The sequence below is a fragment of the Phyllobates terribilis genome, unplaced genomic scaffold (genome assembly GCF_046119375.1).
Source record: "Phyllobates terribilis strain yellow unplaced genomic scaffold, ASM4611937v1 Scaffold_4__5_contigs__length_816908805, whole genome shotgun sequence".
NCBI classification, from domain to species: Eukaryota; Metazoa; Chordata; class Amphibia; order Anura; family Dendrobatidae; genus Phyllobates; species Phyllobates terribilis.
The window spans coordinates 774,510,924-775,664,356 of record NW_027362764.1 but is presented as its reverse complement, the minus strand read 5'-3'; the positions used below and the strand labels follow the sequence as shown (position 1 = coordinate 775,664,356).

Here is a 1,153,433-nt window from a genome sequence, read left to right as displayed (position 1 = left end):
TAGACAAAAACAGGAGCTAAATACCCCATAAGTAATAGCAACAACAAATATAATGCGCATAAAATATGTATTAACTTTATTAAACACTTAAAAAAAATAATAGAGTATCATGAAAAGTATACATGGTTGCTGGTGAAAAACACAAAAAAGTGTAACCACACTGGCAAAGTTCAGATGTCAATACAACAGAAGCAACTGAATAAATATATAACACATGAAACCACATGAGTGTATCAGTCATGTATGGTGACAATCACTGATACAAAAAAAATCCCATCTCAAATGAGTGGTAATAAGATGTTAGGCATAATAGATCCCAGGTGGGAAAAAGGCTCTGTCACAAGGCAAATGCCAGACAGTCCTCATGCTATGATAGCAGTAGTGTGTATAATGCCATACGAATAGCGTCACATGTAGGAGTATGTGCTGTCATGTGTCAAAAGGACACACATTCAGCTGAAGTGTATTGCAGCGCACAGACCCTTCGGGTCCATGCACGGCGATATATGCTGCCAGCCAATCAGAGGCCAGACGCTGACGTCATGCGCTCCCGTCACTTGTACTCTGAAGTCAGCTGCCGGCTTCAGAAGAGGATGCCGCTCGGAGAGGGAGCGCAGGGCAGGGGAGTATTTATTTTTTTCTTTCTAAACCAGTGAGTACATGGTGACCATACTTCTACACAGGTGACTATGGGGAGTGCATTATACTATATGGAGGATATGGGCTTTGTATTATACTAAGATGGAGGACTATGGGCTGTGCATTATATTATATGAAGAATATGGGCTGTGGTTTATACGAATACGGAGGACTATGGGGGTGCATCATATTATATGGAGGTGCAGTATACTATATGGAGGACAATGGGGAGTGCATTATACAATATGGAGGACTATGGGAGTGCATTATACTATATGGAGGACTATAGAGAGTGCATTATACTATATGGAGGACTATGGAGAGTGCACTATACTATATGGAGGACTATGGGGAGTGCATTATACAATATGGAGGACTATGGGGAGTGCATTATACTATACGGAGGACTAAGGGGAGTGTATTATACTATATGGAGGACTATGGAGTCCATTATTCTATATGAAGGACTATGGGGAAGAGCATTATACTATATGGAGGACTATGGGGTGCATTATACTACATGGAGGACTATAGAGAGTCCATTATACTATATGGAGGACTATGGAGAGTACATTATACTATATGGAGGACTATGAGGAGTGCATTATACTATATGGAGGACTATGGGCTGTGCATTATACTATATGGAGGACTATGGGGAGTTCATTATTCTATATGGAGGACTATGGGGAAGTGCATTATACTATAAGGAGGACTGTGGGCTGTTCATTATACTATATGGAGGACTATGGGCTGTGCATTATACTATATGGAGGACTATGGGGAGTGCATTTTTCTACATGGAGGTCTATGGGGAAGTGCATTTTACTATATGGAGGACTATGGGGAGTGCATTATTCTTTATGGAGGACTATGGGGAAGTGCATTATACTATATGGAGGTCTATGGGGAGTACATTATTCTATATGGAGGACTATGGGGAAGTGCTTTATACTATATGGAGGACTATGGGGATTGCATTATACTATATGGAGGACTATGGGGAGTGTATTATACTATATGGAGGACTATGGGGTGCATTATTCTATATAGAGGACTATGGGGAAGTGCGCTATACTATATGCAGGACTATGGGCTGTGCATTATACTATATGGAGGACTATGGAGAGTGCATTATACTATATGGAGGACTATGGGGAGTGCATTATTCTATATGGAGGACCATGGGGAAGTGCATTATACTATATGGAGGACTATAGGGAGTGCATTATACTATATAGAGGACTATGGGGTGCATTATTCTATCTGGAGGACTATGGGGAAGTGCATTATACCATATGGAGGACTATGGGGTGCATTATTCTATCAGGAGGACTATGGGGAAGTGCATTATACCATATGGAGGACTATGGGATGCATTATACTATACGGAGGACTATGGGATGCATTATACCATATGAAGGACTATGGATGCATTATACTATATGGAGGACTATGGGGGTGCATTATACCATACGGAGGACTAGGGGGAGTGCATCATACTATATGGAAGACTATGGGGAGTGCATTATTCTAAATGAAGGACTATAGGGAGTGCAATATAATATATGGAGGACTATGGAGAGTGCATTATACTACATGGAGGACTATGGTGAGTGCATTATACTATATGGAGGACTATGGGGTGCATTATTCTATATGGAGAACTATGGGGAAGTGCATTATACTATATGAAGGACTATGGGCTGTGTAGTATACTATATGGAGGACTATGGAGACTGTATTATACTATATGGAGGACTATGGGGAGTGCATTATTCTATATGGAGGACTGTGGGAAGTGTATTATGCTATATGGAGGACTATGGAGAGTGCACTATACTATATGGAGGACTATGGGGAGTGCATTATACTATATGGAGAACTATGGGCAGTGCATTATACCATATGGAGGACTATGGGATGCATTATACTATATGAAGGAGTATGGGGGTGCATTATACAATATAGAGGACTGTGGGGAGTGCATTATACTATATGGAGGACTATGGAGAGTGCATTATACTATATGGAGGACTTTGGAGAATGCATTATACTATATAGAGGATTATGGAGAGTGCATAATACTATATGGAGGACTATGGGGAGGGCATTATACTATAAGGAGGACTATGGGGTGCATTATTCTATATGGAGAACTATGGGTTGTGCATTATACTATATGGAGGACTATGAGTTGTACATTATACTATATGGAGGACTATGGAGAGTGCATTGTACTATATTTGGGACTATGGGGAGTGCATTATTCTATATGGAGGACTATGGGGTGCGTTATACTATGTAGTGGACTATGGAGAGTGCATTATACTATATGGAGGACTATGGGGAGTGCATCATACTATATGGAGTACTATGGGGAGTGCATGATACCATATGAAGGATTATGAGATGTATTATACTATATGGAGGACTATGGGGTGCATTATTCTATATGGAGGACTATGGGGAAGTGCATTATCCTATATGTAGGACTATGGGCTGTGCATTATACTATATGGAGGACTATGGAGAGTGTATTATACTATATGGAGGACTATGGGGAAGTGCATTATACTATATGGAGGACTATGGGGAGCGCATTATACTATATAGAGGACTATGGGGAGTGTATTATACTATATGGAGGACTATGAGCTGTGCATTTAACTTTATGGAGGACTATGGAGAGTGCATTATATTATATGGAAGACTATGGGGAGTTCATTATTCTTTATGGAGGACTATGGCGAAGTGCATTATACTATATGGAGGACTATGGAGAGTGCATTATACTATATGGAGGACTATGGGGAGTGCATTATACTATATGGAGGACTATGGGAAGTTCATTATAACATATGGAGGACTATGGGATGCATTAAACCATATGGAGGACTATGGGATGCATTATACTATATGGAGGACTATGGGGGTGCATTATACAATATGGATGACTATGGGGAGTGCATTATACTACATGGAGGACTATGGGAAATGCATTATTCTATATGGAGGACTATGGGGAGTGCAATATACTATATGGAGGACTATGGGGTGCATTATACTAAATGAAGGACTATGGGCTGTGTATTATACTATATGGAGGACTATGGGAAGTGTATTATACTATATGGAGGACTACGGAGAGTGCACTATACTATATGGAGGACTATGGGGAGTGCATTATACTATATGAAGAACTATGGGGAGTGCATTATACCATAAGGAGGACTATGGGATGAATTATACCATATGAAGGACTATGGGGCTGCATTATACAATATAGAGGACTATGGGATGCATTATACTAAATGAGGACTATGGGGGTGCATTTTACAATATGGAGGACTATGGGGAGTGCATTATACTATATGGAGGACTATGGGGAGTGCATTATTCTATATGGAGGACTATAGGGAGTGCATTATACTATATGGATGACTATGGGTAGTGATTTATACTATATGGAGGACTATGGGGAGTGCATTATACTATATGGAGGACTATGGGGAGTATATTATACTATATGGAGGACTATGGGGTGCATTATTCTATATGGAGGACTATGGGTTGTGCATTATACTATATGGAGGACTATGGAGAGTGCATTATACTATATTTTGGACTATGGGGAGTGCATTATTCTATATGAATGACTATGGGAAAGTGCATTATACTATATGGAGGACTATGGAGAGTGCATTATACGATATGGAGGACAATGGAGAGTGCATTATACTATATGGAGGACTATAGGGGTGCATTATATAATATGGAGGACTATGAAGAGTGCATTATACTATGTGGAGGACTATGGGGAGTGCATTATTCTATATGGAGGACTATGGAGAGTGCATTATACTACATGAAGGACTTTGGGGAGTGCATTATACCATACTGAGGACTATTGGATGCATTATACTACAAGGAGAACTATGGGGGTGCATTATTCAAAATGTTGGACTATGGGGAGTGCATTATACTATATGGAGGACTATGGGGAGTGCATTATTCTATATGGAGAACTATCGGGAGTGCATTATACTGTATGGAGTATAATGCGGAGTGCAGTATACTGTATGGAGGATTATGGGGAGTGCATTATACTGTATGGTGGACTATGAGGCACATTATACTATACGGAGGACTATGGGGAGTGAATTGTACTCTACGATGGACTATGGGGCACATTATGCTATATGGAGGACTATGGGGAGTGCATTATACTATAAGGAGGACTATGGGATGCATTATATTATATGGAGGACCATTGGGAGTGTATTATACTATATGAAGAACTATGCGGACTGTAAATACTATATGGAAGACTATGGGGAGTGCATTTTACTATACAGAGGACTATGGTATGCATTATACCACATGGAGGACTATGGGATGCATTCTACTATATGGATGACTAAGGAATGCATTATATTATATGGAGGACTATGGGGAGTGCATTATGCTACATGGAGGACTATGGGATGCATTATACTATATGGAAAACTATGGGGATTGCATTATGCTATATGGAGGACTATGGGATGCATTATACTATATGGAAGACTATGGAATGGATAATATTATATGGAGGACTATGGGGAGTTCATTATACTGTATGGAGGACTATTGAGAGTGCATTATACTATATGAAGGACTGTGGGATGCATTATATAACATGGAGGACTATGGGATGCATTAAACTATATGGAGGACTATGGGGAGTGCATTATACTATATGGAGGAGTATGGGGAGAACATATACTATATGGAGGACTATGGTATTCATTATACTATATGGAGGACTGTAGGGAGTGCATTATACTATATGGAGGACTATGGGATGCATTATGTTTTATGGAGGACTATGGGGAGTGCATTATTCTATATGGAGGAGTATGGGGAGAGCATATACTATATGGAGGACTATGGGATTTATTATACTATATGGAGGACTATAGGGAGTGCCTTATACTATATGGAGGACTATGGGATGCATTATGTTTTATGGAGGACTATGGGGAGTGCATTATACTATATGGAGGAATATGGAGAGAGCATATACTATATGGAGGACTATGGGATTCATTATACTATATGGAGGACTATAGGGAGTGCACTATACTATATGGAGGACTATGGGATGCATTATGTTTTATGGAGGACTATGGGGAGTGCATTATTCTATATGGAGGAATATGGGGGTGCATTATACTATATGGAGGAATATGGGGAGTTTATTATACCATATTGTGGACTATGGGGAGTGCATTATACTATATGGTGGACTATGGGGAGTGCATTATACTATATGGAGGACTATGGGGAGTGAATTATACTATATGGAGGACTATGGGGGTCCATTATACTATATGGAGGACTATGGCGAGAGCATTATACTATATGGAGGACTATGGAGAGTCCATTATACTATATGGAGGACTACGGGGAGTACATTATACTATATGGAGGACTATGGGGAGTGCATTGTACTGTATGGAGGTGTATTGGGAGTGCATTATATTATATGAACGGCTATTGGGCACATTATACTATATGGAGTACTGTGGTGAGTGCATCATACTGTATGGAGGACTATGGGGAGTGCATTATACCATATGGAGCACTATGGGGAGTGCATTGTACTATATAGAGGACTATGGGGAGTGTATTACACTATATGGAGGACTATGGGGTGCATTGTACTATATAGAGGACTATGGGATGCATTATACTATATGGAGGACTATGGGGAGTGCATTATACTGTATGGAGGACTATGAGGAGTGCATTATGCTATATGAAGGACTATGGGATGCGTTATACTATATGAAGGACTATGGGATGCATTATACTATATGGACGACTATGGGGAGTGCATTATACTATATGGAGGACTATGGGATGCATTAAACTATATAGAGGATTATGGGGAGTACATTATACTATATGGAGGACTATGGGATGCATTATGTTATATGGAGGACTATGGGGAGTGCATTATACTATATGGAGGACTATGGGATGCATTATATTATATGGAGGATCATGGGAAGTTCATTATAATATATGGAGGACTATGGGGAGTGCATTATACTATATGGAGGACTATGGGATGCATTATATTATATTGAGGACTATGGGGAGTGCATTATACTTTATGTAGGACTATGGGATGCATTATATTATATGGAGGACCATGGGAAGTTCATTATACTGTATGAAGGACTATGGGGAGTGCATTATACTATATGTAGGACAACGGGATGCATTATTTTATATGAAGGACTATGAGGAGTGCATTATACTATATGGAGGACTATGTGGTACATTATACTATATGGAGGACTATGGGGAGTGCATTATGCTATATAGAGGACTATGGGGAGTGAATTATACTGTATGGAGGACAATGTGGTGCATTATACTATATGGAGGACTATGAGGAGTGCATTATACTGTTTGGAGGACTATGTCATGTATTATACTATATGAAGGTCTATGTGGTGCATTATACTATATGGAGGACTATGGGGAGTGTATTATACTATATGGAGGACTATGGGGAGTGCAGTATGCTATATGGAAGACTATGGGGAGTGCATTATACTATATGGAGGACTATGGGGAGTGCATTATACTATATAGAGGACTGTGGGGAGTCTATTAAACTATACGGAGGACTATGGGATGCATTATACCATATGAAGGAATATGTGATGCATTCTATTATATGGAGGATTATGGGGAGTGCATTATACTGTATGGAGGAATATGTGGTGCATTATACTATATGGAGTACTATGGGGAGTGCATTATACTATATGGAGGACTATGGGGAGTGCATTATACCATATGGAGGACTATGGGATGCATTATGTTATATGGAGCACTATGAGGAGTGCATTTTACTATATGGAGGACTATGGGGGTGCATTATACTATATGGAGGACTATGGCGAGAGCATTATACTATATGGAGGACTATGGAGAGTGCATTATACTATATGCAGGACTATGGGGAGTGCATTATACTATATGGAGGACTATGGGGAATGCATTATTCTGTATGGAGGACTATGGGGAGTACATTATATTATATGGAGGGCTATGTGGCACATTATACTATATGGAGGACAATGAGGAGTGCATTATACTGTATGGAGGACTATGGGGAGTCCATTATACTATATAGAGGACTATATGATGCATTATATTATATGAAAGACTATGGGGAGTGCATTATACAATATGAAACACTATGGGGAGTGCATTATACTATATGGAGGACTATGGGGAGTGTATTATACTATATGGAGGACTATGGAATGCATTGTACTATATAGAGGACTATGGGATGCATTATACTATATGGAGGATTATTGGGAGTGCATTATACTGTATGGAGGACTATGAGGAGTGCATTATACTATATGAAGGACTATGGGATGCATTATACTATATGGAGGACTATGGAGAGTGCATTATACTGTATGGAGCACTATGAGGAGTGCATTATACTATATGGAGGACTATATGAAGTGCACTATACTATATGGAGGACTACGGGATGTATTATACTGTATAGAGGACTAGGGGGAGTACATTATACTATATGGAGGACTATGGGATGCATTATGCTATATGGAGGACTATGGGGAGTGCATTGTTCTATATGGAGGACTATGGGATGCATTATATTATATGGAGGACCATGGGGAGTTCATTATAATATATGGAGGACCATGGGGAGTGCATTATACTGTATGGAGGACTATGGGAAGCATAATATTACATGGAGGACTATGGGGAGTGCATTATACTATATGGAGGACTATGGGATGCATTATATTATATGGAGGACCATGGGGAGTTCATTATACTTTATGGAGGACTATGGGGAGTGCATTAAACTATATGTAGCAGTATGGGGAGTGTATTATACTATTTGGAGGACTATGGGATGCATTATTTTATATGAAGGACTATGCGGAGTGCAATATGCTATATGGATGAGTATGTGGTCCATTATACTATAATGAGGACTATGGGGAGTGCATTATGCTATATGGATGACTCTGGGGAGTGGATTATACTGTATGGAGGACTATGTGGTGCATTATACTATATGGAGGACTATGTGGTGCATTGTACTATATGAAGGACTATGGTGAGTTCATTATAGTATATGGAGGACTATGGGGAGTGCATTATACTATATGGAGGACTATGGGGAGTTCATTATACTGTATGGAGGACTATGTGGTGTATTATACTATATGGAGGACTATGTAGTGCATTATACTATATGGAGGACTATGGGGAGTGTATTATACTATATGAAAGACTATGGGGAATGCAGTATTGTATATGGAAGACTAAGGGGAGTGCATTATACTATATTGAGGACTATGGGGAGTGTATTATACTATATAGAGGACTGTGGGGAGTCAATTATACTATACGGAGGACTATGGGATGCATTATACTATGTGGAGGAATATGGGATGCATACTATTATATTAAGGACTATGGGGAGTGCATTATACTATATGGATAACTATGGGGAGTGCATTATACTGTATGGAGGACTATGTGGTGCATTATACTATAAGGAGTACTATGGGGAGTGCAATATACTATATGGAGGACTATGGTGAGTGCATTATACTGTATGGAGGACTATGTGGTGCATTATACTATAAGGAGGACTATGGGGAGTGCATTATACTATATGAAGGACTATAGGGAGTGCATTATACTATATGGAGGACTATGGGGAGTGGATTATACTGTATGGAGGACTTTGTGGTGCATTATACTATATGGAGGACTATGTGGTGCATTATACTATATGGAGAACTATGGGGAGTGTATTATACTATATGGAGGACTATGGGGAGCGCAGTATGCTATATGGAAGACTATGGGGAGAATATTATACTATATAGAGGACTGTGGGGAATCCATTATACTATATGGAGGACTACGGCATGTATTATATTATATGGAGGACTATGTGGAATGCATTATGCTATATGGAGGACTATGGGATGCATTATACTATATGGAGAACTATGGGGAGCATATTATACTATATGGAGGACTATGGGATGCATTATACTATATGGAGGAATATGGGACGCATTCTATTTTATGGAGGACTATGGGAAGTGCATTATACTGTATGGAGTACTATGTGGTGCATTATCCTATATGGAAGACTATGGGGAGAATATTATACTATATAGAGGACTGTGGGGAATCCATTATACTATATGGAGGACTACGGCATGCATTATATTATATGTAGGACTATGGGGAATGCATTATGCTATATGGAGGACTATGGGATGCATTATACTATATGGAGGACTATGGGGAGTGTATTATACTATATGGAGGATTATGGGATGCATTATACTATATAGAGGACTGTGGGGAGTCCATTATACTATACGGAGGACTATGGGATGCATTATATTATATGGAGGACTATGGGGGGGTGCATTATGCTATATGGAGAACTATGGGATGCATTATACTATATGGAGGACTATGGGGAGTGTATTATACTATATGGAGGAGTATGGGATGCATTATACCATATGGAGGACTATGGGGAGTGCATTATACTTTATGGAGGACTATGGGGAGTCCATTATACTATATGGAGGACTATGGGATGCATTATTATATGGAGGACTATGGGGAGTGCATTGTAATACACTGCTCAAAAAAATAAAGCAAACACTCAAATAACCCATCCTAGATCTGAAAGAATGAAATATTCTCATTGAATATTTTGTTCTGTACAAAGTTGAATGTGCTGACAACAAAATCACACAAAAATCATCAATGGAAATCAAATTTATTAAGCAATGGAGGCCTGGATTTGGAGTCACCCCCAAAATTAAAGTGGAAAAACACACTACAGGCTGATCCAACTTTGATGTAATGTCCTTAAAACAAGACAAAATGAGGCTCAGTATTGTGTGTGGCCTCCACGTGCCTGCATGACCTCCCTACAATGCCTGGGCATGCTCCTGATGAGGTTGCGGATGGTCTCCTGTGGGATCTCCTCCCAGACCTGGACTAAAGCATCCGCCAACTCCTGGACAGTCTGTGGTGCAACATGACGTTGGTGGATGGAGCGAGACATGATGTCCCAGATGTGCTCAATCAGATTCAGGTCTGGGGAACGGGCGGGACAGTCCATAACCTCAATGCCTTCATCTTGCAGGAACTGCTGACACACTCCAGCCACATGAGGTCTGGCATTGTCCTGCATTAGGAGGAACCCAGGGCCAACCACACCAGCATATGGTCTTACAAGGGGTCTGAGGATCTCATCTTGGTACCTAATGGCAGTCAGGCTACCTCTGGTGAGCACATGGAGGGCTGTGCGGCCCTCCAAAGAAATGCCACCCCACACCATTACTGACCCACTGCCAAACCGGTCATGCTGAAGGATGTTGCAGGCAGCAGATCGCTCTCCACGGCGTCTCCAGACTCTGTCACGTCTGTCACACGTGCTCAGTGTGAACCTGCTTTCATCTGTGAAGAGCACAGGGCGCCAGTGGCGACTTTGCCAATCCTGGTGTTCTAAGGCAAATGCCAAGCGTCCTGCACGGTGTTCGGCTGTGAGCACAACCCTCATCTGTGGACATCGGGCCCTCATTCCAACCTCATGGAGTCGGTTTCTAACCGTTTGTGCAGACACATGCAGATTTGTGGCCTGTTGGAGGTCATTTTGCAGGGCTCTGGCAGTGCTCCTCCTGTTCCTCCTAGCACAAAGGCGGAGGTAGCGGTCCTGCTGCTGGGTTGTTGCCCTCCTACGGCCCCCTCCATGTCTCCTGGTGTACTGGCCTGTCTCCTGGTAGCGCCTCCAGCCTCTGGACACTACGCTGACAGACACAGCAAGCCTTCTTGCCACAGCTCGCATTGATGTGCCATCCTGGATGAGCTGCACTACCTGAGCAACTTCTGTGGGTTGTAGAGTCCGTCTCGTGCTACCACGAATGTGAAAGCACAACCAACATTCAAAAGTGACCAAAACATCAGCCAGAAAGCATTGGTACTGAGATGTGGTCTGTGGTCCCCACCTGCAGAACCACTCCTTTATTGAGGGTGTCTTGATGATTGCCAATAATTTCCATCTATTGTCTATTCCATTTGCACAACAAAATATGAAATTAATTGTCAATCAGTGTTGCTTCCTAAGTGGACAGTTTGATTTCACAGAAGTTTGATTTACGTGGAGTTATATTCTGTTGTTTAAGTGTTCCCTTTATTTTTTGAGCAGTGTATATGGAGGACTATGGGGAGTGCATTATAATATATGGAGGACTATGGGATGCATTATATTATATGGAGGACTATGTGGAGTGCATTATACTATATGGAGGACTATGGGGAGTGTATTATACTATATAGAGGATTGTGGGGAGTCCATTATACTATATGGAGGACTATGGGATGCATTATACCATATGGAGGACTATGGGATGCATTATATTATATGGAGGACTATGGTTTGCATTATAGTATAGAGAGGACTATGGGGAGTGTATTATACTATGTGGAGGACTATGGAACGCATTATACTATATGGAGGACTATGGGGAAAGCTTTATACTATATGGAGGACTGTGTGGTGCATTATACTATATGGAGGACTATGGGGAGTGCATTATACTGTATGGAGGACTATGTTGTGCATTATATTAAATGGAGGACTATGGGGAGTGCATTATACTATATGGAGGACTATGGTGTTGTGGTGTTGCTATCAGAGTGTCAAGAGTGGGAGAAGAGGGTTGCATTGTCAATCCAACATAATGGGCAGCAATTTGAACACATTTTATAAGTGGTCATAAAGTTACATTAAAACCAAGCACACCATTGTTTTTCTTATCAAATTCTCAATAAGTTTGATGTGTCACATGACCCTCTTTCCTTTGAAAAAAATAAAGTTGGATCCAAAATGGCCGACTTCAAAATAGCCGCCATGGTCACCACCCATCTGGAAAAGTTTTCCCCTCACATATACTAATGTGCCACAAACAGGAAGTTGATATTACCAACCATTCCCATTTAATTTAGGTGTATCCATGTAAATGGCCCACCCTGTATATAATCAGAATGGGGGGGTCCAAATCTTGCTCCGGGACCCATCAGCCTCGTTACGCCACTGGTTATATATTATACTAGCTATTGAACCCCTTCTACGCCCGGGTGGTGAGCATTTTTATTGGTATATTTCTGGCGCCATTTTTTTTTAAGACACTGTCTGCAAATTCGCATATACATTGTCTTCAATAAAATAGCGCCGGATAAGCGCCATTTTACTGAAGTAATGTACTACAACGTCAACACAGCAGTGCACACGTGCCAGCCAAAGGGATAATGGTGATGGGTGGTGCATGCGCGCTGCTATGTTGACGTTGTAGTACATTACTTCAATAAAATGGCGCTGGAGTCAGCGTTTGCGCTTATCTGGCGCTATTTTATTGAAGACATTGTATATGCGAATTTGCAGACAGTGTCTTAAAAAAATGGTGCCGGATAGCATGGTATAGGCATACACTGAGTCCGGGTCATTCTATTGAAGTATTGTACTACAAAATTAAAGGGAACCTGTCACCAGAAATAACACCGTTAACCTGCACATATGTGATTAATCTGCAGGTTAATAGCGTTATTATGTTGCCCGACGCCTGCACGTAGTCGAATGCAGCAGGGAGAAAATAAACCTTCCTGGTATATGATCCCCCAATCCTGGTCCCCTTCTTGGTATATGCTCCACCCCATCCTTGTATATGTTCCCCCAATCCTTGAATATGCTCCCCCCATACTGGTATAAGCTCCCCCCATACTGGTATATGCTCCCTCCATCCTGGTATATGCTCCCTCCATCCTGGTATATGCTCCCCCATCCTAGTATATACCCCCCCCATCCTGGTATATGCTCCCCCCATCCTGGTATATGCTCCCCCCATCCTGTTATATGCTCCCTCCATCCTGGTATATGCTCCCCCATCCTGGTATATACTTCCCCATTCTGGTATATGCTCCCCCCATCCTGGTATATGCTCCCTCCATCCTGGTATATGCTCCCTCCATCCTCATATATGCTTCCCCTATCCTGGTATATGCACCCCCAATCCTTGTATATGCTCCCCCAATCCTCATATATGCTCCCTCCATCCTTTTATATGCCCCCCCATCCTGCTATATGCTCCACCCATCCTGGTATATGCTGCCTCAATCCTCGTATATGCCCCCCCACCCTGGTATATGTCCCCCATCCTGGTATATGCTTCCCTACCCTGGTATATGCTCACCCAATTCTTGTATATGCTCCCTCCATCCTGGTATATGCCCCCCCATCCTGGTATATGCTTCCCTATCCTGGTATATGCCCCCCCATCCTGTTATATGCTCCCTCCATCCTGGTATGTGTCCCCATCCTGGTATATGCTCCCCCATCCTGGTATATGCTCCCCCCATCCTGGTGTATGCTCCTCCCCATCCTGTTATATGCTCCCTCCATCCTGGTATATGCCCCCCATCCTGGTATGTGCTCCCCCCATCCTGGTATATGCTCCCCCTATCCTGTTATATGCTCTCTCCATCCTGGTATATACTTCCCCATCCTGGTATATGCTCCCCCCATCCTGGTATATGCTCCCTCCATCCTGTATATGCTCCCTCCATCCTGGTATATGCTCCCTCCATCCTCGTATATGCTTCCCCTATCCTGGTATATGCTCCCCCAATCCTGGTATATGCTCACCCAATGCTAGTATATGCTCCCTCCATCCTGGTATATGCCCCCCCATTCTGGTATATGCTCCCCCCTATCCTGTTATATGCTCCCTCCATCCTGGTATATGCTCCCCCATCCTGGTATATACTTCCCCATCCTGGTATATGCTCCCCCCATCCTGGTATATGCTCCCCCCATCCTGGTATATGCTCCCTCCATCCTGATATATGCTCCCTCCATCCTCGTATATGCTTACCCTATAATGGTATATGCCCCCCATCCTGGTATATGCCCTCCATCCTGGTATATCCCCACATTCTGGTATATGCTCCCCCGTTATATGCTCCCCCATCCTGGTATATGCTCCCCCATCCTGGTATATGCTCCCCCCATCCTGGTATATGCCCCCCATCCTGGTATATGCTCCCCCTCATCCTGGTATATGCTCCCCCCATCCTGGTATATGCTCCCCCCATCCTGGTATATGCCCCCCATCCTGGTATATGTCCCCCATCCTGGTATGTGCTCCCCCCATCCTGGTATATACCCCCCATCCTGGTATATGCTCCCCCCATCCTGGTATATGCTCCCCCTATCCTGTTATATGCTCCCACCATCCTGGTATATGCTCCCCCATCCTGGTATATACTTCCCCATCCTGGTATATGCTCCCCCCATCCTTTTATATGCTCCCCCCATACTGGTATATGCTCCCTCCATCCTGGTCTATGCTCCCTCCATCCTCGTATATGCTCCCCTATCCTGGTATATGCTCCCTCCATTCTGGTATATGCCCCCCCATTCTGGTATACACTCCACCCATCCTGGTATATGCTGCCTCAATCCTCGTATATGCCTCCCCACCCTGGTATATGCCCCCCATCCTGGTATATGCTTCCCTACCCTGGTATATGCTACCCCAATTCTTGTATATGCTCCCTCCATCCTGGTATATGCCCCCCATCTTGTTATATGCTCCCTCCATCCTGGTATATTCTCCCCCCATCCTGGTATATGCTCCCCCATCCTGGTATATGCTCCCCCCATCCTGGTATATGCTCCCCCTATCCTGGTATATCCCCCCATCCTGGTATATGCTCCTCCCCATCCTGGTATATGCTCCCCCCATACTGGTATATGTTCCCCCATCCTGTTATATGCTCCACCCCATCCTGGTATATGATCCCCCAATCCTGGTCCCCTTCTTGGTATATGCTCCCCCCCATCCTTGTATATGTTCCCCCAATCCTCGTATATGCTCCCCCCATACTGGTATAAGCTCCCCCCATACTGGTATATGCTCCCTCCATCCTGGTATATGCTCCCTCCATCCTGGTATATGCTCCCCCATCTTGGTATATGCTCTCCCCATCCTGGTATATGCTCCCCCATCCTGGTATATACCCCCCCATCCTGGTATATGCTCCCCCCATCCTGGTATATGCTCCCCCCATCCTGTTATATGCTCCCTTCATCCTGGTATATGCTCCCCCATCCTGGTATATACTTCCCCATTCTGGTATATGCTCCCCCCATCCTGGTATATGCTCCCTCCATCCTGGTATATGCTCCCTCCATCCTCATATATGCTTCCCCTATCCTGGTATATGCTCCCCCAATCCTGGTATATGCTCCCCCAATCCTCGTATATGCTCCCTCCATCCTGTTATATGCCCCCCCATCCTGGTATATGCTCAACCCATCCTAGTATATGCTGCCTCAATCCTCGTATATGCCCCCCCACCCTGGTATATGTCCCCCCATCCTGGTATATGCTTCCCTACCCTGGTATATGCTCACCCAATTCTTGTATATGCTCCCTCCATCCTGGTATATGCCCCCCCATCCTGGTATATGCTTCCCTATCCTGGTATATGCCCCGCCATCCTGTTATATGCTCCTTCCATCCTGGTATGTGCCCCCATCCTGGTATATGCTCCCCCATCCTGGTATATGCTCCCCCCATCCTGATATATGCTCCTCCCCATCCTGGTATATGCTCCCCCCATCCTGGTATATGCTCCTGCTATCCTGGCATATGCTCCCCCCATCCTGGTATATGCTCCCCCATCCTGGTATATGCTCCCTCCATCCTGGTATATGCCCCCCATCCTGGTATATCCCCCCATTCTGGTATATGCTCCCCCGGTATATGCTCCCCCATCCTGGTATATGCTCCCCCATCCTGGTATATGCTCCCCCCATCCTGGTATATGCCCACCATCCTGGTATATGCTCCCCCTCATCCTGGTATATGCTCCCCCCATCCTGGTATATGCTCTCCCCATCCTGGTATATGCCCCACATCCTGATATATGCCCCTCATCCTGGTATGTGCTCCCCCCATCCTGGTATATACCCCCTATTCTGTTATATGCTCCCTCCATCCTGGTATATGCTCCCCCATCATGGTATATACTTCCCCATCCTGGTATATGCTCCCCCCATCCTGGTATATGCTCCCCCCATCCTGGTATATGCTCCCTCCATCCTGGTATATGCTCCCCCTATCCTGGTATATGCTCCCCCAATCCTGGTATATGCTCCTCCAATCCTCGTATATGCTCCCTCCATCCTGGTATATGCCCCCCCATCCTGGTATATGCTCAACCCATCCTGGTATATGCTGCCTCAATCCTCGTATATGCCCCCCCACCCTGGTATATGTCCCCCCATCCTGGTATATGCTTCCCTACCCTGGTATATGCTCACCCAATTCTTGTATATGCTCCCTCCATCCTGGTATATGCCCCCCCATCCTGGTATATGCTTCCCTATCCTGGTATATGCCCCGCCATCCTGTTATATGCTCCTTCCATCCTGGTATGTGCCCCCATCCTGGTATATGCTCCCCCATCCTGGTATATGCTCCCCCCATCCTGATATATGCTCCTCCCCATCCTGGTATATGCTCCCCCCATCCTGGTATATGCTCCTGCTATCCTGGCATATGCTCCCCCCATCCTGGTATATGCTCCCCTATCCTGGTATATGCTCCCTCCATCCTGGTATATGCCCCCCATCCTGGTATATCCCCCCATTCTGGTATATGCTCCCCCGGTATATGCTCCCCCATCCTGGTATATGCTCCCCCATCCTGGTATATGCTCCCCCCATCCTGGTATATGCCCACCATCCTGGTATATGCTCCCCCTCATCCTGGTATATGCTCCCCCCATCCTGGTATATGCTCTCCCCATCCTGGTATATGCCCCCCATCCTGATATATGCCCCTCATCCTGGTATGTGCTCCCCCCATCCTGGTATATACCCCTTATCCTGTTATATGCTCCCTCCATCCTGGTATATGCTCCCCCATCATGGTATATACTTCCCCATCCTGGTATATGCTCCCCCCATCCTGGTATATGCTCCCCCCATCCTGGTATATGCTCCCTCCATCCTGGTATATGCTCCCCCTATCCTGGTATATGCTCCCCCAATCCTGGTATATGCTCCTCGAATCCTCGTATATGCTCCCTCCATCCTGGTATATGCCCCCCCATCCTGGTATATGCTCCACCCATCCTGGTTTATGCTGCCTCAATCCTCGTATATGCCCCTCCACCCTGGTATATGCCCCCCATCCTGGTATTTGCTTCCCTACCCTGGTATATGCTCCCCCAATTCTTGTATATGCTCCCTCCATCCTGGTATATGCCCCCCATCCTGTTATATACTGCTTCCATCCTGGTATATGCTCCCCCCATCCTGGTATATGCTCCCCCATCCTGGTATATGCTCCCCCTATCCTGGTATATGCTCCCCCTATCCTGGTATATCCCCCCATCCTGGTATATGCTCCTCCCCATCCTGGTATATGCTCCCCCCATACTGGTATATGCTCCCCCATCCTGGTATATGCCCCCCATCCTGGTATATGCCCCCCATCCTGGTATATGCCCCCCATCCTGGTATATCCCCCATCCTGGTATATGCTCCCCTCATCCTGGTATATGCTCCCCCATCCTGGTATATGCTCCCCCCATCCTGGTACATGCCCCTCCATCCTGGTATATGCTCCCCCTCATCCTGGTATATGCTCCCCCTAGCCTGGTATATGCTCCCCCCATCCTGGTATATGCCCCCCATCCTGGTATATGCCCCCATCCAGGTATGTGCTCCCCCCATCCTTGTATATGCTCCCCCCATCCTTATATATGTCACCCCCATCCTGGTATATTCTCCCCCCATCCTGGTATATGCTCCCCCCTATCCTGGTATATGTCACTCCCCGATCCTGGTATATGCTCCCCCCATCCTGGTATGTCGCCCCCTGATCCTTGTATATGCTCCCTCCCATCCTGGTATATGTCACCCCCGATCCTGGTATATCGTCCCCCCCATCCTGGTATATACTTCCCCTCATCCTGGTATATGCTCCACCCCATCCTAGTATATGTCAACCCCCAATCCTGGTATATGCTCCCCCCATCCTGGTATATGTCACCCCCCGATCGTGGTATGTGCTCCCCCCATCCTGGTATATGTCACCCCCGATCCTGGTATATGCTACCCCCATACTGATATATGCTCCCCCTCATTAGGTATATGCTCCCCCATCCTGGTATATGCTCCCCCTCATTCTGGTATATGCTCCCCCCATTCTGGTATATGCTCCCCCCATCCTGGTATATGCCCCCCCCATCCTGGTATATGCTCCCCTTCATCCTGGTATATGCTTCCTCCATCCTTGTATATGCTCCCCCCCATCATGGAGAACAAGGAAGCACAAAAGAACTTCATGAAAACATGAAAATACAAAATCTTTATTGAAAAAAATCAAGAATAGAAAAAATGGAAAACACTCAGAGGCATAAAATTAAAAACAATGGAGGAGCATGGAGACGAGGAACAGGTTAAATGTACTGCCCTATGTAAATCAATTGCCTGAAGGCAAAATATGGCACTGCAAAAACAGGTCATAAAGAGGTAGCTCAAGTGTCTATCCAATTGAAAGGTCGCACAGTGAGAGACTTCTGTTTAATGCAGGTTCTAATATAGAAGCATTTTCCCAAAGTGGATGCAAGTATGACACTCAGTACATTAATAGAAATAAGTGTCATGAAAGACAATATAGTCAAAGTGACAACCAATCCAATATATAATATGAAAAGGTTCCATACTTACAGCCGCTGTGGTTGCGTCGCCGCACCTCGCTCCTGCTCTACCCCAGCATCCTGGTATATGCTCCCCCCCATCCTGGTATATGCTCCCCCTCATCCTGGTATATGCTCTCACCCATCCTGGTATATGCTCCCCCTCATCCTGGTATATGCTCTCCCCCATCCTGGTATATGCTCCCCTCCATCCTGGTATATGTCACCGCCGAACCTGGTATATGCTCCCCCCCATCCTGGTATATGTCACCCCCCAATCCTGGTATATGCTCCCCGTCATCCTGGTATATGCTACCCCTCATTCTGGTATATGCTCCCCCCCATCCTGGTATATGCCCCCCATCCTGGTATATGCCCCCCATCCTGGTATATCCCCCATCCTGGTATATGCTCCCCTCATCCTGGTATATGCTCCCCCATCCTGGTATATGCTCCCCCCATCCTGGTACATGCCCCTCCATTCTGGTATATGCTCCCCCTCATCCTGGTATATGCTCCCCCTAGCCTGGTATATGCTCCCCCCATCCTGGTATATGCCCCCCATCCTGGTATATGCCCCCATCCAGGTATGTGCTCCCCCCATCCTGGTATATGCTCCCCCCATCCTTATATATGTCACCCCCATCCTGGTATATTCTCCCCCCATCCTGGTATATGCTCCCCCCTATCCTGGTATATGTCACTCCCCGATCCTGGTATATGCTCCCCCCATCCTGGTATGTCGCCCCCTGATCCTGGTATATGCTCCCTCCCATCCTGGTATATGTCACCCCCGATCGTGGTATATCGTCCCCCCCATCCTGGTATATACTTCCCCTCATCCTGGTATATGCTCCCCCCCATCCTGGTATATGTCACCCCCAATCCTGGTATATGCTCCCCCTCATCCTGGTATATGCTCCCCCCCATCCTGGTATATGTCACCCCCAATCCTGGTATATGCTCCCCCTCATCCTGGTATATGCACACCCCCCATCCTGGTATATGTCACCCCCGATCCTGGTATATGTCACCCCCCCCCGATCCTGCCTGTCCTGCTCATCCATCCACAAACACTCCTACTCACCCTTCCCCCGCAGCACATCGTCTGTGTTAAATATGTAAATAAAATGGCGCTGGAGTCAGTGTGTGCACATACTGCGCTATTTGGCGCCATTTTGTTGAAGACACTGCGAATTTGTCTTCAACAAAATGGTGCTGGATATCGCGCTATGCGCTGGCTCCGGCACAGACTCCTCCTTAAGCCTCGCCGGAGACGTGGTCAGCGCCTATGCACATGGTGATATCCGGCGACGCACTCTTCCTCCAGCCTCGTCCTCCCGGCGCAGACTATAGAGGCTTAGGACAGAAGGACACATCCCTGGATATATATATCTCATCTCTCCCAATTACATGGAGTCTATTAGGATCCCTGATCTATTATGTGTCGCCATCTGCACAGATCCAATGTCACACAAAAGGAAGCGACATTTTTAGCGAGTAAACAGCGCATTCCGTCCTGTGCTGATCTACAGCGCCATCTAGAGGCTGATCAGCGGCGCATCAGCTCAGCCTACTCGTTTTCATCTTCGCACCAGATGACGCGTTACCGGGATAAAATATGATTGGGTCCCAGTGAAAATACAAGACTGGGAGCCGGCTGCTCTGCTCCAATCGTCGCGCTTTGGAAGATACCAACTCTTTGTAGCCCTCAGGGGGAGCTGAGGAGAATAAATTGTTATTGTTTGTAAAAGTGCAGATATTTAATGAACTGATAGGTAAAATAAAGATGCGGCTGCGATCAGTGACGGGACAGAGTAAGAGCGGCCGCTGCAGTTCCCCCCCCGTGCTCAGATCAGTGGTAGACGCGACTCCTCCTCCGCCTTCGGAAGCCGGAAGTGGCAGGCAGTGTTGTGAGAGAGGAGCAGAGAGACAGGTGGGTGATTGGTGCTGTGTGCGCTGCCCCCTGCTGGTCGCATCACCGCAGTGCAGGTTGTTATGGGCTGATCAGGAGCCCCTATGCCGCTCTCCATGGTGCGACCCCCACTGCTGTGTCTTGGGGTCTGTTACACCTGATCTATAGGAGCTGAGTACAGGCGGCTGCTGGGACCCCTGATACCATTACTATGTGGCCCTTACACCTGATATATAGGAGCTGAGTACAGGCTGCTGGGGCCCCTGATACCAATACTATGTGGCCCTTACACCTGATATATAGGAGCTGAGTACAGGTGGCTGCTGGGGCCCCTGATACCATTACTATGTGGCCCTTACACCTGATATATAAGGGCTGAGTACAGGCGGCTGCTGGGGCCCCTGATACCATTACTATGTGGCCCTTACACCTGATATATAGGAGCTGAGTACAGGCGGCTGCCGGGGCCCCTGATACCATTACTATGTGGCCCTTACACCTGATATATAGGAGCTGAGTACAGGCGGCTGCTGGGGCCCCTGATACCATTACTATGTGGCCCTTACACCTGATATATAGGAGCTGAGTACAGGCGGCTGCTGGGGCCCCTGATACCATTACTATGTGGCCCTTACACCTGATATATAGGAGCTGAGTACAGGCTGCTGCTGGGGCCCCTGATACCATTACTATGTGGCCCTTACACCTGATATATAGGAGCTGAGTACAGGTGGCTGCTGGGGCCCCTGATACCATTACTATGTGGCCCTTACACCTGATATATAGGAGCTGAGTACAGGCGGCTGCTGGGGCCCCTGATACCATTACTATGTGGCCCTTACACCTGATATATAGGAGCTGAGTACAGGCGGCTGCTGGGCCCTTGATACCATTACTATGTGGCCCTTACACCTGATATATAAGGGCTGAGTACAGGCTGCTGCTGGGGCCCCTGATACCATTACTATGTGGCCCTTACACCTGATATATAAGGGCTGAGTACAGGCGGCTGCTGGGGCCCCTGATACCATTACTATGTGGCCCTTACACCTCATATATAGGAGCTGAGTACAGGCGGCTGCTGGGGCCCCTGATACCATTACTATGTGGCCCTTACACCTGATATATAGGAGCTGAGTACAGGCGGCTGCTGGGGCCCCTGATACCATTACTATGTGGCCCTTACACCTGATATATAGGAGCTGAGTACAGGCTGCTGCTGGGGCCCCTGATACCATTACTATGTGGCCCTTACACCTGATATATAGGAGCTGAGTACAGGCGGCTGCTGGGGCCCCTGATACCATTACTATGTGGCCCTTACACCTGATATATAGGAGCTGAGTACAGGCGGCTGCTGGGGCCCCTGATACCATTACTATGTGGCCCTTACACCTGATATATAAGGGCTGAGTACAGGCGGCTGCTGGGGCCCCTGATACCATTACTATGTGGCCCTTACACCTGATATATAGGAGCTGAGTACAGGCTGCTGCTGGGGCCCCTGATACCATTACTATGTGGCCCTTACACCTGATATATAGGAGCTGAGTACAGGTGGCTGCTGGGGCCCCTGATACCATTACTATGTGGCCCTTACACCTGATATATAAGGGCTGAGTACAGGCGGCCGCTGGGGCCCCTGATACCATTACTATGTGGCCCTTACACCTGATATATAGGAGCTGAGTACAGGCGGCTGCTGGGGCCCCTGCTACCATTACTATGTGGCCCTTACACCTGATATATAGGAGCTGAGTACAGGTGGCTGCTGGGGCCCCTGATACCATTACTATGTGGCCCTTACACCTGATATATAAGGGCTGAGTACAGGCGGCCGCTGGGGCCCCTGATACCATTACTATGTGGCCCTTACACCTGATATATAGGAGCTGAGTACAGGCGGCTGCTGGGGCCCCTGCTACCATTACTATGTGGCCCTTACACCTGATATATAGGAGCTGAGTACAGGCGGCTGCCGGGGCCCCTGATACCATTACTATGTGGCCCTTACACCAGATATATAGGAGCTGAGTACAGGCGGCTGCCGGGGCCCCTGATACCATTGCTATGTGGCCCTTGCATCTGATATATAAGGGCTGAGTACAAGCAGCTGCTGGGGCCCCTGATACCATTACTATGTGGCCCTTACACCTGATATATAGGAGCTGAGTACAGGCAGCTGCTGGGGCCCCTGATACCATTACTATGTGGCCCTTACATCTGATATATAGGAGCTGAGTACAGGCGGCTGCTGGGGCCCCTGATACCATTACTATGTGGCCCTTACACCTGATATATAGGAGCTGAGTACAGGCGGCTGCTGGGGCCCCTGATACCATTACTATGTGGCCCTTACACCTGATATATAGGAGCTGAGTACAGGCGGCTGCTGGGGCCCCTGATACCATTACTATGTGGCCCTTATATCTGATATATAGGAGCTGAATACAGGCGGCTGCTGGGGCCCCTGATGCCATCACTATGTGGCCCTTACACCTGATATATAGGAGCTGAGTACAGGCGGCTGCTGGGGCCCCTGATACCATTACTATGTGGCCCTTACACCTGATATATAGGAGCTGAGTACAGGCGGCTGCTGGGGCCCCTGATACCATTACTATGTGGCCCTTACACCTGATATGTAGGAGCTGAGTACAGGCAGCTGCTGGGGCCCCTGATACCATTACTATGTGGCCCTTACACCTGATATATAAGGGCTGAGTACAGGCAGATGCTGGGGCCCCTGATATCATTACTATGTGGCCCTTACACCTGATATATAGGAGCTGAGTACAGGCGGCTGCTGGGGCCCCTGATACCATTACTATGTGGCCCTTACACCTGATATATAAGGGCTGAGTACAGGCAGATGCTGGGGCCCCTGATATCATTACTATGTGGCCCTTACACCTGATATATAGGAGCTGAGTACAGGCGGCTGCTGGGGCCCCTGATACCATTACTATGTGGCCTTTACACCTGATATATAGGAGCTGAGTACAGGCGGCTGCTGGGGCCCCTGATACCATTACTATGTGGCCCTTACACCTGATATATAAGCTCTGCTGGGACTCTGTATCCTGCCTGCATTGCATAATGGGGCCCCTGAATACTCTGCACATAAGGGCCCATAGCTCTAATTATGTTGTTTGCAATAGTCGCCCTCCTGCCACCCTGTAATATCGGGTCCCTGCCTGGTGTGGCCCCTCTTCTCAGACATCCATCTAATCATCCGTCTGTCTCATCCATATTTGCCATATGGAGGTTTCCAGAAATAGGGCAGAACCTACTGGACTTCTGTGAAAGTTGACAAATCTGTTGAGCGCGGCTGAAGCCTCCTGGGAGCCGAGGTAAAATCAGTGGCCGTGGTAAAATTGTGGAGCGGTGGGGTCTGAAAAAGGAATCATGACTATAAGGACAACGTTTGCACAAAGTGATTTCTTTCGAGCCCAACAGCCACTGTGTAAACCTGACAAAAATGCCCCCATCTATCCATCCATTCATCACTCTCATACTCTGTCTATGCAGGTATGTATCTCATCATTCTTCCTTACGGAGTTTCACATTGACCAGTCGGGGCTTTGGTGCGAACTCCCTCACAAAACTGGATTCGGTAGTGTGTGCTGACGAGGCCATAGGCTTAGTAGACTGCGCCTCCAGTAGGCGTACACACCTGATGCACGACAGAGGGCACATTCACTCTGTCTGGACCATTATAGTCTATGGCCACGTCAGATCATATGCCCGAATCCCGTTCAGGTGTAGGCTGCAGCAGGTGGCAGCTGCCTTATGTGCCCCGCTCCTCCGCCACTGCCGTTCCCCCCAACACCCAGAGCCACAGTGTGTATATATATATATATATATATATGTACACTACTCAAAAAAATAAAGGGAACACTTAAACAACAGAATATAACTCCAAGTAAATCAAACTTCTGTGACATCAAACTGTCCACTTAGGAAGCAACACTGATTGACAATCAATTTCACATGCTGTTGTGCAAATGGAATAGACAATAGATGGAAATTATTGGCAATTATCAAGACACCCTCAATAAAGGAGTGATTCTGCAGGTGGGGACCACAGACCACATCTCAGTACCAATGCTTTCTGACTGATGTTTTGGTCACTTTTGAATGTTGGTTGTGCTTTCACACTCGTGGTAGTTTGAGATGGACTCTACAACCCACAGAAGTTGCTCAGGTAGTGCAGCTCATCCAGGATGGCACATCAATGCGAGCTGTGGAAAGAAGGTTTGCTGTGTCTGTCAGCGTAGTGTCCAGAGGCTGGAGGCGCTACCAGGAGACAGGCCAGTACACCAGGAGACGTGGAGGGAGCCGTAGGAGGGCAACAACCCAGCAGCAGGACCGCTACCTCCGCCTTTGTGCAAGGAGGAACAGGAGGAGCACTGCCAGAGCCCTGCAAAATGACCTCCAGCTGACCACAAATGTGGATGTGTCTGCACAAACGCTTAGAAACCCACTCCATAATGGTGGTATGAGGGCCCGATGTCCACAGATGGGGGTTGTGCTCACAGCCCAACATCGTGCAGGAGTCTTGGCATTTGCCACAGAACACCAGGATTGGCAAAGTGGCAACTGGCGCCCTGTGCTCTTCACAGATGAAATCAAGTTCACACTGAGCACATGTGACAGACGTGACAGAGTCTGGAGACGCCGTGGAGAGCGATCTGCTGCCTGCAACATCCTTCAGCATGACCGGTTTGGCAGTGGGTCAGTAATGGTGTGGGGTGGCATTTGTTTGGAGGGCCGCACAACCCTCCATGTGCTCGCCAGAGGTAGCCTGACTGCCATTAGGTACCGAGATGAGATCCTCAGACCCCTTGTGAGACCATGTGCTGGTGCGGTTGGCCCTGGGTTCCTCCTAATGCAGCACAATGCCAGACCTCATGTGGCTGGAGTGTGTCAGCAGTTCCTGCAAGATGAAGGCATTGAGGTTATGGACTGGCCCACCCGTTCCCCAGACCTGAATCCGATTGAGCACATCTGGGACATCATGTCTCGCTCCATCCACCAACGTCACGTTGCACCACAGACTGTCCAGGAGTTGGCGGATGCTTTAGTCCAGGTCTGGCAGGAGATCCCACAGGAGACCATCCGCAACCTCATCAGGAGTATGCCCAGGCGTTGTAGGGAGGTCATACAGGCACGTGGAGGCCACACACAATACTCAGCCTCATCAGGAACATGCCCAGGCGTTGTAGGGAGGTTATACAGGCACGTGGAGGCCACACACAATACTCAGCCTCATCAGGAGCATGCCCAGGCGTTGTAGGGAGGTCATACAGGCACGTGGAGGCCACACACAATACTGAGACTCATTTTGACTTGTTTTAAGGACATTACATCAAAGTTGGATCAGCCTGTAGTGTGTTTTTCCACTTTAATTTTGGGGGTGACTCCAAATCCAGGCCTCCATTGGTTAATAAATGTGATTTCCATTGATGATTTTTGTGTGATTTTGTTGTCAGCACATTCAACTTTGTACAGAACAAAGTATTAAATGAGAATATTTCATTCATTCAGATCTAGGATGGGTTATTTCAGTGTTCCCTTTATTTTTTTGAGCAGTGTATATATAAATATACCAGGATGGGGGATATTAACAGAATTGGGAGACATTACCCCTATAACAGTGTAAGCAGCAGACCCCCTCCCCCTTAACAGGGCATAATGACCACATTTTTTGCTTCAATTTTTTTTCTATTTTCCTCCTCTAAAACCTAGGTACGTCTTATGGTCCGGTGCTTCTTATAGTCCGAAAAATACGGTATATGCATTCAGTATATATATACTATGGTAGATGGGCCCACTCAGTTGCACACAGAAGTAGCCACCGGAGCGCCGTCTCCTTAAGTCTCTCACTGGTTTATTTGAAGATGCTGCATAAGCCAGTGAGGAGTTAGCAAAAATAAATACGTACTTTCTGACCTAAGGAAAAACAAAACATAACATACAGCCGTGTTGCTGTGGGGATCTGCCCGCTCAGGAGAACAACCATCCACTGGTTCAGCTTTTCATTCTCAGGACACAAAGCGCTGGAGTTCCTCTCTCCAGCCCTACTGAACACTGAATGCCTTAGAAGGACTATATACATCCTAGTCCCCACCCTGGGGTGGAGATATGGTGAATGACCTCCCAAATGGTGAACAACCTCCCAACCCGCTCTATGGTCGTTCACAAAAACCCAGCCCTTAAAATGGCCGATTAATCCCTCTCATCACATAGTGTGCTGGTGGAAAACTTATGGGCTTCAAATCACTGAAGCTAACAGCCTCAGTGAAACATACCTCCCCTCCAGCACTTTGCCAGTGATTTTGTCACCATGTATATATAATCAGCATACTGTATATATATTATAAGCATACTGTATATATCCTTTTAAAAGCAGAAGTGTCAATAAATTATTTTTATCAGTTAACAAAATGCAGAGTAAAGTTTGATGGATGAACCAAGATCTCAGTAATAATAATTGTAATTTTTTTTAAATTAATAATAGGATAGAAGGGAGGGACAAAACCAGGAACAGAATCAGTAGGCAAACTCATAGTCAGGAGGACAGCCGGGGTCAGATACCAGGTGATCAGTAACCGCCACGTCTGCGAGCAGTATGAATACCGCGGAGCCTGGTGACAGAGGTGATACTGAGATTGTCCCGGCAGAGATGTAACAGTCAGAAGGCCACCGGTAGATGGTGAAGGTCCTTCTGTACAGCTCCAGCAGTGATGGTGGATCTGCTGGACTTCAGGGCGCTGGATGCGGAGGTTTACCGTCTTTTAGATGTCTCTAGGGGAACGGTGACAACACGCAAATACGCGAGCAGCCCTGGATAATCCACGCCGGCAGGATGATAAGATCCGGCGGAAGATGGAACCTATGAGAAGAGAAGGAAATATAATGTAAGTGATGGGACTCCATATGACATGATACTACTGTGCGGTCACTGTGGCCGGACGGCAGAGGAATCTCATCACACAGAGGTCAGGGATCATCGTCAGCCATCATACATGTGACAATCCCATCTCCGACAGATGACATCTGCTCCACATGAATTATTCTCACTGACGACATCACACAACATGGAGATGACTCTCACACTTACCTCGTCTCTTTTTCCCCATTTTCTGATTTTTCGTCATCAGCTGGAAATTCTGATCAGAAAGAAGAAAAAACAACAACTCACTAAAGACATATTGTTATGGGATCTGCTTCGTATCTCTCCTGTGTATAGTATATAGATTGTTCTAGTCCTTTCCCCTATAGTCCTGACAATCTGGTATTACACAATAGGGCAGAATAAGTCCTATATACCGGACATGACCTCATATGAGGGGCATTAGATGTGTCACTAATATGGAGCAGTGAGCGCCCTGTGTGCCGCCATGTGGTGCATCCCTAATGAGCGATATTCTACTATAGGAGACGATGTCTCATTATGATGACGGAGGTTACTGGATGCAACAATGTATCACAGAATCCATGATAATACTGTACAAAGTTGCAGAAATGGAGACACTGTATGGGCCCATGGGCAAAGTAATTGGGTTCCTTGAAACATGGATAACATAGGAGACCCATTAAAGAAAAACCATGTGGAAATATTTCACCCTTGATGACAACATTCACATTGTTTGTGCTATAGACATGTACATACCTGACAATGGGGACGAGGACGGCAAGCTGCTTATAGCATCGTCTCTAGCAGATTCAGGAGAAGATCCTTTCTGCCTGTTAGGAAGAAGAAAAACGTGTAAATCACAAGTAAATTCAGTATAAAAGGGATTGTCTCACTAGAAGAACCCCGACTATAAGGCCTAATAGGACATATGAAAGTCATAGTGGGGAAGTCTCCTGCTCAAAACGACCTTCTATGGAAACAACTAGCAACAATGGCCGGCATGTAATACTACATATCTCCTGCAGTGTGGGCAAAACTAACAATGCCTGACCGGCAGCAATTATGGGTTGTTATCTCCAGCGGATTCTGAAGCCAATAGCCAATGACCGCTGATCATGGGGCGGTGGATACTGCATTCAATATTATGGTATTTATGTCCTATATTTGGTGTTGTGCACATATATTAGCCTGGAGCTCCCAATAATGACCCCATAATCTACTCACATTTCTGAGATGTTTCTGCTGGATGCCGGGGTACACTCTGGAGGAAACTTGATAGCGGTGGTACAGAGCTAAAAAATGACAAAAATAAGATATGAAATTCAATTTTTTACGTTTAGGGTATGTGCACACGATGCAGAAATGCTCAGGATTTTTTCCTGAGCGTTTCTGCATCTCTCTGGCAGGAAAAAACGCATGCGGATTGTACATGTGGTTTCCTGCCAGGGACATGCGGAAATGAAGCGGTCTTCACTTTCATTTCCGCATGTGGGTTGACAAGCACTTCCCAAGCGATTTTAGCATCACTTGGAAAGTGCTTGTCAACTTCACACTATATAAATCCATGCAGCCGGCATGGATTTATATAGTGTGTGATGTCAAAAAATAAATATATACTTTACCCTCTGATGGCCCCCGGTGTCCTGCTTCATCGGTCCCGGCTGCCGGCAGTGAAGACTGTAGGACCTTCCGACGTCAGCGTCACGTGACCCGTCACATGACTCTGACGTCAGTGAAGGTCGTTCATTCAACCGCGAAGTGCGCGGGAAGCCGGCAGGACACAGCGCGGGCCGTCAGAAGGTGAGAATATATATATTTTTTATTTTATTCTTTTTTTTTTAATGGTACCTGGGTCTGGATGAGAGTCCTCTCATCCACACCCGGGTACCATCCGCACATTAGACCGCATGAAAAGCGCATCAACATATACAGTGATGCGGATTCCATGCGGTCTAATGAAAGTCAATGGCGGCAAAAGAGCAGCGTTTCCGCAAAATTAATTGACATGCTGCGGATTTTTGACCGCAGCGTTTACGCTGCGGAAAAATCCGCATCATGGGCACAGCACATGCGGATTTCCATTGGGGAACATTGCTGCCCTTCTACCATGCGTTTTTCATGCGTTTCCGCAACTGCAAAAACGCCGCGGAAACGCATGAAAAACGCATCGTGTGAACTCAGCCTTAGAGGTCTTTTTATGTATTCTGGATTTATTGATCACTTACTTTAGAAAGCCTTTTAGAGGATGTTGTAAAATTTTGGAAGAAAAGGCTCTCATTATCCTCACTTGTGTCCTCCTCCTCTGAGACAATAGGCTTGTTTGTATCAGCGTGATCTACAAGACATAGGTAATGAAGTGTTATTAGCGGTTGTCAGTATAACACAGTCACCATTTATCACTACTATTAATGGGAACCGATTGTCACATATTATTGAAGACGAGACAAACAGCCGCTTAGTCTAGATGACGTCTTCTACTTACTGATAAATAAGCTGGTGTCCTCATCTGAAACAAGCCGAGGAATGTACTCCGGCTTCTGACTTAGAAGGTTTTCAAATTCTAAGTCACTCAGGAATGGATAACTCTTGATCTCAAATGCTCCTCCTGGAAAAAGAAAAACAAAAGTGATGCGGACATTGTTAGAGGCTGCTCCATATCTGAACAGTATATCTTAATCTTAAGTAATGACAAAACCGAAGGAAACAAACTGAAAGTTATATTATGGAGAACTAGAAATAGGCAAGCAGATAGAGAAGTGCTGATCCTCATGGACAGGAGCGAAGAGTCCTCGTTGTAAAAAGTGAATATTAATACTAATAAAGTATATCAGTTACCTGTCCCAAGTCTTTGTGCAGGATTTGTTCTGAGCAGGTCATTAATAAGGTCCTGAGCATCGGGGGGAGGAGCGCGATCCCAATCCCAAATTATGTCTCCTGTTATATAGAAAATTACAGAAAATAAAACCTCTGTTTTGGACTGTAAGATAAAGTAGAGGAAATAACTAAATTCATGTAATCAGTCAAAGCAATAATCGGATTATTCTACTTACCAGTGACAATATTTTTATAGAGCTCAGATAGGGAATCCCCATGAAATGGTACATATCCCACCAGAAACTCATGCAGGATGATTCCCATTGACCACCAGTCCGCAGGTCTTCCATAGCCTTTCTTCAGAATGATTTCTGGGGCCATGTAAAGCGGGGTGCCACAGTCCTGGAAACCGACAGAAGGTAGAAATGAGAATCAATTAAATAATTATTATGGCAAGTTCTCGACATAAAAAGCCAATGACAAGATAAAATATCAGTTGAAAAGTTCTCTAGAAATGAAGAACGTAGAGAAGAGACAATAGTGTGATGAGATTTGTAAAGAACCATCTAAGTTCCTGTAAGTGATGCCGACCTCATGGTCCTGGAACTCTCTGGCGATGTCCTCCAATGATTCCTTGTGGGTGTTGGTTTCTGGTATCATGACACCAACTTTTGAAATCCCAAAATCGGCGACTTTAATGTGTCCAGCCGGTGTAATCAGGAGGCTGTGAAAGAGAAGATGGTTTTAGGCTCACGGGCTGTGTTGTAATAAATGATAACTTTCCCCCCTTTATTATACTATAGGGGGCACTTACTTCTCTGGCTTCAGGTCTCTATGCAACACACCATAGCTGTGCAGGTATTCTACAGCAAGTATCGCTTCTGCAAAGTACAGGCGGGCCAAGGGGACAGATAAAGGACCCCTGGTGCTTAGGAGGGTCCCACAGTCTCCACCTATAGAAGAAAGGAAATATGAACGGTGAGGGGTTTATACAGCAGATCACCATGATGGATCATGAGAAGTGAGCGGAGACATTGGGGCAGGAGAGAATATATACAGATATAATGTATAGAGCACAGAATATTAGTCTGAGGTCATGGTGAGATGTCGTCCATGTCACTAATAAAGTGATGTCTCATCTCGTGTACAGCTGGCGATACTGACGTGCTCAGTGCGGACATACAGGGAGATCACACACATCAATGACTTTCCATAATATCTATAGTAAATGCTCTGCGGGGATGTAACCGTCCACGGGGACAAGTCCTAATGATATGAGCGCTGATAAGATGTCAGCAGACATGGGCTGAATATAATACATGTACATGTCCTACCTCCTACATACTCCATGACCATACACAGGTGAGATCTAGTAGGGAAGGAGCAGAGCATGGAGGTCACAAAGGGACAGTCAGCGAATGTCAGGATGTCCCTCTCCAGATAGGCCGCTTCCACATGTTTTGGAGTATCCAGGTCCCGCTTGGCAATTTTCTTCATAGCGAAGATCTTCTGTGAGTCTTTATGGTGAACTAAGTGGACGGACCTGGAGAGAAGAAGAAACCATGGTTTATAGTGAATCCTTATTAACAGTCCGTCTATAGAAGTCATTATATGATCTTCTGTTCTAATGTTTAATACCAGAAGTCCGACCATTACTAGAAATCCACATCTAGAAATACATGAAATAATACTACATAGATCATCTATGGGAGGGTCTACACAATGCCACGTCTGCCAGACCCTCACTCAGGTCACATTATCACCTATGAGAAGTCTGCACAATGCCACGTCTGCCAGACCCTCACCCAGGTCACATTATCACCTATGGGAAGTCTGCACAATGCCACGTCTGCCAGACCCTCACCGAGGTCACATTATCACCTATGGGAAGTCTGCACAATGCCACGTCTGCCAGACCCTCACCCAGGTCACATTATCACCTATGGGAAGTCTGCACAATGCCACGTCTGCCAGACCCTCACCCAGGTCACATTATCATCTATGGGAAGTCTGCACAATGCCACGTCTGCCGGACCCTCACCCAGGTCACATTATCACCTGTGGGAGGTCTGCACAATGCCACATCTTCCACACCCTCACCCAGACCACATTGTCACCTATGGAAGGTGTGCACAATGCTAGGTCTGCCAGACCCTCACCCAGGTCACATTATCACCTATGGGAAGTCTGCACAATGCCACGTCTGCCGGACCCTCACCCAGGTCACGTTATCACCTTTCACCTCAGATCATGTCCCTATGATAACACTGAATGGCAAAGCACAGAGGATGAAGCATTATCATAGGGAACCCTGAGAAATGTGGCTTATGCTAACTGAAATCTCACCCAAAAGATCCGCTGCTGATCAGCTTAGATGTTTCGTAGTCGCTCATACGCGGCTTTCTCGCCGGGATCAATGATTCCATCAAGTTCTTGAAAAGAAGAAGAAGAAGAAATGATATTAAGATCTAGAAGCTGCTGGAGAAAATCTCCAGATGCAGAAACGTCTATATTATGTCCCAGCTGATGTCACTGATCCGATAGGTGAGCAGAAACCTGCTGACGGATTCCCTATAATATAAACGCTATTATCTAATGCAATAGTGTCATCTCCTCTAATAATAGAGGCGTCCCCTGGTTATATGGGGGATAATACTGGACGGGTCATTCACACCCCGTGATCTGGTGATACACAGACATCTCCCTCTATAATACTTACACCGGCAGGTTCTTGGATCTCCGGGATCTCTAAGATTACACTGTCAGGATCCAACAGCTCAGTTGTTTCTAAAATAGTGATAAAATGATGAAGAAATAAAATGTATTAGAGGATATTAATCCTACACAAATAATACAGCAATATAATGGAGAAATGACTTCTGTATGGAGGACTATGTGGGGCCTATTATTCTGTATGGTGGAATATGTGGGGCCCATTATTCTGTATGGAGGACTATATGGGGCCCATTATTCTGTATGGAGGACTATGTGAGGCCCATTATACTGTATGGAGGACTATGTTGGGCCTATTATTCTCTATGGAGGACTTTGTGGGACCCATAATACTTTGTGGAGGACTATGTGGGCCCATAATACTGTTTGGAGGACTATGTGGGGCCTATTATTCTCTATGAAGGACTATGTGGGGCCCTTTATACTCTACGGTGGACTATGTGGGGCCCATAATACTGTATGGAGGACTATGTGGGGCCCATTAATCTCTATGGAGGACTATGTGGGGCCCATTATTCTGTATGGAGGACTATGTGGGGCCCATTATTCTGTATGGAGGATTATGTGGGGTCAATTATCCTGTATGGAGGACTATGTGGGGCCATTATACTGTGTGGAGGACTGTGTGGGGCCATTATTCTGCATGGAGCACTATGTGGGGCCATTATTTCATAAGGAGGACTATGTGGGGCCATTATTCTTTATGGAGGACTATGTGGGGCCTTTATATTGTATGGAGGACTATGTGGGGCCATTATTCTGTATGGAGGACTATGTGGGGCCTATTATTCTGTATAGTGGAATATGTGGGGTCCATTATTCTGTATGGAGGACTATATGGGGCCCATTATTCCGTATGGAGGACTATGTGGTGCCCATTATACTGTATGGAGTACTATGTGGTGCCCATTATACTGTGTGCCGGACTATGTGGGGCCCATTATTCTGTATGGAGGGCTATCTGGGGCACGTTATACTGTATGGATGACTTTGTGGGACCCATTATTCTGTATGGAGGACTATCTGGTGCCCATTATTCTGTGTGGAGGACTTTGTGGGGCCCATTATTCTGTTTGGAGGACTTTGTGGGGCCCATTATTCTGTATGGAGGACTATGTGGGGCATTATTCTGTATGGAGGACTATGTGGGGCATTATTCTGTATGGAGGACTATGTGGGGCCCAATATTCTGCATGGAGCACTATGTGGGGCCCATTATTCTGCATGGAGGACTATGTGGGACCCATTATTCATTATGGAGGACTTTGTGGGACCCATTATTCGTTATGGAGGACTTTGTGGGACCCATTATACTGCATTCTGGTTGGCTCGTGACTTTTTCCAAGTTTTTCATTTTGGCTCTCTGTATGTTTGATTAGAGAGTGGAAAGAGTAGCTATGACATTATCCCCTGTTCTCTTTAATATCCGGATATCTCCTGTAGAAGGTTGTGTGATCGGCTCACCTGTAGTCAGATCGCTGCTCGGCCCCGGCTGACTCGTATTAGGGTCAGGGGTTTCTGGGGTCACATTTTGCTCATCTTCGGTGTCGCCTTCTGGTGTCTCCTGATTGATAGAATATATAGAATTACCACGAGGAACCTTCCACTAAATCACCAAATCCACAAACCAGGAAGGACTAAACCCGCATTTACAGACGCACCAACTGTAACTATACAGATCAGCCGCCATCATGAGGACTTTTATCAGATAAAATGGATTAAGATGAGGTAGCATTGCAAAAACATTAATATGGATAATAGAGGGAGACAGAGGCGGAAATACAGACTTCCCACCACTGAGCTGTGACTACATCAGCAGAATACAGACTGCCATCAGCAGAGACAGGCGGCCATATTACCTCCTGTGCTTGCCAGGGGCTGACAGGGAGGCCGATAAGATCTAACACCAGATCTTCTGATATCTGGCTGGTGATCTGGAGAAGATGAGAAAACAAGGACGTGTGATAGAGAAGATGATGGATCCTTACCGGGCGTTCCGATGAGCGGGCCGGACCTTCCAGTACACACAGGACTTTTTCGGCCAGTTCTTTAACAAAAGACAAATCTCCATATTGAGATCTTTTTTCAGCCTATAAAGAAGAAAAGAAACACAAATGAAAAATCTCGAGATGAGAAAGATCACAATGGAGGCGGCCATTGTATCTGACGTCTGCTCCTCTCTGCAGATACAATGACTACATATCTGGGGTCTTGTCCTGTTTTATATTGGAAGAAAGAAGAAGCTTCTATCCCACCATTATTATCCATTATTGTGGAGAAGACTTGTGCGGAGCGTCCACCATTTACCTGCTGTAGTAATGTCCTGATGTTCCATAGCGAGAAACTGCAAGTGCTCAGTCACTATGGAGCCAACAACGGCAGCCATGACCCTGTGTAGATTGTACACAGTGACTGTGAGCTCTGATGTCATAATGGCCGACCATCACTAGGGATGTCATCATGGAATCTTGTGATGGAATCTTATAGCGGCGGCTCTGCACAAATACATGCTGCCAAGCAATATTTAAAGTGTGTGGGGGCTCATGCTGTATATAGGGGGCTATGTGAGGGCTCAGCTATTTATAGCGGGCTATGTGAGGGCTCATACTGTATATAGAGGGCTATGTGAGAGCTTGGCTGTATATAGAGGGCTATGTGAGGGCTCATACTCTAAATAGGATTCTGTGTGTGAGCTCATACTGTACATTGGTGCTATGTATGGGCTCTTACTGTATAAAGGGAGCTGTGTGTGGGCTCTTACTGTATATAGGGTATGTGTGTGGGCTCTTTCTGTATGTAGGGGGATGCCAGCACACTTAATTCTGCTCAATAATAAGTGATACAGTTAATAATATAAAATATAATTAATATGTTAATATTGAGCAGAATTAATTTCAGCCTATTGATTCGGCCTACACAACAGTCACATTTCTCATGTGGCCCCTCAGTAATATTACTTTCCCACCCCTGCTCTATTATGTATAGCGCTCTGTTATGTGTAGTGCACCCGAGCACCTGCATGTTAATCGCGTGACTTATCACATGATCTATCAAAGGCAATCTTGTGACATGTCATGCGATACATCGGGTGCTGGGAGCTCACGGCTCCTAAACTGCCCAGGGCCCTGGCTACTCTTAATACGTTCCTGCTTCTATCCCACCATTATTATCCATTATTGAGAAGTGTTATGCGGAGCTTCCGCCACTTACCTGCTGTAGTAATGTCCTGATGTTCTGAGGTAAATCCGTCAGATACTCTGAGGTGAGATGACGTCGGTGGTATTTGGTCAGGCAGTCTCTTACAAGCTCCACCACCAGCCGGTGAGTGAAGCTGAGGACGCCATCGGGTGGTAGAAGCACAATCTCAGGGCGATTGGTGGTAAGAATCTCCCATAGAGCTTCTACTTGAAGATTGTCCAAAAGTAATTCAGCCATAGAAACTGCAAGTGCGATCAGTCACTATATATAATAGCGAGAACCTGCAAGTGCGCTCAGTCACTATGGGATAGCGAGAAACTGCAAGTGCGATCAGTCACTATAGAATAGCGAGAAACTGCAAGTGCGCTCAGTCACTATGAAGCCAACAAAGGCAGCCGCGACCCTGTGTACATTGTATATATAGTGACTGTGAGCTGTGATGTCATAATGCCCGACCATGACCTGTGATGTCATCATGGAATCTTGTGATGGAATCTTCAAGGAGTGGCTCTACACACATACATGCTGCCTAGCAATATGCTTTTTTGGCCGTCCTCTTTTATTTCCAAATACAACACAACCAGGATAAGGGAATGTTCACACGTTGCGTTTTTGCAGCATTTTTTTCCACACCAAAATCCAGGTTGTACTCCGGAAAGACACTGCATACAATCCACACTTATTTGCTGTGTTTTTGCAGTGTTTATACTTGTGGGTTTTTTTTCATTCATTTGAATGGGTGAAAAATGTTGCAAAACCCCTGAAAGAATTAACATCCTGCAAATTTAAAATAAAAAAAGGAAAAAAACGCAGCATGTGAATGAGACTTTAGAAATCTCATTCACTAAGCTGGTACTGTAAAACGCAGTGTTTTAGCAGCAGAAAAATAACCCTGAAAAAAATGCCACTTGTGAACATTCCTCAAAGATATAATAGTCATATTATGGGAAATATTGTGTATATTTATTCCGCGCGTGTCTTTTTTTACCAAATAACATTTACCTCATTGGTTGGAGAGTTTACTATTAACAACTGTGACAAATAATGAAGAATTAATGATAAGTGCCCCAAGTGATCAATCATTTACGTCATTAATGGTGATGGGCGAGCACTAAAATGCTCGGGTGCTCGATGCTCGGGTCGAGCACATTGGAATACTTGGCTGCTCGACCCGAGCAATGAGCCCAATGTAAGTCTATGGGAAACTCGAGCATTTTTCAGGCGGCTCCCCCCGGCGGTCTGCAGAGGGCCTAAAAATTGCCCAAATCGATGGGAACAGTGCTCAAATGACATGGGAACAGCATGGGGAAGACCCCTGGAAGCATTTCTGACTCCCAGGTCACTGCTGTCAACAATGTTGTCAGAAGTATTTACGCCACTTTTACGGACTCACAATAAAATATACAAAAACGAAACCAAAATGGATTTTCCTGGGAAGTATGTTAAGGAACATCCTTTCCAGAGTTATAACTTGTATATAAGGGAAAATAAATAACCAAAAACAAAAATACTCCTCCACACCTTGGGCTATGTTCACACGTAGCGTTTTTGATGCGTTTTTGCACTTTTGCATTGCTTTCAACCAACACAAATGCATTCACCAGGAAATGTCATTTTAACATTTTACAACCTTATCTGGCCATGTGGTGTGTGACACATCATCAGACACATGCATACAGTGCTGAAAAGACATGGGAACAGCATGGAAGCATCTCTGACTCCCAGGTCACTGCCTAAAAGTGTGCCCATCATAAGAGATGCTTGGCGCATGCGAAGATGCCTCCCGCCATGGACCTGTCGTTACAGACTTGCAACAATCACCATCCACGTCCTTGTCCCTCCTCAGCGTTCAGTTCCTTGGAATGCAAGTGCAAGTATGCAGGCAGCCACCAACCTACCCACCGGCTGCAATACTATACTGACAAATTTTTGACAGCTACTTGCACTTGAAATGTAGCCTTTTAGGCTCGTGGAGGCGGAAGCTTTTCATAACCTCATGTCGGCGGCGGCCGGGTGTCCATACTCTTTCCCCAGCCACCACTATATTTCCCGGTATCGCCTCTGCCTTCCACAAGCACGGGTCCCACAACATTACCCGTGCCCTCCCCAGTGCACTTACTGGGAAGGACCGCCTAACCACAAACTTGTGGACAGGTGAACGTGGCCAGGGACGGTACATAGCCAGTCCACAACTTTTTTTGCTGACAGTTGTATTTAGTTCGGTGAAAGGACTGGCATAGAGGGAAACCGTATCTACCCTGGGTGTCATTTCTCCCAGGAAGTCCTGTAATTCAGCTTGTTGCAGAAGCAATGGCAGTCCGTCCAACATCAACTCGCACTTGTCGGTGGTGCTTTAACACACACACATCTTTCTTTTCGCATTTTATTTCTTGAATACAGAGTTGGACAATGGCCTGATCTGTAATGCTTTTTGAGAAATAACATGCATAAGCATGGCCGATCCACATTAAAAAAGCAGCCACAGAGTGTCCGGAAACCTTCCCCCACAATTTTATTAGCCAGGGCAGCTTTTCGGCAGGGTTGGACGGGCCCACCAGAGAACCGGAGACTACTCCAGCGGGCCCTGGCTTCTCCTTCTGGAGAGTTCATAGTGCCGAGGTGAGGCCATGATGATGATAGAGGCCACCATCTGCTTAGTTTTCTGTTACTTGGAATGCAAGTGCAAGTATGCAGCCATCCACCCACCCACAGGCCGCAACACTAAACTGCCAGATTTCTGGGCAGCTGCTTGCACTTGAAATATGGCTTTTTAAGCTCGTGGAGGCGGAAGCTGTCCACAATCTTATGGCGGCGGCGACTGGGTATCTATACTCGGTCCCCAGCCACCATTATTTTTTCCGGTATTGTCTCCTCCTTCCACAAGCATGGGTCCCACAACATTACCCGTGCCCTCCCCAGTGGAAGGACTGCCTAACCACAAACACGTGGACAGGTGAATATGGCCAGAGACGGTACGGAGCCAGTCCACAACTTTTTTTGCTGAGAGTTGTATTTAGCTCAGTGAAAAGACTGGCATAGAGGGGAACATCATACTGTGTGTGGGGGAATGTACTGTGGGGGCATCATACTGGGTGGGGGGAATGTACTGTGGGGACATCATACTGTGTGTGTGGGGGAATGTACTCTGGGGACACCATACTGTGTGTTGGGGGGAAATGTACTGTGGGGACATCATACTGTGTGGGGGGAATGTACTGTGGGGGCATCATACTGTGTGTGAAGGAATGTACTGTGGGGGCATCATACTGTGTGTGGGGGAATTATACAGTATGTTGGAGGAATGTACTGTGGGGGCATCATACTGTGTATGTGTGGGAATGTACTGTGGGGGCATCATACTGTGTGTGGGGAGGAATGTACTGTGGGGAATCATACTGTCTGTGGGGGGAATGTACTGTGTGGACATCATACTGTGTGTGGGGGAATGTACTGTGGGGACATCATATTGTGTGTGGGGGGAATGTACTGTGGGGGTATCATACTGTGTGTGGGGGAATGTACTGTGGGGACATCATACTGTGTGTGGGGGAAATGTACTGTGGGAGCATCATACTGTGTGTGGGGGGGAATGTACTGTGGGGACATCATACTTTGTGTGGGGGGGATGTACTGTTTGGACATCATACTGAGTGTGGGGGAATTTACTGTGGGGGCATCATACTGTGTGTGAGAATTTACTGTGGGGACCTCATGCTGTGTAGGGGCATTATATTGTGTGTGAGGGGGAATATACTGTGGGGGCATCATACTGTGTGTGTGGGAATGTACTGTGGGGGCATCATACTGTGTGTGGGGAGGAATGTACTGTGGGGGCATCATACTGTGTGTGTGGGGGGAATGTACTGTGGGGGCATCATACTGTGTGTGTGTGGGGGGAATGTACTGTGGGGACATCATACTGTGTGTGTGAGGGAATGTACTGTGGGGGCATCATACTGTGTGTGGGGAGGAATGTACTGTGGGGCCATCATACTGTGTGTGGGGGGATGTACTGTGAGGACATCATACTGTGTGTGGAGGAATGTACTGTGGGGGCATCATACTGTGTGTGTGAGGGAATGTACTGTGGGGGCATCATACTGTGTGTGGGGAGGAATGTACTGTGGGGCCATCATACTGTGTGTGTGGGGGGGAAGTACTGTGAGGACATCATACTGTGTGTGGGGGGGAATGTACTGTGGGGACATCATACTGTGTGTGGGGGGGAATGTACTGTGGGGGCATCATACTGTGTGTGGGGGGGAATGTGCTGTGGGGACATCATACTGTGTGTGGTGAAATGTACTGCGGGGACATCATACTTTGTCGGGGGAATGTACTGTGGGGACATCATAATGTGTGTGTGAAGAGCTGTTTATCATCGTACAATGATTGAATAACGGGAGCAGATGATTTATAAAAAGCGCTGAATTATATGGTGTGGATTTGCTGCTACTGTGTCACCCCAGGCCTGGATGCCACAAACTTGTAAGGCTGTGTCTGAGAGCAGGAGGGAGGTTCTCTGGTCATGGACCATTAGCATGCAGCACCTCCTGTCCCAGGCCAGTAGGGGGAGCAGGCTGCCCCTATAAAAGCTGGTACTGAGGGCAGGGTTAGGGAGACCAGGACCCACTTCTGAAGCATCCAGAAGGGTTCCCAGAAGAGAGGGACAGGTCAGCGGCAGCTGATGAGTCCAGGAGGCTAAGGAGGAACAGCAAGCCAGGGACAGAGGCGACGAGAGCTGGTCCTGGCTGAGAGAGAACAACATACCGGACACTGGGATCCGAGGCTGTCAGAATTGCAAGTCCTGCAGCAGATCATCTACTTGCGAGGGATTTTAGGTCCCTTGGCCTAAGAAGCCTGGAAGGTCCGCCACACAGAGGGACCAGTACAGCACAGACAAGCTATAGGTACCTAGGGCCCGAGTCGCAAGCCATACAGGCGTAGTACACGGCCAGCTCAGGGACGTGGGCTATCATACCACTAAAGGGGGAGATAGTCAGCAAGGGCAGAGAGAGAACGGTAGGCCTACCCACTCACCCTGACCAGTGGAGCTCGCCCGAATGCCCTCAGACACCCAGGTCCATTCCTCCCTGTACTCCTGGTGGGTCTGTGATAAGATCTGCAGTAAAAGACCCTGGACTGCATTATTGGACTCTGTGTGATTACTGCTGCGCCTGCACCATCACCCCCAGCATCCTATTACACTGCCCTGAGGCTACACTCCTCCCATGGGGAGTTGTACTATTCCCTGCTGCACCCCCAACACCAGCCTCAGCGGTCTGCCCCGCAGCGGCGGTCCTCCCTGACCGCAATCCACAGGTGGCGTAGTCGGACTTTCAAAACCTACAAATACACTGCCACAGCATTTGGTCTGACCACCCTGAGCCACGGGACCGGGTCGCCACTACTACTCCCAGCATTGCCCTGTTGTCTGGTTCCGAGAGCCCCACGGCCCAGGGGGCGAGTCACTACAAGTAAGGATAGACGATACAATAAGCTCTATCGTAACATGTAGCAGCGAGTCAGCGGAATGTATCAATTCTAATATTGAGCAGAATTGATTTCAGCCTGTTGATTTTTCCCTCCAGAACAGTGGAGGGCTCCTCGGGAAAATAAATTGGCCATCCCTGGTATAACGTAATACTAAAATCTCACATTTTATGAGAGAAAACTGTATTTTATAACGATGCTTCCGTACATAAATCGAGAGAACTTCTTTTCATCAGACGACCCCTTTATCACCTATCCAAGGTGATCGGTGGTGTCCAACAGCTTAGAGCGGCACTGATGGGCAGAATGCGGCACTTTTATCACTTTTGGAATTGGGCAGCGGTGCACATGCTCAGTCTGACCTCCATTCTTGCCCTTTGGGGCTGCAGAGCGCTCTGCTTTTTCCAACAGCTCCATTGAGAATGAATGGATCAGTGGTCGGGCATCCAACCAGACGCTCCATTTTGTAACAGTGATAGAAATAGATGAGAAGATGCACTTAACTGTTTGGCCGCAGCAAGAGTGCATCGAGTGCCTGTGCTTGGTTTGAACAGTCATTCTGTGCTGACAGAGTCCCTTTAAGGCCTCAAACCTATTAGATAATTGTCAGCCCTACATTGTTTCTGGGCAGACAGTTACACAAGATTATGTCCCATTTCATGAAGATTGGCCTTTTACACGCCTGTTTTAGTGAAGGATTAGCTGGAAAAACCTGCGGCGCTGTTAAGCCTCTCCCCAAGAAGCTCCGCAAGGCTTCAAAATTTTGCCGGTACTGGTCAAGACTGGTGGACACATGGGAAAAGTCAAATTTTGGCAAAGTTGAACAATCTGCATTGTGTGTAATATTTTATGATACAATAAATGATTAGAAAAATGCAAGTTTTATTAATGAGAAAAAAACTGAACTTTGCAGAATTTGTTGGCGACATAGAAATATGTAAAAAATATAAAAGTGTAAAATTTTTTTTACAATTTTTGATGCTTACATTAAAAACTTGAGCAATTCCCCCAAAAATCATTAGAGCCATGAAATCAATACATATACAGATGAAACCAGAAGTTTCCATCCACTATATAAAGAGACACATCTGCATGTTTTTATCAATATCTGACATGAAATCAGAATAAACCTTTCCCGTTTTAGGTCAATTAGGATTACCATCATTTTTGATATTTTCCAAATGCCAGAATAATGAGAGAGAGAGAATGTTTTAAGGCATTTTTATTACTTACTGCAAAGTCTTAACATTATTCTAATCACTAATCAGTGTGTATATTTGTTCACTACACAATAGAATCCCATAATTTCTGCCTATTCACATCTTAGTATTATGTATGATCAGGTTAGAGTGTATGGCTGCTGAGCGCTAGCATTTATGGGCGCCTCCCCCTGACCTTGGCTGTTTCTGGCTCTTAGACCCTGCTGGCACGCACTGCCGTCATGTCCGTGACTGCACTGCCGGCTTGCGGGTCAAATGCCAGAAGCCGCAGAGTCACATGTATTGGGGCGGACACAGAATGTCTCACGCCGTATACCAGCCAGAACACATACCGGAAAGTCAGGTGACACACTTTTTCTCTCCGGCTCGGTTCATGATTGGATTAGGCTCCCTATATAACATCTGGCGTTCCCCTCCCTGGCACGACCCCTGAGGAAGTGTTGATGAAACGCGCGTCGGGGTGGAGGGACGGGTGCTTACCCTGCCTAGAAGCTGCCATTCTAACCAGGTATTTCTTTCTCATGATGTGTTGAGCTGTTTTGTCTATTTGTGGACAGTGCCACTATTACACTATAGTTATTCTATGGGACCGTACCCAGCCTCTTTTATGTACCCAGTCTCCCCTGATAGATATACTAACATTATTAACCGCTATATGCATTAGTTTCTTTGAGGCTGGAAACAATACGTTGTCTTTATCTAAGCACTTTGCACTTTTTTGCTGGACAGTCGACTCTATATCATCATATGCACTGCCGCTTTACATTTTATAGGCGTATCTCAAACTCATCAGTGATAGTCTAGTGACCGTTATAATAGCATATGCATTTCTTTCTTTCTATTTTTGCCACATGAGCGGTTATTCAGATTGAAATCTTTTGTAGTGCATTTGTGTAGTCACATTATTTCAGTAATGGGATAATATATGGTTATTACTCTTGCTGCGCAGATATAGGGTACAGCATTTGTTTGTCCCTCACATTTGAGGCCCCTGGTATTTTAATTATTGTTATTTTATGTTCTAATAAAATTATATTGTTAATATTATTTGAAGTGTTCATGTTTTTGTTTATCCTACCAGGGTTCTGGTTATAGCAGAATCAATTTTTGATATATATAAAGTCAAAAGTTTACATACATTTCATTAGTATTTGGTACCATCACCCTTAAACTGAATGACTTGGGTCAAACTTTTGGGATATCCTTCCACAAACTTCTCACAATAGTTGGTCGGAATTTGGACCCATTCCTCCTGGCAAAACTGGGGTAACAGATCCAGGTTTGTAGGTCGCCTTGCTCGCAGCAAGAGTGCCCATAAATTTTCAATAGGATTGCAATCAGAGCTTTGTGATAGCCACGCCGAAACATTGACTTTGTTATTCTTAAGCCACTTTGTTCCCATTTTGTCAATATGCTTCGGGTCATTGTCCATTTGGAATACCCATTTCCGCCCAAGCTTTAACTTCCTGGCTGATGTCTTGAGATGTTGCTTCAGTATTGCCACATAATCTTTTTTTCTCATGGTGTCATCTATTTTGTGAAGTGAACCAGTCCCTCCTGCAGCAAATCAACCCCAGATCATGATGCTGCCACCCCCATGTTTCACAGTTGGGATGGTGTTCTTAGGCTTCCAAGCTTCTCCCTTTTTCCTCCAAACGTAGCGATGGTCATTATGCCAAAAAAGTTCAATTTTAGTTTCATCAGACCACAGACATGTCTCCAAAAATTAAGGTCTTTGTTCCTGTGTGCATTTGCAAACATTAATTTGGCTTTTTTATGTTTCTTTTGGAGTAATGGCTTCTTCCTGGCAGAGTGGCCTTTCAGCCCATGTTGATACAGTACTCGTTTCACTGTGGTTATTGACACAATCTTACCTGCTTCCGCCATCATCTTCACAAGGTCTCTTGCTTTTGTCCTTGGGTTGATATGCACGTGTCGGACCAAAGCACGTTCATCTCTGGGACACAGAACCCGTCTCCTTCCTGAGCGATAAGATGGCAGTACATTCCCATCTTGTTTGTACTTGCGTATAATTGTTTGTACAGATGACCGAGGCACCGTCAGGTATCTTGAAATTGTATCTAAGGATGAGCCAGACTTGTGCAAGTCCACAATTCTCTTCCTGATATCTTCGCTAATTTCTTTAGACTTTCCCATGATACTACAGAAAAAAAAACTATTAGAAGCTTCCAAACACATTACATCATCATATGGGCAGTCCAGAATTGTTTAAAGGCATAGTAATCTTAGTGTGTGTAAACTTTTGACTTTGCAGTAAGTAATAAAAATGACTTAAACATTCTCTCTCTCTCATTATTCTGGCATTTGGCAAATTTTAAAAATTATGGTAATCCTAATTGACCTAAAACGGGAAAGGTTTATTCTGATTTCATGTCAGATATTGAGAAAAACATGCAGATGTGTCTTTTTATATAGTGTATGGAAACTTCTGGTTTCAACTGTATGTGTGTGTATGTATGTATATATGTATATATTACACATACAGTTATGGCCGAAAGTGTTCACTCCCTTGAAATTGTTTCAGAAAATGAAGTATTTCTCCCAATTATTGCTGTTACACATGTTTTGCTATACACACTTTATTTTCTTTGTGTGTATTGCAACAACACAAAAAAGCAGAAAAAAAGGCAAATTGGACATAATTTCACACACAGCCCCAAAAATGGTCTGAACAAAATTGTTGGCACCCTCAACTTTAATATTTGGTTGCTCACCCTTTGGAATAAAATAACTGCAATCAATCGCTTCCTATAACCATCAACAAGCTTCTTACACCTCTCAGCTGGAATTTTGACCACTCTTCTTTTGTAAACTGCTCCATGTCTCTCATAGTTGCTGCTACTTCATACCTCTCCAGCGCTATGTTTCCATCCATTTCTGCGGGCTTCTTGAAGTATGTTTGGGGTCATTCTCCTGGAAGAACCATGACCAAGGACGCAAACCCAGCTTTCTGACACTGGGCACTACATTGCGACCCAAAATCCGTTGGTAATATTTTTCAACAATTTTGGTTCTCAAGTACTCAGACAGTTCTCTTCTCTTTCTGTACTCCATGCTTAGTGTGGCACACACAGACACAATGCAAAGATTGAGTCAACTTCTCCACTTTTTATCTGGTTTCAGGTGTGATTTTCATATTGCCCACACCTGTTACTTGCCACAGGTTAGTTTGAATGAGCATCACATGCTTGAAACAAAGTTGTTCACCCACAATTTTGGAAAGGTGCTATCAATTTTGTCCGGCCCATTTTTGGGGTTTTGTATGAAATGATGTCCAATTTGCCTTTTTTCCTTTTGTTTGTTTTTTTCTTTTGTTCCAATACACACAAAGAATATTAAACATGTGTATAACAAAACATGTGTAATTGCAATAATTTTCTGGGAGAAATACTTCATTTTCTGGAACAATTTTAAGATTGCCAACACTTTCGGCCGTGGCCATATATAGTAGCTGAGTACAGGTGGCTGCTGGGGCCCCTGATACCATTACTATGTGGCCCTTACACCTGATATACAGTGGTGGCCAAAAGTATTGGCACCCCTGCAATTCTGTCAGATAATACTCAGTTTCTTCCTGAAAATGATTGCAATCACAAATTCTTTGGTATTATTATCTTCATTTAATTTTCTTGCAAAGAAAAAACACAAGAGAATGAAACAAAAATCAAATCAATGATCATTTCACACAAAACTCCAAAAATGGGCCAGACAAAAGTATTGGCACCTTCAGCCTAATACTTGGCTGCACAACCTTTAGCCAAAATAACTGCGAACAACCGCTTCCGGTAACCATCAATGAGTTTCTTACAATGCTCTGCTGGAATTGTAGACCATTCTTCTTTGGCAAACTGCTCCAGGTCCCTGATATTTGAAGGGTGCCTTCTCCAAACTGCCATTTTGAGATCTCTGCACAGATGTTCCATGGGATTCAGGTCTGGACTCATTGCTGGCCACCTTAGAAGTCTCCAGTGCTTTCTCTCAAACCATTTTATAGTGCTTTTGGAAGTGTGTTTTGGGTCATTGTCCTGCTGGAAGACCCATGACCTATGAGGGAGACCCAGCTTTCTCACACTGGGCCCTACATTATGCTGCAAACTTTGTTGGTAGTCTTCAGACTTCATAATGCCATGCATACGGTCAAGCAGTCCAGTGCCAGAGGCAGCAAAGCAACCCCAAAACATCAGGGAACTTCCGCCATGTTTGACTGTAGGGACCATGTTCTTTTCTTTGAATGCCTCTTTTTTTTCCTGTACACTCTATGTTGATGCTTTTTCCCAAAAACCTCTACTTTTGTCTCATCTGACCAGAGAACATTCTTCCAAAACGTTTTAGGCTTTCTCAGGTAAGTTTTGGCAAACTCCAGCCTGGCTTTTTTATGTCTCGGGGTAAGAAGTGGGGTCTTCCTGGGTATCCTACCATACAGTCCCTTTTCATTCAGACGCCGACGGATAGTACGGGTTGACACTGTTGTACCCTCGGACTGCAGGGCAGCTTGAACTTGTTTGGATGTTAGTCGAGGTTCTTTATCCACCATCCGCACAATCTTGCGTTGAAATCTCTTGTCAATTTTTCTTTTCCGTCCACATCTAGATAGGTTAGCCACAGTGCCATGGGCTTTAAACTTCTTGATGACACTGCGCACGGAAGACACAGGAACATTCAGGTCTTTGGGGATGGACTTGTAGCCTTGAGATTGCTCATGCTTCCTCACAATTTGGTTTCTCAAGTCCTCAGACAGCTCTTTTGTCTTCTTTCTTTTCTCCATGCTCAATGTGGTACACATAAGGACACAGGACAGAGGCTGAGTCAACTTTACTCTGTTAGAACCCTCCTGTTAGTTTTTGCTATCTTGTGTTTTGCGGTCACGTGACTAGCTGCCTATATATTCCAGCTCCGCCCTTCTGGCTTTGCTGGACTTCAGTGTTTTTTGCCTGTCTCTCTAGCCAGGTGCTTCGGTGCCTATCTCTGTCTAGTTTGCTTGGTCCTCTGGACCTCTAGTACTTTTTGTTCAGTTTGTATTTTTGCTCTGCAACAACTTCAGTTAGGAGGTGTCCATTTTTTGTCCCAGTCCTTAGTTCTTTTAGGGACCCCTCCCTTTATTCTATAGGTCTCTGTTCAGACTAGCCGAGGACGAAGGCGGGTCTGTTCACAAGGAACAGGCTGCCCGCTACATCGTAGGGATTCAGCTTAGTCTTACTGTAGGGACAGCTTTTCCCTTTCTTTCCTTAGTTTATGTTGCAGATCATAACATAATCCATGTTAACTGGCTGCAAGTGTGATTTAGTTATTGCCAATTGTATCCAATTTGGCTTTAGGACAATTCTTTTTGTGTTTTTTCATTGAAGACAAATTAAATGAAGATAATAAGACCAAAGAATTTGTGATTGCAATCATTTTCAGGAAGAAACTGAGTATTATCTGACAGAATTGCAGGGGTGCCAATACTTTTGGCCACCACTGTATAGAAGCTGAGTACAGGCAGCTGCCGGGGCCCCTGATACCATTACTATGTGGCCCTTACACCTGATATATAGGAGCTGAGTACAGGCGGCTGCTGGGGCCCCTGATACCATTACTATGTGGCCCTTACACCTGATATATAGGAGCTGAGTACAGGCGGCTGCTGGGCCCTTGATACCATTACTATGTGGCCCTTACCCCTGATATATAGGAGCTGAGTACAGACGGCTGCTGGGGCCCCTGATACCATTACTATGTGGCCCTTACCCCTGATATATAGGGGCTGAGTACAGGCGGCTGCTGGGGCCCCTGATTCCATTACTATGTGGCCCTTATGACGCGCCCCTGGGCCTACTTGGTGTAGCGTTGCGCACGCGGGGACTACCCGGAGCCGGGCCTGTTGGGGGTAGTAGTCTCGTGGCGGTGACCCGGTCCGTGCCCAGGCAGTCAAACTGTGTGGCAGAGTTTAGCAGTAGATGGTACGGTGTTCGACTACGCCACCCGTTGAATGCGGCTATGAGGCCGCCACTGCAGGGCAGACCGCTGAGGCCGGTGGTACGATTGTGCAGCGTAGATGGTATAACCCCCAACGGGAGGGGTATGGCCTCAGGGCAGCCGACGTGGATGATGGGGGTAACAGGAACCACTCAGAGATGATGCGGTGTAGTTCAGGGTCTTTACTGGTGATAAAGATAGACCCTCCCGGAGTACTGGCTAGCGATCGGGGCCTGGTCAGTCTTTGAGCAGATGGGATTTCCCCTGGCCAGGCGGAGTTGTAGGCCTCCCCAACTAATTGTACTCTTCTGGCTACCTTGCTAGAGGCGGGTAAAAGTAGCCCACGTCCCTGAGTGTACCGTGTGGTGCTCACCCGTATGGCCGGTGACTCGGGGCCTTCTAGTGGCTTCCGCTCCACGACGGCGGTGCTGGTCCCACGCGTGTGACCGTGCCTTCGGGTTTCTTGGCCAGAGGACCTGAAATCCCCTGCCGGTCGGTTTCTGCTGCTGGGTAAGGATTAGTCCCCACAGCCTCGGACTCCGGGTCCGGTGGTAACTCTTCAATCAGGGCGAGCTCTTCAGCTGCCAGCCCCTGATTCCTTGTAGCACTGCTCCCACTGAGCTCCTGATCTTTCTTTCCTATAGCTGCTCCTCTTCTTAACTAACTAACCCTGCCTCAGCCCCAGTTTTATATAGGGGAAGTTCTTCCCCTCCCAGGACTGGGCAGGAGGTGTGGCATGCACAGGATTCCTGACCAAGAGACCTCCCACCTGCTCTCAGACATAATATTGCTATTACTGTGGAAACCAGACCCCTGGGGTGCCACACTTACACCTGATATATAAGGGCTGAGTACAGGCGGCTGCTGGGCCCTTGATACCATTACTATGTGGCCCTTACACCTGATATATAGGAGCTGAGTACAGGCGGCTGCTGGGGCCCCTGATACCATTACTATGTGGCCCTTACCGCTGATATATAAGGGCTGAGTACAGGCGGCTGCTGGGGCCCCTGACACCATTACTATGTGGCCCTTACACCTGATATAAAAGGGCTGAGCACAGGCGGCTGCTGGGGGCCCTGATACCAGTACTATGTGGCCCTTACACCTGATATATAAGGGCTGAGTACAGGCGGCTGCTGGGGCCCCTGATACCATTGCTATGTGGCCCTTACACCTGATATATAAGGGCTGAGTACAGGCGGCTGCTGGGGCCCCTGATACCATTGCTATGTGGCCCTTACACCTGATATATAAGGGCTGAGTACAGGCGGCTGCTGGGGCCCCTGATACCATTGCTATGTGGCCCTTACACCTGATATATAAGGGCTGAGTACAGGCGGCTGCTGGGGCCCCTGATACCATTACTGTGTGGCCCTTACACCTGATATATAAGGGCTGAGTACAGGCGGCTGCTGGGGCCCCTGATACCATTACTATGTGGCCCTTACACCTGATATATAGGAGCTGAGTACAGGCGGCTGCTGGGGCCCCTGATACCATTACTATGTGGCCCTTACACCTGATATATAGGAGCTGAGTACAGGCGGCTGCCGGGGCCCCTGATACCATTACACTGGTGCCTTGTTATTAGGTCAATTCCATTATAAAACATTGTATCCGTCATTGAGCTCTGCTGGGACTCTGTATCCCGCCTGCATTGCATAATGGGGCCCCTGAATACTCTGCACATAAGGGCCCATAGCTCTAATTATGTTGTTTGCAATAGTCGCCCTCCTGCCACCCTGTAATATCGGGTCCCTGCCTGGTGTGGCCCCTATGACTTAATGTCCCCCTGTAAGTGCAGTACACCAGTTATCAGTCTACACGGCCAGGGTCCAGGACCCCTGTTGTTTTTGTACTGGCTTTGTAATATATGCTCATTATCAGGGCGCCCTCTTCTCAGACATTCTTCTAATCATCCGTCTGTCTCATCCATATTTGCCATATGGAGGTTTCCAGAAATAGGGCAGAATCTACTGGACTTCTGTGAAAGTTGACGAATCTGTTGAGCGCGGCTGAAGCCTCCTGGGAGCCGAGGTAAAATCAGTGGCCGTGGTAAAATTGTGGAGCGGTGGGGTCTGAAAAAGGATTCATGACTATAAGGACAACGTTTGCACAAAGTGATTTCTTTCCTGCCCAACAGCCACTGTGTAAACCTGACAAAAATGCCCCCATCTATCCATCCATTCATCACTCTCATACTCTGTCTATGCAGGTATGTATCTCATCATTCTTCCTTACGGAGTTTCACATTGACCAGTCGGGGCTTTGGTCCGAACTCCCCCACAAAACTGGATTCGGTAGTGTGCACTGACGAGGCCATAGGCTTAGTAGACTGCGCCTCCAGTAGGCGTACACACCTGATGCACGACAGAGGGCACATTCACTCTGTCTGGACCATTATAGTCTATGGCCACGTCAGATCATATGCCCGAATCCCGTTCAGGTAAAGGCTGCAGCAGGTGGCTGCTGCCTTCTGTGCCCCTCTCCTCCGCCACTGCCGTTCCCCCCAACACCCAGAGCCACAGTGTATGTATATATATATATATATATATATATATATATATATATATATATATATATATATATACATATATATATATATATATATATATATATATACACTACTCAAAAAAATAAAGGGAACACTTAAACAACAGAATATAACTCCAAGTAAATCAAACTTCTGTGAAATCAAACTGTCCACTTAGGAAGCAACACTGATTGACGATCAATTTCACATGCTGCTGTGCAAATGGAATAGACAATAGATGGAAATTATTGGCAATTATCAAAACACTCTCAATAAAGGAGTGGTTCTGCAGGTTGGGACCACAGACCACATCTCAGTACCAATGCTTTCTGGCTGATGTTTTGGTCACTTTTGAATGTTGGTTGTGCTTTCACACTAGTGGTAGCTTGAGATGGACTCTACAACCCACAGAAGTTGCTCAAGTAGTGCAGCTCTTCCAGGATGGCACATCAATGCGAGCTGTGGAAAGAAGGTTTGCTGTGTCTGTCAGCGTAGTGTCCAGAGGCTGGAGGCGCTACCAGGAGACAGGCCAGTACACCAGGAGACGTGGAGGGGGCCGTAGGAGGGCAACAACCCAGCAGCAGGACCGCTACCTCCGCCTTTGTGCAAGGAGGAACAGGAGGAGCACTGCCAGAGCCCTGAAAAATGACCTCCAGCTGACCACAAATGTGGATGTGTCTGCACAAACGGTTAGAAACCCACTCCATAACGGTGGTATGAGGGCCCGACGTCCACAGATGGGGGTTGTGCTCACAGCCCAACACCGTGCAGGACGCTTTGCATTTGCCACAGAACACCAGGATTGGCAAAGTCGCCACTGGCGCCCTGTGCTCTTCACAGATGAAAGCCGGTTCACACTGAGCACATGTGACAGACGTGACAGAGTCTGGAGACGCCGTGGAGAGCGATCTGCTGCCTGCAACATCCTTCAGCATGACCGGTTTGGCAGTGGGTCAGTAATGGTGTGGGGTGGCATTTCTTTGGAGGGCCGCACAGCCCTCCACGTGCTCGCCAGAGGTAGCCTGACTGCCTTTAGGTACCGAGATGAGATCCTCAGACCCCTTGTGAGACCATGTGCTGGTGCGGTTGGCCCTGGGTTCCTCCTAATGCAGGACAATGCCAGACCTCATGTGGCTGGAGTGTGTCAGCAGTTCCTGCAAGATGAAGGCATTGAGGTTATGGACTGGCCCGCCCGTACCCCAGACCTGAATCCGATTGAGCACATCTGGGATATCATGTCTCGCTCCATCCACCAACGTCACGTTGCACCACAGACTGTCCAGGAGTTGGCGGATGCTTTAGTCCAGGTCTGGGAGGAGATCCCACAGGAGACCATCCGCAACCTCATCAGGAGCATGCCCAGGCATTGTAGGGAGGTCATACAGGCACGTGGAGGCCACACACAATACTGAGACTCATTTTGACTTGTTTTAAGGACATTACATCAAAGTTGAATGAGCCTGTAGTGTGTTTTTCCACTTTAATTTTGGGGGTGACTCCAAATCCAGGCCTCCATTGGTTAATAAATGTGATTTCCATTGATGATTTTTGTGTGATTTTGTTTTCAGCACATTCAGCTTTGTACAGAACACAGTATTCAATGAGAATATTTCATTCATTCAGATCTAGGATGTGTTATTTCAGTGTTCCCTTTATTTTTTTGAGCAGTGTATATATAAATATACCAGGATGGGGGATATTAACAGAATTGGGGGACATTACCCCTATAACAGTGTAAGCAGCAGACCCCCTCCCCCTTAACAGGGCATAATGACCACATTTTTTGCTTATATTTTTTTTCTATTTTCCTCCTCTAAAACCTAGGTACGTCTTATGGTCCGGTGCGTCTTATAGTCCGAAAAATACGGTATATGCATTCAGCATATATATACTACTAGCTATTGAACCCGTTCTACGCCCGGGTGGCGAGCATTTTTATTGGTATATGGTCTCCCATGCTGGTATGTGCTGCCCCCCTCCTTGTATTTGTGCTGCCCCCATCCTGTCCCCACCATCCAATCCTGGTATGCGTGGCACCCCTCACCCCCAATCCTGGTATGCGTGGCACCCCTCACCCCCAATCCTGGTATGCGTGGCACCCCTCACCCCCAATCCTGGTATACGTGGCACCCCTCATCACTATCCTGGTATGTGTGGCACCCCTCATCCCTATCCTGGTATGTATGGTACCCCTCATCCCTATCCTGGTATGTATGGTACCCCTCATCACTATCCTGGTGTGTATGGTATCCCTCATCCTGGTATGCATGGTACCCCATCTCTCATCCCGGTATGCGTGGCACTCCATCCCTCATCCCCAATCCCGGTATGCGTGGCACCCCTCATCCCCAATCCCGGAATGTGTGGCACCCCTCATCCCCAATCCCGGCATGCGTGGCACCCCTCATCCCCAATCCCGGCATGCGTGGCACCCCTCATCCCCAATCCTGGCATGCGTGGCATCCCTCATCCCCAATCCCGGCATGCGTGGCACCCCTCATCCTCAATCCTTGTATGTGTGGCACCCCTCATCCCCAATCCCGGTATGCGTGGCACCCCTCATCCCTAATCCCGGTATGCATGGTCCCCTCACCCCCCAATCCTGGTATGCGTGTTACCCCTCACCACCCAATCCTGGTATGCGTGGCACCCCTCACCCCCGCAATCCTGGTATGCGTGGCACCCCTCACCCCCCAAATCCTGGTATGCGTGGTACCCCTCACCGCCCAATCCTGGTATGTGTGGCACTCCTCACCCCCCAATCCTGGTATGTGTGGCACCCCTCACCGCCCAATGCTGGTATGCATGGTACCCCTCACCCCCAATCGTGGTATGTGTGTTATCCCTCACCCCCCAATCCTGGTATGCGTGGTACCCCTCACCCCACAATCCTGGTATGTGTGGTACCCCTCACCCCCAATCTTGGTATGTGTGTTACCCCTCACCCCCAATCTTGGTATGTGTGTTACCCCTCACCCCCAATCCTGGTATGTGTGGTACGTCTCACCCCCAATCCTGGTATGTGTGGTACCACTCACCCCCCAATCCTGGTATGTGTGGTACCCCTCACCCCCCAGTCCTGATATATGCATGGTACCCCTCACCCCCCAGTCCTGATATATGCATGGTCCCCTCACCCCACAATCCTGTTATGTGTGGCCCCCTCATCCCTTTCACACTGTACACACATACACAAAAAAAAAAACAGTTATACTCACCTTTCTTCTCTGTACTCCAGCGCTGCTGCGTCCTCTTCTGCCAGAGGCCTGGGGAGGAGTGCGGCGCTGGAGCACCGCACTGTCCGGCGCCATTTTGCTGAAGACACACTGTAAATGTGTCTTCAGTAAAATGACGCCGGATAGCGCAATGCGCATGCGTCGATCTGACGCCTTCACTCCGCCCCCGGTCTCCAGCGAAGAGAGGCGCCGCAGCAACGCTCCTCCCGGTCAGGTAAGTATGTAAGTATGGCGCCGGAGATCGCGGTATGCGTTCAGTGTCTACGCATCCCGCGATCTCCGGCGCCATACACCTCCTCTTACCTGTAACGGCTGGATGCCTGCTTCTCTCTGGAGCCAGGCTGCGCATCACGCATGCGCAGTTTATCGAATCTTCAGACAAAGACACGCATGCCGCCTTATATATACTATGGTAGATCGGCCCACTCAGTTGCACACAGAAGTAGCCACCGGAGCGCCGTCTCCTTAAGTCTCTCACTGGTTTATTTGTAGATGCTGCATAAGCCAGTGAGGAGTTAGCAAAAATAAATACGTGCTTTCTGACCTAAGGAAAAACAAAACATAACATACAGCCGTGTTGCTGTGGGGATCTGCCCGCTCAGGAGAACAACCATCCACTAGTTCAGCTTTTCCTTCTCAGGACACAAAGCGCTGGAGTTCCTCTCTACAGCCCTACTGAACACTGAATGCCTTAGAAGGCCGACTATATACATCCTAGTCCCCACCCTGGGGTGGAGATATGGTGAATGACCTCCCAACCCGTTCTATGGTCGTTCACAAAAACCCAGCCCTTAAAATGGCCGATTAATCCCTCTCAACACATAGTATGCTGGTGTAAAACTTATGGGCTTCAAATCACTGAAGCTAATAGCCTCAGTGAAACATACCTCCCCTCCAGCACTTTGCCAGTGACTTTGTCACCATGTATATATAATCAGCATACTGTATATATGTTATAAGCATACTCTATATATCCTTTTAAAAGCAGAAGTGTCAATAAATTATTTTTATCAGTTAACAAAATGCAGAGTAAAGTTTGATGGATGAACCAAGATCTCAGTAATAATAATTGTATTTTTTTTTTATTAATATTAGGATAGAAGGGAGGGACAAAACCAGGAACAGAATCAGTAGGCAAACTCATAGTCAGGAGGACAGCCGGGGTCAGATACCAGGTGATCAGTAACCGCCACGTCTGAGTGCAGTATGAATACCGCGGAGCCTGGTGACAGAGGTGATACTGAGATTGTCCCGGCAGAGATGTAACAGTCAGAAGGCCACCGGTAGATGGTGAAGGTCCTTCTGTACAGCTCCAGCAGTGATGGTGGATCTGCTGGACTTCAGGGCGCTGGATGCGGAGGTTTACCGTCTTTTAGATGTCTCTAGGGGAACGGTGACAACACGCAAATACGCGAGCAGCCCTGGATAAGCCACGCCGGCAGGATGATAAGATCCGGCGGAAGATGGAACCTATGAGAAGAGAAGGAAATATAATGAAAGTGATGGGACTCCATATGACATGATACTACTGTGCGGTCACTGTGGCCGGACGCAGAGGAATCTCATCACACAGAGGTCAGGGATCATCGTCAGCCATCATACATGTGACAATCCCATCTCCGACAGATGACATCTGCTCCACATGAATTATTCTCACTGACGACATCACACAACATGGAGATGACTCTCACACTTACCTCGTCTCTTTTTCCCCTTTTTCCCATTTTCTGATTTTTCGTTGTCAGCTGGAAATTCTGATCAGAAAGAAGAAAAAACAACAACTCACTAAAGACATATTGTTATGGGGTCTGCATTGTATCGCTCCTGTATATAGTACATAGATTGTTCTAGTCCTGTCCCCTATAGTCCTGACAATCTGGTATTACACAATAGGGCAGAATAAGTCCTATATACCGGACATGACCTCATATGAGGGGCATTAGATGTGTCACTAATATGGAGCAGTGAACGCCCTGTGTGCCGCCATATGGTGCATCCCTAATGAGCGATATTCTACTATAGGAGACGATATCTCATTATGATGGCGGAGGTTACTGGATGCAACAATGTATCACAGAATCCATGATAATACTGTACAAAATTACAGAAATGGAGACACAGTATGGGCCCATGGGCAAAGTAATTGGGTTCCTTGAAACATGGATAACATAGGAGACCCATTAAAGAAAAACCATGTGGAAATATTTCACCCTTGATGACAACATTCACATTGTTTGTGCTATAGACATGTACATACCTGACAATGGGGACGAGGACGGCAAGCTGGTTATAGCATCGTCTCTAGCAGATTCAGGAAAAGATCCTTTCTGCCTGTTAGGAAGAAGAAAAACGTGTAAATCACAAGTAAATTCAGTATAAATGGGATTGTCTCACTAGAAGAACCCCAACTATAAGGCTTAATAGGACATATGAAAGTCATAGTGGGGAAGTCTCCTGCTCAAAACTACCTTCTATGGAAACAACTAGCAACAATGGCCGGCATGTAATACTACATATCTCCTGCAGTGTGGGCAAAACTAACAATGCCTGACCGGCAGCAATTATGGGTTGTTATCTCCAGCGGATTCTGAAGCCAATAGCCAATGACCGCTGATCATGGGGCGGTGGATGCTGCATTCAATATTATGGTATTTATGTCCTATATTTGGTATTGTGCACATATATTAGCCTGGAGCTCCCAATAATGACCCCATAATCTACTCACATTTCTGAGATGTTTCTGCTGGATGCCGGGGTACACTCTGGAGGAAACTTGATAGCGGTGGTACAGAGCTAAAAAAGGACAAAAATAAGATATGAAATTCAATTTTTTACTTTTAGAGGTCTTTTTATGTATTCTGGATTTATTGATCACTTACTTTAGAAAGCCTTTTAGAGGATGTTGTAAAATTTTGGAAGAAAAGGCTCTCATTATCCTCACTTGTGTCCTCCTCCTCTGAGACAATAGGCTTGTTTGTATCAGCGTGATCTACAAGACATAGGTAATGAAGTGTTATTAGCGGTTGTCAGTATAACACAGTCACCATTTATCACTACTATTAATGGGAACCGATTGTCACATATTATTGAAGACGAGACAAACAGCCGCTTAGTCTAGATGACGTCTTCTACTTACTGATAAATAAGCTGGTGTCCTCATCTGAAACAAGCCGAGGAATGTACTCCGGCTTCTGACTTAGAAGGTTTTCAAATTCTAAGTCACTCAGGAATGGATAACTCTTGATCTCAAATGCTCCTCCTGGAAAAAGAAAAACAAAAGTGATGCGGACATTGTTAGAGGCTGCTCCATATCTGAACAATATATCTTAATCTTAAGTAATGACAAAACCGAAGGAAACAAACTGAAAGTTATATTATGGAGAAGTAGAAATAGGCAAGCAGATAGAGAAGTGCTGATCCTCATGGACAGGAGCGAAGAGTCCTCGTTGTAAAAAGTGAATATTAATACTAATAAAGTATATCAGTTACCTGTCCCAAGTCTTTGTGCAGGATTTGTTCTGAGCAGGTCATTAATAAGGTCCTGAGCATCGGGGGGAGGAGAGCGATCCCAATCCCAAATTATGTCTCCTGTTATATAGAAAATTACAGAAAATAAAACCTCTGTTTTGGACTGTAAGATAAAGTAGAGGAAATAACTAAATTCATGTAACCAGTCAAAGCAATGATCGGATTATTCTACTTACCAGTGACAATATTTTTATAGAGCTCAGATAGGGAATCCCCATGAAATGGTACATATCCCACCAGAAACTCATGCAGGATGATTCCCATTGACCACCAGTCGGCAGGTCTTCCATAGCCTTTCTTCAGAATGATTTCTGGGGCCATGTAAAGCGGGGTGCCACAGTCCTGGAAACCAACAGAAGGTAGAAATGAGAATCGATGAAATTAATATTATGACAAGTTCTCGACATAAAAACTCAATGACAGAAGATAAAATATCAGTTGAAAAGTTCTCTAGAAATGAAGAACGTAGAGAAGAGACAATAGTGTGATGAGATTTGTAAAGAACCATCTAAGTTCCTGTAAGTGATGCCAACCTCATGGTCCTGGAACTCTCTGGCGATGTCCTCCAATGATTCCTTGTGGGTGTTGGTTTCTGGTATCATGACACCAACTTTTGAAATCCCAAAATCGGCGACTTTAATGTGTCCAGCCGGTGTAATCAGGAGGCTGTGAAAGAGAAGATGGTTTTAGGCTCACGGGCTGTGTGGTAATAAATGATAACTTTCCCCCCTTTATTAAACTATAGGGGGCACTTACTTCTCTGGCTTCAGGTCTCTATGCAACACACCATAGCTGTGCAGGTATTCCACAGCAAGTATCGCTTCTGCAAAGTACAGGCGGGCCAAGGGGACAGATAAAGGACCCCTGGTGCTTAGGAGGGTCCCACAGTCTCCACCTATAGAAGAAAGGAAATATGAGCGGTGAGGGGTTTATACAGCAGATCACCACGATGGATCATGAGAAGTGAGCGGAGACATTGGGCCAGGAGAGAATATATACAGATATAATGTATAGAGCACAGAATATTAGTCTGAGGTCATGGTGAGATGTCGTCCATGTCACTAATAAAGTGATGTCTCATCTCGTCTACAGCTGGCGATACTGACGTGCTCAGTGCGGACATACAGGGAGATCACACACATCAATGACTTTCCATAATATCTATAGTAAATGCTCTGCGGGGATGTAACCGTCCACGGGGACAAGTCCTAATGATATGAGCGCTGATAAGATGTCAGCAGACATGGGCTGAATATAATACATGTACATGTCCTACCTCCTACATACTCCATGACCATACACAGGTGAGATCTAGTAGGGAAGGAGCAGAGCATGGAGGCCACAAAGGGACAGTCAGCGAATGTCAGGATGTCCCTCTCCAGATAGGCCCCTTCCACATGTTTTGGAGTATCCAGGTCCCGCTTGGCAATTTTCTTCATAGCGAAGATATTCTGTGAGTCTTTATGGTGAACTAAGTGGACAGACCTGGAGAGAAGAAGAAACCATGGTTTATATTGAATCCTTATTAACAGTCCTTCTATAGAAGTCATTATATGATCTTCTGTACTAATGTTTAATACCAGAAGTCCGACCATTACTAGAAATCCACATCTAGAAATACATGAAATAATACTACATAGACCATCTATGGAAAGTCTGCACAATGCCACGTCTGCCAGACCCTCACCCAGGTCACATTATCACCTATGGGAGGTCTGCACAATGCCACGTCTGCCGGACCCTCACCCTGGTCACATTATCACCTGTGGGAGGTCTGCACAATGCCACATCTTCCACACCCTCACCCAGGCCACATTGTCACCTATGGAAGGTGTGCACAATGCTAGGTCTGACAGACCCTCACCCAGGTCACATTATCACCTATGGGAAGTCTGCACAATGCCACGTCTGCCGGACCCTCACCCAGGTCACGTTATCACCTTTCACCTCAGATCATGTCCCTATGATAACACTGAATGGCAAAGCACAGAGGCTGAAGCATTATCATAGGGAACCCTGAGAAATGTGGCTTATGCTAACTGAAATCTCACCCAAAAGATCCGCTGCTGATCAGCTTAGATGTTTCGTAGTCGCTCATACGCGGCTTTCTCGCCGGGATCAATGATTCCATCAAGTCCTAGAAAAGAAGAAGAAGAAGAAATGATATTAAGATCTAGAAGCTGCTGGAGAAAATCTCCAGATGCAGAAACGTCTCCTCCTATATTATGTCCCAGCTGATGTCACTGATCCGATAGGTGAGCAGAAACCTGCTGACGGATTCCCTATAATATAAACACTATTATCTAATGCAATAGTGTCATCTCCTCTAATAATAGAGGCGCCCCCTGGTTATATGGGGGATAATACTGGACGGGTCATTTACACCCCGTGATCTGGTGATACACAGACATCTACCTCTATAATACTTACACCGGCAGGTTCTTGGATCTCCGGGATCTCTAAGATTACACTGTCAGGATCCAACAGCTCAGTTGTTTCTAAAATAGCGATAAAATGATGAGGAAATAAAATGTATTAGAGGATATTAATCCTACAGACATAATACAGCAATATAATGGAGAAATGACTATTCTGTATGGAGGACTATGTGGGGCCATTATTCTTTATGGAGGACTATGTGGGGCCATTATATTGTATGGAGGACTATGTGGGGCCATTATTCTGTATGGAGGACTATGTTAGGCCTATTATTCTGTATGGTGGAATATGTGGGGCCCATTATTCTGTATGGAGGATTATATGGGGCCCATTATTCTGTATGGAGGACTATGTGGGGCCCATTATACTGTATGGAGGACTATGTGGAGCCTATGATTCTCTATGGAGGACTTTGTGGGGCCCATAATACTTTATGGAGGACTATGTGGGCCCATAATACTGTATGGAGGACTATGTGGGGCCTATTATTCTCTATGAAGGACTATGTGGGGCCCTTTATACTCTACAGTGGACTATGTGGGGCCCATAATACTGTATGGAGGACTATGTGGGGCCCATTAATCTCTATGGAGGACTATGTGGGGCCCATTATTCTGTATGGAGGACTATGTGGGGCCCATTATTCTGTATGGAGGATTATGTGGGGTCAATTATCCTGTATGGAGGACTATGTGGGGCCATTATACTGTGTGGAGGACTGTGTGGGGCCATTATTCTGTATGGAGCACTATGTGGGGCCATTATTCCATAAGGAGGACTATGTGGGGCCATTATTCCTTATGGAGGACTATGTGGGGCCATTATATTGTATGGAGGACTATGTGGCGCAATTATTCTGTATGGAGGACTATGTGGGGCCTATTATTCTGTATGGTGGAATATGTGGGGTCCATTATTCTGTATGGAGGACTATGTGGGGCCCATTATTTTGTATGGAGGACTATGTGGTGCCCATTATACTGTATGGAGTACTATGTGGTGCCCATTATACTGTGTGCCGGACTATGTGGGGCCCATTATTCTGTATGGAGGGCTATCTGGGGCACGTTATTCTGTATGGATGACTTTGTGGGACCCATTATTCTGTATGGAGGACTATCTGGTGCCCATTATTCTGTGTGTAGGACTTTGTGGGGCCCATTATTCTGTTTGGAGGACTTTGTGGGGCCCATTATTCTGTGTGGAGGACTATGTGGGGCATTATTCTGTATGGAGGACTATGTGGGGCCCATTATTCTGCATGGAGCACTATGTGGGGCCCATTATTCTGCATAGAGGACTATGTGGGACCCATTATTCATTATGGAGGACTTTGTGGGACCCATTATTCGTTATGGAGGACTTTGTGGGACCCATTATACTGCATTCTGGTTGGCTCGTGACTTTTTCCAAGTTTTTCATTTTGGCTCTCTGTATGTTTGATTACAGAGTGGAAAGAGTAACTATGACATTATCCCCTGTTCTCTTTAATATCTGGATATTTCCGGTAGAAGGTTGTGTGATCGGCTCACCTGTAGTCAGATCGCTGCTCGGCCCCGGCTGACTCGTATTAGGGTCAGGGGTTTCTGGGGTCACATTTTGCTCGTCTTCGGTGTCGCCTTCTGGTGTCTCCTGATTGATAGAATATATAGAATTACCACGAGGAACCTTCCACTAAATCACCAAATCCACAAATCAGGAAGGACTAAACCCGCATTTACAGACGCACCAACTGTAACTATACAGATCAGCCGCCATCATGAGGACTTTTATCAGATAAAATGGATTAAGATGAGGTAACATTGCAAAAACATTAATATGGATAATAGAGGGAGACAGAGGCGGAAATACAGACTTCCCACCACTGAGCTGTGACTACATCAGCAGAATACAGACTGCCATCAGCAGAGACAGGCGGCCATATTACCTCCTGTGCTTGCCAGGAGCTGACAGGGAGGCCGATAAGATCTAACACCAGATCTTCTGATATCTGGCTGGTGATCTGGAGAAGATCAGAAAACAAGGACGTGTGATAGAGAAGATGATGGATCCTTACCGGGCGTTCCGATGAGCGGGCCGGACCTTCCAGTACACACAGGACTTTTTCGGCCAGTTCTTTAACAAAAGACAAATCTCCATATTGAGATCTTTTTTCAGCCTATAAAGAAGAAAAGAAACACAAATGAATAATCTCGAGATGAGAAAGATCACAATGAAGGCCGCCATTGTATCTGACGTCTGCTCCTCTCTGCAGATACATTGACTACATATCTGGGGTCTTGTCCTGTTTTATATTGGAAGAAAGAAGAAGCTTCTATCCCACCGTTATTATCCATTATTGTGGAGAAGATTTGTGCGGAGCGTCCACCATTTACCTGCTGTGGAATGTCCTAATGTTCCATAGCGAGAAACTGCAAGTGCTCAGTCACTATGGAGCCAACAACGGCAGCCATGACCCTGTGTAGATTGTACACAGTGACTGTGAGCTCTGATGTCATAATGGCCGACCATCACTAGTGATGTCATCATGGAATCTTGTGATGGAATCTTATAACGGCGGCTCTGCACAAATACATGCTGCCAAGCAATATTTAAAGTGTGTGGGGGCTCATGCTGTATATAGGGGGCTATGTGACGGCTCAGCTATTTATAGCGGGCTATGTGAGGGCTCATACTGTATATAGAGGGCTATGTGAGAGCTTGGCTGTATATAGTGAGCTATGTGAGGGCTCATACTCTAAATAGGATTCTGTGTGTGAGCTCATACTGTACATTGGTGCTATGTATGGGCTCTTACTGTATAAAGGGTGCTGTGTGTGGGCTCTTACTGTATATAGGGTATGTGTGTGGGCTCTTTCTGTATGTAGGGGGATGCCAGCACACTTAATTCTGCTCAATATTAAGTGATACAGTTAATAATATAAAATATAATTCATATGTTAATATTGAGCAGAATTAATTTCAGCCTATTGATTCGGCCTACACAACAGTCACATTTCTCATGTGGCCCCTCAGTAATATTACTTTCCCACCCCTGCTCTATTATGTATAGCGCTCTGTTATGTGTAGTGCACCCGAGCACCTGCATGTTAATCGCGTGACTTATCACATGATCTATCAAAGGCAATCTTGTGACATGTCATGTGATACATCGGGTGCTGTGAGCCCACGGCTCCTAAACTGCCCAGGGCCCTGGCTACTCTTAATCAGCCCCTGCTTCTATCCCACCATTATTATCCATTATTGAGAAGTTTTATGCGGAGCTTCCGCCACTTACCTGCTGTAGTAATGCCCTGATGTTCTGAGGTAAATCCGTCAGATACTCTGAGGTGAGATGACCTCGGTGGTATTTGGTCAGGCAGTCCCTTACAAGCTCCACCACCAGCCGGTGAGTGAAGCTGAGGACGCCATCGGGTGGTAGAAGCACAATCTCAGGGCGATTGGTGGTAAGAATCTCCCATAGAGCTTCTACTTGAAGATTGTCCAAAAGTAATTCAGCCATAGAAGCTGCAAGTGCGATCAGTCACTATATATAATAGCGAGAAACTGCAAGTGCGCTCAGTCACTATGGGATAGCGAGAAACTGCAAGTGCGATCAGTCACTATAGAATAGCGAGAAACTGCAAGTGCGCTCAGTCACTATGAAGCCAACAAAGGCAGCCGTGAACCTGTGTACATTGTATATATAGTGACTGTGAGCTGTGATGTCATAATGCCCGACCATGACCTGTGATGTCATCATGGAATCTTGTGATGGAATCTTCAAGGAGTGGCTCTACACACATACATGCTGCCTAGCAATATGCTTTTTTGGCCGTCCTCTTTTATTTCCAAATACAACACAACCAGGATAAGGGAATGTTCACACGTTGCGTTTTTGCAGCATTTTTTTCCACACCAAAAACCAGGTTGTACTCAGGAAAAACACTGCATACAATCCACACTTATTTGCTGTGTTTTTGCAGTGTTTATACTTGTGGGTTTTTTTTTTCATTCATTTGAATGGGTGAAAAATGTTGCAAAACCCCTGAAAGAATTAACATCCTGCAAATTTAAAATAAAAAAAGGAAAAAAACGCAGCATGTGAATGAGACTTTAGAAATCTCATTCACTAAGCTGGTACTGTAAAACGCAGTGTTTTAGCAGCAGAAAAATAACCCTGAAAAAAATGCCACTTGTGAACATTCCTCAAAGATATAATACTCATATTATGGGAAATATTGTGTATATTTATTCCTCGCGTGTCTTTTTTTACCAAATAACATTTACCTCATTGGTTGGAGAGTTTACTATTAACAACTGTGACAAATATTGAAGAATTAATGATAAGTGACCCAAGTGATCAATCATTTACGTCATTAATGGTGATGGGCGAGCACTAAAATGCTCGGGTGCTCGATGCTCGGGTCGAGCACATTGGAATACTCGGCTGCTCGACCCGAGCAATGAGCCCAATGTAAGTCTATGGGAAACTCGAGCATTTTTCAGGCGGCTCCCCCCGGCGGTCTGCAGAGGGCCTAAAAATTGCCCAAATCGATGGGAACAGTGCTCAAATGACACGGGAACAGCATGGGGAAGACCCCTGGAAGCATTTCTGACTCCCAGGTCACTGCTGTCAACAACGTTGCCAGAAATATTTATGCCACTTTTACGGACTCACAATAAAACATACAAAAACGAAACCAAAATGGATTTTCCTGGGAAGTATGTTAAGGAACATCCTTTCCAGGGTTATGACTTGTATATAAGGGAAAATAAATAACCAAAAACAAAAATACTCCTCCACACCTTGGGCTATGTTCACACGTAGCGTTTTTGATGCGTTTTTGCACTTTTGCATTGCTTTCAACCAACACAAATGCATTCACCAGGAAATGTCATTTTAACATTTTACAACCTTATCTGGCCATGTGGTGTGTGACACGTCATCAGACACATGCATACAGTGCTGAAAAGACATGGGAACAGCATGGAAGCATCTCTGACTCCCAGGTCACTGCCTAAAAGTGTGCCCATCATAAGAGATGCTTGGCGCATGCGAAGATGCCTCCCGCCATGGACCTGTCGTTACAGACTTGCAACAATCACCGTCCACGTCCTTGTCCCTCCTCAGCGTTCAGTTCCTTGGAATGCAAGTGCAAGTATGCAGGCAGCCACCCACCTACCCACCGGCTGCAATACTATACTGACAAATTTTTGACAGCTACTTGCACTTGAAATGTAGCCTTTTAGGCTCGTGGAGGCGGAAGCTTTTCATAACCTCATGTCGGCGGCGGCCGGGTGTCCATACTCTTTCCCCAGCCACCACTATATTTCCCGGTATCGCCTCTGCCTTCCACAAGCACGGGTCCCACAACCTTACCCGTGCCCTCCCCAGTGCACTTACTGGGAAGGACCGCCTAACCACAAACGTGGACAGGTGAACGTGGCCAGGGACGGTACATAGCCAGTCCACAACTTTTTTTTTGCTGACAGTTGTATTTAGCTCGGTGAAAGGACTGGCATAGAGGGAAACCGTATCTACCCTGGGTGTCATTTCTCCCAGGAAGTCCTGTAATTCAGCTTGTTGCAGAAGCAATGGCAGTCCGTCCAACATCAACTCGCACTTGTCGGTGGTGCTTTGACACACACACATCTTTCTTTTCGCATTTTATTTCTTGAATACAGAGTTGGACAATGGCCTGATCTGTAATGCTTTTTGAGAAATAACATGCATAAGCATGGCCGATCCACATTAAAAAAGCAGCCACAGAGTGTCCGGAAACCTTCCCCCACAATTTTATTAGCCAGGGCAGCTTTTCGGCAGGGTTGGACGGGCCCACCAGAGAACCGGAGACTACTCCGGCGGGCCCTGGCTTCTCCTTCTGGAGAGTTCATAGTGCCGAGGTGAGGCCATGATGATGATAGAGGCCACCATCTGCTTAGTTTTCTGTTACTTGAAATGCAAGTGCAAGTATGCAGCCATCCACCCACCCACGGGCCGCAACACTAAACTGCCAGATTTCTGGGCAGCTGCTTGCACTTGAAATATGGCTTTTTAAGCTCGTGGAGGCGGAAGCTGTCCACAATCTTATGGCGGCGGCGACTGGGTATCTATACTCGGTCCCCAGCCGCCATTATTTTTTCCGGTATTGTCTCCGCCTTCCACAAGCATGGGTCCCACAACATTACCCTTGCCCTCCCCAGTGGAAGGACTGCCTAACCACAAACACGTGGACAGGTGAATGTGGCCAGAGACGGTACGGAGCCAGTCCACAACTTTTTTTGCTGAGAGTTGTATTTAGCTCGGTGAAAAGACTGGCGTAGAGGGGAACATCATACTGTTTGTGGGGGAATGTACTGTGGGGGCATCATACTGTGTGGGGGGAATGTACTGTGGGGACGTCATACTGTGTGTGTGGGGGAATGTACTGTGGGGACACCATACTGTGTGTGGGGGGGAAATGTACTGTGGGGACATCATACTGTGTGGGGGGAATGTACTGTGGGGGCATCATACTGTGTGTTGGAGAAATGTACTGTGGGGGCATCATACTGTGTATGTGTGGGAATTTACTGTGGGGGCATCAAACTGTGTGTGGGGAGGAATGTACTGTGGGGAATCATACTGTCTGTGGGGGGAATGTACTGTGGGGACATCATACTGTGTGTGGGGGAATGTACTGTGTGGACATCATATTGTGTGTGAAGGAATGTACTGTGGGGGCATCATACTGTGTGTGGGGGAATTATACAGTATGTTGGAGGAATGTACTGTGGGGGCATCATACTGTGTATGTGTGGGAATGTACTGTGGGGGCATCATACTGTGTGTGGGGAGGAATGTACTGTGGGGAATCATACTGTCTGTGGGGGGAATGTACTGTGGGGACATCATACTGTGTGTGGGGGAATGTACTGTGGGGACATCATATTGTGTGTGGGGGGAATGTACTGTGGGGGTATCATACTGTGTGTGGGGGAATGTACTGTGGGGACATCATACTGTGTGTGGGGGAAATGTACTGTGGGAGCATCATACTGTGTGTGGGGGGAATATACTGTGGGGACATCATACTTTGTGTGGGGGGGGATGTACTGTTTGGACATCATACTGAGTGTGGGGGAATTTACTGTGGGGGCATCATACTGTGTGTGAGAATTTACTGTGGGGACCTCATGCTGTGTAGGGGCATTATATTGTGTGTGAGGGGGAATATACTGTGGGGGCATCATACTGTGTGTGTGGGAATGTACTGTGGGGGCATCATACTGCGTGTGGGGAGGAATGTACTGTGGGGGCATCATACTGTGTGTGTGGGGGGAATGTACTGTGGGGGCATCATACTGTGTGTGTGTGGGGGGAATGTACTGTGGGGACATCATACTGTGTGTGTGAGGGAATGTACTGTGGGGGCATCATACTGTGTGTGGGGAGTAATGTACTGTGGGGCCATCATACTGTGTGTGGGGGGATGTACTGTGAGGACATCATACTGTGTGTGGAGGAATGTACTGTGGGGGCATCATACTGTGTGTGTGAGGGAATGTACTGTGGGGGCATCATACTGTGTGTGGGGAGGAATGTACTGTGGGGCCATCATACTGTGTGTGGGGGGGGGAAGTACTGTGAGGACATCATACTGTGTGTGGGGGGGAATGTACTGTGGGGACATCATACTGTGTGTGGGGGGGAATGTACTGTGGGGGCATCATACTGTGTGTGGGGGGGAATGTGCTGTGGGGACATCATACTGTGTGTGGTGAAATGTACTGTGGGGACATCATACTTTGTCGGGGGAATGTACTGTGGGGGCATCATAATGTGTGTGTGAAGAGCTGTTTATCATCGTACAATGATTGAATAACGGGAGCAGATGATTTATAAAAAGCACTGAATTATATGGTGTGGATTTGCTGCTACTGTGTCACCCCAGGCCTGGATGCCACAAACTTGTAAGGCTGTGTCTGAGAGCAGGAGGGAGGTTCTCTGGTCATGGACCATTAGCATGCAGCACCTCCTGTCCCAGGCCAGTAGGGGGAGCAGGCTGCCCCTATAAAAGCTGGTACTGAGGGCAGGGTTAGGGAGACCAGGACCCACTTCTGAAGCATCTAGAAGGGTTCCCAGAAGAGAGGGACAGGTCAGCGGCAGCTGAGGAGTCCAGGAGGCTAAGGAGGAACAGCAAGCCAGGGACAGAGGCGACGAGAGATGGTCCTGGCTGAGAGAGAACAACATACCGGACACTGGGATCCGAGGCTGTCAGAATTGCAAGTCCTGCAGCAGATCATCTACTTGCGAGGGATTTTAGGTCCCTTGGCCTAAGAAGCCTGGAAGCTCCGCCACACAGAGGGACCAGTACAGCACAGACAAGCTATAGGTACCTAGGGCCCGAGTCGCAAGCCATACAGGCGTAGTACACGGCCAGCTCAGGGACGTGGGCTATCATACCACTAAAGGGGGAGATAGTCAGCAAGGGCAGAGAGAGAACGGTAGGCCTACCCACTCACCCTGACCAGTGGAGCTCGCCCGAATGCCCTCAGACACCCAGGTCCATTCCTCCCTGTACTCCTGGTGGGTCTGTGATAAGATCTGCAGTAAAAGACCCTGGACTGCATTATTGGACTCTGTGTGATTACTGCTGCGCCTGCACCATCACCCCCAGCATCCTATTACACTGCCCTGAGGCTACACTCCTCCCATGGGGAGTTGTACTCTTCCCTGCTGCACCCCCAACACCAGCCTCAGCGGTCTGCCCCGCAGCGGCGGTCCTCCCTGACCGCAATCCACAGGTGGCGTAGTCGGACTTTCAAAACCTACAAATACACTGCCACAGCATTTGGTCTGACCACCCTGAGCCACGGGACTGGGTCGCCACTACTACTCCCAGCATTGCCCTGTTGTCTGGTTCCGAGAGCCCCACAGCCCAGGGGGCGAGTCACTACAAGTAAGGATAGACGATACAATAAGCTCTATCGTAACATGTAGCAGCGAGTCAGCGGAATGTATCAATTCTAATATTGAGCAGAATTGATTTCAGCCTGTTGATTTTTCCCTCCAGAACAGTGGAGGGCTCCTCGGGAAAATAAATTGGCCATCCCTGGTATAACGTAATACTAAAATCTCACATTTTATGAGAGAAAACTGTATTTTATAACGATGCTTCCGTACATTAATCGAGAGAACTTCTTTTCATCAGACGACCCCTTTATCACCTATCCAAGGTGATCGGTAGTGTCCAACAGCTTAGAGCGGCACTGATGGGCAGAATGCGGCACTTTTATCACTTTTGGAATTGGGCAGCGGTGCACATGCTCAGTCTGACCTCCATTCTTGCCCTTTGGGGCTGCAGAGCGCTCTGCTTTTTCCAACAGCTCCATTGAGAATGAATGGATCAGTGGTCGGGCATCCAACCAGACGCTCCATTTTGTAACAGGGATAGAAATAGATGAGAAGATGCACTTAACTGTTTGGCCGCAGCAAGAGTGCATCGAGTGCCTGTGCTTGGTTTGAACAGTCATTCTGTGCTGACAGAGTCCCTTTAAGGCCTCAAACCTATTAGATAATTGTCAGCCCTACATTGTTTCTGGGCAGACAGTTACACAAGATTATGTCCCATTTCATGAAGATTGGCCTTTTACACGCCTGTTTTAGTGAAGGATTAGCTGGAAAAACCTGCGGCGCTGTTAAGCCTCTCCCCAAGAAGCTCCGCAAGGCTTCAAAATTTTGCCGGTACTGGTCAAGACTGGTGGACACATGGGAAAAGTCAAATTTTGGCAAAGTTGAACAATCTGCATTGTGTGTAATATTTTATGATACAATAAATGATTAGAAAAATGCAAGTTTTATTAATGAGAAAAAAACTGAACTTTGCAGAATTTGTTGGCGACATAGAAATATGTAAAAAATATAAAAGTGTAAAATTTTTTTTACAATTTTTGATGCTTACATTAAAAACTTGAGCAATTCCCCCAAAAATCATTAGAGCCATGAAATCAATACATATACAGATGAAACCAGAAGTTTCCATCCACTGTATAAAGAGACACATCTGCATGTTTTTATCAATATCTGACATGAAATCAGAATAAACCTTTCCCGTTTTAGGACAATTAGGATTACCATCATTTTTGATATTTTCCAAATGCCAGAATAATGAGAGAGAGAATGTTTTAAGGCATTTTTATTACTTACTGCAAAGTCTTAACATTATTCTAATCCCCAATCAGTGTGTATATTTGTTCACTACACAATACAATCCCATAATTTCTGCCTATTCACATCTTAGTATTATGTATGATCAGGTTAGAGTGTATGGCTGCTGAGCGCTAGCATTTATGGGCGCCTCCCCCTGACCTTGGCTGTTTCTGGCTCTTAGACCCTGCTGGCACGCACTGCCGTCATGTCCGTGACTGCACTGCCGGCTTGCGGGTCAAATGCCAGAAGCCGCAGAGTCACATGTATTGGGGCGGGCACAGAATGTCTCACGCCGTATACCAGCCAGAACACATACCGGAAAGTCAGGTGACACACTTTTTCTCTCCGGCTCGGTTCATGATTGGATTAGGCTCCCTATATAACATCTGGCGTTCCCCTCCCTGGCACGACCCCTGAGGAAGTGTTGATGAAACGCGCGTCGGGGTGGAGGGACGGGTGCTTACCCTGCCTAGAAGCTGCCATTCTAACCAGGTATTTCTTTCTCATGAGGTGTTGAGCTGTTTTGTCTATTTGTGGACAGTGCCACTTGTTAGAACCTTGCTGTTAGGTTTTTTTTCCTTTGCTGGTCACTTGACCTTGTTGGCCTATTTAATCCTGCTCCGCCCTTCTGGCTTTGCTGGACTTCATTGTATATCTACTTTCTAGCTAGCCTGTGCTCTGTATCTAACTCTGTTAGTTTGCTTGGTCTACGGACCTCTATGTTCTATCTATTTTGTTTGTTCGTCTGTCTGCTACTATTTCTGTTAGGAGGTGTCCCATATTCCTCCCAGTCCTTAGTACTTGTAGGGATTCCCTCCCCAAATCTATAGGTCTCCGTACAGACTAGATTAGGACTTTAGCAGGTCTGATCGCAGGATCAGGTTCCCTGTTACATCGTAGGGATTCAGCTGAGTCTTATAGTAGGGACAGATCTCCTCTCTTTCCTTAGCTTTGGTAGCAGAACATAACAGTAAGTCCAGCCTGTAAATTCTCTAAGGAAAGATTTTTTTTTTGTTCCATCATGGTGTCGGTTCAGGATTTGGCTAAACACCTGCAGGGACTCTCTCTGGAAGTGGCCGAGCTCCGTCAGCACGTGAGTAACTGTCCTGGAGCATATTTCTTGGAGCCTAAGGTATGTTTGCCGGATTTATTTTTTGGTGAACATCGAGAATTTTTTTCATTTAAAAATGCTTGCTTATTGTATTTTCGTTTGAGACCCAAGTCCTCTGGGGATGAATCCCAGCGCGTAGGGTTCATAATGTCACTTTTGCGCAAAGAGCCTCAGGAGTGGGCCTTTTCTTTGCAACCTAGTGATACATGCTTCAGATCAGTGGATAGTTTTTTTTCTGCTTTAGGACTATTATATGATGATCCTGACCGTGTGGCATCAGCTGAGACTGAGTTGAGACGTTTAAAACAAGGATCAGGTAATATGGAAAAATATTGTACACATTTTCGTCGTTGGTCCACTCAAACAGGGTGGAATGATTCTGCTCTGAAAAGTCTATTTCTTGCTGGGCTCAGTGAAAAGGTTAAAGACCTGCTAATTGCTTATCCTACACCTGAGGATTTGCAACAGGCTATGCAATTAGCTATACGGGTGGATAGAAGACTGCGTGCTAGGGTTAATGAGAGCAAATCCTCTGCTATGTCAGTTTCTGGTTATGATAATGTGTGTACTAACAGTGGTGAACCGATGGAGATTGGATCGGTGGCACCTCGCTCTCAAGAAAAACACCGTCGTTTTTCAGAAGGCTTGTGTTTCTATTGCGGGAAATCTGGTCATTTGATTAAAGGCTGTGAGCTTCGTATGAAGAAAGAAAAAAAAATGGTCAGTCACGCCCGTATTGCCTGTTTAAATTCCAAGGGTATATTTTTAGCTGCTTCCACGATTGCTCAGGAAAAATTAATGGAATTTCGGGTGTTTGTTGATTGCGGGTCTACACTGAATGTTATTGATGGGGGATTCGTGGAAAAACTCAATTTAAAACCTGAACCTTTATCATCCCCCATTGCTGTGGTTTCTGTGGATGGCTCCCCTTTGAAGAATATTACTCTCAAGGTCTGTGAATTTCCTCTCACTATTAATGGTGTTCACCATGAGAAATTGGATTTGGTAGTGTTGAATAACTTGCCTTCTCCAGTAATATTGGGTTTGCCCTGGTTAAAATTTCACAATCCTGTACTGGATTGGTCTACCAGTGAAATTAAATCCTGGAGCCATAAATGTTATGACAAGTGTTGTAACGGGCGTATTGCAGCTTTGGATAGGGGAGAATTGCCTGTTCCTATTCAGGATTTTTGGAGAGTTTTTTCTGAGAAAGAATCGCAGGTTTTGCCTCCCCATAGAGACTATGATTGTTCTATTGAATTTGTCCCTGGAGCGACTCTTCCTAAAAGTCGTTTATTTAACCTTACTATTCCTGAGAGGAAGGCTTTGGAGGAATACATACAGACAAGTTTGGCCGCCGGTCACATTAGGCCCTCTAAGTCTCCTGTGGCGGTTGGATTTTTTTTTGTAAAAAAAAAGGACGGCGGTTTACGTCCTTGTCTGGATTTTCGTGAGATTAACAAAATTACGGTACGCAATCCTTACCCACTGCCATTGATTCCTGATCTGTTTAACCAGTTATTGGGGGCCAAGTGGTTCTCTAAAATTGACCTTAAGGGGGCATACAATCTGTTGCGCATGAAGGAGGGTGATGAATGGAAGACTGCTTTTAACACTCCTGTGGGTCATTTTGAGAATCTGGTTATGCCTTTTGGTCTTACTAATGCTCCTGCATTTTTTCAGAATCTGATTAATGACATCCTTAGACCTTTGATCGGTAAAAATGTGGTTGTGTATTTGGATGACATTTTGATTTATTCGCCAGATCTGGAGTCTCATTGGCGGAGCGTGCGTGAGGTATTACAGTTATTAATGGACAATTCGCTTTTTGCTAAGCTGGAGAAATGTGAGTTCGCTGTACAGAGAATTAGTTTTTTGGGCTACATTATCTCCAGCAAAGGTTTTGAGATGGATCCGGTTAAGGTTCAGGCTGTGCAGGAATGGCCTAGGCCTATTGGTTTGAAATCCATACAGAGATTTTTGGGTTTCGCCAATTACTATAGAAAATTCATAAAAAATTTTTCTAGTATTGTCAAACCTCTGACTGATCTCACCAGGAAAGGTGCTGATGCGGTTCAGTGGTCTTCTGAGGCCATTGAAGCTTTTGTGTATCTCAAGGAGAGGTTCACCTCTGCTCCCATCCTTATGCAGCCTGATGTTACTAGGCCGTTTTTGGTTGAGGTTGATGCTTCCTCTGTGGGGGTTGGCGCAGTATTGTCTCAGGATAACGGGGATGGATTACATCCCTGTGCATTTTTTTCAAAAAAATTTTCGGAGACTGAATTGAATTACGATATTGGTAATCGGGAATTATTGGCTATTAAACTCGCATTTGAACACTGGCGCCACTTCTTGGAAGGTGCGGAATTTCCCGTTCAGGTTCTTACGGATCATAAAAATCTGATATATCTTGACGCTGCCAAGCGCCTGAATGCCCGTCAGGCTAGGTGGGCACTGTTTTTCTCGCGGTTTAATTTCTCCGTTACTTACATCCCTGGTACTAAGAATGTTAAGGCGGATGCCTTGTCTCGCAGTTTTTCTCCCATAGTCGGTGCTGAGAAAGAGGAAAACATTTTACAAGAAGGTGTTGTGATAGCTGCTTTAGACTCCGTTTTGGAAGATGAGATTCTTAAAGCTCAGGAGAATGCCCCATCTAACACTCCTCATGGGAGGTTGTTTGTGCCTGGGACCTTTAGGAGAGATTTGTTTGTTGAGTGTCACGAATCTCGGTTGGCAGGTCATCCCGGAATCTCTGAGACCAAGAGACTGGTGGGTCGCAGTTTTTGGTGGCCTGGATGGCAGAAGGAAGTCATTAAGTGGGTGCGCCAATGTACTATATGTGCTAGATCTAAGTCCTCACATACTCCTGCTGCGGGGTTGCTTTGTCCTTTGGAGGTCCCCAGTGCTCCTTGGACACATTTGGCTATGGACTTTATAACTGACCTTCCCCCCTCTGAGGGTTTTACTGTCATCTGGGTGGTCGTGGACCGTTTTAGCAAGATGTGTCACTTGGTTCCCTTCGTCAAACTGCCCTGCGCTAAAACTCTCGCTAAGGCCTTTGTCAAGGAAATTGTCAGACTTCATGGCGTTCCTACTGACATTGTTTCTGATAGGGGTCCTCAGTTCGTGGCTCGTTTTTGGCGTGCCTTTTGTGACAGGTTGGGAATTCATTTGTCGTTTTCGTCCGGATATCATCCTGAATCTAATGGCCAGACAGAAAGGAAAAACCAGGATGTTGAGCAGTTCTTGCGTTGTTTTGTGGCAGACAATCAAGAGGGGTGGTCTGAGTTTCTGCCACTTGCCGAATTTGCTCTGAACAATCATACATCTTCTTCTGCTGGTTGTTCGCCTTTTTTTTGTTGTTCTGGGAGACATCCGTCGTTTGGGTCGTTCTCCAAGTTGGGATCTGCCGTGCCTGAGGAGGAGAATTTTTCCGGTGATTTGGAAAGAGTTTGGACGGATGTGCGTGGTAATCTTCAGGAGGCCAACAGAAAATCTAAAGACTACTTTGATAGGAAACGACAGGAGGTTTTGTTCGCTGTTGGTGACATGGTTTGGTTGTCCTCTAGGAATCTGCGGTTGAGGATTCCTTCTAAGAAATTGGGTCCCAAGTTTGTAGGGCCCTTTAAGGTGCTTCAGGTTGTCAACCAATCTGCTGTTAGGTTGGAGGTTCCTACCTCCTGGAGAATTAATCCGGTCTTTCATGTCTCTCTGTTAAAAAAAGCTGTTGTGTCGGATGGTGACGCCTCTGCCTCTGTTCCTCCGGTGGTGGAGGACGGGGAATATGAAATTTCTCGCATCCTTGACTCTAGACGGTATAGAGGTAGTTTGCAGTATCTTGTGGCCTGGAAAGGTTTCGGACCCGAGGATAACTCTTGGGTGAGGTCAGATGATGTTTCCGCGTCCAGATTTATCAGAGCGTTTCACAGGAGATTTCCTGATAAGCCTGGTCCTAGGGGATCCGGAGGATCCTCTTAGAAGGGGGGGTACTGTTAGAACCTTGCTGTTAGGTTTTTTTTCCTTTGCTGGTCACTTGACCTTGTTGGCCTATTTAATCCTGCTCCGCCCTTCTGGCTTTGCTGGACTTCATTGTATATCTACTTTCTAGCTAGCCTGTGCTCTGTATCTAACTCTGTTAGTTTGCTTGGTCTACGGACCTCTATGTTCTATCTATTTTGTTTGTTCGTCTGTCTGCTACTATTTCTGTTAGGAGGTGTCCCATATTCCTCCCAGTCCTTAGTACTTGTAGGGATTCCCTCCCCAAATCTATAGGTCTCCGTACAGACTAGATTAGGACTTTAGCAGGTCTGATCGCAGGATCAGGTTCCCTGTTACATCGTAGGGATTCAGCTGAGTCTTATAGTAGGGACAGATCTCCTCTCTTTCCTTAGCTTTGGTAGCAGAACATAACACCACTATTACACTATAGTTATTCTATGGGACCGTACCCAGCCTCTTTTATGTACCCAGTCTCCCCTGATAGATATACTAACATTATTAACCGCTATATGCATTAGTTTCTTTGAGGCTGGAAACAATACGTTATCTTTATCTAAGCACTTTGCACTTTTTTGCTGGACAGTCGACTCTATATCATCATATGCACTGCCGCTTTACATTTTATAGGCGTATCTCAAACTCATCAGTGATAGTCTAGTGACCGTTATAATAGCATATGCATTTCTTTCTTTCTATTTTTGCCACATGAGCGGTTATTCAGATTGAAATCTTTTGTAGTGCATTTGTATAGTCACATTATTTCAGTAATGGGGTAATATATGGTTATTACTCTTGCTTCGCAGATATAGGGTACAGCATTTGTTTGTCCCTCACATTTGAGGCCCCTGGTATTTTAATTATTGTTATTTTATGTTCTAATAAAATTATATTGTTAATATTATTTGAAGTGTTCATGTTTTTGTTTATCCTACCAGGGTTCTGGTTATAGCAGAATCAATTTTTGATATATATAAAGTCAAAAGTTTACATACATTTCATTAGTATTTGGTACCATCACCCTTAAACTGAATGACTTGGGTCAAACTTTTGGGATATCCTTCCACAAACTTCTCACAATAGTTGGTCGGAATTTGGACCCATTCCTCCTGGCAAAACTGGGGTAACAGATCCAGGTTTGTAGGTCGCCTTGCTCGCAGCAAGTGTGCCCATAAATTTTCAATAGGATTGCAATCAGAGTTTTGTGATAGCCACGCCGAAACATTGACTTTGTTATTCTTAAGCCACTTTGTTCCCATTTTGTCAATATGCTTCGGGTCATTGTCCATTTGGAATACCCATTTCCGCCCAAGCTTTAACTTCCTGGCTGATGTCTTGAGATGTTGCTTCAGTATTGCCACATAATCTTCTTTTCTCATGGTGTCATCTATTTTGTGAAGTGAACCAGTCCCTCCTGCAGCAAATCAACCCCAGATCATGATGCTGCCACCCCCATGTTTCACAGTTGGGATGGTGTTCTTAGGCTTCCAAGCTTCTCCCTTTTTCCTCCAAACGTAGCGATGGTCATTATGCCAAAAAAGTTCAATTTTAGTTTCATCAGACCACAGACATGTCTCCAAAAATTAAGGTCTTTGTTCCTGTGTGCATTTGCAAACATTAATTTGGCTTTTTTATGTTTCTTTTGGAGTAATGGCTTCTTCCTGGCAGAGTGGCCTTTCAGCCCATGTTGATACAGTACTCGTTTCACTGTGGTTATTGACACAATCTTACCTGCTTCCGCCATCATCTTCACAAGGTCTCTTGCTTTTGTCCTTGGGTTGATATGCACGTGTCGGACCAAAGCACGGTCATCTCTGGGACACAGAACCCGTCTCCTTCCTGAGCGATAAGATGGCAGTACATTCCCATCTTGTTTGTACTTGCGTATAATTGTTTGTACAGATGACCGAGGCACCGTCAGGTATCTTGAAATTGTATCTAAGGATGAGCCAGACTTGTGCAAGTCCACAATTCTCTTCCTGATATCTTCGCTAATTTCTTTAGACTTTCCCATGATACTACAGAAAAAAAAACTATTAGAAGCTTCCAAACACATTACATCATCATATGGGCAGTCCAGAATTGTTTAAAGGCATAGTAATCTTAGTGTGTGTAAACTTTTGACTTTGCAGTAAGTAATAAAAATGACTTAAACATTCTCTCTCTCTCATTATTCTGGCATTTGGCAAATTTTAAAAATTATGGTAATCCTAATTGACCTAAAACGGGAAAGGTTTATTCTGATTTCATGTCAGATATTGAGAAAAACATGCAGATGTGTCTTTTTATATAGTGTATGGAAACTTCTGGTTTCAACTGTATGTGTGTGTATGTATGTATATATGTATATATTACACATACAGTTATGGCCGAAAGTGTTCACTCCCTTGAAATTGTTTCAGAAAATGAAGTATTTCTCCCAATTATTGCTGTTACACATGTTTTGCTATACACACTTTATTTTCTTTGTGTGTATTGCAACAACACATAAAAGCAGAAAAAAAGGCAAATTGGACATAATTTCACACACAGCCCCAAAAATGGTCTGAACAAAATTGTTGGCACCCTCAACTTTAATATTTGGTTGCTCACCCTTTGGAATAAAATAACTGCAATCAATCGCTTCCTATAACCATCAACAAGCTTCTTACACCTCTCAGCTGGAATTTTGACCACTTTTCTTTTGTAAACTGCTCCATGTCTCTCATAGTTGCTGCTACTTCATACCTCTCCAGCGCTATGTTTCCATCCATTTCTGCGGGCTTCTTGAAGTATGTTTGGGGTCATTCTCCTGGAAGAACCATGACCTAGGACGCAAACCCAGCTTTCTGACACTGGGCACTACATTGCGACCCAAAATCCGTTGGTAATATTTTTCAACAATTTTGGTTCTCAAGTACTCAGACAGTTCTCTTCTCTTTCTGTACTCCATGCTTAGTGTGGCACACACAGACACAATGCAAAGATTGAGTCAACTTCTCCACTTTTTATCTGGTTTCAGGTGTGATTTTCATATTGCCCACACCTGTTACTTGCCCAGGTTAGTTTGAATGAGCATCACATGCTTGAAACAAAGTTGTTCACCCACAATTTTGGAAAGGTGCTATCAATTTTGTCCGGCCCATTTTTGGGGTTTTGTATGAAATGATGTCCAATTTGCCTTTTTTCCTTTTGTTTGTTTTTTTCTTTTGTTCCAATACACACAAAGAATATTAAACATGTGTATAACAAAACATGTGTAATTGCAATAATTTTCTGGGAGAAATACTTCATTTTCTGGAACAATTTTAAGATTGCCAACACTTTCGGCCGTGGCCATATATAGTAGCTGAGTACAGGTGGCTGCTGGGGCCCCTGATACCATTACTATGTGGCCCTTACACCTGATATACAGTGGTGGCCAAAAGTATTGGCACCCCTGCAATTCTGTCAGATAATACTCAGTTTCTTCCTGAAAATGATTGCAATCACAAATTCTTTGGTATTATTATCTTCATTTAATTTTCTTGCAAAGAAAAAACACAAAAGAGAATGAAACAAAAATCAAATCAATGATCATTTCACACAAAACTCCAAAAATGGGCCAGACAAAAGTATTGGCACCTTCAGCCTAATACTTGGCTGCACAACCTTTAGCCAAAATAACTGCGAACAACCGCTTCCGGTAACCATCAATGAGTTTCTTACAATGCTCTGCTGGAATTGTAGACCATTCTTCTTTGGCAAGCTGCTCCAGGTCCCTGATATTTGAAGGGTGCCTTCTCCAAACTGCCATTTTGAGATCTCTGCACAGATGTTCCATGGGATTCAGGTCTGGACTCATTGCTGGCCACCTTAGAAGTCTCCAGTGCTTTCTCTCAAACCATTTTATAGTGCTTTTGGAAGTGTGTTTTGGGTCATTGTCCTGCTGGAAGACCCATGACCTATGAGGGAGACCCAGCTTTCTCACACTGGGCCCTACATTATGCTGCAAACTTTGTTGGTAGTCTTCAGACTTCATAATGCCATGCATACGGTCAAGCAGTCCAGTGCCAGAGGCAGCAAAGCAACCCCAAAACATCAGGGAACTTCCGCCATGTTTGACTGTAGGGACCATGTTCTTTTCTTTGAATGCCTCTTTTTTTTCCTGTGCACTCTATGTTGATGCTTTTTCCCAAAAACCTCTACTTTTGTCTCATCTGACCAGAGAACATTCTTCCAAAACGTTTTAGGCTTTCTCAGGTAAGTTTTGGCAAACTCCAGCCTGGCTTTTTTATGTCTCGGGGTAAGAAGTGGGGTCTTCCTGGGTATCCTACCATACAGTCCCTTTTCATTCAGACGCCGACGGATAGTACGGGTTGACACTGTTGTACCCTCGGACTGCAGGGCAGCTTGAACTTGTTTGGATGTTAGTCGAGGTTCTTTATCCACCATCCGCACAATCTTGCGTTGAAATCTCTTGTCAATTTTTCTTTTCCGTCCACATCTAGATAGGTTAGCCACAGTGCCATGGGCTTTAAACTTCTTGATGACACTGCGCACGGAAGACACAGGAACATTCAGGTCTTTGGGGATGGACTTGTAGCCTTGAGATTGCTCATGCTTCCTCACAATTTGGTTTCTCAAGTCCTCAGACAGCTCTTTTGTCTTCTTTCTTTTCTCCATGCTCAATGTGGTACACACAAGGACACAGGACAGAGGCTGAGTCAACTTTACTCTGTTAGAACCCTCCTGTTAGTTTTTGCTATCTTGTGTTTTGCGGTCACGTGACTAGCTGCCTATATATCCCAGCTCCGCCCTTCTGGCTTTGCTGGACTTCAGTGTTTTTTGCCTGTCTCTCTAGCCAGGTGCTTCGGTGCCTATCTCTGTCTAGTTTGCTTGGTCCTCTGGACCTCTAGTACTTTTTGTTCAGTTTGTATTTTTGCTCTGCAACAACTTCTGTTAGGAGGTGTCCATTTTTTGTCCCAGTCCTTAGTTCTTTTAGGGACCCCTCCCTTTATTCTATAGGTCTCTGTTCAGACTAGCTGAGGACGAAGGCGGGTCTGTTCACAAGGAACAGGCTGCCCGCTACATCGTAGGGATTCAGCTTAGTCTTACTGTAGGGACAGCTTTTCCCTTTCTTTCCTTAGTTTATGTTGCAGATCATAACATAATCCATGTTAACTGGCTGCAAGTGTGATTTAGTTATTGCCAATTGTATCCAATGTGGCTTTAGGACAATTCTTTTTGTGTTTTTTCATTGAAGACAAATTAAATGAAGATAATAAGACCAAAGAATTTGTGATTGCAATCATTTTCAGGAAGAAACTGAGTATTATCTGACAGAATTGCAGGGGTGCCAATACTTTTGGCCACCACTGTATAGGAGCTGAGTACAGGCGGCTGTTGGGGCCCCTGATACCATTACTATGTGGCCCTTACACCTGATATATAGGAGCTGAGTACAGGCGGCTGCTGGGGCCCCTGATACCATTACTATGTGGCCCTTACACCAGATATATAGGAGCTGAGTACAGGCGGCTGCTGGGGCCCCTGATACCATTACTATGTGGCCCTTACACCTGATATATAGGAGCTGAGTACAGGCTGCTGCTGGGGCCCCTGATACCATTACTATGTGGCCCTTACACCTGATATATAGGAGCTGAGCACAGGCGGCTGCTGGGGCCCCTGATACCATTACTATGTGGCCCTTACACCTGATATATAGGAGCTGAGTACAGGCGGCTGCTGGGCCCTTGATACCATTACTATGTGGCCCTTACCCCTGATATATAGGAGCTGAGTACAGGCGGCTGCTGGGGCCCCTGATACCATTACTATGTGGCCCTTACCCCTGATATATAGGGGCTGAGTACAGGCGGCTGCTGGGGCCCCTGATACCATTACTATGTGGCCCTTACACCTGATATATAAGGGCTGAGTACAGGCGGCTGCTGGGCCCTTGATACCATTACTATGTGGCCCTTACACCTGATATATAGGAGCTGAGTACAGGCGGCTGCTGGGGCCCCTGATACCATTACTATGTGGCCCTTACCCCTGATATATAAGGGCTGAGTACAGGCGGCTGCTGGGGCCCCTGACACCATTACTATGTGGCCCTTACACCTGATATAAAAGGGCTGAGTACAGGCGGCTGCTGGGGGCCCTGATACCAGTACTATGTGGCCCTTACACCTGATATATAAGGGCTGAGTACAGGCGGCTGCTGGGGCCCCTGATACCATTGCTATGTGGCCCTTACACCTGATATGTAAGGGCTGAGTACAGGCGGCTGCTGGGGCCCCTGATACCATTGCTATGTGGCCCTTACACCTGATATATAAGGGCTGAGTACAGGCGGCTGCTGGGGCCCCTGATACCATTACTGTGTGGCCCTTACACCTGATATATAAGGGCTGAGTACAGGCGGCTGCTGGGGCCCCTGATACCATTACTATGTGGCCCTTACACCTGATATATAGGAGCTGAGTACAGACGACTGCTGGGGCCCCTGATACCATTACTATGTGGCCCTTACACCTGATATATAGGAGCTGAGTACAGGCGGCTGCTGGGCCCTTGATACCATTACTATGTGGCCCTTACCCCTGATATATAGGGGCTGAGTACAGGCGGCTGCTGGGGCCCCTGATATCATTACTATGCGGCCTTTACACCTGATATATAGGAGCTGAGTACAGGCGGCTGCTGGGGCCCCTGATACCATTACTATGTGGCCCTTACACCTGATATATAAGCTCTGCTGGGACTCTGTATCCCGCCTGCATTGCATAATGGGGCCCCTGAATACTCTGCACATAAGGGCCCATAGCTCTAATTATGTTGTTTGCAATAGTCGCCCTCCTGCCACCCTGTAATATCGGGTCCCTGCCTGGTGTGGCCCCTATGACTTAATGTCCCCCTGTAAGTGCAGTACACCAGTTATCAGTCTACATGGCCAGGGTCCGGGACCCCTGTTGTTTTTGTTCTGGCTTTGTAATATATGTTCATTATCAGGGCGCCCTCTTCTCAGACATCCATCTAATCATCCGTCTGTCTCATCCATATTTGCCATATGGAGGTTTCCAGAAATAGGGCAGAACCTACTGGACTTCTGTGAAAGTTGATGAATCTGTTGAGCGCGGCTGAAGCCTCCTGGGAGCCGAGGTAAAATCAGTGGCCGTGGTAAAATTGTGGAGCGGTGGGGTCTGAAAAAGGAATCATGACTATAAGGACAACGTTTGCACAAAGTGATTTCTTTCGAGCCCAACAGCCACTGTGTAAACCTGACAAAAATGCCCCCATCTATCCATCCATTCATCACTCTCATACTCTGTCTATGCAGGTATGTATCTCATCATTCTTCCTTACGGAGTTTCACATTGACCAGTCGGGGCTTTGGTGCGAACTCCCTCACAAAACTGGATTCGGTAGTGTGTGCTGACGAGGCCATAGGCTTAGTAGACTGCGCCTCCAGTAGGCGTACACACCTGATGCACGACAGAGGGCACATTCACTCTGTCTGGACCATTATAGTCTATGGCCACGTCAGATCATATGCCCGAATCCCGTTCAGGTGTAGGCTGCAGCAGGTGGCAGCTGCCTTCTGTGCCCCGCTCCTCCGCCACTGCCGTTCCCCCCAACACCCAGAGCCACAGTATATATATATATATATATATATATATATATATATATATGTGTACACTACTCAAAAAAATAAAGGGAACACTTAAACAACAGAATATAACTCCAAGTAAATCAAACTTCTGTGACATCAAACTGTCCACTTAGGAAGCAACACTGATTGACAATCAATTTCACATGCTGTTGTGCAAATGGAATAGACAATAGATGGAAATTATTGGCAATTATCAAGACACCCTCAATAAAGGAGTGGTTCTGCAGGTGGGGACCACAGACCACATCTCAGTACCAATGCTTTCTGACTGATGTTTTGGTCACTTTTGAATGTTGGTTGTGCTTTCACACTCGTGGTAGTTTGAGATGGACTCTACAACCCACAGAAGTTGCTCAGGTAGTGCAGCTCATCCAGGATGGCACATCAATGCGAGCTGTAGAAAGAAGGTTTGCTGTGTCTGTCAGCGTAGTGTCCAGAGGCTGGAGGCGCTACCAGGAGACAGGCCAGTACACCAGGAGACGTGGAGGGAGCCGTAGGAGGGCAGCAACCCAGCAGCAGGACCGCTACCTCCGCCTTTGTGCAAGGAGGAACAGGAGGAGCACTGCCAGAGCCCTGCAAAATGACCTCCAGCTGACCACAAATGTGGATGTGTCTGCACAAACGCTTAGAAACCCACTCCATAACGGTGGTATGAGAGCCCGACGTCCACAGATGGGGGTTGTGCTCACAGCCCAACACCGTGCAGGACTCTTGGCATTTGCCACAGAACACCAGGATTGGCAAAGTGGCAACTGGCGCCCTGTGCTCTTCACAGATGAAATCAAGTTCACACTGAGCACATGTGACAGACGTGACAGAGTCTGGAGACGCCGTGGAGAGCGATCTGCTGCCTGCAACATCCTTCAGCATGACCGGTTTGGCAGTGGGTCAGTAATGGTGTGGGGTGGCATTTGTTTGGAGGGCCGCACAACCCTCCATGTGCTCGCCAGAGGTAGCCTGACTGCCATTAGGTACCGAGATGAGATCCTCAGACCCCTTGTGAGACCATGTGCTGGTGCGGTTGGCCCTGGGTTCCTCCTAATGCAGCACAATGCCAGACCTCATGTGGCTGGAGTGTGTCAGCAGTTCCTGCAAGATGAAGGCATTGAGGTTATGGACTGGCCCACCCGTTCCCCAGACCTGAATCCGGTTGAGCACATCTGGGACATCATGTCTCGCTCCATCCACCAACGTCACGTTGCACCACAGACTGTCCAGGAGTTGGCGGATGCTTTAGTCCAGGTCTGGCAGGAGATCCCACAGGAGACCATCCGCAACCTCATCAGGAGCATGCCCAGGCGTTGTAGGGAGGTCATACAGGCATGTGGAGGCCACACACAATACTCAGCCTCATCAGGAGCATGCCCAGGCGTTGTAGGGAGGTCATACAGGCACATGGAGGCCACACACAATACTCAGCCTCATCAGGAGCATGCCCAGGCGTTGTAGGGAGGTCATACAGGCACGTGGAGGCCACACACAATACTGAGACTCATTTTGACTTGTTTTAAGGACATTACATCAAAGTTGGATCAGCCTGTAGTGTGTTTTTCCACTTTAATTTTGGGGGTGACTCCAAATCCAGGCCTCCATTGGTTAATAAATGTGATTTCCATTGATGATTTTTGTGTGATTTTGTTGTCAGCACATTCAACTTTGTACAGAACAAAGTATTAAATGAGAATATTTCATTCATTCAGATCTAGGATGGGTTATTTCAGTGTTCCCTTTATTTTTTTGAGCAGTGTATATATAAATATACCAGGATGGGGGATATTAACAGAATTGGGAGACATTACCCCTATAACAGTGTCAGCAGCAGACTCCCTCCCCCTTAACAGGGCATAATGACCACATTTTTTGCTTCAATTTTTTTTCTATTTTCCTCCTCTAAAACCTAGGTACGTCTTATGGTCCGGTGCTTCTTATAGTCCGAAAAATACGGTATATGCATTCAGTATATATATACTATGGTAGATGGGCCCACTCAGTTGCACACAGAAGTAGCCACCGGAGCGCCGTCTCCTTAAGTCTCTCGCTGGTTTATTTGAAGATGCTGCATAAGCCAGTGAGGAGTTAGCAAAAATAAATACGTACTTTCTGACCTAAGGAAAAACAAAACATAACATACAGCCGTGTTGCTGTGGGGATCTGCCCGCTCAGGAGAACAACCATCCACTAGTTCAGCTTTTCCTTCTCAGGACACAAAGCGCTGGAGTTCCTCTCTACAGCCCTACTGAACACTGAATGCCTTAGAAGGACTATATACATCCTAGTCCCCACCCTGGGGTGGAGATATGGTGAATGACCTCCCAAATTGTGAACAACCTCCCAACCCGCTCTATGGTCATTCACAAAAACCCAGCCCTTAAAATTGCCGATTAATCCCTCTCAACACATAGTGTGCTGGTGGAAAACTTATGGGCTTCAAATCACTGAAGCTAACAGCCTCAGTGAAACATACCTCCCCTCCAGCACTTTGCCAGTGACTTTGTCACCATGTATATATAATCAGCATACTGTATATATATTATAAGCATACTCTATATATCCTTTTAAAAGCAGAAGTGTCAATAAATTATTTTTATCAGTTAACAAAATGCAGAGTAAAGTTTGATGGATGAACCAAGATCTCAGTAATAATAATTGTAATTTTTTTTTAATTAATAATAGGATAGAAGGGAGGGACAAAACCAGGAACAGAATCAGTAGGCAAACTCATAGTCAGGAGGACAGCCGGGGTCAGATACCAGGTGATTAGTAACCGCCACGTCTGCGAGCAGTATGAATACCGCGGAGCCTGGTGACAGAGGTGATACTGAGATTGTCCCGTCAGAGATGTAACAGTCAGAAGGCCACCGGTAGATGGTGAATGTCCTTCTGTACAGCTCCAGCAGTGATGGTGGATCTGCTGGACTTCAGGGCGCTGGATGCTGAAGTTTCCCGTCTTTTAGATGTCTCTAGGGGAACGGTGACAACACGCAAATACGCGAGCAGCCCTGGATAATCCACGCCGGCAGGATGATAGGATCCGGCGGAAGATGGAACCTATGAGAAGAGAAGGAAATATAGTGTAAGTGATGGGACTCCATATGACATGATACTACTGTGCGGTCACTGTGGCCGGACGGCAGAGGAATCTCATCACACAGAGGTCAGGGATCATCGTCAGCCATCATACATGTGACAATCCCATCTCCGACAGATGACATCTGCTCCACATGAATTATTCTCACTGACGACATCACACAACATGGAGATGACTCTCACACTTACCTCGTCTCTTTTTCCCCTTTTTCCCATTTTCTGATTTTTCGTCATCAGCTGGAAATTCTGATCAGAAAGAAGAAAAAACAACAACTCACTAAAGACATATTGTTATGGGATCTGCTTCGTATCTCTCCTGTGTATAGTATATAGATTGTTCTAGTCCTGTCCCCTATAGTCCTGATAATCTGGTATTACACAATAGGGCAGAATAAGTCCTATATACCGGACATGACCTCATATGAGGGGCATTAGATGTGTCACTAATATGGAGCAGTGAGCGCCCTGTGTGCCGCCATGTGGTGCATCCCTAATGAGCGATATTCTACTATAGGAGACGATATCTCATTATGATGGCGGAGGTTACTGGATGCAACAATGTATCACAGAATCCATGATAATACTGTACAAAGTTGCAGAAATGGAGACACAGTATGGGCCCATGGGCAAAGTAATTGGGTTCCTTGAAACATGGATAACATAGGAGACCCGTTAAAGAAAAACCATGTGGAAATATTTCACCCTTGATGACAACATTCACATTGTTTGTGCTATAGACATGTACATACCTGACAATGGGGACGAGGACGGCAAGCTGCTTATAGCATCGTCTCTAGCAGATTCAGGAGAAGATCCTTTCTGCCTGTTAGGAAGAAGAAAAATGTGTAAATCACAAGTAAATTCAGTATAAAAGGGATTGTCTCACTAGAAGAACCCCGACTATAAGGCCTAATAGGACATATGAAAGTCATAGTGGGGAAGTCTCCTGCTCAAAACGACCTTCTATGGAAACAACTAGCAACAATGGCCGGCATGTAATACTACATATCTCCTGCAGTGTGGGCAAAACTAACAATGCCTGACCGGCAGCAATTATGGGTTGTTATCTCCAGCGGATTCTGAAGCCAATAGCCAATGACCGCTGATCATGGGGCGGTGGATGCTGCATTCAATATTATGGTATTTATGTCCTATATTTGGTGTTGTGCACATATATTAGCCTGGAGCTCCCAATAATGACCCCATAATCTACTCACATTTCTGAGATGTTTCTGCTGGATGCCGGGGTACACTCTGGAGGAAACTTGATAGCGGTGGTACAGAGCTAAAAAATGACAAAAATAAGATATGAAATTCAATTTTTTACGTTTAGGGTATGTGCACACGATGCAGAAATGCTCAGGATTTTTTCCTGAGCGTTTCTGCATCTCTCTGGCAGGAAAAAACGCATGCGGATTGTACATGCGGTTTCCTGCCAGGGACATGCGGAAATGAAGCGGTCTTCACTTTCATTTCCGCATGCGGGTTGACAAGCGCTTCCCAAGCGATTTTAGCATCACTTGGAAAGTGCTTGTCAACTTCACACTATATAAATCCATGCAGCCGGCATGGATTTATATAGTGTGTGATGTCAAAAAATAAAAAATAAATATATACTTTACCCTCTGATGGCCCCCGGTGTCCTGCTTCATCGGTCCCGGCTGCCGGCAGTGAAGACTGTAGGACCTTCCGACGTCAGCGTCACGTGACCCGTCACATGACTCTGACGTCAGCGAAGGTCCTTCATTCAACCGCGAAGTGCGCGGGAAGCCGGCAGGACGCAGCGCGGGCCGTCAGAAGGTGAGAATATATATATTTTTTATTTTATTCTTTTTTTTTTAATGGTACCTGGGTCTGGATGAGAGTCCTCTCATCCACACCCGGGTACCATCCGCACATTAGACCGCATGAAAAGCGCATCAACATATACAGTGATGCGGATTCCATGCGGTCTAATGCAAGTCAATGGCGGCAAAAGAGCAGCGTTTCCGCAAAATTAATTGACATGCTGCGGATTTTTGACCGCAGCGTTTACGCTGCGGAAAAATCCGCATCATGGGCACAGCACATGCGGATTTCCATTGGGGAACATTGCTGCCCTTCTACCATGCGTTTTTCATGCGTTTCCGCGACGTTTACGCAACTGCAAAAACGCCGCGGAAACGCATGAAAAACGCATCGTGTGAACTCAGCCTTAGAGGTCTTTTTATGTATTCTGGATTTATTGATCACTTACTTTAGAAAGCCTTTTAGAGGATGTTGTAAAATTTTGGAAGAAAAGGCTCTCATTATCCTCACTTGTGTCCTCCTCCTCTGAGACAATAGGCTTGTTTGTATCAGCGTGATCTACAAGACATAGGTAATGAAGTGTTATTAGCGGTTGTCAGTATAACACAGTCACCATTTATCACTACTATTAATGGGAACCGATTGTCACATATTATTGAAGACGAGACAAACAGCCACTTAGTCTAGATGACGTCTTCTACTTACTGATAAATAAGCTGGTGTCCTCATCTGAAACAAGCCGAGGAATGTACTCCGGTTTCTGACTTAGAAGGTTTTCAAATTCTAAGTCACTCAGGAATGGATAACTCTTGATCTCAAATGCTCCTCCTGGAAAAAGAAAAACAAAAGTGATGCGGACATTGTTAGAGGCTGCTCCATATCTGAACAGTATATCTTAATCTTAAGTAATGACAAAACCGAAGGAAACAAACTGAAAGTTATATTATGGAGAACTAGAAATAGGCAAGCAGATAGAGAAGTGCTGATCCTCATGGACAGGAGCGAAGAGTCCTCGTTGTAAAAAGTGAATATTAATACTAATAAAGTATATCAGTTACCTGTCCCAAGTCTTTGTGCAGGATTTGTTCTGAGCAGGTCATTAATAAGGTCCTGAGCATCGGGGGGAGGAGCGCGATCCCAATCCCAAATTATGTCTCCTGTTATATAGAAAATTACAGAAAATAAAACCTCTGTTTTGGACTGTAAGATAAAGTAGAGGAAATAACTAAATTCATGTAACCAGTCAAAGCAATGATCGGATTATTCTACTTACCAGTGACAATATTTTTATAGAGCTCAGATAGGGAATCCCCATGAAATGGTACATATCCCACCAGAAACTCATGCAGGATGATTCCCATTGACCACCAGTCCGCAGGTCTTCCATAGCCTTTCTTCAGAATGATTTCTGGGGCCATGTAAAGCGGGGTGCCACAGTCCTGGAAACCGACAGAAGGTAGAAATGAGAATCAATTAAATAATTATTATGACAAGTTCTCGACATAAAAAGCCAATGACAGAAGATAAAATATCAGTTGAAAAGTTCTCTAGAAATGAAGAACGTAGAGAAGAGACAATAGTGTGATGAGATTTGTAAAGAACCATCTAAGTTCCTGTAAGTGATGCCGACCTCATGGTCCTGGAACTCTCTGGCGATGTCCTCCAATGATTCCTTGTGGGTGTTGGTTTCTGGTATCATGACACCAACTTTTGAAATCCCAAAATCGGCGACTTTAATGTGTCCAGCCGGTGTAATCAGGAGGCTGTGAAAGAGAAGATGATTTTAGGCTCACGGGCTGTGTGGTAATAAATGATAACTTTCCCCCCTTTATTATACTATAGGGGGCACTTACTTCTCTGGCTTCAGGTCTCTATGCAACACACCATAGCTGTGCAGGTATTCTACAGCAAGTATCGCTTCTGCAAAGTACAGGCGGGCCAAGGGGACAGATAAAGGACCCCTGGTGCTTAGGAGGGTCCCACAGTCTCCACCTATAGAAGAAAGGAAATATGAACGGTGAGGGGTTTATACAGCAGATCACCATGATGGATCATGAGAAGTGAGCGGAGACATTGGGGCAGGAGAGAATATATACAGATATAATGTATAGAGCACAGAATATTAGTCTGAGGTCATGGTGAGATGTCGTCCATGTCACTAATAAAGTGATGTCTCATCTCGTCTACAGCTGGCGATACTGACGTGCTCAGTGCGGACATACAGGGAGATCACACACATCAATGACTTTCCATAATATCTATAGTAAATGCTCTGCGGGGATGTAACCGTCCACGGGGACAAGTCCTAATGATATGAGCGCTGATAAGATGTCAGCAGACATGGGCTGAATATAATACATGTACATGTCCTACCTCCTACATACTCCATGACCATACACAGGTGAGATCTAGTAGGGAAGGAGCAGAGCATGGAGGTCACAAAGGGACAGTCAGCGAATGTCAGGATGTCCCTCTCCAGATAGGCCGCTTCCACATGTTTTGGAGTATCCAGGTCCCGCTTGGCAATTTTCTTCATAGCGAAGATCTTCTGTGAGTCTTTATGGTGAACGAAGTGGACGGACCTGGAGAGAAGAAGAAACCATGGTTTATAGTGAATCCTTATTAACAGTGCGTCTATAGAAGTCATTATATGGTCTTCTGTTCTAATGTTTAATACCAGAAGTCCGACCATTACTAGAAATCCACATCTAGAAATACATGAAATAATACTACATAGATCATCTATGGGAGGGTCTACACAATGCCACGTCTGCCAGACCCTCACTCAGGTCACATTATCACCTATGAGAAGTCTGCACAATGCCACGTCTGCCAGACCATCACCCAGGTCACATTATCACCTATGGGAAGTCTGCACAATGCCACGTCTGCCAGACCCTCACCGAGGTCACATTATCACCTATGGGAAGTCTGCACAATGCCACGTCTGCCAGACCCTCACCCAGGTCACATTATCACCTATGGGAAGTCTGCACAATGCCACGTCTGCCAGACCCTCACCCAGGTCACATTATCATCTATGGGAAGTCTGCACAATGCCACGTCTGCCGGACCCTCACCCAGGTCACATTATCACCTGTGGGAGGTCTGCACAATGCCACATCTTCCACACCCTCACCCAGACCACATTGTCACCTATGGAAGGTTTGCACAATGCTAGGTCTGCCAGACCCTCACCCAGGTCACATTATCACCTATGGGAAGTCTGCACAATGCCACGTCTGCCGGACCCTCACCCAGGTCACGTTATCACCTTTCACCTCAGATCATGTCCCTATGATAACACTGAATGGCAAAGCACAGAGGATGAAGCATTATCATAGGGAACCCTGAGAAATGTGGCTTATGCTAACTGAAATCTCACCCAAAAGATCCGCTGCTGATCAGCTTAGATGTTTCGTAGTCGCTCATACGCGGCTTTCTCGCCGGGATCAATGATTCCATCAAGTCCTTGAAAAGAAGAAGAAGAAGAAATGATATTAAGATCTAGAAGCTGCTGGAGAAAATCTCCAGATGCAGAAACGTCTCCTCCTATATTATGTCCCAGCTGATGTCACTGATCCGATAGGTGAGCAGAAACCTGCTGACGGATTCCCTATAATATAAACGCTATTATCTAATGCAATAGTGTCATCTCCTCTAATAATAGAGGCGCCCCCTGGTTATATGGGGGATAATACTGGACGGGTCATTCACACCCCGTGATCTGGTGATACACAGACATCTCCCTCTATAATACTTACACCAGCAGGTTCTTGGATCTCCGGGATCTCTAAGATTACACTGTCAGGATCCAGCAGCTCAGTTGTTTCTAAAATAGTGATAAAATGATGAAGAAATAAAATGTATTAGAGGATATTAATCCTACAGACATAATACAGCAATATAATGGAGAAATGACTATTCTGTATGGAGGACTATGTGGGTCTCATTATTCTTTATGGAGGACTATGTGGGGCCATTATATTGTATGGAGGACTATGTGGGGCCATTATTCTTTATGGAGGACTATGTGGGGCCATTATATTGTATGGAGGACTATGTGGGGCCATTATTCTGTATGGAGGACTATGTTAGGCCTATTATTCTGTATGGTGGAATATGTGGGGCCCATTATTCTGTATGGAGGACTATATGGGGCCCATTATTCTGTATGGAGGACTATGTGGGGCCCATTATACTGTATGGAGGACTATGTGGGGCCTATGATTCTCTATGGAGGACTTTGTGGGGCCCATAATACTTTATGGAGGACTATGTGGGCCCATAATACTGTATGGAGGACTATGTGGGGCCTATTATTCTCTATGAAGGACTATGTGGGGCCCTTTATACTCTACGGTGGACTATGTGGGGCCCATAATACTGTATGGAGGACTATGTGGGGCCCATTAATCTCTATGGAGGACTATGTGGGGCCCATTATTCTGTATGGAGGACTATGTGGGGCCCATTATTCTGTATGGAGGATTATGTGGGGTCAATTATCCTGTATGGAGGACTATGTGGGGCCATTATACTGTGTGGAGGACTGTGTGGGGCCATTATTCTGTATGGAGCACTATGTGGGGCCATTATTCCATAAGGAGGACTATGTGGGGCCATTATTCCTTATGGAGGACTATGTGGGGCCATTATATTGTATGGAGGACTATGTGGGGCCATTATTCTGTATGGAGGACTATGTGGGGCCTATTATTCTGTATGGTGGAATATGTGGGGTCCATTATTCTGTATGGAGGACTATGTGGGGCCCATTATTTCGTATGGAGGACTATGTGGTGCCCATTATACTGTATGGAGTACTATGTGGTGCCCATTATACTGTGTGCCGGACTATGTGGGGCCCATTATTCTGTATGGAGGGCTATCTGGGGCACGTTATTCTGTATGGATGACTTTGTGGGACCCATTATTCTGTATGGAGGACTATCTGGTGCCCATTATTCTGTGTGGAGGACTTTGTGGGGCCCATTATTCTGTTTGGAGGACTTTGTGGGGCCCATTATTCTGTGTGGAGGACTATGTGGGGCCCATTATTCTGCATGGAGCACTATGTGGGGCCCATTATTCTGCATAGAGGACTATGTGGGACCCATTATTCATTATGGAGGACTTTGTGGGACCCATTATTCGTTATGGAGGACTTTGTGGGACCCATTATACTGCATTCTGGTTGGCTCGTGACTTTTTCCAAGTTTTTCATTTTGGCTCTCTGTATGTTTGATTACAAAGTGGAAAGAGTAACTATGACATTATCCCCTGTTCTCTTTAATATCTGGATATTTCCGGTAGAAGGTTGTGTGATCGGCTCACCTGTAGTCAGATCGCTGCTCGGCCCCGGCTGACTCGTATTAGGGTCAGGGGTCTCTGGGGTCACATTTTGCTCGTCTTCGGTGTCGCCTTCTGGTGTCTCCTGATTGATAGAATATATAGAATTACCACGAGGAACCTTCCACTAAATCACCAAATCCACAAATCAGGAAGGACTAAACCCGCATTTACAGACACACCAACTGTAACTATACAGATCAAACGCCATCATGAGGACTTTTATCAGATAAAATGGATTAAGATGAGGTAACATTGCAAAAACATTAATATGGATAATAGAGGGAGACAGAGGCGGAAATACAGACTTCCCACCACTGAGCTGTGACTACATCAGCAGAATACAGACTGCCATCAGCAGAGACAGGCGGCCATATTACCTCCTGTGCTTGCCAGGGTCTGACAGGGAGGCCGATAAGATCTAACACCAGATCTTCTGATATCTGGCTGGTGATCTGGAGAAGATCAGAAAACAAGGACGTGTGATAGAGGAGATGATGGATCCTTACCGGGCGTTCCGATGAGCGGGCCGGACCTTCCAGTACACACAGGACTTTTTCGGCCAGTTCTTTAACAAAAGACAAATCTCTATATTGAGATCTTTTTTCAGCCTATAAAGAAGAAAAGAAACACAAATGAATAATCTCGAGATGAGAAAGATCACAATGAAGGCGGCCATTGTATCTGACATCTGCTCCTCTCTGCAGATACATTGACTACATATCTGGGGTCTTGTCCTGTTTTATATTGGAAGAAAGAAGAAGCTTCTATCCCACCATTATTATCCATTATTGTGGAGAAGATTTGTGCGGAGCGTCCACCATTTACCTGCTGTAGTAATGTCCTAATGTTCCATAGCGAGAAACTGCAAGTGCTCAGTCACTATGGAGCCAACAACGGCAGCCATGACCCTGTGTAGATTGTACACAGTGACTGTGAGCTCTGATGTCATAATGGCCGACCATCACTAGTGATGTCATCATGGAATCTTGTGATGGAATCTTATAGCGGCTGCTCTGCACAAATACATGCTGCCAAGCAATATTTAAAGTGTGTGGGGGCTCATGCTGTATATAGGGGGCTATGTGAGGGCTCAGCTATTTATAGCGGGCTATGTGAGGGCTCATGCTGTATATAGAGGGCTATGTGAGAGCTTGGCTGTATATAGAGGGCTATGTGAGGGCTCATACTCTAAATAGGATTCTGTGTGTGAGCTCATACTGTACATTGGTGCTATGTATGGGCTCTTACTGTATAAAGGGTGCTGTGTGTGGGCTCTTACTGTATATAGGGTATGTGTGTGGGCTCTTTCTGTATGTAGGGGGATGCCAGCACACTTAATTCTGCTCAATATTAAGTGATACAGTTAATAATATAAAATATAATTCATATGTTAATATTGAGCAGAATTAATTTCAGCCTATTGATTCGGCCTACACAACAGTCACATTTCTCATGTGGCCCCTCAGTAATATTACTTTCCCACCCCTGCTCTATTATGTATAGCGCTCTGTTATGTGTAGTGCACCCGAGCACCTGCATGTTAATCGCGTGACTTATCACATGATCTATCAAAGGCAATCTTGTGACATGTCATGTGATACATCGGGTGCTGGGAGCCCACGGCTCCTAAACTGCCCAGGGCCCTGGCTACTCTTAATCAGCCCCTGCTTCTATCCCACCATTATTATCCATTATTGAGAAGTTTTATGCGGAGCTTCCACCACTTACCTGCTGTAGTAATGTCCTGATGTTCTGAGGTAAATCTGTCAGATACTCTGAGGTGAGATGACCTCGGTGGTATTTGGTCAGGCAGTCCCTTACAAGCTCCACCACCAGCCGGTGAGTGAAGCTGAGGACGCCATCGGGTGGTAGAAGCACAATCTCAGGGCGATTGGTGGTAAGAATCTCCCATAGAGCTTCTACTTGAAGATTGTCCAAAAGTAATTCAGCCATAGAAGCTGCAAGTGCGATCAGTCACTATATATAATAGCGAGAAACTGCAAGTGCGCTCAGTCACTATGGGATAGCGAGAAACTGCAAGTGCGATCAGTCACTATAGAATAGCGAGAAACTGCAAGTGCGCTCAGTCACTATGAAGCCAACAAAGGCAGCCGTGACCCTGTGTACATTGTATATATAGTGACTGTGAGCTGTGATGTCATAATGCCCGACCATGACCTGTGATGTCATCATGGAATCTTGTGATGGAATCTTCAAGGAGTGGCTCTACACACATACATGCTGCCTAGCAATATGCTTTTTTGGCCGTCCTCTTTTATTTCCAAATACAACACAACCAGGATAAGGGAATGTTCACACGTTGCGTTTTTGCAGCATTTTTTTCCACACCAAAAACCAGGTTGTACTCAGGAAAAACACTGCATACAATCCACACTTATTTGCTGTGTTTTTGCAGTGTTTATACTTGTGTTTTTTTTTTTTTCATTCATTTGAATGGGTGAAAAATGTTGCAAAACCCCTGAAAGAATTAACATCCTGCAAATTTAAAATAAAAAAAGGAAAAAAACGCAGCATGTGAATGAGACTTTAGAAATCTCATTCACTAAGCTGGTACTGTAAAACGCAGTGTTTTAGCAGCAGAAAAATAACCCTGAAAAAAATGCCACTTGTGAACTTTCCCCAAAGATATAATAGTCATATTATGGGAAATATTGTGTATATTTATTCCTCGCGTGTCTTTTTTTACCCAATAACATTTACCTCATTGGTTGCAGAGTTTACTATTAACAACTGTGACAAATATTGAAGAATTAATGATAAGTGACCCAAGTGATCAATCATTTACGTCATTAATGGTGATGGGCGAGCACTAAAATGCTCGGGTGCTCGATGCTCGGGTCGAGCACATTGGAATACTCGGCTGCTCGACCCGAGCAATGAGCCCAATGTAAGTCTATGGGAAACTCGAGCATTTTTCAGGCGGCTCCCCCCGGCGGTCTGCAGAGGGACTAAAAATTGCCCAAATCGATGGGAACAGTGCTCAAATGACATGGGAACAGCATGGGGAAGACCCCTGGAAGCATTTCTGACTCCCAGGTCACTGCTGTCAACAACGTTGTCAGAAATATTTACGCCACTTTTACGGACTCACAATAAAACATACAAAAACGAAACCAAAATGGATTTTCCTGGGAAGTATGTTAAGGAACATCCTTTCCAGGGTTATAACTTGTATATAGGGGAAAATAAATAACCAAAAACAAAAATACTCCTCCACACCTTGGGCTATGTTCACACGTAGCGTTTTTGATGCGTTTTTGCACTTTTGCATTGCTTTCAACCAACACAAATGCATTCACCAGGAAATGTCATTTTAACATTTTACAACCTTATCTGGCCATGTGTTGTGTGACACGTCATCAGACACATGCATACAGTGCTGAAAAGACATGGGAACAGCATGGAAGCATCTCTGACTCCCAGGTCACTGCCTAAAAGTGTGCCCATCATAAGAGATGCTTGGCGCATGCGAAGATGCCTCCCGCCATGGACCTGTCGTTACAGACTTGCAACAATCACCGTCCACGTCCTTGTCCCTTCTCAGCGTTCAGTTCCTTGGAATGCAAGTGCAAGTATGCAGGCAGCCACCAACCTACCCACCGGCTGCAATACTATACTGACAAATTTTTGACAGCTACTTGCACTTGAAATGTAGCCTTTTAGGGTCGTGGAAGCTTTTCATAACCTCATGTCGGCGGCGGCCGGGTGTCCATACTCTTTCCCCAGCCACCACTATATTTCCCGGTATCGCCTCTGCCTTCCACAAGCACGGGTCCCACAACATTACCCGTGCCCTCCCCAGTGCCCTTACTGAGAAGGACCGCCTAACCACAAACATGTGGACAGGTGAACGTGGCCAGGGACGGTACATAGCCAGTCCGCAACTTTTTTTTGCTGACAGTTGTATTTAGCTCGGTGAAAGGACTGGCATAGAGGGAAACCGTATCTAACCTGGGTGTCATTTCTCCCAGGAAGTCCTGTAATTCAGCTTGTTGCAGAAGCAATGGCAGTCCGTCCAACATCAACTCGCACTTGTCGGTGGTGCTTTGACACACACACATCTTTCTTTTCGCATTTTATTTCTTGAATACAGAGTTGGACAATGGCCTGATCTGTAATGCTTTTTGAGAAATAACATGCATAAGCATGGCCGATCCACATTAAAAAAGCAGCCACAGAGTGTCCGGAAACCTTCCCCCACAATTTTATTAGCCAGGGCAGCTTTTCGGCAGGGTTGGACGGGCCCACCAGAGAACCGGAGACTACTCCGGCGGGCCCTGGCTTCTCCTTCTGGAGAGTTCATAGTGCCGAGGTGAGGCCATGATGATGATAGAGGCCACCATCTGCTTAGTTTTCTGTTACTTGGAATGCAAGTGCAAGTATGCAGCCATCCACCCACCCACAGGCCGCAACACTAAACTGCCAGATTTCTGGGCAGCTGCTTGCACTTGAAATATGGCTTTTTAAGCTCGTGGAGGCGGAAGCTGTCCACAATCTTATGGCGGCGGCGACTGGATATCTATACTCGGTCCCCAGCCGCCATTATTTTTTCCGGTATTGTCTCCGTCTTCCACAAGCATGGGTCCCACAACATTACCCGTGCCCTCGCCAGTGGAAGGACTGCCTAACCACAAACACGTGGACAGGTGAATGTGGCCAGAGACGGTACGGAGCCAGTCCACAACTTTTTTTGCTGAGAGTTGTATTTAGCTCGGTGAAAAGACTGGCATAGAGGGGAACATCATACTGTGTGTGGGGGGAATGTACTGTGGGGGCATCATACTGTGTGTGAAGGAATGTACTGTGGGGGCATCATACTGTGTGTGGGGGAATTATACAGTGTGTTCGGGGAATGTACTGTGGGGGCATCATACTGTGTATGTGTGGGAATGTACTGTGGGGGCATCATACTGTGTGTGGGGCGGAATGTACTGTGGGGAATCATACTGTCTGTGGGGGGAATGTACTGTGGGGACATCATACTGTGTGTGGGGGAATGTACTGTGGGGACATCATATTGTGTGTGGGGGGAATGTACTGTGGGGGTATCATACTGTGTGTGGGGGAATGTACTGTGGGGACATCATACTGTGTGTGGGGGAAATGTACTGTGGGAGCATCATACTGTGTGTGGGGGGGAATGTACTGTGGGGACATCATACTTTGTGTGGGGGGGATGTACTGTTTGGACATCATACTGAGTGTGGGGTATTTACTGTGGGGGCATCATACTGTGTGTGAGAATTTACTGTGGGGACATCATGCTGTGTAGGGGCATTATATTGTGTGTGAGGGGGAATATACTGTGGGGGCATCATACTGTGTGTGTGGGAATGTACTGTGGGGGCATCATACTGTGTGTGGGGAGGAATGTACTGTGGGGGCATCATACTGTGTGTGTGGGGGGAATGTACTGTGGGGACATCATACTGTGTGTGGAGGAATCTATTGTGGGGACATCATACTTTATGGGGAGGAATGTACTGTGGGGCATCATACTGTGTGTGTGAGGGAATGTACTGTGGGGGCATCATACTGTGTGTGGGGAGGAATGTACTGTGGGGCCATCATACTGTGTGTGGGGGGGGATGTACTGTGAGGACATCATACTGTGTGTGGGGGGGTGTACTGTGGGGACACCATACTGTGTGTGTGGGGGAATGTACTGTGGGGACATCATACTGTGTGTGGGGGGGTGTACTGTGAGGACATCATACTGTGTGTGGGGGGGTGTACTGTGAGGACATCATACTGTGTGTGGGGGGGAATGTACTGTGGGGACATCATACTGTGTGTGGTGGAATGTACTGTGGGGACATCATACTTTGTCGGGGGATTGTACTGTGGGGGCATCATAATGTGTGTGTGAAGAGCTGTTTATCATCGTACAATGATTGAATAACGGGAGCAGATGCTTTATAAAAAGCACTGAATTATATGGTGTGGATTTGCTGCTACTGTGTCACCCCAGGCCTGGATGCCACAAACTTGTAAGGCTGTGTCTGAGAGCAGGAGGGAGGTTCTCTGGTCATGGACCATTAGCAGGCAGCACCTCCTGTCCCAGGCCAGTAGGGGGAGCAGGCTGCCCCTATAAAAGCTGGTACTGAGGGCAGGGTTAGGGAGACCAGGACCCACTTCTGAAGCATCCAGAAGGGTTCCCAGAAGAGAGGGACAGGTCAGCGGTAGCTGAGGAGTCCATGAGGCTAAGGAGGAACAGCAAGCCAGGGACAGAGGCGACGAGAGCTGGTCCTGGCTGAGAGAGAACAACATACCGGACACTGGGATCCGAGGCTGTCAGAATTGCAAGTCCTGCAGCAGATCATCTACTTGCGAGGGATTTTAGGTCCCTTGGCCTAAGAAGCCTGGAAGCTCCGCCACACAGAGGGACCGGTACAGCACAGAGAAGCTACAGGTACCTAAGGCCCGAGTCGCAAGTCATACAGGCGTAGTACACGGCCAGTTCAGGGACGTGGGCTATCATACCACTAAAGGGGGAGATAGTCAGCAAGGGCAGAGAGAGAACGGTAGGCCTACCCACTCACCCTGACCAGTGGAGCTCGCCCGAATGCCCTCAGACACCCAGGTCCATTCCTCCCTGTACTCCTGGTGGGTCTGTGATAAGATCTGCAGTAAAAGACCCTGGACTGCATTATTGGACTCTGTGTGATTACTGCTGCGCCTGCACCATCACCCCCAGCATCCTATTACACTGCCCTGAGTCTACACTCCTCCCATGGGGAGTTGTACTATTCCCTGCTGCACCCCCAACACCAGCCTTAGCGGTCTGCCTTGCAGCGGCGGTCCTCCCTGACCGCAATCCACGGGTGGCATAGTCGGACTTTCAAAACCTACAAATACACTGCCACAGCATTTGGTCTGACCACCTTGAGCCACGGTACTGGGTCGCCACTACTACTCCCAGCATTGCCCTGTTGTCCGGTTCCGAGAGCCCCACGGCCCAGGGGGCGAGTGAGCTTTGGCGTAGTCGGCAGGATTGTGACCAACCCGCCACGAACGGGTATTGCGTGCCTGAAAAAGACTGTACACGTACCTTAAAAGGAGGTTTGCCGCCATCCGGAGCCGTTTCCCGCCATTTTCAGCCGTCTCCCGCCATCTTCAGCAGTTTCCCGCCATCTTCAGCCGTTTTCCCGCCATCGGACGCCATCTGCAGGACGCCGCACGGGAAGAAGAGGGGCGTGGACGCCCAAAGCGCGCGAGGCTTGAAGCCCCGCCCTACGCACCGACGCTGCGCAAGGTCCTGGAAGGAGAGAGAGCGAAGCTGACGTCACCAGGACCTCGTCCGGAGCAGCACCAGCGGAGCCGCGGCCTACGGAAGAGGATCAACGGAAGGTAGGCCACGCTTAACTAGGGGAGAGGAAGATGACGGACGCGGAGGGGCCCTCTACAACCAGCGGGGCTGCAGCAGCGGTGATGCCGTTCTCTATGCCCTACATCCCCGGAGCAGCCTGGCTGCCCCAATACTCAGGGGACTCCCATACCTTGACTGACTTTAGGGAAAGACTGCACAGTTTATTTAAAGTTTATCCCCTGACAGAAGAACAGAAAGTGAGCATTCTAACGGGGCAGCTCACCGGTGCAGCCCAGCGGGAAGTGAAATCATGGTTAGATGAGGAGAAAAGGACAGTAAAGGACATTCTGACCCGGCTGCGGAGTACTTTTGATACCCGTACCTCAGCAGAAATCAAAATGCGGTTCTATGGCTGTAAGCAGCGGGCCCAGGATAGTATCAGAGACTATGCCTTGAACCTGCAAGAAGCCCTGAGAGCTATCAAAATAGCTGACCCTGGCAGCGTACAGGACACCGATAAACTGTTGACTGACCAGTTCATAGAAGGTCTGCTGTCCAGCGCCCACAGAACCCGGCTGCGCCTCATGTCCCTACAGAACCCCGATTTGACTTTTGCGCATTTCAAGGATAGGGCCATCCGGGTGCTCAGAGAACCCGCACCAGGTGGCGCTGTAGCTTCCCGGCGCCCTGCCATCACTTACCACCAGGGGGCAGCGCCCTACCCCGCAGACCTTGTGGGGGCTGATGCACAGGCCCTAAATCCATCCCAGCCTGCAGAACTGCACCATCAGGTCCCGGAGCTAACAAAGAGTGTGGCTGCATTGACCAGGACTGTACAGTCGTTGCAGGTGGAACCGTCAATTCCCATCAAGCTGGCTTCCAGTCTGGAGGATGTCCCGTGGCGTCGACAGAGGAGGATCCCGTCGTTCAGAGGGAGGCCCGCCGACCGCTACACTGAGGATGGACAGCCGATTTGCCGCCGTTGCAGTCAGCCGGGACACATAGCAAGGTACTATACTTTAAATGGGTCCGACCTGGGGCAGAGGGCCAACCCCCAGGCATAAGGTCATCAGGCCCATCTAATTGGCGTGATAAGTACGTGGGGGGACGCCCAGTCTTACCCGTAGTGCTAGACGGTATCCCTATGAGTGCACTGCTGGACACCGGGTCTCAAGTGACTACCATCCCCTACGTACTTTTCAAGCGGTACTGGAGTGACGCTGACATAACCCGCTATCCAGACGATGACTTAAGCGTCATTGCCAGCAATGGCCCACCCGTGTCGCAGGTGGGGTTCAGAGAGATGACCATCAAGATTGGAAAGGTGGAACTGCCGGCACAGGGAGTGATCATTGTGGACATTGACCGTCGTGAAAGTCACCCTAAAATAACCTTGGGTACTAATGTAATTGAAAACTGTCTTTAAGAAGTAATTATGATTTTGCAGCAGGTGGGTCCTCCAGAAAGAGATAAGAGCCCTGATGAGACGGCAGCAGGTAGAACTGTCTGGTGGTGAGATCGTTAGCGTAAGAATGAGTGACCCATTCCCCATTTCCTTGCCTCCCAAAAGTGAAATGGTGATATGGTGTCGGACTGCAATCGGGTTGAGAGGCAGAGACTACCAAGCCATGGTAGAACCCGTGTACTCAGACAGCAGGCCCACCATTTTGACAGCCCGGGGGGTGGTTGATGTCCGTCATGGGAGGGTGCCCGTTCGCATTCTCAACATTGGGGAGAGGGAGGTACACTTACCCAGGTACGCTACACTTGCCAAACTGTTTGCTGTTGAGCACAAAGCTATCAGGGCCGTGGAACCGTTGCCTCCATCTCCACAGGCGGAGGGTAATGGCTCCCAGAAACAAAAGGAGGACTGGTGCCAGAAACTCCATGTGGGTGCTGACTCCACTCCCCTGCACCAAAAACAAGGAGTCTACCGGGTGGTACAGGAGTACGAGAGAATCTTTAGTAAGCACCCGCTAGACTTCGGCAGAGTAAAAGGGATAGAACACCATATCCCCACGGGGAGCCATCCACCAATAAAAGAGAGACACAGGACTGTACCCCCTGCACATTATCAGAACGCAAAGGGTATGCTGAGAGAAATGAAAGAAGCTGGGGTCATTAGAGATAGCTGTAGCCCCTGGGCAGCCCCCTTGGTTCTGGTAAAAAAGAAAGACGGTACCATGAGAATGTGCGTGGACTATAAACAAATCAATTGTATCACCCATAAAGATGCGTACCCGTTACCTAGGATAGAGGAGTCTTTAGCAGCTCTAAAATCAGCTAATTTCTTCTCTACTTTGGACCTTACTAGCGGGTACTGGCAGGTTCCTGTGGCAGAGGCTGACAAGGAGAAGACCGCCTTCACCACCCCAATGCGATTGAGCGAGTTCAACTGTATGCCCTTCGGGTTCTGCAACGCACCAGGGACCTTCCAGAGGCTGATGGAATGCTGTCTAGGGCACCGAAACTTCGAAACGGCCTCCTTTACCTGGACGACGTGATCGTCTACTCGAAGACTTACTAGGACCAACTAAAACACCTGGCCGAGGTGTTCAAAGCCCTGGCAGGCTATGGCCTGAAAGTGAAGCCTTCAAAGTGCCACCTGTTAAAACCGAAGGTCCAATACCTAGGACACGTGGTGAGTGCAGAGGGAGTAGCCCCCGATCCCGACAAAGTTACAGCCATCAAGAGCTGGCCAAGCCCCTCTAACATCAAGGAAGTGAGGCAATTCCTCTGGTTGGTAGGCTACTACCGAAGGTTCATCCCCGGGTTCACTAAGATGGCAGCCCCTATGCAGGACCTCCTGATAGGGTAATCTAAATCCAGAAGTCACAAGCCACCCTTGAAGTGGGACAAGCCGGAAGAGGAGTCCTTCCGCCAGTTGAAGATGGCCCTCACGGGGGATGAGATCCTGGCCTACCCCGATTATGGCCAGCATTTTATCCTCCACACAGATGCCAGTATGTGGGGCTGGGAGCCGTACTTTCACAGAACCAACAGGGCAGAGAAAGGGTGATCGCGTATGCCAGCCGGAAGCTGAGGCCCACTGAAAGAAACCCGGAGAACTACAGCTCCTTCAAGCTAGAATTCTTGGCAGTGGTGTGGGCCGTCACAGAGCCGTTTAAGCATTACCTGGCCTCCGCAAGGTTCACCGTGTACACGGACAACAACCCGTTGACACATCTGGACAATGCAAGACTAGGTGCCCTAGAACAGCGGTGGATGGCCCGGTTATCCAATTATGACTTCTCAATCAAATACCGGGCAGGCAGAACCAACGCCAATGCAGACGCCCTATCAAGAATGCCTCACCTACCTGAAGGAGAAGACGACTCGGAAGAGCTGGAGGAAATAGAGCTCCCTGCGTTCCACCGGTATGGGGCCATTCAGCATTCTCATCGGGTAAGAGACAAAGACTTAACCACCGTCATGTTCAACCCCTTACCCCACCACAGCTGGGCTGAAACGCAAGACAGCGACCCTGCAATACGCCTGGTGAAAGACATGTTAGCCCAGGAAGACGCTAGCCCTGGCCCGGACGCTCCAGAGGAAGCCAAGCAGATATGGAAGGAGAAAAGCAGGCTATTCCTCTACGAGGGTAAGCTGTGCAGAAGGCTTGTCAACCACTGGACGCACGAGCTGACCTGGCAGATAGTGGTCCCAAGGCGAGATGCAGCAATGGTCCTGGAGGCCTACCATGACAGAGCGGGACACTTCGGGTGGAAGAAACTGGAGTTCCTACTGAGGGAGCGGTTCTATTGGGTCGGCATGAGAAGGGCCATAGAGAAGTGGAGCAGGGACTGCGGCCCATGTCACCTCAGAAGGAAGGACCGTACCAGCCAGCAGACGCCCCTGAGGCCCATCGTCACCAGGCAGCCTCTTGAGCTGGTAGCTCTGGACCATGTGAAATTGGCTCCAAGCCGATCGGGCTACGTCTATGCCCTGACAATTGTGGACCATTACTCCCAGTTCCTGGTAGTGGTTCCTGTTAAAGACCTGACCGCCCAAACAGCGGCCCGAGCCTTCCAGCAACACTTCTGCCGTCCACATGGGTATCCGGAACAGGTCTTGACAGATCAAGGTCCAGCGTTTGAGGCTGAAGTATTCCAGGAGTTCTGCAACCTCTACGGCTGTAGGAAGATTCGGATGACGCCTTACCACCCGCAAACTAACGGGCTGTGTGAGAAAATGAACAATATCATCATTGATCTCCTCAAGACGTTACCCCTGGAAGAACGCAGCCTGTGGTCGGAGAAGCTGCCAGACCTGATTGATTTGTACAACCATATCCCGGTGAATGCTACAAATTTCACCCCGGCTTACCTAATGCGAGCAAGACCAGGTAAGCTGCCGATAGACCTGGAGATGGGAGTCCTGACACCCGAGGACACCTCCCCAGATGCAGACTGGGATACGGAATGGCGGCTACCGTACAAGAAGGTACAGGAGAGTGTGGAGAGGAGTCTGGCTCAAGCGAGAGAAAAGCAAGAGAGGCTCTTCAACCAACACGCCCCTGCTGGTCCCCTGGAACCTGGTGAGCAGGTCCTGAAGCGTAAGAAAAGGATACACAAGCTTGATGACCAGTGGGAGAGAGACCCGTACACAGTACTGCAGTCCGACCACGACAACCCGAAGGTATGTGTGATCACCAAGGATGGAGGAGAAACCACTAGTACTGTTTCCAGAGACCACCTAAAACGGTGCCCCGAGCAACTACAGAGTCCAAATGAAGATCAAGATGACCTTGAATCCGCAGAGGACAAGGAAGAGATGATCAGCACAGTTCTCGGAGAGTTCCCCCGGACCTGGACTCAGATAAATGGCGCAATACTGGTACCCGTCCTACACTTCCTTCAGCCTACCCAGCAGGAGCCTACCGGAGAGCAAGAAGAGCAAGCAGCCCCAGAGGCAGAAGAACCCATGCCAGCAGCCCAGGAGAGTCATCCCTCTGCTGACAGGGAGCCTGCCATGCCTGTGGTAAGCCAAAGAACCTGCGGACAGCTGCCTGCCCTACCTATGAACCTAGCTAGTAGCTGTACCTTCAATGATAGTGGGGAAAGCCAGGTTGGTCCACCACCAGACAGTGGGTTAAGGAGATCAACCAGCAGCACTAGGGGACAAACACCAGCTCGCTGGAGGATATAAGTGCGAGATCTAAACGTACCATGTATATATTTAATATGTTTGTTACCTGTAGCTAATAGTGTTTTCTCCAGTTTTTCTAGATATATGCACTAACAGGTTATGAACTTTGGATAACCGAACTACCTTGTAAATAGTTGCACTTGGTGCCTCTTGCGAAGATGGCCACGGAAGAAAAACCTGTCTGGCGTGGCCCCGAGTGGTCCAAAGTAGTTTGCTTCGCCTTGCAGCCACGCCCAGGGCCAACGCTTGGGGTTTGCTTTGGACATGTCCCAGCACCGGTTAAGACTTCGCCTTACTGGGTGAAACGGACACCCGGTCACAGACCACGCTGTGACCTAAAGAACTCAATATGTGGTGTTGTTTGTTGTTTTCTTCTCTGTTGTGTTTATGTTATAATTTATACCCGGTATTCGTGTTTCTTGTTAGTCCCGGAGTACTAAACTTTACTAGGGGGGAATGTGTCACCCCATGCCTGGATGCCACAAACTTGTAAGGCTGTGTCTGAGAGCAGGAGGGAGGTTCTCTGGTCATGGACCATTAGCCTGCAGCACCTCCTGTCCCAGGCCAGTAGGGGGGGCAGGCTGCCCCTATAAAAGCTGGTACTGAGGGCAGGGTTAGGGAGACCAGGACCCACTTCTGAAGCATCCAGAAGGGTTCCCAGAAGAGAGGGACAGGTCAGCGGCAGCTGAGGAGTCCAGGAGGCTAAGGAGGAACAGCAAGCCAGGGACAGAGGCGACGAGAGTCAGTCCTGGCTGAGAGAGAACTACATACCGGACACTGGGATCCGAGGCTGTTAGGATTGCAAGTCCTGCAGCAGATCATCTACCTGTGAGGGATTTTAGGTCCCTTGGCCAAAGAAGCCTGGAAGCTCCGCCACACAGAGGGACCGGTACAGCACAGAGAAGCTACAGGTACCTAAGGCCCGAGTCGCAAGTCATACAGGCGTAGTACACGCCAGCTCAGGGACGTGGGCTATCATACCACTAAAGGGGGAGATAGTCAGCAAGGGCAGAGAGAGAACGGTAGGCCTACCCACTCACCCTGACCAGTGGAGCTCGCCCGAATGCCCTCAGACACCCAGGTCCATTCCTCCCTGTACTCCTGGTGGGTCTGTGATAAGATCTGCAGTAAAAGACCCTGGACTGCATTATTGGACTCTGTGTGATTACTGCTGCGCCTGCACCATCACCCCCAGCATCCTATTACACTGCTCTGAGGCTACACTCCTCCCATGGGGAGTTGTACTATTCCCTGCTGCACCCCCAACACCAGCCTCAGCGGTCTGCCCCGCAGCGGCGGTCCTCCCTGACCGCAATCCACAGGTGGCGTAGTCGGACTTTCAAAACCTACAAATACACTGCCACAGCATTTGGTCTGACCACCCTGAGCCACGGGACCGGGTCGCCACTACTACTCCCAGCATTGCCCTGTTGTCTGGTTCCGAGAGCCCCACGGCCCAGGGGGCGAGTCACTACAAGTAAGGATAGACGATACAATAAGCTCTATCGTAATATGTAGCAGCGAGTCAGCGGAATGTATCAATTCTAATATTGAGCAGAATTGATTTCAGCCTGTTGATTTTTCCCTCCAGAACAGTGGAGGGCTCCTCGGGAAAATAAATTGGCCATCCCTGGTATAACGTAATACTAAAATCTCACATTTTATGAGAGAAAACTGTATTTTATAACGATGCTTCCGTGCATCAATCGAGAGAACTTCTTTTCATCAGACGACCCCTTTATCACCTATCCAAGGTGATCGGTGGTGTCCAACAGCTTAGAGCGGCACTGATGGGCAGAATGCGGCACTTTTATCACTTTTGGAATTGGGCAGCGGTGCACATGCTCAGTCTGACCTCCATTCTTGCCCTTTGGGGCTGCAGAGCGCTCTGCTTTTTCCAACAGCTCCATTGAGAATGAATGGATCAGTGGTCGGGCATCCAACCAGACGCTCCATTTTGTAACAGGGATAGAAATAGATGAGAAGATGCACTTAAATGTTTGGCCGCAGCAAGAGTGCATCGAGTGCCTGTGCTTGGTTTGAACAGTCATTCTGTGCTGACAGAGTCCCTTTAAGGCCTCAAACCTATTAGATGATTGTCAGCCCTACATTGTTTCTGGGCAGACAGTTACACAAGATTATGTCCCATTTCATGAAGATTGGCCTTTTACACGCCTGTTTTAGTGAAGGATTAGCTGGAAAAACCTGCGGCGCTGTTAAGCCTCTCCCCAAGAAGCTCCGCAAGGCTTCAAAATTTTGCCGGTGCTGGTCAAGACTGGTGGACACATGGGAAAAGTCAAATTTTGGCAAAGTTGAACAATCTGCATTGTGTGTAATATTTTATGATACAATAAATGATTAGAAAAATGCAAGTTTTATTAATGAGAAAAAAACTGAACTTTGCAGAATTTGTTGGCGACATAGAAATATGTAAAAAATATAAAAGTGTAAAAATTTTTTTACAATTTTTGATGCTTACATTAAAAACTTGAGCAATTCCCCCAAAAATCATTAGAGCCATGAAATCAATACATATACAGATGAAACCAGAAGTTTCCATCCACTATATAAAGAGACACATCTGCATGTTTTTATCAATATCTGACATGAAATCAGAATAAACCTTTCCCGTTTTAGGTCAATTAGGATTACCATCATTTTTGATATTTTCCAAATGCCAGAATAATGAGAGAGAGAGAATGTTTTAAGGCATTTTTATTACTTACTGCAAAGTCTTAACATTATTCTAATCACTAATCAGTGTGTATATTTGTTCACTACACAATAGAATCCCATAATTTCTGCCTATTCACACCTTAGTATTATGTATGATCAGGTTAGAGTGTATGGCTGCTGAGCGCTAGCATTTATGGGCGCCTCCCCCTGACCTTGGCTGTTTCTGGCTCTTAGACCCTGCTGGTACGCACTGCCGTCATGTCCGTGACTGCACTGCCGGCTTGCGGGTCAAATGCCAGAAGCCGCAGAGTCACATGTATTGGGGCGGGCACAGAATGTCTCACGCCGTATACCAGCCAGAACACATACCGGAAAGTCAGGTGACACACTTTTTCTCTCCGGCTCGGTTCATGATTGGATTAGGCTCCCTATATAACATCTGGCGTTCCCCTCCCTGGCACGACCCCTGAGGAAGTGTTGATGAAACGCGCGTCGGGGTGGAGGGACGCGTGCTTACCCTGCCTAGAAGCTGCCATTCTAACCATGTATTTCTTTCTCATGATGTGTTGAGCTGTTTTGTCTATTTGTGGACAGTGCCACTATTACACTATAGTTATTCTATGGGACCATACCCAGCCTCTTTTATGTACCGAGTCTCCCCTGATAGATATACTAACATTATTAACCGCTATATGCATTAGTTTCTTTGAGGCTGGAAACAATACGTTATATTTATCTAAGCACTTTGCACTTTTTTTCTGGACAGTCGACTCTATATCATCATATGCACTGCCGCTTTACATTTTATAGGCGTATCTCAAACTCATCAGTGATAGTCTAGTGACCGTTATAATAGCATATGCATTTCTTTCTTTCTATTTTTGCCACATGAGCGGTTATTCAGATTGAAATGTTTTGCAATGCATTTGTATAGTCACATTATTTCAGTAATGGGGTAATATATGGTTATTACTCTTGCTGCGCAGATATCATAGAATCATAGAATCATAGAATGGTTGAGTTGGAAGGGACCTCCTGGGTCATCTGGTCCAACCCCCTGCTCAAAGCAGGATTCACTAGATCATCTCAGACAGATGTCTGTCCAGCCTCTGTTTGAAGACGTCCATTGAAGGGGAACTCACCACCTCTCGTGGCAGCCTGTTCCACTCATTAATCACCCTAACTGTCAAAAAGGTTTTTCTAATATCTAATCTGTGTCTCCTCCCATTTAGTTTCATCCCATTGCTTCTAGTCTTTCCTTGTGCAAATGAGAATAAAGATGATCCTTTACAATGTGACAGCCCTTGACATATTTGTAGACAGCTATTAAGTCTCCTCTCAGTCTTCTTTTTTGCAAGCTAAACATTCCCAAATCCTGCAACCGTTCCTCATAGGACATGGTTTGCAGACCAGTCACCATTCTGGTCGCTCTTCTCTGAACTTGCTCCAGTTTGTCTATGTCTTTTTTAAAATGTGGTGCCCAAAACTGTACACAGTATTCCAGATGAAGTCTGACCAAAGAGGAGTAAAGACCGATAATGACTTCACGTGATCTAGACTGTATGCTTCTGTTAATACATCCCAGAATTGTATTTGCCTTTTTTGCTGCTGCATCACACTGTTGACTCATGTTCAGTCTATGATCTATTAGTATACCTAAGTCTTTTTCACATGTACTGTTGCTTAGCTCTATTCCTCCCATTCTGTATATGCTTTTTTCATTTTTATTGCCCAGATGTAGTACTTTGCATTTTTCCCTGTTAAAAACTATTCTGTTGGTTGCTGCCCACTGCTCCAGTTTATTTAGGTCTTTTTGAATCCTCTCTCTCTCTTCTCTAGTATTAGCTATCCCTCCTAGCTTTGTGTCATCAGCAAATTTAATCAGTTTACCCTCAATTCCTTCAGGAATAGGGTACAGCATTTGTTTGTCCCTCACATTTGAGGCTCCTGGTATTTTAATTATTGTTATTTTATGTTCTAATAAAATTATATTGTTAATATTATTTGAAGTGTTCATGTTTTTGTTTATCCTACCAGGGTTCTGGTTATAGCAGAATCAATTTTTGATATATATAAAGTCAAAAGTTTACATACATTTCATTAGTATTTGGTACCATCACCCTTAAACTGAATGACTTGGGTCAAACTTTTGGGATATCCTTCCACAAGCTTCTCACAATAGTTGGTCGGAATTTGGACCCATTCCTCCTGGCAAAACTGGTGTAACAGATCCAGGTTTGTAGGTCGCCTTGCTCGCAGCAAGAGTGCCCATAAATTTTCAATAGGATTGCAATCAGAGCTTTGTGATGGCCACGCCAAAACATTGACTTTGTTATTCTTAAGCCACTTTGTTCCCATTTTGTCAATATGCTTCGGGTCATTGTCCATTTGGAATACCCATTTCCGCCCAAGCTTTAACTTCCTGGCTGATGTCTTGAGATGTTGCTTCAGTATTGCCACATAATCTTCTTTTCTCATGGTGTCATCTATTTTGTGAAGTGAACCAGTCCCTCCTGCAGCAAATCAACCCCAGATCATGATGCTGCCACCCCCATGTTTCACAGTTGGGATGGTGTTCTTAGGCTTCCAAGTTTCTCCCTTTTTCCCCCAAACGTAGCGATGGTCATTATGCCAAAAAAGTTCAATTTTAGTTTCATCAGACCACAGACATGTCTCCAAAAATTAAGGTCTTTGTTCCTGTGTGCATTTGCAAACATTAATTTGGCTTTTTTATGTTTCTTTTGGAGTAATGGCTTCTTCCTGGCAGAGTGGCCTTTCAGCCCATGTTGATACAGTACTCGTTTCACTGTGGTTATTGACACAATCTTACCAGCTTCCGCCATCATCTTCACAAGGTCTCTTGCTTTTGTCCTTGGGTTCATATGCACATGTCGGACCAAAGCACGTTCATCTCTGGGACACAGAAAACGTCTCCTTCCTGAGCGATAAGATGGCAGTACATTCCCATCTTGTTTGTACTTGCGTATAATTGTTTGTGTTATGCACACGCCCGGACTGACTGGCGTGTGCGTGTTTATGTAGTGATTCCACTGTGCCATGAACCGGAGAGTGCCTGGAGGGGCGTAACTAAGTATCTGCCCGATCCGACAAAGGTCGCACGACGGCATACGACGCCAGTGCACCAGGGAGGAACCGAGCAGAGGAACCAGGGTCTACTCCAGGTCAGACTCCGGACACGGCTGTTGACCCACACCGGGGAATACAGGAACAGGCAGACTAGAGCACAGGCTGGGTAGGGTCCAGTACAGACTGGGAGACAAATTCGAAACCGCAGACGCGGTAGACAGAGCTGAGCAAAGCGAAAACCGCAGACGCGGTGGACAGAGCTGAGCAAAGCGAAAACCGCAGACGCGGCGGACAGAGCTGAGCAAAGCGAAAACCGCAGACGCGGCGGACAGAGCTGAGCAAAGCGAAAACCACAGACGCGGCGGACAGAGCTGAGCAAAGCGAAAACCGCAGACGCGGCGGACAGAGCTGAGCAAAGCGAAAACCGCAGATGCGGCGGACAGAGCTGAGCAAAGCAAAAACCGCAGACCCGGCGGACAGAGCAGAGCAAAGCGAAAACCGCAGACGGGGCAGACAGAGCAGAGCAAAGCGAAAACCGCAGACGCGGCGGACAGAGCTGAGCAAAGCGAAAACCGCAGACGCGGCGGACAGAGCTGAGCAAAGCGAAAACCGCAGATGCGGCGGACAGAGCTGAGCAAAGCAAAAACCGCAGACCCGGCGGACAGAGCAGAGCAAAGCGAAAACCGCAGACGGGGCAGACAGAGCAGAGCAAAGCGAAAACCGCAGACGCGGCGGACAGAGCTGAGCAAAGCGAAAACCGCAGACGGGGCGGACAGAACAGAGCAAAGCGAAAACCGCAGACGGGGCAGACAGAGCAGAGCAAAGCGAAAACCGCAGACGCGGCGGACAGAGCAGAGCAAAGCGAAAACCGCAGACGGGGCGGACAGAGCAGAGCACAGCGAAAACCGCAGACGCGGCGGACAGAGCAGAGCAAAGCGAAAACCGCAGACGGGGCAGACAGAGCAGAGCAAAGCAAAAACCGCAGACGCGGCGGACAGAGCAGAGCAAAGCGAAAACCGCAGACGGGGCGGACAGAGCAGAGCAAAGCGAAAACCGCAGATGGGGCAGACAGAGCAGAGCAAAGCGAAAACCGCAGACGCGGCGGACAGAGCTGAGCAAAGCGAAAACCGCAGACGCGGCGGACAGAGCTGAGCAAAGTGAAAACCGCAGACGCGGCGGACAGAGCAGAGCAAAGCGAAAACCGCAGACGCGAGGAACAGGGCTCTGTTCACACGGAACAGACTAGAAGGGAAAGGCAGAACCAGATACCCACAGGGTACTTGCAGGGAAGTAGCGAGTGGACCACAAACTCACAAACGGAAGTACAGTGACAACGAGCAGGAGTTAGGTACGAGTTCAGACTCTGCAGAAAAAGGAATGGAACGGACATAGAGAAAAAACAGGTAAAAGATAGGAGAGAGTTCAGACTGGAACTGAGTGTACGGAGGAGACCGACACTGCAGCGGGATACAGGAGCGGGTCTGGGAATACGGCCCCCAGAGAGGCAGGTCGAACAGGCAAGGAGCGTGTTCAGACTGGCCTGGAAATACAGCCTCCAGGAGGGCGGAACGAACAGGCAAGGAACGAGTACAGACTGCAGGTTAAGGTACACAGATAGGACACAGTACAGACATGGGAACAGATACTGCAAGACAGGTAACATAGACTGGACCTGGCATGTCAGAGACAAAAGCCAACTGACAGGGCAAGATGCTCAGGCATCAGTTAATTGGGGCAGCTGATTTAAATACCAGGTGATAGACAGCAATAGGCTGAGGACGCACAAGGGGTGTGCCTGCAGCAGGTACAAAAAGCAGGAAGTGATCGGGCGCCGCCCTTAAGCAGCAGAAACAGACACAAACAGACAGCATGGAGGGAAGCCAGAGAGACACCCTGGACTGGATATCAAGTACGCGCTCTTGCACAGTGGAAGATGGACCACTATGCAAGGACGCCGCCAGGTATGTTACAGTTTGTACAGATGAACGAGGCACCGTCAGGTATCTTGAAATTGTATCTAAGGATGAGCCAGACTTGTGCAAGTCCACAATTCTCTTCCTGATATCTTCGCTGATTTCTTTAGACTTTCCCATGATACTACAGAAATAAGCAGTGTGTTTCAGGTGTGCATTAAAATACATCTACACGTGTGTCTCTAATTAACTCAGATGTTGCCAAAAAAACTATTAGAAGCTTCCAAACACATTACATCATCATATGGGCAGTCCAGAATTGTTTAAAGGCATAGTAATCTTAGTGTGTGTAAACTTTTGACTTTGCAGTAAGTAATAAAAATGACTTAAACATTCTCTCTCTCTCTCATTATTCTGGCATTTGGCAAATTTTAAAAATTATGGTAATCCTAATTGACCTAAAACGGGAAAGGTTTATTCTGATTTCATGTCAGATATTGAGAAAAACATGCAGATGTGTCTTTTTATATAGTGTATGGAAACTTCTGGTTTCAACTGTGTGTGTGTGTGTATGTATATATGTATATATTACACATACAGTTATGGCCGAAAGTGTTCACTCCCTTGAAATTGTTTCAGAAAATGAAGTATTTCTCCCAATTATTGCTGTTACACATGTTTTGCTATACACACTTTATTTTCTTTGTGTGTATTGCAACAACACAAAAAAAGCAGAAAAAAAGGCAAATTGGACATAATTTCACACACAGCCCCAAAAATGGTCTGAAGAAAATTGTTGGCACCCTCAACTTTAATATTTGGTTGCTCACCCTTTGGAATAAAATAACTGCAATCAATCGCTTCCTATAACCATCAACAAGCTTCTTACACCTCTCAGCTGGAATTTTGACCACTCTTCTTTTGTAAACTGCTCCATGTCTCTCATAGTTGCTGCTACTTCATACCTCTCCAGCGCTATGTTTCCATCCATTTCTGCGGGCTTCTTGAAGTATGTTTTGGGTCATTCTCCTGGAAGAACCATGACCTAGGACGCAAACCCAGCTTTCTGACACTGGGCACTACATTGCGACCCAAAATCCGTTGGTAATCTTCAGATTTCATGATGCCTTGCACACAGTCAAGGCACCCAGTGCATGAGGCAGCAAAACAACCACAAAACGTCTTTGAACTTACACCATATTTGACTGTAGGTAGTGTGTTCTTTTCTTTGTAGGCATTATTCCATTTTCGGTAAACAGTAGAATGACGTGCTTTACCAAAAAGCTCTGTCTTGGTCTCATCTGTCGAAAAGATGCTTTCCCAGAAGGATTTTGGCTTGCATACATTTTGGCACACTTCAGTGTAGCTTTTTATGTCTCTGTGTCAGCAGTGGGGTTCTCTTGGGTCTCCTGCCTTAGCGCTTATTTGCGCTAACACTGATGCACCCTGAGCTTGCAGGACAACTTTGAATTTCTTTGGAACTTGATTGGCACTGCTTATCCATCATCCGGACTATCCTGCGTTGCAACCTTTCATCAATTTTTCTCTTCCATCCACGTCCAGGGAGATTAGCTACAGTGCCATGACTTGTAAGCTTCTTAATTATGTTTCGCACCGTGGACAAAGGGACATCAAGATCTCTGGAGATGGAATTGTAACTTTGAGATTGTTGATATTTTTCAACAATTTTGGTTCTCAAGTACTCAGACAGTTCTCTTCTCTTTCTGTTCTCCATGCTTAGTGTGGCACACACAGACACAATGCAAAGATTGAGTCAACTTCTCCACTTTTTATCTGGTTTCAGGTGTGATTTTCATATTGCTCACACCTGTTACTTGCCACAGGTTAGTTTGAATGAGCATCACATGCTTGAAACAAAGTTGTTCACCCACAATTTTGGAAAGGTGCTATCAATTTTGTCCTGCCCATTTTTGGGGTTTTGTATGAAATGATGTCCAATTTGCCTTTTTTCCTTTTGTTTGTTTTTTTCTTTTGTTCCAATACACACAAAGAATATTAAACATGTGTATAACAAAACATGTGTAATTGCAATAATTTTCTGGGAGAAATACTTCACTTTCTGGAACAATTTCAAGATTGCCAACACTTTCGGCCGTGGCCATATGTAGTAGCTGAGTACAGGCGGCTGCTGGGGCCCCTGATACCATTACTATGTGGCCCTTACACCTGATATACAGTGGTGGCCAAAAGTATTGGCACCCCTGCAATTCTGTCAGATAATACTCAGTTTCTTCCTGAAAATGATTGCAATCACAAATTCTTTGGTATTATTATTAGAGATGAGCGTTGTTCTACTCGAACTGTTCGCCAATCTCAAATTCGAGCTGTTTTGGGCGGTGTTCGAGCCGGTCGGCGAACACGAACAATTTGAGAAAAATTCGGCTGTTCGAGGTTATGTTCGATAACTGTTCGTGCACCAAAATCATAACTGGATTTTTTCTCAGTAATGATGAAAATTAATGTTAATACGCAGTTTGAGTGTACAGCGGGGTGGGGGGAGGGGCAGGGGATGGATCTCTGCAGGAACAATGAAGATCTCCATTTTTTTTTCTCTTTCCCGCATTTGCAGTGGGGAGGTGCAGTCTGTCAGCCTATCAGCAGCGCACACACGGAGCGAAGTGCTTTTTTTCACACAAGCAAGGGCATGTGTCATTGGCAGTGTATGTCACATGTCCTTGCCCTATAAGACCAAGCCATTTTCCCCGTCGCCACCATTTTCTCACTGCTGCAGCTGCGTGTTAGACGGCACCGCTGTTGCTGTGTGCGCTATACCTTGTTAATTTCAAGCCAATTTTCGCACAAATATACAGATAGCTTGGGAGTAGGGAATAGTTGTGATTGCAGTCCTTTTAAGGACTAGGTTACAGCATTTCCTACGACTTTTATCAGGCAGGTCTGTGCTCTTAAATAGATAGATTGTGGGAGTAAAGACTAATTGTAATTGCAGTCCTTTTCAGGACTAGGTTACATCAGTTCCTATCAGTTTTTGCCAGGCAGGTCTGTGCCAGTGCTGTGCAAGTTTTTTTCACAGCATTTGGCTGAATCTAGCAAAGCTAATCCTTTTTGGCCTATTGCAGAGTGTGTTAGTCAGTGGAGTAGCCTATCTGTGTTGCAAGATATACCACCTGTGTATAGAATACCAATTTTTTTACTGCACCTAGTGAAGTAAAATCTTTTGGGCATAGCATCATTCTATTAGTCCATCTATACTGACCTCCATCAGGTTGCAAACTGAATATATTTTTTTCTGCATCTACCTCTGAAAAAATATTGGGCTTCTAGCTGTGTGCGGGACTTGTTGTATTAGTCCATCTATACTGACCTCCATCAGGTTGCAAACTGAATATATTTTTTTCTGCATCTACCTCTGAAAAAATATTGGGCTTCTAGCTGTGTGTGGGTCTTGTTCTATTAATCCATCTATACAGACCTCCATCAGGTTGCAAACTGAATATAATTTTTTTCTGCATCTAGCTCTGAAAAAATATTTGGCCTTCTAGCAGTTTGTGGGACTTGTTCTATTAGTCCACCTATACTGACCTCCATCAGGTTGCAAATTCAAAATAATTTTTTGTATGCATCTAGCTCTGAAAAAATATTTGGCCTTCTAGCAGTGTGTGGGACTTTCTCTGTTAGTCCATCTATACTGACCTCCATCAGGTTGCAAACTGAATATAATTTTTTTCTGCATCTACAGTACCTCTGAAAAAATATTTGGGCTTCTAGCTGTGTGTGGGACTTGTTGTATTAGTCCATCTATACTGACCTCCATCAGGTTGCAAACTGAATATATTTTTTTCTGCATCTACCTCTGAAAAAATATTGGGCTTCTAGCTGTGTGTGGGTCTTGTTCTATTAATCCATCTATACTGACCTCCATCAGGTTGCAAACTGAATATATTTTTTTCTGCATCTACCTCTGAAAAAAATATTGGGCTTCTAGCTGTGTGTGGGACTTGTTGTATTAGTCCATCTATACTGACCTCCATCAGGTTGCAAATTGAATATAATTTTTTTCTGCATCTAACCCAGCCAATAGTTTTGGCCTAATACCACAGTTTGGCCACTCAGCTCTGCTCGGTTACCATCCATTGTTTTTTTGTGCAAACAACTCCAGAGTTGTGAATTAGTTAACCACCAAAATGAGTGGAAAAAGGCCTGCTGCTGGTGGAAAGGGGAATAGGCGTGTTGGGAAGGGGAAAAAAGGTTGTGTCCGTGGGGTAGGTGTTAAAGCAACAGTAACATCTGCAGAAGAAAGACCATCTTCCAGCCAAACTAAAATGTCTACTTCTTTTAGCAGACAATGTGATAAGATCCCTTTCTTACGGCCACGCCAATCGCTACAAATTCCAGATGAGGCACAAAAACAGCAGGTGCTTCAACGGATATCAAGTGCTCCTTTAAGTGGGCTCTCCTCCACATCAACTTCAACATCACAAATACTCCAGTCCTCAAAGGTGTCACCCCAATCGCACTTGCTTCCTCGCAGCTCCCAAATCTCCAGCTGCCCGTCTGAGTATGAGGTAGAACAGATGGTTGAGTCTGCAGAGCTGTTTACTCATACTATAGCCTGGGAATCAGAGGTCGACTCCAGCGCTTCTGTGAATCCAGACGAGGAAATGATCTGCACTGATGCCCAGAATCTTTATGAGTCGGATCCAGGACCAGACGCAGAAGGTTCTGACCATAATGTAGACCCTCATTCCCAAACTGTAACTCCTGTTGGTGGAGACAATGAGGAAGACGATGATAAGACTCAAATACCTGATTGGAGCGACAACTTTAGTTTTTTGTCAGGGCAGGAACAGGTTGGCTCTGAGGACGACGGGTGTGATAACGCACAGGGTGATGATGATGAGGTTGGAGATCCCACTTACTGTCAACCCACAGTCAGCCAAGAGATGAGGTCAGCAGAGGAGGTGGAGGAAGATGCTAGTGACTACGAGGTCAGGTTGCGCCTTCCTGGACAGAGACATAGTACTGGAAGCACGTCAACAACTGCATCCTCAAACACAACTCTGCCTCTCACCACAAGTCGTGGTGGCTCTTCAGGTCGCATGGGTGCTAAGCCTTGCATAGCCTGGGCATTTTTTCAGATCGATAAAGATGACCCAACTCGTGTTATCTGTAACATTTGTCAGCAAAAGCTAAGTAGAGGCCAAAAAATACATAGTTTGAGTACTTCATGCATGAACCGACACATGGACATGAAGCATAAGTTGCAGTGGGAAGCTCAGTGTGCTACAATGCGGCCTAGCCGGCCGGGCCAACCACCGTCTGCCATATCTTGTGCATCCGCGGCCTCTTCATCCTCTGTGACTGGGGGGACAGCAGTCACACCTGTTTTGGGGCGCAGACCTGCCACCTCTTTACCCGCAACAGCCAGCGTGATTGGCAGGTCATCATTTTCTTTGGAGGTGGGAACACCAGCTGGTGTTGAGCGCTGTCCGACATCGATAGCACCACCTTTGGATCAAGGCAACCTAACATGTCCGCCTGCATCTTCCTCACAGACCGGCAGTTTGCCGGGGACACCCTTATCAACCCCGTCTAAGCACAATAGCCAGCCCTCGGTCCCTCAGATGTGGACAAGTAAAAGACCATTTCCTCTTAGCCATGAGAAAGCTAAGAGGTTGAATTTCACCATCTGCAAGCTCTTGGCTACAGAAATGCTGCCTTTCCGCCTGGTGGACACAGAGGATGTCCGTCGCAGTGCCCCAGTACCAGATGCCCAGTCGGCACTACTTCTCAAAGAAAGGTGTGCCTGCGCTCCACCAGCATGTCGCACACAACATCACCGCTTCTTTGAGAAACTCTGTGTGTGACAGGGTGCATTTCACCACAGACACTTGGACGAGTAGGCATGGACAGGGGCGTTACATGTCGCTGACTGGGCACTGGGTAACTATGGTGACAGCAGGACAAGGGGCTGCTGTCCAAGTCTTGCCGTCCCCACGAGTTGTGCGTCAATCCTCTTTATGTCAAAGTTCCTCCACTGCTTCTGCCTCTTCAACCTCCTCTCGGTCTTCCACCTGCACCCAAAGCCTGTCTGGTCATGCCACAAGCTTTCTAACTGTGCAGAAGGAATCCTGCACACCTCCTTACTATGCTGGCAGTAGGGCTCAACGTCATCAGGCGGTTTTTACATTGAAATGTCTGGGAAATGTGAGTCACACAGCTGAGGAGTTGTGGTCAGCTCTGGAGAACCAATTTCATGAATGGTTGTCTCCACTGGACCTGAAACCAGGGAAGGCCGTGTGCGACAATGCTGCAAACCTGGGTGCGGCCCTTCGCCGGGGCAATGTCACACACGTGCCTTGTATGGCTCACGTGTTGAACCTGGTTGTCCAGCAATTTTTAGCCCACTATCCCAGACTAGATGGCCTTCTGCAGAGGGCACGGTCGCTGTGTGCTCACTTCCGCCGTTCGCATCCCGCAGCTCAGCGACTTACATCTCTACAGAAGTCGTTGGGCCTGCCACTTCACCGGCTAAAATGCGATGTGCCTACCCGGTGGAATTCAACTCTGCACATGTTGCAGCGACTGTGGCAGCACCGACAAGCCCTGGTGCAATACGTTCTGACGTATAGCCTGGGCCAACGAGATTCAGAGGTGGGGCAAATCACGCTGGAGGAGTGGTCTCAGATCAGGGACCTATGCACCCTTCTGCACAGTTTTGAAATGGCGACGAAGATGTTTAGTGCTGACGATGCCATTATCAGCATGACTATTCCGGTGATTTACATGCTGGAGCACATGTTAAACAGAATTCGGAGTCAGGTGGTGGCACAAGAGGAGGTGGAGGAAGTAGAGGAGGAGGAGTTGTATGCGGAAGGGCTAACATCTGCAAGGTCCAGACGGTCGGCAGCACCAAGGCGGCAGGCATGTGAGGGTGGGGGAGATGGTTTTACCAGGGCGCATGGTAGCAGCCAAACTAGTGAGGAAGGTGCAGGAGCCCAGGAAGAAGTGGAGGACGAACTGATGGAAGACTCATCAGATGAGGGAGACCTTGATCACATTTCTGTTGTGCGAGGTTGGGGGGAGAGGACAGAGGAAGGAAGCATGATTGTTACCTCGCCACCAACACAACAGGGACTTGGTGCTCCTGGATGCGCAACACACATGAGTGCCTTCTTGCTGCACTACCTGCAACATGACCCTCGAATTGTGAGAATTAGAAATAATCCTGACTACTGGGTTGCCACACTGTTAGATCCCCGGTACAAAAGTAAATTTGCAGAAATTATTCCTGCCATAGAAAGGGATGCACGCATGCAGGAGTATCAGCAGAGACTGTTGCAGAATCTTACATGTGCTTTTCCACAAAATACCAGTGGTGCACGTAGTGAATCTCACAGTTCCAACTTGCCAACCGTGGGACCGTCAAGTGTTCAGCACTCAAACCGTGACAGAACCACAGTATCTGCTGGTAACATCAATTTTGCGGAATCATTTCACCACTTTTTTAGCCCATCCTTTGCAAGGCCACAGGAGACAAGAAGTCTGACACATAGTCAACGCCTAGAGACGATGGTACAGGAGTATCTCCAAGTAAACATTGAAGCCACGACTGTGTCACTGGACCCTTGCTCTTTTTGGGCTTCCAATCTGGATAAATGGCCGGAGCTAGCCACTTACGCCTTGGAGATCTTGTCATGCCCCGCAGCCAGCGTTCTGTCTGAACGTGTGTTCAGCGCTGCTGGTGGTGTGCTGACAGATAAGCGCACGCGGCTCTCCACTGATAATGTAGACAGACTCACGTTCATAAAGATGAACAAATCATGGATCCGAAACGACTTTTCTACCCCTGTGTCATCCTGGGGAGAGTAAAAGCTTGATGATTGGTTAAAATCACCCTACCAACCGTTTTAAGCTTTCAAATTACTAATCATGTTTATCTGTATCTTGACTGGAAAATAATTTGGGCTTTGTAGCAGTGTGCAGCACTGATCCTATTAGGCCATCTATACTAAAGCTTCACCAGATTTAAAATTAAAAATAATTTTTAGCTGCATCTAGCCCGGAAAATAATTTTGGGGCTCCGAGATGCGCAAGACACATAAGTGCCTTCTTGCTGCACTACCTGCAGCATGACCCTCATATTGTCAGAATTCGAAGTAATCATGACTACTGGGTTGCCACACTCTTAGATCCCCCAAACTTTTCGATCAACCTTTTCATTTTAATAAAGACCAAAAAAATGGTCATTTTTGAAATAATAAGCATTAGCAGGTTGTTAGAAACTAAAATCAAACAGTTTTCAACTCAAAACTTTATTCTAGGTGATGTTACATTTTCACATAGGACCCCTTGTTCGAAAGGAGCTTCTGAACTCTCTCGTCCATTGAATTTGTCAGGTTTTGGATGGTTTCTGCTTCAATTGTTTTGCATGAGGACAGAATACCCTCCCAGAGCTGTTGCTTAGATGTGAACTGCCTCCCGCCATCATAGACACTCCTTTTAATGATGCTCCAAAGGTTCTGAATGGGGTAGAGGTCAGGGGAGCATGGGGGTCACACCATAAGTTTGTCCCCTTTTATGCCCATATCAGCCAGAGATGCAGATGTTTTATGTGCAGCATGAGATGGTGCATTATCATGCAGAAAAATGATCTTGCTGTGAAATACACGGTTCTTCTTCTTGAACCATGGCAGGAAGTGCTGTTTGAGAAAATCCACATACATTATGGAGTTCATCTTTAGCGCCTTCAGGGATCCTAAAGGGGCCGACAATCTCTCTCCCCATGATTCCAGCCCAAAACATTACTCCACCTCCTCCTTGTTGGCGCTGTAGCCGTGTTTGCGTGGGGTGTCCATCAACCAGCCATCCTCCACTCCATCCATCTGGACCATCGAGCGCTGCACGGCACTCATCCGTGAACAAAACTGTTTTGAAATCAGTCTTCATGTAATGTTTGGCCCACTGGAGCCGTTTCTGCTTGTGTGAAGTGGATAGAGGAGGTCGACAGGATGGCGTATGCACAGCTGCAAACCTCTGAAGGACCCTGCATCTTGTTGTTCGGGGGACGTTGGAGGCACAAGCAGCTTCAAAAACTTGTCTGCTGCTATGACAAGGCTTTTTTGCCGCTGCTCTTTCAACCTGACGTAATTGCCTGTAGGAAAGAGTCCTCAATTTGCCCTTATCAGCACGCACACGTGTGTACTGTGAATCAGCTACATACTTCTTGATTGCCAAGACACTTCATCCTGATCATCGCACAATGTTGATTGTAGTCATGCCTTGACCTAAACACTCCACAATTTGTTGCTTCTCAGCAGCCGACACATCCTTTTTCTTTCCCATTTTGGCAGAAAATGTAGGCTGCTTAATAATGTGAGAGAGCCTTCTTAAGTAGTCTTGCCTTTCATTGGACACACCTGCCAAACTAATTAGCACAGGTGTCTGCAATTGCTTACAGTGATCTAAAGAGCCCTGACACACATCACCATCAATGAGTTTAACTGACAAACAAACAAATTCTTCCCTTATCACTCCTAAACACTTTTTGCATAATAATTTGGAACGCAGTGTACATGTGCTTTTCCACAAAACACCAGCGGTTCACGTAGTGAATCTTACAGTTCTAACTTGCCAACCGTGGTCTGTATGGAGTTGTTCAATAAAGGGCCCAAAATTAAGATAACATAGATGGGAGAGGTCTCTATGAATAGGAATTCCTAAGTATTTGATACCCTGTGAGGGCCAGGCAAAGGGAAAGTTGGACTGGATGGAATCCTATATGGATTTGGGGAGGGAGACATCGAGGGCCTCAGACTTCGCTGCATTGATTTTAAAATTTGACCATGTAACAAAGTGATCTATTTCAGCCATAACAGCATGGATGGATATATGTGATTGAGTGATATATACTAGGACATCATCAGCAAATAGAGAGCACTTGTACTCGGTGCCTCCCACCTCAATCCACCTAATATTGGGGTTATGGCGAATTGATGAGAGCAGGTGCTCCGTCACTAGGATGTATAAGAGAGGGGACAGAGGACATCCCTGCCTTGTCCCATTGGTGATTGTGAAAGGTGATGAAAATGTTCTGACGCACCCCCTGGGCCTTGGGACACCCGGAGCCGGACCCTTTTTGGTGGATGCTGGTGGTTGTAGTCTTCGTGGCGGCGACCCGGTTCCGTGGCTCAGGGCGGTCAAACCAGTGGCGGAACTATTTATGTGGTTTTGATGTTTAAATGTACGACTACGCCACCCGTGGATTGCGGTCAGAGTGAACCGCCGCTACAGGGCAGACCGCTGAGGCTGGTGTTGTGGGTGCAGCAGAGCGTAGCATAACTCCCCACGGGAGGAGTATAGCCTCAGGGCAGTGTATGCGGAGGATGGGGGTGATGGTGCAGGGCAGCAGCAGTAACGACACGGAGTCAGTGATGCAGTTCAGGGCCTTTACTCACAGTTCTTATTATCCAGACCACGTCTGCAGGTAACGGCTGCCCACGTCGTACTGTGCTCACCAGGTGAGGGGCTCAGACAACTCCCAGATAACTTTGGAGCACTTCACAGGACCCCCTTTGTGTGTCCTTTGTCTGGCCTTTCTTACCAACACTTCTGTCCGGCTGCCTCGGGCCTCCTCTTGGTAAACTTGGCGCCAGTTTCCCTGACCCTATGTGGTGCCTTCCTAGCGGGTGTAGCGAGGGGCTGCGCCACATAAAATGTCAGAGCCTCCGGTTTCTAGCTGAGGGTCGTTTCCTGCCTCCACTAGTTCGGGGACCGGTCTCCCCCTTTGGCCTGACCCCTCCACGCAGGTGGATTCGGGCGTGCGGTGGCGACTCGCCCGTCCGCACCCCTGGGATCCCTTCATTCCTCGTTCCTGGAGCCTTCTCCGCTCCTCTTCCTTCCTTCTTCCTCTTCCAGGCCTGGGCCTCTGTTACTAGGCCCGCCTCCGGAGCAGAGCTCATGCAGAGCCCCTGCTCCCTGTCACTTCTGCTCAGACTTCTCTGCACTGAACTAAGATGGTGCCCACCTTTTATACTCCCTTCTCAATGCACCCAGGAACTGCTTCCTCCCTGCTCCTGCACTACAGGGTTCCCCTTCCTCAGTGTTCCCTCCCCCCACTCCAGCCAGGGAAAGGGACTGTCGTGCCCATCTCAGGGGCATATTGGTCGCCCTGCCCCACGGCAATGTGGTGTAATGCATGCAGGTGTCGGGTCCTGATCCACACTCCATCCTTACCTGAGAGTGAGATATCACACCTCTGGGTGAGGTGCAATACGTCTGTAGCAACCGAGCCCTCAGGGTACTACAGTTCCATTTATCTTCAGCCTAGGTGACGTATTGTGATACAGGGCCGTGATTTTGGCTATAAAAGGGTCCCCTAGACCCCTACCCCAAGCTTTTTAAGAGAATCATATATGGCGTGCCAGGAGACTCTATGGAATGCTTTCTCAGCATCCAACGAGAGTATCTAATTACAAATTTTTAACTGCATCTAGCCCAGGAAATACTTTGTGCCTAGTAGCAGTGTCTGCTAGTCAGCGGATTATCCCGGCTGTTAAGCAAGCTACAACACCTGTAGTTTAGACACTTAATTTTTTCAAAGGAAATGCTTCGGGACCATGGGATACTTAGTGAAGAGCATCAGGAGGCACCCCAAGGCATAGGGGCTGGGACTGGCAGTAGGATGCCTTGCGGTGGACAGCCGAGCTCGATCCTTATAAAAGCTTTTTAACTGCAGCAGCTTTAGTGGACGCTACTGGAGCTGGAATTACGCGGCTGCTGGCATGAGACTTGCCCTCCAATAGATCCTTGTAAATGGATTTAAAGTGTATTCATTCAAATTAGAGAGACAATTTAAATTAAAAAGCTTAGAGCTGCCTCCACCACAGGGGGGCTCGCTCGACCCACCAGCGGACAGGCACCAGTATTGGGAGAGGAGGGCTGGCCATCAGGGTTCACCGCGGCTCTGGCACAAACCCGGCGACACGGAGGTGGCACGGGCAGGAGCGGACTGGCCGTGTCGGCTTCTCACTTTTTGGATTTTAGAAGGGCATGACATGCCTATATCTGTGTCTCCCCCTCCTTTTACTCCTCCACCTCTTTTCTTTTCGCATGACTATATGTACTTGTCACTTTTCCATGTGTTAGTTATGTCTTCTGAGCAGTTTGTCAGCTTTTGGACACCTTTGAAGGTGTGTTCTATGTGTTTCTATGTGTTTTTGTTTGCCTGCCATTGGTTTTAACGGTGTTCGAAGGTGTTCGACGAACAGTTCGACGAACAGTTCGGCGAACACACGGGTGTTCGACGAACCGAACCGAACTCGAACACTACGGGGGTGGCTCAACACTAATTATTATCTTCATTTAATTTTCTTGCAAAGAAAAAACACAAAAGAGAATGAAACAAAAATCAAATCAATGATCATTTCACACAAAACTCCAAAAATGGTCCAGACAAAAGTATTGGCACCCTCAGCCTAATACTTGGTTGCACAACCTTTAGCCAAAATAACTGCGAACAACCGCTTCCGGTAACCATCAATGAGTTTCTTACAATGCTCTGCTGGAATTGTAGACCATTCTTCTTTGGCAAACTGCTCCAGGTCCCTGATATTTGAAGGGTGCCTTCTCCAAACTGCCATTTTGAGATCTCTCCACAGGTGTTCTATGGGATTCAGGTCTGGGCTCATTGCTGGCCACCTTAGAAGTCTCCAGTGCTTTCTCTAAAACCATTTTATAGTGCTTTTGGAAGTGTGTTTTGGGTCATTGTCCTGCTGGAAGACCCATGACCTCTGAGGGAGACCCAGGTTTCTCACACTGGGCCCTACATTATGCTGCAAACTTTGTTGGTAGTCTTCAGACTTCATAATGCCATGCACACGGTCAAGCAGTCCAGTGCCAGAGGCAGCAAAGCAACCCCAAAACATCAGGGAACCTCCGCCATGTTTGACTGTAGGGACCGTGTTCTTTTCTTTGAATGCCTCTTTTTTTCCCTGTACACTCTATGTTGATGCTTTTTCCCAAAAAGCTCTACTTTTGTCTCATATGACCAGAGAACATTCTTCCAAAACGTTTTAGGCTTTCTCAGGTAAGTTTTGGCAAACTCCAGCCTCGCTTTTTTATGTCTCGGGGTAAGAAGTGGGGTCTTCCTGGGTATCCTACCATACAGTCCCTTTTCATTCAGACGCCGACGGATAGTACGGGTTGACACTGTTGTACCCTCGGACTGCAGGGCAGCTTGAACTTGTTTGGATGTTAGTCGAAGTTCTTTATCCACCATCCACACAATCTTGCGTTGAAATCTCTTGTCAATTTTTCTTTTCCGTCCACATCTAGATAGGTTAGCCACAGTGCCATGGGCTTTACACTTCTTGATGACACTGCGCACGGAAGACACAGGAACATTCAGGTCTTTGGAGATGGACTTGTAGCCTTGAGATTGCTCATGCTTCCTCACAATTTGGTTTCTCAAGTCCTCAGACAGTTCTTTTGTCTTCTTTCTTTTCTCCATGCTCAATGTGGTACACACAAGGACACAGGACAGAGGCTGAGTCAACTTTAATCTGTTAGAACCCTCCTGTTAGTTTTTGCTATCTTGTGTTTTGCGGTCACGTGACTAGCTGCCTATATATTCCAGCTCCGCCCTTCTGGCTTTGCTGGACTTCAGTGTTTTTTGCCTGTCTCTCTAGCCAGGTGCTTCGGTGCCTATCTCTGTCTAGTTTGCTTGGTCCTCTGGACCTCTAGTACTTTTTGTTCAGTTTGTATTTTTGCTCTGCAGCAACTTCTGTTAGGAGGATTCCATTTTTTGTCCCAGTCCTTAGTTCTTTTAGGTACCCCTCCCTTTATTCTATAGGTCTCTGTTCAGACTAGCCGAGGACGAAGGCGGGTCTGTTCACAAGGAACAGGCTGCCCGCTACATCGTAGGGATTCAGCTTAGTCTTACTGTAGGGACAGCTTTTCCCTTTCTTTCCTTAGTTTATGTTGCAGATCATAACATAATCCATGTTAACTGGCTGCAAGTGTGATTTAGTTATTGCTAATTGTATCCAATTTGGCTTTAGGACAATTATTTTTGTGTTTTTTCATTGAAGACAAATTAAATGAAGATAATAAGACCAAAGAATTTGTGATTGCAATCATTTTCAGGAAGAAACTGAGTATTATCTGACAGAATTGCAGGGGTGCCAATACTTTTGGCCACCACTGTATAGGAGCTGAGTACAGGCGGCTGCTGGGGCCCCTGATACCATTACTATGTGGCCCTTACACCTGATATATAGGAGCTGAGTACAGGCGGCTGCTGGGGCCCCTGATACCATTACTATGTGGCCCTTACACCTGATATATAGGAGCTGAGTACAGGCGGCTGCCGGGGCCCCTGATACCATTACTATGTGGCCCTTACACCTGATATATAGGATCTGAGTACAGGTGGCTGCTGGGGCCCCTGATACCATTACTATGTGGCCCTTACCCCTGATATATAAGGGCTGAGTACAGGCGGCTGCTGGGGCCCCTGACACCATTACTATGTGGCCCTTACACCTGATATATAGGAGCTGAGTACAGGCGGCTGCTGGGGCCCCTGATACCATTACTATGTGGCCCTTACACCTGATATATAGGAGCTGAGTACAGGCGGCTGCCGGGGCCCCTGATACCATTACACTGGTGCCTTGTTATTAGGTCAATTCCATTATAAAACATTGTATCCGTCATTGTTGAGCTCTGCTGGGACTCTGTATCCCGCCTGCATTGCATAATGGGGCCCCTGAATACTCTGCACATAAGGGCCCATAGCTCTAATTATGTTGTTTGCAATAGTCGCCCTCCTGCCACCCTGTAATATCGGGTCCCTGCCTGGTGTGCCCCCTATGACTTAATGTCCCGCTGTACGACAGAGGGCACATTCACTCTGTCTGGACCATTATAGTCTATGGCCACGTCAGATCATATGCCCGAATCCCGTTCAGGTAAAGGCTGCAGCCACCGCAGCCATGCTGCCTTCAATGCCCCGCTCCTCCGCCACTGCCGTTCCCCCCACCACCCAGAGCCACAGTATATATATATATATATATATATATATATATATATATATATACACACTACTCAAAAAATAAAGGGAACCCTTAAACAACAGAATATAACTCCAAGTAAATCAAACTTCTGTGAAACCAAACTGTCCACTTAGGAAGCAACACTGATTGACAATCAATTTCACACGCTGTTGTGCAAATGGAATAGACAATAGATGGAAATTATTGGCAATTATCAAAACACTCTCAATAAAGGAGTGGTTCTGCAGGTGGGGACCACAGACCACATCACAGTACCAATGCTTTCTGACTGATGTTTTGGTCACTTTTGAATGTTGGTTGTGCTTTCACACTCGTGGTAGCTTGAGATGGACTCTACAACCCACAGAAGTTGCTCAGGTAGTGCAGCTCTTCCAGGATGGCACATCAATGCGAGCTGTGGAAAGAAGGTTTGCTGTGTCTGTCAGCGTAGTGTCCAGAGGCTGGAGGCACTACCAGGAGACAGGCCAGTACACCAGGAGACGTGGAGGGGGCCGTAGGAGGGCAACAACCCAGCAGCAGGACCGCTACCTCCGCCTTTGTGCAAGGAGGAACAGGAGGATCACTGCCAAAGCCCTGCAAAATGACCTCCAGCTGACCACAAATGTGGATGTGTCTGCAAAAACGGTTAGAAACCAACTCCATAAGGGTGGTATGAGGGCCCGACGTCCACAGATGGGGGTTGTACTCACAGCCCAACACCGTGCAGGACGCTTGGCTTTTGCCACAGAACACCAGGATTGGCAAAGTGGCAACTGGCGCCCTGTGCTCTTCACAGATGAAAGCCGGTTCACACTGAGCACATGTGACAGACGTGACAGAGTCTGGAGACACCGTGGAGAACGATCTGCTGCCTGCAACATCCTTCAGCATGACCGGTTTGGCAGTGGGTGAGTAATGGTGTGGGGTGGCATTTCTTTGGAGAGCCGCACAGCCCTCCATGTGCTCGCCAGAGGTAGCCTGACTGCCATTAAGTACTGAGATGAGATCCTCAGACCCCTTGTGAGACCATATGCTGGTGCGGTTGGCCCTGGGTTCCTCCTAATGCAGGACAATGCCAGACCTCATGTGGCTGGAGTGTGTCAGCAGTTCCTGCAAGATGAAGGCATTGAAGTTATGGACTGGCCCGCCCGTTCCCCAGACCTGAATCCGATTGAGCACATCTGGGACATCATGTCTTGCTCCCTGGGACCCGTTCAAGCTCCGGAAGGGAGCGAAACGGCCATCGTCCTCTCCCTCACTCCCCCGCACACCCTTAGGGGTCTCCATCCTATGCCGCCAGACAACATGTACTGTTAGTACTATTAAAGGACATCTTCGGAACTTTTGTTGAGTGCTACCTTTATTTTTGCTTCTGCATTACTAGACTGTTTACTTGGACATGCACCACCATGTATCCGGGAGTTTCATTTCATTGAATGAGAGGTGTATTTAAAGCAGAGGTGGTGCCGGATTTCTTCTCTTTTATTGCTCATTTGACATGTCTTGCTCCATGCACCAATGTCACGTTGCACCACAGACTGTCCAGGAGTTGGCGGATGCTTTAGTCCAGGTCTGGCAGGAGATCCCACAGGAGACCATCCGCAACCTCATCAGGAGCATGCCCAGGCGTTGTAGGGAGGTCATACAGGCACGTGGAGGCCACACACAATACTCAGCCTCATCAGGAGCATGCCCAGGCGTTGTAGGGAGGTCATACAGGCACGTGGAGGCCACACACAATACTGAGACTCATTTTGACTTTTTTTACGGATATTACATCAAAGTTGGATCAGCCTGTAGTGTGTTTTTCCACTTTAATTTTGGGGGTGACTCCAAATCCAGGCCTCCATTGGTTAATAAATGTGATTTCCATTGATGATTTTTGTGTGATTTTGTTGTCAGCACATTCAACTTTGTACAGAACAAAGTATTCAATGAGAATATTTCATTCATTCAGATCTAGGATGGGTTATTTGATTGTTCCCTTTATTTTTTTGAGCAGTGTATATATAAATATACCAGGATGGGGGATATTAACAGAATTGGGGGACATTACCCCTATAACAGTGTAAGCAGCAGACCCCCTCCCCCTTAACAGGGCATAATGACCACATTTTTTGCTTACATTTTTTTTCCTATTTACCTACTCTAAAACCTAGGTACGTCTTATGGTCCGGTGCGTCTTATAGTCCGAAAAATACGGTATATGCATTCAGTATATATATACTACTAGCTATTGAACCCGTTCTACGCCCGGGTGGACAGCATTTTTATTGGTATATGGTCTCCCATGCTGGTATGTGCTGCCCCCCTCCTTGTATTTGTGCTGTCCCCATCCTGTCCCCACCATCCAATCCTGGTATGCGTGGTACCCCTCACCCCCAATCCTGGTATGCTTGACACCCCTCACCCCCAATCCTGGTATGCGTGGCACCCCTTACCCCCAATCCTGGTATGCGTGGCACCCCTCATCCCCAATCCTGGTATACGTGGCACCCCTCATCCCTATCCTGGTATGCGTGGCACCCCTCATCCCTATCCTGGTATGTATGGTACCCCTCATCACTATCCTGGTGTGTATGGTATCCCTCATCCTGGTATGCATGGTACTCCATCCCTCATCCCGGGATATGCATGGCACTCCATCCCTCATCCCCAATCCCGGTATGCGTGGCACCCCTCATCCCCAATCCCGGCATGCGTGGCACCCCTCATCCCCAATCCCGGCATGCGTGGCACCCCTCATTCCCAATCCCGGCATGCGTGGCACCCCTCATCCCCAATCCCGGCATGAGTGGCACCCCTCATCCCCAATCCTTGTATGTGTGGCACCCCTCATCCCCAATCCCGGTATGCGTGGCACCCCTCATCCCCAATCCCGGTATGCATGGCACCCCTCATCCCCAATCCCGGTATGTGTGGCACCCCTCATCCCCAATCCCAGTATGCGTGGCATCCCTCATCCCCAATCCCGGTATGCGTGGCACCCCTCACCCCCAATCCCGGTATGCATGGCACCCCTCACCCCCCAATCCCGGTATGCGTGGCACCCCTCATCCCCAATCCCGGTATGCGTGGCACCCCTCATCCCCCAATACCAATATGCGTGGCAACCCTCATCCCCAAACCCAGTATGCGTGGCACCCCTCATCCCCAATCCCTGTATGCATGGCACCCCTCATCCCCAATCCGGGTATGCGTGGCACCCCTCACCCTCAATCCTGGTATGCATGGTCCCCTCACCCCCCAATCCTGGTATGCGTGTTACCCCTCACCCCCCAATCCTGTTATGCGTGTTACCCCTCACCCCCCAATCCTGGTATGCGTGGCACCCCTCACTCCCCAATCCTGGTATGCGTGGCACCCCTAACCCCCCAAATCCTGGTATGCGTGGTACCCCTCACCGCCCAATCCTGGTATGTGTGGCACTCCTCACCCCCCAATCCTGGTATGTGTGGCACCCCTCACCGCCCAATGTTGGTATGCATGGTACCCCTCACCCCCAATCGTGGTATGTGTGTTACCCCTCACCCCCCAAATCCTGGTATGCGTGGTACACCTCACCCCACAATCCTGGTATGTGTGGTACCCCTCACCCCCAATCTTGGTATGCGTGGTACCCCTCACCCCCAATCCTGGTATGTGTGGTACCCCTCACCTCCCAATCCTGGTATATGTGGTACCCCTCACCCCCCAATCCTGATATATGCATGGTCCCCTCACCCCACAATCCTGTTATGTGTTGCCCCCTCATCCCTTTCACACTGTACACACATACACAAAAAAAAACAGTTATACTCACCTTTCTTCTCTGTACTCCAGCACTGCTGCGTCCTCTTCTGCCGGAGGCCGAGGGAGTAGTGCGGCGCTGGAGCACCGCGCTGTCCGGCGCCATTTTTCTGAAGACACACTGTAAATGTGTCTTCAGTAAAATGGCGCCGGATAGCGCAATGCGCATGCGTCGATCTGACGCCTTCACTCCGCCCCCGGTCTCCAGCGAAGAGAGGCGCCGCGACAACGCTCCTCCCGGTCAGGTAAGTATGTAAGTATGGCGCCGGAGATCGCGGTATGCGTTCAGTGTCTACGCATCCCGCGATCTCCGGCGCCATACACCTCCTCTTACCTGTAACGGCTGGATGCGTGCTTCTCTCTGGAGCCAGGCTGCGCATCACACATGCGCAGTCTATCGAAGCTTCAGACAGAGACACGCATGCCGCCTTATATATACTATGGTAGATCGGCCCACTCAGTTGCACACAGAAGTAGCCACCGGAGCGCTGTCTCCTTAAGTCTCTCACTGGTTTATTTGAAGATGCTGCATAAGCCAGTGAAGAGTTAGCAAAAATAAATACGTGCTTTCTGACCTAAGGAAAAACAAAACATAACATACAGCCGTGTTGCTGTGGGGATCTGCCCGCTCAGGAGAACAACCATCCACTAGTTCAGCTTTTCCTTCTCAGGACACAAAGCGCTGGAGTTCCTCTCTACAGCCCTACTGAACACTGAATGCCTTAGAAGGCCATCTATATATATCCTAGTCCTCACCCAGGGGTGGAGATATGATGAATGACCTCCCAACCCGTTCTATGGTCGTTCACAAAAACCCAGCCCTTAAAATGGCCGATTAATCCCTCTCAACACATAGTGTGCTGGTGTAAAACTTATGGGTTTCAAATCACTGAAGCTAATAGCCTCAGTGAAACATACCTCCCCTCCAGCACTTTGCCAGTGACTTTGTCACCATGTATATATAATCAGCATACTGTATATATATTATAAGCATACTGTATATATCCTTTTAAAAGCAGAAGTGTTAATAAATTATTTTTATCAGTTAACAAAATGCAGAGTAAAGTTTGATGGATGAACCAAGATCTCAGTAATAATAATTGTATTTTTTTTTTTATTAATAATAGGATAGAAGGGAGGGACAAAACCAGGAACAGAATCAGTAGGGAAACTTATAATCAGGAAAACAGCCGGGGTCAGATACCAGGTGATCAGTAACCGCCACGTCTGCGAGCAGTATGAATACCGCGGAGCCTGGTGACAGAGGTGATACTGAGATTGTCCCGGCAGAGATGTAACAGTCAGAAGGCCTCCGGTAGATGGTGAATGTCCTTCTGTACAGCTCCAGCAGTGATGGTGGATCTGCTCGACTTCAGGGAGCTGGATGCGGAGGTTTACCGTCTTTTAGATGTCTCTAGGGGAACGGTGACAACACGCAAATACGCGAGCAGCCCTGGATAATCCACGCCGGCAGGATGATAAGATCCGGCGGAAGATGGAACCTATGAGAAGAGAAGGAAATATAGTGTAAGTGATGGGACTCCATATGACATGATACTACTGTGCGGTCACTGTGGCCGGACGGCAGAGGAATCTCATCACACAGAGGTCAGGGATCATCGTCAGCCATCATACATGTGACAATCCCATCTCCGACAGATGACATCTGCTCCACATGAATTATTCTCACTGACGACATCACACAACATGGAGATGACTCTCACACTTACCTCGTCTCTTTTTCCCCTTTTTCCCATTTTCTGATTTTTCGTCATCAGCTGGAAATTCTGATCAGAAAAAAGAAAAAACAACAACTCACTAAAGATATATTGTTATGGGATCTGCTTTGTATCTCTCCTGTGTATAGTATATAGATTGTTCTAGTCCTTTCCCCTATAGTCCTGATAATCTGGTATTACACAATAGGGCAGAATAAGTCCTATATACCGGACATGACCTAATATGAGGGGCATGAGATGTGTCACTAATATGGAGCAGTGAGCGCCCTGTGTGCCGCCATGTGGTGCATCCCTAATGAGCGATATTCTACTATAGGAGACGATGTCTCATTATGATGACAGAGGTTACTGGATGCAACAATGTATCACAGAATCCATGATAATACTGTACAAAGTTACAGAAATGGAGACACAGTATGGGCCCATGGGCAAAGTAATTGGGATCCATGGAACATAGATAACATAGGAGACCTATTACAGAAAAACCATGTGGAAATATTTCACCGTTGATGACAACATTCACATTGTTTGTGCTATAGACATGTACATACCTGACAATGGGGACGAGGACGGCAAGCTGGTTATAGCATCGTCTCTAGCAGATTCAGGAGAAGATCCTTTCTGCCTGTTAGGAAGAAGAAAAACGTGTAAATCACAAGTAAATTCAGTATAAAAGGGATTGTCTCACTAGAAGAACCCTGACTATAAGGCCTAATAGGACATATGAAAGTCATAGTGGGGAAGTCTCCTGCTCAAAACTACCTTCTATGGAGCAGAGCGGAAAACAACTACCAATAATGGCCAGCATGTAATACTACATCTGTCCCACAATGTGGGCAATACTACCAATGCCTGACCAGCAGCAATTATGGGCTGTTATCTCCAGCGGATTCTGAAGCCAAAAGCGCAATGACCGCTGATCATGTGGCGGTGGATGCTGCATTCGATATGATGGTATTTATGTCCTATATTTGGTGTTGTGCACATATATTAGTCTGGAGCTCCCAGTAATGACTCCACAATCTACTCACATTTCTGAGATGTTTCTGCTGGATGCCGGGGTACACTCTGGAGGGGACTTGATAACGGTGGTACAGAGCTAAATAAGGACAAAAATAAGATATGAAATTCTATTTTTTACTTTTAGAGGTCTTTTTATGTATTCTGGATTTATTGATCACTTACTTTAGAAAGCCTTTTAGAGGATGTTGTAAAATTTTGGAAGAAAAGGCTCTCATTATCCTCACTTGTGTCCTCCTCCTCTGAGACAATAGGCTTGTCTGTATCAGCGTGATCTACAATACATAGGTAATGAAGTGTTATTAGTGGTTGTCAGTATAACACAGTCACCATTTATCACTACTATTAATGGGAACCGATTGTCACATATTATGGAAGATGAGACAAACAGCCGCTTAGTCTAGATGATGTCTTCTACTTACTGATAAATAAGCTGGTGTCCATATCTGACACAAGCCGAGGAATGTACTCTGGCTTCTGACTTAGAAGGTTTTCAAATTCTAAGTCACTCAGGAATGGATAACTCTTGATCTCAAATGCTCCTCCTGGAAAAAGAAAAACAAAAGTGATGCGGACATTGCTAGAGGCTGCTCCATATCTGAACAGTATATCTGAAGTAATGACAAAACTGAAGGAAACAAACTAAAAGTTATATTATGGAGAACTAGAAATAGGCAAGCAGATAGAGGAGTGCTGATCCTCATGGACAGGAGCGATGAGTCCTCGTTGTAAAAAGTGAATATTAATACTAATACAGTATATCAGTTACCTGTCCCAAGTCTTTGTGCAGGATTTGTTCTGAGCAGGTCATTAATGAGGTCCTGAGCATCGGGGGGAGGAGAGCGATCCCAATCCCAAATTATGTCTCCTGTTATATAGAAAATTACAGAAAATAAAACCTCTGTTTTGGACTGTAAGATAAAGTAGAGGAAATAACTAAATTCGTGTAACCAGTCAAAGCAATGATCGGATTATTCTACTTACCAGTGACAATATTTTTATAGAGCTCAGATAGGGAATCCCCATGAAATGGTACATATCCCACCAGAAACTCATGCAGGATGATCCCCATTGACCACCAGTCGGCAGGTCTTCCATAGCCTTTCTTCAGAATGATTTCTGGGGCCATGTAGAGCGGGGTGCCACAGTCCTGGAAACCAACAGAAGGTAAAGATAAGAATCGATGAAATGATTATTATGACAAGTTCTCTACATAAAAAGCCAATGACAGAAGATAAAATATCAGTTGAAAAGTTCTCTAGAAATGAAGAACGTAGAGAAGAGACAATAGTGTGATGAGATTTGTAAAGAACAAGCTAAGATCCTGTAAGTGATGCCAACCTCATGGTCCTGGAACTCTCTGGCGATGTCCTCCAATGATTCCTTGTGGGTGTTGGTTTCTGGTATCATGACACCAACTTTTGAAATCCCAAAATCGGCGACTTTAATGTGTCCAGCCGGTGTAATCAGGAGGCTGTGAAAGAGAAGATGGTTTTAGGCTCACGGGCTGTGTGGTAATAAATAACTTCCCCCTTTATTATACTACAGGGGGCACTTACTTCTCTGGTTTCAGGTCTCTATGCAACACACCATAGCTGTGCAGGTATTCCACAGCAAGTATCGCTTCTGCAAAGTACAGGCGGGCCAAGGGGACAGATAAAGGACCCCTGGTGCTTAGAAGGGTCCCACAGTCTCCACCTATAGAAGAAAGGAAATATGAGCGGTGAGGGGTTTATACAGCAGATCACCACGATGGATCATGAGAAGTGAGCGGAGACATTGGGGCAGGAGAGAATATATACAGATATAATGTATAGAGCACAGAATATTAGTCTGAGGTCATGGTGAGATGTCGTCCATGTCACTAATAAAGTGATGTCTCATCTCGTCTACAGCTGGCGATACTGACGTGCTCAGTGCGGACATACAGGGAGATCACACACATCAATGACTTTCCATAATATCTATAGTAAATGCTCTGCGGGGATGTAACCGTCCACGGGGACAAGTCCTAATGATATGAGCGGTGATAAGATGTCAGCAGACATGGGCTGAATATAATACATGTACATGTCCTACCTCCTACATACTCCATGACCATACACAGGTGAGATCTAGTAGGGAAGGAGCAGAGCATGGAGGTCACAAAGGGACAGTCAGCGAATGTCAGGATGTCCCTCTCCAGATAGGCCCCTTCCACATGTTTTGGAGTATCCAGGTCCCGCTTGGCAATTTTCTTCATAGCGAAGATCTTCTGTGAGTCTTTATGGTGAACTAAGTGGACGGACCTGGAGAGAAGAAGAAACCATGGTTTATAGTGAATCCTTATTAACAGTCCTTCTATAGAAGTCATTATATGATCTTCTGTACTAATGTTTAATACCAGAAGTCCGACCATTACTAGAAATCCACATCTAGAAATACATTAAATAATACTACATAGATCATCTATGGGAGGGTCTACACAATGCCACGTCTGCCGGACCCTCACTCATGTCACATTATCACCTGTGGGAGGTCTGCACAATGCCACATCTTCCACACCCTCACCCAGGCCACATTGTCACCTATGGAAGGTGTGCACAATGCTAGGTCTGCCAGACCCTCACCCAGGTCACATTATCACCTATGGGAAGTCTGCACAATGCCACGTCTGCCGGACCCTCACCCAGGTCACGTTATCACCTTTCACCTCAGATCATGTCCCTATGATAACACTGAATGGCAAAGCACAGAGGACGAAGCATTATCATAGGGAACCCTGAGAAATGTGGCTTATGCTAACTGAAATCTCACCCAAAAGATCCGCTGCTGATCAGCTTAGATGTTTCGTAGTCGCTCATACGCGGCTTTCTCGCCGGGATCAATGATTCCATCAAGTCCTAGAAAAGAAGAAGAAGAAGAAATGATATTAAGATCTAGAAGCTGCTGGAGAAAATCTCCAGATGCGGAAACGTCTCCCCCTATATTATGTCCCAGCTGATGTCACTGCTCCGATAGGTGAGCAGAAACCTGCTGACGGATTCCCTATAATATAAACGCTATTATCTAATGCAATAGTGTCATCTCCTCTAATAATAGAGGCGCCCCCTGGTTATATGGGGGATAATACTGGACGGGTCATTTACACCCCGTGATCTAGTGATACACAGACATCTCCCTCTATAATACTTACACCGGCAGGTTCTTCGATCTCCGGGATCTCTAAGATTACACTGTCAGGATCCAACAGCTCAGTTGTTTCTAAAATAGCGATAAAATGATGAGGAAATAAAATGTATTGGAGGATATTAATCCTACAGACATAATACAGCAATATAATGGAGAAATGACTATTCTGTATGGAGGACTATGTGGGGCCCATTATTCTGTATGGAGGACTATGTGGGGCCATTATACTGTATGGAGGACTATGTGGGGCCATTATTCTGTATGGAGGACTATGTGGGGCCCCTTATTCTGTATGGAGGACTATGTGGGGCCCATTATACTGTATGGAGGACTATGTGGGGCCCATTATTCTGTATGGAGGGCTATGTGGTGCCCCTTATTCTGTATGGAGGGCTATGTGGGGCCCATTATACTGTATGGAGGACTATGTGGGGCCATTATTCTGTATGGAGGACTATGTGGGGCCCATTATACTGTATGTAGGACTATGTGGGGCCCATTATTCTGTATGGAGGGCTATGTGGGGCCCCTTATTCTGTATGGAGGACTATGTGGGGCCCATTATTCTGTATGGAGGACTATGTGGGGCCATTATTCTGTATGGAGGACTATGTGGGACCCATTATACTGTATGGAGGACTATGTGGGGCCCATTATTCTGTATGGAGGGCTATGTGGTGCCCATTATTCTGTATGGAGGGCTATGTGGGGCCCATTATACTGTATGGAGGACTATGTGGGGCCAATTATACTGTATAGAGGACTATGTGGGGCCCATTATTCTGAATGGAGGGCTATGTGGTGCCCATTATACTGTATGGAGGGCTATGTGGGGCCCATTATTCTGTATGGAGGACTATGTGGGGCCCATTATACTGTATGGAGGACTATGTGGGGCCCATTATACTGTATAGAGGACTATGTGGGGCCCATTATTCTGAATGGAGGGCTATGTGGTGCCCATTATACTGTATGGAGGGCTATGTGGGGCCCATTATTCTGTATGGAGCACTATGTTGAGCCCATTATTCTGTATGGAGGGCTATGTTGTGCCCATAGTACTGTATGGAGGGCTATGTGGGGCCCATTATTCTGTATGAAGGACTATGTGGGGCCCATTATACTGTATTGAGGACTATGTGGGGCCCATTATAATGCATGGAGGACGGACTATGTGGTCCCATTATACTGTATGGAGGACTATGTGGGGCCCATTATACTGTATGGAAGACTATGTGGGGCCATTATACTGTATGGAAGACTATGTGGTCCCATTATACTGTATGGAGGACTATGTGGGGCCATTATACTGTATGGAGCACTATGTGGAGCCCATTATTCTGTATGGAGGACTATGTGGTGCCCATTATACTGTATAGAGGACTATGTGGGGCCCATTGTTCTGTATGGAGGACTATGTGGGGCCCATTATACTGTATGGAGGACTTTGTGGGGCCTATTATTCTCTATGGAGGACTATGTGGGGCCCATAATACTTTATGGAGGACTATGTCGGCCCATAATACTGTATGGAGGACTATGTGGGGCCCATTATTCTCTATGGAGGACTATGTGGGGCCCATTATTCTGTATGGAGCACTATGTGGGGCCCATTATACTGTATGGAGGACTTTCTGGGGCCTATTATTCTCTATGGAGGACTATGTGGGGCCCTTTATACTCTACGTTGGACGATGTGGGGCCCATAATACTGTATGGAGGACTATGTGGGGCCCATTATTCTCTATGGAGGACTATGTGGGGCTCATTAATCTGTATGGAGGACTATGTGGGGCCCATTATTCTGTATGGAGGATTATGTGGGGTCAATTATCCTGTATGGAAGACTATGTGAGGCCATTATACTGTGTGGAGGACTGTGTGGGGCCATTATTCTGTATGGAGCACCATGTGGGGCCATTATTCCGTAAGGAGGACTGTGTGGGGCCATTATTCTTTATGGAGTACTATGTGGGGCCATTATATTGTATCGAGGACTATGTGGGGCCATCATTCTGTATGGAGGACTATGTGAGGCCTATTATTCTGTACGGTGGAATATGTGGGGTCCATTATTCTGTATGGAGGACTATGTGGGGCCCATTATTCCGTATGGAGGACTATGTGGTGCCCATTATACTGTATGGAGTACTATGTGGTGCCCATTATACTGTGTGCCGAACTATGTGGGGCCCATTATTCTGCATGGAGGGCTATCTGGGGCACATTATTCTGTATGGATGACTTTGTGGGACCCATTATTCTGTATGGAGGACTATCTGGGGCCCATTATTCTGCATGGAGGACTTTGTGGGGCCGATTATTCTGTTTGGAGGACTTTGTGGAGCCCATTATTCTGTATGGAGGACTATGTGGGGCATTATTCTGCATGGAGGACTATGTGGGGCCCATTATTCTGTATGGAGGACTATGTGGTGCCCATTATTCTGCATGGAGCACTATGTGGGGCCAATTATTCTGCATGGAGCACTATCTGGGGCCCATTATTCTGCATGGAGGGCTATCTGGGGCACATTATTCTGTATGGATGACTTTGTGGGACCCATTATTCTGTATGGAGGACTATCTGGGGCCCATTATTCTGTATGGAGGACTTTGTGGGGCCGATTATTCTGTTTGGAGGACTTTGTGGGGCCCATTATTCTGTATGGAGGACTATGTGGGGCATTATTCTGTATGGAGGACTATGTGGGGCCCATTATTCTGTATGGAGGACTATGTGGGGCCCATTATTCTGCATGGAGCACTCTGTGGGGCCCATTATTCTGCATGGAGGACTATGTGGGACCCATTATTCATTATGGAGGACTTTGGGGTACCCAGTATACTGATTGGCTCATGACTTTTTCCAAGTTTTTCATTTTGGCTCTCTGTATGTTTGATTAGAGAGTGGAAAGAGTAAATGTGAAATGATCCCCTGTTCTCTATAATATCAGGATATTTCCTGTAGAAGGTTGTGTGATCGGCTCACCTGTAGTCAGATCGCTGCTCGGTCCCGGCTGACTCGTATTAGGGTCAGGGGTTTCTGGGGTCACATTTTGCTCATCTTCGGTGTCGCCTTCTGGTGTCTCCTGATTGATAGAATATATAGAATTAACACGAGGAACCTTCCACTAAATGACCAAATCCACAAAGCAGGAAGGACTGAACCTGCATTTACAGACACACCAACTGTAACTATACAGATCAAACGCCATCATGAGGACTTTTCTCAGATAAAATGGATTAAGATGAGGTAACATTGCAAAAACATTAATATGGATAATAGAGGGAGACAGAGGCGGAAATACAGACTTCCCACCACTGAGCTGTGACTACATCAGCAGAATACAGACTGCCATCAGCAGAGACAGGCGGCCATATTACCTCCTGTGCTTGCCAGGGGCTGACAGGGAGGCCGATAAGATCTAACACCAGATCTTCTGATATCCGGCTGGTGATCTGGAGAAGATCAGAAAACAAGGACGTGTGATAGAGAAGATGATGGATCCTTACCGGGCGTTCCGATGAGCGGGCCGGACCTTCCAGTACACACAGGACTTTTTCGGCCAGTTCTTTAACAAAAGACAAATCTCCATATTGAGATCTTTTTTCAGCCTATAAAGAAGAAAAGAAACACAAATGAAAAATCTCGAGATGAGAAAGATCACAATGGAGGCGGCCATTGTATCTGACGTCTGCTCCTCTCTGCAGATACAATGACTACATATCTGGGGTCTTGTCCTGTTTTATATTGGAAGAAAGAAGAAGCTTCTATCCCACCATTATTATCCATTATTGTGGAGAAGACTTGTGCGGAGCGTCCACCATTTACCTGCTGTAGTAATGTCCTGATGTTCCATAGCGAGAAACTGCAAGTGCTCAGTCACTATGGAGCCAACAACGGCAGCCATGACCCTGTGTAGATTGTACACAGTGACTGTGAGCTCTGATGTCATAATGGCCGACCATCACTAGTGATGTCATCATGGAATCTTGTGATGGAATCTTATAGCGGCTGCTCTGCACAAATACATGCTGCCAAGCAATATTTAAAGTGTGTGGGGGCTCATGCTGTATATAGGGGGCTATGTGAGGGCTCAGCTATTTATAGCGGGCTATGTGAGGGCTCATACTGTATATAGAGGGCTATGTGAGAGCTAGGCTGTATATAGTGAGCTATGTGAGGGCTCATACTCTAAATAGGATTCTGTGTGTGAGCTCATACTGTACATTGGTGCTATGTATGGGCTCTTACTGTATAAAGGGTGCTGTGTGTGGGCTCTTACTGTATATAGGGTATGTGTGTGGGCTCTTACTGTATGTAGGGGGATGCCAGCACACTTAATTCTGCTCAATAATAAGTGATACAGTTAATAATATAAAATATAATTCATATGTTAATATTGAGCAGAATTAATTTCAGCCTATTGATTCGGCCTACACAACAGTCACATTTCTCATTTGGCCCCTCAGTGATATTACTTTCCCACCCCTCCTCTATTATGTATAGCGCTCTGTTATGTGTAGTGCACCCGAGCACCTGCATGTTAATCGAATGACTTATCACATGATCTATCAAAGGGAATTATGTGCCATGTCATGTGATACATCGGGTGCTGTGGCCCCACACCTCCTAAACTGCCCAGGGCCCTGGCTACTCTTAATCAGCCCCTGCTTCTATCCCACCATTATTATCCATTATTGAGAAGTTTTATGCGGAGCGTCCGCCACTTACCTGCTGTAGTAATGTCCTGATGTTCTGAGGTAAATCCGTCAGATACTCTGAAGTGAGATGACCTCGGTGGTATTTGGTCAGGCAGTCCCTTACAAGCTCCACCACCAGCCGGTGAGTGAAGCTGAGGACGCCATCGGGTGGTTGAAGCACAATCTCAGGGCGATTGGTGGTAAGAATCTCCCATAGAGCTTCTACTTGAAGATTGTCCAAAAGTAATTCAGCCATAGAAGCTGCAAGTGCGATCAGTCACTATATATAATAGAGAGAAACTGCAAGTGCGCTCAGTCACTATGGGATAGCGAGAAACTGCAAGTGCGATCAGTCACTATAGAATAGCGAGAAACTGCAAGTGCGCTCAGTCACTATGAAGCCAACAAAGGCAGCCGTGAACCTGTGTACATTGTATATATAGTGACTGTGAGCTGTGATGTCATAATGCCCGACCATGACCTGTGATGTCATCATGGAATCTTGTGATGGAATCTTCAAGGAGTGGCTCTACACACATACTTGCTGCCTAGCAATATGCTTTTTTGGCCGTACTGTTTTATTTCCAAATACAACACAACCAGGATAAGGGAATGTTCACACGTTGCGTTTTTGCAGCATTTTTTTCCACACCAAAAACCACGTTGTACTCAGGAAAAACACTGCATACAATCCACACTTATTTGCTGTGTTTTTGCAGTGTTTATACTTGTGTTGTTTTTTTTTCATTCATTTGAATGGGTGAAAAATGCTGCAAAACCCCTGAAAGAATTAACATCCTGCAAATTTAAAATAAAAAAAGGAAAAAAACGCAGCATGTGAATGAGACTTTAGAAATCTCATTCACTAAGCCTGTACTGTAGAACGCAATGTTTTAGCAGCAGAAAAATAACCCTGAAAAAAATTCCACTTGTGAACATTCCCCAAAGATATAATAGTCATATTATGGGAAATATTGTGTATATTTATTCCTCGCGTGTCTTTTTTTTACCAAATAACATTTACCTCATTGGTTGGAGAGTTTACTATTAACAACTGTGACAAATATTGAAGAATTAATGATAAGTGACCCAAGTGATCAATCATTTACGTCATTAATGGTGATGAGCGAGCACTAAAATGCTCGGGTGCTCGATGCTCGGGTCGAGCACATTGGAATACTCGGCTGCTCGACCCGAGTAACGAGCCCATTGTAAGTCTATGGGAAACTCGAGCATTTTTCAGGCGGCTCCCCCCGGCGGTCTACAGAGGGCCTAAAAATTGCCCAAATCGATGGGAATAATGCTCAAATGACATGGTAACAGCATGGGAAAGACCCCTGGAAGCATCTATGACTCCCAGATCACTGCTGTCAACACCGTGGTCAGAGGTATTACGCCACTTTTACAGACTCACAATAAAACTTACAAAAACGAAACCAAAATGGATTTTCCTGGGAAATATGTTAAGGAACATCCTTTCCAGGGTAATGACTTGTATATAAGGCAAAATAAATAACCAAAAACAAAAATGCTCCTCCACACCTTGGGCTATGTTCACACGTAGCGTTTTTGATGCGTTTTTACACTTTTGCATTGCTTTTAACCAACACAAATGCATTCACCTGGGAATGTCATTTTAACATTTTACAACATTATCTGGCCATGTGGTGTGTGACACATCATCAGACACATGCATACAGTGCTGAAAAGACGTGGGAACAGCATGGGGAAGACCTCTGGAAGCATCTCTGACTCCCAGGTCACTGCCTAAAAGTGTGCCCATCATAAGAGATGCTTGGCGCATGCGAAGATGCCTCCCGCCATGCACCTGTCGTTGCAGACTTGCAACAATCACCGTCCACGTCCTTGTCCCACTGCAGCGTTCACTTGTCCCTTCTCCATTCCTTGGAATGCAAGCGCAAGTATGCAGGTAGCCACCCACCTACCCATCCACAGGCTGCAATACTATACTGCCAAATTTTTGACAGCTGCTTGCACTTGAAATGTAGCCTTTTAGGCTCGTGGAGGCGGAAGTTTTTCATAACCTCATGTCGGCGGCGGCTGGGTGTCCATACTCGGTCTCCAGCCGCCAATATATTTCCCAGTATCGCCTCTGCCTTCCACAAGCACGGGTCCCACAACATTACCCGTGCCCCCCCCCAGTGCACTTACTGGGAACGACCGCCTAACCAAACACATGTGGACAGGTGAATGTGGCCAGGGACGGTACGGAGCCAGTCTGCAACTTTTTTTTGCTGACAGTTGTATTTAGCTCGGTGAAAGGACTGGCATAGAGGGAAACCGTATCTACCCTGGGTGTCATTTCTCCCAGGAAGTCCTGTAATTGAGCTTGTTGCAGAAGCAATGGCAGCCCGTCCAACATCAACTTGCACTTGTCGGTGGTGCTTTGACACACACACATCTTTCTTTGCGCATTTAATTTCTTGAATACAGAGTTGGACAATGGCCTGATCTGTAATGCATTTTGAGAAATAACATGCATAAGCATGGCCGATCAACATTAAAAAAGCAGCCACAGAGTGCCCGGAAACCTTCCCCCACACTTTTATTAGCCAGGGCTGCTTTTCGGCAGGGTTGGACGGGCCCACCAGAGAGGGAAACCGTATCTACCCCGGCTGTCAGTTCTCCGTCACCAGGTTCCGCCCATTGTCACACACGACCATGCCTGGCTGTATGTTCAGCGGTGAGAGCCACAGATCAGGCTGCTGTGTTACAGCTTTCAACAACTCTGCAGCGCTGGGCGGTTTGTCACCTAAGCATTAAGCATGTTATCTTCAGCACAGCCTGTTGCCGCTTGGCCAAGGCAGTGCTGCAGTTCTGTCAGCTTGTGACTGATGTGGTCATTTCGGAGATGGAGGAGGAGGTGCATGAGCTGAACAATGTGATTACATTGAGGTTAAATTGCTTTTTATACAAAAGAAATATCCTATTGTTTTGTTTACGTTATTTTTTAAGACAAATGCATTCACCGGGAAATGTCATTTTAACATTTTACAACCTTATCTGGCAATGTGGTGTGTGACACATCATCAGACACATCCTGTTTTATTTATGATGGAGGGACTCTGAAAGTCATAAAGCCTATTTTTATAGGGACATCAGATGGCCCTTACTATTCTTAAAAGGCCAGCAGTCTGCCCTAGCTATTGTTAGAGAGCCATCAGCCGGCTATGCTTTGTTGTTCCCATTATTAACAAGTGGGTCTCCTATACTGTTATTGCGTATCCAGGGCTGCTTTTCGGCAGGGTTGGACGGGCCCACCAGAGAACCGGAGACTCCTCCGGCGGGCCCTGGCTTCTCCTTCAGGAGAGTTCATAGTGCCGAGGTGAGGCCATGATGATGATAGAGGCCACCATCTGCTTAGTTTTCTGTTACTTGGAATGTAAGTGCAAGTATGCAGCCAGCCACCCACCCACCCACAGGTCGCAACACTAAACTGCCAGATTTGTGGGCAGCTGCTTGCACTTGAAATATGGGTTTTTAAGCTCATGGAGGCGGAAGCTGTCCACAATCTTATGGCGGTGGCGACTGGGTATCCATACTCGGTCCCCAGCCGCCATTATTTTTCCCGGTATCGTCTCCGCCTTCCACAAGCATGGGTCCCACAACATTACCCATGCCCTCCCCAGTGGAAGGACCGCCTAACCACAAACACGTGGACAGGTGAATGTGGCCAGGGACGGCATGGAGCCAGTCCACAACTTTTTTTGCTGAGAGTTGTATTTAGCTCAGTGAAAAAACTGGCATAGAGGGAAACCGTATCTACCCTGCGTGTCATTTCTCCCAGGAAGTCCTCTAAAGCTGCTTGCACTTGAAATGTGGCCTGAATATTACTGCTGGTACTTTTCTGTGGGACTTTGCTTGCCTCCTACCAGCCTGGAATATTTCCAGTAAACTATGGTACGACGCCATGGTATTAGCACTGCCCCAGTACCAGTAGCGAAGCCTTCCCCAATTTCCTTCTCAGGAATTTTATTTGGTAGACTGAGTGGCTGCCCAAATACATTTTCTCACAAAGGAGCTGAAGATAGCGTGGCAGTAGGTGCAAGTTTCTCCAGCCTGTTAGATATTAGAGGGTGAATGGCAGCATTGGATCAGTGGTTAGCACTGAAGACTTGTAGCGCTGGGATCCTGGGTTCAAATCCCAGCAAGGTCAACATCTGCAAGGACTTTGTATGTTCTCCCCGTGTTTGCGTGTGTTTCCTCCTCAGTAAAAAAGCAGCCATAGAGTGTCCGGGAACCTTCCCACACACTTTTCTTAGGACTGCTTTTCGGCAGGGTTGGACGGTCCCAGCAGAGAATCCTCTGGTGTGCCTTGGCTTCTACCTCAGGAGAGTTCATGATAGCGCTAACTTTGCAGCTGCTATGGGGCTCTTGAGCAGGTGAGAAAGGTCAGAATCAAATCCTCTGGTGGGCGCAATGTTTTTCAATCTGAAACAGCTTATCAGTGGGAGTTGTATTTCACCACAGCCATATTCTTTAGCTCGGTGAAAGGACTGGCATAGAGGGAAACCGTATCTACCCCGGCTGTCAGTTCTCCGTCACCAGATTCCACCCATTGTCACACACGACCATGCCTGGCTGTATGTTCAGCGGTGAGAGCCACAGATCAGGCTGCTGTGTTACAGCTTTCAACAACTCTGCAGAGCTGGGCGGTTTGTCACCTAAGCATTAAGCATGTTATCTTCAGCACAGCCTGTTGCCGTTTGGCCAAGGCAGTGCTGCAGTACTGTCAGCTTGTGACTGATGTGATCATTTCGGAGATGGAGGAGGAGGTGCAGGAGCTGAACAATGTGATTACATTGAGGTTAAATTGGTGACGCTGCTTTTTATACTAAAGAAATATCCTATTGTTTTGTTTACGTTATTTTTTAAGACAAATGCATTCACTGGGAAATGTCATTTTAACATTTTACAACCTTATCTGGCAATGTGGTGTGTGACACATCATCAGACACATCCTGTTTTATTTATGATGGAGGGACTCTGAAAGTCATAAAGCCTATTTTTATAGGGACATCAGATGGCCCTCACTATTCTTAAAAGGTCAGCAGTCTGCCCTAGCTATTGTTAGACAGCCATCAGCCGGTTATGCTTTGTTGTTCCCATTATTAACAAGTGGGTCTCCTATACTGTTTTTGCGTATCCAGTGACTGCAAGGGCTGCCAAAAATTTGGACACAACCCAATACCCCTTTGAAGAGACATAGAGGAGGGTCTCAGTAAAAAAAAATGTTCCCATTATAAAGGTGCAAGTCTCCTATAGTGGTAATGCCCATGCTGTGACTGCAAGGGCTGACCAATTTTAGGAAAAAGCCCACTAAGAATTTAAAGACACACAGAGCAGGGCCACAGTAACAAGGTACGACATGTTCCCATTAGAAAGGAGAGGGTCTGCTATACAGTTATAGGGTATGCAGTGAGTCCAACGGCTGAAAAATTTTAAGAAATACCCTACAAAGAATTTAAAGACACACAGAGCAGGGCCACAGTAACAAGGTACGAAATGTTCCCATTAGAAAGGAGAGGGTCTGCTATAAAGTTGTAGGGTATGCAGTGAGTCCAACGGCTGACCAATTTTAGGAAAAACCCCACTAAGAATTTAAAGACACACAGAGCAGGGCCACAGTAACAAGGTACGACATGATCCCATTAGAAAGGAGAGGGTTTGCTATACAGTTATAGGGTATGCAGTGAGTCCAACGGCTGACCAGTTTTAGGAAAAACCCCACTAAAAATTTAAAGACACACGGAGCAGGGCCACAGTAACAAGGTACGACATGTTCCCATTAGAAAGGAGAGGGTCTGCTATACAGTTATAAGGTATGCAGTGAGTCCAACGGCTGACCAATTTTAGGAAAAACCCCACTAAGAATTTAAAGACACACAGAGCAGGGCCACAGTAATGACAATTTCCCATTAGAAAGGAGAGAGTCTCCCATAGTGTTGGCCTATGCAGTGAATGCAAGAGCTGCCAAAAATTTGGAGGCACTTCAATGCCCCTTGGAAGAGACGTGGAGGAGGGCCTCATAAAAAATGTTCCCATTAGAAAGCAGCGGGCCTCCTATACTTGTAATGCCCATGCACTAAGTGTATGGGCTGACAAACATTTACCCCTGGGGGGTATACATGAACATACTGTATAAAAAAAATTTTTTACGGGCATCATAAACACCCTTTAAAAAAATTATGTGGGTGTTGCATCACGGACCACGGTCACCCTGGTGATATGGTGGTGGAGGATGAAGAGAAGGAGGAGGACAAGAGCAAATAGCCAAAATCAGTAAGTGTATACCCATGTGTGGGTGTAAAAAGGTGCATGGGAATACATCTCCCAAGAAAAGACACTGGATTGGAGTTTATGTTACGCTGCTATCATTTGGTGGTGATGAGAAGTCTGGCCCAATCCACCCCTTGTTCATTTTTATAAGAGTCAGCCTGTCAGCATTTTCAGTTGACAGGCAGATGCGCTTATCAGTTATAATTCCACCAGCGGCACTAAAAACCCGCTCTGATAAAACGCTGGCGACAGGGCAGGCCAGGCCAGGACCTCCAAGTCATAGAGAGCCAGTTCATTCCACGTATCCAGCTTGGATACCCAATAATTATAAGGCACAGAGGAATCACGGAGGACGTTGGTACGGTCGGCAAGGTACTCCCTCAGCATCTTCCCAAACTTTGCACTCCTTGTGATACTACCCCGCGCTTCAGGGCCTGTGCGATGGGAGGGTCTGAGAAAACTCTCCCAGAACTTTGACAGTGTTCCGCTGCCTCTGCTGGATTGAAGTTGTGTCTCTCTCGCCTGTACTCCTTGGTTGTCCAACAAAGTGTGCCCTCTGCCCCCAGCGTTTTCAGATGGGAATTTTCTTAATAGTTCCGCAACAAGGGCCTTCTGGTACTGCCCCATTTTTGTACACCTGTCTGCCTCAGGAATAACAGATATAAAGTTCTCCTTGTAGCGTGGGTCTAGAAGTGTCACCAACCAGTAATGACTGTCACCCAAAATTTTGAGAACGCGAGGGTCATGGGAAAGGCAGCGTAACATAAACTCAGCCATGCGTGCCAGACTACTAACAGGCAAGACTTCAGTGTCCTCACCAAGAGGATGACTGACCATGCTCTCCTCCTCCTCCTCTCTGTCCTCTGGCCATCCACGCTGAACAGACGGTATGACAGCTGTGCAGGTAGTACCATCTATAGTGCATGAAACTAGCTCCTGTCCTTCCTACTCCTCTTCCTCATTGTCACCCAATCTACGTTGGGATGAGATGAGGCTGGGCTGTGTGTAATCACCCTGTATGGTTCCTTGCTCCATCTCATCATGCTCTGCCTGCAATGCATCCTCTTTGATTGTGAGCAGAGAGCGTTTCAGAAGACAGAGAAGTGGGATGGTGACGCTAATTGTGATGTCATCGCCGCTCACCATCTTGGTGGAGTCCTCAAAGTTTTGGAGGATGGTACATATGTCTGACATCCATGTCTACTCCTGAGGTCTTATGTGTGGAGTCTGAACTGAATACCGACGGCCTTGTTGATGCTGGTAGTCAACAACTGCCCTCTTCTGCTCACAATTCCTTCCCAACATCTGCAGTGTAGAGTTCCAACGCGTGGGGACATCACACAGCAGTCTGTGAGCCGGTAGCTGCAAATGCTGCTGAAGCACTGCAAGGGCGGCGGAAGCTGTAGCTGACTTTCTAAAATGGGCACACTGGTGGCGTACTTTAACAAGCAGATCTGGCAGCTCCGGGTAGGATTTGAGAAACCGCTGAACCACGAGGTTAAGCACATGGGCCAGGCATGGTACGTGTGTGAGCTCGCCTCGCCTCAGAGCCGCCACCAGGTTCCGGCCATTGTCACACATGACCATGCCTGGCTGAAGATTCAGCGGTGTGAGCCACAGATCTGCCTGCTCTTTCAGAGCTGTCCACAACTCTTCAGCATTGTGGGTCTTTTCACCCAAGCATATTAGCTTCAGCACAGCCTGTTGCAGCTTGGCCGAGGCAGTGTTGCAGTGCTTCCAGCTTGTGACTGATGTGGTCATTTCGGAGATGGAGGCTGAAGAGGAGGAGGAGGCTAAGGAGGATGAGGTGCAGAAGCTGTAGACCGTGGGGGCAACGCTGATTGACCTAGGGCCCGCAATCCTTGGCGTCGGTAGGAAGTGTTCCGTCCCAAGGTCCGACTGGGTCCTGGCTTCCACTATGTTAACCCAGTGTGCCACCAGCGAGATGTACCGTCCCTGCCCACAAGCACTTGTGGATGATATGCATCTCCTGCTTTAACAGACACAAGAGAGGACAAATCTTGCCAAGTAGCTGAGTATGTCTTCTGAATAGCCAAAACTGCACGGTAGAAAGGCATGGGTTGTTTCTCTGGGTCTGGCAATTGGTTGCAGAGTGTCATGGCTTGAGTCGGTGTGAATTTTACATACATGATAGGTTCTGGTTTGCCAAGAGCAGGTGGTGGTATGATAGGCTTAAGGGTTAAATTAGATGGTGGTCTAGGTAGGCTTGGCAGCAACTTTTCTTCATCCACATCATTTTTAATTGGTACTGGTGTGATGGGAGTCACATGTGTTTGACAAGCATCTTTCATTGCCCTTGCAGTGTCAGTCTGTTTACTGACTAGACATATCTCGGTTAGATGGCAAGAAGGCTTAGAGGCCTCTTCTATCACTGTCTGTACTAGCTCCCTTGCACATGCTCTGACTGGGTATCCAAAGATACCGGAGCTAATTAAAGGAAGTGCTATAGTCTTAATGCCAGCAGTCTTGTTTGCAATGTCTAATGCTGCGTGTACAGTCTGGCACAAGAGCCGTGCACTATTATCTGGATAGGAAGGGTCATAGATGGGCCCCACTGCATGAATAATAGTGTTACAGGGTAAATCGCCTGATTCGGTAACTGTGACCATTGCTGGCTGGAAAGGACCATGTCGTCATACAATATTATCACTTTCCCTTTGAATACTGTCTCCCCCTGCCATGACAATATCTCTAGCCAGGCCACCCCTGTGCTGCAGGTGGCTATTGGTAGCATTCACTATAGCATCCACCCGCTGAGTGACCATGTTCCCTACACCCACAGAGATTAGTACCCCAGCCCCTGTCTGACACTGGGCAATCATTTTCTCAAAAATAGGATCCCAGTCCTCTGGGGGGCCCGACACAAAGCTGCCATTATCCACATGTTGATATGATGGGGCAACAGATGGAGCCCCTTCACCTGAATGAGGGACAGGTGATGTAAGAGCTGGGAACATTGGTGTCGGAGGTGGGGAAGATGCTGAGGTAGATTGCTGAGGTGGGGTGTAATATTGTCCTTGCATAGTCACAACCGGATATATAGAAACTGGTGGAGAAACTAATTGGGCATTAGGCTTTGGAATATCTGTCGTCTCATTGTTATCAGGCCTTCCGGGTGGAGTAAGATGGCCGCCACAGAAAGTACCTGTGGGTGGGACTTCCTTTGAGTCATGCATTCCATAGGTGGGAGGGCACCTGGGTGGTGTGTCTGTCCAAGAGCAGTCAAGAGAAGGCGCTGTGGCTACAAAGTCAGTGGGGAGGGGGGATGGTCTATGAACTCCACAATGTAAACCATTGTCCCCAGAGTCTAAAGTTTGCACATCACTCCTAGAACATGTCCACCCCCTGAGGCCATTATAAGGTGGTGGCTCAACAGTTTTCAAAGCAACATTAAAAACATGGTTCTTAACATACATGTAATATACATCATCATTATCATCTGTTCTCTCTTCCTCTTCCCATCCCTCTTTTGCTATGTCATTTGCCATAGCCACAGATAATAAACCTGTTTCCTCTAGTTTACCCTTTTTTTTTTCTTTTCTTTAAAGCTATTTTCCACAGCCCCCGCTGAAGTCTTCCCCTCCTATTCATTCCTACAGTGTCCATTAACTGTTTAACCTTAGCAACATACTTAACCCCTTCCCTGTCAGCTACCAGTGTCTGAGCCGTATAGCTGTTATTCGACACCAACTTTCTTTGTGAACAGTCTCAAGAATTTATGCATGGCTGACGAACGTGGACACAATACAAACAGAAAAACGGACCAGACAAAGTGAATTCTTGTGTCAGTATGACTCAATGAAACAGAATAATCTACTTATTAATAACCGCAGATACTAGCTGGCCAGCCTAGCTTCTGTTTCCTACCCTCGTGCGTTCTATCTTCCAAGAACAGGATGTTTTTTTAGGGAGCGATACAGAACTGCAAAACTTTCTTTTTTTTTTTTAAACCTTCCTCACATCATCCCCCCTACGTTCTCTCAAGAACAGGAGGTATATGGAAATGCAATGTGGGATTCCATCCAGGAGAATACTCCGTTCACAAGTCACACACGACAGCTCATCCACTAAGTCAGTCTCAAACACAAACAAATTAGAATAAGCAAAGGTTACAGTGGATTGGAATGTGAGTGGGTTTCGATAACACCAGCAGGGTCACCCCTATCCCCACTTAAGGATTACCACAACAGACCGACTCGTGCCCTCTGCTAATCTATGAACGACTGGAAACACAAGCAAGTCTGTAATTACAGTGTAATTAACTAGAGTTACCGTGTAAGGGGGGTGATCAGGCCCATCCAGTCATCCACGATCCACAGCTGGACACCTTCATTCGGTCTGCCCTGGTGTGGTGCCCGTGTGGTGCCCCACGTTGGGCGCCAATTGTGGAAGTGAGGTTCAAAGGACCCCAACCCTTTGCTTATCCCTTGCCAAATTAAATTATTCAAGTGTATACGTGAAGCTTTGATATCGGACAGACAGAGTCAGATACTGAACTTCTCTTGAAGAGAAATGGCGCAGGAAAGATGTGTTTATTATTCCAGCATAACATATATATGTTCAGTATGGAGGAAAGTCCCAATAGGGTGTTGCCCTGAGGCAATTGAGCAATCACAGTGGTCTCTGGCCCATGGTATAGATAAGTCTCATTATCTTGTCCTATGGGGTTAAATGTTTCCTCCCCAGATATTCTCCTCATTCCTCAGGATATTCTCTTGGGAGGTGTCATGTTGAATCCTTTGTCTCGTCTCCTTCTTGTAAACAATTTGAAAGTCCACCTCTATAACCAGCTCCAACTAATCCTTTCAGGATATTTATATAGTGACACACGAGTACAGATATCTGATATATATATATATATATATCAAGGTTTTCATAATATATATTAAAGTGAGGGTATATATGACTAAATGATATCCAATATAACAGATATATGCAAAACAAGATTCATAACATATAACAGAATATAAGTATAGATATTTAGTATACATCAGAGTTTCATATAATGTTTTTTAGTAGATTTTAGAATCTTATCTTTAACACACTTATCCACGTCTCCGTGGTTAGGTGGACTTTACCGGTAACTGCATTGTTGAGAGCACGGCTAATGTTTTGGGACACGTGCTTGTGTAATGCGGGGACGGCACACCGGGAGAAATAGTGGTGGCTGGGGACCGAGTACCGAGGGTCGGCCGCCGCCATCAGGATGCGGAATGCTTCCGCCTCCACGAGCCTAAAAGGCAACATTTCGAGCACAAGCAGTCGTGAAATGTGAGAATTTAGCAGTGTGGCCTGTGGGGCGTTGGCTGCATTTTCGCGCTTGCATTCCAAGGACTGGGGTATGGACAACTGAACGCTGCGCTGGGACAAGGACATGGACTTGCTTCCTGATGCTGCTACTTGAGAGTGTGCAACGACAGGTGCAGGGCAGGAGGCATCTTCACATGCACTATGGACAGGGGATTGGCTTGCATGCACAACAGCGGAAGAAGCAATGGTGCCACCCGCAGACACTGTTCCTGGACCCTGGGGTTCGGCCCACAAAGTCGGGTGCTTTGCTGCCATGTGCCTGATCATGCTGGTGGTGGTCAGGCTGGTCGTTTTGCCACAACTGCTGATGCTGGCCTGGCAGGTGGTGCAAATGGCCTTTTTGGGGTTATCGGCAGAGTCTTTAAAAAACAACCAGACTCGGGAAGACCTAACAGTTGTACTGGCAACTTCCTTCGTGTTGGTGTTACGGGGAACGGTTGCCTGCCTTCTGTCTGCGGCCACCACACTGCTTCTTCCTGCCTGTTGGGGTGCTCTGCCTCCCTCCCCCTGTGTGCTGCTGTGCTCTCTCTGAATGTCCTCCTGCCAGGTTGGGTCAGTTACTATATCATCCACCACCTCGTCTTCCACTTCCGCACCCTGGTCCTCCTCCTGACTTTCTGGCAATTGTGTCTCATCATCGTCCATCTCTTGTGACACTTTCCCACCGTCGCCTTGGTGTGACCGTGGCTGCTCAAATACTGTATTTGGGCATCGCTACACGCGATCTTATCTTGCCCCACTTCAAATGGACAGGGCGAGAGGCCCGAATCTATAAATGGAAAAGTGAACAGCTCTTCAGAGTGTCCAAGTGTGGGATCAGTTGTCTCTGGGTACTCAGCATGGTGGGAGGAAGGAGGATCAGGGTGAGGAATATGCTGTCCAGACTCACGGCTACTGAGACTTGACCGTGTGGAAGACAGGGTGGTGGTGGTGGTGGCTAAGTGACTGGAAGCATTATCCGCTATCCAACCAACAACGTTTTGACACTGCTCTGGGTTCAATAGTGGTGTGCTGCGGTCCCCTAGTAATTGGGACAGGAAGGTCAGGCGAGAAGATGTGGGTGTTTGTTGTGGCACAATTTTGGCTTGCCCACGGCCTTGTCCTCGGCCTCTGCATGCACCATTACCATCACGTCCAGTTCCCCATCCCTTGCCACGTGCCTTGCCCATTTTAAATGGAGGACAGTATCTTCCATGCTCACTACAAATGACTGAGTTTGGACTGAACTTATATGTGATCCGTGTGATGGAGAAAACAAAGTTTTAAATACCTGGCCTGTAGGTAAGTAGTTTGAACAGCAAACTGCTGTGAATTGCTTCACTGACACACTAAAGGAAATTTTTAATGGAGGCCAGAAATGGCAGTATTTTCTGACAACGTATATGTGATCCGTTTGACGGAGAAAACACAGTTTTTAATAGCCGAATTTCTAGAGCTCTAATATGGAAAGGACCTGGCTGTATTCTGCCGTGCCAACAAGCAAAAAAAAAACCCGTGTTCTCTGGATTGCTTTTTAAGCAAATAATGAGGATTAAGATCCAAAGAAAAGTATTCCTGGCCCCTGAGACCTGGGCCTTTGTATAGAAATATCTAACAGCATCAGAAGGCAGAAATGGAATGGAGACTCTTGTGCTATATGTACTGCAGTCTGCTATATACACCGTCTGCCTATACACCCTGCCTGCCTGATATCTCTGCAGATGAATTAGTCCTCAGAAGGACTGTTTGTTAAGATGGATATGTGTAATGTACGGTTTTTCTCCCTACACTACCTAATACACAATCAAATCTCTCCCTATCGCAGCAGCAGCTCTCCCTACACTGCCTGATTCCGAAGGGACTGTGACGAACATGGCGGCGCCAGGTCTGATATAGACCTGATGACACTGTGCGACCAGCCAATCACTGTAATGCCCACAACCAACATGGCTACTGCATTACAATGCATGGCAGGCAATCCTTGCATGTTCATTGGCTCTCTAAAGAGCGCCAAACATGCAGGGAGGGGACCCGAGTTCCCCCCCGAGCAACCCGAAAATACTCGGCGAGCACTGAGCATCTCGAGCAGTGAGATGCTCGGGCGAGCACCGAGCAGTAGCGAGCATGCTCGCTCATCACTATTTACTACCTTATTTGGCCATGTGGTGTGTGACACATCATCAGACACATGCATACATTGCTGAAAAGACATGGGAACAGCATGGGGAAGACCCCTGGAAGCATCTCTGACTTCCAGGTCACTGCCTAACACTGTGGTCATCAGACTTGATCCTATATTACTGCGGTAATAATACAGACATTTTTGTCAACGTGACAAATATTAAACTCCATTTAAAATGGGCAAGATGTGTGGCAAGGGACGGGGAAGTGGATGTTATGGTGATTGTGCACGCAGAGGCCGAGGCCGTGGGCAAGATGAAACTGTGCCTGCTGAGGGAGCACAACAAACACCCTCATCATGTCGAACTACCTTCCTGTCCCAATTTCTAGGGGGCCGCGGAACACCCCTATTGAAGCCAGAGCTGTGAGAAAAGGTTTTTGGTTGGATAGCAGATAATGCTTCCAGTCACTTTGCCACCACCACCCTGTCTTCCACATTTTTGTTCAAGATTATTGTAATTGTTTTTGCAATGTATACCCCTTTTTCACATCTAAAGCGCCATGGAATAAATGGCGAAAAAGTAACAATAATAATGTGGTCCAGTCTCATTAGCCGTGAGTCTGGACCACATTATTATTGTTACTTTTTCGCCATTTATTCCATGGCGCTTTAGATGTAAAAAAGGGGTATACATTGCAAAAACAATTACAATAATCTTGAACAAAAATGTGACAGTGACTGGTACAGGAGAGGAGAGGACCCTGCCAGCGAGGGCTCATAGTTTACAAGGGATGGATGAGGATACAGTAGGTGAGGACAAAGCTGATCGTGCAACGGTGTGGTGGAGCGAGGGTTCCTGCAGGTTGTACGCTTGTCGGAAGAGGTGGGTGTTCAGCTTCCTTTTAAAAGTTTCAACAGTAGGTGAGAGTCAGAAATGGTGGGGTAGAGAGTTCCAGAGTTGGGGGGATGCACGGGAGAAATCTTGTATGCTATTGTGGGAAGAGGAGATAAGAGGGTAGAGAAGGTGATCTTGTGAGGATCGGAGGTTGCGTGCAGGTAAGTACTGGGAGACTAGGTCACAGATGTATGGAGGAGACAGGTTGTGAATGGCTTTGCATGCCAAGGTTAGGGTTTTGAACTGGAGACAGTGAAGGGATTGACAGAGAGGAGAGGCCAGGGAATAGCGGGGGGATAGGTGGATTAGTCTGGCAAAAGAGTTTAGGATATATTGGAGAAATGCGAGAGTGTTAGAAGGGAGGCCACAGAGCAGGAGGTTGCAGTCATCGAGACGGGAGACGATGAGGGCGTGCACTAGTGTTTTTGTAGATTCGTGGTTGAGGAATGTGCGGATCCAGGAGATTTTTTTACTTAAGTCGGCATCTTCCTCACCCTCTTTCCTCCCACCATTCCGAGTGCCCTGAGACAACTGATCCCATACTTGGACTCTCCGAAGAGCTGTTTTGTTCATATTTCCATTTATAGATTCTGGCCTCTCGCTCGGTCCGCACGGAAGTGGAAAGAGCTTGGATATGTGGTTTGAAGGAGAGATTAGAGTCCAGGGTTACCCCAAGAGCTGTTCACTTTTCCATTGATAGATTCGGGCCCCTCGGACGGCCAGTTTCAAGCAGGGCAACAGAAGATCGCATGTAGCGATTTGAGCAGCATTGGTCACCCGAAGGTGACTGTGGGAAACTGCAATTACTGTTGCAAAAGATGGTTGATGATGAGACACAATGGACAGAAAGTCAGGAGGAGGACCAGGGTGCGGAAGTGGAAGACGAAGCGGTGGACAATGAAGTCACTGATCCGACCTGGCAAGGGGACATGCAGAGCGAGGACAGCAGCATACAGGGGGAGGGAGGCGTAGCACCACAATAGGCAGGAACAAGCAGTGTGGTGGCCACAGACACAAGGCGGGCAACTGCTCCGCGGAACACCAACATGACGGAAGTTGCCAGTTCAACTGTTAGGTCTTTCCAAGTCTGGTTCTTTTTTAAAGACTGTTTAGATAACCCCAAAAAGGCCATTTGCAACATCTGCCAGGCCACCATCAGCAAGAGCACCAAAACTACCAGCCTGACCACCACCAGCATGCTCAGGCGCATGACAGCAAAGGACCTGACTAGCTGGGCCGAATGCCAAGGTCCAGAAACAGTGTCTGTGGGTGACACCACTGCCTCTTCCGCTGTTGTGCGTGCACTCCAATCCTTTTCCATGGTGCATGTGAAGATGCCTCCCACCCTGTACCTGTCATTGCAGACTTGCAACCATCACCGTCCACGTCTTGTCCCTTTGCAGCGTTCAGTTGTCCCTACCCCAGTCCCTGGAATGCAAGCGCAAGTATATAGCCAGCCGCTCACCCACCCACCCACAGGCTGCAATACTATACTGCCAAATTTTTGACAGCTGCTTGTGACTCGCCCCCTGAGCCGTGGGGCACTCGGATCCGGGCAATTAGGGAAACGGTGGGAGTAGTAGTGGCAACCCGGTTCCGTGGCTCAGGGTGGTCAGGCCAGTGGTAGTCCGTTATGTGCTGATGTTTATGTCCGACTACGCCACCCGTGGATTGCGGTTATTAGGAACCGCCGCTGCATGCAGACCGCTGGGGCTGATGAGGTGTGCAGCTAGGGTAGTGTGACTCCCCACGGGAAGAGTGCGGCCCCAGGGCAGTATAGTGGATGGTGGGAGTGATGGTAGTGAGAGTCCCAGTGCTGATAGTGCTGGAGGAGCAAGGAGCACACAGACAACAGGTTGCAGTCCAGGGTCTTTACTAAAACAGGTAAACTGACCCACAAACAGTCCCAGCTAGGAGGGGACCTGGATGTCTGAGAGCAACGGGGAAATTGGCCCTGGTCAGGGTGAGGGTGTAGGCCTACCGTGCTTTCTGCGCTCCTTCTGGCTATCTCCTCGTTATAGGGTAACTGCCCACGTTTCTGAGCTTTCCGTGTATTCTCGCCTGTATGGCCTGCGACGTGGGTTCCTTTCTGCTCCCAGCCTTGTACGGCTTTACTGGTCCCTTCGGTTGTGGCAGGGCCTCCAGGCTTCTTAGGCCAAGGAATATACAGTCCCCTGCGGACTGGTTATCTGCTGGAGGATGTAGAATCCTCCCAGCCTCAGACACCAAAGTCTGGTAAATTAAGTCCTTTATCTGCCAGGACAGGCTCTCTTCGCCTCTTGTCTCTGGCTTGTGGCTCTCCTCCTGCCACACTTCCTCTTAGGTGCAATACAACTGTCTGTCCCTGCTCTGCTCTGGGACACGTCTCATTGCTGAGACAGGCCATCAAGTTCTCCCTAACCCTGCCCCCAGCACCAGCTTTTCTGGGGCAGCCTGCTCCCCCTACTGGCCTGAGACAGGAGGCATTGCATGCTAATGTTCCCCTGACTAGAGAACCTCCCCCTTGCTCTCAGACACAGCTTTATTTACACTTGTGGCATCCAGGCCAGGGTGACACATTCCCCCCTAGTGAAATTTAGTACTCCGGGACTAAACAATAAACAAAGACAATATGCATAACAATAAAACATTAATAGACAGACGACGCACAAATTGAGTTCTTAAGGTCACAGTGTGGTCTGTGACCGGGTGTCCATATCACCAGCACAACGGGGAGCCTTAACCAGGTGGGAGTCTGTCCTACCCCAAGTCCTTCACAGTCTTAGTTCATTCCTGGGTTAGGCTCCGAACGCAGTCCATACAAGGTCCCGGTTATAAAAAGTCCATAACCTTTGAGTCCTTACGGTAGCTGCAAGAAACTGAAACACAGAATTACCAAACAAGCATGTAACTTGGCAAACAATTCAACATTTGGCAACAGGGTCATTTACAATTTTAGCGCGCTCTATATTCTCCAGCGAGCGGGTATCTGCCCCTTTGTGCTCCTGGTTGACCTACGTAGCCCACTGTCTGGTGGTGGACCAACCTGGCTTTCCCCACTAGCGTTAGGGGTACAGCTACCAGCTGGGCGTACAGGTAGGGCAGGCAGCTATCTGCGAGTCCTTTGGCTTACCGCAGGCATGGCAGGCTCACTGTCAGCAGAGGGTTGACTCTCCTGGGCTGCTGGTACAGGCTCTTCTGCCCTGGAACTGCTTGCTCCTCTTCACCTTCCGGCTCTGGTGTTGGTTGTTGCTGTGCCGGTTGCAGGAAATGCAGGACGGGTACCACTATGGCATCATTTATGCGAGTCCAGGACTGAGGGAACTCTCCGAGAACGGTGCTGATCATTTCTTCCTTGTCCTCTGCGGGTTCAAGGTCACTCTGATCCTCTTCTGCACTACGGAGTTGCTCGGGGCACCTTTTGAGGTGGTCTCTGGAGACGACACTAGTGGTTTCTCCTCCGTCCTTGCTGATTACGCACACCTTTGGGTGGTCGTGGTCAGACTGCAGTACGGTGTAGGGTTCCCTTTCCCACTGGTCGTCCAACTTATGTAGCCTTCTTTTTCGCTTTAGGACTTGCTCACCAGGTTCTAGGGGACCAGCAGGGGCGTGTTGATTGAAGAGTTTTTCTTGCCTCTCTCTCACCTGGGCCAGGCTCTTCTCCACACTCTCCTGTACCTTCTTGTACTGCAGTTGCCTTTCCGTATCCCAGTCCGCATCCGGGGAGGTGTCCTCAGGTATTAGGACTCCCATCTCCAGGTCTACGGGCAGCTTACCTGGTCTAGCTCGCATCAGGTAAGCCGGGGTGCAGTTTGTAGCATTCACCGGGATATTGTTGTATAGGTCTATTAGGTCCGGCAGTTTTTCTGGCCACAGGCTGCGTTCCTCCAGGGGCAACGTCTTCAGGAGATCAATGACCATATTGTTCATCTTCTCACACATCCCGTTGGTTTGTGGATGGTAAGGCGTTGTCCGAATCTTCTTACAGCCATAGAGGTTGCAGAACTCCTGGAAGATTTCAGCCTCTAACGCTGGACCCTGGTCTGTCAGGACCTGTTCCGGATACCCGTGTGGACGGCAGAAATATTGCTGGAAGGCTCTGGCCGCTGTTTGGGCTGTCAAGTCCTTTACCGGGACCACCACTAGAAAACGGGAATAGTGGTCCACGATTGTCAGGGCATAGATGTATCCAGACCGGCTTGGAGCCAATTTGATGTGGTCCAGAGCTACCAGCTCAAGAGGCTGCGTGGTGACGATGGGCCTCAAGGGTGTCTTCTGGTTGGTGCGGTCCTTCCTCCTCGGGTGACAAGGGCCACAATCTCTGCACCACTTTTCTACAGCTCCTCTCATGCCGACCCAAAAGAACCTTCCTCTTAGCAGGAACTCCAATTTCTTCCATCCGAAGTGTCCCGCTCTGTCATGGTAAGCCCCCAGGACCATGGCTGCATCCCGTCTTGGGACCACGACTTGCCAGGTCAGCTCATGCGTCCGGTGGTTAACAATCCTTCTGCACAACTTGCCTTCATAGAGGAACAGCTTGCTCTTCTCCTTCCATAGCTGCTTGGCTTCCTCTGGGGCATCTGGATCTAAGCGGGCGTCTTCCCGGGTCAGCAGATCTTTCACCAGGCGGACTGCAGGGTCACTATCTTGGGTCTCGGCCCAGATGTGGTGAGGTAGGGGATTGATTATCACAGTGGTTAGATCCTCCTCCTTCACGCGGTGAGAGTATTGAGCGGCTCCATACCGGTGAAACGCGGGGAGTTCTACCTCCTCCAGCTCTTCTGGGTCTTCGTCACCTTCAGGTAAGTGAGGCATCCTTGATAGGGCGTCCGCGTTGGCATTGGTTTTGCCTGCCCGGTACTTGATCACGAAGTCATAGTTTGAGAGACGGGCCTTCCACCGCTGTTCTAGGGCACCCAGTCTTGCATTGTCCAGGTGTGTCAACGGGTTGTTGTCCGTGTACACGGTGAACTTCGCGGAGGCCAGGTAATGCTTGAAGCGTTCCGTCATGGCCCATACCACCGCCAAGAATTCTAGCTTGAAGGAGCTGTAATTCTCCGGGTTCCTCTCGGTGGGCCTCAGCTTCCGGCTGGCGTACGCGATCACCCTTTCTCTGCCCTGTTGGTTTTGGGACAGTACGGCTCCCAGTCCCACATTACTGGCATCTGTGTGGAGAATGAAAGGCTGGCCATAATCAGGGTAGGCCAAGATCTCGTCCCCTGTGAGGGCCATCTTTAGCTGGCGGAAGGACTCCTCTTCCGGTTTATCCCACTTGAAGGGCGGCTTTTGGCTCCTGGACTTAGACTGTCCGATCAGGAGGTCCTGCATAGGAGCTGCCATCTTGGTGAACCCGGGGATGAACTTTCGGTAGTAGCCTACCAACCCGAGAAACTGTCTCACCTCTTTGATGTTCGAGGGGCTTGGCCAGCTCTTGATTGCCGTGACCTTGTCAGGGTCGGGGGCCACTCCTTCCGTGCTTACCACGTGCCCTAGGTACTGGACCTTTGGTTTCAACAGGTGACACTTCAATGGTTTCACCTTCAGGCCGTAGCCTGCCAGGGCTTCGAACACCTCGGCCAGGTGCTTTAGGTGGTCCTCGTAGGTCTTCGAATAGACGATCACGTCGTCCAGGTAAAGGAGAACCGTCTCGAAGTTTCGGTGCCCTAGACAGCATTCCATCAACCGCTGGAAGGTCCCTGGTGCGTTGCAGAGCCCGAAAGGCATACAGTTGAACTCACTCAGTCCCATCGGGGTGGTGAAGGCGGTCTTCTCCTTGTCAGCCTCTGCCACAGGAACCTGCCAGTACCCGCTAGTAAGGTCCAAAGTAGAAAAGAAGTTAGCTGATTTTAGTGCGGCTAAAGACTCCTCTATTCTAGGCAACGGGTATGCGTCTTTGTGGGTGATACGGTTGATTTGTCTATAGTCTACACACATTCTCATGGTGCCGTCTTTCTTTTTGACCAGAACCAAGGGGGCTGCCCAGGGGCTACAGCTGTCTCTAATGACCCCAGCTTCTTTCATCTCTCTTAGCATGCCCTTTGCGTTCTGATAATGTGCAGGGGGTACAGGTCTGTGCCTCTCTTTTATTGGTGGGTGGCTCCCTGTGGGGATGTGGTGTTCTATCTCTTTTACTCTGCCGAAGTCTAGCGGGTGCTTACTAAAGACTCTCTCGTACTCCTGTACCACCCGGTAGACTCCTTGTTTTTGGTGCAGGGGAGTGGAGTCAGCACCCACATTGAGTTTCTGGCACCAGTCCTCCTTTTGTTTCTGGGAGCCATTACCCTCCGCCTGAGGAGATGGAGGCAAGGGTTCCACGGCCCTGATAGCTTTGTGTTCGACAACAAACAGTTTGGCGAGTGTAGCGTACCTGGGTAAGTGTACCTCCCTCTCCCCAATGTTGAGGATGCGGACGGGCACCCTCCCATGACGGACATCAGCCACCCCCCGGGCTGTCAAAATGGTGGGCCTGCTGTCTGAGTACACGGGTTCTACCATGGCTTGGTAGTCTCTACCTCTCAACCCGATTGCAGTCCGACACCAGATCATCATTTCACTTTTGGGAGGCATGGAAATGGGGAATGGGTCACTCAGTCTTACGCTACCGATCTCACCACCAGACAGTTCTACCTGCTGCCGTCTCATCAGGGCTTTTATCTCCTTGTTGAGGACTCTCTGTTGGCTGGAACTAGCATTCACCGCCACCTGTTGTAAGATTACAATTACCTCTGAAAGACAATTTTCAATTACGTTAGTACCCACAGTTATTTTAGGGTGACTTTCACGACGGTCAATGTCCACAATAATTACTCCCTGTGCCGGCAGTTCAACTTTACCAATTTTAATGGTCATCTCCTTGAACCCCATCTGCGGCACGGGTAAGCCATTACTAGCGATGATGCTCAAGTTACTGTCTGGATACCGTGTGATATCAGCATCAGTTCAATACTGCTTAAAAAGTACATAAGGGATAGTGGTTACTTGCGACCCAGTATCCAGCAAGGCGCTCATGGGGATACCGTCCAGCACCACGGGTAAAACTGGGCGCCCCCCAACGTACTTATCACGCCAATTATAAGGGCCTGGTGATCTTATGCCTGGGGGTTGGCCCTCTGCCCCAGGTTGGACCCGTTTAAATTACAGTACCTGGAAGTGTGTCCAGGCTGGTTGCATCGACGGCAAATGGGCTGTCCATCCTCTGCGTAGCGGTCTGTGGGCCTCCCTCGGAACGACGGGATCCTCCTCTGTCGACGCCACGGGACATCCTCCGGACTTGAAGCCAGCTCGATGGGTCTTGACGGGTCCACTTGCAACGCCTGGACGGTCCTGGTCAACGCCGCGACACTCCTGGTCAGCTCCTGGACTTGGTGATGCAGGTCTTTCGACGGGGCTTGGTTCAGGGCCTGTGCATCAGCCTCCACGGAGTCCATAGAGGAGGGCGCCGCCTCCTGGTGGTAGGTGAGAGCAGGGCACCGGGGGTTTATAGCGCCACTAGTTGCAGATTCACGGAGCACCCTTATGGCCCTGTCCTTAAATTGGGCAAAGGTCAGGTCGGGGTTCTGAAAGAACATGAGGCGCAGTTGGGCCCTGTGGGCGCTAGACAGCAGACCTTCTATGAATTGTTCTGTTAGCAGCTTATCCGTTTCATGCACACTGCCAGGGTCAGTTTGTTGAATAGCCCTCCAGGCTTCCTGCAGATTTAGGGCATAGTCTCTGATGCTGTCCTGTGCCCGCTGCTTACATCCATAGAACCTCATTTTAATCTCAGCGGAGGTACGTGTGTCAAAGGTACCCCGCAGCCGGGCCAGAATACCCTTCACAGTCCTTTTCTCCTCAGTGGGCCATGATTTTACCTCCCTTTGGGCTGCGCCAGTTAACTGCCCTGTCAATATGCTGACCTTCTGTTCCTCTGTCAGGGGGTAAACGTGGAACAAACTGTATAGCCTTTCCTTGAAGTCAGTTAGGGCATGGGGCTCCCCTGAGTATTTGGGCAGCCAGGCCGCTCCAGGGATGTAGGGCAGGGAAAAGGGCATCAGCGCTGCTGCAGCTGCTTTGGTGGTAGTGGGGGCCTCTGTGTCCGACATCTTCCTTCCCCCTAGTCAAGCGTGGCCTACCTTCCGACGATCCTCTTCTGTAGGCCGCGGCTCCGCTGCTGCTGCTATGGACGAGGACCTGGCGTCGCGTCCTGATGACGTCAGCGTCGCTCTCTCTCCCTTCCAGGACCTTGCGCAGCGTCGGTGCGTGGGGCGGAGCTTCGGATCTCGCGCGGTTTTGACGTCCACGCCCCTCTTCTTCCCGCGCGGCGTCCTGGAGATGGCGTCCGATGGCGGGAAACAGCTGCAGATGGCGGGAAGACGGCAGAAGACGGCAGGAAAAGGTCCAAGATGGCGTCTGATGGCGGGAATCGGCTCCGGATGGCGGGAAACGACTCCGGACGGTGGGAAACTTCGCCACAGGTAAATTACAAAAGTCTTTTTCAGGCACGCAGTACCCGGTGGTTGCGGGCACGAAATCCTGCCGACTACGCCAAAGCTGACTCGCCCCCTGAGCCGTGGGGCACTCGGATCCGGGCAATTAGGGAAACGGTGGGAGTAGTAGTGGCAACCAGGTTCCGTGGCTCAGGGTGGTCAGGCCAGTGGTAGTCCGTTATGTGCTGATGTTTATGTCCGACTACGCCACCCGTGGATTGCGGTTATTAGGAACCGCCGCTGCATGCAGACCGCTGGGGCTGATGAGGTGTGCAGCTAGGGTAGTGTGACTCCCCACGGGAAGAGTGCGGCCCCAGGGCAGTATAGTAGATGGTAGGAGTGATGGTAGTGAGAGTCCCAGTGCTGATAGTGCTGGAGGAGCAAGGAGCACACAGACAACAGGTTGCAGTCCAGGGTCTTTACTAAAACAGGTAAACTGACCCACAAACAGTCCCAGCTAGGAGGGGACCTGGATGTCTGAGAGCAACGGGGAAATTGGCCCTGGCCAGGGTGAGGGTGTAGGCCTACCGTGCTTTCTGCGCTCCTTCTGGCTATCTCCTCGTTATAGGGTAACTGCCCACGTTTCCGAGCTTTCCGTGTATTCTCGCCTGTATGGCCTGCGACGTGGGTTCCTTTCTGCTCCCAGCCTTGTACGGCTTTACTGGTCCCTTCGGTTGTGGCAGGGCCTCCAGGCTTCTTAGGCCAAGGAATATACAGTCCCCTGCGGACTGGTTATCTGCTGGAGGATGTAGAATCCTCCCAGCCTCAGACACCAAAGTTTGGTAAATTAAGTCCTTTATCTGCCAGGACAGGCTCTCTTCGCCTCTTGTCTCTGGCTTGTGGCTCTCGTCCTGCCACACTTCCTCTTAGGTGCAATACAACTGTCTGTCCCTGCTCTGCTCTGGGACACGTCTCATTGCTGAGACAGGCCATCAAGTTCTCCCTAACCCTGCCCCCAGCACCAGCTTTTATAGGGGCAGCCTGCTCCCCCTACTGGCCTGAGACAGGAGGCATTGCATGCTAATGTTCCCCTGACTAGAGAACCTCCCCCTTGCTCTCAGACACAGCTTTATTTACACTTGTGGCATCCAGGCCAGGGTGACACACTTGCACTTGAAATATGGCCTTTTAGGCTCGTGGAGGTGGAAGCTTTCCAGCCGGGTATCCATACACGTCCCCAGCCACCATTATTTCTCCTGGTGTCGTCCCCGCCTTCCACCAGCTCGGGTCCCAGAACTTTACCCGTGCCCTCCTCAGCGCACTTAGTGTGAAGGACCGCCTAACCACAAACACATGGACAAGTGAATGTGGCCAGGGATGGTACATCTCACTGACACATTTCACTGGGTTAATATTCTGGAAGCCGGGACCCAGTGGGACCTTGGGACGGAATGCGTACTCCCGACGCAGAGGATTGCAAGCCCTGGGTCAACCAGGGTTGCCCCCACATTCTACAGCTCCTGCACCACCTCCTCCTCTTCAGCCTCCATCTCCATCACTTGATTCATTTTTTTCAGGAGATATTCCAGATTATGTACTAAAACTTTGTGGGTGCCAATAACAATAAGCAGGACTGTATGCTTAGTTGACAAACCACACACCATTGCAGAGTTGTTGAAAGCTGTGTCAGAGAACCTGGTGGCGGCTCTGAAGCTAGGCAAGCTCACACGCGAGCCATTCCTGGCCCATGTGCTCAACTTAGTGGTTCAGCTGTTTCTCAAAACCTACCCAGGTCTGCCACAGCGACTTGTGAAAGTACGCTGCATGTGTGCCCATTTCAGAAAGTCAGCTACAGCTTTCACCGCTCTGGCAGGGCTTCAGCAGCTTTCAGATCACCGACTAGTGTGCGATGTGACCACGGATTGGAAATCAAAGTTGCAGATGTTTGGAATGATTTTGAGCAGCAGAGAGCAGTTGAGTACCAGCTTCAATACGCCCGTCGGCATTCAGGTCAGCCTCCGCACATAAGAGCTGATGAGTGGGCATGAATGTCTGACATCTGTGCCGTCCTCCAAAACTTTGAGGACTCCACCAAGATGGTGAGCAGCGATGACGCCATAATTAGCATCATCATCCCGCTTCTCTGTGTACTGGAACAATCGCTGCTCACAATTAAAGAGGAGGCATTGCAGGTGGAGCAAGGAGCTATACAGAGTTATGCTACTCAGCCCAGCCTCATCTCATCCCGACGCGGATTGGGTGATAATGAGGAGGAGGAAGAGAACATGGACAATCGTCCTCTTGATGAGAACAGGGAAGTCTTGGCTGTTGGCAGTCTGGCACACAAGCCGACTTGGGCATTACAGAAAACTGGCACGGCACGAGAGAAGTCTTGTAGACAGAGGTGTGAGGTTCTGATTAAGGAGAATGTCAGTCTTAGATCAGTTGCAGAACGGAGGGCATGGGAGGGGTGATACACAGAAATGAGGGAAGAGATATAGGCCGGTGCAGAACTGTGGAGAGCTTGGTGGGTGAAAGAGATGAGTTTGTATTGTATTCTGTAGTGATTGTTTAACCTAACCAGTGCAATGACTCGCAAAGGGTAGAGGCTTCGGTGAAGCGGCTTAATAATAATAATTAGGGTTGATCGAGTATGTTCTGTCCGAGTATGCTCGGGCCGAGCTACAAGTATTTACAGCTGCTCAGTGATATGGTTGAATCGCTCCCGGGTGCATGATTTGCATCTGTTTGACAGCTTTATTACTTGTGAGGAATGTGTAAGAAATAGACATTACTTCCATGTAATAAAACTGTCAAAACAGTCGCAAATCATGCACACGGGAGCGATTCAACCATATCACCGAGCAGCTATAAATACACGGAGCTCGGCCCGAGCATACTCGCCGAAAGGGTTAATAGAACATACTCGCTCAACGCTAATAATAATCTTTTTATTTATATAGCGCCAACATATTCCACAGCGCTTTACAATTCAGACAATTTATAGACATTATGGGCACTGTCCCCATTTGCGCTCACAATCTACATACCCTATCAGTATGTCTTTGGAGTGTGGGAGAAAACCAGAGAACCCAGAGGAAACCCATGCAAACACAGGGAGAACATACAAACTACTTGCAGATGTTGTCCTTGGTGGGATTTGAACCCAGAACCCCAGCGCTGCAAGGCTGCAGTGCTAACCACTGAGCCACCGTGCTGCCCTTTATAGAAATACGACTCTGGCTGCTACATTCAGAAAGGATTGGAGAAGAGAGTTTGTTTAGAGGGAAATTGATTAGAAGATAGCTGCAGTCATTAATCAGAGACACAGTAAGAGTTTTTACAGTATCAAAGGTGCGAAAAGGTTGAATTCTGGATATGTTTTTAAGGTGCAGGTGACATGTGTGGGAGTTATGGTGGCACCACCTAAAAGAAATTGCAAAGTCAGGTATAGGTAGGATAGTAAAAGTCAGATATAGGTAGGTTAGTAAAAGTCAGGTAAAGGAAAGGTAGGTTAGATGGCTACGTGCGGCCTCCTGCTGTGTATAGATGGCTACGTGCGGCCTCCTGCTGTGTATAGATGGCTACGTGCAGCCTCCTGCTGTGTATAGATGGCGCCGTGCGGCCTCCTGCTGTGTATAGATGGCGCCGTGTGGCCTCCTGCTGTGTATAGATGGCGCCGTGAGGCCTCCTGCTGTGTATAGATGGCTATGTGTGGCCCCCTGCTGTGTATAGATGGCTATGTGTGGCCTCCTGCTGTGTATAGATGGCATCGTGCGGCCTCCTGCTGTGTATAGATGGCGCCATGCGGCCTCCTGCTGTGTATATGGCTACGTCCGGCCTCCTGCTGTGTATAGATGGCTACGTGCGGCCTCCTGCTGTATATAGATGGCTACGTGCGGCCTCCTGCTGTGTATAGATGGCTACGTGCAGCCTCCTGCTGTGTATAGATGGCTACGTGCTGCCTCCTGCTGTGTATAGATGGCTACGTGCAGCCTCCTGCTGTGTATAGATGGCGCCGTGCAGCCCCCTGCTGTGTATAGATGGCTATGTGCGGCCTCCTGCTGTGTATAGATGGCTACGTGCAGCCCCCTGCTGTGTATAGATGGCTACGTGCGGCCTCCTGCTGTGTATAGATGGCTACGTGCAGCCTCCTGTTGTGTATAGATGGCGCCGTGCAGCCCCCTGCTGTGTATAGATGGCTACGTGCGGCCTCCCGCTGTGTACAGATGGCTGCGTGCTTCCTCCCGCTGTGTATAGATGGCTACGTGCTTCCTCCCGCTGTGTATAGATGGCTATGTGCGGCCCCCTGCTGTGTATAGATGGCTACGTGCGGCCTCCTGCTGTGTATAGATGACTACGTGCTGCTTCCTGCTGTGTATAGATGGCTACGTCCGGCCTCCTGCTGTGTATAGATGGCTACGTGCGGCCTCCTGCTGTATATAGATGGCTACGTGCGGCCTCCTGCTGTGTATAGATGGCTACGTGCAGCCTCCTGCTGTGTATAGATGGCTACGTGCGGCCTCCTGCTGTGTATAGATAGCTACGTGCAGCCTCCTGCTGTGTATAGATTGCGCCGTGCAGCCTCCTGCTGTGTATAGATGGCTACGTGCGGCCTCCTGCTGTGTATAGATGGCTACGTGCAGCCTCCTGCTGTGTATAGATGGCGCCGTGCAGCCCCCTGCTGTGTATAGATGGCTACGTGCGGCCTCCTGCTGTGTATAGATGAGTACGTGCAGCCTCCTGTTGTGTATAGATGGCGCCGTGCAGCCCCCTGCTGTGTATAGATGGCTACGTGCGGCCTCCTGCTGAGTATAGATGGCTACGTGTGCTCAATATTAAGTCATCCAATGTTAGGCTGTGTGCCCACGATGCAGAAATGCTCAGGATTTTTTTTGAGCGTTTCTGCATCTCCCTGGCAGAAAAAACGCATGCGGATTGTACATGCGGATTGTCTTCTGTTCTCCAAACCCGGGTACCATCCGCACATTGAAACGCATGGAATCCGCATGTACAGATGCAGTGATGCGGATACCATGCGTTCCAATGCAAGTCAATGGCGGCGAAAACGCAGCTCTTCCGCAAAATAATTGGTAGTGCTGCGGATTTTTCCACAATGATACCAAGCGGAAACGCTTAAAAAACCCATAGTGGGCACACAGCCTAAAAAAAAATATTATAAATTATTATTATAATTAATATATTAATATTGTGCCAAATTAATTTCACGTGAACTATCACATGATCTATCACAGGTGATCATGTGACATGTGATACATCAGGTGTGCGTGTGTGTGTGTGTGTGTGTGTGGGGGGGGGGGGGCGCGCCTTCTAAACTGCCCGGGGCCCTTGCTACTCTTAATCCACCCCTGCACCCTCCACACTACTTATATGCACATGTAGCTCTTTCACGGACTGTTCCTCCATTACTGAGAAATCAGCTTTTAAATTGGTATGCAAATGAGGCTGAAGAGCTATGGTAGATCTGAAGCCTCTGAATGGTATAAGTATATACAGTACAGATAAATCCAGAGTCTTATCGGTGACATGTTCTTGCTGATCATAGTCATTCACTTTCCCTTCTCTCCTCTATTTAGCCCAGATCACCGTGATAACTTCTTCCATCCACGATGTGTCTCTGCAGAACTTAATGCACAGACGTCTTTGGATTATTATTTAACCGGCACTTTTCCCACTTTTTCCCACCTCTACACAAACTGCATAATGCTATAACCATCTCTAGTGCCCTGGAGAGTAATAATGCCCTCTCTGTTGCCCCACACAGTAATAGTACACCCCTCTTTGCCTTTATACAGTAATTGTGTCCAGCTCTCTGCCTCCATATACTAAAAGTCTCATGTCTGAGCTTCCACATGGTAAAAATGCCCCCATTGTGCTACTATATAGAAATATTAATCTTTCTAGGCACATTAAGGAATAGTTCCCACTCTGTGCCTCTATATAGTAATAATGCACCCCTCTGTGCCTCCATATAGTAATAATGCCCCCTCTCCCCTCTGTGCCTCCATGTAGTAATAGTGCCTCCTCTGTGTCTCCATATGGTAATAATGCCCCCCTATGTGTCCCCATATAGTAATAGTGCCCCCTCCGTGCCTCCATATAGTAATAGTGCCTCCTCTGTGTCTCCATATAGTAATAGTGCCTCCTCTGTGTTTCCATATAGTAATAGTGCCCCCTCCGTGCCTCCATAGAGTAATAGTGCCTCCTCTGTGTCTCCATATAGTAATAGTGCCTCCTCTGTGTTTCCATATAGTAATAGTGCCCCCTCCGTGTCTCCATATAGAAATAATGCCCCCTCTGTGCCTCCATATAGTAATAGTGCCCCCTCTGTGTCTCCATATAGTAATAGTGCCCCCTCCGTGTCTCCATATAGAAATAATGCCCCCTCTGTGCCTCCATATAGTAATAATGCCCCCTCCGTGCCTCCATATAGTAATAGTGCCTCCTCTGTGTCTCCATATAGTAATGATACCCCCTCTGTGTCCCCATATAGTAATAGTGCCCCCTCCATGCTTCCATATAGAAATAGTGCCTCCTCTGTGTCTCCATATAGTAATAGTGCCTCCTCTGTGTTTCCATATAGTAATAGTGCCTCCTCTGTGTCTCCATATAGTAATAGTGCCCCCTCCGTGTCTCCATATAGAAATAATGCCCCCTCTGTGCCTCCATATAGTAATAGTGCCCAATCTGTGTCTCCATATAGTAACAGTGCCCCCTCCGTGTCTCCATATAGAAATAATGCCCCCTCTGTGCTTCCATATAGTAATAATGCCCCCTCCGTGCCTCCATATAGTAATAGTGCCTCCTCTGTGTCTCCATATAGTAATAATGCCCCCTCTGTGTCCTCGTATAGTAATAGTGCCCCCTCCGTGCCTCCATATAGCAATAATGCCCCCTCTGTGTCTCCATATAGTAATAGTGCCTCCTCTGTGTCTCCATATAGTAATAGTGCCCCCTCCATGTCTCCATATAGAAATAATGCCCCCTCTATGCCTCCATAAAGTAATAGTGCCCCCCTCTGTGTCTCCATATAGTGATAGTGCCACTTCTATTCCTCCATATAGTAATAGTGCCCCCCTCTGTTTTTCCATATAGTGATAGTGCCCCCTCTGTGCTTCCATATAGTGATAGTGCCCCTTCTATTCCTCCATATAGTGATAGTGCCTCTTCTGTGCCTATATGCAGTATGTCCATATACCAGGCATAGTGCTCCTCTGTAATTCTATATATTACTAGTGCCTCCATACAATTGTAATCCCCCCTTTACATCCTCCCATCCAGTGCCCTGGCAATAAAATAAAAATAAATGAAAACTCCCTTCTCCCACAACGAGTGGTGCTGTCCTTGTGCCGCAGTCTGTAGCTGCAGGCGGTGCGATGGAGTGATGTCATTGCGCTGGAGAAGCCTATAATTCAGGCATGTGCTGCGAGGACTGGCAGATGGTGGTGCAGGGGGCTGTATATAATGTATGGACAGACAGGTGGGAGGTATACAGACATGTAATATGTGCACCGCTCATTTAGACATAGACAACAGAATCAATTACATTTTATAATATATATTTGGGATAAGAAATTTTTACCCCAAGGAGGCGGAGGCTCGTAAAGTGCCTGCCGCACCCAGAGCACTTAAAGGGAAGTTGTCATGTCAGATAACGCTATCAACCTGTTTGGTTTTGAACCTGCAGGTCGTATTACAGGTAAGAGTGCTATCTATGAAAAACACTGTTAGCTTTCCTATGCAGAAAATTCACGAGCTTTTATCAGAGCGCTGACTGCTGTTATGTTCTGCAGCTTAGAACTAAAGAATAGGAGGGAAAAGCTGTCCCTGCACTGAGACTCAGCTAAACTCTACGCTGGGGTGGGTGCTCTATTCCTTGTGAATAGCCCCACCGAAACTCCTGCACTGAACTCAAACAAAGACCTGAAGGAAGGGGAAAAGGGGTCCCTAACAGATCTAAGGACTAGGAGAAAAAACAGGAGACCTCCTAATAGAAAAGTTAGTTGCAGAAACGAAGATTAAAGGGAACAAAACTGGTGGAACAAGAAGTCCCAGCATATCAATTGTCCAAAGCACAGAGAACTTAGCAAGGAAACTTAGCCAGAGCACAAGCGTAACAACACTGATGTCTAGCGGGGAATGGGAGACAGGTGCTGAGTAATAAAGAGTGAAGAGATCACGTGACCAAGACACCCAGCACCAGAGGAAAAGACTAGAAGCCAGCAAACCACAACAAGATGGCCGATAGTAAAACAATATAGATTCTAACACCTGCCTTTTTTATATTTTATACAGTGGACCTCACTACGGTTTCGAGGGGATCGCACCCAATATTCCACGGTGCGGCTATTATTTGTTTTCACATATTTTTCTCTATCTATCCAGATCATCCTAATTTCTAGTTTTCATCTTTATGTATCTCATTTTCTATGTTATCTATCTATGTCAGATCAATGTATTTATTATGGTTAATAAAAGGCTGTAAAAGTAAGTATAAGTAATGAAAAACAAATGGAGGGTCAATTTCTAACTAAATCACATGACTGTGTATAAAAAAAAGCATGTTAGAGAGGCAGAGCCTCCCAGAAACAAAGATGGTCAGAGGTCACCGATCTGTGAACAACTGCGTCTAATAATTGTAGAATAATTTCAGGAAATTTTTCCTCAATGTGAAATTACAAAGACTTTGAATATCTTCCATCTACAGGCCATAAAATCATCAAAAAATTCTGGAAAAATCCATGTGCACAAAGAATGGGGCTGATGGTCAATATTGAATGCTCATGATGTACGGACCCTGAGAAGGCTCTGCATGATATCAAGACATGATTCAGTCATCCAAGTCACTGCATGGGCTCAAAAAAATTTCCAGAAATCATTGTCTGTGATCACAGTTCACCATGCGTTCCACAAATGTAAATGACAGCTCTATCATGCAAAGAAAAAGCAGAATATCAGCACAATCCAGAAACGCTGTAGTCTTCTCTGCACTCATTTATAATGGACTCAGGCGAAATAGAAAACTGTTCTGTGGTCAGAAAAATCAAAATGTGAAATTCGTTATGGAAACCACAGACGCTGTGCCCTCAGAGTGAGAGGGACCATTCAGCTTGTTATGGAGGAGACGGACCATCCAGCTTGTTATCAAGGAGAGGGACCATCCAGCTTGTTACGGAGGAGAGTAAACATCCAGCTTGTTATGGAGTTAAAGGATCATCCAGCTTGTTATGGAGAAGAGGGACCATCCAGCTTGTTATCATGGAGAGGGACTATCCAGCTTGTTATGGAGGAGAGGGACCATCCAGCTTGTTATGGAGGAGAGGGCATTTGCAGCTTGTTATGGAGGAGAGGGACCATCCAGCTTTTTATCAAGGGGAGGGACCTTTATCAAGGAGAGGGACCATCCAGCTTGTTACGGAGGAGAGTAAACATCCAGCTTGTTATGGAGTTAAAAGATCATCCAGCTTGTTATGGAGAAGAGGGACCATCCAGCTTGTTATCATGGAGAGGGACCATCCAGCTTGTTATGGAGGAGAGGGACCATCCAGCTTGTTATGGAGGAGAGGGCATTTGCAGCTTGTTATGGAGGAGAGGGACCATCCAGCTTTTTATCAAGGGGAGGGACCTTTATCAAGGAGAGGGACCATCCAGCTTGTTACGGAGGAGAGTAAACATCCAGCTTGTTATGGAGTTAAAGGATCATCCAGCTTGTTATGGAGAAGAGGGACCAGCCAGCTTGTTATCATGGAGAGGGACCATCCAGCTTATTATGGAGGAGAGAGACCATCCAGCTTGTTATGGAGGAGAGGGCATTTGCAGCTTGCTATGGAGGAGAGGGACCATCCAGCTTTTTATCAACGGGAGGGACCTTTATCAAGGAGAGGGACCATCCAGCTTGTTATCGAGGAGAAAAAACATCCATCTTGTTATTGAAGAGAGGAACCATCCAGCTTGTTATGGAGGACATGAACCATCCAGCTTGCTGTGGACGAGAGAGACCATAAAGCTTGTTATGGAGGAGAGAGACCATAAAGATTGTTATGGAGTAGAGGAACCATCGAGCTTGATATGGAGGAGAGGAAACATCCAGCTTGATATGGAGGAGAGGAACCATCCAGCTTGATATGGAGGAGAGGAACCATACACCTTATCATGTAGGAGAGGGTCAATCCACCTTGTTATGGAGGAGAGGGACCATCCAGCTTGTTATTGGCACACAGTTCTTTATCTCTGATAGTATCTGGCTGCATTAATGCCTATTATAGGGACAGCACTCACATGAAATGCACCATCAATGCTGAGCCTTACGTGTAGAGATGTTATAACAACATCTGCTCCATCCAGACAACGTCTATTTCAGGGAAGACCTTGTATATGTTGACAGGACAATGGTAAACCACATCCTGCATCCATCACACACCACGGCTCTGCAGAAAAAGAGTCCTGGTGATGAACCGGCCACCTGCAGTCCAGACCTTTCACCAATAGAAAATATTGTGAGCATCATGAAACAAAAAATCCGACAAAGGAGGAGCAGTGAGAATCCGACATCAGACAAGAATGGGTCAACGTTCTTCCCTCAGAACTCCAGCGATTATGTCCTCCCTTCCCCCAATGGGGGAAATCCCAAAGCAATTAGGACAACAGTAGAGAAAAACAGGAGCTAAATACCCCATAAGTAATAGCAACAACAAATATAATGTGCATAAAATATGTATTAACTTTATTAAACACTTAAAAAAAATAATAGAGTATCATGAAAAGTATACATGGTTGCTGGTGAAAAACACAAAAAAGTGTAACCACACTGGCAAAGTTCAGATGTCAATACAACAGAAGCAACTGAATAAATATATAACACATGAAACCACATGAGTGTATCAGTCATGTATGGTGACAATCACTGATACAAAAAAAATCCCATCTCAAATGAGTGGTAATAAGATGTTAGGCATAATAGATCCCAGGTGGGAAAAAGGCTCTGTCACAAGGCAAATGCCAGACAGTCCTCATGCTATGATAGCAGTAGTGTGTATAATGCCATACGAATAGCGTCACATGTAGGAGTATGTGCTGTCATGTGTCAAAAGGACACACATTCAGCTGAAATGTATTGCAGCGCACAGACCCTTCGGGTCCATGCACGGCGATACATGCTGCCAGCCAATCAGAGGCCAGACGCTGACGTCATGCGCTCCCGTCACTTGTACTCTGAAGTCAGCTGCCGGCTTCAGAAGAGGATGCCGCTCGGAGGGGGAGCGCAGGGCAGGGGAATATTTATTTTTTTCTTTCTAAACCAGTGAGTACATGGTGACCATACTTCTACACAGGTGACTATGGGGAGTGCATTATACTATATGGAGGATATGGGCTTTGTATTATACTAAGATGGAGGACTATGGGCTGTGCATTATATTATATGAAGGATATGGGCTGTGATTTATACGAATACGGAGGACTATGGGGGTGCATCATATTATATGGAGGTGCAGTATACTATATGGAGGACAATGGGGAGTGCACTATACAATATGGAGGACTATGGGAGTGCATTATACTATATGGAGGACTATAGAGAGTGCATTATACTATATGGAGGACTATGGAGAGTGCACTATACTATATGGAGGACTATGGGGAGTGCATTATACAATATGGAGGACTATGGGGAGTGCATTATACTATACGGAGGACTAAGGGGAGTGTATTATACTATATGGAGGACTATGGAGTCCATTATTCTATATGAAGGACTATGGGGAAGAGCATTATACTATATGGAGGACTATGGGGTGCATTATACTACATGGAGGACTATAGAGAGTCCATTATACTATATGGAGGACTATGGAGAGTACATTATACTATATGGAGGACTATGAGGAGTGCATTATACTATATGGAGGACTATGGGCTGTGCATTATACTATATGGAGGACTATGGGGAGTGCATTATTCTATATGGAGGACTATGGGGAAGTGCATTATACTATAAGGAGGACTGTGGGCTGTTCATTATACTATATGGAGGACTATGGGCTGTGCATTATACTATATGGAGGACTATGGGGAGTGCATTTTTCTACATGGAGGTCTATGGGGAAGTGCATTTTGCTATATGGAGGACTATGGGGAGTGCATTATTCTTTATGGAGGACTATGGGGAAGTGCATTATACTATATGGAGGTCTATGGGGAGTACATTATTCTATATGGAGGACTATGGGGAAGTGCTTTATACTATATGGAGGACTATGGGGATTGCATTATACTATATGGAGGACTATGGGGAGTGTATTATACTATATGGAGGACTATGGGGTGCATTATTCTATATGGAGGACTATGGGGAAGTGCTCTATACTATATGCAGGACTATGGGCTGTGCATTATACTATATGGAGGACTATGGAGAGTGCATTATACTATATGGAGGACTATGGGGAGTGCATTATTCTATATGGAGGACCATGGGGAAGTGCATTATACTATATAGAGGACTATGGGGTGCATTATTCTATCTGGAGGACTATGGGGAAGTGCATTACACCATATGGAGGACTATGGGGTGCATTATTCTATCAGGAGGACTATGGGGAAGTGCATTATACCATATGGAGGACTATGGGATGCATTATACTATACGGAGGACTATGGGATGCATTATACCATATGGAGGACTATGGATGCATTATACTATATGGAGGACTATGGGGGTGCATTATACCATACGGAGGACTAGGGGGAGTGCATCATACTATATGGAGGACTATGGGGAGTGCATTATTCTATATGAAGGACTATAGGGAGTGCAATATAATATATGGAGGACTATGGAGAGTGCATTATACTACATGGAGGACTATGGTGAGTGCATTATACTATATGGAGGACTATGGGGTGCATTATTCTTTATGGAGAACTATCGGGAAGTGCATTATACTATATGAAGGACTATGGGCTGTGTAGTATACTATATGGAGGACTATGTAGACTGTATTATACTATATGGAGGACTATGGGGAGTGCATTATTCTATATGGAGGACTGTGGGAAGTGTATTATGCTATATGGAGGACTATGGAGAGTGCACTATACTATATGGAGGACTATGGGGAGTGCATTATACTATATGGAGAACTATGGGCAGTGCATTATACCATATGGAGGACTATGAGATGCATTATACTATATGAAGGAGTATGGGGGTGCATTATACAATATAGAGGACTGTGGGGAGTGCATTATACTATATGGAGGACTATGGAGAGTGCATTATACTATATGGAGGACTTTGGAGAATGCATTATACTATATAGAGGATTATGGAGAGTGCATAATACTATATGGAGGACTATGGGGAGGGCATTATACTATAAGGAGGACTATGGGGTGCATTATTCTATATGGAGAACTATGGGTTGTGCATTATACTATATGGAGGACTATGAGTTGTACATTATACTATATGGAGGACTATGGAGAGTGCATTGTACTATATTTGGGACTATGGGGAGTGCATTATTCTATATGGAGGACTATGGGGTGCGTTATACTATGTAGTGGACTATGGAGAGTGCATTATACTATATGGAGGACTATGGGGAGTGCATCATACTATATGGAGTACTATGGGGAGTGCATTATACCATATGAAGGACTATGAGATGTATTATACTATATGGAGGACTATGGGGTGCATTATTCTATATGGAGGACTATGGGGAAGTGCATTATACTATATGTAGGACTATGGGCTGTGCATTATACTATATGGAGGACTATGGAGAGTGTATTATACTATATGGAGGACTATGGGGAAGTGCATTATACTATATGGAGGACTATGGGGAGCGCATTATACTATATAGAGGACTATGAGGAGTGTATTATACTATATGGAGGACTATGGGCTGTGCATTTAACTTTATGGAGGACTATGGAGAGTGCATTATATTATATGGAAGACTATGGGGAGTTCATTATTCTTTATGGAGGACTATGGGAAGTTCATTATACCATATGGAGGACTATGGGATGCATTAAACCATATGGAGAACTATGGGATGCATTATACTATATGGAGGACTATGGGGGTGCATTATACAATATGGATGACTATGGGGAGTGCATTATACTACATGGAGGACTATGGGAAGTGCATTATTCTATATGGAGGACTATGGGGAGTGCAATATACTATATGGAGGACTATGGGGTGCATTATACTAAATTAAGTACTATGGGCTGTGTATTATACTATATGGAGGACTATGGGAAGTGTATTATACTATATGGAGGACTACGGAGAGTGCACTATACTATATGGAGGACTATGGGGAGTGCATTATACTATAAGAAGAACTATGGGGAGTGCATTATACCATAAGGAGGACTATGGGATGAATTATACCATATGAAGGACTATGGGGCTGCATTATACAATATAGAGGACTATGGGATGCATTATACTAAATGAGGACTATGGGGGTGCATTTTACAATATGGAGGACTATGGAGAGTGCATTATACTATATGGAGGACTATGGGGAGTGCATTATTCTATATGGTGGACTATAGGGAGTGCATTATACTATATGGATGACTATGGGGAGTGATTTATACTATATGGAGGACTATGGGGAGTGCATTATACTATATGGAGGACTATGGGGAGTATATTATACTATATGGAGGACTATGGGGTGCATTATTCTATATGGAGGACTATGGGTTGTGCATTATACTATATGGAGGACTATGGAGAGTGCATTATACTATATTTTGGACTATGGGGAGTGCATTATTCTATATGAATGACTATGGGAAAGTGCATTATACTATATGGAGGACTATGGGAGTGCATTATACAATATGGAGGACTATGAAGAGTGCATTGTACTATGTGGAGGACTATGGGGAGTGCATTATTCTATATGGAGGACTATGGAGAGTGCATTATACTACATGAAGGACTTTGGGGAGTGCATTATACCATATTGAGGACTATTGGATGCATTATACTACAAGGAGGACTATGGGGGTGCATTATTCAAAATGTTGGACTATGGGGAGTGCATTATACTATATGGAGGACTATGGGGAGTGCATTATTCTATATGGAGAACTATGGGTTGTGCATTATACTATATGGAGGACTATGAGTTGTGCATTATACTATATGGAGGACTATGGAGAGTGCATTGTACTATATTTGGGACTATGGGGAGTGCATTATTCTATATGGAGGACTATGGGGTGCGTTATACTATGTAGTGGACTATGGAGAGTGCATTATACTATATGGAGGACTATGGGGAGTGCATCATACTATATGGAGTACTATGGGGAGTGCATTATACCATATGAAGGACTATGAGATGTATTATACTATATGGAGGACTATGGGGTGCATTATTCTATATGGAGGACTATGGGGAAGTGCATTATACTATATGTAGGACTATGGGCTGTGCATTATACTATATGGAGGACTATGGAGAGTGTATTATACTATATGGAGGACTATAGGGAAGTGCATTATACTATATGGAGGACTATGGGGAGCGCATTATACTATATAGAGGACTATGAGGAGTGTATTATACTATATGGAGGACTATGGGCTGTGCATTTAACTTTATGGAGGACTATGGAGAGTGCATTATATTATATGGAAGACTATGGGGAGTTCATTATTCTTTATGGAGGACTATGGCGAAGTGCATTATACTATATGTAGGACTATGGAGAGTGCATTATACTATATGGAGGACTATGGGGAGTGCATTATACTATATGGAGGACTATGGGAAGTTCATTATACCATATGGAGGACTATGGGATGCATTAAACCATATGGAGAACTATGGGATGCATTATACTATATGGAGGACTATGGGGGTGCATTATACAATATGGATGACTATGGGGAGTGCATTATACTACATGGAGGACTATGGGAAGTGCATTATTCTATATGGAGGACTATGGGGAGTGCAATATACTATATGGAGGACTATGGGGTGCATTATACTAAATTAAGTACTATGGGCTGTGTATTATACTATATGGAGGACTATGGGAAGTGTATTATACTATATGGAGGACTACGGAGAGTGCACTATACTATATGGAGGACTATGGGGAGTGCATTATACTATAAGAAGAACTATGGGGAGTGCATTATACCATAAGGAGGACTATGGGATGAATTATACCATATGAAGGACTATGGGGCTGCATTATACAATATAGAGGACTATGGGATGCATTATACTAAATGAGGACTATGGGGGTGCATTTTACAATATGGAGGACTATGGAGAGTGCATTATACTATATGGAGGACTATGGGGAGTGCATTATTCTATATGGTGGACTATAGGGAGTGCATTATACTATATGGATGACTATGGGGAGTGATTTATACTATATGGAGGACTATGGGGAGTGCATTATACTATATGGAGGACTATGGGGAGTATATTATACTATATGGAGGACTATGGGGTGCATTATTCTATATGGAGGACTATGGGTTGTGCATTATACTATATGGAGGACTATGGAGAGTGCATTATACTATATTTTGGACTATGGGGAGTGCATTATTCTATATGAATGACTATGGGAAAGTGCATTATACTATATGGAGGACTATGGAGAGTGCATTATACGATATGGAGGACAATGGAGAGTGCATTATACTATATGGAGGACTATAGGAGTGCATTATACAATATGGAGGACTATGAAGAGTGCATTGTACTATGTGGAGGACTATGGGGAGTGCATTATTCTATATGGAGGACTATGGAGAGTGCATTATACTACATGAAGGACTTTGGGGAGTGCATTATACCATATTGAGGACTATTGGATGCATTATACTACAAGGAGGACTATGGGGGTGCATTATTCAAAATGTTGGACTATGGGGAGTGCATTATACTATATGGAGGACTATGGGGAGTGCATTATTCTATATGGAGAACTATCGGGAGTGCATTATACTGTATGGAGTATAATGCGGAGTGCAGTATACTGTATGGAGGATTATGGGGAGTGCATTATACTGTATGGTGGACTATGAGGCACATTATACTATACGGAAGACTATGGGGAGTGAATTGTACTCTAAGATGGACTATGGGGCACATTATGCTATATGGAGGACTATGGGGAGTGCATTATACTATAAGGAGGACTATGGGATGCATTATATTATATGGAGGACCATTGGGAGTGTATTATACTATATGAAGGACTATGCGGACTGCAGTATACTATATGGAAGACTATGGGGAGTGTATTTTAATATACAGAGGACTATGGTATGCATTATACCATATGGAGGACTATGGGATGCATTCTACTATATGGATGACTAAGGAATGCATTATATTATATGGAGGACTATGGGGAGTGCATTATGCTACATGGAGGACTATGGGATGCATTATACTATATGGAAAACTATGGGGATTGCATTATGCTATATGGAGGACTATGGGATGCATTATACTATATGGAAGACTATGGAATGGATAATATTATATGGAGGACTATGGGGAGTTCATTATACTGTATGGAGGACTATTGAGAGTGCATTATACTATATGGAGGAGTATGGGGAGAACATATACTATATGGAGGACTATGGTATTCATTATACTATATGGAGGACTATAGGGAGTGCATTATACTATATGGAGGACTATGGGATGCATTATGTTTTATGGAGGACTATGGGGAGTGCATTATTCTATATGGAGGAGTATGGGGAGAGCATATACTATATGGAGGACTATGGGATTTATTATACTATATGGAGGACTATAGGGAGTGCCTTATACTATATGGAGGACTATGGGATGCATTATGTTTTATGGAGGACTATGGGGAGTGCATTATACTATATGGAGGAGTATGGAGAGAGCATATACTATATGGAGGACTATGGGATTCATTATACTATATGGAGGACTATAGGGAGTGCATTATACTATATGGAGGACTATGGGATGCATTATGTTTTATGGAGGACTATGGGGAGTGCATTATTCTATATGGAGGAATATGGGGGTGCATTATACTATATGGAGGAATATGGGGAGTTTATTATACCATATTGTGGACTATGGGGAGTGCATTATACTATATAGTGGACTATGGGGAGTGCATTATACTATATGGAGGACTATGGGGAGTGAATTATACTATATGGAGGACTATGGGGGTCCATTATACTATATGGAGGACTACGGCGAGGGCATTATACTATATGGAGGACTATGGAGAGTGCATTATACTATATGGAGGACTACGGGGAGTACATTATACTATATGGAGGACTATGGGGAGTGCATTGTACTGTATGGAGGAGTATTGGGAGTGCATTATATTATATGAACGGCTATTGGGCACATTATACTATATGGATTACTGTGGTGAGTGCATCATACTGTATGGAGGACTATGGGGAGTGCATTATACCATATGGAGCACTATGGGGAGTGCATTGTACTATATAGAGGACTATGGGGAGTGTATTACACTATATGGAGGACTATGGGGTGCATTGTACTATATAGAGGACTATGGGATGCATTATACTATATGGAGGACTATGGGGAGTGCATTATACTGTATGGAGGACTATGAGGAGTGCATTATGCTATATGAAGGACTATGGGATGCGTTATACTATATGAAGGACTATGGGATGCATTATACTATATGGACGACTATGGGGAGTGCATTATACTATATGGAGGACTATGGGATGCATTAAACTATATAGAGGATTATGGGGAGTACATTATACTATATGGAGGACTATGGGATGCATTATGTTATATGGAGGACTATGGGGAGTGCATTATACTCTATGGAGGACTATGGGATGCATTATATTATATGGAGGATCATGGGAAGTTCATTATAATATATGGAGGACTATGGGGAGTGCATTATACTATATGGAGGAGTATGGGATGCATTATATTATATTGAGGACTATGGGGAGTGCGTTATACTTTATGTAGGACTATGGGATGCATTATATTATATGGAGGACCATGGGAAGTTCATTATACTGTATGAAGGACTATGGGGAGTGCATTATACTATATGTAGGACTACGGGATGCATTATTTTATATGAAGGACTATGAGGAGTGCATTTTACTATATGGAGGACTATGTGGTACATTATACTATATGGAGGACTATGGGGAGTGCATTATGCTATATAGAGGACTATGGGGAGTGAATTATACTGTATGGAGGACAATGTGGTGCATTATACTATATGGAGGACTATGAGGAGTGCATTATACTGTTTGGAGGACTATGTCATGTATTATACTATATGAAGGTCTATGTGGTGCATTATACTATATGGAGGACTATGGGGAGTGTATTATACTATATGGAGGACTATGGGGAGTGCAGTATGCTATATGGAAGACTATGGGGAGTGCATTATACTATATGGAGGACTATGGGGAGTGCATTATACTATATAGAGGACTGTGGGGAGTCTATTAAACTATACGGAGGACTATGGGATGCATTATACCATATGAAGGAATATGTGATGCATTCTATTATATGGAGGATTATGGGGAGTGCATTATACTGTATGGAGGAATATGTGGTGCATTATACTATATGGAGTACTATGGGGAGTGCATTATACTATATGGAGGACTATGGGGAGTGCATTATACCATATGGAGGACTATGGGATGCATTATGTTATATGGAGCACTATGAGGAGTGCATTTTACTATATGGAGGACTATGGGGGTCCATTATACTATATGGAGGACTATGGCGAGGGCATTATACTATATGGAGGACTATGGAGAGTGCATTATACTATATGGAGGACTACGGGGAGTACATTATACTATATGGAGGACTATGGGGCGTGCATTGTTCTGTATGGAGGAGTATTGGGATTGCATTATATTATATGAACGGCTATTGGGCACATTATACTATATGGAGTACTGTGGTGAGTGCATCATACTGTATGGAGGACTATGGGGAGTGCATTATACCATATGGAGCACTATGGGGAGTGCATTGTACTATATAGAGGACTATGGGGAGTGTATTACACTATATGGAGGACTATGGGGTGCATTGTACTATATAGAGGACTATGGGATGCATTATACTATATGGAGGACTATGGGGAGTGCATTATACTGTATGGAGGACTATAAGGAGTGCATTATGCTATATGAAGGACTATGGGATGCGTTATACTATATGAAGGACTATGGGATGCATTATACTATATGGACGACTATGGGGAGTGCATTATACTATATGGAGGACTATGGGGTGCATTATTCTATATGGAGGACTATGGGTTGTGCATTATACTATATGGAGGACTATGGAGAGTGCATTATACTATATTTTGGACTATGGGGAGTGCATTATTCTATATGAATGACTATGGGAAAGTGCATTATACTATATGGAGGACTATGGAGAGTGCATTATACGATATGGAGGACAATGGAGAGTGCATTATACTATATGGAGGACTATAGGGGTGCATTATACAATATGGAGGACTATGAAGAGTGCCTTGTACTATGTGGAGGACTATGGGGAGTGCATTATTCTATATGGAGGACTATGGAGAGTGCATTATACTACATGAAGGACTTTGGGGAGTGCATTATACCATATTGAGGACTATTGGATGCATTATACTACAAGGAGGACTATGGGGGTGCATTATTCAAAATGTTGGACTATGGGGAGTGCATTATACTATATGGAGGACTATGGGGAGTGCATTATTCTATATGGAGAACTATCGGGAGTGCATTATACTGTATGGAGTATAATGCGGAGTGCAGTATACTGTATGGAGGATTATGGGGAGTGCATTATACTGTATGGTGGACTATGAGGCACATTATACTATACGGAAGACTATGGGGAGTGAATTGTACTCTAAGATGGACTATGGGGCACATTATGCTATATGGAGGACTATGGGGAGTGCATTATACTATAAGGAGGACTATGGGATGCATTATATTATATGGAGGACCATTGGGAGTGTATTATACTATATGAAGGACTATGCGGACTGCAGTATACTATATGGAAGACTATGGGGAGTGTATTTTACTATACAGAGGACTATGGTATGCATTATACCATATGGAGGACTATGGGATGCATTCTACTATATGGATGACTAAGGAATGCATTATATTATATGGAGGACTATGGGGAGTGCATTATGCTACATGGAGGAATATGGGATGCATTATATTATATGGAAAACTATGGGGATTGCATTATGCTATATGGAGGACTATGGGATGCATTATACTATATGGAAGACTATGGAATGGATAATATTATATGGAGGACTATGGGGAGTTCATTATACTGTATGGAGGACTATTGAGAGTGCATTATACTATATGAAGTACTGTGGGATGCATTATACAACATGGAGGACTATGGGATGCATTAAACTATATGGAGGACTAAGGGGAGTGCATTATACTATATGGAGGAGTATGGGGAGAACATATACTATATGGAGGACTATGGTATTCATTATACTATATGGAGGACTATAGGGAGTGCATTATACTATATGGAGGACTATGGGATGCATTATGTTTTATGGAGGACTATGGGGAGTGCATTATTCTATATGGAGGAGTATGGGGAGAGCATATACTATATGGAGGACTATGGGATTTATTATACTATATGGAGGAATATAGGGAGTGCCTTATACTATATGGAGGACTATGGGATGCATTATGTTTTATGGAGGACTATGGGGAGTGCATTATACTATATGGAGGAGTATGGAGAGAGCATATACTATATGGAGGACTATGGGATTCATTATACTATATGGAGGACTATAGGGAGTGCATTATACTATATGGAGGACTATGGGATGCATTATGTTTTATGGAGGACTATGGGGAGTGCATTATTCTATATGGAGGAATATGGGGGTGAATTATACTATCTGGAGGACTATGGGGAGTGCATTTTTCTACATGGAGGTCTATGGGGAAGTGCATTTTACTATATGGAGGACTATGGGGAATGCATTATACTATATGGAGGACTATGGGGAATGCATTATTCTGTATGGAGGACTATGGGGAGTACATTATATTATATGGAGGGCTATGGGGCACATTATACTATATGGAGGACAAGGGGGAGTGCATTATACTGTATGGAGGACTATGGGGAGTGCATTATACTATATAGAGGACTATATGATGCATTATATTATGTGAAGGACTATGGGGAGTGCATTATACAATATGAAACACTATGGGAAGTGCATTATACTATATGGAGGACTATGGGGAGTGTATTATACTATATGGAGGACTATGGGATGCATTGTACTATATAGAGGACTATGGGATGCATTATACTATATGGAGGATTATTGGGAGTGCATTATACTGTATGGAGGACTATGAGGAGTGCATTATACTATATGAAGGACTATGGGATGCATTGTACTATATGGAGGACTATGGGGATTGAATTATACTGTATGGAGGACTATGAGGAGTGCATTATACTATAAGGAGGACTATATGAAGTGCACTATACTATATGGAGGACTACGGTATGTATTATACTGTATAGAGGACTATGGGGATTACATTATACTATATGGAGGACTATGGGATGCATTATGTTATATGGAGGACTATGGGGAGTGCATCATACTATATGGAGGACTATGGGATGCATTATGTTATATGGAGCACTATGGGGAGTGCATTTTACTATATGGAGGACTATGGGGGTGCATTATACTATATGGAGGACTATGGCGAGAGCATTATACTATATGGAGGACTATGGAGAGTGCATTATACTATATGCAGGACTATGGGGAGTGCATTATACTATATGGAGGACTATGGGGAATGCATTATTCTGTATGGAGGACTATGGGGAGTACATTATATTATATGGAGGGCTATGTGGCACATTATACTATATGGAGGACAATGAGGAGTGCATTATACTGTATGGAGGACTATGGGGAGTCCATTATACTATATAGAGGACTATATGATGCATTATATTATATGAAAGACTATGGGTAGTGCATTATACAATATGAAACACTATGGGGAGTGCATTATACTATATGGAGGACTATGGGGAGTGTATTATACTATATGGAGGACTATGGAATGCATTGTACTATATAGAGGACTATGGGATGCATTATACTATATGGAGGATTATTGGGAGTGCATTATACTGTATGGAGGACTATGAGGAGTGCATTATACTATATGAAGGACTATGGGATGCATTATACTATATGGAGGACTATGGAGAGTGCATTATACTGTATGGAGGACTATGAGGAGTGCATTATACTATATGGAGGACTATATGAAGTGCACTATACTATATGGAGGACTACGGGATGTATTATACTGTACAGAGGACTATGGGGAGTACATTATACTATATGGAGGACTATGGGATGCATTATGCTATATGGAGGACTATGGGGAGTGCATTATTCTATATGGAGGACTATGGGATGCATTATATTATATGGAGGACCATGGGGAGTTCATTATAATATATGGAGGACCATGGGGAGTGCATTATACTGTATGGAGGACTATGGGAAGCATAATATTATATGGAGGACTATGGGGAGTGCATTATACTATATGGAGGACTATGGGATGCATTATATTATATGGAGGACCATGGGGAGTTCATTATACTATATGGAGGACTATGGGGAGTGCATTAAACTATATGTAGCAGTATGGGGAGTGTATTATACTATTTGGAGGACTATGGGATGCATTATTTTATATGAAGGACTATGAGGAGTGCAATATGCTATATGGATGAGTATGTGGTCCATTATACTATAATGAGGACTATGTGGAGTGCATTATGCTATATGGATGACTCTGGGGAGTGGATTATACTGTATGGAGGACTATGTGGTGCATTATACTATATGGAGGACTATGTGGTGCATTGTACTATATGAAGGACTATGGTGAGTTCATTATAGTATATGGAGGACTATGGGGAGTGCATTATACAATATGGAGGACTATGGGGAGTTCATTATACTGTATCGAGGACTATGTGGTGTATTATACTATATGGAGGACTATGTAGTGCATTATACTATATGGAGGACTATGGGGAGTGTATTATACTATATGAAAGACTATGGGGAATGCAGTATTGTATATGGAAGACTAAGGGGAGTGCATTATACTATATTGAGGACTATGGGGAGTGTATTATACTATATAGAGGACTGTGGGGAGTCAATTATACTATACGGAGGACTATGGGATGCATTATACTATGTGGAGGAATATGGGATGCATACTATTATATTAAGGACTATGGGGAGTGCATTATACTATATGGATAACTATGGGGAGTGCATTATACTGTATGGAGGACTATGTGGTGCATTATACTATAAGGAGTACTATGGGGAGTGCAATATACTATATGGAGGATTATGGGGAGTGCATTATACTGTATGGAGGACTATGTGGTGCATTATACTATAAGGAGGACTATGGGGAGTGCATTATACTATATGAAGGACTATAGGGAGTGCATTATACTATATGGAGGACTATGGGGAGTGGATTATACTGTATGGAGGACTTTGTGGTGCATTATACTATATGGAGGACTATGTGGTGCATTATACTATATGGAGGACTATGGGGAGTGTATTATACTATATGGAGGACTATGGGGAGCGCAGTATGCTATATGGAAGACTATGGGGAGAATATTATACTATATAGAGGACTGTGGGGAATCCATTATACTATATGGAGGACTACGGCATGCATTATATTATATGGAGGACTATGTGGAATGCATTATGCTATATGGAGGACTATGGGATGCATTATACTATATGGAGAACTATGGGGAGCATATTATACTATATGGAGGACTATGGGATGCATTATACTATATGGAGGAATGTGGGACGCATTCTATTTTATGGAGGACTATGGGAAGTGCATTATACTGTATGGAGTACTATGTGGTGCATTATCCTATATGGAAGACTATGGGGAGAATATTATACTATATAGAGGACTGTGGGGAATCCATTATACTATATGGAGGACTACGGCATGCATTATATTATATGGAGGACTATGGGGAATGCATTATGCTATATGGAGGACTATGGGATGCATTATACTATATAGAGGACTGTGGGGAGTCCATTATACTATATGGAGGACTATGGGATGCATTATATTATATGGAGGACTATGGGGGGGTGCATTATGCTATATGGAGAACTATGGGATGCATTATACTATATGGAGGACTATGGGGAGTGTATTATACTATATGGAGGAGTATGGGATGCATTATACCATATGGAGGACTATGGGGAGTGCATTATACTTTATGGAGGACTATGGGGAGTCCATTATACTATATGGAGGACTATGGGATGCATTATTATATGGAGGACTATGGGGAGTGCATTGTAATACACTGCTCAAAAAAATAAAGCAAACACTCAAATAACCCATCCTAGATCTGAAAGAATGAAATATTCTCATTGAATATTTTGTTCTGTACAAAGTTGAATGTGCTGACAACAAAATCACACAAAAATCATCAATGGAAATCAAATTTATTAAGCAATGGAGGCCTGGATTTGGAGTCACCCCCAAAATTAAAGTGGAAAAACACACTACAGGCTGATCCAACTTTGATGTAATGTCCTTAAAACAAGACAAAATGAGGCTCAGTATTGTGTGTGGCCTCCACGTGCCTGCATGACCTCCCTACAATGCCTGGGCATGCTCCTGATGAGGTTGCGGATGGTCTCCTGTGGGATCTCCTCCCAGACCTGGACTAAAGCATCCGCCAACTCCTGGACAGTCTGTGGTGCAACATGACGTTGGTGGATGGAGCGAGACATGATGTCCCAGATGTGCTCAATCAGATTCAGGTCTGGGGAACGGGCGGGACAGTCCATAACCTCAATGCCTTCATCTTGCAGGAACTGCTGACATACTCCAGCCACATGAGGTCTGGCATTGTCCTGCATTAGGAGGAACCCAGGGCCAACCACACCAGCATATGGTCTCACAAGGGGTCTGAGGATCTCATCTTGGTACCTAATGGCAGTCAGGCTACCTCTGGCGAGCACATGGAGGGCTGTGCGGCCCTCCAAAGAAATGCCACCCCACACCATTACTGACCCACTGCCAAACCGGTCATGCTGAAGGATGTTGCAGGCAGCAGATCGCTCTCCACGGCGTCTCCAGACTCTGTCACGTCTGGGACACGTGATCAGTGTGAACCTGCTTTCATCTGTGAAGAGCACAGGGCGCCAGTGGCGACTTTGCCAATCCTGGTGTTCTAAGGCAAATGCCAAGTGTCCTGCACGGTGTTGGGCTGTGAGCACAACCCTCATCTGTGGACATCGGGCCCTCATTCCAACCTCATGGAGTCAGTTTCTAACCGTTTGTGCAGACACATGCAGATTTGTGGCCTGTTGGAGGTCATTTTGCAGGGCTCTGGCAGTGCTCCTCCTGTTCCTCCTAGCACAAAGGCGGAGGTAGCGGTCCTGCTGCTGGGTTGTTGCCCTCCTACGGCCCCCTCCATGTCTCCTGGTGTACTGGCCTGTCTCCTGGTAGCGCCTCCAGCCTCTGGACACTACGCTGACAGACACAGCAAGCCTTCTTGCCACAGCTCGCATTGATCTGCCATCCTGGATGAGCTGCACTACCTGAGCAACTTCTGTGGGTTGTAGAGTCCGTCTCTTGCTACCACGAATGTGAAAGCACAACCAACATTCAAAAGTGACCAAAACATCAGCCAGAAAGCATTGGTACTGAGATGTGGTCTGTGGTCCCCACCTGCAGAACCACTCCTTTATTGAGGGTGTCTTGATAATTGCCAATAATTTCCATCTATTGTCTATTCCATTTGCACAACAAAATATGAAATTAATTGTCAATCAGTGTTGCTTCCTAAGTGGACAGTTTGATTTCACAGAAGTTTGATTTACGTGGAGTTATATTCTGTTGTTTAAGTGTTCCCTTTATTTTTTGAGCAGTGTATATGGAGGACTATGGGGAGTGCATTATACTATATGGAGGACTATGGGATGCATTATATTATATGGAGGACTATGTGGAGTGCATTATACTATATGGAGGACTATGGGGAGTGTATTATACTATATAGAGGATTGTGGGGAGTCCATTATACTATATGGAGGACTATGGGATGCATTATACCATATGGAGGACTATGGGATGCATTATATTATATGGAGGACTATGGTTTGCATTATAGTATAGAGAGGACTATGGGGAGTGTATTATACTATGTGGAGGACTATGGAACGCATTATACTATATGGAGGACTATGGGGAAAGCTTTATACTATATGGAGGACTGTGTGGTGCATTATACTATATGGAGGACTATGGGGAGTGCATTATACTGTATGGAGGACTATGTTGTGCATTATATTAAATGGAGGACTATGGGGAGTGCATTATACTATATGGAGGACTATGGTGTTGTGGTGTTGCTATCAGAGTGTCAAGAGTGGGAGAAGAGGGTTGCATTGACAATCCAACACAATGGGCAGCAATTTGAACACATTTTATAAGTGGTCATAAAGTTACATTAAAACCAAGCACACCATTGTTTTTCTTATCAAATTCTCAATAAGTTTGATGTGTCACATGACCCTCTTTCCTTTGAAAAAAATAAAGTTGGATCCAAAATGGCCGACTTCAAAATAGCCGCCATGGTCACCACCCATCTGGAAAAGTTTTCCCCTCACATATACTAATGTGCCACAAACAGGAAGTTGATATTACCAACCATTCCCATTTAATTTAGGTGTATCCATGTAAATGGCCCACCCTGTATATAATCAGAATGGGGGGGTCCAAATCTTGCTCCGGGACCCATCAGCCTCGTTACGCCACTGGTTATATATTATACTAGCTATTGAACCCCTTCTACGCCCGGGTGGTGAGCATTTTTATTGGTATATTTCTGGCGCCATTTTTTTTTAAGACACTGTCTGCAAATTCGCATATACATTGTCTTCAATAAAATAGCGCCGGATAAGCGCCATTTTACTGAAGTAATGTACTACAATGTCAACACAGCAGTGCACACGTGCCAGCCAAAGGGATAATGGTGATGGGTGGTGCATGCGCACTGCTATGTTGACGTTGTAGTACATTACTTCAATAAAATGGCGCTGGAGTCAGCGTTTGCGCTTATCCGGCGCTATTTTATTGAAGACACTGTATATGCGAATTTGCAGACAGTGTCTTAAAAAAATGGTGCCGGATAGCATAGTATACGCATACACTGAGTCCGGGTCATTCTATTGAAGTATTGTACTACAAAATTAAAGGGAACCTGTCACCAGAAATAACACCGTTAACCTGCACATATGTGATTAATCTGCAGGTTAATAGCGTTATTATGTTGCCCGACGCCTGCACGTAGTCGAATGCAGCAGGGAGAAAATAAACCTTCCTGGTATATGATCCCCCAATCCTGGTCCCCTTCTTGGTATATGCTCCACCCCATCCTTGTATATGTTCCCCCAATCCTTGTATATGCTCCCCCCATACTGGTATAAGCTCCCCCCATACTGGTATATGCTCCCTCCATCCTGGTATATGCTCCCTCCATCCTGGTATATGCTCCCCCATCTTGGTATATGCTCTCCCCATCCTGGTATATGCTCCCCCATCCTAGTATATACCCCCCCCATCCTGGTATATGCTCCCCCCATCCTGGTATATGCTCCCCCCATCCTGTTATATGCTCCCTCCATCCTGGTATATGCTCCCCCATCCTGGTATAACTTCCCCATCCTGGTATATGCTCCCCCCATCCTGGTATATGCTCCCTCCATCCTGGTATATGCTCCCTCCATCCTCGCATATGCTTCCCCTATCCTGGTATATGCTCCCCCAATCCTGGTATATGCTCCCCCAGTCCTCGCATATGCTCCCTCCATCCTGTTATATGCCCCCCATCCTGGTATGTGCTACACCCATCCTGGTATATGCTGCCTCAATCCTCGTATATATGCCCCCCCACCCTGGTATATGTCCCCCCATCCTGGTATATGCTTCCCTACCCTGGTATATGCTCCCCCAATTCTTGTATATGCTCCCTCCATCCTGGTATATGCCCCCATCCTGGTATATGCTCCCCCCATCCTGGTATATGCTCCCCCCATCCTGGTATATCCCCCCATCCTGGTATATGCTCCCCCCATCCTGGTATATGCTCCCCCCATCCTGGTATATGCTCCCGCTATCCTGGCATGTGCTCCCCCCATCCTGGTATATGCTCCCCCATCCTGGTATATGCTCCCCCCCATCCTGGTATATGCCCCACATCCCAGTATATCCCCACATTCTGGTATATGCTCCCCGTTATATGCTCCCCCATCCTGGTATATGCTCCCCCATCCTGGTATATGCTCACCCCATCCTGGTATATGCCCCCCATCCTGGTATATGCTCCCCCTCATCCTGGTATATGCTCCCCCATCCTGGTATATGCTCCCCCCATCCTGGTATATGCCCCCTCCATCCTGGTATATGTCCCCCATCCTGGTATGTGCTCCCCCCATCCTGGTATATACCCCCCATCCTGGTATATGCTCCCCCCATCCTGGTATATGCTCCCCCTATCCTGTTATATGCTCCCACCTGTCACGGGTGTGTTGCCACGAAGATCGTCACGAGTACACAGCCTGACTTCTCGCAGCTGACTTGTTGGTGCTTTGTGTCTCTCGGCAGTGAGGGAGTTAATTCTCTCTCTCTCTCTGGGCTAGATGAGGTCCAGCCTCGCCCAGCTGCAATCAATACTTCTGTAGTGAGACTCCTTCATATACCTGCTGGTCTGTTTGGGAGGTGTCGGTGAAAGCATTTCATTCAGACTGACAGAGCGGATCGTGGTGTTTGGAGTTGCTGAGATAAGTGTATTTGGAAGTGTTTTTCCCTTTCCTCGCTTTATCATTTATCTCCTTTCCCGTTGGTTTTCCCTCTGTTGTAGTTGAGTAGTTGTTTGTATGCAAGGTGGTTTTGGTTTGTCCCTTGTACTGTCTCGTTCGTCTAAGTATTGTGTTTGGGCATATTATGTCTTGTTCCCTTTGGTTGTGATCGGGGTCCTTCTCAGGACTAGATTACTGTGGTGCAGGGATCTTCAGGAGGTAGGGGTTACGCTGGTGGCCTGGACCTCTGTACCTTTAACAGTACCTCCAGGTTGAGGGATTAGTCAGGGCCCCAGCTTAGGGTCAGCTTAGGCCCCCTACCTCCAGTATACGGAGACAGCGTGACATTTTCACCGACCCAACTTAGTTTTTCTCCAGCTACCATGGATCCAGTAGCCGGTCTAGCTCGGCAATTGCAGAGTTTGTCCATGGAGCTGGCGGACGTTAGGTCCAAGGTTTGGCATCCTCAGGAGCAAGCCGGACCAGAACCTAAAGTAGCTCTCCCTGATAGGTTCACTGGGGGGCGGGACAAGTTTTTTGTTTTCCGGGAGGCATGCAAATTGTACTTTCGGCTGCGGCCTCGGTCATCGGGGAGTGAAGAACAAAGGGTGGGAATTGTCATCTCGCTCCTACAAGGGGACCCACAATCCTGGGCGTTCTCTCTTCCCCCGGGTTCCCCGGCTCTCCAGTCAGTGGATAGGTTTTTCGCTGCTCTGGGACTCGTATATGATGACCCAGATCGGATCTCCCTTGCTGAGTCTAAGTTACGTAGGATCCAGCAGGGAGATCGTCCGGCGGAGGAATTCTGTTCGGAGTTCCGTAGGTGGGCCACGGACACCCAGTGGAATGACCCGGCTCTTAGGAGCCAGTTTTGTCATGGTTTATCCGACAAATTACAGGATGTGTTGGCACAGTATGACTCTCCCGTGTCACTGGAAGCCGCTATGGCCCTTGCTATTCGCGTGGACAGACGGCTTCGGGAGAGGTGCGGGATAATTCTACCCCCTGTGATGACTCCACCTCCTACAAGGTCCCCTCATATGGTGGTTCCCCTGGTCAGTCCAGAGGAGCCTATGCAATTAGGAGGGACATCATTTCGGGGGAGGGGACCGGTGGTGCGCCATAAGGCAGGAAGGTGTTTCTTCTGCGGGAGAAAGGGACATTTTATTGGGGGGTGTCCATCCCGTCCCTTGCAGAGTGAAGAGTCGTCGGAAAACTGTTAATCCCAGGTTGTGTGGTGGACGGCAATCTGGGAGTAGGTATTTCGTCCCTAGGTTCGTCTCAGTTTCTCGTACCGGCGGAGGTGGTGGTGGGTACGAGAACTGAGAGGATATCTGTTCTTCTGGATAGTGGGGCCGGGGCTAATCTGGTTGATGCTCGGTTTGCCCGGGTCCAAGGTATGCGGTTGAGTGAGTTGGCTAAACCCATCCCCATATTCTCGATCGATGCCAGGCCTCTCGGTCAGGGAAGTTTTTTGCAAGCTGTGCATGACGTAAAACTTCAAGTGGGGGCAATACATAAAGAACTGTTGTCTTGCTACGTGTTGGAGGGACTTCCCACTCCTATTGTGTTGGGCCTTCCTTGGTTAGCTAAGCATAACCCGGTTATTAATTGGCAAACCAGGGAGATAAGCCAATGGAGTAAATTCTGTAATAAAAACTGCATGAACACGGTCATTGGTGCGGTTACTCCTTGGGTCTTACCTCCATTTCTGGCGGACTTTGAGGATGTATTCTCGGAGAAAGGGTGTCAGGAACTACCTCCTCATCGCGTGTATGACTGTTCTGTAAAACTGCTCCCTGAGGCCAAGTTACCTAAAGCTAGGTTGTATAACCTTTCTGGTCCTGAGAGGCAGGCCATGAAGGATTATATCTCAGAAAGTCTGGCTAAGGGGCATATTAGACCTTCATCTTCACCGGTGGCTGCGGGGTTCTTCTTTGTTAAGAAGAAAGATGGAGGCCTACGCCCTTGCCTGGATTTCCGTGAACTTAATCAGATTACGGTCCGAGATCCGTATCCGCTCCCACTTATTCCCGATCTCTTTAATCAGATCGTGGGCGCCAAATGGCTCTCTAAGTTGGATCTCAGGGGGGCGTACAATCTGATTAGGATGAAAGAGGGGGATGAGTGGAAGACGGCGTTTAACACTCCGGAGGGGCATTATGAGAACCTTGTCATGCCATTCGGTCTGACTAATGCCCCGGCGGTGTTTCAACACTTTGTTAATGACATCTTTCGCCGCCTGGTGGGACAGTTTGTTGTCATATATCTGGATGATATCTTAATTTACTCGCCGGATCTGGTGTCTCATCAGGAGCACGTTAGGCAGGTGTTACAGATCTTGCGGGATAATAAACTGTATGCCAAGTGGGAAAAGTGTGTGTTCGCCGTACAGGAACTCCAGTTTTTAGGCTTCCTGGTTTCAGCGTCCGGTTTTCGTATGGACCCTGGGAAAGTGCGGGCAGTTCTTGAGTGGGATCGGCCAGAGAACCTTAAGGCACTACAACGTTTCCTGGGGTTTGCTAATTATTACCGGAAGTTCATTCGTAATTTCTCGTCCATGGTTAAGCCTCTCACAGACATGACTAAAAAGGGGACGGATTTTTCTAGGTGGTCTGACAAGGCTTGTCAAGCATTCTCCTCTTTGAAAAAATGTTTTGCCTCGGCGCCCATACTCATTCAACCTGATGCGTCTCAGCCATTCATTGTAGAGGTAGACGCTTCCGAGGTAGGGGTGGGAGCAGTATTGTCACAGGGTTCGTCCCCTGGTAAGTGGCATCCGTGCACCTTTATCTCTAAAAAATTGTCGTCCGCTGAGAGGAATTACGATGTCGGCAATAGGGAACTCTTGGCCATTAAGTTAGCTTTTGAGGAGTGGCGCCATTTTTTGGAGGGGGCAGTTCATCCGGTCACCGTCATCACCGATCACAAGAACCTGCTATATCTGGAGTCCGCGAAACGTCTGAATCCCAGACAAGCTAGGTGGTCATTGTTTTTTACCAGGTTTAATTTTGTCGTTACATATCGTCCTGGGTCAAAAAATGTAAAGGCGGATGCCTTATCTCGTAGTTTCCCGGGGGCCGGGAATACGGACGACCCGATTCCTATCCTTCAGGAGGGGGTGGTGGTTTCGGCAGTATGCTCTGAGCTGGAGGAGGAGGTATTGGAGGCTCAGGGGGACGCCCCTGTTGGACCTCCAGGGAGACTGTTTGTTCCAGATCAGTTGCGACAAAAGGTGATCGAGGCACACCATAACTCTGTTTTTGCAGGACACCCGGGGAGTAAAGCAACTGTGGATCTCCTCTCGCGTCGGTTTTGGTGGCCTAACTTACATAAGGAGGTGGTAACTTTTGTCGCGTCCTGTGGGGTTTGTGCGCGCTCTAAGACCTCACATACCCGTCCGTCTGGGGCCCTCTTACCTTTGAAGATCCCGGAGCGTCCTTGGACTCATCTGTCTATGGACTTTATTACGGACCTCCCTCCGTCTTCGGGTAAAACGGTCATACTCGTTGTAGTGGACAGGTTCAGCAAGATGGCACATTTTATCGCTCTTCCGGCTCTCCCTAATGCTAAAACTCTTGCGCAAGTGTTCATTGGGGAGATTGTGAGGCTTCACGGGGTACCCTCCGAGGTGGTGTCTGATCGGGGGTCTCAGTTTGTGTCTAAGTTCTGGAAGGCGTTTTGTGCACGGCGGGGGATGCAGTTGTCATTCTCTTCGGCTTTTCATCCTCAGACCAATGGTCAGACGGAACGTATGAACCAGAGCTTGGAGACATATCTCCGGTGTTTTGTGTCAGAGAACCAGGAGGACTGGGCTTCTTTCTTACCTCTGGCAGAGTTTGCTCTTAATAATAGGCGGAGCGAGTCCACTGGTAAGTCCCCGTTTTTTGGGGCATATGGTTTTCACCCCCAGTTTTGTACTTTCAGTAGGGGGGGCTCTTCGGGGGTTCCTGAGGAGGAACGATTTTCCTCATCACTCGCTTCAGTATGGAGAGGGGTGCTGAAGAATCTGAATACTATGGGGAGCCGATACAAACGTATGGCTGATAGGAGGAGAGTGTCTGGTCCGGACCTAAGTGTGAACGATCGGGTATGGTTGTCTACCAGGAATATTAAACTTAAGGTTCCCTCCTGGAAATTGGGTCCCAGGTTCATCGGGCCGTACAGAATCAGTTCTATTATTAATCCGGTGGCATTCCGTCTTGATCTTCCCCCTACGTTTAAAATTCACAACGTGTTTCACAGATCATTGCTTAAGAGGTATGTGGCGCCGGTGGTACCGTCACCTTTACCTCCCCCTCCAGTGGTTGTCAATGGTAACTTGGAGTTCCAGGTATCGAGGGTCATTGATTCACGCTTTAATCGCCGGTCCCTTCAGTACCTGGTTCATTGGAAGGGGTATGGTCCTGAGGAGAGGATGTGGGTTCCTGCGTCGGATATTAACGCAGACCGATTAGTTCGGGCCTTCCACACGACTCACCCGGATAAACCTGGCCCTGAGGGTCCGGAGGCCCCTCGTAGAAGGGGGGGTACTGTCACGGGTGTGTTGCCACGAAGATCGTCACGAGTACACAGCCTGACTTCTCGCAGCTGACTTGTTGGTGCTTTGTGTCTCTCGGCAGTGAGGGAGTTAATTCTCTCTCTCTCTCTGGGCTAGATGAGGTCCAGCCTCGCCCAGCTGCAATCAATACTTCTGTAGTGAGACTCCTTCATATACCTGCTGGTCTGTTTGGGAGGTGTCGGTGAAAGCATTTCATTCAGACTGACAGAGCGGATCGTGGTGTTTGGAGTTGCTGAGATAAGTGTATTTGGAAGTGTTTTTCCCTTTCCTCGCTTTATCATTTATCTCCTTTCCCGTTGGTTTTCCCTCTGTTGTAGTTGAGTAGTTGTTTGTATGCAAGGTGGTTTTGGTTTGTCCCTTGTACTGTCTCGTTCGTCTAAGTATTGTGTTTGGGCATATTATGTCTTGTTCCCTTTGGTTGTGATCGGGGTCCTTCTCAGGACTAGATTACTGTGGTGCAGGGATCTTCAGGAGGTAGGGGTTACGCTGGTGGCCTGGACCTCTGTACCTTTAACAGTACCTCCACGTTGAGGGATTAGTCAGGGCCCCAGCTTAGGGTCAGCTTAGGCCCCCTACCTCGAGTATACGGAGACAGCGTGACACCACCATCCTGGTATATGCTCCCCCATCCTGGTATATACTTCCACATCCTGGTATATGCTCCCCCCATACTGGTATATGCTCCCTCCATCCTGGTATATGCTCCCTCCATCCTGGTATATGCTCCCTCCATCCTCGTATATGGTTCCCCTATCCTGGTATATGCTCCCTCCATTCTGGTATATGCCCCCCCCATTCTGGTATACACTCCATCCATCCTGGTATATGCTGCCTTAATCCTCGTATATGCCTCCCCACCCTGGTATATGCTCCCCATCCTGGTATATGCTTCCCTACCCTGGTATATGCTCCCCCAATTCTTGTATATGCTCCCTCCATCCTGGTATATGCCCCCATCTTGTTATATGCTCCCTCCATCCTGGTATATTCTCCCCCCATCCTGGTATATGCTCCCCCATCCTGGCATATGCTCCCCCCATCCTGGTATATGCTCCCCCTATCCTGGTATATCCCCCCATCCTGGTATATGCTCCTCCCCATCCTGGTATATGCTCCCCCCATACTGGTATATGTTCCCCCATACTGGTATATGCTCCCCCCCCATCCTGGTATATGCTCCCTCCATCCTCGTATATGGTTCCCCTATCCTGGTATATGCCCCCCCATTCTGGTATACACTCCACCCATCCTGGTATATGCTGCCTCAATCCTCGTATATGCCTCCCCACCCTGGTATATGCTTCCCTACCCTGGTATATGCTCCCCCAATTCTTGTATATGCTCCCTCCATCCTGGTATATGCCCCCCATATTGTTATATGCTCCCTCCATCCTGGTATATTCTCCCCCCATCCTGGTATATGCTCCCCCATCCTGGTATATGCTCCCCCTATCCTGGTATATCCCCTCATCCTGGTATATGCTCCCCCCATACTGGTATATGTTCCCCCATCCTGGTATATGCTCCCCCCATCCTGGTATATGATCCCCCAATCCTGGACCCTTCTTGGTATATGCTCCCCCCCATCCTTGTATATGTTCCCCCAATCCTCGTATATGCTCCCCCCATACTGGTATAAGCTCCCCCCATACTGGTATATGCTCCCTCCATCCTGGTATATGCTCCCTCCATCCTGGTATATGCTCCCCCATCTTGGTATATGCTCTCCCCATCCTGGTATATGCTCCCCCATCCTGGTATATACCCCCACATCCTGGTATATGCTCCCCCCCATCCTGGTATATGCTCCCCCCATCCTGTTATATGCTCCCTCCATCCTGGTATATGCTCCCCCATCCTGGTATATACTTCCCCATTCTGGTATATGCTCCCCCCATCCTGGTATATACCCCCCCATCCTGGTATATGCTCCTCCCATCCTGGTATATGCTCCCCCCATCCTGTTATATGCTCCCTCCATCCTGGTATATGCTCCCCCATCCTGGTATATACTTCCCCATTCTGGTATATGCTCCCCCCATCCTGGTATATGCTCCCTCCATCCTGGTATATGCTCCCTCCATCCTCATATATGCTTCCCCTATCCTGGTATATGCTCCCCCAATCCTGGTATATGCTCCCCCAATCCTCGTATATGCTCCCCCCATCCTGGTATATGCTCCACCCATCCTGGTATATGCTGCCTCAATCCTCGTATATGCCCCCCCACCCTGGTATATGTCCCCCCATCCTGGTATATGCTTCCCTACCCTGGTATATGCTCACCCAATTCTTGTATATGCTCCCTCCATCCTGGTATATGCCCCCCCATCCTGGTATATGCTTCCCTATCCTGGTATATGCCCCCCCATCCTGTTATATGCTCCCTCCATCCTGGTATGTGTCCCCATCCTGGTATATGCTCCCCCATCCTGGTATATGCTCCCCCATCCTGGTATATGCCCCCCATTCTGGTATATGCCCCCCATCCTGGTATGTGCTCCCACCATCGTGGTATATGCTCCCTCCATCCTGGTATATGCTCCCTCCATCCTCGTATATGCTTCCCCTATCCTGGTATATGCTCCCCCAATCCTGGCATATGCTCACCCAATGCTAGTATATGCTCCCTCCATCCTGGTATATGCCCCCCCATTCTGGTATATGCTCCCTCCATCCTGGTATATGCTCCCTCCATCCTGGTATATGCTCCCCCATCCTGGTATATACTTCCCCATCCTGGTATATGCTCCCCCCATCCTGGTATATGCTCCCCCCATCCTGATATATGCTCCCTCCATCCTGATATATGCTCCCTCCATCCTCGTATATGCTTACCCTATACTGGTATATGCCCCCCATCCTGGTATATGCCCCCCATCCTGGTATATCCCCACATTCTGGTATATGCTCCCCCGTTATATGCTCCCCCATCCTGGTATATGCTCCCCCATCCTGGTATATGCTCCCCCCATCCTGGTATATGCCCCCCATCCTGGTATATGTCCCCCATCCTGGTATGTACTCCCCCCATCCTGGTATATGCTCCCCCCATCCTGGTATATGCTCCCCCCATCCTGGTATATCCTCCCCCCATCCTGGTATATGCTCCCACCATCCTGGTATATGCTCCCCCATCCTGGTATATACTTCCCCATCCTGGTATATGCTCCCCCCATCCTGGTATATGCTCCCCCCATCCTGGTATATGCTCCCTCCATCCTGGTATATGCTCCCTCCATCCTCGTATATGCTCCCCTATCCTGGTATATGCTCCCTCCATTCTGGTATATGCCCCCCCATTCTGGTATACACTCCACCCATCCTGGTATATGCTGCCTCAATCCTCGTATATGCCTCCCCACCCTGGTATATGCCCCCCATCCTGATATATGCTTCCCTACCCTGGTATATGCTACCCCAATTCTTGTATATGCTCCCTCCATCCTGGTATATGCCCCCCATCTTGTTATATGCTCCCTCCATCCTGGTATATGCTCCCCCATCCTGGTATATGCTCCCCCCATCCTGGTATATGCTCCCCCCATCCTGGTATATGCTCCCCCTATCCTGGTATATCCCCCCATCCTGGTATATGCTCCTCCCCATCCTGGTATATGCTCCCCCCATACTGGTATATGTTCCCCCATCCTGGTATATGCTCCCCCCCATCCTGGTATATGATCCCCCAATCCTGGTCCCCTTCTTGGTATATGCTCCCCCCCATCCTTGTATATGTTCCCCCAATCCTCGTATATGCTCCCCCCATACTGGTATAAGCTCCCCCCATACTGGTATATGCTCCCCCATCTTGGTATATGCTCTCCCATCCTGGTATATGCTCCCCCATCCTGGTATATGCTCCCCCATCCTGGTATATGCTCCCCCCATCCTGGTATATGCTCCCCCATCCTGGTATATGCTCCCCCCATCCTGGTATATGCTCCCCCATCCTGTTATATGCGCCCTCCATCCTGTTATATGCTCCCCCATCCTGGTATATACTTCCCCATTCTGGTATATGCTCCCCCCATCCTGGTATATGCTCCCTCCATCCTGGCATATGCTCCCTCCATCCTGGTATATGCTCCCCCAATCCTGGTATATGCTCCCCCAATCCTCGTATATGCTCCCTCCATCCTGTTATATGCCCCCCCATCCTGGTATATGCTCAACCCATCCTGGTATATGCTGCCTCAATCCTCGTATATGCCCCCCCACCCTGGTATATGTCCCCCCATCCTGGTATATGCTTCCCTACCCTGGTATATGCTCACCCAATTCTTGTATATGCTCCCTCCATCCTGGTATATGCCCCCCCATCCTGGTATATGCTTCCCTATCCTGGTATATGCCCCCCCATCCTGTTATATGCTCCTTCCATCCTGGTATGTGCCCCCATCCTGGTATATGCTCCCCCATCCTGGTATATGCTCCCCCATCCTGGTATATGCTCCTCCCCATCCTGGTATATGCTCCCCCCATACTGGTATATGCTCCCGCTATCCTGGCATATGCTCCCCCCATCCTGGTATATGCTCCCCCATCCTGATATATGCTCCCCCCCATCCTGGTATATGCCCCCCATCCTGGTATATCCCCCCATTCTGGTATATGCTCCCCCGGTATATGCTCCCCCATCCTGGTATATGCTCCCCCATCCTGGTATATGCTCCCCCATCCTGGTATATGCTCCCCCCATCCTGGTATATGCCCACCATCCTGGTATATGCTCCCCCTCATCCTGGTATATGCTCCCCCCATCCTGGTATATGCTCTCCCCATCCTGGTATATGCTCTCCCCATCCTGGTATATGCCCCTCATCCTGGTATGTGCTCCCCCCATCCTGGTATATACCCCCCATCCTGGTACATGCTCCCCCATCCTGGTATATGCTCCCCCTATCCTGTTATATGCTCCCTCCATCCTGGTATATGCTCCCCCATCCTGGTATATGCTCCCCCATCCTGGTATATGCTCCCCCCATCCTGGTATATGCTCCCCCCATCCTGGTATATGCTCCCTCCATCCTGGTATATGCTCCCCCAATCCTGGTATATGCTCCCCCAATCCTGGTATATGCTCCTCCAATCCTCGTATATGCTCCCTCCATCCTGGTATATGCCCCCCCATCCTGGTATATGCTTCACCCATCCTGGTATATGCTGCCTCAATCCTCGTATATGCCCCTCCACCCTGGTATATGCCCCCCATCCTGGTATTTGCTTCCCTACCCTGGTATGTGCTCCCCCAATTCTTGTATATGCTCCCTCCATCCTGGTATATGCCCCCCATCCTGTTATATACTCCCTCCATCCTGGTATATGCTCCTCCCATCCTGGTATATGCTCCCCCATCCTGGTATATGCTCCCCCCATCCTGGTATATGCTCCCCCATCCTGGTATATGCTCCCCCCATCCTGGTATATGCTCCCCCCATCCTGGTATATCCCCCCATCCTGGTATATGCTCCTCCCCATCCTGGTATATGCTCCTCCCCATCCTGGTATATACTTCCCCTCATCCTGGTATATGCTCCACCCCATCCTAGTATATGTCAACCCCCAATCCTGGTATATGCTCCCCCCATCCTGGTATATGTCACCCCCCGATCGTGGTATGTGCTCCCCCCATCCTGGTATATGTCACCCCCGATCCTGGTATATGCTACCCCCATACTGATATATGCTCCCCCTCATTAGGTATATGCTGCCCCATCCTGGTATATGCTCCCCCTCATTCTGGTATATGCTCCCCCCATTCTGGTATATGCTCCCCCCATCCTGGTATATGCCCCCCCCATCCTGGTATATGCTCCCCTTCATCCTGGTATATGCTTCCTCCATCCATGTATATGCTCCCCCCCATCATGGAGAACAAGGAAGCACAAAAGAACTTCATGAAAACATGAAAATACAAAATCTTTATTGAAAAAAATCAAGAATAGAAAAAATGGAAAACACTCAGAGGCATAAAATTAAAAACAATGGAGGAGCATGGAGACGAGGAACAGGTTAAATGTACTGCCCTATGTAAATCAATTGCCTGAAGGCAAAATATGGCACTGCAAAAACAGGTCATAAAGAGGTAGCTCAAGTGTCTATCCAATTGAAAGGTCGCACAGTGAGAGACTTCTGTTTAATGCAGGTTCTAATATAGAAGCATTTTCCCAAAGTGGATGCAAGTATGACACTCAGTACATTAATAGAAATAAGTGTCATGAAAGACAATATAGTCAAAGTGACAACCAATCCAATATATAATATGAAAAGGTTCCATACTTACAGCCGCTGTGGTTGCGTCGCCGCACCTCGCTCCTGCTCTACCCCAGCATCCTGGTATATGCTCCCCCCCATCCTGATATATGCTCCCCCTCATCCTGGTATATGCTCTCACCCATCCTGGTATATGCTCCCCCTCATCCTGGTATATGCTCTCCCCCATCCTGGTATATGCTCTCCCCCATCCTGGTATATGCTCCCCTCCATCCTGGTATATGTCACCGCCGAACCTGGTATATGCTCCCCCCCATCCTGGTATATGTCACCCCCCAATCCTGGTATATGCTCCCCGTCATCCTGGTATATGCTCCCCCTCATTCTGGTATATATGCTCCCCTCCATCCTGGTATATGTCACCCCCCGATCCTGGTATATGCTCCCCCTCATCCTGGCATATGCCGCCCCCCATCCTGGTATATGTCACCCCCGATCTTGGTATATGTCACCCCCTCATCCTGGTATATGCTCCCCCCATCCTGGTATATGTCACCCCCGATCCTGGTATATGCTCCCCCCCATCCTGGTATATGTCACCCCCCAATACTGGTATATGCTCCACCTCATCCTGGTATATGCCCCCCCCATCCTGGTATATGTCACCCCCGATCCTGGTATATGTCACCCCCTCATCCTGGTATGTGCTCCCCCTCCATCCTGGTATATGTCACCCCGGATCCTGGTATATGCTCCCCCTCATCCTGGTATATGTCACCCCCAATCCTGGTATATGCTCCCCCTCATCCTGGTATATGCTCCCCTCCCCATCCTGGTATATGTCACCCCCGATCCTGGTATATGCTCCCCCCCATCCTGGTATATGTCACCCCCCAATACTGGTATATGCTCCACCTCATCCTGGTATATGCCCCCCCCATCCTGGTATATGTCACCCCCGATCCTGGTATATGTCACCCCCTCATCCTGGTATGTGCTCCCCCTCCATCCTGGTATATGTCACCCCGGATCCTGGTATATGCTCCCCCTCATCCTGGTATATGTCACCCCCAATCCTGGTATATGCTCCCCCTCATCCTGGTATATGCTCCCCCCCCATCCTGGTATATGTCACCCCCGATCCTGGTATATGTCACCTCCCCCCCGATCCTGCCTGTCCTGCTCATCCATCCACAAACACTCCTACTCACCCTTCCCCCGCAGCACATCGTCTGTGTTAAATATGTAAATAAAATGGCGCTGGAGTCAGTGTGTGCACATACTGCGCTATTTGGCGCCATTTTGTTGAAGACACTGCGAATTTGTCTTCAACAAAATGGTGCTGGATATCGCGCTATGCGCTGGCTCCGGCACAGACTCCTCCTTAAGCCTCGCCGGAGACGTGGTCAGCGCCTATGCACATGGTGATCTCCGGCGACGCACTCTTCCTCCAGCCTCGTCCTCCCGGCGCAGACTATAGAGGCTTAGGACAGAAGGACACATCCCTGGATATATGTATCTCATCTCTCCCAATTACATGGAGTCTATTAGGATCCCTGATCTATTATGTGTCGCCATCTGCACAGATCCAATGTCACACAAAAGGAAGCGACATTTTTAGCGAGTAAACAGCGCATTCCGTCCTGTGCTGATCTACAGCGCCATCTAGAGGCTGATCAGCGGCGCATCAGCTCAGCCTACTCGTTTTCATCTTCGCACCAGATGACGCGTTACCGGGATAAAATATGATTGGGTCCCAGTGAAAATACAAGACTGGGAGCCGGCTGCTCTGCTCCAATCGTCGCGCTTTGGAAGATACCAACTCTTTGTAGCCCTCAGGGGGAGCTGAGGAGAATAAATTGTTATTGTTTGTAAAAGTGCAGATATTTAATGAACTGATAGGTAAAATAAAGATGCGGCTGCGATCAGTGACGGGACAGAGTAAGAGCGGCCGCTGCAGTTCCCCCCCCGTGCTCAGATCAGTGGTAGACGCGACTCCATCTCCGACTTCGGAAGCCGGAAGTGGCAGGCAGTGTTGTGAGAGAGGAGCAGAGAGACAGGTGGGTGATTGGTGCTGTGTGCGTTGCCCCCTGCTGGTCGCATCACCGCAGTGCAGGTTGTTATGGGCTGATCAGGGGCCCCTATGCCGCTCTCCATGGTGCGACCCCCACTGCTGTGTCTTGGGGTCTGTTACACCTGATATATAGGAGCTGAGTACAGGCGGCTGCTGGGGCCCCTGATACCATTACTATGTGGCCCTTACACCTGATATATAGGCGCTGAGTACAGGCTGCTGCTGGGGCCCCTGATACCATTACTATGTGGCCCTTACACCTGATATATAGGAGCTGAGTACAGGTGGCTGCTGGGGCCCCTGATACCATTACTATGTGGCCCTTACACCTGATATATAAGGGCTGAGTACAGGCGGCCGCTGGGGCCCCTGATACCATTACTATGTGGCCCTTACACCTGATATATAAGGGCTGAGTACAGGCGGCTGCTGGGGCCCCTGATACCATTACTATGTGGCCCTTACACCTGATATATAGGAGCTGAGTACAGGCGGCCGCTGGGGCCCCTGATACCATTACTATGTGGCCCTTACACCTGATATATAGGAGCTGAGTACAGGCGGCTGCTGGGGCCCCTGATACCATTACTATGTGGCCCTTACACCTGATATATAGGAGCTGAGTACAGGCTGCTGCTGAGGCCCCTGATACCTTTACTATGTGGCCCTTACACCTGATATATAGGAGCTGAATACAGGCAGCTGCTGGGGCCCCTGATACCATTACTATGTGGCCCTTACACCTGATATATAGGAGCTGAGTACAGGCAGCTGCTGGGGCCCCTGATACCATTACTATGTGGCCCTTACACCTGATATATAGGAGCTGAGTACAGGCGGCCGCTGGGGCCCCTGATACCATTACTATGTGGCCCTTACACCTGATATATAGGAGCTGAGTACAGGCTGCTGCTGGGGCCCCTGATACCATTACTATGTGGCCCTTACACCTGATATATAGGAGCTGAGTACAGGCGGCTGCTGGGGCCCCTGATACCATTACTATGTGGCCCTTACACCTGATATATAAGGGCTGAGTACAGGCTGCTGCCGGGGCCCCTGATACCATTACTATGTGGCCCTTACACCTGATATATAGGAGCTGAGTACAGGCAGCTGCTGGGGCCCCTGATACCATTACTATATGGCCCTTACACCTGATATATAGGAGCTGAGTACAGGCGGCTGCTGGGGCCCCTGATGCCATTACTATGTGGCCCTTACACCTGATATATAGGAGCTGAGTACAGGCGGCTGCCGGGGCCCCTGATACCATTACTATGTGGCCCTTACACCAGATATATAGGCGCTGAGTACAGGCAGCTGCTGGGGCCCCTGATACCATTACTATGTGGCCCTTGCATCTGATATATAAGGGCTGAGTACAGGCAGCTGCTGGGGCCCCTGATACCATTACTATGTGGCCCTTACACCTGATATATAGGAGCTGAGTACAGGCAGCTGCTGGGGCCCTTGATACCATTACTATGTGGCCCTTACATCTGATATATAGGAGCTGAGTACAGGCAGCTGCTGGGGCCCCTGATACCATTACTATGTGGCCCTTACACCTGATATATAGGAGCTGAGTACAGGCAGCTGCTGGGGCCCCTGATACCATTACTATGTGGCCCTTACCCCTGATATATAAGGGCTGAGTACAGGCGGCTGCTGGGGCCCCTGATACCATTACTATGTGGCCCTTACACCTGATATATAGGAGCTGAGTACAGGCAGCTGCTGGGGCCCCTGATACCATTACTATGTGGCCCTTACACCTGATATATAAGGGCTGAGTACAGGTGGCTGCTGGGGCCCCTGATACCATTACTATGTGGCCCTTACACCTGATATATAGGCGCTGAGTACAGGCTGCTGCTGGGGCCCCTGATACCATTACTATGTGGCCCTTACACCTGATATATAAGGGCTGAGTACAGGCGGCTGCTGGGGCCCCTGATACCATTACTATGTGGCCCTTACACCTGATATATAGGAGCTGAGTACAGGCGGCTGCTGGGGCCCCTGATACCATTACTATGTGGCCCTTACACCTGATATATAGGAGCTGAGTACAGGTGGCTGCTGGGGCCCCTGATACCATTACTATGTGGCCCTTACACCTGATATATAAGGGCTGAGTACAGGCGGCCGCTGGGGCCCCTGATACCATTACTATGTGGCCCTTACACCTGATATATAAGGGCTGAGTACAGGCGGCTGCTGGGGCCCCTGATACCATTACTATGTGGCCCTTACACCTGATATATAGGAGCTGAGTACAGGCGGCCGCTGGGGCCCCTGATACCATTACTATGTGGCCCTTACACCTGATATATAGGAGCTGAGTACAGGCTGCTGCTGGGGCCCCTGATACCTTTACTATGTGGCCCTTACACCTGATATATAGGAGCTGAGTACAGGCAGCTGCTGGGGCCCCTGATACCATTACTATGTGGCCCTTACACCTGATATATAGGAGCTGAGTACAGGCAGCTGCTGGGGCCCCTGATACCATTACTATGTGGCCCTTACACCTGATATATAGGAGCTGAGTACAGGCGGCCGCTGGGGCCCCTGATACCATTACTATGTGGCCCTTACACCTGATATATAGGAGCTGAGTACAGGCTGCTGCTGGGGCCCCTGATACCATTACTATGTGGCCCTTACACCTGATATATAGGAGCTGAGTACAGGCGGCTGCTGGGGCCCCTGATACCATTACTATGTGGCCCTTACACCTGATATATAAGGGCTGAGTACAGGCTGCTGCCGGGGCCCCTGATACCATTACTATATGGCCCTTACACCTGATATATAGGAGCTGAGTACAGGCGGCTGCTGGGGCCCCTGATACCATTACTATGTGGCCCTTACACCTGATATATAGGAGCTGAGTACAGGCGGCTGCCGGGGCCCCTGATACCATTACTATGTGGCCCTTACACCAGATATATAGGCGCTGAGTACAGGCAGCTGCTGGGGCCCCTGATACCATTACTATGTGGCCCTTGCATCTGATATATAAGGGCTGAGTACAGGCAGCTGCTGGGGCCCCTGATACCATTACTATGTGGCCCTTACACCTGATATATAGGAGCTGAGTACAGGCAGCTGCTGGGGCCCCTGATACCATTACTATGTGGCCCTTACATCTGATATATAGGAGCTGAGTACAGGCAGCTGCTGGGGCCCCTGATACCATTACTATGTGGCCCTTACCCCTGATATATAAGGGCTGAGTACAGGCGGCTGCTGGGGCCCCTGATACCATTACTATGTGGCCCTTACACCTGATATATAGGAGCTGAGTACAGGCAGCTGCTGGGGCCCCTGATACCATTACTATGTGGCCCTTACACCTGATATATAAGGGCTGAGTACAGGTGGCTGCTGGGGCCCCTGATACCATTACTATGTGGCCCTTACACCTGATATATAAGGGCTGAGTACAGGCAGCCGCTGGGGCCCCTGATACCATTACTATGTGGCCCTTACACCTGATATATAGGAGCTGAGGACAGGTGGCTGCCGGGGCCCCTGATACCATTACTATGTGGCCCTTACACCTGATTTATAGGGGCTGAGTACAGGCGGCTGCTGGGGCCCCTGATACCATTACTATGTGGCCCTTACCCCTGATATATAGGGGCTGAGGACAGGCGGCTGCTGGGGCCCCTGATACCATTACTATGTGGCCCTTACACCTGATATATAAGGGCTGAGTACAGGCGGCTGCTGGGGCCCCTGATACCATTACTATGTGGCCCTTACACCTGATATATAGGAGCTGAGTACAGGCAGCTGCTGGGGCCCCTGATACCTTTACTATGTGGCCCTTACACCAGATATATAGGAGCTGAGTACAGGCGGCTGCTGGGGCCCCTGATACCATTACTATGTGGCCCTTACACCTGATATATAGGAGCTGAGTACAGGCGGCTGCTGGGGCCCCTGATACCATTACTATGTGGCCCTTACACCAGATATATAGGCGCTGAGTACAGGCGGCTGCTGGGGCCCCTGATACCATTACTATGTGGCCCTTACACCTGATATATAGGAGCTGAGTACAGGCGGCTGCTGGGGCCCCTGATACCATTACTATGTGGCCCTTACACCTGATATATAGGAGCTGAGTACAGGCAGCTGCTGGGGCCCCTGATACCATTACTATGTGGCCCTTACACTTGATATATAAGGGCTGAGTACAGGCAGATGCTGGGGCCCCTGATATCATTACTATGTGGCCTTTACACCTGATATATAGGAGCTGAGTACAGGCGGCTGCTGGGGCCCCTGATACCATTACTATGTGGCCCTTACACCTGATATATAGGAGCTGAGTACAGGCGGCTGCTGGGGCCCCTGATACCATTACTATGTGGCCCTTACACCTGATATATAAGCTCTGCTGGGACTCTGTATCCCGCCTGCATTGCATAATGGGGCCCCTGAATACTCTGCACATAAGGGCCCATAGCTCTAATTATGTTGTTTGCAATAGTCGCCCTCCTGCCACCCTGTAATATCGGGTCCCTGCCTGGTGTGGCCCCTATGACTTAATGTCCCCCTGTAAGTGCAGTACACCAGTTATCAGTCTGCACGGCCAGGGTCCGGGACCCCTGTTGTTTTTGTACTGGCTTTGTAATATATGCTCATTATCAGGGCGCCCTCTTCTCAGACATCCATCTAATCATCCGTCTGTCTCATCCATATTTGCCATATGGAGGTTTCCAGAAATAGGGCAGAACCTACTGGACTTCTGTGAAAGTTGACGAATCTGTTGAGCGCGGCTGAAGCCTCCTGGGAGCCGAGGTAAAATCAGTGGCCGTGGTAAAATTGTGGAGCGGTGGGGTCTGAAAAAGGAATCATGGCTATAAGGACAACGTTTGCACAAAGTGATTTCTTTCGAGCCCAACAGCCACTGTGTAAACCTGACAAAAATGCCCCCATCTATCCATCCATTCATCACTCTCATACTCTGTCTATGCAGGTATGTATCTCATCATTCTTCCTTACGGAGTTTCACATGGACCAGTCGGGGCTTTGGTCCGAACTCCCTCACAAAACTGGATTCGGTAGTGTGTGCTGACGAGGCCATAGGCTTAGTAGACTGCGCCTCCAGTAGGCGTACACAACTGATGCACGACAGAGGGCACATTCACTCTGTCTGGACCATTATAGTCTATGGCCACGTCAGATCATATGCCCGAATCCCGTTCAGGTGTAGGCTGCAGCAGGTGGCTGCTGCCTTCTGTGCCCCTCTCCTCCGCCACTGCCGTTCCCCCCAACACCCAGAGCCATAGTATATATATATATATATATATATATATATATATATATATATATATATATATATATATATATATATATATATATATATATATATATATATATATATATATATATGTACACTACTCAAAAAAATAAAGGGAACACTTAAACAACAGAATATAACTCCAAGTAAATCAAACTTCTGTGACATCAAACTGTCCACTTAGGAAGCAACACTGATTGACAATCAATTTCACATGGTGCTGTGCAAATGGAATAGACAATAGATGGAAATTATTGGCAATTATCAAGACACCCTCAATAAAGGAGTGGTTCTGCAGGTGGGGACCACAGACCACATCTCAGTACCAATGCTTTCTGACTGATGTTTTGGTCACTTTTGAATGTTGGTTGTGCTTTCACACTCGTGGTAGTTTGAGATGGACTCTACAACCCACAGAAGTTGCTCAGGTAGTGCAGCTCATCCAGGATGGCACATCAATGCGAGCTGTAGAAAGAAGGTTTGCTGTGTCTGTCAGCGTAGTGTCCAGAGGCTGGAGGCGCTACCAGGAGACAGGCCAGTACACCAGGAGACGTGGAGGGAGCCGTAGGAGGGCAACAACCCAGCAGCAGGACCGCTACCTCCGCCTTTGTGCAAGGAGGAACAGGAGGAGCACTGCCAGAGCCCTGCAAAATGACCTCCAGCTGACCACAAATGTGGATGTGTCTGCACAAACGATTAGAAACCCACTCCATAAGGGTGGTATGAGGGCCCGACGTCCACAGATGGGGGTTGTGCTCACAGCCCAACACCGTGCAGGACTCTTGGCATTTGCCACAGAACACCAGGATTGGCAAAGTGGCAACTGGCGCCCTGTGCTCTTCACAGATGAAATCAAGTTCACACTGAGCACATGTGACAGACGTGACAGAGTCTGGAGACGCCGTGGAGAGCGATCTGCTGCCTGCAACATCCTTCAGCATGACCGGTTTGGCAGTGGGTCAGTAATGGTGTGGGGTGGCATTTGTTTGGAGGGCCGCACAGCCCTCCATGTGCTCGCCAGAGGTAGCCTGACTGCCATTAGGTACCGAGATGAGATCCTCAGACCCCTTGTGAGACCATGTGCTGGTGCGGTTGGCCCTGGGTTCCTCCTAATGCAGGACAATGCCAGAACTCATGTGGCTGGAGTGTCAGCAGTTCCTGCAAGATGAAGGCATTGAGGTTATGGACTGGCCCACCCGTTCCCCAGACCTGAATCCGATTGAGCACATCTGGGACATCATGTCTCGCTCCATCCACCAACGTCACGTTGCACCACAGACTGTCCAGGAGTTGGCGGATGCTTTAGTCCAGGTCTGGCAGGAGATCCCACAGGAGACCATCCGCAACCTCATCAGGAGCATGCCCAGGCATTGTAGGGAGGTCATACAGGCACGTGGAGGCCACACACAATACTCAGCCTCATCAGGAGCATGCCCAGGCGTTGTAGGGAGGTCATACAGGCACGTGGAGGCCACACACAATACTCAGCCTCATCAGGAGCATGCCCAGGCGTTGTAGGGAGGTCATACAGGCACGTGGAGGCCACACACAATACTCAGCCTCATCAGGAGCATGCCCAGGCGTTGTAGGGAGGTCATACAGGCACGTGGAGGCCACACACAATACTCAGCCTCATCAGGAGCATGCCCAGGCGTTGTAGGGAGGTCATACAGGCACGTGGAGGCCACACACAATACTGAGACTCATTTTGACTTGTTTTAAGGACATTACATCAAAGTTGGATCAGCCTGTAGTGTGTTTTTCCACTTTAATTTTGGGGGTGACTCCAAATCCAGGCCTCCATTGGTTAATAAATGTGATTTCCATTGATGATTTTTGTGTGATTTTGTTGTCAGCACATTCAACTTTGTACAGAACAAAGTATTAAATGAGAATATTTCATTCATTCAGATCTACGATGGGTTATTTCAGTGTTCCCTTTATTTTTTTGAGCAGTGTATATATAAATATACCAGGATGGGGGATATTAACAGAATTGGGAGACATTACCCCTATAACATTGTAAGCAGCAGACTCCCTCCCCCTTAACAGGGCATAATGACCACATTTTTTGCTTCAATTTTTTTTCTATTTTCCTCCTCTAAAACCTAGGTACGTCTTATGGTCCGGTGCTTCTTATAGTCCGAAAAATACGGTATAAGCATTCAGTATATATATACTATGGTAGATGGGCCCACTCAGTTGCACACAGAAGTAGCCACCGGAGCGCCGTCTCCTTAAGTCTCTCACTGGTTTATTTGAAGATGCTGCATAAGCCAGTGAGGAGTTAGCAAAAATAAATACGTACTTTCTGACCTAAGGAAAAACAAAACATAACATACAGCCGTGTTGCTGTGGGGATCTGCCCGCTCAGGAGAACAACCATCCACTGGTTCAGCTTTTCCTTCTCAGGACACAAAGCGCTGGAGTTCCTCTCTCCAGCCCTACTGAACACTGAATGCCTTAGAAGGACTATATACATCCTAGTCCCCACCCTGGGGTGGAGATATGGTGAAAGACCTCCCAAATGGTGAACAACCTCCCAACCCGCTCTATGGTCGTTCACAAAAACCCAGCCCTTAAAATGGCCGATTAATCCCTCTCAACACATAGTGTGCTGGTGGAAAACTTATGGGCTTCAAATCACTGAAGCTAACAGCCTCAGTGAAACATACCTCCCCTCCAGCACTTTGCCAGTGACTTTGTCACCATGTATATATAATCAGCATACTGTATATATATTATAAGCATACTCTATATATCCTTTTAAAAGCAGAAGTGTCAATAAATTATTTTTATCAGTTAACAAAATGCAGAGTAAAGTTTGATGGATGAACCAAGATCTCAGTAATAATAATTGTAATTTTTTTTTAATTAATAGGATAGAAGGGAGGGACAAAACCAGGAACAGAATCAGTAGGCAAACTCATAGTCAGGAGGACAGCCGGGGTCAGATACCAGGTGATCAGTAACCGCCACGTCTGCGAGCAGTATGAATACCGCGGAGCCTGGTGACAGAGGTGATACTGAGATTGTCCCGTCAGAGATGTAACAGTCAGAAGGCCACCGGTAGATGGTGAAGGTCCTTCTGTACAGCTCCAGCAGTGATGGTGGATCTGCTGGAGTTCAGGGCGCTGGATGCGGAGGTTTACCGTCTTTTAGATGTCTCTAGGGGAACGGTGACAACACGCAAATACGCGAGCAGCCCTGGATAATCCACGCCGGCAGGATGATAAGATCCGGCGGAAGATCGAACCTATGAGAAGAGAAGGAAATATAATGTAAGTGATGGGACTCCATATGACATGATACTACTGTGCGGTCACTGTGGCCGGACGGCAGAGGAATCTCATCACACAGAGGTCAGTAATCATCGTCAGCCATCATACATGTGACAATCCCATCTCCGACAGATGACATCTGCTCCACATGAATTATTCTCACTGACGACATCACACAACATGGAGATGACTCTCACACTTACCTCGTCTCTTTTTCCCATTTTCTGATTTTTTGTCATCAGCTGGAAATTCTGATCAGAAAGAAGAAAAAACAACAACTCACTAAAGACATATTGTTATGGGATCTGCTTCGTATCTCTCCTGTGTATAGTATATAGATTGTTCTAGTCCTGTCCCCTATAGTCCTGACAATCTCGTATCACACAGTAGGGCAGAATAAGTCCTATATACCGGACATGACCTCATATGAGGGGCATTAGATGTGTCACTAATATGGAGCAGTGAGCGCCCTGTGTGCCGCCATGTGGTGCATCCCTAATGAGCGATATTCTACTATAGGAGACGATGTCTCATTATGATGACGGAGGTTACTGGATGCAACAATGTATCACAGAATCCATGATAATACTGTACAAAGTTGCAGAAATGGAGACACTGTATGGTCTCATGGGCAAAGGAATTGGGTTCCTTGAAACATGGATAACATAGGAGACCCGTTAAAGAAAAACCATGTGGAAATATTTCACCCTTGATGACAACATTCACATTGTTTGTGCTATAGACATGTACGTACCTGACAATGGGGACGAGGACGGCAAGCTGCTTATAGCATCGTCTCTAGCAGATTCAGGAAAAGATCCTTTCTGCCTGTTAGGAAGAAGAAAAACGTGTAAATCACAAGTAAATTCAGTATAAATGGGATTGTCTCACTAGAAAAACCCCAACTATAAGGCCTAATAGGACATATGAAAGTCATAGTGGGGAAGTCTCCTGCTCAAAACGACCTTCTATGGAAACAACTAGCAACAATGGCCGGCATGTAATACTACATATCTCCTGCAGTGTGGGCAAAACTAACAATGCCTGACCGGCAGCAATTATGGGTTGTTATCTCCAGCGGATTCTGAAGCCAATAGCCAATGACCGCTGATCATGGGGCGGTGGATGCTGCATTCAATATTATGGTATTTATGTCCTATATTTGGTGTTGTGCACATATATTAGCCTGGAGCTCCCAATAATGACCCCATAATCTACTCACATTTCTGAGATGTTTCTGCTGGATGCCGGGGTACACTCTGGAGGAAACTTGATAGCGGTGGTACAGAGCTAAAAAATGACAAAAATAAGATATGAAATTCAATTTTTTACGTTTAGGGTATGTGCACACGATGCAGAAATGCTCAGGATTTTTTCCTGAGCGTTAAAGCATCTCTCTGGCAGGAAAAAACTCATGCGGATTGTACATGCGGTTTCCTGCCAGGGACATGCGGAAATGAAGCGGTCTTCACTTTCATTTCCGCATGCGGGTTGACAAGCGCTTCCCAAGCGATTTTAGCATCACTTGGAAAGTGCTTGTCAACTTCACACTATATAAATCCATGCAGCCGGCATGGATTTATATAGTGTGTGATGTCAAAAAATAAAAAATAAATATATACTTTACCCTCTGATGGCCCCCGGTGTCCTGCTTCATCGGTCCCGGCTGCCGGCAGTGAAGACTGTAGGACCTTCCGACGTCAGCGTCACGTGACCCGTCACATGACTCTGACGTCAGCGAAGGTCCTTCATTCAACCGCGAAGTGCGCGGGAAGCCGGCAGGACGCAGTGCGGGCCGTCAGAAGGTGAGAATATATATATTTTTTATTTTATTCTTTTTTTTTTAATGGTACCTGGGTCTGGATGAGAGTCCTCTCATCCACACCCGGGTACCATCCGCACATTAGACCGCATGAAAAGCGCATCAACATATACAGTGATGCGGATTCCATGCGGTCTAATGCAAGTCAATGGCGGCAAAAGAGCAGCGTTTCCGCAAAATTAATTGACATGCTGCGGCACAGCACATGCGGATTTCCATTGGGGAACATTGCTGCCCTTCTACCATGCGTTTTTCATGCGTTTCCGCGACGTTTACGCAGCTGCAAAAACGCCGCGGAAACGCATGAAAAACGCATCGTGTGAACTCAGCCTTAGAGGTCTTTTTATGTATTCTGGATTTATTGATCACTTACTTTAGAAAGCCTTTTAGAGGATGTTGTAAAATTTTGGAAGAAAAGGCTCTCATTATCCTCACTTGTGTCCTCCTCCTCTGAGACAATAGGCTTGTTTGTATCAGCGTGATCTACAAGACATAGGTAATGAAGTGTTATTGGCGGTTGTCAGTATAACACAGTCACCATTTATCACTACTATTAATGGGAACCGATTGTCACATATTATTGAAGACGAGACAAACAGCCGCTTAGTCTAGATCAGGGTTCCCCAACTCCAGTCCTCAAGGCCCATCAACAGGTCATGTTTTCAGGATTTCCTTAGTATTGCACAGGTGATGGAATTATTGCCTGTGCAGGTGATGCAATTATCACCTGTGTAATACTAAGGAAATCCTGAAAACATGACCTGTTGGTGGGCCTTGAGGACTGGAGTTGGGGAACCCTGGTCTAGATGACGTCTTCTACTTACTGATAAATAAGCTGGTGTCCTCATCTGAAACAAGCCAAGGAATGTACTCCGGCTTCTGACTTAGAAGGTTTTCAAATTCTAAGTCACTCAGGAATGGATAACTCTTGATCTCAAATGCTCCTCCTGGAAAAAGAAAAACAAAAGTGATGCGGACATTGTTAGAGGCTGCTCCATATCTGAACAGTATTTCTTAATCTTAAGTAATGACAAAACCGAAGGAAACAAACTGAAAGTTATATGATGGAGAACTAGAAATAGGCAAGCAGATAGAGAAGTGCTGATCCTCATGGACAGGAGCGAAGAGTCCTCGTTGTAAAAAGTGAATATTAATACTAATAAAGTATATCAGTTACCTGTCCCAAGTCTTTGTGCAGGATTTGTTCTGAGTAGGTCATTAATAAGGTCCTGAGCATCGGGGGGAGGAGCGCGATCCCAATCCCAAATTATGTCTCCTGTTATATAGAAAATTACAGAAAATAAAACCTCTGTTTTGGACTGTAAGATAAAGTAGAGGAAATAACTAAATTCATGTAACCAGTCAAAGCAATGATCGGATTATTCTACTTACCAGTGACAATATTTTTATATAGCTCAGATAGGGAATCCCCATGAAATGGTACATATCCCACCAGAAACTCATGCAGGATGATTCCCATTGACCACCAGTCGGCAGGTCTTCCATAGCCTTTCTTCAGAATGATTTCTGGGGCCATGTAAAGCGGGGTGCCACAGTCCTGGAAACCAACAGAAGGTAAAAATGAGAATTGATGAAATTATTATTATGACAAGTTCTCGACATAAAAACTCAATGACAGAAGATAAAATATCAGTTGAAAAGTTCTCTAGAAATGAAGAACGTAGAGAAGAGACAATAGTGTGATGAGATTTGTAAAGAACCATCTAAGTTCCTGTAAGTGATGCCAACCTCATGGTCCTGGAACTCTCTGGCGATGTCCTCCAATGATTCCTTGTGGGTGTTGGTTTCTGGTATCATGACACCAACTTTTGAAATCCCAAAATCGGCGACTTTAATGTGTCCAGCCGGTGTAATCAGGAGGCTGTGAAAGAGAAGATGGTTTTAGGCTCACGGGCTGTGTGGTAATAAATGATAACTTTCCCCCCTTTATTAAACTATAGGGGGCACTTACTTCTCTGGCTTCAGGTCTCTATGCAACACACCATAGCTGTGCAGGTATTCCACAGCAAGTATCGCTTCTGCAAAGTACAGGCGGGCCAAGGGGACAGATAAAGGACCCCTGGTGCTTAGGAGGGTCCCACAGTCTCCACCTATAGAAGAAAGGAAATCTGAGCGGTGAGGGGTTTATACAGCAGATCACCACGATGGATCATGAGAAGTGAGTGGAGACATTGGGGCAGGAGAGAATATATACAGATATAATGTATAGAGCACAGAATATTAGTCTGAGGTCATGGTGAGATGTCGTCCATGTCACTAATAAAGTGATGTCTCATCTCGTCTACAGCTGGCGATACTGACGTGCTCAGTGCGGACATACAGGGAGATCACACACATCAATGACTTTCCATAATATCTATAGTAAATGCTCTGCAGGGATGTAACCGTCCACGGGGACAAGTCCTAATGATATGAGCGCTGATAAGATGTCAGCAGACATGGGCTGAATATAATACATGTACATCTCCTACCTCCTACATACTCCATGACCATACACAGGTGAGATCTAGTAGGGAAGGAGCAGAGCATGGAGGTCACAAAGGGACAGTCAGCGAATGTCAGGATGTCCCTCTCCAGATAGGCCCCTTCCACATGTTTTGGAGTATCCAGGTCCCGCTTGGCAATTTTCTTCATAGCGAAGATCTTCTGTGAGTCTTTATGGTGAACTAAGTGGACGGACCTGGAGAGAAGAAACCATGGTTTATAGTGAATCCTTATTAACAGTCCGTCTATAGAAGTCATTATATGATCTTCTGTACTAATGTTTAATACCAGAAGTCCGACCATTACTAGAAATCCACATCTAGAAATACATTAAATAATACTACATAGATCATCTATGGGAGGGTCTACACAATGCCACGTCTGCCGGACCCTCACTCAGGTCACATTATCACCTGTGGGAGGTCTGCACAATGCCACATCTTCCACACCCTCACCCAGGCCACATTGTCACCTATGGAAGGTGTGCACAATGCTAGGTCTGCCAGACCCTCACCCAGGTCACATCACCTATGGGAAGTCTGCACAATGCCATGTCTGCCGGACCCTCACCCAGGTCACGTTATCACCTTTCACCTCAGATCATGTCCCTATGATAACACTGAATGGCAAAGCACAGAGGATGAAGCATTATCATAGGGAACCCTGAGAAATGTGGCTTATGCTAACTGAAATCTCACCCAAAAGATCCGCTGCTGATCAGCTTAGATGTTTCGTAGTCGCTCATACGCGGCTTTCTCGCCGGGATCAATGATTCCATCAAGTCCTAGAAAAGAAGAAGAAGAAGAAATGATATTAAGATCTAGAAGCTGCTGGAGAAAATCTCCAGATGCAGAAACGTCTCCCCCTATATTATGTCCCAGCTGATGTCACTGATCCGATAGGTGAGCAGAAACCTGCTGACGGATTCCCTATAATATAAACGCTATTATCTAATGCAATAGTGTCATCTCCTCTAATAATAGAGGCGCCCCCTGGTTATATGGGGGATAATACTGGACGGGTCATTCACACCCCGTGATCTGGTGATACACAGGCATCTACCTCTATAATACTTACACCGGCAGGTTCTTGGATCTCCGGGATCTCTAAGATTACACTGTCAGGATCCAACAGCTCAGTTGTTTCTAAAATAGCGATAAAATGATGAGGAAATAAAATGTATTAGAGGATATTAATCCTACAGACATAATACAGCAATATAATGGAGAAATGACTATTCTGTATGGAGGACTATGTGGGGCCATTATTCTTTATGGAGGACTATGTGGGGCCATTATTCTGTATGGAGGACTATGTTAGGCCTATTATTCTGTATGGTGGAATATGTGGGGCCCATTATTCTGTATGGAGGACTATATGGGGCCCATTATTCTGTATGGAGGACTATGTGGGGCCCATTATACTGTATGGAGGACTATGTGGGGCCTATGATTCTCTATGGAGGACTTTGTGGGGCCCATAATACTTTATGGAGGACTATGTGGGCCCATAATACTGTATGGAGGACTATGTGGGGCCTATTATTCTCTATGAAGGACTATGTGGGGCCCTTTTACTCTACGGTGGACTATGTGGGGCCCATAATACTGTATGGAGGACTATGTGGGACCCATTAATCTCTATGGAGGACTATGTGGGGCCCATTATTCTGTATGGAGGACTATGTGGGGCCCATTATTCTGTATGGAGGATTATGTGGGGTCAATTATCCTGTATGGAGGACTATGTGGGGCCATTATACTGTGTGGAGGACTGTGTGGGGCCATTATTCTGTATGGAGCACTATGTGGGGCCATTATTCCATAAGGAGGACTATGTGGGGCCATTATTCCTTATGGAGGACTATGTGGGGCCATTATATTGTATGGAGGACTATGTGGGGCCATTATTCTGTATGGAGGACTATGTGGGGCCTATTATTCTGTATGGTGGAATATGTGGGGTCCATTATTCTGTATGGAGGACTATGTGGGGCCCATTATTTCGTATGGAGGACTATGTGGTGCCCATTATACTGTATGGAGTACTATGTGGTGCCCATTATACTGTGTGCCGGACTATGTGGGGCCCATTATTCTGTATGGAGGGCTATCTGGGGCACGTTATTCTGTATGGATGACTTTGTGGGACCCATTATTCTGTATGGAGAACTATCTGGTGCCCATTATTCTGTGTGGAGGACTTTTTGGGGCCCATTATTCTGTTTGGAGGACTTTGTGGGGCCCATTATTCTGTGTGGAGGACTATGTGGGGCATTATTCTGTATGGAGGACAATGTGGGGCCCATTATTCTGCATGGAGCACTATGTGGGGCCCATTATTCTGCATAGAGGACTATGTGGGACCCATTATTCATTATGGAGGACTTTGTGGGACCCATTATTCGTTATGGAGGACTTTGTGGGACCCATTATACTGCATTCTGGTTGGCTCGTGACTTTTTCCAAGTTTTTAATTTTGGCTCTCTGTATGTTTGATTACAGAGTGGAAAGAGTAACTATGACATTATCCCCTGTTCTCTTTAATATCTGGATATTTCCGGTAGAAGGTTGTGTGATCGGCTCACCTGTAGTCAGATCGCTGCTCGGCCCCGGCTGACTCGTATTAGGGTCAGGGGTCTCTGGGGTCACATTTTGCTCGTCTTCGGTGTCGCCTTCTGGTGTCTCCTGATTGATAGAATATATAGAATTACCACGAGGAACCTTCCACTAAATCACCAAATCCACAAATCAGGAAGGACTAAACCCGCATTTACAGACGCACCAACTGTAACTATACAGATCAGGCGCCATCATGAGGACTTTTATCAGATAAAATGGATTAAGATGAGGTAACATTGCAAAAACATTAATATGGATAATAGAGGGAGACAGAGGCGGAAATACAGACTTCCCACCACTGAGCTGTGACTACATCAGCAGAATACAGACTGCCATCAGCAGAGACAGGCGGCCATATTACCTCCTGTGCTTGCCAGGGCCTGACAGGGAGGCCGATAAGATCTAACACCAGATCTTCTGATATCTGACTGGTGATCTGGAGAAGATCAGAAAACAAGGACGTGTGATAGAGAAGATGATGGATCCTTACCGGGCGTTCCGATGAGCGGGCCGGACCTTCCAGTACACACAGGACTTTTTCGGCCAGTTCTTTAACAAAAGACAAATCTCCATATTGAGATCTTTTTTCAGCCTATAAAGAAGAAAAGAAACACAAATGAAAAATCTCGAGATGAGAAAGATCACAATGAAGGCGGCCATTGTATCTGACGTCTGCTCCTCTCTGCAGATACATTGACTACATATCTGGGGTCTTGTCCTGTTTTATATTGGAAGAAAGAAGAAGCTTCTATCCCACCGTTATTATCCATTATTGTGGAGAAGACTTGTGCGGAGCGTCCACCATTTACCTGCTGTAGTAATGTCCTAATGTTCCATAGCGAGAAACTGCAAGTGCTCAGTCACTATGGAGCCAACAACGGCAGCCATGACCCTGTGTAGATTGTACACAGTGACTGTGAGCTCTGATGTCATAATGGCCGACCATCACTAGTGATGTCATCATGGAATCTTGTGATGGAATCTTATAGCGGCTGCTCTGCACAAATACCTGCTGCCAAGCAATATTTAAAGTGTGTGGGGGCTCATGCTGTATATAGAGGGCTATGTGAGGGCTCAGCTATTTATAGCGGGCTATGTGAGGGCTCATACTGTATATAGAGGGCTATGTGAGAGCTAGGCTGTATATAGAGGGCTATGTGAGGGCTCATACTCTAAATAGGATTCTGTGTGTGAGCTCATACTGTACATTGGTGCTATGTATGGGCTCTTACTGTATAAAGGGTGCTGTGTGTGGGCTCTTACTGTATATAGGGTATGTGTGTGGGCTCTTTCTGTATGTAGGGGGTTGCCAGCACACTTAATTCTGCTCAATATTAAGTGATACAGTTAATAATATAAAATATAATTCATATGTTAATATTGAGCAGAATTCATTTCAGCCTATTGATTCGGCCTACACAACAGTCACATTTCTCATGTGGCCCCTCAGTAATATTACTTTCCCACCCCTGCTCTATTATGTATAGCGCTCTGTTATGTGTAGTGCACCCGAGCACCTGCATGTTAATCGCGTGACTTATCACATGATCTATCAAAGGCAATCTTGTGACATGTCATGTGATACATCGGGTGCTGGGAGCCCACGGCTCCTAAACTGCCCAGGGCCCTGGCTACTCTTAATCAGCCCCTGCTTCTATCCCACCATTATTATCCATTATTGAGAAGTTTTATGCGGAGCTTCCGCCACTTACCTGCTGTAGTAATGTCCTGATGTTCTGAGGTAAATCCGTCAGATACTCTGAGGTGAGATGACCTCGGTGGTATTTGGTCAGGCAGTCCCTTACAAGCTCCACCACCAGCCGGTGAGTGAAGCTGAGGACGCCATCGGGTGGTAGAAGCACAATCTCAGGGCGATTGGTGGTAAGAATCTCCCATAGAGCTTCTACTTGAAGATTGTCCAAAAGTAATTCAGCCATAGAAGCTGCAAGTGCGATCAGTCACTATATATAATAGCGAGAAACTGCAAGTGCGCTCAGTCACTATGGGATAGCGAGAAACTGCAAGTGCGATCAGTCACTATAGAATAGCGAGAAACTGCAAGTGCGCTCAGTCACTATGAAGCCAACAAAGGCAGCCGTGAACCTGTGTACATTGTATATATAGTGACTGTGAGCTGTGATGTCATAATGCCCGACCATGACCTGTGATGTCATCATGGAATCTTGTGATGGAATCTTCAAGGAGTGGCTCTACACACATACATGCTGCCTAGCAATATGCTTTTTTGGCCGTCCTCTTTTATTTCCAAATACAACACAACCAGGATAAGGGAATGTTCACACGTTGCGTTTTTGCAGCATTTTTTTCCACACCAAAAACCAGGTTGTACTCAGGAAAAACACTGCATACAATCCACACTTATTTGCTGTGTTTTTGCAGTGTTTATACTTGTGTTTTTGTTTTTTTCATTCATTTGAATGGGTGAAAAATGTTGCAAAACCCCTGAAAGAATTAACATCCTGCAAATTTAAAATAAAAAAAGGAAAAAAACGCAGCATGTGAAAGAGACTTTAGAAATCTCATTCACTAAGCTGGTACTGTAAAACGCAGTGTTTTAGCAGCAGAAAAATAACCCTGAAAAAAATGCCACTTGTGAACATTCCTCAAAGATATCATAGTCATATTATGGGAAATATTGTGTATATTTATTCCTCGCGTGTCTTTTTTTACCCAATAACATTTACCTCATTGGTTGCAGAGTTTACTATTGACAACTGTGACAAATATTGAAGAATTAATGATAAGTGACCCAAGTGATCAATCATTTACGTCATTAATGGTGATGGGCGAGCACTAAAATGCTCGGTTGCTCGATGCTCGGGTCGAGCACATTGGAATACTCGGCTGCTCGACCCGAGCAATGAGCCCAATGTAAGTCTATGGGAAACTCGAGCATTTTTCAGGCGGCTCCCCCCGGCGGTCTGCAGAGGGACTAAAAATTGCCCAAATCAATGGGAACAGTGCTCAAATGACATGGGAACAGCATGGGGAAGACCCCTGGAAGTATTTCTGACTCCCAGGTCACTGCTGTCAACAACGTTGTCAGAAGTATTTACGCCACTTTTACGGACTCACAATAAAACATGAAAAAACGAAACCAAAATGGATTTTCCTGGGAAGTATGTTAAGGAACATCCTTTCCAGGGTTATAACTTGTATATAAGGGAAAATAAATAACCAAAAACAAAAATACTCCTCCACACCTTGGGCTATGTTCACACGTAGCGTTTTTGATGCGTTTTTGCACTTTTGCATTGCTTTCAACCAACACAAATGCATTCACCAGGAAATGTCATTTTAACATTTTACAACCTTATCTGGCTATGTGTTGTGTGACACGTCATCAGACACATGCATACAGTGCTGAAAAGACATGGGAACAGCATGGAAGCATCTCTGACTCCCAGGTCACTGCCTAAAAGTGTGCCCATCATAAGAGATGCTTGGCGCATGCGAAGATGCCTCCCGCCATGGACCTGTCGTTACAGACTTGCAACAATCACCGTCCACGTCCTTGTCCCTCCTCAGCGTTCAGTTCCTTGGAATGCAAGTGCAAGTATGCAGGCAGCCACCAACCTACCCACCGGCTGCAATACTATACTGACAAATTTTTGACAGCTACTTGCACTTGAAATGTAGCCTTTTAGGCTCGTGGAAGCTTTTCATAACCTCATGTCGGCGGCGGCCGGGTGTCCATACTCTTTCCCCAGCCACCACTATATTTCCCGGTATCGCCTCTGCCTTCCACAAGCACGGGTCCCACAACATTACCCGTGCCCTCCCCAGTGCACTTACTGAGAAGGACCGCCTAACCACAAACATGTGGACAGGTGAACGTGGCCAGGGACGGTACATAGCCAGTCCGCAACTTTTTTTTGCTGACAGTTGTATTTAGCTCGGTGAAAGGACTGGCATAGAGGGAAACCGTATCTAACCTGGGTGTCATTTCTCCCAGGAAGTCCTGTAATTCAGCTTGTTGCAGAAGCAATGGCAGTCCGTCCAACATCAACTCGCACTTGTCGGTGGTGCTTTGACACACACACATCTTTCTTTTCGCATTTTATTTCTTGAATACAGAGTTGGACAATGGCCTGATCTGTAATGCTTTTTGAGAAATAACATGCATAAGCATGGCCGATCCACATTAAAAAAGCAGCCACAGAGTGTCCGGAAACCTTCCCCCACAATTTTATTAGCCAGGGCAGCTTTTCGGCAGGGTTGGACGGGCCCACCAGAGAACCGGAGACTACTCCGGCGGGCCCTGGCTTCTCCTTCTGGAGAGTTCATAGTGCCGAGGTGAGGCCATGATGATGATAGAGGCCACCATCTGCTTAGTTTTCTGTTACTTGGAATGCAAGTGCAAGTATGCAGCCATCCACCCACCCACAGGCCGCAACACTAAACTGCCAGATTTCTGGGCAGCTGCTTGCACTTGAAATATGGCTTTTTAAGCTCGTGGAGGCGGAAGCTGTCCACAATCTTATGGCGGCGGCGACTGGGTATCTATACTCGGTCCCCAGCCGCCATTATTTTTTCCGGTATTGTCTCCGCCTTCCACAAGCATGGGTCCCACAACATTACCCGTGCCCTCGCCAGTGGAAGGACTGCCTAACCACAAACACGTGGACAGGTGAATGTGGCCAGAGACGGTACGGAGCCAGTCCACAACTTTTTTTGCTGAGAGTTGTATTTAGCTCGTTGAAAAGACTGGCATAGAGGGGAACATCATACTGTGTGTGGGGGAATGTACTGTGGGGGCATCATACTGTGTGGGGGGAATGTACTGTGGGGACATCATACTGTGTGTGTGGGGGAATGTACTGTGGGGACACCATACTGTGTGTGGGGGGGAAATGTACTGTGGGGACATCATACTGTGTGGGGGGAATGTACTGTGGGGGCATCATACTGTGTGTGAAGGAATGTACTGTGGGGGCATCATACTGTGTGTGGGGGAATTATACAGTGTGTTGGGGGAATGTACTGTGGGGGCATCATACTGTGTATGTGTGGGAATGTACTGTGGGGGCATCATACTGTGTGTGGGGAGGAATGTACTGTGGGGAATCATACTGTCTGTGGGGGGAATGTACTGTGGGGACATCATACTGTGTGTGGGGGAATGTACTGTGGGGACATCATATTGTGTGTGGGGGGAATGTACTGTGGGGGTATCATACTGTGTGTGGGGGAATGTACTGTGGGGACATCATACTGTGTGTGGGGGAAATGTACTGTGGGAGCATCATACTGTGTGTGGGGGGGAATGTACTGTGGGGACATCATACTTTGTGTGGGGGGGATGTACTGTTTGGACATCATACTGAGTGTGGGGTATTTACTGTGGGGGCATCATACTGTGTGTGAGAATTTACTGTGGGGACATCATGCTGTGTAGGGGCATTATATTGTGTGTGAGGTGGAATATACTGTGGGGGCATCATACTGTGTGTGTGGGAATGTTCTGTGGGGGCATCATACTGTGTGTGGGGAGGAATGTACTGTGGGGGCATCATACTGTGTGTGTGGGGGGAATGTACTGTGGGGACATCATACTGTGTGTGGAGGAATCTATTGTGGGGACATCATACTTTATGGGGAGGAATGTACTGTGGGGGCATCATACTGTGTGTGTGAGGGAATGTACTGTGGGGGCATCATACTGTGTGTGGGGAGGAATGTACTGTGGGGCCATCATACTGTGTGTGGGGGGGGGGATGTACTGTGAGGACATCATACTGTGTGTGGGGGGGTGTACTGTGGGGACACCATACTGTGTGTGTGGGGGAATGTACTGTGGGGACATCATACTGTGTGGGGGGGGGTGTACTGTGAGGACATCATACTGTGTGTGGGGGGGTGTACTGTGAGGACATCATACTGTGTGTGGGGGGGAATGTACTGTGGGGACATCATACTGTGTGTGGTGGAATGTACTGTGGGGACATCATACTTTGTCGGGGGAATGTACTGTGGGGGCATCATAATGTGTGTGTGAAGAGCTGTTTATCATCGTACAATGATTGAATAACAGGAGCAGATGCTTTATAAAAAGCACTGAATTATATGGTGTGGATTTGCTGCTACTGTGTCACCCCAGGCCTGGATGCCACAAACTTGTAAGGCTGTGTCTGAGAGCAGGAGGGAGGTTCTCTGGTCATGGACCATTAGCATGCAGCACCTCCTGTCCCAGGCCAGTAGGGGGAGCAGGCTGCCCCTATAAAAGCTGGTACTGAGGGCAGGGTTAGGGAGACCAGGACCCACTTCTGAAGCATCCAGAAGGGTTCCCAGAAGAGAGGGACAGGTCAGCGGTAGCTGAGGAGTCCAGGAGGCTAAGGAGGAACAGCAAGCCAGGGACAGAGGCGACGAGAGCTGGTCCTGGCTGAGAGAGAACAACATACCGGACACTGGGATCCGAGGCTGTCAGAATTGCAAGTCCTGCAGCAGATCATCTACTTGCGAGGGATTTTAGGTCCCTTGGCCTAAGAAGCCTGGAAGCTCCGCCACACAGAGGGACCGGTACAGCACAGAGAAGCTACAGGTACCTAAGGCCCGAGTCGCAAGTCATACAGGCGTAGCACACGGCCAGCTCAGGGACGTGGGCTATCATACCACTAAAGGGGGAGATAGTCAGCAAGGGCAGAGAGAGAACGGTAGGCCTACCCACTCACCCTGACCAGTGGAGCTCGCCCGAATGCCCTCAGACACCCAGGTCCATTCCTCCCTGTACTCCTGGTGGGTCTGTGATAAGATCTGCAGTAAAAGACCCTGGACTGCATTATTGGACTCTGTGTGATTACTGCTGCGCCTGCACCATCACCCCCAGCATCCTATTACACTGCCCTGAGTCTACACTCCTCCCATGGGGAGTTGTACTATTCCCTGCTGCACCCCCAACACCAGCCTTAGCGGTCTGCCTTGCAGCGGCGGTCCTCCCTGACCGCAATCCACGGGTGGCATAGTCGGACTTTCAAAACCTACAAATACACTGCCACAGCATTTGGTCTGACCACCTTGAGCCACGGTACTGGGTCGCCACTACTACTCCCAGCATTGCCCTGTTGTCCGGTTCCGAGAGCCCCACGGCCCAGGGGGCGAGTCAGCTTTGGCGTAGTCGGCAGGATTGTGACCAACCCGCCACGAACGGGTATTGCGTGCCTGAAAAAGACTGTACACGTACCTTAAAAGGAGGTTTGCCGCCATCCGGAGCCGTTTCCCGCCATTTTCAGCCGTCTCCCGCCATCTTCAGCAGTTTCCCGCCATCTTCAGCCGTTTTCCCGCCATCGGACACCATCTGCAGGACGCCGCACGGGAAGAAGAGGGGCGTGGAAGAGGATCAACGGAAGGTAGGCCACGCTTAACTAGGGGGGAGGAAGATGACGGACGCGGAGGGGCCCTCTACAACCAGCGGGGCTGCAGCAGCGGTGATGCCGTTCTCTATGCCCTACATCCCCGGAGCAGCCTGGCTGCCCCAATACTCAGGGGACTCCCATACCTTGACTGACTTTAGGGAAAGACTGCACAGTTTATTTAAAGTTTATCCCCTGACAGAAGAACAGAAAGTGAGCATTCTAACGGGGCAGCTCACCGGTGCAGCCCAGCGGGAAGTGAAATCATGGTCAGATGAGGAGAAAAGGACAGTAAAGGACATTCTGACCCGGCTGCGGAGTACTTTTGATACCCGTACCTCAGCAGAAATCAAAATGCGGTTCTATGGCTGTAAGCAGCGGGCCCAGGATAGTATCAGAGACTATGCCTTGAACCTGCAAGAAGCCCTGAGAGCTATCAAAATAGCTGACCCTGGCAGCGTACAGGACACCGATAAACTGTTGACTGACCAGTTCATAGAAGGTCTGCTGTCCAGCGCCCACAGAACCCGGCTGCGCCTCATGGCCCTACAGAACCCCGATTTGACTTTTGCGCATTTCAAGGATAGGGCCATCCGGGTGCTCAGAGAACCCGCACCAGGTGGCGCTGTAGCTTCCCGGCGCCCTGCCATCACTTACCACCAGGGGGCAGCGCCCTACCCCGCAGACCTTGTGGGGGCTGATGCACAGGCCCTAAATCCATCCCAGCCTGCAGAACTGCACCATCAGGTCCCGGAGCTAACAAAGAGTGTGGCTGCATTGACCAGGACTGTACAGTCGTTGCAGGTGGAACCGTCAATTCCCATCAAGCTGGCTTCCAGTCCGGAGGATGTCCCGTGGCGTCGACAGAGGAGGATCCCGTCGTTCAGAGGGAGGCCCGCCGACCGCTACACTGAGGATGGACAGCCGATTTGCCGCCGTTGCAGTCAGCCGGGACACATAGCAAGGTACTATACTTTAAATGGGTCCGACCTGGGGCAGAGGGCCAACCCCCAGGCATATGGTCATCAGGCCCATCTAATTGGCGTGATAAGTACGTGGGGGGACGCCCAGTCTTACCCGTAGTGCTAGACGGTATCCCCATGAGTGCACTGCTGGACACCGGGTCTCAAGTGACTACCATCCCCTACGTACTTTTCAAGCGGTACTGGAGTGATGCTGACATAACCCGCTATCCAGACGATGACTTAAGCGTCATTGCCAGCAATGGCCCACCCGTGTCGCAGGTGGGGTTCAGAGAGATGACCATCAAGATTGGAAAGGTGGAACTGCCGGCACAGGGAGTGATCATTGTGGACATTGACCGTCGTGAAAGTCACCCTAAAATAACCTTGGGTACTAATGTAATTGAAAACTGTCTTTCAGAAGTAATTATGATTTTGCAGCAGGTGGGTCCTCCAGAAAGAGATAAGAGCTCTGATGAGACGGCAGCAGGTAGAACTGTCTGGTGGTGAGATCGTTAGCGTAAGAATGAGTGACCCATTCCCCATTTCCTTGCCTCCCAAAAGTGAAATGGTGATATGGTGTCGGACTGCAATCGGGTTGAGAGGCAGAGACTACCAAGCCATGGTAGAACCCGTGTACTCAGACAGCAGGCCCACCATTTTGACAGCCCGGGGGGTGGTTGATGTCCGTCATGGGAGGGTGCCCGTTCGCATTCTCAACATTGGGGAGAGGGAGGTACACTTACCCAGGTACGCTACACTTGCCAAACTGTTTGCTGTTAAGCACAAAGCTATCAGGGCCGTGGAACCGTTGCCTCCATCTCCACAGGCGGAGGGTAATGGCTCCCAGAAACAATAGGAGGACTGGTGCCAGAAACTCAATGTGGGTGCTGACTCCACTCCCCTGCACCAAAAACAAGGAGTCTACCGGGTGGTACAGGAGTACGAGAGAATCTTTAGTAAGCACCCGCTAGACTTCGGCAGAGTAAAAAGGATAGAACACCATATCCCCACGGGGAGCCATCCACCAATAAAAGAGAGACACAGGACTGTACCCCCTGCACATTATCAGAACGCAAAGGGTATGCTGAGAGAAATGAAAGAAGCTGGGGTCATTAGAGATAGCTGTAGCCCCTGGGCAGCCCCCTTGGTTCTGGTAAAAAAGAAAGACGGTACCATGAGAATGTGCGTGGACTATAGACAAATCAATTGTATCACCCATAAAGATGCGTACCCATTACCTAGGATAGAGGAGTCTTTAGCAGCTCTAAAATCAGCTAATTTCTTCTCTACTTTGGACCTTACTAGCGGGTACTGGCAGGTTCCTGTGGCAGAGGCTGACAAGGAGAAGACCGCCTTCACCACCCCGATGCGATTGAGCGAGTTCAACTGTATGCCCTTCGGGTTCTGCAACGCACCAGGGACCTTCCAGAGGCTGATGGAATGCTGTCTAGGGCACCGAAACTTCAAAACGGCCTCCTTTACCTGGACGACGTGATCGTCTACTCGAAGACTTACGAGGACCATCTAAAGCACCTGGCCGAGGTGTTCGAAGCCCTGGCAGGCTATGGCCTGAAAGTGAAGCCTTCAAAGTGCCACCTGTTAAAACCGAAGGTCCAATACCTAGGACACGTGGTGAGTGCAGAGGGAGTAGCCCCCGATCCCGACAAAGTTACAGCCATCAAGAGCTGGCCAAGCCCCTCTAACATCAAGGAAGTGAGGCAATTCCTCTGGTTGGTAGGCTACTACCGAAGGTTCATCCCCGGGTTCACTAAGATGGCAGCCCCTATGCAGGACCTCCTGATAGGGTAATCTAAATCCAGAAGTCACAAGCCACCCTTGAAGTGGGACAAGCCGGAAGAGGAGTCCTTCCGCCAGTTGAAGATGGCCCTCACGGGGGATGAGATCCTGGCCTACCCCGATTATGGCCAGCATTTTATCCTCCACACAGATGCCAGTATGTGGGGCTGGGAGCCGTACTTTCACAGAACCAACAGGGCAGAGAAAGGGTGATCGCGTATGCCAGCCGGAAGCTGAGGCCCACTGAAAGAAACCCGGAGAACTACAGCTCCTTCAAGCTAGAATTCTTGGCAGTGGTGTGGGCCGTCACAGAGCCGTTTAAGCATTACCTGGCCTCCGCAAGGTTCACCGTGTACACGGACAACAACCCGTTGACACATCTGGACAATGCAAGACTAGGTGCCCTAGAACAGCGGTGGATGGCCCGGTTATCCAATTATGACTTCTCAATCAAATACCGGGCAGGCAGAACCAACGCCAACGCAGACGCCCTATCAAGAATGCCTCACCTACCTGAAGGAGAAGACGACTCGGAAGAGCTGGAGGAAATAGAGCTCCCTGCGTTCCACCGGTATGGGGCCATTCAGCATTCTCATCGGGTAAGAGACAAAGACTTAACCACCGTCATGTTCAACCCCTTACCCCACCACAGCTGGGCTGAAACGCAAGACAGCGACCCTGCAATACGCCTGGTGAAAGACATGTTAACCCAGGAAGACGCTAGCCCTGGCCCGGACGCTCCAGGGGAAGCCAAGCAGATATGGAAGGAGAAAAGCAGGCTATTCCTCCTACGAGGGTAAGCTGTGCAGAAGGCTTGTCAACCACTGGACGCACGAGCTGACCTGGCAGATAGTGGTCCCAAGGCGAGATGCAGCAATGGTCCTGGAGGCCTACCATGACAGAGCGGGACACTTCGGGTGGAAGAAACTGGAGTTCCTACTGAGGGAGCGGTTCTATTGGGTCGGCATGAGAAGGGCCATAGAGAAGTGGAGCAGGGACTGCGGCCCATGTCACCTCAGAAGGAAGGACCGTACCAGCCAGCAGACACCCCTGAGGCCCATCGTCACCAGGCAGCCTCTTGAGCTGGTAGCTCTGGACCATGTGAAATTGGCTCCAAGCCGATCGGGCTACGTCTATGCCCTGACAATTGTGGACCATTACTCCCAGTTCCTGGTAGTGGTTCCTGTTAAAGACCTGACCGCCCAAACAGCGGCCCGAGCCTTCCAGCAACACTTCTGCCGTCCACATGGGTATCCGGAACAGGTCTTGACAGATCAAGGTCCAGCGTTTGAGGCTGAAGTTTTCCTGGAGTTCTGCAACCTCTACGGCTGTAGGAAGATTCGGATGACGCCTTACCACCCGCAAACTAACGGGCTGTGTGAGAAAATGAACAATATCATCATTGATCTCCTCAAGACGTTACCCCTGGAAGAACGCAGCCTGTGGTCGGAGAAGCTGCCAGACCTGATTGATTTGTACAACCATATCCCGGTGAATGCTACAAATTTCACCCCGGCTTACCTAATGCGAGCAAGACCAGGTAAGCTGCCGATAGACCTGGAGATGGGAGTCCTGACACCCGAGGACACCTCCCCAGATGCAGACTGGGATACGGAATGGCGGCTACCGTACAAGAAGGTACAGGAGAGTGTGGAGAGGAGTCTGGCTCAAGCGAGAGAAAAGCAAGAGAGGCTCTTCAACCAACACGCCCCTGCTGGTCCCCTGGAACCTGGTGAGCAGGTCCTGAAGCGTAAGAAAAGGATACACAAGCTTGATGACCAGTGGGAGAGAGACCCGTACACAGTACTGCAGTCCGACCACGACAACCCGAAGGTATGTGTGATCACCAAGGATGGAGGAGAAACCACTAGTACTGTTTCCAGAGACCACCTAAAACGGTGCCCCGAGCAACTACAGAGTCCAAATGAAGATCAAGATGACCTTGAATCCGCAGAGGACAAGGAAGAGATGATCAGCACAGTTCTCGGAGAGTTCCCCCGGACCTGGACTCAGATAAATGGCGCAATACTGGTACCCGTCCTACACTTCCTTCAGCCTACCCAGCAGGAGCCTACCGGAGAGCAAGAAGAGCAAGCAGCCCCAGAGGCAGAAGAACCCATGCCAGCAGCCCAGGAGAGTCATCCCTCTGCTGACAGGGAGCCTGCCATGCCTGTGGTAAGCCAAAGAACCTGCGGACAGCTGCCTGCCCTACCTATGAACCTAGCTAGTAGCTGTACCCTCAATGGTAGTGGGGAAAGCCAGGTTGGTCCACCACCAGACAGTGGGTTAAGGAGATCAACCAGCAGCACTAGGGGACAAACACCAGCTCGCTGGAGGATATAAGTGCGAGATCTAAACGTACCATGTATATATTTAATATGTTTGTTACCTGTAGCTAATAGTGTTTTCTCCAGTTTTTCTAGATATATGGACTGACAGGTTATGAACTTTGGATAACCGAACTACCTTGTAAATAGTTGCACTTGGTGCCTCTTGCGAAGATGGCCACGGAAGAAAAACCTGTCTGGCGTGGCCCTGAGTGGTCCAAAGTAGTTTGCTTCGCCTTGCAGCCACGCCCAGGGCCAACGCTTGGGGTTTGCTTTGGACATGTCCCCGCACCGGTTAAGACTTCGCCTTACTGGGTGAAACGGACACCCGGTCACAGACCACGCTGTGACCTAAAGAACTCAATATGTGGTGTTGTTTGTTGTTTTCTTCTCTGTTGTGTTTATGTTATAATTTATACCCGGTATTCGTGTTTCTTGTTAGTCCCGGAGTACTAAACTTTACTAGGGGGGAATGTGTCACCCCATGCCTGGATGCCACAAACTTGTAAGGCTGTGTCTGAGAGCAGGAGGGAGGTTCTCTGGTCATGGACCATTAGCCTGCAGCACCTCCTGTCCCAGGCCAGTAGGGGGGGCAGGCTGCCCCTATAAAAGCTGGTACTGAGGGCAGGGTTAGGGAGACCAGGACCCACTTCTGAAGCATCCAGAAGGGTTCCCAGAAGAGAGGGACAGGTCAGCGGCAGCTGAGGAGTCCAGGAGGCTAAGGAGGAACAGCAAGCCAGGGACAGAGGCGACGAGAGTCGGTCCTGGCTGAGAGAGAACTACATACCGGACACTGGGATCCGAGGCTGTCAGGATTGCAAGTCCTGCAGCAGATCATCTACCTGCGAGGGATTTTAGGTCCCTTGGCCAAAGAAGCCTGGAAGCTCCGCCACACAGAGGGACCGGTACAGCACAGAGAAGCTATAGGTACCTAAGGCCCGAGTCGCAAGCCATACAGGCGTAGTACACGGCCAGCTCAGGGACGTGGGCTATCATACCACTAAAGGGGGAGATAGTCAGCAAGGGCAGAGAGAGAACGGTAGGCCTACCCACTCACCCTGACCAGTGGAGCTCGCCCGAATGCCCTCAGACACCCAGGTCCATTCCTCCCTGTACTCCTGGTGGGTCTGTGATAAGATCTGCAGTAAAAGACCCTGGACTGCATTATTGGACTCTGTGTGATTACTGCTGCGCCTGCACCATCACCCCCAGCATCCTATTACACTGCTCTGAGGCTACACTCCTCCCATGGGGAGTTGTACTATTCCCTGCTGCACCCCCAACACCAGCCTCAGCGGTCTGCCCTGCAGCGGCGGTCCTCCCTGACCGCAATCCACAGGTGGCGTAGTCGGACTTTCAAAACCTACAAATACACTGCCACAGCATTTGGTCTGACCACCCTGAGCCACGGGACCGGGTCGCCACTACTACTCCCAGCATTGCCCTGTTGTCTGGTTCCGAGAGCCCCACGGCCCAGGGGGCGAGTCACTACAAGTAAGGATAGACGATACAATAAGCTCTATCGTAATATGTAGCAGCGAGTCAGCGGAATGTATCAATTCTAATATTGAGCAGAATTGATTTCAGCCTGTTGATTTTTCCCTCCAGAACAGTGGAGGGCTCCTCGGGAAAATAAATTGGCCATCCCTGGTATAACGTAATACTAAAATCTCACATTTTATGAGAGAAAACTGTATTTTATAACGATGCTTCCGTGCATCAATCGAGAGAACTTCTTTTCATCAGACGACCCCTTTATCACCTATCCAAGGTGATCGGTGGTGTCCAACAGCTTAGAGCGGCACTGATGGGCAGAATGCGGCACTTTTATCACTTTTGGAATTGGGCAGCGGTGCACATGCTCAGTCTGACCTCCATTCTTGCCCTTTGGGGCTGCAGAGCGCTCTGCTTTTTCCAACAGCTCCATTGAGAATGAATGGATCAGTGGTCGGGCATCCAACCAGACGCTCCATTTTGTAACAGGGATAAAAATAGATGAGAAGATGCACTTAAATGTTTGGCCGCAGCAAGAGTGCATCGAGTGCCTGTGCTTGGTTTGAACAGTCATTCTGTGCTGACAGAGTCCCTTTAAGGCCTCAAACCTATTAGATAATTGTCAGCCCTACATTGTTTCTGGGCAGACAGTTACACAAGATTATGTCCCATTTCATGAAGATTGGCCTTTTACACGCCTGTTTTAGTGAAGGATTAGCTGGAAAAACCTGCGGCGCTGTTAAGCCTCTCCCCAAGAAGCTCCGCAAGGCTTCAAAATTTTGCCGGTACTGGTCAAGACTGGTGGACACATGGGAAAAGTCAAATTTTGGCAAAGTTGAACAATCTGCATTGTGTGTAATATTTTATGATACAATAAATGATTAGAAAAATGCAAGTTTTATTAATGAGAAAAAAACTGAACTTTGCAGAATTTGTTGGCGACATAGAAATATGTAAAAAATATAAAAGTGTAAAAAATTTTTTACAATTTTTGATGCTTACATTAAAAACTTGAGCAATTCCCCCAAAAATCATTAGAGCCATGAAATCAATACATATACAGATGAAACCAGAAGTTTCCATCCACTATATAAAGAGACACATCTGCATGTTTTTATCAATATCTGACATGAAATCAGAATAAACCTTTCCCGTTTTAGGTCAATTAGGATTACCATCATTTTTGATATTTTCCAAATGCCAGAATAATGAGAGAGAGAGAATGTTTTAAGGCATATTTATTACTTACTGCAAAGTCTTAACATTATTCTAATCCCCAATCAGTCTGCATATTTGTTCACTACACAATAGAATCCCATAATTTCTGCCTATTCACACCTTAGTATTATGTATGATCAGGTTAGAGTGTATGGCTGCTGAGCGCTAGCATTTATGGGCGCCTCCCCCTGACCTTGGCTGTTTCTGGCTCTTAGACCCTGCTGGTACGCACTGCCGTCATGTCCGTGACTGCACTGCCGGCTTGCGGGTCAAATGCCAGAAGCCGCAGAGTCACATGTATTGGGGCGGGCACAGAATGTCTCACGCCGTATACCAGCCAGAACACATACCGGAAAGTCAGGTGACACACTTTTTCTCTCCGGCTCGGTTCATGATTGGATTAGGCTCCCTATATAACATCTGGCGTTCCCCTCCCTGGCACGACCCCTGAGGAAGTGTTGATGAAACGCGCGTCGGGGTGGAGGGACGCGTGCTTACCCTGCCTAGAAGCTGCCATTCTAACCAGGTATTTCTTTCTCATGATGTGTTGAGCTGTTTTGTCTATTTGTGGACAGTGCCACTATTACACTATAGTTATTCTATGGGACCGTACCCAGCCTCTTTTATGTACCCAGTCTCCCCTGATAGATATACTAACATTATTAACTGCTATATGCATTAGTTTCTTTGAGGCTGGAAACAATACGTTATATTTATCTAAGCACTTTGCACTTTTTTTCTGGACAGTCGACTCTATATCATCATATGCACTGCCGCTTTACATTTTATAGGCGTATCTCAAACTCATCAGTGATAGTCTAGTGACCGTTATAATAGCATATGCATTTCTTTCTTTCTATTTTTGCCACATGAGCGGTTATTCAGGTTGAAATGTTTTGCAATGCATTTGTATAGTCACATTATTTCAGTAATGGAGTAATATATGGTTATTACTCTTGCTGCGCAGATATCATAGAATCATAGAATGGTAGAGTTGGAAGGGACCTCCTGGGTCATCTGGTCCAACCCCCTGCTCAAAGCAGGATTCACTAGATCATCTCAGACAGATGTCTGTCCAGCCTCTGTTTGAAGACGTCCATTGAAGGGGAACTCACCACCTCTCGTGGCAGCCTGTTCCACTCATTAATCACCCTAACTGTCAAAAAGTTTTTTATAATATCTAATCTGTGTCTCCTCCCATTTAGTTTCATCCCATTGCTTCTAGTCTTTCCTTGTGCAAATGAGAATAAAGATGATCCTTCTACAATGTGACAGCCCTTGACATATTTGTAGACAGCTATTAAGTCTCCTCTCAGTCTTCTTTTTTGCAAGCTAAACATTCCCAAATCCTGCAACCGTTCCTCATAGGACATGGTTTGCAGACCAGTCACCATTCTGGTCGCTCTTCTCTGAACTTTCTCCAGTTTGTCTATGTCTTTTTTAAAATGTGGTGCCCAAAACTGTACACAGTATTCCAGATGAGGTCTGACCAAAGAGGAGTAAAGACCGATAATGACTTCACGTGATCTAGACTGTATGCTTCTGTTAATACATCCCAGAATTGTATTTGCCTTTTTTGCTGCTGCATCACACTGTTGACTCATGTTCAGTCTATGATCTATTAGTATACCTAAGTCTTTTTCACATGTACTGTTGCTTAGCTCTATTCCTCCCATTCTGTATATGCTTTTTTCATTTTTATTGCCCAGATGTAGTACTTTGCATTTTTCCCTGTTAAAAACCATTCTGTTGGTTGCTGCCCACTGCTCCAGTTTATTTAGGTCTTTTTGAATCCTCTCTCTCTCTTCTCTAGTATTAGCTATCCCTCCTAGCTTTGTGTCATCAGCAAATTTAATCAGTTTACCCTCAATTCCTTCAGGAATAGGGTACAGCATTTGTTTGTCCCTCACATTTGAGGCTCCTGGTATTTTAATTATTGTTATTTTATGTTCTAATAAAATTATATTGTTAATATTATTTGAAGTGTTCATGTTTTTGTTTATCCTACCAGGGTTCTGGTTATAGCAGAATCAATTTTTGATATATATAAAGTCAAAAGTTTACATACATTTCATTAGTATTTGGTACCATCACCCTTAAACTGAATGACTTGGGTCAAACTTTTGGGATATCCTTCCACAAGCTTCTCACAATAGTTGGTCGGAATTTGGACCCATTCCTCCTGGCAAAACTGGTGTAACAGATCCAGGTTTGTAGGTCGCCTTGCTCGCAGCAAGAGTGCCCATAAATTTTCAATAGGATTGCAATCAGAGCTTTGTGATGGCCACGCCAAAACATTGACTTTGTTATTCTTAAGCCACTTTGTTCCCATTTTGTCAATATGCTTCGGGTCATTGTCCATTTGGAATACCCATTTCCGCCCAAGCTTTAACTTCCTGGCTGATGTCTTGAGATGTTGCTTCAGTATTGCCACATAATCTTCTTTTCTCATGGTGTCATCTATTTTGTGAAGTGAACCAGTCCCTCCTGCAGCAAATCAACCCCAGATCATGATGCTGCCACCCCCATGTTTCACAGTTGGGATGGTGTTCTTAGGCTTCCAAGCTTCTCCCTTTTTCCTCCAAACGTAGCGATGGTCATTATGCCAAAAAGTTCAATTTTAGTTTCATCAGACCACAGACATGTCTCCAAAAATTAAGGTCTTTGTTCCTGTGTGCATTTGCAAATATTAATTTGGCTTTTTTATGTTTCTTTTGGAGTAATGGCTTCTTCCTGGCAGAGTGGCCTTTCAGCCCATGTTGATACAGTACTCGTTTCACTGTGGTTATTGACACAATCTTACCAGCTTCCGCCATCATCTTCACAAGGTCTCTTGCTTTTGTCCTTGGGTTCATATGCACATGTCGGACCAAAGCACGTTCATCTCTGGGACACAGAAAACGTCTCCTTCCTGAGTGATAAGATGGCAGTACATTCCCATCTTGTTTGTACTTGCGTATAATTGTTTGTACAGATGAACGAGGCACCGTCAGGTATCTTGAAATTGTATCTAAGGATGAGCCAGACTTGTGCAAGTCCACAATTCTCTTCCTGATATCTTCGCTGATTTCTTTAGACTTTCCCATGATACTACAGAAATAAGCAGTGTGTTTCAGGTGTGCATTAAAATACATCTACACGTGTGTCTCTAATTAACTCAGATGTTGCCAAAAAAACTATTAGAAGCTTTCAAACACATTACATCATCATATGGGCAGTCCAGAATTGTTTAAAGGCATAGTAATCTTAGTGTGTGTAAACTTTTGACTTTGCAGTAAGTAATAAAAATGACTTAAACATTCTCTCTCTCTCTCATTATTCTGGCATTTGGCAAATTTTAAAAATTATGGTAATCCTAATTGACCTAAAACGGGAAAGGTTTATTCTGATTTCATGTCAGATATTGAGAAAAACATGCAGATGTGTCTTTTTATATAGTGTATGGAAACTTCTGGTTTCAACTGTGTGTGTGTGTGTATGTATATATGTATATATTACACATACAGTTATGGCCGAAAGTGTTCACTCCCTTGAAATTGTTTCAGAAAATGAAGTATTTCTCCCAATTATTGCAGTTACATCTGTTTTGCTATACACACTTTATTTTCTTTGTGTGTATTGCAACAACACAAAAAAAGCAGAAAAAAAGGCAAATTGGACATAATTTCACACACAGCCCCAAAAATGGTCTGAAGAAAATTGTTGGCACCCTCAACTTTAATATTTGGTTGCTCACCCTTTGGAATAAAATAACTGCAATCAATCGCTTCCTATAACCATCAACAAGCTTCTTACACCTCTCAGCTGGAATTTTGACCACTCTTCTTTTGTAAACTGCTCCATGTCTCTCATAGTTGCTGCTACTTCATACCTCTCCAGCGCTATGTTTCCATCCATTTCTGCGGGCTTCTTGAAGTATGTTTTGGGTCATTCTCCTGGAAGAACCATGACCTAGGACGCAAACCCAGCTTTCTGACACTGGGCACTACATTGCGACCCAAAATCCGTTGGTAATCTTCAGATTTCATGATGCCTTGCACACAGTCAAGGCACCCAGTGCATGAGGCAGCAAAACAACCACAAAACGTCTTTGAACTTACACCATATTTGACTGTAGGTAGTGTGTTCTTTTCTTTGTAGGTATTATTCCATTTTCGGTAAACAGTAGAATGATGTGCTTTACCAAAAAGCTCTGTCTTGGTCTCATCTGTCGAAAAGATGCTTTCCCAGAAGGATTTTGGCTTGCATACATTTTGGCACACTTCAGTGTAGTTTTTTATGTCTCTGTGTCAGCAGTGGGGTTCTCTTGGGTCTCCTGCCTTAGAGCTTATTTGCGCTAACACTGATGCACCCTGAGCTTGCAGGACAACTTTGAATTTCTTTGGAACTTGATTGGCACTGCTTATCCATCATCCGGACTATCCTGCGTTGCAACCTTTCATCAATTTTTCTCTTCCATCCACGTCCAGGGAGATTAGCTACAGTGCCATGACTTGTAAGCTTCTTAATTATGTTTCGCACCGTGGACAAAGGGACATCAAGATCTCTGGAGATGGAATTGTAACTTTGAGATTGTTGATATTTTTCAACAATTTTGGTTCTCAAGTACTCAGACAGTTCTCTTCTCTTTCTGTTCTCCATGCTTAGTGTGGCACACACAGACACAATGCAAAGATTGAGTCAACTTCTCCACTTTTTATCTGGTTTCAGGTGTGATTTTCATATTGCTCACACATGTTACTTGCCACAGGTTAGTTTGAATGAGCATCACATGCTTGAAACAAAGTTGTTCACCCACAATTTTGGAAAGGTGCTATCAATTTTGTCCTGCCCATTTTTGGGGTTTTGTATGAAATGATGTCCAATTTGCCTTTTTTCCTTTTGTTTGTTTTTTTCTTTTGTTCCAATACACACAAAGAATATTAAACATGTGTATAACAAAACATGTGTAATTGCAATAATTTTCTGGGAGAAATACTTCACTTTCTGGAACAATTTCAAGATTGCCAACACTTTCGGCCGTGGCCATATATAGTAGCTGAGTACAGGCGGCTGCTGGGGCCCCTGATACCATTACTATGTGGCCCTTACACCTGATATACAGTGGTGGCCAAAAGTATTGGCACCCCTGCAATTCTGTCAGATAATACTCAGTTTCTTCCTGAAAATGATTGCAATCACAAATTCTTTGGTATTATTATTAGAGATGAGCGTTGTTCTACTCGAACTGTTCGCCAATCTCAAATTCGAGCTGTTTTGGGCGGTGTTCGAGCCGTTCGGCAAACACGAACGATTTGAGAAAAATTCGGCTGTTCGAGGTTATGTTCGATAACTGTTCGTGCACCAAAATCATAACTGGATTTTTTCTCAGTAATGATGAAAATTAATGTTAATACGCAGTTTGAGTGTACAGCGGGGCGGGGGGAGGGGCAGGGGATGGATCTCTGCAGGAACAATGAAGATCTCCATTTTTTTTTCTCTTTCCCGCATTTGCAGTGGGGAGGTGCAATCTGTCAGCCTATCAGCAGCGCACACACGGAGCGAAGTGCTTTTTTTCACACAAGCAAGGGCATGTGTCATTGGCAGTGTATGTCACATGTCCTTGCCCTATAAGACCAAGCCATTTTCCCCGTCGCCACCATTTTCTCACTGCTGCAGCTGCGTGTTAGACGGCACCGCTGTTGCTGTGTGCGCTATACCTTGTTAATTTCAAGCCAATTTTCGCACAAATATACAGATAGCTTGGGAGTAGGGAATAGTTGTGATTGCAGTCCTTTTAAGGACTAGGTTACAGCATTTCCTACGACTTTTATCAGGGAGGTCTGTGCTCTTAAATAGATAGATTGTGGGAGTAAAGACTAATTGTAATTGGAGTCCTTTTCAGGACTAGGTTACATCAGTTCCTATCAGTTTTTGCCAGGCAGGTCTGTGCCAGTGCTGTGCAAGTTTTTTTCACAGCATTTGGCTGAATCTAGCAAAGCTAATCCTTTTTGGCCTATTGCAGAGTGTGTTAGTCAGTGGAGTAGCCTATCTGTGTTGCAAGATATACCACCTGTGTATAGAATACCAATTTTTTTACTGCACCTAGTGAAGTAAAATCTTTTGGGCATAGCATCATTCTATTAGTCCATCTATACTGACCTCCATCAGGTTGCAAACTGAATATATTTTTTTCTGCATCTACCTCTGAAAAAATATTGGACTTCTAGCTGTGTGTGGGACTTGTTGTATTAGTCCATCTATACTGACCTCCATCAGGTTGCAAACTGAATATATTTTTTTCTGCATCTACCTCTGAAAAAATATTGGGCTTCTAGCTGTGTGTGGGACTTGTTCTATTAGTCCATCTATACTGACCTCCATCAGGTTGCAAACTGAATATAATTTTTTTCTGCATCTAGCTCTGAAAAAATATTTGGCCTTCTAGCAGTGTGTGGGACTTGTTCTATTAGTCCACCTATACTGACCTCCATCAGGTTGCAAATTCAAAATAATTTTTTGTATGCATCTAGCTCTGAAAAAATATTTGGCCTTCTAGCAGTGTGTGGGACTTTCTCTGTTAGTCCATCTATACTGACCTCCATCAGGTTGCAAACTGAATATAATTTTTTTCTGCATCTAGCTCTGAAAAAATATTTGGCCTTCTAGCAGTGTGTCGGACTTTCTCTATTAGTCCATCTATACTGACCTCCATCAGGTTGCAAATTAAAAATAATTTTTATCTGCATCTACAGTACCTCTGAAAAAATATTTGGGCTTCTAGCTGTGTGTGGGACTTGTTGTATTAGTCCATCTATACTGACCTCCATCAGGTTGCAAACTGAATATATTTTTTTCTGCATCTACCTCTGAAAAAATATTGGGCTTCTAGCTGTGTGTGGGTCTTGTTCTATTAATCCATCTATACAGACCTCCATCAGGTTGCAAACTGAATATAATTTTTTTCTGCATCTAGCTCTGAAAAAATATTTGGCCTTCTAGCAGTGTGTGGGACTTTCTCTGTTACTCCATCTATACTGACCTCCATCAGGTTGCAAACTGAATATAATTTTTTTCTGCATCTAGCTCTGAAAAAATATTTGGCCTTCTAGCAGTGTGTCGGACTTTCTCTATTAGTCCATCTATACTGACCTCCATCAGGTTGCAAATTAAAAATAATTTTTATCTGCATCTACAGTACCTCTGAAAAAATATTTGGGCTTCTAGCTGTGTGTGGGACTTGTTGTATTAGTCCATCTATACTGACCTCCATCAGGTTGCAAACTGAATATATTTTTTTCTGCATCTACCTCTGAAAAATTATTGGGCTTCTAGCTGTGTGTGGGACTTGTTGTATTAGTCCATCTATACTGACCTCCATCAGGTTGCAAACTGAATATATTTTTTTCTGCATCTACCTCTGAAAAAATATTGGGCTTCTAGCTGTGTGTGGGTCTTGTTCTATTAATCCATCTATACAGACCTCCATCAGGTTGCAAACTGAATATAATTTTTTTCTGCATCTACCTCTGAAAAAATATTGGGCTTCTAGCTGTGTGTGGGTCTTGTTCTATTAATCCATCTATACAGACCTCCATCAGGTTGCAAACTGAATATATTTTTTTCTGCATCTACCTCTGAAAAAATATTGGGCTTCTAGCTGTGTGTGGGTCTTGTTCTATTAATCCATCTATACAGACCTCCATCAGGTTGCAAACTGAATTTAATTTTTTTCTGCATCTACCTCTGAAAAAATATTGGGCTTCTAGCTGTGTGTGGGACTTGTTGTATTAGTCCATCTATACTGACCTCCATCAGGTTGCAAATTGAATATAATTTTTTTCTGCATCTAACCCAGACAATAGTTTTGGCCTAATACCACAGTTTGGCCACTCAGCTCTGCTCGGTTACCATCCATTGTTTTTTTGTGCAAACAACTCCAGAGTTGTGAATTAGTTAACCACCAAAATGAGTGGAAAAAGGCCTGCTGCTGGTGGAAAGGGGAATAGGCGTGTTGGGAAGGGGAAAAAAGGTTGTGTCCGTGGGGTAGGTGTTAAAGCAACAGTAACATCTGCAGAAGAAAGACCATCTTCCAGCCAAACTAAAATGTCTACTTCTTTTAGCGGACAATGTGATAAGATCCCTTTCTTACGGCCACGCCAATCGCTACAAATTCCAGATGAGGCACAAAAACAGCAGGTGCTTCAACGGATATCAAGTGCTCCTTTAAGTGGGCTCTCCTCCACATCAACTTCAACATCACAAATACTCCAGTCCTCAAAGGTGTCACCCCAATCGCACTTGCTTCCTCACAGCTCCCAAATCTCCAGCTGCCCGTCTGAGTATGAGGTAGAACAGATGGTTGAGTCTGCAGAGCTGTTTACTCATACTATAGCCTGGGAATCAGAGGTCGACTCCAGCGCTTCTGTGAATCCAGACGAGGAAATGATCTGCACTGATGCCCAGAATCTTTATGAGTCGGATCCAGGACCAGACGCAGAAGGTTCTGACCATAATGTAGACCCTCATTCCCAAACTGTAACTCCTGTTGGTGGAGACAATGAGGAAGACGATGATAAGACTCAAATACCTGATTGGAGCGACAACTTTAGTTTTTTGTCAGGGCAGGAACAGGTTGGCTCTGAGGACGACGGGTGTGATAACGCACAGGGTGATGATGATGAGGTTGGAGATCCCACTTACTGTCAACCCACAGTCAGCCAAGAGATGAGGTCAGCAGAGGAGGTGGAGGAAGATGCTAGTGACGACGAGGTCAGGTTGCGCCTTCCTGGACAGAGACGTAGTACTGGAAGCACGTCAACAACTGCATCCTCAAACACAACTCTGCCTCTCACCACAAGTCGTGGTGGCTCTTCAGGTCGCATGGGTGCTAAGCCTTGCATAGCCTGGGCATTTTTTCAGATCGATAAAGATGACCCAACTCGTGTTATCTGTAACATTTGTCAGCAAAAGCTAAGTAGAGGCCAAAAAATACATAGTTTGAGTACTTCATGCATGAACCGACACATGGACATGAAGCATAAGTTGCAGTGGGAAGCTCAGTGTGCTACAATGCGGCCTAGCCGGCCGGGCCAACCACCGTCTGCCATATCTTGTGCATCCGCGGCCTCTTCATCCTCTGTGACTGGGGGGACAGCAGTCACACCTGTTTTGGGGCGCAGACCTGCCACCTCTTTACCCGCAACAGCCAGCGTGATTGGCAGGTCATCATTTTCTTTGGAGGTGGGAACACCAGCTGGTGTTGAGCGCTGTCCGACATCGATAGCACCACCTTTGGATCAAGGCAACCTAACATGTCCGCCTGCATCTTCCTCACAGACCGGCAGTTTGCCGGGGACACCCTTATCAACCCCGTCTAAGCACAATAGCCAGCCCTCGGTCCCTCAGATGTGGACAAGTAAAAGACCATTTCCTCTTAGCCATGAGAAAGCTAAGAGGTTGAATTTCACCATCTGCAAGCTCTTGGCTACAGAAATGCTGCCTTTCCGCCTGGTGGACACAGAGGATTTTCGAGACCTTATGTCCGTCGCAGTGCCCCAGTACCAGATGCCCAGTCGGCACTACTTCTCAAAGAAAGGTGTGCCTGCGCTCCACCAGCATGTCGCACACAACATCACCGCTTCTTTGAGAAACTCTGTGTGTGACAGGGTGCATTTCACCACAGACACTTGGACGAGTAGGCATGGACAGGGGCGTTACATGTCGCTGACTGGGCACTGGGTAACTATGGTGACAGCAGGACAAGGGGCTGCTGTCCAAGTCTTGCCGTCCCCACGAGTTGTGCGTCAATCCTCTTTATGTCAAAGTTCCTCCACTGCTTCTGCCTCCTCAACCTCCTCTCGGTCTTCCACCTGCACCCAAAGCCTGTCTGGTCATGCCACAAGCTTTCTAACTGCGCAGAAGGAATCCTGCACACCTCCTTACTATGCTGGCAGTAGGGCTCAACGTCATCAGGCGGATTTTACATTGAAATGTCTGGGAAATGTGAGTCACACAGCTGAGGAGTTGTGGTCAGCTCTGGAGAACCAATTTCATGAATGGTTGTCTCCACTGGACCTGAAACCAGGGAAGGCCGTGTGCGACAATGCTGCAAACCTGGGTGCGGCCCTTCGCCGGGGCAATGTCACACACGTGCCTTGTATGGCTCACGTGTTGAACCTGGTTGTCCAGCAATTTTTAGCCCACTATCCCAGACTAGATGGCCTTCTGCAGAGGGCACGGTCGCTGTGTGCTCACTTCCGCCGTTCGCATCCCGCAGCTCAGCGACTTACATCTCTACAGAAGTCGTTGGGCCTGCCACTTCACCGGCTAAAATGCGATGTGCCTACCCGGTGGAATTCAACTCTGCACATGTTGCAGCGACTGTGGCAGCACCGACAAGCCCTGGTGCAATACGTTCTGACGTATAGCCTGGGCCAACGAGATTCAGAGGTGGGGCAAATCACGCTGGAGGAGTGGTCTCAGATCAGGGACCTATGCACCCTTCTGCACAGTTTTGAAATGGCGACGAAGATGTTTAGTGCTGACGATGCCATTATCAGCATGACTATTCCGGTGATTTACATGCTGGAGCACATGTTAAACAGAATTCGGAGTCAGGTGGTGGCACAAGAGGAGGTGGAGGAAGTAGAGGAGGAGGAGTTGTATGCGGAAGGGCTAACATCTGCAAGGTCCAGACGGTCGGCAGCACCAAGGCGGCAGGCATGTGAGGGTGGGGGAGATGGTTTTACCAGGGCGCATGGTAGCAGCCAAACTAGTGAGGAAGGTGCAGGAGCCCAGGAAGAAGTGGAGGACGAACTGATGGAAGACTCATCAGATGAGGGAGACCTTGATCACATTTCTGTTGTGCGAGGTTGGGGGGAGAGGACAGAGGAAGGAAGCATGATTGTTACCTCGCCACCAACACAACAGGGACTTGGTGCTCCTGGATGCGCAACACACATGAGTGCCTTCTTGCTGCACTACCTGCAACATGACCCTCGAATTGTGAGAATTAGAAATAATCCTGACTACTGGGTTGCCACACTGTTAGATCCCCGGTACAAAAGTAAATTTGCAGAAATTATTCCTGCCATAGAAAGGGATGCACGCATGCAGGAGTATCAGCAGAGACTGTTGCAGAATCTTACATGTGCTTTTCCACAAAATACCAGTGGTGCACGTAGTGAATCTCACAGTTCCAACTTGCCAACCGTGGGACCGTCAAGTGTTCAGCACTCAAACCGTAACAGAACCACAGTATCTGCTGGTAACATCAATTTTGCGGAATCATTTCACCACTTTTTTAGCCCATCCTTTGCAAGGCCACAGGAGACAAGAAGTCTGACACATAGTCAACGCCTAGAGACGATGGTACAGGAGTATCTCCAAGTAAACATTGAAGCCACGACTGTGTCACTGGACCCTTGCTCTTTTTGGGCTTCCAATCTGGATAAATGGCCGGAGCTAGCCACTTACGCCTTGGAGATCTTGTCATGCCCCGCAGCCAGCGTTCTGTCTGAACGTGTGTTCAGCGCTGCTGGTGGTGTGCTGACAGATAAGCGCACGCGGCTCTCCACTGATAATGTAGACAGACTCACGTTCATAAAGATGAACAAATCATGGATCCGAAACGACTTTTCTACCCCTGTGTCATCCTGGGGAGAGTAAAAGCTTGATGATTGGTTAAAATCACCCTACCAACCGTTTTAAGCTTTCAAATTACTAATCATGTTTATCTGTATCTTGACTGGAAAATAATTTGGGCTTTGTAGCAGTGTGCAGCACTGATCCTATTAGGCCATCTATACTAAAGCTTCACCAGATTTAAAATTAATAATAATTTTTAGCTGCATCTAGCCCGGAAAATAATTTTGGGGCTCCGAGATGCGCAAGACACATAAGTGCCTTCTTGCTGCACTACCTGCAGCATGACCCTCATATTGTCAGAATTCGAAGTAATCATGACTACTGGGTTGCCACACTCTTAGATCCCCCAAACTTTTCGTTCAACCTTTTCATTTTAATAAAGACCAAAAAAATGGTCATTTTTGAAATTATAAGCATTAGCAGGTTGTTAGAAACTGAAATCAAACAGTTTTCAACTCAAAACTTTATTCTAGGTGATGTTACATTTTCACATAGGACCCCTTGTTCGAAAGGAGCTTCTGAACTCTCTCGTCCATTGAATTTGTCAGGTTTTGGATGGTTTCTGCTTCAATTGTTTTGCATGAGGACAGAATACCCTCCCAGAGCTGTTGCTTAGATGTGAACTGCCTCCCGCCATCATAGACACTCCTTTTAATGATGCTCCAAAGGTTCTGAATGGGGTAGAGGTCAGGGGAGCATGGGGGTCACACCATAAGTTTGTCCCCTTTTATGCCCATATCAGCCAGAGATGCAGATGTTTTATGTGCAGCATGAGATGGTGCATTATCATGCAGAAAAATGATCTTGCTGTGAAATACACGGTTCTTCTTCTTGAACCATGGCAGGAAGTGCTGTTTGAGAAAATCCACATACATTATGGAGTTCATCTTTAGCGCCTTCAGGGATCCTAAAGGGGCCGACAATCTCTCTCCCCATGATTCCAGCCCAAAACATTACTCCACCTCCGCCTTGTTGGCGCTGTAGCCGTGTTTGCGTGGGGTGTCCATCAACCAGCCATCCTCCACTCCATCCATCTGGACCATCGAGCGCTGCACGGCACTCATCCGTGAACAAAACTGTTTTGAAATCAGTCTTCATGTAATGTTTGGCCCACTGGAGCCGTTTCTGCTTGTGTGAAGTGGATAGAGGAGGTCGACAGGATGGCGTATGCACAGCTGCAAACCTCTGAAGGACCCTGCATCTTGTTGTTCGGGGGACGTTGGAGGCACAAGCAGCTTCAAAAACTTGTCTGCTGCTATGACAAGGCTTTTTTGCCGCTGCTCTTTCAACCTGATGTAATTGCCTGTAGGAAAGAGTCCTCAATTTGCCCTTATCAGCACGCACACGTGTGTACTGTGAATCAGCTACATACTTCTTGATTGCCAAGACACTTCATCCTGATCATCGCACAATGTTGATTGTAGTCATGCCTTGACCTAAACACTCCACAATTTGTTGCTTCTCAGCAGCCGACACATCCTTTTTCTTTCCCATTTTGGCAGAAAATGTAGGCTGCTTAATAATGTGAGAGAGCCTTCTTAAGTAGTCTTGCCTTTCATTGGACACACCTGCCAAACTAATTATCACAGGTGTCTGCAATTGCTTACAGTGATCTAAAGAGCCCTGACACACATCACCATCAATGAGTTTAACTGACAAACAAACAAATTCTTCCCTTATCACTCCTAAACACTTTTTGCATAATAATTTGGAACGCAGTGTACATGTGCTTTTCCACAAAACACCAGCGGTTCACGTAGTGAATCTTACAGTTCTAACTTGCCAACCGTGGTCTGTATGGAGTTGTTCAATAAAGGGCCCAAAATTAAGATAACATAGATGGGAGAGGTCTCTATGAATAGGAATTCCTAAGTATTTGATACCCTGTGAGGGCCAGGCAAAGGGAAAGTTGGACTGGATGGAATCCTATATGGATTTGGGGAGGGAGACATCGAGGGCCTCAGACTTCGCTGCATTGATTTTAAAATTTGACCATGTAACAAAGTGATCTATTTCAGCCATAACAGCATGGATGGATATATGTGATTGAGTGATATATACTAGGACATCATCAGCAAATAGAGAGCACTTGTACTCGGTGCCTCCCACCTCAATCCACCTAATATTGGGGTTATGGCGAATTGATGAGAGCAGGTGCTCCGTCACTAGGATGTATAAGAGAGGGGACAGAGGACATCCCTGCCTTGTCCCATTGGTGATTGTGAAAGGTGATGAAAATGTTCTGACGCACCCCCTGGGCCTTGGGACACCCGGAGCCGGACCCTTTTTGGTGGATGCTGGTGGTTGTAGTCTTCGTGGCGGCGACCCGGTTCCGTGGCTCAGGGCGGTCAAACCAGTGGCGGAACTATTTATGTGGTTTTGATGTTTAAATGTACGACTACGCCACCCGTGGATTGCGGTCAGAGTGAACCGCCGCTACAGGGCAGACCGCTGAGGCTGGTGTTGTGGGTGCAGCAGAGCATAGCATAACTCCCCACGGGAGGAGTATAGCCTCAGGGCAGTGTATGCGGAGGATGGGGGTGATGGTGCAGGGCAGCAGCAGTAACGACACGGAGTCAGTGATGCAGTTCAGGGCCTTTACTCACAGTTCTTATTATCCAGACCACGTCTGCAGGTAACGGCTGCCCACGTCGTACTGTGCTCACCAGGTGAGGGGCTCAGACAACTCCCAGATAACTTTGGAGCACTTCACAGGACCCCCTTTGTGTGTCTTTTGTCTGGCCTTTCTTACCAACACTTCTGTCCGGCTGCCTCGGGCCTCCTCTTGGTAAACTTGGCGCCAGTTTCCCTGACCCTATGTGGTGCCTTCCTAGCGGGTGTAGCGAGGGGCTGCGCCACATAAAATGTCAGAGCCTCCGGTTTCTAGCTGAGGGTCGTTTCCTGCCTCCACTAGTTCGGGGACCGGTCTCCCCCTTTGGCCTGACCCCTCCACGCAGGTGGATTCGGGCGTGCGGTGGCGACTCGCCCGTCCGCACCCCTGGGATCCCTTCATTCCTCGCTTCTGGAGCCTTCTCCGCTCCTCTTCCTTCCTTCTCCCTCTTCCAGGCCTGGGCCTCTGTTACTAGGCCCGCCTCCGGAGCAGAGCTCATGCAGAGCCCCTGCTCCCTGCCACTTCTGCTCAGACTTCTCTGCACTGAACTAAGATGGTGCCCACCTTTTATACTCCCTTCTCAATGCACCCAGGAACTGCTTCCTCCCTGCTCCTGCACTACAGGGTTCCCCTTCCTCAGTGTTCCCTCCCCCCACTCCAGCCAGGGACAGGGACTGTCGTGCCCATCTCAGGGGCATATTGGTCGCCCTGCCCCACGGCAATGTGGTGTAATGCATGCAGGTGTCGGGTCCTGATCCACACTCCATCCTTACCTGAGAGTGAGATATCACACCTCTGGGTGAGGTGCAATACGTCTGTAGCAACCGAGCCCTCAGGGTGCTACAGTTCCATTTATCTTCAGCCTAGGTGACGTATTGCGATACAGGGCCGTGATTTTGGCTATAAAAGGGTCCCCTAGACCCCTACCCCAAGCTTTTTAAGAGAATCATATATGGCGTGCCAGGAGACTCTATGGAATGCTTTCTCAGCATCCAACGAGAGTATCTAATTACAAATTTTTAACTGCATCTAGCCCAGGAAATACTTTGTGCCTAGTAGCAGTGTCTGCTAGTCAGCGGATTATCCCGGCTGTTAAGCAAGCTACACCACCTGTAGTTTAGACACTTAATTTTTTCAAAGGAAATGCTTCGGGACCATGGGATACTTAGTGAAAAGCATCAGGAGGCACCCCAAGGCATAGGGGCTGGGACTGGCAGTAGGATGCCTTGCGGTGGACAGCCGAGCTCGATCCTTATAAAAGCTTTTTAACTGCAGCAGCTTTAGTGGACGCTACTGGAGCTGGAATTACGCGGCTGCTGGCATGAGACTTGCCCTCCAATAGATCCTTGTAAATGGATTTAAAGTGTATTCATTCAAATTAGAGAGACAATTTAAATTAAAAAGCTTAGAGCTGCCTCCACCACAGGGGGCTCGCTCGACCCACCAGCGGACAGGCACCAGTATTGGGAGAGGGGGGCTGGCCATCAGGGTTCACCGCGGCTCTGGCACAAACCCGGCGACACGGAGGTGGCACGGGCAGGAGCGGACTGGCCGTGTCGGCTTCTCACTTTTTGGATTTTAGAAGGGCATGACATGCCTATATCTGTGTCTCCCCCTCCTTTTACTCCTCCACCTCTTTTATTTTCGCATGACTATATGTACTTGTCACTTTTCCATGTGTTAGTTATGTCTTCTGAGCAGTTTGTCAGCTTTTGGACACCTTTGAAGGTGTGTTCTATGTGTTTCTATGTGTTTTTGTTTGCCTGCCATTGGTTTTAACGGTGTTCGAAGGTGTTCGACGAACAGTTCGACGAACAGTTCGGCGAACACACGGGTGTTCGACGAACCGAACCGAACTCGAACACTACGGAGGTGGCTCAACACTAATTATTATCTTCATTTAATTTTCTTGCAAAGAAAAAACACAAAAGAGAATGAAACAAAAATCAAATCAATGATCATTTCACACAAAACTCCAAAAATGGGCCAGACAAAAGTATTGACACCCTCAGCCTAATACTTGGTTGCACAACCTTTAGCCAAAATAACTGCGAACAACCGCTTCCGGTAACCATCAATGAGTTTCTTACAATGCTCTGCTGGAATTGTAGACCATTCTTCTTTGGCAAACTGCTCCAGGTCCCTGATATTTGAAGGGTGCCTTCTCCAAACTGCCATTTTGAGATCTCTCCACAGGTGTTCTATGGGATTCAGGTCTGGACTCATTGCTGGCCACCTTAGAAGTCTCCAGTGCTTTCTCTAAAACCATTTTATAGTGCTTTTGGAAGTGTGTTTTGGGTCATTGTCCTGCTGGAAGACCCATGACCTCTGAGGGAGACCCAGGTTTCTCACACTGGGCCCTACATTATGCTGCAAACTTTGTTGGTAGTCTTCAGACTTCATAATGCCATGCACACGGTCAAGCAGTCCAGTGCCAGAGGCAGCAAAGCAACCCCAAAACATCAGGGAACCTCCGCCATGTTTGACTGTAGGGACCGTGTTCTTTTCTTTGAATGCCTCTTTTTTTCCCTGTACACTCTATGTTGATGCTTTTTCCCAAAAAGCTCTACTTTTGTCTCATATGACCAGAGAACATTCTTCCAAAACGTTTTAGGCTTTCTCAGGTAAGTTTTGGCAAACTCCAGCCTCGCTTTTTTATGTCTCGGGGTAAGAAGTGGGGTCTTCCTGGGTATCCTACCATACAGTCCCTTTTCATTCAGACGCCGACGGATAGTACGGGTTGACACTGTTGTACCCTCGGACTGCAGGGCAACTTGAACTTGTTTGGATGTTAGTCGAGGTTCTTTATCCACCATCCACACAATCTTGCGTTGAAATCTCTTGTCAATTTTTCTTTTCCGTCCACATCTAGATAGGTTAGCCACAGTGCCATGGGCTTTACACTTCTTGATGACACTGCGCACGGAAGACACAGGAACATTCAGGTCTTTGGAGATGGACTTGTAGCCTTGAGATTGCTCATGCTTCCTCACAATTTGGTTTCTCAAGTCCTCAGACAGTTCTTTTGTCTTCTTTCTTTTCTCCATGCTCAATGTGGTACACACAAGGACACAGGACAGAGGCTGAGTCAACTTTAATCTGTTAGAACCCTCCTGTTAGTTTTTGCTATCTTGTGTTTTGCGGTCACGTGACTAGCTGCCTATATATTCCAGCTCCACCCTTCTGGCTTTGCTGGACTTCAGTGTTTTTTGCCTGTCTCTCTAGCCAGGTGCTTCGGTGCCTATCTCTGTCTAGTTTGCTTGGTCCTCTGGACCTCTAGTACTTTTTGTTCAGTTTGTATTTTTGCTCTGCAACAACTTCTGTTAGGAGGATTCCATTTTTTGTCCCAGTCCTTAGTTCTTTTAGGGACCCCTCCCTTTATTCTATAGGTCTCTGTTCAGACTAGCCGAGGACGAAGGCGGGTCTGTTCACAAGGAACAGGCAGCCCGCTACATCGTAGGGATTCAGCTTAGTCTTACTGTAGGGACAGCTTTTCCCTTTCTTTCCTTAGTTTATGTTGCAGATCATAACATAATCCATGTTAACTGGCTGCAAGTGTGATTTAGTTATTGCTAATTGTATCCAATTTGGCTTTAGGACAATTATTTTTGTGTTTTTTCATTGAAGACAAATTAAATGAAGATAATAAGACCAAAGAATTTGTGATTGCAATCATTTTCAGGAAGAAACGGAGTATTATCTGACAGAATTGCAGGGGTGCCAATACTTTTGGCCACCACTGTATAGGAGCTGAGTACAGGCGGCTGCTGGGGCCCCTGATACCATTACTATGTGGCCCTTACACCTGATATATAGGAGCTGAGTACAGGTGGCTGCTGGGGCCCCTGATACCATTACTATGTGGCCCTTACCCCTGATATATAAGGGCTGAGTACAGGCGGCTGCTGGGGCCCCTGACACCATTACTATGTGGCCCTTACACCTAATATATAGGAGCTGAGTACAGGCGGCTGCTGGGGCCCCTGATACCATTACTATGTGGCCCTTACACCTGATATATAGGAGCTGAGTACAGGCGGCTGCCGGGGCCCCTGATACCATTACTATGTGGCCTTTACACCTGATATATAGGAGCTGAGTACAGGCGGCTGCTGGGGCCCCTGATACCATTACTATGTGGCCCTTACACCTGATATATAAGGGCTGAGTACAGGCGGCTGCTGGGGCCCCTGATACCATTACTATGTGGCCCTTACACCTGATATATAAGGGCTGAGTACAGGCGGCTGCTGGGGCCCCTGATACCATTACTATGTGGCCCTTACACCTGATATATAGGAGCTGAGTACAGGCGGCTGCTGGGGCCCCTGATACCATTACTATGTGGCCCTTACACCTGATATATAGGAGCTGAGTACAGGCGGCTGCCGGGGCCCCTGATACCATTACTATGTGGCCCTTACACCTGATATATAGGAGCTGAGTACAGGCGGCTGCCGGGGCCCCTGATACCATTACTATGTGGCCCTTACACCTGATATATAGGAGCTGAGTACAGGCGGCTGCTGGGGCCCCTGATACCATTACTATGTGGCCCTTACACCTGATATATAGGAGCTGAGTACAGGCGGCTGCCGGGGCCCCTGATACCATTACTATGTGGCCCTTACACCTGATATATAGGAGCTGAGTACAGGCGGCTGCTGGGGCCCCTGATACCATTACTATGTGGCCCTTACACCTGATATATAGGAGCTGAGTACAGGCGGCTGCCGGGGCCCCTGATACCATTACACTGGTGCCTTGTTATTAGGTCAATTCCATTATAAAACATTGTATCCGTCATTGTTGAGCTCTGCTGGGACTCTGTATCCCGCCTGCATTGCATAATGGGGCCCCTGAATTCTCTGCACATAAGGGCCCATAGCTCTAATTATGTTGTTTGCAATAGTCGCCCTCCTGCCACCCTGTAATATCGGGTCCCTGCCTGGTGTGCCCCCTATGACTTAATGTCCCCCTGTACGACAGAGGGCACATTCACTCTGTCTGGACCATTATAGTCTATGGCCACGTCAGATCATATGCCCGAATCCCTTTCAGGTAAAGGCTGCAGCCACCGCAGCCATGCTGCCTTCAATGCCCCGCTCCTCCGCCACTGCCGTTCCCCCCACCACCCAGAGCCACAGTATATATATATATATATATATATATATATATATATATATATATATATATATATATATATATATATACACACTACTCAAAAAATAAAGGGAACCCTTAAACAACAGAATATAACTCCAAGTAAATCAAACTTCTGTGAAATCAAACTGTCCACTTAGGAAGCAACACTGATTGACAATCAATTTCACATGCTGTTGTGCAAATGGAATAGACAATAGATGGAAATTATTGGCAATTATCAAAACACTCTCAATAAAGGAGTGGTTCTGCAGGTGGGGACCACAGACCACATCACAGTACCAATGCTTTCTGACTGATGTTTTGGTCACTTTTGAATGTTGGTTGTGCTTTCACACTCGTGGTAGCTTGAGATGGACTCTACAACCCACAGAAGTTGCTCAGGTAGTGCAGCTCTTCCAGGATGGCACATCAATGCGAGCTGTGGAAAGAAGGTTTGCTGTGTCTGTCAGCGTAGTGTCCAGAGGCTGGAGGCACTACCAGGAGACAGGCCAGTACACCAGGAGACGTGGAGGGGGCCGTAGGAGGGCAACAACCCAGCAGCAGGACCGCTACCTCCGCCTTTGTGCAAGGAGGAACAGGAGGATCACTGCCAAAGCCCTGCAAAATGACCTCCAGCTGACCACAAATGTGGATATGTCTGCAAAAACGGTTAGAAACCAACTCCATAAGGGTGGTATGAGGGCCCGACGTCCACAGATGGGGGTTGTACTCACAGCCCAACACCGTGCAGGACGCTTGGCATTTGCCACAGAACACCAGGATTGGCAAAGTGGCAACTGGCGCCCTGTGCTCTTCACAGATGGAAGCAGGTTCACACTGAGCACATGTGACAGACGTGACAGAGTCTGGAGACACCGTGGAGAACGATCTGCTGCCTGCAACATCCTTCAGCATGACCGGTTTGGCAGTGGGTGAGTAATGGTGTGGGGTGGCATTTCTTTGGAGGGCCGCACAGCCCTCCATGTGCTCGCCAGAGGTAGCCTGACTGCCATTAAGTACTGAGATGAGATCCTCAGACCCCTTGTGAGACCATATGCTGGTGCGGTTGGCCCTGGGTTCCTCCTAATGCAGGACAATGCCAGACCTCATGTGGCTGGAGTGTGTCAGCAGTTCCTGCAAGATGAAGGCATTGAAGTTATGGACTGGCCCGCCCGTTCCCCAGACCTGAATCCGATTGAGCACATCTGGGACATCATGTCTTGCTCCCTGGGACCCGTTCAAGCTCCGGAAGGGAGCGAAACGGCCATCGTCCTCTCCCTCACTCCCCCGCACACCCTTAGGGGTCTCCATCCTATGCCGCCAGACAACATGTACTGTTAGTACTAATAAAGGACATCTTCGGAACTTTTGTTGAGTGCTACCTTTATTTTTGCTTCTGCATTACTAGACTGTTTACTTGGACATGCACCACCATGTATCCGGGAGTTTCATTTCATTGAATGAGAGGTGTATTTAAAGCAGAGGTGGTGCCGGATTTCTTCTCTTTTATTGCTCATTTGACATGTCTTGCTCCATGCACCAATGTCACGTTGCACCACAGACTGTCCAGGAGTTGGCGGATGCTTTAGTCCAGGTCTGGCAGGAGATCCCACAGGAGACCATCCGCAACCTCATCAGGAGCATGCCCAGACGTTGTAGGGAGGTCATACAGGCACGTGGAGGCCACACACAATACTCAGCCTCATCAGGAGCATGCCCAGGCGTTGTAGGGAGGTCATACAGGCACGTGGAGGCCACACACAATACTGAGACTCATTTTGACTTTTTTTAAGGATATTACATCAAAGTTGGATCAGCCTATAGTGTGTTTTTCCACTTTAATTTTGGGGGTGACTCCAAATCCAGGCCTCCATTGGTTAATAAATGTGATTTCCATTGATGATTTTTGTGTGATTTTGTTGTCAGCACATTCAACTTTGTACAGAACAAAGTATTCAATGAGAATATTTCATTCATTCAGATCTAGGATGGGTTATTTGATTGTTCCCTTTATTTTTTTGAGCAGTGTATATATAAATATACCAGGATGGGGGATATTAACAGAATTGGGGGACATTACCCCTATAACAGTGTAAGCAGCAGACCCCCTCCCCCTTAACAGGGCATAATGACCACATTTTTTGCTTACATTTTTTTTCTATTTACCTACTCTAAAACCTAGGTACGTCTTATGGTCCGGTGCGTCTTATAGTCCGAAAAATACGGTATATGCATTCAGTATATACTACTAGCTATTGAACCCGTTCTACGCCCGGGTGGACAGCATTTTTATTGGTATATGGTCTCCCATGCTGGTATGTGCTGCCCCCCTCCTTGTATTTGTGCTGTCCCCATCCTGTCCCCACCATCCAATCCTGGTATGCGTGGTACCCCTCACCCCCAATCCTGGTATGCTTGACACCCCTCACCCCCAATCCTGGTATGCGTGGCACCCCTCACCCCCAATCCTGGTATGCGTGGCACCCCTCACGCCCTATCCTGGTATGCGTGGCACCCCTCATCCCCAATCCTGGTATACGTGGCACCCCTCATCCCTATCCTGGTATGCGTGGCACCCCTCATCCCTATCCTGGTATGTATGGTACCCCTCATCACTATCCTGGTGTGTATGGTATCCCTCATCCTGGTATGCATGGTACTCCATCCCTCATCCCGGGATATGCATGGCACTCCATCCCTCATCCCCAATCCCGGTATGCGTGGCACCCCTCATCCCCAATCCCGGTATGCATGGCACCCCTCATCCCCAATCCCGGTATGCGTGGCACCCCCCATCCCCAATCCCGGTATGCGTGGCACCCCTCACCCCCAATCCCGGTATGCATGGCACCCCTCACCCCCCAATCCCGGTATGCGTGGCACCCCTCATCCCCAATCCCGGTATGCGTGGCACCCCTCATCCCCCAATACCAATATGCGTGGCACCCCTCATCCCCAATCCCGGTATGCGTGGCACCCCTCATCCCCAATCCCGGTATGCATGGCACCCCTCATCCCCAATCCCGGTATGCGTGGCACCCCTCATCCCCCAATACCAATATGCGTGGCAGCCCTCATCCCCAATCCCGGTATGTGTGGCACCCCTCATCCCCAATCCCGGTATGCATGGCACCCCTCATCCCCAATCCCGGTATGCGTGGCACCCCTCACCCTCAATCCTGGTATGCATGGTCCCCTCACCCCCCAATCCTGGTATGCGTGTTACCCCTCACCCCCTAATCCTGTTATGCGGGTTACCCCTCACCCCCCAATCCTGGTATGCGTGGCACTCCTCACTCACCAATCCTGGTATGCGTGGCACCCCTAACCCCCCAAATCCTGGTATGCGTGGTACCCCTCACCGCCCAATCCTGGTATGTGTGGCACTCCTCACCCCCCAATCCTGGTATGTGTGGCTCCCCTCACCGCCCAATGTTGGTATGCGTGGTACCCCTCACCCCCAATCGTGGTATGTGTGTTACCCCTCACCCCCCAAATCCTGGTATGCGTGGTACACCTCACCCCACAATCCTGGTATGTGTGGTACCCCTCACCCCCAATCTTGGTATGCGTGGTACCCCTCACCCCCAATCCTGGTATGTGTGGTACCCCTCACCTCCCAATCCTGGTATATGTGGTACCCCTCACCCCCCAATCCTGATATATGCATGGTCCCCTCACCCCACAATCCTGTTATGTGTGGCCCCCTCATCCCTTTCACACTGTACACACATACACAAAAAAAAACAGTTATACTCACCTTTCTTCTCTGTACTCCAGCACTGCTGCGTCCTCTTCTGCCGGAGGCCGAGGGAGAAGTGCGGCGCTGGAGCACCGCGCTGTCCGGTGCCATTTTTCTGAAGACACACTGTAAATGTGTCTTCAGTAAAATGGCGCCGGATAGCGCAATGCGCATGCGTCGATCTGACGCCTTCACTCCGCCCCCGGTCTCCAGCGAAGAGAGGCGCCGCGACAACGCTCCTCCCGGTCAGGTAAGTATGTAAGTATGGCGCCGGAGATCGCGGTATGCGTTCAGTGTCTACGCATCCCGCGATCTCCGGCGCCATACACCTCCTCTTACCTGTAACGTCTGGATGCGTGCTTCTCTCTCGAGCCAGGCTGCGCATCACACATGCGCAGTCTATCGAAGCTTCAGACAGAGACACGCATGCCGCCTTATATATACTATGGTAGATCGGCCCACTCAGTTGCACACAGAAGTAGCCACCGGAGCACTGTCTCCTTAAGTCTCTCACTGGTTTATTTGAAGATGCTGCATAAGCCAGTGAAGAGTTAGCAAAAATAAATACGTGCTTTCTGACCTAAGGAAAAACAAAACATAACATACAGCCGTGTTGCTGTGGGGATCTGCCCGCTCAGGAGAACAACCATCCACTAGTTCAGCTTTTCCTTCTCAGGACACAAATCGCTGGAGTTCCTCTCTACAGCCCTACTGAACACTGAATGCCTTAGAAGGCCGTCTATATATATCCTAGTCCTCACCCAGGGGTGGAGATATGATGAATGACCTCCCAACCCGTTCTATGGTCGTTCACAAAAACCCAGCCCTTAAAATGGCCGATTAATCCCTCTCAACACATAGTGTGCTGGTGTAAAACTTATGGGTTTCAAATCACTGAAGCTAATAGCCTCAGTGAAACATACCTCCCCTCCAGCACTTTGCCAGTGACTTTGTCACCATGTATATATATAATCAGCATACTGTATATATATTATAAGCATACTCTATATATCCTTTTAAAAGCAGAAGTGTTAATAAATTATTTTTATCAGTTAACAAAATGCAGAGTAAAGTTTGATGGATGAACCAAGATCTCAGTAATAATAATTGTATTTTTTTTTTATTAATAATAGGATAGAAGGGAGGGACAAAACCAGGAACAGAATCAGTAGGCAAACTCATAGTCAGGAGGACAGCCGGGGTCAGATACCAGGTGATCAGTAACCGCCACGTCTGCGATCAGTATGAATACCGCGGAGCCTGGTGACAGAGGTGATACTGAGATTGTCCCGGCAGAGATGTAACAGTCAGAAGGCCTCCGGTAGATGGTGAAGGTCCTTCTGTACAGCTCCAGCAGTGATGGTGGATCTGCTGGACTTCAGGGAGCTGGATGCGGAGGTTTACCGTCTTTTAGATGTCTCTAGGGGAACGGTGACAACACGCAAATACGCGAGCAGCCCTGGATAATCCACGCCGGCAGGATGATAGGATCCGGCGGAAGATGGAACCTATGAGAAGAGAAGGAAATATAGTGTAAGTGATGGGACTCCATATGACATGATACTACTGTGCGGTCACTGTGGCCGGACGGCAGAGGAATCTCATCACACAGAGGTCAGGGATCATCGTCAGCCATCATACATGTGACAATCCCATCTCCGACAGATGACATCTGCTCCACATGAATTATTCTCACTGACGACATCACACAACATGGAGATGACTCTCACACTTACCTCGTCTCTTTTTCCCCTTTTTCCCATTTTCTGATTTTTCGTCATCAGCTGGAAATTCTGATCAGAAAAAAGAAAAAACAACAACTCACTAAAGACATATTGTTATGGGATCTGCTTTGTATCGCTCCTGTATATAGTATATAGATTGTTCTAGTCCTGTCCCCTATAGTCCTGACAATCTCGTATCACACAGTAGGGCAGAATAAGTCCTATATACCGGACATGACCTAATATGAGGGGCATTAGATGTGTCACTAATATGGAGCAGTGAGCGCCCTGTGTGCCGCCATGTGGTGCATCCCTAATGAGCGATATTCTACTATAGGAGACGATGTCTCATTATGATGGCGGAGGTTACTGGATGCAACAATGTATCACAGAATCCATGATAATACTGTACAAAGTTACAGAAATGGAGACACAGTATGGGCCCATGGGCAAAGTAATTGGGATCCATGGAACATAGATAACATAGGAGACCTATTACAGAAAAACCATGTGGAAATATTTCACCGTTGATGACAACATTCACATTGTTTGTGCTATAGACATGTACATACCTGACAATGGGGACGAGGACGGCAAGCTGGTTATAGCATCGTCTCTAGCAGATTCAGGAGAAGATCCTTTCTGCCTGTTAGGAAGAAGAAAAACGTGTAAATCACAAGTAAATTCAGTATAAAAGGGATTGTCTCACTAGAAGAACCCTGACTATAAGGCCTAATAGGACATATGAAAGTCATAGTGGGGAAGGTCTCCTGCTCAAAACTACCTTCTATGGAGCAGAGCGGAAAACAACTACCAATAATGGCCAGCATGTAATACTACATCTGTCCCACAATGTGGGCAATACTACCAATGCCTGACCGGCAGCAATTATGGGCTGTTATCTCCAGCGGATTCTGAAGCCAAAAGCGCAATGACCGCTGATCATGTGGCAGTGGATGCTGCATTCGATATGATGGTATTTATGTCCTATATTTGGTGTTGTGCACATATATTAGTCTGGAGCTCCCAGTAATGACTCCACAATCTACTCACATTTCTGAGATGTTTCTGCTGGATGCCGGGGTACACTCTGGAGGGGACTTGATAACGGTGGTACAGAGCTAAATAAGGACAAAAATAAGATATGAAATTCTATTTTTTACTTTTAGAGGTCTTTTTATGTATTCTGGATTTATTGATCACTTACTTTAGAAAGCCTTTTAGAGGATGTTGTAAAATTTTGGAAGAAAAGGCTCTCATTATCCTCACTTGTGTCCTCCTCCTCTGAGACAATAGGCTTGTCTGTATCAGCGTGATCTACAATACATAGGTAATGAAGTGTTATTAGTGGTTGTCAGTATAACACAGTCACCATTTATCACTACTATTAATGGGAACCGATTGTCACATATTATGGAAGATGAGACAAACAGCCGCTTAGTCTAGATGATGTCTTCTACTTACTGATAAATAAGCTGGTGTCCATATCTGACACCAGCCGAGGAATGTACTCTGGCTTCTGACTTAGAAGGTTTTCAAATTCTAAGTCACTCAGGAATGGATAACTCTTGATCTCAAATGCTCCTCCTGGAAAAAGAAAAACAAAAGTGATGAGGACATTGCTAGAGGCTGCTCCATATCTGAACAGTATATCTGAAGTAATGACAAAACTGAACGAAACAAACTAAAAGTTATATTATGGAGAACTAGAAATAGGCAAGCAGATAGAGGAGTGCTGATCCTCATGGACAGGAGCGATGAGTCCTCGTTGTAAAAAGTGAATATTAATACTAATACAGTATATCAGTTACCTGTCCCAAGTCTTTGTGCAGGATTTGTTCTGAGCAGGTCATTAATGAGGTCCTGAGCATCGGGGGGAGGAGAGCGATCCCAATCCCAAATTATGTCTCCTGTTATATAGAAAATTACAGAAAATAAAACCTCTGTTTTGGACTGTAAGATAAAGTAGAGGAAATAACTAAATTCATGTAACCAGTCAAAGCAATGATCGGATTATTCTACTTACCAGTGACAATATTTTTATAGAGCTCAGATAGGGAATCCCCATGAAATGGTACATATCCCACCAGAAACTCATGCAGGATGATCCCCATTGACCACCAGTCCGCAGGTCTTCCATAGCCTTTCTTCAGGATGATTTCTGGGGCCATGTAGAGCGGGGTGCCACAGTCCTGGAAACCAACAGAAGATAAAGATAAGAATCGATGAAATGATTATTATGACAAGTTCTCTACATAAAAAGCCAATGACAGAAGATAAAATATCAGTGGAAAAGTTCTCTAGAAATGAAGAACGTAGAGAAGAGACAATAGTGTGATGAGATTTGTAAAGAACAAGCTAAGATCCTGTAAGTGATGCCAACCTCATGGTCCTGGAACTCCCTGGCGATGTCCTCCAATGATTCCCTGTGGGTGTTGGTTTCTGGTATCATGACACCAACTTTTGAAATCCCAAAATCGGCGACTTTAATGTGTCCAGCCGGTGTAATCAGGAGGCTGTGAAAGAGAAGATGGTTTTAGTCTCACAGGCTGTGTGGTAATAAATAACTTCCCCCTTTATTATACTACAGGGGGCACTTACTTCTCTGGTTTCAGGTCTCTATGCAACACACCATAGCTGTGCAGGTATTCCACAGCAAGTATCGCTTCTGCAAAGTACAGGCGGGCCAAGGGGACAGATAAAGGACCCCTGGTGCTTAGGAGGGTCCCACAGTCTCCACCTATAGAAGAAAGGAAATATGAGCGGTGAGGGGTTTATACAGCAGATCACCACGATGGATCATGAGAAGTGAGCGGAGACATTGGGGCAGGAGAGAATATATACAGATATAATGTATAGAGCACAGAATATTAGTCTGAGGTCATGGTGAGATGTCGTCCATGTCACTAATAGAGTGATGTCTCATCTCGTCTACAGCTGGCAATACTGACGTGCTCAGTGCGGACATACAGGGAGATCACACACATCAATGACTTTCCATAATATCTATAGTAAATGCTCTGCGGGGATGTAACCGTCCACGGGGACAAGTCCTAATGATATGAGCGCTGATAAGATGTCAGCAGACATGGGCTGAATATAATACATGTACATGTCCTACCTCCTACATACTCCATGACCATACACAGGTGAGATCTAGTAGGGAAGGAGCAGAGCATGGAGGCCACAAAGGGACAGTCAGCGAATGTCAGGATGTCCCTCTCCAGATAGGCCCCTTCCACATGTTTTGGAGTATCCAGGTCCCGCTTGGAAATTTTCTTCATAGCGAAGATCTTCTGTGAGTCTTTATGGTGAACTAAGTGGACGGACCTGGAGAGAAGAAGAAACCATGGTTTATAGTGAATCCTTATTAACAGTCCGTCTATAGAAGTCATTATATGATCTTCTGTACTAATGTTTAATACCAGAAGTCCGACCATTACTAGAAATCCACATCTAGAAATACATTAAATAATACTACATAGATCATCTATGGGAGGGTCTACACAATGCCACGTCTGCCAGACCCTCACTCAGGTCACATTATCACCTATGGGAAGTCTGCACAATGTCACGTCTGCCAGACCCTCACCCAGGTCACATTATTACCTGTGGGAAGTCTGCACAATGCCACGTCTGCCGGACACTCACTCAGGTCACATTATCACCTGTTGGAGGTCTGCACAATGCCAAGTCTGCCAGACCCTCACCCAGGTCACATTATCACCTGTGGGAGGTCTGCAAAATGCCACATCTTCCACACCCTCACCCAGGTCACATTGTCACCTATGGATGTCTGCACAATGCTACGCCTGCCATACCCTCACCTAGGTCACATTATCACCTATGGGAAGTCTGCACAATGCCACGTCTGCCGGACCCTCACCCAGGTCACATTATCACCTATGGGAAGTCTGCACAATGCCACGTCTGCCAGACCCTCACCCAGGTCACATTATTACCTGTGGGAAGTCTGCACAATGCCACGTCTGCCGGACACTCACTCAGGTCACATTATCACCTGTGGGAGGTCTGCACAATGCCAAGTCTGCCAGACCCTCACCCAGGTCACATTATCACCTGTGGGAGGTCTGCAAAATGCCACATCTTCCACACCCTCACCCAGGTCACATTGTCACCTATGGATGTCTGCACAATGCTACGCCTGCCATACCCTCACCTAGGTCACATTATCACCTATGGGAAGTCTGCACAATGCCACGTCTGCCGGACCCTCACCCAGGTCACATTATCACCTTTCACCTCAGATCATGTCCCTATGATAACACTGAATGGCAGAGCACAGAGGCTGAAGCATTGTCATAGGGAACCCTGAGAAATGTGGCTTATGCCAACTGAAATCTCACCCAAAAGATCCGCTGCTGATCAGCTTAGATGTTTCGTAGTCGCTCATACGCGGCTTTCTCGCCGGGATCAATGATTCCATCAAGTCCTAGAAAAGAAGAAGAAGAAGAAATGATATTAAGATCTAGAAGCTGCTGGAGAAAATCTCCAGATGCGGAAACGTCTCCCCTTATATTATGTCCCAGCTGATGTCACTGATCCGATAGGTGAGCAGAAACCTGCTGACGGATTCCCTATAATATAAACGCTATTATCTAATGCAATAGTGTCATCTCCTCTAATAATAGAGGCGCCCCCTGGTTATATGGGGGATAATACTGGACGGGTCATTTACACCCCGTGATCTGGTGATACACAGACATCTCCCTCTATAATACTTACACCGGCAGGTTCTTGGATCTCCGGGATCTCTAAGATTACACTGTCAGGATCCAACAGCTCAGTTGTTTCTAAAATAGTGATAAAATGATGAAGAAATAAAATGTATTAGAGGATATTAATCCTACAGACATAATACAGCAATATAATGGAGAAATGACTATTCTGTATGGAGGACTATGTGGGGCCATTATTCTGTATGGAGGACTATGTGGGGCCCATTATTCTGTATGGAGGACTATGTGGGGCCCATTATTCTGTATGGAGGACTATGTGGGGCCCATTATTCTGTATGGAGGGCTATGTGGGGCCATTATACTGTATGGAGGACTATGTGGGGCCATTATTCTGTATGGAGGACTATGTGGGGCCCCTTATTCTGTATGGAGGACTATGTGGGGCCCATTATACTGTATGGAGGACTATGTGGGGCCCATTATTCTGTATGGAGGGCTATGTGGTGCCCCTTATTCTGTATGGAGGGCTATGTGGGGCCCATTATACTGTATGGAGGACTATGTGGGGCCATTATTCTGTATGGAGGACTATGTGGGGCCCATTATACTGTATGTAGGACTATGTGGGGCCCATTATTCTGTATGGAGGGCTATGTGGGGCCCCTTATTCTGTATGGAGGACTATGTGGGGCCCATTATTCTGTATGGAGGACTATGTGGGGCCATTATTCTGTATGGAGGACTATGTGGGGTCCATTATTCTGTATGGAGGACTATGTGGGGCCATTATTCTGTATGGAGGACTATGTGGGGCCCATTATACTGTATGGAGGACTATGTGGGGCCCATTATTCTGTATGGAGGGCTATGTGGTGCCCCTTATTCTGTATGGAGGGCTATGTGGGGCCCATTATACTGTATGGAGGACTATGTGGGGCCATTATTCTGTATGGAGGACTATGTGGGGCCCATTATTCTGTATGGAGGGCTATGTGGGGCCCCTTATTCTGTATGGAGGACTATGTGGGGCCCATTATTCTGTATGGAGGACTATGTGGGGCCATTATTCTGTATGGAGGACTATGTGGGGCCCATTATACTGTATGGAGGACTATGTGGGGCCCATTATTCTGTATGGAGGGCTATGTGGGGCCCATTATACTGTATGGAAGACTATGTGGGGCCAATTATACTGTATAGAGGACTATGTGGGGCCCATTATTCTGAATGGAGGGCTATGTGGGGCCCATTATTCTGTATGGAGGACTATGTGGGGCCCTTTATACTGTATGGAGGACTATGTGGGGCCCATTATACTGTATAGCGGACTATGTGGGGCCCATTATTCTGAATGGAGGGCTATGTGGTGCCCATTATACTGTATGGAGGGCTATGTGGGGCCCATTATTCTGTATGGAGCACTATGTTGAGCCCATTATTCTGTATGGAGGGCTATGTTGTGCCCATAGTACTGTATGGAGGGCTATGTGGGGCCCATTATTCTGTATGAAGGACTATGTGGGGCCCATTATACTGTATTGAGGACTATGTGGGGCCCATTATAATGCATGGAGGACGGACTATGTGGTCCCATTATACTGTATGGAGGACTATGTGGGGCCCATTATACTGTATGGAAGACTATGTGGGGCCATTATACTGTATGGAAGACTATGTGGTCCCATTATACTGTATGGAGGACTATGTGGGGCCATTATACTGTATGGAGCACTATGTGGAGCCCATTATTCTGTATGGAGGACTATGTGGTGCCCATTATACTGTATAGAGGACTATGTGGGGCCCATTATTCTGTATGGAGGACTATGTGGGGCCCATTATTCCGTATGGAGGACTATGTGGGCCCATTATTCTTTATGGAGGACTATGTGGGGCCATTATTCTGTATGGAGGACTATGTGTTGCCCATTATACTGTATGGAGGACTATGTGGGGCCTATTATTCTCTATGGAGGACTATGTGGGGCCCATAATACTTTATGGAGGACTATGTCGGCCCATAATACTGTATGGAGGACTATGTGGGGCCTATTATTCTCTATGAAGGACTATGTGGGGCCCTTTATACTGTATGGTGGACTATGTGGGGCCCATAATACTGTATGGAGGACTATGTGGGGCCCATTATTCTCTATGGAGGACTATGTGGGGCCCATTATTCTGTATGGAGCACTATGTGGGGCCCATTATACTGTATGGAGGACTATCTGGGGCCTATTATTCTCTATGGAGGACTATGTGGGGCCCTTTATACTCTACGTTGGACGATGTGGGGCCCATAATACTGTATGGAGGACTATGTGGGGCCCATTATTCTCTATGGAGGACTATGCGGGGCTCATTATTCTGTATGGAGGACTATGTGGGGCCCATTATTCTGTATGGAGGATTATGTGGTGTCAATTATCCTGTATGGAAGACTATGTGGGGCCATTATACTGTGTGGAGGACTGTGTGGGGCCATTATTCTGTATGGAGCACTATGTGGGGCCATTATTCCGTAAGGAGGACTGTGTGGGGCCATTATTCTTTATGGAGTACTATGTGGGGCCGTTATATTGTATGGAGGACTATGTGGGGCCATCATTCTGTATGGAGGACTATGTGAGGCCTATTATTCTGTACGGTGGAATATGTGGGGTCCATTATTCTGTATGGAGGACTATGTGGGGCCCATTATTCCGTATGGAGGACTATGTGGTGCCCATTATACTGTATGGAGTACTATGTGGTGCCCATTATACTGTGTGCCGGACTATGTGGGGCCCATTATTCTGCATGGAGGGCTATCTGGGGCACATTATTCTGTATGGATGACTTTGTTGGACCCATTATTCTGTATGGAGGACTATCTGGGGCCCATTATTCTGCATGGAGGACTTTGTGGGGCCGATTATTCTGTTTGGAGGACTTTGTGGGGCCCATTATTCTGTATGGAGGACTATGTGGGGCATTATTCTGCATGGAGGACTATGTGGGGCCCATTATTCTGTATGGAGGACTATGTGGTGCCCATTATTCTGCATGGAGCATTATGTGGGGCCAATTATTCTGCATGGAGCACTATGTGGGGCCCATTATTCTGCATGGAGGGCTATCTGGGGCACATTATTCTGTATGGATGACTTTGTGGGACCCATTATTCTGTATGGAGGACTATCTGGGGCCCATTATTCTGTATGGAGGACTTTGTGGGGCCGATTATTCTGTTTGGAGGACTTTGTGGGGCCCATTATTCTGTATGGAGGACTATGTGGGGCATTATTCTGTATGGAGGACTATGTGGGGCCCATTATTCTGTATGGAGGACTATGTGGGGCCCATTATTCTGCATGGAGCACTATGTGGGGCCCATTATTCTGCATGGAGGACTATGTGGGACCCATTATTCATTATGGAGGACTTTGTGGTACCCAGTATACTGATTGGCTCGTGACTTTTTCCAAGTTTTTCATTTTGGCTCTCTGTATGTTTGATTAGAGAGTGGAAAGAGTAAATGTGAAATGATCCCCTGTTCTCTATAATATCCGGATATTTCCTGTAGAAGGTTGTGTGATCGGCTCACCTGTAGTCAGATCGCTGCTCGGTCCCGGCTGACTCGTATTAGGGTCAGGGGTTTCTGGGGTCACATTTTGCTCATCTTCGGTGTCGCCTTCTGGTGTCTCCTGATTGATAGAATATATAGAATTAACACGAGGAACCTTCCACTAAATGACCAAATCCACAAATCAGGAAGGACTGAACCTGCATTTACAGACACACCAACTGTAACTATACAGATCAGGCGCCATCATGAGGACTTTTCTCAGATAAAATGGATTAAGATGAGGTAACATTGCAAAAACATTAATATGGATAATAGAGGGAGACAGAGGCGGAAATACAGACTTCCCACCACTGAGCTGTGACTACATCAGCAGAATACAGACTGCCATCAGCAGAGACAGGCGGCCATATTACCTCCTGTGCTTGCCAGGGGCTGACAGGGAGGCCGATAAGATCTAACACCAGATCTTCTGATATCTGGCTGGTGATCTGGAGAAGATCAGAAAACAAGGACGTGTGATAGAGAAGATGATGGATCCTTACCGGGCGTTCCGATGAGCGGGCCGGACCTTCCAGTACACACAGGACTTTTTCGGACTGTTCTTTAACAAAAGACAAATCTCCATATTGAGATCTTTTTTCAGCCTAAAAAGAAGAAAAGAAACACAAATGAATAATCTCGAGATGAGAAAGATCACAATGAAGGCCGCCATTGTATCTGACATCTGCTCCTCCCTGCAGATACAATGACTACATATCTGGGGTCTTGTCCTGTTTTATATTGGAAGAAAGAAGAAGCTTCTATCCCACCGTTATTATCCATTATTGTGGAGAAGATTTGTGCGGAGCGTCCACCATTTACCTGCTGTAGTAATGTCCTGATGTTCCATAGCGAGAAACTGCAAGTGCTCAGTCACTATGGAGCCAACAACGGCAGCCATGACCCTGTGTAGATTGTACACAGTGACTGTGAGCTCTGATGTCATAATGGCCGACCATCACTAGTGATGTCATCATGGAATCTTGTGATGGAATCTTATAGCGGCTGCTCTGCACAAATACATGCTGCCAAGCAATATTTAAAGTGTGTGGGGGCTCATGCTGTATATAGGGGGCTATGTGAGGGCTCAGCTATTTATAGCGGGCTATGTGAGGGCTCATACTGTATATAGAGGGCTATGTGAGAGCTTGGCTGTATATAGAGGGCTATGTGAGGGCTCATACTCTAAATAGGATTCTGTGTGTGAGCTCATACTGTACATTGGTGCTATGTATGGGCTCTTACTGTATAAAGGGTGCTGTGTGTGGGCTCTTACTGTATATAGGGTATGTGTGTGGGCTCTTACTGTATGTAGGGGGATGCCAGCACACTTAATTCTGCTCAATAATAAGTGATACAGTTAATAATATAAAATATAATTAATATGTTAATATTGAGCAGAATTAATTTCAGCCTATTGATTCGGCCTACACAACAGTCACATTTCTCATTTGGCCCCTCAGTAATATTACTTTCCCACCCCTGCTCTATTATGTATAGCGCTCTGTTATTGTTATGTTCTGCTACCAAAGCTAAGGAAAGAGAGGAGATCTGTCCCTACTATAAGACTCAGCTGAATCCCTACGATGTAACAGGGAACCTGATCCTGCGATCAGACCTGCTAAAGTCCTAATCTAGTCTGTACGGAGACCTATAGATTTGGGGAGGGAATCCCTACAAGTACTAAGGACTGGGAGGAATATGGGACACCTCCTAACAGAAATAGCAGCAGACAGACGAACAAACAAAATAGATAGAACCTAGAGGTCCGTAGACCAAGCAAACTAACAGAGTTAGATACAGAGCACAGGCTAGCTAGAAAGTAGATATACAATGAAGTCCAGCAAAGCCAGAAGGGCGGAGCAGGATTAAATAGGCCAACAAGGTCATGTGACCAGCAAAGGAAAAAAAACCTAACAGCAAGGTTCTAACAGTACCCCCCCTTCTAAGAGGATCCTCCGGATCCCCTAGGACCAGGCTTATCAGGAAATCTCCTGTGAAACGCTCTGATAAGTCTGGACGCGGAAACATCATCTGACCTCACCCAAGAGTTATCCTCGGGTCCGAAACCTTTCCAGGCCACAAGATACTGCAAACTACCTCTATACCGTCTAGAGTCAAGGATGCGAGAAATTTCATATTCCCCGTCCTCCACCACCGGAGGAACAGAGGCAGAGGCGTCACCATCCGACACAACAGCTTTTTTTAACAGAGAGACATGAAAGACCGGATTAATTCTCCAGGAGGTAGGAACCTCCAACCTAACAGCAGATTGGTTGACAACCTGAAGCACCTTAAAGGGCCCTACAAACTTGGGACCCAATTTCTTAGAAGGAATCCTCAACCGCAGATTCCTAGAGGACAACCAAACCATGTCACCAACAGCGAACAAAACCTCCTGTCGTTTCCTATCAAAGTAGTCTTTAGATTTTCTGTTGGCCTCCTGAAGATTACCACGCACATCCGTCCAAACTCTTTCCAAATCACCGGAAAAATTCTCCTCCTCAGGCACGGCAGATCCCAACTTGGAGAACGACCCAAACGACGGATGTCTCCCAGAACAACAAAAAAAAGGCGAACAACCAGCAGAAGAAGATGTATGATTGTTCAGAGCAAATTCGGCAAGTGGCAGAAACTCAGACCACCCCTCTTGATTGTCTGCCACAAAACAACGCAAGAACTGCTCAACATCCTGGTTTTTCCTTTCTGTCTGGCCATTAGATTCAGGATGATATCCGGACGAAAACGACAAATGAATTCCCAACCTGTCACAAAAGGCACGCCAAAAACGAGCCACGAACTGAGGACCCCTATCAGAAACAATGTCAGTAGGAACGCCATGAAGTCTGACAATTTCCTTGACAAAGGCCTTAGCGAGAGTTTTAGCGCAGGGCAGTTTGACGAAGGGAACCAAGTGACACATCTTGCTAAAACGGTCCACGACCACCCAGATGACAGTAAAACCCTCAGAGGGGGGAAGGTCAGTTATAAAGTCCATAGCCAAATGTGTCCAAGGAGCACTGGGGACCTCCAAAGGACAAAGCAACCCCGCAGCAGGAGTATGTGAGGACTTAGATCTAGCACATATAGTACATTGACGCACCCACTTAGTGACTTCCTTCTGCCATCCAGGCCACCAAAAACTGCGACCCACCAGTCTCTTGGTCTCAGAGATTCCGGGATGACCTGCCAACCGAGATTCGTGACACTCAACAAACAAATCTCTCCTAAAGGTCCCAGGCACAAACAACCTCCCATGAGGAGTGTTAGATGGGGCATTCTCCTGAGCTTTAAGAATCTCATCTTCCAAAACGGAGTCTAAAGCAGCTATCACAACACCTTCTTGTAAAATGTTTTCCTCTTTCTCAGCACCGACTATGGGAGAAAAACTGCGAGACAAGGCATCCGCCTTAACATTCTTAGTACCAGGGATGTAAGTAACGGAGAAATTAAACCGCGAGAAAAACAGTGCCCACCTAGCCTGACGGGCATTCAGGCGCTTGGCAGCGTCAAGATATATCAGATTTTTATGATCCGTAAGAACCTGAACGGGAAATTCCGCACCTTCCAAGAAGTGGCGCCAGTGTTCAAATGCGAGTTTAATAGCCAATAATTCCCGATTACCAATATCGTAATTCAATTCAGTCTCCGAAAATTTTTTTGAAAAAAATGCACAGGGATGTAATCCATCCCCGTTATCCTGAGACAATACTGCGCCAACCCCCACAGAGGAAGCATCAACCTCAACCAAAAACGGCCTAGTCACATCAGGCTGCATAAGGATGGGAGCAGAGGTGAACCTCTCCTTGAGATACACAAAAGCTTCAATGGCCTCAGAAGACCACTGAACCGCATCAGCACCTTTCCTGGTGAGATCAGTCAGAGGTTTGACAATACTAGAAAAATTTTTTATGAATTTTCTATAGTAATTGGCGAAACCCAAAAACCTCTGTATTGATTTCAAACCAATAGGCCTAGGCCATTCCTGCACAGCCTGAACCTTAACCGGATCCATCTCAAAACCTTTGCTGGAGATAATGTAGCCCAAAAAACTAATTCTCTGTACAGCGAACTCACATTTCTCCAGCTTAGCAAAAAGCGAATTGTCCATTAATAACTGTAATACCTCACGCACGCTCCGCCAATGAGACTCCAGATCTGGCGAATAAATCAAAATGTCATCCAAATACACAACCACATTTTTACCGATCAAAGGTCTAAGGATGTCATTAATCAGATTCTGAAAAAATGCAGGAGCATTAGTAAGACCAAAAGGCATAACCAGATTCTCAAAATGACCCACAGGAGTGTTAAAAGCAGTCTTCCATTCATCACCCTCCTTCATGCGCAACAGATTGTATGCCCCCTTAAGGTCAATTTTAGAGAACCACTTGGCCCCCAATAACTGGTTAAACAGATCAGGAATCAATGGCAGTGGGTAAGGATTGCGTACCGTAATTTTGTTAATCTCACGAAAATCCAGACAAGGACGTAAACCGCCGTCCTTTTTTTTTACAAAAAAAAATCCAACCGCCACAGGAGACTTAGAGGGCCTAATGTGACCGGCGGCCAAACTTGTCTGTATGTATTCCTCCAAAGCCTTCCTCTCAGGAATAGTAAGGTTAAATAAACGACTTTTAGGAAGAGTCGCTCCAGGGACAAATTCAATAGAACAATCATAGTCTCTATGGGGAGGCAAAACCTGCGATTCTTTCTCAGAAAAAACTCTCCAAAAATCCTGAATAGGAACAGGCAATTCTCCCCTATCCAAAGCTGCAATACGCCCGTTACAACACTTGTCATAACATTTATGGCTCCAGGATTTAATTTCACTGGTAGACCAATCCAGTACAGGATTGTGAAATTTTAACCAGGGCAAACCCAATATTACTGGAGAAGGCAAGTTATTCAACACTACCAAATCCAATTTCTCATGGTGAACACCATTAATAGTGAGAGGAAATTCACTGACCTTGAGAGTAATATTCTTCAAAGGGGAGCCATCCACAGAAACCACAGCAATGGGGGATGATAAAGGTTCAGGTTTTAAATTGAGTTTTTCCACGAATCCCCCATCAATAACATTCAGTGTAGACCCGCAATCAACAAACACCCGAAATTCCATTAATTTTTCCTGAGCAATCGTGGAAGCAGCTAAAAATATACCCTTGGAATTTAAACAGGCAATACGGGCGTGACTGACCATTTTTTTTTCTTTCTTCATACGAAGCTCACAGCCTTTAATCAAATGACCAGATTTTCCACAATAGAAACACAAGCCTTCTGAAAAACGACGGTGTTTTTCTTGAGAGCGAGGTGCCACCGATCCAATCTCCATCGGTTCACCACTGTTAGTACACACATTATCATAACCAGAAACTGACATAGCAGAGGATTTGCTCTCATTAACCCTAGCACGCAGTCTTCTGTCCACCCGTATAGCTAATTGCATAGCCTGTTGCAAATCCTCAGGTGTAGGATAAGCAATTAGCAGGTCTTTAACCTTTTCACTGAGCCCAGCAAGAAATAGACTTTTCAGAGCAGAATCGTTCCACCCTGTTTGAGTGGACCAACGACGAAAATGTGTACAATATTTTTCCATATTACCTGATCCTTGTTTTAAACGTCTCAACTCAGTCTCAGCTGATGCCACACGGTCAGGATCATCATATAATAGTCCTAAAGCAGAAAAAAAACTATCCACTGATCTGAAGCATGTATCACTAGGTTGCAAAGAAAAGGCCCACTCCTGAGGCTCTTTGCGCAAAAGTGACATTATGAACCCTACGCGCTGGGATTCATCCCCAGAGGACTTGGGTCTCAAACGAAAATACAATAAGCAAGCATTTTTAAATGAAAAAAATTCTCGATGTTCACCAAAAAATAAATCCGGCAAACATACCTTAGGCTCCAAGAAATATGCTCCAGGACAGTTACTCACGTGCTGACGGAGCTCGGCCACTTCCAGAGAGAGTCCCTGCAGGTGTTTAGCCAAATCCTGAACCGACACCATGATGGAACAAAAAAAAATCTTTCCTTAGAGAATTTACAGGCTGGACTTACTGTTATGTTCTGCTACCAAAGCTAAGGAAAGAGAGGAGATCTGTCCCTACTATAAGACTCAGCTGAATCCCTACGATGTAACAGGGAACCTGATCCTGCGATCAGACCTGCTAAAGTCCTAATCTAGTCTGTACGGAGACCTATAGATTTGGGGAGGGAATCCCTACAAGTACTAAGGACTGGGAGGAATATGGGACACCTCCTAACAGAAATAGCAGCAGACAGACGAACAAACAAAATAGATAGAACCTAGAGGTCCGTAGACCAAGCAAACTAACAGAGTTAGATACAGAGCACAGGCTAGCTAGAAAGTAGATATACAATGAAGTCCAGCAAAGCCAGAAGGGCGGAGCAGGATTAAATAGGCCAACAAGGTCATGTGACCAGCAAAGGAAAAAAAACCTAACAGCAAGGTTCTAACAGTTATGTGTAGTGCACTTGAGCACCTGCATGTTAATCGCGTGACTTATCACATGATCTATCAAAGGCAATCTTGTGACATGTCATGTGATACATCGGGTGCTGTGGCCCCACACCTCCTAAACTGCCCAGGGCCCTGGCTACTCTTAATCAGCCCCTGCTTCTATCCCACCATTATTATCCATTGTTGAGAAGTGTTATGCGGAGCTTCCGCCACTTACCTGCTGTAGTAATGTCCTGATGTTCTGAGGTAAATCCGTCAGATACTCTGAGGTGAGATGACCTCGGTGGTATTTGGTCAGGCAGTCCCTTACAAGCTCCACCACCAGCCGGTGAGTGAAGCTGAGGACGCCATCGGGTGGTAGAAGCACAATCTCAGGGCGATTGGTGGTAAGAATCTCCCATAGAGCTTCTACTTGAAGATTGTCCAAAAGTAATTCAGCCATAGAAGCTGCAAGTGCGATCAGTCACTATATATAATAGCGAGAAACTGCAAGTGCGCTCAGTCACTATGGGATAGCGAGAAACTGCAAGTGCGATCAGTCACTATAGAATAGCGAGAAACTGCAAGTGCGCTCAGTCACTATGAAGCCAACAAAGGCAGCCGTGAACCTGTGTACATTGTATATATAGTGACTGTGAGCTGTGATGTCATAATGCCCGACCATGACCTGTGATGTCATCATGGAATCTTGTGATGGAATCTTCAAAGAGTGGCTCTACACACATACTTGCTGCCTAGCAATATGCTTTTTTGGCCGTACTGTTTTATTTCCAAATACAACACAACCAGGATAAGGGAATGTTCACACGTTGCGTTTTTGCAGCATTTTTTTCCACACCAAAAACCAGGTTGTACTCAGGAAAAACACTGCATACAATCCACACTTATTTGCTGTGTTTTTGCAGTGTTTATACTTGTGTTGTTTTTTTTTCATTCATTTGAATGGGTGAAAAATGCTGCAAAACCCCTGAAAGAATTAACATCCTGCAAATTTAAAATAAAAAAAGGAAAAAAACGCAGCATGTGAATGAGACTTTAGAAATCTCATTCACTAAGCTGGTACTGTAAAACGCAGTGTTTTAGCAGCAGAAAAATAACCCTGAAAAAAATGCCACTTGTGAACATTCCCCAAAGATATAATACTCATATTATGGGAAATATTGTGTATATTTATTCCTCGCGTGTCTTTTTTTTACCAAATAACATTTACCTCATTGGTTGGAGAGTTTACAATTAACAACTGTGACAACTATTGAAGAATTAATGATAAGTGACCCAAGTGATCAATCATTTACGTCATTAATGGTGATGAGCGAGCACTAAAATGCTCGGGTGCTCGATGCTCGGGTCGAGCACATTGGAATACTCGGCTGCTCGACCCGAGTAACGAGCCCATTGTAAGTCTATGGGAAACTCGAGCATTTTTCAGGCGGCTCCCCCCGGCGGTCTACAGAGGGCCTAAAAATTGCCCAAATCGATGGGAATAATGCTCAAATGACATGGTAACAGCATGGGGAAGACCCCTGGAAGCATCTATGACTCCCAGATCACTGCTGTCAACAACGTGGTCAGAGGTATTACGCCACTTTTACAGACTCACAATAAAACTTACAAAAACGAAACCAAAATGGATTTTCCTGGGAAATATGTTAAGGAACATCCTTTCCAGGGTTATGACTTGTATATAAGGGAAAATAAATAACCAAAAACAAAAATGCTCCTCCACACCTTGGGCTATGTTCACACGTAGCGTTTTTGATGCGTTTTTACACTTTTGCATTGCTTTTAACCAACACAAATGCATTCACCTGGGAATGTCATTTTAACATTTTACAACATTATCTGGCCATGTGGTATGTGACACATCATCAGACACATGCATACAGTGCTGAAAAGACATGGGAACAGCATGGGGAAGACCTCTGGAAGCATCTCTGACTCCCAGGTCACTGCCTAAAAGTGTGCCCATCATAAGAGATGCTTGGCGCATGCGAAGATGCCTCCCGCCATGCACCTGTCGTTGCAGACTTGCAACAATCACCGTCCACGTCCTTGTCCCACTGCAGCGTTCACTTGTCCCTTCTCCATTCCTTGGAATGCAAGCGCAAGTATGCAGGTAGCCACCCACCTACCCACCCACAGGTTGCAATACTATACTGCCAAATTTTTGACAGCTGCTTGCACTTGAAATGTAGCCTTTTAGGCTCGTGGAGGCGGAAGTTTTTCATAACCTCATGCCGGCGGCGGCTGGGTGTCCATACTCGGTCCCCAGCCGCCAATATATTTCCCAGTATCGCCTCTGCCTTCCACAAGCACGGGTCCCACAACATTACCCGTGCCCCCCCAGTGCACTTACTGGGAACGACCGCCTAACCAAACACATGTGGACAGTTGAATGTGGCCAGGGACGGTACGGAGCCAGTCCGCAACTTTTTTTTGCTGACAGTTGTATTTAGCTCGGTGAAAGGACTGGCATAGAGGGAAACCGTATCTACCCTGGGTGTCATTTCTCCCAGGAAGTCCTGTAATTGAGCTTGTTGCAGAAGCAATGGCAGCCCGTCCAACATCAACTTGCACTTGTCGGTGGTGCTTTGACACACACACATCTTTCTTTGCGCATTTAATTTCTTGAATACAGAGTTGGACAATGGCCTGATCTGTAATGCGTTTTGAGAAATAACATGCATAAGCATGGCCGATCAACATTAAAAAAGCAGCCACAGAGTGTCCGGAAACCTTCCCCCACACTTTTATTAGCCACGGCTGCTTTTCGGCAGGGTTGGACGGGCCCACCAGAGAGGGAAACCGTATCTACCCCGGCTGTCAGTTCTCCGTCACCAGGTTCCGCCCATTGTCACACACGACCATGCCTGGCTGTATGTTCAGCGGTGAGAGCCACAGATCAGGCTGCTGTGTTACAGCTTTCAACAACTCTGCAGCGCTGGGCGGTTTGTCACCTAAGCATTAAGCATGTTATTTTCAGCACAGCCTGTTGCCGCTTGGCCAAGGCAGTGCTGCAGTTCTGTCAGCTTGTGACTGATGTGGTCATTTCGGAGATGGAGGAGGAGGTGCATGAGCTGAACAATGTGATTACATTGAGGTTAAATTGATTTTTATACTAAAGAAATATCCTATTGTTTTGTTTACGTTATTTTTTAAGACAAATGCGTTCACCGGGAAATGTCATTTTAACATTTTACAACCTTAACTGGCAATGTGGTGTGTGACACATCATCAGACACATCCTGTTTTATTTATGATGGAGGGACGCTGAAAGTCATAAAGCCTATTTTTATAGGGACATCAGATGGCCCTTACTATTCTTAAAAGGCCAGCAGTCTGCCCTAGCTATTGTTAGAGAGCCATCAGCCGGCTATGCTTTGTTGTTCCCATTATTAACAAGTGGGTCTCCTATACTGTTATTGCGTATCCAGGGCTGCTTTTCGGCAGGGTTGGACGGGCCCACCAGAGAACCGGAGACTCCTCCGGCGGGCCCTGGCTTCTCCTTCAGGAGAGTTCATAGTGCCGAGGTGAGGCCATGATGATGATAGAGGCCACCATCTGCTTAGTTTTCTGTTACTTGGAATGTAAGTGCAAGTATGCAGCCAGCCACCCACCCACCCACAGGTCGCAACACTAAACTGCCAGATTTGTGGGCAGCTGCTTGCACTTGAAATATGGGTTTTTAAGCTCATGGAGGCGGAAGCTGTCCACAATCTTATGGCGGTGGCGACTGGGTATCCATACTCGGTCCCCAGCCGCCATTATTTTTCCCGGTATCATCTCCGCCTTCCACAAGCATGGGTCCCACAACATTACCCATGCCCTCCCCAGTGGAAGGACCGCCTAACCACAAACACGTGGACAGGTAAATGTGGCCAGGGACGGTATGGAGCCAGTCCACAACTTTTTTTGCTGAGAGTTGTATTTAGCTCAGTGAAAAGACTGGCATAGAGGGAAACCGTATCTACCCTGCGTGTCATTTCTCCCAGGAAGTCCTCTAAAGCTGCTTGCACTTGAAATGTGGCCTGAATATTACTGCTGGTACTTTTCTGTGGGAATTTGCTTGCCTCCTACCAGCCTGGAATATTTCCAGTAAACTATGGTACGACGCCATGGTATTAGCACTGCCCCAGTACCAGTAGCGAAGCCTTCCCCAATTTCCTTCTCAGGAATTTTATTTGGTAGACTGAGTGGCTGCCCAAATACATTTTCTCACAAAGGAGCTGAAGATAGCGTGGCAGTAGGTGCAAGTTTCTCCAGCCTGTTAGATATTAGAGGGTGAATGGCAGCATTGGATCAGTGGTTAGCACTGAAGACTTGTAGCGCTGGGATCCTGGGTTCAAATCCCAGCAAGCTCAACATCTGCAAGGACTTTGTATGTTCTCCCCGTGTTTGTGTGTGTTTCCTCCTCAGTAAAAAAGCAGCCATAGAGTGTCCGGGAACCTTCCCACACACTTTTCTTAGGACTGCTTTTCGGCAGGGTTGGACGGTCCCAGCAGAGAATCCTCTGGTGTGCCTTGGCTTCTACCTCAGGAGAGTTCATGATAGCGCTAACTTTGCAGCTGCTATGGGGCTCTTGAGCAGGTGAGAAAGGTCAGAATCAAATCCTCTGGTGGGCGCAATGTTTTTCAATCTGAAGCAGCTTATCAGTGGGAGTTGTATTTCACCACAGCCATATTCTTTAGCTCGGTGAAAGGACTGGCATAGAGGGAAACCGTATCTACCCCGGCTGTCAGTTCTCCGTCACCAGATTCCGCCCATTGTCACACACGACCATGCCTGGCTGTATGTTCAGCGGTGAGAGCCACAGATCAGGCTGCTGTGTTACAGCTTTCAACAACTCTGCAGAGCTGGGCGGTTTGTCACCTAAGCATTAAGCATGTTATCTTCAGCACAGCCTGTTGCCGTTTGGCCAAGGCAGTGCTGCAGTGCTGTCAGCTTGTGACTGATGTGGTCATTTCGGAGATGGAGGAGGAGGTGCAGGAGCTGAACAATGTGATTACATTGAGGTTAAATTGGTGACGCTGCTTTTTATACTGAAGAAATATCCTATTGTTTTGTTTATGTTATTTTTTAAGACAAATGCATTCACTGGGAAATGTCATTTTAACATTTTACAACCTTATCTGGCAATGTGGTGTGTGACACATCATCAGACACATCCTGTTTTATTTATGATGGAGGGACTCTGAAAGTCATAAAGCCTATTTTTATAGGGACATCAGATGGCCCTCACTATTCTTAAAAGGTCAGCAGTCTGCCCTAGCTATTGTTAGACAGCCATCAGCCGGTTATGCTTTGTTGTTCCCATTATTAACAAGTGGGTCTCCTATACTGTTATTGCGTATCCAGTGACTGAAAGGGCTGCCAAAAATTTGGACACAACCCAATACCCCTTTGAAGAGACATAGAGGAGGGTCTCAGTAAAAAAATGTTCCCATTATAAAGGTGCAGGTCTCCTATAGTGGTAATGCCCATGCTGTGACTGCAAGGGCTGACCAATTTTAGGAAAAAGCCCACTAAGAATTTAAAGACACACAGAGCGGGGCCACAGTAACAAGGTACGACATGTTCCCATTAGAAAGGAGAGGGTCTGCTATACAGTTATAGGGTATGCAGTGAGTCCAACGGCTGAAAAATTTTAAGAAATACCCCACAAAGAATTTAAAGACACACAGAGCAGGGCCACAGTAACAAGGTACGAAATGTTCCCATTAGAAAGGAGAGGGTCTGCTATAAAGTTGTAGGGTATGCAGTGAGTCCAACGGCTGACCAATTTTAGGAAAAACCCCACTAAGAATTTAAAGACACACAGAGCAGGGCCACAGTAACAAGGTACGACATGATCCCATTAGAAAGGAGAGGGTTTGCTATACAGTTATAGGGTATGCAGTGAGTCCAACGGCTGACCAGTTTTAGGAAAAACCCCACTAAAAATTTAAAGACACACGGAGCAGGGCCACAGTAACAAGGTACGACATGTTCCCATTAGAAAGGAGAGGGTCTGCTATACAGTTATAAGGTATGCAGTGAGTCCAACGGCTGACCAATTTTAGAAAAAAAAAACACTAAGAATTTAAAGACACACAGAGCAGGGCCACAGTAATGACAATTTCCCATTAGAAAGGAGAGAGTCTCCCATAGTGTTGGCCTATGCAGTGAATGCAAGAGCTGCCAAAAATTTGGAGGCACTTCAATGCCCCTTGGAAGAGACGTGGAGGAGGGCCTCATAAAAAATGTTCCCATTAGAAAGCAGCGGGCCTCCTATACTTGTAATGCCCATGCACTAAGTGTATGGGCTGACAAACATTTACCCCTGGGGGGTATACATGAACATACTGTATAAAAAATTTTTTTTACGGGCATCATAAACACCCTTTAAAAAAATTATGTGGGTGTTGCATCACGGACCAAGGTCACCCTGGTGATATGGTGGTGAAGGATGAAGAGAAGGAGGAGGACAAGAGCAAATAGCCAAAATCAGTAAGTGTATACCCATGTGTGGGTGTAAAAAGGTGCATGGGAATACACCTCCCAAGAAAAGACACTGGATTGGAGTTTATGTTACGCTGCTATCATTTGGTGGTGATGAGAAGTCTGGCCCAATCCACCCCTTGTTCATTTTTATAAGAGTCAGCCTGTCAGCATTTTCAGTTGACAGGCAGATGCGCTTATCAGTTATAATTCCACCAGCGGCACTAAAAACCTGCTCTGATAAAACGCTGGCGACAGGGCAGGCCAGGCCAGGACCTCCAAGTCATAGAGAGCCAGTTCATTCCACGTATCCAGCTTGGATACCCAATAATTATAAGGCACAGAGGAATCACGGAGGACGTTGGTACGGTCGGCAAGGTACTCCCTCAGCATCTTCCCAAACTTTTCACTCCTTGTGATAGTACCCCGCGCTTCAGGGCCTGTGCGATGGGAGGGTCTGAGAAAACTCTCCCAGAACTTTGACAGTGTTCCGCTGCCTCTGCTGGATTGAAGTTGTGTCTCTCTCGCCTGTACTCCTTGGTTGTCCAACAAAGTGTGCCCTCTGCCCCCAGCGTTTTCAGATGGGAATTTTCTGGTACTGCCCCATTTTTGTACACCTGTCTGCCTCAGGAATAAGAGATATAAAGTTCTCCTTGTAGCGTGGGTCTAGAAGTGTCACCAACCAGTAATGACTGTCACCCAAAATTTTGAGAACGCGAGGGTCATGGGAAAGGCAGCGTAACATAAACTCAGCCATGCGTGCCAGACTACTAACAGGCAAGACTTCAGAGTCCTCACCAAGAGGATGACTGACCATGCTCTCCTCCTCCTCCTCTCTGTCCTCTGGCCATCCACGCTGAACAGACGGTATGACAGCTGTGCAGGTAGTACCATCTATAGTGCATGAAACTAGCTCCTGTCCTTCCTACTCCTCTTCCTCATTGTCACCCAATCTACGTTGGGATGAGATGAGGCTGGGCTGTGTGTTATCACCCTGTATGGTTCCTTGCTCCATCTCATCATGCTCTGCCTGCAATGCATCCTCTTTGATTGTGAGCAGAGAGCGTTTCAGAAGACAGAGAAGTGGGATGGTGACGCTAATTGTGATGTCATCGCCGCTCACCATCTTGGTGGAGTCCTCAAAGTTTTGGAGGATGGTACATATGTCTGACATCCATGTCCACTCCTGAGGTCTTATGTGTGGAGTCTGAACTGAATACCGACGGCCTTGTTGATGCTGGTAGACAACAACTGCCCTCTTCTGCTCACAATTCCTTCCCAACATCTGCAGTGTAGAGTTCCAACGCGTGGGGACATCACACAGCAGTCTGTGAGCCGGTAGCTGCAAACGCTGCTGAAGCACTGCAAGGGCGGCGGAAGCTGTAGCTGACTTTCTAAAATGGGCACACTGGTGGCGTACTTTAACAAGCAGATCTGGCAGCTCTGGGTAGGATTTGAGAAACCGCTGAACCACGAGGTTAAGCACATGGGCCAGGCATGGTACGTGTGTGAGCTCGCCTCGCCTCAGAGCCGCCACCAGGTTCCGGCCATTGTCACACATGACCATGCCTGGCTGAAGATTCAGCGGTGTGAGCCACAGATCTGCCTGCTCTTTCAGAGCTGTCCACAACTCTTCAGCATTGTGGGTCTTTTCACCCAAGCATATTAGCTTCAGCACAGCCTGTTGCAGCTTGGCCGAGGCAGTGCTGCAGTGCTTCCAGCTTGTGACTGATGTGGTAATTTCGGAGATGGAGGCTGAAGAGGAGGAGGAGGCTAAGGAGGATGAGGTGCAGAAGCTGTAGACCGTGGGGGCAACGCTGATTGACCTAGGGCCCGCAATCCTTGGCGTCGGGAGGATGTGTTCCGTCCCAAGGTCCGACTGGGTCCTGGCTTCCACTATGTTAACCCAGTGTGCCACCAGCGAGATGTACCATCCCTGCCCACAAGCACTTGTGGATGATATGCATCTCCTGCTTTAACAGACACAAGAGAGGACAAATCTTGCCACGTAGCTGAGTATGTCTTCTGAATAGCCAAAACTGCACGGTAGAAAGGCATGGGTTGTTTCTCTGGGTCTGGCAATTGGTTGCAGAGTGTCATGGCTTGAGTCGGTGTGAATTTTACATACATGATAGGTTCTGGTTTGCCAAGAGCAGGTGGTGGTATGATAGGCTTAAGGGTTAAATTAGATGGTAGGCTTGGCAGCAACTTTTCTTCATCCACATCATTTTTAATTGGTACTGGTGTGATGGGAGTCACATGTGTTTGACAAGCATCTTTCATTGCCCTTGCAGTGTCAGTCTGTTTACTGACTAGACGTATCTCGGTTAGATGGCAAGAAGGCTTAGAGGCCTCTTCTATCACTGTCTGTACTAGCTCCCTTGCACATGCTCTGACTGGGTATCCAAAGATACCGGAGCTAATTAAAGGAAGTGCTATAGTCTTAATGCCAGCAGTCTTGTTTGCAATGTCTAATGCTGCGTGTACAGTCTGGCACAAGAGCCGTGCACTATTATCTGGATAGGAAGGGTCATAGATGGGCCCCACTGCATGAATAATAGTGTTACAGGGTAAATCGCCTGATTCGGTAACTGTGACCATTGCTGGCTGGAAAGGACCATGTCGTCATACAATATTATCACTTTCCCTTTGAATACTGTCTCCCCCTGCCATGACAATATCTCTAGCCAGGCCACCCCTGTGCTGCAGGTGGCTATTGGTAGCATTCACTATAGCATCCACCCGCTGAGTGACCATGTTCCCTACACCCACAGAGATTAGTACCCCAGCCCCTGTCTGACACTGGGCAATCATTTTCTCAAAAATAGGATCCCAGTCCTCTGGAGGGCCCGACACAAAGCTGCCATTATCCACATGTTGATATGATGGGGCAACAGATGGAGCCCCTTCACCTGACTGAGGGACAGGTGATGTAAGAGCTGGGAACATTGGTGTCGGAGGTGGGGAAGATGCTGAGGTAGATTGCTGAGGTGGGGTGTAATATTGTCCTTGCATAGTCACAACCGGATATATAGAAACTGGTGGAGAAACTAATTGGGCATTAGGCTTTGGAATATCTGTCGTCTCATTGTTATCAGGCCTTCCGGGTGGAGTAAGATGACCGCCACAGAAAGTACCTGTGGGTGGGACTTCCTTTGAGTCATGCATTCCAAAGATGGGAGGGCACCTGGGTGGTGTGTCTGTCCAAGAGCAGTCAAGAGAAGGCGCTGTGGCTACAAAGTCAGTGGGGAGGGGGGATGGTCTATGAACTCCACAATGTAAACCATTGTCCCCAGAGTCTAAAGTTTGCACATCACTCCTAGAACATGTCCACCCCCTGAGGCCATTATAAGGTGGTGGCTCAACATTTTTCAAAGAAACATTAAAAACATGGTTCTTAACATACATGTAATATACATCATCATTATCATCTGTTCTCTCTTCCTCTTCCCATCCCTGTTTTGCTATGTCATTTGCCATAGCCACAGATAATAAACCTGTTTCCTCTAGTTTACCCTTTTTTTTTTCTTTAAAGCTATTTTCCACAGCCCCCGCTGAAGTCTTCCCCTCCTATTCATTCCTACAATGTCCATTAACTGTTTAACCCTAGCAACATACTTAACCCCTTCCCTGTCAGCTACCAGTGTCTGAGCCGTATAGCTGTTATTCGACACCAACTTTCTTTGTGAACAGTCTCAAGAATTTCTGCATGGCTGACGAACGTTGACACAATACAAACAGAAAGACGGACCAGACAAAGTGAATTCTTGTGTCAGTATGACTCAATGAAACAGAATAATCTCCTTATTAATAACCGCAGATACTAGCTGGCCAGCCTAGCTTCTGTTTCCTACCCTCGTGCGTTCTATCTTCCAAGAACAGGACGTTTTTTTAGGGAGCGATACAGAACTGCAAAACTTTCTTTTTTTTTTTTTAAACCTTCCTCACATCATCCCCCCTACGTTCTCTCAAGAACAGGAGGTATATGGAAATGCAATGTGGGATTCCATCCAGGAGAATACTCCGTTCACAAGTCACACACGACAGCTCATAAACTAAGTCAGTCTCAAACACAAACAAATTAGAATAAGCAAAGGTTACAGTGGATTGGAATGTGAGTGGGTTTCGATAACACCAGCAGGGTCACCCCTATCCCCACTTAAGGATTACCACAACAGACCGACTCGTGCCCTCTGCTAATCTATGAACGACTGAAAACACAAGCAAGTCTGTAATTACAGTGTAATTAACTAGAGTTACCGTGTAAGGGGGGTGATCAGGCCCATCCAGTCATCCACGATCCACAGCTGGACACCTTCATTCGGTCTGCCCTGGTGTGGTGCCCGTGTGGTGCCCCACGTTGGGCGCCAATTGTGGAAGTGAGGTTCAAAGGACCCCAACCCTTTGCTTATCCCTTGCCAAATTAAATTATTCAAGTGTATACGTGAAGCTTTGATATCGGACAGACAGAGTCAGATACTGAACTTCTCTTGAAGAGAAATGGCGCAGGAAAGATGTGTTTATTATTCCAGCATAACATATATATGTTCAGTATGGAGGAAAGTCCCAATAGGGTGTTGCCCTGAGGCAATTGAGCAATCACAGTGGTCTCTGGCCCATGGTATAGATAAGTCTCATTATCTTGTCCTATGGGGTTAAATGTTTCCTCCCCAGATATTCTCCTCATTCCTCAGGATATTCTCTTGGGAGGTGTCATGTTGAATCCTTTGTCTTGTCTCCTTCTTGTAAACAATTTGAAAGTCCATCTCTATAACCAGCTCCAACTAATCCTTTCAGGATATTTATATAGTGACACACGAGTACAGATATCTGATATATATATCAAGGTTTTCATAATATATATTAAAGTGAGGGTATATATGACTAAATGATATCCAATATAACAGATATATGCAAGATTCATAACATATAACAGAATATAAGTATAGATATTTAGTATACATCAGAGTTTCATATAATGTTTTTTAGTAGATTTTAGAATCTTATCTTTAACACACTTATCCACGTCTCCGTGGTTAGGTGGACTTTACCGGTAACTGCATTGTTGAGAGCACGGCTAATGTTTTGGGACACGTGCTTGTGTAATGCGGGGACGGCACACCGGGAGAAATAGTGGTGGCTGGGGACCGAGTACCGAGGGTCGGCCGCCGCCATCAGGATGCGGAATGCTTCCGCCTCCAAGAGCCTAAAAGGCAACATTTCGAGCACAAGCAGTCGTGAAATGTGAGAATTTAGCAGTGTGGCCTGTGGGGCGTTGGCTGCATTTTCGCGCTTGCATTCCAAGGACTGGGGTATGGACAACTGAACGCTGCGCTGGGACAAGGACATGGACTTGCTTCCTGATGCTGCTACTTGAGAGTGTGCAACGACAGGTGCAGGGCAGGAGGCATCTTCGCATGCACTATGGACAGGGGATTGGCTTGCATGCACAACAGAGGAAGAAGCAATGGTGCCACCCGCAGACACTGTTCCTGGACCCTGGGGTTCGGCCCACAAAGTCGGGTGCTTTGCTGCCATGTGCCTGATCATGCTGGTGGTGGTCAGGCTGGTCGTTTTGCCACAACTGCTGATGCTGGCCTGGCAGGTGGTGCAAATGGCCTTTTTGGGGTTATCGGCAGAGTCTTTAAAAAACAACCAGACTCGGGAAGACCTAACAGTTGTACTGGCAACTTCCTTCGTGTTGGTGTTACGGGGAACGGTTGCCTGCCTTCTGTCTGCGGCCACCACACTGCTTCTTCCTGCCTGTTGAGAAGCTCTGCCTCCCTCCCCCTGTGTGCTGCTGTGCTCTCTGTGAATGTCCTCCTGCCAGGTTGGGTCAGTTACTATATCATCCACCACCTCGTCTTCCACTTCCGCACCCTGGTCCTCCTCCTGACTTTCTGGCAATTGTGTCTCATCATCGTCCATCTCTTGTGACACCTTCCCACCGTCGCCTTGGTGTGACCGTGGCTGCTCAAATACTGTATTTGGGCATCGCTACACGTGATCTCCTTTTGCCCCGCTTCAAATGGACAGGGCGAGAGGCCCGAATCTATAAATGGAAAAGTGAACAGCTCTTCAGAGTGTCCAAGTGTGGGATCAGTTGTCTCTGGGTACTCAGCATGGTGAGAGGAAGGAGGATCAGGGTGAGGAATATGCTGTCCAGACTCACGGCTACTGAGACTTGACCGTGTGGAAGACAGGGTGGTGGTGGTGGTGGCTAAGTGACTGGAAGCATTATCCGCTATCCAACCAACAACCTTTTGACACTGCTCTGGGTTCAATAGTGGTGTGCTGCGGTCCCCTAGTAATTGGGACAGGAAGGTCAGGCGAGAAGATGTGGGTGTTTGTTGTGGCACAATTTTGGCTTGCCCACGGCCTTGTCCTCGGCCTCTGCATGCACCATTACCATCACGTCCAGTTCCCCGTCCCTTGCCACGTGCCTTGCCCATTTTAAATGGAGGACAGTATCTTCCATGCTCACTACAAATGACTGAGTTTGGACTGAACTTATATGTGATCCGTGTGATGGAGAAAACAAAGTTTTAAATACCTGGCCTGTAGGTAAGTAGTTTGAACAGCAAACTGCTGTGAATTGCTTCACTGACACACTAAAGGAAATTTTTAATGGAGGCCAGAAATGGCAGTATTTTCTGACAACGTATATGTGATCCGTTTGACGGAGAAAACACAGTTTTTAATAGCTGAATTTCTAGAGCTCTAATATGGAAAGGACCTGGCTGTATTCTGCCGTGCCAACAAGCAAAAAAAAACCCGTGTTCTCTGGATTGCTTTTTAAGCAAATAATGAGGATTAAGATCCAAAGAAAAGTATTCCTGGCCCCTGAGACCTGGGCCTTTGTATAGAAATATCTAACAGCATCAGAAGGCAGAAATGGAATGGAGACTCTTGTGCTATATGTACTGCAGTCTGCTATATACACCGTCTGCCTATACACCCTGCCTGCCTGATATCTCTGCAGATGAATTAGTCCTCAGAAGGACTGTTTGTTAAGATGGATATGTGTAATGTACGGTTTTTCTCCCTACACTACCTAATACACAATCAAATCTCTCCCTAACGCAGCAGCAGCTCTCCCTACACTGCCTGATTCCGAAGGGACTGTGACGAACATGGCGGCGCCAGGTCTGATATAGACCTGATGACACTGTGCGACCAGCCAATCACTGTAATGCCCACAACCAACATGGCTACTGCATTACAGTGCATGGCAGGCAATCCCTGCATGTTCATTGGCTCTCTAAAGAGCGCCAAACATGCAGGGAGGGGACCCGAGTTCCCCCCCGAGCAACCCGAAAATACTCGGCGAGCACTGAGCATCTCGAGCAGTGAGATGCTCGGGCGAGCACCGAGCAGTAGCGAGCATGCTCGCTCATCACTATTTACTACCTTATTTGGCCATGTGGTGTGTGACACATCATCAGACACATGCATACATTGCTGAAAAGACATGGGAACAGCATTGGGAAGACCCCTGGAAGCATCTCTGACTTCCAGGTCACTGCCTAACACTGTGGTCATCAGACTTGATCCTATATTACTGCGGTAATAATACAGACATTTTTGTCAACGTGACAAATATTAAACTCCATTTAAAATGGGCAAGATGTGTGGCAAGGGACGGGGAAGTGGATGTTATGGTGATTGTGCACGCAGAGGCCGAGGCCGTGGGCAAGATGAAACTGTGCCTGCTGAGGGAGCACAACAAACACCCTCATCATGTCGAACTACCTTCCTGTCCCAATTTCTAGGGGGCCGCGGAACACCACTATTGAAGCCAGAGCTGTGAGAAAAGGTTTTTGGTTGGACAGCAGATAATGCTTCCAGTCACTTTGCCACCACCACCCTGTCTTCCACATTTTTGTTCAAGATTATTGTAATTGTTTTTGCAATGTATACCCCTTTTTCACATCTAAAGCGCCATGGAATAAATGGCGAAAAAGTAACAATAATAATGTGGTCCAGTCTCATTAGCCGTGAGTCTGGCAAGGGGACATGCAGAGCGAGGACAGCAGCATACAGGGGGAGGGAGGCGTAGCACCACAATAGGCAGGAACAAGCAGTGTGGTGGCCACAGACACAAGGCGGGCAACTGCTCTGCGGAACACCAACATGACGGAAGTTGCCAGTTCAACTGTTAGGTCTTTCCAAGTCTGGTTCTTTTTTAAAGACTGTTTAGATAACCCCAAAAAGGCCATTTGCAACATCTGCCAGGCCACCATCAGCAAGAGCACCAAAACTACCAGCCTGACCACCACCAGCATGCTCAGGCGCATGACAGCAAAGGACCTGACTAGCTGGGCCGAATGCCAAGGTCCAGAAACAGTGTCTGTGGGTGACACCACTGCCTCTTCCGCTGTTGTGCGTGCACTCCAATCCTTTTCCATGGTGCATGTGAAGATGCCTCCCACCCTGTACCTGTCATTGCAGACTTGCAACCATCACCGTCCACGTCTTGTCCCTTTGCAGCGTTCAGTTGTCCCTACCCCAGTCCCTGGAATGCAAGCGCAAGTATATAGCCAGCCGCCCACCCACCCACCCACAGGCTGCAATACTATACTGCCAAATTTATGACAGCTGCTTGTGACTCGCCCCCTGAGCCGTGGGGCACTCGGATCCGGGCAATTAGGGAAACGGTGGGAGTAGTAGTAGCAACCCGGTTCCGTGGCTCAGGGTGGTCAGGCCAGTGGTAGTCCGTTATGTGCTGATGTTTATGTCCGACTACGCCACCCGTGGATTGCGGTTATTAGGAACCGCCGCTGCATGCAGACCGCTGGGGTTGATGAGGTGTGCAGCTAGGGTAGTGTGACTCCCCACGGGAAGAGTGCGGCCCCAGGGCAGTATAGTGGATGGTGGGAGTGATGGTAGTGAGAGTCCCAGTGCTGATAGTGCTGGAGGAGCAAGGAGCACACAGACAACAGGTTGCAGTCCAGGGTCTTTACTAAAACAGGTAAACTGACCCACAAACAGTCCCAGCTAGGAGGGGACCTGGATGTCTGAGAGCAACGGGGAAATTGGCCCTGGTCAGGGTGAGGGTGTAGGCCTACCGTGCTTTCTGCGCTCCTTCTGGCTATCTCCTCGTTATAGGGTAACTGCCCACGTTTCCGAGCTTTCCGTGTATTCTCGCCTGTATGGCCTGCGACGTGGGTTCCTTTCTGCTCCCAGCCTTGTACGGCTTTACTGGTCCCTTCGGTTGTGGCAGGGCCTCCAGGCTTCTTAGGCCAAGGAATATACAGTCCCCTGCGGACTGGTTATCTGCTGGAGGATGTAGAATCCTCCCAGCCTCAGACACCAAAGTCTGGTAAATTAAGTCCTTTATCTGCCAGGACAGGCTCTCTTCGCCTCTTGTCTCTGGCTTGTGGCTCTCCTCCTGCCACACTTCCTCTTAGGTGCAATACAACTGTCTGTCCCTGCTCTGCTCTGGGACACGTCTCATTGCTGAGACAGGCCATCAAGTTCTCCCTAACCCTGCCCCCAGCACCAGCTTTTATAGGGGCAGCCTGCTCCCCCTACTGGCCTGAGACAGGAGGCATTGCATGCTAATGTTCCCCTGACTAGAGAACCTCCCCCTTGCTCTCAGACACAGCTTTATTTACACTTGTGGCATCCAGGCCAGGGTGACACATTCCCCCCTAGTGAAATTTAGTACTCCGGGACTGAACAATAAACAAAGACAATATGCATAACAATAAAACATTAATAGACAGACGACGCACAAATTGAGTTCTTAAGGTCACAGTGTGGTCTGTGACCGGGTGTCCATATCACCAGCACAACGGGGAGCCTTAACCAGGTGGGAGTCTGTCCTACCCCAAGTCCTTCACAGTCTTAGTTCATTCCTGGGTTAGGCTCCGAACGCAGTCCATACAAGGTCCCGGTTATAAAAAGTCCATAACCTTTGAGTCCTTACGGTAGCTGCAAGAAACTGAAACACAGAATTACCAAACAAGCATGTAACTTGGCAAACAATTCAACATTTGGCAACAGGGTCATTTACAATTTTAGCGCGCTCTATATTCTCCAGCGAGCGGGTATCTGCCCCTTTGTGCTCCTGGTTGACCTACGTAGCAACCTGTCTGGTGGTGGACCACCCTGGCTTTCCCCACTAGCGTTAGGGGTACAGCTACCAGCTGGGTGTACAGGTAGGGCAGGCAGCTGTCTGCGAGTCCTTTGGCTTACCGCAGGCATGGCAGGCTCACTGTCAGCAGAGGGTTGACTCTCCTGGGCTGCTGGTACAGGCTCTTCTGCCCTGGAACTGCTTGCTCCTCTTCACCTTCCGGCTCTGGTGTTGGTTGTTGCTGTGCCGGTTGCAGGAAATGCAGGACGGGTACCACTATGGCATCATTTATGCGAGTCCAGGACTGAGGGAACTCTCCGAGAACGGTGCTGATCATTTCTTCCTTGTCCTCTGCGGGTTCAAGGTCACTCTGATCCTCTTCTGCACTACGGAGTTGCTCGGGGCACCTTTTGAGGTGGTCTCTGGAGACGACACTAGTGGTTTCTCCTCCGTCCTTGGTGATTACGCACACCTTTGGGTTGTCGTGGTCAGACTGCAGTACGGTGTAGGGTTCCCTTTCCCACTGGTCGTCCAACTTATGTAGCCTTCTTTTTCGCTTTAGGACTTGCTCACCAGGTTCTAGGGGACCAGCAGGGGCGTGTTGATTGAAGAGTTTTTCTTGCCTCTCTCTCACCTGGGCCAGGCTCTTCTCCACACTCTCCTGTACCTTCTTGTACTGCAGTTGCCTTTCTGTATCCAAGTCCGCATCCGGGGAGGTGTCCTCAGGTATTAGGACTCCCATCTCCAGGTCTACGGGCAGCTTACCTGGTCTAGCTCGCATCAGGTAAGCCAGAGTGCAGTTTGTAGCATTCACCGGGATATTGTTGTATAGGTCTATTAGGTCCGGCAGTTTTTCTGGCCACAGGCTGCGTTCCTCCAGGGGCAACGTCTTCAGGAGATCAATGACCATATTGTTCATTTTCTCACACATCCCGTTGGTTTGTGGATGGTAAGGCGTTGTCCAAATCTTCTTACAGCCATAGAGGTTGCAGAACTCCTGGAAGATTTCAGCCTCGAACGCTGGACCCTGGTCTGTCAGGACCTGTTCCGGATACCCGTGTGGACGGCAGAAATATTGCTGGAAGGCTCTGGCCGCTGTTTGGGCTGTCAAGTCCTTTACCGGGACCACCACTAGAAAACGGGAATAGTGGTCCACGATTGTCAGGGCATAGATGTATCCAGACCGGCTTGGAGCCAATTTGACGTGGTCCAGAGCTACCAGCTCAAGAGGCTGCGTGGTGACGATGGGCCTCAAGGGTGTCTTCTGGCTGGTGCGGTCCTTCCTCCTCAGGTGACAAGGGCCACAATCTCTGCACCACTTTTCTACAGCTCCTCTCATGCCGACCCAAAAGAACCTTCCTCTTAGCAGGAACTCCAATTTCTTCCATCCGAAGTGTCCCGCTCTGTCATGGTAAGCCCCCAGGACCATGGCTGCATCCCGTCTTGGGACCACGACTTGCCAGGTCAGCTCGTGCGTCCGCTGGTTAACAATCCTTCTGCACAACTTGCCTTCGTAGAGGAACAGCTTGCTCTTCTCCTTCCATAGCTGCTTGGCTTCCTCTGGGGCATCTGGATCTAAGCGGGCGTCTTCCCGGGTCAGCAGATCTTTCACCAGGCGGACTGCAGGGTCACTATCTTGGGTCTCGGCCCAGCTGTGGTGAGGTAGGGGATTGATCATCACAGTGGTTAGATCCTCCTCCTTCACGTGGTGAGAGTATTGAGCGGCTCCATACTGGTGAAACGCGGGGAGTTCTACCTCCTCCAGCTCTTCTGGGTCTTCGTCACCTTCAGGTAAGTGAGGCATCCTTGATAGGGCGTCCACGTTGGCATTGGTTTTGCCTGCCCGGTACTTGATCACGAAGTCATAGTTTGAGAGACGGGCCATCCACCGCTGTTCTAGGGCACCCAGTCTTGCATTGTCCAGGTGTGTCAACGGGTTGTTGTCCGTGTACACGGTGAACTTCGCGGAGGCCAGGTAATGCTTGAAGCGTTCCGTCACGGCCCATACCACCGCCAAGAATTCTAGCTTGAAGGAGCTGTAATTCTCCGGGTTCCTCTCGGTGGGCCTCAGCTTCCGGCTGGCGTACGCGATCACCCTTTCTCTGCCCTGTTGGTTTTGGGACAGTACGGCTCCCAGTCCCACATTACTGGCATCTGTGTGGAGAATGAAAGGCTAGCCATAATCAGGGTAGGCCAAGATCTCGTCCCCTGTGAGGGCCATCTTTAGCTGGCGGAAGGACTCCTCTTCCGGTTTATCCCACTTGAAGGGCGGCTTTTGGCTCCTGGACTTAGACTGTCCGATCAGGAGGTCCTGCATAGGAGCTGCCATCTTGGTGAACCCGGGGATGAACCTTCGGTAGTAGCCTACCAACCCGAGAAACTGTCTCACCTCTTTGATGTTCGAGGGGCTTGGCCAGCTCTTGATTGCCGTGACCTTGTCAGGGTCGGGGGCCACTCCTTCCGCGCTTACCACGTGCCCTAGGTACTGGACCTTTGGTTTCAACAGGTGACACTTCGATGGTTTCACCTTCAGGCCGTAGCCTGCCAGGGCTTCGAACACCTCGGCCAGGTGCTTTAGGTGGTCCTCGTAGGTCTTCGAATAGACGATCACGTCGTCCAGGTAAAGGAGAACCGTCTCGAAGTTTCGGTGCCCTAGACAGCATTCCATCAACCACTGGAAGGTCCCTGGTGCGTTGCAGAGCCCGAAAGGCATACAGTTGAACTCACTCAGTCCCATCGGGGTGGTGAAGGCGGTCTTCTCCTTGTCAGCCTCTGCCACAGGAACCTGCCAGTACCCGCTAGTAAGGTCCAAAGTAGAAAAGAAGTTAGCTGATTTTAGTGCGGCTAAAGACTCCTCTATTCTAGGCAGCGGGTATGCGTCTTTGTGGGTGATACGGTTGATTTGTCTATAGTCTACACACATTCTCATGGTGCCGTCTTTCTTTTTGACCAGAACCAAGGGGGCTGCCCAGGGGCTACAGCTGTCTCTAATGACCCCAGCTTCTTTCATCTCTCTTAGCATGCCCTTTGCGTTCTGATAATGTGCAGGGGGTAAAGGTCTGTGCCTCTCTTTTATTGGTGGGTGGCTCCCCGTGGGGATGTGGTGTTCTATCCCCTTTACTCTGCCGAAGTCTAGCGGGTGCTTACTAAAGACTCTCTCGTACTCCTGTACCACCCGGTAGACTCCTTGTTTTTGGTGCAGGGGAGTGGAGTCAGCACCCACATGGAGTTTCTGGCACCAGTCCTCCTTTTGTTTCTGGGAGCCATTACCCTCCGCCTGAGGAGATGGAGGCAAGGGTTCCACGGCCCTGATAGCTTTGTGTTCGACAACAAACAGTTTGGCGAGTGTAGCGTACCTGGGTAAGTGTACCTCCCTCTCCCCAATGTTGAGGATGCGGAGGGGCACCCTCCCATGACGGACATCAACCACCCCCTGGGCTGTCAAAATGGTGGGCCTGCTGTCTGAGTACACGGGTTCTACCATGGCTTGGTAGTCTCTACCTCTCAACCCGATTGCAGTCCGACACCAGATCATCATTTCACTTTTGGGAGGCATGGAAATGGGGAATGGGTCACTCAGTCTTACGCTACCGATCTCACCACCAGACAGTTCTACCTGCTGCCGTCTCATCAGGGCTTTTATCTCCTTGTTGAGGACTCTCTGTTGGCTGGAACTAGCATTCACCGCCACCTGTTGTAAGATTACAATTACCTCTGAAAGACAATTTTCAATTACGTTAGTACCCACAGTTATTTTAGGATGACTTTCACGACGGTCAATGTCCACAATAATTACTCCCTGTGCCGGCAGTTCAACTTTACCAATTTTAATGGTCATCTCTTTGAACCCCATCTGCGGCACGGGTAAGCCATTACTAGCGATGATGCTCAAGTTACTGTCTGGATACCGTGTGATATCAGCATCAGTCCAATACTGCTTAAAAAGTACATAAGGGATAGTGGTTACTTGCGACCCAGTATCCAGCAAGGCGCTCATGGGGATACCGTCCAGCACCACGGGTAAAACCGGGCGCCCCCCAACGTACTTATCACGCCAATTATAAGGGCCTGGTGATCTTATGCCTGGGGGTTGGCCCTCTGCCCCAGGTTGGACCCGTTTAAATTACAGTACCTGGAAATGTGTCCGGGCTGGTTGCATCGACGGCAAATGGGCTGTCCATCCTCGGAACGACGGGATCCTCCTCTGTCGACGCCACGGGACATCCTCCGGACTTGAAGCCAGCTCGATGGGTCTTGACGGGTCCACTTGCAACGCCTGGACGGTCCTGGTCAACGCCGCGACACTCCTGGTCAGCTCCTGGACTTGGTGGTGCAGGTCTTTCGACGGGGCTTGGTTCAGGGCCTGTGCATCAGCCTCCACGGAGTCCATAGAGGAGGGCGCCGCCTCCTGGTGGTAGGTGAGAGCAGGGCGCCGGGGGTTTATAGCGCCACTAGTTGCAGATTCACGGAGCACCCTTATGGCCCTGTCCTTAAATTGGGCAAAGGTCAGGTCGGGGTTCTGAAAGAACATGAGGCGCAGTTGGGCCCTGTGGGCGCTAGACAGCAGACCTTCTATGAATTGTTCTGTTAGCAGCTTATCCGTTTCCTGCACACTGCCAGGGTCAGTTTGTTGAATAGCCCTCAAGGCTTCCTGCAGATTTAGGGCATAGTCTCTGATGCTGTCCTGTGCCCGCTGCTTACATCCATAGAACCTCATTTTAATCTCAGCGGAGGTACGTGTGTCAAAGGTACCCCGCAGCCGGGCCAGAATACCCTTCACAGTCCTTTTCTCCTCAGTGGGCCATGATTTTACCTCCCTTTGGGCTGCGCCAGTTAACTGCCCTGTCAATATGCTGACCTTCTGTTCCTCTGTCAGGGGGTAAACGTGGAACAAACTGTATAGCCTTTCCTTGAAGTCAGTTAGGGCATGGGGCTCCCCTGAGTATTTGGGCAGCCAGGCCGCTCCAGGGATGTAGGGCAGGGAAAAGGGCATCAGTGCTGCTGCAGCTGCTTTGGTGGTAGTGGGGGCCTCTGTGTCCGACATCTTCCTCCCCCCTAGTCAAGCGTGGCCTACCTTCCGACGATCCTCTTCTGTAGGCCGCGGCTCCGCTGCTGCTGCTATGGACGAGGACCTGGCGTCGCGTCCTGATGACGTCAGCGTCGCTCTCTCTCCCTTCCAGGACCTTGCGCAGCGTCGGTGCGTGGGGCGGAGCTTCGGATCTCGCGCGGTTTTGACGTCCACGCCCCTCTTCTTCCCGCGCGGCGTCCTGGAGATGGCGTCCGATGGCGGGAAACAGCTGCAGATGGCGGGAAGACGGCAGAAGACGGCGGGAAAAGGTCCAAGATGGCGTCTGATGGCGGGAATCGGCTCCGGATGGCGGGAAACGACTCCGGACGGTGGGAAACTTCGCCACAGGTAAATTACAAAAGTCTTTTTCAGGCACGCAGTACCCGGTGGTTGCGGGCACGAAATCCTGCCGACTACGCCAAAGCTGACTCGCCCCCTGAGCCGTGGGGCACTCGGATCCGGGCAATTAGGGAAACGGTGGGAGTAGTAGTGGCAACCCGGTTCCGTGGCTCAGGGTGGTCAGGCCAGTGGTAGTCCGTTATGTGCTGATGTTTATGTCCGACTACGCCACCCGTGGATTGCGGTTATTAGGAACCGTCGCTGCATGCAGACCGCTGGGGCTGATGAGGTGTGCAGCTAGGGTAGTGTGACTCCCCACGGGAAGAGTGCGGCCCCAGGGCAGTATAGTGGATGGTGGGAGTGATGGTAGTGAGAGTCCCAGTGCTGATAGTGCTGGAGGAGCAAGGAGCACACAGACAACAGGTTGCAGTCCAGGGTCTTTACTAAAACAGGTAAACTGACCCACAAACAGTCCCAGCTAGGAGGGGACCTGGATGTCTGAGAGCAACGGGGAAATTGGCCCTGGTCAGGGTGAGGGTGTAGGCCTACCGTGCTTTCTGCGCTCCTTCTGGCTATCTCCTCGTTATAGGGTAACTGCCCACGTTTCCGAGCTTTCCGTGTATTCTCGCCTGTATGGCCTGCGACGTGGGTTCCTTTCTGCTCCCAGCCTTGTACGGCTTTACTGGTCCCTTCGGTTGTGGCAGGGCCTCCAGGCTTCTTAGGCCAAGGAATATACAGTCCCCTGCGGACTGGTTATCTGCTGGAGGATGTAGAATCCTCCCAGCCTCAGACACCAAAGTTTGGTAAATTAAGTCCTTTATCTGCCAGGACAGGCTCTCTTCGCCTCTTGTCTCTGGCTTGTGGCTCTCGTCCTGCCACACTTCCTCTTAGGTGCAATACAACTGTCTGTCCCTGCTCTGCTCTGGGACACGTCTCATTGCTGAGACAGGCCATCAAGTTCTCCCTAACCCTGCCCCCAGCACCAGCTTTTATAGGGGCAGCCTGCTCCCCCTACTGGTGTTATGTTCTGCTACCAGAGCTAAGGAAAGAGAGGAGATCTGTCCCTACGATAGAACTCAGCTGAATCCCTACGATGTAACAGGGAACCTGATCCTGCGATCAGACCTGCTAAAGTCCTAAGCTAGTCTGTACGGAGACCTATAGATGTGGGGAAGGAATCCCTACAAGTACTAAGGACTGGGAGGAATATGGGACACCTCCTAACAGAAATAGTAGCAGACAGACGAACAAACAAAATATATAGAACATAGAGGTCCGTAGACCAAGCAAACTAACAGAGTTAGATACAGAGCACAGGCTAGCTAGAAAGTAGTTATACAATGAAGTCCAGCAAAGCCAGAAGGGCGGAGCAGGATTAAATAGGCCAACAAGGTCATGTGACCAGCAAAGGAAAAAAAACCTAAGAGCAAGGTTCTAACAGTACCCCCCCTTCTAAGAGGATCCTCCGGATCCCCTAGGACCAGGCTTATCAGGAAATCTCCTGTGAAACGCTCTGATAAGTCTGGACGCGGAAACATCATCCGACCTCACCCAAGAGTTATCCTCGGGTCCGAAACCTTTCCAGGCCACAAGATACTGCAAACTACCTCTATACCGTCTAGAGTTAAGGATGCGAGAAATTTCATATTCCCCGTCCTCCACCACCGGAGGAACAGAGGCAGAGGCGTCACAATCCGATACAACAGCTTTTTTCAACAGAGAGACATGAAATACCAGATTAATTCTCCAGGAGGTAGGAACCTCCAACCTAACAGCAGATTGGTTGACAACCTGAAGCACCTTAAAGGGCCCTACAAACTTGGGACCCAATTTCTTAGAAGGAATCCTCAACCGCAGATTCCTAGAGGACAACCAAACCATGTCACCAACAGCGAACAAAACCTCCTGTCGTTTCCTATCAAAGTAGTCTTTAGATTTTCTGTTGGCCTCCTGAAGATTACCACGCACATCCGTCCAAACTCTCTCCAAATCACCGGAAAAATTCTCCTCCTCAGGCACGGCAGATCCCAACTTGGAGAACGACCCAAACGACGGATGTCTCCCAGAACAACAAAAAAAAGGCGAACAACCAGCAGAAGAAGATGTATGATTGTTCAGAGCAAATTCAGCAAGTGGCAGAAACTCAGACCACCCCTCTTGATTGTCTGCCACAAAACAACGCAAGAACTGCTCAACATCCTGGTTTTTCCTTTCTGTCTGGCCATTAGATTCAGGATGATATCCTGACGAGAACGACAAATGAACTCCCAACCTGTCACAAAAGGCACGCCAAAAACGAGCCACGAACTGAGGACCCCTATCAGAAACAATGTCAGTAGGAACGCCATAAAGTCTGACAATTTCCTTGACAAAGGCCTTAGCGAGAGTTTTAGCGCAGGGCAGTTTGATGAAGGGAACCAAGTGACACATCTTGCTAAAACGGTCCACGACCACCCAGATGACAGTAAAACCCTCAGAGGGGGGAAGGTCAGTTATAAAGTCCATAGCCAAATGTGTCCAAGGAGCACTGGGAACCTCCAAAGGACAAAGCAACCCCGCAGCAGGAGTATGTGAGGACTTAGATCTAGCACATATAGTACATTGACGCACCCACTTAATGACTTCCTTCTGCCATCCAGGCCACCAAAAACTGCGACCCACCAGTCTCTTGGTCTCAGAGATTCCGGGATGACCTGCCAACCGAGATTCGTGACACTCAACAAACAAATCTCTCCTAAAGGTCCCAGGCACAAACAACCTCCCATGAGGAGTGTTAGATGGGGCATTCTCCTGTGCTTTAAGAATCTCATCTTCCAAAACGGAGTCCAAAATAGCTATCACAACACCTTCTTGTAAAATGTTCTCCTCTTTCTCAGCACCGACTATGGGAGAAAAACTGCGAGACAAGGCATCCGCCTTAACATTCTTAGTACCAGGGATGTAAGTAACGGAGAAATTAAACCGCGAGAAAAACAGTGCCCACCTAGCCTGACGGGCATTCAGGCGCTTGGCAGCATCAAGATATATCAGATTTTTATGATCCGTAAGAACCTGAACGGGAAATTCCGCACCTTCCAAGAAGTGGCGCCAGTGTTCAAATGCGAGTTTAATAGCCAATAATTCCCGATTACCAATATCGTAATTCAGTTCAGTCTCCGAAAATTTTTTTGAAAAAAAGGCACAGGGATGTAATCCATCCCCGTTATCCTGAGACAATACTGCGCCAACCCCCACAGAGGAAGCATCAACCTCAACCAAAAACGGCTTAGTCACATCAGGCTGCATAAGGATGGGAGCAGAGGTGAACCTCTCCTTGAGATACACAAAAGCTTCAATGGCCTCAGAAGACCACTGAACCGCATCAGCACCTTTCCTGGTGAGATCGGTCAGAGGTTTGACAATACTAGAAAAATTTTTTATGAATTTTCTGTAATAATTGTCAAAACCTAAAAACCTCTGTATCGATTTCAAACCAATAGGCCTAGGCCATTCCTGTACAGCTTGAACTTTAACCGGGTCCATCTCAAAACCTTCGCTGGAGATAATGTAACCCAAAAAACTAATTCTCTGTACAGCGAACTCACATTTCTCCAGCTTAGCAAAAAGCGAATTGTCCATTAATAACTGTAATACCTCACGTACGCTCCGCCAATGAGACTCCAGATCCGGCGAATAAATCAAAATGTCATCCAAATACACAACCACATTTTTGCCGATCAAAGGTCTAAGGATGTCATTAATAAGATTCTGAAAAAATGCAGGAGCATTAGTAAGACCAAAAGGCATAACGAGATTCTCAAAATCTATAGTGATCGCGGCATATAGAAGACAGCAGGAGGAGAGGGGGTCGTCCACTTACCTCTCCGACGACCCCTTGATTGCTTTCAGGACCTGGCGTTGCTATGGCAGCTGGAGGTCACATGACCGCCTCCAGCTCTGCCATATATGGTGTCCTTCCTGTCTGGCTTCAGCCTGTAGCTGATGCCAGACAGGAGACTGTGAAAACAGTCAGTGAAGATCTCATATAATGTAATACATGTCTATTACATTACATGAGATCAGGGATCAGAAAAATAAAAATTAATGTCCCATACAGGGACTAAGTAAAAATGTAAAAAAAAGTAAAAAAAAATGTTTTGAAACTGTTAAAAAAAAAAATACAAAATAAATAAAAATAAATAAATAAAATATTAAACCGATAAATCCATATATTTATGCAAAAACCAAAAAAGTACACATATTTGGTATTGCCGCGTCCGAAACAACCCGAGCTATAAAACTGTCACACTAATTAACTCCTTATGTGTACACCGTAATAAAAATAAATAAAAAACGGAGCAAAAAACTATGCTTTTTCCTCATATTGCCAAACAAAAAGTGGAAAAAAATGCGATCAAAAAGCAAAATGGAAATAGAAATGGTACCGCTGAAAACGTCATCTTGTTCCGCAAAAATCAAGCCGCTATACAGCTCCATCAGCCAAAAAATAAAAAAGTTATACCTCTCAGAATAAAGCAATGCAAAAAAAATATTTTTTCTATAAAATTGTTTTATTGTGTAAAAGCACCAAAACATAAAAAAATATACAGTAAGTGTAGTATCGCTGTAAACGTACTGACCCGAAGAATAACGCTGCCTGATCACTTTTACCACACGCAGAACGGCATAAAAAAACCTTCAAAAAACAATTCCTGAATTGTTGGTTTTTGTTAATTTTACCTCCCAATAAACGGAATAGAAAGCGATCAAAAAATGTCACATACCCACAAATGGTACCAATAAAAATGTCAACTCGTCCCGCAAAAAACAAGCTGTCACATGACTCTATCGGCCGAAATATGGAAAAATTATAGCTCTCAAAATATGGCGATGCAAAAACTAGATTTTGCAAAAAAAAGCGTCTCTTAGTGTGTGACAGCTGTCAGTCATAAAAACCCGATATAAATCTGGTATCTCTGTAATCGCACCGACCCGAAGAATAAAGTAATCTAATCAGTTATATCACACTAGGAACGGCGTAAAAAATAAATAAAACCAATTCTTCACCTGCTACTGATTTGTTTATTATGTCTCCCAAAGATCGCAGTATGGCTCGGCACACATTTATCCTGCGCTCTGCTCTGAGCACTTACGCCAGAGTTTCCATGTAAATCTCTGAAATATGTGATTCAGCCGGAACCCATGACGGAAGATTCCCTGTAATGAGGCAGATATAGGCCACTGTGGATGCCGTCTGGCCTGTGATCCCACGGTGTCATTTGTTTTAGGCGTGCATAAAAGTGCGGTTGGCCACAGTTTTGTGCACTTCTGAAAAAAAGGACACCGCTAAACAGAGGCCAGACGGAGTCCAGAGTAACTCTGCTGCCTCATTACAGTGAATGGATCCCGCAGGGGTTTCATCTGAATTGCATCACTTGGAAATTTAGATGGAAACCCCGATGTAAATGCTCAGCCTAGAGCGCCGGATAAATGTTCCGTAAAATGTTCCCAATAAAAGCTTCAACTCAGTCCTCAAAAAAAGCTAGTCCCCACTCAGGTCCATCATCTGTTAAAAATATAAGGGACTTCCAAGTTACTGGTAGCAGAAAGGCTCTGGAAAAGCGAAATGGCCCTTGCCCCCCAAAAGAAATTCAAAAAATTTTGTGCTCCCAAATCCAAATGCCTATTCTACAATAATTTGTTCTCCAATTGTCAAATAGCACTCCGCCCCCCCCAGATCTCGCCGTATGGCTGAGCGGTACGATACAGCCACATATGGGGTATTGCCACTTTTAGAAGAAATTGTGTGACACATTTCGGCACCATTTTTACCCATTGCCCTGTGTGAAAATGTAAAATCTGAGGGTAAAACATTTTTTTGTGGTAAAAATATAATTATGCTTTTTTCACTGCCCAATGGTATAAATTTAAAAATTAAAAAATACTCACTACTTCCCTAGATGAATTCCTTGAGAGGTGTAGTTTACAAAATGGGGTCACTTGTGGGGGTGTCTGCTGTTTCGGCATGTCAGCGACTCTTCAAATGTGACATGGTGCCTGCTGCCTATCCCAGCCAACATAGCGCTCCTTTCTCTTCCGAACCCTGCCGTACACCAAAGCAGTGGTTTTCCCCCACATATGGGGTATCAGCGTGTTCAGGAGAAATTGAACAACAAATTTCATGGTGCAATTTATCCTGTTACCCTTATGATAGTACAAAATTAGGAAAAGGAAAACATTTTTTGTGGGAAAAATGTGAAAATTTTATTTTTATGGCTCAATATTATAAACTTCTGTGAAGCAGCTGGGGGTGCAAGGTGCTCACCACATATCTAGATAAGTTCCCTAAGGGGTCTAGTTTCCAAAATGGTGTCACTTGTGGGGGGTTTCCACTGTTTAGGCACATCAGGGGCTCCCCAAATGCAACATGGCGTCCGCTAATTATTCAAACAAATTTTACATTCAAAAAGTCAAATGGCGCTCCTTCCCTTCCGAGCCCTGCCGTGCGCCCAAACAGTGGTTTGCCTCCACATATGGGGTATCGGCGTGTTCAGGAGAAATTGCACAACAAATTTCATGGTGCAATTTATCCTATTACCCTTATGGTAATGCAAAATTAAGGGATGAAAAACGTTTTTGCGGGAAAAATGTGAAAATTTTATTTTTACAGCTGATTATTATAAACTTCTGTGAAGCACGTTGGGGTTCAAGGTGCTCACCACACATCTAGATAAGTTCCCTAAGGGGTCTAGTTTCCAAAATGGTGTCACTTGTGGGGGGTTTCCACTGTTTAGGAACATCAGGGGCTCTCCAAACGCAACATGGCGTCTGCTAATTATTCAGACAAATTTTACATTCAAAAAGTCAAATGGCGCTCCTTCCCTTCCAAACCCTGCCGTGCGCCCAAACAGTGGTTTTCCCCCACATATGGGGTATCGGCGTGTTCAGGAGAAATTGCACAACAAATTTCATGGTGCAATTTATCCTATTACCATTATGATAATGGAAAATTAAGGGATGAAAAACGTTTTTGTGGGAAAAATGTGAAAATTTTATTTTTACAGCTCAATATTATAAACTTCTGTGAAGCACCTTGGGGTTCAAGGTGCTCACCACACATCTAGATATGTTCCCTAAGGGGTCTAGTTTCCAAAATGGTGTCACTTGTGGGGGGTTTCCACTGTTTAGTCACATCAGGAGCTCTCCAAACGCAACATGGTGTCTGCTAATTATTCAGACAAATTTTACATTCAAAAAGTCGAATGGCGCTCCATCCTTTCCGAGCCCTGCCGTGCGCCCAAACAGTGGTTTTCCTTCACATATGGGGTATCAGCACGCTCAAGAGAAATTGCACAAAAAATTTTGGGGTCCATTTTTTCCTGTTACCCCTGTGAAAATAAAAAAAATTGGGTCTAAAGTAACATTTTTGTGAAAAAAAGTTAAATATTAATTTTTTTCTTCCACATTCCAAAAATTCCTGTGAAGCGCCTGAAGGGTTAATAAAGTTCTTGAATGTGGTTTTGAGCACCTTGAGGGGTGCAGTTTTTAGAACGGTGTCACTTTTGGGTATTTTCTGTCATAAAGACCCCTCAAAGTGACTTCAAATATGATGTGGTCCCTAAAAAAATGTTTTTGTAAATTTTGTTGGAAAAATGAGAAATCGCTGGTCAAGTTTTAACCCTTATAGCTCCCTAACAAAAAAAAGTTTTGGTTCCAAAATTGTGCTGATGTAAAGTAGACATGTGGGAAATGTTATTTATTAAGTATTTTGTGTGACATATCTCTCTGATTTAAGGGCATGAAAATTCAAAGTTTGAAAATTGCAAAATTTTCAAAATTTTCGCCAAATTTCCGATTTTTTCACAAATAAACGCATGTGATATCAAATAAATTTTGCCACTATCATGAAGTGCAATATGTCACGAAAAAACAGCTTCAGAATCAGGGGGATCCGTTGAAGCGTTCCAGAGTAATTACTTCATAAAGTGACAGTGGTCAGAATTGAAAAAATTGGCCCGGTCACGAAGGCAAAAACAGGCTCTGGTGCGAAGTGGTTAACTGGTTAAACAGATCAGGAATCAATGGCAGTGGGTAAGGATTGCGTACAGTAATTTTGTTAATCTCACGAAAATCCAGACAAGGACGTAAACCGCCGTCCTTTTTTTTTACAAAAAAAAATCCAACCGCCACAGGAGACTTAGAGGGCCTAATGTGACCGGCGGCCAAACTTGTCTGTATGTATTCCTCCAAAGCCTTCCTCTCAGGAATAATAAGGTTAAATAAATGACTTTTAGGAAGAGTCGCTCCAGGGACAAATTCAATAGAACAATCATAGTCTCTATGGGGAGGCAAAACCTGCGATTCCTTCTCAGAAAAAACTCTCCAAAAATCCTGAATAGGAACAGGCAATTCTCCCCTATCCAAAGCTGCAATACGCCCGTTACAACACTTGTCATAACATTTATGGCTCCAGGATTTAATTTCACTGGTAGACCAATCCAGTACAGGATTGTGAAATTTTAACCAGGGCAATCCCAATATTACTGGAGAAGGCAAGTTATTCAAAACTACCAAATCCAATTTCTCATGGTGAACACCATTAATAGTGAGAGGAAATTCACAGACCTTGAGAGTAATATTCTTCAAAGGGGAACCATCCACAGAAACCACAGCAATGGGGGATGATAAAGGTTCGGGTTTTAAATTGAGTCTTTCCAAGAATCCCCCATCAATAACATTCAGAGTAGACCCACAATCAACAAACACCCGAAATTCCATTAATTTTTCCTGAGCAATCGTGGAAGCAGCTAAAAATACACCCTTGGAATTTAAACAGGCAATACGGGCATGACTGACCATTTTTTTTCTTTCTTCATACGAAGCTCACAGCCTTTAATCAAATGACCAGATTTTCCGCAATAGAAACACAAGCCTTCAGAAAATCTACGATATTTTTCTTGAGAGCGAGGTGCCACCAATCCAATCTCCATCGGTTCACCACTGTTAGTACACACATTCTCATAACCAGAAACTGACATAGCAGAGGATTTGCTCTCATTAACCCTTGCACGCAGTCTCCTATCCACCCGTATAGCTAATTGCATAGCCTGTTGCAAATCTTCAGGTGTAGGATAAGCAATTAGCAGGTCTTTAACCCTTTCATTGAGCCCAGCAAGAAATAGACTTTTCAGAGCAGAATTGTTCCACCCTGTTTGAGTAGACCAACGACGGAAATGAGTACAATATTTTTCCACATTACCTGATCCCTGTTTCAAACGTCTCAACTCAGTCTCAGCTGATGCGACACGGTCAGGATCATCATATAATAGTACCAAAGCAGAAAAAAACTATCCACTGATCTGAAGCATGTATCACTAGGTTGCAAAGAAAAGGCCCACTCCTGAGGCTCTTTGCGCAAAAGTGACATTATGAACCCTATGTGCTGGGATTCATCCCCAGAGGACTTGGGTCTCAAACGAAAATACAATAAGCAAGCATTTTTAAATGAAAAAAATTCTCGGTGTTCACCAAAAAATAAATCCGGCAAACATACCTTAGGCTCCAAGAAATGTGCTCCAGTACAGTTACTCACGTGCTGACGGAGCTCGGCCACTTCCAGAGAGAGTCCCTGCAGGTGTTTAGCCAAATCCTGAACCGACACCATGATGGAACAGAAAAATCTTTCCTTAGAGCATTTGCTGGGCTGGACTTACTGTTATGTTCTGCTACCAGAGCTAAGGAAAGAGAGGAGATCTGTCCCTACGATAGAACTCAGCTGAATCCCTACGATGTAACAGGGAACCTGATCCTGCGATCAGACCTGCTAAAGTCCTAAGCTAGTCTGTACGGAGACCTATAGATGTGGGGAAGGAATCCCTACAAGTACTAAGGACTGGGAGGAATATGGGACACCTCCTAACAGAAATAGTAGCAGACAGACGAACAAACAAAATATATAGAACATAGAGGTCCGTAGACCAAGCAAACTAACAGAGTTAGATACAGAGCACAGGCTAGCTAGAAAGTAGTTATACAATGAAGTCCAGCAAAGCCAGAAGGGCGGAGCAGGATTAAATAGGCCAACAAGGTCATGTGACCAGCAAAGGAAAAAAAAACCTAAGAGCAAGGTTCTAACAACTGGCCTGAGACAGGAGGCATTGCATGCTAATGTTCCCCTGACTAGAGAACCTCCCCCTTGCTCTCAGACACAGCTTTATTTACACTTGTGGCATCCAGGCCAGGGTGACACACTTGCACTTGAAATATGGCCTTTTAGGCTCGTGGAGGTGGAAGCTTTCCAGCCGGGTATCCATACACGTCCCCAGCCACCATTATTTCTCCTGGTGTCGTCCCCGCCTTCCACCAGCACGGGTCCCAGAACTTTACCCGTGCCCTCCTCAGCGCACTTAGTGTGAAGGACCGCCTAACCACAAACACATGGACAAGTGAATGTGGCCAGGGATGGTACATCTCACTGACACATTTCACTGGGTTAATATTCTGGAAGCCGGAACCCAGTGGGACCTTGGGACGGAATGCGTACTCCCGACGCAGAGGATTGCAAGCCCTGGGTCAACCAGGGTTGCCCCCACATTCTACAGCTCCTGCACCACCTCCTCCTCTTCAGCCTCCATCTCCATCACTTGATTCATTTTTTTCAGGAGATATTCCAGATTATGTACTAAAACTTTGTGGGTGCCAATAACAATAAGCAGGACTGTATGCTTAGTTGACAAACCACACACCATTGCAGAGTTGTTGAAAGCTGTGTCAGAGAACCTGATGGCGGCTCTGAAGCTAGGCAAGCTCACACGCGAGCCATTCCTGGCCCATGTGCTCAACTTAGTGGTTCAGCTGTTTCTCAAAACCTACCCAGGTCTGCCACAGCGACTTGTGAAAGTACGCTGCATGTGTGCCCATTTCAGAAAGTCAGCTACAGCTTTCACCGCTCTGGCAGGGCTTCAGCAGCTTTCAGATCACCGACTAGTGTGCGATGTGACCACGGATTGGAAATCAACGTTGCAGATGTTTGGAATGATTTTGAGCAGCAGAGAGCAGTTGAGTACCAGCTTCAATACGCCCGTCGGCATTCAGGTCAGCCTCCGCACATAAGAGCTGATGAGTGGGCATGAATGTCTGACATCTGTGCCGTCCTCCAAAACTTTGAGGACTCCACCAAGATGGTGAGCGGCGATGACGCCATAATTAGCATCATCATCCCGCTTCTCTGTGTACTGGAACAATCGCTGCTCACAATTAAAGAGGAGGCATTGCAGGTGGAGCAAGGAGCTATACAGGGTTATGCTACTCAGCCCAGCCTCATCTCATCCCGACGCGGATTGGGTGATAATGAGGAGGAGGAAGAGAACATGGACAATCGTCCTCTTGATGAGAACAGGGAAGTCTTGGCTGTTGGCAGTCTGGCACACAAGCCGACTTGGGCATTACAGAAAACTGGCACGGCACGAGAGAAGTCTTGTAGACAGAGGTGTGAGGTTCTGATTAAGGAGAATGTCAGTCTTAGATCAGTTGCAGAACGGAGGGCATGGGAGGGGTGATACACAGAAATGAGGGAAGAGATATAGGCCGGTGCAGAACTGTGGAGAGCTTGGTGGGTGAAAGAGATGAGTTTGTATTGTATTCTGTAGTGATTGTTTAACCTAACCAGTGCAATGACTCGCAAAGGGTAGAGGCTTCGGTGAAGCGGCTTAATAATAATAATTAGGGTTGATCGAGTATGTTCTGTCCGAGTATGCTCGGGCCGAGCTACAAGTATTTACAGCTGCTCAGTGATATGGTTGAATCGCTCCCGGGTGCATGATTTGCATCTGTTTGACAGCTTTATTACTTGTGAGGAATGTGTAAGAAATAGAAATTACTTCTATGTAATAAAACTGTCAAAACAGTCGCAAATCATGCACACGGGAGCGATTCAACCATATCACCGAGCAGCTATAAATACACGGAGCTCGGCCCGAGCATACTCGCCGAAAGGGTTAATAGAACATACTCGCTCAACACTAATAATAATCTTTTTATTTATATAGCGCCAACATATTCCACAGCGCTTTACAATTCAGACAATTTATAGACATTATGGGCACTGTCCCCATTGGGGCTCACAATCTACATACCCTATCAGTATGTCTTTGGAGTGTGGGAGAAAACCAGAGAACCCAGAGGAAACCCATGCAAACACAGGGAGAACATACAAACTACTTGCAGATGTTGTCCTTGGTGGGATTTGAGCCCAGGACCCCAGTGCTGCAAGGCTGCAGTGCTAACCACTGAGCCACCGTGCTGCCCTTTATAGAAATACGACTCTGGCTGCTACATTCAGAAAGGATTGGAGAAGAGAGTTTGTTTAGAGGGAAATTGATTAGAAGATAGCTGCAGTAATTAATCAGAGACACAGTAAGAGTTTTTACAGTATCAAAGGTGAGAAAAGGTTGAATTCTGGATATGTTTTTAAGGTGCAGGTGACATGTGTGGGAGTTATGGTGGCACCACCTAAAAGAAATTGCAAAGTCAGGTATAGGTAGGTTAGTAAAAGTCAGATATAGGTAGGTTAGTAAAAGTCAGATAAAGGAAAGGTAGGTTAGATGGCTACGTGCGGCCTCCTGCTGTGTATAGATGGCTACGTGCGGCCTCCTGCTGTGTATAGATGGCTACGTGCAGCCTCCTGCTGTGTATAGATGGCGCCGTGCGGCCTCCTGCTGTGTATAGATGGCGCCGTGCGGCCTCCTGCTGTGTATAGATGGCGCCGTGCGGCCTCCTGCTGTGTATAGATGGCGCCGTGCGGCCTCCTGCTGTGTATAGATGGCGCTGTGTGGCCTCCTGCTGTGTATAGATGGCGCCGTGAGGCCTCCTGCTGTGTATAGATGGCTCTGTGCGGCCCCCTGCTGTGTATAGATGGCTATGTGCGGCCTCCTGCTGTGTATAGATGGCATCGTGCGGCCTCCTGCTGTGTATAGATGGCGCCATGCGGCCTCCTGCTGTGTATAGATGGCACTGTGTGGCCTCCTGCTGTGTATAGATGGCACCGTGCAGCCTCCTGCTGTGTATAGATGACACCGTGCGGCCTCCTGCTGTGTATAGATCGCTACGTTCGGCCTCCTGCTGGGTATACATGGCACCGTGCGGCCTCCTGCTGTGTATAGATGGCTACGTGCGGCCTCCTGCTGTGTATAGATGGCTACGTGCAGCCTCCCGATGTGTATAGATGACTACGTGTGGCCTCCTGCTGTGTATAGATGGCTACGTGCAGCCTCCTGCTGGGTATAGATGGCTACGTGCGGCCCCCCGCTGTGTATGAATGGCTACGTGTGGCCTCCTGCTGTGTATACATGGCTACGTGCGGCCCCCTGCTGTGTATAGATGGCTACGTGGGGCCTCCTGCTGTGTATAGATGGCTACGTGCGGCCTCCTGCTGTGTACAGATGACTACGTGTAGCCTCCTGCTGTGTATAGATGGCTACGTGTCGCCTCCTGCTGTGTATAGATGGCTACATGCGGCCTCCTGCTGTGTATAGATGGCTACGTGCGGCCTCCTGCTGTGTATAGATGGCTACGTGCGGCCTCCTGCTGTGTATAGATGGCTATGTCCGGCCTCCTGCTTTGTATAGATGGCTACGTGCGGCCTCCTGCTGTATATAGATGGCTACGTGCAGCCTCCTGCTGTGTATAGATGGCTACGTCCGGCCTCCTGCTGTGTATAGATGGCTACGTGCGGCCTCCTGCTGTATATAGATGGCTACGTGCGGCCTCCTGCTGTGTATAGATGGCTACGTGCAGCCTCCTGCTGTGTATAGATGGCTACGTGCGGCCTCCTGCTGTGTATAGATGGCTACGTGCAGCCTCCTGCTGTGTATAGATGGCGCCGTGCAGCCCCCTGCTGTGTATAGATGGCTACGTGCGGCCTCCTGCTGTGTATAGATGGCTACGTGCAGCCTCCTGCTGTGTATAGATGGCGCCGTGCAGCCCCCTGCTGTGTATAGATGGCTACGTGCGGCCTCCTGCTGTGTATAGATGGCTACTTGCAGCCTCCCGCTGAGTATAGATGGCTACGTGCAGCCCCCTGCTGTGTATAGATGGCTACGTGCGGCCTCCTGCTGAGTATAGATGGCTACGTGTGCTCAATATTAAGTCATCCAATGTTAGGTTGTGTGCCCACGATGCAGAAATGCTCCAGATTTTTTTGAGCGTTTCTGCATCTCCCTGGCAGAAAAAACGCATGCGGATTGTACATGCGGATTGTACATGCGGATTGTGCATGCGGATTGTACATGCGGATTGTACATGCGGATTGTACGTGCGTTTTTCCTGCCAGGGACAAGCGGATGTGATGTGTTCTTCACATGCATTTTCGCATGCGGGTTGTCAAGCATTTTCCAAGCGATTTTAGCATCACTTGGAAAAGTACTTGACAACTTGGTCACACTATATAAATACATGCAACCGGCAAGGATTTATAGTGTGACCGAAAGAATGGTAAAAAATAAATATACTTACCTTCTGATGGCCTGCCGACGTCAGCGGTCGCGTGACCCGTCACATGACTAAATGACGTCACCACAGGTCCTTTAGTCTACCGCGAGCTGCCGGCGAGGCAGGACGCATCGGATAAAGACACCGGGGGCCATCAGAAGGTAAGTATAATATTTATTTTTTATTTTATTATTTTTTTTACAGGTTCCATGGTACTCGGGTCCGGAGGAGAGTCTTCTGTTCTCCAAACCCGGGTACCATCCGCACATTGAAACGCATGGAATCCGCATGTACAGATGCAGTGATGCGGATACCATGCGTTCCAATGCAAGTCAATGGCGGCGAAAACGCAGCTCTTCCGCAAAATAATTGGTAGTGCTGCGGATTTTTCCACAATGATACCAAGCGGAAACGCTTAAAAAACCCATAGTGGGCACACAGCCTAAAAAAAAATATTATAAATTATTATTATAATTAATATATTAATATTGTGCCAAATTAATTTCACATAAACTATCACATGATCTATCACAGGTGATCATGTGACATGTGATACATCAGGTGTGCGTGTGTGTGTGTGTGTGTGTGTGTGGGGGGGGGGGGGGGGGGGGGGGGCGCCTTCTAAACTGCCCGGGGCCCTTGCTACTCTTAATCCACCCCTGCACCCTCCACACTACTTATATGCACATGTAGCTCTTTCACGGACTGTTCCTCCATTACTGAGAAATCAGCTTTTAAATTGGTATGCAAATGAGGCTGAAGAGCTATGGTAGATCTGAAGCCTCTGAATGGTATAAGTATATACAGTACAGATAAATCCAGAGTCTTATCGGTGACATGTTCTTGCTGATCATAGTCATTCACTTTCCCTTCTCTCCTCTATTTAGCCCAGATCACCGTGATAACTTCTTCCATCCACGATGTGTCTCTGCAGAACTTAATGCACAGACGTCTTTGGATTATTATTTAACCGGCACTTTTCCCACTTTTTCCCACCTCTACACAAACTGCATAATGCTATAACCATCTCTAGTGCCCTGGAGAGTAATAATGCCCTCTCTGTTGCCCCACACAGTAATAGTACACCCCTCTTTGCCTTTATACAGTAATTGTGTCCAGCTCTCTGCCTCCATATACTAAAAGTCTCACGTCTGAGCTTCCACATGGTAAAAATGCCCCCATTGTGCTACTATATAGAAATATTAATCTTTCTAGGCACATTAAGGAATAGTTCCCACTCTGTGCCTCTGTATAGTAATAATGCACCCCTCTGTGCCTCCATATAGTAATAATGCCCCCTCTCCCCTCTGTGCCTCCATATAGTAATAATGCCCCCTCCGTGCCTCCATGTAGTAATAGTGCCTCCTCTGTGTCTCCATATGGTAATAATGCCCCCCTCTGTGTCCCCATATAGTAATAATGCCCCCTTCTGTGTCCCCATATAGTAATAGTGCCCCCTCCGTGCCTCCATATAGTAATAGTGCCTCCTCTGTGTCTCCATATAGTAACAGTGCCTCCTCTGTGTCTCCATATAGTAATAGTGTCCCCTCCGTGCCTCCATATACTAATAGTGCCTCCTCTGTGTCTCCATATAGTAATAGTGCCCCCTCCGTGTCTCCATATAAAAATAATGCCCTGTCTGTGCCTCCATATAGTAATAGTGCCTCCTCTGTGTCTCCATATAGTAATAGTGCCTCCTCTGTGTCCGCATATAGTAATAGTGCCCCCTCCGTGTCTCCATATAGTAATAGTGCCTCCTCTGTGTCTCCATATAGTAACAGTGCCTCCTCTGTGTCTCCATATAGTAATAGTGTCCCCTCCGTGCCTCCATATACTAATAGTGCCTCCTCTGTGTCTCCATATAGTAATAGTGCCCCCTCTGTGTCTCCATATAGTAATAGTGCCCCCTCTGTGTCTCCATATAGTAATAGTGCCCCCTCCGTGTCTCCATATAGAAATAATGCCCTCTCTGTGCCTCCATATATTAATAGTGCCCCCTCTGTGTCTCCATATAGTAATAGTGCCCCCTCCGTGCCTCCATATACTAATAGTGCCTCCTCTGTGTCTCCATATAGTAATAGTGCCTCCTCTGTGTCTCCATATAGTAATAGTGCCCCCTCCGTGTCTCCATATAGAAATAATGCCCTGTCTGTGCCTCCATATAGTAATAGTGCCCCCTCTGTGTCTCCATATAGTAATAGTGCCTCCTCTGTGTCCCCATATAGTAATAGTGCCCCCTCCATGCCTCCATATAGTAATAGTGCCTCCTCTGTGTCTCCATATAGTAATAGTGCCTCCTCTGTGTCCCCATATAGTAATAGTGCCCCCTCCGTGCCTCCATATAGTAATAGTGCCTCCTCTGTGTCTCCATATAGTAACAGTGCCTCCTCTGTGTCTCCATATAGTAATAGTGTCCCCTCCGTGCCTCCATATACTAATAGTGCCTCCTCTGTGTCTCCATATAGTAATAGTGCCCCCTCCGTGTCTCCATATAGTAATAATGCCCCCTCTCCCCTCTGTGTCTCCATATAGTAATAGTGCCCCCTCTGTGTCTCCATATAGTAATAGTGCCCCCTCCGTGTCTCCATATAGAAATAATTCCCCCTCTGTGCCTCCATATAGTAATAATGCCCCCTCCGTGCCTCCATATAGTAATAGTGCCTCCTCTGTGTCTCCATATAGTAATAATGCCCCCCTCTGTGTCCCCATATAGTAAAAGTGCCCCCTCCGTGCCTCCATATAGTAATAGTGCCTCCTCTGTGTCTCCATATAGTAATAGTGCCTCCTCTGTGTCTCCATATAGTAACAGTGCCCCTTCCGTGTCTCCATATAGAAATAATGCCTCCTCTGTGCCTCCATATAGTAATAATGCCCCCTCCGTGCCTCCATACAGTAATAGTGCCTCCTCTGTGTCTCCATATAGTAATAATGCCCCCTCTGTGTCCTCGTATAGTAATAGTGCCCCCTCCGTGCCTCCATATGCATTATACTATATGGATGACTATGGGCTGTGCATTATACTATACGGAGGACTATGGAGAGTGCATTATACTAAATGGAGGACTATGGGGAGTGCATTATTCTGTATGGAGGATTATGGGGAAGTGCATTATACTATATGGAGGACTAGGGGAGTACATTATACTATATGGAGGACTATGGGGAGTGTATTATACTATATGGAGGACTATGGGGTGCATTATTCTATATGGAGGACTATGGGGAAGTGCATTATATTATATGGAGGACTATGGGCTGCGCATTATACTATATGGAGGACTATGAAGAGTGCATTATACTATGTGGAAGACTATGGGCTGTGCATTAAACTATATGGAGGACTATGGGGAGTGCATTATTCTATATGGAGGACTATGGGGAAGTGCATTATACTATATGGAGGATATGGAGGACTATGGGCTGTGCATTATACTATAAGGAGGACTATGGGATGGGCATTATACTATATGGAGGACTATGGGGAGTGCATTATTCTATATAGAGGACTATGGGGAAGTGCATTATACTATATGGAGGACTATGGGGAGTCTATTATACTATATGGAGGACTATGGGGAAGTGCATTATTCTATATGGAGGACTATGGGGAAGTGCATTTTACTATATGAAGGGCTATGAGCTGTGCATTATAGTATATGAAGGAATATGGAGAGTGCATTATATGGAGGACTATGGGAAGTGCATTATTCTATATGGAGGACTATGGGGAGTGCATTATTCTATACGGAGAACTATGTGGAAGTGCATTATACTATATGGAGGACTATGGGGAGTACATTATTCTATATGGAGGACTATGAAGAAGTGCATTATACTATATGGAGGACTATGGGCTGTGCATGATACTATACGGAGGACTATGGAGAGTGCATTATACTACATGGAGGACTATGGGGAGTGCATTATTCTGTATTGAGGACTATGGGGAAGTGCATTATACTATATGGAGGACTATGGGGAGTACATTATACTATATGGAGGACTATGGGGAGTTTATTATACTATATGGAGGACTATGGGGTGCATTATTCTATATGGAGGACTATGGGGAAGTGCATTATATTATATGGAGGACTATGGGCTGTGCATTATACTATATTGTGGACTATGGAGAGTGCATTATACTATATGGAGGACTATAGGGAGTGCATTATTCTATATGGAGGACCAGGGGAAGCGCATTATACTATATGGAGGACTATGGGGAGTGCATTATAATATATTGAGCACTATGGGGAGTGTATTATACTATATGGAGGACTATGGGGTGCATTATTCTATCTGGAGGACTATGGGGAAGTGCATTATACTATATGGAGGACTATGGGCTGTGCATTATACTATATGAAGGAATATGGGCTGTGCATTATACTATATGGAGGACTATGGAGAGTGCATTGTACTATATGAAGGACTATGGAGAATGCATTATTCTATATGGAGGACTATGGGGACGTGCATTATACTATATGGAGGACTATGGAGAGTGCACTATACTATATGGAGGACTATGGGAAGTGCATTATACTATATGGAGGACTATGGGGAGCGCATTATACCATATGGAGGACTTTGGGATGCATTTTACTATATGGAGGACTATGGGGAAGCATTATACCATATGGAGGACTATGGGATGCATTATAGTATATGGAGGACTATGGAGGTGCATTATACAATATGGAGGACTATGGGGAGTGCATTATACTATATGGAGGACTATGGGGCGTGCATTATTCTATATGAAGGAATATGGGGAGTGCAATATAATATATGGAGGGCTATGGAGAGTGCATTATACTATATGAAGGACTATGGTGAGTGCATTATACTATATGGAGGACTATGGGGTGCATTATTCTATATGAAGGACTATGGGGAAGTCCATTATAATTTATGAAGGACTATGGGCTGTGTATTATACTATATGGAGGACTATGGAGAGTGCACTATATTATATGAAGGACTATGGGGAGTGCATTATACTATATGGAGAACTATGGGGAGTGCATTATACCATATGGAGGACTATGAAATGCATTATACTATATGAAGGACTATGGGGGTGCATTAAACAATATGGAGGACTATAGGGAGTGCATTATACCATATGGAGGACTATGAGATGCATTATGCTATATGGAGGACTATGGGGGTGCATTATACAACATGGAGGACTATGGGGAGTGCATTATACTATGTGGAGGACTATGGGGAGTGCATTATTCTCTATGAAGGACTATGGGGAGTGCATTATACTATATAGAGGACTATGAGCTGTGCATTATACTATATGAAGGACTATAGAGAGTGCATTATATGGAGGACCATGGAGAGTGCATTATACTATATGGAGGACTATGAGGAGTACATTATACTATATGGAGGACTATGGGGAGTGCATGATACCATATGGAGGACTATGGGATGCATTATACTATATGGAGGACTATGGGATGCGTTATACTATATGGAGGACTATGGGATGCATTATACTATATGGAGGACTATGTGGGTGCATTATACTATATGGAGGACTATGAGGAATGCATTATACTATATGGAGGACTATGGGGAGTGCATTATTCTATGTGGAGGACTATGGGGAGTGCATAATTCTATATGCAGGACTATGGGGAAGTGCATTATACTATTTGGAGGACTATGGGGAGTGCATTATACTATATGGAGGACTATGGAGAGTGCATTCTTCTATATGGAGGACTATGGGGAGTGCATTATACTATATGGAGGACTATGGGGAGTGCATTATACCATATGGAGGACTATGGGATGCATTATACTATATGGAGGACTATGGGATGCATTATACCATATGGAGGACTATGGGATGCATTATACTAAATGGAGGACATGGGAGTGCATTATACAATATGGATGACTGTGAGGAGTGCATTATACTATATGGAGGACTATGGGGAGTGCATTATTCTATATGGAGGACTATAGGGAGTGCAATATACTATATGGATGTCTATGGAGAGTGCATTATACTACATGGAGGACTATGGTGAGTGCATTATACTATATGGAGGACTATGGGGAGTGCATTATACTATATGGAGGACTATGGGGAGTGCATTATACTATATGGAGGACTATGGAAAGTGCATTCGTCTATATGAAGGACTATAGGGAGTGCATTATACTATATGGAGGACTATGGGGAGTGCATTATACCATATGGAGGACTATGGGATGCATTATACTATATGGAGGACTATGGGATGCACTATACTATATGGAGGACCTGGGGGTGCATTATACAATATGGAGGACTGTGGGGAGTGCATTATTCTATATGGAGGACTATGGGGAGTGCAATATACTATATGGAGCACTATGGAGAGTGCATTATACTACATGGAGGACTATGGTGAGTGCATTATACTGTATGGAGGACTATGGAGTGCATTATTCTATATGTAGGACTATGGGAAAGTGCATTATACTATATGAAGGACTATGGGCTGTGTATTATACTACATGGAGGACTATGGAGAGTGTATTATACTATATGGAGGACTATGGGGAGTGCATTATTCTATATGGAGGGCTATGGGAAGTTTATTATACTATATGGATGACTATGGGGAGTGCATTATACTATATGGAGGACTATGGAGAGTGCATTCTTCTATATGGAGGACTATGGGGAGTGCATTATACTATATGGAGGACTATGGGTAGTGCATTATACCATATGGAGGACTATGGGATGCATTATACTATATGGAGGACTATGGGATGCATTATACCATATGGAGGACTATGGGATGCATTATACTATATGAAGGACTTGGGGGTACATTATACAATATGGAGGACTATGCGGAGTGCATTATTCTGTATGGAGGACTATAGGGAGTGCAATATACTATATGGAGGACTATGGAGAGTGCATTATACTACATGGAGGACTATGGTGAGTGCATTATACTATATGGAGACCTATGGGGAGTGCACTATACTATATGGAGGACTATGGGGAGTGCATTATACTATATGGAGGACTATGGAGAGTGAATTCTTCTATATGGAGGACTATGGGGAGTGCATTATACTATATGGAGGACTATAGGGAGTGCATTATACCATATGGAGGACTATGGGATGCATTATACTATATGGAGGACTATGGGATGAATTATACCATATGGAGGACTATGGGATGCATTATACTATATGGAGGACCTGGGGGTGCATTATACAATATGGAAGACTATGGGGAGTGCATTATACTATATGGAGGACTATGGGGAGTGCATTATTCTATATGGAGGACTATGGGGAGTGCAATATACTATATGGAGGACTATGGAGAGTGCATTATACTACATGGAGGACTATGGTGAGTGCATTATGCTATATGGAGGACTATGGGGAATGCATTATACTGTATGGAGGACTATGGGGTGCATTATTCTATATGTAGGACTATGGGGAAGTGCATTATATTATTTGAAGGACTATGGGCTGTGTATTATACTATATGGAGGACTATGGGAAGTGTATTATACTATATGGAGGACTATGGAGAGTGCACTATACTATATGGAGGACTATTGGGAGTGCATTATACTATATGGAGAACTATGGGGAGTGCATTATACCATATGGAGGACTATGGGATGCATTATATTATATGGAGGACTATGGGATGCATTATACCATATGGAGGATTATGGGATGCATTATACTATATGGAGGACATGGGGATGCATTATACAATATGGAGGACTATGGGGAGTGCATTATACTATATGGAGGACTATGGGGAGTGCATTATTCTATATGGAGGACTATGGGGAGTCTAATATACTATATGGAGGACTATGGAGAGTGCATTATACGACATGGAGGACTATGGGGAATGCATTATACTGTATGGAGGACTATGGGGTGCATTATTCTATATGTAGGACTATGGGGAAGTGCATTATACTATATGAAGGACTATGGGGAGTGCACTATACTATATGGAGGACTATGGGGAGTGCATTATACTATATGGAGAACAGAACTATGGGGAGTGCATTATACCATATGGAGGACTATGGGATGCATTATACTATATGGAGGACTATGGGATGCATTATACCATATGGAGGATTATGGGATGCATTATACTATATGGAGGACCTGGGGGTGCATTATACAATATGGAGGATTATGGGGAGTGCATTATACTATATGGAGGACTATGGGGAGTGCATTGTTCTATATGGAGGACTATGGGGAGTACAATATACCATATGGAGGACTATGGAGAGTGCATTATACTACATGGAGGACTATGGTGAGTGCATTATACTATATGGAGGACTATGGGGAGTGCATTATACTGTATGGAGGACTATGGGGTGCATTATTCTATATGTAGGACTATGGGGAGTGCATTATACTATATGAAGGACTATGGGCTGTGTTTTATACTATATGGAGGACTATGGAGAGTGTATTATACTATATGGAGGACTATGGGGAGTGCATTATTCTATATTAAGGACTATGGGAAGTGTATTATACTATATGGAGGACTATGGGATGCATTATACTATATTATGGACTATAGGGGTGCATTATACAATATGGAGGACTATGGGATGCATTATACTATATGTGGACTATGTGGGTGCATTATACTATATGGAGTACTATGGGGAGTGCATTATACTCTATGGAGGACTATGGGGAGTGCATTATACTAGATGGAGGACTATATGGAGTGCATTATACTAGATGGAGGACTATGGGGAGTGCATTATACTATATGGAGGACTATGGGGTGCATTATTCTATATGGAGGACTATGGGTTGTGCATTATACTATATGGAGGACTATGGGTTGTGCATTATACTATATGGAGGACTATGGAGAGTGCATTATGCCAAATTTGGGACTATGGGGAGTGCATTATTCTATATGGAGGACTATGGGGAAGTGCATTATACTATAAGGAGTACTATGGAGAGTGCATTTTACTATATGGAGGACTATGAGGAGCGCATTATACTATATGGAAGACTATGAGGAGTGCATTATACCATATGAGGGACTATGGGATCCATTATACTATATGGAGATTATGGGGGTGCATTATACAACATTGAGGACTATGGGGAGTGCATTATACTATGTGGAGAACTATGTGGAGTGCATTATACCATATGGAGGACTATGGGATGCATTATACTATATTAAGGACTATGGGGGTGCATTATACAATATGGAGGACTATGGGATGCATTATACTATATGAGGATTATATGGGTGCATTATACAATATGGAGGACAATGGGGAGTGCATTATACTCTATGGAGGACTATGGGGAGTGCATTATATTAGATGGAGGACTATGTGGAGTGTATTATACTAGATGGAGGACAATGGGGAGTGCATTATACTATGTGGAGGACTATGGGGTGCATTATTCTATATGGAGGACTATGGGTTGTTTATTATACTATATGGAGGACTATGGGTTGTACATTATGCTAAATTTGGGACTATGGGGAGTGCATTATTCTATATGGAGGACTATGGAGAAGTGCATTATACTATGAGGAGTACTATGGAGAGTGCATTATACTATATGGAGGACTATGAGGAGCGCTTTATACTATATGGAAGACTATGGGGAGTGCATTATACCATATGAAGGACTATGGGATCCATTATACTATATGGAGGACTATGGGGGTGCATTATACAACATTGAGGATTATGGGGAGTGCATTATACTATGTGGAGGACTATGGCGAGTGCATTATTCTATATGGAGGATTATGGCTAGTGCACTATACTACATTAAGGACTATGGGGAGTGCATTATACCATATTGAGGACTATGGGATGCATTATACTATATGGAGGACTATGGGGGTGCATTATACAAAATGGAGGACTATGGGGAGTGCATTATACTTTATGGAGGACTATGTGGAGTGCATTGTTTTATATGGAGGACTATGGGGAATGCATTATACTATATGGAGGACTATGGGGAGCGCATTATACTATATGGAGGACTATGGGATGCATTATACTATATGGAAGAATATGGAGGTACATTATACTATATGGAGGAATATGGAGAGTTTATTATACTATATGGAGAACTATGGGGAGTGCATTATACTATATGGAGGACTATGGGGAGTGCTTTATACTATATGGAGGACTATGGGGAGTGCATTATACTATATGGAGGACTATGGGGGTGCATTATACTATATGGAGGACTGTGGTGAGTGCATTAAACTATGTGGAGGACTATGGGGAGTACACTATACTATATGGAGGACTATGGGATGCATTATATTATATGGAGGACTATGGGGGTGCATTATATAATATGGAGGACTATGGGATGCATTATACTATATGAGGACTATATGGGTGCATTATACAATATGGAGGACTATGGGGAGTGCATTATTCTCTATGGAGGACTATGGGGAGTGCATTATACTAGATGGAGGACTATGTGGAGTGTATTATACTAGATGGAGGACTATGGGGAGTGCATTATACTATGTGGAGGACTATGGGGTGCATTATTCTATATGGAGGACTATGGGTTGTGCATTATACTATATGGAGGACTATGGGTTGTGCATTATGCTAAATTTGGGTCTATGGGGAGTGCATTATTCTATATGGAGGACTATGGGAAGTGCATTATACTATGAGGAGTACTATGGAGAGTGCATTATACTATATGGAGGACTATGAGGAGCGCTTTATACTATATGGAAGACTATGGGGAGTGCATTATACCATATGAAGGACTATGGGATCCATTATACTATATGGAGGACTATGGGGGTGCATTATACAACATTGAGGACTATGGGGAGTGCATTATACTATGTGGAGGACTATGGCGAGTGCATTATTCTATATGGAGGACTATGGCTAGTGCACTATACTACATTAAGGACTATGGGGAGTGCATTATACCATATTGAGTACTATGGGATGCATTATACTATATGGAGGACTATGGGGGTGCATTATACAAAATGGAGGACTATGGGGAGTGCATTATACTTTATGGAGGACTATGTGGAGTGCATTGTTTTATATGGAGGACTATGGGGAATGCATTATACTATATGGAGGACTATGGGGAGCGCATTATACTATATGGAGGACTATGGGATGCATTATACTATATGGAAGAATATGGAGGTACATTATACTATATGGAGGAATATGTAGAGTTTATTATACTATATGGAGAACTATGGTGAGTGCATTATACTATATGGAGGACTATGGGGAGTGCTTTATACTATATGGAGGACTATGAGGAGTGCATTATACTATATGGAGGACTATGGGGGTGCATTATACTATATGGAGGACTGTGGTGAGTGCATTATACTATGTGGAGGACTATGGGGAGTACACTATACTATATGGAGGACTATGGGATGCATTATATTATATGGAGGACTATGGGGGTGCATTATATAATATGGAGGACTATGGGATGCATTATACTATATGAGGACTATATGGGTGCATTATACAATATGGAGGACTATGGGGAGTGCATTATTCTCTATGGAGGACTATGGGGAGTGCATTATACTAGATGGAGGACTATGTGGAGTGTATTATACTAGATGGAGGACTATGGGAAGTGCATTATACTATGTGGAGGACTATGGGGTGCATTATTCTATATGGAGGACTATGGGTTGTGCATTATACTATATGGAGGACTATGGGTTGTGCATTATGCTAAATTTGGGACTATGGGGAGTGCATTATTCTATATGGAGGAGTATGGGGAAGTGCATTATACTATGAGGAGTACTATGGAGAGTGCATTATACTATATGGAGGACTATGAGGAGCGCATTATACTATATGGAAGACTATGGGGAGTGCATTATACCATATGAAGGACTATGGGATCCATTATACTATATGGAGGACTATGGGGGTGCATTATACAACATTGAGGACTATGGGGAGTGCATTATACTATGTGGAGGACTATGGGGAGTGCATTATTCTATATGGAGGACTATGGCTAGTGCACTATACTACATTAAGGACTATGGGGAGTGCATTATACCATATTGAGGACTATGGGATGCATTATACTATATGGAGGACTATGGGGGTGCATTATACAAAATGGAGGACTATGGGGAGTGCATTATACTTTATGGAGGACTATGTGGAGTGCATTGTTTTATATGGAGGACTATGGGGAGTGCTTTATACTATATGGAGGACTATGGGGAGTGCATTATACTATATGGAGGACTATGGGGGTGCATTATACTATATGGAGGACTGTGGTGAGGGCATTTTGCTATGTGGAGGACTATGGGGAGTACACTATACTATATGGAGGACTATGGGATGCATTATATTATATGGAGGACTATGGGGAGTGCATTATACAATATGGAGCACTATGGGGATTGCATTGTACTATATAGAGCTATGGGGAGTGTATTATACTATATGGAGACTTCTCTATACCTCTCTGCTCCTATTTACTAATGGTACGTGACCCAACTTTCCCATCCTGACTTCCATGCAGACTTCTCTATACCTCTCTGCTCCTATTTACTAATGGTAGGTGACCCAACTTTCCCATCCTGACTTCCATGCAGACTTCTCTATACCTCTCTGCTCCTATTTACTAATGGTACATGACCCAACTTTCCCATCCTGACTTCCATGCAGACTTATCTATACCTCTCTGCTCCTATTTACTAATGGTACATGACCCAACTTTCCCATCCTGACTTCCATGTAGACTTCTCTATACCTCTCTGCTCCTTTTTACTAATGGTATGTTCTTCAAGTTACACCAGCTTTCATTTATGACCTTTGTAATGCAGCGGCTTGCGGCATTACTGTAATGGTCCGGGGTGTGTTTTGGCCGACCATGTACCTCCACTCAGGTGACTGGTCACATGACTGTGACATCGCACAGGTCCTGTGCACACAGTAGGTCTGATCACATGACTGTGACATCAGCAGAGGTCCTGTGTGTGCACTGGATGATATATAAACCCTGGTGCTTTTGAGACAGGGTGTGTAAGGCGTGAGGCCTGTTCCCGTGTGCGACACCACTAGAGTGAGAGGCCTAGTGAGGCCTATTGAAGCCTGGTGAAGCCTAAAAGGCGGAGGCTGGATCCTTAGGTGTAAGCGATCCCAGTAGCCTTGGAGGGCCAGATGCTTGGAAGGCAAGAGTCCTGGAAGGCATAGGCTGGATGTTAGGTGAGAAAACATACCAGTAGCCTTTGAAGGAACGAGGGCTGGAGACCCCCATCTGGGAAGCCGTAAAGCCACAGTGGTGGCAGAGCAAACCTGAAGCAGCTAAAACCTGGCAAAGGTAAAAACACTGATCGATGTGGACATTTATGTTGTTGCCTTGCTGAGGGCTTTATCTGGAGCCAAGTGGGCCTGTCTGCCACTTGAAAGGCTCCTGGACATTATATGTAATATGTCGGTGAGCCACTGGGTTGGACTCGGTTATAGCAGTTATGAAGTAAAATAAACTGCTGGATTGTGAAATAATGGAAAATGTGGCTGGTGTGCTTTAATTGACCCGGTGCAGCGAGTGCCCCCCAGTATGATGACTAGCGCTGCCTTACACCTTGTTTACATAGCCTTTGACCATCCAGCATCAGGTTCAGCCTTAATCAGCTGATCAAGATGAGCACAGACCACTCCCCTCTGGTTCACAGCTGAATGCATTCTGTTACAAATATATTGTGGGCCATTGAGTCTGTGTCAGACTTTAGTCTGTGTCCATTACCTTAAGTGTGGCCATTAGCTGAAATGTGAGAAATATGAATAAATCCTGAATTGAACCTGAAGGGAACTGAAGGTAACTGGATACTAAGTCACAGTAAACAATGTTTGTGTTTGTTTTCACTCTCACCCCCTTAATCCTTCACCTTTTCCAACCACCCCTAATCCCTACACCTAGTAACGAATTCTTCATCTCTCCCTCCATTCTCCCCACCCATCTCACCTCCTCCTCAGAGCTATTCCTCAACATACAATCCTTTGCCTCCAAACACAGACAGCCACCTCATGCCCTCTCCTGCTCCCACCTACTAACGCTTTTTCTGCTCCTCCTCACTGCCGGCGACATCTCTCCACATCCCGGCCCTCCTCACCACATCCCCACAGTCACTTCCACCTCCTACCCATGATCTATCCATGATCTATCCCAAAATCTCGTAACCCTTCTAACCTTATACCCATCCGCCCAGCCCCCGCTTCCCCAGTCCCCCTAACAGGAGCTCTATGGAACGCTCGCTCTGTCTGCAACAAACTTTCCTACATTCACGATCTCTTCATCACTAACAAGCTTTCCTTCCTCGGCATCACTGAAACCTGGCTCACCCCCTCCGACACGGCCTCTCCTGCAGCACTTTCGTACGGCGGATTCCACCTCTCTCATACCCTCCGCCCCACCAGCAAGCACGGTGGAGGAATAGGTTTCCTCCTCTCAGATAACTGCTCCTTCACCCATATCCCACTGCCACCCTCAATTACTCTCCCCTCTTTTGAAGTGCACTGCGTGCGCATTTACTCCCCCTCCAACCTCCAACTGGCTGTCATCTACTGCCCCCCAGGATCAGCCACCACTTTCTTTGACCACTTCACCACTTTGCTACTTCATTTCCTCTCCGTTGACATACCCACTGTCCTCATGGGCTACTTCAACATCCCCATTGACACTTCCCTCTCAGCTGCCTCTAAACTTCTATCCCTCACTTCCACCTTCAGTCTTACTCAGTGGTCTTCCACACCCACCCACAAAGACGGCCACACGCTGGACCTCATCTTCACCCGCCTCTGTTCCCTATCTAACCTCTCTAACTCACCTCTCCCTCTCTCTGACCACAACCTACTTACATTCTCTACCCTCTCCTCTCCAGGGCAACAATCCCCACTCCACAAACTTGCATACTCTCGCCGAAATCTCAAACACCTTGACCTACACTCACTCTCTGAATCCCTTCTCCCTCTTACAGACATTAGTTCCTTACATGATGCAGATGTTGCTGCCACTTTATACAACACCACAACAGCTGCAGCTCTCGATTCAGTCGCCCCCCTCACACATACCAAAGCTCGCACAATCAACAGACAACCCTGGCTCACCAGCCTAACTAAAGAACTGTGACGGGCCCCCAGGGTTGCTGAGCGTAGATGGAAAAGGTCCCACTCCAATGAGCACTTTATCGTATTCAAACAGTCCCTCACTACCTTCAAGTCCACACTCACTGCAGCAAAACAAATATACTTCTCATCTCTCATATCCTCCCTGTCTCACAACCCCAAACAACTATTCAACACCTTCAATTCTCTCCTCCGTCCCCCAGTGCCTTCTCCCTCTCCTCTCATTTCAGCCAAAGACTTTGCCTCATTCTTCAAGCAGAAGATTGACACCATCAGACAAAGCTTTTGCCTAAAGCCCCCACAGCCCCTCCCCACACCTACTCAACCCTCCTCCTCCAAAACCACATTCTCCACCATTACGGAAGATCAACTTTCCTCTTTATTCTCCAAATCACACCTCACCACCTGTAAACTTGACCCAATCCCGTCCCACCTCATCCCAAACCTTACCACTATCTTCATCCCACCACTAGCCCACGTCTTCAACCTGTCACTAACAACTGGTGTCTTCCCCTCATGCTTCAAACATGCCTCAATCACACAAATCCTCAAAAAGCCCTCCCTTGACCCATCCTCTCTGTCTAGCTATCGCCCCATATCACTTCTCCCCTATGCCTCAAAACTACTGGAACAACACGTCCATTCTGAGCTGTCCTCCTACCTCTCCTCCTGCTCCCTCTTCGACCGCCTACAATCTGGTTTCCGACCGCACCATTCTACTGAAACTGCACTGACTAAAGTCACCAATGATCTACTAACCGCCAAATCTAAGCGACACTACTCTGTCCTCCTCCTCCTAGACCTGTCATCTGCCTTCGACACAGAGAACCATTCCCTCTTCCTACAAACTCTCTCATCTCGGCATCACAGACTTGGCCCTATCCTGGATCTCCTCATACCTAACACACAGGACATTCAGTGTCTCTCACTCACAGACCACCTCCTCATCTCGCCCCCTATCTGTCGGTGTCCCCCAAGGTTTAGTTCTAGGACCCCTGCTCTTCTCCATCTACACCTTAGGCCTGGGACAGCTCATAGAGTCTCATGGCTTTCATTATCACCTCAATGCTGATGACACACAGATCTACCTATCTGGACCCGATATCACCTCCTTACTAACCAAAATCCCACAATGTCTGTCTGCTATTTCATCCTTCTTCTCTGCTAGATTTCTAAAACTTAACATGGACAAAACAGAATTCATCATCTTTCCACCATCTCATTCAACCCTCCCAACTTACCTATCTATCAACGTCAATGGCTGCCCACTCTCCCCAGTCCCTCAGCCTCGCTGCCTTGGGGTAACCCTGGACTCTGAACTCTCCTTCAAACCACATATCCAAGCCCTTTCCACTTCCTGCCGACTCCAACTCAAAAATATCCCCGGATCCGCACATTCCTCAACCATGAATCTGCAAAAACACTAGTGCATGCCCTCATCATCTCCCACCTTGACTACTGCAACCTCCTGCTCTGCGGCCTCCCTTCCAACACTCTCGCACCCCTCCAATCCATCCTAAACTCTGCTGCCCGACTAATCTACCTGTCCCCCCGCTATTCCCCGGCCTCTCCTCTCTGTCAATCTCTTCACTGGCTCCCCATTGCCCAGAGACTCCAGTTCAAAACCCTAACCATGACATACAAAGCCATTCACAACCTGTCTCCACCATATATCTCTGACCTAGTCTCCCGCTACATACCCGCATGCAACCTCCGATCCTCACAAGATCTCCTTCTCTACTCCCCTCTAATCTCCTCCTCGCACAATCGCATACAAGATTTCTCCTGTGCTTCCCCCCTACTCTGGAACTCTCTACCCCAACACATCAGACTCTCGTCGACCATGGAAACCTTCAAAAAGAGACTGAAGACCCACCTCTTCCGACAAACCTTCAACCTGCAGTAACCACCACTCCACCAATACCGCTGCACGACCAGTTATACCCTCACCTACTGTATCCTCACCCATCCCTTGTAGACTGTGAGCCCTCACGGGCAGGGTCCTTGCTCCTCCTGTACCAGTCGCCGTCACATTGTGTTCAAGATTATTGTAATTGTATGCATACCCCATTTTCACATGTAAAGTGCCATGGAGTAAATGGCGCTATAATAATAAATAATAATAATAAAATGGAGGACTATGGGATGAATTGTACTATATAGAGGACTATGGGATGCATTATACTATATGGAGGACTATGGAGAGTGCATTACACTGTATGGAGAACTATGAGGAGTGCACTATACTATATGAAGGACTATGGGATGCATTATACTATATGGAGTACTATGGGATGCATTATACTATATAGAGGACTATGGGGAGTACATTATACTATATGGAGGACTATGGGATGTATTATGTTCTATGGAGGACTATGGGTAGTGCATTATACTATATGGAGGACTATGGGATGCATTATTTTATATCGAGGACTATGGGCAGTGCATTATACTATATGGAGGACTTTGGGATGCATTATATTATATGGAGGACCATGGGGAGTTAATTATAATATATGGAGGACTATGGGGAGTGTATTATACTATATGGAGGACTATGGGATGCATTATATTATATGGAGGACTATGTGGAGTGCATTATACTATATGGAGGACTATGGGATGCATTATATTATATGGAGGACCGTGGGGAGTTCATTATACTGTATGAAGGACAATGGGGAGTGCATTATACTATATGGAGGACTATGGGGAGTGCATCATGCTATATGGAGGACTATGGGGAGTGCATTATGCTGTATGAAGGACTATGTGGTGCATTATACTATATGGAGAACTATATGGTGCATTAAGCTATATGGAGGACTATGGGGAGTGCATTATACTATATGGAGGACTAGAGGGAGTGCATTATACTATATGGAGGACTATGGGATGCATTTTGTGATATGGAGGACTATGGGGAGTGCATTATACTATATGGAGGACTATGGAGAGTGCATTATACTATATGGAGGACTAAGGGGAGTGCATTATACTATATGGAGGACTATGGGATGCATTATGTGATATGGAGGACTATGAGGAGTGCATTATACTATATAGAGAAATATGGGGAGTGCATTATACTATATGGAGGACAATGGGGAGTGCGTTATACTATATGGAGGACTATGGGGAGTGCATTATACTATATGGAGGACTATGGGGAGTGCATTATACTATATGCAGGACTATGGGGGTGCATTATACTATATGGAGGACTGTGGCGAGAGCATTATACTACATGGAGGACTATGGAGAGTGCATTATACTATATGGAGGACTCTAGGGAGTACATTATACTATATGGAGGACTATGGGGAGTGCATTACACTGTACGGAGGAGTATGGGGAGTGCATTATATTATATGAAGGGCTATGGGGCACATTATACTATATGGAGGACTATGGGGAGTGCATTAAACTGTATGGAGGACTATGTGAAGTGCATAATACTATATGGAGGACTCTGGGATGCATTATATTATATGGAGGATTATAGGGAGTGCATTATACAATATGGAGAACTATGGGAGTGCATTGTACTATATAGAGGACTATGGGGAGTGTATTACACTATATGGAGGATGATGGGATGCATTGTACTATATAGAGGACTAAGGGATGCATTATGCTATATGGAGGACTATGGGGAGTGCATTATACTGTATGAAGAGCTATGAGGAGTGCATTATACTATATGAAGGACTATGGGATGCATTATACTATATGGAGGACTATAGGGAGTGCATAATACTGTATGTAGGACTATGACGAGTGCATTATGCTATATGAACGACTATGGGATGCATTATACTATATGGAGGACTATGGGATGCATTATACTATATGGAAGACTATGGGAAGTGCATTATACTATATGGAGGACTATGGAATGCATTATACTATATAGAGGACTATGGGGAGTACATTATACTATATGGAGGACTATGGGATGCATTATGTTATATGGAGGACTATGAGGAGTACATTATACTATATGGAGGACTATGGGATGCATTATTTTATATGGAGTACTATGGGCAGTGCATTATACTATATGGAGGACAATGGGATGCATTATATTATATGGAGGATCATGGGGAGTTCATTATAATATATGGAGGACTATGGGGAGTGCATTATACTGCATGGAGGACTATGGGAAGCATTATATTATATGGAGGACTATGGGGAGTGCATTATACTATATGGAGGACTATGGGATGCATTATATTATATGGAGGACTATGGGGAGTGCATTATATTATATGGAGGACTATGGGATGCATTATATTATATGGAGGACCATGGGGAGTTCATTTTACTGTATGAAGGACTATGGGGAGTGCATTATACTATAAGGAGGACTATGGGCAGTGCATTATGCTCTATGGAGGACTATGGGGAGTGCATTATACTGTATGAAGGACTATGTGGTGCATTTTACTATATGGAGTACTATGTGGTGCATTATGCTATATGGAGGACTACGGGGAGTGCATTATACGATATGGAGGACTATGGGGAGTGCATTATACTATATGGAGGACTATAGGGAGTGCATTATATTGTATGGAGGACTATGTGGTGCATTATACTATATGGAGGACTATTGGGAGTGTATTATACTATATAGAGGACTATGGGGAGTGCAGTATGCTATATGGAAGACTATGGGGAGTGCATTATACTATATGGAGGACTATGGGGAGTGTATTATACTATATAGAGGACTGGGATGAATTATACCATATGGAGGAATATGGGATGCATTCTATTATATGCAGAACTATGGGGAGTGCATTATACTATATGGAGGAATATGAGTGTTATGTTCTGCTACCAGAGCTAAGGAAAGAGAGGAGATCTGTCCCTACGATAGAACTCAGCTGAATCCCTACGATGTAACAGGGAACCTGATCCTGCGATCAGACCTGCTAAAGTCCTAAGCTAGTCTGTACGAAGACCTATAGATGTGGGGGAGGAATCCCTACAAGTACTAAGGACTGGGAGGAATATGGGACACCTCCTAACAGAAATAGTAGCAGACAGACGAACAAACAAAATATATAGAACATAGAGGTCAGTAGACCAAGCAAACTAACAGAGCAAGACACAGAGCACAGGCTAGCTAGAAAGTAGATATACAATGAAGTCCAGCAAAGCCAGAAGGGCGGAGCAGGATTAAATAGGCCAACAAGGTCATGTGACCAGCAAAGGAAAAAAAACCTAACAGCAAGGTTCTAACAGTACCCCCCCTTCTAAGAGGATCCTCCGGATCCCCTAGGACCAGGCTTATCAGGAAATCTCCTGTGAAACGCTCTGATAAGTCTGGACGCGGAAACATCATCTGACCTCACCCAAGAGTTATCCTCGGGTCCGAAACCTTTCCAGGCCACAAGATACTGCAAACTACCTCTATACCGTCTAGAGTCAAGGATGCGAGAAATTTCATATTCCCCGTCCTCCACCACCGGAGGAACAGAGGCAGAGGCGTCACCATCCGACACAACAGCTTTTTTTAACAGAGAGACATGAAAGACCGGATTAATTCTCCAGGAGGTAGGAACCTCCAACCTAACAGCAGATTGGTTGACAACCTGAAGCACCTTAAAGGGCCCTACAAACTTGGGACCCAATTTCTTAGAAGGAATCCTCAACCGCAGATTCCTAGAGGACAACCAAACCATGTCACCAACAGCGAACAAAACCTCCTGTCGTTTCCTATCAAAGTAGTCTTTAGATTTTCTGTTGGCCTCCTGAAGATTACCACGCACATCCGTCCAAACTCTTTCCAAATCACCGGAAAAATTCTCCTCCTCAGGCACGGCAGATCCCAACTTGGAGAACGACCCAAACGACGGATGTCTCCCAGAACAACAAAAAAAAGGCGAACAACCAGCAGAAGAAGATGTATGATTGTTCAGAGCAAATTCGGCAAGTGGCAGAAACTCAGACCACCCCTCTTGATTGTCTGCCACAAAACAACGCAAGAACTGCTCAACATCCTGGTTTTTCCTTTCTGTCTGGCCATTAGATTCAGGATGATATCCGGACGAAAACGACAAATGAATTCCCAACCTGTCACAAAAGGCACGCCAAAAACGAGCCACGAACTGAGGACCCCTATCAGAAACAATGTCAGTAGGAACGCCATGAAGTCTGACAATTTCCTTGACAAAAGCCTTAGCGAGAGTTTTAGCGCAGGGCAGTTTGACGAAGGGAACCAAGTGACACATCTTGCTAAAACGGTCCACGACCACCCAGATGACAGTAAAACCCTCAGAGGGGGGAAGGTCAGTTATAAAGTCCATAGCCAAATGTGTCCAAGGAGCACTGGGGACCTCCAAAGGACAAAGCAACCCCGCAGCAGGAGTATGTGAGGACTTAGATCTAGCACATACAGTACATTGGCGCACCCACTTAATGACTTCCTTCTGCCATCCAGGCCACCAAAAACTGCGACCCACCAGTCTCTTGGTCTCAGAGATTCCGGGATGACCTGCCAACCGAGATTCGTGACACTCAACAAACAAATCTCTCCTAAAGGTCCCAGGCACAAACAACCTCCCATGAGGAGTGTTAGATGGGGCATTCTCCTGAGCTTTAAGAATCTCATCTTCCAAAACGGAGTCTAAAGCAGCTATCACAACACCTTCTTGTAAAATGTTTTCCTCTTTCTCAGCACCGACTATGGGAGAAAAACTGCGAGACAAGGCATCCGCCTTAACATTCTTAGTACCAGGGATGTAAGTAACGGAGAAATTAAACCGCGAGAAAAACAGTGCCCACCTAGCCTGACGGGCATTCAGGCGCTTGGCAGCGTCAAGATATATCAGATTTTTATGATCCGTAAGAACCTGAACGGGAAATTCCGCACCTTCCAAGAAGTGGCGCCAGTGTTCAAATGCGAGTTTAATAGCCAATAATTCCCGATTACCAATATCGTAATTCAATTCAGTCTCCGAAAATTTTTTTGAAAAAAAGGCACAGGGATGTAATCCATCCCCGTTATCCTGAGACAATACTGCGCCAACCCCCACAGAGGAAGCATCAACCTCAACCAAAAACGGCCTAGTAACACCAGGCTGCATAAGGATGGGAGCAGAGGTGAACCTCTCCTTGAGATACACAAAAGCTTCAATGGCCTCAGAAGACCACTGAACCGCATCAGCACCTTTCCTGGTGAGATCAGTCAGAGGTTTGACAATACTAGAAAAATTTTTTATGAATTTTCTATAGTAATTGGCGAAACCCAAAAACCTCTGTATCGATTTCAAACCAATAGGTCTAGGCCATTCCTGCACAGCCTGAACCTTAACCGGATCCATCTCAAAACCTTTGCTGGAGATAATGTAGCCCAAAAAACTAATTCTCTGTACAGCGAACTCACATTTCTCCAGCTTAGCAAAAAGCGAATTGTCCATTAATAACTGTAATACCTCACGCACGCTCCGCCAATGAGATTCCAGATCTGGCGAATAAATCAAAATGTCATCCAAATACACAACCACATTTTTACCGATCAAAGGTCTAAGGATGTCATTAATCAGATTCTGAAAAAATGCAGGAGCATTAGTAAGACCAAAAGGCATAACCAGATTCTCAAAATGACCCACAGGAGTGTTAAAAGCAGTCTTCCATTCATCACCCTCCTTCATGCGCAACAGATTGTATGCCCCCTTAAGGTCAATTTTAGAGAACCACTTGGCCCCCAATAACTGGTTAAACAGATCAGGAATCAATGGCAGTGGGTAAGGATTGCGTACCGTAATTTTGTTAATCTCACGAAAATCCAGACAAGGACGTAAACCGCCGTCCTTTTTTTTTACAAAAAAAAATCCAACCGCCACAGGAGACTTAGAGGGCCTAATGTGACCGGCGGCCAAACTTGTCTGTATGTATTCCTCCAAAGCCTTCCTCTCAGGAATAGTAAGGTTAAATAAACGACTTTTAGGAAGAGTCGCTCCAGGGACAAATTCAATAGAACAATCATAGTCTCTATGGGGAGGCAAAACCTGCGATTCTTTCTCAGAAAAAACTCTCCAAAAATCCTGAATAGGAACAGGCAATTCTCCCCTATCCAAAGCTGCAATACGCCCGTTACAACACTTGTCATAACATTTATGGCTCCAGGATTTAATTTCACTGGTAGACCAATCCAGTACAGGATTGTGAAATTTTAACCAGGGCAATCCCAATATTACTGGAGAAGGCAAGTTATTCAACACTACCAAATCCAATTTCTCATGGTGAACACCATTAATAGTGAGAGGAAATTCACAGACCTTGAGAGTAATATTCTTCAAAGGGGAACCATCCACAGAAACCACAGCAATGGGGGATGATAAAGGTTCAGGTTTTAAATTGAGTTTTTCCACGAATCCCCCATCAATTACATTCAGTGTAGACCCGCAATCAACAAACACCCGAAATTCCATAAATTTTTCCTGAGCAATCGTGGAAGCAGCTAAAAATATACCCTTGGAATTTAAACAGGCAATACGGGCATGACTGACCATTTTTTTTTCTTTCTTCATACGAAGCTCACAGCCTTTAATCAAATGACCAGATTTTCCGCAATAGAAGCACAAGCCTTCCGAAAAACGACGGTCTTTTTCTTGAGAGCGAGGTGCCACCGATCCAATCTCCATCGGTTCACCACTGTTAGTACACACATTATCATAACCAGAAACTGACATAGCAGAGGATTTGCTCTCATTAACCCTAGCACGCAGTCTTCTATACACCCGTATAGCTAATTGCATAGCCTGTTGCAAATCCTCAGGTGTAGGATAAGCAATTAGCAGGTCTTTAACCCTTTCACTGAGCCCAGCAAGAAATAGACTTTTCAGAGCAGAATCGTTCCACCCTGTTTGAGTGGACCAACGACGAAAATGAGTACAATATTTTTCGACATTACCTGATCCTTGTTTTAAACGTCTCAACTCAGTCTCAGCTGATGCGACACAGTCAGGATCATCATATAATAGTCCTAAAGCAGAAAAAAAACTATCCACTGATCTGAAGCATGTATCACTAGGTTGCAAAGAAAAGGCCCACTCCTGAGGCTCTTTGCGCAAAAGTGACATTATGAACCCTACGCGCTGGGATTCATCCCCAGAGGACTTGGGTCTCAAACGAAAATACAATAAGCAAGCATTTTTAAATGAAAAAAATTCTCGATGTTCACCAAAAAATAAATCCGGCAAACATACCTTAGGCTCCAAGAAATATGCTCCAGGACAGTTACTCACGTGCTGACGGAGCTCGGCCACTTCCAGAGAGAGTCCCTGCAGGTGTTTAGCCAAATCCTGAACCGACACCATGATGAAACAAAAAAAAATCTTTCCTTAGAGAATTTGCTGGCTGGACTTACTGTTATGTTCTGCTACCAGAGCTAAGGAAAGAGAGGAGATCTGTCCCTACGATAGAACTCAGCTGAATCCCTACGATGTAACAGGGAACCTGATCCTGCGATCAGACCTGCTAAAGTCCTAAGCTAGTCTGTACGAAGACCTATAGATGTGGGGGAGGAATCCCTACAAGTACTAAGGACTGGGAGGAATATGGGACACCTCCTAACAGAAATAGTAGCAGACAGACGAACAAACAAAATATATAGAACATAGAGGTCAGTAGACCAAGCAAACTAACAGAGCAAGACACAGAGCACAGGCTAGCTAGAAAGTAGATATACAATGAAGTCCAGCAAAGCCAGAAGGGCGGAGCAGGATTAAATAGGCCAACAAGGTCATGTGACCAGCAAAGGAAAAAAAACCTAACAGCAAGGTTCTAACAATGAGGAGTGCATTTTACTGTATGGAGGACTATGTGGTGCATTATACTTTATGGAGGACTATGGGGAGTGCATTATACTATATGGAGGACTATGTGGAGTGCATTATACTATATGGAGGAATATGGGAAGTGCATTATACTATATGGAGGACTATGGGGAGTGCATTATACTATATGGAGGACTATGGGGAGTGCATTATACTATATGGAGGACTATGGGGAGTGCATTATACCATATGGAGGACTATGGGGAGTGCATTATACTATATGCAGGACTATGGGGGTGCATTATACTATATGGAGGACTGTGGTGAGAGAATTATACTATATGGAGGACCATGGAGAGTGCATTATACTATATGGAGGACTCTGTGGAGTACATTATACTATATGGAGGACTATGGGGAGTGCATTATGCTGTATGGAGGAGTATGGGGAGTGCATTATATTATATGAAGGGCTATGGGGTACATTATATTATATGGAGGACTATGGGGAGTGCATTATACTGTATGGAGGACTATGGGGAGTCCATAATACTATATGGAGGACTATGGGATGCATTATATTATATGGAGGACTATGGAGAGTGCATTATACAATATGGAGCACTATGGGGAGTGCATTGTACTATATAGAGGACTATGGGGAGTGTATTACACTATATGGAGGATGATGGGATGCATTGTACTATATAGAGGACTATGGGATGCATTATACTATATGGAGGAATATGGGGAGTGCATTATACTGTATGGAGAACTATGAGGAGTGCATTATACTATATGAAGGACTATGGGATGCTTTACACTATATGGAGGACTATGGGATGCATTATACTATATGGAGGACTATGGGGAGTGCATTATACTATATGGAGGACTATGGAATGCATTATACTATATAGAGGACTATGGGGAGTACATTATACTATATGGAGGACTATGGGATGCATTATGTTATATGGAGGACTATGGGGAGTGCATTATACTATATGGAGGACTATGGGATGCATTATTTTATATGGAGGACTATGGGCAGTGCAATATACCATATGGAGGATTATGGGATGCATTATATTATATGGAGGACCATGGGGAGTTCATTATAATATATGAAGGACTATGTGCAGTGCATTATACTATATGGAGGACTATGGGATTCATTATATTATATGGAGGACTATGGGGAGTGCATTATACTATATGGAGGACTATGTGATGCATTATATTATATGGAGGACCATTGGGAGTTCATTATACTGTATGAAGGACTAAGGAGAGTGCATTATACTATATGAAGGACTATGGGGAGTGAATTATACTATATGCAGGACTATGGGGAGTGTATTATACTATATAGAGGACTATGGGATGCATTATTTTGTATGAAGGACTATGAGGAGTGCATTACACTATATAGAGGACTTTGTGGGGCATTATACTGTATGGAGGACTGTGTGGTGCATTATACTATATGGAGGACTATGGGGAGTGCATTATGCTATATAGAGGAATGTGGTGAGTACATTATACTGTATGGAGGACTATGTGTTGCATTATACTATATGGAGGACTATGTGGTGCATTATGCTATATGGAGGACTATGGGGAGTCCATTATACTATATGGGGGACTATGGGGACTGCATTAAACTATATGGAGGAAAATAGGGAGGTCATTATATTGTATGGAGGACTATGTGGTGCATTATACTATATGGAGGACTATTGGGAGAGTATTATACTATATGGAGGACTATGGGGAGTGCAGTATGCTATATGGAAGACTATGGGGAGTACATTATACTATATGGAGGACTATGAGGAGTGTATTATACTATATAGAGGACTGTGGGGAGTCCATTATACTATACGGAGGACTATGGGATGCATTATACCATATGGAGGAATATGGGATGCATTCTATTATATGTAGGATTATGGGGAGTGCATTATACTATATGGAGGGCTATGAGGAGTGCATTTTACTGTATGGAGGTCTATGTGGTGCATTATACTATATGGAGTACTTAGGGGAGTGCGTTATACTATATGGAGGACTATGGGGAGTGCATTATTTTATATGGAGGACTATGGGGAGTGCAATATACAATATGGAGGACTATGGGATGCATTATGTGATATGGAGGACTATGGGGAGTGCATTATACTATATGGAGGACTATGGGATGCATTATACTATATGGAGGAATATGGGGGTGCATTATACTATATAGAGGAATATGGGGAGTGCATTATACTATATGGAGGACTATGGGGAGTGCAGTATACTATATGGATGACTATGGGGAGTGAATTATTGTAACTGGTCTGGGAGGTGGAACCTCTGAGCAACTATACAAAGGGGCAGTCCTTGTAAGGAAGCGGCTGGCTCCCAGGGAAGGCGGGCAGGTAGTCACGGCAAGTGACAGGGACAGTCTCTGGATAGAAGGGCAGGACGGTCACAGCAAGTGACGGGGACAGTCTCTAGACAAGCGGGTGGTCACAGCAAGTGACGGCAGAGCCTCCAGGTAGGCTAGCAGGCAGGTAGCAGGTGAGCGCTCCCAGGTGAGCGAGTAAGAGTCTCTGGACAGGCAGGTGGTCACAGCAAGTGACGGCTGAGCCTCCAGGTAGTCTAGCAGGCAGGTAGCAGGTGAGCGCTCCCAGGTGAGCGGGTGAGAGTCTCTGGGGTGACAGGCAGGTATCAGGCAGGTATCTGGCAGGAACTTCCTGGTCCGCAGGCGGACTGATCCATAGAAAGACTGGCAGGTGCTGGTAGGCAGACTGTCGGACCACAGGATTGCAAGCAGGTAGGCAGATATCAGGCAGGTAACAGGCAGGAATCTGGCAGGTGACTGGCACGTCACTGGTAACGGGACCTGAGGGCTGAAGCAGAGTTGAAAGGCTTTGCAACAACATTGCTCGGGCACCTCCATTTTGGAGGAGGTGCCTTATATATGTTGAGATCCTCCGGCCATTGGCCGGGGACTCCTTAGGACGGCGCGCGCGGCCACTTTAAGAGGCTTCCCTAAGCACAGTGGCCGGGAAGCAGCGCGTGCTGCCAGCAGAGCGGGAGGAAGACGCCGGGCACGGAGCGGAGAGGTGAGGGGAACGGCGTCCATGCCTAGCAGGAGACAGGGACGCCCACCCTACAATTATACTAAATGGAGGACTATGAGGAGTGCATTTTACTGTATGTAGGACTATGTGGTGCATTATACTATATGGAGGACTTAGGGGAGTGCGTTATACAATATGGAGGACTATAGGGAGTGCATTATTTTTTATGGAGGACTATGGGGAGTGCATTATACTATATGGAGGACTATAGGATGCATTATACTATATGAAGGAATATGGGGGTGTATTATACTATATGGAGGAATATGTGGAGTGCATTATACTATATGGAGGACTATGGGGAGCATGTTATACTATAGGGAGGACTAGGGGAGTGCATTATACCATATGGAGGACTATGGGGAGTGCATTATACTATATGGAGGACTATGGGGGTGCATTATACTATATGGAGGACTATGGCGAGAGCATTATACTATATGGAGGACTATGGAGAGTGCATTATACTATATGGAGGACTATGGGGAGTACATTATACTATATGGAGGACTATGGGGAGTGCACTATACTGTATGGAGGACTATGGGGAGTGAATTATTATAATGGAGGGCTATGGGGCAAATTATACTATATGAAGGACTATGGGGAGTGCATTATACTGTATGGAGGACTATGGGGAGTGCATTATACTATATGGAGGACTATAGGATGCATTATATTATATGGAGAACTATGTGGAGTGCATTATACTATATGGAACACTATGGGGAGTGCATTATACTATATGGAGGACTATGGGGAGAATATTGTACTATATGGAGGACTATGGGATGCATTGTACTATATAGAGGACTATGGGATGCATTATACTATGTGGAGGACTATGGGGAGTGCATTATACTGTATGGAGGACTATGAGGAGTGCATTATACTATATGAAGGACTATGGGATGCATTATACTATATGGAGAACTATGGGGAGTGCACTATACTGTATGGAGGACTATGAGGAGTGCATTACACTATATGAAGGACTATGGGATGCATTATGCTATATGGAGGACTATGGGATGCATTATACTACATAGATGACTATGGGGAGTACATTATACTATATGGAGGATTATGGGGAGTGAATTATACTATATGGAGGACTATAAGGAGTGCATTATATTGTATGGAGGACTATGTGGTCCATTATACTATATGGAGGACTATGGGGAGTGCATTATACTATTTGGAGGACTATGGCGAGTGCATTATATTATAGGGAGGACTATAGGGAGTGCTTTATATTGTATGGAGGACTATGTGGTGCATTATACTATATGGAGGATTATTGTAAATGTATTATACTATATGGAGGACTATGGGGAGTGCAGTATGCTATATGGAAGACTATGGGGAGTGCATTATACTATATGGAGGACTATGGGGAGTGTATTATACTATATAGAGGACTGTGGGGAGTCCATTATACTTTACGGAGGACTATGGGATGCATTATACCATATGGAGGAATATGGGATGCATTCTATTATATGGAGGACTATGGGGAGTGCATTATACTATACGTTGGACTATGAGGAGTGCATTTTACTGTATGGAGGACTATGTCGTGCAGTATACTATATGGAGAACTATTGGGAGTGCATTATACTATATGGAGGACTATGGGGAGTGCATTATACTATATGGAGGACTATGGGATGCATTATATGATATGAAGGACGATGGGGAGTGCATTATACTATATGGAGGACTATGGGATGCATTATACTATATGGAGGAATATGGGGAGTGCATTATACTATATGGAGGACTATGGGGAGTGCATTATACTATATGGAGGATTATGGGGCGTGCATTTTACTCGATGGAGAAATATGGGGAGTGCATTATACTATATGGAGCACTATGGAGAGTGCATTATACTATATGGAGGACTATGGGGAGTGTATTGTACTATATGGAGGACTATGGGATGCATTGTACTATATAGAGGACTATGGGATGCATTATACTATGTGGAGGACTATGGGGAGTGCATTATACTGTAGGGAGGACTATGAGGAGTGCATTATGCTATATGAAGGACTATGGGATGCATTATACTAAATGGAGGACTCTGGGGAGTACATTATACTATATGGAGGACTATGAGGAGTCCATTACACTTTATGAAGGACTATGGGATGCATTACATTATATGAAAGGCTATGGGGCACATTTTACTATATGGAGGACTATGGGGAGTGCATTATACTGTATGGAGGACTATGGGGAGTGCATTATACTATATGGAGAACTATGGGATGCATTATATTATATGGAGGACTATGGGAAGTGCATTAAACAACATGGAGCTCTTTGGGGAGTCCATTGTACTATATAGAGGACTATGGGTAGTGTATTATACTATATGGAGGACATTGGGATGCATTGTACTATATAGAGGACTAAGGGATGCATTATACTATATGGAGGACTAGGGTGAGTGCATTATACTGTATGAAGAACTATGAGGAGTGCATTATACTATATGAAGGACTATGGGATGCATTATACTATATGGAGGACTATAGGGAGTGCATAATACTGTATGGAGGACTATGACAAGTGCATTATGCTATATGAAGGACTATGGGATGCATTATACTATATGGAGGATTATGGGATGCATTATACTATATGGAGGACTATGGGGAGTGCATTATACTATATGGAGGACTATGGGGAGTGCATTATACTATATAGAGGACTATAGGGAGTATAATATACTATATGGAGGACTATGGGATGCATTATTTTATATGAAGGACTCTGAGGAGTGCATTATACTATATGGAGGACTTTGTGTTGCATTATACTATGTGGAGGACTATGTGATGCATTATACTATATGGAGGACTATGGGGAGTGCATTATGCTATATGGAGGAATATGGGGAGTGCATTATACTGTATGGAGGACTATGTGGTGCATTATACTATATGGAGGACTATGTGGTACATTATGCTATATGGAGGACTATGGGGAGTGCATTATACTATATGGAGGACTATGGGCAGTGCATTATACTATATAGAGGAGTATAGCGAGTGCTTTATATTGTATGGAAGACTATGCGGTGCATTATACTATATGGAGGACTATTGGGGGTGCATTATACTATATGGAGTACTATGGGGAGTGCATTATACTCTATGGAGGACTATGGGGAGTGCATTATACTAGATGGAGGACTATATGGAGTGCATTATACTAGATGGAGGACTATGGGGAGTGCATTATACTATATGGAGGACTATGGGGTGCATTATTCTATATGGAGGACTATGGGTTGTGCATTATACTATATGGAGGACTATGGGTTGTGCATTATACTATATGGAGGACTATGGAGAGTGCATTATGCCAAATTTGGGACTATGGGGAGTGCATTATTCTATATGGAGGACTATGGGGAAGTGCATTATACTATAAGGAGTACTATGGAGAGTGCATTTTACTATATGGAGGACTATGAGGAGCGCATTATACTATATGGAAGACTATGAGGAGTGCATTATACCATATGAGGGACTATGGGATCCATTATACTATATGGAGATTATGGGGGTGCATTATACAACATTGAGGACTATGGGGAGTGCATTATACTATGTGGAGAACTATGTGGAGTGCATTATACCATATGGAGGACTATGGGATGCATTATACTATATTAAGGACTATGGGGGTGCATTATACAATATGGAGGACTATGGGATGCATTATACTATATGAGGATTATATGGGTGCATTATACAATATGGAGGACAATGGGGAGTGCATTATACTCTATGGAGGACTATGGGGAGTGCATTATATTAGATGGAGGACTATGTGGAGTGTATTATACTAGATGGAGGACAATGGGGAGTGCATTATACTATGTGGAGGACTATGGGGTGCATTATTCTATATGGAGGACTATGGGTTGTTTATTATACTATATGGAGGACTATGGGTTGTACATTATGCTAAATTTGGGACTATGGGGAGTGCATTATTCTATATGGAGGACTATGGAGAAGTGCATTATACTATGAGGAGTACTATGGAGAGTGCATTATACTATATGGAGGACTATGAGGAGCGCTTTATACTATATGGAAGACTATGGGGAGTGCATTATACCATATGAAGGACTATGGGATCCATTATACTATATGGAGGACTATGGGGGTGCATTATACAACATTGAGGATTATGGGGAGTGCATTATACTATGTGGAGGACTATGGCGAGTGCATTATTCTATATGGAGGATTATGGCTAGTGCACTATACTACATTAAGGACTATGGGGAGTGCATTATACCATATTGAGGACTATGGGATGCATTATACTATATGGAGGACTATGGGGGTGCATTATACAAAATGGAGGACTATGGGGAGTGCATTATACTTTATGGAGGACTATGTGGAGTGCATTGTTTTATATGGAGGACTATGGGGAATGCATTATACTATATGGAGGACTATGGGGAGCGCATTATACTATATGGAGGACTATGGGATGCATTATACTATATGGAAGAATATGGAGGTACATTATACTATATGGAGGAATATGGAGAGTTTATTATACTATATGGAGAACTATGGGGAGTGCATTATACTATATGGAGGACTATGGGGAGTGCTTTATACTATATGGAGGACTATGGGGAGTGCATTATACTATATGGAGGACTATGGGGGTGCATTATACTATATGGAGGACTGTGGTGAGTGCATTAAACTATGTGGAGGACTATGGGGAGTACACTATACTATATGGAGGACTATGGGATGCATTATATTATATGGAGGACTATGGGGGTGCATTATATAATATGGAGGACTATGGGATGCATTATACTATATGAGGACTATATGGGTGCATTATACAATATGGAGGACTATGGGGAGTGCATTATTCTCTATGGAGGACTATGGGGAGTGCATTATACTAGATGGAGGACTATGTGGAGTGTATTATACTAGATGGAGGACTATGGGGAGTGCATTATACTATGTGGAGGACTATGGGGTGCATTATTCTATATGGAGGACTATGGGTTGTGCATTATACTATATGGAGGACTATGGGTTGTGCATTATGCTAAATTTGGGTCTATGGGGAGTGCATTATTCTATATGGAGGACTATGGGAAGTGCATTATACTATGAGGAGTACTATGGAGAGTGCATTATACTATATGGAGGACTATGAGGAGCGCTTTATACTATATGGAAGACTATGGGGAGTGCATTATACCATATGAAGGACTATGGGATCCATTATACTATATGGAGGACTATGGGGGTGCATTATACAACATTGAGGACTATGGGGAGTGCATTATACTATGTGGAGGACTATGGCGAGTGCATTATTCTATATGGAGGACTATGGCTAGTGCACTATACTACATTAAGGACTATGGGGAGTGCATTATACCATATTGAGGACTATGGGATGCATTATACTATATGGAGGACTATGGGGGTGCATTATACAAAATGGAGGACTATGGGGAGTGCATTATACTTTATGGAGGACTATGTGGAGTGCATTGTTTTATATGGAGGACTATGGGGAATGCATTATACTATATGGAGGACTATGGGGAGCGCATTATACTATATGGAGGACTATGGGATGCATTATACTATATGGAAGAATATGGAGGTACATTATACTATATGGAGGAATATGTAGAGTTTATTATACTATATGGAGAACTATGGTGAGTGCATTATACTATATGGAGGACTATGGGGAGTGCTTTATACTATATGGAGGACTATGAGGAGTGCATTATACTATATGGAGGACTATGGGGGTGCATTATACTATATGGAGGACTGTGGTGAGTGCATTATACTATGTGGAGGACTATGGGGAGTACACTATACTATATGGAGGACTATGGGATGCATTATATTATATGGAGGACTATGGGGGTGCATTATATAATATGGAGGACTATGGGATGCATTATACTATATGAGGACTATATGGGTGCATTATACAATATGGAGGACTATGGGGAGTGCATTATTCTCTATGGAGGACTATGGGGAGTGCATTATACTAGATGGAGGACTATGTGGAGTGTATTATACTAGATGGAGGACTATGGGAAGTGCATTATACTATGTGGAGGACTATGGGGTGCATTATTCTATATGGAGGACTATGGGTTGTGCATTATACTATATGGAGGACTATGGGTTGTGCATTATGCTAAATTTGGGACTATGGGGAGTGCATTATTCTATATGGAGGAGTATGGGGAAGTGCATTATACTATGAGGAGTACTATGGAGAGTGCATTATACTATATGGAGGACTATGAGGAGCGCATTATACTATATGGAAGACTATGGGGAGTGCATTATACCATATGAAGGACTATGGGATCCATTATACTATATGGAGGACTATGGGGGTGCATTATACAACATTGAGGACTATGGGGAGTGCATTATACTATGTGGAGGACTATGGGGAGTGCATTATTCTATATGGAGGACTATGGCTAGTGCACTATACTACATTAAGGACTATGGGGAGTGCATTATACCATATTGAGGACTATGGGATGCATTATACTATATGGAGGACTATGGGGGTGCATTATACAAAATGGAGGACTATGGGGAGTGCATTATACTTTATGGAGGACTATGTGGAGTGCATTGTTTTATATGGAGGACTATGGGGAGTGCTTTATACTATATGGAGGACTATGGGGAGTGCATTATACTATATGGAGGACTATGGGGGTGCATTATACTATATGGAGGACTGTGGTGAGGGCATTTTGCTATGTGGAGGACTATGGGGAGTACACTATACTATATGGAGGACTATGGGATGCATTATATTATATGGAGGACTATGGGGAGTGCATTATACAATATGGAGCACTATGGGGATTGCATTGTACTATATAGAGCTATGGGGAGTGTATTATACTATATGGAGACTTCTCTATACCTCTCTGCTCCTATTTACTAATGGTACGTGACCCAACTTTCCCATCCTGACTTCCATGCAGACTTCTCTATACCTCTCTGCTCCTATTTACTAATGGTAGGTGACCCAACTTTCCCATCCTGACTTCCATGCAGACTTCTCTATACCTCTCTGCTCCTATTTACTAATGGTACATGACCCAACTTTCCCATCCTGACTTCCATGCAGACTTATCTATACCTCTCTGCTCCTATTTACTAATGGTACATGACCCAACTTTCCCATCCTGACTTCCATGTAGACTTCTCTATACCTCTCTGCTCCTTTTTACTAATGGTATGTTCTTCAAGTTACACCAGCTTTCATTTATGACCTTTGTAATGCAGCGGCTTGCGGCATTACTGTAATGGTCCGGGGTGTGTTTTGGCCGACCATGTACCTCCACTCAGGTGACTGGTCACATGACTGTGACATCGCACAGGTCCTGTGCACACAGTAGGTCTGATCACATGACTGTGACATCAGCAGAGGTCCTGTGTGTGCACTGGATGATATATAAACCCTGGTGCTTTTGAGACAGGGTGTGTAAGGCGTGAGGCCTGTTCCCGTGTGCGACACCACTAGAGTGAGAGGCCTAGTGAGGCCTATTGAAGCCTGGTGAAGCCTAAAAGGCGGAGGCTGGATCCTTAGGTGTAAGCGATCCCAGTAGCCTTGGAGGGCCAGATGCTTGGAAGGCAAGAGTCCTGGAAGGCATAGGCTGGATGTTAGGTGAGAAAACATACCAGTAGCCTTTGAAGGAACGAGGGCTGGAGACCCCCATCTGGGAAGCCGTAAAGCCACAGTGGTGGCAGAGCAAACCTGAAGCAGCTAAAACCTGGCAAAGGTAAAAACACTGATCGATGTGGACATTTATGTTGTTGCCTTGCTGAGGGCTTTATCTGGAGCCAAGTGGGCCTGTCTGCCACTTGAAAGGCTCCTGGACATTATATGTAATATGTCGGTGAGCCACTGGGTTGGACTCGGTTATAGCAGTTATGAAGTAAAATAAACTGCTGGATTGTGAAATAATGGAAAATGTGGCTGGTGTGCTTTAATTGACCCGGTGCAGCGAGTGCCCCCCAGTATGATGACTAGCGCTGCCTTACACCTTGTTTACATAGCCTTTGACCATCCAGCATCAGGTTCAGCCTTAATCAGCTGATCAAGATGAGCACAGACCACTCCCCTCTGGTTCACAGCTGAATGCATTCTGTTACAAATATATTGTGGGCCATTGAGTCTGTGTCAGACTTTAGTCTGTGTCCATTACCTTAAGTGTGGCCATTAGCTGAAATGTGAGAAATATGAATAAATCCTGAATTGAACCTGAAGGGAACTGAAGGTAACTGGATACTAAGTCACAGTAAACAATGTTTGTGTTTGTTTTCACTCTCACCCCCTTAATCCTTCACCTTTTCCAACCACCCCTAATCCCTACACCTAGTAACGAATTCTTCATCTCTCCCTCCATTCTCCCCACCCATCTCACCTCCTCCTCAGAGCTATTCCTCAACATACAATCCTTTGCCTCCAAACACAGACAGCCACCTCATGCCCTCTCCTGCTCCCACCTACTAACGCTTTTTCTGCTCCTCCTCACTGCCGGCGACATCTCTCCACATCCCGGCCCTCCTCACCACATCCCCACAGTCACTTCCACCTCCTACCCATGATCTATCCATGATCTATCCCAAAATCTCGTAACCCTTCTAACCTTATACCCATCCGCCCAGCCCCCGCTTCCCCAGTCCCCCTAACAGGAGCTCTATGGAACGCTCGCTCTGTCTGCAACAAACTTTCCTACATTCACGATCTCTTCATCACTAACAAGCTTTCCTTCCTCGGCATCACTGAAACCTGGCTCACCCCCTCCGACACGGCCTCTCCTGCAGCACTTTCGTACGGCGGATTCCACCTCTCTCATACCCTCCGCCCCACCAGCAAGCACGGTGGAGGAATAGGTTTCCTCCTCTCAGATAACTGCTCCTTCACCCATATCCCACTGCCACCCTCAATTACTCTCCCCTCTTTTGAAGTGCACTGCGTGCGCATTTACTCCCCCTCCAACCTCCAACTGGCTGTCATCTACTGCCCCCCAGGATCAGCCACCACTTTCTTTGACCACTTCACCACTTTGCTACTTCATTTCCTCTCCGTTGACATACCCACTGTCCTCATGGGCTACTTCAACATCCCCATTGACACTTCCCTCTCAGCTGCCTCTAAACTTCTATCCCTCACTTCCACCTTCAGTCTTACTCAGTGGTCTTCCACACCCACCCACAAAGACGGCCACACGCTGGACCTCATCTTCACCCGCCTCTGTTCCCTATCTAACCTCTCTAACTCACCTCTCCCTCTCTCTGACCACAACCTACTTACATTCTCTACCCTCTCCTCTCCAGGGCAACAATCCCCACTCCACAAACTTGCATACTCTCGCCGAAATCTCAAACACCTTGACCTACACTCACTCTCTGAATCCCTTCTCCCTCTTACAGACATTAGTTCCTTACATGATGCAGATGTTGCTGCCACTTTATACAACACCACAACAGCTGCAGCTCTCGATTCAGTCGCCCCCCTCACACATACCAAAGCTCGCACAATCAACAGACAACCCTGGCTCACCAGCCTAACTAAAGAACTGTGACGGGCCCCCAGGGTTGCTGAGCGTAGATGGAAAAGGTCCCACTCCAATGAGCACTTTATCGTATTCAAACAGTCCCTCACTACCTTCAAGTCCACACTCACTGCAGCAAAACAAATATACTTCTCATCTCTCATATCCTCCCTGTCTCACAACCCCAAACAACTATTCAACACCTTCAATTCTCTCCTCCGTCCCCCAGTGCCTTCTCCCTCTCCTCTCATTTCAGCCAAAGACTTTGCCTCATTCTTCAAGCAGAAGATTGACACCATCAGACAAAGCTTTTGCCTAAAGCCCCCACAGCCCCTCCCCACACCTACTCAACCCTCCTCCTCCAAAACCACATTCTCCACCATTACGGAAGATCAACTTTCCTCTTTATTCTCCAAATCACACCTCACCACCTGTAAACTTGACCCAATCCCGTCCCACCTCATCCCAAACCTTACCACTATCTTCATCCCACCACTAGCCCACGTCTTCAACCTGTCACTAACAACTGGTGTCTTCCCCTCATGCTTCAAACATGCCTCAATCACACAAATCCTCAAAAAGCCCTCCCTTGACCCATCCTCTCTGTCTAGCTATCGCCCCATATCACTTCTCCCCTATGCCTCAAAACTACTGGAACAACACGTCCATTCTGAGCTGTCCTCCTACCTCTCCTCCTGCTCCCTCTTCGACCGCCTACAATCTGGTTTCCGACCGCACCATTCTACTGAAACTGCACTGACTAAAGTCACCAATGATCTACTAACCGCCAAATCTAAGCGACACTACTCTGTCCTCCTCCTCCTAGACCTGTCATCTGCCTTCGACACAGAGAACCATTCCCTCTTCCTACAAACTCTCTCATCTCGGCATCACAGACTTGGCCCTATCCTGGATCTCCTCATACCTAACACACAGGACATTCAGTGTCTCTCACTCACAGACCACCTCCTCATCTCGCCCCCTATCTGTCGGTGTCCCCCAAGGTTTAGTTCTAGGACCCCTGCTCTTCTCCATCTACACCTTAGGCCTGGGACAGCTCATAGAGTCTCATGGCTTTCATTATCACCTCAATGCTGATGACACACAGATCTACCTATCTGGACCCGATATCACCTCCTTACTAACCAAAATCCCACAATGTCTGTCTGCTATTTCATCCTTCTTCTCTGCTAGATTTCTAAAACTTAACATGGACAAAACAGAATTCATCATCTTTCCACCATCTCATTCAACCCTCCCAACTTACCTATCTATCAACGTCAATGGCTGCCCACTCTCCCCAGTCCCTCAGCCTCGCTGCCTTGGGGTAACCCTGGACTCTGAACTCTCCTTCAAACCACATATCCAAGCCCTTTCCACTTCCTGCCGACTCCAACTCAAAAATATCCCCGGATCCGCACATTCCTCAACCATGAATCTGCAAAAACACTAGTGCATGCCCTCATCATCTCCCACCTTGACTACTGCAACCTCCTGCTCTGCGGCCTCCCTTCCAACACTCTCGCACCCCTCCAATCCATCCTAAACTCTGCTGCCCGACTAATCTACCTGTCCCCCCGCTATTCCCCGGCCTCTCCTCTCTGTCAATCTCTTCACTGGCTCCCCATTGCCCAGAGACTCCAGTTCAAAACCCTAACCATGACATACAAAGCCATTCACAACCTGTCTCCACCATATATCTCTGACCTAGTCTCCCGCTACATACCCGCATGCAACCTCCGATCCTCACAAGATCTCCTTCTCTACTCCCCTCTAATCTCCTCCTCGCACAATCGCATACAAGATTTCTCCTGTGCTTCCCCCCTACTCTGGAACTCTCTACCCCAACACATCAGACTCTCGTCGACCATGGAAACCTTCAAAAAGAGACTGAAGACCCACCTCTTCCGACAAACCTTCAACCTGCAGTAACCACCACTCCACCAATACCGCTGCACGACCAGTTATACCCTCACCTACTGTATCCTCACCCATCCCTTGTAGACTGTGAGCCCTCACGGGCAGGGTCCTTGCTCCTCCTGTACCAGTCGCCGTCACATTGTGTTCAAGATTATTGTAATTGTATGCATACCCCATTTTCACATGTAAAGTGCCATGGAGTAAATGGCGCTATAATAATAAATAATAATAATAAAATGGAGGACTATGGGATGAATTGTACTATATAGAGGACTATGGGATGCATTATACTATATGGAGGACTATGGAGAGTGCATTACACTGTATGGAGAACTATGAGGAGTGCACTATACTATATGAAGGACTATGGGATGCATTATACTATATGGAGTACTATGGGATGCATTATACTATATAGAGGACTATGGGGAGTACATTATACTATATGGAGGACTATGGGATGTATTATGTTCTATGGAGGACTATGGGTAGTGCATTATACTATATGGAGGACTATGGGATGCATTATTTTATATCGAGGACTATGGGCAGTGCATTATACTATATGGAGGACTTTGGGATGCATTATATTATATGGAGGACCATGGGGAGTTAATTATAATATATGGAGGACTATGGGGAGTGTATTATACTATATGGAGGACTATGGGATGCATTATATTATATGGAGGACTATGTGGAGTGCATTATACTATATGGAGGACTATGGGATGCATTATATTATATGGAGGACCGTGGGGAGTTCATTATACTGTATGAAGGACAATGGGGAGTGCATTATACTATATGGAGGACTATGGGGAGTGCATCATGCTATATGGAGGACTATGGGGAGTGCATTATGCTGTATGAAGGACTATGTGGTGCATTATACTATATGGAGAACTATATGGTGCATTAAGCTATATGGAGGACTATGGGGAGTGCATTATACTATATGGAGGACTAGAGGGAGTGCATTATACTATATGGAGGACTATGGGATGCATTTTGTGATATGGAGGACTATGGGGAGTGCATTATACTATATGGAGGACTATGGAGAGTGCATTATACTATATGGAGGACTAAGGGGAGTGCATTATACTATATGGAGGACTATGGGATGCATTATGTGATATGGAGGACTATGAGGAGTGCATTATACTATATAGAGAAATATGGGGAGTGCATTATACTATATGGAGGACAATGGGGAGTGCGTTATACTATATGGAGGACTATGGGGAGTGCATTATACTATATGGAGGACTATGGGGAGTGCATTATACTATATGCAGGACTATGGGGGTGCATTATACTATATGGAGGACTGTGGCGAGAGCATTATACTACATGGAGGACTATGGAGAGTGCATTATACTATATGGAGGACTCTAGGGAGTACATTATACTATATGGAGGACTATGGGGAGTGCATTACACTGTACGGAGGAGTATGGGGAGTGCATTATATTATATGAAGGGCTATGGGGCACATTATACTATATGGAGGACTATGGGGAGTGCATTAAACTGTATGGAGGACTATGTGAAGTGCATAATACTATATGGAGGACTCTGGGATGCATTATATTATATGGAGGATTATAGGGAGTGCATTATACAATATGGAGAACTATGGGAGTGCATTGTACTATATAGAGGACTATGGGGAGTGTATTACACTATATGGAGGATGATGGGATGCATTGTACTATATAGAGGACTAAGGGATGCATTATGCTATATGGAGGACTATGGGGAGTGCATTATACTGTATGAAGAGCTATGAGGAGTGCATTATACTATATGAAGGACTATGGGATGCATTATACTATATGGAGGACTATAGGGAGTGCATAATACTGTATGTAGGACTATGACGAGTGCATTATGCTATATGAACGACTATGGGATGCATTATACTATATGGAGGACTATGGGATGCATTATACTATATGGAAGACTATGGGAAGTGCATTATACTATATGGAGGACTATGGAATGCATTATACTATATAGAGGACTATGGGGAGTACATTATACTATATGGAGGACTATGGGATGCATTATGTTATATGGAGGACTATGAGGAGTACATTATACTATATGGAGGACTATGGGATGCATTATTTTATATGGAGTACTATGGGCAGTGCATTATACTATATGGAGGACAATGGGATGCATTATATTATATGGAGGATCATGGGGAGTTCATTATAATATATGGAGGACTATGGGGAGTGCATTATACTGCATGGAGGACTATGGGAAGCATTATATTATATGGAGGACTATGGGGAGTGCATTATACTATATGGAGGACTATGGGATGCATTATATTATATGGAGGACTATGGGGAGTGCATTATATTATATGGAGGACTATGGGATGCATTATATTATATGGAGGACCATGGGGAGTTCATTTTACTGTATGAAGGACTATGGGGAGTGCATTATACTATAAGGAGGACTATGGGCAGTGCATTATGCTCTATGGAGGACTATGGGGAGTGCATTATACTGTATGAAGGACTATGTGGTGCATTTTACTATATGGAGTACTATGTGGTGCATTATGCTATATGGAGGACTACGGGGAGTGCATTATACGATATGGAGGACTATGGGGAGTGCATTATACTATATGGAGGACTATAGGGAGTGCATTATATTGTATGGAGGACTATGTGGTGCATTATACTATATGGAGGACTATTGGGAGTGTATTATACTATATAGAGGACTATGGGGAGTGCAGTATGCTATATGGAAGACTATGGGGAGTGCATTATACTATATGGAGGACTATGGGGAGTGTATTATACTATATAGAGGACTGGGATGAATTATACCATATGGAGGAATATGGGATGCATTCTATTATATGCAGAACTATGGGGAGTGCATTATACTATATGGAGGAATATGAGTGTTATGTTCTGCTACCAGAGCTAAGGAAAGAGAGGAGATCTGTCCCTACGATAGAACTCAGCTGAATCCCTACGATGTAACAGGGAACCTGATCCTGCGATCAGACCTGCTAAAGTCCTAAGCTAGTCTGTACGAAGACCTATAGATGTGGGGGAGGAATCCCTACAAGTACTAAGGACTGGGAGGAATATGGGACACCTCCTAACAGAAATAGTAGCAGACAGACGAACAAACAAAATATATAGAACATAGAGGTCAGTAGACCAAGCAAACTAACAGAGCAAGACACAGAGCACAGGCTAGCTAGAAAGTAGATATACAATGAAGTCCAGCAAAGCCAGAAGGGCGGAGCAGGATTAAATAGGCCAACAAGGTCATGTGACCAGCAAAGGAAAAAAAACCTAACAGCAAGGTTCTAACAGTACCCCCCCTTCTAAGAGGATCCTCCGGATCCCCTAGGACCAGGCTTATCAGGAAATCTCCTGTGAAACGCTCTGATAAGTCTGGACGCGGAAACATCATCTGACCTCACCCAAGAGTTATCCTCGGGTCCGAAACCTTTCCAGGCCACAAGATACTGCAAACTACCTCTATACCGTCTAGAGTCAAGGATGCGAGAAATTTCATATTCCCCGTCCTCCACCACCGGAGGAACAGAGGCAGAGGCGTCACCATCCGACACAACAGCTTTTTTTAACAGAGAGACATGAAAGACCGGATTAATTCTCCAGGAGGTAGGAACCTCCAACCTAACAGCAGATTGGTTGACAACCTGAAGCACCTTAAAGGGCCCTACAAACTTGGGACCCAATTTCTTAGAAGGAATCCTCAACCGCAGATTCCTAGAGGACAACCAAACCATGTCACCAACAGCGAACAAAACCTCCTGTCGTTTCCTATCAAAGTAGTCTTTAGATTTTCTGTTGGCCTCCTGAAGATTACCACGCACATCCGTCCAAACTCTTTCCAAATCACCGGAAAAATTCTCCTCCTCAGGCACGGCAGATCCCAACTTGGAGAACGACCCAAACGACGGATGTCTCCCAGAACAACAAAAAAAAGGCGAACAACCAGCAGAAGAAGATGTATGATTGTTCAGAGCAAATTCGGCAAGTGGCAGAAACTCAGACCACCCCTCTTGATTGTCTGCCACAAAACAACGCAAGAACTGCTCAACATCCTGGTTTTTCCTTTCTGTCTGGCCATTAGATTCAGGATGATATCCGGACGAAAACGACAAATGAATTCCCAACCTGTCACAAAAGGCACGCCAAAAACGAGCCACGAACTGAGGACCCCTATCAGAAACAATGTCAGTAGGAACGCCATGAAGTCTGACAATTTCCTTGACAAAAGCCTTAGCGAGAGTTTTAGCGCAGGGCAGTTTGACGAAGGGAACCAAGTGACACATCTTGCTAAAACGGTCCACGACCACCCAGATGACAGTAAAACCCTCAGAGGGGGGAAGGTCAGTTATAAAGTCCATAGCCAAATGTGTCCAAGGAGCACTGGGGACCTCCAAAGGACAAAGCAACCCCGCAGCAGGAGTATGTGAGGACTTAGATCTAGCACATACAGTACATTGGCGCACCCACTTAATGACTTCCTTCTGCCATCCAGGCCACCAAAAACTGCGACCCACCAGTCTCTTGGTCTCAGAGATTCCGGGATGACCTGCCAACCGAGATTCGTGACACTCAACAAACAAATCTCTCCTAAAGGTCCCAGGCACAAACAACCTCCCATGAGGAGTGTTAGATGGGGCATTCTCCTGAGCTTTAAGAATCTCATCTTCCAAAACGGAGTCTAAAGCAGCTATCACAACACCTTCTTGTAAAATGTTTTCCTCTTTCTCAGCACCGACTATGGGAGAAAAACTGCGAGACAAGGCATCCGCCTTAACATTCTTAGTACCAGGGATGTAAGTAACGGAGAAATTAAACCGCGAGAAAAACAGTGCCCACCTAGCCTGACGGGCATTCAGGCGCTTGGCAGCGTCAAGATATATCAGATTTTTATGATCCGTAAGAACCTGAACGGGAAATTCCGCACCTTCCAAGAAGTGGCGCCAGTGTTCAAATGCGAGTTTAATAGCCAATAATTCCCGATTACCAATATCGTAATTCAATTCAGTCTCCGAAAATTTTTTTGAAAAAAAGGCACAGGGATGTAATCCATCCCCGTTATCCTGAGACAATACTGCGCCAACCCCCACAGAGGAAGCATCAACCTCAACCAAAAACGGCCTAGTAACACCAGGCTGCATAAGGATGGGAGCAGAGGTGAACCTCTCCTTGAGATACACAAAAGCTTCAATGGCCTCAGAAGACCACTGAACCGCATCAGCACCTTTCCTGGTGAGATCAGTCAGAGGTTTGACAATACTAGAAAAATTTTTTATGAATTTTCTATAGTAATTGGCGAAACCCAAAAACCTCTGTATCGATTTCAAACCAATAGGTCTAGGCCATTCCTGCACAGCCTGAACCTTAACCGGATCCATCTCAAAACCTTTGCTGGAGATAATGTAGCCCAAAAAACTAATTCTCTGTACAGCGAACTCACATTTCTCCAGCTTAGCAAAAAGCGAATTGTCCATTAATAACTGTAATACCTCACGCACGCTCCGCCAATGAGATTCCAGATCTGGCGAATAAATCAAAATGTCATCCAAATACACAACCACATTTTTACCGATCAAAGGTCTAAGGATGTCATTAATCAGATTCTGAAAAAATGCAGGAGCATTAGTAAGACCAAAAGGCATAACCAGATTCTCAAAATGACCCACAGGAGTGTTAAAAGCAGTCTTCCATTCATCACCCTCCTTCATGCGCAACAGATTGTATGCCCCCTTAAGGTCAATTTTAGAGAACCACTTGGCCCCCAATAACTGGTTAAACAGATCAGGAATCAATGGCAGTGGGTAAGGATTGCGTACCGTAATTTTGTTAATCTCACGAAAATCCAGACAAGGACGTAAACCGCCGTCCTTTTTTTTTACAAAAAAAAATCCAACCGCCACAGGAGACTTAGAGGGCCTAATGTGACCGGCGGCCAAACTTGTCTGTATGTATTCCTCCAAAGCCTTCCTCTCAGGAATAGTAAGGTTAAATAAACGACTTTTAGGAAGAGTCGCTCCAGGGACAAATTCAATAGAACAATCATAGTCTCTATGGGGAGGCAAAACCTGCGATTCTTTCTCAGAAAAAACTCTCCAAAAATCCTGAATAGGAACAGGCAATTCTCCCCTATCCAAAGCTGCAATACGCCCGTTACAACACTTGTCATAACATTTATGGCTCCAGGATTTAATTTCACTGGTAGACCAATCCAGTACAGGATTGTGAAATTTTAACCAGGGCAATCCCAATATTACTGGAGAAGGCAAGTTATTCAACACTACCAAATCCAATTTCTCATGGTGAACACCATTAATAGTGAGAGGAAATTCACAGACCTTGAGAGTAATATTCTTCAAAGGGGAACCATCCACAGAAACCACAGCAATGGGGGATGATAAAGGTTCAGGTTTTAAATTGAGTTTTTCCACGAATCCCCCATCAATTACATTCAGTGTAGACCCGCAATCAACAAACACCCGAAATTCCATAAATTTTTCCTGAGCAATCGTGGAAGCAGCTAAAAATATACCCTTGGAATTTAAACAGGCAATACGGGCATGACTGACCATTTTTTTTTCTTTCTTCATACGAAGCTCACAGCCTTTAATCAAATGACCAGATTTTCCGCAATAGAAGCACAAGCCTTCCGAAAAACGACGGTCTTTTTCTTGAGAGCGAGGTGCCACCGATCCAATCTCCATCGGTTCACCACTGTTAGTACACACATTATCATAACCAGAAACTGACATAGCAGAGGATTTGCTCTCATTAACCCTAGCACGCAGTCTTCTATACACCCGTATAGCTAATTGCATAGCCTGTTGCAAATCCTCAGGTGTAGGATAAGCAATTAGCAGGTCTTTAACCCTTTCACTGAGCCCAGCAAGAAATAGACTTTTCAGAGCAGAATCGTTCCACCCTGTTTGAGTGGACCAACGACGAAAATGAGTACAATATTTTTCGACATTACCTGATCCTTGTTTTAAACGTCTCAACTCAGTCTCAGCTGATGCGACACAGTCAGGATCATCATATAATAGTCCTAAAGCAGAAAAAAAACTATCCACTGATCTGAAGCATGTATCACTAGGTTGCAAAGAAAAGGCCCACTCCTGAGGCTCTTTGCGCAAAAGTGACATTATGAACCCTACGCGCTGGGATTCATCCCCAGAGGACTTGGGTCTCAAACGAAAATACAATAAGCAAGCATTTTTAAATGAAAAAAATTCTCGATGTTCACCAAAAAATAAATCCGGCAAACATACCTTAGGCTCCAAGAAATATGCTCCAGGACAGTTACTCACGTGCTGACGGAGCTCGGCCACTTCCAGAGAGAGTCCCTGCAGGTGTTTAGCCAAATCCTGAACCGACACCATGATGAAACAAAAAAAAATCTTTCCTTAGAGAATTTGCTGGCTGGACTTACTGTTATGTTCTGCTACCAGAGCTAAGGAAAGAGAGGAGATCTGTCCCTACGATAGAACTCAGCTGAATCCCTACGATGTAACAGGGAACCTGATCCTGCGATCAGACCTGCTAAAGTCCTAAGCTAGTCTGTACGAAGACCTATAGATGTGGGGGAGGAATCCCTACAAGTACTAAGGACTGGGAGGAATATGGGACACCTCCTAACAGAAATAGTAGCAGACAGACGAACAAACAAAATATATAGAACATAGAGGTCAGTAGACCAAGCAAACTAACAGAGCAAGACACAGAGCACAGGCTAGCTAGAAAGTAGATATACAATGAAGTCCAGCAAAGCCAGAAGGGCGGAGCAGGATTAAATAGGCCAACAAGGTCATGTGACCAGCAAAGGAAAAAAAACCTAACAGCAAGGTTCTAACAATGAGGAGTGCATTTTACTGTATGGAGGACTATGTGGTGCATTATACTTTATGGAGGACTATGGGGAGTGCATTATACTATATGGAGGACTATGTGGAGTGCATTATACTATATGGAGGAATATGGGAAGTGCATTATACTATATGGAGGACTATGGGGAGTGCATTATACTATATGGAGGACTATGGGGAGTGCATTATACTATATGGAGGACTATGGGGAGTGCATTATACCATATGGAGGACTATGGGGAGTGCATTATACTATATGCAGGACTATGGGGGTGCATTATACTATATGGAGGACTGTGGTGAGAGAATTATACTATATGGAGGACCATGGAGAGTGCATTATACTATATGGAGGACTCTGTGGAGTACATTATACTATATGGAGGACTATGGGGAGTGCATTATGCTGTATGGAGGAGTATGGGGAGTGCATTATATTATATGAAGGGCTATGGGGTACATTATATTATATGGAGGACTATGGGGAGTGCATTATACTGTATGGAGGACTATGGGGAGTCCATAATACTATATGGAGGACTATGGGATGCATTATATTATATGGAGGACTATGGAGAGTGCATTATACAATATGGAGCACTATGGGGAGTGCATTGTACTATATAGAGGACTATGGGGAGTGTATTACACTATATGGAGGATGATGGGATGCATTGTACTATATAGAGGACTATGGGATGCATTATACTATATGGAGGAATATGGGGAGTGCATTATACTGTATGGAGAACTATGAGGAGTGCATTATACTATATGAAGGACTATGGGATGCTTTACACTATATGGAGGACTATGGGATGCATTATACTATATGGAGGACTATGGGGAGTGCATTATACTATATGGAGGACTATGGAATGCATTATACTATATAGAGGACTATGGGGAGTACATTATACTATATGGAGGACTATGGGATGCATTATGTTATATGGAGGACTATGGGGAGTGCATTATACTATATGGAGGACTATGGGATGCATTATTTTATATGGAGGACTATGGGCAGTGCAATATACCATATGGAGGATTATGGGATGCATTATATTATATGGAGGACCATGGGGAGTTCATTATAATATATGAAGGACTATGTGCAGTGCATTATACTATATGGAGGACTATGGGATTCATTATATTATATGGAGGACTATGGGGAGTGCATTATACTATATGAAGGACTATGTGATGCATTATATTATATGGAGGACCATTGGGAGTTCATTATACTGTATGAAGGACTAAGGAGAGTGCATTATACTATATGAAGGACTATGGGGAGTGAATTATACTATATGCAGGACTATGGGGAGTGTATTATACTATATAGAGGACTATGGGATGCATTATTTTGTATGAAGGACTATGAGGAGTGCATTACACTATATAGAGGACTTTGTGGGGCATTATACTGTATGGAGGACTGTGTGGTGCATTATACTATATGGAGGACTATGGGGAGTGCATTATGCTATATAGAGGAATGTGGTGAGTACATTATACTGTATGGAGGACTATGTGTTGCATTATACTATATGGAGGACTATGTGGTGCATTATGCTATATGGAGGACTATGGGGAGTCCATTATACTATATGGGGGACTATGGGGACTGCATTAAACTATATGGAGGAAAATAGGGAGGTCATTATATTGTATGGAGGACTATGTGGTGCATTATACTATATGGAGGACTATTGGGAGAGTATTATACTATATGGAGGACTATGGGGAGTGCAGTATGCTATATGGAAGACTATGGGGAGTACATTATACTATATGGAGGACTATGAGGAGTGTATTATACTATATAGAGGACTGTGGGGAGTCCATTATACTATACGGAGGACTATGGGATGCATTATACCATATGGAGGAATATGGGATGCATTCTATTATATGTAGGATTATGGGGAGTGCATTATACTATATGGAGGGCTATGAGGAGTGCATTTTACTGTATGGAGGTCTATGTGGTGCATTATACTATATGGAGTACTTAGGGGAGTGCGTTATACTATATGGAGGACTATGGGGAGTGCATTATTTTATATGGAGGACTATGGGGAGTGCAATATACAATATGGAGGACTATGGGATGCATTATGTGATATGGAGGACTATGGGGAGTGCATTATACTATATGGAGGACTATGGGATGCATTATACTATATGGAGGAATATGGGGGTGCATTATACTATATAGAGGAATATGGGGAGTGCATTATACTATATGGAGGACTATGGGGAGTGCAGTATACTATATGGATGACTATGGGGAGTGAATTATTGTAACTGGTCTGGGAGGTGGAACCTCTGAGCAACTATACAAAGGGGCAGTCCTTGTAAGGAAGCGGCTGGCTCCCAGGGAAGGCGGGCAGGTAGTCACGGCAAGTGACAGGGACAGTCTCTGGATAGAAGGGCAGGACGGTCACAGCAAGTGACGGGGACAGTCTCTAGACAAGCGGGTGGTCACAGCAAGTGACGGCAGAGCCTCCAGGTAGGCTAGCAGGCAGGTAGCAGGTGAGCGCTCCCAGGTGAGCGAGTAAGAGTCTCTGGACAGGCAGGTGGTCACAGCAAGTGACGGCTGAGCCTCCAGGTAGTCTAGCAGGCAGGTAGCAGGTGAGCGCTCCCAGGTGAGCGGGTGAGAGTCTCTGGGGTGACAGGCAGGTATCAGGCAGGTATCTGGCAGGAACTTCCTGGTCCGCAGGCGGACTGATCCATAGAAAGACTGGCAGGTGCTGGTAGGCAGACTGTCGGACCACAGGATTGCAAGCAGGTAGGCAGATATCAGGCAGGTAACAGGCAGGAATCTGGCAGGTGACTGGCACGTCACTGGTAACGGGACCTGAGGGCTGAAGCAGAGTTGAAAGGCTTTGCAACAACATTGCTCGGGCACCTCCATTTTGGAGGAGGTGCCTTATATATGTTGAGATCCTCCGGCCATTGGCCGGGGACTCCTTAGGACGGCGCGCGCGGCCACTTTAAGAGGCTTCCCTAAGCACAGTGGCCGGGAAGCAGCGCGTGCTGCCAGCAGAGCGGGAGGAAGACGCCGGGCACGGAGCGGAGAGGTGAGGGGAACGGCGTCCATGCCTAGCAGGAGACAGGGACGCCCACCCTACAATTATACTAAATGGAGGACTATGAGGAGTGCATTTTACTGTATGTAGGACTATGTGGTGCATTATACTATATGGAGGACTTAGGGGAGTGCGTTATACAATATGGAGGACTATAGGGAGTGCATTATTTTTTATGGAGGACTATGGGGAGTGCATTATACTATATGGAGGACTATAGGATGCATTATACTATATGAAGGAATATGGGGGTGTATTATACTATATGGAGGAATATGTGGAGTGCATTATACTATATGGAGGACTATGGGGAGCATGTTATACTATAGGGAGGACTAGGGGAGTGCATTATACCATATGGAGGACTATGGGGAGTGCATTATACTATATGGAGGACTATGGGGGTGCATTATACTATATGGAGGACTATGGCGAGAGCATTATACTATATGGAGGACTATGGAGAGTGCATTATACTATATGGAGGACTATGGGGAGTACATTATACTATATGGAGGACTATGGGGAGTGCACTATACTGTATGGAGGACTATGGGGAGTGAATTATTATAATGGAGGGCTATGGGGCAAATTATACTATATGAAGGACTATGGGGAGTGCATTATACTGTATGGAGGACTATGGGGAGTGCATTATACTATATGGAGGACTATAGGATGCATTATATTATATGGAGAACTATGTGGAGTGCATTATACTATATGGAACACTATGGGGAGTGCATTATACTATATGGAGGACTATGGGGAGAATATTGTACTATATGGAGGACTATGGGATGCATTGTACTATATAGAGGACTATGGGATGCATTATACTATGTGGAGGACTATGGGGAGTGCATTATACTGTATGGAGGACTATGAGGAGTGCATTATACTATATGAAGGACTATGGGATGCATTATACTATATGGAGAACTATGGGGAGTGCACTATACTGTATGGAGGACTATGAGGAGTGCATTACACTATATGAAGGACTATGGGATGCATTATGCTATATGGAGGACTATGGGATGCATTATACTACATAGATGACTATGGGGAGTACATTATACTATATGGAGGATTATGGGGAGTGAATTATACTATATGGAGGACTATAAGGAGTGCATTATATTGTATGGAGGACTATGTGGTCCATTATACTATATGGAGGACTATGGGGAGTGCATTATACTATTTGGAGGACTATGGCGAGTGCATTATATTATAGGGAGGACTATAGGGAGTGCTTTATATTGTATGGAGGACTATGTGGTGCATTATACTATATGGAGGATTATTGTAAATGTATTATACTATATGGAGGACTATGGGGAGTGCAGTATGCTATATGGAAGACTATGGGGAGTGCATTATACTATATGGAGGACTATGGGGAGTGTATTATACTATATAGAGGACTGTGGGGAGTCCATTATACTTTACGGAGGACTATGGGATGCATTATACCATATGGAGGAATATGGGATGCATTCTATTATATGGAGGACTATGGGGAGTGCATTATACTATACGTTGGACTATGAGGAGTGCATTTTACTGTATGGAGGACTATGTCGTGCAGTATACTATATGGAGAACTATTGGGAGTGCATTATACTATATGGAGGACTATGGGGAGTGCATTATACTATATGGAGGACTATGGGATGCATTATATGATATGAAGGACGATGGGGAGTGCATTATACTATATGGAGGACTATGGGATGCATTATACTATATGGAGGAATATGGGGAGTGCATTATACTATATGGAGGACTATGGGGAGTGCATTATACTATATGGAGGATTATGGGGCGTGCATTTTACTCGATGGAGAAATATGGGGAGTGCATTATACTATATGGAGCACTATGGAGAGTGCATTATACTATATGGAGGACTATGGGGAGTGTATTGTACTATATGGAGGACTATGGGATGCATTGTACTATATAGAGGACTATGGGATGCATTATACTATGTGGAGGACTATGGGGAGTGCATTATACTGTAGGGAGGACTATGAGGAGTGCATTATGCTATATGAAGGACTATGGGATGCATTATACTAAATGGAGGACTCTGGGGAGTACATTATACTATATGGAGGACTATGAGGAGTCCATTACACTTTATGAAGGACTATGGGATGCATTACATTATATGAAAGGCTATGGGGCACATTTTACTATATGGAGGACTATGGGGAGTGCATTATACTGTATGGAGGACTATGGGGAGTGCATTATACTATATGGAGAACTATGGGATGCATTATATTATATGGAGGACTATGGGAAGTGCATTAAACAACATGGAGCTCTTTGGGGAGTCCATTGTACTATATAGAGGACTATGGGTAGTGTATTATACTATATGGAGGACTAAGGGATGCATTATACTATATGGAGGACTAGGGTGAGTGCATTATACTGTATGAAGAACTATGAGGAGTGCATTATACTATATGAAGGACTATGGGATGCATTATACTATATGGAGGACTATAGGGAGTGCATAATACTGTATGGAGGACTATGACAAGTGCATTATGCTATATGAAGGACTATGGGATGCATTATACTATATGGAGGATTATGGGATGCATTATACTATATGGAGGACTATGGGGAGTGCATTATACTATATGGAGGACTATGGGGAGTGCATTATACTATATAGAGGACTATAGGGAGTATAATATACTATATGGAGGACTATGGGATGCATTATTTTATATGAAGGACTCTGAGGAGTGCATTATACTATATGGAGGACTTTGTGTTGCATTATACTATGTGGAGGACTATGTGATGCATTATACTATATGGAGGACTATGGGGAGTGCATTATGCTATATGGAGGAATATGGGGAGTGCATTATACTGTATGGAGGACTATGTGGTGCATTATACTATATGGAGGACTATGTGGTACATTATGCTATATGGAGGACTATGGGGAGTGCATTATACTATATGGAGGACTATGGGCAGTGCATTATACTATATAGAGAAGTATAGCGAGTGCTTTATATTGTATGGAAGACTATGCGGTGCATTATACTATATGGAGGACTATTGGGGGTGTATTATACTATATGGAGGACTATGGGGAGTGCAGTATGCTATATGGAAGACTATGGGGAGTGCATTATACTATATGGAGGACTATGGGGAGTGTATTATACTATACAGAGGACTGTGGGGAGTCCGTTATACTATACGGAGGACTATGGGATGCATTATACCATATGGAGGAATATGGGATGCATTTATTATATGGAGGACTGTGGGTAGTGCATTATACTATACGGAGGACTATGAGGAGTGCATTTTACTGTATGGAGGACTATGTGGTGCATTATACTATATAGAGGAGTATGGGGAGTGCGTTATACTATATGGAGGACTATGGGGAGTGCATTATTTTATATGGAGGACTACGGGGAGTGCATTATACTATATGTAGGACTATGGGATGTATTATGTGATATGGAGGACTATGGGGAGAGCATTATACTATATGGAGGACTATGGGATGGATTATACTATATGGAGGAATATGGGGGTGCATTATACTATATGGAGGAATATGGGGAGTGCATTATACTATATGGAGGACTATGGGGACTGCGTTATACTATATGGAGGACTATGGGGAGTGCATTATACTATATGGAGGACTATGGGGGTGCATTATACTATATGGAGGACTATGGCGGTGCATTTTACTATATGTAGGACTATGGCGAGAGCATTATACTATATGGAGGACTATGGAGAGTGCATTATACTATATGGAGGCCTATGGGGAGTACATTATACTATATGGAGGACTATGGGGAGTGCATTATACTGTATGAAGGAGTATGGGGAGTGCATTATACTATATGGAGGACTATGGGGAGTGCTTTATACTATATGGAGGACTATGGGGAGTGCATTATACTATATGGAGGACTATGGGGGTGCATTATACTATATGGCGGACTATGGTGGTGCATTATACTATATGTAGGACTATGGCAAGAGCATTATACTATATGGAGGACTATGGAGAGTGCATTATACTATATGGAGGACTATGGGGAGTACATTATACTATATGGTGTACTATGGGGAGTGCATTATACTGTATGGAGGAGTATGGGGAGTGCATTATACTATATGGAGGACTATGGGATCCACTATAATATATGGAGAACTATGGGGAGTGCATTATACTATATGGAGCACTATGGGATGCATTGAACTATATAGAGGACTATGGGATGCATTATACTATAATGAGGACTATGGGAGTGCATTATACTGTATGGAGGACTATGAGGAGTGCATTATACTATATGAAGGACCATGGGATGCATTATACTATATGGAGGACTATTGGGGGTGTATTATACTGTATGGAGGACTATGGGGAGTGCAGTATGCTATATGGAAGACTATGGGGAGGGCATTATACTATATGGAGGACTATGGGGAGTGTATTATACTATACAGAGGACTGTGGGGAGTCCGTTATACTATACGGAGGACTATGGGATGCATTATACCATATGGAGGAATATGGGATGCATTTATTATATGGAGGACTGTGGGTAGTGCATTATACTATACGGAGGACTATGAGGAGTGCATTTTACTGTATGGAGGACTATGTGGTGCATTATACTATATGGAGGACTATGGGGAGTGCGTTATACTATATGGAGGACTATGGGGAGTGCATTATTTTATATGGAGGACTACAGGGAGTGCATTATACTATATGTAGGACTATGGGATGCATTATGCTATATGGAGGACTATGGGGAGTGTATTATACTACATGGAGGAGTATAGGGAGGGCATTATATTGTATGGAGGACTATGTGGTGTATTATACTATATGGAGGACTATTGGGAGTGTATTATACTATATGGAGTACTATGGGGAGTGCAGTATGCTATATGGAAGACTATGGGGAATGCATTATACTATATGGAGGACTATGGGGAGTGTATTATGCTATACAGAGGACTGTGGTGAGCACGTTATACTATATGGAGGACTATGGGATGCATTATACCATATGGAGCAATATGGGATGCATTCTATTATATGGAGGACTGTGGGGAGTGCATTATACTTCACGGAGGACTATGAGGAGTGTATTTTACAGTTTGGAGGACTATGTGGTGCATTATAGTATATGGAGGAATATGGGGAGTGCATTATACTATATGGAGGACTATGGGGATTGCGTTATACTATATGAGGACTATGGGGAGTGCATTATACTATATGGAGGACTATGGGGAGTGCATTATACTATATGGAGGACTATGGGGGTGCATTATACTATATGGAAGACTATGGAAAGTGCATTATACTATATGGAGGACTATGGGGAGTACATTATTCTATATGGAGGACTATGGGGAGTGCGTTATACTATATGGAGGACTATGGGGAGTGCATTATTTTATATGGAGGACTACGGGGAGTGCATTATACTATATGTAGGACTATGGGATGTATTATGTGATATGGAGGACTATGGGGAGAGCATTATACTATATGGAGGACTATGGGATGGATTATACTATATGGAGGAATATGGGGGTGCATTATACTATATGGAGGAATATGGGGAGTGCATTATACTATATGGAGGACTATGGGGACTGCGTTATACTATATGGAGGACTATGGGGAGTGCATTATACTATATGGAGGACTATGGGGGTGCATTATACTATATGGAGGACTATGGCGGTGCATTTTACTATATGTAGGACTATGGCGAGAGCATTATACTATATGGAGGACTATGGAGAGTGCATTATACTATATGGAGGCCTATGGGGAGTACATTATACTATATGGAGGACTATGGGGAGTGCATTATACTGTATGGAGGAGTATGGGGAGTGCATTATACTATATGGAGGACTATGGGGAGTGCTTTATACTATATGGAGGACTATGGGGAGTGCATTATACTATATGGAGGACTATGGGGGTGCATTATACTATATGGCGGACTATGGTGGTGCATTATACTATATGTAGGACTATGGCAAGAGCATTATACTATATGGAGGACTATGGAGAGTGCATTATACTATATGGAGGACTATGGGGAGTACATTATACTATATGGTGTACTATGGGGAGTGCATTATACTGTATGGAGGAGTATGGGGAGTGCATTATACTATATGGAGGACTATGGGATCCACTATAATATATGGAGAACTATGGGGAGTGCATTATACTATATGGAGCACTATGGGATGCATTGAACTATATAGAGGACTATGGGATGCATTATACTATAATGAGGACTATGGGAGTGCATTATACTGTATGGAGGACTATGAGGAGTGCATTATACTATATGAAGGACCATGGGATGCATTATACTATATGGAGGACTATTGGGGGTGTATTATACTGTATGGAGGACTATGGGGAGTGCAGTATGCTATATGGAAGACTATGGGGAGGGCATTATACTATATGGAGGACTATGGGGAGTGTATTATACTATACAGAGGACTGTGGGGAGTCCGTTATACTATACGGAGGACTATGGGATGCATTATACCATATGGAGGAATATGGGATGCATTTATTATATGGAGGACTGTGGGTAGTGCATTATACTATACGGAGGACTATGAGGAGTGCATTTTACTGTATGGAGGACTATGTGGTGCATCATACTATATGGAGGACTATGGGGAGTGCGTTATACTATATGGAGGACTATGGGGAGTGCATTATTTTATATGGAGGACTACAGGGAGTGCATTATACTATATGTAGGACTATGGGATGCATTATGCTATATGGAGGACTATGGGGAGTGTATTATACTACATGGAGGAGTATAGGGAGGGCATTATATTGTATGGAGGACTATGTGGTGTATTATACTATATGGAGGACTATTGGGAGTGTATTATACTATATGGAGTACTATGGGGAGTGCAGTATGCTATATGGAAGACTATGGGGAATGCATTATACTATATGGAGGACTATGGGGAGTGTATTATGCTATACAGAGGACTGTGGTGAGCACGTTATACTATATGGAGGACTATGGGATGCATTATACCATATGGAGCAATATGGGATGCATTCTATTATATGGAGGACTGTGGGGAGTGCATTATACTTCACGGAGGACTATGAGGAGTGTATTTTACAGTTTGGAGGACTATGTGGTGCATTATAGTATATGGAGGAATATGGGGAGTGCATTATACTATATGGAGGACTATGGGGATTGTGTTATACTATATGAGGACTATGGGGAGTGCATTATACTATATGGAGGACTATGGGGAGTGCATTATACTATATGGAGGACTATGGGGGTGCATTATACTATATGGAAGACTATGGAAAGTGCATTATACTATATGGAGGACTATGGGGAGTACATTATTCTATATGGAGGACTATGGGGAGTGCATTATACTGTATGGGGGACTATGGGGAGTGCATTATATTATATCGAGGGCTATGGAGCACATTATACTATATGAAGGACTATGGGGAGTTCATTATACTGTATGGAGGACTATGGGGAGTGCATTATACTAAATGGAGGACTATGGGATGCATTATAATATATGGAGAACTATGGGGAGTGCATTATAATATACGGAGCATTATGAGGAGTGCATTATACTATATGGAGGACTATGGGGAGTACATTATACTATATGGAGGACTATCGGGAGTGCATTATACCGTATGGAGGACTATGGGGTGTGCATTATTTTATATGGAGGGCTATGGTGCACATTATACTATATGAAGGACTATAGGGAGTGCATTATACTATATGCAGGACTATGCATTATATTATATGGAGAACTATGGGGAGTGCATTATAATATATGGAGCTTTATGAGGAGTGCATTATACTATATGGAGGACTATGGGGAGTGTATTGTACTATATGGAGGACTATGGGATGCATTGTACTATATAGAGGACTATGGGATGCATTATACTATATGAAGGACTATGGGGAGTGCATTATACTGTATGGAGGACTATGAGGAGTGCATTATACTATATGAAGGACTATGGGATGCATTATTCTATATGTAGGACTATGGGGAGTGCATTATACTGTATGGAGGACTATGAGGAGTGCATTATACTATATGGAGGACTATGCGATGCATTACACTATATAGAGGACTATGGGGAGTACATTATACTATATGGAGGACTATGGGGAGAGCATTATACTATATGGAGGACTATGGGATGCATTATATTTGATGGAGGACCATGGGGAGTTCATTATAATTTATGGAGAACTTTGGGGAGTGCATTATACTGTATGGAGGACTATGGGATGCATAATATTATATGGAGGACTATGGGGAGTGCATTATACTATATGGAGGACTATGCGATGCATTATACTATATAGAGGACTATGGGGAGTACATTATACTATATGGAGGACTATGGGGAGTGTATTATACTATTTGGAGGACTATGTGATGCATTATTTTATATGAAGGACTATGAGGAGTTCATTATACTATATGGAGAACTATGTGGTGCATTATACTATATGGAGGAGTATGTGTTGCATTATACTATATGGAGGACTATGGGGAGTGCATTATGCTATATGGAGGACTATGGGTAGTGCATTAAACTGTATGGAGAACTATGTGGTGCATTATACTATATGGAGGAGTATGTGTTGCATTATACTATATGGAGGACTATGGGGAGTGCATTATGCTATATGGAGGACTCTGGGTAGTGCATTATACTGTATGGAGGACTATGTGGAGCATTATACTATATGGAGGACTATGTGGTGCATTATACTATATGGAGGACTATGGGGGGTGCATTATACTATATGGAGGACTATGGGGAGTGCATTATACTGTATGGAGGACTAGGTGGTGTATTATACTATATGGAGGACTATTTGGTGCATTATACTAAATGGAGGACTATAGCGAGTGTATTATACTATATGGAGGACTATGGGAAGTGCAGTATGCTATATGGAAGACTATGGGTTGTGCATTATACTATATCGAGGACTATGGGGAGTGTATTCTGCTATATAGAGGATTGAGGGGAGTCAATTACATTATACGGAGGACTTTGGGATGCATTATACTATATGGAGGAATATGGGATGCATTCTATTATTTAGAGGACTATGGGGAGTGCATTATACTATATGGAGGACTATGGGGAGTGCATTATACTGTATGGAGGACTATGTGGTGCATTATACTATATGGAGGACTATGGGGAGTGTATTATACTATATGGAGGACTTTGGGGATCACAGTGTGCTATATGGAAGACTATGGGGAGTATATAGAGGACTGTGGGGAATCCATTACACTATATGGAGCACTATGGTGTAACGGGTCCGGGAGGCGGACTGTAACGGGTCCGGGAGGCGGAACCTCTGAGCTACTATACAAGGGGGCGGCCCTTGTAAGGGAGCGGGTGGCAGTCTCTGGGTGAACGGACAGGGAGTTACGGCAAGTGATCAGGGCAGTCTCTGGGTAAGGGGTAGGTACGACCTGTGATGGCAGAGCCTCCGGGTAGGCTCGCAGGCAGGTGGTAGATGTGTGCTCCCAGGTGAGCAAGCGAGAGTCTCTGGAATAGCAGGTGGTCACGGCACGTGACGGCGGAACCTCCGGGCTGGCAGGCAGGTAGGGAACGGAGAAGCGCTCCCAGGTGAGCGGGCAAGAGTCTCTGGAATAGCTGATGGTCACCGCACGTGACAACGGGACCTCCGGGCTGGCAAGCAGGCAGGTAACGGAGATGCGCTCCCAGGTGAGCGGGCAAGAGTCTGGGGTAGCTGGTGGTCACAGCACGTGACAACGGAGCCTCCGGGCTGGCAAGCAGGCAGATAACGGAGAAGCGCTCCCAGGTGAGCGGGCAAGCTGGTCCATAGACAGACTGACCGGAGTAGTAAGGCAGACCGTCGGACCTCAGACTGGCAGACAGGTAACAAGTATTCAGGCAGGAATCAGGCAGGTAACTGGCAGGTACTGGCAGGTAACTAGCAGGAAACTGGCAGGAAACTGGCAGGTAACTGGCAACGGGACCTGAGGGCTGAAGCACAGGTGAGACACAGGTGCAAACAACATTGCTCGGGCACCTCCATTTTGGAGGAGGTGCCTTATATATGATGAAGTCCTCCGGCCATTGGCCGGGGACTCTTTAGGGCGGCGCGCGCGGCCCCTTTAAGAGGAGGGGAGCGCGCGCGCGCGCGCCCTAAGCACAGGGCCCGGGAAGGAGCGCGCGCTGAGAGCAGAGCAGGAGGAGGACGCCGGGACGGAGCGCGCGCTGACAGCAGAGCGGGGGGAGGAAGCCGGGCACGGAGCAGAGCGGTGAGAGGAGCAGCGTCCCTGCCTAGCAGAGGGCAGGGACGCCGGCACTACATATGGGATGCATTATATTATATGGAGGACTATGGGGAGTTCATTATGCTATATTGAGGACTATGGGATGCATTATACTATATGGAGGACTGTAGGGAGTGTATTATACTAAATGGAGGATTATGGGATGCATTATACTATATGGAGGACTATGAGATGCATTATACTGTATGGAGGAATATGGGACGCATTCTATTATATGGAGAACTATGGGGAGTGCATTATACTGTATGGAGGACTATGTGGTGCATTATACTATATGGAGGACTATGGGGAGTGTTTTATACTATATGGAGGACTATGGGGATCGCAGTATGCTATATGGAAGACTATCGGGAGTACATTATACTATATAGAGGACTGTGGGGAATCCATTATACTATATGGAGGACTATGGGATGCATTATATTATATGGAGCACTATGGGGAGTTCATTATGCTATATGGAGGACTATGGGATGCATTATACTATATGGAGGACTATGGGGAGTGTATTATACTAAATGGAGGATTATGGGATGCATTATACTATATGGAGGACTATGGGATGCATTATACTATATGGAGGAATATGGGACGCATTCTATTATATGGAGAACTATGGGGAGTGCATTATACTGTATGGAGGACTATGTGGTGCATTATACTATATGGAGGACTATGGGGAGTGTTTTATACTGTATGGAGGACTATGGGGATCGCAGTATGCTATATGGAAAACTATCGGGAGTACATTATACTATATAGAGGACTGTGGGGAATCCATTATACTATATGGAGGACTATGGGATGCATTATATTATATGGAGGACTATGGGGAGTTCATTATGCTATATGGAGGACTATGGGATGCATTATACTATATGGAGGACTATGAGGAGTGTATTATACTATATGGAGGATTATTGGATGCATTATACTGTATGGAGGACTATGGGATACATTATACTATATGGAGAAATATGGGACACATTCTATTATATGGAGAACTATGGGGAGTGCATTATGCTCTAAGGAGAACTATGTGGTGCATTATACTATATGGAGGAGTATGTGGTGCATTATACCATATGGAGGACTATGGGGGAGTGCATTATACTATATGGAGGACTATGGAGAGTGCATTATACTATATGGAGGACTATGGGGTGTGCATTATACTATATGGAGGACTATGGGGAGTGTAGTATGCTATATGGAAGACTGTGGGGAGTCCATTATACTATATGGAGGACTATGGGATGCATTTTACTATATGGAGGAGTATGGGACGCATTCTATTATATGGAGGACTATGGGTTGTGCATTATACTGTATGGAGGACTATGGGATGCATTATACTATATGGAGGAATATGGGGAGTGTATTATACTATATAGAGGACTGTGGGGAGTCCATTATACTATATAGAGGACTGTGGGATGCATTATATTATATGGAGGACTATGGGGAGTGCATTATACTTTATGGAGTGTAACATACCTGGCGGCGTCCTTGCATAGTGGTCCATCTCCCACTGTGCAAGAGCGCGCACTTGATCTCCTGTCCAGAATGTCTCTCTGGCTTCCCTCCATGCTGTCTGTTTGTGTCTGTTTCTGCTGCTTAAGGGCGGCGCCCGATCACTTCCTGCTTTTTGTACCTGCTGTGGGTCACACCTCTTGTGCGTCCTCAGCCTATTGCTGTCTGTCACCTGGTATATAGCTCAGCTGCGCCCATCTATCCCTGCCTGAGCATAGTGTTTCATTCAGTGTGTGCTTGCACTCTGAAGGTGCCAGGTCCCGTTCTGTGTTCTCTTGTCTGCCTATCCTGGAGGCTGTATTTCCAGGCCTGTCTGAACACGCTCCTAGCCTGTTCCTCCTGCCTTCTAGGGGCCGATTACCTAGACCTGTTCCTGTATCTTGTCTGACCTGTCTGAACACGCTCCTAGCCTGTTCCTCTCGCCTTCTAGGGGCTGATTACCTAGACCCGCTCCTGTATCTTGTCTGTCCTGTCTGAACACGCTCCTTGCCTGTTCGTCCTGCCTCTCTGGGGGCCGTATTCCCAGACCCGCTCCTGTATCCCGCTGCAGTGTCGGTCTCCTCCGTACACTCAGTTCCAGTCTGAACTCTCTCCTATCCTTTACCTGTTTTGCCTCTATGTCCGTTCCCTTCCTTTTTCTGCAGAGTCTGAACTCGTACCTAACTCCTGCTTGTTGTCTCTGTACTCCCGTTTGTGAGTTTGTGGTCCACTCGCTACTTCACTGCAAGTACCCTGTGGGTGTCTGGCTCTGTCTTTCCCTTCCTGTCTGTTCCGTGTGAACAGAGCCCTGTCCCCCCTACTCAGCCTAGCCTGCTCTGACTCCTTTGCTCACCGCTCCGGCGGTTCTAGCCTGCTCTGACTCCTTTGCTCACCGCTCCGGCGGTTCTAGCCTGCTCTGACTCCTTTGCTCACCGCTCCGGCGGCTCTAGTCTGCTCTGACTCCTTTGCTTACCGCTCCGGCGGTTCTAGCCTGCTCTGACTCCTTGCTCACTGCTCCGGCAGTCCTGTCCTGCCCTGCTTCTGCCCACTGTTCCGGCAGTCCTGTCCTGCCCTGCTTCTGCCCGCTGTTCCGGCAGTCCTGTCCTGCCCTGCTTGTGCTCGCTGCTCCTGCAGCCCCGTCCTGCTCTGTTCTTGCCCACCGCTTCGGGCGTTCCCTCTCTGCTGTGGTTGTCTACCGCATCTGCGGTTCTGTGACCCAGTCTGTACTGGGTCTTAACCTTTCTGTGCTCCAGCCCGTCCTTTTGGCCAGTACCTCCCTGCCTGCATACTCGCCTGTATCCACCCATCTGCATACCTGCCGTGTTTGCTTATATCCACCAGTCTGTGCCAGCCTAACCTGCCTGTTCCTGAGTCCCAGTGTGTACTGGGTCCTATCCCGCCTGTGTTCCTACCTGCTAGTGCCTCCCTGTCTGCACTCTAGCTGTGCTTGCCTGTACCCCTCTACCTGTATTGTTCCTGAGTCCCAGTGTGTACTGGGTCCTATCCCGCCTGTGTTCCTACCTGCTAGTGCCTCCCTGTCTGCACTCTAGCTGCGCTTGCCTTTACCCGCCTGCCTGCATACCAGTCGTGCCTGCCTATTCCCTCCAGTCTGTGCGCCAGCCTAACCAGCCTGATCCAGTAATCCCTGTGTGGGTCAACCCCCGTGTCCGGAGTTTGACCTGGAGTAGCACCTGGTCCCTCTGCCCGGTTTCTCCCTGGTGCACTGGCGTCATATGCCGTCGTGCCATCTTGGTCGGATCGGCCAGATACTTAGTCACGCCCCTCCAGGCACTCTCCGGTTCATGGTCCAGTGGAATCACTACAATCACACGCACACGCCGCTCAGCCCGGGCGTGTGCATAACAGCATGCTCAGGCCATGGTTCCCGTTGAGCCCCACGGCCTTCGCTCTCTGAGAAGTTTTCCAGCGAATACATGCATTAAAATAAATAAATAAATTTTTTTTTCCTTAGCTGAGTTCCAGGCGAATTACGCACCGTCCAGATGGATCTATCAGCTCTCGTTCCTGCGGATCCGCCACGTTACTATGGGGATCCAAGACAGTGTCGTGCATTTGTGGAGCAATGCATGCTACACTTTAAGGCCTACCCTCTCTATTTTCCTTCCGATTGGGCTAAAGTGGCCTTTATGATTGACTACCTAGCGGGTGATGCCTTGAAATGGGTCACCCCCCTATGGGAAGCATGGGATCCTGTCGTCCTTGACCTGCAGGCCTTCCTGGTGGCCTTTCGTATGGTCTTCGAGGACCCTAACCCTGAAGCCCCTGCTGAAGCTTCACTTCCCAATATCCCGGAGCAGCCCCGACGGGTAATGTGTGTGGGTAGCGCAATAGTCCTCCAGCCCAATGAGACTACTGCCCACCCAGAATCCTCACAGGGTGACTACGCTTTCCGGAATACTTCTCCCAACCTCAAGAGGCAGTCCAGACGTGCTAGACGTAGAGGCAAGCCGTCACGCCAGGGTCTGTCCTCCCTGAGACCTCCTGACCCCAACCTTGAAGTCCCTACTGAAGCTTCATCTCCCTGAATCCCGGAGAAGCCCCAACGGGTAATGTGCGTGGGTAGTGCACCAGTTCTCCTGCCCGAAGAGACTTCTGCCCATCCAGACTCCACACAGGAGAACTTCCTGCACCCGGCATCAGATGCTTCACCCACTTTAACCGGTGTGCATGTCCAAGGATGCTCCAAAGCTGTGGTTACCTCAGAGTCTGTGCACCTCTACTACCTGGTGGAGGACCCCCTGTTGCCTCCTGAATCCTCCGGGATACCACTCGATGACAAATGGAGAGAGACTTCTCTACACCCGGTACTCGATACTTTGTCCGCTTCGTCCTGTGAGCCTGACAATGGGTACCCCAAAGTGGTAGTTACCCCCGAGTCTCTACACCCCTCCGACCAGGCGGAGGACCTCCAGTTGTCTCCTGAACCCTTCGGGGTGCTACCTGGTAGCGAAAGGACAGAGACTCTCCTATACTCTGTACCTGATACCTCGCTCGCTTCGTCCAGTGAGTCCAACCTAGTGTACTCCGAAGCAGAGGTTACTCCCGAGTCTCTACACCCCTCCGACCAGGCGGAGGACCTCCAGTTGTCTCCAGAACCCTTCTGGGTGCCACCTGGTGGTGAATGGACAGAGACTTTCCTATATCCTAGATCTGATACCTCGCTTGCTTCGTCCAGTGAGTCCGACCTAGTGTACTCTGAAGCAGAGGTTACCCGTGAGTCTCTACACCCCTCTGACCAGGCGGAGGACCGCCAGTTGTCTCCAGAACCCTTCGGGGTGCCACCTGGTGGTGAATGGACAGAGACTTTCCTATACTCGGTACCCGATACCTCGCCTGCTTCGTCCAGTGAGTCCGACCTAGTGTACTCTGAAGCAGATGTTTTCTCTGAGCCTCTGCACTCTTCTGACCCGGCGGAGGACCTCCAGTTGTTTCCTGAATCCTCCGGGGTACCACCAGATAACAAAGAGACAGTGACTTTTCCTCATTATGTACCTGATAACCCGTCTATTTCTTCCTGTGAGCTTGACAAGATGTACCTCGAAGCAGAGATTACCCCCAAGTCTCTGTCCCCCTCCAACCCGGTGAAGGACTTCCAGTTGTCTCCTGTACCCTCTGGGGTGCCACCTGAAAATATGTGGAGAGAGACTTCCTTGTGTGCTGTTCCTGGTACTCCACCCGTTTCGTCTGTTGCTGAGGATGGCTGGATAGGAGGTAGCTTCCTAGCTAACCAGATGAGATCAGTTTTTCCTGTGGACAGTGGAAGTGATCTCCTTGAAGTGAACGACTGGTCCTCGAATTCCCTGCGGAAGATTCTGGCAGGCCTGAAGAAGAGGGGGCGTAAGGGGGGGGGTACTGTAACATACCTGGCGGCGTCCTTGCATAGTGGTCCATCTCCCACTGTGCAAGAGCGCGCACTTGATCTCCTGTCCAGAATGTCTCTCTGGCTTCCCTCCATGCTGTCTGTTTGTGTCTGTTTCTGCTGCTTAAGGGCGGCGCCCGATCACTTCCTGCTTTTTGTACCTGCTGTGGGTCACACCTCTTGTGCGTCCTCAGCCTATTGCTGTCTGTCACCTGGTATATAGCTCAGCTGCGCCCATCTATCCCTGCCTGAGCATAGTGTTTCTTTCAGTGTGTGCTTGCACTCTGAAGGTGCCAGGTCCCGTTCTGTGTTCTCTTGTCTGCCTATCCTGGAGGCTGTATTTCCAGGCCTGTCTGAACACGCTCCTAGCCTGTTCCTCCTGCCTTCTAGGGGCCGATTACCTAGACCTGTTCCTGTATCTTGTCTGACCTGTCTGAACACGCTCCTAGCCTGTTCCTCTCGCCTTCTAGGGGCTGATTACCTAGACCCGCTCCTGTATCTTGTCTGTCCTGTCTGAACACGCTCCTTGCCTGTTCGTCCTGCCTCTCTGGGGGCCGTATTCCCAGACCCGCTCCTGTATCCCGCTGCAGTGTCGGTCTCCTCCGTACACTCAGTTCCAGTCTGAACTCTCTCCTATCCTTTACCTGTTTTGCCTCTATGTCCGTTCCCTTCCTTTTTCTGCAGAGTCTGAACTCGTACCTAACTCCTGCTTGTTGTCTCTGTACTCCCGTTTGTGAGTTTGTGGTCCACTCGCTACTTCACTGCAAGTACCCTGTGGGTGTCTGGCTCTGTCTTTCCCTTCCTGTCTGTTCCGTGTGAACAGAGCCCTGTCCCCCCTACTCAGCCTAGCCTGCTCTGACTCCTTTGCTCACCGCTCCGGCGGTTCTAGCCTGCTCTGACTCCTTTGCTCACCGCTCCGGCGGTTCTAGCCTGCTCTGACTCCTTTGCTCACCGCTCCGGCGGCTCTAGTCTGCTCTGACTCCTTTGCTTACCGCTCCGGCGGTTCTAGCCTGCTCTGACTCCTTGCTCACTGCTCCGGCAGTCCTGTCCTGCCCTGCTTCTGCCCACTGTTCCGGCAGTCCTGTCCTGCCCTGCTTCTGCCCGCTGTTCCGGCAGTCCTGTCCTGCCCTGCTTGTGCTCGCTGCTCCTGCAGCCCCGTCCTGCTCTGTTCTTGCCCACCGCTTCGGGCGTTCCCTCTCTGCTGTGGTTGTCTACCGCATCTGCGGTTCTGTGACCCAGTCTGTACTGGGTCTTAACCTTTCTGTGCTCCAGCCCGTCCTTTTGGCCAGTACCTCCCTGCCTGCATACTCGCCTGTATCCACCCATCTGCATACCTGCCGTGTTTGCTTATATCCACCAGTCTGTGCCAGCCTAACCTGCCTGTTCCTGAGTCCCAGTGTGTACTGGGTCCTATCCCGCCTGTGTTCCTACCTGCTAGTGCCTCCCTGTCTGCACTCTAGCTGTGCTTGCCTGTACCCCTCTACCTGTATTGTTCCTGAGTCCCAGTGTGTACTGGGTCCTATCCCGCCTGTGTTCCTACCTGCTAGTGCCTCCCTGTCTGCACTCTAGCTGCGCTTGCCTTCACCCGCCTGCCTGCATACCAGTCGTGCCTGCCTATACCCTCCAGTCTGTGCGCCAGCCTAACCAGCCTGATCCAGTAATCCCTGTGTGGGTCAACCCCCGTGTCCGGAGTTTGACCTGGAGTAGCACCTGGTCCCTCTGCCCGGTTTCTCCCTGGTGCACTGGCGTCGTATGCCGTCGTGCCATCTTGGTCGGATCGGCCAGATACTTAGTCACGCCCCTCCAGGCACTCTCCGGTTCATGGTCCAGTGGAATCACTACAATCACACGCACACGCCGCTCAGCCCGGGCGTGTGCATAACATGGAGGACTATGGGAAGTGCATTATACTTCGCTGTTCAAAAAAATAAAGGGAACACTCAAATACCACATCCTAGATCTGAATGAATGAAATATTCTCATTGAATACTTTGTTCTGTACAAAGTTGAATGTGCTGACAACAAAATCACACAAAAATCATCAATGGAAATCAAATTTGTTAACCAATGGAGGCCTGGATTTGGAGTCACCCCCAAAAAAGTGGAAAAACACACTACAGGCTGATCCAACTTTGATGTAATGTCCTTAAAACAAGACAAAATGAGGCTCAGTATTGTGTGTGGCCTCCACATGCCTGTATGACCTCCCTACAACGCCTGGGCATGCTCCTGATGAGGTTGCGGATGGTCTCCTGTGGGATCTCCTCCCAGACCTGGACTAAAGCATCCGCCAACTCCTGGACAGTCTGTGGTGCAACGTGACGTTGGTGGATGGAGCGAGACATGGGACATGATGTCCCAGATGTGCTCAATCGGATTCAGGTCTGGGGAACGGACGGGCCAGTCCATAGCTTCAAGGCCTTCATGTTGCAGGAACTGCTGACACACTCCAGCCACATGAGGTCTGGCATTGTCCGGCATTAGGAGGAACCCAGGGCCAACCGCACCAGCATATGGTCTCACAAGGGGTCTGAGGATCTCATCTTGGTACCTAATGGCAGTCAGGCTACCTCTGGCGAGCACATGGAGGGCTGTGCGGCTCTCCAAAGAAATGCCACACCATTAGTAACCCACTGCCAAACCGGTCATGCTGAAGGATGTTGCAGTCAGCAGATCGCTCTCCACGGCGTCTCCAGACTCTGTCACGTCTGTCACATGTGCTCAGTGTGAACCGGCTTTCATCTGTGAAGAGCACAGGGTGCCAGTGGCGACTTTGCCAATCCTGGTGTTCTAAGGCAAATGCCAAGTGTCCTGCACGGTGTTGGGCTGTGAGCACAACCCCCATCTGTGGACGTCGGGCCCTCATACCACCCACATGGAGTCTGTTTCTAACCATTTGTGCAGACACATGCACATTTGTGGCCTTCTGGAGGTCATTTTGCAGGTCTCTGGCAGTGCTCCTCCTTTTCCTTCTTGCACAAAGACAGAGGTAGCGGTCCTGCTGCTGGGTTTTTGCCCTCCTACGGCCCCCTCCACGTCTCCTGGTGTACTGGCCTGTCTACTAGTAGGGCCTCCAGCCTCTGGACACTACGCTGACAGACACAGCAAACCTTCTTTCCACAGCTCGCATTGATGTGCCATCCTGGATGAGCTGCACTACCTGAGCAACTTCTATGGGTTGTAGAGTCCATCTCGTGCTACCACGAGTGTGAAAGCACAACCAACATTCAAAAGTGACCAAAACATCAGCCAGAAAGCATTGGTACTGAGATGTGGTCTGTGGTCCCCACCTGCAGAACCACTCCTTTATTGAGGGTGTCTTGATAATTGCCAATAATTTCCATCTATTGTCTATTCCATTTGCACAACAGCATGTGAAATTAATTGTCAATCAGTGTTGCTTCCTAAGTGGACAGTTTGATTTCACAGAAGTTTCATTTACTAAACTGTTGTTTAAGTGTTCCCTTTATTTTTTTAAGCAGTGTATATGGAGGACTATGGGGAGTGCATTATACTATATAGAGGACTGTGGGGAGTCCATTATACTATATGGAGGACTATGGGATGCATTATACCATATGGAGGACTATGGGATGCATTATAGTATATGGAGGACTATGGGATGCATTATAGTATAGAGAGGACTATGGGGAGTGTATTATACTATATGAAGGACTGTGGGGAGTCCATTATACTATATGGAGGACTATGGGAGTGCATTGTACTATATGGAGGACTATGGGGAGTGCATTATACTATATGCAGGACTGTGTGGTGCATTATACTATATGGAGGACTATGGGGAGTGCATTATATTGTATGGAGGACTATGTGGTGCATTATATTATATGGAGGACTATGGGGAGTGCATTATACTATATGGAGGACTATGGTGTTGTGGTGTTGCTATCAGTGTGTCAAGAGTGGGAGAAGAGGGTTGCATTGACAATCCAACACAATGAGCAGCACTTTGAACACATTTTATAAGTGGTCATAAACTTGTAAAAAAATTCATGAAAGAATAAAGTTACATTAAAACCAAGCACACCATTGTTTTTCTTATGAAATTCTCAATAAGTTTGATGTGTCACATGACCCTCTTCCCATTGAAAAAAATAAAGTTGGATCCAAAATGGCCGACTTCAAAATGGCCGCCATGGTCACCACCCATCTGGATAAGTTTTCCCCTCACATATACTAATGTGCCACAAACAGGATGTTGATATTACCAACCATTCCCATTTAATTTAGGTGTATCCATGTAAATGGCCCACCCTGTATATAATCAGAATGGGGGGGTCCAAATCTTGCTCCGGGACCCATCAGCCTCGTTACGCCACTGGTTATATATTATACTAGCTATTGAACCCTTTCTACGCCCGGGTGGCGGGCATTTTTATTGGTATATTTACAGCGCCATTTTTTTTAAGACACTGTCTGCAAATTCGCATATACAGTGTCTTCAATTTAATAGCGCCGGATAAGCGCAAACGCTGACTCCAGCGCCATTTTATTGAAGTAATGTACTACAACGTCAACACAGCAGTGCACACGTGCCAGCCAAAGGGATAATGGTGATGGGTGGTGCATGCGCACTGCTGTGTTGACGTTGTAGTACATTACTTCAATAAAATGGCGCTGGAGTCAGCGTTTGCGCTTATCCGGCGCTATTAAATTGAAGACACTGTATATGCGAATTTGCAGACAGTGTCTTAAAAAAAATGGTGCCGGATAGCATGGTATACGCATACACTGAGTCCGGGTCATTCTATTGAAGTATTGTACTACAAAATTAAAGGGAACCTGTCACCAGAAATAACACCGTTAACCTGCAGATATGTGATTAATCTGCAGGTAAATAGCGTTATTATGTTGCCCGGCGCCTGCACGTAGTCAAATGCAGCAGGGAGAAAATAAACTTTATTCCCTTCCTGGTATATGATCCCCCAATCCTGGTCCCCCTTCTTGGTATATGCTCCCCCCCATCCTTGTATATGTTCCCCCAATCCTTGTATATGCTCCCCCCATACTGGTATAAGCTCCCCCCATACTGGTATATGCTCCCTCCATCCTGGTATATGCTCCCTCCATCCTGGTATATGCTCCCCCCATCTTGGTATATGCTCTCCCCACCCTGTTATATGCCCCCCCATGCTGGTATATGCTTCCCTACCCTGGTATTTGCTCCCCCAATTTTTGTATATGCTCCATCCTGGTATATGCCCCCCCTATCATGGTATATGCTTTCCTATCCTTGTATATGCTCCCTTCATCCTCGGATATGCCCCCCCCCATCCTGGTATATGCTCCCTCCATCCTTGTATATGCTCCCCCATCCTGGTATATGCACCCCCATCCTGGTATATGCTTCCCTATCCTGGTATATGCTCCTCCCATCCTGGTATATGCTCCCTCCATCCTGGTATATGCACCTCCATCCTGGTATATGCTTCCCTATCCTGGTATATGCTCCTCCCATCCTGGTATATGCTCCCCCCATCCTGGTATTTGCTCCCCCAATCCTCGTATATGCTCCCTCCATCCTGGGATATGTCCCCCCATCCTGTTATATGCTCCCCCCATCCTGGTATATGCCCCCCATCCTGGTATCTGCCCCCCCATCCTGGCATATGCTCCCCCCATCCTGGTATATGTCAACCCCCGATCCTGGTATATGATCCCCCCATCCTGGTATATGTCACCCCCCGATCCTGGTATGTGCTCCCCCATCCTGGTATATACTTCCCCATCCTGGTATATTCTCCCCCCATCCTTGTATATGTCACCCCCCCATCTTGGTATATGCTCCCCCTCATCATGGTATATGCTCCCCCCATCCTGGTATATGCTCCCCCCTATCCTGGTATATGTCACCCCCCAATCCTGGTATATGCTCCCTCCCATCCTGGTATATACTCCCCCTCATCCTGGTATACGCTCCCCCCATCCTGGTATATGCTCCCCCCATCCTGGTATATGTCAACCCCCGATCCTGGTATATGATCCCCCATCCAGGTATATGTCACCCCCAGATCCTGGTATGTGCTCCCCCATCCTAGTATATGTCACCCCCTGATCCTGGTATATGCTCCCCCCATCCTGGTATATGTCACCCCGCGATCCTGGTATATGCTCCCCCCTCCTAGTATATGTCACCCCCGATCCTGGTATATGCTCCCCCCATCCTGGTATATGTCACCCCCAATCCTGGTATATGCTCCCCCCATCCTGGTATATGCTCCCCCTCATCCTGGTATATGCTCCCCCCATCCTGGTATATGCTCCCCCTCATCCTGGTATATGCTCCCCCCATCCTGGTATATGTCACCCCCGTATCCGGGTATATGTCACCCCCCAATCCTGGTATATGCCCCCCCCATCCTGGTATATGTCACCCCCCCAATCCTGGTATATGCTCCCCCCCATCCTTGTATATGTCACCCACCGATCCTGGTATATGCTTCCCCCTCATCCTGGTATATGCTCCCCCCCATCCTGGTATATGTTACCCCCGATCCGGGTATGTGTCACCCCCCCCATCCTGCCTGTCCTGCTCATCCATCCACAAACACTCCTACTCACCCTTCCCCAGCTCCCCCGCAGCGCATCGTTTGTGTTAAATATGTAAATAAAATAGCGCTGGAGTCAGCATCTGCACATACAGCGCTATTTGGCGCCATTTTGTTGAAGACACTGTGTGCGAATTTGTCTTCAACAAAATGGCGCTGGATATCGCGCTATGCGCAGTCGCTGGCTTCTGCACACGCTCCTCCTTATGCCTCGCCGGAGACGTGGTCAGCGCCTATGCACATGGCGATATCCGGCGACGCACTCCTCCTCCAGCCTCCTCCTCCCGGTTTGGATGTGTCCTGATTCCGGCCGCAGGCGCAGACTATAGAGGCTTAGGACAGAAGGACACATCCCTGGTTATATATTATACTAGATGGTGGCCCGATTCGAACGCATCGGGTATTGTAGAATAGGTATGCGGCCGACGGGGCGCAATTAGCAAAGCGGCGTTTAAATTTGGCGCCCAAATCGCTGATTGGTCGCGTTAGGCAACCGCGACCAATCAGCAAAGCGGTGTTTAAATTTGGCGGCAATATCGGTGATCGGTCGCGGGAGGCGGCCGCGACCAATCTGCGAACCGTGTTAGTGAGGACTGGAGAGCGTGTTTAAATTTGGCACCAAAATCGCTGATTAGTCGCGACCAATCAGCAGAGCTGTGTTTAAATTTGGCGCCAATACTGCTGATTGGTCGCGGCCGCAGACCGCGACCAATCAGCAGAGCGATACAGAGCGGGGTTTAAATTTGGCACCAAAATCGCTGATTGGTCGCCGGCCGCGACCAATCAGCAGAGCGGTGTTTAAATTTGGCGCCAAAATTGCTGATTGGTCGAGTCGAGGCCGCCGGCCACGACCAATCAGCGATTTTGGCGCAAAATTTAAACTGCGCTCTGCTGATTGGTCGCGGCCGTCAGACGCGACTAATCAGCGACTTTGGGACCAAATTTAAACCCCGCTCTGCATCGCTGTGCTGATTGGTCGCGGTCGCCGGCCTTGACCAATCAGCAGAGCGTTGTTTAAATTTGGCGCCAATCTCGCTGATTGGTCGCGGATGGCGGCCGCGACCAATCAGCAGAGCGGTGTTTAAATTTGGCGCCAAAATCGCTGATTGGTCGCGGGCGGCGGCCGCGACCAATCAGCGAACCGTGTTAGTGAGGAATGGAGAACGTGTTTAAATTTGGCACCAAAATCGCTGATTAGCCGGCGACCGCGACCAATCAGCAGAGCGATGCAGAGCGGGCTTTAAATTTGGCGCAAAAATCGCTGATTGGTCGCCGGCCGCGACCAATCAGCAGAGCGATGCAGAGCGGTGTTTAAATTTGGCGCCAAAATCGCTGATTGGACGGGTCTGGCGTCCGCGACCAATCAGCAGAGCGTTGTTTAAATTTGGCGCCAAGCTCGCTGAATGGTCGCGGCTGGCGTCCGCGACCAATTAGCACAGCAGTTTAAATGTGTCGGCAAGATCGGTGATTGGTCGCGGCCGCTATTTAAATGTGGCGCCCAAATCGGTGATTGGTCGCGGGCAGCGGCTGTGACCAATCAGCAGAGTGGTGTTTAACTTTAGCGCCAAGATCACTGATTGGTCGCGTGCGGAGAGCGCGACCAATCAGCGAATCGTATTGGTGAGGAGCGGGGAGCGGAATCATATTAGTGAGGACCGGGGAGCGCCGCTGCCTGTGCGGCTACTTCCGCTGCGAGAACCTGGGACATGAGCGACTGGGAGCGGCGCTGCGGGTCGGGATACTTCTGCTGCGAGCGCCCGCTCATGTCCCTGGTTCTCGCAGCGGAAGTATCCGCACAGGCAGCGCCGCTCCCTGGTCCTCCCTTCACACCCTAGCCGCTGATGTCCCCACAGTATCCGCATGGTGTTACAAAGATCCGGACATTTGTGTTAAAAATCGCTGATTGGTCGCTGGCGCTGCCCGCAACCAATCACCAGTTTGGGCGCCAAATTTAAATATCGGACGCGACCAATCACCGATCTTGGCTCCAGATTTAAACACCGCTGTGCTGATTGGTCGCGGCCGATATTTAAATTTGGCGCCCAAATCGGTGATTGGTCGCGGGCAGCGCCAGCGACCAATCAGCGATTTTTAACACAAATGTCCGGATCTTTGTAACACCATGCGGATACTGTGGGGACATCAGCGGCTAGGGTGTGAAGGGAGGACCGGGGAGCGGCGCTGCCGGTCGGGATACTTCTGCTGCGAGCAGTCGCTCATCTCCCGGCTTCTCGCAGTGGAAGTATCCGCACAGGCAGCGGCGCTCCCCGGTCCTCACTAATACGATTCCGCTCCCCGCTCCTCACCAATACGATTCGTTGATTGGTCGCGCTCTCCGCACGCGACCAATCAGTGATCTTGGCGCTAAAGTTAAACACCGCTCTGCTGATTGGTCGCGGGCAGCGCCAGCGACCAATCAGCGATTTTTAACACAAATGTCCGGATCTTTGTAACACCATGCGGATACTGTGGGGACATCAGCGGCTAGGGTGTGAAGGGAGGACCGGGGAGCGGCGCTGCGGGTCGGGATACTTCTGCTGCGAGCGCTCGCTCATGTCCCGGGTTCTCGCAGCGGAAGTATCCGCACAGGCAGCGCTGCTGACATCCATGCGGCTAGGGTGTGAAGGGAGGACCAGGGAGCGGCGCTGACATCCAATTGGTCGCGGCAGCTATTTAAATGTGCCGCACAAATCGGTGATTGGTCGCGGTCTTGGTCCGCGACCAATCACTGATCTTGCGGCTAAAGTTAACCACTACTGTGCTGATTGCTCGCGGCCGATATTTAAATTTGGCGCCCAAATCGGTGATTGGTCGCGGGCAGCGTCCGCGACCAATCAACACAGCGGTATTTAACTTTTGCGCTAAGATCAGTGATTGGTCGGGTCCGAAGACCGCGACCAATCATCGAATCGTCTTGGTGAGGACCGGGGAGCGGCGCTGCCTGTGTGGATACTTCCGCTGCGAGAACCCGGGACATGAGCGGGCGCTCGCAGCAGAAGTATCCCGACCCGCAGCGCCGCTCCCCGGTCCTACCTTCCGCATGGATGTCAGCGACGCCGGCAGTCCTTCCGCTGCTACCGGCCGGGAGATGAGCACCTCGCGCCGCTCATCTCCCGGCTGCATCTCCGTCCCGCAGATGGGTCCGGCGGTCGGGGTCCTTCTGCTGGTACCGGCCGTGAGATGAGCGCCTCGCGGCGCTCATCTCCCGGCTGCAACGCCGCTGAGCTCCGTCCCGCAGATCAGCCGCTAACGACCGCCATCTTTTTTCTGAAATCCCGCGGCGCTGATTGGCCGCTGCCGGACCAATGAGCGACGCGGGATTTCCTGGACAGACAGACGGGATAAGACAATTATATAGTAGATATCTCATCTCTCCCAATTACATGGAGTCTATTAGGATCCCTGATCTATTATGTGTCGCCATCTGCACAGATCCAATGTCACACAAAAGGAAGCGACATTTTTAGCGAGTAAACAGCGCATTCCGTCCTGTGCTGATCTACAGCGCCATCTAGAGGCTGATCAGCGGCGCATCAGCTCAGCCTACTCGTTTTCATCTTCGCACCAGATGACGCGTTACCGGGATAAAATATGATTGGGTCCCAGTGAAAATACAAGACTGGGAGCCGGCTGCTCTGCTCCAATCGTCGCGCTTTGGAAGATACCAACTCTTTGTAGCCCTCAGGAGAAGCTGAGGAGAATAAATTGTTATTGTTTGTAAAAGTGCAGATATTTAATGAACTGATAGGTAAAATAAAGATGCGGCTGCGATCAGTGACGGGACAGAGTAAGAGCAGCCGCTGCAGTTCCCCCCCCCGTGCTCAGATCAGTGGTAGGCGCGACTCCTCCTCCGCCTTCGGAAGCCGGAAGTTGCAGGCAGTGTTGTGAGAGAGGAGCGGAGAGACAGGTGGGTGATTGGTGCTGTGTGCGCTGCCCCCTGCTGGTCGCATCACCGCAGTGCAGGTTGTTATGGGCTGATCAGGGGCCCCTATGCCGCTCTCCATGGTGCGACCCCCACTGCTGTGTCTTGGGGTCTGTTACACCTGATATATAGGAGCTGAGTACAGGCTGCTGCTGGGGCCCCTGATACCATTACTATGTGGCCCTTACACCTGATATATAGGAGCTGAGTACAGGCTGCTGGGGCCCCTGATACCATTACTATGTGGCCCTTACACCTGATATATAAGGGCTGAGTACAGGCGGCTGCTGGGGCCCCTGATACCATTACTATGTGGACCTTACACCTGATATATAGGAGCTGAGTACAGGCGGCTGCTGGGGCCCCTGATACCATTACTATGTGGCCCTTACACCTGATATATAAGGGCTGAGTACAGGTGGCTGCTGGGGCCCCTGATACCATTACTATGTGGCCCTTACACCTGATATATAAGGGCTGAGTACAGGCGGCTGCTGGGGCCCCTGATACCATTACTATGTGGCCCTTACACCTGATATATAGGAGCTGAGTACAGGCGGCTGCTGGGGCCCCTGATACCATTACTATGTGGCCCTTACACCTGATATATAGGAGCTGAGTACAGGCGGCTGCTGGGGCCCCTGATACCATTACTATGTGGCCCTTACACCTGATATATAAGGGCTGAGTACAGGCGGCTGCTGGGGCCCCTGATACCATTACTATGTGGCCCTTACACCTGATATATAGGAGCTGAGTACAGGTGGCTGCTGGGGCCCCTGATACCATTACTATGTGGCCCTTACACCTGATATATAAGGACTGAGTACAGGAGGCTGCTGGGGCCCCTGATACCATTACTATGTGGCCCTTACACCTGATATATAGGAGCTGAGTACAGGCGGCTGCTGGGGCCCCTGATACCATTACTATGTGGCCCTTACACCTGATATATAGGAGCTGAGTACAGGCGGCTGCTGGGGCCCCTGATACCATTACTATGTGGCCCTTACACCTGATATATAGGAGCTGAGTACAGGCGGCTGCTGGGGCCCCTGATACCATTACTATGTGGCCCTTACACCTGATATATAGGAGCTGAGTACAGGCGGCTGCTGGGGCCCCTGATACCATTACTATGTGGCCCTTACACCTGATATATAGGAGCTGATTACAGGCGGCTGCTGGGGCCCCTGATACCATTACTATGTGGCCCTTACACCTGATATATAGGAGCTGATTACAGGCGGCTGCTGGGGCCCCTGATACCATTACTATGTGGCCCTTACACCTGATATATAAGGGCTGAGTACAGGCGGCCGCTGGGGCCCCTGATACCATTACTATGAGGCCCTTACACCTGATATATAAGAGCTGAGTACAGGTGGCTGCCGGGGCCCCTGATACCATTACTATGTGGCCCTTACACCTGATATATAAGAGCTGAGTACAGGTGGCTGCCGGGGCCCCTGATACCATTACTATGTGGCCCTTACACCTGATATATAGGAGCTGAGTACAGGCGGCTGCTGGGGCCCCTGATATCATTACTATGTGGCCCTTACACCTGATATATAGGAGCTGAGTACAGGTGGCTGCCGGGGCCCCTGATACCATTACTATGTGGCCCTTACACCTGTTATATAAGGGCTGAGTACAGGCGGCTGCTGGGGCCCCTGATACCATTACTATGTGGCCCTTACACCTGATATATAAGGGCTGAGTACAGGCGGCTGCTGGGGCCCCTGATATCATTACTATGTGGCCCTTACACCTGATATATAGGAGCTGAGTACAGGCGGCTGCTGGGGCCCCTGATACCATTACTATGTGGCCCTTACACCTGATATATAGGAGCTGAGTACAGGCGGCTGCTGGGGCCCCTGATATCATTACTATGTGGCCCTTACACCTGATATATAGGAGCTGAGTACAGGCGGCTGCTGGGGCCCCTGATACCATTACTATGTGGCCCTTACACCTGATATATAAGGGCTGAGTACAGGCGGCCGCTGGGGCCCCTGATACCATTACTATGAGGCCCTTACACCTGATATATAAGAGCTGAGTACAGGTGGCTGCCGGGGCCCCTGATACCATTACTATGTGGCCCTTACACCTGATATATAGGAGCTGAGTACAGGCGGCTGCTGGGGCCCCTGATACCATTACTATGTGGTCCTTACACCTGATATATAGGCGCTGAGTACAGGCGGCTGCTGGGGCCCCTGATACCATTACTATGTGGCCCTTACACCTGATATATAAGGGCTGAGTACAGGCAGCTGCTGGGGCCCCTGATACCATTACTATGTGGCCCTTACACCTGATATATAGGCGCTGAGTACAGGCGGCTGCTGGGGTCCCTGATACCATTACTATGTGGCCCTTACACCTGATATATAAGGGCTGAGTACAGGCGGCTGCTGGGGCCCCTGATACCATTACTATGTGGTCCTTACACCTGATATATAAGGGCTGAGTACAGGCGGCTGCTGGGGCCCCTGATACCATTACTATGTGGCCCTTACCCCTGATATATAAGGGCTGAGTACAGGCGGCTGCTGGGGTCCCTGATACCATTACTATGTGGCCCTTACCCCTGATATATAAGGGCTGAGTACAGGCGGCTGCTGGGGCCCCTGATACCATTACTATGTGGTCCTTACACCTGATATATAGGAGCTGAGTACAGGCGGCTGCTGGGGCCCCTGATACCATTACTATGTGGCCCTTACACCTGATATATAGGAGCTGAGTACAGTCGGCTGCTGGGGCCCCTGATACCATTACTATGTGGCCCTTACACCTGATATATAGGAGCTGAGTACAGTCGGTTGCTGGGGCCCCTGATACCATTACTATGTGGCCCTTACACCAGATATATAGGAGCTGAGTACAGGCGGCTGCTGGGGCCCCTGATACCATTACTATGTGGCCCTTACACCAGATATATAGGAGCTGAGTATAGGCGGCTGCTGGGGCCCCTGATACCATTACTATGTGGTCCTTACACCTGATATATAAGGGCTGAGTACAGGCGGCTGCTGGGGCCCCTGATACCATTACTATGTGGCCCTTACACCTGATATATAGGAGCTGAGTACAGGCGGCTGCTGGGGCCCCTGATACCATTACTATGTGGCCCTTACACCTGATATATAGGAGCTGAGTACAGGCGGCTGCTTGGGCCCCTGATACCATTACTATGTGGCCCTTACACCTGATATATAGGGGCTGAGTACAGGCAGCTGCTGGGGCCCCTGATAATATTACATCGGTACCTTGTTATAAGGTCCATTCCATTATAAAACATTGTATCCGTGGGGCATAGTGGGGCCCCTGAATACTCTGCACATAAGGGCCCATGTCTCCAATTCTGTTTCTTGCAATAGTCGCCCTCCTGCCACCCTGTAATATCGGGTCCCTGCCTGGTGTGGCCCCTATGACTTAATGTCTCCCAGTAAGTGCAGTACACCAGATATCAGTCTGCACGGCCAGGGTCCGGGACCCCTGTTGTTTTTGTGCTGGCTTTGTAATACATGCTCATTATCAGGGCGCCCTCTTCTCAGACATCCATCTAATCATCCTTCTGTCTCATCCATATTTGCCATATGGAGGTTTCCAGAAATAGGGCAGAACCTACTGGACTTCAGTGAAAGTAGACAAATCTGCTGAGCGCTGCTGAAGCCTCCTGGAAGCCGAGGTAAAATCCCATCCCTCCCTTCGTTTCCCTTCCCTCCTCTCCCGTCCCTCCCTGCCTTTCACCCCCTCCCCGTCCCTCCCTGCCTTTCACCCCCTCCCCGTCCCTCCCTGCCTTTCACCCCCTCCCCGTCCCTCCCTGCCTTTCACTCCCTCCCTGCCTTTCACTCCCTCCCCGCCTTTCACTCCCTCCCCGCCTTTCACCCCCTCCTCGTCCCTCCCCGCCTTTCACCCCCTCCCCGCCTTTCACCCCCTCCCCGCCTTTCACCCCCTCCCCGTCCCTCCCCGCCTTTCACCCCCTCCCCGCCTTTCACCCCCTCCCCGTCCCTCCCTGCCTTTCACCCCCTCCCCGTCCCTCCCTGCCTTTCACCCCCTCCCCGTCCCTCCCTGCCTTTCACCCCCTCCCCGTCCCTCCCTGCCTTTCACCCCCTCCCCGTCCCTCCCTGCCTTTCACCCCCTCGCCGTCCCTCCCGGCCTTTCACTCCCTCCCGGCCTTTCACCCCCTCCCCGTCCCTCCCTGCCTTTCACCCCCTCCCCGTCCCTCCCTGTCTTTCACCCCCTCCCCGTCCCTCCCTGCCTTTCACCCCCTCCCCGTCCCTCCCTGCCTTTCACTCCCTCCCGGCCTTTCACCCCCTCCCCGTCCCTCCCGGCCTTTCACCCCCTCCCCGTCCCTCCCGGCCTTTCACCCCCTCCCCGTCCCTCCCCGCGCGTCACCCCCCTCCCCGTCCCTCCCCGCGCGTCACCCCCTCCCCGTCCCTCCCCGCGCGTCACCCGCCTCCCTGCGCGTCACCCCCTCCCTGCGCGTCACCCCTTCCCTGTCCCTCCCTGCGCGTCACCCGCCTCCCCGCGCGTCACCCCCTCCCCGTCCCTCCCCACTCCTCACCCCCTCCCCGTCCCTCCCTGCGCCTCACCCCCTTCCCATCGCGTCACCCCCTCCCCGTCCCTCCCCACGCGTCACCCGCCTCCCCGTGTGTCACCCCCTCCCCGTCCCTCCCCACGCCTCCCCGTCCCTCCCCGCGCGTCACCCGCCTCCCCGTCCCTCCCCGCGCGTCACCCGCCTCCCCGTCCCTCCCCGCGCGTCACCCGCCTCCCCGTCCCTCCCCGCGCGTCACCCGCCTCCCCGTCCCTCCCCGCGCGTCACCCCCTCCCCGTCCCTCCCCGCGCCTCACCCCCTCCCCGTCCCTAACTGCGCGTCACCCGCGTCACCCGCCTCCCCGCGCGTCACCCGCGTCACCCGCCTCCCCGCGCCTCACCCCCTCCCCGTCCCTCCCTGCGCTTGTCCCGTCCTTCTGTCCTTTCACTTCCCTTGTGTTATTATTTATATAGCGCCATTGATTCCATGGTGCTGTACATGAGAGGGAGTTACATACAAAATACAGATATCACCTTCAATAAGCAAACTAACAATGACAGATGGGTACAGAGGGAGGAGGACCCTGCCCCCGCGGGCTTACAATCTACAGGATAATGGGGGGAGGAGACAGTCGGTTCGGGGGTTTCGGCGGCTCTGCTAGTGCTGAGGTGGCAGCGGGGTCTTTGCAGGCTGTAAGCTTTTCTGACAAGATGGGTTTTCCAGTTCCTCTTGAACGTTCTGAGTGTGGTGGATAATCAGACATGATGGGGGGCACTCGAGAGAAGTCTTGGAGACAATTGGATGAGGAACGTACGAGTGTGGAGGAGAGAAGGAGGTCTTGGGAGGACCGGAGATGACGTGTGGGAAGATATCGGTATATTAGTTCAGAGATATATGGGGTAGACCATGTATGTTAAGCACAAGGGCCCGGACACCACTGACTTGCAGAGTTTAGGGCCCATGTACTTTTCCATCTTGTGACTCTTGATTTTACCTGATGTGACCTGCGGCTCAGCGGCCCCACTGTATCTGGGATCGCCGTAGATATATCTCGTCTCCTTTCCCTTCGGTGATTGCTTACATACTTGATGTGTATCCTCTGTGGCGGTCCATGGCTTCCTTCCCCCTCCTCCCCCGCGGAGCGTCCTCAGATCTTCTCCGCACCTTTGTAGATATTCCCTTTCCTCGGGCGACAAGTTCCGGGTCTTTCAGTCTCCATAATGTTTTGCTTTTCATCTTCCCAGGACCTTCAGGTGGCAGAATGAGTGTCCCGGATTACATGCAATGTTCCGAGGACCACCAGACCCTCCTGGTGGTGGTCCAGTTTGTGGGGGTCTTGAAAAGTGACAATTTCTTCAAGATCTACAAACGCATCTCCTCAGTTTCTCAAGTGAACGTCAGCAACTCCCAACGCGCCCTGTACATCCGCTACCGCCATCAGTATCCGGTGGAGAACAACGACTGGGGAGATTTCCAGACCCATCGGAAGGTGGTGGGCCTCATCTGTGTGGCGGAGTGCGGCCTCTCCAACGAGCTGTCCGCCATTCTGCGCAAATACGAGCAGAACAAGGAAGTCTACAGCTCCACCCTGTACGACTCCCGGCTCTTTGTGTTCGGGCTGAAGGAAGGGCTGCAGGACCAGTCCCGGACTGATGTGGCCGTCTTCCCCAGCTATGAAGACTGTGAATCAGTGGAGAAATGGGTGGAGGATTTTGTCCAGTCCTTGTTCATTGTTTTGGAGAGTAAAAGGCTTGACCGGACGAGCGAGAAGTCCGGGGAGAAGATCCCTCTGCTCTATGTGCCCTATGAGAAGAAAGATTTTGTGGGGCTGGATCCTGACAGCAGGTTGGTCTCACGCCAATGTAATCCATGATACACTGCATTGTGGATTCTCAGTGACACCACCCCCAAAATATTCTGCTAGTGCAGTCACTGAGTACATACCGTATTTTGCGGAATATAAGACCCACCTTTTCCCCCAAAATTTGGGAAGAAAATAAAGGTGCGTCTAATAGTCCGAAGGTAGCTTACCGGGGAAGGGGGGGGGGTTGGCAGCGATGGAGCGGGGAGTGAGCCATTGATCTCCCGCTGGTGGGCTTCAGGAAAATGGTCACCGGAGGCAGATCAGATTTATGCTCAATGACGAGCTGAGATCTCAATCTGCGCATGTGCTGCCTCCGGTGGCCATTCTCCTGAAGCACATGACCGGGACACCCCCTCCTCCCCTACCCAGGGCCCGCAGCATCACCCCACTCCTACTGCCGCCGGCTTACCGCAGTGGCGACCCTGCCTCCTGGGACCCCGCTCTACCGCTCCCCCCCCCCCCCCTCTCCCCGGTAAGTTAAATTCACATTTGACACATTAACATTTTTTTTTCCTATTTTCCTCCAGAAAATTTGGGGTACATCTTATGGTCTGGTGCGTCTTATGCTCCACAAAATACAGTACATTACATATCCTGTATTATACTCCAGAGCTGCACTCACTATTCTGCTGGTGTAGTCACTGTATACATACATTACATTACTGATCCTGAGTTACATCCTGTATTATACTCCAGAGCTGCACTCACTATTCTGCTGGTGGAGTCACTGTGTACATACATTACATTACTAATCCTGTACTGATCCTGAGTTGCATCCTGTTTTATACTCCAGAGCTGCACTCACTATTCTGCTGGTGAAGTCACTGTGTACATACATTACATTACTGATCCTGAGTTACATCCTGTATTATACTCCAGAGCTGCACTCACTGTTCTGCTGGTGGAGTCACTGTGTACATACATTACATTACTGATCCTGAGTTACATCCTGTATTATACTCCAGAGCTGCACTCACTATTCTGCTTGTGGAGTGACTCTGTACATACATTACATTACTGATCCTGTACTGATCCTGAGTTACATCCTGTATTATACTCCAGAGCTGCACTCACTATTCTGCTGGTGCAGTCACTGTGTACATACATTACATTACTGATCCTGAGTTACATCCTGTATTATACTCCAGAGCTGCACTCACTAGTCTGCTGGTGGAGTCACTGTGTACATACATTACATTACTGATCCTGTACTGATCCTGAGTTACATCCTGTATTATACTCCAGAGCTGCACTCACTATTCTGCTGGTGCAGTCACTGTGTACATACATAACATTACTGATCCTGTACTGATCCTGAGTTACCTCCTGTATTATACCCCAGAGCTGCACTCACTATTCTGCTGGTGCAGTCACTGTGTACATTCATTACATTACTGATCCTGTACTGATCCTGAGTTACATCCTGTATTATACTCCAGAGCTGCACTCATTATTCTGCTGGTGCAGTCATTGCATACATACATTACATTACTGATCCTGAGTTACATCCTGCATTATACTCCAGAGCTGCACTCACTATTCTGCTGGTGCAGTCACTGTGTACATACATTACATTACATTACTGATCCTGAGTTACATCCTGTATTATACTCCAGAGCTGCACTCACTATTCTGCTGGTGCAGTCACTGTATACATTACATTACTGATCCTGAGTTACCTCCTGTATTATACTCCAGAGCTGCACTCACTATTCTGCTTGTCCAGTCACTGTGTACATACATTACATTACTGATCCTGAGTTACATCCTGTATTATACTCCAGAGCTGCACTCACTATTCTGCTGGTGCAGTCACTGTGTACATACATTACATTACTGATCCTGAGTTACATCCTGTATTATACTCCAGAGCTGCACTCACTATTCTGCTGGTGCAGTCACTGTGTGCATACATTACATTACTGATCCTGAGTTACCTCCTGTATTATACTCCAGAGCTGCACTCACTATTCTGCTGGTGCAGTCACTGTGTACATACATTACATTACTGATCCTGAGTTACGTCCTGTATTATACTCCAGAGCTGCACTCACTATTCTGCTGGTGCAGTCACTGTGTACATACATTACATTACTGATCCTGAGTTACATCCTGTATTATACTCCAGAGCTGCACTCACTATTCTGCTGGTGCAGTCACTATGTACATACATTACTGATCCTGTACTGATCCTGAGTTACATCCTGTATTATACTCCAGAGCTGCACTCACTATTCTGCTGGTGCAGTCACTGTGTACATACATTACATTACTGATCCTGAGTTACATCCTGTATTATACTCCAGAGCTGCACTCACTATTCTGCTGGTGCAGTCACTGTGTACATACATTACATTACTGATCCTGAGTTACGTCCTGTATTATACTCCAGAGCTGCACTCACTATTCTGCTGTTGCAGTCACTGTGTACATACATTACATTACTGATCCTGTACTGATCCTGAGTTACATCCTGTATTATACTCTAGAGCTGCACTCACTATTCTGCTGGGGCAGTCACTGTGTACATACATTACATTACTGATCCTGAGTTATATCCTGTATTATACTCCAGAGCTGCACTCACTATTCTGCTGGTGCAGTCACTGTGTACATACATTACTGATCCTGTACTGATCCTGAGTTACATCCTGTATTATACTCTAGAGCTGCACTCACTATTCTGCTGGGGCAGTCACTGTGTACATACATTACATTACTGATCCTGAGTTACATCCTGTATTATACTCCAGAGCTGCACTCACTATTCTGCTGGTGCAGTCACTGTGTACATACATTACATTACTGATCCTGAGTTATATCCTGTATTATACTCCAGAGCTGCACTCACTATTCTGCTGGTGCAGTCACTGTGTACATACATTACATTACTGATCCTGAGTTACATCCTGTATTATACTCCAGAGCTGCACTCACTATTCTGCTGGTGCAGTCACTGTGTACATACATTACATTACTGATCCTGAGTTACATCCTGTATTATACTTCAGAGCTGCACTCACTATTCTGCTGGTGCAGTCACTGTGTACATACATTACATTACTGATCCTGAGTTACATCCTGTATTATACTCCAGAGCTGCACTCACTATTCTGCTGGTGCAGTCACTGTGTACATACATTACATTACTGATCCTGAGTTACATCCTGTATTATACTCCAGAGCTGCACTCACTATTCTGCTGGTGCAGTCACTGTGTACATACATTACATTACTGATCCTGAGTTACATCCTGTATTATACTCTAGAGCTGCACTCACTATTCTGCTGGTGGAGTCACTGTGTACATACATTACATTACTGATCCTGAGTTACCTCCTGTATTATACTCGAGCTGCACTCACTATTCTGCTGGTGCAGTCACTGTGTACATACATTACATTACTGATCCTGAGTTACATCCTGTATTATACTCCAGAGCTGCACTCACTATTCTGCTGGTGCAGTCACTGTGTACATACATTACATAACTGATCCTGAGTTACCTCCTGTATTATACCCCAGAGCTGCACTCACTATTCTGCTGGTGCAGTCACTGTGTACATACATTACATTATTGATCCTGTACTGATCCTGAGTTAAATCCTGTATTATACTCTAGAGCTGCACTCACTATTCTGCTGGTGGAGTCACTGTGTACATACATTACATTACTGATCCTGAGTTACCTCCTGTATTATACTCTAGAGCTGCACTCACTATTCTGCTGGTGCAGTCACTATGTACATACATTACTGATCCTGTACTGATCCTGAGTTACATCCTGTATTATACTCCAGAGCTGCACTCACTATTCTGCTGGTGCAGTCACTGTGTACATACATTACATTACTGATCCTGAGTTACATCCTGTATCATACTCCAGAGCTGCACTCACTATTCTGCTGGTGCAGTCACTGTGTACATACATTACATTACTGATCCTGAGTTACATCCTGTATTATACCCCAGAGCTGCACTCACTATTCTGCTGGTGCAGTCACTGTGCACATACATTACATTATTGATCCTGTACTGATCCTGAGTTAAATCCTGTATTATACTCTAGAGCTGCACTCACTATTCTGCTGGTGGAGTCACTGTGTACATACATTACATTATTGATCCTGTACTGATCCTGAGTTAAATCCTGTATTATACTCTAGAGCTGCACTCACTATTCTGCTGGTGGAGTCACTGTGTACATACATTACATTACTGATCCTGAGTTACCTCCTGTATTATACTCTAGAGCTGCACTCACTATTCTGCTGGTGCAGTCACTATGTATATACATTACATTACTGATCCTGAGTTACCTCCTGTATTATACTCTAGAGCTGCACTCACTATTCTGCTGGTGCAGTCACTATGTACATACATTACTGATCCTGTACTGATCCTGAGTTACATCCTGTATTATACTCCAGAGCTGCACTCACTATTCTGCTGGTGCAGTCACTGTGTACATACATTACATTACTGATCCTGAGTTACATCCTGTATTATACTCCAGAGCTGCACTCACTATTCTGCTGGTGCAGTCACTGTGTACATACATTACATTACTGATCCTGAGTTACATCCTGTATCATACTCCAGAGCTGCACTCACTATTCTGCTGGTGCAGTCACTGTGCACATACATTACTGAGTCTTTCCCCTCTGCCCCCGGTATCTGCAGACTCTCTGTGTTCTGTACTGTGTCGCATTAGTGACTTGTCTGCTTCTCTGTTCCTCCACAGACATTACAAGAAGCGCTGTCAGGGCCGCATGCGGAAACACGTGGGTGATCTGAGCCTGCAGGCCGGGATGCTGCAGGACGCCCTGGTCCATTATCACATGGCTGTGGAGCTGCTACGAGCCGTCAATGACTTTGTGTGGTTGGGAGGTAAGAGATGGGTTATCCAAACTTTTCGTTTCTTCACAACTTTGATCTAAACTGTAATATAGGAATTCCCACCACATAAGAATATTTTTTTTTAATGAAAACAGTTTATCAAAGACGATAAAAGCAAAAAAGTAATAATAAAAAAAAAAGTCGTCAAATCAATGATTTAAAAAGAAAAAAATATATACGAAAAATAAGAATACCTCCAATTAGAAATGTAGTATAGTTCTTCTGATTCACTATGTTGCTTACCTATGTGCAGGGCATTGCTTCGTATCCATGGTTACAGTGACAGTTAGTTAGTTGTTATTGGTCGTAACCATGGATATCTAAGCTACTGCAATGTCCTGCACATGGAGTAAGAAAATCAGAAGAACTATACTACATTTCTAATTGGAGGTATTTGCTATTGTTATTATTATTACTGCACCTACTACAGTTTGGGATAGGATCTTGAAGATGGGAGTACCTCTTTAATGCAAAAAAAAAGGAAGCAATTGTGACAAACCCTCAGCAGCGAGACATATTAGGTCTGTACGGATTTTCAGCTATTGGATATAAACAAGATTATTCTCATTTGCTGACAGCAAGCAGAGCGCTTGCAATAAAAGCGTATATTACAACTCTGAAAAAGTTTATTCTATGGCTAAAAGTTCTAAAGAAAAGTTTTGAATTGTTTTAGTAGTTTTGATCTGGTGGTGAGGTGGGGGTCCAGATCCTGAGATATCGCCCTCCAGGGGGTCAAAGGAAGGGACAAAAGCCCTCACCAAGGTATGGGCTGAAAAGAAAGTCTATGAGTGTGTACAGCGCCCTGCTCACTCTCCCAGAGTTATCTAAGCACTTCGGCCCCTTCCTTCCAGCAGTCGGCAGGACCATACCAGGGACTAGAGCATGGTCTTACAGAACAGTGAGGATGTGACATGGGAAACTATGTATAGTAATTTGATGTAGGGAAAAAGTAAGTGCCCCCCCCCCCCACCCTTACTCCCTGAACATTGTGATGTTACTTTTTGTTGTAGCTGCGTTGGAAGGACTGTGCTCCGCGTCTGTGATACATCATTATCCGACCGGTACAGGAGGAAAGGCGGGAGCGCGCCGGCCGCAGAGCGTGACGCTATCTGCTGATGCCGGGAAAAGGCACAAACCAGGTATGATGGCAGATTATAGAGCTTACTCTTTCCAGTCTCCAGAGTTTAAAGGGTTATTCTCATTTCCATAAAGGTGCGCTGTCGGGTAGAGCGTGTAAATACAAGCACTTTTTACATTTACTGTTTGTTCAAATCTGCAGTCGTTCTTAAGATATTAACACTTTTTTTTTTTCTTTTGTTTACAGCTCGTTGTCTAGGAGACCGACCAACACTACAGTGAAGCTGTGGTGGCCAAACATGTGCAGTGTTTACAAGCTCTTTTCTATTGAGCTTGTAAGTGCTGTTTTGATCGCTAGAGCACACTGTTACCTCGTAATCCTGGCCGGCTTCAGCGCAGGGCCTACAGGATAGACAGCAGCGGTGGTTGGTCTCCTAGGCAGCGAGATGGAAACAAAAGTGATACGGCTGCAAGTTTTATTGAATAGTAAATTGCAAAAGTGCTTGTTTACAAGCCCTATCACACAAAGCTCCTCTATGAAGAAGGGAAAAGCCCTATAAAATCAACGCTGGTCATTGCTCTCTAAGGCTATGTGCCCACGATGCGGAAATGCTCAGGATTTTTTCCTGAGCGTTTCTGCATCTTCCTGGCAGAAAAAAATGCATGCGGATTGCACATGCGGATTGCACATGCGGATTGCACATGCGGATTGCACATGCGGATTGCACATGCGGATTGTACATGCGTTTTCCTGCCAGGGACATGCGGATGTTCCACGTTCTTCACTTGCATTTCCGCATGCGGGTTGTCAAGCGCTTTCCAGGCGATTTTAGCATCACTTGGAAAGTGCTTGACAACTTGGTCACACTATATAAATCCATGCAACCGGCAACCGGCAACCGGCATGGATTTATACAGTGTGACCCCCAAAGAATGTCAAAAAATAAAAAAATAAATCTATACTTACCCTCCGATGGCCCGCGCTGTCTTGCTTCACCGTCCCGGCTGCCGGCAGCGGTACACTGAAGGACCTGCCGACGTCAGCGTCGCGTGACCCGTCACATGACTCTGACGTCAGCGCAGGTCCTTCAGTCCATCGCGAACTGTCGGCATGCGAGGAGGAGCGCAGCGCGGGCCGCCAGAAGGTAAGTATATATTTTATTTTTTATTTTATTATTTTTTTTATACAGTTTTCTATGGTACCCGGGTCCGGAGGAGAGACCTGGGTACCATCCGCACATTAGAACGCATGGATTCCGCATGTACAGATGCAGTAATGCGTAATCCAATGCAAGTCAATGGCGGTGAAAACGCAGCGCTTCCGCAAAATAATTGGTAGTGCTGCGTTTTTTTCCGCAATGATAATCCGCAGCGGAAATTTCCGCAGCATGTGCACAGCATATGAGGATTATCATTTGGGAACATGTTAGGCCTTCTACCATGCGGTTTTTAAGCGTTTCTGCAGCGTTTTTGCTGCTGCGAAAACGCTTAAAAAAACCCATCGTGGGCACACAGCCTTACCTATATCGTTGGCTTATAACCTAAAGAAGCTTCTACATCCTTGGTCCTTTTCTAACATGTCACATGGTTCTTCCCATGTTGGGTGTATGGAGCCACTCTGTAGAACAGCGGGTACCCGCATCTACCTCTGATTGCTGCTGTTTAACCTCTTATTATATACACATACATACACACTGGGGAAAAAAAATATTTGATACACTGCCGATTGTATGATTTTTACATAATTAATTTGCATTTTATTGCATGAAACAAATATTTGATCCCCTACCAACCTGCATGAATTCTGTTTCTCACAGACCTGTTAGTTTTTTTTTTTTAAGAAGCCCTCCTACTCTGCACTTATTACCTGTATTAATTTCACCTTTTTGTACTCGTTACTTGTATATCAGACACCTGTCCACAAACTCAATCACACTCCAACCCCTCCACCATGGCCAAGACCAAAGAGCTATCTATGGACACTAGGGACAAAATTGTGGACCTGCACAAGGCTGGAATTGGCTACAGGACAATAGGCAAGCAGCTTGGTTAGAAGGCAACAACTGTTGGCACAATTATTAGAAAATGGAAGAAACACAAGATGACTGTCAATCTTCCTTGGTTTGGGGCTCCATGCAAGATCTCGCCTCGTGGAGTAAGGATGATTCTGAGAAAGGTCAGGAATCAGCCCAGAACTTACACAGGAGGACCTGATCAATGACCTGAAGAGAGCTGGGACCACAGTCTCAAACATTACCGTTAGTAACACACTATGCTGTCATGCAGTAAAATCCTGCAGAGCAAGCAAGGTCCCCCTGCTCACACCAGCACATGTCCAGGCCCGTTTGAAGTTCGCCAATGACCATGTTGATGATTCAGAGGAGGCATGAGAGAAGGTCATGTGGTCAGATAAGACCAAAATAGAACTTTTTGGTATCAACTCCACTCGCTGTGTTTGGAGGAAGAAGAAGAATGAGTACAACCCCAAGAACACTGTCCCTACCGTGAAGCATGGTGGGGGAAACATCATACTTTGGGGGTGCTTTTCTGCAAAGGGAACAGGACGACAGCACCGTATTTAAGGGAGGATGGATGGGGTGTATCATGAGATTTTGGCCAACAATCTCCTTCCCTCAGTAAGAGCATTGAAGATGGGTCATGGCTGGGTCTTCCAGCATGAGAATGACCTGAAACACACATCCAGGGCAACTAAGGAGTGGCTCCATAAGAAGCATTTCAAGGTCCTGGAGTGGTCTAGCCAGTCTCCAGACCTGAACCCAATAGAAAATCTTTGGAGGGAGCCGAAACTAAATGTTGCCCAGTGGCAGCCCCGAAACCTGAAAGATCTGGAGAAGATCTGTATGGAGGAGGGGGCCAAAATCCCTGCTGCAGTGTGTGCAAACCTAGTCAAGAACTGCAAGAAACGTCTGACATCTGTAATTGTAACAAAGGTTTCTGTACCAAATATTAAGTTCTGTTTTTCTTTTGTATCAAATACTTATTTCATGCAGTAAAATGTATGATTTTTACATGATTAAATTGCAATGTGATTTTCTGGATTTTATTGTTAGATTCTGTCTCTCACAGTTGAAGTGTACCTACTGTAAGGTTGCAGCTGGACATATCGTGGACGTGAGGTATGTGTCCCCAAGGTGCCAAGCCTTGGTGATGTAGGATTTGGAAAAGCAGGCTCCAGCACACATAGTGCTGAGAGGTGTTCTACTTGCCTGGATTATAGGGCCGGGTTTTACGAGCTGCTGAAAGAGCTGGGGGGGGTGGGGTGGACCAGCTCACTTACCTCCAGTCCAGGTCTTGGAAGGGCTGATTTATGACAGCTGCGCCTGTCTCGTTCTGTCTGTGTGTTGTGTAGGGTGAGCAGGGCCTTGCCTGTGCTGCTCAGACCTGCTGGAGTCAAAGAAAGGCATCTGCGTTTAAACGGCTGAGGCCGTGCTGTATGCTCTGCTTATTTTGAGTTTTTGTTCAGTTATATCTTTTTGTGCCAGAAAGAGGATGATATGTTTTGTTTTGTTTTCCTGACTGGTTTATGGACACTTAATTAATCACCAGTTTGTTTTGGAACCTGCGGATTGCAATCCCTGTGTGAACCGGTCTACCCAGAGCTGATCCTTAACACTACGACATATAATATAACTGTCATGAAAAACACTTGGTCAGACCTTGCAGCCCTCTGGCGCCCCCTTATCCTGCTGGTCAAACACGGTATTGACCAAGGATAAGCACAGGCGCAGCTGCTCTAATTTATGTCGCCTATTGTGGCACGTGATGTGACAGGACGTATATATACCACCAGTTCCTTCCAGGAACGTATATATACCTCCGTCCAGCCACCCTCAAACCACAATATCACATAAATACTGGTATACTGCCACCACCGATCGCTTAACAGGTGGATCGGGTACCCGTTGGGTAGCGTGAATTAGCGGATGAGGAACGTGTTTGCTCGACATAGGACAAAAAGAACGAAACTGGTAAATAATAATGATTTACTCCCGAAAGTGGGCAGTGTTTACAAAAGATATACAAGATATTATAAAAGAGACAATTTACATGTATGCATAAACAGTTATTAAAATAAAAGGGATAAGTAATGGCAAAACCTGCGCCACGAGGTGATGGTCTCAGATTCTGTGGGGGGGATGGCTCCCCGGAAATTAAATGTGATTCTTCCACGCAGCGAGGAGTGCATGCGTCTGATGTCCCGGGGTAAGAATGAAGTAAAATGGCCGTTCTGGTTTTTAGTAAGGGGCCAAAACTCTAGGAGACACCCATGTTGTTTACCTCACATGGGGGCTCGGTTTTGTGAACCCACCCAGCTGCACAAGACATAAAAATCCTTCAGATTTCATATCTTTGTATGGGGGGGGGGGTCCCACATCCAAGATGGATGCATCATGTTTGCCGTCACCAATATTCATGAAGATGGATATCAAATATGATATCTCTATGACACTCAGAAGCTCAGAACCCATTTCCCAGGTTCCTGGTGGTCTCCCAGCCACGAAAACCACACCATCACAATTGGAACATCTCAAAAATGTGGTCCCTGTGGTTGTGACAGTCATGTGCATTATTAAAATCGACATTAAAAGTTTGTACAGTTAGACAATAGGATTTTGGAGGGGATTTCCAGTTTAGACCAGAATGCCTGCTCTGGGCTGAGGTTTTATGGCGGTTATAAAAATTCCTGTTTTGGGGGAAAGCAAGAGTGAGTTCTATCTAGGTCTCTTCCAAATGAGCAGGGGGTGGAGATTTAAGACATCTCTGGCTGTCCTTTTAACATTTTTAAAACTAGGACAAAAATACATTTTGCCTGTCAATAACACACACACACACAGTTGTGCTCCACAGTTTACATACCCCGGCAGAATTTTTGCTTTCTTGGCCTTGTGTCAGAGAATATGAATGATAACAAAAAAGCTTTTTCTCCACTCATGCTTATTGGTTGGGTGAAGCCATTTATTGTCAAACTACTGTGTTTTCTCTTTTTAAATCTTAATGACAACCAAAAACATCCAAATGACCCTGATCAAAAGTTCACATACCCTGGTGATTTTGGCCTGATAACATGCACAGAATTTGACACAAATTGGTTTGAATGGCTACTAAAGGTAATATCCTCACCTGTGACCTGTTTGCTTGTACTCAGTGTGTGTGCATAAAAGCTGAGTGAGTTTCTGGGATCCAGACAGACTCTTGCATCTTTCATACAGCCACTGACCTTTCTGGATTGCGAGTCATGGGGAAAGCAAAAGAATTGTCAACGGATCTACGGGAAAAGGTAGCTGAACTATATAACACAGGAAATGGATACAAAAAGATATCAAAGGAATTGATAATGCCAGTCAGCAGCGTTCAAACTGTGATTAACAAATGGAAAATCAGGGGCTCTATAAAAGCCAAACCATGGTCAGGTAGACCAACAGAGATTTCAGCCACAACTGCCAGGAAAATTGTTCGGGATGCAAAGAAAAACCCACATATAACATCAGATGAAATTCAGGACTCTCTGAAAACTAGCGGTGTGGCTGTTTCAAGATGCACAATAAGGAGGCAATTAAAGAAAAATGGGCTGCATGGTCGAGTCGCCATAAGAAAGCCATTACTGCGCAAATGCCACAAAGTATCTCGCCTACAATACGCCAAACAGCACAGAGACAAGCCTCAAAACTTCTGGAACAAGCTAATTTGGAGTGATGAGACCAAAATAGATTTTTTTGGCCACAACCATAAACGTTACATTTGGAGAGAGGTCAACAAGGCCTATGATGAAAGAACACCATTCCTACAGTAAAGCACGGAGGTGGATCGCTGATGTTTTGGGGATGTGTGAGCTACAAAAGGCACAGGACACTTGTAAAAGTTGAAGGAAATATGAATGCAGCACGTTATCAGCAAATACTGGAGGCAAATTTGCACTCATCAGCCTGGATGCTGCGCATGGGACCTATTTGGACGTTCCAACATGACAACGATCCAAAACACAAGGCCAAGTCGACCTGTCATTGGCTACAGCAGAACAAAGTGAAGGTTCTGGAGTGGCCATCTCAGTCTCCTGACCGCAATATCATTGAGTCACTCTGGGGAGATCTCAAGCGCCCGGTTCATGCTAGACAGCCCAGGAATTTACAGGAACTGGAGGCTTTTTGCCAAGAAGAATGGGCAGCTTTACCATCTGAGAAAATAAAGAGCCTCATCCACAACTACCACAAAAGACTTCAAGCTGTCATTGATGTTAGAGGGGGCAATACATGGTATTAAGAACTGGGGTATGTGAACTTTTGATCAGGGTCATTTGGATGTTTTTGGTTGTCATTAAGATTTAAAAGAGAAAACACAGTAGTTTGACAATAAATGGCTTCACCCAACCAATAACTATGAGTGGAGAAAAAGTTTTTTCGTTATCATTCATATTCTCTGAAACAAGACCAAGAATGGAAAAATTCTGCTGGAGTATGTAAAGTTTTGAGCACAACTGTGTGTGTGTATGTGTGTGTGTATGTGTGTGTGTATGTGTGTGTGTATGTGTGTGTGTATGTAATTTATAAAGCTGAATGTGTGTGTGTATGTGTGTGTGTGTATGTGTGTGTGTATGTGTGTGTGTATGTAATTTATAAAGCTGAATGTGTGTGTGTATGTATATGTGTGTATGTCCGGGATTGGCATCTGCACAGTCGCACCTACAGCCACAAAATTTTGCACAGTCACATGTCTGGACCCCGAGAGCGTCATAGGCCATGTTGTGAGGCGAAATTTTAACCCCGCGCGTTCCAATTCACCAAACCATTTTGCCCCTATCTACATAATGGGGAAAAAGTGAAAGGAAAAGTGTTGGAGGCAAATTGACAGCTGCCACATGTGAACAAGGGAGAATTAAAGAATGAGAGCGATGGCGCCAGAGAGTATATACCGTACAGCTGCTAAGGTGGGGCCCCGACATGGGATACTCATACTCACCACACACGGGGATATGAACACACACTACACGTGCTTGAACACACATACCACCCTCAGCACACACAAAACGCATCTCACAGAGATTTATCAGGCTGCCAATAGCAACCAATCACAGCTCAGCTCCTATTTTGCTACAGTTAATTAATCTGAGCTGTGATTGGTTAATATAGGCAACAAAGGACATTCTCAGTATAACAAAGCTTGTGTAAGGTAATAAGATGTCAGTTAGGGTGTGTTGGTGGAAAGGCTGATGTCAGTCACATTACTTCTATGTGAGAGGATATAGAAACTGCCAGTTACAGACTATTTTTACCACAATAATGCCTCATAAGAAAAGGAATTTCATGGCACGAATGTCAGCTGATGCAAAAAGAAAAGCTGCATTACGGGCGAATGAAAAATGTGAAGACCGAGAAACAAGGCTGACACACATGAGAACAGCAGCTGCTTCCTAAAGAGCCAATGAACTTTCTGAGCAGAAGGAAGCGAGGCTTGCAGACAAGAGAACAAGAGCTGCTTCCCCAAGGGCCAATGAACTTTCTGAGGACAGGGAAGCGAGGCTTGCAGACATGAAAACAAGAGCTACTTCCTCAAGAGCCAATGAACTTTCTATCTATTTGTTTTGTGGTTTTTGTGTGGAGAATAAATTTTTGTTAACACATTCTATTTTGCTAACAGCAGTTATTAACCTGGGCGAACAGAATATAACTCCAAGTAAATCAAACTTCTGTGAAATCAAACTGTCCACTTAGGAAGCAACACAGATTGACAATCAATTTCACATGCTGTTGTGCAAATGGAATAGACAATAGATGGAAATTATTGGCAATTATCAAGACACCCTCAATAAAGGAGTGGTTCTGCAGGTGGGGACCACAGACCACATCTCGGTACCAATGCTTTCTGGCTGATGTTTTGGTCACTTTTGAATGTTGGTTGTGCTTTCACACTTGTGGTAGCATGAGACGGACTCTACAACCCACAGAAGTTGCTCAGGTAGTGCAGCTCATCCAGGATGGCACATCAATGTGAGCTGTGGCAAGAAGGTTTGCTGTGTCTGTCAGCGTAGTGTCCAGAGGCTGGAGGTGCTACTAGGAGACAGGCCAGTACACCAGGAGACGTGGAGGGCAACAACCCAGCAGCAGGACCGCTACCTCCGCCTTTGTGCAAGGAGGAACAGGAGGAGCACTGCCAGAGCCCTGCAAAATGACCTCCAGCAGGCCACAAATGTGCATGTGTATGCATAAACGGTTAGAAACCGACTCCATGAAGGTGGTATGAGGGCCCGATGTCCACAGATGCGGGTTGTGCTCACAGCCCAACACCGTGCAGGACGCTTGGCATTTGCCTTAGAACACCAGGATTGGCAAAATCGCCACTGGCGCCCTGTGCTCTTCACAGATGAAAGCAGGTTCACACTGAGCACATGTGACAGACGTGACAGAGTCTGGAGACGCCGTGGAGAGTGATCTGCTGCCTGCAACATCCTTCAGCATGACCGGTTTGGCAGTGGGTCAGTAATGGTGTGGGGTGGCATTTCTTTGGAGGGCCGCTAAGCCCTCCATGTGCTCGCCAGAGGTAGCCTGACTGCCATTAGGTACCGAGATGAGATCCTCAGACCCCTTTTGAGACCATATGCTGGTGCGGTTGGCCCTGGGTTCCTCCTAATGCAGGACAATGCCAGACCTCATGTGGCTGGAGTGTGTCAGCAGTTCCTGCAAGATGAAGGCATTGAGGTTATGGATTGGCCGCCCGTTCCCCAGACCTGAATCCGATTGAGCACATCTGGGACATCATGTCTCGCTCCATCCACCAACGTCATGTTGCACCACAGACTGTCCAGGAGTTGGCGGATGCTTTAGTCCAGGTCTGGGAGGAGATCCCACAGGAGACCAACTGCAACCTCATCAGGAGCATGCCCAGGCGTTGTAGGGAGGTCATACAGGCATGTGGAGGCCACACACAATACTCAGCCTCATCAGGAGCATACCCAGGCATTGTAGGGAGGTCATACAGGCACGTGGAGGCCACACACAATACTCAGCCTCATCAGGAGCATGCCCAGGCGTTGTAGGGAGGTCATACAGGCACGTGGAGGCCACACACAATACTGAGCCTCATCAGGAGCATGCCCAGGCGTTGTAGGGAGGTCATACAGGCACGTGGAGGCCACACACAATACTCAACCTCATCAGGAGCATGCCCAGGTGTTGTAGGGAGGTCATACAGGCACGTGGAGGCCACACACAATACTCAGCCTCATCAGGAGCATGCCCAGGCGTTGTAGGGAGGTCATACAGGCACGTGGAGGCCACACACAATACTCAGCCTCATCAGGAGCATGCCCAGGCGTTGTAGGGAGGTCATACAGGCACGTGGAGGCCACACACAATACTCAGCCTCATCAGGAGCATGCCCAGGCGTTGTAGGGAGGTCATACAGGCACGTGGAGGCCACACACAATACTCAGCCTCATCAGGAGCATGCCCAGGCGTTGTAGGGAGGTCATACAGGCACGTGGAGGCCACACACAATACTCAGCCTCATCAGGAGCATGCCCAGGCGTTGTAGGGAGGTCATACAGGCACGTGGAGGCCACACACAATACTCAGCCTCATCAGGAGCATGCCCAGGCGTTGTAGGGAGGTTATACAGGCACGTGGAGGCCACACACAATGCTCAGCCTCATCAGGAGCATGCCCAGGCGTTGTAGGGAGGTCATACAGGCACGTTGAGGCCACACACAATACTGAGACTCATTTTGACTTGTTTTAAGGATATTACATCAAAGTTGGATCAGCCTGTAGTGTGTTTTTCCACTTTAATTTTGGGGGTGACTCCAAATCCAGGCCTCCATTGGTTAATAAATGTGATTTCCATTGATGATTTTTGTGTGATTTTGTTGTCAGCACATTCAACTTTGTACAGAACAAAGTATTCAATGAGAATATTTCATTCATTCAGATCTAGGATGGGTTATTTCAGGGGTCCCTTTATTTTTTTGAGCAGTGTACTTTCTGCTTAAGGCCCCTGTCTGCGAAATGATATATATAATTCACCGACAGGGGCCTTACTCAGACTTAGCAACACCATCGATATCTTGCGATCAATTTGCATCCATACACCCAACATGGGAAGAACTTATATGTGACATATTAGAAAAGGATCGAGGATGTAGGAGCTTCTTTAGGTTATAAGCCAACGATACAGGTAAGAGAGCAATGACCAGCGGTGATTTTATAGGGTTTTCCCTTCTTCATAGAGGGTGTGGATGTGTTATTTGAGGGTTCCCTTTATTTTTTTTGAGCAGTGTGTATATATGTATGTATATATAATATGAGTTTGGTCAATCAAAAGTACATTTTTTATTAATTGTCCTGTTAAAGGCAGAAAAAGAAACAAAAGAAAAACACCCCAGAATTACTATTTCGGGGTTATCTCACCTCCTACTAAAAATCGACCTGGAGAATCACGTTATTAGGTCATTTTTACCGCACAATGATCAACATAAAGAGGAAATGTAGATAAACTATTTTTTTTTTCCTTATTTCCCCCATTTGTTTTTTTTTCATCCCCCATTTTTTTAAACTATAATTTGTCCTACAAAAAAAACAAAAAAACAAGCTCTCATATGACAATGTAGACGGAAAATTAAAACTTTTCTGGGTCCTAAAAGAACGGGGTTGGAACGCAAAAATTAAAAATTGTTGTGGCAGGAAGAGGTTAAATCTCATCTGAGCGTCCATGAATTTTCACACTAGAGCGGGAAATTAACCACTACCAGACCCATCGGGCAGTGGCCGTTCAGGCTCCTTAGCAGGTGAACCCCTCTCGCCCCATTGAAGTCCCTTTTGTCAGTAATTAAGAATTATATCAATCACTTGTCTATTGGTTTTAGCTGACTGCAAGATGACCATGCTTTACACTGCAGCTCTGCTTCTTCAGATTAGCCGTTATTTCGCCGGTCAGAGCTGATTTCTTTTACAGAATACACAGGATCACATAACCGGACAGAACTGGAGATCTGTCCTTATGTAAATGTGTATAATTTTTTAGATAGACCCATGTGGTGTGCGTGTTACGATTGGCACTAATCTGTCTTTTCTTGCTTTTCATGGATCCAGGAGCTCAGGAGGTTCTCATAGATCCAGGTAGGTAAAAAAAAAAAAAAAAAAATTGTGCACCCCCTGTTGTAAAATGTACAGGCACTTTTTTTTTATTATTCATTTTTTTTTGGTTTACAGCTCGTTCCCTTGGACACCGACCACCTCTGTTAGACTGCAGGACATGTGCAGTGCTTGCAAGCTCTTTTTTCTTGAGCTTGTAAGGACTGTTTTCAAGCTGGCGAGGATTGCTGGAGAACAGTGTCACCTCCTAGTTAATCCTGGCCGGCTCTAGCGCAGAGCTTACAAGCCAGACGGCAGTGGTGGTCGGTCTCCTAGGCAACAAGCTGTAAACTAAAGAAAAGGTAGGTGTTAGTATCTCAAGAACAGTTGCAAATTTTAATAAGCAGTAAATTGTAAAAGTTGTAAATTGCACTATCCGACGATGGCCATCTTAGAAGATGGGAATAATTCTTTAAAGTATTGATTCCAACATTAAAAGTTATCACCTTGAAAAATGACCTGCCTTTTCCAGCAGCAAAATAGACAATGAATGGAGCAGGAGCTGCATGCACGGCAATCACTGCGTTCCTTCACTGCTTCTGAGATTGATGGGGACCCGGCTATCGGAACCCCACTGGTCATGAAGTTGTCATTTATGCTATAGATAGGTGATAACTTTTGTCTTTGGGAATAGCCATATTTAATTGCTTACATCTCCTTTATGTAAAGAGTAAGAACCTCCGCAGTCACTGGAGCAGGTATCCAAAGTGCAAACCCCCCCCCATAAATGTCTTGTATGTTTATCCACTGTGTCTATATCACTGCTGTGTATTGCATGCAAAAGTGCCGTGTGTGTCTACTGTGTATGCAACAGTCGTTTGACTTAAAGGGGATGTCCACTACTCCGAGAACCGTTTTTCAATCCCTATGTTTTTTCCCCCAGTAAAATAACAACACCTGTACTCTCATCCGGTGCCGGCGCCGTTCCAGCAGTATCAGTACTGGTTCTCCAGGGCTCACCTGACATTGTCATGCAATCCCCGGGGCCAAACTGCGCTGGATTTACTCTCCCCCCCTTTGGACTTAATTGACATCCAGAGGAGGTGACCGAGCAGCCGCAGTTCTCACTTCCTTCGGATGTCTGATTTGTACGTAGGAGAGGACAGTGAAGCCGATGCGAATTGGCTGCAGGGATTGCATGACATAATAATGTCACGGGAGCCCTGGGAGAGCCAGTGCCGACAATGCTGGAACGGCGCCGGCACCGGAGGTGAGTATAGGTGTTATTATTATACTGGGGCGAGGAAGCCTTTATGTAATTACCACTTAAAGGGATTGTCCACAGCTGTGGGTTGTGCATCCTGCAGCAGCTCTCTGCCCCTCCTGCTATTGGATCCATATACCCAAATATAAAGTACACCCCCCATAAGTAAAGTACTTAATCTGTAATAGTTGGTATAAGGGGGCCCATTCCACAGCAGAACCCCACAGTCAGCTGTACCTCAGAAATGGCTGATAACACGGAGCAATAGAGAACACTGAAGTGCACATTATACTGGGATAAGACCGATGAAGCAGCGTTGCCTTCAATAATATACTTGTTTCCAGGTGCTCTTTCCACCAATGGGATAAACATGGACGCCAGCACCGAGATCGGACGTGCAAAAAACTGCCTGAACCCCGACGATATCATAGAGAAGTACAAGGAGGCCATCTCTTACTACGGAAAGGTAGGCTGAGCTGCCGGCTGTGGAAGGCCTTCATTAGTCCTATGGGAGTAAGAGGTTTATCCAGCGCTTCTCGTGGCCATAGAAAGGTGGACAGATGTGCAGACCTGGCACCCGTCGGCTGCTTGGCCGGTATGGTTCATGCTGTTGGATATTGCGCGCCCTACTGTTCTAATGAATTGGGAAGATACCTTTCAGGCGTCCTATGGACGTGTCACCTTCTGCACCTTCCCGCTCCTGATACGGAAACAAAGGGCACTGGATTGCCCCTTTATGTTGGGGAGGGGAAGATGTGTCTCCAATCAGAGACGTTCTATATATTTCGGGTCTTTTCTTAACCCAAGTGTTGTCTTCAGTCCAAGGCGGCCGGAGTGATTGAGCTGGAGACCTGTGTGAAGGCCGTCCGGGTCCTGGCGATACAGAAGAAGAGCATGGAGGCTTCAGAGTTTCTTCAGAACGTCGTCTACATAAATCTGCGCCAGGTGAGCTGATATCTAGACAAGTCTGCCGGACATTTTCTTGACTTCAGGTGGTTCCTCGCTGTTCGCGGATGTCGTCTTTTGCAGCTGCAGTGACGACAGTTGGCCATTAGGTGGCGCTAAAGCTTTATATATTGTGGATTATTATGTAGTGACTATGCTCTGATGTACTTACTGATACCTTAACCCCTTGACAGCTGCCTGTGCTTTTATGGCAGCTGAATTCAGGGGTCTACAGAATGAATTATGTATGGGTTTCTCGCCTGCCCCCCAAGCAGGTGCCCGGCTTTTTAATGGCCACCTGCTCCAATTGTAACCCCTAGAGCACTATAGTTTAGACTGACGCCAGCATTTTTAACCCCTTAGCACATATGGATATGACGGTACAATCAGTGCTGGAGCCCGCTCCACCTGCGACAGATGCCATCTGTGTTACCCAGCCAGCACGTGCCTCTAATAGCAGTGAGTGGACCATTCAGGTGCTGCTGTCAATCACTCTCCTGTTGCACTTTCCCCCTTCTCGACATGATTGTGGGGTTCAGATGGTGCCATATTGGTCCACCTGCGACGACGGTCAGCGACTGGCTAAACTTTATAGGAGACAGACATTTGTCCCATAAATTGCAATACTACGGTATTGCGGTATAAAGAACGAGCGATCAAAGGAGCGAGGGGCTCAAGTCCTTAAAGGGACTAAAAAAAATAAAGTATAAATTTAAAACAAAGTTTTAAGAATTATAAAAAAAATATATATATATAAAAACATGGATTACCCCTCTCTTCATCTGCTGGAAATAAAGAAATAAAACAAATTCTATATTTTGTTTAGCCGCATCCGTAAAAGTCCGTTCTATCAAAATATAAAATTAATTAAGCCGATCGGTAAACGCCGTAAAGGAAAACAAAAAAAAAAAAAAAAAAAAGACGAAACTCCAGAATTTTTCAGTCACTGCACGAAACTAAAACAATTTTAATTAAAAAAAATCAAAAAGTCTTACGTATTCCAAAACCGTCACAGCTGTATCAGCCGAGAAAACGAAACGTTACAGGTCTCAGAAAATGGCGACACATGGACATTTTTTTTGTAAATTTGCTTTTCTTGTGTGTATACGTGTATGTGTGTGTAATATATACACGTGTGGTCAAAATTGTTGGTCCCCCTCGTTTAATGAAAGAAAAACCCACCATGGTCACAGAAATAACTTGAATCTGACAAAAGTAATAATAAATTAAATATCTATGAAAATGAACATAGAAAATGAACTTTTTTTTTGGAGGGAGAAGTTTTTTTTTTTTTATTCAATTTAGGTAAAACACAAAAAAAAATTTGGTCTCATCATAATCCCGATCAACTGTAGTACAAAGCTACCACAAAGTGAACCTCAAAAAAAAGCAATGGCAGAATTACATTTTTTTTTATTTTAACCTCTTTTGGAATTTTTTTTTTTTTTGCCATTTTTCAGTAAAATTATATGGTAAAGTAAATGGTGCTGTTCGAAACCTCAACTCGTCCTCCCCCCCCCCAAAAAAAAACAAGCCCTCATATGATTATATAGACTGAAGAATAAAAAAAAAAAAAAAAAAAAAAAAAAAGTTTTGGCTCTTGGAAGAAAGAGAGGAAAAAACAAAAGCGCAGAAATAATAAAAAAAAATTAAAAATAAATAATAATAATAAAAATTGTTTCCTACATGCTGCAGTGTAAAGCATGTAGGAAAAATTTCAGACGAGGTGGTCATGGCTCATGTAAGTATTAATCCCAGTGTTTTTTGCTTTCTTGTAGCTTTCGGAGGAGGAGAAGATCCAGCGATATAGTGTTCTCTCTGAGCTTTATGAGCTCATCGGCTTCCACCGAAAATCTGCCTTTTTCAAGAGGGTGGCAGCGATGCAATGCGTCGCCCCTACGATCCCGGAGCCGGGCTGGAAGGCTTGCTACAAGCTGCTCCTAGAGACGTTACCCGGCTACAGTTTATCGCTGGACCCAAAAGATTTCAGCAAAGGTAATACCCTCATCCAGTCACATCCGGAGCTGCACTCAGAATTCTGCTGTCTGAAATGATCCCCCTATCCCAGCAATTAACCAATTAGATTCCTTGGTCATCTAAGGTGTCACCCCCATCGCTCCACCTTCCCCCAACATGATCACAGGTTGCCTAACAATGGCTCCCACAGCCATCTAAGCAGATCTGTGGAATAGTATGCTCGTGAGTGTGACGGGCTCAATACCTTGTAATATAAAAGTCTTGCAGGTCTAGTGTGACTAAAAAAAAAGTTGCAAAAAAAAAAAAGTTTAAAGAGGAAATGAGCTTTATTTTTTTTATCTTCCAGGCAATTTATGATTTTTTTTTTGTAATATACGTCATTACCTTTTTCTGCTTCCCAAACACCATGCTGCAGTGTTGTTGCAATGCCCCATTTGTGGACCTTTAAAAGCTGCTTTCAACTGCTGCTCAGCAGCAATCAATTCACTATGTTGAAACAATCGGTAAAAGGGACTTTCTTTGTCTGCACCACTCCACACCCCTCCACCATAGTTAGACAGGCAAATCCCAGTACTCAAGCTATTTGAATATATAGTGTAGGGGATCTCTGCTGAGCAGCAAGTAAAAGCAGCTTCTAAGGGAGAAAGAACCGTGCATTGAAACTGCACTGCAGCAAAGTACAGCATCCACCTAAGCAACAGGATAAACATTGAGCTTGAGTTGCTAAGAACTCCATGAATATCAACTTCATGAACTTTTTTTTTTTTACTTTTCGACAATAAAGCATAAGGATAAAATTGTGACTTTATTTTTTTAAGTATTTTAAAACATTTCATTGAAAAGTAACTAAACTTTTTTTTGTTCTATTATCCACCAGGCATTCCAAACTTTTGCAATATACTTAATAGCCTTATTTTAGTTTTTTCTCTCTGAAACACTATGCTGTAGTGCTGTTTTAATGCCCTTTAGAAGCTGCTTTCAACTGCTGCTCAGCAAAGTTCTCTATACTTTATTTAAATCTTCTGTTTTTGGAATTCATCTGTCCTCTGGGGGTGAGGATCAGAGAGGCTCAGACAGAGAAAGAGCCTTATAACCTGATCCAATACAATGCATGGATTCTTGCTGAGCAACAATCGAAAGCAGCTTCTAAAGGAGCATATACGTGGCATTGAAACAGCACTGCAGCATAGTGCTTGCAAAGCAGAAGGAAGATAATGAAGTTTATTACAAAAATCCTGAACTTTGCAACGCCTGGAGGATAATTAGCAAAAAAAAGTTTAGTTCAACTTTAAACTGTTTTTTTTCAGTGCTTCTAGACTGCAGTACTTTTGTGCTGTAAGGTATTCTCCCCTGCAAAGAAACACTGATGAGCATTCTGTTACGCAGTATTTTTATTTTTTTTTCTTGTGTAAAAACAAAAAAAGAGTGCACTTAGTGTCCTTAGTGATTCAGTCTTTAAAATTGTCATGTTCCTTAAAGGGGTTTGTCCAGGTTTGGGGTTCAAGTCTGCAGTCACTCAGTGTGGCTGCAGACTTGTGATCCAGGATTCTCCAGTGTCAGGGCCGGGAGCATACATGCGGTTTCATGCCGACTAGACATCTAATACAAGTGAATTGAGCAAAACCGCACACGTCTAGTCTGAATGTGTCCAGAAGTATGCAAAAACGCATACTTAAAGTCACATGACCGCCCACTCCCGGCTCAGGTACTGGAGAATTCTTGACAGCATGCAGTGAGTGCTCTGAGGTTCACAAAGTGGCTACAGACCTGGAACCCCACGCCTGGACAACCCCTTTAACCCAACTATTGAATGTCACAAAAAAAAAAGGAAGAAAAAAACACCTATGTCAGAATTGTTGTTTTCTTGCTTTTCCTGCCCGCACCTTTAAAAAAAAATAAAAATGAAAAAGTGATAAAAAAAAAAAAAAATGATGTACCATTTGCCCAAAAAAAATCTAAAAGTTAAGGCTCCAAAAAGTGTAAAATAAACTTTTTCTTTTTATTATACAGATAAAGAATAAGTTAATGTTGGCTGAATTGCTGTTTTTTTTTTTTCCTACCCTTCAACCATAATTTTTTTTTTATATATTTTTAACATTTTTATTCCAAAAAGTGTAAAATAAAAAAAAAATAAAAAAATATTAGGTCATCAATTTATATAGATGGGAACCCCCAGAGATCAGCTGTCATCAGGTCAATGTGAAATATGAGAGATGTACTTGATTAGATAAAAAGAAAAAAAACTAAAAAAATTACTTAATTAAGGGATCATCCAGGACCAAAATATTCTGGTAGGATAGGTCATAAATATCAGAGCAGTCGGGGGGGGTCCCATACCAGGAGCCCCCCCCCCCACACACACACACTGATCAGCTGTTATCAAGTCAGTGTATGGAGCTGTAACTCCACAGCGCCGTGCAGTGGACGTTCCTGGGTAATGCAGTTCAGCTCCCAATGAAAAAAGGAAAAAATAAAATAAAATAAAAAATGAACAAAAAAATAATAGTAAAGTGAGACGAATAAGAGAAGGACTGGGCTTCTTGGCCCGGTAGTTTCTTTTCTGCCTGTAGACATCATGTCTGTCCCTAGAAACCTGCGCACGCAGATATTTCGGCAGCGTTCTCCGCTCCCTATAATCTCACTTACGAGCGTTTAATGTTCTTCTTTTGTCAGCGACATGAAAGCCGTCGCCTCGGTCGCTTTCCCATTTTTTTTTATTTATTTTTTTTTCAGTTTACGGCAGAAGTTGCTGAAGTATAAAAGCTTTTATAAATCTGCGTTTAATATTTTAATTTCATTTTGTGGTCGCCGGCAGCAAAGCAAAGCGGCTCCTAATCTGTTTAAGGAGCAAAACAAAAGCAAGAAAGGGAGAAGAATAGCAAAATCTTCTGCGGTGTGACTCTGCCTGAGAGAGAGGGAGCGCAGCTCCGGAGAAAATTAATTCTGGATTATTGGGGTAGAGAAGTCGGATGGATATTAGAATTTATTCAGACGTTCAGCACGGTGGACCTGAGCCGAGGCGCGGGGGGGGATACTCCGGGAGGCGTCTCACAAAAACTAATTTGGGGAATAAATTGTAGTAGATTTTAATGTTTTTTTTTTGTTTAATTTGCACAATTTATTTAGTTTATGGTTTATGTGAATGTAAATCCCCAGTTAGACCACTTTCCTCCTGGCAAAGAAGATGAATGGACTGTTAGACCACTTTCCTCCTGGCAAAGAAGATGAATGGACTGTTAGACCGCTTTCCTCCTGGCAAAGAAGATGAATGGACTGTTAGACCACTTTCCTCCTGGCAAAGAAGATGAATGGACTGTTAGACCGCTTTCCTCCTGGCAAAGAAGATGAATGGACTGTTAGACCCCTTTCCTCCTGGCAAAGAAGATGAATGGACTGTTAGACCGCTTTCCTCCTGGCAAAGAAGATGAATGGACTGTTAGACCGCTTTCCTCCTGGCAAAGAAGATGAATGGACTGTTAGACCACTTTCCTCCTGGCAAAGAAGATGAATGGACTGTTAGACCACTTTCCTCCTGGCAAAGAAGATGAATGGACTGTTAGACCACTTTCCTCCTGGCAAAGAAGATGAATGGACTGTTAGACCACTTTCCTCCTGGCAAAGAAGATGAATGGACTGTTAGACCACTTTCCTCCTGGCAAAGAAGATGAATGGACTGTTAGACCGCTTTCCTCCTGGCAAAGAAGATGAATGGACTGTTAGACCACTTTCCTCCTGGCAAAGAAGATGAATGGACTGTTAGACCACTTTCCTCCTGGCAAAGAAGATGAATGGACTGTAATGGCAGCTAGCAGCCACTAGGGGGAGCTCACGGTTTCCATTGATTTTAATAGACGCTGTATACTAAATGTGTTGAGAGCTCCCCCTAGTGGTGCCTACAGACAGGAAGGATTTTTATCATTGCACAAGCTACTTGATCAGCAGAATTGCTGCACGACCCCCAGTGTTCTCCTCACCTTGTCTGATTTAAAGAAGTTTTTGCTTCCCCCTCTCCAGGTGCTCACCGAGGATGGGCAGCCGTGCAGATGCGGTTATTACATGAGCTCGTGTATGCCTCCCGGAGGATGGGCAACCCTGCCCTGTGTGTTCGGCATCTGTCCTTCCTCTTGCAAACCATGCTGGACTTCTTGTCTGATCAGGGTAAGTGTCATACTCCAAAAAGACACTGGTGGCACAGAATCTATAGAGTCAGTAGCCAATGAGTGGTCACACTGGAGTATTCCTGTCGGGAATTTTTTTTTAAAAAGCCCCAATAAAAATGGAAAAAAAAGTTCCAATGTTAAATTCTGTATTATACCTCAGAGCTGCATTCACTATTCAGCTGGTGCTGTTACAGGATCAGTACCATACCAATAATGTAATGTATGTACTCAGTGACTGCACCAGCAGAATAGTGAGTGCAGCTCTGGAGTATAATACAGGATGTAACTCATGATCAGTACAGGATCAGTAATGTATGTACACAGTGACTGCACCAGCAGAATAGTGAGTGCAGCTCTGGAGTATAGTACAGGATGTAACTCAGGATCAGTAATGTAATGTGTGTACACAGTGACTGCACCTGCAGAATAGTGAGTGCAGCTCTGGAGTACAATACTGGATTTATGATGGGATAATCCTTATAAAATGCAGGCAGACACTTTAAGATGAGAATTTCCTTGGTTTTGTGATCACTTGTTCCCCAGGTTGGCTTTATTCTATGTATAATGTAAAGCATTGCGAGGATTCGTTGCATGAAATGATTGCGTTCAGTTTCGCCACGGGTGCGATTCATTAGCACCGCAGCCTCCAGTTGTGAGGGCCGGGGCTGGTTCACGTCAGGATGAATTAAGTCTCCATTCTTCATATTAAATTAAAAGGAAAATAACTACAATCGGACGATGATGACTTTCCTTCCTCAGCAGTTCAGTTGTGATATCACAAGCCGAGAACTTTACATCAGGTTTCGGGATTTGCGCCAGGTAGGCCGCCGGCATCGTATTCGAAAATCGCCTAAGTAACAATTCCTCAATTCATAATAAAAATCGGTACAGCTGGAAATGATGTGGTGCCGTGCTCCGTGGTTGGGGTGGTGGTCGTGCCGTGGTTGGGGTGCTGGTCGTGCTGTTGTCGGGGTCGTGCTGGTCGGGGTGGTGGTCGTGCCGTGGTCATGGTCGTGCCATGCTCCAGGTCTTGACATTGTGATGACGTGTTAGGCCGTCATGGTGCTGATCGCAGGTCCGGCCGCCCAGGTTGTGTCGGTTTCCTCCTCTGCGACTCTATGCGTCCTCGGCTGCTCGTATCTGCATCCGGCAGGTTTGGGCAGGTACATCCCCTCTCCGGTGTGCTCCGCTCGCAGCTTTTCCTTGTGATCTCTCATTCTCGTGGAGCCGCTCGCTGCTTTTCCTTGTGATCTCTCATTCTCGTGGAGCTGCTCGCTGCTTTTCCTTGTGATCTCTCGCTCTCGTGGAGCCGCTCGCTGCTTTTCCTTGTGATCTCTCGCTCTCGTGGAGCCGCTCGCTGCTTTTCCTTGTGATCTTTCATTCTCGTGGAGCCGCTCGCTGCTTTTCCTTGTGATCTCTCTTTCTCGTGGAGCCGCTCGCTGCTTTTCCTTGTGATCTCTCGTTCTCGTGGAGCCGCTCGCTGCTTTTCCTTGTGATCTCTCTTTCTCGTGGAGCCGCTCGCTGCTTTTCCTTGTGATCTCTCGTTCTCGTGGAGCCGCTCGCTGCTTTTCCTTGTGATCTCTCGTTCTCGTGGAGCCGCTCGCTGCTTTTCCTTGTGATCTCTTGTTCTCGCTCTCGTGGAGCCGCTCGCTGCTTTTTCTTGTGATCCCTTGTTGTTGCTCTCGTGGAGCCGCTCGCTGCTTTTCCTTGTGATCTTTTGTTCTCGCTCTCGCGGAGCCGCTCACTGCTTTTCCTTGTGATCTTTTGTTCCCGCTCTCGTGGAGCCGCTCGCTGCTTTTCCTTGTGATCTTTTGTTCTCGCTCTCGCGGAGCCGCTCGCTGCTTTTCCTTGTGATCTTTTGTTCTCGCTCTCGTGGAGCCGCTCGCTGCTTTTCCTTGTGATCTTTTGTTCTCACTCTCGCTGAGCCGCTCGCTGCTTTTCCTTGTGATCCCTTGTTCTCACTCTCGTGGAGCGCTCGCTGCTTTTTCTTGTGATCCCTTGTTGTTGCTCTCGTGGAGCCGCTCACTGCTTTTCCTTGTGATCTTTTGTTCTCGCTCTCGCGGAGCCGCTCGCTGCTTTTCCTTGTGATCTTTTGTTCTCGCTCTCGCGGAGCCGCTCGCTGCTTTTCCTTGTGATCTTTTGTTCTCGCTCTCGAGGAGCCACTCGCTGCTTTTCCTTGTGATCTCTTGTTCTCGCTCTCGTGGAGCCGCTCGCTGCTTTTCCTTGTGATGTTTTGTTCTCGCTCTCGAGGAGCCGCTCGCTGCTTTTCCTTGTGATCTTTTGTTCTCGCGGAGCCGCTCGCTGCTTTTCCTTGTGATCTTTTGTTCTCGCGGAGCCGCTCGCTGCTTTTCCTTGTGATCTCTTGTTCTCGCTCTCGCGGAGCCGCTCACTGCTTTTCCTTGTGATCTTTTGTTCTCGCTCTCGAGGAGCCGCTCGCTGCTTTTCCTTGTGATCTTTTGTTGTCGCTCTCGCGGAGCCGCTCACTGCTTTTCCTTGTGATCTCTTGTTCTCGCTCTCGCTTAGCCGCTCGCTGCTTTTCCTTGTGATCTTTTGTTCCCGCTCTCGCGGAGCCGCTCGCTGCTTTTCCTTGTGATCTCTTGTTCTCGCTCTCGTGGAGCCGCTCGCTGCTTTTCCGTGTGAGCTTTTGTTCTCGCTCTCGAGGAGCCGCTCGCTGCTTTTCCTTGTGATCTTTTGTTCTCGCTCTCGTGGAGCCGCTCGCTGCTTTTCCTTGTGATCTTTTGTTCCCGCTCTCGCGGAGCCGCTCGCTGCTTTTCCTTGTGATCTCTTGTTCTCGCTCTCGTGGAGCCGCTCGCTGCTTTTCCGTGTGATCTTTTGTTCTCGCTCTCGAGGAGCCGCTCGCTGCTTTTCCTTGTGATCTTTTGATCTCGCTCTCGTGGAGCCGCTCGCTGCTTTTCCTTGTGATCTTTTGTTCTCGCTCTCGAGGAGCCGCTCGCTGCTTTTCCTTGTGATCTTTTGATCTCGCTCTCGTGGAGCCGCTCGCTGCTTTTCCTTGTGATCTTTTGTTCTCGCTCTCGAGGAGCCGCTCACTGCTTTTCCTTGTGATCTTTTGTTGTCGCTCTCGCGGAGCCGCTCACTGCTTTTCCTTGTGATCTCTTGTTCTCGCTCTCGTGGAGCCGCTCGCTGCTTTTCCTTGTGATCTTTTGTTCTCGCTCTCGAGGAGCCGCTCGCTGCTTTTCCTTGTGATCTTTTGTTGTCGCTCTCGCGGAGCCGCTCACTGCTTTTCCTTGTGATCTCTTGTTCTCGCTCTCGCTTAGCCGCTCGCTGCTTTTCCTTGTGATCTTTTGTTCCCGCTCTCGCGGAGCCGCTCGCTGCTTTTCCTTGTGATCTCTTGTTCTCGCTCTCGTGGAGCCGCTCGCTGCTTTTCCGTGTGATCTTTTGTTCTCGCTCTCGAGGAGCCGCTCGCTGCTTTTCCTTGTGATCTTTTGTTCTCGCTCTTGCGGAGCCGCTCGCTGCTTTTCCTTGTGATCTCTTGTTCTCGCTCTCGTGGAGCCGCTCGCTGCTTTTCCGTGTGATCTTTTGTTCTCGCTCTCGAGGAGCCGCTCGCTGCTTTTCCTTGTGATCTTTTGTTCTCGCTCTCGTGGAGCCGCTCGCTGCTTTTCCTTGTGATCTTTTGTTCTCGCTCTCGAGGAGCCGCTCGCTGCTTTTCCTTGTGATCTTTTGTTCTCGCTCTCGTGGAGCCGCTCGCTGCTTTTCCTTGTGATCTTTTGTTCTCGCTCTCTCGAAAAGCCGCTCGCTGCTTTTCCTTGTGATCTTTTGTTCTCGCTCTCGAGGAGCCGCTCACTGCTTTTCCTTGTGATCTTTTGTTGTCGCTCTCGCGGAGCCGCTCACTGCTTTTCCTTGTGATCTCTTGTTCTCGCTCTCGTGGAGCCGCTCGCTGCTTTTCCTTGTGATCTTTTGTTGTCGCTCTCGCGGAGCCGCTCACTGCTTTTCCTTGTGATCTTTTGTTCTCGCTCTCGCGGAGCCGCTCGCTGCTTTTCCTTGTGATCTTTTGTTCTGGCTCTCGCGGAGCCGCTCCATGCACGCAGTAAAGCCTCTGTGCAGAGAGCAGTCGCCTCCTGTAATCTCGGCTGCGGATCTTTTGCACACAATCTTCTTGTATCTGTTTTATCCTGCTTTATGTTTTCTCTCCAGAGTTGTTTGTTTCCAGCCGCTGATGGCAGAATGATCTCATCGCTTCCCTGGCGGATGATCCAGAGACTCCAATCTCTAAAATTAATAGATCGGGCGACAGAACGTCACCGGCCGGTAGAATGTTCTATCATAGAAGCTCAAAAAGTTTTGTGAAAGTTTTTCTAACTTATTTTTGCTTTTTAGTCCTTCACCAATTTCAATATCTAGCAGAGCAGAGATTTTAACCCCGATTTATCGGATTTATTTCCTCCCGTCCTTCCAAGTGTAATAGCTCTTTCCATCAGCGCGGCCGTACGACGCTCGTTATTTCTGAGACGAGTCTCCGTTTTGTATGACACCATCCACTTTACTAAATTATCTTCTAGAAAAGGGGAAATGGTGAAAAAAAATAAAGCAATTCCTACGTGTTTTTTTTTTCCACTTTACCTTTTATGGTGTCCAGTAAGTGTTAAAAATAATCCTTCAGGTCGGTGCGATTACGGAGATACCAAACTTGTTGTTTTTTTTTTTTGTGAAAAACAATTAAGAAATGTGAAAAAAGTTTTTTTTTTTCTCCACATTTTGAGATTCATACCTTTTTATTCTTTTGTCGATGAGGGCTTGTCTTTCCTGTGATGTGCTACAGTATTTATTAGCCATTTGACCTGCACGTGAGGTAAGCGACATAGCTAATCAGAAGGACTATACTACATATCCATTGGAGGTATTTGCTAATATTATTATTATTGCACATACTACATATTGGGATAGGATGTATTTAGGGGTTAGAAAGCAGCGATCTGAGCTTAGCTCTGGTCACTGCTGTTGGTGATGCACACAGGCTATATAATGTTGTATAGGGGGAGGCTCAGGTCCTGAGCCCGCTTCATACACCTGTACCTGATAACGGGTGTGCTGCAACATCTTGCTTAAAAGTTATTGAGATAAATGAAATGAGAAAAAAACATGCCTATTAAGAGGTTAAAAAAAGTATTTCTAGAAAGTTTAGTAAGTTAATCTGCTTGACACGCGCTTCCTCCTGAGCACGCCGAGAGCTTGTGCTCATAGTCGGAAGCCTGTCTGAAAAAGAAGAGCTGCAGTGTAAAGCACCTGAAGATCATGATGTCGCAGACCTAAAGCTGAGCGCAGTAACCCGAGCCTGCGATTGGATTTCAGACCACCCTAGACTCCAGTAGATGGTGGAGCGAAGCTGGAGTCACAGATCGCAGCAGAGACGAGGGATCGCCCGAAGATGGTGCTCACTACGTGTCCTCTTATCTCACCCCGAGCGTTCTATATGTGAACCAGGAGGCTCAGGATGAACGTTGCTGTAACTTCCCGTCAGCCTGAGTATCTCGGGCTGTCTCTTTTCATCCTGGGTCACCTGTATAGAGGAATTTTTTACCCCTCGTACAGTTCTCTTGTCTTTGGAAACACTTGACATTTGACTACGTCGCCTCTCACGCACAAGATTGTGTTGTTTTTCTATTTTCTCCCTTTTGTTTTTTTAGCAGCCGGATCGTATTGTGCTCTGAATCGAGTTGCGCTTCTTTATTCGGCATAAAGAAAAATCTATAAATTCTGAGGAATAATGAAAATAAATAAATAAAAGAAAAGGGATTGTTGCCGCTCTGAGCCAGCAGCGAGTCAGGCAGGTGTTCAGGGTTAACTATAGATCGTCTACATATCCAGAAATCAATTCATTAGGACGTAACCTGCATCACCGGATCAACCCCCCACAATATCTGTGCACTGAAGCTGCAGTCTCTATTTCTCCAGTCTTTCACACCCCCTCATATGCTGCTCCTAACTTCTAGTTTAAAACTTTTGTTGCAAGTCTTCCGGCTCTCTCATAAAGTGAATGGAGCGGAGGAGGACTCCATTCTTTGGACCTTTGGGGATCTAAGCGGTCGGACCCTTCTCCTACAATCAAGAAGTTATCCACTTCTTGGTACACACCTTTTAAGTTTCATTATCTAGTCTCGGTGTGTCCTCTCCTCTCTCTTTATGCCACATCTGTCTGTTTGATTCCTCCTCCTCCTGCAGATTCTGCCATGGGTCCTTCACTCTCTCTTTATGCTGCATTTGTCTGTTTGATTCATCCTGCAGATTCTGCCATGGGTCCTCCACTCTCTTTATGCTGCATTTGTCTGTTTAATTCCTCCTCCTCCTGCAGATTCTGCCATGGGTCCTCCACTCTCTTTATGCTGCAATTGTCTGTTTGATTCCTCTTCCTCCTGCAGATTCTGCCGTGGGCACTCCACTCTCTTTAATGCTGCATTTGTCTGTTTGATTCCTCATCCTCCTGCAGATTCTGCCGTGGGCCCTCCACTCTCTTTAATGCTGCATTTGTCTGTTTGATTCCTCATCCTCCTGCAGATTCTGCCGTGGGCACTCCACTCTCTTTAATGCTGCATTTGTCTGTTTGATTCCTCATCCTCCTGCAGATTCTGCCGTGGGCCCTCCACTCTCTTTAATGCTGCATTTGTCTGTTTGATTCCTCATCCTCCTGCAGATTCTGCCGTGGGCCCTCCACTCTCTTTAATGCTGCATTTGTCTGTTTGATTCCTCATCCTCCTGCAGATTCTGCCGTGGGCCCTCCACTCTCTTTAATGCTGCATTTGTCTGTTTGATTCCTCATCCTCCTGCAGATTCTGCCGTGGGCCCTCCTCTCTCTTTATGCTGCATTTGTCTGTTTGATTCGTCTTCCTCCTGCAGATTCTGCCATGGGTTCTCCACTCTTTATGCTGCATTTGTCTGTTTGATTCGTCCTCCTCATGCAGATTCTGCCATGGGTCCTCTCCTCTCTCTTTATGCTGCATTTGTCTGTTTGATTCCTCCTCCTCCTGCCATGGGTCCTCCACTCTCTTTATGCTGCATTTATCTGTTTGATTCCTCTTCCTCCTGCAGATTCTGCCATGGGTCCTCCACTCTCTCTTTATGCTGCATTTGTCTGTTTGATTCCTCCTCCTCCTGCAGATTCTGCCATGGGTCCTTCACTCTCTTTATGCTGCAATTGTCTGTTTGATTCCTCTTCCTCCTGCAGATTCTGCCGTGGGCCCTCCACTCTCTTTAATGCTGCATTTGTCTGTTTGATTCCTCTTGCAGATTCTGCGATGGGTCCTCTCATCTCTCTTTATGCTGCATTTGTCTGTTTGATTCCTCTTCCTCCTGCAGATTCTGCCATGGGTTCTCCACTCTCTTTATGCTGCATTTGTCTGTTTGATTCCTCCTCCTCCTGCAGATTCTGCCATGGGTCCTCTCCTCTCTCTTTATGCTGCATTTGTCTGTTTGATTCCTCCTCCTCCTGCCATGGGTCCTCCACTGTCTTTATGCTGCATTTGTCTGTTTGATTCCTCTTCCTCCTGCAGATTCTGCCATGGCTCCTCCACTCTCTCTTTATGCTGCATTTGTCTGTTTGATTCCTCTTCCTCCTGCAGATTCTGCCATGGATCCTCCACTCTCTTTAATGCTCCATTTGTCTGTTTGATTCCTCTTGCAGATTCTGCGATGGGTCCTCTCCTCTCTCTTTAATGCTGCATTTGTCTGTTTGATTCCTCTTGCAGATTCTGCGATGGGTCCTCTCCTCTCTTTATGCTGCATTTGTCTGTTTGATTCCTCTTCCTCCTGCAGATTCTGCCATGGGTCCTCCACTCTCTCTTTTCGCTGCATTTGTCTGTTTGATTCCTCCTCCTCCTGCAGATTCTGCCACGGGTCGTCTCCTCTCTCTTTATGCTGCATTTGTCTGTTTGATTCCTCCTCCTCCTGCAGATTCTGCCATGGGTCCTCTCTTCTTTCTTTATGCTGCTTCTATCTGATTCTTCCTTCTGCAGACTTTGCCATGGGTTTTCAACTCTTTTTTTTTTTGTGCTCATTCTGTCTGTGAGATTTCCCCTCTTCTGGCAGATTCTTCCACTTTTTGCTTTTCATGCCTATTCTGCCGTTGTGATTGCACAGGACTCATGACAGCGCCCACCTTTTCTGCTCAGCACTATTATTCTTACAGACCCCCCTAAACAGTCTGTAAGGGGCTTCATCAGAGAAGATAACTTTGCTAGAAGTACAGGGACTGGACTTGAGAAGACTGGGGTAAAGTTATTTACACTGATGAAGCCCCTTCAGATTACTTGGGACATGTTGAAGAATGATGGTCCGGACAATGGAGGTCAGCTATACCGGGTGTTGTACGGACACACTCGGTCTGTTGATGGGATACAAAGTCGTTTAATGACCTGTATAATCACAACGCGTTTCAGAGCCGGACCGTCTCCTTCTTAAGGTATAACATAAAAAACATGTTCGACTGTCAAGTTTAAAAGGACATAAGGACATCAAATGGTAAAACAGAGGGTAGGGGGCGTCGTTAGTGCGATTTGGGGAAAAAAAAGGAATATGTATAAAAATGCACCATTCGGTTAATGAATAAAGTATTGTAGGGGCTGTCCAGCCTTGGCGTTACTGCAGACTTGAACCCCAAGCCTGGACAACCGCTTTAAATACTGATCAAATACAAAGTACTTCTCAACAGAAGCCAAACTATGGAAGCCTGGGAGGGTCAAAAAAATATGGACATTTTGTCAGCTGCACCTTTGGGATCCTCAGGCGCACTTTTGTTGCGGCTGACGAGTAACTGTGTCAGTCCTGTTTTATTCCTGGGACTTTTAATGCTGCGAGATCAGGGAGCTGTAGGGTTAGTTGTTTGGTTTTAATGACTCCTTTCTGAGAGCTGTGGGTGGAGTTACCTGCTATTTAAACCCCTGGTTCTCTGACTTCCACTGCCAGTCAATGAGTTCTGCTTATCTGGCTTGTAGCTCTAGTCTTTGATTTTGTGTTCTCTTCCTGATTTCTCCCATTTTTTGACCTTGGTGTGAATTTTGACCATTTCCAATTTTGATCTCTTGGCATTGACTCCACACGGCCAACCTTCTTGCCTCTGGTTCGCTTTTCCGGCTGGTAGCCCTTCCGTAGATGCTATTCAGTGGACCCTGTTGTAAGACCAGATTCCTGTACAGGGGTTAAAGAGGGAAGTTTGAGATTCCTCTGGATTCTGCCAGATGGAGTGGCTTGTGCCAAGTCTGTCAAGGTAGCCTTTTTGAGCCTGTAGCCTCTAACAGACGTGACAGCGGATTCATCAAGACTGGCTTGGCGCAGGGACTGGAGTTGCACTTCTGGTTTAGAAAATGCCTGCAGTTTTGATGAATTAAGGGGGAAGGGATGCTTGCTGGGAAGGGGACAATTTCCAGTCTCGCCCCGGCTCCTCCCCTGATCCAAGGTGGAGAGAAGAAGCCAAAAGTTGCAAACTTTTTGCACAACTCTGTGTTGCTCAAAAATGTTGTAACTTTTCAAAGCTTTTACAACACTTTTGTGTGGCGTAGAAGCTCTGATGAATCGGACCCCAAGTGTTAATATTTTGTTCTTGCGACTTGATCTGTGTTTTTTTAATGGACTGTGCTGTTCTTGCTCGTTTATATTGACTATAGGGGATGTTGTTTTTCATTTTATGTAACGACTGCTCGTGTAGCTTTTTGTATCTTTTTTTAAATGGGTCTGGGTAGGTGATAATACATTTTGTCTCGGGAAATGATGAGATCCAATCACTCTTGACAGTACTGGTGAAAAATATCTCCTCCAATTGTTGAAAATCAGTGATTGACAAAAAAAATGGTGCTTTTTTGTAGTCTCCTCTCCATATTCGAAAACGATCGTCAATCTATCTTTTGTCTAGTAGCACATGTTGATAGATGAAACGAGGGTATTTGTGATTAGCCTCAAAGTCCACTATAAACAAGTTTGGGGTTAAACGTGTCCCCATCGCGGTACCTTTACATTGTAGAAATAGGGCATTTTTTAAAAATGAAATTGTTGTTTTAGAATTAACCACAGGGGTATGGAATTCAATGAGGCCTTTTCTTTTTTAGGGGGGGAGCGGACACTTTCTAGATAATGTTATAGGCTCCTTAGCCCTAATGCGTATTTTAAATTGCTATATAGCAACGAGACGTTCATTGTGATAAATAGCAGACTTCAGTCCCAGGAGTAAATTTGCAGTTCTGTAAACAACTGTGTGAAGTCCCTGAGGTAAATTGGCAAGGTGGTGACATATTATTGGAGCAGATGAACCAAATAATGCGATAAATGAGCTGTTGATGAGTGGCTGTCAGAGATCAGGGGTGAGTGACCTGAAGGGTTATTGAGGGACTTGTGTATTTTGTATAAATGGTAGAAAAATGGAGTCGATCAGTCAGTGTAGGCTCCAGCCGCTGCTATGACAGGACGATGCTGGCTGTGTAGCACAGCCTCCATCTCCCTGGTATGGTGCGAACGCTGTTCCTGATCCCACTCCATGCACCAGCATCGAACATGTGACTTACGATTGTCGCATGTCGGGAAACTGGATCAGAAAAAGGTGGCTACTTTTTTCTAGAAACAGCGCCACCCCTTTCCACAGGTCGTGAGCGGTATTGCTGCTTAGCGGAATTTAATTAAATGAAGCTTAACTTCTGGAACAACATCCATCTTGAAGCTTTTATAAAGTCATTGTTGGAGTGATTGATCTCCTCTGCTCCCTCGTCAGCTCTTGAGTGCCCCGGACATGAGGCGTCCAGTTTCTGTGCCGTCTCCCTTACACTCACCTGCCTTCCTAATTATCCGTAATTATCCCCAATCTCCGCCGCGCGTCACGTGACACTTCACTTCCTTGGCTCCTGTCACTTAAATCAATGGAGCCTATTAGGCTTCTCGCGAGTGTCCTTCGGAGCCGTCCTCTGACTGTCGTCCAAATGGGATTTTTATTTTTAGGCGTTAATTAATCCTCATCTGGGACACTTGATAAATCCTTCCGGGGGCCGCACCGCAGCGCACGCGTCTCGTCCCCGACCTTAACATCTTGGACCGTGAAGATGTAATGACCTATCAAAAGTGATGTCACTGCGAGAAACTAAGAGGCGCAACGCTCCTTATTGTGTTATTGCACCAGTCTGAGGCTGAACAGCAGCACAGAGTATTTCAGGAGAAGGTTTTGCTGATGTTATAACTTCAGATGCTGTTTGTGAGAAAACGGCTGCATGTGATGGGAGCAGCGGCACCGTGCGTTAGGTATGGAGGCTGAGATAGTAGATGGATTCCTGCAGCACAGAGTATTTCAGGAGAGGAGCATGTTGATCTGGGGCAGGAGGGTGCAGTGTCCTGTATGATGCCAATCGGGATACAAGGACACGAGTTAGAGGAGAATAGACAAGGGGAGGTCACAGTTAAGAGTTGGGTCCCAGCGGCACAGAGTATTTCAGATGAGGAGCTTTTTGATCTTGTGGGACATTACATGGTAGAAAGAGCCCCAGTAGCACAGAGTATTTCAGGAGAGGAGGAATGTGTGATCCTTTAAGGATGTTAGAGACCGAGAGCCGCATGGTGAAAAGAGGAGGGTCCCAGCAGCGCAGAGTATTTCAGTATAGGGGTCCTGATCTTGTGTGACGTCACAACGTTACATGATAGTAAGAGCAGGATCCCAGCAGCACAGAGTATTTCAGAAGAGGAGGAATGTGTGATCTTATAAGGGTGATTAGAGACCGAGAGCCGCATGGTGGAAAGAGGAGGGTCCAAGCAGCACAGAGTATTTCAGATGAGAGTTTTGATCTTGTGGGATGTTACATGGTTAGAAAGATCACCAGCAGCACAGAGTATTTTAGAAGAGGAGGAATGTGTTATCCTGTAAGGATGTTGGAGACCAAGAGCAGCATGGTGGGAAGAGGAGGGTCCAAGCAGCACAGAGTATTTCAGTATAGGGGTCCTGATCTTGTGTGACGTCACAACGTTATGTGGTAGAGCAGGGTCCTAGCAGCGCAGAGTATTTCAGAAGAAAGGTCTGCTGGTCGTGTAGAAAGTCAGAGACTGAGTGTAAGAACCGGCAGCGCAGAGTATTTAAGAAACGTGGGGGATTCTGTAGGATGTAAGAAACTGAGGGACATGTGTTTTGTTTGGGACTTTCTTATTGATGACTTATCTTTAGAATAGTTGCAGGGGCACAGAGTATTTCAGGAGTGCGCTGACCTTTTAGGAGGCCTCAAGATGCATAGTGGAAGGAGAAGGTTATCCCAGCAGCACAGAGGAATTTAGGAGAGGCGCCCTCTCATTTGATGACGGTAGTGAGGACAGAGATGCCTGGACCCGGAGAAACGTCATGGGAGGAAAGAGAAGAGGCATGTATGGGAAGAGTGCTCTCAGCAGCACAGAGGAATTCAGGAGGGGAGCGTGACTGAGATTCATATGGTGGATGAATCAGAGATCCCCGCAGCACAAAGTATTTCAGGAGAGGAAAGTGTTGATCATGTGTTAGGTCAGTCAGAGTTACATAGTTAGGAGGATCAGGATCCCCTGCAGCACAGAGTCTTTCAGGACTGGAGTGTGGGGTGCAGTGATCGGCCCACTCTCATATGATGGTCAGGGCTATATGTGACGGGCAGGGTCGTAATGTGAGGAAGGGAACTGACACACAATGGAGGTTACATAATGGAAGGAGCAGGGTCCCCAGCAGCACAGAGCATTTCAGAAGACAAGAATGATGACTTATATTGTATTTTTTGGGGGTGAGCGGATTGGTGGCTCGCTGTCCTCCGATGCGGTGATGTTAGTGAGGTCAGAGCCTGTGATCAGCACATGATGGAGGTCAGGAGCTTTATCCTCCTCCCCATTGCTGTTCGGACTGCTTATTGCTTTTGACGGATCTTTAATTTCTGCTCCGGCCCTCGGATCATTAGATAATGTAATCACTCCCAAATCCACTTTGCCCCTGTTATTTGCAGCTTCCGTTATTGCGATATGTACGATCCGCTCATCGCATCGGTCGTTGGTGACTTTGCCTCCCCGAGGTCGCTGCTCCTTTCCTTTGCCGGCACACGGCCGGTTATCACAGCCATCCCCGGTCTTGTCCTTTACAATTCAGTATTGTCCTACTTGGCTGCGGCTCCACGAGGGATGAAGTTATTAAGCCCCGGTCCTGTCCGTCCTGCTAGTTAGGACAATGTAGATAAATGCGACTTCATTACTCTAATTAAACAGCTATATTTAATGCAGCGGCGCTTGCGTGGAGCCCGGACCGCCCGGCTACATGCCGCCCCCCACCCCGGAGCTGAGCTTATCTGCTGAGCGTGCAGACTGCCAACCTTTGTTCTCCAACATACATAAAAGGCGTGCAATTAATTTTAGCTGAGCAAATCCTTCACACGAGGCGACTCGGGCTTAGATAGGAGAGGTAGATGGAGCAGGCAGCGATCCCGGCACGTCCATTTACAGTGTGTGACTCTTCATGCAGCAAGAGAGATCAATAAAACCTTCATCAGGAGAAGAGGAGGAGGTTTGCAGCCCTAACACGGGGCGCGCTGACCGGGGAAATAGTTCAAGGTCACCCAATTCACCTAATCTCAGGTCAAGTCCCTTTTTCTGTTTCAGCTTTCTTGGCAAGTAGATGAGCCCTTAAAGGGGTTGTTCAACTGCTGGGATCTTCACTGATTTCTGAGAGCTGTGGTCCCAAAGTTCAGTGTGAATGGAGCTGTAGAGTGCATGTACGACCATGACTTAATTTCCTGATAATAAGAGATATGGTCACACGCGCTCACTACCACTTCATTCACTGTCTTGGTGAGGTGGTCGCACACGCTCACTACCACTCCAGTCACTGTCTATAGGTGAGGTGGTCGCACACGCTCACTACCGCTCCATTCACTGTCTTGGTGAGGTGGTCGCACACGCTCACTACCACTCCAGTCACTGTCTATAGGTGAGGTGGTCGCACACGCTCACTACCGCTCCATTCACTGTCTTGGTGAGGTGGTCGCACACGCTCACTACCACTCCAGTCACTATCTAGGTGAGGTGGTCGCACACACTCACTACCACTTCATTCACTGTCTAGGTGAGGTGGTCGCACACGCTCACTACCACTCCATTCACTGTCTTGGTGAGGTGGTCGCACACGCTCACTACCACTCCAGTCACTATCTAGGTGAGGTGGTCGCACACACTCACTACCACTTCATTCACTGTCTAGGTGAGGTGGTTGCACACGCTCACTACCACTTCATTCACTGTCTAGGTGAGGTGGTCGCACACGCTCACTACCACTCCAGTCACTGTCTAGGTGAGGTGGTCGCACACACTCACTACCACTTCATTCACTGTCTAGGTGAGGTGGTCGCACACGCTCACTACCACTTCATTCACTGTCTAGGTGAGGTGGTCGCACACGCTCACTACCACTCCAGTCACTGTCTATAGGTGAGGTGGTCGCACACGCTTACTACCGCTCCATTCACTTTCTATAGGTGAGGTGGTCGCACACGCTCACTACCGCTCCATTCACTGTCTATAGGTGAGGTGGTCACACACGCTCACTACCGCTCCATTCACTTTCTATAGGTGAGGTGGTCGCACACGCTCACTACCTCTCCATTCACTTTCTATAGGTGAGGTGGTCGCACACGCTCACTACCGCTCCATTCACTGTCTATAGGTGAGGTGGTCGCACACGCTCACTACCGCTCCATTCACTGTCTATAGGAGAGGTGGTTGCACACGCTCACTAACGCTCCAGTCACCGTCTATAGGAGGTGGTCGCACACGCTCACTACCACTCCAGTCACTGTCTATAGGAGATGTGGTCGCACACACTCACTACCGCTCCAGTCACTTTCTATAGGAGATGTGGTCGCACACACTCACTACCGCTCCAGTCACTTTCTATAGGAGATGTGGTCGCACACGCTCACTACCTCTCCATTCACTTTCTATAGGTGAGGTGGTCGCACACGCTCACTACCGCTCCATTCACTGTCTATAGGTGAGGTGGTCGCACACGCTCACTACCGCTCCATTCACTGTCTATAGGAGAGGTGGTTGCACACGCTCACTAACGCTCCAGTCACAGTCTATAGGAGGTGGTCGCACACGCTCACTACCACTCCAGTCACTGTCTATAGGAGATGTGGTCGCACACGCTCACTACCGCTCCAGTCACTTTCTATAGGAGATGTGGTCGCACACACTCACTACCGCTCCATTCACTGTCTATAGGAGAGGTGGTTGCACACGCTCACTACCGCTCCAGTCACTGTCTATAGGAGAGGTGGTTGCACACGCTCACTACCGCTCCAGTCACTGTCTATAGGAGAGGTGGTTGCACACGCTCACTACCGCTCCATTCACTGTCTATAGGTGAGGTGGTCGCACATGCTCACTACCGCTCCAGTCACTGTCTATAGGAGAGGTGGTTGCACACGCTCACTACCGCTCCAGTCACTGTCTATAGGATAGGTGGTTGCACACGCTCACTACCGCTCCAGTCACTGTCTATAGGAGAGGTGGTTGCACACGCTCACTACCGCTCCAGTCACTGTCTATAGGAGAGGTGGTTGCACACGCTCACTACCGCTCCAGTCACTGTCTATAGGAGAGGTGGTTGCACACGCTCACTACCGCTCCAGTCACTGTCTATAGGAGAGGTGGTTGCACACGCTCACTACCGCTCCATTCACTGTCTATAGGAGAGGTGGTTGCACACGCTCACTACCGCTCCATTCACTGTCTATAGGTGAGGTGGTCGCACATGCTCACTACCGCTCCATTCACTGTCTATAGGAGAGGTGGTTGCACACGCTCACTACCGCTCCAGTCACTGTCTATAGGAGAGGTGGTTGCACACGCTCACTACCGCTCCAGTCACTGTCTATAGGAGAGGTGGTTGCACACGCTCACTACCGCTCCAATCACTGTCTATAGGAGATGTGGTCGCACACGCTCACTACCGCTCCATTCACTGTCTATAGGTGAGGTGGTCGCACACACTCACTACCGCTCCAGTCACTTTCTATAGGAGATGTGGTCGCACACACTCACTACCGCTCCAGTCACTTTCTATAGGAGATGTGGTCGCACACGCTCACTACCTCTCCATTCACTTTCTATAGGTGAGGTGGTCGCACACGCTCACTACCGCTCCATTCACTGTCTATAGGTGAGGTGGTCGCACACGCTCACTACCGCTCCATTCACTGTCTATAGGAGAGGTGGTTGCACACGCTCACTAACGCTCCAGTCACCGTCTATAGGAGGTGGTCGCACACGCTCACTACCACTCCAGTCACTGTCTATAGGAGATGTGGTCGCACACGCTCACTACCGCTCCAGTCACTTTCTATAGGAGATGTGGTCGCACACACTCACTACTGCTCCATTCACTGTCTATAGGAGATGTGGTCGCACACGCTCACTACTGCTCCAGTCACTGTCTATAGGAGAGGTGGTTGCACACGCTCACTACCGCTCCAGTCACTGTCTATAGGAGAGGTGGTTGCACACGCTCACTACCGCTCCATTCACTGTCTATAGGTGAGGTGGTCGCACATGCTCACTACCGCTCCAGTCACTGTCTATAGGAGAGGTGGTTGCACACGCTCACTACCGCTCCAGTCACTGTCTATAGGAGAGGTGGTTGCACACGCTCACTACCGCTCCAGTCACTGTCTATAGGAGAGGTGGTTGCACACGCTCACTACCGCTCCATTCACTGTCTATAGGAGAGGTGGTTGCACACGCTCACTACCGCTCCAGTCACTGTCTATAGGAGAGGTGGTCGCATACGCTCACTACCGCTCCATTCACTGTCTATAGGAGAGGTGGTCGCACATGCTCACTACCGCTCCAGTCACTGTCTATAGGAGAGGTGGTTGCACACGCTCACTACCGCTCCATTCACTGTCTATAGTAGAGGTGGTCGCACACGCTCACTACCGCTCCAGTTACTGTCTATAGGAGAGGTGGTTGCACACTCTCACTACCGCTCCAGTCACCGTCTATAGGAGAGGTGCTTGCACACGCTCACTACCGCTCCAGTCACTGTCTATAGGAGAGGTGGTTGCACACGCTCACTACCGCTCCATTCACTGTCTATAGTAGAGGTGGTCGCACACGCTCACTACCGCTCCAGTTACTGTCTATAGGAGAGGTGGTTGCACACTCTCACTACCGCTCCAGTCACCGTCTATAGGAGAGGTGCTTGCACACTCTCACTACCGCTCCAGTCACAGTCTATAGGAGAGGTGGTTGCACACGCTCACTACCGCTCCAGTCACTGTCTATAGTAGAGGTGGTCGCACACGCTCACTACCGCTCCATTCACTGTCTATAGGTGAGGTGGTCGCACATGCTCACTACCGCTCCATTCACTGTCTATAGGAGAGGTGGTTGCACACGCTCACTACCGCTCCAGTCACTGTCTATAGGAGAGGTGGTTGCACACGCTCACTACCGCTCCAGTCACTGTCTATAGGAGAGGTGGTTGCACACGCTCACTACCGCTCCAATCACTGTCTATAGGAGATGTGGTCGCACACGCTCACTACCGCTCCATTCACTGTCTATAGGTGAGGTGGTCGCACACACTCACTACCGCTCCAGTCACTTTCTATAGGAGATGTGGTCGCACACACTCACTACCGCTCCAGTCACTTTCTATAGGAGATGTGGTCGCACACGCTCACTACCTCTCCATTCACTTTCTATAGGTGAGGTGGTCGCACACGCTCACTACCGCTCCATTCACTGTCTATAGGTGAGGTGGTCGCACACGCTCACTACCGCTCCATTCACTGTCTATAGGAGAGGTGGTTGCACACGCTCACTAACGCTCCAGTCACCGTCTATAGGAGGTGGTCGCACACGCTCACTACCACTCCAGTCACTGTCTATAGGAGATGTGGTCGCACACGCTCACTACCGCTCCAGTCACTTTCTATAGGAGATGTGGTCGCACACACTCACTACCGCTCCATTCACTGTCTATAGGAGAGGTGGTTGCACACGCTCACTACCGCTCCAGTCACTGTCTATAGGAGAGGTGGTTGCACACGCTCACTACCGCTCCAGTCACTGTCTATAGGAGAGGTGGTTGCACACGCTCACTACCGCTCCATTCACTGTCTATAGGTGAGGTGGTCGCACATGCTCACTACCGCTCCAGTCACTGTCTATAGGAGAGGTGGTTGCACACGCTCACTACCGCTCCAGTCACTGTCTATAGGAGAGGTGGTTGCACACGCTCACTACCGCTCCAGTCACTGTCTATAGGAGAGGTGGTTGCACACGCTCACTACCGCTCCATTCACTGTCTATAGGAGAGGTGGTTGCACACGCTCACTACCGCTCCAGTCACTGTCTATAGGAGAGGTGGTCGCATACGCTCACTACCGCTCCATTCACTGTCTATAGGAGAGGTGGTCGCACATGCTCACTACCGCTCCAGTCACTGTCTATAGGAGAGGTGGTTGCACACGCTCACTACCGCTCCATTCACTGTCTATAGTAGAGGTGGTCGCACACGCTCACTACCGCTCCAGTTACTGTCTATAGGAGAGGTGGTTGCACACTCTCACTACCGCTCCAGTCACCGTCTATAGGAGAGGTGCTTGCACACGCTCACTACCGCTCCAGTCACTGTCTATAGGAGAGGTGGTTGCACACGCTCACTACCGCTCCATTCACTGTCTATAGTAGAGGTGGTCGCACACGCTCACTACCGCTCCAGTTACTGTCTATAGGAGAGGTGGTTGCACACTCTCACTACCGCTCCAGTCACCGTCTATAGGAGAGGTGCTTGCACACTCTCACTACCGCTCCAGTCACAGTCTATAGGAGAGGTGGTTGCACACGCTCACTACCGCTCCAGTCACTGTCTATAGTAGAGGTGGTCGCACACGCTCACTACCGCTCCATTCACTGTCTATAGGTGAGGTGGTCGCACATGCTCACTACCGCTCCATTCACTGTCTATAGGAGAGGTGGTTGCACACGCTCACTACCGCTCCAGTCACTGTCTATAGGAGAGGTGCTTGCACACTCTCACTACCGCTCCAGTCACCGTCTATAGGAGAGGTGTTTGCACACGCTCAGTACCTCTCCATTCATCCATACCCCCATCCGCCCCCATACACGCTCTATATACTTCCTGTCCAGCCTCCACACACAGGACTTGCCCTTTCCGCCGCTCACTGGCCACAGTGGTGACCAGCCTGAGCGCCATTTCGTGTGTGTGAAGGTGAGCCCAAGCTGTGCAGGACCCCCGACTAAGGAGCGCAGGGAAGGTCCCAGCAGGGCTCTACATAGACACTTCATATAAAAGAGGAATGAAAAATTCAGCAAGCTCAGATTGGACCCAAAACAGACAGCAGTTTTTGTTATATAAACAGCTTTTTTTTTTCTTTATTAGTCAGATGACGGCTCTTTTTCAAGTTATTTTCAATCTTTTTGACTTTAATTGGTTTCTCCTCCCGGTTTATAGAGAAGAAGGACGTGGCACAGAGTCTGGAGAGTTACACCTCCAAATGTGCAGGAACCATGGAGCCGATCCAATTACCCGAAGGCCTAACGCTGCTGCCCGTGCCCTTCACCAAACTGCCCATTGTCAGGTTTGTACCATTGTGTGTGTGTTTTTTTTTCTTGGTATTTGTTCTCCAAAGCCAGACAACTTTATTCAAAGAATTGCCAGATGGTTCCAGACAACCCAATTTCCCAACATTGCCCATCCCCCTATAAAAAAAAATCTGACCTCTGCCATATTATTATTATTATTATTTATTATTATAGCGCCATTTATTCCATGGCGCTTTACGTGTGAACATATGATCCTTGCAGAGAAAATGTAGTGTCCCCTGAAAAAAAAGCTTCCTCTACTGGAGAAAACAGGCCTCTGACCACTGCAGCCAATCACTGGCCACTTATCACCGATTGACTGCAGTGGTCACACACTCTTCCCCACCGGAGACCCTGGGCAGCGGTAAAATAAAAATGGCAGAAAACAATGGCCAGCGGACATTTAAACAGGAAAATCATTAGGGTGAAATCTGTTGAAAATATGCAGCAAATAATCCTGAAGAAGCATGCAGATTTCTTTGTGAAATCTCTACGGATTTGCAGGACTTTTTTTTTTTTTTGACCCAAAAAGAAAAGGAAAAATTGAAGGGTTAACAGCCATCATCGCTGGCAGACATATGATGAACGCGCCAGCCGCTCGGTGCCCCATAAGGGGGAATCTTTCATCTGCTCATACACAACATTTCTGTAACGGGGTCACGTCCCGCAGCGTGATTGTCACCCCTCACTGCCTCTCATCTTCACAACAAAGGGGGAAAGTTCTGAAAAGGTGACAATACCGTGTTCAGGCGGCTGCTTCACTTTCCCAGTGTTACCCATTATACTCCCATCATCTTTCTTCTTACTAAATAAAGCCAAGAAGAATGGCGGCGATAAGATATCTCATCCCCCAACATTGTGGGTGAGAGCGGAGCCGAAATCACCTGGAGCGAAGGGCTTCTAACACCTTTAAAGTGATCGCCCTGCCATGACAATAGGTGCAGGATTCTGTGCCCTTCATTCCTCAATACGTCTTCACATGTTACTGATACAAATTCACTTTATGTGACATCACTGTCACTTACTTGGACTTTCACCGGATTATCAGATGCCGGATTACAGGTATGTCATGGTACCTGCACACTGATGACCCCGTTATTTCTACTTTCCTCCAGGTCAGTGAAGCTTCTCAATCTGCCGATTATTTTACGGCCTCAGAAGGTGAAGAATTTACTGGGTCAGAAACTTTCCACGAAAAGCCCCTTCATCTACTCCCCGATCATCGCCCACAACCGCAGCGAGGAGAAGAATAAGAAGATTGGTGAGTGATTGTATCCGATCCAGGAGCCATTTTCCTGCGCCTCCTGCTGGTTCAGGGTCTGCTCCGGCAATGTCCTGCCGCGGTGGATCGTGAGACGTAGCGGCGTCTTCATAGTTCTTGTCGCTCAGCGGTCCCCTCCATGCACGCAGGGTGGGATACAACAGCTGTGACCTCTCGGCTCCACTTTTATATCTTTGTGGTACGCAGCTCTGGATGTGACTAGAGCAGAAAATCCTCCTAATTAGTGGCGCTTAGAAATGGAGGAGTCCTTTACATAAACCTCTACCATTTACGGTGAGGGACGCGACAACTTCTTCCTCCTGACACCGGTTTACTGCCTCGAAGAACATGACAGAGCGGCTCCATCTTCCCCTCTAATTAAACGATCCGCCGCTTTGTAATGAGCCAACGACACCTGCATCCGAGCAGAGTTGTAGTAGTGTCGGTGCTTTCATTAAAAGCCGGAGCGATGGGATCAATATGGCGTCTTGGGAGCTTACAGATTGATTGATTAGCGCTCATTCTGAGATCACTGTCCAAGAAACCTGTTGATCTACATTACCCGGGGGAAGAGGGAGGAAAATCACCGCCTGATGGGAATGTAGTCCCAGCGCTTGTTACCACGCTTCCTATCGGACATTATTATTGTCAGATGAAATGATTTCCATGGTGGAGCGTCTGGTGGGGACGCAAGATAATTTACCTGACTCCATGATGAGTCCCCGGCTTCTTCTGGGGCAGCGGACCATCATCTCCGGATCTCCCAGCCTTGTTTTTAAAGTTGTAGTGGACGCCCCCCTGGGACTGTAAGGTATCTTCTATCTCAGACGTGATTTCATTTAAAGATTTTTCTGTATTTTCATGACTATGAAAATTGTACATTCACACTGAAGGCATCAAAACTATGAATTAACACATGTGGAATTATATACTTAACAAAAAAGTGTGAAACAACTGAAAATATGTCTTATATTCTAGGTTCTTCAAAGTAGCCACCTTTTGCTTTGATGACTGCTTTGCACACTCTTGGCATTCTCTTGATGAGCTTCAGAGCAGAAACTTTAAGGCTATGTTCACATGTTGTGTTTTTCTGAACAAAAAAAGTTCATGAAAAATACACAATTACAAATGTAACTGCAAGGGGAGGTGAATTGGTTGGTAATAGATTACCAAAGAAATTGGCAGAGCATTGAGTTTTTTAGGACACTGTTTACGTTCACACTTTGCTCAGCCCTTGAGTTGGTCAGGCATTGTTCAATTTCACACCTTGGTCGGCCAATGTTTACTTCACATATATCACTAATTTAATTAAACTGTCCTAATCGTAACTGCCATCTCATGTGAGGAGACCAAGACATTATGGTTTTAACTTGGCAAAAACACTAAAATGAATGTGTTTAACATTCTGCTGTACCTGCTTTTTTCACTAAAAATGTAGCAAAAACTGATAGCAACTCTTTTTTTTTTTTTTTGCTGCGTTTTTGCACTTCTTGCTTTCTCTGGGTGAAAGAAGTGACATGCTGCGATTTTCAAAAACGCAGCAGTTTTCCAATTCCGTCAGGAAAAAACCCAATGTGTTTGGGTGAGATTTTTGAAATCTCATAGCTTTTGCTGGTAGTGGAAAACGCGGCTTTTAATTTGCATAAAAAAAAACGCATCAAAAACGCAACGTGTGAACATGGCCTAAATGTACTAGGATATACCTAGGAAGAGCAGGGGTGTAACTGGAGGGAAGAGGTGGGACTTAAAGGCAGGGGTGGGTCTCTGAAGAAGAGGGGCTATGTGCAAACGGAGGTGAACTCGGGGAGAACAGAGACTATGTAGACCGGGTTCAGGTGAGTCAATTTTCCAGTAACTGTTTATGTAATAAAAATAATATGATTTTAAAAGATTATAGATTTACTAGTCTTTTTTTTTTTTTTTAATTGAGATAGATTTCTTAGGGTGAATATGTCACAATATGTTCCACTTGTGCTTCATTTTGATCCGCGATCCTCCATTCACACATGAACCTGTAACGAAATCTGTGCGGCGGAACAGACCACAAAAGACCGAGGCGCTTTGAGCTCTCGAATGTCAAACCATGACATGTTATGATCACCGCGCTGCACTGACTGTCCCCAAAACGTCAGACATTAAACCTTCCATCCAACCTCTATAAAGACATTGGATTTTTTTTTTTTTTTGTTCCGGGCCCCCTCATAGGAGCCGAGTGTTCTGCTCTTCTTTTCATAGTTTCTTTCAAGAATTTTTCTTACCATTGAATATTGGCCAGCCAGTGCTCTATAAAACTTACGAATAGAAGGATCTCGAAAAGAGCCAAGAAAACGACTACAAAAGTGATTTTGGACCCTCCCGTCTACATTGGAATAAATCCGAGGAGATTTACTAAAACTTTATGACTTTTAGACCATGCAAACTTAGACCAGACAGTGATACAATTCGCCAAATTTGTCAAAATTGGTTAAATCCTGCTTGATAAATTGAGTGGATTTTTAGACTAAAGTCTAAATTTTAATCAAATTTTCTCTCGCTTAATGAATTATTATATGGTCAAATAAGTTCATTGTGGAGTTTATTTCTGTCCTCCAAGTCTGCCTTTGAACAACACCATATATATATATATCTTACACTGAAAAGTTACTTAAAGTATAAACTTTTTGAACTATGTCAGAAGGAATGGAAGTCTGATAAAAATTGAAATAAATTAGTGATTAGTAAAATAGGGCAAATATTGTAAAGTCATTCATACATATTTATTGTATTTATTTCATTTTCTTCTAAACAAAAAAAAAATAATATAAAATTATTATACTAAAATTGATTATTTCAAAATCTTTCTAAATAAAAAATTAATAAAATTAACATATTTATCAAGAATAAATATAAAAAAAAAAATGCACTTTGAATTTTCTACACCAATTCTAACTTTGTTATAATCTGCGCCAATATTTTTATCCCAGATTTTAATTTGCTGATGGCTCAGTGGTTAGCACTGTTGCGTTTGTAGCGCTGGGGTCCTGGGTTTATATCTCATCAAGGATGACATCTGCAAGGAGTTTGTATGTTCTCCTCGTGTGTACGTGGGTTTCCTCCCACACTCCAAAGACTAATAGGGAATGTAGACTGTGAGCCCCAATGGGGACAGAGATAATGATTGTAAAGCGCTGGAGAATATAATGGTGCTATATAAGAAAAGCATAATAAATAAAGGACTATGTTGCGCACCCAAGGTATCTTTATAAGCCACCAATAAGCCTGGGCACATGGGCGTCTTCAAAAACCCCATTGGTTAAATGCACCAAAAACTGGAAGCAGTCCGTATATAAAAATGTGCAACATTTCTGTAAATCTAATATGGGCCTATAAAGTTGATCAGGAGAACCGTGGTTGGACTGTAAACTATTCTCGTTAGTGCGCCCTTGGGTACAGACATCCATATTTCACGGACCTTATATGGAACATAATGCCCTGAGTGACTCATACTCATAGGAATATATGAGACCTGCGGTCAGTGGATTCATTCAGGCCCATATGTGGACTGAGAAATTTGGCCATCTGAATGCCGCCTTAAGCAGAGTTATTATTAGTAGCATTATTTATTATTATAGCGCCATTTATTCCATGGCGCTTTACATGTGAAAAAGGGGTATAATACAAGAACAATTACAATAGTCTTGAACACAATGTGACAGCAACTGATACAGGAGGAGCGAGGACCCTGCCAGCGAGGGCTCACAGTCTACAAGGGATGGGTGAGGATACAGTAGGTGAGGGTAGAGCTGGTCCTGCAGCGGTATGGTGGAGCGGTGGTTACTGCAGGTTGTAGGCTTGTCGGAAGAGGTGGGTCTTCTGGCTCCTTTTGAAGGTTTCCACGGTAGGAGACAGTCTGATGTGTTGGGGTAGAGAGTTCCAGAGTAGGGGAGAAGTACGGGAGAAATCATGTATGCGATTGTGGGAGGAGGAGATAAGAGGGGAGTAGAGAAGGAGATCTTGTGAGGATCGGAGGTTGCGTGCAGGTATGTACTGGGAGACGAGGTCACAGATATATGGGGGAGACAGGTTGTGGATGGCTTTGTATGTCATGGTTAGGGTTTTGAACTGGAGTCTCTGGGCAATGGGGAGCCAGTGAAGGGATTGACAGAGAGGAGAGGCCGGGGAATAGCGGGGGGACAGGTGGATTAGTCGGGCAGCAGAGTTTAGGATAGATTGGAGGAGTGCGAGAGTGTTGGAAGGGAGGCCGCAGAGCAGGAGGTTGCAGTAGTCGAGGCGGGAGATGATGAGGGCGGGCACTAGTGTTTTTGCAGATTCATGGTTGAGGAATGCGCGGATCCGGGAGATATTCTTTAGTTGGAGTCGGCAGGAAGTGGAAAGGGCTTGGATATGTGGTGTGAAGGAGAGTTCAGAGTCCAGGGTTACCCCAAGGCAGCGAGCTTGATGGACTGGGGAGAGTGGGCAGCCATTGACGTTGATAGATAGGTCAGTTGGGGGGGGTGAATGAGATGGTGGAAAGATGATGAACTCTGTTTTGTCCATGTTAAGTTTTAGAAATCTAGCAGAGAAGAAGGATGACATGGCGGACCGACATTGTGGGATTCTGGTTAGTAAGGAGGTGATATCGGGTCCAGATAGGTAGATCTGTGTGTCATCAGCATAGAGGTGATACTGAAAGCCATGAGACTCTATGAGCTGTCCCAGGCCAAAGGTATAAATGGAGAAGAGCAGGGGTCCTACAACTGATCCTTGGGGGACACCGACAGATAGGGGGTGAGATGAGGAGGTGGTGTGTGAGTGGGAGACACTGAATGTCCGGTCTGTTAGGTATGAGGAGATCCAGGATAGGGCCAAGTCTTTGATGCCAAGAGATGAGAGAATCTGTAGTAAGAGGGAATGGTCCACTGTGTCAAAGGAAGATGACAGGTTTAGGAGGAGGAGGATGGAGTAGTGTCGCTTGGATTTGGCGGTTAGTAGGTCGTTGGTGACTTTAGTCAGTGCAGTTTCAGTAGAATGGTGCGGTCGGAAACCAGATTGTAGGCGGTCGAAGAGGGAGCAGGAGAGGTGGGAGGACAGCTCAGAATGGACGTGTTGTTCCAGTAGTTTTGAGGCATAGGGGAGAAGTGATATGGGGCGATAGCTTTGCATATTTGTTGCAGATTTTTCTATAGCATAATTGTTACGGGCTCGCCTGGTGAGCTGGATTATCTATTCTGAGGGTCAGGGTGAGCAACACGGACCAAAGGCAATGACACAGCAGGCATGTGGATCAGCGAGGACCAGGACAACAGGGTATGCTGGAACGGCAGGCAAACATGCAGAGTAGGAAACACCAGAAACACTGAGTCATGAGGGTAGGCATGCAATTGAACTGTAGATGTATGGTCAGTCCAGAACTTGCCGCAAGCGAAGGGTTAAAGATGAAGTTTGATTGATATCTTCAAACAGGTGGCTTTTGAGAGTAACGTAGGCAGCACTGATGAACAATGATAAACTTGCTTGTAGAGAAGATATATTCAGTGGAACAGCGTTTGTAGTGTGAACAACACTAGAGAAGAGTTTGTTATACTTACAGCAGACAAAGCATTAATCAGCAGGTCTGCACCAGGAAGCTAATGTAGATAATAGAGAGACAAACAGGAGTTTGCTGAAGAGGTGATTTCCAACTGAGAAAGCTGGACGATGAGGCAAAACTTCAAAGCACACACTGACTGAGTACAAGGCTTACTGAATACTTAGTCACACAGCTGTCTAAGTCGACCTTAAAAGACCTAGGGTGGTGATGTCATAGGAGATTGCCTGGCTATTTGAAAAACTCTCCGTGGAGCACAGCAAAGGGCAGCGGCCATGGGGAAGGGAGCATGTCCCAACACTTAATCCGAGACACGACCGTAACAATAATGTGCAGCAAAATCCATGTGTTCTACTCTGATTTTGCTCTCGATACAGTTGCTAGTTTGTATAGGTTTCATCCAAGCGGTGAAATTTTGCACCAAAGAATTAACATCCTGCTGGTTTACAAATTAGAGAATAGATCCGCAATGTGTACATGAGAGTTGATGAAACCGCCACTCTTAGCTGGTAACGTGTTACACGGCGCAAATGTGGACCAAATATACAACGTGTGAACTTAACTAACTGTATGGTGATAAAGTAGACCTCACCTGTAATAATCACACGAGCCCTGTACCTGTTATGCTGGTATAATCCATATGGAGATGAGGGGTCTTGGTGCACCCATGGCGTGACCGTGAGGCGGGCGCACCATTACGCATCCTCAGTTTGCATCTTTGGGACCGGCGTAGCTTGTGACGGCCGGCGCTTTCTCCTAGAGCGCATGCATACGTGCACAGTGGCTGGACGCGTTTTCATCCCTGGTTCCTCTGAGCCGATGACGTTCGTACACCTGGAAGTATAACTCTCAGCATCCGCAGAGAGCCAGTGAGGAGCATGGGTCCAGTCACTCTGCACGCGCAGCCGGCACAGGCAGTATCAGTGCGCATGCGCACACACGTGGGGCAGCGATCACCCTAGGAGCAAGCGCTGTCCATTACAAACTGGGGCTGCCCCAAATACGCAAATTGAGGGCTGTCCTAAAGATGCAAATTGAGGGGCGTAATGGAGCACCTGCCTAATGGCCACGCCCTGGGAGCACTGAAGCCAACTCATTTACATGTGGATTAAACGTTTTCATTTAACATGCACTGTGCCAGTAAACGGTCCAGGGTTCGTGTGACTTTATAGGGGTGAAGTCCCCTATATCACTGACTACTTAGTCTAAGGATATGTTCACACATTGCTTTTTTGCTGCATTTTTTTATGCAAATTTTAAGCTGCGTTTTACAGTACCAGCAAAAGCTATGAGATTTCAGAAATCTCATGTACTGTTTTTTTTTTTTCATGACTGAATTGGAAAACTGCTCTGTTCTTGAAAACTGCAGCATGTCACTACTTTCAGCGTTTTTGCAGCTTTTTTTCTCCCATAGAAAACCATGAATAAGTGCAAAAATGCAGCAAAAAAAAATGCAGTTATCAGGTTTTGCTGTGTTTTTAGTGAGAAAAGGAGCAGTACAGCTGTATTTGAAACACATTTATTTTTGTGATTTTTCCCAAGTTTAAACCATAATGTTTTGGTCTCCTCACCTGAGAATGGTAGTTAGGATTAGTACAGTTTAATTAAATCCCTGTTATGTGTAAAGTAAACGTCCGACCAAGGTGTGAGATTGAATAAGGGCTGACCAAAGTGTGAAAGTATACAGCGTCCTACAAACTCAATGCTCTGCCAATGTCTTTGGTGTAACGGGTCCGGGAGGCGGAACCTCTGAGCTACTATACAAGGGGGCGGCCCTTGTAAGGGAGCGGGTGGCAGTCTCTGGGTGAACGGACAGGGAGTTACGGCAAGTGATCAGGGCAGTCTCTGGGTAAGGGGTAGGTACGACCTGTGATGGCAGAGCCTCCGGGTAGGCTAGCAGGCAGATGGTAGATGTGTGCTCCCAGGTGAGCAAGCGAGAGTCTCTGGAATAGCAGGTGGTCACGGCACGTGACGGCGGAACCTCCGGGCTGGCAGGCAGGTAGGTAACGGAGAAGCGCTCCCAGGTGAGCGGGCAAGAGTCTCTGGAATAGCTGGTGGTCACCGCACGTGACAACGGGACCTCCGGGCTGGCAAGCAGGCAGGTAACGGAGATGCGCTCCCAGGTGAGCGGGCAAGAGTCTCTGAGATAGCTGGTGGTCACAGCACGTGACAACGGAGCCTCCGGGCTGGCAAGCAGGCAGATAACGGAGAAGCGCTCCCAGGTGAGCGGGCAAGCTGGTCCATAGACAGACTGACCGGAGTAGTAAGGCAGACCGTCGGACCTCAGGCAAGCAGGCAGGTAGCTGATATGCGCTCCCAGGTGAGCGGGCAGGCTGGTCCTTTAGACAGACTGACAGGAGTAGTAAGGCAGACCGTCGGACCTCAGACTGGCAGACAGGTAACTAGCAGGAAACTGGCAGGTAACTGGCAACGGGACCTGAGGGCTGAAGCACAGGTGAGACACAGGTGCAAACAACATTGCTCGGGCACCTCCATTTTGGAGGAGGTGCCTTATATATGATGAAGTCCTCCGGCCATTGGCCGGGGACTCTTTAGGGCGGCGCGCGCGGCCCCTTTAAGAGGAGGGGAGCGCGCGCGCGCGCGCCCTAAGCACAGGGGCCGGGAAGGAGCGCGCGCTGAGAGCAGAGCAGGAGGAGGACGCCGGGACGGAGCGCGCGCTGACAGCAGAGCGGGGGGAAGATGCCGGGCACGGAGCAGAGCGGTGAGGGGAGCAGCGTCCCTGCCTAGCAGAGGGCAGGGACGCCGGCACTACAGTACCCCCCCCTTTAGGCCCCCCCTTTTTTAGGCCAGACAGAAATTTAGCAAGGATGAGAGGGGCATGGATGTTCTCCCGGGGCTCCCACGTTCTCTCCTCAGGACCAAACCCCTTCCAATCTACCAGGAAAAAGGTCTTTCCTCTTACCCTTTTGGTGGCAAGAATGTTCTCTACCTCAAACTCGTCCTCAGCAGAAACCGGAGCAGGAGGCGTACCTGTAGACTTGGAAAAAGAGTTAAGCACCACAGGTTTGAGGAGAGACACATGGAAGGAGTTAGGGATCCGTAAGTTGGCCGGGAGTTTCAATTTATAGGCCACCGGATTGATCTGACTGATGACCTCCAGTGGGCCGATGAACCGAGGCCCTAACTTATAGGAAGGGATCTTGAGCCGGACATATTTGGACGAGAGCCAGACTTTATCCCCAGGGCGGAATTGAGGAGGGTCCAGACGTTTTTTGTCAGCGTGTCTTTTCATACGCTCGGATGACAGAAGGAGTGCGGACCGGGTACTCTCCCATATGGAGGAAAATTTGTTAACAAGAGATTCCGCAGCCGGATTGTCCGCCGAGGTGGAGACGGGAAACGGGATCCGAGGATGCTGACCGTAGACTACAAAAAACGGGGATTTGGAGGAAGACTCGCTCTCGTGATTGTTGTACGAGAATTCGGCCCATGGCAGGAGATCCACCCAGTCAGAATGGTGGGCATTAACGAAGTGCCGAAGGTAACTGGTCAGGTTCTGATTGATCCGCTCCACTTGACCATTAGACTGTGGGTGGTAAGCGGAGGAGAAGTCCAGGGTGACGTCCAGCAATTTACAAGTGGCTCTCCAGAAACGGGAAGTGAACTGTACCCCACGATCCGACACGATGTGACGGGGCAGGCCATGAAGACGGAAGATGTGGCGGATAAAGTCTTTAGCCAGCTCGGGTGCAGACGGAAGACCTGGCAATGGAATGAAGTGAGCCATCTTGGAGAAGCGGTCAGCGACCACCCAAATGACCGTACAACCGGCAGAGACGGGCAGATCAGTAATGAAGTCCATCGCTATATGCTGCCAGGGGGCAGCAGGTACTGGCAGAGGTAGGAGGCGGCCGGCCGGCAGGTGTCTCGGAACTTTGTTGCGGGCGCAGGACACACAGGCAGAAACAAAGTCTATTACATCCTTGTGCAGGTTAGGCCACCAGTAGTGCCGGGTAATAAGCTGGAGGGTCTTTTTCTGACCGGCGTGGCCAGCTAGTTTAGACGAATGACCCCAGTGTAGGATCTTCTCCCGATCAGGTACTGGTACGAACGTCTTACCAGGAGGAAGACTATTTAGACTCACGGGAGCCACCTGCATTACTCTGGCGGGATCGATGATATGTTTCGGATCCTCCTCGAGATCAGACACCAGAAAGGACCGAGACAAGGCGTCCGCCTTGACGTTTTTGTCAGCCGGGCGAAAATGAAGGACAAAATCAAAACGAGCAAAAAACAAGGACCACCGGGCTTGGCGCGGGTTAAGTCTCTGGGCATGCTGGAGGTAAGCCAAGTTCTTGTGGTCAGTGTAAATTATTACCGGGTGAAGAGCCCCCTCGAGCAGGTAATGCCACTCCTCCAATGCCAGTTTGATGGCCAATAACTCTCGGTCTCCTATGGAATAGTTGCGCTCAGAGGAGGAGAAGAGTTTAGAGAAGAAGCCACAAGTTACCATCCTCCCGGAAGATGATTTTTGAGTAAGTACCGCTCCGGCTCCAGAGGAGGAGGCGTCAACTTCCAGGAAGAACTGCTTGTTGCCATCTGGGCGATGCAGCACCGGGGCGGAAGAGAAGGCCTGTTTAAGGGAAAGAAAGGCCTCCTCTGCTTCGGGTGGCCACTCTTTGGGATTAGTACCTTTACGGGTGAGCGCAGAAATTGGGGCCGTCCGGGAAGAGAAGTGTGGTATGAAGAGGCGGTAGTAGTTGGCGAAGCCCAGGAATCGCTGAATGGCCTTCAACCCCTCCGGTCGGGGCCATTTCTCGATGGCAGACAGTTTCTCAGGATCCATTTGTAGGCCGGTCTGAGAGATAATGTAGCCCAGAAACGGAAGCGAGGTCTGCTCAAAGAGGCACTTCTCAAATTTAGCGTAGAGATGGTTCTGCCTTAGCCTGAGCAGGACCTGACGAACGTCCCTCCGGTGAGTCTGGAGATCCGGAGAGAAGACCAAGATGTCGTCCAGGTACACCACTACGCAGGAGTAGAGAAGGTCCCGGAAGATGTCATTGACCAACTCTTGAAAGACGGCAGGAGCGTTACAGAGACCAAAGGGCATTACCAGGTATTCATAGTGGCCGTCCCGGGTGTTGAATGCCGTCTTCCATTCATCCCCCTGACGAATACGAACCAGGTTGTACGCCCCACGAAGGTCCAGTTTGGTGAAGATCCTAGCCCCCCTCAGACGATCAAATAATTCTGGAATGAGCGGAAGGGGGTACTTATTCTTCACCGTGATCAGGTTTAGGCCTCTATAGTCTATACAGGGACGGAGAGAGCCGTCCTTCTTTTTGACGAAAAAGAAGCCTGCTCCCGCCGGGGAGGTAGATTTCCGGATGAATCCTCTGGCCAGATTCTCCTCAATATATTCGGACATTGACCGGGTCTCAGCAGCGGATAAAGGATAGATACGCCCACGGGGAGGAGTAGTACCGGGTAGCAGATCGATGGGACAGTCGTATGGTCTATGTGGTGGTAATGTCTCTGCCTCCTTTTTATTAAAGACATCTGCATAAGACCAATAAGGAATCGGAAGTCCAGGTAGATTAGCTGGGGTAGGAGAGGGACGGACGGGATGGACGGGAACCAGGCAGGTTTTATGACAGTCTTGTCCCCAGCGAAGGACCTCTCCGGTTTGCCAGTCTAGCACGGGTGCATGTCTCTGGAGCCAGGGCAGACCTAGCAAGAGGGCGTGAGAGAGTCCAGGCAGAACATGAAAGGAGATACTTTCAGAATGCAGCATTCCCACCTGCAGGGTAATGGATTCGGTGATGAGTTGAATGGGGCGAGGTAAGAGGCCCCCATCCACGGCAGCGACAGACAAGGGTACAGCCAGAGGTTTGGTGGGGATGCGGTATTTCTCAACCAGGGACTGTGAAATAAGGTTCCCGGCTGCTCCAGAGTCAAGTTGGGCTAGTTCGAAATAACGGTTCTCCCCGTAGATGATCGAAACTGACAACAGCAGGGATGGAGAGGATTTATTCTTGTCTAGGTGGACCTCTCTGAGCGAACCTAGACACAGGCGTTTCCCGACCTCTCCGGGCAGGCACGGATCCGGTGCTCCTTACTGCCACAGTAGAAGCAGCTCCCCTCGGCACGGCGTGAGTCCTGACGGGTTTTGACCATCTTGGTCTGGTCGACCTGCATAGGCTCAGGAGAGTGTACCTGGGGAGAGATGGAGGGAATGACGGGTTTCTGGAAAGTAGGAGCTAAACGTGGAATCCTTCTCTCACGGGTGACCTCTTTGGCACGCTCCTGGAACCGTAGGTCAATCCGGGTGGCAAGGGTTATTAGATCATCGAGAGAGGTAGGAATGTCCCGACCAGCAAGTTCATCTTTAATACGACCGGACAGACCCTCCCAGAAGACGGATACCATAGCGTCGTTATCCCAAGCCATCTCCGAGGCAAGGGTGCGGAACCGTATGGCATATTGGCCCACGGTGAGACTCCCCTGACGGAGGCGTAGCAACGATGATGCAGATGAGGTCTTCCGTCCGGGTTCGTCGAAGACTTTCCGGAAAGCCGAGAGAAAAGCAGGCAAGTTGGACACCAGGGGGTCTCCTCTCTCCCATAGAGGATTTAGCCAGGCCAGGGCCTCCCCGGTGAGATGGGACATGATAAAGGCAATTTTGGCCCGGTCGGAATTAAACTGATGGGACAAAAGTTCAAAGTGCAGGGTGCACTGATTTATGAAGCCCCGAGCCTGGACGGAGTCGCCTCCGAAGCGAGGAGGTGCAGACAGCCGGGGACCGGAATAGGTTACCATGGTATTAGTGGGTAGCGGAGCTGCCGGTTTGCGAGTCATGGTACTGGCAGTGGCTGCAGGTGGTGCAGTCAGAGTGTCCAGGCGAGTATTGACATTCCGCAGGTGACCCAGGATGGACTCCTGTTGGGACCTTTGACGGGACAGTTCATGACACAGGTCCGTGAGCGAGGGAGCTTGGGTGCCACCGGGTTCCATGGCCCGAGCAAACTGTAACGGGTCTGGGAGGCGGAACCTCTGAGCTACTATACAAGGGGGCGGCCCTTGTAAGGGAGCGGGTGGCAGTCTCTGGGTGAACGGACAGGGAGTTACGGCAAGTGATCAGGGCAGTCTCTGGGTAAGGGGTAGGTACGACCTGTGATGGCAGAGCCTCCGGGTAGGCTAGCAGTCTGATGGTAGATGTGTGCTCCCAGGTGAGCAAGCGAGAGTCTCTGGAATAGCAGGTGGTCACGGCACGTGACGGCGGAACCTCCGGGCTGGCAGGCAGGTAGGTAACGGAGAAGCGCTCCCAGGTGAGCGGGCAAGAGTCTCTGGAATAGCTGGTGGTCACCGCACGTGACAACGGGACCTCCGGGCTGGCAAGCAGGCAGGTAACGGAGATGCGCTCCCAGGTGAGCGGGCAAGAGTCTCTGAGATAGCTGGTGGTCACAGCACGTGACAACGGAGCCTCCGGGCTGGCAAGCAGGCAGATAACGGAGAAGCGCTCCCAGGTGAGCGGGCAAGCTGGTCCATAGACAGACTGACCGGAGTAGTAAGGCAGACCGTCGGACCTCAGGCAAGCAGGCAGGTAGCTGATATGCGCTCCCAGGTGAGCGGGCAGGCTGGTCCTTTAGACAGACTGACAGGAGTAGTAAGGCAGACCGTCGGACCTCAGACTGGCAGACAGGTAACTAGCAGGAAACTGGCAGGTAACTGGCAACGGGACCTGAGGGCTGAAGCACAGGTGAGACACAGGTGCAAACAACATTGCTCGGGCACCTCCATTTTGGAGGAGGTGCCTTATATATGATGAAGTCCTCCGGCCATTGGCCGGGGACTCTTTAGGGCGGCGCGCGCGGCCCCTTTAAGAGGAGGGGAGCGCGCGCGCCCTAAGCACAGGGGCCGGGAAGGAGCGCGCGCTGAGAGCAGAGCAGGAGGAGGACGCCGGGACGGAGCGCGCGCTGACAGCAGAGCGGGGGGAAGATGCCGGGCACGGAGCAGAGCGGTGAGGGGAGCAGCGTCCCTGCCTAGCAGAGGGCAGGGACGCCGGCACTACATTTGGTAAACTATTCCCGACCAATTCAACTCCCCCCACTGTTACATTTCTAATTGTGTATTTTTTTATGAATTCATGTTAACTTTTTTTTTGTTGTTCAGAATAGTCACTATTTTATGAGACAAAATCTTTTTCCACTAAATAATTTGACCAAATTGCACTATTTTTTTTCCCCAAATGGTTTTATGGTTTCACATATGTCTTACATTGGTGACCTAACACCATACTTCTGTGGTGGAAGCAAAGCTGAACTTTGGGATCCTGAAAAACGCTGAAAAAAAAAAAATCGCAGCAAAAACGCAATGTGTGAACATAGCCTAAAGGTTAATTTGGGGGGTGAGCGACCACCTTTAAGTTTTGGATTCAGCCAGTATCCTAGTCGCTGGTCTCTACCCTTAGAACCACTGCTGCTTTCCAGCACTTTGCAGGTACATTGCACCATGTGGCGACTTTTCTTTATACATTCCATGGCGATATGTTTTTTCTTGTAACTCATTTCTAGTAATTAGATACAATCTACAATCCTGATGACATGATTTTTTTTGTTGTTGTTGTTCTTCCGTTGTAATTACCCGCCATCGTTTCACCTTTCATCCAGAGAGTAATTTACTCGTTAGCGATATTTTCAGAGTCGTTAATTATTTACGGTACGGCTCTCTCTGCTGCACTTAGAACAGGAGAAATATGTTGCCACAAATAGGCTTTTTTATTTTGGTCATAAAAGGCCTCCGCGCTCAGCAGAGCGGATCTGCGGCCATTCCGGGGTAATTTCACTCCAGAGTTTTCCTTCTCCGCCGTCAGGAATTGCGCTACTTTTCTGCAAATAGATTCACGCGTGACACAGAACGTTCCTCTCCGGCCTCTTGTCCGTCTCTTGTTTTATTCTTTGTCTGAACAACATGAGGCATTGACGGCTAAGAGGACCTTGGAGAGGCGAGAGTGACGGTCAGGGCCCCGGGAGCTGAGTGCAGCCGTGTATTGTGCCGGCACACTCGTATATTTCCTCGCCACCTTCTCGCAACGCAGACCCAGGGATTAATTGCTGAATTTGTATCCGCGGCATGTAGTCATTAATCCCTTGTTTCTGTCATTCCTTCTCTGTATTAGTTTGATAATTAAAGAGAAAATCTTTTATTGCAGCTGTTAATTCCAGAAAATCATCAATATAAAAGTAGTATAAAACCCCTTTAATAGACCTGATGAGACCGGTGTACTTACTTAAAGTCCATGTCAGCGTGATTTTATAATCCTGATATTAATAGGAGTATTTTGAGTCCAGGTATAGAGTGAGAGCACTCATGAGAGCCTGATTTATTTCTGCAGCTTGTACTGAGCAGTGTGAGATTTCCGCAGCAGCAGGGGGGGATTGGACATTGAGAAACTGTCAAATAGACTAAATGGGATGAGATTCAGTAATGGCAGCATTGAGGAGGGATCCCGAGGAGCTGTCTATCAGGCTAAAAGGGTAGAGATTTTGCAGCAACAGGGAGGAGGGACACTGAGGAGCTGTTAGTATAGGTATGTGGAGATTCAGCTGCAGCAGGGAGGCGGGACACTAAGGAATTCTTATCTATGTATGCAGAGTTCCAGCATTAGGAGGGACATTGAGGAGTTTTTAGGATATGTACATGGAGATTCAGTGGCTGCAGGGAGGAGGGATATGAAGGAATTCTTAGTTATGTAGGCAGAGTTCCAGCGTTGGCAGGGAGGAGGGACACGAAGGAGCTTAGGTATGTAGAGATTTAGCTGCAGCAGGGAGGAGGAACACTAAGGAGTTCTCGGCTATGTAGACTGAGTTCCATCATTAGCAGGGAGGAGGGACACTGAGGAGCTGTTAGGATAGGTATGTGGAGATTCAGCTGCAGTCGGGGGAGGGGCACTAGGGAATTCTCAGTTATGTAGGCAGAGTTCCAGCATTAGCAGGGTGGGGGGATGCTGAGGAGCTGTTAGGTACCTGGAGATTCAGCTGCAGCAGTGAGGAGGGACACTGAGGAATTCTCAGTTATGTAGGCAGAGTTCCAGCATTAGCAGGGAGGAGGGACACTGAGGAGCTCTTAGGATAGGTATGTGGAGTTCCAGCATTAGCAGGGAGAAGGGACACTAAGGAGTTCTCGGCTATGTATGCTGAGTTCCAGCATTAGCAGGGAGGAGGGACACTGAGGAGCTGTTATGATAGGTATGTGGAGACTCAGCTGCTGTCGGGAGGAGGGACACTAAGGAATTCTCAGATATGTAGGCAGAGTTCCAACATTAGCAGGGTGGGGGGATGCTGAGGAGCTGTTAGGATAGGTACGTGGAGATTCAGCTGCAGCAGTGAGGAGGAACACTGATGAATTCTCAGTTATGTAGGCAGAGTTCCAGCATTACAAGGGAGGAGGGACACTGAGAAGCTCTTAGGATAGGTACAGTGCATTGTGAAAGTATTTGGCCCCCTTGAATTTTTCTACCTTTTGCCACATTTCTGGCTTCAAGCATAAAGATTAGGGTTGAGCGAGTATGTTCTGTCCGAGGACGCTCGGGCCGAGCTCCGAGTATTTATAGCTGCTCGGTGATATGGTTGAATCGCTCCCGTGTGCATGATTTGCAACTGTTTGACAGCTTTATTACATGTGAGGAATGTCTATTTCTTACACATTCCTCACATGTAGTAAAACTGTCAAACAGTTGCAAATCATGATTTAACCTTATCACCGAGCAGCTGTAAATACTTGGAGCTCGGCCCAAGCATACTCGGACAGAACATACTCGCTCAACCCTACTCTTTATGTTTTGCAAGTAAGAATGGGCAAGAATTTCAGACTCTCGATGTGCAAAACTGATAGAGACATACCCCAAGCGACTTGCAGCTGTAATCGCAGCAAAAGGTGGCGCTACAAAGTATTAACTCAAGGAGGCCGAATAATATTGCACTCCCCACTTTTCAGTTTTAATTTAAGAGTTTAAAATATCCAATAAATTTCGTTCCACTTCACGATTGTGTCCCACTTGTTGTTGATTCTTCCCCCCAAAAATTAGAATTTTATATCTTTGTTTGAAGGCAGAAATGTGGCAAAAGGTAGAAAAGTTCAAGGGGGCCAAATACTTTCACAATACACTATATGTGGAGTTCCACCATTAGCAGGGAGGAGGGACACTAAGGAGCTGTTAGGATAGGTATGTAGAGATTCAGCTGCAGCAGGTAGGAGGTACACTGAGGAATTCTCAGTTATGTAGGCAGAGTTCCAGCATTAGCAGGGAGGAGGGATGCTGAGGAGCTGTTAATCAGGTTAAGTGGATGGAGACTCAACAGCAGTAGGGACAATGGGCACTTGTGAGCTTTCAATCAGGCCAGGTAAGCAGAAATTCAGCATCAACAGGGAGGAGTGGCACTGAGAAACTGTGGTGTGTGGAGATTCTGCTTCAGCATTAAGGATGGACACTGAGAAACTAAAGTGATATCAAGGTGGGTGGAGATTCCCAGCAGGGAGGAGGGATACTGAGGAACTGTCAATCAGAGTAATTGGCTGGATATTTAGCAGAAACACCAGGGAAGATGGTCACTGAAGAGCTGTCATTTTGGCTAGCTGGGTGGACATTGAGTTTAAACTTAGAACAAAAAGCCATATCAGAATTGCTATGTAAGTACACCAGCCTCATCAGGTCTAAAAGTTCTATTTTATATACAGTACAAACCAAAAGTTTGGACACACCTTCTCATTTAAAGATTTTTCTGTATTTTCATGACTATGAAAATTGTACATTCACACTGAAGGCAACAAAACTATGAATTATCACATGTGGAGTTATATACTTAACAAAAAAGTGTGAAACAACTGAAAATATGTCTTATATTCTAGGTTCTTCAAAGTAGCCACCTTTTGCTTTGATGACTGCTTTGCACACTCTTGGCATTCTCTTGATGAGCTTCAAGAGGTAGTCACCGGAAATGGTTTTCACTTCACAGGTGTGCCCTGTCAGGTTTAATAAGTGGGATTTCTTGGGAAAACTTTGAAAGTGTAGTTGCAAAAACCATCATGCTCTACAACGAAACTGGCTCACATAAGGACCGCCCCAGGAAAGGAAGACCAAGAGTCACCTCTGCTTCTGAGGATAAGTTTATCCGAGTCACCAACCTCAGAAATCGCAGGTTAACAGCAGCTCAGATTAGAGACCAGGTCAATGCCACACAGAGTTCTAGCAGCAGACACATCTCTACAACAACTGTTAAGAGGAGACTTTGTGCAGCAGGCCTTCATGGTAAAATAGCTGCTAGGAAACCACTGCTAAGGACAGGCAACAAGCAGAAGAGACTTGTTTGGGATAAAGAACACAAGGAATGGACATTAGACCAGTGGAAATCTGTGCTTTGGTCTGATGAGTCCAAATTTGAGATCTTTGGTTCCAACCACCGTGTCTTTGTGCGACGCAGAAAAGGTGAACGGATGGACTCTACATGCCTGGTTCCCACCGTGAAGCATGGAGGAAGAGGTGTGATGGTGTGGGGGTGCTTTGCTGGTGACACTGTTGGGGATTTATTCAAAATTGAAGGCATACTGAACCAGCATGGCTACCACAGCATCTTGCAGCGGCATGCTATTCCATCCGGTTTGCATTTAGTTGGACCATCATTTATTTTTCAACAGGACAATGACCCCAAACAAACCTCCAGGCTGTGTAAGGGCTATTTGACCGAGAAGGAGAGTGATGGGGTGCTATGCCAGATGACCTGGCCTCCACAGTCACCAGACCTGAACCCAATCGAGATGGTTTGGGGTGAGCTGGACCGCAGAGTGAAGGCAAAAGGGCCAACAAGTGCTAAGCTTCTCTGGGAACTCCTTCAAGATTGATGGAAGACCATTTCCGGTGACTACCTCTTGAAGCTCATCAAGAGAATGCCAAGAGTGTGCAAAGCAGTCATCAAAGAAAAAGGTGGCTACTGTGAAGAACCTAGAATATAAGACATATTTTCAGTTGTTTCACACTTTTTTGTTAAGTATATAATTCCACATGTGGTAATTCATAGTTTTGATGCCTTCAGTGTGAATGTACAATTTTCATAGTCATGAAAATACAGAAAAATCTTTAAATGAGAAGGTGTGTCCAAACTTTTGGTCTTTACTGTATGTGTGTGTATATATATATATATATATATATATATATATATATATATATTCCCATGTAGTTTGTATTTAGTATTGTGAAATCATGTTAATGGTTCTGCTTTATCATCCGTAATGTAAACCCTTCTCGCTGCCGCATGCTGCAGTTTCTGCCCGTCCCGTCCCTGCTTATATTACTTACTGGTTTATGCAAAAAAGATATTCTAGTGCTATTTATTAAGCAAGGACATATTCTGCAATAGTACGGAGATTTGTGCGACTGCTCAGAAAACTGCACTGATATCAGGTATACTTTATGAGGGACTTCTGGTTATGTCACATAGGAAAGCAGAGCTGGTGTATCTAATCCTATCATGTGTGACAAGTTTACACACCCTGGTTAAATGCCAGGTTTATGTCATGTAAAATAAAAATCAATCCCAGGAAGAAGAATCGTTTCAGAACTTTTTCCACCTTTGCTTGTGGTTGTGTTCAGAATTATCCAACCACATTTACACTGATGTTACATAGTAGTCAGTACACAGCTGCCATTATTTACAGGGATTCTGATTAACACCATCGAAAATCTTGCTGTTCTACTAGGATTTGACTCACATCTTCTAAGTTGCATTTTATAGCAGAAGCCATGGACCTTAAACAGCTGACAAAGCAGCAAATGGATCTCGTTATCGAAAGTTATTAGTTAGGAGAATGGTACCAATTTTTTTCCAAGTCGTCAGATCTACCATGGACAATCCAAAGACGTCATCAAAAAGTGACTTATATTTGGTACAAAAGTGACATTAGCTAGAAATGGAAGTCCCCCAAAACTTGATGAAAAGTCAAGAAGAAAATTAGTCTGGAAGGTTGCCTAGAGGCCTATAGCAACATTAAAGGAGCTGCAGGAATTTCTGACCAGTACTGGTTGTGTAGTGCATGTAATAACAATCTCCCATATTCTTTATATGTCTGATCTGTGGAGTAGGGTGTGAAGATGGAAGCCTTTTCTTAGAAAAACATTGAAACCCGGCTATGTTAAGCCAAAACCTACAATAAAGTCTGCCAAAACTATGTGGGAAACGGGTTCTGGCCTGATGAGACCACGGTAGAACTTTTTGGCCATAATTCCCAAAGGTGTGTTTGGCACAAAGCCCAACACTGCTCATCATTATCATCATCACAAAAAGATCACCATACCCACAGTGAAGCATGGTGGAGGCAGCATTGTGCTTTTGGAGCTGTTTTTTGGAAGCTGGAACTTGTCTTTAGTCAAGGTGGAGAGAATTAAGAACAGTCCAAATATCAAACAATTTTTCATGAAAACCTTCAGGTCTCTGCTAAACTGAAGATGAAGGGGAATTTTACCTTTCAGCACGACAATGATCCTAAGCAATCTCCAGATCAACAAAAGAAAGGGTTCTCCAGAAGAAGATCACAGTTTTGAAATGGCCCGTCCAGAGCCCAGACCTGAATCTAATAGAAAGTCTCTGGGTGACCTAAAGAGGGCGCTGCACACAGGAGATGCCCCTGTAATCTGCCAGATGTAGAGCTGCAGCAAGGAAGAGCGGGCAAAGATTGACAATTCTGGGTGTGCCATGACGATAGACCCCTGCCCAAAAAGACTGACTGATGCCTGAAATTCAAAGGGGACTTCAACAAAAGTATTAGTCTAAGGGTGTGCAGATTTATGCAACCACATTCTTTTATTTTACTTTTTTTTTTCACCTGAAAAGATTTCCGTTTGTTTCCCAATGGATTTCTATAGATTATGGGCGACATTAAAGGTGGGAAAAGTTCTGAAATGATTTTTCTAGGTAGGTTTTTTTTTTTTTTTTTTCCTACTTGACAAAAACCTGGAATTTTAACAGGGGTGTGTAGACTTTTTACATCCACTGTATCTAACCCTATCATGTGTGATTTTGTCTGCTGAGCTGTGTATCTAACCCTATCATGTGTGATTCTGTCTGCTGAGCTGTGTATCTAACCCTATCATGTGTGATTCTGTCTGCTGAGCTCTGTATCTAACCCTATCATGTGTGATTTTGTTTGCTGAGCTCTGTATCTAACCCTATCATGTCATACGGTGTGTTGAGCTGTGTATCTAACCCCATCATGTGATACTGTGTGTTGAGCTGTGTATCTAAGCCTGTTATGTGCGATACTTTCTCGGAGTATTGCAGTACAATACATTTTTGATTTATATGCTTTTTTGCCTTTTTCCAGACTTCCAGTGGGTGCAGGGGGATGTATGTGAGGTGCAGCTGATGGTCTACAACCCCATGCCCTTTGAACTAAGAGTGGAGACCATGGTGAGTCCTTATTTAACACAAGCAGTTGATGCTAAAATGTATAGGAGAACTTTATTTAAGGCACGTCTATGATCAAAAGGTGCATTAAAAAAATAAATAGCGCATAGCCACCCATGGACCTCCGTCATTGGCCAGGTTCTCCTCCGGTCTTTCCACCTTCTCTTCCAGCCTGGCCGGAGCAGTGGCTACTGCAGTAACATGTCGGTTACAGCTGCTGCCAATGATTGTCTGCAGAAGTCCGCCGCCAACCAGGCCATAGGACATAGTGAAGAACCTGGTGGGGGACCCGGCCAGCAAGACGGAGCAGCGCAAGGGTCCATAGGGTATATGAGCGCTCCTTCGGTGGCACCGATAGCCACTTGGTGCTTAGCTGCAGCTTGAGTCCAGGTAGTAGGACCTGTTGGTCCTTGGAGGGGCCCATTCAGAGAAGGTAACCGAAGGCATTGATCTTGATAGACCGCCCTAAAGAATTCAGCGCAGAAGACTGCCAGTGATAACCAGTCCGTAATTTGAAAGCAGCATAATGTAGGGTCTGAGACCCTGATTTCAGCGATGTGTCACTTGCTCATCAGCTTGCTGCAGTTTTAATACAATCAGTGTTTTATCAGCAGGAGATTATCACTTCAGGACTAGTTGTGCATGCCAAGCAGTCCAGCTAGTGTGTGTAACCCCGCCCCCCTCCACTGATTGGCAGTGTACACTGGAGGAAGCTGCAAATCAGGAGTGTGGGCGGGGTTATACGCAGCTCAGTAGCCATAGCACTGCTGCAATCAAGACAGAGAAAACTGAGATTCTATCAAAACTACAGCAAGCAGCTCAGCAAGTGACACATTGCTGGAATCAGGGTCTCTGTCTCTACATTATGCTGCTCTCAGATTACAGAGCAAAAACACAGAAACTTTTAAACCTTTATTTAGGTATTAAAAAAAAAAAAATGAAAGAAGAGAATCAACCTCGCTTTTATTATCCTAAAGTACAGTACAATCCCATAGCATGGGGGACAGGAAGTGTTGTCTGAGGGGCGCATTTCCAGTTCTCCGACGTTGTCCGCTCCCTGACATGGGTCTGCTGACGCCGTACAATTAGGAGGATAATAGATTTCTCACTTTACAAAGCGAGGAAAAAAAAAAAAAACCCTTAGTAAGTAGAATGGCGAACGCCGCTGGTTTAATAGGGTGACAAAAAATCGCAACGGCGACGTAAACCCAATAATAACTAATCGTCTCGGAGAAACTTCTATATCAGGAAGGTTAATTTCAAGCTCCGAGGCCCCCATGATAAAGCCGCCTGTCAGGTCTTTATGGGTTTAATGATAAGCGCAGAACAAGCAGCCACCAGAGACGTCCCTGGCCGAGGGTGAGGGTGTGTATATATATATATATATGTGTATATATATGTGTATATATATATATATATGTGTATATATATATATATGTGTATATATATATATGTGTATATATATATATATGTATATATATATATATATATATATATATATATATATGTATATATATATATATATATATATATATATATATGTGTATATATATATATATATATATGTGTATATATATATATGTGTGTGTGTGTATATATATATATATGTGTGTGTGTGTATATATTTTATATTATATTATATGATCAGGATCATATTAACGGCTCCCGTGCCCTACATGTACAGATGTGTATAATATTGTATATATGATCATTGCAGCCTTTATTGGCCTCCTCTAATCCCACCGCGACCTCCTTTTTTCCTAGAACTCATAACAAATTTAAACTAACGCTCAGCAAAATGGATTAACTGCAGCAAGGCCGCTGTATAGCTGACGGTCACTGGCCCCCGGGGGTCCGGTGCAGGGTTTCAGTTCACAGACGTCACCGGCGTTAATGGGGCTGTAATAGATGTCGGCCCCCCACCCGCCTCGCCTCGCTATCCCCTTACAACACACATCTATAAGCACTTAACTTCCAGGCGAATGTAGCAAGAGATAGAAATTACCGAGAGGGTCACCGTGACCACTGAGCCGCTCGCTGGCTGACGTGACAATGTCCTTTTGCAGCTATTTTTGTTACTTTGTGTCATCTTTAGTATTTATTGCCCGGAGGAAGGAGGGAGGTTTTTTTTCTCCCCCCCCCCCCCCCTTATCCTTGTTATCATTGGGCTGTTTAATGTCCAACCAAGTGATCGGTCCTGCTGATGACAAGTGGAAAGAAAATCAAAATGAATTAATTAATTTAAAAAAAAAACCTTCGTCACTTTCCAACCTGAAAAAAAAAAAAGGTAAAATTTTGGGTTATTCAAATTTTTATTGCAATTTTTAGGGGCAGTGGAAATGGAACCAAAATCTGTCTTAGCTCCGGCACTCACTGATGAACGAATCGGGGACTGATATTTTTAGAATTTGGAGTGTATGGTAATAAGGCAAAAAGGGCAATGTTACTGGTCTGTGATCGCCATATATTCAGGCTAAGTGCAAACATTGCGTCTTTTCAGCGTTTTTTTTTTCTGCAGCAAAACCTGATCTCTTGGCAGGAAAGAAGCTGCATCATAAACGCAGGTTTTGGTGTGTTTTTCAGGATTCCAAAGTTCAGCTTTGCTTCCACCGCAGAAGCATGAACACAGGTCACCAATGTAAGACATATGTGAAACCATATTAACCAGAGTTTCAAATGTAACAGTGGGGGGGTGAATTGTTCAGGAATAGTTTAACTAAGACACTGGCAATGCATTGAGTTTGTATAAAACTATTTACTTTAACACTATGGTCTGCCATTCAGTTGCTCAGGGATTGTTCAATTTCACACCTCCCTGGGCCACAGGTATTGTTCAATGTCACACGTAGCTCAGCCAATGTTTGCTGTTTACTCATCACTAATTTAATTAAACTCTCCTAATACAAACTACCATCTCAGTGACCAAGACAAGATGGTATAATCCCAAAAAAAAAAAAAAGGGGATTTCACATACTGTTGTACTAACTTATTTTCACTAAAAACACAGCAAAACCTGATAGCTATGTTCACACTTGGCGATTTTTCACTACCCATTACATCCAATGGGTGAAAAACGCTGAAGGAAGTGACATGCTCTATTGTGCAAAAAAAAACATGCAAAGCACAAAATCCTGATTAAAAAAAATTAGCAAAAAAAAACAAAACAAGATGTGTGCATGTGATTTCTGGAATCTCATAGACTTTGCTGGTACTGTAAAATTCAGCTGAAAATTAGCATTTAAAAACGCTGGAAAAAAAAACTAAATGTGTGAACATAGCCTTAACCTTACCGCATTGCTGTCAGAAAAGGGGTTAAAAAAGTCAAATTAAAATGGAGGAAGATAAAATGAAATACACTTGATTTGTTTTATTGACCCATTCCCACAACTGACATATATATTTATAATTTCATGTCTTTATTTCATTACTTCATTTTGTTGTAATCCTTATCTTCGCTGACAGGTTTCGTTTAAAGGGGTATTCTCAAGTTGTCTCTGGAGCAGCTCAGAGCTCTACAGTCTCCTTACTTCCTGGTTCCTTGGGTGCTTTTCCTTTATTGACAGTTCTGGTCAGGAGCTCCATCCTGTTACAACACATTAGTGTGTCAGTGTTTGTTCTGAATCGTTATCACTATATCTGCAGATAGAAATAACAGGGACTTTAAACAATCACTTGGCTCAGGAAAGTGAGAACCATAATTAGGGGAACTGCTCTGGAAACTGCAGTGCTGGAGGTTAGAGGATTGTAATTCTACAGGACTGATAATAGCACATTAGCCAGGAGCTGAAAAGGAAGTGATTAGCCAACTGCTGTAAAAAAAAAATCAATAGGCTGGAAAGAGCTGACTAGTATCCTAGGAGTTAACTCAGCCTAAAATGTAACTACTGCACACATTTGGCCAGGCTCTGGTAGTCGAGCTTTTGTGAAACAAGCTGTGTACTATGTAAGATAAAAGCTCTCATTGCAAAGGAATATCAGCAGATAGAATAAGCAAGTCAATTGCAAACTTGCTTATTTATCTAAATAAGTAAAACCGTTTAATAACTTGAGAACACCCCTTTAAAAGGGATGGTACTTTTTTCTGAAAACGTTTCCCTAGCTGCACAGCTTGATGTAAAAAAAAGCATCCTGTGCTTTTACTTACCTTCCTTGGGGCCAAGGATGTGTCTCCGCTATTGCACTAGTCTTTGTCACGTAGACGTCATGTTGACAACACTGCAGCCAATCACTGAGCTCAGCCGATCTGCCGATCTAGACGGCTCGAGCTGCTCAGGTCATCTTAGTCATTTTCGGTCCTTTTTGACTCATTAGTTATTTGTAATTAGATTTGCATCCTTTCCTTGTTACATTGTAAGAGGAAGAAGAACATCGGCTCTCGATTCTGTTCGTATAAATCCCCGTCGCATCTTCTCTCCTTTGACATTTACATTCGCTGCTCACATCCTGCGCTGTGTTTTTCTATACGTCTTTTGCTGTACAGTGACAAGCCTCTGAACGATTGCCGGATCTCGCCGAATCCTCATCTCACCCCATTATTGATTGTCAGACTCAAGTGGAGTTTTATCTTCTATTTTTTTTATATGTTTAATTAGAAGGAATAATCTGTCTTGTTCCCGACCAAGAGACATTGTATTAATAACCATCTCACAATCTCTGCTGGGACAGGTAAAAAATACAGAGACGGCAGAGTGAACTGTACAAGACGTGAATCCAGACGAGAATAAGAGTCTAAAAGAAGTGACGGAATGGTTTCACATTGTCCAGTATTATAGTAGTTATATTCTTGTATATAGGAGCAGTATTATAGTAGTTATATTCTTGTACATAGGGGGCAGTATTATAGTGGTTATATTCTTGTACATAGAAGAATATTATAGTAGTTATATTCTTGTACATAGGAGCAGTATTATAGTAGTTATATTCTTGTACATAGGAGCAGTATTATAGTAGTTATATTCTTGTACATAGGGGGCAGTATTATAGTAGTTATATTCTTGTACATAGGAGCAGTATTATAGTAGTTATATTCTTGTACATAGGGAGCAGTATTATAGTAGTTATATTCTTGTACATAGGAGCAGTATTATAGTAGTTATATTCTTGTATATAGGAGCAATATTATAGTAGTTATATTCTTGTACATAGGGGGCAGTATTATAGTGGTTATATTCTTGTACATAGAAGAATATTATAGTAGTTATATTCTTGTACATAGGAGCAGTATTATAGTAGTTATATTCTTGTACATAGGAGCAGTATTATAGTAGTTATATTCTTGTACATAGGGGGCAGTATTATAGTAGTTATATTCTTGTACATAGGAGCAGTATTATAGTAGTTATATTCTTGTACATAGGGAGCAGTATTATAGTAGTTATATTCTTGTACATAGGAGCAGTATTATAGTAGTTATATTCTTGTATATAGGAGCAGTATTATAGTAGTTATATTCTTGTACATAGGGGGCAGTATTATAGTGGTTATATTCTTGTACATAGAAGAATATTATAGTAGTTATATTCTTGTACATAGGAGCAGTATTATAGTAGTTATATTCTTGTACATAGGAGCAGTATTATAGTAGTTATATTCTTGTACATAGGGGGCAGTATTATAGTAGTTATATTCTTGTACATAGGAGCAGTATTATAGTAGTTATATTCTTGTACATAGGGGGCAGTATTATAGTAGTTATATTCTTGTACATAGGGGCAGTATTATAGTAGTTATATTCTTGTACATAGGAGCAGTATTATAGTAGTTATGTTCTTGTACATAGGAGCAGTATTATAGTAGTTATATTCTTGTACATTGGAGCAGTATTATAGTAGTTATATTCTTGTACATAGGAGCAGTATTATAGTAGTTATATTCTTGTACATAGGGGCAGTATTATAGTAGTTATATTCTTGTACATAGGAGCAGTATTATAGTAGTTATATTCTTGTACATATGGGCAGTATTATAGTAGTTATATTCTTGTACATTGGAGCAGTATTATAGTAGTTATATTCCTGTACATAGGAGCAGTATTATAGTAGTTATATTCTTGTACAGAGGGGGCAGTATTATAGTAGTTATATTCTTGTACATAGGAGCAGTATTATAGTAGTTATATTCTTGTACATTGGAGCAGTATTATAGTAGTTATATTCTTGTACATAGGAGCAGTATTATAGTAGTTATATTCTTGTACATAGGGGCAGTATTATAGTAGTTATATTCTTGTACATAGGAGCAGTATTATAGTAGTTATATTCCTGTACATAGGAGCAGTATTATAGTAGTTATATTCTTGTACAGAGGGGGCAGTATTATAGTAGTTATATTCTTGTACATAGGAGCAGTATTATAGTAGTTATATTCTTGTGCATAGGGGCAGTATTATAGTAGTTATATTCTTGTACATAGAATCGGGATTATAGTAGTTATATTCCTGTACATAGGAGCAGTATTATAGTAGTTATATTCCTGTACATAGGAGCAGTATTATAGTAGTGATATTCTTGTACAGAGGGGGCAGTATTATAGTAGTTATATTCTTGTACATAGGAGCAGTATTATAGTAGTTATATTCTTGTGCATAGGGGCAGTATTATAGTAGTTATATTCTTGTACATAGAATCGGGATTATAGTAGTTATATTCCTGTACATAGGAGCAGTATTACAGTAGTTATATTCTTGTACATAGGAGCAGTATTATAGTAGTTATATTCTTGTGCATAGGGGACAGTATTATAGTAGTTATATTCTTGTACATAGGGGGCAGTATTATAGTAGTTATATTCTTGTACATAGAGGCAGTATTATAGTAGTTATATTCTTGTACATAGGAGCAGTATTATAGTAGTTATATTCTTGTACATAGGGGCAGTATTATAGTAGTTATATTCCTGTACATAGGAGCAGTATTATAGTTGTTATATTCTTGTACAGAGGGGGCAGTATTATAGTAGTTATATTCTAGTACATAGGAGCAGTATTATAGTAGTTATATTCTTGTACATAGGAGCAGTATTATAGTAGTTATATTTTTGTACATAGGGGGCAGTATTATAGCAGTTATTTGCTTGTATGTAAGCATTATTAGTAAGAAGAATGTTGCACAACGTGGTATCAGTTTTTCAGTGGGTGTCTCGTGTTTGCTCTTCCGATATGTAAAATGTATATACACTGTTACCCAACACAAGGTGTCATTATTATGTGAATTGTACAGTTTTCCTTTGTGATTGCAGGGACTGCTGACCAGCGGGGTGGAATTTGAATCTCTCCCAGCGGCTCTGTCACTTCCTGCAGAATCCGGCCTTTATCCCGTCACTTTAGTTGGCGTCCCCAGAACCACTGGGCAAATAGCAGTCAATGGTAAGACTCCAGCATGTTTACAATACAGTTCTGCTCAGCGTTATTGGCAGCCATGAAGTTTAAGTACATAATGTGGAATATCTCCTGAAAAAAATGAATCAAGGGAAACAGTTTATTGTATAGAGACTCGTGTTAAATACAAAAGAGCAAATGATAAACAATAATTAAAAAAAACAAAACAATGGGAGGGAAAACTAGAAAAACCTAAAGCTTGCTGTGTCACTGGTATTGACACCCTTTACATTCATTTAGTATGGAAACACATTTTGACTCGCCTGTGGTAAATCACAAAAGAGATTCATCTGTGATTGATTGTTGGTTCCCTTGTGACATGAATTAGCCAATGAATGTTGACTTCACTGTTTTAAAAAGCCACATGGTAGGCCCTGTTCCTTTGTCAGAATGGTGAAGACAAAGGAGCTGTCTGAGGACATCAGAACTGCTATTACTAAACACATGACTTCCAAAGTGTATAATGCCATCTCCAAAGACCTTGGTATCAGTGTTTCAACAGTATGCAATGTTATTAAGAAGTTTGTCAAGCATGGAACCGTCAAGAACCTCCCTGGATGTGGAGGAAATAGGAAGATTGACAAGAGAAGTCTTCCAAGGTTGGTGCGAATGGTGTAAAAAACACTATGTGAAACATCCAAAGACCTGAAGGCAAACTTGGAACAGCCTGGGGTCATGGTTGCAACAAGTACCATATGCCGCACACTAAACCAAGCAGAGCTTTATGGGCGAAGGCCAAGGAAGAAACCATTGCTGAAGAAAAGATCTAAAAAAGAATGACTGATCTTTGCCAACGAGTACCTTGACAAACCACAATTTCTGGGAAAATGTTCTGTGGACAGATGTAACAAAAGTACAGCTTTTTAGCAATGCAAAGCAACAGTTTGTTTACAGACGACGCAATGAAGCTTATAAGGAAAAAAACACCTTACCAACAGTTAAGCATGGTGAATGTACCATAATGCTGTGGGGTTGCTTTGTTGCATTTACTATAATACTGCCCCCAATTACAAGAATATAACTACTATAATACTGCTCCTATGTACAAGAATATAACTACTATAATACTGCCCCCTATGTACAAGAATATAACTACTGTAATACTGCTCCTATGTACAAGAATATAACTACTATAATACTGCCCCTATGTACAAGAATATAACTACTATAATACTGCCCCCTATGTACAAGAATATAACTACTATAATACTGCCCCCTATGTACAAGAATATAACTACTATAATACTGCCCCCTATGTACAAGAATATAACTACTATAATACTGCCCCTATGTACAAGAATATAACTACTATAATACTGCCGCTTTGTACAAGAATATAACTACTATAATACTGCTCCTATGTACAAGAATATAACTACTATAATACTGCCCCTATGTACAAGAATATAACTACTATAATACTGCTCCTATGTACAAGAATATAACTACTATAATACTGCCCCTATGTACAAGAATATCACAGGAATCGTGAAATCAGAATTATCAAGAGATTTAATAGCGTAATATCCTACCCAGTGTAAGAAAACTTGGTTTGAGTCAAAGATCATGGAGCCTCTAGCAAGACAATGACCCAAAGCACACATCCAAAAGTACACAGGAATGGTTGAAAAAGAAACCATAGACTGATTTAAAATGGCCAGCAATGAGTCCTGACCTCAATCCCATGGAAAATCTTCGGGGTGAGCTGAAATCTGCCATTGGGAATAAGAACCCTGCAAACATTCAAGAGCTTGAACAAACTGCAAAGGAAGAGGAGGAGAAAATTCCAGCTGAGAAGTACAAGAAGCTTATAGATGGCTGCAAGAAACGTTTGGAGACCGTCAGCAATGCTAAAGGGTGTGCAACCAAGTATTAATTAGGGGTGCCTTCATTACTGCACATGCTGTTTATTCTGTTTCTTCTTTGAAATTGCAACATGGAACAATGTTTTATTGTTGTATTACTTTGGACCACTAATTAAAAAATCCTGAGGATATAACTTTGGTACATTTCCATTTGTTTCTGAAGATATTGTACCGTCTATGAAAAAAATGAAGGGGTGCCAATAACGGTAATTAATATATTTGCTCAGACCTGGAGCTCTGGTAAGAACCGTTCCCCTCCACGCCTATAAATGCTGATTGCATCGACCTTTCTTGTATTTCGGGATGTAAGACAAATATGAACTCGCCTCTCCTCGTCCGCCGGAATAGTTCACTGTTTACTGCAAGACAAGAGATCGATCAAGATGACAACTGGTTTAATTAGTACAAGGAGCAGGAGCATTTACTGACGATGGATAATCACAGAACAGTTTTATTAAGATTGTTAATTTTATCTCCTTCAAGTCATTGGGGAAGAGAGGGAGGAAGACCATGTTACTAATGGATCTGATTTGCACCATCGCTACTTTTTTTAGATGGATTCGTACGCTGGATCCCCCCCAGTAATCAACCGCACTACTTGTGCAGATTTTCTATCTGATTTCCTAGTAGATTTTCTGCAGAAATATTTGCAGCAAATTCTACCTGCGTGAACTTGTATGGCAACTGAGCGAAATAATAATTACATTTTATTAAAGTAAAAAAAAAAAAAAAATTTATTTTCTTATAAAAAAAATTAAAAAAAATAATGATCTGTAAAATAAAATCTTTATAGTTTATATTGCATAGAGTTAAAAAAAATTAAAAAAATTGCACATTGGCCTTTTTTCACTTTTCCCCCTCCACTCTTTCAAAAATATATATAAAAAAATTCAATAAATTACAGTACAGACCAAAAGTTTGGACACACCTTCTCATTTAAAGATTTTTCTGTATTTTCATGACTTTGAAAATTGTACATTCACACTGAAGGCATCAAAACTATGAATTAACACATGTGGAATTATATACTTAACAAAAAATTGTGAAACAACTGAAAATATGTCTTATATTCTAGGTTCTTCAAAGTAGCCACCTTTTGCTTTGATGACTGCTTTGCACACTCTTGGCATTCTCTTGATGAGCTTCAAGAGGTAGTTACTAGAAATGGTTTTCACTTCACAGGTGTGCCCTGTCAGGTTTAATAAGTGGGATTTCTTGCCTTATAAATGGAGTTGGGACCATCAGTTGTGTTGTGCAGAAGTCTGGGGGATACACAGCTGATAGTCCTACTGAATAGACTGTTAGAATTTGTATTATGGCAAGAAAAAAGCAGCTAAGTAAAGAAAAATGAGTGGCCATCATTACTTTAAGAAATGAAGGTCAGTCAGTGCAAAAAATTGGGAAAACTTTGAAAGTGTCCCCAAGTGCAGTTGCAAAAACCATCAAGCGCTACAAAGAAACTGGCTCACATGAGGACCGCCCCAGGAAAGGAAGACCAAGAGTCACCTCTGCTTCTGAGGATAAGTTTATCCGAGTCACCAGCCTCAGAAATCGCAGGTTAACAGCAGCTCAGATTAGAGACCAGGTCAATGCCACACAGAGTTCTAGCAGCAGACACATCTCTACAACAACTGTTAAGAGGAGACTTTGTGCAGCAGGCCTTCATGGTAAAATAGCTGCTAGGAAACCACTGCTAAGGACAGCCAACAAGCAGAAGAGACTTGTTTGGGCTAAAGAACATAAGGAATGGACATTAGACCAGTGGAAATCTGTGCTTTGGTCTGATGAGTCCAAATTTGAGATCTTTGGTTCCAACCACCATGTCTTTGTGCGACGCAGAAAAGGTGAACGGATGGACTCTACATGCCTGTTTCCCACCGTGAAGCATGGAGGAGGAGGTGTGATGGTGTGGGGGGGCTTTGCTGGTGACACTGTTGGGGATTTATTCAAAATTGAAGGCATACTGAACCAGCATGGCTACCACAGCATCTTGCAGCGGCATGCTATTCCATCCGGTTTGCGTTTAGTTGGACCATCATTTATTTTTCAGCAGGACAATGACCCCAAACACCTCCAGGCTGTGTAAGGGCTATTTGACCGAGAAGGAGAGTGATGGGGTGCTACGCAAGATGACCTGGCCTCCACAGTCACCAGACCCGAACCCAATCCAGATGGTTTGGGGTGAGCTGGACCGCAGAGTGAAGGCAAAAGGGCCAACAAGTGCTAAGCATCTCTGGGAGCTCCTTCAAGATTGTTGGAAGACCATTTCCGGTGACTACCTCTTGAAGCTCATCAAGAGAATGCCAAGAGTGTGCAAAGCAGTCATCAAAGCAAAAGGTGGCTACTTTGAAGAACCTAGAATATAAGACATATTTTCAGTTGTTTCACACTTTTTTGTTAAGTATATAATTCCACATGTGTTAATTCATAGTTTTGATGCCTTCAGTGTGAATGTACAATATTCATAGTCATGAAAATACAGAAAAATCTTTAAATGAGAAGGTGTGTCCAAACTTTTGGTCTGTACTGTATATGTACATTAAAGCTATAAAAGCTAATAGTCTCTGCATTTTATGCCCCCCCAATACACATCTGCACCTGCCAATATCGACAGTTTCGGCCGATATTCTGTAACATATGGGGGGCGCCGGTCGACTGATTGTTGGAGGAGATGTTGATCGGGTGTGTCCTTTTTCGGACGGCCGATGCTTTGTTCTCTAGGAGATAAGCCACCGACAGAGATCATGGCGGCTTTCTCATAAAAAACACAGGCGCGCTCGGCCGAACAAGTGCACGGGAGAAACAGCCGAGTCGGCTGTGTTTGGCCGGCTTTATTTTCTACCATTGTATAGACCTGTAGAAAAAAAAAAAAAAGTAAAACGAAAGATGCTGAAATCAGCGTCAGGCTCTATGTTTTTGTTTTTACATTTTGTACTAAAAAAAAAAAAAAAAATCTTACCAATAAATTATATGTACCCCAAAATGGCGTCAATTTTTCTGCAAGAAATGGCCTTCATCACCAGGAAAAAATAATAATGTTATGGGTTTTGGAAAAAAAAAAAGCCTGGTCCTAAAGAAAGTATGACTGCCCATAAACAAGATAAGTCTGCTGTAATGGACTAACTTTGACCAGTTGGACCGACTGTCGTTTTAAATTACTAAGTGAAGTGATGTCATGCTAGGTATGGGAAGAACCCAGCGTACTACGACGGGAAAGGGGGAGTGGAGACCCCTAAGCAGATCTAACACCCTGACTACCCTATCGTCCCTAAATAGGTTCCGCACCCATCGCCGAGCAGGATACCTTAGCCCTGGCTGAACCTAGAGCTAGGCCCTAGGTAGGGAGGGGGAGGGGTGAGCACGAGTCAGCCTCACTGCAACTAAAGACAAACAAGGGAAACAGACAAGGGGATACACTTAGATTTGAGAAGACACCAGAGAGATCACGACTACAATCCCCAAAGGAACTCCCAAGAAGAATCTAGCCGTCTGATAGAACTGAAGACCTGAACAGAGGATTTTACTCCATCACCAGCAGCTCTCTGGAGAAACTGAGTGTATTTAAAGATCCAGGAAGGGTGTGTTAATTAGCAGTAGAAGGTGGAGATCACCGCTGGGTTCTAGAGAGGGAGGGATGATGAAAGGATCAAGAAGGTGTCTGCAAGGCCTTCTACAGCCGGATCCAGAATGACTGTCTGTCAAACCTGACACACCGGTGACAACTGACCCCTGTGGATTTCTGACTACTGAAACAGTGATCTGTCATGGTGAAAGTTAGAAATTGGAAGACCCAAGTGGAGTACAGGTGTTAGACTCACCAGGTTAGGTTGATCCTTTGAGCCCCAGGTCTAGGTGGGGGAGGACGGACCTCAGCACGTGGACAGCGAGGACTTGGCACATGCAGGACTCTCAGGAGCAGCCAGACGGATGACGTGGAGCCCAGCAGGGCTGGAAGCAAGTAAAGCATAGAAGGTGGAGCACACCAAACATAGGACTTGGCTCTGAACCCTAAGACACACTTGTCTCTTAATGTGAATTAAGGTAAGTAGGTCTAAGGAGATTGTCATTGATTCACGCTGGGCTACCTGCAAAACCTGATGTGGAGCACAACAGAAGGCAGCGGACCCAGAGAAAGGAAATGGAGTCAGGGAAACCCAGGACAGGTTTGTAACAACAGGACGTTCTGATCTGGAGAGCTCTCATTGGAGATGGCACATAATTCTGGTCTGAAGAGGTCGTGGAAGTCCTAATGGATATGACCTATAATAATCGCCATTTTGACCATTTTTTTAAACCACTGTCTTTACGTGATAAGTAGCTCCTGATATTTAAACATTTTTTTTATTCACTTTTTGAGAAGATTTCCACCTTTTTTGCTCAAGAACCGTAACTAAAATTCCCGTCTGCTTTTACACTTGTCTACCGTAAGAGTTGTGTAGGACATAACCCAATTATGGACGCTTCCATCTATTGCCAACCAAGCTTAGGAGCGTCATCGTGATCCCTAACTCTTCTTCCTGAGAAGGGTGCGAGTTCTCCCTCCTCTTACGTGTCCCTGAAAACTTTCCTTAGGCTTCCACCTTGCCGTGAAAGGGGTGGTTTATCTTTAGTATTCTCTCCCCACGTTGGGTTTGTAGCATTTAAGGAGCAGAACTTCCTCCACTCACACATGTCCCAGCATCTCAATAAATAAATTACAGAGAATCAGATGCAAATTTATGTCAGTGAGAACGGCTCACAGCTTGAGGACCCAACTATCGGGGAGATGTAATGAGCTGTGCCTCAGGTGGGAGCTTCATGTCCCTTCTATTTAAAGCCGTGTTCACATCACTGAGCAAGACTAGTATTAAAGTATTAAGTCAGCGAAGGTTCTCAAGGAGCAGAATTAACTTTTTTACACCTGGAAATACATTTATCCAGATGAAAGATTTTGCTGGACTATTGCAAATATGCGACACTGGGCAATGAATTTTTGTTTGCCTAAGCTTTGGGGTTTTCTTTTTTTGTAAGGTAACATCACAAAGTATGATGGATTCCAAAAAAAACATAGCTGCTTTCTTTTCAAATACTGCCACACCTGTTAACAGGATGTGTGTGGAATTGCAGCCCAGTCCTATTTACTTAAAGAAGTTTTCCAGTAACTTCACAAAAAGTTTTTTTAAATGCTTCCCTGCTTTTTCCCCTTACAACCTGTATTCTCTTACTGCTCTACTCATTTATTTTTAAAGGGAGGCTCTTCTGGAGGGGGCCTTGTTTTGTCCCTTATTCAGGGGCACACACGTTAAGGCAGCGTCCTCATTGGGCACATTTGCAGAAAAAAAACATATGTCATTGGGTGCATGGGCAGAACATACATGCTCCCTTCTCAGGTTATTTGCAGATGAAGCAAAGTTTCTCATTCGACACATGGGCAGAGGAAACCAGGTTCCCTGTTGGATGTATGAGTAGAGCAAGCCAGGTTTCGCATTAGACTCCTAGGCAGAGAAAAAAGTTATAAACTGGGTGCATGTGCAGAGGAAACGAGGTTTCTCATTAGGTGAATGTGCAGAGGAAACCAGGTTTCTCATTAGGTGAATGTGCAGAGGAAACCAGGCTTGTCTTTGGGTTCATGTGTAGAGGAAGCCAGGTTTCTCTTTGGGTTCATGCGCCGAGGAAATTAGGTTTCTTGTTAGGTTCATGCGCAGAGGAAGCCTGGTTTCTCTTTGGGTTCATGGGCAGAGGAAGTCTGGTTTCTCGTTGGATTCATGCGCAGAGGATGTCTGGTTTCACGTTGGGTTCATGCGCAGAGGAAGCCTGGTTTCTCATTGGGTTCACGCGCAGAGGAAGCCTGGTTTCTCGTTGGGTTCATGGGCAGAGGAAGCCTGGTTTCTCGTTGGGTTCATGGGCAGAGGAAGCCTGGTTTTTCTTTGGGTTCATGGGCAGAGGAAGTCTGGTTTCCTGTTGGGTTCATGCGCAGAGAAAGCCAGGTTTCTCGTTGGGTTCACGGGCAGAGGAAGTCTGGTTTCTCGTTGGGTTCATACGCAGAGGAAGTCTGGTTTCTTGTTGGATTCATGCGCAGAGGAAGTGTGGTTTCTCTTTGGGTTCATGCGCAGAGGAAGCCTGGTTTCTCGTTAGGTTCATGCGCAGAGGAAGTCTAGTTTCTCGTTGGATTCATGCGCAGAGGAAGTCTGGTTTCTCTTTGGGTTCATGCGAGGAGGAAGTCTGGTTTCTCGTTGGGTTCATGCTCGGAGGAAGCCTGGTTTCTCGTTGGGATCATGCGCGGAAGAAGTCTGGTTTCTTGTTGGGTTCATGCTCGGAGGAAGCCTGGTTTCTCGTTGGGTTCATGCGCGGAGGAAGCCTGGTTTCTCTTTGGGTTCATGCGAGGAGGAAGTCTGGTTTCTCGTTGGGTTCATGCTCGGAGGAAGCCTGGTTTCTCGTTGGGTTTATGCGCGGAAGAAGCCTGGTTTCTCGTTGGGTTCATGCTCGGAGGAAGCCTGGTTTCTCGTTGGGTTCATGCGCGGAGGAAGCCTGGTTTCTCGTTGGGTTCATGCGCGGAGGAAGCCTGGTTTCTCGTTGGGTTCATGCGCGGAGGAAGTCTGGTTTCTCGTTGCGTTCATGCGCGGAGGAAGCCACGTTTTTTAGATTCATGTGCAGAGAAAGTCAGGTTTCTCATTGAGTTCATGGGCAGAGGAAACCAGACTTGTCTTTAGGTTCATGCGCAGAGGAAGCCAGGTTTCTTGTTGGGTTCATGTGCAGAGAAAGTCCAGTTTCTCATTGAGTTCATAGGCAGAGGAAGCCTGATTTGTAGTTGGGCTCATGCGTAAAAGAATCAGGTTTCTCATTGGGCGTATGCGCAAAGGAAGCAGGTTTCTCATTGGGAGCATGCAATTTCTCTCGTTGGGCACAGGGGCTAGTGAATCTCAGGTTTCTCTTTGGGTTCATGCTCAGATGAAGCCACATTTCTAGTTGGGTTAATGCACAGATGATGCCATGCCTTTCGTGAGGCGCAATGGCCAGTGAAACTCAGGTTTCTCGATAGATGCACGCGCAGCAGAAGTCAGGTTTCTCCTTGGGCACATTCACACTGGAATCCAGGATTCCTGTTGGGTGCCTGCACTGAGAAAGCCAGGTTTTTCGTTTGTCTCATGTGCGGAGGAGGCTTCTCCATGGGCTCCTTTATCTCTCTCATCCCAAAATGTAAAAAATAAAAAAAAAAAGACCAGAAGAATGTACATGACCTAACAGGATCACTTGTGAAAATGCTTTGTACAGGGAACTCAACTCCAGAACACGATCAAAGTATAGATGTCTATGCAATATCCTATCAAAGCCGAGCTAGTCGTGACCACCAATTTGCTTTCTAACCTCATATAGCCAAAATGGCGCAAATTTGACTCAGTCATGCTTCTACTCATGTGGACCATCACACTTCTCCTTGCCCCGCCAGTTTGTATCTTTGGCATGGAAGCTATATAGCATAAAGTTGGGACTATGTGTAGCTATCGTAATAAAAAATTATGTTGTCTGATAATGTCTTATCTTTAAGGCGGCGGTTCCAGAAGGTTCCAGAAGGATTTCAGCAGACTTCTTCCGCTCTTTCGCTGGGGTTGTGACATATTATGTAGTTCTGATCTAGGAGTCATGTAATAAGTGCATTATGGGGTCACATGCTCAGGACCACCTTTGTGTATTGGACCCCCTCTCTTTAATCTTTGGAGTTAGGGGCGGGCTCCAACTGATGCATCTGCTCACCATTCATTATTCTGATATCTCACCATTCTCTCCTCTGCGGTTACAGGTTATCACACATCTGTATTTGGGGTGTACAGCGACTGTCTTCTCGACAACCTCCCCGGCCTCAAAAACAACGGCTGTACGGTGGACGTGATTCCGGCTTTGCCAAGATTACAGATCAGCACCTCTCTACCCAGGCAAGTATTTACAGCGCTGAGACACTCAGATACTCCGATACATGCTCATGCTTCAGTGCTTATATCTGGGCTCGACAGCGCCTTGGTCCTTGTCTCGACAGCGCCTTGGTCCTTGGCTCGACAGCGCCAGGGTCTTGGGCAGAAATCTGATCAACTCCATGTGAATGTACTTTGTATATTCTCCTGGGTTTACTCTTTGTACTTCCAAACACTCCACAATGGAAGAATAGTTTATGGCTTTTTCTCATTAGAAAATGATCGGTTATCTAAATTAAGCTTTTATTGTTAAAAGTAATTTTTAAAGATGTCTCATAATATTTTTTTTTCAATTTTCCATATAAGTATCTATCACAAAACCCAAAATCTTTACATTTTGACTCTGGCCACTAGGTCTAAAATTAGACTCCTACTTAATGTTTTGCACAGCTGTCTTTTCAACAGTCTCATTATCATCACAGACAGGATAACAAGGAAAGATGTCACAGATCACCTCCTCATGTACAATGACTGATAACACCTTTATATACAGTAGATAACACAGGATCCACCATTCACAATAAGTGATGTCACAGCTCACCTCCTCCCCCTCCTGTTCAATGACTGATATCACCTCTATATACAGTAGATAACACAGGGTCCACCATTCACAATAAGAGATGTCACAGCTCACCTCCTCCTCATCCTCCTGTACAATGACTGATAACAACCCTTTAAAATATTTAGATAAATTGGAATATGGCCCTCAATAATAAATGCAATGTGTTCACTCCAGGTACTGTGTATATACAGATTTTTGACTCTTCGGCATGACTGACCTTCATCAGAGATACACATTTCAGTATCCAAATACAGGAACCCGTTAGTAAGCAAGCGTCAAGTAGCTAATACTGCTTGTCAGGAGTATGTCGCAAAAACAAGTCTGTGCAGCAATGTTGGTGCAGTTTCTTGTACAGCAGGTACAATATCAAGTCAGGTGTATTAAAATAGTGGTCAGCCTGATGAGGGAGTCTGATGGTTAAGAGAGAACAGGAGGAGTGATGGGCAGGATGGAGAGTAACAAGGAGGAGCACAGTAACATGACTGTGATTTGTGCCATTCCAGATCGGCCCACTCTTTGCAGCCGTCCAATGACGATGTCTCCACCCATGTGTCTGTTCAGCTTTTCAATGGCGAGACCCAGAAGCTTCAGATTAAACTGGAGAACATTGGAACCGAGCCCCTCGAAACTCTAGAGGTGTCCTCCAAGACGATCAATAACAAAGGTTGGTGGCTCTAAAATACTTAATAAGTTCTGCTGGTTATTAATTTTGAATGTCCTAACTTTATTTCTTGTTTTTTTCCCCTCCATCCTGATCATTGTTATTTCTTACATCGTTTTAATTTGTGTATATATATATTTTTTGTTTTAAGCCTTTCACTGACCACAAATATTCTGATAATTTTTATGGTGAAGAGTTCTTATATTTTTGGGACTTTTCATTAGGATACTCAACATTTTTATTGAATGGGACTGTCATTATTTAGTTGGAGCCAAGAGCAGCTTCAAAGAGGGTCTATAGCTTTGGAGGACCCAGCCTTTCCTTACATACCGTAGACCTTGCAATACTTAAAGGGGTATTCTCAACTTGTGCATTCAGCAGCTCTGCAGTCTCCTTATTTGGTTTGGTGGGATGGGCTTTCTCCCTTGAGTGACAGTTTGGTCAGTAGGAGAACTGTAGCATTAGCAGGACTTGTGCTGAGCTTTATAGTTTTGCTGTAACACATTCAGCTATAAGCGATTTGGTGTAGAGTGTACACTGCTATCGCTGTATTTACTTATAGAGATAACGGGGCATTTAAACAAGCACACTTCTCAGGAAAGTGAGAGCCTTGATTAGAAGAACTGCTCTGGAAGCTGCTGATGCTTTAGGAGTCTGCCAGTGGCTGGTATTTTTGCAGGACTGATAATTAGATATGGGATAGATGGATAAATATATACTAGATAGGTATTAGACATGTAGAAAAATAATCAGATATATGTTGGAAAGATATATATGATATAGATTGAAATAACGATGAATGCAAAATGTAAATAAAGCCTAAAGGAGACCTGTCACCGGGTCAAGAGTGTCCAGTTTATTTCCTTATTTTATTGACGCTTCTCCTCTAAGTTTTCCGCTCTTTCTTTATTGTAGAATCGCCATACAGTTCTAGAGATATGGGCCTTTTTATTTAGAGATTGTGGCTCAAAGGATCCTCTGGGGCGTGTCTATAGGCTGTTCTGTATTATACCATGTGCCACGCCTCTATGGTAAAAACCATTAAAATGAGCAGAAAATAAAAAAACCCATCTCTGGATCCATATGGCAGATTTACAAGAAAAAAGAAGAACTGCAGGAATTACTGTAGAAAAGTGTAACCGCTCAGGAGCTGAAGGGGGAGGGAGGTGAGCTGCTCACTGCTGTATAGAAATCAATGGGCTGGAGAGAGGTGCCTGGGATGGTAGGAGTTAACTGCTCTCTTGGAATGTAACCACTGATCACACAGTGTCTGGTTGGAAACCAGCTGTACGCTATGTAAGATAAAAGCAGGAGAATGACAACAGATAAGAAAAAAAGCAAGTTAATTGCAATCCTGCATAAATCAATTTAATAAAAGAGATTTGCTCATGTTTATTTTTTCTGGGGAAACTGAACACTTGTCAGGACGTTTATTTTTTTTTATCCTATTTTAGTAGGAACTGCTAGGAGCTGGCTTATCTCTGAAATGACTCGATGGTCAATGTTTGATTTAAAAAAATTAGGATTTCGAGTGGTGAGAAAACTAAATAATAAATTCTGCAGCTCGCCGGAAAATAGAATTTAACTTTTTTTTTTTTTTTTACTTGAATTGTTCTAACACTATTAAACCATAAAATCCTTTTTTTCTTCCGTTTTTTTCAGAATTTTCTATACCAACTTGATAAACGTTAATTTTATGTAGATTGATATGTAGTTTGGACCTTATTACATTTGCATTCCTGGTATTGGGCTGAATTTTAACACCCCGGCAGCCTCTAATTGCTCCTCGTAGCGCGCGTCGGGGCCGAGGGAGTCGCTTTTTCAGATCTCTTTAGTCGATGGCTGTTTTAATTCTGGAGATCTTTGTAAAGCTCCCGGCTTCATGCGCTCGTATATCTCACAGCTAATACCCGGCTCCTCGTGTAACTCGCGGCTTTTGGGAGAAGGGAAGGAGGTTTATAAGTGAAATTAATCCCCGGTGACTTCTCCACTTAACTGATCCGAGAGCTTTGGAAGTCAGGAGATCCCTGAAGACGTCTGCCGAGATTGATGGGAGGCAACTTTTTTTTTTTTTTTTTTCTTTTTCCCTTGGTAATGGTTTGTTCACATTAAGCTAACATTGCTTAGGCAAAAACTTTGATGAAAGCTGGAAATTCTGTTCCTGGAGGAATTACTACCTGGTAATAAGGCACGAAACCCAATGATTAATAAATAGATTTATTTAGCAAGTAAGAAGTAAAGTTAATTTTTTTTTTTTTTTTGCAAGACGTCTACTATATTTCCACTGGTAACTTTGTCTTATATTGTCGCCATTTTAACACTTTATGTACATCACTTTAATTTTCTCAGAACATCCTATCTTTTAGCTTTCCAAGTGTCGGCGTCATCTCACGACTTCTCGTCATTGAACCTGTAAGGCTTTGTTCGCATTTACTTTAGGAATTCCATTTTCTTCTATGTTTTTAGACGCATGAATTCCAAGAGATGGATCCAGAAAAAGATTAACACAAAGTGCCTGACAGACTATAATGGGTTCTGTTGGGATTCTCTCATGGTGTCCATCAGATAACCAGAAATAAATACAGCATTATGTACAGATGCACAATCTCTGTCTCTGTTGCAGTCTAAGGCCTAATTCACACGTCTGTGATTAAACACGTACGTGAAAAATGGTACCAGCGTCATCCATTTTTACCATCAGTGTCCTCCGTGTGTCCTTTTTTACCATCATTGTCCTCCGTGTGTCCTTTTTTACCATCAGTGTCCTCTGTGATCCATTTTTACCATCAGTGTCCTCCGTGTGTCCTTTTTTACCATCAGTGTCCTCCGTGTGTCCTTTTTTACCATCAGTGTCCTCCGTGTGTCCTTTTTTACCATCAGTGTCCTCCGTGTGTCCTTTTTTACCATCAGTGTCCTCCGTGTGTCTGTTTTTACCATCAGTGTCCTCCGTGTCTCTGTTTTTACCATCAGTGTCCTCCGTAATCCATTTTTACCATCAGTGTCCTCCCTGTCTCTGTTTTTACCATCAGTGTCATCCGTGTCTCCTTTTTTACCATCAGTGTCCTCCGTGTGTTGTGTCCTTTTTTACCATCAGTGTCCTCCGTGTGTCCTTTTTTACCATCAGGGTCCTCCGTGTGTCCTTTTTTACCATCAGTGTCCTCCGTGTGTCCGTTTTTACCATCAGTGTCCTCCGTGATCCATTTTTACCATCATTGTCCTCCGTGTGTCCGTTTTTACCATCATTGTCCTCCGTGTGTCTGTTTTTATCATCAGTGTCATCAGTGTCTGTTTTTACCATCAGTGTCCTCCGTGTCTCCGTTTTTACCATCATTGTCCTCCGTGTGTCTGTTTTTACCATCCGTGTCCTCCGTGTCTCCGTTTTTACCATCATTGTCCTCCGTGTGTCTGTTTTTACCATCAGTGTCCTCCGTGTCTCCGTTTTTACCATCATTGTCCTCCGTGTGTCTGTTTTTACCATCAGTGTCCTCCGTGTCTCCGTTTTTACCATCAGTGTCATCCGTGTGTCTGTTTTTACCATCAGTGTCCTCCGTGTCTCCGTTTTTACCATCATTGTCCTCCGTGTGTCTGTTTTTACCATCAGTGTCCTCCGTGTCTCCGTTTTTACCATCAGTGTCATCCGTGTGTCTGTTTTTACCATCAGTGTCCTCCGTGTCTCTGTTTTTACCATCAGTGTCCTCCGTGTGTCTGTTTTTACCATCAGTGTCCTCCGTGTCTCCGTTTTCACCATCAGTGTCATCCGTGTGTCTGTTTTTACCATCAGTGTCCTCCGTGTCTCCGTTTTCACCATCAGTGTCATCCGTGTGTCTGTTTTTACCATCAGTGTCCTCCGTGTCTCCGTTTTTACCATCATTGTCCTCCGTGTGTCTGTTTTTACCATCAGTGTCCTCCGTGTCTCCGTTTTTACCATCATTGTCCTCCGTGTGTCTGTTTTTACCATCAGTGTCCTCCGTGTCTCCGTTTTTACCATCATTGTCCTCCGTGTGTCTGTTTTTACCATCAGTGTCCTCCGTGTCTCCGTTTTTACCATCATTGTCCTCCGTGTGTCTGTTTTTACCATCAGTGTCCTCCATGTCTCCGTTTTTACCATCATTGTCCTCCGTGTGTCTGTTTTTACCATCAGTGTCCTCCGTGTGTCCGTTTTTACCATCAGTGTCATCGGTGTCTGTTTTTACCATCAGTATCCTCCGTGTCTCTGTTTTTACCATCAGTGTCATCGGTGTCCGTTTTTACCATCAGTGTCATCCGTGTCTCCTTTTTTACCATCAGTGTCCTCCGTGTCTCCGTTTTTACCATCAGTGTCATCCGTGTCTCCTTTTTTACCATCAGTGTCATCCGTGTCTCCGTTTTTACCATCATTGTCCTCCGTGTCTCCGTTTTTACCATCATTGTCCTCCGTGTCTCCGTTTTTACCATCATTGTCCTCCGTGTCTCCGTTTTTACCATCAGTGTCCTCCGTGTCTCCGTTTTTACCATGAGTGTCCTCCGTGTGTCCGTTTTTACCATCAGTGTCCTCCGTGTCTCTGTTTTTACCATCAGTGTCCTCCGTGTGTCTGTTTTTACCATCAGTGTCCTCCGTGTGTCCGTTTTTACCATCAGTGTCATCGGTGTCTGTTTTTACCATCAGTATCCTCCGTGTCTCTGTTTTTACCATCAGTGTCATCGGTGTCCGTTTTTACCATCAGTGTCATCCGTGTCTCCTTTTTTACCATCAGTGTCCTCCGTGTCTCCGTTTTTACCATCAGTGTCATCCGTGTCTCCTTTTTTACCATCAGTGTCATCCGTGTCTCCGTTTTTACCATCATTGTCCTCCGTGTGTCTGTTTTTACCATCAGTGTCCTCCGTGTCTCCGTTTTTACCATCAGTGTCCTCCGTGTCTCCGTTTTTACCATGAGTGTCCTCCGTGTGTCCGTTTTTACCATCAGTGTCCTCCGTGTCTCTGTTTTTACCATCAGTGTCCTCCGTGTCTCTGTTTTTACCATCAGTGTCCTCCGTGTCTCCGTTTTTACCATCAGTGTCCTCCGTGTCTCCGTTTTTACCATCAGTGTCCTCCGTGTCTCTGTTTTTACCATCAGTGTCATCCGTGTCTCCGTTTTTACCATCAGTGTCCTCCGTGTCTCTGTTTTTACCATCAGTGTCATCCGTGTCTCTGTTTTTACCATCAGTGTCATCCGTGTCTCCGTTTTTACCATCAGTGTCCTCCGTGTCTCCGTTTTTACCATCAGTGTCCTCCGTGTCTCCGTTTTTACCATCAGTGTCCTCCGTGTCTCCGTTTTTACCATCAGTGTCATCCGTGTCTCCTTTTTTACCATCAGTGTCATCCGTGTCTCCTTTTTTACCATCAGTGTCATCCGTGTCTCTGTTTTTACCATCAGTGTCCTCCGTGTCTCCGTTTTTACCATCAGTGTCCTCCGTGTCTCCGTTTTTACCATCAGTGTCCTCCGTGTCTCCGTTATTACCATCAGTGTCATCCGTGTCTCCGTTATTACCATCAGTGTGCTCTGTGTCTCCGTTTTTACCATCAGTGTCCTCCGTGTCTCCGTTATTACCATCAGTGTCATCCGTGTCTCCGTTATTACCATCAGTGTCATCCGTGTCTCCGTTATTACCATCAGTGTCCTCTGTGTGTCCGATGGACACCAGATTACAATGGCTACGTGTTCTTTTTGTGAAGCACAGACCCCTGACTGAGGAGCCGGTGTACTTGCCATGAGAGCGGAGGGTCTACTGAAGGCTCCTTGAAGCCATCTGGATGCGTCTATTTTTCTATAAACTACAATGCTGTGCAGAACATTATACAAGTGGCTGCAGGATCAAGTCCCCTATAGGACGTATAAAAAATAAAAATAAATAAAAGATAAAGAATTAATAAAAATAAATAAAAATAAAAAAAATAATAATTTGAAAATAGTCACTCCTTTTTGTAATTCAAAAAAATAATGTAATTTTAAATATAAAAATATTTGCTATCGCCGTGACTGTAAAAATCCTATCGATCAAAATATATAGTTAATAAATTCATAAGGGGAAGCGCTGTAAAGGAAAATCCCCACTTCCCCCAAAGAATGCACTAAACAGCGATCAAGTAAAACAACAAGACGCCATAAAAAAAGAACAAAAAAACAACGTCATGGAGCTCCAGTGTCGGAAAAGTAAAAATATAACTAGTCTCAAAAAAGGGCAGCACAATACATTTTTTGTACATTTTTTTTTTTACAAAATTTTGATTTTGTTTTAACCATTAAAATATAACAACAACATTATAGGTCTACAATGGAAAAAAAAAATAATTGTAGATCATAACCAGATAGTACTCGCTAATATGTGAAAATAAGAATTGTGGACACATACGTCTCATTAAAATGGAAAATTGTTACAATAATAATGGTTTATGAAAAAAAAAAACCTTTATAGGACATAACCGGGAATAAGAAAAAAAAAGTCTAAATAAGGAGTGTGATTAATGGGAATCTGTCAGCAGTTTTTTTTTTTTTCCTATGTAATCTGAGATCAGCATGATGTCTGGGCAGAGACCCTGATGCCAGTGATGTGTCACTTACTGCACTGTGTGTTGCAGTTTCAATAAAATTAGTGTTTTATCAGCAGGAGATGATCACTATTGGCCTGCTTGTCTCCTGCCTCCTGGTCTAATTCCGCCCTCACCACTGATTGGCAGCTTTCGGTGTTATCTGTATAGCTGCCAATCAGTGGTGTGGGTGGAGTTATACACAGCAATAGTCCAATCAGTGATGTGGGCGGGGTTATACACAAAGCTGCCAATCAGTGGTGTGGGCGGGGTTATACACAGAAAGCTGCCAATCAGTGGTGTGGGCGGGGTTATACACAGAAAGCTGCCAATCAGTGATGTGGGGGTGGGGCTATACACAGCTGGTTTTCTGCAGAAGAGAAAACCAGGATTCAATCACAATTGCTGCAGCCAGAAAACTAAGTGACACATCACTGGAATCAGGGTCTCTGCCTCTACATCATAATTCTGTCAGATTATACAGCAAAATTCCCTTTAAGGTTAAAAAGTAGTCGAGAAGTATTTTCAAAATCAGAATGATTATTATAAAAAGAGTAATCGTAAAAAGACCAAATTAAATAGTGTGTTAAAATCTGATCCCCCCCCCCCCCCTCCTCAATGTGGTATGTGGTGTTTCCCCCGGGGTCCTTCTTTAACTCCTTCTTGTGTTTTGTCACGTCTCCTCGCCAGATCTCCCCGGCTGTAAACAAACATCCAGAAGTAGGTGACGTCCTGCCGGGCGCTGATGACGCCGGTATTAGCCGCGCACCGCTCCGCATGCACAGAATAGCAGAATTATTTATTTTTCAGTGTCTTCTTTCCCTTTTGTTTATTTTTGGATATTTTTTTATCATTTCGATCCCAAGCGTCTCCTCTCTGCATTGTACGGCAGCGGCGGCTGGAGATGTCGTCTGTGCGTTTTCCCGCTGCCGACAGCAGAGTGATGGTTTACATTTATTTACAAAGCCAAACAGGGACACAAATTTTTGGTAATAAAAAGCATCCCCCCCAAAAAAAAAAAAGAAAAATTACCCTGCGATTGATTTATTTATTTTTCTTGCTTTTCAGCATTAACCTTATAGGTTAATTTTTTTTTTTTACATTTTCACAAATTGGATTTTTACAGCCATAATTAATCTCTTTTTTTTTAATTATTATTATTATTTTTAAACCAGAAAAATGGACATTATTTTAATTTTTTCTTGTTTTTATTTTTTCTCAATTTTTCATTTTATTTTTTTTTATTTATTTTTTAATTGTAATTTTTTTTTTCTATTTTTATTTCTAAAGCGTTATTTTTTTTTTACCCTTACTTTATTTTTAAGCTCTTTAGTTGATGTAAATCCTGCAACCTCTTGTTCTCTATACATATGTCAGGAAGATGTTAAAATTTCAGCGAGGTAATGTTTTGCTGCATGGTACGTTACACCTACCTGTCCTTTCACACAAAACTGTTAGCAAAGCGGTGTCTTGCTGCCGTCTTCCACCGCAACAAACTAAAACAGCTTTTGGTGCACAAACAAGAATAATATATCCAGGAGTTATAACTTGTAATCCACAGTTTTTTTTTTTAAATATGTTCTTTCACATGCATTCTACCAGCACTATAGGTACTGGAGTGCCCTTTCACTCACTTTTCAGCATGTATTGCTCATGTCCAATGCTTTGCCTGACCTGACCGGAAAGCCTGCCGCTCATGACTTTATGCAGTTTGCAGAGCGAAGAATAGGAGTAGATAGTCCAGTTTCTGTAGAGGGACATTACTGTCCCCATTTTTGCAGAGAAACAAAGACCGGCCCCCACTTTCTGTAATTCATATCAGTGTTTCTGCTCCTATAAAAATATTAAAATTGACAGGTAACGAATAGTAAGTTAGACAGAAGGGAGCCCCCTAGTGGCCTGCACTATATAGTGATTTTTCAAGGGTCTACTTAACACATAAAATAGAGTTGTCTGAAAATAAAGGATTTGTTTAAAATTCCCCCAAATTTCTATTTTCGGGGAAAAACAGCGCCACATATGGTCGTGTCTGGTATTGCAGCTCTGCGTCATTGAAGTGAACTGGGCTGAGCTGCAATACCGCCCTCAACCTTTGCAAAAAAAATGGCGCCGTATCAGAAGAACACAGAATTTTTTTTTTTTTTCAATTTTCGACCACCCCTTTAAATACATTACAGGCATTTTTTAACTTTTGAATGAAAACTGGAATATTTTTTTTTCTTATTTACATTTTATTTTCACCTGAAGCGATTGACATCATCTAGAAATCACTTGTCTGTCAGCAAGGATCATTTAATAACATGCGGTGAAATAGTGGCATGATAATTTATCTGCTTTACATTACACTGCCTTTTTATACTGCACAGACTTGTTTTAGATTCTTCTCAATCAGGTAAACAGGAGGCAAAGAAAAAAACTGTGAGTTAGTTATGGCCGTCTTTGTACAGCGGTGAATAGAGAGAATCTCACATTAAATGTCTGGGAAGGTTTAGCATTTCTCGGCGGTGACGTGATTATCTGGCTCTGCTTCCTTGCAGGAGCGGTAACATCGCTGTCGAGGGGCCCTGCAGTGTATGAATATGACATGAGCTCTCCAGCAGAGCTGTTTGCGGGTTGCGTATGATAGATAGTTATAAGAAGAGACATTTTATCAGCCAGCCACTTCTCCTCCGCTATTATCTAGCGCTATGCATATGGTTACACCTGGTTCGCAGGCGACAGATAAAACACAGTAAATCTACCAAACCGATGGATTTCCATAGAGAGCGGCGCACTCTTCTCTAATGGATGCATTACCGAACGACTGCTCGCCGAATCGATGCACTCTTAAACAATTTACATGATACGCCTGGACAATGTGTCCCTCAAGGCGATGTCATACGGACATTTTCACAAGTTCGAAAGCTAGAAAAAAAAAAAAAAAAGTTATCTCCATCGGAAAAACCTTTTGTCTGTGAGCAGATGTCTGTATCTGTGCCTCTTAAGTATACCTCCAGCTTTGTAGGAAGCAGGCGCACTATAAGAATGAGGATAATTGGAGAGATTTACAGTAATTTTACACTGGAACAGCAGATCCGAGTTGGAGACCAAATCTTTCCTTTTTTTTTTTTTTTTTTTTCTAGTTTTTACAAAAAAGAAAAAAAATAACATATAAGAAAAACAAAACTTTGTAAGTAAAATAGATTTTTCAAAATATAAATTTAACTTAACAAAAAGGAATCTTGTATTTTAAGTTTTTTTTTTTTTTTTTTTTTTACATTATTTATATAATTATTTGATAATTTCCTCACATGTAATATGGACATAAGAGTAGAGATCATCTAACACTTTAGCAGTCAGTAGTTCCTTTTCTCTACTCGTGAGGTTTCTGTAAATGCTTAAAAACATTTTAACCCCCCCATAAGGTTTAAACAGTAAATAGAAGGTAGTGGAGGAGGGAGATGCAGCTGCAGATTGTTTAGTCTATGCGTGCTGTGAGAGAGGAGGAAGAGCAGTTAGAAATAGACGAGTTGTTTATTTTTATCAATTAATAAAACAAAATGTGAAGGGACAAAAGAGAAATCTAAATCTAATCAATATATGCTGACCACCCATCTCCTTCATCACTTTTCTTAGGTACTCGACACTTGTACACAGTTTCTGAAGGAACAAGCCTCATACACAGAAGATCTGGGGTCAGGTCTCCATGATGTTTGGAACAACCTCCTGCCGATATCCTTCAGAAACTGTGTTCAAGTGACCAGTGATCAAGAAGAAGTGATGAAAGCAAACGTCTGTCACCAGATACTGATGGGAAATTTAGATTTCTCCTTTTTTTTTATATCACTTTTGCTTTTAAAAATAGAAATGTTATTAGCGTAATTCATTTTGTTAATTGATAAAAAATACTTTGCAGCATTTGTTCCACACCTGCCTAAAACTTTTTCACAGTGCTGTATGTCTGTGCAGGAAGCCGTGAATGTATAATTTTTTTAGTGACAATATATGATTCTTTGCAGAAAAACTTTTCGGTGACTTCTTGATATGGGAACTAGAGGAAGCGCTCTCCCAGCTGCCGCTGAAACCTGGAAAAACTGCAACTTTCACCGTCTATATCAAGGTGAAGCTAGACTTCTCCTGCCAAGAGAACCTCCTGCAGGATTTGAATGATGGTGAGAGAAAAAACTTCATCCCATATATTGTGTGAACATGATTTAGACAGCTGTACTTGTATTTGATGACTTATAATACTACTACTATAATACTGCCCCTGTGAACACAAATATAACTACTATAATACTGCCCCCTATGTACAAGAATATAACTACTATAATACTGCCCCCTATGTACAAGAATATAACTACTATAATACTGCCCCCTATGTACAAGAATATAACTACTATAATACTGCTCCTATGTACAAGAATATAACTACTATAATACTGCCCCCTATGTACAAGAATATAACTACTATAATACTGCTCCTATGTACAAGAATATAACTACTATAATACTGCCCCCTATGTACAAGAATATAACTACTATAATACTGCTCCTATGTACAAGAATATAACTACTATAATACTGCCCCCTATGTACAAGAATATAACTACTATAATACTGCTCCTATGTACAAGAATATAACTACTATAATACTGCCCCCTATGTACAAGAATATAACTACTATAATACTGCTCCTATGTACAAGAATATAACTACTATAATACTGCCCCCTATGTACAAGAATATAACTACTATAATACTGCTCCTATGTACAAGAATATAACTACTATAATACTGCCCCCTATGTACAAGAATATAACTACTATAATACTGCTCCTATGTACAAGAATATAACTACCATAATACTGCTCCTCTGTACAAGAATATAACTACTATAATACTGCTCCTATGTACAAGAATATAACTACTATAATACTGCTCCCTATGTACAAGAATATAACTACTATAATACTGTCCCCTATGTACAAGAATATAACTACTATAATACTGCTCCTATGTACAAGAATATAACTACTATAATACTGCTCCCTATGTGCAAGAATATAACTACTATAATACTGCTCCCAATGTACAAGAATATAATTACTATAATACTGCTCCTATGTACAAGAATATAACTACAATAATACTGCCCCCTATGTACAAGAATATAACTACTATAATACTGCTCCTATGTACAAGAATATTATTACTATAATACTGCCCCCTATGTACAAGAATATAACTACTATAATACTGCCCCCTATGTACAAGAATATAACTACTATAATACTGCCCCCCATGTACAAGAATATAACTACTATAATACTGCCCCTATGTACAAGAATATAACTACTATAATACTGCCTCTGTGTACAAGAATATAACTGCTACAATACTGCCCCCTATGTACAAGAATATAACTACTATAATACTGCTCCCTATGTGCAAGAATATAACTACTATAATACTGCTCCCTATGTGCAAGAATATAACTACTATAATACTGCCCCCTATGTACAAGAATATAACTACTATAATACTGCTCCCTATGTGCAAGAATATAACTACTATAATACTGTCCCTATGTGCAAGAATATAACTACTATAATACTGCCCCTATGTACAAGAATATAACTACTATAATACTGCCCCTATGTACAAGAATATAACTACTATAATACTGCCCCCTATGTACAAGAATATAACTACTATAATACTGCTCCCTATGTGCAAGAATATAACTACTATAATACTGTCCCTATGTGCAAGAATATAACTACTATAATACTGCCCCTCTGTACAAGAATATAACTACTATAATACTGCCCCTATGTACAAGAATATAACTACTATAATACTGCTCCTATGTACAAGAATATAACTACTATAATACTGCTCCCTATGTGCAAGAATATAACTACTATAATACTGCTCCCAATGTACAAGAATATAATTACTATAATACTGCTCCCAATGTACAAGAATATAATTACTATAATACTGCTCCTATGTACAAGAATATAACTACAATAATACTGCCCCCTATGTACAAGAATATAACGACTATAATACTGCTCCTATGTACAAGAATATTACTACTATAATACTGCCCCCTATGTACAAGAATATTACTACTATAATACTGCCCCCTATGTACAAGAATATAACTACTATAATACTGCCCCTATGTACAAGAATATAACTACTATAATACTGCTCCTATGTACAAGAATATAACTACTATAATACTGCTCCTATGTACAAGAATATTACTACTATAATACTGCTCCTATGTACAAGAATATAACTACTATAATACTGCTCCTATGTACAAGAATATAACTACTATAATACTACCCCTATGTACAAGAATATAACTACTATAATACTGCCTCCTATGTACAAGAATATATCTACTATAATACTGCCCCCTATGTACAAGAATATAACTACTATAATACTACCCCTATGTACAAGAATATAACTACTATAATACTGCTCCTATGTACAAGAATATAACTACTATAATACTGCTCCTATGTACAAGAATATAACTACTATAATACTAGCCCTATGTACAAGAATATAACTACTATAATACTGCCCCCTATGTACAAGAATATAACTGCTATAATATTGCTCCTATGTACAAGAATATAACTACTATAATACTGCTCCTATGTACAAGAATATAACTACTATAATACTGCCCCCTATGTACAAGAATATAACTACTATAATACTACCCCTATGTACAAGAATATAACTACTATAATACTGCCCCTATGTACAAGAATATAACTACTATAATACTGCTCCTATGTATAAGAATATAACTACTATAATACTGCTCCTATGTACAAGAATATAATACTATAATACTGTTCCTATGTACAAGAATATAATACTATAATACTGCTCCTATGTACAAGAATATAACTACTATAATACTGTCCCCTATGTACAAGAATATAACTACTATAATACTGCTCCTATATACAAGAATATAACTACTATAATACTGCTCCTATGTACAAGAATATAACTGCTATAATACTACCCCTATGTACAAGAGTATAACTACTATAATACTGCCCCCTATGTACAAGAATATAACTACTATAATACTACCCCTATGTACAAGAATATAACTACTATAATACTGCCTCCTATGTACAAGAATATAACTACTATAATACGGCCCCCTATGTACAAGAATATAACTACTATAATACGGCCCCCTATGTACAAGAATATAACTACTATAATACTGCTCCTATGTACAAGAATATAACTACTATAGTACGGCCCCCTATGTACAAGAATATAACTACTATAATACTACCCCTATGTACAAGAATATAACTACTATAATACTGCTCCTATGTACAAGAATATAACTACTATAATACTGCTCCCTATGTGCAAGAATATAACTACTATAATACTGCTCCCAATGTACAAGAATATAATTACTATAATACTGCTCCTATGTACAAGAATATAACTACAATAATACTGCCCCCTATGTGCAAGAATATAACTACTATAATACTGCTCCTATGTACAAGAATATTACTGCTATAATACTGCCCCCTATGTACAAGAATATAACTACTATAATACTGCCCCCTATGTGCAAGAATATAACTACTATAATACTGCTCCCAATGTACAAGAATATAATTACTATAATACTGCTCCTATGTACAAGAATATAACTACAATAATACTGCCCCCTATGTGCAAGAATATAACTACTATAATACTGCTCCTATGTACAAGAATATTACTGCTATAATACTGCCCCCTATGTACAAGAATATAACTACTATAATACTGCCCCCTATGTACAAGAATATAACTACTATAATACTGCCCCTATGTACAAGAATATAACTACTATAATACTGCTCCTATGTACAAGAATATAACTACTATAATACTGCTCCTATGTACAAGAATATTACTACTATAATACTGCTCCTATGTACAAGAATATTACTACTATAATACTGCTCCTATGTACAAGAATATAACTACTATAATACTACCCCTATGTACAAGAATATAACTACTATAATACTGCCCCTATGTACAAGAATATAACTGCTATAATACTGCTCCTATGTACAAGAATATAACTACTATAATACTACCCCTATGTACAAGAATATAACTACTATAATACTACCCCTATGTACAAGAATATAACTACTATAATACTACCCCTATGTACAAGAATATAACTACTATAATACTGCCTCCTATGTACAAGAATATATCTACTATAATACTGCCCCCTATGTACAAGAATATAACTACTATAATACTACCCCTATGTTCAAGAATATAACTACTATAATACTGCTCCTATGTACAAGAATATAACTACTATAATACTGCCCCCTATGTACAAGAATATAACTACTATAATACTACCCCTATGTACAAGAATATAACTACTATAATACTGCCTCCTATGTACAAGAATATAACTACTATAATACGGCCCCCTATGTACAAGAATATAACTACTATAATACGGCCCCCTATGTACAAGAATATAACTACTATAATACTGCTCCTATGTACAAGAATATAACTACTATAGTACGGCCCCCTATGTACAAGAATATAACTACTATAATACTACCCCTATGTACAAGAATATAACTACTATAATACTGCTCCTATGTACAAGAATATAACTACTATAATACTGCTCCCTATGTGCAAGAATATAACTACTATAATACTGCTCCCAATGTACAAGAATATAATTACTATAATACTGCTCCTATGTACAAGAATATAACTACAATAATACTGCCCCCTATGTGCAAGAATATAACTACTATAATACTGCTCCTATGTACAAGAATATTACTGCTATAATACTGCCCCCTATGTACAAGAATATAACTACTATAATACTGCCCCCTATGTGCAAGAATATAACTACTATAATACTGCTCCCAATGTACAAGAATATAATTACTATAATACTGCTCCTATGTACAAGAATATAACTACAATAATACTGCCCCCTATGTGCAAGAATATAACTACTATAATACTGCTCCTATGTACAAGAATATTACTGCTATAATACTGCCCCCTATGTACAAGAATATAACTACTATAATACTGCCCCCTATGTACAAGAATATAACTACTATAATACTGCCCCTATGTACAAGAATATAACTACTATAATACTGCTCCTATGTACAAGAATATAACTACTATAATACTGCTCCTATGTACAAGAATATTACTACTATAATACTGCTCCTATGTACAAGAATATAACTACTATAATACTGCTCCTATGTACAAGAATATAACTACTATAATACTACCCCTATGTACAAGAATATAACTACTATAATACTGCCCCTATGTACAAGAATATAACTGCTATAATACTGCTCCTATGTACAAGAATATAACTACTATAATACTACCCCTATGTACAAGAATATAACTACTATAATACTACCCCTATGTACAAGAATATAACTACTATAATACTACCCCTATGTACAAGAATATAACTACTATAATACTGCCTCCTATGTACAAGAATATATCTACTATAATACTGCCCCCTATGTACAAGAATATAACTACTATAATACTACCCCTATGTTCAAGAATATAACTACTATAATACTGCTCCTATGTACAAGAATATAACTACTATAATACTGCTCCTATGTACAAGAATATAACTACTATAATACTACCCCTATGTACAAGAATATAACTACTATAATACTGCCCCCTATGTACAAGAATATAACTGCTATAATACTGCTCCTATGTACAAGAATATAACTACTATAATACTGCTCCTATGTACAAGAATATAACTACTATAATACTGCCCCCTATGTACAAGAATATAACTACTATAATACTACCCCTATGTACAAGAATATAACTACTATAATACTGCCCCTATGTACAAGAATATAACTACTATAATACTGCTCCTATGTACAAGAATATAACTACTATAATACTGCTCCTATGTACAAGAATATAATACTATAATACTGTTCCTATGTACAAGAATATAATACTATAATACTGCTCCTATGTACAAGAATATAACTACTATAATACTGTCCCCTATGTACAAGAATATAACTACTATAATACTGCTCCTATGTACAAGAATATAACTACTATAATACTGCTCCTATGTACAAGAATATAACTGCTATAATACTACCCCTATGTACAAGAGTATAACTACTATAATACTGCCCCCTATGTACAAGAATATAACTACTATAATACTACCCCTATGTACAAGAATATAACTACTATAATACTGCCTCCTATGTACAAGAATATAACTACTATAATACGGCCCCCTATGTACAAGAATATAACTACTATAATACGGCCCCCTATGTACAAGAATATAACTACTATAATACTACCCCTATGTACAAGAATACAACTACTATAATACTGCTCCTATGTACAAGAATATAACTACTATAATACTGCTACTTTGTACAAGAATATAACTACTATAATACTGCTCCTATGTACAAGAATATAACTACTATAATACTACCCCTATGTACAAGAATATAACTACTATAATACTGCCCCCTATGTACAAGAATATAACTACTATAATACTACCCTTATGTACAAGAATATAACTACTATAATACTGCCCCTTTGTACAAGAATATAACTACTATAATACTGCCCCCTATATACAGGAATATTACTACTATAATACTGCCCCCTATGTACAAGAATATAACTGCTATAATACTGCTCCTATGTACAAGAATATAACTACTATAATACTGCCCATATGTACAAGAATATAACTACTATAATACTGCTCCTATGTACAAGAATATAGCTAGTGATGAGCGAGCATGCTCGCTACTGTTCAGTATTCGGCCGAGCATCTCACTGCTCGAGATGCTTGGAGCTTGCCGAGTATTTCCGGGGTTGCTCGGCAGGAGCTCTTTAGAATATAACTATTATAATACTACCCCTATGTACAAGAATATAACTACTATAATACTGCCCCTATGTACAAGAATATAACTACTATAATACTGCCCCCTATGTACAAGAATATAACTACTTAAATACTGCCCCTATGTACAAGAATATAACTGCTATAATACTATCCCTGTGTACAAGAATATAACTACTATAATACTGCTCATATGTACAAGAATATAACTGCTATAATACTGCCCCCTATGTACAAGAATATAACTACTATAATACTGCTCCCTATGTACAAGAATATAACTACTATAATACTGCTCCTATGTACAAGAATATAGCTACTATAATGCTGCCCCCTATGTACAAGAATATAACTACTATAATACTGCCCCTATGTACAAGAATATAACTACTATAATACTGCTCGTATGTACAAGAATATAGCTAGTGATGAGCGAGCATGCTCGCTACTGTTCAGTATTCGGCCGAGCATCTCACTGCTCGAGATGCTTGGAGCTTGCCGAGTATTTCCGGGGTTGCTCGCTAGGAGCTCTTTAGAATATAACTATTATAATACTACCCCTATGTACAAGAATATAACTACTATAATACTGCCCCTATGTACAAGAATATAACTACTTAAATACTGCCCCTATGTACAAGAATATAACTGCTATAATACTATCCCTGTGTACAAGAATATAACTACTATAATACTGCTCATATGTACAAGAATATAACTACTTAAATACTGCCCCTATGTACAAGAATATAACTGCTATAATACTATCCCTGTGTACAAGAATATAACTACTATAATACTGCTCCTATGTACAAGAATATAACTACTATAATACTGCCTCCTATGTACAAGAATATAACTACTATAATACTGCTCCTATGTACAAGAATATAACTACTATAATACTGCTCCTATGTACAAGAATATAACTACTATAATACTGCCCCTATGTACAAGAATAGAACTACTATAATACTGCTCCTATGTACAAGAATATAACTACTATAATACTGCTCCTATGTACAAGAATATAACTAGTATAATACTGCCCCTATGTACAAGAATATAACTGCTATAATTCTGCCCCTATGTACAGGAATATTGTCTACCTGTGTGTGTGTTGTCCCTGGTATATAATGGCGTGCTCTTCTCACCAGTTGCTGTATACAGTTTCCCAGTACTTGGTTCTGATGAGATCCGGGTTATACTGAGCTCTCGACTTCGGCCGTTAGTTGTTCTCTTCTTACTGGTATATAGACGATCTCTTTTCCTTGCAGTCAGATTCTCATTAATGCTTTATGTCTGCTCTTCCCGCACTCGTACATCATCAGTGTTGCCGCTTTAATCTTGTATTATTGCAGCCACTTAATGTTCCCATTGTGTATCTGACTTTATGATGATGAAACGCGGTGAGATTCAAGCTTTTCTTTTGGCTCCTTTGCGGCACTGCCATAAATCGAGTGCAGCTCGAAAAATGATTCTCTTTGCATTCTGTCTCCTCCTGATCTATAACTGCTGGAGGACGTAGTGTTCTGGGCATAATGTGCTGAACATCCGCTCTGACTGCAGCTTTGGTTTTCTATGGCAGCAACTCTTCTTATCTGGTAAGTTGAGTAGCTGACTTCATCAGCAGAACAGTGAGGGCAGCTCTGGAGTATAATACAGGATGTAACTCAGGATCAGTAATGTAATGTATGTACACAGTGACTGCATCAGCAGAATAGTGAGTGCAGCTCTGGAGTATAATACAGGATGTAACTCAGGATCAGTAATGTAATGTATGTACACAGTAACTGCACCAGCAGAATAATGAGTGCAGCTCTGGAGTATAATACAGGAGGTAACTCAGGATCAGTACAGGATCAGTAATGTAATGTGTAATGCACACGCCCGGACTGACTGGCGTGTGTGTGTTTAGTAGTTCCACTGGACCATGAACCGGAGAGTGCCTGGAGGGGCGTAACTAAGTATCTGCCCGATCCGACCAAGGTCGCACGACGGATACGACGCCAGTGCACCTGGGAGGAACTGAGCAGAGGAACCAGGGTCTACTTCAGGTCAGACTCCGGACACGGCTGTTGGCCCACAACGGGGAATACAGGAACTGGAAGGTTAGGCTGGCACACAGACTGGGGGTATAGGCAGGCACGACTGGTATGCAGGCAGGCGGGTATGCAGGCAGGGGGGTACAGGCAAGCAAGGATAGAGTGCAGACAGGAAGGCACTAGCAGGTTGGAACACAGGCGGGATAGGACCCAGTACACACTGGGACTCAGGAACAAAACCACAGATGTGGTGGACAAACACAGCAGAGTGAGGCCGCCTAGAGCGGTGAGCGAGAGCAGGGCAAGACGAGACCGCCTAGAGCGGTGAGCGAGAGTGGAGCAGGACGAGGCCGCCTGGAGCGGCGAGCGAGAGTGGAGCAGGACGAGGCCGCCTGGAGCGGCGAGCGAGAGTGGAGCAGGACGAGGCCGCCTGGAGCGGCGAGCGAGAGTGGAGCAGGACGAGGCCGCCTGGAGCGGCGAGCGAGAGTGGAGCAGGACGAGGCCGCCTGGAGCGGCGAGCGAGAGTGGAGCAGGACGAGGCCGCCTGGAGCGGCGAGCGAGAGTGGAGCAGGACGAGGCCGCCTGGAGCGGCGAGCGAGAGTGGAGCAGGACGAGGCCGCCTGGAGCGGCGAGCGAGAGTGGAGCAGGACGAGGCCGCCTGGAGCGGCGAGCGAGAGTGGAGCAGGACGAGGCCGCCTGGAGCGGCGAGCGAGAGTGGAGCAGGACGAGGCCGCCTGGAGCGGCGAGCGAGAGTGGAGCCGGACGAGGCCGCCTGGAGCGGCGAGCGAGAGTGGAGCAGGACGAGGCCGCCTGGAGCGGCGAGCGAGAGTGGAGCAGGACGAGGCCGCCTGGAGCGGCGAGCGAGAGTGGAGCAGGACGAGGCCGCCTGGAGCGGCGAGCGAGAGTGGAGCAGGACGAGGCCGCCTGGAGCGGCGAGCGAGAGTGGAGCAGGACGAGGCCGCCTGGAGCGGCGAGCAAAGGGTCAGAGCAGGACGAGGCCGCCTGGAGCGGCGAGCAAAGGGTCAGAGCAGGACGAGGCCGCCTGGAGCGGCGAGCAAAGGGTCAGAGCAGGACGAGGCCGCCTGGAGCGGCGAGCAAAGGGTCAGAGCAGGACGAGGCCGCCTGGAGCGGCGAGCAAAGGGTCAGAGCAGGACGAGGCCGCCTGGAGCGGCGAGCAAAGGGTCAGAGCAGGATGAGGCCGCCTGGAGCGGCGAGCAAAGGGTCAGAGCAGGGCGAGGCCGCCTGGAGCGGCGAGCAAAGGGTCAGAGCAGGGCGAGGCCGCCTGGAGCGGCGAGCAAAGGGTCAGAGCAGGGCGAGGCCGCCTGGAGCGGCGAGCAAAGGGTCAGAGCAGGGCGAGGCCGCCTGGAGCGGCGAGCAAAGGGTCAGAGCAGAGCGAGGCCGCCTGGAGCGGCGAGCAAAGGGTCAGAGCAGAGCGAGGCCTCCTGGAGCGGCGAGCAAAGGGTCAGAGCAGAGCGAGACTGCCGGAGCGGCGAGCAAAGGGTCAGAGCAGAGCGAGACTGCCGGAGCGGCGAGCAAAGGGTCAGAGCAGAGCGAGACTCGCTAGAGCGGAGAGCGGGGCAGGGCAGAGGGGACAGGGCTCTGTTCACACGGAACAGACAGGAAGGGAAAGACAGAACCAGATACCCACAGGGTACTTGCAGTGAAGTAGCGAGTGGACCACAAACTCACAAACGGAAGTACAGTGACAACGAACAGGAGTTAGGTTCGAGTTCAGACTCTGCAGAAAAAGGAAAGGTACGGACATAGAGAAAAACAGGAAACAGGCTAGAAGAGTATTCAGACAAGAACAGATACAGTAGCAAGATACAGGAGCGGGTCTAGGTATGCGGCCCCTAGAAGGCGGAACGAACAGGCAAGGAGCGAGTTCAGACAGGCCTGGAAATGCAGCCTCCAGGAAAGGCAGGCAAGCAAACACAGAAAGGGACCTGGCACATTCAGAGTGAAAGAGCACACTGAATGAAACATAATGCTCAGACCGAGTTTCTTGGGAGGAGCTGGGTTAAATACCAGGTGACAGACAGCAATAGGCTGAGGACGCATCAGGGGTGTGTCTGCAGCAGCTACAAGAAGGAGGAAGTGATCGGGCGCCGCCCTTAAGCAGCAGAAACAGAGGCAAGCAGACAGCATGGAGGGAAGCCAGGCTAGCAGACTGGACTGGAGATCAAGTGCGCGCTCTTGCACAGTGGGAGATGGACCACTATGCAAGGACGCCGCCAGGTATGTCACATAATGTATGTACACAGTGACTGCACCAGCAGAATAGTGAGTGCAGCTCTGCAGTATAATACAGGATGTAACTCAGGATCAGTAATGTAATGTATGTACACAGTGACTGCACCAGCAGAATAGTGAGTGCAGCTCTGGAGTATAATACAGGATGTAACTCTGGATCAGTAATGTAATGTATGTACACAGTGACTGCACCAGCAGAATAGTGAGTGCAGCTCTGGGGTATAATACAGGATGTAACTCAGGATCAGTAATATAATGTATGTACACAGTGACTGCACCAGCAGAATAGTGAGTGCAGCTCTGGGGTATAATACAGGATGTAACTCAGGATCAGTAATGTAATGTATGTACACAGTGACGGCACCAGCAGAATAGTGAGTGCAGCTCTGGGGTATAATACAGGATGTAACTCAGGATCAGTAATATAATGTATGTACACTGTGACGGCACCAGCAGAATAGTGAGTGCAGCTCTGGAGTATAATACAGGATATAACTCAGGATCAGTAATGTAATGTATGTACACAGTGACTGCATCAGCAGAATAGTGAGTGCAGCTCTGGAGTATAATATAGGATTTAACTCAGGATCAGTAATGTAATGTATGTACACAGTGACTGCACCAGCAGAATAGTGAGTGCAGCTCTGGGGTATAATGCAGGATGTAACTCAGGATCAGTACAGGATCAGTAATGTAATGTATGTACACAGTGACTCCACCAGCAGAATAGTGAGTGCAGCTCTGGAGTATAATACAGGATGTAACTCGGGATCAGTAATGTAATGTATGTACACAGTGACTGCACCAGCAGAATAGTGAGTGCAGCTCTGGAGTGTAATACAGGATGTAACTCGGAATCAGTAATGTAATGTATGTACACAGTGACTCCACCAGCAGAATAGTGAGTGCAGCTCTGGAGTGTAATACAGGATGTAACTCGGGATCAGTAATGTAATGTATGTACACAGTGACTCCACCAGCAGAATAGTGAGTGCAGCTCTGGAGTGTAATACAGGATGTAACTCGGGATCAGTAATGTAATGTATGTACACAGTGACTGCACCAGCAGAATAGTGAGTGCAGCTCCTGGAGTATAATACTGGGGGTACCTCAGGATCAGTACAGGATCAGTAATGTAATGTATGTACACAGTGACTCCACCAGCAGAATAGTGAGTGCAGCTCTGGAGTATAATACTGGGGGTACCTCAGGATCAGTACAGGATCAGTAATGTAATGTATGTACACAGTGACTGCACCAGCAGAATAGTGAGTGCAGCTCTGGGGTATAATACAGGATGTAACTCGGGATCAGTAATGTAATGTATGTACACAGTGACTGCACCAGCAGAATAGTGAGTGCAGCTCTGGGTTATAATACAGGATGTAACTCAGGATCAGTAATGTAATGTATGTACACAGTGACTGCACCAGCAGAATAGTGAGTGCAGCTCTGGAGTATAATACAGGAGGTAACTCCGGATCAGTGCAGGATCAGTAATGTAATGTATGTACACAGTGACTGCACCAGCAGAATAGTGAGTGCAGCTCTGGGGTATAATGCAGGATATAACTCAGGATCAGTACAGGATCAGTAATGTAATGTATGTACGCAATGACTGCACCAGCAGAATAGTGAGTGCAGCTCTGGAGTATAATACAGGATGTAACTCAGGATCAGTAATGTAATGTATGTACACAGTGACTGCACCAGCAGAATAGTGAGTGCAGCTCTGGAGTATAATGCAGGATATAACTCAGGATCAGTACAGGATCAGTAATGTAATGACTGCACCAGCAGAATAGTGAGTGCAGCTCTGGAGTATAATACAGGATGTAACTCAGGATCAGTACAGGATCAGTAATGTAATGTATGTACACAGTGACTGCACAAGCAGAATAGTGAGTGCAGCTCTGGAGTATAATACTGGATGTAACTCAGGATCAGTACAGGATCAGTAATGTAATGTATGTACACAGTGACTGCACCAGCAGAATAGTGAGTGCAGCTCTGGAGTATAATACAGGATGTAACTCAGGATCAGTAATGTAATGTATGTACACAGTGACTGCACCAGCAGAATAGTGAGTGCAGCTCTGGAGTATAATACAGAATGTAACTCAGGATGAGTAATGTAATGTATGTGCACAGTGACTGCACCAGCAGAATAGTGAGTGCAGCTCTGGAGTATAATACAGGATGTAACTCAGGATCAGTAATGTAATGTATGTACACAGTGACTGCACCAGCAGAATAGTGAGTGCAGCTCTGGAGTATAATACAGGATGTAACTCAGAATCAGTACAGGATCAGTAATGTAATGTATGTACACAGTGACTCCACCAGCAGAATAGTGAGTGCAGCTCTGGAGCATAATACAGGATGTAACTCAGGATCAGTAATGTAATGTATGTACACAGTGACTGCACCAGCAGAATAGTGAGTGCAGCTCTGGAGTATAATACAGGATGTAACTCAGGATCAGTAATGTAATGTATGTACACAGTGACTGCACCAGCAGAATAGTGAGTGCAGCTCTGGAGTATAATACAGGATGTAACTCAGGATCAGTAATGTAATGTATGTACACAGTGACTTCACCAGCAGAATAGTGAGTGCAGCTCTGGAGTATAATACAGAATGTAACTCAGGATCAGTACAGGATCAGTAATGTAATGTATGTACACAGTGACTCCACCAGCAGAATAGTGAGTGCAGCTCTGGAGTGTAATACAGGATGTAACTCGGGATCAGTACAGGAAACAGTAATGTAATGTATGTACACAGTGACTGCACCAGCAGAATAGTGAGTGCAGCTCTGGAGTATAATACTGGGGGTACCTCAGGATCAGTAATGTAATGTATGTACACAGTGACTCCACCAGCAGAATAGTGAGTGCAGCTCTGGAGTATAATACTGGATGTAACTCAGGATCAGTATAGGATCAGTAATGTAATGTATGTACACAGTGACTGCACTAGCAGAATAGTGAGTGCAGCTCTGGGGTATAATACAGGATGTAACTCAGGATCAGTAATGTAATGTATGTACACAGTGACTGCACCAGCAGAATAGTGAGTGCAGCTCTGGGGTATAATACAGGATGTAACTCAGGATCAGTAATGTAATGTATGTACACAGTGACTGCACCAGCAGAATAGTGAGTGCAGCTCTGGAGTATAATACAGGATGTAACTCAGAATCAGTACAGGATCAGTAATGTAATGTATGTACACAGTGACTCCACCAGCAGAATAGTGAGTGCAGCTCTGGAGCATAATACAGGATGTAACTCAGGATCAGTAATGTAATGTATGTACACAGTGACTGCACCAGCAGAATAGTGAGTGCAGCTCTGGAGTATAATACAGGATGTAACTCAGGATCAGTAATGTAATGTATGTACACAGTGACTGCACCAGCAGAATAGTGAGTGCAGCTCTGGAGTATAATACAGGATGTAACTCAGGATCAGTAATGTAATGTATGTACACAGTGACTTCACCAGCAGAATAGTTAGTGCAGCTCTGGAGTATAATACAGAATGTAACTCAGGATCAGTACAGGATCAGTAATGTAATGTATGTACACAGTGACTCCACCAGCAGAATAGTGAGTGCAGCTCTGGAGTGTAATACAGGATGTAACTCTGGATCAGTACAGGAAACAGTAATGTAATGTATGTACACAGTGACTGCACCAGCAGAATAGTGAGTGCAGCTCTGGAGTATAATACTGGGGGTACCTCAGGATCAGTAATGTAATGTATGTACACAGTGACTCCACCAGCAGAATAGTGAGTGCAGCTCTGGAGTATAATACTGGATGTAACTCAGGATCAGTACAGGATCAGTAATGTAATGTATGTACACAGTGACTGCACTAGCAGAATAGTGAGTGCAGCTCTGGGGTATAATACAGGATGTAACTCAGGATCAGTAATGTAATGTATGTACACAGTGACTGCACCAGCAGAATTGTGAGTGCAGCTCTGGGGTATAATACAGGATGTAACTCAGGATCAGTAATGTAATGTATGTACACAGTGACTGCACCAGAATAGGGAGTGCAGCTCTGGAGTATAATACAGGATGTAACTCAGGATCAGTACAGGATCAGTAATGTAATGTATGTACACAGTGACTGCACCAGCAGAATAGTGAGTGCAGCTCTGGAGTATAATACAGGATGTAACTCAGGATCAGTACAGGATCAGTAATGTAATATATGTACACAGTGACTGCACCAGCAGAATAGTGCGTGCAGCTCTGGAGTATAATACAGGATGTAACTCAGGATCAGTAATGTAATGTATGTACACAGTGACTGCACCAGCAGAATAGTGAGGGCAGCTCTGGAGTATAATAAAGGAGGTAACTCAGGATCAGCACAGGATCAGTAATGTAATGTATGTACACAGTGACTGCACCAGCAGAATAGTGAGTGCAGCTCTGGAGTATAATACAGGAGGTAACTCCGGATCAGTGCAGGATCAGTAATGTAATGTATGTACACAGTGACTGCACCAGCAGAATAGTGAGTGCAGCTCTGGGGTATAATGCAGGATGTAACTCAGGATCAGTACAGGATCAGTAATGTAATGTTTGTACACAATGACTGCACCAGCAGAATAGTGAGTGCAGCTCTGGAGTATAATACAGGATGTAACTCAGGATCAGTACAGGATCAGTAATGTAATGTATGTACACAGTGACTGCACCAGCAGAATAGTGAGTGCAGCTCTGGAGTATAATACAGGATGTAACTCAGGATCAGTAATGTAATGTATGTACACAGTGACTGCACCAGCAGAATAGTGAGTGCAGCTCTGGAGTGTAATAAAGGAGGTAACTCAGGATCAGCACAGGATCAGTAATGTAATGTATGTACACAGTGACTGCACCAGCAGAATAGTGAGGGCAGCTCTGGAGTATAATAAAGGAGGTAACTCAGGATCAGCACAGGATCAGTAATGTAATGTATGTACACAGTGACTGCACCAGCAGAATAGTGAGTGCAGCTCTGGAGTATAATACAGGATGTAACTCAGGATCAGTACAGGATCAGTAATGTAATGTATGTACACAGTCACTGCACCAGCAGAATAATGAGTGCAGCTCTGGAGTATAATACTGGGGGTACCTCAGTATCAGTAATGTAATGTATGTACACAGTGACTCCACCAGCAGAATAGTGAGTGCAGCTCTGGAGTGTAATACAGGATGTAACTCGGGATCAGTACAGGATCAGTAATGTAATGTATGTACACAGTGACTGCACCAGCAGAATAGTGAGTGCAGCTCTGGAGTATAATACTGGATGTAACTCAGGATCAGTACAGGATCAGTAATGTAATGTATGTACACAGTGACTGCACCAGCAGAATAGTGAGTGCAGCTCTGGAGTATAATTCAGGATGTAACTCAGGATCAGTGCAGTGTAGGTCTGTGACTCCTGCCTGCAGTAGTTGAGTTATGTTGGGGTTCGGGGGTCTCAGGTGAGCTGGGAGGGGATGGTACGTGGACGCCTGGACTTACAGAGCAGCCCGGCTATGGCAGGCACAGTAATTAGAGCCAGTTGTTCTCCGCTTTCCCGGGTCGTCACACAGAGTACAACAAAGGATTATCGCTGTGTGAAGTTTCTTTTATAGTGTAGTTGTTGGCGCAGTGTAATTTCTGTGGAGACAACAGGTGGACTCCGGCTTTGATCTCCCAAACTGGCAAAGAAATTGTTTGATCAACTTGTAAAGTCCAATTTGTGCGTTGGGATTAATGGGGAGCGGGATCATTACGGCTGTCATGGTGGACGGGGAGTTTCAGGATGACAAGAAGAGAACGACTCGACCGTGTGGGGAGGGAAGAGGTTAAGTGTCAGATGGAAGCGGTGCCGCCGCGCACTTCCGGTCACTACGCTGTTTGTTTGCAGTAATTGCATCTAAACGGTGTAATCTTTTCGTCTCTTCTGTGAGTCGGCTGCTGCGGCACATCGCTGGCGATCACGAGGAGTCGGTGTGCGCCGTATATCATGTGCTCGTCGTCCCACCGCAGCAAGTTTTTTTGACTGGTTATTGATTTTTTGTATTTGACTTATGGAAATAAAGAGTTATATTTTTCACTGACAACTTCTGCAACTTTGTCATTCACTCTGCTTTCCATTTGTTAACATGGGATCTCATCATAGAATGAGCGAGGTTCATTATGTCAGAGCAGATGCTGTCCCCGGATAAGATGTAGGGGCCGTGGTCTCCTGACCACCAAAGAAATGTCAAGGAAGCGTCTTCATGGCATCTGTGCCTTAAGTGTCCGTCAGTGTAATATATGCACAAAACGGAGAAGAGGATACGGCTTTTCCTTCTTATCATTCAGCCTCCTCACCCCTGGTGTATAATATTCAGCCCTCTCCCCCCAGTGTAAAACATATGACCCCTCTCCTCCCGATGTATAACATCCGACCCCTCTCCCCCCGTGTACAACATCTGACCCCCCCCCCCCCGTGTACAACATCTGACCCCCCCCTTCCCCGTGTACAACATCCGACCTCTCCCCCCCCCGGCGTACAACATCCGACCCCTTTCCCCCCGGCGTACAACATCCGACCCCTTTCCCCCCGGCGTACAACATCCGACCCCTTTCCCCCCGGCGTACAACATCCGACCCCTCCCCCCCCGGCGTACAATATCCGACCCCTTTCCCCCCGGCGTACAACATCCGACCCCTTTCCCACCAGTGTATATGCTTTAACCCGTCTCCCCTCTGTATTCAACATCGGACCCCTCTTCCCCCAGTGCATAACCTCCGATCCCATTTACTCCCCCAGTGTATAACATCCAGCCTGTTGTTCCTGGTGTATAACCTCCAGTCCCTCGCCCCCGGTGTATAACCTCTGGCCCTCCGCCATGCCGTCTGCCGTTACTACCATGTGACAGAGCGGCCGGTGGTGCACAGCTCCCTGATACCAGCGCGGTCCTGTGATAGGAGCCACCGGGTTAACAAGTCCGTCCATGACATTTCTTCCTCCTGAATCTTCCTCCATCACCTGTGAGTGATATTACTGAGGAGTGGAAGGAACCGCAGCAACTCGGCTACGGAGTGGAGACCCCGTAATGTTACAGAGCGGGGGGCAGAGTGCTGAGGACTAGAGGGCAGAAAAGTCACCATGACCCCATAGCTGCAGAGTCCAGACCTCCTCTGGTATCAGCACAAGCACTGCGCCCCCACCAGGAGCTTCATGGCCGAGCAGCTGCATGCAGCCGTACATCACCAAGCACAATGCTTGCTGACTCTGGAGGAGACGTGTTCTGTGCAGTGACGGATCGCACTTCTCTATCTGCGTCTGATGGAGGAGTCTGGGGTTTGGTGATTCCAGGAGGACGTTACCCCCTGACTGCATTGTGCTGCTGTACAGATGGTGGAGGAGGATAATGCTCTGGGCTGTTATCAGGGGGCGGCCGCGGACCCTCAGCTCCAGTGATGGGAAATCTTAATCTCAAGCACAAGACATTGTGGACAATTGTAGCTTCAGCTTTGTGGTAACAGTTTGGGGAAGACCCTTCTCTGCCCCCCATGACTGAGCCCGGAGGACAAGGTCCATAGAGACATGGAGGGGGGAGAACATGAGCGGCCGCACAGAGCCCGGACCCCAGCCCCATCCTATAATGGAAATTGTGAGCCCGGACCCCCTAACATCAGGGTTGTGCCCCCAGGTGATGGGTCCCCTCTGGTTGTGCCCCCAGGTGATCTGTCCCCTCTGGTTGTGCCCCCCTGGTGATGGGTCCCCTCTGGTCGTGCCCCCAGGTGATGGGTCCCCTCTGGTCGTGCCCCCAGGTGATGGGTCCCCTCTGGTTGTGCCCCCAGGTGATGGGTCCCCTCTGGTTGTGCCCCCAGGTGATGGGTCCCCTCTGGTCGTGCCCCCAGGTGATGGGTCCCCTCTGGTCGTGCCCCCTGGTGATGGGTCCGCTCTGGTTGTGCCCGCAGGTGATCTGTCCCCTCTGGTCGTGCCCCCAGGTGATGGGTCCCCTCTGGTCGTGCCCCCAGGTGATGGGTCCTCTCTGGTTGTACCCCCAGGTGATCTGTCCTCTCTGGTTGTGCCCCCAGATGATCTGTCCTCTCTGGTTGTGCTCCCAGGTGATTTGTCCCCCCTGGTTGTGCCCCCAGGTGATGTGTCCTCCCTGGTTGTGCCCCCAGGTGATTGGACCCCCTGGTTGTGCCCCCACGTGATCGGTCCTCTCTGGTTGTGCCCCCACGTGATCGGTCCTCTCTGGTTGTGCCCCCACGTGATCGGTCCTCTCTGGTTGTGCCCCCATGTGATCGGTCCTCTCTGGTTGTGCCCCCAGGTGATCTGTCCCCCCTGGTTGTGCCCCCAGGTGATTTGTCCCCCCTGGTTGTGCCCCCAGGTAATGTGTCCTCCCTGGTTGTGCCTCCAGGTGATGTGTCCCCCCTGGTTGTGCCCCCAGGTAATCGGTCCTCTCTGGCTGTGCCCCCAGGTAATCGGTCCTCTCTGGCTGTACCCCCAGGTGATCGCTCCTCTCTGGTTGTGCCTCCAGGTGATCGGTCCTCTCTGGCTGTGCCCCCAGGTGATCTGTCCCCCCTGGTTGTGCCCCCAGGTGATGGGTCCCCCCTGGTTGTGCCCCCAGGTGATGGGTCCCCTCTGGTTGTGCCCCCAGGTGATGGGTCCCCTCTGGTTGTGCCCCCAGGTGATGGGTCCCCTCTGGTTGTGCCCCCAGGTGATGGGTCCCCTCTGGTCGTGCCCCCAGGTGATTGGTCCCCTCTGGTCGTGCCCCCAGGTGATGGGTCCCCTCTGGTCGTGCCCCCAGGTGATGGGTCCCCTCTGGTCGTGCCCCCAGGTGATGGGTCCCCTCTGGTCGTGCCCCCAGGTGATGGGTCCCCTCTGGACGTGCCCCCAGGTGATGGGTCCCCTCTGGTCGTGCCCCCTGGTGATGGGTCCCCTTTGGTCGTGCCCCCTGGTGATGGGTCCCCTCTGGTCGTGCCCCCAGGTGATGGGTCCCCTCTGGTCGTGCCCCCAGGTGATGGGTCCCCTCTGGTCGTGCCCCCAGGTGATGGGTCCCCTCTGGTCGTGCCCCCTGGTGATGGGTCCCCTCTGGTCGTGCCCCCTGGTGATGGGTCCCCTCTGGTCGTGCCCCCAGGTGATGGGTCCCCTCTGGTCGTGCCCCCAGGTGATGGGTCCCCTCTGGTCGTGCCCCCAGGTGATGGGTCCCCTCTGGTCGTGCCCCCAGGTGATGGGTCCCCTCTGGTCGTGCCCCCAGGTGATGGGTCCCCTCTGGTCGTGCCCCCAGGTGATGGGTCCCCTCTGGTCGTGCCCCCAGGTGATGGGTCCCCTCTGGTCGTGCCCCCTGGTGATGGGTCCCCTCTGGTCGTGCCCCCTGGTGATGGGTCCCCTCTGGTCGTGCCCCCTGGTGATGGGTCCCCTCTGGTCGTGCCCCCTGGTGATGGGTCCCCTCTGGTCGTGCCCCCTGGTGATGGGTCCCCTCTGGTCGTGCCCCCAGGTGATGGGTCCCCTCTGGTCGTGCCCCCAGGTGATGGGTCCCCTCTGGTCGTGCCCCCAGGTGATGGGTCCCCTCTGGTCGTGCCCCCAGGTGATGGGTCCCCTCTGGTCGTGCCCCCAGGTGATGGGTCCCCTCTGGTCGTGCCCCCAGGTGATGGGTCCCCTCTGGTCGTGCCCCCAGGTGATGGGTCCCCTCTGGTCTTGCCCCCAGGTGATGGGTCCCCTCTGGTCTTGCCCCCAGGTGATGGGTCCCCTCTGGTCGTGCCCCCAGGTGATGGGTCCCCTCTGGTCGTGCCCCCAGGTGATGGGTCCCCTCTGGTCGTGCCCCCAGGTGATGGGTCCCCTCTGGTCGTACCCCCAGGTGATGGGTCCCCTCTGGTCGTGCCCCCAGGTGATGGTTCCCCTCTGGTCGTGCCCCCAGGTGATGGTTCCCCTCTGGTCGTGCCCCCGGGTGATGGGTCCCCTCTGGTCGTGCCCCCGGGTGATGGGTCCCCTCTGGTCGTGCCCCCGGGTGATGGGTCCCCTCTGGTCGTGCCCCCGGGTGATGGGTCCCCTCTGGTCGTGCCCCCAGGTGATGGGTCCCCTCTGGTCGTGCCCCCAGGTGATGGGTCCCCTCTGGTCGTGCCCCCGGGTGATCGGTCCCGTCCTCATCTGTTCTGAGCTTTGACGCCCTGTGTACAGGGGGAGTGTGATATTTTCCCTCCGCTCAGCGCTCATCATCTCCACCTCTGATATCTGGACAATATTCAGGACATTTACACCTCTTTCTTTTTGTGCTCGTTATTTCCCTACCTGGACCTGCTCCAGCCACGTCTGCCATTATTGGCAGGTGCCGCCAAATTCACTGTGCAGGCAGAGCTGGTGATGGAGGGGGCAGCTAAGAGTGCTGGTGTGGCTGTGACTTGTAGTGCCCTCCAGCCAGGGAGAGTGTGCGCACTGCTCCGCTGCTCAGCAGGGGTAGTCAGCTCCCTGCAATGGCCAATGGGACAGTACCACGCCCTATTTATGCCGCATCCTATTTATACCACACCCTATTTATACCACGCCCTATTTATGCCGCATCCTATTTATACCACACCCTATTTATACCACGCCCTATTTATACCACGCCCTATTTATACCACGCCCTATTTATACCACGCCCTATTTATACCACGCCCTATTTATACCACGCCCTATTTATACCATGCCCTATTTATGCCGCACCCTATTTATACGCCCAAGCACTTATTATGCTTTGTCTACATCCTGATAACTCGTGCTTCTCCTGTTATCACCTATTTTTGTTACTTGCGCTCACACAGTTCACTTCTCTTTGGTGTTGGTAAGGAAGACGAATTTTGAATGCAGCTCTGGATGTGGATGTGCTCTAGTCCCTCCATTGGCTGTATTCACAATTCTTCTGTTGGTTTCTCAGGGATCTAACTCTGTCATCGTCAAATGATCTTTAACAATGGCTTTCACTTTCATACTGATTGGTAGCAGAATTTTGAATGCAGCTCTGCAGGTGGATGCGCTCTATCCACAACCTGTGCGGCAATCACAATTCTTCTTCTTTTGCTTAAAACATTGATTTCTCTCCACTCCGCAGTTAGACCTGGAGCAGCACGTGTGTCCCCTGTGGCCCCTTTGTCCCCTGCGGCCCCTTTGTCCCCTGCGGCCCCTTTGTCCCCTGCGGCCCCTTTGTCCCCTGCGGCCCCTTTGTCCCCTGCGGCCCCATTGTCCCCTGCGGCCCCATTGTCCCCTGCGGCCCCATTGTCCCCTGCGGCCCCATTGTCCCCTGCGGCCCCATTGTCCCCTGCGGCCCCATTGTCCCCTGCTCTTTGGTAACTGTAAGCCAGTTAAGTTTTAGGTGCAACTCTGGTTGCGACTAGAAAAAAACAAAAGAAAAGCCAATGCAATTGTTTTGCACAGATAACATTTCAAGAAGTTTTGTGAACATTTTACTAATTGGATTTTGATGTCGGCTGGATTTACATCACATCAATCAATGGATTTACTCCAATCACACCCAGAGCTGCAATCAAAAATGATGCCAGTGGCTTAGCACTGTGGCACGGTGCGGTAGCAGAATGAAGCCGGCAGATGATGTAGGCTGTGATGGTGGCGTACGTGGGCAGAGGTGCCGGCCTCGTGCCGCCTCCTCGCGTCTTTACACTTTTCCTTACGTCTCCGCTCATGGTGTCGGCGGCGTCTTATTGATGCCGCGTTGGGTTTTCTTTTCATACAAGTTTTATTCTTCTGATAATTCTCCTTTATTGCTTCCCCCACTTAACCACGCGGCGTCTGTAATCACAGCGCGGGGACACAATGGGCTGTATTTAGTGTCCGCTCGCTCACTGCCATTTACTGCAGGCGTCTGTGGTTAACGGGATTGTGCGGCCGAGGGGCGGCCATAATCCTGATCGTGGGCACGCGACTAAACTAGAAGGACCGTCACCCGCCAGAACAGGGCGAGTCCTTCTACAATGAGGTCTGTACCCGAGGGTTACTAGTGCACATTCCCGTAACGGTCATCATCCAGCTTTCCCTGGGCCCTGAGCGGCAGCTAACTGCAGTAGGCACCAGGAGGATCAGCATGAGCGGAGGTATAAGCACCAGGAGGATCAGGATGAGCGGAGGTATAGGCACCAGGATGATCAGTCTGAGCGGAGGTATAGGCACCAGGATCAGTCTGAGCGGAGGTGTAGGCGCCAGGGTGATCAGACTGAACAGAGGTATAGACACCAGGATGATCAGGCTGAACAGAGGTATAGGCACCAGGATGATCAGTCTGAGCGGAGGTATAGGCACCAGGATCAGTCTGAGCGGAGGTGTAGGCGCCAGGGTGATCAGACTGAACAGAGGTATAGACACCAGGATGATCAGGCTGAACAGAGGTATAGGCACCAGGATGATCAGGCTGAACAGAGGGATAGGCACCAGGGTGATCAGACTGAACAGAGGTATAGGCACCAGGATGATCAGGCTGAGCGGAGGTATAGGCACCAGGATCAGTCTGAGCGGAGGTGTAGGCGCCAGGGTGATCAGACTGAACAGAGGTATAGACACCAGGATGATCAGGCTGAACAGAGGTATAGGCACCAGGATGATCAGGCTGAACAGAGGGATAGGCACCAGGGTGATCAGGCTGAACAGAGGTATAGGCGCCAGGAGGATCAGGCTGAACAGAGGTATAGGCACCAGGATGAGCAGGCTGAACAGAGGTATAGGCGCCAGGATGATCAGGCTGAACAGAGGTATAGGCACCAGGATGAGCAGGCTGAACAGAGGGATAGGCACCAGGATGATCAGGCTGAACAGAGGTATAGGCGCCAGGAGGAGCAGGCTGAACAGAGGTATAGGCACCAGGATGATCAGGCTGAACAGAGGTATAGGCGCCAGGATGATCAGGCTGAACAGAGGGATAGGCACCAGGATGAGCAGGCTGAACAGAGGGATAGGCACCAGGATGATCAGGCTGAACAGAGGTATAGGCGCCAGGAGGAGCAGGCTGAACAGAGGTATAGGCGCCAGGAGGAGCAGGCTGAACAGAGGTATAGGCACCAGGATGAGCAGGCTGAACAGAGGTATAGGCGCCAGGATGATCAGGCTGAACAGAGGTATAGGCGCCAGGATGATCAGGCTGAACAGAGGGATAGGCACCAGAATGATCAGGCTGAACAGAGGGATAGGCACCAGGATGATCAGGCTGAACAGAGGTATAGGCGCCAGGAGGAGCAGGCTGAACAGAGGTATAGGCGCCAGGAGGATCAGACTGAACAGAGGTATAGGCGCCAGGATGATCAGGCTGAACAGAGGTATAGGCACCAGGATGAGCAGGCTGAACAGAGGGATAGGCACCAGGGTGATCAGGCTGAACAGAGGGATAGGCACCAGGGTGATCAGGCTGAACTGAGGTATAGGTACTAGGATGAGCAGGCTGAACAGAGTTATAGGTACCAGGATGATCAGGCTGAACAGAGGTATAGGCACCAGGAGGATCAGGCTGAACAGAGGGATAGGCACCAGAATGATCAGGCTGAACAGAGGGATAGGCACCAGGATGATCAGGCTGAACAGAGGGATAGGCACCAGGAGGACCAGGCTGAACAGAGGGATAGGCACGAGGGTGAGCAGGCTGAACAGAGGTATAGGCACCAGGAGGACCAGGCTGAACAGAGGTATAGGCACCAGGAGGACCAGGCTGAACAGAGGTATAGGCACCAGGAGGACCAGGCTGAACAGTGGTATAGGCACCAGGAGGATCAGGCTGAACAGAGGTATAGGCGCCAGGATGATCAGGCTTAACAGAGGTATAGACACCAGGATGAGCAGGCTGAACAGAGGTATAGGCACCAGGGTGAACAGGCTGAACAGAGGTATAGGCACCAGGGTAATCAGGCTGAACAGAGGGATAGACACCAGGGTGAACAGGCTGAACAGAGGTAAAGGCACTAGGATGAGCAGGCTAAACAGAGTTATAGGCACCAGGAGGATCAGGCTGAACAGAGGGATAGGCGCCAGGAGGATCAGGCTGAACAGAGGGATAGGCGCCAGGATGATCAGGCTGAACAGAGGTATAGGCACCAGGAGGACCAGGCTGAACAGAGGTATAGGCACCAGGATGAGCAGGCTGAACAGAGGTATAGGCACCAGGAGGACCAGGCTGAACAGAAGTATAGGCGCCTGGAGGACCAGGCTGAACAGAGGTATAGGCACCAGGATGATCAGGCTGAACAGAGGTATAGGCGCCAGGAGGAGCAGGCTGAACAGAGGTATAGGCGCCAGGAGGATCAGGCTGAACAGAGGTATAGGCGCCAGGAGGACCAGGCTGAACAGAGGTATAGGCGCCAGGAGGATCAGGCTGAACAGAGGTATAGGCGCCAGGAGGATCAGGCTGAACAGAGGTATAGGCACCAGGAGGACCAGGCTGAACAGAGGTATAGGCATCAGGAGGACCAGGCTGAACAGAAGTATAGGCGCCTGGAGGACCAGGCTGAACAGAGGTATAGGCGCCAGGAGGACCAGGCTGAACAGAGGTATAGGCGCCAACATCAGGCTGAACAGAGGTATAGGCGCCAGGAGGATCAGGCTGAACAGAGGTATAGGCGCCAGGAGGATCAGGCTGAACAGAGGGATTGGCACCAGGAGGACAGGCTGAACAGAGGGATTGGCACCAGGGTGATCAGGCTGAACAGAGCGCCCCCCACAGCTCGGCTTCTGAAGATGCGAGTTCTGATTGGGTGAAGTTGTTGTATTGGGGCTTCAGCCGTGTGGAGAGGAATCCGCTGCCCCTTCCTCACAGCACCTGCTTATACACGGATGGTCGTCTATGGACTGCATGGACAGGGGCGTAATGGACAGACTCTGCTATGGGCTCTTTACTGTTAACCACAGCGCCCCCTCTGGCCGCAGCTCGTGTCTGGTCATGCTGGTGTGTCCTGCAGTGACTAGAGCTGGAGATCTGCCCTGACTCTTCGTGCCTCAGTTTAGGAAACTGCTCATGTGATTAGCGCCCCCTATGTAGAAAATAACAGGACATTCCCTTCCTGATGTTAACCCTTTCCTCGCTGTATTTTGCAGACGGCATCAGTGTCAGCGGCTTGCCGGTGTCCAGTCCCTTCCGACACATCGTCAAACCCAGAGTGGAAAGCAAAGCGCTGATCCCCCCGGAGAGCAAGCGGAGCGGCGACTTCAGCCACGTGAAGGTCAGTGGTGAGAGGAATCCACCCGATCTCCTGAATCCGGGCACAGGGACGTCTCCTCCTGCACCGTCATGTCATTAGCCATTGTTAAGTGAGAATGATTAGAGCCCACAGCAGCACAGAGTGTTTAAGAGGGAAGCTTATTACTCTTACCCCAGTAATATAACAGCATACGGAGGTTGAATTGGGACCCGGGACCTTGAAGCTAAACTCCTCCAGGTGCTGCTTCTGCCAGCAGCGCAGAGTATTTCAGGACTAAATACAGTTAACTATATTGACCTTGGTAGTCGGTCACCTATTGAGAAATGTAAGGGAATGAGCCAGGTCCACAGCAGCACAGAGTATTTCATGAGATTAGGGAGTGTGCTCCTCTTATAGGAGGTTACATAGCGGAAGGTGCAGATTCCGGCAGCAGCACAGAGTGTTTCAGGGGAGGCGTGTGCTGATGCTGTGAGCGGCTGTGACCTGTGCACTACTGATGATGTCATTGATGATGTCAGGGTCGTCCGCTATGTGTGATGAATGGAGGAGCCGCGGTAATGACGGCCGCCAGGTACCCAGCTCCTCGCAGACGGATCAGCGCCTGAATACGACCCGTCACCGACCCGTCCCCGACCCGTCCACGACCCGTCCCCGACCCGTCACCGACCCGTCCATTACCCGTCCCCGACCCGTCCACGACCCGTCCCCGACCCGTCCCCGACCCGTCCCCGACCCGTCCCCGACCCGTCCCCGACCCGTCCACGACCCGTCCACGACCCGTCCCCGACCCGTCCCCGACCCGTCCATTACCCGTCCCCGACCCGTCCACTGCCATAAGAGCAGCGAAGAGCGGTGACCCTGCCGACCTCTGTAACACCCGAGTATTATAGGGCGGCACCGTGTGTGTGGATTATAGGGCGGCACTGTGTATGTGTGTGTATTATAGGGCGGCACTGTGTGTGTGGATTATAGGGCGGCACCGTGTGTGTGGATTATAGGGCGGCACCGTGTGTGTGGATTATAGGGCGGCACCGTGTGTGTGGATTATAGGGCGGCACCGTGTGTGTGGATTATAGGGCGGCACCGTGTGTGTGGATTATAGGGCGGCACCGTGTGTGTGGATTATAGGGCGGCACCGTGTGTGTGGATTATAGGGCGGCACCGTGTGTGTGGATTATAGGGCGGCACTGTGTGTGGATTATAGGGAGGCACCGTGTGTGTGGATTATAGGGCGGCACCGTGTGTGTGGATTATAGGGCGGCACCGTGTGTGTGGATTATAGGGCGGCACCGTGTGTGTGTGTGGATTATAGGGCGGCACCGTGTGTGTGTGTGGATTATAGGGCGGCACCGTGTGTGTGTGTGTGGATTATAGGGCGGCACTGTGTGTGTGGATTATAGGGCGGCACTGTGTGTGTGTGGATTATAGGGCGGCACTGTGTGTGTGGATTATAGGGCGGCACTGTGTGTGTGTGGATTATAGGGCGGCACCGTGTGTGTGTGGATTATAGGGCGGCACCGTGTGTGTGTGGATTAGAGGGCGGCACCGTGTGTGTGTGGATTAGAGGGCGGCACCGTGTGTGTGTGGATTAGAGGGCGGCACCGTGTGTGTGTGGATTAGAGGGCGGCACCGTGTGTGTGTGGATTAGAGGGCGGCACCGTGTGTGTGTGGATTAGAGGGCGGCACCGTGTGTGTGGATTAGAGGGCGGCACCGTGTGTGTGTGTGGATTATAGGGCGGCACCGTGTGTGTGTGTGTGGATTATAGGGCGGCACTGTGTGTGTGGATTATAGGGCGGCACTGTGTGTGTGTGGATTATAGGGTGGCACCGTGTGTGTGGATTAGAGGGCGGCACCGTGTGTGTGGATTAGAGGGCGGCACCGTGTGTGTGGATTAGAGGGCGGCACCGTGTGTGTGGATTAGAGGGCGGCACCGTGTGTGTGGATTAGAGGGCGGCACCGTGTGTGTGGATTAGAGGGCGGCACCGTGTGTGGATTATAGGGCGGCACTGTGTGTGTGTGTGTGGATTATAGGGCGGCACTGTGTGTGTGGATTATAGGGCGGCACTGTGTGTGTGGATTATAGGGCGGCACTGTGTGTGTGCATTATAGGGCGGCACTGTGTGTGTGTGCATTATAGGGCGGCACTGTGTGTGTGTGCATTATAGGGCGGCACTGTGTGTGTGTGCATTATAGGGCGGCACTGTGTGTGTGTGCATTATAGGGCGGCACTGTGTGTGTGTGCATTATAGGGCGGCACTGTGTGTGTGTGCATTATAGGGCGGCACTGTGTGTGTGTGCATTATAGGGCGGCACTGTGTGTGTGTGCATTATAGGGCGGCACTGTGTGTGTGTGCATTATAGGGCGGCACTGTGTGTGTGTGCATTATAGGGCGGCACTGTGTGTGTGTGCATTATAGGGCGGCACTGTGTGTGTGTGCATTATAGGGCGGCACTGTGTGTGTGTGCATTATAGGGCGGCACTGTGTGTGTGTGCATTATAGGGCGGCACCGTGTGTGTGGATTATAGGGCGGCACCGTGTGTGTGCATTATAGGGCGGCATCGTGTGTGTGTGCATTATAGGGCGGCATCGTGTGTGTGTGCATTATAGGGCGGCATCGTGTGTGTGTGCATTATAGGGCGGCATCGTGTGTGTGTGCATTATAGGGCGGCATCGTGTGTGTGTGCATTATAGGGCGGCATCGTGTGTGTGTGCATTATAGGGCGGCACTGTGTGTGTGTGCATTATAGGGCGGCACCGTGTGTGTGGATTATAGGGTGGCACTGTGTTTGTGTGGATTATAGGGCGGCACCGTGTGTGTGGATTATAGGGCGGCACTGTGTCTCTCCCTCCAGCTTCACCCACCCTTGTTTATAGACTTCTGTAGGCAACAGTAGTAATTTGATCCTTCACTGAAGACAGATCCGTAGACAGATTTGAGGCGGGAGACAAAAAGTGACAATAATAATGTAGTTAGTGTTTACGGCAACTATTTGCGGACAACCCAACTTCTTAAAACGCTGGTTCGGTCTCCTAATGACGTTGAGATAGCGCAGCTGTAGGAGCAGTAAGCCGGCTGTTAGCGATGGCTAGACTCCTCATAGAGAAGGCAGAGGTGGTTTATTACTATCTCTGCCCTCCTGAGCGCTTAATATATTGTGCAGACCTTGTGCTCTGCCGGATCCAGCAATCGCCTGGTCGCCAGGAGGGAGCAGGAGATTCTACTTCTCTGCTGACAGTGGAGAGTGGAGGCTGAATTTGCCCTGTAATTGGGGCTGGCATGGCTGGCCCGGTTACAGGGGAAATCTGCAAAAATATATATATATATCTTAAGTTAAAATTCCCCTCTCTTAGGTCTTTTATGGCCTTAATAAATAAGTAAAAAAAAAGAATAAAATACAAGGAAAAATTAATAAATGAAAAAAGAAGAAAGTGACTGCTTATCCAAATGGCTGTTTCTTGCCCCGCCCCCCAAAAATATATATGTTCGATATATAAAACTAGTTGTAACGGAAAAAGCAACAAAAATTAAAATGTATTTTATTGTATTCATTAATCCTTTGTAGTCTAAAAAAAAAAAAGAGAAAATATGTGAAGAACAGACTTGCGATTCATTTTCTTCATTCATGTCGCCCCCCCCCCCCTCGCCTCCGTATCGGTAAAAATATAAAAAGATACAAACGAAAATGACATAAAAAAACATTTTTCACTGTTTCGCTGCACATTCAACATTTGAGCTCAGAAAAGGCCAAAAATAAAAAGTTACAAACTCCCCCGTCATCCAGTATGAATGAGCTCACTGACAGATTCTCAGTTAACTCATTCGACTCACTGACAGATTCTCAGTTAACTCATTCTGCAGCCAGCAATAGACAGTGTAACAGAGGGTAAAGATTGGAAATGGTTTAAACATTTTTATGATACTGAAATGTTCTTTTCTTATATATTTTTTTTTTATTTTGGATCCAAATGTAAGTAAAAAAATAAAAAATAAAATAAAGGTGGACAACCATCTTTAACAGTTTGGTTACAACTTTCGCAAGTCCATTCAGATCCAAGGATCATGTCCGTGTCTGACGACCGCTCTTAGCCCTCATTATTCCCCGTAACCAAGATGTTTGCTCCGCTGCAGTTTTCCACATGATCACATTTTAGTTCGGCTTTGGATTTAATTTTGCAGTAAATGTCAGCCATTAATTATGGGAGCGAGTGTTCAGGTGAGCGGCAGACAGTGATGGATGCACGGCCCAGGGTTGTCAGCAAGTCAGAGATACAGGAAGATGAGACGTGACAGAATGAACACACAGGGTCATGTGCGTTACCCTCCCAAATAACAGCCAGCCACAGATGATACCCCGCTCAACCATGCAGTCAATAATCCGGCTACGTGGTGTTTATGAGGCAGGTAAGGAAAAGTGTGACGGATTTAATTTTAAAAGTCCCTTTAATATCTGAAGAACATATTTTAGGGAGGAACAGGTTTTCACATTTGATCATCAATGTCTCCTGCTAAGGTGTGATCTGTCCAAAAATATATCTACTATAATACTGCCCCTATGTACAAGAATATAACTACTATAGTACTGCCCCTATGTACAAGAATATAACTACTATAATACTGCTCCTATGTACAAGAATATAACTACTATAATACTGCACCTATGTACAAGAATATAACTACTATAATACTGCCCCCTATGTACAAGAATATAACTACTATAATACTGCTCCCTATGTACAAGAATATAACTACTATAATACTGCCCCCTATGTACAAGAATATAACTACTATAATACTGCCCCTATGTACAAGAATATAACTACTATAATACTGCTCCTATGTACAAGAATATAACTGCTATAATACTGCCCCTATGTACAAGAATATAACTACTATAATACTGCCCCCTATGTACAAGAATATAACTACTATAATACTGCCCCTATGTACAAGAATATAACTACTATAATACTGCTCCTATGTACAAGAATATAACTGCTATAATACTGCCCCTATGTACAAGAATATAGCTGCTATAATACTGCCCCTATGTACAAGATCACAACTACTATAATACTGCCCCCCTATGTACAAGAATATAACTACTATAATACTGCCCCTATATACAATATAACTACTATAATACTGCCCCTATGTACAAGAATATAACTACTATAATACTGACCCCTATGTACCAGAATATAACTACTATAATACTGCCCCTATGTACAAGAATATAACTATTATAATACTGCCCCCTATGTACAAGAATATAACTACTATAATACTGCCCCCTATGTACCAGAATATAACTACTATAATACTGCCCCCTATGTACAAGAATATAACTACTATAATACTGCCCCCTATGTACAAGAATATAACTACTATAATACTGCCCCTATGTACCAGAATATAACTACTATAATACTGCTCCTATGTACAAGAATATAACTACTATAATACTGCCCCTATGTACAAGAATATAACTATAATAATACTGCCGCTATGTACAAGAATATAACTACTATAATACTGCCCTCTATATACAAGAATATAACTACTATAATACTGCCCCTATGTACAAGAATATAACTACTATAATACTGTCCCCTATGTACAAGAATATAACTACTATAATACTGCCCCTATGTACAAGAATATAACTACTATAATACTGCCCCTATGTACAAGAATATAACTATAATAATACTGCCGCTATGTACAAGAATATAACTACTATAATACTGCCCTCTATATACAAAATATAACTACTATAATACTGCCCCTATGTACAAGAATATAACTACTATAATACTGTCCCCTATGTACAAGAATATAACTACTATAATACTGCCCCCTATGTACAAGAATATAACTACTATAATACTGCCCCCTATGTACAAGAATATAACTACTATAATACTGCTCCTATGTACAAGAATATAACTACTATAATACTGCTCCTATGTACAGGAATATAACTGCTATAATACTGCCCCTATGTGCAGGAATATAACTACTATAATACTGCCCCTATGTACAAGAATATAACTACTATAATACTGCTCCTATGTACAAGAATATAACTACTATAATACTGCCCCTATGTACAAGAATATAACTACTATAATACTGTCCCCTATGTACAAGAATATAACTACTATAATACTGTCCCTATGTACAAGAATATAACTACTATAATACTGCCCCTATGTACAAGAATATAACTATAATAATACTGCCGCTATGTACAAGAATATAACTACTATAATACTGCCCTCTATATACAAGAATATAACTACTATAATACTGCTCCTATGTACAAGACTATAACTACTATAATACTGCTCCCTATGTACAAGAATATAACTACTATAATACTGCCCCTATGTACAAGAATATAACTACTATAATACTGTCCCCTATGTACAAGAATATAACTACTATAATACTGCCCCCTATGTACAAGAATATAACTACTATAATACTGCCCCCTATGTACAAGAATATAACTACTATAATACTGCTCCTATGTACAAGAATATAACTACTATAATACTGCTCCTATGTACAGGAATATAACTGCTATAATACTGCCCCTATGTGCAGGAATATAACTACTATAATACTGCTCCTATGTACAAGAATATAACTACTATAATACTGTCCCCTATGTACAAGAATATAACTACTATAATACTGTCCCCTATGTACAAGAATATAACTACTATAATACTGCCCCTATGTGCAGGAATATAACTACTATAATACTGCCCCTATGTACAAGAATATAACTACTATAATACTGCTCCTATGTACAAGAATATAACTACTATAATACTGCCCCTATGTACAAGAATATAACTACTATAATACTGTCCCCTATGTACAAGAATATAACTACTATAATACTGCCCCTATGTACAAGAATATAACTACTATAATACTGCTCCTATGTACAAGAATATAACTACTATAATACTGCCCCTATGTACAAGAATATAACTACTGTAATACTGCCCCTATGTACAAGAATATAACTATAATAATACTGCCGCTATGTACAAGAATATAACTACTATAATACTGCCCCTATGTACAAGAATATAACTACTATAATACTGTCCCCTATGTACAAGAATATAACTACTATAATACTGCCCCCTATGTACAAGAATATAACTACTATAATACTGCCCCCTATGTACAAGAATATAACTACTATAATACTGCTCTTATGTACAAGAATATAACTACTATAATACTGCTCCTATGTACAAGAATATAACTACTATAATACTGTCCCCTATGTACAAGAATATAACTACTATAATACTGCCCCCTATGTACAAGAATATAACTACTATAATACTGCCCCCTATGTACAAGAATATAACTACTATAATACTGCTCCTATGTACAAGAATATAACTAGTATAATACTGCCCCCTATGTACAAGAATATAACTAGTATAATACTGCCCCCTATGTACAAGAATATAACTACTATAATACTGCTCCCTATAGATACATATAGCAGAATACCACGTGTCCTGATGCAGTCTTGCTGGCTGTCATACAGGAGCGGCTGCTGAGTGATGCCGGTGATGTAATGGGGGCTCAGGATACAGGGACTGTGTAGTGGGGTGAGGATCTTCTGGCCTCTCTGATCTGTGACAGCGGTGGATGAGATTTATCAGTGATCCATATGACGGATGACTCGGTAGCTCATCACCCTGCACTCCAGCTCTGTGCTCTCCCACCTGTCGCCTCTCACCATTGCCTCATCCTGTTGTTGTACGTCGCCCTGCGGTGATCTTGTTGGCAGCAATAAATCTGTAATAATACAATTTGCTGAAAGATTTCATGTCGGAGAGTGCACTTGTGCCAAGCAGAGTTGTCTGACAGCATCAGTGAATATATAGGGTGACACTATAAAACCGCACACCGCTGTGTCAGCATCAGTCTCCTATGTTTTCTAAATTACTAGTTGGTACCACAGGGGGCAGTAGTGAGCCCTATTAGTTTTCATACAGTTATTACTGACTTGTAGAGTAAAGAAAATTACTAAGAGGAAAACTTTCATTAGTGAATTTACAGTGGCTTGCAAAAGTATTCACAACCCGCCCCCCTACTTGGATTTTTGTCATCCGATTTGTGTGTGATGCATCAGCACTAAATAGTCTAAGTTTGTGTAGTGAGAAAAATATAGGCAACAATTTAATTTATGGACTCTAATAACTACAAATTGGCATGTGCATATATATTCACTCCTTTTGCTATGAAACCCCTAAAAATTTCTGGTGCAATCAATTCCCTTCATAAGTCCCATGATTACTGAGAGGACGTTCACCTGTGTGCAATCTAAGAGTCACATGTCTGTCAGTATATACACTTTACCTTTTCTGAAAAGCCACAGAGGCTGCAACACCATTAAGCAAGAGGCACCACTAACCAAACACCATGACGACCAAGGAGATCTCCAAACAACACCATGAAGACCAAGGAGATCTCCAAACAACACCATGAAGACCAAGGAGATCTCCAAACAACACCATGAAGACCAAGGAGATCTCCAAACAACACCATGAAGACCAAGGAGATCTCCAAACAACACCATGAAGACCAAGGAGATCTCCAAACAACACCATGAAGACCAAGGAGATCTCCAAACAACACCATGAAGACCAAGGAGATCTCCAAACAACACCATGAAGACCAAGGAGATCTCCAAACAACACCATGAAGACCAAGGAGATCTCCAAACAACACCATGAAGACCAAGGAGATCTCCAAACAACACCATGAAGACCAAGGAGATCTCCAAACAACACCATGAAGACCAAGGAGATCTCCAAACAACACCATGAAGACCAAGGAGATCTCCAACCACCACCATGAAGATCAAGGAGATCTCCAAACAACACTATGAAGACCAAGGAGATCTCCAAACAACGCCGTGGAGACTAAGGAGATCTCCAAACAACGCCGCGGAGACCAAGGAGATCTCCAAACAACGCCGCGGAGACCAAGGAGATCTCCAAACAACGCCGCGGAGACCAAGGAGATCTCCAAACAACGCCGTGGAGACCAAGGAGATCTCCAAGCAGCGCCGCGGAGACCAAGGAGATCTCCAAACAACGCCGCGGAGACCAAGGAGATCTCCAAACAACGCCGCGGAGACCAAGGAGATCTCCAAACAACGCCGCGGAGACCAAGGAGATCTCCAAACAACGCCGCGGAGACCAAGGAGATCTCCAAACAACGCCGCGGAGACCAAGGAGATCTCCAAACAACGCCGCGGAGACCAAGGAGATCTCCAAACAACGCCGCGGAGACCAAGGAGATCTCCAAACAACGCCGCGGAGACCAAGGAGATCTCCAAACAACGCCGCGGAGACCAAGGAGATCTCCAAACAACGCCGCGGAGACCAAGGAGATCTCCAAACAACGCCGCGGAGACCAAGGAGATCTCCAAACAACGCCGCGGAGACCAAGGAGATCTCCAAACAGCGCCGCGGAGACCAAGGAGATCTCCAAACAACGCTATGAAGACCAAGGAGATCTCCAAACAACGCTGTGGAGACTAAGGAGATCTCCAAACAACGCCGTGGAGACCAAGGAGATCTCCAAACAACGCCGCGGAGACCAAGGAGATCTCCAAACAACGCCGCGGAGACCAAGGAGATCTCCAAACAACGCCGCGGAGACCAAGGAGATCTCCAAACAACGCCGCGGAGACCAAGGAGATCTCCAAACAACGCCGCGGAGACCAAGGAGATCTCCAAACAACGCCGCGGAGACCCAGGAGATCTCCAAACAACGCCGCGGAGACCCAGGAGATCTCCAAACAGCGCCGCGGAGACCCAGGAGATCTCCAAACAGCGCCGCGGAGACCCAGGAGATCTCCAAACAGCGCCGCGGAGACCCAGGAGATCTCCAAACAGCGCCGCGGAGACCCAGGAGATCTCCAAACAGCGCCGCGGAGACCCAGGAGATCTCCAAACAGCGCCGCGGCGACCCAGGAGATCTCCAAACAGCGCCGCGGCGACCCAGGAGATCTCCAAACAGCGCCGCGGAGACCCAGGAGATCTCCAAACAACGCCGTGGATAAAGTTGTTGAGAAGTAAAAGTCAGGGTTGGGTTATGAAAGAAAAAATAAAAAAATCTCCCAATCTCTGATGAACCCCCGGAGCACCATAAAATCCATTATCATCAAATGGAATGAACACGGTACCAGAATAAACCTGCCGAGACCGGGCCACCCACCAAAACTCTCAGCCTGGGCAAGGAGGGCATTAATCTGAGACGCAGCATAGAGACCAAAGGTAACCCTGAGGAGCTGCAGAGTTCCTAAGCAGAGACTGGAGCATCTGTCCATACGACCACAATAAGCCGTACACTCCAGAGAGGTGGCCTTCATGGAAGAGTGGGCAGAAAAAAGCCTTTACTTACACACACAAATTGTAAGGCTTGTTTTCAGTTTGCCAAAAGACGTGGTAGTCTCCCCAAATGTATGGAGGAAGGTGCTGCGGTCAGATGAGACCAAAATTGAACTTTTTGGGCACCAAGTTAAACGCTATGTCTGGTGCCCAACCAACACTGTTCATCACACCAAGAATACCATCCCCAAAGTGAAACATGGTGGTGGCAGGGATGTTTTTTGGCAAGAGAGACAGGGAAAATGTTCCAAGTCGAGGGGAAGATGAATGGTGTGAAATACAGGGATATTCTTGAACAAAACCTTTTTCAGTCTGTCAGTGATTTGAGACTGGGACGGGGGTTCACCTCCAGCAACACAATGACCCAAAGCATCCTGCTAAAGCAACACTAGTGGTGTAAGGGGAAACGTGGAAATGTTTTGGAGGGGCCGAGTCACAGCCCAGACCGTAATCCAATTGAGAATCTGTGGTCAGACTTGAAGATTGCTATTCTCCAGAGGAAGCCATCTAACTTGAAGGAGCTGGAGAAGTTTTGCCTTGAGGAATTAACAAATATCCCAGTATTGAGATATGGTAATCTCATAGAGACTTATCTAAAGCAACTTGCAGCTGTAAATGCCGCAAAAGGAGGCTCTACAAAGTACTGATCTAAGGGGGAGTGAATAGTTATGCACACTGAAGTTTTCAGTTATTTTGTCCTAGTTGTTGTCTGCTTCACAAGAAAAAGAAAACCAAATATGTTCACAGTCGGCATGATCTTTGTTCTTTACACGGATTGATGCAAAGCCTCAAAAAGAACCGTGAAATTCCAGGTTGCGAAGTAGCAAAACACGAAGAATGCAAAGGGGGTGAATACTTGTGCAAGCCACTGAGCTCGCTCCTGTACATGGAGGCCGATGATGCAGATCCCCTTCGGCAGGTGGAGAGAGGGGACAGGTTTTCCTGAGGACAGCGTTGCTTCCTGCTCCAGTTATTTTTAGCTGCAGTTTGTTCCCCGTTGCGCTGTTTAAAGATTCATTGCGGCTGTTAATAGGTGTATTTATAACCGCTCGGTCACCGGCGGAGCCGGTGCGCCACCGTGATGAATGCGAATTCTGTGCTAGGGGCCAGCTGCCATGGAGGCCGTTAACCCTTTATGACAAGGCTGTCGGCTTAGGACTTAAATTTTTATACATAATTTCCAGTTACTTGTTGTCTCAAGAAACGTTCTCAAAAGTTTTTAATAAACTTTCTAGCTTAGTTCGGTTTTAAAGGTCTCTGCTTTCTGTCATTGATGAGAGAAGTATTAGAATGTTCTTTGCTGACCTAGTACTTGCTACAATTGTATCCAGACCCCGTGCCAGCCTTCAGACTCCAATCCCATACATTTTCTGCTAGATTCATGCGAGCTGTAGGAGTTTCCATTTTTCGGTTCCATCGTAAGAAATGTGCCAACCTGCTCCAGACAGAGTACACCACTGATTTCTGCTGGCTCGTCCATCAATTTAACAGTAATAAAAAAAAACAAAAAGAACAATGGAGGCTCCAACACACGCGATGCATTGTAGCAAAATATCAGGACCGGATGATCGTGTGCAACTCATGTTCTTAGAGAGTTACAAGGTAACGAACTCTCAGCGGTGTGAGGGTCCAGTTCCTTATGGGTATACAGCTTATAGATCCAAAGAAGACAATTCGCATTCTGAAGAAACAACTTTTCTATTCATTCACAGCCAGTATAGATCTTGAAAAAGGTTAGAAAGTGAATTTCAGAAGTCTGCTACCAACTTTTCATGATAGAATTTCACTTTACAGCGGGTGAAATAAATATTGAACACTAAACCAATTTTCTAAGTAAATCTATTTTTAAAGGTGCTATTGACGTGAAATTCTCACCAGATGTCGGTAACAACCCAACCAAGGCTAAAGAAATCAAACCACAAATGTCCATAAATTGTGTAATAATGAGAAATGACATAGGGAACAACACGCTTACTGAAATGTACCGTATGTAATACTTCAGACAAAAAAAAACCTTTGTTGGTGATGAAGCTTCAAGACACCACCTGTATGGAGAAACTAGTCGCAGGCATTGCTCAGGTGGGATTTTTGCCTATTCTTCCACACAAACACTCTTCACATCCTGAAGGTCCTGTGGACTGCTCCTATGAACTCTGAGCTTTAGTTCCTTCCATAACGGTGATTGGCTCGGCCATTTTAGAAGCCTTATTTTCTTTCTCTGAAACCCATTGAGAGTTTCCTTTGCTGTGTGTTTGACATAATTTTTTTGCTGACATGTCCACCCTCGTTTCATCTAAATGATCCTGGTAGATGGCAGCAGATTTTTATCAGGAATGTCTCAGTACCATTGTCCATTCATCCTTCATTCAATTACGTGAAATTTGCCAGTGCTTTATGCTGAAAAACAATCCCACGCGACGATGTTCCCACATCCACACTTCACTGTTGGTATGGTGTTTTGGGGGGTGATATACAGTGTCTTTTGGCAACCAAACATGGTGTGTATTATGGCATCCATAGAGTTCAATTTTGGTCTCTTCTGACCAGACTATAGTCTCCCAGTATTTCACAGGCTTGTCTAAATGTTGTTGAGCAAACTGTAAGCACGTTTGAACATTCTTTTTGTTCAGCAATGGAGTTTTTCATGGTGAGCGTGCATACAGGGCTTGGAGGTTGGGTGCATTACTTATGGTTTTCTTTGAAGCATTTGTGCCTGCTGATTCCAGTCTTTCCACAGGTGGTTCCTTGGCTCTTGGACAAATTCTTCTGATAATTATTTCCACTCCTGTGTCTGAAATCTTGTGGGGAGCTCCTGGTCGTGGCCGGTTTATGATGAAATGATGTTCTTTCCACTTCCGTATTATGGCCCCATGAATAATTAGACTTACATGTGGTTAAATTCTTGTTAATTAGAGTTTTGTAGTCTAAACTTTAACTTTGCTCCTAAGTCTTTCATTGAGGTGTACTCATTTATTCTCTTATTTTATTGATTCTTCTCCTCTGAATAATCCACTTTTCTTTTTTTTTTTGCAAATCCGCCGTACGGTCCCAGAGATATGAGCCTTTTTATATAGAGATTGTGGCGCAGAGGATCCTCTGGGGCTTGTCTATAGGCAGTGAGCCACTCCCTCTTGGTAAAGACCATAAAAATTAGAAGGAAAAAAAAAAGGGCCATATCTCTGGAACCATATGGCGGATTTAAAAGAAAAAAAAAATGTAAAAAATGGCGACTTTTGACCTGGTGACAGGTCCTCATTACTTAATAAAAAAAACTACTGCAATTTGTAATATACTTTGTGTTTCAATTTATCACTATTTGCAAGATCTCTGCTTGCGGTCAGTACGGTCACATTTTTATTACTGCATCAAAACTAAAGACACATATGAACGTCGCCTTATAATGACTGGTTCAAGGGCTCGCATGAGCCTGTATTCTCTCTGATACATGTGAAGGGTTAATCCCGAGCTGCACTCACTGTGATCTCCGCAGCCTTCGGCCAGGACACAGGTATCAGCGATTTTGGTATTTAATGTAATCTAAGGCTCAGGAAAATAGATTTATTTTTCATTTTATTCCCTTTCCCGACCCTCATTTCTCCGAAACAGCAGGCGGTAAATATTTCATGAGACATAACCCGAGCCAAATCACCTGCAGCCTCAGCCCAGCCCCTGTTACCAGAGCGGTGATATCAGGCTCGTCACCCTCCATGTGACGGTATAAGAGCTTCAGGGAGCGCACACCCGACTCTGTGCCGTCCTTCACTCCTTAAATATTTTATAGACACTTGTGAACGTCCGTGTATTGAGAATAGTCCATCATTCACCGCACGAGAGAAAGGCGCTAATAAAAACATCCGATATACTGCCTGAGGGATCATTTTATAAAACAGCATTATAGTCGTTACATTGTACATGCAGTATTATAGTAGTTATATTCTTGTACATAGGGGCAGTATTATAGTAGTTATATTCCTGTACATAGGGGGCAGTATTATAGTAGTTATATTCTTGTACATAGGAGCAGTATTATAGTAGTTATATTCCTGTACATAGGGGGCAGTATTATAGTAGTTATATTCTTGTACATAGGAGCAGTATTATAGTAGTTATATTCTTGTACATAGGGGGCAGTATTATAGTAGTTATATTCTTGTATATAGGGAGCAGTATTATAGTAGTTATATTCTTGTACATAGGGGCAGTATTATAGTAGTTATATACTTGTACATAGGAGCAGTATTATAGTAGTTATATTCTTGTACATAGGGGCAGTATTATAGTAGTTATATTCCTGTACATAGGGGGCAGTATTATAGTAGTTATATTCTTGTACATAGGAGCAGTATTATAGTAGTTATATTCCTGTACATAGGGGGCAGTATTATAGTAGTTATATTCTTGTACATAGGAGCAGTATTATAGTAGTTATATTCTTGTACATAGGGGGCAGTATTATAGTAGTTATATTCTTGTATATAGGGAGCAGTATTATAGTAGTTATATTCTTGTACATAGGGGCAGTATTATAGTAGTTATATACTTGTACATAGGAGCAGTATTATAGTAGTTATATTCTTGTACATAGGGGCATTATTATATTAGTTATATTCTTGTACATAGGGGCAGTATTATAGTAGTTATATTCTTGTACATAGGGGCAGTATTATAGTAGTTATATTCTTGTACATAGGAGCAGTATTATAGTAGTTATATTCTTGTACATAGGGGGCAGTATTATAGTAGTTATATTCTTGTACATAGAGGGCAGTGTTATAGTAGTTATATTCTTGTACATAGGGGGCAGTATTATAGTATTATATTCTTGTACATAGGAGCAGTATTATAGTAGTTATATTCTTGTACATAGGAGCAGTATTATAGTAGTTATATTCTTGTAGATAGGGAGCAGTATTATAGTAGTTATATTCTTGTAGATAGGGAGCAGTATTATAGTAGTTATATTCTTGTACATAGGGGCAGTATTATAGTAGCTATATTCTTGTACATAGGAGGCCGTATTATAGTAGTTATATTCTTGTACATAGGGGGGGGTAGTATTATAGTAGTTATATTCTTGTACATAGGAGCAGTATTATAGTAGTTATATTCTTGTAGATAGGGAGCAGTATTATAGTAGTTATATTCTTGTAGATAGGGAGCAGTATTATAGTAGTTATATTCTTGTACATAGGAGCAGTATTATAGTAGTTATATTCTTGTACATAGGGGGCAGTATTATAGTAGTTATATTCTTGTACATAGGGGCAGTATTATAGTAGTTATATTCTTGTACATAGGGGCAGTATTATAGTAGTTATATTCTTGTATATAGGGAGCAGTATTATAGTAGTTATATTCTTGTACATAGGGGCAGTATTATAGTAGTTATATTCTTGTACATAGTAGCAGTATTATAGCAGTTATATTCTTGTACATAGGATCAGTATTATAGTAGTTATATTCTTAGACATAGGGGGCAGTATTATAGAAGTTATATTCTTGTACATAGGGGCAGTATTATAGTAGTTATATTCTTGTACATAGGGGGCAGTATTATAGTAGTTATATTCCTGTACATAGGAGCAGTATTATAGTAGTTATATTCTTGTACATAGGGGCAGTATTATAGTAGTTATATTCTTGTACATAGGGGCAGTATTATAGTAGTTATATTCTTGTATATAGGGAGCAGTATTATACTAGTTATATTCTTGTACATAGGGGCAGTATTATAGTAGTTATATTCTTGTACATAGGAGCAGTATTATAGCAGTTATATTCTTGTACATAGGATCAGTATTATAGTAGTTATATTCTTCTATAAAGAGGCAGTATTATAGAAGTTATATTCTTGTATATAGGGGGCAGTATTATAGTAGTTATATACTTGTACATAGGGGGCAGTATTATAGTAGTTATATTCTTGTATATAGGGGGCAGTATTATAGTAGTTATATTCTTGTACATAGGGGGCAGTATTATAGTAGTTATATTCTTGTACATAGGAGCAGTATTATAGTAGTTGTATTCTTGTACATAGGCGGCAGTATTATAGTAGTTATATTCTTGTACATAGGGGGCAGTATTATAGTAGTTATATTCTTGTACATAGGGGGCAGTATTATAGTAGTTATATTCTTGTATATAGGAGCAATATTATAGTAGTTATATTCTTGTACATAGGGGGCAGTATTATAGTAGTTATATTCTTGTATATAGGAGCAATATTATAGTAGTTATATTCTTGTACATAGGAGCAGTATTATAGTAGTTGTATTCTTGTACATAGGCGGCAGTATTATAGTAGTTATATTCTTGTACATAGGCGGCAGTATTATAGTAGTTATATTCTTGTACATAGGAGCAGTATTATAGTAGTTGTATTCTTGTACATAGGCGGCAGTATTATAGTAGTTATATTCTTGTACATAGGCGGCAGTATTATAGTAGTTATATTCTTGTACATAGGGGGCAGTATTATAGTAGTTATATTCTTGTATATAGGAGCAATATTATAGTAGTTATATTCTTGTACATAGGGGGCAGTATTATAGTAGTTATATTCTTGTACATAGGGGCAGTATTATAGTAGTTATATTCTTGTACGTAGGAGCAGTATTATAGTAGTTATATTCTTGTACATAGGAGCAGTATTATAGTAGTTATATTCTTGTACATGGGGAGCAGTATGATAGTAGTTATATTCTTGTACATAGGAGCAGTATTATAGTAGTTATATTCTTGTACAGAGGGAGCAGTATTATAGTAGTTATATTCTTGTACATAGGGGGCAGTATTATAGTAGTTATATTCTTGTACATAGGGGCAGTATTATAGTAGTTATATTCTTGTACATAGGGGCAGTATTATAGTAGATATATTCTTGTACATAGGGGCAGTATTATAGCAGTTGTGATCTTGTACATAGGAGCAGTATTATAGTAGTTGTGATCTTGTACATAGGGGGCAGTATTATAGTAGTTATATTCTTGTACATAGGGGCAGTATTATAGTAGTTATATTCTTGTACATAGGGGCAGTATTATAGTAGATATATTCTTGTACATAGGGGCAGTATTATAGCAGTTGTGATCTTGTACATAGGAGCAGTATTATAGTAGTTGTGATCTTGTATATAGGGGGCAGTATTATAGTAGTTATATTCTTGTACATAGGAGCAGTATTATAGTAGTTGTGATCTTGTACATAGGGGGCAGTATTATAGTAGTTATATTCTTGTACATAGGGAGCAGTATTATAGTAGTTATATTCTTGTACATAGGAGCAGTATTATAGTAGTTATATTCTTGTACATAGGGAGCAGTATTATAGTAGTTATATTCTTGTACATAGGGGGCAGTATTATAGTAGTTATATTCTTGTGCATAGGGGCAGTATTATAGTAGTTATATTCTTGTACATAGGGGCAGTATTATAGTAGATATATTCTTGTACATAGGGGCAGTATTATAGTAGTTATATTCTTGTACATAGGAGCAGTATTATAGTAGTTGTGATCTTGTACATAGGAGCAGTATTATAGTAGTTATATTCTTGCACATATGGAGCAGTATTATAGTAGTTATATTCTTGTACATAGGGGGCAGTATTATAGTAGTTATATTCTTGTACATAGGAGCAGTATTATAGTAGTTATATTCTTGCACATATGGAGCAGTATTATAGTAGTTATATTCTTGTACATAGGGGGCAGTATTATAGTAGTTATATTCTTGTACATATGGAGCAGTATTATAGTAGTTATATTCTTGTACATAGGGGGCAGTATTATAGTAGTTATATTCTTGTACATAGGGGCAGTATTATAGTAGTTATATTCTTGTACATAGGGGCAGTATTATAGTAGTCATATTCTTGTACATAGGGGCAGTATTATAGTAGTTATATTCTTGTACATAGGGGTAGTATTATAGTAGTTATATTCTTGTACATAGGGGCAGTATTATAGTAGTCATATTCTTGTACATAGGGGCAGTATTATAGTAGTTATATTCTTGTACATAGGAGCAGTATTATAGTAGTTGTATTCTTGTACATAGGCGGCAGTATTATAGTAGTTATATTCTTGTACATAGGGGGCAGTATTATAGTAGTTATATTCTTGTACATAGGGAGCAGTATTATAGTAGTTATATTCTTGTATATAGGAGCAATATTATAGTAGTTATATTCTTGTACATAGGGGCAGTATTATAGTAGTTATATTCTTGTACGTAGGAGCAGTATTATAGTAGTTATATTCTTGTACATAGGAGCAGTATTATAGTAGTTATATTCTTGTACATGGGGAGCAGTATGATAGTAGTTATATTCTTGTACATAGGAGCAGTATTATAGTAGTTATATTCTTGTACATAGGGAGCAGTATTCTAGTAGTTATATTCTTGTACATAGGGGGCAGTATTATAGTAGTTATATTCTTGTACATAGGGGCAGTATTATAGTAGTTATATTCTTGTACATAGGGGCAGTATTATAGTAGATATATTCTTGTACATAGGGGCAGTATTATAGCAGTTGTGATCTTGTACATAGGGGGCAGTATTATAGTAGTTATATTCTTGTACATAGGAGCAGTATTATAGTAGTTTTGATCTTGTACATAGGGGGCAGTATTATAGTAGTTATATTCTTGTACATAGGAGCAGTATTATAGTAGTTGTGATCTTGTACATAGGGGGCAGTATTATAGTAGTTATATTCTTGTACATAGGAGCAGTATTATAGTAGTTATATTCTTGTACATAGGAGCAGTATTATAGTAGTTTTGATCTTGTACATAGGGGGCAGTATTATAGTAGTTATATTCTTGTACATAGGAGCAGTATTATAGTAGTTGTGATCTTGTACATAGGGGGCAGTATTATAGTAGTTATATTCTTGTACATAGGAGCAGTATTATAGTAGTTATATTCTTGTACATAGGGAGCAGTATTATAGTAGTTATATTCTTGTACATAGGGGGCAGTATTATAGTAGTTATATTCTTGTGCATAGGGGCAGTATTATAGTAGTTATATTCTTGTACATAGGGGCAGTATTATAGTAGATATATTCTTGTACATAGGGGCAGTATTATAGCAGTTGTGATCTTGTACATAGGGGGCAGTATTATAGTAGTTATATTCTTGTACATAGGAGCAGTATTATAGTAGTTGTGATCTTGTACATAGGGGGCAGTATTATAGTAGTTGTGATCTTGTATATAGGAGCAGTATTATACTAGTTATATTCTTGCACATAGGGAGCAGTATTATAGTAGTTATATTCTTGTACATATGGAGCAGTATTATAGTAGTTATATTCTTGTACATAGGGGGCAGTATTATAGTAGTTATATTCTTGTACATAGGGGCAGTATTATAGTAGTCATATTCTTGTACATAGGGGCAGTATTATAGTAGTTATATTCTTGTACATAGGGGTAGTATTATAGTAGTTATATTCTTGTACATAGGGGCAGTATTATAGTAGTCATATTCTTGTACATAGGGGCAGTATTATAGTAGTTATATTCTTGTACATAGGAGCAGTATTATAGTAGTTGTATTCTTGTACATAGGCGGCAGTATTATAGTAGTTATATTCTTGTACATAGGGGGCAGTATTATAGTAGTTATATTCTTGTACATAGGGAGCAGTATTATAGTAGTTATATTCTTGTATATAGGAGCAGTATTATAGTAGTTATATTCTTGTACATAGGGGGCAGTATTATAGTAGTTATATTCTTGTACATAGGGGCAGTATTATAGTAGTTATATTCTTGTACGTAGGAGCAGTATTATAGTAGTTATATTCTTGTACATAGGAGCAGTATTATAGTAGTTATATTCTTGTACATGGGGAGCAGTATGATAGTAGTTATATTCTTGTACATAGGAGCAGTATTATAGTAGTTATATTCTTGTACATAGGGAGCAGTATTCTAGTAGTTATATTCTTGTACATAGGGGGCAGTATTATAGTAGTTATATTCTTGTACATAGGGGCAGTATTATAGTAGTTATATTCTTGTACATAGGGGCAGTATTATAGTAGATATATTCTTGTACATAGGGGCAGTATTATAGCAGTTGTGATCTTGTACATAGGGGGCAGTATTATAGTAGTTATATTCTTGTACATAGGAGCAGTATTATAGTAGTTTTGATCTTGTACATAGGGGGCAGTATTATAGTAGTTATATTCTTGTACATAGGAGCAGTATTATAGTAGTTGTGATCTTGTACATAGGGGGCAGTATTATAGTAGTTATATTCTTGTACATAGGAGCAGTATTATAGTAGTTATATTCTTGTACATAGGAGCAGTATTATAGTAGTTTTGATCTTGTACATAGGGGGCAGTATTATAGTAGTTATATTCTTGTACATAGGAGCAGTATTATAGTAGTTGTGATCTTGTACATAGGGGGCAGTATTATAGTAGTTATATTCTTGTACATAGGAGCAGTATTATAGTAGTTATATTCTTGTACATAGGGAGCAGTATTATAGTAGTTATATTCTTGTACATAGGGGGCAGTATTATAGTAGTTATATTCTTGTGCATAGGGGCAGTATTATAGTAGTTATATTCTTGTACATAGGGGCAGTATTATAGTAGATATATTCTTGTACATAGGGGCAGTATTATAGCAGTTGTGATCTTGTACATAGGGGGCAGTATTATAGTAGTTATATTCTTGTACATAGGAGCAGTATTATAGTAGTTGTGATCTTGTACATAGGGGGCAGTATTATAGTAGTTGTGATCTTGTATATAGGAGCAGTATTATACTAGTTATATTCTTGCACATAGGGAGCAGTATTATAGTAGTTATATTCTTGTACATATGGAGCAGTATTATAGTAGTTATATTCTTGTACATAGGGGGCAGTATTATAGTAGTTATATTCTTGTACATAGGGGCAGTATTATAGTAGTCATATTCTTGTACATAGGGGCAGTATTATAGTAGTTATATTCTTGTACATAGGGGTAGTATTATAGTAGTTATATTCTTGTACATAGGGGCAGTATTATAGTAGTCATATTCTTGTACATAGGGGCAGTATTATAGTAGTTATATTCTTGTACATAGGAGCAGTATTATAGTAGTTGTATTCTTGTACATAGGCGGCAGTATTATAGTAGTTATATTCTTGTACATAGGGGGCAGTATTATAGTAGTTATATTCTTGTACATAGGGAGCAGTATTATAGTAGTTATATTCTTGTATATAGGAGCAGTATTATAGTAGTTATATTCTTGTACATAGGGGGCAGTATTATAGTAGTTATATTCTTGTACATAGGGGCAGTATTATAGTAGTTATATTCTTGTACGTAGGAGCAGTATTATAGTAGTTATATTCTTGTACATAGGAGCAGTATTATAGTAGTTATATTCTTGTACATGGGGAGCAGTATGATAGTAGTTATATTCTTGTACATAGGAGCAGTATTATAGTAGTTATATTCTTGTACATAGGGAGCAGTATTCTAGTAGTTATATTCTTGTACATAGGGGGCAGTATTATAGTAGTTATATTCTTGTACATAGGGGCAGTATTATAGTAGTTATATTCTTGTACATAGGGGCAGTATTATAGTAGATATATTCTTGTACATAGGGGCAGTATTATAGCAGTTGTGATCTTGTACATAGGGGGCAGTATTATAGTAGTTATATTCTTGTACATAGGAGCAGTATTATAGTAGTTTTGATCTTGTACATAGGGGGCAGTATTATAGTAGTTATATTCTTGTACATAGGAGCAGTATTATAGTAGTTGTGATCTTGTACATAGGGGGCAGTATTATAGTAGTTATATTCTTGTACATAGGGAGCAGTATTATAGTAGTTATATTCTTGTACATAGGAGCAGTATTATAGTAGTTATATTCTTGTACATAGGGAGCAGTATTATAGTAGTTATATTCTTGTACATAGGGGGCAGTATTATAGTAGTTATATTCTTGTGCATAGGGGCAGTATTATAGTAGATATATTCTTGTACATAGGGGCAGTATTATAGCAGTTGTGATCTTGTACATAGGGGGCAGTATTATAGTAGTTATATTCTTGTACATAGGAGCAGTATTATAGTAGTTGTGATCTTGTACATAGGGGGCAGTATTATAGTAGTTGTGATCTTGTATATAGGAGCAGTATTATACTAGTTATATTCTTGCACATAGGGAGCAGTATTATAGTAGTTATATTCTTGTACATATGGAGCAGTATTATAGTAGTTATATTCTTGTACATAGGGGGCAGTATTATAGTAGTTATATTCTTGTACATAGGGGCAGTATTATAGTAGTTATATTCTTGTACATAGGGGCAGTATTATAGTAGTCATATTCTTGTACATAGGGGCAGTATTATAGTAGTTATATTCTTGTACATAGGGGTAGTATTATAGTAGTTATATTCTTGTACATAGGGGGCAGTATTATAGTAGTTATATTCTTGTACATAGGGGGCAGTATTATAGTAGTTATATTCTTGTACATAGGGGGCAGTATTATAGTGGTTGTGATCTTGTACATAGGGGCAGTATTATAGTAGTTATATTCTTGTACATAGGGGGCAGTATTATAGTAGTTCTATTCTTGTACATAGGGGGCAGTATTATAGTGGTTGTGATCTTGTACATAGGAGCAGTATTATAGTAGTTATATTCTTGTACATAGGAGCAGTATTATAGTAGATATATTCTTGTACATAGGGGGCAGTATTATAGTAGTTATATTCTTGTACATAGGGGCAGTATTATAGTAGTTATATTCTTGTACATAGGGGGCAGTATTATATTAGTTATATTCTTGTACATAGGGGGCAGTATTATAGTAGTTATATTCTTGTACATAGGGGGCAGTATTATAGTAGTTATATTCTTGTACATAGGGGGCAGTATTATATTAGTTATATTCTTGTACATAGGGGGCAGTATTATAGTAGTTATATTCTTATACATAGGGGGCAGTATTATAGTAGTTCTATTCTTGTACATAGGGGGCAGTATTATAGTGGTTGTGATCTTGTACATAGGAGCAGTATTATAGTAGTTATTTTCTTGTACATAGGAGCAGTATTATAGTAGTTATATTCTTGTACATAGTGGGCAGTATTATAGTAGTTATATTCTTGTACATAGGGGGCAGTATTATAGTAGTTATATTCTTGTACATAGGGGGCAGTATTATAGTGGTTGTGATCTTGTACATAGGAGCAGTATTATAGTAGTTATTTTCTTGTACATAGGAGCAGTATTATAGTAGTTATATTCTTGTACATAGGGGGCAGTATTATAGTAGTTATATTCTTGTACATAGGGGGCAGTATTATAGTGGTTGTGATCTTGTACATAGCATTAGTGCTCAGACCATGCAGTAATTGTAGTATACACGTGTGTTATCTTGCTGAGATTAGTAGTGTCATTGCAGTGCTGTTCTGTGGTGTTCTGTCCGGTGGTCCCGTTGCTTGCAGTGATTGCCGCCTCCTCTCGTGTGTACGGCGGGTGCCGGTATCGCCTTCAGTCGGTGTTTTCTCAGTAATGTAGATTTCTGCTGTTGAGGTACAGTCTCGCCCCGTCCTTCATTAATCTTTGAATTTTAAGCCTTCTCTTAAAGGGCAGGGAAATAAAGAGTTTCCCAGAGAGAAATATTGTAAAATGTCATGAATTTTAAAAATGTTTCAAATGTTCTTTGACTTGTATAAATTTTTCATTACTGAGCAGTCGCCCTGGGACTCGGCTCTGTGCGGTTCCGGCTCTATCCCCCTGATCAAAGTCACCCGAACAAAAGTTTAATTTGACGTTTTCTTTTCGCGATCCCTTTGTGGTTCTTACATTTTGGTAAAAAAGGGAATAATGACGCTCTTTTTCAAGGCTATAAAGGTTAATGGACACAGATCCGTGTGGACGGGCGGCCGGGACTCACTGATATTTTGTCTGATTTAATATGATACTTCTACCAAAGTTTCGCTTTCGTCTAAAAAAAACTTTTTGCTTATTTGTTTGGTCCGAAATGCGTCTGTAACTATTCGTATTACGACGTAAGCTAACTTTCTTGCAAAAACCCACATAACTCCTCAGTATGAGGTTTTGTTTATTACACATCAACTTGTACTTTTGCAAGACGCCTTTTACTTTATTATGTAAAAAAGAAAAAAAAGAAAATTATCCAAATGGGATGAAATGATCAAAAACAAGAAACACAATTCCACCATTGCTTTATTTTACGTGGTAATAAGAATTTTGAAGACATTTTGACTTCCGAAATGCCAAACTTTAGTGTTTCTTTTTCTTGTACTTTTACTGGAATATATTTTATTGATTAAAAAATGCGCAGATTTGAAAAAAAAAATAATAATTTTTTTTTTTCCGCTGTTTTCTGAGATCTGAACGTTTCTTATTTTTTCTGTTAACGGAGCTATATGAGGGCTTCTTTTTTGTTTGCATTGCTGCTCTTTGTATTGTTACTATTTTGGGTTACATAGAATGTTTTTATCTCTTTTTAGTGCAGTATTTGGGGGGGAAGGGCTGTAATAAAAACAAGAGAGTAATTTCTGACTTTCCAATTGTTTTTTTTGTCTCTGCGTTTAAGTCAAGTACAGTATGGCAGTCCCATAGAAAGTCACTGGAGTAACGTAAAGCATGCCCATCTCTGCTCCATTCATTGTCTATGGGACTGATGGAGAAACACTGTGCCAGCTCCATATAGAATGATTGGCATTGAGATGCACATGCTCAACCTTCGCTTCCTTTATTGTCTATGGGTCTGTTGGATAAAGTCAAGTACAGTATGGCAGTCCCATATGGAATAATTGGCGCTGAGATGCACATGCTCGACCTTCGCTTCATTTATTGTCTATGGGACTGATGGAGAAATTCAAGCACTTCGTGGCAGTCCCATATAGAATAATTGGCATCAAGATGCACTTGCTCGATCTTTGCTTCATACATTGTTTTTGGGTCGTCTTCATTTTCACTCCGTTCATTGTCTGTGAGACTGATGGAGAAATCTAAGTACAGTGTGTCAGTCCCCTAGAGAATGACCAGAGTGGAGATGCACATGCTCGATCTTTGCTTCATTCATTCATTCCTTGTCTATGGGACTGATGGAGAAATTCAAGTACAGTATGACAGTCCCATATAGAAGGATTGGCGTTGAGATGCAAATGCTCGATCTTCGCTTCATTCATTGTCTATGGGTATGTGGGATAAAGCGGAGTACAGTGTGGCAGTCTCCTAGAGAATGAATGAGTGGAGATGCACATGCTCAACCTTTACTTTATTCATTGCCTATGGGACTGATGGAGCAATTCAAGTACAGCGTGAGATCCCATATAGAATGATTGGCATCGAGATGCACATACTCGACCTTCGCTTCATTTATTGCTTTTGGGTCTATTAGAGAAAGTTAAGTGCAGCGTGGCAGTCCCATAGAATGGAGCAAAGATGCGTATGCTCAATTTTCACTGTATTCATTGTCCATGGGCCTGTTGGAGAAAGCCAAGTGCAGTGTGACAGTCCCCTAGAGAATGAACAGAGTGGAGATGTACATTGTCATTCATTGTCTATGGGACTGTTAGAGAAAGTGAAGTACAAATGTAGCAGTCCCACCTCTGCTCAATTCAAGATGTGGCTGGAGAGTCCGGATCTCAGGGAGTCCCAGAAATCACCCCTACCCACAGCGATCAGTAAGTTATCCCCACTTTTTTTTTTTTTTTCTACAAACAGCGCCACATTTTTCCACAGGTTGTGTCTAGTATTACAGTACAGACCCATCACTTCATTGGAACTGAGCTGCAATACCAGACACAACCCATAAGCAGGGGTGGCGCTGTTACTGTCCATGTGGATTGTGAGCGCACCTGATTGCATTTGCCAGTCTTGTAACATTAAAAATTCTTGTTTAACGATGATCATAAAAAGTAAAAAAAAAAATAATAAAAAATATAGTTGTATCCGCCTGAGCCGAGCGTGTCGTTACGAGGGAGCAGGACCTGTTGATTGCAGCGTTAATTACATTTCATTAGGACGTCTCGCTGCTTGTTGTGTACATTGTCTTTAATTATCCTCCACCACCGCGCTGATTTTATTAAGGTTTTTTCATTAAGTTGCTTCATGGGAGCTGAAAGCGAGGACGCCTCGTGTGTCTGCATTTATGGAGGGATTTTATTTTATTTCCCCAATTTATGACGTCCTGTTCAATAATTTATCTCTTTAATCGTCTCTGGTAATATGAGATATGAGCGAGCGGGGGTGATGTGCCGCCGCGTGACTGTCGTGGGATAGAGCTCGCTGGTAAAATCCCTGGTTTTCCTATAAGAAATATTTTTGGATTTAATTCACCTTCACCCCCAAATTAAAAGAAGGTTCCTGAGACACCCATCCTTACAGCGGGCCGTGCACTGAAGATGGGTATTCCTCCCGACTCCCCCATACACATGCACAGTCAGCCGTCAGTTACTCCTCCAATCGCTCCATACGTGTGCATGTTGAGCTGGGAGGTAATCCTTCCGATCCCTACCATACTGGTGCACAGACTGCTGATTGCTAATCCTCCTGATCCCCCTATACACATGGATGGTCAGCTGACTGCTATTCCTCCTGATCCCCCTATACACATGGATGGTCAGCTGACTGCTATTCCTCCTGATCCCCCTATACACATGGATGGTCAGCTGACCGCTATTCCTCCTGATCCCCCTATACACATGGATCGTCAGCTGACTGCTGTTCCTCCTGATCCCCCTATACACATGAATAGTCAGCTGACCGCTATTCCTGCTGATCCCCCCCCCCCCCCATACATATGGATGGTCAGCTCACCGCTATTCCTCCTGATCACCCTATACACATGGATGGTCAGCTGACTGCTATTCATCCTGATCCCCCTATACACATGGATGGTCAGCTGACTGCTATTCCTCCTGATCCCCCTATACACATGGATGGTCAGCTGACTGCTATTCCTCCTGATCCCCCTATACACATGGATGGTCAGCTGACTGCTATTCCTCCTGATCCCTCAATACACATGGATGGTCAGCTGACTGCTATTCCTCCTGATCCCCCTATACACATGGATGGTCGTCTGACCTCTATTCCTACTGATCCTCCCCCCATATACATGGATGGTCGGCTGACAGCTATTCCTCCTGATCCCCCTATACACATGGATGGTCGGCTGACAGCTATTCCTCCTAATCCCCCTATACACATGGATGGTCAGCTGACCGCTATTCCTCCTGATCCCCCTATACACATGGATCGTCAGCTGACTGCTGTTCCTCCTGATCCCCCTATACACATGAATAGTCAGCTGACCGCTATTCCTGCTGATCCCCCCCCCCCCCCATACATATGGATGGTCAGCTCACCGCTATTCCTCCTGATCACCCTATACACATGGATGGTCAGCTGACCGCTATTCCTGCTGATCCTCCCCCCATACATATGGATGGTCAGCTGACCGCTATTCCTGCTGATCCTCCCCTCATACATATGGATGGTCAGCTCACCGCTATTACTCCTGATCCCCCTATACAAATGGATCGTCAGCTGACTGCTATTCCTCCTGATCCCCCTATACACATGGATCGTCAGCTGACTGCTATTCCTCCTGATCCCCCTATACACATGGATCGTCAGCTGACTGCTGTTCCTCCTGATCCCCCTATACACATGGATCGTCAGCTGACTGCTATTCCTCCTGATCCCCCTTATACACATTTATGGTCAGCTGACAGCTATACCTCCTGATCCCCCTATACACATGGATGGTCGGCTGACAGCTATTCCTCCTAATCCCCCTATACACATGGATGGTCAGCTGACCGCTATTCCTCCTGATCCCCCTATACACATGGATCGTCAGCTGACTGCTGTTCCTCCTGATCCACCTATACACATGGATAGTCAGCTGACCGCTATTCCTGCTGATCCTCCCCCCCATACATATGGATGGTCAGCTCACCGCTATTCCTCCTGATCCCCCTATACACATGGATGGTCAGCTGACCGCTATTCCTGCTGATCCTCCCCCCATACATATGGATGGTCAGCTCACCGCTATTCCTCCTGATCCCCCTATACACATGGATTGTCAGCTGACTGCTATTCCTCCTGATCCCCCTATACACATGGATGGTCAGATGACTCCTGTTCCTCCTGATCCCCCTATACATGTGGATGGTCAGCTGACAGCTATTCCTCCTGATCCCCCTATACACATGGATGGTCAGCTGACCTCTATTCCTCCTGATCCCCCCCATACATATGGATGGTCAGCTGACTGCTATTCCTCCTGATCCCCCTATACACGTGGATGGTCAGCTGACTGCTATTCCTCCTGATCCCCCTATACACGTGGATGGTCAGCTGACTGCTATTCCTCCTGATCCCCCTATACACATGGATGGTTAGCTGACCTCTATTCCTCCTGATCCCCCCCAAACATATGGATGGTCAGCTGACTGCTATTCCTCCTGATCCCCCTATACACATGGATGGTCAGCTGACCGCTATTCCTCCTGATCCCCCTATACACATGGATCGTCAGCTGACTGCTGTTCCTCCTGATCCACCTATACACATGGATAGTCAGCTGACCGCTATTCCTGCTGATCCTCCCCCCCATACATATGGATGGTCAGCTCACCGCTATTCCTCCTGATCCCCCTATACACATGGATGGTCAGCTGACCGCTATTCCTGCTGATCCTCCCCCCATACATATGGATGGTCAGCTCACCGCTATTCCTCCTGATCCCCCTATACACATGGATTGTCAGCTGACTGCTATTCCTCCTGATCCCCCTATACACATGGATGGTCAGATGACTCCTGTTCCTCCTGATCCCCCTATACACGTGGATGGTCAGCTGACAGCTATTCCTCCTGATCCCCCTATACACATGGATGGTCAGCTGACCTCTATTCCTCCTGATCCCCCCCATACATATGGATGGTCAGCTGACTGCTATTCCTCCTGATCCCCCTATACACGTGGATGGTCAGCTGACTGCTATTCCTCCTGATCCCCCTATACATGTGGATGGTCAGCTGACTGCTATTCCTCCTGATCCCCCTATACACATGGATGGTTAGCTGACCTCTATTCCTCCTGATCCCCCCCCATGCATATGGATGGTCAGCTGACTGCTATTCCTCCTGATCCCCCTATACACATGGATGGTCAGCTGACCGCTATTCCTCCTGATCCCCCTATACACATGGATCGTCAGCTGACTGCTGTTCCTCCTGATCCACCTATACACATGGATAGTCAGCTGACCGCTATTCCTGCTGATCCCCCCCCCATACATATGGATGGTCAGCTCACCGCTATTCCTCCTGATCCCCCTATACACATGGATGGTCAGCTGACCGCTATTCCTGCTGATCCTCCCCCCATACATATGGATGGTCAGCTCACCGCTATTCCACCTGATCCTCCCCCCATACATATGGATGGTCAGCTCACTGCTATTCCTCCTGATCCCCCTATACACATGGATGGTCAGATGACTCCTGTTCCTCCTGATCCCCCTATACACGTGGATGGTCAGCTGACAGCTATTCCTCCTGATCCCCCTATACACATGGATGGTCAGCTGACCTCTATTCCTCCTGATCCCCCCCATACATATGGATGGTCAGCTGACTGCTATTCCTCCTGATCCCCCTATACACGTGGATGGTCAGCTGACTGCTATTCCTCCTGATCCCCCTATACACGTGGATGGTCAGCTGACTGCTATTCCTCCTGATCCCCCTATACACATGGATGGTTAGCTGACCTCTATTCCTCCTGATCCCCCCCATACATATGGATGGTCAGCTGACTGCTATTCCTCCTGATCCCCCTATACACGTGGATGGTCAGCTGACTGCTATTCCTCCTGATCCCCCTATACACGTGGATGGTCAGCTGACTGCTATTCCTCCTGATCCCCCTATACACATGGATGGTTAGCTGACCTCTATTCCTCCTGATCCCCCCCATACATATGGATGGTCAGCTGACTGCTATTCCTCCTGATCCCCCTATACACGTGGATGGTCAGCTGACTGCTATTCCTCCTGATCCCCCTATACACGTGGATGGTCAGCTGACTGCTATTCCTCCTGATCCTCCCCCCATACATATGGATGGTCAGCTGACCTCTATTCCTCCTGATCCCCCTATACACATGGATGGTCAGCTGACTGCTATTCCTCCTGATCCCCCTATACACATGGATGGTTAGCTGACCTCTATTCCTCCTGATCCCCCCCCATGCATATGGATGGTCAGCTGACTGCTATTCCTCCTGATCCCCCTATACACATGGATGGTCAGCTGACCGCTATTCCTCCTGATCCCCCTATACACATGGATCGTCAGCTGACTGCTGTTCCTCCTGATCCACCTATACACATGGATAGTCAGCTGACCGCTATTCCTGCTGATCCCCCCCCCCATACATATGGATGGTCAGCTCACCGCTATTCCTCCTGATCCCCCTATACACATGGATGGTCAGCTGACCGCTATTCCTCCTGATCCTCCCCCCATACATATGGATGGTCAGCTCACCGCTATTCCTCCTGATCCTCCCCCCATACATATGGATGGTCAGCTCACTGCTATTCCTCCTGATCCCCCTATACACATGGATGGTCAGATGACTCCTGTTCCTCCTGATCCCCCTATACACGTGGATGGTCAGCTGACAGCTATTCCTCCTGATCCCCCTATACACATGGATGGTCAGCTGACCTCTATTCCTCCTGATCCCCCCCATACATATGGATGGTCAGCTGACTGCTATTCCTCCTGATCCCCCTATACACGTGGATGGTCAGCTGACTGCTATTCCTCCTGATCCCCCTATACACGTGGATGGTCAGCTGACTGCTATTCCTCCTGATCCCCCTATACACATGGATGGTTAGCTGACCTCTATTCCTCCTGATCCCCCCCATACATATGGATGGTCAGCTGACTGCTATTCCTCCTGGTCCCCCTATACACGTGGATGGTCAGCTGACTGCTATTCCTCCTGATCCCCCTATACACGTGGATGGTCAGCTGACTGCTATTCCTCCTGATCCCCCTATACACATGGATGGTTAGCTGACCTCTATTCCTCCTGATCCCCCCCATACATATGGATGGTCAGCTGACTGCTATTCCTCCTGATCCCCCTATACACGTGGATGGTCAGCTGACTGCTATTCCTCCTGATCCCCCTATACACGTGGATGGTCAGCTGACTGCTATTCCTCCTGATCCTCCCCCCATACATATGGATGGTCAGCTGACCTCTATTCCTCCTGATCCCCCTATACACATGGATGGTCAGCTGACTGCTATTCCTCCTGATCCCCCTATACACATGGATGGTCAGCTGACTGCTATTCCTCCTGATCCCCCCTATACATATGGATGGTCAGCTGACCTCTATTCCTCCTGATCCCCCCTATACGCATGGATGGTCAGCTGACCTCTATTCCTGCTGATCCTCCCCCCATACATATGGATGGTCAGCTCACCGCTATTCCTCCTGATCCCCCTATACACATGGATGGTCAGCTGACTGCTATTCCTCCTGATCCCCCTATACACATGGATCGTCAGCTGACTGCTGTTCCTCCTGATCCCCCTATACACATGGATGGTCAGCTGACTGCTATTCCTCCTGATCCCCCTTATACTCATTTATGGTCAGCTCACCGCTATTCCTCCTGATCCCCCTATACATGTGGATGGTCAGCTGACTGCTATTCCTCCTGATCCCCCTATACACGTGGATGGTCAGCTGACTGCTATTCCTCCTGATCCCCCTATACGCATGGATGGTCAGCTGACCTCTATTCCTCCTGATCCTCCCCCCATACATATGGATGGTCAGCTCACCGCTATTCCTCCTGATCCCCCTATACACGTGGATGGTCAGCTGACTGCTATTCCTCCTGATCCCCCTATACACATGGATGGTCATCTGACTGCTATTCCTCCTGATCCCCCTATACACATGGATGGTCAGCTGACTGCTATTCCTCCTGATCCCCCTATACATATGGATGGTCAGCTGACTGCTATTCCTCCTGATCCCCCTATACGCATGGATGGTCAGCTGACCTCTATTCCTCCTGATCCTCCCCCCATACATATGGATGGTCAGCTGACTGCTATTCCTCTTGATCCCCCTATACACGTGGATGGTCAGATGACTGCTGTTCCTCCTGATCCCCCTATACACATGGATGATTGGCTGACCGCTGTTCCTCCTGTTTTCTATCCATACATGTTCACACTTGCCTCAGTTGCAGTTGTATGAGGCAGTAGGAGAGTAGGGTAAGAAGTTGACAGACACTTCTGACAGCTGCTTATCTCCCATGAGAACACTAGGATCGGGCATGCTAAATTCCAACATGCTTGACCATTCTTTCTACTGTCTTTGGTGGATAGTCCGGAGTCCCCTTACACATCATATAGTTGGGTGGTCTTGCCAAAACACAGGTTTGGCTACCATTAATTTAATGCGTATGAACATGTTATTGGATGGTGTTTGACATGGAGTCCTAACACCCCTAACTGATGCCTGGTGGCACCACTAATGATCATTGCAGGGTTGTAGGCCCAGATCTTTGTCACTTGTTACCCTTTCCAAACACCCTAATTTCCTTGCTTTCTTTCCTGGTCTAACTATTAAGACCCTCAGGAAAATTTGAGAAATATCTAATATCATTATGACTTACGGACTTTCTTTTTTGGTCACCAACTTGTTCGTTCCCTTCCAGCGGTCGGTTACATAGCAGGCAGTGTAGCATGTTTCCTGCAGTCCATCTATGTCTGGCCTGATTAATATTGTATCTATACTGTATCTGTAATGGTTTTATTTTATTGATTTACTAAGTCAATCTGTCTTGAGTGCGGAGAATATATGGAGCGTCCGCAGTGCCATGTACTGTACACGAGTCCAGGACGTTCCAATAACTCCTTCATTCCAAATATTAGGTGCCACATCTCATCAGTCTGTGCGTAAAATAATTGGGTTGAAGAAAATGAAAGCTAAGAGTTTGTCCTTTCTCCACTTATGAACCACTTTTCATCCTGAAAAAACTGCTAAAACCTATCCCAAGATGGACTGACCTCTCATTGAGATGTCAGATTACAGCTGCCAATTGAGGTCTATAGAGAGGGGGGGGGGGGGACACAGATATCCTCAAATATTGTATCTGCTTTTCTAGTAAGTGTTTTATCTCACCCAGCGCTAGATTCACATCTACACTGCTCGGTAGTTTAGTATAATTTCCTCCATGCTGCCGCAGCTGCTTCTGTGCTACATATACACAGGAGAGCAGGATTCCCTCATATGTGTGTGCCTCATTGCAACTAGTTTCCACCCACTAGCTAGGAGATAACCGAACATTAGAGAAATAGTCTGCAGGGGGAAAAACTGGTAAAATGAGGGATACAAACCATATAATAGTCAGAAATAGTGTTATTCCTCATGTATGACAGCTCTCATTCTGAAAAGCCAACTGAAATAAGTTATATATTTTCTTTTCTTTCTCTGAAATCAATTAAGAGTTTCCTTTGCTGTGTGTTTGGGATCATTGTCTTGCTGAACTGTCCACCCTCGTTTCGTCTTCATTATCCTGGTAGATGGCAGCAGAATTTTATCCAGCGTCTCAGTACTTTTGTCCATTCATCCTTCAATCATATTAAGTTTTCCAGTTCCGTATGCTGAAAAACAGCCTCACACCATGATGTTCCCACCTCCAGATCTCACTGTTGGTATGGTGTTTTTGGGGGTGATATGCAGTGTCTTTTGTCCCCCAAACATGGTGTTTATTATGGCATCCAAAGAGTTCAATTTTGTTTTCATCTGACCAGACTATATTCTCCCAGTATTTCACAGGCTTGTCTAAATGTTGTTAAGCAAACTGTAAACGCGCTTGAGCATGCTTTTAATTCAGCAATGGAGTTTTTCATGGTGAGCGTGCATACAGGCCATGGAGGTTGAGTGCATTACTTAGAGGTTTTTTTTAAATATTTGTACCTGCTGATGTCACGGGTGTGTCAGAGGTGACAGACAGTTGCCCTGCAGTGGGTTGCAGGAGATCTCCACGTTTGGCATTGCAGACAGCTTTTTAGATAAGAGGCTGTCTCTAGGACCTAGCTACTACCTGTCTTTTGCTAATTAGCTCTCTGGCCTGGGTGTATATATACCTGGTGTGTGTGAGATGGGAGTCGCCGGCTATATTCATTTCTACTTGTGAAGCTTAGCAGGAGCAGTACTTCATCCTCCCTGGAACTTGAGGCCGTGTGCTTATTTGAAGTTCATCTAAAGCTAAGCCGTTTCCCCCTGTTTTGTCTACCCTTGTTGTCTATAGAATTTAGTGGAGGTTGACTAGTGCTCATCTCCTCCCATCCCTAGCCGTAGCCATATGCCAGGGAGAGCAGGGCAAGGCACGTGTGCAGCGATTGCTTAAGAGGCAATCTAGAGATGGTAGTTGAGACAGGGTGACGACAGATCAGACTAGGAGCTCTCTACTTGCCCCTTTCCCTAGTGTCTGGGCTCCCTTTCCCTTTTCCCTCTGCGTTGCACTAAGTCTTTCCCACACCTGGCGTGACAGCTGATTCCAGGTCTTTCTGTAGCTCTTCATAGGAGGTCCTTGTCTCTTGGACAACTCTTCTGATAATTCTTTTCACTCCTCTCTGAAATCTTACAGGGAGCACCTGGTCATGGCCGATTTATAGTGAAATCTTCTTTCCTCTTTCAGATTATGGCCCCAAGAGTGCTCACTGGGACCTTCAGTAGTTTCAAAATTTTTCTGTAGCTAATGTCATCAGCATTTTTTCCAACAATAATGTTGTGAAAGTCTTGAGACAGTTCACTGGTTTTCCCCATCATGAGATGTTTCTTGTGTGGCACCTTGGTAAGGAGACAACTTTTTACAGTTCATCAGTTGAACCAGCCGATATTATTTGTCACTAAGTGGCAAGATTGCTTTGTAATTACTAATAGATTTCAGCTAAAGTCATGACTTCCCATGGCTCTTACTTCAGGCGTTCAATACTCTTATATATATATATATATATATATATATATATATATATATATATATATATATATATATATATATATATATATATATATATATTAAAACATGAAAAATAAATAAAACAAAATCTAGATACATTTTGTTATTCTGTCTCCTAACAGCCGAGCGTGTGATCCTGATATTGGGATTTATGTAGCGGATTTGTTTGCACTTGCAGCAGTATCTGGTGATCAGTAATTGATGAGCCTCTTCGCCATGCACACCCAGCGCTGAGGTTGGCTCTATAGGAGAGACCATGGAAGGTCAATGTGTGACGCCCGGCAGCCTCCTCGCCGGTGACAGCGCAGAGGAGAGAGCAGCCGCTGTGTAAATGTGAATACATTGGACGTAGCAGGAGGGCACACGGTGATAGATGCATTTAGGCCGACTGTATTTGTTATAGGGTGACCTTATAATGGACCCTGATCCCCCATAGGCGGCTGTAGCCCTCACTGTATTACAGCAATCTATAATGTGCAGAAGAGCTTTCATTTCAACTTTTTTTTTTTTTTTAAGCTTTTGAGTTTTTCATTTTTCATTTTTATTCTCACTGCTTCCTCTGATTCGCGAGGGAAGGAAATTAAAAAAAAAAAAGCTAAAATAGTCTCAGTTCTGAGTCAAAATTAGTGCGTCTTAAAGTAGCCGTAATAAATTATCCCTTGGAAATAATTTATCGGAGCCATTAATCTTACTGTCGGGCCACGCCGTCTGTCTCAATTACGTTTTCCTCACAGTCTTTTAGGATGGGTACGGTGCCTGTGAGGGGCCTTTTTCTTTTTTTTTTATCCAAAGTATCATTGCTGGGCAGAATATTTAATTGAGTGATAATTATCTAGTAAACATTTGGTAATTTTTGCCCAAAATGATTGGATTTTCTCAAATATCCTTTTATATAATACATTTTTTTAGGCAATGGCAAATAGCAAAATATTGAGATTTACTGGACTGGTAATTTGCAATCCCCCCCCCCCCAAACAATAAAAAAATATTGTTTTATATTCCAGACTTAGGGGGTCATGTGTAGACAGTCACAGCATATAAAAGCCCATAATCATTGCTTTCACATGATACTGGATGTAAAGATCGGGGTGCAATTTTAGGGGCAGTATCACTTATTTAAAGTCAAAGTACAGGATCAAAAGTTTTCCTGGTTCTGTGTCTGTGTAAGGAAGGTGGGGGAGGGCCAGATGGAAGATTGCTGCCTGTTACTGTCAAGTCTCTTTCTTTACAGCCGTCTAGTGACTTCCACAAACTTTTTTTCATGTTACCACCCTTCTTACCAATCACCGTTTCTTTTACGGTGTCATTTCTCTCTCTGCACAGCCTTTTAACTGGTAGATACTATACAGTACCGGCTACTGCTCGCATTTAATGTGGGTTATTATTTTTGTCTTTTTCCTTTGTGTTCCTGTGACTTTAGGTGACTTTTCACATCAAGCTGTTGTGTGTAGATGAGAAATAATGCTATTTCTGGCTGTTATATGACTTGTGTCCTGCATATTCCACCAGTCTCCCCTCTGCAGTCTTTAGCTCAAGTTTTCAGCTATCTCTGAGTTAGTGGGTGGAGACGAACTACTATCATGTGTTCCATAGACAGCACTTGGAGAAGATGAGATCCTGCTGCCCTTTCTCTCTGCAGTACACCCCAGAAGAACCCTGGAGTATATTATAGAGAAGTTAGCAGTGTAGCTGTGAATCCAGCACAAATGAAAAATATTAGGATCAACGGCCTATGTGTCTCTCTGAATGCAGCAGTTGTAATCTGATCCCTCAGTGAGCTTATAGTCTGTCTTTAACAAAGAAAAATATGAGCAAATAGTTGGAGACGAGCTGCTATGATGTCTCCCATAGACAGCACTCTGAGAAGAGGAGATCCTGCTCCCCTATCTCTCTGTGGTACAGCCCCAGAAGAAGCCTGGAGGACATTACAGAGAAATACTGAACAGTGTAGCTGTTAATCCAGCACAAACTGTAACTATTATAATCAGCGGCCTATGTGTCTCTGAATGCAGCAGTTGTAATCTGATCTCTCAGTGAACTTACAGTCTGTCTTAAATGAAGAAAGATTGGAGCAAGTAGGTAGAAAAAAGCTGCTATGATATCTCCCATAGGCCGCACTCGGAGAATAGGAAATCCTGCTCCCTTTTCTCTCTGTAGGTACACGCCCAGAAGAAACCTGGGGGATATTATGGAGAAGTACTGAGCAGTGTAGGTGCGAATCCAGCACAAATGGAAAATATTAAAAGCAGCAGCCTATTTGTCTGTCTAAATTCAGCAGTAGTAATCTGAACCCTCAGTTATCTTATAGTCCGCCTTAAATGAAGAAAGATATGAGCAAGTAGATTGAGGCGAGCAGCTACGATTTAGGGTTTGCCGCGACAGAGAGGAGCCAGAAGACCGCAGCGTTTGATTCCTCACACTCCCGCACTCATTAGAAGCCTTTCACCTTCATATTAATCTGTGCAGGTTTCTTTTAGCAGTGCATGCTCTATTTTTTTCCAATGAAATGGTGGACACAATCTCTCCTTAATTGTACCTAAAGGCTCGGACAAGGGTTATCACCCCTCCCCCACCAGCGGTGCACTGGGAATTGCTGCACAGCCCCATTCAAGCAAATGCTCCACTAAAGCGGTGGACAGGAGCGGTGCGGTGCGAGGGGACCCATCCTCTTGATTCTGAGATTGGAGCTAATGGCGTTACCTCTTCCGCCATGGCTGTTGCATCTTGGACACTCCGGTTGGAGCGATGACCGCTCTTCCCGAATGTAACAGTGATTAATAAAACAACTGCAGAGCACCAAGCAGAAAAATCAATGCCTGCTAAACGACAGCTTCTGTTTGTTCTGCACTTGCAAAACTGTAAAAGGTTAGTGCTAATAGGATCGAGCCCCCCATAGAGACCGCGGCACCCGGCAAAGTGATCACCAATGCAGAATCTGATGACTCGGCCCGGACAGTGCCAAGGATGTGCGAGAAAGTCAGAGAACGTCAATGCAATGCAACGTTATAACAGACCATTGTATTCATGTTGAGCCTCAGGTTCAGTGTTTCTAAAGGGATTGGGGGGCTTCATGGCACAGGCAGAATTTGAGGCATCAATTACAAAATCTGCAACCATCGCCTACCATTTGTCGTCACACGTCCGAGCTCAGGGGCGGCTGCTACCACTGCGCCCCTATAGCTGCGCCCTTCCTTGCTTGCCCATGTCTTTGTTTCCTATAGAGCGTAATATAGACAGCGCTCCGTTATATGTCTTACCCTAAAGTGTAGAAGGTTTCCCCCTTAGAAGGGACTTTAGGCGGTAAGGACACCTAGACTAAGAATCTCTATCTCGTCTCACTAGGACTATCCCCGTCCATGTACCCCATATTCTCTAAAGAGACCCCTCTGTACAAGACACCATAGATTGCAGCCTCCACTTTGGGGGGGTCCAGCCTGCTGATAAATTATATGGGGATGTACAGAAGAGAAAACCCCTATAAATAATTGAGTAAAAACAGAAATAACAGGGTTTAGGAGTTTGGCCGACTTTCATAGGAGATTGTGATTTTTGCTATAAATAGCAGGAATGAAGCCCCGCTACATATAGCACAGGTGACCGGATGATCGCAACTTCAAGTCTCTAAAAGACACTATTGAAGCAAGTAAAAAAAAAAAAGAGAATAAAGTTAAAAAGAAAAATAATAAAAAAAAAAAACGCTAAAGTTGATATCGACCCCTTTTGCGCCACTCGAAATAAAACAATTAACAAAAAATAAAGAATTCACATGTTTGGGCATTTCTGAATGCAGCAATACCAATCTAACGAAGTATAAAGTAGATTAATCCAATCGGTAAACGGCGTAACGAGAAAAAAAAAATGGAAACTCCAAAAGTAAGTTTTTTTTGGCTGCCGCAACATTGTAATGAAATGCAATAACTGCTGATCAAAACATCATATCTACCCCAAAATGGTGTTAATAAAAACGTCACCTCCGTGCGCAAAAAATAAGCCCTCACCCGGCCCCAGATCTCAAAAAATGGGGACGCTACGGGTCTCGGAAAATGGCGCCATAAGCAAAGTTTTTTGTTTTCTTACAAACTTTGGATGTTTTTTTTTTCACCACTTTAAATAAAAAAGAACCTAAACATGTTTGGTATCTACGAACTCGTAATGACCTGGAGAATCATATTGGAATTTACTGAACATGGTTAAAAAAAAAAAAAAAAAAAATTAAATAATCATTGTGGAATTGCTTTTTTTTTTTTTGCAATTTCACCACACTTGGAATTTTTTTTCCTGTCTTCCAGTACATGATACGGTAAAATCAATATCAATCCTATTGCAAAAAGAAAAACCCCCTCACACTACCATATCGACGGAAAAAATAAAAAAAAAAGTTATGGCTCTGGGAAGAAGAGGGGAGGAAAAAATGAAGGAGCAAAAATGGTCATGTGGTGAAGGGGTTAAGCCTGTCTGTGGAATCCTGCAGGACATACAATGAGATACAATGTTCCGTTTGTGTTTTTGTTAGTTTGCCGTGTAGCGATTCTCCGGAGATCCATAATAAATAGCTGTCGGTCGCCTTTGTCTTCCCGCAGTTTGTATACATAGGACGCTCGCGGTAAATAAACTCCGTCGCCTCCGCTTTAACAAGCCGCATTTAATCTCCCCTAACCTCCGGAGAGCCGGATCGGGGGAATATCTATTAGTGCAACGAAAAAGAGAAAAACCTAATCGTCCTTCCCTGGAGACCGCGAACAAACAGTGTGAGCTCTAGAAGTGATTTTTTTTTTGAGGGGGGAGGGTAATTTATTTATTTTTTTTGGTTATTCGTGCGGCTTTATAACCCCGCGGTCGACTACCTGTTAACACTCTCGCTTCCCCGCTCCGTCCGCTGCTAAACTGATTCCGATCACATCTCCTCTTCCATTACGAGGCGGCTATTTTTAGTCGCCGCGGGTTTAAAATACGCCTTCTAATCTCTCCTGAATTTATTGAACGCCTTTTTTTTTTTTTTTTTTTTTCCTCTCGTTCAGGATCGTTCCGCTGAGTGGACGGACTCGGGGAAGAAAAAAAAAAAAAAAAATCAAAGCCCTGCTGCATTATTCATGTCCCTCCGCGCTCCGGCACAGTCTATTCTTAGCCGCGACTACATGTTGCTGTCACCGCATTGCTGTCGTGTGATGTTACTTAGCAATTTCACCGCTCGGTGACTCGCGGCCGCGCCGGACGCTGCTGCTTTAAAGGGATGAATCCAAAACGAGAAAGCGTTTTTATTTTATTTTTTTTTTTTGTTAAATAATATCCATCCCAATTTTTAGTCTTTCAATTCAAATTCCCTAAGTGCCCCTAATTAGATGTGATACGTCCTTCAGTGCACACAGTCGTCTACCTGCTGCAGGGCGGGCGGCGTCTGGGACATTGGCACAGACGGGGGATGGAGGATGAATAATGGTGCACAGGAAAGGAGACGCTCCGCATTCCCTGATGACTTAGTCGTTGATTTACCCTAGAAGGCTACATTTTGTTCCCAGGTATAAACAATGGCACAAAGGCGAAACCTGAAGCTCCGGGCGTTAGAGCAAAATCCATAAGAGGTTGCCTCATCTATGACGTCCCATATATTATAATGGGGTCTACGTAGTGACAAAACAACCTTTTCACCCACATCATGGCACCTCTGTACCCGCCATAGCTCTAATCCAGGGATGTCAAGCTCAAAGACACAGAGGGCCAAAATGAAAACTTGAACAAAGTCGTGGCCAACCAATATACAGTGTAATAGGGCTACAAAGTCCTCCATACAGAATAATGGGCTCCACATAGTCCTCCATACAGAATAATGGGCCCCACATAGTCCTCCATACAGAATAATGGGCCCCACATAGTCCTCCATACGGAATAATGGCCCCACATAGTCCTCCATATAGAGTAATGGGCACCACATAGTCCTCCATACAGAATAATGGGCCCCACATAGTCCTCCATACAGAATAATGGGCCCCACATAGTCCTCCATACAGTATAATGGGCCCCACATAGTCCTCCATAAAGAATAATGGCCCCACATAGTCCTCCATACAGAATAATGGGCCCCATATAGTCCTCCATACAGAATAATGGGCCCCACATAGTCCTCCATACAGAATAATGGCCCCACTTAGTCCTCCTTACAGAATAATGGGCCCCACATAGTCCTCCATACAGAATAATGGGCCCCACATAGTCCTCCATACAGAATAATGGTCCCCACATAGTCCTCCATACAGAATAATGGGCCCCACATAGTCCTCCATACGGAATAATGGCCCCACATAGTCCTCCATACGGAATAATGGCCCCACATAGTCCTCCATATAGAGTAATGGGCACCACATAGTCCTCCATACAGAATAATGGGCCCCACATAGTCCTCCATACAGAATAATGGGCCCCACATAGTCCTCCATACAGTATAATGGGCCCCACATAGTCCTCCATAAAGAATAATGCCCCCACATAGTCCTCCATACAGAATAATGGGCCCCATATAGTCCTCCATACAGAATAATGGGCCCCACATAGTCCTCCATACAGAATAATGGCCCCACATAGTCCTCCATACAGAATAATGGCCCCACATAGTCCTCCATACAGAATAATGGGCCCCATATAGTCCTCCATACAGAATAATGGGCCCCACATAGTCCTCCATACAGAATAATGGCCCCACATAGTCCTCCATACAGAATAATGGCCCCACATAGTCCTCCATACAGAATAATGGGCCCCACATAGTGCTCCATACAGAATAATGGGCCCACATAGTCCTCCATACAGAATAATGGGCCCCACATAGTCCTCCATACAGAATAACGGGCCCCACATAGTGCTCCATACAGAATAATGGGCCCCACATAGTCCTCCATACAGAATAATGGGCCCACATAGTCCTCCATACGGAATAATGGCCCCACATAGTCCTCCATATAGAGTAATGGGCACCACATAGTCCTCCATACAGAATAATGGGCCCCACATAGTCCTCCATACAGAATAATGGGCCCCACATAGTCCTCCATACAGTATAATGGGCCCCACATAGTCCTCCATAAAGAATAATGGCCCCACATAGTCCTTCATACAGAATAATGGGCCCCATATAGTCCTCCATACAGAATAATGGGCCCCACATAGTCCTCCATACAGAATAATGGCCCCACATAGTCCTCCTTACAGAATAATGGGCCCCACATAGTCCTCCATACAGAATAATGGGCCCCACATAGTCCTCCATACAGAATAATGGGCCCCACATAGTCCTCCATACAGAATAATGGTCCCCACATAGTCCTCCATACAGAATAATGGGCCCCACATAGTCCTCCATACAGAATAATGGGCCCCACATAGTCCTCCATACAGAATAATGGGCCCCACATAGTCCTCCATACAGAATAATGGTCCCCACATAGTCCTCCATACAGAATAATGGGCCCCACATAGTCCTCCATACAGAATAATGGGCCCCACATAGTCCTCCATATAGAGTAATGGGCACCACATAGTCCTCCATACAGAATAATGGGCCCCACATAGTCCTCCATACAGAATAATGGGCCCCACATAGTCCTCCATACAGAATAATGGGCCCCACATAGTCCTCCATACGGAATAATGGCCCCACATAGTCCTCCATATAGAGTAATGGGCACCACATAGTCCTCCATACAGAATAATGGGCCCCACATAGTCCTCCATATAGAGTAATGGGCACCACATAGTCCTCCATAAAGAATAATGGCCCCACATAGTCCTTCATACAGAATAATGGGCCCCATATAGTCCTCCATACAGAATAATGGGCCCCACATAGTCCTCCATACAGAATAATGGCCCCACATAGTCCTCCTTACAGAATAATGGGCCCCACATAGTCCTCCATACAGAATAATGGGCCCCACATAGTCCTCCATACAGAATAATGGGCCCCACATAGTCCTCCATACAGAATAATGGTCCCCACATAGTCCTCCATACAGAATAATGGGCCCCACATAGTCCTCCATACAGAATAATGGGCCCCACATAGTCCTCCATACAGAATAATGGGCCCCACATAGTCCTCCATACAGAATAATGGTCCCCACATAGTCCTCCATACAGAATAATGGGCCCCACATAGTCCTCCATACAGAATAATGGGCCCCACATAGTCCTCCATATAGAGTAATGGGCACCACATAGTCCTCCATACAGAATAATGGGCCCCACATAGTCCTCCATACAGAATAATGGGCCCCACATAGTCCTCCATACAGAATAATGGGCCCCACATAGTCCTCCATACGGAATAATGGCCCCACATAGTCCTCCATATAGAGTAATGGGCACCACATAGTCCTCCATACAGAATAATGGGCCCCACGTAGTCCTCCATACAGAATAATGGGCCCCACGTAGTCCTCCATACAGAATAATGGACCCCACGTAGTCCTCCATACAGTATAATGGGCCCCACGTATTCCTCCATACAGTATAATGGGCCCCACATAGTCCTCCATACAGAATAATGGGCCCCACATAGTCCTCCATACAAAATAATGGGCCCCACATAGTCCTCCATACAGAATAATGGGCCCCACATAGTCCTCCATACAGAATAATGAGCCCCACATAGTCCTCCATACAGAATAATGGGCCCCACATAGTCCTCCATACAGAATAACGGGCCCCACATAGTCCTCCATATAGAATAACGGGCCCCACATAGTGCTCCATACAGAATAATGGGCCCACATAGTCCTCCATACAGAATAACGGGCCCCACATAGTGCTCCATACAGAATAATGGGCCCACATAGTCCTCCATACAGAATAACGGGCCCCACATAGTCCTCCATACAGAATAACGGGCCCCACATAGTGCTCCATACAGAATAATGGGCCCCACATAGTCCTCCATACAGAATAATGGGCCCCACATAGTCCTCCATACAGAATAATGGGCCCACATAGTCCTCCATACGGAATAATGGCCCCACATAGTCCTCCATATAGAGTAATGGGCACCACATAGTCCTCCATACAGAATAATGGGCCCCACATAGTCCTCCATACAGAATAATGGGCCCCACATAGTCCTCCATACAGACTAATGGCCCCACATAGTCCTCCATACAGAATAATGGGCCCCACATAGCCCTCCATACAGTATAATGGCCCCACTTAGGGGCGTGCGTTATATTGAGAATAATGACTGCTCCGTGGATTCCACCTTCCCAGACGCGGCAGTAATATCAGGAATTCGCTCGTCGGCTTTTTCTACTTTGGATGGAGTTTTCTGGTTTTATTTTCTCCTCTGTTCTGTGAGTGGAGCGACGCTGCGGCGCTCGGGTTCCCTTCTGCTCGGCATCTATATGATCGGATATTTATCCACCCAGCACACATTGCAGGGGCACGAGCGCGGGGGGCTGCAGGGGGCCGCGCTGCTATTTGCCGATATCCCATTACAACTCTTTATTACAATGCAAAGCGCGCTGTGTGATGAGAGGCTGGAGACATCGTCCTGGCGCTCTGCTCCCCGTGTAAGGGGCCGACCCCACCTGATGTGTAACATTATAATGGAAGTCACACTGTAGCCAAAGCCGGTGCTCGGGGGTCCCCAGTCCTCGTCCGCAGTCCTCGTCCCCAGTCCTCGTCCCCAGTCCTCGTCCGCAGTCCTCGTGCACAGTCCTCGTGCACATACGCTGGCTGATAACTTGGCTCCGCAGTAACATTGTAAAATGCAGTTTTTTTCTCTGTGCCAATGACACATCCTGTTCTGTAGAGATCACATCTCCACAGTCCTCTTGTACATCTATACTGTATATAGATCCATCATTCACAATGGATGATGTCACAGCTCACCACCTCCTCCTCCTGTACAATGGCTGATAACACGTCTATATACAGTACACAGGATCCACCATTCACAATAGGTGATATCACAGCTCACCTCCTCCTCCTGTACAATGAATGATAACACCTCTATATACAGTAGATAACATAGGATCCACCATTCTCAATAGGTGATATCACAGCTCACCTCCTCCTCCTGTACAATGACTGATAACACCCCTATATACAGTAGATAACACAGGATCCACCATTCACAATAGGTGATGTCACAGCTCACCTCCTCCTGTACAATGACTGATAACACCTCTATATTCAGTACATAACACAGGATCCACCATTCATGTGATGTCACAGCTCACCTCCTCCTGTACAATGACTGATAACACTTCTATATTCAGTACATAACACTGGATCCACCATTCATGTGATGTCACAGCTCACCTCCTTGGCTGTGTGCTGCTCAGTCCCAGTCCAGTAATTCGGGGGGAGCTGTAACCCCAGACCAATGAGTAGTGATGAGCAGAGGTCTCGTGCGGTGGAGGTGGCAGGTGACACAGCTCAGGACCATAGTCTGCATGGAGCGGACCCCCCGTGCGTTGGAGGTGGCCGGTGACACAGCTCAGGACCATAGTATGCATGGAGCGGACCCCCCCGTGCGGTGGAGGTGGCCGGTGACACAGCTCAGGACCATAGTATGCATGGAGCGGACCCCCCGTGCGGTGGAGGTGGCAGGTGACACAGCTCAGGACCATAGTATGCATGGAGCGGACCCCCCCGTGCGGTGGAGGTGGCCGGTGACACAGCTCAGGACCATAGTATGCATGGAGCGGACCCCCCCGTGCGGTGGAGGTGGCCGGTGATACAGCTCAGGACCATAGTATGCATGGAGCGGACCCCCCGTGCGTTGGAGGTGGCCGGTGACACAGCTCAGGACCATAGTATGCATGGAGCGGACCCCCCCGTGCGGTGGAGGTGGCCGGTGACACAGCTCAGGACCATAGTATGCATGGAGCGGACCCCCCCGTGCGGTGGAGGTGGCCGGTGACACAGCTCAGGACCATAGTCCGCATGGAGCGGACCCCCCTGTGCGGTGGAGGTGGCCGGTGACACAGCTCAGGACCATAGTATGCATGGAGCGGACCCCCCCGTGCGGTGGAGGTGGCCGGTGACACAGCTCAGGACCATAGTATGCATGGAGCGGACCCCCCTGTGCGGTGGAGGTGGCCGGTGACACAGCTCAGGACCATAGTATGCATGGAGCGAACCCCCCTGTGCGGTGGAGGTGGCCGGTGACACAGCTCAGGACCATAGTATGCATGGAGCGGACCCCCCCGTGCGGTGGAGGTGGCCGGTGACACAGCTCAGGACCATAGTATGCATGGAGCGGACCCCCCCGTGCGGTGGAGGTGGCCGGTGATACAGCTCAGGACCATAGTATGCATGGAGCGGACCCCCCCGTGCGGTGGAGGTGGCCGGTGACACAGCTCAGGACCATAGTATGCATGGAGTGGACCCCCCCGTGCGGTGGAGGTGGCCGGTGACACAGCTCAGGACCATAGTATGCATGGAGCGGACCCCCCCGTGCGGTGGAGGTGGCAGGTGACACAGCTCAGGACCATAGTATGCATGGAGCGGACCCCCCCGTGCGGTGGAGGTGGCCGGTGACACAGCTCAGGACCATAGTATGCATGGAGCGGACCCCCCGTGCGTTGGAGGTGGCCGGTGACACAGCTCAGGACCATAGTATGCATGGAGCGGACCCCCCCGTGCGGTGGAGGTGGCAGGTGACACAGCTCAGGACCATAGTATGCATGGAGCGGACCCCCCCGTGCGGTGGAGGTGGCCGGTGATACAGCTCAGGACCATAGTCTGCATGGAGCGGACCCCCCGTGCGGTGGAGGTGGCAGGTGACACAGCTCAGGACCATAGTATGCATGGAGCGGACCCCCCGTGTGGTGGAGGTGGCCGGTGATACAGCTCAGGACCATAGTCTGCATGGAGCGGACCCCCCCGTGCGGTCAGGAGACGGCGGCTCGTGATCTTTTCCTATCGGAGCCTTCGCTTTGATAACAAATTGAGTTTTTGCTTTTATTGATATTTTGGAAACAAAGAAGACATTGATCTCCTCCTGATATATGACCGAGTCAGTGACGCTCTCCGGCCGCCGGGCGGGAGCAGCAAACTGGAGCAAATTAATCCCAGCAGGAATCCCACATTTTCGGATGTTTTACTTTCCAGTGGTTTCCATTAGTCTTAATTAAGTGCAGGGGGAGTTGTGTATGGGATCCATTACAGATCCACATCGGGATTGAGACCTCACGCTGGAGACTTCTTTCTGGAGTTGCCTCGCGTAGTTAGCGGTGATGTCGGCCCCAATACTTATGTGACTTGTGACAGCCACAGACTTGAGTTTCCCATGATCGGGGGTGATCCATGATGTTTTCTGTAGTGTCAGCGGTCTGGACGGTGTTATCATACATGATGTATTATGTTACATTTCATATATTACTCTGCTCAAAAACATAAAGGGAACACTGAAATAACCCATCCTAGATCTGAATGAATGAAATATTCTCATTGAATACTTTGTTCTGTACAAAGTTGAATGTGCTGACAACAAAATCACACAAAAATCATCAATGGAAATCACATTTATTAACCAATGGAGGCCTGGATTTGGAGTCACCCCCAAAATTACAGTGGAAAAACACACTACAGGCTGATCCAACTTTGATGTAATGTCCTTAAAACAAGTCAAAATGAGGCTCAGTATTGTGTGTGGCCTCCACGTGCCTGTATGACCTCCCTACAGCGCCTGGGCATGCTCCTGATGAGGCTGAGTATTGTGTGTGGCCTCCACGTGCCTGTATGACCTCCCTACAACGCCTGGGCATGCTCCTGATGAGGCTGAGTATTGTGTGTGGCCTCCACGTGCCTGTATGGCCTCCCTACAACGCCTGGGCATGCTCCTGATGAGGCTGAGTATTGTGTGTGGCCTCCACGTGCCTGTATGACCTCCCTACAACGCCTGGGCATGCTCCTGATGAGGCTGAGTATTGTGTGTGGCCTCCACGTGCCTGTATGACCTCCCTACAACGCCTGGGCATGCTCCTGATGAGGCTGAGTATTGTGTGTGGCCTCCACGTGCCTGTATGACCTCCCTACAACGCCTGGGCATGCTCCTGATGAGGCTGAGTATTGTGTGTGACCTCCACGTGCCTGTATGACCTCCCTACAACGCCTGGGCATGCTCCTGATGAGGCTGAGTATTGTGTGTGGCCTCCACGTGCCTGTATGACCTCCCTACAACGCCTGGGCATGCTCCTGATGAGGCTGAGTATTGTGTGTGGCCTCCACGTGCCTGTATGACCTCCCTACAACGCCTGGGCATGCTCCTGATGAGGTTGCGGATGGTCTCCTGTGGGATCTCCTCCCAGACCTGGACTAAAGCATCCGCCAACTCCTGGACAGTCTGTGGCGCAACCTGACGTTGGTGCATGGAGCGAGACATGATGTCCCAGATGTGCTCAATCGGATTCAGGTCTGGGGAACGGGCGGGCCAGTCCATAGCTTCAATGCCTTCATCTTGCAGGAACTGCTGACACACTCCAGCCACATGAGGTCTGGCATTGTCCTGCATTACGAGGAACCCAGGGCCAACCGCACCAGCACATGGTCTCACAAGGGGTCTGAGGATCTCATCTTGGTACCTAGTGGCAGTCAGGCTACCTCTGGCGAGCACATGGAGGGCTGTGTGGCCCTCCAAAGAAATGCCACCCCACACCATTACTGACCCACTGCCAAACCGGTCATGCTGAAGGATGTTGCAGGCAGCAGATCGCTCTCACGGCGTCTCCAGACTCTGTCACGTCTATCACATGTGCTCAGTGTGAACCTGCTTTCATCTGTGAAGAGCACAGGGGGCGCCAGTGGCGACTTTGCCAATCCTGGTGTTCTGTGGCAAATGCCAAGCATCCTGCACGGTGTTGGGCTGTGAGCACAACCCCCATCTGTGGACGTCGGGCCCTCATACCACCCTCATGGAGTCGGTTTCTAACCGTTTGTGCAGACACATGCACATTTGTGGTCTGCTGGAGGTCATTTTGCAGGGCTCTGGCAGTGCTCCTCCTGTTCCTCCTTGCACAAAGGCGGAGGTAGCGGTCCTGCTGCTGGGTTGTTGCCCTCCTACGGCCCCTTCCACGTCTCCTGGTGTACTGGCCTGTCTCCTGGTAGTGCCTCCAGCCTCTGGACACTACGCTGACGGACACAGCAAACCTTCTTGCCACAGCTCGCATTGATGTGCCATCCTGGATGAGCTGCACTACCTGAGCAACTTCTGTGGGTTGTAGAGTCCGTCTCATGCTACCACGAGTGTGAAAGCACAACCAACATTCAAAAGTGACCAAGACATCAGCCAGAAAGCATTGGTACTGAGATGTGGTCTGTGGTCCCCACCTGCAGAACCACTCCTTTATTGAGGGGGTGTTGATAATTGCCAATAATTTCCATCTATTCCATTTGCACAACAGCATGTGAGATTGATCGTCAATCAGTGTTGCTTCCTAAGTGGACAAATTGATTTCACAGAAGTTTGATTTACTTGGAGTTATATTCTGTTGTTTAAGTGTTCCCTTTATTTTTTTGAGCAGTGTATTATATTCCTAAAAGATGAACGAGATACAATCATTGCCGAAAGTGTTGGCACCCTTGAAATTGTTCCAGAAAATGAAGTATTTCTCCCAGAAATTTTGTCAGGATCATTTTTGGGTCTTTGTGTGAAATTATGTCCAATTTGCCTTTTTTTCTCATTTTTTGTGTGTTCCAATACACACAAAGGAAATAAACATGTATATAACAAAACATGTGTAATTGCAATAATTATCCGTGAGAAAAACTTTATTTTCTCGAACAATTTCAAGGGTGCCAACACTTTCGGCCATGACTGTACGAAAAAAGGTGACTAAAGTTGGGTCAAAAAATGCAGGAAAATATCACCAGACACCTTAGTAATCATTCAGTTAAGTGATGTATGTTGGGGGCTCACAACTAAAAGTAAGATGATCGGGTGAGAGTTTGGGGTCATATCTTGTCGTATTGTGATCGGAAGTGCTCAGCTTTGCACATTACAGTTTGTCCCTGTGCGGTACATCTGTACCCCCACCATGTGATATTCTGTCATGCAATGCACATTTAACAGTTTCATCAGTGCCTTATTACACAATATGGTGCCCAAGTATCAGTGCCCCATCGATCACAAGAGCCAGATCCTACTAGTGGTGGTGACACATGATCTGTACCGCTTTATTCACTGTACATACTAGCTGTGGTGACACATGATCTGTACCGCTTTATTCACTGTCCATATTAGCGGTGGTCACACATGATCAGTGCCGCTCCCTTCACTGTCCATACTAGCAGTGGCCACACATGATCTGTACCGCTCCCTTCACTGTCTTACTAGCTGTGGTGACACATGATCAGTACCGCTCTTTTCACTGTCCATATTAGTGGTGGTCATACATGATCAGTACCGCTCCCTTCACTGTCCATACTAGCGGTGGTCACACATGATTAGTACCTCTCCCTTCACTGTCCATACTAGCGGTGGTCACACATGATCAGTACCGCTCCCTTCACTGTCCATACTAGTGGTGGTCACATAGGATCAGTACCGCCCCTTTCATTGTCCATACTAGTGGTGGTCACACATGATTAGTGCCGCTCCCTTCACTGTCCATACTAGCAGTGGCCACACATGATCAGTACCGCTTCCTTCACGGTCTTACTAGCGGTGGTGACACATGATCAGTACCGCTCTTTTCACTGTCCATATTAGTGGTGGTCATACATGATCAGTACCTCTCCCTTCACTGTCCATACTAGTGGTGGTCACACATGATCAGTACCGCTCCCTTCACTGTCCATACTAGTGGTGGTCACACATGATCAGTACCGCTCCCTTCACTGTCCATACTAGCGGTGGTCACACATGATCAGTTCAGTACCGCTCCCTTCACTGTCCATACTAGTGGTGGTCACACATGATCAGTACCGCTCCCTTCACTGTCCATACTAGCGGTGGTCACACATGATCAGTACCGCTCCCTTCACTGTCCATACTAGTGGTGGTCACACATGATCAGTACCGCTCCCTTCACTGTCCATTCTAGTGGTGGTCACATATGATCAGTACCGCCCCTTTCATTGTCCATACTAGTGGTGGTCACACATGATCAGTATCGCTCCCTTCACTGTCCATACTATTGGTGGTCACACATGATCAGTACCGCTCCATTCACTGTCCATGCTAGTGGTGGTCACACATGATCAGTACCGCTCCATTCACTGTCCATTCTAGTGGTGGTCACACATGATCAGTGCGCTCTATTTACGGCCCATACTATTGGTGGTCACACATGATCAGTACCGCTCCCTTCACTGTCCATACTAGCAGTGGCCACACATGATCAGTACCGCTTCCTTCACTTTCTTACTAGCGGTGGTGACACATGATCAGTACCGCTCTTTTCACTGTCCATTCTAGTGGTAGAGCGCACTGATCATGTGTGACCATTTACGGCCCATACTATTGGTGGTCACACATGATCAGTACCGCTCCCTTCATTGTCCATACTATTGGTGGTCACACATGATCAGTACCGCTCCCTTCATTGTCCATACTATTGGTGGTCACACATGATCAGTACTGCTCTATTCATTGTCCATACTAGTGGTGGTCACACATGATCAGTACCTCTCCCTTCACTGTCCATACTAGTGGTGGTCACACATGATCAGTACCGCTCCCTTCACTGTCCATACTAGTGGTGGTCACACATGATCAGTACCTCTCCCTTCACTGTCCATTTTAGTGGTGGTCACACATGATCAGTACCGCTCCCTTCACTATCCATACTAGTGGTGGTCACACATGATCAGTACTGCTCTATTCATTGTCCATACTAGTGGTGGTCACACATGATCAGTACCTCTCCCTTCACTGTCCATTCTAGTGGTGGTCACACATGATCAGTACCTCTCCCTTCACTGTCCATTCTAGTGGTGGTCACACATGATCAGTACCTCTCCCTTCACTGTCCATACTAGTGGTGGTCACACATGATCAGTACCTCTCCCTTCACTGTCCATTCTAGTGGTGGTCACACATGATCAGTACCTCTCCCTTCACTGTCCATTCTAGTGGTGGTCACACATGATCAGTGCCGCTCCCTTCACTGTCAGTACTTACTCACTATAGCTCTATTCACACAGGGGGCTTTGACTTTTTATCCCCAGTTTCAGGATTAGTGGGGGGCTCAGAAGTCAAACCCCCCCTCCAAGATTACACATTTATCTGAACCAGAGAAGTGAAGGTGTGACAAGGAAGGCGTCTGTGACGGTTTTTCCATCCTGACCTCTAGTATTTTTAATGATTCCCATTACATCAGTGACCAAGTGATCGATTGTTTATGTGAAAACCAGTCCCGTAGAAACCTCTTCCACAGTCGCATTGCTTTTACTGTAAAAAATCCTTTCCGCTTCTGCAGATAACACCTGACTAGACCTTTGGAAAACAGAATGAACGTTCACTTCAGTCATTTTGTATGAAAATATGACGACTCAAAATGTAAAAATTGTACATGGCCCCAAAATATAAACAGCAATGGCCCCCCGCCTGTGGCCAGTCATTGGAAGGTGATGCTATTCTCTACACTTCCCTCCACAGACACTTGAAGGAGTTTTGAACTTCAAGTATTCGGGAGGACCGGGTCACGCCGATGGCTACTACAGGAACATTTCTCTCGGCCTCCATGTGGACGTAGAGCCGTCCGTGTTCTTCACGCGTGTCAGCACGCTCCCGGCGACCAGGTGAGGGTCAGGTTTCCGCATTGGGGTTTAAGGGATCGTCCATTCTTTTGTCAACAAATCAGGGTCTTGGAATATTATACTTTGTGTCACATTACGATATCTCCGCTTATATTGTAGAATTGGCCCATGGTGGTCCTAAATAAGAAAAGAAAACCACAGATTGTCACCTACCGGACCCTCACCATTCCTCCACCCCACCGGTCGTGTTTTTTCGCCAATCTCCTCTCTTCTTCTATTGGGGAACGTAATGGCCCATCCGATCTATCTGGAAGAGATGGTCTCCCCTCTCCCACTGTTCATCTGGACCTCTGATTGTGTCCTCCACTAGTTTCTTTGCTTCCTTTTCTGGCGGGGGGACATGGGCAGTGGTGCAGAGGAATGGCGGTGGTCTGGTAGGTTGGTAGATGATCTCTTTTTTTTTTTTTTTTTTTTTTTTTTTGTGTTTTTTTTTTTTAATATTACGATTTTGTCTTGAACAACCCCATAGTAGACTGCCTCCGGGTGTCCGCCTCCAGTAGGCATACGTGCCCGAAAATGAAGCACGACAGAGCGTCTGTTCACATTATGGTCTCTGGCTCTGTCGGTGCCTAAGCCCAAATCCCGTTTTGTGGGGGTTCGGACATAAGCCCTGATAGGTGCCAGAACGCAGTGTGAAAGCTCCCTTACCCGGCCACCTACGCCATGACACTCACTGGCAGGGGGTCTAATGTAAAGTGACAGGAAAATAAAAGCTGTAATTATTGCTTTTTTAAGATTAAAAATAAAGTTTTCCAAATTATACAGTATATAAAAAAAGTTACGTTTTTTGCAGAAAAAAAAACATTCAGAATTCCCACATCAAGATCAATGGAAACGATTAAAATATTTATCTCACGCAGTTAAAAAAAAATAAATAAAAAAGTCCCAATTGCTGTTTTCGCTCAACAAAACGAAATAAAAGTTGCTAAAAAAGACGTCTGTCCCCAGTATGCAGCGAGTATAAGACATAGGGAGATTCTTCTCTTTATTGCTTAGATTTTTTACGTTTTATTTCTCTTTTGTGTCAAATTATCAGATTTTTCATATTTCCGGGATGTATTGTATCAGTGGTGAGAACGCCCACGGGCCTGCTGATTGTTGGTGCCCGGTTGGCCTTGCGTCTCTTGCCGCCCTTTGCTCCTCCATTGGTGTTGGTGCCCGGTTGGCCTTGCGTCTCTTGCCGCCCTTTGCTCCTCCATTGGTGTTGGTGCCCGGTTGGCCTTGCGTCTCTTGCCGCCCTTTGCTCCTCCATTGGTGCTTACATCCTTCTTTATTCCCCCAGCACAAGACAATGTCATCTCCTCCTCGATGTCTTCAACTCCACAGAACACGAGCTCGCCATCAGCGCCAAAGACAACGAGGATCTCATCCTGCACCCTGGAGAGTGCCAGCGGTAAGTACTGGGCAGGCTTCTGGCACTGGTTATAGAGGGCAGGCTTCTGGCACTGGTTATAGAGGGCAGGCTTCTGGCACTGGTTATAGAGGGCAGGCTTCTGGCACTGGTTATGGAGGGCAGGCTTCTGGCACTGGTTATGGAGGGCAGGCTTCTGGCACTGGTTATGGAGGGCAGGCTTCTGGCACTGGTTATAGAGGGCAGGCTTCTGGCGCTGGTTATGGAGGGCAGGTTTAGGCTTCTGGCACTGGTTATGGAGGGCAGGCTTCTGGCGCTGGTTATGGAGGGCAGGCTTCTGGCGCTGGTTATGGAGGGCAGGCTTCTGGCGCTGGTTATGGAGGGCAGGTTTAGGCTTCTGGCGCTGGTTATGGAGGGCAGCCATCTGGCACTGGTTATGGAGGGCAGCCTTCTGGCACTGGTTATGGAGGGCAGCCTTCTGGCACTTGTTATGGAGGGCAGCCTTCTGGCACTTGTTATGGAGGGCAGCCTTCTGGCACTGGTTATGGAGGGCAGGCTTCTGGCACTGGTTATGGAGGGCAGGCTTCTGGCACTGGTTATGGAGGGCAGGCTTCTGGCACTGGTTATGGAGGGCAGGCTTCTGGCACTGGTTATGGAGGGCAGGCTTCTGGCACTGGTTATGGAGGGCAGGCTTCTGGCACTGGTTATGGAGGGCAGGCTTCTGGCACTGGTTATGGAGGGCAGGCTTCTGGCACTGGTTATGGAGGGCAGCCATCTGGCACTGGTTATGGAGGGCAGCCATCTGGCACTGGTTATGGAGGGCAGCCATCTGGCACTGGTTATGGAGGGCAGCCATCTGGCACTGGTTATGGAGGGCAGCCATCTGGCACTGGTTATGGAGGGCAGCCATCTGGCACTGGTTATGGAGGGCAGCCATCTGGCACTGGTTATGGAGGGCAGCCATCTGGCACTGGTTATAGAGGGCAGCCATCTGGCACTGGTTATAGAGGGCAGCCATCTGGCACTGGTTATGGAGGGCAGCCTTCTAGCACTGGTTATGGAGGGCAGCCTTCTGGCACTGGTTATGGAGGGCTAGCTTCTGGCACTGGATATGGAGGGCAGCCTTGTGGCACTGGTTATGGAGGGCAGCCTTGTGGCACTGGTTATGGAGGGCAGCCTTGTGGCACTGGTTATGGAGGGCAGCCTTGTGGCACTGGTTATGGAGGGCAGCCTTGTGGCACTGGTTATGGAGGGCAGGCTTCTGGCACCGGTTGTGAAGGACGCAGCCTTCTGGCACCGGTTGTGAAGGACGCAGCCTTCTGGCACCGGTTGTGGAGGACGCAGCCTTGTGGCACCGGTTGTGGAGGACGCAGCCTTGTGGCACCGGTTGTGGAGGACGCAGCCTCGTGGCACCGGTTGTGGAGGACGCAGCCTTGTGGCACCGGTTGTGGAGGACGCAGCCTTGTGGCACCGGTTGTGGAGGACGCAGCCTTGTGGCACCGGTTGTGGAGGACGCAGCCTTGTGGCACCGGTTGTGGAGGACGCAGCCTTGTGGCACCGGTTGTGGAGGACGCAGCCTTGTGGCACCGGTTGTGGAGGACGCAGCCTTGTGGCACCGGTTGTGGAGGACGCAGCCTTGTGGCACCGGTTGTGGAGGACGCAGCCTTGTGGCACCGGTTGTGGAGGACGCAGCCTTGTGGCACCGGTTGTGGAGGACGCAGCCTTGTGGCACCGGTTGTGGAGGACGCAGCCTTGTGGCACCGGTTGTGGAGGACGCAGCCTTGTGGCACCGGTTGTGGAGGACGCAGCCTTGTGGCACCGGTTGTGGAGGACGCAGCCTTGTGGCACCGGTTGTGGAGGACGCAGCCTTGTGGCACCGGTTGTGGAGGACGCAGCCTTGTGGCACCGGTTGTGGAGGACGCAGCCTTGTGGCACCGGTTGTGGAGGACAGAGTCCTAGCACTGTTTACGGGGCGTGTTCTGCTAGCACATTTATTGGGACACTTTGTTGGCATGTAATCACTGACAGCTTTTTCCTGTCCTGGACTTCTGCAGTTGTGTGAATAGGGCTGAACTTTTTCCAAACCCTGAATGTAAATGTTTCTACTCATTGGCAGCAAGCTGAGATCTAACAGTGGCAGGAGCTGAAGGTAGAGGACGTGTCCTGGGTGCCTCCATCCTCATTGTGTGCAGCTTCCAGTGTCGCTCTTGCACATAATGGTCCAAGATCATATAATTGACTCCTAATTGCCGCCATCTGCATGTAGTCAATTAGTTCATAATGCAAACAGCACTATGTGTGCGGCTCCATAAACACGGGCGAGGCTCCGGGAGACGGCACATACACGTGATTCCCCGGAAGAGAGCAATAAATGAACTTGTTGACCGACGCAGGGTAAACATGGAGGCAAATCCGGAGTAATTGTGCTGTGAACCTGCAGGCTATAAACAGCATCTGGGAGACGGGCGACCCGCAGCGGGGTGTGAGGCCACACACCCAATAACTAAGCGCAGTGATAAATGTGTTACTGCAACCGACGGGAGTGCAGCTCAGGATGTAACTCCGGATCAGTAATGTAATGTATGTACACAGTGACTGCACCAGCAGAATAGTGAGTGCAGCTCTGGAGTATAATACAGGAGGTAACTCAGGATCAGTAATGTAATGTATGTACACAGTGACTGCACAAGCAGAATAGTGAGTGCAGCTCTGGAGTATAATACAGGATGTAAATCAGGATCAGTAATGTAACTTATGTACACAGTGACTGCACCAGCAGAATAGTGAGTGCAGCTCTGGAGTATAATACAGGAGGTAACTCAGGATCAGTACAGGATAAGTAATGTCATAATGTATGTACACAGTGACTGCACCAGCAGAATAGTGAGTGCAGCTCTGGAGTATAATACAGGATGTAACTCAGGATCAGTAATGTAACGTATGTACACAGTGACTGCACCAGCAGAATAGTGAGTGCAGCTCTGGAGTATAATACAGGATGTAACTCAGGATCAGTAATGTAACGTATGTACACAGTGACTGCACCAGCAGAATAGTGAGTGCAGCTCTGGAGTATAATACAGGATGTAACTCAGGATCAGTACAGGATCAGTAAGGTAATGTATGTACACAGTGACTGCACCAGCAGAATAGTGAGTGCAGCTCTGGAGGATAATACAGGATGTAACTCAGGATCAGTACAGGATCAGTAATGTAATGTATGTACACAGTGACTGCACCAGCAGAATAGTGAGTGCAGCTCTGGGGTATAATACAGGATGTAACTCAGGATCAGTAATGTAATGTATGTACACAGTGACTGCACCAGCAGAATAGTGAGTTCAGCTCTGGAGTATAATACAGGATGTAACTCAGGATCAGTAATGTAATGTATGTACACAGTGACTGCACCAGCAGAATAGTGAGTGCAGCTCTGGAGTATAATACAGGATGTAACTCAAGATCAGTAATGTAATGTATGTACACAGTGACTGCACCAGCAGAATAGTGAGTGCAGCTCTGGAGTATAATACAGAATGTAACTCAGGATCAGTAATGTAATGTATGTACACAGTGACTGCACCAGCAAAATAGTGAGTGCAGCTCTGGAGTATAATACAGGATGTAACTCAAGATCAGTAATGTAATGTATGTACACAGTGACTGCACCAGCAGAATAGTGAGTGCAGCTCTGGGGTATAATACAGGATGTAACTCAGGGTCAGTACAGGATCAGTAATGTATGTGCACAGTAACTGCATCAGCAGAATAGTGAGTGCAGCTCTGGAGTATAATACAGGATGTAACTCAGGATCAGTACAGGATCAGTAATGTAATGTATGTATACAGTGACTGCACCAGCAGAATAGTGAGTGCAGCTCAGGAGTATAATACAGGATGTTACTCAGGATCAGTAATGTAATGTATGTACACAGTGACTGCCCCAGCAGAATAGCGAGTGCAGCTCTGGAGGATAATACAGGAGGTAACTCAGGATCAGTACAGGATAAGTAATGTAATGTATGTACACAGTGACTGCACGAGCAGCATACTGGGTGCAGCTCTGATCAGCTGCTAGTCAGTGTGGTGATTGCGGGTGTGTGGCTGCAGATCCTGCTGTGAGCTCCTGATCTCTGAGAAACCAACACCTCTCCACCTGGGGACCTGCTTTCTCTCTTTCCCAGGGAGGGAGCGGGTTTCTGGGATGAGTGATGGAGCCAAGTCCCAGGCTTCTGCTTCCCGAACCAGGCCGGCGGGGGGCAGAAGAAACCAGCAACCGGCCTGCACATCAGAGGACTCGGGGGTGAGACGCTGCACCAGGAGTCGCAGCAATGTGGCTCCTACTCCCCCCGGGATTGTGGAGACCCCCAGAAGCCGCAAGGCTTCCAGCATGGAGGAAAAGCCTGACAGCGGCGTGCAAGATGGCGCTCCTTCCGGAGGAAAGCTGAGTGCTCACGGAGGTGAGGCCGACGTCCCTGAGGGGGAATGGGTGCTGCAGGGACCCCGGGAGTCTGTGTCCACCTATGCCTCCCGGGTCATGATCCGCCTCCGTGAGTATGAAGATGCCAGTAAGCTCATCAGGAGGCTCCGGGAGGAGCTGCGCTGCACAAGCGCCAAAGCTGCGGGGGCCTCCAAACCAAGGAAGGCAAAACTCCAAGCCGAGGTAAAAAGACTGAGCAGTGAAATTCAACGCCTGGAACTTAGGAAAGCCACCATCAGGGAGCAGAGTGGTCCTTTCAAAGAAAAACTTATAAATGAAGACCGCTTTAGAGAAATGGCTGATACCAGAGAGCAAAGGCAGATGGGGCTGCAGCCTGAGAGCCAGGTGGATGATGAGAGTGATGACCAGCAGGAAGCCCCACCTGGCAGCCTGCGAAGTCACCCGCAGGCCACGTGCAGCGAGCTCCCTGCAGGACAGGCGACAGTGACATCCGGTCGCAGTTCTGCTGGCTCTGGGGAGGACAGTGACAGCAGCAGCCAGGGAGGGGCGCTAATGGCGGAGATTAAGCTCCTGGAGTCCCCAGTGTGCCTCCAAAACTTCCATCTTGGTGACGATCTACCAGAAGAGGCACCTGGGGGCCACAAAAAGGCAAAGAAGACCAAGCCAAAGCTGCAGGAAGCGGTAAGATACGTATATGCCCCCCTCCCTGTACCCCCTGAGTCGGCGGCAGGCTCAGCTCGCTGTATAAGCCCCGTTGCCCAGCCCAGCCCGGGTTCTGCTGTGGATCCGGTGCAAAGGCGCGGGGAGATCACAGAGCGCGGTAGTGAGGCGCAGAGCTCCGTCTCTGCTTGTAGTAGTGGGGACTCAGCAGGAGGTGCATCAGCCGAGAGGCTGGACAGTGAGGGCGGCCCGGCGGCGGGCGTTCCATCAGGCCACGATGCTGTGGTGCGCTCCTCAGTGGGAGGGGGGAGCAGCCCGGTGTCGGGGGCAGCTCCGGTAGCCTCGGCGCCTCTGAATGCTGTTGCCGCTGATCACTTAGTTGAGAAGCGGCGGCAGTGTGAGGGGGCAGTTGGGGCTGAGCGTTCCGGTCCTCCCACGAAAGTGCTATTTTGTGTTGGCGTCGCTGGTCCGGAAGATCCTGATGCTAAAGATCAGCGGCGCCTAACTGCAGCTAGAGATCAGCGGCACATTATACCAAATGCCAAACAGCGGAAATTACCGACCGATGATGTGGAGGGCACACATAAGACCGGGGGTGAGGTCGCCTCCATTTCTATGGAGGTGACTGAGCCCCTTGTGCCTCATGCGGAGGTCAAAAGGTCATCCACCATTGTTACTGGTCCAGCAGGAATGAATGTGGTTGTGGAGGTGAATGAGGATAATTCATTGTCTAGTGGTGTGGTTGCTGGTTTGGTGGAGGGTGAGATGGAGGTGGGTAATGGTGATACTGTTGGGGCTGATGTGGTCACTGGTCCGGTTGCCCCCCCCGGGGGTGGCAACACCTGTCCAGAGTTATGCCAGTGTCACCTCCGGGGCAAATCGGGCATCCTCCTCGTATCCGGGCTTTGGGGACGGCATGTTGCAACGGCGCCTTCTTGAGGCTCTAAAGAAGGGGGAGAGATCACTAATGGTAGAGGGTCGAGAGGTTGATCTATCCTTCTGGATAGAGAGGCATGGCCTCGGGGCCTTCCGAGAGCAAAAAGGGCAAGATACAGTGTGGTCCCTCCCAACAGCCGGGCCAGGCAGTGTGCGTAGGAATGTGGTCCGTCTTCGGTGGAGGGGCAGTGATGCATGTCCGCCAAGGTCTAAAGTTGTGGAGCTCCTGCTGAGGATGGGCTTCAAGGCGATTGACATCTACGCCTTGATACATCCCTATTCCACGCCTGAGTTTGATGTCAGCTTTGTTCGGCCGGAGGGGCTTAAGCTCTTCTGGGCGAATTATGAGTTGGCAAAAAATGAGCCCGGCTGGCGAGACTTTGCCGTTCAGGCAGTGTCTCGCCAAAACCAGATCAAGAAAGTGACCGTGATGACTCGTAACGAGTCGCTTTCTTGCTATGACATCATGACGTGGCTTGGTCGGTATGGAGAGGTGGTGGAGATGCCAAAGAAAAACCGCGACGAGTTTGGTATCTGGTCAGGGGCCTGGACGTTTATGGTAAAACTTAAGCGTTCAGGTGGTACGGTTGCCCACATTCCATCGTCTGCCTTTCTGGGTAGGGATCGTATCCTGGTCTTCTACCAGGGGCAACCGAAGCTCTGTCACAGGTGCGGCGACCCCACACACTTCAGTGCAAACTGCACCGTGCAGAAATGCTCGTTGTGTGGGGGTGTCGGCCATCTTGCCGCCTCTTGTGTGGAGATTAGGTGCCACCTGTGTGGTGAGTTAGGCCACCCATTCAGCCGTTGTCCTCGCTCCTTTGCTAATGCAGTCGAGACCCGGTGGGAGTAAGCCGTGAAGCCGATTCTGCTGGAGAGGGGACTAGCAGGGGTGGGGGAGCTGAGGGGCCAGGGAAGAAAAGCAATAAAAAGACGCCTGCCCAGCTGAGGCGTCTAGACAAGCGCAGACAGGAGAGGGAACGGGGCGAGCCCCAGACTACCGGGGCAGCCCCTGTCCTGGATGCCAGTCTTGCTGCTGAGGCCCCGAGGAATGATGAGTTGGATGAGGAGGTTAGGAGGATCCACAGGGAGGAAACCGCCTCTGCCTCAGAATCCTCCCATTATGAAAGTATGGATGAGGATAATAAGCGGTGGCTAGAGAACAAGCTTAAGCTCGGCACCAAAAAGAAGAGAAAGAAGGGAGATAAAACATCTTCTCCCGCTCTGACCAAGGTACCTAAGGAAGGTAAAAACGACTCCCCTCTAGTTGGTCTTTCTAACCGGTTCCAAGCCCTTGATAACATCTCTTCCTCTGAGGAGGAGGCTGAGGGTGAGGTTCCGGCTTCAGCGGAGCTTACAGGGGGCGCCGAGTCTCCTTCTCCTGGGGATGCAAGGTACTTGGGGGAAGGGACTGGCCCAGAGTCCGGAGACGAGGACGAAAAAAGAAGGAAAAATGCTGGAATGGACACCTCTGTGTCATTAAAGAGGGGGAAGGATTCCTCCTCTGAGGCAGAGGATAAGGGGAGTGGGAAGAGGAAAGCCGTCTAACTTAATCACCAATGATGGCGGTACCCACTCCGTTGACGCTGGCGTCCATTAATGTTGCCAGCATTAAGTCAAACATGGCTAGATTTGCGGCCTTTGATTTTCTCAGCCGGGTTGAAGCTGACATTTTCTTTTTGCAAGAGACCAGGCTGCCAAATATGGCAGAGGTGTTTATAGCTAAGAGGGAGTGGAGACTCGGGCCCTCCTATTGGTCTCTTGCGGCCGAGCCGTATAGCGGAGTGGCGGTCCTTTTTACCGCACCGGTAGAATGCTGACGGGTTATTGAGTTAGAAATGGGGAGGTGCCTGATATTAGATGTCCTCATGAAGGGACAAGAGCTTCGGCTCATTAACATCTATGGTCCCCAATCTAAATGGGACCGGAAGTGTCTCTTTATGAGGATCAAGCCCTACCTTTTTATGAGTCGGCAGGTCGTCTTTGGAGGGGACTTCAACACTGTCACGAGGCCCCGGGATAGAGGAGGTTCCAGAGACAAGCTGACTTATGATAGCGTCGCCCTTAATAGTATAGCTAGTGAGGCTCGCCTGGTGGATGTCCACATCCGGCACACCGCAGGCCACGAGGGGTTCACCTATCATAGAGGTAACTGTAGGTCCAGGATAGACAGGTTTTATTTAAAGGAGGAAGCCGTCTCTTCAGCAGTATCTGTTGTTGAGGTGGAGTTCTCCGATCACTGTTTGATTTTGTTTTCCCTGAATGTTACAGAGACCCCCCGGATGGGAAGAGGCTTTTGGAGGCTCAATTCGTCTCTCTTGGAAGAAGCGGAAATAAGACAGTCCTTTGAGGATTTTCTTCAGAGCCAGGTACCCTTACTGGATCTTTGTAGTAGTAAGTCAGAGTGGTGGGAGATGTTTAAGAAAAGGATGGCGAGATTCTTCCGCCAGCTCTCGAGCCTCAGGAGCCTGGACAGGTACCGCCTGTATCAGGGCCTGAGGAGGAAACTCGAGCATCTTGTCTCAACTGGAGGTAGCCGCGAGGAGATCTCCAGAGTGAAATCTTTGCTAATGAGGTGTCAGTATGATAGACACGCATCTTTGGTTTTTGAGAGGGATTACGGGAAGTACCGCTCGCCCGACCCTTATAGAAACTGCAAGATGTCAGTGAATAGTAAAGTTGTTACAGGACTGGTTGACACTGCGGGGTCCCTGAAAAGATCCGGATCAGGGATCCTGGAGGTCGTCAGATCCTTCTACTCGCACCTCTTGGGGAAGAGGGATCTGGATTGGGATGAGATGTCGGCTTTTCTGGCTGAAGCCGTCCCCGAACCAGGGGTAGACCCCTCTCTTGGCGTTTTGACAGAGATGATCAGGGAAGAGGAAGTTAAGTTGGCGATTGAAGGGCTTGCCCTGAAGAAATCTCCCGGTCCGGATGGCTTAACATCTGAATTCTAGAAGACCTTTAAGGACGCCTTGGTTCCCCTCTTGACTGAGGTATTCAATGAGTGTCTTTCCTCGGGCACTCTGCCAAAGTCAATGAGGAGGTCTGCCCTGATCATCTTGTCAAAGGGTAAGGACCCATCTTGCATTGAGAATTGGCATCCCATAGCGCTTCTCAATGCAGACAGGAAGGTTTTGGCAAAGGTGCTGTTTAATCGGCTGGTGAAATTTGCACCCCAGCTCCTTTCGGGGGCCCAGCATTGCTCTGTTCCGGGCCACAGTACAATTAGTGCTGTACTCTGTGTCCGAGAGGCGGTGGAGCAGGGTAGGGCTGGCCACTGGAAGGGGTACATGCTGTCATTGGACCAGGCAAAAGCGTTTGATCGGGTTAATCATGAGTACCTCTGGTCTGTCCTTCTGAGGTATGGCCTGCCGGGGGGGTTTGTTGATTGGCTTAAGACCTTGTACTCTGGGGCAGAGAGTTTCCCGCTTGTGAACGGTTGGATTGGCAGCTCCTTTGAGGTTGGGTGTGGTGTTCTCCAGGGTTGTCCCTTGAGCCCGCTACTGTACGTGTTTGCGATTGACCCACTTCTTAGGAGGGTGGAGCGTGGACCGTTGGCTGTGATCGGGATGGACCGGGCAGCACCGGAAGCCACTCTGAGAGTGGTGGCGTATGCCGATGACGTCACCGTTTTTGTTTCCTCTGATGGGGAGGCAGAATGGCTGATGTCAGAGGTAAATCGCTACTCGGAGGCATCCGGGTCTAAGATCAACCGGGATAAGTGTGAGAGTCTCTGGCTGAGAGGAGGAGATCCTGGTTTTGATCTCCCGGACACCCTTCCAGAACCCAAAGTCTCTGCAAAAGTTCTTGGCATCGAATTTGGCCAGGGGGATTACCCCAAACAAAATTGGGACAGCAGGCTAGAGATCGCCACTCAGAAGGTGAACCAATGGAAGGGTTGGTCTTTGACCCTAAGGGAAAGGGTAAACCTGATCAAAACTTACCTGCTCCCTTTGCTGATCTATCTGGGCAGTGTGTGCATCTTGCCAGAGCCTCTCTGGACTCGGGTCTACAGTTTGTTCTTTCAACTGTTATGGGGGAATAGACTGAACCTGGTCAAGAGGGAGGTTACTTACCGTACGAGGAGACTAGGAGGGTTGGGTATGGTCAACCCTGTGGTATTCCTTGTGAATACCTTCATTAAGATCAATATTGCAAACCTCTGGAAAGAGAGGGCTCCTCCGTGGGTATTCTCCTGTAAGGGATGGTTTCAGCCTTTCTTCCAGGAATGGGAGACAGGAGGGCAAGTGAAGGATCTCCGCACACCGCATGGACATCTCCCGGCTTACGCTACCGTGGTTCTGAAGGTAATTCGCTGGTGGGGTCTGGGAATGTGGGAGGTCAGGACTCTGCCAAGGAAGCTCCTTGACAAAAGGGTTCTGTTGACCCATTTTCAGAGGCCTCTGGCGCTCAGGGATTGCCCAAGTCGGGATCTTGGGGTAGGTCTGCATCTTTTGAATTCTATCAGGATCCCCTCGAAGGTTTGGGACTTGGCTTGGCGCTGCTTCCATGGGAAACTGTGTGTGAGGGACAATCTGAAGTGTAGGAGCTCTGAGGACAGGAACTGTCCTCGGGAGCATTGTGGTACCATGCTTGAAAGCATGGACCACTTCCTGCTTCGTTGTCCCTTTAACACAGAGGTGTACAACAGGGTGGGCGCCTCCATTGGCTGGCCCCGGCTGGCCGGTCTCTCTTATGTGGAATGGGCCTATGGAGCATTCGGGGACCTGGGTGGTCGGGACCGCTGCACCTTATTTCTAGTTAGCGCAGTGGTTAGGTATCACACGTGGAACGCACGGTGCTTAGTATCGACACAGCGGAAAATCCTCCCAGTGGACGATGTGTTTAGGACCATACTCGGTGACCTGGTGAAGGTGCGTTCTCTGGAGTATGAGAGACTGGGTACACGGAGGGCCGCTCTCCTCTGGAGGGGCTTTTATTTTAGTGTGCCCTAGTCTGGTCATCTCCTCTCCTGGTGGTGGGCTGCTGCTGACACCATAGATTTTTGTTTTATTGATCAGTAGACAGTGATGTAGGGCTGCAGGCACCGAACTTGGGCTTTGTCAGTTGTGGTTTTTGTATTGTTTGTTTCTGTATATATTGTATATATGGGTTTGGGTGGAGGTGTTAGGTTGGGTGGAGGGAAAAGGGGGGAGGTGGGTTCATCTTGTGGGACACTGGTTATTTGGGTGAAAACCTGGCACTGCCTGATCTGGCCTATGGACGTTGGACTGAGGCATGAGGCGCAGGACCAGCTCTCAGGTCAGTGCCGGGGAGGGACTGGTGGGCTCGAGTGTGGGGGGTTTTGTTTTGTCTTGTATATATTTGTATAGTTAGTATTTATTTTATTTTATTTTATTTTATTTATTTAAAAAAAAAAAAAAAAGAAAAAAAAGAATGTATATATTAGTTTGTATATAATTTGTCGGTTATTATTTATTATATTGTTATTATTTGTTTGGTAACCGGACCAGATGTCATGGTGTAGGTAGTTATTATTGTGTGTATATGTATAATATGTGTGTGAGGAGAGAGGGAGCGGCTGGACCAGTTCATTACATTGTTTATTTTCTGGTTATTAATTTTGTTATGTTTTTCATTTTTATAATAAAAGATCTACAGGAGGTAACTCAGGATCAGTAATGTAATGTATGTACACAGTGACTGCACCAGCAGAATAGTGAGTGCAGCTCTGGAGTATAATACAGGATGTAACTCAGGATCAGTAATGTAATGTATGTACACAGTGACTGCACCAGCAGAATAGTGAGTGCAGCTCTAGAGTATAATACAGGATGTAACTCAGGATCAGTAATGTAATGTATGTACACAGTGACTGCACCAGCAGAATAGTGAGTGCAGCTCTGGAGTATAATACAGGATGTAACTCAGGATCAGTAATGTAATGTATGTACACAGTGACTGCACCAGCAGAATAGTGAGTGCAGCTCTGGGGTATAATACAGGATGTAACTCAGGATCAGTAATGTAATGTATGTACACAGTGACTGCACCAGCAGAATAGTGAGTGCAGCTCTAGAGTATAATACAGGATGTAACTCAGGATCAGTAATGTAATGTATGTACACAGTGACTGCACCAGCAGAATAGTGAGTGCAGCTCTAGAGTATAATACAGGATGTAACTCAGGATCAGTAATGTAATGTATGTACACAGTGACTCCACCAGCAGAATAGTGAGTGCAGCTCTGGGGTATAATACAGGATGTAACTCAGGATCAGTAATGTAATGTATGTACACAGTGACTGCACCAGCAGAATAGTGAGTGCAGCTCTGGAGTATAATACAGGATGTAACTCAGGATCAGTACAGGATCAGTAATGTAATGTATGTATACAGTGACTGCACCAGCGGAATAGTGAGTGCAGCTCTGGAGTATAATACAGCATGTAACTCAGGATCAGTAAAGTAATGTATGTACACAGTGACTGCACCAGCAGAATAGTGAGTGCAGCTCTGGGGTATAATGCAGGTTGTAACTCAGGATCAGTAATGTAATGTATGTACACGGTGACTGCACCAGCAGAATAGTGAGTGCAGCTCTAGAGTATAATACAGGAGGTAACTCAGGATCAGTAATGTAATGTATGTACACAGTGACTGCACCAGCAGAATTGTGAGTGCAGCTCTGGAGTATAATACAGGATGTAACTCAGGATCAGTAATGTAATGTTTGTACACAGTGACTGCACCAGCAGAATAGTGAGTGCAGCTCTGGAGTATAATACAGGATGTAACTCAGGATCAGTAATGTAATGTATGTACACAGTGACTGCACCAGCATAATAGTGAGCGCAGCTCTGGAGTATAATACAGGAGGTAACTCAGGATCAGTAATGTAATGTATGTACACAGTGACTGCACCAGCAGAATAGTGAGTGCAGCTCTGGGGTATAATACTGGATGTAACTCCGGATCAGTAATGTAATGTATGTACACAGTGACTGCACCAGCAGAATAGTGAGTGCAGCTCTGTAGGATCATACAGGAGGTAACATAAGTTTATTATAAAAGCCAACCTCCTTAACTCTTTCTTTACCACGATCTCTCCGTCCTGGCGCCTGCTCTTCCTTGTCCGTGGCTTATTATTGCTGGGTGTGGGGAAGGGGTAATACGTCGCTGCTCTTCCTTGTCCGTGGCGTATTATTGCTGGGTGTGGGGAGGGGGTAATACGTCGCTGCTCTTCCTTGTCCGTGGCGTATTATTGCTGGGTGTGGGGAGGGTGTAGTACATCGCTGCTCTTCCTTGTCCGTGGAGTATTATTGCTGGGTGTGGGGAGGGTGTAGTACATCGCTGCTCTTCCTTGTCCGTGGCGTATTATTGCTGGGTGTGGGGAGGGGGTAATACGTCGCTGCTCTTCCTTGTTCGTGGCGTATTATTGCTGGGTGTGGGGAGGGTGTAGTACATCGCTGCTCTTCCTTGTCCGTGGCGTATTATTGCTGGGTGTGGGGAGGGGGTAATACGTCGCTGCTCTTCCTTGTCCGTGGCGTATTATTGCTGGGTGTGGGGAGGGTGTAATACGTCGCTGCTCTTCCTTGTCCGTGGAGTATTATTGCTGGGTGTGGGGAGGGTGTAATACGTCGCTGCTCTTCCTTGTCCGTGGAGTATTATTGCTGGGTGTGGGGAGGGTGTAATACATCGCTGCTCTTCCTTGTCCGTGGAGTATTATTGCTGGGTGTGGGGAGGGGGTAATACTTCGCTGCTCTTCCTTGTCCGTGGAGTATTATTGCTGGGTGTGGTGAGGGTGTAATACGTCGCTGCTCTTCCTTGTCCGTGGCGTATTATTGCTGGGTGTGGGGAGGGGGTAATACGTCGCTGCTCTTCCTTGTCCGTGGAGTATTATTGCTGGGTGTGGGGAGGGTGTAATACGTCGCTGCTCTTCCTTGTCCATGGCGTAATATTGCTGGGTGTGAGGAGGGTGTAGTACGTCGCTGCTCTTCCTTGTCCGTGGAGTATTATTGCTGGGTGTGGGGAGGGTGTAATACGTCGCTGCTCTTCCTTGTCCGTGGCGTATTATTGCTGGTTGTGGGAAGGGGGTAATACGTCGCTGCTCTTCCTTGTCCGTGGCGTATTATTGCTGGGTGTGGGAAGGGGGTAATACGTCGCTGCTCTTCCTTGTCCGTGGAGTATTATTGCTGGGTGTGGGGAGGGTGTAATACGTCGCTGCTCTTCCTTGTCCGTGGAGTATTATTGCTGGGTGTGGGGAGGGTGTAGTACATCGCTGCTCTTCCTTGTCCGTGGCGTATTATTGCTGGGTGTGGGGAGGGTGTAATACGTCGCTGCTCTTCCTTGTCCGTGGCGTATTATTGCTGGGTGTGGGGAAGGTGTAGTATATCGCTGCTCTTCCTTGTCCGTGGAGTATTATTGCTGGGTGTGGGGAGGGGGTAATACGTCGCTGCTCTTCCTTGTCCGTGGCGTATTATTGCTGGGTGTGGGGAGGGTGTAATATGTCGCTGCTCTTCCTTGTCCGTGGCGTATTATTGCTGGGTGTGGGGAGGGGGTAATACATCGCTGCTCTTCCTTGTTCATGGAGTATTATTGCTGGGTGTGGGGAGGGTGTAGTACATCGCTGCTCTTCCTTGTCCGTGGAGTATTATTGCTGGGTGTGGGGAGGGTGTAATACGTCGCTGCTCTTCCTTGTCCGTGGCGTATTATTGCTGGGTGTGGGGAGGGTGTAGTACATCGCTGCTCTTCCTTGTCCGTGGCGTATTATTGCTGGGTGTGGGGAGGGTGTAATACATCGCTGCTCTTCCTTGTCCATGGAGTATTATTGCTGGGTGTGGGGAGGGGGTAATACATCGCTGCTCTTCCTTGTCCGTGGAGTATTATTGCTGGGTGTGGGGAGGGTGTAATACGTCGCTGCTCTTCCTTGTCCGTGGAGTATTATTGCTGGGTGTGGGGAGGGTGTAATACATCGCTGCTCTTCCTTGTCCGTGGAGTATTATTGCTGGGTGTGGGGAGGGGGTAATACGTCGCTGCTCTTCCTTGTCCGTGGAGTATTATTGCTGGGTGTGGGGAGGGGGTAATACGTCGCTGCTCTTCCTTGTCCGTGGAGTATTATTGCTGGGTGTGGGGAGGGGGTAATACGTCGCTGCTCTTCCTTGTCCGTGGAGTATTATTGCTGGGTGTGGGGAGGGTGTAATACGTCGCTGCTCTTCCTTGTCCGTGGCGTATTATTGCTGGGTGTGGGGAGGGTGTAATACATCGCTGCTCTTCCTTGTCCGTGGAGTATTATTGCTGGGTGTGGGGAGGGGGTAATACGTCGCTGCTCTTCCTTGTCCGTGGAGTATTATTGCTGGGTGTGGGGAGGGGGCAATACGTCGCTGCTCTTCCTTGTCCGTGGAGTATTATTGCTGGGTGTGGGGAGGGTGTAGTACATCGCTGCTCTTCCTTGTCCGTGGAGTATTATTGCTGGGTGTGGGGAGGGTGTAGTACATCGCTGCTCTTCCTTGTCCGTGGAGTATTATTGCTGGGTGTGGGGAGGGGATAATATGTCGCTGCTCTTCCTTGTCCGTGGAGTATTATTGCTGGGTGTGGGGAGGGTGTAGTACATCGCTGCTCTTCCTTGTCCGTGGAGTATTATTGCTGGGTGTGGGGAGGGGGTAATACGTCGCTGCTCTTACTTGTCCGTGGAGTATTATTGCTGGGTGTGGGGAGGGGGTAATACGTTGCTGCTCTTCCTTGTCCGTGGAGTATTATTGCTGGGTGTGGGGAGGGGGTAATACGTCGCTGCTCTTCCTTGTCCGTGGAGTATTATTGCTGGGTGTGGGGAGGGGGTAATACGTCGCTGCTCTTCCTTGTCCGTGGAGTATTATTGCTGGGTGTGGGGAGGGGGTAATACGTCGCTGCTCTTCCTTGTCCGTGGCGTATTATTGCTGGGTGTGGGGAGGTGGTAATACGTCGCTGCTCTTCCTTGTCCGTGGTGTATTATTGCTGGGTGTGGGGAGGGTGTAATACATCGCTGCTCTTCCTTGTCCGTGGCGTATTATTGCTGGGTGTGGGGAGGGGGTAATACGTCGCTGCTCTTCCTTGTCCGTGGAGTATTATTGCTGGGTGTGGGGAGGGTGTAGTACATCGCTGCTCTTCCTTGTCCGTGGCGTATTATTGCTGGGTGTGGGGAGGGGGTAATACATCGCTGCTCTTCCTTGTCCGTGGAGTATTATTGCTGGGTGTGGGGAGGGTGTAATACGTCGCTGCTCTTCCTTGTCCGTGGAGTATTATTGCTGGGTGTGGGGAGGGTGTAGTACATCGCTGCTCTTCCTTGTCCGTGGCGTATTATTGCTGGGTGTGGGGAGGGGGTAATACGTCGCTGCTCTTCCTTGTCCGTGGAGTATTATTGCTGGGTGTGGGGAGGGTGTAATACATCGCTGCTCTTCCTTGTCCGTGGCGTATTATTGCTTGGTGTGGGGAGGGTGTAGTACATCGCTGCTCTTCCTTGTCCGTGGCGTATTATTGCTGGGTGTGGGGAGGGTGTAATACGTCGCTGCTCTTCTTTGTCCGTGGAGTATTATTGCTGGGTGTGGGGAGGGGGTAATACGTCGCTGCTCTTCCTTGTCCGTGGCGTATTATTGCTGGGTGTGGGGAGGGGGTAATACGTCGCTGCTCTTCCTTGTCCGTGGCGTATTATTGCTGGGTGTGGGGAGGGGGTAATACGTCGCTGCTCTTCCTTGTCCGTGGAGTATTATTGCTGGGTGTGGGGAGGGGGTAATACGTCGCTGCTCTTCCTTGTCCGTGGAGTATTATTGCTGGGTGTGGGGAGGGGGTAATACGTCGCTGCTCTTCCAGGATCAGAGATCAGTTTAGCAGTTAACCTTTTCATTGCAGTGATCAGGCCGAGTTGTATATAAGAGGTGCCTGTATACTTCTATGTACCGGTCATACATGGTGTCACGCTGTGGATTCTCCTCTCACCTCGTAATCGTTATTTATACGGTAAAAGCCGGTTTTATTTCCCTCCCATTTAGTAATCTTTACATTAAGCCGCTGAGCTCCGGCACTAATCTATTAAAGGCAATTCCTCTTCTCTCGCCAGCACTAAAAGTAGAAGGGCTTTAAGTTAAGGAGGTAAAAAGTGTCGCCCTTCCTGTTATAGAGCGGCGATGTCTCATTATGGCAGGTGACGCGTTGGTCAGACTCCGCTTTCATCTTGAGTGCCCACGGAGGAGCCATTTCAGCGGGTAAAGTAAGGAAGTCGCCCACTTGTCTTTCTGCCGCCAGTGTTATCCTTACAGGTATCTGTGTTAGTATAAGCAGCGCCCCCATCAGGTGGTGAGAAGGTTGGCACTGCAAGTGTGCCCCCCACCCCGTCCGCACTAATTGGCTACTGTCATTTTCGTAAATGGTATATGCGTTTTGATATCAAGGGGTTTTACTAGCCTTTAAAGCCTGCCTGCAGTTTCAGGTGACTTTTCTGAATAAGCCATCATGTATGTACATGAGGAATAACACCATTTACTATTTCTGCCCATTATGTGACCTGTATTCTGCATTTTTCACCAGTTTTCCCCTCTGCAGGCTTTATCTTTTATTTTCAGTTGTCTCTGAGCTAGTGTGGGGAGACGAGCTGCTGTGATGTCTCCCATACACAACCTCTTCACAGATGAAAAGAGCAGGGACTCTAGCGCCACCTATTGGAAGCAGCAATCCTATGTCGGAATCACTGTGCTACATGACTTATGATATACAGCCAAACCGGAACACCCATTTGCAGACACATGTTTTGGGGATTTTGTGCAAAATGGGAAATCCGGTTGGCTGGGCTTGACTCCTATATCCGGCACATACAGACCTATGTGATTCCTGCATTCCTATCTCTTTGTAGAACATTTTCATAATCACCAGCGTCAGGGAAGACATTATACAGCAATAACATACAGTGTAGCTGTGATTCCAGTTCAGGGGTGAGATAAAACATTTACCAGAAGCAGCTGCATGAATATATATTGGTACTGAGCAGTGTAACCATGAATACAGTTTTGAGATGAGATAAAACACTTAAATAAATAACCCGATACAATAGTACTGAGAATTGATGCTGTGAATTCAGCTTTGGAGTGAGATAAAACATCAGAGGCAGCTGCATTGATGACATTATACCGTAGTACTAAGCAGTGCAGCTATGAATCCAGTTCTGGGTTGAGACAAAACACTTAAGGAAAGGAGCCTCATGGACCTGATTTAACAGTACTGATAATTGTTGCTTTGAATCCAGATCTTGGGTGAGATAAAACACTTACCAGAAGCAGTTTGGGTGGACATTATACAGCAATACTGAGCAGTGTAGATGTCACTACAGTTCTGGGATGAGATAAAACACTTAAATTAAAAACCTGATACAACAGTACTGAGAATTGTAGCTGCGAATCCAGATAGGGGGTGAGACAAAACACTTACGGAAAGGGGCAGCATCATGGATCTGATACAGCAGTACTGAGAATTGTAGCTGTGAATCCAGATAGGGGGTGAGACAAAACACTTAGGAAAAAGAGCAGCATCATGGATCTGATACAGCAGTACTGAGAATTGTAGCTATGTATCCAGCTCTGGGGTGAGATTAAACACTTACCAGAAGCAGCATGGGAGGACATTATATAGCAGTACTGTGTGGCATACCCGTGAATACAGTTCTGAGATTAGATAAAACACTTAAATTAAAAACCTGATACATCAGTACTTAGAGTTGTTGCTGTGAATCCAGATATGGGGTGAGACAAAACACTTACGGAAAGGGGCAGCATCATGGATCTGATACAGCAGTACTGAGAATTGATGCTGTGAATCCAGCTCTGGGTTGAGATAAAACACTTACCAGAAGCAGCATGGGATGACATTGTATATCAGTACTGAGTGGTATACCTGTGATCACAGTTCTGGGATGAGATAAAACACTTAAATTAAAAACCTGATACAGCAGTACAGAAAATTGTAACTGTAAATGCTGCTTTGGGGAGAAATAAAACATTTTGCAGAAGCAGCTGCATGGATGACATTATACAGTAGTACTGAGCATTGTGGCTGTGAATCTAACACTGGATCCAAACAGATGTTTTTTGATTTTACACCAATTTGTCCTCCCTTCTCCAGAGACTTCAATAGGTAGCTGTAGTCTGATCACTCAGTGAGTTGACACTAAGTTTCTTAAGGACTGTTCGCACTGAATTCATCGTTACCTTTCTGACTTGGTCCTTGAGTACCATGTAAATGAACTCAGACATACCCCCGACATCCATCTAGTTTAGTGAGGCAAGTGGAAATTACTTTGGACTCCGCTTGTGCTCCTTTTTTTCTGCCACTGTCTTTTTTTTTTTTTTTTTTTAGAGGGGCACCGTAATGTAGTGGGTAAAGATTTGGGTGCAGAAGACGCCTGAACACAGTGGAAATACTGGAAATCTTCTCGGTGAAGAATCTCCATGTCTTCTGGGTCAGAATTTGGCATAGAGCAGATAAGTCTTTGGTATATTGAGTTGCACCATAATGGGCACGGCCTACGGGCCACAGTGCTGCAGCTCATAAAGGAATGACTGAGTGTAGGCTCCCCTATACAAATCCCCCCCAGTGGCTTTTTTGTTCTCCTGTTCTTTTTATTCGGCGCTCGTTCAGACCATCCCCCTGTGATTGTATATTGTGATATAATAATTATAACGTTTTCCTTTGTACTCTGCTAATTTTACCTTTTTTACCGCTCTCATTACGGCGTAATGTAAGAATTAATCATGTATTGTTCGGAGACGATTGGAGCGATTCTCCGCTCAGCTCTCAGTGACATGAAGTCCTCTCCGTTACTGCCACTTACGTCTTCTGTTAAATCCTCGTCTGATTCAAGAGTTTTACAGAAAGTTCTACAGAACTGTAATTGGTAAGAATTAAGAACGAGCAAAGCCAGAGATGTCCGGCCCACACAAGGGGTTAACATGTGAGACCGGGGGGTCCCCAGAGAGCAGGAATGGGAACATTTGTGGTTATTGTGGTCTTCGCTCTAGACCTTCTTTTCTTCGGTGTTTTTGGTAAAAATGGAAATCCTCTTTTGCCTAGATCAGTAAGTCTAGGCTCACTGCAGTGCGAGAATGATCATTCTGATAGTTATTATTATTATTTATATAGCGCCATTGATTCCATGGTGCTGTACATAAGAAGGGGTTACATACAAAATACAGATATCACTTACAGTAAACTAACTAACAATGATAGACTGGTAAGGAGGGAGGAGGACCCTGCCCTTGTGGGCTTACATTCTACAGGAATGGGGAGGAGACCGTAGGTTGGGGGGTTGCAGTAGCTCCGGTGGTGTTGAGGTGGCAGCAGGAAGGTCATGGCCGGCTGTAAGCTTTTCAGGTTCCATCTGAAGGATCCAAGTGTGGCGGATAATCGGACGTGTTGAGGCCATAGGACGGGGGATATTCAGGAGATATTTTGGTGGCGATTGCATGAGGAACGAATAAGTGTGGAGGAGAAAAGGAGGTCTTGGGAGGACCGGAGATTATGTAAGGGAATGTTGCAGTAGTCGAGGCGGGAGATGATGAGGGCATGCACAAGCAGTTTAGTAGATTGAGGGTTGAGGAAAGGACGGATTCTGGAAATATTTCTGAGCTGGAGGTGACAGGAGGTGGCGAGAGCTTTGGGTGTGGGGTTTGAAGGACAGGGCAGAGTCAAGGGTTACTCCGAGGCAGTGGATTGTCGGTACAGCGGAAAGAGTGATGTCATTTATTGTGATACAAAGATCAAGTGGGAAAGATATATGTTTTTTTCTGAATGAATTCTGTTCTTCTATCTGATAGCGGACCCAAGTGGCGACTAATGGTGTGAGACTCTACATTGGCACCGACACAGATCGGTAGAACTTAAGGGCCCCCTTATTCTGAGGAGCCAATATTGTGGGTAGGACACATTGAATGGAACTGTCAGATCCTTTATTCATTCATTCATTTATTTACTGACAGTCACACATGCGACCTGCTGCTTCATTCATTGTCTGACAGTTGCACATGCTCCCTGCTTTTATTCATTCATAGTTTGACAGTCTCGCATGCGCCCTGCCGCTTCATTCATTGTCTGACAGTCGCGCATATTCCCTTCTTTTATTCATTCATTCTCTGACAGTCGCGCATGCTCCCTGCTTTTATTCATTCATTGTTTGACAGTCGCACATGCGCCCTTTTATTAATTCATTCTCTGAAAGTTGCGACTGCACCTTAATTTATTAATTCATTCTGATAGTTGAGCCTGCACACTAATCCTTCATTCATCGTCTGATAGTTGTGCTTGCACCCTGCCCTTTCCTTCATTCAAACATCTTCAGAAAGTTGCGCCTGTACCCCACCCATTCATTTATTGTCTGACAGCTGCGCCTGCACCCTGCCCTTTCATTCATTCATTGTCTGACAGTTGCGCCTGCACCCTGTCCTTTCATTCATTCATTGTCTGACAGTTGCGCCTGCACCCTGTCCTTTCATTCATTCATTGTCTAACAGTTGCGCCTGCACCCTGCCCTTTCATTCATTCATTGTCTGACAGTTGCGCCTGCACCCTGCCCTTTCATTCATTCATTCATTGTCTGACAGTTGCGCCTGCACCCTGTCATTTCATTCATTCAAACATCTTCAGAAAGTTGCGCCTGCACCCCACCCATTCATTCATTGTCTGACAGTTGCGCCTGCACCCTGCCCCTTCATTCATTCATTGTCTGACAGATGCGCCTGCACCCTGCCCCTTCCTTCATTCATTATCTGACAGATGCGCCTGCACCCTGCCCCTTCCTTCATTCATTATCTGACAGATGCGCCTGCACCCTGCCCCTTCCTTCATTCATTATCTGACAGATGCGCCTGCACCCTGACCCTTTATTCATTCATTCATTGTCTGACAGATGCGCCTGCACCCTGACCCTTTATTCATTCATTCATTGTCTGACAGATGAGCCTGCACCCTGCCTCTTCATTCATTCATTGTCTTACAGTTGAGCCTGCACCCTGCCCCTTCATTCATTCTTTGTCTGACAGATGAGCCTTCACCCTGACCCTTCATTCATTCATTCATTGTCTGACAGATGAGCCTGCACCCTGACCCTTTATTCATTCATTCATTGTCTGACAGATGCGCCTGCACCCTGACCCTTTATTCATTCATTCATTGTCTGACAGATGAGCCTGCACCCTGCCTCTTCATTCATTCATTGTCTTACAGTTGAGCCTGCACCCTGCCTCTTCATTCATTAATTTTCTGACAGATGCGCCTTCACCCTGACCCTTCATTCATTATCTGACAGATGAGCCTGCACCCTGCCCCTTCATTCATTATCTGACAGTTGCGCCTGCACCCTACACCTTCCTTCATTCATTATCTGACAGTTGCGCCTGCACCCTGCCCCTTCCTTCATTCATTGTCTGACTGATGCGCCTGCACCCTGCCCCTTCATTCATTCATTGTCTGACAGATGCGCCTGCACCCTGCCCCTTCCTTCATTCATTATCTGACAGATGCGCCTGCACCCTGCCCCTTCCTTCATTCATTATCTGACAGTTGCGCCTGCACCCTGCCCCTTCCTTCATTCATTGTCTGACAGATGCGCCTGCACCCTGCCCCTTCATTCATTCATTGTCTGACAGATGCGCCTGCACCCTGCCCCTTCCTTCATTCATTATCTGACAGATGCGCCTGCACCCTACACCTTCCTTCATTCATTATCTGACAGATGCGCCTGCACCCTGCCCCTTCCTTCATTCATTATCTGACAGTTGCGCCTGCACCCTGCCCCTTCCTTCATTCATTGTCTGACAGATGCGCCTGCACCCTGCCCCTTCATTCATTCATTGTCTGACAGATGCGCCTGCACCCTGCCCCTTCCTTCATTCATTATCTGACAGATGCGCCTGCACCCTACACCTTCCTTCATTCATTATCTGACAGATGCGCCTGCACCCTGCCCCTTCATTCATTCATTGTCTGACAGATGCGCCTGCACCCTGCCCCTTCCTTCATTCATTATCTGACAGATGCGCCTGCACCCTGCCCCTTCCTTCATTCATTATCTGACAGTTGCGCCTGCACCCTGCCCCTTCCTTCATTCATTGTCTGACAGATGCGCCTGCACCCTGCCCCTTCATTCATTCATTGTCTGACAGATGCGCCTGCACCCTGCCCCTTCCTTCATTCATTATCTGACAGATGCGCCTGCACCTCCCTTCATTCATTATCTGACAGATGCGCCTGCACCCTACACCTTCCTTCATTCATTATCTGACAGATGCGCCTGCACCCTGCCCCTTCCTTCATTCATTATCTGACAGATGCGCCTGCTCCCTGCCCCTTCCTTCATTCATTATCTGACAGATGCGCCTGCTCCCTGCACCTCCCTTCATTCATTATCTGACAGATGCGCCTGCTCCCTGCACCTCCCTTCATTCATTATCTGACAGATGCGCCTGCTCCCTGCACCTTCCTTCATTCATTATCTGACAGTTGCGCCTGCACCTTCCTTCATTCATTATCTGACAGTTGCGCCTGCACCTTCCTTCATTCATTATGTGACAGTTGCGCCTGCACCTTCCTTCATTCATTATGTGACAGTTGCGCCTGCACCTTCCTTCATTCATTATCTGACAGTTGCGCCTGCACCTTCCTTCATTCATTATGTGACAGTTGCGCCTGCACCTTACTTCATTCATTATCTGACAGATGCGCCTGCACCTTCCTTCATTTATTGTCTGAGTTGCGCCTGCACCTTCATTCATTGTCTGCGGGATATAATAACCAAGTGCACTACTTGGCACACCAGGATGCTTTTGCGACCGGCCGCTCTCCTCAGCACCTAGCCACGGTCTTTCATCCACAGTGCAATTGAGAACCTTTTCTGTGCCAGAGGAGAACAAATGACATAAGTCCCCAACTCTGGCGATCGATGGGGTCTCAGCGGTATGACTAACACCGATTTAACAGATGTCATCTATACGGTGGATAGGTAGTCATATATTTTTACTTGCAATAGTATATACATGCATGCTCTGCTTTAATGAGCATGCATGTTCATTTCCGGGAGGAGGAGAAACAAAGGATTAGAAAAGTTGACATGCAATATGCTTGATGCTATTTTGTCCTGATATACGCCATTGAGGGGCGTGCAGCAGGCCGCCGCCGCCGTCGACAGGTTTTTACAGCCATCATTATTGACTCTTTACACCTGAGTTTCGTTGGAGTTGGGCCCCATACCAGCTCCCTAGCCGCCTTCTCTAAAACTGACGTCCTTGGACAAGTAGACTGCTGGTGGGATGGAGCCAGTGACTAATAATGTGACCTGAGGCTCTGTAGATTCTCTGCGGTTACTGCGCTCGTCGCTGTGTCATTGATCTTTACGAGCCTTGTTCTTACGTGGAGAGTGGCTCCGAGGACTCGCGTACTTGGGTCTTAGCAGCTTGAGATTCCTTTATTCAGCCGTCAGATATCTTGACATCTTTTATAGCGTATCGATCTTGGGGTTTCCATTCCTCCGTTGACGGCAGCGTGAGATGCAGCCGCGGCGCCAGTGACGGGTGTTTATTTTTCTCGACAGTCTTTTGAGAGATCTTTGGTCATTTGACATGAAGTCAACCTGTGTATCACGAGCTGTTGCTTAAGATTCGGTGGTTAGTGACTGAGGTTTTTGGTTATTCATTGGCTTCACATCAGTATTATAATAATTTATCAATATCATAAGAGAACAACTTAATAATGACATTTTATAAATTTAGGTTAATTCAAATTTTGCAGTTTATCAATTGTACAGATTATGTGCTGGTTCAGAACTAGACTGAATCTACTGAGAATATACAGTGGGGGGAGAAAGTATGTAGTCGGCCACCAATTGTGCAAGATCTCCCACTTAAAAAGATGAGGTCGGCCTGTAATTGACATCATAGGTCGACCTCGACTATGAGAGACCAAATGAGAAAACAAATCCTGAAAAATCACATTGTCTGATTTGGAAAGAAATTTTTATTCAAATTTTGGTGGAAAATAAGTATTTGGTCAATTACAAAAGTTCATCTCAATACTTTATTATATATCCTTTGTTGGCAATGACAGAGGTCAAATGTTTTCTGTAAGTCTTCACAAGGTTGGCACACACTGTTGCTGGTCTGTTGGCCCATTCCTCCATGCAGATCTCCTCTAGAGCAGTGATGTTTTGGGGCTGTCGCTGGGCAACACGGACTTTCAACTCCCTCCAAAGGTTTTCTATAGGGTTTGGATCTGGAGACTGGCTAGGACACTCCAGGACCTTGAAATGCTTCTTACGAAGCCACTCCTTCGTTGCCCTGGCGGTGAGCTTTGGATCATGGTCATGGTGAAAGACCCAGCCACGTTTCATCCTCAATGCCCTTGCTGATGGAAGGAGGTTTGCACTCAAAATCCCACGATACATGGCCCCATTCATTCTTTCATGTACAGGGATCAGTCGTCCTGGTCCCTTGGCAGAGAAACAGCCCCAAAGCAAGATGTTGCCACCCCCATGCTTCACAGTAGGTATGGTGTTCTTTGGATTCAACTCAGCATTCTTTCTCCTCCAAACACGACAAGTTGTGTTTCTACCAAACAGTTCTACTTTGGTTTCATCTGACCATATGACATTCTCCCAATACTCTTCAGGATCATCCAAATGCTCTCTAGCAAACTTCAGGCGGGCCTGGACATGTAATGGCTTTAGCAGGGGGACATGTCTGGCACTGCAGGATCTGAGTCCCTGGCGGTATAGTGTGTTACTGATGGTAGCCTGTGTAACGTTGGTCCCAGCTCTCTGCAGGTCATTCACTAGGTTCCCCCATGTGGTTCTGGGATTTTTGCTCACCGTTCTTGAAATAATTTTGGCCCCACGGGGTGAGATCTTCCGTGTTATTTTCCACCAAAATTTGAAAAAAAATTCTTTACAAATCAGACAATGTGATTTTCAGGATTTGTTTTCTCATTTTGTCTCTCATAGTTGAGGTCGACCTATGATGTCAATTACAGGCCTCTCTCATCTTTTTAAGTGGGAGAACTTGCACAATTGTGGGCTGACTAAATACTTTTTTTCCCCACTGAAACTACTATAATACTGCCCCCTATGTACAAGAATATAACTACTATAATACTGCTCCTATATACAAGAATATAACTACTATAATACTGCCCCCTATGTACAAGAATATAGCTACTATAATACTGCCCCCTATGTACAAGAATATAACTACTAGAATACTACTCCTATGTACAAGAATATAACTACTATAATACTGGCCCTATGTACAAGAATATAACTACTATAATACTGCCCCTATGTACAAGAATATAACTACTATAATACTGGCCCTATGTACAAGAATATAACTACTATAATACTGCCCCTATGTACAAGAATATAACTACTATAATACTGCCCCTATGTACAAGAATATAACTACTATAATACTGCCCCTATGTACAAGAATATAACTACTATAATACTGCCCCTATGTACAAGAATATAACTACTATAATACTGCCCCTATGTACAAGAATATAACTACTATAATACTGGCTCTATGTACAAGAATATAACTACTATAATACTGGCCCTATGTACAAGAATATAACTACTATAATACTGCCCCTATGTACAAGAATATAACTACTATAATACTGCCCCTATGTACAAGAATATAACTACTATAATATTGCCCCCTATGTACACGAATATAACTATTATAATACTGCTCCTATGTTCGAGAATATAACTACTATAATACTGACCCTATGTACAAGAATATAACTACTATAATATTGCTCCTATGTACAAGAATATAACTATTCTAATACTGCTCCCTATGTACAAGAATATAACTACTACAATACTTCCCCCTATGTACAAGAATATAACTACTATAATACTGCCCCTATGTACAAGAATATAACTACTATAATACTGCCCCCTATGTATAAGAATATAACTATATAATACTGCCCCCTATGTACAAGAATATAACTATATAATACTGCCCCCTATGTATAAGAATATAACCATATAATACTGCCCCCTATGTACAAGAATATAACTACTATAATACTGCCGCCTATTTATAAGAATATAACTATATAATACTGCCCCCTATGTACAAGAATAGAACTACTATTATACTGCTCCTATGTACAAGAATACAACTACTATAATACTGCCCCCTATGTACAAGAATATAACTACTATAATACTGTTCCTATGTACAAGAATATAACTATTATAATACTGCTCCTATGTGCAAGAATACAACTACTATAATACTGCCCCTATGTACAAGAATACAACTACTATAATACTGCCCCTATGTACAAGAATACAACTACTATAATACTGCCCCTATGTACAAGAATATAACTACTATAATACTGTTCCTATGTACAAGAATATAACTACTATAATACTGTTCCTATGTATAAGAATATAACTACTATAATACTGCTTCTATGTACATGAATATAACTACTATAATACTGACCCCTATGTACAAGAATATAACTACAATAATACTGCCCCTATGTACTAGAATATAACTACTATAATACTGCCCCCTATGTACAAGAATATAACTACTATAATACTGCCCCCTATGTACAAGAGTATAACTACTATAATACTGCCCCCTATGTATAAGAATATAACTACTATAATACTGCCCCTATATACTAGAATATAACTACTATAATACTGCTCCTATGTATAAGAATAAAACTACTATAATACTGCTCCAATGTACAAGAATATAACTACTATAATACTGCCCCTATGTACAAGAATATAACAACTCTAATACTGCCCCCTATGTACAAGAATATAACTACTATAATACTGTTCCTATGTATAAGACTATAACTACTATAATACTGCCCCTATGTACAAGAATATAACTACTATAATACTGCCCCCTATGTACAAGAATATAACTACTATAATACTGCTCCTATGTACAAGAATATAACTACTATAATACTGCCCCTATGTACAAGAATATAACTACTATAATACTGCCCCCTATGTACAGGAATATAACTACTATAATACTGCTCCTATGTACAAGAATACAACTACTATAATACTGCCCCTATGTACAAGAATATAACTACTATATTACTGCCCCTATATACAAGAATATAACTACTATAATACTGCCCCCTATGTACAAGAATATAACTACTATAATACTGCTCCTATGTACAAGAATATAACTACTATAATACTGCCCCTTTGTACAATAATAGAACTACTATAATACTGCTCCCTATGTACAAGAATATAACTACTATAATACTGCCCCTATGCACAAGAATATATAACTATAATACTGCCCCTATGTACAAGATTATAACTACTATAATACTGCTTATATGTACAAGAATATAACTACTATAATACTGCCCCATCTACAAGAATATAACTACTATAATACTGCCCCTTATGTACAAGAATATAACTACTATAATACTGCCCCTTATGTACAAGAATATAACTACTATAATACTGCTCCTATGTACAAGAATATAACTACTATAATACTGCCCCTATGTACAAGAATATAACTACTATAATACTGCCCCTATGTTCAAGAATATAACTACTATAATACTGGCCCTATGTACAAGAATATAACTACTATAATACTGCCCCTATGTACAAGAATATAACTACTATAATAATGCCCCCTATGTACAAGAATATGACTACTATAATACTTCCCCTATGTACAAGAATATAACTACTATAATAATGCCCCCTATGTACAAGAATATAACTACTATAATAATGCCCCCTATGTACAAGAATATAACTACTATAATACTGCTCCTATGTACTAGAATATAACTACTATAATACTGCCCCCTCTGTACAAGAATATAACTACTATAATACTGCTCCTATGTACAAGAATATAACTACTATAATACTACCCCCTATGTACAAGAATATAACTACTATAATACTGCTCCTATGTACAAGAATATAACCACTATAATACTGCTCCTATGTACAAGAATATAACTACTATAATACTGCCCCTATGTACAAGAATCTAACTACTATAATACTGCTCCTATGTACAAGAATATGACTACTATAATACTTCCCCTATGTACAAGAATATAACTACTATAATACTGCCCCTATGTACAAGAATATAACTACTATAATACTGCCCCTATGTACAAGAATATAACTACTATAATACTGCCCCTATGTACAAGAATATAACTACTATAATACTGCCCCCTATGTACAAGAATATAACTACTATAATACTGCTCCTATGTACAAGAATATAACTACTATAATACTGCCCCTATGTACAATAATATAACTACTATAATACTGCTCCCTATGCGCAAGAATATAACCACTATAATACTGCCCCTATGCACAAGAATATAACTACTATAATACTGCCCCTATGTACAAGATTATAACTACTATAATACTGCTTCTATGTACAAGAATATAACTACTATAATACTGCCCCCATCTACAAGAATATAACTACTATAATACTGCCCCTTATGTACAAGAATATAACTACTGTAATACTGCCCCTTATGTACAAGAATATAACTACTATAATACTGCTCCTGTGTACCAGAATATAACTACTATAATACTGCCCCTATGTACAAGAATATAACTACTATAATACTGCTCCTATGTACAAGAATATAACTACTATAATACTGCCCCTATGTACAAGAATATAACTACTATAATACTGCCCCCTATATACAAGAATATAACTACTATAATACTGCCCCTATGTACAAGAATATAACTACTATAATACTGCTCCTATGTACAAGAATATAACTACTATAATACTGCCCCTATGTACAAGAATATAACTACTATAATACTGACCCTATGTACAAGACTATAACTACTATAATACTGCTCCCTTTGTACAAGAATATAACTACTATAATACTGCCCCTATATACAAGAATATAACTACTATAATACTGCCCCTATGTACAAGAATATAACTACTATAATACTGCTCCTATGTACAAGACTATAACTACTATAATACTGCTCCTATGTACAAGACTATAACTACTATAATACTGCCCCTATATACAAGAATATAACTACTATAATACTGCCCCTATGTACAAGAATATAACTACTATAATACTGCCCCTATGTACAAGAATATAACTACTATAATACTGCTCCTATGTACAAGAATATAACTACTATAATACTGCTCCTATGCACAAGAATATAACTACTATAATACTGCTCCTATGTACAAGAATATAACTACTATAATACTGCCCCCTATATACAAGAATATAACTACTATAATACTGCTCCTATGCACAAGAATATAACTACTATAATACTGCCCCTATGTACAAGAATATAACTACTATAATACTGCCCCCTATGTACAAGAATACAACTACTATAATACTGCCCCTATGTACAAGAATATAACTACTATAATACTGCTCCTATGTACAAGAATATAACTACTATAATACTGCCCCCTATGTACAAGAATACAACTGCTATAATACTGCCCCTATGTACAAGAATATAACTACTATAATACTGCTCCTATGTACAAGAATATAACTACTATAATACTGCTCCTATGCACAAGAATATAACTACTATACTACTGCCCCTATGTACAAGAATATAACTACTATAATACTGCCGCTATGTACAAGAATATAACTACTATAATACTGCTCCTATGTACAAGAATATAACTACTATAATACTGCACCCTATATACAAGAATATAACTACTATAATACTGCCCCTATGTACAAGAATATAACTACTATAATACTGCCCCTATGTACAAGAATATAACTACTATAATACTGCTCCCTATGTACAAGAATATAACTACTATAATACTGCTCCTATGTACAAGACTATAACTACTATAATACTGCTCCCTATGTACAAGAATATAACTACTATAATACTGCTCCTATGTACAAGAATATAACTACTATAATACTGCACCCTATATACAAGAATATAACTACTATAATACTGCCCCTATGTACAAGAATATAACTACTATAATACTGCTCCTATGTACAAGAATATAACTACTATAATACTGCTCCTATGTACAAGAATATAACTACTAAAATACTGCTCCTATGTACAAGAATATAACTACTAAAATACTGCTCCTATGTACTAGAATATAACTACTATAATACTGCCCCTATGTACAAGAATATAACTACTATAATACTGCTACTATGTACAAGAATATAACTACTATAATACTGCCCCTATGTACAAGAATATAACTACTATAATACTGCCCCCTATGTACAGGAATATAACTACTATAATACTGCTCCTATGTACAAGAATACAACTACTATAATACTGCCCCTATGTACAAGAATATAACTACTATAATACTGCCCCTATATACAAGAATATAACTACTATAATACTGCCCCCTATGTACAAGAATATAACTACTATAATACTGCTCCTATGTACAAGAATATAACTACTATAATACTGCCCCTATGTACAATAATATAACTACTATAATACTGCTCCCTATGTACAAGAATATAACTACTATAATACTGCCCCTATGCACAAGAATATAACTACTATAATACTGCCCCTATGTACAAGATTATAACTACTATAATACTGCTTCTATGTACAAGAATATAACTACTATAATACTGCCCCCATCTACAAGAATATAACTACTATAATACTGCCCCTATGTACAAGAATATAACTACTATAATACTGCTCCTATGTACAAGAATATAACTACTATAATACTGCCCCTATGTACAAGAATATAACTACTATAATACTGCCCCTATGTACAAGAATATAACTACTATAATACTGCCCCTATGTACAAGAATATAACTACTATAATACTGCCCCTATGTACAAGAATATAACTACTATAATAATGCCCCCTATGTACAAGAATATAACTACTATAATACTGCTCCTATGTACTAGAATATAACTACTATAATACTGCCCCCTCTGTACAAGAATATATCTACTATAATACTGCTCCTATGTACAAGAATATAACTACTATACTACCCCCTATGTACAAGAATATAACTACTATAATACTGCTCCTATGTACAAGAATATAACTACTATAATACTGCTCCTATGTACAAGAATATAACTACTATAATACTGCCCCTATGTACAAGAATCTAACTACTATAATACTGCTCCTATGTACAAGAATATGACTACTATAATACTGCCCCTATGTACAAGAATATAACTACTATAATACTGCCCCCTATGTACAAGAATATAACTACTATAATACTGCTCCTATGTACAAGAATATAACTACTATAATACTGCCCCTATGTACAATAATATAACTACTATAATACTGCTCCCTATGTACAAGAATATAACCACTATAATACTGCCCCTATGCACAAGAATATAACTACTATAATACTGCCCCTATGTACAAGATTATAACTACTATAATACTGCTTCTATGTACAAGAATATAACTACTATAATAATGCCCCCTATGTACAAGAATATAACTACTATAATACTGCTCCTATGTACTAGAATATAACTACTATAATACTGCCCCCTCTGTACAAGAATATAACTACTATAATACTGCTCCTATGTACTAGAATATAACTACTATAATACTGCTCCTATGTACAAGAATATAACTACTATAATACTGCTCCTATGTACAAGAATATAACTACTATAATACTGCTCCTATGTACAAGAATATAACTACTATAATACTGCCCCTATGTACAAGAATCTAACTACTATAATACTGCTCCTATGTACAAGAATATGACTACTATAATACTTCCCCTATGTACAAGAATATGACTACTATAATACTGCCCCTATGTACAAGAATATAACTACTTTAATACTGCCCCTATGTACAAGAATATAACTACTATAATACTGCCCCCTATGTACAAGAATATAACTACTATAATACTGCTCCTATGTACAAGAATATAACTACTATAATACTGCCCCTATGTACAATAATATAACTACTATAATACTGCCCCCTATGTACAAGAATATAACTACTATAATACTGCTCCTATGTACAAGAATATAACTACTATAATACTGCCCCTATGTACAATAATATAACTACTATAATACTGCTCCCTATGTACAAGAATATAACCACTGTAATACTGCCCCTATGCACAAGAATATAACTACTATAATACTGCCCCTATGTACAAGATTATAACTACTATAATACTGCTTCTATGTACAAGAATATAACTACTTTAATACTGCCCCCATCTACAAGAATATAACTACTATAATACTGCCCCTTATGTACAAGAATATAACTACTGTAATACTGCCCCTTATGTACAAGAATATAACTACTATAATACTGCTACTATGTACCAGAATATAACTACTATAATACTGCTCCTATGTACAAGAATATAACTACTATAATACTGCTCCTATGTACAAGAATATAACTACTATAATACTGCCCCTATGCACAAGAATATAACTACTATAATACTGCCCCCTATATACAAGAATATAACTACTATAATACTGCCCCTATGTACAAGAATATAACTACTATAATACTGCTCCTTTGTACAAGAATATAGCTACTATAATACTGCCCCTATGTACAAGAATATAACTACTATAATACTGCTCCTATGTACTAGAATATAACTACTATAATACTGCTCCTATGTACAAGAATATGACTACTATAATACTGCCCCTATATACAAGAATATAACTACTATAATACTGCCCCCTATGTACAAGAATATAACTACTATAATACTGCTCCTATGTACAAGAATATAACTACTATAATACTGCCCCTATGTACAATAATATAACTACTATAATACTGCTCCCTATGTACAAGAATATAACCACTATAATACTGCCCCTATGCACAAGAATATAACTACTATCGTACTGCCCCTATGTACAAGATTATAACTACTATAATACTGCTTCTATGTACAAGAATATAACTACTATAATAATGCCCCCTATGTACAAGAATATAACTACTATAATACTGCTCCTATGTACTAGAATATAACTACTATAATACTGCTCCTATGTACAAGAATATAACTACTATAATACTGCTCCTATGTACAAGAATATAACTACTATAATACTGCTCCTATGTACAAGAATATAACTACTATAATACTGCCCCTATGTACAAGAATCTAACTACTATAATACTGCTCCTATGTACAAGAATATGACTACTATAATACTTCCCCTATGTACAAGAATATGACTACTATAATACTGCCCCTATGTACAAGAATATAACTACTATAATACTGCTCCTATGTACAAGACTATAACTACTATAATACTGCCCCTATGTACAAGAATATAACTACTATAATACTGCCCCCTAAGTACAAGAATATAACTACTATAATACTGCTCCTATGTACAAGAATATAACTACTATAATACTGCCCCTATGTACAATAATATAACTACTATAATACTGCTCCCTATGTACAAGAATATAACCACTATAATACTGCCCCTATGCACAAGAATATAACTACTATAATACTGCCCCTATGTACAAGATTATAACTACTATAATACTGCTTCTATGTACAAGAATATAACTACTTTAATACTGCCCCCATCTACAAGAATATAACTACTATAATACTGCCCCTTATGTACAAGAATATAACTACTGTAATACTGCCCCTTATGTACAAGAATATAACTACTATAATACTGCTACTATGTACCAGAATATAACTACTATAATACTGCCCCTATGTACAAGAATATAACTACTATAATACTGCTCCTATGTACAAGAATATAACTACTATAATACTGCCCCTATGTACAAGAATATAACTACTATAATACTGCTCCTATGTACTAGAATATAACTACTATAATACTGCCCCTATATACAAGAATATAACTACTATAATACTGCCCCTATGTACAAGAATATAACTACTATAATACTGCCCCTATATACAAGAATATAACTACTATAATACTGCCCCTATGTACAAGAATATAACTACTATAATACTGCTCCTATGTACAAGAATATAACTACTATAATACTGCTCCTATGTACAAGAATATAACTACTATAATACTGCTCCTATGTACTAGAATATAACTACTATAATACTGCCCCTATATACAAGAATATAACTACTATAATACTGCCCCTATGTACAAGAATATAACTACTATAATACTGCCCCTATATACAAGAATATAACTACTATAATACTGCCCCTATGTACAAGAATATAACTACTATAATACTGCTCCTATGTACAAGAATATAACTACTATAATACTGCTCCTATGCACAAGAATATAACTACTATAATACTGCCCCTATGTACAAGAATATAACTACTATAATACTGCTCCTATGTACAAGAATATAACTACTATAATACTGCTCCTATGTACAAGACTATAACTACTATAATACTGCTCCTATGTACAAGACTATAACTACTATAATACTGCCCCTATATACAAGAATATAACTACTATAATACTGCCCCTATGTACAAGAATATAACTACTATAATACTGCTCCTATGTACAAGACTATAACTACTATAATACTGCTCCCTATGTACAAGAATATTACTACTATAATACTGCTCTTATGTACAAGAATATAACTACTATAATACTGCCCCTATGTACAAGAATATAACTACTATAATACTGCTCCTATGTACAAGAATATAACTACTATAATACTGCTCCTATGCACAAGAATATAACTACTATAATACTGCCCCTATGTACAAGAATATAACTACTATAATACTGCCCCTATGTACAAGAATATAACTACTATAATACTGCTCCTATGTACAAGAATATAACTACTATAATACTGCTCCTATGCACAAGAATATAACTACTATAATACTGCCCCTATGTACAAGAATATAACTACTATAATACTGCCGCTATGTACAAGAATATAACTACTATAATACTGCTCCTATGTACAAGAATATAACTACTATAATACTGCACCCTATATACAAGAATATAACTACTATAATACTGCCCCTATGTACAAGAATATAACTACTATAATACTGCCCCTATGTACAAGAATATAACTACTATAATACTGCCCCTATGTACAAGAATATAACTACTATAATACTGCTCCCTATGTACAAGAATATAACTACTATAATACTGCTCCTATGTACAAGACTATAACTACTATAATACTGCTCCCTATGTACAAGAATATAACTACTATAATACTGCTCCCTATGTACAAGAATATAACTACTATAATACTGCTCCTATGTACAAGAATATAACTACTATAATACTGCACTCTATATACAAGAATATAACTACTATAATACTGCCCCTATGTACAAGAATATAACTACTATAATACTGCTCCTATGTACAAGAATATAACTACTATAATACTGCTCCTATGTACAAGAATATAACTACTAAAATACTGCTCCTATGTACAAGAATATAACTACTAAAATACTGCTCCTATGTACTAGAATATAACTACTATAATACTGCCCCTATGTACAAGAATATAACTACTATAATACTGCTACTATGTACAAGAATATAACTACTATAATACTGCCCCTATGTACAAGAATATAACTACTATAATACTGCCTCCTATGTACAGGAATATAACTACTATAATACTGCTCCTATGTACAAGAATACAACTACTATAATACTGCCCCTATGTACAAGAATATAACTACTATAATACTGCCCCTATATACAAGAATATAACTACTATAATACTGCCCCCTATGTACAAGAATATAACTACTATAATACTGCTCCTATGTACAAGAATATAACTACTATAATACTGCCCCTATGTACAATAATATAACTACTATAATACTGCTCCCTATGTACAAGAATATAACTACTATAATACTGCCCCTATGCACAAGAATATAACTACTATAATACTGCCCCTATGTACAAGATTATAACTACTATAATACTGCTTCTATGTACAAGAATATAACTACTATAATACTGCCCCCATCTACAAGAATATAACTACTATAATACTGCCCCCATCTACAAGAATATAACTACTATAATACTGCTCCTATGTACAAGAATATAACTACTATAATACTGCTCCTATGTACAAGAATATAACTACTATAATACTGCCCCTATGTACAAGAATATAACTACTATAATACTGCCCCTATGTACAAGAATATAACTACTATAATACTGCCCCTATGTACAAGAATATAACTACTATAATACTGCCCCTATGTACAAGAATATAACTACTATAATAATGCCCCCTATGTACAAGAATATAACTACTATAATACTGCTCCTATGTACTAGAATATAACTACTATAATACTGCCCCCTCTGTACAAGAATATAACTACTATAATACTGCTCCTATGTACAAGAATATAACTACTATACTACCCCCTATGTACAAGAATATAACTACTATAATACTGCTCCTATGTACAAGAATATAACTACTATAATACTGCTCCTATGTACAAGAATATAACTACTATAATACTGCCCCTATGTACAAGAATCTAACTACTATAATACTGCTCCTATGTACAAGAATATGACTACTATAATACTGCCCCTATGTACAAGAATATAACTACTATAATACTGCCCCCTATGTACAAGAATATAACTACTATAATACTGCTCCTATGTACAAGAATATAACTACTATAATACTGCCCCTATGTACAATAATATAACTACTATAATACTGCTCCCTATGTACAAGAATATAACCACTATAATACTGCCCCTATGCACAAGAATATAACTACTATAATACTGCCCCTATGTACAAGATTATAACTACTATAATACTGCTTCTATGTACAAGAATATAACTACTATAATAATGCCCCCTATGTACAAGAATATAACTACTATAATACTGCTCCTATGTACTAGAATATAACTACTATAATACTGCTCCTATGTACAAGAATATAACTACTATAATACTGCTCCTATGTACAAGAATATAACTACTATAATACTGCTCCTATGTACAAGAATATAACTACTATAATACTGCCCCTATGTACAAGAATCTAACTACTATAATACTGCTCCTATGTACAAGAATATGACTACTATAATACTGCTCCTATGTACAAGAATATAACTACTATAATACTGCCCCTATGTACAAGATTATAACTACTATAATACTGCTTCTATGTACAAGAATATAACTACTTTAATACTGCCCCCATCTACAAGAATATAACTACTATAATACTGCCCCTTATGTACAAGAATATAACTACTGTAATACTGCCCCTTATGTACAAGAATATAACTACTATAATACTGCTACTATGTACCAGAATATAACTACTATAATACTGCCCCTATGTACAAGAATATAACTACTATAATACTGCTCCTATGTACAAGAATATAACTACTATAATACTGCCCCTATGTACAAGAATATAACTACTATAATACTGCTCCTATGTACTAGAATATAACTACTATAATACTGCCCCTATATACAAGAATATAACTACTATAATACTGCCCCTATGTACAAGAATATAACTAATATAATACTGCTCCTATGTACAAGACTATAACTACTATAATACTGCTCCTATGTACAAGACTATAACTACTATAATACTGCCCCTATATACAAGAATATAACTACTATAATACTGCCCCTATGTACAAGAATATAACTACTATAATACTGCTCCTATGTACAAGACTATAACTACTATAATACTGCTCCCTATGTACAAGAATATTACTACTATAATACTGCTCTTATGTACAAGAATATAACTACTATAATACTGCCCCTATGTACAAGATTATAACTACTATAATACTGCTCCTATGTACAAGAATAGAACTACTATAATACTGCTCCTATGCACAAGAATATAACTACTATAATACTGCCCCTATGTACAAGAATATAACTACTATAATACTGCCCCTATGTACAAGAATACAACTACTATAATACTGCCCCTATGTACAAGAATATAACTACTATAATACTGCTCCTATGTACAAGAATATAACTACTATAATACTGCCCCCTATGTACAAAAATACAACTGCTATAATACTGCCCCTATGTACAAGAATATAACTACTATAATACTGCTCCTATGTACAAGAATATAACTACTATAATACTGCTCCTATGCACAAGAATATAACTACTATAATACTGCCCCTATGTACAAGAATATAACTACTATAATACTGCCGCTATGTACAAGAATATAACTACTATAATACTGCTCCTATGTACAAGACTATAACTACTATAATACTGCTCCCTATGTACAAGAATATAACTACTATAATACTGCTCCTATGTACAAGAATATAACTACTATAATACTGCACCCTATATACAAGAATATAACTACTATAATACTGCCCCTATGTACAAGAATATAACTACTATAATACTGCTCCTATGTACAAGAATATAACTACGATAATACTGCACCCTATATACAATAATATAACTACTATAATACTGCCCCTATGTACAAGAATATAACTACTATAATACTGCCCCTATGTACAAGAATATAACTACTATAATACTGCCCCTATGTACAAGAATATAACTACTATAATACTGCTCCCTATGTACAAGAATATAACTACTATAATACTGCTCCTATGTACAAGACTATAACTACTATAATACTGCTCCCTATGTACAAGAATATAACTACTATAATACTGCTCCTATGTACAAGAATATAACTACTATAATACTGCACCCTATATACAAGAATATAACTACTATAATACTGCCCCTATGTACAAGAATATAACTACTATAATACTGCTCCTATGTACAAGAATATAACTACTAAAATACTGCTCCTATGTACTAGAATATAACTACTATAATACTGCCCCTATGTACAAGAATATAACTACTATAATACTGCTCCTATGTACAAGAATATAACTACTATAATACTGCCCCTATGTACAAGAATATAACTACTATAATACTGCCCCCTATGTACAGGAATATAACTACTATAATACTGCTCCTATGTACATGAATACAACTACTATAATACTGCCCCTATGTACAAGAATATAACTACTATAATACTGCCCCTATATACAAGAATATAACTACTATAATACTGCCCCCTATGTACAAGAATATAACTACTATAATACTGCTCCTATGTACAAGAATATAACTACTATAATACTGCCCCTATGTACAATAATATAACTACTATAATACTGCTCCCTATGTACAAGAATATAACTACTATAATACTGCCCCTATGCACAAGAATATAACTACTATAATACTGCCCCTATGTACAAGATTATAACTACTATAATACTGCTTCTATGTACAAGAATATAACTACTATAATACTGCCCCCATCTACAAGAATATAACTACTTTAATACTGCCCCTTATGTACAAGAATATAACTACTATAATACTGCCCCTTATGTACAAGAATATAACTACTATAATACTGCTCCTATGTACAAGAATATAACTACTATAATACTGCCCCTATGTACAAGAATATAACTACTATAATACTGCCCCTATGTGCAAGAATATAACTACTATAATACTGCCCCTATGTACAAGAATATAACTACTATAATACTGCCCCTATGTACAAGAATATAACTACTATAATAATGACCCCTATGTACAAGAATATAACTACTATAATACTGCCCCTATGTACAATAATATAACTACTATAATACTGCTCCCTATGTACAAGAATATAACCACTATAATACTGCCCCAATGCACAAGAATATAACTACTATCGTACTGCCCCTATGTACAAGATTATAACTACTATAATACTGCTTCTATGTACAAGAATATAACTACTATAATAATGCCCCCTATGTACAAGAATATAACTACTATAATACTGCTCCTATGTACTAGAATATAACTACTATAATACTGCCCCCTCTGTACAAGAATATAACTACTATAATACTGCTCCTATGTACTAGAATATAACTACTATAATACTGCTCCTATGTACAAGAATATAACTACTATAATACTGCTCCTATGTACAAGAATATAACTACTATAATACTGCTCCTATGTACAAGAATATAACTACTATAATACTGCCCCTATGTACAAGAATCTAACTACTATAATACTGCTCCTATGTACAAGAATATGACTACTATAATACTTCCCCTATGTACAAGAATATGACTACTATAATACTGCCCCTATGTACAAGAATATAACTACTATAATACTGCTCCTATGTACAAGACTATAACTACTATAATACTGCCCCTATGTACAAGAATATAACTACTATAATACTGCCCCCTAAGTACAAGAATATAACTACTATAATACTGCTCCTATGTACAAGAATATAACTACTATAATACTGCCCCTATGTACAATAATATAACTACTATAATACTGCTCCCTATGTACAAGAATATAACCACTATAATACTGCCCCTATGCACAAGAATATAACTACTATAATACTGCCCCTATGTACAAGATTATAACTACTATAATACTGCTTCTATGTACAAGAATATAACTACTTTAATACTGCCCCCATCTACAAGAATATAACTACTATAATACTGCCCCTTATGTACAAGAATATAACTACTGTAATACTGCCCCTTATGTACAAGAATATAACTACTATAATACTGCTACTATGTACCAGAATATAACTACTATAATACTGCCCCTATGTACAAGAATATAACTACTATAATACTGCTCCTATGTACAAGAATATAACTACTATAATACTGCCCCTATGTACAAGAATATAACTACTATAATACTGCTCCTATGTACTAGAATATAACTACTATAATACTGCCCCTATATACAAGAATATAACTACTATAATACTGCCCCTATGTACAAGAATATAACTAATATAATACTGCTCCTATGTACAAGACTATAACTACTATAATACTGCTCCTATGTACAAGACTATAACTACTATAATACTGCCCCTATATACAAGAATATAACTACTATAATACTGCCCCTATGTACAAGAATATAACTACTATAATACTGCTCCTATGTACAAGACTATAACTACTATAATACTGCTCCCTATGTACAAGAATATTACTACTATAATACTGCTCTTATGTACAAGAATATAACTACTATAATACTGCCCCTATGTACAAGAATATAACTACTATAATACTGCTCCTATGTACAAGAATATAACTACTATAATACTGCTCCTATGCACAAGAATATAACTACTATAATACTGCCCCTATGTACAAGAATATAACTACTATAATACTGCCCCTATGTACAAGAATATAACTACTATAATACTGCTCCTATGTACAAGAATATAACTACTATAATACTGCTCCTATGCACAAGAATATAACTACTATAATACTGCCCCTATGTACAAGAATATAACTACTATAATACTGCCGCTATGTACAAGAATATAACTACTATAATACTGCCCCTATGTACAAGAATATAACTACTATAATACTGCCGCTATGTACAAGAATATAACTACTATAATACTGCTCCTATGTACAAGAATATAACTACTATAATACTGCACCCTATATACAAGAATATAACTACTATAATACTGCCCCTATGTACAAGAATATAACTACTATAATACTGCCCCTATGTACAAGAATATAACTACTATAATACTGCCCCTATGTACAAGAATATAACTACTATAATACTGCTCCCTATGTACAAGAATATAACTACTATAATACTGCTCCTATGTACAAGACTATAACTACTATAATACTGCTCCCTATGTACAAGAATATAACTACTATAATACTGCTCCCTATGTACAAGAATATAACTACTATAATACTGCTCCTATGTACAAGAATATAACTACTATAATACTGCACTCTATATACAAGAATATAACTACTATAATACTGCCCCTATGTACAAGAATATAACTACTATAATACTGCTCCTATGTACAAGAATATAACTACTATAATACTGCTCCTATGTACAAGAATATAACTACTAAAATACTGCTCCTATGTACAAGAATATAACTACTAAAATACTGCTCCTATGTACTAGAATATAACTACTATAATACTGCCCCTATGTACAAGAATATAACTACTATAATACTGCTACTATGTACAAGAATATAACTACTATAATACTGCCCCTATGTACAAGAATATAACTACTATAATACTGCCTCCTATGTACAGGAATATAACTACTATAATACTGCTCCTATGTACAAGAATACAACTACTATAATACTGCCCCTATGTACAAGAATATAACTACTATAATACTGCCCCTATATACAAGAATATAACTACTATAATACTGCCCCCTATGTACAAGAATATAACTACTATAATACTGCTCCTATGTACAAGAATATAACTACTATAATACTGCCCCTATGTACAATAATATAACTACTATAATACTGCTCCCTATGTACAAGAATATAACCACTATAATACTGCCCCTATGCACAAGAATATAACTACTATAATACTGCCCCTATGTACAAGATTATAACTACTATAATACTGCTTCTATGTACAAGAATATAACTACTATAATACTGCCCCCATCTACAAGAATATAACTACTATAATACTGCCCCCATCTACAAGAATATAACTACTATAATACTGCTCCTATGTACAAGAATATAACTACTATAATACTGCTCCTATGTACAAGAATATAACTACTATAATACTGCCCCTATGTACAAGAATATAACTACTATAATACTGCCCCTATGTACAAGAATATAACTACTATAATACTGCCCCTATGTACAAGAATATAACTACTATAATACTGCCCCTATGTACAAGAATATAACTACTATAATAATGCCCCCTATGTACAAGAATATAACTACTATAATACTGCTCCTATGTACTAGAATATAACTACTATAATACTGCCCCCTCTGTACAAGAATATAACTACTATAATACTGCTCCTATGTACAAGAATATAACTACTATACTACCCCCTATGTACAAGAATATAACTACTATAATACTGCTCCTATGTACAAGAATATAACTACTATAATACTGCTCCTATGTACAAGAATATAACTACTATAATACTGCCCCTATGTACAAGAATCTAACTACTATAATACTGCTCCTATGTACAAGAATATGACTACTATAATACTGCCCCTATGTACAAGAATATAACTACTATAATACTGCCCCCTATGTACAAGAATATAACTACTATAATACTGCTCCTATGTACAAGAATATAACTACTATAATACTGCCCCTATGTACAATAATATAACTACTATAATACTGCTCCCTATGTACAAGAATATAACCACTATAATACTGCCCCTATGCACAAGAATATAACTACTATAATACTGCCCCTATGTACAAGATTATAACTACTATAATACTGCTTCTATGTACAAGAATATAACTACTATAATAATGCCCCCTATGTACAAGAATATAACTACTATAATACTGCTCCTATGTACTAGAATATAACTACTATAATACTGCTCCTATGTACAAGAATATAACTACTATAATACTGCTCCTATGTACAAGAATATAACTACTATAATACTGCTCCTATGTACAAGAATATAACTACTATAATACTGCCCCTATGTACAAGAATCTAACTACTATAATACTGCTCCTATGTACAAGAATATGACTACTATAATACTGCTCCTATGTACAAGAATATAACTACTATAATACTGCCCCTATGTACAAGATTATAACTACTATAATACTGCTTCTATGTACAAGAATATAACTACTTTAATACTGCCCCCATCTACAAGAATATAACTACTATAATACTGCCCCTTATGTACAAGAATATAACTACTGTAATACTGCCCCTTATGTACAAGAATATAACTACTATAATACTGCTACTATGTACCAGAATATAACTACTATAATACTGCCCCTATGTACAAGAATATAACTACTATAATACTGCTCCTATGTACAAGAATATAACTACTATAATACTGCCCCTATGTACAAGAATATAACTACTATAATACTGCTCCTATGTACTAGAATATAACTACTATAATACTGCCCCTATATACAAGAATATAACTACTATAATACTGCCCCTATGTACAAGAATATAACTAATATAATACTGCTCCTATGTACAAGACTATAACTACTATAATACTGCTCCTATGTACAAGACTATAACTACTATAATACTGCCCCTATATACAAGAATATAACTACTATAATACTGCCCCTATGTACAAGAATATAACTACTATAATACTGCTCCTATGTACAAGACTATAACTACTATAATACTGCTCCCTATGTACAAGAATATTACTACTATAATACTGCTCTTATGTACAAGAATATAACTACTATAATACTGCCCCTATGTACAAGATTATAACTACTATAATACTGCTCCTATGTACAAGAATATAACTACTATAATACTGCTCCTATGCACAAGAATATAACTACTATAATACTGCCCCTATGTACAAGAATATAACTACTATAATACTGCCCCTATGTACAAGAATACAACTACTATAATACTGCCCCTATGTACAAGAATATAACTACTATAATACTGCTCCTATGTACAAGAATATAACTACTATAATACTGCCCCCTATGTACAAAAATACAACTGCTATAATACTGCCCCTATGTACAAGAATATAACTACTATAATACTGCTCCTATGCACAAGAATATAACTACTATAATACTGCCCCTATGTACAAGAATATAACTACTATAATACTGCCGCTATGTACAAGAATATAACTACTATAATACTGCTCCTATGTACAAGACTATAACTACTATAATACTGCTCCCTATGTACAAGAATATAACTACTATAATACTGCTCCTATGTACAAGAATATAACTACTATAATACTGCACCCTATATACAAGAATATAACTACTATAATACTGCCCCTATGTACAAGAATATAACTACTATAATACTGCTCCTATGTACAAGAATATAACTACGATAATACTGCACCCTATATACAATAATATAACTACTATAATACTGCCCCTATGTACAAGAATATAACTACTATAATACTGCCCCTATGTACAAGAATATAACTACTATAATACTGCCCCTATGTACAAGAATATAACTACTATAATACTGCTCCCTATGTACAAGAATATAACTACTATAATACTGCTCCTATGTACAAGACTATAACTACTATAATACTGCTCCCTATGTACAAGAATATAACTACTATAATACTGCTCCTATGTACAAGAATATAACTACTATAATACTGCACCCTATATACAAGAATATAACTACTATAATACTGCCCCTATGTACAAGAATATAACTACTATAATACTGCTCCTATGTACAAGAATATAACTACTAAAATACTGCTCCTATGTACTAGAATATAACTACTATAATACTGCCCCTATGTACAAGAATATAACTACTATAATACTGCTCCTATGTACAAGAATATAACTACTATAATACTGCCCCTATGTACAAGAATATAACTACTATAATACTGCCCCCTATGTACAGGAATATAACTACTATAATACTGCTCCTATGTACATGAATACAACTACTATAATACTGCCCCTATGTACAAGAATATAACTACTATAATACTGCCCCTATATACAAGAATATAACTACTATAATACTGCCCCCTATGTACAAGAATATAACTACTATAATACTGCTCCTATGTACAAGAATATAACTACTATAATACTGCCCCTATGTACAATAATATAACTACTATAATACTGCTCCCTATGTACAAGAATATAACTACTATAATACTGCCCCTATGCACAAGAATATAACTACTATAATACTGCCCCTATGTACAAGATTATAACTACTATAATACTGCTTCTATGTACAAGAATATAACTACTATAATACTGCCCCCATCTACAAGAATATAACTACTTTAATACTGCCCCTTATGTACAAGAATATAACTACTATAATACTGCCCCTTATGTACAAGAATATAACTACTATAATACTGCTCCTATGTACAAGAATATAACTACTATAATACTGCCCCTATGTACAAGAATATAACTACTATAATACTGCCCCTATGTGCAAGAATATAACTACTATAATACTGCCCCTATGTACAAGAATATAACTACTATAATACTGCCCCTATGTACAAGAATATAACTACTATAATAATGACCCCTATGTACAAGAATATAACTACTATAATACTGCCCCTATGTACAATAATATAACTACTATAATACTGCTCCCTATGTACAAGAATATAACCACTATAATACTGCCCCTATGCACAAGAATATAACTACTATAATACTGCCCCTATGTACAAGAATATAACTACTATAATACTGCCCCTATGTACAAGAATATAACTACTATAATACTGCCCCTATGTACAAGAATATAACTACTATAATACTGCCCCTATGTACAAGACTATAACTACTATAATACTGCTCCTATGTACAAGAATATAACTATTATAATACTGCCCCTATGTACAAGAATCTAACTACTATAATACTGCTCCTATGTACAAGAATATGACTACTATAATACTTCCCCTATGTACAAGAATCTGACTACTATAATACTGCCCCTATGTACAAGAATATAACTACTATAATACTGCCCCTATGTACAAGAATATAACTACTATAATACTGCCCCCTATGTACAAGAATATAACTACTATAATACTGCTCCTATGTACAAGAATATAACTACTATAATACTGCCCCTATGTACAATAATATAACTACTATAATACTGCTCCCTATGTACAAGAATATAACCACTATAATACTGCTTCTATGTACAAGAATATAACTACTTTAATACTGCCCCCATCTACAAGAATATAACTACTATAATACTGCCCCTTATGTACAAGAATATAACTACTGTAATACTGCCCCTTATGTACAAGAATATAACTACTATAATACTGCTACTATGTACCAGAATATAACTACTATAATACTGCCCCTATGTACAAGAATATAACTACTATAATACTGCTCCTATGTACAAGAATATAACTACTATAATACTGCCCCTATGTACAAGAATATAACTACTATAATACTGCTCCTATGTACTAGAATATAACTAGTATAATACTGCCCCTATATACAAGAATATAACTACTATAATACTGCCCCTATGTACAAGAATATAACTAATATAATACTGCTCCTATGTACAAGACTATAACTACTATAATACTGCTCCTATGTACAAGACTATAACTACTATAATACTGCCCCTATATACAAGAACATAACTACTATAATACTGCCCCTATGTACAAGAATATAACTACTATAATACTGCTCCTATGTACAAGACTATAACTACTATAATACTGCTCCCTATGTACAAGAATATTACTACTATAATACTGCTCCTATGTACAAGAATATAACTACTATAATACTGCCCCTATGTACAAGAATATAACTACTATAATACTGCTCCTATGTACAAGAATATAACTACTATAATACTGCTCCTATGCACAAGAATACAACTACTATAATACTGCCCCTATGTACAAGAATATAACTACTATAATACTGCCCCTATGTACAAGAATATAACTACTATAATACTGCCCCTATGTACAAGAATACAACTACTATAATACTGCCCCTATGTACAAGAATATAACTACTATAATACTGCTCCTATGTACAAGAATATAACTACTATAATACTGCCCCCTATGTACAAAAATACAACTGCTATAATACTGCCCCTATGTACAAGAATATAACTACTATAATACTGCTCCTATGTACAAGAATATAACTACTATAATACTGCTCCTATGCACAAGAATATAACTACTATAATACTGCCCCTATGTACAAGAATATAACTACTATAATACTGCCGCTATGTACAAGAATATAACTGCTATAATACTGCTCCTATGTACAAGACTATAACTACTATAATACTGCTCCCTATGTACAAGAATATAACTACTATAATACTGCTCCTATGTACAAGAATATAACTACTATAATACTGCACCCTATATACAAGAATATAACTACTATAATACTGCCCCTATGTACAACAATATAACTACTATAATACTGCTCCTATGTACAAGAATATAACTACGATAATACTGCACCCTATATACAATAATATAACTACTATAATACTGCCCCTATGTACAAGAATATAACTACTATAATACTGCCCCTATGTACAAGAATATAACTACTATAATACTGCCCCTATGTACAAGAATATAACTACTATAATACTGCTCCCTATGTACAAGAATATAACTACTATAATACTGCTCCTATGTACAAGACTATAACTACTATAATACTGCTCCCTATGTACAAGAATATAACTACTATAATACTGCTCCTATGTACAAGAATATAACTACTATAATACTGCACCCTATATACAAGAATATAACTACTATAATACTGCCCCTATGTACAAGAATATAACTACTATAATACTGCTCCTATGTACAAGAATATAACTACTATAATACTGCCCCTATGTACAAGAATATAACTACTATAATACTGCCCCCTATGTACAGGAATATAACTACTATAATACTGCTCCTATGTACATGAATACAACTACTATAATACTGCCCCTATGTACAAGAATATAACTACTATAATACTGCCCCTATATACAAGAATATAACTACTATAATACTGCCCCCTATGTACAAGAATATAACTACTATAATACTGCTCCTATGTACAAGAATATAACTACTATAATACTGCCCCTATGTACAATAATATAACTACTATAATACTGCTCCCTATGTACAAGAATATAACTACTATAATACTGCCCCTATGCACAAGAATATAACTACTATAATACTGCCCCTATGTACAAGATTATAACTACTATAATACTGCTTCTATGTACAAGAATATAACTACTATAATACTGCCCCCAACTACAAGAATATAACTACTATAATACTGCCCCTTATGTACAAGAATATAACTACTATAATACTGCCCCTTATGTACAAGAATATAACTACTATAATACTGCTCCTATGTACAAGAATATAACTACTATAATACTGCCCCTATGTACAAGAATATAACTACTATAATACTGCCCCTATGTGCAAGAATATAACTACTATAATACTGCCCCTATGTACAAGAATATAACTACTATAATACTGCCCCTATGTACAAGAATATAACTACTATAATAATGACCCCTATGTACAAGAATATAACTACTATAATACTGCTCCTATGTACTAGAATATAACTACTATAATACTGCCCCTTCTGTACAAGAATATAACTACTATAATACTGCTCCTATGTACAAGAATATAACTACTATAATACTACCCCCTATGTACAAGAATATAACTACTATAATACTGCTCCTATGTACAAGAATATAACTACTATAATACTGCTCCTATGTACAAGAATATAACTACTATAATACTGCCCCTATGTACAAGAATCTAACTACTATAATACTGCTCCTATGTACAAGAATATGACTACTATAATACTGCCCCTATGTACAAGAATATAACTACTATAATACTGCCCCTATGTACAAGAATATAACTACTATAATACTACCCCTATGTACAAGAATATAACTACTGTAATACTGCCCCCTATGTACAAGAATATAACTACTATAATACTGCTCCTATGTACAAGAATATAACTACTATAATACTGCTCCCTATGTACAAGAATATAACCACTATAATACTGCCCCTATGCACAAGAATATAACTACTATAATACTGCCCCTATGTACAAGATTATAACTACTATAATACTGCTTCTATGTACAAGAATATAACTACTATAATACTGCCCCATCTACAAGAATATAACTACTATAATACTGCCCCTATGTACAAGAATATAACTACTATAATGCTGCCCCCTATGTACAAGAATATAACTACTATAATACTGCCCCTATGTACAAGAATATAACTACTATAATACTGCCCCTATGTACAAGAATATAACTACTATAATACTGCCCCTATGTACAAGAATATAACTACTATAATACTGCCCCCTATGTACAAGAATATAACTACTATAATACTGCCCCCTATGTACAAGAATATAACTACTATAATACTGCTCCCTATGTACAAGAATATAACTACTATAATACTGCTCCCTATGTACAAGAATATAACTACTATAATACTGCTCCTATGTACAAGAATATAACTACTATAATACTGTCCTCAATGTACAAGAATATAACTACTATAATACTGCCATCTAGTACACTATATCTTGTCCATTGATTGCACTCAGATGTTTTTCATCCTCCTCTTTTCCAGTGGGGATGGGCCACAGCTCTGCGGTCCTGACCGCCGCTGTGACTTATTTCCGTGCTCTCAGGATACATATATTCATAGATCCATCCGCGGTTGATTGCGTTTTCCATTTTTGCTGATTTCACAACTATTGTTTGTGTTTTTCACTTTTCTTGTCACATTCTATATTTTTGCTCCTTTAAAAAAAAAGAAGAACCAAACCGCACGTGAATAATGTCCCCCCGACCCCCCTGTCCTTCCCTCCTCCAGACCTTCAGCTGCTTATCATCTGGACTCAGGTTCTGGCCGGTGATGCCGGGCTGGCGTCCTGCTCGGTTTTGGCAGCGTTGAGGCCGGGCGAGCTGCTGGATGTGACAGCCGGCAGAGGATGATTTATAGCAGAGTTTGTGTATCGGGGCTGGGAGATGAATTGTGGAGACGCCTTCTTGGCGCTTAGGATTTTTGCTGCACACGTTCTGCATTCAGCGAGTTGTTTTTTTTTTGTGTGTATTTTCTCTCGCCCCTGGGAACCTGACGGCGGCTTCACTCCATTTTCGTAAAACATTTTGGCTTTGAAACGTAACCGATGTTTTATTATTATGCCCCCCCGAATCAGTCCTGACGATCTAACAACTCGTAGTTCTGCTGCACAGGAGCTTACTGAAGGGGGCTAAGCTCCCGCTGTCTGCTGAGTTATCTTACAGCACAGGCATTGGCTGTCTCTGGATGTTGTGGTACTAAAAGTTCCAGCATTCCCTTCTATCATTTTCATTCTTCTAGAAGTAAGAAGACACACTGGGAGATGTTGTATTTGCTCCAATATTTGTAAAGATGCTGAGAATTTTTATTTTATTTTACCCCCTTTAGGACATGGCCATATTCAGAATGTACAATGCGGTGGAAGTCTTATCTGAGTATATAATATATAGCTTAACTCTTCTGTTTTATCTAGGCCTCTCACGATACAGAGCTGTCATCTATCCTCTGATGATCCTGAGATGACTCTACTCATTCTGTCCCAGTCTATACAGTAAAGCTGAAACTTTTGTCATTTTCTGATCATACCTTTCTGTGAAGATCTAAGGTTGTGGGTTGTAATAATCACCTAGGCAGGTTAACAATGTAACTTTATATTCCTTACGTCCACGGTTGTTATGGGTCCGGGTGGTGGAACCTCTGTTCTTTGGTGCAAGGAGGAACCAGAGGGGCGTGAGTAAGTGCCTACTTGGCCTGACCCAGGTCACACGGCAGCTTAGTTTACTTCTTGAACCAGGGAGGGACCGGGCAGGTGAACCAGGTGCCACTCTGGGACCGACCTTGTGAGAGAGTAGGTGACTCCCACGGGTCAGATGACAGGAACTGACCGGTGCAGCGGATGAGCACGGTAGGAAGGCAGACGGGTGGTCTGGGTAGGCAAGCTGGCGGGCACGACAGGTTACTTGGCAGGGGCTCCGGGTAGGCAAGCTGGTAGGCATGACAGGTAACTGGTAGGTGCTCCAGGTAGACAGGCTGGCGGGCATGGCAGATTACTGGCAAGTGCTCCAGGTAGACAGGCTGGCGGGCAGAACAGTAGACAGGCTGGCGGGCTTAACTGTAAGACAGACTGGCGGGCAGGACTGACAGGCAGCGGGATCTGAGGGCTGAAGCAAGTGTTAGCATACGGAACAACAACCTTGCACAGGCACCTCCATTTTGGAGGAGGAGCCTTATAAAGGGGAAGTCCTCCGGCCATTGGCCGGGGACTCTTTAGGACGGCGCGCGCAGCCCCTTTAAGAGGGAGCACGCGCCCTAAGCACAGTGCCCGGGAAGCTGCACGCGGAGAGGAGCAGGAAGACGCCGGAAAGGGACCGCTGCAGTGTGGGGAACGGCGTCTCTGCCTAGTAGGAGTCAGAGGCGCCGATGCTACAGCGGTCTTACAGCAATTCCGGGTAGATGGTCACAATGTATTCTCTCCAGTCCACAAGATCCCATCCTGGGGCCAATAGATCCTCTGCCCCCGTACCAGGCGATACCCACTGTCTCCCAACTTTTGGTTGGCCCACAGCTTTTGGTATTACCTGCCAGTAAAGTCTGCAGTCACAGTCCATGCTACTCCAGATGACAGATACCACGACCGTAGCATATGTATCCAGCTCCAGCCAGCAACAACCTCTCCATTCCCTCCTCAGTGTCCTAAATACTCCAAGCTGCCCGTCTGGAATTGAGCTCAGCCCTCGGGAAACATCATCCACCCCCCACTCAAAGCTAACTGTGCATTGGTAGAGGATTTTTCCTCAGGCTGAGCCCCATCACTTGGGACTGCATGTGATGCTACCTGTGGTGACAGCTCCACTGGGTCTACTATCCCCAGCCACGTAATGGGACTAGTGACTGGGAAACAATGGCTTGAGGCCACTGAGACACTAACGAGAGTAATGGAATGATTGCTTTACCTGATTACCAATCTTGGGTCTGGTCTTATGTATGCATAAGATATAGCCCACACATCTTCATCTGCTTACTGTCACTGAATGGAAACATCGATTCCTGAGGCTGAACTTTTTCCAGGAGAGATTTGTGCCCTTAAAGTGACGAGTAAGCAAATCTCTAATAAAACACAATAAGATTGACGTAACCGGTGCTCCGTGCTGGAAAAAGTCTGCATCCCTTACAGCCGTGGACTCCGCTTTATGTCCATGAGTCCAATAATCTTTAGTCTGTGGCCAGCTCCTCACACTTTCCTTCCAAGATACCATAAAAAATGAAACGTGACCAGGTATTGTTGGATCCATCAGTGCTTGGAATGTAATATACCCAATATATATATATCATAACGGTATTGACAGGAAGCCCCCTTGTCCATTCCTCTGTAGCAATTCACTTCGGCATAAAAATGGTGGAGCGGATGAGTTTAATGTTTTTTTCTATATTTTACATCCAGGGCATGATATCGGGTGTGTATCACACTTATTGCTCTGGTCTTGGTAATAAAGACACAAACTTCAAGGGGTTGATTACTTGTGCAGCCCGGTTTGTTTATTGAAAGCAACTTCTTTAAAGGGGTTGTCTGAGCAAAACATAACTTGAACCAAAGGACTGTAAATGTAAAAGATAACAAAATTAACACCTACCTGGATCCAGCACAGGCCTCTCTCTGGTCTGCGCAGAGACATAAAGTGATGGTGTCATCCTTACACCAGCCGCTGGACCGCTGCGTCCTGTGATTGGCTGCAGTGGTAAGGTGACTTAAACAGTGCATCAGTGAAAGTTTTCTTTTGACTGCTCAATGTCACATTACAGCTTCCCGTCTCTGCGCCGGATCCAGGCGTGCGCCGTTGGGTAAGTTTGTTATATTTGACGTGTTTGGGGATTGTCTCATCACATGACATGCCATCATCTCTACTCCTCACTCTCAAAGCTTCTTCTAAGACTTCTCATTCATCTCTGTGGGAAAGTATCATGAAACAGCCATTTGTAGATGGTTGACTGACTATTAATATACAATACTGTACAAAAGTTTTAGGCAGAAGAAAAAAACAATTCTCCAAATATAGAAGAGATAATAATGTATTTCCATCATTTAACAAAGTGAATGAAGAAAAGAGAAATCTAAATCCCATCAATATTTGGTGACCGCCCTTTGCCTTCATCACTTCTCGTCATTTGCACACAGGTTATGAAGGGTCTTGGCAGGAGGTTGTTCCAAACATCATGGAGACCTGACCCCAGATCTTCTGTGTATGAGGCTTGTGCGGATCCTTCTGTCTCTTCTTGTGATCCCAGACAGACTGGATGATGAGAGATCAGCGCTCTGGGGGGCCGGATCATCAACACCAGAACCCCTCGTTATTAATGACATTGGCTGGATGTTTGGGGTCGTTGTCCGACTGCAGAATAAGTTTGAAGTCGATCAGACGCCTCCCTGATGGTATTTCATGATGGATAATTATCTGCCTGGATTTCCCAGCATTAAGGACCCTATTAATCCTGACCAAATCCCTAACTCCATTTGCTGAAATGCAGCCACAAACTTACAGGACCCTCCACCGTGTGTCACTGCTCCTGCAGACCCTCATTATTGTGTTGCTCTCCAGCCCTTCATGAGCGAACTGCCTTCTGTTACTGCCAAATATTTCACATTTTGTCTCATCGGTACAGAGCACATGCTGCTGTTTTTCTGTACCCTGTTCCTATGTTTTTGTGTATAGTTGAGTTGCTTGGCCTTTTTTCCATGTGGAATTTATAGTGTTGTATAGTGTTGATCTCCCAAGAAGACCACTTCTGGCCAGACTTCTCATAGTTGGCTGTAGCTGGTTCCACTGAGCTGATGGCATTGCTGGACATCTTCCAATTTCGAAGGGAAGTAACGTGATGTGTCTTTCATCTGCTGCACTAAGTTTCCTTGGCCGACCTATGCGTCTATAGTCCTCATCGTTGCTGATTTCGTGGTGTACTCAATGCTGAGAAGTACAAGTAATAAAATCAGGGAGGTGTCTGGTTCAAAATTCATTCTGTAGCTGGACAACAACCCCAAACATCCAGCCAATATCATTAAGCCTGAAGAAGAACAAGGAGTCCTGGAAGTGATGATCCGGCGACCTCAGAGTCCTGATCTCACATCATCCCATCTGTCTGGGATCAAATGAAAAGACAGAAGTATCCGCACAAGCCTCATACACAGAAGATCTGGGGTCAGGTCTCCAAGATGTTTGGAACAATCTCCTGCCGAGTCCCTTCAGAGACTTTGTACAAGTGACAAATGGACCTACAAGAACTGATAAAGGCAACCGGCGATCACCAAATATTGATGGGATTTAGATTTCTCTTTTGTTCCTATTCTTTGCATTTTAGTAATTGAGAAAAATAACCTATTAACGCTTCTATTTTTAAAGCATTCTTACGTTACAGCATTTTTTTTAACCCCTGCCTAAAACTTCCGCCCAGTACTGTCATGTTGCAATGCTCCTCAGAGGGTTGGATGGTGGCAGTGGAGAAATGGTTTTCTTCTCTTCCCCCGGAGAACTAATTTGCTTGTTTTTCCCATTGAGCATTGCCAATATAAGACTCCACACTTAGCTGGTTTCCTTCAAAGGGTTGTTCTTTTTTTTTCTATTATTTAAATGCATGTATTTAGGGCTAAAAATAATTTTTGCAATTTGGTTTCATAAAAAAATTTGCACTATTTTGCTTTTCACGCTCTTTGTTTCTCTGTACTTTAGTCTTTTCTGTGGTGATAAATCAGTTCAGAGGAGGTTAGAAGCTCATTGAGCCATGAGAATAAGCTCACTGACAGATTTATAGTTAACTCATTCTGCAGCCAGCAATAGTCAGTGCAACACAGAGGCTAGAGAAGGAAATTTTTCATGAAACCAATTACAAAATTGATTTCTAGCCAAACATATGTGCTTTCAAGTAAGAAAAATAAAATTGCCACCAAAAATGGACAACCTCTGTACGGGGAGACGGCTTCCCCTTCAACAAAGATGCATCGAGAAATATGAATTGTTGCTAAAGTGCGTGCAACCTTTACCAATTGTTAAAAAGATTCCTCATTAGAGCTGCGATTAAATCGTGTTGAAATGTCAAGTTCCCTCCATAATTCTTAGTTTTCGCTCCTCCGAGGAGCAGACCTCTCTCATTCCAGGGAAATGGTTTGTGAAACTTCCTGCGATCCGAGAGTTTTATTGCTAAGAATCCGTCAAGAGTTTTATCGTGAGACAACTAGGAGATAAACGCTCTGTAAATCCTCCGACGCCTCTCGCATGTATTCTGTGTCTGCACCTCACCTGATAATTATTTCAGATTTTTTGGGGGGAGCGGGATACAGGAAGCAAAATTCATATATATATATATACAGTACAGACCAAAGTTTAGACACACCTTCTCATTTAAAGATTTTTCTGTATTTTCATGACTATGACAATTGTACATTCACACTGAAGGCATCAAAACTATGAATTAACACATGTGGAATTATATACTTAACAAAAAAGTATGAAACAAATGAAAATATGTCTTATATTCTAGGTTCTTCACAGTAGCCACCTTTTGCTTTGATGACTGTTTTGCACACTCTTGGCATTCTCATGATGAGCTTCAAGAGGTAGTCACCGGAAATGGTGTTCCAACAATCTTTTATTAAGTATATAATTCCACATGTGTTAATTCATAGTTTTGATGCCTTCAGTGTGAATGTACAATTTTCATAGTCATGAAAATACAGAAAAATCTTTAAATGAGAAGGTGTGTCCAAACTTTTGGTCTGTACTGTATATGTATATATATGTATATATATATATATATATATATATAATATATTTTTTAGTGTGCTTAGACATTAACATTTAGTTAATGATGGTGAAAGTGTGGATGAAGGTAAAGAACAACCCCTCTCCTCCTAACCAGCCCCTTCTCCTCCTAACCAGCCCGTCTCTCCTCATAACCAGCTCGTCTCTTCTCATAACCAGCCCCTTCTATTCTTAACCAGCCCCCTTTCCTCATAACCAGCCCCCTTTCCTCATAACCAGCCCCCTCTCCTCATAACCAGCCCCTTCTCATCTTAACCAGCCCCTTCTATTCTTAACCAGCCCCTTCTCCTCATAACCAGCCCGTCTCTTCTCATAACCAGCCCCTTCTATTCTTAACCAGCCCCCTTTCCTCATAACCAGCCCCCTTTCCTCATAACCAGCCCCCTCTCCTCATAACCAGCCCCTTCTCATCTTAACCAGCCCCTTCTATTCTTAACCAGCCCCCTCTCCTCATAACCAGCCCCTTCTCATCTTAACCAGCCTCTTCTATTCTTAACCAGCCCCCTCTCCTGATAACCAGCCCCCTCTCCTGATAACCAGCCCCTTCTCCTGATAACCAGCCCCTTCTTCTCCGAACCAGCCCCCTCTCCTCTGAACCAGCCCCCTCTCCTCCTAACCATCCCCTTCTCCTCCTAACCATCCCCTTCTCCTCCTAACCAGCCCCTTCTCCTCCTAACCAGCCCGTCTCTTCTCATAACCAGCCCCCTCTCCTCATAACCAGCCCCTTCTCATCTTAACCAGCCCCTTCTATTCTTAACCAGCCGCCTCTCCTGATAACCAGCCGCCTCTCCTCCTAACCAGCCCCTTCTCCTCCGAACCAGCCCCCTCTCCTCCTAACCAGCCCCCTCTCCTCCTAACCAGCCCCCTCTCCTCCTAACCAGCCCCCTCTCCTCCTAACCAGCCCCCTCTCCTCCTAACCAGCCCCCTCTCCTCCTAGCCAGCCCCCTCTCCTCCTAGCCAGCCCCCTCTCCTCCTAGCCAGCCCCCTCTCCTCCTAGCCAGCCCCCTCTCCTCCTAACCAGCCCCCTCTCCTCCTAACCAGCCCCCTCTCCTCCTAACCAGCCCCCTCTCCTCCTAACCAGCCCCCTCTCCTCCTAACCAGCCCCCTCTCCTCCTAACCAGCCCCCTCTCTCCTCCTAACCAGCCCCTTCTCCTCCTAACCAGCCCCTTCTCCTCCTAACCAGCCCCTTCTCTCCTCCTAACCAGCCCCTCTCTCCTCCTAACCAGCCCCTCTCTCCTCCTAACCAGCCCGTCTCTCCTACTAACCAGCCCGTCTCTCCTCCTAACCAGCCCGTCTCTCCTCCTAACCAGCCCGTCTCTCCTCCTAACCAGCCCGTCTCTCCTCCTAACCAGCCCGTCTCTCCTCCTAACCAGCCCGTCTCTCCTCCTAACCAGCCCGTCTCTCCTCCTAACCAGCCCCTCTCTCCTCCTAACCAGCCCCTCTCTCCTCCTAACCAGCCCGTCTCTCCTCCTAACCAGCCCGTCTCTCCTCCTAACCAGCCCGTCTCTCCTCCTAACCAGCCCGTCTCTCCTCCTAACCAGCCCGTCTCTCCTCCTAACCAGCCCGTCTCTCCTCCTAACCAGCCCGTCTCTCCTCCTAACCAGCCCGTCTCTCCTCCTAACCAGCCCGTCTCTCCTCCTAACCAGCTCCTGATAACCAGCCCCCTCTCCTGATAACCAGCCCCTTCTCCTGATAACCAGCCCCCTCTCCTCTGAACCAGCCCCCTCTCCTCCTAACCATCCCCCTCTCCTCTGAACCAGCCCCCTCTCCTCCTAACCATCCCCTTCTCCTCCTAACCATCCCCTTCTCCTCCTAACCATCCCCTTCTCCTCCTAACCATCCCCTTCTCCTCCTAACCATCCCCTTCTCCTCCTAACCAGCCCCTTCTCCTCCTAACCAGCCCCTTCTCCTCCTAACCAGCCCCTTCTCCTCCTAACCAGCCCCTTCTCCTCCTAACCAGCCCGTCTCTTCTCATAACCAGCCCCTTCTATTCTTAACCAGCCCCCTTTCCTCATAACCAGCCCCCTCTCCTCATAACCAGCCCCTTCTCATCTTAACCAGCCCCTTCTATTCTTAACCAGCCGCCTCTCCTGATAACCAGCCGCCTCTCCTCCTAACCAGCCCCTTCTCCTCCGAACCAGCCCCTTCTCCTCCGAACCAGCCCCCTCTCCTCCTAACCAGCCCCCTCTCCTCCTAACCAGCCCCCTCTCCTCCTAACCAGCCCCCTCTCCTCCTAACCAGCCCCCTCTCCTCCTAACCAGCCCCCTCTCCTCCTAACCAGCCCCCTCTCCTCCTAACCAGCCCCCTCTCCTCCTAACCAGCCCCCTCTCCTCCTAGCCAGCCCCCTCTCCTCCTAGCCAGCCCCCTCTCCTCCTAACCAGCCCCCTCTCTCCTCCTAACCAGCCCCTTCTCCTCCTAACCAGCCCCTTCTCTCCTCCTAACCAGCCCCTTCTCTCCTCCTAACCAGCCCCCTCCCCTCCTAACCAGCCCCCTCTCTCCTCCTAACCAGCCCCCTCTCTCCTCCTAACCAGCCCCCTCTCTCCTCCTAACCAGCCCCCTCTCTCCTCCTAACCAGCCCGTCTCTCCTCCTAACCAGCCCGTCTCTCCTCCTAACCAGCCCGTCTCTCCTCCTAACCAGCCCGTCTCTCCTCCTAACCAGCCCGTCTCTCCTCCTAACCAGCCCGTCTCTCCTCCTAACCAGCCCGTCTCTCCTCCTAACCAGCCCGTCTCTCCTCCTAACCAGCCCGTCTCTCCTCCTAACCAGCCCGTCTCTCCTCCTAACCAGCCCGTCTCTCCTCCTAACCAGCCCGTCTCTCCTCCTAACCAGCCCCCTCTCTTCCTAGCCAGCCCCTTCTCCTCCTAACCAGCCCCCTCTCCTCATAACCAGCCCCCAGCCATATAACCATCTCGCTTGTCTTGGCCATCTCACACCTCATCCCAGCCCCCTCCTCATAACCTTTCATTATACCAATGCTCCAGAAAATGTCATGCTAATTATCAGGAGATGTGATTAGTATGTGCTCCAGTACAGCTCTATAGCGGTATTTATAGTGCCGCCTGGTGGCCGGCCGCCCGTGACCGTCATGGCTTCTACAGAGCACCAGGACTGTGCTGCATTTTTAGCAGAGGTGATGGTGGCATGTCTGGGATGGAGAGATCAGTGAGGGGAACCTATAGGATATAATGGCCTACCTAATGAGAATATTGGGTTTTCTCCCTTGAGAATATTCATTGATAGTAAAATTCCCTACAAGTCGGTCATGGCTGCTTTATGGTCCCCAACTTTCATAAAGCCGATGAGATGTTTACATGTCTCTGACTCCAGCTTAGCTGCATTGTCTACTGACGTCTGGAGGCCGCCTTTGAGTACAGGCTAAGGGTGTGTTCAGACTGAGTCTTGTTGCTGAGTTTTTGGAGTGGAAACTGAGCTTAAACTTTCCAAATCCTCCTATAAAAGCCCAAAACTCCTCAAAAGCATGTGATGTTGTTCCAAAGTCTCTGAGAATCCCCTTTAAGTACACTTTTATTTTTTTATAAACTTTTTTTTTTAATATAAGCAATTACCTCAAACTGATGCACAGACTGAAAAATAGAAATATTTTGAGACATGAGATAAAACAAATAGCCCAAAACATTTCAGTTTCTATTAGGTTAATCAGCCTGATAAACTTGTATCTCCTCCGGTTTGATTAATGCACATCCCGTCTACATACGGTCCCGGTCTCGCTGCATTTTCCACCATTCAGTCCGGCAATCCACTTTCCGTTTGACGTAGTCCAATTTGTTTCATTACTTTTATCCACTGCACTTCCCCCATTTTCTGTTTGATTAAAAGCTCAATTTTCTTGCACGTAACCGGAATGATTATGGGTAATTTTGGGAAAGAGCTTCTGGTCTTTCATCTGACACCGTCTGAGAGTCCCGCCAGATGCAGCCTTTTCATGTGCGACCAGTTCCGGGGCGCGGTGACAGCCACCATTACTGGTTTATGCTTCCACTTTACTTAGGACCATCTGAACCACGCTCATTAATCCTGACCCGCTCTTCTCTAAAGCTCTTTAGGACGGGTAATAGATAAATTTCCTCCTGGCTTTCAAAACCAAAATAGTCCTGGCAAGATCATTGGTTGCCCAGTTCAGCATCCTCCACAAGAATCTCAGCTGATATTTTCTTGTTTTCCGTAGTATTTATAATTCACATAGTAGTTACCAGCTGTGATACTGGAGAAGTATCTTGTAAGAAAGGGGTGCACAATATGTTTTCGTCCAAGGGCCACAATGCCATACTGAACCAATCCCAAGAAGCGCAAAAAATTTCAAAGGGTACTTACATGAATACATCACCAGAACCAAGTTTTGAGTATTTGAGGAGGATTTGAAGAGATTCTGCTCCAAAAAAATAAGTGTGAACTTAATCTAACACTGAGTTTTTGGAGCATAAATTTAGCAGAATATTGCAAAATCCTCATCATAATCTAAAAACTCAAAATTTGGAGGATTTTTAAGTTTCAACATGGCCATGAAAAGCGTTTTGGATTACTACATGTGTACAAAACCAGAACCACCGTCAATACACGAATGCAGCACCAGAACCTCCGTTAGTACACGAATGCAGCACCAGAACCTCCGTTAGTACACGAATGCAGCACCAGAACCTCCGTTAGTACACGAATGCAGCACCAGAACCGCCGTTAGTACACGAATGCAGAACCGCCGTTAGTACACGAATGCAGCACCAAAACTGCCGTTAGTACATGAATGCAGCACCAGAACCACCATCTGTACATGAATAAATCACCAAGCTTAGTACAGTGATCAATTGCAATGTCAGGTCAGCCCCATATACAATTGTATCATATGAACCTACAACTCCCAGTTTGTCTTTAACAATGGTAAAGTAGAGACCACGTATGTGTTGTTCTATACTTTGTTCTCAGAATGCCTGGAGGCTCAAAAGTTGCAACCACTTTGAACCAGAAGAAGACTATCTTCATGGAGGAAAGAGTCAGAACCGAGGTTCTTCTGTTTTTTCTTTCCATTGGTACATAAGGCTCTGATCCTTCATGAAAATCGTTGTCTTAGAAAGCAGCGATAGGAGGGATGTACCCGAATGCTATCAGTCCATTCCTGTCAATCAGGGAAGATCCGATGATAAATGTCCAGTTGTCCAGTTTTCAGGATGGCGATTGGGGATGAACCGACATTGGGAGGATGCATGAGTTTTTGTGTACATACCGGCGAGAGGCATCTTGTTAATGGGTGGACTATGAATAAAGCATTTAATGACTTATTTTAGTTGACTCTAAAACCGCTCTGGTCCAGACTGTGGGTTATACAAGCCAATGTGGAGCCATTGTGCACACCGGTCACCAATGTGGAGCCATTGTGCACACCAGTTGCCAATGAAGAGTCATTGTACACACCAGTCCCCAATGAACAGTCATTGTACACACCAGTCGCCAATGAAGAGTCATTGTACACACCAGTCGCCAATGAAGAGTCATTGTACACACCAGTCGCCAATGAAGAGTCATTGTACACCCCAGTCGCCAATGTGGAGCCATTGTGCACACCGGTCACCAATGTGGAGCCATTGTGCACACCAGTTGCCAATGTGGAGCCATTGTGCACACCAGTCGCCAATGTGGAACCATTGTGCACACCAGTCGCCAATGTGGAGCCATTGTGCACACCAGTGGTCAACGTGAAGCTGTTGTACACACCAGTCACCAATGTGAAGTCATTGTGCACACCAGTTGCCAATGAAGAGTCATTGTACACACCAGTCGCCAATGAAGAGCCATTGTACACACCAGTCGCCAATGTGGAGCCATTGTGCACACCGGTCGCCAATGTGGATCCATTGTTCGCACCGGTCGCCAATGTGGATCCATTGTTCGCACCAATCATCAATATGAAGCCATTGTGCATGCCGATCGCCAATGTGGAGCCATTGAGCACGCCGATCGCCAATGTGGAGCCATTGAGCACTCCGATCGCCAATGTGGAGCCATTGAGCACGCCGATCGCCAATGTGGAGCCATTGAGCACATTGGTCATCAACGTGGAGCCATTGCGCGCGCCGGTCGCCAATGTGGAGCCATTGCGCACGCCAGTCGCCAATGTGGAGCCAATCGTGGATTGTATACATGGCCCACTTATGGGAATCAGGCACGGGGCTTTTCTGAAAACTCTCATTGCAAACACTGAAAGAAGAGCTGTTCCCTCTCTCCAAATTAGTTCATGGCCATTCAAGCAGGGAAAAGATATGTAAGAAAGTCGCTAGGAAAACACAAGGGGGAGAGTGTACAAGCCAAGTAAATTAAGGATGGAGCGCATTATACGAGTCGCTCAGGTGGCCGGTCTTTGCATGCAGCCAAGTGTTACACAGAAGGGCCCGATGTTGGGGGAACGCCAATGAAATGTGAAGGCTTTGATCTTTTTAACCCAGTTATTTTCCTTATTTTTTACCATTTAGATTCCTAGTCCATATACATCTGGGTGTGAGTGCAAAAAAATAATTAAAAATAAAAACCCCATCCCCCCCCCAAAAAAAAAACCTGTTCATCACTTAATAGTAGTCTCTGATGTTCAATAAATTTACTCATGTTCAAGATGGCGGCCACCAAAACTTCTTGCAAACTTTTCTGATTTAATGGAGAGAAGATTAATTGGATGATAACTTTTTAGTATAGTGTAATCAGAAATTCAGTTACAGTTATGGCCGACGGAGCGCAGAATACATTGTGGAGATATCTGTCCACTCCATCACCTCGTCGTTTTCAGACTTTGCCAGTCTCTCCTGATTTTCCCCGTTACCCCCTTAGTTTGGTGTACTGGCTCCTACACAAGCTGTTTCTTCCCTTGTTCATCTATTTACATCATATTAAGTTTTGGCACGACGCATTCGCACCAAAGCCGAAAATAAGGAAACTGAGAAAGCAACCCCTGGTGAGAGCTCGCTGAAAAACATATTATTTTGGAGTGCTCTGAGGCAGTGGTGCCTCTCGCCTCTTTGATAGTCCTCCTGGCTGGACGCTCGCTGCACAGGATGATGAGCACTGCTGTCCGAAGGTGTGAATGTAAAGGTTTGATCCAGCCGAAGACTTTCTAAAAGCAATCCACATCCCTCAGCAGTTTAACACTTGAACTACAGTGTTACTGGCATTATAAGAGGCTGTCCACTTATGGGACAATGCATTCTCTTCTTTTAAATATATGTATTGTAAAAAAAATCATTTTTTGTAATTGGTTTCATTAAACATTTGCACCGTTTGCCTTCTATAGCGTCTGCGTTGCTCTGTCTACAGCTGACTGCAGAATGAGTTAACAGAGATTCTGTCAGTGAGCGTGTTCTGATGGTCCAATAGTAAATTGTCTTACTGTTTTATCTGTTGATTTATAGCCCCGAGAGAGAGAAAAAATATATACAGCGGTTGAAAGTAGTATTGAAAATTTTCTAAGTAAATCTATTTCTAAAGGTGCTATTGACATGAAATTCTCACCAGATGTCGGTCACAGCTCATCCAGTCCACACAGGCAAAGAACTCAACCCGTAGATGACAATAAATTCTGTGTAATAATGAGAAATGACACAAGGAAAAAGTATTGAACACGCGTACGAAAATCTTTTTGTTGGTGATGCCTTTTAATGGCTAACTGAAAAGATAGTAATAAATAGCAAGCTTTGGAGACCACTCAGGTCTCTTCATCCGGCATAGCATGCTATTTATTACCATCTTTTGAGTTAGCCATTAAAAGGTGTCAACCACTGAGGACTCTCAAATCTTAATATTTTTCTATCTACTGGCTAACATGCAAAGTACTACATCTGGGCAATAAAAATGAAAAAAGCATATACAGAATGGGAGGAATAGAGCTAAGCAACAGTACATGTGAAAAAGACTTAGGTATACTAATAGATCATAGACTGAACATGAGTCAACAGTGTGATGCAGCAGCAAAAAAGGCAAATACAATTCTGGGATGTATTAACAGAAGCATACAGTCTAGATCACGTGAAGTCATTATCGGTCTTTACTCCTCTTTGGTCAGACCTCATCTGGAATACTGTGTACAGTTTTGGGCACCACATTTTAAAAAAGACATAGACAAACTGGAGCAAGTTCAGAGAAGAGCGACCAGAATGGTGACTGGTCTGCAAACCATGTCCTATGAGGAACGGTTGCAGGATTTGGGAATGTTTAGCTTGCAAAAAAGAAGACTGAGAGGAGACTTAATAGCTGTCTACAAATATGTCAAGGGCTGTCACATTGTAGAAGGATCATCTTTATTCTCATTTGCACAAGGAAAGACTAGAAGCAATGGGATGAAACTAAATGGGAGGAGACACAGATTAGATATTAGAAAAAACTTTTTGACCGTTAGGGTGATTAATGAGTGGAACAGGCTGCCACGAGAGGTGGTGAGTTCCCCTTCAATGGACGTCTTCAAACAGAGGCTGGACAGACATCTGTCTGAGATGATCTAGTGAATCCTGCTTTGAGCAGGGGGTTGGACCAGATGACCCAGGAGGTCCCTTCCAACTCTACCATTCTATGATTCTATGGTACAAAGATATATTTTTCCTGTATTTGTTGGTGATGACGACTTCAAGACTCCTCCTGTATGGAGAAACTAGTCGCAGGCATTGCTCAGGTGTGATTTTAGCCCATTCTTCCACACAAACACTCTTCACATCCTGAAGGTCCTGTGGGCTCCTTCTATGAACTCTGAGCTTTAGTTCCTTCCATAATGTTCTATTGGATTCAGGTTCGGTGATCGGCTCGGCCGTTCTAGCAGCTTTATTTTCTTTCTCTGAAACCAATTGAGAGTTTCCTTGGCTTTGTGTTTGGAATCCATTTTCTTGCTGAAATGTCCACCCACGTTTCCTCTTCATCCTGGTAGATGGCAGAAGATTTTTATCAGGAATGTCTCAGTACATTTGTCCATTCATCCTTCCTTTAGTTATATGAAATTTGCCAGTGCTGTATGCTGAAAAACAGCCCCACACCATGATGTTCCCACCTCTAAACTTCACTGTTGGTATGGTGTTTTTGGGGTGATATGCAGTGCCTTTTGGCCTCCAAACATGGTGTATATTATGGCATCCAAAGAGTTCAATTTTGGTCTCATTTGACCAGACTATAGTCTCCCAGTATTTCACATGCTTGTCTAAATGTAAATTGAACATGCTTTTTGTTCAGCAATGGAGTCTTGCGTGGTGAGCGTATATACAGGCCACGGCGGTTGAGTGCATTAATTATGGTTTTCTTTGAAATAATTTTACCTGTTGATTCCAGGTCTTTCTGTAGCTCTCCACAGGTGCTCATTGGCTCTTGGACAACCATTCTGATAATTCTTTTCACTCCACTGTTCTGAAATCTTGCGCACTTGGTCGTGGCTGATTTATGTTGAAATTATGTTCTTTTCACTTTCAGATTATGGCCCCTCACAATGCTCACTGGAACCTTCAGTAGTTTAGAAATTCTTCTGTAAACAATGCCATCAGTATGTTTTTCAACAATAAGGTTGTGAAGGTCTTGAGACAGCTCACTGGTTTTACCATCCATGAGATGTTTCTTGTGTGGCACCTTGGCAATGAGACATCTTTTTATAGGCCATCTGTTCAATCATCTTATAATATTTTTCACTAAGTGGCAGGATTGCTTTCTAATTACTGATAGATTTCAGCTGGTGTCATGATTTTCCATGGCTTTTTGCACCTCTTTCTTCATGTGTTCAAGACTTTTTTCCTGGGTCATTTCTCAATATTACACACAACACTTGCACATTTATGGTTTGCTTTCTTAACCTGTGTGGATTGGATGGGTTGTTGCCGACATCTGGTGAGAATTTCATGTCAATAGCACCTTTAGAAATTGATGAAAATTGGTGACGTGTTCAGTACTTATTTCAACCGCAGTATATGCTTTATGCTTATTATACGCACATGGACAAAATTGTCGGTACCTTCTGGTAAAGTAAGAAAACCCCACAATGGTCAGTGATATAACTTGTAACTGCCAAAAGTAATTTTCAGTTTAGATTTACAGAATACCGAATAATGAAAATCATACATTACTTTTGAATTGTGGATCAACAGAAAAAAAATACTGATTAAAATGGCCTGGACAAAAATGTGCTCCTAGGAAAGATTGAAAATAATTTGACCATAGGGACATGTGAAACTAAGATGTATCCTGTAATTGGCATCACAGGTGTCTACAGACTTGTAGTCAGTCTGCCTATTTCTAGGGTGAAAAGTAGTCATTGTGCTGTTTGTAATCATGGTGTTTACCACTCTGAACATGGACCAAAGAAGACTAAGGGGAGCGTTGTCTCAGGAGATTAGAAAGAAAAATATAGATATACATATTTACATAATAAAGGTAAAGCTATAAGACGTCTCCAAACAGAATGATGTTCCTGTTACTACAGATGTACATGTTACTCAGAATTTTAAGGTCTATGGGACTGTAGCGGATTTCCCTGGATGTGGCCGCAGGAGGAAAATTGGTGACTAATTGAAGAGATGGATAATACGAATGGTAACAGCTTCCAAAGAGTCAATCAGTGTCAGATCGTACCATCCGTCGCTGTCTTGGCCGAAGTGGACTTCATAGAAGACGACCGAGGAGGAATTCACTGCTGGAAGCAAATAATATATAAACGAGACTGGAATCAGAAAGCTTGGTCTGAGTCACAAGTCATGGATCCTCCAATAGGATAATGACCCAGAACAAAGCTACAGATGTCCAAGAATGGTGAAGAGCAAAGCGTTTGACTTTTCTGAAGAGGCTTCTATGAGCAACGATCTAAGTCCTACTGAACATCTGCGAAAAGAGCCGAGACCTGGAGAACTTCACACCTGAGACAGCAGGAGCAGTTTGCTCATGATTGCCTCAAAAAGGTCCTACAACAAAATATTAAGTTAAGGAAACCATCATTTTTGTCCATCCTGGGTCATTGTTTTGTTTTTTTTCTGTTGGAACAAAAGCAAAGTCTGATTCTCGTTGGCTGATATGAAGTAAATCCAGGTTCTCAGTTCCTTGACTTTGATATGTGATTTCTTCATCTCTAGACCTTCTGGTATCCTGTGCCGTCATAGTGTCCAGGATCTCGGTGTGAGCTATGGTGCCTGCAGAATGTGCACATTGGGGAGGGAGTAGTATTTTATATTGAGTAAATGTTGCAGGATTAATATCAGACAAAATCGATAGAGAATGAATGACAGTATATGAAGTTAATATTGAGAGCGCTGAGTGGTAAATCGCGTTGTAACCTGGCTCTCGCCGAATCACAAACCTGATTAAATTGCAGCTTTTCTTTCATTAGCAAAAAAAAAAGTCTGGTTTTGCTTTCTGTACTGAGCGTCGGCATCAAATAATACAAGGTAGATAATACAAAGGAGGAACAAATGGGAAATGGTCTCCAATGCATCCTTCACTTTACTGTACCCCATCTTTTGTGTCGTTGTACCTCAAGAACCAGACAAGAGTCGCAGACTTTTAGGTTGCCTTTTATCACCGCACTTAACTACGGAATTTACCCTAAAGGTTACTTGTACATTCTTGTTTTTTTAAAGGGGTTCTTTAAATAAAGGTAACTCTATCTCCAAGCTCTTTACGTGCAGAGCATATGGACTTTATAGAAGGTTGTGTTATGATAGCGTTAGCAACTCACTCAGGAAAATAAGTAACACACTAAAAACTGCAACTGACCCTTCCGGTTTTTGTACAGACTAGAGATCCCGACCCCGCAGTCCCTAGTGGTTCCTCCGTGAGCTGAGATAGCCCTAACCACAGACTAGACCAGTGCTGGCGAACCTATGGTACGCATGCCAGAGGGGGCACGCAGAGCCCTACCCATGGGCACGCGCGCCATCGCCGCAGCACTGGCGCTACTGGATTAGGCCCGGTGAGTGAGCTGAGCCTGCCGAGTGCAGACACCAACTCCGCTACTTCAGCTAGATGTGCGTTCTCGGACACACATCTAGCTAAAGTGTATTGCAGCGCACGACCCGGCCAGGCCGGTGCGCCGCAATACACGCTGCCGGCCAATCAGAGGCCAGCAGCAGCTGACGTCAGCGTACAAGCGACTGGGCGCATGGCAGTAACTTCATGCTGCCCCGACGCTGGAGTCAGCTGCCGGCTACAGGAGAGGACGCTGCGCGAGAGAAGAAGGAAGGTGAGTAGGAGTGTTTATTACGTTTTCTTTTTTTTTTTTTAATATGCAATCCACAGTGGCACCACCAGGCTGGGGGGAGCATATATACATGGACTGGGGGAGGGCAGCATATATACATGGACTGGGGGAGGGTGCATATATACATGGACTGGGGGAGGGTGCATATATACATGGACTGGGGGAGAGGGAGCATATATACATGGACTGGGGGAGGGCAGCATATATACATGGACTGGGGGAGGGTGCATATATACATGGACTGGGGGAGAGGGAGCATATATACATGGACTGGGGGAGAGGGAGCATATATACATGGACAGGGGGAGAGGGAGCATATATACATGGACTGGGGGAGCATATATACATGGACTGGGGGGAGGGAGCATATATACATGGACTGGGGGAGAGGGAGCATATATACATGGACTGGGGGAGAGGGAGCATATATACATGGACTGGGGGGAGGGAGCATATATACATGGACTGGGGGGAGGGAGCATATATACATGGACTGGGGGAGAGGGAGCATATATACATGGACTGGGGGAGAGGGAGCATATATACATGGACTGGGGAGAGGGAGCATATATACATGGACTGGGTGAGAGGGAGCATATATACATGGACTGGGGGAGAGGGAGCATATATACATGGACTGGGGGAGAGGGAGCATATATACATGGACTGGGGGAGGGAGCATATATACATGGACTGGGGGGACGGAGCATATATACATGGACTGGGGGAGAGGGAGCATATATACATGGACTGGGGGAGAGGGAGCATATATACATGGACTGGGGGAGAGGGAGCATATATACATGGACTGGGGGAGAGGGAGCATATATACATGGACTGGGGGAGAGGGAGCATATATACATGGACTGGGGGAGAGGGAGCATATATACATGGACTGGGGGAGAGGGAGCATATATACATGGACTGGGGGAGGGAGCATATATACATGGACTGGGGGGAGGGAGCATATATACATGGACTGGGGGGAGCATATATACATGGACTGGGGGAGGCCAGCATATATACATGGACTGGGGGGAGGGAACATATATACATGGACTGGGGGGAGGGAACATATATACATGGACTGGGGGAGGGAGCATATATACATGGACTGGGGGAGGCCAGCATATATACATGGACTGGGGGGACGGAGCATATATACATGGACTGGGGGAGGGAGCATATATACATGGACTGGGGGAGAGGGAGCATATATACATGGACTGGGGGAGAGGGAGCATATATACATGGACTGGGGGAGAGGGAGCATATATACATGGACTGGGGGAGAGGGAGCATATATACATGGACTGGGGGAGAGGGAGCATATATACATGGACTGGGGGAGAGGGAGTATATATACATGGACTGGGGGGACGGAGCATATATACATGGACTGGGGGAGGGAGCATATATACATGGACTGGGGGAGGGAGCATATATACATGGACTGGGGGGAGGGAGCATATATACATGGACTGGGGGAGGCCAGCATATATACATGGACTGGGGGAGGCCAGCATATATACATGGACTGGGGGGACGGAGCATATATACATGGACTGGGGGGACGGAGCATATATACATGGACTGGGGGGACGGAGCATATATACATGGACTGGGGGAGAGGGAGCATATATACATGGACTGGGGAGAGGGAGCATATATACATGGACTGGGGGAGAGGGAGCATATATACATGGACTGGGGGAGAGGGAGCATATATACATGGACTGGGGGGAGCATATATACATGGACTGGGGGAGAGGGAGCATATATACATGGACTGGGGGAGGGAGCATATATACATGGACTGGGGGGAGGGAGCATATATACATGGACTGGGGGGAGGGAGCATATATACATGGACTGGGGGAGGGAGCATATATACATGGACTGGGGGGAGGGAGCATATATACAGGGATTGGGGGGAGCATATATGCATGGACTGGGGGAGAGGGAGCATATATACATGGACTGTGGGAGGGAGCATATATACATGGACTGTGGGGGCATACAGTACAGACCAAAAGTTTGGACACACCTTCTCATTTAAAGATTTTTCTGCATTTTCATGACTATGAAAATTGTACATTCACACAGAAGGCATCAAAACTATGAATTAACACATGTGGAATTATATACTTAACAAAAAAGTGTGAAACAACTGAAAATATGTCTTATATTCTAGGTTCTTCAAAGTAGCCACCTTTTGCTTTGATGACTGCTTTGCAGACTCTTGGCATTCTCTTGATGAGCTTCAAGAGGTAGTCACCGGAAATGGTTTTCACTTCACAGGTGTGCCCTGTCAGGTTTAATAAGTGGGATTTCTTGCCTTATAAATGGGGTTGGGACCATCAGTTGTGTTGTGCAGAAGTCTGGTGGATACACAGCTGATAGTCCTACTGAATAGACTGTTAGCTGCTTTTTTCTTGCCATAATACAAATTCTAAGTAAAGAAAAACGAGTGGCCATCATTACTTTAAGAAATGAAGGTCAGTCAGTGCGAAAAATTGGGAAAACTTTGAAAGTGTCCCCAAGTGCAGTTGCAAAAACCATCAAGCGCTACAAAGAAACTGGCTCAACTGAGGACCACCCCAGGAAAGGAAGACCAAGAGTCACCTCTGCTTCTGAGGATAAGTTTATCCGAGTCACCAGCCTCAGAAATCGCAGGTTAACAGCAGCTCAGATTAGAGACCAGGTCAATGCCACACAGAGTTCTAGCAGCAGACACATCTCTACAACAACTGTTAAGAGGAGACTTTGTGCAGCAGATCTTCATGGTAAAATAGCTGCTAGGAAACCACTGCTAAGGACTGGCAACAAGCAGAAGAGACTTGTTTGGGCTAAAGAACACAAGGAATGGACATTAGACCAGTGGAAATCTGTGCTTTGGTCTGATGAGTCCAAATTTGAGATCTTTGGTTCCAACCACCGTGTCTTTGTGCGACACAGAAAAGGTGAACGGATGGACTCTACATGCCTGGTTCCCACCGTGAAGCATGGAGGAGGAGGTGTGATGGTGTGGGGGGGCTTTGCTGGTGACACTGTTGGGGATTTATTCAAAATTGAAGTCATACTGAACCAGCATGGCTACCACAGCATCTTGCAGCGGCATGCTATTCCATCCGGTTTGCGATTAGTTGGACCATCATTTATTTTTCAACAGGACAATGACCCCAAACATACCTCCAGGCTGTGTAAGGGCTATTTGAGCAAGAAGGAGAGTGATGGGGTGCTACGCCAGATGACCTGGCCTCCACAGTCACCAGACCTGAACCCAATCGAGATGGTTTGGGGTGAGCTGGACCGCAGAGTGAAGGCAAAAGGGCCAACAAGTGCTAAGCATCTCTGGGAACTCCTTCAAGATTGTTGGAAGACCATTTCCGGTGACTACCTCTTGAAGCTCATCAAGAGAATGCCAAGAGTGTGCAAAGCAGTCATCAAAGCAAAAGGTGGCTACTTTGAAGAACCTAGAATATAAGACATATTTTCAGTTGTTTCACACTTTTTTGTTAAGTATATAATTCCACATGTGGTAATTCATAGTTTTGATGCCTTCAGTGTGAATGTACAATTTTCATAGACAGGAAAATACAGAAAAATCTTTAAATGAGAAGGTGTGTCCAAACTTTTGGTCTGTACTGTATATATTCATGGACTGGGGGGAGGGAGCATATATACATGGACTGGGGGGGCATATATATTCATGGACTGGGGGGAGGGAGCATATATACATGGACTGGGGGAGGGAGCATATATACATGGACAGGGGGAGAGGGAGCATATATACATGGACTGGGGGAGGGGAGCATATATACATGGACTGGAGGGAGCATATATACATGGACAGGGGGAGAGGGAGCATATATACATGGACTGGGGGGAGGGAGCATATATACATGGACAGGGGGAGGGCAGCGTATATGCAGGGAATGGGGGAGAGGGAGCATATATACATGGACTGGGGGGAGGGAGCATATATACATGGACTGGGGGGAGGGAGCATATATATATGGACTGGGGGGAGGGAGCATATATACATGGACTGTGGGAGGGAGCATATATACATGGACTGGGGGGAGGGAGCATATATACATGGACTGGGGGGAGGGAGCATATATGCATGGACTGGGGGAGAGGGAGCATATATGCATGGACTGGGGGAGAGGGAGCATATATGCATGGACTGGGGGAGAGGGAGCATATATGCATGGACTGGGGGAGAGGGAGCATATATGCATGGACTGGGGGGAGGGAGCATATATACATGGACTGGGGGAGAGGGAGCATATAACCATGGACAGGGGGAGAGGGAGCAAATATACATGGACTGGGGGGAGCTATATACATGGACTGGGGGAGAGGTAGCATATATACATGGACTGGGGGGAGGGAACATAGATACATGGATTGGGGAGCAGATATACAATGAGTGGGGGGGCATATATACATGGACTGGGGGGAGGGAGCATATATACATGGACTGGGGGAGGGAGCATATATACAAGGATGGGGGGAGGGAGCATATATACAAGGATGAGGGCTGGGCAGCATATACCAAGATGGGGGTGAGCATACAGTGGGTACGGAAAGTATTCAGACCCCTTTAAATGTTTCACTCTGTTTCATTGCAGCTATTCTACAGAAATGTAGAAATTTTTGCAAATTTATTAAAAAATAAAAACTGAAATATCACATGGTCATAAGTCTTCAGACCCTTTGCTCAGTATTGAGTAGAAGCCCCCTTTTGAGCTAGTACAGCCATGAGTCTTCTTGGGAATGATGCAACAAGTTTTTCACACCTGGATATGGGGATCCTCTGCCATTCTTCTTTGCAGATCATCTCCAGTTCCGTCAGGTTGGATGGTGAACGTTGGTGGACAGACATTTTCAGGTCTCTCCAGAGATGCTCAATTGGGTTTAGGTCAGGGCTCTGACTGGGCCAGTCAGGAATGGTCACAGAGTTGTTCTGAAGCTACTCCTTTGTTATTTTAGCTGTCTGCTTAGGGTCATTGTCTTGTTGGAAGCTGAACCTTCGACCAAGTCTGAGGTCCAGAGCACTGTGGAAGAGGTTTTCATCCAGGATATATCTGTACTTGGCTGCATTCATGTTTCCTTCAATTGCAACCAGTTATCCTGTCCCTGCAGCTGAAAAACACCCCCATAGCATGATGCTGCCACCACCATGTTTCATTGTTGGGATTGTATTGGGCAGGTGATGAGCAGTGCCTGGTTTTCTCTACACATACCCCTTAGAATTATCACCAAAAAGTTCTATCTTCGTCTCATCAGACCAGAGAATCTTATTTCTCATAGTCTGGGAGTCCTTCATGTGTTTTTGAGCAAACTCTATGCGGGCTTTCATATGTCTTGCACTGAGGAGAGGCTTCCGTCGGGTCACTCTGCCATAATGGCCCAACTGGTGGAGGACTGCAGTGATAGTTGACTTTGTGGATCTTTCTCCCATCTCTCTACTGCATCTCTGGAGCTCAGCCACAGTGATCTTGGGGTTCTTCTTTACCTCTCTCACCGAGGCTTTTCTCCTACATTTGCTCAGTTTGGCTGGACGGCCAGATCTAGGAAGACTTCTGGTGGTCCTAAACTTCTTCCATTTAAGGATTATGGATGGCACTGTGCTCTTAGGAACCTTGAGTAATGCAGAAATTCTTTTGTAACCTTGGCCAGATCTGTGCCTTGTCACAATTCTGTCTCTGAGCTCCTTGGGCAGTTCCTTTGAGCTCACGATTCTCATTTGGTCTGACATGCACTTTGAGCTGTGAGGTCTTATATAGACAGGTGTGTGCCTTTCCAAATCAAGTCCTATAAGTTTAATTAAACACAGCTGGACTCCAATGAAGGAGTAGAACCATCTCAAGGAGGATCACAAGGAAATGGACAGCATGTGCCTTAAATATGAGTGTCTGAGCAAAGGGTCTTTATATTTATGACCATGTGATATTTCAGTTTTTCTTTTTTAATAAATTTGCAAAAGTTTCTACATTTCTTTTTTTTTTCAGTCAAGATGGGGAGCAGAGTGGACTTTAATGAGAAAAAAAAATGAACTTTTTAGAATTTACCAAATGTCTGCTATGAAACAAAGAGTGAAAAATTTAAAGGGGTCTGAATACTTTCTGTATGCACTGTATTCTTTATTTCTGCAGTCTCATACCCCTGCTCCTTTTTGTGGCTGCTCTATACTGCGCTCGCCTGCTCATTGTATCAGTTGTTTTTTCTAAACTAAAACCTCAATATTTAGGTTAAATTGCCTTGTTGGTACTTGGCGATAAATAAGTGGGTTTTGGATTGCAGTTTGGGCACTCGGTCTCTAAAAGGTTCGCCATCACTGGACTAGACAATGGCAACTCGGACCTATGCTGCCTGAAAGGCCGTCAAGCGCTTCACATACTTCCTGAAGAATCGGAGGGCAGAGGAGAGTGCAAATTACCTACAGAAGGGAAATTGTGCTGAAATAGAAAGAGATCCCAAAACGAGTAAAACAAACCACGAAATACAAAATAAAGGATTAAGTACTTAGTGTTAGATAATATGCGATTTACTTCCTAAAAAGAAACAGAAAAAAGGTGCAGGGTAAAAAACATAAACAGCAGAGAGAGAAACCCTAGCTGGTCTTTCACTAACTGGTGTAAACCACAGCATTATGGCTAGACATCTAAATGAGACTATCAACAGCAGGAAATACCAGCAGTGGAAAGTATAGAAAGCCGCACCTAAAGGGTGATAGAGCTGGCAAATGAGTAAATGAAAACACATGTTACCCTAAAAAGACTGAAGCATGGATAACAGAAACTAAACACCCAGAGAAAAGGTGTATCTGCTGTGGCTTGGCAGACAGAGAAGCCGACCACAAGGCACAGGCTCAAGGGTTCGAATCCAGACGCATAACAAGGTGGTTTCCTGTTGTAAGACAAAATAGAGAGATGTGGCAGCCTAGCAGAACCAGATGGTCCATATACCTCATGGTTGGTCATCTCACTTGCCCCACCTAATTCTCTATGTCCTCTCGTAGAGATAGCCGGGCCGCGGCTGTGGCAGTTAAGATTTTGGTTAGTAATTTGTTAAGCACACAGAAGAGACTTTTTTTTTTTTTTTTTTGCAGATTGGTAATGGTCACATTTTAAATGGATGACCATTCATCTGAATGACCACAGCCTTTCTCAATGCAGAGGACCATGACTGGGAAATATCTGTCCACCAATATTTCCCTGTAAAAATCAGCTGCTTGCCAGTAGTGCCACAGAGCCAAAACCGGATGGAGCTGATGGTTCAGGCCTCTGTAGAGGTGCACCATGGTGCATAACCACTGCTGGTGGGTAAGATTTCTTAATTTATTTAAGCAGGTGATTCTACAGCTAGAAGACTGTGGGCTTCGCTGGCGTTAATTAGTGTGAGTGGCTGACACCTTGAGTAAGTGCCAAATTGAGGTTGGTACATTAGAAGTTTGGCTCTATGATTGAGATGCTTCCTAAGCATTGCTTTGCCCAGAGTTAGTTTTTTTTCCCCCAGAGATTGAAAGGGTTGTTCTCACCATTAAAAGTTCAAAAAATAAGTTATTTGTAGACCTGTAGATATATGATCATTCGGACCCGCACCAATCCCAAAAGTGTGACTATGGAATGGAGTAGTGATGACCAGGCACAGCTCGGTTTTCTCCGGCAGTCCCTTAGAGAATGATTAGAGTGGAGCAGAAATGCTCGACCATTTCAGAGCCTCCTCCTCTGAAGTTGTGAAGGTCCAATTGCTGGTTCCTCCATTGATCTCATGATCATTCGTCTAGTACCGCACTCAACTTTTTCTGGCGGTCCAATGGGGAAAAAGTAGAGCAGTGGTGCGCATTCACGGCCTCTAATCCATTCTGACCATTTACTTATTTTTCAGAGCTTTGGTCTCTGCGTGTGTGTGTATCCCAGATACCCAACCACCACTAATGTGCAAGCTATCGCTTTAAAGGGTTATTTCCCCTTTAAAAAAAAACATCCCCAAGAACGGGACTCAGGAAGTGTAAGAATTGAGCTCTGCAGCCTGGTCCTGATTGGAGTGGAGATGCTCATGCTCGACCTCTACTCCATTCATTGTCTTTGGTGCTGCCAGGGAAAGCCAGGCTAGTTTATTTAACATGGAATTCTATTTCCAGGGCCCCATTTTTGGATTGCATTGGTGGGGGTCCGACCGCTGAGACCCGCACTAATCGGCAGAACTTGGAGTGGCGGTGCACTTGCTCGACCGTCACTCCATTCATTCCCTATGGGGCTGCTGAGTGCATTGCTCAGCTTTTTCCGACAGCCTCGTAGAGAATAAATATAGTGCCACTCGGGTGTCCAAGCTTCTGCTTCTTATTGTAACCGGGATAAAAATTTCCCATTCTGTTGATCGATGCGGGTCCCAGCTCTCAAACCCCCACCGTTGAGTAAGCAGCGGTTTATTTACTGCTTGTTGTTACTGGATAATCCCTTTAAGTCTTGACCCAAGGTGCCATATATCAAAATATCCAAGAATTTTCCATTGTTTAGGAGGCTGAACACTCACTACTAAAAAATGGTGCAGTACTTTATTTCCCCTGTGGTGGCGCTTCAGAAATGCTGAACACTTGCTCATGCACAGATCACAGCCGATCACTTTGGATCCAATCAGAAGGACTGTGCTAGTAATGGGACCCCCTGACACAATGTGTGAACGCACCCCAGGCCTAACGTGCTTGCTGCAGGGTGTGAATAATTTATCCTGGAGACATATTACAGCCAATATCTTGCCTTGTTCGGTTTTTCTGGATTCAGCAGCGGTAAAGCGCTCGCCGCTTATCCTCCCTAAATCCTCCCGGATCACTATTGCTTTGCCATTTGGGTCATTGATCGAGGAGCCTGTGACTGATCGATAATGAGCAGCTATTATAAATCTCATGCTTTATTTAGCGTCCATTGGGAGAGTCAGGCGTCTGCCCAATAAATGAGAAATCACTCACACTTACACCAGCGGCTTCTTAACCGGCACAGGAGGCTAAACGGCGGTACAAAGCGGGAACTGCTACTTCCAGATGCCGTCTGGATGATATCTGTAGCTGCGGTATATAGCGTATACACAGGTTCTCGTATTTTACATGGTACATGGAGGAGGTTGGCGGTGGCCGGCTCTTTGATTGACGGCACGGCAATTCACGTCTTTGTGAATTTTAGGCACTAGGTGCACTAATTTTTTGTATTATATTCAGTGCTGGCACTGTATGGCCATATTTGTGTACTTTACGGTAATTTTTACTATGTGGGCACTGTAGGACAGTATCTGCACAAAGTGCGGCGCTCTGAGCTGGGTGACATGCTTTTTGTGTTTTGGTAATAAGTGAACACTGTATTTGTGCACTGTGTGCCATAAATCTCACTATTATGATTTATCTGGGCACAGTATGCCAGGGTAGCATGCTCTGTTTCTTGTCAACATATGACGCCATGTTAGCACTGTATTTGTGCACGATGTGCTGTAAATGGGTTCTCCATTCCTTTATCTGGGTACCACTCCTAGGTTTAGTTTGTGCTATTTATCTGGGCACTGTTTTCTGGGGTATCATCACCTGTGTTTCTTGACAGTGCATGGCACTATGTGAGCACTGCAATTGTGCACTATGTGCAGTAAAATATTGCTCCAAAATACTGTCTGAGCTCTTCAACATTATCTATAGGTAATATGTGCATTATTTATCTGGGCACTGTATGTCTGGGTAGCATGCTCTGTTTTTTGGCAACTTATGTCACTACATGAGAATTTTATTTACGCACTATGTGCGTATGTCTATCTATGGGTTCTCCATGACACTGTCTGGGCACCACACTTCTATCTCTAGGTAAAGTGTACATTATTTATCTGGGCACTGTATGGCAGGGTAGCATTCCCTATGTTCATTGACAACATAAGGAACTAACTGTCGACTGTATTTGTGCAGTATATCTAGTAAAATGGTGCAAGCACGGCGCTACATGAGCACTGCAAGCACGGCGCTACACGAGCACTGCCAGCACGGCGCTACACGAGCACTGCAAGCACGGCGCTACACGAGCACCGCAAGCGCGGCGCTACACGAGCACCGCCAGCACGGCGCTACACGAGCACTGCAAGTACAGTACAGTACATTGTGCTCCAAGACATTGTAGGAGCTCCGGGAGGATAACTCCATGTAAGAGGTGGTCTATTTATCCGGGCAATATATGCCTCTAACTTATCTAGGCTGTATGACACTTCGGTTGTATATTACTAAACCTAGTATTATTACTAAACCTAGTATCGGTTTTGCTAGAAAACTCACTATAGCACTGCATACTCTGCAGGTTGCTTCTCCTCTTTTTCTCTTGTGAGTTATGATAGATTCCCATCCCCAGTATCGCTCCACAGCTTAGTGATCACTTGTGAGACGAGAGAATTTCTCCTTGGTGGGGAAAGAGAGGAGGGATTTTTCCCTACAATAGGTCATTGATATCAGATCTATGAGGGGTCAGATACCCGGCAGAGGATGCACTGTAGCCCCATTCATCTCTCCACACAACTGTGCCACACATAGAAGAACCTCATAGCCACCCGCCTAGACTAGCTCCCCACCACCACACAAGACACAACTTCTTGTGAGATGACCAGACCTGCCGCCCATCTCTCGGGCCCTGTAGATAGTTGGCACGCTCAGTGGTGGAGAAGGAGGGCAATGACCCAAAATCAGCTACTTTACTGGCAGCTCCAATATGGTTTTCTTTAAGAAGCCAATGAGCGAACCCTGGGGGGGCTAACTTACTTTTTTTTTTGCTTTACCGAAGACCATTGTATGGAATAGACAAAACCCAAGAAAAAAAAGAAAATGAGCATATACCCTGTAGTAAGTAACTAGTAATAGTACATGTAAATATCATAGAATACTTAGTTAACACTATTTTTATTTAAAAAAAAATGTAAAAGCCATCCCACCACGACAAGGTGTACCCAACCGGGACAGTCCTATTCCGTCTCAAGTATTAAAACCTTAACTAGTGTTAGACAACCACAGTGCACAGTGTCGTGGCCCTCCTCTCTGAGATGGGCATTTCATCTATATAGCGTTCCATGGACACGAGGCTGAACAGTCGGGCCTCTTTCCTGCTCTGCCCCCATCTACATTGAGGTCGGCTGACACAAGGTGAGGTTTTAATACTATATACTGACATGACAAACTCTGGCTCACAGGGTGGTTTTATTTGGCCTGTGACTCCAGAACCACCACCCCTATGTGGTGTCATTATTCTGTATGAAGGACTGTGTGGGGCCCATTATACTGTGTGGAGGACTGTGTGGGGCCCATTATATTGTATAGAGGACTATGTGGGGCCCATTATACTATATGGAGGACTATGTGGGGCCATCATTCTGTATGGAGGACTATTTGGGGCACATTATTCTGTATGGAGGACTATGTGGGGCCCATTATTCTGTATGGAGGACTATGTGGGGCCCATTATTCTGTATGGAGGACTATGTGGGGCCCGTTATACTGTATGGAGGACTATATGGGGCCCATTATTCCGTATGGAGGACTATGTGGTGCCCATTATTCTGTATGGAGGACTATGTAGGGCCGTTTTTCTGTATGGAGGACTATGTGAGGCCCATTATACTATATACTGGTTGGCCCGCGACTTAGTCAAAGTTTTTCATTTTGGCCCTCTGTGTGTTTGAGTTTGACATCCCTGCTATATACAGAATAGCACCGTCCCGGTTGGGTACGCCTTGTCATGGTGGGATGGCTTTTACGTTTTTACTTTTAATCAAAATAGCGTTAACTAAGTACCCTACATTATTTACGTGTACTATTACTATTTACTTACTACAGGGTATATGCTCATTTAGATTTTCTTTTGGGTTTTGTTTGTGACATGGCCACAGTGTGAACATGCTCCTACACATTGCAGATATACCAATTTATGCTTCTGCTCATTTCTTTGGTTTCATTGTATGGAATAGCACTTTTCTATTTTATATATAAAGTTGAAACCAGAAGTTTCCATACACTATATAAAAATTCATGTACAGTATGCATGTTTTTGTTAATATCTGAGATGAAATCAGAATAAACCTTTCCCGTTTTAGGTCTATTAGGATTACCATCATTTTTAACAACATGATGCTGCCACCCTCGTATTTCACAGTTGGGATGGTGTTTTTAGGTGTCCAAGGTTCTCCCTTTTTCCTCCAAACGTAACGATGGTCATTATGCCCAAAAAGTTCAATTTTAATGTTCTCAAACCACAGAACATGTCTCCAAAAATTAAAGGTCTTTGTCCCCGTGTGCATTTGCAAACATTAATCTGCCTTTTTTATGCTTCTTTTCGAGTAATGGCTTCTTCCTGGCAGAGTGGCCTTTCAGCCCATGTTGATACAGTACTTGTTAAACTGTGGATATTGACACAATCTTACCAGCTTCCATAATCATCTTCACAAGGTCTCTTGCTTTTGTCCTTGGGTTGATATGCACATGTCGGACCAAAGCACGTTCATCTCTGGGACACAGAACCCGTCTCCTTCCTGAGCGATATGATAGCTGGACTTTCCCATATTGTTTGTACTTGCGTATAATTGTTTGTACAGATGAACGAGGCACCTTCAGGTATCTTGAAATTGTACCCAAGGATGAGCCAGACTTGTGGAAGTCCACAATTCTCTTCCTGATATCTTGGCTGATTTCTTTAGACTTCCCCATGATGCTTCACAAAGAAGCAGTGTGTTTTAACTCAAATGTTGCAAAAAAAACCTATCAGAAGCTTCCAAACACATGACACCATCATATGGACAATCCAGAATTGTTTAAAGGCATAGTAATCTCTTAGTGCATGTAAACTTTTGACTTTGCAGTAAGTAATAAAAATGCCTTAAAACATTCTCTCTCTCTCATTATTCTGGCATTTGGAAAATATCAAAAATGATGGTAATCCTAATTGACCTAAAACGGGAAAGGTTTATTCTGATTTCATGTCAGATATTGATAAAAACATGCAGATGTGTCTCTTTATATAGTGGATGGAAACTTCTGGTTTCAACTGTATATGTTTCACAATGGTAAGCTGATTTATATGGGCCGGACAGAACCAATAAGGACTCATAAGGAGTCATTGAGGTGGAGGATAGTTAATGAATTTGGGAATTTATGACACACTTTTCCTTTTATTTTTCTTTTAATTAAGCTTTTGTAAGTTACAAAATTTTTATGCCATTAATCGAAAAAAAGAAGAAGAAAAGATCGAAATCTACGGGGGGGGAAAAAAAAAGAAGCGCCTCACCGAGTACTAAATTTATATTCATTTTTAATTTCTTTTTTATTATCTCGTTCTCCGCGTTTTCTGTTTGCAGAAGTCAGTCCAGAAACCAAACATGATCTTATGCAGTTTAATTAGCTTTTAATTGCTCGTTAAACATCGCTAGGACGGACGATATCACTTTTTAACATTCATCGACCGCGCTCTGTGCCTCGTCCGCCTTAATTGTTTGTACAAATAGACCTTTATGATTTTTAATACAGTTAATTTATTACGTCGCGCTTCTGTAATTTTTACAATGTTGTTGTTTTTTGTTTTTTTTATTTTATTTCATTCTTTTTTTTTTTATATATTTATGCGATACCCAGAAAATGATCCAACTGGAATGCAATTTTTTTTTACTGAAGCTAAAATCTTTTCCCATGACTGTTTAGAGTTACAGGGATTGTCCTATCTAGGACATTTATGGCTTATTAGCAGAACAATGGCCAATAAATCCAAGTTGGACTGATTGGCCCTGCGTATGTCTGAAGGATTTAGACCCCACTGCTCGCTCTCAAGAATGGAGAGGTAGCTGTGCATGCGCGCCTCTCTCCATTCATTTCCATGAGAAAATTGCCAAACATTACCCATCGCTCCATCCATGAAAGCAGGTGACCAGGCCCCATTCTCGAAATAGATCCAGGTCACAATGTTGGTCCCCGCATCTATCGGACATGGCGTGTACTGTTGACGTACCATAAATGTCTTAGATTAGACAACTCCTTTGTGACTTTGGATGATCAGACAGTAGACCAATATATAGGGGTGATCAAAGATGCCTTTAAATTGGGCAATGACAAACCTAAAACTCTCTGAGTCTCTGAAACGTATCGGGAAGGGAATAGCATAGAGATGGGAGAAGAAATGGAGGTCAAGAAGTCCAGAAGTCGTCAACAAGTTGTGATGCATAAATGTGGTTGGGTAGCCAGCAGCTGCAAAACATTGTATTTGTTGGGTAGAGGTGACAGAAAGTACCCCCAAAAGTTCCTAGGATTTCCATCTCCTTGTCTGCCTGTCCACATTTCCTCCTGTGTTTCTCCTCAGGATGGCCATCCAGGTGGACAAGTTCAACTTTGAGAACATCTCAGAGCCTCCAGAGGACAACACGCAGTTTGCCAACCTGAGAGAGGTGGAAGAAGAGCGGCAGCAAGCCAAGGGTTTGGAGATCAACAACAAGCTGGACATCCACTGGAAGATCATATCCTTTCCTAGATCCATGGCCACTGCACATGACTACGGTTTGTGTCCTTGGAACTTGAGTATCTGACCAAAAAACACTACATTTTTTTTTTATGGTATCTGTCGCTGTATTTTATAGATCTTTGGTAAGGTTCAGCTTGTCAACCAAATTTTTATCCATAAAAAAAATGAAGACATTATGATAAGGTTTCAATTTGAAAGACTTTGCCATTTTGTGCCATTAGCTCCTGTGAAGACCTGTGTGTCTCCATGGCTACAGACTACAAACAAACTCTGTAGTCGGATTTTGCTTTTACATTATCATTTTTATTCTTTATTTTTTAAAGTGATCCTGGCAGAAGATTTGACTTGTCTAAACTTCTCCTAATGCAATATTGGCGATTGGGAGGGCAGTTGAAACTAATCTAAGTACTAGATCATGCATCATGACTGATGATGAATCCTAGTTTTACCCCTCCTAGTGGAGTGATCAAGTCACCAGTGGGGCAGCCTCTGACCTACAGTATGTGTCTGCAACCATGGAGACACATTGACCTGCCTAGGAGCTGTAGATGCAAAACGACAAGATATTTTTATTTGAAACTTTTTTTGCAATTGTATTTTTTATTTTATTTTGGATTAACTGAAGCAATCAAAAATTAGTTGCAAATATAGATCTTCCCATAGAAAAAAATCCTTTTTTTAAAAAAAAAAAATATACACTAAGTACATTGACATGCATTTTTGTCAGCAAAGTAATGGTTCATGTGTGAGCCACGTGACTATGTTGGTCCCTGGTACTACTACTTAATTGAATGAGATGTATTACAGGAGTTGTCCAGGCTTGAAGCCAAAGTCTGCAGGCACTCTGTGACTGCAGACTTCTGAATCTTGATAACGTGCGGTGCGCACACTGTTATGATTCACTGGTATTGCTGGTGAGAGCATTCGGCCACATTCCGACTAGACGTGCCTGACTTCTTTCACTACAAGTGAATTCAGAGAAGCTGTGCACGTCTAGTCGGCATGTGACCGCATGTATGCAAATTGCGTACATGCGATCACCAGCAATACCGGTGAATCCTGACACCACATGCTGTCAGGACTCAGAAGTCTGTATACACATAATGACTGCTTACTTTCATTCAGAAAGCTGGACAACCCTCTTTAAAGCAAAAATATTGTCGTATTCCTCACAAAGAAACAGTGGTACCTGTGTCAGAACCCGTGTCAAACAAGTGAGTTCTGTAATGTTGCCTTAAGGTAAGTCGATTTATTATTTCTATATTGCACCATTTTTAGGCCAGTGGTAGAGAAATCCGCCATGTGCCAATCCAGCCCGTATCGGCTTGATAAATCCCATTTCATATGCAATGTATCATTAAACTTTCTTGTCATTCTGCAGTCTGCGCTGCTGGTAGCTCGCCCCCCCATGACGCGCGCTGAGAAAAACACATCCCTGCCGCATCAAATGGGTTTATTACAAAACAACAGGCTCTGAATTGCATCAGGAGAGAGGAGCGCTGAAAGGGCATCCTCTCCATCGAGTCCTCCATTCACATTCTAATCAATTTAGTCTGCCCTGCGAGTCCTCTCGGGAACGCCGGCGTCTGTGGCTCTGTCCCTCGACACTTCTTTTGAGCGACTTAATGGGTGAAAAAAATAATACTAAAAAAAAAAAAAAAAGAAACAAATTAAAAAAAAAATAATCTCCTTTTAGTTTATGGTGCGGCACCGGCAGCGGCACATTGTTCTGTTCTGCTGTCAGCTGGGTCAGCGCTGCATAGTAAAAGCGCAGTCTCATTGAAATAAATTTCCATACCGTTCAACATTTGACACTAACCTGTTTTAAGCAAGTTCTGAAGGGAAGAAACTTTTCAGGATAGGAACACAAAAGAAAAGTTCTGTTTACTTTTTCTTCTAGTTTAGTTAAGTCTTAAAGGAATAGTCTAAGCAAAGAAAAGAAATGCTTTAAACATACCTGTCGTTTCAGGAATAAGCTGTTGTGAGTGATACAGTCTCTCGAATTTCTGATTTTTCAGCAGTTTCGCTAATTTTCAGTTGTCTCTGAGCTAGTGAGTGTAGACTTGCTGCTATGATGTCTCCCATACACAGCACACACAGACATGAGTGGTTTCTGCTCTCCTGCCTCTATGTAGTACGTGTTCAGAAGCAGCAGCATCATGGAGGACATTATTCAGCATTACTATGCAGTGTAGCTGTGAATCTAGATGTGGGGTGAGATAAACACTTACTATAAAGCAGCACCATCTATATATGTATGTCTGTTTTTCACTCTACTGTCTCTATGGAACACCCTTCAACCCCAACGATTAGTGTATTTCTCACATAACCCCCCATCCCCCAGGAAACTGTTAAAATGATCTATTCTTGATGGAGGTTTCTTTCCCTAGACTCCACAGACCATTGTGTTAATCTATTGTAATTTGAGTGATTTCCAACCATATATTGTATGTCAGAGTCTACATGGTAAAGTGTATCTCTCAATTCATGAGGAATAACACTATTTCTTGCCATTAGATGACTTGTATCCTGCATTTTCCATCAGTTTTTCCCTTTGCAGGATCTATTTTTTTTTCAGTTCTCTCTGAGCTTGTGGGCTGATTTGATGTTTCCCATAGCCAATGAGGGAGTCCTACTCTCCTGTCTGTATGTAGTACATGTTCAGATGTAGCAGCAGCATTGATGACATTATACATTAGTACTAAGCAGTGTAGCTGTGAATCCAGCACTTGTGTGAGCTTAACACACTCACTTGATAGCAGCACTATCTTAAGGTGTCCATATCTTACTCCAGCTCATTTCCTCCTCTCCCCATACAATTCAGTAGGCAGCTCTAATCTAATTCCTCCACGAGATGGCAATCAGTTTGGTTTTTGGGCCGGCAGGATGCATCTTAGCAGTTTTTCAGAATGAATGATGAATGCAGGAAGCAGGGGGAGGAGAAGTGGCTCATAAGTGGAGGGAAAAAAAGCCATTTTCTCAGATAAGATATACTACAAAGTTTCATATACCACTTGCACTATTGATTTATGAAAGTTTAAGGGACTTTAAGAATAACTGCTCGGGTTATTTGCTTCACACGCAATCACTGTACACAACAGTCGTCACTTAATTCTTCACTTGTTGCCCGTTACTGAGCCTGCAGGTGCAAGCAAGCAAGCCGACCCACCCACAGGCAGTGGAAAGCAGCTTCCAGCATGATGACGCTCTAAAAGGCCTCAGTAATGCAGTAATTTGTGCGATATTGGTGAGAGCATGCCTATTGGAGCAGATTGGGCCCAGAATTTTTCAAAGAAAAATCCTAGACATGGTTGATAAAATTTGGATTAATTAAAGGGATTTGCCCGGTCTTGGGACAAAAGTCTGCAAACTGCCGAATCGTTACAGCATTCACAATTCCTCAGCATTTTCGCTGCGAGTGGGTGATCACATGCAGACTAGACTTTTGTGTGTCTCTCAATAGAAGAAAATCTAGTTGGCACGTGACCGCAAGTGTGGAAATGGCATACATATGGTGACGTGACCGCCTGCTCGCAATGGGAAAAGTGGAGAATCGTGACGGTGTGCACAATTCCATGGCATTCCCACTGTGAGTGGGTGTTCACATGTAGACTAGACTTATGTGTGTCTCTCAATAGAGGAGAATCTAGTCAGCATGTGATTGCAAGTGTGGAAATTGTATACATATGGTGACGTGACCGCCTGCTTGCAATGAGAATAGCGGAGAATCATGACAGCATGCACAATTTCTCGGCATTTGCACTGCAAGTGGGCAATCACATGCCGACTAGACTATTTTGTGTCTCTCCATAGTAGAGCATCTAGTTAGCATGTGACCTCAAGTGTGGAAATTGCATACATTTGGTGACGTGACCGCCTGCTTGCAATGAGAATAGCGGAGAATCGTGACAGCGTGTAAAATTTCTCGGCATTTGCACTGCAAGTGGGCGATCACATACCGACTAAACTTATGTGTTTCTCTCAATAGAAGAGAATCTAGTTGGCTAGTGTGCAAATCGCATACACATGGAGAGAAGACTGCCTACCCGCAGAAGGAATAGTGGAGAATCGTGGCAGCTTGTGGCAGTCTGCGGTTACTCAGAGTGACTGCAGACTTGTGTCCTAGGTCTGGACAATTCCTTTAAGTCAATTTTGGGTGGCAGAGGTCGCTGCGTCCTTTACATTTCTGACCTCACAGAGTGTTGCTGAATATTCGGTGAGACTGGAAGAGGGTTCCAAGTCTCCCCACATGGCCGATGCCGGGGGAGGTGAGGAGCAGACACTTGGATCGTGACTGGGGAGATGAGCCACGACCAGAGGTGTCTGTCACCCACTTACTACCCTCAGAACCACATTGAATATAACCCAACACAAAAGTTAGAAAAATACTTGATTTAATTTCGACAAGGAATATAAAGGTATTCACACATCTAAAAGCAATTAAAGGCAATGTGCACACTTAAAAGTGACCAATAATTAGCAATAATAATAAATAATTAATAATTCCGGATAGATAAATCTCCCAATAGAATTACAAACAATCAATCATACAACACCACATGATGTATAAAAATAAGAATGCCGAGGATCCGTGTAAGAGGAAACCCGCACGTTTTGCTGCTGCCCAGCTTGGTGGTCTTACACAGACCCTCAGCGTACACCTACCATTATTTAAAGTGTAACCGTCATTTACATTTTTTTTTCATAAAATAATAGTACAAATGAAAATAAACTCTTGATATATATCTTTCTTTGAGAAATCCACTTCTCTTCTTCTTCTGAACTGATCTTTCATTTTCAAAATTCTCAATTCTCAGATAAAATGTGTATTTTTTTTATCGATAATTTACCAAAGAAATTTTTAATTATTTCTCACAATTAACTTTGCACATTGTTTTTCCATTCACGGTGTTCCTATATTATGGGTTTGAGGAAGGAGTCCCCAATATTACATGGGACTATTGCTGGGGGTCTCCCCTTAATTATCATATCATGGGGGACTGTTCTTTGTGTGTTTTTAATTGCTTTTAAATGAGGGCATAGCTTTATATTCTGTGTCTAAATAAAGTTATATATTTTGCTAACTTTTGTGTGTACACGGGTTATTTTAAGTGTAGTTCTGTTCTTATGGAGCAGTAGGAAGAGGGTAGATCTCCGCTGATGGACGCCTCTGGTCCTAGCTCATCTCTCGAGAACAAAAGAATGAGGCAGTTGCAATCCAAGTCCCTGATCCTCGGTCCCCCTGACTTCTTCCTTTTGCTTGTCCCAATGGCTTCTCTGCCTAGAACTGAAGTCCCAGACTGTTATGCCTTTATGCATCGTAACAGACAGGAGAGCGGGAGCAGAGACAAAGACCTGCCTCCATTTCTGGTAGAGAGATAAAGACCCGCCCCCAGTTACTGTAAAGAGGTGAAGACCCGCCCCCAGTTACTGTAAAGAGGTGAAGACCCGCCCCCAGTTACTGTAAAGAGGTGAAGACCCGCCCCCAGTTACTGTAAAAAGGTGAAGACCCGCCCCCCAGTTACTGTAAAGAGGTGAACACCCGCCCCCCAGTTACTGTAAAGAGGTGAAGACCCGCCCCCAGTTACTGTAAAGAGGTGAAGACCCGCCCCCAGTTACTGTAAAGAGGTGAAGACCCGCCCCCAGTTACTGTAAAGAGGTGAAGACCTGCCCCCAGTTACTGTAAAGAGGTGAACACCCGCCCCCAGTTACTGTAAAGAGGTGAAGACCCGCCCCCAGTTACTGTAAAGAGGTGAAGACCTGCCCCCACTTACTGTAAAGAGGTGAAGACCAGCCCCCACTTACTGTAAGGAGGCGATGACCCGCCCCCACTTACTGTAAAAAGGTGAAGACCAGCCCCCACTTACTGTAAGGAGGCGATGACCCGCCCCCACTTACTGTAAAGAGGTGAAGACCTGCCCCCACTTACTGTAAAGAGGTGAAGACCTGCCCCCACTTACTGTAAAGAGGTGAAGACCTGCCCCCACTTACTGTAGAGGTGAAGACCCGCCCCCACTTACTGTAAAGACCCGCCCCCAGTTACTGTAAAGACCCGCCCCCAGTTACTGTAAAGAGGTGAAGACCCGCCCCCAGTTACTGTAAAGAGGTGAAGACCCGCCCCCAGTTACTGTAAAGAGGTGAAGACCCGCCCCCAGTTACTGTAAAGAGGTGAAGACCCGCCCCCACTTACTGTAAAGAGGTGAAGACCCGCCCCCAGTTACTGTAAAGAGGTGAAGACCCGCCCCCCACTTACTGTAAAGAGGTGAAGACCCGCCCCCCACTTACTGTAAAGAGGTGAAGACCCGCCCCCCACTTACTGTAAAAAGGTGAAGACCAGCCCCCACTTACTGTAAGGAGGCGATGACCCGCCCCCACTTACTGTAAAGAGGTGAAGACCCGCCCCCACTTACTGTAAAGAGGTGAAGACCCGCCCCCACTTACTGTAAAGAGGTGAAGACCTGCCCCCACTTACTGTAAAGAGGTGAAGACCTGCCCCCACTTACTGTAAAGACCCGCCCCCACTTACTGTAAAGACCCGCCCCCACTTACTGTAAAGACCCGCCCCCACTTACTGTAAAGACCTGCCCCCAGTTACTGTAAAGAGGTGAAGACCCGCCCCCCAGTTACTGTAAAGAGGTGAAGACCCGCCCCCACTTACTGTAAAGAGGTGAAGACCCGCCCCCACTTACTGTAAAGAGGTGAAGACCCGCCCCCACTTACTGTAAAGAGGTGAAGACCTGCCCCCAGTTACTGTAAAGAGGTGAAGACCCGCCCCCCACTTACTGTAAAGAGGTGAAGACACGCCCCCACTTACTGTAAAGAGGTGAAGACACGCCCCCACTTACTGTAAAGAGGTGAAGACCCGCCCCCACTTACTGTAAAGAGGTGAAGACCTGCCCCCACTTACTGTAAAGAGGTGAAGACCCGCCCCCAGTTACTGTAAAGAGGCAAAGACCCTCCCCTCACTGTAAAGAGGTGAAGACTCGCCCCCACTTACTGTAAAGAGATAAAGACCCGCACTCGTAGTGAGACACCAACTTCCTGTATAAAGAGACCCGCACCAACTTACTGTAAAGAGATAGACCCGCCCCCAATTACTGTAAAGGGACCCGCCCACGCTTACTGCAGAGACCCACCCACGCTTACTGTAAAGAGACCCGTCCACGCTTACTGTAGAGACCCACCCCCTCTTACTGTAAAGAGACCCGCCCCTGCTTACTGTAGAGACCCACCCCACTTACTGTAGAATGATAGACTGCCCCCACTTACTGTAAAGAGAAACCCACCCCCACTTACTGTAATTAGAGACCCGCCCCCCACTTACTGTAATTAGAGACCCGCCCCCCACTTACTGTAATTAGAGACCCGCCCCCACTTCCTTTAGAACAAGAATATCAAACTCATACACAGAAGACCAAAGTTAAAAGCTTGGACAAAGTCACGGGCCAACCATCATATTTATTAACAACAAATGGCCCCACATAGTCCTCCATACAGTATGAGCACCACATAGTCCTCCATACCGTATAATGAGCCCCACATAGTCCTCCATACAGTATAATGAGCCCCACATAGTCCTCCATACAGTATAATGAGCCCCACATAGTCCTCCATACAGAATAATGGGCCACACATAGTCCTCCATACAGAATAATGGCCCCACATAGTCCTCCATACAGTATGAGCACCACATAGTCCTCCATACAGTATAATGAGCTCCACATAGTCCTCCATACAGTATAAGCACCACATAGTCCTCCATACAGTATAATAAGCCCCACATAGTCCTCCATACAGTATAATGAGCCCCACATAGTCCTCCATACAGAATGAGCCCCACATAGTCCTCCATACAGAATAATGGCCCCACATAGTCCTCCATACCGAATAATGGGCCCCACATAGTCCTCCATACAGTATAATGGCTCCACATAGTCCTCCATACAGTATAATGGGCCCCACATAGTCCTCCATACAGTATAATGAGCCCCACATAGTCCTCCATACAGAATAATGGGTCCCACATAGTCCTACATACAGAATAATGGCCCGACATAGTCCTCCATACAGTATGAGCATCACATAGTCCTCCATACAGTATAATGAGCTCCACATAGTCCTCCATACAGTATAATGAGCTCCACATAGTCCTCCATACAGTATAATGAGCCCCACATAGTCCTCCATACAGAATGAGCCCCACATAGTCCTCCATACAGAATAATGGCCCCACATAGTCCTCCATACAGAATAATGGGCCCCACATAGTCCTTCATACAGTATAATGGCCCCACATAGTCCTCCATACAGAATAATGGGCCCCACATTGTCCTCCATACAGAATAATGGCCCCACATAGTCCTCCATACAGTATAATGAGCCCCACATAGTCCTCCATACAGTATAATGAGCCCCACATAGTCCTCCATACAGTATAATGGCCCCACATAGTCCTCCATACAGAATAATGGGCCCCACATAGTCCTCCATACAGTATAATGGCCCCACATAGTCCTCCATACAGTATAATGGGCCCCACATAGTCCTCCATACAGTATAATGAGCCCCACATAGTCCTCCATGCAGAATAATGGGTCCCACATAGTCCTCCATACAGAATAATGGCCCCACATAGTCCTCCATACAGTATGAGCACCACATAGTCCTCCATACAGTATAATGAGCTCCACATAGTCCTCCATACAGTATGAGCACCACATAGTCCTCCATACAGTATAATGAGCCCCACATAGTCCTCCATACAGTATAATGAGCCCCACATAGTCCTCCATACAGTATAATGAGCCCCACATAGTCCTCCATACAGAATAATGGCCCCACATAGTCCTCCATACAGAATAATGAGCCCCACATAGTCCTCCATACAGTATAATGGCCCCACATAGTCCTCCATACAGAATAATGGGCCACACATTGTCCTCCATACAGAATAATGGCCCCACATAGTCCTCCATACAGTATAATGAGCCCCACATAGTCCTCCATACAGTATAATGAGCCCCACATAGTCCTCCATACAGTATAATGGCCCCACATAGTCCTCCATACAGAATAATGGGCCCCACATAGTCCTCCATACAGTATAATGGCCCCACATAGTCCTCCATACAGTATAATGGGCCCCACATAGTCCTCCATACAGTATAATGAGCCCCACATAGTCCTCCATACAGAATAATGGGTCCCACATAGTCCTCCATACAGAATAATGGCCCCACATAGTCCTCCATACAGTATGAGCACCACATAGTCCTCCATACAGTATAATGAGCTCCACATAGTCCTCCATACAGTATGAGCACCACATAGTCCTCCATACAGTATAATGAGCCCCACATAGTCCTCCATACAGTATAATGAGCCCCACATAGTCCTCCATACAGTATAATGAGCCCCACATAGTCCTCCATACAGAATAATGGCCCCACATAGTCCTCCATACAGAATAATGGGCCCCACATAGTCCTCCATACAGTATAATGGCCCCACATAGTCCTCCATACAGAATAATGGGCCCCACATTGTCCTCCATACAGAATAATGGCCCCACATAGTCCTCCATACAGTATAATGAGCCCCACATAGTCCTCCATACAGTATAATGAGCCCCACATAGTCCTCCATACAGTATAATGGCCCCACATAGTCCTCCATACAGAATAATGGGCACCACATAGTCCTCCATACAGAATAATGGGCACCACATAGTCCTCCATGCAGAATAATGGGCCCACATAGTCCTCCATACAGAATAATGGCCCCACATAGTCCTCCATACAGAATAATGGGCCCACATAGTCCTCCATACAGAATAATGGCCCCACATAGTCCTCCATACAGAATAATGGGCACCACATAGTCCTCCATACAGAATAATGGGCCCACATAGTTCTCCATACAGTATAATGGCCCCACATAGTCCTCCATACAGTATGAGCACCACATAGTCCTCCATACAGTATAATGAGCCCCACATAGTCTTCCATACAGAATAATGGGCCCCACATAATCCTCCATACAGTATAATGAGCCCCACATAGTCCTCCATACAGTATAATGAGCCCCACATTGTCCTCCATACAGTATAATGAGCCCCACATAGTCCTCCATACAGAATAATGGGCCACACATAGTCCTCCATACAGATTAATGGCCCCACATAGTCCTCCATACAGTATGAGCACCACATAGTCCTCCATACAGTATAATGAGCTCCACATAGTCCTCCATACAGTATAAGCACCACATAGTCCTCCATACAGTATAATGAGCCCCACATAGTCCTCCATACAGTATAATGAGCCCCACATAGTCCTCCATACAGAATGAGCCCCACATAGTCCTCCATACAGAATAATGAGCCCCACATAGTTCTCCATACAGTATTATGGCCCCACATAATCCTCCATACAGAATAATGGCCCTACATAGTCCTCCATACAGAATAATGGCCCCACATAGTCCTCCATACAGAATAATGGGCCCACATAGTCCTCCATACAGAATAATGGGTCCCACATAGTCCTCCATACAGTATAATGGCCCCACATAGTCCTCCATACAGAATAATGGCCCCACATAGTCCTCCATACAGTATATTGTGCCCTACATTAAAAAAATAAATCCTCACCTTTTACCGTTTTCCACTGCTCCGGTCTCTTCATGGTGTCTTCTGATCCTCTGCACTTCTCGGTACAGCTGGCACATTGTAATGACAGAAAAACCAAAGTAGATAAATTAAGGGGGTTTTATCCAGCAAACAAAACCCATAATAAAAAACCTCTAAAATTATTCTTTATTGTAATACTCTATTAAAATTTCAAGATAGTCACAACACACAAACATTGAATTACTAAATTGCCAGGGGTAATTATTATACTCTCCAGACGCAGAGGGGGAATGATGGGAGAGGGAATGCATCTGACACTCCCTCGTCCATCATTGCTTTCTACTGTATCAGCACCTAGGATGCCAATATAGTTGAAAATGTGATGCCGGATGAAAGTGCGCAACACAGGCCAAATATACTGGGGGACCACCCGGCGTCGCAGGCCAAATATATTCACCTGCGGGCCAGAGTTTGACATGTGCTCTAGAAAGACAAAGACCTGACCCCACTTACTCTAAAGAGGCGAAGACTCGCCCCCACTTACTGTAAAGAGGCGAAGACCCTCCCCCCACTTACTGTAAAGAGATGAAGACCCTCCCCCCACTTACTGTAAAGAGGTGAAGACCCTCCCCCCACTTACTGTAAAGAGACGAAGACCCTCCCCTCACTGTAAAGAGGTGAAGACCCTCCCCCACTTACTGTAAAGAGGTGAAGACCCGCCCCCCACTTCCTGTAATCCTTCTTGGTGGCACTGCTGTGCTAGACAGATTACACTCGACAACAGGCAGTGGGTTGATGGTGAGATACCTGGTGATCAAACTGCCTGAAAGTATAGACCCATTTACTGTACAATTTGCTCATGGTGGAGCGGCTGTGATTGACAGCTGCACACAGTGTCTGTCTGGTTGGAAAGTGATTGTCAAAAGACACTTAAGATTTCTTGAAGCAAAAAAAAAATGAAAAATTTCCTACATTCCTAAAGGCCAAAATATCTGGATTGGAAAGAGTTAACATATTGCAAAAGATACAAAAAAAACAACAAACATCTACCTAACATAAATGAGCAAATTCTGTTATTTAAAATATTCAAATGCCGACTTGATATCCGGGCGTCCTCCAGAACAAAAAGGAGGACGGGGCAGTGTGGAAATCCCCATTAAATCCGGTAATGTCGTTCTCTCCGCTCGGCTGTGCGCAGCGCAGATTATCTTGAAAGAAGAGCAGCTTTTTTTTTCTGCAAATAATTGGTTTGGAGTTTGAAAATGTCTATTTGTAACGCAGAAAAGCAAATGCCAGTAACAGATGATATTAGCAACAGAGAGAAGCAAAGGCGAGAGATTGTGACTTCACTTCTTGTGACTATCTGCTAACTTGTAGATAAGAAAGGAAGCAAGGGAAGAAGGGAAGCTCCTCTGCCAGTCTGCTCAGTGTGGAGAACGTGCCGGGGTGTCTCTCCACACAGCGGACACCGACAACACACTAACACTATGTACACAGTGACTGCACCAGCAGAATAGTGAGTGCAGCTCTGGAGGATAATACAGGATGTAACTCAGGATCAGTAATGTAATGTATGTACACAGTGACTGCACCAGCAGAATAGTGAGTGCAGCTCTGGAGTATAATACAGGAGGTAACTCCGGATCAGTGCAGGATCAGTAATGTAATGTATGTACACAGTGACTGCACCAGCAGAATAGTGAGTGCAGCTCTGGGGTATAATGCAGGATGTAACTCAGGATCAGTACAGGATCAGTAATGTAATGTTTGTACACAATGACTGCACCAGCAGAATAGTGAGTGCAGCTCTGGAGTATAATACAGGATGTAACTCAGGATCAGTACAGGATCAGTAATGTAATGTATGTACACAGTGACTGCATCAGCAGAATAGTGAGTGCAGCTCTGGAGTATAATACAGGAGGTAACTCAGGATCAGTACAGGATCAGTAATGTAATGTATGTACACAGAGACTGCACCAGCAGATTAGTGAGTGCAGCTCTGGGGTATAATACAGGAGGTAACTCAGGATCAGTAATGTATGTACACAGTGACTGCACCAGCAGAATAGTGAGTGCAGCTCTGGGGTATAATACAGGATGTAACTCAGGATCAGTACAGGATCAGTAATGTAATGTATGCACACAGTGACTGCACCAGCAGAATAGTGAGTGCAGCTCTGGAGTATAATACAGGAGGTAACTCAGGATCAGTAATGTAATGTATGTACACAGTGACTGCACCAGCAGAATAGTGAGTGCAGCTCTGGAGTATAATACAGGAGGTAACTCAGGACCAGTAATGTAATGTATGTACATAGTGACTGCACCAGCAGAATAGTGAGTGCAGCTCTGGAGTATAATACAGAATGTAACTCAGGATCCGTAATGTAATGTATGTACACAGTGACTGCACCAGCAGAATAGTGAGTGCAGCTCTGGGGTATAATACAGGATGTAACTCGGGATCAGTAATGTAATGTATGTACACAGTGACTGCACCAGCAGAATAGTGAGTGCAGCTCTGGAGTATAATACAGGATGTAACTCAGGATCAGCACAGGATAAGTAATGTAATGAAACTTAGGATCTGTAAAGCTTGGATTTTGAATCACTTAGAAAGTGAGTTAACATTATAACATGCTCTTCTATGGACGTCACAAGCTTTATCTTGCTTTCTTCGTAGTCTGTTAAAGGCACTTCACTTTACCCCACCTAAAAGTGAATTTCGATTTCTTGTCCGAAAGACATCGGAGTTAATGATGGAGCGCAGGAAAACACTGGTTATGTTGTTGTGTTGGTCGGGTCTGGTCAGAAGGTCTGTTGATCCCATGCAGGGGTGCCCTGTCTGAGGACCAGCTAATTAATATAACCCCTTAAGCATTTTCTAATGGATGGAAGGAGACAGAACCAGGACGACATCAGGAATGTAGCAGCCCTGCTTGCAGTGATTTACCGAAGTGGTGATGGAGAGAGGCCAAATCTCTGCACCAAACTAACCGACCAAGACGAGGTGTCAGACCCCACCGGCAGAACCCATTGTCTGTGAACACTTGGTCATACCAGTTACGCCCTTGTAACTCTCGGTTGCCTTCTAGCATGAAGTCCATAGTCCCGCCATGGAGCGCTCGGTAACGTACTTGCTCTGGTGATCAAGCTGAAACATTTGCATTTAGATAGAAATGATTTTTCATTCGTCAGCATGGAGGCGATCATGTCGGCTGGAGATCCTCCAAGCTGTGGCGTAAGACAGGTGAGGGGGTTAATGGCGTTCCTCCGCGGCAAAGCCTTTCACGTTGATTTGCCTCTTAAGTGACGGAGTGCGGGGAGGCCTGGAAGTAGCGAGACCATAGCAAAGCGAGCAGCTCGCGTCAGCCCGGTCATTGCACAAATCGCGTCAGTCATTTGTGACCTCTCTCGGAGAACTCTTTCCCTCCCCACAAGTTGAGCAAATGGGATTTTCTTAGTTTTTTTTTTTTTTTATCCGAAAGAAGTTTTCCCCCTTCAGAGAAAACATTGATTTCCACCATCACAGGGAACTCATTAAAAGTCCTTTCTACAATAACCTTGTTATCTCCTCTTCATACATTCTGCAACGTTAGGAACACAATGTATCACGGCCGGAGGACTCGTCCTCCAAGAGTTATCGAGCGCGAAGATGAAATATAGGGAGATTACGCCATCGATACCTTGTTCCGGATTTGGGGGGCTCCGTGTAGGGGCCACAAGGACAAAAGTGTAACAAGTGAAGGAACCACAGTATTGCCCAAAAAAGGCAAAAAAAATAAACTTGAGGTTTTCTCAGATTTGTTAACATTTTCTATCCTCGATGATCAGCAGGACCTCCGATTGTCATCTGTTATTGAGGAGGGACCTGTGTAACAGAGGATCCATATATGAAGTCAGTGGTCGTCCATGTTTTCTACTTACTCTTTTGGAAGATCTTGAGGAGCAGATGTCTCTCTATTAACTACAATCCCCGCAAGAAAACATCTTTAAGATTTGTATATTGTCCATCTTGAGACCAAATTGCAACGTCTTGACCCCAAGTTGAACCCCCCCAGAACCTTACGAACCAGAAGAGATGACGTTTTGTCCACCAGTCACCAGATCCTGTAGCCAAGCGGTGGCTTCAGCGGACAAGTGACCATGGACGATACATCAGTTCCACACCCGGTTTAATCCACCGGATAAAGCTAGGCTTTTTCTCTTTTTGGTGAACAGTAGAACTTAAAGGGGAGGATAAAACCCTTCAATACAAGCGGCCATCATATCCTGTCTTTCGCAAAATTAAAAGAGGTTGTCAAATTAAGACGACATCTGTCTATACACTCTAGAAGTACATATGGATGTCCTAAAGAAGATCTTTTGTTTGGGACCCACCGCTCTGGAAAAGCCACCAACGGGATTTTTAAAAAAAAATAATGTACCTAAATTTATGTTTTTTGTTGGATTGGATTTCATTATAAGGCTATGTGCGCACATTAAGGATTTGAAGCAGAAATTTCTGCAGCGTTTCTGCATCTCCTTGGCAGGAAAAACCACGCGTTTTTGCCGCGTTTTTGATGTGCTTTTTGAACCGTTTTTGTACATCAATGAATGCTTTTTCGAGCTAAATAAAGTTATTTCATGGGACATTGCTTTAACCCTTGGATTACCGTCAGAACTGGGGTGAGTATATTGGTTAATTTAAATGATTAAAGAATGTGTCTGTTGTATTTCAAATAAAGCGTTTACTCTGTGTTTGTGTGTTTATTTAACTCTTTACTTTAATTAGGTTTGGTGATGAAAGGGTCTGATTGACACCTTGTCATCACCTAACAAAAGAGCTAGGTGTCAGCTGATTCCATTCACCCAATCTTCATTAGCATTCCCATTCATGTAATTTCTGGGGCAGCTGTGAGCTACTATTTTTAGCCTAGGAAGGTGCCATTAGGCAAACATGGTCCCTGGCTATTAACAGCTCACAGCTGTTTTCGTTCTATTAGCACTCAGAAGCGCTTTTGGACGCAGCGTATTTTTGCTGCGTCCAAAACGCGGTGTTCTAATGCCGCACTTTTGTTGTTGGTACATGTGAATCCACCGCATATAATGACACTTCAATCTGTCAAAATCTGCAGCGGAGACTAGCATGTCCGCTACAGAAATTGACATGCTGCGGGTGAGTTTGGGTATGTGGCCACGATCAGAAGCCGCTGCAGGATTTCCAGTGACTACCTCTTGAAGCTCATCAAGAGAATCCCAAGAGTGAGCAAAGCAGTCATCAAAGCAAAAGGTGGCTACTTTGAAGAACCTAGAATATAAGACATATTTTCAGTTGTTTCACACTTTTTTGTTAAGTATATAATTCCACATGTGTTAATTCATAGTTTTGATGCCTTCAGTGTGAATGTACAATTTTCAAAGTCATGAAAACACAGAAAAATCTTTAAATGAGAAGGTGTGTCCAAACTTTTGGTCTGTACTGTATATGATTTACATACTTTTGGTCACACGCCGAATGGGCCCATTCTTTATAGAACACACTCCTATAGTTAGAAAAAGGAAAAATAGGAAAAAGAGTAGAGGGTACTTAAAAAAAAAAAGACAAAAATCTACATAAAACAAAGTACTAAACCCAAAAATTAAAATTCAATGATGTTTATTAGTAATGATTAAAACATAGACATGCAAGTATAAAAAAAAAGTGGAAAATTAAGCCGAGAAACTACTGTGCCAAGGTGACCCAGAAAGGTAATAATTATAACAAATGTCATGATTAGCCCAAATCCCAAAAATAAATAATACTAAAATGCTAATTCCGACTGTTGGAATGGTAGAGAACATACATGATCAAGTCAATAACAAAACCTGATTATATTTATATATAAATAGTTATAAAAGATATAGAAGCATCGCTGATTAATTCAGTGGTCACGGCATTCAGTGCCAAATGTATAACGAAGAAAAATGCAGTATCAGTAAGACCTAGTGTTCATGTAAACTGCCATAAAATAACGAACCATTGCTATATATACGGGCACTGAGTGGTGCAGACACGAGACAGAGCAAAGGCCAAGTAAATATGCAGAAAAGAAGGATATGGCATAGCTCGTACAACCTGAGAGCAATAGATGGGACCCCTGACGCGCGTTTCACGTTAGCTTCTTCAGGCTTCTTCTACTTGTATGTCTGTGTTTTAATCATTACTAATAAATAAAATTGAATTTTAATTTTTGGGCTTAGTACTTCTTTTTTTGTATGTTTTTCTCTTAATAGAAGTAAATTGAGAGACGCCGGATAAGTGTAGTCTATGCATGAACGCAAGTGCATAAGTCACATACATGGATCACGTGACCGTCTGCTCGCACAGGGAATAGCGGCGAATCGTCGCAGCATCCGCACTGCACGTTGTCACAATTCATAGAGTGCCTGCAGATTTTTATCCCAAGCCCGGACAGCCCCTTTAAATACTGCAGTTTTCTCTAGAATGTATTTAGAGTGAGTCATGTGACAATATCCTTAAAAAAGAAATAAAATAATAAAATAAATATAAATAAAATACAATAATTAAATCACTAATAAAATAAAGAAAAAGTCCTGAAAATAAGTCTAAAAGGCATACCTTGTCTTTGTCCCATAAAGTACCAGTTACCCTTATTTCTTTAAAAGGGATTTGCGGTTTTTGGAAAAATCACTCTACCCTCCGTTGCAGATTGTTCTGCGTTTTACTTACCCTCCCTGAGTTTTCGCCGTCAGTCCATAACTAATTTCATCACCTGAAACCATGACACATCCTTCTTAATGGGCTTATCATCAGGTCAAAGGTGGGCAGTGTTAGTTCTTTTTTTTTAAAATATTTTTTTATTTTTTTATTTCCACTACTCCTTTGAGTATTTATTTTTTTAAATCCACTGTACGGTTCCATAGAGTAGTTTTTTTTTTATTTAATCCTAATTTGTATGGTCTTTACTAAGAGAGGCGTGGCGCACGCGACTCCTCGGGGGCTTGACTTCTGTGAGCACCGCCCCTTGGGGGCGTGACTTCTGTGAGCACCGCCCCCCTCAGTAAAGACAATCATAAAAACGATCTCTAGATAAAAAGGCCCATATCTCTGAAACCATTTGGCGGATTTAAAGAAAACAAAGCTGAGAACAAAAGGGATTAGCGGGAATAAAATTAGAGCAAAAAACGTCCCCTTTTGACCTGGTGACGGCTCCTGCCTTATTCTTTGCCCTTATCCTGTGGAGCGCTGGTCGTCCATGTTTGATGCAGTCCTGCATTACTACACTGTCCTCCACGGGTGATTGTGTTCTGGGTTGTGCATTGGACTTTTGCTGACTTGCAGTGATAAAGCGTCAGTAATAACCTCGCTGCTGTGTTGCTGCGCTCGGCATAATCTGATTGCATTAATAATGCATCACCTCCATGTTTGCAGGCCGGCTGCACTGCTACTGTCATTTCCTTATGTGCGAGAAACAAAGACTTGTGGCGCCAAAGCACTTAATGGATCTAAATTTAGAGATTCTGATGGAAGTGACTTTATTTTGATGACAGGTTAACACTGGATGATGCTATTTACAGAATTTGGGTCTTGCGGGCTGCACAGTTCACGTGGTCTTAGCCACGTTATTCTATTTTAATCGGTCAGTTTATGAAGCTCTTAAAGTTTCAGACTTTGTGACCATAATTCAAAAGTACAAAGTACTATAAAACTGCTTGACATGGAGGAACATATAACTGCTATAATATTGAACTGCTTGTACTAGCATATAACTACTGTAAAACTGCCTCCCCTATGTGAAAAAGTAGAAATACTATAACGCTGCCCACTGTGTACAAGAATATAACTACTATAATACTACTCCTATGTACAAGAATATAACTACTATAATACTGCTCCTATGTACAGGAATATAACTACTATAATACTGTCCCCTATGTACAAGATTATAACTGCTATAATACTGCTCCTATGTACAAGAATATAACTACTATAATACTGCTCCCTATGTACAAGAATATAACTACTATAATACTGCTCCTATGTACAAGAATATAACTACTTTAATACTGACCCCTATGTCCAAGAATATAACTACTATAATACTGCCCCTATGTACAAGAATATAACTACTATATAATACTGCCTCCTATGTACAAGAATATAACTACTATAATACTGCTCCTATGTACAAGAATACAACTACTAAAATACTGCCCCCTATGTACAAGAATATAACTACTATAAATCTGCTCCTATGCACAAGAATATAATTACTATAATACTGTGCTGTATGCACAAGAATATAACTACTATAATACTGCCCCCTATGTACAAGAATATAACTACTATAATACTGCCCCTATGTACAAGAATATAACTACTATAATACTGCCCCTATGTACAAGAATATAACTACTATAATATTGCCCCCTATGTACAAGAATATAACTTCTATAATATTGCCCCCTATGTACAAGAATATAACTACTATAATACTGCTCCCTATGTACAAGAATATAACTACTATAATACTGCTTCTATGTATAAGAATATAACTACTATAATACTGCTCCTATGTACAAGAATATAACTACTATAATACTACCCCTATGTACAAGAATATAACTACTATAATACTGCCCCTATGTACAAGAATATAACTACTATAATACTGCTCCTATGTACAAGAATATAACTACTATAATACTGCCCCTATGTACAAGAATATAACTACTATAATACTGCCCCCTATGTACAAGAATATAACTACTATAATACTGCCCCTATGTACAAGAATATAACTACTATAATACTGCCCCTATGTACAAGAATATAACTACTATAATACTGTCCCCTATGTACAAGAATATAACTACTATAATACTGCTCCTATGTACAAGAATATAACTACTATAATACTGCCCTTATGTACAAGAATATAACTACTATAATACTGCCCCCTATGTACAAGAATATAACTACTATAATACTGCCCCTATGTACAAGAATATAACTACTATAATACTGCCCCTATGTACAAGAATATAACTACTATAATACTGCTCCTATGTACAAGAATATTACTATAATACTGCCCCTATGTACAAGAATATAACTACTATAATACTGCCCCTATGTACAAGAATATAACTACTATAATACTGCCCCCTATGTACAAGAATAGAACTACTATAATACTGCTCCTATGTACAAGAATATAACTACTATAATACTGCTCCTATGTACAAGAATATAACTACTATAATACTGCCCCCTATGTACAAGAATATAACTACTATAATACTGACCCCTATGTACAAGAATATAACTACTATAATACTGCCCCCTATGTACAAGAATATAACTACTATAATACTGCCCCCTATGTACAAGAATAGAACTACTATAATACTGCCCCCTATGTACAAGAATAGAACTACTATAATACTGCCCCCTATGTACAAGAATAGAACTACTATAATACTGCTCCTATGTACAAGAATAGAACTACTATAATACTGCTCCTATGTACAAGAATATAACTACTATAACACTGCCCCCTATGTACAAGAATATAACTACTATAATACTGCCCCCTATGTACAAGAATATAACTGCTATAATACTGCCCCTATGTACAAGAATATAACTACTATAATACTGCCCCCTATGTACAAGAATAGAACTACTATAATACTGCTCCTATGTACAAGAATATAACTACTATAATACTGCTCCTATGTACAAGAATATAACTACTATAATACTGCCCCCTATGTACAAGAATATAACTACTATAATACTGCCCCCTATGTACAAGAATGTACTATAATACTGCCCCCTATGTACAAGAATGTACTATAATACTGCCCCCTATGTACAAGAATATAACTACTATAATACTGCCCCCTATGTACAAGAATAGAACTACTATAATACTGCCCCCTATGTACAAGAATAGAACTACTATAATACTGCCCCCTATGTACAAGAATAGAACTACTATAATACTGCTCCTATGTACAAGAATAGAACTACTATAATACTGCTCCTATGTACAAGAATATAACTACTATAATACTGCTCCTATGTACAAGAATATAACTACTATAATACTGCTCCTATGTACAAGAATATAACTACTATAATACTGTCCCCTATGTACAAGAATAGAACTACTATAATACTGCTCCTATGTACAAGAATATAACTACTATAATACTGCCCCCTATGTACAAGAATAGAACTACTATAATACTGCCCCCTATGTACAAGAATAGAACTACTATAATACTGCTCCTATGTACAAGAATAGAACTACTATAATACTGCTCCTATGTACAAGAATATAACTACTATAATACTGTCCCCTATGTACAAGAATAGAACTACTATAATACTGCTCCTATGTACAAGAATATAACTACTATAATACTGCCCCCTATGTACAAGAATAGAACTACTATAATACTGCCCCCTATGTACAAGAACAGAACTACTATAATACTGCTCCTATGTACAAGAATAGAACTACTATAATACTGCTCCTATGTACAAGAATATAACTACTATAACACTGCCCCCTATGTACAAGAATATAACTACTATAATACTGCCCCTATGTACAAGAATATAACTGCTATAATACTGCCCCTATGTACAAGAATATAACTACTATAATACTGCCCCCTATGTACAAGAATAGAACTACTATAATACTGCTCCTATGTACAAGAATAGAACTACTATAATACTGCTCCTATGTACAAGAATATAACTACTATAATACTGCCCCCTATGTACAAGAATATAACTACTATAATACTGCCCCCTATGTACAAGAATATAACTACTATAATACTGCCCCCTATGTACAAGAATAGAACTACTATAATACTGCCCCCTATGTACAAGAATAGAACTACTATAATACTGCCCCCTATGTACAAGAATAGAACTACTATAATACTGCTCCTATGTACAAGAATAGAACTACTATAATACTGCTCCTATGTACAAGAATATAACTACTATAATACTGCTCCTATGTACAAGAATATAACTACTATAATACTGCTCCTATGTACAAGAATATAACTACTATAATACTGTCCCCTATGTACAAGAATAGAACTACTATAATACTGCTCCTATGTACAAGAATAGAACTACTATAATACTGCCCCCTATGTACAAGAATAGAACTACTATAATACTGCCCCCTATGTACAAGAATAGAACTACTATAATACTGCTCCTATGTACAAGAATATAACTACTATAATACTGCTCCTATGTACAAGAATATAACTACTATAATACTGTCCCCTATGTACAAGAATAGAACTACTATAATACTGCTCCTATGTACAAGAATATAACTACTATAATACTGCCCCCTATGTACAAGAATAGAACTACTATAATACTGCCCCCTATGTACAAGAATAGAACTACTATAATACTGCTCCTATGTACAAGAATAGAACTACTATAATACTGCTCCTATGTACAAGAATATAACTACTATAACACTGCCCCCTATGTACAAGAATATAACTACTATAATACTGCCCCTATGTACAAGAATATAACTGCTATAATACTGCCCCTATGTACAAGAATATAACTACTATAATACTGCCCCCTATGTACAAGAATAGAACTACTATAATACTGCTCCTATGTACAAGAATATAACTACTATAATACTGCTCCTATGTACAAGAATATAACTACTATAATACTGCCCCCTATGTACAAGAATATAACTACTATAATACTGCCCCCTATGTACAAGAATATAACTACTATAATACTGCCCCCTATGTACAAGAATATACTATAATACTGCCCCCTATGTACAAGAATATAACTACTATAATACTGCCCCCTATGTACAAGAATAGAACTACTATAATACTGCCCCCTATGTACAAGAATAGAACTACTATAATACTGCCCCCTATGTACAAGAATAGAACTACTATAATACTGCTCCTATGTACAAGAATAGAACTACTATAATACTGCTCCTATGTACAAGAATATAACTACTATAATACTGCTCCTATGTACAAGAATATAACTACTATAATACTGCTCCTATGTACAAGAATAGAACTACTATAATACTGCCCCTATGTACAAGAATATAACTACTATAATACTGCCCCTATGTACAAGAATAGAACTACTATAATACTGCTCCTATGTACAAGAATATAACTACTATAATACTGCTCCTATGTACAAGAATAGAACTACTATAATACTGCTCCTATGTACAAGTATATAACTGCTATAATACTGCTCCTATGTACAAGAATATAACTACTATAATACTGCTCCTATGTACAAGAATATAACTACTATAATACTGCTCCCTATGTACAAGAATAGAACTACAATACTACTGCTCCTATGTACAAGAATATAACTACTATAATACTGCTCCTATGTACAAGAATATAACTACTATAATACTGCCCCTATGTACAAGAATATAACTACTATAATACTGCCCCCTATGTACAAGAATATAACTACTATAATACTGCTCCTATGTACAAGAATATAACTACTATAATACTGCTCCTATGTACAAGAATATAACTACTATAATACTGCTCCTATGTACAAGAATATAACTACTATAATACTGCCCCCTATGTACAAGAATAGAACTACTATAATACTGCCCCCTATGTACAAGAATATAACTACTATAATACTGCCCCTATGTACAAGAATAGAACTACTATAATACTGCTCCTATGTACAAGAATATAACTACTATAACACTGCCCCCTATGTACAAGAATATAACTACTATAATACTGCCCCTATGTACAAGAATATAACTGCTATAATACTGCCCCTATGTACAAGAATATAACTACTATAATACTGCCCCCTATGTACAAGAATAGAACTACTATAATACTGCTCCTATGTACAAGAATAGAACTACTATAATACTGCTCCTATGTACAAGAATATAACTACTATAATACTGCCTCCTATGTACAAGAATATAACTACTATAATACTGCCCCCTATGTACAAGAATATAACTACTATAATACTGCCCCCTATGTACAAGAATATAACTACTATAATACTGCCCCCTATGTACAAGAATATAACTACTATAATACTGCCCCCTATGTACAAGAATAGAACTACTATAATACTGCCCCCTATGTACAAGAATAGAACTACTATAATACTGCCCCCTATGTACAAGAATAGAACTACTATAATACTGCTCCTATGTACAAGAATAGAACTACTATAATACTGCTCCTATGTACAAGAATATAACTACTATAATACTGCTCCTATGTCCAAGAATATAACTACTATAATACTGCTCCTATGTACAAGAATAGAACTACTATAATACTGCTCCTATGTACAAGAATAGAACTACTATAATACTGCCCCCTATGTACAAGAATATAACTACTATAATACTGCCCCCTATGTACAAGAATATAACTACTATAACACTGCTCCCTATGTACAAGAATATAACTACTATAATACTGCTCCTATGTACAAGAATATAACTACTATAATACTGCTCCTATGTACAAGAATAGAACTACTATAATACTGCTCCTATGTACAAGAATAGAACTACTATAATACTGCCCCCTATGTACAAGAATATAACTACTATAATACTGCCCCCTATGTACAAGAATATAACTACTATAACACTGCTCCCTATGTACAAGAATAGAACTACTATAATACTGCTCCTATGTACAAGAATATAACTACTATAATACTGCCCCCTATGTACAAGAATATAACTACTATAATACTGCCCCCTATGTACAAGAATATAACTACTATAACACTGCTCCATATGTACAATGTGAAACGTTGTGGAATTAATGGCGCTTTGTAAGTGAGTAAAATAAATAAGTTATAATACTTTGATTGCAGTGCTGGGACTTGTAGTTTTGCTGAGTGAACATATATAGATATATTATGTATGTAGAGTGTATTATTCCTCCTCGGAGGGTAAAGTGTTACTCCGCTCACAGAGAACTCATGGCGTCAGACAGCTGGGTAGGCAGCACTTGAGATCTGAGCACAATTATGCATGTTTGGAAAATTGGACTAATAAAATAAGCCGAGAGAAATCAGAGCAATTATAATTACGATATTCCGAGGATTTTATTTTTAGCTCGGATTGTCTTTGCCGAGCAAATTTACATCAGTTAAATGGTCGCATTGTAATCTTCACCTGCAAAGAGGAGATGATTTATTCAGAACGCTGCAGCCGCTTCTATGTTTCCCTTTTATTCTCCAGCGATTAATCTTAACGTGAGCAGTAACCTTAGTTTAGGGAAAATTTATATATTGCTTTATTTATGCGATTTCGTTAACCGCCTCATTTTTGTCTTTTTTTTTCCCCACAATTCTGAGCACAGTAATTTTTTTTTTAAACCCACCTTAAAAATACCATCTGATAATTTCTACCAATTATTTAATATTTAATCAACTTTTTTTTTTCAGATGTATACAGCTCCTATGTAGACAACTGTGTCTCCTTGGTTACAGACTACAAACAACCTCTGTGTAGTCTGATGCTGCGATCGCTTCATTCTCTTTTATCCCTCTCTTCTTTTTTCTTTTTGCGGGTTGTAAAGAAGAGTTAGTGCAGGATCAGACTACACAAGCCTTGTTTGTAGTCTGTAACCAAGGAGACACGTTTGTCCCCTTAGGAACATAGAACAGAGAAAGTTAGAAGAATTGTAATCTGCAAAAGCTTTCTGTTCTGCTCGTTGGGAAAGGATCAGAGCATCTGAATTAATATGGCAGTGTAGCAGAGAAAAAACTTATTGGAGAGCAGAGGAAAGTAGGGATCAGCTGCCAGAGGGGGAAGAAGGACTATATTATCAGCTTCCAGAGGGGGGAGGAGACTGATTCTGTCATTTACATGCTACAAACCCTGCAAATGCTATAATATAGCTTCAGTACTATTTCGTGAGAAATGTTTTAATGGGATAACCTCTTTTAAGGAGAATAATAAAATATGGCTGCTGACTTCTTATAACTGCGCCATTGTTTGTGAAGTATTGAACCGGAGCCCCATTGAAGTGAATACGTTTGAGCTTTAATAGTACACACCACCTGGTATATGACGCTGTTTTTAGAAGAAAGTAGCCATTTTTTTCTCATCTTATCCAACTCCTAACTACGGGATAGGTGTTCACTCGCTTATCGCTGGGTGGTCCGACCACTGGTATTGAGTACGGGGCTCTGATAGAATGGAGCTGCTGTTTGTAACCTGGCACCAGCGAGTTAAATCTGTACTCGGTGACGTCCCGCGAGGTTGGATGCTCGGCCGTACTCTTCAGACAGTTGACTTGCCATCGATCAGTGCGGTGTCCACATGGAGGGGTCCAGGTCAGAAATGTAATTGAGTCAGATCTATCTCGACTGTCACAGTCATTTGCAGCCCGTGTCCTGACTGTGGAGCTTCACATCAATGCCTGCTGTCTATAGACTCCAAGAGGTCACCCCCAGCCCGCGGGGCCGCCGTGTGCGGGCGAGGAAGGGTCGGCCGGTATATTGAGTTACTTTTTCATCATTACATGACGGCCCCCGCAGCTCGGTTCCATTTACTTTGTTGAGATGAGCACAAGAGGCGCGAGGAGCCGAGTGAAGTGGCGCTGCCGATAAATATTTCATGTAATCCCTGATACAACAGTGATAAATATCAGATTGTTCCAGGTTATATCAGCGCCCTGCATGGACACCGCCGGCTTCATGCATCAATCCATGGCAGAAACTGTGCCCACCGCTTCTAGCACAATGCGTCATTTTTTTCTGAGCTATTCGTCATTGTCGTCTTTTTATTTTTGTTATTTTTTTTATATTTTTCTGGTTTTTTTATTGTGTTTTTTTGTTATTTTTGTTTTTTCCTACCTTTGAAATAAAAAAAACCTCCACCTTATGTGACCAATTAAGAAGTAATCGTTTACATTTTTATGTCATTAATCAATATTACGCGATTTTGTAATACGTCTTATCAGAGGAATCCGCTTCTTTCTGCTTCTGCATTGATTTTTCACTCTCGATGCATGGGGTAAAATCAGTATTCCACAAAGACACATTTTCCCATTACTGAGATAGGAGATGGCAGTTGGTGCTTTAAAAATGTTATGGAGGAGGAGGAGGAGCTAGAGGTAGAGACAGACATTCTGCTGCAAGTTCTCCATAGCACTTTATGAGCACCAACCGTCATCTCGAGATCAGAGATGAGATTTCATTCCAGGAGCAGAAAGAAGCGGATGCCTATGATAAGATATATTACTCAGTTTCTTATTTTCACGAGTGCTATTGAAAAAAAAATGTAACTGACAGTTACTCTTAAAAGTATACCTCTTTATTTCAGTGCTTTAATTAAGTGTTAGCCTTACAATGCCCCACAGTGCCAGCCACACACTCCCACCTCCATAACAGTGCCAGCCACACACTCCCCCCTCCATAACAGTGCCAGCCACACACTCCCACCTCCATAACAGTGCCAGCCACACACTCCCCCCTCCATAACAGTGCCAGCCACACGCTCCCCCCTCCATAACAGTGCCAGCCACACACTCCCACCTCCATAACAGTGCCAGCCACACGCTCCCCCCTCCATAACAGTGCCAGCCACACACTCCCACCTCCATAACAGTGCCAGCCACACACTCCCACCTCCATAACAGTGCCAGCCACACGCTCCCCCCTCCATAACAGTGCCAGCCACACACTCCCACCTCCATAACAGTGCCAGCCACACACTCCCCCCTCCATAACAGTGCCAGCCACACACTCCCACCTCCATAACAGTGCCAGCCACACACTCCCCCCTCCATAACAGTGCCAGCCACACACTCCCACCTCCATAACAGTGCCAGCCACACACTCCCCCCTCCATAACAGTGCCAGCCACACACTCCCACCTCCATAACAGTGCCAGCCACACACTCCCCCCTCCATAACAGTGCCAGCCACACGCTCCCCCCTCCATAACAGTGCCAGCCACACACTCCCACCTCCATAACAGTGCCAGCCACACGCTCCCCCCTCCATAACAGTGCCAGCCACACGCTCCCCCCTCCATAACAGTGCCAGCCACACGCTCCCCCCTCCATAACAGTGCCAGCCACACGCTCCCCCCTCCATAACAGTGCCAGCCACACGCTCTCCCCTCCATAACAGTGCCAGCCACACACTCCCCCCTCCATAACAGTGCCAGCCACACGCTCCCACCTCCATAACAGTGCCAGCCACACGCTCCCCCCTCCATAACAGTGCCAGCCACACGCTCCCCCCTCCATAACAGTGCCAGCCGCACACTCCCACCTCCATAACAGTGCCAGCCGCACGCTCCCACCTCCATAACAGTGCCAGCCACACGCTCCCCCTTCCATAACAGTGCCAGCCACACACTGCCCCCATCCATAACAGTGCCAGCCACACACTCCCCCCTCCATAACAGTGCCAGCCACACACTCCCCCCTCCATAACAGTGCCAGCCGCACACTCCCCCCTCCATAACAGTGCCAGCCGCACACTCCCCCCTCCATAACAGTGCCAGCCGCACACTCCCCCCTCCATAACAGGGCCAGCCACACGCTCCCACCTCCATAACAGTGCCAGCCACACACTCCCCCCTCCATAACAGTGCCAGCCACACACTCCCACCTCCATAACAGTGCCAGCCACACACTCCCCCCTCCATAACAGTGCCAGCCACACACTCCCACCTCCATAACAGTGCCAGCCACACACTCCCACCTCCATAACAGTGCCAGCCACACGCTCCCCCCTCCATAACAGTGCCAGCCACACGCTCCCCCCTCCATAACAGTGCCAGCCACACGCTCCCCCCTCCATAACAGTGCCAGCCACACGCTCCCCCCTCCATAACAGTGCCAGCCACACGCTCTCCCCTCCATAACAGTGCCAGCCACACGCTCCCCCCTCCATAACAGTGCCAGCCACACGCTCCCACCTCCATAACAGTGCCAGCCACACGCTCCCCCCTCCATAACAGTGCCAGCCACACACTCCCCCCTCCATAACAGTGCCAGCCGCACACTCCCACCTCCATAACAGTGCCAGCCACACGCTCCCACCTCCATAACAGTGCCAGCCACACGCTCCCCCCTCCATAACAGTGCCAGCCACACGCTCCCCCCTCCATAACAGTGCCAGCCACACACTCCCCCCTCCATAACAGTGCCAGCCGCACACTCCCACCTCCATAACAGTGCCAGCCGCACGCTCCCACCTCCATAACAGTGCCAGCCACACGCTCCCCCCTCCATAACAGTGCCAGCCACACGCTCCCACCTCCATAACAGTGCCAGCCACACGCTCCCCCCTCCATAAACGGTGCCAGCCACACGCTCCCCCCTCCATAAACGGTGCCGGCCACACACTCCCACCTCCATAACAGTGCCAGCCACACACTCCCACCTCCATAACAGTGCCAGCCACACACTCCCACCTCCATAACAGTGCCAGCCACACGCTCCCACCTCCATAACAGTGCCAGCCACACGCTCCCACCTCCATAACAGTGCCGGCCACACACTTCCCCCTCCATAAACGGTGCCGGCCACACACTGTCCCCTCCATAACAGTGCCAGCCACACACTGCCCCCTCCATAACAGTGCCAGCCACACGCTCTCCCCTCCATAACAGTGCCAGCCACACACTCCCCCTCCATAACAGTGCCAGCCACACACTCCCCCTCCATAACAGTGCCAGCCACACACTCCCCCTCCATAACAGTGCCAGCCGCACACTCCCCCTTCCATAACAGTGCCAGCCACACACTGCCCCCATCCATAACAGTGCCAGCCACACACTCCCCCCTCCATAACAGTGCCAGCCACACACTCCCCCCTCCATAACAGTGCCAGCCGCACACTCCCCCCTCCATAACAGTGCCAGCCGCACACTCCCCCCTCCATAACAGTGCCAGCCACACGCTCTCCCCTCCATAACAGTGCCAGTCACACACTCCCCCTCCATAACAGTGCCGGCCGCACACTCCCCCCTCCATAACAGTGCCAGCCGCACACTCCCCCCTCCATAACAGTGCCAGCCGCACACTCCCCCCTCCATAACAGTGCCAGCCGCACACTCCCCCCTCCATAACAGTGCCAGCCGCACACTCCCCCCTCCATAACAGTGCCAGCCGCACACTCCCCCCTCCATAACAGTGCCAGCCACACGCTCTCCCCTCCATAACAGTGCCAGTCACACACTCCCCCTCCATAACAGTGCCGGCCGCACACTCCCCCCTCCATAACAGTGCCGGCCACACACTCCCCCCTCCATAACAGTGCCAGACACACACTCCACCCTCCATAACAGTGCCAGCCACACACTCCCCTATCCATAACAGTGCCGGCCACACACTCCCCTATCCATAACAGTGCCAGCCACACACTCCCCTATCCATAACAGTGCCAGCCACACACTGCCCCCATCCATAACAGTGCCAGCCACACACTCTTCCCTCCATAGCAGTGCCAGCCACACACTCCCCCCTCCATAACAGTGCCAGCCACACACTCTCCCCTCCATAACAGTGCCAGCCACACACTTCCCCCATCCATAACAGTGCCAGCCACACACTTCCCCCATCCATAATAGTGCCAGCCACACACTGCTCCACCATGACAGTGTCAGCCACACACTGCTCCACCATGACAGTGCCAGCCACACGCTCCCCCCCATAACAGTGCCAGCCACACACTGCTCCACCATAACAGTGCCAGCCACACGCTCCTCCCTCCATAACAGTGCCAGCCACACACTCCCCCTCCATAACAGTGCCAGCCACACACTGCTCCACCATAACAGTTCCAGCCACACACTGCTCCACCATAACAGTGCCAGCCACACACTCCCCCTCCATAACAGTGCCAGCCACACACTCCCCCTCCATAACAGTGCCAGCCACACACTGCTCCACCATAACAGTGCCAGCCACACACTGCTCCACCATAACAGTGCCAGCCATACACTGTCCCTCCATAACAGTGCCAGCCACACACTGCTCCAGCATAACCGTGCCAGCCATACACTGCCCCCATCCATAACAGTGCCAGCCACACACTTCCCCCTCCATAACAGTGCCAGCCACACACTGTCCCTCCATAACAGTGCCGGCCACACACTCCCCCCTCCATAACAGTGCCAGCCACACACTGTCCCTCCATAACAGTGCCAGCCATACACTGTCCCTCCATAACAGTGCCAGCCACACACTGTCCCTCCATAACAGTGCCGGCCACACACTCCCCCCTCCATAACAGTGCCAGCCACACACTGTCCCTCCATAACAGTGCCGGCCACACACTCCCCCCTCCATAACAGTGCCAGCCACACACTGTCCCTCCATAACAGTGCCAGCCATACACTGTCCCTCCATAACAGTGCCAGCCACACACTGTCCCTCCATAACAGTGCCAGCCACATACTGCTCCACCATAACAGTGCCAGCCACATGCTCCCCCCTCCATAACAGTGCCTGCCATACACTGTCCCTCCATAACAGTGCCAACCACACACATCCACCACATAGTGCCTACCTATAATATTACTAGTCTCACAATGCCCCATGATGACAGTACCAGCCACACAGTGCCTACCAATAAAAGTACGAGCTTCACAATGCCACACCATATCAGTGCCAGCCACAGAGCAATAAACGGAGTCCATGTCTAGGAGCGCCCCCGTTCTGTATCAGCAGGATGGTGCATGTGCCGTCCAGAGTTGTCATCCAGCTGCGTACCCCTAATAGCGGGGTGCCGTCCTCTGCTCCTGTTTTGTCAGTAGTAGGACTTCACCTGCAGCCGCTGCACTGCCTGGTTATCTGTCACGTCTTGGCTCTGATTTTCCACAGTTTCTCCCTTTTTTTAAGATTGACAGTTGCACTTTTTGGCACAACCTGGCCCCTGTGAAGCAAAGCTAAACCTGTAGTTACAGCAGAGTGACTTCTGAATGCAATAGATCATTTCCTTGCTCCTTCCTGTTACTCGTCCCTTCCTCCTCTCTTTTTAATTGGCATCTTTTTCATGCTCAGATCCCTCTCCTCCGTCAGCTCCTCTCCCCACCCGCCGTGCTGGGGGGCCGCTATTAAAGGTTCTGAGCAACATCTGTTTATTTTTCCATCTCCGTCCTCGTGCGCCCGGACTCACCAGCCCATCTGCTCCGTACACGTTATAGGATCGTGTAATGAGCCCTGTGCGCGAGCGGCAGAGGAGACGAGACGAGTCACCGCTATATGGTGCAGATCGCTGCCGACTCTTTGTATCAGTCTCACATCCTTACCTTTGATGAATGGGAGACACAGTGATTGACATACCGGAGGAAATATCGGACTATGGTTTCCTCGCTACCTTCCGGATTTAAAATATTTTGGGAAAAAAATAATTTCCCCCCTAAATTAACCAAAAAAAAGAAAGTAAAAATAGTCCTAAGATTTTTTTTTTGCATCGTCCTCTTCTATCCATTTAGGCTGGGAGACAGCGACTTTGACTGCAACTCAGGTGGTGTCACAGTCACATGGTCTCTGTAGTAGTGTTGGTTTATTCTGATGTCTCCATTTAGTTTTGGTCTTCAATCTCAGACCTTGGTGCGACTATACGGGTTGTGAGAGTAGCAGAGTGAAAGCAGCGGGTTTGCCAGTAGAAGAAAGCACCCAGCAATGTCTCCTCTGTCAGGTGTCCGTGCTCCGGCAGTGTCTCCTCTGTCAGGTGTCTGCGCTCCGGCAATGTCTCCTCTGTCGTGTGTCCGTGCTCCGGCAGTGTCACCTCTGTCAGGTGTCCGTACTCGGGCAGTGTCTCCTCTGTCAGGTGTCCGTACTCGGGCAGTGTCTCCTCTGTCAGGTGTCTGCGCTCCGGCAATGTCTCCTCTGTCAGGTGTCTGCGCTCCGGCAATGTCTCCTCTGTCAGGTGTCTGCGCTCCGGCAATGTCTCCTCTGTCGTGTGTCCGTGTTCCGGCAATGTCTCCTCTGTCAGGTGTCTGCGCTCCGGCAATGTCTCCTCTGTCGTGTGTCCGTGCTCCGGCAGTGTCTCCTCTGTCAGGTGTCCACGCTGCGGCAATGTCTCCTCTGTCGTGTGTCCACGCTGCGGCAATGTCTCCTCTGTCGTGTGTCCGCTCTCCGGCAATGTCTCCTCTGTCATGTGCCCTCGCTCCAGCAATGTCTCCTCTGTCGTGTGTCCGTGCTCCGGCAGTGTCTCCTCTGTCAGGTGTCCGTGCTCCGGCAATGTCTCCTCTGTCGTGTGTCCACGCTGCGGCAATGTCTCCTCTGTCGTGTGTCCGCTCTCCGGCAATGTCTCCTCTGTCGTGTGCCCTCGCTCCAGCAATGTCTCCTCTGTCGTGTGTCCGTGCTCCGGCAATGTCTCCTCTGTCGTGTGCCCGCGCTCCGGCAATGTCTCCTCTGTCGTGTGCCCGTGCTCCGGCAGTGTCTCCTCTGTCGTGTGCCCGTGCTCCGGCAGTGTCTCCTCTGTCGTGTGTCCGTGCTCCGGCAGTGTCTCCTCTGTCGTGTGTCCGTGCTCCGGCAGTGTCACCTCTGTCGTGTGTCCGTGCTCCAGCAATGTGTCGTGTGTCCGTGCTCCTGCAATGTCTCCTCTGACGTGTGTCCGTGCTCCTGCAATGTCTCCTCTGACGTGTGTCCGTGCTCCTGCAATGTCTCCTCTGTCGTGTGTCCGTGCTCCGGCATTGTCTCCTCTGTCGTGTGTCCGTGCTCCAGCAATGTGTCGTGTGTCCGTGCTCCTGCAATGTCTCCTCTGACGTGTGTCCGTGCTCCTGCAATGTCTCCTCTGACGTGTGTCCGTGCTCCTGCAATGTCTCCTCTGTCGTGTGTCCGTGCTCCAGCAATGTCTCCTCTGTCGTGTGTCCGTGCTCCGGCAATGTCTCCTCTGTCGTGTGTCCGTGCTCTGGCAGTGGATCCGTGCTCCGGCAATGTCTCCTCTGTCGTGTGTCCGTGCTCCGGCAGTGTCACCTCTGTCAGGTGTCCGTACTCGGGCAGTGTCTCCTCTGTCAGGTGTCCGTACTCGGGCAGTGTCTCCTCTGTCAGGTGTCTGCGCTCCGGCAATGTCTCCTCTGTCAGGTGTCTGCGCTCCGGCAATGTCTCCTCTGTCAGGTGTCTGCGCTCCGGCAATGTCTCCTCTGTCGTGTGTCCGTGTTCCGGCAATGTCTCCTCTGTCAGGTGTCTGCGCTCCGGCAATGTCTCCTCTGTCGTGTGTCCGTGCTCCGGCAGTGTCTCCTCTGTCAGGTGTCCACGCTGCGGCAATGTCTCCTCTGTCGTGTGTCCACGCTGCGGCAATGTCTCCTCTGTCGTGTGTCCGCTCTCCGGCAATGTCTCCTCTGTCATGTGCCCTCGCTCCAGCAATGTCTCCTCTGTCGTGTGTCCGTGCTCCGGCAGTGTCTCCTCTGTCAGGTGTCCGTGCTCCGGCAATGTCTCCTCTGTCGTGTGTCCACGCTGCGGCAATGTCTCCTCTGTCGTGTGTCCGCTCTCCGGCAATGTCTCCTCTGTCGTGTGCCCTCGCTCCAGCAATGTCTCCTCTGTCGTGTGTCCGTGCTCCGGCAATGTCTCCTCTGTCGTGTGCCCGCGCTCCGGCAATGTCTCCTCTGTCGTGTGCCCGTGCTCCGGCAGTGTCTCCTCTGTCGTGTGCCCGTGCTCCGGCAGTGTCTCCTCTGTCGTGTGTCCGTGCTCCGGCAGTGTCTCCTCTGTCGTGTGTCCGTGCTCCGGCAGTGTCACCTCTGTCGTGTGTCCGTGCTCCAGCAATGTGTCGTGTGTCCGTGCTCCTGCAATGTCTCCTCTGACGTGTGTCCGTGCTCCTGCAATGTCTCCTCTGACGTGTGTCCGTGCTCCTGCAATGTCTCCTCTGTCGTGTGTCCGTGCTCCGGCATTGTCTCCTCTGTCGTGTGTCCGTGCTCCAGCAATGTGTCGTGTGTCCGTGCTCCGGCAATGTCTCCTCTGTCGTGTGTCCGTGCTCTGGCAGTGGATCCGTGCTCCGGCAGTGTCTCCTCTGTCGTGTTACTGTGCTCCGGCAATGTCTCCTCTGTCGTGTGCCCACCCTCCGGCAATGTCTCCTCTGTCGTGTGCCCGTGCTCCGGCAGTGTCTCCTCTGTCGTATGTCCGTGCTCCGGCAGTGTCTCCTCTGTCGTGTGTCCGTGCTCCGGCAGTGTCTCCTCTGTCGTGTGTCCGTGCTCCAGCAATGTCTCCTCTGTCGTGTGTCCGTGCTCCAGCAATGTCTCCTCTGACGTGTGTCCGTGCTCCCGCAGTGACTCCTCTGTCGTGTGTCCGTGTTCCCGCAGTGACTCCTCTGTCGTGTGTCCGTGCTCCGGCAATGTCTCCTCTGTCAGGTGTCCGCTCTCCGGCAATGTCTCCTCTGTCAGGTGTCCGCTCTCCGGCAATGTCTCCTCTGTCAGGTGTCCGTGCTCCGGCAATGTCTCCTCTGTCAGGTGTCCGTGCTCTGGCAATGTCTTCTCTGTCGTGTTTACCTGCTCTGGCAATGTCTCCTCTGTCAGGTGTCCGCTCTCCGGCAATGTCTCCTCTGTCAGGTGTCCGTGCTCCGGCAATGTCTCCTCTGTCAGGTGTCCGTGCTCCGGCAATGCCTCCTCTGTCGTGTTTCCCTGCTCTGGCAATGTCTCCTCTGTCGTGTGTCCGTGCTCCTACAATGTCTCCTCTGTCAGGTGTCCGTGCTCCGGCAATGTCTTCTCTGTCGTGTGTCCGTGCTCTGGCAATGTCTCCTCTGTCGTGTTTCCCTGCTCTGGCAATGTCTCCTCTGTCAGGTGTCCGCTCTCCGGCAATGTCTCCTCTGTCAGGTGCCCGTGCTCCGGCAATGTCTCCTTTGTCGTGTGCCCGTGCTCCGGCAATGTCTCCTCTGTCGTGTGTCCGTGCTCCGGCAGTGTCTCCTCTGTCGTGTTACTGTGCTCCGGCAATGTCTCCTCTGTCGTGTGCCCACCCTCCGGCAATGTCTCCTCTGTCGTGTGCCCGTGCTCCGGCAGTGTCTCCTCTGTCGTGTGTCCGTGCTCCGGCAGTGTCTCCTCTGTCGTGTGTCCGTGCTCCGGCAGTGTCTCCTCTGTCGTGTGTCCGTGCTCCAGCAATGTCTCCTCTGACGTGTGTCCGTGCTCCCGCAGTGACTCCTCTGTCGTGTGTCCGTGTTCCCGCAGTGACTCCTCTGTCGTGTGTCCGTGCTCCGGCAATGTCTCCTCTGTCGTGTTTACCTGCTCCGGCAATGTCTCCTCTGTCAGGTGTCCGCTCTCCGGCAATGTCTCCTCTGTCAGGTGTCCGTGCTCCGGCAATGTCTCCTCTGTCAGGTGTCCGTGCTCTGGCAATGTCTTCTCTGTCGTGTTTACCTGCTCCGGCAATGTCTCCTCTGTCAGGTGTCCGCTCTCCGGCAATGTCTCCTCTGTCAGGTGTCCGTGCTCCGGCAATGTCTCCTCTGTCAGGTGTCCGTGCTCCGGCAATGTCTCCTCTGTCGTGTTTCCCTGCTCTGGCAATGTCTCCTCTGTCGTGTGTCCGTGCTCCTACAATGTCTCCTCTGTCAGGTGTCCGTGCTCCGGCAATGTCTTCTCTGTCGTGTGTCCGTGCTCTGGCAATGTCTCCTCTGTCGTGTTTCCCTGCTCTGGCAATGTCTCCTCTGTCAGGTGTCTGCTCTCCGGCAATGTCTCCTCTGTCAGGTGCCCGTGCTCCGGCAATGTCTCCTTTGTCGTGTGCCCGTGCTCCGGCAATGTCTCCTCTGTCGTGTGGCCGCGCTTCGGCAATGTCTCCTCTGTTTGGTGTCCGTGCTCCGGCAATGTCTCCTCTGTCGTGTTTCCCTGCTCTGGCAATGTCTCCTCTGTCGTGTGTCCGTGCTCCTGCAATGTCTCCTCTGTCGTGTGTCCGTGCTCCTGCAATGTCTCCTCTGTCAGGTGTCCGTGCTCCGGCAATGTCTTCTCTGTCGTGTGTCCGTGCTCTGGCAATGTCTCCTCTGTCGTGTTTCCCTGCTCTGGCAATGTCTCCTCTGTCGTGTGTCCGTGCTCCTGCAATGTCTCCTCTGTCAGGTGTCCGTGCTCCGGCAATGTCTCCTCTGACGTGTGTCCGTGCTCCCGCAGTGACTCCTCTGTCGTGTGTCCGTGCTCCCGCAGTGACTCCTCTGTCGTGTGTCCGTGCTCCCGCAGTGACTCCTCTGTCGTGTGTCCGTGCTCCTGCAATGTCTCCTCTGTCGTGTGTCCGTGCTCTGGCAATGTCTTCTCTGTCGTGTGTCCGTGCTCTGGCAATGTCTCCTCTGTCGTGTGTCCGTGTTCCGGCAATGTCTCCTCTGTCAGGTGTCCGTGCTCCGGCAATGTCTTCTCTGTCGTGTGTCCGTGCTCTGGCAATGTCTCCTCTGTCGTGTTTCCCTGCTCTGGCAATGTCTCCTCTGTCAGGTGTCCGCTCTCCGGCAATGTCTCCTCTGTCAGGTGTCCGCTCTCCGGCAATGTCTTCTCTGTCAGGTGTCCGCTCTCCGGCAGTGTCTCCTCTGTCAGGTGTCCGCTCTCCGGCAATGTCTCCTCTGTCAGGTGCCCGTGCTCCGGCAATGTCTCCTCTGTCGTGTTGCCGCGCTTCGGCAATGTCTCCTCTGTTTGGTGTCCGTGCTCCGTAAATGTCTCCTCTGTCGTGCTCCGTAAATGTCTCCTCTGTCGTGCTCCGTAAATGTCTCCTCTGTCGTGTGTCCACGCTTCGGCAGTGTCTCCGCTGTCGTGTGCCCGTGCTCTGGCAGTGTCTCCTCTGTCGTGTGTCCGTGCTCCGGCAATGTCTCCTCTGTCGTATGTCCGTGCTCCGGCAATGTCTCCTCTGTCGTGTGTCCGTGCTCCTGCAATGTCTCCTCTGTCATGTGTCCATGCTCTGGCAATGTCTATTCTGTCTGAGAGCAGCATAATGTAGGGGTAGAGACTTATTGGGCTGCTTGCTGCAGTTTAATAGAATCCCTGTTTTTTCTGCTGTAGCTGTAGCAGAGCTCAGAATGCTGAGCCCTGTATAACCCCACCCCCACCACTGATTGGCAGCTTCCACTGTGCATTGATAGTAAGCTGCCAATCAGTGGTGGGGGGCGTGGTTACACATGAGCTGGGCTGCCTGCCACATGAAACCTAGTCCTGCAGTGATAATCTCCTGCTGATAAAACACTGATTTTATTGAAACTACAGCAAACTGATGAGCAAGTGACGCAACCCAGGAATAAGAATCTTTGCCCCTACATTATGCCGCCCGCAAAAACCTACTGACAGATTCCCTTTTAATGGGATCTCCAGGATTAAGAAAAACATGACTCAGAAACACTGCAACATCCCAGTCCATGACTTGTGTGTGATATTGCAGCTGAGCTCCATTCACTTCAATTGGGGCTGAGTTGCAATACCACACACGAGCCATGGTGAGGGTTTGCACTATTTTTTAGAGAAAGCAGCCATGTTTTTCTATTACTGGATAACCCCTTTAAATATTTTCCTCAGTAAGGGATGCAGCGTTGGTGTGGGATTGCATTTGCTGCTTTTTGGGTTTCTTTAGTGCAGTGACGCCCCCTTTAAATAAATGTATCTGACTGTGCAGCTATGAGGGGTAAAATTAAAAGGAGATGCAGCACAGAACTGCATATCCCAGCGGTCCAACCCCATGATGACGGCGTATCCCTGCAAAGAGTCATCACTTCTTTAAATGGTAATATCCCTTTAAGGGCCTTGGGTTCCGGTTGCATTGCCCTTTGTCCACCCCACCTGGGGCAGGTGCAGATTTTGCACCAGGTAGATGGGTCGCTCAGACTTCCCTGCATGCATGGTACTTGCTGTGGTTCCGACAAGCCTGGGAGCGTAAGGGTTAAGGACGGTGGCGCGTTTAGCCATAGCAACGTGGTGTAATGGATATATTTAGGGTGCACTGCAGTCCAGCCGGGACAAGATCCGCCACATGGGCCCAGCTAGGAGGTTACCATAGATACACATTGCTGCGCCGCGGAGCGCCGGGGAAGAGCATTGTGCTCAACACCAGGGAATCGTCAGCGCTTTACACTTCTGTATCTTTCTGCTTTGTTTATGAACTGGAAATAATCCGCCCCCTCCACAACCAGCGCAGCACCAAAATAACAAGCTGGTTATGCCGGAGCGCTCCGCACAACGCCGGAGCAATGTTCCCACGTGAAGCTGGTTGTGCTGATCGGAAGCTCAGTGGCCAGTCATCTACTGACTAAGAAGTGATCGGCCGGAGCTCAGATAGTCACTTTGTGGAGCCACAAGTCCCTGCAGGCAGCCGAGAGTTAGAGCTTACATGTCTATGACTTCTAGCTATGTCTATACCAATGGTAAAATAGTAGAGACTGCACTCCAAAAATAGATGATTTATTAGCTCAGCAAGAGCTGTGGCAACGTTTCGGCTAAATGTAGCCTTTTTCAAGCCAATGTCTCTTTTTCTCTTAAGTCTATAACAAGTTATATCACTCTACAAATACATTACATTACTGATCCTTTATTAATTCTGTATTATACTCCAGAGCTGCACTCACTATTCTGCTGGTGCAGTCACTGTGTACATATATTACATTACTGATCCTGTACTGATCCTGAGTTACATCCTGTATTATACTCGTGAGCTGCACTCAGTATTCTGCTGGTGCAGTCACTGTGTACATACATTACATTACTGATCCTGAGTTACATCCTGTATTATACTCCAGAGCTGCACTCACTATTCTGCTGGTGCAGTCACTGTGTACATACATTACATTACTGATCCTGTACTGATCCTCAGTTACATCCTGTATTATACTCCAGAGCTGCACTCACTATTCTGCTGGTGCAGTCACTGTGTACATACATTACATTACTGATCCTGTACTGATCCTCAGTTACATCCTGTATTATACTCCAGAGCTGCACTCACTATTCTGCTGGTGCAGTCACTGTGTACATGCATTACATTACTGATCCTGTACTGTTCCTGAGTTACATCCTGTATTATACTCCAGAGCTGCACTCACTATTCTGCTGGTGCAGTCACTGTGTACATACATCACATTACTGATCCTGAATTATATCCTGTATTATACTCCAGAGCTGCACTCACTATTCTGCTTGTGGAGTCACTGTGTACATACATTACATTACTGATCCTGTACTGATCCTGAGTTACATCCTGTATTATACTCCAGAGCTGCACTCACTGTTCTGCTGGTGCAGTCACTGTGTACATACATTACATTACTGATCCTGAGTTACATCCTGTATTATACTCCAGAGCTGCACTCACTATTCTGCTGGTGCAGTCACTGTGTACATACATTACATTACTGATCCTGAATTATATCCTGTATTATACTCCAGAGCTGCACTCACTATTCTGCTGGTGTAATCACTGTGTACATACATTACATTACTGATCCTGAATTATATCCTGTATTATACTCCAGAGCTTCACTCACTATTCTGCTGGTGCAGTCACTGTGTACATACATTACATTACTGATCCTGAGTTACATCCTGCATTATACTCCAGAGCTGCACTCACTATTCTGCTGGTGCAGTCACTGTGTACATACTTTACATTACTGATCCTGCGTTACATCCTGTATTATACCCCAGAGCTGCACTCACTATTCTGCTGGTGCAGTCACTGTGTACATACATAACTTATCCTGTACTGATCCTGAATTACATTCTGTATTATACTCCAGAGCTGCACTCACTATTCTGCTGGTGTAGTCACTGTGTACATACACTACATTACTGATTCTGAGTTACATCCTGTATTATACTCCAGAGCTGCACTCACTATTCTGCTGGTGCAGTCACTGTGTACATACATTACATTACTGATCTTGAGTTACCTCCTGTATTATACTCCAGAGCTGCACTCACTATTCTGCTGGTGCAGTCACTGTGTACATACATTACATTACTGATCCTGTACTGATCCTCAGTTACATCCTGTATTATACTCCAGAGCTGCACTCACTATTCTGCTGGTGCAGTCACTGTGTACATGCATTACATTACTGATCCTGTACTGTTCCTGAGTTACATCCTGTATTATACTCCAGAGCTGCACTCACTATTCTGCTGGTGCAGTCACTGTGTACATACATTACATTACTGATCCTGTACTGATCCTGAGTTACATCCTGTATTATACTCCAGAGCTGCACTCACTATTCTGCTGGTGCAGTCACTGTGTACATACATTACATTACTGTTCCTGAGTTACATCCTGTATTATACTCCAGAGCTGCACTCACTATTCTGCTGGTGCAGTCACTGTGTACATACATTACATTACTGATCCTGAGTTACATCCTGCATTATACTCCAGAGCTGCACTCACTATTCTGCTGGTGCAGTCACTGTGTACATACTTTACATTACTGATCCTGCGTTACATCCTGTATTATACCCCAGAGCTGCACTCACTATTCTGCCTGTGAAGTCACTGTGTACATACATAACTTATCCTGTACTGATCCTGAATTACATTCTGTATTATACTCCAGAGCTGCACTCACTATTCTGCTGGTGTAGTCACTGTGTACATACACTACATTACTGATTCTGAGTTACATCCTGTATTATACTCCAGAGCTGCACTCACTATTCTGCTGGTGCAGTCACTGTGTACATACATTACATTACTGATCCTGTACTGATCCTGAGTTACCTCCTTTATTATACTCCAGAGCTGCACTCACTATTCTGCTGGTGCAGTCACTGTGTACATACATTACATTACTGATCTTGAGTTACCTCCTGTATTATACTCCAGAGCTGCACTCACTATTCTGCTGGTGCAGTCACTGTGTACATACATTACATTACTGATCCTGTACTGATCCTCAGTTACATCCTGTATTATACTCCAGAGCTGCACTCACTATTCTGCTGGTGCAGTCACTGTGTACATGCATTACATTACTGATCCTGTACTGTTCCTGAGTTACATCCTGTATTATACTCCAGAGCTGCACTCACTATTCTGCTGGTGCAGTCACTGTGTACATACATTACATTACTGATCCTGTACTGATCCTGAGTTACATCCTGTATTATACTCCAGAGCTGCACTCACTATTCTGCTGGTGCAGTCACTGTGTACATACATTACATTACTGATCCTGAGTTACATCCTGTATTATACTCCAGAGCTGCACTCACTATTCTGCTGGTGCAGTCACTGTGCACATACATTACATTACTGATCCTGAATTATATCCTGTATTATACTCCAGAGCTGCACTCACTATTCTGCTTGTGGAGTCACTGTATACATACATTACATTACTGATCCTGAGTTACATCCTGTATTATACTCCAGAGCTGCACTCACTATTCTGCTGGTGCAGTCACTGTGTACATACATTACATTACTGATCCTGAATTATATCCTGTATTATACTCCAGAGCTGCACTCACTATTCTGCTTGTGGAGTCACTGTGTACATACATTACATTACTGATCCTGTACTGATCCTGAGTTACATCCTGTATTATACTCCAGAGCAGCACTCACTATTCTGCTGGTGCAGTCACTGTGTACATACATTACATTACTGATCCTGAATTATATCCTGTATTATACTCCAGAGCTGCACTCACTATTCTGCTGGTGCAGTCACTGTGTACATACATTACATTACTGATCCTGTACTGATCCTGAGTTACATCCTGTATTATACTCCAGAGCTTCACTCACTATTCTGCTGGTGCAGTCACTGTGTACATACATTACATTACTGATCCTGAGTTACATCCTGCATTATACTCCAGAGCTGCACTCACTATTCTGCTGGTGCAGTCACTGTGTACATACTTTACATTACTGATCCTGCGTTACATCCTGTATTATACCCCAGAGCTGCACTCACTATTCTGCCTGTGAAGTCACTGTGTACATACATAACTTATCCTGTACTGATCCTGAATTACATTCTGTATTATTCTCCAGAGCTGCACTCACTATTCTGCTGGTGCAGTCACTGTGTACATACACTACATTACTGATCCTGAGTTACAACCTGTATTATACTCCAGAGCTGTACTCACTATTCTGCTGGTGCAGTCACTGTGTACATACATTGCATTACTGATCCTGTACTGATCCTGAGTTACATCCTGTATTATACTCCAGAGCTGCACTCACTATTCTGCTGGTGCAGTCACTGTGTACATACATTACATTGTTGGTCCTGAGTTACCTCCTGTATTATACTCCAGAGCTGTACTCACTATTCTGCTGTGCAGTCACTGTGTACATACGTTACATTACTGATCCTGTACTGATCCTGAGTTACATCCTGTATTATACTCCAGAGCTGCACTCACTATTCTGCTGGTACAATCACTGTGTACATACATTGCATTACTGATCCTGAGTTACCTCCTGTATTATACTCCAGAGCTGCACTCACTATTCTGCTGGTGCAGTCACTGTGTACATACATTACATTACTGATCCTGAGTTACATCCTGTATTATACTCCAGAGCTGCACTCACTATTCTGCTGGTGCAGTCACTGTGTACATACATTACATTACTGATCCTGAATTATATCCTGTATTATACTCCAGAGCTGCACTCACTATTCTGCTTGTGGAGTCACTGTGTACATACATTACATTACTGATCCTGTACTGATCCTGAGTTACATCCTGTATTATACTCCAGAGCAGCACTCACTATTCTGCTGGTGCAGTCACTGTGTACATACATTACATTACTGATCCTGAATTATATCCTGTATTATACTCCAGAGCTTCACTCACTATTCTGCTGGTGCAGTCACTGTGTACATACATTACATTGTTGGTCCTGAGTTACAACCTGTATTATACTCCAGAGCTGTACTCACTATTCTGCTGGTGCAGTCACTGTGTACATACATTACATTACTGATCCTGTACTGATCCTGAGTTACATCCTGTATTATACTCCAGAGCTGCACTCACTATTCTGCTGGTGCAGTCACTGTGTACATACATTACATTACTGATCCTGAGTTACATCCTGTATTATACTCCAGAGCTGCACTCACTATTCTGCTGGTGCAGTCACTGTGTACATACATTACATTACTGATCCTGAGTTAGATCCTGTATTATACTCCAGAGCTGCACTCACTATTCTGCTGGTGCAGTCACTGTGTACATACATTACATTACTGATCCTGAATTATATCCTGTATTATACTCCAGAGCTGCACTCACTATTCTGCTGGTGCAGTCACTGTGTACATACATTACATTACTGATCCTGTACTGATCCTGAGTTACCTCCTGTATTATACTCCAGAGCAGCACTCACTATTCTGCTGGTGCAGTCACTGTGTACATACATTACATTACTGATCCTGAATTATATCCTGTATTATACTCCAGAGCTTCACTCACTATTCTGCTGGTGCAGTCACTGTGTACATACATTACATTACTGATCCTGAGTTACATACTGCATTATACTCCAGAGCTGCACTCACTATTCTGCTGGTGCAGTCACTGTGTACATACTTTACATTACTGATCCTGCGTTACATCCTGTATTATACCCCAGAGCTGCACTCACTATTCTGCCTGTGAAGTCACTGTGTACATACATAACTTATCCTGTACTGATCCTGAATTACATTCTGTATTATTCTCCAGAGCTGCACTCACTATTCTGCTGGTGCAGTCACTGTGTACATACACTACATTACTGATCCTGAGTTACAACCTGTATTATACTCCAGAGCTGTACTCACTATTCTGCTGGTGCGGTCACTGTGTACATACATTGCATTACTGATCCTGTACTGATCCTGAGTTACATCCTGTATTATACTCCAGAGCTGCACTCACTATTCTGCTGGTGCAGTCACTGTGTACATACATTACATTACTGATCCTGAGTTACATCCTGTATTATACTCCAGAGCTGCACTCACTATTCTGCTGGTGCAGTCACTGTGTACATACATTACATTGTTGGTCCTGAGTTACCTCCTGTATTATACTCCAGAGCTGCACTCACTATTCTGCTGTGCAGTCACTGTGTACATACGTTACATTACTGATCCTGTACTGATCCTGAGTTACATCCTGTATTATACTCCAGAGCTGCACTCACTATTCTGCTGGTACAATCACTGTGTACATACATTGCATTACTGATCCTGAGTTACCTCCTGTATTATACTCCAGAGCTGCACTCACTATTCTGCTGGTGCAGTCACTGTGTACATACATTACATTACTGATCCTGAGTTACATCCTGTATTATACTCCAGAGCTGCACTCACTATTCTGCTGGTGCAGTCACTGTGTACATACATTACATTACTGATCCTGAATTATATCCTGTATTATACTCCAGAGCTGCACTCACTATTCTGCTTGTGGAGTCACTGTGTACATACATTACATTACTGATCCTGTACTGATCCTGAGTTACATCCTGTATTATACTCCAGAGCAGCACTCACTATTCTGCTGGTGCAGTCACTGTGTACATACATTACATTACTGATCCTGAATTATATCCTGTATTATACTCCAGAGCTTCACTCACTATTCTGCTGGTGCAGTCACTGTGTACATACATTACATTGTTGGTCCTGAGTTACAACCTGTATTATACTCCAGAGCTGTACTCACTATTCTGCTGGTGCAGTCACTGTGTACATACATTACATTACTGATCCTGTACTGATCCTGAGTTACATCCTGTATTATACTCCAGAGCTGCACTCACTATTCTGCTGGTGCAGTCACTGTGTACATACATTACATTACTGATCCTGAGTTACATCCTGTATTATACTCCAGAGCTGCACTCACTATTCTGCTGGTGCAGTCACTGTGTACATACATTACATTACTGATCCTGAGTTACATCCTGTATTATACTCCAGAGCTGCACTCACTATTCTGCTGGTGCAGTCACTGTGTACATACATTACATTACTGATCCTGAATTATATCCTGTATTATACTCCAGAGCTGCACTCACTATTCTGCTGGTGCAGTCACTGTGTACATACATTACATTACTGATCCTGTACTGATCCTGAGTTACCTCCTGTATTATACTCCAGAGCAGCACTCACTATTCTGCTGGTGCAGTCACTGTGTACATACATTACATTACTGATCCTGAATTATATCCTGTATTATACTCCAGAGCTTCACTCACTATTCTGCTGGTGCAGTCACTGTATACATACATTACATTACTGATCCTGAGTTACATACTGCATTATACTCCAGAGCTGCACTCACTATTCTGCTGGTGCAGTCACTGTGTACATACTTTACATTACTGATCCTGCGTTACATCCTGTATTATACCCCAGAGCTGCACTCACTATTCTGCCTGTGAAGTCACTGTGTACATACATAGCTTATCCTGTACTGATCCTGAATTACATTCTGTATTATTCTCCATAGCTGCACTCAGTATTCTGCTGGTGCAGTCACTGTGTACATACACTACATTACTGATCCTGAGTTACATCCTGTATTATACCCCAGAGCTGCACTCACTATTCTGCCTGTGAAGTCACTGTGTACATACATAGCTTATCCTGTACTGATCCTGAATTACATTCTGTATTATACTCCAGAGCTTCACTCACTATTCTGCTGGTGCAGTCACTGTATACATGCATTACATTACTGATCCTGTACTGATCCTGAGTTACATCCTGTATTATACTCCAGAGCTGTACTCACTATTCTGCTGGTGCAGTCACTGTGTACATACATTACATTACTGATCCTGTACTGATCCTGAGTTACATCCTGTATTATACTCCAGAGCTGCACTCACTATTCTGCTGGTGCAGTCACTGTGTACATACATTACATTACTGATCCTGTACTGATCCTGAGTTACATCCTGTATTATACTCCAGAGCTGCACTCACTATTCTGCTGGTGCAGTCACTGTGTACATGCATTACATTACTGATCCTGAGTTACATCCTGTATTATACTCCAGAGCTGCACTCACTATTCTGCTGGTGCAGTCACTGTGTACATACATTACATTGTTGGTCCTGAGTTACCTCCTGTATTATACTCCAGAGCTGCACTCACTATTCTGCTGTGCAGTCACTGTGTACATACGTTACATTACTGATCCTGTACTGATCCTGAGTTACATCCTGTATTATACTCCAGAGCTGCACTCACTATTCTGCTGGTGCAATCACTGTGTACATACATTACATTACTGATCCTGAGTTACCTCCTGTATTATACTCCAGAGCTGCACTCACTATTCTGCTGGTGCAGTCACTGTGTACATACATTACATTACTGATCCTGAGTTACATCCTGTATTATACTCCAGAGCTACACTCACTATTCTGCTGGTGCAGTCACTGTGTACATACATTACATTACTGATCCTGTACTGATCCTGAGTTACATCCTGTATTATAGTCCAGAGCTGCACTCACTATTCTGCTGGTGCAGTCACTGTGTACATGCATTACATTGTTGGTCCTGAGTTACCTCCTGTATTATACTCCAGAGCTGCACTCACTATTCTGCTGGTGCAGTCACTGTGTACATACGTTACATTACTGATCCTGTACTGATCCTGAGTTACATCCTGTATTATACTCCAGAGCTGCACTCACTATTCTGCTGTGCAGTCACTGTGTACATACGTTACATTACTGATCCTGTACTGATCCTGAGTAACATCCTGTATTATACCCCAGAGCTGCACTCACTATTCTGCTGGTGCAGTCACTGTGTACATACATTACATTACTGATCCTGAATTATATCCTGTATTATACTCCAGAGCTGCACTCACTATTCTGCTTGTGGAGTCACTGTGTACATACATTACATTACTGATCCTGTACTGATCCTGAGTTACATCCTGTATTATACTCCAGAGCAGCACTCACTATTCTGCTGGTGCAGTCACTGTGTACATACATTACATTACTGATCCTGAATTATATCCTGTATTATACTCCAGAGCTTCACTCACTATTCTGCTGGTGCAGTCACTGTGTACATACATTACATTGTTGGTCCTGAGTTACAACCTGTATTATACTCCAGAGCTGTACTCACTATTCTGCTGGTGCAGTCACTGTGTACATACATTACATTACTGATCCTGTACTGATCCTGAGTTACATCCTGTATTATACTCCAGAGCTGCACTCACTATTCTGCTGGTGCAGTCACTGTGTACATACATTACATTACTGATCCTGAGTTACATCCTGTATTATACTCCAGAGCTGCACTCACTATTCTGCTGGTGCAGTCACTGTGTACATACATTACATTACTGATCCTGAGTTACATCCTGTATTATACTCCAGAGCTGCACTCACTATTCTGCTGGTGCAGTCACTGTGTACATACATTACATTACTGATCCTGAATTATATCCTGTATTATACTCCAGAGCTGCACTCACTATTCTGCTGGTGCAGTCACTGTGTACATACATTACATTACTGATCCTGTACTGATCCTGAGTTACCTCCTGTATTATACTCCAGAGCAGCACTCACTATTCTGCTGGTGCAGTCACTGTGTACATACATTACATTACTGATCCTGAATTATATCCTGTATTATACTCCAGAGCTTCACTCACTATTCTGCTGGTGCAGTCACTGTATACATACATTACATTACTGATCCTGAGTTACATACTGCATTATACTCCAGAGCTGCACTCACTATTCTGCTGGTGCAGTCACTGTGTACATACTTTACATTACTGATCCTGCGTTACATCCTGTATTATACCCCAGAGCTGCACTCACTATTCTGCCTGTGAAGTCACTGTGTACATACATAGCTTATCCTGTACTGATCCTGAATTACATTCTGTATTATTCTCCATAGCTGCACTCACTATTCTGCTGGTGCAGTCACTGTGTACATACACTACATTACTGATCCTGAGTTACATCCTGTATTATACCCCAGAGCTGCACTCACTATTCTGCCTGTGAAGTCACTGTGTACATACATAGCTTATCCTGTACTGATCCTGAATTACATTCTGTATTATACTCCAGAGCTTCACTCACTATTCTGCTGGTGCAGTCACTGTATACATACATTACATTACTGATCCTGTACTGATCCTGAGTTACATCCTGTATTATACTCCAGAGCTGTACTCACTATTCTGCTGGTGCAGTCACTGTGTACATACATTACATTACTGATCCTGTACTGATCCTGAGTTACATCCTGTATTATACTCCAGAGCTGCACTCACTATTCTGCTGGTGCAGTCACTGTGTACATACATTACATTACTGATCCTGTACTGATCCTGAGTTACATCCTGTATTATACTCCAGAGCTGCACTCACTATTCTGCTGGTGCAGTCACTGTGTACATGCATTACATTACTGATCCTGAGTTACATCCTGTATTATACTCCAGAGCTGCACTCACTATTCTGCTGGTGCAGTCACTGTGTACATACATTACATTGTTGGTCCTGAGTTACCTCCTGTATTATACTCCAGAGCTGCACTCACTATTCTGCTGTGCAGTCACTGTGTACATACGTTACATTACTGATCCTGTACTGATCCTGAGTTACATCCTGTATTATACTCCAGAGCTGCACTCACTATTCTGCTGGTGCAATCACTGTGTACATACATTACATTACTGATCCTGAGTTACCTCCTGTATTATCCTCCAGAGCTGCACTCACTATTCTGCTGGTGCAGTCACTGTGTACATACATTACATTACTGATCCTGAGTTACATCCTGTATTATACTCCAGAGCTACACTCACTATTCTGCTGGTGCAGTCACTGTGTACATACATTACATTACTGATCCTGTACTGATCCTGAGTTACATCCTGTATTATAGTCCAGAGCTGCACTCACTATTCTGCTGGTGCAGTCACTGTGTACATGCATTACATTGTTGGTCCTGAGTTACCTCCTGTATTATACTCCAGAGCTGCACTCACTATTCTGCTGGTGCAGTCACTGTGTACATACGTTACATTACTGATCCTGTACTGATCCTGAGTTACATCCTGTATTATACTCCAGAGCTGCACTCACTATTCTGCTGTGCAGTCACTGTGTACATACGTTACATTACTGATCCTGTACTGATCCTGAGTAACATCCTGTATTATACCCCAGAGCTGCACTCACTATTCTGCTGGTGCAGTCATGGTGTACATACATTACATTACTGATCCTGAGTTACATCCTGTATTATACTCCAGAGCTGCACTCACTATTCTGCTGGTGCAGTCACTGTGTACATACATTACATTGTTGGTCCTGAGTTACCTCCTGTATTATACTCCAGAGCTGCACTCACTATTCTGCTGTGCAGTCACTGTGTACATACGTTACATTACTGATCCTGTACTGATCCTGAGTTACATCCTGTATTATACTCCAGAGCTGCACTCACTATTCGGCTGGTGCAGTCACTGTGTACATACATTACATTACTGATCCTGAGTTACATCCTGTATTATACTCCAGAGCTGCACTCACTATTCTCCTGGTGCAGTCACTGTGTACATACATTACATTACTGATCCTGAGTTACATCCTGTATTATACTCCAGAGCTGCACTCACTATTCTGCTGGTGCAGTCACTGTGTACATACATTTCATTACTGATCCTGAGTTACATCCTGTATTGTACTCCAGAGCTGCACTCACTATTCTTCTGGTGCAGTCATTGTATACATACATTACATTACTGATCCAGAGTTACATCCTGTATTATACTCCAGAGCTGCACTCACTATTCAGCTGGTGCAGTCACTGTGTACATACATTACTGATCCTGAGTTACATCCTGTATTATACTCCAGAGCTGCACTCACTATTCTGCTGGTGCATTCTCTGTGTACATACATTACATTACTAATCCTAAGTTACATCCTGTATTATACTCCAGAGCTGCACTCACTATTCTGCTGGTGCAGTCACTGTGTACATACATTACATTACTGATCCTGTGCTGATCCTGAGTTACATCCTGTATTATACTCCAGAGCTGCACTCACTATTCTGCTGGTGCAGTCACTGTGTACATACATTACATTACTGATCCTGAGTTACATCCTGTATTATACTCCAGAGCTGCACTCACTATTCTGCTGGTGCAGTCACTGTGTACATACATTACATTACTGATCCTGAGTTACATCCTGTATTATACTCCAGAGCTGCACTCACTATTCTGTTGGTGCAGTCACTGTGTACATACATTACATTACTGATCCTGAGTTACATCCTGTATTGTACTCCAGAGCTGCACTCACTATTCTGCTGGTGCAGTCACTGTGTACATACATTACATTACTGATCCTGAGTTACATCCTGTATTATACTCCAGAGCTGCACTCACTATTCTGCTGATGCAGTCACTGTGCACATACATTACATTACTGATCCTGTGCTGATCCTGAGTTACATCCTGTATTATACTCCAGAGCTGCACTCACTATTCTGCTGGTGCAGTCACTGTGTACATACATTACATTACTGATCCTGTGCTGATCCTGAGTTACATCCTGTATTATACTCCAGAGCTGCACTCACTATTCTGCTGGTGCAGTCACTGTGTACATACATTACATTACTGATCCTGAGTTACATCCTGTATTATACTCCAGAGCTGCACTCACTATTCTGCTGGTGCAGTCACTGTGTACATACATTACATTACTGATCCTGAGTTACATCCTGTATTATACTCCAGAGCTGCACTCACTATTCTGTTGGTGCAGTCACTGTGTACATACATTACATTACTGATCCTGAGTTACATCCTGTATTGTACTCCAGAGCTGCACTCACTATTCTGCTGGTGCAGTCACTGTGTACATACATTACATTACTGATCCTGAGTTACATCCTGTATTATACTCCAGAGCTGCACTCACTATTCTGCTGGTGCAGTCACTGTGTACATACATTACATTACTGATCCTGAGTTACATCCTGTATTATACTCCAGAGCTGCACTCACTATTCTGCTGATGCTGTCACTGTGTACATACATTACATTACTGATCCTGAGTTACATCCTGTATTGTACTCCAGAGCTGCACTTCTTGAAAGTAGTCTTGAACTTCCTTCAATGGACATGTTTTTTCAGAGTTCAGACCACGATCAGTTCTGCTTTTTTCACATGTCCTGTGTATGATGGGAATACCTTTTTGGCCTAAATACAGTGACCTCACTCATTGATAACGCATCGTACATCTGTGGAGTCAGATATGTTTATTCCTTTGGAGTAAATATTTTTCTTTTCAGATTTTCATTTTATTTCTATTAAACCTTAACTTCTTTTCACCCGTCCTTGAAGCGTGAAGGAGAGGCAAGCGTGGAGGGGGTGTTGAATCAGCTCGTCCTGGAACACTTGCAGCTGGCTCCTCTACAGTGGGGTGAGTGACACTTGCACGGCTCTATTTACCTTTATGAATGGTATAAAGCGGATGAAATAACCTGAGCCTGGATTATGTAATGCTGTGAGCCTAATTTCTAGTTTAAGTTTTGTGTTTTGAAAGAGCTTTTGTTTCTGGATCTTTTCAAGAGTCCTAAACTCCCTAATGGCAAAACAAACCACCTTCACCCATGTGTGCTGAAGGAGCTTAGTTCAATAATTGATTATTCTATGTTATTTGTTTTTCTAATTTTCATTTTTTAACTGGATCAATGTGGCGGCATTTCTACTGTTTTATTATGCAAATGTATTTTCTTTTTTTGACATGTCATTTTGTAGATCAGCTGTAATTTACTATGAGTCTCTGAAGTGTTGTTGTCTGCAACATGTCTATCCCTTAGTTGCCTGTTGAGGGAGAGGAACGTCGGCCATTATAATACAATATTACTATGTTATACAAATCTTTATCTCTGGATAGACGGCGAGGCCAAGGAGATAATTTGACAAGTCGTTGAGCTCTAATTCATTGACTTTGAGTTGAAATTGCTCTTCGAATCAATGTTGATAGAATTGAGCAAAATAATTTACAAGACCTTGACCCAGCGACCTCGTCGGCAGACCGTGAGGGCTGGACAAGAATTCTGCAAACCTCTTCCTTTGGTGTTGACTGTGCAACATCATGTGTGAACACCGTCTTTGCCTTTTTCAGTTCTTAATTTTTCTTTTTCTGGCATCGCTTTGCTTTGCAAACACCTCAATCCCGAAATCCACATCTGGCTAAAAGGGTCCATTATTAATATTTCTGATCTCTCAGTACGACGGGCATTGTCCAGACGTGATGTACATTACACAGGGCAATCAGTCTCATTCCTCACCCTCACTTAAGACAGGACAAGTGTTAGGAACTGACCTTGGTTGGAGTAGTGGTATTGCAACCACTATGGCCAGCATCGGCAGTTAGCATAGTCAGGAAAAGCCAGGAATAGGTACACAGGAAAAGCAGTATAGTCTTGTATGAGGCAGCAGGTGAACGGAGAGCTTGTCTAGAGGCTGGGAGCTCAATAATCTCGCAAGGAAGGAGTTCCCAAGCCAGATTTAATTAGTTTGTTCAATCAGGAACTCACAGGATGTAGCCAATCCGGAACAGCACAGGGTGGAGCTGCTCAGGAATAACACAGGTACTAGAATCTAGGTTAGCCAGGAACTGTCCAGCGAGCTGAATAGCTCAGAGGGAAGAGCTGCCGCCTGGTGCACAAAAGCTGCTGGGTTCAAGTCCTGACAATAAGTCACCCCTTTAACATTCTTTTTACAAGCATACCCTGCCCTCCTGCCTATTCCAAAATGGATCTTCCGAGCCCCTCAGAACTCATTAGTATTAGAAAAAGCTGCTGGGATTTTCACCACCGAGTTCAAGTCAAAATGTATGGCTTTGATGTTTGCTGCTTGGTTTGTCTCCATGCGAGGACTACAGGTGGAGGGGACAGGAGAGGTTCTTATTCATGAGCCGTTACTTTCATTATGATCAGGTGGTAACATCCTTACGCCAGCCTTGCAAGGGGTCTTGTATCTTTCTACCCATCCAGCTGTCCACTGACTCATCAAGTGGTCCTCTTCACTAGATCATCAGCAGTGCTCCATGGACAGTTATAAAAATCGCCAGACATGGTTGAATTACATGGTTGGCCCCCATGACAGTCTGCATTACCTTGTGTCACCCACAATAGAGTTGACCATAATTTTCTACCAACAACCGACTTCCCATCCCATAAACTCAAGGAATATTTACAAATACTTGATTTTGGAATCAGATCCCATAACCTTTCTATATGGCATAATTACGTGAAATAGGTTTACTTCTGTAATTCCTTCTCGATAGTGGTACATCCTATGGGGGCATATAAGGGTGTATGAAGCGGGCTCAGGAGCTCAGTTTGGTACATACATGGCAGGCGCTGGCTGTAGTATACAGTCAGCAGCTGCTTCTAGCAGCAGCGACTGGAGATGGCTCTGATTGCTGCTTTGAAATGCTGGAGCAAATCTCTGAATCCTAATCCCTTTTCCCTGTTCTAAGAAGATGATGATGTTCTAATTCGGTATCGATGCAGCTGTACAAGTCCGATTTATATATAAAAATATTTTATAAAAATTAACCTACAGGATAAAAGCCTTAAACAGAAAAAAAAGAAAAGAAAAATGCAATAAAAAAACATGGTATACCCACTAGTATTGATAAAAAACGTCAGCTCGCCACGCCAAAAAAACCAAAACCTCACACGACTTACCAGTCTCAGATGATGGTGACACAAGCCCAGATTCTTTTTGCAATGTTCAAAATGTTTTTAGCCACTAAGCTAAAAAAAAATAATAAAAAATCTGTTCAACTTTGGTATAGCCGGAAACATGTTGTGGGGTCACGTTTAACATAGAATGAGCCGTGTAAGAATGAGACTCAAAAATTAATGGTGGAATTTTCTTTTTTTTTTTTTACCATTTCACGCCGCTTGGATTTTTTTTTATGAATTATGTCATTCAAAACTACAACATGTTCCTAGCCCCCCCCCCCCCCCCCCCAAAAAAAAAGCCCTCATACGGCTATGGGGAAGGAAAAAGTCAAAAATAGATATAACTTTTGGAAAAAAGGCAACAAAAAATTAAAACTTAAAATTACAGTATGTATCAAACTTTCTGATGGAGTTAAAATTTTACTTTGTAAGTGAATGAAGGTGCTTTTTCGTTACTGTTGTAACACGGCAAAACTGGTCGAAGCAGCGGCGTATGCTGATAATACACCACAAATAGCTGGAGTAGGTAATTGGGCGCGGACATGCCAGCTCCGAGCAATTTGTGTACCGAGAGGAGTCATCTGCTCGGTGGGCACAGAATCCTCGTTGTCACCTATCATATATGTGACCTTTATGGAAATGTCAGTACACGCGTGTGTTTTTGTACATGGCATGTCACACAATGCCTCTTTATACCGGTATAATAGGCTCCACGTCACCTCCTGCTTCATCCTACTAGAGGATTCGGAGGGAACGGAAGGACTTAGTGTGGAAAGGTAGATAAATAGATGACCATTTCCACTTTTCTTTGTAGTTTGTGTCAGGGTCAGACATATAGACATTGCTTCTATCGCGACCTATAGTCTTAAAGGGAACTTATGAGGACGATTTTACTGCAGAAACTAGCAATACGGTTGTATAGGTTGTAGTATAACAATAAAAATGACACCTGTCTTGTAGTAATCCGATGTTCCAGCTCTGAGAAATCAAGCTTAAGAATTTTATGGACATGCCCCTAATTACTTTCCAGGTTAATTTGCATATAGCTTCAAAGTTTGATTTCTCACCATTGGCACATCGGATTACGACAAGACAGGTATCATTTTTATCGTAGCAGTAGAACCTATGTAGCCAAAGCGCTAGTTTTAGTGGTAAAATTGTAATGACCGATTCCCTTTAAGATGGCCATGTACATCTGTACTGTAAAGATGCTTGGCCGGCCTTTCATTGTATCCTGCATGTCTTCCATTAATGAAATAGGTTAGCATCATTCTCTCACCGATCCCATTTCTTCCTCCTTAACCCCCATTCATAAAGTTCTCAGAGCAAAGTTCATTCTCTTCCCAGCGCGGAGGAATGAGTCTTCCCCTGTTTTTTAGCTGATCTGGTCTGATCCGCCCTGTGTCCTAGAATCCTCCGCTAACGACATCCTAATTGTTGCTTTGATGATTATATCCTTACGAAGCATTAGCAGCGGTTTGTAATCCTGAACTCCATTATGAAGCCATTATGAATAATTAACCATACAGTAAAGAAACGCTTGATGTGGAAACCGCCGCCGCGCGCACTGCCGCTGTAGCCGAAGGAAAATCGTATCCTTAATGTGCAAGTGTTAGTGAAAGGAGCACCAGCTCCGGGACATGAAATCTTGCTACATGGTGGAGTCCTCCGCGCAAAAATAGATGAGCCCTGAATTTTATCATTCTCATTCTAGGTTAGTAGGAGGAAACAATCACATTTTTCTTTTTTCTATTCCTTGATGATCAACGTATACAGATGTGCTGCAGCCACGGAGGTTTGTATTCCTACCTGTACATGGCTGTTTCAGTCCTATATATGCAAACCAAGACCTATGTTGGACAGGACCATACCGTAGTCTGTAAAGATTGTGGAATAGTCCATTCTGCATAGACAATTGAGATTCACCCCATTGATTTAAAGGGATTGTTACTTTCCGCATCAGGAGATGAGCGGTGCCGATTACGTCATAAGCGCCACTCACCTCCCCATGCGGAAGTAACAATCCCTTTAAATTATCTGCTACGTCAGATCACTCTGGTAGTGCTCAGCCTCGGCCACCACTGATCTCTATAGGTGCAGAGATTTCCTTCCAAATTCTCTTACTCTGCGCACTGAAAAGAGGATCTTCCAGATTAATATTGTCTTAGCTTTCAGTGGTGCTTACAATATTTGGGGTAACTAATCTCTGAATGATGGCAGTGAGGTATACATATACAGTGCCTTGTGAAAGTATTTGGCCTTCTTGAACTTTTCTACCTTTTGCCACATTTCTGGCTTCAAACATAAAGATATAAAATTCTAATTTTTTTGGGGAAGATTCAACAACAAGTGGGACACAATCGTGAAGTGGAACGAAATTTATTGGATATTTTAAACTTTTTTAAGAAATCAAAAACTGAAAAGTGGGGCGTGCAATATTATTCGGCCCCTTTACTTTCAGTGCAGAAGTTCAGTGAGGATCTCTGAATGATCCAGTGTTGTCCTAAATGACTGGTAATGATAAATAGAATCCACCTGTGTGTAATCAAGTCTCCGTATAAGTGCACCTGCTCTGTGATAGTCTCAGGGTTCTGTTTCAAGTGCAGAGAGCATCATGAAGACCAAGGAACACACCAGGCAGGTCCGAGATACTGTTGTGGAGAAGTTTAAAGCCGGATTTGGATACAAAAAGATTTCCCAAGTTTTAAACATATCAAGGAGCACTGTGCAAGCCATCATATTGAAATGGAAGGAGTATCAGACCACTGCAAATCTACCAAGACCCGGCCGTCCCTCTAAACTTTCATCTCGAACAAGGAGAAGACTGATCAGAGATGCAGCCAAAAGACCCATGATCACTCTGGATGAACTGCAGAGATCTACAGCGGAGGTGGGAGAGTCTGTCCATAGGACAACAATCAGCCATACGCTGCACAAATCTGGCCTTTATGGAAGAGTGGCAAGAAGAAAGCCATTTCTCAAAGATATCCATAAAAAGTCTCGTTTGAAGCTTGCCACAAGCCACCTGGGAGACACACCAAACATGTGGAATAAGGTGCTCTGGTCAGATGAAACCAAAATCGAACGTTTTGGCCACAATGCAAAACGATATGTTTGGCGTAAAAGCAACACAGCTCAACACTGCACACCTGTGAAGTGAAAACCATTTCCGGTGACTACCTCTTGAAGCTCATCAAGAGAATGCCAAGAGTGTGCAAAGCAGTCATCAAAGCAAAAGGTGGCTACTGTGAAGACCCTAGAATATAAGACATATTTTCAGTTGTTTCACACTTTTTTGTTAAGTATATAATTCCACATGTGTTAATTCATAGTTTTGATGCCTTCAGTGTGAATGTACAATTTTCATAGTCATGAAAATACAGAAAAATCTTTAAATGAGAAGGTGTGTCCAAACTTTTGGTCTCTACTGTATGTACTTACCTCCACGAATGTGTTCTTCCTTATTTTTCCACTTTGTTCAGTGTAAATGAGTGCACCCTTTAGTTTCCTTTCAGAAACAACATTTTCTGTGGGATACCATATGACAAGATTCTCCCACAAATGTGGACCATTGATTACAAACAAGATTTGTTAGTTTACACTTTCAAAAAAAAAGTAATTTTCCAAACAAATTCATTCAATACCAAGTTGCAAAAATGAATACACCCCAGTGAAAGTCTTAGGAACAAAGCTAAATTTTAGACTACAAAATTCTAATTAACTAGAATTTAACGATGAGTAAGTGAGACGACTCCGAATCAATGAGGAGAATCTGGCCCCTTGTGCGGTGGTGAACTCTTCTTAGTTAATGCAGATGTACTACTATATTCCTTTGTTCAGTAAGTCAAGGGACATGCGCCACTGTTTCATGTGAGACTGTCCTGTGCCCCTTGTTGTATGCTGATTTATGGAACGCCTGCTGATTACAGATTTCATCAGCCCCCCACAGTGTGCTAGTCTGCATCATTTGGAGGACAATTATGCAGACTATTTGTTCTAGTCAACTATGAGGGAACAGCCATGATTACCTGCCCCCAATTTTGTGGGACACAATTCCCTGAAATGGGAGCTGAGTAATATAAAAGGGGCCTGCCCTGTCACTGTTGTTATACTACAGGACTTCAGCTTAGGGTCCATGCTTCCAGCTGGTGAATTACAGAACTGCTCCACTGTCCATCACTGAGTCCAAAAATTAATTTGGAGAACCAAGGTTGGGATAATCCGGTCACCTGGCCAAATGCCTCGCTTTGCTCGGTCAGCTTCCTAAGCTTGCCGCTACCTCCTCTATGTAGGTTCCGCGAAAAACTGGGTGCTACCGGTTGCTGTAGTTGGCCCTTGATGCCCCGAAGTCATAGAGTTTCTAATCTCTGGCAATCCAGAGGAAGGGTGAGACTCGGTGCAAGTGACAATCTTGTGTCCCTGCTGGAAATGTAATATATGCTTTTAACCATTGGTGACCCAATAAAGTCTTATCAGTGTGTTATTGTGTGAGTAGTGTTCTGCCCACCGGGAAGGACTGCGGGCGTTCAGTGGGACGAGCCCCGGCCCATGCGGTCTTTCTAAAGATAGCCAGGCCAATGGGCGAGACTGATCCTCAAGTCTCCCCAGTAAGTCAAATTTATTACACAGGGTCCATCAGACAGGCGACTGTAAAAGGGGCGATACTTAACGAAGAAAAGCCCTTTCCGTTTCACGCTATCAACAATGGCACCAGATGGAAGAGAAATGTCACAAGACCTGAGAGAGACGATGTATTTCTTTACACAAGAAAGGTGAAGGCTACAAGAAGATCAGCAAAGCTTTACTTATCAGTCAGATAGTGGCACAAAAGTGATACAAAAATGTAACAAAGATGGAACTGCAACATCTCTCAGAGACGTCCAGGCGACCACGGAAGTTACCACCGAAACAGGAGCGTCTAATGATGGGAAGGACAGAAGGAAATCCACATGTAAGTTCACTGCAATTAGCTAAATAAGTAGGAAAGCCGAACCTGGGTCAGTGAGTGTGTGATACATTGTTGGGTATGAGTATGTGGATGTATTATATGTAAATTATATTTGTATGTATTGTATATAAATGATATTGTGTGTATGTGCAGTATGTGTATTGCATATGATGATATATCTGTGTGTATATAAAGTCTGTATATATTGTGCATACATATGATATATTTGTGTGTATGTGCAGTGTGTGTATTGTATGATCTATTTGTGTATATGTGTGTATTGTATATGATATATCTGTGTGTATGTGAAGTATGTGTATATTTATACAGTGAAGGAAATAAGTATTTGATCCCTTGCTGTTTTTGTAAGTTTGCCCACTGGCAAAGACATGAACAGTCTATAATTTTAAGGGTAGGTTAATTTCAACATTGAGAAATAGAATATCCAAAAAAAATCAAGAAAATCACATTGTATAAATTAGATAAATTTATTTGCATTTTGCAGTGAGAAATAAGTATTTGATTCCTCTGGCAAACAACACTTAATACTTGGTGGCAAAACCCTTGTTGGCAGCACAGCAGTCAGACGTTTTTTGTAGTTGATGAGGGTTGCGCACATGTCAGGAGGAGTTTTGGTCCACTCCTCTTTGCAGATCATCTCTAAATCATTCAGATTTTGATGCTGTCACTTGGCAACTCGGAGCTTCAACTCCCTCCATAAGTTTTCTATGGGATTAAGGTCTGGAGACTGGCTAGGCCTCTCCATGACCTTACTGTGCTTCTTTTTGAGCCACTCCTTTGTTGCCTTGGCTGTATGTTTTGGGTCATTTTCTTGCTGGAAGATCCAGCTACGACCCATTTTTAATGTCCTGGTGGAGGGAAGGAGGTTTTCACTTAGGATTTTACTGTACATGGCTCCATCCATTCTCCCATTGATGCGGTGAAATAGTCCTGTGCCCTTAGCAGAGATACACCCCCAAAACTTAATGTTTCCACCTCCATGCTTGACAGTGGGGATGGTGTTCTTTGGATCATAGGCAGCATTTCTCTTCCTCCAAACACTGCGAGTTGCTTTAATGCCAAAAAGCTCAATTTTTTTCTCATCTGACCACAGCACCTTCTCCCAATAAGTCACAGAATCATCCAGGAGTTCATTGATAAACTTCAGACGGGCCTGCACATGTGCCTTCTTGAGCAGGGGGACCTTGCGGGCACTGCAGGATTTTAAACCTTTAAGGTGTAATGTGTTACCAATGGTTTTCTTGGTGACTGTGGTCCCAGCTGCCTTGAGATCATTAACAAGTTCCCCCTGTGTAGTTTTAGGCTGATCTCTCACCCTCCTCATGATCAAGGATACCCCACGAGGTGAGATTTTGATGTCGATTGACAGTCATTTTGTATTTCTTCCATTTTCTTACTATTGCACCATCAGTTGTCTCTTTCTCGCCCAGCATCTTACTTATGGTTTTGTAGCCCATTCCAGCTTTGTGCAGGTCTATGATCTTGTCCCTGACATCCTTAGAAAGCTCTTTGGTCTTGCCCATGTTGTAGAGGTTAGAGTCTGACTGATTAATTGAATCTGTGGACCGGAGTCTTTTATACAGGTGACTATGTAAGATAACTGTCATTAATGCAGGTAACGAGTTGATTAGGAGCGTCTAACTGGTCTGTAGGAGCCAGAACTCATAATGGTTTGTAGGGGATCAAATACTTATTTCTCACTGCAAAATGCAAATAAATATATCTAATTTATACAATGTGATTTTCTTGATTTTTTGGGGGGGATATTCTATCTCTCAATGTTAAAATTAACCTACCCTTAAAATTATAGACTGTTCATGTCTTTGTCAGTGGGCAAACTTACAAAAACAGCAAGGGATCAAATAATTATTTCCCCCACTGTATATATAAATGATATACTGTATGTGTGTATTATATATGTGATGTGTATATGTACTGTGTGTATGTATTGTATATATGATTGTCTATGTACAGTATATAAATGTGTGCATGTACAGTATGTATTGTGTATAAATGATTGTGTGTATATACAATATGTACAGTGGTGGCCAAAAGTATTGGCACCCCTGCAATTCTGTCAGATAATACTCAGTTTCTTCCTGAAAATGATTGCAATCACAAATTCTTTGGTATTATTATCTTCATGTAATTTGTTTGCAAGGAAAAAACACAAAAGAGAATGAAGCAAAAATCAAATCATTGATCATTTCACACAAAACTCCAAAAATGGGCCAGACAAAAGTATTGGCACCCTCAGCCTAATACTTGGTTGCACAACCTTTAGCCAAAATAACTGCGAACAACCGCTTCCGGTAACCATCAATGAGTTTCTTACAATGCTCTGCTGGAATTGTAGACCATTCTTCTTTGGCAAACTGCTCCAGGTCCCTGATATTTGAAGGGTGCCTTCTCCAAACTGCCATTTTGAGATCTCTCCACAGGTGTTCTATGGCAGTGGTCCCCAACCTTTTTTGCACCAGGGACCGGCTTGAAGCAAGATCATTTTTCCATGGCCCAGCAAGGAGGGGGTGGGGTGGGCGGGGCTTTGGTCATATGGGGGCGGGGTAATGGAGGGATTTGGAGTTTAGTGCATACTTATCATATAGTGTAGACGAGGTCCCCGCCAGGAGCTATGCCAGGAGCCCCACATAATGTGCTGTGCCAGGAGCCGCATCACTGAGGCCCCATCACGCCCTGCAGCAGGACAGGGCAGCTGTCCTGACAGCTGCTGTTCAGCTGCATTTACTTCATCCCAGGGGCGGACACAGACTGTAGTGGGCCCCTGTGCAAGAAATTTTTGGGGGCCCCCCCCCGCCCTTCATAAGGCAACAAAGTTATGTAAACATAACCCCCCCATGTGCATCTCTCACCCCCCCATGTGCAGCTCACCCCCGTGCATCTCTCATCCCCCTCCGTGCATCTCTCATCCCCCTCCGTGCATCTCTCACCCCCCCCGTGCATCTCTCACCCCCCCGTGCATCTCTCATCCACCCCCCGTGCATCTCTCATCCACCCCCCGTGCATCTCTCATCCCCTCCGTGCATCTCTCACCCCCCCGTGCATCTCTCATCCACCCCCCGTGCATCTCTCACCCCCCCGTGCATCTCTCACCCCCCCCCGTGCATCTCTCACCCCCCCGTGCATCTCTCATCCACCCCCCGTGCATCTCTCATCCACCCCCCGTGCATCTCTCATCCACCCCCCGTGCATCTCTCACCCCCCCCGTGCATCTCTCACCCCCCCGTGCATCTCTCACCCCCCCGTGCATCTCTCATCTCTCCCCTCCCTCCCATGTGCATCTCTCATCTCTCCCCTCCCCCCATGTGCATCTCTCATCTCTCCCCTCCCCCCATGTGCATCTCTCATCTCTCCCCTCCCCCCATGTGGATCTCTCATCTCTCCCCTCCCCCATGTGCATCTCTCATCTCTCCCCTCCCCCCCATGTGGATCTCTCATCTCTCCCCTCCCCCATGTGCATCTCTCATCTCTCCCCCCCCATGTGGATCTCTCATCTCTCCCCTCCCCCATGTGCATCTCTCATCTCTCCCCTCCCCCCATGTGCATCTCCCATTCCCCCCACTCCTAGTTAATTGTATTTAAAAAAAAATAAAACTTGTTATACTTACCCCCATGCGATCCCTGCAGAATCCTGGCGCTCGTCCAAATCGCTGACACCAGGTTCTCCTGACTTCCGGCCATGTGACGGCGCCGTCACATGACCGGAAGTCAGGGGAATCATGAAGGTGCTGCCGCAGCAGCGCAGCGCTAAGATGTCCCGGACTCGGCGCTTAGCATGCGGCCGGGGGCCCCATGAGGAGAGAGACGCACAAGAGGGGGGCTCCGAGGGGGCTCCTACCGGCCGGGCCCCATACTGGAGTCAGGGCAGTCATGCCCTGATGGCGGCCCTGCTGGAGGCTGGAGGGGCCCCCTCTCCCCGCGGACCGGCTGAAAAACCCCAACGGCCCGGTCCTGGTCCGCGGACCGGCGGTTGGGGACCTCTGTTCTATGGGATTCAGGTCTGGACTCATTGCTGGCCACCTTAGAAGTCTCCAGTGCTTTCTCTCAAACCATTTTATAGTGCTTTTGGAAGTGTGTTTTGGGTCATTGTCCTGCTGGAAGACCCATGACCTCTGAGGGAGACCCAGCTTTCTCACACTGGGCCCTACATTATGCTGCAAAATTTGTTGGTAGTCTTCAGACTTCATAATGCCATGCACACGGTCAAGCAGTCCAGTGCCAGAGGCAGCAAAGCAACCCCAAAACATCAGGGAACCTCCGCCATGTTTGACTGTAGGGACCGTGTTCTTTTCTTTGAATGCCTCTTTTTTTTCCCTGTACACTCTATGTTGATGCTTTTTCCCAAAAAGCTCTACTTTTGTCTCATCTGACCAGAGAGCATTCTTCCAAAACGTTTTAGGCTTTCTCAGGTAAGTTTTGGCAAACTCCAGCCTGGCTTTTTTTATGTCTCGGGGTAAGAAGTGGGGTCTTCCTGGGTATCCTACCATACAGTCCCTTTTCATTCAGACGCCGACGGATAGTACGGGTTGACACTGTTGTACCCTCGGACTGCAGGGCAGCTTGAACTTGTTTGGATGTTAGTCGAGGTTCTTTATCCACCATCCACACAATCTTGCGTTGAAATCTCTCGTCAATTTTTCTTTTCCGTCCACATCTAGGGAGGTTAGCCACAGTGCCATGGGCTTTAAACTTCTTGATGACACTGCGCACGGAAGACATAGGAACATTCAGGTCTTTGGACCCGGCGGTCGCGACCAATCAGCAGAGCGGGATTTAAATTTTGCGCCAATAATGCTGATTGTTCGTGGCCGGCGACCGCGACCAATTAGCGGAGCATCTAATATATATAATTGGCTTATCCCGTCTGTCTGTCTATCTGTCTGTCTGTCTGTCTGTCCAGGAAATCCCACGTCGCTGATTGGTCAGGCCATGGCCAATCAGCGACGCGGGATTTCAGAACAAGATGGCGGCCGTTAGCTGCTCACCCTCAGACTCTCACCCTCAGACTCTCACCCTCAGACGCTCACCCTCAGACGCTCACCCTCAGACGCTCACCCTCAGACGCTCACCCTCAGACGCTCACCCTCGTCCGAGGGTGAGCGTGAGCGTCTGAGGGTGAGCGTGAGCGTCTGAGGGTGAGCGTGTGAGGGTGAGCCGCTAACGGCCGCCATCTTGTTCTGAAATCCCACGTCGCTGATTGGCCGCGGCCTGACCAATCAGCAACGTGGGATTTCCTGGACAGACGGGATAAGACAATTATATATATTAGATTAGGAGTCGGAGTCGGTCCATTTTATACCGACTCCTACTCCACCAAAATGGGCTCCGACTCCACAGCCCTTGTTGCGGATACATATATCTTTCAGTCTGAAGTCAGATTTCCGCTCTAATTTTTCACCTTTCGTTAGTAGTGATGAGATTTATGATCGGTTCCTGGAGCCAGGATGTCCAATAAATGTAGATTTTGCCGAAGGAGCTAAGCGACGCTTCCGGGTAAATGACAGATTAAGGAATTAAAGTGGAATTCTTTACTGAAGTGAGCAGAGACTGGATGGATGAGATGTGAATCCCTCTCCTTGTCCGTGTTGTCTCTGGTCCTGGTGCTTCACTACTTATATCCTATTGTACAAGCGAATTTAATAATTGCAAGAAGCGTCTGTCGCTCTCATGTTAAACATATAGAACCTCGCCTTGTCTACATCTGTCACAGGCACCGGCTCTTCCTGCGTAATCCGGCTCATTTCCAGCAGACTCGTTTCATTGTGCTCTCTTGCACTTTTCGTCATCACGGCTCCTTAAATAGAGATTTTCTTTTAAAAATAAAATAAATAAAACTCTGCGCCAAATTGATGTTGGTGACGGCGATGACAGGTGGATCATTTATGTAATCTTCTGGAAATAGAGGACTGGTTATATCTGTATTGACTTTGCTTTCTCTCGCGCGCTCATTCATTCTTTATGTCAGTCTCATTTTATGGCGACATTCTCTGGATGGCTGACGGGGAAAATCTCGTTAAACCGTAGAAAGAATTTGGGCTGGAGATGTCTGAACTTAATAAACCAATTTACTAGGAAATGTATCTGCGAAAGCAATTTGCAACAATTTCCTCTCTCCTTTCACCAAACTCACTCGTACTTGTAAACATTTTGGCTTCCTTCTGCCTCCACTAGGGGGAGCTTTCTGTCTACACGTTTTCTAATGACCCGAATAGTAGCAGTGGTTCATGTCCTGGGTATGGGCTCTCCAGGGACACAAGACATTTATCTGATATTTCTCGACTTGCGAACATCCGACTTATGTACGGCTCCGAGTTACAAATGTAAGATGTTAAAAAAAGCCAAACTAATACTCACCAAATCACTCGCCTCTCCGGCCACCTCTCTGCCTGCCATCTGGTTCTCTACCTTCTGCCATCGTGTACCAAATCACCGAAACTATAGGCAAGGACTTCCAGTCGCATCCAGGCTTCAGCGGTCACTGCATGTTGTAAGGTCGCAACTTTAAGACGTGCACTGAGACCTGGCCATGGTTCAAAGTCCTGGTCTATAGTGTCGATGCCGTAGATGTTAACACATCAAAGTGCCAGCACCCCTTTAGGGACGAAATATTCAAAGCAACATATTACCCAAAGGGTAAAAAGACCTTATTTAAGGGAACTGCTAAAATATAACTTTTATTAATTTTCATTAAAAGTGGTCATGAATAATTAAAACTACTAAAACGGACTTGTATTCTTCCAATGTATAGGGTAATCTCCTAGTGTTGAAGTCCCTCTTATATCGGCTACAAATCTTGATACTTTAATATATATATTTATATATATATACAGTACAGACCAAAAGTTTGGACGCACCTTCTCATTTAAAGATTTTTCTGTATTTTCATGACTATGAAAATTGTACATTCACACTGAAGGCATCAAAACTATGAATTATCACATGTGGAATTATATACTTAACAAAAAAGTGTGAAACAACTGAAAATATGTCTTATATTCTAGGTTCTTCAAAGTAGCCACCTTTTGCTTTGATGACTGCTTTGCACACTCTTGGCATTCTCTAGATGAGCTTCAAGAGGTAGTCACCGGAAATGGTTTTCACTTCACTGGTGTGGGATTTCTTTCCTTATAAATGGGGTTGGGACCATCAGTTGTGTTGTGCAGAAGTCTGGTGGATACACAGCTGATAGTCCTACTGAATAGACTGTTAGAATTTGTATTATGGCAAGAAAAAAGCAGCTGAGTAAAGAAAAACGAGTGGCCATCATTACTTTAAGAAATGAAGGTCAGTCAGTCCGAAAAATTGGGTAAACTTTGAAAGTGTCCTCAAGTGCAGTTGCAAAAACCATCAAGCGCTACAAAGAAACTGGCTCACATGAGGACCGCTCCAGGAAAGGAAGACCAAGAGTCACCTCTGCTTCTGAGGATAAGTTTTCTGAGTCACCAGCCTCAGAAATCGCAGGTTAACAGCAGCTCAGATTAGAGACCAGGTCAATGCCACACAGAGTTCTAGCAGCAGACACATCTCTACAACAACTGTTAAGAGGAGACTTTGTGCAGCAGGCCTTCATGGTAAAATAGCTGCTAGGAAACCACTGCTAAGGACAGGCAACAAGCAGAAGAGACTTGTTTGGGCTAAAGAACACAAGGAATGGACATTAGACCAGTGGAAATCTGTGCTTTGGTCTGATGAGTCCAAATTTGAGATCTTTGGTTCCAACCACCGTGTCTTTGTGCGACGCAGAAAAGGTGAACGGATGGACTCTACATGCCTGGTTCCCACCGTGAAGCATGGAGGAGGAGGTGTGATGGTGTGGGGGTGCTTTGCTGGTGACACTGTTGGGGATTTATTCAAAATTGAAGGCATACTGAACCAGCATGGCTACCACAGCATCTTGCAGCCGCATGCTATTCCATCCGGTTTGCGTTTAGTTGGACCATCATTTATTTTTCAACAGGACAATGACCCCAAACACCTCCAGGCTGTGTAAGGGCTATTTGACCAAGACGGAGAGTGATGGGGTGCTACGCCAGATGACCTGGCCTCCACAGTCACCAGACCTGAACCCAATCGAGATGGTTTGGGGTGAGCTGGACCGCAGAGTGAAGGCAAAAGGGCCAACAAGTGCCAAGCATCTCTGGGAACTCCTTCAAGATTGTTGGAAGACCATTTCCGGTGACTACCTCTTGAAGCTCATCAAGAGAATGCCAAGAGTGTGCAAAGCAGTCATCAAAGCAAAAGGTGGCTACTTTGCAGAACCTAGAATATAAGACATATTTTCAGTTGTTTCACACTTTTTTGTTAAGTATATAATTCCACATGTGGTAATTCATAGTTTTGATGCCTTCAGTGTGAATGTACAATTTTCATAGTCATGAAAATACAGAAAAATCTTTAAATGAGAAGGTGTGTCCAAACTTTTGGTCTGTACTGTATATATATATATATATATATATATATATATATATATATATATGATAAAGAATGGAGGCAGCACTCAAACTGATGATGAAAAAATTGTCTTTTAATAGCCCATGTGCTATTAAAAGACAATTTTTTCATCATCAGATTGAGTGCTGCCTCCATTCTTTTTCTTGGATATTTAAAGGACTGGTGTGTACCTGGGGGGGGGCTTTGCACCTTTTTTCAAAAGAATCTTTTTCTTGTGCTGCTTTTGATCTATTTTATATATACATATATATATATATATTTGTTTTCAAATCCAGATTATGGCTGCATCCCATAGATCTGTGTGGCACTCTTTAATCATATCATATCTCTTGCCTACAAGTTCCGCTAAAGAAACTAAAAGACATAGCTCCCCCAACTAGTTTCACCTATACAGGCTTCCTCAGGGGGCCAGAGCTACAATGAGGCCGTAGATGTGGCATGATTTTGGCGGAAAGGACCAGGTGACGGGTCTTCTGGAGAGGTCAGCTATGAATTCAGTATTAGCTTTTCTTCGTCGCCCTTTTTCCAACTTGCATACATATTTGGGTTGCGAACAAACCTATGTAGTTTTGCCGACAATACGACGCATGCTGTACTAACGAGGTTTCCAGTTTTAGAAAATCCCTGTCCGCCGACTTCAGTTTGTTTCAAAAAACAAGATTAATATTGCTTTACTCTCCCTCCCCAGGTCCAACACGGAGTCTCCGCCACTGCTGCTATTTTCTGTTATTGTCTGCAGTGCTGACAATCCTGCAGCCGATCAGTGAGCTTAGCAACTTGTGACATAGATTCAGGCAGAGCCGCTGAGCTCATTGTTTGGCTGCAGCGTTGTCGATGTGACACCAGCACTGTAGACAATCAGGAACACCAGGAGCATCGACAAAGACTCAGCGCTGGACCTGGGGAGGGGGATTAAAGCTCAGTTAATTTTTCCACAGCAAACTGCAGTTGATGGACAGGAATTTTATGTCAGTCACTATCGATCAGCGGTCACGATTCAGATCTGGTAAACGATCTGTCACAATTGCAAATATTCGGGAGATTTGCAAATCTGATTATTGTCTACAGAAAAGAATAATATTGGTTTGTTTTTAACACGCAGAAAGTTCTTGTGAAATCTTTGCGTCTTCGGCACGGCTCTGTGCTTAGAGGGGTTGTCCAGTTTCGACACCCCATTACTAATATCTGAATCAGATACCAGCAGGAGATTATCACTAGAGTATTAGTAAACCTCCTGCCATGTTCATGAGCTCTATAACCACCACCACTGATTGGCAGCTTTCTGCCTATGCACAGAGTACATAGAATGCTCCCAATCAGATGTGAGGGGTGGGGTTATACAAAGCTCAGCATTCAGAGCACTGCCAAATCTGCAGCAGATAAAACAGTGATATTATCAAAACTACCACAAGCAGCCTAGTAAGTGATACATCGCTGGAATCAGGCCCTCTGTCTCTACATAATGCTGCAGATAGATCACATAACAAAACCTGCTGACAGATTCCCTTTATGTTCCTGAAGTAGATAACAGTTGTGGAGTTGTGTCCAAATGAAATACAATATTACAAGACGCTGGGAAAAAGCTGCAGTTCTCATTACAATAACTGCATACGTAAACCTCTCTCAACAGAGTATCCTGATAACATATCATTTATTTTTTCCAAAGCTTCCGTCAGACCTCTGTTAAGAGCTAAGGTAAAGAAGTGTATCTGTGTATTTTGGAAGTTTGCATTTTTATGAGGGCTCTTTTTTTTCCCCCTCATAACACAATGAAGCACAGTAACTTGACATAAGATTTATAAGTTCTCCCGCCTCCTCATGAGATTTCCCAGCATTTTTCTGCTCTACAAAAACATACTGATAGCTGAAATGTCTTTTTTTTTTAAGAAATTGGTGATACTTTGATATCTTGAACCTCCTGATGGAGGTTCAAATTGGCGAAACGCATTGAATCCTTCTTTATAATTGAGTCATAGCACTTTTGCATATTGTTTTGATTACTTTATTTAAGCAACACAGTCAGATTAAGGTGCTGAGATATCAGTCGTCCAGATGCTTATTCGGCTAGTGTTTCCCCTGACCCCTCTATACACGTGCACGCTCAGTTGGCACAGGTGTGCTTATAGGTAGAGGGGAGCGACATCTCTTACATTGACTTACACATGTGGTCAAAATTGTTGGCACCCCTCGTTGAATAAAAGAGAAACCCACAATGGTCACAGAAATATCTTGAATCTGACAAAAGTAAGAATAAATTAAAAATCTATGAAAATGAACAAATGAAAGTCAGACATTGCTTTTCTGCTTCCACGGAATTTAAAAAAAAATTAAACTCATGAAATCGGCCTGGACAGAAATGATGGTACCCCTGAAAATAATGTGACAAAAGGGACATGTTAAATCAAGTTGTGTCCACTAATTAGCATCACAGGAGTCTACAATCTTGTAATCAGTCAGTGGGGCTGTATATAGGGCTACAGATACTGACTGTGCTGTTTGGTGACATGGTGTGTACCACACTCAACATGGACCAGAGGAAGCAAAGGAAAGAGTTGTCTCAGGAGATTAGAAAGAAAATTATAGACCAGCATGTTAAAGGTAAAGGTTATAGGACCATCTCCAAGCAGCTTGATGTTCCTGTGACTACAGTTGCGCATATTATTCAGAAATTTAAGATCCATGGGACTGTAGCCAACCTCCCTGGACGTGGCCACAGGAGCAAAATTGATGACAAATCAAAGAGATGGATAATACGAATGGTAACAAAAGAGCCCATGATAACTTCTAAAGAGATTAAAGGTGAACTTCAAGCTCAAGGAACATCAGTGTCAGATCGCACCATCCGTCGTTGTTTGATCCAAAGTGGACTTCATGGAAGGCGACCAAGGAGAACACCATTGTTGAAAAAAATCATAAAAAAGCCAGGCTGGAATTTGCCAAACTACATGTTGACAAGCTACAAAGCTTCTGGGAGAATGTCCTATGGACAGAGGAGACAAAAATGGAAGTTTTTGGCAAGACACATCAGCTCTATGTTCACAGATGGAAAAATGATGAATATCAAGAAAAGAACACTGTCCCTACTGTGAAACATGGTGGAGGCTCTGTTATGTTCTGGGGCTGCTTTGCTGCATCTGGCACAAGGTGTCTTGGATCTGTGCAGAGTACAATGAAATCTCAAGACTATCAAGGGATTCTAGATAGAAATCTTGGTCTCAGTCGCAGGTCATGGGTCTTGCAACAGGATAATGACCCAAAACACAGCTAAAAACACCCAAGAATGGCTAAGAGGAAACCATTGGACTATTCTGAAGTGGCTTCTATGAGCCCTGACCTAAATCCTATTGAGCATCTTTGGAAAGAGCTGAAACATGTCGTCTGGAAAAGGCAACCTTCAAACACGAGAGAACTGGAGCAGTTTACTCATGAGGAGTGGCCAAAATACCTGTCGAGAGGTGCAGAGGTCTCATTGACAGTTACAGGAATCGTTTGATTGCAGTGATTGCCTCAAAAGGTTGTTCAACAAAATATTAAGTTAAGAAGAACCATCATTTCTGTCCAGGCCGATTTCATGAGTTTAATTTTTTTTTAATTCTGTGGAAGCAGAAAAGCAATGTCTGACGTTCATTTGTTCATTTTCATAGAGTTTTAATTTATTATTACTTTTGTCAGATTCAAATTATTTCTTTGACCATTGTGGGTTTTTCTTTAATTAAACGAGGGGGACCAACAATTTTGACCACGTGTGTATGTTCTCCAGAAGCAAGAGGGGTCAGACGTTGTCATTTATCATATCCCATCCTTCTCTTTCCCAACATCATCAATCGTTTGCTGTGGCCCAAAGCTTTAGCTACTGCCTGCAATTGTGTAGGTTGTGGGTTCGATTCCCAGGTAGACCAGATCAGATCACTATTAGAGAAAATTACATTTTGTTGACTTTGTGCTGTGGCTTAGTGGGTTAAAGCACCTGTCTTGTAAACAGGAGATCCTGAGTTTGACTCTCAGTAGTGCCCATTTTTCATCTACTTACTATGAAGCTTTCCATCCATCAAAGGGAAATTAAGTGAATTTTGTATTGAGCAGGGGGTTGGATACGATGACCCTGGAGGTCCCTTCCAACCCTAACATTCTATGATCTAATAGGGGGGAGTCGGAGGATCCTCATTCGCGAAGATGGTCAGCCGGTTCTGCTACAGTCATTGAGTTTGGCCAATGATTGGGTTTGTCTGGCTGATGCAAAGTTTTTATTATTGCTGGGCTGGAGCTGCTTTTCATACCCATTACCGCCGATGATCCTCTTCCCGTCTCTGACTTTGGCTGTACTTTATGTTCCTATAGGGCTAAGTTTCTCAACTTTATTGCAACTTTTTTGCCATGGGCATGCATTTTTTTTTTTTTATTATTCTTTTTGAAGGAAACGTAAGATCTTTGAGGTTTGTAGAGCTTGTAGTTCTTTGGCTTAAAGATCAAAATGTTCTCCGCTGGAAGAAAACCTGGTGTCAAAAGCGTTTTATGGCTGAGCGATTGTATCTGCTCGGAATCCCATTACACTGTATCATTTGGAGTGTGGCGAACGCTATAATGAATGGGTAACCGGCTCTTCTGTAATTTAATCAGACTATGGATCTCGCCCCTAAAGACAACTCACAGCCGATGAAGCGTGAATTTATCCACTGTCTGAATTCCCCAGCCAGATATTTAGTTTGCTCGGCTCTGCCAGTGAGGTTTTCTGCATGCTGCTTAAACACGCCAGGCCGCCGTACCTTTAAATCCTCCTGTTTTCATCGGCTTCTTGACACGATCTTCTGCATGTGATACAACGTCATTTCTCCTTCAGAGGAAGCATGCTGGGCGGAAATCTACAGCTTATCTGTTCATCTTAGCTCCTTATGGTATTGGACTGGAAAAGAAATGGCCGAGAGGGAGAGATCCGCTTAAAACCAGACGTCTAGTGACTATATGGCTGTGTGCCCACGTAGCGTTTTTCAAGTGTATATGCTGCGGAATTTCCGCAGCGTAAACGCTTGAAAAACGCATGTATATCCGCACCCCATGGTCCCCAATGGCATTCCGCAATGTCAATGCCCATGCTGCGGATTTTTCCGCAGCGAATATGCTGCGGTCAAAAATCCGCAGCATGATCATTAATTTTGCGGAAGCGCAGCGGAATCAATGTGCGGATGGTACCCAAGTCTGGATGAGAGGAGACTCTCATCCAGACCTGGGTACCAAAGAACCTGTAAAAAAAAGAATAAAATAAAGTTTATACTTATCTTCTGATGTTTTCCCTCCGTCGCGCTGTTGTCTGAAGGACCTGCCACGTCATTGAGTCATGTGACCCACCACATGACTCAATGACGTCACCGCAGGTCCTGCACACAACAGCGTGAGCTGCTCAAGACTCCGGACGGGGCAGAGAATGCATCAGAAGGTGAGTATAAAGTTTATTTTTTTATTTTTTACCATTCTGAACAAGTTGTCAAGCACTTTTCCAAGTGATGCTTGGAGAAGTGCTTGATAACCCGCATGCGGAAATGCATGCAAAGACGCCTCACAAACGCTTCTACCTGGCGGGAAAACCGCATGTAATATCCGCATGCGATATTCCCGCCAGGGAGAAGCGTAAAAAATATGCTTCAGGTCCGCAACGTGGGCACATAGCCTATCAAGTAAAATCAGGGTATATAGAAGAAATGTAGCAGAACCGCAGCATCTGAGTAAAGCTGCTCGTGGGTTCATTACCATGGAAGTAATTGGAATAGGAGAAGCTTCTCTATAACCCTCCCAGAACCTTGCACACAGTGATCTCATAGTTTAGTAGTTCACTCTCTTTAACCCTTCCGGGATCTTTCACACGACGATCTCATAGTTTAGTCATACCTCCCAGGGCCTTGCACACAATGAAATCACAGTTTAGTAGTTCATTCTCTATTACCTTCCCAGTACCTTGCACACAGCGATCTCACAGTTTAGTAGTTCAGTAGTTCATTCTCTATAACCCTCCCAGGACCTTGCACACAATGATCTCAGTTAGTAGTTCACTCTCTATTACCCCCCGAGGACATTACACACAGTGAGCTCACAGTTTAGTAGTTCATTCTCTATAACCCTCCTGGTACCTTGCACACAATGATCTCACAGTTTAGTAGTTAATTCTCTATATCCCTCCTGGGACCTTGCACAGGTCGATCTCACTGTTTAGAAGTTCATTCTCTATTGCCCTTCCAGGACCTTGCACACAGTGATCTCACAGTTTAGTAGTTCACTCTCTATTACCCCCCGAGGACAGTGATCTCACAGTTTAGTAGTTCATTCTCTATTGCCCTCCTAGGACCTTGCACACAGCGATCTCACAGTTTAGTAGTTCATTCTCTATAACCCTCCCAGGACCTTGCACACAATGATCTCACAGTTTAGTAGTTCATTCTCTATTACCTCCCAGGACGTTACACACCGTGATCTCACATTTTAGCAGTTCATTCTCTATTACCTTCCCAGGACCTTGCACATAGCGATCTCACAGTTTAGTAGTTCATTCTCTATTACCCCCCGAGGACCTTACACACAGTGATCTCACAGTTTAGTAGTTCATTCTCTATTACCCTCCCGGTATCTTTCACATAACGATCTTATAGGTGAATTTTCATAGACTTTGGCAATGAAAAGGAGGAACCAGGTCCCCTCCATTACTTTTCTTATAAAAGGTTTATATAGCAAATATCCGTTTTGTGAATAGTTACTATGTAATTTTTTTATTCTAATCCAGTTCACAGATTATATCTCATGGTAACTATAAAAAAAAAAAAAAATGTTCTCATCTGTGGCCATTTACAAGGGATAAATCAATTTTAGATATTTAATAATTTTGTTAATTTGCATAAAATGTAACTGTGGGTCTCCAGACGGGATCTCACGACTCCTATGGAGGAGAGAAGTCTCTGGGGAAGGAGCAGCTAATGGTTTAATAATCACACGATTAATGGAGAACAGGGACTTAATTATTTATAAGTGACAACGAGGTTTATTTAAAGTTTGCTGCACAATCGCAACCCAGAAATGTCTATAATTAATGAGAACTGTGGGTCCGAAACGCATTGGAATTTTGAAGGGGCTTTTTACATGGGTGGTATCTTTCCGTGCAATGGCCACTTTAGGGGTCAGAGGAGACTTTTGTCTTCCAATGAGCGTTTGTATGGCGAGCGGTCCTATACACACCCAGCGGTCCTTTACACACCCAGCGGTCCTATACACACCCAGCGGCCCTCTACACACCCAGCGGCCCTCTACACACCCAGCGGCCCTCTACACACCCAGCGGTCCTCTACACACCCAGCGGTCCTCTACACACCCAGCGGCCCTCTACACACCCAGCGGTCCTATACACACCCAGCGGTCCTATACACACCCAGCGGCCCTCTACACACCCAGCGGCCCTCTACACACCCAGCGGCCCTCTACACACCCAGCGGTCCTATACACACCCAGCGGTCCTATACACACCCAGCGGTCCTATACACACCCAGTCCTCTGTGTGATACCTCTAGGGCTGTCCATGTGCAATCCAGAAGTATCGCACATGGTCAACTGAGGAATAAGGAAATACCCCGATCGGGGGATGAGAATTTATATAAACAAAAAATATCAGATCAGCCGCCATTCCAGATCGGGTATTTAGTGTTTCTGCATTGCCATTCCAGAGCGGCACGATGATTGTTCCATTGAGTTTATTTGTCTGAACGGCAATTAAATATGCATGCTTCCAATAATCTCCTCGCTGTCAGGGAATAGTCTAACACGAGCCCCCGGGCTCCCACCCAGCCACGTCCTATATTATAGAAATAATATTGTTTTTCTTGCTGATCAGAAGGCCACACGTCTCCCGTTGTTTGCATTATTAAAGAGTCCTGTCCCTGCCCCGAGGCCGTGCAATGACTTAGTTACGGCGCTGCTCATATTCTTCATAAATACTAATGTTTTGATATAAATTTTTCTTATACTAATCGTGTGTTATAGTTTGCCACGGAAGTTTGGTTTTTAACCCAATGTGCCATCATCGTTCAAGATCAATCCACTATGGTTCTTGATGAACGTGTATCAACGTACCCGTCGTTCTAAATTGACACATGTCCATGTCCATGTCCTACAGCAATGTCTCCCAATTAGCAATAACATCTCTTTATCCGAAGCCCCTAAGACATGAAGTGTTGAGGGTACTGGATGTTGGGAGCTGAAGACCATAGTTCTAGATCATTGAGTCTCAGAATCTCTTGAGGAACAACAGAAGGAAGTCCACAGTTTTTCTGATTTTGGTCTAGATGATACGGTGTCAGCGTGCCATTATTCTAGGTGTTCTAGATCAAAACGCGTCATACTTTAAGTCTACGTGACTGAATTCGGAGTCATTGGGACATCGCCAGAGGTCACTAGGCATAAGTAAATCACTGGTCTTAGGGTAAAGCTTCTAAAATCATATTTCTACGCCAAGTAGCCCTTAAAATATCCAACATTACGTTGCTTTCATGGATTTTATCAGACATTGGAGAACAACATAACAGAAGGACAGTGTGAGTAGACATAGGGCCTTGGCTTATAGTTTCCCGTGTACTTGTTCCATAAGTTGAGAAGGTTGGCTCTAGATCATCAAGTTTCAAAATGTAATTTTTCCAGGTCATAAAGTGCCTAGTGTTCTGAAACCTAAAATAACAGCGTTACTTCTTCAATAAGTATCAACATGACACTGTTCTCGTTGAACAATTATCAGTGTGATTATGTTCACGATAATCATGGATCATTGTAGCTATGTTCTCAGTCATACTGCTAATTGATGACCGAGAACATAGTTACACCAAGACACGATGTTCTAGAACAAACTGATAATTGATGACCATTGTCATAGATGTAATGGTAAAATCTGTAAAGCCATCTCTTAAGAAGGGACATGTCACTCTTATGTTGAACATTGAAGCATGGCTTAATTATAACTTGAGAAAGGAACAAGGGCTAGCACTTCATCTGACCTCCTGCTGTGAATAGGTTATTGAAGTGGGTTATCTGCTGAAGAGCAGACACCAAGTCTGGGCTAAGTGTATACAAGAGGCTGGGAGATGTGACTTTTCTTGCCTGTGGAAATAAGTTTCTCTTTCTTCAAAGACATATTTGGCCAAGAATATCAGACATTAAGGCACCGAAGTCTAGTTATCAATATTGTTTTTTTGTGACACGCATGGGATGAGAGACATATTTTCATTGTCGCGACGAAGTGGCGAACGTAACACATCACTGGGCGGCCTATCGATCAGCCCCAAATGAATATTGGATAGATGGGAAACATAGCATATGTATTGTTTACCATCTATGGAAAGTTAAAATCATGATAGGAAATATGACATTTAATATCACCCACCTGGGACATCTAGGTGGGCAGATATCCTGAAAGTTGGAGATCTCTTAATTTTTTGAGACCAGAGCCACATCCCATTGACCAGCCCCAGGTGAGGTCACCGAGGAGATGTATGTGGGTGTGACTTTTATCTGATAAAAGCAAGTTCTGAATTACAATCATTGTGAATCCTGGAAGATACAGTTCGCTGTAGTTCTGTACTGTTTTCCTAAAAGGAGAGCTTCTCTCCACTAAGATCAATGCCATTTCCATGACACAGGTTTAGTACTTTTCTTTAGTTATCCTTTTTTTATTTTGTGAATGTATATACGGTATTGTTTTGTCCCCTTTTGGTAACATCTTTACATTTTTTATAAACACTGCCTTTTCGGATTAAATATATAAGATTTAATAGCTTTGTTCATCTTGCTCTATAAACCACACCCCTGAAGCCATACACTACCTGTAACAGGTGTCCAATTGGCCTGTATAAACGATTGGGGGTGGCAGCTAGATTTCTTGGGTTATTGCAGAGCTTAGCAATATATATATATATATATATATATATATATATATATATATATATTCCTCAAAAAAATAAAGGGAACACTGAAATAACACATCCTAGATCTGAATGAATGAAATATTCTCATTGAATACTTTGTTCTGTACAAAGTTGAATGTGCTGACAACAAAATCACACAAAAATCATCAATGGAAATCAAATTTATTAACCAATGGAGGCCTGGATTTGGAGTCACCCCCAAAATTAAAGTGGAAAAACACACAACAGGCTGATCCAACTTTGATGTAATGTCCTTAAAACAAGACAAAATGAGTCTCAGTATTGTGTGTGGCCTCCACGTGCCTGTATGACCTCCCTACAATGCCTGGGCATGCTCCTGATGAGGCTGAGTATTGTGTGTGGCCTCCACGTGCCTGTATAACCTCCCTACAACGCCTGGGCATGCTCCTGATGAGGCTCAGCATTGTGTGTGGCCTCCACGTGCCTGTATGATCTCCCTACAACGCCTGGGCATGCTCCTGATGAGGCTCAGTATTGTGTGTGGCCTCCACGTGCCTGTATGACCTCCCGACAACGCCTGGGCATGCTCCTGATGAGGTTGCAGATGGTCTCCTGTGGGATCTCCTCCCAGACCTGGACTAAAGCATCCGCCAACTCCTGGACAGTCTGTGGTGCAACGTGATGTTGGTGGATGGAGCGAGACATGATGTCCCAGATGTGCTCAATCGGATTCAGGTCTGGGGAACGGGCGGGCCAGTCCATAGCTTCAATGCCCTCATCTTGCAGGAACTGCTGACACACTCCAGCCACATGAGGTCTGGCATTGTCCTGTATTAGGAGGAACCCAGGGCCACCCGCACCAGCATATGGTCTCACAAGGGGTCTGAGGATCTCATCTCGGTACCTAATGGCAGTCAGGCTACCTCTGGCGAGCACATGGAGGGCTGTGCTTCCCTCCAAAGAAATGCCACCCCACACCATTACTGACCCACTGCCAAACCGATCATGCTGAAGGATGTTGCAGGCAGCAGATCACTCTTCACGGTGTCTCCTGACTCTGTCACGTCTGTCACACGTGCTCAGTGTGAACCTGCTTTCATCTGTGAGGAGCACAGGGCGCCAGTGGCGACGTTGCCAATTCTGGTGTTCTGTGGCAAATGCCAAGAGTCCTGCACGGTGTTGGGCTGTGAGCACAAACCCCATCTGTGGACGTCGGGCCCTCATACCACCCTCATGGAGTCGGTTTCTAACCGTTTGTGCAGACACATGCACATTTGTGGCCTGCTGGAGGTCATTTTGCAGGGCTCTGGCAGTGCTCCTCCTGTTCCTCCTTGCACAAAGGCGGAGGTAGCGGTCCTGCTTCTGGGTTGTTACCCTCCTATGGCCCCCTCCACGTCTCCTGGTATCTGCTCCATGCTCTGGACACTGTGCTGACGGAAACAGCTACCCTTCTTGCCACAGCTCGCACTGATGTGCCATCCTGGATGAACTGCACTACCTGAGCAACTTCTGTGGGTTGTACTTCAGATACCCCTCATGCTACCTCTAGGGGTGAAAACAATGGCAAAATGAAAAATAGGGGGTATCTTGCTAATTGCCGATCATTTCTACCAGTTGTCTGTTCCATTTGCACAACAGCAGGAGGAATTGATTCACCATCAGTGTCGCTTCATAAATGGACAGGTAGATTTCACAGAAGTGTTATTGACTTGGAGTTACATTGTGTTGTTTAAGTGTTCCCTTTATTTTTTTGAGCAGTGTATATTAATTCCATGTGTTGTATATGACGCACCCCCTGGGCCATTGTTGTTGGGGGATACCCGGAGCCGGATCAGATGGGGGTTGTAGTCTCCGAGTGGCTGTGACCCGGTCCGTGCCCAGGGTGTCAAGCTCAGTGTGTGGCAGTCCTTACTGATGTTACTAAAGTTCTTTATGTCGACTACGCCACCCGTTGAATTGCGGTCACTACGGCCGCCGCTGCAGCAGGGTCCGCTGAGGCTGATGGTGTTTGTGCAGCTCAGGTAGTATAACCCCCAACGGGAGGGGTATAGCCTCAGGGGGTCAGGTGCAGAGGATGGTGGTTGTGGAAGTGCAGGGAAGATGGTAATGAGAGTCAGAGTCGGGTTGTGCAGTTCAGGGTTCTTTACTTACTGCTGTTCTTGTACCGGTCACTCCGGCCTTGAGTGACCACCCGAGCCGTGCTGCGTCCACCAGGTCCTGGACTCGGCCAACCCCCAAGTAGTTCTGGAGCGTGGTTCTGAGCTCCCTTTCTGTCCTGTCCTCGTCTCTGGCCTTCCCCACCAGGGATCCACCTAAGTCCGGCTCCCTCGGGCCTCTTGTTGGCGAACCCTTGCCTCTGGGTTCCCTGACCCTATGCTTGGTCTGCCTTCCGGGTGGATATAGTGGGTGGCCGTGGCAGATTCTGCCCACGGCCTCCGGTCTCTGGCTGAGGTATGCTGTAGCCCCCACCAGTTTGGGATCCGGTACCCTGTTGCCAACTCTTCACCCTGTGGTTGTATTTGGGCTCTCAGAGTTCCTTCTTTCTCCCCCTCTGGGTCTTTCGTTCTCTCCTCTCTCACTCTGGGCCTGGGGCTGCTCTGCTCCTCTGCTTTCCTCCACTGCTCTGCAAAAGACTGATGTCTCACTGACTGACTGACTGACCCTGATCTTAGATGGTTCCCACCTTTTATACTCCCTCTATGTGTGAGCTCAGGTGACCAGCACCCAATGAGCTCCTAGCACTACCCAGACTGCTACCCCTATCTGCCCCTACACTACTGGGATGGTCCACCCCCCTCCCACTCCAGCCAAGGACAGACTCGGTCGTACCTGCACATTTCTAAGTGGGAGTACCGTTGGTCTGCCCTCCGGAAATGGGATGTGTGTAGTGCATGCAGCCTTCTGAGCTCAGCTCCACACTCCATCCTTACCCGGGAGTGGAATACCACACCTCTGGGTTGAGGTGCAATACCCCTGTAGCAGCCGAATCCTCAGGGTGCTACATTTATACTATATATTCACTGTGAGTTTCCCAATAACCGGCCTAGTAGCGAAATCAGCCGTCGCTTCGTTTATCAATCTCCAATGAAGTGCGTAATTGTCCTGACGATTGGAGACAGCGGAGTGCTGTTCACCTGACAACTTGGTGGCGGCGGTGGGTTATCTGCGAGATCCCCTAGCTGATTTGTGACAACCATGTTCTAGGTCATCATGTATCGGTGTTGACTATGTTCTCAGTTTTCAATTATGAATGTATGTTCTCGTCATCAATTAGAACTATGACGATGTTCTAGGTCAACATGTATCACAGTGAATATGTTCTCAGATATCAGTTATGAGTATGACTATGTTCTAGGTCATCATGCATTGGTGTGACTATGTTCTAGGTCATCAATTAGCAATACGACTGTGCCCTGGGTCATCATGTATTGGTGGTGATAATGTTTTAGTTCATCAAATAGCAGTATGACTGTTCTACATATTTCATCTAACATGGTATTGTCAACATCTTTTGCATAATTGATGTTTTACATTGATAAACTCAAGATGGCGCCATATGCAAAGTGTTTGGAGCAGGGATTAATGTGACCAGGATGTTTTCGGTTATGTAACACTGATAAGAACATAGAATTTCTCACTGGCTCTTCTACATTGTTGATTATAATTTTCTTTCATCACAGAGACTTTGTATGCACAATCTGTATGTAATATAATATAAAAATTTGGTAATAGGCAGACTGACCAGAAGGTTTATTGGGTTTTTGACCCCTTGGAAGGTCACCTGGAAACACTTTTTCTTCCACTTTCTTCCATCACACTTGACGAGTTGTAGTTTTGTATGACACCATGCATTTTACCATAGAATATACTAAAAAACTGGATAGATTCCATGTGCCGTTAAATGGTGGAAAAAAAAAAAAAAAATTCCACCATTGTTTTTTGTCTTTTCTTTTTTCGGTGTTCACTGTTCGGTAAGAATGACATGGTAACATGATTCTTCAGATCAGTACGATTATCCCAATACTAAAATATTTTATTTTCATTACGGTGTTTTTTGGGGTGTGGAATGTTTACTTTTAGATATGTTTTATATTTTGATATATTGTACTTGATCAGATATGGTCATGTCAATTTTTTTTTTCTGTTTTGTTTTTATTTTAGTTCTTTATATTTGGATTGAGAGAAGATGATTTGATTCTAACTTTAAACATTTTTTTTTTAAAAAAAAAGGTTTTAGCTGCTTTTTACATATTTTTTAATCCCCTAGAGAACTTGAACCTGCGATCATTTGTACTCTATACTGCATGGAGCGGGCTCAGCTCCTGAACCTGCTTCATACCCGCACCCCATCTGTGACATATACTGTATGTGTCACAGATCATTAAGGGCTTTAAGCCCTGCCCTAAAACCTGTGTAATGAATAGGTTTATGATAACAGCTGTCACAGCCATGGATGCCTCAATGATGTAAATTGGCCTATACCGCATGGTTTTTTTTTGCCTTCCCCTGGATCAACGCTGCGGAATAGCTGCAGTGCACAAGAAATAGGCTGAACTGGATGGACGCTTGTCTTTTTTCGGCCTTATAAACTATGTAACTATGTAGCCTCGATCATGGGAATCACGTGAAAAATTGAGGGTGAGGTGGACATCTTCATTCAATGCAAAAACTCCCCCAGGGTGAGAGAGAGTTCAACAGAAATCTACAGTCTTGCCGACACCAACACGAAATATGGAATATCGGAAATTCTATACTTCCGATAATAATGGGACACACATTTTCAGCGGCAGGGTCAGCTAAGGAACAAAATGCATATTTTTCCATAGCTGTATGCCCATCCGGTGAGCTATAATGCAAAAGTACCCAGATAACCAACCGCTGTCACGTCATGTCTATTCTCTAAAGAAAGATAAATTTGTAGTAAAAAATATGGCGTCACTTGTGAGCTTCTGCGATCAACCAGCGAGAAGTTATCGCGGAAGTTAGATATTTTAATAAAACCAACCCACGTGAGGTCATCACAGGGGAGTGTGTGGGCAGGTCTTCCCTTCTGCATAAAATATCCAGCCAAAGATAGATCTATACTCATTGCCGCGAGGTATATATTCTATAAGCAAGGGGTCCCGTTCGATAATTGTCAAATCAATTGGAGCGCCTCCCCTCCAGCTAGACTTTATTGTTTCTGCAATTTGTCGAGTAAGTTCTTCTATTAGTCCCTATTATTTTGGTGTAACTGTATATTCTGTACTGTATTGTCTCCATTTGTAAAACCTTTGTATATTTTTCCTAAACACTGCCTCCCTTTTGGATTAAATATAAAATTTAATAGTCTGTTCCTTCTGTCCTGTAATCGTTTCTTCCCCGAAGCCATATACGCTGCCAGAAAACAGGCGTCCGATAAGGCCTGTATTGTATTTCAAATCTGATCGACGGTGGCAGCGAATAATCTTAATTTGGCTATCGTGAAGCTGGCAGTGACCTTATAGGGGCGTATACACATATTCCATACTTTGGAATCCGAAGGTATGTATGCCATACGCTCACTGCTCGCTTGACAATAGCTACGTAGTGAGTAATAAGGATCGTGTGTGCGCGAAACCCTAACAAATTGGACAAAGTGACGGCATAGGTGGGATATTGTGTGATCTGCCCGGTGTTGTCCCTGACCTCCCTGACAGGTGTATTGCATTTTTTGGCTGACCTAATACAAGCAAATGCTGATGACCACTAAAAACGGTAGTGTTGGACCTCTCAAGGAAGGTCAATATGACCTCTCTTCTGGCAGCTCAGTCTTGCAGCCTGCTGGCATCTACATGTCTGGGATAGTAGCACTAACCCCTTAAAAACCATGCAATTTTTCATTTTGCACGATACCCTTTTTCTAAGAGTCATAACCTTTTTAATTTTCTGCTACCAAACATCTGGTCAAGATCTGGAATCTTAGGTCTATTCAAGGAAGAAGAGTTTTGGAATGTTCCTACAAAGAAAGGCATCATGGATGTATATCATGGATGATGGCTGTGATTGGGTGGTGGCTCCAGGTTTAGCTTTTTGACCCAAGCCCCAGAAATGTGTCCATGTACGGTACATAGAGAACCACCATGATCACCTTGTACACCCCCGTGCATCTCCCTGTTATTCTCCTCCAGGTTGGACGCTGGTTGGTCTCGTTTGGCCCCAGGCTGTCCGTCAGTGCAGCTAGACATCTCCACGTGTCCCGATAGTTTATAAATAGCCAGATTCCGCTCCGGAGACGTTTCTGTCTGTCATTGATACTCTTACCATCTCCATGGAAACTGGGGTGAAAAGAAATAAAAAAGTCTAATTTACTTACCCTGGGGAAAGACAAACAGATTGAGTTCTATTTTTGGAAATTATGCAAACAGCAGCAAAAAAAGAAAAAAAAGGTTATCTAATCTCTCGAAGAGAAGGTCTTCTACGCCTCGAATCAGACGGCCCCGCCGCCGAGAGCCACGCACACATTAAACCATCAAATTAAATTGTTGCACATATTGGAAGCGTATTGTGTCCATTGCTCCCATAGATGCTGAAGATCGGAGCCGGAGATGGTGAGGGAACGGAGACTCTTTCATGGCCACATCAAATATACTTCGCTTTAAAATAATTCAAGTAAATGTGTTTGAGAATTAAAAAATCTGCTGCGATCGAGTCTGAATCGCAGCTATAATAGACGGACGAAGACTGCTCAAGTGGAGACCATCGTGAAGGAAGATCAGATGGTTTTATGAAGCTTTATAGACAGTGGTGTAACTAGCGTCTGATGGGCCCCAAGTCAAAATTTGGACCTGGACAGATGTATGGGCCCTTGTAATGTTATAATTCCTATAAGGATATACTTGTTCCCCCCCCTCCCCCAATATGTAGTAATGTCCCCAATGTATATATGTGCTCCATACTGGGCCCCTTCCAGGTTTATATGTTCTCCATCCTGAGCCCATCCTGGTATGTGTGTCCTCCATGCTGGTATATATCTCCCCCATCCTGGGATTCTCCATGGTAAAAATGTCCTCCATCCTGGGCCCCTTCCTGGTATATATGTCCTCCATTTTAGGCCCCATCCTGGTACACATGTCCCCCATCCTGATATATATGTCCCCCATCCTGGGCCCCAGTCTAGCATTTGAAACAATGGATACTGGAAGCCTGTACTAGCATTTCTTCTGCGGTGTTGCTATCAGTGTGTCGAGCGTGGGAGAAGAGGGTTGCATTGACAATCCAACACTACGGGCAGCACTTTGAACACATTTTATAAGTGGTCATAAACTTGTAAATAACTCATGAAAGAATAAAGTTACGTTAAAACCAAGCACACCGTTGTTTTTCTTATGGAATTCTCAATCCGTTTGATGTCACATGACCCTCTTTCCATTGAAAAAAATAAAGTTGGATCCAAAATGTCCGACTTCAAAATGGCCGCCATGGTCACCACCCATCTGGAAAAGTTTTCCCCCTCCCATATACTAATGTGCCACAAGCAGGAAGTTGATATCACCAACCATTCCCATTTAATTTAGGTGTATCCATATAAATGGCCCACCCTGTATATAGTAACATGGCCGCCCCCTTCTCCTCATTGACCGATATAGTAATATATAATAACATGGCCGCCTTTCTCTTCAGTGACCGATATAGTAATATATATAGTAACATGACCGCCCTTCTTCTCAGTGACCGATATAGTAATATATATATAGTAACATGGCCGCCCTTCTTCTCAGTGACTGATATAGTAATATATATAGTAACATGGCCTCCATCCTTCTCAGTGACTGATATAGTAATATATATATAGTAACATGGCCGCCCCCTTCTCCTCAGTGACCAATATAGTAATATATATATAGTAACATGGCCGCCCTTCTTCTCAGTGACCGATATAGTATTATATATACAGTACAGACCAAAAGTTTGGACACACCTTCTCATTTAAAGATTTTTCTGTATTTTCATGACTATGAAAATTGCACATTCACAGTGAAGGCATCAAAACTATGAATTACCACATGTGGAATTATATACTTAACAAAAAAGTGTGAAACAACTGAAAATATGTCTTATATTCTAGGTTCTTAAAAGTAGCCACCCTTTGCTTTGATGACTGCTTTACACACTCTTGGCATTCTCTTGATGAGCTTCAAGAGGTAGTCACCGGAAATGGTTTTCACTTCACAGGTGTGCCCTGTCAGGTTTAATTAGTGGGATTTCTTGCCTTATAAATGGGGTTGGGACCATCAGTTGTGTTGTGCAGAAGTCAGGTGGATACACAGCTGATAGTCCTACTGAATAGACTGTTCAAATTTGTATTATGGCAAGAAAAAAGCAGCTAAGTAAAGAAAAACGAGTGGCCATCATTACTTTAAGAAATGAAGGTCAGTCAGTCCGAAAAATTGGGCAAACTTTGAAAGTGTCCCCAAGTGCAGTTGCAAAACCATCAAGCGCTACAAAGAAACTGGCTCACATGAGGACCACCCCAGGAAAGGAAGACCAAGAGTCACCTCTGCTTCTGAGGATAAGTTTATCCGAGTCAACAGCCTCAGAAATCGCAGGTTAACAGCAGCTCAGATTAGAGACCAGGTCAATGCCACACAGAGTTCTAGCAGCAGACACATCTCTACAACAACTGTTAAGAGGAGACTTTGTGCAGCAGGCCTTCATGGTAAAATAGCTGCTAGGAAACCACTGCTAAGGACAGGCAACAAGCAGAAGAGACTTGTTTGGGCTAAAGAACACAAGGAATGGACATTAGACCAGTGGAAATCTGTGCTTTGGTCTGATGAGTCCAAATTTGAGATCTTTGGTTCCAACCACCGTGTCTTTGTGCGATGCAGAAAAGGTGAACGGATGGACTCTACATGCCTGGTTCCCACCGTGAAGCATAGAGGAGGAGGTGTGATGGTGTGGGGGTGCTTTGCTGGTGACACTGTTGGGGATTTATTCAAAATTGAAGGCATACTGAACCAGCATGGCTACCACAGCATCTTGCAGTGGCATGCTAGTCCATCCGGTTTGCGTTTAGTTGGACCATCATTTATTTTTCAACAGGACAATGACCCCAAACACACCTCCAGGCTGTGTAAGGGCTATTTGACCAAGAAGGAGAGTGATGGGGTGCTACGCCAGATGACCTGGCCTCCACAGTCACCAGACCTGAACCCAATCGAGATGGTTTGGGGTGAGCTGGACCGCAGAGTGAAGGCAAAAGGGCCAACAAGTGCTAAGCATCTCTGGGAACTCCTTCAAGATTGTTGGAAGACCATTTCCGGTGACTACCTCTTGAAGCTCATGAAGAGAATGCCAAGAGTGAGCAAAGTAGTCATCAAAGCAAAAGGTGGCTACTCTGAAGAACCTAGAATATAAGACATATTTTCAGTTGTTTCACACTTTTTTGTTAAGTATATAATTCCACATGGGTTAATTCATAGTTTTGATGCCTTCAGTGTGAATGTACAATTTTCATAGTCATGAAAATACAGAAAAATCTTTAAATGAGAAGGTGTGTCCAAACTTTTGGTCTGTACTATATATAGTAACATGGCCGCCCTTCTCCTCAGTGACTAATATAGTAAAATATATAGTAACATGGCTGCCCTTCTTCTCAGTGACCGACATAGTAATATATATATAGTAATATGGCCTCCCTCCTTCTCAGTGACCGATATAGTAATATATATAGTAACATGGCCGCCCTTCTTCTCAGTGACTGATATAGTAATATATATAGTAACATGGCCGTCCTTCTCAGTGACCGATATAGTAATATATATATAGTAACATGGCCGCCCTTCTTCTCAGTGACTGATATAGTAATATATATAGTAACATGGCCGCCCTTCTTCTCAGTGACTGATATAGTAATATATATAGTAACATGGCCGTCCTTCTCAGTGACCGATATAGTAATATATATATATAGTAACATGGCCGCCCTTCTTCTCAGTGACCGATATAGTAATATATATAGTAACATGGCCGCCCTTCTTCTCAGTGACTGATATAGTAATATATATAGTAACATGGCCGCCCTTCTTCTCAGTGACTGATATAGTAATATATATAGTAACATGGCCGCCCTTCTTCTCAGTGACTGATATAGTAATATATATAGTAACATGGCCGCCCTTCTTCTCAGTGACTGATATAGTAATATATATATAGTAACATGGCCGCCCTTCTTCTCAGTGACCAATATAGTAATATATATATAGTAACATGGCCGCCCTTCTTCTCAGTGACCAATATAGTAATATATATATAGTAACATGGCCGCCCTTCTTCTCAGTGACCAATATAGTAATATATATATAGTAACATGGCCGCCCTTCTTCTCAGTGACCAATATAGTAATATATATATAGTAACATGGCCGCCCTTCTTCTCCGTGACCGATATAGTAATATATATATAGTAACATGGCCGCCCTTCTCCTCAGTGACCGATATAGTAATATATATATAGTAACATGGCCGCCCTTCTTCTCAGTGACTGATATAGTAATATATATATAGTAACATGGCCGCCCTTCTTCTCAGTGACTGATATAGTAATATATATATAGTAACATGGCCGCCCTTCTTCTCAGTGACCGATATAGTAATATATATATAGTAACATGGCCGCCCTTCTTCTCAGTGACTGATATAGTAATATATATATAGTAACATGGCCGCCCTTCTTCTCAGTGACCGATATAGTAATATATATATAGTAACATGGCCGCCCTTCTTCTCAGTGACTGATATAGTAATATATATATAGTAACATGGCCGCCCTTCTTCTCAGTGACCAATATAGTAATATATATATAGTAACATGGCCGCCCTTCTCCTCAGTGACTGATATAGTAATATATATATAGTAACATGGCCGCCCCCTTCTCTTCAGTGACTGATATAGTAATATATATAGTAACATGGCCGCCCTTCTTCTCAGTGACCGATATAGTAATATATATAGTAACATGGCCGCCCTTCTTCTCAGTGACCGATATAGTAATATATAGAGTAACATGGCCGCCCTTCTTCTCAGTGACCGATATAGTAATATATATAGTAATATGGCCGGCCCTCTTCTCAGTGACCGATGTGTCTCTAAGCACTGATCACCTTGTACTTCTGTGTCTTGCTCAGTGGTGGTTGGGCTCAGCCTCCTCACATCGGCCGTGTTCTTGAACACCTTGTATTTCTGTGTCTTGCTCAGTGGTGGTCGGGCTCAGCCTCCTCACCTTGGCCGTATCTGTGAGCACCTTGTACTCCTGTGTCTAGCTCAGTGGTGGTCGGGCTCAGCCTCCTCACCTCAGCCGTGTCTCTGAACACCTTGTACTTCTGTGTCTTGCTCAGTGGTGGTCGGGCTCAGCCTCCTCACCTCGGCTGTGTCGCTGAGCACTGAACACCTTGTACTTCTGTGTCTTGCTCAGGAGTGGTCTTGCTCAGCCTCCTCACCTCGACCGTGTTCTTGAACAGCTTGGACTTCTGTGTCTAGCTCAGTGGTGGTCGAGCTCAGCCTCCTCACCTCGGCCATTTCTCTGAACACCTTGTACTTCTGTGTCTAGCTCAGTGGTGGTCGGGCTCAGCCTCCTCACCTCGGCCATTTCTCTGAACACCTTGTACTTCTGTGTCTAGCTCTGTGGTGGTCGGGCTCATCCTCCTTACCACGGCCGTGTCTCTGAACACCTTGTACTTCTGTGTCTAGCTCAGTGGTGGTCGGGCTCAGCCTCCTCACCTCGGCCATTTCTCTGAACACCTTGTACTTCTGTGTCTAGCTCAGTGGTGGTCGGGCCCAGCCTCCTCACCTCGGCCATTTCTCTGAACACCTTGTACTTCTATGTCTAGCTTAGTGGTGGTCGGGCCTAGCCTCCTCACCTCGGCCATTTCTCTGAACACCTTGTACTTCTGTGTCTAGCTCAGTGGTGGTCGGGCTCAGCCTCCTCACCTCGGCCATTTCTCTGAACACCTTGTACTTCTATGTCTAGCTTAGTGGTGGTCGGGCCTAGCCTCCTCACCTCGGCCATTTCTCTGAACACCTTGTACTTCTATGTCTAGCTTAGTGGTGGTCGGGCCTAGCCTCCTCACCTCGGCCATTTCTCTGAACACCTCGTACTCCTGTGTCTTGCTCAGTGGTGGTCGGACTCAGCCTCCTCACCTCGGCCATTTCTCTGAACACCTTGTACTTTTGTATCTTGCTCACTGGTGGTCGGGCTCAGCCTCCTCACCTCGGCCATTTTTCTGAACACCTTGTACTTCTGTGTCTAGCTCAGTGGTGGTCGGGCTCAGCCTCCTCACCTCGGCCATTTCTCTGAACACATTGTTCTTCTGTGTCTAGCTCAGTGGTGGTCGGGCTCAGCCTCCTCACCTCGGCCATTTCTCTGAACACCTTGTACTTTTGTGTCTTGCTCAGTGGTGGTCGGGCTCAGCCTTCTCACCTCGGCCATTTCTCTGAACACCTTGTACTTATGTGTCTAGCTCAGTGGTGGTCGGGCCCAGCCTCCTCACCTCGGCCATTTCTCTGAACACCTTGTACTTCTGTGTCTAGCTCAGTGGTGGTCGGGCTCAGCCTCCTCACCTCGGCCATTTCTCTGAACACCTTGTACTTCTGTGTCTTGCTCAGTGGTGGTCGGGCTCAGCCTTCTCACCTCGGCCATTTCTCTGAACACCTTGTACTTTTGTGTCTAGCTCAGTGGTGGTCGGGCCCAGCCTCCTCACCTCGGCCATTTCTCTGAACACCTTGTACTTCTGTGTCTAACTCAGTGGTGGTCGGGCTCAGCCTCCTCACCTCGGCCATTTCTCTGAACACCTTGTACTTCTGTGACTTGCTCAGTGGTGGTCGGGCTCAGCCTCCTCACCTCGGCCGTGTCTCTGAACACCTTGTACTTCTGTGTCTTGATCAGTGGTGGTCGGGCTCAGCCTCCTCACCTCGGCTGTGTCGCTGAGCACTGAACACCTTGTACTTCTGTGTCTTCCTCATGGGTGGTCGGGCTCAGCCTCCTCACCTCGACCGTGTCTCTGAACACCTTGTACTCCTGTGTCTAGCTCAGTGGTGGTCGGGCTCAGCCTCCTCACCTCGGCCATTTCTCTGAACACCTTGTACTCCTGTGTCTTGCTCAGTGATGGTCGGGCTCAGCCTCCTCACCTCGGCCTTGTCTCTGAACACCTTGTACTCCTGTGTCTAGCTCAGTGATGGTCGGGCTCAGCCTCCTCACCTCGGCCATTTCTCTGAACACCTTGTACTCCTGTGTCTAGCTCAGTGATGGTCGGGCTCAGCCTCCTCACCTCGGCCTTGTCTCTGAACACCTTGTACTCCTGTGTCTAGCTCAGTGATGGTCGGGCTCAGCCTCCTCACCTCAGCCATTTCTCTGAACACCTTGTACTTCTGTGTCTAGCTCAGTGGTGGTCGGGCTCAGCCTCCTCACCTCGGCCATTTCTCTGAACACCTTGTACTTCTGTGTCTTGCTCAGTGGTGGTCGGGCCGAGCCTTCTCACCATGGCCATTTCTCTGAACACCTTGTACTTCTGTGTCTTGCTCAGTGGTGGTAGGGCTCAGCCTCCTCACCTCGGCCATTTCTCTGAACACCTTGTACTTCTGTGTCTTGCTCAGTGGTGGTCGGGCTCAGCCTCCTCACCTCGGCCATTTCTCTGAACACCTTGTACTTTTGTGTCTAGCTCAGTGGTGGTCGGGCTCAGCCTCCTCACCTCGGCCATTTCTCTGAACACCTTGTACTCCTGTGTCTAGCTCAGTGGTGGTCGGGCTCAGCCTCCTCACCTCGACCGTGTCTCTGAACACCTTGTACTCCTGTGTCTAGCTCAGTGGTGGTCGGGCTCAGCCTCCTCACCTCGGCCGTGTCTCTGAACACCTTGTACTTCTGTGTCTTGCTCAGTGGTGGTCGGGCTCAGCCTCCTCACCTCGGCCATTTCTCTGAACTCCTTGTTCTTCTGTGTCTTGCTCAGTGGTGGTCGGGCTCCGCCTCCTCACCTCGACCGTGTCTCTGAACACCTTGTACTCCTGTGTCTAGCTCAGTGGTGGTCGGGCTCAGCCTCCTCACCTCGGCCGTGTCTCTGAACACCTTGTACTCCTGTGTCTAGCTCAGTGGTGGTCGGGCTCAGCCTCCTCACCTCGGCCGTGTCTCTGAACACCTTGTACTCCTGTGTCTAGCTCAGTGGTGGTCGGGCTCAGCCTCCTCACCTCGGCCGTGTCTCTGAACACCTTGTACTCCTGTGTCTAGCTCAGTGGTGGTCGGGCTCAGCCTCCTCACCTCCGCCGTGTCTCTTTATTCCTCTGAAGGACAGAAGGGCATTGTCACCCTTTGGCCACTTCACCATAACTTGCTTGATAGGGTCACGTTCAGACTGAATTTCGCACCTGATTCTGCACAGATGCAGTAGATCACAAGCATGCTGCTAATTACCAGATCCTGTTCTATGAAAAAAGGAAAAAATGGCTTATTGGGACAAATATTTTATGATCCATCCTGGATAGGGGTGGGGGGATCTCTGGGACCACCACTGTTAACCAGAAAGAAAAGAGAGGTGAGACGGAAGTTATGATCACAGCACCGTGAACGCCCTGAGGTGCAGTACCAGACACAGCCACATGGGACAGAATGGTACTAAAGTTACAGGCTCCGCCCCATAATTCTGCTGATTGAAGAAGATCCTATTGGTCAGATCACCAGTGATCACACGTTGATGACCCCTACTCGGGATTGACATATTACATATGTTTACCGCGATACCAAACTTTGTGTAGATTTATTTTTATCTAAGTAAAGGAAGAAAATTCAGAAATATGTAAAAAAAAAAAAAAAAAAAAAAAATTTAAAAAAAAAAAAAAAAGAAGTCTTTGTCACCATTTTCTGAGACCCGTAACATTTTTGTGTTGCCGTAGATTGAGCTGGTTGAAGGCTTGTTTATTGCAGGACGAGCTGTTTTATTGATATCATTTTTGGCTACCGTACATACAACATTTTGATCTGTTTTTATTGCATTTTTTATGGAGAAGTAGTGACCAAAAAAACACATTTCTAGCTTTTTTTTACTTTTTTTCTTGTTATGGCATGTACATTTTATATTTTGATAAATACAAATTTTGACTAAGAAAAAAACGTAAAAAAAAAAATACACATATGAGACGTTGCCGCGTATGTGTGTTTTTTATTTCTTTATTTTCAAAAGGGAAGGGGGGGTGATTTGAACTTTATTTATTTTTTTAATATATCTTTTTGAAAGATAAATATTTTTAATTACTTTGTTAGTCCCCTTAGGGGACTTGAACCTGTGATCCGCCGATCACCCATACTATGTACTGCAATATCATAACATAATAGTGTATATCTCGGTCTCCTTCGAAACTCAGCATATAGATGAGCTTCAAAGGAGCACCAAGATGGCGGCGATAGGGGCCTTCATCAGGCCCCTGGCTGCCATAGTAGCCCATCGGCGCCCCGCGATCACATTGCAGGATGTCGATGGAAGCTGGTAAACGTGTGCATTCCATTTAAATGTTGCTGCCAAACATAGGCAGTGGCGTTTATTTGGTTAATAGCCACGGCCAGAGCTCCTGAGCCCTCTGCACACTCGATCATGCCCTCAAACACATACAATACCAATTGGAAGAAGGAAGACTTGCCTAGGGACAGGTGCGGAGCTCCGGTGCCGGAACTGCCAGGGTCCTGCCCAGTGTTGCCAGGGGATGGGATTAAGAGTGCATGGGGGATTTCCTGGACAGTGCTGGGGGACAGAGGAGAGGGACGGAAGAGAGGAAGTCGGGTGTCTGGGCTCGCGCAAAAGAGACAGTTGGTTGTGGAGAGCAGACCGGCAGTTGGGGAGAAACAGTCGGACCTGCCGACAACGAGAGAGACGTGCTACCCTGTCCTTGGTGAAATAGAGACGTGCTGACCTGTCCTCGGTGACATAGAGATGTGCTGCCCTGTCCTCGGTGAAATAGAGACGTGCTGACCTGTCTGCGGTGACGGACGAACGGGTGACACAGCTTGCTGCAAAACAAGGGGCGTGCGGTCTGTAGCGGGCCTACAGAAAGTGATCGTTCAGTTACCTGCATCACCACAGTTTTCCAGACATCTGACGGTGACCTACGGGTGAGGACGCACCCGGGATTAGTGATCCTAACGCATTTTGTTGTACGCCGGAGGAGCTTGCTACGTCTCTTAAAGGAGTCGTGACCGCTGTCGTGTGGTCAAAAGGACTGGGGGCCCAGTGGGTGAGACCCGAGACCGCCCACTGCCGCCAGAAGACGGACACCCTCCAGAGTGAGTGTCTGAAGACGGATGTAGTTATCGCTAAAGGACAGATAAGTGCAAGCCTCCAGTAATCTACCTTCTCTTATTCAGCCTGAACTTTTGGGACTTCGCCGTATTGTTCATCCTTTCCGTGTTATAGTTAAACCACAATCGTTTATTGTCCGATTTTACTGTTTTATTGTTGTGTTACTTAAATTTACACTCCCTGCGTGGAGAAACCATATCTTGAATTAAACCTCTGCCATACTCTCTGCGTGCCGTGTGCAGCATCCGAGCCTTTTAACATTTGGCGTAGTCGGCAGGATGTCGTCCCCAGACGCAGTTGCAGGCATGGCAGACCAGGCCAGTGCGAGAGCCCCTACAGCTAGCCTACCCCTGTGCACCATGTTGAATAATCTCCCAAAGTTTACCGGAGACAGCATGATGCTGTGGGATTGTGTAGAACGGGTTAAGAGCATGTTACGGATGTACCCAATGACCCCCGATATGCAAGCAGAGATAGCTTTGCTGGCTTTAGAAGGAGAAGCTCGACAGTCAGTAAATTTTCGTTCTCCCACTGACCGAAATACGGTGGAAAAGGTGGTACGGATCCTAGAAGAAATGCATGGGGACCCTACTACTGTGGCAGAGTTAAGGATGCGACTGTTCCAACAGGTACAAAGGGAGGGGGAGACTGTGACCCAATATGTCAACTCCCTACAGAGTGTGTACACTTGCATCATTAGGAAAACGAACCTTGAAGACGTGGGAGTGGGGCCCCCGGACCTAGTACTTAGGGACCAGTTCGTAGCCGGCCTCAGAGATGCGCAGCTGAGACAGGCCTTGCGAGAGTGCTTCAGCACCAACCCGCGTATGACATTTCTGGAGGCAGCGGCAGAGGCCCGCGTGAAGGAACAGGAGATGGGGGTAGTGACCCTGGCAGGGATGGTCCGGGTCAATGCAGTCCCCCCCGTCGCCTACGGCCGAACCAGAATGGACCCGAGAGATGCGGCGGGAGATCCAAGAAATGCGAGAAGAGTGGTACAATATTCGAGTGGCTCAATCAGTGAGAGCCGGAACAGTTGACCCGAGATCCCCGGGCGAAGTAAAGGACGAGCCCAGACCCCGGGTTGGAACAGAGCCCAATCGGGTGGTCCGACGACCCCCTGCAGACACGGGACCAACTTGTTGGAATTGTGGGGGCATTACACCAGGAGCTGTGCCAGTCGAGGAAGGCCTCTGTCCCGGCAGCCATTAAACTGACGGGCTCCAGGTGTGGGCGACGCAACCCGAAGCGGAGGAAGGCAGTGAGTCCCGAAGACTTAATATCCATGAGCCCGACAGTGTGGGCCGAGCTTGGCGGACGGGCGGTTCACTGCTTGATCGTCACGGGATCTCAAGTGACCACCATGGGAGAAACTTATTTCCGTCAGCGGTACCCAGAGATGGCACGAAATGAAGGGGGTCCCTTGATAAAGCTCACAGCCGCTAACCAACTGCCCTTTCCGGTCACAGGAGTAGTGCGGTTACGCATCCGGGTTTGCGGACTAGATGTGGGAAGAAAAGGAGTCGTCCGTCCTGACAGGCGGAGATGCCGGCCCAGGACCACCAGTGACCCTCGGTATGAACATGCTGAAGGAAATCAGGCAGATCCTGATTAGGGAACCACGAGAGGTCACGGTAAGGCGGTGGAACTCTGGAGCCCCTCAAAGGAAGGCCCTCCAGTAGCTGATCAGGGTTGCCCAGGCGCAAGAGACCTCGAGTGGGGGAAAAGTTCTGGGAAAGGTGATAATATACCCGCCACCAACACCCTCTCCTTACCACCAGGACAGACAGTCCTCACTTTGCCCGACTGAGCCTGCACCCCACTAGAAGTGGTAGAGATTCAGATCGAGTCAACCACCGTGGTCAAGGTGCCTCCGGGTCTGTTGGTAGCGCGGACCTTGGCTACCGTCCATAAGGGAAACGTGGTGGTACGATGCGTGAACCTGAATCCGAGTGAGCTCATTCTTCCTGCCAGGACCGAAATAGCCCAGATCCTGGGGATGCCAGAACAGCTGGAACTGCCAAATGCGATACAATTGTCAGCCGTAAGGGGGGATCCCTGGACCCTGGCGATCACCTTACGATTGGAGTCACCTCGACCTCAGACTAAGGACGGTCGAAGGATCCTAGAACAGATGCGTGCTGATTTGACAGGGCTCACAACGGAACAGGTGTACCAGGTCGAAGAGATGCTGGGACGGTACCAGGACGTCTTTGCCCGACATGAGGATGACTTTGGATGTACCGAGGCCATCACCCATGAGATCCCTACGAAAAATGCTGCTCCGGTATGGGAACGGTATAGACAGATACCCCCGCAAATGTACCAGGAGGTGGAGGAAATGCTGGCCCATATGATACAGAATGGGGTGATTCGGGAAAGCCAGAGCCCATGGGCGGCTCCAATCGTCCTGGTCAGGAAAAAGAATGGAACCCTACGATTCTGTGTGGACTACAGGTGGCTAAATGCTTGCACCGTAAGAGACTCGTACCCTTTACCCAGGATCGAGGAGTCTCTATCCGCCCTAGGCAAGGTGAAATACTTCTCCTCCCTGAATCTGGCCAGCGGATACTGGCAAGTGCCAGTGGCTGAACACGACCGCACCAAGACAGCATTCGCGTTGCCCATGGGACTCTTCGAGTTTAATCGGATGCCTTTTTGCCTAACCAACGCTCTCGGGACCTTTAAACACTTGATGGAAAGATGTTTAGGCAATCTGAACTTTGAGGCCACACTGATCTACCTCGATGACATCGTCTATGTGTCTACCTTCCAGGAACATCTACGACGACTGGAGCAAGTCTTGAGTCACCTTCGAAATCACGGCCTAAAGGTGAAGCCACAAAAATGTCATATATTCCGCAAGCCGGTTGAGTACCTTGGGCACACGGTGTCCAGTGAAGGAGTCAGGCCCACTCAGGAGAAAGTGGCTGCTGTGCTAGAGTGGCCCACCCCGAAGACTGTAAAGGACATGCTTGCCTTCCTAGGACTCGCAGGGTATTACCGCAGATTCGTGAAAAATTTCACACGCATCGCTAATCCGCTACTGGAGCTCCTTCAAGGGATACCTGCGGGCTCGAAAAATCGAACAGTGAAATGGGGAAGAGAACAGGAGGAGGCCTTCAGGGCCTTGAAGATGGCCCTGACGGAAGCTCCCATACTGGCCTACGCGGACTTTTCTCAGCCCTTCTTTCTTCACACCGATGGAAGTCTCCTTGGTCTAGGGGCCGTGCTGTCGCAGGAGCAGGAGGGGAGAGAGCGGGTGATAGCATATGCGAGTCGCTCCCTCCGAGACTCTGAGAAATACCCAGACAATTACAGCTCCTTTAAACTGGAATTGTTGGCCCTAGTGTAGGCAATAACAGAAAAGTTCACGGAGTACTTGTCGGGGCCTGAAGTGTTGGTGAAGACAGACAACAACCCGTTGGCTCATCTGGAGAACGCGACGTTGGGAGCCCTGGAACAACGATGGGTGGCTCGCATGGCTCGGTACCGGTATAAGATCACCTACCGGCCTAGGGCTGAAAACACGCATGCTGATGCCCTCTCTAGGGTGACCCATGAGCACCCCGACCGTGACCGAGATGAAGAACTGGAGGCCGAAGAGGTACCCAGCTTCCGGAGGGTTGGCAGCCCATTGTCCGCTACGCAGGGACAGATCGGGGAAGTGAAAGAAGGACACGTATTGGGGCGGCCCAAGGACGAGTGGGTACGGATACAGCAAATGGATGGAGAGATTGCGCGGTTGCGACAGTGGGTGGCTTTTAAACAAGTCCCTAACCGCGAAGAAAGGGGGACCCTGACGCCAGAGGGGCTGAAGATGCTTTGGCAGTGGGAGAGACTGAGCCTGCAGGACGGCTTGTTGTACAGACTGGTCCAGTTGGTACGGGAGTTCAGCCCCACTTGGCAAGTAGTGGTTCCAGAGAGTGTGATCGGGACACTGGCCAAGGAAGCACACGAGCTGGGAGCATACTTTGGACCCGAAAAGACCTTCCAGTGGCTGCAGAGACTGGTGTACCACCCCCAGCTAAGAGTTGCAGTGGAGAACGTCTGCCAGAAGTGCCGGAGTTGTGAGTTGGTGAAAACCCCAGAGCAGTGGGCCCCCGTCCAGACCATTGTGACGGCTGCGCCCTTAGAGGTGTTGATGATCGACTACCTGACCATCGGGCCGGCGCATCTCGGGTATGGACATTGCCTGGTCATGACCGACCACTTCACGAAATTCGCGGTGGTAACTCCGACCAGGGATCAGACAGCTGAATCTGCTGCCCAGGCTATCTGTCGGGACTTCATCAGGGTCTATGGCTGTCCGAAGAGAATTCACTCCGATCAAGGAGCTTTTTTCCAAGGACGGGTGATGGAGGAGCTGCACCGGCTATACAAGATCGAGAAGTCTAGGACCACCCCTTACCATCCGCAAGGGGAATGGGTCCTGTGAACGCTTCAACAGAACTTTGATCCAGATGCTTCGAACCTTGGAAGAAGATCGGAAGGTATGCTGGCCGGAGTTTGTGGCCGAGCTGGTGTGGGTCTATAATAACCGGGTACATAGTGCCACAGGGTTCACCCCCTACACCCTGCTGTTCGGACAAAAGGGTAGGGAGATCACCGAGATCGAACTCGATCCCGTGGAGGACTGGCCCCGGACGGGCCCATGTACCTGGGTCTGGGAGCATCGGCACCGGTTGCAGACTCTTCGGAGGTTGGTGCAGCAGCAGAAGTTTAAGGAACATAGGCACCATGAAACGCCACCTCTTCGGGGGACAGCCCTTAAGTTGGGAGAACGGGTGTTGGTATGGGATAAGAGACCCCGGGGCAAGCGGAGTAGACGGTGGGAGTCGACCCCGTATCGAGTAAAACGGAGAGTTAGTCCTGAAGGACTGGTGTATGAGGTTCAGCCTGAGGGGGAAGAAGCGGCTCCAACTTGAATCGTTCATCGAAGCATGTTACGGCCCTGTTTGTCTAGCAATGAGGAAAAGAAAGAAGAACTCAGCACAAGGACGAGAGATCCCAAACCCAGTGCGCCAGTCTACGATGATGATGAGGAGGAAGAGAAGATAGTGGCTGCGATCCCCAGTCTCACATCGCCCACAGATTCCCACACGAGAGAGGAGGACCCACCGCTCTGTCAGGCTGGGCCGGGTGAAGTTGGGAACCCCAGCGACTCTCCAGTACCCTGCACTCCAACTGCGTTACGCCGGTCCGAACGATCCACGGCTGGTGTGCCGCCTATCCGCTACAATCAGGATCAGTTCATCTGGCAACGTATCATCCAAGAGGTCAGAGAGTGTGAGCGCCTGGTGAAAAAACTCTCGCCCGTGGAATGGCGAGCTCAAAGGGAGCGGGAGTGTAAGAAGGAAGACTTGCCTAGGGACAGGTGCAGAGCTCCGGCGCCAGAACTGCCAGGGTGCTGCCCAGTGTTGCCAGGGGACGGGATTAAGAGTGCACGGGGGACTTCCTGGACAGTACTGGAGGACAGAGGAGAGGGACGGAAGAGAGGAAGTCAGGTGTCTGGGCTCGCGCGAAAGAGACAGTTGGTTGTGGAGAGCAGACCGGAAGTTGGGGAGAAACAGTCTGACCTGCCGACAACGAGAGAGAGACGTGCTACCCTGTCCTCAGTGAAATAGAGACGTGCTGACCTGTCTGCGGTGACTGACGAACAGGTGACACAGCTTGCCGCAAAACAAGGGGCGTGCGGTCTGTAGCGGGCCTACAGAAAGTGATCGTTCAGTTACCTGCATCACCACAGTTTTCCAGACATCTGACGGTGACCTACGGGTGAGGACGCACCCGGGATTAGTGATCCTAACGCATTTTGTTGTACGCCGGAGGAGCTTGCTACGGCTCTTAAAGGAGTCGTGACCGCTGTCGTGTGGTCAAAAGGACTGGGGGCCCAGTGGGTCAGACCCGAGACCGCCCACTGCCACCAGAAGACGGACACCCTCCGGAGTGAGTGTCTGAAGACGGATGTAGTTATCGCTAAAGGACAGATAAGTGCAAGCCTCGAGTAATCTACCTTCTCCTATTCAGCCTGAACTTTTGGGACTGCGCCGTATTGTTCATCCTTTCCGTGTTATAGTTAAACCACAATCGTTGAGGCTGAGTTCACACGATGCGTATTTAATGCGTTTCCGCAGCGTTTTTGCAGTTGCGTAAACGCCGCGGAAACGCATTAAAAACGCATGGTAGAAGGGCAGCAATGTTCCCCAATTGAAATCCGCATGTGCTGTGCCCATGATGCGGATTTTTCCGCAGCGTAAACGCTGCGCTCAAAAATCCGCAGCATGTCAATTAATTTTGCATAAACGCGGCGTTTTCGCCGCCATTGACTTGCATTAGAACGCGCCAATTCCGCAAGACTGCATCTGTACTTGCACTATTGGCGCGTTCTAATGTGCGGATGGTACCCGAGTGTTAGAGGAGAGGAGACTCTCATCCACACCCAGGTACCATTCAAAAAGGTGTAAAACAAGAATAAAATAAAAAATAAATGTATACTTACCTTCTGTCGGCCCGCGCAGCGCTCCTGCTTGGTTCCCGGCACTTGCAGTGAGTTGAAGGACCTGCGGTGACGTCAGAGTCATGTGACGGGTCACGTGACGCTGACGTTGGCAGGTCTTTCAACTCAAAGTTGCCGGGAGAACGGATTGAGCAGGACAGCGCGGGCCATCGGAGGTAAGTATATACACTCTCTCGGGTCACACTATATATGCTGTTTGCATGGATTTATATAGTGTGACCTAGTTGTCAAGCACTTTCCAAGTGATACTAAAATCGCCTGGAAAGCGCTGGTCAATCTGCATGCAGGTGGTACCGCATGTGAATCCGCATGTATTCCGCAGGAAAAACGCATGTACAATCTGCATGCGTTTTTTCTGCCAGGGAGATGCAGAAATTTTCTGCTTCATTTCTGCATCGTGTGCACATACCCTTATTGTCCGTTTTTACTGTTTTATTGTTGTGTTACTTAAATTTACACTCCCTGCGTGGAGAAACCATATCTTGAATTAAACCTCTGCCATACTCTCTGCGTGCGGCATCCGAGCCTTTTAACACAATCACCGTCATTTTATTTATGTATTTTTTTTTTAGAATTCAATAGAACGCCTATCAATGTCCAAAAATGACAAAAGTATTCTCGGAGTGATACCTTTATTGGCTAAGCAGAAAAAAAATAAAGGTATCACTCTGAGAATACTTTTGTCATTTTTGGGCATAGAAGTATTTACATCGACTTTATCACGATATCATTTTTTATTGTACATTATTAATAGAACACATAAAAATAAGAAACTTTGAAATAAATCTTATTAGCGAAATCTGCTTCTTTTTCATTTGGACTCTTCCTTCATTCTCAAAACTCTCAATTCACAGGTAAAATCTTTCTTCAGTTCGTACAGTTTTCCCCATTACTGAGAAGAGGAGGAGGTTGCAGTTGGTGCTCATAAAGTTCTATGGAGAAGTGTAACTGTCGGCCTCTAGCTCCTCCCCCTCCATTGAATTCTAAGAGCTCCAATTGTCATTTCCTATTTCAGTAATGGGGAAATCTGTCTTCACTGAATACAGATTTTGACATATTTTACCCCTGAATCGAGAGTGAAAAGTCAGTGCAGGAGGAGAAAGAAGCAGATTTCTCTGATAAGATATATTACAAAGTTTCTTAATATTGATTTATTGAATAAAATTGAAAGCGCCGGATGCAAGGGATGGGTGTTTTCTTCAAATTATTATTATTATTTTTTTTTATTATTTTTTAGCAAAAAATAAACTTGGCTTAGATGTAATTGCTAATTTACTGACACGTGATACTCTCCTAAATTTTTATTTTAATGATTTAATTGAAATACAAAGTTTCTGCGCACAGGATGGTCCTCGGCTCTCGGGAGACCTGTCCATCCTCTAGAGGTTGTCATACAATGTGGCAGATCATCCAGGTGAAAGCATCTCCATTCTGTCAGTACAGCGGCGCTCCAGCCCGTAGCTGTCTCTGAGAGAGCGATGATGTAAGCCGCCGAGTTTTCATTTATTAATGTGTATCGGTGTAACATATGGCGCTGCGTCTCTCTGAGGAGCGCTGTGTGGCGGCTCGGGGTTCTGGAATTGAACAGTATTCACGAACAATTCTCTGGGGTTCAGGCTGCAAGCTGGAGAGGCCTGTGTGTGCCGTCCGATGGCGTCATCAGAGCCGGGGTACACAGGAGGAAAAACACGGGAAACACAGGACCATGTTTTAGGACTTTAAATGTGATAATCTATCTATCTCATATGTCAAACCTGGAGTAATTTGCGGCCCTCGTACCTAGACAGAGGCCCACCGGCCGCCGGCTCCTTCTTCCACCAATCTGTGCGTGAGACAGCAGTCACGATGACGTCATTTCATCGCGCTGCTGCTGAGACTCAGTGCACAGGAGACAGGAGCTGCGCTCCGAGGGAACGGGAGCGAGGGGAGTATGTGGTGGTGTATTTTTTCATGTGTATAAGATATTTGATTGTACATAGGAGGCAGTGTGTTGCTCATACTGTATATAGGAGGTTATGTGGGGCTCATACTGTACATGAGGCAATGTGTTGCTCATACTGTATATAGGAGGTTATGTGGGGCTCATACTGTATATAGGAGGCTATGTGTTGCTCATACTGTATATAGGAGGTTATGTGGGGGCTCATACTGTATATAGGAGGCAATGTGGGGCTCATACTGTATACATGGAGGCTATGTGTTGCTCATACTGTATACATGGAGGCTATGTGTTGCTCATACTGTATATAGGAGGCAATGTGGGGCTCATACTGTACATGAGGCAATGTGTTGCTCATACTGTATATAGGAGGTTATGTGGGGCTCATACTGTATATAGGAGGCAATGTGGGGCTCATACTGTATATAGGAGGCAATGTGTTGCTCATACTGTATATAGAAGGCAATGTGGGGCTCATACTGTATACATGGAGGCTATGTGCGGTTCATACTGTATATAGGAGGTTATGTGGGGGCTCATACTGTATAGAAGGTTATGTGAGGGTTCATACTATATAGGAGGTTATGTGGGGCTCGTAGCTCATACTGTATGTAGGAGGCAATGTGGGGCTCATACTGTATACATGGAGACTATGTGGTGCTGATACTGTATATAGGGGGCTATGTGGGGGCTTGTGCTATATAGGTTATGTGGGGCTCATAATGTATATAGGTGGCTATGTGGGGATAATACTGTATAGGTGGCTATGTGGGTCTCATACTGTATATAGGAGGTTATGTGGTGCTGATACTGTATATAGGAGCCCTTGTGACTGCTCATATTGTATATATGGAGGCTGTGGGGCTCCTACTGTATATAGGAGGCTATATGGTGCTGATACTGTATAAAGGGGCCCTTGTGAGTGCTCATATTGTGTATATATGGAGCCTATGTGGGGCTCCTACTATATATAGAGGCTATGTGGGGGCTCACACTGTATATAGAGGCTATGTGGAGGCTCACACTGTACATAGAAGGCTATGTGGGGGCTCATACTGTATATGGAAGGTTATGTGGGGCTAACACTATGTATGGAGGCTATGTGGGGCTCACACTGTATATATGTAGGCTATGTGGGGCTCATACTGTATATAGGAAGTTATGTGGGGCTCATACTGTATATAGGAGGCTATTTTAGGCTCACGCTGTGTAGAAGAGGCTATTTTGGGCTCACGCTGTAGGGATATAGAGAGGCTATGTGGGGGCTCAGGCTGTATATAGGGAGGCTATGGGGAGGCTCATGCTGTATATAGGAGACTATGCGGGGGCTCACGCTGTATATAGGAGGCTATGCGGGGGCTCACGCTGTATATAGGAGGCTATGCGGGGGCTTACGCTGTATATAGGAGGCTATGCGGGGGCTCACGCTGTATATAGGAGGCTATGCGGGGGCTGATGCTGCATATAGGAGGCTATGCGGGGGTTCACGCTGCATATAGGAGGCTATGCGGGGGTTCACGCTGTATATAGGAGGCTATGTGAGGGCTCACGCTGTATATAGGAGGCTATGCGGGGGCTCACGCTGTATATAGGAGGCTATGCGGGGGCTGATGCTGCATATAGGAGGCTATGCGGGGGTTCACGCTGCATATAGGAGGCTATGCGGGGGCTCACGCTGTATATAGGAGGCTATGCGGGGGCTCACGCTGTATATAGCAGGCTATGCGGGGGCTTACGCTGTATATAGGAGGCTATGCGGGGGCTCACGCTGTATATAGGAGGCTATGCGGGGGCTGATGCTGCATATAGGAGGCTATGCGGGGGTTCACGCTGCATATAGGAGGCTATGCGGGGGTTCACGCTGTATATAGGAGGCTATGTGAGGGCTCACGCTGTATATAGGAGGCTATGCGGGGGCTCACGCTGTATATAGGAGGCTATGTGGGGGCTCACGCTGTATATAGGAGGCTATGCGGGGGCTGATGCTGCATATAGGAGGCTATGCGGGGGCTCACGCTGTATATAGGAGGCTATGCGGGGGCTCACGCTGTATATAGAAGGCTATGCGGGGGCTTACGCTGTATATAGGGATGCTATGGGGGATGCTGAGGCTGTATATAGGAGGCTATGCGGGGGCTGATGCTGCATATAGGAGGCTATGCGGGGGTTCACGCTGTATATAGGAGGCTGTGTGGGGTCTCACGCTGTATTAAGGAGGCTATGAGGGGTCACCATCACCCAGCACAATGCCGCGCATCGGAGTGGTGTAAAGCCGCCACCACTGGACTGTGGAGGAGACGTGTTCTGTGCAGTGACGGATCGCACTAATCTATCTGCGTCTGATGGAGGAGTCTGGGTTTGGTGATTCCAGGAGGACGTTACCCCCTGACTGCATTGTGCGCTGTACAGATGGTGGAGGAGGATAATGCTCTGGGCTGTGATCAGGGGGCGGCCGCAGCCCTTTCATTCTTAATTCTTCAGCACAAGACATTGTGGACAATTGTAGCTTCAGCTTTGTGGGAACAGTTTGGGGAAGACCCTTCTCTGCCCCCCATGACTGCGCCCAGTGCTCAAGCTCCATACAGACATGGAGGTATTTTACATCAGTATTTGTAAGCCAAAACCAGGAGTGGGTGATAAATACAGAAGTGGTGACGGGTTTCTATTATACTTTTCCTCTGACTGCTCCACTCCTGATGTAAAATACTGACCGTGTGAACATGGCCTAAATCTGACTTCTTGATAAGGTTTGATACTTCAGTATTGCAGAGAGATCATTTTCACGATCTCAATATGACCGTTTTTCCAAGTTTACATATTTTCTTCTTTAATCATGGTATCAGCCGACCTGTAATGTTCTCTGTTCTCCTCCCTAAACTAACTGTCCATACTATACAGGGAAATAGGAACATCTGCGGTGCATTATACCAGCCATCAAATCATTAAGTCCCCTATGGGGACTAAAAGAAAAGAATAATCAATTTGGAAAATAATTAAAAAAAAAAAAAAAAAAATTGCAAAATCTAAAAAATCAGCTCATTTGTAAAATAAATGAAAACAAATATTTGAAAATAATCCAGGACTTTGCTTAGGATAGGTCGTCATTATCTGATTGGTGGTGGTTTGGTGCCCTGCTAAAGGGGCACATTGTATCGGGGCGGGACACAGCTCCATACACCATGTAGTGGCCATTCTCTGGTACTGCAGCTAAGATTCCATACACTTCAGTCGGTAAAGATAGTCAGACCCCTTCCAATCTGCGGATAGGTTTTCAGCATCAACGTCTCGGGCAACCCCTTTAGTTTTATGATTATGCAGTAGACGTGGAGATGCGTATCAGTAATAACACAGAATGCTGGATATAAAAATCTGATAGTAAAAGGTGGGCTTTCACTTTAAGCCTCCGTTCACACTGTCAATGCGCACAGAAGTGTCATGGAGTCTTTCAAAACTGGAGAAAAAAATGCTATTAAAAAAAAAAAAAAAGACTTCTTCCTTTCCGTCTGCGTAATTGAAGAGTAAGTAGCGTTCCTGATCTGAGGAATCGGTGATGAGGTCTCCCTAAGGCGATCCCTCTACAGAGACCCTTCAAATTGAATTGTTGAGAATATATGGAAACACCGTATGTGTAGCATCCATACGAGCCTCCAGATGGAAACCACTGATCCGGTAAATGATCCGGTGGTTTAATTTGGCTTAAAATGAACAAAATATAAAATAAATATGGAACGGGGGAGGGGGGAACGTCTGTTTCATTTCTAGCACTGCTGTACACCGGAGACATGTAGCACAGAAACCTGTCTACTCTCCATTTTCTCTCCCACCTCCGTTTTCTAGAATTTCTAAATTTTGTGCAGTTAAAAAGTCATCAGAACGTTTTGGGGATTTTATCATTTTGGTTTAAAGTGGTTTTAATAACTTTTTGTATAAATGAAAAGTTTCACAACTTTCTAACAAACTTTGGGCCAGATTGTTATTACATTTTTGTTTCTTGGTCTTGTTTTCCCCCTGTTCTTCATTGGCTGCCTTTTTTTTTTTTTTTTTTGTAATATATTCTGATTATTTTGGACTTTGTATAAAAACTAGTTCCTGAAAATAACTATTCTTAGTTGTCCTGTGTCTTAAAAGTTGGCGTCACCAGTCAAACGGGCACCGATATGTCCCTGTAGAGGATGTAGGTGCCACCTCCAAAGCTTCTTTTTTATTTTTTTACCTTTTTTTCTTCTCTTTTGTTTTGCTTCTATTTTTGCCTTTCTGTAATTTTTTTTTCTTTAGCTGCACAACACACAAAATAAATAAAACAACCCCGGGGTCCATACTGCTTTGTTTTGTTTTTTTCTTTATACATCCCCTATTATTTTGTACTTTTTTCTTTGTTTCACCTCGAGTTCGGAAAAACAGCGAGTTCTCGTTGGATATGATTGTAATAGTGAAAGCGTCGGCACAGGGCGGGCGCGCAGCGGGGTGGTGACGTTCGGCTGCATTGAAGTGAGTGTACGGGGCATTCAGAATCTAGTGTTCTGCTGAATGGCAGAAGGAAAACCCCACCGTCTTCTCATTGTTCGGTGCCAGCGCCAATGCTTGTGTTATTGTTCGACAGAAACGGCTCTGGCTGCCAAAAGGAATTAGCAATTAAAGATCTTAATTAACAAAAAACAGTGATAAATCGTTGGGAACGGAGCACAATTAAGTTGTAATTAGAGAGGGCGCTGGTTGAGGTTGTTTACTGCGTCTTCGTCGCATCGTTGCAAGCTGGAGTCGGCTCCAGTGCGGATGCCCCTCTTATGAGGTTGACCATAGAGGTGTTGACTCATCATCTTGACCACTTGGTAAACATTTCCATGTTTCTTAAAAGGGTCCTCCCAAAAATGTTTCTTTCTCAAGAGGTCACTGACGTTTCTGCGCTCCGGTGATGTGTTTTTCTCATCTTAAACAAGTCGGAATACCAGACGATACATGTACTATGCTCAGGGAAGTGGTTGAAGGCCTTGACCCATAACTTGGGCTTTTTTCTTGGTACTTCATACCCGCTCTGTGTGACCTCCACTACCTGATTCCTACCAGAAGATGTTATCATAGGGTCCTTGAGCCATGATCCTCATCAGCCTCATGTTGGGTTTTCAACATTTTCTGTAGTCCTCTACAGAGATTGCCATTGCCCACTGGGTCTCGGAATCTAAATTAACATTCCCAGATGTAAGGTCAGGTTCACATCAAGCTTCTGCTGCACGTCAGTGGCTCCATAACACCTTCCATCTAAAACCTTAAAAAAGCAGGATTTGGACAGAACCATTTACTATGAAGGCAGACTGAGTTGCTTTTTTACTCCGTCTGACCTCCAATCTGGCAGTGTCCATCTTTTTTGGTGGGCTCAAAAGCGTAGACTACCACATATTTATGCCCGCCTAAATAGATGAACAGATGGAGCATAAAGTGATTCGGTCTGTCTCATTGTAGACTGATAAACCATGGCTCCGTCAGGGGGGGCCTCTGTCCAAATTCTGTTTTTCAGAGCTTTAGGCTGAAGCACCTGACAAAGCCAAAAACTTATGTCAGAACTTAATGTGAACACTGAGAGTAGAAGAAAACCACAACACTTGGAGGAAACCCTTGCAAACACAGAGGGGAGTATACAAACTCCATTCAGATGTTGCCCGGTATCGTTTTTTAATTGTACAATACCATAGTCCTATCCACCAAGCCACCATACGCATGAAGACCACCTTAGTTTTTATGCTTTATCAGGGGATAGTGCCCGTTCATTATGAGCCATAATGAAGACCTTTCTCTCTACGATTGTCTCCCATTGTGGCAGACTCGAGACATTTTATTAATGGACACCATATTACGCTACTTGTCCCCAACATCTGGCTGACCCAAGTTCTCCCTAACAAATTCATCTTTTTACAGGGAGTTGGGGAGCGAGCTGGTCAACTCCTCGACCGCATTTTATGTAAGTCAGTAGGACCTAAAGGTGACAATTATCTATTTATATTCCTCGGTGTTTCCTCCTTGGCCTCTTTATAGCTTAACCTTCTTAGAGCAGAGCTGTGATCTCTGACTCCAACTTTGGTGCAATGCTTAAAGGGAGTCTGTGGTGGACTAAGCCACACCCACTGCCTCATCATTGGTCCAGGCTGCTGCTTTTCCCCTTCTGATTGGCTACTGTGTAGAAACTGAAGTATATCACAAGCTCAGCAGGAAGTCGGTGCAGGGAGAGCAGTTTTCAGACACGGGAAGAGCAGACCCCTTTATATAGCTGTGTATTCCCCTATTATCCTTCTGTTACCATAGACCAAAGAGATTTGCTTCAATTAACAACAAGATTCACAAACTTTTTGCAACCTCAAAGTTCTAAAAAATAAAAAAAAAGGGTCTATTTGTCACCGGCCAGCCATGGATTTATGGAGCTCTAGGGGCCCACTAGCCGTGCGTGTTCCACTTCTGTGACAAATTACACAAAGAAATATATTGATTTGTCCTTGTAAAAAGCAAAACACTACAGAAAAGGACAAACTCTGGTGTCTTGAGTTGTTCACAAATGAAGTGAGAGCGTCAACAGGTGTTTTAAAACAGTGGTTTAGATCCTACCATCAGGAATAGGACAAGGAGAATCCTAGTGGTTAAGATTGTATGGAAATCTTTGGAATGACTTGGACTTGAGAAATGAGTGTTATATCGAACTCCTGGAGAAACTGAGTCTTTGACTACATCCTGAATGTACTGACGAACTTCCGGTTGTTCTGCTTTATTTCATGCAATTCACTGGGCATGTGTCACGCAAGGTGAGGGAAGGAACAAGTGTACAATGACGGGAAGTAGGGGAAGGGAGCCCAACAACTAGGGAAAGGGGGAGTGGAGACCCCTAGGCAGATCTAATATTACCCTGACTACCCTATCGTCCCTATATACACTGCTCAAAAATATAAAGGCAACACTCAAATAACACATCCTAGATCTGAATGAATGAAATATTCTCATTGAATACTTTGTTCTGTACAAAGTTGAATGTGCTGACAACAAAATCACACAAAAATCATCAATGGAAAAAACATTTATTAACCAATGGAGGCCTGGATTTGGGGTCACCCCAAAATTAAAATGGAAAAACACACTACAGGCTGATCCAACTTTGATGTAATGTCCTTAAAACAAGTCAAAATGAGGCTGAGTATTGTGTGTGGCCTCCACGTGCCTGTATGACCTCCCTACAACACCTGGGCATGCTCCTGATGAGGCTGAGTATTGTGTGTGGCCTCCACGTGCCTGTATGACCTCCCTACAACGCCTGGGCATGCTCCTGATGAGGCTGAGTATTGTGTGTGGCCTCCACGTGCCTGTATGACCTCCCTACAACACCTGGGCATGCTCCTGATGAGGCTGAGTATTGTGTGTGGCCTCCACGTGCCTGTATGACCTCCCTACAACACCTGGGCATGCTCCTGATGAGGCTGAGTATTGTGTGTGGCCTCCACATGCCTGTATGACCTCCCTACAACACCTGGGCATGCTCCTGATGAGGCTGAGTATTGTGTGAGGCCTCCACGTGCCTGTATGACCTCCCTACAACGCCTGGGCATGCTCCTGATGAGGCTGAGTATTGTGTGTGGCCTCCACGTGCCTGTATGACCTCCCTACAACGCCTGGGCATGCTCCTGATGAGGCTCAGTATTGTGTGTGGCCTCCACGTGCCTGTATGACCTCCCTACAATGCCTGGGCATGCTCCTGATGAGGCTCAGTATTGTGTGTGGCCTCCACGTGCCTGTATGGCCTCCCTACAACGCCTGGGCATGCTCCTGATGAGGCTGAGTATTGTGTGTGGCCTCCACATGCCTGTATGACCTCCCTACAACGCCTGGGCATGCTCCTGATGAGGCTGAGTATTGTGTGAGGCCTCCACGTGCCTGTATGACCTCCCTACAACGCCTGGGCATGCTCCTGATGAGGCTGAGTATTGTGTGTGGCCTCCACGTGCCTGTATGACCTCCCTACAACGCCTGGGCATGCTCCTGATGAGGCTGAGTATTGTGTGTGGCCTCCACGTGCCTGTATGACCTCCCTACAACGCCTGGGCATGCTCCTGATGAGGCTCAGTATTGTGTGTGGCCTCCACGTGCCTGTATGACCTCCCTACAACACCTGGGCATGCTCCTGATGAGGCTGAGTATTGTGTGTGGCCTCCACGTGCCTGTATGACCTCCCTACAACACCTGGGCATGCTCCTGATGAGGCTGAGTATTGTGTGTGGCCTCCACATGCCTGTATGACCTCCCTACAACACCTGGGCATGCTCCTGATGAGGCTGAGTATTGTGTGAGGCCTCCACGTGCCTGTATGACCTCCCTACAACGCCTGGGCATGCTCCTGATGAGGCTGAGTATTGTGTGTGGCCTCCACGTGCCTGTATGACCTCCCTACAACGCCTGGGCATGCTCCTGATGAGGCTCAGTATTGTGTGTGGCCTCCACGTGCCTGTATGACCTCCCTACAATGCCTGGGCATGCTCCTGATGAGGCTCAGTATTGTGTGTGGCCTCCACGTGCCTGTATGGCCTCCCTACAACGCCTGGGCATGCTCCTGATGAGGCTGAGTATTGTGTGTGGCCTCCACATGCCTGTATGACCTCCCTACAACGCCTGGGCATGCTCCTGATGAGGCTGAGTATTGTGTGAGGCCTCCACGTGCCTGTATGACCTCCCTACAACGCCTGGGCATGCTCCTGATGAGGCTGAGTATTGTGTGTGGCCTCCACGTGCCTGTATGACCTCCCTACAACGCCTGGGCATGCTCCTGATGAGGCTGAGTATTGTGTGTGGCCTCCACGTGCCTGTATGACCTCCCTACAACGCCTGGGCATGCTCCTGATGAGGCTCAGTATTGTGTGTGGCCTCCACGTGCCTGTATGACCTCCCTACAACGCCTGGGCATGCTCCTGATGAGGCTCAGTATTGTGTGTGGCCCCCACGTGCCTGTATGGCCTCCCCACAACGCCTGGGCATGCTCCTGATGAGGCTGAGTATTGTGTGTGGCCTCCACATGCCTGTATGACCTCCCTACAACGCCTGGGCATGCTCCTGATGAGGCTGAGTATTGTGTGTGGCCTCCACTTGCCTGTATGGCCTCCCTACAACGCCTGGGCATGCTCCTGATGAGGCTGAGTATTGTGTGTGGCCTCCACGTGCCTGTATGACCTCCCTACAATGCCTGGGCATGCTCCTGATGAGGCTGAGTATTGTGTGTGGCCTCCATGTGCCTGTATGACCTCCCTACAACGCCTGGGCATGCTCCTGATGAGGCTCAGTATTGTGTGTGGCCTCCACGTGCCTGTATGGCCTCCCTACAACGCCTGGGCATGCTCCTGATGAGGCTGAGTATTGTGTGTGGCCTCCACATGCCTGTATGACCTCCCTACAACGCCTGGGCATGCTCCTGATGAGGCTGAGTATTGTGTGTGGCCTCCACGTGCCTGTATGGCCTCCCTACAACGCCTGGGCATGCTCCTGATGAGGCTGAGTATTGTGTGTGGCCTCCACGTGCCTGTATGACCTCCCTACAACGCCTGGGCATGCTCCTGATGAGGCTGAGTATTGTGTGTGGCCTCCATGTGCCTGTATGACCTCCCTACAACGCCTGGGCATGCTCCTGATGAGGCTGAGTATTGTGTGTGGCCTCCACGTGCCTGTATGACCTCCCTACAACGCCTGGGCATGCTCCTGATGAGGCTGAGTATTGTCTGTGGCCCCCACGTGCCTGTATGACCTCCTTACAACGCCTGGGCATGCTCTTGATGAGGCTGAGTATTGTGTGTGGCCTCCACGTGTCTGTATGACCTCCCTACAACGCCTGGGCATGCTCCTGATGAGGCTGAGTATTGTGTGTGGCCTCCACGTGCCTGTATGACCTCCCTACAACGCCTGGGCATGCTCCTGATGAGGCTGAGTATTGTGTGTGGCCTCCACGTGCCTGTATGACCTCCCTACAACGCCTGGGCATGCTCCTGATGAGGTTGCGGATGGTCTCCTGTGGGATCTCCTCCCAGACCTGGACTAAAGCATCCGCCAACTCCTGGACAGTCTGTGGTGCAACGTGACGGTGGATGGAGCAAGACATGATGTCCCAGATGTGCTCAGTCGGATTCAGGTCTGGGGAACGGGCGGGCCAGTCCATAGCTTCAGTGCCTTCACCTTGCAGGAACTGCTGACACACTCCAGCCACATGAGGTCTGGCATTGTCCTGCATTAGGAGGAACCCAGGGCCAACCGCACCAGCATATGGTCTCACAAGGGGACTGAGGATCTCATCTCAGTACCTAATGGCAGTCAGGCTACCTCTGGCGAGCACATGGAGGGCTGTGCTTCCCTCCAAAGAAATGCCACCCCACACCATTACTGACCCACTGCCAAACCGGTCATGCTGAAGAATGTTGCAGGCAGCAGATTACTCTCCACGGCGTCTCCAGACTCTGTCACGTCTGTCACATGTGCTCAGTGTGAACCTGCTTTCATCTGTGAAGAGCACAGGACGCCAGTGGCGACTTTGCCAATCCTTGTGTTCTGTGGCAAATGCCAAGCGTCCTGCACGGTGTTGGGCTGTGAGCACAACCCCCATCTGTGAACGTCGGGCCCTCATACCACCCTCATGGAGTTGGTTTCTAACCGTTTGTGCAGACACATGCACATTTGTGGCCTGTTGGAGGTCATATTGCAGGGCTCTGGCAGTGCTCCTCCTTTTCCTCCTTACACAAAGGCGGAGGTAGCGTTCCTGCTGCTGGGTTGTTGTCCTTCTACGGCCCCCTCCATGTCTCCTTGTGTACTGGCCTGTCTCCTGGTAGCGCCTCCAGCCTCTGGACACTACACTGACAGACACAGCAAACCTTGCCACAGCTCACATTGATGTGCCATCCTGGATGAGCTGCACTACCTGAGCAACTTCTGTGGGTTGTAGAGTCCGTCTCATGCTACCACGAGTGTGAAAGCACAACTAACATTCAAAAGTGACCAAAACATCAGCCAGAAAGCATTGGTACTGAGATGTGGTCTGTGGTCCCCACCTGCAGAACCACTCCTTTATTGCGTGTCTTGATAATTGCCAATAATTTCCATCTATTGTCTATTCCATTTGCACAACAGCATGTGAAATTGATTGTCAATCAGTGTTGCTTCCTAAGTGGACAGTTTGATTTCACAGAAGTTTGATTCACTTGGAGTTAGTTATATTCTGTTGTTTAAGTGTTCCTTTTATTTTTTTGAGCAGTGTAGTTTCCGTACCTATCGCCGATCAGAAAATCTAATCCCTGAATGTCCCTAGAGCTAGGCTCTAGGTAGGGAGGGGGGATGGGGTGAACACTAGTCAGGCCCCACTGTAAGTGAAAACAGTAAGGTAATCAAACAAAGGGGATACACTTAGCTTGAGAAGACGCCAGAGAGAAAACGCCAACTGTCCTCCAAGAGAAGTCCAAGAAGAAACTAGTCGACTACTAGTACTGCAGGCATGGACAGAGGAACATAGAACTATCACCGGAGACTCTCTGGAGACACTGAGAGTATTTAACTACCAAGCAAGGGTGTGTCAATTAGCAGCAGAAGGTGGAGGTCGCTGTTGGGTCCTAAAAGGAGAAACATATCACTACACTACATAGATGAGAGGATCAAGAAGGCGTCTGCAATGCCAAGCGCAGTGACCTTCTACAGCCGAATCAAGAGCGCCTGTCTGTCACACCTGATACACCCGTGACAGCATGGCAAAGATGATGTCATAAGCTAATTTGCATTAATTTGCTCCGCCCATGGGGAGCCAGTGATTGTTTTGTTTTTCAGATTCACTAATTTATAGGCAACTAAAGCGGAACAAGGAGATTTACTCTGAGATTAATGAATGTTTCTAATAGATGGTAATGAAGTGTACTGCAGGGAAACTTAATGACAAGCAGTCCAAACTGAGAACAAAAAAACAAATCGACAATAACATTTTCCCTTTTAAGTCCCACCTATTTATATGGGCTTAAACGATGGCATTTCATTTGCCAATAATGCATATCAACCCCTTTAAACAAACTCCAGAATTAATGCAAACACTGGACCAGACCCTCAAAATAAAAAATTGTGTTTTTTAAGAAATATACACTCCATATAGACAAATATCAAACGCAGATTGTCCGAATCTAAAACAAATGCCCGACTTAGGACCTACACTAAAATTGAAATCAGACCCCCTAAACTAATACAGACCCCAGATTAGACTTCTAAACAATTACAGATCTTCAGATCCCCTAAAATAATTGCATTCCCAGAACAAACCCAAATGTATACGGTCCCGAGACCAGTTGCCTTAAACAAATAAAGACCTGGGACTAAATCCGTAAAACTAATACAAACCCAGACCTAACCCCAGGTAAAAAAATAGATTTAAGACCAGACAACCTGAGGTGATACAGACCCCTAAGCAATTAGAGACCTTAAAATCCCTTAATCTTATACAAATCCCAGAATGAACTATCTAAACTACTTTAGTTATACCGGCCCAAGGCCAGACGCCCTACACAAATACAGATCCTGGACTAGTTCCTAAAACTAATACAGATGTCAGACCTAACCTCAAAACAAAAATTTAATCCAAACCAGACAACCTACACTTACGCAGTCGTCCCAGGCCAAACTCGTTAAACTAATATAGACCTCAGACCTGATGTCCTAAACAAGCCTCCTATACAAATACAGACCCAAGAGTAAACCCTCTACATTTTTTCAGACCCCAGACCAGATAACCTAAATAAGTACAGACCTCAGAAACCCTTATCCAATACTGCACAGCCTAAACTACTCAACCCTTATAAAAACGCAAGACCAAACCCCAGACTAAACCTCCAAAACTAATATAAGTCACAGTCTAAACCCCCGATACAATACAAACTCCAGACTAAACCTCCTAAACTAATATAGATCAGACTAAACCCCCAATACAAATACAAATTCCAGACTAAACCTCCAAAACTAATATAAGTCACAGTCTAAACCCCCGATACAATACAAACTCCAGACTAATCCTCCTAAACTAATATAGATCAGACTAAACCCCCAATACAAATACAAATTCCAGACTAAACCTCCAAAACTAATATAAGTCACAGTCTAAACCCCTGATACAAATACAAACTCCAGGCTAAACCCTCAAAACTAATATAAGTCACAGTCTAAACCCCCGATACAAATACAAACCCCAGACTAAACCTCCGAAACTAATATAGATCAGACTAAACCCCCAATACAAATACAAAGCCCAGACTAAACCCTCAAAACTAATATAGGTCACAGTATAAACCCCCGATACAAATACAAACCCCAGACTAAACCTCCCAAACTAATATAAGTTACAGTCTAAACCCCCGATACAAATACAAACTCCAGACTAAACCTCCAAAACTAATATAAGTCATAGTCTAAACCCCGGATACAAAAACAAACCCCAGACTAAACCTCCGAAACTAATATAGATCAGACTAAACCCCCGATACAAATACAAACCCCAGACTAAACCCTCAAAACTAATATAGATCACCGACTAAACACCCGATACAAATGCAAACCCCAGACTAAACTCCCTCAAACTAATAGACTCTAGAAGAAACTCTAAATTAAATATAGACCCCATATACTGATACAGACCCCAGACCAGTGACTAAACCAATACAGACCCCAGACCGACCAGCCCCTTCCTATACACAATGAAAGGATCTTTAGCAGACATCTCCTTTGTTAAACCCATGAGCTCCGGTTTTATTATATATTTGTCCCAAATTGCATTCTTGATTCTGAGTCCCTTGTAGAGCGAGACCCTTTTAATTGCAAATTGAGTTTTTCTGCATCTTTGTGCCAAATGATGTCTTCCTTGTGGTTTTACATAGGACTGCAGGTAAGTCTATTTTAGGTTAATAGTCATTCACAAACCCACCTCTTCTATATCTGGATATCAATCACTTCCCTAGTTTTTCGGAGATTTCATCTAACATTCACGACGCCACCGTTATTCCCCCCAAACTTCGGAGTTGTTTCTTGCTTAGCCGTTTTCCTAATTATTCACCGATGCCGAACGCTCATTGAATTCCCCTCTTGTATCTCGTTGGGGGGGAAGTCATCCATCTCATTAACATCTGATTGATAGTTAGAGCCTGGATCGATGAGACTACTCGCCATATGGCTGGCGCTTTCCTGCGGGTCCGTCCCCGCACGTTTCATCATGTCAGACCATGAGAGAGGATGTGATACACGTTTGCTTAATGCGGTACATAGTGTTCTGTCGTCTCCTCCGCTCCGGGCCCTGGAGGAATATGTACCGTGACTATCGTCCTAATCTGTGAACCCGGATCATATGGAAAATAAAAAAAAAAAATCAACAAATGCCATTTATTTCCTTGTCTCGTACCAGAATTTGGGAAAGCTGAGAATCTGCATTTTAAAAGGTCAACACGATGGGTTTATTTTTTTTTCTCTATAATTTGCATAACGAGGTAGAATATGTCCAGCTTGCATTTTCTGATTTATTTTTGCCTTGCAAGTTTTAAAGGTCTGGTCGTTTTTAGGAGAAATTCAGCATTTGTTTTGCATAATGCTCATTAGATACCTGCAGCAACTGGCAACAAATAGACCTGAGTTTGGTTTTAAAGAAAACTTTTACAACTTTTTTTTTCTTTTTTGTGGTCTCTCCGTCTTTCCAGCCTTGTTGCAGACCTGTGCAGTCATGTGTTACTCTGCTCCTCGCCTGATCACTGACAGATACAGAGGACGAGGGGATCAGACTACACAGGGCTTGTAGTCTGTCACCATGGACACACATAGGTCTGCACAGGAGCTGGGTACATAAAATTGGAAAAATTTAATCACACTGTTGGCAAAGTGTCATCTGCATTTCTTTTTTGATGCATTAGTGTAGTGTAGAACGTGGCTCATAAGTGTACACACCCTTTAATTTTCGGAACATCTTTGTTTGTTAAAGTGATAGCGCCTATTTGAACAATCAAAACTGAATGTAACATATTTTATAGCCTTAATGATGTGAGCAATCCATTTAATATGGGAGTGTAGATGAATACAGCTCTGGAGTATAATACAGGAGGTAACTCAGGATCAGTACAGGATCAGTAATGTAATGTATGTACACAGTGACTGCACCGGCAGAATAGTGAGTGCAGCTCTGGAGTATAATACAGGATGTAACTCAGGATCAGTAATGTAATGTATGTACTCAGTGACCTCACCAACAGAATAGTGAGTGCAGCTCTGGAGTATAATACAGGATGTAACTCAGGATCAGTAATGTAATGTATGTACACAGTGACTCCACCAGCAGAATAGTGAGTACAGCTCTGGAGTATAATACAGGATGTAACTCAGGATCAGTAATGTAATGTATGTACACAGTGACTGCACCAGCAGAATAGTGAGTGCAGCTCTGGAGTATAATACAGGATGTAACTCAGGGTCAGTAATGTAATGTATGTACACAGTGACTGCACCAACAGAATTGTGAGTGCAGCTCTGGAGTATAATACAGGATGTAACTCAGGATCAGTAATGTAATGTATGTACACAGTGACTGCACCAGCAGAATAGTGAGTGCAGCTCTAGAGTATAATACAGGATGTAACTCAGGATCAGTAATGTAATGTATGTACACAGTGACTGCACCAACAGAATAGTGAGTGCAGCTCTGGGGTATAATACAGGAGGTAACTCAGGATCAGTAATGTAATGTATGTACACAGTGACTGCACCAACAGAATTGTGAGTGCAGCTCTGGAGTATAATACAGGATGTAACTCAGGATCAGTAATGTATGTACACAGTGACTGCACCAACAGAATTGTGAGTGCAGCTCTGGAGTATAATACAGGATGTAACTCAGGATCAGTAATGTAATGTATGTACACAGTGACTGCACCAGCAGAATAGTGAGTGCAGCTCTAGAGTATAATACAGGATGTAACTCAGGATCAGTAATGTAATGTATGTACACAGTGACTGCACCAACAGAATAGTGAGTGCAGCTCTGGAGTATAATACAGGATGTAACTCAGGATCAGTAATGTAATGTATGTACACAGTGACTGCACCAACAGAATAGTGAGTGCAGCTCTGGAGTATAATACAGGATGTAACTCAGGATCAGTACAGGATCAGTAATGTAATGTATGCACACAGTGACTGCACCAGCAGAATAGTGAGTGCAGCTCTGGAGTATAATACAGGATGTAACTCAGGATCAGTAATGTAATGTATGTACACAGCGACTGCACCAACAGAATAGTGAGTGCAGCTCTGGAGTATAATACAGGATGTAACTCAGGATCAGTAATGTATGTACACAGTGACTGCACCAACAGAATAGTGAGTGCAGCTCTGGAGTATAATACAGGATGTAACTCAGGATCAGTAATGTAATGTATGTACACAGTGACTGCACCAGCAGAATAGTGAGTGCAGCTCTGGGGTATAATACAGGATGTAACTCAGGATCAGTAATGTAATGTATGTACACAGTGACTCCACCAGCAGAATAGTGAGTGCAGCACTGGAGTATAATACAGGATGTAACTCAGGATCAGTAATGTAATGTATATACACAGTGACTGCACTAACAGAATAGGGAGTGCAGCTCTGGAGTATAATACAGGATGTAACTCAGGATCAGTAATGTAATGCATGTACACAGTGACTGCACCAGCAGAATAGTGAGTGCAGCTCTGGGGTATAATACAGGAGGTAACTCAGGATCAGTACAGAATCAGTAATGTAATGTATGTACACAGTGACTGCACCAGCAGAATAGTGAGTGCAGCTCTGGAGTGTAATGTAATGTATGTACACAGTGACTGCACCAGCAGAATAGTGAGTGCAGCTCTGGAGTATAATACAGGATGTAACTCAGGATCAGTAATGTAATATATGTACACAGTGACTGCACCAGCAGAATAGTGAGTGCAGCTCTGGAGTATAATACAGGATGTAACTCAGGATCAGTACAGAATCAGTAATGTAATGTATGTACACAGTGACTGCACCAGCAGAATAGTGAGTGCAGCTCTGGAGTGTAATACAGGATGTAACTCAGGATCAATAATGTAATGTATGTACACAGTGACTGCACCAGCAGAATAGTGATTGCAGCTCTGGAGTATAATACAGGATGTAACTCAGGATCAGTAATGTAATGTATGTACACAGTGACTGCACCAACAGAATAGTGAGTGCAGCTCTGGAGTATAATACAGGATGTAACTCAGGATCAGTAATGTAATGTATGTACACAGTGACTGCACCAGCAGAATAGTGAGTGCAGCTCTGGAGTATAATACAGGATGTTACTCAGGATCAGTAATGTATGTACAAAGTGACTGCACCAGCAGAATAGTGAGTGCAGCTCTGGGGTATAATACAGGATGTAACTCAGGATCAGTACAGGATCAGTAATATAATGTATGTACACAGTGACTGCACCAGCAGAATAGTGAGTGCAGCTCTGGGGTATAATACAGGATGTAACTCAGGATCAGTAATGTAATGTATGTACACAGTGACTGCACCAGCAGAATAGTGAGTGCAGCTCTGAAGTATAATACAGGATGTAACTCAGGATCAGTAATGTAATGTATATACGCAGTGACTGCACCAGCAGAATAGTGAGTGCAGCTCTGGAGTATAATACAGGATGTAACTCAGGATCAGTAATGTAATGTATGTATACAGTGACTGCACCAGCAGAATAGTGAGTGCAGCTCTGGAGTATAATACAGGATGTAACTCAGGATCAGTAATGTAATGTATGTACACAGTGACTGCACCAACAGAATAGTGAGTGCAGCTCTGGAGTATAATACAGGATGTAACTCAGGATCAGTAATGTAATGTATGTACACAGCGACTGCACCAACAGAATAGTGAGTGCAGCTCTGGAGTATAATACAGGATGTAACTCAGGATCAGTAATGTATGTACACAGTGACTGCACCAACAGAATAGTGAGTGCAGCTCTGGAGTATAATACAGGATGTAACTCAGGATCAGTAATGTAATGTATGTACACAGTGACTGCACCAGCAGAATAGTGAGTGCAGCTCTGGGGTATAATACAGGATGTAACTCAGGATCAGTAATGTAATGTATGTACACAGTGACTCCACCAGCAGAATAGTGAGTGCAGCACTGGAGTATAATACAGGATGTAACTCAGGATCAGTAATGTAATGTATGTACACAGTGACTGCACCAACAGAATAGGGAGTGCAGCTCTGGAGTATAATACAGGATGTAACTCAGGATCAGTAATGTAATGCATGTACACAGTGACTGCACCAGCAGAATAGTGAGTGCAGCTCTGGGGTATAATACAGGAGGTAACTCAGGATCAGTACAGAATCAGTAATGTAATGTATGTACACAGTGACTGCACCAGCAGAATAGTGAGTGCAGCTCTGGAGTGTAATGTAATGTATGTACACAGTGACTGCACCAGCAGAATAGTGAGTGCAGCTCTGGAGTATAATACAGGATGTAACTCAGGATCAGTAATGTAATATATGTACACAGTGACTGCACCAGCAGAATAGTGAGTGCAGCTCTGGAGTATAATACAGGATGTAACTCAGGATCAGTACAGAATCAGTAATGTAATGTATATACGCAGTGACTGCACCAGCAGAATAGTGAGTGCAGCTCTGGAGTATAATACAGGATGTAACTCAGGATCAGTAATGTAATGTATGTATACAGTGACTGCACCAGCAGAATAGTGAGTGCAGCTCTGGAGTATAATACAGGATGTAACTCAGGATCAGTAATGTAATGTATGTACACAGTGACTGCACCAGCAGAATAGTGAGTGCAGCTCTGGAGTATAATACCGATGTAGCAGAAGATCTATATAAGTAACGTATAATATTTCCAAATTCTTTTTTTGTGGAGTATTCTGGTTTTAGTGAATGAAAGTTATTCATTGCAGTATGAGAAGACAATTTTCCAATAAACCTTGCTTGCCGCCATTGAATTGTTCATGTTTCGTTCACACAGTCGCTCGTCTCATAACATGGCACAACTCCAATAACTGGGAGTAAACCAGAAAACTTCCCATTAAATGACATCTGCAGATTGTAAGGCTCTTATGAAATCTTACTCTGATTATTACCCTCAGTCCAAAGCTTTACCGGGGAAAGGGGAATTCAGTGTTTTTTTTTGTGTTTTATGCTGCGTCCTCTCTTCGCTCCTAAACGTCTCCCCACCCCCCACCTTCCACCAGAACGGCAAGTGAAGTAATCGGGCCTGACAAGCTGTATTCGTTTGCTGGATCTGCCTGTGAGCCGAAGCGCTGTTGCTGTGGAAATATACAGGCGAAATGATCAGCTAGCCTTAATTTGATCCGATCAGCGCTGTCTATTATACTCTCCGAATATATTCGTTTCATTATCATATTTATGCTCCTTAAGGCGGAATTTCCCGCGTCTCTCGAGTTTCTTTTTTTGATGTTCTAATAATACTTTCTTTTCGAGAAAATCCATAACAAAGCCAAAATATTTAATTTGGGTCATGAACGATAAAACGTTCTGATAGAAGGTGCGGTAAAATGTCAGAATGAGGCAAAAGATGGAATATCCCATTGATAATTTTTACTAGCAGTCTACAAGAAACGGAAAGAAGTGGTCACAAAATGACTTGAGCTGTATCGGTCCTAGAGATTGGATGCACCGTCTCGTGAAGAGGTTGGATGCAAGAGTTGGGTTGTGCACCGGGGCCCGTTAGAGAAACACATTGTAGTCAGTGTTGTCTTGTGGATCCTCTAAGCCTCAGGTCTAGGTGGGCAAACGGACTTTGGGCGTCAATGCAGCGAACGGGAAGGCACGTGGGCAGTGAGGACTTGGAGCGCTCAGGAATCTCAGAAGGAGCCATACAGATGAAGTTGAACCCCGCAGGGATAGAAGCAAATAAATCACAGAAGGTGGAGGACACCAAATATGGAGGTCTAGAAACTCGATCCCAAGATGCAGTTGTATGGCAATGGACCTCAAATAGGTCTGGAGAGAAGATGTCATTGATCCACTCCGGGCAACCTTCAAAACCCAACTTGGAGCACAGCAGAGGGCAGTGGATTCTGGGGAAGGAAACATAGCTTGGGATATTGACAGGTGTGTAACATGGAGGAGCTTAGTGGTTGATCCTTCTTTTCTCCCTCTAACAGTTGACTGGTCAGGCATTTCACGTGGACAAGGTGTTGTCCTTCGTCTAAGCAGTTTAGGCATTAGATGGACTAGACTTTGTGTATTCAGAAATGACTGACCGCCTGGATTGGTGATCTTCGAAGAATATCAGGCTGATTGAAAATATTTTGTGTCTACTCAAGATTTCCGGTCTTTAGAGCTTGATCGAGCTGAACTGGCACAGTGCCTTCAGAAAAGTAGCTTGGAAGAAGTTTCATCATGTCATTCCTGCCTCAGGCTGCTGTATTAAACAGATTTTTCTTAATTTCAAAGGAAGAATTTATCACAAAAATAAAGCTTTTTTTTTAAAAAAAACAACTTGATCCTGTCCTGTGTGAGATGTTTTCGGCTGTAGGAACCCTCAAGAAGCAGGTGGTTTTGCCAGGCAAGACTAGCTTGGCGACCTTTCTTCTTCATTGAAATCTTGTGTTTCATGGTGCCAAAATCGAAAGCCACTCGTTCCTAGCCATGCTCTGGGAGATACCTCTTTCATATCCATACTCCATCTTCCTCTTGGCACCGGCAAGGAGAACTACTGTGCATGGTGTGTGTTTTGAACTCTTCTGACAAGATCTTTAAGTGGTGAACATACTCTAGAAAGGGTTGTAGCTCGTGTGGGGTTGGTGGACTACAACCCATCCCTGCTATCTTCTGCTTTTTGATTTAGTTTTCGACATCCTCCAAGTGTTGCCAGATTTGGGCTCAGCCTAATTTTTCATACTGGAGTTTACAATGACATCACTCTTTCCGCTGTACCGACAATCCACTGCCTCAGAGTAACCCTTGACTCTGCCCTGTCCTTCAAACCCCACACCCAAAGCTCTCGCCACCTCCTGTCGCCTCCAGCTCAAAAATATTTCCAGAATCCGTGCTTTCCTCAACCCTCAATCTACTAAACTGCTTGTACATGCCCTCATCATCTCCCGCCTCGACTACTGCAACATCCTCCTCTGTCGCCTACCTTCTAACACTCTCGCTCTGCTCCAGTCCATCCTCAACTCTGCTGCACGACTAGTTCATCTCTCGCCTCGCCACTCCTTTGCTACCCCCCTTTGCAAACCGCTTCACTGGCTCCCATTCCCCCAGTGTATCCAGTTCAAGCTACTAACACTGACCTACAAAGCCATCCATAACCTCTCTGAACTAATCTCCCGATATATTCCTTCACGTAATCTCCGGTCCTACCAATACCTCCTTCTCTCCTCCACACTTATTCGTTCCTCACGCAATCGCCTCCAAGATTTCTCCCGAATATCCCCCATCCTCTGGAATTCTGTGCCTCAACACGTCCGATTATCACACCTGGATCCTTCAGACGGGACCAGAAAACCCATCTCTTCAAGAAAGCCTACAGCCAGCCATGACCTTCCTGCTTCCACCTCAACAACACCGGAGCTGCTGCAACCCCTCAACCTACTGTCTCCTTCCCCCTTGTAAGACCACAAGGGCAGGGTCCTTTTCCCTCCGTACCTTTCTATCATTGTTAGTTCATTTACTGTAAGTGATATCTGTATGTTGTATGTAACCCCTTCTTATGTACAGCACCATGGAATCAATGGCGAATAATAATAAGAATAATGTATGATTATGCCTCTTGTGGCATCATTAGGGAGTGCAGTTTTGTTTCAGACTGCTGCACTACATAAGCATACTTCATCCTCTTTTAAGGTCCCTGTTTTCCGTCTCTATCCCTCTGATCTTGCACACAACTGCGCAATTGCTGATGCACTTCGCAGTTGCTTACTGGAATGGCAAGCGCAAATTAAGTCAGCGGAGACAAATGTATAGGAGTAAACAAACTCCGACGCCGGATAAAAATAGTTCTGTATGCTCTGCAGGTACGTAGTTACTTTGTTTTTGTTGGACTAGCATCCGTTATCGCAAGCTCCTCGTAAGTCCTATCGTAGTATCTCCTTCTGGAGAGGCGCCTGTCAGTGCTCTCAGCTATTTTATCATAAACAAATAATGGTTTTATGTGGGATTTACTACCTCTCAAGAGTGACTGGGATTGTTGGAAAAGAAACCAGTCATTATTTTTTACATTTTTCATAGCTAGAAATCTGCAATAGCAGCAGATCTTTGAATCATTGATGTCTCTTCTGATCGCTCGAGTCTTTTGCCCGGTGCCTCTGTTGCAAATTCTGTCCACATGACGGATACCTTTGAGCCAAGTGCCGGCGTTCTCTGTTGTGGGAAATCCAGATTTGGGGTTGTAGTTTCCATTAGTGAGTGTGACAAAAGCCTTAAACTCATTTATGTTTAGTTTCCATCCATTTAGTGGACACAAAAATAATTCTGTCTATGAACCACATTGAAAAAATTTCAGAGCTCCAAAAAGTTCTCCTTGATCTTCTCTTGGGTGGAGAAACTGTGCCACCCTTGAGTCTTGATTCCATAAGTAATGAAAATCAAGAAGAATGTTACATAAATCAGCAAAAAAAATAAATAAAGAACAAATACTGTAAAGTTTTAATAAGATGGTCACATTTCTTAGACTGTTCCGGAGTCATCTATCCAAAGTTTTCATCATCTGTGACTCACAAGTCAATATATAATTGGTTAAGAACATATGACCACATTGCAACTTAGAGTACATTGATGATTGGGTAAAAATATATCGCCACATGGTAACATATGGTTTTCTAAGAATACATCAGCACATAGTAAATTAAAAATATCAATATGCTTGAGTGAGATTTTTTTTGAGCTCAAAGAAAATGATAGGTAAAGACGCGGTTGGTCGAAATGTAAGACATAATAATGTTACATAGTCTGTTCCCACATCACTTGTATAACTGAGTTTCCAGCTTGCGTTTAAAGATGGGAGACAGTTTGGTTGGGGTAGCAAATTCCAGAGTACGGGGACAGCACAGTAGAAAACGTAGAGTTGTGTTTTGTGAGGAACAGACATGAGAAGAGGTGGGAAGGAGGTCTTATGGACACCAGAAATTATGTCATTATGTATCAGAAGATTATCAGTAAAGGAGATAGGTTATGGATGGCCTAGAATTTTTACCAAATTGTCTGGGTAATGGTTAGCCAATGGAGAGAAGAAAGGCAGAGGAGAATCGAGGAGAGAGGTGAATTATTTAGACTTAAGCGGTATGGGTGGATTGAAGTGGTCCAAGAGTGCAAGATGGAAGACCACAAAGAAGAATGTAGCAGAAGTCTAGGCTGGTGATAGTTAGTTCAAATTTGAGAAGGTGGCCGGACATAGTAAGGTTTTATGGACAGGCTGGAGTCAAAGGTTGCACCAAGATATCAGGCTTCGAAGACTGGGGAAATTGTGGAGCCATTAACAATAATTAAGTCTGGTGGGGGGGATAAAGATAATTAATCCAGTTTTCTTCATGTTTAGGTTAAGGAGGCCGGAGGAGAAGAAGGTATAACTTGTAGACACTCTGGGATTATGGACACCAGAGGGAGAACCACTGGGCCAAAGAGTTAAATTTCAGCAGCATAAAAGTGGTATTGTAAGTCACGGGATTCGTAGAGTAATCCAGAATCAAAGGTATAGATAGAAAAAAGTAGGAACCCAAGGTCAAAGCCTTGAGGGACACCCAACAGAGAGAGGGTGAGATGAGGGGGTAGTGAGAAATAGGAGACAGTAAATATGCGATTATTGATGATTGAGAAGATCCAAGAGAGGCCAAGTCTGTGATGTCAAGTGATGAAAGAGTTGTAACTGGATGGAGTGATCTAGTGTTTCCAAGACCGAAGACAAGTCAAAAAGTTGTTTGGATTTGGATGTTAGCAGATTCTTAGTGACTTTGGTTTTGGTGGTTTCAATAGACTGGTGTCATCGGAAGCCTCATTGTAGCATATCAAATACAGCATTGGATGAGAGGTGGAAAGACAGTTCAAGATGGACATGCTATTCAAGGAATGTAGAGGCAAATGGGAGGAAAGAAGATGGGTCGAGTGATGGCTTTTAAGAAATTGGCCTTGAAGTTTGTTTGTTTGAAGGAAGAAGGAAAGATACCAGTCGTTAGCGAGAGGTTTATGAGATGGGTTAGAGCTGGGATAAAAACCCCAGTAAGTCGACGGTTGAGATTGGGAATAGCGTTCAGTAGACAGTTGGTGTGGTGGAATTTGGAGAATAGGATGATAGTTTTTCATATATAATGATGGTAGTTTTAGGTGTACAGTTTCTACACCGACAGGTTGGGGACTACCACTCTATGGTAGTCTCAGCCCAGTTGTAACACCGGCGTCCCTGCATGGTTCCCCTCCTGCATCAGCTCCTACTACGGCTAACAGGTTCCAGGGCCCGCGCAGGTCACCCGGCAATGCGCTTAAGGCGCACCCTCCCCTCTTCTTTAAGGGGCAGCATTCTCACTCCGAAAATGTCCCCAGCCTATAGCTGGGAGGCATTAGGTATTTAAAGGGGTTGTCCACAACTTGGACAACCCCTTCTTGATCTAAATGTTTGACGCCGATAAAATAAAAAAGACTATACTCACCTCCTGTGTCGGCAGGCGTTCCAGCGGTGCCAGCACTCATGTACCCGGGGCTCTTATGCAGTTATGACATGTGAGCCCGGCGCCCAATCATCACTGACGTCACTGGCACCGCCTTCGTGCACTTAAGTAATTAACAGGGAGTGACCCACCAGCCACTGATTGGGTGCCGGATTCATATGCGATAACCAGACGAGAGCCCGGAGAAGCGAGTGCTGACACCGCTGAGATGGAGCTGGAACAGGAACGGAGTATAAGCTTTTTTTTTTTTTTATCGACGCCAAACATTCAGATCAAGAAAGGTTTGTCCTAGTAGTGTACAAACCCCTTTAAGGCGCCATCCCCTGTAGGGAGGAGCCTGAGCAACTTCAGTAACTAGTGTGTCTACAACCTACTAGTTCATTGTCAGATCTTTTTTCCTGAACCCTTTCTGCGATCCTCTACCAATACCTGTCTAGTGATCCTGAGACCGTCCTGTCTGAACCAGCCGTTTTGTCTCCGACCCTGAACACGTTCTGCCCAAACCGGCACCGGTATCTTTACTGCCAGTGATCCTGATCCTGTCCTACCTGAAACTCTGAGTCCGTACATGCGTCCTTGACCCCTGGGGTCAGTTACTGCAGTATCAGGGACTGCCCTGGAGTGGTACCTGGCAGCTACCTGCAGCTCAAACCTAATATCACCATCAGAGACTCTAGTCTCTTAATTACGCCCCTCCAGGGTAAGCCCGGCCCATGGCGCAATGGGCCGACACCCACCAGCGTAGCACCGGTTACAGTAACTAGACTTAACCAGTATTGGAGAACTAGTTATGACTATGATGACAGTGTCCATTGAGTTGGACGTCAAGGACCATTCTTACGCTGCCTCCAAGCCCCTTTCTTTCTTCTACTACCGAGTCAGGCCAAGTGTCACCGGTAGTCTAGCATCTCTGATGGCATGATCATGGACCAGGCAGCTCCGCTATATGTCCTTTCACATTAGGAGTGAACTGTTTGCACATGTGAGAGCGCACCGCCAGATGTGTCTGCAATCTATAAACCCCGATGGAATCGCTCCCCGTTAGTTTCCTTCGGTGTCAGCATCTTATGTCTCCTCATTGACACAATAATGGAACCTTCCACGAAAATACAAAGTCCTCGCAGTGACAACCTGTCTTGACAACCAGTTGCCCATTGTCTGGCTGACTCGACAGCACTCGGCACGAAAGGTCACGGTTTTGTAAGCTCTCGTTCCTTCTCTCACCCCACTACCCTGATTTTTTTTTGTTATCTTTTCATCTGACCTTTGGATGAGGCTCTTCGTTCAGAAGGAAAGACTTGGGGAGGTGTCATGTGCTGAACAGATATTTTAATAATGTTCAATCATTTCTCCTGTGTACAAATCTGTCATTGCTGCCTCCATTCGGGCGCCCTTTTTTTTTTTTTTTTTTTACAGCTTTCTGCTCTATTAAATTTTATGTTACTGTTTTGTAGCTTTACATATATCATCACCTAAATGCGGAACTGCAACTCGCAAAAATTAAGTTTTCTTATTTTTACATCGCCCATTAACAATTTTTTGACGTTTGACATCTGCTAAATATAGACTGTAAGATATAACTATATTATGGCATTTCCAAAAAATATTCTTACATGGATGCATTATATACATAGAGAATGGCAACTACATCAGGTAGCCACAGTGGCCCATATATGATATGAGGGCTGATCTGAAATGATCACTATTGTTTTAATAACCTTTACTCAAATCAAATAGTACATGCAAACATAAACTTTATGTGCTTTTTTTTTTCTCCTTTTATCTGCCACTTCTCCCCCTCCTTCTGTTTACTGAACTCATTCACTTTAAAAAAAAAAAAACAGCTATAATCTGTCTCGCTCACTGAGAGATCAGATTACACCAATCTATTGAAGTCTATGGAGAGGTAAGGAGGATCAACATGAAAGAAAAACATGCACTGACGTTTCACTTGCTCTTTAGAATCTCTTCTAGCAAACTCCAGTGCTGGATGCACAGCTACAGTGCACAGTACTACTGTAGAACATCCTCCATGCTGCTGCTATTACTTCTGAGCATGTGTTACATAGAGAAAGGAGAGCAGGAATCCCTCATGTTTGTGTGTGCTGTGTTTGGGAGACATCATAGCAGCTAGCCTCTACCTAATAGCTCAGAGACAACTACAAGTTAGAGATAGATTCTAGCATAACTATAATAAGTATTTTAAGTCAACCAAAACTTTATATTGCCCTTATAGAATCCTAGAATGTTAGATTTGGAAGGGATCTCCAGGGTCATCGTGTCCATCCACTGCTCAATGCAGGATTCATTAAACCATCTCAGACAGATGTCTGCCCAGCCTGTGCTTGAAGACTTCCATGGAAGGAGAATTTACTCCTCTCGTGGCCACCTGCTCCACTCATTGATCACCCTCAGTGTCAAAAAGTTTTCTCTAACATCTAATCTGTATCTTCTCCCTTTCAGTTTCATCCCATTGCTTCTCGTGTTTCCATGTGCAAATGAGGATAAGGATGATCCATCTACGGTGTGACAGCCCTTCAGTTATTTTTAGACAGCTATTAAGTCTCCTCTCAGTCTTCTTTTTTGCAAGCTAAAGATTCCCAGATGCTTTAACCGTTCCTCGTAGGACATAGTTTGCAGTCCGCTCACTATCCTGGTAGCACTTCTCTGAACTTGCTCCAGAACTGGACACAGTATTCCAGATGAGGTCTGACCAAGGAGGAGGTGAGGGGGATAATTACTTCACGTGATCTACACTCTATGCTTCTCTTAGAACTGTGTTTGCCTTTTTTTTTTTGCTGCTGCATCACACTGTTGACTCATGTGTAGTCTGTGATCTATTAGTATACCCAAGTTTTGCTGTTGCTTAGTTCTATTGCTCCCATTCTGTAGATGTAATTTTCGTTTTTCCTGCCCAGATGTAGAATCTTGCATTTCTCCCTGCCATTTTATTAGTCCCTGCCATTTTATTATGCAAATTTATCTCAAATTTGTTCTGAATTAAAACAATCAATTAACATTAAACTAGAAAAATAACACTGTATGCAGCTCTGTTCCATCAAACAGATCCCAACGCACCCTAATGGGGTCTTTTTTGGCCCTGATGGTGTCCAATTATCTGTCCTGACGGTAGATCCATGATTAATTGTCTATGCCGGGAAGCGCGCCAGAGTGAGCACCACATTTGGCACTGGCTTTCCATTTTGACTCATTGGGGGCCCTATTGTAGGGAGGGATAAAGAGGTCAATCATCTACTACCGTTATATAACCTTTTTATTATGTAATTAAAGAAGTTGTGTCTTCACAGAACACCCACAGGTCCATTTCTGGGATCACTGGCAAAATTAAGGGGTCTTGGACGCCCCTTATCACGATACTGGCTCTCAGATTAAAAGGGTTGATTGTGATGAGACAACCTAGGACTGATTTTTCTGAGTGGATGATGCTGCAGTAGAAATACAATATTACATGGTGGTTGATGAAGGGTTGACCATGCACTCGTACAAGTCTGCCAATGCGTCCCCGCAGGACGTTCTCTTTAAATCGTGATAGATTATGGCACGTCATACGGGCGATAATTTAATAAAGGGTTAATGACGCATTCAAATAAAACTTGTAATTTTTCAATATATTTGCCCCCCCACCCATTAAATTTAAGGAACACACGACTAGGTCTAATTTCTACCCAAGATAATTAAACTGATAAATGAAAGTGACTGCAGTAATAAGCGAGAATACAGAATCCTCCCCAGCCGGGAATTCAGGTAATTGTTTCTGCCTTGACAAATCATCTGCTGAGTTTTTGTATTTTATTTTTTTTTTTTTTCCTTTTCTAACATCTAAAATCGTAAAATCCGAAGACGTCTCCCTCGAATTACAGACATTTAGACAGTGAGCGGGAGACAAATTGGCGAGGTGTCCAAATATTGACTGTGATCTACGTTCTAAGCATAAATCATGTATCTACGCCTCACGTGGCGCCTTCCATTACATCTCTCATCCAGATATTAAAAGCTGCAACTGATCATGAAAAAGGGCGAGAATCTTTCAAGCCAAAATCCCGAAATATGCATTAGCCCCATCTTTATTTTATAGGACTTCAACCCATACCAAAAGTAGGGACTGTTGATGGAAGATGTAGTGCCGGCGTCCCTGCCCTCTGCTAGGCAGGGACGCTGCTTCCCTCACCGCTCTGCTCCGTGCCCGGCTTCCTCCCCCCGCTCTGCTGTCAGCGCGCGCTCCGTCCCGGCGTCCTCCTCCTGCTCTGCTCTCTGCGCGCGCTCCTTCCCGGCCCCTGTGCTTAGGGCGCGCGCGCGCGCACTCCCCTCCTCTTAAAGGGGCCGCGCGCGCCGCCCTAAAGAGTCCCCGGCCAATGGCCGGAGGACTTCATCATATATAAGGCACCTCCTCCAAAATGGAGGTGCCCGAGCAATGTTGTTTGCACCTGTGTCTCACCTGTGCTTCAGCCCTCAGGTCCCGTTGCCAGTTTCCTGCCAGTTTCCTGCCAGTTACCTGCCTGATTCCTGCCTGAATACTTGTTACCTGTCTGCCAGTCTGAGGTCCGACGGTCTGCCTTACTACTCCTGTCAGTCTGTCTAAAGGACCAGCCTGCCCGCTCACCTGGGAGCGCATATCAGCTACCTGCCTGCTTGCCTGAGGTCCGACGGTCTGCCTTACTACTCCGGTCAGTCTGTCTATGGACCAGCTTGCCCGCTCACCTGGGAGCGCTTCTCCGTTATCTGCCTGCTTGCCAGCCCGGAGGCTCCGTTGTCACGTGCTGTGACCACCAGCTATCTCAGAGACTCTTGCCCGCTCACCTGGGAGCGCATCTCCGTTACCTGCCTGCTTGCCAGCCCGGAGGTCCCGTTGTCACGTGTGGTGACCATCAGCTATTCCAGTGACTCTTGCCCGCTCACCTGGGAGCGCTTCTCCGTTACCTACCTGCTTGCCAGCCCGGAGGTTCCGCCGTCACGTGCCGTGACCACCTGTTATTCCAGAGACTCTCGCTTGCTCACCTGGGAGCACACATCTACCATCTGCCTGCTAGCCTACCCGGAGGCTCTGCCATCACAGGTCGTACCTACCCTTTACCCAGAGACTGCCCTGATCACTTGCCGTATCTCCCTGTCCGTTCATCCAGAGACTGCCACCCGCTCCCTTACAAGGGCCGCCCCCTTGTATAGTAGCTCAGAGGTTCCGCCTCCCAGACCCGTTACAGTACAGTTTGCTCGGGCCATGGAACCCGGTGGCACCCAAGCTCCCTCGCTCTCGGACCTCTGTCTTGAACTGTCCCGTCAGAGGTCCCAACAGGAGGCCATCCTGGGTCACCTGCGGAATGTTAATACTCGCCTGAACACTCTGTCTGATCCACCAACAACCTCCGCCAGTGCCATATCTTGCAATCCGGCAGCTCCGCTGCTCACTAATACTATGGTATCCTACCCCGGACCCCGGCTTTCTGCACCTCCTCGCTTCGGAGGCGACCCCGTCCAGGCTCGGGGCTTCTTAAATCAGTGCACCCTGCATTTTGAACTTTTGTCCTACCAGTTTAACTCTGACCGGGCCAAAATTGCCTTCATCATGTCCCATCTCACCGGGGAGGCCCTGGCCTGGCTGAATCCTCTATGGGAGAGAGGAGACCCCCTGGTGTCCAACTTGCCTGCTTTTCTCACGGCTTTCCGGAAAGTCTTCGACGAACCCGGACGGAAGACCTCATCTGCATCATCGTTGCTACGCCTCCGTCAGGGGAGTCTCACCGTGGGCCAATATGCCATACGGTTCCGTACCCTTGCCTCGGAGCTGGCCTGGGATAACGACGCTCTGGTTTCCGTCTTCTGGGAGGGTCTGTCCGGCCGTATTAAAGATGAACTTGCCGGTCGGGACATTCCTACCACTCTCGATGACTTAATAACTCTTGCCACCCGGATTGACCTACGGTTCCAGGAGCGTGCCAAAGAGGTCACCCGTGAGAGAAGGATTCCACGTTTAGCTCCTACTTTCCAGAAACCCTTCATTCCCTCCATCTCTCCCCAGGTACACTCTCCTGAGCCTATGCAGGTCGACCAGACCAAGATGGTCAAAACCCGTCAGGACTCACGCCGTGCCGAGGGGAGCTGCTTCTACTGTGGCAGTAAGGAGCACCGGATCCGTGCCTGCCCGGAGAGGTCGGGAAACGCCTGTGTCTAGGTTCGCTCAGAGAGGTCCACCTAGACAAGAATAAATCCTCTCCATCCCTGCTGTTGTCAGTTTCGATCATCTACGGGGAGAACCGTTATTTCGAACTAGCCCAACTTGACTCTGGAGCAGCCGGGAACCTTATTTCACAGTCCCTGGTTGAGAAATACCGCATCCCCACCAAACCTCTGGCTGTACCCTTGTCTGTCGCTGCCGTGGATGGGGGCCTCTTACCTCGCCCCATTCAACTCATCACCGAATCCATTACCCTGCAGGTGGGAATGCTGCATTCTGAAAGTATCTCCTTTCATGTTCTGCCTGGACTCTCTCACGCCCTCTTGCTAGGTCTGCCCTGGCTCCAGAGACATGCACCCGTGCTAGACTGGCAAACCGGAGAGGTCCTTCGCTGGGGACAAGACTGTCATAAAACCTGCCTGGTTCCCGTCCATCCCGTCCGTCCCTCTCCTACCCCAGCTAATCTACCTGGACTTCCGATTCCTTATTGGTCTTATGCAGATGTCTTTAATAAAAAGGAGGCAGAGACATTACCACCACATAGACCATACGACTGTCCCATCGATCTGCTACCCGGTACTACTCCTCCCAGTGGGCGTATCTATCCTTTATCCGCTGCTGAGACCCGGTCAATGTCCGAATATATTGAGGAGAATCTGGCCAGAGGATTCATCCGGAAATCTACCTCCCCGGCGGGAGCAGGCTTCTTTTTCGTCAAAAAGAAGGACGGCTCTCTCCGTCCCTGTATAGACTATAGAGGCCTAAACCTGATCACGGTGAAGAATAAGTACCCCCTTCCGCTCATTCCAGAATTATTTGATCGTCTGAGGGGGGCTAGGATCTTCACCAAACTGGACCTTCGTGGGGCGTACAACCTGGTTCGTATTCGTCAGGGGGATGAATGGAAGACGGCATTCAACACCCGGGACGGCCACTATGAATACCTGGTAATGCCCTTTGGTCTCTGTAACGCTCCTGCCGTCTTTCAAGAGTTGGTCAATGACATCTTCCGGGACCTTCTCTACTCCTGCGTAGTGGTGTACCTGGACGACATCTTGGTCTTCTCTCCGGATCTCCAGACTCACCGGAGGGACGTTCGTCAGGTCCTGCTCAGGCTAAGGCAGAACCATCTCTACGCTAAATTTGAGAAGTGCCTCTTTGAGCAGACCTCGCTTCCGTTTCTGGGCTACATTATCTCTCAGACCGGCCTACAAATGGATCCTGAGAAACTGTCTGCCATCGAGAAATGGCCCCGACCGGAGGGGTTGAAGGCCATTCAGCGATTCCTGGGCTTCGCCAACTACTACCGCCTCTTCATACCACACTTCTCTTCCCGGACGGCCCCAATTTCTGCGCTCACCCGTAAAGGTACTAATCCCAAAGAGTGGCCACCCGAAGCAGAGGAGGCCTTTCTTTCCCTTAAACAGGCCTTCTCTTCCGCCCCGGTGCTGCATCGCCCAGATGGCAACAAGCAGTTCTTCCTGGAAGTTGACGCCTCCTCCTCTGGAGCCGGAGCGGTACTTACTCAAAAATCATCTTCCGGGAGGATGGTAACTTGTGGCTTCTTCTCTAAACTCTTCTCCTCCTCTGAGCGCAACTATTCCATAGGAGACCGAGAGTTATTGGCCATCAAACTGGCATTGGAGGAGTGGCGTTACCTGCTCGAGGGGGCTCTTCACCCGGTAATAATTTACACTGACCACAAGAACTTGGCTTACCTCCAGCATGCCCAGAGACTTAACCCGCGCCAAGCCCGGTGGTCCTTGTTTTTTGCTCGTTTTGATTTTGTCCTTCATTTTCGCCCGGCTGACAAAAACGTCAAGGCGGACGCCTTGTCTCGATCCTTTCTGGTGTCTGATCTCGAGGAGGATCCGAAACATATCATCGATCCCGCCAGAGTAATGCAGGTGGCTCCCGTGAGTCTAAATCGTCTTCCTCCTGGTAAGACGTTCGTACCAGTACCTGATCGGGAGAAGATCCTACACTGGGGTCATTCGTCTAAACTAGCTGGCCACGCCGGTCAGAAAAAGACCCTCCAGCTTATTACCCGGCACTACTGGTGGCCTAACCTGCACAAGGATGTAATAGACTTTGTTTCTGCCTGTGTGTCCTGCGCCCGCAACAAAGTTCCGAGACACCTTCCGGCCGGCCGCCTCCTACCTCTGCCAGTACCTGCTGCCCCCTGGCAGCATATAGCGATGGACTTCATTACTGATCTGCCCGTCTCTGCCGGTTGTACGGTCATTTGGGTGGTCGCTGACCGCTTCTCCAAGATGGTTCACTTCATTCCACTGCCAGGTCTTCCGTCTGCACCCGAGCTGGCTAAAGACTTTATCCGCCACATCTTCCGTCTTCATGGCCTGCCCCGTCACATCGTGTCGGATCGTGGGGTACAGTTCACTTCCCGTTTCTGGAGAGCCACTTGTAAATTGCTGGACGTCACCCTGGACTTCTCCTCCGCTTACCACCCACAGTCTAATGGTCAAGTGGAGCGGATCAATCAGAACCTGACCAGTTACCTTCGGCACTTCGTTAATGCCCACCATTCTGACTGGGTGGATCTCCTGCCATGGGCCGAATTCTCGTACAACAATCACGAGAGCGAGTCTTCCTCCAAATCCCCGTTTTTTGTAGTCTACGGTCAGCATCCTCGGATCCCGTTTCCCGTCTCCACCTCGGCGGACAATCCGGCTGCGGAATCTCTTGTTAACAAATTTTCCTCCATATGGGAGAGTACCCGGTCCGCACTCCTTCTGTCATCCGAGCGTATAAAAAGACACGCTGACAAAAAACGTCTGGACCCTCCTCAATTCCGCCCTGGGGATAAAGTCTGGCTCTCGTCCAAATATGTCCGGCTCAAGATCCCTTCCTATAAGTTAGGGCCTCGGTTCATCGGCCCACTGGAGGTCATCAGTCAGATCAACCCGGTGGCCTATAAATTGAAACTCCCGGCCAACTTACGGATCCCTAACTCCTTCCATGTGTCTCTCCTCAAACCTGTGGTGCTTAACTCTTTTTCCAAGTCTACAGGTACGCCTCCTGCTCCGGTTTCTGCTGAGGACGAGTTTGAGGTAGAGAACATTCTTGCCACCAAAAGGGTAAGAGGAAAGACCTTTTTCCTGGTAGATTGGAAGGGGTTTGGTCCTGAGGAGAGAACGTGGGAGCCCCGGGAGAACATCCATGCCCCTCTCATCCTAGCCAAATTTCTGTCTGGCCTAAAAAAGGGGGGGCCTAAAGGGGGGGGTACTGTAGTGCCGGCGTCCCTGCCCTCTGCTAGGCAGGGACGCTGCTCCCCTCACCGCTCTGCTCCGTGCCCGGCTTCCTCCCCCCGCTCTGCTGTCAGCGCGCGCTCCGTCCCGGCGTCCTCCTCCTGCTCTGCTCTCTGCGCGCGCTCCTTCCCGGCCCCTGTGCTTAGGGCGCGCGCGCGCGCGCTCCCCTCCTCTTAAAGGGGCCGCGCGCGCCGCCCTAAAGAGTCCCCGGCCAATGGCCGGAGGACTTCATCATATATAAGGCACCTCCTCCAAAATGGAGGTGCCCGAGCAATGTTGTTTGCACCTGTGTCTCACCTGTGCTTCAGCCCTCAGGTCCCGTTGCCAGTTTCCTGCCAGTTTCCTGCCAGTTTCCTGCCAGTTACCTGCCAGTTACCTGCCTGATTCCTGCCTGAATACTTGTTACCTGTCTGCCAGTCTGAGGTCCGACGGTCTGCCTTACTACTCCTGTCAGTCTGTCTAAAGGACCAGCCTGCCCGCTCACCTGGGAGCGCATATCAGCTACCTGCCTGCTTGCCTGAGGTCCGACGGTCTGCCTTACTACTCCGGTCAGTCTGTCTATGGACCAGCTTGCCCGCTCACCTGGGAGCGCTTCTCCGTTATCTGCCTGCTTGCCAGCCCGGAGGCTCCGTTGTCACGTGCTGTGACCACCAGCTATCTCAGAGACTCTTGCCCGCTCACCTGGGAGCGCATCTCCGTTACCTGCCTGCTTGCCAGCCCGGAGGTCCCGTTGTCACGTGCGGTGACCACCAGCTATTGCAGTGACTCTTGCCCGCTCACCTGGGAGCGCTTCTCCGTTACCTACCTGCTTGCCAGTCCGGAGGTTCCGCCGTCACGTGCCGTGACCACCTGTTATTCCAGAGACTCTCGCTTGCTCACCTGGGAGCACACATCTACCATCTGCCTGCTAGCCTACCCGGAGGCTCTGCCATCACAGGTCGTACCTACCCTTTACCCAGAGACTGCCCTGATCACTTGCCGTATCTCCCTGTCCGTTCATCCAGAGACTGCCACCCGCTCCCTTACAAGGGCCGCCCCCTTGTATAGTAGCTCAGAGGTTCCGCCTCCCAGACCCGTTACAGAAGATATTTTGCTTTTTGGTACTTCTTGTGGATCGGGCAAGCTCTTTGTATCCATAGCCAAATGCAGCGCTCAAAAACCTTCATCAGTCCCATAGACAGTGGAGCGGTAGTACGTGTCCTCAACGACTGTGACTTTCATACAGGGGATTAAAAGACCCCCACGCTTATGGTGTGTAGAGACACAAGGGTCAGTAGGTGCTCTCTTCCGCTCGCCTGGCTATCTTTAGAAAGACCACACAGGCTGGGGCTCATCCCACTATATCCAGTACTCCTTCCCCGTGGGCAGAACACTACTTAGACAACACAGGGTGAGGGTACCACACTCTGGTAAGACTTTATTGGGTCTTACCCAATATCAGATTATATTACATTCCCAGCAAGGACACAAGATGGTGCAAGTGACAGAGTCTCAACCTTCCTCTGGCTCGCCAGGGATTAGAACCTCCGCAACTTTGGAGCATCCAGAGCAAACTACCCCAACCAGCAGCTCCCTCGCTTTTGGTAGGCACCCACAGAGAGGAGGAAGCTGACCAAGCACAGCGAAGCATGTGGTCAAGTGACCAGATTGTCCCCACCTGGGTTATCCAAACAAATTTGTGGGCTCAGTGTTGGGCAGTGGAACAGTTCTGTAATCCACCAGCTAGAACCATGGTCCCTAGGCTGAAGTCCGGTAGAATCCTACTGGTGACAGGGTCAGGCCCCTTTTATAACCCTCAGATCCCATTTCAGGCCATTGTCCCACAGGGTTGAGGGGAGAAAGTCATGGCTGTTCCCTCATTGTTCAATTAGACTGCATTATTGTCCTCCAAGTGATGCAGACTAGTACAACGCAGGGGGCTAATGCAATCCGTGATCAGCAGGCATTCAACAAATTAGCATACAAAATAGGGTCACCGGACAGTCTCACGTGAAACCATTGGTCATGCCCCTTGACATACTGAACAAAAGAATAGTACGTCGGGCATAATTAAAAATGGTTCACCCCTGCACAAGTGGCCAGATTGATGTCGAGTCATCACATGGTGATCTACCGGTACAGATGAATATTTTCAATCGAAATGCTCCTCTAAGGAAAGAAGTCAAACACTACTTGCTCAGGTCCTTCCCAGTGGATGCAAGTTTGACTACTTATCCATGGAAGTCTTAGAAAATAGGTGAAGGACTGTCTTATGAAGCTAGTACTTATCAGGCGTCCATTGCATATCCTAAACTGTTGTGCTCCAATGACAGATTTCCTCTTAAGATTTACTTGTGTCTCAGACGGGCTGTATCGTGTCTTCACACACCGAGTGCTGGATCTTCTTGGTTATTGGTTTGGTCCTCGTTGACGTTTCATGACGTTCCAGCAGAAAATAACACAAGCGCTCGTCTACAGTGATGAGATACGGCAGCCGGTAGAGGCGATGAGGCTATGCATTGACCTACTTACCTGGAGCAGGAAGTCACGGGCAGAAGAGCCATCTCTCCACTCCGAACATCTTGGTGGCATTCTACAGCGACACAAAACATTTGACCCTAATGATGCACTTTATATTCAGCACGAATTAACGTTTTTTTCTCGGCAACTTTTATGCCTGTAATGAAATGAGTCGTTAATGGATTTTTAACTCCACACGTAGCAAAGCAGCTATCAATACTGAGGGGTAATGAGGCATCTGAGAGTAGCTAAGCCTCGTCTGGAGTGTTCTATGTAGACCTCCATGGAGACATTTGTAGACCTCTGTGACGGCGCGCTGGGGCTACCTGCTCCTGCCAACTGATATTTTCCAACTGGATTCTTGGTTTTTTAAGGTTTCCTCAACCTTATCTTTATATTGATGTGATAAATATGGCAATAAATATGGCAATAAGGGAGACGTCAAGGTCCTGCCAAGTCTTTGTATCTCTTCTCTGCTCCTAATTTTCCTTTACCCGTGGCCGCCAGAAGTACACATTGTATGGAGCCAGAATATCACAGCTCCTTCGGTACTCTGTGTAGTGCCATTCTGGGGATCTGCAGCTCAACTCCTGCTAAAGTGAATAGTACCTGATTGCGACCACTGCACAATGGTTGTGGTGCTCTGGCTTTCCGAACAGTGTTCCTTCTGCTGTCGCGGTGACTGGTAGGAGTTGATCATTGTGGGTGTCAGGTGCTGGACCCCTACTGATATACAGATCATTGTGGGTGTCAGGTGCTGGACCCCTACTGATATACAGATCATTGTGGGTGTCAGGTGCTGGACCCCTACTGATATACAGATCATTGTGGGTGTCAGGTGCGGGGCCACTACTGATATACGGATCATTGTGGGTGTCTGGTGCGGGGCCCCTACTGATATACAGATCATTGTGGGTGTCAGGTGCGGGGCCACTACTGATATACAGATCATTGTGGGTGTCTGGTGCGGGGCCCCTACTGATATACAGATCATTGTGGGTGTCAGGTGCGGGGCCCCTACTGATATACAGATCATTGTGGGTGTCTGGTGCGGGGCCCCTATTGATATACAGATCATTGTGGGTGTCAGGTGCTGGACCCCTACTGATATACAGATCATTGTGGGTGTCTGGTGCGGGGCCCCTACTGATATACGGATCATTGTGGGTGTCAGGTGCTGGACCCCTACTGATATACAGATCATTGTGGGTGTCAGGTGCGGGGCCACTACTGATATACGGATCATTGTGGGTGTCTGGTGCGGGGCCCCTACTGATATACAGATCATTGTGGGTGTCAGGTGCGGGGCCACTACTGATATACGGATCATTGTGGGTGTCTGGTGCGGGGCCCCTACTGATATACAGATCATTGTGGGTGTCAGGTGCTGGACCCCTACTGATATACAGATCATTGTGGGTGTCAGGTGCTGGACCCCTACTGATATACAGATCATTGTGGGTGTCAGGTGCGGGGCCACTACTGATATACAGATCATTGTGGGTGTCTGGTGCGGGGCCCCTACTGATATACAGATCATTGTGGGTGTCTGGTGCGGGGCCCCTACTGATATACAGATCATTGTGGGTGTCAGGTGCGGGGCCCCTACTGATATACAGATCATTGTGGGTGTCTGGTGCGGGGCCCCTATTGATATACAGATCATTGTGGGTGTCAGGTGCTGGACCCCTACTGATATACAGATCATTGTGGGTGTCTGGTGCGGGGCCCCTACTGATATACAGATCATTGTGGGTGTCTGGTGCGGGGCCCCTACTGATATACAGATCATTGTGGGTGTCTGGTGCGGGGCCCCTATTGATATACAGATCATTGTGGGTGTCTGGTGCTGGACCCCTACTGATATACAGATCATTGTGGGTGTCAGGTGCTGGACCCCTACTGATATACAGATCATTGTGGGTGTCAGGTGCTGGACCCCTACTGATATACAGATCATTGTGGGTGTCAGGTGCGGGGCCACTACTGATATACAGATCATTGTGGGTGTCAGGTGCTGGACCCCTACTGATATACAGATCATTGTGGGTGTCAGGTGCTGGACCCCTACTGATATACAGATCATTGTGGGTGTCTGGTGCTGGACCCCTACTGATATACAGATCATTGTGGGTGTCTGGTGCTGGACCCCTACTGATATACAGATCATTGTGGGTGTCTGGTGCTGGACCCCTACTGATATACAGATCATTGTGGGTGTCAGGTGCTGGACCCCTACTGATATACGGATCATTGTGGGTGTCAGGTGCTGGACCCCTACTGATATACGGATCATTGTGGGTGTCAGGTGCTGGACCCCTACTGATATACGGATCATTGTGGGTGTCAGGTGCTGGACCCCTACTGATATACAGATCATTGTGGGTGTCAGGTGCGGGACCCCTACTGATATACGGATCATTGTGGGTGTCAGGTGCTGGACCCCTACTGATATACGGATCATTGTGGGTGTCAGGTGCTGGACCCCTACTGATATACGGATCATTGTGGGTGTCAGGTGCTGGACCCCTACTGATATACGGATCATTGTGGGTGTCAGGTGCTGGACCCCTACTGATATACGGATCATTGTGGGTGTCAGGTGCTGGACCCCTACTGATATACAGATCATTGTGGGTGTCAGGTGCGGGGCCCCTACTGATATACGGATCATTGTGGGTGTCTGGTGCGGGACCCCTACTGATATACAGATCATTGTGGGTGTCTGGTGCGGGACCCCTACTGATATACAGATCATTGTGGGTGTCAGGTGCTGGACCCCTACTGATATACGGATCATTGTGGGTGTCTGGTGCTGGACCCCTACTGATATACAGATCATTGTGGGTGTCTGGTGCGGGACCCCTACTGATATACGGATCATTGTGGGTGTCTGGTGCGGGACCCCTACTGATATACGGATCATTGTGGGTGTCAGGTGCTGGGCCCCTACTGATATACAGATCATTGTGGGTGTCTGGTGCGGGACCCCTACTGATATACGGATCATTGTGGGTGTCAGGTGCTGGGCCCCTACTGATATACAGATCATTGTGGGTGTCAGGTGCTGGACCCCTACTGATATACGGATCATTGTGGGTGTCTGGTGCTGGACCCCTACTGATATACGGATCATTGTGGGTGTCAGGTGCTGGGCCCCTACTGATATACAGATCATTGTGGGTGTCAGGTGCTGGACCCCTACTGATATACGGATCATTGTGGGTGTCTGGTGCGGGGCCCCTACTGATATACAGATCATTGTGGGTGTCAGGTGCTGGACCCCTACTGATATACGGATCATTGTGGGTGTCAGGTGCTGGACCCCTACTGATATACAGATCATTGTGGGTGTCTGGTGCGGGACCCCTACTGATATACAGATCATTGTGGGTGTCTGGTGCTGGACCCCTACTGATATACAGATCATTGTGGGTGTCTGGTGCTGGACCCCTACTGATATACAGATCATTGTGGGTGTCAGGTGCGGGACCCCTACTGATATACGGATCATTGTGGGTGTCAGGTGCTGGACCCCTACTGATATACAGATCATTGTGGGTGTCAGGTGCGGGACCCCTACTGATATACAGATCATTGTGGGTGTCAGGTGCGGGACCCCTACTGATATTTAGATATTAAGGAGCTATTCTAATCATAAGCCCTCACTATTATAGTCCTGGATAACCCCTTTAAGCCTAGAAACACTAACTATGACCTTACACTGGAGTTTGCCATTAAAAGGGTATTCCCATTTTATAAGCTGATGGTATATTACTAGGATATGCCATCACTTTATAAACGGCCATTGCTATAACACCCGAGCTCCTCTCCATCCTGACTTGTAAGCAGAGGTCTCCGAGAGCAGAACTACATTTACGGTGTCCATTTGCGCAATATCATAGTTTTTACGATGTTGATAATTGTCCTCATGCTGGAGACTACAAAGCCGTCCATCCCACTCATCTCTTCCCTTTTGATATTTTTCCTCTCTTCTTTTTTTCATTGTTATTTAGCCTATTACTTGTTCGTAAGTAACGCTGAGATCTTGTTATTCTGAACTCCAGGGAAGGAGATTTTTACTTTTTCAGAAGTTTTCAAAAGAATCCAAAGTATTTACTTGTTTCATATGTTGGAGAACCTGCAGGCAATGTTCCAGATGGTAGGGTGAAGAAGGTGAAAGGCAACCATCAGGCCCTAGAACTTGGCTTGTTTTAAAAACTTTCCATGATATTGAATCTGACATGATGGGCTGCTGGTCTCCTCAGATCCAACTTCAGAAACTCTTGGCTATTGGTTCTTATTGCTGCAGGTGGATCTTATTCTCCATTCTTTTACCCTGTAGTGGCCATGGCTGGGGAAATATAGTATTGCATGCCGTCATGTTTGGTGGTTATAGAGGGGGGAGAACCCACTCAGAACCTCCCTCTATGAACCAGAACGAAGAGCTGCTATGAATGAGGGATTCCTGTTCCGGCAGACTCGAGCAGTCCATGTATTACAAGGATGTCCCTTTAATGGTTGCTGGTAGGGATGCGCGGATCAATTCATGGGATTCCGGTCCATTGCTAAGTCCATTAGTCTCTCGTCCGTGGACTGGAGCTCTGTGAATCTTCTTACCTCCCAGGGTCCTTGGCATGGCTTTTGATTAGCCAGTCTGGCACAATGTCATCCTTGCGGCGTGAGGCACACACGACTTTGTGGCAGCCCTGCTAGTTTAAAGCCAAGCTAGGGATCGCAGAAGGTAACAGGTTCGCAGAGCTCCAGTTCAGCTGACGGAGATGTGCCCAACACTATTTGCCAGATGATACTACATTTCTCCCACAGAGACCGCTTCATGTGAGATGGGTTTCTCTCCGCAAAATCAGCGGTTTGCCTGTGGTGCTAGGTGCCAGACCTGAGGTGATCGGCTGAGGGCTCTCTTTTTTTTAGACATCATAGACCTGGCAGGGTCATGTGGGTTTTATCTTTCTACAGGAAGTGGGGTGGGTCTTTGTCTCTTTACAGGAAGTGGAGGCTTATCTCTTTGTCTTTCTACAGGAAGTGGGAGGAGGGTCTTCGTCTCTTTACAGGAAGTGGGGGGGACTTTGTATCTCTACAGGAAACAGTGGTGGGTCTTTATCTCTACAGGAAGTTGTGGGTGGGTCTTTGTGTTTCTACAGGAAGCAAGAGTGGGTCTTTGTCTCCCTACAGGAAGTGGGGTGGGTCTTTGTCTCTCTACAGGAAGTGGGGTGTTGGTCTTTTTTAAGGAAGGGTGGTGGGTCTTTATCTGTTTACAGGAAGTGGAGGTGTGTCTTTGTAGCTCTACAGGAAGTGGAGGCGTGTCTGTCTCTTTACAGTGAGTGGGGGAGGGTCTTTGTCTCTTTACAGGAAGTTGGTATGGTTTTTTATCCATAGAAGAACTGAGGGCAGGTCTTTGTATCCCTATAGGAAGTCAAAAAAGTTAGGGACTGGTCTCTTTTATCTCTACCGAAAGTTGCGCTAGTCTTTGTATCTACAAGAAGTAGTGACAGATCTTTAGCTCTCCACTGGAAGTGGGGTGTGGGTCTTTGTCTCTTTGCAGGAAGTGTGGTGGGTCTTTATCTGACTATAGGAAGTGTCTTTGTAGCTCTACATGAAGTGGGGGCGGGTCTTTGTCTCTTTACAGAAAGTGGGGGCGGGTCTTTGTCTCTTTACAGAAAGTGGGGGCGGGTCTTTGTCTCTTTACAGAAAGTGGGGACGGGTCTTTGTCTCTTTACAGGAAGTGGAGACGGGTCTTTGTCTCTTTACAGGAAGTGGAGGCTTATCTCTTTGTCTTTCTACAGGAAGTGGGAGGAGGGTCTTCGTCTCTTTACAGGAAGTGGGGGGGACTTTGTATCTCTACAGGAAACAGTGGTGGGTCTTTATCTCTACAGGAAGTTGTGGGTGGGTCTTTGTGTCTCTACAGGAAGCAAGAGTGGGTCTTTGTCTCTCTACAGGAAGTGGGGTGTTGGTCTTTTTTAAGGAAGGGTGGTGGGTCTTTATCTGTTTACAGGAAGTGAAGGTGTGTCTTTGTAGCTCTACAGGAAGTGGAGGCGTGTCTGTCTCTTTACAGTGAGTGGGGGAGGGTCTTTGTCTCTTTACAGGAAGTTGGTATGGTTTTTTATCCATAGAAGAACTGAGGGCAGGTCTTTGTATCCCTATAGGAAGTCAAAAAAGTTAGGGACTGGTCTCTTTTTTCTCTACCGAAAGTTGCGCTAGTCTTTGTATCTACAAGAAGTAGTGACAGATCTTTAGCTCTCCACTGGAAGTGGGGTGTGGGTCTTTGTCTCTTTGCAGGAAGTGTGGTGGGTCTTTATCTGACTATAGGAAGTGTCTTTGTAGCTCTACATGAAGTGGGGGCGGGTCTTTGTCTCTTTACAGAAAGTGGGGGCGGGTCTTTGTCTCTACAGGAAGTGGAGACGGGTCTTTGTCTCTTTACAGGAAGTGGGGGAGGGTCTTTGTCTCTTTACAGTTAGTGGGGGCGGGTCTTTGTCTCTTTACAGGAAGTGGAGACGGGTCTTTGTCTCTTTACAGGAAGTGGGGGAGGGTCTTTGTCTCTTTACAGGAAGTGGGGGAGGGTCTTTTTCTCTTTACAGGAAGTGGGAATGGTTCTTTGTCCATAGAAGAACTGAGGGCAGATCTTTGTATCCCTACAGGAAGTCCAATAGTTAGGGACTGGTCTTTTTTACCGCTACCAAAAGTTTCGCCTGTCTTTGCATCTACAAAAAGTAGTGACAGAACTTTAGCTCTCCACTGGGAGTGGGGTTGGATCTTTATCTCTCTACCGGAAGTGGAGGCGTGTCTTTAGCTCTATAGAAAGTGGGGGCAGATATTTGCCTTTCCACTTTTCCTCTCTTGTCTGTCAAGCTGCTTACAGGCATCAGAGAGGTTAACATACAGATCATGGCAGGTGAGCTATTGGATAATGGCAGGAGCAGTGCTTGCTGTGAAGTGAAAGAAAAGTTCCAGCACCTATAGTGCAGGCAGAATGCTGATGAGGAACAAAAAAAGTGAATAATAGAAACAAAAATACTGAATGGCAAGTTACAAAGCATGAAAATCAACGTAAGGACCCCACCCAACAACACCTTCAATTTCTGCTTCCCTAGCTAATATGGATGGAATTGTATGTTAGAGCCTTAATTCCTGATTTTTTGAGGTTTTGTATGTTAAATTCCATATTTTGAACTTTAAGTTTTGCCTGGTTTTAATATTAGTCTTTCTGCTCTTAATGAAAGATGTGATTTTGCATTTTCTTCCCTTGCGGCTCTAGTCCTCGTCATTCCTCCCCTGGCTACAGATTTGGATGATTCCTGAATATAACAAATCCTCCATTCACATTACAGGCAGCACTTTCAGCAACGCTAATGGAGACCATATGTTTTCCACGCATGCCTCCGATGTGAATGATGAGCCCGGGACGGGAGCTGGGCACACGCCTGTAGATGGAGTTTACCCACTGCTCCAAGGACTGTTCCGGTGGCTCTGCCCTGGGTCGGACCGGCACGCTCTGCCCTGGGTCGGACCGGCACGCTCTGCCCGGGTTCGGACCGGCACGCTCTGCCCGGGTTCGGACCGGCACGCACTGCCCGGGGCCGGACCGGAACGCTCTGCCCGGGGCCGGACCGGAACGCTCTGCCCGGGGCCGGACCGGAACGCTCTGCCCGGGGCCGGACCGCCACGCTCCGCCCGGGGCCGGACCGCCACGCTCCGCCCGGGGCCGGACCGCCACGCTCCGCCCGGGGCCGGACCGCCACCCTCCGCCCGGGGCCGGACCGCCACGCTCCGCCCGGGGCCGGACCGCCACGCTCCGCCCGGGGCCGGACCGCCACGCTCCGCCCGGGGCCGGACCGGCACGCTCCGCCCGGGGCCGGACCGCCACGCTCCGCCCGGGGCCGGACCGGCACGCTCCGCCCGGGGCCGGACCGCCACGCTCCACCCGGGGCCGGACCGCCACGCTCCGCCCGGGGCCGGACCGCCACGCTCCGCCCGGGGCCGGACCGCCACGCAACGCCCGGGGTCGGACCGCCACTCTCCGCCCGGGGTCGGACCGCCACGCTCTCTCACAGCAGATGCACGGTTTAATAGAATTCAGAAAAATGAAAAGAGCAAGAGGAAATGATGCTGATTAAAATGGAAGCAAAATAAAATGTGATTTACAGAATATAAGTAAACATATGCAGATTGAGCAATGTCACGCCCGAGACGAGGGCAGAGTGGGAGTCGTACGCCAAGCAAACAGTGTCTGCGGATAGGAGCCATCAATTAAATTGCAATGGTGAATTACAGCAAGTTATATTTAGCCGGACAGCTCTGGCTGTGGATGGAAATTAAACTGTCTCATTAAAATGGTCCTCTCCATCACCTTTTTAATAAGCCGTAATAATATGTCATGCTGTTCTTTTCTGTAGCAAGCAGATAAATTCATACCTGTTGTAATGGTTTCTTTTATTGGTCTTAAGTGAGAAGTAATCTACTGGTAGCGGTATGAATGGCCTCCTAGTCAGTGCCTAGTTAGCAAAAAATCCAGCGAGGGTGTTTAGGGTCTTCTTGGAGTCTAAATTTGAATTTGCTTAATACAAAGCATAGAGTTTGCTGATAAAGTTGTGGATGTGTCCAGCTGCCCCTAGGAGGAATTCTCTGTATATAGATATTTTACATATTCAATGTTACTCAATTATAAAATATGTGTCTTCAGTAAGCAACAACTAGCAGATATCATTTTATCATTCAGCTCCGTGCGAAGACAATGAGGTTTTTTGAAGGTCTATCAAACAGTAGCTAGCAATAAAACTTCCTAGTAAGTCAGCTTGTGTAGCTGCACTTTTAGAGCATAGTGGGTCTTTACTATGGAGCTGCAGGTTCAGAGCTTAGTTTGTGTTCCCTGTGCAACTGCAGGATCTGGCGTTCAGTGGGTGATTTCTACACATTGAGCCGTAGGTTCTAAGCTCAGTGGCTTTTTCGGTTCATGGAGCTGTAGGTTCAAAGCTCAGTAGGTGTTCACTGCTTATGAAGTTGCAGAATTGTAGCTTAGTGGGTCTTCTCTATGATACTGCTGTTCCAGAGTCCTGTAGTAGTTCTTTGCTTGTCTAGCTTCAGGTTCAGAGATCAGTTTGTGTTCCCTGTGGAGCTGCAGGATTGGAGTTCAGTGGGTGATTCCTACACATTAAGCTGTAGGTTCAAAGCTCAATAGGTGTACACTGCTTATGAAGTTGCAGATTTAAAGCTTAGTGAGTCTTCTCTATGGCACTGCAGTTCCAGAGTCCTACGGAAGTCCTTTGCTTTTGTAGCTTCAGGTTCAGAGCTCAGTTTGTGTTCCCTGTGGAGCTGCAAGTTTGGAGTTCAGTGGGTGATTCCTACATATTAAGCTGTAGGTTCAAAGCTTAATAGGTGGTGTTCACTGCTTATAAAGTTGCAGATTTAGAGCTTAGTGGGTCTTCTCTATGGCGCTGCAATTCCAGAGTCCTGTGGAAGTCCTTTGCTTGTGTAGCTACAGGTTCAGAGCTCAGTGTGTGTTCCCTGTAGAGCTGCAGGATCGGAGTTCAGTGGGCAATTCCTACACGTTGAGCTGTAGGTTCAAAGTTAAGTTGCTACCTTGGCTCATGGAGCTGTAGTTTCAAAGCTCAGTGACTGTAGGTTCAAAGCTCAATAGGTATTCACTGCTTATGAAGTGCAGATTTGGAGCTTAGTGGATGTTCTGTGAAGTTGCAAATTCAGAGCTCATTGTATTTCTCTTGCTTGTTGAGCAATAGATTGCGTTTATTAGGTATTCCATTTGTGGGGCTGAAGGATCATCGTTCACTGGTTGTGATGTTGCAGGTTTTCTGTAAAGCTCCTTAATGTTCTCCTCCCTTATTTCGGTGTTCTAGATTGTATTTCCATGTCTCATTCCCCACTCTCTCTCTCATTGGCATGGCCGTGCTCCAGAAGTACAGAAGAGCTTGTGGAGCTGCAGATTCAGGATTCAGTAAGCTTTCAATGATTGTAAAGTTGCAGTTTTACAGCTCAGGGGGCATTCAATGTTTGTAAGGTTGCAGGTCCAGAGCTTAGTGGGTGTTCAATGCTTGTAATGTTGCAGGTCCAGAGCTAAGTGGTTGTTTAATGCTTGTGAATCTGACAGTTCAGAGCTCATTGGGTGTTCAGTGGTTGTGAAGCTGAAGGTTCAGAGCTCATTAGGCGTTCAGTGGTTGTGAGGCTGAAGGTTCAGAGCTCATTAGGCGTTCAGTGGTGGGGAAGCTGAAGGTTCAGAGCTCAGTGGGTGTTCAGTGGTGGTGAAGCTGAAGGTTCAGAGCTCAGTGGGTGTTCAGTGGTGGTGAAGCTGAAGGTTCAGAGCTCAGTGGGTGTTTAGTGGTGGTGACACTGAAGGTTCAGAGCTCATTGGGTGTTCATTGGTGGTGAAGCTGAAGGTTCAGAGCTCATTGGGTGTTCAGTGGTGGTGAAGCTGAAGGTTCAGAGCTCAGTGGGTGTTCAGTGGTGGTGAAGCTGAAGGTTCAGAGCTCCGTGGGTGTTCAGTGGTGGTGAAGCTGAAGGTTCAGAGCTCAGTGGTGGTGAAGCTGAAGGTTCAGAGCTCAGTGGTGGTGAAGCTGAAGGTTCAGAGCTCAGTGGTGGTGAAGCTGAAGGTTCAGAGCTCAGTGGTGGTGAAGCTGAAGGTTCAGAGCTCATTGAGTGTTCAGTTGTGGTGAAGCTGAAGGTTCAAAGGTCAGTGGGTGTTCAATGGTGGTTAAGCTGAAGGTTCAGAGCTGAGTGGGTGTTTCTTGAAGCTGCTCAATCCTCCAGCCCGTCTTTCACTGTTGTAGTTTGTGTTCTCACCTACCTCACTCCTCCATGTCAACATGGCTATGCCAGATTTTTAGGAGACTGCGCAATGCTGGAAAATAACGCCGACCTGCTTCGGCCAAAACGTTTTTTAAGGAAAATATAAATCATGTCAAGTTTATAACCATAGAGCAACCATCTACCTGCAACACAAAGGTCTGCATGGGAGCTGCATACCCAAAACGGCAGATTTATTTTTCAACATTTAATGAAGACTATTTGAAGATGTGGTGATCTTCCAGTGATAAATCATTGGGACATATTCAGTCATTCGAGCTTCCAGGTTCCCAAGCCCCCCGTATATGACGTATTATGAGTGGGATCTTAACCTGATAGACCGGGACCTGATCCACCACCCCCTTCATGACATTTCTAATTTACATCTAGCACTATCTGACCACCGATTAAGAAAAGTCGACCTGTTGGCTGGGCTCCAGATCACACAGCCTTTGGGGTTTTGTTGTTCTGCGCCTTGCCCCCCATCCCCCACCCTGCTAATGTAATTGCACAGAAATCTATTACTTCTTTGGTAAATGACTCTTTTGGCAGGAGGCACAATTGCGCTGCGGCTCTGAATGAATAAATAACAGCGCGTTTCATCCTACATTACCTGTGATCTAAGACCCGACAGTTTTTTTTATCTGAGGCAGCAAAGTACGTCAGCGTTAACTACTGGCAGCGAGCGAGCGAGCGCTCTCCCCGTCAGTCAGAAGAGTGCCGACTCAGCAGCCCCACCCGGAGGCGACACTTTTACTTTTTAAATGATTGTGCACTGATACAAAATACATTTTGGGCTGTAAAGCAATGAAAACCTTCCCTGTGCTATATTTCTGGAGTTTGAGTATCATCTAATATTTATAATCAATTTAATGCGCTGAAAAAAAAAAAGTCAGTCTGGAAGCCAAGTAGTGTCATTAGTCATGAGCAAAACGCTCCTCCGAAATTCCAAATCGCTGGGATCTGACATTAGCAGAAACGACGCCGACAAATATTCTATCTGGGTGATCAGAAGGTGGTCAGCCTGTTCCGGAGGTTGCAAAAGATTAAAAATGCATGGACGATTGCTTCCCCGTAACAGCGCCATGTTTATCCTCAGGCTGTGTCTGGTATTGCAGTAAACTAAGTTGAACTGCATTGACCAGTCTCAGCATGAAGAATCCATGTCAATGTGTGATATGATACTTGTTAAGAGGGGTCTCATACAGGAGAACCCACTATATAACCTGTTGAGACATATGGATAGTTTATTGTTGTGGTGTGGTCGCCTTATGTCTCATCATCTTTCCTTTTTGTTAATTTTATGCCTGCACAGAGTGGCACTAAACCATTTTTTCTTATTGCGTCCCCCCTTTCTATTATGGTTACTCTTTTGGATCCTCAGGGGCGGGGCTACCGTATAGTTTGGTATCACCATGGAAAGGTAAATGCAGTCTGGTTACTTTTCGAATGAACAAAAAGTCCAAAAAAATTTATATGGATGAGTCAAGATGCTCTTTGCCAGCAACGATCTCCTGTGGCTAATTGAGAGGGGTATCATACAAGGGAACCCACTCTATAACGAGACTTTTGGCGGTTTATTTGTTTGGAGCGACTGTCTTCCTTCTCATGATTTTTCCTTTTTTTTAATTTTATCCTGGCATAAAGTGGCACTAAAAACTTTTTCTTTTTTTTTTTAATTGCGTCCCCCCCCCCCCTTTCTATCAGTAATTTTTCGATGAGATTTGCTGTTTTGGATCCTCAGGGGCGGGGCTTCCGTCTAGATTGGTGTCACAGGGGAAAGGTAAATGCAGTCTGGTTACTTTTCAAATGGGCAAAAAGGCAAAGAAATACATGGATTGGTCAAGGTACTCTTTGCCAGAAACTCTCTCCTGTGGCTAATTGAGAGGGGTCTCATACAAGGGAACTCACCATATAACCTATTGAGACATATGGACGGTTTATTGTTGCGGATCCATCCTCCTCACTTCTCATGATATTTCCTTTTTTTTAATTTTATGCTGGCATAAAGTGGCATTAAAATATATACATTTTTTTTTAAATTGCACTTCCTAATGGTCATTTTGTCTATGAGAGGTTTATTTTGGGGTCCTCAGGGGTGGGACTACCACTCTGGTTTGGGTTAATGCTGGCATTCTGTTTATTTTTTCTTAGTTTTAATTTTTTACTTTGAGAGGCGATCAAAGTATATTTTATTTTAACGTTACTTTTTTTGTTTGTTCCTGATTCTCTCTGTTATTGGGGGGCGGAAATGTTATCACATGTCCTAGGGCAAATGCTGACTCCTGAGAAGGACTGTAGAGCTGATACGAGTCTTCTCCTGCAGGTACCAAGGACCAGACCAGGAAGCAACATGGCCACTTCCCAATCAGTGATCTGATTCTCATTGTGAGTTCTGATAACGGGAAGGAAAGACGGGAATATTTTGCGTCGTCCTGTTCCCTGGAGACGCCGATCCCTGTCTCTCCTCTTCTGCGGCTGCAAACGTTTTTGGAAATGTCTCTGTAGAGTTCGCAGGAGATATCTAAAGATATTGGGGCGATTAAAGAAGTTCTCCAATTTTATGTATAGTGGTGTGAAAAAGTGTTCGCCCCCTTCCTGATTTCTTATTCTTTTGCATGTTTGTCTTAACACTTAAATGTTTCAGATCACAAAGCAAATTTCAATATTAGACAAAGATAACACAAGTAACACAAGATGCAGTTTTTAAATGAAGGTCTTTATTATTAAATGAAAAAGAAATCCAAACCTACAGGGCCCTGTGTGAAAAAGTGATTGCCCCCTAAAACTAATAACTAATTGGGTCGACCTTAGCAGCAATAACTGCAATCAAGTGAGTCTTGAGGCAAGTGAGGCCTGCAGTTCTTTTGGATGTTGTTGTGACATCTTGGATGAGTCGTCGCTGCGCTCTTGGGATACTTTTGGTTCGCCATTTGTGGATAATGGCTCTCACTGTGGTTCGCTGGAGTCCCAAAGCTTTAGAAATGGCTTTATAACCTTTTCCAGACTGATAGATCTCAATTACTTTGTTTCTCGTTTGTTCCTGAATTTCTTTGGATCGCAGCATGATGTTTAGCTTTTGAGGACCTTTTGGTCTACTTCACTTTGTCAGGCAGGTCCTATTTAAGTGATTTCTTGATTGAAAACCGGTGTGGCAGTAATCAGGCCTGTGTGTGGCTAGGGAAATTGAACTCTGCTTCCCAAACGTGATAAATCACAGTTAATTTATGTTTTAGGGGGGAGGGCAATCACTTTTTCACACAGGGCCCTGTAGGTTTGGATTTCTTTTTCCGTTAATAATAAAGACCTTCATTTTAAAAACTGCATTTTGTCTTTACTTGTGTTATCTTTGTCTAATATTGAAATTTGTTGTGTGATCTGAAATATTTTAGTGTGACAAACATGCACAAGAATAAGAAATCAGGAAGGGGGCAAACTGATTCATCAAAAGTTTTTTTTTTGCCAGAATTCTGCTGTAAACCTGTTTTGAGAGGCTGCAAAATTTTTGTGCAACTTATAAACACATTTTTTTTTTTTTTACAGCTTCTTTAACTTTTTGAAAAGCAGCATCACATGCGTTAAATGGGTTGTCAAGAACCAAGATATTTAATGGGGTTTTCCTTTTTCGCAACACCCATGTTCTCTGGAGGCAATTTGTTTTGAAAAAAAAAAAAAATCAAACTCTGCTCACCATCCTCAGGTCCAACATTGAGTCTCCACCGGATGTCTGTTATTGTCAGCCAATAATTGAGCTCAGCGGCTCGTGTTGTCAACTTGGGTGAAGCCACTGAGCTCACTGATTGGCTGCAACGCTGTCTACCGAGAACAATGGTGGGGGGGGATCAGCATTGGACCTGGGGAGGGTGAGTAAAGCACAGTTTTGTTTTGTTTTTCAAAACAAGATACAGGCGTAGGAGAGGGTTTTTTTCCGAATTTCTGAAATACCTTTTATATGGGTCAGCCTGAGTCCCGACACCGATCAGTTGTGGCCACTGGAAGTGCACTGCGTGCGGAGCTGGAACAGCACGGCGCCATACAAAGTGCAGTGACCGTTCTCGGGTACTGCAGCTCTGCTCTTCTGGTTCCATACTCGGCATATGGTAAAAAGCTGACCGGTAGGAGTACCGGGCGCCAGACCCTTAGCAATCTGATATTGATGACCTGTCCTAATTAAAGGTAATCATTATCTTCGCCCTGGACAACCCCTTTAATTGGTCGGGATCGGAGCTCCTAATCACACCCTTGCACTCTGGGAGTTCATATGTGCCATAAAAACAACATAAATGCACATGGCCGGACGTGCAATATTACGTCAAAGGGGTTAATGCGGCCGGATTCTGGATTTTCTATGGAAACAGTTCGCTCTGCCGGCACTAATGGTTCGCTATAAACATTGCCCATCTGTCTAGGTACCAGCAAGCGTAGAATATTACCACTCCGCACCCTGTGACCGTCCTCCCCATCACACAGCGACGTGTAGGGCGCGGGCTGAGAGCGCACGCAGAATAGAGCTTATTATTGGAAGTTAATTGCCGGTTCCCCGGGAGGAGGGGGACGCGCCGGTCCAGGGTAATCTTTGTGCTTTTCAACGTCTTGCTATTTTTAGCTGGCGTTATTGTAGCTCCGATGAGATTCTCCCCGAGGATAGTATGTGACACTGTGACAGCGTGTGACTCGTGGCGCACACTGGCATTTCATTTGCTCTGACTGTAGCCTAAGAGCGGCATCGGAGTGGGGAGGGGGACAGAAATGTGTCTTAAAGACACCAAATAATGATCTAAGACTGGATTTAATAAAGATAAATCATCGTACAGATTGGACTGAAAGGGAATCTGGGAAAAAAAAAAGGGTGGTGCAATACCAGGTGCAGCCTGTGGACAGGGGGTGGCGCTATCGCTGGAAAATCAGATTCGTTTCCTAGTTTGGAGATCACATTTTCAATGTCCAGAAGGTATAATGGTGGTAGTGGAAGAGCAGAGACCAAAAAACGTTGTCCAATTTTAGACATTTATGACATAGCCAGTCTGATAAATGCAAGTCCCAACTCTGGGAACTAAATCAATCTCAAGGGTGGAGGACACATCTTGTCACCATGAATGGAAAGGAGGTGGCACAGGTTTGCCTGGCTGTTTTCTGAACTCCGAGATTCATCATTTGCAGGTTTTAGCTGTTTTCTGAACTCCCGAGATTCATCATTTACAGGTTTCAGCTGTTTTCTGAACTCCGAGATTCATCATTTGCAGGTTTTAGCTGTTTTCTGATCTCCGAGATTCATCATTTGCAGGTTCTAGCTGTTTTCTGAACTCCGAGATTCATCATTTGCAGGTTTTAGCTGTTTTCTGATCTCCGAGATTCATCATTTGCAGGTTTTAGCTGTTTTCTGAACTCCCGAGATTCATCATTTGCAGGTTTTAGCTGTTTTCTGAACTCCGAGATTCATAATTTGCAGGTTTTAGCTGTTTTCTGAACTCCGAGATTCATCATTTGCAGGTTTTAGCTGTTTTCTGATCTCCGAGATTCATCATTTGCAGGTTTTAGCTGTTTTCTGAACTCCGAGATTCATCATTTGCAGGTTCTAGCTGTTTTCTGAACTCCGAGATTCATCATTTGCCGGTTTTAGCTGTTTTCTGAACTCCCGAGATTCATCATTTGCAGGTTTTAGCTGTTTTCTGAACTCCCGAGATTCATCATTTGCAGGTTTTAGCTGTTTTCTGAACTCCGAGATTCATCATTTGCAGGTTTTAGCTGTTTTCTGAACTCCGAGATTCATCATTTGCAGGTTTTAGCTGTTTTCTGAACTCCGAGATTTATCATTTGCAGGTTTTGGCTGTTTTCTGAACTCCGCTTTTTTATGTCTTGTGGTATTCCTTGACATTTTTAGCACCAAATTTTTCAAAATGGTGCACGTGTGTTTCACGAATTTTGCACAAACTCAAAAATGCTCTTTGTTTTAGTTTTTTTTTTTTTTTACCTTATTTTGTGCCTTTTTAAAGTAAAAAAAAAGTCACATATTGGTTGAAAAAAATGCTGCAAAAATTTTGTGCAAAGACCGGAGATCATTTTGCACAAATATTTTCAACTCTTTAAAAAGTTGCAGTTGATGAATTGGCCGCAAACCTCTGAAAAACAAAAACCCCGGCTACGTTGGTGAACATAAAAAAAAACGAAAAAAAACCCCATGAGTGAACACGTGTAGAATAAAGTTCAGAAAAGGAGGAAACAAAAGCAATTTAGCGCAAATCAAAAGCACTAAAAACAAGACAAAAAACGCACAAATGCAAAAATGAAATTATGACCGGCTTTGAAAGCAGGTTGGAATTTTGAAATTTTTCTAAACCTTCCTTTTTGATACCTTAAGACTACGTTCACACGTTTTTGCAGATTTTTTTTTCCAGTATTTTTTTATGCAAATTAAGATCGGCTTTGTACAGTACCCGCAATAACTATGAGATTTCAGAAATCTCATTCACACAATTGTTTTTTTTCCTGACTGAATTGGATAATTGCTACATTTTTAATTCAATTCTTTCAGCATTTTTTGCACCATTTTTCACCCATAAAAAGTAATGAAAAATTAAAAAAAAAAACATTGTAAAAAACTCAACCAAGTTCTAACTGCAGGAAAAAATGCTTCAAAAACGCAACTTGTGAACATAGCCTTATTATAAGAATTCAAGAGTTTACTCCCACCAGTATTGTGTTCTGACATGTTCTGACGATATGGAGGCAAATCTATATATATAATCGTCTTATCCCGTCTGTCTGTTTTTCTGTCTGTCCTGGAAATCCCGCGTCGCTCATTGGTCCGGCAACGGCCAATCAGCGCCGCGGGATTTCTGAAAAAAGATGGCGGCCGTTAGCGGCTCATCTGCGGGACGGAGCTCAGCGGCGATGCAGCCGGGAGATGACCGGCGCGAGGCACTCATCTCCCGGCCGGTACCAGCAGAAGGACCTCGACCGCCGGACCCATCTGCGGGACGGAGATGCAACCGGGAGATGAGCGGCGCGAGCCGGTCATCTCCCGGCTGCATCGCCGCTGAGCTCCGTCCCGCAGATGAGCCGCTCACCGATTTGGGCGCCACATTTAAATAGCGTCCGTGACCAATCAGCACAGCGGTGTTTAAATGTGGCGCCAAGATCGGTGATTGGTCGAGGCCGATATTTAAATGTGGCGCCCAAATCGGTGATTGGTTGCGGCCAGCGCCCGCGACCAATCAGCGATTCTGAACACAAATGTCCGGACCTTTGTAACACCATGCGGATACTGTGGGGACATCAGCGGCTAGGGTGTGAAGGGAGGACCGGGGAGCGGCGCTGCGGGTCGGGATACTTCTGCTGCGAGCAGTCGCTCATCTCCCGGCTTATCGCAGCGGAAGTATCCGCACAGGCAGCGCCGCTCCCCGGTCCTCACCAATACGATTCCGGTCCCTGGTCCTCACCAATACGATTCGCTGATTGGTCGCGGTCTCCGCACCCGACCAATCAGTGATCTTGGCGCAAAATTTAAACAACGCTGTGTTGATTGGTCGCGGCCGCTACCCGCGACCAATCACCGATTTGGCCGCCACATTTAAATAGCGGCCGCGACCAATCACCGATTTGTGCGCCACATTTAAACACTGCTGTGCTGATTGGTCGCGGACCCCAGACGTGACCAATCAGCGAGATTGGCGCCAAATTTAAACAACGCTATGCTGATTGGTCGCGGATGCCAGACGCGACCAATCAGCGAGATTGGCGCCAAATTTAAACAACGCTATGCTGATTGGTCGCGGACGCCAGCCGCAACCAATCAGCGAGATTGGCGCCAAATTTAAACAACGCTCTGCTGATTGGTGGCGTACGGCAGCCTCAACCAATCAGCATTATTGGCGCCAATTTTAAACCACGCTCTGCTGATTAGTTGCGACCGCCGGCCGTGACCAATCTGCGATATAGGCGCCAAATTTTAACACCGCTTTGCTGATTGCGCCCGGTTGGCCGCATACATATTCTAGAATACCCGATGCATTAGAATCGGGCCACCATCTAGTAAATACATAAAAGTACTTAAAATGGGAAATTATATTTGGCAATAGATGAGCTTATCGATTCACGGGACTCCGGTCCCGAGTCCAGATCAGTGGTAAGTGGCAATTAGACGGGAGGCCCGTGACTCTTACTTTCCAGCGGCATTCCCGACGCGGCTTTTTATTAGCCAGGCCGGGGGCGACACCAGCCCTAACATATCAAATGCCGTGCTGAGGACACCAGAAGGTAAGAGATTCCCGGCTCTTCCGAAGGTCAGAGATTCTTGGCCCTCCCGAAGGTGAGAGATTCTTGGCCCTCCCGAAGGTGAGAGATTCTTGACCCTCCCGAAGGTGAGAGATTCTTGGCCCTCCCGAAGGTGAGAGATTCTTGTTCCTCCCGAAGGTGAGAGATTCTTGGCCCTCCCGAAGGTGAGAGATTCTTGGCCCTCCCGAAGGTGAGAGATTCTTGGCCCTCCCGAAGGTGAGAGATTCTTGGCCCTCCCGAAGGTGAGAGATTCTTGGCCCTCCCGAAGGTGAGAGATTCTTGGCCCTCCCGAAGGTGAGAGATTCTTGGCCCTCCCGAAGGTGAGAGATTCTTGGCCCTCCCGAAGGTGAGAGATTCTTGGCACTCCCGAAGGTGAGAGATTCTTGGCCCTCACGAAGGTGAGAGATTCTTGGCCCTCCCGAAGGTGAGAGATTCTTGGCCCTCCCGAAGGTGAGAGATTCTTGGCCCTCCCGAAGGTGAGAGATTCTTGACCCTCACGAAGGTGAGAGATTCTTGGCCCTCACGAAGGTGAGAGATTCCTGGCCCTCCCGAAGGTCAGAGATTCCGGGCCCTCACGAAGGTCAGAGATTCCGGGCCCTCACGAAGGTCAGAGATTCCGGGCCCTCACGAAGGTCAGAGATTCCGGGCCCTCCCGAAGGTCAGAGATTCCGGGCCCTCCCGAAGGTCAGAGATTCCGGGCCCTCCCGAAGGTCAGAGATTCCGGGCCCTCACGAAGGTCAGAGATTCCGGGCCCTCACGAAGGTCAGAGATTCCGGGCCCTCACGAAGGTCAGAGGTTTCCGGCCCTCCCGTCCACCCTCCAGGTACCCCCTGACCAGGACGTTGGTCTTATGGTGAATTAGTCAGGTGTGATTGGCCATTCCCTATCCCGCTCACTTTTCAAAGACAAAAGTTGAGCAAACTTTTAAGAAGTTTTTTTTTTTTTGCCAGAACACTTTGATGTCTCAGGGCTTTTAGTTTTCTCTAAATGCGGTCCATTATAAGCAGTAATTATTACATTTAGGTGAAAAGTTGAGTGTTTTAAGTATTTTTTATATTTACTTTTTCTATGTTACTTAACATTTTATGTTGCTTATTTTTAACCTCGAAACGGTCTGATATCGTGAAGTAAGGACAAAACGGCGGCCTCACCTTTTATATGTAGTTTGTGTTGGTGGTCATAAAGTTCAGAATTGTAAAAAAAAGCCTTTTAGGCTAAAAGCACATTATTTTATTCTAATATTTATTTTTCTCCGTCTTTCCTCAACCGTCTCCCAAGAACCTGTGTAAAGAAATGGAGGGAATTGAAAAACTCTGTCATTAGCTGCAGAAAGTCTTATTTTACGTCATTTACGACTCCTGCCATTCTTGCAGACAGTGTATACTTCGCGCAGCTTTTTTGTATTTCAACTTTTTCTTTTCTCTTTTTTTTTTTTCTTTTTAACCAGGTTTTCTTTCCTTTATCGCTACTGGAAATGTAACGAGCACTTTGTACAATCGTCTCTTTCACGCTCCGCAGCCTCCTGCGCTCGACTCGATTCGCTATTCACTCACTAAATAATCCAACGTTTAGTTTTCTTTTCATTCAGCGAGACGTTGCGTTGTCATTTTTAGTAGAAGCCGCCATTTCTAATTACAGTCCGGAAGGCCGGGGGTGAAAATTAACTATTTAGAAAGCTGCTTATGTTTTTTATTAGTTAAAATCCGCCTTATTTTTTTGACTTGGCGCAAAATTTGATCGGTGGAGTTCGGGTGTTTAGTGCCCCACCAATCTCTCTATCCGGGGAAGAAGTTCTCAGGATGATTGCTGCTCTCCTCGGTGACCAGAGACGCACCATTTTCAGTTTCCAAAGGGAGCAGGAATTCAAGATGCAAGAAACTTTGCATCTTTTGCCTACTACAGCCTCTGCGTTACACCGTCTATAGCTGGCTGCGGAATGAGTTAACTGAGAATCTGTCAGTGAGTAGAATGAGTTAACGGAATATCTGTCAGTGATCTCATTCTAACGGTCTGACAGGAGAGTTTTTGACTCTTATATCTGTCTTTTTCTGAGCTTCCTGCCGCTGATCTATGATCATCAGTTGAGTTTGCACAAAAATAAAGAACCTGCAGAAGCCAAACGGCTGAAAAATCTTTCATGACATCCAATAGCGAAAATTAATTTTAGCTTCAAATACGACGTGCACTTAAAAAAAAGAAAAAATTCTCAAAGGTGGACAACCCCTTTAAGTACTGCATTATTCTATACAAAGGTAACCTTGAAAGGTTCTGTACAAGTGGTCTTTTTTGGGAGCCTATGCTTTAAGCCTGAGTTTATGATGATTCTCTTCCATTCACCAATGATACCTTCGGAGATTCATGAAGATGGGAATCGTGAACAATTGTTGGTTGAGGGATTGTACTGGGCACGGGGGGTGGCATGACCCAGCACGAGAACGGGACCCTCTCCAATTAAGGAGCTTCTTCCAACTCATATCCAAACCTGTTTCCTATAGGCACCGCGGTCTTCTCTGGGCACCGCGGTCTTCTCTGGGCACCGCTGTCTTCTCTGGGCACCGCGGTCTTCTCTGGGCTCCGCGGTCTTCTCTGGGCACCGCGGTCTTCTCTGGGCTCCGCGGTCTTCTCTGGGCACCCAGCGGTCTTCTCTGGGCACCCAGCGGTCTTCTCTGGGCGCTGCGGTCTTCTCTGGGCGCTGCGGTCTTCTCTGGGTGCCGCGGTCTTCTCTGGGCGCCGCGATCTTCTCTGGGCTCCGCGGTCTTCTCTGGGCTCCGCTGTCTTCTCTGGGCACCGCGGTCTTCTCTGGGCACCGCGGTCTTCTCTGGGCTCCGCGGTCTTCTCTGGGCACCGCGGTCTTCTCTGGGCGCCGCGGTCTTCTCTGGGCGCCGCGGTCTTCTCTGGGCGCCGCGGTCTTCTCTTGGCGCCGCGGTCTTCTCTGGGCTCCGCGGTCTTCTCTGGGCTCCGCGGTCTTCTCTGGGCTCCGCGGTCTTCTCTGGGCTCCGCGGTCTTCTCTGGGCTCCGCGGTCTTCTCTGGGCTCCGCGGTCTTCTCTGGGCTCCGCGGTCTTCTCTGGGCTCCGCGGTCTTCTCTGGGCTCCGCGGTCTTCTCTGGGCACCGCGGTCTTCTCTGGGCTCCGCGGTCTTCTCTGGGCGCCGCGGTCTTCTCTTGGCGCCGCGGTCTTCTCTTGGCGCCGCGGTCTTCTCTGGGCGCCGCGGTCTTCTCTGGGCTCCGCGGTCTTCTCTGGGCGCCGCGGTCTTCTCTGGGCGCCGCGGTCTTCTCTGGGCACCGCGGTCTTCTCTGGGCTCCGCGGTCTTCTCTTGGCTCCGCGGTCTTCTCTTGGCGCCGCGGTCTTCTCTGGGCTCCGCGGTCTTCTCTGGGCACCGCGGTCTTCTCTGGGCTCCGCGGTCTTCTCTGGGCTCCGCGGTCTTCTCTGGGCTCCGCGGTCTTCTCTGGGCTCCGCGGTCTTCTCTGGGCACCGCGGTCTTCTCTGGGCACCGCGGTCTTCTCTGGGCACCGCGGTCTTCTCTGGGCTCCGTGGTCTTCTCTGGGTTCCGCCTGACCATGGCAGTGTTTGTTGTCACATTTGTAGTCGCAGCATTATCATCCCGTAGCTCTTTGTAGTGCAAACCTCGTACATTAATTGCAAAATTGGATTCAGTTTTGACCTTCGCTTGACCATTCTGCCACTGTCAGCACATGGATGAAACCGCGGTATATTCTATGAATATTTACAGAAAACCAATAGTGCTGAGCGATCATTAACAGGTTATTGGCATTTGTCAATTACGGCTCAAAGGTGGACAACGGACATTTAGCAGAAACCCAGATGTTCAGCTCCTGGATATTGACCCTTCATATACATTTTATTTTTGATCCCATTTTTCATGAGCTGAACTCAAAGATCTAAGTCTTTTTCTATGGACACAAAAGGCCCTTTCCTCTCAAATATTGTTAACAAATTTGTGCAAATATGTGTTAGTGAGCGCTTATCCTTTGCCAAGATAATCCATCCACCTCACAGGTGTGGCATATCCAGATGCTGATTAGACACATGATTATTGCACAGGTGTGGCATATCCAGATGCTGATTAGACACATGATTATTGCACAGGTGTGGCATATCCAGATGCTGATTAGACACATGATTATTGCACAGCTGTGGCATATCCAGATTCTGATTAGACACATGATTATTGCACAGGTGTGACATATCCAGATGCTGATTAGACACATGATTATTGCACAGGTGTGGCATATCCAGATGCTGATTATTCACATGATTATTGCACAGGTGTGACATATCCAGATGCTGATTATTCACATGATTATTGCACAGGTGTGGCATATCCAGATGCTGATTAGACACATGATTATTGCACAGGTGTGGCATATCCAGATGCTGATTATTCACATGATTATTGCACAGGTGTGACATATCCAGATGCTGATTATTCACATGATTATTGCACAGGTGTGACATATCCAGATGCTGATTAGACACATGATTATTGCACAGGTGTGGCATATCCAGATGCTGATTATTCACATGATTATTGCACAGGTGAGGCATATCCAGATGCTGATTAGACACATGATTATTGCACAGGTGTGGCATATCCAGATGCTGATTAGACACATGATTATTGCACAGGTGTGGCATGTCCAGAAGCTGATTAGACACATGATTATTGCACAGGTTTGGCATATCCAGATGCTGATTAGACACATGATTATTGCACAGGTGTGGCATATCCAGATGCTGATTAGACACATGATTATTGCACAGGTGTGACATATCCAGATTCTGATTAGACACATGATTATTGCACAGGTATGACATATCCAGATGCTGATTAGACACATGATTATTGCACAGGTGTGACATATCCAGATTCTGATTAGACACATGATTATTGCACAGGTGTGACATATCCAGATGCTGATTAGACACATGATTATTGCACAGGTGTGACATATCCAGATGCTGATTAGACACATGATTATTGCACAGGTGTGACATATCCAGATGCTGATTAGACACATGATTATTGCACAGGTGTGACATATCCAGATGCTGATTAGACACATGATTATTGCACAGGTGTGGCATGTCCAGAAGCTGATTAGACACATGATTATTGCACAGGTGTGACATATCCAGATGCTGATTAGACACATGATTATTGCACAGGTGTGACATATCCAGATGCTGATTAGACACATGATTATTGCACAGGTGTGGCATATCCAGATGCTGATTAGACACATGATTATTGCCCAGGTGTGGCATATCCAGATGCTGATTAGACACATGATTATTGCACAGGTGTGGCATATCCAGATGCTGATTATATACATGATTATTGCACAGGTGTGGCATATCCAAATGCTGATTAGACACATGATTATTGCACAGGTGTGACATTTCCAGATGCTGATTAGACACATGGTTATTGCACAGGAGTGGCATATCCAGATGCTGATTAGACACATGATTATTGCACAGGTTTGGCATATCCAGATGCTGATTAGACACATGATTATTGCATAGGTGTGGCATATCCAGATGCTGATTAGATACATGATTATTGCACAGGTGTGGCATATCCAGATGCTGATTAGACACATGATTATTGCACAGGTGTGGCATATCCAGATTCTGATTAGACACATGATTATTGCACAGGTGTGGCATATCCAGATGCTGATTAGACACATGATTATTGCACAGGTGTGGCATATCCAGATGCTGATTAGACAAATGATTATTGCACAGGTGTGGCATATCCAGATGCTGATTAGACACATGATTATTGCACAGGTGTGGCATATCCAGATGCTGATTAGACACATGATTATTGCACAGGTGTGGCATATCCAGATGCTGATTAGATACATGATTATTGCACAGGTGTGGCATATCCAGATGCTGATTAGACACTATTATTGCACAGGTGTGGCATATCCAGATGCTGATTAGACACATGATTATTGCACAGGTGAGGCATATCCAGATGCTGATTAGACACATGATTATTGCACAGGTGTGGCATATCCAGATGCTGATTAGACACATGATTATTGCACAGGTTTGGCATATCCAGATGCTGATTAGACACATGATTATTGCACAGGTGTGGCATATCCAGATGCTGATACATGATTATTGCACAGGTGTGGGATATCCAGATGCTGATACATGATTATTGCACAGGTGTGGCATATCCAGATGCTGATTAGACACATGATTATTGCCCAGGTGTGGCATATCCAGATGCTGATTAGACACATGATTATTGCACAGGTGTGGCATATCCAGATGCTGATACATGATTATTGCACAGGTGTGGCATATCCAGATGCTGATTAGACACATGATTATTGCACAGGTGTGGCATATCTAGATGCTGATTAGACACATGATTATTGCACAGGTGTGGCATATCCAGATGCTGATTAGACACATGATTATTGCATAGGTGTGGCATGTCCAGATGCTGATTAGACACATGATTATTGCACAGGTGTGGCATATCTAGATGCTGATTAGACACATGATTATTGCACAGGTGTGGCATATCCAGATGCTGATTAGACACATGATTATTGCACAGGTGTGGCATATCCAGATGCTGATTAGACACATGATTATTGCACAGGTGTGGCATATCCAGATGCTGATTAGACACATGATTATTGCACAGGTGTGGCATATCCAGATGCTGATACATGATTATTGCCCAGGTGTGGCATATCCAGATGCTGATACATGATTATTGCCCAGGTGTGGCATATCCAGATGCTGATACATGATTATTGCACAGGTGTGGCATATCCAGATGCTGATACATGATTATTGCACAGGTGTGGCATGTCCAGATGCTGATACATGATTATTGCACAGGTGTGGCATATCCAGATGCTGATTAGACACATGATTATTGCACAGGTGTGGCATATCTAGATGCTGATTAGACACATGATTATTGCACAGGTGTGGCATATCCAGATGCTGATTAGACACATGATTATTGCACAGGTGTGGCATATCCAGATGCTGATTAGACACATGATTATTGCACAGGTGTGGCATATCCAGATGCTGATTAGACACATGATTATTGCACAGGTGTGGCATATCCAGATGCTGATTAGACACATGATTATTGCACAGGTGTGGCATATCCAGATGCTGATACATGATTATTGCACAGGTGTGGCATATCCAGATGCTGATTAGACACATGATTATTGCACAGGTGTGGCATATCCAGATGCTGATTAGACACATGATTATTGCACAGGTGTGGCATATCTAGATGCTGATTAGATACATGATTATTACACAGGGGTGGCATATCCAGATGCTGATTAGACACATGATTATTGCACAGGTGTGGCATATCTAGATGCTGATTAGACACATGATTATTGCACAGGTGTGGCATATCCAGATGCTAATTAGACACATGATTATTGCACAGGTGTTGCATACCCAGATGCTGATTAGACACATGATTATTGCACAGGTGTGGCATATCCAGATGCTGATACATGATTATTGCACAGGTGTGGCATATCCAGATGCTGATACATGATTATTGCACAGGTGTGGCATGTCCAGATGCTGATACATGATTATTGCACAGGTGTGGCATATCCAGTTGCTGATTAGACACATGATTATTGCACAGGTGTGGCATATCCAGATGCTGATTAGACGCATGATTATTGCACAGGTGTGGCATATCCAGATGCTGATTAGACACAGGATTATTGCACAGGTGTGGCATATCCAGATGCTGATTAGACGCATGATTATTGCACAGGTGTGGCATATCCAGATGCTGATACATGATTATTGCACAGGTGTGGCATATCCAGATGTTGATACATGATTATTGCACAGGCGTGGCATGTCCAGATGCTGATACATGATTATTGCACAGGTGTGGCATATCCAGATGCTGATTAGACACATGATTATTGCACAGGTGTGGCATATCCAGATGCTGATTAGACGCATGATTATTGCACAGGTGTGGCATATCCAGATGCTGATTAGACGCATGATTATTGCACAGGTGTGGCATATCCAGATGCTGATACATGATTATTGCACAGGTGTGGCATATCCAGATGCTGATACATGATTATTGCACAGGTGTGGCATGTCCAGATGCTGATACATGATTATTGCACAGGTGTGGCATATCTAGATGCTGATTAGACACATGATTATTGCACAGGTGTGGCATATCTAGATGCTGATTAGACACACGATTATTGCACAGGTGTGGCATATCCAGATGCTGATTACACACATGATTATTGCACAGGTGTGACATATCCAGATGCTGATTAGACACATGATTATTGCACAGGTGTGACATGTCCAGATGCTGATTAGACACATGATTATTGCACAAGTGTGGCATATCTCGATGCTGATTAGACACATGATTATTGCACAGGTGTGGCATATCCAGATGCTGATTAGACACATGATTATTGCACAGGTGTGGCATATCCAGATGCTGATACATGATTATTGCACAGGTGTGGCATATCCAGATGCTGATACATGATTATTGCACAGGTGTGGCATGTCCAGATGCTGATACATGATTATTGTACAGGTGTGGCATATCCAGATGCTGATTAGACACATGATTATTGCACAGGTGTGGCATATCCAGATGCTGATTAGACACATGATTATTGCACAGGTGTGGCATATCCAGATGCTGATACATGATTATTGCACAGGTGTGGCATGTCCAGATGCTGATATATGATTATTGCACAGGTGTGGCATGTCCAGATGCTGATACATGATTATTGTACAGGTGTGGCATATCCAGATGCTGATTAGACACATGATTATTGCACAGGTGTGACATATCCAGATGCTGATTAGACACATGGTTATTGTACAGGAGTGGCATATCCAGATGCTGATTAGACACATGATTATTGCACAGGTGTGGCATATCCAGATGCTGATTAGACACATGATTATTGTACAGGTGTGGCATATCCAGATGCTGATTAGACACATGATTATTGCACAGGTGTGACATATCCAGATGCTGATTAGACACATGATTATTGCACAGGTGTGACATATCCAGATGCTGATTAGACACATGATTATTGCACAGGTGTGGCATATCCAGATGCTGATTAGACACATGATTATTGCACAGGTGTGGCATATCCAGATGCTGATTAGACACATGATTATTGTACAGGTGTGGCATATCCAGATGCTGATTAGGCACATGATTATTGCACAGGTGTGACATATCCAGATGCTGATTAGACACATGATTATTGCACAGGTGTGGCATATCCAGATGCTGATTAGACACATGATTATTGCACAGGTGTGGCATATCCAGATGCTGATTAGGCACATGATTATTGCACAGGTGTGGCATATCCAGATGCTGATTAGACACATGATTATTGCACAGGTGTGGCATATCCAGATGATGATTAGACACATGATTATTGCACAGGTGTGGCATATCCAGATGCTGATTAGACACATGATTATTGCACAGGTGTGGCATATCCAGATGCTGATTAGACACATGATTATTGCACAGGTGTGGCATATCCAGATGCTGATTAGACACATGATTATTGCACAGGTGTGGCATATCCAGATGCTGATTAGACACATGGTTATTGTACAGGAGTGGCATATCCAGATGCTGATTAGACACATGATTATTGCACAGGTGTGACATATCCAGATGCTGATTAGACACATGATTATTGTACAGGTGTGGCATATCCAGATGCTGATTAGACACATGATTATTGCACAGGTGTGACATATCCAGATGCTGATTAGACACATGATTATTGCACAGGTGTGACATATCCAGATGCTGATTAGACACATGATTATTGCACAGGTGTGGCATATCCAGATGCTGATTAGACACATGATTATTGCACAGGTATGGCATATCCAGATGCTGATTAGACACATGGTTATTGCACAGGAGTGGCATATCCAGATGCTGATTAGACACATGATTATTGCACAGGTTTGGCATATCCAGATGCTGATTAGACACATGATTATTGCACAGGTGTGGCATATCCAGATGCTGATTAGACGCATGATTATTGCACAGGTGTGGCATATCCAGATGCTGATTAGACACATGATTATTGCACAGGTGTGACATATCCAGATGCTTATTAGACACATGATTATTGCACAGGTGTGGCATATCCAAATGCTGATTAGACACATGATTATTGCACAGGTGTGGCATATCCAGATGCTGATTAGACACATGGTTATTGCACAGGAGTGGCATATCCAGATGCTGATTAAACACATGATTATTGCCCAGGTGTGGCATATCCAGATGCTGATTAGACACATGATTATTGCACAGGTGTGGCATATCCAGATGCTGATTAGACACATGATTATTGCACAGGTGTGACATATCCAGATGCTGATTAGACACATGATTATTGCACAGGAGTGGCATATCCAGATGCTGATTAGACACATGCTTATTGCACAGGTGTGGCATTTCCAGATGCTGATTAGACACATGGTTATTGCACAGGAGTGGCATATCCAGATGCTGATTAGACACATGCTTATTGCACAGGTTTGGCATATCCAGATGCTGATTAGACACATGATTATTGCACAGATGTGGCATATCCAGATGCTGATTAGACACATGATTATTGCACAGGTGTGGCATATCCAGATGCTGATTAGACACATGATTATTGCACAGGTGTGGCATATCCAGATGCTGATTAGACACATGATTATTGCACAGGTGTGGCATATCCAGATGCTGATTAGACACATGATTATTGCACAGGTGTGGCATATCCAGATGCTGATTAGACACATGATTATTGCACAGGTGTGGCATATCCAGATGCTGATTAGATACATGATTATTGCACAGGTGTGGCATATCCAGATGCTGATTAGACACTACTATTGCACAGGTGTGGCATATCCAGATGCTGATTAGACACATGATTATTGCACAGGTGTGGCATATCCAGATGCTGATTAGACACTATTATTGCACAGGTGTGGCATATCCAGATGCTGATTAGACACATGATTATTGCACAGGTGAGGCATATCCAGATGCTGATTAGACACATGATTATTGCACAGGTGTGGCATATCCAGATGCTGATTAGACACATGATTATTGCACAGGTTTGGCATATCCAGATGCTGATTAGACACATGATTATTGCACAGGTGTGGCATATCCAGATGCTGATACATGATTATTGCACAGGTGTGGGATATCCAGATGCTGATACATGATTATTGCACAGGTGTGGCATATCTTGATGCTGATTAGACACATGATTATTGCACAGGTGTGGCATATCCAGATGCTGATTAGACACATGATTATTGCCCAGGTGTGGCATATCCAGATGCTGATTAGACACATGATTATTGCACAGGTGTGGCATATCCAGATGCTGATACATGATTATTGCACAGGTGTGGCATATCCAGATGCTGATTAGACACATGATTATTGCACAGGTGTGGCATATCTAGATGCTGATTAGACACATGATTATTGCACAGGTGTGGCATATCCAGATGCTGATTAGACACATGATTATTGCCCAGGTGTGGCATATCCAGATGCTGATTAGACACATGATTATTGCACAGGTGTGGCATATCCAGATGCTGATTAGACACATGATTATTGCACAGGTGTGGCATATCTAGATGCTGATTAGACACATGATTATTGCACAGGTGTGGCATATCCAGATGCTGATTAGACACATGATTATTGCCCAGGTGTGGCATATCCAGATGCTGATTAGACACATGATTATTGCACAGGTGTGACATATCCAGATGCTGATTAGACACATGATTATTGCACAGGTGTGGCATATCTAGATGCTGATTAGACACATGATTATTGCACAGGTGTGGCATATCCAGATGCTGATTAGACACATGATTATTGCACAGGTGTGGCATGTCCAGATGCTGATTAGACACATGATTATTGCACAGGTGTGGCATATCTAGATGCTGATTAGACACATGATTATTGCACAGGTGTGGCATATCCAGATGCTGATTAGACACATGATTATTGCACAGGTGTGGCATATCCAGATGCTGATACATGATTATTGCCCAGGTGTGGCATATCCAGATGCTGATTAGACACATGATTATTGCACAGGTGTGGCATATCCAAATGCTGATACATGATTATTGCACAGGTGTGGGATATCCAGATGCTGATTAGGCACATGATTATTGCCCAGGTGTGGCATATCCAGATGGTGATTAGGCACATGATTATTGCCCAGGTGTGGCAAATCCAGATGCTGATTAGACACATGATTATTGCCCAGGTGTGGCATATCCAGATGCTGATTAGGCACATGATTATTGCACAGGTGTGGCATATCCAGATGCTGATCAGACACATGATTATTGTACAGGTGTGGCATATCCAGATGCTGATTAGACACATGATTATTGCACAGGTGTGGCATATCCAGATGCTGATCAGACACATGATTATTGTACAGGTGTGGCATATCCAGATGCTGATTAGACACATGATTATTGTACAGGAGTGGCATATCCAGATGCTGATTAGACACATGATTATTGCACTGTGTGGCATATCCAGATGCTGATTAGACACATGATTATTGCACAGGTGTGACATATCCAGATGCTGATTAGACACATGATTATTGCACAGGTGTGGCATATCCAGATGCTGATTAGACACATGATTATTGCACAGGTGTGGCATATCCAGATGCTGATTAGACACATGATTATTGCACAGGTGTGGCATATCCAGATGCTGATTAGACACATGATTATTGCACAGGTGTGGCATATCCAGATGCTGATTAGACACATGATTATTGCACAGGTGTGGCATATCCAGATGCTGATTAGACACATGATTATTGCACAGGTGTGGCATATCCAGATGCTGATACATGATTATTGCACAGGTGTGGCATATCCAGATGCTGATTAGACACATGATATCCAGATGCTGATTAGACACATGATTATTGCACAGGTGTGGCATATCCAGATGCTGATTAGACACATGATTATTGCACAGGTGTGGCATATCTAGATGCTGATTAGATACATGATTATTGCACAGGGGTGGCATATCCAGATGCTGATTAGACACATGATTATTGCACAGGTGTGGCATATCTAGATGCTGATTAGACACATGATTATTGCACAGGTGTGGCATATCCAGATGCTAATTAGACACATGATTATTGCACAGGTGTGGCATATCCAGATGCCGATTAGACACATGATTATTGCACAGGTGTGGCATATCCAGATGCTGATACATGATTATTGCACAGGTGTGGCATATCCAGATGCTGATACATGATTATTGCACAGGTGTGGCATGTCCAGATGCTGATACATGATTATTGCACAGGTGTGGCATATCCAGTTGCTGATTAGACACATGATTATTGCACAGGTGTGGCATATCCAGATGCTGATTAGACGCATGATTATTGCACAGGTGTGGCATATCCAGATGCTGATTAGACGCATGATTATTGCACAGGTGTGGCATATCCAGATGCTGATTAGACGCATGATTATTGCACAGGTGTGGCATATCCAGATGCTGATACATGATTATTGCACAGGTGTGGCATATCCAGATGCTGATACATGATTATTGCACAGGTGTGGCATATCCAGATGCTGATTAGACACATGATTATTGCACAGGTGTGGGATATCCAGATGCTGATTAGACGCATGATTATTGCACAGGTGTGGCATATCCAGATGCTGATTAGACGCATGATTATTGCACAGGTGTGGCATATCCAGATGCTGATACATGATTATTGCACAGGTGTGGCATATCCAGATGCTGATACATGATTATTGCACAGGTGTGGCATGTCCAGATGCTGATACATGATTATTGCACAGGTGTAGCATATCTAGATGCTGATTAGACACATGATTATTGCACAGGTGTGGCATATCCAGATGCTGATTAGACACATGATTATTGCACAGGTGTGACAGATGCTGATTAGACACATGATTATTGCACAGGTGTGACATGTCCAGATGCTGATTAGACACATGATTATTGCACAAGTGTGGCATATCTCGATGCTGATTAGACACATGATTATTGCACAGGTGTGGCATATCCAGATGCTGATTAGACACATGATTATTGCACAGGTGTGGCATATCCAGATGCTGATTAGACACATGATTATTGCACAGGTGTGGCATATCCAGATGCTGATACATGATTATTGCACAGGTGTGGCATATCCAGATGCTGATACATGATTATTGCACAGGTGTGGCATGTCCAGATGCTGATACATGATTATTGTACAGGTGTGGCATATCCACATGCTGATTAGACACATGATTATTGCACAGGTGTGGCATATCCAGATGCTGATACATGATTATTGCACAGGTGTGGCATATCCAGATGCTGATTAGACCCATGATTATTGCACAGGTGTGGCATATCCAGATGCTGAATAGACACATGATTATTGCACAGGTGTGGCATATCCAGATGCTGATACATGATTATTGCACAGGTGTGGCATATCCAGATGCTGATTAGGCACATGATTATTGCCCAGGTGTGGCATATCCAGATGCTGATTAGGCACATGATTATTGCCCAGGTGTGGCATATCCAGATGCTGATTAGACACATGATTATTGCCCAGGTGTGGCATATCCAGATGCTGATTAGGCACATGATTATTGCACAGGTGTGGCATATCCAGATGCTGATCAGACACATGATTATTGTACAGGTGTGGCATATCCAGATGCTGATTAGACACATGATTATTGCACAGGTGTGGCGTATCCAGATGCTGATCAGACACATGATTATTGTACAGGTGTGGCATATCCAGATGCTGATTAGACACATGATTATTGTACAGGAGTGGCATATCCAGATGCTGATTAGACACATGATTATTGCACAGTGTGGCATATCCAGATGCTGATTAAACACATGATTATTGCACAGGTGTGACATATCCAGATGCTGATTAGACACATGATTATTGCACAGGTGTGGCATATCCAGATGCTGATTAGACACATGATTATTGCACAGGTGTGGCATATCCAGATGCTGATTAGACACATGATTATTGCACAGGTGTGGCATATCCAGATGCTGATTAGACACATGATTATTGCACAGGTGTGGCATATCCAGATGCTGATTAGACACATGATTATTGCACAGGTGTGGCATGTCCAGATGCTGATACATGATTATTGCACAGGTGTGGCATGTCCGGATGCTGATACATGATTATTGCACAGGTGTGGCATGTCCGGATGCTGATACATGATTATTGCACAGGTGTGGCATGTCCAGATGCTGATACATGATTATTGCACAGGTGTGGCATATCCAGATGCTGATACATGATTATTGCACAGGTGTGGCATGTCCAGATGCTGATACATGATTATTGCACAGGTGTGGCATATCCAGTTGCTGATTAGACACATGATTATTGCACAGGTGTGGCATATCTAGATGCTGATTAGACACATGATTATTGCACAGGTGTGGCATATCCAGATGCTGATTAGACACATGATTATTGCACAGGTGTGGCATATCCAGATGCTGATTAGACACATGATTATTGCACAGGTGTTGCATATCCAGATGCTGATTAGACACATGATTATTGCACAGGTGTGGCATATCCAGATGCTGATACATGATTATTGCACAGGTGTGGCATATCCAGATGCTGATACATGATTATTGCACAGGTGTGGCATATCCAGATGCTGATTAGACACATGATTATTGCACAGGTGTGGCATATCTAGATGCTGATTAGATACATGATTATTGCACAGGGGTGGCATATCCAGATGCTGATTAGACACATGATTATTGCACAGGTGTGGCATATCTAGATGCTGATTAGACACATGATTATTGAACAGGTGTGGCATATCCAGATGCTGATTAGACACATGATTATTGCACAGGTGTGGCATATCCAGATGCTGATTAGACACATGATTATTGCACAGGTGTGGCATATCCAGATGCTGATACATGATTATTGCACAGGTGTGGCATATCCAGATGCTGATACATGATTATTGCACAGGTTTGGCATGTCCAGATGCTGATACATGATTATTGCACAGGTGTGGCATATCCAGATGCTGATTAGACACATGATTATTGCACAGGTGTGACATATCCAGATGCTGATTAGACACATGATTATTGCACAGGTGTGACATGTCCAGATGCTGATTAGACACATGATTATTGCACAGGTGTGGCATATCTAGATGCTGATTAGACACATGATTATTGCACAGGTGTGGCATATCCAGATGCTGATTAGACACATGATTATTGCACAGGTGTGGCATATCCAGATGCTGATTAGACACATGATTATAGCACAGGTGTGGCATATCCAGATGTTGATTAGACACATGATTATTGCACAGGTGTGGCATATCCAGATGCTGATACATGATTATTGCACAGGTGTGACATATCCAGATGCTGATTAGACACATGATTATTGCACAGGTGTGGCATATCCAGATGCTGATTAGACACATGATTATTGCACAGGTGTGGCATATCCAGATGCTGATTAGACACATGATTATTGCACAGGTGTGGCATATCCAGATGCTGATTAGACACATGATTATTGCACAGGTGTGGCATATCCAGATGCTGATACATGATTATTGCACAGGTGTGGCATATCCAGATGCTGATTAGAAACATGATTATTGCACAGGTGTGGCATATCCAGATGCTGATTAGACACATGATTATTGCACAGGTGTGGCATATCTAGATGCTGATTAGATACATGATTATTGCACAGGGGTGGCATATCCAGATGCTGATTAGACACATGATTATTGCACAGGTGTGGCATATCTAGATGCTGATTAGACACATGATTATTGCACAGGTGTGGCATATCCAGATGCTAATTAGACACATGATTATTGCACAGGTGTGGCATATCCAGATGCCGATTAGACACATGATTATTGCACAGGTGTGGCATATCCAGATGCTGATACATGATTATTGCACAGGTGTGGCATATCCAGATGCTGATACATGATTATTGCACAGGTGTGGCATGTCCAGATGCTGATACATGATTATTGCACAGGTGTGGCATATCCAGTTGCTGATTAGACACATGATTATTGCACAGGTGTGGCATATCCAGATGCTGATTAGACGCATGATTATTGCACAGGTGTGGCATATCCAGATGCTGATTAGACGCATGATTATTGCACAGGTGTGGCATATCCAGATGCTGATTAGACGCATGATTATTGCACAGGTGTGGCATATCCAGATGCTGATACATGATTATTGCACAGGTGTGGCATATCCAGATGCTGATACATGATTATTGCACAGGTGTGGCATGTCCAGATGCTGATACATGATTATTGCACAGGTGTGGCATATCCAGATGCTGATTAGACACATGATTATTGCACAGGTGTGGGATATCCAGATGCTGATTAGACGCATGATTATTGCACAGGTGTGGCATATCCAGATGCTGATTAGACGCATGATTATTGCACAGGTGTGGCATATCCAGATGCTGATACATGATTATTGCACAGGTGTGGCATATCCAGATGCTGATACATGATTATTGCACAGGTGTGGCATGTCCAGATGCTGATACATGATTATTGCACAGGTGTGGCATATCTAGATGCTGATTAGACACATGATTATTGCACAGGTGTGGCATATCCAGATGCTGATTAGACACATGATTATTGCACAGGTGTGACAGATGCTGATTAGACACATGATTATTGCACAGGTGTGACATGTCCAGATGCTGATACATGATTATTGCACAGGTGTGGCATATCCAGTTGCTGATTAGACACATGATTATTGCACAAGTGTGGCATATCTCGATGCTGATTAGACACATGATTATTGCACAGGTGTGGCATATCCAGATGCTGATTAGACACATGATTATTGCACAGGTGTGGCATATCCAGATGCTGATTAGACACATGATTATTGCACAGGTGTGGCATATCCAGATGCTGATACATGATTATTGCACAGGTGTGGCATATCCAGATGCTGATACATGATTATTGCACAGGTGTGGCATGTCCAGATGCTGATACATGATTATTGTACAGGTGTGGCATATCCACATGCTGATTAGACACATGATTATTGCACAGGTGTGGCATATCCAGATGCTGATACATGATTATTGCACAGGTGTGGCATATCCAGATGCTGATTAGACACATGATTATTGCACAGGTGTGGCATATCCAGATGCTGAATAGACACATGATTATTGCACAGGTGTGGCATATCCAGATGCTGATACATGATTATTGCACAGGTGTGGCATATCCAGATGCTGATTAGGCACATGATTATTGCCCAGGTGTGGCATATCCAGATGCTGATTAGGCACATGATTATTGCCCAGGTGTGGCATATCCAGATGCTGATTAGACACATGATTATTGCCCAGGTGTGGCATATCCAGATGCTGATTAGGCACATGATTATTGCACAGGTGTGGCATATCCAGATGCTGATCAGACACATGATTATTGTACAGGTGTGGCATATCCAGATGCTGATTAGACACATGATTATTGCACAGGTGTGGCGTATCCAGATGCTGATCAGACACATGATTATTGTACAGGTGTGGCATATCCAGATGCTGATTAGACACATGATTATTGTACAGGAGTGGCATATCCAGATGCTGATTAGACACATGATTATTGCACAGTGTGGCATATCCAGATGCTGATTAGACACATGATTATTGCACAGGTGTGACATATCCAGATGCTGATTAGACACATGATTATTGCACAGGTGTGGCATATCCAGATGCTGATTAGACACATGATTATTGCACAGGTGTGGCATATCCAGATGCTGATTAGACACATGATTATTGCACAGGTGTGGCATATCCAGATGCTGATTAGACACATGATTATTGCACAGGTGTGGCATATCCAGATGCTGATTAGACACATGATTATTGCACAGGTGTGGCATGTCCAGATGCTGATACATGATTATTGCACAGGTGTGGCATGTCCGGATGCTGATACATGATTATTGCACAGGTGTGGCATGTCCGGATGCTGATACATGATTATTGCACAGGTGTGGCATGTCCAGATGCTGATACATGATTATTGCACAGGTGTGGCATATCCAGATGCTGATACATGATTATTGCACAGGTGTGGCATGTCCAGATGCTGATACATGATTATTGCACAGGTGTGGCATATCCAGTTGCTGATTAGACACATGATTATTGCACAGGTGTGGCATATCTAGATGCTGATTAGACACATGATTATTGCACAGGTGTGGCATATCCAGATGCTGATTAGACACATGATTATTGCACAGGTGTGGCATATCCAGATGCTGATTAGACACATGATTATTGCACAGGTGTTGCATATCCAGATGCTGATTAGACACATGATTATTGCACAGGTGTGGCATATCCAGATGCTGATACATGATTATTGCACAGGTGTGGCATATCCAGATGCTGATACATGATTATTGCACAGGTGTGGCATATCCAGATGCTGATTAGACACATGATTATTGCACAGGTGTGGCATATCTAGATGCTGATTAGATACATGATTATTGCACAGGGGTGGCATATCCAGATGCTGATTAGACACATGATTATTGCACAGGTGTGGCATATCTAGATGCTGATTAGACACATGATTATTGCACAGGTGTGGCATATCCAGATGCTGATTAGACACATGATTATTGCACAGGTGTAGCATATCCAGATGCTGATTAGACACATGATTATTGCACAGGTGTGGCATATCCAGATGCTGATACATGATTATTGCACAGGTGTGGCATATCCAGATGCTGATACATGATTATTGCACAGGTTTGGCATGTCCAGATGCTGATACATGATTATTGCACAGGTGTGGCATATCCAGATGCTGATTAGACACATGATTATTGCACAGGTGTGGCATATCCAGATGCTGATTAGACACATGATTATTGCACAGGTGTGACATATCCAGATGCTGATTAGACACATGATTATTGCACAGGTGTGACATGTCCAGATGCTGATTAGACACATGATTATTGCACAGGTGTGGCATATCTAGATGCTGATTAGACACATGATTATTGCACAGGTGTGGCATATCCAGATGCTGATTAGACACATGATTATTGCACAGGTGTGGCATATCCAGATGCTGATTAGACACATGATTATAGCACAGGTGTGGCATATCCAGATGTTGATTAGACACATGATTATTGCACAGGTGTGGCATATCCAGATGCTGATACATGATTATTGCACAGGTGTGACATATCCAGATGCTGATTAGACACATGATTATTGCACAGGTGTGGCATATCCAGATGCTGATTAGACACATGATTATTGCACAGGTGTGGCATATCCAGATGCTGATACATGATTATTGCACAGGTGTGGCATATCCAGATGCTGATTAGGCACATGATTATTACCCAGGTGTGGCATATCCAGATGCTGATTAGGCACATGATTATTGCCCAGGTGGCATATCCAGATGCTGATTAGACACATGATTATTGCCCAGGTGTGGCATATCCAGATGCTGATTAGGCACATGATTATTGCACAGGTGTGGCATATCCAGATGCTGATCAGACACATGATTATTGTACAGGTGTGGCATATCCAGATGCTGATTAGACACATGGTTATTGTACAGGTGTGGCATATCCAGATGCTGATTAGACACATGATTATTGCACAGGTGTGGCATATCCAGATGCTGATCAGACACATGATTATTGTACAGGTGTGGCATATCCAGATGCTGATTAGACACATGATTATTGCACAGGTGTGGCATATCCAGATGCTGATTAGACACATGATTATTGCACAGGTGTGGCATATCCAGATGCTGATTAGACACATGATTATTGCACAGGTGTGGCATATCCAGATGCTGATTAGACACATGATTATTGCACAGGTGTGGCATGTCCAGATGCTGATTAGACACATGATTATTGCACAGGTGTGGCATGTCCAGATGCTGATACATGATTATTGCACAAGTGTGGCATGTCCGGATGCTGATACATGATTATTGCACAGGTGTGGCATGTCCGGATGCTGATACATGATTATTGCACAGGTGTGGCATGTCCAGATGCTGATACATGATTATTGCACAGGTGTGGCATATCCAGATGCTGATACATGATTATTGCACAGGTGTGGCATGTCCAGATGCTGATACATGATTATTGCACAGGTGTGGCATATCCAATTGCTGATTAGACACATGATTATTGCACAGGTGTGGCATATCTAGATGCTGATTAGACATATGATTATTGCACAGGTGTGGCATATCCAGATGCTGATTAGACACATGATTATTGCACAGGTGTGGCATATCCAGATGCTAATTAGACACATGATTATTGCACAGGTGTTGCATATCCAGATGCTGATTAGATACATGATTATTGCACAGGTGTGGCATATCCAGATGCTGATACATGATTATTGCACAGGTGTGGCATATCCAGATGCTGATACATGATAATTGCACAGGTGTGGCATATCCAGATGCTGATTAGACACATGATTATTGCACAGGTGTGGCATATCTAGATGCTGATTAGATACATGATTATTGCACAGGGGTGGCATATCCAGATGCTGATTAGACACATGATTATTGCACAGGTGTGGCATATCTAGATGCTGATTAGACACATGATTATTGCACAGGTGTGGCATATCCAGATGCTGATTAGACACATGATTATTGCACAGGTGTGGCATATCCAGATGCTGATTAGACACATGATTATTGCACAGGTGTGGCATATCCAGATGCTGATACATGATTATTGCACAGGTGTGGCATATCCAGATGCTGATACATGATTATTGCACAGGTTTGGCATGTCCAGATGCTGATACATGATTATTGCACAGGTGTGGCATATCCAGATGCTGATTAGACACATGATTATTGCACAGGTGTGGCATATCCAGATGCTGATTAGACACATGATTATTGCACAGGTGTGACATATCCAGATGCTGATTAGACACATGATTATTGCACAGGTGTGACATGTCCAGATGCTGATTAGACACATGATTATTGCACAGGTGTGGCATATCTAGATGCTGATTAGACACATGATTATTGCACAGGTGTGGCATATCCAGATGCTGATTAGACACATGATTATTGCACAGGTGTGGCATATCCAGATGCTGATTAGACACATGATTATAGCACAGGTGTGGCATATCCAGATGTTGATTAGACACATGATTATTGCACAGGTGTGGCATATCCAGATGCTGATACATGATTATTGCACAGGTGTGACATATCCAGATGCTGATTAGACACATGATTATTGCACAGGTGTGGCATATCCAGATGCTGATTAGACACATGATTATTGCACAGGTTTGGCATATCCAGATGCTGATACATGATTATTGCACAGGTGTGGCATATCCAGATGCTGATTAGGCACATGATTATTGCCCAGGTGTGGCATATCCAGATGCTGATTAGGCACATGATTATTGCCCAGGTGGCATATCCAGATGCTGATTAGACACATGATTATTGCCCAGGTGTGGCATATCCAGATGCTGATTAGGCACATGATTATTGCACAGGTGTGGCATATCCAGATGCTGATCAGACACATGATTATTGTACAGGTGTGGCATATCCAGATGCTGATTAGACACATGGTTATTGTACAGGTGTGGCATATCCAGATGCTGATTAGACACATGATTATTGCACAGGTGTGGCATATCCAGATGCTGATCAGACACATGATTATTGTACAGGTGTGGCATATCCAGATGCTGATTAGACACATGATTATTGCACAGGTGTGGCATATCCAGATGCTGATTAGACACATGATTATTGCACAGGTGTGGCATATCCAGATGCTGATTAGACACATGATTATTGCACAGGTGTGGCATATCCAGATGCTGATTAGACACATGATTATTGCACAGGTGTGGCATGTCCAGATGCTGATACATGATTATTGCACAAGTGTGGCATGTCCGGATGCTGATACATGATTATTGCACAGGTGTGGCATGTCCGGATGCTGATACATGATTATTGCACAGGTGTGGCATGTCCAGATGCTGATACATGATTATTGCACAGGTGTGGCATATCCAGATGCTGATACATGATTATTGCACAGGTGTGGCATGTCCAGATGCTGATACATGATTATTGCACAGGTGTGGCATATCCAATTGCTGATTAGACACATGATTATTGCACAGGTGTGGCATATCTAGATGCTGATTAGACATATGATTATTGCACAGGTGTGGCATATCCAGATGCTGATTAGACACATGATTATTGCACAGGTGTGGCATATCCAGATGCTAATTAGACACATGATTATTGCACAGGTGTTGCATATCCAGATGCTGATTAGATACATGATTATTGCACAGGTGTGGCATATCCAGATGCTGATACATGATTATTGCACAGGTGTGGCATATCCAGATGCTGATACATGATAATTGCACAGGTGTGGCATATCCAGATGCTGATTAGACACATGATTATTGCACAGGTGTGGCATATCTAGATGCTGATTAGATACATGATTATTGCACAGGGGTGGCATATCCAGATGCTGATTAGACACATGATTATTGCACAGGTGTGGCATATCTAGATGCTGATTAGACACATGATTATTGCACAGGTGTGGCATATCCAGATGCTGATTAGACACATGATTATTGCACAGGTGTGGCATATCCAGATGCTGATTAGACACATGATTATTGCACAGGTGTGGCATATCCAGATGCTGATACATGATTATTGCACAGGTGTGGCATATCCAGATGCTGATACATGATTATTGCACAGGTGTGGCATGTCCAGATGCTGATACATGATTATTGCACAGGTGTGGCATATCCAGATGCTGATTAGACACATGATTATTGCACAGGTGTGGCATATCCAGATGCTGATTAGACACATGATTATTGCACAGGTGTGACATATCCAGATGCTGATTAGACACATGATTATTGCACAGGTGTGACATTTCCAGATGCTGATTAGACACATGATTATTGCACAGGTGTGGCATATCTAGATGCTGATTAGACACATGATTATTGCACAGGTGTGGCATATCCAGATGCTGATTAGACACATGATTATTGCACAGGTGTGGCATATCCAGATGCTGATTAGACACATGATTATAGCACAGGTGTGGCATATCCAGATGTTGATTAGACACATGATTATTGCACAGGTGTGGCATATCCAGATGCTGATACATGATTATTGCACAGGTGTGGCATATCCAGATGCTGATTAGACACATGATTATTGCACAGGTGTGGCATATCCAGATGCTGATTAGACACATGATTATTGCACAGGTGTGGCATATCCAGATGCTGATTAGACACATGATTATTGCACAGGTGTGGCATATCCAGATGCTGATTAGACACATGATTATTGCACAGGTGTGGCATATCCAGATGCTGATTAGACACATGATTATTGCACAGGTGTGGCATGTCCAGATGCTGATACATGATTATTGCACAGGTGTGGCATGTCCGGATGCTGATACATGATTATTGCACAGGTGTGGCATGTCCGGATGCTGATACATGATTATTGCACAGGTGTGGCATGTCCAGATGCTGATACATGATTATTGCACAGGTGTGGCATATCCAGATGCTGATACATGATTATTGCACAGGTGTGGCATATCCAGATGCTGATTAGACACATGATTATTGCACAGGTGTGGCATATCCAGATGCTGATTAGACACATGATTATTGCACAGGTGTGGCATATCCAGATGCTGATACATGATTATTGCACAGGTGTGGCATGTCCGGATGCTGATACATGATTATTGCACAGGTGTGGCATGTCCGGATGCTGATACATGATTATTGCACAGGTGTGGCATGTCCAGATGCTGATACATGATTATTGCACAGGTGTGGCATGTCCAGATGCTGATACATGATTATTGCACAGGTGTGGCATATCCAGATGCTGATTAGGCACATGATTATTGCCCAGGTGTGGCATATCCAGATGCTGATTAGGCACATGATTATTGCACAGGTGTGGCATATCCAGATGCTGATTAGGCACATGATTATTGCACAGGTGTGGCATATCCAGATGCTGATTAGACACATGATTATTGCACAGGTGTGGCATATCCAGATGCTGATTAGACACATGATTATTGCACAGGTGTGGCATATCCAGATGCTGATACATGATTATTGCACAGGTGTGGCATATCCAGATGCTGATACATGATTATTGCACAGGTGTGGCATATCCAGATGCTGATACATGATTATTGCACAGGTGTGGCATATCCAGATGCTGATACATGATTATTGCACAGGTGTGGCATGTCCAGATGCTGATACATGATTATTGCACAGGTGTGGCATATCCAGATGCTGATTAGACACATGATTATTGCACAGGTGTGGCATATCTAGATGCTGATTAGACACATGATTATTGCACAGGTGTGGCATATCCAGATGCTGATTAGACACATGATTATTGCACAGGTGTGGCATATCCAGATGCTGATTAGACACATGATTATAGCACAGGTGTGGCATATCCAGATGTTGATTAGACACATGATTATTGCACAGGTGTGGCATATCCAGATGCTGATTAGACACATGATTATTGCACAGGTGTGACATATCCAGATGCTGATTAGACACATGATTATTGCACAGGTGTGACATGTCCAGATGCTGATTAGACACATGATTATTGCACAGGTGTGGCATATCTAGATGCTGATTAGACACATGATTATTGCACAGGTGTGGCATATCCAGATGCTGATTAGACACATGATTATTGCACAGGTGTGGCATATCCAGATGCTGATTAGACACATGATTATAGCACAGGTGTGGCATATCCAGATGTTGATTAGACACATGATTATTGCACAGGTGTGGCATATCCAGATGCTGATACATGATTATTGCACAGGTGTGACATATCCAGATGCTGATTAGACACATGATTATTGCACAGGTGTGGCATATCCAGATGCTGATTAGACACATGATTATTGCACAGGTGTGGCATATCCAGATGCTGGTTAGACACATGATTATTGCACAGGTGTGGCATATCCAGATGCTGATTAGACACATGATTATTGCACAGGTGTGGCATGTCTGGATGCTGATACATGATTATTGCACAGGTGTGGCATGTCCGGATGCTGATACATGATTATTGCACAGGTGTGGCATGTCCAGATGCTGATACATGATTATTGCACAGGTGTGGCATATCCAGATGCCGATACATGATTATTGCACAGGTGTGGCATGTCCAGATGCTGATACATGATTATTGCACAGGTGTGGCATATCCAGTTGCTGATTAGACACATGATTATTGCACAGGTGTGGCATATCTAGATGCTGATTAGACATATGATTATTGCACAGGTGTGGCATATCCAGATGCTGATTAGACACATGATTATTGCACAGGTGTGGCATATCCAGATGCTGATTAGACACATGATTATTGCACAGGTGTTGCATATCCAGATGCTGATTAGATACATGATTATTGCACAGGTGTGGCATATCCAGATGCTGATACATGATTATTGCACAGGTGTGGCATATCCAGATGCTGATACATGATTATTGCACAGGTGTGGCATATCCAGATGCTGATTAGACACATGATTATTGCACAGGTGTGGCATATCTAGATGCTGATTAGATACATGATTATTGCACAGGGGTGGCATATCCAGATGCTGATTAGACACATGATTATTGCACAGGTGTGGCATATCTAGATGCTGATTAGACACATGATTATTGCACAGGTGTGGCATATCCAGATGCTGATTAGACACATGATTATTGCACAGGTGTGGCATATCCAGATGCTGATTAGACACATGATTATTGCACAGGTGTGGCATATCCAGATGCTGATACATGATTATTGCACAGGTGTGGCATATCCAGATGCTGATACATGATTATTGCACAGGTGTGGCATGTCCAGATGCTGATACATGATTATTGCACAGGTGTGGCATATCCAGATGCTGATTAGACACATGATTATTGCACAGGTGTGGCATATCCAGATGCTGATTAGACACATGATTATTGCACAGGTGTGACATATCCAGATGCTGATTAGACACATGATTATTGCACAGGTGTGACATGTCCAGATGCTGATTAGACACATGATTATTGCACAGGTGTGGCATATCTAGATGCTGATTAGACACATGATTATTGCACAGGTGTGGCATATCCAGATGCTGATTAGACACATGATTATAGCACAGGTGTGGCATATCCAGATGTTGATTAGACACATGATTATTGCACAGGTGTGGCATATCCAGATGCTGATACATGATTATTGCACAGGTGTGACATATCCAGATGCTGATTAGACACATGATTATTGCACAGGTGTGGCATATCCAGATGCTGATTAGACACATGATTATTGCACAGGTGTGGCATATCCAGATGCTGATACATGATTATTGCACAGGTGTGGCATATCCAGATGCTGATTAGGCACATGATTATTGCCCAGGTGTGGCATATCCAGATGCTGATTAGGCACATGATTATTGCCCAGGTGTGGCATATCCAGATGCTGATTAGACACATGATTATTGCCCAGGTGTGGCGTATCCAGATGCTGATTAGGCACATGATTATTGCACAGGTGTGGCATATCCAGATGCTGATCAGACACATGATTATTGTACAGGTGTGGCATATCCAGATGCTGATTAGACACATGGTTATTGTACAGGTGTGGCATATCCAGATGCTGATTAGACACATGATTATTGCACAGGTGTGGCATATCCAGATGCTGATCAGACACATGATTATTGTACAGGTGTGGCATATCCAGATGCTGATTAGACACATGATTATTGCACAGGTGTGGCATATCCAGATGCTGATTAGACACATGATTATTGCACAGGTGTGGCATATCCAGATGCTGATTAGACACATGATTATTGCACAGGTGTGGCATATCCAGATGCTGATTAGACACATGATTATTGCACAGGTGTGGCATATCCAGATGCTGATTAGACACATGATTATTGCACAGGTGTGGCATATCCAGATGCTGATTAGACACATGATTATTGCACAGGTGTGGCATGTCCAGATGCTGATACATGATTATTGCACAGGTGTGGCATGTCCGGATGCTGATACATGATTATTGCACAGGTGTGGCATGTCCGGATGCTGATACATGATTATTGCACAGGTGTGGCATGTCCAGATGCTGATACATGATTATTGCACAGGTGTGGCATATCCAGATGCTGATACATGATTATTGCACAGGTGTGGCATATCCAGATGCTGATTAGACACATGATTATTGCACAGGTGTGGCATATCCAGATGCTGATTAGACACATGATTATTGCACAGGTGTGGCATATCCAGATGCTGATACATGATTATTGCACAGGTGTGGCATGTCCGGATGCTGATACATGATTATTGCACAGGTGTGGCATGTCCGGATGCTGATACATGATTATTGCACAGGTGTGGCATGTCCAGATGCTGATACATGATTATTGCACAGGTGTGGCATGTCCAGATGCTGATACATGATTATTGCACAGGTGTGGCATATCCAGATGCTGATTAGGCACATGATTATTGCCCAGGTGTGGCATATCCAGATGCTGATTAGGCACATGATTATTGCACAGGTGTGGCATATCCAGATGCTGATTAGGCACATGATTATTGCACAGGTGTGGCATATCCAGATGCTGATTAGACACATGATTATTGCACAGGTGTGGCATATCCAGATGCTAATTAGACACATGATTATTGCACAGGTGTGGCATATCCAGATGCTGATACATGATTATTGCACAGGTGTGGCATATCCAGATGCTGATACATGATTATTGCACAGGTGTGGCATATCCAGATGCTGATACATGATTATTGCACAGGTGTGGCATATCCAGATGCTGATACATGATTATTGCACAGGTGTGGCATGTCCAGATGCTGATACATGATTATTGCACAGGTGTGGCATATCCAGATGCTGATTAGACACATGATTATTGCACAGGTGTGGCATATCCAGATGCTGATTAGACACATGATTATTGCACAGGTGTGACATGTCCAGATGCTGATTAGACACATGATTATTGCACAGGTGTGACATGTCCAGATGCTGATTAGACACATGATTATTGCACAGGTGTGGCATATCTAGATGCTGATTAGACACATGATTATTGCACAGGTGTGGCATATCCAGATGCTGATTAGACACATGATTATTGCACAGGTGTGGCATATCCAGATGCTGATTAGACACATGATTATAGCACAGGTGTGGCATATCCAGATGTTGATTAGACACATGATTATTGCACAGGTGTGGCATATCCAGATGCTGATACATGATTATTGCACAGGTGTGACATATCCAGATGCTGATTAGACACATGATTATTGCACAGGTGTGGCATATCCAGATGCTGATTAGACACATGATTATTGCACAGGTGTGGCATATCCAGATGCTGATACATGATTATTGCACAGGTGTGGCATATCCAGATGCTGATTAGGCACATGATTATTGCCCAGGTGTGGCATATCCAGATGCTGATTAGGCACATGATTATTGCCCAGGTGTGGCATATCCAGATGCTGATTAGACACATGATTATTGCCCAGGTGTGGCATATCCAGATGCTGATTAGGCACATGATTATTGCACAGGTGTGGCATATCCAGATGCTGATCAGACACATGATTATTGTACAGGTGTGGCATATCCAGATGCTGATTAGACACATGGTTATTGTACAGGTGTGGCATATCCAGATGCTGATTAGACACATGATTATTGCACAGGTGTGGCATATCCAGATGCTGATCAGACACATGATTATTGTACAGGTGTGGCATATCCAGATGCTGATTAGACACATGATTATTTTACAGGTGTGGCATATCCAGATGCTGATTAGACACATGATTATTGCACAGGTGTGGCATATCCAGATGCTGATTAGACACATGATTATTGCACAGGTGTGGCATATCCAGATGCTGATTAGACACATGATTATTGCACAGGTGTGGCATATCCAGATGCTGATTAGACACATGATTATTGCACAGGTGTGGCATATCCAGATGCTGATTAGACACATGATTATTGCACAGGTGTGGCATATCCAGATGCTGATTAGACACATGATTATTGCACAGGTGTGGCATGTCCAGATGCTGATACATGATTATTGCACAGGTGTGGCATGTCCGGATGCTGATACATGATTATTGCACAGGTGTGGCATGTCCGGATGCTGATACATGATTATTGCACAGGTGTGGCATATCCAGATGCTGATACATGATTATTGCACAGGTGTGGCATATCCAGATGCTGATTAGACACATGATTATTGCACAGGTGTGGCATATCCAGATGCTGATTAGACACATGATTATTGCACAGTGTGGCATATCCAGATGCTGAGACATGATTATTGCACAGGTGTGGCATGTCCGGATGCTGATACATGATTATTGCACAGGTGTGGCATGTCCGGATGCTGATACATGATTATTGCACAGGTGTGGCATGTCCAGATGCTGATACATGATTATTGCACAGGTGTGCCTTGTGCTGGCCACAATAAGAGGCCACTCTAAAATGTGCACTTTCATCACACAGCACGATGCCACAGATGTCGCACGTTTTGAGGGAGCATGCAGTTGGCATGCTGACTGTAGAATGTCCACCAGAGCTGTTGCCTGTGAATTGAATGTTCATTTCTCTACTATAAGCCGTCTCCAAAGCTGTTTCAGAGAATTTGCCAGTACATCCAACCGGACCCACAACCGCAGACCACGTGTAACCAGACCAGCCCAGGACCTAAACATGTAGCATCTTCACCTCCAGGATCGTCTGAGGCCAGCCACCTGGACAGCTGCTGCCACCATAACCAAAAAATTTCCGCACAGACTGTCAGAAGCCGTCTCAGGGAAGTTGATCTGCATGCTCATCATCCTCATCGGGGTCTCCACCTGACTGCATGCTCATCATCCTCATCGGGGTCTCCACCTGACTGCATGCTCGTCATCCTCATCGTGGTCTCCGCCTGACTGCTACTCGTCAGCCTTATCAGGGTCTCCACCCGACTGCAGCTTGTCACCCTCATCTGGGTCTCCACCTGACTGCAGCTTGTCGTCCTCATCGGGGTCTCTACCTTATTGCAGCTCATCGTCCTCATTGGTGTCTCCACCTGACTACATGCTCGTCGTCCTCATCAGGGTCTCCACCTGACTGCAGCTCGTCAATTTCATTGGGGTGTCCACCTGACTGCAGTTCATTGTCCTCATGGGCATCTCCACCTGACTGCAGCTCGTCGTCCTCATCGGGGTCTCCACTTGACTTCAGCTCGTCATCCTCATCGGGGTCTCCACTTGATTGCAGCTCGTTATCCTCATCGTTGTCTCCACCTGACTGCAGATCGTCGTCCTCATCGGGGTCTCCACCTGACTGCAGCTCGTCGTCTTCATCATGGTCTCCACCTGACTACAGTTCATCGTCCTCATCGGGGCCTCCACCTGACTGCAGATCGTCGTCTTCATCAGGGTCTCCACCTGACTACAGTTCATCGTCCTCATCGGGGTCTCCACCTGACTGCAGCTCGTCGTCTTCATCAGGGTCTCCACCTGACTGCAGTTCCTCATCATAACCGACTTGAGTGGGCAAATGCTCACATTCGATGGTGTCTGGCATGTTGGAGAGGTGTTATGCTCACATTCGATGGCGTCTGGCATGTTGGAGAGGTGTTATGCTCACATTCGATGGTGTCTGGCATGTTGGAGAGGTGTTATCTTCACGGATGAATCCCAGTTTTCGCTGTACAGGGCAGATGGCAGACTCCGTGTGTGGCTTCATGTGGGTGAGCGGTTTGATGATGTCACCGTTGTGAATCGAGTGGCCCATGGTGGCGGTGGGGTTATGGTATGGGCAGGCATATGTTATGGACAACGAGCACAGGTGCATTGTTGTGCCGTTCATCCACGACCATCACCTCATGTTGCAGCATGATAATGCCGGGCCCCACGTCCCAGCTCTTGCATGGCAGCATACTCCCCGGACTTGTCACCCATTGAGCTTGTTTGCGATGCTCTGGATCGGCGTATACAACAGCTTGTTCAACATTGACGAGGAGGGGGCAAAAGTGGGCAATTTTTTTCTTTCCGCTGCTCCCTGGAGTACTTTGGTTTTTTTGCTCTCGTTTTCTTTCCTCTGCTCCCTGGAGTACTTTGGTTTTTTTGCTCGCGTTTTCTTTCCGCTGCTCCCTGGAGTACTTTGGTTTTTTTGCTCTCGTTTTCTTTCCTCTGCTCCCTGGAGTACTTTGGTTTTTTTGCTCTCGTTTTCTTTCCGCTGCTCCCTGGAGTACTTTGGTTTTTTTGCTCGCGTTTTCTTTCCGCTGCTCCCTGGAGTACTTTGGTTTTTTTGCTCGCGTTTTCTTTCCGCTGCTCCCTGGAGTACTTTGGTTTTTTTGCTCTCGTTTTCTTTCCTCTGCTCCCTGGAGTACTTTGGTTTTTTTGCTCTCGTTTTCTTTCCGCTGCTCCCTGGAGTACTTTGGTTTTTTTGCTCGCATTTTCTTTCCGCTGCTCCCTGGAGTACTTTGGTTTTTTTGCTCGCGTTTTCTTTCCGCTGCTCCCTGGAGTACTTTGGTTTTTTTTGCTCGCGTTTTCTTTCCGCTTCTCCCTGGAGTACTTTGGTTTTTTTGCTCGCGTTTTCTTTCCGCTGCTCCCTGGAGTACTTTGTTTTTTTTTGCTCGCGTTTTCTTTCCGCTGCTCCCTGGAGTACTTTGGTTTTTTTGCTCGCGTTTTCTTTCTGCTGCTCCCTGGAGTACTTTGTTTTTTTTTGCTCTCGTTTTCTTTCCGCTGCTCCCTGGAGTACTTTGGTTTTTTTGCTCTCGTTTTCTTTCCGCTGCTCCCTGGAGTACTTTGGTTTTTTTGCTCTCGTTTTCTTTCCGCTGCTCCCTGGAGTACTTTGGTTTTTTTGCTCTCGTTTTCTTTCCGCTGCTCCCTGGAGTACTTTGGTTTTTTTGCTCGCGTTTTCTTTCCGCTGCTCCCTGGAGTACTTTGGTTTTTTTTGCTCGCGTTTTCTTTCTGCTGCTCCCTGGAGTACTTTGGTTTTTTTTCTCTCGTTTTCTTTCTGCTGCTCCCTGGAGTACTTTGGTTTTTTTTGCTCGCGTTTTCTTTCCGCTGCTCCCTGGAGTACTTTGGTTTTTTTTGCTCGCGTTTTCTTTCCGCTGCTCCCTGGAGTACTTTGGTTTTTTTTGCTCGCGTTTTCTTTCTGCTGCTCCCTGGAGTACTTTGGTTTTTTTGCTCTCGTTTTCTTTATGCTGCTCCCTGGAGTACTTTGGTTTTTTTTGCTCGCGTTTTCTTTCCGCTGCTCCCTGGAGTACTTTGGTTTTTTTTGCTCGCGTTTTCTTTCTGCTGCTCCCTGGAGTACTTTGGTTTTTTTGCTCTCGTTTTCTTTCCGCTGCTCCCTGGAGTACTTTGCTTTTTTTGCTCTCGTTTTCTTTCCGCTGCTCCCTGGAGTACTTTGGTTTTTTTGCTCTCGTTTTCTTTCCGCTGCTCCCTGGAGTACTTTGGTTTTTTTGCTCTCGTTTTCTTTCCGCTGCTCCCTGGAGTACTTTGGTTTTTTTGCTCTCGTTTTCTTTCCGCTGCTCCCTGGAGTACTTTGGTTTTTTTTGCTCTCGTTTTCTTTCTGCTGCTCCCTGGAGTACTTTGGTTTTTTTGCTCGCGTTTTCTTTCCGCTGCTCCCTGGAGTACTTTGGTTTTTTTGCTCTCGTTTTCTTTCCGCTGCTCCCTGGAGTACTTTGGTTTTTTTGCTCTCGTTTTCTTTCTGCTGCTCCCTGGAGTACTTTGGTTTTTTCGTGTTTTCTTTCTGCTGCTCCCTGGAGTACTTTGGTTTTTTTGCTCTCGTTTTCTTTCCGCTGCTCCCTGGAATACTTTGGTTTTTTTTGCTCGCGTTTTCTTTCTGCTGCTCCCTGGAGTACTTTGGTTTTTTTTGCTCTCGTTTTCTTTCCTCTGCTCCCTGGAGTACTTTGGGTTTTTTGCTCTCGTTTTCTTTCCTCTGCTCCCTGGAGTACTTTGGTTTTTTTGCTCTCGTTTTCTTTCCGCTGCTCCCTGGAGTACTTTGGTTTTTTTGCTCGCGTTTTCTTTCTGCTGCTCCCTGGAGTACTTTGGTTTTTTTGCTCTCGTTTTCTTTCCGCTGCTCCCTGGAGTACTTTGGTTTTTTTGCTCTCGTTTTCTTTCCGCTGCTCCCTGGAGTACTTTGGTTTTTTTGCTCTCGTTTTCTTTCCGCTGCTCCCTGGAGTACTTTGGTTTTTTTGCTCTCGTTTTCTTTCCGCTGCTCCCTGGAGTACTTTGGTTTTTTTGCTCTCGTTTTCTTTCCGCTGCTCCCTGGAGTACTTTGGTTTTTTTTGCTCTCGTTTTCTTTCTGCTGCTCCCTGGAGTACTTTGGTTTTTTTGCTCGCGTTTTCTTTCCGCTGCTCCCTGGAGTACTTTGGTTTTTTTTGCTCTCGTTTTCTTTCTGCTGCTCCCTGGAGTACTTTGGTTTTTTTTGCTCTCGTTTTCTTTCCGCTGCTCCCTGGAGTACTTTGGTTTTTTTGCTCTCGTTTTCTTTCCGCTGCTCCCTGGAGTACTTTGGTTTTTTTGCTCTCGTTTTCTTTCTGCTGCTCCCTGGAGTACTTTGGTTTTTTCGTGTTTTCTTTCTGCTGCTCCCTGGAGTACTTTGGTTTTTTTGCTCTCGTTTTCTTTCCGCTGCTCCCTGGAGTACTTTGGTTTTTTTTGCTCGCGTTTTCTTTCTGCTGCTCCCTGGAGTACTTTGGTTTTTTTTGCTCTCGTTTTCTTTCCTCTGCTCCCTGGAGTACTTTGGGTTTTTTGCTCTCGTTTTCTTTCCTCTGCTCCCTGGAGTACTTTGGTTTTTTTGCTCTCGTTTTCTTTCTGCTGCTCCCTGGAGTACTTTGGTTTTTTTGCTCTCGTTTTCTTTCCGCTGCTCCCTGGAGTACTTTTTGGTTTTTTAATTTTTCTTAAATCAGCTGTTCGGTTTTGGAGATACGGGCCTTTATATTTAGTGCTATTCTCTACCGAGGGGGGCGGTGCCCACAGGGTAATTATGCAGAGCAGCCTAGGGACACGCCTCCAAAGAATCCTGCGAGCCACGCCCCTTTAAACAAACACAGGATTAGTATCAAATAAAAAGGCTCATATCTCAGGAACCGTACGGCAGTTTAAAAAAAAAAGAAAAACGTGGATTACTCGGGGAAGCGGCGGGAAAAATGTAAGATCAGAAATCGGTCACTTTTGTCCTGGTGACAAGTCCCCTTTAAGTGAAAAAAAAAAAGACATTGTTCCAGCGCTCGTTGCAATATCCATCAATAAAAGTTAACTTTTTGTTGAAAAATATTAATACATAGTAAAAAGTGGAGTTTTACGCGTTTTGAACCTCGAGGTAAAAGTCCGAAACGCGTAACTCATGTTTGTAGCAATGTACTGATGGCTTTTAAAAAAAATGTCAATAAAACCTGTGTGTTTTTATCTATGGGGTTTGTATCGAGTGCCAGAACAATATCTTTTTTTTTATTCCCGTTTAGATCTATCCCTTCTTACCTTTTCCTTTTGGCTTGAGATATCCAGACGTGACCAGCAATGTACAAGCCCAAATGTTGGCGTTACTCTATCTGGTGCCGTTTACTCTGTGTGTGCCGGTGGGAGATGATTTATGAATCTCTTCATTAACACGACCCACATTGCCGCTCGCACCGCACAGTCCTAGGACTTTGTCATGGGCAGATTTACTCTCGGGGAGTTTGCTGCTCTCTAATGACACTTTAGACGCTGCTGGATTTAACATTGTATTGGGGTTGGGAGTGATCTCCACCTCACGTGAACTCGCCTGCAGTAACGCTGGCAATGGGAATTTGCGTCACGTTTGCCTTTGAAAGTTAGCGAGGTCCTGATCACCTCGGGCCATGTCACCACAACGAGGGGAAAGTGACACATGGGGAGATTTACTCAAAGTCCTGTCAGGCATTAGATTTAAAATAGAATCCTGTGCGCCATTGTGTTGTATCAGAGCCTTATGCAATGGAGTCATTGAGCGCAGCCTCAGACCCTATATTCTCCTGACCGTGGATATTACCTGACTGCAGGCGTCATTATATCAATCTGGAATAAAGAATAGGTCACTTGTGACTGCCTTTATGTTTAAGTATTATAAGCATTAAACATGCTCTGAAAGACAATTTCTATACTGCCCCATATGTACAAGAATATAACTACTATAATACTGCCCCATATGTACAAGAATATAACTACTATAATACTGCTCCTATGTACAAGAATATAACTACTATAATACTGCCCCATATGTACAAGAATATAACTACTATAATACTGCCCCCTATGTACAAGAATATAACTACTATAATACTGCTCCTATGTACAAGAATATAACTACTATAATACTGCCCCCTATGTACAAGAATATAACTACTATAATACTGCCCCCTATGTACAAGAATATAACTACTATAATACTGCTCCTATGTACAAGAATATAACTACTATAATACTGCCCTATGTACAAGAATATAACTACTATAATACTGCTCCTATGTACAAGAATATAACTACTATAATACTGCTCCTATGTACAAGAATATAACTACTATAATACTGCCCTATGTACAAGAATATAACTACTATAATACTGCTCCTATGTACAAGAATATAACTACTATAATACTGCTCCTATGTACAAGAATATAACTACTATAATACTGCTATGTACAAGAATATAACTACTATAATACTGCTCCTATGTACAGGAAAATAACTACTATAATACTGCCCCCTATGTACAAGAATATAACTACTATAATACTGTCCCTATGTACAAGAATATAACTACTATAATACTGCCCCTATGTACAAGAATATAACTACTATAATACTGCTCCTATGTATAAGAATATAACTACTATAATACTGCTCCTATTTACAGGAATATAACTACTATAATACTGCTATGTACAAGAGTATAACTACTATAATACTGCTCCTATGTACAGGAAAATAACTACTATAATACTGCCCCCTATGTACAAGAATATAACTACTATAATACTGCTCCTATGTACAAGAATATAACTACTATAATACTGCCCCCTATGTACAAGAATATAACTACTATAATACTACCCCTATGTACAAGAATATAACTACTATAATACTGCTCCCTATGTACAAGAATATAACTACTACAATACTGCCCCCTATGTACAAGAATATAACTACTATAATACTGCCCCTATGTACAAGAATATAACTACTATAATACTGTTCCTATGTACAAGAATATAACTACTATAATACTGCTCCTATGTACAAGAATATAACTACTATAATACTACCCCTATGTACAAGAATATAACTACTATAATACTGCTCCCTATGTACAAGAATATAACTACTATAATACTGCCCCCTATGTATAAGAATATAACTACTATAATACTGCTCCCTATGTACAAGAATATAACTACCATAATACTGCCCTCTATGTACAAGAATATAACTACATAATACTGCTCCTATGTACAAGAATATAACTACTATAATACTGCTCCTATGTACAAGAATATAACTACTATAATACTGCTCCTATGTACAAGAATATAACTACTATAATACTGCTCCTATGTACAAGAATATAACTACTATAATACTGCTCCCTATGTACAAGAATATAACTACTATAATACTGCTCCTATATACAAGAATATAACTACTATAATACTGCTGTAATGTACAAGAATATAACTACTATAATACTGCCCCCTATGTACAAGAATATAACTACTATAATACTGCTCCTATGTACAAGAATATAACTACTATAATACTGCCCCCTATGTACAAGAATATAACTACTATAATACTGCCCCCTATGTACAAGAATATAGCTACTATAATACTGCCCCCTATGTACAAGAATATAACTACTATAATACTGCTCCCTATGTACAAGAATATAACTACTATAATACTGCTCCTATGTACAAGAATATAACTACTATAATACTGCCCCCTATGTACAAGAATATAACTACTATAATACTGCTCCTATGTACAAGAATATAACTACTATAATACTGCCCCCTATGTACAAGAATATAACTACTATAATACTGCCCCCTATGTACAAGAATATAACTACTATAATACTGCCCATATGTACTAGAATATAACTACTATAATACTGCTCCTATGTACAAGAATATAACTACTATAATACTGCCCCCTATGTACAAGAATATAACTACTATAATACTGCTCCTATGTACAAGAATATAACTACTATAATACTGCCCCCTATGTACAAGAATATAACTACTATAATACTGCCCCCTATGTACAAGAATATAACTACTATAATACTGCCTCCTATGTACAAGAATATAAATACTATAATACTGCTCCTATGTACAAGAATATAACTACTATAATACTGCCCCCTATGTACAAGAATATAGCTACTATAATACTGCCCATATGTACTAGAATATAACTACTATAATACTGCCCCCTATGTACAAGAATATAACTACTATAATACTGCCCCCTATGTACTAGAATATAACTACTATAATACTGCCCCTATGTACAAGAATATAACTACTATAATACTGCTCCTATGTACAAGAATATAACTAGTATAATACTGCCCCCTATGTACAAGAATATAAATACTATAATACTGCTCCTATGTACAAGAATATAACTACTATAATACTGCCCCTATGTACAAGAATATAACTACTATAATACTGCTCCTATGCACAAGAATATAACTACTATAATACTGCTCCTATGTACAAGAATATAACTACTATAATACTGCCCCTATGTACAAGAATATAACTACTATAATACTGCCCCTATGTACAAGAATATAACTACTATAATACTGCCCCCTATGTACAAGAATATAACTACTATAATACTGTTCCCTATGTACAAGAATATAACTACTATAATACTGCCTCCTATGTACAAGAATATAAATACTATAATACTGCCCCCTATGTACTAGAATATAACTACTATAATACTGCTCCTATGTACAAGAATATAACTACTATAATATTGCCCCTATGTACAAGAATATAACTACTATAATACTGCTCCTATGTACAAGAATATAACTAGTATAATACTGCCCCCTATGTACAAGAATTTAAATACTATAATACTGCTCCTATGTACAAGAATATAACTACTATAATACTGCCCCCTATGTACAAGAATATAACTACTATAATACTGTTCCCTATGTACAAGAATATAACTACTATAATACTGCTCCTATGTACAAGAATATAACTACTATAATACTGCTCCTATGTACAAGAATATAACTAGTATAATACCGCTCCTATGTACAAGAATATAACTACTATAATACCGCTCCTATGTACAAGAATATAACTACTATAATACTGCTCCCTGTGTACAAGAATATAACTACTATAATACTGCCCCCTATGTACAAGAATATAACTACTATAATACTGCTCCCTATGTACAAGAATATAACTACTATAATACTGCTCCTATGTACAAGAATATAACTACTATAATACTGCCCCCTATGTACAAGAATATAACTACTATAATACTGCCCCCTATGTACAAGAATATAACTACTATAATACTGCTCCCTATGTACAAGAATATAACTACTATAATACTGCCCCTATATACTAGAATATAACTACTATAATACTGCTCCTATGTACAAGAATATAACTAGTATAATACTGCTCCTATGTACAAGAATATAACTACTATAATACTGCTCCTATGTACAAGAATATAACTACTATAATACTGCTCCCTGTGTACAAGAATATAACTACTATAATACTGCCCCCTATGTACAAGAATATAACTACTATAATACTGCTCCTATGTACAAGAATATAACTACTATAATACTGCTCCTATGTACAAGAATATAACTACTATAATACTGCTCCTATGTACAAGAATATAACTACTATAATACTGCTCCTATGTACAAGAATATAACTACTATAATACTGCCCCTATGTACAAGAATATAACTACTATATAATACTGCCTCCTATGTACAAGAATATAACTACTATAATACTGCTCCTATGTACAAGAATATAACTACTATAATACTGCTCCTATGTACAAGAATATAACTACTATAATACTGCTCCTATGTACAAGAATATAACTACTATAATACTGCTCCTATGTACAAGAATATAACTACTATAATACTGCTCCTATGTACAAGAATATAACTACTATAATACTGCCCCTATGTACAAGAATATAACTACTATATAATACTGCCTCCTATGTACAAGAATATAACTACTATAATACTGCTCCTATGTACAAGAATATAACTACTATAATACTGCTCCTATGTACAAGAATATAACTACTATAATACTGCTCCTATGTACAAGAATATAACTACTATAATACTATCCCCTATGTACAAGAATATAACTACTATAATACTGCTCCTATGTACAAGAATATAACTACTGTAATACTGCCCCCTATGTACAAGAATATAACTACTATAATACTGCCCCCTATGTACAAGAATATAACTACTATAATACTGCTCCTATGTACAAGAATATATCTACTATAATACTGCTCCTATGTACAAGAATATAACTACTATAATATTGCCCCCTATGTACAAGAATATAACTACTATAATACTGCTCCTATGTACAAGAATATAACTACTATAATACTGCCCCTATGTACAAGAATATAACTACTATAATGCTGGCCCTATGTACAAGAATATAACTACTATAATACTGCTCCTATGTACAGGAATATAACTACTATAATACTGCTCCTATGTACAAGAATATAACTACTATAATACTGCTCCTATGTACAAGAATATAACTACTATAATATTGCCCCCTATCTACAAGAATATAACTACTATAATACTGCTCCCTATGTACAAGAATATATCTACTATAATACTGCTCCTATGTACAAGAATATAACTACTATAATACTGCCCACTATGTACAAGAATATAACTACTATAATACTGCCCCTATGTACAAGAATATAACTACTATAATACTGCTCCTATGTACAAGAATATAACTACTATAATACTGCCCCTATGTACAAGAATATAACTACTATAATACTGCTCCTATGTACAAGAATATAACTACTATAATACTGCTCCTATGTACAAGAATATAACTACTATAATACTGCTCCTTATGTACAAGAATATAACTACTATAATACTGCTCCTATGTACAAGAATATAACTACTATAATACTGCTGTAATGTACAAGAATATAACTACTATAATACTGCCCCCTATGTACAAGAATATAACTACTATAATACTGCTCCTATGTACAAGAATATAACTACTATAATACTGCTCCTATGTACAAGAATATAACTACTATAATACTGCTCCTATGTACAAGAATATAAATACTATAATACTGCCCCCTATGTACAAGAATATAACTACTATAATACTGTTCCCTATGTACAAGAATATAACTACTATAATGCTGCTCCTATGTACAAGAATATAACTAGTATAATACTGCTCCTATGTACAAGAATATAACTAGTATAATACTGCCCCCTATGTACAAGAATATAACTACTATAATACTGCCCCTATGTACAAGAATATAACTACTATAATACTGCTCCTATGTACAAGAATATAACTAGTATAATACTGCTCCTATGTACAAGAATATAACTACTATAATACTGCTCCTATGTACAAGAATATAACTACTATAATACTGCCCCCTATGTACAAGAATATAACTACTATAATACTGCCCCCTATGTACAAGAATATAACTACTATAATACTGCTCCTATGTACAAGAATATAACTACTATAATACTGCTCCCTATGTACAAGAATATAACTACTATAATACTGCTCCTATATACAAGAATATAACTACTATAATACTGCTGTAATGTACAAGAATATAACTACTATAATACTGCCCCCTATGTACAAGAATATAACTACTATAATACTGCTCCTATGTACAAGAATATAACTACTATAATACTGCCCCCTATGTACAAGAATATAACTACTATAATACTGCCCCCTATGTACAAGAATATAGCTACTATAATACTGCCCCCTATGTACAAGAATATAACTACTGTAATACTGCTCCCTATGTACAAGAATATAACTACTATAATACTGCTCCTATGTACAAGAATATAACTACTATAATACTGCCCCCTATGTACAAGAATATAACTACTATAATACTGCTCCTATGTACAAGAATATAACTACTATAATACTGCCCCCTATGTACAAGAATATAACTACTATAATACTGCCCCCTATGTACAAGAATATAACTACTATAATACTGCCCATATGTACTAGAATATAACTACTATAATACTGCTCCTATGTACAAGAATATAACTACTATAATACTGCCCCCTATGTACAAGAATATAACTACTATAATACTGCTCCTATGTACAAGAATATAACTACTATAATACTGCCCCCTATGTACAAGAATATAACTACTATAATACTGCCCCCTATGTACAAGAATATAACTACTATAATACTGCCTCCTATGTACAAGAATATAAATACTATAATACTGCTCCTATGTACAAGAATATAACTACTATAATACTGCCCCCTATGTACAAGAATATAGCTACTATAATACTGCCCATATGTACTAGAATATAACTACTATAATACTGCCCCTATGTACAAGAATATAACTACTATAATACTGCCCCCTATGTACAAGAATATAACTACTATAATACTGCTCCTATGTACAAGAATATATCTACTATAATACTGCCCCTATGTACAAGAATATAACTACTATAATACTGCTCCTATGTACAAGAATATATCTACTATAATACTGCCCCTATGTACAAGAATATAACTACTATAATACTGCTCCTATGTACAAGAATATAACTAGTATAATACTGCCCCCTATGTACAAGAATATAAATACTATAATACTGCTCCTATGTACAAGAATATAACTACTATAATACTGCCCCCTATGTACAAGAATATAACTACTATAATACTGTTCCCTATGTACAAGAATATAACTACTATAATACTGCCTCCTATGTACAAGAATATAAATACTATAATACTGCTCCTATGTACAAGAATATAACTACTATAATACTGCCCCCTATGTACAAGAATATAGCTACTATAATACTGCCCATATGTACTAGAATATAACTACTATAATACTGCCCCCTATGTACAAGAATATAACTACTATAATACTGCCCCCTATGTACTAGAATATAACTACTATAATACTGCTCCTATGTACAAGAATATAACTACTATAATATTGCCCCTATGTACAAGAATATAACTACTATAATACTGCTCCTATGTACAAGAATATAACTAGTATAATACTGCCCCCTATGTACAAGAATATAAATACTATAATACTGCTCCTATGTACAAGAATATAACTACTATAATACTGCCCCCTATGTACAAGAATATAACTACTATAATACTGTTCCCTATGTACAAGAATATAACTACTATAATACTGCTCCTATGTACAAGAATATAACTACTATAATACTGCTCCTATGTACAAGAATATAACTAGTATAATACCGCTCCTATGTACAAGAATATAACTACTATAATACCGCTCCTATGTACAAGAATATAACTACTATAATACTGCTCCCTGTGTACAAGAATATAACTACTATAATACTGCCCCCTATGTACAAGAATATAACTACTATAATACTGCTCCCTATGTACAAGAATATAACTACTATAATACTGCTCCTATGTACAAGAATATAACTACTATAATACTGCCCCCTATGTACAAGAATATAACTACTATAATACTGCCCCCTATGTACAAGAATATAACTACTATAATACTGCCCCCTATGTACAAGAATATAACTACTATAATACTGCCCCTATATACTAGAATATAACTACTATAATACTGCTCCTATGTACAAGAATATAACTACTATAATACTGCCCCTATGTACAAGAATATAGCTACTATAATACTGCTCCCTATGTACAAGAATATAACTACTATAATACTGCCCCTATATACTAGAATATAACTACTATAATACTGCTCCTATGTACAAGAATATAACTACTATAATACTGCCCCTATATACTAGAATATAACTACTATAATACTGCTCCCTATGTACAAGAATATAACTACTATAATACTGCCCCTATATACTAGAATATAACTACTATAATACTGCTCCTATGTACAAGAATATATCTACTATAATACTGCCCCTATGTACAAGAATATAACTACTATAATGCTGCTCCTATGTACAAGAATATAACTACTATAATACTTCTCCTATGTACAAGAATATAACTACTATAATACTTCTCCTATGTACAAGAATATAACTACTATAATACTGCTCCTATGTACAAGAATATAACTACTATAATACTGCCCCCTATGTACAAGAATATAACTACTATAATACTGCCCCCTATGTACAAGAATATAACTACTATAATACTGCTCCTTTGTACAAGAATATAACTACTATAATACTGCCCCCTATGTACAAGAATATAACTACTATAATACTGTTCCCTATGTACAAGAATATAACTACTATAATACTGCTCCTATGTACAAGAATATAACTACTATAATACTGCTCCTATGTACAAGAATATAACTAGTATAATACTGCTCCTATGTACAAGAATATAACTACTATAATACCGCTCCTATGTACAAGAATATAACTACTATAATACTGCTCCCTGTGTACAAGAATATAACTACTATAATACTGCCCCCTATGTACAAGAATATAACTACTATAATACTGCTCCCTATGTACAAGAATATAACTACTATAATACTGCTCCTATGTACAAGAATATAACTACTATAATACTGCCCCCTATGTACAAGAATATAACTACTATAATACTGCTCCTATGTACAAGAATATAACTACTATAATACTGCTCCTATGTACAAGAATATAACTACTATAATACTGCTCCTATGTACAAGCATATAACTACTATAATACTGCTCCTATGTACAAGAATATAACTACTATAATACTGCCCCCTATGTACAAGAATATAACTACTATAATACTGCTCCTATGTACAAGAATATAACTACTATAATACTGCCCCTATGTACAAGAATATAACTACTATAATACTGCCCCCTATGTACAAGAATATAACTACTATAATACTGCTCCTATGTACAAGAATATAACTACTATAATACTGCCCCTATGTACAAGAATATAACTACTATAATACTGCTCCTATGTACAAGAATATAACTACTATAATACTGCCCCTATGTAAAAGAATATAACTACTATAATACTGCCTCCTATGTACAAGAATATAACTACTATAATACTGCCCCTATGTACAAGAATATAACTACTATAATACTGCCCCTATGTACAAGAATATAACTACTATAATACTGCTCCTATGTACAAGAATATATCTACTATAATACTGCCCCTATGTACAAGAATATAACTACTATAATACTGCTCCTATGTACAAGAATATATCTACTATAATACTGCCCCTATGTACAAGAATATAACTACTATAATACTGCTCCTATGTACAAGAATATAACTAGTATAATACTGCCCCCTATGTACAAGAATATAAATACTATAATACTGCTCCTATGTACAAGAATATAACTACTATAATACTGCCCCCTATGTACAAGAATATAACTACTATAATACTGTTCCCTATGTACAAGAATATAACTACTATAATACTGCCTCCTATGTACAAGAATATAAATACTATAATACTGCTCCTATGTACAAGAATATAACTACTATAATACTGCCCCCTATGTACAAGAATATAGCTACTATAATACTGCCCATATGTACTAGAATATAACTACTATAATACTGCCCCCTATGTACAAGAATATAACTACTATAATACTGCCCCCTATGTACTAGAATATAACTACTATAATACTGCTCCTATGTACAAGAATATAACTACTATAATATTGCCCCTATGTACAAGAATATAACTACTATAATACTGCTCCTATGTACAAGAATATAACTAGTATAATACTGCCCCCTATGTACAAGAATATAAATACTATAATACTGCTCCTATGTACAAGAATATAACTACTATAATACTGCCCCCTATGTACAAGAATATAACTACTATAATACTGTTCCCTATGTACAAGAATATAACTACTATAATACTGCTCCTATGTACAAGAATATAACTACTATAATACTGCTCCTATGTACAAGAATATAACTAGTATAATACCGCTCCTATGTACAAGAATATAACTACTATAATACCGCTCCTATGTACAAGAATATAACTACTATAATACTGCTCCCTGTGTACAAGAATATAACTACTATAATACTGCCCCCTATGTACAAGAATATAACTACTATAATACTGCTCCCTATGTACAAGAATATAACTACTATAATACTGCTCCTATGTACAAGAATATAACTACTATAATACTGCCCCCTATGTACAAGAATATAACTACTATAATACTGCCCCCTATGTACAAGAATATAACTACTATAATACTGCCCCCTATGTACAAGAATATAACTACTATAATACTGCCCCTATATACTAGAATATAACTACTATAATACTGCTCCTATGTACAAGAATATAACTACTATAATACTGCCCCTATGTACAAGAATATAGCTACTATAATACTGCTCCCTATGTACAAGAATATAACTACTATAATACTGCCCCTATATACTAGAATATAACTACTATAATACTGCTCCTATGTACAAGAATATAACTACTATAATACTGCCCCTATATACTAGAATATAACTACTATAATACTGCTCCCTATGTACAAGAATATAACTACTATAATACTGCCCCTATATACTAGAATATAACTACTATAATACTGCTCCTATGTACAAGAATATATCTACTATAATACTGCCCCTATGTACAAGAATATAACTACTATAATGCTGCTCCTATGTACAAGAATATAACTACTATAATACTTCTCCTATGTACAAGAATATAACTACTATAATACTTCTCCTATGTACAAGAATATAACTACTATAATACTGCTCCTATGTACAAGAATATAACTACTATAATACTGCCCCCTATGTACAAGAATATAACTACTATAATACTGCCCCCTATGTACAAGAATATAACTACTATAATACTGCTCCTTTGTACAAGAATATAACTACTATAATACTGCCCCCTATGTACAAGAATATAACTACTATAATACTGTTCCCTATGTACAAGAATATAACTACTATAATACTGCTCCTATGTACAAGAATATAACTACTATAATACTGCTCCTATGTACAAGAATATAACTAGTATAATACTGCTCCTATGTACAAGAATATAACTACTATAATACCGCTCCTATGTACAAGAATATAACTACTATAATACTGCTCCCTGTGTACAAGAATATAACTACTATAATACTGCCCCCTATGTACAAGAATATAACTACTATAATACTGCTCCCTATGTACAAGAATATAACTACTATAATACTGCTCCTATGTACAAGAATATAACTACTATAATACTGCCCCCTATGTACAAGAATATAACTACTATAATACTGCTCCTATGTACAAGAATATAACTACTATAATACTGCTCCTATGTACAAGAATATAACTACTATAATACTGCTCCTATGTACAAGCATATAACTACTATAATACTGCTCCTATGTACAAGAATATAACTACTATAATACTGCCCCCTATGTACAAGAATATAACTACTATAATACTGCTCCTATGTACAAGAATATAACTACTATAATACTGCCCCTATGTACAAGAATATAACTACTATAATACTGCCCCCTATGTACAAGAATATAACTACTATAATACTGCTCCTATGTACAAGAATATAACTACTATAATACTGCCCCTATGTACAAGAATATAACTACTATAATACTGCTCCTATGTACAAGAATATAACTACTATAATACTGCCCCTATGTAAAAGAATATAACTACTATAATACTGCCTCCTATGTACAAGAATATAACTACTATAATACTGCCCCTATGTACAAGAATATAACTACTATAATACTGCCCCTATGTACAAGAATATAACTACTATAATACTGCTCCTATGTACAGGAATATAACTACTATAATACTGCCCCTATGTACAAGAATATAACTACTATAATACTGCCCCTATGTACAAGAATATAACTACTATAATACTGCCCCTATGTACAAGAATATAACTACTATAATACTGCCCCTATGTACAAGAATATAACTACTATAATACTGCCCCTATGTACAAGAATATAACTACTATAATACTGCCCCTATGTACAAGAATATAACTACTATAATACTGCTCCTATGTACAAGAATATAACTACTATAATACTGCCCCTATGTACAAGAATATAACTACTATAATACTGCTCCTATGTACAGGAATATAACTACTATAATACTGCCCCTATGTACAAGAATATAACTACTATAATACTGCCCCTATGTACAAGAATATAACTACTATAATACTGCCCCTATGTACAAGAATATAACTACTATAATACTGCCCCTATGTACAAGAATATAACTACTATAATACTGCTCCTATGTACAAGAATATAACTACTATAATACTGCCCCTATGTACAAGAATATAACTACTATAATACTGCTCCTATGTACAGGAATATAACTACTATAATACTGCCCCTATGTACAAGAATATAACTAATATAATACTGCTCCCTATGTACAAGAATATAACTAATATAATACTGCTCCTATGTACAAGAATATAACTACTATAATACTGCTCCTATGTACAGGAATATAACTACTATAATAATGCTCCTATGTACAAGAATATAACTACTATAATACTGCTCCCTATGTACAAGAATATAACTAATATAATACTGCTCCTATGTACAAGAATATAACTACTATAATACTGCCCCTATGTACAGGAATATAACTACTATAATACTGCACAACATTTGTATAAAATTCTGGTTATACTAAGAGTTTTGTGCTGTTTATAGAATTTTCTCTTTTATTTTGGTCAGAAATTCAGTAGAAACAGGTAAATGTATTGGGGAGCTCCAGTATTACCATTATCATGTTCTGATTGCAGATGGGGGGTGGGGTGAGGGCACAGCAGGAATTTCGGGAGGTGCAGTTTCAGCTAAAGCAGGAAGTGAGGTCAGTGACCTGTTTTTTGGCGCTCCTCCTCTTCAGCTCAGTTACACACCGCTCCCTGGTGTTGATCTCCAGCTCAGTTACACACCGCCCCCTGGTGTTGATCTCCAGCTCAGTTACACACTGCTCCCTGGTGTTGATCTCCAGCTCAGTTACACACCGCCCCCTGGTGTTGATCTCGAGCTCAGTTACACACCGCCCCCTGGTGTTGATCTCCAGCTCAGTTACACACCGCCCCCTGGTGTTGATCTCCAGCTCAGTTACACACCGCCCCCTGGTGTTGATCTCCAGCTTAGTTACACGCCGCCCCCTGGTGTTGAGTGAATGATGTACAGGGCATATCAGAGATTTTACAAGCAGATGATGAGTCCTTTAATAGTTTAAATGAATTCCCCTAATATTTATTGTACTTTGTATGAAATTTTGGCGGATCGGTTCCTGTCCCAGGGCGATTGTCAATCCCTGCCGAGTCACCCGGCTGGCTGTGAGCTGTTGATGGAGCTTTGTCTTTGGTCTGATCTTGTGATGATTTTTATTTCCGGATGTCAGGAGAAAACTTTTTTTTTTTTTTTTCCTCTTCGTGTTTAACTTTTTTGAGTGCAATCACTTTGTTCGTGTTAAGGACACAATCCCGGGGAGATTCTGATCCCAGATCATACACCGCATTATGTTAATTGACAATCGCAGGTTGATGCGCGGACTTCTTGACTCCATAATCAGTGTCAACGCTCGGTTCCAAGTGGGCTGAATGCAATGGGGGAAGGAGCGAGTGAAATCTAGGAAGAAAGAGAAAAATGCTCTGATTTTCATATCAAAATGAATCGAGTATTTTACATAATCCTGACAGGTCTGCGTGACTCCCGCTACCACATCCCATCATCAGAGGATTTATCTGTAAAATGCCTAATATGTATTGCCGGCTTGTTATATATCCTGGGGTGCAGAAATTTTGTCAAAGATCAAAGGGCCTATTACTTTTCTTTGACCGTCGAGGTCACCTCCACATTCCCGAATTGCCCGCAGTTATATGTATCCTGTTCTGTTGACAGACATCTACTCTTTACAGTGACTCACTCTTACGTCCTTAATATTTACTGGGGGGTTTTTTGCACAGTGTCAAAACCTAAATGAGGATGAACTCCTAAAAATTGCTCCTAAAGAAAGTTTCCCTCCAAAAAGTAACATATTGGAACTTAAAGGGGTTATTCCCTTTTTCAAAGATGGGTATAGTCAGATAGCGCTTGTAAAAACAAGCACTTTTGCAGTTTACCACCATTTGTTAAAATTTTTCAGCCGTTTTTGAGCGATAACAGTTTTCTTTTGTTTACACCTCATTGTCTAGGAGACCGACCACCGCTGCAGTCTAGTTTAGTATTGTATACACTGCATTGAAGCTGGCCAGGATTGAGAGGTAACATCGTTGTCACAGGTTTGTCGTTCTGCAGCTTGTTGCAGAATGTCACTTCGTTTGGCTTTACATACGCCTTCTTAAATGTGGCTTACTTTAGGATCCAACAGCTACCTCCCTATTGCTCTGATTGTCACCCTGGCCTGGTTGTTTAAATACATGTTCCCTTGTGAAGGCTTGGAGCTATTGAAGTCTGCTTACTTTCTGGTGCTTGGAGGACGTTTGGTGTAATCTCTCTGAAGTCGGCCCAAGCTAAGTTACTTCCCCCTGTGTTTGTCTCCCTTGTTGTCTTTAGTTTATAGTGGGGATTAATACGTTTTCACCCACCTTTCCCTATCCACGGCCTAGCTCTAGGGATTTACAGGGCTTAGGTTTCCTATTCGGCGATTGGTGAGGAATCAATATGAGGATAGTAGGGAAAACAGGGTGATATTAGATCAGCCTAGGAGGTCTCCACTCCCCATTTCCCTAGTGTCTGGGCTCCCTTCCTCTCATCCCTTCGTGTTGTACTTTGTCTGTCCTACACTGTGCGAGACAGTCGTGCTTCAGCAATCCTGGTCAGCTACTAAGAAGCGCTTACAATCTCAATAGAAAAGAGCTTGGAAGCACAGTGCATGTTCTGCTGTAGAGCAGCGGTGGTCGGTTTCTTAGACAACGAACTGTAAGCACAAGAAAAGTGTTAATATCTCATGAACGGCTGTAAATTTTAATAAACAGTAAATTGCAAAAGTATTGGTTTTTACAAGCACTATCCATCGATACCCTTCAGTGAAAATTTGAATAACTTTTTGCCCATTCGCACTTTGAACCCATGATTTGGGTTTTTTTTAGATCCGATATTTAAAGTGCAAAAACTTCTTTCCTGACGACTTGATAAGAACTTGACCAATATGTTGACTGGCATCAAGACGAAAGGCTCATTCCGCCTTCAGTGCTCTGTGGTTCTCACACAGCAATTTTTCTACTTTCTGCTGAAATTGCCCCAAAGACCTCTTTTAGTTATTGAACCATAAAATTCTATATTTAGTCTTACGTGCCCACCACCCTCCCTCCCTCATTGTAATAATTATCATTGTCCAGAGCTGTTAACTCTCAATCTGATGGCACAACAAAGGCTAATTAGCAGAAGTGCCTGCTGGCTCGCTCCCCAGGAAGACCTTCTCCTCTTCCAGATTGATTCAGGCAACGTGCCTTTTTTTTTTCTGGAGGCAAAGTAAGGGGAAAGAGTTTCTGAAAATAGCTAAGCCTGTCATTGCTGTTATGAATTGTTATAGAGAAGTGGTGATACATTATCCGTCACATTTCTTCATCCTTTGATGCAACCAATTAAACGACACTCTTGTTGGTTAGGTCTTTTCGAGAACAGAGCAGGGGTCTTATAAAGTTTTTGACAGCTGTGATCATTATTTTTTTTCCCCCATTAAAGTCTCTGAGGCCCATGCACACATCAGGCTAACGTTAACGAAAATTTTCCGAGTGAAATTTAATGAATGACCATTTTTTAGGCAACTTATGATAGACCGCCATTGTCTTCAAAGAAGTAGACCTAGTCCAAACTTCACAAATGATCATTCTGTGAAAGATCTTTCATCGTAAGATAGACTTCTTGTCTTTCTATACCGGCCGTTACTCGTCCAATGTAGTCTGTCTTGTATGGCCAACTGTATCGGCCAACATTGGGAAAAGTAAAGTTTTTGTAAATAATTTTCTTGACGAATCAAGGGCCAAAACTAGGAAGCTAGGACGCTGTTAACACTCTCCTGCTCTTGAAATTTGTTTTTGGTGTTAGTGACCTCCCGTGGTGCTATCAGAAACCAACAAATCCAGTGAAGACTCAAGATTCTCTACGATGTATTATATTTCATAAACTGGATTACCAGATTTTACTTTTCTCTGGTTTTCCCTTTTTTAATGTAACCACAGTCATAAAAGGGGTTGTTTTGGCAATTTTTGTTGAAGGGTGTAGGGAAACAGATAAGGTCCTGGATGGAAGATATGTGTCACTGACGTGGTTGGCCTCTATAGGTCCAGGGAAAAGAGTGCTCAGGTAAGGCCAAGTTCACACTTCAGTATTTGGAAGCCAAAACCAGGAGTGGGTGAAAAATGCAGAAGTGGTGACGTGTTTCAATTATACTTTTCCTCTGATTGTTCCACTCCTGATTTTGGCTTACAAATACAGATGTAAAATACTGACCACATACTGAATGTGTAAATGTGACCTAACAGTAAGTTACTGAGTGAGATTTTTAGTGGACCAGATTTTGGGTCCGGGATTTAGGAACGACCAAAAGAGCTTGGGTGGGAAAGGTCGCTCCTGTACATTCTAATCCTGGCCTTGCTTGTCCTGTATGAGGCATCTGGGTTGAGTCAGATGTGTTTGTGGTGTTTGGGAGGAAAAAGATCATTAACGGTGGACAGACTGTGATTGAGAATAAGCAGTCCTTGTACCGCTCTGTGGGTGAGACCGTGCTACTTTAGTGTGCCTTCGCTGAAAAAGGACTGTTTTTGTTATTTGAATGTTTTGACTGAAGAAAATCTGTTTACTTCATGTTGAAAGTTTATGCCAAAAAAAATAAACTTTATCCTGTTTGACACTGAAACTTTGTGCCTGTGCGGACCTCAGCAGCTACCAAAGACCGTGAACCCTAACAGGGGTGGGAATGGCATGGAAAAACAAAAGAAGTACTTTCTTACAAATCCCCCTACACATCCATCCCAAAACTTTATGGGTCACTTCTTTTTTTCTCCCTCTTGACATGTAGGAGATGACCACTCAACCTATCATGGGCTTTGGTGGGTCGCCACGGGGGGTTAGTGATTGGATGCACCATCATTTCCAATTTTTTATCTATCTATGTCTATCATCAACCTATACCTCCAAAGGTAGAACTTTCCGTGGCTGTTAGGGGTTAACACATGGCGGTGGGATCTTTCCGCTCTTTGTGTGGATGTAACCCTTTTCTTTCCGTATGCAGCTGCATTTAATTTTCTGATCATTGCTGCCGCTGAGTCCAGCGCGCGATTTTCTGAGTGACTGCATCAGCCTTTCATCTCGCCTCTGTCTCTCGCAGGCATTTTCTGTTCCTCGCCAACAGCTCTGCTGCGCTGTGTCCCAAAATAACACAGTTACTAAAAAAAGCCAATGTGCCTTATGTGTCATGGCGTCCTCTCAAGCGTGCGGCTGATGCCTTTCAATGGTCTGCCAGGACGGATACGGTTAATGACCAGTTACTGACTTACATACAGATGATAGATACCGATACCGTGCCAGGCCGATCAAGCTGCTGCTTCCATGAATATCCCGTCAGATAAAATCTCAAAAATTCTACATGGTTATAAGAAGTAAAGGAAAAAAAACATATCTTAATGTGTCCATTGAATCGTTATCATTGATGAAGAAGGATCATAAAAGTAATTGCACCCCCACCTAAACCATAGAAAACATCCATGATAGACGTTTTTATTTTCAACCCCACAGCAAATAACAAATTCCACCGGAGCACAATTTTGGAAAAACCTCGAAACGTAATATTTTAGACTCCAGCTTTTGGGGTTTCTGAGCTAGAACAAATGAAGTTTGGTATCCCATCTTTTGTTGTTATGGGTCTCTTTTTTTTTTTTTTTGTTCTAGAGAGGGACAAATCTTATTTTTCATGGTCCATAGAACCTCACAAATTTGGCATTTGCCACCTAAACTTTCTATGGTTTGAAAACAAGAGGCTCAATGGAGGGAAATATTGAAAATTTTGGTAAAAATTTACGTTTCTTGGTTGGAGCAAGATTCTTTGGTTCTGATTATTCCATTGGGTCTTGAGTCAGGACAGTTTTGTTCTACTCGGTGAAAAAAAATTAGTTTTCCCCTGTCCCCCCGATCATGTAAGAAAATCGCTCTCAAAGATGATAATCCTCCCGCATTAGGAGTTAATCAGGGCAGCTCGCTCTTCTCAAACACTTCTGGACTTCTCACTCTATGCAGATATTGATTTCTCATCACAACCTAATGAGGCCCAAATACAGTAACGAGTAACTGTGAATGGTGCTCAGATATCAATTAAATCGCTCATTAGCTCGAGGAGATTTCCCTGGCTCTTGGGGGAGCAGAATATTTACTCACGGCTCCATCTTTTATCGATCGAAGTTTATTTTTTGGCCATAATTTTGCCAATGAACACAGAAAATAAAGTAATGATAGGCTCATGAGAGCAATATATCATTGCCTGATTTATTGGTGCAAAATTAGCTGTTTGAAACTGAGGTCTATACCAATGGAAAGTGGTCCAATAAATTAGGTAGTACCGGACGATCTGCATGTTCAGGTGTCTCGGCCCCCAGTCTGGAGCGGTTCATGGTACTGCTTGCTTGCACATTGTTATTGACATCATTAGTCCCATTTCGAGCGCCCATAGTCAATTTAGTCTGACCCTGTCGTATTTCTCAATCACACATGACTCCTTATGTGTAAGTTTCCAGCTATTTCCCAATTTACCTTCTGCCTTGAGGAGCACCAACTTCTACTTTTCGGAAGGCCTACCGGAGCAATAGATCATATCGTATATCAACGTTATTTTTCAGGTCAACTCTACAAAAAGGGTTTTTCTAAGAGAACATTTAATATTCATGGCTATTCATCTCTGGTTAGTGGGATCCCAGTACCCATGGCACTTAACTGATTAAAGGATCCCCTTTATTGTTACCCTGTACAGCGCCCTACATTTGGTTGTAGGTGTGCTGGTACTACATCTCATTCCACCTCACTCTTCACTTTTTAGCAGCACAATGTGCAATGATAAGAGAAGATGTGGCACTGAGCCTAGGTAACCAAGATGCCAAGTCGCCTTTAGTCAACTGATCATTTGGGGCTAACAAACCTGCATTGACCAGATTAGTGGCTTAGCCCCATTTCTATCCCAACAAACCTTTTTTAACAGTTTGTCTCATCACAGTGTGGCTCAGTATGGCTGCTGGGTGGGTCCCACTCCTGGCACACTAGGAAACCGTGACCAGATTGGTATTTTCCACGTAGTATTACATGGTGGCTATGGATGAAATAATATTATGTAAGGATGACTCTTCACTAGTGTTGAGCGAGTATGTTCTATTAACTCTTTCGGCGAGTATGCTCGGGCCGAGCTCCGAGTATTTACAGCTGCTCGGTGATATGGTTGAATCGCTCCCGTGTGCATGATTTGCGACGGTTTGACATCTTTATTACATGTGAGGAATGTCTGCTTCTTACACATTCCTCCCATGTAATAAAGCTGTCAAACATTTGCAAATCATGCACACGGGAGCGATTCAACCATATCACCGAGCAGCTGTAAATACTCGGAGCTCGGCCCGAGCATACTCGGAACAGAACATACTCGCTCAACCCTACTCATCACCCAAATTGGAGCAACTCCATTCTGGCTAACAGAAGAGGATCCCCTCTTTGGTGTCTTTATGGCTCAACATGGTATATGAACAGCGGGTTGTTGTCTTCACGAGACAACTCCTTTGTCATCCTTTAGGTAGTTTTATTGGTACCCAATTTAACGACATCTCAGTGGTGAAAAGTTTCAACTCTCTAAACATAAGTTTAGTTTTACAGTTAATCTGTTAGGAAAAGCTCATTATTAAGTTTGAGAAAGAGATTTAATATGTGCCCAAATGTCTTAAAATTGAGACGAAATGTCTTCACGAGACGACCACTTTTGTCTTCTTTTAGGCCATTTTACCGATATCCTTGTTTAGCTGAATTTCAATTTTGAAAGGTTCCTACAATCTAAGCATACATGTCATTTTGCAGTTAATGTATTAGGAAAAGCTCAGTGTTAAACTTGAGAAAGAGATTTAAGAACGTAAAAAGTGTCTTAAAATATGCCTAAATGTCTTCACGAGACAACGCGCTTTGTCTTCTTTTAGGACCATTTTACCAGTATCCTAATTTAACATAATTTTGATAGAAAGGTTCCAACTCTCTAATAATACATGTAGTTTTGCTTTTAATGGTGATGTTCGGAAAAGCCGGTGACTCAGTGTTAAGTTTGAGAAAGATATTTAAGAAGATGTGCCTAAATGTCTGGAAATGTCTCGCAGGTGGGGGGCTCACTTAGTAAGATCTGATTACCATCGCTGGGAAAAATGTATGCATATCAGATGACTTAATGTTCTCTCTCCCCGCTGGGCCACCACCGTTACGAGGGCCTCGTAGACATGTGAACAGTTTATTAGGTACATCGTGCGTTAGTCACACACATTAAGTGCATGTCTCCTTCATTACACAACATATGCCCCAAAGGGGAAGGGTGATGAGGAGCTCATATCGAATTCCATGCACAACCCCCATCTTCCTATAGCGTAGAGTAGATGAGTCATCTCTTCCATCCGTCGTAGGGTGGAGATGCTTCGCTTCTTGTAGACTCACTCTAGAAAATTAAACAGGTAAAAATAGAAATTCATCTGTTGTGGCATCAATGTCCGCTGCTAAAGACTCACCAATGACGCCAGTTAAATGGAGATATTGCTGCGTAGATGACCCTGAGTGAGGAACAAGATCTCCGCTCAACCAAAGCCGACTCCTTACGTTGAACGTTGTCACTTAACCTATGAAATTTGAAATGAAAATAGGTCTACTTCTCCTAGGTGGACGCTCTTGAGAACCCAAGTCAAATTCATGCGGGAAAGAATATCCGGAAATATGGAGCTGATCTTGGTTACAACATTTGGAATCATGATGACTTAGAGGTTGTCCACTTAAGATAGGTCATCAATGTCTGAATGGGCGGGGTCCGACATCTGGCACCCCTGCCGATCAGATGTTATCGGTGGTGGCGGCGGCTGGAAGTACTTACTTGCCAAGCTTGGCCGTCTACTTGTAGTAGCTGCCAACGGGGTACTGCATATCTGCCTCCTATTGATTTGAATAAGGATAGGCCATCAATGTTAACATAGTGGACAACCTCTTTAATTTCCAACATCATCCATTGTTATGCAGGTCAAATGTTACGACAACTACTCAGGGCATGTTGGCCCTTCCTGATGCAATGTTTTGGGTTTTTTTTTTAGTATGATCACATACCCTCAAGTTTTTGACATGTTTTGTTCCGGCATAAAAGTTTGACTATTCCTTTTTTAGGTTTTAGGTGTAATTGTTTTTCGGATTTTTATGCTTACTTGATTTCAATGTGCGTTAGAAACACTTTCCATTTTGAATATGCCGCCAAAGTTGACATTGTGCTTTCATTTTTTTATTCACACGGAAAAGTGGAAAAAAAAATCGCATCATGTACACGAAGTGCATCGTCCAACTAATAGTAACTAGTAAGCTTGCTGAAAGAACGGGGATCTTGGAGTGAAATTTGTTCCAAAATTCACAGGAAGAACTCTGCGAATATACGGTAACCTTAAATTGCTCCTCCGTTTCAGAGTTGGTCACACTTGTGTAAAAAAAAAAAAAAAAGCCTTTACATACATCAATAGTACATGCGACTATAAGAAACTTTTTAATTTATCTTATCAGAGAAATATGATTATTTCTCTACTTATGAGCCACTCCCCCAATCTTCCTAACGTCATCTTTCAGTTTGAAATGTTGCTAAAATCAATATTGTTTAAGATTAACTATATTACCAGCTGACTAAGGTATCAGATTACAGTTGTCTGTAGTAGGGAAAGGGAGAGAAGGAGGAGAAAAAAACAAAGTAATACCAGCTCACTGAAGGATCAGATTACAGCTGTCTATTAGAGGGGAAGGGCAAGAAGGAGGAGGGAAAAACCAAAATACTACCAGCTCACTGAAAAATCTGATTAAAGCTGTCTATTAGAGGGGAGGAGTTTGAGAAGGAGGAAAAAAAAAAACAAAGTACTACCAGCTCACTGAGGGATCAGATTACAATTGTATTGGAGGGATTAGAGAAGAGTGAGGCAAAATAAAGTGAGACAGAGGTACGGACACACATGCAGGTGTTGTTGCTTTCTAGTAAGTGTTGTATCAGAGACACAGGCAAACAGAGAGTAATGCTGCTTTCTAATGAGTGTTTTATTTCATCACAGAGCTAGATTCGCAGCTACGCTGCTCAGTATTGCTGTATAATACCCTATATGCTGCTGCTGCTGCTTGTGAACATGTGCTACATGGAGATAGGAGATCAGAAATCCCTCATGTCTGTGCATGCAGTGTATAGGAAACATCATAGCCGCCAGCCTGTACCCAGTAGCTCAGAGACAACTGAAAACTAGGGTGAACAAATGGGAAAACTAGTGAAAAATGCTGGATACAACTCACAAAATGGCCAGAAATGTTGTCACATATACACAGCTTATTTTGCAAAGTCACCTGAAACTATAGGTAAGCTTTAATGAATATGTTTAATGAATTTTGGTGGAAACCGCTCTTTTCTGGGTCCAGTATTGATGCAGAAAGTAGCATCACGGAGATCTGAGCCGTTTTTAAAGCCATCATCATCACTTTGGGTGTTTGGACGCCACTATCCATAGACCGAGATGGAAGATTAGTGTTGGCTTCGTTATCCGAGCGCTGCTCTGACGACTCCTCCGAGGTCCGTTCTCTGCTTCTTATGTTGAGCGCCTCCATCTGGAATGACCTTGTCGCTGACGGCCGCCCCTCTGATTCCGCCGGTAACTCAGCTTTTCCTCTTTGTCATTTTGTTTAATAATCCAATTTTGTTGCTGCGCAGAAAATGTTTGTGGTTTATAAATAAATTATAATAATAATATCAGGCTGCATTAATATGTAATGCCCGTGACCTGGAAGCACCCATGGGAGCGCTGGCGTCATAAGCCCGAAACATGGCAATGTTCCGTCTCCGCACCGGCCGCCTTCACCCATCAATTACCTTCTTCTATTCATCACAGATTGTTGTTTTTTTTTTTGTTTTTTTATTAATGAATTTTTTTTATTTAATAAGCATGGGGCAGATGGAATATTTTAAGCAAATTAATTGTGTCAGAGAGGGGATTGGCTTGTTGTATTATGTGGATTAAAGAGCGCTGCTTTTAATTTCCTACTCAGAGCAATTTGCTGCCCCAGTAATCAGGAACACAGAGCGGCGGCGTCGCGTTTAACCCTAGGCGTGCCAGTTCTCGGCAGCACACCTACTTCTCCTGGATGTTAGACTGCCGTGCTCGTCTTCCACTCCTTGAACGCAGTTTACTACGAGATATTCCTGAAATATCTCACGCTCCCGTTGTTTTCTTTGCTTTTTATTTTTCCATCTATTGTTGTTTCTTTCAATCGAAAAAAAAAATAAAGAAACTGCAAAAAAAAATAAGCAGCTCAAAGTCGGGAGATAACGCTGCCTCAGCAAAGAGAACAGAGCAATGGATACATCTGGAGATCAGTTGTAATAATAATTGAGCAGATTTGTTATTCCCCTTACTTACCATCTTCACAATTTTTCTCCTACTAACCATCATTGCAAACTTTCTTCCCTCCCACATGTTTTACTTTTCTCTCTACTTACCTTCATCTCTTCCCTCGGCATCCTCTATAATTACCTCCCTCTTTCCCACCCTGTTTCTTTATTTCTTTTTCTTTCTTTCGTTCTTTTTTTCCTTCCTTCCTTTCTTTCTGTCCGACCTTCTATCCCCATCTCCTTTCTTCATTCCCTCTCCCTACTCTCTTCACGCCTTTACTAATTTCTTCTTTCCTTCGGCACCATCCCTCCTCCTTTTGTTTTATCCCTTCCTACTTCCTCTTCTTCTTTGTTCCTTTTTTTCTTCCTTCTTTCATCTCTTGTCAACCTTCCTCCATCTTCACCTTCTTTCCTCCCTCCTCTCCTTCCATTCACCCTCTTGTTTTTTTCCTTTCTACCTTCCCCCCCTCCTTTGCCTGCTACATTCCTTCTCTTTCCCCTCCACATTTTTTACTCCTTCTTCTTTTCTGGCTTTATGACTCCCTTCCCCCCTCTTTCAAAACTTTCTTCCCTTACATGCTTCTTTTTTTTTCATCTCTCCCTGCTTCCTTATGTTCTTCCTTCCCTTCCCCACTTTCTTCCTCCTTTTACAATCCTTACTTTTTCTTCTTTTCCTCCTTACCATTCTTCCTTTCCTCGCCACCCTCTCTTCTTTCCTCCTTTCCTGCAATTGTTCTTCTAACCTTCTGAATATTAGTGTCTCTATATTATTTCCTCTCTCAATTCCTTTTTCTTTGCCTCCCCGTGCTTATTGCCTCTCCTATTTTTCTTCAAAAGTCCCTTTCTTTTCCCTTTCTTTCCTTAACCTTCTTCCCTCCTGTTTTTCTTTCTTCCTTCTTCCTTCAAATTGTCTCTTCAGAGAAGTACAGAACTAGAGCTCTAATGTTCTCTTCCTCTCTGAAGTGACAATTTGGATATTTCCCAGAGCAGCATTGCAGCTTAAAAGTCTCCTCACTATGACATGCTTAAGATGTCACTCTCCGCAAGGAAAATCGTTACCCCTTGGATCCCTTCTTCCTTAAAAGGGTTGTCCACTGCTGTGGCTCCCTCTGATCCTCTGGTTTCCTGTTCCTACAGGGGAGGCATAATGTGACTTTTTCCGTCCATCAGCTGCCTCAGCCTTCACATTCTGTCCAAAAGGACCAAACACAGTACTGTCACTCAAGTGCTTTCCTCTAGTTTCTGATTTTTTTCCCTACAGCAGTCCCTTGCTGTCTATCCACATGACCACTGCAGCCAGTCACTGGTTGCTGCAGCGTGGCAGTGGACTAATCAGGTAAGAAATGGCTATATGGTATCTACTGCTGTTGGCCAAATCTTTGGTCATCGCAGAACATCCCTTTAAGTCATCTTATTGCTATTTCACTTCCTCAGACACTATTTAATTCCTTTTTCCCTTCTTCTTTTTCTCCCTTTCCACTTTTTCTCTACTTCACATTCTGCTTCTCTTTTTCTCTCTTTCGCTAGTCATCCTTTCAATCCAGCTTCTGTTTCTTTCCTATTCTTCCAGAGGAGCATGCAGGGCTTATAAGTTTCCTCACTCTGACATGCCAGGCTTGGCTTGTCACTCTTCTCAACGAGAAATGTTATCTTTTAGACCCCATTCCAGAGCCTCTCACCTAGCCAAATCAGATCTCATCCTTTGCACTGATGAGGGGCAGCACCCCCAAACACCGTGTCTAAAAACTGAGATTCTGGTTTGGCTTTTATCCTAACTCATATTGCAAGGCTCGTTAAAGAGCTGATACTGACTTTTAGGATCAATTCTTCCAATAGGTGGCGCTAGAGTTCTAGTCCTCTTCCTCTCTGAAGAGACAATTTGCATATATAAATTTCCAGAGGAGCATGCATGGCCTATAAGTCTCCTCACTCTGACATACCAGGCTTGGCTTGTCACTCTCCACAAGGAGAAACGTTACCCCTTAGACCTCTTTCCCACCCTCCAGAACTTCTCCCTTCTGGCTCTCCATGGCTGGTTTGAGCTACTTTATATTTTCTTTCGTTCCCATGGAGCATTGCCTTGAGAAAAGTTTTCTGTACCATGTTGGATCTATTTAACAAGAGACAGAATCCTCAACTTCCTAATTGTGAAAAGTTTTCTTTGAAAATACTGAACATGCAAATCGGAACCAATTTACCAATCAGTATTTTTGGAACGTGGGAGGAAACACAAGAATCCAAAGAGAATGTTCAGACTCCACGAAGACATTGCCCCATGTGTTACCCGCACCCAGGACCCCAGACTCTCTTCACCCCCCACTTTATGATTATTACTATGGCAGCCATCATTGTGTGTGGTAAGATCCTCCGCGAGGTCCTGTCATTTTTCCATTAAGTATGAGAAATTGTAAATCAAACCTTGATGGATGAATACATTGCGTCACGTCATTAAAGTCTTCCATGCACAGCATATATTGTTAAAGGGCCAGTCTTCACATAAAGGGGCACTTTTGGGCAGATTTCTCCTTGCATTTATTCCAGTTTAGAAATATAGTGCCATAAATTATGAACCACCTTCTTAAACGCATACAATGTTTTTGGAGTGAGCTCAAGAGAAACATCGGCTCGGACTGATGCCAACTGGCTTTAGCCTCGTGTCCGTTAATTTTTCACATGCTCCATGAAGCTGAGGCACTGGCGCCCCATAGGCCGTATTAAGGATCGTCCGTCTACAGGAAGTGATGGCTCTTTGGAAGGATATCTCATCCCTTCTCAATCGGTTATGGTCCAACTGCTGGAACACCCTCTCATTCTCCAAATAAAAGAGCTGCTGAGCTGGTTTAGATGCTCTGATTCTCCTTCCCCAGTGGAGTTCCCGGCCATACACTCCTCTGATTCTCCTTCCCCAGTGGAGTTCCCGGCCATACACTCCTCTGATTCTCCTTCCCCAGTGGAGTTCCCGGCCATACACTCCTCTGATTCTCCTTCCCCAGTGGAGTTCCCGGCCATACACTCCTCTGATTTTCCTTCCCCATTGGAGTTCCCGGCCATACACTCCTCTGATTTTCCTTCCCCAGTGGAGTTCCCGGCCATACACTCCTCTGATTCTCCTTCCCCAGTGGAGTTCCCGGCCATACACTCCTCTGATTCTCCTTCCCCAGTGGAGTTCCCGGCCATACACTCCTCTGATTCTCCTTCCCCAGTGGAGTTCCCGGCCATACACTCCTCTGATTCTCCTTCCCCAGTGGAGTTCCGGGCCATACACTCCTCTGATTCTCCTTCCCCAGTGGAGTTCCCGGCCATACACTCCTCTGATTCTCCTTCCCCAGTGGAGTTCCCGGCCATACACTCCTCTGATTTTCCTTCCCCATTGGAGTTCCCGGCCATACACTCCTCTGATTTTCCTTCCCCAGTGGAGTTCCCGGCCATACACTCCTCTGATTCTCCTTCCCCAGTGGAGTTCCCGGCCATACACTCCTCTGATTCTCCTTCCCCAGTGGAGTTCCCGGCCATACACTCCTCTGATTCTCCTTCCCCAGTGGAGTTCCCGGCCATACACTCCTCTGATTCTCCTTCCCCAGTGGAGTTCCCGGCCATACACTCCTCTGATTCTCCTTCCCCAGTGGAGTTCCCGGCCATACACTCCTCTGATTCTCCTTCCCCAGTGGAGTTCCCGGCCATACACTCCTCTGATTCTCCTTCCCCAGTGGAGTTCCCGGCCATACACTCCTCTGATTCTCCTTCCCCAGTGGAGTTCCCGGCCATACACTCCTCTGATTCTCCTTCCCCAGTGGAGTTCCCGGCCATACACTCCTCTGATTCTCCTTCCCCAGTGGAGTTCCCGGCCATACACTCCTCTGATTCTCCTTCCCCAGTGGAGTTCCCGGCCATACACTCCTCTGATTCTCCTTCCCCAGTGGAGTTCCCGGCCATACACTCCTCTGATTCTCCTTCCCCAGTGGAGTTCCCGGCCATACACTCCTCTGATTTTCCTTCCCCAGTGGAGTTCCCGGCCATACACTCCTCTGATTCTCCTTCCCCAGTGGAGTTCCCGGCCATACACTCCTCTGATTTTCCTTCCCCAGTGGAGTTCCCGGCCATACACTCCTCTGATTTTCCTTCCCCAGTGGAGTTCCCGGCCATACACTCCTCTGATTCTCCTTCCCCAGTGGAGTTCCCGGCCATACACTCCTCTGATTCTCCTTCCCCAGTGGAGTTCCCGGCCATACACTCCTCTGATTCTCCTTCCCCAGTGGAGTTCCCGGCCATACACTCCTCTGATTCTCCTTCCCCAGTGGAGTTCCCGGCCATACACTCCTCTGATTCTCCTTCCCCAGTGGAGTTCCCGGCCATACACTCCTCTGATTTTCCTTCCCCAGTGGAGTTCCCGGCCATACACCGCATGGAAAAAATACAGCCCCGTTCCTTTAACAAGGAATGCTTCTGTGCAGGAGCAGCGCAGATGGAACCTCAGTCGTTTAGTGACCTTATCCTATCCCTTCCTTTCTCCCCTTCCCTCCCTTCCTTCTTTCCTGCTATTCTTTCCTATCAAACTTCTAAATATTTATGGCTCTTAATTATTTACTCCTTCCATATCTTCTTTTTCTCGCTCCCTCCTTTTGGCCCTCATTTTAAACTTTCTTCCCTTGCTTGCTCCTTTCTTTCTTTTCTCCCCCCCTCCCCCATCACTTTCTGTTTTTTTCCTTCCTTTCTACCCTCCCTCCTTACCTAGCGTTCTTCCTTCCCCTTTTTTCTCCTTTCCTGCCATCCTTCTTCCAAACCTTGGTTTACTCATGACTCTAAATTATTCCTCCATTCCTGCTTCTTTCCCTTGTTCCCCTCCCCGATTTCCTCCCTCCCACCACCTTCCAATCATCCCTTCCTCACTCATTTCTTTCCCTTACCACCCTTCCTGCGTTCTCCCTTCTTTTCTTCATTCTTTCTCCCCCTCCTCCTTCTTCCCTTGTTTCTTTCCCGTCTTTCCTTATTCTTACTTCCTCCCTGCTTCCTTAAAAAAGATTTTCCAGGATCAACAAAAAAATTAGAGAGTAAGCGCCATTAAATAACCATTTCCCATCCCAGTGAATCCCCTCCTGTCCAACGCAGTCAGTCCGGTGCCTCCCTCTGGTCTATGTTTATTTCCCTGCCGTATACCCGCATGACCACTGCAGCCAATCCCTGGTTGCTCCAGTCCGGCAGTGGATTGATCAGGTAATTGTTATTTTATGGTCCCTTACTTGAACCTGAGAAATGGCCACCGTCAGTCACTGTCCTTGGTGGGGACCTGTGTTACCCTGTGATTGCGGAGTGGGCTTTTTATTTTTGCATCCATTTCCGGTGTGTTGAGGATGGGACCGTGAAGCTCCATAATGGGATCTGTAAGGCATTAGGGAGGGCAGGTATCATTGCAGTTATTATTTTTAATCGCTTTGAGTAGTTATAAGGATAAATATCATTGGATAGAAAATTCCTTTAAGGAGTTCATAAATGGAGGGACTTGTTGTTTTTGTAAGGAACCATCCATGCTACATAGGTATCTCGAGGACTATCTGCCGCACGTCTAGAACTTTTGGTCACCTTTTCGGCAGGCAGGAGTAGACATGACCCATCCGCACCTGTTTATTTGCTGTTTTTATTATAATAGTCCAATGATTAGTATCCGCTTATTCGGAGCTGCGGGGGAAATATTTCTGGACACAAATATTATGTAAACAGATTCAGACGGTGAACTCCGTCCTAACCCGGATCATGAATTATTCATCTCATCTAATAATAAGATAGTACGTGCTACCTACTCTCAGCCCCCAATGTTAGTTTTAATAGGAAATTCGGCATGAATTTTTCATATTTTTGTGTTTTCGTATTTTTCATTTTTCTTAACTAGCGTTTTATTTTTGGCTGTGCTGCTGATTTATATGCACGGAGCAAAAAAAGGATTATTCTATATTTTATTTTTTTTTTATCGATCTACCTCTCGAATCGGCTGCCAATGTGTTATGTTGGGAAAAATCAATGACATTTTTGACAACTCAAGTGAATCAAAGCTTCCATCTGTAACTTGCATGAACGGCACCTCGTTAAACCGTCACCATCCAGTATCTGACCCCACTCAGATATATAAAGTGCAAGGTGATGCATTGTGGGTAAATTGAGGCCAGAGTAGAGTAAAGATACAGTACAGACCAAAAGTTTGGACACACCTTCTCATTTAAAGATTTTTCTGTATTTTCATGACTTTGAAAATTGTACATTCACACTGAAGGCATCAAAACTATGAATTACCACATGTGGAATTATATACTTAACAAAAAAGTGTGAAACAACTGAAAATATGTCTTATATTCTAGGTTCTTCAAAGTAGCCACCTTTTGCTTTGATGACTGCTTTGCACACTCTTGGCATTCTCTTGATGAGCTTCAAGAGGTAGTCACCGGAAATGGTCTTCCAACAATCTTGAAGGAGTTCCCAGAGATGCTTAGCACTTGTTGGCCCTTTTGCCTTCACTCTGCGGTCCAGCTCACCCCAAACCATCTCGATTGGGTTCAGGTCTGGTGACTGTGGAGGCCAGGTCATCTGGCGTAGCACCCCATCACTCTCCTTCTTGGTCAAATAGCCCTTACACAGCCTGGAGGTGTGTTTGGGGTCATTGTCCTGTTGAAAAATAACTGATGGTCCAACTAAACGCAAACCGGATGGAATAGCATGCCGCTGCAAGATGCTGTGGTAGCCATGCTGGTTCAGTATGCCTTCAATTTAGAATAAATCCCCAACAGTGTCACCAGCAAAGCCCCCCCACACCATCACACCTCCCCCTCCATGCTTCACGGTGGGAACCAGGCATGTAGAGTCCATCCGTTCACCTTTTCTGCGTCGCACAAAGACACGGTGGTTGGAACCAAAGATCTCAAATTTGGACTCATCAGACCAAAGCACAGATTTCCACTGGTCTAATGTCCATTCCTTGTGTTCTTTAGCCCAAACAAGTCTCTTCTGCTTGTTGCCTGTCCTTAGCAGTGGTTTCCTAGCAGCTATTTTACCATGAAGGCCTGCTGCACAAAGTCTCCTCTTAACAGTTGTTGTAGAGATGTGTCTGCTGCTAGAACTCTGTGTGGCATTGACCTGGTCTCGAATCTGAGCTGCTGTTTACCTGCAATTTCTGAGGCTGGTGACTCGGATAAACTTATCCTCAGAAGCAGAGGTGACTCTTGGTCTTCCTTTCCTGGGGCGGTCCTCATGTGAGGCAGTTTCTTTGTAGCGCTTGATGGCTTTTGCAACTGCACTTGGGGACACATTCAAAGTTTGCCCAATTTTTTGCACTGACTGACCTTCATTTCTTAAAGTAATGATGGCCACTCGTTTTTCTTTACTTAGCTGCTTTTTTCTTCCCATAATACAAATTCTAACAGTCTATTCAGTAGGACTATCAGCTGTGTATCCACCAGACTTCTGCACAACACAACTGATGGTCCCAACCCCATTTATAAGGCAAGAAATCCCACTTATTAAACCTGACAGGGCACACCTGTGAAGTGAAGACCATTTCCGGTGACTACCTCTTGAAGCTCATCAAGAGAATGCCAAGAATGTGCAAAGCAGTCATCAAAGCAAAAGGTGGCTACTTTGAAGAACCTAGAATATAAGACATATTTTCAGTTGTTTCACACTTTTTTGTTAAGTATATAATTCCACATGTGGTAATTCATAGTTTTGATGCCTTCAGTGTGAATGTACAATTTTCATAGTCATGAAAATACAGAAAAATCTTTAAATGAGAAGGCGTGTCCAAACTTTTGGTCTGTACTGTATGTGACCGGCAAATGGGTGGGTCACGCACTCTCGACTGTTTCCGTAACTCATCTTCCATTGGTCGAAGCTGGGACAGAGTTATAGCCATCTGGTTTTTTTTTCCGGCGTTTTTTTACCCTTACATCCCATAGATAATTTTTTTTCCCCCCATTTTTCAGAACATGGGATTTTAAATGGTGGCATTAAGAACTTGAATTTTTTTTCTCAAGAAATTTTTCATTGGCATATGTCTTTAAAAAAAAAAAAAAAACAAGCAAAGGAAAAAAAACTAAACATGACTCCGGTGGGAAGGGGTTGAATAAGTAACCTTTAAGGCACTCTTTCAGCTGGAAATTTTAGCAGCAGGTCCAAGGGAATGAATCCCACATAGCGGGTGCAGCACAGGAGAAGTCCTGCACATAAGAGTGAGAACATGTAATAAGGGAACAATGAAAGTTGTAGAGTAAGATGGAGGAGCGTAAAGACGTACTGTATGATGGTGAGGCACTGAGGACAGCTTTGTAGACTAGTAGAAGAGTTAAAGAATTCAATGGGATGTAAATAGCCTCTTCAAAGAAGCAGGGTTGAAGGTAGCAATTGTAGAAGACCCTCTAAAGAGTTCTGCCGCATGACTTGCCCCCTTGTCAGTGCAAAGTAAAAGTCTGGTTGGCCTTTGCAGATGATCCAAAAATACAGTTGAAAAGAGTGCTGAGTTGGTGTCGGGAGACTTGTAGGCCACGCAGTGCTTCCTGGGAAAAAAATGATATCCAATGGCCTATTAGTCTCCCTACGGCGACTTGGTGCTCTCTTAAAGGAGAAATGTTTCCCAGAGACAAGTAGTCAGTAGGAGAAACTATTCAAGTGAAGAGAGGGCGACAAGGGAGAGCCCGTCTACTCAGCAACCCGTCTGCCTTTGACCCTATTGAGGGGATGGAGTAATTTCAGGTTCTTACCGTAGGATTGACTGGGTGGTATTGGACAACAAAGTGCAAAATAACAAAGAAAATCCAATCATTAGACAAACCTCCTCTGATATCTTTCCAAAATCATCTCCTTGACTAAAGGCCTTTTCTTGCAAGCCATTTTTCAGAATTTTTTCTTCTTTTTTTTTTGTAATAGAATATCTGAACCTTTCTAGAAAAAGGAACATAAAGAACACCTCTGATAGATTGTTCTGGCCTCAAGCACAATTGGAATTCTACATCTAGAGATCAAAGTAACGATTCCCCCCAAGGACTTGGAAGGACTTTTTATACCAAAACAATCCCTAACTCTCAATATGGTCTCCATTGGGACTCCTTTTTTCCAGTCCACATCCTTATTATTAGACGTTCTAGTATTTGATACATGTCTTAGAAAATGATATCAAAACTGCCTGCTATTGTTATGTTGACTTTTTGTTTCCTTTGCACTTGGCAAAGAAAAAAAAAGAAAAAAAAAAAAACAATAGAAAAAAAGAACAACTACACCAAATACTGGCAAAAGTTCTTCAATCGCACAGTGAAGTTTTTGGATCAAACATGGGCGTCATGAGGACTTTGTGATGTGTCTCCTGTGATGTACAATACATGGTGTATTATTTATTTAGAGGCTTGTAGGAGAGCAAGAACATCGGCTGCTACCCAGAATGCAAATTTTTTATGTACAGAAAACGTGGCTCCACTTACCAAAATAATGTTTGAAGGCAACGGACACCGTAGACTTAGGAAAATTCATCGTTGTCTATGGGATTTGTTACATTGAGTTAAAGTGGATCTGTTACCAGTTTTCACAATACAAACTGCTTCCATAAATATATAGATTTCTCAGAGCTGAGGAGGCTGGTGTAATGTCTTTGAAAATTCATCTCAGAATAATCTTTAATAATAATCTTTATTTTTTTATAGCGCCAACATATTCCGCAGCGCTTTACAGACATCATCATGGCTGTCCCCACTGGGGCTCACAATCTGCATTCCCTATCAGTATGTCTTTGGAGTGTGGGGGTAAACCGGAGAACCCGGAGGAAACCCACGCTAACACGGGGAGAATATACAAACTCCTTGCCGATGTTGTCCTTGGAGGGATTTGAACCCAGGACCCCAGTGCTGCAAGACTGCAGTGCTAACCACTGAGCCACCGTGCTGCCCAACTGCTGTAATTCTTTTTGAAAGTTTAATCTCAGTCTACGACCAACTACCCTGTTTGACAGCTCCTCACTTTCTCATCTCCCCACTGCTGCTGAATCCTCACCTGCCTAGGCTGATTCATAGCTCCTCAGTGTCCCTCCTCCCCACTGCTGCTGAATTCTCACCTGCCTAGGCTGATTCATAGCTCCTCAGTGTCCCTCCTCCCCACTGCTGCTGAATCCTCACCCATCTAGGCTGATTCACAGCTCCTTAGTGTCCCTCCTCCCTACTGCAACTGAATCTCAGTCCGCCTAGGCTGATTCACAGCTCCTCAGTGTTCTTCCTCCCCACTGCTGCTGAATTCTCGCCCATATAAGGTTGATTAACCGCTCCCCATTGTCCCTCCTCCCCACTGCTGCTGAACTCTCGCCCACCTACGCTGATTCACAGCTCCTCAATGTCCCTCCCCACTACTGCTGAGTGCTCGCCACCTAGGCTGATTCACAGCTACTCAGTGTCCCTCCTCCCCATTGCTGCTGAATTCTTGCCCAACTAGGCTGATTCACAGCTCCTCAGTGTCCCTCCTACCCACTGCTGCTGAATCCTCACCTGCCTAGGCTGATTCACAGCTCCTCCGTGTCCCTCCTACCCACTGCTGCTGAATCCTCACCTGCCTAGGCTGATTCACAGCTCCTCAGTGTCCCTCCTACCCACTGCTGCTGAATCCTCACCTGCCTAGGCTGATTCATAGCTCCTCAGTGTCCCTCCTCCCCACTGCTGCTGAATCCTCACCTGCCTAGGCTGATTCACAGCTCCTCAGTGTCCCTCCTCCCCATTGCTGCTGAATTCTTGCCCAACTAGACTGATTCACAGCTCCTCAGCGCCCTTCCTCCCCACTGCTGCTGAATTCTCGCCCACCTAGGCTGATTCACAGCTACTCAGTGTCCCTCCTCCCCATTGCTGCTGAATTCTTGCCCAACTAGGCTGATTCACAGCTCCTCAGTGTCCCTCCTCCCTACTACAGTTGAATCTCAGTCCACATAAGGCTGATTCACAGCTCCCTACTGCTGCTTCTAAATACCCACCTACGTAGCCTGATTGACAGCTCCTTAGTTTCTCTTTTTGCTTCTAATCATCCAGCAAACTACACATCTCTATAGTGTCTCTCTTCCCTTCTGCTGCTGCTGAATCTCCAGTCACCCAACTTAATGGTTAGCTCCTCAGTGTGCCTCCTCTCTGCTGTTGCTAAGATCCCACAATGCTTAATACAAGTTGCAGATTTCAGTAAGGTTGGTTTGGCAAAGACTGAATGTTCTTTGATTTTGGAGCTGGCTCTTTAGCTGAACTCAGAAGCAGCAGGGAGGAGGGACACTGAGAAGAAATTAGTCAGGCTTAGTTATGTGCACACATTGGGTATTTGCAATGGATTTTTCTGCAGCAAAAAAGTCTTGGCAGGAAAAATGCTGCAAAAAGCAGTTTTTTTATGCATTTTTACTTGTGATTTTTTTTTCCCATTCTCAAGTCCTCAGACAGTTCTCTTCTCCTCTTTCTGTTCTCCATGTGACCCACACAGATATCCAATGTAAAGATTGAGTCAACTTCTCCCCTTTTTATTTATTGGTTTCAGATGTGATTTTCATATTGCCCCCACCTGTCACTTGTCACAAGTGAGTGTGAACGAGCATCACATGTTTGAAGCAAAGTTGTTTACCAACAATTTTGTCCAGCCCATTTTTGGGGTTTTGTGTGAAATTATGTCCAATTTGCCTTTTTTGTCTCTGTTTTTTTTTGTGTTGTTCCATTACACACAAAGGAAATAAATGTGTATAACAAAACGTGTAATTGCAATAATTTTCTGGGAGAAATACTTGATTTTCTGGAACAATTTTATGGGTGCCAACACTATCAGCCATGACTGTATTTAGGTTTTCATCCTCTACATATAAACAAGGATGTATTGTCTGACAGCAAGCAGAGATTTTTGCAAACAAAGAAAAATCCAAAAAAATAAAGTCTGTTGTAAAATTGCTGATTTTCTCCTTTTCTACGAGGATGAACCACTACAAAGTCTCTGACTTCCTCCTCCTCGGGCTGCGGTTTATCTGGGGTTTTGTGAATCCCGGTGGTGGTCTTTCTGGTGACACTGTGTCCATAGACATCGACCTCTGGTCATCAAGCTTATAATTAAAAGAGAGAATCAATTTTCCATCTTATCGAATAAAACGTAAGATGAGCGCTCATCAGTGTGAGACGATTGCCTTACTGCCGGGCTGGAAATGGTGATTTATGTTCACCGCCCTTTATACCGCCCAGGCGCGATTCAGCGGTAATCCAGCCTGACCTCTCCTTCGGGCAAGGTTTGTGCGCTGTTGGGTAAATTGGATGATTTGGATGTTGCTGCTGGTTTTATCGTTACTTATTACTTTATTTTTTTTACAGAATAGAGAAGTTCGATTTGTGTTTGTCAGTGTTAGCACTACAGTTGACGGCATCGGGTGTAGTAGTAGTAGTCGTGGTCTGAAGGTCTCCATGACTAGTAGTAGGACAAGATTCGCTAGTTCCCTGGGCAGATAAGTCAAACTAGTGGCAGGCACAGATGGAGAAGGGCCACTGTGAAAAAAACAGTATATGGACTTTTTGCAGACAGAAGCTGCCTTGGAGGTAGTAGTGGCCCCCCACCTCTTGGGCCCCTGTGTGACTTCACAGGTTGTACCAATGACATGTCCTCCGCTGAAAGTACGTATCTCCAAAACAAGCACCCAGCCCCCAATGAACATTTTGCGTAGCCCATGGTTCATTTAAGCCAATTCTTGGCCCCATAGACCCCCCTTAGATATTCCCCGGCCATAGACAGCTTCCATAAATGATAACATGCACCATCCAAGTGGTTAGTGAAATTCTGGTTTTAATCTACATTGGGCTATAGAGTACGTAGGATTTTTGTGGCTTTGTTTTATGGACTTTTGTAGCCTAAAGGCTTTTTTGGGGTAGGTTTTTGTCTACATTAGCACTTTTAAAGGTGTTGTGCACTACTTTAAAAACTTTTTTTTTAATGACCCCTGGGTTCTTCAAAATAGTCACCGACCTGTTTCATCCCTCACCGGGCTTCTGGTTTCCTCTTTTGGCGGGCAGTATCAACTAACGATTGTAGTCAATTAGCAGCGAGTGATTGGCTGCAGCATTGAGATTCTGGAAAGGCTCAAGAAACCGTGTTTTCTCTGGTCAACTGTAACATACAGCTGTCACCTTAATGTAACGGCCATGATTGGAGCTAACATTCATCCCTTAGCTGTCAAGATAAATAATGACCTATGATCGGAAGTGGGAGGAGGGGAGCTTTGTTAAGACCATTTTCTTCCTGACGATGTGATCACTGGGTGTCGATTGGTTGCCTCTCTGCTTTGAGTGTGCTCACGCTGGGGGTAGATCAGAGGCCAGGAGAGTGTCTGGCAAGGAAAAAGTGTCTACAGGAGCGCCTAATAATATTTTTATGAAAGACCACCAGAACTGGAAACTTCATAATATAATTAGAATACACAGTCATCCCCTATAGTAAGAAAATCCTCCATACACCACGTGTTGAGGGCATTGGCGGGTTAGATCGAGTGGCTGGCGAGAAAAAAGTGTCTACAGGAGCACCTAATAATATTTGTATGAATCACGACCAGAGCTGGAAACTTCATAAAATAATTAAGATACACAGCCATCCCCTATAGTAAGAAAATCCTCCATACACCACGTGTTGAGGGTATTGGCGAGTTAGATCGAGTACCAGCACAGGAGAGTGGCTGGCGAGGAATAAAGTGTCTACAGGAGAGCCTAATAATATTTGTATAAAGCATGACCATAGATGGAAAGTTGATAAAAATAATTAGGATACACAGTCATCCCCTATAGTAAGAAAATCCTCCATACACCACGTGTTGAGGGCATATGTGGGTTAGATTGAGTACCAGCACAGGAGAATGGCTGGCGAGGAAAAAGTGTCTACACGACAGCCTAATAATATTTGTATGAAGCATGACCATAGATGGAAAGTTCATAAAATAATTAGGATACACTACCATCCCCTATAGTAAGGAAATCCTCCATACACAACGTGTAGAGGACATTGGAGGGTTAGAGTTGAGAAATATTGGCCTTTGCTGACTTAACTGGACTTTAATAACATTGGAAGCCAATGGGTTTGGGATAAGTTGGAGTCTACGTCTGCTCCTTTTACAATTTCCATACGTCGTTGGTGACCCTTGGTGCTGAGCACCCAGGTGCTGACTCGGCAGATATAAGTCCTGCTCTCACGTGGGTGCTCCTGCTTACACATTCATATGGTCGATCATTTTTATTGCGTTGCTTTTCGAGCTGAATCGTTTCTTGATTTTTCTTGTATTTTATTTACTCCAGTCCATTATTACCATACATTGCACCGTTCCACCGAAGTGTAATAAAGATCAGCTCGGCGCTTCAGCTCATTCATTAAATGTAAAGTGAATCTCATTTGTTAATCGATAACTGTAAGAGCGGCTGGACAATTAAAGGATTAGCACAGCGCGGCTCCCTTGTGTGTGCTCCAACCAATACTGCACTAATAGAATCATTCCTGACTGATTCCTCCATGTGGTGGACTAAGGGGTCTTCTACGTGGGTAGTCCTTCGACAAAAATACGATGTGCACTATGTGGTCCGAGGACCACCACTCCTGCACCTTTCCAAGTTTTGGGTGTTTGTATAGAGTTGTACCTTTTCTGTGCCTACACCAATCTCCGATCTTCTGGGAGCTTCATCTCTGGCGGCCGTGGGAGCAAGTAACAAAACTGATCAGTGGAGGTGTCTGTTGTCAGATCACCACCGATTTCCTATTGGTAAAGTGCACGCTGTGAGAATTTATAAGTCTGCAGTCACATAGAAAGACAGCAGACTTATATCCTAAAGCCAGACAATCCCTTTAAGGGGTTATGATTATGCACAGTGCCTTTAAAAAGTATTCATACCATGTGAACTTTTCCACATTTATTTATGTTAGACCCACAAACTGCCCTCTCTTTAGCTTCAACTATCTTCCCATCAACTCTGACCAGCTTCCCTGTACCTGCTGAGGAAAAGCCTCCACACAGCATGATGCTGCCACCACCATGTGTAACAGTTGGGAAGGTGTTTTCAGGGTAATGTGCAGTGTTAGTTTTCCGCAACACATAGCAGCATTGCATTTATCCTAAAAAGTTTGGTCTCGTCTAACTACAGCACCTTCTTCCACATGCCATGTAGAAGACGAGCATGTGGGAGAAGGTGCTCTGGTCAGATTAGATCAAATTTTTGGGCTCAATGCAAAACCCTATATGTTGCCGAAAACTAACACTGCACATCACCATGGAAACACCATCCCCACTGTCAAAAATGGTGGTAGCTGCATCATCCTGTGGGGGAGGCTTTTCTTCTGCAGAGACAGAGAAGATGGATGGATCTAAATACAGGGGTAATCCTGGATGAAAATCTGTTAGAGGCTGCAAAAGACATGAGACTGGGGCATAGGGTCACCTTCCAGGAGGACAACCACCCTAAACCTCCTGCCAGAGCTACACTGGAGGGTTTTGATTAAAGCATATTCAGGTGTGTGAATGGAACAATCACAATTCACACCAAAATCCCGTCTCCATCCAAATGTCACATCTGCATGGGACACACATATCTTTTCACCGGGCCATAAAGTGTGAATTTAGAATAGCAGGAGCCTCCGCCTGTTCCCGATTCACACTTTTGGCCTGGTGAAAATATATCAGGGCCTTTAAGCGTGTTTACAATTTCATATTTAATCTTTAAATGGATGCTTACCATGGACGCCAGGGTCCTTTAATTATGGCAGCTGCACAGCGGAGACTTCACTATGTGCTGCTCAGGAGGTATGGGGTATGAATTCTCATGGTATGCTGCAGTGGCAAGACAGGAATCAGTGGTCAGGCTCACAATTTGAGGAGCGCTCCTGCAGTGCAGCACACAATTGGAGGAGCGCTCCTGCAGTGCAGCGCACAATTTGAGGAGCGCTCCTGTAGTGCAGCACACAATTTGAGGAGCACTCCTGCAGTGCAGAGCACAATTTGAGGAGCGCTCCTACAGTGCTGCGCACAATTTGAGGAGCGCTCCTGCAGTGCTGCGCACAATTTGAGGAGCGCTCCTGCAGTGCAGCGCACAATTTGAGGAGCGCTCCTGCCGTGCAACGCACAATTTGAGGAGCGCTCCTGCAGTGCAGCGCACAATTTGAGGAGCGCTCCTGCAGTGCAGCGCACAATTTGAGGAGCGCTCCTGCAGTACAGCGCACAATTTGAGGAGCTCTCCTGCAGTGCAGCGCACAATTTGAGGAGCGCTCCTGCAGTGCAGCGCACAATTTGAGGAGCGCTCCTGCCGTGCAACGCACAATTTGAGGAGCGCTCCTGCAGTGCAGCGCACAATTTGAGGAGCGCTCCTGCAGTGCAGCGCACAATTTGAGGAGCGCTCCTGCAGTGCAGCGCACAATTTGAGGAGCGCTCCTGCAGTGCAGCGCACAATTTGAGGAGCGCTCCTGCCGTGCAACGCACAATTTGAGGAGCGCTCCTGCAGTGCAGCGCACAATTTGAGGAGCGCTCCTGCAGTGCAGCGCACAATTTGAGGAGTTCTCCTGCAGTGCAGCTCACAATTTGAGGAGCGCTCCTGCAGTGCAGCGCACAATTTGAGGAGCGCTCCTGCCGTGCAAAGCACAATTTGAGGAGCGCTCCTGCAGTGCAGCGCACAATTTGAGAAGCAGTGCAGCGCACAGCGTGCAATGTACTATATGCACCTGACCTGCTTCTCTATGTGTCTACACTGTGCCACAGTATCTGCAGCAAAGGTTTCCCTATCTTTGGCTTTCCCTATCCGCAGACCGGACAAGGACAGCCAAAGGATAGATGCCTCTAACAGGTATCTCTTGAGGGTTAGCATCCTCCCCGGAGGAGAGCTGATTTGCATACCTTTCCCCCTAGGAGCATTTCCTGACTTACAAGTCTCCCTAAGGAGAGTCCGTTTCCCCCGGGTCCCCTTGTCTTGTCCTTTCATCACATTTCAGTCTGCTTCTCGCTCGTCCCCCCCCATTTATCTACTCCCAGTAGACCACGTTGCAGACCTCTTCTCCGCCTCGTTAGCGATCCTTAAAACCATCAATTTTATCATTTTCTTAAGGGTCGTAAAAGGAAAGGCCAAGAATGTGATGACTCAGCTGGCCGTGTATCCAGGGCTAATCTTGGGGAAATTTCCTTAAATAATGCTGTTGATCCTTGTAGGATAGATGCGGCCTCGCTTGTTGTGTGAGGGATTTCGGAGGCTCGGAGAACGTTCTTTTCATCTGTGCGTTGGGCGCCGGCGCAGACGCTCGAATGCGCCAATCAGACCTTATTTATAGGGAGATAGCAGAGCTAATTATGTTGAGCCCCTTTTATCCTCCAGGACCCCGTTGGTCAGATGTTGCTACACGTGACTCCGATCCTCCAGAACGTCGGCTTTTTTTTTTTTTTTTACAAGTAACAGATGTTCTTTGTCTAATTAACGACTTGGATTTCTTTTTTATGTTATTGTCAAAAGAATTTTTGTTTTTTTTGCAATTTTTTTTTTTTTTATAACAAGAAAACTTTGGAGCTGAGGAGCGGAGAGGAACAGATTAATGGTCCAGACTTTTATAGGGGATCATAGCAATTATTGTAGGATCAGTGTATATATATATAGGTCAAAACGGGGGTCCTGCTCTATCATCCAGAGCACAGCGGCCCCTTGTAGCACCGTGCCCCCACTGACCATCTGAATGGGCGCTTGTAATATCAGACTGCTTTAAAGGGAATCAGTCAGCAGGTTTTTGCTATTTAATCTCAGAGCAGAGTAATATAGAGCAAGAGAGCCTGATTCCAGCAATGTCTCTAATTAGGCTGCGTGTTGTAGTTTAATTACAATCCGTGTTTTATCAGCAGGAGATTATCACTACCTGACAAGAGCTCACATGCAGACCAGTCCACCTAATTTGTGTAGCCCCGCTCCCCCCACTGATTGGCAGCTTGCGGCCAATCAGGTGTGTGGGCGGAGTTATACACAGCTCAGCATTCATAGTTCTGCTACATCTACAGCAGAGAAAAGTGGAGAGTCTATCAAAACTGCAGCAAGCAGCCCAGTAAGTGACACATCCATGGAATCAGGGTATCTGCTTGTACATCATGCTGCCCTTAGATTACATACTAAAACCCGCTAACAGATTCCCTTTAATCTTTTTTGGAAATTTGGGCTGTAACTGTACAGGCTGTGATTGGGCTGTGATCAGTACAGGATCAGTAATGTATGTATACAGTGACTGCACCAGCAGAATAGTGAGTGCAGCTCTGGAGTATAATACAGGAGGTAACTCAGAATCAGTAATGTAATGTATGTACACAGTGACTGCACCAGCAGAATAGTGAGTGCAGCTCTGGAGTATAATACAGGATGTAACTCAGGATCAGTACAGGATCAGTAATGTAATGTATGTACACAGTGACTGCACCAGCAGAATAGTGAGTGCAGCTCTGGAGTATAATACAGGATGTAACTCAGGATCAGTACAGGATCAGTAATGTAATGTATGTACACAGTGACTGCACCAGCAGAATAGTGAGTGCAGCTCTGGAGTATAATACAGGATGTAACTCAGGATCAGTAATGTAATGTATGTACTCAGTGACTGCACCAGCAGAATAGTGAGTGCAGCTCTGGAGTATAATACAGGATGTAACTCAGGATCAGTAATGTAATGTATGTACACAGTGACTGCACCAGCAGAATAGTGAGTGCAGCTCTGGAGTATAATACAGGATGTAACTCAGGATCAGTAATGTAATGTATGTACACAGTGACTGCACCAGCAGAATAGTGAGTGCAGCTCTGGAGTATAATACAGGATGTAACTCAGGATCAGTAATGTAATGTATGTGCACAGTGACTGCACCAGCAGAATAGTGAGTGCAGCTCTGGGGTATAATACAGGATGTAACTCAGGATCAGTAATGTAATGTATGTACACAGTGACTGCACCAGCAGAATAGTGAGTGCAGCTCTGGAGTATAATACAGGATGTAACTCAGGATCAGTAATGTAATGTATGTACACAGTGACTGCACCAGCAGAATAGTGAGTGCAGCTCTGGAGTATAATACAGGATGTAACTCAGGATCAGTAATGTAATGTATGTACACAGTGACTGCACCAGCAGAATAGTGAGTGCAGCTCTGGAGTATAATACAGGATGTAACTCAGGATCAATAATGTAATGAAGGTGTTATACTGGGGATGGTAGGCAGCACCAGTCGTTCTGTGATACATTAGTCCTCCCATGATCCTCCTGCCTCTGAGCGCTCACCGCTCTCTGCTTTATTGGGGCCGGCATAATTTCCATATTACTTACTTCCGCACTATACTCGATTAGTCTGACCACTGGATGCTTTTCTCCTTTTTTTCCATAACTAGCTGAAGTTTCTGCTCGTTGCGACTAATAATTTTCAAGCTCATTTAAACTCCATCATGGTAGATAAACAGCAGCGTCGTCTGCGTGTGAGGCGGCCGTGTGAGGAGGGCGTGCGAGAAGGCCGTGCGAGGAGGCCGTGCGAGGAGGCCGTGCGAGGAGGCCGTGCGAGGAGACCGTGCGAGGAGGCCGTGCGAGGAGGCCGTGCGAGGAGACCGTGCGAGGAGGCCGTGCGAGGAGACCATGCGAGGAGGCCGTGCGAGGAGACCGTGCGAGGAGGCCGTGCGAGGAGACCGTGCACATTGACGCTGGGAGAAGTGGCCGCCATCGTTATACACCTCACATTCTGCATGCAGCTCTGGCAGCCGCCTCTTGTGTGTCGGGTGCAGATTTGGACAGAATATCTGGATTGGGAATTTAATTGTTTCAGCTACACTGAGACGTTTCCTCCAGTGGGATGAAATCTAATGTTAGTGGTCACATGATGTGCGGCCCCTCCGGACGGGGCCGGTCCTGAAAGTCTCTATTGCGGGGGAATGCGTGTCATGACATTCCTATTTTCATGTCATTATCAATATAAAGGAATATACATCCTGAAATCTTCACATTTTCAGGCTATTTACTAAGCGCTTACAATAGTCTGACACCTTCTATCACTTTTCAGCATGTGCTGTGTACGCGGCGGGCAGGGTCAGCAGTCGTCGGTATCATCAGAGGTCGGGATTGAAAAAATAAGTGATATAAAACCAGAAACTTGCAGGAAGCCATGGGGACTTGGCACATGTCATAGAGCATGCCCACAAGACGTCCGCGTCATAGATGTGTCCCGAGCTTCTGCTTCTGTCCAGGTGCCTGAAAACAGATAACAATAGAAGTGATGGAGACTGTTCAACCTTAACCTCTTTTGTCCTGGTGCTTAATAACAAGGACTGATAACACACCAAAAATTAGACAAGGGGATAGTTCCCGATCACTGCACCCGTCATGGAGCATGCTCACAACGCTGTCCCATCTTAAAAGTCAGCTCATTTTATTCTAACTTTTGCCCAGGTGCTTGTATTACTCTCTGGAACCATTGTTGCACCATCTCAGGGAAGATGATTTCTCCCATTATTCTGTAAAGAAAATAAAAAAAATATAATAAAAATGCAAATTAATAAACAGAAAACGTGACTAACGCGTTTTAGCAGATGCCATAAGAAGTCAGGTCTGTAGATGTGTCTCAAGGGGTCTTGCACTAGTAAGAATGCCCTCCATGCACCCCAGGTTGGATCACATTACCAAATCCACAGCACTTTAGTATGGAATTTTGGTAATTTTTAGGAGCTCCCACTGGCATATTTTGCTTAGGAGAGTGCTAGCGGCATCGCCTGATGACATGAAGTAGGGGGCCGGTCTATGCCTCTTTACAGGAAGTAGGGGCGTAGCTTTGTCTTTTGACAGGAACTGGAGGCATGTCTTTTTCTCTCTGCTCCTGCTCTAAAACTGCATACAGTCATAACCGAGAGGTGGACTTTCATTTTGGGAAACCATTGGACCGTGGCAGGTACAATGCATGCGGGGATGTAAAGGGAAAGGCGGTTCCTGCACCTGTAGTGCTGGAAGAATGTCGATGAAGAGGTAGCACCCACTGAAAAAGAGTGTATGGCAATCTGCAGAACAGGAAAATCAGGTCAGTTCCTGGACATATTTCCCTGGGATGTGAGGAGAAAGGCAGTTCCTGCACCTGTAGTGCTGGGAGAATGTCTATGAAGAGGTAGCACCCACTGAAAAAGTGTATGGCAATCTGCAGAACAGGAAAATCAGGTCAGTTCCTGGACATATTTCCCTGGGATGTGAGGAGAAAGGCAGTTCCTGCACCTATAGTGCTGGGAGAATGTCTATGAAGTGGTAGCACCCACTGAAAAAGTGTATGGCAATCTCCAAATCGTGAAAATCAGGACAGTTCCTGGACATATTTCAGTGGGATGTGAGGAGAAAGGCAGTTCCTGCACCTGTAGTGCTGGAAGAATGACATATTTCACTGGGATGTGAGGAAAAAGGCAGTTACTGCACCTGTAGTGCTGGAAGAATGTCGATGAAGAGGTAGCACCCACTGAAAAAGAGTGTATGGCAATCTGCAGAACAGGAAAATCAGGTCAGTTCCTGGACATATTTCCCTGGGATGTGAGGAGAAAGGCAGTTCCTGCACCTGTAGTGCTGGGAGAATGTCTATGAAGAGGTAGCACCCACTGAAAAAGTGTATGGCAATCTGCAAAGCGTGAAAATCAGGACAGTTCCTGGACATATTTCAGTGGGATGTGAGGAGAAAGGCAGTTCCTGCACCTGTAGTGCTGGAAGAATGACATATTTCACTGGGATGTGAGGAGAAAGGCAGTTCCTGCACCTGTAGTGCTGGGAGAATGTCGATGAAGAGGTAGCACTCACTGAAAAAGTGTATGGCAATTTGCAGAACAGGAAAATCAGGTGAGTTGCTGGACTTATTTCACTGGGATGTGAGGAGAAAGGCAGTTCCTGCACCTGCAGTGCTGGAAGAATGACATATTTCACTGGGATACGCATCAGTTAAAAAAAGGGTCGATTTTCTATTAAAGGGATAGTTTCTAAATTTGTACAATTGTACTATATTATTAAAGGTTCCGTCCTCCTCCCAGTATGAGTATTATATACAGGACCTTCTTATTGGTCATTACCGCTGTATTGATAGCCCCGTATTGAGGATGGTAATGGTGGAATATTGCGGAGACGAGGACTTTATGGTATTTTTACGCCTTTGCTGCTTTAGTTAGAGAACTAATTGAATCGTAACAGGCTGTAAACGAGAGTTTGAGGACTTGCTCTGATCCCTTTAAGCTTTCTGATACCGGGGTTTCTTCATGTAATGCTCATTCTTCTGTCAGCGCTGAACCGCCGCTCTTGTCTGAATATAGCACAACGGCGATGGCACGGAAAGCCACATGAAATAATTTTTCCGCTCTTCTTGAACGCTCGCACTTCCATAAAAGCTCGATTGTATTCTTACAAGTGTATAATCACTGCTTGAAGTTCACATCATAATGGTTCTCTCTGCAAAACTGTGTCAAACTCAATTTCTTATCTCTCGCCATCTACGCCAGCGTATAACACTCGTAGCCGAGATCAGCAATACAATTTAATTTATAAGTGAATTTCTAGATATTTAAAAAATAAGAAATCTTCAGAGCGGCAAGAAACCTTCACTTCTTCGTCTATATGACTCAAAGTCTTGTGTGGTCCAAGGCACGGTGTTCAGAAGTCCCCGGAGTGCAGCAATATCCCCTCTATCCTTTATCATCATTCCCTTATGATCTTTTCTACACTTATTACAGTCATGCGTCTGGGTTCGAACCCTTTAGCTTGTGCTTTGTGGTCGGCTTCTCTGTCCTCCGAGCCACAGCAGATACAGCTTTTCTCCAGGTGTTAGGTTCTGTTATCCTTGCTTCAGTCTTTTTAGGGTAACAGGTGTTTTCATTTACTCATTTGTCTGCCCTATAACCTTTTGGGTGCAGCTTTATATACTTTCCCCCTGCTGGTATTCCCTGCTGGTGATAGTCTCATTTGGATGTCCAGCCATAGTGCTGTAGCTTAAACCAGTCAGTGAAAGACCAGCTAGGGTTTATCTCCCTGCTGTTTATGTTCTTTACCCTGCACCTATCTTCTATTTCTTGTTAGGAAGTAGGCGGTTTATTCTCTAGCAGTACGTACATAATCCTTTATTTTGTATTTCGTGGTTAACTTTACTCACTCTGGGATCTTTCTATTTCAGCACACTTTCCCTTCTGTAGGTAATTTGCACTCTGCTCTGCCCCTCTTTTCTTTAGGAGGAACGTCAAGCGCTCGATGGCCTTTCAGGCGGCGTAGATCCGAGTTGCCATTGGTTAGTCTGTGGTTAGGGCTATCTCAGCTCACGCAGGAACCACTAGGGACTGCGGGGTCAGGATCTCTATTCTGTACAGGAACCGGTAGAGTCAGTTCCAGTTTTTAAGTCTGTTACCTTTTTCCTCGTGAGTTATTGCACTGTCATAACAATTACCATCGGCCCTTTGGACTGCAGTGTGGACTCGATATTAGATTTTGCTTGTCTGGACCAGAGAACAGAGTCTCGAATAGACCGTGTACATGCACGCTGAATTCCACTGAGCATGCTTATGTTCTCAGTAGGGATAGCGAAAAAAGCCGCTGCCAGACACCTCGGCAGTTGACTTTTCTCCTGTGAGAACAGAGGATTGCTTTTGTAATCGAACATGGCGTATTCTTCTTTCGGCACATGCTCATGAACATTGCATGGTCACTCTCACCAAAATCGGTGGCTTTGGTCAACCTGCCCGACCGCTGGTGATTGGTGGAAATCTCAGTGGATCTTAGTAGTTATAACCAATCCTGAGGCTGGTGTAACTAGGTGGTAGCTTTCTGGAACAGAAATCTTCCCCCACTGATATGTCTGCAGTGAAGACCGTTGATGGCAATTTGGTCAACGCATTTCGAGACCAAACTGGTCTCTTTCTTAAGGAGGAACCACAAGTTTTACTTAGGCCATATGGATGTGAAAACCGACCCGTGTTTTGGATAACTCAGTTACACCTAAGGGTATGTGCACGCTACATTTTTTTTCAGGTAGATTCTGCCTGGAAATTGCCTGAAATAAACGTCACAAAACCTCCGCAATAAATGAGTATAATGCACAGCAATGTACAAACGACATTGTCTTGCGAATGTTTCTCCTCTTGTTACTCCTTTTAAGCGCTTCAGTGTTCGGATAAAAATAAGAAATTATACAAAAAAAATTGAATAGAAACAGATGGCAAAATTGTCAGAAAAGCCACTTTAGGAAGAAGACCATCGTTTTTTTTCCTGAAGTGGCTTCGCCTAGGAAAACCTCGCAGCTTTGCCATCAGAATAAAGACGTTGTGTGCACATACCCTAAAGGGTGCAAAGTTTTTTTTTTTTTTAGAAGGTTTTCAGACAAAAACTGAGCAGAACCGCTAAGTTTTTGAAGAAGATTTAGGGAGTTTCAGTTTCTGCTCCAAAAACTCCTCAAAAAGACTAAGAATGTCTTCTGTCTCCCTGGGGAAGCTGCTCGGCGGAATTAGACTTCTTGGTGCTCTTCTTGCCCGGTTTGTGGAGTCAGTGGTGCGTAGATCCTCCGCTGTGTGATCCACACAGTAGTATCTCGTTATTCCATCACAGCCAATACATAAATGTAATCATTGCCTGCCCAGATATTATTTCTGAGCTCGATCTGACTGCAAACTGCGGCTTCCTAAATGTTTAGGGTAATTAATAAAAAAAGATTGTTGCAATAATGCAATTACCTTGTGCTGAGTTGTACATGCTCGCCTGCAAAATCGATAAACGTTTAGATTTTCACAGTATGGATTCAATTAATATGTGTTGAAGGAAGCAGAAACCTCCTCTCCTTCCACTCTAATAATGCACCGAAAAAATGAAGTCCGTTGACTGCTAGTTGCACGCAGCGAGTAAGACACAACACTTTCTGTTATACCATTCACACTGATGCATCCAATTCTGGAACCGGGGCAAGAAATATGACCCTAAATGCTAAACTGATTAACAAACAAATATCAACAGTACAACTTGTAGAGGTAGAAAGTTAGACTGGTGTGACTGGGAGGCGGCTTTCTCAAGCAGAAGCCTTCCGTCTTTGCATTTTTTGTTAGGTGTACTATCCCATCAAGAAGGACATCTCACTTGCTCCAAAATATGGAATTCAATTTCTTGTAAAAAAATCTCTGCGTTCTCTGGTTTTGCTGCTTTTTTAAACCATTTCCATTGCAGAGATATTCACATTTTGTTTCTTTCAGAGCTCAGCATGTGAAATCTCTTCTTGTAGTCCAACTTGGCGATATTTAGAGTCTTCTCTGGGGGCGTGAGAACCTATGCTTTCACCTGTCCCTTCCAGATGCTGCCAATTACATATTAGCAATGCCTGAGATGGCAATATTGGACGCCGAGCTGTGATTGGGAGGGAAAGAAGAAAGCGCACACCCCCCAGGGAACACTGAAGAAATGCCCAGTTGGACAGCAAACAGAGATTTCACATATTTCACTACAAAAGCATCAAATCTGAATATCTCTGCAATGGAGCGACGCAGCTGAAAAACGAAAAAAGCATCAGGATCAGGAGACAAAGGACAGAGCGTACAGATCCTAGGCGCTGGAGAGGGAGACTGGACAATGTGTAGGTTTGGCTTAAAGGGGTTCTCCAGAATATACAACAGATAACACCTAGTCCTTTATTTTCAGGGAAAGTTATGATATGTGAGATAACCTCTATTATAAATGTCAACATTCCCTTTACGTCTGGTACTCTCTCATGATTTTTTTAGGTCTGCGTTTGCCTTTGTTAGAAAATAGAAACCCATTGGTCTCTGAACTTCGTAGAAGGAAATGTAGGTTTCTACCTCAAAAAATAGAGCATTGAACTCTGTTATTTAGTGGACAACTGGCACCGAGGAAAGACAGGGAGGACGGTCTGCGAGGGTCAAGAGCCGACCCCTATTAAGTTGTGATTTACAGATTATTCCTACAACCAGGAAACTTTTACAGCTTTGCCGCGACGGCTTCACGTCTTCTCCTATTGTCACCTGAATGACAACGCGTGGGGAATACAGAATACCCACTGCCATATAAATACCAATAGAAGAGCGAATTAAAAGCACTTAAAGATTTTCGTCGACGTGACATTTCAAAAAGAAAAGTTACATACCAATTTCGGCAATGTAATTATTGACTGCCGTTATAAGTACAATAAGAAAACATTATCTCGAAAAAAAAACCTTTTTAAAGGCAACTCGTCTCCCCCCCGCCCCAAATGTACCTATCTGTATTAAAAACACATTGGTAGAGATAAAGAGAGGAGTAAATCGCTCTGTTCCTGATAAGTGATACAATTAAACCTTCTCCAGATCTGTCGGGGAACATTAAATTATACTCTCGGAGCCGAGATTGACTGTTTAGTAACTAGATGTATAAATGCGCCTCTACCGTTTCCAATTATACAGTAACTTGTCAGAGCGAGCATCACTTTTGAGTTTTCTGCTAATACTGTTCTTCTATTTGTCTCTTTTCCCATCTCCTTGTTTGATCAAAGAACGTTCTCATCCCGCTCAGCACTTAATGATTTGTGTTGTGGATTGAATTTACCGTGTAACGAACTGTCGAGATGCCGCAGAAATTACTCTTCGGGATGTTTACTTAGGGGACCAGCAAAATGTACCCTGTCTGCTTCATCTTTACATAAAATGACAGGTAATGCCATGATATTGCTATCCATGGAGAGCATAAAACACATCACTTCTTCTTCAATGACTTCGAGCACTTCTTCTATGACTTTTATCCCCAAAACCATTTTTTTCATATAATCTACATTATTAATTTAATATGTTAGGGGAGAAGCGATCTTCTGTTTCATGATAAAGCCCAGAGAGCGAAAATGCAGACACAGGGGATTAGCCCATTAAGTGGTAAGTCACCAAGCCTAGTGTGACACTTAGTTACTTCTCACGGACAAACCCAAGAGTCAAGATAGTCATGGAGTCCGAGGTCAAAAGCCAGGAGGGTACGTCATAAACATAGGGAAGAGACAGAGGTAAAGTCAGGTAACGGTCCGAGGTGAAAGTACCAGGAACGTAGCGGATCAGAGCAAAAGGGTTAAACTGACGGATGGTCAGAACGAGGTTCAAGGTCAGGCAATGAAAGCGAAACACTAGGCACAGAAAGACAAACCATACAAAAAGTGAAGCTACGTCCGGCATAGGTCTAGGACTAACAGCCCAGCTAAGTAGCCAAGCAGTCACCTTGGACAATGAACACTTGGAGACAGCCAGCGCCTCCCAGTCTCAGACTGGACGCCCGAGCGGTTAATCAAAACACCAACAGCTCAGCATGCCCCTGCACCAAACTGGACGCTGAGCTGTCAATCAAAGTACTGATAGCTTCAGCACACCCCTGTACCAGATTGGACGACTGAGCCATCAGTAACTGCGTCCCAGACACACTAAGGGGTGGATAGGTAACAACTAACAAGCAAATCACTAAGTTTAAAGAGGAAACCACCATGCCTAATAAAATGAGAACCACTAAGTTTAAGGAGAGAGCCACCAAATGCACAAAATAAATTATTAAGCGTAATAAGAGGGAACCACTTATGGAGGGAACTATGAAGCCAAATAACAGAAATCTACTAAACTCCGGGAGGGAACCACCAAATTTATGAATTGAACCACCGAGCCTAATAAGTGGGAAACTACAAAGCCGAATAAGAGGGGGACCAGCAAGTATACAAGAAACCACAAAGTTTAATGTGAGGGGATCTACTAGGTACACGAGAAGCCACCAATCCTGATGACAGGAACCTCCAAGTGCATAAGAAACAACTAATCCTAACAAGGAACTGCCAAGCCTTATAAGATGAAAACTACTAAGTACACGAGAAACCACCAATCCCAAGGTGAGGAACGACCAAGTACATGAGAAACCCCCAAGCCTAATAAGATGAGAATCACCAAGTACACAAGAAATCACAAATCCTAACTAAGTGAACTACCAAATACTTGAGAAAAAAACACCGAGCCTAATAAGAGGGAAACAAACAACCAAGTACACGAGAAACCACCAAAAACTAATAAAAGGGGACTTTTTGAAGGATACCACCAAGCCTAATAGGAGGAAATCCCTAAATTGAAAGTAATTTAAAGAACCACCAAGTTTAAAGAAAGGAGACCATCAAGCCAAATACAAGGGGACATCACTAAGTTTAAAGATTGTAATACCAAGTTTACGAAAGGAAACCGCCAAACTTAATAGGAGGGAATCGCTATGTTTGAATGAACCGCCAATATTGAGGGAGAATTCACTAAGCCTTAGTGCTTTCTCCCTTACTAGTGATGATGGTTCCTTCTCGTTAAACTGAAAAAAGAGAGAACCACCAATCTAGTAGTTTTGAGATGAGAAACATGGGGCAACCACAACATTTTGGGGGGAAATCTCTAAGCTTAACCAGAAGGAGCCACAAAGCCTAAAGGGGACAACAAAATTTGTAAGAAGGAAAACACCAAGAGGGGAACCGAGCAGATCTATTCCAGGCTCGAATTGCCAGAGTATAACAAAAGGAAATAGAAAAAGAAGTTTGAAGAATGTGGTGACAACCAAACCCATCCAAAAATCCATATTTTCTGAAGAATTAATGGTGGACCTCTCCAAAAAAATATTAAGATATAAGATGAGGGTTATATTGAGCTCCCAAAGGAATACTTGGCCATCAGCTTATTGCTTTGGTCAACGTTGACCAATTTTTACTCAACCTTTGATGAATACATCTTTTCCTGTCAATTAATTTCTAGAAAATCAAACTAATTAGAGTATAATGGGCCCTCAGTATATTCTTCTAACGACAGGGACTTGAGTTGATCTTGTGATTATAATCTAACAATAAAGCCCAGGATGTATATTCTGTATCCCGAGCGGCTCCTGACATTTGAACAGATGAAACCCACTCGTCAGATAAGTCGGCCAGTGTTTAGTTTTCATCTCTCGAGCACTTCCAATATATGAAATGGCAATCACTGCTCATTATACCGCTGATCGATAGCTGCTCAACCCACACATGTCTCTGCTCCTTAATTGGCATCTCCAGACGTTGCGCAACCAACCTGATATTATCCAGCACAGATGATTTGTTGTGTAAAGGTTTGGAAAGTAGAAAAAGATCTAATATCTGTCAAAATGCTCAGCTGTACTTAGATATGCGGAGTTTGTTCATGGTAGAGGAGCTTCAAGAAGACCTTGCTGCACCTTAGCCCTTTCCTTCAGTTTGCCCATCATTCTTTAAGTCGTCTTTCGAGTCATTGCCCGTTTCGTCCACTTGCGCAACGTAGTTGGGTTGTTTGTTGGAGAACATGGAAACTGCCTAATAGTATGTAAGGTCTCCCTCGTTCCAACAAACAGCTCTGACTGTTCAGGCATGGGCTCCACAAAACCCTTGAAGGTGTCTTGCTTTGTTTGCCATCAAGACATTAGCGATAAATCCTTCAGGAGTTCTGCAAACCTCCATAGATGGACTTGTTTTTTCACCACATCCCACAGATGATTAAGATCTGGGGAATTTGGAGACCAAAGCCTGGATTCATCTCAAGACTTGCGATTTTCTCGCTAGTCTTGAAAAATGGAGTCAAACACTCCTGATTCATTAAGAAGCGCTGCACCACAAATCTTACTCCAGTAAGTGACTAGAGTAGAGATTTCTGGAGTAAGGAGCGTCACAGCACGTCATAAATTAGATGAGCAGTGGCATCACACCCCAGTTGCTAGACGGCACAAAATTTTTGCGGAACTCCCGAGTTACACAAAAAATGTTACGATTTTTCAAAGCTTTTTATGTCATTTTAATGGCTTAAAAGTTTTGGTAAATCGACGCCCAAGACTTTAACTCTTTAACGTTCCTCAATCAATTCTGGAACAACCATTATCCTTTCGAAAGAGGCACGGCCAATATTTGGAATATTCACTTCCACAAGCGGTTGTATTCGATTTATAACAGTGTTCTGATGCTCACGTCCCCAAGCTTTCGATGGTGATCACGGGTCAGTATGGGCTCTCTAACCAATCTGTGTCTGAACTGCGCCATACACAGAAAGCTGCAAATCTCTATGGTCCCAATTCATTAAGAACATGATTGTCCTAATAAATGGGTGTACAACAGTAAGAGGAGCCTGATTCATTAAGAGGCTCGTGCCACTTAATGGCTCAGGCACATCTTACCAGTGGTGTGTGCCTCCATTCGCGTCCCCAGAAATCTTACTCCTTTCAAGGACTGGAGTAAGATTTCTGGCATAAAGTATGCCACATCTGATAATGAATTAGACCGCTGGTCATTGCCATGTCTCGTCCCACCACAGATCCACGCAGAACTTCAATGAAAATACAATAGTTGCAAAATTCTTGCACAACTTTTGCACGACTTTTTGAAGTGTTTTATACCAGTTTGTAAATAATTTGATGTTTCTGCCCCTGTGCGTCCTTTCCTAGCCAACATTTATCAGGAGTTGGTGCTATGATAGCTCTTTTATGGGATCAAACTGGGCAGGCTAGCCTTTGTGGATCAATGAGTCTTAGACAACCATGATCCTTTCGCCAGTTCATTGTTGCCATTCTTGGATCTTTTATGGTAGGTTCTATGGTACTTGGAACAGCCCACAAGACAAACCATGTAGCCTTCACCTGTCATTGATCGGTGATTGTTAGCTCAGGGTCAATGGCTATAGAATTAACTCAGAAACCCTATAATCAGATCATAGAATGATGATGACAGCAGTAGGGGAGGGCTGCGCTGATCTTACGAGCTTAGGGTTGAGCAGTCTACGCATTTATTAATCTTGATTTTAATGCTGTCGGTGGATACGACACATAGAAAAGCATTGCCACTATCAGGGCATGTGGACACCATAGCGAGGACCCCCTTTTGATCTCCCACTCTTTCGTTTAAAGTGGATATCAAGAGTCCGAAACCTCATATACCAGCTGACTCGATGTTACCATGAATGATATCGTTCATTTATTTGAATGAACCCCTTGTAATCCTAGCAATGGCTTACCATGCTTAACTTCCCCCGATGAGAACAGCTGATTGCACAGAGATGGAGAAGAGAGCCCTCTTTTGCATTGGAGGCAATTATGGAAAATGTTACAAAATCCTTGGTGGACATTTTGATCCCGATTCATTTTTCTAATTTGTGTCTGTTTTTTATTGAGTTTTCAGTGTTTTGTGCCTTTTTTTGCACCACTTTCCACTTGCACCTTTATTAAAGTCACTTTTCTATGTGTTTTTTCTGTGCAAGCAACATTTTTTCAGGTCGATATTAACTTTTAGGATCTCTGTTTCCAATAGGAGGCGCTAGAGTTCAAGTCCTCTTCTGCTCTGAAGAGATAATTAATTTGCATATTTAATTTCCCAGAGGAGCATGCATGGCTTATAAGTCTCCTCACTCTGACATGCCAGGCTTGGCATGTCATTCTCCACAAGAAGAAACATTACCCCTTAGACCCCAGTCCAGATCCTTTCACCTAGCCAAATCAGTTCTCATACTTTGCACTGATGAGGGGCAACACCCCCTAAGCATCGTGTCTGCAAATTGAGATTCTGGTTTGACTTTTATCTCAAGTCATATTGCAAGGCTCGTTGAAGGGTCGATATTGACTTTTAGGATTGTTACTTCCAATAGGTGGCACTAGAGTTCAAGTCCTCTTCCTCTCTGAAGAGACAATTTGCATATTTAATTTCCCAGAGGCGCATGCATGGCATATGTGTCTCCTCACTCTGACACGCCAGGCTTGGCTTGTCACTCTCCACAAGGAGAAATGTATCCCCTTAGACCGCAGTCCAGATCCTCTCACCTAGCCAAATCAGATCTCATACTTTGCTCTGATGAGGGGCAACACCTCGAAACAATTGAGATTCCGGTTTGACTTTTATCTCAAGTCATATTGCAAGGCTCGTTGAAGGGTCGATATTGACTTTTAGGATCGCTGCTTCTAATAGATGGCACTAGAGTTCAAGTCCTGTCTGAAGAGATAATTTGCATATTTAATTTCCCAGAGGAGCATACATGGCCTATAAGTCTCCACACGCTGACATGCCAGGCTTGGCTTGTCACTCTCCACATGGAGAAACATTACCCCATAGGTTTCAGAACACTACAATCTCTTGTTCCCACGCTAGTTCATGCTACATAATACATCTAATTTAACCTGGTTCCTATAACATGGTTTTGCAAAAACACATTTTTGGGCTCCCTTTTAGTAGATTCTAAATTCATTACAGGGACTCCATTTCAGTATCCTTATCTTTTTTTACCCAGAGCACGAATGCAAAGAGCATCTGTCGTGCAGGAGGACCAGACAAATATGCAATACTTTATTTGACCTGCGGAGGCACTGTGGGGAAATTGAATACTTTAGTTGTTACCCTACAGCTAATTGATGGGTTCTTAGCAGTGAAATACTCTGTGATCAGCTTATGGTCAGTGGTACCCGCCTTAGAAAACTGTCCAAATCACAGAAAACCCAGGTCCAGGTGCTCGGAAACATGAGGCAGTATGAAAAACTATAATCTAGGCAAATCTATGGGTCCATACTATCTTTTCACTTACCTGCACTATCTCTATTGACGAGGTAGGACTTTTCTTCCAAGTAGTTCTAGAAATGCGATCGTTTTGTCTTTCCTCCTTATTTTACTTCTCTCAATTCCAACCGGCTCCTAATTTATATTTCTCACGTTCAAAGCTCGGTGTGACCTTACAGTACGCAGACGTCAGCTCTCTGTCTCTTCTTCCTCGCAGCTCCTTGGAGCCGCCGTTTAATCTCTGATATCTTTCATACGTTGCCTGCGCTGTTTTAGGATCACTTTGCAGTGACGCAGCCTTTCTCCTTCCTCCTCCAATCAACTTTAATGATTTTCTACTAGCGAGCGGCTTTATGAAATAAAAAAAAGAGAAAAGTTTAATACCTTTAAAGCCGTAAGTGAGCTATTGCTGACGTCTGTAGTCATAAAATGATACCGGGGGTTATTTTAGGAGTGTTGGTATTGTTACCTTGACGGCTTGAGTCTAGCCTATTCTGTAGGGACTTAAGCCGGTCTCCCGATAGGATTACGTCCTAGTGACATTTGGCGGAACTCTGGTATTTGATGTTAGATGTTTAAGACGTTTGCTTAGCGTTGTCCCAAAAAGTCCTTCAAGTTTTCCTCTAACTTTTTCTACAGCAGTTTTTTAATGTTGACCCCTGTGGGAGTCAGTAAAGTTCAATGTGCTAAGACCTCTTCTAGGATTGAGGGTTAAAATTTAGGAAAATAAACCCATCTTTTGTAACATTATGTGTTAATAGTCTCCTTTTAGAGGGGTTGTCTCAAGTGTGGAAGCTATCCCCTATCCATACGATAAGGAATAACTTCCCAACCGCTGTGGGTCTCAACACTAAGACCTCCAACAATCCCGAGAACGTGGGGATCTGAAGAACCCCAATACGAATGGAGCGGTGGTTGACCATGTGCTCTGCCGCTCCATTCATTTCAATTGGGAGAACTGAAGAGCAACCGAATGCAGCGCTCTATGTCCACTCTGTTTTCTCCGGTGGTTACATTATTGGATGGAGCAGATGTGCACATGATCAACCACCACTCCACTTACATGGGGCTCTTCAGAACCCCGGTTCTCGACATTGGTGAAGTTCCCATGAATCAGATCCGCATGGATAGGAGATAACTTGCCAACCTTGAGAAAACCCCTTTAAGTGACCCTTGGGACTTCAAAAAACATTGACATGTCAGAAGTTTTTAAGTGTGAGAGTCTTGCGAACCCTAGAAAAAAAAGGACCTCTGTGCTTTATAAAGCTCCATGCTTCCTCAACTCTGAGCTTGGAGATATTGGCTTTATTACATATGTAATACAGTCCAATTTAAAGGGTTATTCCCAAAATTACAATATTGCATTATAAAAATGTACACATACTGTATGTTTATTAATTTGTGCCAATATAGCTCATTTTTAATTCTGCCCAGTTTTGCACATATCACTGCCCTAAGGATGACCCTCCAGGATCTATTGACCCTCCAGTTCCCATCGGGACCATTCTGTTTCAGTAATCTCTCTCAACTTTCGGCCAGCATAGCTAGGCTCTGCCTCCACCTCGTACCTCTATGCTCCTGTGCACTTTATCTTCTGCCACCTCCATCATTATCGCTGCCTGTGTGATTTTACATCCTTGCACTGCTTGTTTCCAGCAGAGATCAACCGCCCAAACAGAGCTGAGCTGTGTTTGATGCTTGCTGTAGCCAGAATAGAGATGTGAAACTGCAATTGGCCCTCTACTGATGCTTATGGCAGAAGATAATTTTTACCATATGCATCAACAGAGCAGCATTTGCCGTTTCAAATCACTGATTTGTCTGCTTCAGACATCAAACTTCGCTCCGCCGTGCCTAGTTATTTCAAGCTTTGTTGTGGAGGATTGGTTTGGACAGTCAGAAATTCACAGGAGAGGAAAGGGGAGCACCGAGAAGAAGCAAGTGCGTCTGGGAAATGTAGTTTTAGCAGATAAGAACAGAACCGCCTAATCCCCTATGTGAAGCTGGATTCTGAGAGGGGCAGATAAAGATGAGAAAAGAAAAAAAAGGTACAAGAACTAAATGTTATGTCGCGCTTCCTGTGAAAAATTTGTGAAAAATATGCCGATTGTGTATATAATCCTCTAGGAGGGTTGTCCATTTCTTTAAAATTAATGGCCCATCATAAAGATTGGCCACAATATAAGATCCGTGGGGGGTCAGACTCAGATCACTCCTGCAGATCAGCTGTTTGAAGAGGTAGCGGTGATACTTAAAGGATCGGCAGTATGATTTTAAGATCTGTGTAATCCCTTTAAGTGTAAATTAATGATCAGTATTAGCCTTCATATCTTAAGGAACTGCAGTCCTGATCTGGCAAGAGCTTCTTATTGGGCCCAAGGTGACACATATTGAGAAACCAGGAGTCCTTAGTGTGCAGTTATGGCCTCCATTCTGCATAGAGCATGCAACAGTCTAATGATGATTTCAGTGAGAAAGAAGGTCCTGGCAAGACACTAGCTAGACATTTTCTATTACAATGTCTGCAAATATCAGGGAGGCAACCCCTTCCTAATCAGAAGCTTAATCCCTCAATGTCTGGGTTTTCTAACCTGTTATTGCTGTAGGGAAACCTCAGTCAAAAAGATTAAGAAAAAGCAGCAAAACATGGTGACTGTTCTACTATACGGTAGAAACCCATCCATGTAATGCATGGAAGTTTTAGACCCACCAGAACTGCTAATAGAAGGTTATTAATTTCAAATATGACCTAATCATGAGACAATCCCTTTTAAATATTAATGTAGAGTCTTTTGGGTTTTCTGAGCATTAAGGCCACTTCATGTAGAGTCTTTTGGGTTTTCTGAATGTTAAGGCATCTTCATGTAGAGTCTTTAGGGTTTTCGGAACATTAAGGCCTCTTCATGTAGAGTCTTTTGGGTTTTATGGAGCGTTACCGTCTCTTCATGTAGAGTCTTTTGGGTTTTCTGAGCATTAAGGCCACTTCATGTAGAGTCTTTTGGGTTTTATGAGCATTAAGGCCTCTTCATGTAGAGTCTTTTGGGTTTTCTGAGCTTTAAGGCCACTTCATGTAGAGTCTATTGGGTTTTTGGAGCGTTAAGGCGTCTTCATGTAGAGTCTTTTGGGTTTTCTAAATGTTAAGGCATCTTCATGTAGAGTCTTTTGGGTTTTCTAAATGTTAAGGCATCTTCATGTAGAGTCTTTTGGGTTTTCTGAGCATTAAGGCCTCTTCATGTAGAGTCTTTTGGGTTTTTTGAGCGTTAAGGCCTCTTCATGTAGAGTCTTTTGGGTTTTCTGAGCGTTAAGGCCTCTTCATGTCGAGTCTTTTGGTTTTTTTGATCGTTAAGGCCTCTTCATGTCGAGTCTTTTGGGTTTTCTGAGCATTAAGGCCTCTTCATGTCGAGTCTTTTGGGTTTTTTGAGCATTAAGGCATCTTCATGTAGAGTCTTTTGGGTTTTCTGAGCGTTAAGGCCTCTTCATGTAGAGTCTTTTGGGTTTTCTGAGCGTTAAGGCCTCTTCATGTAGAGTCTTTTGGGTTTTTTGAGCGTTAAGGCCTCTTCATGTAGAGTCTTTAGGGTTTTCTGAGCGTTAAGTCCTCTTCATGTAGTGTCTTTTGGGTTTTCTGAATGTTAAGGCATCTTCATGTAGAGTCTTTTGGGTTTTCTAAGCATTGAGGCCTCTTCATGTAGAGTCTTTTGGGTTTTCTGAATGTTAAGGCCTCTTCATGTAGAGTCTTTTGAGTTTTCTGAATGTTAAGGCCTCTTCATGTAGAGTCTTTTGGGTTTTCTGAATGTTAAGACATCTTCATGTGGAGTCTTTTGGGTATTCTAAGCATTAAGGCCTCTTCATGTAGAGTCTTTCTGGTTTTCTGAGCATTAAGGCCTCTTCATCCTTATTATCCAAGAGATGGACTCTTACCAATTAAAAAGTGATGACCAATCCCGAGATTAGTCAGCTGGCGATTTTTAGTGGAAACCCCTTTAAAGGGTTTGATCACCTTACGCACACTATTACCTTACGCTAAATAATCATAAGTAGACTTCCTATTATTACTGGTTAGAAGGAAGTGAAAAATAAAGAAAAATATCATTACCCACCTCCCGGACCAGTGCCGTTCCTCTGTTATCAGTGCTGGATTTCCCTAGCCGGTCTGGCGGGGACGTCAAATGAGCGTTGCAGCATCGGTCCAGAAGGTGAGTAACTTTATTTTTCCCATTTCTATCCACCTCTCTGGACCCATTAAGAAGGCGTCATCCACTATTTTAATATGTCAGGTGGATCGATGGGTAAACCCAAAATAAATTTTCTCTCTCTTTCCCAGTTGAGCCATTCACAGCCCCATTCATGACCGTAGATATGACAACGCCGATACAAACTACTCCTGAGGCCGTAGGAATGTCTTACGTCGTAGACCGTTGAGTGGAATCCATTATCAACCCTTGTTAGGCCCCCGAGCTCATGAAAGCCTCCGTCCTGTTAATTGGCGGCGTAACATGATCTGAATAATACACATATTACAAAGCCCTTGTGAGTCAGTATTATTCCGCCCGTCCTCATGACCGGCACCGATATTGTTTTCATGGCTCCCTATAATTATTCTGTAGAGTATTTCAGTAACATCCTTCAGAGAAGAAAAGGAAAATATTAGAGCAGCAGGTTATTATCTCAATTGCCTGAGCTACAGAATAGATCAAATGCTCTTTAAAGCCGACCTGGACTCGGGTCGCAAAGCAAATCATTAAAATAACACAAGAAAAACCTCATAGATTGTTGCCTAGTTATTAAGCCTGTTGGTATTTAATGAGATTGTTTGCATAACTTTTTGTTGTTTTTTTTACTGAAAAAGAAAAATTAAATATATTTTTATTTCAACGAAGAAAATGGACAGAGAGAAAACTTGCCCATATCTGCAGTATAATTATGGTGCATGTTGGAGCAGGCTCAGGAGCTGAGCCTGCTCCGCATACAATGAAATCCTGTTGTATTACACAGCCAGGACCTGCTGCTAATGAGTCTGCTCTAATCGTTGCTGTTGAACCCTTTAAATACCGTTATCAAGTTATTGCAGATTCAGGTTCTAAAAAAATAAAGCAGGAAAAAAAAATGTTTCAAACCTAAAATTTTGACTCTACATTTCCCCATTTAAGAATAAAAACAAGAACTTTTTTTGGCACTGCCAAGTCCCCAAAAGTTCAGTCTTTCAAAACATAAATTTAATTCATATATACAGTAAAACAGATAAAGAATCATAATGACAAAGCAAAGCAGCCTTTTTGGTCACTGTACTACCTCCAAAAAATGCAATAGAAAGCGATCAAAGCATATCTACCCCAAAATGGTAGCTTTGCCACAGCGCAACGCATGCGTCCCTTCTGGTTCCTGGTGCTATTGGATTTGGCCCCCTTTTTAAACCCCTGCATATCCATGCACCCTAACGAAGGCTAATCCGAAACGCGCGTCGGGGCGGACGCACTGGAAGTCTGGTGCCCCCTTCCTAATTTTGTTCATTTTAAGGTATTGTGCCATTCACTACTTTTTTGCCATCATGTAAAACCTGTCTCTCTAACTCTAGTCGCTCATGTCTGGATGATTTCTGACACTATACCATTGGCTATAATGAAAGGGGTATTAATAAATATATACATTGATAGTACAGAGTACCACTGTGTAGATACCCTTTGATATATATAGGTATTTGTATTAGCTCCATTTCTGTGCACCCCATGCACATATGCACTTTTTCTTCTCTTTTACCTGTAATTGTATTTTATTAATAAAAAAAATTATATATATCTTTTGAAACGTATTCTTGAACTTTTGATCTTTCTTTTTCTCTTGTTTCATGTGCTTGTTTATCTCTGGCCGGCGGACGTGATCCGGCAACCTCTGCTCTCCTTTTGATTGGCCGTGCTGATGCAACGCTACTTGTGCGTCAAGCTGCAAAGATGACGTCGTGCCAGGTCGACCAATCATAAGCAGAGCCGCGGATTCTGAGAGGTCAAAGGTGATTCTCAGAACACCTATCCGAAAGACAGACATTATTTACCTGGCCAGTGCACTCTATTTGCACAAACTTTAAAAACTATACAAATTTTTACTGCACAATGAATGCTGCAAAAACAAAACTCCCAAACAATGACGGATTAGCATTTTTTTTTTTTCTCCGTTGAAATTTTTTTGGTCTGTGGCAGGAACAGGTTAACATGAATGAACACACTGTAATACCTCATTTCTCCTGTGGAGGCACTGCAGGAAAAGTAAAAACACTCCTTGCTAGGCTAGAGATGACTGTGGGAGTCCTTGCAGGTGTTGATTTTAGTGATCAGCATAATATCAAAGGATTCTTCTAACAGTACGGTGGGGATCTATACGGTGTAAGAATGATGTCCTGTGGAAAAAAATGTTCTAATGATCCAAAAATAGTCGTCTTGTAAGATCAAATTCCAGATTTCTATGGACCGAGGAGGGTTAAATTACCCCAGTGGTAGAAAGAAAGCGGTAGTGCGGCTGGAGTTGTTTGTTAAACCCTTACTGTGTGGAATCAAGAACACCACTCTGTTAGTGTCACATCTGCCGCCGGGTCTGCGGGAGGCCGCCGGGTCTGCGGGAGAGGAGTTGAAGAAGTTATTTTTTGCTTATCTATCTTCTGGAGTCATGTTCTGGAAATGAGGAATTGGCACCACGTGTGGGTAGAGGAAAGAACTGTACTTTATTTTTCCTTGCAGTAAATAGATTCGAGTTCAAGCCTAGTTATGTGTATGTAGCACTGTATGTGTGTGGCCTCTCCATCAGAGAAGGAAAAGTGACACACTCAGTATTATAGTAGTTATATTCTTGTACATAGGGGGCAGTATTATAGTAGTTATATTCTTGTACATAGGGGGCAGTATTATAGTAGTTATATTCTTGTACATAGGGGGCAGTATTATAGTAGTTATATTCTTGTACATAGGAGCACTATTATAGTAGTTATATTCTTGTACATAGGAGCAGTATTATAGTAGTTCTATTCTTGTACATAGGGAGCAGTATTATAGTAGTTATATTCTTGTACATAGGAACAGTATTATAGTAGTTATATTCTTGTACATAGGGGCAGTATTATAGTAGTTATATTCTTGTACATAGGGGGCAGTATTATAGTAGTTATATTCTTGTACATAGGGAGCAGTATTATAGTAGTTATATTCTTGTACATAGGGGCAGTATTATAGTAGTTATATTCTTGTACATAGGGGGCAGTATTATAGTAGTTATATTCTTGTACATAGGGGGCAGTATTATAGTACTTATATTCTTGTACATAGAAGACAGTATTATAGTAGTTATATTCTTGTACATAGGGGCAGTATTATAGTAGTTATATTCTTGTACATAGGGGCAGTATTATAGTAGTTATATTCTTGTACATAGGGGGCAGTATTATAGTACTTATATTCTTGTACATAGGGGCAGTATTATAGTAGTTATATTCTTGTACATAGAGGACAGTATTATAGTTGTTATATTCTTGTACATAGAGGCAGTATTATAGTAGTTATATTCTTGTACATAGGGTCAGTATTATAGTAGTTATATTCTTGTACATAGGAGCAGTATTATAGTAGTTATATTCTTGTACATAGGGAGCAGTATTATAGTAGTTATATTCTTGTACATAGGGAGCAGTATTATAGTAGTTATATTCTTGTACATAGGGGCAGTATTATAGTAGTTATATTCTTGTACATAGGGGGCAGTATTATAGTAGTTATATTCTTGTACATAGGGGCAGTATTATAGTAGTTATATACTTGTACATAGGAGCAGTATTATAGTAGTTATATTCTTGTACATAGGGGCAGTATTATAGTAGTTATATTCTTGTACATAGGAGCAGTATTATAGTAGTTATATTCTTGTACATAGAGGACAGTATTATAGTAGTTATATTGTTGTACATAGGGGCAGTATTATAGTAGTTATATTCTTGTACATAGGGGGCAGTATTATAGTAGTTATATTCTTGTACATAGGAGCAGTATTATAGTAGTTATATTCTTGTACATAGGGGGCAGTATTATAGTAGTTATATTCTTTTACATAGGAGCAGTATTATAGTAGTTATATTCTTGTACATAGGAGCAGTATTATAGTAGTTATATTCTTGTACATAGGGGCAGTATTATAGTAGTTATATTCTTGTACATAGGAGCAGTATTATAGTAGTTATATTCTTGTACATAGGGGGCAGTATTATAGTAGTTATATTCTTGTACATAGGGGCAGTATTATAGTAGTTATATTCTTGTACATAGGGGCAGTATTATAGTAGTTATATTCTTGTACATAGGAGCAGTATTATAGTAGTTATATTCTTGTACATAGGGGCAGTATTATAGTAGTTATATTCTTGTACATAGGGGCAGTATTATAGTAGTTATATTCTTGTACATAGGGACAGTATTATAGTAGTTATATTCTTGTACATAGAGGACAGTATTATAGTAGTTATATTCTTGTACATAGGGGCAGTATTATAGTAGTTATATTCTTGTACATAGGGGCAGTATTATAGTAGTTATATTCTTGTACATAGGGGGCAGTATTATAGTATTATATTCTTGTACATAGGGGCAGTATTATAGTAGTTATATTCTTGTACATAGAGGCAGTATTATAGTAGTTATATTCTTGTACATAGAGGCAGTATTATAGTAGTTATATTCTTGTACATAGGGTCAGTATTATAGTAGTTATATTCTTGTACATAGGAGCAGTATTATAGTAGTTATATTCTTGTACATAGGAGCAGTATTATAGTAGTTATTTTCTTGTACATAGGGGCAGTATTATAGTAGTTATATTCTTGTACATAGAGGACAGTATTATAGTAGTTATATTCTTGTACATAGAGGCAGTATTATAGTAGTTATATTCTTGTACATAGGGTCAGTATTATAGTAGTTATATTCTTGTACATAGGAGCAGTATTATAGTAGTTATATTCTTGTACATAGGGGGCAATATTATAGTAGTTATATTCTTGTACATAGAGGACAGTATTATAGTAGTTATATTCTTGTACATAGGGGGCAGTATTATAGTAGTTATATTCTTGTACATAGGGGGCAGTATTATAGTAGTTATATTCTTGTACATAGAGGACAGTATTATAGTAGTTATATTCTTGTACATAGTTGACAGTATTATAGTAGTTATATTCTTGTACATAGGGGCAGTATTATAGTAGTTATATTCTTGTACATAGAGGACAGTATTATAGTAGTTATATTCTTGTACATAGGGGGCAGTATTAAAGTAGTTATATTCTTGTACATAGGGGGCAGTATTATAGTAGTTATATTCTTGTACATAGGAGCGGTATTATAGTAGTTATATTCTTGTACATAGGAGCAGTATTATAGTAGTTATATTCTTGTACATAGAGGACAGTATTATAGTAGTTATATTCTTGTACATATGGGACAGTATTATATTCTTGTACATAGAGGACAGTATTATAGTAGTTATATTGTACATAGGAGCAGTATTATAGTAGTTATATTCTTGTACATAGGAACAGTGTTATAGTAGTTATATTCTTGTACATAGGGGGCAGTATTATAGTAGTTATATTCTTGTACATAGGGAGCAGTATTATAGTAGTTATATTCTTGTACATAGAGGCAGTATTATAGTAGTTATATTCTTGTACATAGGGGCAGTATTATAGTAGTTATATTCTTGTACATAGAGGCAGTATTATAGTAGTTATATTCTTGTACATAGGAGCAGTATTATAGTAGTTATATTCTTGTACATAGGGGCAGTATTATAGTAGTTATATTCTTGTACATAGGGGGCAGTATTATAGTAGTTATATTCTTATACATAGGAGCAGTATTATAGTAGTTATATTCTTGTACATAGGAGCAGTATTATAGTAGTTATATTCTTGTACATAGGGGCAGTATTATAGTAGTTATATTCTTGTACATAGGGGGCAGTATTATAGTACTTATATTCTTGTACATAGGGGCAGTATTATAGTAGTTATATTCTTGTACATAGAGGACAGTATTATAGTAGTTATATTCTTGTACATAGAGGCAGTATTATAGTAGTTATATTCTTGTACATAGAGGACAGTATTATAGTAGTTATATTCTTGTACATAGGGGACAGTATTATAGTAGTTATATTCTTGTACATAGGGGCAGTATTATAGTAGTTATATTCTTGTACATAGGAGCAGTATTATAGTAGTTATATTCTTGTACATAGGGGGCAGTATTATAGCAGTTATATTCTTGTACATAGAGGACAGTATTATAGTAGTTATATTCTTGTACATAGGGGGCAGTATTAAAGTAGTTATATTCTTGTACATAGGGGGCAGTATTATAGTAGTTATATTCTTGTACATAGGAGCAGTATTATAGTAGTTATATTCTTGTACATAGAAGCAGTATTATAGTAGTTATATTCTTGTACATAGAGGACAGTATTATAGTATTTATATTCTTGTACATAGGGGACAGTATTATATTCTTGTACATAGAGGACAGTATTATAGTAGTTATATTGTACATAGGAGCAGTATTATAGTAGTTATATTCTTGTACATAGGGGCAGTATTATAGTAGTTATATTCTTGTGCATAGAGGCAGTATTATAGTAGTTATATTCTTGTACATAGGGCAGTATTATAGTAGTTATATTCTTGTACATAGGGGCAGTATTATAGTAGTTATATTCTTGTACATAGAGGCAGTATTATAGTAGTTATATTCTTGTACATAGGGGCAGTATTATAGTAGTTATATTCTTGTACATAGAGGCAGTATTATAGTAGTTATATTCTTGTACATAGGGGCAGTATTATAATAGTTATATTCTTGTACATAGAGGCAGTATTATAGTAGTTATATTCTTGTACATAGGGGGCAGTATTATAGTAGTTATATTCTTGAACATAGAGGCAGTATTATAGTAATCATATTCTTGTACATAGAGGCAGTATTATAGTAGTTATATTCTTGTACATAGGAGCAGTATTATAGTAGTTATATTCTTGTACATGGGAGCAGTATTATAGTAGTTATATTCTTGTACATAGGAGCAGTATTATAGTAGTTATATTCTTGTACATAGGAGCAGTATTATAGTAGTTATATTCTTGTACATAGGGGACAGTATTATAGTAGTTATATTCTTGTACATAGGGGGCAGTATTATAATAGTTATATTCTTGTACATAGGGGGCAGTATTATAGTAGTTATATTCTTGTACATAGGGGGCAGTATTATAGTAGTTATATTCTTGTACATAGGAGCAGTATTATAGTAGTTATATTCTTGTACATAGGAGCAGTATTATAGTAGTTATATTCTTGTACATAGGAGCAGTATTATAGTAGTTATATTCTTGTACATAGGAGCAGTATTATAGTAGTTATATTCTTGTACATAGGAGCAGTATTACAGTAGTTATATTCTTGTACATAGGAGCAGTATTATAGTAGTTATATTCTTGTACATAGGGGCAGTATTATAGTAGTTATATACTTGTACATAGGAGCAGTATTATAGTAGTTATATTCTTGTACATAGAAGCAGTATTATAGTAGTTATATTCTTGTACATAGGAGCAGTATTATAGTAGTTATATTCTTGTACATAGGAGCAGTATTATAGTAGTTATATTCTTGTACATAGGGGGCAGTATTATAGTAGTTATATTCTTGTACATAGGGAGCAGTATTATAGTAGTTATATTCTTGTACATAGGGAGCAGTATTATAGTAGTTATATTCTTGTATATAGGAGCAGTATTATAGTAGTTATATTCTTGTACATAGAAGCAGTATTATAGTAGTTATATTCTTGTACATAGTGGGCAGTATTATAGTAGTTATATTCTTGTACATATGGGCAGTATTATAGTAGTTATATTCTTGTACATAGGGGGCAGTATTATAGTAGTTATATTCTTGTACATAGGAGCACTATTATAGTAGTTATATTCTTGTACATAGGAGCAGTATTATAGTAGTTATATTCTTGTACATAGGGGGAAGTATTATAGTAGTTATATTCTTGTACATAGGAGCAGTATTATAGTAGTTATATTCTTGTACATAGGGGGCAGTATTATAGCAGTTATATTCTTGTACATAGAGGACAGTATTATAGTAGTTATATTCTTGTACATAGGGGGCAGTATTAAAGTAGTTATATTCTTGTACATAGGGGGCAGTATTATAGTAGTTATATTCTTGTACATAGGAGCAGTATTATAGTAGTTATATTCTTGTACATAGAAGCAGTATTATAGTAGTTATATTCTTGTACATAGAGGACAGTATTATAGTAGTTATATTCTTGTACATAGGGGACAGTATTATATTCTTGTACATAGAGGACAGTATTATAGTAGTTATATTCTTGTACATAGGGGGCAGTATTATAATAGTTATATTCTTGTACATAGGGGGCAGTATTATAGTAGTTATATTCTTGTACATAGGGGGCAGTATTATAGTAGTTATATTCTTGTACATAGGAGCAGTATTATAGTAGTTATATTCTTGTACATAGGAGCAGTATTATAGTAGTTATATTCTTGTACATAGGGGCAGTATTATAGTAGTTATATACTTGTACATAGGAGCAGTATTATAGTAGTTATATTCTTGTACATAGAAGCAGTATTATAGTAGTTATATTCTTGTACATAGGAGCAGTATTATAGTAGTTATATTCTTGTACATAGGAGCAGTATTATAGTAGTTATATTCTTGTACATAGGGAGCAGTATTATAGTAGTTATATTCTTGTACATAGGGAGCAGTATTATAGTAGTTATATTCTTGTACATAGGGAGCAGTATTATAGTAGTTATATTCTTGTATATAGGAGCAGTATTATAGTAGTTATATTCTTGTACATAGGAGCAGTATTATAGTAGTTATATTCTTGTACATAGTGGGCAGTATTATAGTAGTTATATTCTTGTACATATGGGCAGTATTATAGTAGTTATATTCTTGTACATAGGGGGCAGTATTATAGTAGTTATATTCTTGTACATAGGAGCACTATTATAGTAGTTATATTCTTGTACATAGGAGCAGTATTATAGTAGTTATATTCTTGTACATAGGGGGAAGTATTATAGTAGTTATATTCTTGTACATAGGAGCAGTATTATAGTAGTTATATTCTTGTACATAGGGGGCAGTATTATAGCAGTTATATTCTTGTACATAGAGGACAGTATTATAGTAGTTATATTCTTGTACATAGGGGGCAGTATTAAAGTAGTTATATTCTTGTACATAGGAGCAGTATTATAGTAGTTATATTCTTGTACATAGAAGCAGTATTATAGTAGTTATATTCTTGTACATAGAGGACAGTATTATAGTAGTTATATTCTTGTACATAGGGGACAGTATTATATTCTTGTACATAGAGGACAGTATTATAGTAGTTATATTGTACATAGGAGCAGTATTATAGTAGTTATATTCTTGTACATAGGAACAGTGTTATAGTAGTTATATTCTTGTACATAGGGGGCAGTATTATAGTAGTTATATTCTTGTACATAGGGGGCAGTATTATAGTAGTTATATTCTTGTACATAGAGGCAGTATTATAGTAGTTATATTCTTGCACATAGGGGCAGTATTATAGTAGTTATATTCTTGTGCATAGAGGCAGTATTATAGTAGTTATATTCTTGTACATAGGGCAGTATTATAGTAGTTATATTCTTGTACATAGGGGCAGTATTATAGTAGTTATATTCTTGTACATAGGGGCAGTATTATAGTAGTTATATTCTTGTACATAGGGGCAGTATTATAGTAGTTATATTCTTGTACATAGAGGCAGTATTATAGTAGTTATATTCTTGTACATAGGGGCAGTATTATAATAGTTATATTCTTGTACATAGAGGCAGTATTATAGTAGTTATATTCTTGTACATAGGGGGCAGTATTATAGTAGTTATATTCTTGAACATAGAGGCAGTATTATAGTAATCATATTCTTGTACATAGAGGCAGTATTATAGTAGTTATATTCTTGTACATAGGAGCAGTATTATAGTAGTTATATTCTTGTACATAGGAGCAGTATTATAGTAGTTATATTCTTGTACATAGGAGCAGTATTATAGTAGTTATATTCTTGTACATAGGAGCAGTATTATAGTAGTTATATTCTTGTACATAGGAGCAGTATTATAGTAGTTATATTCTTGTACATAGGGGACAGTATTATAGTAGTTATTTTCTTGTACATAGGGGGCAGTATTATAATAGTTATATTCTTGTACATAGGGGGCAGTATTATAGTAGTTATATTCTTGTACATAGGAGCAGTATTATAGTAGTTATATTCTTGTACATAGGAGCAGTATTATAGTAGTTATATTCTTGTACATAGGAGCAGTATTATAGTAGTTATATTCTTGTACATAGGGGGCAGTATTATAGTAGTTATATTCTTGTACATAGGAGCAGTATTATAGTAGTTATATTCTTGTACATAGGAGCAGTATTATAGTAGTTATATTCTTGTACATAGGGGCAGTATTATAGTAGTTATATACTTGTACATAGGAGCAGTATTATAGTAGTTATATTCTTGTAAATAGGAGCAGTATTATAGTAGTTATATTCTTGTACATAGGAGCAGTATTATAGTAGTTATATTCTTGTACATAGGAGCAGTATAATAGTAGTTATAATCTTGTACATAGGGGGCAGTATTATAGTAGTTATATTCTTGTACATAGGGGCAGTATTATAGTAGTTATATACTTGTACATAGGAGCAGTATTATAGTAGTTATATTCTTGTACATAGGGAGCAGTATTATAGTAGTTATATTCTTGTACATAGGGAGCAGTATTATAGTAGTTATATTCTTGTATATAAGAGGCAGTATTAGTTATATTCTTGTATATAGAGGTCACTGGATGAGATAAGTGTTAGCTTTGTGCTGACTCTGTAGGTCCTTTTTGTTTCTGCGGGGCAGCCCAGCTTGCTTGGTCTCTAATGGTGACGAGTTTCTACTACAGTAAAAATCTTTCTAGAAATAAAGGCAAAGCTGACTCTGATTTTCCTATACTTTTTTATCTATAGCTCTAGGAGGGGAAGACGAAATGAATTGTGATCCTCTAGGGAAAGATTTTTTTTTTCAATTTTGGTACTATTAAATTCCGACATGAACCAGAGACACATTGGAGGGCGGGCGGGGGGTTTGTGTGTTGCTATTTTTGTAGAATATGTAGTGTATTTTATATCCAGGAGGATCCCTTATCGCTTTCCACCTTTTATTTCCATCCCTCGTTGGTGGTCGGAGGTCACTCTCCGCTCGCTTTGTGTAAGATTACCCCTGGATTGGGTTATTCTGGGGCCATGGAAAGAAATGGAAATTGCATTACTAAGGAACTCTTCTAAGAAGTAAAGATTTCACGCTCGAGATTGAGGAAAATGGGACATTTTTTATAAATGACGCCAGGATAACCGGCTGCATTTTCTGTACAGTTCGGGGGCTGTTGGGGATTGTGTTCCCCAGGTTTCTATGTGAGGATATATAAGGGAATCCAATGCCGAAATATTACATTTGTTCCTTTGGGTCTTTCTTCTTTTTATGTTGTGTCTAACATTTTATTGGGTTGTATCCTATGTTGGGTTCAGCCTAAGATTGGATGGTTCCATTCCAAATAGTCTCGAAATAACGTTGCCTTATGGTGCTCAACAAGTAAACTTAGACCGCTCTCTTTCCATTTGTTGGGCAGCAGTTGGAGGTTCAATCTCCAGGTGCCCAGACCATCAAAGCCAATGGTGCCATACCTTCTCTGGTCATAGACCACAATGGTCCTGCCAAGACGAACGCTCTTGTGGTCCATCGGATAAGTCCAGTATTGCAGTTTAACCCCATTTTCTGTAACCCTTTCCTATATTTTCATGATGTCACAGGGCCTGGTAAGGGCCAGGTTGAGCGGGCGCTGAAGGAAGTGAAGAACAGCAGCCATGAAAGACCTGACCGGACCGGGACATCACGAGTCCAATTGCTCATCTTGAATTGGAACGCAGTAACTCTTTTACGACCGGTACTCTCAAACCATGTAAAAACACCTTTTTTATGGCAGATTTCAAAATGGTGGCGTGAAAAATGGGACTATCTATTGGTAGGAAATGGGGTAGTGCTGTAGGTAGGTATTGGCGTATAGGCTCAGCATATTAGATGCTCCCCTTTAACCGTAGGACATAGCGCTTTTCGCTTCTGACCTTTCTGGTGGCGGTCTCATGTGACCCATGTTAGTGTCAGTAGTAGCTTTTACTGTGTGAGGTCTTTCTTCATCTCCTGATTAGGCACCATGAATATTACATGTCACTACAATGCTGCTTTTATAATCCCCCGCCGATCACTTTTTTTTTTAGTTTTCCTGCTCCAAAAAGTGGCGTTTCGAGACGTTGTAATTAGCGGACGTCCTTGACGCTCAGCCTTTGATATCATAGGGAAAGAAACCTTATGAGATGACTTCACCAATCATCACTTGAGGGCTCATCTTCTCCTTTTGGCCTCCATCGGGCCGGTATACCTCGGCATACATTGAAGAACGTTGTCTGCTTCCCTATTCCTTAGAGAAGCATCCTTCAAGAAAAGCCAAAAACCGGCAAAGGAGGGAGGGAGGGGACATTAATTGAAGAAGTGTCAACCTGTTTTACTATGTACATCCCTTTAACCACATTTAAATAAAGTGGGCGGGGAATAGCTTCAGGGGGCAGGGCCACTTTCTGTCCAACTGAATTATTAAAATTTGTGAACCTTGCAGGAATTACAGTGCTTACGGCAGGCACACAGACAGTCTAAGCAAGGGCATATTATTTATTAAGAGGCATTTTGCATTTTACTCCAGCACACTTAGTACTAAGACCAGCATATGAAATTCTATTCCAAAAATTGTATACCACTGGACTCCATACTTTTTGATGTTTTCTATAAAAAAAAATTACAAAAATTATTTCCAATATGCCTCTTCAATTTGCAATCCCCACACTAAGACCCTGTTCATATCTGCATCGCAGCTCCAGAGGACGCCCTGACAGATGAAGTAGGACAGATATCATCTGCGCCGGGGGGCTTCCGTGGTGTCCTTCATTTTGGAAGAATAGCACTTCATGCTCCAAATGGAGCCCAAGAGTGTCACCCTTTTACTTTCGCATATTGGCTTATTATTTTTTAGTAAAATTTTGTTAGCAATTTTTATAGAATTTATTTTTTTTAGATATTTTTTTTTAATACTTTCTTCATCTTGAGACTTTTCAGTTATTTTGTATCTGAATTTCTCCAAATCAATTTTTGCCCAACTCCCTGAGTAGCGACCTCTAGAATCGAGCGGAAATATCAATGCAAGGAGGCGGCAGAATCCATCTTGTGATTTTCCTATAGATCGCCCCTCTTCTCTTATCATAAAAAGAAAATTCTTAACAAACAAGGTTATCGGTACGACGCCTCCCCGTGGGATTTTACAGATTCATGAATACATTGTGTTTCCTTCGGGTCATAAATTTATTTGTATTAATAAAGCAAAACTGCATCAAGGGTGTAATCCCATGGAGTACAATGATGAAGCCGCCATTCTTAGGAGCCCATCTTCTTTTTTTAATGAGGTGGAGAATGACTCGTCTCAATGCTGACAATTAAAATCTGTCATTTGTAGTAAAAAAAATCTGACAAACATGGTGAAGGCTGGGACAAAATATATAAAAAAGGAAAAAAAGTATATACACAAATAATTACCCGGGGTGTAAACGTAAAGTGCAAATAAGGCTTAAAGAATAATAACCTAGAAGACACAATGCGAAACGGGGTTGTCCAGAACATGGACATTGATGAGCTATTCTCAGGATTGGCCATCAATATCTGGTCAGTGGGGTCTGACAGCTACCAATCACGTGGCCACTACAGTTCTGTACACTGTGAAGTGGTTGATTTCAGGTACTGCAGCTCAGAATACATCCACTTTAATAGGAGCTGAGCTATAGTACCCAAGAAACAGCTATTACACAGTTTACGGAGCCAGGCTGTTCCAGCTCTGCACAGTGTGTCTCTCCTGCAGCCACTAGTCTCAATAACATCTGATCGATGGGTGTGCCGAGTGTTGGAGACCCACCGATCTGATATTGATGACCTAACCAAAGAAAGATGCAACACAGATGTGAAAAGAAACGACCACAGAGCTGAAAACATACAAAATTCTAAAAAAAAAAAAAAAATCCAGGTACTTAAAATAACCATGTAGCAAAATGCATGAAATGAGCAAAATATCACAAAAGCCATTGATCACAAAAAGACTAATAGGACACACAACAACTTAAAGCAAATGTGAAATATTATGGTGTACACATTATGGAGAATACAGTATATGAAATACCATACAATCAATGTATGCAGTACAAACCACTACCAGGAGGGACCTGCAGATCACAGAAAGGCAAAAGTATACAAAATTGAAACACTGCCGAAGAAAAAAATGACACTTCAACTAAAAGCATTCGATATTCACAGTAACCCTGAATACGGAAACATGTTCTGTACACGATATAAAAAAGTGGAAAATATAAACAACTAAAATCCACGAAATGTGAGACTGTACCAAACAAGCACCGCATTGCACTAAAAAGTAATGTGTCTATTGTGGAAAATATCGATCCGGCATGTCCGATTTCAGGCTGCCAATATGTTTGTTCTCCTAGAGATAAGCTGCCGACAGAAATGAATGGTGACCGCTTGGCCAAGTGAGCGCTCCTATGAGTGGGAGTGACGGCCAACATAGCTGTCGGCCATACCATGGTCGGGGGTATGTCCCTATTTCATCTGTATCTGCATCAAGAGACAAAATATATTTGCATGTAATGGTGGCTCCGTCAGCTCCCTGCTCCACCATTATGGCTGCGCCTTGGAGCAGTGACATAACCAGATCGTGCCATCATCATGTGTGGGAACAGTGGGGTGAATAAAATTGTGTGGTGGACACTAAGGAGGGCACAATGCAATATGTAAAGTATTGTGGTGACATACTGTATGTCAGACTCTGTGGTGGCTCCATAAAGGGCACTTTGGGGACATCATACTTTATGGGAGACATTGTGGGGGCTTCATAATGTGTAAAGGGCACTGTGGGGACATCATACTTTATAGGAGACACTGTGGGGGCTTCATAATGTGTGAGGGGCACTGTGGGGACATCATACTTTATAGGAGACACTGTGGGGGCTTCATAATGTGTGAGGGGCACTGTGGGGACATCATACTTTATAGGAGACACTGTGGGGGCTTCATAATGTGTAAAGGGCACTGTGGGGACATCATACTTTATAGGAGACACTGTGGGGGCTTCATAATGTGTGAGGGGCACTGTGGGGACATCATACTTTATAGGAGACACTGTGGGGGCTTCATAATGTGTGAGGGGCACTGTGGGGACATCATACTTTATAGGAGACACTGTTTGGGCTTCATAATGTGTGAGGGGCACTGTGGGGACATCATACTTTATAGGAGACACTGTGGGGGCTTCATAATGTGTGAGGGGCACTGTGGGGACATCATACTTTATAGGAGACACTGTGGGGGCTTCATAATGTGTAAAGGGCACTGTGGGGACATCATACTTTATAGGAGACACTGTTTGGGCTTCATAATGTGTGAGGGGCACTGTGGGGACATCATACTTTATAGGAGACACTGTTTGGGCTTCATAATGTGTGAGGGGCACTGTGGGGACATCATACTTTATAGGAGACACTGTTGGGGCTTCATAATGTGTGAGGGGCACTGTGGGGACATCATACTTTATAGGAGACACTGTGGGGGCTTCATAATGTGTAAAGGGCACTGTGGGGACATCATACTTTATAGGAGACACTGTGGGGGCTTCATAATGTGTGAGGGGCACTGTGGGGACTTCATACTTTATAGGAGACACTGTTGGGGCTTCATAATGTGTGAGGGGCACTGTGGGGACATCATACTTTATAGGAGACACTGTTGGGGCTTCATAATGTGTGAGGGGCACTGTGGGGACATCATACTTTATAGGAGACACTGTGGGGGCTTCATAATGTGTAAAGGGCACTGTGGGGACATCATACTTTATAGGAGACACTGTTTGGGCTTCATAATGTGTGAGGGGCACTGTGGGGACATCATACTTTATAGGAGACACTGTTTGGGCTTCATAATGTGTGAGGGGCACTGTGGGGACATCATACTTTATAGGAGACACTGTTGGGGCTTCATAATGTGTGAGGGGCACTGTGGGGACATCATACTTTATAGGAGACACTGGGGGCTTCATAATTGTGAGGGGTACTGTGGGGACATCATAATGGGTGTAGGATGGCACTATACAGTATGGGATATAACTGTGGGGGGCTTCATACTATATTGGCAGCTTTGTGGGAAGCATTGTGTGGGAGCATAAAACAATGTTGAGGGCAACATACTATGGGGGGTGGCACTTTTGGGGGCATCATGGGGCATTATTCTGCTTGGGGAGGCATCTTATTATATGTGTGTGAAGACCCGGGGTCTTCCATGGGCGTAACACTACTCAAACACAGGGTGCTGGTAAAACTGTGGCCATACTTTATTGAACCACAAAGCAGACCATAAACAGGTAGAACAGTCCCAGCAAATACCCAAGATGGTACAACATTACACAGTCTCACCCTTCCGCCCGCCTGGGATAGAACAGTTGCGACTTTGGGACTTCCAGGGCTGACTACCTCAACCAGTGGCCCCCTGCTTCTGGCGGGCCCCCACAGAGAGGAGGTAGTGGCAAGCTTTGGAAGCTAGCTGTCCATCAAGGTACAATACCAGGAGACCCGAGGGTCCCAACCTGGCCTCTCCGACAGTTTCCATGGGGCCAGATGACCGGTGGGTCCCAATCTGGCTTCTCCGAATGTCTCCATGGGTTCCAAGCGACCAGTGGGTCCCTACTGGCAACCCCAAACAATATATTCATGGGGCCAGGTGACTTCTTCGTCCCAATCTGGTCTCCCCAAACATATCCATGGTCTCTCTGATGGTTAATGGAGCAGATCCGTATCTTTCCAGTCAGGGCCGGTACCCTTAGGCCAGAATCATTTAGAATCCAAATCTGTGTATCTTTAGGTAACATCCATGCTTCCAAGATGACGGTCTCAGAGTTTGTGTGTCCTCTTGCTTCACCTTGATTCTCTGCAGCACTACAGACCTCCCTGTTTATATTTACATCTGTGTAAGGTCATCAGTCACAGGTTGGGGTTAGGGAGGGCATTACTCACATGGCTCAGCTCTCATTGTTTGAGCTAATCTATTTACATAGTTGGTATCTCAGGTGCTATTGTAAATAAACTTTCAGCTGACTTAGTATAATATGTAATTAGCATAGTAACAAACAACATTGTTCACCTAACCAAGAGGAGACAGCAATCAGGGTTAGACAAATACTGGTCTGACCTTTTAGAAATTCACAAACATATACAAGTCAATTTAAACACAATGGTGTATTTCTCTTAGCTTAACTGATCTAATCGTCTGGCTTAAGATTTTAAGCTGTATCGTCACAATGGGGGACGTGAAAAAGGGGGTATCATAGTGGATGGGACTAGGGGCACTAATTCTGTTTGGAGATCAGAAAGGACTGGGTGGGGTTAAAGGTGTAGTTTATTGTCATTGTTTCCCATCTTTAAAAGTCTCCAAAGCACAAGAAAGTTAGTAAATCAGTGATTTTGAGTGCTGCGCCACTACCTGGGGCGCCACTACCTAGGACTCCACTACCTGGGACGCCGCTGTCAGCCCGGGTTGTAGGCGGAGGACGTGATGTGTGTTTGTGTTCTCCTCGGGGCGATCACTAAGGATTGATATAGTAGAACCTCTTCCTACCTCTCTCTTCCTATTTTCTGTACACAATACTTATAAACTGGAGGTGATGAAAGGAGCAGACTGTGCCGTCCCCGAGGCCGTCTCCCATCACCCAAAGGCGCAGATCTGTCATGCCCACATAACCCATGCCGGCTCTGCAGGAGTGAAATCACAGCCCCCGGCTACAAGACTCCATTTCTGCTCAGTAGGCACAAGTTCAATAAACTAATATTTTAAACAGCATCTATTAATGCAAACCCCGGGGGAGGACGCCGGCGTGTGTACAAAATGACTCTTATATTTATACCACAAAGCTTGTTGGCAGTTGTATCACTTTCTGGAAGCGAGTGGGTGTAGCGCCACCTCCCCGCTCTCGTAGCTTGATGTCTCCCTGCCTGTCATCCTGAGTCTCTGGTGTAACGAGACAAGTCATTCTCAGTCTTGGCTCATGGGTAAGAAAAACAGGTAATGAGTGTCAGCGACAGATTATTGGGAGGATACAGGGGGGCATCCATCACTTTGGGGGCCACCATCAACCATCCTCTATGTATCGAGCTCGTTTTCTCTTTGCTGTCTCTTGCTATACACTATGTCTTGTTTGTGTTGTCTCTTTCTTGCTCTCTCTTAGAGTTGCCGCTGATTAATATCCTATCCCATCAGCCATGACAGTGATCTGTGTCCGCTGGACGGGAGAGGGAGAAACGCCTTTTATCTGATGCCATCCACAGCTCTTCCTTCTGATTAGCCAGCCTGGCACAAGGTCACATGTTCGTAATGCCGCTATGATGACGTCGCGCCAGGCCGACTAATCAAAGGAAGAAATGGTTCTCGCTCTCCCATCCAGCGGCTACAAACCACTGTCATGGCTGATGGGAAGCGACAAGCGAATAGATTCTTCCGAACTCTAAGCTTGCTTGTTCCCTTTTTCTAGCTTCTATATTTCTCTCTTTCTCTCTCAGTTGTTCCCTTCCTCTTATGCTCTTTCTTAGCTCTTTCTTTATTGTTCCCTTGCTCTCTCTCACTTATTCCTTCTCTCATACTCTTTTTTGCTCTTTCTCCTTTTTTCCTTGCACTCATTATCTTGCTTGTTCGTTCTTACTTTTGCTCTTTCTTACTCTCTCCCGCTTGCTTTCTTTTGCTTACTCTCGTGTTCTTCCTTGCTCTCGTGTTACCTCTCTCATGCTCTTTCACCTTTTTTCCTTGCACTCATTATCTTACTTGTCCTTTCTCACTCTTGCTCTTTCTCGCTCTTGCTCTTTCTTACTCTTGCTCTTTCTTACTCTTGCTCTTTCTTACTCTTGCTCTTTCTTACTCTTGCTCTTTCTTACTCTTGCTCTTTCTTACTCTTGCTCTTTCTTACTCTTGCTCTTTCTTACTCTGCTCTTTCTTGCTCTTGCTCTTTCTTGCTCTTGCTCTTTCTTGCTCTTGCTCTTTCTTGCTCTTTCTTACTCTTGCTCTTTCTTACTCTGCTCTTTCTTACTTTTGCTCTTTCGCCTTTTTTCCTTGCACTCATTATCTTGCTTGTGCTTTCTCACTCTTGCTCTTGCTTTCTTGCTCTTGTTCTTTCTTACTCCCGCTCTTTCTTACTCTTGCTCTTTCTTACTCTTGCTCTTTCTTGCTCTTGCTCTTTCTTACTCTTGCTCTTTCTTACTCTTGCCCTTTCTTACTCTCTCCTGCTTGCTTCCTTTTGCTTACTCTCTTGTGCTACTTCCCTCGCTTTTGTTGTTTTGTTTCTTTCTTGCTCTCCCTCTCTTATTCCTTCTCTCTTGCTCTTTTTTGCTCTTTCTCCTTTTTTCCTTGCACTCATTTTCTTGCTTGTTCTTTCTCACTCTCTTTCTTGCTTTCTTTTGCTTGCTCTCTTGTGCTCTCTCCTCTCTCTCGCTTGCTCTATGTCATATTTGATGATTACACTGTTCATCTCTAGCACCGCTTTCTTTTGATATTTTGTCTATCCGCTTCAGAAAAATAGATTGATCGATGTGGTCACGCATCCATGTGGTCTCGGCTTCATAATTCTCATAGACTTCAGTGGAAATGGCCAGATGCATGCTCAACCATTTCTTTCCTGACATAGTTTCCTGGATGGGGTTTTGTTTCCAGATCCTCCACATGCTAAAAATCACATCCAAACCACTGGGTGGTCACATAACATACGGCATAACCAATCCCCCAATAGAGTATCACAAAATCCTGTTTTTCCACTTGTCTATCCATAAATAAGCTAATTAAGCTCCCTCTAGTGGTGGCAGCAGGCAGCCAGAATTTACACTTATGTCTATGCATGGGATTTGGAGCCCTGTATCAGAAAAAAATGCGCTCCTACTGATGTACAGATATACTAAAAAAAAAATATTCAGAGCAAAATTTTGGAGAGACAATTTGCATATTTAATTTCTCAGAGGAGCATGCAAGTTGTTTAAGTCTCCTCATACTGGCGAGCCAGACATGTCACTCCCCACAAGGAGAAATCTTACCCCTTAGATCCCAGTCTTAGCCACTCACCTAGCCGAATCAGATCTCATACTTTGCACTGAAGAGGGGCAACATCCAGAAACACCATGTCTGCAAATTGAGATTCTTACTTGGCTTTTATCCTAAGTCTTATTGCAAGACTCGTTAAAGGGTCGATATTGACTTGTAAGATCGCTACTTCCAATAGGTGGCACTAGAGTTCAAGTCCTCTTCCTCTCTCAAGAGACAATTTACATATTTAATTTCCCAGAGAAGCATGCAAGGTATTTAAGTCTCCTCACACTAGCGTGCCAGACCTGTCACTATCCACAAGTAGAAACCTTACCCCTTAGGATATAGTTTGGAAAACAGTTTTCAGGGGATGGACATTCCCTTTAAGGCGAACAAAAGCCCTAGGCCAACGAGAGCTGTCAAGATCCATACCGGACCGGTGCAGTAAGTCATTCAAAGTCTTGATCTCAACTATCCTCCTATTAATACTGTATCACCTAGAAACAGAGTCGGTTCTGCTCCTTGCAAGATCCCGGATTGTGCTTCTGTCCATGTAAAGCGCGGCCTGTATTAAGCCGCCAATTCTAGCGAGATGCGCTATACAATTCGCTCTGAAAACAAGAGCCACGATCCATGACAGGCCGGCTCTGAAGGATACAGTGCATAAAGATTAATACGTTCGGTTACGGTATGGTAAGAAGCTTATAATGTTTAGCATTTATTTGTGCTGTATCTTGGCGCGCACACTCGCGCTCCCTTGTATATGGCAATACCAATCACAGCCGTCTATTAAACCTCCGCTGTCCCTGAACGTACAGAGATAACAAGAAGCAATGGCTTCTCTGGCCCTTTACAGTCTAATGATTGTAAGCTCTTCGTATCGGTTGCTGTTTTTCTTGTATGATTGCCTCGTATTTACATGTATGCCTTTTTTGTTCCGAACGCACACAAGCCATCATGATGTATTTCTCGCCATTGACCATTTTTAAGTTGCCGCCATTGTTTCCACAAACTTTACATGAATCAATAATTTAAGCAAATATAAGAAACTTTCTAATATATCTTATTAGAGAAATCTGCTTCTTTTCCTTTCCTCTGCCTCCTAAATTTATGTTTCGCTCTGGAAAAATAGCTAAAATCCATCTTACTCAAAACAAAACGGACTGTCAGCTCACTGAGGGATCAGATTACAGCTACTGTAAATATTTTTGTCTTTGGAGAGGGTAGGGGAGAGGAACATAGTGAACCAGAGAGGCAGAGATGCAGATCAAGCTGCTCCTTCCAAGTAAGTGTTTTATCCTTGTCCAGAGCTGGATTCACAGTTACACTGCTCAGTGCTGCTGTGGAATTACCTCCATGGTGCTGCTACTGCTGCTTTTGTACACGTGCTACATAGAGACCGGAGAGCAGGCTTTCCTTATGTCTGTGTGTTGTATATAGTATTCTTCATAGCAGCTATTCTCTACCCTCTAGCTCAGAGAAAATTGAAAAGTAAAAATAAAGCCTGAAGAGATGGAAACTGGTGAAAAATGCAAGATTCAAGGTATATAATGGCCAGTGATAGTGCATACAGTGCGATATGGCAAAAATCGGTCACAAATAATCTGGTCTAGGAAAGGATGGTCTTTTCAAAGAGATTGCTTTCTGGGGAGGTTTCGTGATACGTATAATTGGTATAAACTGTATGTACGTCATAATCTCATAGAAAACAAAGTACCATTTATCCAGAAAAAAAACAAAACTTAATCTACAATGGAGCACTGGGCCATTCATATGGAGGACTCGGGAACCCCCGTTCTTGTGCAGGACCCCCGTTCTTCTGCAGGACCCCCGTTCTTCTGCAGGATCTCCGTTCTTCTGCAGGATCCTCCGTTCTTCTGCAGGATCTCCGTTCTTCTGCAGGATCTCCGTTCTTCTGCAGGATCTCCGTTCTTCTGCAGGATCTCCGTTCTTCTGCAGGATCTCCGTTCTTCTGCAGGATCCTCCGTTCTTCTGCAGGATCTCCGTTCTTCTGCAGGACCCCCGTTCTTCTGCAGGACCCCCGTTCTTCTGCAGGATCTCCGTTCTTCTGCAGGATCCTCCGTTCTTCTGCAGGATCTCCGTTCTTCTGCAGGATCTCCGTTCTTCTGCAGGATCCTCCGTTCTTCTGCAGGATCCTCCGTTCTTCTGCAGGATCCTCCGTTCTTCTGCAGGATCTCCGTTCTTGGGCAGGACCTGTCCTCTTCTGCTTTACTGAGCCACCATACTAATTTGAGGTGCTACCGGAGGATTGAACATCTAATGCCAGATCTTCCTGACTACAGCTGATCTCATGAAGCGAGGAGGCATCAGTTTTTTGTCATAGGATCATTTTAACAAGTAAGGATTGTCCAAGGTGGATAACCACTCTGAAGCTTAAGTTTAAAGACTAAAAGGATTGACAACTTAGAAAGTTAATGAAAAAGTTCAGGATCCTTAATAAAGAGCCTGTTACAATGAGTGTCTCTGCTCTGGAAGACCTGTCCTTCCTTACACAGGCAACATATTAATTTGAATGTGTACTGTGTAATACTTCATTTCTCTTGAGGAGGATCTGCTGGAAAATTGAACACCTATTGCCAGGTCTTCTGTATTACAGCTGATCACTTGGGCATTTAGCTTCGGTCATCGGCTTCTTGACATGGGATTCTTTCAACAAGTAGGAATTGTCCAATCTTAGACTTAGAATCATAGAATCATAGAATGGTAGAGTTGGAAGGGACCTCCTGGGTCATCTGGTCCAACCCCCTGCTCAAAGCAGGATTCACTAGATCATCTCAGACAGATGTCTGTCCAGCCTCTGTTTGAAGACGTCCATTGAAGGGGAACTCACCACCTCTCGTGGCAGCCTGTTCCACTCATTAATCACCCTAACTGTCAAAAAGTTTTTTCTAATATCTAATCTGTGTCTCCTCCCATTTAGTTTCATCCCATTGCTTCTAGTCTTTCCTTGTGCAAATGAGAATAAAGATGATCCTTCTACAATGTGACAGCCCTTGACATATTTGTAGACAGCTATTAAGTCTCCTCTCAGTCTTCTTTTTTGCAAGCTAAACATTCCCAAATCCTGCAACCGTTCCTCATAGGACATGGTTTGCAGACCAGTCACCATTCTGGTCGCTCTTCTCTGAACTTGCTCCAGTTTGTCTATGTCTTTTTTAAAATGTGGTGCCCAAAACTGTACACAGTATTCCAGATGAGGTCTGACCAAAGAGGACTTAAGGGAAGACTTAAAGGGAATACGTCAGAAGGTTTGGGCTGCGTATTCTGAGAGCAGCATGATGTAGGTACAGAGACCCCGATTCCAGCGCTGTGTCATCTACTGCGCTGTGTTTTTCTGTTTCTATAATATTAGTGTTTTATCAGCAGGAGATTAACACTACAGGACTAGGTGTCTTGTGCCTTCCTGTCCAGCCACGCCCCCACAACTGATTAGCAGCTTTCTGTCAATATACAGTGTGCACAGAATGACACCAATGAGTGGTGTGGGCGGGGTTAACCAGAGCTCAGCATTCCCAGCTATGCTAGATCTGCAGCAGAGAAAATAGTGATTTCTTTCACAATTGCTGCACCAAGTAACCTAAGTGGCACATCGCTGGAACCAGGATCTCTGTCCCTAACTCTTTCTGCTCTAAGATAACATAGCAAAAACCTACGGATAGATTCCTATCACGGGTGTGACAGTCAGTCATTCTGGATCAGGCTGTAGAAGGTCACTGCGCTTGGCCTTGCAGACACCTTCTTGATCCTTTCACCATCCCTCCCTCTCTAGGACCCAGTGGTGATCTCCACTTTCTGCTGCTAATTAACACATCCTTGCTGGACCTTTAAATAACACCCAGTCTCTCCAGAGAGGTGCTGGTGATAGAAGTATATTCCTCTGTTCAGGCCTGGAGTTCTAGCAGTCGGCTAGTTTCTTTTTGGAGTTCCTTTGTGATCGTTGTCGTGATCGCTCTGGTGTCTTCTCAAAGCTAAGTGTATCCCCATGTCTGTTTATTTTGTTTGTCTTTAGTTGCAGTGGGGCTGACTCGTGCTCACCCCTACCTACCTAGGGCCTAGTTCCAGGGTCAGCCAGGGCTAAGGTATCCTGCTCGGCGATAGGTGAGGAGCCTATTTAGGGACGATAGGGGAGCCAGGGTGTTGTAATATCTACCTAGGATCTCCACTCTCCCTTTCCCTAGTTGCTTGGCCTCCCCAACTTTTCCCTTCGTCGTACGCTGGATCTTTCCCTTACCTAGAATGACAATTCCCTTTAAAGACGATAACTTTAAAGGGCTGTCAACTGACAAAGAACTAAATGCAGCTGCCGACGTGATCATCTAATGGGGGGAAAATGTATATGCCACTCTTGGTAGCTGTTCACCAATATGACAAAAAGAAGTCCTCCCTTTGTGACATCCATCAGCCTTTATATTAGCTATGGACAGGGGTTGTCCACTTGGTTCTACCTCCTTAAAGGGAACCTGTCATGTTGTACAAGCAGCCCGATCTGTGAACAGAAGGGTTTAGAGAAGGAGAAGCTGAGCAGAATGAGTATAGGTTTGCTGGAAAAAATTCAGTATGTAACTTGTATTTTATTTATTATTTGTGAGTCCAGTGGGCGGTCCTACTCAGTGATTGCACAGTCATGCAGGGACAGCCCACCGGACTGCTACATAAGGATTTCAGTGACTAAAATGCAAGTTTTACTGAAACTTTACCCACGGCATGTCTATGGATCTGATCAGCTCTTCCTGCTCCGCATCATCCGGCCGGCTGATCAGAGATCATTTTCAGCGTGACACTCATGGTAGAGAGTATTCTTTATCTTTCTTCTATTAATCGGTTCCTTTTCGACTGATATTTTCTATTGGCTTGATCGTTACAGATAAATCTTACTTTTGTTAAACGGTTAAAATTTCACGTTTTTGGGGCGGCTTTAGTTAAGACCCTGATCCCTCAAATCCGCAATAAATTCTCATAAATAATTGAATTCTGTTTAGCTTTTTCAGTCCATTTTCTGCACCCTATGAACCGGTAAGTGCCGAGATTCATAAGTGGGAAAAAAAGCTCTGCTCTTCCTTTTCCCCGCTGCTTCTTCTCATGTCACCATGTTATTTTTAAACCATCAGATTCATCTATAATTTTTCAGCTTTATGCTTTTATCAGCAGCCGCAAGAGCTGCTTGAAATCGGAGTTTTCCATGACATGCGGACTTCGCCAAATCAGAAATTGCTCACAAGTGCCTTCCCTGCGCAGCTCCCGAGATTCCCATCAAATGAAGGGAGTTCTCACTTAATGAGAAGTGCCTCGTTTATGTTAAGGATAAAGGGGGTATCTGCAGTGTTTTATCTGCGGTCTCGTTCTTCCAGGAACTCCATTGCCTTTCATCATGTGGAGAGAACGATAGACGCTATGGATTCTGGCATGTCAATGATGAGCCTGGTTAGAATCCACTTACCCACGTACAGTTAATGGAAATGAACATTCTCTAGCTCAGCGAACGACGGGGAAGTTCCTCCATGGCTGCCTCCGGAGAGACTGCAAAATGATCATCTACGGCCAACCAGAGAGTAATGCTTCTCCACCTCACGGCCAGTAGAAGAACTGTCGAGGTGGAAGGCCGACTGATTGAGGGAAGAGAGCAAGATGAACCACGGCTGATAAGAAGTAATCAAGATGGACCTGGAAACAAGACCAATATCATTCCAATCTTCTAAAAGCCCTGGAGCTTTAAGAGACTCCAAGTTAGAGAAGTGTCGGAGAAGAGACCAGCATCTGAGTATTTTATCAATTCTCTACAGAACACCATTAAACAGTAAAGTTGTTGCCTTATGAAAACATTTTCGAGAACATGGACATGGTCTGATCAAGACACCCCGCTCCAATGGCTATTCATTTAAGTGGCTGCCATCAAATGCAACATTTCCTCCGCAATGGTCACTATAGGCGAAATATCTCTCACGATAAGGATCTGGATGGGTGACCATCATGCCAGGTCAAGGAAGCTGAGATTTTGGCTACAGCTTGGCTACAGCTTGGTGGTTCCCTAGATTTTTCTTTCCCCGACCAGGTGTTTTTATAGGGGAAAAACATTTCTTGTAACACCTTGGACGAAAATCAAGACTGGCAACAGTTTTCTTGACACTACACAGGTACAATTGTCAGCTTGAAGATGGTGAAGTTCCCCAGTGGCTGCCTCTGGAAAGATTGCAAAATGATCATCTACGACCAACGAGAGAGTAATGCTTCTCCACCTCACGGCCAGTAGAAGAACTGTCGAGGTGGAAGGCCGACTGATTGAGGGAAGAGAGCAAGATGAACCACGGCTGATAAGAAGTAATCAAGATGGACCTGGAAACAAGACCAATATCATTCCAATCTTCTAAAAGCCCTGGAGCTTTAAGAGACTCCAAGTTAGAGAAGTGTCGGAGAAAAGAACAACATCCAAGTATTTTATAAATTCTCTACCAAACACTGTTAAACGGAGTAATCCACTTAAAGTTGTTGTCTTATGAAGACATTTTCGAGAATATGGACATGGTCTGATCAAGATACCCCGCTCCAATGGCTATTCATTTAAGTGGCTTGCATTTCCCCCACAGTAGTCGCTATACAGTACCGGCTAACATTGAATATCCGCAGCGTAGTACAGTACCGGCTAACATTGAATATCCGCAGCGTAGTACAGTACCGGCTAACATTGAATATCCGCAGCGTAGTACAGTACCGGCTAACATTGAATATCCACAGCGTCGTACAGTACCAGCTAACGTGGAATATCCACAGTGTAGTACAGTACCGGCTAACATTGAATATCCGCAGTGTCGTACAGTACCGGCTAACATTGAATATCCGCAGCGTAGTACAGTACCGGCTAACATTGAATATCCACAGAGTCGTACAGTACCGGCTAACATTGAATATCCTCAGCCTAGTACAGTACCGGCTAACATTGAATATCCTCAGCCTAGTACAGTACTGGCTAACATTGAATATCCGCAGCGTAGTACAGTACCGGCTAACATTGAATATCCGCAGCGTCGTACAGTACCGACTAACATGGAATATCCGCAGCGTCGTACAGTACCGGCTAACATTGAATATCCTCAGCCTAGTACAGTACTGGCTAACATTGAATATCCGCAGCGTAGTACAGTACCGGCTAACATTGAATATCCGCAGCGTAGTACAGTACCGGCTAACATTGAATATCCACAGCGTCGTACAGTACCAGCTAACGTGGAATATCCACAGTGTAGTACAGTACCGGCTAACATTGAATATCCGCAGTGTCGTACAGTACCGGCTAACATTGAATATCCGCAGCGTAGTACAGTACCGGCTAACATTGAATATCCACAGAGTCGTACAGTACCGGCTAACATTGAATATCCTCAGCCTAGTACAGTACCGGCTAACATTGAATATCCTCAGCCTAGTACAGTACTGGCTAACATTGAATATCCGCAGCGTAGTACAGTACCGGCTAACATTGAATATCCGCAGCGTCGTACAGTACCGACTAACATGGAATATCCGCAGCGTCGTACAGTACCGGCTAACATTGAATATCCTCAGCCTAGTACAGTACTGGCTAACATTGAATATCCGCAGCGTAGTAGAGTACCGGCTAACATTGAATATCCGCAGCGTCGTACAGTACCGGCTAACATTGAATATCCGCAGCATCGTACAGTACCGGCTAACATTGAATATCCGCAGTGTCGTACAGTACCGGCTAACATGGAATATCCGCAGCGTCGTACAGTACCGGCTAACATTGAATATCCGCAGCGTCGTACAGTACCGGCTAACATTGAATATCCGCAGCGTCGTACAGTACCGGCTAACATTGAATATCCGCAGCGTAGTACAGTACCGGCTAACATTGAATATCCGCAGCGTAGTACAGTACCGGCTAACATTGAATATCCGCAGAGTCGTACAGTACCGGCTAACATTGAATATCCGCAGAGTCGTACAGTACCGGCTAACATTGAATATCCGCAGCGTCGTACAGTACCGGCTAACGTTGAATATCCGCAGCGTCGTACAGTACCGGCTAACGTTGAATATCCGCAGCGTAGTACAGTAAACCGGCTAACGTTGAATATCCGCAGTGTCGTACAGTACCTGCTAACGTTGAATATCCGCAGTGTCGTACAGTACCGGCTAACGTTGAATATCCGCAGCGTAGTACAGTACCGGCTAACGTTGAATATCCGCAGCGTAGTACAGTACCGGTTAACATTGAATATCCGCAGCGTAGTACAGTACCGGTTAACATTGAATATCCGCAGCGTAGTACAGTACCGGCTAACATTGAATATCCGCAGCGTAGTACAGTACCGGCTAACGTTGAATATCCGCAGCGTAGTACAGTACCGGCTAACATTGAATATCCGCAGAGTCGTACAGTACCGGCTAACATTGAATATCCGCAGCGTCGTACAATACCGGCTAACATTGAATATCCGCAGCGTAGTACAGTACCGGCTAACATTGAATATCCGCAGAGTCGTACAGTACCCGCTAACATTGAATATCCTCAGCCTAGTACAGTACCGGCTAACATTGAATATCCGCATCGTCGTACAGTACCGGCTAACTTTGAATATCCGCAGCGTCGTACAGTACCGGCTAACATTGAATATCCGCAGCGTAGTACAGTACCGGCTAACGTTGAATATCCGCAGCGTCGTACAGTACCTGCTAACGTTGAATATCCGCAGCGTAGTACAGTACCGGCTAACATTGAATATCCGCAGCGTAGTACAGTACCGGCTAACATGGAATATCCGCAGCGTAGTACAGTACCTGCTAACGTTGAATATCCGCAGCGTCGTACAGTACCGGCTAACGTTGAATATCCGCAGAGTCGTACAGTACCGGCTAACGTTGAATATCCGCAGCGTCGTACAGTACCGGCTAACATTGAATATCCGCAGCGTCGTACAGTACCGGCTAACGTTGAATATCCGCAGCGTCGTACAGTACCGGCTAACGTTGAATATCCTCAGCGTCGTACAGTACCGGCTAACGTTGAATATCCGCAGCGTAGTACAGTACCGGCTAACGTTGAATATCCGCAGCGTAGTACAGTACCGGCTAACGTTGAATATCCGCAGCGTCGTACAGTACCTGCTAACGTTGAATATCCGCAGTGTCGTACAGTACCGGCTAACGTTGAATATCCGCAGCGTCGTACAGTATCGGCTAACGTTGAATATCCGCAGCGTCGTACAGTACCGGCTAACGTTGAATATCCGCAGCGTAGTACAGTACCGGCTAACATTGAATATCCGCAGCGTCGTACAGTACCGGCTAACATTGAATATCCGCAGCGTCGTACAGTACCGGCTAACATTGAATATCCGCAGCGTAGTACAGTACCGGCTAACGTTGAATATCCGCAGCGTCGTACAATACCGGCTAACGTTGAATATCCGCAGCGTAGTACAGTACCGGCTAACGTTGAGTATCCGCAGCGTGGTACAGTACCGGCTAACGTTGAATATCCTCAGCCTAGTACAGTACCGGCTAACATTGAATATCCGCAGCGTCGTACAGTACCGGCTAACATTGAATATCCGCAGCGTAGTACAGTACCGGCTAACATTGAATATCCGCAGCGTCGTACAGTACCGGCTAACATTGAATATCCGCAGCGTCGTACAGTACCGGCTAACATTGAATATCCGCAGCGTCGTACAGTACCGGCTAACATTGAATATCCGCAGCGTCGTACAGTACCTGCTAACATGGAATATCTGCAGCGTCGTACAGTACCGGCTAACATGGAATATCCGCAGCGTCGTACAGTACCGGCTAACATGGAATATCCGCAGCGTCGTACAGTACCGGCTAACATGGAATATCCGCAGCGTCGTACAGTACCGGCTAACATGGAATATCCGCAGCGTCGTACAGTACCGGCTAACATGGAATATCCGCAGCGTCGTACAGTACCGGCTAACATTGAATATCCGCAGCGTCGTACAGTACCGGCTAACATTGAATATCCGCAGCGTCGTACAGTACCGGCTAACATTGAATATCCGCAGCGTAGTACAGTACCGGCTAACATTGAATATCCGCAGAGTCGTACAGTACCGGCTAACATTGAATATCCGCAGAGTCGTACAGTACCGGCTAACATTGAATATCCGCAGCGTCGTACAGTACCGGCTAACATTGAATATCCGCAGAGTCGTACAGTACCGGCTAACATTGAATATCCGCAGAGTCGTACAGTACCGGCTAACCTTGAATATCCGCAGCGTAGTACAGTACCGGCTAACGTTGAATATCCGCAGCGTCGTACAGTACCGGCTAACGTTGAATATCCGCAGCGTCGTACAGTACCGGCTAACGTTGAATATCCGCAGCGTCGTACAGTACCGGCTAACGTTGAATATCCGCAGCGTCGTACAGTACCGGCTAACATTGAATATCCGCAGCGTCGTACAGTACCGGCTAACGTTGAATATCCGCAGCGTAGTACAGTACCGGCTAACATTGAATATCCGCAGCGTAGTACAGTACCGGCTAACGTTGAATATCCGCAGCGTAGTACAGTACCGGTTAACGTTGAATATCCGCAGCGTCGTACAGTACCGGCTAACGTTGAATATCTGCAGCGTCGTACAATACCGGCTAACGTTGAATATCCGCAGCGTCGTACAGTACCGGCTAACATTGAATATCCGCAGCGTCGTACAGTACCGGCTAACGTTGAATATCCGCAGCGTAGTACAGTACCGGCTAACATTGAATATCCGCAGCGTAGTACAGTACCGGCTAACGTTGAATATCCGCAGCGTCGTACAGTACCGGTTAACGTTGAATATCCGCAGCGTAGTACAGTACCGGCTAACGTTGAATATCCGCAGCGTCGTACAGTACCGGCTAACGTTGAATATCCGCAGCGTCGTACAGTACCGGCTAACATTGAATATCCGCAGCGTCGTACAGTACCGGCTAACATGGAATATCCGCAGCGTCGTACAGTACCGGCTAACGTTGAATATCTGCAGCGTCGTACAATACCGGCTAACATTGAATATCCGCAGCGTCGTACAGTACCGGCTAACATTGAATATCCGCAGCGTAGTACAGTACCGGCTAACGTTGAATATCCGCAGCGTAGTACAGTACCGGCTAACATTGAATATCCGCAGCGTAGTACAGTACCGGCTAACGTTGAATATCCGCAGCGTCGTACAGTACCGGCTAACGTTGAATATCCGCAGCGTAGTACAGTACCGGCTAACATTGAATATCCGCAGAGTCGTACAGTACCGGCTAACATTGAATATCCGCAGAGTCGTACAGTACCGGCTAACATTGAATATCCGCAGCGTCGTACAGTACCGGCTAACATTGAATATCCGCAGCGTCGTACAGTACCGGCTAACATTGAATATCCGCAGCGTCGTACAGTACAACCTGTGAACCTACCTCGTACCGATCTAGTGGCTTTACCTTCTTGTCACTCTACGGCCTGCGGCACAGATTTTCGGCTCCTTTCAGGCGCAGTAGTTCCACGCGTTTCCGATCATTTCTCTCACTTTACCAGGAGAGCTCACGCACCATTTCCAAATCGTCAATCGATTGTTATGTGTAACTGCACGATTAAAGCTGAAGATGAATGTGATACACAAACCCCATTATGATGCCTCATGTATCCCCCGTGGTGGTTCAGCTCGCAGCAACCTCAGCTGGAGGTAAATGAACCCAGCTCCATACGGCTCTTGTAAAGGAACTCGTACAACGGGCGGCAGAGCATTTACACGGAGCATTGTGCTCGATGTTAATACTTGTTTTGTATTTCACTTGCTGCCTGTAGTAGGATTTCAGCCCACTCGCTCTATTGATATAGTGGAGCTACATGAAAGATTTTACAGGGCCCTCCCAAAATGCTTTTATTTCTCCACGATCCTTATATTGTGTTTTGTACACTTTGTACTACTTCTACTGAAGTCTGTAACCCCTTAGTTGCCTCTCTGCAGCACAATGCGGTCGCATAGTTAGGTGCCTCTGCAAGGGTGAAGGTAGAGGGGGCTACCAGGTATGTGCCCTGGATGCCAGTTTGGGAGCCAAACCATGCAGGGTATTAAGATTACAGCTAACCTGACCAGTACTGCAGACTGAGAGGTGATCTACATTTCGGCTAAAAGTTGACGGTCCGAAACAGTGGATGGATGAAGGAGTTCTCCACTACTTCAAAAGTTAACTTTATTGGGACCAGACTGTCTGTAAGAAAAGAAAAATATCCTATATTCACTTACTGAACCGATGCCGCTGCACGTGGTGATTACAGGAGCCCCCCACAAGTCTCCTGGTATCAAGATCCTTTGGGGGGTGCGTAGAAACCTCTTTCTTCTTGTTCAGACGAAATGTGAAGGCTGCACCTAATCGGTGGCCACAGATTGGCTTGCGCAGTCATAGGACATCCCCAGCGGATCTTGATGCCAAGAGACCAGTGGGGAACACACCGTGGAGTGGGGAACACACCGTGGAGTGTGGAGAAGGTCTCGTTGATGAGCATCTAGGGTTTCTTTTACTTCTTACAACTGTCTGGGCTCATGAAGGTTAACTTTTTAATGTAGAGGACAACACCTTTAAATTTTAACTGAGTTCCATATGTGAAACCTTCTTTCCTAATCCACACAACTCCGTTTTTGAAATATTGGTAAATCTCCTTTTTTGCCATGTGTATTTCATGAAATACATCCGACCAAAACATGGTAGACTTCCAGTCGAGCCAAAAACAACAGAATCAGACCACTACATGAAGAAGCAAAGGAGCAGGAACTAGTCAAGGGGACATGGCTTGATGTTCTTTTCTTTCTGCTATAGGTAGGACAGGAGGGGGGGGAGGCTCCTGCTGAAGCCAGTTGTCCTACAACCAGACACAAGATAGGCAGGAGGTGGGTGTGTGGGGGTCATATGGCTAAAGGGAGATAGTTTTGGGATTTTTTTTTGCATTATCTGTGTTTAGGGAATATCTCGTGAAGACAACCCCCTTTTTTTTTAGAAGAAACCACCAGATTGTTGGGGATTTGGCTCCCCCCCCATGCTGAATATTAGCGTACATTTCTGGCCCATAGATGGCCTCCAAGTGAGAATGGACCCTCCACCACATTAATATTCATAATAATTCATATGTCCTTAGAAAGACCACTGTGTAATACATGGGCTCAACAGGTCTCCCCTTCGTAATGGCCCTCTACTCAGGGAGAAGGAGGGAGGTCCCGAGCATGGGTCCACCTTCACCTCCTTAGCTGTTATACACGCATACCTTGTCTTGTATTCATTGGACAACTCTGATTTTGCCAAATATCCCTAAACATTTTATCTCCCACAAGCCAATTATTGTCGTTTAGAAAGCAGAATGTTTTCTACTCCCAGTGGGAAACTTTTTACTTGAGTGGCCGTAACTAATAAAAAACAATTAAGTGACTGGACCTGTTTTAATAATAATGGAGGAGGAGTGAGTGTAGGGTTATTACTAGCCCAAACAGTGTTTGTCTTCCGAGATCTCCCATGGGTGAGGAAACTCGTGCAGCTCAGTGCGAGGCTTTGGATTTTCTGAGCACTTCATGTATATTATTCAGAGGTAATAACCCTTGTGCTATTTCGGCATCTGATGGATGGTACTCTCCGCTCTATGAAAATACTCGAATACTTCATCAAAAATAATGTGTCCGTGCAAAGCCGAGGGAATTCCATTCATTTAGCAAAACCAAACTCCTCCAGCCAAGGGTCCCGCACTCCTCTTACCGTCCATATAAAATGAGCTGCTTTATGTTGGAGCGTAGTTTAACTGTTTAACCAAGTTGGCTTCCTAGAGAAATGCTAGTGGGGCTGCAACCCAATGCCAGGATGGTGCCTACAAGCCACTTTGCTTTAGCCAGAGAATTTAAAAGGTCACTACCAACCTATCCAAAGGTTAGGTGTTAACTGTGAGGGATGGACTGCTGGGATCTCTACTGATCATGGAAACTGGTTACTAAAATGTCTAAAGCATTTATGGCCACCCCTTCATCTGTACAGGTTAAGGTTACAAATCGTTAACCTTAGTAAATATAACTCTGGTTGAACCATGTTGTACATGTCCAGATGTAGCATTCGCCACCTTGAAGGACAGCCGCCTATTATGTCAGTAGCAAGGTGCCCAATTTTGTGCCGTGCTATTGTTTCCATTCAATGTTAATAGACACCGTACTACGGCATAATGTAGGCACACTACTCACCACACTACGCTAGTACATTGCGCTCCACAGCCGGCGCACTGCATTTTGTTGTTAGTCTTTTTTTTTTGCATTTTCCATAAAGTTTAATGTAAAGCGTAACTAAACTTTTTACATCAGAAGAACAGAAGTGTCAGAAGTTTTGATCTGTGGGAGGCCAGATGCTGAGACCCCCACCGATCAAGTATTCCAAGACTGGAGGCGGACTTCTTCGACTTTTTACTGAACCTTTCTTCAAAGTCTTGCCGGACAGCATTGTTCGGCTGGGCGCTTCTGATCTTTATTTTAGTGATCAGTGGGGTCTCAGCACTTGGACCGATCAAAACCTTTGACGTGTCTGTATGAAGTTTTGCGAAATTACAGTTAAGCTGCATTCACACATCCCAGGGTTAGAGATGCACCGACCGGCCGCGGGTCTCTTCACCCAAACTCAGCAGCTTCATGGGCATATACGAGGCTGGCAAGTTCAGATCAGGAGACTCGCGGCCGGTCCAGTCAATGAGTACATACACGGACCGCGACACATGCAAGTGTGCTCCTGCCTTGAACTTTAAGGCTCTTGTACTCTAACCACCTTTTGCCCACTTTTTTTGACCTAGGTTTTTTTTTTTTTTGTCCAAAATATTCCTTATGTCTTCACAAGCACATTTCCACCACCTTCAATTTTTTAGGAAAGACTAAATATTACTAGTTTTCACACTATTGTCGCATCAGTAGCATCTGGCCATACACTTTAGATAAACAGCTCGGGTGAGAATGCATTTTTTGGCTTGGGATTCTGGAACCCTCCATGTGGACAGGCTTGGCATTCTTAGGTATGGCAACCTTCAAAACTTTTCTTCTACTTCCCCTTATCAGTATACCTTGGCTTGTTTAATTTAAAGGTTACTATACAAATAAGACGAAAGTTGGCCTAATTCCTTAGAACTGGACGACCATCTCATGGTATAAGGGTGTTCTGACTCTTCTCAGATTGCCCATTTTGGGGGAACAAAGGATTGGGCATGAGAAATTTTAACACACCCAATCCTTTTGTTCTTGCATGAGATAATCCACTGACAGAGGTTTATTCCATTCTTCCTTGGCAGAGCATGCATACATTGGTGATAAGGAGGAATAGCTGTTTGAGTATTTCAGCCAACTACTATCTGAAGTGTATGACCAACTCGGTACCCTTATTTATGGCCTGCAGATGCCACCTCAAACTCAAACCATGCTCCCTTCTTGCCTTCTACTGTCAACTCTTCACAATTTTTCCCTTCTGAACTTCAACTTTTAATCCTCTCAAATTCTCCATCGAATTCCATCAACGTTTTCATAGATTGCCAGTGAATAAATCTGCCTGGGATCTTGATTGGCGGCACTACCTCCACTTTCAATCTTGATGTTGGATAGAGTTGGCTTGGAATGGACAGTCCTCAATCCGCCTGGGATCATGATTGGCAACACCACCCTTCACTTTCAGTCTTGATGTTGGATAGAGTTGGCTTTGTATAAACAGTCCTCAATCTGCCTGGGAACATGATTGGCACCACCACCTCCACTTTGAATCTTGATGTTGGATAGAGTTGGCTTTGAGTGGACAGTCCTCAATATGCCTGGGATCATGATTGGCACCACCACCTCCACTTTGAATCTTGATGTTCGATAGAGTTGGCTTTGAGTGGACAGTTCTCAATCCGCCTGGGATCATGATTGGCACCACCACCTCCACTTTCAATCTTGATGTTGGATAGAGTTGGCTTTGAATGAACAGTCCTCAATCTGCCTGGGATCATGATTGGCACCACCACCTCCACTTTGAATCTTGATGTTGGATAGAGTTGGTTTTGAGTGGACAGTCCTCAATATGCCTGGGATCATGATTGGCGCCACCACCTCAACTTTCAGTCTTGATGTTGGATACAGTTCGCTTTGAGAGAACATTCCTTGCCGATTACATTCGAGCCATGTAAATTCTACAAAAAGCTCCTAAGAAAGAAGAATACTGCACTAGTAGACTCCCATGTTTGCATAGAAAGTTATCGTCAACTAATAGTATGGATTTGAGGATCTTAAAAGACGTCAAGAATTAAATCAGTAGAAGGGGAAAGAAAAAGTCCTGGAGGAACAAGATTTTGTCCCGTGGAGACTCGGCTGATGATTCTTTCCTCCAAGATGAATCTCTTCCCCTTGTTCTTTATCCAGTGATTAATACTTGAACAGTAATAAGCATTGTCACTTCTCTTCTACGGGCGCAGAATGTGCTTTTTGTCCATGGCTTGGCAGCTCTTCCCGGCACAATGGCTCTGGGATATTGCTCGCTCGCAGAGATGATCAGAGCTCGTTGTGTTCCAGGGTTATTAGTTTCTCCTGTTTGGTTTTGATAAACTGATGCGCGGTGTTTGCCTTTCCATTATGTCCTATAATTGTGCTGCGGCAATGGTATTGTGCTCTGCTCCGTCTGGACTTTGCAAATAATATCGTCACAGCATGTCCTTCTCCTCCACCTAAATAGTCAGAGCCCGGCTGTGCCCCGGCGCAGTGAGCAGGTCCTGTGGGGACCACTGACGTGGGTGAGATTCCCAGGCTTCGTCTCTGCATTATTCCGAATTCATCAGTTTGCAACATTGCAAATGTTCCTATCTTTTAGGTTTTACACTTGCGGTATGTTTTATTGTGGAACGGCTTGTAGTTATACGCGGATTCCTGGAATATTCCAGAACAACGGCACAAATGCAAAGATTCAACGCCCTACAAAGTGCATCCAAGATGCCAGCGGTGTCACACTGCACACTCCACGCCGTGCACCCTTATAATATTACCTTCACATACTCGGGGTACAGGATGACGACGCTGACACTCGGGGTACAGGATGACGACGCTGACACTCGGGGTACAGGATGACGACGCTGACACTCGGGGTACAGGATGACGATGCTGACACTCGGGGTACAGGATAATGACGCTGACACTCGGGGTACAGGATGACGACGCTGACACTCGGGGTACAGGATGACGACGCTGACACTCGGGGTACAGGATGACGACGCTGACACTCGGGGTACAGGATGACGACGCTGACACTCGGGGTACAGGATGACGATGCTGACACTCGGGGTACAGGATAATGACGCTGACACTCGGGGTACAGGATGACGATGCTGACACTCGGGATACAGGATAATGACGCTGACACTCGGGATACAGGATGACGATGCTGACACTCGGGGTACAGGATAATGACGCTGACACTCGGGGTACAGAATAATGATGCTGACACTCGGGGTACAGGATAATGACACTGGCACTCGGGGTACAGGATAATGACACTCGGGGTACAGGATAATGACGCTGACACTCGGGGTACAGGATAATGACGCTGACACTCGGGGTACAGGATGACGATGCTGACACTCGGGGTACAGGATAATGATGCTGACACTCGGGGTACAGGATAATGACACTGGCACTCGGGGTACAGGATAATGACGCTGACACTCGGGGTACAGGATAATGACACTCGGAGTACAGGATAATGACGCTGACACTCGGGGTACAGGATAATGACACACGGGGTACAGGATAATGACACTCGGGGTACAGGATAATGACACTGACACTGGGGGTACAGGATAATGACACTGGGGGTACAGGATAATGACACTGGGGGTACAGGATAATGACACTGGGGGTACAGGATAATGACACTCGGGGTACAGGATAATGATGCTGACACTCTGGGTACAAGATAATGACACTCGGGGTACAGGATAATGATGCTGACACTCGGGGTTCAGGATAATGACGCTGACACTCGGGGTACAGGATAATGACGCTGACACTCGGGGTACAGGATAATGACACTCGGGGTACAGGATAATGACACTCGGGGTACAGGATAATGACGCTGACACTCGGGGTACAGGATAATGACGCTGACACTCGAGGTACAGGATAATGATGCTGACACTCGAGGTACAGGATAATGACGCTGACACTCGGGGTACAGGATAATGACGCTGACACTCGGGGTACAGGATAATGACACTGACACTCGGGGTACAGGATAATGACACTGACACTCGGAGTACAGGATAATGACGCTGACACTCGGGGTACTGGACAATGACACTTGGGGTACTGGACAATGACACTCGGGGTACAGGATAATGACGCTGACACTCGGGGTGCAGGATAATAACGCTGACGCTCGGGGTACAGGATAATGACACTCTGGGTACAGGATAATGATGCTGACACTCGGGGTGCAGTATAATGACGCTGACACTCGGGGTACAGGATAATGACACTCGGGGTACAGGATAATGAAGTTGACACTCGGGGTACAGGATAATGACACTCGGGGTACAGGATAATGACACTCGGGGTACAGGATAATGACGCTGACACTCGGGGTACAGGATAATGACACTCGGGGTACAGGATAATGACACTCGGGGTACAGGATAATGACACTCGGGGTACAGGATAATGACGCTGACACTCGGAGTACAGGATAATGACGCTGACTCTCGGGGTACAGGATAATGACGCTGACTTTCGGGGTACAGGATGACGATGCTGACACTCGGGGTACAGGATAATGACGCTGACAATCGGGGTACAGGATGACGATGCTGACACTCGGGGTACAGGATAATGACGCTGACACTCGGGGTACAGGATGACGATGCTGACACTCGGGGTACAGGATAATGACGCTGACACTCGGGGTACAGAATAATGATGCTGACACTCGGGGTACAGGATAATGACACTGGCACTCGGGGTACAGGATAATGACACTCGGGGTACAGGATAATGACGCTGACACTCGGGGTACAGGATAATAACGCTGACACTCGGGGTACAGGATGACGACGCTGACACTCGGGGTACAGGATAATGACGCTGACACTCGGGGTACAGGATGACGATGCTGACACTCGGGGTACAGGATAATGACGCTGACACTCGGGGTACAGGATGACGATGCTGACACTCGGGGTACAGGATAATGACGCTGACACTCGGGGTACAGGATGACGATGCTGACACTCGGGGTACAGGATAATGACGCTGACACTCGGGGTACAGGATAATGATGCTGACACTCGGGGTACAGGATAATGACACTGGCACTCGGGGTACAGGATAATGACGCTGACACTCGGGGTACAGGATAATGACGCTGACACTCGGGGTACAGGATAATGACGCTGACACTCGGGGTACAGGATGACGATGCTGACACTCGGGGTACAGGATAATGATGCTGACACTCGGGGTACAGGATAATGACACTGGCACTCGGGGTACAGGATAATGACGCTGACACTCGGGGTACAGGATAATGACACTCGGAGTACAGGATAATTACGCTGACACGGGGTACAGGATAATGACACTCGGGGTACAGGATAATGACACTGACACTGGGGGTACAGGATAATGACACTGGGGGTACAGGATAATGACACTGGGGGTACAGGATAATGACACTCGGGGTACAGGATAATGATGCTGACACTCTGGGTACAAGATAATGACACTCGGGGTACAGGATAATGATGCTGACACTCGGGGTTCAGGATAATGACGCTGACACTCGGGGTACAGGATAATGACGCTGACACTCGGGGTACAGGATAATGACACTCGGGGTACAGGATAATGACACTCGGGGTACAGGATAATGACACTCGGGGTACAGGATAATGACGCTGACACTCGGGGTACAGGATAATGACGCTGACACTCGAGGTACAGGATAATGACGCTGACACTCGGGGTACAGGATAATGACACTGACACTCGGAGTACAGGATAATGACTCTGACACTCGGGGTACTGGACAATGACACTCGGGGTACAGGATAATGACACTCTGGGTACAGGATAATGACGCTGACACTCGGGGTGCAGGATAATAACGCTGACGCTCGGGGTACAGGATAATGACACTCTGGGTACAGGATAATGATGCTGACACTCGGGGTGCAGTATAATGACGCTGACACTCGGGGTACAGGATAATGACACTCGGGGTACAGGATAATGAAGCTGACACTCGGGGTACAGGATAATGACACTCGGGGTACAGGATAATGACGCTGACACTCGGGGTACAAGATAATGACACTCGGGGTACAGGATAATGACACTCGGGGTACAGGATAATGACACTCGGGGTACAGGATAATGACGCTGACACTCGGAGTACAGGATAATGACGCTGACTCTCGGGGTACAGGATAATGACGCTGACTCTCGGGGTACAGGATAATGACGCTGACACTCGGGGTACAGGATAATGATACTCGGGGTACAGGATAATGACGCTGACACTCGGGGTACAGGATAATGACGCTGACACTTGGGGTACAGGATATTGATGCTGACACTCGGTACAGGATAATGACACTCGGGGTACAGGATAATGACACTGACACTTGGGGTACAGAATAATGACACTGGGGGTACAGATTAATGACGCTGACACTTGGGGTACAGGATAATGACGCTGACACTCGGGGTACAGGATAATGATGCTGACACTCGGGGTACAGGATAATGAAACTTGGGGTACAGGATAATGACGCTGACACTTGGGGTACAGGATAATGATGCTGACACTCGGTACAGGATAATGACACTTGGGGTACAGGATAATGACGCTGACACTCGGGGTACAGGATAATGACACTCGGGGTACAGGATAGTGACACTGACACTGGGGGTACAGAATAATGATGCTGACATTCGGGGTACAGGATAATGACGCTGACACTCGGGGTACAGGATAATGACACTGACACTTGGGGTACAGGATAATGACGCTGACACTCGGGGTACAGGATAGTGACGCTGACACTCGGGGTACAGGATAATGATGCTGACACTCGGGGTACAGGATAATGACACTGACACTTGGGGTACAGGATAATGACGCTGACACTCGGGGTACAGGATAATGACACTTGGGGTACAGAATAATGATGCTGACACTCGGGGTACAGGATAATGACACTTGGGGTACAGAATAATGATACTGACACTTGGGGTACAGGATAATGACACTGACACTCGGGGTACAGGATAATGACGCTGACACTCGGGGTACAGGATAGTGACGCTGACACTCGGGGTACAGGATAATGACGCTGACACTAGAGGTACAGGATAATGACGCTGACACTCGGGGTACAGGATAATGACACTGACACTCGGAGTACAGGATAATGACGCTGACACTCGGGGTACTGGACAATGACACTCGAGGTACAGGATAATGACACTCTGGGTACAGGATAATGACGCTGACACTTGTGGTACAGGATAATGACACTCGGGGTACAGGATAATGACGCTGACACTCGGGGTACAGGATAATGGCGCTGACACTCGGTACAGGATAATGACACTTGGGGTACAGGATAATGACGCTGGCACTTGGGGTACAGGATAATGATGCTGACACTCGGGGTACAGGATAATGACACTCTGGGTACAGGATAGTGACACTGACACTGGGGGTACAGAATAATGATGCTGACATTCGGGGTACAGGATAATGACGCTGACACTCGGGGTACAGGATAATGACACTGACACTTGGGGTACATGATAATGACACTCGGGGTACAGAATAATGATACTGACACTTGGGGTACAGGATAGTGACACTGACACTCGGGGTACAGGATAGTGACGCTGACACTCGAGGTACAGGATAATGACGCTGACACTCGGGGTACAGGATAATGACGCTGACACTTGGGGTACAGGATAATGATGCTGACACTCGGTACAGGATAATGACACTCGGGGTACAGAATAATGACACTCTGGGTACAGGATAATGACGCTGACACTTGGGGTACAGGATAATGATGCTGACACTCGGTACAGGATAATGACACTCGGGGTACAGGATAATGATGCTGACACTCGGGGTACAGGATAATGACGCTGACACTCGGGGTACAGGATAATGATGCTGACACTCGGTGTACAGGATAATGACACTCGGGGTACAGGATAATGACGCTGACACTCGGGGTACAGGATAATGATGCTGATACTCGGGGTACAGGATGATGACACTCGGGGTAAAGGATAATGACACTTGGGGTACAGGATAATAACGCTGACACTCGGGGTACAAGATAATAACACTGACTCTCGGAGTACAGGATAATGACGCTGACTCTCGGGGTACAGGATAATGACGCTGACTCTCGGGGTACAGGATAATGACGCTGACACTCGGGGTACAGGATAATGACACTCGGGGTACAGGATAATGACACTCGGGGTACAGGATAATGACGCTGACACTTGGGGTACAGGATATTGATGCTGACACTCGGTACAGGATAATGACACTCGGGGTACAGGATAATGACGCTGACACTTGGGGTACAGGATAATGATGCTGACACTCGGGGTACAGGATAATGACTCTCGGGGTACAGGATAATGACACTGACACTTGGGGTACAGGATAATGACACTGGGGGTACAGATTAATGACGCTGTGACACTCGGGGTACAGGATAATGACGCTGACACTCGGGGTACAGGATAATGACGCTGACACTCGGGGTACAGGATAATGACGCTGACACTTGGGGTACAGGATAATGATGCTGACACTCGGTACAGGATAATGACACTTGGGGTACAGGATAATGACGCTGACACTTGGGGTACAGGATAATGATGCTGATACTCGGGGTACAGGATAATGACACTCGGGGTACAGTATAGTGACACTGACACTGGGGGTACACGATAATGATGCTGATACTCGGGGTACAGGATAATGACACTTGGGGTACAGGATAATGACGCTGACACTTGGGGTACAGGATAATGATGCTGACACTCGGTACAGGATAATGACACTTGGGGTACAGGATAATGACGCTGACACTTGGGGTACAGGATAATGATGCTGACACTCGGGGTACAGGATAATGACACTCGGGGTACAGGATAATGACACTTGGGGTACAGGATAATGACACTGACACTGGAGGTACAGAATAATGATGCTGACATTCGGGGTACAGGATAATGACGCTGACACTCGGGGTACAGGATAATGACACTGACACTTGGGGTACATGATAATGACAGTCGGGGTACAGAATAATGACACTGACACTTGGGGTACAGGATAATGACACTGACACTCGGGGTACAGGATAATGACGCTGACAATCGGGGTACAGGATAGTGACGCTGACACTCGGGGTACAGGATAGTGACGCTGACACTCGAGGTACAGGATAATGACGCTGACACTTGGGGTACAGGACAATGACACTGACACTTGGGGTACAGGATAATGATGCTGACACTCGGTACAGGATAATGACACTCGGGGTACAGAATAATGATGCTGACACTCGGGGTACAGGATAATGACACTGACACTCGGGGTACAGGATAATGACACTTGGGGTACAGGATAATGATGCTGACACTCGGGGTACAGGATAATGACACTCGGGGTACAGGATAATGACACTGACACTTGGGGTACAGGATAATGACACTCGGGGTACAGGATAATGCTGACACTCGGGGTACAGGATAATGACACTGACACTTGAGGTGCAGGATAATGACACTTGGGGTACAGGATAATGATGCTGACACTCGGGGTACAGGATAATGACACTCGGGGTACAGGATAGTGACACTGACACTGGGGGTACAGAATAATGATGCTGACATTCGGGGTACAGGATAATGACGCTGACACTCGGGGTACAGGATAATGACACTGACACTTGGGGTACATGATAATGACACTCGGGGTACAGAATAATGACACTGACACTTGGGGTACAGGATAATGACGCTGACACTCGGGGTACAGGATAGTGACGCTGACACTCGGGGTACAGGATAGTGACGCTGACACTCGAGGTACCGGATAATGACGCTGAAACTCGGGGTACAGGACAATGACGCTGACACTTGGGGTACAGGATAATGATGCTGACACTCGGTACAGGATAATGACACTCGGGGTACAGAATAATGATGCTGACACTCGGGGTACAGGATAATGACACTGACACTCGGGGTACAGGATAATGACACTTGGGGTACAGGATAATGATGCTGACACTCGGGGTACAGGATAATGACACTCGGGGTACAGGATAATGACACTGACACTGGGGTACAGGATAATGATGCTGACACTCGGGGTACAGGATAATGACACTCGGGGTACAGGATAATGACACTGACACTGGGGTACAGGATAATGACACTGACACTTGGGGTACAGGATAATGACACTGGGGGTACAGAATAATGACGCTGACACTCGGGGTACAGGATAATGCTGACACTCGGGGTACAGGATAATGACACTGACACTTGAGGTGCAGGATAATGACACTTGGGGTACAGGATAATGACGCTGACACTTGGGGTGCAGGATAATGACACTGACACTCGGGGTACAGGATAATGACGCTGACACTCGGGGTGCAGGATAATGACACTCGGGGTACAGGATAATGACGCTGACACTTGGGGTACAGGATAATGATGCTGACACTCGGTACAGGATAATGACACTCTGGGTACAGGATAATGACGCTGACACTTGGGGTACAGGATAATGACACTCGGGGTACAGGATAATGACGCTGACACTTGGGGTACAGGATAATGATGACACTCGGTACAGGATAATGACACTGGGGTACAGGATAATGACACTGACACTTGGGGTACTTGATGACACTCAGGTTACAGAATAATGATGCTGACACTCGGGGTACAGGATAATGACGCTGACACTCGGGGTACAAGATAATGACGCTGACTCTCGGGGTACAGGATAATGACGCTGACTCTCGGGGTACAGGATAATGACGCTGACACTCGGGGTACAGGATAATGACACTCGGGGTACAGGATAATGACACTCGGGGTACAGGATAATGACGCTGACACTTGGGGTACAGGATATTGATGCTGACACTCGGTACAGGATAATGACACTCGGGGTACAGGATAATGACGCTAACACTTGGGGTACAGGATAATGATGCTGACACTCGGGGTACAGGATAATGACTCTCGGGGTACAGGATAATGACACTGACACTTGGGGTACAGGATAATGACACTGGGGGTACAGAATAATGACGCTGACACTCTGGGTACAGGATAATGACGCTGACACTCGGGGTACAGGATAATGACACTCGGGGTACAGGATAATGACACTGACACTTGGGGTACAGGATAATGACACTCGGGGTACAGGATAATGACACTCGGGGTACAGGATAATGACACTGACACTCGGGGTACAGGATAATGACACTCGGGGTACAGGATAATGACACTCGGGGTACAGGAAAATGACGCTGACACTCGGGGTACAGGATAATGACGCTGACACTCGGGGTACAGGATAATGACACTCGGGGTACAGGACAATGACACTGACACTCGGGGTACAGGATAATGACTGTGACATTCGGGGTACAGGATAATGATGCTGACACGCGGGGTACAGGATAATGATGCTGACACTCGGGGTACAGGATCATGACGCTGACACTCGGGGTACAGGATAATGATGCTGGCACTCGGGGTACAGGATATTGACACTCGGGGTACAGGATAATGACACTCGGGGTACAGGATAATGACACTCGGGGTACAGGATAATGACGCTGACACTCGGGGTACAGGATAATGACACTCGGGGTACAGGATAATGATGCTGACACTCGGGGTACAGGATAATGACGCTGACACTCGGGGTACAGGATAATGACACTGACACTCGGGGTACAGGATAATGACACTGACACTAGGGGTACAGGATATTGACACTCGGGGTACAGGATAATGACGCTGACACTCGGGGTACAGGATAATGACACTCGGGGTACAGGATAATGATGCTGACACTCGGGTACAGGATAATGACACCGACACTCGGGGTACAGGATAATGACACTCGGGGTACAGGATAATGACGCTGACACTCGGGGTACAGGATAATGACACTCGGGGTACAGGATAATGACACTCGGGGTACGGGATAATGACACTCGGGGTACAGGATAATGACGCTGACACTCGGGGTACAGGATAATGATGCTGACACTCGGTGTACAGGATAATGACACTCGGGGTACAGGATAATGACGCTGACACTCGGGGTACAGGATAATGACACTCGGGGTAAAGGATAATGACACTCGGGGTACAGGATAATGACGCTGACACTCGGGGTACAAGATAATGACGCTGACTCTCGGGGTACAGGATAATGACGCTGACTCTCGGGGTACAGGATAATGACGCTGACACTCGGGGTACAGGATAATGACACTCGGGGTACAGGATAATGACACTCGGGGTACAGGATAATGACGCTGACACTTGGGGTACAGGATATTGATGCTGACACTCGGTACAGGATAATGACACTCGGGGTACAGGATAATGACGCTAACACTTGGGGTACAGGATAATGATGCTGACACTCGGGGTACAGGATAATGACTCTCGGGGTACAGGATAATGACACTGACACTTGGGGTACAGGATAATGACACTGGGGGTACAGAATAATGACGCTGACACTCTGGGTACAGGATAATGACGCTGACACTCGGGGTACAGGATAATGACGCTGACACTTGGGGTACAGGATAATGACGCTGACATTTGGGGTACAGGATAATGATGCTGACACTCGGTACAGGATAATGACACTTGAGGTACAGGATAATGACGCTGACACTTGGGGTACAGGATAATGATGCTGACACTCGGGGTACAGGATAATGACACTCGGGGTACAGTATAGTGACACTGACACTGGGTGTACAGAATAATGATGCTGACATTCGGGGTACAGGATAATGACGCTGACACTCGGGGTACAGGATAATGACACTGACACTTGGGGTACATGATAATGACACTCGGGGTACAGAATAATGACACTGACACTTGGGGTACAGGATAATGACACTGACACTCGGGGTACAGGATAGTGACGCTGACACTCGGGGTACAGGATAGTGACGCTGACACTCGAGGTACAGGATAATGACGCTGACACTTGGGGTACAGGATAATGATGCTGACACTCGGTACAGGATAATGACACTCGGGGTACAGGATAATGACACTGACACTCGGGGTACAGGATAATGACACTTGGGGTACAGGATAATGATGCTGACACTCGGGGTACAGGATAATGACACTCTGGGTACAGGATAATGACACTGACACTTGGGGTACAGGATAATGACACTGGGGGTACAGAATAATGACGCTGACACTCGGGGTACAGGATAATGCTGACACTCGGGTACAGGATAATGACACTGACACTTGAGGTGCAGGATAATGACACTTGGGGTACAGGATAATGATGCTGACACTCGGGGTACAGGATAATGACACTCGGGGTACAGGATAGTGACACTGACACTGGGGGTACAGAATAATGATGCTGACATTCGGGGTACAGGATAATGACGCTGACACTCGGGGTACAGGATAATGACACTGACACTTGGGGTACATGATAATGACACTCGGGGTACAGAATAATGACACTGACACTTGGGGTACAGGATAATGACGCTGACACTCGGGGTACAGGATAGTGACGCTGACACTCGGGGTACAGGATAGTGACGCTGACACTCGAGGTACAGGATAATGACGCTGACACTCGGGGTACAGGACAATGACGCTGACACTTGGGGTACAGGATAATGATGCTGACACTCGGGGTACAGGATAATGACACTGACACTCGGGGTACAGGATAATGACACTTGGGGTACAGGATAATGATGCTGACACTCGGGGTACAGGATAATGACACTCGGGGTACAGGATAATGACACTGACACTTGGGGTACAGGATAATGACACTGGGGGTACAGAATAATGACGCTGACACTCGGGGTACAGGATAATGCTGACATTCGGGGTACAGGATAATGACACTGACACTTGAGGTGCAGGATAATGACACTTGGGGTACAAGATAATGACGCTGACACTTGGGGTGCAGGATAATGACGCTGACACTCGGGGTGCAGGATAATGACACTCGGGGTACAGGTTAATGACGCTGACACTTGGGGTACAGGATAATGATGCTGACACTCAGTACAGGATAATGACACTCTGGGTACAGGATAATGACGCTGACACTTGGGGTACAGGATAATGACACTTGGGGTACAGGATAATGACACTCGGGGTACAGGATAATGACGCTGACACTTGGGGTACAGGATAATGATGACACTCGGTACAGGATAATGACACTGGGGTACAGGATAATGACACTGACACTTGGGGTACATGATGACACTCAGGGTACAGAATAATGATGCTGACACTCGGGGTACAGGATAATGACACTGACACTCGGGGTACAGGATAATGACACTGACACTCGGGGTACAGGATAATGACACTTGGGGTACAGGATAATGACGCTGACACTCGGGGTACAGGATAATGACGTTGACACTCGGGGTACAGGATAATGACGGTGACATTCGGGGTACAGGATAATGATGCTGACACGCGGGGTACAGGATAATGACGCTGACACTCGGGGTACAGGATCATGACGCTGACACTCGGGGTACAGGATAATGATGCTGGCACTCGGGGTACAGGATATTGACACTCGGGGTACAGGATAATGACACTCGGGGTACAGGATAATGACGCTGACACTCGGGATACAGGATAATGACACTTGGGGTACAGGATAATGACGCTGACACTCGGGGTAAAGGATAATGATGCTGACACTCGGGGTACAGGATAATGACACTGACACTCGGGGTACAGGATATTGACACTCGGGGTACAGGATAATGACACTCGGGGTACAGGATAATGATGCTGACACACGGGGTACAGGATAATGACACTGACACTCGGGGTACAGGATAATGACACTCGGGGTACAGGATAATGACGCTGACACTCGGGGTACAGGATAATGACGCTGACACTCGGGGTACAGGATAATGACGCTGACACTCGGGGTACAGGATAATGACACTCGGGGTACGGGATAATGACACTCGGGGTACAGGATAATGACGCTGACACTCGGGGTACAGGATAATGATGCTGACACTCGGAGTACAGGATAATGACGCTGAATCTCGGGGTACAGGATAATGACGTTGACACTCGGGGTACAGGATAATGACGTTGACACTCGGGGTACAGGATAATGACACTCGGGGTACAGGATAATGATGCTGACACTTGGGGTACAGGATAATGATGCTGACACTTGGGGTACAGGATATTGATGCTGACACTCGGTACAGGATAATGACACTCGAGGTACAGGATAATGACGCTGACACTTGGGGTACAGGATAATGATGCTGACACTCGGGGTACAGGATAATGACACTCGGGGTACAGGATAATGACATTGACACTTGGGGTACAGGATAATGACACTGGAGGTACAGATTAATGACGCTGACACTCGGGGTACAGGATAATGACGCTGACACTCGGGGTACAGGATAATGACACTTGGGGTACAGGATAATGATGCTGACACTTGGGGTACAGGATAATGATGCTGACACTTGGGGTACAGGATATTGATGCTGACACTCGGTACAGGATAATGACACTCGAGGTACAGGATAATGACGCTGACACTTGGGGTACAGGATAATGATGCTGACACTCGGAGTACAGGATAATGACACTCGGGGTACAGGATAATGACACTGACACTTGGGGTACAGGATAATGACACTCAGGGTACAGGATAATGACACTCGGGGTACAGGATAATGACACTGACACTTGGGGTACAGGATAATGACACTGGAGGTACAGATTAATGACGCTGACACTCGGGGTACAGTATAATGACGCTGACACTCTGGGTACAGGATAATGACGCTGACACTCGGGGTACAGGATAATGACACTTGGGGTACAGGATAATGACGCTGACACTTGGGGTACAGGATAATGATGCTGACACTCGGTACAGGATAATGACACTTGGGGTACAGGATAATGACGCTGGCACTTGGGGTACAGGATAATGATGCTGACACTCGGGGTACAGGATAATGACACTCGGGGTACAGGATAGTGACACTGACACTGGGGGTACAGAATAATGATGCTGACATTCGGAGTACAGGATAATGACGCTGACACTCGGGGTACAGGATAATGACACTGACACTTGGGGTACATGATAATGACACTCGGGGTACAGAATAATGATACTTACACTTGGGGTACAGGATAATGACACTGACACTCTGGGTACAGGATAGTGACGCTGACACTCGAGGTACAGGATAATGACGCTGACACTCGGGGTACAGGATAATGACGCTGACACTTGGGGTACAGGATAATGACACTGACACTCGGTACAGGATAATGACACTCGGGGTACAGGATAATGACACTGACACTCGGAGTACAGGATAATGACACTTGGGGTACAGGATAATGACACTGACACTTGGGGTACAGGATAATGACACTGGGGGTACAGAATAATGACGCTGAAACTCGGGGTACAGGATAATGACGCTGACACTTGAGGTACATGACACTGACACTCGGGGTACAGGATAATGACGCTGACACTCGGGGTACAGGATAATGACACTGACACTTGAGGTACATGACACTGACACTCGGGGTACAGGATAATGACGCTGACACTCGGGGTACAGGATAATGACACTCGGGGTACAGGATAATGACACTCGGGGTACAGGATAATGACACTCGGGGTACAGGATAATGACACTGACACTTGGGGTACAGGATAATGACACTGGGGGTACAGAATAATGACGCTGACACTCGGGGTACAGGATAATGCTGACACTCGGGGTACAGGATAATGACACTGACACTTGAGGTGCAGGATAATGACACTTGGGGTACAGGATAATGATGCTGACACTCGGGGTACAGGATAATGACACTCGGGGTACAGGATAGTGACACTGACACTGGGGGTACAGAATAATGACGCTGACATTCGGGGTACAGGATAATGACGCTGACACTCGGGGTACAGGATAATGACACTGACACTTGGGGTACATGATAATGACACTCGGGGTACAGAATAATGACACTGACACTTGGGGTACAGGATAATGACGCTGACACTCGGGGTACAGGATAGTGACCCTGGCACTCGGGGTACAGGATAGTGACGCTGACACTCGGGGTACAGGATAGTGACGCTGACACTCGTGGTACAGGACAATGACGCTGACACTTGGGGTACAGGATAATGATGCTGACACTCAGTACAGGATAATGACACTCGGGGTACAGAATAATGATGTTGACACTCGGGGTACAGGATAATGACACTTGGGGTACAGGATAATGATGCTGACACTCGGGGTACAGGATAATGACACTCGGGGTACAGGATAATGATACTGACACTTGGGGTACAGGATAATGACACTGGGGGTACAGAATAATGACGCTGACACTCGGGGTACAGGATAATGCTGACACTCGGGGTACAGGATAATGACACTGACACTTGAGGTGCAGGATAATGACACTTGGGGTACAGGATAATGACGCTGACACTTGGGGTGCAGGATAATGACACTGACACTCGGGGTACAGGATAATGACGCTGACACTCGGGGTGCAGGATAATGACACTCGGGGTACAGGATAATGACGCTGACACTTGGGGTACAGGATAATGATGCTGACACTCGGTACAGGATAATGACACTCTGGGTACAGGATAATGACGCTGACACTTGGGGTACAGGATAATGACACTTGGGGTACAGGATAATGACACTCGGGGTACAGAATAATGACGCTGACACTTGGGGTACAGGATAATGATGACACTCGGTACAGGATAATGACACTGGGGTACAGGATAATGAGACTGACACTTGGGGTACATGATGACACTCAGGGTACAGAATAATGATGCTGACACTCGGGGTACAGGATAATGACACTGACACTCGGGGTACAGGATAATGACACTCGGGGTACAGGATAATGACACTGACACTCGGGGTACAGGATAATGACACTTGGGGTACAGGATAATGACGCTGACACTCGGGGTACAGGATAATGACACTCGGGGTACAGGATAATGACACTGACACTCGGGGTACAGGATAATGACACTCGGGGTACAGGACAATGACACTGACACTCGGGGTACAGGATAATGACGGTGACATTCGGGGTACAGGATAATGATGCTGACACGCGGGGTACAGGATAATGACGCTGACACTCGGGGTACAGGATAATGACACTCGGGGTACAGGACAATGACACTGACACTCGGGGTACAGGATAATGACGGTGACATTCGGGGTACAGGATAATGATGCTGACACGCGGGGTACAGGATCATGACGCTGACACTCGGGGTACAGGATCATGACGCTGACACTCGGGGTACAGGATAATGACGCTGGCACTCGGGGTACAGGATATTGACACTCGGGGTACAGGATAATGACACTCGGGGTACAGGATAATGACGCTGACACTCGGGGTACAGGATAATGACACTCGGGGCACAGGATAGTGACACTCGGGGTACAGGATAGTGACGCTGACACTCGGCGTACAGGATAATGATGCTGACACTCGGGGTACAGGATAATGACACTGACACTCGGGGTACAGGATAATGACACTGACACTCGGGGTACAGGATATTGACACTCGGGGTACAGGATAATGACACTCGGGGTACAGGATAATGATGCTGACACTCGGGGTACAGGATAATGACACTGACACTCGGGGTACAGGATAATGACACTCGGGGTACAGGATAATGACGCTGACACTCGGGGTACAGGATAATGACGCTGACACTCGGGGTACAGGATAATGACACTCGGGTACGGGATAATGACACTCGGGGTACAGGATAATGACGCTGACACTCGGGGTACAGGATAATGACGCTGACACTCGGAGTACAGGATAATGACGCTGAATCTCGGGGTACAGGATAATGACGCTGACACTCGGGGTACAGGATAATGACGTTGACACTCGGGGTACAGGATAATGACACTCGGGGTACAGGATAATGATGCTGACACTTGGGGTACAGGATATTGATGCTGACACTCGGTACAGGATAATGACACTCGAGGTACAGGATAATGACGCTGACACTTGGGGTACAGGATAATGATGCTGACACTCGGGGTACAGGATAATGACACTCGGGGTACAGGATAATGACACTGACACTTGGGGTACAGGATAATGACACTGGAGGTACAGATTAATGACGCTGACACTCGGGGTACAGGATAATGACGCTGACACTCGGGGTACAGGATAATGACACTTGGGGTACAGGATAATGACGCTGACCCTTGGGGTACAGGATAATGATGCTGACACTCGGTACAGGATAATGACACTTGGGGTACAGGATAATGACGCTGACACTGGGGGTACAGAATAATGATGCTGACACTCGGGGTACAGGATAATGACACTCGGGGTACAGGATAATGACGCTGACACTCGGGGTACAGGATAATGATGCTGACACTTGGGGTACAGGATATTGATGCTGACACTCGGTACAGGATAATGACACTCGAGGTACAGGATAATGACGCTGACACTTGGGGTACAGGATAATGACACTTGGGGTACAGGATAAAGACACTCGGGGTACAGGATAATGACGCTGACACTTGGGGTACAGGATAATGACACTGGAGGTACAGATTAATGACGCTGACACTCGGGGTACAGTATAATGACGCTGACACTCGGGGTACAGGATAATGACGCTGACACTCGGGGTACAGGATAATGACGCTGACACTCGGGGTACAGGATAATGACACTTGGGGTACAGGATAATGACGCTGACACTTGGGGTACAGGATAATGATGCTGACACTCGGTACAGGATAATGACACTTGGGGTACAGGATAATGACGCTGGCACTTGGGGTACAGGATAATGATGCTGACACTCGGGGTACAGGATAGTGACACTGACACTGGGGGTACAGAATAATGATGCTGACATTCGGAGTACAGGATAATGACGCTGACACTCGGGGTACAGGATAATGACACTGACACTTGGGGTACATGATAATGACACTCGGGGTACAGAATAATGATACTGACACTTGGGGTACAGGATAATGACACTGACACTTGGGGTACAGGATAGTGACGCTGACACTCGAGGTACAGGATAATGACGCTGACACTCGGGGTACAGGATAATGACGCTGACACTTGGGGTACAGGATAATGACACTGACACTCGGTACAGGATAATGACACTCGGGGTACAGAATAATGATGCTGACACTCGGGGTACAGGATAATGACACTGACACTCGGGGTACAGGATAATGACACTTGGGGTACAGGATAATGACACTGACACTTGGGGTACAGGATAATGACACTGGGGGTACAGAGTAATGACGCTGAAACTCGGGGTACAGGATAATGACGCTGACACTTGAGGTACATGACACTGACACTCGGGGTACAGGATAATGACGCTGACACTCGGGGTACAGGATAATGACACTCGGGGTACAGGATAATGACGCTGACACTTGGGGTACAGGATAATGATGCTGATACAGGATAATGACACTCGGGGTACAGGATAATGATGCTGACACTTGGGGTACAGGATAATGATGCTGACACTCGATACAGGATAATGACACTCGGGGTACAGGATAATGACGCTGACACTCGGGGTACAGGATAATGACGCTGACACTTGGGGTACAGGATAATGATGCTGACACTCGGGATACAGGATAATGACGCTGACACTTGGGGTACAGGATAATGATGACACTCGGTACAGGATAATGACACTGGGGTACAGGATAATGACACTGACACTTGGGGTACATGATGACACTCAGGGTACAGAATAATGATGCTGACACTTGGGGTACAGGATAATGACACTGACTCTCGGGGTACTGGATAATGACACTCGGGGTACAGGATAATGACACTCGGGGTACAGGATAATGACACTGACACTAGGGGTTCAGGATAATGACACTTGGGGTACAGGATAATGACGCTGACACTCGGGGTACAGGATAATGACACTCGGGGTACAGGATAATGACACTGACACTCGGGGTACAGGATAATGACACTTGGGGTACAGGATAATGACGCTGACACTCGGGGTACAGGATAATGACACTTGGGGTACAGGATGACGATGTTGACACTCGGGGTACAGGATAATGACACTCGGGGTACAGGATAATGACACTTGGGGTACAGAATAATGACGCTGACACTCGGGGTACAGGATAATGACACTGACACTTGGGGTACATGATAATGACACTTGGGGTACAGGATAATGACTCTGACACTCGGGGTACAGGATAATGACACTTGGGGTACGGGATAATGACGCTGACAATGGGGGTACAGGATAATGACACTGACACTCGGGGTATAGGATAATGACACTGACACTCGGGGTACAGGATAATGACACTCGGGGTACAGGATAATGACACTCGGGGTATAGGATAATGACACTGACACTCGGGGTACAGGATAATGACACTCGGGGTACAGGATAATGACACTGACACTTGGGGTACAGGATAATGACACTCGGGGTACAGGATAATGACACTGACACTCGGGGTACAGGATGACGACACTGACACTCGGGGTACAGGTTGACGACACTGACACTCGGGGTACAGGATGACGACACTGACACTCGGGGTACAGGTTGACGACACTGACACTCGGGGTACAGGATAATGACACTGACACTGGGGGTACAGGATAATGACGCTGACACTCGGGGTACAGGATAATGACACTCGGGGTACGGGACAATGACGCTGACACTGGGGGTACAGGATAATGATACTGACACTCGGGGTACAGGATAATGACACTGACACTCGGGGTACAGGATAATGACACTCGGGGTACAGAATAATGACACTGACACTCGGGGTACAGGATAATGACACTCGGGGTACAGGATAATGACACTGACACTCGGGGTACAGGATAATGACACTCGGGGTACAGGATGATGACGCTGACACTCGGGGTACAGGATGACGACGCTGACAATCGGGGTACTGGATGACGACACTGACACTCGGGGTACGGGATGACTACACTGACAGTCGGGGTACAGGATAATGACACTGACACTTGGGGTACATGATGACACTCAGGGTACAGAATAATGATGCTGACACTCGGGGTACAGGATAATGACACTGACTCTCGGGGTACTGGATAATGACACTCGGGGTACAGGATAATGACACTGACACTCGGGGTTCAGGATAATGACACTTGGGGTACAGGATAATGACGCTGACACTCGGGGTACAGGATAATGACACTCGGGGTACAGGATAATGACACTGACACTCGGGGTACAGGATAATGACACTTGGGATACAGGATAATGACGCTGACACTCGGGGTACAGGATAATGACACTTGGGGTACAGGATGACGATGCTGACACTCGGGGTACAGGATAATGACACTCGGGGTACAGGATAATGACACTTGGGGTACAGAATAATGACGCTGACACTCGGGGTACAGGATAATGACACTGACACTTGGGGTACATGATAATGACACTTGGGTTACAGGATAATGACGCTGACACTCGGGGTACAGGATAATGACACTTGGGGTACGGGATAATGACGCTGACAATGGGGGTACAGGATAATGACACTGACACTCGGGGTACAGGATAATGACACTGACACTCGGGGTACAGGATAATGACACTCGGGGTACAGGATAATTACACTCGGGGTATAGGATAATGACACTGACACTCGGGGTACAGGATAATGACACTCGGGGTACAGGATAATGACACTGACACTGGGTACAGGATGACGACACTGACACTCGGGGTACAGGATGACGACACTGACACTCGGGGTACAGGATAATGACACTGACACTGGGGGTACAGGATAATGACGCTGACACTCGGGGTACAGGATAATGACACTCGGGGTACGGGATAATGACGCTGACACTGGGGGTACAGGATAATGATACTGACACTCGGGGTACAGGATAATGACACTTGGGGTACAGAATAATGACACTGACACTCGGGGTACAGGATAATGACACTCGGGGTTCAGGATAATGACACTGACACTCGGGGTACAGGATAATGACACTGACACTCGGGGTACAGGATAATGACACTCGGGGTACAGGATAATGACACTGACACTCGGGGTACAGGATAATGACACTCGGGGTACAGGATGACGACGCTGACACTCGGGATGCAGGATGACGACGCTGACACTCGGGGTACAGGATGACGACACTGACACTCGGGGTACGGGATGACGACACTGACAGTCGGGGTACAGGATAATGACACTGACACTGGGGGTTGTCAGCACATAGATATCATGGTGTGTTACAGCAGGATGTTTTTCTGACACTTGGGGTACAGGATGACGATGCTGACACTCGGGGTACAGGATAATGACACTTGGCGTACAGAATAATGACGCTGACACTCGGGGTACAGGATAATGACACTGACACTCGGGATACAGGATAATGACACTCGGGGTACAGGATAATGACACTCGGGGTACAGGATAATGACACTCGGGGTACAGGATAATGACACTGACACTCGGGGTACAGGATAATGACATTGACACTCGGGGTACAGGATAATGACATTGACACTCAGGGTACAGGATAATGACACTGACACTCGGGGTACAGGATAAAGACTCTCGGGGTACAGGATAATCACACTGACACTCGGGGTACAGGATGACGACACTGACACTTGGGGTACAGGATAATGACACTGACACTTGGGGTACAGGATAATGACACTGACACTCGGGGTACAGGATAATGACACTCGGGGTACAGGATAATGACACTGACACTCGGGGTACAGGATATTGACACTCGGGGTACAGGATAATGACACTCGGGGTACAGGATAATGACGCTGACACTCGGGGTACAGGATTACGACACTGACACTCGGGGTACAGGATGACGACACTGACAGTCGGGGTACAGGATAATGACACTGACACTCGGGGTACAGGATATTGACACTCGGGGTACAGGATAATGACACTCGGGGTACAGGATGACGACACTGACACTCGGGGTACAGGATGACGACACTGACACTCGGGGTACGGGATGACGACACTGATAGTCGGGGTACAGGATAATGACACTGACACTGGGGGTTGTCAGCACATAGATATCATGGTGTGTTACAGCAGGATGTTTTTCTGACACTTGGGGTACAGGATGACAATGCTGACACTCGGGGTACAGGATAATGACACTTGGCGTACAGAATAATGACGCTGACACTCGGGGTACAGGATAATGACACTCGGTTTACAGGATAATGACACTCGGGGTACAGGATAATGACACTGACACTCGGGGTACAGGATAATGACATTGACACTCAGGGTACAGGATAATGACACTGACACTCGGGGTACAGGATAAAGACACTGACACTTGGGGTACAGGATAATGACACTGACACTCGGGGTACAGGATAATGACACTCGGGGTACAGGATAATGACACTGACACTCGGGGTACAGGATAATGACACTCCGGGTACAGGATAATGACACTCGGGGTACAGGATGACGACACTGACACTCGGGGTACAGGATGACGACACTGACACTCGGGGTACAGGATGACGACACTGACAGTCGGGGTACAGGATAATGACACTGACACTGGGGGTTGTCAGCACATAGATATCATGGTGTGTTACAGCAGGATGTTTTTCTCTGTGCCAGCAGTCGGCCCCCCGGCACCGGATCACTTTGCTCTCACATGTGTCCCCTGCTCCTGTATATATTGTGATTGTCCCCCGACGTGTCATCCTTCCTTCTCTCAGATTGAAATGTCTTTTGGCAGCGGAGAAATGTGTCACTTTTACTGAGCAATTCTCCAGCCGGCGGCACGGAAATATTACAGAGAGCTGGAGCTGACGCCATGGCCGAGGACCCGCAGGAGAGGAAAGAAGAAAAGCCATCATTGTTATCTATCATCTATCTATTATCTATCTATCTATTATCTATCTATCATCTATCTATTATCTATCTATCATCTATTATCTATCATCCATTATCTATTATCTATCTATTATCTATCTATCTATTATCTATCTATCTATTATCTATCTATCATCTATCTATCTATTATCTATCTATCATCTATCTATTATCTATCTATCTATCTATTATATATCTATTATCTATCATCTATTATCTATCTATTATCTATCTATCTATTATCTATCATCTATCTATTATCTATCTATCTATTATCTATCTATCATCTATCTATCCATTATCTATCTATCTATTATCTATTTATCTATTATCTATCTATCATCTATCTATCTATTATCTATCTATTATCTATCTATCATCTATCTATTATCTATCATCTATCTATCTATTATCTATCTATTACCTTTTTTCTATATTTTATTTATTCTTCTGTCTCTTTCTCTCCTTCTCTCTGTTTCTATCCTCCTCTCTCTCTTTCTATCCTCTCTCTCTTTCTATCCTTCTCTCTCTCTCTTTCTATCCTCCTCTCTCTCTCTCTCTCTCTCTCTCCTTCTATTATTCTTTCTATCCTTCTTTCTATCTTGCTCACTCTCTCTATCCTTCTCTCTCTCTATCCTTCTCTCTCTCTATCCTTCTTTCTATCCTTCTCTCTTTCTATCCTTCTCTCTTTCTATCCTTCTCTCTCTTTCTATCCTCTCTCTCTCTTTCTATCCTTCTCTCTCTCTTTCTATCCTTCTGTCTCTATCCTTTCTATCCTTCTCTCTCTATCCTTTCTATCCTTCTCTCTCTCTTTCTATCCTTCTCTCTCTTTCTATCCTTCTCTCTCTTTCTATCCTTCTCTCTCTTTCTATCCTTCTCTCTCTCTATCCTTCTCTCTCTCTATCCTTCTCTCTCTCTATCTATCCTCCTCTTTTTCTATCCTTCTCTCTCTCTATCCTCCTCTCTTTTTCTATCCTCTTCTCTTTTTCTATCCTCCTCTCTTTTTCTATCCTTCTCTTTTTCTATCCTTCTTTCTATCCTTCTTTCTATCCTTCTCTCTCTCTCTTTCTATCCTTCTCTCTCTCTTTCTATCCTTCTCTCTCTCTCTTTCTATCCTTCTCTCTCTCTTTTTCTATCCTCCTCTCTCTATCCTCCTCTCTTTTTCTATCCTTCTCTCTCTCTATCTATCCTCCTCTCTTTTTCTATCCTTCTCTCTCTCTATCTATCCTTCTCTCTATCTATCCTTCTCTCTCTTTCTATCCTTCTCTCTCTCTTTCTATCATTCTCTCTCTCTATCCTTCTCTCTCTCTATCCTTCTCTCTCTATCCTTCTCTCTATCCTTCTTTCTATCCTTCTCTCTCTCTCTCTATCCTTCTCTCTCTCTCTATCCTTCTCTCTCTTTCTATCCTTCTCTCTCTCTTGCTATCCTTCTCTCTCTCTCTCTATCCTTCTTTCTATCCTTCTTTCTATCCTTCTCTCTCTCTTTCTATCCTTCTCTCTCTCTTTCTATCCTCTCTCTCTCTCTATCCTCTCTCTATCCTTCTCTCTCTCTCTCTATCCTTCTCTCTCTCTCTCTATCCTTCTCTCTCTCTATCCTTCTCTCTCTCTCTATCCTTCTCTCTCTCTCTATCCTTCTCTCTCTATCCTTCTCTCTCTATCCTTCTCTCTCTCTCTCTATCCTCTCTCTCTTTCTATCCTTCTCTCTCTCTTTCTATCCTTCTCTCTCTCTTTCTATCCTTCTCTCTCTCTTTCTATCCTTCTCTCTCTCTTTCTATCCTTCTCTCTCTCTCTCTATCCTTCTCTCTCTCTCTCTATCCTCTCTCTCTATCCTTCTCTCTCTCTCTATCCTTCTCTCTCTCTTTCTATCCTTCTCTCTCTCTTTCTATCCTTCTCTCTCTCTCTTGCTATCCTTCTCTCTCTCTCTATCCTTCTTTCTATCCTTCTCTCTTTCTATCCTTCTCTTTCTATCCTTCTCTCTCTCTTTCTATCCTCTCTCTCTATCCTTCTCTCTCTTTTGTATCCTCTCTCTTTCTATCCTTCTCTCTCTCTTTCTATCCTTCTCTCTCTATCCTTCTCTCTCTCTTTCTATCCTTCTCTCTCTTTCTACCCTTCTCTCTCTCTCTTTGTATCCTTCTCACTCTCTCTTTGTATCCTTCTCTCTCTCTTTGTATCCTTCTCTCTCTCTTTCTATCCTCTCTCTCTTTCTATCCTTCTCTCTCTGTTTCTATCCTTCTCTCTCTCTCTCTTTCTATCCTTCTTTCTATCCTTCTCTCTCTCTATCCTTCTTTCTATCCTTCTCTCTCTCTTTCTATCCTTCTCTCTCTCTTTCTATCCTTCTGTCTCTATCCTTTCTATCCTTCTGTCTCTATCCTTTCTATCCTTCTCTCTCTCTTTCTATCCTTCTCTCTCTTTCTATCCTTCTCTCTCTTTCTATCCTTCTCTCTCTTTCTATCCTTCTCTCTCTTTCTATCCTTCTCTCTCTCTCTATCCTCCTCTCTTTTTCTATCCTTCTCTCTCTCTATCCTCCTCTCTTTTTCTATCCTCCTCTCTTTTTCTATCCTCTTCTCTTTTTCTATCCTCCTCTCTTTTTCTATCCTTCTTTCTATCCTTCTTTCTATCCTTCTTTCTATCCTTCTCTCTCTCTTTCTATCCTTCTCTCTCTCTTTCTATCCTTCTCTCTCTCTCTTTCTATCCTTCTCTCTCTCTTTTTCTATCCTCCTCTCTCTATCCTCCTCTCTTTTTCTATCCTTCTCTCTCTCTATCTATCCTTCTCTCTATCTATCCTTCTCTCTCTTTCTATCCTTCTCTCTCTCTTTCTATCATTCTCTCTCTCTATCCTTCTCTCTCTCTCTATCCTCTCTCTTTCTATCCTTCTCTCTCTCTCTTGCTATCCTTCTCTATCTCTCTTGCTATCCTTCTCTCTCTCTATCCTTCTCTCTATCCTTCTTTCTATCCTTCTCTCTCTCTCTCTCTATCCTTCTCTCTCTCTCTATCCTTCTCTCTCTTTCTATCCTTCTCTCTCTCTTGCTATCCTTCTCTCTCTCTCTCTCTATCCTTCTTTCTATCCTTCTTTCTACCCTTCTCTCTCTTTCTATCCTTCTCTCTCTCTTTCTATCCTTCTCTCTCTCTATCCTTCTCTCTCTCTCTATCCTTCTCTCTCTCTCTATCCTTCTCTCTCTCTCTATCCTTCTCTCTCTCTATCCTTCTCTCTCTCTATCCTTCTCTCTCTCTCTATCCTTCTCTCTCTATCCTTCTCTCTCTATCCTTCTCTCTCTCTCTCTATCCTTCTCTCTCTCTTTCTATCCTTCTCTCTCTCTTTCTATCCTTCTCTCTCTCTTTCTATCCTTCTCTCTCTCTCTATCCTTCTCTATCCTTCTCTCTCTTTCTATCCTTCTCTCTCTCTTTCTATCCTTCTCTCTCTCTCTTTCTATCCTTCTCTCTCTCTCTCTTGCTATCCTTCTCTCTCTCTCTATCCTTCTTTCTATCCTTTCTACCCTTCTCTGTCTTTCTATCCTTCTCTCTCTCTTTCTATCCTTCTCTCTCTCTTTCTATCCTTCTCTCTCTCTCTATCCTTCTCTCTCTCTATCCTTCTCTCTCTCTATCCTTCTCTCTCTCTCTCTATCCTTCTCTCTCTCTCTCTATCCTTCTCTCTCTCTCTCTATCCTTCTCTCTCTCTCTCTCTATCCTTCTCTCTCTCTCTCTATCCTTCTCTCTCTCTCTCTATCCTCTCTCTCTCTTTCTATCCTTCTCTCTCTCCTTCTCTCTCTCTTTCTATCCTCTCTCTCTCTCTTTCTATCCTTCTCTCTCTCCTTCTCTCTCTCTTTCTACCCTTCTCTATCTTTCTATCCTTCTCTCTCTCTTTCTATCCTTCTCTCTCTCTTTCTATCCTTCTCTCTCTCTCTCTATCCTTCTCTCTCTCTATCCTTCTCTCTCTCTTTCTATCCTTCTCTCTCTCTCTCTATCCTTCTCTCTCTCTCTATCCTTCTCTCTCTCTCTCTATCCTTCTCTCTCTCTTTCTATCCTTCTCTCTCTCTCTTTCTATCCTTCTCTCTCTCCTTCTCTCTCTCTTTCTATCCTTCTCTCCTCCCTGTATGGCAGTGATCTGTTTCTACACCAGGTAGATAGTTGACAGCTCACACCCCGTTGTCCTCTTTCCTCGCATTATCGTCTGCTCTCTTCTTGTCCTCCGCAGTCACAGACTGTTTTTCTCCTGAATTATTCCATCCTTTTGCTTTAGAACCTGTTATCAGCAGATTAGTGCAATGACGCCGTGAATATACCTCCAAATTACAGCCATTTTCCCCGACAGGACGCGCGGCTCCGGTGACAGCGTATTTGCTCTGCTGCTGATATTCTTTTTCTTTGTTGCTTTGGGAAAATATTTGAATTTCCATTTCGCCGACAAACGGATGTTCTTGTAAATGGTGGAAGGATCCGCGGGCCGCGCTGATGCCGCAGACTTTGCTCCATGTATATTTTTCTATATCGATGTCTGACCGGTTCATAGTCCTGGATCTGAAGCATCTTCGGATTCTGTGCGACTACAAGTCCCAGGATATCATGTCAAACCTAAACTTACAGCCTGTGCAGCTGTCTCCCTATTTCATTTTGATTTAATGGGGTTGTTTCTTAAAGGCAACCTCTCCTACAGAGAAGGCCGCCTTCAACAATTCCCATAATCTGCTTTTTAACCAGCTATATTGAAACTCCTGACCATATGATGTGTCCGGTATTGCAAACTGGCCCCTTACTTTTCTTCCCCACAACTATCATGAGGGAGTCGGAAAAGATGTCTGTCAGCTGAGCTGAGCGTGCATGTGTATGGAGGAGGAGAAAAGATGACTGTCAGCAGAGCTGAGTGTGCATGTGTATGGAGGAGGGGAAAAGATGACTGTCAGCAGAGCTGAGTGTGCATGTGTATGGAGGAGGAGGAAAGATGACTGTCAGCAGAGCTGAACGTGCATGTGTATGGAGGAGGAGGAAAGATGTCTGTCAGCAGAGCTGAGCGTGCATGTGTATGGAGGAGGAGAAAAGATGTCTGTCAGCAGAGCTGAGCGTGCATGTGTATGGAGGAGGAGAAAAGATGTCTGTCAGCAGAGCTGAGCGTGCATGTGTATGGAGGAGGAGGAAAGATGTCTGTCAGCAGAGCTGAGCGTGCATGTGTATGGAGGAGAGGAAAAGATGGCTGTCAGCAGAGCTGAGCGTGCATGTGTATGGAGGAGGAGGAAAAGATGTCTGTCAGCAGAGCTGAGCGTGCATGTGTATGGAGGAGGAGGAAAGATGTCTGTCAGCAGAGCTGAGTGTGCATGTGTATGGAGGAGGAGAAAAGATGTCTGTCAGCAGAGCTGAGCGTGCATGTGTATGGAGGAGGAGGAAAGATGTCTGTCAGCAGAGCTGAGCGTGCATGTGTATGGAGGAGAGGAAAAGATGGCTGTCAGCAGAGCTGAGCGTGCATGTGACGCACCCCTGGGCCTGTGTCGCACAGCGTTGCGCATGCAGGAGCTTACCCGGAGCCGGATCTGTTGAGGGTTGTAGTCTCGTGGCGGTGACCCGGTCCGTGCCCAGGGAGTCAGACTAAGTGGCGTTGTATTAGCGGTAGATGTTGGACGACTACGCCACCCGTTGAATGCAGCGAAGGAGCTGCCGCTGCAGGGCAGACCGCTGAGGCCGGTGGTAGGATTGTGCAGCGTGATAGTATCACCCCCAACGGGAGGGGTATGGCCTCAGGGCAGCCGACGTGGATGATGGGGGTAGCAGGAATCACTCAGAGACGATGCGGTGTAGTTCAGGGTCTTTACTGGTGATAAAGATAGACCCTCCCGGAGTACTGGCTAGCGATCGGGGCCTGGTCAGTCCTTGAGCAGATGGGATCTCCCCTGGCCAGGCGGAGTTGTAGGCCTCCCAAACTGACTGTACTCTTCTGGCTACCTTGCTAGAGGCGGGTATAAGTAGCCCACGTCCCTGAGTGTACCGTGTGGTGCTCACCCATATGGCCGGTGACTCGGGGCCTTCTAGTGGCGTCCGCTCCACGACGGCGGTGCTGGTCCCACGCGTGTGACCGTGCCTTCGGGTTTCTTGGCCAGAGGACCTGAAATCCCCTGCCGGGCGGTTTCTGCTGCTGGGTAAAGATTAGTCCCCACAGCCTCGGACTCCGGGTCCGGTGATAGCTTCTCAGTCAGGGCGAGCTCTGCAGCTGCCAGCCCCTGACTCCTTATAGCACCGCTCCCACAGAGCTCCGGATGTTCTTTTCCTATATCTGCTTCTTTTCTCTGTCTCTACTTCTTCTCTACTCACTAACCCTGCCTCAGCCCTAGGTTTATATAGGGGAAGTTCTTCCCCTCCCAGGACTGGGCAGGAGGTGTGGCATGCATAGGATCCCTGACCAAGAGACCTCCCACCTGCTCTCAGACATAACATTGCTGTTACTGTGGAAACCAGATCCCTGGGGTGCCACATTCCCCCCTAGTGAAATTTAGTACTCCGGGACTAAACATATTTTTAGAAAAACATAACAAGGTATAAACAATAATAATACAATAAAGAAAGACATTAGGATGGTCACGGCATGTCCGCAACCGGGTGCAGTCTTTGAAGAAAACAAAGGTGTCCATTTCACCAAAACAGGGAGACGTAACCAGGTAGGGGTCTGTCCTGCCCCGAGTCCTTAACAGTCTTTTAGTCCATCCTGGGTTACGCTCCAACTAATTGTACAAGGATTCCCAGTAAATCCACCAAGGACTCCTAAAAATAACTAGAAACACATAATTATTTGCAAGTAACAGACAGGTGACCACAAATAAAACAATTTAAACACTTCAAATCCTCCAACGTGCGGGTAACTGGCCTCTAGTGGCCCTAGTGGACCTACGGAGCTGACTGTCTGGCCCTGAACTACAGGGTGTAGGAGCTGTCAAGGGTAAACTGGGCAGCTGTTTACGGGCTCTTTGGCTCACTAGGGATATGGCAGGCTCACTGCAAGCAGAGGGTTGATCCTCCTGATCTGCTGGTGTGGGGTCTTCTGCCTCCTGGACCGGCTGTTCTTCCAGCTCTACCTGTTGCTCCGTAGGTGCTTGGGATGCTGGTTGGAGGAAGGTGAGTACGGGTACCACAACTGCACCATTGACTTGAGTCCAAGACCGAGGGAAGTCTCCGAGCACAGTACTAACCATATCTTCCCTTTCCTCTACGGGTCGATGGTCTTCTTGTTCCTCTTCAGGGTTCCGTAGCTGTTCAGGACACTTCTTCAGGTGATCCCGGGATACAATGGCTGTGGTCTCCCCTCCGTCTTTACTGATGGTACAGACCTTCGGGTTCTCGTGGCTTGAGGGCAGTACGGTGTACGGGTCCTTCTCCCACTGGTCGTCCAACTTGTGGAGCCGTCTCTTCCTCTTCAAGACCTGCTCTCCGGGTACCAGGGGAACAGCGGGAGCATACTGGTTGTAAGTTTTCTCTTGTCTCTCCCTAGCCTGACAGAGACTTCGCTCCACGCTCTCCTGTACTTTCCGGTACTGCTGCTGCCTCTCTGTGTCCCAGTCTGCTTCTGGTGAAGTGTCCTCGGGTGTCAGGACTCCCATTTCCAGGTCAACAGGTAACTTACCAGGTCTCGCCCTCATTAGGTAAGCCGGGGTACAGTTGGTGGAACCTACCGGGATGTGGTTGTATAGGTCCAGCAGATCGAGCAGCTTCTCAGGCCACAGACTGCGTTCTTCCAGGGGCAACGTTTTCAGAAGATCCATTACCACCTGGTTCATTTTCTCACAAAGTCCATTAGTTTGCGGATGATAGGGTGTCGTCCTTATCTTCCGGCAGCCATACAGATTGCAGAATTCCTGGAAGACCTCCGCTTCAAAGGCAGGTCCCTGGTCCGTCAGCACTTGGTCCGGGTACCCGTGTGGACGGCAGAAGTGCTGCTGGAAGGCTCTAGCTGCTGTTTGAGCCGTTAAGTCCTTGACGGGGACGACAACCAAGAACCGGGAGTAATGATCCACGATGGTTAACGCGTAGACGTAGCCACTTCTGCTTGGGGTCAGTTTTACATGATCCAAGGCTACCAGTTCCAACGGCTGCCGGGTGACGATGGACTGCAGGGGAGTCTTCTGGCTGGCACGGTCCTTCCTTCTTAGGTTGCACGGGCCACAGTCTCTGCACCACCTCTCGATAGTTCCCCTCATGCCTACCCAGTGGAACCGCCCGCGCAGCAGGAACTCCAACTTCTTCCATCCGAAGTGTCCAGCCCCGTCGTGGTATGCCTCCATCACCATGGCTGCGTCTCTTCGTGGCACCACTACTTGCCAGATTAGTTCATGCGTCCGGGAGTTAACCATTCTGCGGCACAACTTCCCCTTGTAAAGGAACAGTCGACTCTTCTCAGCCCACAGTTGTTTGGCTTCCTCCGGAGCGTCTGGGTCAAGGCGAGCCTCTGGCCGAGTCAGCATCTCCTTCACCAGTCGGACGGCAGGGTCACTGTCTTGCGTTTCCTCCCAGTTGTAGTGAGGCAAGGGGTTAAACGTAGCGGCTTGCTTACTCCTTACCCGATGGGAATACTGGATAGTCCCATGACGGTGGAACGCGGGGAGTTCGACTTCTTCCAGTCCCTCTGGATCTTCTCCTACGTCCGGTAGGTTTGGCATCCTGGACAGGGCGTCCGCGTTGGTATTGGAGCGTCCTGCCCGGTATTTGATTTTGAACTCGTAGTTGGACAGACGGGCCATCCATCTCTGCTCTAGGGCACCGAGTCTTGCCGTGTCCAGGTGTGTCAACGGGTTGTTATCCGTGTACACGACGAACCGGGAAGAAGCGAGGTAGTGCTTAAAGCGTTCGGTGACTGCCCACACCACTGCCAGGAACTCTAGCTTAAATGAGCTGTAATTCTCAGGGTTTCTTTCGGTGGGTCGCAGTTTTCGGCTGGCGTAAGCGATTACTCGCTCTTTCCCCTGCTGGATCTGGGACAGCACGGCTCCTAGCCCGATGTTACTTGCGTCGGTGTAGAGGATAAAGGGCTGGCTGTAATCCGGGTACGCCAGGATTTCATCCCCCGTGAGGGCCATCTTCAGCTGGCGGAAGGACTCTTCTTCCAACTTCTCCCATCTGAAGGGCGGCTTCTGGTTCTTGGCCTTCCGGGACTGGCCTATCAGGAGGTCCTGCATAGGAGCTGCCTTTTTGGTGAAACCGGGGATGAACCTGCGGTAGTAGCCTACCAACCCGAGGAACTGCCGCACTTCCTTTACACTGGAGGGACTTGGCCATTCCTTAATTGCGGTGATCTTATCAGGGTCGGGAGCCACTCCGTCAGCGCTCACCACGTGTCCCAGGTACTGCACCTTTGGTTTCAGGAGGTGACACTTGGAGGGTTTCACCTTTAGGCCGTAGCTTGCCAGAGCTTCGAACACTTCCGCCAGGTGTTTCAGGTGGTCCTCATAAGTCTTAGAATATACGATGACATCGTCCAGGTACAACAGGACCGTCTCGAAGTTTCTGTGGCCCAGACAGCACTCCATTAATCGTTGGAAGGTTCCCGGTGCGTTGCAGAGTCCGAACGGCATACAGGTAAACTCGCTAAGTCCCATCGGGGTGGTGAATGCGGTCTTCTCCCGGTCCGCCTCTGCTACAGGAACCTGCCAGTACCCACTAGTGAGATCCAAGGTAGAGAAGAAGTTAGCAGATCTTAAAGCAGCCAAAGACTCCTCTATCCTTGGTAAGGGGTACGCATCCTTGTGTGTGATACGGTTGATTTTCCGGTAATCTACACACATCCTCATGGTGTTGTCTTTCTTTTTGACTAAGACTAGTGGAGCTGCCCAGGGGCTACAGCTATCCCGGATTACCCCAGCCTCCTTCATGTCTCTAAGCATCCCCTTGGCGTGTTGGTAGTGTGCAGGGGGTACGGGTCGATACCTCTCTTTTATGGGAGGATGGTCTCCCGTGGGGATGTGGTGTTCTACCCCCTTGACTCGCCCGAAGTCTAACGGGTGTTTACTAAACACTCTCTCATACTCTTGAACCACCCGATAGACTCCCTGTTTCTGGTGTGAGGGAGTGGAGTCAGTACCCAAATGTAGTTGCTGACACCAGTCCTCCATTGTTTTCTTAGAGCCGTTACCTTCCTCCGGGTGAGATGGAGGCAAGGGTTCCACAGATTGTATAGCATTTTGGTTAATGGTATATAATTTGGCTAGCGTGGCATACCGGGGCAGGTACACTTCCCTCTTCCCGATATTGATTATGCGAACGGGCACCCTCCCATGGCGTACATTAACCACCCCCCGTGCTGTCAAGATGGTGGGCCTACTGTCTGAGTAAACTGGTTATACCATTGCCTGGTAATCTCTACCTCTCAGACCAATAGCTGCCCGGCACCAAATCATCATTTCACTTTTTGGGGGCATGGCAATAGGGAAAGGGTCACACATTCTTACGCTACCAATCTCACCACCGGAGAGTTCTATCTGTTGCCGTCGCATCAGTGCCCGGATCTCTTTCTGGAGCACTCGCTGCTGGCCGGAGCTGGCGTTCTTGGCAACCTGCTGTAAAAAGAAAATCACCTCTGCAAGACAATTTTCAATCACATTAGTTCCTAGAGTTATCTTTGGGTGACTCTCGTGTTTGTCAATGTCTACAATGATCAGTCCCTGTGCTGCCAGTTCGACTCTACCGATTTTAATGGTCACCTCTTTAAATCCAATCTGTGGCACGGGCTGACCATTGCTGGCGATGATACTCAAGTCGTCGTCAGGGTAGCGGGTGATATCCGAGTCATTCCAGTACTGCTTGAAGAGCACGTACGGGATGGTGGTGACCTGTGACTGTGTCCAGTAGGGCACTCATAGGAATGCCATCCAGTACCACGGGTAAGACTGGACGTCCTCCCACATATTTGTCGCGCCAGTTCGATGGGCCTGGTGATCTTTTTCCTGGGGGTTGGCCCTCTACCCCAGGTTGTGCCAGTTTAAAGGACAGTACCTTGCCATATGTCCGGGTTGATTGCAGCGGCGGCAGATGGGTCGTCCGTCCTCGTTGTATCGGTCGCTGGGTCTTCCTCTGGCCGGTGGGGTCCTCCTTGGTCGACGCCACGGGATGTCCTCCGGTCCGGATGCCAGCTGGATCTTCCCTGGAGTGGAAACCTGTAAAGACTGCACAGTTCGGGTTAGCGCAGCAACGCTTTTAGCTAGCTCTTGGACCTGATGGTGCAGGTCTGGAGCCGGGTCATTGTTCAAAGCCTGCGCATCAGCTCCCACAGGCCCTGCCGACAAGGGTGCCGCCTCCTGGTGGTAAGTGGTAGTGGGGCGTCTGTGGGTCACAACGCCACCTGGTGCCGGTTCTCGGAGCACCCGGATGGCTCTGTCCTTGAACTGTGCAAATCCCAGATGAGGGTCCTGTAAGGCCATTGCCCGCAACTGGGTTCGGTGGGCATTACAATATAAACCCTCTATAAATTGTTCAGTCAACAGCCTGTCCTCGTCTCCCACGCCGTCAGGGTCGGTCTACTTAATGGCTCTCAGGGCCTCTTGTAGGTTCAGGGCATAGTCCCTTATACTCTCGTGTGCTCGCTGCTTGCACCCGTAGAATCTAAGCTTGATCTCGGCTGAGGTGCGGGTATCAAAGGTGTCCCTCAGCCGGGTTAGTATCCCTGCGACAGTCCTCCCCCCAGGTGGCCAGGACTTTACCTCCCTTCGGGCTGCCCCAGTTAATTGGGCCACCAGGATGCTCACTTTTTGCTCTTCTGTGAGGGGGTACACCTGGAAGAGGCTATCCAGCTTTTCTCTAAAGTCATGCAGGGTATGTGACTCCCCTGAGTACTGGGGTAGCCAGGCCGCTGCCGGGATATAGGGCATGGTGAAAGGCATAACTGCAGCAGCGGTGGCGCTGGCGGGGGTTGAGGCAGTGAAGCTCTCCTCCGTATCCGACATCCTCCTCCCCCCTAGTGGACCGTGGCCTACCTTGCGATGATCCTCTTCCGTAGGCCGCGGCTCCGCAGTAGATCGTCAGGGTTGAGGACCTTCTGTCGCGCTCCTGTGACGTCGGCGTCTGCTGGGCTCCTTCCAGGACCTTACGCAACGTCCGGACGTGAGGCGGGGCTTCAGTTCTCGCGCGCTTTCGGAGTCCACGCCCCTCTTCTTCCCGCACGGCGTCTTCAAGATGGCGTCCAACGGCGGGAAAACTCCACGGATGGCGGGAAGAAGGCAGAAGATGGCGCCGGATGGCGGGAAACCTCCACGGATTGCGGGAATCTTCACCACTGGTAAGTTTGAACAGTCTTTTTCAGGCACGCAGTACCCGGTGGTTGCGGGCACGAGATCCTGCCGACTACGCCAAAAGTTGACGCACCCCTGGGCCTGTGTTGCACAGGCGTTGCGCATGCAGGAGCTTACCCGGAGCCGGATCTGTTGAGGGTTGTAGTCTCGTGGCGGTGACCCGGTCCGTGCCCAGGGAGTCAGACTAAGTGGCGTTGTATTAGCGGTAGATGTTGGACGACTACGCCACCCGTTGAATGCAGCGAAGGAGCTGCCGCTGCAGGGCAGACCGCTGAGGCCGGTGGTAGGATTGTGCAGCGTGATAGTATCACCCCCAACGGGAGGGGTATGGCCTCAGGGCAGCCGACGTGGATGATGGGGGTAGCAGGAATCACTCAGAGACGATGCGGTGTAGTTCAGGGTCTTTACTGGTGATAAAGATAGACCCTCCCGGAGTACTGGCTAGCGATCAGGGCCTGGTCAGTCCTTGAGCAGATGGGATCTCCCCTGGCCAGGCGGAGTTGTTGGCCTCCCAAACTGACTGTACTCTTCTGGCTACCTTGCTAGAGGCGGGTATAAGTAGCCCACGTCCCTGAGTGTACCGTGTGGTGCTCACCCGTATGGCCGGTGACTCGGGGCCTTCTAGTGGCGTCCGCTCCACGACGGCGGTGCTGGTCCCACGCGTGTGACCGTGCCTTCGGGTTTCTTGGCCAGAGGACCTGAAATCCCCTGCCGGGCGGTTTCTGCTGCTGGGTAAAGATTAGTCCCCACAGCCTCGGACTCCGGGTCCGGTGATAGCTTCTCAGTCAGGGCGAGCTCTGCAGCTGCCAGCCCCTGACTCCTTGTAACACTGCTCCCACAGAGCTCCTGATGTTCTTTTCCTATATCTGCTTCTTTTCTCTGTCTCTACTTCTTCTCTACACACTAACCCTGCCTCAGCCCTAGGTTTATATAGGGGAAGTTCTTCCCCTCCCAGGACTGGGCAGGAGGTGTGGCATGCATAGGATTCCTGACCAAGAGACCTCCCACCTGCTCTCAGACATAACATTGCTGTTACTGTGGAAACCAGATCCCTGGGGTGCCACACATGTGTATGGGGGAGGGGTAAAGATGACTGTCAGCAGAGCTGAGTGTGCATGTGTATGGAGGAGTGGAAAAGATGACTGTCAGCAGAACTGAGTGTGCATGTGTATGGAGGAGGGGAAAAGATGGTGGTCAGCAGAGCTGAGTGTGCATGTGTATGGAGGAGGAGAAAAGATGGCTGTCAGCAGAGCTGAGTGTGCATGTGTATGGAGGAGGGGAAAAGATGTCTGTCAGCAGAGCTGAGTGTGCATGTGTATGGAGGAAGGGAAAAGATGGCTGTCAGCAGAGCTGAGCGTGCATGTGTATGGAGGAGGAGAAAAGATGTCTGTCAGCAGAGCTGAGTGTGCATGTGTATGGAGGAGGAGAAAAGATGGCTGTCAGCAGAGCTGAGTGTGCATGTGTATGGAGGAGGGGAAAAGATGGCTGTCAGCAGAGCTGAGTGTGCATGTGTATGGAGGAAGGGAAAAGATGACTGTCAGCAGAGCTGAGTGTGCATGTGTATGGAGGAGGGGAAAAGATGGCTGTCGGCAGAGCTGAGTGCATGTGTATGGAGGAGGGGAAAAGATGTCTGTCAGCAGAGTTGAGTGTGCATGTGTATGGAGGAAGGGAAAAGATGGCTGTCAGCAGAGCTGAGTGTGCATGTGTATGGAGGAAGGGAAAAGATGACTGTCAGCAGAGCTGAGTGTGCATGTGTATGGAGAAAGGGAAAAGATGTCTGTGAGCAGAGCTGAGTGTGCATGTGTATGGAGGAAGGGAAAAGATGGCTGTCAGCAGAGCTGAGCGTGCATGTGTATGGAGGAGGGGAAAAGATGGCTGTCAGCAGAGCTGAGCGTGCATGTGTATGGAGGAGGGGAAAAGATGGCTGTCAGCAGAGCTGAGTGTGCATGTGTATGGAGGAAGGGAAAAGATGGCTGTCAGCAGAGCTGAGCGTGCATGTGTATGGAGGAGGGGAAAAGATGGCTGTCAGCAGAGCTGAGCGTGCATGTGTATGGAGGAGGGGAAAAGATGATTGTCAGCAGAGCTGAGTGTGCATGTGTATGGAGGAGGGGAAAAGATGGCTGTCAGCAGAGCTGAGCGTGCATTTGTATGGAGGAGAGGAAAAGATGGCTGTCAGCAGACCTGAGCGTGCATGTGTATGGAGGAGGGGAAAAGATGGCTGTCAGCAGAGCTGAGCGTGCATGTGTATGGAGGAGGGGAAAAGATGGCTGTCAGCAGAGCTGAGCGTGCATGTGTATGGAGGAGGGGAAAAGATGGCTGTCAGCAGAGCTGAGCGTGCATGTGTATGGAGGAGGGGAAAAGATGACTGTCAGCAGAGCTGAGCGTGCATGTGTATGGGGGAGGGGAAAAGATGGCTGTCAGCAGAGCTGAGCGTGCATGTGTATGGAGGAGGGGAAAAGATGTCTGTCAGCAGAGCTGAGCGTGCATGTGTATGGAGGAGGGGAAAAGATGGCTGTCAGCAGAGCTGAGTGTGCATGGGTATGGAGGAGGAGAAAAGATGTCTGTCAGCAGAGCTGAGCGTGCATGTGTATGGAGGAGGGGAAAAGATGTCTGTCAGCAGAGCTGAGCGTGCATGTGTATGGAGGAGGGGAAAAGATGGCTGTCAGCAGAGCTGAGTGTGCATGTGTATGGAGGAGAGGAAAAGATGGCTGTCAGCAGACCTGAGCGTGCATGTGTATGGAGGAGGGGAAAAGATGGCTGTCAGCAGAGCTGAGCGTGCATGTGTATGGAGGAGGGGAAAAGATGGCTGTCAGCAGAGCTGAGCGTGCATGTGTATGGAGGAGGGGAAAAGATGGCTGTCAGCAGAGCTGAGTGTGCATGTGTATGGAGGAGGGGAAAAGATGACTGTCAGCAGAGCTGAGCGTGCATGTGTATGGGGGAGGGGAAAAGATGGCTGTCAGAAGAACTGAGTGTGCATGTGTATGGAGGAGGAGAAAAGATGGCTGTCAGCAGAGCTGAGTGTGCATGTATATGGAGGAAGGGAAAAGATGACTGTCAGCAGAGCTGAGTGTGCATGTGTATGGAGGAGGGGAAAAGATGGCTGTCAGCAGAGCTGAGTGTGCATGTGTATGGAGGAGGGGAAAAGATGGCTGTCAGCAGAGCTGAGCGTGCATGTGTATGGAGGAGGGGAAAAGATGTCTGTCAGCAGAGCTGAGCGTGCATGTGTATGGAGGAGGGGAAAAGATGGCTGTCAGCAGAGCTGAGCGTGCATGTGTATGGAGGAGGGGAAAAGATGTCTGTCAGCAGAGCTGAGCGTGCATGTGTATGGAGGAGGGGAAAAGATGGCTGTCAGCAGAGCTGAGTGTGCATGGGTATGGAGGAGGAGAAAAGATGTCTGTCAGCAGAGCTGAGCGTGCATGTGTATGGAGGAGGGGAAAAGATGTCTGTCAGCAGAGCTGAGCGTGCATGTGTATGGAGGAGGGGAAAAGATGGCTGTCAGCAGAGCTGAGTGTGCATGGGTATGGAGGAGGAGAAAAGATGGCTGTCAGCAGAGCTGAGCGTGCATGTATATGGAGGAGGAGAAAAGATGTCGGTCAGAAGAACTGAGCGTGCATGTATATGGAGAAGGAGAAAAGATGTCTGTCAGAAGAACTGAGCGTGCATGTATATGGAGGAGGAGAAAAGATGTCGGTCAGAAGAACTGAGCGATCATGTATATGGAGGAGGAGAAAAGATGGCTGTCAGCAGAGCTGAGCGTGCATGTGTATGGAGGAGGGGAAAAGATGGCTGTCAGCAGAGCTGAGTGTGCATGGGTATGGAGGAGGAGAAAAGATGGCTGTCAGCAGAGCTGAGCGTGCATGTATATGGAGGAGGAGAAAAGATGTCGGTCAGAAGAACTGAGCGTGCATGTATATGGAGAAGGAGAAAAGATGTCTGTCAGAAGAACTGAGCGTGCATGTATATGGAGGAGGAGAAAAGATGTCGGTCAGAAGAACTGAGCGATCATGTATATGGAGGAGGAGAAAAGATGGCTGTCAGCAGAGCTGAGCGTGCATGTGTATGGAGGAGGGGAAAAGATGGCTGTCAGCAGAGCTGAGTGTGCATGGGTATGGAGGAGGAGAAAAGATGGCTGTCAGCAGAGCTGAGCGTGCATGTATATGGAGGAGGAGAAAAGATGTCGGTCAGAAGAACTGAGCGTGCATGTATATGGAGAAGGAGAAAAGATGTCTGTCAGAAGAACTGAGCGTGCATGTATATGGAGGAGGAGAAAAGATGTCGGTCAGAAGAACTGAGCGATCATGTATATGGAGGAGGAGAAAAGATGGCTGTCAGCAGAGCTGAGCGTGCATGTGTATGGAAGAGTAGAAAAGATGACTGTCAGAAGAACTCAGTGTTCAGGTCTATGGCGGAGTCTGAAAAGATGGCTGATGGCAGAACTGGTCATACATGTGTATGGAGAAGCTGGAGGAAGGGCCGGTTTGGCTGACCATTGTGTGCACAGCCACTTTCCCTCCTCCGAGTCCTTCATGGCACAGAGGACGGTGGGTGGGCTGCATGACTGCTGTGACGCGGTCCTCTGCCCGGAGGTCCGATCTTCTTATTACCCGTGACTTATAACGGTCTGTGCTTTTACTTCTCATTTTGTTCATTAGTTTTGGATGATTTTTTTTGTAGCTTATAAAATATGATAACATTTCTCATCTCTTGGAAGAAGTAAAACTTCTTGATAATAGACCCGTCCATTTATAATGAATGGCAGATTAGCAAAGTTTGCAAATTCTGTTCAGGGGGATTAATATCTCATCGCTCTGAATGTATCTCACTCACTGACTGCTCCTCGGGAGGATAGTGAAAAATGCAGCAAAACTCCAAAATCTGCGTAGTATCAAAACGTTCCTATACCCATAGCCTGACATAGTCCAGGGCGAAATGTAAGAGCTGCTCCCATCTGTGCGAGTGGGACCCTTATCATGGACAGCCATGCCATACTGCAGACATTACAGACGCCTGGCTGATGCATAGTGATGGCGCCTCCAAATTGCGACAAGGGTGGTGGTGGGAGAAGCAAAAAGGGGGGTTAGCTCCAATGGAGGAGAGGGCGGGGTGGTCTTTTGCGCTGCTTATTGGAGCTGTAGTTGACTTGTGAAGTAGCTAGGCCTGAGGCTTGTTCCTCCAGGGAGGATCTCTGCATGCTGGAGGCTGGTGGTGGTGGACTGGACACAGAGGATCATTGCAGGGCATGAAGCTGAACCGGAAGTGACGTAGGCCTAAAGGCAGCTCAGATTTCCCCAACAGATTTAGGGCAACGTCTAAAACACAACAAAAATACAGCGGGGCCTAGGTACAGTAAGTATAGGATCCTTGTGGGCAGGGTCTAGGAAGAGATGACTCCAAACTTAAGAGTAAAGGGCCAAGGTGGTAAGAGGAACAAGACCCTAAAGAGTGGGGTTTCAGACAAGACAATAGGACTCTGGATAGGGCCCGGTGTCAGAATGAACTCAATAAGGTCAGTTTTACACATCCGACATTCGTGGTCCGAGTGCAGACTGGGATGTACAGTATGGACTGGCTGTGGGTCTCCTGACCTGAAACCGATAGCTGCAAATACAGTATGTCAATGAGGCTGTTGAGTTTGGGTCTGCTTCACGCGTATGCAGTCTGTTCTCGGACCGTGATTGTAGGAGGTGTGAGGCTAGCCTTAAACTCAGTGGGAGGTGATTGTCACGTTGCATCTATGGGCAGTAATATGGTCCCGGAAATGGCTCCTGAAGTGCAAAAAGATATGTGAGATGCTGGCTCTCATTATTGCTCAGTTTTCTGTTAACTTGGTTAATTCTGTAATGTTAAGTAACAGTGCCGCCTTCTGTGTAGGGAAACCACCAAGATTCTGTGCCTCATCTAAGTGATGAAACCATTAGTGTTCTGTGGAGGCTGCTGGTGACGTACAGAGCATGAGGGACATGCCCGAGTGTTCTGTGGAGGCTGCTGGTGACGTACAGAGCATGAGGGACATGCCCGAGTGTTCTGTGGAGGCTGCTGGTGACGTACAGAGCATGAGGGACATGCCCGAGTGTTCTGTGGAGGCTGCTGGTGAGGTACAGAGCATGAGGGACATGCCCGAGTGTTCTGTGGAGGCTGCTGGTGATGTACAGAGCATGAGGGACATGCCCAAGTGTTCTGTGGAGGCTGCTGGTGAGGTACAGAGCATGAGGGACATGCCCGAGTGTTCAGTGGAGGCTGCTGGTGAGGTACAGAGCATAAGGGACATGCCCGAGTGTTCTGCGGAGGCTGCTGGTGACGTACAGAGCATGAGGGACATGCCCAAGTGTTCTGCGGAGGCTGCTGGTGACGTACAGAGCATGAGGGACATGCCCGAGTGTTCTGTGGAGGCTGCTGGTGACGTACAGAGCATGAGGGACATGCCCGAGTGTTCTGTGGAGGCTGCTGGTGACGTACAGAGCATGAGGGACATGCCCAAGTGTTCTGTGGAGGCTGCTGGTGACGTACAGAGCATGAGGGACATGCCCGAGTGTTCTGTGGAGGCTGCTGGTGACGTACAGAGCATGAGGGACATGCCCAAGTGTTCTGCGGAGGCTGCTGGTGACGTACAGAGCATGAGGGACATGCCCAAGTGTTCTGCGGAGGCTGCTGGTGATGTACAGAGCATGAGGGACATGCCCAAGTGTTCTGCGGAGGCTGCTGGTGACGTACAGAGCATGAGGGACATGCCCGAGTGTTCTGTGGAGGCTGCTGGTGATGTACAGAGCATGAGGGACATGCCCAAGTGTTCTGCGGAGGCTGCTGGTGACGTACAGAGCATGAGGGACATGCCCAAGTGTTCTGTGGAGGCTGCTGGTGACGTACAGAGCATGAGGGACATGCCCAAGTGTTCTGTGGAGGCTGCTGGTGACGTACAGAGCATGAGGGACATGCCCAAGTGTTCTGTGGAGGCTGCTGGTGACGTACAGAGCATGAGGGACATGCCCGAGTGTTCTGTGGAGGCTGCTGGTGAGGTACAGAGCATGAGGGACATGCCCAAGTGTTCTGTGGAGGCTGCTGGTGACGTACAGAGCATGAGGGACATGCCCAAGTGTTCTGTGGAGGTGGCTGGCTGCTATTCAGCAAGGAGGGTGGGGTTGGCGCCAGGACCGTGTGACTCTTCCTCATCTGGACCCCACCCACAAGACTCTTCAACGCTAATTTACATTTAACAAGCAGTGTTTTAGAAAGTGATTTCTGGCGTTTCTACTACAGTAGATTTCTATTTTACCCAGTTCTCTTTTCCCTTTTATTCTCTAAGACTTTCCCTAGTAAGCAAAATGCCCCTGCCCTGACCACAAGGAACAATTATCACCCATTCGGTGGTAAAGGTCTTTTTCCTCTCCTTTGTATCGCCATCATTCTGTTATCCGGTGGTGTTACACCTCTCACACCTACACTGTTTGCTTTGACATGTAAATGTTGGCGAGCTGTTAAATGAGCCGTAATGTGTTGGTTTTATTTTTTTCGCTTCTAACAAGTGCTAAATGTAAGAAAATTGTGCAGGATCCCTCCAGGCCATGCAAATGCACACAGCAAACAGACGAGTCAAACATAAACATTTACATGTATTAATGTGGGAACGTATTACTAGCTCCACACATTTTATTTTTGAAGGTTTGCAGTTACCAAGACTCCAGGCAAAACTAATATTCTCAGTGCAGGACCTGAGGATGTGGAGCGCGACACATGGGCCCGACGCGTTCTGACTGCTGCTTTGTACACCAGTCTCAATGCGGGGAGTGCGGAGGTAAAATGCGTCAAATTGATTAAGAGGCGCATGCTAATGGATATGGCGCATGTTACAGGTGCCGTACACCTCTGCCAGAAATGTTTCAGCAGCCGGGAGCCCGCCTGTGTTTTCTGGCATAATGTGCACCACTTTTGTCAAATGAATCATGATGAATTTGCTTGGTCTGCCACCCGTTCCACTCCAGCTTCACCCACTTTTCAATAGTTGGTTGAGTTTGCAGGGACTGGTGTAAAAATGCCAAAAGTCACTATATTGTAGTGTAATTTCGATTTACATACACAATTTACAACATCTCAAACAGCTGTATGCGAGAATTCTGGCAGAAACTGCTTCATGCATCTGGTCCAAAGTGTCACTTTCTCCCACTTTCTTTCTCTCCCTATATTTCTTATTTCTCCCTCTTTTCGCTCCCTCATTCTCCCTCTTTTCTTTCCCTCTCGCTCATGCTCTCTCCCCTCCTCTCTCCCTTTCTTTCCCTCTCTCTCATTTTTTTTTCTTCCTCTCTCTCCTTTTATCTCTCTCCATTTCTCCCTCTCTCTCCTTTCTTTCCCTCACTCTCTCCTTCTATCTCCCCTTCTATCTCTACTTCTCTCTCCCTTTCTCTCTCTCTCCTTTTCTACCTCTTCTCCTTCTTTCCCTTCTCCCTAATTCATATGAGTTGAGATCTCATGAATGTGTATATACAGCATAGAAGCCGTCTGGTGAAATCAATGCTGATGCTGCTGTGATCACAGGACTTTATTAGGACCACTCTCAAGTGGTTCCCAGCAGCTCAAGCAACTTTCCAAACAGCTCTTTCCTTCTTTCTTTCCCTATCGTTCACTTTCTCTCTCCTTCTTTCTCCCTTTCTTTCCCTCTGTCTCTCTCCTTCTCTCTCTCCCTCTCTCCCATTTTATTTTATCCTCTCTCTCCTTTTGTCTTTTTCTCTCCTTTTTTCTTCAGCCCCCTCTCTCCTTCTTTCTTTCTCTCTCCTTTCTTCCCCCTCTCTCTCCTTTCCCCCTCCTCTCTTCTCTCCTTCTTTCTCCCTCTATCTCCTTTCTTCCCCCTCTCTCTCGTTTTTTCTCCCTCTCCTTTCTTTCCCCTTTCTATCTCCTTCTCTTTCTCCCTCTCTCTCTACTTTCTTTCCCCCTCTCTCTCTACTTTCTTTCCCCCCTCTCTCTCTACTTTCTTTCCCCCCTCTCTCTTTCCTTCTTTCTCCCTCTCTCTCCTTGTTTCTTTCCCCTATCTCTCTCCTTCTCTTTCTCCCTCTCCTTCTCTTTCTCCCTCTCCTTCTCTTTCTCCCTCTCCTTCTCTTTCTCCCTCTCCTTCTGTTTCTCCCTCTCCTTCTCTTTCCCCCTCTCCTTCTCTTTCCCCCTTTCTCTCTCCTTCTTTCTCCCTCTCTCTCTCTCCTTCTTTCTTTCTTTCCCCTTTCTCTCTCCTTCTCTTTCTCCCTCCTTCTCTTTCTCCCTCTCCCTCTCCTTTTCTTTCTCCCTCCTTCTTTCTTTCTTTCCCCTTTCTCTCTCCTTCTTTCTTTCCCTTTTCTCTCTCCTTCTCTTTCTCCCTCCTTCTCTTTCTCCCTCTCTCTCCTTCTCTTTCTCCCTCTCTCTCCTTCTTTCTTTCCCTTTCTCTCTCCTTCTCTTTCTCCCTCCTTCTTTCTCCCTCTCTCCTTCTTTCTTTCCCCTATCTCTCTCCTTCTCTTTCTCCCTCTCCTTCTCCCTCTCTCTCCTTTCTTTCCTCCCTCTCTTTCCTTCTTTCTCCCTCTCTTTCTCCCTCTCTCTCTCCTTCTTTCTTTCCCCTATCTCTCTCCTTCTCTTTCTCCCTCTCCTTCTCTTTCTCCCCCTCTCTCTCCTTCTTTCTTTCCCCTTTCTCTCTCCTTCTCTTTCTCCCTCCTTCTCTTTCTCCCTCTCTCTCTCCTTCTCTTTCTGTCTCTCTCTCCTTCTCTTTCTCTCTCTCTCTCCTTCTCTTTCTCTCTCTCTCTCTCCTTCTCTTTCTCTCTCTCTCTCCTTCTCTTTCTCTCTCTCTCTCTCCTTCTCTTTCTCCCTCTCTCTCTACTTCTCTTTCTCCCTCTCTCTCTCCTTCTCTTTCTCCCTCTCTCTCTCCTTCTCTTTCTCCCTCTCTCTCCTTCTCTTTCTCCCTCTCTCTCCTTCTCTTTCTCCCTCTCTCTCTCCTTCTTTCTCCCTCTCTCTCCCTCCTTCTCTTTTTCCCGCCTTCTCTTTCTCCCTCCTTCTCTTTCTCCCTCCTTCTCTTTCTCCCTCCTTCTCTTTCTCCCTCCTTCTCTTTCTCCCTCCTTCTCTTTCTCCCTCCTTCTCTTTCTCCCTCCTTCTCTTTCTCCCTCCTTCTCTTTCTCCCTCCTTCTCTTTCTCCCTCCTTCTCTTTCTCCCTCTCTCTCCTTTCTTTCCTCCCTCTCTCTTTCCTTCTTTCTCCCTCTCTCTCTCTCCTTCTTTCTTTCCCCTGTCTCTCTCCTTCTCTTTCTCCCTCGCCTTCTCTTTCTCCCTCTCTCTCTCCTTCTTTCTTTCCCCTTTCTCCCTCCTTCTCTTTCTCCCTCTCTCTCTCCTTCTTTCTTTCCCCTATCTCCCTCCTTCTCTTTCTCCCTCCTTCTCTTTCTCCCTCCTTCTCTTTCTCCCTCCTTCTCTCTCTCCTTCTCTTTCTCCCTTTCTCTCTCCTTCTCTTTCTCCCTTTCTCTCTCCTTCTCTTTCTCCCTCTCTCTCTCTCCCTCTCTCTCTCTCCTTCTTTCTTTCCCCTTTTTGCCTTCTTCCTAATTCACATCAGTGGAGATAATATGATATTCTTTTATAGTAGAATGTGTATATACAGCATAGACACTGTCTGGTGAAATCAATGCTGATGCTGCTGTGATCACAGGACTTTACTTTCAAGTGGTTCCCAGAAGTTCAAGCAACTTTCCAAATAGTTTCTATAATTAGAGATGTACCAATTTGTTCTGCACCTGACAGCGCTCCTGCCTTTGCTTCCTGTGCATCTCTCTGCTGATGCTACGGTGACACTTCATATGATGGAGCCTGTGACACGGAGACACATCGTGCCACTGCTGGGATGTGAGTAAAACAATGGGGAGAAGTAACAGAACCACCAGGTGCAGCGTAGATTGGGAACAATAGTAGGATCAGAACCAGAAGTTGGAGGGTGATTAGCCAACTCTTTGTACAGCCTAAGTGTTAGAACCTTGCTCTTAGGTTTTTTCCTTTGCTGGTCACATGACCTTGTTGGCCTATTTAATCCTGCTCCGCCCTTCTGGCTTTGCTGGACTTCATTGTATAACTACTTTCTAGCTAGCCTGTGCTCTGTATCTAACTCTGTTAGTTTGCTTGGTCTACGGACCTCTATGTTCTATATATTTTGTTTGTTCGTCTGTCTGCTACTATTTCTGTTAGGAGGTGTCCCATATTCCTCCCAGTCCTTAGTACTTGTAGGGATTCCTTCCCCACATCTATAGGTCTCCGTACAGACTAGCTTAGGACTTTAGCAGGTCTGATCGCAGGATCAGGTTCCCTGTTACAACGTAGGGATTCAGCTGAGTTCTATCGTAGGGACAGATCTCCTCTCTTTCCTTAGCTCTGGTAGCAGAACATAACAGTAAGTCCAGCCTGCAAATTCTCTAAGGAAAGATTTTTCTGTTCCATCATGGTGTCGGTTCAGGATTTGGCTCATCGCCTGCAGGGACTCTCTCTGGAGGTGGCCGAGCTCCGTCAGCACGTGAGTAACTGTCCTGGAGCACATTTCTTGGAGCCTAAGGTATGTTTGCCGGATTTATTTTTTGGTGAACACCGAGAATTTTTTTAATTTAAAAATGCTTGCTTATTGTATTCTCGTTTGAGACCCAAGTCCTCTGGGGATGAATCCCAGCGCATAGGGTTCATAATGTCACTTTTGCGCAAAGAGCCTCAGGAGTGGGCCTTTTCTTTGCAACCTAGTGATACATGCTTCAGATCAGTGGGTAGTTTTTTTTCTGCTTTGGGACTATTATATGATGATCCTGACCGTGTCGCATCAGCTGAGACTGAGTTAAGACGTTTGAGACAGGGATCAGGTAATGTGGAAAAATATTGTACTCATTTCCGTCGTTGGTCTACTCAAACAGGGTGGAACGATTCTGCTCTGAAAAGTCTATTTCTTGCTGGGCTCAATGAAAGGGTTAAAGACCTGCTAATTGCTTATCCTACACCTGAAGATTTGCAACAGGCTATGCAATTAGCTATACGGGTGGATAGGAGACTGCGTGCAAGGGTTAATGAGAGCAAATCCTCTGCCATGTCAGTTTCTGGTTATGAGAATGTGTGTACTAACAGTGGTGAACCGATGGAGATTGGATCGGTGGCACCTCGCTCTCAAGAAAAAGACCGTAGATTTTCTGAAGGCTTGTGTTTCTATTGCGGAAAATCTGGTCATTTGATTAAAGGCTGTGAGCTTCGTATGAAGAAAGAAAAAAAAATGGTCAGTCATGCCCGTATTGCCTGTTTAAATTCCAAGGGTATATTTTTAGCTGCTTCCACGATTGCTCAGGAAAAATTAATGGAATTTCGGGTGTTTGTTGATTGTGGGTCTACTCTGAATGTAATTGATGGGGTATTCTTGGAAAGACTCAATTTAAAACCCGAACCTTTATCATCCCCCATTGCTGTGGTTTCTGTGGATGGTTCCCCTTTGAAGAATGTTACTCTCAAGGTCTGTGAATTTCCTCTCACTATTAATGGTGTTCACCATGAGAAATTGGATTTGGTAGTTTTGAATAACTTGCCTTCTCCAGTAATATTGGGATTGCCCTGGTTAAAATTTCACAATCCTGTACTGGATTGGTCTACCAGTGAAATTAAATCCTGGAGCCATAAATGTTATGACAAGTGTTGTAACGGGCGTATTGCAGCTTTGGATAGGGGAGAATTGCCTGTTCCTATTCAGGATTTTTGGAGAGTTTTTTCTGAGAAGGAATCGCAGGTTTTGCCTCCCCATAGAGACTATGATTGTTCTATTGAATTTGTCCCTGGAGCGACTCTTCCTAAAAGTCGTTTATTTAATCTTACTATTCCTGAGAGAAAGGCTTTGGAGGAATACATACAGACAAGTTTGGCCGCCGGTCACATTAGGCCCTCTAAGTCTCCTGTGGCGGTTGGATTTTTTTTTGTAAAAAAAAAGGACGGCGGTTTACGTCCTTGTCTGGATTTTCGTGAGATTAACAAAATTACTGTACGCAATCCTTACCCACTGCCATTGATTCCTGATCTGTTTAACCAGTTATTGGGGGCCAAGTGGTTCTCTAAAATTGACCTTAAGGGGGCATACAATCTGTTGCGCATGAAGGAGGGTGACGAATGGAAGACTGCTTTTAACACTCCTGTGGGTCATTTTGAGAATCTGGTTATGCCTTTTGGTCTTACTAATGCTCCTGCATTTTTTCAGAATCTTATTAATGACATCCTTAGACCTTTGATCGGCAAAAATGTGGTTGTGTATTTGGATGACATTTTGATTTATTCGCCTGATCTGGAGTCTCATTGGCGGAGCGTGCGTGAGGTATTACAGTTATTAATGGACAATTCGCTTTTTGCTAAGCTGGAGAAATGTGAGTTCGCTGTACAGAGAATTAGTTTTTTGGGTTACATTATCTCCAGTGAAGGTTTTGAGATGGATCCGGTTAAGGTTCAAGCTGTACAGGAATGGCCTAGGCCTATTGGTTTGAAATCGATACAGAGGTTTTTGGGTTTCGCCAATTATTACAGAAAATGCATAAAAAATTTTTCTAGTATTGTCAAACCTCTGACTGATCTCACCAGGAAAGGTGCTGATGCGGTTCAGTGGTCTTCTGAGGCCATTGAAGCTTTTGTGTATCTCAAGGAGAGGTTCACCTCTGCTCCCATCCTTATGCAGCCTGATGTGACTAAGCCGTTTTTGGTTGAGGTTGATGCTTCCTCTGTGGGGGTTGGCGCAGTATTGTCTCAGGATAACGGGGATGGATTACATCCCTGTGCCTTTTTTTCAAAAAATTTTTCGGAGACTGAACTGAATTACGATATTGGTAATCGGGAATTATTGGCTATTAAACTCGCATTTGAACACTGGCGCCACTTCTTGGAAGGTGCGGAATTTCCCGTTCAGGTTCTTACGGATCATAAAAATCTGATATATCTTGATGCTGCCAAGCGCCTGAATGCCCGTCAGGCTAGGTGGGCACTGTTTTTCTCGCGGTTTAATTTCTCCGTTACTTACATCCCTGGTACTAAGAATGTTAAGGCGGATGCCTTGTCTCGCAGTTTTTCTCCCATAGTCGGTGCTGAGAAAGAGGAGAACATTTTACAATAAGGTGTTGTGATAGCTGCTTTGGACTCCGTTTTGGAAGATGAGATTCTTAAAGCACAGGAGAATGCCCCATCTAACACTCCTCATGGGAGGTTGTTTGTGCCTGGGACCTTTAGGAGAGATTTGTTTGTTGAGTGTCACGAATCTCGGTTGGCAGGTCATCCCAGAATCTCTGAGACCAAGAGACTGGTGGGTCGCAGTTTTTGGTGGCCTGGATGGCAGAAGGAAGTCATTAAGTGGATGCGTCAATGTACTATATGTGCTAGATCTAAGTCCTCACATACTCCTGCTGCGGGGTTGCTTTGTCCTTTGGAGGTTCCCAGTGCTCCTTGGACACATTTGGCTATGGACTTTATAACTGACCTTCCCCCCTCTGAGGGTTTTACTGTCATCTGGGTGGTCGTGGACCGTTTTAGCAAGATGTGTCACTTGGTTCCCTTCATCAAACTGCCCTGCGCTAAAACTCTCGCTAAGGCCTTTGTCAAGGAAATTGTCAGACTTCATGGCGTTCCTACTGACATTGTTTCTGATAGGGGTCCTCAGTTCGTGGCTCGTTTTTGGCGTGCCTTTTTTGACAGGTTGGGAGTTCATTTGTCGTTCTCGTCCGGATATCATCCTGAATCTAATGGCCAGACAGAAAGGAAAAACCAGGATGTTGAGCAGTTCTTGCGTTGTTTTGTGGCAGACAATCAAGATGGGTGGTCTGAGTTTCTGCCACTTGCTGAATTTGCTCTGAACAATCATACATCTTCTTCTGCTGGTTGTTCGCCTTTTTTTTGTTGTTCTGGGAGACATCCGTCGTTTGGGTCGTTCTCCAAGTTGGGATCTGCCGTGCCTGAGGAGGAGAATTTTTCCGGTGATTTGGAGAGAGTTTGGACGGATGTGCGTGGTAATCTTCAGGAGGCCAACAGAAAATCTAAAGACTACTTTGATAGGAAACGACAGGAGGTTTTGTTCGCTGTTGGTGACATGGTTTGGTTGTCCTCTAGGAATCTGCGGTTGAGGATTCCTTCTAAGAAATTGGGTCCCAAGTTTGTAGGGCCCTTTAAGGTGCTTCAGGTTGTCAACCAATCTGCTGTTAGGTTGGAGGTTCCTACCTCCTGGAGAATTAATCCGGTATTTCATGTCTCTCTGTTGAAAAAAGCTGTTGTATCGGATTGTGACGCCTCTGCCTCTGTTCCTCCGGTGGTGGAGGACGGGGAATATGAAATTTCTCGCATCCTTAACTCTAGACAGTATAGAGGTAGTTTGCAGTATCTTGTGGCCTGGAAAGGTTTCGGACCCGAGGATAACTCTTGGGTGAGGTCGGATGATGTTTCCGCGTCCAGATTTATCAGAGCGTTTCACAGGAGATTTCCTGATAAGCCTGGTCCTAGGGGATCCGGAGGATCCTCTTAGAAGGGGGGGTACTGTTAGAACCTTGCTCTTAGGTTTTTTCCTTTGCTGGTCACATGACCTTGTTGGCCTATTTAATCCTGCTCCGCCCTTCTGGCTTTGCTGGACTTCATTGTATAACTACTTTCTAGCTAGCCTGTGCTCTGTATCTAACTCTGTTAGTTTGCTTGGTCTACGGACCTCTTTGTTCTATATATTTTGTTTGTTCGTCTGTCTGCTACTATTTCTGTTAGGAGGTGTCCCATTTTCCTCCCAGTCCTTAGTACTTGTAGGGATTCCTTCCCCACATCTATAGGTCTCCGTACAGACTAGCTGAGGACTTTAGCAGGTCTGATCGCAGGATCAGGTTCCCTGTTACATCGTAGGGATTCAGCTGAGTTCTATCGTAGGGACAGATCTCCTCTCTTTCCTTAGCTCTGGTAGCAGAACATAACACTAAGAGGGAAAAGGGACAACCCCTTTAATTAAGTGTTTACTTATCTATCCATTTATCCATCCAGTGCTGCAGCTGATATCAGCAGGGAGAAAGTAAAGGGCTCTGCTCCGTATTGAAATTAAAGCAGTCAATATCAAGTTGATGGGGGTCCGACGTATGGCACCCCCACCGATCTGCTGTTAGCCCGTGGCCACCGGAAGTCTCATATATATTTTTATTTTAGATTAGAAAATGTTTATGTGCACACTGAGGGGCATATCCGAAGGGTTTCTATGTGGATTTCTGGAGGTACCTGCTGCCAACTTGTCTCTAGCTTTTCGGCACTTTTACATCTTTTTGTGGCTTTATGCGGACTTCTGTATTTTACTGGATATTTCTTCACCCCTCGGTTCTGTGTCTTGTTCCAGCTGAGCAAAATTGCTATAAATAACCAGTTAAACTATAGTATAAATGGTTCGGTGGCTGCGCAGAATGGACGTGTTTGCAGGTTTGTTGGATTGAGCGCAGCTGTCTGCTTTCAGACTGACTAAAAGTGTGAACTGACTCTTTTTTTTTTAAAGAGGTTAATGGAGTTTTTGATGCGGCACAGAAATTGGAAAAATTCAAGCTGCTCAGTGCTCTCCCCGGCTGGCTGCTAAGTAAATCGAGGTTTTACATTAATGCGTTTGGTGTTTCTTATATATCCAGAGAGTGAAAATACTACCATGGACGTCCAGTGCATATTGCCTGTCCACTTACAGAGTATACAGCCTATCTACCAAAGTGCAGTGATGTCACTCACATTGCCGCCTCTCCATTCATTAAAGTGTGGTGAGTCGTGACATCACGGACAGTGCTGCCTATGAAGTTGCAAGAAAACAGTGGCTTCACCGGTAATGCAAGCTATCCCTTCACTAGAAAGCAGTGACATCACTGAGAATGTGGATTATCCATTTACTAGAAAGCAGTGACATCACTGATAATGTGGATTATCCATTTACTAGAGACAGTGACATCACTGATAATGTGGATTATCCATTTACTACAGACTGATGACATCACTGATAATGTGGATTATCCATTTACTAGAGACTGGTGACAACACTGATAATGTGGATTATCCATTCACTACAGACTGGTGACATCACTGATAATGTGGATTATCCATTTACTAGAGACTGGTGACAACACTGATAATGTGGATTATCCATTCACTACAGACTGGTGACATCACTGATAATGTGGATTATCCATTCACTACAGACTGGTGACAACACTGATAATGTGGATTATCCCTTCACTAGAGAGCAGTGACATCACTGATAATGTGGATTATCCATTTACTAGAGACTGGTGACATCACTGATAATGTGGATTATCCATTTACTAGAGACTGGTGACATCACTGATAATGTGGATTATCCATTTACTAGAGACTGATGACATCACTGAGAATGTGGATTATCCATTTACTAGAGACAGTGACATCACTCAGAATGTGGATTATCCATTTACTAGAGACAGTGACATCACTGATAATGTGGATTATCCATTTACTACAGACTGATGACATCACTGAGGATGTGGATTATCCATTTACTAGACACTGGTGACATCACTGAGAATGTGGATTATCCATTTACTAGAGACAGTGACATCACTGATAATGTGGATTATCCATTTACTAGACACTGGTGACATCACTGAGAATGTGGATTATCCATTTACTAGAGACTGGTGACAACACTGATAATGTGGATTATCCATTCACTACAGACTGGTGACATCACTGATAATGTGGATTATCCATTTACTAGAGACTGGTGACAACACTGATAATGTGGATTATCCATTCACTACAGACTGGTGACAACACTGATAATGTGGATTATCCCTTCACTACAGACTGGTGACATCACTGATAATGTGGATTATCCATTTACTACAGACTGGTGACATCACTGATAATGTGGATTATCCATTTACTACAGACTGGTGACATCACTGATAATGTGGATTATCCATTTACTACAGACTGGTGACATCACTGATAATGTGGATTATCCATTTACTAGAGACAGTGACATCACTGATAATGTGGATTATCCATTTACTAGAGACTGGTGACATCACTGATAATGTGGATTATCCATTTACTACAGACTGGTGACATCACTGATAATGTGGATTATCCATTTACTACAGACTGGTGACATCACTGGTAATGTGGATTATCCATTCACTACAGACTGGTGACATCACTGATAATGTGGATTATCCATTTACTAGAGACAGTGACATCACTGATAATGTGGATTATCCATTTACTAGAGACTGGTGACATCACTGATAATGTGGATTATACATTCACTACAGACTGGTGACATCACTGATAATGTGGATTATCCATTTACTAGAGACTGATGACATCACTGATAATGTGGATTATCCATTTACTACAGACTGGTGACATCACTGGTAATGTGGATTATCCATTTACTAGAGACAGTGACATCACTGATAATGTGGATTATCCATTTACTAGAGACTGGTGACATCACTGATAATGTGGATTATCCATTTACTACAGACTGGTGACATCACTGATAATGTGGATTATCCATTTACTAGAGACAGTGACATCACTGATAATGTGGATTATCCATTTACTAGACACTGGTGACATCACTGATAATGTGGATTATCCCTTCACTACAGACTGGTGACATCACTGATAATGTGGATTATCCATTTTCTACAGACTGGTGACATCACTGATAATGTGGATTATCCATTTACTACAGACTGGTGACATCACTGGTAATGTGGATTATCCATTTACTAGAGACAGTGACATCACTCAGAATGTGGATTATCCATTTACTAGAGACAGTGACATCACTGATAATGTGGATTATCCATTTACTAGAGACAGTGACATCACTGATAATGTGGATTATCCATTTACTACAGACTGGTGACATCACTGATAATGTGGATTATCCATTTACTAGAGACAGTGACATCACTGATGATGTGGATTATCCATTTACTAGAGACTGGTGACATCACTGAGAATGTGGATTATCCATTTACTATAGACAGTGACATCACTGATAATGTGGATTATCCATTCACTACAGACTGGTGACATCACTGATAATGTGGATTATCCATTTACTAGAGACTGATGACATCACTGATAATGTGGATTATCCATTTACTACAGACAGTGACATCACTGATAATGTGGATTATCCATTCACTACAGACTGGTGACATCACTGATAATGTGGATTATCCATTCACTACAGACTGGTGACATCACTGATAATGTGGATTATCCATTTACTACAGACAGTGACATCACTGATAATGTGGATTATCCATTCACTACAGACTGATGACCACTGATAATGTGGATTATCCATTCACTACAGACTGATGACCACTGATAATGTGGATTATCCATTCACTACAGACTGATGACCACTGATAATGTGGATTATCCATTCACTACAGACTGGTGACATCACTGATAATGTGGATTATCCATTTACTAGAGACTGGTGATGACGCGCCCCCTGGGCCGTGGGAGTACTCGGCAGCCGGGCCTCTGCGTGTGCCGGTGGGGGATATCACGGTGGCTGGCCCACTCCGTGACCCAGGGCAGTCATTAAAAAGGGGAATTTATAGGGGATTTGGAAAATTCGTGACGCCACCTGTGGAATGCGGCAAAAGGGGTGCAGCCGCTGCGGAGCGGGTGTTACGGCAGCAGGGATGGTGTGGCTCTCCACAGGTAGAGCTAGCTCCAGGGCAGCGTGGGGTGTAATGGAGGATGCTGGGGAGAGACGGCAGGACGGTCCCGGAGGAAAGACAGACACTCACACGGGGGTAAGCTTCAGTACCTTTACTGGTGATGGTGCAGGCACGGTCCAGGGTACTCCGGGCGAAGGGTGCACTTTTGGACTCTCCCCAGTGAGCGGGTATAGGGCCTCCTGATCCGTGGCTTTTCTCTCTAAGCTTCTGGCCTGCCTGGAACTAGGCCTAGCTTGGTTACAGTCTCTCTCCCTTGCACCTGCTGACCTGGTGGTAGGGCTTTCTCTTTGGAGATCACTCTCCCTGGACGCTGGGGCCTCCGTGACTCCTAGCCCTGGTACTGTAGTCAGTGTTCGACAAACCTGGGACCTGTAGTCCTCCAGGGGTTCCAGTGGTCCCTACTGGGTGTAAAGAGTCCCTGTAGGCGCGGATCCGGTGTCCGGTATATATCTCGGGGTGAGCCTGGTATGCTCCTCTGCCCCCTTACTACTTCTTCCTTCTCCTCTCGCCTTCGGCCCACTCAAGGCCCTCACCAGGCCTTCACACGTGCTGTAGGCCTTGGCTCGCCTAAGCACAGCAGCCAGCGTGCTGCCTCTTCACTGCTCTCTGAGCGTCAGCACGCTCTCTGCTCACTCTGAACTAAACTGAACTGAAACTGAGCTGCCTGGCTCCACCCTCCCTATATATATCCCTATCAGGGCTCCCTCTGCTGGTCTGAGGTGGTAGGGTGGAGGTGTGTGAATGTGTGAGGGCCTCTTGTGGAGAAGTCCATCCATGCACCCTTCTGGGTTCTGTGGCACCAATGCGCAGCAGGGCGCCACAGTGACTTCACTGATGATGTGGATTATCCATTCACTACAGACTGGTGACATCATTGATAATGTAGGTTATCCATTCACTACAGACTGGTCACATCACTGATAATGTGGATTATCCATTTACTACAGACTGATGACATCACTGAGGATGTGGATTACAGACTGATGACATCACTGACAGAACGGCCCATCCAGTCATTGAGGACCAATGACATCACTTCCTCATGACTTTCCCCTCTCCCCCGATGGAGGATCAGCGCAAGCCAAGAGGTGGCACTTTCTGTGGAGTCTTCAATATTCACCAGCTGCTGGCTCTCCACCCATTTGCTGACAAGTTATTTCCCGACCCCGGCACTTTTAGTGTCGACTACAAAGCTCCTTTTAATATGCAATCCATTAATATATGTGACGTTTCGCCGTACATTACGAGACCTTCATCAGGCGGGTTGCCACAGCAGATCATAGAAAACAGGCAGGTAAGAGGTGGCGCTTATAGGGAGAGCGACATCCATCGCTGGCTGATATGGTGCTACCGTCATCAGATATCGCTGCCTTTGTAAGCGGGGCTGGGGTCTTCTTTGTTGATGTCATTATGGAGTGGTATCTCACCCGTGCACCCACTGGGATGGAGCGATGTGTATCCTACACATTCGCTGATAATTGATATCTTTCTCCCTGTTACTACAGTCTTTTACGCAAAAAACATGGTGACAGGTTCTCTTCGAGCCTTGATGCCTTTATTGCTGATTTTCCACCTTCTTCTGATCACTGGTGGTCCATGACATTTCACCACAAGTAATATCCTATAATTTCTTTGGCATAGCCCCCTCAGCAGTTCACTAGACCCTTTGAACTTCACTCTTCTATTGAGACATCTGTTTGCCATTCCGATCTTTCCTCCATATTTCAGATCCTTCATTGTGTTTTTTTTCCTTTTTTCTCCAGCACGTTACATTTTGACGTCATTCATCTTTGTCTTTTTATCCTTCTTTTAATCTTATCCCCAGAAGTGCGTAATACCAGCATAAAAAACTCTACAACCCTCCGGCAACAATGTGTCATGAGATTGCATATTACAGGCGGTAGTCGGCGAAGAATCAATGCACGGCGCGGGTAGAGCTGCACCTCGGTATCACGCCAATCTGCCTTTCTGGCCAGCTGCATCTTTATCTTCCAGAAGAGATGCTCAGTTTACTGAATTTCATCTTCCTAATCTCTCCCCATCAGCCACCTCTCGTATTATCTGCATATATATAGATGTAAATATAGCCTTGGATTTCCGAGGCTCTTCTGAAGTCTAAAAATATCAGCGGCCGCAGGTTGCGAGCTACGATCGGCATGGACGTCCTATCGGACGCTTTCCTCCGTTGCAATGACGTAGGGACGAGGAAAGATGACCCCTGAAGTTGCCGCTAAAGTCCCTTCAGATACAAAATGCTGTCGATGTGTCTTCTTGCTGTTTAATCCTCGGCTCTTTTTTAGAGAAGGGCTTCGAGGAACGTTCCTGTCGTGTAAGATCTCGTCACCCTGTAAGACATCCCAAATTACTTTATCGTTTCCAGCAGTGTTGTCATGGTCATCACGGGGTCCGTCGGAGACTTGCTAAAGCTGGCGTTACACATGGCAATCTGCTCTTTGAGGATTCTGCGGACCCCATGGGCATTCAGAACCAAGGGTGGTTTCAGCATGGATGACCCCTGTTGTTGGACGTCTCATGTAAGCTAATGGGTGGTAGAGGGAGAAATGTCTTTTTCTATAAAACGGGCACTAAGACTTGTACTTTGTTGGCTTCTCTTCGACAAATGTTATTTTGCTCATTTCGAGTTTGTGTCTCGTGGAATGGTTTGTTGGCCATTAGAATACATTGATCAATCCACTCCTTAGATTAGGGTCTTGGAGATATGAACCGGAGTTTTCAATCTCAGAGTTTAATGGGGTTGTCAGCTAAATAAAAAGTATCTGTGTGTTAATTTAGAAAAAATCTAAAAATTTAGAGAGATTTCTCGATCTTAGGGTCTCAACATCTCCACTTCTGGCTTGGGTTCAAAGCCAGTTGCGTCATGGAAGGGGAACGTCTTACAGCTTCGTCTTGATGGGTAAGCCAGCCAATTCTATCCCATGGCTAAGGCATAGACAGAAGGGGGCTGGCTTAGCTACAGAATTAAACCAGTCAGCCCCTTTATACAGTGGAAACCCAATTCAGAAGTGGATCTGCCGGGACCCGGTTGTCACTCTCATATCACGAAACACTTCCAATGACATTTTTTTTTCAATCTTGACAAACCCATTAAGCCCGACAACATTCACCATGGCACCAGCACTGCATGCACCCGTCACTGCTTCCTATCTTCAGTTTGTGGTATTTCAGTTGTCAGAGGTGATGCCACCTCCTCTGTGTCTTCCATTGCTTTGATCCATATGTTCCTTGCAATGTCATAGACTGACCTATTAGTCACGGTTAGATGGTTCGGTGCCTGAACGCTGGGAAGATTTCCTAGAGAATTAGAAACCATATTAACAGTGACACACTATTCTGCCTGCACACAATGACATGTGTGTAGTGTACGGAAGTATTTATATTGTGCTGTAAAGCAGAAGCCTCTGATCTGTGATGGTCCGATGGTCTGCCGCACACAATCACTCAGCTGACTATGGTTTCAGGGTTGCATTTTTCACTCTGTTCTTAGTCCCTTGTATTATGGAAAATCTGAAGAGAAGGGCATCACACAGTGAGTTATATAACAGTACCAATGCCAAAATTGGAAAATGAATTGATAATTCGGATTGTTGAGAATTTTCACCCTGAAGTCAAAGGGAAGTGATACTGTGGTGATGCCTTGAAGCACCATATACCATTGTGAAATTTCAGATAGTGGAATACTTTATGAACCAATGTTCAGTTATAAAAGTGGAATTCTATAAATTAGCAGAGTGCCCCTGCAGCTTCACAAGCAGGGAACACCCACTGTAACCTAAAGCTGTAGTTCCACAAGCTGGGGACACCCACCGATCCTTGAAACTGCAGTTCCATAACCTGGGAGCACTCATTGACTCCTGAAGCTGCATTTGCACAAGCAGGGAACACCCACTTACCCTTGAAACTGCAATTCCACAAGTAGGAAGCATCCACTGAGCTATTAAACTGCAGTTCCACAAGCAGAGAATAGCCACAGAGGTCTGAAGCTTTTGTTACACAAGCCGGGAAAACCCACTGAGCTCTGCAGCTGCAGGTTCCACAAGCAGGGAACACAGACTGAGCTTTTAAGCTGCAGTTTCATGAGCAGAGAACACCTTGTGAGTTCTAAAGCTTCAATTCCACAAGCAGGGAACACCCACTGAAGTCTGAAGCTGCAGCGCTTCACAAGCAGGGATCACCCACTGAGCTCTGAAGTTGCAGTTCCAGAAGCATGACACACGCACTGAGCTCCAAAGCTGTAGTTCTGCAAACAGAGAAGGCCCACTAAGTGGGGCCTACAAGGACCTAACTGGAAATGTGACATTATTACTTTGATACTGTATGGTGGTATTATTTATAGATTGTATGGTGGTATTACTTCATCTCTAGCTCGCTGTATTGTGATGGTTATTTTATCAAAATACATTTATTATTTTACAGTGTATTTGATAATTTGTTATACTGCCATACACATTAGATTTACGTTAGCCAATCCCACCAATTTTGGCATGATTGCCTAATCAGTATAGGACATGTTCAGCCTTGTTAGGAAAAAATGGAATTGGACATGTTTAATTTCGACATGCCCAATCCATTTGTTACCCTTCCACCAGGAGTGTAAAGCAGCGGATTATTCCCCTGTTACTAGTGAGAGCACAAGCATAATCAGGTAGACTAAACATGCATTTATATGAGGAGGTCATTATGATTTTTTGTTGACTGAACGAACAAGCAATCATTGAAATTGTATGGCCAACTGGGAGAATATAAGGAGATGGGCATGATGCCCCTGTCCCCCCTTGAAGAATATGTAAATGATTATATAATGTGAATTGTGACTTGTGTTAATGATGGTGATAATGTGTTTGGTTTGACAGTAGGGATAGTGATAGTTAATATTTGGGACTAGCCCAGAGTGAGAGGGGCTAAGTTAAAGGGACAGTTTCCTGGTAGTATGCCAGGCATATAGGGCCTGGAGTGTGTAGAGAAAGGACCTAAGGTCCAATGTGAGTAGTGCCACATTCTTGGGTGTCCCTAAGTGAGAGGAGACCAAAAGGAAGTGATAGCGAGATCCAGAGCAGGAGTGACTGAGAGACAAAGTGATTTTCTGGAGATGGGTCCTTGGAGAGGACACCTAGCACTAAGGTATGCTGCATATAGAACTGCTGAAATAACCATATTAACCTACCAAGGCGCCCCACCTTCATGCTGCAAGTGGGGGCTATAAGCCTATTTATTACATAGACTCCCCTGTTGTGCACCATTATTGCTCCTCCGCATTCCTCGTGATCCATTGAATCTGTAGGGCCCATTCTTTTTTCTGCTTAACCTGGGTCCATCTCCGCCAGCGAAGTTTGCGCTTACAATTCTGGCTAGAAAAGAACAAATTCTTGATTTCCTTCTTTTGGCAGCAGCTTTTCCCAGTGAAGTAGCTGCCGGCCGGCTGAATACCAGTCATTTCAGACAGATGCACTAAACATGGCCCTCATCTGCCGGCCTCAGAGTTTTGTGGACTTTTACTGTGTATTTTTTATTTTACGGCCGAGTTGGACAGAAGCAAGTCCAATTAAAATAATGCACTGTCAAGTATTGAAATACTGTCTGCACCTGTAACTGTACATGTTTCCTATAAGAGTCTTATCCTTCTGACATAGTGAATGTGATGTGCCGACAAACAACCTGGTTCACCTCTTATATCGCTGTTCTTTGTATAAATGATTGGAGGGTGATGGGAGAATGTGTAGAGAGCATCGATAAAGGCAAATCTCACCATCGATCAATCAAAACATTACTGAGAACGACCACTCTTGAGCATCATTTTGTCATTTTTTAAATCTACGTAGGTCCAAAATTGTGTGATAATTCTTATTTTATTATATTTTTTTAGCAGCAAAAGCTCTTTATAATCTTATTCAGAGCTCCAGATCTCTTGTGTCTGCAAACACCACTTGGCAGAAGAAGAGTCACTGTTATTTCTCTTCAAAATCACTGATTGCACAACTATGTCTGTGTGAGAGAAGGAAATATAGGCAGCTGGCGAAAGCATTGAGAGAGAAGCTGCACAGAGAATACGTTCTGAACCTGTCCTTCCATGGGCAAGGAACATCCATTGAGATAAGAAACTGTAGCTCACAAGCAGAGAGCACCCCTTGACCTCTGAAGCTGCAGGTCCATGAGCAGGGAACAACCATTGAGCTGTGAACCTGCAGCTCTACAAGTAGGGAACGTCCACTGTGCTCTAAACCTTCAGCTTCACAAAAAAGAAACACCTTGCTGAGTTATGAACCAGCTTCTCCCCTGGCAGGGAACACCTACTGAACTCTCAAGCTGCATTTCCAGAGACAGAGAACACCCACAGAGCTCTGAACCTGCAGCTTTACAAGCAGGGAACAACCACAGTGCTCTAAGCTGCTTGGCCACAAGCAAAGAACATCCACCAAAAAATGCTCTAAGCTGCTTGTCCACAAACAAAGAACATCCACTGAGCTTTAAAAGTGCAGCTCCACATAAAGAAAACACCTCACCGAGTCTGTAGCCTGCAGATTCCCAAGATGGAAACACCAATAAAGCTTTGAAGCTAAATTTCCATAACTAGGGAACAATCATTGAGCTCTGAACTGGAAGCTCCACAAGCAGGGAACGCCCACTAATCTCTTAACTTGAGGCTCCACAAGCAAGGAACGCCCACTGATCTCTTAACCTGAAGTTACACAAGCAGGGAACGCCCACTGATCTCTTAACCTGAAGTTACACAAGCAAGGAACGCCCACTGATCTCTTAACCTGAAGTTACACAAGCAGGAAACACCCAATGAGCTCCAAACCTGCAGTTCCACAAAAAGGAAAAACCTCACTGAACTCTAAACCTTCAGCTCCCTAAGCAGCAAACACCCACTATGCTCTAAATCTGCAACTATACAAGCAGACATGTCAGAGAAAACAAGCAAGGGATATTGAAACCAGCCAACAACTTATTGCCACAGATTTTAGATTTGCTTATGCAGTCATTACCTTTGTATCCATAACATTTTTTTTTCACTCTGGGATCATTCCTTAATGATGTAGTTTTCACTCTAACAAAATCTGCATATTATATTCTTTGTCCAGGAGACCTCATTGATTGCATTGAACTGTTTGCAGCATTTGGTTAGTCATCAGAAACAAAGAAAAAAATCTGTACGTCTTCCCCCATTGTTGGTGCTTAGGCGTCTCCTGTCCTAGAAGGCAGCTTTGTACAAGGAGTTTCTGAGCCAATTGTACCAGAGGAAACCTGCACAGAGACCCTTTAATGGTCTCTTCTTCCCCCATGAATGAACCTTAATAGAAAAGACAGTGGAAGGTTTGTAGCAATTAAAGGAATTATCTGAACAGCTAGAAGAACCGTCCACTTTTGCTCATTTTTTCTGCAGCATTGCATGACTACTAGGGCATGACTACTAGGGATGAGCAAAAAGATTTGACCTACCCTCCTCCGGAATCTAGTAGCGGCAGCAATTCTCTGCCCGGCATCCTGGGCGCCTCTGCCGCACTAGTCACTGGGTCTTACATGACATCATGATGTAGCGAGGGCCTAGTAATCAGCAGAGGCGCCCAATATGCCCGAAGTGAACACCGCCCAGGTCCGGCTGCCACATGGGGCTAAACTGGATGTTGGACCAGGGTAGTTCGAATCTTTTTGCCTATCTCTTATCCCCGGTAGTCCTCCGGAGAAAGGGCTGTGAGCAGCCATCCACAGAATAGTTCGAAGGTGTATGATCGCTGGGACCACCTCCAATCATAAGAGCAGAGGTCCCATGTTTCCCGTTTGGATGGAGCCGTGGTGGCACATGCGCACTACCGCGCGATTCGCGGTCTGTAAACCAAAAGCCGGTAGTTCTGGAGCCGTAGTTCACTTGTGTGATCACCACTGCGGAAGTCCCAGTTGTGAAATCCTCCGCAATCTTGTATTTTTTACCTACCTTATGGCCGGGTGGAAATCATAGAATGGTAGAGTTGGAAGGGACCTCCTGGGTCATCTGGTCCAACCCCCTGCTCAAAGCAGGATTCACTAGATCATCTCAGACAGATGTCTGTCCAGCCTCTGTTTGAAGACGTCCATTGAAGGGGAACTCACCACCTCTCGTGGCAGCCTGTTCCACTCATTAATCACCCTAACTGTCAAAAAGTTTTTTCTAATATCTAATCTGTGTCTCCTCCCATTTAGTTTCATCCCATTGCTTCTAGTCTTTCCTTGTGCAAATGTTTTTGATTGGTCAACCCTTTGAAATCCCAATATTATTCTCCCTAACCGAGGCTTCACCCAAATGTTGCGGAGTCTTCTTTTTTTTCCCATTTATCGATGAGAACCACCACCATTGACGGTCTATCGTAAGGATCCATTGTTACGTATTTTGGGAAGCCCCCTTTAAGTAATGATTTACATATTCCTGCCCACTCTTTTTAACCCTTCGTTGATGGGATGGTAACTTGCTACGTGTTACGTTGTTGTGTCCGGTCCATGGAGCAGTATCTGCTTCGCCCGGGTGTCTTCGTGCTGCGTCTCCTCATCTTAAAATATCTAGGAATGGATTATAAAGTTATGGTAAACCAATCCATGTGGAGCCTCCGCTTTATCCTGAACGTCGTGCAAACTGCTAATTATTATAGGGCCGTAAGAGAGGGACGGAGCAGCCGCACACAGCGAGGTGGAGGCACAGTCACCTCCAGGCCTGCTGCCGCCATTCCGGTCAGTCTGAGGACTGCGGGAGAGACCGTCATGGATGTTATAGCGCTAATTTAATCTCAGATTTATTTTAATATTGGAACTTTTCCATACCCACTTCTCATCCTCCACCCATAGACATTAATATGGAGTCGCCATCTGCAGATATGACGGCTCTCACTCTTCTGGGAAGGATTTCTATAAGATTTTGGAGGCGTCTATGGGAATTTTTACCCTTTCATCCAGAAGATCATTTGTGGGGTCAGACCCTGATGTTGGGGGTTCTGGGTTCACAATCTCCATTATAGGATGAGGCTCAGGTCTGGGCTCTGTGCGGCCGCTCATGTTCTTCCCCCTCCGTGTCTGTATGGAGCTTGTGCACTGGGCTCAGTCATGGGGAACAGAAAAGGGCGAACCCCAAACTGTTCTCACAAAGCTGACGCCACAATGTCTTGAGCTGAAGATTAACATTTCCCATCACTGGAGCTGAGGGTCCGCGGTCGCCCCCTGAAAACAGCCCAGAGCATTATCCTCCTCCACCATCTGTACAGCGCACAATGCAGTCAGGGGGTAACGTCCTCCTGGAATCACCAAACCCCACACTCCTCCATCAGACGCAGATAGAGAAGTGTGATCCGTCACTGCACAGAACACGTCTCCTCCACAGTCCAGTGGTGGCGGCTTTACACCAGTCCGATGCGCGGCATTGTGCTTGGTGATGTACGGCTGCAGGCAGCTGCTCGGCCATGAAGCTCCTGGCGGGGGCACAGTGTTATCGGGCAGATGACATGGTGGGGGGCTGGAGGTTATACATTGAGGGGCAAGGGAGATGGATGTTATACTCATCATTTGCGGCTGTTTTTTTTTTTTTTTTAAAGCCACTATTCTTTTTTTTGGTATTTGACTTTTTTGCACCAATCTTTGTTTTGTCGCCCAAGGCTCATCAATTTTGTGTAAAATAAAAAATGCTCTTTTTTTTATCTCCTTTTTCTAGCACAAAATCACATGAAATTGTTAAAATGTTGCAAAATTTGCTCAAAACATTCAGACGTATATAAAATCACTCCGGAGGAGGGACAGAAATACGTTTGAACCCAAAAAAAATCTGGAAAACAAAAACCTCGTCCAAAATAACAAACACACGATAAAAAGATTTAAAAAGGGCGCAAACTACAAGAAAAATTTGGAACGAAAAACACCAAAAACTAGACAAAAGAAAGCAAATGCAATAATGACTGTTGCCCAGTATGTTGTAAAAAGCCCATCAGCTGTGTGAGAGCGAAGATGGCAAGGTGTAAGGAGACTTAATGGCCATGCTGTGCTCCACTTTTTTCCTATGAAAGTTTCCTCTTTGGATTATTGTGTTGTGATTATAGTAACAGCAAAAAAATACCAAAAACTAGAAAAGAGCAAATGCAATAATGACTGTTGCCCCATATGTTGTAACAAGCTCGTCAGCTGTGTGAGAGCCAAGGTGTAAGGAGACTTAATGGCCATATTGTGCTCCATTTTTTTCCTATTAAACTTTACTCTTTGCAGTATTGTGTTGTGATTATAGTAACAGCAAAACATACCAAAAACTAGACAAAAGAAAAGAGCAAATGCAATAATCACTGGTGCCACCTATCTTGTAACAAGCCAGTTAGCTGTGTGAGAGCCAATTCACCAAGGTGTAAGGAGACTTAATGGCCATGTTGTGCACCACTTTTTTCCTATAAAGCTTTACTTTTTGGGTTATTGTTTTGTGATTCTGGTACCAACAACAGTTAATCGATACATTCAGCTCAGCTGCTTCTGTATATTCCCTGATTTTAGCCACTCGAGCTCCATCTCGCTACCCACACACCTCGCTTTCCTGCGCACATTATCTCCTGGACTTGATCCAGATGAATACCCTGCTAATTACTTCCGTAGAGAGCGCCTTAATGTACATCTTAATAATGGCCATAAACTTCATGACATAACGGCCGCCGTGCACTCCCTGGCTCGCGGCTATACGGCAAGGCGAAACGACCCGTGACATATTTCCATTATAGCAGCTGATTCATAGAGCTTCGCTGCCAGAGATTAGATGGGAATTAGTGTTGTACATTGTGGAATCTCCGTTACGTGGGAAATGAATTGACACCGGAATTTGAAATCCACAATTTGAGAATTTTAACATTTCAATGATTGAGCTGAAACTTGATAACGAATCCACGTGGAAGATCTGCACCTTTCTGTATTTTTTTCCCAAAGCATAAATACGCACCTTGCTGATGTGATATGACTTTTCTGCTGTTTCTCTGAAGCGTTTCCTCAGCATTACACTGTGGATTTTCAGCACACAAGTCCGTGTGGAAAATCTGCACCGAGTGCAGTTGCGAAACAACCCAACTCTCGGCTTGCTTGGCACCTTATGAAAAATAAGATTGGGCATGTTAAAATTCAACATGCCCGATCCTGCAGTCCCTCAAGAAGACTCTGAGTGTCTTCATACACATTTCTACACGTACCCAATTGGATAAATGATGGTGTGCCCATGTGGATATGACGGCTGCTGCCAATTACCGGTTTGATGCCAGGCATCACTGCTGAGGCAGGGAGTAGCCACAGTGGTGAAATGAGTAGCCCAGCACATAATCACTACAAGGCTGACTGGGCAACCATATTGATAGGAAAATTATTATGTGAATTTTTTTGTTTGTTTGTTTTATCAGCTTTTTTTTGTTTTAAACTTTCAGAGAACCCCGTTAACTTCTATGGGAGAGTGTAGTGAGCGTACTCTGTGCAGCTGATCTTGTGTGATCTGCAATTTACATGTGTTAACCCCACCTGATGATAACAGGACAACAGCTGACCCTGCTCCCGGTGTACGCAGCACATGCTGAAAAATATTTAGCTCTTTCTAAACGATAAAAGGCCGGTGCTGAAAGTACAACATGTCAAGAACATAAGGTAGAAGGTAGAAGGCTCTGCGATCCAATGTTTTATTAAAGCTACGGACATGATGAGTGCAAAGGGATGAACAGATGAAACTGCTCCTCTGCGCTGTGTGACGCGTCGTACTCCTCCCTGGGCTGATTGTTATTTTATCACACTGCGACTTCACTGTTATTGGATTTGGAGATCTCATCTTAGGTTTCCGGCATCTACCAAAATGTCTTGTAAGGCCAATCTCCTGCTCCATTACACTTTATTTCAAGTTATCAAGAAACTTATTCTCCTGAGACTAAACCATCAGTGAGTAAAGCAGAGAAAATTACACAGATCTGTATGTAGAGAAGTGTCACTGATTATCCAGACTCCAGTTTACTGTTCTCAAGGTATCCAATTACAGATTATTTATGGGACTGAATATAACTGCTATAATACTGCTCCTATGTACAAGAATATAACTACTATAATACTGCCCCCTATGTACAAGAATATAACTACTATAATACTGTCCCCTATGTACAAGAATATAACTACTATAATACTGCCCCCTATGTACAAGAATATAACTACTATAATACTGCTCCCTATGTACAAGAATATAACTACTATAATACTGCCCCTATGTACAAGAATATAACTACTATAATACTGCTCCTATGTACAAGAATATAACTACTATAATACTGCCCCCTATGTACAAGAATATAACTACTATAATACTGCCCCCTATGTACAAGAATATAACTACTATAATACTGCTCCTATGTACAAGAATATAACTACTATAATACTGCCCCCTATGTACAAGAATATAACTACTATAATACTGCCCCCTATGTACAAGAATATAACTACTATAATACTGCCCCCTATGTACAAGAATATAACTACTATAATACTGCCCCTATGTACAAGAATATAACTACTATAATACTGCTCCTATGTACAAGAATATAACTACTATAATACTGCTCCCTATGTACAAGAATATAACTACTATAATACTGCTCCTATGTACAAGAATATAACTACTATAATACTGCCCCCTATGTACAAGAATATAACTACTATAATACTGCTCCTGTGTACAAGAATATATCTACTATAATACTGCCCCTATGTACAAGAATATAACTACTATAATACTGCCCCCTATGTACAAGAATATAACTACTATAATACTGTTCCTATGTACAAGAATATAACTACTATAATACTGCTCCTATGTACAAGAATATAACTACTATAATACTGCTCCCTATGTACAAGAATATAACTACTATAATACTGCTCCTATGTACAAGAATATAACTACTATAATACTGTTCCTATGTACAAGAATATAACTACTATAATACTGCTCCTATGTACAAAAATATAACTACTATAATACTGCTCCCTATGTACAAGAATATAACTACTATAATACTGCCCCCTATGTACAAGAATATAACTACTATAATACTGCCCCCTATTTACAACAATATAACTACTATAATACTGCCCCTATGTACAAGAATATAACTACTATAATACTGCCCCCTATGTACAAGAATATAACTACTATAATACTGCCCCCTATGTACAAGAATATAACTACTATAATACTGCCCCCTATCTACAACAATATAACTACTATAATACTGCCCCCTATTTACAACAATATAACTACTATAATACTGCCCCCTATGAACAAGAATATAACTACTATAATACTGCCCCCTATGTACAAGAATATAACTACTATAATACTGCTCCTATGTACAAGAATATAACTACTATAATACTGCCCCTATGTACAAGAATATAACTACTATAATACTGCTCCTATGTACAAGAATATAACTACTATAATACTGCCCCTATTTACAAGAATATAACTACTATAATAGTGCTCCTATGTACAAGAATATAACTACTATAATACTGCTGTAATGTACAAGAATATAACTACTATAATACTGCTCCTATGTACAAGAATATAACTACTATAATACAGCCCCTATGTTGTACATATGTTGAATATAACTACTATAATAGTGCTCCTATGTACAAGAATATAACTACTATAATACTGCCCCTATGTACAAGAATATAACTACTATAATACTGCTCCTATGTACAAGAATATAACTACTATAATACTGCCCCCTATGTACAAGAATATAACTACTATAATACTGCCCCTATGTACAAGAATATAACTACTATAATACTGCTCCTATGTACAAGAATATAACTACTGTAATACTGCTCCTATGTACAAGAATATAACTACTATAATACTGCCCCCTATGTACAAGAATACAACTACTATAATACTGCCCCTATGTACAAGAATATAACTACTATAATACTGCTCCTATGTACAAGAATATAACTACTATAATACTGCTCCTATGTACAAGAATATAACTACTATAATACTGCTCCTATGTACAAGAATATAACTACTATAATACTGCTCCTATGTACAAGAATACAACTACTATCATACTGCCCCTATGTACAAGAATATAACTACTATAATACTGCTCCTATGTACAAGAATATAACTACTATAATACTGCCCCCTATGTACAAGAATATAACTACTATAATACTGCCCCCTATGTACAAGAATATAACTACTATCATACTGCCCCTATGTACAAGAATATAACTACTATAATACTGCCCCTATGTACAAGCATATAACTACTATAATACTGCTCCTATGTACAAGAATATAACTGCTATAATACTGCCCCTATGTACAAGAAAATAACTGCTATAATACTGCCCCTATGTACAAGAATATAACTACTATAATACTGCTCCTATGTACAAGAATATAACTACTTTAATACTGCCCCCTATGTACAAGAATACAACTACTATAATACTGCCCCCTATGTACAAGAATATAACTGCTATAATACTGCCCCTATGTACAAGAATATAACTACTATAATACTGCTCCTATGTACAAGAATATAACTACTATAATACTGCTCCTATGTACAGGAATATAACTACTATAATACTGCTCCTATGTACAAGAATATAACTACTATAATACTGCCCCCTATGTACAAGAATACAACTACTATAATACTGCTCCTATGTACAAGAATATAACTACTATAATACTGCTCCTATGTACAAGAATATAACTACTATAATACTGCCCCTATGTACAAGAATATAACTACTATAATACTGCCCCTATGTACAAGAATATAACTACTATAATACTGCTCCTATGTACAAGAATATAACTACTATAATACTGCCCCTATGTACAAGAATATAACTACTATAATGCTGCTCCTATGTACAAGAATATAACTACTATAATACTGCCTCCTATGTACAAGAATATAACTACTATAATACTGCCTCCTATGTACAAGAATATAACTACTATAATGCTGCTCCTATGTACAAGAATATAACTACTATAATACTGCCTCCTATGTACAAGAATATAACTACTATAATGCTGCTCCTATGTACAAGAATATAACTACTATAATACTGCCTCCTATGTACAAGAATATAACTACTATAATACTGCCTCCTATGTACAAGAATATGACTACTATAATACTGCTCCCTATGTACAAGAATATAACTACTATAATACTGTCCCCTATGTACAAGAATATAACTACTATAATACTGCCCCTATGTATAATAATATACCTATATATACCCTATAGAAGCATGTTTCTAGGTACCTCTTGTCCCCCGTGTTTTCTGTGTATAATGTGTGTATGTTACATTAATAGTAATGGACTGAACATTGGTTCTTTGAGTTGAATAGTGAATTCCTGGCTATGTTCTCTTCTATTTTGGATTTTTAACCCCTTATATTGATATATGTTTGGAAGGTTTCTCAGGGTGTTGGTGGCCTGCAATGCTGTAGTTACAGTCAGTCAAGGTATTTAGATGGAGGAGACTCCTTTAAGTTCAAGGATAAAGTCAGATGCAGTAATTGCCATTGTGTTGTTGTGATAGGTGGAGTAGGAGGGTTTGGGTGCAGCACAGGTGGTGAATTGTGTCAGCGAGGAGCAGATACAAAGCCTTGTCTGAGCTGAACAGATGCATCGCTCATCCTATCTGCCACGCGCTACCTGCGCTGATAGAGAGGAGAGCGCAGCACCTGCTGTATCCAGCACTCCATTGCTTCACGGCACACGACTCTGTCCTTGTTCTGTACAGAGAGACGATCTGTTCCAGCTATGAGCTCAGAAGCAGCAGTGTATCCAGACTATTTCCAGGTACACACTGCGGCTGTCCTCTGCTGTGAAATATTCCTGCTATCTCAGGTTATAATCAATAAAAAACAATAAAAATATATACTGTATACATTACATTACTGATCCTGTACTCATCCTGAGTTACATCCTGTATTATACTCCAGAGCTGCACTCACTATTCTGCTGGTGCAGTCACTGTGTACATACATTACATTACTGATCCTGTACTGATCCCGAGTTACATCCTGTATTATACCCCAGAGCTGCACTCACTATTCTGCTGGTGCAGTCACTGTGCACATACATTACATTACTGATCCTGTACTGATCCCGAGTTACATCCTGTATTATACCCCAGAGCTGCACTCACTATTCTGCTGGTGCAGTCACTGTGCACATACATTACATTACTGATCCTGTACTCATCCTGAGTTACATCCTGTATTATACCCCAGAGCTGCACTCACTATTCTGCTGGTGCACTCACTGTGTACATACATTACATTACTGATCCTGAGTTACATCCTGTATTATACTCCAGAGCTGCACTCACTATTCTGCTGGTGCACTCACTGTGTACATACATTACATTACTGATCCTGTACTCATCCTGAGTTACATCCTGTATTATACCCCAGAGCTGCACTCACTATTCTGCTGGTGCACTCACTGTGTACATACATTACATTACTGATCCTGAGTTACATCCTGTATTATACTCCAGAGCTGCACTCACTATTCTGCTGGTGCACTCACTGTGTACATACATTACATTACTGATCCTGAGTTACATCCTGTATTATACTCCAGAGCTGCACTCACTATTCTGCTGGTGTAGTCACTGTGTACATACATTACATTACTGATCCTGTACTGATCCTGAGTTACATCCTGTATTATACTCCAGAGCTGCACTCACTATTCTGTTGGTGCAGTCACTGTGTACATACATTACATTACTGATCCTGTACTGACCCTGAGTTACATCCTGTATTATACTCCAGAGCTACACTCACTATTCTGCTGGTGGCATCACTATGTACATACATTACATTACTGATCCTGAGTTACCTCCTGTATTATACTCCAGAGCTGCACTCACTATTCTGCTGGTGCAGTCACTGTGTACATACATTACATTACTGATCCTGAGTTACATCCTGTATTATACTCCAGAGCTGCACTCACTATTCTGCTGGTGCAGTCACTGTGTACATACATTACATTACTGATCCTGTACTGATCCTGAGTTACATCCTGTATTATACTCCAGAGCAGCACTCACTATTCTGCTGGTGCAGTCACTGTGTACATACATTACATTACTGATCCTGTATTGATCCTGAGTTACATCCTGTATTATACTCCAGAGCTGCACTCACTATTCTGCTGGTGCACTCACTGTGTACATACATTGCATTACTGATCCTGAGTTACATCCTGTATTATACTCCAGAGCTGCACTCACTATTCTGCTGGTGCAGTCACTGTGTACATACATTACATTACTGATTCTGAGTTTCATCCTGTATTATACTCCAGAGCTGCACTCACTATTCTGCTGGTGCAGTCACTGTGTACATACATTACATTACTGATCCTGTACTGATCCTGATATACATCCTGTTTTATACTCCAGAGCTGCACTCACTATTCTGCTGGTGCAGTCACTGTGTACATACATTACATTACTGATCCTGTACTGATCCTGAGTTACATCCTGTATTATACTCCAGAGCTGCACTCACTATTCTGCTGGTGCAGTCACTGTGCACATACATTACATTACTGATCCTGAGTTACATCCTGTATTATACTCCAGATCTGCACTCACTATTCTGCTGGTGCAGTCACTGTGTACATACATTACATTACTGATCCTGAGTTACATCCTGTATTATACTCCAGAGCTGCACTCACTATTCTGCTGGTGCAGTCACTGTGCACATACATTACATTACTGATCCTGAGTTACATCCTGTATTATACTCCAGAGCTGCACTCACTATTCTGCTGGTGCAGTCACTGTGTACATACATTACATTACTAATCCTGTACTGATCCTGAGTTACATCCTGTATTATACTCCAGAGCTGCACTCACTATTCTGCTGGTGCAGTCACTGTGTACATACTGTATATTACATTACTAATCCTGTACTGATCCTGAGTTACATCCTGTATTATACTCCAGAGCTGCACTCACTATTCTGCTGGTGCAGTCACTGTGTACATACATTACATTACTGATCCTGAGTTACATCCTGTATTATACTCCAGAGCTGCACTCACTATTCTGCTGGTGCACTCACTGTGTACATACATTGCATTACTGATCCTGAGTTACATCCTGTATTATACTCCAGAGCTGCACTCACTATTCTGCTGGTGCAGTCACTGTGTGCATACATTACATTACTGATCCTGTACTGATACTGAGTTACATCCTGTATTATACTCCAGAGCTGCACTCACTATTCTGCTGGTGCAGTCACTGTGTGCATACATTACATTACTGATCCTGTACTGATACTGAGTTACATCCTGTATTATACTCCAGAGCTGCACTCACTATTCTGCTGGTGCAGTCACTGTGTACATACATTACATTACTGATTCTGTACTGATCCTGAGTTACATCCTGTATTATACTCCAGAGCTGCACTCACTATTCTGCTGGTGCAGTCACCATGTACATACATTACATTACTGATCCTGTACTGATCCTGAGTTACATCCTGTATTATACTCCGGAGCTGCACTCACTATTCTGCTGGTGCAGTCACTGTGTACATACATTACATTACTAATCCTGCGTTACTTCCTGTATTATATTCCAGAGCTGCACTCACTATTCTGCTGGTGCAGTCACTGTGTACATACATTACATTACTGATCCTGAGTTACATCCTGTATTATACTCCAGAGCTGCAGTCACTATTCTGCTGGTGCAGTCACTGTGTACATACATTACATTACTGATCCTGAGTTACATCCTGTATTATACCCCAGAGCTGCACTCACTATTCTGCTGGTGCAGTCACTGTATACATACATTACATTACTGATCCTGTACTGATCCTGAGTTACATCCTGTATTATACTCCAGAGCTGCACTCACTATTCTGCTGGTGCAGTCACTGTGAACATACATTACATTACTGATCCTGTACTGATCCTGAGTTACATCCTGTATTATACTCCAGAGCTGCACTCACTATTCTGCTGGTGCAGTCGCTGTGTACATACATTACATTACTGATCCTGAGTTACATCCTGTATTATACTCCAGAGCTGCACTCACTATTCTGCTGGTGCAGTCGCTGTGTACATACATTACATTACTGATCCTGAGTTACATCCTGTATTATACTCCAGAGCTGCACTCACTATTCTGCTGGTGCAGTCGCTGTGTACATACATTACATTACTGATCCTGAGTTACATCCTGTATTATACTCCGGAGCTGCACTCACTATTCTGCTGGTGCAGTCACTGTGTACATACATTACATTACTGATCCTGTACTGATCCTGAGTTACATCCTGTATTATACTCCAGAGCAGCACTCACTATTCTGCTGGTGCAGTCACTGTGTACATACATTACATTACTGATCCTGTATTGATCCTGAGTTACATCCTGTATTATACTCCAGAGCTGCACTCACTATTCTGCTGGTGCACTCACTGTGTACATACATTGCATTACTGATCCTGAGTTACATCCTGTATTATACTCCAGAGCTGCACTCACTATTCTGCTGGTGCAGTCACTGTGTACATACATTACATTACTGATTCTGAGTTACATCCTGTATTATACTCCAGAGCTGCACTCACTATTCTGCTGGTGCAGTCACTGTGTACATACATTACATTACTGATCCTGTACTGATCCTGATATACATCCTGTTTTATACTCCAGAGCTGCACTCACTATTCTGCTGGTGCAGTCACTGTGTACATACATTACATTACTGATCCTGAGTTACATCCTGTATTATACTCCAGATCTGCACTCACTATTCTGCTGGTGCAGTCACTGTGTACATACATTACATTACTGACCCTGTACTGATCCTGAGTTACATCCTGTATTATACTCCAGAGCTGCACTCCCTATTCTGCTGGTGCAGTCACTGTGTACATACATTACATTACTGATCCTGTACTGATCCTGAGTTACATCCTGTATTATACTCCAGAGCTGCACTCACTATTCTGCTGGTGCAGTCACTGTGCACATACATTACATTACTGATCCTGAGTTACATCCTGTATTATACTCCAGATCTGCACTCACTATTCTGCTGGTGCAGTCACTGTGTACATACATTACATTACTAATCCTGTACTGATCCTGAGTTACATCCTGTATTATACTCCAGAGCTGCACTCACTATTCTGCTGGTGCAGTCACTGTGTACATACTGTATATTACATTACTAATCCTGTACTGATCCTGAGTTACATCCTGTATTATACTCCAGAGCTGCACTCACTATTCTGCTGGTGCAGTCACTGTGTACATACATTACATTACTGATCCTGAGTTACATCCTGTATTATACTCCAGAGCTGCACTCACTATTCTGCTGGTGCACTCACTGTGTACATACATTGCATTACTGATCCTGAGTTACATCCTGTATTATACTCCAGAGCTGCACTCACTATTCTGCTGGTGCAGTCACTGTGTGCATACATTACATTACTGATCCTGTACTGATACTGAGTTACATCCTGTATTATACTCCAGAGCTGCACTCACTATTCTGCTGGTGCAGTCACTGTGTACATACATTACATTACTGATTCTGTACTGATCCTGAGTTACATCCTGTATTATACTCCAGAGCTGCACTCACTATTCTGCTGGTGCAGTCACTGTGTACATACATTACATTACTGATCCTGTACTGATCCTGAGTTACATCCTGTATTATACTCCAGAGCTGCACTCACTATTCTGCTGGTGCAGTCACTGTGTACATACATTACATTACTGATCCTGTACTGATCCTGAGTTACCGCCTGTATTATACTCCGGAGCTGCACTCACTATTCTGCTGGTGCAGTCGCTGTGTACATACATTACATTCTCTCAATCCTTTTTGATGTTTGAGGCACCATGTTAATACATTTCTCAAATTTTTTTTTTGCAAATTGAAAACATAAACTATTTCATCACACGTCCCAGCATCAGTTTTGCTCGTGATGTTCCTTTATCTCTGACTGTGTTGTGTAGAACATGTTGTATTCGGTGCAGTAATAAGTATTTGTATGGAGTGATTGCATCAGTGTAATATGAATATTAGTCATTGTGCCGCCACATCATCCGCATGTAGTACTACCGCTCTATCCTGCAGCTTTCATACCTGTTGTAACCATGATATTTCTCTGCACTATATTGACATTTATACATTTCTTGTGATACGAGTGGCGGTCGTTATCACTTTCTGATATCCGCCGCCTCACCCGTCATTCCCTTCTCTCTCTCATCTGTGCAATAAAGTAAGAAAACATTGTCACCGTGTTAAACATTAGCGCTGCAGCGCGGTCCATCTGCCGGGAGGGAGCCATGGAGCCACGTCTGCCTGACTGATCGGAGGCATATGTTCATTTTCTTATTGTCACATGTTTAACTGCCTGTTGCCTGGACGATAACAGATTGCCGACCCCCTGGAGCGAGGCGGCCGCCTCTCCAGTTCTGCATGGTAGCAGCAAATGGCGGGAAGATGAGTAAATGTTGCCCAGATTTCGTCTGTTACTGAGTAACATCGCATTCTCTTTTGTCACATGAGAAGCAATCACCCTTTATATGACGTTGTGCGGATTTATAGTATATCTCTGCCCTTAACATAATGCAGTTGGCTTACCAGCAGTCCTATGTAAGAACTCAGGGGGAAAAAAAATCATTGTCGACAGAGCGATTTTGTTTTCGGGTATATCTGCATTGAAAATAATTTATGCGGAAACATCACATACATGACGTGGCCTTCGACAGGAGAGGTGATAAATCCACGGTCAGTGTTGGTCTGACCTGTGCAATCACGGGAATGAGGGTCCTCCGTGTGAAGAGAGCAGCATGCCCGATCCCCCATCTATTTGGTGTCTAGGACAGCCGTGCTCATGCATGCTCACTACCTTTCAGTTTGCACGGGACTTTTAGTTAGACCCCACTGATCGTAGATTTATCGCCTATCCTATCCATTTATTTATTTATTTATTTTTCATAAATTTTTTAATCATGTTTTATTAATTTGCAAATTGATTTCGATTGCCTCTTCCCCAATCCAAAAAAAAATCCCTAAACTAATTATTGTGCACTTGGAAAAGCGTCAGATTGATTTTGCTCCTCGGAAAATTTTGAGCGGCACCCAGCAAAGATGACGCCAATAGTGGCCTATTCCACCGACTGCGCCCTCTGTTTACCCTAAATAAGTAAAGTTCCCCCAGCTTGAGGAAGATCAGCAAAGTCCCCCCAGCTTGGAGAAGATCAGCAAAGTCCCCCCAGCTTGGAGAAGATCAGCAAAGTCCCCCCAGCTTGGAGAAGATCAGCAAAGTCCCCCCAGCTTGGAGAAGATCAGTAAAGTCCCCCCAGCTTGGAGAAGATCAGTAAAGTCCCCCCAGCTTGGAGAAGATCAGTAAAGTCCCCCCAGCTTGGAGAAGATCAATAAAGTCCCCCCAGCTTGGAGAAGATCAATAAAGTCCCCCCAGCTTGAGGAAGATCAGTAAAGTCCCCCCAGCTTGGAGAAGATCAGTAAAGTCCCCCCAGCTTGGAGAAGATCAGTAAAGACCCCCCAGCTTGGAGAAGATCAGTAAAGTCCCCCCAGCTTGGAGAAGATCACTAAAGTCCCCCCAGTTTGGAGAAGATCAGTAAAGTGCCCCAGCTTGGAGAAGATCAGTAAAGTCCCCCCAGCTTGGAGAAGCTTCCATCTCTGGTGTAGGGCTTCAGCATCATTGCCTCTGCAAACAAATAAACGTTCTTCGTCCCTCCAGATGGTCCGTGGTTCCAGCAGGGCCCTGCCGTGCACTCCGAGGACCAGATCCCGTGACCTCACTCTGGTAATCTCGTCTCCTGCTCTGTGTTTGCTCCTGTGTAAATTGGTTATAATGACATTATGACTCCAGTATTTCCATGGGTGCTTCATGCCCTATAAGTGCCTGGTAATAGATGACACGTGGTAATTGTTCCCTTTTATGTGACACTGCTGTTCTCAATTAAAGGGTCTGTTTTCATCTTAATCTTATTTGCGCTATCTACCTACGTAATTAACCCTTTCACGGGAAAGAAGCATTAGACACCAGACATTTGCTGTGTTTCCTAGAAAAAAAGACCTGTAGTCATAATCCCCTAATACTTGTATTCTGAAGAAATTACTATTTTTAGAGAAGATGAGTCCTTTGTAAAGTGTTTGGTTTTGGCCGGTCCACTTAAAGCAATTTTCCATGGGGTTTTCTGTTGGGTCCCATTTGCACAACCGTCCATGTCCCTCCATTAAGGAGATAGGAGCTGCCTGGCATCTGGACGTTAATGGTCGTTCAAAGCCAAAGCTACTGTGAAAGTTGGCTGAACCTGTCGATTTGGTGGGAATGATCTTGGCGTTTTCTTGATAGCAGATATTGGGGAAAAGAATGATCGCCCATGTTGGATTTCAGCCTTAGAGGAGTCTGACATCGCAATATTCCCACCTTCTCTATTGAGAATACATGCACACTTTGGATGAGCATGCTTGTATATAGTAGTCAGGAGGAACAGCTCATCGCCATCTAACGTCTGTGGGTATCTTTAGCTCTCAGCTGTAACTTATATAGGGTCCTTCTTACCCATAATATTGGTGTTACTTTTGGTCCAAACTAAGGTATCATCCGAAGATTAGCTATGTGGTCCTCCTACTTGTATCCATACTTTCCCATTTTTGAAGATCAGGCCTCCATCTTCCCATCCCATCTAAGATGGCATCTAAGATAAGGTGCAGGTTCTCAAAGAGAAGAAAAAACCTGACCAAGAATGTAATATAATGGCCCCCGTCATGTAATTCAAATACCTAAGCACGTGTCAGGATGGTTTGCAGTCTGAAGGAAGACAGATCCCAAGACCTGTGTCTCAACTGACAGAGGAGTTGTCTTGTAAGCACACATATCTCTGAGAGCCTAGTAGAAGGGCTGTGACATGAGAAAAAATAGCTGTTCTCTATTTCTGACTGAGCACAAAGACTTTTTCCTCAGCCTCAATCCTCCATGTACAGCCTGCCAAGGAGAAGATTTATTTTTTCTCCTGTCACTTCCCTTCTCCTTGCCTCACGGAGGCATACGTGCTTATGATACAGGTCCTCTATCAGTTGAGACACAGGTCTCAGGGGATGTTGTGTTTCCTCAGACAGTAGTCCGTTCTGGCACTTGACTACGATGGCCTTCTGTTTATATTACATGATGGGTCTCTTTTATGCCATTCCTTAAAAGCCATTTTAAAGGGGTTGCATGAGCAAAGCAAAACTTGGCCCAGGGGACTGACTATGTAAAACATAACAAACTTAGTCATACTCACTTAGCGGCGTCAACATGGAACCAGCGCAGTCTGCTCAGTGGTCTACGCAGAGACATGAAGCAGTGATTTCACCGTTCCACCAACCATTGGACCACCGCTGCCGGTGATTAGCTGCAGTGCTGTAATGGATGTTTTATGATGATGTCCTGGGCAAAGTCACTTAACTGCTGCAGCCAAACACACGCCGTAGCAATCTGGCTGAAGAGTGACATCACTGCTTCCTTTTTCCGTGCAGAATACGTCCTGCTGGATTTAGGTGCCGGTAGGGGAGTATGACTGATTTTGTTATATTTTACATATTCAGTCCAATGGGCAAAGTTTTATTTTGGCTGTTCATCCCCTTTAAAGCCCACAAACATATTAAAGTTGCCCGAACACATTTTTGCTGGGAGCGACTGACAATCTAATGTATGATGGCTGGACTCTGCCCAGACCGATGGTGTCGAGGAAGTGAAGGATTGGTCATGTTGAGTTTACATGACCTCTCCTTTTACAGACCACCTGTCGAGCTGTCGATGGGGGTTGGAAAAGATTGCCGTCGACCAAAGGAGCATTCAGCCGACCTCTATCAGATGTGTTTTGGTCGTGTCTACATGATATACACCGTAGTCTATATCATGTAGTCGTCCATCCCTGTCTTGTTCATCCTTTGGCCTAAAGCAGGGGAGACTTCACGATAGCAATAGTTTGATTTATTTGGCCTATTTTTATCTACCGCTTTCCTGTCTGCTGTAAAACTTACTCAAGCTCTGAAACTTCTATTAAAAATTTAAACCAGAGCAATTTAGAAATGAATGAAGTTCGGATCCTCCCTTGTGTTTTACCCGGTAATATAATTAAATTCGCCTTCCAGCTGGGATATAGCGGTTGTGACGGAGGCTCCTGCATTTATCAGGATTACATGTTGAGAATAGTCTTCAATGCAGTTAAAGAGACACATAGAACCGTCTGATACACTGATAAATGCCCAGTGTAGGTTCCGCGGGGGCGGAGCATGCATGACAAGTCTTGCCCCGCCCCCACAGACCTTGCTGTAGGTATAATGTCCGGCAGTTTTACCTGGAGGGATTTTTTTTTTTTGGGGGGGGGGGAACCTTAGCGAACCCTAAATTTTTTGCAGGTTGACGCACTGTGCATTTGGGATTTTTTTTAATACCCTGATAGGGGGAATATAAAGATCAGAAGCTACAGAATTAAGATTAGTATAGTCATAGGAGACTTTCTTCTCCCCTCATCCACCGTCTCCAAACTCCTCCAGAAAGCTGTAAAGAATTCACATTCATCACCTTAATGATTGCTCAGAGCAACGTGACAGCATTTAAAGATGGAGTACCTGCGGCAGGTAGTGAATCACTGGATAAGATGGCACTGCGCTAATCATCGGGGAGGTCACCGAGAGTTACACAGTGGGGAGAAAAAAAAGCAAGGTCTTTAGCGGCACAGAGTATTTCAGGAGAGGAGTGTGCAAATCATGTAGAAGGTCACTGGCTGAGAGTTGCATAGCGGAAAGTTTGGAGTCCTTAGAAGCACAGAGGGTTTTTTTTTTGGAAAAGGGGTAGGAGCTGTGTTCCCAGCAGCACAGAGGATTTCTGGAGAGGGGCGGTGCTGATCTTGTGGTTGTTACATAGTTGAAGGAGGGAGGGGTGTTTCAGGAGAGGAGTACACTAACCTATTGAGAGTGGAAGAATCCGAGCCACAGCAGCACAGAGGATTTCAGCATGAGCATGATCATCTCGAGAGATGTCATAGAGTGAGAGTTGATTTGCCGTTAGACTTTAGATGCACGACTATCACTCCGATTCTCCCATACACGTGAACGCTTAGCTCGGACTGAGAGTTCATGTAAAGTCAATGGGGCAGAGGGTAAAGAGATCTGGCTGACGCTGCGGCTTATGGCCCAGGAGAACCAAAGCATCTGGTGTGGGTAAGTTCCCATCTCCAAGATCCTATCCTATCCCAATATGTAGTAGGTGTAGTAATAATAATATTAGCAAATACCTCAAATTTAGAAATGTAGTATAGTTCTTCTGATTCACCATGTCACTTACCCCATGTGCAGGGCATTGCTGTACCTTAGGTTTCCATGGTTATCACCACTAACAACTAACTGTCACTATATGAGTGGTTGTAACCATTGATACCTAAGCTACTGTAATGCCCTGCACATGGGGTAAGAGACATAGCGAATCAGAAGAACTATACTAAATTTCTAATTGGAGGTATTTGCTTATATTATTATTATTACACCCACTACATATTGGGATAGGATCTTGGAGATGGTAATACCCCTTTAATGTGTTTAGGGGGGCAGAATGACTAGAGCCCCCCCCTGATAGAAAATGAGATGAGCCGGCAGATCATGACATCAGATGTTCTAGACTTGAGCCCGAGCTGACGTCCTCCGCACTTCTTTTACATATATCTTACTTGTTTCTTTAGAAGTGAAACTTTTCAAGTTTTATCAAAACCCATCGATTCGGGGAGAAATCTCCAGTTCAGACAGACGTCGCAGACGACTCTCATCCCCACATCAGACGCTTTATCTTGATTTCATTAAAGTAGATTGTACTTCACACGAGTGTTTATACCGAATATACATCAAGTAGAGCGGAGCGCGTGAGACGCCGAGGCTCTGATGCCGGAACATGACGAGTCAGAGGATTTGTCTTTATCGCCATTGATTCCCGGGGATAATGTTTCCGGAGCTCGATATTGTAAACTATAAAGAAGTAATATTGTAATAAACTCCTCGGATCAGCGTCCCGGAACATTTGAGGTGGTGGAGCAGAGCCGGGAAATAGCTTGTTATGTGTTCCCCCTCATTCTTGTAAAGTGTCTCAGCCCTTACGTGTGGGGTTACCGGACTCTTTCCTGCAGTCCTAAGGAGACCACTTAAGATCCTTATTTGACCCAGAGGTGAAACTTGAGGTTTGTGTATTGGATCCCCCCAATCAGATCATTTCTTCTATTGGCCGCCTCTTGTGGAACACAAAGACCTTTTGGGCCTCCACATTCTCCGTGGTTAGGTGCATCGAGTCAGCTGGGACATCCTGGTAGGGAATGAATGGAGAGATGTCCACATGGCTCCTTTCATTGGTTTCTAAAGGAGCAAGTTTTCTGGTCAGGAGACCCCTCTATTCTCCCCATGAGTTGAGGTCACAGGGGTGGGAACTCCTCTATCTACCAGATGTTTATGGATCATTTTAGGAGGCGCCATAGTTGGGAAAACCAACCTAATGGTAACGTCCCACCACCAGACATTGTCCATATGATCTACTAGGGCATATGGACATCATAGATATTCTCTTCTATGACCCAGAAACAGAAAAAGGTGATCTGAAAGCTTAAAGTGCTCTACAAGTCGATAATCTCCAACCTCACGGACCCAAAAGGACGTCATCATCTAAGTTTTCTTGTTTTTGCATCTTTGAGGACAACAATTTTGATGTTCGGTTATGTAACTAGTGAGAGCAGATTATGTAGCAACTGGGGAACAGATTACGTATTGTAGCTAGTGAGAAGCAGATTATGGAATTACTGAGGAGCAGATTATGTAGCAACTGGGGAACAGATTACGTATTGTAGATAGTGAGAAGCAGATTATGGAATTACTGAGGAGCAGATATGGAATTACTGAGTAGCAGATTATGGAATTACTGAGGAGCAGATTATGTAGCAACTGGGGAACAGATTACGTATTGTAGCTAGTGAGAAGCAGATTATGGAAATACTGAGGAGCAGATTATGTAGCAACTGGGGAACAGATTACGTATTGTAGCTAGTGAGAAGCAGATTATGGAATTATTGTGGAGCAGATTATGTAGAAATTGGGAACAGATTCCATACTGTAACAAATGAGCAGATTTTGTAACCGATTACATACTGTAGCTACTGAGGAGCAGATTATGGAATTACTGAGGAGCAGATTATGTAGCAACTGTGGAACAGATTATGTACTGTAGCTAGTGAGGAGCAGATTATGGAATTATTGATGAACAGATTATGGAATTACTGAGGACCAGATTATGTAGAAATTGGGAGCAGATTACATACTGTAACTAATGAGGAACTGATTATGGAATTATTGAGGAGCAGATTATGGAATTACTGAGCACCAGATTATGTAGAAATTGGGAGCAGATTACGTACTGTAACTAGTGAGGAGCAGATTATGGAATTATTGAGGAGCCGATTATGGAATTACTGAGGATCAGATTATGTAGCAACTATGAACAGATTATGTACTGTAGCTATTGAGGAACAGATTATGTAAATACTAGGGAGCAGATTATATAGATACTAAGGACCTGAATTTCTAGATGTCTAGGAGATTGTTACTAGTGAGGAGCACATTATAATTTGTAGCTATTAAAAAGATGATTATGTAACTAGTGTGGAGCAGATTATATTAACACCAAGGAGCAGATTATAGATTTACTGAAAAGCAGATTATGTAGTTTGTGGGGAGCAGTTTATGTAATTCCTAAGGAGCAAGTTATGTAAATTATGTAATTACTGAGTAGCAGATTATGTAGATACTGAGAAACAGATTATGAAGCTAATAAATAGATTATGTGATCAATGAAGAGCAGATTATGAAGCCAGTGTGGAAAAGTTATGTAGCTAGTGAGAAACAGATCGTGTAACTACCCTGCATCAGATTATGTAATTATTGAGAAGCAGATTATGTTGCTACTCTGGAGCAGATTATGCAGCTAGTGAGGAGTAGATTATGTAGTCAATTAGGAGGTGAGAAGATCTATATATATATTCGTCTTATCCCGTCTGTCTGTCTGTCCTGGAAATCCCGCGTCGCTCATTGGTCCGGCAGCGGCTAATCAGCGCCGCGGGATTTCTGAAAAAAGATGGCGGCCGTTAGCGGCTCATCTGCGGGACGGAGCTCAGCGGCGATGCAGCCGGGAGATGACCGGCGCGAGACGCTCATCTCCCGGCCGGTACCAGCAGAAGGACCTCGACCGCCAGACCCATCTGCGGGACGGAGATGCAGCCGGGAGATGAGCGGCGCGAGGTGCTCATCTCCCGGCCGGTACCAGCGCAAGGACCGCCTGCGTCGCTGACCTCCATGCGGAAGGGAGGACCGGGGAGCGGCGCTGCGGGTCGGGATACTTTTGCTGCGAGCGCCCGCTCATGTCCCGGGTTCTCGCAGCAGAAGTACCTGCACAGGCAGCCGCTCCCCGGTCCTCACCAAGACGATTCGATGATTGGTCGCGGTCTTCGGACCCGACCAATCACTGATCTTACCGCAAAAGTTAAACACCGCTGTGCTGATTGGTCGCGGACGCTGCCCGCGACCAATCACCGATTTGTGCGCTACATTTAAATATCGGCCGCGACCAATCACCGATCTTGGCTCCACATTTAAACACCGCTGTACTGATTGGTCGCCGACGCCGGGCGCGACCAATCACCGATTTTGGCGCCACATTTAAATAGCGTCCGCGACCAATCAGCACAGCGGTGTTTAAATGTGGAGCCAAGATCGGTGATTGGTCGCGGCCGATATTTAAATTTGGCGCCCAAATCGGTGATTGGTCGCGGGCAGCGTCCACGACCAATCAGCACAGCGGTGTTTAACTTTTGTGGTAAGATCAGTGATTTGTGCGGCACATTTAAATAGCGGCCGCGACCAATCAGCACAGCGGTGTTTAAATGTGGCGCCAAGATCGGTGATTGGTCGCGGCCGATATTTAAATGTGGCGCCAAAATCGGTGATTGGTCGCGGGCGATATTTAAATTTGGCGCCCAAATCGGTGATTGGTCGCGGGCAGCGCCAGCAATTTTTAAAACAAATGTCCGGACCTTTGTAACACCATGCGGATACTTAGGGGACATCAGCGGCTAGGGTGTGAATGGAGGACCGGGGAGCGGCGCTGCGGGTCGGGATACTTCTGCTGCGAGCAGTCGCTCATGTCCCGGGTTCTCGCAGCGGAAGTATCCGCACAGGCAGCGGCGCTCCCCGGTCCTCACCAATACGATTCCGCTCCCCGCTCCTCACCAATATGATTCGCTGATTGGTCGCTGCCCGCGACTAATCACCGATTTGGGCGCCACATTTAAATAGCGGCCGCGACCAATCACCGATCTTGCCGCCACATTTAAACACTGCTGTGCTGATTTGTCGCCGACACCAGCCGCGACCAATCAGCGATTTTGGCGCCAAATTTAAACAACGCTCTGCTGATTAGTCGCAACCACTGGCTGTGACCAATCAGTGATATTGACGCCAAATTTTAACACCGCTTCGCTGATTGGTCGCGGTGGCCGGCCGCGACCAATCAGCGATATTGGCGCCATATTTAAACACCGCTCTGCTCATTGGTCGCGGTTACCGGTCACGAATAACCAGCATTATTGGCGACAAATTTAAACACCGCTCTGCTGATTGGTCGCAGCCGTGACCAATCACCATTATTGGCGCCAAATTTAAACACCGCTCTGCTGATTGGTCGCGGCCGTGACCAATCAGCATTATTGCCGCCAAATTTAAACCCCGCTCTGCTGATGGGTCGCGTTCGCTGGCCGTGACCAATCTGCGATATAGGCGCCAAATTTTAACACCGCTTTGCTGATTGGTCACGGTTGCCGGCCTCAACCAATCAGCGATTTTGGCGCCAAATGTAAACACCGCTCTGCTGCTTGCGCCCGGTCGGCCGCATACCTATTCTAGAATACCCGATGCGTTAGAATCGGGCCACCATCTAGTGAATATATAGCTAGTGAGAATCAGATTATGTAATTACTGTGGAACAGATTATTAATCTAGTGAAAAGCAGATTTTGAAGCCATTGAGAAGTACATTATATAACTACTACAAAGCCAATTATGTAACTCCCAAGGAACAGATTATTTATCCACTTAGAAGCAGATTATGTAGCTAGAGAGAAATAAATTATGTAACTCCCCTGGAGCAGATGATGTATATACTGAGAAGGAAATTCTGTAGCCAGTGAGTATCAGACTATGTAGCTAGTGAGCATCAGATTATGTAGCTAGTAATCATCAGATTATGTGGCTAATGAGCATCAGATTATGTAGCTATCGAGGAGCAGATTATGTAGCTAGTGAGCATCAGACTATGTAGTTACCAGGGAGCAGATTATCTAGCTAGTGATCAGCAGTTTATGTCGCTATTGAGGAGTAGACTATGTAGCCAGTGAGCAGCAGATTATGTAGTTATGGAGCAGCAGATTATATAGCTAGTGAACAGCAGATTATGTAGTTATTGAGCAGAAGATTATGTAGTTATGGAGCAGCAGATTATATAGCTAGTGAACAGCAGATTATGTAGTTATTGAGCAGAAGATTATGTAGCTAGTGAGTATCAGATTATGTAGCTAATGAGTATCAGATTATGTAGCTACCACGGAGCAGATTATGTAGCCAGTGAGTAACAGATTATGTAGTTGCGGAGCAGCAGATTATGTAACTAGTGAGTATCAAATTATGTAGCTACTCAGGAGCAGATTATGAAGCCAGTGAGCGGCAGATTATGTAGCTAGTGAGCGGCAGATTATGTAGCCAGTGAGCGGCAGATTATGTAGCTAGTGAGTGGCAGATTATGTAGCTAGTGAGTGGCAGATTATGTAGCTAGTGAGCGGCAGATTATGTAGCTAGTGAGCAGCAGATTATGTAGCTAGTGAGCGGCAGATTATGTAGCTAGTGAGCAGCAGATTATGTAGCTACCGGGGAGCAGATTATGTAGCTAGTGAGCGGCAGATTATGTAGTTACCGGGGAGCAGATTATGTAGCTAGTGAGCTGCAGATTATGTAGCTACCGGGAAGCAGATTATGTAGCTAGTGAGCGGCAGATTATGCAGCTAGTGAGCATCAGATTATGTAGCTAGTGAGCAGCAGATTATGTAGCTAGTGAGCAGCAGATTATGTAGCTAGTGAGCGGCAGATTATGTAGCCAGTGAGCGGCAGATTATGTAGCTAGTGAGCGGCAGATTATGTAGCTAGTGAGCGGCAGATTATGTAGCTAGTGAGCAGCAGATTATGTAGCTAGTGAGCAGCAGATTATGTAGCTAGTGAGCAGCAGATTATGTAGCTAGTGAGCGGCAGATTATGTAGCCAGTGAGCGGCAGATTATGTAGCTAGTGAGTGGCAGATTATGTAGCTAGTGAGCGGCAGATTATGTAGCTAGTGAGTGGCAGATTATGTAGCCAGTGAGCGGCAGATTATGTAGCTAGTGAGCGGCAGATTATGTAGCTAGTGAGCGGCAGATTATGTAGCTAGTGAGTGGCAGATTATGTAGCTAGTGAGCGGCAGATTATGTAGCCAGTGAGCGGCAGATTATGTAGCTAGTGAGTGGCAGATTATGTAGCTAGTGAGCGGCAGATTATGTAGCTAGTGAGTGGCAGATTATGTAGCCAGTGAGCGGCAGATTATGTAGCTAGTGAGTGGCAGATTATGTAGCTAGTGAGCGGCAGATTATGTAGCTAGTGAGTGGCAGATTATGTAGCTAGTGAGCAGCAGATTATGTAGCTAGTGAGCAGCAGATTATGTAGCTAGTGAGCGGCAGATTATGTAGCTAGTGAGCGGCAGATTATGTAGCTAGTGAGCGGCAGATTATGTAGCTAGTGAGTGGCAGATTATGTAGTTACTGGGGAGCAGGACTTTCCTACCCCATCGCCTATGATTTAGTGAAGCAGGGCAGTGAGATTATATTATATATTCAGTATCGCTAATCCCGTTCCTCTAATCTGTACAATAACCTGTCGCTGTCTTGTATTGATAATGGGATCGTTTTACCAGATGGATATTAATCCCGCGTCTTGTTCTTCGTTGATTATCACCAGACGAGTTCCCTTCCGCTAACGATCCTCACCACCAGATGTAACGGCCCGTCCCTTTACATGATGTATGCTGTCCCTCGCTCCTCGGGGGTGGGGTTATGGCCGTAGGTTCAGCTATTGGGATCCCCATAATCAGGGTTTATCTTTGGGGTAAGCGGCCACTTTACGGTTACCCCTTTCATACTGCACATTTCACTGCACCCCTTAAAGTCAGCAATCATTTACGTGGATGCACTTCCTGGCTCCTGGAAGGAGACCCCCAAATGATCTAACACGATAAGTGGACAACCCCTTTAAGCCTAAAGATAAACTAGGACTCGCTTTACCCCGGCTTGTAACGAGTTTATAGGGGAAGGACACAATAAAACTGTACTCTCTAGGCAATCCTTACTGGCGATAGGGTATGGAGGTGGACTACATTAGTGTATAGGGGGTCACAAATGTTAACCCTTCAATGTTTTTGTGTTACAGATGTTTTGGTGGACGGGAAGCCATGTGACTGTGACATCATTGTGGACTGTAGGGTTGGCGATCCCATTCACCTCGAAGTCAAGTTGACCAATTGCAGTAGCAGCGCGGTGGGCCCGTTTGCACTTTCCGTCATCCCTTACCAAGACTACCAGAACGGGGTCCATAACTACGACCTGAAGAACAGTGTCACATTCGTCGGCTCCAGCACCTTTTTTATTGGCTGCGTGAGTATTGTCCAAGGTCATTGATGTGTTCCGGAACGTGAGGTTCGGAATATATAAACTATCTAAACTTTAATATGGGGTCAGACGAAAAGTGTTCCAGCTTCATACAGTATTTATACTTGTGTTCCTAACAAATTTTAACAAGTTCAAGACCCGATAATTCATGGCGACACATTTTTGCATTTCTTAGTAGATGTGGGCTTGGGGTCTAAGGGATAATATTTCTCCTTGTAGAGACTGACAAGCCAAGCCTGGCATGTCAGAGTGAGGAGACTTATAAACCGTTCATGCTCCTATTGGAAATTGCATATTTAATTTCCCAGAGGAGCATGCATGGCTTATAAGTCTCCTCACTCTGACATGGCAGGCTTGGCTTGTCACTCTGTACAAGGAGAAACGTTACCACTTAGACCACAGTCCAAAGCCTCTCACCTAGCCATATCAGATCTCATACTTTGCACTGATGAGGGGCAACACACCAAAACACGTGTCTGAAAATTGAGAATCTGGTTTGGCTTTTATCCTAAGTCATATTGCAAGGCTCCTTAAACAGTCGATATTGACTTTTAGGATAGCTTCTTCTGATAGATGGCGCTAGAGTTCTAGTCCTCTTCCTCTCTGAAGAGACAATTTGTATATTTAAATTGTCTCTTCAGAGCGAAAGAGGACTAGAACTCTAGCGCCATCTATCAGAAGAAGCTATCCTAAAAGTCAGTATCAGCTCTTTAACAAGCCTTGCAATATCACTTAGGATAAAAGCCAATCCAGATTCTCAATTTGCAGACGCGTGTTTCAGGGTGCTGCCCCTCATCAGTGCAAAGTATGAGATCTGATTTGGCTAGGTGAGAAGCAATGGACTGAGGTCTAAAAGGTAACGTTTCTCCTTGTAGAGAGTGACAAGCCAAGCCTGGCATGTCAGAATGAGGAGATTTATAGGCCATACATACTCGTCTCGGAAATTAAAAATGCAAATTGTCTCTTTAGAGAGGAAGAAGACTAGAAAGGGCTTGGAAGTTTTAAAGGGTTGGTCCTTTGAAAACGAGTTATCACCTCTCACATTACTTTTACCCCCATTAGAAAATTGAGTCGCAGGTGGGACACCAACTACCGGTTCCATTCATTCTCTATACAGCTGGCAAAAAAAGATTACAGGGATTCCCCACTCTGCTGAATGGTGCAGGTCCTAAAATTCGGACCCCCATCGACTTAGAAGTTTTAATCTTGTTTTCACTGGACAACAACTTTAAAGTTTTTAATAGTATTCTTTCGTGATATCAAAGGAAAATGTAAAAAAAATTATGTCTGCTCTCCTAATCTCACTGCAGTGCTGAGTGTGATTGCTACAACTAACACTTCTTCAGCTTCCATGTCACAGGAGGCAGTGTGCATGGGGGGGAGGGGGAGGAGTACAGCCGAGCAGACAGCGCTACAAGAGAAGTGCTGCAGATGTGTTTGTAATGAGAGAAGGTTCCGCTCTGCTGTACTGTGTTAGTTGTAGTCACATACAGCTCTGCAGTGAGCTCAGGAGAGGAGTCTGTCAGTATTTACATGTATGACACCGGTAACGCCTTCTTTCATTTAAAGTAAGTACCGGAGGCGACTTCTCAGAGAGATCTATGTCCGGCCCATAGATCTTAACAGCTCATTTGCATATTTTAAAAAAATTGTCTTTTCTCTGGAATAAGACATCGGATCATAGATATCAAGATAGCATGCCCATATAGAGAGCTTAAGAAGGAAGATCGTACAAACAGATTCCCTTTAAATGTGTCACCTTGATATTATCGTTTTTTTATGGAAGGAATATAGGATCAGTAATGTAATGTATGTACACAGTGACTGCACCAGCAGAATAGTGAGTGCAGCTCTGATCAGCTGCTAGTCAGTGTGGTGATTGCGGGTGTGGTGGCTGCAGATCCTGATGTGAGCTCCTGATCTCTGAGAAACCAACACCTCTCCACCTGGGGACCTGCTTTCTCTCTTTCCCAGGGAGGGAGCGGGTTTCTGGGATGAGTGATGGAGCCAAGTCCCAGGCTTCTGCTTCCCGAACCAGGCCGGCGGGGGGCAGAAGAAACCAGCAACCGGCCTGCACATCAGAGGACTCGGGGGTGAGACTCTGCACCAGGAGTCGCAGCAATGTGGCTCCTACTCCCCCCAGGATTGTGGAGACCCCCAGAAGCCGCAAGGCTTCCAGCATGGAGGAAAAGCCTGACAGCGGCGTGCAAGATGGCGCTCCTTCTGGAGGAAAGCTGAGTGCTCACGGAGGTGAGGCCGACCTCCCTGAGGGGGAATGGGTGCTGCAGGGACCCCGGGAGTCTGTGTCCACCTATGCCTCCCGGGTCATGATCCGCCTCCGTGAGTATGAAGATGCCAGTAAGCTCATCAGGAGGCTCCGGGAGGAGCTGCGCTGCACAAGCGCCAAAGCTGCGGGGGCCTCCAAACCAAGGAAGGCAAAACTCCAAGCCGAGGTAAAAAGACTGAGCAGTGAAATTCAACGCCTGGAACTTAGGAAAGCCACCATCAGGGAGCAGAGTGGTCCTTTCAAAGAAAAACTAATAAATGAAGACCGCTACAGAGAAATGGCTGATACCAGAGAGCAAAGGCAGATGGGGCTGCAGCCTGAGAGCCAGGTGGATGATGAGAGTGATGACCAGCAGGAAGCCCCACCTGGCAGCCTGCAAAGTCACCCGCAGGCCACGTGCAGCGAGCTCCCTGCAGGACAGGCGACAGTGACATCCGGTCGCAGTTCTGCTGGCTCTGGGGAGGACAGTGACAGCAGCGGCCAGGGAGGGGCGCTAATGGCGGAGATTAAGCTCCTGGAGTCCCCAGTGTGCCTCCAAAACTTCCATTTTGGTGACGATCTACCAGAAGAGGCACCTGGGGGCCACAAAAAGGCAAAGAAGACCAAGCCAAAGCTGCAGGAAGCGGTAAGATACGTATATGCCCCCTCCCTGTACCCCCTGAGTCGGTGGCAGGCTCAGCTCGCTGTATAAGCCCCGTTGCCCAGCCCAGCCCGGGTTCTGCTGTGGATCCGGTGCAAAGGCGCGGGGAGATCACAGAGCGCGGTAGTGAGGCGCAGAGCTCCGTCTCTGCTTGTAGTAGTGGGGACTCAGCAGGAGGTGCATCAGCCGAGAGGCTGGACAGTGAGGGCGGCCCGGCGGCGGGCGTTCCATCAGGCCACGATGCTGTGGTGCGCTCCTCAGTGGGAGGGGGGAGCAGCCCGGTGTCGGGGGCAGCTCCGGTAGCCTCGGCACCTCTGAATGCTGTTGCCGCTGATCACTTAGTTGAGAAGCGGCGGCAGTGTGAGGGGGCTGTCGGGGCTGAGCGTTCCGGTCCTCCCACGAAAGTGCTATTTTGTGTTGGCGTCGCTGGTCCGGAAGATCCTGATGCTAAAGATCAGCGGCGCCTAACAGCAGCTAAAGATCAGCGGCTCATTATACCAAATGCCAAACAGCGGAAATTACCGACCGATGATGTGGAGGGCACACATAAGACCGGGGGTGAGGTCGCCTCCAGTTCTATGGAGGTGACTGAGCCCCTTGTGCCTGATGCGGAGGTCAAAATGTCATCCGCCATTGTTACTGGTCCAGCAGGAATGAATGTGGTGGTGGAGGTGAATGAGGCTAATTCATTGTCTAGTGGTGTGGTTGCTGGTTTGGTGGAGGGTGAGATGGAGGTGGGTAATGGTGATGCTGTTGGGGCTGATGTGGTCACTGGTCGCGTTGCCCCCCCGGGGGTGGCAATACCTGTCCAGAGTTATGCCAGTGTCACCTCCGGGGCAAATAGGGCATCCTCCTCGTCTCCGGGCTTTAGGGACGGCATGTTGCAACGGCGCCTTCTGGAGGCTCTAAAGAAGGGGGAGAGATCACTAATGGTAGAGGGTCGAGAGGTTGATCTATCCTTCTGGATAGAGAGGCATGGCCTCGGGGCCTTCCGAGAGCAAAAAGGGGGGGATACAGTGTGGTCCCTCCCAACAGCCGGGCCAGGCAGTGTGCGTAGGAATGTGGTCCGTCTTCGGTGGAGGGGCAGTGATTCATGTCCTCCAAAGTCTAAAGTTGTAGAGCTCCTGCTGAGGATGGGCTTCAAGGCGATTGACATCTACGCCTTGATACATCCCTATTCCACGCCTGAGTTTGATGTCAGCTTTGTTCGGCCGGAGGGGCTTAAGCTCTTCTGGGCGAATTATGAGTTGGCAAAAAATGAGCCCGGCTGGCGAGACTTTGCCGTTCAGGCAGTGTCTCGCCAAAACCAGATCAAGAAAGTGACCGTGATGACTCGTAACGAGTCGCTTTCTTGCTATGACATCATGACGTGGCTTGGTCGGTATGGAGAGGTGGTGGAGATGCCAAAGAAAAACCGCGACGAGTTTGGTATCTGGTCAGGGGCCTGGACGTTTATGGTAAAACTTAAGCGTTCAGGTGGTACGGTTGCCCACATTCCATCGTCTGCCTTCCTGGGTAGGGATCGTATCCTGGTCTTCTACCAGGGGCAACCGAAGCTCTGTCACAGGTGCGGCGACCCCACACACTTCAGTGCAAACTGCACTGTGCAGAAATGCGCGTTGTGTGGGGGTGTCGGCCATCTTGCTGCCTCTTGTGTGTAGATTAGGTGCCACCTGTGTGGTGAGTTAGGTCACCCATTCAGCCGTTGTCCTCGCTCCTTCGCTAATGCAGTCGAGACCCCGGTGGGAGTAAGCCGTGAGGCCGATTCTGCTGGGGAGGGGACTAGCAGGGGTGGGGGAGCTGAGGGGCCAGGGAAGAAAAGCAATAAAAAGACGCCTGCCCAGCTGAGGCGTCTAGACAAGCGCAGACAGGAGAGGGAGCGGGGCGAGCCCCAGACTACCGGGGCAGCCCCTGTTCTGGATGCCAGTGTTGCTGCTGAGGCCCCGAGGGATGATGAGTTGGATGAGGAGGTCAGGAGGATCCACAGGGAGGAAACCGCCTCTGCCTCAGAATCCTCCCATTATGAAAGTATGGATGAGGATAGTAAGCGGTGGCTAGAGCACAAGCGTAAGCTCGGCACCAAAAAGAAGAAAAAGAAGGGAGATAAAACATCTTCTCCCGCTCTGACCAAGGTATCTAAGGAAGGTAAAACCGACTCCCCTCTGGTTGGTCTTTCTAACCGGTTCCAAGCCCTTGATAACATCTCTTCCTCTGAGGAGGAGGCTGAGGGTGAGGTTCCGGCTTCAGCGGAGCTTACAGGGGGCGCCGAGTCTCCTTCTCCTGGGGATGCAAGGTCCTTGGGGGGAGGGACTGGCCCAGAGTCCGGAGACGAGGACGAGAAAAGAAGGAAAAATGCTGAAATGGACACCTCTATGTCATTAAAGAGGGGGAAGGATTCCTCGTCTGAGGCAGAGGATAAGGGGAGTGGGAAGAGGAAAGCCGTCTAACTTAATCACCAATGATGGCGGTACCCACTCCGTTGACGCTGGCGTCCATTAATGTCGCCAGCATTAAGTCAAACATGGCTAGATTTGCGGCCTTTGATTTTCTCAGCCGGGTTGAAGCTGACATTTTCTTTTTGCAAGAGACCAGGCTGCCAAATATGGCAGAGGTGTTTATAGCTAAGAGGGAGTGGAGACTCGGGCCCTCCTATTGGTCTCTTGCGGCCGAGCCGTATAGCGGAGTGGCGGTCCTTTTTACCGCACCGGTAGAATGCCGACGAGTTATTGAGTTAGAAATGGGGAGGTGCCTGATATTAGATGTCCTCATGAAGGGACAAGAGCTTCGGCTCATTAACATCTATGGTCCCCAATCTAAGTGGGACCAGAAGTGTCTCTTTAGGAGGATCAAGCCCTACCTTTTTACGAGTCGGCAGGTCGTCTTTGGAGGGGACTTCAACACTGTCACGAGGCCCCGGGATAGAGGAGGTTCCAGAGACAAGCTGACTTATGATAGCGTCGCCCTTAATAGTATAGCTAGTGAGGCTCGCCTGGTGGATGTCCACATCCGGCACACCGCAGGCCACGAGGGGTTCACCTATCATAGAGGTAACTGTAGGTCCAGGATAGACAGGTTTTATTTAAAGGAGGAAGCCGTCTCTTCAGCAGTATCTGTTGTTGAGGTGGAGTTCTCCGATCACTGTTTGATTTTGTTTTCCCTGAATGTTACAGAGACCCCCCGGATGGGAAGAGGCTTTTGGAGGCTCAATTCGTCTCTCTTGGAAGAAGCGGAGATAAGACAGTCCTTTGAGGATTTTCTTCAGAGCCAGGTACCCTTACTGGATCTTTGTAGTAGTAAGTCAGAGTGGTGGGAGATGTTCAAGAAAAGGGTGGCGAGATTCTTCCGCCAGCTCTCGAGCCTCAGGAGCCTGGACAGGTACCGCCTGTATCAGGGCCTGAGGAGGAAATTCGAGCATCTTGTCTCAACTGGAGGTAGCCGCGAGGAGATCTCCAGAGTGAAATCTTTGCTAATGAGGTGTCAGTATGATAGACACGCATCTTTGGTTTTTGAGAGGGATTACGGGAAGTACCGCTCGCCCGACCCTTATAGAAACTGCAAGATGTCAGTGAATAGTAAAGTTGTTACAGGACTTGTTGACACTGCGGGGTCCCTGAAAAGATCCGGATCAGGGATCCTGGAGGTCGTCAGATCCTTCTACTCGCACCTCTTGGGGAAGAGGGATCTGGATTGGGATGAGATGTCGGCTTTTCTGGCTGAAGCCGTCCCCGAACCAGGGGTAGACCCCTCTCTTGGCGTTTTGACAGAGATGATCAGGGAAGAGGAAGTTAAGTTGGCGATTGAAGGGCTTGCCCTGAAGAAATCTCCCAGTCCGGATGGCTTAACATCTGAATTCTATAAGACCTTTAAGGACGCCTTGGTTCCCCTCTTGACTGAGGTATTCAATGAGTGTCTTTCCTCGGGCACTCTGCCAAAGTCAATGAGGAGGTCTGCCCTGATCATCTTGTCAAAGGGTAAGGACCCATCTTGCATTGAGAATTGGCGTCCCATAGCGCTTCTCAATGCAGACAGGAAGGTTTTGGCAAAGGTGCTGTTTAATCGGCTGGTGAAATTTGCACCCCAGCTCCTTTCGGGGGCCCAGCATTGCTCTGTTCCGGGCCGCAGTACAATTAGTGCTGTACTCTGTGTCCGAGAGGCGGTGGAGCAGGGTAGGGCTGGCCACTGGAAGGGGTACATGCTGTCATTGGACCAGGCAAAAGCGTTTGATCGGGTTAATCATGAGTACCTCTGGTCTGTCCTTCTGAGGTATGGCCTGCCGGGGGGGTTTGTCGATTGGCTTAAGACCTTGTACTCTGGGGCAGAGAGTTTCCCGCTTGTGAACGGTTGGATTGGCAGCTCCTTTGAGGTTGGGTGTGGTGTTCGCCAGGGTTGTCCCTTGAGCCCGCTACTGTACGTGTTTGCGATTGACCCACTTCTTAGGAGGGTGGAGCGTGGACCGTTAGCTGGGATCGGGATGGACCGGGCAGCACCGGAAGCCACTCTGAGAGTGGTGGCGTATGCCGATGACGTCACCGTTTTTGTTTCCTCTGATGGGGAGGCAGAATGGCTGATGTCAGAGGTAAATCGCTACTCGGAGGCATCCGGGTCTAAGATCAACCGGGATAAGTGTGAGAGTCTCTGGCTGAGAGGAGGAGATCCTGGTTTTGATCTCCCGGACACCCTTCCAGAACCCAAAGTCTCTGCAAAAGTTCTTGGCATCGAATTTGGCCAGGGGGATTACCCCAAACAAAATTGGGACAGCAGGCTAGAGATCGCCACTCAGAAGGTGAACCAATGGAAGGGTTGGTCTTTGACCCTAAGGGAAAGGGTAAACCTGATCAAAACTTACCTGCTCCCTTTGCTGATCTATCTGGGCAGTGTGTGCATCTTGCCAGAGCCTCTCTGGACTCGGGTCTACAGTTTGTTCTTTCAACTGTTATGGGGGAATAGACTGAACCTGGTCAAGAGGGAGGTTACTTACCGTACGAGGAGACTAGGAGGGTTGGGTATGGTCAACCCTGTGGTATTCCTTGTGAATACCTTCATTAAGATCAATATTGCAAACCTCTGGAAAGAGAGGGCTCCTCCGTGGGTATTCTCCTGTAAGGGATGGTTTCAGCCTTTCTTCCAGGAATGGGAGACAGGAGGGCAAGTGAAGGATCTCCGCACACCGCATGGACATCTCCCGGCTTACGCTACCGTGGTTCTGAAGGTAATTCGCCGGTGGGGTCTGGGAATGTGGGAGGTCAGGACTCTGCCAAGGAAGCTCCTTGACAAAAGGGTTCTGTTGACCCATTTTCAGAGGCCTCTGGCGCTCAGGGATTGCCCAAGTCGGGATCTTGGGGTGGGTCTGCATCTTTTGAATTCTATCAGGATCCCCTCGAAGGTTTGGGACTTGGCTTGGCGCTGCTTCCATGGGAAACTGTGTGTGAGGGACAATCTGAAGTGTAGGAGCTCTGAGGACAGGAACTGTCCTCGGGAGCATTGTGGTACCATGCTGGAAAGCATAGACCACTTCCTGCTTCGTTGTCCCTTTAACACAGAGGTGTACAACAGGGTGGGCGCCTCCACTGGCTGTGCCCGGCTGGCCGGTCTCTCTTATGCGGAATGGGCCTATGGAGCATTCGGGGACCTGGGTGGTCGGGACCGCTGCACCTTATTTCTAGTTAGCGCAGTGGTTAGGTATCACACGTGGAACGCACGATGCTTAGTATCGACACAGCGGAAAATCCTCCCAGTGGACGATGTGTTTAGGACCATACTCGGTGACCTGGTGAAGGTGCGTTCTCTGGAGTATGAGAGACTGGGTACACGGAGGGCCGCTCTCCTCTGGAGGGGCTTTTCTTTTAGTGTGCCCTAGTCTGGTCGTCTCCTCTCCTGGTGGTGGGCTGCTGCTGACACCATAGATTTTTGTTTTATTGATCAGTAGACAGTGATGTAGGGCTGCAGGCACCGAACTTGGGCTTTGTCAGTTGTGGTTTTTGTATTGTTTGTTTCTGTATATATTGTATATATGGGTTTGGGTGTAGGTGTTAGGTTGGGTGGAGGGAAAAGGGGGGAGGTGGGTTCATCTTGTGGGACACTGGTTATTTGGGTGAAAATCTGGCACTGCCTGATCTGGCCTATGGACGTTGGACATGGACTGAGGCATGAGGCGCAGGACCAGCTCTCAGGTCAGTGCCGGGGAGGGACTGGTGGGCTCGAGTGTGGGGGGTTTTGTTTTGTCTTGTATATATTTGTATAGTTAGTATTTATTTTATTTTATTTATTTAAAAAAATAAAAAAAAAGAATGTATATATTAGTTTGTATATAATTTGTCGGTTATTATTTATTATATTGTTATTATTTGTTTGGTAACCGGACCAGATGTCACAGTGTAGGTAGTTATTATTGTGTATATATGTATAATATGTGTGTGAGGAGAGAGGGAGCGGCTGGACCAGTTCATTACATTGTTTATTTTCTGGTTATTAATTTTGTTATGTTTTTCATTTTTATAATAAAAGATCTACAGGATGTAACTCAGGATCAGTAATGTAATGTATGTACACAGTGACTGCACCAGCAGAATAGTGAGTGCAGCTCTGGAGTATAATACAGGATGTAACTCAGGATCAGTAATGTATGTACACAGTGACTGCACCAACAGAATAGTGAGTGCAGCTCTGGAGTATAATACAGGATGTAACTCAGGATCAGTACAGGATCAGTAATGTAATGTATGTACACAGTGACTCCACCAGCAGAATAGTGAGTGCAGCTCTGGGGTATAATACTGGATGTAACTCAGGATCAGTTATGTAATGTATGTACACAGTGACTGCACCAGCAGAATAGTGAGTGCGGCTCTGGAGTATAATACAGGATATAACTCAGGATCAGTAATGTAATGTATGTACACAGTGACTGCACCAGCAGAATAGTGAGTGCAGCTCTGGAGTATAATACAGGATGTAACTCAGGATCAGTAATGTATGTACACAGTGACTGCACCAACAGAATAGTGAGTGCAGCTCTGGAGTATAATACAGGATGTAACTCAGGATCAGTACAGGATCAGTAATGTAATGTATGTACACAGTGACTCCACCAGCAGAATAGTGAGTGCAGCTCTGGGGTATAATACTGGATGTAACTCAGGATCAGTTATGTAATGTATGTACACAGTGACTGCACCAGCAGAATAGTGAGTGCAGCTCTGGAGTATAATACAGGATATAACTCAGGATCAGTAATGTAATGTATGTACACAGTGACTGCACCAGCAGAATAGTGAGTGCAGCTCTGGAGTATAATACAGGATGTAACTCAGGATCAATACAGGATCAGTAATGTAATGTATGTACACAGTGACTGCACCAGCAGAATAGTGAGTGCAGCTCTGGAGTATAATACAGGATGTAACTCAGGATCAGTACAGGATCAGTAATGTAATGTATGTACACAGTGACTGCACCAGCAGAATAGTGAGTGCAGCTCTGGAGTATAATACAGGATGTAACTCAGGATCAGTACATGGTCAGTAATGTAATGTATGTACACAGTGACTCCACCAGCAGAATAGTGAGTGCAGCTCTGGAGTATAATACAGGATGTAACTCAGGATCAGTACATGGTCAGTAATGTAATGTATGTATACAGTGACTCCACCAGCAGAATAGTGAGTGCAGCTCTGGAGTATAATACAGGATGTAACTCAGGATCAGTAATGTAATGTATGTACACAGTGACTGCACCAGCAGAATAGTGAATGCAGCTCTGGAGTATAATACAGGATGTAGCTCAGGATCAGTAATGTAATGTATGTACACAGTGACTGCACCAGCAGAATAGTGAATGCAGCTCTGGAGTATAATACAGGATGTAACTCAGGATCAGTAATGTAATGTATGTACACAGTGACTGCACCAGCAGAATAGTGAATGCAGCTCTGGAGTATAATACAGGATGTAGCTCAGGATCAGTAATGTAATGTATGTACACAGTGACTGCACCAGCAGAATAGTGAGTGCAGCTCTGGAGTATAATACAGGATGTAACTCAGGATCAGTAATGTAATGTATGTACACAGTGACTGCACCAGCAGAATAGTGAGTGCAGCTCTGGAGTATAATACAGGAGGTAACTCAGGATCAGTAATGTAATGTATGTACACAGTGACTGCACCAGCAGAATAGTGAGTGCAGCTCTGGAGTATAATACAGGATGTAACTCAGGATCAGTAATGTAATGTATGTACACAGTGACTGCACCAGCAGAATAGTGAATGCAGCTCTGGAGTATAATACAGGATGTAGCTCAGGATCAGTAATGTAATGTATGTACACAGTGACTGCACCAGCAGAATAGTGAGTGCAGCTCTGGAGTATAATACAGGATGTAACTCAGGATCAGTAATGTAATGTATGTACACAGTGACTGCACCAGCAGAATAGTGAGTGCAGCTCTGGAGTATAATACAGGATGTAACTCAGGATAAGTAATGTAATGTATGTACACAGTGACTGCACCAGCAGAATAGTGAGTGCAGCTCTGGGATATAATACAGGATGTAACTCAGGATCAGTAATGTAATGTGTGTACACAGTGACTGCACCAGCAGAATAGTGAGTGCAGCTCTGGAGTATAATACAGGATGTAACTCAGGATCAGTAATGTAATGTATGTACACAGTGACTGCACCAGCAGAATAGTGAGTGCAGCTCTGGAGTATAATACAGGATGTAACTCAGGATAAGTAATGTAATGTATGTACACAGTGACTGCACCAGCAGAATAGTGAGTGCAGCTCTGGGATATAATACAGGATGTAACTCAGGATCAGTAATGTAATGTATGTACACAGTGACTGCACCAGCAGAATAGTGAGTGCAGCTCTGGAGTATAATACAGGATGTAACTCAGGATCAGTAATGTAATGTATGTACACAGTGACTGCACCAGCAGAATAGTGAGTGCAGCTCTGGAGTATGATACAGGATGTAACTCAGGATCAGTAATGTAATGTATGTACACAGTGACTGCACCAGCAGAATAGTGAGTGCAGCTCTGGAGTATAATACAGGATGTAACTCAGGATCAGTAATGTAATGTATGTACACAGTGACTGCACCAGCAGAATAGTGAGTGCAGCTCTGGAGTATAATACAGGATGTAACTCAGGATCAGTACAGGATCAGTAATGTAATGTATGTACACAGTGACTGCACCAGCAGAATAGTGAGTGCAGCTCTGGAGTATAATACAGGATGTAACTCAGGATCAGTAATGTAATGTATGTACACAGTGACTGCACCAGCAGAATAGTGAGTGCAGCTCTGGAGTATAATACAGGATGTAACTCAGGATCAGTAATGTAATGTATGTACACAGTGACTGCACCAGCAGAATAGTGAGTGCAGCTCTGGAGTATAATACAGGAGGTAACTCAGGATCAGTAATGTAATGTATGTACACAGTGACTGCACCAGCAGAATAGTGAGTGCAGCTCTGGAGTATAATACAGGATGTAACTCAGGATCAGTAATGTAATGTATGTACACAGTGACTGCACCAGCAGAATAGTGAATGCAGCTCTGGAGTATAATACAGGATGTAGCTCAGGATCAGTAATGTAATGTATGTACACAGTGACTGCACCAGCAGAATAGTGAGTGCAGCTCTGGAGTATAATACAGGATGTAACTCAGGATCAGTAATGTAATGTATGTACACAGTGACTGCACCAGCAGAATAGTGAGTGCAGCTCTGGAGTATAATACAGGATGTAACTCAGGATAAGTAATGTAATGTATGTACACAGTGACTGCACCAGCAGAATAGTGAGTGCAGCTCTGGGATATAATACAGGATGTAACTCAGGATCAGTAATGTAATGTGTGTACACAGTGACTGCACCAGCAGAATAGTGAGTGCAGCTCTGGAGTATAATACAGGATGTAACTCAGGATCAGTAATGTAATGTATGTACACAGTGACTGCACCAGCAGAATAGTGAGTGCAGCTCTGGAGTATAATACAGGATGTAACTCAGGATAAGTAATGTAATGTATGTACACAGTGACTGCACCAGCAGAATAGTGAGTGCAGCTCTGGAGTATAATACAGGATGTAACTCAGGATCAGTAATGTAATGTATGTACACAGTGACTGCACCAGCAGAATAGTGAGTGCAGCTCTGGAGTATGATACAGGATGTAACTCAGGATCAGTAATGTAATGTATGTACACAGTGACTGCACCAGCAGAATAGTGAGTGCAGCTCTGGAGTATAATACAGGATGTAACTCAGGATCAGTAATGTAATGTATGTACACAGTGACTGCACCAGCAGAATAGTGAGTGCAGCTCTGGAGTATAATACAGGAGGTAACTCAGGATCAGTAATGTAATGTATGTACACAGTGACTGCACCAGCAGAATAGTGAGTGCAGCTCTGGAGTATAATACAGGATGTAACTCAGGATCAGTAATGTAATGTATGTACACAGTGACTGCACCAGCAGAATAGTGAATGCAGCTCTGGAGTATAATACAGGATGTAGCTCAGGATCAGTAATGTAATGTATGTACACAGTGACTGCACCAGCAGAATAGTGAGTGCAGCTCTGGAGTATAATACAGGATGTAACTCAGGATCAGTAATGTAATGTATGTACACAGTGACTGCACCAGCAGAATAGTGAGTGCAGCTCTGGAGTATAATACAGGATGTAACTCAGGATAAGTAATGTAATGTATGTACACAGTGACTGCACCAGCAGAATAGTGAGTGCAGCTCTGGGATATAATACAGGATGTAACTCAGGATCAGTAATGTAATGTGTGTACACAGTGACTGCACCAGCAGAATAGTGAGTGCAGCTCTGGAGTATAATACAGGATGTAACTCAGGATCAGTAATGTAATGTATGTACACAGTGACTGCACCAGCAGAATAGTGAGTGCAGCTCTGGAGTATAATACAGGATGTAACTCAGGATAAGTAATGTAATGTATGTACACAGTGACTGCACCAGCAGAATAGTGAGTGCAGCTCTGGGATATAATACAGGATGTAACTCAGGATCAGTAATGTAATGTATGTACACAGTGACTGCACCAGCAGAATAGTGAGTGCAGCTCTGGAGTATAATACAGGATGTAACTCAGGATCAGTAATGTAATGTATGTACACAGTGACTGCACCAGCAGAATAGTGAGTGCAGCTCTGGAGTATGATACAGGATGTAACTCAGGATCAGTAATGTAATGTATGTACACAGTGACTGCACCAGCAGAATAGTGAGTGCAGCTCTGGAGTATAATACAGGATGTAACTCAGGATCAGTAATGTAATGTATGTACACAGTGACTGCACCAGCAGAATAGTGAGTGCAGCTCTGGAGTATAATACAGGATGTAACTCAGGATCAGTACAGGATCAGTAATGTAATGTATGTACACAGTGACTGCACCAGCAGAATAGTGAGTGCAGCTCTGGAGTATAATACAGGATGTAACTCAGGATCAGTAATGTAATGTATGTACACAGTGACTGCACCAGCAGAATAGTGAGTGCAGCTCTGGAGTATAATACAGGATGTAACTCAGGATCAGTAATGTAATGTATGTACACAGTGACTGCACCAGCAGAATAGTGAGTGCAGCTCTGGAGTATAATACAGGAGGTAACTCAGGATCAGTAATGTAATGTATGTACACAGTGACTGCACCAGCAGAATAGTGAGTGCAGCTCTGGAGTATAATACAGGATGTAACTCAGGATCAGTAATGTAATGTATGTACACAGTGACTGCACCAGCAGAATAGTGAATGCAGCTCTGGAGTATAATACAGGATGTAGCTCAGGATCAGTAATGTAATGTATGTACACAGTGACTGCACCAGCAGAATAGTGAGTGCAGCTCTGGAGTATAATACAGGATGTAACTCAGGATCAGTAATGTAATGTATGTACACAGTGACTGCACCAGCAGAATAGTGAGTGCAGCTCTGGAGTATAATACAGGATGTAACTCAGGATAAGTAATGTAATGTATGTACACAGTGACTGCACCAGCAGAATAGTGAGTGCAGCTCTGGGATATAATACAGGATGTAACTCAGGATCAGTAATGTAATGTGTGTACACAGTGACTGCACCAGCAGAATAGTGAGTGCAGCTCTGGAGTATAATACAGGATGTAACTCAGGATCAGTAATGTAATGTATGTACACAGTGACTGCACCAGCAGAATAGTGAGTGCAGCTCTGGAGTATAATACAGGATGTAACTCAGGATAAGTAATGTAATGTATGTACACAGTGACTGCACCAGCAGAATAGTGAGTGCAGCTCTGGAGTATAATACAGGATGTAACTCAGGATCAGTAATGTAATGTATGTACACAGTGACTGCACCAGCAGAATAGTGAGTGCAGCTCTGGAGTATGATACAGGATGTAACTCAGGATCAGTAATGTAATGTATGTACACAGTGACTGCACCAGCAGAATAGTGAGTGCAGCTCTGGAGTATAATACAGGATGTAACTCAGGATCAGTAATGTAATGTATGTACACAGTGACTGCACCAGCAGAATAGTGAGTGCAGCTCTGGAGTATAATACAGGATGTAACTCAGGATCAGTAATGTAATGTATGTACACAGTGACTGCACCAGCAGAATAGTGAGTGCAGCTCTGGAGTATGATACAGGATGTAACTCAGGATCAGTAATGTAATGTATGTACACAGTGACTGCACCAGCAGAATAGTGAGTGCAGCTCTGGAGTATAATACAGGATGTAACTCAGGATCAGTAATGTAATGTATGTACACAGTGACTGCACCAGCAGAATAGTGAGTGCAGCTCTGGAGTATAATACAGGATGTAACTCAGGATCAGTAATGTAATGTATGTACACAGTGACTGCACCAGCAGAATAGTGAGTGCAGCTCTGGAGTATAATACAGGATGTAACTCAGGATCAGTAATGTAATGTATGTACACAGTGACTGCACCAGCAGAATAGTGAGTGCAGCTCTGGAGTATAATACAGGATGTAACTCAGGATAAGTAATGTAATGTATGTACACAGTGACTGCACCAGCAGAATAGTGAGTGCAGCTCTGGGATATAATACAGGATGTAACTCAGGATCAGTAATGTAATGTATGTACACAGTGACTGCACCAGCAGAATAGTGAGTGCAGCTCTGGAGTATAATACAGGATGTAACTCAGGATCAGTAATGTAATGTATGTACACAGTGACTGCACCAGCAGAATAGTGAGTGCAGCTCTGGAGTATGATACAGGATGTAACTCAGGATCAGTAATGTAATGTATGTACACAGTGACTGCACCAGCAGAATAGTGAGTGCAGCTCTGGAGTATAATACAGGATGTAACTCAGGATCAGTAATGTAATGTATGTACACAGTGACTGCACCAGCAGAATAGTGAGTGCAACTCTGGGGTATAATACAGGATGTAACTCAGGATCAGTAATGTAATGTATGTGCACAGTGACTGCACCAGCAGAATAGTGAGTGCCGCTCTGGAGTATAATACAGGATGTAACTCAGGATCAGTACAGGATCAGTAATGTAATGTATGTACACAGTGACTGCACCAGCAGAATAGTGAGTGCAGCTCTGGAGTATAATACAGGAGGTAACTCAGGATCAGTAATGTAATGTATGTGCACAGTGACTGCACCAGCAGAATAGTGAGTGCAGCTCTGGGGTATAATACAGGATGTAACTCAGGATCAGTAATGTAATGTATGTACACAGTGACTGCACCAGCAGAATAGTGAGTGCAGCTCTGGGGTATAATACAGTATGTAACGCATTATTTCCTCTCTTCTGCAGGTGGAGCCTACAGAACATTCTGTCTGCTTCGGTTCTCTTCTGTTTCTATACACTGGTGATTTTTACTTGGACATAAAGTTTCAAGATGATAACTCCGGACGAGAACTGCCCCTCTCGTGGTTTTGCCTCCCCAGCGTTCACATACGCGCCATTGACACTGTCAGTGAGACTCACTTTTGAGGGAACCTCAGGGGCCGGTCCCATCTGTATGAATGTGAGATAATAATCTGGTGATTGTCCGTGTAGCTGCACTGGGAGGAGACCCTGAGACCGGGCCGGGACGGTCAGGACTGCGGAGCAGCACGGACGTCCTCCACGTCCCCACTTCCAATGATTCCTCGTCTACCTGCCTCTACATTGTGAAGAGCTCCGCTCCTCCCGTTCTGCATTGATGGAAGGCGCTGATTCCTAACTCTCCTTCTAGCAGAGCCGGTGGTTGAAGATCTCCGGACATGTCTTGTGTTTGCACCCAGGATATAATTGTGGCTCCGTCACCCATTCTCAGACACCTATCGTACATCAATGATCTCTACGGACTAACGCCCTGTTTTCTAAAGGAGCCCAAACATAAGATTTAGGTCAGCCAAGCCGATTGATTTAGATGGGATCAGAAGACTATACGAAGGCGCTCATATCCTCTGAAGATAGATCAAGCATGTTGGACTTCAACATGTACATTCATTTGTTCCTGCTGGATGTTTCCAAGGGGGTCTTTCAGCCGCTTATTCCCCTCTCCCCATTGGGAAGTCATGAACGCTGAGCCAATCCAAGTGTGCATGAGTCTGGGGGGACTCGGGTGGGAAACCTGCCTGCCAACGTCTCTGGCTTTTAGCGTAGACCCCTTTTAATGTCTTCTTGGACCAATGAGATGTGTTGGTGTCTTAATCTGCTCACCAGGTCCCACCATAGTCCCTTTTACAGTATTTTTGGCCGCTCCTTTTGGGAAGTAGTGAAAGTTATTTCACTCCTCTCTAGTAAAGTAGAGCAATGGGGGCGACTGTGTTATTACCCCCAAAATTACCACGTCGGCACAAGTGTTTTCTTGGAGATTGAGTGATGGACGCTTCTGTATCTTGCCCCTGATTTTAATGTATTACTTGCTATCTGAATAAAGCATGGCGGAGTCCTATCATTTATTACTTTCTTATTATATTGCTGCCCGTTGCCGGTGCGAGCAGCGATCACGCGATTCACATACTTATAGCTAAGAGCCAACTAGTACCTGTATTCAAATCGCACACATGCCGTTACCTGACCACCCGCATTGGCAATGTCAGGGAGTTAGGACTAGTCCTTGACTCGATTAATAATAACATCCCTGGTGGGCTAGTGCCGCCAAGGGATTAATTATATTCCTGGTGGCTTGAGGCAATGAAAGGATTAAAAATGACATCTTGGGTGGGCTAGGGCAGTAAAGAGATAAATGATAACTTCCCTAGTGGGCTAGGGTAGCAAAGAGATAAATATCATCCTTGGTGGGCTAGGGCAGTCAAGAGATAAATGATATAATCCCTGGTGGGCTAGGGTAGTAAAGAGATAAATATCATCATCCCTGGTGGGCTAGGGTAGTAAAGAGATAAATATCATCATCCCTGGTGGGCTAGGGCAGTGTTGATGATTGAACTTCCTATACTGAGCACTGCTGAGCTCCTTTGTTTTTGGCTCCTTTTAACCCACCAGTCCCCCCTCACCGGAGTCCACACCCGTTGTGCCCCTGTGCAGCTTCAGCTGAATGTCCCCATGTGCAGTCAGTTGACGACTACATATAGAAAAGTGTTCACAGAAAGTCCTAGCTGCCATTCACTAAAGGGACAAGTAGTGATATGAATTCAGGGTAAAACACGATGGAATAGGTCCACTATGACGACCTTAATGGGATTGTCTATATTTTTTTCCATGAACAGGCCCATTCTTGTCCATGGTGTGTGTATTCCAATTATTGTAGCCGAATACTAAACTCAGACCATGGAGAAGAGCGGCGCCGATTCTGGGAGAAAATGAGAAACATAAGCAATCTTCAGCAACCCCTTTAAGATGATGACAAAGGATATGCCAACAATGTCTCGCAGATGTGGTCCCACCTTATACACCGCCATTGGTAAGGCAGGAAGGTTTAAGTCCTGTCCCCAGTTTTACTCTGGGATCTATAGAGGAACTCCGGCTTTGGGCAGGGTTTCCATACACCAAGCTTCTATTCAGATCAGGAACCGCACTTATGTATAGTACTGGGGTCCGCAGATCAGCCTGGTGGGGTCATCACATCCAGGCAGTGATTTAATACAGAGGTGGCTACATATGTGCGCAGTTCTCTCGCTTCACCTTTACGGACGTTACAGAAATCGACAAGTACATGCGCTTCTCCGTGCACATCGCAGTCACCTCTCCATTTATACTCTGCCTGATTGCAGAACCTGCCTCCCTTGGTTACAGAGGCTGCCTCCCTTGGTTACAGAGGCTGCCTCCCTTGGTTACAGAGGCTGCCTCCTTTGGTTACAGAGGCTGCCTCCCTTGGTTACAGAGGCTGCCTCCCTTGGTTACAGAGGCTGCCTCCCTTGGTTACAGAGGCTGCCTCCCTTGATGCAGAAGCTACATACTCTTGATTGCAGAGGCTGCCTCCCTTGATGCAGAAGCTACATACTCTTGGTTGCAGAGGCTGCCTCCTTTGGTTACAGAGGCTGCCTCCTTTGGTTACAGAGGCTGCCTCCCTTGGTTACAGAGGCTGCCTCCCTTGATGCAGAAGCTACATACTCTTGATTGCAGAGGCTACCACACCTGGTTTCAGAAGCTGCCACCCCTGATTGCAGAAGCTGCCTACCTTGGTTACAGAGGCTGCCTCTCCTAGTTGCAGAGGCTGCATAGTCTTGATTGCAGAGTCTGCTACCCCTGTTTGCAGAGAGGCTGCCTCCCTTGGTTGCGGAGTGCGCCTCCCTTGGTTGCGGAGTGCGCCTCCCTTGGTTGCGGAGTGCGCCTCCCTTGGTTGCGGAGTGCGCCTCCCCCTGTTGCAGAGCGCGCCTCCCCCTGTTGCAGAGCGCGCCTCCCCCGGTTGCAGAGCGCGCCTCCCCCGGTTGCAGAGCGCGCCTCCCCCGGTTGCAGAGCGCGCCTCCCCCGGTTGCAGAGCGCGCCTCCCCCGGTTGCAGAGCGCGCCTCCCCCGGTTGCAGAGCGCGCCTCCCCCGGTTGCAGAGCGCACCTCCCCCTGTTGCGCCGGCTGCCTCCCATGGTTGCACAGTCTGCCTCGCTTTGCTGCCGAGTGTGCCTCTCTTGGCTGCCGAGTGTGCCTCGCTTGGCTGCCGAGTGTGCCTCCCTTGGTTGCAGAGTGTGCCTCCCTTGGTTGCAGAGTGTGCCTCCCTTGGTTGCAGAGTGTGCCTCCCTTGGTTGCAGAGTGTGCCTCCCTTAGTTGCAGAGTGTGCCTCCCCTGGTTGCAGAGTGTGCCTCCCCTGGTTGCAGAGTGTGCCTCCCCTGGTTGCAGAGTGTGCCTCCCCTGGTTGCAGAGTGTGCCTCCCCTGGTTGCAGAGTGTGCCTCCCCTGGTTGCAGAGTGTGCCTCCCCTGGTTGCAGAGTGTGCCTCCCCTGGTTGCAGAGTGTGCCTCCCCTGGTTGCAGAGTGTGCCTCCCCTGGTTGCAGAGTGTGCCTCCCCTGGTTGCAGAGTGTGCCTCCCCTGGTTGCAGAGTGTGCCTCCCCCGGTTGCAGAGTGTGCCTCCCCCGGTTGCAGAGTGTGCCTCCCCCGGTTGCAGAGTGTGCCTCCCCCGGTTGCAGAGTGTGCCTCCCCCGGTTGCAGAGTGTGCCTCCCCCGGTTGCAGAGTGTGCCTCCCCCGGTTGCAGAGCGTGCCTCCCCCGGTTGCAGAGCGTGCCTCCCCCGGTTGCAGAGCGTGCCTCCCCCGGTTGCAGAGCGTGCCTCCCCCGGTTGCAGAGCGTGCCTCCCCCGGTTGCAGAGTGTGCCTCCCCCGGTTGCAGAGTGTGCCTCCCCCGGTTGCAGAGTGTGCCTCCCCCGGTTGCAGAGTGTGCCTCCCCCGGTTGCAGAGTGTGCCTCCCCCGGTTGCAGAGTGTGCCTCCCCCGGTTGCAGAGTGTGCCTCCCCCGGTTGCAGAGTGTGCCTCCCCCGGTTGCAGAGTGAGCCTCCCCCGGTTGCAGAGTGTGCCTCCCCCGGTTGCAGAGTGTGCCTCCCCCGGTTGCAGAGTGTGCCTCCCCCGGTTGCAGAGTGTGCCTCCCCCGGTTGCAGAGTGTGCCTCCCCCGGTTGCAGAGTGTGCCTCCCCTGGTTGCAGAGTGTGCCTCCCCTGGTTGCAGAGGCTGCCTCCTGTCCTCCATGTAGTTGTGGATCCCATTAATGGTGTAGATATGATTTCCCGTTTAGCATACCCTTTCACCTGTTCTTTGCAAATATCCAGAGTCCTTTTATATTGTAAAGCGGCAGAATCCTGGACCTTTATGGGACATATTTTGCAGCATTCAGAGTGATTCCACTGGAAGGAAGCGCTGATAATAAGATGCTCCCGGTGACAGTGACGTTCCGTTACCCGCAGCCTCGCCCGGATTATGGGATGTTTTATCTTTTGCATTTCCCGTTGTACAGTAAAGGTGTTATTTTTTTTTTGTCCCGCGGCTCCTGACCTGTCCTGTAATAACCTCATTAGCCGCGGCACTGTGTAATGGATACATTATACAGATGACGGCTCACAACCGGGAATAATCCGTCCTCCGATAGATCATTAATTATCCTAATAATAATAATATTGCATCCAAGTCCAAAGGTTTCGGGGGGGGAGGAGACGGTGTAATTACATTGTCGCTCTCTTTTGACATGTCCGCAGCTAATTTTAGTCGGCACCAATCTATTTATATCAGGTGGAAAGTCGCAGAACAGAATCGTCCCTTTACTGTCCGTCACGGGAAGAACAAAAGGAAGCAAAAAAAACAAGTTCTGTTCTCGTCATTTCAGCAGATAAGTCGTTTATCGTGCGCTCTGCTTACTGCAACAATCCTCACTAAAAGGAACCTGTGTTATTTACTCCATCGCTGACATTGTATCAAACAAGCGAATGTAAGAAACTTTGTAAGAAATCTTAGAGAAATCTGCTTCTTCCTCCACTCATGAGTCACTTCTTCTCCCCCCCCCCCCCCCCCGACTTCCTGAACTTATTGACTCTGAAAAACTTCTAAAATCCATTTTAGGGTTCATTCACACATCTGATTTTTACATGTACAAGAAAAACAGACCGATTATTCTGATCAGACGTTGATCAGTTTGGTCTGATTGTCATACGGAAAAATGTTTCTCCACTGTTTCCTGTGACAGTCCATGAAAATTGGACTGCTCTCGGATGTCATCCGAGCGAGATCGATTTTTTTTTTTCCACGGACCCATAGTTGTGTTGCCGATTTTGATTTGACTCTCGGATCAAAATCGGACATCTTTTATGTGGACCGAACGGTTAGCGAAAAATCACGGACGTATAAATGGCCCTATAAACTATCTCAGGTACGAGGGCTATCCGTGAAAACCACAGATAAACGGACGTCTGAATGAGGTCTTAGTCGGAACAAGAGGACTGCCAGCTCACTGAGAGGTCAGATTACAGCTGTCCACTGGATTCTATGGAGAGGGACGCGCAGAGTGAATGACAGACAGTGCTGCTGCTTTTTAGTAAATGTTTTATCTCACCCTAGCTGGACTCACAGCTACACTGCTCAGTACTGCTGTATAATGTCTTCCATGCAGCTGCTGGGGATCTAATATATACAGATGGGAGATTGGGAAACCACACTAGCTCAGAGACAACTGAAAACTAGAGACAGAGCCTGCAGAGGGGAAAAGTAATAAAAAAAATTGCGGGCAACAAGTCATTTAATGGCCAGAAATAGCGTTATTCCAGGACAGCTTATTCTGGAAGTCAATGACCATTCCCATTCAGTGACTGCAAACAGAAACCCTAAAAAATGACAGAGAATAGATATATACAGTACAAAGCATCATTGCAGAGAGCGGAATACTCTAATCAGTTTTCACCAACATTAGGATCGGCCGCACAGCGATTACCAATCTCTCTGAAATTATCATAAATTACAGGACGACTTCATTAAAGAAAAAGAACGTCGAAAATGATCTCGTGGCTTTTGCACAAGTTCTGATACAATCCCAACTTATACAATAGTTTCACGGCCGCTTGTGACTTATTTAAAATTGAATTGAAAGTAATTGAAATATTATAGAGACGGGGAACGTGCCGCCATTCACATTGCAGTATTATCAAGGAAAATCTGTCTCCAGCCTCCACAAAGCTCCACGTAAATCACAGGAAGCAATGATTTCCTACTTGTGCAGTTGTCCTTGATGGTCCTGAAATTCAGGTATATATTATTACTCTGGGGTAGCACATCCCGAATACAGCTGTCTGTGCTGCAGTACTGACCGCAAACAGCATTTTATGTTCAGGTCGCAAGTTATCGCTTCTTTATAACATATTATCTTCAGTATTCTGGATCCTACTATATAGACAACCTAAGTATCATCACATCTCCTCCAGCCCATCAGTATCATCTCAGCTCCTCCTGCCCATCAGTATCACCACAGCTCCTCCTGCTCATCAGTATCACCACAGCTCCTCCAGCCCATCAGTATCATCTCAGCTCCTCCTGCCCATCAGTATCATCACAGCTCCTCCTGCCCATCAGTATCACCTCAGCTCGTCCTGCCCATCAGTATCATCTCAGCTCCTCCTGCCCATCAGTATCACCACAGCTCCTCCTGCCCATCAGTATCACCACAGCTCCTCCAGCCCATCAGTATCACAGTTCCTCCTGCCCATCAGTATCACCACAGCTGCTCCTGCCCATCAGTATCACCACAGCTCCTCCTGCCCATCAGTATCACCACAGCTCCTCCTGCCCATCAGTATCATCTCAGCTCCCCCAGCCCATCAGTATCATCTCAGCTCCTCCTGCCCATCAGTATCATCACATCTCCTCCAGCCCATCAGTATCATCTCAGCTCCTCCTGCCCATCAGTATCATCACAGCTCCTCCTGCCCATCAGTATCATCACAGCTCCTCCAGCCCATCAGTATCATCACAGCTCCTCCTGCCCATCAGTATCACCACAGCTCCTCCAGCCCATCAGTATCACCACAGCTCCTCCAGCCCATCAGTATCATCACAGCTCCTCCTGCCCATCAGTATCACCACAGCTCCTCCAGCCCATCAGTATCATCACAGCTTCTCCTGCCCATCAGTATCATCTCAGCTCCTCCAGCCCATCAGTATCATCTCAGCTCCTCCTGCCCATCAGTATCATCACATCTCCTCCAGCCCATCAGTATCATCTCAGCTCCTCCTGCCCATCAGTATCATCACAGCTCCTCCTGCCCATCAGTATCACCTCAGCTCCTCCTGCCCATTAGTATCACCACAGCTCCTCCTGCCCATCAGTATCATCACAGCTCCTCCTGCCCATCAGTATCATCACAGCTCCTCCAGCCCATCAGTATCATCACAGCTCCTCCTGCCCATCAGTATCACCACAGCTCCTCCAGCCCATCAGTATCACCACAGCTCCTCCAGCCCATCAGTATCATCACAGCTCCTCCTGCCCATCAGTATCACCACAGCTCCTCCAGCCCATCAGTATCATCACAGCTTCTCCTGCCCATCAGTATCATCTCAGCTCCTCCAGCCCATCAGTATCATCTCAGCTCCTCCTGCCCATCAGTATCATCACATCTCCTCCAGCCCATCAGTATCATCTCAGCTCCTCCTGCCCATCAGTATCATCACAGCTCCTCCTGCCTATCAGTATCACCTCAGCTCCTCCTGCCCATTAGTATCACCACAGCTCCTCCTGCCCATCAGTATCATCTCAGCTCCTCCAGCCCATCAGTATCATCACAGCTCCTCCAGCCCATAAGTATCATCACAGCTCCTCCTGCCCATCAGTATCATCACAGCTCCTCCAGCCCATCAGTATCATCATAGCTCCTACTGCCCATCAGTATCATCTCAGCTCCTCCAGCCCATCAGTATCACCACAGCTCCTCCAGCCCATCAGTATCACCACAGCTCCTCCAGCCCATCAGTATCATCACAGCTCCTCCAGCCCATCAGTATCATCACAGCTCCTCCAGCCCATCAGTATCACCACAGCTCCTCCAGCCCATCAGTATCATCACAGCTCCTCCTGCCCATCAGTATCACCACAGCTCCTCCTGCCTATCAGTATCACCACAGCTCCTCCAGCCCATCAGTATCACCACAGCTCCTCCAGCCCATCAGTATCACCACAGCTCCTCCTGCCTATCAGTATCACCACAGCTCCTCCAGCCCATCAGTATCACCACAGCTCCTCCAGCCCATCAGTATCACCACAGCTCCTGCTGCCAATCAGTATCACCACAGCTCCTCCTGCCCATCAGTATCACCACAGCTCCTGCTGCCAATCAGTATCACCACAGCTCCTCCTGCCCATCAGTATCACCACAGCTCCTCCTGCCCATCAGTATCACCACAGCTCCTCCTGCCCATCAGTATCACCTCAGCTCCTCCTGCCCATCAGTATCACCACAGCTCCTCCTGCCCATCAGTATCACCACAGCTCCTCCAGCCCATCAGTATCACCACAGCTCCTCCTGCCCATCAGTATCACCACAGCTCCTCCTGCCCATCAGTATCATCACAGCTCCTCCAGCTCATCAGTATCACCACAGCTCCTCCAGCCCATCAGTATCACCACAGCTCCTCCTGCCCATCAGTGTCATCACAGCTCCTCCTGCCCATCAGTATCACCACAGCTCCTCCTGCCCATCAGTATCACCACAGCTCCTCCAGCCCATCAGTATCACCACAGCTCCTCCAGCCCATCAGTATCACCACAGCTCCTCCAGCCCATCAGTATCATCACAGCTCCTCCAGCTCATCAGTATCACCACAGCTCCTCCAGCCCATCCGTATCACCACAGCTCCTCCAGCCCATCAGTATCACCACAGCTCCTCCTGCCTATCAGTATCACCACAGCTCCTCCTGCCCATCAGTATCACCACAACTCCTCCAGCCCATCAGTATCACAGTTCCTCCTGCCCATCAGTATCACCACAGCTCCTCCTGCCCATCAGTATCATCTCAGCTCATCCAGCCCATCAGTATCACCACAGCTCCTCCTGCCCATCAGTATCACCACAGCTCCTCCTGCCCATCAGTATCACCTCAGCTCCTCCTGCCAATCAGTATCATCTCAGCTCCTCCTGCCCATCAGTATCACCACAGCTCCTCCAGCCCATCAGTATCATCTCAGCTCCTCCAGCCCATCAGTATCACCACAGCTCCTCCTGCCCATCAGTATCACCACAGCTCCTCCTGCCCATCAGTATCATCACAGCTCCTCCAGCCCATCAGTATCACCACAGCTCCTCATGCCCATCAGTATCATCTCAGCTCCTCCAGCCCATCAGTATCACCACAGCTCCTCCTGCCCATCAGTATCACCACAGCTCCTCCTGCCCATCAGTATCACCTCAGCTCCTCCTGCCCATCAGTATAATCTCAGCTCCTCCTGCCCATCAGTATCACCTCAGCTCCTCCTGCCCATCAGTATCACCACAGCTCCTCCAGCCCATCAGTATCACAGTTCCTCCTGCCCATCAGTATCACCACAGCTCCTCCTGCCCATCAGTATCACCACAGCTCCTCCTGCCCATCAGTATCACCACAGCTCCTCCTGCCCATCAGTATCATCACAGCTCCTCCAGCCCATCAGTATCATCACAGCTCCTCCAGCCCATCAGTATCACCACAGCTCCTCCTGCCCAACAGTATCATCTCAGCTCCTCCAGCCCATCAGTATCACCACAGCTCCTCCTGCCCATCAGTATCACCTCAGCTCCTCCTGCCCATCAGTATCACCTCAGCTCCTCCTGCCCATCAGTATCACCACAGCTCCTCCTGCCCATCAGTATCATCTCAGCTCCTCCTGCCCATCAGTATCACCACAGCTCCTCCAGCCCATCAGTATCATCTCAGCTCCTCCAGCCCATCAGTATCACCACAGCTCCTCCTGCCCATCAGTATCACCACAGCTCCTCCTGCCCATCAGTATCATCACAGCTCCTCCAGACCATCAGTATCACCACAGCTCCTCCTGCCCATCAGTATCATCTCAGCTCCTCCTGCCCATCAGTATCACCACAGCTCCTCCTACCCATCAGTATCACCACAGCTCCTCCTGCCCATCAGTATCACCTCAGCTCCTCCTGCCCATCAGTATCATCTCAGCTCCTCCTGCCCATCAGTATCACCACAGCTCCTCCTGCCCATCAGTATCACCACAGCTCCTCCTGCCCATCAGTATCACCACAGCTCCACCTGCCCATCAGTATCACCACAGCTCCTCCTGCCCATCAGTATCATCACAGCTCCTCCAGCCCATCAGTATCACCACAGCTCCTCCTGCCCATCAGTATCATCTCAGCTCCTCCAGCCCATCAGTATCACCACAGCTCCTCCTGCCCATCAGTATCACCACAGCTCCTCCTGCCCATCAGTATCACCACAGCTCCTCCAGCCCATCAGTATCACCACAGCTCCTCCTGCCCATCAGTATCACCACAGCTCCTCCAGCCCATCAGTATCACCACAGCTCCTCCTGCTCATCAGTATCACCACAGCTCCTCCTGCCCATCAATATCACCACAGCTCCTCCTGCCCATCAATATCACCACAGCTCCTCCTGCCCATCGGTATCACCACAGCTCCTCCTGCCCATCGGTATCATCACAGCTCCTCCAGCCCATCAGTATCACCACAGCTCCTCCTGCCCATCGGTATCACCACAGCTCCTCCTGCCCATCGGTATCATCACAGCTCCTCCAGCCTGTCAGTATCACCACAGCTCCTCCAGCCCGTCAGTATCACCACAGCTCCTCCAGCCCGTCAGTATCACCACAGCTCCTCCAGCCCGTCAGTATCACCACAGCTCCTCCAGCCCGTCAGTATCACCACAGCTCCTCCAGCCCGTCAGTATCACCACAGCTCCTCTTGCCCATCAGTATCACCACAGCTCCTCCTGCCCATCAGTATCATCACAGCTCCTCCAGCTCATCAGTATCACCACAGCTCCTCCAGCCCATCAGTATCACCACAGCTCCTCCTGCCCATCAGTATCACCACAGCTTCTCCTGCCCATTAGTATCACCACAGCTCCTCCAGCCCATCAGTATCACCACAGCTCCTCCAGCCCATCAGTATCATCACAGCTCCTCCAGCTCATCAGTATCACCACAGCTCCTCCAGCCCATCAGTATCACCACAGCTCCTCCTGCCCATCAGTATCACCACAGCTCCTCCTGCCCATCAGTATCACCACAGTTCCTCCTGCCCATCAGTATCACCACAGCTCCTCCAGCCCATCAGTATCATCACAGCTCCTCCAGCTCATCAGTATCACCACAGCTCCTCCAGCCCATCAGTATCACCACAGCTCCTCCTGCCCATCAGTATCACCACAGCTCCTCCAGCCCATCAGTATCACCACAGCTCCTCCAGCCCATCAGTATCACCACAGCTCCTCCTGCCCATCAGTATCACCACAGCTCCTCCAGCCCATCAGTATCACAGTTCCTCCTGCCCATCAGTATCACCACAGCTCCTCCTGCCCATCAGTATCACCACAGCTCCTCCTGCCCATCAGTATCACCACAGCTCCTCCAGCCCATCAGTATCACCACAGCTCCTCCAGCCCATCAGTATCACAGTTCCTCCTGCCCATCAGTATCACCACAGCTCCTCCTGCCCATCAGTATCACCACAGCTCCTCCTGCCCATCAGTATCACCACAGCTCCTCCAGCCCATCAGTATCACCACAGCTCCTCCTGCCCATCAGTATCACCACAGCTCCTCCAGCCCATCAGTATCACAGTTCCTCCTGCCCATCAGTATCACCACAGCTCCTCCTGCCCATCAGTATTACCACAGCTCCTCCTGCCCATCAGTATCACCACAGCTCCTCCAGCCCATCAGTATCACCACAGCTCCTCCAGCCCATCAGTATCACAGTTCCTCCTGCCCATCAGTATCACCACAGCTCCTCCTGCCCATCAGTATCACCACAGCTCCTCCTGCCCATCAGTATCACCACAGCTCCTCCAGCCCATCAGTATCACCACAGCTCCTCCTGCCCATCAGTATCACCACAGCTCCTCCAGCCCATCAGTATCACCACAGCTCCTCCAGCCCATCAGTATCACCACAGCTCCTCCTGCCCATCAGTATCACCACAGCTCCTCCAGCCCATCAGTATCACAGTTCCTCCTGCCCATCAGTATCACCACAGCTCCTCCTGCCCATCAGTATCACCACAGCTCCTCCTGCCCATCAGTATCACCACAGCTCCTCCAGCCCATCAGTATCACCACAGCTCCTCCAGCCCATAGGTATCACCACAGCTCCTCCAGCCCATCAGTATTATCACAGCTCCTCCTGCCCATCAGTATCACCACAGCTCCTCCAGCCCATCAGTATCACCACAGCTCCTCCAGCCCATCAGTATCACCACAGCTCCTCCAGCCCATCAGTATCACCACAGCTCCTGCTGCCCATCAGTATCACCACAGCTCCTCCAGCCCATCAGTATCACCACAGCTCCTCCTGCCCATCAGTATCACCACAGCTCCTCCTGCCCATCAGTATCACCACAGCTCCTCCTGCCCATCAGTATCACCACAGCTCCTCCTGCCCATCAGTATCACCACAGCTCCTATGTTAGGACAGGTTTTTTTTAACCCTTCTTCATAGAATGTTAGAGTTGGAAGGGACCTCCTGGGTCATCTGGTCCAACCCCCTGCTCAAAGCAGGATTCACTAGATCATCTCAGACAGATGTCTGTCCAGCCTCTGTTTGAAGACGTCCATTGAAGGGGAACTCACCACCTCTCGTGGCCACCTGCTCCACTCATTGATCACCCTCCCTCACTGTCAAAAAGTTTTTTCTAATATCTAATCTGTATCTTCTCCCTTTCATTTATGACCCTTTAGTTAACTTCTACTTTTTATGTTCTTATGATTTACTTCCACTGGAGAGGGCAGTCATGTTCTTGTCGAAAGATATTGTAGACCTCCCTACCGGTTCAGACCTACAGGCTGTATATTGTCCCTGCGGCGTTGGTGCCAAGTCCACCGGTGCTGGAGCTGCTCTCCACGACGCTATGAGGTTGGGGATCTCTGTATCATGCATTGTCATCCACTTTTGCATGTCTTGTCTGTCTTATATTAGCAGTAATGGGCGTTCTGTTGTCATTTATATCATAGTTGGGCTTGGGTCTGACATGTCCCATTAGATTCCCAAAATGATCTCCGTGTGGGGCCCCTGTGCGTTGCTGCTGTTTTTCTCCATGCTCATATTGCGTCACCCATGCGGTAATGGATGTTATGTGTCATGTTCTTAATGGCATAATTATTCAAATGAAAAAAACATCAGTGGCTGTCAGATTTGTAATGTGGCCCATAAATTCTCCGGGAACAGAACAAGCTCGTGGTTTACAAACATCGATATTTACCACTAAAAACATCTGTGCACGTCAAGTATTTGAAGTGACTTTCCAGACCGGACTTTTCTACCCCATGCTTTTCTATACGGATGGGATTTTGTTTCTACGCACATATTGACATTACGCGGTTCCACAATTCAGTCAGCCCTTCACATCTGATCCTTCTGGCTCAGGAGGGGCTGTTTCTTGTGACCCCATCAATGTACCAGAGCTGAAAGCTCTTATTCTATGTCTCGTTTAATGCTACACTTCCCCTTCAGTGACCAACTAGGTGGCCACTCGATTTAGAAATGGATTGCCGCAAATAACTCATATCTGGGGGACCCACCTTGGGAATCAATCGCTAGAAACAGGGGTCCTGTTCCACCTTCTGGAGGAGTCTGAACGATGGTCACACGTGCACTACTGCTCCTTTAAGACAGTACCATGCTCTGCTTTCTCCATCAGTCCCATAGACAGTGAATCTAGCGTTAGTGCACATGTATGACCAATGCTCCGCTCAAACTCCTCCGGAACGGGGAAGAGGGTCCCGGCTTCTAAACCCCCAGTAACTATAAATGGATCATCTTGTGGATAGGCGATAGATGTTTTCTACGGAACAACACCATAGTCTTACTTGTTTCTAGCCTCACGTGGTAGTTACTGTTACACATCTGTCTTGGATATCACGGGCTCTGTTTCCTTCTCCTGGGTCTGATGCCCCCTGCTGTGCTCCGCATCCAGTTTTGTAAATTGCCCAGAGTGGATCAATGACATCATCTCCCTAGACACACACCAGTGTCTTGGGATTGAGACTAGTCCTGTGTTTGGTGCTCCACCCTCTGTGTTTTTTGTTGGCGTTTGCTTCCATCCCTGCTGGGCTCCACTTCATCCGTTCTGCTGCTCCTGAGATTCCTGTGTGGCTAGTCCTCGCTGCCCACGTGCCTTCCTGTTTGCTCCATTAACACCCGGGGTCCGTACGCCCAAAGCTTAGAGGAACCACTTCACCTGGTGAGCCTGAATAGTCACACTGAGGCTCATTAACACTCTACCACTGACATTCACTGGGACGCTATGGTAGAACATTGGTAGATTGGAACTTTACAAGCACTAGCATGGGGGGCACTATGGTATTACATTTATGTTGACGCTGGCACAATTGTGGGGGAATTACTATGGAGGTACTGTAGTAGGACACTATTATGATTGCACTGTGCAAACATTACTATAAGTTCTGTGATTCCCACTAGTATGGGCCTTCGTTTTAGGACACTGTTATATTGTTATTCTATGGGCAGTATTATGGCAGTATTGTGGTTGGCACTAATAGGGGGCACTATGGTAATACACAACTATGTTGAAACCGTGATTAAAACTACTTGTGGTGGCATTGTGGTTGGACACTGTTGTGTTGGCACCATGCAGACATTAAATAGGAGACTGCGGCTAGCACTAGCATGGGACACTGACTATTACTGTAATGGGGCACTGTTATTACACTGTGGCTGCTATTATTATAGGGGTATTGGGATATTACACTCACTCTATGTTGACAGTGTGGCTGGCACTACTGTGGAGTCACAGCGGTAGTAACCTGTTATGTTGATGCTGTGACTGACACTATTGGGGGCAGTGTGGTAGGATGTTTTGTTGGCACTGTGCAGGCAGTAATGTGGGATGCTGGTTGTTACTGTTATGGGGCACTGACATATTACATTATTAGTTGGCACTGTTACTAGAACAAGTATGGGGAAGTGTGACTAGCACGACTATGGAGTCTCTGTGGTATTACACAGGTAAGTTCACACAGGCTGAAGTTACTAAGATAGAAGTAATATTACCATCTTATTATGTCACTGACTGGCACTGCTATAGGGGAACTGTGATATTACACTATTATATTGACACTGTCATTACTATGCAGCCCTGTGATACTACACTCTTGTGCTGTCGTTCCTCCCTAGCATTACTTTGGGAGCACTGTTACTCTTACGCTGATATTGTTGCTGGCACTAATATGTGGGTACTGTGATATTACATTATGTTTGTGCTGTGGCTAACACTACTGCGGGTAGAGTGATATTACTGTCCTAGGCTGACACTGACAGGTATTAGTATAGGGGTACTGTGATATCACACTCTTACATTGACACTGTGACTGGCATTACTAAGGGGCATTGCAATATTTGACTCATACTGACTGACACTACTAATGGGGCACTTAGATATTGTACTCTTATATTAACACTGACTGAATGCTATAGGGGTACAGTAGTATTATACTCTTATATTAAAACTGACACTACTATGGGGGCACTGTGATATTATGCTCTTATACTGACTGATACTAGAATGGAATACTGACTGATACTAGAATGATACTACTATGGGGGCACTGTGATATTATACTCTTATACTGACTGACACTACTATGGGGGCACTGTGATATTATACTCTTACACTGACTGATATTACTATGGGGGCACTGAGATATTATACTCTTATACTGACTGACACTCCTATGGGGGCACTGTGATATTATACTCTTACACTGACTGATACTGCTATGGGGACACTGTGATATTATACTCATGACTGACACTACTATGGGGCACTGTGATATTATACTCTTACACTGACTGATATTACTATGGGGGTACTGTGATATTATAATCTTATACTGACTGACACTACTATGGGGGCACTGTGATATTATACTCTTATACTGACTGACACTACTATGGGGGCACTGTGATATTATACTCTTACACTGAATGATACTACTATGGGGACACTGATATTATACTCATGACTGACACTACTATGGGGGTACTGTGATATTATACTCTTATACTGACTGACACTACTATGGGGGCACTGTGATATTATACTCTTATACTGACTGACACTACTATGGGGGCACTGTGATATTATACTCTTACACTGACTGATATTACTATGGGGGTACTGTGATATTATACTCTTATACTGACTGATACTACTATGGGGGCTCTGTGATATTATACTCTTACACTGACTGATATTACTATGGGGGTACTGTGATATTATACTCTTATACTGATTGATACTACTATGGGGGCTCTGTGATATTATACTCTTACACTGACTGATATTACTATGAGGGCACTGTGATATTATACTCTTACACTGACTGATACTACTATGGGGCACTGTGATATTATACTCTTACACTGACTGATACTACTATGGGGGCACTGTGATATTATACTCTTACACTGACTGATACTACTATGGGGGCACTGTGATATTATACTTTTATACTGACTGATACTACTATGGGGGTACTGTGATATTATACTCTTATACTGACTGATACTACTATGGGGCACTGTGATATTATACTATTATACTGACTGACACTACTATGGGGGCACTGTGATATTATACTCTTACACTGACTGATACTACTATGGGGGCACTGTGATATTATACTCTTACACTGACTGATATTACTATGGGGCACTGTGATATTATACTCTTATACTGACTGATACTACTATGGGGGCACTGTGATATTTTACTCTTATACTGACTGATACTACTATGGGGGCACTGTGATATTATACTCTTACACTGACTGATATTACTATGGGGCACTGTGATATTATACTCTTATACTGACTGATACTACTATGGGGGCACTGTGATATTATACTCTTACACTGACTGATACTACTATGGGGCACTGTGATATTATACTCTTATACTGACTGATACTACTATGGGGGCACTGTGATATTATACTCTTATACTGACTGATACTACTATGGGGGCACTGTGATATTATTCTCTTACACTGACTGATACTACTATGGGGACACTGTGATATTATACTCTTATACTGAATGATACTACTATGGGGGCACTGTGATATTATACTCTTACACTGACTGACACTACTATGGGGGCACTGTGATATTATACTCTTACACTGACTGATCTTATTATGGGGGCACTGTGATATTATACTCTTACACTGACTGATACTACTATGGGGCACTGTGATATTATACTCTTATACTGACTGATACTACTATGAGGGCACTGTGATATTATACTCTTACACTGACTGATACTACTATGAGGGCACTGTGATATTATACTCTTATACTGACTGACACTACTATGAGGGCACTGTGATATTATACTCTTATACTGACTGATATTACTATGGGGGCACTGTGATATTATACTCTTACACTGACTGACACTACTATGGGGGCACTGTGATATTATACTCTTACACTGAGTGATACTACTATGGGGGCACTGTGATATTATACTCTTACACTGACTGATATTACTATGGGGGCACTGTGATATTATACTCTTACACTGACTGATATTACTATGGGGACACTGTGATATTATACTCTTATACTGACTGATACTACTATGGGAGCACTGTGATATTATACTCTTACACTGACTGATACTACTATGGGGGCACTGTGATATTATACTCTTACACTGACTGACACTACTATGGGGGCACTGTGATATTATACTCTTACACTGACTGATACTACTATGGGGGCACTGTGATATTATACTCTTACACTGACTGATACTACTATGGGGGCACTGTGATATTATACTCTTACACTGACTGACACTACTATGGGGGCACTGTGATATTATACTCTTACACTGAGTGATACTACTATGGGGGCACTGTGATATTATACTCTTACACTGACTGATATTACTATGGGGGCACTGTGATATTATACTCTTACACTGACTGATATTACTATGGGGACACTGTGATATTATACTCTTATACTGACTGATACTACTATGGGAGCACTGTGATATTATACTCTTACACTGACTGATACTACTATGAGGGCACTGTGATATTATACTCTTATACTGACTGATACTACTATGGGGGCACTGTGATATTATACTCTTACACTGACTGACACTACTATGGGGGCACTGTGATATTATACTCTTACACTGACTGATACTACTATGGGGGCACTGTGATATTATACTCTTACACTGACTGACACTACTATGGGGGCACTGTGATATTATACTCTTACACTGACTGATACTACTATGGGAGCACTGTGATATTATACTCTTACACTGACTGACACTACTATGGGGGCACTGTGATATTATACTCTTATACTGACTGATACTACTATGGGGACACTGTGATATTATACTCTTATACTGACTGATACTACTATGGGGGCACTGTGATATTATACTCTTACACTGACTGATACTACTATGGGGGCACTGTGATATTATACTCTTATACTGACTGATACTACTATGGTGCACTGTGATATTATACTCTTATACTGACTGATATTACTATGGGGCACTGTGATATTATACTCTTATACTGACTGATACTACTATGGGGACACTGTGATATTATACTCTTATACTGACTGATACTACTATGGGGGCACTGTGATATTATACTCTTACACTGACTGATACTACTATGGGGGCACTGTGATATTATACTCTTACACTGACTGATACTACTATGGTGCACTGTGATATTATACTCTTATACTGACTGATACTACTATGGGGACACTGTGATATTATACTCTTATACTGACTGATACTACTATGGGGGCACTGTGATATTATACTCTTACACTGACTGATATTACTATGGGGGCACTGTGATATTATACTCTTACACTGACTGATACTACTATGGGGACACTGTGATATTATACTCTTACACTGACTGATACTACTATGGGGGCACTGTGATATTATACTCTTATACTGACTGATACTACTATGGGGACACTGTGATATTATACTCTTATACTGACTGATACTACTATGGGGACACTGTGATATTATACTCTTATACTGACTGATACTACTATGGGGGCACTGTGATATTATACTCTTATACTGACTGATACTACTATGGGGGCACTGTGATATTATACTCTTACACTGACTGATACTACTATGGGGGCACTGTGATATTATACTCTTATACTGACTGATACTACTATGGGGGCACTGTGATATTATACTCTTATACTGACTGATACTACTATGGGGGCACTGTGATATTATACTCTTACACTGACTGATACTACTATGGGGGCACTGTGATATTATACTCTTATACTGACTGATACTACTATGGGGGCACTGTGATATTATATTCTTATACTGACTGATACTACTATGGGGACACTGTGATATTATACTCTTATACTGACTGATACTACTATGGGAGCACTGTGATATTATACTCTTACACTGACTGATACTACTATGGGGGCACTGATATTATACTCTTACACTGACTGATACTACTATGGGGGCACTGTGATATTATACTCTTATACTGACTGATACTACTATGGGGGTACTGTGATATTATACTCTTACACTGACTGATACTACTATGGGGCACTGTGATATTATACTCTTATACTGACTGATACTACTATGGGGCACTGTGATATTATACTCTTATACTGACTGATACTACTATGGGGGCACTGTGATATTATTCTCTTATACTGACTGATACTACTATGGGGGTACTGTGATATTATACTCTTACACTGACTGATACTACTATGGGGGCACTGTGATATTATACTCTTACACTGACTGATACTACTATGGGGGCACTGTGATATTATACTTTTATACTGACTGATACTACTATGGGGCACTGTGATATTATACTCTTACACTGACTGATACTACTATGGGGGCACTGTGATATTATACTCTTACACTGACTGATACTACTATGGGGGCACTGTGATATTATACTCTTATACTGACTGATACTACTATGGGGGCACTGTGATATTATACTCTTACACTGACTGATACTACTATGGGGGCACTGTGATATTATACTCTTACACTGACTGATATTACTATGGGGGCACTGTGATATTATACTCTTACACTGACTGAATGCTATAGGGGTACAGTAGTATTATACTCTTATATTAAAACTGACACTACTATGGGGGCACTGTGATATTATGCTCTTATACTGACTGATACTAGAATGGAATACTGACTGATACTAGAATGATACTACTATGGGGGCACTGTGATATTATACTCTTATACTGACTGACACTACTATGGGGGCACTGTGATATTATACTCTTACACTGACTGATATTACTATGGGGGCACTGAGATATTATACTCTTATACTGACTGACACTCCTATGGGGGCACTGTGATATTATACTCTTACACTGACTGATACTGCTATGGGGACACTGTGATATTATACTCATGACTGACACTACTATGGGGCACTGTGATATTATACTCTTACACTGACTGATATTACTATGGGGGTACTGTGATATTATAATCTTATACTGACTGACACTACTATGGGGGCACTGTGATATTATACTCTTATACTGACTGACACTACTATGGGGGCACTGTGATATTATACTCTTACACTGACTGATACTACTATGGGGACACTGTGATATTATACTCATGACTGACACTACTATGGGGGTACTGTGATATTATACTCTTATACTGAATGACACTACTATGGGGCACTGTGATATTATACTCTTATACTGACTGACACTACTATGGGGGCACTGTGATATTATACTCTTATACTGACTGATACTACTATGGGGGCACTGTGATATTATACTCTTACACTGACTGATATTACTATGGGGGTACTGTGATATTATACTCTTATACTGACTGATACTACTATGGGGGCTCTGTGATATTATACTCTTACACTGACTGATATTACTATGGGGGTACTGTGATATTATACTCTTATACTGACAGATACTACTATGGGGGCACTGTGATATTATACTTTTATACTGACTGATACTACTATGGGGGAACTGTGATATTATACTCTTATACTGACTGATACTACTATGGGGGCACTGTGATATTATACTTTTATACTGACTGATACTACTATGGGGGCACTGTGATATTATACTCTTATACTGACTGATACTACTATGGGGGCTCTGTGATATTATACTCTTACACTGACTGATATTACTATGGGGCACTGTGATATTATACTCTTACACTGACTGATACTACTATGGGGGCACTGTGATATTATACTTTTATACTGACTGATACTACTATGGGGGTACTGTGATATTATACTCTTATACTGACTGATACTACTATGGGGCACTGTGATATTATACTCTTATACTGACTGACACTACTATGGGGGCACTGTGATATTATACTCTTACACTGACTGATATTACTATGGGGGCACTGTGATATTATACTCTTACACTGACTGATACTACTATGGGGCACTGTGATATTATACTCTTACACTGACTGATACTACTATGGGGGCACTGTGATATTATACTCTTACACTGACTGATACTACTATGGGGGCACTGTGATATTATACTCTTATACTGACTGATACTACTATGGTGCACTGTGATATTATACTCTTATACTGACTGATACTACTATGGGGGCACTGTGATATTATACTCTTATACTGACTGATACTACTATGGGGGCACTGTGATATTATACTCTTACACTGACTGATACTACTATGGGGGCACTATGATATTATACTCTTATACTGACTGATACTACTATGGGGGCACTGTGATATTATACTCTTACACTGACTGATACTACTATGGGGGCACTGTGATATTATACTCTTACATTGACTGATATTACTATGGGGGCACTGTGATATTATACTCTTACACTGACTGAATGCTATAGGGGTACAGTAGTATTATACTCTTATATTAAAACTGACACTACTATGGGGGCACTGTGATATTATGCTCTTATACTGACTGATACTAGAATGGAATACTGACTGATACTAGAATGATACTACTATGGGGGCACTGTGATATTATACTCTTACACTGACTGATACTACTATGGGGGCACTGTGATATTATACTCTTACACTGACTGATACTACTATGGGGGCACTGTGATATTATACTCTTATACTGACTGATACTACTATGGTGCACTGTGATATTATACTCTTATACTGACTGATACTACTATGGGGGCACTGTGATATTATACTCTTATACTGACTGATACTACTATGGGGGCACTGTGATATTATACTCTTATACTGAATGATACTACTATGGGGGCACTGTGATATTTTACTCTTATACTGACTGATACTACTATGGGGGCACTGTGATATTATACTCTTACACTGACTGACACTACTATGGGGGCACTGTGATATTATACTCTTACACTGACTGATACTACTATGAGGGCACTGTGATATTTTACTCTTATACTGACTGATACTACTATGGGGCACTGTGATATTATACTCTTATACTGACTGATACTACTATGGGGGCACTGTGATATTATACTCTTATACTGACTGATACTACTATGGGGGCACTGTGATATTATACTCTTACACTGACTGACACTACTATGAGGGCACTGTGATATTTTACTCTTATACTGACTGACACTACTATGGGGGCACTGTGATATTATACTCTTACACTGACTGATACTACTATGGGGCACTGTGATATTATACTCTTATACTGACTGATACTACTATGATGGCACTGTGATATTATACTCTTACACTGACTGATACTACTATGAGGGCACTGTGATATTATACTCTTATACTGACTGACACTACTATGAGGGCACTGTGATATTATACTCTTATACTGACTGATATTACTATGGGGGCACTGTGATATTATACTCTTACACTGACTGACACTACTATGGGGGCACTGTGATATTATACTCTTACACTGAGTGATACTACTATGGGGGCACTGTGATATTATACTCTTACACTGACTGATATTACTATGGGGGCACTGTGATATTATACTCTTACACTGACTGATATTACTATGGGGACACTGTGATATTATACTCTTATACTGACTGATATTACTATGGGGGCACTGTGATATTATACTCTTACACTGACTGATACTACTATGGGAGCACTGTGATATTATACTCTTACACTGACTGATACTACTATGGGGGCACTGTGATATTATACTCTTACACTGACTGACACTACTATGAGGGCACTGTGATATTATACTCTTACACTGACTGATACTACTATGGGGGCACTGTGATATTATACTCTTACACTGACTGATACTACTATGGGGGCACTGTGATATTATACTCTTACACTGACTGACACTACTATGGGGGCACTGTGATATTATACTCTTACACTGAGTGATACTACTATGGGGGCACTGTGATATTATACTCTTACACTGACTGATATTACTATGGGGGCACTGTGATATTATACTCTTACACTGACTGATATTACTATGGGGACACTGTGATATTATACTCTTATACTGACTGATACTACTATGGGAGCACTGTGATATTATACTCTTACACTGACTGACACTACTATGGGGGCACTGTGATATTATACTCTTACACTGACTGACACTACTATGGGGGCACTGTGATATTATACTCTTACACTGACTGATACTACTATGGGGGCACTGTGATATTATACTCTTACACTGACTGATACTACTATGGGGGCACTGTGATATTATACTCTTACACTGACTGACACTACTATTGGGGCACTGTGATATTATACTCTTACACTGACTGATACTACTATGGGGGCACTGTGATATTATACTCTTACACTGACTGATACTACTATGAGGGCACTGTGATATTATACTCTTACACTGACTGATACTACTATGGGGGCACTGTGATATTATACTCTTACACTGACTGATACTACTATGGGAGCACTGTGATATTATACTCTTACACTGACTGACACTACTATGGGGGCACTGTGATATTATACTCTTATACTGACTGATACTACTATGGGGACACTGTGATATTATACTCTTATACTGACTGATACTACTATGGGGGCACTGTGATATTATACTCTTACACTGACTGATACTACTATGGGGGCACTGTGATATTATACTCTTATACTGACTGATACTACTATGGGGGCACTGTGATATTATACTCTTACACTGACTGATACTACTATGGGGGCACTGTGATATTATACTCTTACACTGACTGATACTACTATGGGGGCACTGTGATATTATACTCTTATACTGACTGATACTACTATGGGGACACTGTGAAATTATACTCTTATACTGACTGATACTACTATGGGGGCACTGTGATATTATACTCTTACACTGACTGACACTACTATGGGGGCACTGTGATATTATACTCTTACACTGAGTGATACTACTATGGGGGCACTGTGATATTATACTCTTACACTGACTGATATTACTATGGGGACACTGTGATATTATACTCTTATACTGACTGATATTACTATGGGGGCACTGTGATATTATACTCTTACACTGACTGATACTACTATGGGAGCACTGTGATATTATACTCTTACACTGACTGATACTACTATGGGGGCACTGTGATATTATACTCTTACACTGACTGACACTACTATGAGGGCACTGTGATATTATACTCTTACACTGACTGATACTACTATGGGGGCACTGTGATATTATACTCTTACACTGACTGATACTACTATGGGGGCACTGTGATATTATACTCTTACACTGACTGACACTACTATGGGGGCACTGTGATATTATACTCTTACACTGAGTGATACTACTATGGGGGCACTGTGATATTATACTCTTACACTGACTGATATTACTATGGGGGCACTGTGATATTATACTCTTACACTGACTGATATTACTATGGGGACACTGTGATATTATACTCTTATACTGACTGATACTACTATGGGAGCACTGTGATATTATACTCTTACACTGACTGACACTACTATGGGGGCACTGTGATATTATACTCTTACACTGACTGACACTACTATGGGGGCACTGTGATATTATACTCTTACACTGACTGATACTACTATGGGGGCACTGTGATATTATACTCTTACACTGACTGATACTACTATGGGGGCACTGTGATATTATACTCTTACACTGACTGACACTACTATGGGGGCACTGTGATATTATACTCTTACACTGACTGATACTACTATGGGAGCACTGTGATATTATACTCTTACACTGACTGACACTACTATGGGGGCACTGTGATATTATACTCTTATACTGACTGATACTACTATGGGGACACTGTGATATTATACTCTTATACTGACTGATACTACTATGGGGGCACTGTTATATTATACTCTTACACTGACTGATACTACTATGGGGGCACTGTGATATTATACTCTTACACTGACTGATACTACTATGGGGGCACTGTGATATTATACTCTTACACTGACTGATACTACTATGGGGGCACTGTGATATTATACTCTTACACTGACTGATACTACTATGGGGGCACTGTGATATTATACTCTTATACTGACTGATACTACTATGGGGACACTGTGAAATTATACTCTTATACTGACTGATACTACTATGGGGGCACTGTGATATTATACTCTTACACTGACTGATACTACTATGGGGGCACTGTGATATTATACTCTTATACTGACTGATACTACTATGGGGACACTGTGATATTATACTCTTATACTGACTGATACTACTATGGGGACACTGTGATATTATACTCTTATACTGACTGATACTACTATGGGGACACTGTGATATTATACTCTTATACTGACTGATACTACTATGGGGACACTGTGATATTATACTCTTACACTGACTGATACTACTATGGGGGCACTGTGGTATTATACTCTTACACTGACTGATACTACTATGGGGGCACTGTGATATTATACTCTTATACTGACTGATACTACTATGGGGACACTGTGAAATTATACTCTTATACTGACTGATACTACTATGGGGGCACTGTGATATTATACTCTTACACTGACTGATGCTACTATGGGGGCACTGTGATATTATACTCTTATACTGACTGATACTACTATGGGGGCACTGTGATATTATACTCTTATACTGACTGATACTACTATGGGGGCACTGTGATATTATACTCTTACACTGACTGATACTACTATGGGGGCACTGTGATATTATACTCTTACACTGACTGATACTACTATGGGGGCACTGTGATATTATACTCTTACACTGACTGACACTACTATGGGGGCACTGTGATATTATACTCTTACACTGACTGACACTACTATGGGGGCACTGTGATATTATACTCTTATACTGACTGATACTACTATGGGGGCACTGTGATATTATACTCTTATACTGACTGACACTACTATGGGGGCACTGTGATATTATACTCTTATACTGACTGATACTACTATGGTGCACGGTGATATTACACTCTTACACTGACTGATACTACTATGGGGGCACTGTGATATTATACTCTTATACTGACTGATACTACTATGGGGGCACTGTGATATTACACTCTTACACTGACTGATACTACTATGGGAGCACTGTGATATTACACTCTTACACTGACTGATACTACTATGGGGCACTGTGATATTATACTCTTACACTGACTGATACTACTATGGGGGCACTGTGATATTATACTCTTACACTGACTGATACTACTACGGGGGCACTGTGATATTATACTCTTACACTGACTGATACTACTATGGGGCACTGTGATATTATACTCTTACACTGACTGATACTACTATGGGGGCACTGTGATATTATACTCTTACTCTGACTGATACTACTATGAGGGCACTGTGATATTATACTCTTACACTGACTGATACTACTATGGGGTCACTGTGATATTATACTCTTACACTGACTGATATTACTATGGGGGCACTGTGATATTATACTCTTATACTGACTGATACTACTATGGGGCACTGTGATATTATACTCTTACACTGACTGATACTACTATGGGGGCACTGTGATATTATACTCTTATACTGACTGATACTACTATGGGGCACTGTGATATTATACTCTTACACTGACTGATACTACTATGGGAGCACTGTGATATTACTCTCTTACACTGACTGATACTACTATGGGGGCACTGTGATATTATACTCTTATACTGACTGATACTACTATGGTGCACTGTGATATTACACTCTTACACTGACTGATACTACTATGGGGGCACTGTGATATTATACTCTTATACTGACTGATACTACTATGGGGCACTGTGATATTATACTCTTACACTGAGTGATACTACTATGGGGCACTGTGATATTATACTCTTACACTGACTGACACTACTATGGGGGCACTGTGATATTATACTCTTACACTGACTGATACTACTACGGGGGCACTGTGATATTATACTCTTACACTGACTGATACTACTATGGGGCACTGTGATATTATACTCTTACACTGACTGATACTACTATGGGGCACTGTGATATTATACTCTTACACTGACTGATACTACTACGGGGGCACTGTGATATTATACTCTTATACTGACTGATACTACTATGGGGGCATTGTGATATTATACTCTTACACTGACTGATACTACTATGGGGCACTGTGATATTATACTCTTATACTGACTGATACTACTATGGGGGCACTGTGATATTATACTCTTATACTGACTGATACTACTATGGGGGCACTGTGATATTATACTCTTATACTGACTGATTCTACTATGGGGGCACTGTGATATTATACTCTTACACTGACTGATGCTACTATGGGGCACTGTGATATTATACTCTTATACTGACTGATACTACTATGGGGGCACTGTGATATTATACTCTTACACTGACTTATACTACTATGGGGGCACTGTGATATTATACTTTTATACTGACTGATACTACTATGGGGGCACTGTGATATTATACTCTTACACTGACTTATACTACTATGGGGGCACTGTGATATTATACTCTTACACTGACTGATATTACTTTGGGGGCACTGTGATATTATACTCTTACACTGACTGATATTACTATGGGGGCACTGTGATATTATACTCTTACACTGACTGATACTACTATGGGGCACTGTGATATTATACTCTTATACTGACTGATACTACTATGGGGGCACTGTGATATTATACTCTTACACTGACTGATACTACTATGGGTCACTGTGATATTATACTCTTATACTGACTGATACTACTATGGGTCACTGTGATATTATACTCTTATACTGACTGACACTGCTATGGGGGCACTGTGATATTATACTCTTACACTGACTGATACTACTATGGGTCACTGTGATATTATACTCTTATACTGACTGATACTACTATGGGGGCACTGTGATATTATACTCTTATACTGACTGACACTGCTATGGGGGCACTGTGATATTATACTCTTACACTGACTGATACTACTATGGGTCACTGTGATATTATACTCTTATACTGACTGATACTACTATGGGGGCACTGTGATATTATACTCTTACACTGACTGATACTACTATGGGGGCACTGTGATATTATACTCTTACACTGACTGATACTACTATGGGGGCACTGTGATATTATACTCTTATACTGACTGATACTACTATGGGAGCACTGTGATATTATACTCTTATACTGACTGACACTGCTATGGGGGCACTGTGATATTATACTCTTACACTGACTGATACTACTATGGGTCACTGTGATATTATACTCTTATACTGACTGATACTACTATGGGGGCACTGTGATATTATACTCTTATACTGACTGACACTGCTATGGGGGCACTGTGATATTATACTCTTACACTGACTGATACTACTATGGTGCACTGTGATATTATACTCTTACACTGACTGATATTACTATGGGTCACTGTGATATTATACTCTTATACTGACTGATACTACTATGGGGGCACTGTGATATTATACTCTTATACTGACTGATACTACTATGGGGGCACTGTGATATTATAATCTTATACTGACTGATACTACTATGGGGGCTCTGTGATATTATACTCTTATACTGACTGATACTACTATGGGGGCACTGTGATATTATACTCTTACACTGACTGATACTGCTATGGGGGCACTGTGATATTATACTCTTATACTGACTGATACTACTATGGGGGCACTGTGATATTATACTCTTATACTGACTGATACTACTATGGGGGCACTGTGATATTATACTCTTATACTGACTGATACTACTATGGGGGCACTGTGATATTATACTCTTACACTGACTGATACTGCTATGGGGGCTCTGTGATATTATACTCTTATACTGACTGATACTACTATGGGGGCACTGTGATATTATACTCTTATACTGACTGATACTACTATGGGGGCACTGTGATATTATAATCTTATACTGACTGATACTACTATGGGGGCTCTGTGATATTATACTCTTACACTGACTGATACTACTATGGGGGCACTGTGATATTATACTCTTACACTGACTGATACTACTATGGGGGCTCTGTGATATTATACTCTTATACTGACTGATACTACTATGGGGGCACTGTGATATTATACTCTTATACTGACTGATACTACTATGGGGGCACTGTGATATTATAATCTTATACTGACTGATACTACTATGGGGGCTCTGTGATATTATACTCTTATACTGACTGATACTACTATGGGGGCACTGTGATATTATACTCTTACACTGACTGATACTGCTATGGGGCACTGTGATATTATACTCTTATACTGACTGATACTACTATGGTGCACTGTGATATTATACTCTTATACTGACTGATACTACTATGGGGGCACTGTGATATTATACTCTTACACTGACTGATACTACTATGGGGGCACTGTGATATTATACTCTTATACTGACTGATACTACTATGGGGCACTGTGATATTATACTCTTACACTGACTGATACTACTATGGGGGCACTGTGATATTATACTCTTATACTGACTGATATTACTATGGGGGTACTGTGATATTATACTCTTACACTGACTGATACTACTATGGGGCACTGTGATATTATACTCTTACACTGACTGATACTACTATGGGGGCACTGTGATATTATACTCTTATACTGACTGATACTACTATGGGGGCACTGTGATATTATACTCTTATACTGACTGATACTACTATGGGGGCACTGTGATATTATACTCTTATACTGACTGATTCTACTATGGGGGCACTGTGATATTATACTCTTACACTGACTGACACTACTATGGGGGCACTGTGATATTATACTCTTATACTGACTGATACTACTATGGGGGCACTATGATATTATACTCTTATACTGACTGATTCTACTATGGGGGCACTGTGATATTATACTCTTACACTGACTTATACTACTATGGGGGCACTGTGATATTATACTTTTATACTGACTGATACTACTATGGGGGCACTGTGATATTATACTCTTACACTGACTGATATTACTATGGAGGCACTGTGATATTATACTCTTACACTGACTGATACTACTATGGGGGCACTGTGATATTATACTCTTATACTGACTGATACTACTATGGGGGCACTGTGATGTTATACTCTTACACTGACTGATACTACTACGGGGGCACTGTGATATTATACTCTTATACTGACTGACACTGCTATGGGGGCACTGTGATATTATACTCTTACACTGACTGATACTACTATGGGGGCACTGTGATATTACTCTTATACTGACTGATAATACTACGGGGGCACTGTGATATTATACTCTTAAACTGACTGATACTACTATGGGGCACTGTGATATTATACTCTTACACTGACTGATAGTACTATGGGGGCACTGTGATATTATACTCTTACACTGACTGATACTACTATGGGAGCACTGTGATATTACACTCTTACACTGACTGATACTACTATGGGGGCACTGTGATATTATACTCTTATACTGACTGATACTACTATGGTGCACGGTGATATTATACTCTTACACTGACTGATACTACTATGGGGGCACTGTGATATTATACTCTTACTCTGACTGATACTACTATGGGGCACTGTGATATTATACTCTTACACTGACTGACACTACTATGGGGGCACTGTGATATTATACTCTTACACTGACTGATACTACTATGGGGCACTGTGATATTATACTCTTACACTGACTGACACTACTATGGGGGCACTGTGATATTATACTCTTACACTGACTGATACTACTACGGGGGCACTGTGATATTATACTCTTACACTGACTGATACTACTATGGGGGCACTGTGATATTATACTCTTACACTGACTGATACTACTACGGGGGCACTGTGATATTATACTCTTACAGTGACTGATACTACTATGGGGCACTGTGATATTATACTCTTACACTGACTGATACTACTATGGGGCACTGTGATATTATACTCTTACACTGACTGATACTACTATGGGGCACTGTGATATTATACTCTTACACTGACTGATACTACTATGGGGCACTGTGATATTATACTCTTACACTGACTGATACTACTATGGGGCACTGTGATATTATACTCTTACACTGACTGACACTACTATGGGGGCACTGTGATATTATACTCTTACACTGACTGATACTACTACGGGGGCACTGTGATATTATACTCTTACACTGACTGACACTACTATGGGGGCACTGTGATATTATACTCTTACACTGACTGATACTACTATGGGGCACTGTGATATTATACTCTTATACTGACTGATACTACTATGGGGGCACTGTGATATTATACTCTTATACTGACTGATACTACTATGGGGGCACTGTGATATTATACTCTTATACTGACTGATACTACTATGGGGGCACTGTGATATTATACTCTTATACTGACTGATTCTACTATGGGGGCACTGTGATATTATACTCTTACACTGACTGACACTACTATGGGGGCACTGTGATATTATACTCTTACACTGACTGACACTACTATGGGGGCACTGTGATATTATACTCTTACACTGACTGACACTACTATGGGGGCACTGTGATATTATACTCTTACACTGACTGACACTACTATGGGGGCACTGTGATATTATACTCTTACACTGACTGATACTACTATGGGGCACTGTGATATTATACTCTTATACTGACTGATACTACTATGGGGGCACTGTGATATTATACTCTTATACTGACTGATACTACTATGGGGGCACTGTGATATTATACTCTTATACTGACTGATACTACTATGGGGGCACTGTGATATTATACTCTTACACTGACTGATACTACTATGGGGCACTGTGATATTATACTCTTATACTGACTGATACTACTATGGGGGCACTGTGATATTATACTCTTATACTGACTGATTCTACTTTGGGGGCACTGTGATATTATACTCTTACACTGACTGATTCTACTATGGGGGCACTGTGATATTATACTCTTACACTGACTGATGCTACTATGGGGCACTGTGATATTATACTCTTATACTGACTGATACTACTATGGGGGCACTGTGATATTATACTCTTACACTGACTGATACTACTATGGGGGCACTGTGATATTATACTCTTATACTGACTGATTCTACTATGGGGGCACTGTGATATTATACTCTTATACTGACTGATACTACTATGGGGGCACTGTGATATTATACTCTTACACTGACTGATACTACTATGGGGGCACTGTGATATTATACTCTTATACTCACTGATACTACTATGGGGGCACTGTGATATTATACTCTTACACTGACTGATACTACTATGGGGGCACTGTGATATTATACTCTTATACTGACTGATACTACTATGGGGGCACTGTGATATTATACTCTTATACTGACTGATACTACTACGGGGGCACTGTGATATTATACTCTTATACTCACTGATTCTACTATGGGGGCACTGTGATATTATACTCTTACACTGACTGATGCTACTATGGGGCACTGTGATATTATACTCTTATACTGACTGATACTACTACGGGGGCACTGTGATATTATACTCTTATACTCACTGATTCTACTATGGGGGCACTGTGATATTATACTCTTACACTGACTGATGCTACTATGGGGCACTGTGATATTATACTCTTATACTGACTTATACTACTATGGGGGCACTGTGATATTATACTCTTACACTGACTGATATTACTATGGGGGCACTGTGATATTATACTCTTACACTGACTGATACTACTATGGGGCACTGTGATATTATACTCTTATACTGACTGATACTACTATGGGAGCACTGTGATATTATACTCTTACACTGACTGATATTACTATGGGGGCACTGTGATATTATACTCTTACACTGACTGATACTACTATGGGGCACTGTGATATTATACTCTTATACTGACTGATACTACTATGGGGGTACTGTGATATTATACTCTTACACTGACTGATACTACTATGGTGCACTGTGATATTATAATCTTATACTGACTGACACTGCTATGGGGGCACTGTGATATTATACTTTTATACTGACTGATACTACTATGGGGGCACTGTGATATTATACTCTTATACTGACTGATACTACTATGGGGGCACTGTGATATTATACTCTTACACTGACTGATACTACTATGGGGGCACTGTGATATTATACTCTTATACTGACTGATACTACTATGGGGCACTGTGATATTATACTCTTATACTGACTGATACTACTATGGGGCACTGTGATATTATACTCTTACACTGACTGATACTACTATGGGGGCACTGTGATATTATACTCTTATACTGACTGATACTACTATGGTGCACGGTGATATTATACTCTTACACTGACTGATACTACTATGGGGGCACTGTGATATTATACTCTTATACTGACTGATATTTCTATGGGGGTACTGTGATATTATACTCTTACACTGACTGATACTACTATGGGGCACTGTGATATTATACTCTTACACTGACTGATACTACTATGGGGGCACTGTGATATTATACTCTTATACTGACTGATACTACTATGGGGGCACTGTGATATTATACTCTTATACTGACTGATACTACTATGGGGGCACTGTGATATTATACTCTTATACTGACTGATTCTACTATGGGGGCACTGTGATATTATACTCTTACACTGAGTGACACTACTATGGGGGCACTGTGATATTATACTCTTATACTGACTGATACTACTATGGGGGCACTGTGATATTATACTCTTACACTGACTGATTCTACTATGGGGGCACTGTGATATTATACTCTTACACTGACTTATACTACTATGGGGGCACTGTGATATTATACTTTTATACTGACTGATACTACTATGGGGGCACTGTGATATTATACTCTTACACTGACTGATATTACTATGGGGGCACTGTGATATTATACTCTTACACTGACTGATACTACTATGGGGGCACTGTGATGTTATACTCTTACACTGACTGATACTACTACGGGGGCACTGTGATATTATACTCTTATACTGACTGACACTGCTATGGGGGCACTGTGATATTATACTCTTACACTGACTGATACTACTATGGGGGCACTGTGATATTACTCTTATACTGACTGATAATACTACGGGGGCACTGTGATATTATACTCTTAAACTGACTGATACTACTATGGGGCACTGTGATATTATACTCTTATACTGACTGACACTGCTATGGGGGCACTGTGATATTATACTCTTACACTGACTGATACTACTATGGGGGCACTGTGATATTACTCTTATACTGACTGATAATACTATGGGGGCACTGTGATATTATACTCTTATACTGACTGATACTACTATGGGGGCTCTGTGATATTATACTCTTATACTGACTGATACTACTATGGGGCACTGTGATATTATACTCTTATACTGACTGATACTACTATGGGGGCACTGTGATATTATACTCTTACACTGACTGATACTACTATGGGGGCACTGTGATATTATACTCTTATACTGACTGATACTACTATGGGGGCACTGTGATATTATACTCTTACACTGACTGATACTACTATGGGGGCACTGTGATATTACTCTTATACTGACTGATAATACTATGGGGGCACTGTGATATTATACTCTTATACTGACTGATACTACTATGGGGGCTCTGTGATATTATACTCTTATACTGACTGATACTACTATGGGGCACTGTGATATTATACTCTTATACTGACTGATACTACTATGGGGGCACTGTGATATTATACTCTTACACTGACTGATACTACTATGGGGGCACTGTGATATTATACTCTTATACTGACTGATACTACTATGGGGGCTCTGTGATATTATACTCTTATACTGACTGATACTACTATGGGGCACTGTGATATTATACTCTTATACTGACTGATACTACTATGGGGGCTCTGTGATATTATACTCTTACACTGACTGATACTACTATGGGGGCACTGTGATATTATACTCTTACACTGACTGACACTACTATGGGGGCACTGTGATATTATACTCTTACACTGACTGACACTACTATGGGGGCACTGTCTTATTATACTCTTACACTGACTGATACTACTATGGGGGCACTGTGATATTATACTCTTACACTGACTGATACTACTATGGGGGCACTGTGATATTATACTCTTACACTGACTGACACTACTATGGGGGCACTGTCTTATTATACTCTTACACTGACTGACACTACTATGGGGGCACTGTCTTATTATACTCTTACACTGACTGATACTACTATTGGGGCGCTGTGATATTATACTCTTACACTGACTGACACTACTATGGGGGCACTGTGATATTATACTCTTATACTGACTGATACTACTATGGGGGCACTGTGATATTATACTCTTACACTGACTGATACTACTATGGGGGCACTGTGATATTATACTCTTATACTGACTGATATTACTATGGGGGCACTGTGATATTATACTCTTATACTGACTGATACTACTATGGGGGCACTGTGATATTATACTCTTACACTGACTGATATTACTATGGGGCACTGTGATATTATACTCTTACACTGACTGACACTACTATGGGGGCACTGTGATATTATACTCTTACACTGACTGATACTACTATGGGGGCACTGTGATATTATACTCTTATACTGACTGATTCTACTATGGGGGCACTGTGATATTATACTGTTATACTGACTGATACTACTATGGGGGCACTGTGATATTATACTCTTACACTGACTGATACTACTATGGGGCACTGTGATATTATACTCTTATACTGACTGATACTACTATGGGGGCACTGTGATATTATACTCTTATACTGACTGATACTACTATGGGGGCACTGTGATATTATACTCTTATACTGACTGATTCTACTATGGGGGCACTGTGATATTATACTCTTACACTGACTGACACTACTATGGGGGCACTGTGATATTATACTCTTACACTGACTGATACTACTATGGGGGCACTGTGATATTATACTCTTATACTGACTGATTCTACTATGGGGGCACTGTGATATTATACTCTTACACTGACTTATACTACTATGGGGGCACTGTGATATTATACTTTTATACTGACTGATACTACTATGGGGCACTGTGATATTATACTCTTACACTGACTGATACTACTATGGGGGCACTGTGATATTATACTCTTATACTGACTGATTCTACTATGGGGGCACTGTGATATTATACTCTTATACTGACTGATACTACTATGGGGGCACTGTGATATTATACTCTTACACTGACTGATACTACTATGGGGGCACTGTGATATTATACTCTTATACTCACTGATACTACTATGGGGGCACTGTGATATTATACTCTTACACTGACTGATACTACTATGGGGGCACTGTGATATTATACTCTTATACTGACTGATACTACTATGGGGGCACTGTGATATTATACTCTTATACTGACTGATACTACTACGGGGGCACTGTGATATTATACTCTTATACTCACTGATTCTACTATGGGGGCACTGTGATATTATACTCTTACACTGACTGATGCTACTATGGGGCACTGTGATATTATACTCTTATACTGACTGATACTACTACGGGGGCACTGTGATATTATACTCTTATACTCACTGATTCTACTATGGGGGCACTGTGATATTATACTCTTACACTGACTGATGCTACTATGGGGCACTGTGATATTATACTCTTATACTGACTTATACTACTATGGGGGCACTGTGATATTATACTCTTACACTGACTTATACTACTATGGGGGCACTGTGATATTATACTTTTATACTGACTGATACTACTATGGGAGCACTGTGATATTATACTCTTACACTGACTGATATTACTATGGGGGCACTGTGATATTATACTCTTACACTGACTGATACTACTATGGGGCACTGTGATATTATACTCTTATACTGACTGATACTACTATGGGGGTACTGTGATATTATACTCTTACACTGACTGATACTACTATGGTGCACTGTGATATTATAATCTTATACTGACTGACACTGCTATGGGGGCACTGTGATATTATACTTTTATACTGACTGATACTACTATGGGGGCACTGTGATATTATACTCTTATACTGACTGATACTACTATGGGGGCACTGTGATATTATACTCTTACACTGACTGATACTACTATGGGGGCACTGTGATATTATACTCTTACACTGACTGATACTACTATGGGGCACTGTGATATTATACTCTTATACTGACTGATACTACTATGGGGCACTGTGATATTATACTCTTACACTGACTGATACTACTATGGGGGCACTGTGATATTATACTCTTATACTGACTGATACTACTATGGTGCACGGTGATATTATACTCTTACACTGACTGATACTACTATGGGGGCACTGTGATATTATACTCTTATACTGACTGATATTTCTATGGGGGTACTGTGATATTATACTCTTACACTGACTGATACTACTATGGGGCACTGTGATATTATACTCTTACACTGACTGATACTACTATGGGGGCACTGTGATATTATACTCTTATACTGACTGATACTACTATGGGGGCACTGTGATATTATACTCTTATACTGACTGATACTACTATGGGGGCACTGTGATATTATACTCTTATACTGACTGATTCTACTATGGGGGCACTGTGATATTATACTCTTACACTGAGTGACACTACTATGGGGGCACTGTGATATTATACTCTTATACTGACTGATACTACTATGGGGGCACTGTGATATTATACTCTTACACTGACTGATTCTACTATGGGGGCACTGTGATATTATACTCTTACACTGACTTATACTACTATGGGGGCACTGTGATATTATACTTTTATACTGACTGATACTACTATGGGGGCACTGTGATATTATACTCTTACACTGACTGATATTACTATGGGGGCACTGTGATATTATACTCTTACACTGACTGATACTACTATGGGGGCACTGTGATGTTATACTCTTACACTGACTGATACTACTACGGGGGCACTGTGATATTATACTCTTATACTGACTGACACTGCTATGGGGGCACTGTGATATTATACTCTTACACTGACTGATACTACTATGGGGGCACTGTGATATTACTCTTATACTGACTGATAATACTACGGGGGCACTGTGATATTATACTCTTAAACTGACTGATACTACTATGGGGCACTGTGATATTATACTCTTATACTGACTGACACTGCTATGGGGGCACTGTGATATTATACTCTTACACTGACTGATACTACTATGGGGGCACTGTGATATTACTCTTATACTGACTGATAATACTATGGGGGCACTGTGATATTATACTCTTATACTGACTGATACTACTATGGGGGCTCTGTGATATTATACTCTTATACTGACTGATACTACTATGGGGCACTGTGATATTATACTCTTATACTGACTGATACTACTATGGGGGCACTGTGATATTATACTCTTACACTGACTGATACTACTATGGGGGCACTGTGATATTATACTCTTATACTGACTGATACTACTATGGGGGCACTGTGATATTATACTCTTACACTGACTGATACTACTATGGGGGCACTGTGATATTACTCTTATACTGACTGATAATACTATGGGGGCACTGTGATATTATACTCTTATACTGACTGATACTACTATGGGGGCTCTGTGATATTATACTCTTATACTGACTGATACTACTATGGGGCACTGTGATATTATACTCTTATACTGACTGATACTACTATGGGGGCACTGTGATATTATACTCTTACACTGACTGATACTACTATGGGGGCACTGTGATATTATACTCTTATACTGACTGATACTACTATGGGGGCTCTGTGATATTATACTCTTATACTGACTGATACTACTATGGGGCACTGTGATATTATACTCTTATACTGACTGATACTACTATGGGGGCTCTGTGATATTATACTCTTACACTGACTGATACTACTATGGGGGCACTGTGATATTATACTCTTACACTGACTGACACTACTATGGGGGCACTGTGATATTATACTCTTACACTGACTGACACTACTATGGGGGCACTGTCTTATTATACTCTTACACTGACTGATACTACTATGGGGGCACTGTGATATTATACTCTTACACTGACTGATACTACTATGGGGGCACTGTGATATTATACTCTTACACTGACTGACACTACTATGGGGGCACTGTCTTATTATACTCTTACACTGACTGACACTACTATGGGGGCACTGTCTTATTATACTCTTACACTGACTGATACTACTATTGGGGCGCTGTGATATTATACTCTTACACTGACTGACACTACTATGGGGGCACTGTGATATTATACTCTTATACTGACTGATACTACTATGGGGGCACTGTGATATTATACTCTTACACTGACTGATACTACTATGGGGGCACTGTGATATTATACTCTTATACTGACTGATATTACTATGGGGGCACTGTGATATTATACTCTTATACTGACTGATACTACTATGGGGGCACTGTGATATTATACTCTTACACTGACTGATATTACTATGGGGCACTGTGATATTATACTCTTACACTGACTGACACTACTATGGGGGCACTGTGATATTATACTCTTACACTGACTGATACTACTATGGGGGCACTGTGATATTATACTCTTATACTGACTGATACTACTATGGGGGCTCTGTGATATTATACTCTTATACTGACTGATACTACTATGGGGCACTGTGATATTATACTCTTATACTGACTGATACTACTATGGGGGCTCTGTGATATTATACTCTTACACTGACTGATACTACTATGGGGGCACTGTGATATTATACTCTTACACTGACTGACACTACTATGGGGGCACTGTGATATTATACTCTTACACTGACTGACACTACTATGGGGGCACTGTCTTATTATACTCTTACACTGACTGATACTACTATGGGGGCACTGTGATATTATACTCTTACACTGACTGATACTACTATGGGGGCACTGTGATATTATACTCTTACACTGACTGACACTACTATGGGGGCACTGTCTTATTATACTCTTACACTGACTGACACTACTATGGGGGCACTGTCTTATTATACTCTTACACTGACTGATACTACTATTGGGGCGCTGTGATATTATACTCTTACACTGACTGACACTACTATGGGGGCACTGTGATATTATACTCTTATACTGACTGATACTACTATGGGGGCACTGTGATATTATACTCTTACACTGACTGATACTACTATGGGGGCACTGTGATATTATACTCTTATACTGACTGATATTACTATGGGGGCACTGTGATATTATACTCTTATACTGACTGATACTACTATGGGGGCACTGTGATATTATACTCTTACACTGACTGATATTACTATGGGGCACTGTGATATTATACTCTTACACTGACTGACACTACTATGGGGGCACTGTGATATTATACTCTTACACTGACTGATACTACTATGGGGGCACTGTGATATTATACTCTTATACTGACTGATTCTACTATGGGGGCACTGTGATATTATACTGTTATACTGACTGATACTACTATGGGGGCACTGTGATATTATACTCTTACACTGACTGATACTACTATGGGGCACTGTGATATTATACTCTTATACTGACTGATACTACTATGGGGGCACTGTGATATTATACTCTTATACTGACTGATACTACTATGGGGGCACTGTGATATTATACTCTTATACTGACTGATTCTACTATGGGGGCACTGTGATATTATACTCTTACACTGACTGACACTACTATGGGGGCACTGTGATATTATACTCTTACACTGACTGATACTACTATGGGGGCACTGTGATATTATACTCTTATACTGACTGATACTACTATGGGGGCACTGTGATATTATACTCTTACACTGACTTATACTACTATGGGGGCACTGTGATATTATACTTTTATACTGACTGATACTACTATGGGGCACTGTGATATTATACTCTTACACTGACTGATACTACTATGGGGCACTGTGATATTATACTCTTATACTGACTGATACTACTATGGGGGCACTGTGATATTATACTCTTACACTGACTGATACTACTATGGGGGCACTGTGATATTATACTCTTATACTGACTGATACTACTATGGGGGCACTGTGATATTATACTCTTACACTGACTTATACTACTATGGGGGCACTGTGATATTATACTTTTATACTGACTGATACTACTATGGGGGCACTGTGATATTATACTTTTATACTGACTGATACTACTATGGGGGAACTGTGATATTATACTCTTACACTGACTGATACTACTATGAGGGCACTGTGATATTATACTTTTATACTGACTGATACTACTATGGGGGCGCTGTGATATTATACTCTTATACTGACTGATACTACTATGGGGGCGCTGTGATATTATACTCTTATACTGACTGATACTACTATGGGGGCACTGTGATATTATACTTTTATACTGACTGATACTACTATGGGGGCACTGTGATATTATACTCTTATACTGACTGATACTACTATGGGGGCACTGTGATATTATACTCTTACACTGACTGATATTACTATGGGGGCACTGTGATATTATACTCTTACACTGACTGATACTACTATGGGGCACTGTGATATTATACTCTTACACTGACTGACACTACTATGGGGGCACTGTGATATTATACTCTTACACTGACTGACACTACTATGGGGGCACTGTCTTATTATACTCTTACACTGACTGATACTACTATGGGGGCACTGTGATATTATACTCTTACACTGACTGATACTACTATGGGGGCACTGTGATATTATACTCTTACACTGACTGACACTACTATGGGGGCACTGTCTTATTATACTCTTACACTGACTGACACTACTATGGGGGCACTGTCTTATTATACTCTTACACTGACTGATACTACTATTGGGGCGCTGTGATATTATACTCTTACACTGACTGACACTACTATGGGGGCACTGTGATATTATACTCTTATACTGACTGATACTACTATGGGGGCACTGTGATATTATACTCTTACACTGACTGATACTACTATGGGGGCACTGTGATATTATACTCTTATACTGACTGATATTACTATGGGGGCACTGTGATATTATACTCTTATACTGACTGATACTACTATGGGGGCACTGTGATATTATACTCTTACACTGACTGATATTACTATGGGGCACTGTGATATTATACTCTTACACTGACTGACACTACTATGGGGGCACTGTGATATTATACTCTTACACTGACTGATACTACTATGGGGGCACTGTGATATTATACTCTTATACTGACTGATTCTACTATGGGGGCACTGTGATATTATACTGTTATACTGACTGATACTACTATGGGGGCACTGTGATATTATACTCTTACACTGACTGATACTACTATGGGGCACTGTGATATTATACTCTTATACTGACTGATACTACTATGGGGGCACTGTGATATTATACTCTTATACTGACTGATACTACTATGGGGGCACTGTGATATTATACTCTTATACTGACTGATTCTACTATGGGGGCACTGTGATATTATACTCTTACACTGACTGACACTACTATGGGGGCACTGTGATATTATACTCTTACACTGACTGATACTACTATGGGGGCACTGTGATATTATACTCTTATACTGACTGATACTACTATGGGGGCACTGTGATATTATACTCTTACACTGACTTATACTACTATGGGGGCACTGTGATATTATACTTTTATACTGACTGATACTACTATGGGGCACTGTGATATTATACTCTTACACTGACTGATACTACTATGGGGCACTGTGATATTATACTCTTATACTGACTGATACTACTATGGGGGCACTGTGATATTATACTCTTACACTGACTGATACTACTATGGGGGCACTGTGATATTATACTCTTATACTGACTGATACTACTATGGGGGCACTGTGATATTATACTCTTACACTGACTTATACTACTATGGGGGCACTGTGATATTATACTTTTATACTGACTGATACTACTATGGGGGCACTGTGATATTATACTTTTATACTGACTGATACTACTATGGGGGAACTGTGATATTATACTCTTACACTGACTGATACTACTATGAGGGCACTGTGATATTATACTTTTATACTGACTGATACTACTATGGGGGCGCTGTGATATTATACTCTTATACTGACTGATACTACTATGGGGGCGCTGTGATATTATACTCTTATACTGACTGATACTACTATGGGGGCACTGTGATATTATACTTTTATACTGACTGATACTACTATGGGGGCACTGTGATATTATACTCTTATACTGACTGATACTACTATGGGGGCACTGTGATATTATACTCTTACACTGACTGATATTACTATGGGGGCACTGTGATATTATACTCTTACACTGACTGATACTACTATGGGGCACTGTGATATTATACTCTTATACTGACTGATACTACTATGGGGCACTGTGATATTATACTCTTACACTGACTGATACTACTATGGGGCACTGTGATATTATACTCTTATACTGACTGATACTACTATGGGGGCACTGTGATATTATACTCTTACACTGACTGATACTACTATGGGGGCACGGTGATATTATACTCTTATACTGACTGATACTACTATGCGGGCACTGTGATATTATACTCTTATACTGACTGATACTACTATGGGGCACTGTGATATTATACTCTTACACTGACTGATACTACTATGGGGCACTGTGATATTATACTCTTACACTGACTGATACTACTATGGGGCACTGTGATATTATACTCTTACACTGACTGATACTACTATGGGGCACTGTGATATTATACTCTTACACTGACTGATACTACTATGGGGGCACTGTGATATTATACTCTTACACTGACTGATACTACTATGGGGGCACTGTGATATTATACTCTTATACTGACTGATACTACTATGGGGGCACTGTGATATTATACTCTTATACTGACTGATACTACTATGGGGCACTGTGATATTATACTCTTACACTGACTGATACTACTATGGGGCACTGTGATATTATACTCTTATACTGACTGATACTACTATGGGGGCACTGTGATATTATACTCTTACACTGACTGATACTACTATGGGGGCACTGTGATATTATACTCTTATACTGACTGATACTACTATGGGGGCACTGTGATATTAAACTCTTACACTGACTTATACTACTATGGGGGCACTGTGATATTATACTTTTATACTGACTGATACTACTATGGGGGCACTGTGATATTATACTTTTATACTGACTGATACTACTATGGGGGCACTGTGATATTATACTCTTATACTGACTGATACTACTATGGGAGCACTGTGATATTATACTCTTATACTGACTGATACTACTATGGAGCACTGTGATATTATACTCTTACACTGACTGATATTACTATGGGGGCACTGTGATATTATACTCTTACACTGACTGATACTACTATGGGGCACTGTGATATTATACTCTTATACTGACTGATACTACTATGGGGGCACTGTGATATTATACTCTTACACTGACTGATATTACTATGGGGGCACTGTGATATTATACTCTTACACTGACTGATACTACTATGGGGCACTGTGATATTATACTCTTATACTGACTGATACTACTATGGGGGCACTGTGATATTATACTCTTATACTGACTGACACTGCTATGGGGGCACTGTGATATTATACTCTTACACTGACTGATACTACTATGGGGCACTGTGATATTATACTCTTATACTGACTGATACTACTATGGGGGCATTGTGATATTATACTCTTATACTGACTGATACTACTATGGGGGCACTGTGATATTATACTCTTACACTGACAGATACTACTATGGGGGCACTGTGATATTATACTCTTACACTGACTGATACTACTATGGGGGCACTGTGATATTATACTCTTACACTGACTGATACTACTATGGGGGCACTGTGATATACTCTTACACTGACTGACACTACTATGGGGGCACTGTGATATTATACTCTTACACTGACTGATACTACTATGGGGGCACTGTGATATTATACTCTTACACTGACTGACACTACTATGGGGGCACTGTGATATTATACTCTTATACTGACTGATACTACTATGGGGGCACTGTGATATTATACTCTTACACTGACTGACACTACTATGGGGCTCTGTGATATTATACTCTTACACTGACTGATACTACTATGGGGGCACTGTGATATTATACTCTTACACTGACTGACACTACTATGGGGGCACTGTGATATTATACTCTTACACTGACTGATACTACTATGAGGGCGCTGTGATATTATACTCTTACACTGACTGATACTACTATGGGGGCACTGTGATATTATACTCTTACACTGACTGACACTACTATGGGGGCACTGTGATATTATACTCTTACACTGACTGATACTACTATGGGGGCACTGTGATATTATACTCTTACACTGACTGACACTACTATGGGGGCACTGTGATATTATACTCTTACACTGACTGATACTACTATGGGGGCACTGTGATATTATACTCTTACACTGACTGATACTACTATGGGGCACTGTGATATTATACTCTTACACTGACTGACACTACTATGGGGGCACTGTGATATTATACTCTTACACTGACTGATACTACTATGGGGGCACTGTGATATTATACTCTTACACTGACTGATACTACTATGGGGGCACTGATATTATACTCTTACACTGACTGATACTACTATGGGGGCACTGTGATATTATACTCTTACACTGACTGATACTACTATGGGGGCACTGTGATATTATACTTTTATACTGACTGATACTACTATGGGGGCACTGTGATATTATACTCTTACACTGACTGACACTACTATGGGGGCACTGTGATATTATACTCTTACACTGACTGATACTACTACAGGGGCACTGTGATATTATACTCTTATACTGACTGATACTACTATGGGGGCACTGTGATATTATACTCTTACACTGACTGATACTACTATGGGGGCACTGTGATATTATACTCTTATACTGACTGATACTACTATGGTGCATTGTGATATTACACTCTTACACTGACTGATACTACTATGGGGGCACTGTGATATTATACTCTTATACTGACTGATACTACTATGGGGCACTGTGATATACTTTTATACTGACTGATACTACCATGGGGGCACTGTGTTATTATACTTTTATACTGACTGATGCTACTTTGGGGGCACTGTGATATTATACTCTTACACTGACTGATACTACTATGGTGCATTGTGATATTATACTCTTACACTGACTGATACTACTATGGGGGCACTGTGATATTATACTCTTACACTGACTGATACTACTATGGTGCATTGTGATATTATACTCTTACACTGACTGATACTACTATGGGGGCACTGTGATATTATACTCTTACACTGACTGATACTACTATGGAGGCACTGTGATATTATACTTTTATACTGACTGATACTACAATGGGGGCACTGTGATATTATACTCTTACACTGACTGATATTACTATGAGGGCACTGTGATATTATACTCTTATACTGACTGATACTACTATGGGGGCACTGTGATATTATACTTTTATACTGACTGATACTACTATGAGGGCACTGTGATATTATACTCTTACACTGACTGACACTACTATGGGGGCACTGTGATATTATACTCTTACACTGACTGATACTACTACAGGGGCACTGTGATATTATACTCTTATACTGACTGATACTACTATGGGGGCACTGTGATATTATACTCTTACACTGACTGATACTACTATGGGGGCACTGTGATATTATACTCTTACACTGACTGATACTACTATGGTGGCACTGTGATATTATACTCTTATACTGACTGACACTACTATGGGGGCACTGTGATATTATACTCTTACACTGACTGATACTACTATGGGGGCACTGTGATATTATACTCTTACACTGACTGATACTACTATGGTGGCACTGTGATATTATACTCTTATACTGACTGATACTACTATCGGGGCACTGTGATATTATACTCTTACACTGACTGATACTACTATGGGGGCACTGTGATATTATACTCTTACACTGACTGATACTACTATGGGGGCACTGTGATATTATACTCTTATACTGACTGATACTACTATGGGGGCTCTGTGATATTATACTCTTATACTGACTGATACTACTATGGGGGCACTGTGATATTATACTCTTATACTGGCTGATACTACTATGGGGGCACTGTGATATTATACTCTTATACTGACTGATACTACTATGGGGGCACTGTGATATTATACCCATACTGACTGATACTACTACTATGGGGGCACTGTGATATTATACTCTTACACTAACTGATACTACTATGGGGCACTGTGATATTATACTCTTACACTGACTGATACTACTATGGGGGCACTGTGATATTATACTCTTACACTGACTGATACTACTATGGGGGCACTGTGATATTATACTCTTACACTGACTGATACTACTATGGGGACACTGTGATATTATACTCTTATACTGACTGATACTACTATGGGGGCTCTGTGATATTATACTCTTATACTGACTGATACTACTATGGGGGCACTGTGATATTATACTCTTACACTGACTGACACTACTATGAGGGCACTGTGATATTATACTCTTACACTGACTGACACTACTATGAGGGCACTGTGATATTATACTCTTATACTGACTGATACTACTATGGTGGCTCTGTGATATTATACTCTTATACTGACTGATACTACTATGGGGGCACTGTGATATTATACTCTTATACTGACTGATACTACTATGGGGGCACTGTGATATTATACTATTATACTGACTGATACTACTATGGGGGCACTGTGATATTATACTCTTACACTGACTTATACTACTATGGGGGCACTGTGATATTATACTTTTATACTGACTGACACTACTATGGGGCACTGTGATATTATACTTTTATACTGACTGATACTACTATGGGGGCACTGTGATATTATACTCTTATACTGACTGATACTACTATGGGGGCACTGTGATATTATACTTTTATACTGACTGATACTACTATGGGGGCACTGTGATATTATACTCTTACACTGATTGACACTACTATGAGGGCACTGTGATATTATACTCTTACACTGACTGACACTACTATGAGGGCACTGTGATATTATACTCTTACACTGACTGATACTACTATGAGGGCACTGTGATATTATACTCTTACACTGACTGACACTACTATGAGGGCACTGTGATATTATACTCTTATACTGACTGATACTACTATGGGGGCTCTGTGATATTATACTCTTATACTGACTGATACTACTATGGGGGCACTGTGATATTATACTCTTATACTGACTGATACTACTATGGGGGCACTGTGATATTATACTCTTATACTGACTGATACTACTATGGGGGCACTGTGATACTATACTCATACTGACTGATACTACTACTATGGGGGCACTGTGATATTATACTCTTACACTGACTGATACTACTATGGGGGCACTGTGATATTATACTCTTACACTGACTGATACTACTATGGGGGCACTGTGATATTATACTCTTACACTGACTGACACTACTATGGGGGCACTGTGATATTATACTTTTATACTGACTGATACTACTATGGGGGCACTGTGATATTATACTCTTACACTGACTGACACTACTATGGGGGCACTGTGATATTATACTCTTACACTGACTGATGCTACTATGGGGGCACTGTGATATTATACTCTTATACTGACTGATTCTACTATGGGGGCACTGTGATATTATACTCTTACACTGACTTATACTACTATGGGGGCACTGTGATATTATACTCTTATACTGACTGATACTACTATGGGGGCGCTGTGATATTATACTCTTATACTGACTGATACTACTATGAGGTCACTGTGATATTATACTCTTACACTGACTGATACTACTATAGGGGCACTGTGATATTATACTCTTACACTGACTGACACTACTATGGGGGCACTGTAATATTATACTCTTATACTGACTGACACTGCTATGGGGGCACTGTGATATTATACTCTTACACTGACTGATACTACTATGGGGGCACTGTGATATTATACTCTTACACTGACTGATACTACTATGGGGGCACTGTGATATTATACTCTTATACTGACTGACACTGCTATGGGGGCACTGTGATATTATACTCTTACACTGACTGATACTACTATGGGGGCACTGTGATATTATACTTTTATACTGACTGATACTACTATGGGGGCACTGTGATATTATACTCTTATACTGATTGACACTGCTATGGGGGCACTGTGATATTATACTCTTATACTGACTGATACTACTATGGGGCACTGTGATATTATACTCTAATACTGACTGAGACTACTATGGGGGCACTGTGATATTATACTCTTACACTGACTGATACTACTATGGGGCACTGTGATATTATACTCTAATACTGACTGAGACTACTATGGGGGCACTGTGATATTATACTCTTGCACTCATACTACTATGGGTGCACTGTGATATTATACTCTTACACTGACTGATACTACTATGGGGGCGCTGTGATATTATACTCTTACACTGACTGACACTACTATGGGGGCACTGTGATATTATACTCTTATACTGACTGATACTACTATGGGGGCACTGTGATATTATACTCTTATACTGACTGATACTACTATGGGGGCACTGTGATATTATACTCTCACACTGACTGATACTACTATGGGGGCACTGTGATATTATACTCTTACACTGACTGATACTACTATGGGAGCACTGTGATATTATACTCTTACACTGACTGACACGGCTATGGGGGCACTGTGATATTATACTCTTACACTGACTGATACTACTATGGGAGCACTGTGATATTATACTCTCACACTGACTGATACTACTATGGGGGCACTGTGATATTATACTCTTACACTGACTGATACTACTATGGGAGCACTGTGATATTATACTCTTATACTGACTGACACGGCTATGGGGGCACTGTGATATTATACTCTTACACTGACTGATACTACTATGGGAGCACTGTGATATTATACTCTTACACTGACTGATACTACTATGGGGGCACTGTGATATTATACTCTCACACTGACTGATACTACTATGGGGGCACTGTGATATTATACTCTTACACTGACAGATACTACTGTGGGGGCACTGTGATATTATACTCTTACACTGACTGATACTACTATGGGGGCACTGTGATATTATACTCTTACACTGACTGATACTACTATGGGGGCACTGTGATATTATACTCTTACACTGACTGATACTACTATGGGGGCACTGTGATATTATACTCTTACACTGACTGATACTACTATGGGGGCACTGTGATATTATACTCTTACACTGACTGATACTACTATGGGGGCACTGTGATATTATACTCTTACACTGACTGACACTGCTATGGGGGCACTGTGATATTATACTCTTACACTGACTGATACTACTATGGGGCACTGTGATATTATACTTTTATACTGACTGATACTACTATGGGGGCACTGTGATATTATACTCTTATACTGACTGACACTGCTATGGGGGCACTGTGATATTATACTCTTATACTGACTGATACTACTATGGGGGCACTGTGATATTATACTCTAATACTGACTGAGACTACTATGGGGGCACTGTGATATACTCTTACACTGATACTACTATGGGTGCACTGTGATATTATACTCTTATACTGACTGACACGGCTATGGGGGCACTGTGATATTATACTCTTACACTGACTGATACTACTATGGGGGCACTGTGATATTATACTCTTACACTGACTGACACTACTATGGGGGCACTGTGATATTATACTCTTATACTGACTGATACTACTATGGGGGCACTGTGATATTATACTCTTACACTGACTGATACTACTATGGGGGCACTGTGATATTATACTCTCACACTGACTGATACTACTATGGGGGCACTGTGATATTATACTCTTACACTGACAGATACTACTATGGGGGCACTGTGATATTATACTCTTACACTGACTGATACTACTATGGGGGCACTGTGATATTATACTCTTACACTGACTGACACTACTATGGGGGCACTGTGATATTATACTCTTACACTGACTGATACTACTATGGGGGCACTGTGATATTATACTCTTATACTGACTGATTCTACTATGGGGGCACTGTGATATTATACTCTTACACTGACTTATACTACTATGGGGGCACTGTGATATTATACTTTTATACTGACTGATACTACTATGGGGGCACTGTGATATTATACTCTTACACTGACTGAAACTACTATGGGGCACTGTGATATTATACTTTTATACTGACTGATACTACTATGGGGGAACTGTGATATTATACTCTTACACTGTCTGATACTACTATGGGGGAACTGTGATATTATACTCTTACACTGTCTGATACTACTATGGGGGCACTGTGATATTATACTCTTATACTGACTGATACTACTATGAGGGCACTGTGATATTATACTCTTATACTGACTGATACTACTATGAGGTCACTGTGATATTATACTCTTACACTGACTGATACTACTATAGGGGCACTGTGATATTATACTCTTACACTGACTGACACTACTATGGGGGCACTGTAATATTATACTCTTACACTGACTGATACTACTATGGGGCACTGTGATATTATACTCTTACACTGACTGATACTACTATGGGGGCACTGTGATATTATAGTCTTACACTGACTGATACTACTATGGGGGCACTGTGATATTATACTCTTACACTGACTGATACTACTATGGGGCACTGTGATATTATACTTATACTGACTGATACTACTATGGGGGCACTGTGATATTATACTCTTATACTGACTGACACTGCTATGGGGGCACTGTGATATTATACTCTTACACTGACTGATACTACTATGGGGGCACTGTAATATTATACTCTTACACTGACTGATACTACTATGGGGCACTGTAATATTATACTCTTACACTGACTGATACTACTATGGGGGCACTGTGATAATATAGTCTTACACTGACTGATACTACCATGGGGGCACTGTGATATTATACTCTTACACTGACTGATACTACTATGGGGCACTGTGATATTATACTTATACTGACTGATACTACTATGGGGGCACTGTGATATTATACTCTTATACTGACTGACACTGCTATGGGGGCACTGTGATATTATACTCTTACACTGACTGATACTACTATGGGGGCACTGTGATATTATACTTTTATACTGACTGATACTACTATGGGGGCACTGTGATATTATACTCTTACACTGACTGATACTACTATGGGGGCACTGTGATATTATACTCTTATACTGACTGACACTGCTATGGGGGCACTGTGATATTATACTCTTATACTGACTGAGACTACTATGGGGGCACTGTGATATACTCTTACACTGATACTACTATGGGTGCACTGTGATATTATACTCTTATACTGACTGACACGGCTATGGGGGCACTGTGATATTATACTCTTACACTGACTGATACTACTATGGGGGCGCTGTGATATTATACTCTTACACTGACTGACACTACTATGGGGGCACTGTGATATTATACTCTTATACTGACTGATACTACTATGGGGGCACTGTGATATTATACTCTTACACTGACTGATACTACTATGGGGGCACTGTGATATTATACTCTCACACTGACTGATACTACTATGGGGGCACTGTGATATACTCTTATACTGACTGACACTGCTATGGGGGCACTGTGATATTATACTCTTATACTGACTGATACTACTATGGGGGCACTGTGATATTATACTCTAATACTGACTGAGACTACTATGGGGGCACTGTGATATACTCTTACACTGATACTACTATGGGTGCACTGTGATATTATACTCTTATACTGACTGACACGGCTATGGGGGCACTGTGATATTATACTCTTACACTGACTGATACTACTATGGGGGCACTGTGATATTATACTCTTACACTGACTGATACTACTATGGGGGCGCTGTGATATTATACTCTTACACTGACTGACACTACTATGGGGGCATCGTGATATTATACTCTTATACTGACTGATACTACTATGGGGGCACTGTGATATTATACTCTTACACTGACTGATACTACTATGGGGGCACTGTGATATTATACTCTCACACTGACTGATACTACTATGGGGGCACTGTGATATTATACTCTTACACTGACAGATACTACTATGGGGGCACTGTGATATTATACTCTTATACTGACTGATACTACTATGGGGGCACTGTGATATTATACTCTTACACTGACTGACACTACTATGGGGCACTGTGATATTATACTCTTACACTGACTGATACTACTATGGGGGCACTGTGATATTATACTCTTACACTGACTGACACTACTATGGGGGCACTGTGATATTATACTCTTACACTGACTGATACTACTATGGGGGCGCTGTGATATTATACTCTTACACTGACTGACACTACTATGGGGGCACTGTGATATTATACTCTTACACTGACTGATACTACTATGGGGGCACTGTGATATTATACTCTTACACTGACTGATACTACTATGGGGGCACTGTGATATTATACTCTTACACTGACTGATACTACTATGGGGGCACTGATATTATACTCTTACACTGACTGATACTACTATGGGGGCACTGTGATATTATACTCTTACACTGACTGATACTACTATGGGGGCACTGTGATATTATACTTTTATACTGACTGATACTACTATGGGGGCACTGTGATATTATACTCTTACACTGACTGACACTACTATGGGGGCACTGTGATATTATACTCTTATACTGACTGATACTACTATGGGGGCACTATGATATTATACTCTTACACTGACTGACACTACTATGGGGGCACTGTGATATTATACTTTTATACTGACTGATACTACTATGGGGGCACTGTGATATTATACTCTTACACTGACTGACACTACTATGGGGGCACTGTGATATTATACTCTTACACTAACTGACACTACTATGGGGGCACTGTGATATTATACTTTTATACTGACTGATACTACTATGGGGCACTGTGATATTATACTCTTACACTGACTGATACTACTATGGGGGCGCTGTGATATTATACTCTTATACTGACTGATACTACTATGAGGGCACTGTGATATTATACTCTTACACTGACTGATACTACTATGGGGGCGCTGTGATATTATACTCTTATACTGACTGATACTACTATAAGGGCACTGTGATATTATACTTTTATACTGACTGATACTACTATGGGGGCACTGTGATATTATACTCTTACACTGACTGACACTACTATGGGGGCACTGTGATATTATACTCGTATACTGACTGATACTACTATGGGGGCACTGTGATATTATACTTTTATACTGACTGATACTACTATGGGGGCACTGTGATATTATACTCTTACACCGACTGATACTACTATGGGGGCACTGTGATATTATACTCTTATACTGACTGATACTACTATGGGGGCACTGTGATATTATACTCTTATATTGACTGATACTACTATGGGGGCACTGTGATATTATACTCTTATACTGACTGATACTACTATGGGGGCACTGTGATATTATACTCTTATACTGACTGATACTACTATGGGGGCACTGTGATATTATACTTTTACACTGACTGACACTACTATGGGGCACTGTGATATTATACTCTTATACTGACTGATACTACTATGGGGGCACTGTGATATTATACTTTTACACTGACTGACACTACTATGAGGGCACTGTGATATTATACTCTTATACTGACTGATACTACTATGGGGGCACTGTGATATTATACTCTTATAGTGACTGATACTACTATGAGGGCACTGTGATATTATACTCTTATACTGACTGATACTACTATGAGGGCACTGTGATATTATACTCTTACACTGACTGATACTACTATGGGGGCGCTGTGATATTATACTCTTATACTGACTGATACTACTATGAGGGCACTGTGATATTATACTCTTACACTGACTGATACTACTATGGGGGCGCTGTGATATTATACTCTTATACTGACTGATACTACTATGGAGGCACTGTGATATTATACTCTTACACTGACTGACACTACTATGGGGGCACTGTGATATTATACTTTTATACTGACTGATACTACTATGGGGGCACTGTGATATTATACTCTTACACTGACTGACACTACTATGGGGGCACTGTGATATTATACTCGTATACTGACTGATACTACTATGGGGGCACTGTGATATTATACTTTTATACTGACTGATACTACTATGGGGGCACTGTGATATTATACTCTTACACTGACTGATACTACTATGGGGGCACTGTGATATTATACTCTTACACCGACTGATACTACTATGGGGGCACTGTGATATTATACTCTTATACTGACTGATACTACTATGGGGGCACTGTGATATTATACTCTTATATTGACTGATACTACTATGGGGGCACTGTGATATTATACTCTTATACTGACTGATACTACTATGGGGGCACTGTGATATTATACTCTTATACTGACTGATACTACTATGGGGGCACTGTGATATTATACTTTTACACTGACTGACACTACTATGGGGCACTGTGATATTATACTTTTACACTGACTGACACTACTATGAGGGCACTGTGATATTATACTCTTATACTGACTGATACTACTATGGGGGCACTGTGATATTATACTCTTATACTGACTGATACTACTATGGGGGCACTGTGATATTATACTCTTACACTGACTGATACTACTATGGGGGCACTGTGTTATTATACTCTTACACTGACTGACACTACTATGAGGGCACTGTGATATTATACTCTTATACTGACTGATACTACTATGGGGCACTGTGATATTATACTTTTATACTGACTGATACTACTATGGGGGCACTGTGATATTATACTCTTATACTGACTGATACTACTATGGGGGCACTCTGATATTATACTCTTATACTGACTGATACTACTATGGGGGCACTGTGATATTATACTTTTATACTGACAGATACTACAATGGGGGCACTGTGATATTATACTCTTACACTGACTGATATTACTATGGGGGCACTGTGATATTATACTCTTACACTGACTGATACTACTACAGGGGCACTGTGATATTATACTCTTATACTGACTGATAGTACTACGGGGGCACTGTGATATTATACTCTTACACTGACTGATACTACTATGGGGGCACTGTGATATTATACTCTTACACTGACTGATACTACTATGGGGGCACTGTGATATTATACTCTTATACTGACTGACACTACTATGGGGGCACTGTGATATTATACTCTTACACTGACTGATACTACTATGAGGGCACTGTGATATTATACTCTTATACTGACTGATACTACTATGGTGCACGGTGATATTATACTCTTACACTGACTGATACTACTATGGGGGCACTGTGATATTATACTCTTATACTGACTGATACTACTATGGGGGCTCTGTGATATTATACTCTTATACTGACTGATACTACTATGGGAGCACTGTGATATTATACTCTTATACTGACTGATACTACTATGGGGGCACTGTGATATTATACTCTTACACTGACTGATACTACTATGGGAGCACTGTGATATTATACTCTTATACTGACTGATACTACTATGGGGGCACTGTGATATTATACTCTTATACTGACTGATACTACTATGGGGGCACTGTGATATTATGCTCTTATACTGACTGATACTACTATGGGGGCACTGTGATATTATACTCATACTGACTGATACTACTACTATGGGGGCACTGTGATATTATACTCTTACACTGACTGATACTACTATGGGGGCACTGTGATATTATACTCTTACACTGACTGATACTACTATGGGGGCACTGTGATATTATACTCTTACACTGACTGATACTACTATGGGGGCACTGTGATATTATACTCTTACTCTGACTGATACTACTATGGTGCACTGTGATATTATACTCTTATACTGACTGATACTACTATGGGGGCACTGTGATATTATACTCTTATACTGACTGATACTACTATGGGGGCACTGTGATATTATACTCTTACACTGATTGACACTACTATGAGGGCACTGTGATATTATACTCTTACACTGACTGACACTACTATGAGGGCACTGTGATATTATTCTCTTACACTGACTGACACTACTATGAGGGCACTGTGATATTATACTCTTACACTGACTGATACTACTATGGGGGCACTGTGATATTATACTCTTATACTGACTGATACTACTATGGGGCAATGTGATATTATACTCTTACACTGACTGATACTACTATGGGGGCACTGTGATATTATACTTTTATACTGACTGATACTACTATGGGGGCACTGTGATATTATACTCTTACACTGACTGATACTACTATGGGGGCACTGTGATATTATACTCTTACACTGACTGATACTACTATGGGGGCACTGTGATATTATACTCTTATACTGACTGATACTACTATGGTGCATTGTGATATTATACTCTTATACTGACTGATACTACTATGGGGGCACTGTGATATTATACTCTTATACTGACTGATACAACTATGGGGGCACTGTGATATTATACTCTTATACTGACTGATACTACTATGGGGGCACTGTGATAATATACTCTTATACTGACTGATACTACTATGGGGGCACTGTGATATTATACTCTTATACTGACTGATACAACTATGGGGGCACTGTGATATTATACTCTTATACTGACTGATACTACTATGGGGGCACTGTGATATTATACTCTTATACTGACTGATACTACTATGGTGCACTGTGATATTATACTCTTACACTGACTGATACTACTATGGTGCACTGTGATATTATACTCTTACACTGACTGATACTACTATGGGGGCACTGTGATATTATACTCTTATACTGACTGATACTACTATGGGGGCACTGTGATATTATACTCTTATACTGACTGATACTACTATGGGGGCACTGTGATATTATACTCTTATACTGACTGATACAACTATGGGGGCACTGTGATATTATACTCTTATACTGACTGATACTACTATGGGGGCACTGTGATAACATACTCTTATACTGACTGATACAACTATGGGGGCACTGTGATATTATACTCTTATACTGACTGACACTGCTATGGGGGCACTGTGATATTATACTCTTACACTGACTGATACTACTATGGGGGCACTGTGATATTATACTCTTACACTGACTGATACTACTATGGGGGCACTGTGATATTATACTCTTATACTGACTGATACTACTATGGGGGCACTGTGATAATATACTCTTATACTGACTGATACTACTATGGGGGCACTGTGATATTATACTCTTACACTGACTGATACTACTATGGGGGCACTGTGATATTATACTCTTATACTGACTGATACAACTATGGGGGCACTGTGATATTATACTCTTACACTGACTGATACTACTATGGGGGCACTGTGATATTATACTCTTATACTGACTGATACTACTATGGGGGCACTGTGATAATATACTCTTATACTGACTGATACTACTATGGGGGCACTGTGATAATATACTCTTATACTGACTGATACTACTATGGGGGCACTGTGATAATATACTCTTATACTGACTGATACTACTATGGGGGCACTGTGATATTATACTCTTATACTGACTGATACTACTATGGGTCACTGTGATATTATACTCTTACACTGACTGATACTACTATGGGGCACTGTGATATTATACTTTTATACTGACTGATACTACTATGGGGGCACTGTGATATTATACTCTTACACTGACTGATACTACTATGGTGCACTGAGATATTATACTCTTATACTGACTGATACTACTATGGGGGCACTGTGATAATATACTCTTATACTGACTGATACTACTATGGGGGCACTGTGATATTATACTCTTATACTGACTGATACTACTATGGGGGCACTGTGATATTATACTCTTACACTGACTGATACTACTATGGGGGCACTGTGATATTATACTCTTACACTGACTGATACTACTATGAGGGCACTGTGATATTATACTTTTATACTGACTGATACTACTATGGGGGCACTGTGATATTATACTCTTATACTGACTGATACTACTATGAGGGCACTGTGATATTATACTCTTACACTGACTGATACTACTATGGGGGCACTGTGATATTATACTCTTACACTGACTGATACTACTATGGGGGCACTGTGATATTATACTCTTACACTGACTGATACTACTATGAGGGCACTGTGATATTATACTTTTATACTGACTGATACTACTATGGGGGCACTGTGATATTATACTCTTATACTGACTGATACTACTATGAGGGCACTGTGATATTGTACTCTTACACTGACTGATACTACTATGGGGGCACTGTGATATTATACTCTTACACTGACTGATACTACTATGAGGGCACTGTGATATTATACTTTTATACTGACTGATAATACTATGGGGGCACTGTGATATTATACTCTTACACTGATTGACACTACTATGAGGGCACTGTGATATTATACTCTTACACTGACTGACACTACTATGAGGGCACTGTGATATTATACTCTTACACTGACTGATACTACTATGAGGGCACTGTGATATTATACTTTTATACTGACTGATACTACTATGGGGGCACTGTGATATTATACTCTTATACTGACTGATACTACTATGTGGGCACTGTGATAATATACTCTTATACTGACTGATACAACTATGGGGGCACTGTGATATTATACTCTTAAACTGACTGATACTACTATGGGGGCACTGTGATAATATACTCTTATACTGACTGATACTACTATGGGGGCACTGTGATAATATACTCTTATACTGACTGATACTACTATGGGGGCACTGTGATAATATACTCTTATACTGACTGATACTACTATGGGGGCACTGTGATATTATACTCTTATACTGACTGATACAACTATGGGGGCACTGTGATATTATACTCTTATACTGACTGATACTACTATGGGGGCACTGTGATATTATACTCTTATACTGACTGATACTACTATGTTGCACTGTGATATTATACTCTTATACTGACTGATACTACTATGGGGGCACTGTGATATTATACTCTTACACTGACTGAAACTACTATGGGGCACTGTGATATTATACTTTTATACTGACTGATACTACTATGGGGGCACTGTGATATTATACTCTTACACTGACTGATACTACTATGGTGCACTGTGATATTATACTCTTATACTGACTGATACTACTATGGGGGCATTGTGATATTATACTCTTATACTGACTGATACTACTATGGGGGCACTGTGATATTACACTTTTATACTGACTGATTCTACTATGGGGGCACTGTGATATTATACTCTTACACTGACTGATACTACTATGGTGCACTGTGATATTATACTCTTACACTGATTGACACTACTATGAGGGCACTGTGATATTATACTCTTACACTGACTGACACTACTATGAGGGCACTGTGATATTATACTCTTACATTGACTGATACTACTATGGGGGCACTGTGATATTATACTCTTATACTGACTGATACTACTATGTGGGCACTGTGATATTATACTCTTACCCTGACTGACACTACTATGAGGGCACTGTGATATTATACTCTTACACTGACTGATACTACTATGAGGGCACTGTGATATTATACTTTTATACTGACTGACACTACTATGGGGGCACTGTGATATTATACTCTTACACTGATTGACACTACTATGAGGGCACTGTGATATTATACTCTTATACTGACTGATACTACAATGGGGGCACTGTGATATTATACTCTTATACTGACTGATACTACTATGAGGGCACTGTGATATTATACTTTTATACTGACTGATACTACTATGGGGGCACTGTGATATTATACTCTTACACTGATTGACACTACTATGAGGGCACTGTGATATTATACTCTTACACTGACTGACACTACTATGAGGGCACTGTGATATTATACTCTTACACTGATTGACACTACTATGAGGGCACTGTGATATTATACTCTTATACTGACTGATACTACAATGGGGGCACCGTGATATTATACTCTTATACTGACTGATACTACTATGAGGGCACTGTGATATTATACTTTTATACTGACTGATACTACTATAGGGCACTGTGATATTATACTCTTACACTGACTGATACTACTATGGGGCACTGTGATATTATACTCTTACACTGACTGATACTACTATGAGGGCACTGTGATATTATACTCTTATACTGACTGACACTACTATGGGGGCACTGTGATATTATACTCTTACACTGACTGACACTACTATGGGGGCACTGTGATATTATACTTTTATACTGACTGATACTACTATGGGGGCACTGTGATATTATACTCTTACACTGACTGACACTACTATGGGGGCACTGTGATATTATACTCTTACACTGACTGATACTACTATGGGGGCACTGTGATATTATACTCTTATACTGACTGATTCTACTATGGGGGCACTGTGATATTATACTCTTACACTGACTTATACTACTATGGGGGCACTGTGATATTATACTTTTATACTGACTGATACTACTATGGGGGCACTGTGAAATTATACTTTTATACTGACTGATACTACTATGGGGGCACTGTGATATTATACTCTTACACTGACTGATACTACTATGGGGGCGCTGTGATATTATACTCTTATACTGACTGATACTACTATGAGGTCACTGTGATATTATACTCTTACACTGACTGATACTACTATGGGGGCACTGTGATATTATACTCTTACACTGACTGACACTACTATGGGGGCACTGTGATATTATACTCTTACACTGACTGATATTACTATGGGGGCACTGTGATATTATACTCTTACACTGACTGATATTACTATGGGGGCACTGTGATATTATACTCTTACACTGACTGATACTACTATGGGGGCACTGTGATATTATACTCTTATACTGACTGATACTACTATGGGGGCACTGTGATATTATACTCTTATACTGACTGACACTGCTATGGGGGCACTGTGATATTATACTCTTACACTGACTGATACTACTATGGGGCACTGTGATATTATACTTTTATACTGACTGATATTACTATGGGGGCACTGTGATATTATACTCTTATACTGACTGACACTGCTATGGGGGCACTGTGATATTATACTCTTATACTGACTGATACTACTATGGGGGCACTGTGATATTATACTCTAATACTGACTGAGACTACTATGGGGGCACTGTGATATACTCTTACACTGATACTACTATGGGTGCACTGTGATATTATACTCTTATACTGACTGACACGGCTATGGGGGCACTGTGATATTATACTCTTACACTGACTGATACTACTATGGGGGCGCTGTGATATTATACTCTTACACTGACTGACACTACTATGGGGGCACTGTGATATTATACTCTTACACTGACTGATACTACTATGGGGGCACTGTGATATTATACTCTTACACTGACTGATACTACTATGGGGGCACTGTGATATTATACTCTTACACTGACTGATACTACTATGGGGGCACTGTGATATTATACTCTTACACTGACAGATACTACTATGGGGGCACTGTGATATTATACTCTTACACTGACTGATACTACTATGGGGGCACTGTGATATTATACTCTTACACTGACTGATACTACTATGGGGGCACTGTGATATTATACTCTTACACTGACTGACACTACTATGGGGGCACTGTGATATTATACTCTTACACTGACTGATACTACTATGGGGGCACTGTGATATTATACTCTTACACTGACTGACACTACTATGGGGGCACTGTGATATTATACTCTTATACTGACTGATACTACTATGGGGGCACTGTGATATTATACTCTTACACTGACTGACACTACTATGGGGCACTGTGATATTATACTCTTACACTGACTGATACTACTATGGGGGCACTGTGATATTATACTCTTACACTGACTGACACTACCATGGGGGCACTGTGATATTATACTCTTACACTGACTGATACTACTATGGGGGCACTGTGATATTATACTCTTACACTGACTGACTGACACTACTATGGGGCACTGTGATATTATACTCTTACACTGACTGATACTACTATGGGGGCACTGTGATATTATACTCTTACACTGACTGACTGACACTACTATGGGGCACTGTGATATTATACTCTTACACTGACTGATACTACTATGGGGGCACTGTGATATTATACTCTTACACTGACTGATACTACTATGGGGGCACTGTGATATTATACTCTTACACTGACTGATACTACTATGGGGGCACTGATATTATACTCTTACACTGACTGATACTACTATGGGGGCACTGTGATATTATACTCTTACACTGACTGATACTACTATGGGGGCACTGTGATATTATACTCTTACACTGACTGACACTACTATGGGGGCACTGTGATATTATACTCTTACACTGACTGATACTACTATGGGGGCACTGTGATATTATACTCTTACACTGACTGATACTACTATGGGGGCACTGATATTATACTCTTACACTGACTAATACTACTATGGGGGCACTGTGATATTATACTCTTACACTGACTGATACTACTATGGGGGCACTGTGATACTATACTCTTACACTGACTGATACTACTATGGGGGCACTGATATTATACTCTTACACTGACTGATACTACTATGGGGGCACTGTGATATTATACTCTTACACTGACTGATACTACTATGGGGGCACTGTGATATTATACTGTTACACTGACTGATACTACTATGGGGGCACTGATATTATACTCTTACACTGACTGATACTACTATGGGGGCACTGATATTATACTCTTACACTGACTGACACTACTATGGGGGCACTGTGATATTATACTCTTACACTGACTGATACTACTATGGGGGCACTGTGATATTATACTCTTACACTGACTGATACTACTATGGGGGCACTGATATTATACTCTTACACTGACTGATACTACTATGGGGGCACTGTGATATTATACTCTTACACTGACTGATACTACTATGGGGGCACTGTGATATTATACTCTTACACTGACTGACACTACTATGGGGGCACTGTGATATTATACTCTTACACTGACTGATACTACTATGGGGGCAATGTGATATTATACTCTTACACTGACTGACACTACTATGGGGGCACTGTGATATTATACTTTTATACTGACTGATACTACTATGGGGGCACTGTGATATTATACTCTTACACTGACTGACACTACTATGGGGGCACTGTGATATTATACTCTTATACTGACTGATACTACTATGGGGGCACTATGATATTATACTCTTACACTGACTGACACTACTATGGGGGCACTGTGATATTATACTTTTATACTGACTGATACTACTATGGGGGCACTGTGATATTATACTCTTACACTGACTGACACTACTATGGGGGCACTGTGATATTTTACTTTTATACTGACTGATACTACTATGGGGGCACTGTGATATTATACTCTTACACTGACTGATACTACTATGGGGGCGCTGTGATATTATACTCTTATACTGACTGATACTACTATGAGGGCACTGTGATATTATACTCTTACACTGACTGATACTACTATGGGGGAGCTGTGATATTATACTCTAATACTGACTGATACTACTATGGGGGCACTGTGATATTATACTCTTACACTGACTGACACTACTATGGGGGCACTGGGATATTATACTTTTATACTGACTGATACTACTATGGGGGCACTGTGATATTATACTCTTACACTGACTGACACTACTATGGGGGCACTGTGATATTATACTCGTATACTGACTGATACTACTATGGGGGCACTGTGATATTATACTTTTATACTGACTGATACTACTATGGGGGCACTGTGATATTATACTCTTACACTGACTGATAATACTATGGGGGCACTGTGATATTATCCTCTTACACTGACTGATACTACTATGGGGGCACTGTGATATTATACTCTTATACTGACTGATACTACTATGGGGCACTGTGATATTATACTCTTATATTGACTGATACTACTATGGGGGCACTGTGATATTATACTCTTGTACTGACTGATACTACTATGGGGGCACTGTGATATTATACTCTTATACTGACTGATACTACTATGGGGGCACTGTGATATACTCTTATACTGACTGATACTACTATGGGGCACTGTGATATTATACTTTTACACTGACTGACACTACTATGGGGCACTGTGATATTATACTTTTACACTGACTGACACTACTATGAGGGCACTGTGATATTATACTCTTATACTGACTGATACTACTATGGGGGCACTGTGATATTATACTTTTACACTGACTGACACTACTATGGGGCACTGTGTTATTATACTTTTATACTGACTGATGCTACTTTGGGGGCACTGTGATATTATACTCTTACACTGACTGATATTACTATGGGGGCACTGTGATATTATACTTTTATACAGACTGATACTACTATAGGGGCACTGTGATATTATACTCTTACACTGACTGATACTACTATGGGGGCACTGTGATATTATACTCTTATACTGACTGATACTACTATGGGGCACTGTGATATTATACTCTTACACTGACTGATATTGCTATGAGGGCACTGTGATATTATACTCTTATACTGACTGATACTACTATGGGGGCACTGTGATATTATACTCTTACACTGACTAATACTACTATGGGGGCACTGTGATATTATACTCTTACACTGACTAATACTACTATGGGGGCACTGTGATATTATACTCTTACACTGACTGATACTACTATGGTGCACTGTGATATTATACTCTTATACTGACTGATACTACTACTATGGGGGCACTGTGATATTATACTCTTACACTGACTGATACTACTATGGGGGCACTGTGATATTATACTCTTACACTGACTGATACTACTATGGGGGCACTGTGATATTATACTCTTACACTGACTGATACTACTATGGGGGCACTGTGATATTATACTCTTACACTGACTGATACTACTATGGGGGCACTGTGATATTATACTCTTACACTGACTGATACTACTATGGGGGCACTGTGATATTATACTCTTATACTGACTGATACTACTATGGGGGCACTGTGATATTATACTTTTATACTGACTGATACTACTATGGGGGCACTGTGATATTATACTCTTACACTGATTGACACTACTATGGGGGCACTGTGATAATATACTCTTACACTGACTGATACTACTATGGGGGCACTGTGATATTATACTCTTACACTGACTGATACTACTATGGGGGCACTGTGATATTATACTCTTATACTGACTGATAATACTATGGGGGCACTGTGATATTATACTCTTACACTGACTGATACTACTATGAGGGCACTGTGATATTATACTCTTATACTGACTGATACTACTATGGTGCACTGTGATATTATACTCTTATACTGACTGATACTACTATGGGGGCACTGTGATATTATACTCTTATACTGACTGATAATACTATGGGGGCACTGTGATATTATACTCTTACACTGACTGATACTACTATGGGAGCACTGTGATATTATACTCTTACACTGACTGACACTACTATGAGGGCACTGTGATATTATACTTTTATACTGACTGATACTACTATGGGGGCACTGTGATATTATACTCTTACACTGACTGATACTACTATGGGGGCACTGTGATATTATACTCTTATACTGACTGATACTACTATGGTGCACTGTGATATTATACTCTTATACTGACTGATACTACTATGGGGGCACTGTGATATTATACTCTTATACTGACTGATACAACTATGGGGGCACTGTGATATTATACTCTTATACTGACTGATACTACTATGGGGGCACTGTGATAATATACTCTTATACTGACTGATACTACTATGGGGGCACTGTGATATTATACTCTTATACTGACTGATACTACTATGGGGGCACTGTGATATTATAATTTTACACTGACTGACACTACTATGGGGGCACTGTGATATTATACTCTTATACTGACTGATACTACTATGGGGGCACTGTGATATTATACTCTTACACTGACTGACACTACTATGGGGGCACTGTGATATACTTTTATACTGACTGATACTACTATGGGGGCACTGTGATATTATACTCTTACACTGACTGACACTACTATGGGGGCACTGTGATATTATACTCTTATACTGACTGATACTACTATGGGGGCACTGTGATATTACACTTTTATACTGACTGATACTACTATGGGGGCACTGTGATATTATACTCTTACACTGACTGATACTACTATGGTGTACTGTGATATTATACTCTTATACTGACTGATACTACTATGGGGGCACTGTGATATTATACTCTTACACTGACTGATACTACTATGGGGGCACTGTGATATTATACTCTTACACTGACTGACACTACTATGGGGGCACTGTGATATTATACTCTTACACTGACTGATACTACTATGGGGGCACTGTGATATTATACTCTTACACTGACTGACACTACTATGGGGGCACTGTGATATTATACTCTTATACTGACTGATACTACTATGGGGGCACTGTGATATTATACTCTTACACTGACTGACACTACTATGGGGCACTGTGATATTATACTCTTACACTGACTGATACTACTATGGGGGCACTGTGATATTATACTCTTACACTGACTGACACTACTATGGGGGCACTGTGATATTATACTCTTACACTGACTGACACTACTATGGGGCACTGTGATATTATACTCTTACACTGACTGATACTACTATGGGGGCACTGTGATATTATACTCTTACACTGACTGATACTACTATGGGGGCACTGTGATATTATACTCTTACACTGACTGATACTACTATGGGGGCACTGATATTATACTCTTACACTGACTGATACTACTATGGGGGCACTGTGATATTATACTCTTACACTGACTGATACTACTATGGGGGCACTGTGATATTATACTCTTACACTGACTGACACTACTATGGGGGCACTGTGATATTATACTCTTACACTGACTGATACTACTATGGGGGCAATGTGATATTATACTCTTACACTGACTGACACTACTATGGGGGCACTGTGATATTATACTCTTACACTGACTGATATTACTATGGGGGCACTGTGATATTATACTTTTATACTGACTGATACTACTATGAGGGCACTGTGATATTATACTCTTACACTGACTGATACTACTATGGGGGCGCTGTGATATTATACTCTAATACTGACTGATACTACTATGGGGGCACTGTGATATTATACTCTTACACTGACTGACACTACTATGGGGGCACTGTGATATTATACTTTTATACTGACTGATACTACTATGGGGGCACTGTGATATTATACTCTTACACTGACTGACACTACTATGGGGGCACTGTGATATTATACTCGTATACTGACTGATACTACTATGGGGGCACTGTGATATTATACTTTTATACTGACTGATACTACTATGGGGGCACTGTGATATTATACTCTTACACTGACTGATACTACTATGGGGGCACTGTGATATTATACTCTTATATTGACTGATACTACTATGGGGGCTCTGTGATATTATACTCTTATACTGACTGATACTACTATGGGGGCACTGTGATATTATACTCTTATACTGACTGATACTACTATGGGGGCACTGTGATATACTCTTATACTGACTGATACTACTATGAGGGCACTGTGATATTATACTTTTACACTGACTGACACTACAATGAGGGCACTGTGATATTATACTCTTATACTGACTGATACTACTATGGGGGCACTGTGTTATTATACTTTTATACTGACTGATGCTACTTTGGGGGCACTGTGATATTATACTCTTACACTGACTGATACTACTATGGGGGCACTGTGATATTATACTCTTATACTGACTGATATTACTATGGGGGCACTGTGATATTATACTCTTACACTGACTGATATTACTATGGGGGCACTGTGATATTATACTCTTATACTGACTGATACTACTATGGTGCACTGTGATATTATACTCTTATACTGACTGATATTACTATGGGGGCACTGTGATATTATACTCTTACACTGACTGATACTACTATGGAGGCACTGTGATATTATACTCTTACAATGACTGATACTACTATGGGGGCACTGTGATATTATACTCTTATACTGACTGATACTACTATGGGGGCACTGTGATATTATACTCTTACACTGACTGATACTACTATGGTGCACTGTGATATTATACTCTTATACTGACTGATACTACTATGGGGCACTGTGATATTATACTCTTATACTGACTGATACTACTATGGGGGCACTGTGATATTATACTCTTATACTGACTGATATTACTATGGGGGCACTGTGATATTATACTCTTATACTGACTGATATTACTATGGGGGCACTGTGATATTATACTCTTACACTGACTGATACTACTATGGAGGCACTGTGATATTATACTCTTACAATGACTGATACTACTATGGGGGCACTGTGATATTATACTCTTATACTGACTGATACTACTATGGGGGCACTGTGATATTATACTTTTATACTGACTGATACTACTATGGGGGCACTGTGATATTATACTCTTACACTGACTGATATTACTATGAGGGCACTGTGATATTATACTCTTATACTGACTGATACTACTATGGGGGCACTGTGATATTATACTTTTATACAGACTGATACTACTATGGGGGCACTGTGATATTATACTCTTACACTGACTGACACTACTATGGGGGCACTGTGATATTATACTCTTACACTGACTGATAATACTACAGGGGCACTGTGATATTATACTCTTATACTGACTGATACTACTATGGGGGCACTGTGATATTATACTCTTACACTGACTGATACTACTATGGGGGCACTGTGATATTATACTCTTACACTGACTGATACTACTATGGGGGCACTGTGATATTATACTCATACTGACTGATACTACTACTATGGGGGCACTGTGATATTATACTCTTACACTGACTGATACTACTATGGGGGCACTGTGATATTATACTCTTACACTGACTGATACTACTATGGGGGCACTGTGATATTATACTCTTACACTGACTGATACTACTATGGGGGCACTGTGATATTATACTCTTACACTGACTGATACTACTATGGTGCACTGTGATATTATACTCTTATACTGACTGATGCTACTATGGGGGCACTGTGATATTATACTCTTATACTGACTGATACTACTATGGGGGCACTGTGATATTATACTTTTATACTGACTGATACTACTATGGGGGCACTGTGATATTATACTCTTACACTGATTGACACTACTATGGGGGCACTGTGATATTATACTCTTACACTGACTGATACTACTATGGGGGCACTGTGATATTATACTCTTACACTGACTGATACTACTATGGGGGCACAGTGATATTATACTCTTATACTGACTGATAATACTATGGGGGCACTGTGATATTATACTCTTACACTGACTGATACTACTATGGGGGCACTGTGATATTATACTCTTACACTGACTGATACTACTATGGGGGCACTGTGATATTATACTCTTATACTGACTGATACTACTATGGTGCACTGTGATATTATACTCTTATACTGACTGATACTACTATGGGGGCACTGTGATATTATACTCTTATACTGACTGATACAACTATGGGGGCACTGTGATATTATACTCTTATACTGACTGATACTACTATGGGGGCACTGTGATAATATACTCTTATACTGACTGATACTACTATGGGGCACTGTGATATTATAATTTTACACTGACTGACACTACTATGGGGGCACTGTGATATTATACTCTTATACTGACTGATACTACTATGGGGGCACTGTGATATTATACTCTTACACTGACTGACACTACTATGGGGGCACTGTGATATTATACTCTTATACTGACTGATACTACTATGGGGGCACTGTGATATTACACTTTTATACTGACTGATACTACTATGGGGGCACTGTGATATTATACTCTTACACTGACTGATACTACTATGGGGGCACTGTGATATTATGCTCTTACACTGACTGATACTACTATGGGGGCACTGTGATATTATTCTCTTACACTGACTGATACTACTATGGGGGCACTGTGATATTATACTCTTACACTGACTGATATTACTATGGGGGCACTGTGATATTATACTCTTACACTGACTGATACTACTATGGTGCACTGTGATATTATACTCTTATACTGACTGATACTACTATGGGGGCACTGTGATATTATACTCTTATACTGACTGATACTACTATGGGGCACTGTGATATTATACTTTTACACTAACTGACACTACTATGGGGGCACTGTGATATTATACTTTTATACTGACTGATACTACTATGGGGGCACTGTGATATTATACTATTATACTGACTGACACTACCATGGGGGCACTGTGATATTATACTCTTACACTGACTGATATTACTATGGGGGCACTGTGATATTATACTCTTACACTGACTGATACTACTATGGGGGCACTGTGATATTATACTCTTATACTGACTGATACTACTATGGGGGCACTGTGATATTATACTCTTACACTGACTGATACTACTATGGGGGCACTGTGATATTATACTCTTACACTGACTGATACTACTATGGGGGCACTGTGATATTATACTCTTATACTGACTGATACTACTACTATGGGGGCACTGTGATATTATACTCTTACACTGACTGATACTACTATGGGGGCACTGTGATATTATACTCTTATACTGACTGATACTACTATGGGGGCACTGTGATATTATACTCTTACACTGACTGATACTACTATGGGGGCACTGTGATATTATACTCTTATACTGACTGATACTACTACTATGGGGGCACTGTGATATTATACTCTTACACTGACTGATACTACTATGGGGGCACTGTGATATTATACTCTTATACTGACTGATACTACTATGGGGGCACTGTGATATTATACTCTTACACTGACTGATACTACTATGGGGGCACTGTGATATTATACTCTTATACTGACTGATACTACTATCGGGGCACTGTGATATTATACTATTATACTGACTGACACTACCATGGGGGCACTGTGATATTATACTCTTACACTGACTGATATTACTATGGGGGCACTGTGATATTATACTCTTACACTGACTGATACTACTATGGGGGCACTGTGATATTATACTCTTATACTGACTGATACTACTACTATGGGGGCACTGTGATATTATACTCTTACACTGACTGATACTACTATGGGGGCACTGTGATATTATACTCTTATACTGACTGATACTACTATGGGGGCACTGTGATATTATACTCTTACACTGACTGATACTACTATGGGGGCACTGTGATATTATACTCTTATACTGACTGATACTACTATGAGGGCACTGTGATATTATACTATTATACTGACTGACACTACCATGGGGGCACTGTGATATTATACTCTTACACTGACTGATATTACTATGGGGGCACTGTGATATTATACTCTTACACTGACTAATAATACTATGGGGGCACTGTGATATTATACTCTTACACTGACTGATACTTCTATGAGGGCACTGTGATATTATACTCTTACACTGACTGACACTACTATGAGGGCACTGTGATATTATACTTTTATACTGACTGATACTACTATGGGGGCACTGTGATATTATACTCTTACACTGACTGATACTACTATGGGGGCACTGTGATATTATACTCTTACACTGACTGATACTACTATGGGGGCACTGTGATATTATACTCTTATACTGACTGATACTACTACTATGGGGGCACTGTGATATTATACTCTTACACTGACTGATACTACTATGGGGGCACTGTGATATTATACTCTTATACTGACTGATACTACTATGGGGGCACTGTGATATTATACTCTTACACTGACTGATACTACTATGGGGGCACTGTGATATTATACTCTTATACTGACTGATACTACTACTATGGGGGCACTGTGATATTATACTCTTACACTGACTGATACTACTATGGGGGCACTGTGATATTATACTCTTATACTGACTGATACTACTATGGGGGCACTGTGATATTATACTCTTACACTGACTGATACTACTATGGGGGCACTGTGATATTATACTCTTATACTGACTGATACTACTATCGGGGCACTGTGATATTATACTATTATACTGACTGACACTACCATGGGGGCACTGTGATATTATACTCTTACACTGACTGATATTACTATGGGGGCACTGTGATATTATACTCTTACACTGACTGATACTACTATGGGGGCACTGTGATATTATACTCTTATACTGACTGATACTACTACTATGGGGGCACTGTGATATTATACTCTTACACTGACTGATACTACTATGGGGGCACTGTGATATTATACTCTTATACTGACTGATACTACTATGGGGGCACTGTGATATTATACTCTTACACTGACTGATACTACTATGGGGGCACTGTGATATTATACTCTTATACTGACTGATACTACTATGAGGGCACTGTGATATTATACTATTATACTGACTGACACTACCATGGGGGCACTGTGATATTATACTCTTACACTGACTGATATTACTATGGGGGCACTGTGATATTATACTCTTACACTGACTAATAATACTATGGGGGCACTGTGATATTATACTCTTACACTGACTGATACTTCTATGAGGGCACTGTGATATTATACTCTTACACTGACTGACACTACTATGAGGGCACTGTGATATTATACTTTTATACTGACTGATACTACTATGGGGGCACTGTGATATTATACTCTTACACTGACTGATACTACTATGGGGGCACTGTGATATTATACTCTTACACTGACTGATACTACTATGGGGGCACTGTGATATTATACTCTTATACTGACTGATACTACTATGGTGCACTGTGATATTATACTCTTATACTGACTGATACTACTATGGGGGCACTGTGATATTATACTCTTATACTGACTGATACAACTATGGGGGCACTGTGATAATATACTCTTATACTGACTGATACTACTATGGGGCACTGTGATATTATAATTTTACACTGACTGACACTACTATGGGGGCACTGTGATATTATACTCTTATACTGACTGATACTACTATGGGGGCACTGTGATATTATATTCTTACACTGACTGACACTACTATGGGGGCACTGTGATATTATACTCTTATACTGACTGATACTACTATGGGAGCACTGTGATATTACACTTTTATACTGACTGATACTACTATGGGGGCACTGTGATATTATAATTTTACACTGACTGACACTACTATGGGGCACTGTGATATTATACTCTTATACTGACTGATACTACTATGGTGCACTGTGATATTATACTCTTATACTGACTGATACTACTATGGGGGCACTGTGATATTATACTCTTATACTGACTGATACAACTATGGGGGCACTGTGATAATATACTCTTATACTGACTGATACTACTATGGGGCACTGTGATATTATAATTTTACACTGACTGACACTACTATGGGGGCACTGTGATATTATACTCTTATACTGACTGATACTACTATGGGGGCACTGTGATATTATATTCTTACACTGACTGATACTACTATGGGGGCACTGTGATATTACACTTTTATACTGACTGATACTACTATGGGGGCACTGTGATATTATACTCTTACACTGACTGACACTACTATGGGGGCACTGTGATATTATACTCTTATACTGACTGATACTACTATGGTGCACTGTGATATTATACTCTTATACTGACTGATATTACTATGGGGGCACTGTGATATTATACTCTTACACTGACTGATACTACTATGGAGGCACTGTGATATTATACTCTTACAATGACTGATACTACTATGGGGGCACTGTGATATTATACTCTTATACTGACTGATACTACTATGGGGGCACTGTGATATTATACTCTTACACTGACTGATACTACTATGGTGCACTGTGATATTATACTCTTATACTGACTGATACTGCTATGGGGGCACTGTGATATTATACTTTTATACTGACTGATACTACTATGAGGGCACTGTGATATTATACTCTTATACTGACTGATACTACTATGGGGGCACTGTGATATTATACTCTTATACTGACTGATACTACTATGGGGCACTGTGATATTATACTCTTATACTGACTGATACTACTATGGGGGCACTGTGATATTATACTCTTATACTGACTGATATTACTATGGGGGCACTGTGATATTATAGTCTTATACTGACTGATATTACTATGGGGGCACTGTGATATTATACTCTTACACTGACTGATACTACTATGGTGCACTGTGATATTATACTCTTATACTGACTGATATTACTATGGGGGCACTGTGATATTATACTCTTACACTGACTGATACTACTATGGAGGCACTGTGATATTATACTCTTACAATGACTGATACTACTATGGGGGCACTGTGATATTATACTCTTATACTGACTGATACTACTATGGGGGCACTGTGATATTATACTTTTATACTGACTGATACTACTATGGGGCACTGTGATATTATACTCTTACACTGACTGATATTACTATGAGGGCACTGTGATATTATACTCTTATACTGACTGATACTACTATGGGGGCACTGTGATATTATACTTTTATACAGACTGATACTACTATGGGGGCACTGTGATATTATACTCTTATACTGACTGATACTACTATGGGGGCACTGTGATATTATACTCTTACACTGACTGATACTACTATGGGGGCACTGTGATATTATACTCTTACACTGACTGATAATACTACAGGGGCACTGTGATATTATACTCTTACACTGACTGACACTACTATGGGGGCACTGTGATATTATACTCTTACACTGACTGACACTACTATGGGGGCACTGTGATATTATACTCTTACACTGACTGATAATACTACAGGGGCACTGTGATATTATACTCTTATACTGACTGATACTACTATGGGGGCACTGTGATATTATACTCTTACACTGACTGATACTACTATGGGGGCACTGTGATATTATACTCTTACACTGACTGATACTACTATGGGGGCACTGTGATATTATACTCATACTGACTGATACTACTACTATGGGGGCACTGTGATATTATACTCTTACACTGACTGATACTACTATGGGGGCACTGTGATATTATACTCTTACACTGACTGATACTACTATGGGGGCACTGTGATATTATACTCTTACACTGACTGATACTACTATGGGGGCACTGTGATATTATACTCTTACACTGACTGATACTACTATGGTGCACTGTGATATTATACTCTTATACTGACTGATGCTACTATGGGGGCACTGTGATATTATACTCTTATACTGACTGATACTACTATGGGGGCACTGTGATATTATACTTTTATACTGACTGATACTACTATGGGGGCACTGTGATATTATACTCTTACACTGATTGACACTACTATGGGGGCACTGTGATATTATACTCTTACACTGACTGATACTACTATGGGGGCACTGTGATATTATACTCTTACACTGACTGATACTACTATGGGGGCACTGTGATATTATACTCTTATACTGACTGATAATACTATGGGGGCACTGTGATATTATACTCTTACACTGACTGATATTACTATGAGGGCACTGTGATATTATACTCTTACACTGACTGACACTACTATGAGGGCACTGTGATATTATACTTTTATACTGACTGATACTACTATGGGGGCACTGTGATATTATACTCTTACACTGACTGATACTACTATGGGGGCACTGTGATATTATACTCTTACACTGACTGATACTACTATGGGGGCACTGTGATATTATACTCTTATACTGACTGATACTACTATGGTGCACTGTGATATTATACTCTTATACTGACTGATACTACTATGGGGGCACTGTGATATTATACTCTTATACTGACTGATACTACTATGGGGGCACTGTGATAATATACTCTTATACTGACTGATACTACTATGGGGCACTGTGATATTATAATTTTACACTGACTGACACTACTATGGGGGCACTGTGATATTATACTCTTATACTGACTGATACTACTATGGGGGCACTGTGATATTATACTCTTACACTGACTGACACTACTATGGGGGCACTGTGATATTATACTCTTATACTGACTGATACTACTATGGGGGCACTGTGATATTACACTTTTATACTGACTGATACTACTATGGGGGCACTGTGATATTATACTCTTACACTGACTGATACTACTATGGGGGCACTGTGATATTATGCTCTTACACTGACTGATACTACTATGGGGGCACTGTGATATTATACTCTTATACTGACTGATACTACTATGGGGGCACTGTGATATTACACTTTTATACTGACTGATACTACTATGGGGGCACTGTGATATTATACTCTTATACTGACTGATACTACTATGGGGGCACTGTGATATTATACTCTTATACTGACTGATACAACTATGGGGGCACTGTGATATTATACTCTTATACTGACTGATACTACTATGGGGGCACTGTGATAATATACTCTTATACTGACTGATACTACTATGGGGCACTGTGATATTATAATTTTACACTGACTGACACTACTATGGGGGCACTGTGATATTATACTCTTATACTGACTGATACTACTATGGGGGCACTGTGATATTATACTCTTACACTGACTGACACTACTATGGGGGCACTGTGATATTATACTCTTATACTGACTGATACTACTATGGGGGCACTGTGATATTACACTTTTATACTGACTGATACTACTATGGGGGCACTGTGATATTATACTCTTACACTGACTGATACTACTATGGGTGCACTGTGATATTATTCTCTTACACTGACTGATACTACTATGGGGGCACTGTGATATTATACTCTTACACTGACTGATATTACTATGGGGCACTGTGATATTATACTCTTATACTGACTGATACTACTATGGGGGCACTGTGATATTATACTCTTATACTGACTGATACTACTATGGGGCACTGTGATATTATACTTTTACACTAACTGACACTACTATGGGGGCACTGTGATATTATACTTTTATACTGACTGATACTACTATGGGGGCACTGTGATATTATACTATTATACTGACTGACACTACCATGGGGGCACTGTGATATTATACTCTTACACTGACTGATATTACTATGGGGGCACTGTGATATTATACTCTTACACTGACTGATACTACTATGGGGGCACTGTGATATTATACTCTTATACTGACTGATACTACTATGGGGGCACTGTGATATTATACTCTTACACTGACTGATACTACTATGGGGGCACTGTGATATTATACTCTTACACTGACTGATACTACTATGGGGGCACTGTGATATTATACTCTTATACTGACTGATACTACTACTATGGGGGCACTGTGATATTATACTCTTACACTGACTGATACTACTATGGGGGCACTGTGATATTATACTCTTATACTGACTGATACTACTATGGGGGCACTGTGATATTATACTCTTACACTGACTGATACTACTATGGGGGCACTGTGATATTATACTCTTATACTGACTGATGCTACTACTATGGGGGCACTGTGATATTATACTCTTACACTGACTGATACTACTATGGGGGCACTGTGATATTATACTCTTATACTGACTGATACTACTATGGGGGCACTGTGATATTATACTCTTACACTGACTGATACTACTATGGGGGCACTGTGATATTATACTCTTATACTGACTGATACTACTATCGGGGCACTGTGATATTATACTATTATACTGACTGACACTACCATGGGGGCACTGTGATATTATACTCTTACACTGACTGATATTACTATGGGGGCACTGTGATATTATACTCTTACACTGACTGATACTACTATGGGGGCACTGTGATATTATACTCTTATACTGACTGATACTACTACTATGGGGGCACTGTGATATTATACTCTTACACTGACTGATACTACTATGGGGGCACTGTGATATTATACTCTTATACTGACTGATACCACTATGGGGGCACTGTGATATTATACTCTTACACTGACTGATACTACTATGGGGGCACTGTGATATTATACTCTTATACTGACTGATACTACTATGAGGGCACTGTGATATTATACTATTATACTGACTGACACTACCATGGGGGCACTGTGATATTATACTCTTACACTGACTGATATTACTATGGGGGCACTGTGATATTATACTCTTACACTGACTAATAATACTATGGGGGCACTGTGATATTATACTCTTACACTGACTGATACTTCTATGAGGGCACTGTGATATTATACTCTTACACTGACTGACACTACTATGAGGGCACTGTGATATTATACTTTTATACTGACTGATACTACTATGGGGGCACTGTGATATTATACTCTTACACTGACTGATACTACTATGGGGGCACTGTGATATTATACTCTTACACTGACTGATACTACTATGGGGGCACTGTGATATTATACTCTTATACTGACTGATACTACTATGGTGCACTGTGATATTATACTCTTATACTGACTGATACTACTATGGGGGCACTGTGATATTATACTCTTATACTGACTGATACAACTATGGGGGCACTGTGATAATATACTCTTATACTGACTGATACTACTATGGGGCACTGTGATATTATAATTTTACACTGACTGACACTACTATGGGGGCACTGTGATATTATACTCTTATACTGACTGATACTACTATGGGGGCACTGTGATATTATATTCTTACACTGACTGACACTACTATGGGGGCACTGTGATATTATACTCTTATACTGACTGATACTACTATGGGAGCACTGTGATATTACACTTTTATACTGACTGATACTACTATGGGGGCACTGTGATATTATAATTTTACACTGACTGACACTACTATGGGGCACTGTGATATTATACTCTTATACTGACTGATACTACTATGGTGCACTGTGATATTATACTCTTATACTGACTGATACTACTATGGGGGCACTGTGATATTATACTCTTATACTGACTGATACAACTATGGGGGCACTGTGATAATATACTCTTATACTGACTGATACTACTATGGGGCACTGTGATATTATAATTTTACACTGACTGACACTACTATGGGGGCACTGTGATATTATACTCTTATACTGACTGATACTACTATGGGGGCACTGTGATATTATATTCTTACACTGACTGATACTACTATGGGGGCACTGTGATATTACACTTTTATACTGACTGATACTACTATGGGGGCACTGTGATATTATAATTTTACACTGACTGACACTACTATGGGGCACTGTGATATTATACTCTTATACTGACTGATACTACTATGGGGGCACTGTGATATTATAATTTTACACTGACTGACACTACTATGGGGCACTGTGATATTGTACTCTTATACTGACTGATACTACTATGGGGGCACTGTGATATTATAATTTTACACTGACTGACACTACTATGGGGCACTGTGATATTATACTCTTATACTGACTGATACTACTATGGGGGCACTGTGATATTATATTCTTACACTGACTGACACTACTATGGGGGCACTGTGATATTATACTCTTATACTGACTGATACTACTATGGGGGCACTGTGATATTACACTTTTATACTGACTGATACTACTATGGGGGCACTGTGATATTATACTCTTACACTGACTGATACTACTATGGGGGCACTGTGATATTATACTCTTACACTGACTGATACTACTATGGGGGCACTGTGATATTATTCTCTTACACTGACTGATACTACTATGGGGGCACTGTGATATTATACTCTTACACTGACTGATATTACTATGGGGGCACTGTGATATTATACTCTTACACTGACTGATACTACTATGGGGGCAATGTGATATTATACTCTTACACTGACTGACACTACTATGGGGGCACTGTGATATTATACTTTTATACTGACTGATACTACTATGGGGGCACTGTGATATTATACTCTTACACTGACTGACACTACTATGGGGGCACTGTGATATTATACTCATACTGACTGATACTACTATGGGGGCACTATGATATTATACTCTTACACTGACTGACACTACTATGGGGGCACTGTGATATTATACTTTTATACTGACTGATACTACTATGGGGGCACTGTGATATTATACTCTTACACTGACTGATACTACTATGGGGGCACTGTGATATTTTACTTTTATACTGACTGATACTACTATGGGGGCACTGTGATATTATACTCTTACACTGACTGATACTACTATGGGGGCGCTGTGATATTATACTCTTATACTTTCTGATACTACTATGAGGGCACTGTGATATTATACTCTTACACTGACTGATACTACTATGGGGGCGCTGTGATATTATACTCTAATACTGACTGATACTACTATGGGGGCACTGTGATATTATACTCTTACACTGACTGACACTACTATGGGGGCACTGGGATATTATACTTTTATACTGACTGATACTACTATGGGGGCACTGTGATATTATACTCTTACACTGACTGACACTACTATGGGGGCACTGTGATATTATACTCGTATACTGACTGATACTACTATGGGGGCACTGTGATATTATACTTTTATACTGACTGATACTACTATGGGGGCACTGTGATATTATACTCTTACACTGACTGATAATACTATGGGGGCACTGTGATATTATCCTCTTACACTGACTGATACTACTATGGGGGCACTGTGATATTATACTCTTATACTGACTGATACTACTATGGGGCACTGTGATATTATACTCTTATATTGACTGATACTACTATGGGGGCACTGTGATATTATACTCTTATACTGACTGATACTACTATGGGGGCACTGTGATATTATACTCTTATACTGACTGATACTACTATGGGGGCACTGTGATATACTCTTATACTGACTGATACTACTATGGGGCACTGTGATATTATACTTTTACACTGACTGACACTACTATGGGGCACTGTGATATTATACTTTTACACTGACTGACACTACTATGAGGGCACTGTGATATTATACTCTTATACTGACTGATACTACTATGGGGGCACTGTGATATTATACTTTTACACTGACTGACACTGACGCGCCCCTGGGCCTGTGTCGCGCTGCGTTGCGCACGCGGGAGCTTACCCGGAGCCGGATCTGTTTAGGGTTGTAGTCTCGTGGCGGTGACCCGGTCCGTGCCCAGGGAGTCAAACTGGACGGCAGTCTGTTAGCGGTAGAAAATGGTTGATGACTACGCCACCCGTTGAATGCAGCCAGGGGGCTGCTGCTGCAGGGCAGACCGCTGAGGCCGGTGGAAGGATGGTGCAGCGTGATAGTATAACCCCCAACGGGAGGGGTATGGCCTCAGGGCAGCCGACGTGGATGATGGGGGTAGCAGGAACCACTCAGAGACGGTATGGTAGCGTTCAGGGTCTTTACTGGTAACAACGATAGACCCTCCCGGAGTACTTGCTAGCGAACGGGGCCTGGTCAGTCCTTGAGCAGATGGCACTCCCCTGGCCAGGCGTAGTTGTAGGCCTCCCAAGCTGACTGTACTCTTCTGGCTACCTTGCTAGAAGCTGATGTAAGTAGCCCACGTCCCTGAGTGTACCGTGTGGTGCTCACCCGTATGGCCGGTGACTCGGGGCCTTCTAATGGCTTCCGCTCCACGATGGCGGTGCTGGTCCCACGCGTGTGACCGGGCCTTCGGGCTTCTGGGCCAGGGGACCTGAAATCCCCTGCCTGACGGATTCTGCTGCTGGGTAGAAGTTAGTCCCCACAGCCTCGGACTCCGGGTCCGGTAAAGAATCTTCTTAGTCAGGGCGAGCTCTTTAGCTGCCAGCCCCTGACTCCTTGTGACTCTGCTGCTTCCTATGCTGCTCTTGTCTCTACTCTTCCTGGACTCACTAACCCTGCCTCAGCCCCGGGTTTATACAGGGGAAGTTCTTCCCCTCCCAAGGCTGGGCAGGAGGTGTGGCATGCACAGGATCCCTGACCAAAGGACCTCCCACCTGCTCTCAGACGTAATATCTCTATCACTGTGACAACCAGACCCCTGGGGTGTCACACTCCCCCCTAGTGAAATTTAGTACTCCGGGACTAAACACTTTTTAGAAAAATATAACAAGGTATATCAAAGAACAATAAAATACAATAAGGAAACACAATAAGATGGTCACGGATGTCCGCAACCGGGTGCAGTCTTTGAAGAAAAGCAAAGGTGTCCATTTCACCAACACAGGGAGACGTAACCAGGTAGGGGTCTGTCCTACCCCGAGTCCTTAACAGTCTCTAGTCCATCCTGGGTTACGCTCCAACTATATACAAAGGATTCCCGGTAAATCCACCGAAGACTCCTAAAAACAACTAGAAACACAAAATTACACACAAGCAACAATAAACAGGTAAACATTGTAAAACAACTTAAACATTTAGATCCTCCAACGTGCGGGTAACTGGCCTCTAGTGGCCCTAGTGGACCTACGGAGCTGACTGTCTGGCCCTGAACTACAGGGTGTAGGAGCTGTCAAGGGTAAACTGGGCAGCTGTCTACCGGCTCTTTGTCTCACTAGGGGTACGGCAGGCTCACTATAAGCAGAGGGTGGATTCTCCTGTTCCGCTTGGGTGGAGTCTTCTGCCTCCTGGACCGGCTGCTCTTCCAGCTCTACCCGTTGCTCCGTAGGTTCTTGGGATGATGGTTGGAGGAAGGTGAGTACGGGTACCACAACTGCACCATTGACTTGAGTCCAAGACCGAGGGAAGTCCCCGAGCACGGTACTAACCATATCTTCCCTTTCTTCCACGGGTCGATGGTCTTCCTGTTCCTCCTCAGGGTTCCTCAGTTGTTCGGGGCACTTCTTCAGGTGGTCCCGGGATACAATGGCTGTGGTTTCCCCTCCGTCTTTACTGATGGTACAGACCTTCGGGTTCTCGTGGCTTGAGGGCAGTATGGTGTACGGGTCCTTCTCCCACTGGTCGTCCAACTTGTGGAGCCGTCTCTTCCTCTTCAAGACCTGCTCTCCGGGTACCAGGGGAACAGCGGGAGCATACTGGTTGTAAGTCTTCTCTTGTCTTTCCCTAGCCTGACAGAGACTTCGCTCCACGCTCTCCTGTACTTTCCGGTACTGCTGCTGCCTCTCTGTGTCCCAGTCTGTTTCTGGTGAAGTGTCCTCGGGCGTCAGGACTCCCATTTCCAGGTCAACAGGTAACTTACCAGGTCTTGCCCTCATTAGGTAAGCCGGGGTACAGTTGGTGGAACCTACCGGGATGTGGTTGTATAGGTCCACCAGATCGGGCAACTTCTCAGGCCACAGACTGCGTTCTTCCAGGGGCAACGTTTTTAGAAGATCCATTACCACCTGGTTCATTTTCTCACAAAGTCCATTAGTTTGCGGATGGTAGGGTGTCGTCCTTATCTTCCGGCAGCCATACAGATTGCAGAATTCCTGGAAGACCTCCGCTTCAAAGGCAGGTCCCTGGTCCGTCAGCACTTGGTCCGGGTACCCGTGTGGACGGCAAAAGTGCTGCTGGAAGGCTCTAGCTGCTGTTCGAGCCGTTAAGTCCTTGACGGGGACGACAACCAGAAACCGGGAGTAATGATCCACGATGGTTAACGCGTAGACGTAGCCACTTCTGCTGGGGGTCAGTTTTACATGATCCAAGGCTACCAGTTCCAACGGTTGCCGGGTGACGATGGACTGCAGGGGAGTCTTCTGGCTGGCCCGGTCCTTCCTTCTCAGATTGCACGGGCCACAGTCTCTGCACCACTTCTCGATGGTTCCCCTCATGCCTACCCAGTGGAACCGCTCGCGCAGCAGGAACTCCAGCTTTTTCCACCCGAAGTGTCCAGCTCCGTCGTGGTATGCCTCCATCACCATGGCTGCGTCTCTTCGTGGCACCACTACTTGCCAGAGTAGTTCATGCGTCCTGGAGTTAACCATTCTGCGGCACAACTTCCCCTTGTAAAGTAACAGTCGACTCTTCTCTGCCCATAGTTGTTTGGCTTCCTCTGGAGCGTCTGATTCCAGGCTAGCCTCCGGGCGAGTCAGCATCTCCTTCACCAGTCGGACGGCAGGGTCGCTGTCTTGCGTTTCCGCCCAGTTGTAGTGAGGTAAGGGGTTCAACGTAGCAGCCTGCTTACTCCTTACCTGGTGGGAATACTGGATAGTCCCATGACGGTGGAACGCAGGGAGTTCAACTTCTTCCAGTCCCTCCGGATCTTCTCCTCCGTCCGGCAGGTTGGGCATCCTGGACAGGGCGTCCGCGTTGGTATTGGAGCGCCCTGCCCGGTATTTAATTGTGAACTCGTAGTTGGACAGACGGGCCATCCACCTCTGCTCCAGGGCACCGAGTCTTGCCGTGTCCAGGTGTGTCAGCGGGTTGTTATCCGTGTATACGGTGAACCGGGAAGAAGCGAGGTAATGCTTAAAGCGCTCGGTGACTGCCCATACCACGGCCAGGAACTCTAGCTTAAATGAGCTATAATTCTCGGGATTCCTTTCGGTGGGTCGCAGTTTTCGGCTGGCATAGGCGATTACTCGCTCTTTCCCCTGCTGAATCTGGGACAGTACGGCTCCTAGCCCGACGTTACTGGCGTCGGTGTAGAGGATGAAGGGCTGGCTATAGTCCGGATACGCCAAGATTTCATCCCCCGTGAGGGCCATCTTCAGCTGGCGGAAGGACTCTTCCTCTAGCTCTTCCCATTTGAAGGGCGGCTTCTGGTTCTTGGCCTTCCGGGACTGGCCTATCAGGAGGTCCTGCATAGGCGCCGCCTTTTTGGTGAAACCGGGAATAAACCTTCGGTAGTAGCCTACCAACCCTAGGAACTGCCGCACTTCTTTTACGCTGGAAGGGCTTGGCCATCCTTTGATTGCGGTGATCTTATCGGGGTCGGGAGCCACTCCGTCAGCGCTCACCACGTGTCCCAGGTATTGCACCTTTGGTTTCAGGAGGTGACACTTGGAGGGTTTCACCTTTAGGCCGTAACTCGCCAGAGCTTCGAACACCTCCGCCAGGTGTTTCAGGTGGTCCTCATAAGTTTTGGAGTATACGATGACATCGTCCAGGTACAACAGGACCGTCTCGAAGTTTCTGTGGCCCAGACAGCACTCCATTAATCGTTGGAAGGTTCCTGGGGCGTTGCAGAGTCCGAACGGCATGCAGGTGAACTCGCTAAGTCCCATCGGGGTGGTGAATGCGGTCTTCTCCCGGTCCGCCTCTGCTACAGGAACCTGCCAGTACCCGCTAGTGAGATCCAAGGTAGAGAAGAAGTTAGCAGATCTTAAAGCAGCCAATGACTCCTCTATCCTTGGTAAGGGGTACGCATCCTTGTGTGTGATACGGTTGATTTTCCGGTAATCTACACACATCCTCATGGTGTTGTCTTTCTTTTTGACTAAAACTAGTGGGGCTGCCCAGGGGCTACAGCTATCCCGGATTACCCCAGCCTCCTTCATGTCTCTAAGCATCCCCTTGGCGTGTTGGTAATGTGCAGGGGGTACGGGTCGATACCTCTCTTTTATGGGAGGATGATCTCCCGTGGGGATGCGGTGTTCTACCCCCTTGACTCGCCCGAAGTCTAACGGGTGTTTACTAAACACTCTCTCATACTCTTGAACCACCCGATAGACTCCTTGTTTCTGGTGTGAGGGAGTGGAGTCAGTACCCAGATGTAGTTGCTGACACCAGTCCTCCATGTCTTTCTTAGAGCCGTTACCTTCCTCCGGGTGAGATGGAGGCAAGGGTTCCACAGATTGTATAGAATTTTGATTAGTGGTATATAATTTGGCTAGCGTGGCATACCGGGGCAGGTACACTTCCCTCTCCCCGATATTTATTATGCAAACGGGCACCCTCCCATGGCGTACATTGACCACCCCCCGTGCTGTCAAAATGGTGGGCCTACTGTCTGAGTAAACTGGTTCTACCATTGCCTGGTAATCTCTACCTCTCAGACCAATAGCTGCCCGGCACCAAATCATCATTTCACTTTTTGGGGGCATGGCAATAGGAAAAGGGTCACACATTCTTACGCTACCAATCTCACCACCGGAGAGTTCCACTTGTTGCCGTTGCATCAGTGCCCGGATCTCTTTCTGGAGCACCCGCTGCTCGCCGGAGCTGGCATTCTTGGCAACCTGCTGTAAAAGGAAAATCACCTCTGCAAGACAATTTTCAATTACATTAGTTCCTAGAGTTATTTTTGGGTGACTCTCATGTTTGTCAATATCTACAATGATCAGTCCCTGTGCGGCCAGTTCGACTCTACCAATTTTGATGGTCACCTCTTTAAATCCGATCTGTGGCACGGGCTGACCATTGCTGGCGATGATACTCAAGTCGTCGTCAGGGTAGCGGGTAATATCCGAGTCATTCCAGTACTGCTTGAAGAGCACGTACGGGATGGTGGTGACCTGTGACCCGGTGTCCAGTAGGGCACTCATGGGAATGCCATCCAGTACCACAGGCAAGACTGGACGTCCTCCCACATATCTGTCGCGCCAGTTCGATGGGCCTGGTGATCTTTTTCCTGGGGGTTGGCCCTCTACCCCAGGTTGTGCCCGTTTAAAGAACAGTACCTTTCCATATGTCCGGGTTGATTGCAGCGGCGGCAGATGGGTCGTCCGTCCTCGCTGTATCGGTCACTGGGTCTTCCTCTGGCCGGTGGGGTCCTCCTTGGTCGACGCCACGGGATGTCCTCCGGTCCGGATGCCAGCTGGATCTTCCCTGGAGTGGAAACCTGTAAAGACTGCACAGTTCGGGTTAGCGCAGCAACGCTTTTAGCTAGCTCTTGGACCTGATGGTGTAGGTCTGGAGCCGGGTCATTGTCCAAAGCCTGCGCATCAGCTCCCACAGGCCCTGCTGACAAGGGCGCCGCCTCCTGGTAGTAAGTGGTAGTGGGGCGTCTGTGGGTCACAACGCCACCTGGTGCCGGTTCTCGGAGCACCCGGATGGCTCTGTCCTTGAACTGTGCAAATTCTAGATGAGGGTCCTGTAAGGCCATTGCCCGCAACTGGGTGCGGTGGGCATTGCAATATAAACCCTCTATAAATTGTTCGGTCAACAGCCTGTCCTCGTTTCCCACTCCATTAGGGTCGGTCTGCTTAATGGCCCTCAGGGCCTCTTGTAGGTTGAGTGCATAGTCCCTTATACTCTCATGCGCTCGCTGCTTGCACCCGTAGAATCTAAGTTTAATCTCGGCTGAGGTGCGGGTATCAAAGGTGTCCTTCAGCCGGGTTAGTATCCCTGCCACAGTCTTCCTCCCAGGTGGCCAGGATTTTACTTCCCTTTTGGCTGCCCCAGTTAGTTGGGCCACCAGGATGCTCACTTTTTGCTCTTCTGTGAGGGGGTACACCTGGAAGAGGCTATCCAGCTTTTCTCTAAAGTCATGCAGGGTATGTGACTCCCCTGAGTACTGGGGTAGCCAAGCTGCTCCCGGGATATAGGGCATGGTGAAGGGCATAACTGCAACAGCGGTAGCGCTGGCGGGGGTTGAGGCAGTGGAGCTCTCCTCCGTATCCGACATCTTCCTCCCCCCTAGTGGACCGTGGCCTACCTTGCGATGATCCTGTTCCGTAGGCCGCGGCTCCGCAGTGGATCGTCAGGGTTGAGGACCTTCCGTCGCGCTCCTGTGACGTCGGCGTCTGCTGGGCTCCTTCCAGGACCTTACGCAACGTCCGGACGTGAGGCGGGGCTTCAGTTCTCGCGCGCTTTCGGAGTCCACGCCCCTCTTCTTCCCGCGCGGCGTCCTCAAGATGGCGTCCAATGGCGGGAAAACTCCACGGATGGCGGGAAGAAGGCTGAAGATGGCGCCGGATGGCGGGAAACTTCACCGGTGGCGGGAAGAAGGCTGAAGATGGCGCCGGATGGCGGGAATCTTCACCGATGGCGGGAATCTTCACCACTGGTAAGTTTGAACAGTCTTTGCTTTTCAGGCACGCAGTACCCGGTGGTTGCGGGCACGTGATCCTGCCGACTACGCCAAAGTTGACGCGCCCCTGGGCCTGTGTCGCGCTGCGTTGCGCACGCGGGAGCTTACCCGGAGCCGGATCTGTTTAGGGTTGTAGTCTCGTGGCGGTGACCCGGTCCGTGCCCAGGGAGTCAAACTGGACGGCAGTCTGTTAGCGGTAGAAAATGGTTGATGACTACGCCACCCGTTGAATGCAGCCAGGGGGCTGCTGCTGCAGGGCAGACCGCTGAGGCCGGTGGAAGGATGGTGCAGCGTGATAGTATAACCCCCAACGGGAGGGGTATGGCCTCAGGGCAGCCGACGTGGATGATGGGGGTAGCAGGAACCACTCAGAGACGGTATGGTAGCGTTCAGGGTCTTTACTGGTAACAACGATAGACCCTCCCGGAGTACTTGCTAGCGAACGGGGCCTGGTCAGTCCTTGAGCAGATGGGATCTCCCCTGGCCAGGCGTAGTTGTAGGCCTCCCAAGCTGACTGTACTCTTCTGGCTACCTTGCTAGAAGCTGATGTAAGTAGCCCACGTCCCTGAGTGTACCGTGTGGTGCTCACCCGTATGGCCGGTGACTCGGGGCCTTCTAATGGCTTCCGCTCCACGATGGCGGTGCTGGTCCCACGCGTGTGACCGGGCCTTCGGGCTTCTGGGCCAGGGGACCTGAAATCCCCTGCCTGACGGATTCTGCTGCTGGGTAGAAGTTAGTCCCCACAGCCTCGGACTCCGGGTCCGGTAAAGAATCTTCTTAGTCAGGGCGAGCTCTTTAGCTGCCAGCCCCTGACTCCTTGTGACTCTGCTGCTTCCTATGCTGCTCTTGTCTCTACTCTTCCTGGACTCACTAACCCTGCCTCAGCCCCGGGTTTATACAGGGGAAGTTCTTCCCCTCCCAAGGCTGGGCAGGAGGTGTGGCATGCACAGGATCCCTGACCAAAGGACCTCCCACCTGCTCTCAGACGTAATATCTCTATCACTGTGACAACCAGACCCCTGGGGTGTCACAACACTACTATGGTGCACTGTGATATTATACTCTTACACTGACTGATATTACTATGGGGGCACTGTGATATTATACTCTTACAATGACTGATACTACTATGGGGGCACTGTGATATTATACTCTTATACTGACTGATACTACTATGGGGCACTGTGATATTATACTCTTATACTGACTGATATTGCTATGAGGGCACTGTGATATTATACTCTTATACTGACTGATACTACTATGGGGGCACTGTGATATTATACTTTTATACAGACTGATACTACTATGGGGGCACTGTGATATTATACTCTTACACTGACTGACACTACTATGGGGGCACTGTGATATTATACTCTTACACTGACTGATAATACTACAGGGGCACTGTGATATTATACTCTTATACTGACTGATACTACTATGGGGGCACTGTGATATTATACTCTTACACTGACTGATACTACTATGGGGGCACTGTGATATTATACTCTTACACTGACTAATACTACTATGGGGGCTCTGTGATATTATACTCTTACACTGACTGATACTACTATGGGGGCACTGTGATATTATACTCTTACACTGATTGATACTACTATGGTGCACTGTGATATTATACTCTTATACTGACTGATACTACTACTATGGGGGCACTGTGATATTATACTCTTACACTGACTGATACTACTATGGGGGCACTGTGATATTATACTCTTACACTGACTGATACTACTATGGGGGCACTGTGATATTATACTCTTACACTGACTGATACTACTATGGGGGCACTGTGATATTATACTCTTACACTGACTGATACTACTATGGGGGCACTGTGATATTATACTCTTACACTGACTGATACTACTATGGTGCACTGTGATATTATACTCTTATACTGACTGATACTACTATGGGGGCACTGTGATATTATACTCTTATACTGACTGATACTACTATGGGG

General features: G+C 45.0%; 1 protein-coding gene and 1 long non-coding RNA gene across 6 annotated transcripts; one reads left to right on the top strand and one right to left on the bottom strand.

Annotated features, from left to right (window-relative positions):
• The first annotated feature begins 394,062 nt into the window (after nucleotides 1–394,062).
• Nucleotides 394,063–1,061,611, top strand: TRAPPC9 (trafficking protein particle complex subunit 9). Of its 5 annotated transcripts, XM_073679931.1 has the most exons (24): nucleotides 394,063–394,121; nucleotides 397,757–397,842; nucleotides 399,936–400,536; nucleotides 405,300–405,445; nucleotides 406,465–406,593; nucleotides 417,631–417,657; nucleotides 419,221–419,342; nucleotides 419,696–419,821; nucleotides 421,600–421,816; nucleotides 425,813–425,956; nucleotides 445,415–445,541; nucleotides 446,661–446,806; nucleotides 467,706–467,791; nucleotides 475,025–475,151; nucleotides 484,806–484,938; nucleotides 486,040–486,200; nucleotides 496,740–496,892; nucleotides 523,115–523,239; nucleotides 576,373–576,515; nucleotides 577,816–577,926; nucleotides 662,396–662,549; nucleotides 714,546–714,636; nucleotides 1,043,461–1,043,684; nucleotides 1,060,483–1,061,611. In XM_073679931.1, exons 3-24 carry the CDS (start codon nucleotides 399,953–399,955, stop codon nucleotides 1,060,660–1,060,662), a joined length of 3,456 nt encoding a protein of 1,151 aa, XP_073536032.1. In that variant the 5' UTR covers nucleotides 394,063–394,121; nucleotides 397,757–397,842; nucleotides 399,936–399,952; the 3' UTR covers nucleotides 1,060,663–1,061,611. The 5 variants fall into 5 exon arrangements, with proteins under 5 accessions (XP_073536032.1, XP_073536027.1, XP_073536028.1 ...); XM_073679926.1 differs by lacking the exon at nucleotides 714,546–714,636 and having other exon boundaries at nucleotides 662,396–662,589; XM_073679927.1 differs by lacking the exons at nucleotides 397,757–397,842; nucleotides 714,546–714,636 and having other exon boundaries at nucleotides 662,396–662,589.
• LOC141266056 (uncharacterized) lies at nucleotides 471,224–563,744 on the bottom strand. The gene is made up of 3 exons (XR_012320190.1): nucleotides 563,630–563,744; nucleotides 477,258–477,387; nucleotides 471,224–471,371 (listed from the first exon to the last, which is right to left on the bottom strand). It is a non-coding gene; the product is annotated as an uncharacterized lncRNA (long non-coding RNA).
• Nucleotides 1,061,612–1,153,433: the final 91,822 nt, after the last annotated feature.

Bases quoted from the DNA above. Each gene is read 5' to 3' on its own strand.
- TRAPPC9 (XM_073679931.1), top strand. From the start codon at position 399,953: ATGAGTGTCCCGGATTACATGCAATGTTCCGAGGACCACCAGACCCTC. The intron at 400,537-405,299 runs GTTGGTCTCACG...GTTCCTCCACAG, and splicing joins GGGCTGGATCCTGACAGCAG to ACATTACAAGAAGCGCTGTC. The intron at 446,807-467,705 runs GTGAGTGATTGT...GCCTTTTTCCAG, and splicing joins GGAGAAGAATAAGAAGATTG to ACTTCCAGTGGGTGCAGGGG.